Genomic DNA, 1,089,114 nt, shown 5'->3' with positions numbered 1-1,089,114 from the left:
AGCGTTCAAGTCCTAGTAAAGCCAGTTATTTTTACACGGATTTGAATACTAGATCGTAGATACCGGTGTTCTTAGGTGGTTGGGTTTCAATTAACCACACATCTCAGGAATGGTCGAACTGAGAATGTACAAGACTGCACTTCATTTACACTCATACATATCATACTCATTCATCCTCTGAAGTATTATCTAAACGGTAGTTACCGGAGACTAAACAGGAAAAAGAAAGAAAAAGTAGAACACTACCGATAGTAACAACAATGCAATCATAACGTTCAGTGTATTGCTAGACACAAGATGGTGTTTTACTAGATGAACGTGTTTTCATTGTTGCGTCGTACTTCAGTACAAAATCAGTGGTTGCAGTGTAAGATTTGTTTCACCAAAAGTACCCGGATAAACCGGCTCCTAACAAAACATCAGTATTAAGGTTAGTCGCAAAATTGAGAGAAACCGGTTCTGTTAATAACAAGGAACACAAAAGATCTGCGTCAATGTTGGATACAGATACAGTCGCTGAAATCAAAGACCGATTACTCGCCTCACCAAATAAATCGATCAGGCGTTTGTCTGCTGAAATTAATTTGTCTAAATCGACTGTTCATCGGGCGACCAAACATTTACAATTACGACGTTATCGCATTCAAACGGTTCATCGACTTCTTGAGCCCGACAAAGAAAAACGGCTACAATATTGTCAACGGTTCCGTCAATTTCTGCGCGAGGGAATTAACGTTATGGATTCGTTATTTTTTATAGATGAAGCACGGTTTCATTTGGATGGCTACGTATACAGCCAAAACAGTAGAATTTGGAGCGCTGAAAATCCCTACGTTTATCACGGAAAACAATTACACCCGCAGAAGTCGGGCGTGTGGTGCGCGATATCGCGGAAGAAAACAATCGGTCCTATTTTTTTCGAGTACACCATTAATGCAGAACGATATCAGGATATTTTATTTCAGTTCATCGCACTCTTGGAAGAGGAAGACAGACACTGCTGGCTACAACATGACGGTGCGACATCGCACTACGCAGGGCCAACTTCTGATTTCGTCGAGGAATTCTTTGGTAATCGTGTTATCGGTCGAGGCTTGTGGCCACCAAGATCTCCAGATTCGACTGCGGCGGATTTTTTTCTACGGGGTTACCTCAAAGGAAAAGCCTACAGCGACAAACGACGAACACTTGAACGATTGAAATTCAATATTGAACAAGCTGTATTAAATATCCGGCCACAAACTTTGAAAAAAGTTGCAAGAAACGCTGTAAAAAGAATTGAAGCTTGCATTCAGGAAGATGGCGCCCACTTCCAACATTTACTCTAAATGTAAGGTAATGGATGATAATAATAAAAATTAGATTTACATTTAAACATGCCTTTTTATTATTTCAATACCTACCAATATAAGGTTGGGTTCCGTTTTATATGGGACACTCTGTATAACAGCTACCCGTAATTGATAAATAAACTTTTACGTAGGATGTGAAAAATGCCATGTTTGACTGGGACTCAAACTGTTGGATGAAAGGGAGAAATTCTACCACTCCACCAAAAAAAATCAGCATCTCATATACAAATAAAAAAAAAAAAAAGTTAGGTGTAAAATACTTCAAGCATCGGTAACAGAATACATATTCCATCAAAATGAATAGATATATTGAATGGTCACAAACGCTATTAACTTTTCTATATTTTTTTTAGTCTGGCTGGCATTGTATAACAGCTGCCAGTGGATGATAATGATAAATAAACTTTCATGTAGAGTGTGAAAAATGCAATGTCTGACTGGGATTCAATCCTGGAACCTTTGGATGAAAGGGAGAGATGCTATCACTCCACCAAACAAATCAGCATCTCATATATAAATTTAAAAAAAAGTTAGATTTAAAGTACTTCAAGCATTGATAATAGAATACATTTTTATAATACGTTATTTTTCATTGAGAAAATAAATAAATCTTACTAGCTTTACCAACTTGTAATTCTATAATGATTTATACAATTAATATTAAAATAAGTGAAGTATAATTTTATTTGAAATAACAATCCTTTATTAGATTTTATACCATAAAACATAATTTGATTAAAATATTTGTAATCGAGAAAATACTACAATTGAAAAATTAAATTAATTGTCAATTTGAAAAGAAAAAACACACTATTTATTTATTTTGCTGGAAGTGCTGTGCTAAACATGCATACAGATTTTTTTGTATAATATTTCAATCCATTCTTAAAATATTAATACATATTTTTAACTCAAAACTCATAAAATGATAAACAAAACAACACATTTTGGATTTTTCTTTAGAGCGACATTTTGCTTATTTAAATATCTTTAATCATTTCATAAATATGATATTTATTTATGTTACAATTTGTTTTTAAAATAATTATTTTTCTAAAATTAATATTTTAGAAAAAATATTTATTTTATACCGAAGGAATAATTTCCTTCGGTACTATTTCAAGTATCAGTTCAACACATGTCTCCAAAACTTTTCTATTTCTTTTCATCTAGAAAAACTGTAATTGACATTTTGAACTTCCATATGAAAGAACTGGTATATTTTCTACCCCATCTAGATTAATTAAGTAGTCTTTAACACATTATATTTCCTGTGATAAATTAAAAAACATACCATTAAAATGTAATAAAATTGTTAAAAAATGATTCTTAATATATACAAATACTCAACAGGTTGGTCTAGTAGCAAAACCTACATTACAAATCAGATGATTTTGAAAGTTGAAGGTTCTGATATTAAAATTCTAGTAAAGGTAAATTATTATTATACGGATTTGAATACTAGACAGTGGATGATAACATTGAACGTTGGGGTTCAATTAAAGACACATCTCAGGAACATTGCCTGAAGTCGTATATGGTTATACCTCATTTACATATCATTTCAAAAGTAATGAGACTGGTAACATTTCGAGCGATTTGGCAACGCTGTGTCTAGCGGTCTGTGCTAGACCGGTTTGTTCATCTCTTACACATGCTCAGTACGAGTTTCAACTCCGTTCAGCCATCAAATTATTTTTGACAGCGGCATTAGTGAAGTTGTTTTTTTGTTGTGTTTTACGAAAATAGAGCATCGGAATTTAAAGCGACGTTGTGCAATAAAGTTTTGTGTTAAACTTAGGAAATCCGCGAGTGTGACCTTTGAAAAGTTGAAACAGGCCTACGGGGAACATTGGTTATCAAGAGCGCAAGTTTTCCGCTGGGTTAAATCATTTTTGGAAGGTTACAGTACTGATATATGGGATATTTCGATTCAATATTTCATTTAAGTTAATCAATCATGTGAGAATATTTATAAACACTTTTTACTTCCTTGTACAAAGTAAAGGAAGTATTGTGATCACGAAAAATGTCAGTTTCCAGATTTCAACGGAAATATCCATTTTGACCATCCCTGGATTCATTTTGATTAGTTTCAGTGTGACGTCTATATGTATGTATGTATCTCGCATAACTCAAAAACGATTAGCCGTAGGATATTGAAATTTTGGATTTAGAACTGTTGTAACATCTAGTTGTGCACTTCCTCTTTTGATTGAAATCGACTGAACCAAAAGTGCTTAAAAAATTCCAAAATCCAATTTGTTTTGGATTTTGGAGTTTTTTTTTGTTTGTTTGTGGGCGAAAAACGCCTAGGCGTTATCATCGCCCGGAATTTTATTAATAAAAGGGTAAAATAACTCCAAAATAATAAAACTTATAAAATGTAAAATCAATATTAATCATATAATAAAAATTAACAAAACAAAAGTCAAGAAAGTAAAATAAAACTAAAAACAAATATCGCAGACAAAGTCTTTAAAATATAAAAGTTAAAATAATAGAATAAAGAAACTATATAAAACTTAACTAATTCCGATGGGTTGTACAGAAGGCTCCCTTCTCGGATAATAAAATTAAAGACATAGGACCAAAAAAATTAAAATTGAAAGTAAAGGTTAAAAATTATCAAAAACTCTTCTAGCATTAAAATATATATGATAATATTAAATTTTCTGCAGTATCCCGGTACTATGCAAAAAAAAAAAATCCGGTCCAAAATTTCGTTATTATTGTACAAGATATCATGGATGTTTCTAGGTAGATTAAACTTACGACGCAACGCCGCATAACATATGCAGTCCACGAGAATGTGGTACACAGTCAGTAGGAGTAGAGTTTTTCTTTAACTGCAGTAATAAGCCCTCATTGAGAGCTTTTCAACGATATATCTATCATAAACGGTACATATTTTCATCGGTTTCTGAATTATAACCATAACCTTAATTAAAGAAATATTTGGATTTTACAAGGGGAAGGAACATCAGTTCGAATCCGACTTCATTTTCATTTTTCTTAACTTTTTTTTAATTTAAATATTTTGATTTATTAATAATTATTAACCTTTAATTGTAAAAAAAAACCTTTTACGATGAATAATAATTCAATAATAACAATAAAAAAAATATCAGAACTTAATAATGAAATAAAATTTTATGTACTTTTCATTTTAAAAAAATATGCAAACATAACCTCATTTTATATTAAGCATTTTTTTCTGTTTAGCCTCCGGAACAGAAAAAAGTAAGGTATTACTTCAGTGGATGATATGAAATGGAATATAAATGAAGTACAGTCTTGTCCAGGTCGACCATTCCTGAGATGTCTGGTTAATTGAAACCAAACCACCAAAAAACAACGGTATTCACAATCTAGTATTCAAATCCGTATAAAAGTAAACTGCCTTTATGAACCTTAGAACTCTCGACTTTTAAATCAGCTGATTTGCGAATCAGACGAATTCACCACTAGACCAGCCCGGCAGGTTTTATATTAAGCTCGGTACATATGTACATGCTTACCATTTGTTTAAAAAAAAATTGCCCCAAAATTCTCCCTTTTCCCAAAAATCGATTTTTTTTACTTTTAAAATTTTTTTCATGAATCATTATTTTTCCACAATCTAAGAATAAAAATAACCACGGTCAGAAAATTATAACAACTTTGTTGTTAGGTTTTTTAACATTTTAAATCTACTTTAAGATATAAATAAATTTAAAAAAATGTTAAATTTAATAATATTAAATTTGATAAAATTAACATTAGCCGGTAATAATTACGGTTAAAATAACCGTTATTAAAAATAAAGGGAAGAAATTGGGATAAAAGATTATCTAACATTCTGTATTTTTAATTTTTAAAACAATATTAATATTTTCTACATCTCTGCAAAGAAATAATATTGCTGAATCAGAGTTGAACTGTTCCTTTCTAATTCCGAATCCGTTAGAAATTAAATAATCGTGAACGAGCGTTTACGCTAATCTTTTAAACCAAAGATTAATAATACATTAAAGTTAAAATATATTCTCGATAAATTATTTGAAATAATAAGTTAACTATTAGAGTTATATTTTCATTATTTAAATTATTCTTGTTATTACCTTTCTTTTATTAGCTGCTAAATACCTAAAAATTCTAATAAATTTTAACGATTATCCGGGTAATTTATGTTTCATGTGAGAGATTTGATCTCGTTTGATTAATATCACAATAAATTAACAACATTAATGTTGATTTACAACTAAACTAGCAGGACTGACCTTCCGGGTTTCAGGTCAGTCCAGCCGGATCCCGGAGCCAACTGAGGGGCTCCTCAGAGCTTTCCGGGGACTAAGGGGCCTACTCCATGGCCGCAGAGCTTGTTTCGCTCGCCATTCCCAATTTGCCTGCAGGACCGGCGACCTGGATAGCCGCAGAGCTCGTTCCGTCGCCATTTCCATTTATCTAGAGGGCTCCACCCCCTTCATTCTTGCACTGTATCCTCATCCTCATGGTTGTGATAATAATACTGATTAATTATAGTAATAAGGTTTCATAGAAACCTGAAAAAACTAAATTATAAAACACAGAATAATAGTAACTTTTTTCCTGTTTATTCTCCAGGAATTACCGTTCAGATAATACATAAGAGGATGATATGTATGAGTGTAAATGAAGTGTAGTCTTGTACATTCTCAGTTCGACCATTCCTGAGATGTGTGGTTAATTGAAACCCAACCACCAAAGAACACCGGTATCCACGATCTAGTATTCAAATCCGTGTAAAAATATCTGGCTTTACTAGGACTTGAACGCTGGAACTCTCGACTTCCAAATCAGCTGATTTGGGAAGACGCGTCACCACTAGACAAACCCGGTGGGTCAACTTCTGATAGACTCTTGCTTTAGATCGTATCCCTTTCGGTTCCCCTTTCCATCTCCTAGCATGACTCTTCGAACACATTTGTGTCATGGCGCCAATATATCCATATATTTTATCTGTGTATGATAGTCAAAGCCATTTCTATCTTTATGTGACCATTTTAGATCGATAATGACATCAGTATGAACTCGTGGGGAATTTAACTTTAACTAACGTTATAAATTTGTGGTAGCACGAGTCTGGGCGTAGCGCTTTCGGTCAGTAGTTAACGGAGAATCATCGCATTTCAACTGTTTCAGAGGACCAAGAGATTATCATTATTTTAGCAATCTGTATCGTAATTGGAGATCGCAACATGAAAAATATTGAAAGAAGAAAGTGAATAAATGGGCCTACACCTCAGTGTCAAAAAGACTAAAATCATGACAGCTACTGACAAAAATATCAAAGTCACGATGAATAATGAAAACATGGAGTAAATTAATGATTTCATCTTTCTTGGATCCATGATCACTTGAAATGGTGGGTACAGCCCGGAAATCAGACGGCGAATAGCATCGGGTCGGAAGACAATGTTATTCTATTGATCGTAAAATTATTTACGTTTTAAAATTCAAAATTATTGTTGGTTTTTATAACCTAACAGCTACTCAGTTAACGCTGTAAACTTATAATAATGTTCTGCATTAATCAGTCATCATTACTTTCAGCGGAAGCGGGTGTTGTGGATTTAAATTGTTTATAGTTATATAGCTAATTATTGACAGTTGATGTTATTTTATTTATATTTTACATAAGAAACGGGAGATTTCTTAGATATATCTTTCATTAAATAAAAAAAAGGGCGTATCTCGAAAACGGTGCGTCCTAGGGCATTTTTAAGGCTTTTAACGGGTACTTTACGATCACCCGGAACGAGAGGGTTTATTCGAATACATTACAGAACGGCTACTTTCAATGATGAATGTGTGTTCACATGTTGAAACAGTTGATTTACTGAAAAATTCGAAGTAAAACATGTTTTAACTGCAAACAGCATGATTAATTTTAAAATTATGATGTCGATGTAGGTCATCATTACTTTCAGCGATATGTTTGTATGTCATTAATCATTATTTAATATATTCAATGATCATTATTTACGATTCAGACTTCAAAATTATTGTTGGTCTTTATAATCTTCTTTCTTTCCCTGTTTAGCCTCCGGTAATTACCTTTCAGATAATACTTCAGAGGATGAATGAGGATGATATGTATGAGTGTAAATGAAGTGTAGTCTTGTACAGTCTTAGTTCAACCGTTCCTGAGATGAGTGGTTAATTGAAACCCAACCACCAAAGAACACCGGTATCCACGATCTAGTATTCAAATCCGTGTAAAAATAACTGACTTTACTAGGACTTGAACGCTGGAACTCTCGACTTCCAAATCAACTGATTTGGGAAGACGCGTTTACCGTTAGATCAAGCCAGCGAGTTAAAGGACACTTTCCTGGACTGTGTAATAGTTAACTTCAGGATCCGGCCCAGAGGAGAAGAAAAAAAATTATTCATTAAGTATACCGTAAAATACATTTTTTTTTTGTCTTCAGTCATTTGACTGGTTTGATGCAGCTCTCCAAGATTCCTTATCTAGTGCTAGTCGTTTCATTTCAGTATACCCTCTACATCCTACATCCCTAACAATTTGTTTTACATATTCCAAACGTGGCCTGCCTACACAATTTTTTCCTTCTACCTGTCCTTCCAATATTAAAGCGACTATTCCAGGATGCGTTAGTATGTGGCCTATAAGTCTGTCTCTTTTTTAACTATATTTTTCCAAATGCTTCTTTCTTCATCTATTTGCCGCAATACCTCTTCATTTATCACTTTATCCACCCATCTGATTTTTAACATTCTCCTACAGCACCCCATTTCAAAAGCTTCTAATCTTTTCTTCTCAGATACTCCGATCGCCCAAGTTTCACTTCCATATAAAGGGACACTCCAAACATATACTTTCAAAAATCTTTTCCGGACATTTAAATTAATTTTTGATGTAAACAAATTATATTTCTTACTGAAGGCTCGTTTAGCTTGTGCTATTCGGCATTTTATATCGGTCCTGCTTCGTCCATCTTTAGTAATTCTACTTCCCAAATAACAAAATTCTTCTACCTCCATAATCTTTTCTCCTCCTATTTTCACATTCAGTGGTCCATCTTTGTTATTTCTACTACATTTCATTACATAAATATATATTTTAAAATATATATTTTTACGTTATAAACAAGTAATTTTAAAATTATTTATTCGTTTAAGCGTGCAGAAATAATGACTTATTGAGATTCTTATTTAAAAAATAATTATAATTATAATAATATTAAAATAAAATAAAAATATATTTAATATGTATTTGTGTGCGCCTATGTTTCTTTTCTGTTATAACGCAATAATGTATTGCTGATCTCACAGTAATTGATTTGATTTCGGATTATTTAATGCGTCTTTTTTTAAATAGATCTTTATATTTAAAAATGTGTACAGAAACAGATAAACTTTACCAATTTTATTATTTTTATTATTATTATTATTATTATTATTATTATTATTCTACTGACCAACCAATGAGATAGTTGAATGAAATTTTCCATGATCACACGGCTTTTTTCTGTGCATGTAATATGATAAATAACAAAATTATTTGTATTATTAGAATTTGTACCCCTTTTCTACTTTTTTTCACGTGATAACGGTTTTAAAATAATTTATTATTATAAAAGCACTAATTCATACAATAAGACTAATTCATACAATATTTATTATTTTAAATATTACTAAACAACTCCAAAGTAAAAAATCGCCGTTTTTTTTTACTTGTGCAGAAAGCGACGTTCACATCTGCACTTTATCATACATCTAATATTGTGCACATCAGCACATTATTTTTGCAGTACATCAGCCCATATTAATAAACAGGCAGTGGTGTGTGAATGTTTCTTGTGCAATTTTGAGTATTAAACTGGTGTTTAAAAGGGTAAGTATCTTACATTAAATAATTTAAAAATTTTATTTATATATTATTTTATAATAATTTGGTTAAATAATTAGAATATCAGATTTTATTAAAAAAAAATTCTTTCGGATGAGACAGACTCTATTGTAAAAAAAAAAAATCCCTTTCGGCACGCTGGAAGGCAGAGGTAGATTTCACCGTTGCTAAATAGGGGATAAAAAATACTTCCACCTTAAAGTTAAAAAAAACTTCAAATTTATTTAATACGACAATGGTTGCAGGTGAAAAAAAATTTCACATGTTTAGCATACGACAAGCTTCATCTTCTTATAATTCCAGCAATATTTTGGTCATCCCTTGCCGTAAGGGTTGGTCATAACAAAAGTTTTTTCAGACAAAAGCTTTAGGTAATATTTAGAAGACTAACGACCACTTTAAACCGATTCGATACTGTACCTATTAAAGGAGAATTTTTTTTGTCTTCGAAATCCCATTTTTTCATCCCCCTGGGGCAATGGTTGGTGATATCAAAAGACTTTTCTAGATAGGTTTTAGACTCTTATCCAAAGAATAGTACGAACTTTAAACGAATTCCATATTTTACGTAATAAGAAAGTGATAGCGATTTTTTTTCGAAAAAGCCTCCCGTATTTCCACTCCCACGGTCCGATTTTTCCCATTAACGAACTCGACCGAGATTTTTGGATTGTTACATTTTATGTATCGATTTGAAAGTGATTGGCGTAAAATTTCGGCAGTTATCGTGTCCACAAAGTGAAATATATATATATATATATATATATATATATATATATATATATATATATATATATAAACTTTTGAGCTGACGGTGTTTTTGGGTGTGGGAGATATGAAACGCGAAGATATGTCAAAATTTTCCAGTAGCCGAATCATAGTACCTATTACAATAGGTAGCTTTCTTATGAAATCTACCTAAAAGAGTCGATAGATTTAAATATGTCGGAGCAACATCGAATCATTGCCAAGATAGAATATTATGAAAGTGTCGCAAAACCGGAAGCATTATTTATATACCATAGATTAGCACAAATAAAGAAGTTGGCAATGGAGATGATTGAAAAGAATAAAAGAACATTCTGACGAAGATTCTAGGATCTATTATAGAAAATGGTAAATACAAATTAAGAAGCAATAAAGATCTATAAATAGAAATTAATATATGAAGAAAATTTAATTCTTTGATGTAACTAAAAGAATGAATAAAAATAGAGTAGCGACAAAGGTAGTGGACTACACTGAAAAACAGAAAACGACAACAAACCGGTTTAAAGAAGTTAAGGAAAACATGGAGAACAAAAATATCAAAATTGGAGTAATAGAAAACAGACGCGATTATAAAGGTATGATAAAAGAAATAAACGACTTTCAGGTTTAAGAGAAAATATTACATCCGAATTTAAAATGGAGTGAAAAAAATACGTACAATTAGAATGAGAAAATTTTGGGAAGAAAGGAAAAAAAACATCAGAAGAAGAAATCGTTAGTGAAAGCTAATGAGTAGTCTTATGAGTCCAGAACAAATTAAAAAAAAAAAAAAAGTTGAAATGATGACTGAAAAAAAACAAAAATATTAATATGCTTATCTTAAAAAAAATTATTTTACTGATTTTCGGAACACCCAGTACTTTAATACATTTTCAACACACTGTGCACACAAGCATATAGCTCTAACGAAAACTTTTACAACGTCGTATGAAACACCTTCGCACATCAACTAGAAGGAAAGATAAAACACACATCGTTTATCCCGCAACCCTATATATATTTAGTGGTGCTTACTGATTAAACGGAGACCATCCTAACACAGCGCACTGCGACTGTTACGTTGAAGTTCGTATACTGTTAATCATAAAAACAATTTTGTGGATCCTGAAACTGGGGGTAATACCCATCCCAACCCCGTAGAAGGAAGGCACCACCCACCTTGTGATGTTTCCGGTCGCCACACCACCCCCTCCGTGTTCCAAGCCCTGAGGGACTTTACCGGATGTCGTCTTTAGACCCTCTAACTGATTACATCTTACAGTCATCAGCCAGGCCTCGATACGGATGCCACCGATGTAAATGCCTCGACAGACATTTGCATCAGTAAAATAGAAATAAAATTTCGCCTTCACGTAGGCCTCAAACGGACATCTTCACATCCAACCTAACATGATTCCCTCAAACTAACTGACCGGAAGCTCGAACCCCGCGCCTGGTAAAGATTTGACAACACCGTTCGTGAGTGTGAATGCCTCAGAGAACGAACGAGTTTAAAGTTAAATCGGTGCTACGCTGATACCAATCAAAATTATGTTTGACGCAACATAGAAATTCAGACCTATACCTAATTAAGTCGACCAATTTAGGTCACCTAACAAGGGGAATGCAACCTCATTCCGGTCCGCGCAGGAGCCTGGGACAAACCCCGCACCACCACCCGGTCCAATTATGATGTCTCGCGTGGCACTGAGTCATGATTACGACCGCCACCGGCAGAGGGATGCCACACCCCCGGTGGCACGAGTTAACATACCCCGGCGGCGCGGCCACTACTACCAGTGGAACCCCCAAAGCGAATCACAAACAATACCAATATAACCGTGGCACGATGCCAGTGCGCCTACCTCCAACTAGTCCAATACCTAAGCCGGAACCCTAGTCATCCAGGATCCTACCACGATCAAGTACCTCGATTAAATTCCCTCTGCAGACCTACACACCGCAAGGACGCGAAGAAAACCAGCCGCTATAGACCACTCCTCGCGAAGGCTAACACAAAGCAAAATGTGGGGGTCAGAAAAATGGCGGAACAGAAAACATAGGAGCACAGCTCGCCGCTATTTAGATTAGTATCTGGCTGAATATATGTGGCGATCAGCGGCCGGTGGCAACGTATTCAACGAGCTTCTCGGTGACATCGTCAAATTTTGGGACTCTGTTCAAGCGCAAAAGTAGTTTGTAAAATTTCGAAAATTTTATTTGATATAAATTAAGGCCTATACTGTGTGTACATGTTTGAGTTTTTTTAAAAACATCATTGTTCCTTCTGAAAACAGGTTGCCTCTGTTTACTCAAAAAGTACCAATTTACTTTATAATTATCTAAGAAATGATGATAATAGAAAACAGAAAATTATCTTCAAAACTTCCATTTAGACTAAAGGTTGTTCCAAAATGAACTGACATTTTAAATTTGCCACCATTATTTTTGCGGTAAAACCAGAGTAGAGATTTTTATATGCTGTAATCAGTGAACACTGATAATTACAAAAAAAGTACACCCTTGAACACCAAATAGTAAATGTAATAAGTTTTCAAGAAAAAAATTCATCTTTAGCAATGAGGCGTATATTCTTCTTACCGGGTTTGTCAATAAACAAAACTGTCGAATTTGGGGATCAGAAAATTAAAAAAAAATATTGAAGAACGTCCTATGCATTCTCAACAGGTCACGGTCTGGTGCTAATTTTGGGTTGGGGGATTAATTAGACCTTACTTCTTCGAAAATGAAAATGGAGATTCCTTTACCATCAATGGAATTCGATATCGTGAGGTGATTTTATGGTCTAGTAGTTAACTCAACTAGTTAACTCTACTCATGTTCTAGTAGTTAAATCAGCTGATTTAAAAGTCAAGAATTGTAAGGTTCAAATCCTAGTAAAGGCAAATACTTTTATATGGATTTGAAACTAGATTGTGGATACCGGTGTTCTTTGGTGGTTGGGTTTTAATTAACTACACATCTTAGGAATGGTCAACCTAAGCCTGTACAATACTACACTTCATTTATATTCATACAAGTCATTCTCATTCATCTTCTGAAGTTATGCCTTTCGATGGTTCCAGAGGCTAAACAGATAAAGAAATACAAGAGACGTTGAATCCAAAAATTATGAAAAAGAAAAAAAAGTGTTTTTTGCCCCATCTATTTATAGAGTTTTTAATTATACTGAACAACATTAAAAAATATCTTAATTATTTAAGAGGCATTAAATTATATTAAATAATTTAGCTTCTTTAAAGTAAAATTTTGAGATAAAGATCTTGTAAGGTTCATATCTTTCTGTTCACTTGTTTTATTGTTAATCAAAATAAAATGGCATTAATGCCCTTGTGTTCAGAAATTACTGTGCCAAATTTCATTCAGTTTGGTTCATCCAGTTTTGAGATATCAACTAAAAAATAGACAAACATATCTTTTGGATATTTTAATACTAATAACGGTATAATAATGATGTTTTAATAATAATATATCCTAATGATATTGTGTATTTTTTTTGGTTAGAGCGATCAATTGATGTCAAAATCTGCAAAATATCAACTTGCAAAATTTGATGTACTTTTCATAAATATAGTATACTTTTTCTTATATAATACTTAGTATCTTTACATTACAACTATATACCTAGGAAAATAAAAATTTGAAAAGGCAAAAAAACATCAGGATGTAGTATAAGTATCTGCTCAACAGTTATCAGTTGATAACCCACCGGGTTGTTGTGGTTAAATTCATCATTGTAATCAGCTGATTTCAAAGTCGAGAGTTCTAAGGTCAAATCCTAGTAAAGGCAGTTAGTTACTTTTATATGAATTTGAATACTAGATCATGGATACTGATGTTCTTTGGTGGTTGGGTTTCAATTAACCACACGTCTCAGCAATGGTCAACCTGAGACTGTACAAGACTCATACAGACCTGAGATCTGGGACTCGTATATGAATGTAAATGACTATAGTCATTTACATTCATATACGAGTATATTATCCTTATTTATCCTTTGATGCAATACCTTATAGTGGTCCTGGAGGCTAAACAGAAAAAAAGAGAGAGAGTTGTCAGTTGATCTCTGGGGGTCCCTGGAAATACTGCTTATGTAGTCAGATTCTTTTCTTTTGAGAGGTTAAACCATCTGCTGTCAATTATGATTGATAATTCTCTTTTGTATTTTTTTTTTTTTTAATTTTTTAAAATTAAATTTCATAGGAGAGTTCAATTTGTTAAATTTACTAAGCTAGGTTTATATTGTTCACAGTATTGATAATTTTATTATTATTTTATTTAAATTTACATCTACCTTCGTACATATGTATAAAGAGAAAATAAATATTTGCAAGAATAGAAAAAAGGTCTATTAAATTTTTTTAATTTGCATTGTTCGTGTAAGTATAATGGAAAATTGTTGTACGCAATACATCTGGCCTATAATGGTTTAAAATAACAATACAGTTTATAACAGTTGCAGGTGCTAACAAATAGCCAGATATCCAATCAAAATGTGTGTCTCTTGGATTATTATTAATACTTGATTGTTTTCTATTTGTCTTCATTATATAATACAATTATGCATATGATCAGTTTATGAACCAATCATATGCTGCCATATTATTGTTATATTTTTTTATTTTCTTTCTTTCTTAAACATCTACAAATTTATATCTTCAATTAAACTTACACAGTTAATTTTATTGTTCTAAAATTTCATTTTGTTATTTTATTTACATGTTTAAATAAGTTAATACTATAAATGGAAAAATTATATATATTAATTTTTTTTTACATTTTTAATTTAAAAATATTTAATACATGTATTTTCATGTTCATTTTAATTGATATAATAGTAAAATTTATAAATATTTTGAAATGAATCTCAAATCATTTAAAAATAAAAATTGGCAAAGTACTGCATGACTTTACTGGCCATTAATAATAGAAATTAAAAGAGCGTAGCCAAAAAAAGAAAAGCAAAATATATATTTTTGCTTTGGGGAATAAATTTTAAGAAATATTTTTCCAAAAATAGTCATACATAGGTAAAGCTTAAGAAATTTACTTAAGTAAAGTTTTCTCTAAATCTACGATCCTTTCAATAAATACAAAGATAAAAAAAGAAAATTTTCATAAAAATCTTTTGTAATTTTAAGTCCAGAGGTTTATAATTTAATAAAATTATTGATATTTCTTGATAGCTCTACATATATGTAGTATAAAATTTCAAATATTTTTTTAAAAATATTTAAACTAAAACACCTCTGAAAAAATCAAAATCGTTTTTTTTTTGCGATATCCTACTCCTTAATGAATTTTGAAAAACAACTAATATGATCATGTACAAAAATATTTGAGACAAATTTGAAGAAAATTGGTTTGATCAATCCTGAGATATAAGGCCAAAAGCAATGCGACACACATGTATGCACATACATACATATGTTTTTGTGATCTAAATGAACTAGTTGGACCCTAAAATGTAAAGATTTGAAAAAAACCCAGTACCCCATTTTGAACATGATCACCATACTTTCCCCTTTAATGTAGATATTCTATTTATATTCATCGGGAAAATAAAATGACATACTAATTTCCAAGCATAAAATTTCAGACTTATGAGGTAAGTTAAGGAGTGAAGTGGTTTCCTGTTGCATTCCTCAATCAGCCAAATATACTAATGTATATCAGTTAACAAAATTTTCCTTACAAGGATACCTTCACTCTGCTCACCAAAGGGATTTGTAATAACATTACTCTTAGAGAAAACAACTTATTTTATATCAAATGTTTTATATGTGTCATCCAGGACAGATAAAATGACAAACCTACCGGGTTGGTCTAGTGGTGAACGCCAAATCAGTTGATTTGGAAATTGAGAGTTCCAGCGTTCAAGTCCTAGTAAAGCCAGCTATTTTTACACGGACTTGAATACTAGATCGTGGATACTGGTGTTCTTTGGTGGTTGGGTTTCAATTAACCACACATCTCAGGTATGGTCGAACTGAGAATGTACAAGACTACACTTCATTCACACTCATACATATCATCCTCATTCATCCTCTGAAGTATTATCTAAATGGTAGTTACTGGAGACTAAACAGGAAAGAGAAAGAAAGATAAAATGACAACAAAAAAAAACTGAAAGAGTTTAAAAACAAATTGATGAGTAAAATAACAAATTGTATAATTAATTGTAAAATTAAAAATATTTGTGTTTATAACTTAAATTAATTATTTAAAATATAAAACATGAAATAATATTAAATTATAAAATACATGATTCATCCATTCAAATTTATCAAGTATTGATTGAAAAAATGAGTAATGGAATTTTTTATGAATAATTCAAGATTTTCTGATTTTCACACTTAGGAAATATTCTACAGACTTTCACGTGATATTTTGAAAATTTTAGATGTACCTGTCTATATCTAGAAATGGGTGAAATAAAAACTTTTTAAATATCAATATTTTTTTAAAGATGATTACTAGAAATTCATATTTGTGTCAGAAACTTATTTACTGAATACATTTTAATTTTTATTATTTTAAGTTCCGTCAGACTTCAAAAAAAGTGTTATAGTCATGATACCAAAGAAAGCAGAGGCAGATAAATGTGATGAGTACAGAACATTAGTTTAGCTAGTCATGCATCAAAAATCTTAACTAGGATTCTATATAGAAGAATTGAGAGGAGAGTCGAAGAAGTGTTAGGGAAAGACCAATTTGGTTTCAGGAAAAGTATAGGGACAAGGGAAGCAATTTTAGGCCTCAGAGTAATAGTAGAAGGAAGATTAAAGAAAAACAAGCCAACATACTTAGCATTTATAGACCTAGAAAAGGAATTCGATAACGTAGACTGGAATAAAATGTTCAGCATTTAAAAAAAATTAGGGTTCAAATACAGAGACAGAAGAACAATTGCTAACATTTACAGGAACCAAACAGCAACAGTAATAATTGAAGAACATAAGAAAGAAGCCGTAATAAGAAAGGGAGTCTGACAAGGATGTTCCCTATTCCCATTACATTTTAATCTTTACATGGAACTAGCAGTTAATGATATTAAAGAACAATTTAGATTCGGAGTAACAGTACAAGGTGAAAAGATAAAGATGCTACGATTTGCTGATGAGAGTAAAAAGGATTTAGAAGAAACAATGAACAGCATGGATGAAGTCTTACGCAAGAACTACCGCATGAAAAGAAACAAGAACAAAACGAAAGTAATGAAATGTAGTAGAAATAACAAAGATGGACCACTGAATGTGAAAATAGGAGAAGAAAAGATTATGGAGGTAGAAGAATTTTGTTATTTGGGAACTAGAATCACTAAAGATGGACGAAGTAGGAGCGATACAAAATGCTGAATTGCGCAGGTGAAACGAGCCTTCAGTCAGAAATATAATTTGTTTACATCAAAATTTAATTTAAACATCATGAAAACATTTTTGAAAATATACGTTTGGAGTGTTGCTTTATATGGATGTGAAACTTGGACGATTGGAATACCTGTGAAGAAAAGATTAGAAGCCTTTGAAATGCGATGTTATAGGAGAATGTTAAAAATCAGATGGGTGGATAAAGTGACAAATGAAGAGGTGTTGTGGCAAATAGATGAAGAAAGAAGCATTTGGAAAAATATAGCTAAAAGAAGAGACAGACTTATAGGCCACATATTAAGGCATCCTGGAATAGTCGCTTTAATACTGGAGGGATAGGTAAAAGGAAAACTTGTGTAGGCAGGCAACGTTTGGAATATGTAAAACAAATTGTTAGGGATGTAGGATGTAGGGGGTATACCGAAATGAAACAACTAGCAGCAGATAGGGAATCTTGGAGAGTTGCATCAAACCAGTCAAATGACTGAAGACAAAAAAAAAAGATTTTTTTTTGAATAAGCCAAAGATTCTTAGAAAAAAATAATTCAGTCGGATGTATAATAACCCATTGCCTTCAGTTTTTTAAGGGTTATTCATTTTTTTATTTAAAATATTTGTTGTTTTGACATTCTTATATCAACTTAAACTTACTTTAGAAATGCCACTGACTATAATAAATTTGTTATAACTTTTATGTGATACTTTTTGTAGGTAGAATATCAACATACAAGATGACAGTAGACACTTCAACAGGAGCATTTGAAGATGATACAGTACCAGAACCTGTGGACTATAAAGCTCCTAAAGTTAAACATAAAGTTAAAATATGCTGGAGAAATGTAATCATACTCACTTACTTCCACATAGCTTGTATATATGGTATATATCTTGCTTTAACAGATACAAAGTGGCAGACATTCGCTTGGGGTAAGTTTGCATTACTGTGAACTAATTTATGATTTAGATTTGGCGATGAAATATTATAGTATTATTCGTTTACCACAGTAGTAGTTAACAATGGTGACAGAGGTTTGCTGAATCAGTGTTGCCAACGAGGGGAAATTATTTGATACTGATAAAACAGTGGATGTTGTATTCAACCGTCCAAATAATTGTCAGATATTGTAAATGCAATTTGTATAAAAAAAAATATTAATTACATTATTATTTAAATTCCAAATTTTTTGACTTCCCATTACAGTTAGAACAAAAAAAAAAATCATCATAATTATACAACCACAATCCCTTTTGATAATGGTTTCAGGTTCTTATACAAGAGGAATAATTGTTGATAAATCCTTTTTTTTATTTTTTACCATCTGTGGAATAAATTTGGAAATACATACATTTTATTCTTGTTTACGTATTACTTTTTAATCTAACTAAATCATGCTGTTGGATTATTTCATAGAAAGTTTTCTGTATTGTGTTTGGTAATATTTTAATATTGACCAAGTATTTTCAATATTGATTGAAATCAAAATGGTCGGATGATAATTTTAAAACTGAGTATCCTGTGACTGTAAAATTTCATCTGTTTTACAATGTCATTGTTTTATGGTTTTATTGTGTTCTATAATGTCATATAATTTAAATCTGAACTTGGAATTTAATTGTAATTATATTCAGAAATATATGTAATAATTCAAAATTATTACAAACTAGATCTTTTAAATTGAAAATCTAATGACATCAATGCCCCATATATAAAAGTAATCTGACCAAGTTTGGTCAAAATTGGTCCAGTAGTTCTGGAGATATAAGATGATTTAGAGTGTAACACTGAACACACACACATGGACATACGAACATCCAAAAATTCCCATCCAGTTTTTGGGTCCCTTAGCAGTCAAAATGTCAAGATCCAGTAAAAACCACATATGCCCAGATTTGATCGATCACAATACTTTCCCTTCTAAAGCTATAGCTCTGCTATAGTGCTAGACAAGAAAGTAAAAATTAAAATTTATAATTTTTTTCAATCTCATAAATATATTTATTTCAAAATTAAATTTTAATTAAAATAATACTAATGACTTAAAAAAAAGAACAGTTTCATAACAAATTATGATTTAAAAAGTTTTATACAGTTTATCCATTATAATGAGTTAATCAGTTTGAAATTAACTGCTTAGAATTGCAGTCTTGTTGTAAAATTTCATGTCTTCAATCTAAACATGAGGTACCCTGATAAATTTCACTAACTTTGGTCTTTTAATCATCAATTTTATCAGAAAATACTGCTTTACCATTTCCTTTGAATATCATTAAATTTTCAAAAATGGAAATATTTTTTAAACATATTGAATAATAAGCATTTCATGTCGAGTTTTCTAGAGAAAGAAAGCAGTGAAGTGATTTTCAATTGTCTTTTTCACTGAGCTAAATATATTGTTAAAATTCTGTAGGAAGCCTGCAGAAATGTAGGTAATATTCAGTTGTAAAAGAAACATCTTCACTTTGTTCACTTAAAGGATTAGTTACATACTGAACATCAATACTCTCAGAGAAAGAAACTCTAACTACTGTTTCTTGTACCTCAGATTCTTTACTATTAATCTGCTGGGTGCTAAAATTTACCACTTTCTGTTGTGAAAAAATGAAACATTTCTCGTGAAAAATATTTATTATATACTTTTATAATAATTATACTAAAAGAAAGTTAAAAATGATTTTATTTATGTTACAGTTGCTTTGCAGTATGTTATTTCAAAGATTGGTATCACTGCGGGAGTACACAGGTACTGGACACATCGTTCTTATAAAGCAAAACTACCACTTAGAATAATACTAATGTTCTTTTTCATTTTAACATTTGAAGTAAGTAAAAATGGCAGTTATAAATAATTTTATTTAATATATATTGTTTCATATGTGATAGCTATGATATACGGATGCGCTGATACAAGCATCACTACCGCCGTGCAAATGACTACGCAGTTTTCCCACCATAGCGGCGCTGCAGCCCACCACTCTCAGGCTTCAATAAAAGAGCTTGCACCACGAGAGTAAATTTGCAATTCATCGTCGACCACCATCTGGAGAAGACCAAGAAGAAGAAGAAGAAGTTCCCTGGCCGGCTCAACGTGGGACCTCCAGGCGGATGCAACATCCCCGCCGAAACTGTAGCCTGGGCTTCAATCATCCTGGTCAGCGGCGAACTCAGCAGCAGGAGCCGGACCAGCGTGGAATCGCTCGGGGAGAACCGCGCCGGCTAAGGACGACCGACGCCGATCCGACACTGCTGGCCTCTGGGGGCCATCACTGCCACGCCGTAGCGGGGACCCAACTACCGCTGAGGGAAAGTCGGGACGGACTTCAATTGCTGAGCCGCAACTACCCGACTTCGCCGGAGACCAGCTTCAGGAACCAACAGCTCTTCTCAGAGCTAACGCAAAAAAACGGCTCTTTTCAGAGCCACCACAAGGTTATGGATTACGAACCGTCGAAGCCATTCGGCGACAGTATGTAGCAGTATAATTTTTTTTGTGTTCTTTTTATAATTGTGAAAAGCAGCATCCTTTTTGAACTGTATAAAAACTATTAAAGTTAGAGAAACTTTAATAAGATCTTTAAAAAGATTGTAGATTTTAAATAAATCAGTTGTTAGGTACTACAATTTTTACCTGATAATGGACATTGCTTTTAGTAATGATCCTGTTTACAATACTTTGTTAAATCTAAAAACAATTTCTATTTTAGAGTGGCTGATAAAGAAGTAAGTTTTATGAATTTTTTATTTGTTCTGAAATTTGGCTATATCATTTTAAATTAGTAATTAACATATCTGAAATGTTTATTGAATTTTGTATGGAAATTAAATTGAGTTTTATTATTTGAAATTAATTTATAATGCGTTTTGTTATGTTATAATGTTGGTAATTATAAAACAATTAATTAGTTTTCTATCATTCATTTTTTATATAATCATTTTTTGGGTGACTGACTTTTACATGCTTATGTTAATCAATGTATGTACACAATATTGTCTGTGTGAAATGATATCACTTATCAGTAAACGACATTGTCAAGGTCAGTGTTTACAAGTCTATATTTAGTCTTTAAATTAATAATATCAAGCTTTACCATTTCTATTAAAGCAGATATCTCAGATTATTAATAATTAGTTCATTAAATAAAAAATATTGTCTTAATTTAACACATTTTACCTAAGTTTGTTTTTTTTTTGTAAATTTTTCCAAAAATTCCATTAGTTTAGTATTGTCTATTTTATTTTTTTGCATAGTTTATCAGTTATCTGCTGAAGATAGAAAGAAATTTCAGGGAATACATATGTATATATATGAAGGAGAAATAATGTGGGTGTGTGTATATGTTAAACCTTAAGTAACTTTTCAACACTTATTTCTTCTCAAAATGATCTACTTCGGTATTAGATCACCACACCTCAAACTCCCATGGAGGAGAATAAATTAAGAATTTCAAATGAAAATGGTAGGATTGTAACAAATCATTTTATAAGGCATTGAAAATAATCTTGATGTAAAAATCTTAAAAATTTTTGTGACCTGTTTAACAATTCTCAGCTATATCTCAACTATTTATCAATTGATTTGAACAAATGAAATACCGTTTTGTTTACAATAAAAGGTTTAATATTTTATCTGAGAAAGCATAATTTTGTTGTGTAAAAGGTTTGGGAATTTAAAGAGATTCTTTTTAAAATTGTTATTCCAATTTTTAAGGCATGTAACAAAAATGGTCGATGTTTATACGAAATTTTGGAAAAAATTTTAATTTTTGTATAAATAAAATTTCTGTAACGGTAAAATCTTTAAAGTTTTCCTATCATTATACATGTTTTAGCTTTCTTTTACTTGAAAATTCAACTTATATCTCTTTGTAAACTTTATATATTAACTTACTTTCTATTCCTAATGTGTATTTGCAATCTGTTAAGTTTGTGAAGAATGAGCAAATCCTTTGGTCCGATGAGATGAGGATGATATGCATGACATGTAAATGAGGTGTAGTCTAGTTTGTATAGACACAGATCGACCTTCTTGAGATGTGTGGTTTATTGAACTCAACCAGCAAAGTATGCTGGCCTCTGTGGAGCAAGTGATAGTGTCTCAGCCTTTCATCCGGAGGTCCTGGGTTCAAATCCCGGTCAGGCATGGTATTTTCATATACACTACAAATCATTCATCTCATCCTCAGAAGCAATACCTAATGGTGTTCCTGGAGGTTTAAAAAAAAAACCACCAAAGTCCACCAGTATCCATTGTCTGGTATTCAAATTCTGTTGAACAGTTGCTTTACAAAATAATTTTATTACTAGAACATTCTGTGGATTTCAGTATACTTAGCATAAACTTTTTTTTCTGAACTTATGTGTTAATGTATTTATGTTTTCTTATAGAACGTGTTCTTTCTTAAGAACACGTTCTTAAGAACGTTCTTTTTACTTAAATATGTAGAAATTATAAAATTTTTGTTAATCGCATACTATAAGTAATACAAACAGAATGTTTTATGATCAACATAATATTTTATAGAAGCGATAGAAAGATTTCAATAAGTATTGATTGATTAATTTATTTATATGATGCTCTGGAAATCTCAAAAATCTAGTACAGTTTTTTAGGCCTGTAGGCAGCTACATCACATGTTCTTAGCATATGTGCATCTGTAGCTTGTTATATTGTTGGATTGCCAGGCCGAGGTGTGTTATTAATTAGAACCAAATAATAAAATTGTGATAGGAGGGCAGTGCTGATAAGCTGTTAATGTTATTATACAAGTCTGACCAGGCTGGAGGAATGGCCTGTCAATCTTTCATGTGAGAAGAAAAGCTCAACACTTTAGATCCCTTTGATACTTGTAAAGTATCTAGAAATATTATTTTTTCTTTGTTATGTCTTATAAAAAATTTAGTTATATTAAAAAAAAAAAAAAGTTTAACATTTAAAAGTTTAAGCATTTACAAACAAATTTTATGATAAGATGCTGTTCTAGGTCACAAATGTATTATTATAGATTGAACGATTGATATATGTTCATTAATATTTGTGAAGGATATTTAATTTATTTATTTAAACAATTTTTTTTCTTACTTCAGGGTAAACTATATTTTTGGGTTCGTGATCATAGAGTGCATCACAAGTATCAAGAAACAGATGCTGACCCGTATAATGCGGGTAGAGGTTTTTGGTTTGCCCATATGACATGGTTAATGCAAAGCAAACATCCTGAAGTATTGAAAAAGGGAAGAGAAATAGATCTGTCTGATTTGGAAAATGATAAATTGGTTATGTTTCAGAAAAAGTAAGTTATATTTCATATAAATTTATAACTTTTACGAGAATCAAGTATTTATAATGAAGAGTAAATGGCGAAGAAATGCAAACATTAGTTTATTTTCTTCTTTTTTTTAAATTTAGTATAAATCTGTTGTAAGGCCCAATGAGATATGTATAACATGTGAATTAGGTATATTCTTGTACAGACTCAGACCAACCATTCCTGAGATATGTGGTTTATTGAACCTGAACCACCAAAGTACACAAGTATCTACTGTGTTGTATTCAAATCTGTATAAAAGCAACTAACTCTTACTAAGATAAAAATCTCACATTTATGAGAAAGGCAAATGGCCAAGAAATTTCTTCTCAACAGTTGAAATGAAAAAAATTGCAATCAACTGTGAGGAGTTCAGAACTATAACTTTGTTGTCCCATATAGCTAATTTGCTTCTGAGGGTTTTGAACGGAATGATATCTAGCAGACTTGCAGAATCACTTGCTAAAGAACAGAGATGCTGTTGGATTACTGAAAACTATTGGCGAAAGTTACATTGAGAAAGGAAGAGATATGTATATAGTTTTTGTAGATCTTGAAAAAGCTTCTGACTGAGTGGGATAAACTAATGATCATTATAAAAAATAAAGGTGTTGACTGGAGTATTAGTAGTAGTTTGTACTTTTAACAAGAATTGAAAGTTTGAAAAGTAAATAACAAAGGAAGACAAGATTGGAAGAGGTGTTAGACAGGGATGCTGTTTTCAACCAATCCTGTTTAACATTTACTTTGAGGAGAGCATAGAACAGTGCACGAATGGAAAGGGAAGTGTGTTTTGGTGGGAAGAGGATAGAATGCATCAGATTTGCTGATGATGTGTTATTGCTAGCAGAAAATATCAAGACACTTACAAGAATACTGTAGAACTTAAGAGTGAGTAAGGACTTTGGTATGTTAATCAATAATAAGAAAACTAAATGTATGGTGATTGGCAAGGATAAGAGGAGAATTTTAGTTAACCTAGAAAAAAAGAAATTGGACAGGTCCTTTAAATATCTTGGGAGCATTATCTACAATGATATGAATTGCAAAAAGGAAATAAAAACTAAAATTGCTGCAATGGCAAAAGAAGTTTTCAATAGAAAGAAAAGCTTGTTCTGTAGTAAGTTTGATAAACATCTGAGGAAAAGGCTTGGCTAATGTTTTGTATGGAGCGTAGCATTATATGAGGAACTTTATGCAAGGAAGATGAGAAAAGATTAGAATTTTTCGAAATGTAGATCTGGAGGAGGATGGAAAAGATAAAGTGGACAAGCAGAATTAGTAATGATGAGGGATAAGAGAGAATGGGAGAGGGTAGATCAGGGCTGTAGACTTTGAGAGATTGAAAAAGAAAGAGGGATTGGACATATGTTGTGGAAGGACTGTTTGTTAAAGGTTGTCTTAGAGTGTACAGTGAATGGTAAGAGAGGGAGAGGAAAATGAAGACAGAAACTGCTCAATGATATTGAGGTTCAAAGAAGTTATTTTCATAACTAAAAAGATTAGCTGAAAGTAGAAAAGAATGGAAAACAAATGATGTGTAAGGATCTGTTAAATAACAGAACACAGAGGATGATGAACCTCAGAATCTTTGACTCAGCGGTTAAACAACTGATTTGAGATGACCAATAGACCAAGAGATGAACAATAGGTGGGCTATTTCACCTGATATTTCTAACTTTTTTTTAACTTTATTTTATCAAGTTTTAAGTACTGTATTTTGTATTCAAAAACAATTATACTCTTTTAGGCATGGTAGTGTGAAAATTAGTAGTGTCTGTGGAGTTAGCATGGTGAATGACAAAATGCTGGTGTACATATACCATGTATTAAAATTATAAAAACTGGCATTTTTAATTATTTCAAGGAACTCAATGTTTTTTGACAAAGAAACCACAACCTATTAGTATTTATTGATATACTAGTAATTCCAAATATATTTGTAAAGTTGTAATGATGTTAATAGTTGGAAAGGAGAGTTGGCCGTTTAAAAATGTAAAAGGATGAGATTTATTATTGGTTGAGAAATGAGAGTGGAGAATCATGTTCTTCAAGCCTTGTATGTCTGAAAGATACTATTCCATTACCTAAGAAGAAGTTTTTTGAGTATTTTCTTCAACAGTGACTGAAAAAAATTGTTTATTAAATAGATTTTCTGATACAGATGGTATAAACAAATATACCTCCACTGTTCATTATAAAAGTAAAGTATGCAAAATCACATGTGGTTAGTATGTTATAATTGTAAAATGCATGAAATAAATGATTGAATGAACTATGAGCTACATTCGATTAGTTATATAATTTACGTTTTGCTTCTGACCAGTCTTTGACTATAAGAGCCGTATCACCGGCAAATACTAAGCAGTTACATTTTAGTTCTTTTGTCTTTATTTTAACCCAATTATTTTCTTTTAGGTTTTACTTCCATTCTCTGACTACTTTTTCTAATGTACAATTGAATAAAATCCGTCATCTTTCGCACTTTAGTTTTGATTAGAATTGGTTCTGATAATTTTCTTGTAATTCTTCTTTAGAATGTCTGATAAAATAGTTTTAATTAATTTGTAATTTTGTTGTGAAAGTTTAATTCTTTTAGTGGGTTGATATTAGAAAGTTCTACCAAGAGAGTCAAAGTTTTATTTCCTTGTCGTGGAAGATTATTTGGTATTTACTTAAATAATTTTAGCCATTTTATCATTCTATTCTTTTACATTCTAGGAACATAGAAATGTTTTTTAGTTTTACTCTCTATCGCTTACTAAAACCCATTCTGATAAATTGTGAGAAGAAGAAAAATACTCACTCAGCTGAGTTAAACTTTAATTTTATTTTCCGTACAATATTATTAATATTTTTTTCATTTATTTCAGATACTACTGGCCAATTGCATATGTTATTAGTTTATTTATGCCAACATTTGTTCCTTGGTATTTTTGGAATGAATCAATCATCACCGCTTGGCATGTAGCAGTTTGTTTAAGATGTATTTTATCATACCATGGTACATGGGTCATCAATAGTTTTGCTCACTTGTATGGCAACAGGCCTTATGAAGCGTAAGTTTTATTTTGAATATAATCTATTTTACTCTAGTTATGATTTTGTCTTTTCATTCAATTTTACAACTAAAAAAATGACAATGATAGGACTTAACATTCAGAATTACTGTATTGTTCAAAGAAACTTTATTCTGTTTTAAAGTCTGATGGATTCTTGAAGTCTGTCTATTCTGTTGATGTGTATTGTAGAAGATCCGATTCCTTCTCTCTGAACAGAATGACTGTCTCAATGCATAAATTTGGTCAAGGGATTCTTTCTTAAAAAATTTATTCATTTAACCTTTACACTTCTCTCTAAATCTGTTTTTTCTCGTTTATTGATTCAATATTTGAATTACATTAATAAAAGTGTAATGTAGATATTGACTGCTTGAACATGTTTTTTGAGCGCAGCTTTGATTTTAGGGCTCTACAGAATGAATTTCTGCTTTTTCTTTTTACTTTCTCAGCTGAGCTCTGTTGCTGATATATAGCAACTATAGCTATAAAGAGAAAGTGTATAAATTTTGATGTCGAGTTTTTTTTACAAATGTCAAAAATTCAAGACATCCTCTTAAAAAATGTAAAAAAAAAGCACCAAAGAAATTTCCAGTAGATGTATAAATATACTTACAAATGTGTGTTAAGCTGTATTTAGGTTAATATCTTTAATCTGGCTCAACATAATTTTTTTAGAAAAAGCTCAAAAAAATTCTATTTTATGGAGACGTTATATTTTGGGAAAAATTAAAAAATGGGGAAGGTAGTGTTGCCGTTTTTTAATTTCTGATTTTTTGTGTAGTGGTTGTAGAAAATTGAGCTTTACTCTGATGAAAGTATTTATTAAGTTAAAACTTTAAAATTACAAGTCAGTCGCAAATTAGGAGTGAGGAAGATATTTAAAATTGTTTTTAAACAGGTTTTCCCTGTAACTTGAAGACCTGTTGACCAATAAGCTGAAATTCAGCACTGATATTTGGTTATATTCCAGTTTTGGCCTGATTTTCAATCACATTAGATAAGAGGGCATCACAGTATCCATACATTTTTCCCACAACTGGATATCCCAGCAGGTGTTGGTCAAACTTAAGGATCTGATTCGGACATCAAAGTAAATAATAAACTTCATGTGGACAAATCTTCAATCTCACTTCATTTTCTATCTGTTTGCCATTTTTCTTTAATTTTCTCCCGGCAATAGTTGTACAGGTTTTTCTGAGAGGTGTTGGTCAAACTTAAAGGACTGACTCAGGGCATCAAAATTAAAAAAAACTTCTTGAATTATTAAAATATCTTGAATTGTTTTCCCTTTGTCCACCATTATGTGTTTTTTCAATAAAAATTTGTATCTTAAGACTGGATTGATATATTTTAATGAAATTTGACTTTTATATGTACCCAGCATTTACAAAATAAATAAATTTGTGAGAATTTTACCTTTGAAAATTCCATAAATGTGCTCATTTTAATTTTTTAATTATTAATAGTGTCATATCAGTTTTACCAATAAATTTTTAACAAACAAGGTTGAATATTCCAGAAGAGCTGTTAAGGTTACAACTGCAGAGAATATTGAAAAAATCATGATATGAAGACGGATGTTAGAGGATTGAAAATGTTAAATTGTTAAGATGATAGCAAATCTAAACGGACAAGTGCATCATATTTTGTATAAATATTTACATATGTGTAAATTGTCTGCAAGGTGGATCCATGTTTGTTCACAATCAATTAAACGCATGAACAAAAAAACATTTCTAATCACATTTCAATGTAATTGAGAGTAATTTTTGTACTGTTTCATAACAGTTGATAAAACCTGTATGCATCATTAGCATCCTGAAATTGAGAAACAGTCAAAATAATGGGTTGCAGTTGAACTTTCGCTAAAGAAGGTGAAAAATGTTCCATCTCCAGGAAAGGTAACTGCTCTTTGGGATGCTTTAATTATATAATTTTTATTGACTTTTTGGAGAAGGTTAAAACAAAAATCAGGAAATATTATGCATCTTTACAGGACAATCTAAAGGAGGAAATAAAAAAAAAAACAATCACATTTGATGACAAAGAAGGTTATTTTCAAGACAATGCACAAACTCACTCTTCTGCGATTGCAATTGAAAAACTGTTTGAATTACACTATGAAATTCTTTTGTAACCCTCAATTCAGTAGATTTAGCATCTTAGGACTATTATCTGTTTCCAAATATGTTGAAGTGGCTTGCTAGAAATAAATTTATGCGAAATGACAATTATTGTCTACTTTGAAGACTTTTTTTTGGATAAAGGGAGGAAAAAATCTGCCAGGCCTGTGATGGCAAGTGCAGGGCTCTCACCCGTTAAAAAATCTCCCCCTCTAGTCGCACAACAGCTGGACCTAATCCATATGGTATGCACACAGCCCCTGCATGAAAACCCAGGCACTCTTATTGCCACCTTAGGGTAGCCCAGGTAGCATCTCCAAGGGGCCATTGACAGACAACGACTTCGGAGAGCCTCTACTGTTTGTCCACCATGGCTGGCCGCCACAACCATCCGGCAACAGCTATTCTGCCTTGGACTAACTACATCTTACAGATTTGAAAATGTACTGTTGCTATTTTAAATAGCAGAAGTACAAAACAGCTGTTTGATAAGTGATCTTTTAAATTTTGTATCGGAGAAATAAAAGTATTGTATTCTGAAATATTTTTCTATATTAATGTCTTTTTAATGTTTTTGCACAATTGTTTTCACAGCAACAAAGCAAATTTTAATTTAAATAACAATGACTGAGGTAATTTGTCTTTGTTGATAGTAAAATTAAACAAAGTGGAAAGTACAAAAGATTATTTTAACTTTCTTAATTGTGTAAATGGACTGAAAACATTTTTTGTGTTTCATAAAATTTGGCTAATTGCAAAATAGTGTCACTAGGTCCTTCAATTTTTTTTTTTAAATCTATGACTGAATGGATTATATCGCTTATGAAAATCAATTTTTCTTATTACAGATCTATTTATGCAAGAGAAAATGAAACAGTTTCATTCATATCACTCGGCGAAGGTTGGCATAATTATCATCATACATTTCCATGGGATTATAAAACGAGTGAATTAGGCAATTATGGATTAAATTTAACTACTGCATTCATTGATTTCATGGCTAAAATTGGATGGGCGTATGATTTAAAAACTGTTCCTCCTCATCTTGTAAAGAGACGTGCATTACGTACTGGTGATGGTACATACAAAGATGTTTGGGGCTGGGACGATAAAGATCTTCCACTACAAGAGAAGAAAGAAGCAACGATTGTTAATAAAAAAGACTGAATGATTTTTAATTTATTTTGTTATTTGTTTTTAATTAAGTTATTTGTTTTCAATTAAGAATATATTATTAATATTTCTTAAATTTATAATAATTATTCAGTAAAAATTGAACAAATAAATTGAAATTAAACATTTAGAAATAAAACAATTTAAATAGCATTTCATTTCCATTTTTCACTTAACTAAAACTTGTATCTCTAACATGAACAATTTTTACATATTTAGTGATAGAAAAACAAACCTTTACATCACTGAATTAATAACATTCGAGTAAATTTAATAAATAAATGAATACACAAAAATTTATATAATAAATTAATTTATAACTATTTATACTGGTTTTTCTTCTTTTTTTTTAATTTTAGTACATTTATTTTTTTTGTTTAAGAATAATTTTATTATTAATTGTATGTATTTGTTGAAACACAGTTAAAAAAAACCTTTTTGCTTTTTTAATGAAGAATGTGTAGAAGGTAGTATAATTATATCAAGTATAATTTATGCGAGTTAAAGTTATTTTAAATTACAAAAATATATTTATGAAATCAATGTTTGTAAATGTGATAAATTATCTTAATTAAAATATATAACCTTTTGTTATGTTTTATTTTAATTTTATAATTATTATTTTTTAATCAATTACTTTTTACTGGAGTACTGTACATTGTAGATTGGTATCTTAAACGGTTAATAGTTTTGAAATTTATATACAATAAAACACTGATTAACTAAAATAATATGTACTGATCCATTTGTAAATGGAAACAAATAGATCCATTGAAAAAAATACTCAAATCGAACATTTTTTTATTACTCGACTAATAAAATAAGTACTTAATATTAGTAAAATAATATTAAGTACTTAAGGTTACTTAAAGTTGTGTTGGCAGTAATTTTATGAGTTCATATGTAGCTAAATTAAAATTTTGTATAATTACTTTGCAATTTCCTATATTTTACTTTGTCAATTGAGTTATGGCAGTTATTACTTTATCATGACCTGTTTTGTCTGAACAAACGCAATTTAAAATTGTAAAGTAATTTAAAATTAATAAAAGACTTTCAATATAATACAAGATCCTTTTTTTGTCCAAACAAAATAAAACAGGATGGATAAAGTAATAACCGTCATAATTCAATCAACCAAGTAAAATGTAACCTTTACAAAGTAAACATAAGAAATTCTGATTTTGCCACATGCGAAGTCAAAACATTACTTTACATCATTACAGCTCAAATGCGAAGATAACTCTAAATACACCCATTTTAATTCAATGGATTATCTGCAAATAAATTAAAAAATACTTGTACTAGTTTGATACATGAAGAAGGAGAAATGGTCATCCATCCATTGCAACAAACGACAGTATTGTATATGTGCATGACAGTTTTTTTTTTGCAGATCAGTGGACTATTGATGAAGTTATAGATTGTATGGATATTTACTCATAGTTTGGTATTATTTTAGAGGATGATGTAAGAATGTAAATGAAGTGTAGACTTGTACAGTCTCAGGTCGACCATTCCTGAGATGTGTGGTTATTGAAACCCAACTTCAGTGGTTGGGTTTCATGGTAGCCATGATTTAGTATTCAAATCCATATAAAAATAACTGCCTTTTCTAGGGTTTGAACTTTAGAAATCTTGACTTCAAAATCAGCTAAATCTGAAATTAAGCTAAATCTGATTTTTAATAAAATCTATTCATGTAATTTACTTACCTTTTCTTTTGTATGTATTAACATAATTGTTCATTACTTGTTCCTGTACATTTATTTCTTATAATGAGTTGGGATTAATGTGCCCATACAAAACTTCATAAGGGCTCAATTTATTAACAAAATGAATACTATTATTATATGCGATTATTGCGTATTTTACTTTAGTTTCTATATTTTCATTTTTAAATTCTTCCCTGTTATTAAATATTCTATGTTCATTTAGTGTGGAGTGGAATCTCTCACACATTCCACTTGATAGTGGCTGCTGTGCACTTGTAAATGCATTTTTATTTTATGTAACTTCATTAATTCTTTAATTACATTATTAAATTCAGTACCATTATCTGAAATAATTATTTCAGGAACTCCATGGTGAATAAAATAATTCAATAATTTGTCTGCTACTTTTGTTGCTTGTGGACTAAATATACTTGAGCATATCTTAAAAAGCTATCAACAATTATTAAAAAGTTTTGTATTTCAATTGAAATACTATTCATATGTAAAACTTTTATTCATATGTAACTTTTTTGGTTTATTGGACGTTGGAATTAAATTCATTTCTAATTGTAAGGGGCCCTTTCATATTTTGTTTTTAAACATATATTGCATTTATTAATATAATTTTGTATGTGTACCTTTGTGATATAAGAACGGCTCAGAGGCTGAGGTGAACCATTCTTTAATACTGAAATAACAAAGGTCATAGAGGGGAGTATGCCGAAAACTACCTTTAGTTTTATTGTCGTTAAATAAATAACTTTTTTTATAATAATTGTCTCTTTCAGATCATTTAAACCTTATACAGGGTTTAACCATCAATGATTAACCTTTTTTTTCCAGTGAAGTTTTATCGTGATTACTACTTAGCTTTTCAGTTTTTGGAATAAGTCCTATTACTTTATTTTTCTATACTTTGGTTGATCTAATAAAAAAAATATATATATACATTTATTTATCTTTCTTATTATAATTAAATATCTAAATTTGTTCTATCAAAACGGACAGATGTATTTGAATGCTTTTATAATTGACTACAAGGAGAGAAAGCCCAACAGCAATTAACTTTTCTATATTTGCTTCATTCTGGCTGGCATTCTATAACAGCTGCCAATGGATGATACTGATAAATGAGTTTTTATTTAAAGTTTGAAAAATGCCATGTCTGACTGGGACTCAAACCTGGAACCTCTGAATTAAAAGCAGAATTGCTACCATTCCACCACAAAGATCAGCATCCCATATATAAATTTAAAAACATTTAGGTGGTAAAGTATTTCAGTCATTGTATATATTATTTTTCATAAAGAAAAAAATCAAATCACACTAGCTTTATCAAATTTAGTTTTACTTAATCCTTTCTTGTTTAGAAATTAATTGTTGTCATTCTATGTATGTTGTTCTATTTATTAATACTAGAATAAATGAAGTGTAATTTTATTTAAAATAACAATCCTTTATTAGATTTTACATCATAAAACATAATTTGATTAAAATATTAAAATTAAGAAAATATTATAATTGAAAATATTATAATTGAAAAATAAAATGGTTGTCAATTTGATAACAAAGAAACACACAACTTATTTATTTTATTTGAAGTGCTATGCTAAACATGCAACAGAATTTTTTTTTTTGTAAAATATTTCAATCCATTCTTAAAATATTAATATATGTTTTAAAGTCATAACATGTTAAACAAAACAATATGTTTTGATTTTTCTTTAGAGGAACATTTTGCTTATTTAAATGATTTTAATCATTTCATAAATATATATATATTTTTTTTATGTTACTCTTTGTTTTTATATTTAATAATTATTTTTCTAAGATATTATTCCTTCGGTACTATTTCAAATATGATTTCAACACAAGTTTCCAAAATTTTTCTATTTCTTTTCACAGAATGGAACATTAATTGGCATTTTGCAACTCCATATGGTAGAACTGGTATATTATTTAACCGATCTAGATTTATTACGTAGTCTTGAATGTGATATACTCCCTATGATAAAATTAAAAAAAAAACATACCATTAAAACACAATAAATGTTTTTTTTTAAATTATTAATGTAAAAAAATACCCACCAGGTTGGTCTAATACATTGTGACCACATATGGGAAGACATCCTCCATGTGGTAGGTTCAGTCGCCACACTACCCCCTTTATACCTAGCCCTTATGGGCTTTACTGGAGGTCATCTTCAGAACCTCAGCAAAAGGCATCTCTCAGCCTTGTTCTTGCCTCAGTCAGGATGCCACCAATGCGAATACCACATGTGATAATCCCATCTGTATATTACTATGAAGTGAACTCTTTAAAACAAAACACATCTATGCCGGGTCTTTAACAAGACTGAGTGACATGAAAGAACTGAAGTTAAAAACACAATTACTTACCCGATAGGTTAGAAGTTGAGTTCAACACAAAACCATAACATAACACAAAATAAGAAATAAAAATAAAACTAAATGAACAAAACACTACAAAAACATCAAAACAACAAAACGAAAACACAGGAAAGACCAGGTGGAACCCTAAATTGCCTCAACAATCCGTTCTGTTGCCAGGTACCTGATGAAATTTTCAATGATTACCCATTTGGCCTGTTTTTCCAATTCTCACAGAGATCTAATGTCAACCCGACAAACAGTCTCCATGTACATAAGTTCATATTTTGTTTATTCATAAATTACCTGGTGTGCATCATCTACTTGTCCACAATCTGGATACACACCTGAATCCACCAGGCCAAATTGCTGATGTTTGTCTCAGAAGGTGCCATGACAAAACTTGTTAGGGTGAACCTAAGGGGCGACCCGCAAACCAACATCTGGAAAGCGATCATGTGTATAACGCTCACCCTCTGCCTCATCCCATCTGGCCTGCCATAATGCATTGCCATGCCATTTTATCTCACAAATTTTTTCTGGAGTTAATTCACCTAACTTCTTAGCAACATAACACTGCTGCTTTTCTGATGCAATTAAATATATTGGTTTCACACCTGCAATCACCAAGTTACCTGTTGTGAAATAGTATGGTAACCTCCCATTTAATATAAAGCATTGAGCTCCTAAATAATATATCTTGATAGCTTTTAAATTTCAGCCTATCTGCCCAAACAGGCACCGCATATAGCATAATTGCCTTGCACATGCCCTTATGTAGGATACTCACAGTCTTAAAATTAAGACCCTTATCAGGATTGACTGCTCTTCAAATACCAAAGAAGGCATGACAAGCCTTCTCCGCAGCGTAATTAAGGTGCTTCTTGAACTGCAATTTCTCGTCAAGAAACACCCAAGGTACTTTTGAACTTGAAAATATTTAATACAAAGGCCTGACATTGAAACACAAACCGGACTCCTCACCGCCAAACATTTAAGAAGCATCATCGTGGTCTTCTCTGGGCTGAACATCTTATGTTCAGCTTATGATCATCTTATGTTGATGACCCCACAATCAACTATCCTGCATGCCTGGGTGGCTCAGAGCTCAACTTCCCTCCGTAAGCTTCCTTCAACCAGCAGGAGCTCATCATTGGCATAAGCCACGAAGAGACACCCACCAGGCAATCTCAGCCGCAGAAGGGAATCAAACTCCAACTTCCACAACAATGGACCCAACACACTGCCCTGAGGACAATCCTTGTATAGCGTCTTGCCTAGCTCGTACCTCTCACTTTTTCCTGTTTAACCTCCGGTAACTACCGTTTAGATAATTCTTCAGAGGATGATATGTATGAGTGTAAATGAAGTGTAGTCTTGTACATTATTAGTTCGACCATTCCTGAGATGTGTGGTTAATTGAAACCCAACCACCAAAGAACACCGGTATCCACGATCTAGTATTCAAATCCGTGTAAAAATAACTGGCTTTACTAGGACCTCTCACTTTTTCCTGTTTAACCTCCGGTAACTACCGTTTAGATAATTCTTCAGAGGATGATATGTATGAGTGTAAATGAAGTGTAGTCTTGTACATTATTAGTTCGACCATTCCTGAGATGTGTGGTTAATTGAAACCCAACCACCAAAGAACACCGGTATCCACGATCTAGTATTCAAATCCGTGTAAAAATAACTGGCTTTACTAGGACGAACGCTGTAACTCTTGACTTCCCAAATCAGCTGATTTGGGAAGACGCGTTAACCACTAGACCAACCCGATGGGTTGCCTACCTCGTAACTGCGCTCACAGAACAGCACACCCCAATCCTGAAGTAACTTTGCATTACTCGCAGTTCACTACCAGAACATTGTCTTTTTATGCGATTGATAAATGACTGAAGGCCGCAACAGGTTATTAAATGCACTGGAGATGTCCAGGATAATTCCCAAGACATATTCCTCCTCGCTAGCTCTTACCACACAGAGAATAGTGTCCTCGGTATCCTTTCCAGGATAAAACCTGTACTGGTGTGGTTTGGTCTAGTACAGCTCTGTCCAACCCAAAATCATTACCAGGCCAATAAAATACTATAATGTGAAGTGAGCCACAATACATTAAAAAAGGGTCGACCACCTGTAATCAGTAAATTGTTTAACTTATAATTTTATTGTATAGTTTTCAGTGTAATAAATCAATATTGTTTATTTTTTAATATATTTTTTATAACGTTTTTGTTTACGCCATCCGTAAAGTTCCGTTATTTCCAATGAATTCAAAGCTAGGGTTGGGTCATGTTGTTATTACAGGCATGATAAATTTATTACTATGTTTCGTTTTGGGCTTGTCTTATGTGTATCTGTTTGTTTATATTTCTTCGGTTTATTCGAGACTTGGCGTCAGCCAGACGGGCGATTTCTGTCATCTTTAGTGACCGCGTGCTTTCATTTCTCGCAAATTTATTGCTGCTCTCATACACTCCCTTTTGTTTCGTTCCCATACTAATGCATGCACACATTTCTTGTCTTTTAGACACACACTCTCCTGTCCACTACGAAGGTTTGCTTCACCCTACTTCTCACCACGCCACCATTTTGGCATTCTAGTCCTGACTTTCACGTTATGCGGTTCCGCAACGCTGATCCTTCAAGCCTTTTATGGATCAGCTTGCAATTGTTTCTCTTGTATAATGTTTAATTATTTTCATCGCATTCATACCCGCATAAACATTGCGGTATTTCTCTGTCGAAATATTCTCTAGCTCTACTCGGCAGTGTCTCGTAATTTCATTGATCTCAATGTTTTGTTTTACCTCGTTTCTTCGTTAAGTTATTCTTCAAATTCTACATTACGTCTCTGTGGAAAGTGTTTCAATCACTACAAGCTGCCAATTCTATCTACGCCGAATCTTCTCGAGCTGCGGATTATTTTCATCAATGCAGAATCTCCAAACTCGTCGCTACATATCTGAGATGCTACGTATTATTCTACCACTAAACCACGTTACACCCCTGTATTCCTGATACACCAGTGCGGACTACGCCCAGGATTACTGTATGTATTCATTTACCTTCATTCACGAGTTCGTATCTTGATATTATTTGTACTTGCTACAGGCAAGTTCAATTTTCATTATTTATTACGTTCAACAGTTATTTTATCATTAACATTTGTGGAACATTCAGTTCATCATACCTTATGCCTTTCAATTTCAAGTTTAGTTTAAAAAACCTTTTATTCACTTAAGTACAGTCACGACAGGTGATTTATATAAGATTGTGCCATCGTTCAGCTGCAACTTATTTTTACGTGCTTAATTAATTTCAATTTGTTGTTATGGTAGTTAACTCTATAATTTAATCTTGTAACTTATTAATCGCCGAGATTAATTATTATCCACTCATGAACTTTATTCATATTATTTCTTCTTATATTAATCTAAAGAAAATTACTCCTAAGTGAAGTTATGTTTTAGGACTTTGCAATTTATATTTTTCAAGAAAGCTTACTAGTAAACGAACTCTATTTATATGTTTATTAATTTCAATTGGATTATTGTAATTAACTCTTTTTGTACTATAATATCATTGTGGCCTTTTTCTACGTTAAACTAGAATTACATTTTTATATTATTTAATGCTAAGTTTGTTGTTCATAAATCAGGAAAGGCCAATTAAGATTTATTGTAATTTATTTTTCCAAGTTAATGACATTTGTTCAGTACTAATTTTTTCAATATTGCAGCATTTGTCAGCAATCCAATAGTTTTTTCAGACTTGCTATGTTTTTCTAAATATATAGTTGTAAAATCTCATTTAATATTATTATTACTGATATGCTGATTTCAGTTGATATTCTTATGTATCATTAAGTTATGTTAATTTCTTTTTAGTTTTTAAGGTTATGATTTAACATAAGTTCAGTTGTTTTCTTTCTCATTAAAGTCCAATTTCTTTTGGAAAATACGAGCTGTGTTTTTTGTTAACTTTACCCAACAGTTTTTTTTTTTTATCAAATTCCACAAATCTAACTTGCTTATATTTTATTTCTAACATAACTTTTTTTTAAATTTTTTATATAAAGCATATATATTTTTTTTAATCATATTATTTTAAAAATAAACATCTTTTACAGTGTGTATCTTTAGTGTCATAAGATAAAAAACTTAAGACCATAAGAGCATCTATAAATGTTGTAAAAAGTTTAATATAAAAAAATAGCCATGAGAACTGCAATACGCAGTTAAGCAGTCATAGCCAATATACATAGATGTTAAGTTACTTATATAAAATATATTATAATCTTTGCTAGATTTTTTAATTAATAAAAAATGTATCTATGTAAAATCTATAAAAGCAACACAAAATAAACAACTGGGCTGCATGCAGCCCACAGACCGTGCGGGTTGGACATAGCTGGTCTAGTAGTAAAACCTTCATCACCAATCAGATGATTTTTGAAAGTCAAAAGATTCTAAGATTTAAATCCTAATAAAGATAAGTTATCATTATATGGATTTGAATACTAGACAGTGGATACCAGTGTACTTAGGGGTTCAGGAATGTTGGCCGACCTCATGAGGTGTACGGCAACACTTTGTTTACATGTCATACATAGCATTCTCATCTCATAGGCCCGATTTATTTACCTCAAGGTGATTTATTGTTCACAAGTTGAACAGATTGCAACATACATATTAAGAATAGAAAAAAGGATGTAAACATTTCACCCGCATTCAATTTGTTACAGACAAACACTTACATAAAAGAGGAAATTGTCAAAAATTATTTTAAAACAAGAATAAAATGAAGTATTCACTTATCAATTTTTTTTTGAAGATAACTACCACATAAGCTCAAAGCTTAAGTATTTATTTATTTTTTTAAGCTTAATATTTCATGTATATGAAATGGAAATTATGTCGGGTATGTAAAATGTCATGCCTGAACAGTATTCAAACTTAAGACCTCAAGATGAAAGGCCAAGAGGCTAACACTCTGCCACGGAGATTGGCAGAGTGATAACAAACATTTTTATTAAGATATTTGTTGAGAAAATAACTTTTTTGAGAATTATTGTCAATAATACTTCTTGAAATAGAAATATAAGCAGAAGTGGAAAGTCAAATGTTCAATTGTCAGAGAATATGAATTTATTTGTATGAATCTCTATAATGAACATTACCCATTATGTTCAGATAATTACTATCTTTACAGTAGTCTATACCACTACTAGTAAGCAATATATTACATGAGATAATTCAATTTTTTTTTAATTGCTTTTTCTTCATTATAATAAAATCAACCTCATCAGAACATATGAACATAATATTTAACCTTACATAACCTTTTTATCGATCCACTTTGGAGTTGATGTGTTTTGTTATATCTAATAATAGTCTTTCTTCTACAGTATTTAAAAATTTGTTTTCATTCCAACATCATTATTTTTGTTCATAAATCATGTATGATCAAAAAACCAATTTTTTATCATTAACTGGCATCGCATCACCTTTACCAGTGGTACAAATTTTTTCATCGCTGAATGAAAATTTGCCACTAGGTCAGTTCTTGATTTGAAATTATTTGGATGTTCTTCCAGTTTGACAATACTGGGAAATCCTATTTACGATCTCCTCTTTAAGGCATTTTATTAATGTTCAATTACAGAAACCAGTTTTCTTTTCTGATGAATGTGCCATTAACCTGAATAATAAATTTTAAATGTAGTTTTGGTTTAAAGAACATCCTAAATTTTATAGGAAATCACAGACCATATACAATAATGTGGAAAGTGATGTCTGAAAAGAATGTGATAGGACCTTTTGATGGAAATGTTAATAACATTGCATAATGTACTTGAAAATTATTTACTCTTGATATTCTATGAATCAGTATGGAATCAACTGACAATTTACAGAAAGATGAAGTTCCATCTTGTTATGCTTAGTCGGTCAAGGAGTTTTTAAATACAAGTAGTTATTTTGAAGGGTGAAGGATTAGTAGCGCTCCAAAATTCAGTGACTAATAGACATCCAAACTTAATAATTTATCACAGATATGGTAAAAAACAAAGAAAACCATCTTCTATACGTGGAAAATATGATGGAGGGAAGAGTCTCAAAGGAGGTGTTAAAAAAATAAATCAACAGGAAAAAGGGATATTGATAGACAAACAATTTATGTTTATTTCTTTATATGGAAAAAGACTTTATGGTAGCTTTTTTACAAAGACAAATATCATGAATGAGGTTAATAAACACAAAATAAAAAAGTAACTGAAATAGAATCTGTTATTAAAAAAATATAAATCAAAATTAATATGACGTAAAAACCTTTACTGTACAACTGTTTAGGAACATATGATATGCGAAATTGTTTCAGACATCAAATTTTTGGATTTCAAAATCTATTTCAGTTGTCAAACCAAATTATTTATGAGTATGCTTGAAAAATATTATATTTATAAATTTAAATAAAAGTATGAAATGGCTAATCAACAGATCATTTTTGAAGATAATGATTTAATTAAATACATAGTTGGTTGTAGCAGTTGGCAACAGGGTTACAAACGTAGTTGCATGACATTTTAAATTTATTATCATTCCAGTTGGCAGTGAGTTGTGATGTTCAAGTTTTGTGGTTGTTAGGGTTTATGTTTCCTAAATTTTTAAGTTTTTCATTATTATTTTTTTTTTTTTTTTATGTAATTGTAGAATTTTGTACTGACTGATGATGCGGGATCTCTCCAAAGTCAACTTTTGGTATTAGTTTTTTAGGTTTTCTTTTATTGTATTTGGTGATTATTTTGTTGTTATTTGAAATTATATTCATATATATTTATTAACTAAAAGTAACTCACTTTTGGGATAGGACATTTATATTTAACTCCAGCAGTAGCAAAAATTTCTGTTACGATTTCTTTCACAAATCTCTCGATTGCATCACAAGATTTCATATTTACAGAGAAAATACTGTTCCATTTGTTTGATCCTTTAGGTTATATTGCATAATCGCACGGATCTAAAGTTAAAAAAAAATAATTACAATTTAAGTAGTATAAAGAAAAACTTTGCACATGTAATTCAATACAGTTAAATAAAAATACGTTTTCTGAGTGGTGGCTTGATAGCCATCCATTCCTACCTTCCAAATGTATAGAATTTCTACTTTGTTTAAAGTTTCTACCCTGTCCATACATTTATTTTCAAGATTTTTTAAAATAAATTCTTGAAAATTAAACATGGTTCAAAAATAATACCTTGGTGTTGTGTTTCAGAAATTGGTGTCAAGGTTAGTTAATTTATTATAGATATAAAAAATGCATTTATATTTTTTGGAACATTATTACTCCAGTTAATAATTCAGTAAAACATATTTGATTTTTCAAAAAAAAAATATATTAATGTAGGGAAAACCTGTCTCATATCTCTTTCATTCAGTATGTTACAGATAAGAATTTTGAATTCAAACAGATTATTATAATTACATTTTTCGAATTAACCATAACTTATGCAAAAAATCTGTGAGTTTTTAATTAATACCAGAACAAAGCTTTCCTAATCATTTTTTAGCTTCCATATAAATAACAAAAATGTGCAGTTAAATTTTTTTATAGATTCCTTCTCTAAAAGAAGTTTTACATTAAACTTATAAATTTTCTAACAATCCCATCAGTTGATTAAGAATAATACAATGATTTTAAATCGATAACAGAATTATAAAAAAAATTTTTAATTTAAAATTAATAATAATTAAAAAATGTTAATTATTAACTTCTACCCAGATGTGTTCATCATATGTTACTGAACTCATCTGGAGTAAACTATGATTCATCATTAAATAATAATAATAAACTGTGTAACTGCTGATTTCTATTCAACCGATTTCCAAACTCTTTTTGCTTGGAAATCGATAACAAAATCACATTAGATTGTTAATTGCTTACAATCTTTTTCTGGTTGAAGATTTAGTATCAGCTAATAGCAATGAAAAACAATGAACTTTGTTATTACAAAGTGCCTTCCATGACATAAAACTAAGAATCGCTGAAACAGACAACATGTAGCGTCACCCAGCCTGCTATGTATAGGATCAATCATGTTTATGGAAACAGCGACCATATGCTGGGTAGAATTATGAATACTAGGAAGCGAATATCTTTTCCAGAATGTTCCACTAATACATGGAATTGGAATCCTGTCCTCTGGATAACTTCATTTTACACTCAATAGCAGCAGCATTAGATTTACCTAACCTAACTGTGTAACTCTTTGCCATTGTTTTAATTTTGCATTTTTAAAACGTAAAATTATAATTATTTTTTTCTTAATTGTAATTTGTTTAAATAACTTGCAATTATACAGATAAAAGATTAGTATATCTTCTGCTCATGAAACCAAATTACCATTATGGTAGATTACCGTTCTATGACCATTCTGTCATTATGTTATGAATTATTATTTTATGTTGTAACTAAAGATGCTGCTATTCTTTGCGTCCTTGCTGGGTGAACGTCATATTTCTCCAGTAACCTTTTGTATGATATTTCTTGACCTTACTTTTAATTTAGCTTAAGTACTTTCCAAATACCCGTGTAAAAACAATCTTCTGTCATTGTGATTCCAAGATACTGAATTTTTTTTTCACCGATTAAAATTGGAAGATTTTCTTGATGGTAACACCAGTTTTGAGTTGGCTAGATGACAAATTTTCCAGATATGACCTTTTTATAAGATAAAAATATTATTTTTTAAATCGAAAGGCAGTACTAACATTATTTACAGAGTAAAATTATTAATATTATCTAAGTTAAAAATATCATCGATTATATTATCTAATTTATTTAAGAATAGTAAAAAATATAATTCTATAATTTATATATTACACAATTAAAAAATATTACATAAACATTGCACATAGTAAAAAGAAGTAAAATTTTTACTTTCTAATAATAAAACATACCCACAAATTGTTATCTATTAATGTATTAATGGTTGCATTCCCAGTATAGGCAAAATGAGTTTCATTAAATTTATGTAGTTTTGTATCCAACCAGCTTGAATTTCTTCCTACTTTTTCACACATTCTTAAAGAATTAATTGATGGTTTCATACTGAACGGCCCCTGAAATGATATTTGTAAATAATTATTTTTGTTCCTGTTTTATAATATGTGATTTATAAAAACCAAATTGATGATTTGGTTAGAATTTCCGTAACATTAATAAAGTTCATGTTAGCTGTCTATTTATTAAATAACTTAAAGATAGACAATCGATATGATTTTCTCAGCTGCATTTTCAGATGATAGAATAATGAAAATTAACTATACCTTCTGATGAAGTATAATTTTGCAATGTCTGAAAATGCTTTAAAATGTATGTTAAGAAAATTACATATTTTCATGAACCAAGGACAGGTGTTTTTTCTTGAAGATAAACTTTTCAATCATCGCAGACACTAAGTGGGAGAGACAGTAAAGATGAAGAAAGAAATGAATCGATTCAATCAATGTTTTTATGATGTTTGCATTTATACAGTATTGCTACTTTAAATAACATTTTAATCATTAAACATAGAAAGATGCTCTCGACCTTGAAACAATGTTTTTTTTCTTTCTTTTTTTTCTGTAGTATAACCCAGTTGACCACTCAAAAATGTTAAATGGAAAAAATAAAAATGTGAATCATTTTAAAGACCATTGATGAAATTTTTGGGCTACAATGATAAAAAAAAAACAGTTTTTTATAGCTAATTTAAATAAATGTGATACATAGTACCTCTTAAATAACTGTTCAACTTTTTTTAAAAATAAGCAAATGTTTCTACCTCAAAACAACTTACAAGTGTTTTTTTTTGGTACGAGATCAGTACTTGGGGGTGCACTCTAGGGCACTTTTCAAACTAGCTGTGACCATTTTAATTAGGGTTGTCCCAAAGTTTTCTTAAACCAAAATCTTAGTTTTTCAATGCCCTTTAAAATGATAAATCATAATCATATTCTTTCCATTAAACATTTTTGAATTTAATTTGGGGGGGTTTTGTAATAGTATCATAACCAAAATGTAAATTATTTCAAGGTAAAGTAACATTTACTGGTTGAAAATTTATTTAACAATTACCATTCTACATGAATATATGAAGAGAATACACAGGAAAATCTTGAGTAAATACATCCGCTTTATGAGAATCTAGTTTAGCTCAAGTATCCTAAACTAAAAATTGGTAGAGAAACTTGGTACTGCTTAATAAATCTTTTTCTTGCATACAAAAATACATGATTATTTGATGATAAAAAGAACAGGTGTAAGTTTGAAGCTTGTGAATAAGAAATATGAAACTGATATTTTATAATGTATGAAATATGTCATGCCTGACTGATATTCAAACCAGTGACTTACCAGATGAAAGGCAAAAAGCGCAAAACACTATCATTCCACTATGGAAGTAGGTGACTGACATTTATAATTATATTTCTAAAATAATTGTTAACTATTATTGTGATAATAAATATTATGCTATATATCTGACTATGTTTTTACAGCTATTGTATAGTACAAAAAAAAAAATTACTTTTGTAGTTCTTTTTTAAATTCAACTTTTTGAATTCTGCACCAAATTAACAGTTTACTAACTCTTAATTGGGTAATAAGAAAAAACAAATATTGAGAAATTAAGTAACTAAAATCAAACATGAGCTAATTCCTCTAAAATTTTTAAACCAGTTATTTTTTTAAAATTACAAATAAAAATACTTTGAAAATGACAATGACATAATCTAGCTATATATAAACTTAATATTTTGTAAAGAAGATGACAAATAAAAGATCCAAATTGCCTATTTAATCACATAGTTTTTCATTAATAAAATCATTATAAGCGTTACCTGTAAAAAAATAAACTTACCAGGATTACTATAAATAGTTTTTCTACAGCATAAAGTAGATAATAATGTTCATCAAACTCAATAATATGACATAAACAAAAAAATCCATATTTAAATGAAAAAAATCACCTTTCTTTCAATTAAAAAAGTATTATATCCCTTATACAGGGTTTTATTAAATTAAAATTTATCAAAAGCTATTTAATTTTTACTGTATACTTAATACAAATCAATTTTCAATATTAATTTTGCTGTTTAACAGGCATATATATATATATATATATATATATATATTACGTATGATAAAATAAAAAGGGGATTTTTTAATTCTGCTCGATGTCTTAATGCCCGAGTTCATATTTTAACCAGACAATGGCATTGCCATTGTCTGGTTAAAATGCCTTTCACTCATTTTAGGATCTAGTTGAAGTTTTATTGCCAAGTAATAAGGACATATTCTATTAAAAATAGTAAAAATTTTGTTTGAAAATGACATGACAAAGAAAGGATTTGCCTTAAATATTACATTAAAAATGAAAAAAATGCAATGAAGTATTGGTAAAGATGTTAGAAAAGTCTTTTGACAAAAATGTGAACAAAGAATGTTTACAAGTGGTATAAACAGTTGCAATAAAGTCCTGAAGATGATGAAAAATGATTGGACATTTTAACACATTAACAAAATAAAGAACATTGTGACTGATAATCGTTGAATTATTATTAGGGAAGTTGCTGAAGAGATATCTCTTAACGCTCAGGTGAACAATTTTGGGTGTGAAACAAGTAGCAGGAAAATTTGTTCCAAAACTGTTCTTTTGTTCTTTGCATAAGAATTATTAACTGACATCACTGATGACTCAAAATTATTCAAATATGTCATTACAGGTGATGAGATGTGGGTGTATGGTTATGATACAAAAACGAAGATCTGATAATTCCAATGGAAGCTTCCTGAAAAACTAAGACTGAAAAACGTTTGTAGAGTTCTATAAAATATTAAGGTTTCTCCTTACTGTTTTTTCAGTGACAATGGTGTTGTCCATTATGCACTCTTACCATCTTATACAGTAAACAAACAGCACACTTAGCAGTTTTTTCATTTACATGAAGCAATATGAAGATAACATCCATAAATGTAGGCAAATAATTCTTCGATTTTGCACCATAATGTTCCAGCACATACTTTAGTGTTAGTTTGTAATTATTTAGAAAAAAAAACAAAATACAGTAAAAACAATAAAGTATCAAAATACTTCCTTATCCAGCGAAATAAAAAAGCAGGCCATTTTTAATAAAAAAAAAAAGGGTTCCATTTGATCTCTATGCTGAATTTCTGTCTCAAATAACATTTTTAATAACAGCCATGACTTTAAAAATACATAATTTAATAGAAGTGATAAAAAAAATGTTAATTCTTATATATGGTTCCATGGGAACCAGATTTCTTTTTTTTAACAAAAGAAGAGCACATATCATCTACATTAATACTAAACAGCTGGATTTTCAATTGAAAATTGAAGTTCATAAAAAATATGTTTAACTACAGGTTCCGTTCAGATTACTTGTTTTTTTGGATCTGAAAATTTTATCAACCTTTATCTTTTTGTCTAATTATTTATTTCAATAAGTAGACCAGATTCACTTCAGTAATATTGAAAAATCTGATATGGACACCACATAACTTCCTTGTACGCCTATTAAATTACATATATACATTTTTTTAAATGAAACGCACATAAAATTTTATTTCTTTAATATCTTCTGATATTATTTCATTTCTTTTTTTTAATTATTATTATTATTGAACTATTATTTATCATAATTTTTTTTTACAATCAGAGGTTAATAATTATTAATAAATCAAAATATTTAAATTAAAAAAAAAAGTTAAAAAAATAAAAAAGGAAATGAAGTCTGATTCGAACCAATGTGCCTTCCCTGTATAGATCCAAATATTTCATTAATTAAAATTTCATTTGGCTATAACTCTGGAACCAATGAAAATAATTACCACTTATGATACATTGTTGAAAAGCTCTCGATGAAGACTTATTAGTGAAGTTAAGGAAAAGTCCAAAAACCAATTTTTTTTTGATTTTGTGCTTAGTTTTGGTTCAGTCGAATGTAATTAAAAAAGGGAAGTGCATAACTAGATGTTACAACAGTCATAATCCAAAATTTCAACATCCTACAGCTAATCGTTTTTGAGTTATGTGAAATACCCACATACATACAGACGTCACGCTGAAACTAGTCAATATGGATTCAGGGAAGGTCAAAATGAACATTTCCGTTGAATTTGAAAACTGAAATTTTTCACAATCAAATACTTCCTTTACTTCGAACAAGGAAGTAAAAAAGGGGGAAAAATTATTGCCATATTAAAAAACTCTTTCAATAATGCTGATATTCATCAAAATTATTTTTATGAATGTGATCAAAAACCTAAAAACTTTTTCTGATTTTTAAAATTTGAGGTCTAAGTTTCATGAAGGATTTTTAAATTGATTATGATTACCAAAATAAGATTTAAACATTAAAATTCAAAATTTCAAAAAATAATTTTTATGATTTTAGTGCTTCCTTATTCTGAAGGGAAAGTTTATTTATAAAGAAATAATCCCGAACAAAGAAAAATGAATTTAAAAGAAAACTGTGTAAAAGGATTATAAAAACTAAAGTATAACTTTTATCAAAATATTGCTTCTCATTATGGATCCAGAATATAATTTAGATGCCAAAACTACTTTAATTTTAATAACTCTTTAAGTGATGAAGAAAAATACAATTTTTTTTTAATAATAAAAATTAAAAGAGTTAAGAGCCAGAAAAAAGATATATATATTTAGAAGTGTAAAATAATTAATTTTGGGTAAATTTTTTCTAAAAATATTCATACAAAGATTAAGTTTAACAAATTTGCTTAGCTTCAATAGAAGCTAAAATAAGAAAATTTTCCAAAAATTTTTTCTAGATTTTTGGTCAGGGATCTATAATTAAAAAAAAAATTGGAAATACTTCTTTATAGTGTTATTTATGAAGTATGCATTTTCAAAACTTAACTTAATGAGTTTCGTTTAAAGCTTGATTTTCCATCACTACACAAAAAGTCAAAGAATGAAACACAGAGAAAAGTATCCCAACTCCTCTTTTGTCCAAAATTAAGGATCATCAATGTCCATATGTAGAAATTTTTTGAACCGATTTCAAAGAATTTATTTTAGCCCATCTGGAAAAATTATCAAATTATTAGTCAGCACTCATATACACAAACATCTCTTGGAAAGTATTATTTTTTTGGTGTTTTCTGGACTAGGGACCCAAAATTTTGGCTGATCAGTATAGATTTTTTGTTGCTGCATTGGTAATAGAGCTACAGCCACCAATGTAAAAAAAAAAATATTTCAAGTCACTTAAAAATTTTATATTACATTTTTGTAGGTTTTGTTTTGCTGTATAAAATTTTTTTTCTTATAAATATAGTAAAGAATAATTAAAAAGTTCAACTTACAGCATTTTCTTCCCACAAACAAAACACAAAGTTGAAACATATAACGCATACAACAATAAATAATAATTTCATTTTGGAATACTTTATGTAGTTAAGTAAAAAAAAAAATTAAGTTAAAAATGTTATTTCATACGCAAGAAAATTATAATAAATTGAAAAAAAATAGACTGTGTTAATAAGCCTAATAATTTATGCCTTTTCATTAGAAAGATTACAGAATTTATATGATGATTACTATCATAAAAAACAATGCATTATTAAAATAATTACAATGATTCAGTATAAATAAAATATCATTTTATAAATCATATCCTGTAAATATTTTTTTTTAATATCCTGAAGATGACCCAACTGATATATATATATATATAGTTATATAACTTATAAAGTTATAATTTTATATATATATATAAAGTGTATATTCCTATATATAAACAAAACATAAAATAAAATATAAAAATATGTTAATTTAATAATGCAATATAATTACACGAAAGACAACATATAAAACTGAATTATTTTTAAATTAAATAATACAGTATTGTATGTCATCTTAAAAAAGGATTGTATGTTGTCTTAATGATATTAAAAAAACATTTGAAGGTAATTAAAGCAAGAATAAATAACCACCAGTTCATACAGCATAATTTAATACGCTGAGTAACCAGCCAATTTGTTAATTTTGTGAACAAATGAAAATCAGGCAAAGTCAAATCAGGAAAATCTGTCACTTAAACTTGTTTAAGCATTAGTGTAGTCAACAGAGTGATGCGGTGAAAAAAATTATATTCCCTTCACTAACATTACCATTAATTCTGTATGGTTCTCCTAAGCTTTGTCAATGTTTCACAACACACATTAGCGATTATCATCATATTCAGCTTCATAGATTTTGCCAATAAAATTCCCTTCTGCTCTGAAAACAGAGTAGCTAACATATTTTTGTTCAAATTAATTTATTAGAATTTTTTTGGGTTGTTTGTTTAAGTGTGTATGCAGCTGCTGTTTGAAGTGTTCTTTTGTCTTGATATCGATAAACCAAATTCATTTCTGTTCCCAGTAACAATATTGTTAAGAAATTCATTTCCTTTATTCTGGTACTGCTGAAGAATAGTCAGTGCTATTCCAATTTTTTTCTCTTTGTGAACGTAAGTCATTTCAGTAATCATTGTGCACAGTACTTGCTAAAACCTAATCTGTCATTAACAATCCTGTAAAGAGTAAATCTTGAAATTTGAGGAAACTTTTCACTAAGTACAGTAAATATGAAGGGGTATTTATCAGGAACTGCATGTTTAATTTGTTCAAAAATCTCATCACTCTCAATGGAATGTCACCCTCTTCTTCCTCATCGTGCACATTACTTCATTTTTCTCTAAGTTTTTTGCACCATTCCCAAACAGAACCATTACTCATTACATTATAAATGTAAACTACGGACAGCCAATGTAAGTTACAGATGTTCTTTTTGCTTAAAAAAAAAAAAAGGAATGACATCATGTACCTTACAAGTGGTGGAAGCCAGTATCACCATATTTCAAAAGTATTACTCAAGCAGTACAGAACAAAATGGTGACTAACTCTATCTGTGATGTTATTTAAGCTTAATTGATGTCTATTGCACATATTGCTGTGGAAACCAGTTTGTCTGTAATGCCAAACTGGAGGTTAATCTATAAACAGTCTATGTAGTAAAATCATATGTACTTACATATGTTGGAAGTAAAATCAAAATTAATTTAAAAATTCATCATTCAAGAAAATAATCTAATAAAAAATAGGCCCTCAGCTTTAATAACTTTATCATCATCATCATCTGGTGTTCTACCAGGGCGGCAGATCTCTTATGTTACTGTCTCTATTCATTTCTGTCCAAAGTCTTCTCCTTCATCTCTTGTACTTTACAATCTTCAACACATCTTTTAACTTTATCTTTCTTCTTCCATGATTCTTTCCTCCTTCTACTGATCCATCTGACACAGTTGTCAAGATATAACTTAATAACTTCATCAGACAGTATATACCAATATAAATAGCACCGTTTATTTGCTACAAATATTGACAATATTTGTATGCATATACAAACTGGAATATTCCAGTATACACAGTTTTATGAGCAGGGTGTATAGACACTGCTGATAAAATTGTATAAGCCTCCTTACAATAATATATAAAGAAATTAACCTTTGATTTGGGTAAAATTTTGAAACATGAGACGACTGTGGTGTATCTGCACCCCTTTGATTATTTATAAGAAAATTAATTATATCAACCACTAATATTCATAACTCATCATGGAAAATTCCATAAAAATCATTTATGATTCAACACAAAATAATAAGGAATAAAAAAAAAAATAAAGAAAGTTATACTTATTATCCCTCATCCCTCAATGTAATTGTTAAAATACATAACAGAAAATGACACAGTAATTAGTGGAATCTAATTAATATAAGGATGTGATTTTAGTCTAGAAATGACAATAAAGAACAAAAAAGGTTTTTTGCTCTTTATCTCCCTGCCCGGTTACTTATAACCAATTATGACAAAAATTTAATGGCACCAAATTCATATGGGGCAATATATTATGTATAGAAATCATTGTCTAATTTCATACAAATCAGTTCTTTCATTCTGCAGATATCAAATAAACAAACATAGATATATACATTTTTTCAAAATTTTTCAATGCTAAAATTATGGTTTTGTAAGAGGGGGATGGTCATGAAATTCTGAAGACCTGCAAAAACCTTGACATCCAAAATTTGATCTGATAATGTTGTCCTGTGGGACTCCATTGAGTTCTTTATTCTCCATTTCTGCAAGGATGGTTTTGCTATTCCCAATAGAGACTGTTATACTTATAGCAGGTTTGGTTTTCTGTACAAGCCTGACACTACCACCCTGTGTGGACAGGTGGTGCCTTGTAGAAATTTTTCCTCCACAAGGAAAAAAAGATTCAATGACAATTTTTTTAGACTATTATTAACCAGAGCTCATTAGTGATTCGAGCTATCAAATTTTAGAGGAGAATAAAGGAAAGAAGGAAATACATGGAAGAATATATATATATATATATATATATATATATATATATATATATATATATATATACACATTTATTAAAAATTAATTTCTTTTATTTGTAAAAAATAAAAAAAAACACTTAAATTATAATCTTCTTTGTTAAAAATAAACAAAGAACAATAGAGAAGAACCAGTAGCATTATTAACCAATTTAATAGGAGAACACATTGTAGTAGGGTGAGGCTGTAATGGTTAGATAGCATCTTTAGGTCTTTTGACAAATCCAACAATTTTTACCAAAGGTCACATTGTTCAAAATTGATTGAATAAGTGTTACTGATAATGAAAGTGAGGAATGATATTCAATTATGGTTTTACTCCAGCTTTAAAATCGTGGATAGATGATGTATTTAATGAGATAGGTGAATCATAATGGGAAAAATTGTAATGTAAGCATCAGCACAATTCAATTATTAAAACCAAATTGAACTATCATAAAATAAGTGCAAGACAGATACCAAGACAATTTACCAACAATCATAAAGAAGCCAGACTTCACGTGTGTACAGAATTCAAACAACACCTGACCATTATCACAGATATTTGGAACACTTTCTTGTAATGTCACATAGTAATCTGTGGATTTGAAATGCGATGTAAGTAATTAATTTACTCACAAACGTAGTTTAAAATAGACATGTCTAACCAAATACTTATACATTCATTTGTAGAAAAACTTCACATTCTACATATTCCAAGTAAGAATGCTAAGAATTCCACCCAGTCTCAAATACTAAATGTTTAGCTTGTGGTATTTTTATTAGCTCTGTTTTTGACTTCATGTAATAGGTTTGTTTGGCATGTAAGAAATAAAGTTAATTGATACCATGAGTTTGTTAAGCAGTAAAAAGAATTTTTAATGGAATTTTTTCACCGGTTGATGAAAACCCAAAGAAATGGTTAAATAAATGAGGAAGTTATGTACATATTAACCTAAGAATTACAGGTCCTCAAGATTTTTAAAACACCTGAGGATGAACAGTGCAGTTTTTTAATGATTCATTAATTTGGTTGGCAATTTAAAAAAAAAAATATCTAGTATTTCAGATAAATGAAATATGTAAACACGTATTTCACATATTGATTCTTCTAACTTCTTAATTCTTTTCAAAAATTCCTGTGCATCACCTGAATTTTTTCACAAAAAAATTATTTTATCTGTTTTATCATATACTTTTTTAACATAGCTCAATTAATTCTTCATGCATTGTCATTTTTAAATTACAGTCCAAGTAATCTTTACTGCCCATTCGGTAAATCTGTAAACTTCCATAAAGTCAAAATAATGGATTTATGACAAATTCTTTAATCCAGAATCACCTATTCATAAAGGAAACTATATATATTAAATATATTATAAAACAATAAATGTATTAAGAATTATACATTACAATTTATAAATATTAAGTCATTCTATAAAACATAAAATAACAAATAAATATTAAATACACATTCAAATAAAAAAAAAAAAAACATAAAAAGAAAGATATGAAATATAACAAACCACATGCCATACTAAAACCATAGAATTCCTTCTGATGAACTTTTTTTTTTTTTTTTTTTTTTATTTCTACTCTCCCCGACCAGATATCCAATTAAGTATACTCAGTCGGGGAGAGTGTCCTTTTACTCTCAAAGGAGGCGTCCCCCACCTGGCTATACGTCCGGCACGGCAGGTTGGCCTCCCTGGTCTCGGATCTTTTGTTTTACATTGCCTGCCTCTAATCCCCCGCTTTAGAGCCAAGGTCCCCGGCTATGCCGTCCCCCAGCGCCTCAGCAGGGAACCGGGACTCGGTCTTTACGCCTTTGGCCTCTAATCGACAGCGCCGACCCCACAAAGAGCCTAGGCTCCCGCAGAGACAACCCCGCCGACTGGGACTTGGTCTTTTATTTTAACCCAAACTCAAACTCCCCTGGAGTTCACCCCCTTCTCAGGTACCTGCACACCAAGGGGTACAGGCCCTCCATGGAGTGACTGTCCGCCCTACCCTACTGTTTATACTCCCATTCTTCTGTCTTCATCCTCTTTGGCCCGCAGGACCTCCCCGGCGAACCTGCGGAACCATTCCCGGTTCTCATTGTTGTACCCCAACCAATTTATGAGATTTTCTGGTGTAAGACCATTAATTACTATTTGACCTCTGTTAACGGCCCATCTTGGACATATGAACAACGTATGTTCGGCATCGTCGTTCTCTGGACAATAGATGCACTGCGGGGTGGCTCTCTTCCCGATCCTATACAGATACTGACCGAAAGAGCCGTGCCCCAACAGTAATTGTGTCATGTAAAAATTGACATCTCCGAGTCTATTGTTATTCCAGGTTTTAATATTAGGGATTAGGCGTCTGGTCCATTCTCCCACACTGGACCCTGCCCACTCTTCTTGCCATTCTTGTTCTATAATCCCTTCCATCTCTTCTTTCGACATACCGCTGTGTCTGAGGGTTCTGGCTTTTATCTGAAGGTCTATGGGTAGGACCCCGGTCAGTACGCACAGCGCGTAATACGATACCGTACAGTAACTAGCAGCTACACGCAGCAATGCCAGTCTATGGACACTTCTCAACTTCTTTTTATTTCGCTGTATGTTCATTGCCGCCCCCCATATAGGAGCCGCATACAGTACCGTCGAAGTGATAGCCGCGGTTATCAATCTTCGAATAACCATTTTAGGTGTGCCGTGGTTTTGAAATAATCCTCTTAATCCCTTTACAGCAGGAGTAACTCTCCCACAAATCATATCAATATGCTTGCTGAACCTTTGTCCAGAAGTACCCCCAAGTATTTTGTTTCTTTTACTTCATCAATTCTCTGTCCTCTGATATTTAGATTCACACTTCTTAATGGTCTTCTACCCGAGAGGACCAGGCAACAGGATTTATTAGGAGCTATTTCTAATTTGTTATCCTCCATCCATTCATCTATTGTTCTAAGCGCTTGGTTTGCCTTGTTCTCCAGTTCATTAATATATCTGTCTTCTACTAATATTGCGATATCATCCGCGTATCCTACTATCGATACCCCTTCGGGGTAGTTCAGCCTGAAGATTTTATCATAGAAAACATTCCATAAGGTTGGGCCAAGGACAGATCCCTGTGGCACCCCTCTGAATACCTGAAACATGGCTTTCCTTTCTAGGGTTTTGACCTCTATGAACCTATTTTGCAGATATTGATCTATCTGATTTACTAAGTATTTACTTATTTGCATGGCTTGAAGCGCCTCAATGATGGCTGTCCAGGGGACCGTACCAAATGCGTTTCTAACATCAAGCATTATGATCATGGGGATTTTTCTAGTCCTCCATGTACCGCTTCTGCAATTTAATGCCCAGTTTTTTACCTTCTCGACTGCGGTCACCGTGGACCGTCCCTTTCTAAATCCGTATTGTTCCGGATGTAGACATTGTTTTTCCTCTATTTCCTCTCTAAGTCTATTTTCTAACAACTTTTCAACTACTTTTCCCATATTATTTATGAGCGTAATCGGTCTATATGCTGTGTTCTCTTGAATTTGTCCTGCCTTTGGGAGGAAGACTGTTCTTGCTTCCTTCCAGCATTCAGGGAAGCTTCTATTTTGTAGGCCGTAGCTGGCTACATCGACTATTTCTCAAGGTACGATCCTAGCTATTATCTTAATGATGGCCGCTGGGATGCCATCTGGGCTGGGGCTTTTCTTATTTTTTAATTTATTTATAGTTTCCATGACCTCTTTTTGTGTAAATCTTCCTCCCTGGCATTCTATCACCTCTCTATTATATTGCTCCTCCGTTCTGGGGAATAACTTTCTGATCTGCAACGCAGCCGTTTCTTCATTCAGTGTCGGAACTTGTCTCCCAAGCCGCTTGGTTACTATTTTGAAAGCCTTTCCCCACGGATCAGCATTCAACTCCTCGCATAGTTCTAACCATTTCCTTCTTTTGACCTGCTTTATGAGGAAGTTAAGCGTCTTTCTCGCTTGCCTATATTGCTCTGTCGCAATGTTACATCCTATTTCCGAACCAACTCTAGCTCGCAACCTCTGAGCCGTCCTCTTGTGTCTTTGCATAATTCTACGCTGTTCCTCTATCTCCCTGGACCACCAGTACACCATATTATGTTTAATATTATTTCTCCTCGGTATGTTCGCCATCTCTTCTTTAACTATATTTTGGAATATTTCAGGTGTTATCCGTACTATTTCTAATTCTATTTGCCGCATTATTAGCTACTCTATATATCTGTTGATCAGACAGTCTGATATTGTTATTTATCTGTCTTATTTCTGGCCGTTGCTCTCTGAAGTTAACAAAGATGGCTCTGTGATCGCTGGCTGTTTCGTCATTAAGAACCATGAAATCAGCTGCATCAGTGCGCATCCTTCCATCAATTATAACTAAATCCAGGACCGATTGATGCCCTCTTGCTTGGTAGGTGGCTGTTCTGTCGCTGCCAGCAATTTCTCCAGGAGTTTTCCTCTAGCGTTCGAGGAGACCGCTCCAGCCAGAACAGTCCTGCAGTTAAAGTCTCCAAGGACTACAATTCTCTTCCGAGCTCGTATAATGACTTGATGGAGGTCAAGGAGTCTGTTCTTAAGAGATTCCCTGCTGCAGTTAGGGCTGATATATACACCTAATATAATCTTATCGCTTACCTCAACAGCAATGAGTCCGTCACCTCTACCATACAGATCATAATCCACATTTCCAACGATCTTTCTAATTGCCACATCACCATTCCCATCGGTCAGCCACTGTTCTCTGGCCGCCGAATACACATTAGGTTCGGTGGCCACCAGGAAGTCCGCTTCGTATCTAGCTGCTATTTCTATGCTCAAATCACTAGAGAGTAGGCTCCTGTTATTATTAACTAGTATTACTTTAGTCATTACCTTTGTTACAGCACGGGTTCCCGGTCCTATGTGAAGTGGCTCCACAGTCCAGGCATATGGTCGCCTCCTTGCAATCTTTAATTACATGGCCGGGTTTACCACAGTTGAAGCAGAGGTTTGAACGGTCCTGGTCTCTGCACTCTCTTCTGCTGTGACCGACATCCCAACATCGATAACATTTCTCTATATCCGTCCGGATGTAGGCCCTGCAACTCACCCACCCTACTCTCAGCCTTGCTGCAATTAATTTCGTTGCATTCCTTTGACTTGTGACCACCGTGGCATTTTTTGTGTTTCCAAATGCCTCCCTTAGTGATGTGACCTGAAAGTTTTCTCCTATATCCGTCCGGATGTAGGCCCTGCAACTCACCCACCCTACTCTCAGCCTTGCTGCAATTAATTTCGTTGCATTCCTTTGACTTGTGACCACCGTGGCATTTTTTGTGTTTCCAAATGCCTCCCTTAGTGATGTGACCTGAAAGTTTTCTCCTTGTCCTAGTACCTTCTCTACCGCTTCCCTGACCTCTCGCTCAGTAGTGTCACCTAGCATGTCTTTGACATGAACGACTGTTCTGCGGTCTCCTCTTGTTCTTATATCCACCTGGAGATCCTCTGCTCTGTTCTTCAGCAGGGAGGAAAACTCCCCCGCCTTCTGCGCCCCACTAATTCGGACCTCTAGTTGTTGATCCCTTCCCTGTTTAATTGACAGTATTTCGCCGGCCTCCTCAACCTTAACCTTTTCTTTCATGGTTTTCAACAGATTGGCATAAGATTTACCGGGGGCCCTTACTACGACCGTTTTACTTTCAACGACCGGGGGGTTCCCCTTCTTGTTGATACCGACCTCGACCTTGCCCTCCCTTGTTCGCTCAGGCTGGGGAGTAACATCCTCGGCAAGGTCTTACCCTTCCTCATCATGTATATTACTATTTTCCTCACTATGATGCCCCACTGGACCACTGGGAACCACAAAGACAGCTGACTCCAGCTTACCTACAGCTCTTCGTAAGGCCTTTATAATATGAGAGGCCATTATCTTATCTCCTTCTCTAGAGTCGTAGATTACCGTGTACCTAGTTCCGGTATTTGTGATCTTTCCATCTTTGAGGATGGTGGAGTCTTGTAAGATCATTGCCCCAGGTGCCGTCCCAGCATACCGGCTGGACGGCTTTAATCCATTCAAATCGATGAAAAAACAGCTGTCATCTCCTGGTCTTAGATCTTTCTCCTGGGTCAGCCTGTTCATTACCCAGGTTCACCATCGTGTGGGTAATCTGTCTATCAGTTGTTCATCTGTCAGCTCTACATCTAGAATATCTGACATCTCGTTCCTGCCATGACTTTCGGTTTGCGTACTTTGGTCAACTGTGTCTGGAGTCTCATCATTTATTCGTTGTAAATCTTTATAAATTTCTGTCAGCTCCCTCTCATGAGCCTTGATTGCCATTACACTGGCCTTGCCAGTTAGTTGCCTAAGCTGTAATAGTGCATTACCCAGCCTGTACGTAACCTTCTTCAAATTAAGGGGGGCCTCCTCTTCTTCTGGTGAGCCTGCTCTCGGCCGCTTGGCGGTTCTCCCCTCTACTGTCTTCCACTTTGCTTTTCCTTGATTTAATCCTGTAATGTCCATGTCTTCTGAGACTTCAGAAACACTATCCCTCCTTCCGGCAGTTCCCCTCGAGGGCCGAGCCTCTGGAGAGGCCTTATCTTCTATTGGAAGCGAGCTTCGTCTTCTCATGACTCGGATTCGAAATCAGGGGTTGATTCCGAGTCCTATGATACCCCACACGGGTGGGTGCCCCCCAAAAAAATTTGGGGGGTTTGGGGGGAAGTAAAATGTATGTGTTCAAATCCGGGGTCAAAAATTTTGGGGGGTCCAAATATGAGGGGGGTCAGAAGGTCAGAAATCTTTGGTTTCGGATAGATATTTGGGAATTTTGGTTCTATGGTAAAAACTATAGGAGATATGGAGGATAGGAGTTTGCCCGTGTAAAGTATCGCAAACACTTAGAAAAATTTCTACTAGTACACAGTAAAACTTCTGAAAATTTTACAAGTCCTTGTTTACTTGTATTTCAATGACGTCACGAACAAGCCAGAGCTTGTCGCTTGACTTGCAAAATTTGTCTCTATATAAGTTAAATGTAAATACTTAAACACTTAAAAAAAAACCTTATTCAAAGTACTTTTTAACTCACTCTGTCCGTGTAGTTGTATTTACTTACAATCCCACACCCCTTCGGTTCTTAACCGTTGTCCAAAAGGGCTGTAGCACTAAAAGTTCTCTACACTTTCCTCAAAATTTTGTATTTTCAACAAAAAAAAATACCAAACCGAAACTCAAAAAACTTTGCACTTGTGTCCATTAACCATACCACTATAATTTCCGATGTCCGTATCCAGTAAAAAATCCAAAAAACCCAATCAAAAAGTAAAATATCGCGGAGCTAGGAAACACGTCTGCACTCGGTGCCGTCCACAACTCGACTCTTTCTGATGAACTGAGGTAAGTGTATAAATCACATTAACATAAGTTCTTGTACGTATGCTTGATACGTGCCATTCCAAACTCGCACACAAACATCCATAGCCTGCTAATATCTTCCCTAACTATTTTCTGAAATGAGTTCAAAATTTAGTAAAATTAATAATAAGATCTGAATACATCATAACGAACAAGTATCTAAATATCAGAGTGTGAAGTGCATCCTGATAGAAACACCTCAATTTTCAGTCCGGAACATTTCAAAACTCAACCATTAGCCGGTAAATAGATCCTAATAATCTTTTCAATATGTCTAATTTTCTGTTATTTTTTGGAATGCAATGTACTGTCGATAATCAGTATTTTGCATACAGATTTGATTAAAAGCAAATTAAGTCTATGAAACAAAAGATAAAAAAATTTATAAAGAAAGGAATAGTTTATCAGGATTAAGTTCATTTGCACAATTAGCACTTAAAAACCACTATAAAATTAAGCTTGGAGAATCTGCCTAATAGTTGAGACCTAGCTCTACAATGGTTTTTTTGCACTCTCAAGGTGTCAAGGTAGGGTGTGTGATTTTATTAACAAAATATATAAACAAATTCACAACACTGGTTCTGATTTCAACAAAATTAATTATTTATTTCTGCATCACAAAAAAGCTAGAATGAAGGAAGAAATGTTTTATTACAGGGAAAGATTATACTGAAAACAGAACTTTTTAAATTGATTAAATATAAAAACAATTACTAACATTTATTAAATTAAATAATTAGTTAGTAAACTAACTAACTGAATTACTTAGTTTTTTAATATAAATAAACATGTATTGCAAAAACATAAAAAATATAACAATTACAATAATAACTTCACCAAACCGTAATTTATACACCAGCAATACTACGCTGCCAAATGTCAAACATGAAATTACACATACCCATGATGAAATGCAATTGTTACTCAAATCCTATAATTTTCAATCTTCTTTCCTAGATATGAAAAATTCAACATTGTCTCAAGAAATAACATTGTTATGGGCATAAAATTTCATGTAATTTTTATAAGCGTTTGGTTGTATGTGTGAAAAACTGTGAACTTTTTAAAATTAGTAACACTAAAAAAAAAATTTACTTTATTATTATTCTAAAATTCATTTCATTCATTATTAGAAATTGTTGAAGAACCTGTAGTAGTAGCTGGTACGATCATTCTCTGTTGCGACAAGGTACTCGTTTGCGGTTCTTGATAATGTACTTCTGCCTTGAAAATTATTAACGATGGACACAATTTATAATTAACTGCATGAAGTATACGACGCTTACAAATAAATATTACGAATATCATAAGACTTTCCATAAAATGTATTATACTGACAATTATTATATTTAGCTCTGCATATTTGCAAACTGTTAATAACAACTCTGGTATCCGAATTACGCCCATGATGAAAAAAAACTTGAAGTATAAAAACATCCTGAAATAATAAAAAAAAATAATTTTTCAGTTAATAAAACTATTTATAAAGGAAAGTATGATTACAATTATTACCACATTTTATGTGGGAGGATAAATTAGAATGTCCATGAAACATCATGAGTGAACAAATGTTCTCGCACATCCTGATATTCTATTAGACATATTGGCTGTCCCAAATTATAATTAAGAATTTATAGTATTTATTTACAAAAAAATTATTTATTATTATTATTGCAAAGAATAAAAAATTATTTCACAAACATTACAGTTGTGATTGTTATTATATGCCATACAAAACAGACTTGTTTATCATTGTCCACATTGTCTACGACTTATGTAATATTATTACTGACATCTGTCTCGGATCATTCAAGCAGTTTGGCACTAAACTGTTATGATACAATTCTCTGTTTTTTTTAATTTTTCTTCTGTAATCTCTTTACATCTTTGGTAAGTAAATGATATAGACAACGAACTGAATACCATTATGCTACCTCACGCCTCATTATTCAGTAAATCCAAGGCTGGATTAACCAACAGAGATTTAAGGCCCATAATTTTTAGGGGACAGCTTCAATTTTTATAGCATCAAGAAAAAATAAAAAATTTTAAAAAATAAGTTTAATTTATCGTAAATAATATAGAATTTATGTTATTATTTTAAAACAAAACAATACAATATCATCACAAAATTTTCAAAGTAATAAAATCAGATTAGTGCCACTGATGGATCCAAGAGAAACCATGGGAGCTGTGGGGGCCACATGCCTCTGGTCATAAGTACATGGTACAAATGGGATATGGGAGCCCAAAAAGGCTTATGGATAATATGTGTGTATTTTTAAAAAGATAAAAAATAAGTAATATCTTCAAAATTAAAAAAAAAATGCAAAAACAATAAAAAGGTTTTTTCATTTTAAAATCAAATAAAAATATGAGAGCGGAGTCTTTTTGTTTTTTATAGTGCTAAAAAGGAATCTCCCAACTGCTTTTCAATTTTTGCTTGAAGTTGTCTGCAACTTACATAAATGGGCCCCCAAATTTAAGTTATATCTAGGGTTATGTTTCAGGTTCTGTTTCAGTAGAGGCTTAATTCAGTACTGAATTAATGCATTAGATTATTTTGTTGCATTTTGAATTATCATGTCATTTGCTTTTCTAGCTGACAAGAGTAAACATACAGTGGAATGTTTTCTCACTTGTTTTATATTTTGTCTACCCTTTTCACAGTCCTGTCTAGCTCACACTGTGTCTTATGAAACCTATTCCGCATGATGAATAGTAACAATTCAGCTGTTGTCTAAATTCTTCCAGGCTTCTTGATTTATCCTGGATTTATTAACTATCTACTCAAATCATTCCTTTCATTCTTGATAATCAAATATTACCCAGTTTTCAACAAAAATGGTAGCCTGCTTTCACAATCTAACAGTCCTTTTTTTATATATGATTAACAATGAAAATTTTGTATATAGTCTTTATAAATGTTGACAGAATCCTCCAGCCTAAGAATCTATTGAAATGTTCATAGAAGAGCTTCAATCCCAAACTTCCTGCCAAGGAGTCAGATTTGTAAAAGAAATTACAGTAAATTAACTTGTACAAGGAATAATATCATAAATATCAGATTATTATTAGGGTTCAATCCAATAAACTTAACAAGTATCTTATAAAAATGATAAACTGTTAAATCTATTATATAAACACTTACACATTACACATTATTATTTTAAAACAAAACAATACAATATCATCACAAAATTTTCAAAGTAATAAAATCAGATTAGTGCCACTGACGGATCCAAGAGAAACCATGGGAGCTGTGGCGAATGGTTTAAAATTAATCCAAAAAATATTCACATAGGATACAAAAGAGATAACTTAAATTTAAATTGCCTAGGATTTGCCGATGACTTAGCTTTATTAGCTAATAGTATCGCAGAAGCCAGAATACAGATAACAAGTATAGAAGAACTTGCGAATAAAATTGGACTTAAAATTTCTTACGAAAAGACTAAAATGATGGCTATAGATCCTTTAGTTATTAATTCTGTGAATATTAATGGAAACAAAGTAGAACTTGTAGAAAAATTTAAATATCTTGGAGAGATCATTACTTGTATTTGTAACGAAAAACAAAATTGGACTGAAAGACTTAATAAATTATTTAAAGTGCTACAAGTAACCAAAAATACTTACAACAAAAAATTTTCTCCCGATTAACACTAAAATTAGACATTACAAAACTGTGGTTAAACCAGTAATTACTTACACGAGCGAAACTTTATTTAGATTAAATCAGAAAAATAGGACTGAACCTTTCCTTAAAGTTGAACGCAGGATTCTTAGAACCTGCATAAACAAAAAATATAAACACGAAAATCAGTACAGATTATCGCCTAATAAATTTCTGTACGAAAACTTGGAATCCTTAATCGATACTATGAATAAGAAGCGAATCTCTATGTGTGCACACTTGTTAAGATTACCGAAGGATAGGATTACTAAGATAATTATCGATCTCGATTTTGGTCTTTAAAAATCCGCCATTATGGATCAAAGAAATTAAAGAAGACATGCAAGAATTAAATTTGTCTTACGAAGATTTACTTAATAAATACGAAAAATTGAAGTTTGTTATTAGAGATCCGAATACCAACTTTAAAGTAAGAACCTTTAATTATACAAAAAGGGTTTATTCAGAAGAGGATCGTAAAGCAAGATCGTTAAGAATAACAAAATATTGGGAGAAAGTCAAAGCTAAGAACTTAAAGGCCAAAAGATCGGCAAGAAAGACTTGAATTATTCTGACTAAAGTGGTCGTTTGCAGCCTTAAAAGTAAAAAAAAAAAAAAAAAAAAAAAAAAAACACTTACATATTTCTTTCAGCCTGTCTTCCATGTCTGTTTACATCTGATATTAATGTTTTTCTCTGTTTGCTCATTTTATAAATTTGCCAGATTAGTGAAATAAACTTTACAGAATTAAAACCAACCAGAACTATTACAGAACCAAAGCATAATACCATCAAACGAGATATTACTGAAAAAAGACAAAATAAAAAATTTACATCAAATAAATAAAAAAACAAGGAATATTTTTAATTCTAGCATATACAGCAAGTTTACTTTGCAAAAAACATTTTGGAAGATTAAATTATTATGATGATTATACCAATAAACATCCTTATTATAATTAACTTCAGGTCTATAGTAATGCCAGCAACAATTAAATAATTACTATTACAAATATATACTACATAAATTCTAACTGACTATCTCATTAAAAACAACCAGCTATTTATTTAACTAACAATATAATAATTGTAATGAAAGATTTCCAAAAAAATCATCCATTCCCGCATGACAGTGCTTAAAATTACATATTATACAAAGGAATATCGCATAAAAAATTATTAAAAACTACCAACCCTATGTTAAATATATTATTAATTCTTTTAGATTTCAATAAGAGACAAACATCTTCCTAATTTGTAATCTAATACTTTATTATATAGCATATTATATTAGAAGGGCCAGCTTTCTTTAGCACACTGACCGCTAGTTTCAGTATTTTGTACAGCTGATCTACATAATCTAAGATAATGAGGTCACAATAGTTCCATAAGTTCCTATCCTCAGTTCAGATTCAGTAGGTACTTAATCTAAATTTAACACAAATAAGGAAATGGAGTGAATGTTTAGAAATAACAATCTACCAATAGGACAGTGATGTCGGTTACACCAATTTAGCTGAAGATTTAATTTTTTTACTAGAAGCTTAATATACTACAACAGTACAATGTTAGCTAATTTCAAATATTAAAAATTATTAATGATGCTTTAAAAGTAACAGAAATTACACAAATGGTCGTTTGGAAAGTTCTCAGCCTAATAAAAAAAACAAGATTTTTCTTAATTTTTTTTTCAAAGTAGTCGCCTATCAATTAAACCACATTTAGATCAAATATTTCCAACTTTTAAGTTCTCAAAACAATGCACTTTATCTAACTCTGCAAAATAAGTGGTGTGTGAAGATGCATTCTCGTGAAAGAGCTCTTTCTTTTTGAACATACATGGATAAGCCTGAATAGCACCCTTCAAACGATCCAGTAGTACAATGTAGTACTTCCTAGTGATGGTCTAGCCATTTTCCAGGTAATCTATGAGCACCACACCACAAGAATCTTAAAAGACCACTGCCATAACTTTACCCACAGACGGAACCATTTGCACTTCTTTTGGTACACTTTCACCTGCTTCCACCCACTATATTTGGTTTCTGGCATGTAATGTCAGAGACATGTTCCCCCTGGAGAAAAATCAAATGTGTTTTTGGTCAACTATAAACAAATGCTGCACCCATCAAGCAGAAAGTTTTGCATACTCAAAACATAATGTAAAGTGCAGTGTATAAAGTTTATCAAAATGATTGCTTTGTAAGCAAGCTCACATACCTTTACTAGGAGATCATTTAATATGGCACTGTAGATTGTTGTGATGATTTTGTCAGTCATAGATTTTTGGACACTTAAGTGTTCATCATCTTGAATGGATATTTGAACATGTTCAAATTCAGCAGCCTACTTTTTAACCATCAATAGCGAAAGGAAAGAATCTTTTAAAATGACATCTAACTCTTTTTATATGTTTGTTGTAGATAAACCTTTTAAAACAAAGTACTTTAAAACAATTCAAATTTCAGAGTTATCCATTTAAAAGAAAATTTCAGAACTTGTTTTCTTTACCAGTTCAACAAAAATTAACAACTAAACGCACATATCAGCAACTTCGCATCAAGACATTTATATGATCATACGATGCAATCTAAATGATCATACTTGACAAATATCATAATCATTAATGGTCACACTTATGGCGCACTGAGAACTTTCCAAATAGCCTTAGTATATCAATCTAGATGTCCAAAAATTACAAAAGGAAATAATATTAAAAGAAAATTAAAATTTTTATAGCTAATACAAAATTAGTGTTTGATAATGTTTTTTAACTAATACGTTATTACTTCTTAACTACATTAATTGCATATACTCATATGTAAATGGATCCAAGTAGAATCAATATGGCATTAGGTTTTTATTTGTTATATGCAGCAAAAGGCAGTGCGACACAAAAAAATATTTGTTGTAAAAAAAATTTGTACTAGGGGCCTAATATCAAATTTCATAAAATGTTTATCAAATTAAGTATTAATCAGACAGAATCACAGTTAGAAAAAAAAAAGTTAAATAGTTTTACCGATTTCTAAATCCCCATTTGATGTAAACAATATGTAAAATCTCATGATGCGACAAGGAGCACAAATAATAAATGCCAGTCCCCATCCGTAAAGCAAATACCTTCTAAACTGTTTCTTTTCATCTTCTTTACTCACAATGCCATTTGAAGCAGCTGGAACCATCTTACTGTAAAACCAATATTTCTCATTTTAAATAATTTTAATAATGTACGTCACCATACTGTTGATACTACTACAAATAGTGAATTCACATAAAATTAAAAATCACAGAATTAAGACAATAATCTCCTTCTCTAAGCAACTACAAGCTAATCGCCCATTTACAATCGTCGATAAGAATTTTTGTAGCATGTGAAAATTGCCAAGTCTGATTGGAATTTAATCCCAGACAGAGATGCTATCACAACGCTACAAACATCAGTAGAGTTATGAAGTAATACCAATGAGTAAAACTGTGCTTAAGAGACCAATCCTCCCAACTGAGCACCAAAATTAAACAATAATGAATGTAGATGAGACTATTAATAATTACTAAAAAGGGACTTTAAATCTCGATGTTTATAATAATTATTACATCATAAGAAATAACTCATGACAAAATATAGAATTCAGTTCATTTTGGGAAATTTTAGAAGCATGAACATTAAATTTACTATTATGAGCAATATAATTTTATTAAATCATTTATTTTGTTTCTTATACAATAAACTCTCGCTAAAAAGACCACCCATGGTTCCAAATGATTTTGGTCCAGGTCAATCCATGTCAAGTCACCAATAGTGGATACATTACTATTTAAAATTTTTGTAATTTTTGGTTTCCTACCTTTTGTGTTGATGTAGCAACTGGACATTATTATTACATCCCTGAAACTTTGTGCAGTGACATTTCACAGCTGATGTTATAATGAATTGTACTCATCATATATATGAATGAGTCTCTTACATTCACTTTTTATACATAAATTCAGTTTGTACCATTAGATATATACCAAAATTATTTGGAGTTTACATTTTCATCATCATGTACCATATTTCAAATACTTTCTTATCAGTTAACTTAGGCCTAAATTATTATTTTTTTTTAAATTACAAGAACTTTTATCAAATTAACTTTACTCAGTGGCTAAACAAAAATATAATTCTTGGAATTTTAATTGTTTATAAGTACAAGATATGGTTCTTAAAAGAAGTAATGGTAATTTCCGGTTTAACAATTTTTTGGGCATATTGAAACTAGAATGTCTTGCTTATCAGTTGAATATCAATGTTATCATTTTTATTGCTTATTCTACTTCTATGGGGCTTCAAACGAAACAATTTCTGAATGTTTATTACCTTCCCCATCCAAGATATAAGGCATCAAAGATTGTACATTTTGAAAAATCTTGCTCTCTTGATATTTTATAAAAAATAAAGGAAGATGACATCAGACTTCAAAATCCATAAGTAGCCTCTATAGTACTATGTTAAGGGTATACGAGGTGCGACAATAAAGTAATGAGACTGATTTTTCTTTGCAAGATGTGGCAACCCTTCAGCTTGCATAGGCACACCATCTTTGACCTTGGTCTATAAGCTACTTCTAGTCCAAGCGGCACATTGATGCAATTGCTCAGTCGTGAGTTGTGCTGTAATAAGTGAACACGTGTTTGTGTCTCTCGTCACAGAAATGAAACTGCAAAATATTGCGCAACGGTATGCCATTTCTTTTTGCGTTAAATCAGGTGAAAACGCGACGACAACTTACGGTAAGCTACAGAAGGCTTTTGGGGAGGAGGTTATGTCAAGAGCTCAAGTTTTTCGGTGGCATAAAATTTTTAGTGAAGGCAGAACGAATGTTGTAGATGAAGACCACAGTGGACGACCATCAACCTCACGGACAGATGTCAACTTGACCAGGATGCGTGAAATCGTACGATCTGATCGAAGATTATACGTGAAAATGATGGCAGAATAACTCAACATCGATCGAGAAAACAGTTCGTCTAATATTAACTGAAGATCTTGGTACGAGAAAGATTTGTGCAAAAATGGTCCCCAAATATCTCGCACAACAACAGTGAGAAACTCGGAAAAATGTGGCAGCCGATCTGTTAGAGCAAACAGAAATCAATCCAGATTTGGTCAGCCGTGTTATGACTGGTGATGAAGGTTGGCTTTTTCAATACGATCCAGAGACAAAACGCCAAAGTTCGTGATGGTGCTCAAAGGGATCACCCACACCAAAAAAAGCTCGCATGTCAAAGTCAAAAGTGAAACGCATGCTTGTGTGCTTCTTAGATTCCAAGGGAATTGTTCATAAAGAGTGGGTGCCTCCTGGACAATCAGTTAACCAATATTTCTACAAAGAATTTTTAGAAAGACTTCATAAACGAGATCTTCGTGTCCGTGCCAACATTGCTGATAATTGGATTCTGCATCACGATAATGCGCCATCCCATACTGCTCTGTCAGTACAGCAATTTTTAACCTCAAAACAAATTTCAGTACTACCACAGCCACCTTATTCACCAGATATCGCTCCGTGCGACTTTTTTCTTTTTCCAAGAGTCAAAATGGCGGTCAAGAGACACCATTTTCAAACAACACAAGATGTACAAAGACCTGTGACGAGGGACACAAACATATGTTCACTTATTACAGCACAACTCACGACTGAGCAGTTGCATCAATGTCCCGCTTGGACTAGAAGTAGCTTATAGACCAAGGTGAAAGATGGTGTGCCTACGCAAGCTGCAGGGTTGCCACATCTTGCAAAGAAAAATCAGTCTCATTACTTTATTGTTGCACCCCGTATATATATATATATATATATATATTTATATTTATATATTAGAACTTATGGTCCTAACCTTTCACAGTTATATACTTGAACAAGAACTGGAATTTTTGCATTCTAAATGCTCAGATTAAGAGCTGATTTTAGGGTTTAAATATACAAGATAGGAAAATGATGTACATAACATAACGTGTAGTTATTTTCTGTAGAATACAATGGTTTTTGTTTCATCTCTTAGTCACTTAGTCTCAGAGATATTGGAAAAGACTCCCAAATGCCAAAAAAGTGCTAAAATTGGCATGTAAGGCATTGTAAAATTTAACTTAACACGTACAAACAATTTAAAAAAACATTGGTTTTGAACTCTTGAAATATGGGAAAATGAATATACAAAAAATTACAAACATCAAACGTCATGCGACTATTTAATTTTAAAAACAATATGATTTTATTTAACAGATTGGGAGATTGGACATGGAGTGACCCATCATGTTCACTTTAGAGAACATGATCATTTTAATATAAATAGCCATTATCAGTAACTGCTTTATAGAACATTTAAGTCTATTACATTTAAATAATACAAAAATAAAGTAATACAAATAAAATACTATATTCATAATTTCATATATTTAAGTGTTATTAATTGTTTGTGTTATAAAATAAAATTTTAACAATAACAATGCAAATTTAGTTTCTTATCCATTACACATCAAGAAATTTAAAATTAAATTCATTATTGGTAATGGGCCAGAAACAATCAAATCAAACTTAAGAAAACATTTTTAAAAATTAAATGGATTCCAATGATGTCTTTTATTTTTTATTTAAGAGAATAGTTTTTTTTTATTGTAATAAAAGAAACATTTTTTGAGAAACCAATCATTTCCATTATTTGATGATGTTAAATTTAAATGGTGAATATTTATTATACACACAAAAGGATGTGAAAAAAGATTTTGTTTAAAGAATACAATTCAATGCAGCCTCATTTCCTGAATAAAAAATTCATAACACATAAAAAAAAATCATCAAGAAGAAACCAAAATTATCCATACAAGAAAATGGATGAACTATACATTCTCATAAATTGTTCTAACAAAACAGATCCATTAAAATTTCATGATTGAATAAATTGTGAAATATCATTATTAACAATCTTACAATGCTATGGTATGTTCCTTTTATGTAAAATAAGCAGAAAGAACTTTGAAAGTTATGCAATCAGATCAATATTAATAAATGACCAGTAAAAAAAAATCAAAAAAAGATATTATAGTTGGTGGATAATGTAAATAAAAATTGCAATATGATTATTAAGACAGAAAGCAAAAAGATCGTGACGACAGGTGATGATACAATAACATATTTGGTAAAAAAAAAACATAAAGCTTATAATTGTAATTTTTCATGTCTGAAAAATGAAAATTCATTTCACTTTCATTTAAGTGCTACCTCATTAGAAATTTTAGTGATTACCTCAATACATATTTGATGATCAAAGTTGGGTTAAAGATATCTTATAATTGTGTTCTCATAAATATTGTTCTTTTTCAGTCTTAGAGTGGTATTTTTGGAGTGAATTTATGATAATATATTACTATAAAAATAATTAGACATTATAATATTATTAGACATTAATTATTATATTATTAGACATTATAATTAGGGTATTAATAAATTTTTACAAGTGTTATACAAAATAAAGTTGAATAATTCGATAATTTGTAGTTTCTTCATTATGTCATTCCCATGACCACATAAGTGATGTCTACAAAGTTTTTTTTTTTCAGTTTCAAGTATATAAGTTTTTTTTAAACTACAGTAGCATGCAAATTAATCTGAACACAGGGATTTTTTTTAGATCTATGTTGTGGCTACACTGATTGATCACTACCATTTTTTAAATTATCAGTGTAACGTGAGGAGGTTATTGTTCTTTGGTTATTTAGTAATTTTCATGTTAGTGTTTTGTGAAAGTTTATTTCCTCTTCTATTACAAAATCATATTTCCATATTTTTGTTCCGTGTGTCTTGAATATAGGTATAATGAACATAACTCTAAGATAGCATTCAAAAATTGTTTCTCTTTCTGAGCACACCAGTATGACACAATGACAAATAGCTTCTGAGTGTGGCGTTGGTCTAGTGATAATGAATGCTATTTTAAAATGATTTAAAGAAACTGGTTACTTTTCACCTCAAAGGAAATGCAAATGTGTCTAAAAAAGAAAAACTATTCCAACACAAGATCAGTTCTTAGTGAGAAAAAGTAAACTGATCCAAAATTATCTGCTGTGAATTTAAATCGAATTAGCAGCCATTGGAACAAATTTATGCATGACAATTGTTAGACGCCGACTTTTTGCAGCTGGACAGAAAGCCTATCAACCAGCTACAAAGCAGCTTTTAACTCCAGCAATGTGCAGAAAAAGGCTCTTGTGGGCCAAAGCACATGCTAACTGGACTAAAGAAATAAAGAAAAATGTTATGTTTTCCAATGAGTTACATTTTTAAAAAATGTGTTTGGGCAAAGATTCCAAACATTAGAAAAGCATCAGCTGAAAATACATCACCGACTCATATCCAACAATGAGTTAAACATCCCCAAAAAAATTTTTGGGACCGTTTCACATTTGAAGGCTCTTATTCATTACTTCCAGCAGATGGAAAGTGGAGGATGTATCAAGATTCTGAAGGAAAGGGTTCAAACACATCTTCAAAAAAATTCCCACAAGACATTAGAGTGTTCCTACAAGGTCTGGCACCATGCCATACTGATATTGAAAAAGTTTTCAATGAATGAAACATTAAAGGGCTACTGTCCAGGCAACTTTAGACTTAAACCAAATAGAAAACTTTTGGACAATAGTCAAAAAACGACTCTCAAAAATGAACTGTAACATAAAAATTGACCTCATTTTTTTATTGTCATGATGAAATCATACTGATTTCATCATGACAATAAAAAAATATACTTGTTGAATTGATGCCAAATAATGTACAAAAGTGATAACGAATACAGGAAGACATATTAATTACTAGATATTCACAAATTGGTAACAGGTATGATTTTTTTTATAAAGTTACTTTTTATTAAATAAATTTTTTAAACATGGCTTCTGCTGATAATTTTTTTAAAAAAGTAAAAAATAATTAAAAATTTTATAGCCACCTTACCAGCAAAAAAAAAGTGTTTTCTTGAGATCTTTCAGTTTATTTCAAACCATCATCAGGAGATAAAAATAATATAGTACGTCAAAAAATTAAAATAATTACAGAGTCATGACTGTGTAATTATTTTAATTTTTTTATATATTATATTATTTTCATCTCCTGATGATGGTTTGAAATAAACCAAAAGATCTCAAGAAAACATATCTTTTTTGCAGGTAAGGTGGGTAGTATAAAATTGTTATTTATTTTTTATTTTATTAAATAACATGTGTTCGGATTAATTTGCATGTTACTGTATGATGTTATCATGGTTTAATTCAGTTTTACCTACACAATAAGTTTTTATTTTTGTTTTTTTTATTGGATTAGCAAAACTTGTTCATACTTATGTGCCCCAAATAATAGAAATTTCTACAAGAAGATAATCAGCTAAAGGCTGATTTTTATGTTTCATTCTTTTTAATTAACTACTATTATAAATTAACCTTACCTGAAAGTGAGCCAAAGTACATAACATAGAACATTTATCCACAAATAATTTGATAGATATCCATAGAAAAAACATGATTCTAGAAAGAAAAAAAAAATTAGATTATTATTATTATTATTAACCAATTCATACTTTATAACAATTATGATTTAGCATATAGTGTGTTTATTGAATATTTTATACCAACATTTTATGTTGAAATCAATCCCAATTATAATGAACATATTACATTCTTGGGATATTAAACCTCCTCTGCTGTATAAAAACCTATATATCTAGCCATGTCTGTTTTCATTCTTACAATAAAATTAAAATTTTTTATTTAATGAAAATTCAAAAGAAGACCTCCCAACTAATATTTCTAAAATAACAACCAATAATTTGACATCATTTAACCCTTTCAGTACCTGCCAATTTCTTTTTAGGAAAATTAAGATGGTATTCTAATAATTTTTTTTAATTCCAATTTTATAGTAATTTTAATTCAATTATATATAAAATTCTGTATTAGAATGTGTGGGTTTTTATATTAAATAAATACGACTTCAAGATTTAATTATAAATTCAATTAAACATTCATTAGGAATTATAATCATTTGTATTATTAAAATTTTCATATTATTGGATTAAGTTTTCGCGGACATTTACACGAAACAATCTTGGGTTTTCTCGGGATCTATATACTGTAATTAAGGATCTACAAATTCGTTAATCTTAACAAATAAATTAATTTTCGTTAGACGGGTAAGATAATGGCAACAATCGTTTTTTTTCTTAATTTTTACTAGGGAAAGACGAATTCTGATTCAAAAACTGGAGCTTTGTTATTACCAATGAAGGAACCATAACCCACCGTTTTTCAGTCTGAAAAATCAACTGCAATCACTTCAATATGACTCGAAATTATATAATTTTATGAATGGATCTATTTTCATTTAATTTTATTAATACAACTTCGGGCACAATACACACGTATTTTAGTGAGAAAGACGAAACGATAGGTGAAAAGGTGCCAGATTCAGATAATAAACCCGAGTATTAATTAACTACCAGCTAGTGTTATCACCAAACCAACAGGCTGATCATCAATGAATTAATACAAACCGTTTTTATTTACAGGTGCTAAAAAGTATAAATAATTATACAACGACTTACAAAAATAAATATACAACGACTTAATATTAAGAACGAAAACATATAAAACTATCAATACAGACATTCTCTTTAGTTTAAACTCACAATACGAACTTGGAATAGAGCAGATAGTAATTCGTTTAGCGATATTGGATATATGATCGATATACATTGAAGATACGAAAAGAATAGTCAATTTGACATCGAATGATAGAACCAATTTTTTCCTGTAATAACTAACTTGCAATTCTGTTTATAATACTTTTAATAAAAATTTTATCAATTGCAAAGTATATTTGAAGATTCTCTGCCATGTTGAAGGATCAAAATTATAAAAACAGTCTCTTACAGCAGTTTTCAGTTCATCAACATTCTTTAATCAGATATGGGTATTTTTTTTTTGATTATGATCCAAAGGGTGTTGTCACAGGTTGTTAAGTCTGGATTTGTAGACAGCCACTGAATTTTGGTGTCCCTACTACTCCACTGTCTTTCAAATGTTTATTTTAAATGTCCCTTACCGACTGACTTATGAGCTGGAGTTACATCTTGCTTTAAAGTGGCAGTTAATTCCCTACCAATCAAATCTAACTGGTAATGAAACATTGTTAACACTTGTTTAAAAAAAAGAATGACCCTATCAAATGCATTTTAGATGTCGCAACCTACATCATTATATGTAGTGGGTGTTCTATGGTTTTCTCATTAAGGTGAGGATTTTCTATGCACCAAAAATACCCATTCTCAGATCTATTAATAAGGTAAATCAATAAGATAAACTCATCTGAAAAACTGTATTCTGTAACTGAAAATTGGGAAAATGCCTCAGAAGAGCTTTGCAATAAATTTCCTTTAAAATCGTGTCCTGGTCAGAATTAACATGGTTTAAACTCCAAGATCATTTTTCATTATTTTCTGAAGTATTGATTGAAGAATGTTTAACTCTTAAGACCTTTTTATGGTAGTACTTAAAAGGTCATAAACAGGACTCCTTAACAATATAAGAGCTGTTCAATCGGCTAAAAGGATGTACGGATTGTTTCCGTACATCAAATCATGGACTGATGCAGAGGGAAAGATTTTTTCCTATTTTTTATGGAGCTTCCTTAGCAAAACAATGAATGAGTCTTATGTTTTCATACTTTTCAATTGCATATTTATGCTTATGCACAAAGACTAGCAAGAAGTATTTCTTCAACAGAATTGCAAAAATAATTTTGCAGTGAATTAAACGACTTAATTTTACCATTTTCATTTAACACTACACAAATCAAAATTCTTACTGATCATGACAGTAGTGTACTTTAAATAATTTTTTTATTATATACAGTTTTATTTATAAATATATTTACTGGTGTATTGTGAATTAATTAAATCCCTCCCCCCCAAAAAAAAATTGCATCATGCCTTAAATACTTTAGACATTGAGAATTATTTATTTAGCTATATGGTTATAAATTAGGCAAACTGCTATTAAAAATTATTCAGATCATATCAAGAGTTGAAAATAGTTTGAGGTAAGATGGAGCAACATATAATTTCCAAAACTAAAAATATGACTGTCATAATGTAACATACTGAAGTTTCCAATAAAAAGTCAGTTCTTAATCACAGAATAACTGGTAAATGTTGTTTAATTATAAAATGCTAGTTTTATTAATATATTAATTTTATTTTATTTTGAATACTTAACCTGCTATAAAGAATCCTTTTTTTAAATCAAATCTTGGGAGTAAAGTGCAAAATATTACCGATGGCCCCATATTAAAAATGTACTAAGGTATATAAATAAATTTTTTTTTTTTTAGTCATTTGACTGGTTTAATGCAGCTCTCCAAGATTCCTTACCTAGTAGTAGTTGTTTCATTTCGGTATACCCCCTACATCCTACATCCCTAACAATTTGTTTTACATATTCCAAACGTTACCTGCCTATACAATTTTTTCCTTCTACCTGTCCCTCCAATATTAAAGCGACTATTCCAAGATGCCTTAATATGTGGTCTCTCTTCTTTTAACTATATTTTTCCAGACGCTTCTTTCTTCATCAATTTGCCGCAACATCTTTTCATTTGTCACTTTATCCACCTGTCCGATTTTTAACATTCTCCTATAGCACCACATTTCAAAAGCTTCTAATCTTTCCTTCTTAGATACTCCGGTCGTCCAAGTTTCACTTCCATATAAAGCAACGCTCCAAATAACATATACTTTCAAAAATCTTTTGCTGACATTTAAATTAATTTTTTACGTAAACAAATTATATTTCTGACTGAAGGCTCATTTTGCCTGTGCTATTCGGCATTTTATATCGCTTCTACTTCGTCCATCTTTAGTAATTCTACTTCCCAAATAACAAAATTCTTCTACCTACATAATCTTTTCTCCTCCTATTTTCACATTCAGTGGTTCATCTTTGTTATGTTATAAATAACATAAGCAAATTGTAATGCAACTTAAAATGGTGGGAATGTTTTTATGTAAACTACATACACAGAGTACTAGAACAAATTTTACATTTCCTGCTGGTTAATATGTATATATTTGTATAAGTTATCAGACTTAATGTTAATATACTGCATTTTTTTTTTTTTAGAAAGCACTGATACAGCATTACTAAGACTTATCGATGCTAAAAAAATATCAATTAAAACTAGATGCTTTCTCTGTAAATATATAAAAAATTGATAAATTAAGTAATAAAAACTATTTTAATTATTATAAAATAAAAATTATCATCTTACCTGTAATACTATGAAATATGCCTTTTACTTCTGAATTCATGTTCATAAAAATAAATTGAAATGTAAAATAAAAAATTGCACTTATCACTTGACACATTAAACACTTTCCAAATAAATTATCTAATTCTGGTATAAAAAAATATGTTAAAAATGTGATACAAAGAAACGGTAATGTTACAAATAGTGTAAGATAATTCCATTTAGAAAAATACGGTACTATATTAAGAAAATCCAGCATTTTATCCAAGGTATTTATTTCATTTAAATTTCTGTATAAAAAAACCATAATTGTCTGAGATTCTTCGTACCATTCCAAACAATAATTATTAATATTTAATGTATAATTATTCGCATTTTTTAATAATATACTTCCATTATTAAATATATGATAGTTTATTAAATCGGTTTGTTCCACTAATGATTTATTTGTTTTCTGATAAATTGCTACAAAATGATTATCCACATTATTGCTTGGAAAAATAAAATCTGTTCGTGTATTTAACAACAAAGAAATGTACTTATTTATTTGAATATCTTTATCGCTATAAAAACAAATGCCATTTCTGTTCACTGAATAATGATCGGGACAACATTTTTGTAAACAAATTTTTATTAAACATATACAACCAAATATTCTTCCATTATCAGAAAATGTAATTTCTTTTGGATAGAGTATATCATCTGATAAAATACTACCATTCAAAAATTCTTTCCCTTTTTTTAATTCCTTGCTTTTTATTATTTCACATGGATAATTATTCATTTGTCCTTCGATTGCAACCATTATTGTTGATAAAATTATAAAAAATCTATTATACATTTTCCCAAAAACACAATTTTTTACACATATAAAAAAAATTGAGGATTAATAAAAACATTAAACATTACACTTTAATTTCACATAAAAGAATTAAACTAAGTATATAAAGTAATAATATTACACTGATAGACTATAATTTATATAAAAATGAAATGAAATAAAGATAGCTATTAAAAAATATATGCATAAATAATCCTGAGAAGTATAACAGATAAAGATTGATAAAATTTAACAATTGCTTTGTTTAAATTGCTGTAATATTGTGGTTTACATCAGTTTCCTGAATTCATTTATCTTGTGGTTTGATAGTATAAGTTTAATAATGTAAATTTTTTAAAAGAAAAAATTACTATCTTTTAACACTATAACGGTACAAAAAGTAATTAGTTAAAATGTTATTTATTCCATGAAAAGATTGTAGCTGTCAGCTTGAATATATGTGGAAATTGATTCAGTCATGCAAAAATTTAATTATGTAATACTGCCGATCATTTTACTCATATTAAGTAATATTTCAACACTGTGGCCATGAACCTTTTACAAAAACTTAAATCTTGTCTAAAAATTTGTATCTATTAATATAAAAGGGTTGTTCAATAATTTTTTTTTTTGTCTTCAGCCATTTGACTAGTTTGATGAAGCTCTCCAAGATTCCCTATCTAGTGCCAGTCGTTTCATTTCGGTATACCCCCTACATCCTACATCCCTAACAATTTGTTCTACATATTTCAAACGTTGCCTGCCTGCACAATTTTTCCCATCTACCTGTCCCTCCAATATCAAAGCGACTATTCCAGAGATGCCTTAATATATGGCCTATAAGTCTGTCTCTTCTTTTAGCTATATTTTTACAAACGCTTCTTTCTTCATCAATTTGCTGCAACACCTCTTCTTCATTTATCACTTTATCCACCCATCTGATTTTTAATGTTCTCCAGTAGCACTGCATTTCAAAAGCTTCTAATCTTTTCTTCTCAGGTACTCCGATCGTCCAAGTTTCACTTCCATATAAAGCGACGCTCCAAACATATACTTTCAAAAATCTTTTCCTGATATTTAAATTAATTTTTGATGTAAAAAAATTATATTTCTGACCGAAGGCTAGTTTCGCCCGTGCTATTTGGCATTTTATATCACTCCTGCTTTGTCCATCATTAGCAATTCTACTTCCCAAAACAACAAAATTCTTCTACCTCCATAGTCTTTCCTCGTCCTATTTTTATATCCAGTGGTCCATCTACTTTATATCTTATACATTACTTTCATTTTGTTCTTATTTTTTTTTTCATGTGGTAGTTCTTACATAGGACTTCATACGTGCCATTTATCGTTTCTTCTAAATCTTTTTTACTCTCAACTACAATTACTATATCATCAGTAAATCGTAGCATCTTTATCTTTTCACTTTGTACTGTTACTCTGGATCTAAACTGTTCTTTAACATCATTAACTGCTAGTTGTATGTAAAAATTAAAAAGTGGCAGGGAAAACGAACATCCTTGTCTGACTCCTGTTTTTATTTCTGCTTCTTTCTTATGCTTTTACTGTTGCAGGTTGGTTCCTGTAAATGTTAGCAACTGTTCTTCTGTCTCTATACTTGAACCCTAAATTTTTTAAAATACTGAACTTTTTTTCCATTAATTATATAATAATTTCTACTTATCAACTATTTTTATTGTTGTCTGAGGACTTTTATTATTATGAGATAACAATTGAGAGCTTCATACTGACATGACAGGCATTGTCAACATTATTTTTACTTTTTGACGATCAATTGTTGTATTTATGGTTTTTTGTTTTTAAAATTCAAAATTTATTTAATATATTAATCTATGAAGGAAATAATTATAAAGCACAACACGTAAATGTTTCTGATGATGGATTAGTATCCGAAAGCGCTTGGACATAATAATAAAAAATAGTTGGTAACAGAAAATTATTATATAATTAATTTATATCAATATCAACAGGCCATGATTTATAATAAAATTTATTTTATTCCAGTCTACATTCAATAATTAAAGAAACAAATGACTCAAAAAAAGAATACTATGAAAAATATGTCATATTTAACTTAATAATAGGTATCATAAATAAAGAAACATCAATGTTCCAACTTGCAGCATCACAACTAACCACATTTCTAACAAGCCCCACTCAAAGCTTTTTGATTTTAAATTGAAATGCTCAATTTAAAGTCAAAATAAAAATCTTCAAAGTAGTTTTTTTTAGATTTTTGAGCCACAAAATTTTATACATTGGCCTATAAATATATAAATAATTATTTATCAATGTTACGGAACACCTAATAAAAAAATAATCATAATATTACTTATATAAAAAATAATTTAGGAATTTTAAATATAAATAATAATAAGGGAATTGATATGAAGGAAAAATATTATACTTGTACTAATAAATATAGATTTATTAATTAACAAACTGAAGTTGATAATGATTTGATAATCCCACTCTGTATCACAACATACCATGGTGCAATATGTCAATATTATATTCACTCTGAAATTGTTAATATTTTTTAAAATTAATATTTTTAATTTTCATATTTTATCTCTGTATATTTTCTAAATAAGTCTTGTAATGATGAAGCTGATGCTCTGAAAGTACTTCAGATAAGTAGGTAAATGTTCTTACTTTTTTATGAACTATATCTGGCAGTATAAAAATATTATTAGTATATATTAATAAATATGTAAGGAAACCACGATTAAGTGAATGGTATTTTTGTATTGCTCATACCTCAAAACATAAAGGAAAATTATTTTCACAACCCCACTCCCACCATGCGATTGAATATATAATAATAATTTGATGGTCCAAGACAGAGAGTCTAGGTGTTTTAGTTAAGGTTTTAAGTGTTGTATTAATTAAAAGATTAATGACACTTTTATAGACAGTCTGACTAATATGTATTAGTCAACCGGATAATGGCTATAGAGATATGATATCATTAATGATACTTTTATAAGTAATGCATTAACTTATCAAATAATTAAATCATTGCAGAAAAGATTTCTTTTCCTCATTTTTGTGGTCAGTATATATCAGACCCTTTTATCAGGTTTCCTGCATAAAATGATATGAATATCAATATAATTCTTGACATAAACAACATCATTCATAAATAATATTTATTCACCTGCGGTTTTTATGCGTAGTTACAAAAACTTCCAATTACTAATTTGCTACTATTATTAAATAAAAGGAATAAAAAAAAAACTGGCAAAATATTACATGTCTTTTCTGACTACTACGAATAAGTCATACAATGACTTGAACTTTGCACAATTATTCATTATAAAATCTTTCCAGCTTTGCTGGAAAATCTTTTTATAAAACAGTAAAACGATTAGGAATCCAATTTTTAAATCAATTTAAATCAAAAAATATATGAAAATTTAGTATAAGGCATAGGAATGTATTTTAAGTGTTTCAAATGGATACAATTTTTTATCCTTTAACATCTCATGCGTTTTTCTCATAAAACTTGATAAATTCTTATGTAATTTTTTGTTTCCTACCAAAGGAAATAATGATTAAAAATGCCACTGCAAACATTCCAAATCTGTTTGAGTCCTTTTAATATTGAACTTTATGAAATTCTACTTTTACATCACTATCAAATAACTTCAATAGATATCCTTTGCATTTTCTCTTTTTGAAACTATCGAGGCTGTTGTAAATGTGAATTGTTGACCATTGTAATAAGAAAATATCCACCGGTGTCCTACATTTGATGATATAGAATCTGCTTCAAATATAAAATTTGTACATTGGCTTCCCATTTTGTGCAGGATAAATATTCTTCGCTATTTGTATATGATATGTATCTTGTGATAGAAAATATATTTTTTAATGATATTCTGGAATACAGATATGCGATTGCAAGTTAAAGCGATAAAAGAGAGAGACAAAAATTACGAACAGAATATATATATTTTTTAGAGGTGAGGAATAAATTTTAAGAAAAAATTTTCTACATACAGATGCAGCTTAACAAATTTACTTACTAAAGTTGTCTCTTAATTTAATGTGCCTTCGATAGAGGCCAAAATAAGAAAAAGAGTTTTCAAAAAACTTTTCTGGATTTTACATCCAGGTTCTATAATTTTTTAAAGATTATAAGAATTTCTTGATAGCTCAATATATGAAGTAAAAACTTTAAAAAAATTCTTGAAAGATATTTAAACCGAAGAGAGAGAGAGAGAGCGAAGGCTAAATAAACATATATTTAAATTTTAAGAGGAGGGTTGATTTGTTGAAAACAATTTTTTTGGATTATATAATATGTATGTGTGAGTGCACACACACACACACACACACACATATATATATATAATCCAAAAAAATTGCAAACAGCAGAACCGAGAAGCACAACTACAACCTGCTAGGGATTACTAACCCCATACTCCACAGGGAGCTCCTAAGCAAGACCATTGCTCTGTTGGCTGATGTAAGTGAAGGTACCAAAGTATCATGTCATTGCCCAGGCCCGGACGTATACATAGATGTTATTACATGGACGTGGGGTTGGGTTGTGTCCGGATCATTATTATTATTATAATTATGAATTTTTAATTCCTGTGCAAGTTCTCTGTCTTCATTGGCAGTCACTTTCACGTAAATTTTTCAGAGCGCTAGAACCCTTGATCTTTACCCTTTGATGATCTACATATAAACAAATTTAAGGATACAACACATCAGATTTTTTTAGCTTTCATTTAAAAAGATCTTCTACCTCGCCCTAAGTATTCTAAAAGAATCTAACATTACATAAATCTATTTTTGACACCATCACACAGTATTTAAACATATACTGGTCTTCTGTCCAGAAATGTATGTTTCTTCCTGTATGAAGTTTTACAAACGGCTATATATAATGAAATAAATTTAATAAGATAATTGTCACTAAAGAAAAAAGTGAAATGAAAAATTGTAAATGATTTCAATGAAGAAATTATTTGAAATAATTGTCTAGCTTTTTGATATGATCTAGCAACAAGGGAGGTGTAGGACATAAGTACCTAAACTAACAAAGTTAAGAATTACCTAAAAAATATTTTAAGCATACATTAAATTCATTTAGAAAAAACTGAAGAAAAATGAGCAATTAAAAAAATTATGCGCTTATTTTTCTTTCTACCTAGTCACTTGTATAATCAGAAATAAATAAAAAAATTTGCACTTAATTGAAAATAATTAAAAAATATGATTAAACATTTTTGATTGTATTACAGTATTCAGAAATTTATGTGCAGTTGGTAATTCACTAAACATGGTAATGGATCAAACCAAAATAATGAAAATGGATTAGAACAAGTTTTATTTGGATTTGATTATTCTGTTGGTATTTATTAGTGAACTGAAAAAAAATTAAAATAAATTTAGGTAAAATATCTAAAAGTGGATTGGTTGATTACACAATAAAATAGCTTCAAAAGACATCTTTATCAGGTTACAGAGACCCAGAAATGAATGCAGTTAACTACAACTGACATCTAGGAAAAATTTAAAAACGTAGGAAACAAAAATAAATTTTAAATTATCTGTAATTGAAATTAATTAATAAATGTATTATAATTGATTAAAATAAAAGATAATTTTTTATTATTATAAACTCTTGAGAAATAACTGAAGAATATATCTGCAATAATGGAGAATATTAATTTACTGAATGTATTCTGATAATTGTTTGATGAATAGCATGTAAAGTCCACAGCATTATGTTCTTTAATTTCTTCTACTATCTAAAATTAATTACTGTCATGGTGGCATTTATTTTTGGAGATAACAAGTACTAAATTAAATGAACAGAGGGGCTGAGGTACAACAACTATGTTGTGCGTTATCAAAAGTTGTTGAATAAAGGCCACTAAAAGCAAGAGAGGATTGTCATAATGCTGACCCCATGCTTTGTTTCATTTTCAGTTTCCTTCAACTGCTGCAATACTTCCAAGTAAACTGTTTTCTAAAATTGTTACAAAAATGTAACAGTGTTATGATGTACTCATAATCACTGAAAAATTTTCATTCAAACAGTTGATTACATTTGAGAGAATTTGTTAAGATTGAGGCATATCACTCTTAACATCATATATGGTTCACACTGCCTTCTAAGTCTCTTGCAACACTTTCATCGCATTTTATAAGTTTCACAAGAAGTTGCTCTTCAAAAATATTCTTCTTTTTTTTTTACACAAAAAAAATCTAAAACCTTATTCAGATAGTTGTGGACTGGAAATGAAACAGAATTACATGATAAACAAAATATTATTTCTAAATAATCCTACTGGATTCTTTACAAATAGTATTTTCTTTATAACACACCACCATTAATGGAATAATGAGTATCAATACAACGACATGGAGTAACAAATGTTTGGTTTTTTTTTCAGATGATCTCATAATAATAATCAATGATCCAATAGACATCAAGCTTAAAACCCGTGAAATATTTTGGTAAATACAAATTTAAAGACAAAGGGATAATGGAATGAATGAGAAAGGGATTTGACAATAAACAATACTAAAAAATCTATCTTAAAACATTCTTCAGTTTCTAGTTCAAGGATGCCCATTCTATTTACAATTCGTTGGCATACTGAATTATGTATAGCCGACATGACAGCAAGATATGAATGATTAATTGAATCGGCTCAAAAAAGGTGGAATTATTTATATTTCCTACTAATATAACAGAACCAGCCTAAAACAGTAGATACGTATGGAAAACCTTCCCTCACCTGTTCCCAGAAATGTGTTATTATAAAAGTATCAGGGAAATATAAATTATTTTTTCTATATAGGATTTTTAATTAATAAGAAAACTACAAAAAAAGCTTTTATCGGGGGAAAGAAGCAATAATTCATGCTTCACCATAATGTTCTCTTGAAAACACAAAGTTGCTACTACCATGAAACACCCTTTTTCAAAAACTAATTCAATTTGTTATTTGTATACTTAAATGTATATTTCTTTCATTTGGGTTTGGTATAAATGCATGTATTATATGCAATCAATTTGTTTAATTTTACAGAATAAAACACATTAGACCCTGTAAAGGTTGAACTAAAGGAATGTCTACTCTTTACATCTGTTAAATAGTAATTATTGATAAATGATTACAAAATTGGTAATTATCAGTAGCACTTTTAATAAAAGCTATTTTAAGTAAAACAACAGTCATTAATGTTTCATGTGGTGCTACTCTTATGTATGAGCAATGGTAATGTCGAACAAAGTTGTTTGGTGTTCTCACAAAAGTGTTGAAATGATAAAAGCTCTGTCCCCCATTTACTTTTAGATGTAGTAGGCAATGGAAATAAGTTTTAAATATTTGTGCTGTATTATATTTTATTTAACAGAAACACAGTAAATAAATGTATACAAGGAGAACATAAATAAACAGACTTAAATAATTAGCTGTACGGTTTTGTAACATGTTCATTGTTATTATTATTAAATATTTTTGAACAAATTTGTGTTATAACAAAACAAATATTCTTTAATTATTCTGAATAAATTAAAATATGCACTCAGAAAAATCTAAGCACAAACCAAGGAAGCAAAATGAACTGTCTTTCAACCAAGGTTGAAAGACAGACATTGGTTGCCTTTCAACCAAGGGAAACCATGGTAAAACCTTGGCGAGAACATGACTATATTTTAAAACATTCAGCGTTACAAAAAAATTAACATTACGATCAGAAATAATTATAAGTTCTAATTATATTACATTCTGAAATAAAATCAACTGAGAAAGAAAAATCTCATATTTTTTTAACATATTCTTATCAGGAAGAAGTCCTACATTAGTTAACATGAAACATTCACAATTGTCTTTACACATTTATGATTATAAATATAAAAGAACAAGAAATTTTGAAATACAAGAAATTAAGTTTTAATACCTTAAGGTATTATTTGTTGGGCAACATGAAAGTTTTCTTTTGCGATATTTGTAATTAAGACTTGAAATATTTTTAGTTACTCCTTTGTAAAAGAAATAACAATTAACATAATTACATAAATAAATAGTATAAAAGTTAATAAATGTAATTAATTAAGTCGATAAAAGTTTTTCAGTAACAGAATATTTTAAAAATATTTCTTAATATAAATTTAACACAACAAAATCAGAAAGAAATTAAAATAAATATAAAAAAAAAATATGGTACTTGCAATAATAATTAACAATATTACTTTCAATGGCGAAAGAAAAATTAATTTTACGTAATATAAAACTAAGTATTGTAGTCTTAACCCACCGGGTTGGTCTAGTGGTTAACACGTCTTCCCAAATCAGCTGATTTGGAAGTCGAGAGTTACAGCGTTCAAGTCCTAGTAAAGCCAGTTATTTTTACATGGATTTGAATACTAGATCGTGGATACCGGTGTTCTTAGGTGGTTGGGTTTCAATTAACCACACATCTCAGGAATGGTCGAACTGAAGAATGTACAAGACTACACTTCATCTACACTCATTACATATCATCCTTTGAAGAATTATCTAAACGGTAGTTACCGGAGGCTAAACAGGAAAAAGAAAAAAGTATTGTAGTCTTAATGAAAAATTTTTACACAATATTTCCAAATAAGGATTTATAGCATTACAGAACATTTAATAATGAAACAAAACATATATTAAGATTTTTTAAATTTTATTTCAACACTGATTTTCTGCATTAATTTTAATAATTATTTACTAATAATTTTATATTTAATTAATTTCCTAATGTTTTTGCGTACGATTATGTTAGGTCATCAGGAATGAGGCTGTATAAAAATTCAGGCAGGTATTTAAAAAAAATAGAAATATAGACAATCATGAATTATATATTAATTAGATATTTACAATATCTAATCAGTAAAACCGTTTTACATCCTAATGCTCCTGGTTTCTTATACAAAGAACCAGGAGTTTCTTTTCTTTTATATAGAAAAACATAACTTTATTGAAATTTTTGATGGTACTTCACCAGACTCATCTTACACAGCCAACACGGGTCTCATGTCTTTTGTTTAGTCGCTGCTGCTGTCTTTTCATATATTTTGATACAGCGATAATTCATTATAGCAAATATTTAAATGCAGGTTCATTATAACAAATTAGTTTAATATTAATTTGTAATGATGAATAAGAATTGCGTAATTAATTCCAATTGAAAAAAATCATATGTACATATATAGCATTAACTGTCTTCAAACCCATTATAATCTGATAATAATCAATAACTTACAGAATCAAACAATGATATATGGTATGTCAAGGGCATTATAGAAAACATTTCTGCGCATTTCCTCATATATGGCATTATATTAACTTCTCCTCTCTGCTAACTTTTATTACAGGAGAAACATTCTATGAATATTAAATGTATAATATATTGTAAGACTTTTTACAATAACAAAATATATCACGGAGCAGCATGAAAAATACAGTAACACCAGAATTATTAATAATTACGATCATTTTCAAATTATAGAGAATAAATCTTTTCAAACCCAATTATCAGCACCTTTTTGTGGAGTTCCTACTCCATCCATTCAAAAGTAAAATGGGATAGTCATTTTGAATGGCTTGGAATCTGATTTTTTCTTCGTGAAAACAGAGAAAAAAAGGGTAGGATTCATTCATGTGTTGCTGATTGCAATAAATTTGTTGTTCAGAACAATTACTATTAATAAGTATGTACAAAACAATGAAAAAGAAAACTTTATGCTTATCTACAACTCATAATTTCAAGGATAGGGAAAATTAAATCAAATAAACAATGGTAATTTTGTAAATGTTTTAATGAACTTAAAAAAAAACTGAAACAATTATGTATACATGTATAGTAGGAGAACAGTCCACCAGCAGGTATAGGCGATATCATTAAATTTTTTTTATTTAATTTAATATGAACTAAAATACTATGCTATATAATTTCTAATCAACAATCAGTTCAAATATCACATTACATTATTTAAAAAATAATGTTGAAATTAGTATATGAAATAATGTCCTAATTATTTAGTAGGTTTTTATTCAATATTGAAGTACCTGTGCCCTGAAATATTTTTGGTAAAATTCTAAATAAAGTTAAAAAAATAAGAAATAAAAATTTGTTATAATAACTTTATCGATAAATATTTTTATTTGTTTTCTTTTTTCTTATAATTAAAATTATCATTATAGAATTTTTTTAAATTCCTAATATATTTAGTTATTGTAAGTCACACATTCTTATTATTAATGAAATTAACAGTCATAATAAATTCATATCAATAAACAAACAAATTATAAGTTCATATTAAATACACTAATATTGACAATACAAAACACTAATTTACTTTATAAACAAAAATAATTACTAAAAAAGTAATGTAAAATGATATGTAGGTTACTCTTATAAGAGAACAATTGATAATAAATACGAGGGTTATTTTTTTCAAGGTCCGATCAGTCACAAAATTAAAACCACAGTGAAAATAAAAATTTTTTATTTGTAACAAGTACTTACATAGTCACCACTCTGATTTAGACATTTGTCGTAGCGCTGGTACCAACTTTCCAATACCCTCCTCATAGAACGGAGCCGCCTGTTTTCAGCCATGTTTCTACGCTGGTCTGCAGCTCGATGTCTGTACCAAAATGCTGTCCTCCTAGCCAGCGTTTCATGTGAGCAAAGAGGTGAAAATCAGATGGAGCCAAGTCTGGGCTGTATGGTGGGTTATCAAACACTTCCCGACGAAAACACTGCAATAGCTTCTTTGTTACAGCTGAGCATTGTCATGGAGAAAGATAATGCCTGATGACAAAATTCCTCTCCGCTTATTATGAATTGCCCTTCGTAGACGTTGAAGAGTCACACAGTATGAGGCTGCAGTGATGGTCGTGCCACGTTCCATGAATTCCACGAAGAGAACTTCATTCCAGTCCCAGAACACAGTAGTCATACACTTTCTGTTGGAGAAGGTTCGCTTGAACTTCTTTGGTTTACTGGGAGAATGAGAATGCATCCACTGTTTGGATTGTCCTTTTGTTTCTTAAGTTTCAAAATGGACCCGTGTCTCGTCCCCTGTGACAATTTTGTTCAAAAAATCCTCTCCTTCATTGCAGAAGCGCTGGAGAAACATTAGGGAGGCGTCCATTCTCATTGTTTTGCGATGGTCGGACAGCATCTTGGGAACCCATCTCGCACACAGTTTGCGGTACTGAAGTGTCTCACTGACAATGGTGTAGAGAACTGACCTTGAAATTTCAGGAAACAAATCAATCGATACAGAAATTGTGAACCGACGATTTTCTCGAATTGCCTCATCCACTCGCTCAACGAGATCGGTTGACACTTGCTTCCTTCCCTGATCATGAACCACCTGTATCATGAACATCTGTATGTCCTGCTTTAAAGTTCCTGCACCATTGTTGCACTTTGCTGTCACTCATTTAAGTTTCACCGTACACATTACTTATTCGTCTACGAATTTCAGCTACATTACACTCCTCAGCCTGAAGAAATCGAATTACCGCACTCACTTCACACTTGGTGGGAGATGCTATTGTTGTAGATATGTTTACATGCTAGCTGTGTGTTCAGAACTAAACAAAGTGACGCGGTGTGATTGAAGGCCATACTAGAGATGCTGCGCAACAGTTCATCCAATTTTGCGCAAGTTTTTATTTCACGACCGATCGGACCTTGAAAAAAAAATAACCCTCGTAATTTACAAAACAAAAAGTAAAATGTAATTTAAGATATATAAATGTCAATACATTATATTGTAAAAATACTTTAAATACGATATACAAATGTACATATCCACTACAAAAAAATTAGTGCACAGTTTTAAATATAATGGAAACTGCTATAATGTCCCTCATCGATATCAAATTTGAACTACAGATATGTTTTAATAAAAAATTTCTGCTGTTAAATAAATTCTTATTGAAATAAAGAATATAGACTAAAATGGAAACAAAATATATTGAAAAATAAGTTTAAACCTTAAAAAAATTTTCATTCTAGGCATAGTGGAAATTGATATTCTTTAAACACCTTAAAATTAAGTTAAAAAATATGTATTTATTTAAATAAAAATATTTAAAATAATGCCATAGAAATTTGCTATTTAAAAATTTTCAATAATTTGGATTGCTTACCAAGAAGTGAATTTAAAAAAAAATACATCTTTCCGTCTCTATTATAAATAAATAATTATGTCCACTGCAATAAATACAAGTATAATTACGTTCTGTCGTCTACAGATACTGATTCAAACTTAAAAAATTAATCATTTTAAAGCAATTTTTTCATCATAAAACAGAATTTGAAAGTATCTTCATTATATTAAATTTGTAGAAAATTAGTACTAGCCAAAAAGACAATATATTTTAAATAAATTAATAAAGTTTTTAAAATAAAATTTAATTTAGCCCTGTATTATTTTATGTGAACATATTTTTATAACTGCCATGGAAAACCAGCAAATGAAGTATAAAAATTTATATATGTTCACTGGTAAACAAATTATAAAAAAAAAAAAATTTAATTTAATTATAAAACTTACCTAATCTTTAAAGATTTGCAAATAGATTCTGACAAAATTTCCTGATCAAAACTGTGCTAAAGAATGGGGAGTCCAAGTATAATTACAATTTTTGGTTGTTTTAGTAAGAAGTATGTATATAAAGATATTTAACAGAGTTAAAAACTGGAGAGGAAATTACTAGAAAAGGAATAAATTCAATCAAGTAGTTTAACAGGTACAATGCATCAACATTATATTATATTAATGCCTGTCATAATAGAATAAGAAGCAACTATTAGTAATACTGATTTGGAAAGTGGATTCTTTCTAAACTTTGCTGTTTGCAGATCAAAAAGTTATCACTTAAAACACAAAGGATGAATAATCATCATTGTATAAATTAAGTGGATCAGAGGAGGCATACACATGAAGGTATGAGAAGAAAAAACAAAAGTTACTCTATTTTATAGAACTATAACAGTAACTAATGTACATTCGACATTATGTCTATAACTGATGTACATTGTCAGCCGATCATTAGAATGCACAAATAATTCATAGTATTTTTTTTGTGATAATCTTAATACTATTTTAATAAATACACGACATTGCAGTATATGAGAAAGAATCATCGTATTAATACTTCCATTACATTAATTTCTAATAGTGATCTATAAAAAAGTTTTTCTCAAAAAAATATTTAAAATAAAATATAGAATTAGTACTAAAAGAAGGAAGATATTTATTATCTACCTGATAAATCTGACAATGAACACAGTTCGTTTGACAACTTATTTGTCAGTTGTTATTTGTTACTCTTGTTTCAGAATTAACCCCAACTTTGCAATTGTTTAATTTATAACTGAGGTATTTACATGACCCGTTTCCTTATATATTGCACATATGTGTGTTTGTATGCATTGTATTTCATTGTTTTAATGAAGATACAGATATCTGCCCTTTGGCTTGCAGCATGATGGAGTGTGGGGTGAGGTATTTTTATTTTAAAATACTACTAGTATAGCAACAGTGTGATGTTACATTTCTCTTTTTTTTGGATATGCCTGCAACTGCTCAGTCTTCAGATTAAAGACTAATCATTTTGAGATTGAAGAAAAACAGGTAAACTACAACTGCACCTACAGTTTTTCTAATTTACCATACCTTAAATAAATATGTAAATAACCTTGAAGGTTGTATTTAGGCTATCCAATTTAAAGAAGTTACTTATAAATTTTAAGTAGCATCGTTATAATGTCATACAAATTATAAAAATTGAAGTTTAATGTTAATAAAGCAACTTACACTTCATTATTTTAGACAACTGTCTACAATATACTTATGCTTCATTGTAGACAACTGTCTACAATATACTTATGCTTCATTATTGTAGACAACTGTCTACAATATTGAAGCATAAGTAATAAGTTGGTAAGATGCGTACTAAACTTATCAGATAAAACTGTATTCAGTAAAAAAAAAAACATTAGCAGAGTTTGATACAGTAGTAGTAGTTGCAACAGAATCAGGGAATACTGCTGCGGTTATTGAAAATGCAGCCACAAGCACAGCCACTGAACCTAACGATTCTGACATTCTAAGTAAAAATTATAAAATAAATGTGTTATGATTATTAATGTAGTCCAGCATAATGAAACGATGAAAAATAAAAATTATAAATATGGCTTTTTTTTATTCATATCCTTGACAATCTAAACTAATATAATAAAAAAATCCCTTTCGGCATGCCGGAACACGGAGGTAGATTTGACTAGTGCAAAGTAGGGGATAAAAAAATTTCTACCTTAAAGTTAAAAAAAACTTCAAAGTTACTCAATACAACAATGATTGCATGTGAAAAAAAGTTTCACATGTTTAGCATACGACAAGCCCCATCTTACAATTCCAGCAAGATCCCTTTGGAACAACATCCCTTTCAGTTTGGCCATCCCTTGCCGTAAGGGTTGATCATATCAAAAATTGTTTCAGACAAAAGTTTTAGGTAATGTTTAGAGGAATAACGACCACTTTAAACTGATTCGATACTGTGCCTATTAAGGGAGATACGATTTTTTTGTCTTTGAAACCCCATTTTTTCCATCCCCCTGGACAAATAGTCGGGGATATCAAAAAACTTTACGTAGATAAGTTTTACGCTCTTATCCAAAGAATAGTAGGAAATTTAAACAAATTTGATATTTTACTTAATAAGAAAGTTATAGCAATATCATTTTTTTCTTCTAAAAAGCCCCACCCATTTCCATTTCCATGGTCTGATTTTGCTCATTAACAAACCTGACCAAGATTTTGGGTTGTTATATTTTATGTATCAATTTGAAAGTGATTGGTGCAAAATTTCAGAAGTTATCATGTTCACAGAAAGTGAAATATATACGACAAAAGTATAAACAGTTTACCACTAAGTGTACAGAATTTAATAATGCTTCTTACCTTATGCTTATTGGTTTTTCGTAACAGTGCTTTCAAGGATTTCCCTCATCATCAGTTAAACTTTTTATTTTAAAAAGTCACACATTAAAATCAAAAAATTAAAAACAAAATTTATGTAGCCTAGCCATACATACAGTACTGTTCTCAATTTTTTTTTTTTTAATTTTATAATATTTAATATTTATAACTACATATTTTTACATGTTTACAATTTTATTTTGAATTTAATGTGCGATTGTTTAAAAGAAAAAGTTTAACTGATGATGAAGGGAACCCTTGAAAGCGCTATTATGAAAAACAATAAGCATAAGGTAGAAGCATTATTGAATTCTGTACTCTTGGTGGTAAATGTCATTTATACTTTTGTCTTTGTTGTAATTAGTACAGGATGGAATATGGACAAATACAATAACAAAAGAATTGATTTTGCTATGTATATAAACTTTTGACTTTGGTTTTGAAGTGTGGGGGATGTGAAACACGAAGACATCAAAATTTTCCGTAACTCGAATCATCGTACCCAGTACAATAGGTAGCTTTCTTATGAAATCTACCTAAAAATTCAGATAATAAGACTTTTTCTAACTACTACTTGACCCATTCAAACAATATTAGACTATTTTTGAATAGTGTTGTATTCTAATGTTACATGAATATTAGACCTTGATCATTTTGTATTGAACTTAATCTGAACTCTAAACAAAATTTAATTAATAAAGTGAAAATTGAAATAAAGAAAAAATAGATTATTGACCAAAATGATTATGCAAGGTCTAGCAAGTACAAAAAAAATCTTACTGTTATTAAACTTATCAACTTCAAATTTTTCCTACACTTAATTTGCTCCTTTTTACAACTTTTAAATCAGCTGTTTTTTGATTCATCAATTTTTAAGTTTAAAAAAAAATTTTTTAATTCAAATTCAATTTTTTAATGTTTTTTGCTCATTGAAAAAAAAAAAATTAGAACTTCTTTTAAACCAATAAACAAACTGACAACCCATTGTTCTATCTGCATAATTTACAGCCAAAAACACCTGGTAAGAATTTTAACTCGATATCTTTATTGGTTATTGAGAAAATTTGTCATTTATGTGTGAAAATAAAGTTTTGAGAAAATTAAAAAAGTACATTACATACATGCAACTAACCATATTTTTAGATTTAAAGGTAAATGTTATTTCAAGTGTAAACTCTTGTGCTTACAAACCTGTCTTTACAGAGTTTACACTTGAAATAACAAAGGAAAATTTCTCAACTCGACAAAGAAATATTTTTGAACTAAAAAAGTTGCAAAAAACAAAATTACAAAAAAATTGACAAATTCTTCCAATGACAAACATTTCTTCAAAAAATTATAAATTTTCTAGCCCTCACATTTTCATTAATAAGGTCTTAAATTAGAGGTAAAATATTACGCAATATTACTTTATAAAAGGGTGTTCGCTTGTAAAGTCATTATTTTTCATATTGTTACGAGTTTTGCGAAATGGTCATCATTCTGTAAGGGAAAATTAATAAAAAAATCATTTCAATATAATGTTTCATCTAAAATCAAGGAACCTTAACACATTATATAAGAATTAGAATATTTGTATGACCACAAATAAACAAAATGAAAAAGAAGTAATAGAACAGGACATTAATTTGCTCCATCAAATAGAAAATAAACTCTTTTATTTAATGAACAGAGTAATTAAAAATGGGGTTTACTGTTGAGATGTAGTAGATGGAGCTCTAGCATGATGTGACTACTCTTTACAAAAGTTAGTAGTTTAATGCAAGTCAAATAAAATTATGATTTACCACAATATTTTATCAAAAACTTCAAGTTTCAAATACAAAATTATTTAAACCATTAAAACTAAACGTAACAATGGAAATTAAGAAAACAGACAAATCAGCAATTTAAACAACACTCAAAAAAATGTGTTTTCATTTCATCACTCAAAAAAATATAAGATAACATTCATTAGCGGAAATCAAATAAAATAAAAAATATGATCATATGACTGATTAAAAATCTATACAATTGATCAACAGGAAAAATGAGAATACAAACTGAAAATATTTTAAACAACACAAGGTGTAAGGCAAGGATGCGCACTGTTATCAGTGCTTTTTAACTTAGCCGTATATTATGAATTAGAATAAGAATTGAATGTCTTGTTAAGGTATGGCAGTTAAAAGCGCTTTCTTATAGATCACTTCTGCCTCCACGGTCGCTTTGTTCAGTTGGCTTTCTCCACTCATTACGGCAACACTCACATTATTAAATTATTCACACATAGCAATTCTTTAACATGTTGTAAAGAATCTTTAAGTGTACATTTATAATTTATCTAAACGATTTTAATGGCTATCATCAGACAATATAATATATTTTTTCAAGTTTTTACATTTTTGTGAATGTGTAATTAATCATGTCCACAAATTGATGTTACCAGTAGAGTGAATAAATTAAGTAAAATAATTTTTTAATTATTTGTTTGTTTACAATTCAATAATTCTTTAGTACATCAAACACCATTAACAATTTCAATCCTTGAATGATTCAAGGAAGGTGCTAACCATTTTTGGTCCTCCAAACCAGATACTAAATGTAGAACCTAATAAGACTAATAGGAGATTGTGTTAATCTTTGTACATGCGAGCATTAGACAATAGCTATGTAATTGGATGTCAGACTCAACAATGTCGAGTGTCAGCAGTTTATTTAAAATCTCGTAACATCCCTGCACTATCTTCTATTAACATACTGGTGAACAAGTATTATCAAGCATTGTAGCTGCTGAAGTCTTGTTTTGCTGAAGTCATTAACATATCAAAAATTATACACCTCAGTATAGATCACTGTTCAACTGTATACCTGCATGGTTCTCCATGACACTGATAGTGTCTAAAATTAAAAAACAGTGAACATAGAATGTACAAAAAACTCTGCGTGATATTCAGTCATACATTACCAGTGTTTTGAAAGCAAATGAAAATAATATTTTTAAAAGAAGATAAATTTCTAGTGCGAAGTGCAGAGAATGATCTCAAATATGTACCACATAAAATGGATCAAATATATAAAATCCTTTCTAATTTAAAACTGTGGCATGAGACTAGAAACAGTTTTTTTTTTTTTTTTTGTAGCGTGAAAAAGCTTTTGCGTTATCGCCTGGAACAAATATATTACAGAGGCATTATGCCTCTCTGATGTAGATTAACATATGTATAATATTTCTTGTTTCAAATGAATATGATATAAATATTTATATTACCAAAGATCAAGGTGAATAAGTTGCTACTTTACAGCAGCTACTATTTAATGTAATGTAGCAAGAGAAATATTTTCAAATTGTTAGAAGATACTTCTACTTATATAATAAAGAATAAATAAAATTATATTAATAACTGACATCATGTTTCCATATTTTATTACTTCTGTACTTTAGAATCCTTATTATTATAAATACTGAATCAAGTTTCCAAACAACAAAAGTATATTAAATTTAAAACACACCATAAATTAATATTTTATTTTATATCCAATATTAAATGTACTACAATACGATGATTTTAAAGGTAACTTTGGATTTCCAAATTTTACATAAAATGTGATCAAATTGTTTTACAAATTAATCAATAATATCAAATTAAGAATCTTAATAATAGGAATATACATTTCTTTACATAATTTTTTTTTTTTTTTAAATCTGAGATTCAATTGTCATATTTAGCTTCAGAAAGTTTGCTTTCATATATATGCTTCTTCAGTACTGAAATTAAAAAAAAAATTTAATTTTTAAATTAAAATTAAATTTATAATTAAATTATTTTTAATTTTTATAAGAATATACAAAACATTTAGAATATTTTTATGTGAATACCAATTTTAAGTAGTAATAAGAAATTAAATACAAGCAACGAAAAATCTATAACATGGCACTTCATGGAATGATTTTAAAAACTTGTTGAAATAAGAATTTGAATACTTAAAATAATAAACTGAATACAGATGACTGCACCGCATCGAACATATTCATTTTTGTGTATTGTTAGTAATTAATAAATAACTGTCTTGTAGTTGTTTAAATCATAACAATTCTTGCAGTTGCATTGGTAAATTAATTACTACTAAATCTCCAAGAAGGAATGTTACTAATTTGTTAAATAAACTCTATATTGGTTGCGAGAGCACTAAATTTCACAAATTTACTCAAAAAAGAAACTTACTGACCTGGAACTTCTTCAAAAGGGACACTACCATATCAATTACAAAATATTTCAGCACCTGTTTTCCTTAAAAGTTAATACAGTAGTCTATACTGTGATAGAAATTCTTTATAGAATTTACAAGAAAACCATCACAATCCCTAACCTATCACATTATGACTGTATCTCAGTTATAATAAATACTCTTTTCTTTTTATATGTGCGGACTTATACCTCATTCCTGCATTTCGATCCTAATGTCAACTTACATTTTACTCCATGATCGATTCCAACTCTGGAATAAATTGATGACTTTTTTTTCAATAAAAAAAAAGTTCAATAATAGTGTTTGTTAACTGGGTATCCCAACCCTGTAGAAGGAAGACACCACCCACCTTGCGACGTTACTGGTCGCCACACCACACCCTTCGTTCTGAGCCCTGAGAGGCTTTACTGGATGTCGTCTTTAGACCCTCTAACTGATTACACCTCAGTAATCAGTCAGGCCTCGGTCAGGATGCCACTGATGAAAAAGCCCCAAATTGAATCATAAGCAATACCAATATAACCGTGGCACGATGCCAATGAGCCTACCTCCAACCAATCCAATGCCTAGGCTGGAACCCTAGCCACCCGGGATCCTGCCGTGATCAAATACCTCGACTAAACTCCATCTGCAGACCTACAAAACCAACCGTATCTGTTGACTATGGTGTCTGAATGTGTGTGAGGGCATATTCACCCCTTTCAAAAGTAATGCACACCAGCTGTATCAAGAAGGGTGGGTGGTCATGGGTGGTTTAGTCGGTAGTGCGCAGGAACACATACACATTTAATAACATCTTGCATAACCTGTAAGTGAGCCCGACACTGCTCAGGCGCTCATAAATGGGGTTCCTCCACCTCTTTAAAAAAAAACCCCAAAACTGAAAAAAAAAACAAAGAAAATGGCTCAAAGAAAACTCAGCTACTACAGAACACTCCTCACGGATCATCCAGTTAATTTGGAGATCCAGAAAGGAAATGTATTCTCTCAAGTTACCTAATAGCTTGTGAATGTTTGACTTCGTATTGAGACAAACATACTGGACGTGCTCCACTGTATGATCAGTCCCAAAATCCGGGCATTGACTCGAATCCACCAAATGAAACCTAGCCAAACTCGCCCGAAAGGCACAATGCCCAGAGAGAAATCTTGTGATATACTGATTGGGAGAAACCCATCTAATCGCACCTACAACAGACCCTGTAGGAAATATACCATTTGTGTAGCAGCCTGTGTGGGATTCGTCCCTCCTGACCTGCCAAGACACAAGACCCCAGTCTTCCATCTCCTACTTTTATTCTGATGTCAATAGATTATTTACCTTGGAAATGCAATGTTCCTTACGCTCATTAGCCAAGATATCTTGGTTTGACTCTTGCTATAATACATACTGTTCTATAATTGCCTGTAACAGCCAGAAAGAGTCGCTGGGCCCATAGCAAAATGTCTGCATAACACCTAAAAACCAACCGGTGATTCACCCCAATCGGGATGAATGACTTGATTCCATAAAAAGCATAGGCATTTTTTGCTACATACTGTAACATTCCTTGAACCGGAAATTCTCATCAAGGTTCACACCCAGGTCTTTTGAGTCTTAACATACTGAACTGGGGAGACGAGTCATCTCAACCCTGTTATCTGAGAGAACAACACCAGTAGTAACCAAAAATGGTACTGTTTAGAAATACATTACTATAATTGCACTATTTATAAGATGTTGCCTGGCTTGTTTTAAATTTATAGAAATATTCATTTCTATTGCCACTTGACAAAAAACGCATATTAAAATTACAAATAACAATGTTTTTTCTTTAATTATGTTTTATGCTTGTCAGTGAAATAATTTCATACTTGTTTCTAGTCTTTCCTTGTGCATAACAGATAAAATTACAATATTCTGGTTTTCTAATCCTGAAGAGATTTGTATTATTTATGCCCTCTTTTTTTAAATTGATAGATTTGTGTGTGAATTTATTATAATTGATCTAACAAGAGAATAGATAAGTATGAAAGCAAAGATTAGGTATTATTATTAGTACTTTTGTAAATAATAAATTATCATGAGAAAAAGTTCATTACTAATGAAATTTTGTTGATACCGCTAAAAATTATAATGTACTATCTTGTTATAAAAACAAAATGCAATTTCACTAACCTGATTTTTTTTCAAATGAAACACTTCATTTTTCACCTCTCAATTTAAATTTTTTTCACTAAGGAGAATAATAAATAAAGTTTCTTACACCCAAGTTGCTTAAATATTGATAAATTTTTATGCCTGTAAACACAAAGAAAAGTTAAATTAGAATGATTGGACATTAAAAATAAAATAATCTTAAATGCTAAATATATTTATCTATTTTAAGCAAGCAAATTAATCCAAACGCAGATGTTATTTAACAAAAAATTAAATAGTAACTTAAGTTTTAAGTAACATTTTATAACAGAATTGAAATCACTTTAAATAAATTTACTTTTATCATCTTTTTAAGAACTGATTTACTTTACATCCAATAAGAAAATATCCCGGGGAACCTGGTGTCCTAGAGAGCCAGTGGTCTCTATGATATAGCAGTGGAAATAGCAAAAGTAGGGCGAGAATTAAGACAAACCTAAATCTGTATCAACATGTATAAAATTGCTCTATGTTGAGAATTGTTTTTCCTATTACACTACGTATGATATTTGACTGCACTTTCCCACAAACTACTAAAATGAGGAGATGAAGGAGGAATAAATGACCAACTAATTCCTTGTGATGTAGAAAAGGTTTGAATATTTGTTTTAAATTTGTCTGATCTTAAAACATAATGAAAGCTAGCAGAGTTATTAGAAAATATATTAGGTATACCTCTATGTGAAATGAATCTTTTGAAGGTGGAAAAAAATGATTGTGAAGTCAAATCAGAAACTAACTCTTAAATGAATAGCCTTAGTGGCTGCTAAACATATAAAAAGCGCTATGCAAGCCTTATTCAATGTTTTAGATCTCTGCCTGCCATGACGAATTATAATTGGGTCACTATAATCTACTGCACAAGAGAATGTTCAGGAAGGAATCACTCTATCAGGCGTTAATTGACAAAGTTGTTGAGATTGAGTTTTGCATCACATCTAAAGCAAATTAAACACATGAAAGATTGACGAAATGATTCTTTTAGCATTATTATCCAGTATCTCTGTAGCAACAAATGTGTTAATTGTACAATCCAGTGTAAGAGTCTTAAGAGTTTAGAGTTGACAATTTCAGAATGTTCACACAGATGTAAAATGATAGGATGTTTAACATGATTGTAGGAGAGAACGTTGATGTCTACCTCCTACACAGATTAGACCTAAATCATCCAAAAATGGATTTAGTGAACTAAGCTTACTTTATCAATGACCTGGTTCGTTATCTCATTGAAATACATGGATTGTGATTGACAACTCCTTAGTAGTTAAAAGTACTAAAATTACATTCAGACAGTTTAGAATTAATATGGTGAATGAATCTGAATCAGATACTAAATGTTCGTAACAAAGTATGTAAAGATGAAAATCTTTGTGTTCAATCATATACAAGATTAGATATACATGAAGTTAATATAGTTTTACGCCTTTCTAATAAGCATTCAGCATTTAAATTATCATCATTAAACGTAATATTACAATCAGTTGGCTAATGAGAAGAAGATTGTAATAGCCAAGGAAGATCACACCACCACAGTGATATATCAAGTAACCTGCTTGGTGAAAAAGCTCTAGACAATATGTCTGCTGGATTATCAGAGAATTTGATACCAGTTGGTAATGGAAGTATTTTGTTGAATGTCAGAAACTATTACCTATAAATACTTCCCAATTTGAAGAATGTCCATGAATACAACAAAGTGCTATGATGGAATCATAGTATTATGGAATCATGGTGGAATTATGATGGAATCATGGAGTATTACATGGTTGGAGTTAAAAGTGCGTATATAAATATAACAACCATAGTCATTATAGAGGCATCAGAAAATCCATATAATTTAATAGAATGAATTTTACTATTTTTATTAAACTTAACGGATCTACTTATCTTAAATGACTCAATTAGATGTAATTGATTATACAGTGAAAATCATTGTATCAATGGTTTGGGTAACTGCATAAACTGTTTGACCTTATTATTATAATCATACAATGAGTCCTAGAGGATCACAGACACCTGCTTGTGTCTGTGATTTCTATTGAGAAAACAAAATTTTTCTCAATAGAAATAAACCTATGTCACTGTTAAACACCACACTTTTAAGTTATAGAATAACCTCAAGTTCTGGCATAATCAGTGACAACAAAATGGATAAAATACAAAGGTAGTGGAGGTTATATATAAAATTTGTATTTTAGGATGAATAGAAATCTCAAGGAAGTGAGATAGAGTTTGTGTAAACAGTTTTTCATAAGGTAAATGCCTGATTTTTAATTTAATATTTTTTTTTTTAAATATTGAATGGGCTTAATAAAAAGGCTGCCATATTATAAAAAAAATAAAAACATGCATAAATATACAATACAATCCTAATAATCACATTATAAAATATATTAGGAATAATAATAACAATAAAAATGATAGATAGGATTTAAGGGGAATGTATATAATGAAATGTAATAAGATTTATATCGGTAAAACTAACAATCTTTTTAAAAATAATTGTGGAACGATAAATGCTTAGAGAAACAGAAAGAGAGGTTGTTATTTGGGTTGTACAATACATATATTATAAAAAACATCTATAAAAAAATACAAGATGAATTGAATCTCCAATTTTTTCTAAAGTTTGTTAAAACATTTTACGGGAAATAATGGTTGTTTTTAGTAAAAATTCAATTTTAAAATAAGTAAAAACAAAAATAATTAAATTTAAGAGAAAGTAAGTTCAATTACAAAAGTATATGATACGAGAGAATGTGATGGGAAAAACAAGCTGAGAAATTTAGGGAATTACTAGTATGGAAAAGTTGGAAAGAGAGAATTTGTAGAAGCAGATAATTTGAAGTGATCGGAGAAAATGATAAGACTGTACGAATAATGGTGGCAAGAATACAAGCAAAAGAAAAACTCAGGAGATGATGGATAATTAAGATGCAGAAGAATGTATGCAAGAAATGTGAGGTGGTGAGTAACAAAGAGGAATGGAAGCAGGAGACATTAAAATGGGGAGATACGTAATTCAACATCTAATCCATGACCTGGAATAAAGGATTAACATGAAGAAGAAAGGGCATAGTAAAATATTAGTAGCTATTTAATAACACTAACAAATATATGTCGCTTTTTTTTAAATTTAAATAAGTTAAAAAAGTAAGACATAAAACGTTGTTTTCTATAATCAAAACAACTTCCTAATTAATTGGAAAATCATTTAAACAAAAAAAAATCATTTAGAAAAGTAAATTCCATCAGTCTTCTAAAATATGTTTATGATTAGAGAATTGATAAAATAAAAAATTAAGAGAATTTAAGGAAATTTCAAGAAACAAGCTAACAAATATATTTGCGTAAACAGTATATAACAACAATTCTTGTTTAAATTGATTTCTAACATCATTCATGAAATTACAATGTGTCTTATATTTTCATTATTTTCTTTTTCCTTAAAGTAAAATTATTACAGAATACTCAATTGTTTTTATTAAAATAATTCATATCATGCATAAGTTGAAGAGAAAACATTGAATCCAATTTTAAAATGAAGTTGAAGAAAGAAATCAGATACACTAGAATGAAAAAAATATTGGGAAGAAAGAAAAACAAAACATCAGAAAAATAAACTGTTAATTGCAAGCTTATGCGTAGTCAAAAGAAACTGTAATGGATTAAAAAAACACTTTTCATTGCAATTAAGGGGCAAAGGTTTCAAAAAATGAATGCAATGTGGAGGTTTGAAAGTAGATCATATTTATAAAATTTCCTAACCAAACAACCAACAAGTTGAGAAAATTATTTTGATATTTTCGAACAAACATGTTTATAAGAAACAGTTATATATAAAATAGAAAAGGGAGTAGCATTACTATATATTTAAAAAAAGATACGGTTATACTTAAAAAGTTATGCAAGAATTGGAAAGGATTTACAAACTGGATTTTAGAAGGATTCAAGTTGTATATACAAATAAATAAGACTGGTTTTATTTTAAATCTTAAGAGTCCCTAGACACTATCACAGAAACTTAATAATTTGGTTAAGATAGAATGGTAAATTAAGACAACTTTATTAGAAGTTGATTTAGCCTAGAACATATGCAGCCTGGCGATATAGAGCATATCTACGTTATAATAATGTAAACTTAATCCTTAGTACAAACGTCCAGTTTTACGAACTTCAGAATTTTATTCAAAAAATGCTAAGGTAAAATGCTCCGGTATTACGGATTGAGAATTCTGTTTGAAAACTGCCAACGTTCGTATGACCGGACGTATGGAAAATCGTTCATAAAATAATATCGTTTTAATTTCCTTCGAACACTATCTTATATATCAAAGAACTTACCACCAAACTCGTTAAAAGAAAAATGTAAAAAAAAAACGCTAACAGAATTATTCGACGCGGGATCTCCTATCATCAAGAGGTACACATAATTCTACATTTAATTCAACCAATAACAATAACAAAACAAAAGCTTAAAACAAACACTCCTAGAAAAACTTCACAACCCATACACAAACTTCGTAATTACAACGCCAACGCCAACAAAATACCGGCATGATGAAAGTAACATGGTACATCGCATAACTACGTTCTTAACACTTGCCAACTGCTACAACCCAAATTAAAACATCACTTCAAAAACGATCTGTTGATTAATAATTTCACACTTTTGTTTAAATTTATAAATACAATATTTTTCAAGTATATTCATTTTTTTTTTCTATTAATTATTTTTATAATCAGTAATACCACGCTTACATTGCAACAGGGTCGGCTACATTAAAACAACTCTTTTTCTCTTCTCTAAGCATTTTAATGTATCAAATTTTTTTTTTTTAAATTGTTAGTTTTACCAATATAAATCTTATTAACATTCATTACATTTAATTTTACACATTACCTCCATCATTTCTATTATTATTCCTAATATATTTTACAATATGATTATTTGCTTTTCTACTTTCCCTTCTAGATAGCTCTGTAGCTCAAGAACAGATTTTGAATTTTCTGGGCGAAAAAAATTTCGTGTTATCATCGTCCGGATATGATATATATTTTGTAAAAAATAAATTAGAATAATGGACATTTAAAAATTAAAAACCCACCAATGCAAAAATACATCTTCAACGTAAAATGCCTGTAACGCATGTTAAAAGTGAAATAAAACACAGATACATCATATTATATATTGCAATTAAAATATTACCTGCTTTGCGGTAAACGACACAAGCTGTTGAAACACACTGCATAAATTTAAATATTTGAATGTAAACGACGACCCTAAGAAATCATAAAACATAACACTTCATTATCCCCTAAAATAGTTTGCATGTTAGCTCCCTAGTTTAAACTTGGGACGCAATGATGCATAATAAATACAGTCACAAGGATGTGATGGACTGTTAGTTGGTAGTCATAGCAAGCACAAACTTGGGCATCTTTTGAGTCGTCAGATACCCATGTGTGAGCCTAGAGTGCCCTATTTGCAAATAGCAGATAATAGCCTCCTCTCGACAGTTATTTCTGCATGAGAAGTTCCTTGGTAACAGTTTTCTTAATTGGGTGAATTTTTATTGTTCATGGTAGCATTCCACTCACTTTGCCTTTCATGATAAACCATCCTATTCGGGAAACAGAGAAAATCGTTGGAAACAACGCGATTTGGTGAAAGGAAGCTGGAAACAAGCCTCCTTTGCCGCACTATCAGCGCGCTAATTGCCTTAAATCCCAATGTGGTTGGAGATCTAGTAGAAGCTCACAGTTACATTAAAGTGGTTAATTTTCGAAATAACACACTGAATCTCATAGACAACAAGATTATAAGGAGTACAAGTCATAATTGACTGTAAGGTACTCATGGAATCATGGGAGGCAAACATGTATATTCTATTGTCAATCACAAAAGCACAACCCACACAATTAACGTTTTTAGAGCCATCCGTATAAACTGTAACATCAGGATTCAGGGTATTTATATTATAAAATTTGTTTCGCAAAATAATCGGATTTGTGTTCTTTTTATTTTACTGACAAAGATCAAAACAGTAATTAACAAGAGAAGATCACCAAAGGGCATTCTTTTCTTAGAGCTGAGGAGAGACGCTGAGCTCAGATTCCTAGCAGAACAGTAGATCTAGGCTGTTCCTGTAACGATTAACATCCTGGTTTGAGAATACCACAACAAAGATTGGATGACTTAGTTGCACTTCAATGCCTACCACATAGGTGCATATTATTTACTTCCATCTATTGCAAAGAGATGGCTTAACAATATCCACCAGCAGACTTACCACGGGGCTTGACCGAAACACACCTGTGGCACAATGGATAAATGAATGATGGACTGCATCGAGCATATTTAGAGCAATGGCCCGCGTTGACAAATAAGCTACACAACCGTACTCTAAGCAGGAATGGATAGAGCTCGATTGAAGTACAACATGCTTATATGATCGGCTCCCCAACGGGTATTAGGCAAAACTTTCACCATGTCTTAACATTTTTAGCCATTCTACCTTCAGCTTCTTCAAATGTGTTACCCACATTAGCTGTTGGTCAAACCTGCTTGTATGCCTCAAATTGTTCACAATGTAATTATAGTTAAGGGTCAACATGTTCTCTCAACCGGGAAAAGTAGATTCACTTCGCTTTACTGGTGAAAACTTGAAACCAGCAGATTCACACCATAATTCTAAGCGGGTTATTGTGTTTTGTAGCAGCCTCTCACCTGTAACAATCCTTCTACATAATATGTAATTAGAAAAATTACCTACAAATAAATAAAACAACAGGTTTTCGCATGCATTCTGTTATATTATTTACGGCTATGCCAAACAAAGTAACACTAAGGACACTTCCCTGGGATACTCCATTTTTCAGTGTGAAACTTTCAGATACCGACCAACTCCAACTCAAAAGGACCGACTACTGAGGAAACCCCTGATAAATGTACGATTAACATGTATACCCCATTCATAAAGTGTCTTTAGGATTCTGCTCCAACATGCCGTGTTGTATATCTTTTGCAAATCGAAAAATACAACAACCAGGCATGGGCAAAGTAAAACGATATTTTAAATAGCAGCTGGGTGACTACATGATCAATAGATGATCTGCCCTGGCAGGAACCGCATTGTTCTGGCGTAATTGCCTTTCTCTCAAGGTACCAAACTAGCAACAATCTACCATTCATTCCATCACCTTGCACAGAGTACTGGTCAAGGAAAAAGGACGATAACTTGTGCAGCATAATTGATCTTTACTAGGTTTCAGTATGGGGATCACCAGTGCCTCTGACCAAGAATCTGGTAACACCTGATCAGAGAATATTCTATTATAGATACACAAAAGATGTCATAGTGCAGCACCATATGGAAGGTATGATAACATATTGAGCCTGATATCATTTCTGGGGGAAGTGTCATAGGAATTATTCAAAGCTAAGGTATATGTTAATGAGCTAAGGTATATGTAAATTCATTTTGTCAATCCCCAGTCGCCAATGGGATATTTTCTACCTGGAACGTAGACTCAAGACAGTACGATGGGGTAAGTGAAACTGCACTGAATGACATTCCAAATGTGTTCACAATCTCAACTATTGCAGTAACATGTTCACGACTCATGTATCATTTCCTTCTTCTATATATATAAAAATCAATGTTTGTCTGTCTGTTCCAACTTAACTCGAGATCTACCAGAAAGATTTGTCTAAAATTTTGCACACCTACACTTTGAAGCCCTGCGATGAACATAGGCTAATTTTTTTGGACCTCCAACATAACAGTTGCGAGTTATCGGCATTAAATATTTATTTTGACAACATTGGATTCATTTGTTCACATGCTTTAAAAGTTAAATTTCATGTGATTTTAGTACAGACTTTCTTCTTTATATATATAGAATATAGAGAAGATAGAAGATTACCTGTGCGGACAGATACATATTACAAAATTTTACATTTTTTAAATTCGTAAGATCTCACAAGCAAAGAAGTACCTAAGCAAAAAGAAAGAACCTGAAAATATCGCAGGCAAAAGTATCTAATCTCTAACACTTTTTCATAAGCGATCAGAAAAAGGACTGTGAAAAAGTGCATTGGTGAATAACATGTAAAAGATAAAAATAAATAAAAAAAGTGTTTTAACAAACTTGCATATGGTTGCATAACTAAGACAATAAGATTTTATTAAAAGTTTTTGAGTTGTACGCACACCTGCGAAGGCTTCTGAAATAGTTCAGACCCACTAGGTGGTGCTGGAATCGAGATATTTTGAATAACTCTATTTATGGTCCAATTTGGCTCATATTTGTCGAAAACAACAAAATTTGGGTTGACATACAATTAATTCATATAGCATGGGCGATAATTAACCGCCTTCTTATTCATCTAAAGTATATTAGTTGTTAAAAGGCAAATTCAGTTGGCCTTGTTAACAGCTGGTGATATTTAGGTGGTGATCACTAAGGATGAAAGCTATTATATAACTAAGCAGACTTTTACACAAAATGTTACTGTTCCAAGGCCTTATTGTACATTGTTCCAAAAACCTTTCTTTTTGTACACCTAGGTTGTTTAGAAGTACTAGTAATCTTAATTTAAATTTTAACTTAAAAGAGTGGATTTTCTACTTTACAATTGATTAGATGGAAGCACTGTATTCAATGATGATTTAGTCTAAATGAAAGAGTAGCGAATTTTAAATTTAGATGTATGTTAATATACATAATTGGTGTGTTGTGTGCATGCGTGTGAGGAAGATAACTGGATGTGTGTAAAAAAAACGTTTTTTATTTTAATGTGTTTCTAATTACGATTGCTGATTTGGTTCTACTATCTATGGACATGCTTTTGCTTTGTAGGTAAACTATTACCATATGCAACTACAGTAATATCCAAAAAACTGAGCTAAATTTATCGACATATTAATAAGATTAAATATCAGTATGGTACATTAACACTACCATGCTTGAAATTTGACATAACCTACAAATGTCACCTGAATTTTAAAATAAGCACTTCCTTCTATATTAACACGTGGTTTTTTCATCACTTCCTGAACGAGTTTTTAAACTATACATTTGGTTTCTCGAGGTCTTTTTGTAGTTAACAACAAAAACAAAACAACAAACGAACCTCAAACAAAAACAACGATCACCTCAAACTACTTACAGACATTCACACCCAGTGCTCACTTGAAGCTGCAATAATAATTCTAGCAATGAGGCCAGAAAAAAAAAATTGTTTAACATAAAATACCCCTCTGAAAGCCAGTATTAAAAAGTATAAATTATTCAGAGATAATACTAAAATACGTGCAAGGTAATCTTTCGGGGGAACAAAAATTCGCCAACTGTGATCCTAAGGGTGTAATCTGGGTCTTACCTGTAAAATTATACTTGAATTAGGGGGAAAAAAGGAAAATCAAAATAAACTACTAAATTTTGTGTACTACCTCCCTTTAAACCACAAGGTAAATTTGAAAGGATACAATAGTTGTAAAACTGTTTGATTTCTCAGCGGTATACTTACAATATCATAAATCTATTGCAAACATAAACTTGCAATATCTAAAATATTAAATAACATGACTGTAAAAAAAACTGCCTCTTTTTTCAAAAATATATATAGCCAATGAAACTCCCGGTAAAATAAGGATTCCAACTTTGGTTCATACGTCTAAACCAGCTCAACTGTTGAGCTGCTACGGTGAAACAAACGACACGCATCCTAAATACATTACCTCCTTTTTGAACAGTGTAAAAATACATACAGATATACACCAATATTCAATTTTCTTTCTCAAATTGGATTTTACTTTCAGAAAACTACAAATATCATCTAGTAGAGAGAAATTCAAATCCCTTCTTGCTCCATTAATTCTGTACCCTCCCTCCTACACCCTTATGTTCATATCCAACTTTACTGACGTTGTTTCGCACCCACTTACTGTTATATTCCAGTTTTGGATATTTCATTAATAGAAAGCAGCGTTTCCTTTTTGTTTATTTTGATATGTCAACATCGTTATTGAGTATCTGCATAATTCTAGGAAAATAAAATTGCTGTAGAAACACAAAAGACAGAATAAACCAGTTAAGATTAATTAATAACATTTGATGACAGTAATACTCGCAGTCACAGCAAAAAAGACAAGGCAGCTCCAATTTGTGATCTGTGAACAATGCTCAATGCAAATTTATCTCAGATGTATAAGCCTATGGAGAATTTAATGATTGATGAGCAGCTATAGCCTTTTTGAGGTCGCACAGGATTTACCCAATACATGCCTTCGAAGCCAGATGTATATGGAATCAAAATTTGATGGATTTGCGATGCTGAAAAACGCGTATCCTTTGCACGGCATAATTTACACTGGCTACCGGTACCACATGCCGGAACTCCGACTTATCGAGCGAGGGGCCATGAATCCATCCTCGATCTGGTGATCGTGGATGGGAGAATATGGTCACTGATAGAACCGAATTCCGAGTTTTGGAAGAGGAGACCGGGAGTGATCACCTTGCGGTCTCCTTGATCATACACGTCTGTTCGGCGACCCCTGCTGTACGGAACCCGGCAAGAAGACTCACTAGCAGACAGGTGAACATAATTGTGGAGAGAGCGGCACGCAAAATCTCCGACGGCAGAAGGTTGGATCCGGAGGTCCTCCAAGAAATAATCTCAAACAAAATTTCCAGCATACCGGAAACTGAGCATAGATACCACCCAGTGTAGTGGTGGAACCAGGAGATCGCCGAACAAAGAATCATACTTCAGCGAAATAAACGAACGGTCCAAAGATTAAGAGCTAGACAGGGATCTGAGGCTCAGATTGAACAAATTATGGAGGCCTATAGGACGCCTCGGAAATCGTTGAACTACCTGATTAAGAACGCCAAGAGATCTAAGAGGAGGGAACTGTGTGGTGAGCTCGATGCTGACCCGTGGGGGCGAGCCTTCCAAATAGTAATGAAGCGAGTGCCTGCGCTGAATGAGGACGAAGCGGCGCGCCAGATGTCTGTACTTTTCCCACGGGAGGAGGAGATAAGACGGGAGGCAGTCTTGTGCGAACGTGGCAGGTTCGTACAGGATGAGGTGATTGCCGCAATTAACAAGTTAAATAACAAGAAGAGTTTGAGCCCAGATGGAGTTCCGGCAGCGGTCATTAAAGGCCTGGCTAGAATAGTACCGTGGGAGATGACGGACATTTTGAGTTATGGGCTGCAACACCGCACTTTCCCTCAATGCTGGAAGGAGGCCAGAACGGGTTTTCTTCCCAAACCGAATGCAAACCCAGGCGTTTGCGAGTACCGTCCTATCAGCCTCATAAATAATATGGGTAAGGCTGCTGAGAGACTTCTTGCTACCAGGATCCAAGAGGAGCTGGACCTAAACGGAAGCCTACATTTGGAGCAATATGGATTCCGTAAGGGCCGTTCGACACTGGATGCGATAAACAGGGTGGTTAGCTGGGCGGCGGAGGTACGGAGCGGTACTTGGAGGACCAGAAGGATCCCATTGATGGTCCAGTTAGATATCAAAAATACGTTTGGCTCGGTACCGTGGACGGCCATTGTAGCGGCGCTCAGAGAAATGAATGTTAGTGACCACTTGCTAAACCAGGTTGACTGCTACCTGTCTGATAGATGGATGGAGGTTCGCACTTTGGATGGGGTGGTGAGATTTCCGGTCTTCGGTGGAGTTCCGCAGGGGTCTGTGTTAGGCCCCTTGCTATGGAACATCTTTTACGACCGGGTGCTCCGGTTGCCTTATCCGAAAGGAGTCAGCGTAGTCACTTACGCTGACGACATTGCACTATTGGTGGAAGATAAGGAAATTGGTGATGCAGAGGATAAAGCAAATCGCTCCCTCCAACTCAGTCAACTGGCTAATAAACAACAACATGGAGGTGTCCCCGGCAAAAAGCAAGTGTATCCTCTTCACGGGTAGGAGAAGACTGCGCGGCGTTCGGGTCGTGATCCGTGGAGAGGTTATAACTGAGGTCAAGGATACAAAATACCTAGGGGTGACAATAGATAAAAGTTTCAAGTTTGGTGGGCATATAGAAAATGTGTGCAAAAAAGTAGGGCTCACCATAAAAGCCATCAGGAGATTATTCGTGGAACACACAGTACCGGGGGCCTCCAAACGGAAACTGATTGCGTCGGCGGCGGTGTCTGCGGCGCCGGTTTGGGCTGACGCATCAGGATACAAAGAAACAAGGATAAACTGCGAAGAATGTACAGAACGGTATTGTTGGGAGTGGTGGCAGGGTATCGTACTCTGTCATATGAAGCTATATGTGTGCTTGCGTAGGTCCCGCCGATAGAACTTCAGATCAAGAGCAGGAAAGCCGAGAGCGGAAGGGTGTAGTAGAGCTGAGACCGAGGCGATGACCCGACAGTGGTGGAAGGAAGTACGGGCAGAGACTAACGCTGCGGCCTGGACCAGAAGGTTAATAAGTGATTTGGACGCATGGATGGATCGCCAACATGGCGAGGTGAACTTTTACATAACACAGATGATGTCGGGTCATGGATGTTTTGGTTACTATTTAAAAAGATTCGGCAAGAGAGACACACCCAACTGCGACTACTGCCAGGAGGTGGACGACGCAGAGCATACGATGTTCGAATGCCGAAGATGGGCACAATACAGACAATTCATAGCAGTCAATAACCTGAACGCGAATAACATAGTAGAGTGGTCGCTCAGGAGGGAGCAGAACTGGAACGTTTTTAACAATTTCGCCGGTACGGTTCTTCGCACTAAGGAAGAGGAGGCGCGACGAAGGAATCGTTAAGTTCAATCGTAAATAGGGATAGGTGGACAGCCCCGTCTCTGAGAGCCTGTATGCCATGGCGTGCAGGTTTCGGCGAGGGGACGGGGACTCCGGGGAGATTTCGCGGGGATAAAATTAAAAGACCTAGACCCGGCCGGTGTGGCTGGTTTTGGGGGTGCGCGCGCTCCTTGTGCTGGTCGCACCGGTTTGACGCAAATGGCATAAAGACAGAGACCCGGTTTCTGTCGGCGGGGGTGGGGAACGACATAGCCCTCGTCGGCGGGAGTTAGAGGCAGGCAAGAAAAGATCTAGTACCGGGGCGGTTGACCTGCCGTGCCGGGTGTAAAACCGGTGGGCGGGAAGACCACCTTAGAGTCAAAAGACACGTCTCTGGGCCGAGTATACTTAATTGGATGTCCGGCACAGGGATGTAGGGGGAAAAAAAATTTACACTGGCAAAGCGAATAACAACAGAGTAAAAGACAGGGAGACAATGGTAAATGAACTTGCGTCCGCGTACCGAGGTAGTGGGAAAAACATCTACATGGACAATTTTTTCACAACTTTGCTCCTTGCCAAGCACTTTCTATCGTAAAATCTTACCATTCATGGCACAATAAAAAATATATACCAGTATCATGGCTCCGAGAGCAATACCTGACTGTTTTTGGTTTTCACGACATACTGACTATGTGCTCTTATGTCCCAAAGAAAAATAAAGCTGCAATTTTTATAACCACGTATTCGAATATGGCTGAGTAACGATTTCAAAAAGAAACCCGATATCATCAGTTACTACAATAAATATAAAACTGGCGTTGACACTATGGACTAAATGCTAAGAAGGTATACCATTAAACGTCGATGTTAAAGATGGCCGATGGCCGTGTTCTTCAACATGCAATACATAAGTTCACTCGCAGTGTTAATGTGAAAATAATAAAATATCGCAAAAAAAGTCATTTTAAGCGGCAATTGAGTGAATAACTAGCCAAATCAATGACTAAAGCTTGCATGTTGAATGCTCAACTGATGCGCATCTACACTACAAAAAATTTCAATTGGGACCATCAAATAGTATCTACAGAAGTTGCTGGTCCCACTCTGTTGAGCGAGACACAGCAGGGAGGAAAAGGATCTAAAATAGCGGATATAAAATGCGGAATAACAAAGGCGAAACGAGTCTTCAGTCAGAAATATAATTTGTTTACATCAAAAATTAATTTAAATGTCAGGAAAAAATTTTTGAAACTATATGTTCGGAGTGTCGCTTTATATGGAAGTGAAACTTGGACGATCGCAGTACCTGAGAAGAAAGATTAGAAGCTTTTCAAATGTGGTGCTATAGGGGAATGTTAAAAATCAGATGGGTAGATAGTGACAAATGAAGAGGTGTTGTGGCAAATCGATGAAGAAAGAAGAGCATTTGGAAAAATATAGTTAAAAGAAGACAGATTTATAGGCCAGATATTAAGGCATCCTGGAATAATCGCTTTAATATTGGAGGTCTATAAATCTGTCTTCTTTTAACTATATTTTTCCAAATGCTCTTCTTTCTTCATCGATTTGCCACAACACCTCTTCATTTGTCACTATCTACCCATCTGATTTTTAACATTCCCCTATAGCACCACATTTGAAAAGCTTCTAATCTTTCTTCTCAGGTACTGCGATCGTCCAAGTTTCACTTCCATATAAAGCGACACTCCGAACATATAGTTTCAAAAATTTTTTCCTGACATTTAAATTAATTTTTGATGTAAACAAATTATATTTCTGACTGAAGACTCGTTTCGCCTTTGTTATTCCGCATTTTATATCCGCTATTTTAGATCCTTTTCCTCCCTGCTGTGTCTCGCTCAACAGAGTGGGACCAGCAACTTCTGTAGATACTATTTGATGGTCCCAATTGAAATTTTTTGTAGTATTGGAGGTATAGGTAGAAGGAAAAAATTGTGTGGGAAGACCACGTTTGGAAACCCACCGGGTTGGTCTGGTGGTGAACGCGTCTTCCCAAATCAGCTGATTTGGAAGTCGAGAGTTCCAGCGTTCAAGTCCTAGTAAAGCCAGCTATTTTTACACGGACTTTAATACATGATCGTGGATACCGATAAAAATTATAATTCTCCACAATTAAAAAAAATATATATATTAATGAAAAATTATAATCCATAACAACGCCCGAGGGCCTTTACCATAATCAAGAAAATCAAGGCCTTATCCTCCTTAACAATTTTATAACGGGTAGGTAACATTATAAGCGAGTCTACTACGGGAATATCCATTAGGTCAAAACTGTTAGTAAGCCTCAGACGGATTCAAACCCCCACCCATCGGGTTGGTCTAGTGGTGAACGCGTCTTCCCAAATCAGTTAATTTGGAAGCAGAGAGTTCCAGCGTTCAAGTCCTAGTAAAGCCAGTTATTTTTGCATGGATTTGAATGCTAGATCGTGGATACCGGTGTTCTTTGGTGGTTGGGTTTCAATTAACCACACATCTCAGGTATGATCGAACTGAGAATGTACAAGATTACACTTCATTCACATCATCCTCTGAAGTATTATCTAAACGGTAGTTACCAGAGGCTAAACAGGAAAAAGAAAGGCCACGTTTGGAATATGTAAAACAAATTGTTAGGGATGTAGGATGTAGGGGGTATACCAAAATGAAATGACTAGCACTAGATAGGGAATCTTTGAGAGCTGTATCTTTGACTGGATTGATGTCAAAAGACAAAAAAAAAACAACAATAAGTTGTTAATTTCCAAAGAATGTTTTTTCTGTATTGTTATCTAAAATATGCAGACCTATATTGATACTTCTCACTCATTCATAAATATTTCATAGGCAAAACTTGTGCTTAATTAACTTTTAAACCAAAAAATGTTTTTAATGTTTCTATTGTTCTTCATAATCAGTTGAAAATGATGTGAATTGAAACAAAATAGTAAATTCAATAAAAACCTTACATTATAAATATATAAGGACTCAAAAATAATATTTCATCATAAAAAGGTATTTGTAAATTTAATGAAATAGATTTGTGTTGGTTCTCAACAGCAAAATCTAATTTGTATTTGTTCTTAATGAATGTAAGATATTTAAAATCTCCATAATAGTTTTAGATATCTTCTCTATAACTGATTTTTTCTACCTTGAACAAAATGTTTAAATTCTAAACTATTCTCTATTTAAACTTTGTTTGGATCATTTTATTTTAATTCTGAAATAGATGTAGGAATATATGGAATATTTAAAGGGAATAAATTTGAAGATAACTTGTTTGAAAATAATATCTGAGGACCATGTATTAGGTCCATTCTCAATACACTTGTGATTTCATTTTGATGTGGGGTCATGCAAAAAAGTCTGTCTCAGTAAGTTAATATTAGTTTGTTTTAAGTCACTGTACTCATAACATTTGCTCCTGTCTTTTTACAATGTCTGAAATGACAATTACAAAGGCATAGATTACTATTGTAGAAAAGACAGTTAATTAAGAATATTCCTTTGATAGTGGCATTAATCCTGTATTTAAGCTAGTTAATTAGTATTTCTAAATTATAAGAAAAAAAACTTGAATAAAATAGCTAAAAAAATGTTAAATTTTACAGTATCAACCTTCACTTATTCCACAATTAAATTAAAGCTAATGAAAGTACCTCTTTGTATAGCAATTGTATTTGATAATAATAAAAGTTAAATTAAATATGAATAAAATAAAATATGAATTGTTACTAACCCAATTCCAATGATGAATAATAAATGAATCTCCAATATCCTTTCTCTGATATTAATTATGAATTGAATTATTAAATTGTAAAACCATCAATATTCATGAGGACCAAAATAGGTTTTGAATAACCAACCGCTTCGGTGTAATACCTCAGTTATGTGTAATTAATCTACATATTAACTTTGCCGGTTCATATTTTGTAGTCAATAAAAGACATTGTCCAGTTGATAATCAAGTATTAATTTTAATAAGTTATATGACCATTACATGTTAACATTTAAATAATTTTATATTATTATTGAAAAAGATATATGTTAATGTGAGTGTGTATTGACAGTAACAGCCCTAAATTTAGGCTGAACAGTTCCTTAATAATAATGAATTACTAATATTATCAGCTGATATGATAGGCTACCTGAATATACAAATTTATCTACGTTTATAAAAGAATAAGAATAATGAGACAGTTTATGTATTTATAGATTTATAAGAAGAAATATTAAGTAAATGTCAGCTGTTGACTTAATTGTAACAATTTAATATTTTATTGAGTAGAAGGTAGCAATTCTTTTAATTATAGAACTAAAAAAGAAAAATTGATACTTGAGTTTGAACACCTATAAACTATAGCAACTAGGATTTCTTTAAATGTTTGGTGCAGGAGAAGATGTGTCTAATGATCCTAATAACAAACAGTAATAGATTAGGAAAAATGTGTGGCTGTCTCTCTAACTTTGAAGTATTGTGTCGGGTTACATGAAAACGGGTGTGGTCTGATTAAGGTGGATTGGTTCTTTTTTTTAGTATTGTCTTGGTAAATAAAAAATAAATTAAAATATCTCAAAAAGATAGCAATTTTTGTAATCTATTGTACAGATTAATTAAAAAGTTGTAGTGGGATGAACTTGACATTATTCCTGAATAAATTATTTTTCTAGGTTAGAAAAGCAATATTATTTTACTAACTAAAAATATTGCTCGGTAATTGAAATCAGTAAAACTAGAAATTAATTTATCACTGCATCGATGGCAAAGGCGTACTTGTCTGTTGTATGTTAGGTCTCCAAGGTTCGATTCTAGGCTTGGGTTCAGAACGTGTGTAACGAATCGGTTCGAACTTGCGACTAAAGATTTTAAATTATCTAAAATTATAAAATAATTGTTTTTAATAGATAAAACATACTTTGCTTAACCCAGAGTTCAGTACGTTTAGACTGCAATAATTTTATTTCTTCCATTATTTTATTGGTCGCGTAACTCATTTCATTTCTGTTTATTTTTGGGATATTATTTCGCCGGTATTAGAATTAGAAAACAATGTTAGAAATGTCTGGGTATACGAATTAGTTAATTTATTTTGTAAAAATAAATTAGTGCAAATTGTATTCTAAAATTCATAAGTAGTAAGTATGTATATAATAGGCAAACAAAAATAATGACCTTATTAAAATAATATTAATATAAAAAATACTAACCACAATCAACAACCGGGGTAATCTGTCTAAAATAAACAATGTATTAGGAGATATAACAATAATAGTTAACCACAGACAAGAGGATTTAAATTGAACAGTGCAATCAACCCGAGATGACCGTTTCCATAAGCTTCGTTCTCTTTCATATACGTAATTTCTCTGTTGCTCCACTGCAATAACAATAATAGTTAACCACAGACACGAGGATTTAAATTGAACTGTGCAATCAACCCGAGTGACAGTTTCCATAAGCTTCGTTCTCTTTCACATACGTCATTTCTCTGTCGCTCCCCACCCCTGCAACTATCGTCTCTCCACAACAATTTCATCAACCGCCACAGCTAAAAAAATTAACTGCACCATCTAAAATGTATTTCCTACACTACACAGTTTCGTTTCTCATAATAGAAATCGACCGACCGACGCAGACAGTTTAATATTAATTTTTTCCAGATTTGATAACTTATAATCATACAAAATAATAATTGAAACCAAATTTTCGCTTAAACTTATGTACACGTTAATAAAGGAACGTAACCAAGATATTCAAACGGTAACAAGGTTTTCAATTATTTCTTTATAGTTGCACTTAGACAAAAAAAAATACAGTACGCGCCCGTTTATTATTTTTTTACCTTTTACTAAATATTGCTATTTCTTTTGATATAAAACATCAGTTTAAAAAAATGTAATAGTGTAATTAAAAATAAAAAATGTTATGTCACCACTTCAGTGTCACAAAAAGTAACGAGCTTCCATGTTACACCAAAAGTGTCGGGGTCGATTCCCTGTCAGGATCTGAACACAATTTTACAACTTAGATCGTCTTTAGTTACTAATCAGAAAATACACAACAGGATCATTTGTTTTAATACAGATGATAACAAAAATATTAATGAATAGTACATAACGGAATTATGATCAGGTCGACTACCACATTTCACAATCTATTACACAAATAAGCGCGCAAAAATTACATTTAGTATAGATTTAATTCAAAACTTATATTTAGAGATCACAAAGTAACTTATAATTATAAAACTGTCTTGGTCTTGGGTGCAGTTCTCGGTTTAGAATTAGTATTTTCTCAATAATTACACCTACGTATAATGCTTATGAGAAAAAAATAAATGAGCCGATGAAAGCAAACGTAAAGTTTCGTTTTTTTTTTGTTTTTTTTTTTAATTGTTTAATTATTTTGTTAATCGTAAATCGTTTTGTAAAAATCACATCCTATAAAATTATTTTAGTTTATGAGTAAGTTAATATAATTAATGCTTCAGCACAAGTCAACCTTGCCAGTCACCGGGGTGGAATAATAATGTCTTCAATCTTATCCGCTGAAAGGTCCGGGTTCGTATCCCGGTCAGGCTTGAAATTTTAATTCACTTCAAAATTTCAATACCGTACTTCCCTACGCAACCTCCAACCGAATATAGTGATTATTTAACAATAATAAATTATTGAATTAAAATAGTATTATCGTTTCTGCGAGCAGAAACCTATTTTATTTTAGGTTCGGTTACAGCTCGGGCATCACTCAATATGTGCAATACTTGTATGAATTTTATGCATAAAAAAAAACCGTAAATTGAAGATTCGATTATTAATTGGACGCATAATCCTTATAAGAAAATAAGTAAATTTACACTCAGTTTGATTCCTAGAGTTCAATTTTTCTTATGTAAGTTTTGTCTATAAATAAGTTCATTAAAAAACTAAACAAAGAAAGAAAAAGATTGATATAATGAGAGTCTGGGGTTCGATTCTCGGGTTTTAAAGTATTATTTGGATATTATCAATTAAAAAAAGGCTGACAAGTTGAAAGTCGCGATTTCGATTCTCGGAAAAAATCACATACTTAAAATAAATATTTTATAACTTTAAAGAATAGACTTGATCTTCCCTCAGAACAGAATTTTATTTTATTTAACACAATTTCATTCAAAAACACCGTGCATTATTGATAATAACAATAATTAGAAAAAAAATCGTGAATGGTCTCGGCTTCGATTACCGGCTTGGAGAGTAAGTAAGTTGAAGATCTTAGGTTCGACTCTCATAAGATAATCGCATTTGTAATATTTATAAAGTACTTCGTTTAGAATCAATTTGGTTTCAATACAGTTTAATTTATTTATTTGGGCCTAAGTAAAAAAAAACAAAAAAAAAACGTATATATTGAAGAGCTAAGGTTCGATATTATCGGCTTTGACATCAGCTTACATCCACGCTGCTTATACGTGTATTTAAAATATAAAATAAATAAATAAAAATGAAAAAAATAAAATAAAAAGCCGGAGTATGAGAAACGAACCGAACGGCTTTATTTTATTCAGTATTATAAATTCGTTATTATTATTTTTGTTAAAATGTGCTTTAGTCAAATGCGTGCAGGACGGTAGTTGTTTACACTTTAGTACAAAGACTACTGCTGGATTGAGGGGAGGGGACCTCTCATAAAAAGGCGGGAATTGTAGACAGCGCGTCGGCGAGCAGTTCCGTAGAAGAATGCAGTGTGATTTATAACATTATCTCGCACTAAATTAAACGAGGATTTATAACCAGTTGTTTTTTTTTTATTAATTTATTTTACTCGTACTGAAAACATAAAAAGTATCTACATTTTTGATTCTTTCCTCAGGGCCAACCGTTATGTACTGCTTCACAGGATGAGATGAAATTACAATTTTTTTAGTGTGTGAAAATGTCTTGCTTAATCGGAATTCGAACCCGGGACCTCCGGATAAAAGGCCGAGACGCTACCACTCGCGCCACGGAAGCCGGCAAACGTCACTTACTATTCACGCATTTTTTTTACATTATATTTTTTTATTTTTTCACGTTATGAATTTTGATAACAATGTAAAATACTGCCAAGCGTAACCGGAAATCGAACCCAGAATTATTTACTGTACAAAAAGAGCGGAATTCAGACGGAACTTCAGATACAGCGTCACCCTCATTGTTTTAATAATATATACGAATAGAAGTTAAAGATATTGTGTATGTGTGCGCGCGCGCCCTCCATTATTCTTTAATTACGCAACATACCAAAATATTTTTTGTACATCACAGATCCATTTTTTCATTTCACTGACCCAAAAAATGTACGAGAAGAGTATTTTTTACAGAAAATTTACTACATTAGAAATTGTCAGGTCAATTGACACGCTTAACTAATAGTTTAACACGTAATACTTATTATAATGGGAACAGGACACAATTTTCTGGTTATTTTTTTACTACTTCCAATCTGGTTGACAAAAAAATATACATGCATTTTAATTTATCAGATTAAATGTATCACGTAACTGACTTATATCCGAAAGGTTCTGGATCCGAATCGCGTCAATTTTTTACGTACGAAAATCTACTTCACTGTCATATTAAAAAAAATATATATATATTAAGTTTGGGAATGAGCCTGTAGGCGTTAAATGAAGAAATAAATATCAAACACACATAAAAAAAAAAATATTTTAAACAGCGTAATCCAAACAGTTTTCCCTTTGTTATTGAAAGTAAACGCATTCGCATAAGAAATTTTACTATGTTGGATTCTTTTTGTCTGATTTTCTTTTTTTCAAAAATGTAACCTCGCAGCTTACGGGAACGCATCGATTAACAAAAAAATAAAAATAAACTGTTACGTATAGGTAAAATAAAACAAAAATACTAAATGACAATCGAATTTGCCTGAATCAACATCCGGTTGGCTCCATTTATATTTAAAAAAGGAAATATTAAATATTTTAACTACATTTAACACGACCTGCTTCCAAAAGCGTGTAAGATAACAATTGTAGAGACTTACACAATCTCAATTATCTTCAATAAGAGTCTGAAATACTCTTTACATACGCAAGCGCTCCCACGCTCGGTATGAGGTAAAAGCGACAACAATATTATTTTTCACTTAAGATGCAGTATAGTACAGTTAGTTACCGTACCAAACTTCGCACGGGCGCTGCTCAATGTTTAACCTTGCGGCACAGTTATGCCTAATAATTTCTCGGATAAATATAACAATAAAAAATAATACAATTTATTATTTTTTAATTTCTGAAATTAAAAAAATGAAAATAATAAAAAAAAAAATAAAAGACAATTTTATAAGATGCGTTATAAATACAAACTTGCTTAAATCTGAGTCTTGGTTAAACAAGCGATTTTTTTTTCGGCATTTTAATAATTATTTTTCTCTCAGATTTGTCCTTTCCTACTGAAAAATTATAATTCTCCACAATTAAAAAAATATATATATTAATGAAAAATTATAATCCATAACGACGCCCGACGGCCTTTACCATAATCAAGAAAAATAGCCTTATCCTTCTTAACAATTTTATAACGGGTAGGTAACATTATAAGCGAGTCTACTACAGGAATATCCATTAGGTCAAAACTGTTAGTAAGCCTCAGACGGATTCAAACCCCACCCATCGGGTTGGTCTAGTGGTGAAGCGTCTTTCCAAATCAGCTGATTTGGAAGCCGAGAGTTCCAGCGTTCAAGTCCTAGTAAAGCCAGTTATTTTTGCATGGATTTGAATGCTAGATCGTGGATACCGGTGTTCTTTGGTAGTTGGGTTTTAATTAACCACACATCTCAGGAACGGTCGAACTGAGAATGTACAAGATTACACTTCATTTACACTCATTACATATCATCCTCTGAAGTATTATCTAAACGGTAGTTACCGGAGACTAAACAGGAAAAAGAAAGGATTCAAACCCGATTCCTTGGATTAAGAACCCGAAGCGCTGCACTTGTACACAAAATACTTGAGCCGATCGTAAGAAAAATTATAAATTTTTTTGCCCGAGCTAATGCCCGGGTAAAAAGCCACTGATCGACACGATATAGTTGCTAGCGTATTTCGTTTAAAGGTTCACCGCGAGGGAAGCCGCGGGTTAAAGCTAGTTTTAATATATTTATAATTAGAACATACGTACACAGTGTTGCGGAACGTAATCTCCGAACTCCAGAAACTGATTCAGGACACCAAAATGTGCAAAAACGTTCATATCGACATAAGTCCTGCTTTGCTTTGTTTTCCTTATGGACGTCATTTTGAATTAAAAAAAATTATTTCTCAGGAATGGGCAAACCTACATTAATTAAAGTTGAAAAAATATTTTATTCTACAAAATAAAAAAATTTAAAGCATCACCTTCAAAGATTTCAAAATAGCGCCCATCATAATTTTTTATTCTTCCCTATCGTTGCAACTGTTTGATAAAATTTTTACTTATTACAAAATTTATTAAGCATTTTATTTTTAACAAAATGACACCTCACTTGCAAAACTTCGTTGACAAACAATCGAGTTATTGCAGACCATTAACCCGGCAGTACGTTTCTACACCGTAATGCAAGCTGATAATTTTTTGTTTGTTTTTTTTCCTCCATTAAATATAATAAAAATTATTAATAACAATAGTAAATTAATAAAAATTATCAGCTTTTAATATTTTAAAAGCCTTCGTATCCCTTCTACGTTGTATGCTTGGAAATACAAAAAAAATTAATAATATTTAATCAAGACACATTTATAAAATTGTATTCGTATAGATAATGTATTAAAATTATTATAATAGTTCTTTCCTTTAATATGCAGTCTAAACATTTTATTTGTTTTGCCTACGCGCGTGCTTGTGTATGTATTGAGATGTAACGGACGCACAGTTACATCACATAGACAAATAACCAAGATGATTTAAAAGCGAACAAATTTGTTGTTCATAATAATCGTATATATTGCACAGCTAGTCACTCACTGTAATTCTCTCTCTTTCTACATACACAGACGTGTCATACAACATGAGCTACGAAACTTTTAACCTTGATTTTTTTTAATATAGTAGACAGCTGTTATTTTGTTTACTATAAGAGATTACAAATTGTTTTTATGTAGAATGATTTATGTCTGATCGGGTCTCTTGCGGTTTCACTTTTTTTTAATGTTAATGTTTTGCACTATACTAGTTTAATATTAATTAATACTTGTTTTTTCTCTAAAACATTTTTTTTTCAGTTGCGGGCCATTTCTTAATTAATTACAGGGGATAATTTTAAAAAATAAAAGATTAACTAGTACGTATTTCCGTTTCTTACCGTGATTAAGAAAATATAGTGTTCCTAAAGTCGCTTGACCGAGAAATACAGTATTTCAAAATCCGAAAACAATACTTGTGCTTCTACATCGACAATAAATTTTTTATAGATAGTAAAATTTATTATACATTTTTTAAAAACCTTACAAGAATTGCTCAAAATGTTCCCTATGAACTCGTACTTCAACATATTTTTACAGCGGTTTTTTACACTTGTATAATTTTATATACAAATGTTTGTTTCCGTTTCTCTTTACAGAGTTGCTGCCAATACATTCTCTTACCGACAAACTGTAATGCGGTGAAACACTATCTTGTTGCAAAATTAAATTAATATTTTCAAACAAAGGATTATTTTGTAGTTCAGGTAAAATTACTTCTTGTAACATTTCCAGGTAAGATCACCTCTTACAGTACCAATAATTACTTTGTTAAATGGGTTTATTACCATGTGTTTATAACCATATATATATATATATATATATATATATATATATATATATGTGAGTGTGTGTGTCTGTCTGTGCCCGCGTGTGCAGATGATCGTTTTAACTCGACAACCAGTGACGTGATCTGAACAATTTTTTTACCAATATTTTAATTAAACTTTGAGCGAATGATTTTAATTAGAAATTTATTCAGGTATCTCCATTATCGGGGAAGCTTGAACTTTAATCGTAATTGCGGTTGTATTTTATAGCGTCAATGTTTTATAGTAATAATTTTAATCGTTGAATAAATAATTTCCTAAAGAAAAGCCGCGTTATTTTATCTATTGAAATTTAATGGTGAAGATGATATTTTAATAGTTTATTTATCAAAGTAGGGTCAATTGTTTTTGTGATGTCAACTATTGAAAAAATCTGATGTGGACGTCACATGACTTCCTTGTACGACTATTAAATTACATATATACTTTTTTTAAGAATAAAAAGTGCATAAAATTTTATTTCATTAATAACTTATTGAATTCTAATTCATCGTAAATGTTTTTACAATAAGAGGTTAATAATTATTACTAAATCAAAATGAAATTTATTTTTACAATTAACATTATTACAATTGATACATTAACTGTAAATAATTAACTTTTATTTTGCGTATATGTGTACTGCAATAGAACTTTACTCGATGAGAGTCTATTCAGAACTGAATAATTATTCTGTGCACTTTGTACAGAATGCAGCTGCTTCGGTAGATTTCTAAATATTAAGTGGTATAACAATAAGGACACGTGGCTTATGGAATACAATGCGTCAGGATTTTACTGTAACATAACTCCCCCATTCCCAAAAAAAAAACCGTGAGATTGATTATAAGGCACAGGTGTGTTTTCCTATAAATATTTCAATATACATTACAATAATAATTACAATTAATATATATACAATTAATATTATTACCCAAATCGATATATCAACTGTGACCATATTATTTTTTCTGACCATCGACAAATTGTTTAAGTTTATTTTTTTAATTCTACCGTCTAAAATCTATTGATAATTCAGAGTGTTGGACTTCGTCCATATTCAATTCATTCACATCAATAAATTTAGGATACCCGTAACTTTTAATCATATCTTTATACAATATTAGACTATTATTTGGATTTATAAATACATCCCTGGTACCTCTTTTACACTTTATTTTTCATTTACAATCTTTACCGTTTCCTTCCAAAAATAATACGGTTCTAAATTATAATTTTCTATTAATATTAAGTAATCAGATATTTCACCAACTCTATTACTTATACACATGTGAATTAATGCCTGTGAAATTACATATAGTCTACTCATTTTTAAAAGTACATAAAATTTTATTTTACTAATAACTTATGATTTTTTTTATTACTATTATTGAATAATTATTTATTATATTTTTTTTTTTTAAATCACGGGTTAAAAAAATAAAAAAAGGAGATGAAATCTTATTCGAATCGATGAGCCTTCGCCTTATAGATACAAATATTTCATGAATTAAATTTAATTTGGCTATAACTCTGGAACAAATGAAAATAAGTATCACTTATGACATATCGATGAAATTATCTCAATGAGCGCTTATTACTGCAGTTAAAAAAAAAGTCCAAAATCCATTTTTTTTTTTGGACACTTGTTTCAGTCGATTACAATCAAAATGGGAGGTGCAGTACTAGGTGTTACAAAGGTTGTAAATCCATAATTTAAGCATACTGTGGCTAATCGTTTTGGAGTTATGCGAGATAGGAACGTACATACATACATACATACATATGTACGCACAGACGTCACGCCGAAACTAGTCAAAATGGATTCAGGGATGGTCAAAATGGATATTTCCATTGAAATCTGGAAACCGAAATTTTTCGCGATCACTGGTACTTCCTTTACTTCGTGCAAGGAAGTAAAAATAAGAATATACAACGGAGCTCTTTTAATATAATTCAACGCAATATTTTGGCGTACGAGAAAAGGCTTATTTATTTAATATATATTTACCTTAGGATTGATACGCATTAAAATATTTAAATAATTGATATGAACTTTAATCATATCAATTTTCATTTCATAATGACGTCACTTAAATAACGCATTATTACACCGATCAAAGTAAAAGATTTATTTATTTACCGCCTACATCATTCGACGTTTTTTTTTTGTCTTCAGTCATTTGACTGGTTTGATGCAGCTCTCCAAGATTCCCTATCTAGTGCTAGTCGTTTCATTTCAGTATACCCTCTACATCCTACATCCCTAACAATTTGTTTTATTGTTTCTTCTAAATCCTTTTTACTCTCGGCTAGAATTACTATATCATCAGCAAATCGTAGCATCTTTATCTTTTCACCTTGTACTGTTACTCCGAATCTAAATTGTTCTTTAACATCATTAACTGCTAGTTCCATGTAAAGATTAAGAAGTAACGGAGATAGGGAACATCCTTGTCGGACTCTCTTTCTTATTACTGCTTCTTTCTTATGTTCTCCACTCATTCGACGTAAAAGCTGACAAAAAATAAACTTATTGAATTTCTGCTGTCGGGCAGAATCGGAATGTTTAATTTAAATTTATAAACTGTATAAGTACAATTGAGAAAAGTTAGCACATTTCAGTCGTTCATGAAAAAGAGAAGTTTAGAAACATTTCTATTAATAAGAAATGTTTCGGGGAACATTTCATTTCTATGATTTTAAGTAATTAAACTTTTAATGAAAAAGTTAAAAATGTTGGATGCAATTCACTTCATGCTGTAAAAACGAAGGTTGTCAAATGAATGTCTCATAACCCTACAAGCCACCCATCGGATACGGAAATGTCTGTCAGCCAATCATTTATCTGCAAGGATGTCACTGTGGCACAGCCACAGTGACAACCTGCTTTGGTACCATAGGCTGGTCGGATGGTTTGATTGACACTGACTCCTCTGTAATGAACTCATCCTGAGTGGTGAGTACATCCACATCCTTAATGAGGATGTGGACCTCCTGCCACCCCTCCATGTCAGAGCTCTAGTGGTGCCCTTGACCTTTGCAGAAATATCCTTGCTTATCCATCCAGCAGCACTACTATCGGCCCACACCCGGGTGTCGAGGTCCTCACCCTGACTCTTATGCAAGGAGAGGACCCTGTGTATATATATATATATCTTAATAATGATAAATTAATAAATGAACAAACAAGATTTGATATATTATATAAACATTATATTATATATTCATTGAAAATGATATATTATATAAACAAGTACTAAACAATAACTGTAGAGTGAGTTGACCATATCGTTCCCCTCCCATTTTACCATAATGATGGAGACACTCGTTATGAGAGGACATTAAGTCGACGCAATTTTAACACATGACTACTACCTTTCTATATTTTACACACTTGCATAACAATTCTACTCATGATAACAAAGTTTTAGTTAATAAAAAAAAATTTAAGTTCCTTAAGATGGAATTTGTTTCCAATAGCGCTGCGACACTTGAATAGTCATACCAATGGGCCATGTTTGATAAAATTATTATTTAAAGAATGTTTGTTTAAAAATAAATGGTTGTAGCACTATTTCAAGAAAATCTCTTTTAATTAATATTTGGTTATTAGTAATTAATTATACTTAATTATAATTTTATCAAATTATTTGTATGATAAAATTACTTTTAATCAATTTAATTCCTAGGTGGTGACAATAAATTAAAAAAAAAAAAAAACTTTTTAAAATTTTTAAGAAAATTTAAAGATACAACCATAATTCTAAATAAACATAGTTGTAATTTTTTGGACTTTGGAGCACTGGAATAAATAATTGAGTTTTTTCGCAAATTATTTAAATCTCCGTAAGTCACAAAAACATTTTTTTTTACATATATTCAAAGCGTTTAAAAAGCTGTTCCAAGAATCAGGGAATGGTCCCTCATATTGAAATAAAAAAAAGCCTTATAACATCATATCTCCATAAACAATTAGTTTACTGGATATTGCCATTTTGTAATTTTAACATAAAAATTTATTTTTAGGAATGCGTTAATTATATTGAGCTGAAATTTTGTGTACTACTGAGTAACCTAGAGATTTTCTTTTATAAAAACACTGAAACTGACCTCTTGTTCCATTCCAAGATGACAGCCATGTAAATCTTTTAATTGATAATATGTTGCAACCGGTGATTTACTTAAATGTTATGTTATTACAACAAAATGTTAAGCGCTTTACAATCATGCTCCAGAAACATGACTACGCAGAATGAGTTATATAGTTATTTCAGCAATTGAGACGTTGTTCTTCGAGACAGGATCTCAGAAGCAGGCAAAAAACTATCGTAAAGGTTGTCTGCAAGGTAGTGTTTTAGGACCTCTGCTCTGGATTGTCAAATTCGATTCTTTGATGCGGTTGAGATTACCCAGTGGATGCCACGTCATCATGTATATGATGGTGGGCGTTTGCTGATTAAAGAGGAATGAGATCAAATTCAGGGCCGCCCAGGTTTGCAAGATACTCCATTTATGGTGTTTGTAACAAAAGATCATGTTTACCCCAGAGAAAACAATGATGATGTTGCTCAAGAACAGACTAGCTGCTTCATGACAACTTCATGTATCAATGGGAGGTTATTGAATTAGGTATGTTCCGCTGCACAAGTATCTAGGTATTATCCTTGATGAGAATCTTCAATTCAAGGAGAACTTTGAATATGCTGCCAAAAAGGCTTATTCTGCTTTCTTCAGTGTATGGAGAGTAATTCACCCTGATTGGATGCTTAAATTGAGAACCATGTGTGTTTTATATAATGCTATTTGAGAAGCTATAATGATGTATGCTGCACCTGACTGGGCTCGACAAATGAGGTACAAATGTCTCCTATTGTTATTTATGATTAGTGACTATAGGAATGTCTCTCCAGAGATGATCCTTATTATTTCTAGAATTAAGCCCATTGATATCCTTGCAACTGAGCGCCAATTACAGTATGATGCTAAGAAAGCAGGCACTTGCCTCCGGGCACATGAAAGAAATAGATGACCAGGGTTTCCATTAATGGCAGATCAGGTGGACTGAATCGCTCGATGGCCTTTACACACATGTAATTTTTCCTGATGTGAGAAGTATGCAGGTAGTTGAAACATGGTACTTTTTGAGATAGGTTAGTTATATTTGATTTGCTTAATTAAGGCTTTTGTCCAGAGTGTTAGGACCATTGAAGATGTGCTTCACGTCTTATATTTCTGCCCCAGGTACAAATTACTTCAAAACATTTTCAATTGCCTTTGCAACTGATGATGCTGTTCTCATCCCTGGTATAAGATAGTGTTATCGTAAACGGTTTTTTTTTAACTAGGGAGACAAATTTAGAATGTGGTTGAAAAGTATGTTGCATTTGAATTATGTCAATTTAATACAATATAATTTGTTTACATCAAAAATTAATTTAAATGTCAGGAAAAGATTTTTGAAAGTGTATGTTTGGAGTGTCGCTTTATATGGAAGTGAAACTTGGACGATCAGAGTATCTGAGAAGAAAAGATTAGAAGCTTTTGAAATGTGGTGCTATAGGAGAATGTTAAAATGAAAAAATGATTAAAATGAAAATCAGATGGGTGGTTAAAGTGACAAATGAAGAGGTATTGCGGCAAATAGATGAAAGAAGCATTTGGAAAAATATAATTAAAAGAAGAGACAGACTTATAGGCCACATACTACGGCATCCTGGAATAGTCGTTTTAATATTGGAAGGACAGGTAGAACGGAAAAATTGTGTAGGCAGGCCACGTTTGGAATATGTAAAACAAATTGTTAGGGATGTAGGATATAGAGGGTATACTGAAATGAAACGACTAGCACTAGATAGGGAATCTTGGAGAGCTGCATCAAACCAGTCAAATGACTGAAGACAAAAAAAAATGATGGTTGACAAATATTAACTTTACCTTTTTAGGAGAACTTTTGTGTTCATTGAATTTGTTTCAAACTGTTTTCTATTTGATTAATTTAGAACATATGCACTCAGAACAATTCAGTTTAACTATTCTTGGAGTATAATATGTTCGGTATATAATGATTTATTTTGTTTTTGTTCATTTGAAGGTAATATTTTTTTGTGAACTATTTTCTCTGAGTTGTTTACATATTGTTAATGTAATATATATTTTGTTTTTATTTTCATTATTTATTTTGTGTAGGAGTGTGATGAAAATGAGTATATGTTTATGTTTTTTATACTATGATGTCTTCAGGTAACATTATTATATTATTTGGTCTATGGATCATACTTCTAAATGCTGATAGTTTATGTTTTGGTTGTTTGATTTGAATAGTTGTTAATAACAGTACCTACCATCATTTCTTATATTTTTAGTGTCTTTTTCAGGTTACTTTTTGAAAACAACAAAACTTATTCTTTTATTTCGTTCTATGCAGTAAAGGTAATCGTGTGTGATCCAATTGAAGAATTGAACACAACATATAAGTTGTTTTCCATCATGCACAAAAAATTGGCACAGATTTTAATCTGTGCCAATTTTTTGTGCATGACTTTTCAGACTATAAGATTCTATCTGTGCAGATAGAAGAACTTTGCATCTGTTGTTGGTATAATTCAGGAATTTAAAATTATTGAACATCGTGAATCCCACCAATCTACCTATATAAATATCTAAAAGGGAGATGTTTCTTTACATTGTTTCTTTATTTTCAAACTGAGGTGCACAGGGCTAATTCAGTTCCTGTTTACATCTAAATCTAACTATATGGTCATCGAACCAACTAGTTCATCTTATCTCATGCAAGTGATAAGAATAATAACATATAAGTTATTAACCTGTTCTATGATGCTGCAGGAATCATGTTCAACAACTACTTTTAATCGGTTCTGAATATCAAAAGAGTTAGCGGTTGGTGTTCCAGCACTGAAAATTTTAAAAGGACTATCAGCCCAAGACTGAGTAAGAGCAGCTGTAAAAACTGCGTATCAGATCTACAGATTGTTGAGGGATAGTGAGTGAGATTTCACAAAAACAAAATTTGGCTTGGCTTGGCTTTCTGAAATAAAGGATTCCATCTATTTGGTGAATTCAATACATTCAAGTCCCTAAGAAAAAATCATTCTTGATTAATAGTTTAGGAAGACCTAAATGCCAATAAATCTGAAAATTTTATTAAATAGGAAACTAAAGTAAGAAAATCAAGAGATGAAAGTGTGTAAATTTTTTGTCATTCTTACCGATAATAAAATAAATAAAAAAAATGTAATAATAGTAGGTACGTTTTAATGAATAATAGTAAACTAAAAAATTGAATAGTAATGTTCATAAAAATATTAGAAACCCGTGTAACTTGAATGGGTCTGGCCATTTAAACCTTTGTTTATTTAAAGGTGCCCTAATACATAGGTAATATGAAAAACTACTTTAATCAAACAAATTTTTAGAAACATAAAAATTTCATCTTATATGATCCCAATATCACCTCTAAAAATCATTTCATTGTTTCTGTTTTAAAGTAAATCTGTAGTACAATGGTGCACAATGCAAACCTCTGTGGCATAGTGGTATCAGTGATCGTTTTTATTTAAATGGTTCTAGGTTTGAATCCTGGTTCAAACAGACCATTCCAAAGATTCTTATCTCATTAATGATAACTATAGTTGGAATAATATGTATACTTACTTAAGAGAATGAATCAAGAGATTATATTCAGTATTTGTGAGACGTCCCTGCATTCTTCTCTGCAATTAACATACTGCTATTGTTTTGAAAGTTGCACAGTATTCATTTCTTATGAAGTAATTTCTTTACCACGGATAGAACCCATACTCTGAAGGTCCCACAATACATTCATGTGCTCTCTTGTTTCAGGTGCAAAGCCTTGGCTGATGTGAGTGGATGCAGCTATAGTGTTGAAAAGCAGTTGATGACAATGTTTGGGTGCACAAACATCAATGAAAGGCCACAAATAATGAATGCATTTCATGAAAGCTTTAACAAGGACCTGCCTAATAAAGCAACAGTGATTGATTGTGCAAACATGTGGTCTGTAATCAAGGTTGGTAGTCCCGACATAAAAGTTGAATCTAAACTTAAGAGGTGCCCACGGATTTTTGGTATTACATAGATCAATGATTTTGTGAAGTGGATTTAATGACTCTTATCCGAGAGCAAAACACTCAGATAACTGAGAGTAAAGTCTGAATGTCGACTATTGTTTAAATCGTGTAGGTGCAAGGCTCAGCGCTACCACAGAATTTTTGAGGCCAGTATGACTCTTTTCCATAGCTTTATAGACAAGGACAGATTGTTAGTGGATTTTTCAAGGAGTTTTTAGATGTCCAATGGTGCTTCAAGTGCTGCAGGTGTGGTTACAGGACTAAGTTCTGTAGTAATCCTGTCTGTGCTCATAGTGGTGACGAGGGTCACAAGCGTGACGAGTTGCAGCAAAAGTCAGTGGGTCTAACTTGTGAACTTGCAAGCGTGTTCGAAATGAGTCCTCTAATAAAAAGGTTTTTTTATTAGAGGACTGTTACTAGGTACTTGAATTCTTTAGCATTGAATGCTTAAATTCGGGCAGTTAAATGCACAGGATGCTTACAATAATCAGATTGAGCTCAATGAAGTCGCCTTTCATAGAAGGTTGGATGTTGTTTTATTGCAGTTGTCTCCGGAGAACTGCCAGTCTTTCCTCTTCAAAGTGATTCTACTGTGGTTCCAATATTTAGAATTTAAAAGGTGAAGGTATTATAATAAAAAGAAACAATGTAAAATAAAAAATTTAAGTATTAAAAATATGAAAATCATCTACAATAAAATCAGTTATAAATTTACATATTTTTTTCCTTTTTGTTGTTGAATTGTAACATCAAATTGCAATATGAGTATGAGACTTGTACTACCTAAAAATAAAATTAAAAACAATTTTATTATTATTATTAAAACTATGAGGGTAAGTCAATTATTATCTGCAATGTAGTTACAAATTTTATTGCAATACAAATAGGAAACTTACATGAACATCATTTTTCAACGTAGTACCCCTTGCATTTCAACGCACTTGGTCCATCGTTGCATAAGCTTCCTGATCCCCTCATAAAAGAAGGTTTTCGGTTGAACTGCGAGTCAGGAATGCACCGCTTCTTTCACCGTTTCGTCCGAGGTAAATCGACGGCCCCTTAATGCCTCTAAGTGGACCAAACAAGTGGTAGTCAGAAGGGGCAAGATCAGGACTATACGGAGGATGAACCAGTACTTCAAAATTGAGTTTCTAGAGCGTTTCAGTAATGTGGGCAGAAATATGTGGACGCGCATTGTCGTGCAACAACACAACACCTTTCGACAGCAGTCCTCGGCGTTTGCTTCGAATTGCAGGCTTCAGCTTGGCAGTAAGCATCTCACTGTAACAGCAGGGAGAATTTGGATGTTTCCATTCCATACTCTGCCGTTTATTCTCCGGCTCGTATAATGAATCCGTGTTTCGTCACCAGTGATAATTCTGTTTAAGAAGATATCCCGTTCGTTACCGTAGCGATCCAAATGTTTTTTGGAGATGTCTAAGCGCATTTATTTACGCGAGTTTGTGAGTTGTTTTGGGACCCATCTTGCAGAGACTTACTGAAACCCAAGTCTATTGTGGATGATTTCGTAGGCAGAACCGTGATTAATTTGCAGACGATGTGCCACTCCAGCGATAGTTACTCGTCTGTCTAAGAAAACCACGTGCACGCTCAATGTTTTCCTCATTTATGGCGGTAAACGGTCGTCCGGCTTCTTCGCCGTGCGTAACACTTGTGTGACCGTTTATGAATTTTTCAATCCATTCGTAGACACTCCGTTGCGGCAACACACTATTCCCGTACTGTACCGAAAGTCTTCGATGACTTTCGGCCTCTGATACACCTTTCGACAAAAAAAAAAAACGGATCGCTGAACGTTGCTCTTCTTTGGTGCTAACAGAAAGTGGAGCAGCCGTGGTTAACAACAGGGCAGCGATAATGGAACTAACCTAGCAGCATTAAACCTGCACAGACATAACGACAATTAAATCACGCATGCGTCATCTACGCAACACGACAATACTACCAATATAAACAAAAATATAACTAAATTGCGGATAATAATTGTCTTATCCTCGTATTTAATTAGCTTATAACTTTATCATTATTTTATGTTTTTTTTCTCTTCTTCGACTATTAGATTTCTGCTCTCGCTACTTGTAATGAGCATTGATCTCTTTAAAATCAAATTAAAGTGCATAAAAACCAGTCGTATATTCAATAATTTGTCATTCATGTTTCATGGATATGTTTTTTAACCATAATTATTAATTGTATGATTCCGGTAATAATATTATATATATATATATATATATATATATATATATATATATATATGAGAGAGAGAGAGGAGAGAGAGAGAGAGAGAGAGAGAGAGAGAGAGAGAGAGAGAGAGTATAAATTACACAATTGAGTGCATGCGTAAAGTAATTAGGACAAATCAATTTTTTCTTAAATTTTCATTTTTACTGCAAGTGGTTGTCTTGAAACCAGCTTTAAATGCTTTAAGACGAGCATCTTTAAGTATTTAAAAGCATTAATAAAGCATTAATAAAGCATTTATAAGCATTAAATGCTTCAAGCTTAAACGCTTAAGAAGAGTTTTTAACTGCTTTATATGAGTAATTTTATGATTTTTGTGAGTTTTTACTGCTTTTCGTTTTAAATTGCTTGCGACGACCAAAATGGGAATATCCGGTTTTCACCGAATCTTGACAAATTGACCGCTAAGGACCCCAGAAAACCGAAAAATGGCATCGAAATTTCCGCCACAAAATCTGCGTACGTATGTACGCATATATGTTGGCATGTAAATCACCTTCTATCTCCAGAACAACTTGACCTATTTTCAACAAACGTTACGATTATATTTCTATAGTAGTAACATTAATGCTATTAAATTTTCAGTTCAAAAGGTTTGACTGGGGATATAGGGGGAAAAACAAAATCGTCTCCAGATTTTGCATAATTAAGGTTATATATTTTTTGATAATTGTGTGAAGTAAATACTACTTCAAAAGTAAATAAATAACTTTTGAAAAAAAAAAACAATTTTTTGCTAAATTTCACTCCACCCATAAAAATGGTTTTAATTTTGAAGAATTACAGAAGGCAGTACAAGGGGTGATTTTCGTTGCGTTTATTTTTTTGTGAACCATTTTTTGCTAAATAGTACCCCTAATCCAAAAAAATAGTAATAATTTTGAAACGTTGTAGAAGGCAGTACAGCGGGTCTTTTTCTTGCAGTGCCTTCTATTAGCATCTCGTTGGATCCAGAAATTTCTTCCCCATCAAAGTGGGGTCTTAAACCAGCCACCCCCTCCCCCATACACACCTGACATTCCACTTACTGGCCGGACTATTGCTGTAGTCGTCCGCTACGTTGTGACGTCACAGGTGAGCGGTAGTATTAAATAAATTAATAAGTGTAAAATAAATTTAAAGTGGTTGCTAGTACCGCCACACCCGCGCGAATGAAATACGGTATGCGCGCGCGCTTTGGTTAGAATCATTGAATGAAATAAACCAAAAATATTATATTTAAATAAAGTGATAAATATTTTAAATTAAGTTGCGTGTGTAAGCCGTGTGACGGCTTACACACACAACTTAATTTAGAAATAATTCCGTGACGGGGAAGTCCTAAAACTGTGTTGTCAGCTTTTTTCTGTCAGACTACCGTTTATTTAATCCGCCTTAGATCAAGAACTGAACACAATTATGTGGATCTCAATGTTCAGCCAAATTTTGTTTTTTCTCTAGGCATAAATTAGCTTGTACAATGATAGAACAAGCGTATTGAAAAGCAAACAGATCATGTCGTAAAATTATTTTATTTACTCGAATTCTATTGATATTTATTTCAAATCTAATTTTCGATAATCATTTAAATTAATCATTTATAATAAGAGTAAGTACCCTTATTTCACTTTCAAGTGAATAGAACTAATTCTGCTACAAGTAGAAATTAATTTAATATTTAAGTATTAGTTACCTTTTGTAAAAAATTTAAATCCAGTACATATAAACCGGCCGGCTTTAATTTCAATGGTTCTTGCGTACCAATTAATAACATTTTGATGCCGTGTTTAAACCAATTCGGTTTATCTTGCCACGGGTTTGAAGCTATTGCATTCCGTAGATTTTCACTCTAGAACAAAAAAAAAATAAGTTTTACACAAAACAGTACTAAGTACCACGCGCACACATTCAATAATAAGTTAAGATATTTAGAATTATTTTACCTTGTTTACTAGATATTGTCCCATAACGCAAATCGCTCCATAACAGCCAACTGATGTTATATATGCAATCACATATTTTCCTTTGCCAGAAATTTCATTGTTCTGAAAAAGAATAGATTTTAAAATATAAATATATAAAAATAAATCTGTATTGAACAAAAATATAATTTTAATTTAAAAAGTCATGTTACGACAACCCTGGCTAAAATGACAGTCGCATAACACTTCTTTTTTTATATTAGCTATTACATAGTTTCAAAAGTGGTCTACACTAAACCCCAAGTAATTTTCACACTAAATAATAAATTATTTTGTGATAGGAGCATTTGACAAATAAATGAAGATAAACGGTAAATAAATTAATAAAATAACGCGTTTCAACTTCTATTTAGAATTCTGATCGCTCTCCCTTAGTGATCTCATATCGGAAATAGATGAACGTACAAAATTATGAACTTGCAGTTCACCTATGCGCCTGCACCGCATGGTGCAGGCGCGTAGGTCTGCAGTTGGGTTGGTGGCGTTCCTCTCCACAAACCCAACCGACCGCGGAACCCTTCCATCATTTGCAGGCGGCTGTTTAAGTAATGCATCAGTACTGAAAAATCTATTCTATCGCGAACCACTACCAGGAACGACCGAGAAGAAGAAGATGGAAGAAGAAAGAATACGTAGGACCTGCCGGTGTATGCCAGCGTTCCTAACGGAGCAGCGGGCCTGGCCGGCCCGCTAGCGCCAGGGTACCTATCGGCAGACGAAGCCGGACGAGGACCGCACGTAGAGAACAGCCTCGGCCGCGCCGGCGGAAGACTACCAACACTCTGGGGCTCTGGAGCCACCGCTACAGCGGATGCAGTAGCGGCGACCCGACTGCCGCTGAAGGAAAGCTCGGTCCGATTCCAATGGACCGGCCGCAACTTTTCGAATATCACCCGCCGGGCCGGGCCTACTTCGCCGGAGACCAGCAACCGGAGTCAGCAGCTTTTCTCAGGGCTACCTCATCAGTATACAAAGGGTCCTTTTCAGGGCCACCACTACAAAATTTCTAACAGCCCTTTTCATAATTACTGCTACTACAATGTGCCTAGTGTCGTCAATGCCATTCGGCGACAATATCAAAAAAAGAAACAGAGAGCAAAAGCAGAGAGCAAAAAGAAAAGATACGAATTCTATTGTATAGAGTCCAATAAATATGTATTATATGCATCAATACTAATTACATTTTTTAAAAACTCACCCTTATGTCTATTAAAATGAAGTCTTTTCTAAAATGAATGTTAACTTATTTCTATAAAAAAAAGATAAAATAACAGTATCCCTATCTACCAAACTACACGATTTAATCTGTTACACAAACTATTTGTGTTTGTTGTTATATCAGCAATATCAGCTACTTAGAACTATTGTTGTTCTAGGTAGTTGACATTGCCACTTTAATACATTACCTCTAAACACAACTACAACCCATTAATATACTTGTATTTAGAGGAAATAGAGATGATTTAACTGATATTCAAAAATCTCACTATCTTCATTCTTCTTTGAAGGATGAAGCTTTAGCTATCATTAAAGATATACCAATAAGTAACGAAAATTTTATTATTGCTCTAAAGTTATAAAACGCACGATCTGACAACAAATATATAATTTCATTTCAAAATGCTGATCGCAGTTTAAGATAAGATTCTATGAAAACGGATTCCTTAGATACTTTATCCAAATTTATTAATGAAATTTCCGTAAATGTGAATTCGCTTGAAGCAATGAAACTTCTTGCAAACAAGTATGAATTTATTGTCGTCCAATTTCTAACATCAAAATTGGATTACAATACTTCAAAATTATGGTAGGCGAAATTGTCAAATGAAAGATTTCCTGCCTTCAAAGATTTTATCGAATTTCTTGATTCGAAATGACAACTTCTCGAAAGTATTAATACATTCACTTCAAACAGACAAGTGAAAACAGGTAACGAAACCGAAGGACAGCGTTATAATAATTCAACTATATCTTTAACCAAACGGTTTACTTTAAATCCTAATAAGCAATATAAAGGATATAATGCCAGTTTTTATTCAACATTTAATTCCAAGCGATTATAAATCAAAGTATCATTTACAACAATGTAAAAAATTCTTAGATTTGTCTATCAATGAACGCAGAAACTTTTTGGGCCATAATAATTGTTGTGTTTGTTTAAATAAAGGCCATTCTAGAGAATAATTTTTTAGTATTGTTATCCAATTGTTAATGTCTGATAATTTTTTTCTAAGAAAGGGAAATTTTGTTTTGTGACACGAAATTGGTAGCTCTACTCAACCGATATAGATACGGCAGTGAGACTTGATTCTCCTTGAGCTGTGTAAACTTCTGTGCCGTTTCCGGTCGTATTACGAACAGAATGTCTTTTACCATAGAACAACGAGTTTTCATTCTTGAACAATATTCTGCTACGAAACCGTACGCGAGTGTAAAAGAATCATTTCAAATTAAATTTGTTGATGTTCCTCCTCCAGAAAAAAAATGTCAATTTCGAGGCTAGCAAACAGATTTTGAGGGACAGGTATGTTTGCGACAGAAATCGTAGCAGTCGACCGACTCGCTTGACAGATGACGTTTTAGAGAATGTGAAAACAAGATTGCTCAATTCTCCACGGAAAAGTTTCCGAAAACTTTCCACGCAAGTCGGTTTGTCGTATTCGAGTGTTCAGAAAGCCGCTAAAAAAATTGAAATTGTATCCGTATCGCGTACGATTAGTCCAAGAGTTTCAGCCTCCAGATTTAAACAAGCGATTGCAATATTGCCGTCGGTTTAGGTCTCTCGTAAACGATAACGAAATCGAATTTTTAAAGACAGTGTTCTTTAGTGATGAAGCTTGGATCCATCTCGACGGTTATGTGAACAGTCAAAACTGTCGAATTTGGGCGGTTGAAAATCCTAACGCTTTACAAGACAAATCTTTGCGGTTGAAATTCAATAGTTCTGCAATCATTCTGACAATTAATCGCCGGTCTACCGTATCAAGTCTCTGATTCGCCCAACATTGTCATCACTTTTTGACGTTACAGTCTTCCAGAGCGTGGATCGTCCGCAACTGATTCCCGGCCACCTGAAAATAATTTAAACCACCTAAAAACTTGGGATCGTAAAAGACCATCATCTCCATACGCCCTTTTCAATATTGAAAAAATTTCAGTAGCATTCTCACAGAGTTTAACAAAAAACATGATCGCACAACGTTGCTCATAATTAGTATCGCTCATTTTTGTAACGCACATCAAAACCTCGTTTCACGTAAATTTGTTTTCGTCTCACGTGGCAACAATAGACTAAAAATATAAATCAGCTGTTTATATATGTTTACTAGTAACTTTACAGTGTTGCCACATTGGGTGCCAAAAAATAACTAGTCTCATTACTTTATTTACAGACCTTGTATGTTGCTAATATCATTATTATTTTTACTGTGTGAAATAGCAACATTTTTATTTTTATCACTACTACACGACGGATTTGGATTTTGCAGTTCGTTTAATTTACTGTTACTATCAATCCTTTTTACTGGATTACCATTAGAAATTTTTTTTTTTGTTACAGTTTCATATTAATACTACTGTTATTCTAATTACCTTTTAAAGAATGGACTTCTTTTCATTTTTAATATATAAAAAAATTTCTTTACGGAATTTCTTCTGATTTTTTGCTAGCAGTCGTTTTCACCAAGTTATTAACATTAATTTTCTTTAAGTGAATCCTTAACTCCCTATATACATCTTTATTTATATTATTAATTACGTTAACTGTTCTGACTTATTCAATTCACGACTTGAATTTAAACATTAACAAAACAATCACCTAGTTCAATCTTATTATCTTTGCGTGGTAACGACCCCACACATTTGCCTTGATTATTTCGAGTAGTGCTGGACTGAAAATGTTTTTCACATGTAGAAGTTTCATTAACTGAAGAATCACTATTGACTTCTTCAATTTTCCAGAAATTCTCGAGTATAGTCGAGATATTTTTATTAGCGTTACGACCAAGAAAAGTTGCGACAGTATTGTTGTCCTTAACGTTATTAGGAAGGCGACCACTAAGTATATATCCTAATTTATAAGAATAATAAGATATCTGGAATTTCGAATGAATTTCCCTGGTAAGATAAGACTCAAATAGACTATTCAAATGTTGAATATGGGATCTGCTAGAAATATATTACAAGGAAGATTAGTTACGTCAAATGCGGTTGATGGAAGGCTGTCTGATACATCAGATAAAACAGGACATTGCATATTGAATGAAAGGTTCTTATATCGAGAATGTAATAGTGTAACAGTGTACTTGAATTGAGATAATGAATTATTTATGCCTGAAATTGGGAGATCATTTTTAATGATTTTAATTCTTAAATTTCGGGAAAATTTATATGCGCAAAAATTTGCCTGGCTACCAAAATGACGATTTTCACATATGTCATTGGTGTTACCTATGGCTGTTGATAAAAGTGTATTTTCGTTTGCCTGGTTATTAAACGAACAATACGTATTACTTTCAAGCTTATTACTAAGTAAATTTGAATCGTTAATTTTGTCCATGTGAACGAATGTATTAAGTTTTTTGGTACAAATCGTACATAACTTTTCTGAGTAACATTCATTAATACAGTGTGATTTTTTAGTCCTGTTACCCAGTTTTAAATGTAATTTAAGACAGGGAAATTTAGGTGGAATAGAAAAATGTATTTGTTACTCACAAAAGAGATCTAATAAAAAACTATTACTTACATAATTGTTAAAGAATATGCTCAAAATGCCCTCCCCTTGCGGTTATACACGCACGGACTCTTTTCAGCATATTAGCAGAAACCTTTTTAATAACTGCATTGGAAATATTCGTGATTAAGTCTGTAATATTGACAGTTCATCAATAGTGTGAGGATTGTTTTTGAAGGCCTCGGACTTATATAGTCCCACAAAAAGTAGTCAGGAGATGTGAGGTCTGGGGACCTTAGAGGCCTTGCTTATAATTATAATCGAATAATAAGCCCTTGCTTATTATTCGATCATCAAAGAACTCTTGCAGAAAATCCACGGTTTCTCGAGACGTGTGACACGTAGCGCCGTCTTGCTGAAACCAGCAATACCGTTATTGAGGTTCCAGGAGGAACACATATTGGCGCACAATATTCCTGTACACTTCACAATTTACTGTCTGTTCGTAGAATACGGGTCCGACTATACGATGACGAGATATCGCACACCACACACCAATTTTTTCAGGATGCAAAGATTTGTCTTGTAAAGCGTTAGGATTTTCAACCGCCCAAATTCGACAGTTTTGACTGTTCACATAACCGTCGAGATGGATCCAAGCTTCATCACTAAAGAACACTGTCTTTAAAAATTCGATTCCGTTATCGTTTACGAGAGACCTAAACCGACGGAAATATTGCAATCGCTTGTTTAAATCTGGAGGCTGAAGCTCTTGGACTAATCGTACGCGATACGGATACAATTAAATAAAAGCTTTTTTAATAATTAATTTTTTATATGTAATCAAATATATATTTTTTTGAATTTTTTTTTTGTTTTTTGTATTTTTTTTAAGATTAAAAAGAAGTAAAAATATTTATTTTTACAAATCGAAGTTACATACGTGTACCAAATTTCAATCATTTTCATACGACAGTTCATGAGAAATGAAAATTTTCAACTAAATGCATGATTTAGCGTGGGGGTAACGCGTGGTGGCGTGTCATTTCAAATTCCGACACCGTAGTGCTGTATTTTCATCCATTTGGTATGTGTACCAAATTTCATTGATTTTCATACGATAGATCAAAAGATATAGCAGTTGCAAGATTTGATTATTCCTAAAGCGAGTTAAATAAAAGCTTTTAAAAAGAAACGTAAATATAAATACGAGTACGTGTTATTAAATAATTTTCAATAACGCCTTGAGAATTGTGAAGTAGTTTTTACGTTTAGTATTTTATCACGGTTTCCCTTAATCCATCCAAGCAAATGCTAAGATAGCACCTGGTTGTATCCATGGAGTGCATATTTACCTATTCCTAATGTGATCTACGTTATTTATTATTGTTTAATGAACAGAATATTAATTTTACGTGTAGAAGAAACGTAGAGATATGTTACTATAAAGATATATAATTAAAATGACTGAATTCAGGGATTTTTTTTTACAAAACTACTGATATTTGTAAAAAAATGAGATGATCTCTTTTCGCAATCATAATGCTATTGTCATGTTTTTTAACACACTTGTACATGAAAAATTAACTAAAAATTTATTGCAACTTTATCAAAATGTTATACTTGAATTTTTATTTTACTAATAAGTTTTTTTTTTTAATTACTATTATTACCTGAAACATGGAAAATAGTACGACACTGAAATGGAAACATACCAGTTGATTACATAACAACAAGGTAACTTTCATTGAATTATATACATCTTTAACTTTCCTGAAAAAAAAAAATAAAATTATCCAATTAAAGATACACCCACGATGAAGTCGTAGAATTACTGTCTTTCGTCTGTAGATCCTTGGTTTGAATCCCACTCAGGCTTGGTATTTACATTCCAAGTCTTCGTCTCCCCATTTTCTTTAGTCAGATCTTTCATTAACGACTGTAATCGAAAGATTAGCTTATAGTTAAACGTTTATTTATTTTACCGTAGATGAAACGTATTTTATATAGAAGTTTGGTTCTACAAATAATGTTCTATAGGCTTACACAAATCTATTTAATCAATTTATTATCAACTTATTCTGGAGGGACCGGAACCGGCGTATACTTGAGGGAGTACAGCGGAGGATCGCTGTCCGCATTGTGTCGGCATACTCTTCTGTCTCGACTGAGGTGGTGTTGCTCATTGCACGAGTCCCTCCGTTTCAACAACTTGCTGCCGTGCGGATTTTACTTCTTCGTGGGGCAGCTAAAGCCGAGACGGTGAACCGAATGTATTACTAATGGCAGGCCCGCTGGAATCGATCCTCTCGGTGGACTCATGCGTTAATTTGGCAAGTGAAACCTTCGGTCGATCGAAAATTTAGTGAAATCTCCTACAGGCTGAACCAGTTTTTGACTGGTCACGGCGTATTCCGGGCGTACTTGCACGCGCGACAGAGAGCTGGAGACCCCTTCTGCGTGTCTTACGAGGAGCTTAGTACCCCGGAGCACGTTGTGTTCGACTGTTGGGCGTGGAACAGGGAACGTCAGCAATGTGAATTGATTACTGGGCCATTGTCAGTAGAGAATGTCGTGGATCATATGGTGGCGGATGAAAGGAAATTTCGGGCGATATCCGATTACGTTACACGTATTCTTCAGCAGAAGGGTGGAACTGATTGGGCAACAAGGGGATTAGGGACAGTTCTCTGCTGAGCTGTAATTCGTTTGTGCGGGCACAGATGGATGACAGTGACGAGGCACGAGGACTCTTTTGTTCTCTTGTGGGGAAAGAAAAGACCATAGTCTTTTCTTAAAAGTCTTTTAAGAAAATTCATAGAAAATTCATTCATTTTAAGAAAATTCATAGAAAATTCATTCATTTTAAGAAAATTCATAAGTCTTTTAAGAAAAGTCATAGTCTTTTCCATAATCTTTTCTTTCTTATTTCCGCGGAAATACCCTTTCGGGTGTTTTCGTTAGAAGCAGGATGGCATGAAGACAGATCTCGGCTCCTGGACTGGGGGAACAGGAACGAGATAGTCGGGCCTAGTAATCCTACTCCAGCAGTTAGAGGCAGGCAATAAGTTAAGATCCGACCGGCGAGCCGACCTGTCATGCCGGACGTACTGTCGGTAGGCGTAGAGGCTTGTTAGAGTAAAAGGACACTGAGCCGGATTGTGTTATGTGTCATTGTCGTATCCGGTCCGGTGGTGTGGGAAAAAAATATATTTCCTTGTCCTTGAGTTTGTATTTATTAATATACAATTTTTGTTTAAAAAAAAAATAGTTATCTAAGAAGAAAGATAAAAACAATAAAATTTTTACCTATATCAAACTACACAACAAAACGTTTTTTCTACAACTATTTAAGAAACAATTCAAATTTTCTTTTTTAGGAAAAAAATATTACTGTATAGATGAATTGTTAAATTAATTAAAAAACCTAAATTTTCTACATCGTTCAAAACGCTCATATATATGTGCTCAAAATTATTTTCAATAATGTCTTCCAAGTTGAGGATTATTTTGTAGTTATTTTTTTATATTTAATACATTTGTAAATCTATTTTTTATTTTACAATTTGATTTTATATTTATTTATATAGTAATTATAATAATTTTATTTTTGGTGTAGAGGTAGAAATGGCATTTACGCACGGAGTGTCAGACTCCCACTGGTGGTATTATCCAATCGCCATCAGCAGGACCATCATCGCAACCACGTTGTGGGGGCTCAGTGCTCCGAGATCCGCCTCTAGTTTCCCTCGATCTGGCGCCCACCGAGCAGATTTGAAAGAGGTGTGCTCCGCGTCGTCCCGTACACCGGGGCAGTAGAGGCAGTCGGGGGACGACCCTTTCCCTATGGCATGGAGATAAGTGCGGAAGTACCCGTGACCTGTTAAAAATCAGGTCACTTCGTACTTCCCCTCTCCATGCCACCGCTCTGTCCATGGTCTGACCAGAAGGATAAACCTTACGGTCCATCATCCTCTGGTCTCGTGGTCCCAGGTCTCTTGCCGTGCGAGAAACGTGTGAGTCCGTTCCTCCTTGACGATGGTCACCCGGTATTCGCCTGTACGTCACCTCCTGTATGCTACCTTCCAAAGGCGCTACCTTCCAAAAGAGCAATGTGTATGGCGGCGGCGACCACCAGTACGGTAGGCACGGAAACCGTCCGATACGCGGAAGCTACTCGCAAGGACGCGGTGCGTTGCAACTCTGCGAGTCGCTTGTGGTTTCTTTAGAATCTTAATGTCTGGGCCCGCAATTCCGCCCCATATAACCGGTCGGAATGTACCGAAAACAGCAGCAGTCACCGTCTGCCGGCCTTCGGTCCGCCGACATTCGCCATGAGCCGGCTGAGAGTGGTTATGGCTTTCGCAGATTTGTTGGCGACTCTCTGAAGCTGCTCGGCAAAGCTGAGTTTCCGGTCGATCATCATACCGAGAAAATTTGCGGCCGACCTGGTCTCGACAACCTCAACCCCTAATCGCGGGGGCAGAAGAGTGTCGATACATGTCTTCGTTAGAACCACGATCTCCGTTTCGCTGAGGGCTAGAGACAACCCATGATCGTCCATCCAGGCACTGACTCTGTGCATGGCTCTGTTAAGCCTCAGTTGGGCGCGCTCCATGTCGCGGTCTGCGAAAAATAGCGCAACGTCGTCAGTGTACCCAACTAAAACCCATTCTTCAGGCATATCCAACATCAGCAAGCCGTCATAGACGGCGTTCAAAAAGGTTGGGGCTAAGAATCGACCCCTGCACCGCCCCCGACGTGATCGCAGCTCTACGCCAGCCTGCCGTGGTCTCGGAGATGAGACCGGGGTTTCTCAGTTATGCATTCACCTTTCTGAGGAGGTATCGAGGCACGTGGAACGAACGCTCTAAGGCGCGAATCATATCTCTGCACCGTGCAAAGTTGTACGCATTTTTCACGTCTAAAGTAACGAGAAGGACCACACGGCGCAAAAAATGATTGTGATCCATTGCTCACCGCACTGCCTCAACAACCTCTTGGGCTGCAGCTAGGTTCGACCGACCATGCCGGAAACCGTACTGGTTGGGTGACTAAACAGGCCGCCTGTCTGATTAATTTTTTCTTTAACAGGTTTTTCAATATCTTCCGAACTGTGTCAAGCAGTATACAATCGGCGGTAGGAAGACGGTGACTCTGGGTCTCGTTTGCCCGTGCGAATGAGCGCAAGACGCGCGGTCTTACATCTGGCGCTGAACGCCCTAGCTTCCAGACACGTCCAGAAACAAACGGGGCCTACAGCGCCCCACCAGCTTGAGCATCTCAACCGGTACATAATTATCTACCTACCAGAATAAAAAATTCATGATATAAGATTCACGTCATTACGTACTAAGTTATCTGACAACAGAAGGTAACATTTACCTGTGTACTAATTCTAACATTTCTTTTTTAATCAATCTTATCAAACCTTTCCCATAAACAATATAATCTTCTGTAAAAATAAGATAAAAAATTAGCACTTACTGTATTATTAACAGGTGATGGCGATGTATATTTATTAAAAAATGTTTCAATTTTGGATCACTTAATTCTCCGTCTATCTCTGATAAATCTCTATTACAATTATTTTCATTCAATTTAACGATTACGTTATCCATATTTTCAATGATATCGCTTAAATATTCCAATTCAAAACAAATGAAAACTAAAGAACACGTTTCTAATAATAGCCATGTCCCAATCAGTGTTAATATTATAGTATATATTATTATTTGTATAATTAAATTTAAACTCAATATTATTGTATTGTCATTAATATAAAATGTAATCAATAAAAGCGATGGAAAAGGAGTAATTACGTCTTTTAAATCGATTTTACCAGTATTTTTCACGTATAAAATGTATATAAATGTCGGTAAAACGCACATAAATCCCCAGTACACCACCATACCTAACGACACGAACCTGTAAATAATAGACAAATTAAAAAGCAAAAATTACTTCTACGATTTTTGAATTTCTATTTATTATTTTCAATTGCCCAATTTGGTTTTTTGATATGATAAAAAATGGATTTATAATAACGTTTGAAAAATGTTAAAACTAATCGGAATTCGAACGTATAACCTTCTGGATGAATGTTAAGACGCTACCGCTTTAACAAAAAATTCATAAAGAACTATTAAAAAAAAAAAAAAAAAACAAATTTAGATGGACTCGCTTATTTCTCACGTCTAAAAATTTTTTCTTTTGACTGATTGATGAAATAATTTATTTTAGAAGCTTACCAGGAAGCTTATTCGTATATGCCCGACCGAGTATCGAACCTATCAACTGCGGATGAAAGGCCGAGACGTTTTCTGTATTTATTTTCTATTATACTATTTTTAAATTTAAACTAATTTTTTTGTTTTTCATTTTTTTTTTTTAAGTAATGACATTGTCTTCATTAAAATACCAGCTCTATTTAAATATAAGACAAAAACCTTTGATTGCAGGTCAATTATAGTTTTATTGGAAGAGTTAATTTTGCATAAAAGGTTTTTTCAGTCCGTCTTTTTCAACTTGTAGCGTTGTTGTAATCCGTTCTTTTCCTCTTAAATAAAAAGTAAAAAGATTGGTTTTAAAATTATTTAATATATCTTAAATTTGACTAACAGTAGTAATTAATTTTGACTAACAGCGTAATCAGTGTCCTTCCTAAGAGATTTTCGTGCTCTTCTCTTTTACACAGTCGTTTCAAACCGATTATGCCTTCGACGTATGTTATTTTCACTGGGAAATTACAATTTAACTTTCTACGCAATTAAACTTACGTTCAATTTAACTTTCTTAAATTATAACTACAGATTCGCATTTAGAAAAGTGCAAAACACGCAGGGTTTGTGTACAGGGGGTCATCAACTTAGTGACGCTTTCAAGTTGAAAAATAGGGAATCAATCTACGACCGTGGGCGTAACTAATACTAGCTTTTTTGTTCTTTGATTCCAGCCTTTAAACTAACATTCTGCACCTCGTCCGGATGATATAAGAAATTAAAATCCCATTATTATTTTTTTGTACATCAGGTATTCTCTGTCAAATTAATTTTCCTCTTTTGAAACCGTTCGGAAAGTAGTTTTTATTTCTCAACTTTCTTCATTTCTCTTATTTTCTACTGTACCTGTAATTTATTTACTGTATTTATTTAACATTTTTTTTTTTTTTTTAGTTCTCACAAATATATCTAATATTTTTTTTGAAAAAAAAAATGATTTGAAAAACATTATTTTTTAGTTTTCGTAATACGAGGGTTATTTTTTTTTCAAGGTCCGATCGGTCACGAAATGAAAACCACATTGAAAATAAAAAAAATTTGTTTGTAACAAGTACTTACAAAGGTACGCTATTTCTCTACATAGTCGCCACTCCGATTTAGACATTTGTCGTAGCGTGGTACCAACTTTCCAATACCCTCATCATAGAATGGAGTCGCTGTTTTTTCAGCCATGTTTCTACGCTGGTCTGCAGCTCGATGTCTGTGCCAAAATGTTGTCCTCCTAGCCGGCATTTCATGTGAGCAAAGAGGTGAAAATCGGATGGAGCCAAGTCCGGGCTGTATGGTGGATGATCAAACACTTCCCAACGAAAATGCTGCAGGAGCTTCTTTGTTACAGCTGCACTGTGCGGCCGAGCATTGTCATGGGGAAAGACAATGCCTGAAGAAAACATTCCTCTCCGCTTATTCTGAATCGCTCTTCGTAGACGTTGAAGAGTCACGCGGTATGAGGCTACAGTGATGGTCGTGCCACGTTCCATGAATTCCACCAAGAGAACTCCATTGCGGTCCCAGAACACAGTACCCATTCGCTTTCTGTTGGAGAAGGTTTGCTTGAACTTCTTTGGTTTACAGGGAGAATGAGAATACATCCACTGTTTGGATTGTCCTTTTGTTTCTTCAGTTTCGAAATGGGCCCGTGTCTCGTCCCCTGTGACAATTTTGTTCAAAAAAATCTTCTCCTTCATTGCGGTAGCACTGGAGAAACCTTAGGGAGGCGTCATTTCTCATTGTTTTGTGATGGTCGGACAGCATCTTGGGAACCCATCTCGCACACAGTTTGCGGTACTGAAGTCTCTCGCTCACAACGGTGTAGAGAGCTGACCTTGAAATTTCAGGAAACGAATCGCTCAATACAGAAATTGTGAACCGACGATTTTCTCGAATCGCCTCATCCACTCGCTCAACGAGATCATCGGTTGACACTCGCTTCCCTCCCTGACCGCCTGCATCATGAACATCTGTACGTCCTGCTTTAAAGTTCCTGCACAATTGTCGCAGTTTGCTGTCGCCCATTGAAGTTTCACCGTAAACATTACTTATTCGTCGATAAATTTCGGCCGCATTACACCCCTCAGCCTGAAGAAATCGAATTACCGCACACACTTCACACTTGGCGGGAGATGCTATTGTTGTAGACATGTTTACATGCTAGCTGCGTGTTCAGAACTAAACGAAGTGACGCGGCGTATACTAGAAGGCAATACTATAGACGCTGCGCAACACATATGCGCAAAGGTTAATCCGATTTTTGCGCGGGTTTTTATTTCGAGACCGATCGGACCTTGAAAAAAATAATCCTCATATTACTGTCGATTAACTGATAAAAATATCGGTACTGTAAATAAATTATGTAACTAATATAAACCACAATAGTAAGATCTCATTGTACTTGAAAATTATATAAAAAATTAGGGGTTTCAATTTAAAAAAATAATATGATTGCATAATCTGAAAAAAGGTAAATATTTCAATCATGTCGATAGAATATTTTTTTAAAAAATCGAGAAAAAATTTCCCGTTAAAGTCGTTAGTTGTTTTTGTAGCTTGATCCCAACGATAGCACACTTAAAATAAACGCAGTGTATTGAAAAACATTGAATATCTTGCAATTATCTTATATTACTCTAACAGTGACTGGATGTATTTCAACTAACAGTAAAGTTCTATTAATTTTAATCGACTTACCGCATTACATTCCATGCAAAGGAATCGGCTTTCTCGTTTACTTTATCGATGTCAGTTTCACTCATATATTTATATTTTTTAAACGCAGAACGTTCCATTAAACCGATTATTGTTTTACAATTATTTGGCACAAAAATGAAATCGTGCGACAATAATACATAAATAGAAAATGTTATAATATCTTCTAATATTGCTTGCCTGTAATTTGAATCGTTCCAATATAGATAAATACTGATAATACTACAAAATAATGAAATAATTGCCGATATTAACACAATTTTTCCCGTTAATAGTGTTTTTTCATTTTTTTCATTTATCAATAATTTATTACCCATAAGTGCTAATACTATAGTAAATTTTTTGGCGACTTTATTTTTATATTTATTCATATCTGAGAATTAAAAAAACTTTCTTTGCCTGAAAACGATAAAAAACAGAACGATTTGTATATTAAATGTATTAGTAAAAGTTTTAATAATATTCTAAACCTAGAAGAAAATCGGATAATACAGAGTGATTTTTTAGTCCTGTTACCCAATTGTTAATGTCTGGTAATTTTTTCCTAAGAAAGAGAAATTTTGTTTTGTAACACGAAGTTGGTAACGTTATTCAACCGGTATAGATACGGCAGTGTGACTTGATTCTCCTTGAGCTTTGTAAACTTCTGTGCCGTTTCCGGTCGTATTACGAACAGAATGTCTTTTACCATAGAACGAGTTTTCATTCTTGAACAATATTTTGCTACGAAATCGTACGCGAGTGTAGAAGAATCATTTCAAATTAAATTTGTTGATGTTCCTCCGCCAGAAAGAAAATGTCAATTTCCAGGCTAGCAAACAGATTTCGAGAGACAGGTAGTGTTTGCGACAGAAAACGTAGCGGTCGACCGACTCGCTTGACAGATGACGTTTTAGAGAATGTGAAAATAAGATTGCTCAATTCTCCACGGAAAAGTATACGAAAACTTTCCACGCAAGTCAGTTTGTCATATTCGAGTGTTCAGAAAGCCGCTAAAAAAATTGAAATTGTAGCCGTATCGCGTACGATTAGTCCAAGAGCTTTAGCCTCCAGATTTAAACAAGCGATTGCAATATTGCCATTGGTTTAGGTCTCTCGTAAATGATAACGGAATCGAATTTATAACACACTGTTCTTTAGTGATGAAGCTTGGATCCATGTCGATGGTTATGTGAACAGTCATAACTGTCGAATTTGGGTGGTTGAAAATCCTAACATCCTGAAAAAATTTGACCGTATAATTTCAAGTTTCAGAAAATTGTAGGCCAATTAATACATAATTCAAAGAGGAATCGAGAAGAGTTTGACTGAAAGAGCCATTAAATATATATATTTATTTATTTTATATATATATATATATATATTTCTGAGCGTCGTTACTTAACGGTAATAATTTAGGAGAAATAAATAGGAGAATGTACGTTTGATATTGAAAATTATATTTGTGGGTTACGTACTTGAAGGATGATTGAACGAAAGATTTTTTTAAAATTTGAAAGCGTTAATAGTAAAACGGGAGAAATAGAATTTTATTTGCGGGTTTTGTAAGAAATTGTTTATATTATAAGAAACAAACGGACGGGTATTAGATTTTGAAATAAAATATTAGATATTTAACTTTTAAGAAAAATTATCGTATTTAATTTTTAAAAGCGTTGGGGTATTTAATACTTATATAAAATATGGAAACGTTTGATTTTATTGTTAAAGGTATAATAAGTATTTGTAGGTGCGAATCTATTCGTTTGAACAATAACTGCATAGGTTTCGCAGACGAGAGTCACCCATCTGCTGTTACTGCGATGCGGTTGACGATGCCGAACACGCTATTTTCGTGTGCAGACGATGGGAGGAACATCGTATAAATGCAGGACTGATGCATACCCGACTGGAGCAGCTCTCGGAGTGGCTCTTGACTATGTCCGAAAAGTGGCATAATTTTGCAATATTTGCAAGAGCAGTCCTTAAAATAAAAGAAGATGATGCAAGACGACTGGGTTACTGAAGGTGTTAGTTTATAGCAGGGCTTGGCGGACAGCCCCGTTCCTGAGGGCTCACATGCCCTGGTGTGTGGGTTCCCGTGATGGAGCGGGGACTCCTGGGATCCGTTAGGTGTGAATTAATGAAAAGACCGAAACCCGGCCGGCGGTGTGGGTTCCCGGATACGGTTTGGCGGCTTCGGCTCCTGCGCCGTCGGTTTGAGGTTGGCAAAAGGAAAGCCGAGACCCGGTCTCCGGCGGGGGGGGGGGGGCTGGGAACGGCATAGCCGGGCCTGGTTCTTCCGTCGGAGATTAGAGTCAGGCAATTAAAAGATCCGGAACACGTCTCCGAATCGAGTATACTTAATTGGATATCCGGCTCCGGAATGTAGGGAGAAAAAAGTGCGAATCTATTATGTTATTTAATCGACAAAATTATTTATATATTATCGTTAAGCCGTGGAATCCTGACAATTTATAAAGAAAAATAATGTTTGAGCTTTGCCTCCATTTATCCCAAAGTAGTGTAAGAAGAATTCGGCACAACGATTTGAACTTTCATCCGTATAAACCTACAGAGGTGCAACGAACATGACGATAATCGGATGATATTCTGTGAAAATTTTCTGCTAATCAGTGACGAAAGGAATTTTTAATTACCAAACAAAATGTTTGTTACCGGTTTGATTCAAATCGCCCAGTAACATCATCCCCGACACAACTCTGTCCGGAACGCTGATCATTGTCACTTCCTGAGAATTTTACTGACATTACTAAAAATTTTTAACCGTCGGTAAATCTTTACGGAACGGAGCGGAACGCAAGAACGGCGGGAGTTTCAATGTTTCTTCCTACAGATTGCAGAGCCTGGACAATGTCCGTTGTTGCTGTATCTTTCTATTATCGGGTGGATTTCATCGGTTATTTATTGGCGATTATAAATTTTAAGTTTTATTTATGGACGGATTTGGTAATTTGCGTTCCTATCCGTATGGACCAGCGTGAAATTTATTTACTGGTTCTGACCGTGAGAGACTAAGCTTTTGACCGTAGTAATCCCGGCGTGGGAATCACGCCGGGATTACTACAGTCCATCCGCTAAGTCCTTTCGGTACCAACACCTATGGGCTAGCAGGAGTGCGCCTACCGGAGCCCTTATTATTTGGAGGGAGAAATGCGCCCCGTTCTCCGAAGGGAGTCCCATATGCTGACCAAATAAAATTATGGTCTCTTCGTGGGACGTTGTGGGGTGTCTAGCTTTTTATAGTTTTAACAAAATTTAATTGCACGTTCAAAGTTGTAAGGTAAGGTAAGGTCACGCGTAGTCCCCAACGATTGACCTAACTCACCCGGGTTAGTTCAAGCAAGTGCCAAAATCCAGTTGTAACCATAACTTGAATTTCTGTGTGTGTATTTGTTCACCACAAAAATTATGAATTGATATTTAATGTTTTTTTTTAGTTTTAGTTGCAAACCTTTATTTTATTATTTTTATTTCCCCCCTTTTTTAGGGAGGGGGGGTAGGGTTTTTAAGGAATAAAATAAGGTTTATTAGTTATCTTTACATTTTAATTATCAGCTTCAAGTGCGAGTATGTCAGAAATTTCTTTTCGTTTTTCCTGCCCTGTCCGTTTCAGAGTTATTTCCCCATCTTTTTCTTCGAAATCTAGTGCTAATGTCTTGTTATTTATCGATCAAAATAAGAGAATATATATATTCCGTAGATGTGAGTGTCAAAATCCCGCACAATATTCTTTATTTGTTGCTTTCTAGCGCCAAAGAAATTTTATTTTATATTATTTTTATTAATCTGTTCTCTTATTTTAATTAAAATATTATTATGTCTTTCTTAAGTTAATTAATCTTATTCTTTCGTTTACTAATAATACCGAACAATTTAGTTATATTTGACCGGTATGATATAATGGCTTTACAATATAATATTAAATATTTAAAAAAAAAAAATTTATTATTTTATTTAAAAAAAAAAAGAAGAACCCAACCCGAACAATGAAGGGAGGTTATTTAACTGAAAAAGACAGAGACATCACATAAGTGTTTCATGTTTCATAAATCAGCGAGACGAACACAAATTAATTTATGCCACAAAATTTAGCTAAGCAACCATATAGATATAATTACTAATTTCTGTATAATTAAAAAACTTAATTAAGTTTTCCCTAAGTACGAATACTTAAGTCTTATATTTAAGGAAAATCATAACCGCCTATCCTTTGCTTTGTTAATTTTAACTATATTGAAGACCCATATCTAAAGAATTATTAATGCTATAGGCTTAAAATTTGGTATTCTAAGTAGATTGATGCATCTAAAATTATAAACCACTTTCCTAATGAAATATAAATCAATAATTATAAGAAGTTTTTTTCAATTTTTTAGGAATTGTTATTTTTTTAACGGATATCTATGGAATTTTAACGGATAATTATTGTATTTTAACGGATAATTTTAACGTGCATTAACGAATAAATATATGTTTTTTTATGCGCATATTAAAAGATACATACATATAGAATAATGGCAAAAAAGCAAGTCGTTTTCTTAGGTGATTCCTAATATTACTGTTCATAAATATAGAAAAATATGATTTTTGGAAAACCGGAAAAATTATACAAACAAGTTTTTTTAAGTTACCTGTTTTAAACTTGTTCGGCTTCATAATCCGGGTCATCACTGTTAACTTGCTGATCTTCTAGCTTTAGCGTTTTATTTATCTTTGTCTGTGTCGCCTTTTTTTTTTCAATTCTTTAACTGTTTTTCCGCCTCAGTTATCCATTCCGTGTCAATCTTTTATTTAAATTTTTACGGTATAAGATCAGGATTGATTCCAAGACGCTACAGAACTTCACACTCGTTAATTTTTCCATCGTTAAATACTGACACTGCTCATGTATACTCCAAACTCAAGCGTTTCCTTTCCCACAAAAATATTTTTTGACAACCGGTTCCAAATTATGCGGTTGAGAGACATCTCAACCGCATCGGAAGCAGCGAGGACATCCAACGCCGTTCAAGAATCGTCCACCTGAACAACTCCATTATCACTTCCGACGGATTACGTCTGACGGCTAGCAGGATGGGCGATTCCAGCCTGTCACGACCACGGACGATATGGCAATTATATATTTTTTTATTATTATCAGACGTATTTCAAAATTATAATTTAAACGCTAAAAGTTGTCTAAAATGTATATCGAACTTTTGAGACCAAAACCGAGAATACATTTATCGTTTTTGGAAAATAACATTATGAGACCGCACACGTACCGTTTTTCCTCGACGACCTTCTTGCATTTTTTCCGGCGACACCACAATCCCGTTGCTATAGAATTTCTGTGGTTTCCGTTCAAAAAAGTGTTTCACGTGGCTTGCATAGGTCTATTTTGCGATTAAGTTAACACCGTTCATATACTTATGCGGAGACCGAAACAAATGACGGTCTGACGGTGCCGGGTCTCGGCTATAAACCTCCCGGTCAAGTTCTCTCGATTTCTGACAGGTCGTTAAAGATGTCTGCGGTTTGGCGTTGTCAACGTAGTATACGACATCCTTTCTCTTTACAACTTAAGGCCGTTCCTTTTGAATAAGTAGGTGCGATCGAAAAAATTGTCGACGGTACAGGTCTGAATATATTGTTCTGCCTGGCGCAGCGGCTGGTAATGCAGGATGCCCTTCGATTCCACCAAACCCACCTTCCTGGGCATCAGTGAAGGCTTTGTCACGAACTGTAGAGTTTCTCTTCGCTTCGACCGCGATCTGTTTCGCACACTGTTGTCGTAGGTTACCCGCTTTTAATCGCTCGTGATCAACCGCTTCAGAAACGGCTCGATTTCGTTACGTTTAAGTAGAGATTTGCAGTAGAAATTGGATCGAGTAAATCTTTCTGAGTCAGATCGTGCGGTGCCCAAACGTCGAGCTTCTTTTTGTGGCCGGCTTTCTCGAAACGGTTTATCACTATTTAGCGACGGATGTTCAGGTCATTGGCGATTTCATGTCGGTCTTGCTCGACTTTTGTTACAATATACTAACGCTATCTCTTGCGCAAAACGCTCAATACGTTTTAGACTACCTATTATTATTACTAGTATTTAGACTACCTAAATATTTAAAAAGACATTTAAAGATTAAAAAAAATAAAAGTAATATATAAAAGAAATTTAAAGAGCTTACACTAAAAAAGGAAGAAAAATTATGTTTTTAACCAATACTGACTTTTAAAAGGATCAGTATTAAAAATTTAAATAAATATTTATCTTTTAATAAATAAAATACAAGTAACGGTGGATTAAAAAAAAACAATTGTTTATTTTTTTTTTATAAAAAATTTCGTCTTTGTAAAATGTAAGTTTAAATCCGATTAATTTATAAGCATAACGGCGGCACCCATATGCAATATGATAATAAAACTAAGATACGTTTTGTAAGTAAATAAAAATCACATATCACGGAGTTCATTAGAACTTCGCCGGTAAGAGGCGACAAAGTCAACGACTACGTTTACAGTTCTAAATATGACCTAACCTAACAGTGAAATGAAAATTAGAAAAAAACAGAATAAGCTAAAAAACATTATATTTCAGTTTAAATAAATTTGTAACAAAGAATACTTTGACAAAATACCTCGAATTTTGGTAGAAAACATTTTTTTTTCCATTTGATGAACCGCGGGACTCGAATATGTCTTTTTTTATGTGCCTTTACGAAACGCCGCTAGATAGCAGTACTTAATAATATTAGAACACAAACATTTGATAATGTACTTGAAATAATAAAATTTAAAACAATATATACTACAGTTTTTTTAATAGTAAATGGTCTTATGTAAATGAAAGTACTGAAGATGAAAAAGTTTTTTTAATTCCCTCACATCTTTAAAAAAATAAAATAAAAGCATTAGTTTACAAGAGATTAAACTACTTTTATTAAAAAAGGAATAAAAAAAAAAAAAAACAGAAATAAATTCGATTGCTAAAATTGAGTTTAACCATAAAAATCGAGGGTTACACTTATAAAGTAATAAGTGCAATATTACATCACGGATCTTGGATCTTCGATTCGTAAAGGTCATTATACTAGTTTTATTAAAAAAATAATAAATAGTCTATGAAGAGAATGAGCGACTATCAACAAAAAAAATTGACCGTAAAATTCAGTTTGTTTGTTCTAGAAAGCCAATAAAATGTAATAATTAATCTGTAAGATAACGATCAGTAATTCGTAAAAAAATATAAAAGAATAATCTAACAAAACGCAGTGATATCCAAAAAAAAATTACAGAAAATTAAAAATCGTACAGTTATAGTCTCATAGATATCATTGTTTCCGGTCAAAAAACAAAAATTTCTGTAATATAAATAAAACTGTTTTTAACAAAACTATACTGATATCGTAAAAGATAAGACATTACATTTCTAATATCAAAATCTGTTATTAATTTAGAATTTTCTTTCAAAACAATTACATGTTAAATATATGTAATATACAGTAATACATAATAAACAATGTTTAAGCGTTCCATATAAGAAACAAAAAAAAGAAAAATTTGTTATAAAATTCTTACCGGCCCGATTTCTATTATAATATGTCATAAAATATTTAATATCTATTAAATATCTCATTTACAGAAATAATACAATTTTTACGATTATTCGTCGTTTAATAAATGAAATCGGGCCAGTAACTATTTTGTACAAATATTTCTTTTTTTTTCTTATTATATGGAACGCTTAAACATTGTTTATTATCTATTATTGTATATCTATCGTTTATTGCATATATTTAACGTGTATTTTTTTAAAAGAAAATTCTAAATAACAGATTAATAATAATGTAAATGTCTTACCTGTTTTGATATCAGTATCGTTTTGTTAAAAACAGTTTTATTTATATTACAGAAATGTTTGTTTTTTGAGCAGAAGAAATGATATCTGCGAGATACTTACCGTACAGTTTACAATTTCAATGTAAATTTTTTTATGTATATAGTACCTTACCCAAACTACGATGCGTATTTTATAAATAAAACAAAATGTTGTGACACGGGTTTTATATACTATCAAATATATCGATTTTTGTTGTTGACGTATTTCTTTATTCATACTTCAAAAAATAGACGTTTTTAGAGAAAAATACTCTTCATATTTAATAAAATATTTGAATACTTTATTTACCGTCAGATATTTTTGTAAGAATATGAATTTTTATGAATGCTTTAAACAGACGTTGGAAAAAATATTTTAACTTAAATATAAATTTTGATATCCAACAAATATTTTTGTCCTGTAAAAACTGATGCAATGAATTCGACTGAACGGATTTAGTTTTTTAAATATTTTTTTTTTTTCGTTTAACCTCCGAGTCCACAGTTAAGCATTACTTCAGAGGATGAGATGAATGATTTGTAGCGTGTGTGAAAATGCCATGCCTGACCGGGATTCGAACCCGGGACCTCTGGGTGAAAGGCCGAGACGTTTTGAAATATTGTTTTAATAGAAAAAAACTTCACGCACTAAAAAATTCTTTGAAAAAAATATACTATATATAATGTTGTCAACTGCACACTCTTTAATTATCATATATTAAATAGCAATGTTTCTCACCCGTTTTTTAAGGCAGACCTGTTTTTTAATTTTTTATATTTATCTTTTGTTTTAGTGTTGATCTACACATTTTTTTAATTATCACTTTACAAATCCTATATATATATATATATATATATATATATATATATATATATATATATACTATAAATATATATGATTGCAAATTTTCCCCGTTTCCAAATGTACTAAACGAGATGTTAATAGATTTAAGCCTGTAAATACATTTTAGATAAATATATAAAAACCATTTTCAGGTTTTTTTCAATTTCGATTTTTTAAGCGGTGGGATAGTGTACAGCGCGCCGTAAATTTGCCGTACGAAAAATAACTGTTTTTTTATTTTTACAAATTCATAACATTCTTCTGTTAAGGTTTTCTGCTTTATTTGTAAAAAACAAAAAATACAAAAAAACGAAAAAAAATTATTAAAATATATTTGATTACAAACAAAAAATTATTTTTTAATAAAGCTTTTATTTAACTAATATTAATAATATTAACATTAATAAAAAAAGGAAACAAATTAGAAAACCCCTCTAAAAAGTAAAAAATAATAATTAAATCAAATTGAGAATTTTAAACAAAAAAATATAATATAATATATAAAGCTTTTTTAAAAAATAATTTTTTATATGTAATCAAATATATTTTTGTGATTTTTTTTTGTATTTTTTTTTAAGACTAAAAAAAGTAAAAATATTTAATTTTACACATCGAAGTTACATACGTGTACCAAATTTCATTGATTTTCATACGGTAGATCAAAATATATAGCAGTTGCAAGATTTGATTATTCCTAAAGCGAGTTTAAATAAAAGCTTTTAAAAAAAAAGATTTTTTTTCATAAAATTTATTACATCCGTTTTCTCAAAATTAAATTCTCTACAAGTTTTGATAAAAAAATTTACGTATTTATTAACCGTTTAACAAAGTTATTGTACTTCAAACCTAAAAAAAACGTGGTTTTCGTCACCGAATTTTTCGTTTTAGGGTTTGTTAGTGAACAGAAACCAGTTCTGAAAACTGTTTTATTCGATTTTTCAAGCTAACAAATGTAAGAAACATAGCGAATTCTCGGCCGTGATCTGTATGATTATTTTTAATTTAAGTAATATGTGGAAGACGTGCATTTTGGAAACAATCTGTATATATTGTATGAAGGTATTTATTATGTATACAAAAGAAACAAAATTATTTTTTATGAATAAAAATACTGCCATCTACATGAACTCAATATTATATAAATTATTAAAAACAATTCCTAACTTGTCATTTGCATAAGAAAAAGAATTATTTTTTTACAGAAACAATATTATTCTGATAATCATTTGTAATAATAAATTATTACGTGGTAAACAAGAATGATACATGCTTACAAGTTTCTTTAACCGGTTTCCTGAATTTTAATATTTTACTTTGTATACTCTTATAAAAAAATACAATTTAATATTATAATTTTAGAATAAATAAATATTTTATCCTAATCGATACATAATGTTATCTGTAAATAAATAAATAATGTATAATGTCATATCATAAATAACTAGCTACGCTAAAAGCAAGAATAAAATAAAAAGGAACTGTCCCAGCATGATGACTGGATGGATCGAGGGAAACCGTAATTAAAACATTTTTTCCCCTACATCCCCGAGCTGGACATCCAATTAAGTACACTCGGCTCGGGGACGTGTCCTTTCCGGATCTTTTAATTGCCTGACTCTAATCTCCGACGGAAGAACCAGGCCCGGCTATGCCGTTCCCAGCCCCCCCGCCGGAGACCGGGTCTCGGCTTTCCTTTTGCCAGCCTCAAACCGACGGCGCAGTAGCCGAAGTCGCCAAACCGTATCCGGGAACCCACACCGCCGGCCGGGTTTCGGTCTTTTCATTAATTCGCACCTAACGGATCCCAGGAGTCCCCGCTCCATCACGGGAACCCACACACCAGGGCATGTGAGCCCTCAGGAACGGGGCTGTCCGCCAAGCCCTGCTATAAACTAACACCTTCAGTATCCCAGTCGTCTTGCATCATCTTCTTTTATTTTAAGGACTGCTCTTGCAAATATTACAAAATTATGCCACTTTTCGGACATAGTCAAGAGCCACTCCAAGAGCTGCTCCAGTCGGGTATGCATCAGTCCTGCATTTATACGATGTTCCTCCCATCGTCTGCATACGAAAATAGTGTGTTCGGCATCGTCAACTGCATCGCAATAATAGCAGATGGGTGACTCTCTCCTTTCAAACCTATGTAGGAATTGTTCAAACGCACCATGTCCCGACATGAGTTGCGTTGTGTGGTAATCTAATTCGCCATGAGAGCGATCTAGCCAAGCATCCAGGTCCGGGATAATTCTTCTGGTCCATGCGGTCACTGCTGAACCTGCCCATGCCACCTTCCATAGATCCCGTATTATAGAATTAGCCTCATCTTTGGCTACACTGGACGTCCTTAGTTTTCGTCCTTTAACCTGCAATTCTATCGGGGGCACCGAGGAAAGCACGCACAGTGCATCATACGATAAAGTCCGGTACCCCGAAACTACGACCAGTAGCGACTTCCTATGAATGCTAGTTAATTTGCTTCTGTTGCGCTTGACATTAACCGCATCGGCCCATACCGGGGCGGCGAACAACAGCGACAACGTTATCACCGAGGTGATAAGTCGCCTCTTCGACGCACGTGGAATTGTCCCGCAAAGAGACCTCGCAAGGCACGGATTGTTATTTCCACTCTGTCGCAGATCGTGGCCACATGACTGGAGTGTTTGAGGTGTTTATCCAGTAACACTCATAGATATTTAGCATTTTCCACCTCAACAATTGCCTCTCCTCTCAGGCGCCTTGATTAGAACAGAATCACAAAATATACAATAATTAATTCATTTGTAATATAAACACTGGAAAAGTATTGTATGTCTACGCCGGTCAACTCACGACAACCAAAATAAGATTTAACCATAAAAATTCACAAATTTTGAATAAAAATATTTTATATTTTAGGGATTTCTTACTTTCTCTTGGGGAAAATATAGCATAAATCTATTTATAAAGAAGTGATCCCTAACATAAAAAAAGCTGTCAACACAGATTGTAGGATTTTCTGCCTCGCCGCTTTTTTTCTGATGCACAGCTTACGCACACAACTTAATTAAAAATATTTATCATTTTATTTAAATATGTTTTTTTGTTTAATTCAATGATTCCAAGTAAAGCGCGCGCGCATATTGTATTTAATTCGCGCGGGTGTAGCGGTACTAGCGACCACTTAAAATACTTTTTTACACTTGCAGCGGTGAAATGTTATCCTTTATTTTTTCTTTTTCTGTTTAGCCTCCGGAACCATCGTAAAGTATTACTTCAGAGGATATGAATGAATGTAAATGAAGTACAGTACTGTCCAGTCTCAGTTCAACCATTCCTGAGATATGTGATTAATTGAAATTCGACCACCAAAGAACACCGGTAACCACGATCTACGAGAGGTTATCTCTAAAGTAAAGACCGTTTCATTGTAAAAAGATTTATTCTGAAAACTTTATAAATTTTTTTACTTCTCTTAAAGTAGTGTACTTTAAGAGAAGTAAAAATCATCCACTTCTCTATTTAATCGCCACGTGAATTAAGATATTTATCGTAGCGATACACCAGCTTCAATATACCCTCGTCGTATTCTTCTGCTACCAGTCCATTTAGCCACTGATTAACAGCATTTTTAAGTTCATCGTCACCCACCAACTGTTTACCTCTCAAAAAGTTTTTCAGTTTACCAAACGAATGGTAATCATAAGGAGCTAACTTCGCACTATGTGGCGGGTGATCGTAAATTTCCCATCCAAATGTTCTCTATAAATTACGTGTCGGACCCGCAACATGTGGAGACGTGCATTATCGTGTAGCAGGACGACGCCGTCGGTCAGCCGCCCACGTCGCCGATTTTGAATGGCGCGCCGTAAAGAAACGTAGAATTTTGCATTTATAGTAGGTTTTTTCTGCATTTATAATCGTTTTACGTGGTAGGAAATCAATTTGTATTATGTCAAACCGATCCCAAAAGACTGTGGCCAGTTTACGTCGAAACGGCTGTGTCTTGACTTTTGTCGGTCTGGTTAGTGATTAAGGATGACGCCATTCACTTGACTGTCTTTTTCTGTCTGGCGTGTAATAAGAAATCCGAGTTTCATCGCCGGTAACAATCGAATTAAGGAACTCATCACCTTTTTCTCTGTAGCGCATCAAAAATTATAAAGAGGATCTCATTCGGATTTTTTTGTGACGTTTTGTTAAGACATGCTGCAGAAACCTTTTTTAAGCCTAAATGATCGTGAACAATGCGACCGATAACAGCTCCTGAAACATCCAGAAAAACAAAGGCCAGGTCGGAAATCGTTGGCGACGATCTTTTCTGATATCATAATCGACAAGTTTCAAGAAGTCCTCGGTGATTATCGAGGCCTCTCCGAACGTTCTTCATCGTGCAAATTAATTAATTTCTGAACCTTTCACGCCATTTCGGACGTTTCTTTAATTCATCACATTATTAACCGTACACAGAAACCGACTGTCTATGAATTTCATGAATTTTTTTAAATTCTCTAGAATTTCATGAATTTTTTTAAATTCTCTAGAATTTCTAGATTATTGAAATTCGAACTTAAAAGAAGTTAAGAAAGGTAAAAAGTATCGAGCAATGATCGCAAATTTTTCCAATCTTTTAACAATTTTAAGAATGAAAAAAAAGAAGAGTTAAGAGGGCACAGAGATTTTCTGTGCGCTGAATACAAATAGAAGATTAAGATGGCTAGGATGCGTTTGAAGAAGGGATGAAGTTACAACGGTTAAAAAGATATGGTAAAAATGGCGTATTGGTACAAGATCCTTGAGAACATTCCATTTGAGCTGAGAAGGTCAGGTGAAGGTGAAGGACACAAGGAAAGAGGGTGCCGAAGAATAGAAAAAGATGAAGAGAGCTTGTTGACGAGGCAAAAACGTACTAGGGTTTGAATGGCCATAGGAGTAAGAGAAGAAGTAAGTCTATTTTTTAAATCTGGGAAATGAATTTTAAGAAAAAGTTTTCTAAAAATATTCATACGAGGTGTGTGAGAAAAGTAATGAGATTGGTAACACTGCGAGCGATCTGGCAACGCTGTGTCTACCGGTCTGTGCTAGACCGGTTTGTTCATCCCTTCCACATGCTCAGTACGAGTTTCAACTCCATTCAGCCGACACATTATTTTTGACAGCGCCATCAGTGAAGTTGTGTTACGAAAATGGAGCATCGAAATTTAGAGCGACGTTGTGCAATCAAGTTTTGTGTTAAAATTAGGGAATCCGCGAGTGTGACCTTTGAAAAGTTGAAACAGGCCTACGGGGAACATTGCTTATCAAGAGCACAAATTTTCCGCCGGCACAAATCATTTTTGGAAGGCCGAGAACACGTTGAAGATCAACCTCGTTCAGGGAAACATTCGACTTCAAAATCTGACGAAAACGTTGACCGTGTGAGATCAGACGGTCGTTTAGCAATAAGGACGATGAGCGAACAGTTAAATTTAAATACTTTCTCCGTACATCAAATTTTGACTGACGATTTTGACATGCGAAAGGTTTGTGCGAAATCGGTGCCGAAAAACCTCACAAAGGAACAGAAGGACAATCGAAGAAACGTGTGCGTTGATCTTCTTGAGAGGATTTACAACGTTCAAGAATTCTTCAATCGTGTGATCACAGGTGTTGAATCCTGGATGTTTGAGTACGATCCTGAAACAAAGCGGCAAAGCGAAGAGCGGCACACTCCGTCATCTTCTCGACCGAAAAAATGTCGAATGAGTAAATCAAATATCAAAACCGTGCCGATTTGCTTTTTTAACAGCAGGGGTATCGTGCATAAAAAATTTGTTACTCCAGGAGTAACTGTCGACCAAGTGTTTTACAAAGGTATCCTTGAAAGGCTCAGGAAAAGAGTGATTCGCGTGAGACCAGACATTGCAGACTAGTGGATGCTTCATCATGACAATGTTCCGTGTCACACGGCCATTTCCATCTGGAAAATTTTGACCTCAAAACGCATTCCTATGGTTTCTCAACCCCCCCCCCCTATTCACCCGATTTAAGTCCTTGTGACTTTTTTCCTTTTCCCAAAATTGAAACCTGTCTTAAAAGGACGTCATTTTGGAACTCTGGAGAACATTCAAAAGACTGTGACCGACCAGTTTTAGCCCTACCGGTTGAAGCCTTCCACCGCTGTTACCAGGAGTGGGAACAACGACTCCGCCGGTGTATAGCTGCCCAAAGGAACTACTTTGAAGGGGATAATATTGTTGTTTGAAAAAAAAAAATAAAAACTTTGGTAAGTAAAACGTCAATCTCATTACTTTTCTCACACACCTCGTATATAGGTTGAGCGTAAAATATTTATTTTTACGCTCAATCAATTTACGCTTGGACAATCGGAGTATCTGAGATGAAAAGATTAGAAGCTTTTGAAATGCGGTGCTATAGAAGAATGTTAAAAATCAGACGGTTGGATAAAGTGACAAATGAAGAGGTATTGCGGCAAATAGATGAAGAAAGAAGCATTTGAAAAAATATAGTTAAAAGAAGAGACAGACTTATAGGCCACATACTAAGGCATCCTGGAATAGTCGCTTTAATATTGGAAGGACAGGTAGAAGGAAAAAATTGTGTAGGCAGGCCACGTTTGGAATATGTAAAACAAATTGTTAGGGATGTAGGATGTAGAGGGTATACTGAAATGAAACGACTAGCACTAGATAGGGAATGACTAAAGACAAAAAAAAAAAAAAAGTAAAGCTTTTTCGATATTTAACATCTCGTTAAACATTCAAAAACGTTTCTGCATTTTAAGTCTGAAGACTGTAATTTTAAAAAATTGTAGAAATTTTTTGACAGCTCTGTTTAGAATGTATAAGCAGAAAGTTTTCCAAAAATATTTAAACCGAAGGACGTATTTTCAATTTTACGAGTTGAAGGTTGACTGTTTTAGAAAAACGTTTTGCATTACTTTTATGTGTATTGCAGGTAACAGATTTTGCTTTAATAAACTTTTCTCTAAAATGCCTACGAAGAAAACTGAAACTGGATTTTTCGCGATATCACTCTACTTACCGAGCGAATTGAAAGAAAAATTAATAATACCAATATATAGAAATATTTAAGCCCAATTTGAAAAAAATCGGTTCCGTCAATTCTGAGATATAAGGCCAAAAGCAGTGCGACACAAATACGTACGCGCTTACAAATATATTCTTGATGAACTAATTGAACACTTAAACGTAAACATTAAAAAAAAAAACACACGATACCTCATTTTTGATATCGATGACCATATTTTCCGCTTTAGTATAATTATTGTAGATATATTCGACGGGATATAACCGATAAAGTTTTTATCTGTAATTTTGTTAAATTTTTCAAAAATGTATATGAAACTATCAAATTTAACTGTAACTGTTATTTTAAAGTTTTTATTTCATTTTTTGAACAAAAATTAGATCGAGATTTTTCGCAAGCTAAAGCTCAAAAATGAAGCGTTTTTAAATTCTAGTAATTAATAGGGTCAAATTTAACACATCGGGGTTTTAACAGATCTTTATATCTTATGATAACCGCCACTAAAAAAAAAAAAAAAATACAATTTTAGCATCGAAAAATTTCAGAAAGATGTCTATATGTACGTGTCTTCAAGTTAGAATATTCTCTGAAATTTATTTCTTTATTTTTTTTTTAATTTATATTATATTTGTTTGCGATAGGGATAAAATAAATAACACGTTAAAATTTCCAATAAAGTGTAATTACATTATCGATTAAGAATTTATTAAACAAAATTATTCTGTTAACAAACGGTCTGCAAGTGAAATCAATTCAGAAATTAATTTTTTTGGAATAAATGTGTTATTTTTTAATTTCTGTTTTATTTGATCAACTACTTCTTCTCGATTCGTTGAATATTTTTTGAAAAGTTTAATAATAACATTCGATAATTTACTTAAGTCACTTTCAGTGCAGTCACCGTTAATATACGGTACAATTAAATTAAGTGCCTCTGCTACATCTACTAGATCAAGTGTTGACTTTATTTTATTTGTAAAACTTTCCAAAGTTTCTTTATTAAAATTTACCCTTATCGCAGTTTTTATTAAATCTTCTCTAAACGCTGCTTTTGGAACTTCCTCTGTATCTTTAATTGAATCGACCAAAAAGTTTATCATGTCGTTTAAATTCCACAAACAATACGGATCGGTAAAAAAATCGATTAATCTTTCGTTTATAATTAATGAAAAATTTTTAAATAGCTCTTTTTTTTCTGTTTCATCTATTTTTATATTTAATCCGGTACAATAATGCTCAAAAATAACATGCGATGTATTCTCCGGTAGTTGGCTGAAAAAAAAAATTGATAAATTTATTTTTTGATCGGTAGTAACAATAATATATTGTATAGAATCATAAAGTAATAAAATTAAAAGAAACTGCTTCAGAATTTTCCTGGGTAGTTCAATGTAAATGATATAAAACCTTGATATGTAAAGTACAGTAGTCGGTTGAAATTTTACACGTCGGGGTTTTTACATATCTTTACGTCCCATGACCTCTCCCATTAAAAACAACCAATTTACAACTTTAGCATCGAAAAATTCCAGATAGTATGTGTGTATATACACACACACACATATATATATATATGGAATATTCCTTTTTTTGAAGGTGTATTGTGAAGAGTGAGAGGTCGTAAAAAATTGGGGTTGAGTTCAGCGAATGCGAACGCAAATCTTCTCTAAATGTTGCTTTTGGTACTTCTATTTTATTTTGAATGTAATTAACCAAAAATAATTATATAAGGATCCCTCAGCAGAAAACATGAGATACAGTAAGGGCAGGAAGTAGCGTGCGTTTAAAGTCGAAGCCTATTTTTCGAACAACCGTTCCTACGTTTCTGTGCAACATACTTTCCATACTCGATTTTAAATTCAGCCCGGAGGTCCAGTTCTTGATCGGATATCAATTGTTTATGCTTCAAGACATCCGGGAGTGTGGTGAAAAAATTCCCAGGATGACGATGGACCGTTACGGCCCAAAAAAATGTGGAGGAGCTTTGATAGACCATTTTGAAATTTCCAAGACGGTCCTCTTGTAAGCACGCGGTCTACCTAGGAATATCCAACAATTCAACGCGTCGAATTCTTACGAACATCTTCATTCCAACTCTGAAAGATGTTTGTTGTGCAAGAACTGTCACAAAGTGGTTTCTAAGACCGAATAATTGCTCTAAACTTTATCGGAAACGTTACCCCTTGAGAAAATTGTTTTGTTAACGATGAGGCAAATTTTAACCTATACGGTTGTCACCAAGCAGAATATGCGCTACTGGGTTGGTAACCCTAGAGAGATCTATGAACCCACCGGGTTGGTCTAGTGGTTAACGCGTCTTCCCAAATCAGCTGATTTGGAAGTCGAGAGTTACAGCGTTCAAGTCCTAGTAAAGCCAGTTATTTTTACACGGATTTGAATACTAGATCGTGGATACCGGTGTTCTTTGGTGGTTGGCTTTCAATTAACCACACATCTCAGGTATGGTCGAACTGAGAATGTACAAGACTACACTTCATTTACACTCATACATATCATCCTCTGAAGAATTATCTAAACGGTAGTTACCGGAGGCTAAACAGGAAAGAAAGAAGGGTTTACAGTTGGTCCAGCTGGCTAGATGGAAAGGGCGAACGAAGCAAGTCCTGATTGGTTAGCAACACTACACAGACGGTAAGCTAATATTTTAAATTATTCAATTAATTATAGAAAAGTTTCTTTACTATTTTGCTCATTAATATTATGAATTATTTTCTGACCGGTTAACATCCGAACTACCGAATTATTTATCTTAAATAATTTTTGAGAAAACCACAAAAGATTACATTATATTTAAGACGGTGTACAAGGGTACAGAATAACCTTTTTTGCTTCGTTTATACCTTACGGTTGGATCGATCGATTTATTAAATATTATAAATCTGGTATGATTTTGGTTAAAATCGGTGTGGCGTGAGTTGGGAGATACGGTCGCTATTTGTCCCGTAAAAGTTTTTTCAATTTTATATACGAGACGTGTTTTTAAAGTAAGTTCTCTTGAATTTTTCGTCTATATACGCGATATAAACAAAAGGTCCTTGTACAACAGGACAGTTATTTCAATCGATAAACAGTTTAGTTGTTTTATTGTTTACATTCATCGGATTATAACGAGTGCAAAATTCTGTATCTGCCAAAGTGTGACGACCTTTGACGGTAAAAAACAATTCTGCGGCTGAAATTCTCAGGCACCTTTACGAGCAGAATATCGTGTGACGCTAAAGTAAGCCTTCATTTCGTGAAGGGCGATCGTTCATTACGAAGAAGTAGCAGCTGGCTGTCGCTGGTAACGGATGATTTGGCCGGAAAATTCGAGCAAAGAATTTGAAAAAAACCAGAGCTCAACGTGTTACAGTTATCTACGGTCGGTTTCACAATGTTGGATTTATAAAGTTTGACTGAATATTTGAACTATAAAAAAAATGTGTACCAGATGTGCACGAGGAAAAACGGCTTGCTGAAGCTCATAAATTTTTACTGCGTTACAAAAAAGAAGGTGATGAACCCGTTTGATCGCATTTTTGCCAGAAATGAAATACAGATTTAGTATTCCAACGTCGAAATGACGCAGCAGTCGATGCGACGGTAGTATTCATCGTTTCCTTTACCGAAAAAGTTCACACGAAAACATTCAATAATGAAGCTTAGGGCTACTTTATTTTGGGACAAAATGGACGTCTCACTTGTAGATTCGGTTATGAAACTACGTGAATGACTATACGTATTATGAAACATTAAAAAATCTTAGGAACGCTATTAGAAATAAACGATGTGGGTTGCTATCCTGCGGGATTTTGTTTTTTTATGACAATGCCCGATTGAATACAGAAAATCAGACGGTGAGGTGATAGCAAAAATTTCATCGGAAAATCTTCAATCGCTCATCCTTAAGTAACTCCCGGCTTATTGTCTTTTTCTTCACCTTGAACTGACGATCGCATCAGAAAAATTTGACGATGACGACAAAATGAAAAACGGCGTTTGTTGAGGCAGCTGCAAAGAAATATATAGTACATAAATGTAATTTTATATGTAAGTAATAAAGCTCGCTCGTAGTTTTTAGTAGTCTTTTATTTCAAAACGGCCCTTGCTTTAAAAGTATCGCGTCGTATTTTTCCGGTTTAAAGCTAAAAAAATTAATTAAATTCTATTATAAAAATTTAAATAATTGAAACGTATACCTTTCAGAATATATACCGTTTAATATTTCGTTACTTAAATTTCTCTTTGTTTCATAATTTGCGTAAATTGAAAATATCGGTTTAACATCCTGGTAAGTACACGTATTCCTGTTTGTCTTTTTTTGCCACATTACAAATTCCTCAAGCCATTTCTTCAACGGAAGCATTTTTTTAAATCCGTGCAATAGATCTTTAATTAAGTCGATCGTACCAAACTTATTATTAAATGATGGTTCTAAGAAAGGTGCCCACCATTTACCGTCACCGTAATGAACTATACTTATAAGTTGTTCCAAAGTCATATTCGGCATGAGGTTAAATAAATTAACATAATTATCAGATAACCAATTGTGTACATCAAATATTTGAAGAACGTGTTTTGTAAACGTGGTATTGTAATTCTGATAGACGCTTTTAAATGCAGTCATTATCTGAAACACAGGAATAAATCTTAAATTACAAACTTTTTTCATTAAATAAGGGTTACGTATTAATTACACAAAGAGAATATTAGAAAGCAACAGGAAAAATTTCTATAAATGAAAATAAACAAAATTTCAAGTAAAAATCGATCGAAAATTTTTTCGTTTTAGAGTTTTAGCTTACGAAAAAATTACACCTTGATTTCTGTTTCAGCGTTATAAAAGAAGACATTAAAATTAAATTAAGGTGTAAATTTGAGGTTTTTGACCAGATAAATTTAATAAAACAGAACCCACAATTGTATATCTAATAACTTATAAGAAAGTTATTGTAAAACATAAAAAATTGATGTCTTAAGACAATTTTTTTCGATACCGTAACTTCGTTAAATTACTGATAAAAAAATTAATTTTTTCCAGTAAATTTTTTCCCCATCTAGTTTCAAAATTCGCCTACAGTACACTACAACAGGAGTTCATGTTGAACAAATAAGTCGTTTTAAAAGTAGCAATATTTGATAAATTTATGTCTCACGGCTGAAAACTTATATAGGTTTTACCGTATTTTATTAACGTTATAAATACAGGACGTTTCATAATGTTCTTCGGAGTTTCAAAAATTCATTAATAAAAAACTATTTCACTCATAAGAATAAAACAAGTACTCTACGAAAGATTACTTCAAATAGTTTTTTCCACGTATACTAGGCAGTTTTTAAACCATTTGCTCGCTAGGCATCGACAGTATAGAAAATGGCTGCCACGGGAAGCGAGAAGTCGTTTTATGTGTTAGAATTTCACTTGTCAAAGTCAGTCATTTCTGTGCAACGTGCGTTTCGGTTGAAATTTCATAAGGAGCCACCAAGTGACAATTCAATTCGCGCACGGTATAAACAATTCAGCGAAACCGGTTGCTTGTGGAAGCGAAAATCAACCGGTCGTCCATCAATCTCAGAAGTCAATGTCGAATGTGTGCGTGCAAGTTTCATTCGCAGCCCGTCAAAATCGACTGCGGCTGCAGGCAAAGAATTAAGAATTCCGAAAACAGTGTGGAGAGTTCTCCGTAAATGTTTATTATGCAAACCGTACCGTATTCAATTAATCCGGCGTCTTTCTGATGGAGATAAAACACGTAGGCTCGATTTTTGTTTTCAGTTACAGGAAAAGATGTTGTTAGATGAAGGTTTTCTAAACAAGATAATTTTCAGCGACGAAGCTACTTTCCATATTAGCGGCAAAGTAAACCGTCATAACGTGCGAGTTTGGGGAACTGAAAACCCACACGCTTATGTGGAACACATTCGGGATTTTCTGAAAGTAAACTTTTTTTGTGCGATCTCTCGTGAGGCAGCGTATGGGTCGTTCTTTTTTACGGAAACGACAATAACCAGCATGATATACCTGTATATATTACAATTATGGCTTATGCCTCGGCTATTCAACGACTTCATTTTCCAGCAAGATGGTTGTCCTGCCCGTTTTCATAACGAGGTTCGACAGTACCTTAACACATTACCTCGGCGCTGGATAGGACGTGCGTCTGAAGAAGACCAACACATTATGCTGTGGCCACCAAGATCACTAGACTTCACGCCATGTGATTTCTTTCTCTGGGGTTACGTGAAAGATAAGGTGTTCATCCCACCGAAGCCGATATCGCTGAGCTAAAGGATCGCATAATGAATGCGATCAACTCTATCGAAAATGACATGTTAGAACGAGTTTGGCAAGAGCTAGACTTTCGTGTTAATGTGTGCCGTGACACCAGAGGAGCACATATTGAACATTTATAGATTTTAACAAAAATTATTGGAGTCCCTGTATCACCTCGTACATTTTTCATTTAGGTAAGTGAAATACATTTTTGTATTTAATTTTTGTAACTCCTAAGAACATTATGAAACGCCGTGACAGGGGCACAGAAGTAGTGCGTGTCATGAAAAAGTGGTAAGAATTTAACGTCGTTTTACAACTGAAAAAAGTTTTTATAAAAATTAAAAATCGAGTTGTACCTTGAAAAACCTTTACCCTAGTTTCTACTCAAAATGAAACAGTTACAACTTAAATTAAGGGATGAATTTTGATCTTAAAAAATAAAAAAGGCCTCGCTACAGACCTCTAATAATTTTTAAAATAATTATCGTATAACTCAAAAACTTGCTATTTCAAGCACAATTTTTTACGTTTTACTTTCTCTCTATATAGCAGCTATAGCTGTATGAAAGGAAGAGTATGGAGATCGGTCAAAATTGGGCGTATCGGATCTTCACTGAATCTGGCCGAATTGACATTTAAGGACTTCAGAAAATCAAAAAATATCATCGAAATTTCCGCGACAAAGAGTGTGTATGTATATTGGCGTAAACCACCTTATATCTCCAGAACTACTTGACCGATTTTCACTAAACTTGGCTATAATACTTCAATAGTTGGGACATTGATGCTATTAAATTTCCAATTCACAAGGTCAATGGGTGAAGGATACATAGGGAAAACAAAATCATCTCCAGATTTTGTATAATTAAGGTTATATATTTTTTTATAATTTTGAGAATATTAATAAAGTAAACAAATTTTGTAAAAAAATCTTTGCTAAATTTCATCCCATCCCTAAAAACGGTTTTAATTTTGAATAATTATAAAAGGGCCCTTTGAATAAAGTGATAAATATTTTTAATTAAGTTGCGTGTATGTGTGTGTAAGCCATGCATTAGAAAAAAGCCGAGTGACGGGATAATCCTACAACAGTGTTGTCAGATTTTTTTAACGTACAATTCGTTAAATTGCTAGCAGAAAATAAATTTTTAGTGGAGAATTTAATTTTTAGAAAATTTATGCAAGTACTGTCGATTAAACGTGAGGAAGAGTTTAAGAATTTTATTTACTTAAACAAAAAAGTGATACAAACCAAAAAAGGAACGTAAAATATCTGTTTTATTAAAAATAAAGAAAAAATAGAAGTTTAATATAATTACTCAAATTCAGTCGTATTAAGAAATAAAATTTCGTTTCAACTATAATTAATTACGAAATTGTAAATTTAGAAATTCATTATTCTGCAAGCGGTAAAAAGAAATCCTGTAATAATGAAAAGGCTTGCTTCAAACAAACATAAGACTAGACGCTGATTGGACAAATCTATAGTTTTACCTCGAATATATATATTTGTAAGGTTTGGACAAACTAAGCTGTTAATTGAAGTAATCGTCTCTCCATTTAATTTTGATACGGTTGATATTATATTTTTTAATTTTTAAATAACCGATTTTTGGCGGTATTATCACTGATACGACGGTTATTTTTTTTCAAGGACAGATCGGTCGCGAGATAAAAACCCGCGCAAAAATCGGATAAACCTTTGCGCATGTGTTGCGCAGCGTCTCTATGGCCTTCAATCACGTCGCGTCACTTCGTTTAGTTCTGAAAACACAGCTAGCACGTAAACGTGTCTATAACAATAGCATCTCCCGCCAAGTGTGAAGTGCGTGCGGTAATTCGATTTCTTTAGGCTAAGGGGTGTAATGCGGCTGAAATTCATCGACGAATAAGTAATGTGTACGGTGAAACTTCAATGAGTGATAGCAAAGTGCGACAATGGTGCAGGAACTTTAAATCAGGACGTACAGATGTTCATGATGCAGGCGGTCAGGGAAGGATGCGAGTGTCAACCGATGATCTCGCTGAGCGAATGGAGGAGGCAATTCGAGGAAATCGTCGGTTCACAATTTCTGTATTGAGTGATTCGTTTCCTGAAATTTTAAGGTCAGCTCTCTACACCATTGTGAGTGAGAGACTTCTGTATCGCAAACTGTGTGCGTAGAAACATGGCTGAAAACACAGGCGGCTCCGTTCTATGACGAGGGTATTGGAACGTTGGTACCACGCTACGACAAATGTCTAAATCGGAGTGGCGAATATGTAGAGAAATAGCGTAACTAGTACTTGTTACAAAAAAAAAAAATTATTTTCACTGTAGTTTTAATTTCGTGACGATCGGACCTTGAAAAAATATAACCCTCGTATTACGGAACCCGGTATTCTTACCTCTAAACGATCATACCCATAAGTCCCTCCCCAAAAAATGTGGAGAACAATCGAGTATTTTACATGGATATGGAAGGTTGTGGTTCATCATTTTAAAGACACTGAAAAACAAAAATTTAGATTTCAAAAATTTTAAGGCTCGCCAGAAAAAAATAACATCCTGTACCTAAAAACGGTCTATTTTTCTGTAAAGACCCTTAATTAAGATGTAATGTCGACCACTTTTGAAACTATTTTTGAAAAATATTAAATGACCGGCCTTTTAAATATTAAAAGTTATTTTACGGTCCTCGTCCTGTAGATTAGCTAATTTCCGGTATATCTATTGGAAATGATATTTTTATTTTGAAAATATATTTCTTAAATGCGTTTGGGATATTTTAACAATTAATATTTTTATGTGTACAAATGTAAAAATTAATTCTACTACTCTTTTAAAATTTATAAAGCTCTATCGACGTGCAGAATAGAGAAAGATTTCAAGGACCTGTCCAGTTACACTATATTCCATCCACTTTCGCCACCCACTACGAGGATCGTCCAGAAAGTAAAAACGGTTTTTGTTTTAAACAGACTACATTTATTTTACCTTTAACATATGCACCGTTATCTACATTTTTAAAGCTATTTTTCCAAAGCAAATATAAAGCATTTGCGGCAATAGTTTTTACATGGCGTCATCAAAGACATCTGCCGCCACTCACGAACAGCTGTCATGACTTCGTCCTCACTTTTACAGCGATTCCCGCAAAGAAACTCCTTCAATTAATAGTTTGCAGTTTGATGTGGCCTGTACGGCGGATGATCAAAAACATTCCGTACGAAACCTTTCAAAAGTCACTAAAATTTTTTTGCGGCATGTGGACGAGCATTTGCGTGAAGAAAACATACCCGACGAGTTAAAAGTTCACGCCGGCGTTTTGAATTGCGCGATGAAATTTCATCAAAATTTTCGAATAAGATAATTAATCATCTGTCCGCGACTCACACAGTGACTCCGTAGCGATCCCCCAAAAAGTGGCCGTCATTTGAAGGTTTTGAGAGCGTTTGAATTTTTTTGGTTTTGAAGGCGATCGAGAATGATGCCACATAACTAGCATTTCATTGCCGTCTCTATGGTACCGCTCCAGGAATGCCAGAAAAGCAGACATGTTTTTTTTTTTTTTACTTTCTCGGAACCCACCGAGTACAAATTTTACGGTAATTTACGTGAACCGTCACAATTTCATGTAACAGAGACCGTGAACGTACAAGGAAATTTATCAGTGAGTTCAAGTAACGTGAAGCGCCGATACTCTTTAACATGTCTGTCGTTCCGGACTTTCAGCTGTTCAGTAATGAGAGTAGGCGTCTTCAGTGTTGCTCGTCACGAACGGGTGTTCTCCCTTTCTTTCTTTTTCCTGTTTTAGCCTCCAGAAATTACCTTTCAGGTATTACTTCAGAGGATGATATGTACGAGTGTAGTTTTGTACAGACTGAGTTCCACCATTCCCTGAGATGTGTAGTAGTTTCGACTTCCAAATCGGTTGATTTGGGAAGACGCGTTCACCGGTAGACCAACTCGGTAGGTTAAGGGTGTTTTCCCTACCGTAAATAAACGACACCTTTTCCTTACGTTTCCTTCATTCATTACTTTCACCATATACGGTAAAAATTTGACGATGAATTACTACAAAACGAACACCTTGCGCATTCAGAAAACGTATGGCCGATCGTACTTCACAGTCCGGCGGAATATTTAACTTTTTTTATACATCATAAACACAAGTAAAGTCACTTCGTGTCATAGTACAGCTATCAAACTTTAAACATCGCTAGCAGAACAACATCTGAGACCGACCGGCCTTGACCCGTTGTTTTTAGTAAAGCTGCGCGCATGCGATGCTCAAATTACTTTCTGGATGACCGTACTATTAGCGTTTCCAACGTTCATTCTAAAACCCAGCCCGTTTTATGTGTTTATGATTTTGTAAAATGTAAATAATTTTTTTTTTTTAGATTAAATAGCCGGTTATTTAACAAATAATTAAATCAATTACCTTCCATGTTTGTTGATTTTCAAAATAAGTTGTTCTTCCGCTAAATAAATTATCTAAACAATCCTTTTTGGACATTTGATAGGGACATTGGATTTCAGCGTACGCTTCATTAAAGATGTAAATCAGAGTTATTAATACGACGGTAAAATATTTACTCATTTTTTCTGCCTTCGGTATAAACTTAACTGCAACAGTGAAATTCAACATCGATAATTAAAAATAAACACAATATAAATTTATTAATTAAAAATTAATTTATTATGCGACATGTCTCACCAATAATATAAACATATACTCTACAAATTAGATACATTAAGAAAAAGATTCTTATAAAAATGGGAAAACACAGATTAGTTTTTCAATGTAAAGCTTGCCTTGATTTTTTCCCCCTACAATTAAGCAATAATTAGATGGTTTCTGTGGTTTTTACCTAAAAAGCGTCTATAAAACAGTACCCACAACTACATATCAACCAACTTTTGAAAAAAAATATTGTAAAACATAAATAAATATTGTTGTTGAAAAAAATTTTAATTTTAAGTGTGACGTACAATAGCTAAATTAAATTGTCAGCTAAAAGTAAAAAAAAATTAAAAATAAATTTGGTAAGATTTTACGCAATTTTGAAAAATCTATGCACAGGTTCACTGCATTTATAATATTGTTAAACCGAAACAAGAACTATTACAATAGCGGAAAATATTTAGTGGAAACAGAATCGCTTTTATTAAAACAAAGAAAGAAAAACTTATTTCGATAACTGCAAAAAATATTTTGCTTTTCATCGTCAATAATTGATTAAACATCATTGTGATGAAATTTATAGAGAGTGATTTTTTAATCGTGTTACCCAATTGTTAATGTCTGGTAATTCTTTTCTAAGAAAGGGAAATTTTGTTTTGTGACACGAAGTTGGTAGCGCTACTCAACCGGTATAGACACGGCAGTGTGAGTTGATTCTCCTTCAGCTGTGTAAACATTTTTGCCGTTTCCGGTTGTGTTATGAACAGAATGTCTTTTACCATACAACGAGTTTTCATCTTGAACAATATTTTGCTACGAAATCGTACGCGAGTGTAAAAGAATCATTTCAAATTAAATTTGTTGGTATTCCTCCGCCAGAAAAAAATGTCAATTTCTAGGCTAGCCAACCGATTTCGAGAGACAGGTAGTGTTTGCGACAGAAAACGTAGCGGTCGAACAACTCGCTTGACAGATGATGTTTTAGAGAATGTGAAAATAAGATTGCTCAATTCTCCACGGAAAAGTCTTTCCACGCAAGTCGGTTTGTCATATTCGAGAGTTCAGAAAGTCGCTAAAAAAATTGAAGTTGTATCCGTATCGCGTACGATTAGTCCAAGAGCTTTAGCCTCCAGATTTAAACAAGCGATTACAATATTGCCATTGGTTTAGGTCTCTTGTAAATGATAACGGAATCGAATTTTTAAACACAGTGTTCTTTAGTGATGAAGCTTGAATTTGGGCGGTTGAAAATCCTAACGCTTTACAAGACAAATCTTTGCATCCTGAAAAAATTGGTGTGTGGTGTGCCATATCTCGTCATCGTATAGTCGGACCCGTATTCTTCGAACAGACAGTAAATGGTGAAGTATACAGGAATATTGTGCGCCAATTTGTGTTCCTCCTGGAACCTCAATAACGGTATTGCTGGTTTCAGCAAGACGGCGCTACGTGTCACACGTCTCGAGAAACCGTGGATTTTCTGCAAGAATTCTTTGATGATCGATTAATAAGCAAGGGCTTATGGCTTCCAAGGTCCCCAGACCTCACATCTCCTGATTACGTTTTGTGAGGTTATATTAAGTCCGAGGCCTTCAAAAACAATCCTCACACTATTGAAGAACTTAACAGAGTTAATCGCGAATATTTCCAATGCAACTCTTAAAAAGGTTTCTGCTAATATGCTGAAAAGAGTCCGTGCGTGTATTAACCGCAAGGGGTGGGTATTTTGAGCATATTCTTTATGTAAGTAATAGCTTTTTATTAAACCTCTTTTGTAAGTAACAAATTCATTTTTTTATTCCACCTAAATTTCCCTTTCTTAAATTACATTTAAAATTGGGTAACAGGACTAAAAAATCACTCTGTATAATCCTAATAAATCATAATGTTATATTTAATTATATATTTTTAACAAAACTCATTTTATTAAAATCGATTAATTTACCATTAAAATAATTTTTTTCTATTTAAAATTTAGTTACAATATTTTTTTACTATTTTTTTATTAAAACGATTAATATTCTGATTTCTAAAACTTTTCTTCGTGTTTAATGGGTGCTATTTTCATAGATTTTTTCAGAATTAAATTTCTAAAAATCAATGTAGAAATGTATTGTCGGTAAAACAATATTTGTTTTACCGACCGTTTACGCGAGAACGTCAAATCTATGAAATTATATTCATTGTAAATCGAACGAAACCGTCAAATTTACCTCTATAATTCAAGTTAAACGCCTTTTACTCTTGCAAGAAAAGTTATTAAGTGAAGAGTCTCAGACCCCTGTTTATATGTACTATTATTATTTTCTCTTGTACGTTCTGAAACGTCCCAACATCACGGACTGGAGTCCGGAACAGAGCCCAGCAGGAATGCGTCCTGAAAGCCAGCCATAACAGAAGTGGGTGAAGAGCTTCTACCCAACCCTTCCTTTAAAACTTACATATAAATTAACATAAATCAGCAGTTTCGACTCCTCCGGAAAAGGGGACGCTTTGCTCCCTCCATATAGTTAGTGCCCCGTTGTGGCGTATTCCTGCTAGCCTATGAAGCGTTAGCACCGAAAGGACTTCAGTGGACGGTCTGAAGGGGAATTACGTCGGGAGGACAGGTTGCATAAGCCTAGCCTTCCGCGGTCGGCCCATAAAAAGGGTTCGATAACGCTGGTTTAACAACGGATTGGAATGCAATTAAATCCGTCCTTAAAATACTAAACTTTAAATAAAACAAAACTTGAGAAATTAGACCCGCCATTGAAAATAAACTTTTTAAAAAAATAAACACGCCCGATTAGAATCAGCCAACAGCAAGGGACTCTGTCCAGGTTCTGCGATAAGTAGGGAGAAATAAACTCCCGCCAACTTTGTATTCCATTCCGTTCTGAATGTACATTAAAGGCTTCTTTTGTTAAAATAAAATCACGCTTACTTTAAAAATTTTGTCGGACCGATTTTAAAGATTTATGTTGTTCGAAAATATTTAGTTTATTTAAAAAAAGTTACGAAAAAAAATAACGTTTTTTCTCTTAACCCGTTAAAGATTTCGAATTTTTACATTTTTTATTTTTTAAATAGATTCTTTGCCTTAGCAAATAGACGTTTTTTATAAAATAAATTAAATACACAAACTTTACTGACTTTCTTACAAACTGTTTCTTCGTTCAACTATACAGCCTTTATAAATACGTTGCATTATTTAGCTGAAATTTGTTATAAAATTATTTACAAATTTATCACTTCATCTGCATGTACATCTGAATAAGAAAATTACTATTCTATGCGCGTTTCTTTTTTCTATTTCATAAAATAGTTAAAAATTTACTCCCAACATGCGTTTCCCCGTTCTTTTACATCCGCTTACAGTTATTACAGTCGAATTGGTTTTGAACCGACTATAAAAGAAAATCAAAATTGTTTTTTTTTTTTATTTAAATTTATTTTCGGGAAAGTCTCCAGAAAAGTTCCGTTTTCTTCATTTACTTTCACGGCAGTAGAAAAAAAACTGAAAACGATTCTCAAATAGATTTTATAAATAAATGATGGATAATTTTAACAAATATTTTACACAGTTTTTACTTCCTTGTACGAAGTAAAGGAAGTATTGTAATCAGGAAAAATTTCGGTTTTCAGATTTTCACGGAATATCCATTTTCACCATCCCTGAATCCATTTTGACTAGTTTCGGCATGACGTCTTTACGAACGTATGTATAATTCAAAAACGATTAGCCGTAAGATGTTGAAATTTTGTATTTAAGGCTCTTATAACATCTAATTGTGCACCACCCCTTTTGAATGCAATCGTCTGAACCAAAAGTGTCCAGAATCCAAAAAAAATCTAGATTTTGGACTTTTTAACTGCGATAATAAGTCTTCATTGACAGTTTTTAAATGATATATCGTAAGTAATACTTATTTTCATTGCTTCCAGAGTAATAGCCAAATGAAACTCTAATTAATGATATATTTGGATTTTAGAAGGGAAAGGCACATCGGTTCGAATCAGACGTCTCATTTTTTTTTTTAACTTTTTTTTTTAATTTACATATATTGATTTATTAATAATTATCATCTTCCGATTGTAATGATAATTCAATAATAACAATAAAAAAAATATCAGAAGTTTTTAATAAAATAAAATTTTATATACTTTTCATTTTAAAAAGATTTATATGTGTAATTTAATAGGTGTACAAGAAAGTCGTGTAGTGTGCACATCAGATTTTTTTTTATTGACCGTCACACGTTAAAGTCAACAGTAATATAACATTTAGTATTTTTTTTTTGTCTTCAGTCATTTGACTGGTTTGATGCAGCTCTCCAAGATTCCCTATCTAGTGCTAGTCGTTTCATTTCAGTATACCCTCTACATCCTACATCCCTAACAATTTGTTTTACATATTCCAAACGTGGCCTGCCTACACAATTATTTCCTTCTACCTGTCCTTCCAATATTAAAGCGACTATTCCAGGATGCCTTAGTATGTGGCCTATAAGTCTGTCTCTTCTTTTAACTATATTTTTCAAATGCTTCTTTCTTCATCTATTTGCCGCAATACCTCTTCATTTGTCACTTTATCCACCCGTCTGATTTTTAACATTCTCCTATAGCATTACATTTCAAAAGCTTCTAATTTTTTCTTCTCAGATACTCCGATTGTCCAAGTTTCACTTCCATATAAAGCGACACTACAAACATACACTTTCAAAAATCTTTTCCTGACATTTAAATTAATTTTTGATGTAAACAAATTATATTTCTTACTGAAGGCTCGTTTAGCTTGTGCTATTCGGCATTTTATATCGCTCCTGCTTCGTCCATTTAGTATAATGTCAAGAAATATTTTAGAAATATAATAACATTTTTTTTTATTTTAAAAGAACTAATAATGCCACATATGCGTAATAATCTTTTTTAAGCCATAGTTATGTGGTGTTACTTAAATAGATTTATCGTACTGAATTCAATTTTTGTTTTTTTTTTAACTGGATACGAAAACAGAGAAAATTTTTTTTTCATCTTTAATTGTTTGAATAATTAAGGTGGAGATTAAAATGACTTTTTGAAAATTCTGTATGAAATAATTAATTCATAATAACTTTTGTAAAAGACAAAATAAGTTTAAAAAGATATTTACTTTAAATTATTCAAAAATAAAATGTCAATTTAGATTATTAAGCATTTATTGTCAGTGGAAAATAAGGAAATAATATATGAAATAAAGACACAGGTAACAAGAGATATAAAAATTATACATATACATATATATATGTCAAAGTATGAACCTTACAAAGAGCCAGGTCAAATTCAACAAATTTACTGAGGAAAGAAAAGTTTATTGTCACTGGAGAAGAACTGGAACAGATTGATCAGGGCCTCATAATATTAAAGTCAAAACCCATACCACTTGGCATGACTAGACTTCATCCTCACTTTCCTGTTATGCAATTTAAAAAAAAAACAAAATTAAACAGGTAAAATTTAAACACTATGACACGTTTAGAAAAGTCATAAATTTAATTTAAATCGTTATTTTTTTTTAATTGTTAACATATCTTAAAATTAAAAAAATTAATTAATTTTATTTTAATGTATGGAATACTGATTTTTTTAAATCTGAAGATAGATTTTTAATTAACTTTAATAAATTAATAATAAAACTTCATAAGATTACTTTTAATTAAATCATTTATAAAAATTATCGATTTACACCTTCTTTTCAACAGTTTTATAACGATTTTAAATTTATAAAATGAAAATATTTTATTATTTTAAGCTTATTGTATTTTGAAATTAATTAAAAAAATAAAATAAAACTTAGAAACAAAAATCTAATGAAACCTATACTAATTATCAGACCGATTGATTACATAGTATCGACTGAAATATTTCTTAAGTTTTTTTTTTATATTTATATTCATTTATTTAATATATCGATTTTATAATAAATATATAAAATCTAATGTGTTAAACAAAGATGGTACACCGATTTAAAATACGAAAGGTAAAGTCGATAGGTGGGTGGAATATATTGAAGAATTATACGGAGGAAACGAATTAGAAAATGGTGTTATAAAGGAAGAAGAGAATGAAATAGGAGAAACAATACTGAGATCTGAATTTAAGAGAGCATTAAAAGATTTGAATGGCAGAAAGGCTCCTGGAATGGACGGAATACCTGTAAAATTACTGCGCAGTGCAGGTGAGGAAGCGATTGATAGATTATACAAACTGGTGTGTAATATTTATCAAAAAGGGGAAGTTCCGTCAGACTTCAAAAGAAGTGTTATAGTCATGATACCAAAGAAAGCAGGGGCAGATAAATGTGAAGAATACAGAACAATTTAACTAAGTTTAACTAGTCATGCATCAAAAATCTTAACTAGAATTCTATACAGAAGAATTGAGAGGGGAGTGGAAGAAGTGTTAGGAGAAGACCAATTCGGTTTCAGGAAAAGTTTAGGTACAATTTTAGGCCTCAGATTAATAGTACAAGGAAGATTAAAGAAAAACAAACCAACATACTTGGCATTTATAGACCTAGAAAAGGCGTTCGATAATGTAGACTGGAATAAAATGTTCAGCATTTAAAAAAAATTAGAGTTCAAATACAGAGATAGAAGAACAATTGCTAACATTTACAGGAACCAAACAGCAACAGTAATAAATGAAAAACATAAGAAAGAAACCATACAAGAAACCATTAAACCATTAAAAGAAACAATAAGAAAGGGAGCCCGACAAGGATGTTCCCTATTCCCGTTACTTTTTAATCTTTACATCGAACTAGCAGTTAATGATATTAAAGATCAATTTAGATTCGGAGTAACAGTACAAGGTGAAAAGATAAAGATGCTACAATTTGCTGATGATATAGTAATTCTAGCCGAGAGTAAAAAGGATTTAGAAGAAACAATGAACGGCATGGATGAAGTCCTACGCAAGAACTATCGCATGAAAATAAACAAGAACAAAAAAAAAGTAATGAAAAGTAGTAGAAATAACAGAGATGGACTACTGAATTTGAAAATAGGAGGAGAAAAGATTATGGAGGTAGAAGAATTTTGTTATTTGGGAAGTAGAATTACTAAAGATGGGCGAATATGGAGCGATATGAAATGCCGAATAGCACAGGCGAAACTAGCTTTCAGTCAGAAATAAAATTTGTTTACATCAAATATTAATTTAAATGTCAGGAAAAGATGTTTGAAAGTATATGTTTGGAGTGTCGCTTTATATGGAAGTGAAACTTGGACAATCGGAGTATCTGAGAAGAAAAGATTAGAAGCTTTTGAAATGCGGTGCTATAGGAGAATGTTAAAAATCAGATGGGTGGATAAAATGACAAATGAAGAGGTGTTGCGGCAAATAGATGAATAAAGAAGCATTTGGAAAAATGTAGCTAAACGAAGAGACAGAATTATAGGCCACATATTAAGGCATCCTGGAATAGTCGCTTTAATATTGGAGGGACAGGTAGAAGGAAAAAATTGTGCAGGCAGGCCACGTTTGGAATATGTAAAACAAATTGTTAGGGATGTAGGATGTAGGGGGTATACCGAAATGAAACGATTAGCACTAGATAGTGAATCTTGGAGAGCTGCATCAAACCAGTCAAATGACTGAAGACAAAAAAAAAATTAAATAAATATATGTTTTTTCTACGAAGAAAATTCAATGAAGAAATTAAAAATAAAAAGTCTGATGCGGACATCAAATGGCTTCCTTGTACGCCTATTAAATTACATATACACTTTTCATTTAAAATGAAAAGTACATAAAAATTTTATTTCATAATAACTTCCGACATTTTTTTTTTATTGTTATTGTTATTGCATTATTATCTATATATAAAAATGAATATTTGTCTGTCTGTATGTCTCTTATGCCTTCCTAAACCGTTCATCCGATTACGATGAAACTTTGACAAAAATTGTTCTGTACACGCTCGCGAAGGTTTCTGAATTAGTTTGGACCCGCTAGGTGACGCTGTGATCGAGATATTTTGAAAAATTGTATTTATGGTCCGATTTGGCTCATATTCAGAAGAATATATTTTAGTTACGTGAAAAGAGATAATTTTTCATAAACTATACTCGCTAGATGGCGACGGTGTCGGGATATTTACGAAACAAACAAACTTTCTTCCTTATATATATATATATATAGAAGACAGACAATTAACCGTGCTGACAAGATACATATTACAAAATTTTACCTTTTTTAAATTCGTCCAGAAGATCTCGCAAGTAAAAAAAGTACATAAGAAAAAAGAAAAAAACCTGAGGATCTCGCAGACAAAAGTATTTAAGCTCTGTAACTTTTTCTTAAGTGGCCAGTAAAAGGATTGTGAAAACGTGCATTAGTGAATAAAGTGTAAAAATAATAGTATTTAAAAAACTTACATACGGTTGCATAATTAAGATAAGATTTTATTAAAAGTCTGGGAGTTGTGCGCACGCTCGCGAAGTTTCTGAATTAGTTTGAACCTGCTAGGTGGCGCTAGGGTCGAAATATTTCGAAAAATTTTATCTATGGTCCGAATTAGCTCATATTTGTCCAAAACGACAAAGTATTGGTCGACATACAATTAATCACATGTAACCATATAACACGGGCGAAGCCGCGACGGGGATGGTAGTTTATCATAAAAATTGTTCTACAATCAGAGGTTAATATTTTATTAATAAATCAATATATTTAAATTAAAAAAAAAAAAAAAAATTAAAAAGAAAAACGGAGATGAAGTCTGATTCAAACCGATGTGCCTTGTAAGGTCAAATATTTCATTCGGCTATAACTCTAGAACCGATGAAAATAATTACCGTTATGATACATCATTGAAAAATCCCCAAAAATTTGAATTTTGGATTTTTTGGACACTTTAGATTCAGTCGATTGCAATCAAAAAGGGGAGATGCACAACGAAATTGTTACTACGTTCCTAAATCCCAAATTTTAACATCCTGCGACTAATCGTTTTTGAGTTATTTCATTAAAAACTTCTGATATTTTTTATTGTTATTATTGAATTATCATTACATCGGAAGTTAATAATTATTAATAAACCAATATATTTAAATTAAAAAAAAAAAAGTTAAAAAAAAGGAGACGATGTTTGATTCGAACCGATGTGTCTTCCCCTTCTAAAATCCAAATATTTCATTAATAAAAGTTTCATTTGGCTATTACTCTGGAAACAATGAAAATAAATACAACTTATGATATATTATTTAAAAACTGTCAATGAAGACTTATTATCGCAGTTAAGAAAAAGTCCAGAATCCAGATTTTTTTGGGTTTTGGACACTTTTGATCCAGTCGATTGCATTCAAAAGGGGAGGTGCACAGCTAAATGTTACAAGAGCCTTAAATCCAAAATTTCAACATATTACGGCCAATCGTTTTTAAGTTGTACATACGTTCGTATAGACGTCACGCCGAACCCCACCGGTTTGGTCTAGTGGTGAACGCGTCTTCCCAAATCACCTGATTTGGAAGTCGAGAGCTCCAGCGTTCAAGTCCTAGTAAAGCCGGTTATTTTTACACGGACTTGAATACTAGATCGTGGATACCGGTGTTCTTTGGTGGTGGTTGGGTTTTCAATTAATCACACATCTCAGAAATGGTCGAACTGAGAATGTACAAGACTACACTTCATTCACACTCATACATATCATCCTCATTCATCCTCTGAAGTATTATCTAAACGGTAGTTACCGGAGGCTAAACAGGAAAAAGAAAATGACGTCACGCCGAAACTAATCAAAATGGATTCAGGGATGATGAAAATGGATATTTCTATTGAAATCTGAAGACCGAAATTTTTGGCGATCAGAATACTTCATTTACTTCGTACGAAAAAGTAATAAAATTGTTATCGATTAATTTAATTTTTAAAAAAACTATACCTTTCTATACACTTATAATTTATTTATATTAAATATAAAATAATATCTAGGGTATTTAATGCGTTAAGATTACTTACCTTATCCGATTTCATATAATGTTAAACGATGAGAGAGAAAATTTACTTCGTAAAAATATTTAGGTTGTAAATTATTTAAAAAACATTACCTTATATACACGCAGTTTTAATTATTAACATGCATAACCGTGAAACCGCATTTTTAATGTAGTTAATCTTTTTTTTGTAAAAAATTAAGTTGCAGTAAATATTACAGTAAACAATATTTTCAATAACTCAGAGCGTGCATAATTAATTGCAAGTCATTTTGATTTAATAGGAAAGAATATATATACATATAAAACGATAGCTTCTTGAATAATGAATTTTCATTAAACTTATATCGTAAGAAAAACAAAAGTCTAAGTAAAAAATAAAATATATACAAAAGTTATTATTAAAATACGTCAACCGTAAGATAATTCAATAGTTAAACGTAAAAATATTATTTAACTTTAATTTTCATAGATCGTATTTTGAAGTATTTCACACAGGTTTACAAATTCCAGAGATAGTTCCGTTCTTCACCTGTTGAAATTTCTCTTCAGTTCGTCCATTTAAGTACTTTCTGTTTAGTAGGAATGCATCTGATGGGGCCCTATTTTTTTCGAAAATCGAATGTACTTTTGTCGTGGAAGGTGTCGCATGCTGTATCTGTAGGCAAAGGATTTTTAACGATTTTAAGTTGAAGAAAGGGTAATGTAAATCTAGATTTCTTTTAGGTAAAAAGATTTAAGTTCACTATGGGGATATTATTTAAGAGAAGATAAAGACCACTTTTGAATTTAGTATCGATATTTTGGATAGGGCCATCACAGATGAAGATTTTATACATTTTTGTTTTTTGAATGTTCTTTTAAAAATCATGATTTTTAATTAACTTTACTTACATAGATTAAATTCTTTATAAAATTTTGTGCAATTGTTTATTTACTGGCACATTAATATAAAACCACATTTTATAAAACCATCGAGTATACTGATGGTTTCGTTAATTTAATTTCCAGTGGCTTCATCCATAAATCAGAAATCACGGTGAAATTTTTATAAGATGAAAACAAAGTAATTTCCGGACTTATATTTATAGTATTTATTTTTCATTATTTTCAACATTTCTGGCGAAATTATTTGCCTTTTTTTGTGAAACACTCTGTACTAATATTTTTTAATTATATTCATTTTTAAAAAAACAAGGAGTGACAGTTAATTAGAAAGTTAATGTGTCGGCACGATTTTGTTTTTAAAAAAACGTCTGGTAGCGAAGTTTATTTAATATGTTTTCTTTTCTTTTTACTGTATTTAAAAAGCGCTGACTTCATAGTAAACAACTTATTTTACACAATAGAATACGTGATTACTTAAAATTTAAAAGACAATCTTTTGAATATTTAGTTTTATTAAGTCGGCATAGAAAATTAATTTAAAATTTAAGTAACAAAAGTATTTTTTACGTTAATAAAATAAAAAGTTACGCCTAGTTTAAAAACCAATTTTTTAAAAAAGGAAAAGGAATAAGATAAATATTACAAATTAAAAAACACGACTGACAAAAAAACATTTCCCAAAGAGCGTGAAAGTCATAATTGTTTCCAAATTTTTTTAATTTATTTAGACATATACTGCATATACCCATATTTATATAGCCAATGGTACTCCCGGTAATAAAGATTCTAATGGGGGATCATACACCTAAATCGGTTCAGCCGTTCAGCTGCTAAAGTGGAACAAACATACATACACCCTAAATAAATAAAACTTCATTTTTAAACAATCGTGAAATAGATTATTATTAGAGTATACCGAATATTTTTTAAAAGTAAACTAAAAATATTTTAATTTTTAAATGTCTACATTATTTATACTAAAACAGCCGATTTATTAAAAGCTTTTATTTAACTCGCTTTAGGAATAATCAAATCTTGAAACAGCTATATATTTTGATCTATCGTATGAAAATGATTGAAATTTGGTACACGTATGTAACTTCGATGTGTAAAAATAAATATTTTTTACTTTTTTTTTAGTCTTAAAAAAAATACAAAAATATATTTGATTACATATAAAAAATTATTTTTTAAAAAAGCTTTTATTTAACTAATATTAACATTAATAAAAAAAGGAAACAAATTAGAAAAACCGTCTAAAAAGTAAAAAGATAAGAATTAAATCAAATCTATTGCAGTTAATATTCAGGTTTAACCAATCTTAAACAAAGCATAAATTTTATAAATTTTAATTTCAAATCACCGTTATATTCAGCAAATAAATTCTATTATGAATAATTAGCTAACAGAGAAAGCCTAAGAGTCTAATTTTTGCATAATGTGAAGTACAAAATAATGAAATTGCTCATCCTATTATACAATAACCTCCTCTATATATTCAATCAATTTATATCACTTTAACGCAACACAATTCAGTTACAGTATAGTTTTGTAGAATGAATAAACAAACACATCATGTAATCTCATAATATATGATAGATTACACTCCAAAATGCAATAATGAAAATCCAACAATGATATAATAACATACATAGTACATAACACAATAATAATGCAGAATCGACAATATAGGTAGTGATAGATGCACTCATAGTGCAATTTAAAAAATAGTAATGCGCAACATAATTATGGTGCATAGCACTCAGACAGTAAGTCACTACTTGGCAAGGTATACCATAATTTTGTAATACATAACCCGCTGTGGTGCTTGAACCTATTGTGGTGTACGAATACAACTGAACAGTAAAATATAATTTTAAACTAATATTTAACATCTTACAGTGTAGACACGGTATATTTTTGTACAAAAATAAACAACATATCATGTAATCTCACAATATGATATATCACACTCCAAAATACAATAATGAAAATCCAATCATAAGGTGAGAGTAATTCTTATCATTATCAGACACAAAATTCTAATCAATCGTATTCTTTGTTTTTTAACCAATCATAAGGTGAGAGTACGAGGGTTACTTTTTTCAAGGCCCGATCGGTCACGAAATTAAAACCACAGTGACAATAAATTTTTTTTATTTTTAACAAGTATTTACATATTTACGCTATTTCTCTGCATAGTCGCCACTCCGATTTAGACATTTGTCGTAGGGTGGTACCAACTTTCCAATACCCTCCTCATAGAACGGAGCCACCTGTGTTTTCTATGTTGGTCTTCAACTCTATATCTGTGCCAAAATGTTGTCCTCCTAGCCAGCGTTTAATGTGAGCAAAGAGGTGAAAATCGGATGGAGCCATGTCCTGCTGTATGGTGGGTGATCAAACACTTCCCAACGAAAATGCTGCAGGAGCTTCTTTGTTACAGCTGCAGTATGTGACCGAGTATTGTCATGGAGAAAGACAATGCCTGACGACAACATTCCTCTCCGCTTATTCTTATTCAAATAAGAATAAGCAGAGGATTAAACAATGTTGAACAAACAATACAAATAAGTTAGTACATCTGTATGTTTGCTTATTCACATCCGATTTATATTGTGATGCATGCTGTAGACCTATATCTGATACATAACAGTCATTTCAAGTCAAGCCAGACATGTATAGACATGTCAGTAAGTCAAGCAATGAGTAATTCAACGTGATGAAATATTTTTCAGCTTGAATTCAGCTTTCTGTGTTTTTTAGTTGTGGTAGTGATTTTATCATACACATATTATAAAGATTGTTTCATAAGTGTTACAATAAATTTAATGAAAATTTTCATGACAGAACAACTTTTCTTTTTTTCCATTACGACGGTCTTTTTTGCAAATCGTGAATTTCAAGATTTGTAAAAAGTTGAAAAATGTGTTACAAAAAAATAGATATAAAACTTTTTTTTTATAATTAATTAATGTAATATATTCACTTTTATGGCTTATACTATGCATTCTTATAGTTGAACAGTTGAGTGGTTGGCAGGGCAAGCACCGACTCCTTTATTTCTAATGAAAATTGCCACAAAATAAGCCTAATTTTTATTATAGTGCATTTTAAATTAGTTTATTTATATTTTTTTTATTTAATTCATTTTCATGAGGTGCCTTTGGAAAATATTCCCCCTCTTCACCAACTGTTAATCAAGTGAACCTTCAAGCTCATGAAACATCCTAATTTTTTGTACTTCTACAGCAAGTTTTCAATGATTGATTTGAAGTTCAGATCCTTCTTATTGCCCAGAGACTTGGTTACTATGTCTTTAAAGACTCCACAGGCTTCTTTTTCTGCAACTCTCATTTGTTTCTCAAAATACCATATTTAAGAAGTTTTCTAATGTCAGTACAAGTAAACACACCCTCTTTTAGTTTGGCGGTTGATAAGACAGGAAATTTGTCACAGATATATTTAAAACGTTTACCTTCTTTTGGTAAGGCTTTGACAAATTGCTTCATCACGCCTTACTTGATATTCAGAGATGGAAGAAGAACTTTATTCAGGTATATCAGTATTTATCGGAGCATATTTTTGGTTCCATCTAATGAAGCTCTTTTTGACCAATCTTTCCTTATCCAATGATTTTCTCTGTCTCTGCTACCACATTCACAGATAAAACAAGGAAACTTTGTGTATCCTCCTTGCTGTTGTAAGAGCATCGATATTATTTTGAGATCACCGCACATAATCCTTAACACACACATAATCATTTAATTTTATTGAGAATGAATTCCAAATCCTCTTTTAAATGGACAGAATGTCTGACTGGTATTGACAGACATGTATTCTCATTGTGAGGAAGGATAACTTTGAAGCTTCTTTTGGATGAATCTATGAACACTTTCCAATCAGTACTTTTGTATGGAATGTTAATTCAATTAAAAGTCCACTACATCAGTACAGAAGACTAATTCTCCTTCTTCCAAAAAAATATGGTAGAAAATTCATTTTTCTGTACGTGAACCAGGAAAACGAGGAAAAACTGTTAGCAGGTTCTTCTCTTTAAGCATCAAACCAAGCAATTCTGAATTTTCTTTGATCAGATGCAAGTCACCTTTAATGATTAGGAAGATCACACACAATATGTTGTTGAATAAATCTGAACAATTATTGATCAAAAAAGCTGAAATATTTCTATATTTAAAATATATTTAATTGTAATATTTTGAAATATGTAATATAGTGGCAGAAAGTAAAATGGAGACGGTTTTACTTTAAGAGGTAATTAAGAGGCACTGCATCATACAGAAAATGTATGTCAAACATTTTTAACTGAATTTACCTTTTCGTAATTATAAAATCCTTATTTTTTTCTATTGATTTATTATATCTATTATATTTAAATAATATTAGCAATGATAACTGTTATTCTACAATATTATTTTCTTTTTGTTTTATTCAATAAACACTATATATACTCGTACATATTACAATTTATTAAGTAAATTTGGAAGTAAGCAAACAAATTTATAGTTTAGATATTTCAAATAAATTAGTTAGTTTTAATAATAATCATAATTGTGTTAATTACTTTTCCTAAAATTATAATTAATTACAAAATTGTAATACCACATAATTTATTGGGACAAATCTTAAGAAATGATTAACCACAAAAAGTAGACACTACTTTAGCTCTAGCAAAAAAAAAAAAAAAAAAAAAAGACACAGTTGTAGGACTTTCCCGTCACCTGGCTTTTTTTCTAATTCACGACCATCCACTTACACAACCATCCACTACTTAATTAAAAATTTTTATCATTTCATTTATTATAATATTCTTTGTTTATTTAATTAAATGATTCTAACTAAAGCACCTGTGCATACCGTATTTCATTCACGCAGATGTGGTGATACTAACAGCCACTTTAAATACTTTTTTACACTTTAAATATTATTAATTTATTTAATTTTACCGCTCACCTGTGATGTCACAACATAGCGGTCAACACAACAGCTGTATGTCAGTGCTACACTAGGACTCCTTTTGGTTAGAGGGGGTACTACTGAGACTGTATACCCAGTAAGCTGCTAGTTTAATCATTTTTTGGGGCGGGAGTGCGATTTTGCAAAAATGTTTTCGCAAATATGATTATTTTTTAATCGTTAACAAATGTCCCTAAGAAAAATATGACCTTAATTAGGCGAAATATCAAAATACTGAGCGTGACCTTGTTCTACAGCTCCATCCCTCTTGATTTTAAGTTGAAAATTTGACATCAATGCCCTATATATAAAAGTAATCTGATCAAGTTTGGCCAAAATCGGTCCGGTAGTCTGAAGATGTAAGGAGTGCAAGACCGAACACACACACACGTACAAACGAACTTCTGGAAAATTTCCATCCGATTTTTTGGGTTGCTTAGGTGTCAAAACGATCCAGTGAAAACCGCATATACCCAAATTGGACCGATTACAATACTTTTCCTTCTAAAGCTATAGCTCTGCAGTAGCACTAGAGGGAAAAGTAATAACTGTTATCTTCTCCTAAACCTCACCATTATGTAATTTATGTTGAACTCATATTGTATAGGAAATGAAATGGTTTTTATTATAATAGTAACAAACACTACTTTTTAAATTCCCCGAAGGCAATTTTTATTCATATAAATAATGTTTTCTCAAAATAAAACATAGCATTTTTGTTTAAAGCAAAAAACCTGATGTGGATACCACATGATTTTCTTGTACGCCTGTTAAATATTACATATACACATTTTTTTTTAAAATGAAAAGTACATCAAATTTCATTTCATTAATAACTTATGACATTTTTTTATTTTAATTGTTATTATTGAATCATTATTTATCATAAATCATTTTTTTATAATTAGAAGTTAATAATTATTAATAAATCAATATATTTAAATTAAGAAAAAGAAAGGAGATGAAGTCTGATTCGAACCGGTGATGTGCCTTCCCCTGTAAGATCCAAATATTTCATTAATTAAAATTTTATTTGGCTATAACTCTGGAACCGATGAAAATAAGTACCACTTATGATATATCGTTGAAAGATCACAATGAGGGTTTATTACTGCAGTTAAGAAAAAGTCCAAAATCCAAAAAAATTGTATTTTGGGCTTTTTTTGACACTTTTTTCCCAATCGATTACAATCAAAAGAACACAATTAAATGTTACAACAATCCTAAATCCAAAATTTCAACATCCTATGACTAATCGTTTTTCAGTTATGTGAGATAAAAATGTATGTACATACCTATACACAGATGTCACGTCAAAACTAGTCAAAATGGATACAGGGATGGTCAAAGTAGATATTTCCATTAAAATCTGAAAACCGAAATTTTTGGCAATCTCATTACTTCCTTTACTTCGTACAAAGAAGTAAACAAACAGATCAAAATGTGGTAGAAAAATGCTAAAACTTAAAACGGAACAAAATTCTTCTTCATAATGTTAAAAATGTTGTCAAACTAATTAATTATTAATTATTGCTCTCAATATATATATAAAAAGAAATAAAAAATTTAATTAGAAAAGATAAAAAACGTTAAATTAACTTTTAACTTACCAAAATACTTATAGGTACTAACATAAATAAAAGCTGACAACACACGCGCGCGCGCAATTTAATGAAAAATATTTATACAGCTGTATGTCAGTGCTACACTAGCTCTCCTTGTGCCGACAGGAGGTACTATTGACACACCTTCTCAAGTGCCAATACATGTAGAATTAGGTAATTCATTCAACCCCAAAGTGGTTGTAAAATAAGATTTATGTTATAATTAGTCTTATGGTGCAAAATTGAGAATCTGAAGTGGCACTTTTACTGGTCTGTTTTGACCAATCCCTTAGTTGCTATATTTATTATTTAAATAATCTTTAACATTACAAGAGAAGTGGAGCCAGTAACCTCCTTGAGTTTTTGTCAATTTATTAAAAACTATCTATAATATCTTGTATGCACATTATGTGAAATGAGTATATTTCTCTTGTAATGTTTGCCTAATGCCCAGTTGTAAAACATTTAAACAATGTTCAAATTTTATTTGCTCATTACACATTTGTTGCTGTTTCTTTCTTAAGTGTTAGAGATTTAAATTAATTATGATTTATTTTTAAAATTAATATAAACGTGTCCCAAAATAATCATTCGATTTGAATTGGTTATATTTTGAAAAATATTGAAAATGAAAACTTAAGTTTAATTTTGTATTAAAGGTTTATTCGTGAAGTTTTTTACATACAAGTCATAAGTAGTCAATATGCCCCCACTGGAACACAGTCAAATTCATCCCACACCTTAAGCGTTTCATTATTCACTGCTCCTGTGGCTACTGTTATGCGGTTCCACAGTTCAACCACTGTAACTGGAAGGGGAGGCGCGTAGATGTAATCTTTTACAAAACCCCAAAAGTAAAAATCACACATAGTGAGGTATTTCTTAATTTCTTTTTAGATAATCCATTGAATTAGAAAAGCTGTATTTAGAGTTGTCTTGGCAATAATATGAGTTAGCATGTGGCAAAATCAGAAGTTTTTATGTTTACTTTGTAAAAGTTACATTTTACTTGGTCAATTGAATGGCAGTTATTACTCTATCCATACCCATTTTATTTTTTCTGCACAAAAGAGGATCTTATATTGAAAGTCTTTAATGAATTTTAAATTACTTTACAATTTTAAATTGCTTTTGTATAGACAAAACAGAACAGGTTAGGATAAAGTAATAACTGCCATAACTCAATTGACAAAGTAAAATACAAGAAATCGCAAAGTAATTATACAAAATTTTTATTTAGCAACATATAAACTCACAACATTACTATCAACACCACTTTAAGTATAACTTTTTTAATAATGTTTTACTTCTCTTGTAGTTGAGTAATAAAAATATTTTCGATTTGAGTATTTTTTCAATATTCAAATTGATCTATTTGTTTCCATTTACAGATGGACTAGTCCATATCATTCTAGTTAATCAGTGTTTTATTGTACATAAATTTTAAAACTATTTACCGTTTAAGATACCAATCTAGAATGTGCAGTATTCCAGTTATTAAAATAATAATTAATTAAAAAATAATAATTATCAAATTAAAATAAAACATAATAAAAGGTTGTATGTTTTAATTAAGATAATTTATTACATTTACAAACAATGATTTCATAAATATATTTTTGTAATTTAAAGTAACTTTACTCGCATAAATTATACTTGAAAATACCTTCCACACATTCTTCATTAAAAAAGCTAAAAGATTTTATTCAACTGTGATTTAACAAATAAATACAATTAATAATAAAATTATACTTAGACAAAAAAATAATAAATGAAGTAAAATAAAAATAAAAAAAAATTGACGTAAATAGTTATAAACAAATTTATTATTTAAATTTTTGTGTATTCATTTATTTATTAAATTTACTCGCATGTTATTAATTCAGTGATGTAAAGGTTTGTTTTTCTATCACTAAATATGTAAAAGTTGTTCATGTTACAGATATATTCATGTGTTCAATTTTTACTGAATAAATATTTCAAAATTTTTAATTTAAGAAATATTAATAATAATATTAAACTTAACGGAAAACAAATAAATTAATTAAAAAGAATAATAAATAACAAAATAAAATAAAAAATCATTCAGTCTTTTTTATTAACAATCGTTGCTTCTTTCTTCTCTTGTAGTGGAAGATCTTTATCGTCCCAGCCCCAGACATCTTTGTATGTACCATCACCAGTACGTAATGCACGTTTCTTTACAAGGTGAGGAGGAACAGTTTTTAAATCGTATGCCCATCCAATTTTTGCCATGAAGTCAATGAATGCAGTAGTTAAATTTAATCCATAATTGCCTAATTCACTCGTTTTGTAATCCCATGGAAATGTATGATGATAATTATGCCAACCTTCGCCGAGTGATATGAATGAAACTGCTCCATTTTCTCTTGCATAAATAGATCTGTAATAAGAACAATTGATTTTCATGAGTGATATAATCCATTCAGACACGATGTAAAAAAAAAGTTATAGACTTAGTGACACTATTTTGTGAGTAGCCAGATTTTATGAAATACAAAAGACATTTTCAGTCCATCTACATAATTAAGAAAGTTAAAAAAAAATCTTTTCTAGTTTCCACTTAGTTTAATTTTATGATCAACAAAGAAAAATTACCTCAGTTATTGTTATTTAAATTAAAATTTAATTTGTTGCAAAAAAATTCGGCAAAAACATTAATACGGAAAAATATTTGAGAATACAATACTCTTAATTCCCTGATACAAAATTTAAAATATCACATATCAAACAGCTGTTTTGAACGTCTGCTATTTAAAATAGTAGCAGTACATTTTCAAACCTATAAGATACACTGTACAAAAATCAGAGCAGAAAATGAAGTTTTTGAGTTGGTCCACAGGCAGCTCCATTTATATTAAATTTTCCTATTAAAAATAATCCACAATTTATCTATTTATTTAATTGTTGATGAAATTATACAGAAGCTTTGAAGCTTGTTCATGGAATAATGAACAAGCAATATTATGTTTAAAATGTCACGCATAACTGCCATTAAAACATGGGACTTAAGTATGAAAGGCTGAGATGCTACCACTACACCATAGAGTTCGGCTGATCAAGTTTTAGAGCAAAACTTAATAAATTATTATCTTAACCATTTTATTTTCTATTTTGATAGTTTCTCAATTTCAGGATGCTAATGATGTATTGAGGTTTCAGCTTTTATGAAACAGTACAAGAATTACTCTCAATTACATTGAAATGTGCTTAGAAATGTTTACTTATTCATCCTTTATAGAGCAAAGCTTAATAAATTACTATCTGAAGAAGCTAAGGGCTAAGAGGCTCTATCTGAAGTGAATTTTTGTCAAAAACAATTTAGTTATGGAGGAATTTTAATTCCTCCAAAGCATTATAGAAGAAACAGCCATTTAGTAAAATTAAGTCATGAAGGAACAACAAAAATGTTTATATTTTTGTTAATCAAGAAATAAATTCAGGATTATAAATTGCTGCTCAAACCACTGTACCTAAAAGGAGTATTTTATAACTGAGCAAAAATAAAGAAGACAATTTTTTCGGAAATATCTTTTTTATTTCTCAACATATTCTTCTTTAACATCTACACACTTAAATTACTGACGCTCAAGTTTTTCGATTCTGTCCTTACAGTATAACTTATGCAAGTCTTCAAAATAGGCAATATTTTGACAATAACTGTCATTTTGCATAAATTTTTTTCTAGCAAGCTACTTCAGTATATTTGGAAACATATAATAGTCCTAAAATGCTAAATCTGCCGAGTTGGGGGATACAAAAGAATTTCATAGTGTAATTTTCGAATTACACTATGAAATTCTACACTAAATTACACTATTTTACAAGAAAAATTGTTCGCAATTTTTCTTCTTCGCAGAAGAGCTGGTGCATTGTCTTCGTGAAAAATAACCTCCCTTTTCATCAAATATGATTGTTTTTATTTTATTTTCTCCTTTAGATTGTCCTGTAAAGATGCATAACATTTCCTGGTTTTTGTTTTAACCTTCTCCAAAGTCAATAAAGATTGTATAAGATTGTATTATATAAGCAATCCAAAAGGCAGCGGCCATTACCTTCCCTGGTGATGGAACATTTTTCACCTTTTTTGGAGCAAGTTCAACTGCAACCTACTATTTTGACTGTTTCTTAATTTCAGGATACTAATGATGTATCCAGGCTTCATCAGCTGTTTTGAAACAGTGCAAAAATTACTCTCAATTATATTGAAATATGCTTAGAAATGTTTTCTTGTTCATTCTTTTAATTGATTGTGAAAAAAACATGGATCCACCTTGCAGACAATTTGCAAATGTGCACTTGTTCATTATAGATTTGCTATCACCTTAATTATCTCACACATTTTCAATCCTCTATCATCTATCACCATATCACGATTTTTTTCAATATTCTCTGCAGCTGTAACCTCAACAGTTCTTCTGGAATGTTCAACCTTATTAGTTAACAATTTATTGGTAAAACTGATAAATTTATAGCCCTATTAATAATTAAAACATTAAAATGACCTCATTTCTAGAATTTTCAAAGGTAAACTTCTCAAAATTATTTTTTTGTAGGTTTTGTTGGGTACATATACAAATCAAATTTTATTAAAATATCTCAATCCAGTTTCAAGATAGAATTCTTTATTCAAAAAACACAAAATGGTTGACAAAGGGAAAATTACGTGAGATATGGCATTTATCTACAAGTTTTTTTAATTTTGATGCCTTGAATCAGTCCTTTAAGTCTGGCCAACACCTCTCAGAAAATACTGTACAGCTATTACCGGGGGAAAATTAAAGTAAAACGGCAAACAGATAGAAAGTGAAGTGAGATTAAAGATTTCTCCACATGAAGTTTATTGTTTACTTTGATGTCCTGAATCAGATCCTTAAGTTTGGCTAGTACCTCCTGGGACATCCAGTTGTGGGAAAAATATATGGTTACTGTGATCACCCTTATTTAATGTGGTTGAAAATCAAGCCCAAACTGGAATATAACCAAATATCTGTGCTGAATTTCAACCTTTTGGTCAACAGGTCTTCAAGTTACAAGGAAGAAACTATTTAAAAATAATATTGAATATCTTCCTCGCTCCTAATTCTCGATTGTCTTGGAATTTTGTAATTTTAAAGTTTTTAATTTAATAGATACTTTCATTGCAGTAAAGCTCAATTTTCTAAAACCACTACACAAAAAATTAAAAAGGGCAAAAACTACCTACCCGAGTTTTCAATTTTTCCCAGAATATGGCTTCGTTGCCCCATAAAACTGATTTTTTTTTGAGCCATTTCCAAAGAATTTATGTTGAGCCAGATTAAAGATATTAACCGAAATAGATTCACACACATATATAAGTATATATATACATCTAATGGAAATTTCTTTGGTGCTTTTTTTTACATCTTTAAGAGAATGTCTTGAAATGCATTTGTAAAAATCCTGACTTTCAAATTTTTAACCGATCTATATACTTTCCCTTTATAGCTGCAGTTGCTGCATATGAGCTACAACTGAGAAAGTAAAAATCAAATTAAAAAGAAAAAAGCACAAGTTCATTCTGTACAGTCCTGAAATCAAAGCTGTGTTTAAAAAACATGTTCAAGTAACCAATATCTAGATTACACTTTTATTAACGTAAATCAAACGTTAAATCAGTAAATGGGAAGAGACAGATTTAGAGAAGTGTAATAGGTTAAATAAATACATTTTTAAGAGAGAATCCCATGACCAAATTTATGGATTGAGACAGTCATTCTACCCAGAGAGAAGGAAGCAGACATCTGATCGATCTTCTACAATACACATCAACCAAATAGACAGACTTCAAGAATCTGTCAGACTTTAAAGCAGAGTAATGTTTTTATGATCAACAGTAATTCTGAACGTTAAGTCCTGTCATTGTCATTGTTTTTTTCAGCTGTAAAACTGAAAGAAAAGACAAAATGATAATAACTAGAGTAAAATAAAATAAATTTAAAATAAAACTTACACTTCATAAGGTCTGTTGCCGTACATGTGAGCAAAACTATTGACGACCCATGTACCATGGTATGATAAAATATATCTTAAACAAACTGCTACATGCCAAGCGGTAATGAGTGATTCATTCCAATAATACCAAGGAACAAATGTTGGCATAAATAAACAAATAACATACACAATTGGCCAGTAGTATCTGAAATAAATGAAAAATATTAATATTGTACGGAAAATAAAATTAAAATTTACCTCAGCTGAGTATTTTGCTTCTTCTACGGCTTATCAGAATGGGCTTTAGTAAGCGATAGAAATTAAAACTAGAAAAAATTTCTACATACCTAGAATTTAAAAGCATAGAATGATGAAATAGCTAAAATTATTTAAGTAAACTGCAAATAATCTTCCATGAGAAGAAAATAAAAAAAATAATAATATGTATAAATCTCCATTGATAGAACTCTCTAATATCAACCCACTAAAAGAATTAAACTTTTACAACAAAACTACAAATTAATCAAGACTATTTTATCAGGCATTCTAAAGAAGAATTACAAGAATATTATCAGAACCAATTCTAATCAAAACTAGAGTCAGACAAGATGATGAATTTTATTCAATTGTACACTAGAAAAAGCAGAGAATGGAAGTAAAACCTAAAAGAAAATAATGAGATTAAAATAAAGACAAAAGAACTAAAATGTAACTTCTTAGCATTTGCAGATGATACGGCTCTTATAGCCAAAGATTGGTCAGAAGCAGAAACACAAAAGACTGGTCAATTGGTCATCTCAAATCAGTTGTTTAATCACTGATTTTCAAAGTCTCAGTTTCATCATCATCTGTATTCTATTGTTTAGCAGATCCATACATATTAGTTTTTCATACTTTTTTTTTTTCAGCTAATCTTTTTTGTTATGAACATAACTTCTTTAAACCTCAATATCATTGAGCATTTTCCATCTTTATCTTCCTCTCCCTCTCTTACCATTCACTGTACGCTCTAAGACAAACTTTAACAAACAGTCTTTCCATAACACATGCCAATCCAGTTTCTTTTTCAATTTCTCAAAGTCTGCAGTCCTGATCTACCCTCTCCCATTCTCTCTAACCTCTCATCATTACTAATTCTATCTGTCCACTTTATCTTTTCCATCCTCCTCCAGATCTACATTTCAAAAACTTCTAATATTTTCTCATCTTCCTTGCATAAAGTTTACGTCTCTACTCCATATAATGCTACATCCATACAAAACATTAGCCAAGTCTTTTCTAATATTTATCAAGCTTACTACACAACAAGCTTCTCTTCCCATTGAAAGCTTCTTTTGCCATTACAGTTTTAGTTTTTATATCCTTTGTGCAATTCATAACATTGTAGATAATGCTCCCAAGATATTTAAAGAACTCCACCTGTGCAATTTCTTTTCCTTCTAGGTTAACTAGAATTCTCCTCTTATCCTTGCCAATCACCATACATTTAGTTTTCTTATTATTGATTTACTCACTCAAAGTCCTTACTTACTCTTTCTCCAATATTCTTGTAAGTGTCTTGATATTTTCTGCTAGCAATACCACATCATCAGCAAATCTGATGCATTCTACCCTCTTCCCACCGAAATACACCTCCCTTTTCTTTCGTGCATTTTTCTATGCTCTCCTCAAGGTAAATATTAAACAGGGTAGGTAGAAGACAGCCTCCCAGTCTAACACCTCTTCCAATCTTGTTGTCTTCCTTCGTTATTTCCTTTTCAAACTTTCACTTCTTATTCAAAATACAAACTGCTTCTACTACTTCTACTATTCCAGTCAACACTTTTATTTTTTATTATGGTCATTAGTTTATCCCACTGTACTTGGTCAAAAGCTTTTTCGATCTACAAAACTATATACATATCTCTTCCTTTCTCAATGTAATTTCTGCCAATAGTTTTCAGTAATCCATAGCATCTCTTACAGCCCCTCCCTTCTGAAAACCAAACTATTCTTCAGTAGGTCGATTCTGAGATTCTGCTGGATATCGTTCTGTTCAAAACCCTCAGAAGCACTTTAGCTATTCGGGACAACAAACTTATAGTTCTGAACTCCTCACACTTGATTGCATTTTTTCTTCTCAATTGGTTAAAAGAATCACTGTTTAGAAGAAATTTCTTGGCCATTTACCTTTCTCATAAATGTGAGGTTTAAATCTTAATAAAAGTTAGTTGCTTTTATACAGATTTGAATACTACACAGTGGATGCTTGTGTACTTTGGTGGTTGGGGTTCAGTAAACCACATGTCTCAGAAATGGCTGGTCTGAGTCTGTACAAGAATACACCTCATTCACATGTTATACATATCAAATTGGGCCTTACTATTAATTTATGCTAAATTAAAAAAAAAGAAAATAAACTAAAATTTGCATTTCTTCACCATTATAAATACCTAATTCTAGTAAAAATTATAAATACATATAAAATATAACTTACTTTTTCTGAAACATAACCAATTTATCATTTTTCAAATCAGACACATCTATTCCTTGTCCCTTTTTCAATACTTCAGGATGTTTGCTTTGTAGTAACCATGTCATATGGGCAAACCAAAAACCTCTACCCGCATTATATGGGTCAGCATCTGTTTCTTGATACTTGTGATGCACTCTGTGATCACGAGCCCAAACATAAACTTTACCCTGAAGTAAGAAAATAACATTTTTATAATAAATAAATAAAATATCCTTCACAGACAGTAATGAACATATATCAATCGTTGCAATTAATAATAATAATAATAATACATTTGTAATCTAGAACAGCATTTTTATCATAAATTTGTTTGTAAATGCAGCAAAATGTTAACCACTTTTTTAAAAATATAACTAAATTTTTTATAAGACATAACAAAGAAAAACTAATATTTCTAGACCTTTTACAAGTACCAAAGAGGTCCAAAGTGATGAGCTTGTCTTTCAACATGAAAGACTGACAGGCCATTCAAGCCTGGTCAGACTTTGTTTTTAAACCTCCGGGTCCACCATTAGGTATTGCTTTAGAGGGTGAAGATGAATGATTTTTAGCATGTATGAAAATGCCATGCCTGACCGGGATTCGAACCCAGGACCTCCGGATAAAAGGCTGAGACACTATCACTTGCGCTACAGAGGCCAGCATACTTTGGTGGTTGGGTTCAATAAACCACACATCTCAAGAAGGTCGACCTGTGTCTATACAAACAAGACTACACCTCATTTACATGTCATGCATATCATCCTCATCTCATTGGACCAAAGGATTTGCTCATTGATCACAAACTTAACAGATTGCAAATACACATTAGGAATAGAAAATAAGTTAATATATAAACTTTACAAAAAGATATAACTTGAATTTTTATGTAAAAGAAAACTAAAATGTGTAAAATGATAGGAAACCTTAAAGCTTCTTTAAAGCTTTTACTGTTACAGAAATTGTATTCGTACAAAAATAAAAATTTTTTCCAACATTATTTATAAACATATACCATTTTTGTTACATGCCTTAAAAATTGGAATAACAATTTTAAAAAGAATCTCTTTAAATTCCCGTACCTTTTATACAAAAAATTATGCTTTATAAGATAAAGCCTTTTATTGTAAACAAAATGGTATCTCATTTGTTCAAATCGATTGATAAATAGTTGAGATGTAGCTGAGAATTGTTAAACAGATCACAAAAATTATTAACTTTTACATCAAGATTATTATCTTTCAATGACCTTCAGAATGATTTGTTACATTCCTACCATTTTCATTTTAAATTTTTAATTTATTCTACTCCTCGGGAGTTTGAAGTGTGGTGATCTAATACCGAAGTAGATCATTTTGAGATGAAGTAAGTGTTGAAAAGTTACTTAAGGTTTAACATATACACACGCATGCACAAACATGCACACACATACACACACCCACATTATTTCTCCTTCATATATATATATATATATTCCCTGAAATTTCTTTCTATCTTCAGCAGATAATTCATAAACTCTGCAAAAAAATAAAAATAAACAATATTAAACTAATGGAATTTTTGGAAAAATTTATAAAAAAAAACAAACTTAGGTAAAATGTTTTAAATTAAGACAATATTTTTTATTTAATGAACTAATTATTATTAATCTGAATTATTTGCTTCAAACGAAATGGTAAAGCTTTATATTATTAATTTAATGACTCAATATAAACAGACTTGTAAATGCTGACCTTGACAATGTCCTTTACTGATCAATGATATCATTTGACACGAACAACACTATGTACATGCATAGATTAACATAAGCATGTGAAAGTCAGTCACCCAAAAAGTGATTATATAAAAAATGAATGATAAAAAACTAATTAATTGTTTTATAATTACCAACATTATAACGTAACACAACACATTATATTATAGATTAATTTCAAATAACAAAACTCAATTTAAGTTGAATACAAAATTCAATAAACAATTCAGATACGGTTATTGATTATTTTAAAACGATATAGCCAAATTTCAGAACGAATAAAAATTCATAAAATACACTTCTGTCAACCACACTAAAACAAAAATTGCTCATAAATTTAACAAAGTACTATAAACAGGATCATACTAAAAAAATTACTAAAAAAATGTTCATTATCCGATAAAAATTGTATTACCTAACATCTGATTTATTTAAAATCTACAAACTTAAGTTTCTTTAACCTTAATAGTTTTTATACAAGATAAAAACAATGCTGTTTTTCACAATTATAAGAAGAACACAAAAAAATTGTACTATTACATACATATGTAAGATATTTCTCATAATTTAAGCTATTACATATGAAACATATATTAAATAAAATTATTTATAATTGACATTTTTACTTACTTCAAATGCTAAAGTGAAAAAGAACATTAGTATTACTCTAAGTGGTAATTTTGCTTTATAAGAACGATGTGTCCAGTACCTGTGCACTCCCGCAGTGATACCAATCTTTGTAATAACATACAGCAAAGCAACTGTAACAGAAATAAAATTATTTTTAACTTTTTTTTTCTTTTAGCATAACTATTATAAAAGTATATAATAGATATCTTTCACAACACATGTTTCATTTTTACATGATAGAAGCAGTAAATTTTTTTTTACAGCAAATTAATAGCTGTGATATACGTAAAAAAGCTGAGGTACAAGAAATAGTAGAGTTTCCTTCTCTGAGATTATTGATGTTCAGTGTGTAAATAATCCTTTAAGTGAAGATGTTTCTTTTATGACTGAATATCACCTACATTTCTGCAGGCATGGTATGAAATTTTAACGATATATTTAGCTCAGTCAAAAAGACAAAGGGAAATCACTTCACTGCTATCTTTATTTAGACAACTTGGCATGAAATGCTTATTATTCTATATGTTAAAAAAATATATTCAATTTTGAAAATTTAATGATTTGAAAAGAAATGGTAAAGCAGTATTTTCTGATCAAATTGATGATTAAAAGTTACAAAACTTAGTGAAATCTATCGGCGTCTATCATAGTTAGACTGAAGTCATGAGATGTAACAAACACAAGACTGCAATTCTTGGCAATTAATTTCAACCTCATTAACTCATTATAATTTATATACTATATAGAAATTTTTTAAATCATAATTTGTTATGAAACAGTTCATTTTTTTCAAGTCATTAGTATTATTTTAATTTATCATCAGATAAAATAGAATTTTGAAATAAATATATTTATGAGATATAAATATATATAACATATAATAATAATTAAATTATGATTTTGGGGTCTGGGGGATGTGAAATGTGAAGATATGTCAAAATTTTCCAAAGTCAAATCATGGTACTCATTACAATAGGTAACTTTCTAATGAAATCTACTTAAAAGTGATTATAGTTGCAATTACAATGATCTTTTTTTGTTCTTAATGTAATAGTACGTCAAAAAACTTGGAGTTTATATAATAATGTAATTAATAATTTTTTTTATACATATTGTATTTACAATATCTGACAATTATTTGGACGGTTGAATACAACATCCACTGTTTTATCAGTATCAAATAATTTCCCCTCGTTGGCAACACTGATTCAGCAAACCTCTGTCACCATTGTTAATTACTACTGTGCTAAACGAATAATACTATAATATTTCATCGCTAAATCTAAACCATATAATTAGTTCAAGGTAATGCAAACTTACCCCAAGCAAATGTCTGCCACTTTGTATTTGTTAACGCAAGGTAAACACCATATATACTAGCTATGTGGAAGTAGGTGAGTGTGAATACATTTCTCCAGAATATTTTAACTTTATGTTTAATTTCAGGAGCTTTGTGGACCATAGGTTCTGGTACTGCATCATCTTCAAATAATGCTCCTGTTGAACTGTCTACTGTCATCTTGTTTGTTGATTTTCTACCTACAAAAAGTATCATGTAAATGTTTAACGAATTCATTACAGTCAGTGAGTTTAAGTAAGTTAAAGTAAGTTTCTAAGTTTAAGTAAGTTCTAAAGTAAGCTTAACTTTATATAAGAATGTCAAAAAAACTAATTTTTTAACAAAAAAATGAATAACCCTTAAAAAACTGAAGGCAGTGGATTATTATATGACCAACTGGATATATTTTTTAAAGAATGTTTGGCTTATCCAAAAAAAAAAATTAAAATATATTCAGTAATAAGTTAATTTCTGACACAAATATGAATTTGTAGTAATCAACTTAAAAAAAATATTGCTATTTAAAAAGTTATTATTTCACCCATTTCTAGATATAGACAGGTACACCTAAAAATTTCAAAATATCACCCTGAAAGTCTGTAGAATATTTCCTAAAGTGTGAAAATCATAAAATCTTAAATCATTCATAAAAAAATTCCAATACTGAACAATTTAAGTAGTTAAATCAACTACTTATTTTAATTTTTTCTTAAGAAAAATCAACTGTAACTGAAAGATTTTTAAAAATTAAATATTTTTCATTTTATAATTTAATATGTTTCATGTTTTCACATTTTAAATAATTAGTTTGAGTTATAAACACAAGTATTTTTAATTTTACAATTAATTAAACACTTTATGAAGCTGTTTGAAACTAGATTTTACCATGATTTTCCTTGATTTATCCAGAAAAAATTCTAAGGATAATCCCTTCATTTATCCACAAAATAGTAAACCTACCCATTCCTGAAATGATCTATATATATGATCTATATGTTTTTTTTTAATTATTTACTTATTTATAAGGTTATTTAAATTAATTACCTACCCTTTTTTAAAATGAAGATTGATTATTAATTAGATGATCTATTCAAAACCTAAAACAAGGTATTCTGTAAGCAATCATTTTTATCACTGCTAGGTCAAACTCTTTTAAATTATGCCCAACATGTTTTAAGAGAAACTGTTGGTGTTGCTTTTAAAAGCTACACAGATAAAAAGATAGGTTAGTCTGTATATGCCTTCAAACATCTTTGTGGCCACTATTTGTACTTTAAACTATACAAGTAACACATTACTTCTTGAGTATATTACACCTTTTTATGATCTCCAAGAAATCTCATTTTAGCCGATTGCATCATTCTCTCTTTTTTAAAAACCAAACACTCATATAGATACAACAATGAAGAAATCAACATGAACGAATAAAATTTAATTTGAACCCTTTGGTCCTAGTGCTAATCACAAATATTTAACAAATCAAACTTACAAATGATTTTCAAAGTCAAAGACTCTGAGGTTGCAATCCTAATAAACTCAGTTACTTTTATACAGATCTGAATATTGGGCAGTGGAAACTAGAGTACTTTTATGGTTGGGATTCAATTAACAACAAATCTTATGAATGGTCAGCGTGAGTCTGTACAAGATAACACTTCACTTACATCTAGTGGTTCACCACTATACCTACCTGGTGGGTTGAGGGGTTATTACTGCAATTAAGAAAAAATCCAAATTGTTTTAGACTTTTTTGAACACTTTTTGTTCAATCGATTGCACTCAAAAGGGGAGGTGCACAACTAGATATTACAAGTCGTAGATCCAAACTTTCACCATACTACAGCTAATCGTTTTTGAATTATGCAAGATACATATGTTTGTACAGATACCACACCAAAACTAGTGAAAATGGATTTAGGGATGGTCAAAATGGATATTTCTGTTGAAATCTGAAAACCAAAATTTTTTGCCATCATAATACTTCCTTTAGTTCAAGAAAGTAAAAAAAAAACAGCTGATTTTGAATTTTCTGATTAATAAAAACGTTAAATATCTCAGAATTTTATTAAAATAAAAATTAATTTAGGATTTCCTTAATTAGATTAGTATGGAACAGTATTATTCTTAAACTATTTTATTTTTATTAGTGATATTTAATTCATATCAAATGCTAAGAACAGTTTGGTAAAATACTAAAACATAATAAAAAAGTAAGGCAGTAATTGAAAAGTAAGATGTAATGGATTTCCATACTCGAGTTTTAAACCAAACACATTATTTTAGAATTAAAAATGGACAACTTATTTTTTAAACTATCTGTTCTCTTTTTTCATTTTATCTATCCTGGCTGACACATATTAAACATTTCTTATAAAAGAAGTTGTTTTCTCTATAAGTAATGATGTTACCAATCTCTTTGGTGAACAGAATGAAGGTGCCCTTGTAAGGGACATTTTGGTGACAGATATACATTAGTATATTTGGCTGATTGAGAAATGCAACAGGAAACTACTTCACTCCTAACTTACTTCATAAGTCTGGAATTTTATGTTTGTTATTCTTGGAAATGAGTATGACATTTTACTTTCCCAGTCAATATAAATAGAATATCTATATTAAAGGGGGAAGTATGGTGATCATGTCAAAAATGGGGTATTGGTTTTTTGCAAATCTTTATATTTTAGGGTCTAACTAGTTCATCTAGATAAAAAAAAAAAACATATGTATTTATGTACATACATGTGTATATATGTATGTCACACTGCTTTTGGTCTTATATCTCACAACTTATCAAACCAATTTTCTTTAGATTTGTCTCATATTAATTGTTGTTTTTCAAAATTCGTTAAGAAGGAGAGGGATATGGCAAAAAAAACAATTTTGATTTTCTTGAGAGGCGTTTTAGAGAAAAATGTATTAAAGTAATTCTGTTATCTATAATGCATACATAAATAATCCAATTTTTTTTTTGAAAGAGTCAACTCCCAGCTCTTAAAATTTGAATATATATATATATATTTCTTTTGCTCTATCTACATTTGGTTTAAATATTTAAAAAAGATTTTTTGAAACTTAATACTTCATACATACAGAGCTACCAAGAAATATTTTAATTTTATTAAATAATAAACCTCTGGACCTAAAATAACAAAAGATTTTTATGAAAATTTTCTTTTTTTTATCTTTGCATTTGTTGAAAGTGTTGTAGATTTAGCAAAAACTTTACTTATGCAAATTTCTTAAGCTTAACCTATATATGAATACTTTTGGAAAAATATTTCTTAAAATTTATTTCCCAGCTCTAAAAATTTATATTTTGCTTTTTTTTTGGCAATAACTTTTAATTTTTATTATTAATGGCCAGTAAAGTCATGCAGTACTTTGCCAATTTTTATTTTTAAGTAATTTCAGATTCATTTCAAAATATTTATAACTTTTACTACTATATCAATTAAAATTATATGAACATACATGTATTAATTATTTTGAAATTAAAAATGTAGAAAAAAAAATTAAAATATAGAATACATCCATTTACAGAATTCACTTATTTAAACTTGAAAATAAAATAACAAAAATAAATTTTAGAAAAATAAAATAAACTCTGTAAGTATAATTCAAGATATAAATTTGTAGATGTTATACAAGAAAGAAAGAAAATAGAAAAAGTAATAACAATAATATGGCAGCATATGGTTTGTTCATAAGCCGACCATATGTATAATTGTATTACATAATGAAGACAAATAAAAAACAATCAAGTATTTATAATAATGCAAGAGACACACATCTTAATGGGATATCTGGCTATTTGTTAGTGCCACCTGCAGCTGTTTAAAACTGTATTGTTATTTTAAACCATCATAGGCCAGATGCATTGCATACAACAATTTTCCATTATACTTACACAAACAATGCAAATTAAAAAAAATAAATAATTTTAACAGACCTTTTTTCTATTCTTGCAAATATTTATTTTCTCTTTATATATACGTACGAAGATAGATGTAAATTTAATTAAAATAATAATAATAGAATCAGCAATACTGTGAACAATATAAACCTAGCTTAGTAAATTTAACAAATTGAACTCTGCTACGAAATTTAATTTTAAAAAATGAAAAAATAAAATAAAATATAAAAGAGAATTATCAATCATAATTGACTGAAGACGGTTTAAACTCTCAAAAAAATAATCTGACTTTATAAGCAGTATTTCCAGGGACACCAGAGATCATCAACTGATAACTCTCTCTCTATCTTTTTCTGTTTAGCCTCCAGAACTAGGGTAAGGTATTAATTACGTCAGAGGATGATATGTATAAACGTAAATAAAGTGTAGTCTTGTACAGTCTCAGTTCGACCATCCAACATCCAAAGAACACCGGTATCCACGATCTAGTATTCAAATTTGTATAAAAGTAATCGCTTTTACTAGGATTTGAACCTTAGAACTCTCGACTTTGAAATCAGCTGATATGCAGTGACAAGTTTAACCACTAGACCAACCTGGTGAGTTATCAACTGGGAACTGTTGAGCAGATACTTATGCTACATCCTGATTTTTTTTTGTCATTTAAATTTTTACTTTCCCGGGCATATAATTGTAATGTATAGATACTCAGTGTATTATATAAAGAAAAGTATACTTATCAGGTCAAATTTGGCATGACAACAAATAATCCCTCTAACCAAAAAAAAAATACAATTTTCGCATTAAAATATCAAAAAAGAAATGTTGGTCTACTTTATACTTATACTCAAGAGATATCTCAAAACTGGATGAACCGATTTGAAGGAAATTTGGTACAGTGATTTCTGTACGCAGGACATTTATGTCATTTTATTTTGATTAAAAATCAATCAAGGAAGCACAAAGATCCGGATCATAAAAATTCTTGATTTCAAAATTTTACTTTAACGAAAATAAATTATTTAATATAATTTAATGCCCCTTAAACAATTAAGATATTTTTTGATGGTGTTCAGTACTATTCAAATCTCTGTAAAGAGATGACGGCAAAAAACACTTTTTTCTTTTTCATCATTTTTGGACTCAATGTCTCTTGTATTTTTATTTTGGTTTAGCCTTAAGAATCATTGTAAGGTATTACTTCAAAGCATGAATGAGAATGATATGTATGAATGTAAATGAAGTGTAGTTTTGTACACGCTCAGATCGACCAGTCCTGAGATATGTGGTTAATTGAAATACAACCACTAAAGAACACTAGTATCATCAATCTAATATTCAAATCCATATAAAAGTATTTGCCTTTACTAGGATTTGAACCTTACAACTCTCGACTTCGAAATCAGCTGATTTGCGATGACAAGTTAACTGCTAGACCAACGAGGTTGGTCCAACGTCTCTTATATTAATCAGATGATTCCTTTATATTAGTATGTCACGTTAGTTAAGTATTCGGGTAATATTAATCAGAAATTAGAGATAATAAGCCAAATCAATGATTTTTATGTAGTGATTTTGATTAGAGGTCCTGTACTTTAAAATTTTATTCAAAGTATAGAATAAGTCTTCTTTTATATAATTCTATAATGTTTCACTTAATTCTCCTCCTAAGTAGTAGTCTGTTAAGATTAAAGAGTAACAGCAAAAGAGCTTTGAGCTTTAAAAGTATTTAACAGTAAATTATAATGTTTTAGTATTTATCATTAAATATATATATTATTGATCATATATAAGAGGTGCTACCAAAAATGTCAGGGAATTTTACCATAAAAATAAAATAGCTTACCATAACTTATAACTTCCACTGTCTCCTTCAAAGTAATCTCTTTGCACATTGATACAGTGATCCCAGCGTTTTTCTCATGATTCTATGCATCCCTGGAAGTCTGCAGGTGTAAGTGTTCGAAGCACGTTCTGCGTTTCTTCCTGAATCTCCTCAATCGTGTTAAAACGACGGCCTTTCAATTGAAATTTTATTTTCGGAAAGAGAAAAAAGTGGCACGGAGCAAGGTCAGGCGAATAAGGTGGGTGGGGAATCACTAACCTCTTTTTGGAAGCCAAGAAATTCCGAACGGCTAGCGATGTGTGCGTTGTCATGGTACAGAACCCAGCTCTTGTTACCCCACAGATCTAAACATTTGCGCCTAATGCTTTCACGTAACCTCTTCAAAACTTCACAATAGAACAGCCCATAGACAGTTTGACAAAGAGGAACAAATTCCTTATGGATAATCCCTTTGAAGTCGAAAAAAACAATCATCATAGACTTCACATTGCTGCGAACTTGGCGTGGTATTTTTGGCCGCGATGAACTTGGCGACTTCCACTGCGACGACTGCTGCTTAGTTTCAGGGGTTTTACCCGTACATCCATCTCTCATCACCGATTATGATGTTGGAGATGAATTTAGGGTCATCTCTTGCTGAATTTTTCAATTCACTACAGACAGCTACGCGATTATGTTTCTGGTCGTTGTTAAACAGTCTCGGTATGAATTTTGCAGCAATGCGTCTCATGTTCAAATTGTCCGACAAGATTCGATGCACGGAACCATATGACATTTGTACGATTGCACAAACATCATGGATTGTTTGTCTACGATCTGCAACAATAGCCTCTCGCACTTTGGCGATGTTTTCCGGTGTTGCGCTTGTTGATGGTCTTCCTGAACGCTCATCGTCATCAAATGTCGTTCGTCCATCTTTGAATCGTTTGTACCGCAAAAAAGATTTACTTGTACTCATAGCATTGTCACCAAATGCTTCCACAGGCATGCGATGGGTTTCTGCACCGGTTTTTTAAGCGTGAAGCAAAATTCGATGCAGGTTCTTTGCTCTTTAAAATCTGCCATTTAGAATTTCACCGAAGCAGTAAAACACAACGTTACACAACCGCACGAAAGTCAACAATGCAGCCTCTCACCGTCACAGCTGTTGGAACACTGATTCATAAAGATTACTGTTAGCCACATCTAGCGGCAGCACGTCGTACCAGCAATATTTCGCGCGAGAAATTCAAATTCCCTGAACTTTTGGGTAGCACCTCGTACATTCCCTATTGTTGTTCTTTAAATATTTTATTTATTTTGGTTTTATGTATGTACCTTTTTGTTTGTATCATAATTTTTTAAGCTTTTGTGTTCTGTCTGTAAGATCTGAGGAAGGTTCTGTGCACTAAAACAGCTGTCATTTCGTAAATAAATTTAATGAAAATCAAAAACGCATATCTAGTTTTTGTTGTTTTTTTTTTATGATGGATTTTCATCAAGTAAAGATTTCATCCATCAATTAATTATTTGGTTTCGCTTGCCTTATTATAAAAAATAATTGTTTATATTCATCTAATTGTTATTATATACTCATAATTAATTGTCAAGTACATAATTATATATAAAAATAAAATAAAATATGTAAAATAAAATTTTGTGAAGAAAAATAAAATAAAAAAATTAATATGGTTAATTATATTATCCCTTAACAGTTAATTTATTTAAATTATTATGAATAAGTCTAATAAAGAGAAAAATAGAACTTATTATACACCTATCTACAGTTTTATAATGGTGTCCATACATATGAGGTTTCCCATGGGAGTAACGCAGTACACGTTTGACATTGTGCTGACATTGGATAGCAATGTCAACATGCAATTTTCATAATCAGTTGACTGTAAGTTTCATTAATATTATTTTAATTACAGAAAATTTTCATAATCAGAATAATCTAACAACTCAAATTTTAAAATTTGTGAAAAATATACCTCCTTAAAAAAAAAATACTACACGGTTATGTTAATAAATTAACTATTCTAATAAAAAAGTATTAAATTAATTTGTATCAACTGTTACTATTAATAATTACAAACGACAATTAGTGAAATTATATTAAGTTATGTTTAATTTGAAAATATGTAAAAACCAGTTTATTACACGACTATCCAAACAGGAGTGTAATGTACTTAGAGCGTATGTATGTTTGTTTCACCGTAGCAGCTCAACGGCTGAACCGATTTCGGTGTATGACCCCGCGTTGGAATCCTTAAACTATCGGGAGTGTCATACGCTCTCTCTCTCTCACTCTCTCTCTCTCTCTCTCTCTCTCTCTCTCTCTATATATATATATATATATATATATATATATATATAGTAGTGGAGATTTGCCAGAAGAAGCGCAAACTTAATAAATTAAATTAATGAACTGTGAGCCTCTATCACTGTCTGAGCTGGGTTTGAACTGAATGATTCAAATCAATTGAATAAATAATATTAAAAAAATAACAGAATTAAATTTACGCTAAATAAAATAAATTTTTTTTTGTCTTCATTCATTTGACTTGTTTGATGCAGCTCTCCAAGATTCCGTATCTAGTGCTAGTCGTTTCATTTCGGTATACCCCCTACATCCTACATCCCTAACAATTTGTTTTATATATTTCAAACGGGGCCTGCGTGCACAATTTTTTCCTTCTACCTGTCCCTCCAATATTAAAGCGATTATTCCAGGATGCCTTAATATGTGGCCTATAAGTCTGTCTCTTCTTTTAGCTATATTTTTCCAAACGCTTCTTTCTTCATCGATTTGCCATAACACCTCTTCATTTGTCACTTTATCCACCCATCTGATTTTTAACATTCTCCTATAGCACCACATTTGAAAAGCTTCTAATCTTTTCTTCTCAGGTACTCCGATCGTCCAAGTTTCACTTCCTCACTTCCATATAAAGCGACGCTCTAAACATATATTTTTAAAAATCTTTTCCTGACATTTAAATTAATTTTTTATGTAGAAAAATTATATTTCTGACTGAAGGCTCGTTTCGCCTGTGCTATTTGGCATTTTATATCGCTCCTGCTTGGCCCATCTTTAGTAATTCTACTTCCCAAATAACAAAATTCTTCTACCTCAATAATCTTTTCTCCTCCTATTTTAAAATAATACTAAAAATATTAAAAAAATAATATTATATATATTAAAAAGAATTCTGTTTAATAATAATGGGCTTCACGTGAGGACTGCGTGTGAGGCTACAGTGGTGAGGTGATGCTAGCACCTTATGCAAGGCTAGACAGATCATCACCATCAACTGGTAACAAATGGTTGCCTCTGGGGCACTGTTTTGGAAGGTGCAATGGGTGCTCTTATAATATTTATGCAAACAATCGTCTGATTTTCAAAATTTTGTTAGTAGGTAGATGGCTATCTTTTGTTTTTTACATGCATCAAGTACGTGTTTGAACGAACACATCACAATTATTCGAAGATGTTGTTATATCTTTGTAACCATTCTAAATTTAAAAAATGTGAAAAAATTATACTACATATAATAAAATTTATTATATGTAAACATATGTTTACATAAAATAAATTTTAATTAATGGGTGACAATTCAAAATACAAAATTGTCACCTGCATGCTTTTTAATTACCCTATATTAAAGAGTAAAGTTTGTCAACATGTTTTTCTTTGGCAGTCGTGAATTTTAATTTTTAATATTTAATATTTATCTCTTGTTAAAATATGATTTTAGATTGTCAAAATAATCCTCGCTTCACATCCATCAATTTCTACAATATTATTTAATATATTACTAAAATAACAGTTATGTCGATGCAGTTTACAATCTTATTCCAGAATATAATATTAGTTATTAAACAACATAGATTACTAATTGCATTACATGAATAGATATATCTGAAACATTATAGATTATTTTTCATTTAAAAAAAAATAATATGGATTGAAATGTGAATTTTTACAACTAAATATATATTATACTGTCAAAATAAGCTTGATATAAGAATATACTGTGAAAATAAGCTTGATGAAGCTGTCAGACGGGAGGTAGATAATATGAGACAGAAATCATAATAATTATACAGAATGATTCAGGAGGATAAGGCAATCCTTTGACAACTCATTCGAGAGGCTAAAAATAAGAAAAAAGTTTATATAAACATAGGTCCGAAAACTCTTCGTTAGCGAGTTATACAGAGTGAAAGATTTCGCCCGAGTTTCAGTTCCTCCGGATAAATTAAGGCTTTCTGAAATTCTGGGAAGGTCAATTAAGGGGAAAATTCAATTATTTCTTATGGTTTTTGAGCTGGAAAATCGAAAAAATAGGTCCTAGAACTGTATCTCTCTTAGTTTCTAACATATCCCATGTAAAACGCCAAAAATAGGGTCAAAAACACATTTTTTTACGTTTGACGTACAATAACGTTGTTAAATTGGCGATAAATCATACATTTTTTAAGCATAAATTGTAGAGAATTTAATTATAAGAAGATTGATGTAAATAATGTCAACAGAAACAAATAAAATTTTAAACAAGTCGACTCTTATTAACAACAAAACCGATGAAAACTTAGAAGAAAATGTTACAAAAAAAGAAAACAGATGTGTCTAGTAGGTACAATAATTTTAGACCTACGGAAAATAAGTTGGCAACACTGATTTTTTTCATCACAATTTGTTTAAATACTACTCATTGTTGTCAGTTAATTGTGGTATGTGTTAAATAACCTTTCGCTGATCAATCGTGTTTGCAGTATTACTTCGAATTCTTATCGCAAAAATTTCAGAAAACTGTTAAGAAGTGTAATTTTGTATTCATTTTACAGTGCATAAAAATCAAGTCTGTTAAAAAAAGTGAAATTCTGTTTAGTTTTGTTTTGAAAAATGCCGCGTATCTTCACTAATGCCGAAGAGATTTTCATCTATGGATTTTGCAATGGAAGTGTTGCGGCAGCGGTTACGGAATATCGACATAGATATCCCGGTCGTGTTGTACCAAATCGTAAAGTATTTATTAGAATTTTTAATAATCTTCGTGGGAATGGTACGCTTCCCAGCGCTCATATTTCATCTGAACGACAAGCAAATCATGCTGATGAAGGTGAAAACATTCAGCAGATGGTTCAACGTAGTCTGGCAACGAGCACATGATTAATTGCAACACGGCTTGATATTTCACAAAGTAGAGTATGGAGGACATTAAATAATAATGGATTGCATCCTTTTCATATTCAGAAAGTGCAGCATCTCCAGATTTGTCAACGGGTTAATAGGAATCAACATTTAATTCCATTTATACTATTTTCGGATTAAGCTACTTTCACTCGTAACGTAATAAACAGAATTTCAGAAAGTCTTAATTTATCCGGAGGAACTGAAACTCGAGCGAAATCTTTCACTCTGTATAACTCGCTAACGAAGCGTTTTCGGATCTATGTTTATATGAATTTTTTTCTTATTTTTAGCCTCTAGAATGAGTTGTCAAAGTATTGCCCTATCCTCCTGAATCACTCTGTATATATACTGTACATATATGCATATATACTGTGTATATATATGTAAAGCAATGTCCTGACTGACTGAATGATTCATCAACGCACAGCTCAAACTGTTTAATCTAGATATGTGAATTTTGGAGGATAAATTATTTTTATAACATATACTGTCAAAGAAAGGATTTTTCTTAAACGATTCTCTCTACAAGGAGAGTAAAGAGGGAGGAAAATTTTTAAAATGAAAATTCTATATCTCAGGCACGAAAATTATTAGTCATGAAGATTAGTATTTAGACTTTTCTTTAAAAACAGATTGAAACTTAAAAACAAAACTTTTTTCAAAAATCCAATTTGGGGACAAAAACTTTTCATTAAAATTCTTTACCTCAGAAACTGAAGTTGTTACAGTCATGAAAATTTCTATTAGGACACTCCTTTAAAAATAAACTTATTTCTCTTTTTACCAAAGAATTTCAATTTGGGGTCGGCAAAGAGAAGAGCAAATATTTCCAAAAAAAATTATATGAAGCTGAACGTGTTACAATTGTGAAAATTGTTATTTAAATCTTTCAAACAACAGGTCACATGTTTATTATTTATTTTAAATCAAATTTGGGGAACCAAGAAGTGAAGAAAATTTTGTATGAAAATTCTAAATCTCAATAATATGTAATGAATAACGATTGTACTCTAGAAAACAATTCCGGTCCATTTTTTTCCACCGTGTTATCGTTCAAATTGAATGCGAATTAATTATTTTGTCCCTAACTTATTTTTACAAACACGCAACTGTAATTTATTACTTACTCGGTGTATTTCCATTTAGTAATCTTTTCAATGCCTGTGTAATGCAATGGTGTGATATAAAGTCGTAAATGTTCTCCTACTAGTATAAAAAAAAATTGTTCGTAAGTTAGTTACATGCTGCGCCATCTATTGACGAATTCTAAAACTATAAAATCGTACGATAAGATATAATACGTAGTAAATTTAATTTTGTTTCGGATTAAAATGTTTTTCATTAAGTTTATTAAGTCGATAATACTATTACGTGATCTGTTTAATTTATTACATTTAGTTTTTATAATATAGAAATATATTAATATTATTAAAATTCATAATTAATTAATTATTATTTATTCCATCATAAAAATGATAAAATTAACATTTTTTTTAATTTATAATAATTCATAATATTCAACTATTACTTTTACAAAAAAATACTATTTGGCAAGAACAAAATAAATAGACCAATTAGCCAATATCTTCACAAAAAAAAAAAAAAAAAAAAAATGTAATAATGGTTCAATTTTAACAAAAATCTAATGTTTCTTATGAAAACTTATTCTAGAAACAAATCCAAAATCCACGCCAGCAAAACCACGGGCAACAGTTCGTACTAAATGATTAATGTTAGCACTATAGTAATCAAAAGTATTTGAAACATTTTAACTAACGTAGATATGGGAGATCAGATTGATCCGTACACACGGCCAAATGGTTTAGTCGTTAGCATGATGTTTCCTAGATCATACAGTCTCTCAACCCAACGGGTTGATCAAGTGGTTAAACTTGTCACCGCAGCTGATTTCGAAATAGGGAGTTCTAAGGTTCAAATCCTAGTAAAAGGGAGTTACTTTTATACTGATTTGAATACTAGATCGTGGATACCGGTGTTCTTTGGTAGTTGGGTTTCAATTAACTATACATAACAGAAATGATCGACCTGAAACTGTACAAGACTGCACTTCATTTACACTCATATATATCATCCTCTGAAGTAATACCTAAACGGTAATTCCCGGAGGTAAACAGGAAAAAGAGAGATCATATAGTTTCGGGTTTGATTTCCGTCAAGGGTCTGACAATTATTTTATTTATCATTTCATTCATAATTTTATCTTCCTCGTTAAAATATATGTAAAAGCATGTCCATGGAAGTCATTTTGTAAAAAATAAAAACATTTTATAAATATTTAAGCATTAATTTTGATTAATCTAATAATCGAGTTTGATGATTATTTCTTCTCTTATAGAAGGTTGGTGTCAAAATAATAACTAAAAACTATCGATTTAAAACCGCTTTAATTTGATAAGAACAATGAGAAATAACTACCGTATTTATTCGAGTATCCCCGGCCCCCGAATAAGCCCCGCACCACGATTTTCCGGAACGAAAATCTAAAATAAAAATTCGAGTATATACCAGTATTTTAAAGTGCAACATATGATAAAAACATACGTAACTACGAAAATATTCAGAATGTAAAGCATTTAATTCGTTCATTTAAATTAAAATATTACATTTATAATTAATTACCGTAATTACTAGCTTAGTTCAGAATCAGTAGGCCAGTAAAACTAAAAGAAAGTATCATGTTGAAAAGGATCATTTCAATACACTTTTTAATATGGGATTTTACTTTTAATTAATCACTGTCAATGTCTGTAGAAGAGTTACCGGTAGTCTCCACAGCGCTCTGCCAAAGTGATCGTCTTCACTACCATCAAGTTCGTTATATATTCCGCATTTTTTAAAACCTTTCTTTACTAATTCCGTGGAAATACCTTCCCAAGCATCTTTTATCCAAACAAATCTGGTTAAAATCTGGGCGTTTGATTCTTCCTGTAGGCGTGAGAAAGAAATTTTCATCAGCCATTCATTTACTGTACAGTTGTTTTCAATGCAGATTTGAACGGTTTATTATTGCAGACATCTAGTGGTTGCAATAGAGATGTTAATCCGCCTGTAATTATTACTTGGTCAGTCATACCCTATTTTAAAATGTCTTTCACTTTATCAGTCGTATGCTCCCGATAACTATCCATTACTAGCATACTCGTATTTTCTTTATTAAGTAAATCTCCTGATCGCTTTTGCCATACACACCTGATCCGATCTAAAATTAAGGTTTATTCCGTCCAACCTGATTCCTGTGCTCTGATAATAACTCCATTTACCTGTACGGTAGGAAGAGTTTTTCTTTTAAAAACAATGTACGGAGATAATTTTTATCCATCAGAAGTAATGCAAAGCATAACATTACACCTTTGTTTTTCAATACCACCAGTGCGAATCGTAACACTTTTTCACATTTTTGTTTACGGTTTTGTCAAATGGCATTTCAAAATATACGGGGGTTTGATCAGCGTTTCCTATTTGAGAAGGCAAATAGCCTTTATCTTTTCTAAGATTTATTATGTATTTGTGAAAATGTAAAATTGTTTGTTCATAAGTATCAGGAAGTCGTTGAGAAACGGTCGTCTTTCGTCTTATTGACAAATCATTTTGTGCAAAAAATCGTATTATCCATCAACGATTTAGCCATTTCACGAGCATATGATCGACACATTTCAGTCGTGACAGCATAACCGCATTTCCTTTTTTCTATAACAAAGTCGTACAATTTTTTTTCTACGTCTGTGTATTTTGGTTTTAAGCCACGAAAAGCCCTTTTATTACCAGTGCCTTTCACCAGAAGTTGTTTCTTTTTACGCCAGTCTCGAATCCAGCTTTCATCTACGTCAAACTTTCTTCCTGCCGCCCGATTTACAATTTTTTCAGCCTCTTCTATAACGCGCAGTTTTTCATTTACCGTAAAAAATTGTAGACGCTGTCCTTTTGTACTCATTTTAATGCCGTAATTAAAATAAATCATCTTATTAAACTTTACAAGATAAACTAAACAGATAAAATGCACATAACCGTCCACATATACAAACAGTACAATGACTATGGTGAATATACAAGACGACGATGGGTAACTGATACTGTAACTGTAGTGTCATTAGAACACCGGATGCAGCCTATACAAAATGAATCGGTTTTATAAAAATTCCGTAACTTCGTTCCTATCGATCATATTAACAGGATGTAAATAATTAAGGATTTATTCTGTATAAGCGGCATCCGGTATTGATAAACGAAAGCCTAATGTAACTATATTTACGTGATTGAATTTAGGTACTTCTAATAAAACGTTTACTTTACATAAATTATCCTGGCCAAAGGCTATGTTTCAAGTAAGCCCCGCACCCTTATTTTTTCTCTCCAATTCCAAGAAAAAACGTGCGCGGGGTACTCGGATAAATACGGTAGGTATGATATTATAACAGTTAATATATTTACATTTATTACTTTCCCATCTTGATAGCGCTCTACCAGAGCTATAGATCTAGAACGTAAAGTATTGTAATCGGCCCAATTTGGGCATATGCGGTTTTCACTGGATCTTCACGTTTTGACACTTAAGGAACCCAAAAATCGAATGAAAATTTTCCGGATGTTAATATTCGTATGTACATGTGTTCGGTGTTGGCGTCTAACATCTTATATCTTCAGAACTACTGGATCGATTTTGACCAAACTTTGTCAAATTACTTATATATATGGGGCATTGATGACATTATATTTTTAACTTAAAAGATCAAAGGGGTAAGGCTGTAGAGTAAGCTCATCCTCAGTATCATAAGATATCGCCTAATTAAGGTCATATTTTTCTTAGGCACATTTTAAAAAATATAACAAAATTTGCCAAAAAAATTTGCAAAATCGCATCCCACCCCAAACAAAAAAAAAAAAAAAAAATGGTGTTATAGTCTTCTGCTATGTTGTGAGGTGAATGGTAGAATTAAATTAATGAATTAAAGTATTAAATTAAAAGTAAAATTAAAGTATTTATTTATTAATAATTAAATTAATAATATTTAAAGTTTAAAAAAGTAATTCGTTTTCCAACTCAATCGCCCGGCTGACTCGGTACCTGTTGCGTTACGCCACATCAGTCTGCCGACCATACAAGCGAAATTCGTTCTATGTAAGTTGTGAAATTGCATTAGTTTACTAATTAATTTACAGTTAGTGCCGACCGTTGCCGCTAGTACCGCCAAACCCGCGCGAATTAAATACGGTATGCGCGCGCGCTTTAGTTAGAATTATTGAATTAAATAAACGAAAAAAAAACTATATTATATTTGATTTTTTTTGCGTTTCACATCCAGTTAAATTTACATTATATTAAAAATAAGTAGGTACTTTATTCCTGGAATCGTAGCTCTAAAACTATGCTGTAAAATGGAAAGTACGGTAATCAATCAAAAAAATGGAGTGTATTTTTTATATTTTAACGATGTTTCATTACCCAGGGATTCCAAAGAGCAAAAAAAAATGAGGGGTAATGTTCGTACATACGTGTGTGATGGCGTGTTTGAAGCTTATAACTGGATGAACCGATTTTGATGAAATTTCGTTCAGAGGCTCTCGTGTATATAGAGCAATTTGTTTTTAAAAGTTTGGATTCAATATCTCCAAGGGTGGGTTAGATAGTTTTTGAGGTCAATTTTCTCAAAATATTGCCACATAACTCAATTTTATATTAAGCCCAGAACATGCTTTCACGGTTATCTTATCATTTATAAAAAAATCTTTGCCCTTAATTTTCCTCCTTTCCCAAAAATCGAAAAACTATCTTTTTATTAATTGCATATTTTTTAACGTATTTTTTTTTACGTCCTCCTAAGAAAGGTAGTAATGTAAGTGGCTCCAAGGAAAATACTTTGGGGGCAATATTAAGAATGAGGGAGCCGAACAAATATAAAAATATCGATTTTTTAAATTTTTTAAAGCTTTATTTGGTTTATAACATTACAATAATAATATTACAACAAAATTCAAAATAATTCAATCCCAGCCCCAAAAGAGAAATTTTGGATAAAATTTAACTGGTTTTACATTTTTCAGTAATTTTTACTTCCTTATACGAAGGAAGTATTGTGATGGTGAAAAATTTCGGTTTTCAGATTTCAACGGAAATATCCATTTTGACCATCCCTGAATCCATTTTGTCTAGTTTCGGCGTGACGTCTGTACATATGTATCTCACAACTCAAAAACCATCAACCGTAGAATGTTGAAATTTTGGATTTAGGACTGTTGTAACATCTAATTGTGTACCTTCCCTTTTGATTGCAATCAACTGAACCAAAAGTGTCCAAAAAACCCCAAAATCCAAACAAATTTGAATTTTGGACTTTTTCTTAACTGCAGTAATAAGCCCCCATTGAGGGCGTTTCAACGATATATCGTAAGTGGTACTTATTTTCATTTTTTCAAGAGTTATAGCCAAATTAAATTTTAATTAATGACATAATTGGATCATACAAGGCATATCGGTTCGAATGAGACCACTTCCTTTTTTTAAGCTGTTTTTTTTTTAATTTAAATATATTTTTTTATTAATAATTATTAACTTCTAATTGCAAAACAAAAAAAAAAAAATACGATAAATAATAGTTCAATAATAACAATAAAAAAAAAGAAAAAATATCAGAAGTTATTAATGAAATAAAATTTTATGTACTTTTCATTTAAAAAAAGTGTATATGTAATTTAATAGGCGTACAAGGAATTCATGTAGTGTCCACATCAGAATATTTTTTTTAATTTCTTCTATTTATAAAAGTAGTTAAATCAAATAATTTTCTTAAGAGGTGATTTTGATGGCGGCAGAGCACAAAAATGGAAAAAAATATTCGCCTGTGTTCATTAAACTCATGCTTCAGAGAATAATAATGATAAATAAAAATCAAAGCCTTTTCGATTTTACAAAAACTATCAGTGTATTGTAATTTCTTCAGAGCAACAGTTTGGTCAGAACAGAACGCGAAATATTAAGTAATCTGAAGAATACGGATTTCAAAATAGCCGGCCTCCGTCTTAAAAGTAGTAGTTATAGCTGATTACCAGTCCTTCGTACGAGTAAAAATGTATTTTGCACGGTTCTTAGTGTTATCCGACAAACACCAGTAGGAAATGACCGTACTTTATTTCTCTTTTTTTTAATTTGATATTTTTTAGCCAAGTAACCGGAGGCAGGTCCACCCATTGCGTCGCACAAACAATAACAGTGGCAGTGGCTGTGTTGGTTGTATCACCATTACCGTCATACTCCTTAAACATTCGAAATTCAGAAAAATCCAAAAATGGTTTTTAGATATTTACCTGAGGAGTATTTGCAAGCAAAATCAAGTCGTGAATATGTCGTATAGTATGTTCTCAAATGGTGAAAATTTTCTATCATTTTTCAACACTTATTTTACCTTTCTTCACCTCATTCAAGAACGTATTTCGAAAAATTCAAGCCCAAATCCAAAAATTACTAGATCGGTTGATTCAGTACCATGCATAAAAAGTTAAAATAAAATATTTCACAAATTGAATTTATCGTATATGCGTGAGACATAGAGAGAGAGAGAGAGAGAGAGAGAAAGAGAGAGTGAAAGCGAGATAATTGATTATAAGTGATTTTTCTATGAAAGAATAATCATCTTCAGCCACAATTTAATAAGAAAATGTTTATAAATTCATAACAATATTTGGGGTGGTGATGAAAGACAAACCCGGCCCGGCAGATTATGAAGACAATTTCATGCTATGAGATATACGTTCATACGTATAGTAAAGGCTTCGTTACGATATCCATTTGTAAGTGGATTATTAGCAACGTAAAATTACGTTTTATATAACATTATATTTTTTATTAAATTATTTAATTAAATAAAAACTATTTAAATAAAAAGAAAGAGACTATTTTAACATTTTCATGGATAAAGCAAGAGATCATCTCCTTGATCAGAGCAGCATTACAAAATAATCTTGTACAGTCTCAGTTCGACCATACCTGAGATGTGTGGTTAATTGAAACGAAATCACCAAAGAACACCGGTATCCACGATCTAGTAATAAAATCCGTGTAAAAATAACTGACTTTACTAGGACGAACGCTGGAACTGTCGACTTCCAAATCAGCTGATTTGGGAAGACGCGTTCACCACTAGACCAACCCGGTGGGTTATATGACTTCCTTGTCTATTAAATTTCGTATACATATTTTTTTAAATGTAAAGTACATAAAATTTTTTTCATTAAAAACCTTTGACATTTCTTCATATTTTTATTTTTATTTTTTTTGTTATTGAATTATTATTTACAATCAGAGATTAATAATTATTAATAAATCAATATATTTAAATTAAAAAAAAATAGTTAAAAAAAGCAGATGAAGTCGGATTCGAACCGATGTGCCTTTCCCTTGTAAGATCGAAATATTTCATTAATTAAAATTTTATTTGGCTGTAACTTTGGAACCAATGATAATAAGTACCACTTATGATATATCGTTGAAAAGCTCTCAATAAAGACTTATTACTGCAATTAAGAAAAAGTCCAAAATCTAAATTGTTTTGGAGTCAATCGATTGTCTTTTGGTTCAGTCGATTGCAATCAAAAGGGAGATGCACAGCTACATATTACAACAGTCCTAAATCCAAAATTTCAACATTCTACGGCTAATCGTTTTTGAGTTATGCGAGATACAAAAGTACGTACAGACTTCACGCCGAAACAAAATGGATTCAAAGATGGTGAAAATGGATATTTCCGTTGAAATTTTAAAATCGAAGTTTTTCGCGATTCCTTGTACGATAGTACAAGGAAATAAAAACTATGTGTATTTAGTAGCCGCTACGTAACGGCGAGCATGGATGGTCACACGTCATTGCTATGCTATTGTTCGCTGAACATTAACGCACAAGGAAGTAAAAAGAATCGGTTAAAAAATATAAAATAAACAAAAAGTTAACTTTTTACATTTTTGGGAAAATGGGTAATGTGGAAGGCAATTTTTTTTAAATGTGAAGATAAGCATGTACGAATATACTGAGTAATAAAAACCGGGATTACGTTTGCAAAATTTTTAGAAAAATAGACCCCAAACGTTTTTTAACAAATTGCTTTATATACACGATTATCTACCAAATTTCATCAAAGTCGGTTTTACCAGTCAAAATTTATTATTAATATTCAAACACGCCAATCCAGAGTTACACCCAAATAAAATTTTAATTAATGAACTATTTGGATCTTACAAGGGTAAGGCACATCGGTTCGAATCCGACATCATCTCCTTTTTTTTAACTTTTTTTTAAATTAAAAATATACGTACATACATACGTACGAACATTACCAACCAATTTTTTGTTTTTGTTTTTTGGGGTTCCTGGGGTCATGAAACATCGAGAAAAAAACGTATACCCAATTTCTTTACTAATTTTCATACTTTCTTTCTTGCAGCATAAATCAAGAATAGAAAAATAATAAACATATGAAGTAATGTATCATAATAAATACATGAAGATCCATCCCACCTAGGTATTATAGTGTTTAACTCGTCGTCGCAGATCAGTTGTTTAACAGATGATTTTCGAAATCGAAGGTTCTAAGGTTCAATTCCTAGTAAAACTTAATAATATTTATACGGATTTGAATACTAGTCAGTGGACACCGGTGTATTTTGGTGGTTGGGGTTCAATTAACCACACTTTTCAGGAATGGTCGGCCTGAGTCTGTACGAGATTACACCTTATTTACATGTAATACATATTACATGTATATACATGCAATACGCTGCTATTGTTCGTTAGTTAAACAGATTGCAACGTACACATTAAGAGAATAAAATAAAAATGAAGATACTAAATATTCAGTCTTTTATTAATTTTTAAAGAAATTATAATTTAAAAATTCATTGATAAAGTAATATTATTTTTTTAATAAAAAGTCTTCAATTGTATTTTAAATAAATTAGTGAAAAGATTTTTTAATTGTTTTGATATTTTATTAAAGCATAATAAAGAAATTTCTTATAAGCCGTAGACTATTGTGTAAAATTACAAAAAAACAGTTCTGTTGAGTGGTTTTACAAAGATGGATGTTATTCTCTTTTTTTAAGAATACGTGACTATTCAAAAGAATAAAATATTAAAGATTATACATACTCGCGCGCGCGAGCACTCATACGCACACAAATTAATATTGTAAACGACCGCTTTGTTTAATTTCAATTTTATATAGTATAACTAAATTAAAATTTTACCTAGTGTTTTTTACTTCCTTGTACGAAGTAAAGGAAATATTGTGATCGCAAAAATATTTTGGTTTTCAGATTTCAATGGAAATATCCATTTTGACCATCCCTGAATCCATTTTGACTACGTGAAAATGGCGTGACGTCTATACGTATGTATCTCGCATAACTCAAAAACGATTAGCTGTAGAAATTTTGGATTTAGGACTATTGTAACATCTAGTTGTGCACTTCCCCTTTTGATTGAACCAAAAGTGTTCAAAAAAGCCCAAAATTCAAAAGATTTGAATTTTGTACTTTTTTTTAACTGCAGTAATAAGTCTTTATTGAGAGCTTTTCAACGATATATCATAAGTGGTAGTTAGTTTTCATTGGTTCCAGAGTTACAGCCAAATAAAATTTTAATTAATGAAATATTTGGATCTTACAAGGGGAAGGCACATCGGTTCGAATCCGATTTCATCTTCTTTTTTTTTTTTAAACTTAAATGTATTGTATTAATAATAATTATTAACCTCTGATTGTAAAAAAAAAAATTATAATAAATAATAATTCAATATTAACAATAAAAAAAATATGGAAAAAACCAAAAGTCAGAGATATCAAATTTTATGTACTTTTCATTTTAATATAAAATTTTTACACAGGTTAATAATTTATTAAGAAATCAGTATATTTAAATTAAAAAAAAAAAAAAAACGTTAAAAAATATATGCACATATTTGAAGTCGGATTCGAACCGATGTGTCCATGGATACGAATCCGACACGTTCTCACTTACACCACATAACTATTTCAACGACGTGAAACAAATTTTATACATAAAATAATATAAATTGCTGATATGGAGACCATGAAAAAAAATTTGTTATTCAATGTGGTCTCGACCACAATGCAATTGTGTTACTGTCACTTTATTAAAGAATTGGAGGATTGTATCTCACTTTGAAATGAAATAAATTTAAATGAAGTGCAAAGAAATATTTGCATATGTAATTTGATAGGCGTATAACGAAGTCATGTGGTGTCCACATCAGATTTTTTAATTCCTTGTAAGAAGTATTGCGATAAAGAAAAATTTCGGTTTACAGATTTTAATGAAAATATTCATTTTGACCATCCCTGAATCCATTTTGACTAGTTTCGGCGTGACCTCTGTACGTACATACGTATCTCGCATAACTCAAAAACTATTAGCCGTAGGACGTTAAAATTTTGGATTTAGGAGTGTTGTAATATGTAGTTGTGCATCTCCCCTTTTGATTGCGATTGACTGAACCAAAAGACAATCGATTAAATCCAAAACAATTTGGATTTTGGACTTTTTCTTAACTGCAGTAATAAGCCCTCACTGAGAGCTTTTTAACGACATATCATAAGCGGTGCTTATTTTCATCGGTTATAGCCAAAGTTTAATTAATGATATAATTGGATCTTACAAGGGGAAAGCATTTGGGTTCGAACCAGACTTCATCTCCTTTTTTTTAATTTAAATATATTTATTTATTAATAATTACTATCCTCTGATTGTAAACATTTTTTACGATAAATTATAATTCAATAACAATAAAAAAAAATATCAGAAGTTATTAATGAAATAAAATTTTATGTAATTTTCATTAAAAAAAAAATTGTTATATATAATTTAATAGGGGTACAAACGAAGTCATGTGGTATCCACATCATAATTTTACAATAGAATCTTCCTGATGATCCAAAAGAATTTTGTTTTTTTAATGAAATCTGATATTCTAATAATTTAACCAAAATTATTATAAAATAATGTACAAATAATATTTTAATACTATTTAATATAAGATACTTACCCTTTTAAACACCAGTTAAATATTCACAATTACACACGAAACATTCACACACCACTGCCTGCTTATTAATACGTGCTGATGTACTACACAAATAACGTGCTGATGTGCACAGTACTAGATGGTACGATTAAGTGCAGATGTGAATGTGCTTTCTGCACAAGTAAAAAGAAGACAGCGATTTCTCAGTTATATTTAATAACATTTAAGAAAATAAACCAATAAATATTGTATGACTTCCCCCTCCAATCGCTTTTATAATAATTATTTTAGTCCCGTTATCACGTGAACAAAATAAGTGGAAAAGGGAAAAAATTCTATTTATTTTATTATTTCAAATATATGCAATGAAGGTCATGTGATCGTATGAAATTTCATTCGATTATCTCATTGGTTGATCAGTACAATAATAATAATAGTAAAATTGGTACAGTTTATCTGTTTCTGTACACCATTTTATGTATTAAGATCTATTTAAATAAAAAAAAAACATTAAATAATTCGAAATCAAATCAATTGCTGTGACATTAAAATGAAATTAATTCGTTCTAACAGTTAAAAAATTTATTTAATTTATTTTTTAATTGTTATAAATATGTTTTTATTTTAATATTATTACGATTATTTTTTTTTAAATAAAAATTACAATCATGTTTTCTGGATACTTAAACGCATAATTTTAAAATTACTTGTTTATAATATAAATTAAAAAAAAAAATATATCTCATTTAAAAGAGAATGTCCTGACTGATTCACTGACTCATAATCAACGTACAACCAAAACTATTATAGGTAGAGACTTGAAATTTTCAGGGTACCATCGTATCTTTAAGTAGGCGTGCACTAAGAAAGGATATTGCAAAATTTTGATTTCAAGGGGTTCAAATCGATAAAAAACTAAATTTCGTGTTAACAGCGCTATCTGTTGGACGTAAAAGTAACATACACTATACTAAATATTTTACGATTCCATTGCAATTTATCCGATATGTATGTCCGCTGTAGACTAAAAATCTACTGGACCGATTTACGAGCGGGGAAGAAGGGAGAAAGGGAAATATCGGAAAAGGGAAATAGGGAAAAATCGAAAAAGTTAAAATGGAAAGGGGAAAATGGAAAAAGAGAAAAAGGGGAAAACGGGGAAAAGGAAAAACGGGAAAAGTAAATGGAAAGGTAAAAGAGAAAAGAGGAAGGGGGAAGGGAAATGGGGGAAGAGGAAGTAAGGATAAGAGAAACGGGAAAAGGAAAGGGAAATGGAAGAAAACGGGAAAGGAGAGCGAAGCGAGCCATGACCCTCTGATGGTGACGGGAAGCGCAAGTAACCGTAGAGCACGGGCGAAGCCGCGATGGGGATGCTAGATTTGGGATTGTAATAAATTTTTTGTTTATGTTAAATTGTTTATGTTAAAAAAGCATTGCGAGTGAAGCTACACGGAACGGTACGGAACGCAAAAGTGGCGGGAATATCACAAATTCTCCCTTCGAATCGCAGAGCCTGGATAGTGTCCCTTGCTGCTGTATGATTCTGTTAATCGGGCGTGTTTCAAGGGTATATTTTAATGTCGGGTCTAAGTTTAAAATTTTGTTTTAATTTTATGGACGGATTTGTGAATAGCGTTCCATATCCGTTTGGACCAGTCTTCTCAAACCCATTTCTGGGTCCGACCGCGGGTGACTAGGCTTATAAAACCTGTGCTTCCGACGTAATTCCCCTTCAGACCGTCCACTGAAGTCCTTTCGGTGCTAACGCTTCATAGGCTAGCAGGAATACGTGACAACGGGGCACTAATTGTTTGGAGGGAGCAATGAGCCCTCTTCTCTGGAGGGAGTCGCAATTGCTGATTTAATTTAATTGATTGTAAGTATTAAGATATTTTAAGGAATGGATAAAGGAGAAGATCTTTTTCTACTTCTTCGATAGCTGCCCTTCACGGTGCATCTCTGCTGGGCTCTTTTTCCAGACTCCAGTCCGCGAAGCTAGACCTATATTGTGAGCGAAGTCGCGACGGTGTACGCTAGTATTTATATATTTTACGGAATACTTAATGAATAACTATTTCATCATACTTATTAAATAATTTACTATTAAATAGATAATAAAATGGTAAAGAAAACCAACAAGGACGGGAAAATATTTTTTTCGTACAATAAATCAATTTTTACTAGAATATATTTTTATGATATTCTTAATTTTTATTGAACTCTTTTCTTTTCCCATAATGTATTTATTCTGATAAATTATCTTTTTTTTGATAGTATACAGAGTGGGGTACGAAATGATCCAAAATTTGTTTAGGCAATAATTGTTTACGTTAATAAATTATTAATGTGTTTTATGTTGGCAGAAGTGATGGGAGTTCACGAATATTATCCTAGTAAAGACAGTTACTTCTATACGGATTTGAATACTAGATCGTGGTTACCGGTGTGCTTTGATGGTTGGGTTTCGATTAATTACACATCTCAGGAACGGTCGAACTGAGACTGTACAAGACTACACTTCATTTACATTCATGCATATCATCCTCATTCAACCTCTGAAGGTTGAATGAATACCTTACCTTTCTATATGAAAAACCTCCTTTCCGGAGGCTTTTCATATAGAAAGAAATAACCATGATTTGTTTAGTATTTGTTTATTTAATGTTTTTATATATAAAATTTATCCAAAATTACATCTGTATATTCTCCTCCATTACCCGCACACGCGTTTATCAATCGCTAACTACGTTTAGACATTTTCTTTCATATTAAAGGATCAAAGTCGTAAAAACAATCTCTGACAGTAATTTTCATCCCTACCCCGTAGAAGGAAGACACCCACCTTCTGACGTTACCGGTCGCCACACCATCTCCTCCGTTCAAAGCCCTCAGGGGCTTTACCGGAGATCCTCTTTAGACCCACTAACTGATTACATCTCACAGTCATCAGCTAGGCCTCGTTCGGGATGCCACCGATGTAAGTGCGTCGGCAGACATTTGCATCAGTAAGATATAAATAAAATTTCGCTTTCACGTAGGCTTCAAACGGACATCTTCACATCCAACCTAACATGATTTCCTCAAACTAACTGACCGAAACCGCGGAAGCGCGAACCTCGCGCCTAGTCCAGATTTAACAGCACTGTTCGTGACTGTGAATGTGACTGTAACTGTAACTCAGAAAACGAACGAGTTTAAAGTTAAATCAGTGCTACACACATGCCGATCAAAATGATGTCTTACGCAGCATAGAAATTCAGACCTATACCCAAATAAGTCGAACAGTTTAGGTTACCTAACAAGGGGAAGGTAACCTCATTCCGGTCCGCGTGGTAGCCGGGGACAAACCTCGCACCACAACCCGGTCACACCATGATGTTTCGCGTGGCATTGTCAAGTCACGATCAGGACCGCCACCGGCGGTAGGAAGCCACGCCCCCGGTCGCACGGGCTACCATACCCCGGCGGCGCGGCCACCCCCACAAGCAGGAGCCCCAAAGCGAATCACAAGCAATACCGATATAACCGTGGCACGATACAGTAATTTTCAGTTCATAAAAATTCCATAGTCACAAATAGGAAATTTTTTCTTTGATTTTGCTTCAAAATAAGTTTTCACAGGTTAGTTGAGTCTAGCCGGCCTAAGTGGTAGCGTTTCGGTCTTTCATCCGGAGATCCTGGGTTGGAATCCTGTCCCGATCAGCTATGGCATTCTCACAGGCTACAAATTTTCATTCCATATTTCATTTCATCTCATCCTCTAAAGCAATACCTAACTGTGGTTCCGGAGGTTAAAAAAAAATGTTTGTTCAGTTTGGACTTCTAGATGTACTGAATTTCGGAACTGCTACCGATCCACCGCCATTTAAAAACTCGTTACCAACTGAGTGCAATGAAATGGAGTCTTTTTTGTTGTAATATGGTAGTTAATTTCATACCCGTCGATTTGAAGCCGAGAAACGAGATAAATTTCAAGCATGTTAATGTATGAAATGCTCTTAACACTACATTGAAAAAAATTTGGTCCTATCAATCTGCCCGTATAATTAAATGTACCGGGTACTCTGGATTTCCTAATAAAGGATGGAAATTTATTTACACGAAAAACCTACGTTACAATATCTATTATTCGGGTAAATTGCACACTCATCGGAGAACAAAATTGGCTTGAACATCGAGGAAATGCCTTAGAAAAGCTTTGTAATAATTTTCCCTTAAACCCATGTCTTGATCAGAAAGCACATTAACACTAGTAGGCTTAAAGGGTTTAAACCCACAATTTTTTTTTTTCATTATTTTCTGAAGTGTTATACGAGTAATGGGAATATTTAGCTGTGAATATTTTTTCCTGATCGACTTAAGAGAAAAATCGTAAACAGGATTCATCTAAAACATCTGAGCTATTCAATCAACTGAAAAGACGTTGAGATCGTTTCAAATCGAGAATTGACCCAGTAGAAAAGGGTTTTTGACTTTAGACGTTTTTAAAATCACACCGAAACATACACCAGTACAAAAATTTGTAGCGTAACAAAAAGGTCTATATCGTTCTGCCTTAATAACTCCCTAACTATTAGTCATTTTATAACTTACATGGTCATCTCGCCGATAAGAGTTTGCGTCACTGGTGAGCGGGTTGACGGGGAGGAGGCACAGCGCAGATCGGCCAAAACTGGCACTCTCGCTCATTTCCATTCAGTGTAGTTCACGACTTAGCCATGATAGCGTGGTGATTCGTGTGTTTTTGTTTACAGTTTCTCGAGATAGATCGATTTAATTAATAATAAATGTATTTTGGACAATATTTACGTGTAAAAAATCAAAGTAAACAAGTAAAAAATTATAAAAATTCAATATGTCAGCCTCAGCCCGCGCAAAGGACAGCCGGAAATATAAATTACGCAGATCTTTTGAAAGGGAAGGTTATGGGCCACGAACAAGTACCAAAGTGTCCGATAACGAGCGAGCGAAACTGTTTCGGGAGCGTCGCAAAGGTGGCACGGCGCGCTCAATGAACTTCGGCGAAGGCACGAGCACACCTCTACCGCTGCTTTATTACGCCTTATTTCTCTTACTTCCCATATTACAGACCGATTTTGATCAAAATTGTCGTTGAATATTAGTCGAAATAAATATGATGTACCATTTATTGTCTGTTTTAAAATTAAATTTACTACGCAGTAGATGTCTCGTTTTTATTTCGATCCGATACACTAAATGTAAATCGTTGACATACAGACTGATCAATTTATCTGTACATTTGGCCAAATGAAGGAACTAAAATTTTCCATCGAAGACTTTCAGTTTTTCAAAAAAAAAAAATATGATGGTGGCTCACCCACTGGTCGGTCTGTAGTCGAAGGAACTTCATTCAAGCTTTGTAACGTTTCACGTTAAACCAGCGGCCGTGCGTCCCGACATAGCCCCACCGAATTTTTCATCCCATTTTCTAAATGTTACTACTGATGCAAACCTTAATAACAAATCTTTTTTCAATTGAATATTGGTTCGCAATACTCATTTTTACTTAACACTAAACAAATTCAAATTTTCAATGAACATGTAAAAATAACATTAATTTCTAACAAACCTGGAATTTGTTGAATAAGTGAAATCAACTGCATAAACTTTACAATCACCTAATGACATACAGTGTTACCAACCTTCATGATATCATGAAAAGGGACATTGTGATCACTCCGTAACTTTCGTTCTACGTTAAAATCCTTTATGGTATACCAACGGTAGCACTGGTATCGCTGAGTATTATGATATCACTGGAAATGACGCTGGAGTTAATGGATTTTGAGTGGTTTTATTTTTTAATTTTTTTTTTTTTGTCTTCAGTCATTTGACTGGTTTGATGCAGCTCTCCAAAATTCCCTATCTAGTGCTAGTCGTTTCATTTCAGTATACCCTCTACATCCTACATCCCTAACAATTTGTTTTACATATTCCAAACGTGGCCTGCCTACACAATTTTTCCCTTCTACCTGTCCTTCCAATATTAAAGCGACTATTCCAAGTGCTTAGTATGCCTTAGTATGTGGCCTATATGTCTGTCTCTTCTTTTAACTATATTTTTCCAAATGCTTCTTTCTTCATCTATTTGCCACAACACCTCTTCATTTGTCACTTTATCCACCCATCTGATTTTTAACATTCTCCTGTAGCACCGCATTTCAAAGGCTTCTAATCTTTTCTTCTCAGATACTCCGATCGTCCAAGTTTCACTTCCATTTAATGCGACACTCCAAACATATATACTTTCAAAAATCTTTTCCTGACATTTAAATTAATTTTTGATGTAAACAAATTATATTTCTTACTGAAGGCTCGTTTCGCTTGTGCTATTCGGCATTTTATATCGCTCCTGCTTCGTCCATCTTTAGTAATTCTACTTCCCAAATAACAAAATTCTTCTACCTCCATAATCTTTTCTCCTCCTATTTTCACATTCAGTGGTCCATATTCGTTATTTCTACTACATTTCATTACTTTTGTTTTGTTCTTGTTTATTTTCATGCGATAGTTTTTGCGTAGGACTTCATCTATGCCGTTCATTGTTTCTTCTAAATCCTTTTTACTCTCGGCTAGAATTACTATATCATCAGTAAATCGTAGCATCTTTATCTTTTCACCTTGTACTGTTACTCCGATCTATAAATCTATTTGTGGTGTATTTTTGTTATAATAAAAATTAAAAAAAACATATCCAAAGGTACTGAAATATTCAGCACTAGTAATCCGAAAGAAATATTACCAAAGTCGTTTTAAACTTCTTATCGATTGGCTTTTTAACCATTCAATATATTAAAGAAAAGCAGTCAGTAAACTTCGATAAAAGAATGACGGGTGTAAGTACTTTTTTCTTAGATCATACTTTCTATTTTTTTTTTCGCTGAATAATTTAAGACAGACAACCTAAGTAATATAAAATATCATCGCTAAACTTTTCAATGGTAATAAAACGGTACCAGATTGAGGTTAATCGGTAATTATTGCTTTGGTTTTGCACCATTTCATATCAGCATACAATTTTTTTAATCGATTATTTGAAATACTTCAATTACACTCTACCCCATGAGGGGTTTGAGTGCTCAGGTCTATTACTGAAAAAATAATTATTAAAAAATCAGACTACTATGTAAACACATCAACCCAGAATAATTATGAAAAAAGAATAAAAAAATTGTTAAACAAGTTTTTCATTCTTTTCTTACAGGCGTTTTTTTCAGGATACAACATACTGATCCTCGTAGCGGAAGCAGAATAATAATATAATTCTACATTTTATCACATTCAAGAATATGGTACACGGTTTAACCGAATAAATAATAAAATGTCAATACAGATAATATTTTTTAGTATTATTAGATAAAACTTAATAAACTGCCCGCTTAAAAATACTATAGTCCAACGGTGCTTAATTTAAATTTCTATCTGCATAGAAATAAATGCATAATTAATTTTTACTAATAACCTTCTCTTTCGTTCTTTCAGCGTATTTTTGTACAGATTTGGCAATCAAAGAGCCCTTCCTTTCCCCCATCTTCTGATCGCTAATGAAAAAACAACTAAACCGCTTTCATATTCCTTCCACCGACTAAACTAGAAAAGGGAAAGTACAAGGAACGCACGTGGAGTAAAAAAACACTACCTCCCACCGTGCCGCCCCCTAGCCCCTAGCTCCCACAGTGCCGCCACGGTCGGCACTGTGGGAGCGACAGTGTTCTCTCTCCCTCGCAGCCTCGCGTGCAGTTTCCTATGTGCGCATGCGCACAACAGCCAAACACCAGGCGGATGGAATTGTAAAGCGCAAAGTTCTATATAAAGACTTTTGTATCGTTTTTATAAACTAGGGGATGGCTACTAACATTAAGTTTAAAGATTATGTATTGTACAAATATAAAGAAAAAATTAAACAAAAAAGGACTCATTATATTAAATATTTCAATAATATCAACTGGAAATAGGGGGTGCTGCAGTTCCACAGTGGCTATACATGAATGCCACGGCTCAAATCATTACTAGTTTGACTTTTTTAAATACCAAAAACACTATTCTTATACCAATAAAACAAGTATTGATCATGTCAATTTTGTCCCACAATTCACTTTACTCAAATTCCTACTTAAAAATCAAGAAAAAAATTCACAAATTTAATAAACTTGTAATGAAAACATACTCCATTTCTCTGTGCTCTGGTCCGCTTTTTGGGGAGAGTTCAATGCTTATACCTCCCTCACCGCAGCTCCATCACAGAGTTCACCACATATCCATTCTCAACCTAACGGAAATTATCTCAGCTAACCGGGACTCGAAGCCAAAACGCCTACCTTGGCGAAGTAAGCACCCAGGCGGGCCCCTAACAACCCGGATAGCTATTCTATCCACACTTCTATAACGTCAGAACCCCGATGAGAAATTTAATATTACTTCTACAATTTTTGTTGTACTCGAATGTCGGTTAGTCAGTGGCGGCTCGCGTATAGGCACTGTGGAACTGCAGCACCCCCTATTTCCATTTGATATTATCGATAACATTTAATATAAGAATCCTTTTTTCTTTAATTCTTTCTTTATATTTGTACAATGTATAATTGTTAAGCTTTTTATCAGTAGCCATCCCCCTGTTTATGAAAAATGTACAAAAATCTTATATGGAACTGTGCGCTTCACAGTTCTAGCAGCGTGGTGTTTGGATGTTGTGCGCATACACCTATAGAATGCACGCGAAGCTGCGAGGGATAGAAAGCACTGTCGCTCCCGCAGTGCCGACTCTGGCGTGCTGGTAGAAGGTAGTTTTTTTTTTACTCCGCGTGTGTGTGTTGTGTTTAAAAACCGTGTACCATATTCTAGTATGTGATAAAGTATATAATTAGATTATTATCCTGCTTCCAGCTATTCTATTTGATTCATTTGTTTCCGTTCTTTTATTAATATAAAACTTTAACCGTGCCCTTGAAAAGACCCAGAAAAAGATTTTCTGGAGTAGTACCCTCACTAATTTCAGCTACGAGCCGCCACTGTAGTTAGCCTAAACAAAGTGGCGGCCATTAAAGTAACCATCTCATATATTTTTTTGTGCAACATAGAACTCCGTCAATATGAGTAGGTGAGTAGGGAATAGTATATGCGTAATGTCATCGAGTAAAATGACCTTCAATGAGTAGTAGTACATTTGTGAAAATCTATTAGTTACTATATTGTTGAATTTTATAGAACTATTAGCTAGTATATAAGAGAAACGTTTAACTAGTATAGTAGACATATATAGCAATTGCAGTTCTCACCCCGCCTACTCAATCAACGCCTTCGACAAGATTCATAAAGCTGATCGTCAGACAATACAAAGGCACCCGACTACAACATAAAATGTAGAAGTAATATTAAATTTCACATCGCTGATTAATTTATTGTATTCTGAAAAAATTCCTGTAAGAAAAGAAAGAAAAACTCGTTTAACTATTTTTAATTACTTTTCCATAAATATTACAGAAATAAAAATTTGAATATTAATGAATGATAATATATACGCGTGTAATGTATGTATATGTAACCGCGATGCATTGCTGCTTCCTTTAGCTGATATTACATTTTCGCTTATATCTCGAAAACGATGAATTTATTGAAAAAAATCACCAGATTAAAAAGTGTTTCGTTATTATTATTTTATAGAATACTATCATTAAAATTTAAAAATAGCGTAAATTTTTTTAAATTTATTCCCCAATGTAGTTTTTTTGGGGACAATTTTAAGATAACCTATATTTCTTCCAGATCAAAGATCAGTTACTGCCCAAAAAATGGTTGTATTTGGTAGGATCTGTGAAGTTACAGAAGATAACATAAAAATTACAGAAATTACCACTCCTTCAGTACGTAGCGGGTAAAATAGATAGTTTTAAAGTAGAATCATTTGCAAAATTTTTTTTTTCGTTTAACAGTTAAAACGTTATTTAAGGATTTCCATACTTGATTAATACCCCTTTTAATACATAATGAATAACATTTAAAAGAGGGGATAACAGTTTAAATTCTTCTGATTGAAATTTATTTATTTTTTTACTTGATGATATCGCCACATAGATGAAGTCCTACGCAAAAACTACCGCATGAAAATAAACAAGAACAAAACAAAAGTAATGAAATGTAGTAGAAATAACAAAGATGGACCACTGAATGTGAAAATAGGAGGAGAAAAGATTATGGAGATAGAAGAATTTTGTTATTTGGGAAGTAAAATTACTAAAGATGGACGAAGCAGGAGCGATATAAAATGCCGAATAGCACAAGCTAAACGAGCCTTCAGTAAGAAATATAATTTGTTTACATCAAAAATGAATTTAAATGTCAGGAAAAGATTTTTGAAAGTGTATGTTTGGAGTGTCGCTTTATATGGAAGTGAAACTTGGACGATCGGAGTATCTGAGAAGAAAAGATTATAAGCTTTTGAAATGCGGTGCTATAGGAGAATGTTAAAAATCAGATGGGTGGATAAAGTGACAAATGAAGAGGTGTTGCGGCAAATAGATGAAGAAAGAAGCATTTGGAAAAATATAGTTAAAAGAAGAGACAGACTTATAGGCCACATACTAAGGCATCCTGGAATAGTCGCTTTAATATTGGAAGGACAGGTAGAAGGGAAAAATTGTGTAGGCAGGCCACGTTTGGAGTATGTAAAACAAATTGTTGGGGATGTAGGATGTAGAGGGTATACTGAAATTAAACGACTAGCACTAGATAGGGAATCTTGGATAGCTGCATCAAACCAGTCAAATGACTGAAGACAAAAAAAAAAAAAAAATCGCCACATAAACTTAAAGTTTGTGATGGGATACGAAAAATTGAATTTTTTAGTGAATGAAAAATACCATGCCTGACCAGGGATTTAAAATTTGAAAGCTATTAGTTATGATTCCTCGTTTATTTTTTTTTAAATTTTTAACTTAAAAATTAAAAAAAAATTTTTTTTTTTTTAATAAATATATTTAAAATTTAAAGGCTATTAAAGATTATTCTATAACTATTTACTATTTGATCATCTATAACTGTAATAACATTTATTCTGATTGTTCGTAACAAATTTGTACCATTATAGATCAACAGTATTCTAATAATCAGTTATTTTTTCAAGAAATAACCATTTCACTTACGAATGATATTATTTTTAAAATTAAATAAAGAAAAAATGCATGGTAAGATGAAAAAATAAATGTACAACGTAATCATTATTACGATAAGGATATACGTCATTTAAAAAAAAATTAATTAATTAATTAATTAATAAAAGTTAAATAACTGTTAATTAAAATTATTTCTGCAGAGAGGGAAAAATACTATGATTATGTATTTAAAAATAAATACTCATTTCTTACACATGACTGCTTAATTAACAATACATGATGTTATCATTTTTTGCAAAATTATTTTTCATAAATCGAGCTGATATAAAATATTTATTTATAAATATCACAAAATATGTTACATAATATCGATTGTCATTCATTAATAAATCGATTTTCATCCAAAGACCGAATATATCTTTTTCCTTTTTTATTTAAATCTACGTACATTTTTGAATGAAAAATAGACGTTTCAAATGATTTTTCAAAAAAAGTCGAACTTATACACTGATCTTGGTTGGTATTTACAATATCAAAAATCATGAAAATGTGTCCAGATACCTAAAAAGGAAAAAAAAATCCAAAACTCGAAAACTACTGGACCAAATTTTTATATTCCCGGCGAAAATAGTAAGAATAACTATAATAAAGGGGAACTTTTCTGTTCATATGGTGTTCAAAACTAGAGTATCGGGTTTTTTTTTAACTCTATGTTTTAGGATCCAACTAGTTTATCTAGACAAAAAAGCATCCGTACAAGTACGTATTTATACAGGGCATTTCATAGTGTTCTTAGAAGTTACAAAAATTCAATACAAAAAAGTATTTCACTTACCTAAATGAAAGTTGTACGAGGCGATGCAGGGACTCAAACAGTTTTTGTTAAAATCTTCTCTTTTTTTTTGTCCTTTTTTAAACACCCCCAACATCCCTGGCCTCTGCCGTTAGGCTTTGCGCAGGAATGTCAGGGTGTCGTGGCAGTAGACTGCCCCCCTGTCTTGCCAGTTACGGCTACCCATCGGGGTCCTTCCAGCCTCATCAAGACGCAGTTGCCCCCCTCTTCTGGGCGACCGCTACATCCCTCAGCTGAAAGGCTACCCTTCCCGTCCCTAAGCTAGGTTGCCGACTATGCGTTGCACAGAGCCGGCAAACCGCCGCATCCCCCCGTTACTCATACCTTCAGGGTCCCGAATGCATCATCGGACCAACCCCGACTAACCCGCATTCTTGCATATGCAGGAGCCAGAGTGGCCTCTGCATCCAAGCTGCCTCCTGCCCTACACGGCAACCACGATTCGTACTAGTTTTCCCCTTTTTTTTAAAAATCTATAAATATTCAATATGTGCTCCTCTGGTGACACGGCACACATCAACACGAGTCTAGCTCTTGCCAAACTCGTTCTAACATATTTTTGATAAGGTTGATCGCATCGATTATGCGATCCTTTAGCTCAGCGATATCGTGCGGCAACGGTGGAATAAACACCTTATCTTTCACGTAACCCCAGAGAAAGAAATCACATGGCGTGAGGTCTGGTGATCTTGGTGGCCACAGCATAATGTGTTGGTCTTCTTCAGACGCACGTCCTATCCAGCGCCGAGGTAATGTTGTGTTAAGGTACTGTCGAACCTCGTTATGAAAACGGGCAGGACAACCGTCTTGCTGGAAAATGAAGTCGTTGAGTAGCCGAGGCGTAAGCCATAATTGTAACATATCCAAGTATATCATGCCGGTTACTGTCGTTTCCGTAAAAAAAAACGGCCCATAAACTGCCTCTCGAGAGATCGCACAAAAAACGTTTACTTTTGGAGAATCCCGAACGTGTTTCACATAAGCGTATGGGTTTTCAGTTTCCCAAACTCGCACGTTATGACGGTTTACTTTGCCGCTAATATGGAAAGTAGCTTCATCGCTGAAAATTATCTCGTTTACAAAACCTTCATCTAACAACATCTTTTCCTGTAACTGCAAACCAAAATCGAGCCTATGTGTTTTATCTCCATCAGAAAGACGCCGGATTAATTGAAGACGGTACGGTTTGCATAATAAACATATACGGAGAACTCTCCACACTATTTTTTTTCGGAATTCCTAATTCTCTGCCTGCAGCCGCCGTCGATTTTGACTGGCTGCAAATGAAACTTGCACGCACACGTTCGATATTGACTTCTGAGTTTGATGAACGACCGGTTGATTTTCGCTTGCACAAGCAACCGGTTTCACTGAATTGTTTATACCATGAACGAATTGAATTGTCACTTGGTGGCTCCTTATGAAATTTCAACCGAAACGCACGTTGCACAGAAATTACTGATTTTGACAAGTGAAATTCTAACACACAAAACGATTTCTCGCTTCCTGTGGCAGCCATTTTATCTACTTCGACGCCTAGCGAGAAAATGGTTTACTAACTGCCTAGTATATGTGGAAAAAACTATTTGAAGTAATCTTTCGTACAGTATTTTTTTATTGTTATGAGTGAAATCATTTTTTGTTAATGAATTTTCGAAACTCCGAAGAACATTATGAAACGCCCTATTTATATATTTGTTTTTCCTAAATGGATTCAGTACTCATTCCTTCGAGAAATCACTTTTATTTTCACCAACTGAATTTTTAGGTCATACAAATGCATTTTCATGCTATCAAAACAATGGGGAGTCTTCATATAAATGTTTCTCAATGTTATCGGAAGTTAATGAAAACATATAAAAATGTTTTCTTTGAAGACAAATAATCCAGACATTAAGTTTTTTAATGAAAGTTTGAAATTTTTCTATCATTAATAAAATGTTTTTATCACGTCCTTGTAAATTCACATTCAAGTCGCATTAAATGCGAAAATACAACAGCTAAGTAATTCAACAGCAACATATACTCAATATAAAAACATTGAGAATGGCGTTTATTTATCCTGAGAAAATCTTATTAATTCAACTCATAATTATAATAACCGAGTTAATACTTTCCCCCGCGGTAACTATCTGACTTCTGTATCGAAGAGAAGAGATTTTTTCTTTTCGCCCATTTTATCGCATAGTTTAGCAAACAGCCTATTCTGTAACGGCGAACTTTTAATAAAATTAACCATTTTTAAACGTTAAAAAGAATTTTTTTCAGATTTTCCAGCATATTTTTTGTCGCACAATATGTCTGTGAAGGAAGCATGAGTATAAACTTTTTTACTTTTTCCAAAAAATCCACTGTTATTTCCTGTTTTCGCTTTGTATAATAATTACATACAAGATATTTTATCCAATCTATATTGTAAGTTTTAGTAGCTTCATAAAAAACATCAAAAATATATTGTCGTTTTGCATAACCAGATATTAATTTTCAAACCAACCAGGTTGGTCTAGTGAGAAACTCGTCATCGTAAATCAGCTGATTTCGAAGTTGAGAGTTCTATGGTTCAAATCCTCCTAGTAAAGGCTTTTTACTTTTATACGGATTTGAATACTAAATCGTGATACCGGTGTTCTTTGGTGGTTGGGTTTCAATTAACCACACATCTCAGGAATGGTCGACCTGAGACTGTACAAGAGTACACTTCGTTTAGATTCATATATATCATCCTCATTCATCCTGTGAAGTAATAATACCTTACGATGGTTACGGAAGCTAAACAGAAAGAGAGAGAGAGAAAGAGAGAGAGAGAGAGAGAGAGAGAGAGAGAGAGAGAGAGAGAGAGAGAGAGAGAGAGAGAGAGAGAGAGTGAGTGAGAGTGAGAGAGAGGGAGAAAGAGAGAGAAGTCAACAAGCAGAAGTTAATTTAAAAGTAAACCAATATTTAACCAAGTTTTTATACACGGTGACTTTTTAGTCCTGTTTTCCAATTTTTTATGTCTGGTAATTTTTTTCTAAGAAAGAGAAATTTCGTTTTGTGACACGAAGTTGGTAGCGGTACTCAACCGGTATAGATACGGCAGTGTGAGTTGATTCTCCTTGAGCTGTATAAACTTTTGTGTCGTTTCCGGTCGTGTTACGAACAGAATGTCTTTTACCATAGAACAACGAGTTTTCATTCTTGAACGATATTTTGCTACGAAATCGAACGCGAGTGTAAAAGAATAATTTCAAATTAAATTTGTTGGTATTCCTCCGCCAAAAAAAAGGCAATTTCTAGGCTAGCATACCGATTTCGAGAGACAGGTCGTGTTTGCGAAATGTTTACCGGCTTAGGTGGCGCGAGTGGTAACGTCTCGGCCTTTCACCCGGAGGTCCTGGGTTCGAATCCCGGTCAGGCATGGCATTTTTCATACACGCTACAAAGCATTCATCTCATCCTCTCCGGATAAAAATGCTTAACTGCGGACCCGGAGGTTAAACAAAAAAAAAAAATAAATAAATAATAGGTAGTGATGGCGAAAGAAAATGCAATGGTCGACCAAATCGCTTGACAGATGACTTTTTAGAGAATGTGAAAACAAGATCGCTCAATTCTCCACGGAAAAGTTCACGAAAACTTTCCACGCAAGTCGGTTTGTCATATTCGAGTGTTCAGAAAGCCGCTAAAAAATTGAAATTGTATCCGTATCGCGTACGATTAGTCCAAGAGCTTCAGCCTCCAGATTTAAAAAAGCGATTGCAATATTGCCGTCGGTTTAGGTCTCTCGTAAACGATAACAGAATCGAATTTTTAACCACAGTGTTCTTTAGCGATGAAGCTTGGATCCATCTCGATGGTTATGTGAATAGTCAAAACTGTCGAATTTGGGCGGTTGAAAATCCTAATGCTTTACAAGACAAATCTTTGCATCCTGAAAAAATTGGTGTGTGGTGTGCGATATCTCGTCATCGTATAGTCGGACCCGTATTCTTCGAACAGACAGTAAATGGTGAAGTATACAGGAATATTGTGTGCCGATTTCTGTCCCTCCTGGAACCTCAAGAACGGTATTGCTGGTTTCAGCAAGACGGTGCTACATGCCACACGTCTCCAGAAACCTTGAATTTTCTGCAAGAGTTCTTTGATAATCGAATAATAAGCAAGGGCTTATGGCGTCCAAGGTCCCCAGACCTCACATCTCCTGACTGCTTTTTACGGGGCTATATTAAGTCCGAGGGCTTCAAAAACAATCCTCACACTATTGATGAACTTAAAGTCAATATTACAGACTTAATCACGAATATTTCCAATGCAGCTCTTAAAAAGGTTTCTGCTAATATGCTGAAAAGAGTCCGTGCGTGTATAACCGTAAGGGGTGGGAATTTTGAGCATATTCTTTAACAATTATGTAAGTAATAGCTTTTTATTAGATCTTTTTTGTAAGTAACAAATACATTTTTTTATTCTACCTAAATTTCCGTTTCTTAAATTATATTTAAAATTGGGTAACAGGACTAAAAAATTACTCTGTATTACACTGTTTATCCTTTTGTTAATGATGTCGGATTGTGAAGAACAAATGTTTTTAACACCGATCGATATTAAAGAAAAGGCAGAACTTATGACTAATAACCTATAGTCTTAGAAATATATTTTTAATGTATATTTTTTTTAAATTATAAAAAATTCTCAGTAAACAATGTATTCTATCACCGATTTAAATAAATAAAATCCCAATATTTTCTCAATAGTAGAAAAAATACGGTATGTAAATCTCTATAATGGCCATTAATGCACTTTTGTAAAGTAAGTTACGACAATCGCCAAGGATCGTGTCGTAATTTACTTCGCACTCGTCCATTAATGGCTATCATTGTAGGCTCGTTGTATAATTTAGTATTATAATGATTTATGTTTAATTCCAAAGTATAAATTTATATTAACGAATTAATTATCACAATACATGAATCGTTAATGTGGAGATATCTTGGATGCATTAGAGAGACGACCTCTGTGTCTCGAGTGGTAGCGTTTCGGTCTTTCATCCGGAGGGTCCGGGGTTCGAATCCCGATCAGGCATGACGTTTTCACACGCTAAAAATCTGTTATTTCATCTGATTCTCTGAAGCGATATCTAACAGTGGTTCCGGAGGCTAAAAAATAAAAATAAAATTTGGATGTATTTGAGAGATTTGAATACGCACAGTGGGAGTAATTTGTTTCCTGTTTCATCTCTTTTTATCAATAATATTTTCTTCGATTGATTTTTATTATATGTGGTACTTCTGTAGGAAGTTTATTTTTACAATTATTTAGCGAATAAAGCCAAAAAGGATTGCGGAAAAGAAAAACATTAACATAAACAGTAATAAATATTCATATAAAAGATAAAGAGAAAAATTGTTTAACAATAAAAAAATATTTTGGTACGAATTTTTATTATTATTATCCATAAGTATCTTACTGGTGGTCAAAGACCACGCCAATTTTTCCCATTTTTTTTTTGACCTGAATAACTGTGACATCCTCCTTTCTCTTTATCTATTATCATATTATTGTGTCATTGCCCTTATGATTGTCCTTATATAAACCTATCATTCTCATGTTATCCAAAGATATTCCAATTGTAAATATTTTACAACTTCTCTCTCTTCCAATTTTCTCATTAAATAATAAACCTAATTTTTTTATAATAATATTATATCTGTTTTATATAAAAGAGAATGTCCTGACTGATTCACTGACTCATAGTCAACGTACAACCAAAACTATTATAGATAGAGACTTGAAATTTTGAGGGTACCTTCGTATCTTAAAGTAGGCGCACACTAAGAAAGGATTTTGCGAAATTTTGATTTTAAGTGGTTCAAATCAATAAAAAACTAAATTTCGTGTTAACAGCGCTATCTGTTGGACGTAAAAGCAACATACGCTATACTAAATATTTTACGATTCCATTTCAATGTTTCCGATATGTGTGTCCGCTGTAGAATAAAAAACTACTGGACCGATTTACGCGCGGGGAAGAAAGGAGAAATGGAAAAACCTGGAATTCTGTGCTGGAAGTATACTTCCAGCAAAATGGAGCGCTACCCCATTTCTCTTGTGCCGTTTCCACTCACTTAAATCATCATTTCCCTGAGAAATGGATCGATTGTGGAGGTCTACATGCCTGGTCATCTAGATCGCCTGGTCTAACACCTTTAGATTTTTGCATCTGGAGATGGATGAAAATATTTTATACAAAACAAAAATACATTCTCGTGAGGAATTAATCGTTCAGATTCTGGATGCGACTGAGCAACTTAAGGACAGCTCTGAAGGACTAAATATAGCAACAACAAAAAAAACAATTCAGAAGCGTGTCAAGAAATGTGTTGAAAATGGCGGGCTCATTTTTGGACGTTTATTATAAAATTATACGTATAATGCACTTTGGTCTACTGTACTGTTTCTAAACAAAATTCGAATTTTCTCACGTTCTTTTCTTTTATTTATCCTATTTTACACCATTTTGTTCAGAATTAAATTTTCTACAAGTTTTGTGTTTATTTCCTATTTAACAAAGTTGTACGTCAAAATAAAAACAGGGTTCTTTAACCCAATTTATTGGTTTTCACCCCATATTTCTCAAAAGTTACTGCAGATGAAATCTATTTTATTCGATTTTTCAGATTAAAAAGATATAAAATCACTCATTTTTTCACTAATAACTAACTTTTAATGAATTTCAATGGTAGAAAGGGTTTTGAGATAGTTGGGATATCAGCAGAATTACTTCGCAGTGCACGTAAGGAAGCGATACATAGATTATTCAAACTGGTGTGTAATATATACGAAAAAGGGGAAGTTCCTTCAGACTTCAAAAAGAGTGTTATAGTCATGATACCGAAGAAAGCAGGAACAGAAAAAAGTGAAGAATACAGAACAATCAGCTTAACGACTCATGCATAAAAACTTTTAACTAGAATTCTGTGCAGAAGAATTGAAAGGAGAGTGGAAGAAGTGTTAGGAGAAGACCAATTTGGTTTCAGGAAAAGTATAGGGACTGTTTTGTTAAACAGCAACTCACGAAGATACAAATAATACTTAACTTCGTCATAATTAAATCACATGTACGCGTTTCGGATATATTCCATTTTCAAAACGCGTACAGATATAGATATGACGAAGCTAAGAAAATTAGATAAATGTACCCAATATAAAAAAATTCAATTTTCGACAGTTTACTTATTTATTTGTAAGTCGGTAGGATCGTTTTTGTTTGTATTAGTTATTTTTTCTAAAATATTTAACCATTTTTGTAAATTTTGTTCTGTTTAATACCTAGTTAAAATTTATCACATTTTGATATGTTTTGTTTTTAATAAACTTTGAAATCCTTACGTTTATATTTAGTTTGTGTGGACTTTATTCATACCATTTTACTCAGAATCAAATTTTCTAGAAGGTTTGGTTAAAAATGTTATATTATTACCCGTTTAACAGATTTATTTTACGCCAAACATAAAATAGTGTGTTTTTCGATCCCCATTCTTTTTTGTTTTACTACAAATTTTTCAAAAAAATATTAAAAACGCAGTTCTGAGATTTATTTTTTTCATTTTTTCAGGTTAAATTTCATATAAAACCAGTAAATTTACCCCATAATTTGGATCCTACAAATTACAATCTGGTGTAATTTTTATGGAAGGCAGAAAAATCAGGGAAAAATCTTTCGCCAGCCGACAATCGCAAATGAAGTTTCCGAATTTATGTTTATATGAACTTTGTTCTTTATTTTCAACAATAGAACACGTCTTGAAAATTTGTTATATTTTCGTGAATCACTCTGTATATACATGTTATCTCTAAGTCACATGTAACACCACATTTCTTTTCGTGATTCTTTTGTTAGACCTGCAACCTGCGTTATTAGAGTTATAAAAAAAGCTTCATCAGTACATCGTGTATCATAAATAATAAATAACAGGAAACACTAGATCAACACATGGATATCTCATGTCATCTAGTGGTGATGGACCAATCGGTTAACTGTACGTCACATTGTATTTGATTGTTTACGTTATTGCGACGTCAGTTTAAATTAGTACCGTGGAACGTCAATTATTTTAAATGACGTTTTTCGCAAGAGATACCGGTTAACTGGAAAATTAAAAAAGGTTTATCATACGTACTAGAAATGTCGTTCTAATATTTAATGGCTATTGCAGTTAATTAAAAGACAAAAATATAAAAAAAATAATGTATTTCATTAAAATTAAAATGTTACTAGAACAAACGTACATTGTAATCAAAAACTGATGAGATAATATGTTACAAAAAATCCGATGAATAGAAATGTTTTACTAATCAATTTTTTTTAAAATCATCTGAAATAAATTAAGATTTATGTTTTCTATTGTTTTATAAAAATTATAATTTTAAAAAAAAAATTACAAAAAGCCGTATTAAATAGAAATTTAGCTAAGTTATTTTATGTTATAAAAAATATAATTTCTCAAAAATTACAAAAAATCTAAAAAATTACAGTACATTTACTAGAATTATAATAATAGACAATTGTATATTTTTCGCTTTACAACCTCCCCACTCCCCCAAAAACGTTCACGTTTTTCACATAAAAATTACTTCATATAACATTTTTTATAATAATCCATGAATAAACATTAGAGAAAACATATTAATATGCTGTTTTATATCGGTCATTTTAAACATATTCACATATTAACTAATCATGCATCAAAAATCTTAACTAGAATTCTATACAGAAGAATTGAGAGGAGAGTGGAGGAAGTATTAGGAGAAGACCAATTTGGTTTCAGGAAAAGTATAGGGACAAGGGAAGCAATTTTAGGCCTAGTAGAAGGAAGATTAAAGAAAAACAAACCGACATACTTGGCGTTTATAGACCTAGAAAAGGCATTCGATAACGTAAACCGGAATAAAATGTTTAGCATTTTAAAAAAATTAGGGTTCAAATACAGAGATAGAAGAACAATTGCTAACATGTACAGGAACCAAACAGCAACAGTAACAATTAAAGAACATAAGAAAGAAGTCGTAATAAGAAAGGGAGTCCGACAAGGATGTTCCCTATCTCCGTTACTTTTTAATCTTTACATAGAACTAGCAGTTAATGATGTTAAAGAACAATTTAGATTCGGAGTAACAGTACAAGGTGAAAAGATAAGGATGCTACGATTTGCTGATGATATAGTAATTCTAGCCGAGAGTAAAAAGGATTTAGAAGAAACAATGAACGGCATAGATGAAGTCCTACGCAAGAACTATCGCATGAAAATAAACAAGAACAAAACAAAAGTAATGAAATGTAGTAGAAATAACGAATATGGACCACTGAATGTGAAAATAGGAGGAGAAAAGATTATGGAGGTAGAAGAATTTTGTTATTTGGGAAGTAGAATTACTAAAGATGGACGTAGCAGGAGCGATATAAAATGCCGAATAGCACAAGCTAAACGAGCCTTCAGTAAGAAATATAATTTGTTTACATCAAAAATTAATTTAAATGTCAGGAAAAGATTTTTAAAAGTGTGTGTTTGGAGTGTCGCTTTATATGTAAGTGAAACTTGGACGATCGGAGTATCTGAGAAGAAAAGATTAGAAGCTTTTGAAATGCGGTGCTATAGGAGAATGTTAAAAATCAGATGGGTGGATAAAGTGACAAATGAAGAGGTATTGCGGCAAATAGATGAAGAAAGAAGCATTTGGAAAAATATAGCTAAAAGAAGAAACAAACTTATAGGCCACAGATTAAGGCATCCTGGAATAGTCGCTTTAATATTGGAGGGACAAGTAGAAGGAAAAATTGTGTAGGCAGGCCACGTTTGAAATATGTAAAACAAATTGTTAGGGATGTATGATGTAGGGGGTATACCGAAATGAAACGACTAGCACTAGATAGGGAATCTTGGAGAGCTGCATCAAACCAGTCAAATTACTGAAGACACAAAAAAAACAAAAAAAAAAAAAACATATTAGTTAATGTTGGCGAGCGTAGATTAATGTCAAATGAAGCAATAACGGATTGGAAAATGTTCCTGAGAGGTGTGTTTGTGTATGTGTGTGTGGGTGTGTGCTGATCATTTATTAAAAAGTGGTCCAGGAATGACGGTAGAAATAGGCGAATCCTGATTTTCAAAAAGACAGTACAATAGAGGCAGAATTCTTTCAAATCAGTGGGGATTTGGAGGTGTTTGCAGAGAAATTATAAATATAATCTAACGAAGCTTAATAATCTACACTCGCTTCGCTCGATAACCTTGACTTTTTTTTGTTAAAGAGGTGGGGAATCCCATTTACGGACGCATAAGCAGTGTCGGGCTCGCTAACAGGTGCCGCACGATGTTATTAATATGCGTATGTAAACCTGCGCACTACCGACTAAACCGCCACCCCTGGCTACCACATTCCTGGAACCGCTTACAAAGCATTCCTTCTGGAAGGGGGGTTACACGCCCACTCACACATTCATACGTCATAGTGCAATATCAACATAAACACATCAGTTACAGCAAAACAACAGCAAACAAGAAATATCACCGTACATCAAGATACAGAAACAGATTATGAAAACTACATACTACACACAAAGAAGAAAATCACACAATATCTGTGGACGCCAACAGATACGGGATCGGAGTGTCCGCGGCCTCTTCACGTCAAGGCGACCCCCACATGTACGAGGGACCCCCTAGTCGCTCACTCACGAACCTGTCCGCCCCCGCACTGTCCGATGCCGACTATTGTTTCGTGACTCCTCCTATGTTTGGAGGTCCCTGATCATGATTTTAACATACGTAGCGATCGCCTTCTAGTTTTCTTTCTTTTCTATCATTTTGTCCATCAGCTCCTCAGGCTGGAACATCACTTCCCTGCCTCGTACGTCAAGTAGTTCTGTCCTAGGTCCTTCGTATCTCGGACAGTGGAAGAAACACGTGATATAGCGTTTCTTCCTCCTCGCATACCGAGCAATTCTGTTCATCGTCGAGGCCGTACTTATGAAGGTATGCTCTGTATCCAACATAAACCGGGTAAAGCTGTAATCCAGCAAGCCATGAGCTCTTCCTCGCCAGCGCCTTACATCTCTCACTAGGCGGTGTGTCCATCTGCCTTTTGTGCTGCCGTCCCACCGTTCTTGCCACTTGTTCTCCATCTCCTCCGTCAGTGTACGTGTCCATCTTCTTCTGTCTGTGGAGGAGAGAGCCCCAAGTTCACGTAATCTTATCCGTATTTCGATAACCAAATCTATAGGAAGTATTCCCGCAAGTACTTCTATCGCATCCTTCGACACGGTCCTGTATGCTGCGGTAATTCTTAGGCAGCACCTCCTGTGAAGATAACCTTGACTAATTAACACTAATGTTTTGAGTATTTAAATAATAAATTCAGTAATATTGCAACTATTTATTATTTAAATAATCAAAACATTACTGTTAATTATTCAAGATTAAATATATCAGATACTTAAATATGTTAATATGGATAATGTTTAAAATGACCGGTATAGAACAACGTATTAGTGTGTTTTCTCTAATGTATTATTGGGTTATTTTTATTGCGTTATAGAGTTACTACGGTATTTCTTTAATGTTTCATTCATCAATTATTATAAAACATACTATATTAAGTTATTTTTATATGAAAAAATTGGAAAAAAGTGGTGGGGGGGGCGTAAAACGTAAAAGTACCCACACAATAATCACAATATATTAAAAAAAATACTATTTCTTCTTCAAAAAATGTCTAATCTGTACTTGTTTTAAGGTTTATAAGTTGCAAGATCACGTAATTTCTTTTTAAACAGAGAATATGTGTAGAATCATATTCTTTTGACGCTCCTAACAGTCTGTCCATAGATTTAAATATTCATGAGATTTTCCGTGTCATGGCCCTGGATGTAAATCATTATACCTTTACATACTTGACTAATTATTGTATTTCTATCATTTTTTTAATACAACCCTAACCCTAAATTTATCTGTTTTTTTATGGTACTTTCAAGAAGATGCCCGTAGACGCCCTGTAGTTTTAAAAGTGAAATTTGTATTTCTTTATTTATTCGTTTTTATGGAAACAGAATAAATGCTATTTGTTCATCAGTTTTAAAGAAAAATTGTTAATAACTAGTTCGTTTTCAAATTTAGTACAAATTTTTTATTAAAAATGTTTAAATTAGGTTTTAATATTTTAAAAACGGTTTTGATTCCAACGGTCGGTACATAAATAAAATACTTAATAACCTTTAGTTATTTATAATTATCTTAAAATATAATAATTGCATTATAATTATTTAAATCTTAATTTAATAAATTAAAAAAAAAAATTGTTAAAAAACCCGGCTAGTGAGTAGTATAATAATTAGGTTTATTCTTCTTTTCTATATACACTTTAGTAAAGTAGTATTTATAAACTAATTTACAACTTTATATATATACTTTCTAATTTTTGCAGAAAACTCTCTTGTTTTCATATAAAAATTTTTCGACAACCTCGAACTTGGACACCAAATTTTTTGATAAAATAAAAGAGCAATACGATAACGAAATTCTAAGGAAAAACAACAAAATTGATAAGGCATTATCAAGCAGTATAGATATAAAATACTTCTTGAAAAATTTTTTTTCCAGAAAGAAAGAATAAATAAAGATAAAAAAGCCAACCTCGTTGACATGGATGTGTCTTGGCAAGAGCCAAGATACAGTCATATTAATAACATTGAAGATACGAAAAATAAAAGAAAACCAGAAATGACTTTATTTAATCGAATGCTACAGGAATATAATTGCAATATAGAAAATTATACGAATAATGATGATTTACTCAAACTAATGACAAAAACTGTAGTAGAACTACATAAAAAAAAATAATGAAAAAGAAAAGTTCTCATTTTTTAATGAAAACTTTTCTTTTTCACCCCTGATTTTTAAAAAAAGCCAGACGTTTAAAAAATTTGGAAAGAAAAAAAAACCCAATCCATTCTATTCCAACTCAGATAAGGCGAGTACTGTATAGTCCATTCCAATCCGATCCCATTTATCCCAGAAAAAATAAACCCAGTTCTATATTCCAGTTTGATTCAGACGCGGTCAGGTTAGATCAACGTTTAGGGTGTCCACTCTAGTCCATTCCAGTAGATCTGCAGTTCAGTCATTATATTCCAACTCATTTCAGTCAACTCGATTCCATCCCGGTTTATTCTATTCCATCTCAGTTCAGACGTGTCCAGTTAAGGTAAATCCAGTCCAAATAAAAACAAACCGGTCATTCCAGTCCTGTACAGTACAGTCCAGTTCAATCAAATTTAATCCAGTAAAGACAAACCCAGTTCTTTGTATTCAGGTCCAGTTCAACCCCCTTTATAGGAAGGAATGCTTCGTTAGCGGTTCCAGATAGCCAGGGATGGCGGTTTAGTCGGTAGTGCGCAGGTTTACATACGCATATTAATAACATCTTGCGGCACCTGTTAGCGAGCCCGACACTGCTTAGGCGTCCGTAAATGGGATTCCCACCTCTTTAAGAAAAAAAAAAGGGTTGGGAATAAAGTTCATCCCAACTTTGTCCAGTCCTGTCCAACTCAGTTCAGTTTAGTGAATCAAGTTTAGCGAATCAAGTCAAGTCCAATCCAGTCTGTCGAAACGAGACCAGTCCAGCCCGAATCCGGTAGTTTTTGGATAGATTCAGTTAAAGTAAGGACAATTCGGTTCAGATGAGTCAATTCCAGTTCTGGCGAGTCCAGTCCATTCCAGTTCCAATGAAATAATTCCAATCTAGGCCAGCTCAGTCCAATCCAGTTCAAACAGGCCCAGTTTATAGAAATATTGAAAACAAACAAAAAGTTCAATCCTTCCACTAATTCGTATCCTGATATAGTCCATTATCCACAACGAACGTATTGAATTAGTTTTTTGAAACTATTATTTACAATTCCATTCCCCAATTATGTAACCGCAATTATACAATCGAATTGAAATTGAACGATAAAAATTCTTATTTAAAATATGTATTATATTAAAAGAATTTTCCCGCCCCAACTATATCCAACCAATTTATAGTTGTCAGGCGAACTACAGTGTTGTGAGTGGGGGAATGGAGACCAATGGAGCGAAGAAGATTTATGAACGATCACTTACTCGAAATGTGCGAATCGTGAACTATCTAGGAGATTGGGATTCAAAAGCTGTCATTTGTAGAGGAAATTAAACTGTATGGAGATGATTGCCAAATAAAGAAGTTGGAATGCATAGGCCACGAGCAAAAAAGAATGGGAAATCGTCTTCGAAATCTGAAATTAAGGTACAGAGGGATGAAATTAAGTGATTGTAGTTCTTTTCGTGGACATAATTGGCTGACAGACGCAACTATAATTAATATTCAGAATTATTACGGCTTAGCCATTAGGAGAAATACTGAAAGTTGGTATTCAATGTATAGAGCAGTGAAGGCTGAGTTTTTCTATTTCAGATTAACTGATGAAAACCCTCAATATGGACTACGTCCTCCGAGTGCCGATAGCTGATGTAAGTTTCAAATAAGGTAAACCATATAATCACTCAAAGCATTTTAATTTACCTATTGTTGTCATGAGCGCCCACTAGACCAAGCCGGTGGGTTGCGTCGGTAAGAGTCTTTCTTTTTTCTTTTTTTCTGTTTAGCCTCCGGTAACTACCGTTTAGATAATTCTTCAGAGGATGATATGTATGAGTGTAAATGAAGTGTAGTCTTGTACATGCTCAGTTCGACCATTCCTGAGATGTGTGGTTAATTGAAACCCAACCACCAAAGAACACCGGTATCCACGATCTAGTATTCAAATCCATGTAAAAATATCTGGCTTTACTAGGACTTGAACGCTGTAACTCTCGACTTCCAAATCAGCTGATTTGGGAAGACGCGTTAACCACTAGACCAACCCGGTGGGTTGTCGGTAAGAGTTTGCAGACGGTGAAGTCAACGAACTACGTTTACGGTTCTAAACATGACCTAACCTAACAGTGAAATGAAAATGAGGGAAAAAGGCGTGAAAACATTATATTTCAGTTCAATTAGATTTGTAATAAAGAATACTTTCAAAAAATACCTCGAATTTTGTTAGACAACGTTTTTTTTTCCATTTGATGAACCGCTGTACTCGAATATGTCATTTTATTCAACTTTTTACGGTACATTTACGAATCGCACCGCTAGATAGCAGTAGTTGATATTATTTGGTAGCCTACAAAAAGTTGATGATATACTTGAAATAATAAAATTTAAAAGAAAATATACTGCAACTTGTTTTAATAGTAAATTCTCTTTGTAAATGAAAGTACTGAAGATGAAACAATTTTTTTAATTCCTATCATTTCTTTAAAAAAAAAAGTGAATAAAAGTATTAGTTTACAAGAGATTATACTAATTTTATTAAAAAATAAATAAATAAATTCGATTGGTAAAATCGAATTTAACGATAAAAATCGAGCGTTACACTTACAAAGTGCAACATTACATCACGGTTCCTCGATTCGTGAAAGTCGTTACACTACTTTTATTAAAAAAGAAAAAAATATGGTATGAAGTGAATGATATGACTATCAACAAAAAAATTGGCCGTGAAATTCAATTTGTTTGTACTATATATCATTTCTTCCGCTCAAAAAGCAAAAATTTCTGTAATATAAATAAAACCAGTTTTTTAACAAAACTATACTGATATAAAAAAAGGTAAGACACTATATTTCTATTATCAAAATCTCTTATTAATTTAGAATTTTGTTTAAATATACATAATGGACAATAGATGTACAATAATAAACGATGTTTAAGCGTTCCATGCAAAAAAATTAGAAATTATAAATATCAAAATGAATGTTTGTCTGTCTGTATGTCTCTTATGCCTTCATCCGATAGCGATGAAATGGGGATTGGTTCGACGCATGCCAGGGAAGGTTTCTGAATTAGTTTGGACCCGCTAGGTGGCGCTGGCATCGAGATATTTCGAAAAATTGTATTTATTGTCCGATTTGCCTCATATTCAGAATACATGTTACGTATATGGAAAGAATTATCTCTGCAAAAAATGAACCCGCTAGATGGCGCTGGGGTTGAAATATTTATAAAAATTATATTTACGGACTGATTTGGTTCATATTCAGAATATGAATATTAGTTACGTAAAAAGAAATATTTTTACAAAACCTACACTCACTAGGTGGTACCGGTGTCGAGATATTTACGAAACAAACAAATATACGGACTTTTTTATTCTATATATATATATATATATATATATATATATATATATAAAAGGCATGTTCGTACTTGGACAATCGGAGTATCTGAGAAGAAAAGATTATAAGCTTTTGAAATGTGGTGCTACAGGAGAATGTTAAAAATCAAATGGGTGGATAAAGTGACAAATGAAGAGGTATTGCGACAAATAGATGAAGAAAGAAGCATTTGGAAAAATATAGCTAAAAGAAGAAACAAACTTATAGGCCACAGATTAAGGCATCCTGGAATAGTCGCTTTAATATTGGAGGGACAGGTAGAAGGAAAAATTGTGTAGGCAGGCCACGTTTGAAATATGTAACACAAATTTTTAGGGATGTATGATGTAGGGGGTATACCGAAATGAAACGACTAGCACTAGATAGGGAATCTTGGAGAGCTGCATCAAACCAGTCAAATGACTGAAGACAAAAAAAAAGTTTGTAGGTGTGTCCACTAAAGACCAAAAAACTAATGGACCGATTTACGCGCGGTCAAAAGGGAAAACGGGTAAAAAGGAAACTGTGAGATGGGTGAGGGAGAAGGGTGAAAAGGAGAAGTTAGAAAGGGAAAAGGGGAAGGAGAATAAGTAAAAGGTAAAATTTGTGAAGTTCAGTTTTAAAATTTTTTTATCAAATTTTCAATTGTGTTCATTTAAACTCTCTCTCTCTCTCTCTCTCTCTCTCTCTCTCTCTATATATATATATATATATATATATATATATATATAGCAATAGGGAAGCATTGCCGGGTCTGCTAGTGTTAAATAAAACTCTTACCGGCCCGATTTCATTTATTAAACAACGAATAATTATAACAATTGTATTATTTCTGTAAAAGTGATATGTATTACATATAAATGAAATCGGGCCGGTAAGAGTTTTGTAACAAATTTTTCTATTTTTTTTTGCTTATTATATTTAACGGTTAAACATCGTTTATTATTGTACATCTATTGTCCATTATATATATATATATATTTTAAACAAAATTCTAAATTAATAACAGATTTTAATAATAGAAATGTAGTCTCTTACCTTTTTTGATATCAGTATCGTTTTGTTAAAAACAATTTAATTTATATTACAGAAATTTTTGTTTTTTGAGCGGAAGAAATATCTGCGAGATTCTTACCGTATAATTAACAAATTTATTGTAATTTTTTGGAATTTATTTTACTAATTTGACAGTGGAGCTATCTTCAACAGTAAATAGTGTATTAATTTTTTGGTACTTTTCTGTAAGATGCCCGCTAGAGGATTTTGTTGTTTTTATTATTATTAAAGCAATAATTTATCTTTATTAGTTAAGCGATAACGATGAGAGGATCTGTTGACTGATAAATATATTTATCTCTCATTAATTTATTTAAATAAGTACGTCCTATTTAGATATTCAGATATCACGGTGGTCGTTTAGTTACAGAGTAAGCGCGCGAGGGAATTGTTTAGAAGCAATTTCATTTCTTCTTATTATTATTATTATATCTATCTCTAATAATTTTAATTTAGGTTGCAATGTAATAATTATTATTATTTTTTTTATCTTCAGTCATTTGACTGGTTTGATGCAGCTCTCCAAGATTCCCTATCTAGTGCTAGTCGTTTCATTTCAGTATACCCTCTACATCCTACATCCCTAACAATTTGTTTTACATATTCCAAACGTGGCCTGCCTACACAATTTTTCCCTTCTACCTGTCCTTCCAATATTAAAGCGACTATTCCAGGATGCCTTAGTATGTGGCCTATAAGTCTGTCTCTTCTTTTAACTATATTTTTCCAAATGCTTCTTTCTTCATCTATTTGCCGCAATACCTCTTCATTTGTCACTTTATCCACCCATCTGATCTTCAACATTCTCCTATAGCACCGCATTTCAAAAGCTTCTAATCTTTTCTTCTCAGATACTCCGATCGTCCAAGTTTCACTTCCATATAAAGCGACACTCCAAACATACACTTTCAAAAATCTTTTCCTGACATTTAAATTAATTTTTGATGTAAGGAAATTATATTTCTTACTCTAGGCTCGTTCAGCTTGTGCTATTCGGCAGTTTATTTCACTCCTGCTTCGTCCATCTTTAGTAATTCTATCTCCCAAATAACAAAATTCTTCTACCTCCATAATCTTTTCTCCTCCTATTTTCACATTCAGTGGTCCATCTTTGTTATTTCTACTAGATTTCATTACTTTTGTTTTGTTTAATATTTATTAAATTTTAAAATTAAAAGTAATAATGAAAATATTTAGTTAAATAAAAGCGTGGCGCAGTTTTTATAACAATCTTTTCGAATAAGTATTATTGTTGAAAAAATAAATGTTGTGTTGTTTTATATAAATTATAAAAACTGCGCCACGCTTTTATTTAACTAAATATTTTCATTATTACTTTTAATTTTAAAATTTCATAATTATTACATTTATTTATTAGATATTTATATAATTTATTTTTTACTTTTCAGTGCATTTTTATATTTGTTAATATATTATATTTTTTTGTTTAAAATTCTCAATTTGATTTAATTCTTATTTTTTACTTTTTAGAGGGTTTTTCTAATTTCTTTCCTTTTTTTATTAATGTTAATATTAGTTAAATAAAAGCTTTTTTAAAAAATTATTTTTTAAAAAAATGAATAGCACTTCAATTTTTTTTTCTTTTTGAATTAATTGCACAATATGTAAAACTACACAGATCATAGTTATATCAGGATATCCCCTCCCTCTTTCAGATATATACATAAAAAATAAGCAAATTCTTTTATTTTATTAAAGTTACGCCGTTCCTTACGTGATATATGTAACGTATTTTTGTATAAAGATATATTTTATAGAATAAAATTTACTTTGTTAAATTGTTTTGCACTTAATAATAATAAATAGCGAAATTAATGACGATTCCTTATCGTGAGGGTTAAATGTCATAAGGTTCAAGTTTTATCTCGATAATGATAATAATATATGTATAAAATAATATAAATCAATAAATCTTTTTAACAATGGTTAAAAATATAAGATATTCTCAACTAATGTAATATTACAGAGTAAATTTAAAAAAAAATATATATACATTAAAATCGCGCTGGGGTATTTAACACAAAAAAAAAAAAAAAAAAAACATCAAAAGGTTTTATTCACATGAGATACATAGCACGTGTCTATCGATTTTTTAATATTATATCTCCTACAAAGTAACCTTTGTGAACGAATGGTAGTCTGTTTGTCTTTTATTAGAAAAGTACAGGGTTCAAATCCCGGTCAGGCATTATTTTTTTTTTAAAGTTAAAAAATTAATTTTTCATTTCTATTTTGAAAAAAATTAGTAATAAAAAAATAAAAATATCTAAGGCGATGTAATCCAGAAAAATAAACTAGGTAAAATATGTTTAAAAAATTGAATAAATAAAATGGGAAATTTTTTCTAACTAAACAAAATTCTTTATACTAAAAATAAATTTCTTAAATTGAAAAATTTAAATATTATAATATGATTTATCAAAATTGATAAATTTGTGAAAAAAAGGAAGTGAGCCATCTACATCCAGTATGGATCGATTTGTAAAAAGACAAGATTGTACAATGAGAGTTATTTAAATTATGTTTTTAGCTCATCGGATGGAAAGCCACACTCCATTGTTTGCTTTCAAGTCCTCTCCTATGAAAGCATGAAGCCATCAAAATTAATTCAAAACTTGGAAACTAAACATCTGCATAGTAAAGGCAAACTCTTAGAATTTTTCAAAAGAAAATTACAAAGTTTGAGAAACCAACAGGATTCTATTTGTAAATCAAGCTGTACTGATAAAAATACATTTGAAGCATCTATCTTACAACATTAAGGAGTGGAAAATGTCCAAACTCCATACAATCGCAGAAAACCTCATATTGCCTGCTATAATTGATTTTGTCAGAGGTGTTTTAATAGGCATGAAAAAAGCAAAAAAATTTTAAATAACTCCACTTCCTAACAACACTGTATCAAGGCGAATCGATCGCATGGCTTCCAATTTTCGCAATCAGATAATTCAGCAAGCGAGTTCAAGTGATTTTTTTAATATTCAATTTTATGAATGAGCAGGTGTGGCAAACATTTCTAAGGTTTTATGTTTTGTGAGATATGAATGCGATAGGGACAGATCAATCAAAGAAAATACATTGTTTCGTAAATCAATACCTAGGCGTGCAACAGAACAATGTCTTTTTCATATTTTTTATGAAGTTAGTAAATAATATTAACATACATTGGACAAAATGTACTGCAGTACGTAAAGATGATGCACATTACAATGACAATAACCGGAAAGAACAGCGGATTTCTGAAAAAAAATTAAAAAATCATCTTATATGCACTGCTTCCTTCACAGACATGCTCTTGTCACAAAAAAATATGCCGGAAAATCTCAAACAAATTCTTTGTAAAGTTGTTAATTTTATTAAAGTTCAACCATTACAGAATAGGCTGTTTCCGATAAAATGGGTGAAAAGAATAAAAAGTCTTCTTTTCCATACAGAAGACAGATGGTTGTCGCAGAGGAAGGTGTTAACCCGGATATTAAAATCGTAAGTAGATTTAATAATATTTTTCCAGGAAAAACAAACATTAATCTCAGTGAATATACTTTGCTGTTGCCTTACATAGTTGATGTACGAGATACATTTGCATTTAAACGACTTGAATGTAATTTACAAGAATCTAATAAAAAAATTTTATTGACACACAAAATTCATGCTTTCATTAAGAAGCTTGATAACTGAGTAATTCACATTCAAAGCAAAAATTTTGGTATGTTTCCACTCACTTCTGATTATATTGAGAAAAATTTGGATGAAGAGGCACCAAAGTTTTGATAGCATGAAGATGCATTTGCGTGAGCTAAAAATTCAGTTGGCAGAGTATTTCCCGGAAAATAAAAATAATTTCTCCAGGAGGATGGACATTGAATCCATTTAATGAAATATTGTTGCAGCTGACAATTTACTGGTTGAGATACACAACAAGATCATCGATATGACTGCCGATAAAACATTACAACTACAATTCACATCTGAAAATTTAGATATGTTTTGGCTTTCTGATCGAAGTGAATATGGAAATTTAGTCACAAAAGCATTGAAAATATTAATCCCTTTTACAAAATCTTACCTCTGTGAAAAAGGTTTTTCATCTATGGTTGTGCTAATACCTTAATATAGGAATCATCTCCTATCGCTTGAAAAAAATTTGCTTTTGTGAGTTTCTAATATAGATCCATGAATGGAAAAATTTTTAAATGAAAAGCAATTGCAGCCATCTCATTTATTTATTTTATACTACACAATCTATTTTCTTTACGTGTGTACTTAGAAAAATGTTTATAATAAATTATTTTTTTCATAAAAAGATTTCATCATTGTTTACATGTAAGTTGAAGGCTAATTTAACATTCCCCCTCCCGTATCACTGCGATCCTCATGGATGTCATGACCCTGAGATTGAGAAATGCTGATCTACACCAAAAAAAAAAAAAAAACTTATGTACATGTGTTGCACTGTTTTTGGCCTTATATTTCATGATTGGCCTCATGATTTTCTTTAAATTTGGATTATATATTTTTATATATTCAGCAATGATCAGATTAATTTTTTCAAAATTTGTTAAAGGAGTGGAAGGATATCAGGAAAAAACTGAATATGAAGTATTTTGAGAAAACTTTGTTAGACAAATTTGTTACCAACAATGGATGAATAAATAAATAACAAAAAATATATTTTTCCAAAAAAATCAACCTCATCTTAAAACTGAAATATATGGTTTTTTATTATTTTCTTTATCTCCTTTCAGTTTTAACATTTTTAAAAGTTTATTCTTTATATAGTTGTAGAGCTACCAAGAAATATATATAATTTTTTTCTTAAATTTTGGGCCTAAAACATACAAAAGTATTTTGAAAAATGTATTTTTCTTATTTTGGCCTCTATTGAAGTGAGGTGTTAGATTTAGAAAAAAAAAACTTTAATTAAGAAAATTTGCTAAGCTTAACCTAAACATATGAATATTTTTAGAAAAAAATTTCTTAAAATTTATTCACCACTACTAAAAAATACATGTTTTTTTGGCTCTTAATTATTTTTTTCATTTTTATTATTAAAAATTCTTATTATTTTTTTCTTCATCACATAAAGCGGTATTGAAATTAAAGTAGTTTTAGCACCTATATTATATTTCAGGCTAAAAATGAAAACCAATTTTTTCATTACTTTCACAAAAGTTATACTTTATTTTTTCAACATTTTAAATAATTCTGTTTTAAATTAAATTTTTTGTTATGGATTACTTCTTTATAAATAAACTTTTCCTAAATTTTCCCCAAGAATAAGAAAGACCCTAAAATCAAAAAAATCGTTATTCAAAATTTGGGAATTTTGATGCTTAAATCTTATTTTTGTAATCATGCTTGACCGATATAGGTGGAAAGTCATGTACTTTGCCACCTTTTATATTTCTTAGATTTTTTAAATTTTTTTTTATTTGTTACGACCCAGAAGGACCAATTAGTCATTTATGTTTAGTCTTTCTTATCTTCCAATACTCTTTCATTTTCCTGGAAAAATCCCTTTACCGTTCCTCTGTCCAAACCGTTCCCTTTTTCTTTTTAGGCTTTTCTGCAAATTTAACACTGGGCAAGTTGTTATAATTTCCCAATCCTGTTCTGAGATCTTGCAGTGCAATGCCTGCTTCTTTGATGTCTTGAATCACCTCAGTGAGCCACAGTGGTTGCGTTTTTAGCTTTAGCAATCTTTCCAAGAGTTGTTTACTTTTCCTTGATTCCTCCAAACGCAAGAAGTGGCCGAAGAATTTTATTCTCTTCTTTCTTATTTCTTCTGTAATTGGTGTAACGACCTCATAGATTTTATGGTTTGGGAGTAATCTTCATTTTCCTTCAACCAAGTTTACCCCGCCAATACAAGTCCTTACGATCCTTCTTTCTACTTTGGCTAATTTTTCAGTTCTTGATGCTATCTTGATTTGTCCCAGTGTTTTACTCCCATACATTACTACCGGTTTGATCACCGTATTATAGTGTCTTATCTTGGCTTGTTTGGAGATGCATTTCTTGTTATAGGTATTTCATGTGACCACTTGTGCCATTGCTAGTCTGTGTGCTGTTTCTTGCCAGGCTATTTTCTCGTTTAGATTCCATGTGATGGATTCACCCAAATATTTAAATTTTGATACTATTTTAATTCTGCGACCATTGATTTCCAAATATTTCCGCTGTGTCTGTGATATATATATATATATATCACATATATATATATATATATATATATATATCACATATATATATATTTTTTTTTTTTACAATTGTTGAAGAAAATTGCCCAGTAATTGTATTTTGTATAATCTGAAATTTATTTCAGATTAATTGATCTATTAATTGATAAGATTTTGTGATCAAAAATTATGGAAGACATTGTGTTATTGTAATAGGGCTAGACATCTTACAACTATTATATTGTCCTATTATATTTTGTATGATATTCATAAATAAAAGAATATATCTTAATAAATAATTTAAATATAAATTTTCATTATTTAAAAAATCTATATAAATTTTGATTTTTCAAAATTAAATTTCTTTAGGTATTGTCTTTTCCTACCTATTTTTAAATTTAGTTGCATCACAATTATTTTTTTATTCTTCTTTATTTATAATTAAGCAGTAAGTGATTATTACTATTATATATGATTGACTATATGTGATTTAATTTATTAAAGTGTAGGATTGTTTTTAATTTCTGTGTTTAACTAGCGAAATATATATATATATATATATATAAAAGGGAAACAGACAAATGTAGCAGAAAGCCTGGAACTACTAAAAATAATGCAGTACCGAAGTATTTAAACACAAAAAGATTGATACTCAGGAAAATCTAAGACCCAAGAAAAACCTATGATAATTACAAACTCTGAACTAACAAGTAACTCTACTCATATTGTGGAAAACTTGCCAATACAATCCAAAAATGCAAGGTCCAGTTCTATGGCCACATTTCTCGCATGAATGACATAACACTCATAAAATGTATCCTTACACACATCAAAACTCAAAATAGCAATAAATGGATCGACAATATTCATAAGGCTATGCAAGAAATAAATATAATCGATGAAAAAACACAAGACCACAACACATTTTGAGATAAAATAAAAATGTCAGTGGGTTTTATTAAAAAGTGGTTTTTAATTTCTAATTCATCCAAATTTTGTGTGACATTAATAATCATCTTTTTTATCATCAGTTTTTTTATAGGTAGTTGTTATAAATTTGGGGAAAATATTTTTCTCTTCCATTTTTACATAAATGAATATCTATAAGAAAAAAAAATTTCTCTTTCAACTTATAAAGTTTATTCAAATGTTTATTAAGCTCAAAAAGTTTGATTGCCCTATTAAGCAGAAATAAAGGACTAATTAATAGAGCTTAATAATGAACTATAAAAGAAGCATGCAATAAGTCCAGGATAACCCACTGGGTTGGTCAAGTGGTTAACTCGTGATGATATCGAAGCCGAGAGTTCTAAGGTTCAAATCCTAGTAAAGGCAGTTACTTTTATGCAAATTTGAATACTAGATCATGCAAACTACCGTTCTTTGGTGGTTGGGTTTCAATTAACCACACATCTCGGGCATGATCGGCCTGAGACTGTACAAGACTACACCTTATTTACATTCATACATATATCCTCATTCATCCTCTGAAGTAATACTTTATGGTGGTTCCGGAGGCTAAACAGAAAAAAAGTCCAGGACAGGCAACCTGAATTGAAGGTTTCTGTAGCTTACACTTTTTTAAATTAAATTTACAGTTTCTAATTGGATTTTCTAAAAACTAAAATTACTTGAATTTTTCATTCTTAATCTTAAAAAAAATTGCTAAATTTAATCATTTTACAACTTAATAAGTCTGTACTACATATTTGTTAATAAATATTATTATTATTTCTTTTTTTATTTAGTCATTTTCTTACATATTCCTCAGTGTCTAACTGGCGATGGTTAATGAAAATCAAAATGTTTATGCAGATTTTAAACAAATAAATCTTTTATTCTAATCAGTACACATGTATTAAAAGATTAGTGGCAGTAATGGGTAGTTATGCTACTTCATGATTAAAAAAAGAACTATCCTATCGTTACCTGGAAAGATCAAGGAAAACTTCAGTAAATCCTATATCAGAGCAGTATAAAATTCACATTTAATTAATTATAAAATAAATTATTAATAACTTAAAACATAAATATAAATATATATATGAAGATACTAAATGTGTGTATATGTATATTTTATATATATATATATATATATATATATATATATATATATATATATATATATAATAATTACAAAATAAATCACAATTCAGAAGGCATTAATGAAAATTATTTGAGGCAAATAAGCTCTAATGAGCTAACCAAGAGGATTTTTGAAAAATGTAATGGAGACAAAAAACTGACGTCAAATGGTTCAAACAAATCAAAGAAGATTTCAGAATTCCAGTTATAAACATATAGACATAAAGAACAAAAATATATTCAGAAAAAAAATAGAAGACTACAAAGGGATTCAGATACAAAGCAGAGAAATTAATATGGTCAGAAATCACAATAAAACAATACAGCTTGAAAATGAAGGAGAGTTGGAAGAATAGGAGACTGACCAGAGATTAGTTATTAAAAATAGTTCTAAATAGGCCACCAGGAAAGTTTTGCAATACAAAGGAATGGATCATCATACATGGTTACAGTTAGCACATGTTTAGATCCCAACCTGCACTGTAGTTACTCTAGTCACTGTCTCAGTGTCATTTGCTTTTTAGCTGTGTTAGTGAAAAAAAGTAGTGATGTAGTCGTGGTTGAAAACTAAATACCGGACAATTTTGCAGTACAAATTTGTACGTTGGTTACATGTTGATCACCGTTTAGAGGAAATGACTCCTGCGCTTAGAGAGGATTGTCCTCATCGTACAATATTTAAGTGGTACAAGGAGTTTGAAAGAGGAAGTTTTGGCCTTGAGGATGTTCCAAGATCAGGTCGATTGTCTTGGTCTATGACTGAAGGAAACATTGCTGCACAACAAAAAATGCTTGGGCAGACAGGCATATGAGCTAACAATGCATAAAAGCTACCACATACAGATGTCCTTATGCATTAATACACCAGCAGTTCATACTATTCTGGAGATCACCTTCAATTTAGAAAGCTTTGTACCCTTTAGTTGCCGCATGACTTGACCGACGATCAGATGGCACGTTGTATTTCACAGAGCCATGAAATGCTTAAAAAGTCTGAAAATGGGAAATTTTGTTAAGTGGACAGTATATTGTGACAGGTGATGAAACTTGGGTGTATTATTATGATGTCTTGACCAAGGCTCAGAACAAAGTGTGGATGTTCTGAGCAGAAAATCCAAATTAATGAAGAAGAGAACTAAATGGAAGGGCAGTATTTTTTAGTGCAAGAGGAGTTTTAGAGAGAATTATATTGAAAACTAGAAAAATAGTTACTGGGAATTGGTATACTGAGGAATGCCTACTTAAAATTGTTGAAACTCTCAAGAAGCTGTACCTAAAATCAAGGATGAAAACATGGTTTCTTCACCATGATAAAGCTCCAAACTTTGCTCCAAATATAACACTGCAATAAAAGGACTGTAGGTCAGGACCTGCCCTACAGTCCTGACATCGTCCATGTGACTTTTTTCTGTTCTCCCAGGAGAAGAACAGCTGAAAGAGAGGCATTTTATAACCTATGATAATCTCCTAAGGGTTTACGACAGTAAGTGTACCCAGATCTCTGATGAAACATGGCAGAGTTTCTTTGACGACTGTTTTTAATAATGGAGAAATGTATAATATGAGGTGAAAATTATTCTGAAAAAATTTTAAAAATAAAGTCATATTGCAAAACTTTCCTAGTTCCTTTTAGTGACTGGTATGATCCAAAAAAATAAATTTTAAGTGTTCCATTGGCCTGGTCACAATTTTCATATCAATCCATTTGAAAATCTGTTAACAATCAATCAAAACTTGTACATCAAGATTTGATCACATTATATCATGTGATTTCAAAAGAAAAAAAAAGGTTATTTCATTGAAAATATGCTAAATCATGTATTTAATCAAATTAAAAACAAAGAAAGGCATCTTTATTAGACAGAACATATAGTCACAGAATTTTTCAGGTGTAAAATGTTTCTTCTTAAAGTAACGTTTATTAAATAACAGTTGTAATAGGATTAATCCATATTCTATTATAAACCTGCAATTTTCACAGACATACGGTAAATAGTGTGAGCATATAAACAATTTATGTAAACCAATCAACAATTGTTTATACCTCCAACATTATATATAACCACCTGTACAAATAGGTCAAACAATTTCAGTTAGTATGTACATTATTGTTTTAAAAAACAAATAAATGTATGTATGATTTAATATTTACTGAACATTACTGGCTTGAATAATATAACTGATTTAATAGAAACATACCACAAAAAACCATATGTGTTTATATAGAAATATGTTTTATTATACAATACATAAGTATTTTAATAATAATAAAATAACAATATATAATTTTTTTTTTAAATTTGATGTTTAACTTTATAACATTATTATTAAATGATAAAAATAAAAATATTATCCAGCTGGATAAAATAAGATACAAACATTTTTTTTGTTAATACTCTTTATGAATTAATAAAAAAATTAAAGTTATACGCAAGTAAGAAAATCAATTTAAAAAGAAAATTGATTTCTAAATAAGATATAAACAAAAAAATAAATACTGAAACACCTCTTGCCTGGATAAGAGTATCTACACATATACAGAAAGATTCACGAAGAATATAACAAACTTTCACGACATGTTCTACTAGTGAAAATGAAGAAGAAAGTTCACATAAACATAGGTTCAAAAAAGTTTCATTAACGAGTATTGATTGGCAAAAAATTTTGCCCTGATTTCTGTGTCTTCAGCAAAATTAAGCAAGACTTTAATTCTTGGAATCCAAATTAAGGAGAAAATTTAGTCATTTTATATGAAATCTGACCTGAAAAACTGAAGAAAAAAAGAATAGGTCCTTGAACTGTATTTTTAGTAGTTTTGAGAAATCTAAAAAACAAAAGATTGGTGTCAAAAAGAAGACTATTTTATTTTTGGTGTAAAATAATATTGTTAATCGTAAATAAATTTATCAAGAAAACAAGACATAAAAATAAATAAAAAAAAGTTATGAAAAATTCAATTTTGAATAAAATTGTATGAATAATGTCCACAAAAACTAAATACAAACAACGAATTTCAGTTTATTAAAATAAAATATCAAAATGTGGTAGATCTTTAATTAGCTTTAAAGAATTAATAAATTGCTTTATTGATGACTTGCTTATTTCAATTTTCTTTTTTTTAATTCTGATTGTTTATTTTTTCTAAAAATTGTTAAATTCTTCTGTTTTGTAATATGAAAAATTATGTTTCATTAAAATTTTTCAGGTTAGATTTCATATCTAACCACTAGTGGTAAACTTGTCATCGCAACTCACCTGATTTCAAAGCCAGGACTTATAAGGTTCAAATTCTAGTAACGGCCTAGTAAAAACCTTCATAAGGTTTTGAATACTAAATTGTGGATTCTTTGGTGGTAGGGTTTCAATTAACCACAAATCTCAAGAATGGTCGATCTAAGATTATACAAGACTACACTTCATTTACATTCATACATATCATCTTCTGAAGTTATACCTTACAATGGTTCCGGAGGCTAAACAGAAAAAGAAAGAGAGATTTCATATAAAACTGCCAAATTTACTCCTTAATTAGTGTTCCAAGAATTACAATTTAGCTTAATTTTACAGAAATGAGGACAAAATCTCTTGAAATACTTGCTAATGAAGCGTTCCGAACGTAAATTTATATCAATTTGCTTTTTTATTTTCACTTACAGAACATGTCCTGAATGTTGTTATATTCTTCGTGAATCATTCTGTATAAGAGGGCTACACAGTTGGTTATTAAATAAATAAATTGTTTATTCTGATCATACATAATAATATATAATATAGATCACATCAAGAATGGCTAGATATACTTCTACATGGATAAAATTAGAATTATTGCTGCAGTATTCCTTTGGTAAAACCACGATTAGAATAATGTCACAAAAAACAGAATTAATTATAAAATTAAAAATTGATGTGATATAGTCTATATTTAAAATAAAAATTCAGAAGGCATTAATGAAAATTATTTGAGCACATATGTACATGTTGCAAAATCACTTGTTTAAAACTGATTTTTGAAGTCGATAGTTCTGAGGTTCAAATCCTAGTAAAAAAATTAGTTATTTTTATACTGATTTGAATACTAGACAATGAACAATGTTGTACTTTGATGGTTGGGGTTCAATTTATAACACATTTCAGGAATAATCAGCCTAAGTCTGAATAAGACTACATGTCATTTACAAATCATACATATTAACCTCAACTCATTGGACCGCAGGGAGGTTGCTTATTGTTCACTATTTGAATAGGTAGCAACGTATACATTATAAAATAAATATTATTTATGTACACATTAAATTAATTGATATTAAAAAATCTATCAACAGATTAATACTGTTTCTTTAAAAGAAAATCTTTAAAATGTATTTTAAGTAAACTGACAAAAAGATTTTTTAAACGGTTCTGTAATTTATTAAAAATAACAATCCTTTGTAAAAAAAATAATTCTGTACTTGTCTTGATAGAAGTGAATACTGTATTTTTTTTCTTTTTTAAAAAGTGACTTTTTAACAAAAAATATATATTCAAATGTGTATAAACATATATGTTAACAATTCTAATTTTCTAAATATTGGTTACATTACTCAATAATCATGAGTGCCAAATAATGATTTGACAGCCCATTTATGTTTCTTGGTAATTCATGTATTATTTCAGTAAAAGTAAATATGTAGAATAAGTTGTTACTGCTGAAAGTGATAATTACAAGCTAAAAAAAAAATCATACAATTCCTAAATTAGGTTGATTAACTACTTGATTATTTAACTACGTACTCCAGATAACAGAACTATTTTAATTTAACTCAACAAAATACTCTGGTTTTTCAGAAAAGTGCCTTACTATGCATCTAATCAAAATTACTGATCCACTTGAAAGATTTTTAATGAAAAAGGAAGATCGAGGATAAAGAAAAAGGAATAGGTGACGAGAAAAGATATGTCCATTGGAGAACCATCAAATGAGACAAAGAACTCCCCCAAACAAAAATTCAAGGTATTTTTAATGTAGTAGGTATTATTTACCTTTTCTGTAATTTCTCACGAGCAGGGGTGCACTGGTGCCAGAGCACTGTTCTGATACTGCTTTTTGGGAGAAATAAGAAATTATTCTTTCACATAAAATTTGTTTGAACTTAAAGTCCTGGCCTACGTTTTATTATAATATTAAATATTCATTGTTAATATTTCTTAATGAAAGATATTATCACTTCCTTAAACGATGTGTTATAAAGGACAGTGTTGTTACCTAAATATATTCTACAATGCTGAGCAAATACTGTGAATCGGTGACCCAAAAAAAAATCTTATAGGAATCGGTTAATATAGTATGAAGATATCTAGTAAAACAATAACTGATGAAAAAAAAATTATCCTACACCAAGAATGAAATTAATCAAATACATAACCAAATTGACATATAATTAATATAATGGAATCATTTAATTTAGTACAAGAATGTGGTTTTGAGACCAGAAACTATAAAAAAGGAAAAGAATTTTTTTGTCTCACTCCGTTGCGCATGTTTGAATAATATCAAACATCATCAGAAAGTACCTTAGCTACTTAAAGGGCATTAAATTATATATGAAAAAATTTATCTATCCTTTGAATAAAACTTTGAGATATGGGATTCAAGATCTCTTTCTTCTGCCTCCTTGACCAATCGTAACTAAAATTAAATATCATCAATCCTCTACATACAGAAATTATTTTACTAAATTTCATTCAAATCACTCCACCAGTCTGAAGATATCAAGTAAACACAGGCCAAATTCTATGCATGTAAAAAACTTGGTTTGACAGTTTCTCCTTGGGGAAAAAATTCTGTGTGAACAATTCTCCTACTGTCTAAAACAAATCAGCATGGATTTGATTTGCTCATTCTAGTTTTCTTTGGTCGAGTCAGTGTGTCACTCTTGACTTTACTGTTTTGTTTCTAGATTGTACTTGAAATCCATGATTCATCACCAATGACTGAAGAAACCTGGTCATTTCAGATTCCTTCAAGAAGGTTCCAACTGTCTTTCTGTTCAATAGAAAGTTTTTTTTGTATTAACCTAGCATAACCTTTATCATACCCAAATCTTGAATAAAAATCTGATGAAAGATAAAACAATTCAAATTTAACGCACACTCATCAGTCTCAATGGTAGACAGTTGTCCGATTCACTTTTCAATATTGAAGGCCTCCCTGGCCAAGACATGTCATCCACTGCTTCCTGGAACTCCAAAAATGCTTTATACGATTGAAAAACTTGTGTTCTTGATAAGAAATACTCCCCAAAGGTTTGTTGCAACTATTCATAACTTATGAAAAGTTTAACTTAAACTTGCAAATTCACCATGTCAACATAAAATCTGATGACACACTGTTTCTAAAAATTTCGCTGTTCCTTTTTTGTAACAAAAACACAACTTCACACTTCACTTATCATGCTCTCTAGGATCGCGTAGTTGCTGCATAAGGTTGAAATGGTAGCGGCTGACAAACAAGCTACGTGAAGCATCGTTCCCAGTGTTGCCAGTCTCATTACTTTTCAGCCATATCTCATTCGTATAACTTACAACTTACTTACCTACAACTTTTTGTAATTTTCATTATAAAAATTGTATTTTTTGGTGAGGGCGGTTATGAAATGTCAAGATCTGAAAAAATCGATATTCAAAGTTTGAATCTATTAGCATAATTTCCTTTATATAGTGAACAGTAAAACTATACAGCATGAAAAAAAAAATAAATATGGAGTAACTGAACAAATATATAAATAGTAAAATAATTGTGGGACTAGGTGTTTCTAATGTAACAACCTGTTTTAAGTTATCATCAGAGTAATCTTACAAATAAAGTTTTTCTTACATTAGTGAAGTACAATGTTTAATTTTCATTTCTACTAATAACATAATAGTTATTATTCAACGACGATGCTATAAAAAAATGTTACTACATCTTAAATTTTTATACCAATTAATAAAAAATCATGAAGCCAATACCTAATCATAATTAATTTAAAAAAATAATAATATAGATTAAATAATGGCCAATTAAGGTAATTTAATCATTAAAATCCTTAAGTAATAAATATTGTAATAAAAGATAATTAGAAATATAATAAATACCATATTTATCCACATAAGCCCCACATGTGTTAGGAGAAGATCAATTTGGTTTCAGGAAAAGTATATGGACAAGGGAAGCAATTTTAGGGCTCAGATTAATAGTAGAAGGAAGATTAAAGAAAAACAAACCAACATACTTGGCATTTATAGACCCAGAAAAGGCATTCGATAACATAGACTGAAATAAAATGTTCAGCATTTTAAAAAAATTAGGGTTCAAATACAGAGATAGAAGAACAATTGCTAACATTTACAGGAAACAAACAGCAAAAGTAATTATTAAAGAACGTAAGAAAGAAGCCGTAATAAGAAAGGAAGTCCAACAAGGATGTTCCCTATCTCCATTACTTTTTAATCTTTAAATAGAACTAGCAGTTAATGATGTTAAAGAACAATTCAGAACCAGAGTAACAGTACAAGGTGAAAAGATAAAGATGCTACGATTTGCTGATGATATAGAAATTCTAGCTGAGAGTAAAAAAGATTTAGAAGGAACAATGAACGGCATAGATGAAGTCCTACGCAAGAACTGCTGCATGAAAATAAACAAGAACAAAACGAGAGTAATAAAATGTAGTAGAAATAACAAGGATGGACCACTGCAAAAATAAGAAGAGAAAAGATTATGGAGGTAGAAGAATTTTTTTTATTTGGGAAGTAAAATTACTAAAGATGGATGAAGCAGGAGCGATATAAAATGCTGAATAGCACAGGCAAAATGAGCCTTCAGTCAGAAATATAATTTGTTTACATCAAAAATTAATTTAAATGTCAGGAAAAGATTTTTGAGAGTATATGTTTGGACCGTAGCTTTATATGGAAGTGAAACTTGGACGATCAGAGTGCCTGAGAAGAAAAGATTAGAAGCTTTTGAAATGCGGTACTATAGGAGAACGTTAAAAATCAGACGGGTGGGTAAAGTGACAAATTTAGAGGTGATGTGGCAAATTTATGAAGAAAGAAGCATTTGGAAAAGTATAGTTAAAACAAGAGACAGACTTATAAGCCACATATTAAGGCATCATGTAATAGTTGCTTTAATAGTGGAGGGACATGTAGAAGGAAAAAGTTGTGCAGGCAGGCCACGTTTGGAATATGTAAAACAAATCGTTAGGGATGTACGATGTAGGGAATACTGAAATGAAACGACTAGTACTAGATAGGGAATCTCGGAGATCTGCATCAAACCAGTCAAATGACTGAAGACAAAAAAAGGCCCCGCTTGGCTACTTCTAAGATTAATAAGAAATAAAAATGTTTCATTCAATACTTTCAGTCTACATACATTTTTATAGAATTAATATAGATACAACACTATTTACCCTTACTGTACAAGGTGGTGTCATATCTAACATGAGTTTACCATTTATGCGCTACCAAAGTGGTCATCTACTGTCATAATAAGCTTTCCTTGTACTTTTCCTCTAGCGGCAGAGGTGAGTATTATAATAAAATTCATTTTTGTTATGTGTGTTTATTCCTATTTTAGTATAATCTATCATAGCCACACTCAAATGACACTGACTTGTAAAATAATAATTTTTTGAGAATACCACTTTTGTTTTGTTTTTTGTTTGTGAGCTTTTTCATAATTGTGAATCAATTTTTTTTTAAAATGGAAAAGCGATTTGTGTTAACGGAAGACACTTCAAGAGAATTTGAGCTCCAGGAAAGGGAAGAATTTGAACTTTGTGAGGATACAGATTTCTCATGTAGTGAATGTGAGGACGATGCGATATCGAATGACAATAATATGAATGATGTTTTCAATGCTGATGATAATCTTCTGATGAAAAAAAACACGCTAATTACTCTAATTAATTAAACAATGCATCCAAATTAGTTTTAAGATTGCTTATTACCAAATCTATGTACATTTCAAATATAAAATTTAATGATATTATATTGCATTTAAGCAAATATAAATGCATTGTTCATGCAATAATAATCATTCAATCATTTTAATGATTCAAATGAAACTCACACCCTGAAATTTTAAATAGGAACTCATGAAAAATTCTGGAGGGCTTATTTGAATAAATACGTAAAAGATAAATTTTGCATCAAACATTCATTTCAGAATCATAATTTAAAAAACACAATCACAAATAAATATTAATTACTGTACTGCTTCACAAAAATATCTCTATAATTATGCCTTCAAATAGAGTTGAACCTTTAAATTTATTTAACAATTTTTTATTTTATTTTTTGTCATTATGAAATTCAGTAATTTGCTGAACAATTATACAGCCAACACAACAGTAAAATCGTCAGTTCTAGATTTCAGTAACAAAAAGTTAAAAAAATATAGATTTTATGTGTACATCACATTCATATTATAATTATTTTTATAAAAACATACGTGTGTGCGTGTATAATTATATTTGTTTTTATGTCCCTAATTCTTTTTATTTTTAAACAATTACAACATAAAATTTCAATTTTTGAAATATATTCAATTTTTTTTATAACTTTACATAATTTTATATTGCATCTCAATTAAACCGAAGCAAAATAAAATAAAAAAAACAAACATGACATTTCAACTTTATTTAATATACATTACATGTGTTATACATTACATTAAAAAAAATCTTTAAAAATAGAAAGGCGTAAAAATAAAACTTGTTAACAATAATGAAAGAAAGAAATAAAAAACTAAAAATAAAGATAAAATAAATAAAGATTAGGCAAAGAACAAAGACGACATTAAAAACAAAGTTCTAAGAACTATTAAATTCTATAAAAAAAATTTGATTACTTTCAAGGTTAAATATATTTTGTCTGATCATATGTTAATTTTATCTGATCATTTTAAAAATTATGTTTGTTTATTGTGTAGGTTTTGCTTACTTTACCAAAATTTTCATTGTTTAATTATTTTTAACAAATCAACCATCTGAACCTTAGAAATAAAAAAAAGGAAATTTCTTTAGCAAAGTTTTATTATTTTTATTTTTATTTTATTTAACTTACTCATTACATACAAACAGTAAGTAATAATTTTTTTTTTTGAAAAAGAATTATAGAATAATTATTTCTTATTAAATTTTACACTATCAGTGTGTGCAGTGGGTATGGATTGAAAAACATTTGCATTCTGTTTTCTTACATTAACTTTCATATTAAAGTCAGATTTTATTGATGAGTATATATATATTTTTTTTAAATTTACTATAAGAAAATTGACAGTTATTTTGTATATTGTCAGGGACTTAGGAAAATTATAATAATTGTAATGGATTTCATATAATTATTTTTAATTAATAAAAGACCTAGCGAAGTTATGAGATTAAATAAAAATTCATAAGCACTTTTGAACGAGCTTCCAGTCAGGAACATAATTTGCTTACATCAAAAATTAATTTAAACGGCAGGAAAAGATTTTTAAAAGTATATGTACAGAGCATAGTTTTATATGGAAATGAAACTTGGACGATCTGAGTACCTGAGAAAAAAAGATTACAAGTTTTTGAAATGTGGTGCTATAGAAGAATGTTAAAAATCAGATGGTTGGATAAAGTGACAAATGAAGAGGTGCTTTGATACTGGAGGGACAGGTAGATGGGAAAAATTGTGCAGGCAGGCAATGTTTGGAATATGTAAAACAAATTGTGAGGGTTTTAGGGTGTAGGGATATACTAAAATGAAATGACTGACACTAGATGGAATCTTGGAGAGCTGCATCAGACTAGTCAAATGGCTGAAGACAAAGAAAAATAAGCACTTTTGACTGGAGATCTAGTATATTATAAATGAAAAGAAAAAAATATTAATAAAAATTAACTTAAAAATCTTTTTAATAAAAGGCTAGATTTAATTGTAACACATCTATTCAATTATCCAAATATATAATAAAAAGTTAATTTACAATAACATATATGATAAAATAAAACCATTAAACAATAAATATGTTAATTGGCCTTTAATTGCAATTACAAATAAATATAATATAAAAAGAAGCAATTAAAAATTAAGGTAAATTATAGGAATATAGAATTTTGCAAAAATAGTTATATGGTTTAATAACATACTGTTTTGTAGCCTTTATGCACACTACTTAATAATTCATAAAATGGATAAGGTCAAAAAAAAATTTTAATATTTATGCAAATAAGATTCATCATGTAAAATAGTATCAAGTATAAATAAGTGACCTTTATTATGGGAAATATTTTTTTATAATTAATTACCCTCTAAGGGGGTTGAAGTTTTAAAAGTGAATTTATAAAACATTACTGTCAAAATACTGGATATCCAAAATATAACTATGCCCCTAAACAAAAACAAATGTTAAAAATCAATCAGTAAAATACATATTAACTTGTTTTTTTTATATTCAGTAATGAAAGTAATAGCTGATGTTTTATTATCAAGAATGAAACAAAGAAACATTTTTATTTACATAATCACTGCAAATTACATCTACTCTTTTGTTTCCATTGTGTAACAATGGTGTATACAATTGAGTAACACAAGAAACTCATATTTTTTTGGTTGAAAATTTGTTTCATTGGAGTGGTGAGTACACATTATATATGAAGAAAATATTTCCAGACATCAATAACCCATATCCACAATATTGTGCAAAACTTGTTTAATAAGTTTGCTCATTTTCTCAGAACAGTAAAGAAAAGTCTGATGATATTTTCTGACTACAGCTCAATATTCGAAAAACTTTTTCAGAAAATTGGCAAAACAATCAGAAATTTTAAGAAGTAGTTCACACAGACCACTGACAAAACATTTAAAACAATACCCACAAATAAAAGCTGCAGTGCATTAATGACACAATATTGACTTTCCTTAACGTGTTGAGAATTGCCAGTAGTTTCTGGATTTTATAAATAAAAAAGGAAAACAAATTTTTCATCGATAAAACATTTAACATTTTTTTAGATGAAATATAGTTTCATATATTGGGCCATGTTAGCCAAAATAATCAGGAACAATTGCTGAATAATCTTTGTGAGTTCATCGAACAGAAATTACATGAAAAATAATTTACTTTGGTGTGCTTTATCATGTAAGCAGAAGAATAGTTTTCCTGAGCACAGTTAACTCAGAATGTAATTATGATGAAATTATTTATCCTTTCATCGGCTGTATAAATAAGGAAAAAACTGAACATACTTCCAACAAGATAAAGTAATAGTGTATACTGCTGATGTTTCATTAAATTTACTACATGAAATTTCAGGGATAGGCTCATTTCAAAGCACATTTGACTACCAAGATCTCTGGATCTTACGCCTACAGATTATTATGAATATATATTTATTTATGAGGAGCAATTAAAGGATCACTTATAAAAATGACCCTTACCCCTTGAATGAACTAAAAATAATATAACTAAATTTTTAAATATTCCTTTAAGGCAAAGTATTAATTACTCTGTTGTTTCAGCATGTATTTTCGAACATGTTGAAACATATTCAGAGATGAATGGAAATAAACAATGACCATATTGATAATTTCCAATAAATAAAAACTAATTTTAATAAGGATTATTCCAGATTCTATCATTATTATTTGATATAATAAATTAAATGTTCATAAACATTGGCATCAGTTTCATTTGGGACATGCTGTACGTATATGTTTATACATGTCAGATGAAATTTTATACAATTCCACATATATTTGATTAATATAAATTCAATATAAGCTATTTATGGATATTTGTAAAATCAATAGATTATCTTTTGATTGTAAAATATGTTACTACATTTTTTAATAACATACTTCCTTTAATTATTTTTTAATACATTTATGATTAATTGAATGTTCATAATATTACTTTATTTATTTTCTGTTACATTCTCATTCGTTCTATTGGAGTAACATTTATTTCAAATGCTGTGCAAGATATTCTTCTTAAGATATATATGGATTTTATTATTTATCTATGGTAATACGTTTAAAATTATTATTGTAACATTTTAACGAAATAAAAGGTAAATAAATTTAACAATACATAATACTGAGTAACAATACTCAGTATCATATTTAATAATACAATACTGAGTAAAAGAAATGTTTGTTATGAATTATTTCTGTATAGTAAGGGTGTTCTGTTCCTAGTTTGAGCCAGCTTGTACTGTGCTCTAGTATCTACTAACGCTGGCCTGCGAGTCAGTTTCATACTTTCATTCGAGTGAAGAATCCCGTCCGATGCAGTCATGCATTCTCTTAGTCTAATGTGACAAAAATAAATTCAACTATCCTTGAAGAACATGGATATGGACATGGTTTCATCATTTCATCCGAATACCAATATAGTCCATACTAGCTCTAAAAACTTAACAAAGGGTAACACTAATTTATCACAATTTATCGTACATTTTTTTTGGTTGTAATGCAACTGAAATATATAAATTATTAATCATATTCACTTTTTATTAGAGTAGTGATGTTCATTATACAGTCAATCCTTACAGTAGGCTGAATGAAGGTACAGCTGAATGCATTCTGTATTTCAATATCATATAAAAGGTAATAGGAAACCATTTTATTCCTCATTTTATTTAATAAGCCTGGTACAAGATGCTTTTTATTAAGAGAATGACTGTGCCAATTTCAGGAATGATTTGCATTTTATATCTGATCATCAATAACCTTTATGATTATAATATTTAATAAAAAAATAAATAGTCAAACTTCCAATTTTTTTTTAAGTATGAAAAAAGGACTCAAAAAAGTTAAAAGTGTGTTAATGGATAGCTGAAACAGTTATTTTTTTAAAAACTTATCATTTACAGATAAATGATAAGCAGAAAAGCAGTTAGGAATAGACTTATACAATTATAGCAATTTGTTTCCAGTAAAGATAGCAAACTGCATCTGCTTAAAATATGGTATTATTAAATATTGATGACAACAGGGGTGCAGTATGGTTTATTTGCATTTGTATTTATTTCTTTCACATTAAAACTATCAGGTACGGTGTTAATTGATTCCAGTGAATCAACAGCAGCAGATAACCCAATTGACACTGATTGCGGTTCATTTAGACCTGACATGACACCTTTCATGAAACCAGCTACAGTACTGTAATATAAAAAAGAACAGATTATTTTAAGTTAACACAAGTTATGATTTTTTTGAGTAAACAAAATGATTAATTTACAACAAATAGTAGAAGTCGGTAAGCTTTAAAAATTAAAAAATTAATAAAACTGCTTTAGACTTCAAGATAAAACAATGTGCAGCACATTTTTTTAATAAATATTCATTGAAAGGCAAAATGTTTTTAAAGATGATTAATTCACCAGATAAATTAAAAACTTCAGTAGGGAGATAATAAAATAGATTTTTTTAGCATATAAAAGATGCTAAGTCTGACTAGAATTAAAACCTACTACCTTCCGATTGAGATGCTATCATTCTAATGTAGAATTTGCCGAGTAAGTAAATAAATAACTATGAAAAGTTAAATCGACGCTCAAGAAACATACGTTACATGAAAATTAACAAAAGTTTCATCAACAGCCCCATACAACACTATTATAAAAAAAGTCCTACAAATGATGGCAAAAAATTTATCTAATTATCCCCTGATGTCATTCTAGAAATATGTAGAAAGTGTCCAGACAATCCTTGTTCAAAACATTTGCTGCCTTAAGAATGATGTTTTGCATGCTTTTTCAGTATTGGTTTTTCAGGAAGCTTCCATGAAATGAATGGAGTTTTGTTTCAATATTATAACCATGTTTTTTCACCTATTATGACACATTTGAATAATTCTGTCAGCAATAACAGCTAACAATTGTTCTACAATTTTATTTTTACTGAAAATTCAATAGTTTTCAAATAAATTTTGTTGCTACTCATTTCATATCCAAAATGTAAATCAAAACTGTTTCATGCTAGCCATAAGAGATTACCACCTCTTCAGCAAATTTATAATAATGATTCGACAATATCCATCATAATCTCCTATATATTTTCTATACTGGTTGTCAATGTGTAGGATGTCCAACCTTTTGTCATATTCTCAACCTTATTGAAATCACTTGTCCTATTCTTAAACCCTTAATGTTGATGTAATATCCTTGCCAAAAGTCTTCTGTAAAATTTTCAATATTTCACTGCACTTAATTATATTTTTAATGCAAATCCATTGTTCCGTCATTTTCAAACAAAATTAATAACCACTCATAATAAAGTTCCAATTACTTGGTTGTCTAACTTGAAATACACATCTAATACGGCTGAAAATATTCAAAGATATTATGGACAGTGCAATCATCACAGGCAAAAAGACATACCACACAGAATTAAAAAGTTCTTATTTTCTTATCATACCTCAAACGTAATAATATTAAGTACAGAATATTAATGCTACTTTACACTATGCTTATACAATTCAAACTGCATAAAATAAAATTTTATTTATTAGTAGTATTTGTCAGAAAAATACCTTGTTTGAAAAATATATTACATGAACCATTAGATGGAAAAAAATTAAGTTTTGTACTGTATTAAACCTTGTTCTTTCCTGCATTGTTTGGTTTCAATTTATTTTAAAAACCATTAGAAACTATCTAAATTATACAAAAGAACCCAATTTTTCAACATTCTCTTGTTATGTTCAATTTTAGAACTCTTAAATTCATTAAAAAAAATATACAAAATATTTTTTAATAAAACTTAACAACTGTGTTTTATTCATTGTTTAAAAAAAAATCAGTGGTTGAGTTCAGTATAAAAGCTATTTCAAAAAAAAAAATTTTGCTATTTTAGTTCTCTGTAAACCTAGAAAATATTTTTTAGTATTGAACAATATGTTTTAGGGATACATTTACAGTAAATGAACAAAATTTCATAATTTCCAAAAAACTGAATGGGAAAAGGGTTTAGATTAAAAACAGAGTTCTACTAAAACTGTTGGCAATATGAATCATCTGTTGGAAAAAAATATGATTGCTTAGATACGACTTGTACTATGTTTTACACTTACATGGAACTACATCAAAAATAACCTCTGTGTAGATTGTTTATCTTATACAAAGATTTAGCAGATAAAGCTGGACTTCTTAATCCTTTATAACTATTAATAAAACACAAAATATTAATACGAGGGTTTTTTTTTTCAAGGTCCGATTGGTCACGAAATTTAAAACCACAGTGAAAATAAAAAATTTTTTATTTGTAACAAGTACTTACATAGTTACGCTATTTCTCTATATAGTAGCCACTCCGATTTAGACATTTGTTGTAGCAAGGTACCAACTTTCCAATACCCTCATCATAGAACGGAGCCACCTGTGTTTTCAAACATGTTTCTACGCTGGTCTGCAGCTCTTGGTAAAATTCATGGAACGACATGCACGACCATCACTACTGCATAACTCTTCAACGTCTACGAAGGGCAATTCAGAATAAGCAGAGAGCAATGTTGTCATCAGACATTGTCTTTCTCCATGACAATGCTCGGCCGCACACTGCAGCTGTAACAAAGAAGCTCCTGCAGCGTTTTCATTGGGAAGTGTTTGATCACCCACCATACAGCCTGGACTTGGCTCCATCCGATTTTCATCTCTTTGCCCACTGAAATGTTGGCTAGGAGGACAACATTTTGGCACAGACATCGAGCTGCAGACCAGTGTAGAAACATGGCTGAAAACACAGGCAGCTCCGTTCTATGACGAGGGTATTGGAAAGTTGGTACGATGCTATGACAAATGTCTAAATCGGAGTGGCGACTATGTAGAGAAATAGCGTAACTATATAAGTACTTGTTACAAATAAAAATTTTTTTATTTTCACTGTGGTTTTAATTTTGTGACCGATCGACCTTGAAAAAAATAACCCTCGTACATTAAATATCAATAAAATTCAGTAATTTATAAAAAAAAAAATACTAACCAATCTCCAGCACCAGATGCACTTTTTATATCATTAGCAATTAATGGTTTATAATAACGCATTGACATTCCCCATGAATTGTCACAGTTTTCCCTAATAAACTTACTTGGATCCAAACTTATATCAAAATTATCATTTGTCTTACCAACAATCTAAAACAAATAGATTAAGAGAAAATCTTATTATAGACTTACCATAATTCAATTTGAATGAAAGTAAGTTTATTCCAAAAACAGCTAAACAAAATATCAAACAGTAAATCTATACTATATATAAAGAGGAAGAGGGTTTTTTTTTGTACAGGATAAACAAAAAAACTACTTGATGAATTGCAACCAAATTTTTACCCATGTTTCTTGGCATAAGTAAGAAGGTTTGTAAATATATTTCATCTCGAAAAATCTCAAAAAAAAAAAAAAAATTATACATATGCTGCACTGGAAATTTACCAGTTGGAGCACAAATTTTAATAAATTGAATTAATGAACTGTGAACTGTGAGTCTCTAGCACTACGTGAACTGGGTTTCAACTAAATTATTCGAATCAATCAAATGAATAATACTACAAAAATAATAGAATTAAATTTATGTTAAACAAAGTAATATTAAATAACTAAAAAAATCTCTGTTTAACAATAACAGCTTCCCATGGGGACTGCATGTGAGGCTAGAGTGGTGAGGTATGCAAGCATCTCGTGGGAGGCTACACCAATCATTACCATCAACTTGTAACAAATGGGATGTCCCTGGAGGCTGTTTTGGGAGGTGCAATGGGACGCTCTTATAATATCACTACAAACAATCGTCCGATTTTCAAAACTCAAACAGGATATTTGTCAGCAGATTGAAGGCTAACTTTTGCATAATGTATAAGGTACATTAAATTCATCAAGTACACTCTCAATCAAACAGATGACAATTATTCAGAAATGCATAAAATATATATATAAATGCATATATATATATATATATATATATATAATGCATATATATATATATATAAAGTTTATCTGTTCATTTGTTATTGCATCACATAGGAATCAACAGACCGATTACTTTCAAATTTGCAGGATACATTTGTGACATTCCAGGGAAGGTTTTAAGCCATTGACCAAGGCCCTAGCTTCCTTGAAGGTTAAAATAATAAAAATATTCATTTTTTCTTTGCCCATAAGGAGGGTGAAGTTGTGAATTAAAGATATTAACCAAGGAAAAGGTAGATTAATACTTTTACTTCATTATTATATTTCTGCCAACATGGCAAAGAAATAAGTTATGAATTTTTCATCATTGAAGGTGTGTGTACTTTAATTACCACAGTTACTATTATTCTATCTTTTGTAATTTAGTTTCTCTTTCAAGTTTCTATAAAGCCCAAACACTGAAATTATTATTTAGCAGTATTATTCTCACAATCATGAGGATAACGTACAGTGTGGTGGTCCAGGGGGTGGAGTCCTCTGGGTGGATGGGAACAGCGACTGAAGCTAGTTCTGCAGATGTCAAGGGTGCCATCCCCTGGTAAATTGGGAATGGCAAGCAAAGCGAGCTCTGCAGTCATGGCGTAGGTCCCATGGGCCCCAGAATTCATCTAGGCTGACCTCAGCCCCAAGAGTCCAGGTGTATATATATATATATATATATATATATACATAAAGTATGTAAAGTATGGAAACGAGTTCATATTTCAAAACTGAGATATACTAGGAGATAGAAACAAGTGCAGATCTAAATACTTACAAAATTACTACTTTAAGGTGTTATGCCTACTTGTTTTGTCAATAAGAACTGTATTTTTAAAACAGACAGAGTTATTTAATAAAATTTAGTGTGCATGCACCTGACTTTATCTTCTGCAAAATACATATGATTAAAAATTCCAAAAAGGTTGCCATTTAGATCTAATATAACTTTAATAGATCCATAAATATTAGTTTTATCAAACTGTTTACTTACATAAAGTAATAAGCCTTTTATTAAGATACCACTGATATCTCAATCGATAAACAGCAAAGATATGTCTGAAATTGTTAAAATGGAAGGTAAAAATTACGCAGCCTGATAATTTTATACCTGTTTTCACTTCTTTCACTAATTAAACATAATTTGTAATAATAAATACAACAACAAGCATTTATCTATGTGAACCTTTTTGTTCAATTTGATGTCTTGAAACAGTCCCTTAAGTTTGGCTAACATCTCTCAGGACACTCTTTATAACAACATACACAAAATTAGTTAATTTTCCAATAAAACTATAAAAAAATTTCCAAAATATCACTTACTGCTAGTCCATGTTTTCCAAGTGTTACCATAACAGTATTTATATAATTAGCTAGAGGTACTGCAAGGTGAATTACTTCTTGTAATAACTTATCGATATCAATCTTAGCAGTATGATCTGATCTTTCTTTAAATGGTACACCTGTAAATAATTATATTATTCAATTTTATACAAATATTACTTGTTATATCTGGAGCCCACCTCAAGTGGTAAGTGAACGGTTCTAAAAAAGTAAAACTCCTTAGAAGCTACTATGAAGGTGAATCAAATATAAACAGTAATTTTTTTTTAATAAATTTATTAATTAATAATATACAAAATTCACATCTCATCATTTCTCTATGTAGTCTTCTGCACAATCTACACACTTTTCCCAATGATTTGGAAGCTTGAATATTCCTTGTTCATAAAAGGTTTGAGGACGAGTCGTCAAACAATTGCACAGGGACTTCTTAACGTTTTCATTGTTTTCGAATTGTTCCCCTTCAAGCAATTCTTTCAAGGGTGCAAACAAAAAAAAAGTCACAAGGGAACAAATCTGGATTGTAGGAAGATGGTCAAAGGTTTCCCAGTGCATTTTTTCCAATTTATCCCTTGTCAAAATTGCAGTGTTTGGCCTGGTGTTGTCATGGAGAAGGATGACATCTCTGATGGGCATGCCATGTCTTTTGTTTAGATAGGCGGCTTTTATTGACTGTAGCACCTGGCAATAGTAAGCTGCATTCATCATTCATTGATTATGGAGAAATTCAATGAGTAAAACTCCCCTTGAGTAAAAAAAGATCATTGCAAGAACTTTTCCGACTGACAGGTTTTGGTCTTCATTCGGCAGCCTTTATTCTTCCTTTGCCACCTAACTCACCATTTTTGACTCTGGAATGTAATGATGGACCCATGTCTCATCACATGTGACGATGCGCTTCAAAAAATCATCTCCTTGCCAAAATCGATTCAGAAGTCTCTCACAGATCTCCAACCTTACCTGTTTTTGATTTCTGATCAACAACTTCAGAACCCATCATGCACTAATTTTTCTAAAGCCAAGATGATCAGTGAAAATGGATTGAGCACTCCCACAGCTGATACTCACTTCTGACGATTTTTTCAACAGTGAACTGGCGATCACCTTTGATAAGCTACCAAACAGCACAGATTTTGTCAGCTGCAAGACTTGACTTTGGGCGTTCATCATAACTTTTGTTTTCTACACTTTCTCACCCACCCTTAAATTGTCTGGCCCATGTATACACTCAATTCTAGGATAGTGTAGAATCCCCAAACTGTACCTTTAAATGAGTTCAAATTTCTGTCGGTTTAATGCCTTCATTAGTTAAAATCTTTATGATTATACGTTGTGCAACAGATGACGGAACCTCTTGCTCACTCATGGCTCTATTGACACCAGAACAAAGTGGAAGAGCTACCCAGGCTGGTTCCCCCTTTCTAACATACTGAACATTAACCCTCCACTATGTCATCCAGCTTGGAACTGCTTGCTGGACAGAATAACAAAATTACCGTTTAAATCTGATTTACCCTCGTATACACATATACATAATTTTTTAATATAGATCATTTATACTTATTTAAATAGAAGAATTAACATTTTTAAATAAATATATATTTGAATATATATTTTTATAATCAGAGGATAATAATTATTAATAAATAAATATATTTAAATAAAAAATAAAAAACAAGTTAAAAAAAGGAGATGAAGTTGGATCTGAAATGATGTGTCTTCTCTTGTAAGATTCAAATATTTCATTAATTAAAATTTCATTTGATTATAACTCTGGAACCAATGAAAATAAGTCCCACTTATGATATATTGTTGAAACCCTCTCAATGAGAGCTTATTACTGCTGTTAAGAAAAGGTCCAAAATTCAAATTTTTGGGATTTTGGGCTTTTTTGGACACTTTTGGTCCAGTCGATTGCAATCAAAGAGGAGGTGAACAACTAGATGTTACAACAGTCCTAAATCCAAAATTTCAACATCCTACGGCTAATAGTTTTTTAATTATGCGAGATACATACATACGTACAGACATCACACCAAAACTAGTCAAAATAGATTCAGGGATGGTCAAAATGGATATTTCCATTGAAATCTGAAAACTCAAATTTTTTATGATCACAATACTTCCTTTGCTTCGTACAAGGAGGTAAAAAGAATAAAATCTAGCAAATGCTATCTCAAAATGATCTATTCTCCAGTACAGACCACTACTTGGAGTATATTGCAATATAGTCCAGTATATTGCAATATATCAGTTGTATTGTTTAAAACAACTGAGAAGAATATTAAATGATTTTCAATTTATTTAACAGCCTGGTATGTTTACTTACTATAATCTAGAGTTATAGCCAAATAAAATTTTATTAATGAAATATCTGGATCTTACAAGGGTTCAGATCTGACTTCATCTCCTTTTTTAACTTTTTTTTTTTTTAATTTAAATATATTTATTTATTAATAATTACTAACCTCTGATTGTAAAAAAAAAATTTAATAAATAATAATTTTATAATAATTAAAAAAAATGAAAAAATATCAGAAGTTATTAATGAAATAAAATTGTACATACTGTTCATTAAAAAAAAAAAGTGTACATATAATTTAATAGGTGTACAAGGAAGTCTTGTGGTGCCTACATCAGATTTTTATGTCAAAAGTTCTGCTTTTCAATGCTCTTTAAAATAATTTGTTACATCTCTACCTTCTCAAAGTTTTTTAGTTGCTCTCCCCCTCCCCCATGCAGCCCCCTAGCAGCTTAGGGTGGGATTGGTCTCTTACAACAAAAAAATGGTCATTTCATGGGAAAGCATTTGCTAAACTTAATATTTGTATAATTAACAGTTGAAAAGTTATTTAAGAGTTCCCATACTTGAACACATACATGAACACTAGTGTAGTGTCATTAAACATTTTATTAAGCAGCACCCATCCTATTGAGTCACTGCCCCTGTTATTTCTTATAACATTTAAAATAGTGAATTGGTTGTTGGAAAGGAAAATTTAAAAACTTCTTTCAAATTTTTATTAATTTTTATATCTAATAATTGGGAAATTACATAAATATATCTCACAGATAAATTTTTATGCGTCTGACCTTAGTTTTTTACCAACATTATCTAAATCCAGTCACAAACAATCCACTAGCAAAGTTCAAAATCCTGTTAATTATAAACATTTTATAAACAAAAGAAGTAGTTATAAAAAAAACCAATATACCAGTAACAGCTGATGATATTCGACGAAGCTCTTCAATGTTTGGAGATATAAAACTTATATTCTTCCATAATTCTGATGAAAATGGTTTATCAGCCGTTACAATATCAGTAGGCTCAAACAAAACTAAAAAGAAACAAAAATTTCATAAACATATTGAATGAATGATTAAATTAATGCATTTTATAAACTACAGTTTCAAACATATAAAAATGTGTTTATTAAATAACAAGACCGTGTGTGTTTCTATCTCTTATTAAAACCAGTAACAACTGATTGCAAGTTCTTTGGCAGAGATCTTGGATAAGTCTGAATCTGCAAGGAAAACATCAACACTTTCAGGTGTTCAACTGATAATAATTAAATCATTGTTCTATGCAGTTGTATTTACTGTTGTATGCCAGAATAATGCTAAAAGTTGAGCAACATATCAATTTGAAATTCTTGGTAAAACTGAACAAAACACCAGTGGAGTGTTTTCAAATGCTTATTGAAGTTTACAGGGAGACTACATGCCTCGTGTCTGAATAGAACAAAAGATTCAATAAAGGATGTTAGAACATGGAAGATGAACAATTTGGATGATCTTTTACTTCAATAATCAAAGAAAAAAAAATTAGTCAAATTTTTTGAGAAGACCATCAACTCATTATCTAAATGGTAACTGAAGCTATAAACGTTAACAAATACACTACATGAAAAATTATAAACGAGATTCTCATTATGAAAAATATTTCTATTAAGATGGTCCCAAGGGTACTTATATCAGAACAAAAAGAACGCTGCAAGAAAATTTGTACTTACAGGCTACAAAAACTTAATGCAAACTCTGTATTTTTTCAAAAAATCATCATTTTAATAAAATCTGGATTTCCAGTACAATCGTGTGATGAATTTGCAGTAAATGCAGTGTTATATACTTTAAACAGCTTGTCAAAGGAAAGTAAAAATTTTAAGCAATGTGCAATGGGTTTTTTACCTTCCTGACTATAGCGATATATGCTGCTTTACGAAAACTGGGAAAGTATATAGTTTAGTAAAAAAAAATTTTTTACAAGAATTGAAAAAAGGGGTGGGTGTTTTACCTTAAATAATATTTCAAATTTTTACTGGCGCAAGAGTTCTTTTTACAAAAGTTTTTTAAATCAAGATCACAAATTACAAAAAATTTTTATTTAATATTCACCTCCCTCCCCAAAAAATGACTTTATACATATTTTTTTCACTTTTAGCTGTATCTTGGTTCAGAAAAGGAGATAACAGGAGATTTTTGCATCTACATTTTCTGCATCAATAATCCTTCAAACCACTATAAAAATCATTTTTCCATCCCTCTCCAATGGTCTGCGGTAGCAAACATTTTTTTTTAATTTTAAATTTAAATCCATTTTGAAAGCTCAAAACCCACTACATTTTAAATTTATTAATCTTAATTTTTTGATAACCCATATTTTTTAGTATTTCTTGAAAAAAGATTGGACAAAAATTTTCATCCCTTCCTAGAAAATTACAACTTTGTTTATTTAAAATTAAGGGTATCTTTGTATTTTTTAAACAATTTTAAAATTTTATTTTGTAAAAAGGGATTACTTGATTATTTTATTGAAAACTGATTTTATCTGAATGCTTCCCCTTGAGCATGGGAGTCCAAAAATGAAAAAAAAAAAAAAAATGTATTTTTTTAAACAATAAGTCACTAAAATAACTTAATATCTATCCCCTGATGGGAAGCTACCAAATTAAAAAAAAAAAAAATTAAAAAAGTATGTTTAAATTTTGATTTTACTTTATTTAACCAATTTTAGTGAATACTTTAATGATTATAAAAAAGCATGATGCATAAATAACAAATTTTCAAGAAGACAAAAACATATTTTTACAAATCGTGATAATAATACAATAATATTAAAAATTTTGGGTATTGCTTTTTGCTATTGAGCATCTTAGCTTCAAAGATTAAAATAAAAAATTTAAATATAATCAAAATAAATTTAAATGAATATTCAATTCACTGAATTCACCAAAAAGTTTTTCAAAAATTAATTTCATAACTTGATCACCTCAGCCAGGAAAATGATGCAATTCATTACTCTCTCTCTTTTACTGTTTAGTTTCTGCAATTACCGTAATGTATTACTTCAGAGGATGAATGAGGATGATATGTATAAGTATGAATGAAGTGTAGTCTTGTTCAGTATCAGGTCGACCATTCCTGAGATGTGTGGTTAATTGAAACCCAACCACCAAAGAATACATGGTCCATGATCTAGTATTCAAATCCATATAAAAGTAACTGCCTTTACTGGGATTTGAACCTTAGAACTCTTGACCTTGAAATCAGCTGATTTGTGATGACGAGTTAACTACTAGATCAGCCCAGTGGGCTAATGCAATTCATTACTGGTTTTTTATGTTAAGATGTAATTTTGAAAAAAATAGGTTACTGAAGGTACAATAGTAAACAGGCATTTGTATTAGAAAAACACAACAAAACTGTTAAAAACTGATTCATTCTTCATAATTACAATACGTCTGTTCACACAGCAATTTCTGTGAAATAGTTTTTGGCCAACTAATATATTAGTACCACTGGAACAATGGAAATATGGTACTTAAAGAAATATATTTTGAGTCAGGTAATATATTAAAAAAATAAAAAGTAGATATTTTAAAACAGCTGACAGAAACTGATCTATTCCATACCCCCAACCAATAGAGATCAAGACTGCATCAGTGTGTAAGTGTAAATAACAACTAAACAACTATATTAAAGGAAAGAAGCAATAAAATTGTAAAATATATATATATATATATATAAATAAAGGTGAGTAACTATCAGTCTTGTTATTTATTAGACACTGTTTTATATATACAATCCACGTAGAAATAACTAAATAGAAAGATGACAAGATAAGAGCAATAAAACTACAAACACTGTTCTGTTAAACAATATATAGAGAAAAAAATTTTATGAGGCCTTTTAATGGGTATTAAGGTGAAGATAAATTCAAAAAATTCATGGTTAATAACACTTTTCGGGAATTAGCACCCCCACCCAACAGACAGACTCATTGAATAAACCATTTCCTATATATTATCAAAGTTAACAAGTCTGAAAGCATTTACTGACACTATTTAATTATTAAATTCAAAAGTATATTTAAAAACCTACCAGAAAAATGCTGACATATATGAGAAAAAAAATCTTGCAAAGTTAATTCATTAGAACATTTAATTAATGGGGAAAAGCTTTTTTAAAAACAAATGACAATACCACAACAGATGGATATATACAGATTGTAGGCCAACAATCACTTCTTAAAAGTGTAGCAAGTCAACTAATTGATGGTTGATATTGTCTGGGTAAAAACCAATTAACTTCATGACAGAAATAAAAGAGACATATATTTTTTCAAGGATATTTTTACTTCATTCCTTTTCTCTTTTGATACAATCAAATTTTTAAATACAGATTAATTATCAGAAAGTATAACAAACATTCTTCCTTGTAGATTGTAAAATTTTGGGAACTTATATAAGAGCAACAGGTTAGATAATTTCAAATATGAAATGAATGGTAAATATTACATAAAGAAGTATGACTTAGTCAAGTAAGACAGACAGATTACAATTCTTTTTCAAAAAATTATAGGATAATTAACATAAAATGAGGTATAGAAATGTAGAAATAATAATAATGAAGAATATGTAATTTTATGTTAAGGGCTTTTAACAAAATCATATCAAGAGAATTTATTATTTTTGTCAGGACATAGAAGCAGTTCAGACCAACAAAAGTATGTAAAACCAAATGAAAGTAGCTTTACATAACTACCTCTTTATCAGAACATGTAAAAAATAATAAAGTAAAGAAGTTACGTAACAATAGTTAGGTTAGGTACATAAAAATGGATCCTTTAATAAGCTGAGGAAATGTATTTAAAGAAAAAGTAAAAGAGGTATTATTTTTTTGAGAGAAGAGATACATAATCTTTGAAACTATCTGTTCTGGTCTTTCTTATCTCTGAGACACAAGTAAAGCATCAGAGATACAAAAAGCATTAGTCATAGTCTCTCTCTCACTCTCTCTCTCTCTCACACACTCTCTCACTCTCTCTCTCTCTCTCTCACACACTCTCTCTCTCACTCTCTCTCTCTTTCTTTCTCTCTTTGTTTCAGAGTAATATATTCTTTCTATACAACCAGTCTCTTTAGTGAACTGAGTAGAGTTGGGTATTAATATTTCAGACAACCAATGTGTGACAATATGTTTAGCTTAGTTTAAAAAAGATAAACCACTTCATCCCTTTTTCTTTCCAAAGGATGCTTGATTTTAAAAATGGCTACATCAATTTCAGGAGAGTCTTGTATAACCACTTTAATTGCAGCAAAAACATATATGAAAAAGGGGATAAAAATACAAAAAAAAAATTTAAAAACCTTTTAAGAAAGGGACAATAGGGATTGCAAGAACCATAGGGGTATATCTTTGTTAAGTGTACAGGAAAAATTTATTCAAGAATATTTCATGCAAGACTTCAGACATTAATTGAAGATCAACTTTTAGAACCAGAGGGTAGTTTTAGAACCAAAAGAAGTATTCAAGATGCTATTTTCATGTTCTGATAAATATCATAAAAACATTTGGAGTTTAATAAGAAGGTTGTTTTGTATTTTACAGACTTGGTAAAGGCGTTTGAGTGCCATAGAAGGTTTTGTGGATTAAAGGAGAGAAAAGGAAGTTGCCAAACATCTGATAAAATGCAATAAAAAACTTTTATTCTAAATGTTATAATTATGTTAGGGATATGCAGAATCACCATCCTTTTTCATATCCTCTACTGTCAGACAAGATGATATATTGTCACCTTACCTTGCCATAGAGAATGGCATAATAATAATAATAATAATAACTTATAATGCAATTAAAATTATTAATTTGAATAATTTAATCATAAAATGTATATACTATATATTAATTCCGTATGACAAATCACCTGGTATATTATTCTGCTTAGAATAATTTAGTATCATGTTCATAGAGTCGACTGGTAGATTACCATCAAACAAAATAACACTACTTCCTTTAATAATATCCAATTTGTTTGTCAACTGGAAGATGTTAAAAAAAATCATTAAAATAAAATTTAAAGATTAAAAATAAACACGCTTCAGAAAAATATCTTATAAACCAAATTATATAATTTATTATAATGTATTTATTCTAAATTATAATGCCAAATTATGGTATTTTAAACTATATTTTCGGTACGACATGCCGCCTTAAAATCTTATAATACAATGCACTAATGATCTGGGATCTTTATTAAAGAGTCACTGTTTGTGATGTGATGATTACAAAATGATTTTTTTATAATAAAGAGTGTATAAAAAAGATTCATCTGATATCAAAATTTGCAACCATTTATCGCTAACAAACAAATCAAGTAGCACATAAGAGAGGGGATTTTAGAGGTTTTCTTGTTGCTTTCCTTATGACATCAAGTGGATCAAGATGGTGACCATGCAAAAATAAGCATTCTACATTTTCCTCTTCAACAAATGTGACTTTGTGATAATTGTGCAGCATGATTTTTGTTGACAAGACCTAAGCACAGCACCTCCTACTGTTCAGAGCATTTGATGCTGGTACTAGCAGTTTCAAGAAACAGGATGGTTTGAAAAGAGAAATCTGCAGGTCACGCCTATCATCAGACAAAGACATTGAGTACATCCAACAAAGTTTTATACATAGCCCAGAGAGATCCACTCTCATGCCAACTGTTCCTCATAACAGCTGACTTATGACTGTCTAGTGTGTTATGCTCTGATATTTATTACTTAAACCATACAGGATTTAATTATAAGTCCTCCTCAGAAATGATAAACAATGATTAAGAGATTAAGGAGTTTCATTGATTAATCCTTGTTAAAAAGAAAGAAGACGAAACTTTTTTTTTGTGCTTAGTATTTAGCGATGAGGCCACATTTCACCCAAGTAGAACCTCCACACTGTAAGGATATAGGGACCACAGCTGCCACATGCAAAAGTTAAGCATGAGAAGGATTCTCCGAAAGTAATATCTTCTGCATAGTTTCCAGAGAAAATGTTTATGATACGTACTTTTTTATGGTAAACAGTGATATGGGAATCTCATAACCAGAAATGTTGCAGAACTGATATTTCCTGCAGATATAAGTAAATTTTGAAGAATTCATTTTACATCAGGATGGTGCAACACTGCACTGACATTTGCAAGTTCAATCATTTCTTAACAATGAGCTTCCACAACAATGAATTGTCCATAAGAAGGATGTTGATTTGGCATTTCACCACTGGCCACCTTATCTCACTCTTAATGAAGTTTTCTTATGGGGGTTTGTGAAAGTCTCGATTTATGACCCCCTTTTTTAGAGCAACTGTGTACAAACTACAAAACTACATAACAAAAGAAATAGCTGCAGTAACATGGCATTTTTGCAAGATACAAAATTGATTATTATCCATCAGTAATTGTAAGTGGGTGTAAGCCACTACTTACTGTGTAAATAAATAAACATCAGAAACGATCACTCAAGTGAGAAACAAGTTTAACTCACATAAAAATGATTGCTGGAGAGGATCATATTCAACGTTTATGAAAATGTTAAGTAAAATTTCATATTCAAACATGTATTTTATAATTCACTGCAAAGTTATATGTTCATTTGTTTAAAAAAATAGATTCTTTTGAAATTGAATGAATCTTTTTGATTCATTCTACATTTTTTATAACATACAAATTATCAAAACACACATTTGTTTTCTTTGTGTTGTGGCTACTCCACTGCTTCATCATACCCATTCTCTATTCTTGCAACAATAACAGATTATGCTCACTTTATTCTCTATGAGAGATTATTTATTCTCTATGTAATAACAGACATAATTTAATTAAAATACTGTTTTGTGAAAATTTATTCAGTGCTTTTTCAAACTTTTTTTTAATATTCTTTGCAGTGCATGCAAAGTAATGTATATAACACTCTGGCTTGGTCACAACATTACTTTTTTTTATAAAATAAATAATAAAAATGAAAATAATTATTGATAAGAAAAATAACAAAATGAATTTGATATGTGATGAAATTCTAACTGACTACACTAAGATTAATTTTTAAAGATATTAAGAAACAGACTGATGTATTAATTTACCACAGAAGCTTATAAAGAAGCTTTATATTGGGATGTGAAATGGAAATTTGTAGCATATGAAAAATTCCATGGCTGACTAGGATTTGAACCCAAGATTTTTTGATTCAATACAAAACTTTAAAACCAAGAGGTTTTAAAAAACTAAGAAAGATTTTTGAGAATAATCTCAAAAAAATATTATACAAACATCTATATATATAATATATGTAATCTTACATTTAAATTCTGTGAGAAAAAATATTTATGAACAGAAAAGAATATTTTATTAAACAAAAAAACTTTTAAGCAGATTTTCCTTATTATAATATTTTACGTAGCGTAAAAGATTTTTTACTTGGTGTAAGCTCCCTCAATCTGATGGAGGATTTCAAATTTAAAATTATGTTATTTGATAAAAATAATTCTTTTTTTTTAATAATACAATAATATAGACAACTCCATTTCTTCTTACTTTTTAAGGGTTAAAATTTTACACAGTTGTACACACACGTGTATATTTACGCAAAATTAATCAATAGACTTACTGAAATACAAAAATAAAGATCAAAATATCAATTAATGTTAATTAATAGAAAATATTAATAAATGTTTGAATATACGTTACCCAACATCTATTTTTTTTATTTTCTAATTAAAATTAATTTTATGATTCTGCTCTGATCAAGGCCTTACCATGATTTCCCTTGATCTGTCCAAATAAATGCTGGGTAAGTTTCTTCTACACATGGAGTAGCATATCCACTCATTCTTGACATGACCTATATAATGTATTATTATGAACTGATCAGATTGAACGATTTATTTATTAATGATATATCAAATTTCAAACTTGTTACTATGGGTAAAAAGAGCAATATTTTAATTTACATTTTCATTTCATTCATATTACACATCGCAAAATGAAAAATGAAATCAGTAATGCTGGTCAGAATCAATGACAGTATTGTAAATTTCAACCAATTTTATTATCACGAGAAATGTAACTAATAAACATTATTTAAAGATAATAAATTGCGGCAAGTAATGTATTGTGAAAACTCATCACATGCTGATAAAAATCTGTCCATTAAATAGAAATTAAGTTGAAAAATAAATATTTACATTTCTAATTAACAGATTATACTTTTATTGTACATCTCTTCACAGTCAAGATAATCCAACTATATACACTACTTTTCAGTCCACCCTTATAAATTGATTTTTAAAATAATACTTACATATTCTGTCGATAACTTTTTATGTATGACCATGTCACCCATTAATAATATATTTTCACCAGTCTCATGGTGAAGAATGACAATACACGTAGATGTTGAACAATCATTGCAGATTAGAATATCATGAAGATCCTATTTAAAAAATAAATATAATAATAATAATAGTAAATCATACTTCACAAAAAAAACTATATTGATTCATGTCTTATATTATTATATTTAGAAATAGTATTGTTAAGATTCATGTTTCCTTTCATGCTTTTTATTTATAAAAATAAATAAAATTATAACTGTCTATTTCTTCTTGCTCATTGTAAATTAAATAAAGTTGTCTATATTTGGCTAGCCTTGTTAACAGCTGATATTTTATATTATTAATGTAACAATCTGTCTAGTTCTCTATTGTTCAGTCTACTTCCGCTCTTCAGAGCCTCAACATGTTCATGTCACTAATGCATAACTAATTAAACTACAACAATGTCACATATATGAAGTATAAGTTCAAAGATTATAATAAAAATAATTTGGGATATAAACTAAATAAGGACTTTTATTTATTTCAATGAACCAGCGAATAACTAAATATTTAGAATAATTAATCAAAACCAAGGTGGACGTTATTCGACCAGTATAAATAAAAATAAAGTACTATAATATTGTTAAAAAAAAAACCACTCAAATTTGAATTATTCTTGACATTTTGAGTATTCGCCTGCATTCAAAATTAATACAATTTTTGTTGATTGATTCAATGTAATTATTTCTGTAAATATAATTTAGCTTTATTTAGTCAGGGCCTATCTGCATCTCTTATTCATATAGTGGAAGTATCTAAACCTACCTTATTATAATATTTCTGAATCACTAGGCCAGAATATATTGTTTATTAGACACAATGGAATGGTAATCAGAAAATATAACATCAAATCGAAGAAGTGAAACAAATCACAGTTAAAATAGAAATGGTATGACCAACCAACAAACCTCCAATACAGGAAGAAAAAAACAAGGCCACTGATGAGAGTTATGGGCCAGAATGGTTAGGTATATAAACCTATAACAGAATAGTATTGTATACATTTATATATAAACTCAGAATGTCTCACAAAGAACAGAAATAATTTCACATCTTCTATAAGTGAAAATAAAGAAGTTTAACATTTTTCTTATTTATTATAAACATAGGTCTGGAAAGAATTCATTTTTGAGTACAGTTGTTGAAAATTTTCATTCCGATTTCTACTCATTGGTAAAATTAAACCACAGTGAAATTCTTGGAGCTAAAATTAACAGTAAATTTAATGGTATCAAGTGGTTTTTGACCTGAAAAGTAGAATAAGACAGGTCCTACAACTGTATCTACAGTAAGTTCCAAGAAAATCTTTGTAAAACAAAAAAAATGTAGAAAAATATAATTTTTTAGGTTTGACATATACAACTCACCGGCTTGGTTTAGTGATGAACGCATCTTTCCAAATCAGCTGATTTGGAAGCTGAGAGTTCAAGCATTCAAGTCCTAGTAAAGTCAGTTATTTTTACATGGATTTGAATACTAGATCGTGGATACCGGTGTTCTTTGGTGGTTGGGTTTCAATTAACCACACATCTCAGGAATGGTCGAATTGAGATGGTACAAGATTACACATCATTCATATTATCACACTCATACATATCATCCTCTGAAATATTATCTGAAAGGTAATTATCAAAGGCTAAACAGGAAAAAGAAAAAGAAAAGAAAGGTTTGACATATATATAAGTTCTTTTAATTTGCTGCTAAACAAATATAATTTGTAGAAAATTTACTTCTGAGAAAAATCTGGGCATGAGGAATATGTTAAAAAGTTTGACCTTTAATAAAAACAAAACAAAAACTGAAATGTTGTAGAAAAATATGGTGTTATAATTTTAAACCAAAACAAGAATCATTTCAATATTGAAAAATATATAAAAACAAAACAGTTTTATTAAAAAATAAATAAAAACATATTACAGACTTAATTCTTCGTAATTGTTCAAAATTTTATAATTTAAAGTTTACACAATTTTCCACAGTATTTCAAATTCCTCGAGTGGCTTTTCTTAATATATCTGGATTGTTTTGTATTATTTTCAATCGCCTTGAAAATTCTTGTTACTAATCCTTTTTGATAATACGTGAGTAAATTTTCTACAAATTAAATTCACTAAAAATTTTATTTGTTTACTGGCAATTTAACAAGGTTATTGTACGTCAAATAAACCAACTTTTTTTGTTTTGTAATAACTTTCTCAAACATTAATATAGATATAGTTCAGGGACCTATTTTGTTCAATTTTTAAACTACAAAACAACATGAAATCATCAAACTAACTTCTTAATCTAAGTTCAAAAATGTCTGTATGTCTTAATTTTCACTTGTAGAAATGTCCTGAACTTTCTGTTTCTTTGTGAGACATTCATGAAAGAGGCTACCTTTTGTATATACCTTACAATTATTTTTATATTTAATTTTCATAATTCAACCCAAAACAGTATATTTTCTTTCTTAACAGTCGCATAAATAAATGCAACATATTATTTTTTTCAATTTTTCTGTAATTTTAAGAAATTATATATTTTTTATAACACACAATAACTTAATCTCTCTTCAATGTTTTTTATAAGTTCTTTAATGACGTTTTTTATAAAACAGTAAATTGTTAAATTTTAATTTCTTTCAGATAAGTTTTTGCAAATTTTGAATTTATTAGCAACTATTTAACTCATTGGATTTTTTGTAAAGTATTTTACAAAATTGTTGGTAACTATAATAAAATTGTTGTAAAATGTAATAAAATTATTGGTATCTGTACCTGTTTTTTATTATAACGTACAGAGTAACGTTTTAATTTCCTGAAATACATTTATATTTTAACATTTTTCTATTTATTAATTGTGATACCCAGTAAACATTAAAATATGCCCAGTTCATATTATGAGCCTTTTTTAATTTTCCAATGGGATTTCTGATTATTCACATTCGTCCTTGCAAAGGTCAAATCTTTACTCTTTATTCTTTGAATAAAGAGTATTCTTTGAATTGATGATCCAATCGAGCATAGTAAACATTTATAACTAAACACTTACTAGAATAAAAATAAAACCCAGTATCCTTCTCAAAACTCAGCTGAATCGGCCAGATGTAATAATTTGGAATGGAAATCCCTGTCAAGGAGTGCTTTTATATCATAACCAAAATTATACCAGTTTTTCAGAAGGAACCATAGTTTTTCAGAGGTAAATTAGGAGAAGAAAACTCCTTGTAAAACTTCACTGTTCCACAGAACCAAAAATGAATTCTATTAATTAAAAAATAATTTTTATTTCCAGCATGATGGTGCACTGACACAATACACTACTACAGTTCATGAATATATTATAAGTCTGACTTTTATATATATATATATATATATATAGAAGTCTAATGACAAAGTCACGACAATGAATTTTCATAGAAATGCTTCCAAGATAATATCTTAAGACTTCTTCTTCAAAAGCAGTATCTATCAATCTGGGGTGTGAAATATAAGGCCAAAAACAATGTTACACACATACACATATACATGTGGTTTTTTTTTGGTCTGGATCAGCATTTCTCAATCTCCAGGTCATGGTAATATGAAAGGGAAGTTGTGAAATTAGCCAACAACTTTACATGTAAACAATAATGAAATTTTATTATGAGAAAAAAATCATTTAATATAAACATTTTACTTTTATGTATACACGTGTAAAGAAAATAAATTAATGAGATGGTTGTGTTTGTTTTTCCTTTAAAAGTTTCTCCATTCATCGATCTATGTTAGGAACAAATAAAAACAAATTGTTTTCAAGTGATAAAAAACGATTCCTATATTTAATTTTTAGGGCAAACATAAAAGAAAAACTCTTTTAACAGCACTAAGACTTGGTAAAAGAGATTAATATTTTCAATGCTTCTATGACTAAATGTCTATATTCAGTTTGACGAGCAAGCCGAAACATATCTAAATCTTCTGACATGAATTGTAATTATAAAATTTTATTGGCAGACATTTCAATGAACTGATCGTTAATCACAACTGGTTAACTTAGCAGTTGCAGCAATATTTTCACTATGTGGATTCGATACCCATTTCTTTGAGAAATCATATTTTTATCTTCTGGGATATACTCTGCCAACTGAATTTTTAGCTCAAACAAATGCATTTTCATGCTATCCAAACTCTGGTGAATATTAATGTCTTTGTCATCAAAAATTTTTCTCAACATAATTGAAAGTAAGTAGAAACACATCAGTATTTTTGCTTTGAAAACAAATAATCTAGATTATATAACCCTTAATAATTAATATTATATAATAATCCTTCTTAATGGAAGCACGAACTTTGTCATTAATAAAATGTTTTTATCATGTCCTTTGTAAATCCACATTCAAGTCATTCAAATGTGAAAATACATCAGATAAGTAATCCAACAGGAACATATACTCATTATTATGTAAAAACATTGAGACTGATGTTTGTTTATCCTGGAAAAATATTAATTCATCTCACAATTCCAATAACCAGGATAACACTTTACCCCATGTTAACCACCTGTCATCTGTACAGAAAACCAGAGATTTTTTCTTTTCGCCCATTTCATCGCATAGCAACTCACCTATTCTGTAATGGTTAACTTTTAATAAAATTAACCATTTTTATAGCTTTACAAGGAATTTCTGATACAGCCGTATTTTTTTTGACAATAGTATGTCTGTGAAGGAAGATTAAGTCCATTCTGCCCTTGGTATAAGACAATTCTTTAATTTTTTTCCGAGATCCACTGTTCTTTCTTGTTATCATCTTTGCACCATCACTACATACTGCAATACATTCTGTCTAATCTATGTTATAGTTTTTAGTAGCCTCATAAAAAACATCAAAAATACATTGTCCTGTTGCATGACCAGGAATTGATTTGCAAAACAACATATTTTTTTTTGACTGGTTTGTCCCTATCGTACTTATATCTCATAAAACATTCATCAAACTGAATAGAAAATTCGCTGAACTTACTTGCTGAATTATCTGATCGCAAATATTGGCAGCCATCTCATTGATTCGCCTTGGTACTGTGTTGTTAGAAAGTGAAATTTTTCTCAATCTTTTTGCTTCTTCCATACCTACTAAAACATTGACCATATCGATTGCGGCAGGGAATATGAAGTTCTCTGCAATGATATGGAGTTTGGACAAATTACTCTTAATGCTATGAGGTAAGATAATGTTTCAAGTGTACTTTTATCAGTATGGCTTGATTAACAAGTAAAAGCATGCAAATTTCTCAAAGTATGTAATCTTCTTTCGAAAAATTCCAAGCGTTTGCTTCTATGATTCAGATGTTTATTAGTTCCAAGTGTTGAATTAATTTTGATGCCTTCATGGTTTCATAGAAGAGAACTTGAAAGCAAACAAAGCATTGTGGCTTTCCATCCAGTGAGGTAAAAATCATAATTTATATAACTGTCATTGTATAATCTTGTCTTTTTACTAATCAATTCACTGGATATAGATGGCTGATGGTTCACTTCGTTTTTTCACAAATTTAATTGAAAAAAAAAACACAATTACAAATTGTGTTTTTTTTGACCGTGCACTAAAAAACCGAAACCTCAGTTATTATTATTTTCAATCAAACTATGCTTTTAAAAACTTAAATAAAGACACCAGATGCACAATTCACATTCAAAACTAAACTGACGTTCTGCAATCCCTTATGCCTCTTTTATATTGTTGAGGGCACGACAAATTCAAATTTATCGTATGCATGTTTGAATATGATGCTATCACAGCGGATATTTTGCAAGCAGACCAAACTACAAGGAGTACATTTATATCAAGTTGGAACCTATAAATTGCTCATGTTTGTATACTTCATACATGCAAGTTCATACTCGTTACTATCAACACAACTTAATGGCTTTAACTAGGTTTCATTGGGTTATAATTGGAGGGTCGTGAAATATTCACAATATATTTTTCACTTTTTGGAGGTCATGCAGCTTAAAAGATGAAAATCATTGTTCTAAGGCACTATGAAAGAAAAAGCAAGGTCACAACCATTATAAAACCAATAAACTTCAGAAATAAAAACAATTAAACATGGTTTCAAAAAAATAAATTCCTATCTAAGAGTATATAAAACAATTTGACTCAATGTTTCACAGTACTTTCAGCAATATATTAATGAAAATGGATGACAGCTGATCTAAAATGATACTCAAAGGTAAATTATACATTACTTTGATTTAATAGGTAATGATGACTTTTGGATCATCTCCATTACATTCCTTATTTGTGTTTTATTATATTTCATTAAAAACAAACAATGAAACTATGCTAATTACTGAAATTAATTAAAATAAACAGAAACAATGTTTTCATGTATTGTGTAAAAGACTGTTTACATGATTCACGATTTAAAGTTTTTATTTCTAGTAAAAGTCTGTCTTTCACAAATTATAAATTAAAAAAAAAAAACAAATAAAAATAAAAACAACTGCATAACACATTGAGTAATTTATAACTTTTATATTATTGAGTAATTTATAGTCCTGGTTTCACCAGAAAACTTATGCAACTTAGGCTGTTGAGGGTTTTGTCATAGACAGATTACTACTTAGGAAAATTAAGTGTAATATTAAAGTATGTTTGTATGTAAGTAAAGAAATAAAAAAAAATAAAAAAATGATTCTATTCTATTAATAAAATTTTGTGGTGCAGGACTCATGATAACTGCACCACCAAATTTGCTTCACCAACTGTAACCAAATTTAAACTGTACCTATAATGATCTATATTCAGAAGTCATCGTACAAAATTTTATAAAATTCAGTTCATCCAGTATGAAAATATCAAGCAAAATGATAACTGATGAAATAATAGTTTTATTATGTCCCATACCTGAATGAAATTTTGCAAATATATAATCAAAGTGATGTATTAATCTAATGGAATCATCTAATTAGTATTAAAATGGGTTTTTGATTACAAACAACAAAAAAGAAGAATAACTGGTTTTCGTCATCCTCTCATTATGGGATTTGAATAAGATCAAATGCTATTTAACAATATCCTAGCTACCAAAGGGAAATTTAAATTATGTGAAAGAATTTACTAACCTTTTGACCTTTTGAGTAAAATTTTGAGATAAAGGACTCATAAAGTCCATATCTCCTTACTTCCTTGACATATTGTGACTGAAATTAAATGACTTCCAATGCACCATATACAGAAATCATTGTGCCAAATTTCATTAAAATTGGATCAGAAATATCAAACAAAAAAATACATCCTTTTACAATGTTTAATGCTAAAATATTGTTTTTTGGTAAGTGTCATAAAATGACAAGATTTGCAAAACTCTAGACGTGCAAAATTTGATCCGATTATCCTTATATAGTGTAATGGATAACTTAACTGTCTGGACAGATGGGAAAATAAAACCAAAATATAAATTAAAAGTAAACACGATGATTGTTATTAAAAATCAAAACTTTTCAGTGAGAAATTTATAATTCTTTTACAAAAAAACACACATATATATATATATATATATATATATATTTGATTCTTTTATTTATGTGTATATATCATAATCTTACTCTTTCATATTCTATCTCATACTGAAATTTTTATTAAATTTACCAAGTTATTTATGTTTGATAAAATAATTTAATGAAATATCATTTTTTTTTTTTTTTTGTGAAAAAGGGATGAAGTATTAACTCACAAACTTGGTTATAAATGGTTGAGAAAGTGTTTTTATGTAATATTTATTGCACACCTATATTTATGTTTTCCTACACATTTCCTACATTTTCCTTCTCATTTCCTTACATACATTTCTACTCATTTTTCTCCTTATGTTGTTAAATCTCTAGTTTGTTATAGTGGCTGTAACCTAAATTTTAATAATATATAATTTAACTATTTTTCAATACTAAGACTCAAATTACAAAAAAAAAAATATTCACATCATCTCTCCACACATTGTTTATTTAAAATAAATGTTAAAAAGTAATTCTTTTTAATCTGGATTATTATCAGTTTCATAACATCTGCAGTCACTATTTATAATTTTTATTCAGTAATACATAAAATCTAATTTTAACGTTAATTTTCTGGTTTTCAAGTAAACAAGAACTGTTATGAAAAATTGAACTTTTTAAATCAATTTTTCTTAGATCTTTGTAATTATAAGTCATCAACTATGAGATCTTAACTAATTATAAGATTAAGTAATAGCCACAACATTCTTGCAACATGACTATATATTTACATAACTGTATCATAAACAATGAATGATAAGCACCATTTTCCTAACATTGACATTCCTGTTCATTTTCTTTGTAACTATCCAAAAAAACTGTTAGATTACGTAATGATAAGATTCATTATTTATAGTTTTTTCAAAAAATAAAGGTCAATTGGGTGGCAAAGATGCATTAATCAATTATTTCTCAATATAATGTAAAACTAATTTAGTTTTTTACATTAACCTAATAATTCTAATTCCGCTCTAATGAGTTATTTTTTTCTGAAATTAATAATATTTATCATCCCTGTGGTAAATTAAGTGAAAGGTGGCATTTGTTACTTAGAGAGGTAATTATCAAGCATAATGAATGCCACATTACACTTGGATCAGTGAAGAAAACAATGAGTACACAACCATTTCATTTCTCATTTTTCCTACTAAGCCTGGAACAGGATGGTTGTATTTTGAATACCTATACCAATTTTAATGGTTAATTGTATCTCATGCCATTTTACACATAACCTTTTTAGTCACAATGCATTTAAACATGACAAAGAATTGTTCTATTTTTTATAGTATTTACTTTTTAGGAAGATTTAAGTTTGGATTTACCTGATAGGCACTTCCATTATTAGATTTACCATAGAGAAAGAGGTCATCAGATTCAGTCTAAACTGTTAACACCCTACACTAGATAACATCAAGAATGTCAGACCTCTATCATCAAGATTCTGGCATACTCACTATGAAGAATTAATACGTGGGGGTTAGAATTATGCCTACTGAATAACACAACTGATAATAGAAAACAAGGCAGTAATAATAACAAAAAGAGATAGGAAATGAATAAGAATAATCAACCAATTAGATAGACCACAGTACTGCCCAAGACCCAAGGACTTATCAGTTTTATGTGTAATTATTTGTGAAATGTGAAATTTTCACTGCTCTATATTCAGCTACTTTACTGTTCATATAGTCTCTCAGAGGTCACTCAGATGAAAAAAGCATTACTAAAATGATAAAAATCATTTCAATCCCATTTTCATCAACAAAGGATTGAAATCACCACTAAAAAGACTCGGTTTTTATAGCCTCGTTCTTTCAATTCATGAACCTCAATTTGGTAAGCATGCATTTTCAATTTTTTTGTAGCCCTGACAGTCCCAGTTTATAAAGCTAACTTTTTAAGGAGTTTTCTGGTTAAGCAAGTTAAATGCTCTTATACATCCTCTAGAACTTCTACAGTTAATAATGATGATTGACTTGGAATCTTTTCATTTTGTACAATTCCAGTCTCTTTTGATAATCATGTTCTAGAAAAATTTGTTGTCATAAAAATTTTTAAAATTAAATCTAACATTTTTAATCATTTACAATAGTATGTATTTTTTTTTTATTATAAGGCAAAAAATGCAATTCAACCAGTTATTTCAAATTTTAATATTAATTTCCTTAATATACAAGTTATCAGGTCAAATTTCATGATCATGAGTTAAATTTATTACTAAGATATAAATGAACATCAGACATACGCATGTTCTACACAAATTCAAACAGAATTTTCTCGCATATTTTAGTACTGTTGAATTATGTGAGGTTGAAAAAATTAAGTGAAACTTCAGGGGCAATATAAGGAATATATTAGAAGAAAGAGAAGAAGGGATAAGTATAAGATGAAAATTAGAATTCATAAGATTTACTGAAGATATGATAATTCTAGCTGATGGTACACATACACTTTAAAGATTATTAACAGTCCTGAAGGAAGGAATGAAAGGCTATGTAATGAAAATAATCATAGGAAAAACCAAAGTAATGGAAATAAATAACAAAGAGGATGTAGTGGTAAGGACAAGCAAAGAAGAATAGAAAAAGAAAAAACTACAGTTATTTGGGGAGTATGGAGATGGAGGGCTGGAAGAGGACAATGGAAATAAAAATGAAAATAACAATGGCAAGGAAAATCTTCAGTAAGAAAAGTAAATTATTATGTAGTAAATATATGGATTTAAAGTTAAGAAAAAGGTTAGCCATGATATGTATGAAAGTGAATCGTGGACAATGACAGAGATGCAGAGGAACTGAATTAAGGCTTTTGAAATGTAGATCTACAGAAGAATGGAGAAAGCGTAAGATAGACATATTAAGTGAGGAATAAAGAAGTAATAAACAGGATTAAAGAAGAGCACTTTTGTAGGAAATATAAATAAAAGAAAAGGAAACCAATTACGACATGTGTTTAGTGGAATCTTGATAACTGTGTTGGAAGGTTCATTATAAGGATAAATGAAACGAGGAAGAAGAATAAAGTTAATAAATCAGGTGAAAATTGGAAACTAGAAAAGGACGAAGGAAAACATTTGGCACAGAAATGGATGGAGATAGCAGTGGCGTAAGGGACCTGCACAGGCAGAACACCAGATGATGATGAAGAAGCATGACAGGCAACATTAAAGAGAATCATATAAGAAATATAGATATAAGGATTTTCACAGATACAGAAAAGTAATCAAATGGTGAGAAAATTTACGATGATTTGGATAAATAACACAAAAATAAAGGAACAAAGAACAACATTTCAAATTTAGAACTCTGAGGTAAATAGGAAAAAGACTAAGAAGAGGAACATCAACAAAAAATGGCTAGATAGATTGAAGAAGGATAATATAAATATATATATATATAATCATATAAGTAAAAGTGATAGAGTTACAATGAAAAGGATGATGTAAATCTATGATCCATCATCTAGGAGGGTTGGGTCTATTTGGCTAGCGGTGAACCACCACTATTTGGCTAGCGGTGAACTTGTCATCGCAAATCAGCTGATTTCAAAGTTGAGAGTTCTAAGATTTTAATCCTAATAAAGGCAGCTACTTTTATACGGATTTGAATACTAGATCATTGATACTGGTTTTCTTTGGTGGTCGGGTTTCAATTAACCACACATCTTAGGATTGGTCGACTTGAGACTATACAAGACTACTTCACTTACAATCATACAGATCATCCCCATTCATCCTTTGAAGTAATACCTTACAGTGGTCTAACTCAGAGAAAAAGTGTAACTTGTAAAAATAGAAGAAAAAAAACAATTTATGAAAGAAAAAAAAGATAAAAATAATTTAGAAAATTTAATAATTAAACTATGGAGATTACTTACAACAAAAGGTTCAGTAAATTCTCGTATAAATTTTCCAAATAGATCATTCCCAACTGCTGACAAAAATCTTGGATTCATATCAAATTTTGCTAATGCTTCAGCAAGATTACGAGCAACACCACCACCTGTTTGATGAATTTTGCTACCCAACATCCTTCCATCAAGCTGAAACAGAAAAAAAATGCATACACTCTTTTATATAAACCTAACATAACCTGTTAACATCTTACATTAACGAAGTCTGATAAGGTGTAGGTATTTTATCACGATAACCATTTTTTTTATGGATTCTAAGGAAATAAATTTCTTTTAGCAATGAGAAAATTATTTTATATACAGATCAAAGAACAGGATTATGCAAATGAATCATGGGAACCTGGTGAATTAAAAATAAAATATATAATTTACCTAAGAATGTTTTGATAAGTAATTAACAGTGAATATTTAAATCATTAACTTCCTTTTTTTAAATAACATATCAGGCATATGCCTCAACCATTTTCTAACATTTTTTTAATCTGTTCTGCATATTTCACATCGCTACTTTCATTATATTGTCTAGGATTGCTTGGATTTCTTCTTGTATGAAGCCTTTGAATCTTTTAATGTTATTAAGTCTAGACGATAAACACTTTAGATTTTTAGATATCCCTGGAGAAATAGTTCTATAATAACAGCTCTGGAAAATGTGCCAGCCATACATTTGTTCCTACGGAAATCACATGGCCTGAAAAAATCTCTAGAACCACTACCAATGGACGGTGTGAGCCATTGCTCCAGCCTGCTAAAACCACACTATGATTGCATAATAAAGCAGATAAAGAGCAAGGAAAACTTGTAACATTATTGTACACAGATCATAATTGAGTGTCACACCATATGCCCTTCCTCTTTGAAGAAATAAGGGCTATATTCCAAAATTTGTCAAAACACAGTAAAGTTACATGCGGGTGGTGAAGAGGACGTATATGAAGTTGATTAGGATTCGTATCAGACCAGTAACAAAAATTTTGTTTCATCATTGTACCCATTAAAAGAAAATGAGCTTCATCATTCATTAGCAGGACCATTTCTTTGGTAAACAGATTAAAATTTGCAGAAAATGTCTCATAATTTTTCTTTATCATACCCTCTTAGATCTTCTACCACGATCTTTTTATACAGATGAAAGTTCAAATTCTTGTGTAGAATTCTTCTGCCACTGCTATGGGTTAAACAATAGACTGCAGCATGCTTTCTGGTTGAGCGCTGAGGGTTCTTCATCATTGCCTGCCTGACTATCAATATTTAGAGGAGTTCTCACAAAATGCACAGGACCTGGTAACTAGTCTTTCATTGTGAAGCAGTAACTTGGAAATTTTTTATCTACAACTTTATCATACTGTGACTAGGAACGGTGCCTTGATGTGGAAGATTAAAGTGCCGATGTAATAGCAGAATTGTAATCACACCAAATCACTACTTTTATTATGGTATACAGCAGTCCACTGCTACATGTTACTGAAATGATATCCAACAAGCTAGGTCACAGCGATTTCAATTCCATCTACACATGACAATTGCCACCTTATTTTGGTTTATCACCTGTGTATAAATGTTGTTGGCAGAGATCTAATCATAAAATTTCAATATCCTACGGCTAATTGTTTTTGAATTGTGAGTGATACATATGTACGTACAGATGTCACGCCGGAACTAGTCAAAATGGATTCGGGGATGATCAAAATGTACATTTCCATTGAAATCTGAAAACCAAAATTTTTTGGGATCAAAATATTTCCTTTACTTCATATAAGGAATTAAAAATAAAAATATTCAAATTTTCAAATCAGAAATTTTAAGTTAGTGTTGCTTAATATTTGTGATGTTTTACTTTTTTTTTTAAGTTTGGCTTTGATAAGTTAACTATCTGCAAAGGGATGAAATGAGATTCAAATTTTTTTTTTACTTATTTCTTTTTTCATTACATTCTAAATACTGTACAATTTTTATGGTAAAAATGTAATTTGATCAAGGGAATGAAATCAGAAAAATTGATTTTTTATTGAAAATTTTAGTTTCCCGGCGAGTAGAGGTAGAATACCTATATTAAAAGTGAAATTATGGAGGTTTGTCAAAAATAACGGGTTTTTTTGACAAATCTTTTAACGTTTTATGTTCCTACTAGTTTATCAAGACCAAAAAAGAAAATAAGTACGTATATATATATGTGTGTGTGTGTGTGTACCGTATGTGTGTCGCACTGCTTTTGACCTAATATCTCAGGTTGACCACACCGATTTTTTACAAATATTTCTCTTTTTTTTTCTTTTTTTTTGTCTTCAGTCATTTAACTGGTTTGATGCAGCTCTCCAAGATTTCCTATCTAGTGCTAGTCGTTTCATTTCAGTATACCCACTACATCCTACATCCCCAACAATTTGTTTTAAATATTCCAAACGTGGCCTGCCTACACAATTTTTTCCTTCTACCTGTCCTTCCAATATTAAAGCGACTATTCCAGGATGCCTTAATATGTGGCCTATAAGCCTGTCTCTTCTTGTAACTATATTTTTCCAATTGCTTCTTTCTTCATCTATTTGCCGCAATACCTTTTCATTTGTCACTTTATCCACCCGTCTGATTTTTAACATTCTCCTATAGCACCACATTTCAAAAGCTTCTAATCTTTTCTTCTCAGATACTCCGATCGTCCAAGTTTCACTTCCGTATAAAGCGACACTCCAAATATACTTACTCCAGATATACTTTCAAAAATCTTTTCCTGACATTTAAATTAATTTTTGATGTAAACAAATTATATTTCTTACTGAAGGCTCGTTTAGCTTGTGCTATTCAGCATTTTATATCGCTCCTGCTTCGTCCATCTTTAGTAATTCTACTTCCCAAATAACAAAATTCTTCTACCTCTGTAATCTTTTCTCCTCCTATTTTCACATTCAGTGGTCCATCTTTGTTATTTCTACTACATTTCATTACTTTTGTTTTCTTCTTGTTTATTTTCATGCGATAGTTCTTGCGTAGGACTTCATCTATGCCGTTCATTGTTTCTTCTAAATCCTTTTTACTCTCGGCTAGAATTACTATATCATCAGCAAATCGTAGCATCTTTATCTTTTCACCTTGTACTGTTACTCCGAATCTAAATTGTTCTTTAACATCATTAACTGCTAGTTCCATGTAAAGATTAAAAAGTAACGGAGACAGGGAACATCCTTGTCGGACTCCCTTTCTTATTACAGCTTCTTTCTTATGTTCTTCAATTATTACTGTTGCTGTTTGGTTCCTGTACATGTTAGCAATTGTTCTTCTATCTCTGTATTTGAACCCTAATTATTTTAAAATGCTCAACATTTTATTCCAGTCTACGTTATCAAATGCCTTTTCTAGGTCTATAAACGCCAAGCATGTTGGTTTGTTTTTCTTTAATCTTCCTTTTACTATTAATCTGAGGCCTAAAATTGCTTCCCTTGGCCCTATACTTTTCCTGAAAACAAATTGGTCTTCTCCTAATATTTCTCTATGCGAGTAATTATTTTTTTTTCAAAATTCGTTAAGGGGTTTGGTGATATCGCAAAAAAATCGATTTCGATTTTCTTCAGAGGCATTCTAGAGAAATCTTTATTAAAGCAAATTTGTTACTTTTAATGCATATATAAATAATCTACTAAAAAAATATTTTTCAAAAAATCAACCTCCACCTAATAATATTTAAATATAAGTTTTTCTGTTGTTTAACTCTTCATCTTCCTTGGACTTTAAAATTAATAAAATTTTTTTGGTATTTTATAAATCATATATAAAAAATGTACCAAATACCGTGAACCTAAAGTCCAGAAAGGTTTTTTGGAAATTTTATTTTTCTTGTTTTAGTTTTATTTAAGAAGGTGTTAGATCTACAGAAAACTTCACTTAAGCAATTCTGTTAAGTTTAACCTTTAAATGAATACTTTTTGAAAGGTTTTTTTAAAATTTAGTCCTGACCTCTAAAAATGCATATTCTGTTTTTTCCTTCCTTGTACGTACTGTAATTGCGAAATATTTCGGCTTTCACATTTCAACGGAAATATTCATTTTGACCATCCCTGAATCCATTTTGACTAGTTTCGGCGTGACGTCTCTACGTACATACGTATGTAACTTTCATAACTCAAAAGCAATTAGGCGTAGAATGTTCCAAAAATCCAAAAAATAATTTGTACTTTTTATTAACTGCAGTAATAAGCCCCCTCATTGAGAGCTTTTCAACGATATATCATAAGTGGTACTTCTTTTCATTGGTTCCAGAGTTATAGCCTAATAAAATTTTAACAATGAAATATTTGGATCTTACAAGGAGAAGACACATCGATTGGAATCCGACTTCATTTTTTTATTACTTTTTTTTAATTTAAATATATTAATAATTATTAATTGTAAAAAAAATTCTACAACAAATAAGAATTCAATAATACAACAAAAAAATCTAATAAACAAAATATGTAATTTAATAGGTGTACAAGGAATTCAAGTGGTGTCCACATCAGATTTTTTTCTTTTTTGGCTTTAAATCTTTTAATTTTATATTTAATAACTGGGAAAGTAATGCGCAATACTTTGTAAGTTTTTATCTTTTTCGCAATTGTACTTTGTATAATTAAATCTTTGGTAACATTTACAGGAACCAAACAGCAACAGTAGTAACTGAAGAACATAAGAAAGAAGCCGTAATATGAAAGGAAGTCCAACAAGGGTGTTCCCTATCCCCGCTACTTTTTAATCTTTACATAGAACTAGCAGTTAATGATGTTAAAGAACAATTCAGAACCAGAGTAACAGTACAAGGTGAAAAGATAAAGATGCTACGATTTGCTGATGTTATAGTAATTCTAGCCGAGAGTAAAAAGGATTTAGAAGGAACAATGAACGGGATGAAGTCCTACGCAAGAACTACCGCATGAAAATAAACAAGAAGAAAACGAAAGTAATAAAATTTAGTAGAAATAACGAAGATGGACCACTGAATGAGAAATAGGCGGAGAAAAGATTATGGAGATAGAAGAATTTTGTTATTTGGGAAGTAGAATTACTAAAGATGGACGAAGCAGGAGCGATATAAAATGCCGAATAGTACAGGCGAAACGAGTCTTCACTCAGAAATATAATTTGTTTACATCAAAAATTAATTTAAACGTCAGGATAAGATTTCTGAAAGTATATATTTGAAACGTCGCTTTATATGGAAGTGAAACTTGGACGATCTGAGTACCCGAGAAGAAAAGATTAGAAGCTTTTGAAATGCGGTACTGTAGGAGAATATTAAAAATCAGATGGTTGGATAAAATGACAAATTTAGAGGTGTTGCGGCAAATAGATGAAGAAAGAAGCATTTGAAAAATATAGCTAAAACAAGAGACAGACTGATAGGTCACATATTAAGGCATCCTGGAATAGTCGCTTTGATTCTAGAGAGACTTGTAGATGGGAATAATTGTGCAGGCAGGCAAAGTTTGGAATATGTAAAAAAAATTGTTAGGGATGTAGGATGTAGGGGGTATACCCTCATGAGACGACTAACACTAGATAGGGAATCTTGAAAAGCTGCATCAAACCAGTCTAATGACTGGACAAAAAAAATTAAATCATTAATATTTATCTTCTTTTAATAACTTACAACTGTGATAGGTTTCACTGGTGGCAAATCGAAGTTAAATATATTTTATTAGTATTACTAAGTGAAAATTCATTTACAACTTAATGAACTTTTATAAGAAAATTTTCATTTTTTGATTAGAATTTATTTTTATAATTGGAATTTTAATTTTTTTTCAACGAATCTGTAATAACCATAATGAAAATGTTATTTTTCGATTTCAGAATCCAATTAAACGCCTACACATTTCAATCTTTTCAGAATGAACTTAATAGCAAATTAATGGGTTTGCTTTCTATAGTGAATACTCGTATACAAGATACACACACATAAACAAAATTAATCTGTAGAAGAGCCCATAACGTGTATATGTGTGTGTGTATTCGTAATATTTCTAGTATCGTTGGCGCTATTAACCCTGTTACAAACGATATTATTGCTCTATCGCAGTTTTCTTCTCTATAAGAGACGCCCTCAAATAAACACACACACACATATATATATATATATATATATATATATGTTTGTGTGTTTGTATATGAACGTGCGCGCGCAAGTACTAAGAAACAGAGTTGTTTTAGTGTATGTTAGAGTATTACGAGATCAATAATAATCTATCTACCTCTGTATACTGACTCACTCACTCACCAGACATAAACACACACACAAACAAACGTATCTTACAAGCGAAACATTTCCCTCTCACCATTACCACCCTTTCCCCCCACCAATGGTCTGTCTTACTAAAATACAGCTTTCGAGTTAAACTTCATCACTGTTACAATTCCCATAGACTCATTCCACCGCCTGTCTTATACAACTCAATAATCTTCTATACAAAATCCAAACCAGCTGTTTTGTAAATCTCTCTTTGTTATCTGAATTACAAGTTAAGAACGGATACGAAAAAATTAAATTTTTAAACAAAAAAAATCAAGCTACAATATTCTCTTTTTCTGTTTATTTAATACATATAAACATCATTTTTATTTTTTTGTGTTGTAATAAATTTTAAGTTAGGATTTTTTTGGGAATTTTGTGACAAGTTTTTTTTTTTAAATTGTAAAAAAAAACATGCACGAATGTACTGAAATTAATGTTAAAATGGGGTTATGTTTGAAAAATTTTGTTAAAATTGATCTTGATAATCTTTCAGATAATGCAGTATCAACGTAAAATCTAAAAGCCACGTTCACAGTATACAGAATGATCAATAAATTTATTACCGCAGTAATAGCGCTGTAAAGGACCGTGTTGTAGAATTAATAGGCGAGTTCAGCGCATAATTTGTTCACAAGAAGGATTATAACAAGAACGCTTCAACTTTTGTTAAAGTACTCGCTCACTATGAAACAGGAGTATGAATTTTCCTTCTAGTTTTTTATTTTACATATTTATTCCTTTAACTAAAGTTATTATATCTCCAAAAATTAAAATCTATATTAGAAAAAACAAGCCGTTGTTATAATATGATATTTAATAAAGAAAATATTTATGTAATTGACAATAAATCTACATTAAACAAGTTAAATCTTTAATAATAAATTTTAAACTGAATAACTTTCTTATGTAAAAAAGAAAAAAACCAATTAAAAAACAGCTCTGTCTTATTTTAACCAAACTTGTTTTTTTTTTTTTTATAGCTTTTACTCCTATTTTTACATCGATATACTTATATCAAGTATAAAAAATATGACAAAGTGATACACGCCTTTCCCGGGTAAGTAAAGTCATGATTACAAAAATAAGATTTACTCATCAAAAATTCCGAAATTTCCAATATTATTTTTTTTTATTTTAGGGGCTTTCTTACACTTGGTAATTTCTCTATAACAGATGAAGATATCAATTGATTTTTGGTGTGTGTGTGTGTGTGTGTGTGTGTGTGTGTGTGTGTGTGTGTGTGTGTGTGTGTGTGTGTGTGTGTAGGTGTGTGTACGCGTGTGCGCGTAATCTCCTTGAGAATATTTAAAAACCAATTTCTAGATATTATGAAATTCAACCTTGAAAGGAATAAAGAAAGGTAAAAAAATTTAAATTAATGATTGTAAATTTTCCTCATTTCCGAATAAATTATACGAGATATTCAGTAGATTTAGCTTAAAAATACTCTTCAGATAAATATGTAAAAACAATTTTCGGGTTTTTTTTTAATTTCGATTTTTTAACGGGTGTAACGGTACATGGTGCGGCGGCTTAACCAACACAATCGCTGCCACTGTTACTGTGTGTGCGAAGCGACTGGTTGCACCTTCCACCGGTTACTAAAAACCATGAAATAAAAAAAAATTTGACCGCTACAGGAAACGCATGTAACCATATCAGATGCTAGTATACACAGATAGATGTAATGGTTTTGGTGAGTTTTTTCAGGCAAAATCAACTCGACTCGAGCTGAAATTTTGCATGAACATAGTTTTTGTACCTGGAAATAAAATAAGCTTATTGCCGTTACCAAATATTTCACCGTTTTAAGACGGTAGCCGTTTTAATGGCTTGCTGTAACATTATATTATGTTCCTAACTGATATTCAACTTTTAATCTATGGTCAAACCGAATTTAGAAACAATTTGAATTAAATTTTCAACAAAAAATTTTTTTTTTCTTTTTCGATATCGCTTTCGGTTATCGAGAAAAGTATATTTAAAAGTGTGACGGTGTACAGCGTACATTTCTTTTAATAATTACTTAAAAGTTGCTTTTTACATGACAATAAAAATATTAAGTCACAAAGGCAGACACTGCCTTTAAACTGCCTTACACTGGTAAAGTCGATAGATGGGTGGAATATATTGAAGAGTTATACGGAGGAAATGAATTAGAAAATTGTGTTATAGAGGAAGAAGCGGAAGTTGAGGAGGATGAAATAGGAGAAACAATACTGAGATCTGAATTTAAGAGAGCATTAAAAGATTTAAATGGCAGAAAGGCTCCTGGAATAGACGGATTACCTGTAGAATTAAAGCGCAGTGCAGGTGAGGAAGCGATTGATAGATTATACAAACTGGTGTGTAATATTTATGAAAAAGGGGAATTTCCGTCAGACTTCAAAAAAAGTGTTATAGTCATGATACCAAAGAAAGCAGGGTCAGATAAATGTGAAGAATACAGAACAATTAGTTTAACTAGTCATGCATCAAAAATCTTAACTAGTATTCTATACAGAAGAATTGAGAGGAGAGTGGAAGAAGTGTTAGGAGAAGACCAATTTGGTTTCAGGAAAAGTATAGGGACAAAGGAAGCAATCTTAGGCCTCATATTAATAGAAGAAGGAAGATTAAAGAAAAACAAACCGACATACTTTGCATTTATATACCTAGAAAAGGCATTCGATAACGTAGACTGGAATAAAATGTTCAGCATTTTAAAATAATTAGGGTTCAAATACAGAGATAAAAGAACAATTGCTAACATTTACAGGAACCAAACAGCATCAGTAATAATTGAAGAACATAAGAAAGAAGCCGTAATAAGAAAGGGAGTCCGACAAGGATGATCCCTATCTCCGTTACTTTTTAATCTTTACATGGATCTAGCAGTTAATGATGTTAAAGAACAATTTAGATTCGGAGTAACAGTACAAGGTGAAAAGATAAAGATGCTACGATTTGCTGATGATATAGTAATTCTAGCCGAGAATAAAAAGGATTTAGAAGAAACAATGAACGGCATAGATGAAGTCCTACGCAAGAACTATCGCGTGAAAATAAACAAGAACAAAACAAAAGTAATGAAATGTAGTAGAAATAACAAAGATGGACCACTGAATGTGAAAATAGGAGGAGAAAAGATTATGGAGGTAGAAGAATTTTGTTATTTGGGAAGTAGAATTACTAAAGATGGACGAAGCAGGAGCGATATAAAATGCCGAATAGCACAAGCGAAACGAGCCTTCAGTAAGAAATATAATTTGTTTACATCAAAAATTAATTTAAATGTCAGGAAAAGATTTTTGAAAGTATATGTTTGGAGTGTCACTTTATATGGAAGTGAAACTTGGACGATCGGAGTATCTGAGAAGAAAAGATTAGAAGCTTTTGAAATGCGGTGCTATAGGAGAATGTTGAAAACCAGATGGGTGGATAAAGTGACAAATGAAGAGGTATTGCGACAAATAGATGAAGAAAGAAGCATTTGGAAAAATATAGTTAAAAGAAGAGACAGACTTATAGGCCACATACTAAGGCATCCTGGAATAGTCGCTTTAATATTGGAAGGACAGGTAGAAGGAAAAAATTGTGTAGGCAGGCCACGTTTGGAATATGTAAAACAAATTGTTAGGGATGTAGAATGTAGAGGGTACACTGAATCGAAACGACTAGCACTAGATAGGGAATCTTGGAGAGCTGCATCAAACCAGTCAAATGACTAGACAAAAAAAAAGAAGGCAGACACTTCAATCGGTTGGTTTCCACTTGGAAAGCCAAAGCTTCTTTCAAGAGAACCTATACATGTCTTGCATCCCAGAGTTTCCTGTAGGAACAATCTGAATATAAAATACAGGGAGAAAAGCTGTAAATATTGTATACAAGTCTATTCTTTAGATTATGTTATTTACAAAAAAACTCAAAAAAAAAGTTAAATACATAAAATAAAAAAAAAATGAGAATCGAAGTAATTTTCGTGGTGTTATTAAACAAAAGATTAAAGGATTTAATAAAAAAAAACAACTGGACTGATTTTAATCGTTTTGTTGTTCGGACTAAACGGGAAGGACAAGAGAATCGAGCCCTGGCCAGCTAATGATATATGTTATCATGAATAATTATGTATTATTTTAATTAATTCAATATTTTTTTCTAAAAAAATCTGACGTGTACACTGCATGATTTCCTTGTACGCCTACTAAATTGCATAAACATTTTTTAAAACGAAAAGTACATAAAATTTTATTTCATTAATATATTCTGAAATCTTTTCATTTTTTTTTTTATTATTGAATTATTATTTATCGTAAAACATTTTTTACAATCAGAGGTTAACAATTATTAATAAATCAATATATTTAAATTAAAAAAAAAGTTAAAAAAAGGAGATAAAGTCTGATTCGAATCGATGTGCCTTCCCCTTGTAAGATCCAAATATTTTATTAATTATATTTTATTTGGCTATAATACTGAAACCAATGGAAATAAGCACCACTTATATCGCTGATAAACTATCAGGAGTTTATTACTGCAATTAAGAAAAAGTCCAAAATCCAAATGTTTTTTTGATTTTGAATCTTATGGACATTTCTGGTCCAATCGATTGCAATCAAAAGTGGAGGTGGATAACTAGATGTTACAAAGTCCTAAATCCAAAATTTCAACATCCTACGACTAATCGTTTTTGAGTTATACAAGATACATATGTATGAACAGACGTACTGCCGAAACTAATCAAAATGGATCCAGGAATGGTCAAAATTGATATTTCAATTGAAATCTGCAAACCGGAATTTTTCGTGATCACAATACTTCCTTTAATTCGTACAAGGAAATAAAAAACTATTAATTAATATAATAAAGTGTATAACAAACCAGTAATTACTTAAGCGAGCGAGACTTTATTTAGATTAAATCAGAAAAACAGGACTGAACCTTTACTTAAAGTTGAACGCAGGATTCTTAGAACCTGCATATACAAAAAATATAAACACGAAAATCAGTACAGATTATCGCCTAATAAATTTCTGTACGAAAACTTGGAATCCTTAATCGATACTATGAAAAAGAAGCGAATTTCTTTCTGCGCACGCTTGTTAAGATTACCGCAGGGTAGGATTACTAACAAACCCACGGGTTGGTCTAGTGGTGAACGCGTCTTCCCAAATCAGCTTATTTTGAAGTCGAGAGTTCCAGCGTTCAAGTCCTAGTAAAGTCAGCTATTTTTACACGGACTTGAATACTAGATCGTGGATACCGGTGTTCTTTGGTGGTTGGGTTTCAATTAACCACACATCTCAGGAATGGTCGAACTGAGAATGTACAAGACTACACTTCATTCACACTCATACATATCATCCTCATTCATCCTCTGAAGTATTATCTAAACGGTAGTTACCGGAGGCTAAACAGGAAAAAAAAGAAAGGATTACTAACAGAATTATCGATCGATTTTGGTCTTTAAAAAATACGCTATTATGGATCAAAGAAATTAAAGAAGATATGCAAGAATTAAATTTGACTTACGAAGATTTACTTAATAAATCCGAAAAAATTAAAATTTGTTATTAAAGATCCGAATACCGACTTTAAAGTAAGAACTTTTAATTATACAAAAAGGGTTTATTCAGAAAAGGATCGTAAAGCAAGATCATTAAGAATGACTAAATATTGGGAGAAAGTAAAAGTTAAGAACTTAAAGGCCAAATGATCGGCAAAAAAGACTTGAATTATTCTGACTATAAAGTGGTCCTTTGCGGCCTTAAAAGTAAAAAAAAAAAAAAGTGTATAACAATACTAGTAAAATATATTTTAAATATTTTTGACGTCATAATTACAAAAATATTTTTTAGGAAATTATTTCTGTCCATAAACAAAAACCTTTTTTGAAATCAGTATTGAAGTTTCGATCCTCTATTCAAAATATTTTTGTGATCAACAAGCTCAAAATGGATTACAACAGGAAAAACCTAAGGAAAAAAATTTTTTTTTAATTTTCTAATGAAACATTTTTCTTTTAAATGTTGGAATATCTAATCTACGCAAATAAATTAAATAAAATACTTACATAGGTAGAAAATAAGTTACTTAACAAAATTATGACCGAAGTTTTTCCTTCTAGTAATATAAGAAGGAACTCCTGGGTAATTCAGCTAAAATAAGGAAAAAAATAAGACTAAAAGAAATAACATCAATATAACCGATTCAGTAGGCGGTATAAGCAGCAGCAAGCAGCGAATGAAAGGGTAAGAAAAAAAACGCTATTTGTTGGCTTTCACAGACTGATCCACTTTCTCATTACATTACTTCAAAACGAAACACACTTGTACATCAATAGAAACCAAATACAATAAAAACAAATCTCCCAGATCCTTTCACTTCTACCGTAGTTTCTTCAATCAACAATGAATTAACAAAATCATTTCAGCAAAAGAGCGTATAAAAATAAATTAATAGAATTAATTAAAAAACTGTAAGCCTGATTTAACTTTTAAAACTTATTTCTAAAATTGTGAGAACGGAAATGATTGTGCTCACTACGGAAAACGGTTACAACAAAATATTTCCCTCCAGGCATTACATATTTATATGAATTTGTGTCAGACAATAACTTTTAAAAGGTTATATGTATAAAAAAATTAACATTTCTTTATAATTATTCCTTGGATTTCAAAAGGAAATTTCCATTTTTTGACGTAAAATGTCTTTAAAATCACATCGAAACATACGGGTACCAGAACAGAAATTAGTAGCGTAACGAAAAGGTCTATATCGTCCTGTCTTAATAACTCCCAAAATATTATTCTCAGAGACGTAAATGCGGCGTCATTTCATAAATTACATGGTCAGCTCACCGATACGACTTTAAGTATGCGTCACTGGCAAACGGGTTGGTGGGGAGAAGCCACAGCGCAGATCGGCCAAAACTGGCGTTCTCGCTCATTTCCATTCGAGGTAGCTCATGACTTAGACGTGATAGCGCAGTGATTCGTATGTTTGTGTTTAGACTTTGTCGAGATAAATCGATTTAAATAATAATAAGTGTATTTTGGAGAATATTTACGTAAAAAATTAAACAAAAGATGTAAAAAAATATAAAAAATTCAATATGTCAAGACTCAATCCGCGTAAAAGCCAGTCGGAAATATAAATTATGCATATCGTTGGAAAGGGTAGGTTATGAGCAAGTACAGGTATTCCGATGTCCGGTACCGAGCGAGCGAGTTTCGGAAGGGTCGGAAAGGTGAAACGGCGCGCTCAGTGAACGACGCCGACGACGCGAGCACCTCTATCGCTGTTTATTATGCCTTATGTCTCCTATTTCTCATATCACAGACCAATTTTGAACAAAACTGTCGTCGAATATTAGTCGAAATAAATATAATGTACCATTTTTATGTTAAAATTAAATTTAGTACGCAATCAATGTCTCGTTTTTATTTCAATCCGATTCACTAAAAGTGTCTCGCTGACGTACAGACCGACCAATTTATCTGTAAAGTTAACCAAATGAAGGAACTGAAATTTTCGAACGGGGATTTTTAGTTTTATTCAAAAAATACGATGACCCATTTAAGTCTACAGATAAGTTGGTCGGTCTGTAGCTCGGAGGAACTTCATCCAAGGTATGTAACATTTCACGGTAAACCGACGGCTGTGCGCTCCGATACAGCTCCACTCAATTTTTTAACATAATTTAATTTTAGTAAATTAAATACGTTTAGGTTATGAAGCTTGAAGCCGAGAGTTCCAGCGTTCAAGTCCTAGTAAAGTCTGTTATTTTTACACGGATTTGAATACTAGATCGTGGATACCGGTGTTCTTTGGTGGTTGGGTTTCAATTAATCACACATCTCAGGAACGGTCGAACTGAGACTGTACAAGACTATACTTCATTTACACTCATACATTCATACTCTGAAGTAACACCTTTAGGTGGTTCCGGAGGCTAAACAGAAAAAGAAAGAGAGGTTATGAGAAATACGAGGGTGCTTTATTTTTAAAAATTATTGAACATTTATCACCTAACGTACCAAAATTAAGCAGTAAGGAATAAAATAATTTATTTAAAAGGGGATTCGCTCGAAAAACAAAAATATCGGTTTTGGGTTTTTAAATTTTCAAATTCTCCCGCTTTTTATGTTAATTGTATATAATTTATGATATTTTTAAGATGTTTTCAATATTTTTTTTTTTTTTTTTATACTGAGTCAACTAAGGAAAATCCAGTCACGGTATGTGTGACTTTAGTTGGTGTAATTATGTATCTATAAAAATTACAATTAAATTGTAACCCGTACGGTAAGTGTCTCACAGATATCAAAATTTTCTTTAATATAAATACAACTATTTTTACCAAAATTATACTGAAATCAAAAAAGATAAGACACTGTATTTCTATTATCACATTCTGTTATTAATTTAGAATTTTGTTTAAAAGAAAATACGTGTTAAATAAAACTCTTACCGGCCCGATTTCATTTATTAAACAATGAATAATCATACCACCTCTATGAATCATGAAAACTTGCCGTTGGTGAGGGGGCTTGAGTGCTCAGGGATACAGAGTAGCTGGACCGAAGGTGCAACCATATCGGAGAGGTATCTGTTGAGAGCCAGATTAAGGAATGATTCCTGAAAGAGGGCAGCAGCTCTTTCAGTAGTTGTTAGGGACGTGAGTCACAATGACTTAAACGGCCATATCAACATCACTCAGTCCTCTGAGTACTGCGCAGCTGAAAGCAATGGAAAACTACAGCTGCTTTTTTTCCAAGAAAATGTGGCTCTCTGCATTTTCACATAGCAATAATGGAGGCGCCTTCCTTGGTAAAATATTCCGGAGGTAAAATAGTCCCCCGTTCGGATCTCCGGGTGGGGACTACTAAGGAAGGGGTCACCAGAAAATTAAAAAGTAACATTCTACGAGTCGGAGCGTGGAATGTTAGAAGCTTAAAAAAGGTTGGTAGGCTAGAAAATTTAAAAAGGGAAATGGGTAGGACAAATGTGGATATAGTAGGAATTAGTGAGGTTCGATGGGAAGAGGAAGGCGACTTTTGGTCAGGTGATTTTAGAGTAATTAACTCAGCGTCAAATAATGGGCAGGCAGGAGTAGGTTTCGTGATGAACAAGAAGATAGGAAGGAGAGTGGAATATTTCAAGACGCATAGCGATAGAATCATTGTAATAAGGATAAAATCAAAACCTAAACCGACAACGATTGTTAACGTCTATATGCCTACAAGCGCCCATGATGATGATGAGGTAGAGTGTGTATACGAAGAGATTGATGAAGCAATTAAACACGTAAAAGGAGATGAAAATTTAATAATAGTTGGAGATTGGAATGCAAGCATTGGAAAAGGCAAGGAAGGAAATATAGTGGGTGAATACGAGCTGGGCAAAAGGAATGAAAGAGGGGACCGACTTATAGAGTTTTGCACGAAGTATAATTTAGTAATTGCCAACACCCAATTTAAAAATCATAATAGAAGAATATACATTTGGAAAAAGCCAGACGATACTGCAAGGTATCAGATAGATTATATCATGGTTAAGCAAAGATTTAGAAATCAACTCGTTGACTGCAAAACTTACCCTGGAGCAGACATTGATAGCGACCATAATTTGGTGATAATGAAATGTAGATTGGGGTTTAAAAACCTGAAGAAAAGGTGTCAGATGAATCGGTGGAATTTAGAGAAGCTTGAGGAAGAGGAGGTAAAGAAGATTTTTGAGGAGGACATCGCAAGAGGTCTGAGTAAAAAAGATAAGGAAGAAAATGTAGAATGTTAAAAGGAAATTCTTAAATCAGCAGAAGCAAACTTAGGAGGAATAAAGAGAACTGGTAGAAAACCTTGGGTTTCAGACTATATATTGAAGCTGATGGATGAACGTAGAAAATATAAGAATGCTAGTGATGAAGAAAGTAAAAGGAACCATCGGCAATTAAGAAATGCTATAAACCGGAAGTGCAAATTGGCGAAAGAAGAGTGGATTAAAGAAAAGTGTTCAGAAGTGGAAAGAGAAATGAACATTGGTAAAATAGACGGAGCATACAGGAAAGTTAAGGAAAGTTTTGGGGTACATAAATTAAAATCTAATAATGTGTTAAACAAAGATGGTACACCAATATATAATACGAAAGGTAAAGTCGATAGATGGGTGGAATATATTGAAGAGTTATACGGAGAAAATGAATTAGAAAATGGTGTTATAGAGGAAGAAGAGGAAGTTGAGGAGGATGAAATGGGAGAAAACAATACTGAGATCTGAATTTAAGAGAGCATTAAAAGATTTAAATGGCAAAAAAGCCTCCTGGAATAGACGGAATACCTGTAGAATTACTGCGTAGTGCAGGTGAGGAAGCGATTGATAGATTATACAAACAGGTGTGTAATATTTATGAAAAACGGGAATTTCCGTCAGACTTCAAAAAAAGTGTTATAGTCATGATACCAAAGAAAGCAGGGGCAGATAAATGTGAAGAATACAAAACAATTAGTTTAACTAGTCGTGCATCAAAAATCTTAACTAGAATTCTATACAGAAGAATTGAGAGGAGAGTGGAAGAAGTGTTAGGAGAAGATCAATTTGGTTTCAGGAAAAGTATAGGGACAAGGGAAGCCATTTTAGGCCTCAGATTAATAGTAGAAGGAAGATTAAAGAAAAACAAACCAACATGCTTGACGTTTATAGACCTAGAAAAGGCATTCGATAACGTAGACTGGAATAAAATGTTCAGCATTTTAAAAAAATTAGGGTTCAAATACAGAGATAGAAGAATTGCTAACATGTACAGGAACCAAACAGCAACAGTAATAATTGAAGAACATAAGAAAGAAGCCGTAATAAGAAAGGGAGTCCGACAAGGATGTTCCCTATCTCCGTTACTTTTTAATCTTTACATGGAACTAGCAGTTAATGATGTTAAAGAACAATTTAGATTCGGAGCAACAGTACAAGGTGAAAAGATAAAGATGCTACGATTTGCTGATGATATAGTAATTCTACCCGAGAGTAAAAAGGATTTAGAAGAAACAATGAACGGCATAGATGAAGTCCTACGCAAGAACTATCGCATGAAAATAAACAAGAAGAAAACAAAAGTAATGAAATGTAGTAGAAATAACAAAGATGGACCACTGAATGTGAAAATAGGAGGAGAAAAGATTATGGAGGTAGAAGAACTTTGTTATTTGGGAAGTAGAATTACTAAAGATGGACGAAGCAGGAGCGATATAAAATGCCGAATAGCACAAGCTAAACGAGCCTTCAGTTTAGTCTCCCTGTTTAGCCTCTGGTAACTACCGCTTAGATAATTTTTCAGAGGATGATATGTATGAGTGTAAATGAAGTGTAGTCGTGTACATTCTCAGTTCGACCGTTCCTGAGATGTGTGGTTAATTGAAACCCAACCACCAAAGAACACCGGTATCCACGATCTAGTATTCAAATCCATGTAAAAATAACTGGCTTTACTAGGACATGAACGCTGTAACTCTCGACTTCCAAATCAGCTGATTTGGGAAGACGCGTTAACCACTAGACCAACCCGGTGGGTTAGTTTCATAGTGCCTATACGCGAGCCGCCACACGTCAATAATATATATTATGTATTACGAAGTGGGGTATGAATTTTTTTAAATTTTTATACTTGTAACAACTGCGATTAATTTCTTCATTGAGTTAGGAAAGAATTTTTTCTGCGTTCATATGTTATAAGAGAGTATTTTACCACATACTTTTGTTCAACAGAAAGAAAAAAAAAAGTGTTTGTTTTATCATTTTTTAAAACTTAAAACATTTTTACATACAATTCTAATGAATGTATTATATAAATATTCGATAAATATATAAAAAATAATAAACAAGAAAAAAATTTAAAGATAAGTTTGAAAAAAAAAAATTAGGGCGTATATTCAAAACAAGACGTAGGAAACGATTTATAGGACGCGCATGGTTGTACGTATATACGCAAACCAACGTCTAACCCATCCTATCAAAATCTGTGGAATGCAATTACTATCAAGCCGTCCTCCCCAGAAGCCGACAATAGGAACAGATTACGGATATACGAGCGACTCAACTTGATAAAAACATGTTAGCTACAATAATATAAAGAATCGGTAATAACATTTGCATAGTTATCAAAGTTATTTAAATAAATAAATCTCTAAAAGAAAAAAAATACGATAAAGAAAATATATATCAACCGTCAACTCGTTTCGCGTAACTAATTAAATATTTAAAATCATTCGACCCTTTTTCTCAATGAAAAATATCTATGAATAAAATTAATAATGAATTTTACGTTAATATAGAACTGCACTCAATATAAACGTAGATATACCTATTTTTAGCGTGTTTTTTTATCGATTACATCGAACAAATCGATATCCTAAATATAATCCTCTTTCTAAATTAAGTTTTTACAATAAATTTAACGTTTTCATAACTGAAACTCTACCAAACATAGCTTCGATGAAAAATAAAATTATTTTTATTTACCAGGAGGCCAAAAGTTTTGATGTTTTGTTTTTTTCAAGATCCCCTTAATTAAAAAAAAAAAAAACTGATGTAGACACCGCATAACTTCCTTGTACGTCTATTAAATTACATATATTTGTTATTATTGAATTGTTATTCATCGTAAAAATCTTTTTAAATGAGAGGTTAATAATTATTAATTAATCGATTAATAAAATATTAATATCTTGGAGTCATCTTACAGAAAAACTGCAGATTTACTGAGCAGGTACTAAGTGTATGTCAGAGTGCGGAGAAACTGACTAAATGCCTAAATATAATTTTGTCAAAGCAGAGCGCTCCTCGGGCATCAAAAAGAAGATTTTTAGCGACAACCGTAGTGTCAACATTGATGTATGCCGTGCCGGCATCGAGTTGTGCTCTCACTACTAGCAGAAATAGAGACAGGTAGAAGAGAGCACACAGGGGGATACTACTGGGAGTAGTATCAGCCTATAGAACTGTTTCTTACGAGGCCCTCTGTGTGTTCTCGGGAATGTTACCGATTGACCTTATCGTCAGATATAGAACCGACAGGTTTTTAGGGAGAGCAAAAAATGAAGTCAGGGAAAACATAAATAGAATCTGGCAGGAGAGATGGGCGGAGGCTGGAGTGGCTGGATGGACAAGAACTTTAATTCCAGAATTAAAAGGATGGATTAACAGGCGGCATGGAGAAACTGACTATTGGATCACCCAGTTCCTGACGGGACATGGGTGTTTCAATGGTTATCTCCATAAAGCGGGAAGAAGGAATGAACCCACGTGCATGTACTGCGAACAGGACGATGATTCTGAGTGTACGTTTTTAGTATGTAATAAATGGATAAGACTAAGACACGACGCGGGTATTCATGGAAAAACGCCGAAGGAAACCGTGGATTTCATGCTCAGCAGTAAGGAGAACTGGAGGAAGGTCGCTGATTATATAAAGACAGTACTAAAACAGAAGAATGAAGATGAAAAATGGTAAGCGTTTCTAGTAAGTTAGGTTGGGTAGACAGCCTCAGCGGTGAGAACCAACATGCTTAGGTGTGCTGGTTTCAATGATCCGCTGAGGAATCCTTGGGGTGTGCTGTAGGGACAAGAGCGTATTATAAAAGATCCGGGGGTCACATCACGATTTTCAGGTATGATGTGGTTCCATAGAGGACATAATGGAGAATAAAAAATCTCAAAAGAACCACCGGTAGGCCTGACCTGCCATGCCGGTAGGCGGGGAGAGCCTATTAGAGTAATGGACACTACCCTGGGTGGCGTAATACCATCAAGTCGGTCGGGCTCAGAGGAGTAGAGATAAAATATGAAAAAAAAAAATTATTCAATATATTTAAATTAAAAAAAAGGAGAAGAATCCTGCTTCGAACCGATTGTGCCTTCTCCAAAGATCCAAATATTTCATTAATTATAATTTTATTTGGCTATAAGTCTGGAACCAATGAAAATAAGTATCACTTATGATATATCGTAGAAAATTTCTGAATGAGTGCTTATTACAGCAGTTAAGGAAAAATCCAATTTCTTGGGATTCTGGGCTTTTTTGGACAATTTTGGTTCAGTCGATTACAATCAAAAAGGAAGATGCACAACTAGATGTTACAACAGTCCTAGATCCAAAATTTCAACATCTTACGGCTAATCATTTTTGAGTTATGTATTGAGATACATACGTACGTACAGACGTCACGCCAGTTATTTTTACACGGATTTGAATACTAGATCGTGGATACCGGTGTTCTTTGGTACAAGACTACACTTCATTTACACTCATACATATCATCCTCATTCATCCTTTGAAGTATTATCTGAACGGTAGTTACCGGAGGCTAAACAGGAAAAAGAGAGAGAAAGAGACGTCACGCCGAAACTAATCAAAATGAATTCAGGGATGGTCAAAATGGATATTTCCGTTGAAATATGCAAACCAAAATTTTTCGCGATCACAATACTTCTTTTATTTCGTAAGAAGAAGTAAAAATTAAAAGAATTAGACACAAAAAAAAAACAACTATTTATATATTTTTTGGAAATATTACGAAAAACTTTTCAAAAAATATTCATGTACAGATTAAGCTTAAAAAATTTGCTTCAGTAAACTTTTCTCTAAATCTAATAACCTCTTAAAGATTAAAATAAGAAAAAGAAAATTTTCAAAAACCTTGTCGCATTTTACATCCGAGGTCTATAATTTAAAATAATTGCACCCGTTTCTTGATATATTCAAAATATGAACTACAAAAATTTTTTCAAAATTTTTCAACCGATGGGAGTTAGAGAAAAAGAACAAAAAACATATATTTTAATTTCAAGACAAGAGGTAGATTAAAAAAAAATTCGCTTTAATAAAGTTTTCTGTAAAATGCTTCTGAAGAAAACTGAAATCGTTTTTTTTCGCCATATCCCCGTTACTCCCGTAACGAATTAAAAAAAAAAATGAATACGATAAATGTCCCTTATGTAGAAACATTTGAACTAAATTAGATGAAAACCGGTTCGATCCAATCCTGAGATATAAGGGAAAAATTAGTGTGACACATATATACATAAATATGTTTTTATTAGTCTAGATGAAACTAGTTGGACCCCAAACGTTTCGATTTATAAAAAAAACCCCGATCGGTTAATTTTGAAATGATCACTATATTTTCCTTAATAAAACAATTCAAGCTGTACTTTTTCTTTCAGTAAGTCATCGACGATAGCACACATCTAAGAAAAATGGAAAGTTAAAAAGAAATGAGATGAAGACTCAAATCGTGAGACCTCTCCATTGTGAGGAGCATCCCACCCGGCTAAGATTCAAAATAATTAACTATATAAAAATCTGTAAATGGAATTGAACTTCAAACTGAAGCAAGTTAGAAGCAATTGCCATTTTGGATTTAAAGTAGGAACATTCTCGCCCACCATCATGAAAAAGGGCATTAATAATTGTAAGTAGATTTAACATTTTTCGGACCAAAATTGCCCGAAAAAGCCCAAAATTTAAAAATTTGGTTTTTTTTTAAACTGCAGTTATAATCCCTAATTGAGAGCTTTTCAACGACATATCGTAAGTGGTACTTATTTTTATTGGTTCCAGAGTTATAGCCAAATAAAATTTCTATTAATGAAATATTTGGATTTTACAAGGGGAAGGCACATTGGTACGAATCCGACTTCATTTCCGACTTTTTTTTTAATTTAGATATATTAATTTATTAATAATTAATCTCTGATTGTATAAAAAGTTTTACAATAAATAATTATTCATTAATAGCAATAAAAAGAAAAAAATGAAAAAAAAAATCATAACTTATTAGTGAAATAAAACTTATGTACTTTTTAAAATCTGTAAATGTAATTTAATAGGCGTACAAAGAAGTCATGTGATGTCCACATCAAATTTGATGCAACATTTGATTATTTAATTTTAATTGAAAATCACAATTTAGAATCGTATTATTTTTATTTATGCATTCGTTTCGGTCTTCTTGATAATAAATATCGGTATAACATTTAGTAATCTTCTCCTATTTCGTTTTCGTTATGGTTTTATCATAATAATTTAAAAAAAAACATATTACTAGTCAAATATAAGACTTACATTTATTTAAAGAGTAATAAAGGGACTTTTACTCAAACCTAATATTTCAGGTAAGATTGTTGAATTAATAATTGTATAAATATTTTTAGTTAATAAAAACTAATATTTTAGCAGTCTGAATTTAAGAGAGCATTAAAAGATTTAAATGGCAGAAAGGCTCCTGGAATAGACGGAATACCTGTAGAATTACTGCGCAGTGCAGGTGAGGAAGCGATTGATAGATTATACAAACTGGTGTGTAATATTTATGAAAATGGGGAATTTCCATCAGACTTCAAAAAAAGTGTTATAGTTATGATACCAAAGAAAGCAGGGGCAGATAAATGTGAAGAATACAGAACAATTAGTTTAACTAGTCATGCATCAAAAATCTTAACTAGAATTTTATACAGAAGAATTGAGAGGAGAGTGGAAGAAGTGTTAGGAGAAGACCAATTTGGTTTCAGGAAAAGTATAGGGACAAGGGAAGCAATTTTAGGCCTCAGATTAATAGTAGAAGGAAGATTAAAAAACGCCATACTTGGCGTTTATAGACCTAGAAAAGGCTTTCGATAACGTAGACTGGAATAAAATGTTCAGCATTTAAAAAAAATTAGGGTTCAAATACAGAGATAAAAGAACAATTGCTAACATTTACAGGAACCAAACAGCAACAATAACAATTGAAGAACATAAGAAAGAAGCCCTAATAAGAAAGGGAGTCCGACAAGAATGTTCCCTATCGCCGTTACTTTTTAATCTTTACATGGAACTAGCAGTTAATGATGTTAAAGAACAATTTAGATTCGGAGTAACAGTACAAGGTGAAAAGATAAAGATGCTACGATTTGCTGATGATATAGTAATTCTAGCCGAGAGTAAAATGGATTTAGAAGAAACAATGAACGGCATAGATGAAGTCCTACGCAAAAACTATCGCATAAAAATAAACATGAACAAAACAAAAGTAATGAAATGTAGTAGAAATAACACAGATGGACCACTGAATGTGAAAATAGGAAGAGAAAAGATTATGGAGGTAGAAGAATTTTGTTATTTGGGAAGTAAAATTACTAAAGATGGACGAAGCAGGAGCGATATAAAATGCCGAATAGCACAAGCTAAACTAGCCTTCAGTAAGAAATATAATTTGTTTACATCAAAAATGAATTTAAATGTCAGGAAAAGATTTTTGAAAGTGTATGTTTGGAGTGTCGCTTTATATGGAAGTGAAACTTGGACGATCGGAGTATCTGAGAAGAAAAGATTAGAAGCTTTTGAAATGCGGTGCTATAGGAGAATGTTACAAATCAGACGGGTGGATAAAGTGACAAATGAAGAGGTATTGCGGCAAATAGATGAAGAAAGTAGCATTTGGAAAAATATAGTTAAAAGAAGAGACAGACTTATAGGCCACATACTAAGGCATCCTGGAATAGTCGCTTTAATATTGGAAGGACAGGTAGAAGGGAAAAATTGTGTAGGCAGGCCACGTCTGGAGTATGTAAAACAAATTGTTGGGGATGTAGGATGTAGAGGGTATACTGAAATGAAACGACTAGCACTAGATAGGGAATCTTGGAGAGCTGCATCAAATCAGTCAAATGACTGAAGACAAAAAAAAAAGCAGTTATGTAACTGTCCACATTTATTAAAGAATTGGAGGATCGTATCTCACTTTCAAATGAAATAAGTTTAAATGAAGTGCAGCTAAAATACGTACATGTAATTATATAGGCGTACAAGGAAATCACGCGGTGTCCATATCAGATTTTTTTAAAAATAACTTGGGATCATTTCCGTCAAGTGTTAAGTAATTATTTTTCATTAGATTCTTTCATCTGTCTATTTTTCTTTTAAACGTTATACTAATTAACGTTTTCAAGAATTACAAAACGTAGAGAAGACATGGCAATGAGTCATCATCAATCATTTGTATGTTATAAACGTTCTTAGCTTTGATGACGTACATGGTATTCGAAATCTAACGGGTAATTACAACCACCCACCTACCGGGTTGGTCTAGCGGTGAACGCATCTTCACAAATCAGCTGATTTCGAAGTCGAAAGTTCCAGCGTTCAAGTCCTAGTAAAGGTTTGAATACTAGATCGTGGATACCGGTGTTCTTTGGTGGTCGGATTACAATTAACCACACATCTCAGATATGGTCGAACTGAGAATGTACAAGACTTCACTTACACTCATATATATCATCCTTATTCATCCTCTGAAGTAATAGCTGACGGTGATTCCCGGAGGCTAAACAGGAAAAAAAAGTCGGGTAATTACAACCATCAAATGGTATATTACTCGCAAGTTTATACAAAACTGAAAAACTTATGATTTATTTAATTAAAAATCTCATTGATAACTTTTCAGTTCAACCTACTAATAATAACAACACATAATTGTATCACTTACTCTGTTCCATCAATAATCAATATTGTTTCACTTGTTAGCAAATTATTAAGGGGAAAACCATTACGATATATATACGTACAGACATATTTTTATGTTTTTTTTTGATTTAGATGAAACCTAGATATTAACATTTGAAAAAAATCCGATACCCCGTTTTTGATTAGATGAACATAGTTTCCGCTGAAATGTGCTAGTTATATTGGCCAGGAAAATAAAAATAAAACAAATAATAAAAAAAAAATATCTAAAAAATTGTGTAAAATGTATATTAAAAAATATTCATTTACAAATTTATTTCACAACTGATTTAGCAATTTTTCTTTCATTTTATTTCCCTAATTAATAATTATTACATTTATTAAAATAAAGGATTGAATCTTTTTTCTTTTTCTTTCTGTATTCGTCTGTAAAATAAAATTTCTGCCAGAGAAGTAAGACTGAAACCCGATTTTCTTTTCAATGTTAATTTAATACAAGGTGAACATGCAGTGTTCAATGTATTTTTAAGTTTTCAGAAAACTCTGAGTATTGAGCCTTATCAAAATTAATTCATAATTATATAAACATTTTTGATGTCCGCAACTTTCACTTGCATTCTGTAGAGGGTTTTTCTGTATATAAGATCAATATTATTCCGATTAGTAAGATATAATCCTTGAAGTATTTCGTTATTTTTTCTTTATAATTTACAAACGATATTTTTTTCTTTTTGGAGGAGTATTTAAAATGTATATTGCATTTCTGGTATCATTTTAACTAAATTTTCATAAAATTGTAAGGCATATTTAAAATTATTAATTTACCAAAGTGAATAAAAAATTTTTCACAATTTACTTCTTGATGTGGTGTTATTTCAAAAGAAATTATGAAGTCCCAAAAATAGAAGCCCAAATTGTAACGTTAGGTATGAGGAGCTCGACCAAACGATGGAATAAAATAACTGCGTTGAGTTTATTTGGCGCCAGTGTTACTCAGGATTTTTTTCAACAAATCCTAAGATATATTGCAGCTTATTTGTCTTCATAATTACAATTAAATTTTTATTTTTTTCGTTTGTTAAGTGCATGGTAGTTTAAGATCATGTAATTACGTAATCTCTGAAAAAAACATTTCTTGAAACTTAACGAAAAAGATCTATAATAGAAAGCATGCTTTGTTGATAACACCGTTTGCTTTATTATAACTGACAATAGTATTCTAATTTTAATAATAATAATATTAATACTGCATTTAATAAGTTATATTCGTATATAAGATATTTTTGGAGATACAAATAATAAATGCCCATTTAAGTATTAAAAATACATCTTAATTGTTTATTATTATAAATATATAACAATTATTAATAGAGTTAATGCTTATGATCCGTTGATACTACAGAACTGGACTAATCACGTTGCAAAAACAAATAAGACGCCCACTCAAAACACGTGACTTCACCAGTTCCTGCACCATCATTGACGCTTATTATCATAACGGTTGTCTCCAACAAATATAACTGGAAACAATAACTTTTGTAATTCTCTAAATTATCATATCTTCCATTTCAACCTATTCAAAAGAAAATCTTACTGAAATATAACTAGTCTATTTATGAATCAAGCAATTGTTGTTGACATAATACTCGTAAAATTTGGGGATGAATTTGTCATAACCACAATAAAATATTAAGAAGCTACATAAACGCTAATTTTTTAATTGAAAAAAAAAAAACTGACAGCAAAGTTGTAATAACTTTCTGGCATTGGTTGTTTATTCTTGTATACTGGAAAAACAATATAAATAAGAGAAAAACATTACCTTAAATGTCTTTTTTCGGATGGTGGGGAAGTATATTATGATAAAATTTTATTGTAAAATTATCATTAAATGTTTAAATTAATAAAAAAAACCTGATAACACATTTACAGGACTTTTCCGTCACGCGGTTTTTTTCTTATTCACGGCTTACACACACAAAACTTAATTTATAATTTTATTTAAATATAATACTTTTTTCGTTTATTTAATTCAGTGATTCTAACTAAAGCTCGCGCGCATACCGTATTTAATTCGCGCGGGTGTGGCGCTACTAGTGGCCATTTTAAATACTATTATTCACTTCTTTCTTTTTCCTGTTTAGCCTCCGGTAACTACCGTTTTTAGATAATACTTCAGAGGATGAATGAGGATGATATGTATGAGTGTAAATGAAGTGTGGTCTTGTACATTCTCTGGTCTCACTTCATTACGTATAAATCTTTCGCCTTTTACTATTATTCACTTATTTAATTCTACCGCTCACTGTGACGTCACAACATAGCAGTAAACTACAACAGCTGAACGTGTGCTACACTAGCGTTCATTGCGGTGAGACTGAGTACTATTGATACAGTATACTCTTTCTTTTTTTCTTTTTCCTGTTTAGCCTCCGGTAACTACCGTTTAGATAATACTTATGAGGATGATATGTATGAGTGTGAATGAAGTGTAGTCTTGTACATTCTCAGTTCGACCGTACCTGAGATGTGCGGTTAATTGAAACCCGACCACCAAAGAACATCGGTATCCACGATCTAGTATTCAAGTCCGTGTAAAAATAGCTGGCTTTACTAGGACTTGAACGCTGGAACTCTCGACTTCCAAATCAGGTGATTTGGGAAAGATACAGTATACTCACCTTTTGTTTTCCTTACTCCCCATATGCCAGACCCGTAATTAAGCATAGAACAGCGTAGGGGGTGTCCTTTCTACTCCAACAGCCCTTTCCACCTACCGGCATAGCAGATCGGATCTTTATTTTATATTATATTAGTAAGCCATTACTATTAGCAACCCACAGTATCCAACTTTCTGTGCAGTTTTTTTTAGCAGTGTTCCTATATGAGGCTATCCAGCTTCCAGTTGTAATTAATCAAAAACTACTACAAGGGGTCCCCGACCCCTCAACAAGAACGGCCCGCCTCGGCGAACCGCCTTCTCCAGATCGAGGCTGTCTTCCCTAACTAAACACACTCACGGTCGATCGAGGTCCAACCGTCACGGGATTTTGTCTTCAATATTCTACTAGCTAGCTTCTCCACATTTCCCCAGGCCTGCCTACTGGAAAACATATAACTCATAGTCCTCTCTGGAATAAGCCAGGTCAAACCCAGCTCCTATCGAAGACCGCCTCACCTACAACAGTGGTATATGGCGTGTTCTGTGATTCGCATTATTTACAAGCAGAGGTAGCGCGTTTAACAAACCGGTAAAGGTATCCCTCAAACTTCTCATGCCCGGTTAGCAGCTGGGAGAGGTAGAATCCGACCTCCCCAAAGCCACGCTGAACCTACAGATCAATGTTATGAGAAGTAATCCAGACTTCCTGCCAATTTCTCAAAAGGATTTGTCTAGCCTCAATTTTAGGAATTCCTCAAGTTTAGGTATACCCACTTAGCCGCTAGTTTATTTACATAATTTTTTGAGGTGGGAGTGCGATTTTGCAAAAAAATGTTTTTGTAAATATTATTTTTTAATAGCTAAAAAATGTACCTAAGAAAAATAAGACCTTAATTAGGTGAAATCTCGTGATACTGAGGGTGACCTTTCTCTACAGCCTCACCCCTTTAACTTTTTTTAAGTTGAACATTTAATACCATTAATTTTATCAATATGTAGAAGTAATCTGACGAAGCTTGATCAAAATCGGTCCAGTAATTCTGGATATATAAGGAGGAAAGATCAAACACACACTCACACACACCTACATACGAACATCCGGAAAATTTCCATCTGGTTTTTGGGTTCCTTAGGTGTTAAAACGTGAAGATCCGTTGAAAACCGCATATGCCCAAACTGGATCGATTACAATACTTTCCATTCTAAACCTACAGCGGTAGACGAGCAAGTTAAAGATTTAAAAAGTTTTAAAAAATCAGTGTTTTTTTTCTGCTCTTCCACTCACAAAATCATCTTTTAAGAAAGTCTTTTTTTATTTTTGTACGTTTACTGTGTTAAATGGAAGAAAGAAAACCAGATTCCTCTAAAAAATGTACAATCAATAAAAAGTTACTCAAGTTTTCTTTTTTTTTGGATGCTGGATGAATGATGAAATTTTATTATAATATTATTACTAAAAGTTTATTATTTAAACAATTAATTTTTTTAAACGTTAAATAAACCAATAAAAGTTTTGAAAAACTTTAAAAAAATCGATATTTTTAAACTTTGATCGCCTCCCCACTCGACAAAGTATTTTTTTTTTTTTTTGGTGTAGTTTACAATACTATTATTCCTAAGAAATTAAAAAAAATTCGTTAAAAAATATGGAATAAATAAAAAGATAATTTTTTTTCGATTTTTGGGGAAGGGGTAAAATTTTGGAAAACTTAAAAAAAAATGGTAAAATTAACATGGACGCGTGTCCTAAGCTTAACATAAAGTGGGGTTATGTTAGCAAAATTTTAAGAAAATTAACCCCAAAAAACCTTTACCCCCACCCACTGGAGATATTGAATCCCAAAATTTTATCAATCAATTGCCCTTATATACACGAATATCCAGCCAATAGTAAGCTTCAAACACGCCAACACACTTATAAATATTATTTATTACTAACATGTAAAGCATTTGGAAAAATATAGTTAAAAGAAGAGACAGACTTATAGGCCACATACTAAGGGATCCTGGAATAGTCGCTTTAATATTGGAAGGACAGGTAGAAGGGAAAAATTGTGAAGGCAGGTTACGTTTGGAATATGTAAAACAAATTGTTAGGGATGTAGGATGTAGAGGGTATCTGAAATGAAACGACTAGCACTAGATAGAGAATCTTGGAGAGCTGCATCAAACCAGTCAAATGACTGAAGACAAAAAAAAAGTAATACCTGAACGGTAATTCCCGGAGGCTAAACAGGAAAAAGAAAGAAAGATTACGGCTGAAAGTGGGTGATACATGTTACAGTCTCAATCTTTAAAGATTTCATTACCTCGGCACAACATGAACAAAAGCCAAAAAATCAATGTTACATTAAAGATCTCACAGTTTGTTATTTATTAAGGCTAGATCAACTAGATCAAAATCCTTTAATTTCCATATTTATTTGTATCAATACGTTGCTTAGATCGGGAGATATGCAGCATTAAAGATAAAAGTTGTCTTTTCTCTTTAAACTGAAATGTATCGATTCAGAAAAAACATAGAGACATACAAAAAAAAGAAATTAAAGCTTACCGTCTTACGATTTTTAAACGATTTTAATGCAGTTTACTGAAAAAATTTCGATTCCTCCATGCACGACGTTAAACTTTCAAATTTTTATAACTTTCTTATAACTCCTGGAATAGTCGCTTTAATATTGGAAGGACAGGTAGAAGGGAAAAATTGTGTAGGCAGGCCACGTTTGGAATACGTAAAACAAATTGTTAGGGATGTAGGATGTAGAGGGTATACTGAAATGAAACGACTAGCACTAGATAGAGAATCTTGGAGAGCTGCATCAAACCAGTCAAATGACTGAAGACAAAAAAAAAAAAAAAAAAAAAACATGTAAAGAACATTGTTCTTTATGTTCACCAGTACAACTTATCCTGAAAGCTTGTTACTTTCTTCGTGAATTACTCTGTATATGGGAGATACAAACCAATACAAACCAGGCGGAGTTCTGTTTTTTTAAATCGTAAGGAGAGTTGTTTCAACTTTCAGTCAATTTATTTAAAGTTTGCAAACAATAAAAATACGAGTATATACTCTCAATTCATAAATAAAGAAAACTATCTTAATGAGAAGTTTAAAAAAAAACCTTATAAAAACGTTTCAATTAATTCGATTTTTTCTTTTTTTTTTTGATAAGTTATCATAGGTTATTAAAAGATAAACTGTACTTTAATTATCTAATCATTCATTAATCTTTATTTTGAATTTTGTATTCCATTTAAAAGGTATTAATACACCCCTATGTGTTAGAATAAAAACACCCCTATGTATATATATATATATATATATATATATATATATACATATCTTTATCTATCCTTTTGTATCTTTGTATTGTATCCTTTTGTATTTGTCTATCCTTTTGTATGTATATATATAAATATATATATATATACATATATATATGATAGATAAAGAAATCTCTAAACGAGGTCAATGTGTATTAAAAGAGGCATTTTACGGGTTCATATTACCAGTATAAGCACACCAAATACAATATACTAGTGAAGAAAAAGAAAGGACACCGCCCCCGATCGATAGCATCATTGTACTCTTACTATAGTAGGAGACAATTCTTCCCCTCCTACGAATGACATCCGTAATGCAGGCTAGTAAAGAAAATAAAAATAACAATACAATAAAAAAGAAAGAAAATAAAATAGAACCAATTTTAAAGTTCCGGTCAAATTGGTTTCTTTTAAAGAAAAAAAAAAAATAGTAAATACAATTTGATATGAAGTTAGATAACTTTGGTCTATGGGGACGTGAGGATTTTGGTTCCTAAATGTATAAGTAAATACATGAAATATAAATTTGGGATTCTAATATTAAGAAAATATACGGTAAGTTTCGTCTGTTTGTTTGTTTGTTTTCTTACAAATGATAATAATTGTAATTAATACAGAATTAAAAAAAAAAAATAATAATAATAATGAAAATTTTAATCTGAATATAAAACATTTAATCCCACAGATTTATAAAAAAATAAAAAAAATATTTTTTAAAAAAGCTTTTATTTAAGTAATATTATTAACATTAATAAAAAAAAGGAAACAAATTAGAAAACCCCGCTAAAAAGTAAAAAATAAGAATTAAATTAAATTGAGAATTGTAAACAAAAAAATATAATATATTAACAAATATAAAAATTCACTGAAAAGTAAAAAATAAATTATATACACAGTTGTAACCCGGTGGGTTATTAGGTATTCATCTAACTGAAATTCTAATTATGCGTTGCTTTGCAATTTACTCCATTTATCGGTACGAAATTCCGGAATTTCGAATTCATTTACATCTTTAGTTGTAAAATAATTTTTCTCATTCTTACTTAACCCGGTTTTTTAAAATTGTTTCGGAGATGTCAAGACAAACAGGTAAATTTCTTTTACTTATTGATAACTGCCCGGCCTATCCCCGCCGTATAAATGTAACTGTGCTTACTTTCCGCCAGATCAAATTTAGTTTTGCATGTAATCACAGTTTATTATTATTATTATTGTTGTTATGGTTGTGATTACTATGATTATTATTTGTTTATTATTATTATTGTTGTTGGCTGTTGTCATTATTGCTATTATTCTGATTATTATTGTGACTTGTTTATTATTATTGATTTTTCTTTTTTTATTTATGCTTTTAAACTAATAAATTGTAATTATGGTGAATGCGTCTTCTCAAATCAGCTGATTTGGAACTCGAGAGTTCCAGCGTTCAAGTCCAGTTATTTTTACACGGATATGAATACTAGGTCATGTATACCGGTGGTCTTAGATGGTTGGGTTTCAGTTAACTACACATCTCAGGAATGGTCTACGCGTCTTCTCAATGGTGAACGCGTCTTCTCAATCAGCTGATTTGGAAGTCTAGAGTTCCAGCGTTCAAGTCCTAGTAAAGGCAGTTATTTTTACACGGATTTGAATACTAGATAGTGGATACCGGTGCTATTTGGTGGTTGGGTTTCAATTAACCACACATCTCAGGAATGGTCGAACTGAGACTGTACAAGACTACACTTCATTTACACTCATACATATCATCCTCTGAAGTATTATCTGAACGGTAATTACCGAAGGCTAAACAGGATAAAGAAAAGATCAATACCTAATGAGCGATGATGAATAGTAGTAGCAGAATGTTTTAACGATGAGGAAATAATCAGAGACGTAGTTGAAAAAAAAACTAGTGACCCCCAAATTGAAGATGACGTAAATGAAAAACGAATGGTGTAGCGACCGTTAAGTCTACAAATTATGAGTTATTACGATCATTAGATATGATAAGAAGTGGTTTTCATTAATTTGAAAAATACCGGATATTATATTTAATTGCATTTCTAATTTAGAATCTTTTTTAAAATCTTCAGAAACAAAACGTTCAAAGATTACAGACTTCTTTTTAGCAAATTGTTTTACCCACTTTCAAACATTCTTTACTCATTAATTTAATGTTTTTATTAATTTTTTACTGGTTTTTTTTTTACTTTTTTATTTTTATTGTCTATTAAAAATAAACTACTGGATTAACATTTTTTATTACAACAATTTGATGTAGACACTACATCACTTTCTCACACGCCTATTAAATCATATATGCTCATTTTTAAAAGTGCATCAAATGTTATTTCGCTAATAACTTCTGATTTTTTTCCATTTTTTTTTTCTATTGTTATTATTGAATTATTTTTTTGTACATTTTTTACAATTAGTAAAAAACTAAAAATAATTATTAATAAATCAATATATTTAAATAAAAAAAAAGTAAAAAAAAAACAGAATAAGTAAATGAGGTCTGATTTGAACCGATGTGCCTTCCCCTTGTAAGACCCAAATATTTCATTAATTAAAATTTTATTTGGCTATAATTCTGGAACCAATGAAAATAAGTACCACTTTATTTTTATACCGTTAAAAATCTTCCAATCAGGGCTTATTACTGCAGTTAAGAAAAAGTTTAATTTTTGGGGGGATTTTGGACTTTTTTGAACACTTTTGATCCAGTATATTGCAATCAAAAGGGGAGTTAGGTGCACAACTAGATGTTACAAAAGTCCTAAATCCAAAATTTCAGCAACTTACGACTAATCGTTTTTGAGTTATGCGAGATACATACGTACAGACATCACCCCGAGCTGGTCGAAATGGATTTAGGGGTGGTCAAAATGGATACTTCCTTTGGAATCTAAGACCGAAATTTTTCGCGATTACAATACTTCCTTGTAGTTATTAAATTAAAAAGATGATAATTACAGTATATAATACTTAAATATAGAAACTAATAACTTAGTTTTTATATACAGTACATATTTTTTGAAAAGTTTTTAATGTAAATAAAATTACAGAACTACAGTATTATTACTGTAATATTCTATTTTAAGAATTTTCTATTTAACGAACTTTTTTGCGGGTTTCGTAGTACTTCGTTAAACGCAAGTTCTACTGTAATTAGTTTCTGCTGTAATTTCCGATTCCATTAGTTAATTGTATTTAATCGTTATCTTACATTAAATTTTGAATATGTATTTGTAGGTCAAACAGAACACCAGAGCGCTCAATTAAGATAACAGACTGTGATTTGCTTGTTATACCGTTTTATGTGTAGGCCTACAATTGAACAATTTCTAGCTTCACATAAGCGCTTTTGTAATTCTTGTCAAATTTACAATTTTGAAAAATGTATAATTGATTTTTTTCGCAGAAAATGGTCGTCGAATATTAGTTAAAACTTTTTCTGTGCACCGATTAAAATATACATACACCCCGTCACGGCTTCGCTCGCGCTGTATGGTTGCTTGCATTTCCCGTCGGTCAGGGATATTTAGCCGGACATGGCTCGCTTTGGTCGCCATTCCCGTCAAATCAGAGGGCTCTGCCCCTTGGACCCCGCTCTGTTCATTAAACTCCTGCTTGCGAGAATAATAATGATCAATAAAGATTAAAGCATATTCAATTTATAAAAATTCCAGTGTGTTGTAATGTCTTCAGAGCAACAGTTTTGCCAGTACAGGATATGAAACTTTTAGTGATCTAATAATGTGGGTTTTAAAACAGTCGCCTCCATTTTAAAAATATTAGGTATCAAAAACGTTTCCTGTACTTTGTACGAGTAAAAATATTTTTCCCGGTCTTAGCGTTACACGACAAACACCACTAGGAGATGACCGTATTTCGTTTCTCATTAATTTTTTTTAAATTGTTTAAATACTTTTATTTTATGTTTTTTTTTTTAGTCAAGTAACCGGAGGCAGGTGCAGTTAGTCGCGTCACACATACAGTAACAATGGCAGCTGTGTTATTTGAGCCGCCGCGTTGGCTACATTGTCGCACATCTTAAAATATTGAAATTCAAAAAACCCGCAAATGGTTTTTAGATATTTATTTTAAGAATATTCGTAAGCTGTGTTCAAGTGAATATCTCATTTATTATAGTTGGAAATAGGGAAAATTGGAAATCATTATTAAAATTTTTTTTATCTTTCTTCACCCCTTCAAGGTTGATTTTCGAAAAATCTAGAAATTGGTTTTTAGATATTTGTATTTAAATTAAAACAAATTGTTAGGGATGTAGGATGTAGAAGGTATACTGAAATGAAACGACTAGCACTAGATAGGGAATCTTGGAGAGCTGCATCAAACCAGTCAAATGACTGAAGACAAAAAAAAGTATTAAAATTACACACACCAAAAACCAAGTTGATAAATCATGTGTTACCGAGAAATTAAAAAAAAAAAAAAATACAAAATTTCATTATTACTCCATTGAAACTCAGTATTTCAAAAACTACTTTCTTAGTGTGCACTTACACCGTAAGAAGAACTATATAGAAATTTTCATCAATTTGTGTTCAGTAGCTTTTCCTGGCCGTTGATGAGTCAGTCAGGCAGTTAGAATAAGTTGCTTTTCAGTTACAGATAATTAATTCTAAAAATTTAATTATGTTCAAAATATTAGCTGTACACTGAGGCGATTGAAATTTCAAAAATTGTGTTCTACGATCCAACACTAACACCCCAACAATACATCTTAAGAAGGCCCCCACCATTCGCTGTTAATGAAGGGAAATCCTAAACTAGTTAACGGCATTTGTATGTGTGTCTATTGTGGGTCTCCCTTAGCTTAACACCGGAATGTACCGATCACTACCGGAAAATCCCGATTCGTTAATATATGTCTCGTGGTGGTCAGGTGTATACTTGTTATAATATTATATATCGATATACCGTATGTATATCGATATGTATGCGAAATATATATCGAACTCTTGGAAAAATTTAATACTTTTTAACCGGATCCGAATTTCCGGACAAAAATCGCAAATATTTCGAAAACGGTCGGTCCTAGCGTTCTGAACATTTTTTTCGGCTGCCCTCGAAAATACCTCCCGCTCACAGTTGTACCAGACGGATGATAATACTCTGAAGTCCCCCACAAGGCGCCCCCCGGGGGCCCCCGAAAATTGAAAAAGGGGTTCGAAAATTGAAGAAGGGGTGCCACCGTAATATCTCCACAACCGCTCGTCCGATTTTCACAATTCAAACGGAGTATGTATCAGCAAATTGAGCGCTAACTGTTTAACGCATCGAGTACACTCTTGATCGACCGGATCTTTGTTATCCGGAAATTAAATCGTTTAACCCTATTTTTTTATTGCATTCACCCACCGTAAAACGTACCGATCCGATCTTTCGCTAAATACGCTCAAACCTGTGCGCTAGCGCAGCTGTAAAGTATAAAATTATGGAGACTAAAAAGTACAAAATTAAAAAAATGTATAAGAAAATCGTTTTAAAAACCACTCTTATATTAAGTGACCTAAAAAGTAGAAAATGAAAAATATATAAAAAATAAATTTTTAAAACACAATCTTAAATTAAACGCACTAAAAGTAAAATATAATTTTAGGACATTATCTCAGAATCGATTTGACAACAAGCTTTGACGGTGATGATGTAAGATTACGTGAAAGTCATAATTTCAAATTAAAAATTTGATGTTTTTGACAATTTTTCCTTATGCGTGATGAATGGCCTAAAGAGTGAGGTGCATGACCATCCAAATTTGTTTTTTTATATTTATAAAAAATTTTTAACAGTAATATTTGTATGTATATATATATATATATTATGTCATTTATTACTTTATATTTTTTTTCCTGAAATATTACTTTTATTAAAATCAAATATTTATACAATTATTAATTCAACAATCTTACATGAGATATTAGGATAAAGTAAAAGTCCCTTATTATTTTACATTTACAAAGAATAAAGATCTATTTATTTATTTAGTTTTTAAAAAAATATGGCGATTTACATGAAAGTAGAAAAATTATTAAACCAAAATAAAAATTCATAGAAAACTAAATTTGTTAGTCTTTTTTTTAACGTAACAGAATTAAAAATAACAGCAATTAATATGTGATAAAAGTAATAAAAATAAATCATGATTCTGTATTTTTAAAGATTCATAAAATTCGGTTTAAAAAAAAATGAACGAAATTTCCATAAAATTCTTCATACTGACAAAACTCCATGAACATACGGAATCGATCGGACGATATATTCATTCAAAATAATCATACATTTTTCAGATGAAAAAACATTTAAAATGAAATAAACTTAATAAAGAATAAAATGGTACTACCAGTAATCATTATTATTATAACGTATGCTGGTGGATCCATTTTATAATGGCACGCTGATTAATGTGAATGTAGGAGAATAGATAATGATTACGGAATAATACCGCAATCAAAACGTAGCGTTGCTATAAAAATGATATATTGAAACAAAATATTAGGGCCGGTACAGTAGTTAGCACGATTTGTAACCATTAAAGTAGTGGAATTGTTTGATTTATTATCTTCTTTTTTTTTTAAGTCTACCTTATCTTTAAACGATTTTTTTTTTAAAAGTTTATTATTTGGATTTTTTTCTTAATACAAAGTACGTAGAAAAAAGTATAATTTACGGATTAATTGATATAAATACTTACATACCGTATAAAAGAACATAAGATCGCAAAACTTAAATGTATAAACCAAACTCATTTATTGACTCCTCCAAAAATAATTTGACAACAAAGTTGTAATACTTTCTCGGCATTGGTTATTTATTTTTATATAGTGGAAAAATTAATTATACGTTAAAATAGTTGCGTAAGATTCCTTTTTTGGGGTACTTAATGATGAAGTTTTATTGTAAAAGTATCATTATATGTTTAAATAAACCAAAAAAAGTTAAAAAACTCAAAATTTGCTATTTTTTCTGTTCCCCACCACTAAAATCACTTTCCAAAAATGTGCGTTTGATTTTTCTACGTTTACTGTATTAAATCAAAAACGTTGAACGACGAGTTAAGATTGGATGGCAGATATTCGGGAATTTCATTACCAAAAATAAACTCTCCTTTCGTTTTAAAAAGAAAGTTTTCGATCGATGCGTCCTGGCAGTCTTTACCTACGAAAACAAAATATGGAGATTAACCGTTCAATCATTACAGAAGCTACAGGTGCACAAAGAAATATGGAATGATAAAAGCTTGGAATTATCAGACGGGATAGAAAGACATGAAAATGGATAAAATAAAAGACGAAAGTACATGATATCATCATGAAAGTTAAAGGATTATAATGGCAGTGGAAAGGCCATATAGCAACAAGAACTGATGGCAGATGGGCTAACACTTGAATGGATAACGTTAAAAGTTCAGGAAAAAGTCAAACGCTCGTTGGATTGATGATATTATCAAGTAAATTGGAAGAAGAACTCACCGTATTAATTAGAAACACGCTAAAGAGGCCTTCATTTTGCATTGGATCGATAACAGCTGAAATGATGATGATGATTGATAAATGGAAAAAAAAACGAAAAAAAATTTCAGAAACAATGTACCAACAATAAAAGGTTACCTAACATTTCTTTTATGGTAATGAGGGAAGTAAATTATATGACATTTTATTACTAAAAGTATTATTAAAAGTTTAAATAAACCAAAAATGGTTTTAAAAAATTCAAAGATTGATATTTTTAAACTTTGATTAAACCCCCCCCCCCCCACGGACAATATTACCACCAAAGTCAATTGGAGTTGCTTTCATTCCAATTGGGATCGCTTGTCTTACCCACCGGGTTGGTCTAGTGGTTAACGCGTCTTCCCTAAAAAATTTGGATGTCGAGAGTTACAGCGTTCAAATCCTAGTCAAACCAGTTATTTTTACACGGATTTGAATATTAGATCGTGGATACCGGTGTTCTTTGGTGGTTGGGTTTCAATTAACCACACATCTCAGGTATGGTCGAACTGAGAATGTACAAGACTACACTTCATTCACACTCATACATATCATCCTCATTCATCCTCTGAAGTATTATCTGAACGGTAGTTACCGGAGGCTAAACAGGGAAAAAAAGAGGGTTTTTAGGAACACTTTTGGTTCAGTTGATTACAATCAAAAGAGGAGGTGCTCAACTAGATGTTACAACAGTCCTAAATCATAAAATTTCAACATCCTACGGCTAATCATCTTTGAGCTATGTGAGATACGTACAGAAGTCATACCGAAACTAGTAAAAATGGATTCAGGGATGGTCAAAATGGATATTTTTTTTAATTTATGCCAGCTCCGCCTAGCACGACAAATTTAATACCTTACATTACACTACACATTAGATTAACGAGTGTAAGCCTTGTTTAGATATTATTTAATTAACAACAGCGAGTACATTTGTTTTGGACTCCTCTAGTATTTTTCCATACATTTTGTAATTTACAATACGAGTTTAGAATAAAAAATTTTAATTTTACAATATATTTTTTTTAATATTTGCTTTAATATCCTATAGTTAGCTTCATAATCAAATGACTCGAATTTGAATTGATCGATGAACGAGTCTTTGAAACCGATGAAAATAAGATATACGAGAATAACGTTTTATAGATTTTATCTAATGCGATCCGTGTTATCCAAAGGCTTACGTGATGAAAAAAATACATGTTACAAGCATATACTCCAGTTTAAGTTTTAACATGTATATAACCTCTAAGAGGTTAAACGAAAAAATATTATTATTAAGGTGGGATATTGATCGGTATAGAGCTGGGATCTTTAAGCCTGTCATGAATGTTCCTTCAATATATCGCTTAGAAAGTTTTTTTTTCAGTCACCTTTAAAAACTTAGAAGGTAATATAAATTGATTTTTTTTTTAAATCAGCTTATCTCGTTCAAGCCGAGATTTACTACTAATATATTTCTAGAGTATTTACTTGTACCAAACTCAAAATAATATGGCAAATAAAATATTAATTGATAAAATGTAACTGTACAAATGAAAAAAAAATTATAAAAATATATTATGTTAATTTAAAACAGATATTTTATTATTTGCTTCCATTCATTTTGAATTTTTTTTCCACCAAAGTTTTTTTCCAAGTTATAGAAATTTCGGTCAGGGTTTTTTTTGTTGCTTTTACGACCTCATAGGATAACTTTAGTTCAATTTCTGGGCCAGCCCATTTTGTAATCGGTTCTTCTTATTTCTGAATCGTGTAAATTATTTTATTCTTGCTTCTTTTCTTTTTGCCTAAATCTTTTTGAGGCGTTCTGATCTTTGGCGTCTGTCCTCGTCTGAATAAACCCTGTTGGATTTTTTTGATTTTAGGTTGAAATTTTATCATATTATTTTTAATTAGTTTGTCGTATTTTAAAGATTTTGAGATTAAATCTTCTTTGGAGATTCTCAACTCTTCCATATCTTTTCGGACTTCTTTTATCCATTTCGGTTTTGTTGTTCTTTCCCAGTATAAGTTAATTATTTGGTTTGCAACTCCGGTGTTTTCTGCTCTAAACAGGTGCCCCAAGAATGAAATTCTTTTTTCCTTCAGAAATTTGTTAGCGGGGTTATTATTTTATATACTTCTTCATTTGGGATTATCCTTCACTGTCCTTCTACTGTGTTTTTATTGTTTATGGATTTTCTGAGTATCTTCCTTTTTATCTTTTCCATCCTTTCTACTTCTCGAATTTTGTATGGTCCGAAGAGAGTCTCGCTGTCGTATTGTATTTCTGGAAGAATTACTGTTTGGTAATGTCTGATTTTAACTTTTGTCGATAAGCATATGTTTTGGGTAGTTATTAATGATTTTTTAAGTTTCTCAGTTTTTTCTTGCCGGTTTATTTTCTCATTGATGTTATGTGTTACGGTATCTCCTACGTATTTAAATTTTCCCACTAGTTCTACTTTGTTTCCGTTTACGTTTACATGACTAATGCATAGCGGATCCCTGACCACAATTTTAGTTTTTTAGTATGATATTTTCAAACCTTTTTTTTTTCAGCAAGTTGTTCTGGTGTTTCTATTTGGGTACTACGTTCTTTTATAATATTTGAGAGGAGGGCTAGATTGTCTCCGAAATCCAGGCAGTTTACTTTAATGTTTATTCTTTCCGGATTTAATTTTCTCCATTCTCTAATTATATATTCTAGTGCGCAGTTAAATAATAATGGGGATAATCTATCTCCCTGTCTCAATCCCGTTTTTACTTCAAATGAATCTGATATATCCCCTCTGTATTGTGTTTTTTAAAGTTAGGGATTAGTTTTGGATGCAGACCAAAGTTCCTTAGTATTTTTAATAGGAATTCCCTATTTTGCAGTAATATGCCTTTTTTAAAATCTATAAAGGATATTACAAGTTGTTTGTCTCTCGATTTGTAATAATCGATTATGACTTTTAGGTTTATTTTTCTGTTCCGGGCAGCTTCTTCCGGGTCTAAACCCCCCTTGGTATTTCCCTAATTAATTTTCTAGTGGGTCTTTTATTCTGTTATAGATTATTCCAGATAATACTTTATACGTGCAATATAATAAGGATATCCCTCTGTAATTATCCGGGTTTGTTTTTCTCCTTTTTTTTGGATTGGGCATATTGCTATTGTCCATTTTTCTGGGATTTCTTAATTTTCCCATATTTTTTGGGTCGCTCCTTGTAGGCTTATTATTGCATTTTCTCCCGCGTTTTTCCATAATTCTCCAGTTAGTTCACCGCTTGCTTTGTTGTTTTTTAGTTGTTTAATTGCACTTTTTAATTTTTCTTTTGTTGGTGTTTGTATATTTTCTGTTGGGGTTTTTATTACTGTTTTTCTATGGATATCAAATATGGTATGGTCGGATTTTCGCAATTCAGGAATAATTATATTATAAAAAAAATAATAAAATATTATTTTCGTGGTTGGTTTAAAGTTATTCATAGTAATAAAGGTAATTTTATTTTTTCTTAAACTATTTTAAAAATAAAAAAAGCTGGCAAACTATGACATGACTTATTTTTTTTAATAAACTTTCCTCTAAAATGCATCTAAAAATAATCAAAATCTGTATTTTCGCGATATTCTCTCGTCCCGTGAAACGAATTTAAAAAAAAATAGTATGATCAATTTCCCATATACAGAAATATTTGAGCCAAATTTTAAGAAACTCGATCTGAGGTAACAGGTCAAAGGCAATGCGACACACATACTTACAATACATATTGTACTAGGACCAGTATAATGTACCAAGGTAACGGATTTCTTCCAATTAAGAAGGTAGAAACAGAAAACAATAATGAACAGAAGAACACAGAAGGAACTAAAAGGAATCCTTTTCTTAAATCAACAGGTCTGTTTAACAATTTGTTCTTTCATACAGATAATGACCTTCAAAAGCTGTTATTCGATCAGAAGGGTGACGGACCGGAATGAAAATTTATAAAAACAAAAAAAAAGACGGGCTTAAGGCTCGCCGCGAATGTGTTATATGGTTTAAGTTTCTTTACACATGATTTTGTTAAATGTTTTTGCCAATTGTAACTAAATAACGTTCATTATTGTTGTTTGTTGTGGGACCGTTGGGAGTTCCTTGATGCGGTTGCTTTGTTCAACCGCATCCTTTACCGCAACCGTTTACTTAAAGGAAAAGATTCCTACCGCACTGATGTGGGAAGCTAACCTAGATGTATATATATATATGACTGACCATCAGCCAATTAAGGCTCTAAGCGCTTTAATATGATGGACAAGTACTTGCTGGCATTCAGCTACCTAGGCGTGGCAGCGAATTGCTGTCTCGACGAAACTAATTTTAATTTATGGATGTCATATATATTTTTAGTAGTTGACGGGATGCGCCTACCCATTTTAGTGATATATGACAAGTGAGCGGTTGGGACACCTAAGCGGTGGTGTATGGCACCGCACTTAGTCCGCTCACGTTATTTAGGACACTGGTGTTAAACTGTTTCGAGGCTCAGTAGCCGCTTGTGGCACAGACATTTAGGCGTATGCTTTAGGGCGACCGAACAGGGTGGTGGCGGGAGAAATACCAAGCACATCAAACAACGCTCATGAATTTAGTGTAGTAAAACAACAGAAACTTTTACAACAAAAAGCTTCAAAATCCTGAACTTTTTAGCTGTCTCTTGAGTTTTTTTAACACAGTTCAAACCCCAATGTTTTCCTTTTTTATCATCCCAACCCCGTAGGGGGAAAACACCAACCTTGTGACGTTACCGGTCGGCACACCACCCCTCCATTCCAAACCCTTAGGGGCTTTACTGGAGGTCGTCTTAAGACCCTCTAACTGATTACATCTCACAGTCATCAGCCAGGCCTCGGTCGGAATGCCACCGACGTAAATGCCTCGGCAGAAATTTGCATCAGTAAAATACAAATCAAATTTCGCCTCCACATAGGCCTCAAACGGACATCTTCACATCCAACATAACATGATTTCCTCAAACTAACTAACCGAAAATGCGGAAACGTGAACGGCGCGCCTAGTCCGGAATTGACAGCACCGTTCGTGACTGTGAATAACTTAGAAAACGAACGAGTTTAAATTTAAATCAATGTTACACTGATACCAATCAAAATTATGTCTTACGCAACATAGAGATTCAGTCGACCAATAAAAATAAGTCGACCAATTTAGGTCACCTAACAAGGGAAAAATAATATTTTTATCACCAAGATAAAAGTATAATTTTAGATAAATCGTTCGTATCAAGAAGTATAAATCATTCATGCGCTGCGCGCAGCCGCCCGGCGCACCACTATTGGTCCGCTCTGGGCCAATAGCATCTAAATAATAATATGAATACATACAATAAACAAACCCACGCACGACCCTTTTACTTCCTTATACGAAGTAAAGGAAGTATTATGATCGCGAAACATTTCGGTTTTTAGATTTCAACGGAAATATTCATTTTGTTCACTCCCGAATACATTTTGACTAATTTCGGCGTAACGTCTACATGTATCTATGTATCTAGCATGACTCAAAAACGATTAACCATAGGATGTTGAAATTTTGGATTTAGGACTGTTGTAACATCTAGTTGTGCATATCCGGTTTTGATTGCAATCGATTGGACCAAAAGTGTCCAAAAACGTCTTTTTGTTAATTGCAGTAAGAAGCCCTTATTGAGAGCTTTTTAACGATATATCATAAGTAGTACTTATTTTCATTGGTTCCAGAGTTGTAGCCAAATAACATTTTAATTAGTGAAATATTTGGACCTTATCAGGGTAAGGCTCATACCTTACCCTGGGTAAAATCCAGGGTAAAAAAACCTCATCCTGGGTAAAATCAGATTCGGTTCGAATCTGATTTCATATCTTTTTTTTTAATTTAAAATATTGATTTATTAATGAAAATTAATTAATGTCTATTAACCTCCCTATTAATGTCTACCTTTCTGTAAACAAATTTTTTTAACTAATTTCTTTTTTTAGCTTTATTTTTTTAATTTAAATATGTATTAATTTATTAATAATTGCTAACATCTGATTGTACAAAAAAGTGTATATAAAATTTCATAGGCGTACAAGGAAGCCATGTGGTTTCCACATCAGATTTTTTTATATTATTATTATTATTATTACGTCCTTTTATTACATTTCTTTTTTTTTTTGTATTTATCACGTAAATAAAATTCATGTATTTATTATCCAAACATAAAAGATTCCCTCTCTTTATTTGTATTAAACTCCTGATTTGACTGTAAGAGATGACCTCTTCTTCCATTACACTACTGATTTGTTACTATAATTTAATTCGTTGTAAATCGTGTCAAGGTTATATAACCACGTAAAGAGAAGTATATATATAAAGCAGGAGTTAAATTTATATAAAATAGAAATATAAAATACATTATTTATTATGTATAATTCTCAGATAAAATAGTTAAATAAGAAAGGAAACACGAGTAATAAAATATTTGAAATAACATGTATAAGACATTTAATCTTAAAATTTTAATACATATATCATGGACAAAACGTATAAAAAGGTTGTTTTTATCATATATTATTTCAGTAAAAATATTTTTGAAAAATAAAATTTTTTTATAACCGGCGCGTGCGCGTGTGTGTATTTTTTTATTATCGATACGTGTTTACATTTGACATTATTGTTGTATATAACAAATATCTTACAACGTATAGCGTGTTTCACGGTCATACTCTAGTTTAAGTCATAAAGTACGGCGTCACAACACATCTTTTGTCTGCATGCAAATATATACAATGATATTTACATGCACGCGTGAACAAAATACACGCGAGTTTCTTCATCGTTTTGAATAAAAAGCGGTACGTTATTGTATGAATATTAACAGAGATGATCAAAAACACACGAAATAATCTTTAACTAACTTCTATCAACCTGTAAACCGATATAATTTTTAAAATATCTTCAAACGACCGAGCATAAAGATTTTTAAATAAAATTAACTATTAGTCATCTCTTGTTTATTTATAATTCACTTGTTTTCAATTTAAAAGGTCGAAAAAAATATCCGCAAATCGTTCGAAAAGTTCTCGGCGTGACTAAGAAATGTTTTTTTTTTTTGTTTTTTCTAAGTAAAGTTTGCAATGCGATAGATTTAGACGTACGATTTTTACCTCTTTAATAACCTTAATATAATACTTTTATTTGTCCAATCCTGCAAAATAAACGGTTATCCACGTGCGCGCTGAGCGTCTTCGGATCTACCGGCGTGCCCGTAACACATATGTTCACGCCATCAAGGAAGCCAAACTCAAGTTTTGGAAAGACTCCATGCGCGAGTTGCAGCGCGATCCTTGGCAGCTCGCGAAGACCTGCTACCGACCGAAGCCATTGCACGTGTTGTCCAGTGTTCGGTTCGGGTTAGGTGGTCGTGACCACACTTTAACATCTGTGGCGACCTACCGGGCGTTTCTGGATACTCTGTTTCCAGATGCTCCGGAGGGTGAAGCGGAAATCGGCGTTAGGGCGGGTGAAACACCATTCCCTGGCGTTCGGACCGTGAAACCCGAAGATATAGACCGAGTGGTTTCTCGAATGGCATTAAAGAAGGCACCGGGGATTGACCAACTTGACCCGGATATTTTCCATCATTTATTGCCTGTCATTGGAGAGCCACTCGGCAGACTGTTCACGGGATGCCTAAGCTGGGGCTGCTTTCCGGCTTGCTGGAAGGCTGCTTTGGTGAGGGTATTCCTGAAACCTGGAAAGGATCCAGGTAAGGTCGGCAGTTATCGACCCATCAGTCTCTTGCCGGTTCTCGGCAAGTTGCTTGAAAGGCTGCTTGAACGGCTCGAAGAAAGCATCGATATGAGCTGTATTCTAAATCGAGGCTAATACGGCTTCATGAAAGGGGTTGGCACCGAGGATTACATTTTAAATGCTCTTACCGAGGTGGAAAGCGCCGACTGCAAATATGTTTTGGCTATTTTTATTGATATAGAGGCAGCATTTCCTTCCTTGTGTTGGAGTTTTGTCCTCTATGCTTTGGAACGCCGCGATGTTCCCGAAGCCATACAGACCGTGGTACGAGACTACTTGTCTAACCGTACGGCTCTGTTTAAGGATGCGCACCTAGTTGTGGAAAAATCCGTCACCAGGGGAAGCCCGCAGGGTTCCGTTCTCGGTCCCCTGCTGTGGAACCTGGTGTTCGACGGGTTTCTGGGGTTGACATTCGCAGGAGTCACGGCCCAGGTTTTCGCCGATGACTGTCTCCTTTTAGTTCGTGGAAATTTACGACCACAGCTAGAAAGCAGAGCGCAGGCGGCTTTGTCAACCGCCGAAGGCTGGATGGACAAACAAAATTTAAAGATTTCTGTGCCCAAGACGAAGTTCATGCTTCTGAAGGGCGCAGACAAATTATCATGCAGTCGAAACCCCCAGATTCAGTATAAAGGCTGTGTAATCAGCCGAGTATGGGTTCATAAGTACCTAGGTGTTTTGTTTGATGACAAGTTGCTTTTTAGCAACCACATTAAACGTTGCGGCGGACGCTGTCTCTGTGATGCACAAACTTAGAAGGATTGCTCGGAAAGACTACGGGCTGTCTGGTCGCCAAATGTACTTGGTGTACCAAGGTGTCTTCGAGAGTATGTCCGCGGCGCCAGTTTGGATAGAAATACAGCACTGCTTCAAAATTTAAGGAGTGCCCAGCGCAGAGCCTTAATTGTATGCACTGGTGTTTTTAAAACAACCTCCTACGAGGCTACTACTGAATTGGGAAAGGCTCTCCCAATCGATTTAGTGGTGAAAGTTCGAGCAGCTATGTGGAAGTTGCGAAGAGGTCGGGAAACCGAGGTATTTGGGATGCGGTTTCGGGCCGGGCTAGAACCGGAATGGAACGGCTATCACAATGCACCGGGTCTAAATTTCGAACAGTTGCCTATTTCCCGCCTGCGGAAGAGGCTTTGGAGTCTCGCGATGGAGGCATGGCAGCATGAATGGCACACCACGACTAAGGGAAGATCTCTGTATAGATTTATACAGGATCTGGGGGGATGGTATGCCTCGAGCTCATTTTTAAGGGCGGCGGGTGCCCAAGTGCTCCCAGCCAAGTGCTACCAACCATGTGAATTTGATGCAATATCTGTTCAGGTTTCGCCTAGCGGCTTATGAGTTGTGTGTCTGCGGGGAGGTCCAGTCGAACGAACATCTAATGTTCGACTGCCCTGCTCTTGGGGTGGCCAGAGACCGGGCCACCCTGGAACTTAGAGGTCAGGGAGAAAACTGGCCGCTCATAAACGGCGACTCAATGTGGCGTGAGCCGCATTGTCGGACCGTGTGGGAGTTCCTCGATGAGGTTGCGATGTTCAACCGTCGTCGTTAGATTGGTTAATTTAAATGGGATTTATTGATTCCTGTAGCGTGTCTGTGGGAAGTCTTCCTTGAAATAATGGCTGCCATCAGCCAGTAATAAGCTCCAAGCGCTTTAAATGGGAGACAGGCACTAGCTGGCAAACAGCGACCGAGGCGTGACGGCTTAAATTGCCATCTTTTTAATGTACAACTCTATAGTTTTTAATTTGTAACAAGGGGTGCGCCTCCCCGATCTAGTTTTAATGTGACAAGTGAGCGGAAGGGACACATAAAGCGGGTGCTGTACGGCACCCAGCTTAACCGCCCACGCAAGTTACGAGCTCACTAGGAGCATTAGTAAAACGATGTCGCAAATCTGTTTTAGAGGCACAGTAGCCGTTTTTTGGCACGGAACATTTGGTCTATGCTTTAGGGCGACCGAATGGGGTGGTGGCGGGAAAAATATCCAATATCCAATATTGGTTAGCCAGCTAACCAATATCCCAAGCTTTGATCTCATCAAATGAAGTGAATTTCCGTCCATCGAGCCATTTCTTCAGGTTTCAGAAGAAGAAGAAGAAGTAATCGCTGGAAGCTAAATACACCGCGTGTGGAAATAGCCATTCATGAGACTTCAAGTCTCGTAAAAATTCATTCCGAAATTTCACGACCTGCGTTTGGAAATAAACGACATTTCAGTCTGTCGCAAGCAACAACCCGAGACATGTATACAATTTTATTCTTGTTCTGAAAGACTACTCTCTTTTTGACCAAATCTGGGCGTTTAGCGTGAATAGCAGTCTTTAATGAGTCAGTAATAAAAAATAATACTTCCCGTAAAGATCCTACATTTTCTTAGGTAGTCTTTGTTTTCCGTTTTTTCCTGTTTAGCTTCCGGTAATTACCGTTTAGATAATACTTCAGAGGATGATATGTATGAGTAAGTGTAATGAAGTGTACAGTCTAAGTTCGACCGTTCCTGAGATGTTTGCTTAATTGAAACCCAACAACCAAAGAGCACCGGTATCCACGATCTAGTATTCAAATCCGTATAAAAGTAACTGCATTTACTAGGACTTGATCGCTGGAACTCTCGACTTCCAAATCAGCTGATTTTGGAAAACGCGTTCATCACTAGACCAACCCGATGGGTTCAATGTTTTATATCTATGGTACTTTATACTTTTTTGTTTGTCTTCAGTCATTTGACTGGTTTGATGCAGCTCAGCAATATTCCCTATTTATTGCTAGTCGTTTCATTTCAGTATACCTTCTACATCCTACATCCCTAACAATTTGTTTTATATATTCCAAACGTGGCCTGCCTACACAATTTTTTTCCTTCTCCTGTCCTTCCAATATTAAACCGACTATTCCAGGATGCCTTAATATTTGGCCTATAAGTCTGTCTCTTCGTTTAACTATATTTTTCCAAATGCTTCTTTCTTCATCTATTTGCCGCAACACCTTGTCACTTTATTCACCCATTGATTTTTAACATTCTCCTACAGCACCACATTTCAAAAGCATCTAATCTTTTCTTCACAGTTACTCCGATAGTCCAAGTTTCAATTCCATATAAAACTACGCTCCAAACATGTACTTACAAAAATCTTTTCCTGACGTTTAAATTAATTTTGGATGTAAACAGATATTTCTGACTGAAAACTCGTTTCGCCGGTGCTATTCGGCATTTTATATCGCTCCTGCTTCGTTCAGCTTTAGTAATTCTACTTCCCAAATAACAAAATTCTTCTACTTCCATACTCTTTTCTATTCCTAATTTCACATTCAGTGGTCCATCTTCATTATTTCTATTACATTTCATTATTTTTGTCTTGTTTTTGTTTATTTTCATACGGTAGTTTTTGCGTTGGACTTCATCCATGCCGTTCATTGTTTCTTCTAAATCCTTTTTACTCTCGGCTAGAATTACAATATCACCAGCAAATCGCAGCATCTTTATCTTTTCAGCTTGTACTGTTACTTCTAATCTAAGTTGTTCTTTAACATCATTAACTGCTAGTTCCATGTAAAGATTAAAAAGTAACGGGCATAGGGAACATCCTTGTCGGACTCTCTTTCTTATTACGGCTTCTTTCTTATGTTCTTCAATTATTATCTTTCTGTTTGGTTCCTGTAAATGTTAGGAATTGTTCTTCTATCTCTGTATTTGAGCCCTAATTTTTTTAAAATGCTGAACATTTTATTCCAGTCTATGTTAAAAATGCCTTTTCTGGGTCTATAAATGCCAAGCATATCGGTTTGTTTTTCTTTAATCTTCCTTCTACTATTAATCTGAGGCCAAAAATTGCTTCCCTTGTCCCTATACTTTTCCTGAAACCAAATTGGTCTTCTCCTAACACTTCTTCCACTCTCCTCTCAATTCTTCTGTATAAAATTCTAGTTAAGATTTTTGATGCATGACTAGTTAAACTAATTGTTCTGTATTCTTCACATTTATCTGCCCCTGCTTTCTTTGGTATCATAACTATAACACTTTTTTTGAAGTCTGACGGAAATTCCCCTTTTTCATAAATATTACACACCAGTTTGTATAATCTATCAATCGCTTTCTCACCTGCACTGCGTAGTAATTCAACAGGTATTCCGTCAATTCCAGGAGCCTTTCTGCCATTCAAATCTTTTAATGCACTCTTAAATTCAGATCTCAGTATTGTTTATCCCATTTAATCCTCTTAACTTCCTCTGCTTCCTTTATACTATACCACGAATATTAAAAAAACCGTGAAGATGAATTTTCCTAGAAATGGATCCGTTCTCGCTTTCTTTGTTGCACTTTGACTTGCTCCTATTCACGGTTTCATTTTCGGAGTGCAATGCTGAATCCATAATTCTGTCTACTGTTATAAAACAACGAAGAAACAAATCGCATTAAACAAGTTTATAAATCCTTGAAAAATGTTCAACGAATACGTTTTTTGATCGATTGATAGATAACAAAGGCGGGATTCATTAAGCAGAAAAATTGTTCATACCCAAATCATTGTTTAAAATGTTATTATGAATACGGTTCATCGAGATTTTTGCGATGTCAGCTAGCGTAATTAATGATTTTGATCCTTGGACGAACAAAGCGTTCATCTTGAATGGATGTACGATATTCGTTGTAAGCAAAGGGGAAAGAATACTTTAATGTAGAATCTAACTGTTTTTGTATTGGATTAAACATTTAAAACAAAATTTCAATTTTATAACTTGACTTCAATTTTATATAATTCTTTAGATATCAATACTTATTTCCTTTACTCTATCGCTACAAATTAGTTCCTAAAAGCACGCGTATAAAACTTTGCAACAGATTAACATAAAGGAATATACATGACAAATATCATAGTTATTTAGTCACATTTGTGCTATCTCTGTGTCAAACAGAACTTTCCGAACAGTCCTAATAATAATCAGAAATAAGAAAATTATTTTAAATAACTAATGAAATATAATGGTACAATTTTTTTTCACCTTGAGTGTTCAATTAAATATATCATAATACTAGCTAAAATCAAGGTGAGTACAAAAAAAAAAAACATTAAATTTTCTATAAAATAAATAAATTAAAAAAAAAAATATGTAAATAAAATTGAGAGAAAAAAATATTACACTAGTCACGTTATATTTTTCCTAATCAATTTTAATCTTAATAATAATAGAACCATTTAAAAAATATTTTCATTAAATTACAAAAAAAATAAATAAATAAATAAAATATTTCCTTTTAGATAAACCATATAAATGAATTTTTAAATACGAGTAACGAACAGATTACACCCTTTGCTCTAAAACAATATAGTAAACCCGCCGGATTGGTCTAGTAATGAACGCGTCTTCCCAAATCAGCTGATTTGGAAGTTGAGAGTTCCAGCGTTTAAGTCCTAGTAAAGTCAGTTATTTTTTATGCAGTTTACTTTTACTGTTTATTAAAAGTTAATTGTAAATGGTTATTTTAGAATTTCCGATGTAGCCATTCAATTTTCTCTCCTTCTCACTCTTTCTCTCTCTCTCTCTCTCTCTCGCTCATTCTTCTTAAAATAAGTAATTGGTTAAAAATTTTTATTAAAAAAAATATTTTCTTATTAAATAGATAAATTACATTTTCAAAATCTGTACGTGCGGGTCTTTTTACGTTCAAAATTTATAGGGGTCCTTCTACATTATTCTATACCACAATAAATGAAGCTTAATGGTTTTATTTTTTCATTAAATTAAACTATTATTTATTGCATTAATTTGTAATTTTTTTCTTTGGCATTATTTACACCATAAACGGCATACATACACCATAAATATGCAGTTTTCCATGATGAAGTGTTATATCTTACACCAGACATGAAATCTCACTAGATAGGAATCTCCAAGATTCCCTATCTAGTGCCCTCAACATCCTACATCCACAAAAATTTGTTTTACATATTCCAAACATTGCCAGCCTACACAATTTTTCTCATCTACCTGTCACTCCAGTATCAAAACGACAATTCCGGGATGCCTTAATATAACCCACTGGGTTGGTATTGTGGTGAACGTCTACCCAAATCAGCTGATTTGGAACTCGAGAGTTCCAGTTTTCAAGTCCTAGTAAAGTCGGTTATTTTTACCCGGATTTGAATACTAGATCGTGGATACCGGTGTTCTTTGGTGGGTTGGGTTTCAATTAACCACACATCTCAGGAACGATCGAACTGATAATGTACAAGACTACACTTCATTTACACTCATACATATCATCCTCTGAAGTATTATCTGAAAGGTAATTACTGGAGGCTAAACAGGAAAAAGAAATGCGTAATTTAAAAAAAAATCATTTCCAGATTTATGTTTATATGAACTTTTTTTCATTATTTTTAACAATAGAACATGTCCTGAAAGTTTCTACGTACCTTCGAGGGACACTGTATAATTTTTCAATAGTTTCCACTGTTGATAATTGTTTAACAATCAGAAGTATTCATTTTTGGAATTAAAATTTATATTTAAATAATCAACTAAACTAAGTAGGTCATAGAAAAAAAAATGGTTATTTTTTAAAAAAATGTTAAACTACATTTAAATTTGTTACAATTGTTATAAAGCTAATTATTATCCAACAAACTCATTAGTAATATATATAACACCCTTATAAAAACAAAACAAAAAAACAATCTATATTCTTCATTTATATGTGTGTGGGTGTATTTTTTGAGTGAATGATAAAAATTAAAAGCTATGTATTTGTGGTTTGTTATGACAAAAGTGTGCATTTGTCTATGTTACTAGTAGACAATAACGTGTATATTTAATGTAATTTTAGCAACAACCAGACCCGTTATTGAAATATTTGTTTATTAACAGGGAAAATCCATCAGCATCACAGTCATCTTGTTAATAAACGAATCATAACATATTCACTTTTATTTATATATATATATATATATATATATATATATATATATATATAGACTAACCAATTTAAAGGCAGTAAGTAGGTAATGTAAAAGAATAAATAAAAAAAAGAAGATAGTAAATAAAAATCATCAGTGCACATGGCCCCTGGATATTCTCTCCTCTCCCAATTTCCCCTTCACTAAAATATTAATCTGGTGTCGATTGGTAAACAGTTAAAAGTTGTGTTTAGTTGAAAACACTATTTTCAGAATACGTTGCCGGTTTATATATATATATATATATATATATATATATATATATATATATATACAAATATATCTTACTATCCGTCAGTCGTTCACCACCAATGATTCGTGTATAATATTACTTGGATGCGTAGTCGATTAGTGAACGGAGAACACACTTCATACATTATTTGATTGCTCACAAATCTATATGAGGTTAATGAATAATTCCATCTACCCTAAATCCCGGTCAAATTACTCGGATTAACTCTTAATTATCGTTTACGCAGTCAATTCAAATAAGTGACTTTGCCAATAAGTTTGAAGCTTAACTGTAGCTTCATAATAACAATAAATAACCAAGTTGTATTCTGCAATTATTTTTGTGTGTGTATATATATATATGCAAAATTTATAGTGCCATTTTTTGACTACAAAAATGGTGTATCGGGTTTTTGAAAATGTTTACGTTTTAGGGTGCAATTAGTTCATCTAACGTATTCTTATACAAACATATCTCACATAGCATGAAACCAAATATGATGCATAAATTTAATGTTTATTTACAATACATATAAATACGAGTATGCTATTTCATAATTACTATTAGTATTTATATTTGCTAAATATATCCCACCCTACTTTTTTTTTCCCTACTCTCCCCGACCGGATATCCAATTAAGTATACTCAGTCGGGGAGAGTGTCCTTTTACTCTCAAAGGAGGCGTCCCCCACCCGCCGGCTATACGTCCGGCACGGCAGGTTGGCCTCCCCGGCCTCGGATCTTTTGTTTTACATTGCCTGCCTCTAATCCCCCCCCTTTAGAGCCAAGGTCCGGCTATGCCGTCCCCCAGCGCCTCAGCAGGGAACCGGGACTCGGTCTTTACGCCTTTGGCCTCTAATCGACAGCGCCGAACCCACAAAGAGCCTAGGGTCGTCCCTGCCTCCCGCAGGGACGACCCCGCCGACCGGGACTTGGTCCTTTATTTTAACCCAAACTCAAACTCCCCTGGAGTTCACCCCCTTCTCAGGTACCCGCACACCAAGGCGTACAGGCCCTCCATGGAGTGACTGTCCGCCCTACCCTACTGTTTATACTCCCATTCTTCTGTCTTCATCCTCTTTGGCCCGCAGGACCTCCCCGGCGAACCTGCGGAACCATTCCCGGTTCTCATTGTTGTACCCCAACCGGTTTATGAGATTTTCTGGTGTAAGACCATTAATTACTATTTGACCTCTGTTAACGGCCCATCTTGGACATATGAACAACGTATGTTCGGCATCGTCGTTCTCTGGACAATAGATGCACTGCGGGGTGGCTCTCTTCCCGATCCTATACAGATACTGACCGAAAGAGCCGTGCCCCGACAGTAATTGTGTCATGTAAAAATTGACATCTCCGAGTCTATTGTTATTCCAGGTTTTAATATTAGGGATTAGGCGTCTGGTCCATTCTCCCACTCTGGACCCTGCCCACTCTTTTTGCCATTCTTGTTCTATAATCCCTTCCATCTCTTCTTTCGACATACCGCTGTGTCTGAGGGTTCTGGCTTTTATCTGAAGGTCTATGGGTAGGACCCCGGTCAGTACGCACAGCGCGTAATACGATACCGTACAGTAACTAGCAGCTACACGCAGCAATGCCAGTCTATGGACAACATTTGTATGTGTGTCTAGTATGCGTCCCCCTTAGCTTAGCACCGGAATATACTGATCGCTAAGGTAGAAGCCCGCCGATTCGTTGGTAGATGTCTCGTGGTGGTCAGGTGTATACTTTTTATATTACTATAAATCGATATACCGTATATATATCGATATGTATGCGAAATATATATCGATATTTTGGGAAAATTTAGTACCTTTTAACCGGATCCGAATTTTCGGACGAAAGTCGCAAATATCTCTAAAACGGTCGTCGGTTCTAGCGCTATAAAACTTTTTTCGACCCTCTCGTAAACCCCATCCGCTCCCAGTGACACCCGTCGGATGATAATATTTTCAAGTGCCCCCGGGCCATCGTTCAGAAATTGTGGGGGTGATGGGGGTGCCACCGTAATATCTCGGCAACAGCTCATCCGATTTTCACGATTCAAACGGCATATGTATCACTAGGTTGAATGCTAACTGTTAAACGCATCGGTACACTCTTGATCGACCGGATCAAGGTTATCCGAAAATTAAATCGTTTAGCCCTATGTTTTGATCGCAGTAACCAACCGTAAAATTTACCGATCCGATCTTTCGCTAAATACGCTCAAACCTGTGCCCCAGCTCAACTATAAAGTATAAACATATGAAGACGAAAAAGTAGAAAATAAAAAATATTTAAAACAGGTTTTAAAACAAGTTTAAACGCTCTAAAATGTAAAAAATAATTTTAGGACAGTATCTCAGAATGGATTTGACAACAAGTTTTGATGATGATATGTAAGATTATGTGAAAATCATAACTTTGTATTAAATATTTGATGTTTTTGCCAATTTTTTCATATGCGTGATGAATGGCCTAAAATGAAGGGTGCATGAGCACCCCACTTTAATTTGAAGCTATGACTTTGACATAATCTTACACATCACCATCAAAGCTTGAGGCAAATCCATTCTGAGATACCGTCCTAAAATTATTTTTTACACTTTAGTGCATCTAATTTAAGAGTGGTGTTTAAAATTTTTTTTACATATTTTTTAAATTATTTATGTGATTGTTTTTCTTCATAAAACAATGAACTATAACAAAAACGTAGGCACCGGAATGTACCGATCACTAGCGGAAAATCCCGATTCGTTAGTATCAATTTCTAAGGTTAAATTTCTAATTTAACTTTCGTTATATCAATTTTCATCACCCAAAAAAAAATAATTTTACACAAGAGGTATTGGTTTGCTTGGCATTTCTCCCGTCACTACCCCATTCGGTCACCCTAAAGCATAAGACCGAATGTCTGTGCCACAAACGGCTACTGAGCCTCGGACCAATGTTCTAATAGCTCCTAGAGCTTACCTAACAGTGTGAGTGGACTAAGCGCAGTGCCATACACCACCGGCTTACGTGTCCCAACCGCTCACTTGTCATATATTTACAAAATGGGTAGACGCACCCCGTCAACTACAAAAAATATATATGACATCCATTAATTAAAATTCATTTCGTTTAGACAGCAATTCGCTGTCACGCTTAGATCGCTTAACTTTCGTTATATAAATTTTCATGAATAAAAAAAAATATATATTTATACACAAGAGGTAATAAATTATGGACACCTAACAATCCCATTCTGAGACGCCGCCTGCCAGGAAGGCCTAGCTGCGGAGGCGTGCACTGGCACGCCCTCCAGCTAGTAGTACTTTTACTATTTATTCCCGAAATATCAACTATTTACTATAAATTTAAGTATAATAAATATTTACTATTTATTCCCAAATAAAATTTAATATTATTTCTTTTGACATTAATATACGAGTTTTATATAATATTTAATATGCTACGGCTATTTCAACAAGTGAAAACGGATTTTCAAGAAATAAGAAAGAGATGTCAGGTCATTATTTACTACTTATAAATATGAACAACATAGTTGGATGTTTGATAATTAAAAAGTGCTAACTTATCCACCCTCTTATATTTATTTTAAAAAAATTTAATGAAAAAAAAACTGATGTGGACACCACATGATTTCTTTGTACGCCTAATTAATTATATACATTTTTTTAAAATGAAAAGTACATACAATTTTATTTCATTAATAACTTCTGATATTTTTTCTGTTATTATTGAATTATTATTCATCGTAGAAATGTTTTTACAATGAGAGGTTAATAATTATTAATAAATCAATATAATTAAATTTAAAAAATAGTTAAAAAAAAAACGGAGATAAAGTCTGATTGGAATCGATGTGCCTTCCCCTTGTAAGATCCAAATATTTTATTAATTAAAATTTTATTTGGCTATAACTCTGAAACCAATTAAAATAAGTACCACTTATCGTTGAAAAGCTCTCAATGAGAGCTTATTACTGCAGTTAAAAAAAATTCAAAATTCAATTTTTTTGGATTTTGGGCTTTATTGGACACTTTTGGTTCAGTCGATTGCAATCAAAAGGGGAGGTGCATAACTAGATGTTAACATCAGTCCTAAATCCAAAATTTCAACATCCTACGGCTAATCGTTTTTGAGTTATGCGAGTGAGATAAATACGTACATATCGACGTCACGCCGAAACTAGTGAAAATGGATTCAGGGATGGTCAAAATGGATATTTCCATTGAAATTTGAAAACTGAAATATTTCGCGATCAAAATACTTCCTTTATTTCGTACAAGGAAATAAATTATATAGCTTTATAGCTGATTAGGAAAAACTATAAAATAAAATCGTCAAATTTTTTAATTATCTATAAAGCGAATTACAAACTTTCAAACTAATTGGTAATGACATTATGGGAATAATATAGTAAAAGTTATTTTCATAATTGCGTTTTTTTTTTTTTATTAATATTTACATCCTATGATATTAAATAACATTAATAGAAAATTTATTCCGTTATTAATTAAAATCATCTTGGAATATTATTAAATAAAACCAAATCGGCTCAAACAAAATAAAAAAATTTCAAAAAAACAAAAAAATATTACATGATCAAATATATGGGCGAACACTAAAGTTTTATGTAAAAAATTTCAAACTGCTTACAAAATTCGATGGATACAAACGGTTATACGTATATGTACACAACTCCTTATATTAACATTTAAATGGCCGTACACCAACATACCAGGAGAAATCCCTCGCTATTAAACTACTATCTTTCCATAGCAACTCAGTAGATGCGGGTCGATCGGCTTCAACGAAAACTCATTTCATATACACACACGTGTTTACATACACACATACAGATATATCATGAAAGCTATTTCAAGCATGCAGATAACTTACGATACATATCCCTCCCTATTTAAAAATTAAATAAACAAGTCTGGTATATAAATCAATCGTATATATATATATATATATATATATATATATATATATATATGTATATATATGTATAAAGTTTTTACAAACTATAAATTGAAAATGAACAATGTAATTAATTTTTTTTTTAAATACTAAATATTTATTTTACAAAATAATTAAGGCTTTAAAGGCTTTCGATAACGTAGACTGGAATAAAATGTTCAGCATTTCAAAAAAATTAGGGTTCAAATACAGAGATAGAAGAACAATTGCTAACATGTACAGGAACCAAACAGCAACAATAACAATTGAAGAACATAAGAAAGAAGCCCTAATAAGAAAGGGAGTCCGACAAGGATGTTCCCTATCTCCGTTACTTTTTAATCTTTACATGGAACTAGCAGTTAATGATGTTAAAGAACAATTTAGATTCGGAGTAACAGTACAAGGTGAAAAGATAAAGATGCTACGACTTGCTGATGATATAGTAATTCTAGCCGAGAGTAAAAAGGATTTAGAAGAAACAATGAACGGCATAGATGAAGTCCTACGCAAGAACTATCGCATGAAAATAAACAAGAACAAAACAAAAGTAATGAAATGTAGTAGAAATAACAAAGATGGACCGCTGAATGTGAAAATAGGAGGAGAAAAGATTATGGAGGTAGAAGAATTTTGTTATTTGGGAAGTAAAATTACTAAAGATGGACGAAGCAGGAGCGATATAAAATGCCGAATAGCACAAGCTAAACGAGCCTTCAGTAAGAAATATAATTTGTTTACATCAAAAATTAATTTAAATGTCAGGAAAAGATTTTTGAAAGTGTATGTTTGGAGTGTCGCTTTATATGGAAGTGAAACTTGGACGATCGGAGTATCTGAGAAGAAAAGATTAGAAGCTTTTGAAATGCGGTGCTATAGGAGAATGTTAAAAATCAGATGAGTGGATAAAGTGACAAATGAAGAGGTATTGCGGTAAATAGATGAAGAAAGAAGGATTTGGAAAAATATAGTTAAAAGAAGAGACAGACTTATAGGCCACGTACTAAGGCATCCTGGAATAATCGCTTTAATATTGGAAGGACAGGTAGAAGGGAAAAATTGTGTAGGCAGGCCACGTTTGGAATATGTAAAACAAATTGTTGGGGATGTAGGATGTAGAGGGTATACTGAAATGAAACGACTAGCACTAGATAGGGAATCTTGGAGAGCTGCATCAAACCAGTCAAATGACTGAAGACAAAAAAAAAAAAATATGTATATACAATGAAAGGTTATCATACCATATTGGAATGTTGTAAATCACAAGACTTTTTCCTTCCTTGTACGACGTACAAGGATTCGATTCGCGAAAAATTTCGGTTTTTTAGATTTCAATGGAAATTTCCATTTTGTCCATCCCTGAATCCATTTTGATTCATTTTGGCGTAACGTCTGTACGCAAGTTGTATCTCGTATAACTCAAAAACGATTAGCCGTAGAATGTGAGATTTTGGATTTAGGACTATTTTTTTTTTTTGACTCTGCTCCCCTGGGCCGATCCGACTGGTTGGTATTACGCCACCTAGGGGAGTGCCTGTTATACTCTAATGGGCCTCCCCACCTACCGGCTGTATGTCCGGCAAGGCAGGTCGGCCCACCGGTCAGGTCTTTTGAGTCTCATTTGCCCTTCTGTATCGCTATGCCGTACCTTGGAAAGTCGTGACGCATCGATGGGTCTTTTACACTTGTATAGGCCTATTCTCCCTCGGAGTCCCCAGCGGATCCTTGGAACTGACACACCTAAGCATGCCAGCCCTCACCACTGGGGCTATCCACCCTACCCTAATCTATTCACTCAGAAGCCCGGTTTCCTCTCGTCTTCGTTTTTTACTGTTAAGATATTCCTGATAGTTCCTTCAATTCTTTTCCAATTTTCCTCACTATATAGCATGTTACTCGTAATCTCCTCAGGTCTCATCTTTGATAAATTTGTGTCCCGTCTATTTTGTATCCATCTGATGCATTCCTTGAAGGTATGGTCTGCATCGTCCTCAATGCCGCAGTACATACAGGCCGGCGTTTGTCTTCTCCCAACTCTGTGAAGGTAATAATTAAAATTACCGTAGCCCGTAAAGTACTGCGACAAAAAGAAGTCCACCTCCCCGTGTTTCCTATCGATCCAAATCTCAAGGTCAGGGATTAGCTGTTTTATCCTGCCAGCAGGTCCTACCTCTCTCCACCTTTCTTTCCACCTAGTTATCAGCCTACGCTTAGCCTCCTGAGTTTCCAGTCCTTGCGATATCTCTACCCTGTAATGGGCCATTAAGTCAACTGGAGGCACTGCTGCCAAAACGCAAAGTGCCTCATAGGAGACTGTTCTGTAACCGGAAACCACTCCCAGCAACAGCCTCCTATGCGTTCTCACAAGTCTATTTTTGTTTTTCTTGATTCGTAATGAAGTCCACCATACAGGCACTGTATACAATAAAGATGATACAACTGCCGATGCTGTCACCTTTCTTTTGGACGCTCTAGGAGCCTTCTTTGTTGACATGATCATTTTTAACCCTTTTATCATGTTTTCCGCTTTATTGCATATACTATTAATATGTTCAGAAAAGGCACAATTTCTCTGAAAGAGAATTCCCAGATATTTCAGGCAGCTTGTCTCCTTTATTTCCTGTTCATTCACAACAATGTTCAGACGTTCTATAACTCTTCTACCAGTAAACGTGATGAACTTACATTTATTAATTGATAACATAAGTCCCTTATCTTGCAACCATTCATGTATCTTTGCAAGCGCCATATTGGCCTTCTCCTGCACCTCCAATCCCATCTTGCCCTGTACAAGGACTGCCAAATCATCCGCATAGGCTATTGTTTCCATACCAGGCGGATAGTCCAATGTAGAACATCATCAAAAGTGAGGACTATTGTAACATCTAGTTGTGCACCTCCCCTTTTAATTGAAATTGATTGAACCAAAAGTATCCAAAAAAGTACCCAAAATCCAAATGTTTTTGGATTTTGGGCTTTTTTTTAACTGCAGTAATAAGCCCTCAATAAGTGCTTTTCAACGATGTATCATAAGTGGAAATAATTCTCACTGGTTCCAGAGTTATAGCCAAATGAAATTTTAATTAATGAAATATTTGGATCTTACAAGAGGAAGGCACATAGGTTCGAATCAAATTTCATCTCATTTTTTTATTATTTATTTTATTTTTTAATTTAAATTTATTGATTTATTAATAATTTATTAACCTCTAATTGTAAAATTTTTTACGATAAATAATAATTCAATAATAACAATAAAAAAAAAAAGAATAAATATATCAGAATTTATTAATGAAATAAAATTTTATGTCCTTTTCATTAAAAAAAAATATGTATATGTAATTAATTAGGCGTACAAAGAATCTTACAAGGGGAAGACACATCGCATTGGTTCGAATCCGACTTCATTTTAACTTTTTTTTTTACTGTATACATATTGAATTGTTAATAATTATTAAACTACGGTTATAAAAGTTTTACAATAAATAATAATTCAATAATAACAAAAGAAAAAGAAGAATATGAATAGTTAACAGAAGTAATTAATGAAATAAAATTTGATGTACTTTTCATTTAAAAACAGGTGTATATGTAATTAATTAGGCACACAACGAAGTTATGTGGTGTCAACATCAGATTTTATTAAATGAAAAGCAACATTTTTTATAAAATTTTTGCGTTCAAAAGATAATTCTAAAATATATTTATTCTTTGATATTTTCCAATAAACGCAATCGTTAATGTTGAAAGATAAGTGATAAACGTATCTGATCTTGAGTTGTACCTATTTAAAATATTTACCGTATAAGTTGAACCTAAAAGTCCATCACAATATTATAATTGATTTTTTTTTAAAATGAAGTTGTATTTTCATAATATTTAATTAAATTCCTTAACTTTTAAAAACAAAAATTGTGTACTTTTTTCGTGTTAACATTATTAAAACTTAAACGATTACAGCTTCACGTACGATATATTTCTACGTGATACTGCGATAAAATTAAGCTTATAAAACGTATTATACACCTCAACTCTACTTATCGTATATAAACCGTACAAAAAAGTAAAAACCTGTCTCAAATTATGGTATTCTGAACCGTTAAGTTCTGCAGACAGTTTTATTTTGATTTAGATAATGTAATAAATAAAAGTAGTGTTACTTATTTCCGTCATAATGGTAAAATTGTATTTTAATTCTATATCTGCTTAAACCCACCGGGCAGGTTTAGTGATGAACTCGTCACCGCAAATAACTTGTTTAAAAACTGATTTTCGTAGTCGAAGGTTCTGAGGTTCAAATCCCAGTAAAAGTTAGTTAGTTTTATACGAATTTGAATACTAGACATCTTGACACCCAGAAGGGGAAGACCCCCGCCACGTGAAGGATCCAGTTGCCACACCACATCCTCCGTACTTAGCCCACAGGAGCTTAACCGGAGGTCGTCTTCAGCAAGCCTCAAGATATAATTCATCCGGCCTCAGTCAAGATGCTACCGATGCGAATGCCACATGTTGCATTCCCATCGATATACTAAACTTTAAAGGATCCTTTTTTCTTAAAGAGGTGGAGGAACCCCATTAACGAGCGCTTAAGCAGTGTTGGGTTCGTTAACAGGTTCCGCCAGTTATATGCGCACTACCGACTAACCTCCACTCCTGGCTTCCCCATTCCTGGGACTGCTTATAAAAACATTTCATCAGAAGAAGAGGGGAATCGCTGAATATTATCAACTGATTGCTATCAGTAGATAGTACTGATTGTACTATCTACCCGATAGAAAAAATTAGGGGGAGCTGATTGCTATCTACCCGATGGAAAAATTAAGAAGTCCAGCCCGCAACATCGAACGCTAAACACAGAAATCTAAAACAAAAAAGTTGAAAATCATGAACGGAAACACGAACTCAACAAAAACATAAAACATTAACAACAGCATATCAAACAAACAAAAAAATCACAAAACCCTTAATTTAAAACACAGAAACATTTAACATAAAACCACGTTAATAAATCACCAATGAACTCCAAACAGTAAACTATTAAAAATAAAACAAAATTACTAATCGAACAAAACCTACACTAATAACTGTTCTACACGTAATACAGAAAACAAAAAAAACACAACAAATCATAACTAAACATCTGTCCAATACATTTAAATGTCAGGAAATGGGTGAAGCGAAAACATGGTAATATAGGCTACGAATTCACCCAGTTCCTTTCTGGACATAGATGTTTCCGGGACTATCTGTACAGGATGGGCAGATTCAATACAAATTTCTGTCATGATTGCGGCGGGCTGAATACGGCAGAGCATGTGATGTTCTTTTGTCATAGATGGCGCGACTTATTTTAAGATTAGTGCTCGAGGAATAAGGAGTGGAAGGAACCAGAAATATAATCGAGATGAAGCTCAGAAATAGCGAAAATGGGAATGCGTCTCGACTACAATCACAACAACGGTAGTAGAGAATGCCAATGAGGAGAGGTAACGACAGGCTGAGGAGATGCAGATTGATAGAGATTTGGACGAGTGATGAAGAAGGGCCAGCTTCTGGGAGTGGCGGCGGGTGCTCCCCGTAGTCATCACTCGTCGATCGCCCCCTGGGGATGCCTTCCGGTTATCTAGATTCGGATAGTAGAGTGTCTGGGTGATCGTGCAAGGGCTGTATACATACCATATGGTTTAGATCCAGCACTTGCATGATAACAGGAGGAGGTTTTTTAGCGGGTGAGAGCCCCGCACTGCCGTCAGTGCGAGCCTGACGGCGGCTGGCAGAGCTTTTTCCTCCCCTACGGAAAAAAACACATTAAATAGAAACAAAAACAGAACTGACAAAAATGAAACGACAAATAAAAACAACAAAAACATTAACATATAACCCAACAAATCATTTTGATTTTTATGGTTCTCTGTCTTTAATTTTATTATCCGAAAAGGGAGCCTTTTGAACAACCCATCGGAATTAGGTAAGTTTTATATAGTTTCTTTATTCGATTATTTAAAATTTTATATTTTACAGACTTCGTCTGCGGTATTATTTTTGAGTTTTATTTTACCTTCTTGACTTTCGTTTTAATAAATTTTTATTATACGATTACTATTAATTTTACATTTTATAAGTTTTATTATTTTGGAGTTATTTTACTCTTTTATTAATAAAATTCCGGGCGATGATACTACGTTAACCAACTACCAATGTACACCAACACCTAAATACAAAAATAAATAATAACTAACAAAAAGAAATCCTGAGCGTAATCTTTTACCTTATATGAAATACAAACAACAAACAGAAACTATAAAAGCTGCCACCTCAATGCCAAACTAAAAATTTATTCGACTAAGCAATAAGTCCCGCGCACGCCTGTACGCAGGATAATCCTGCGATCTGCAATCGTGTCCGGTTGGCTTCCCTACTAGGGAACAATTCACACATACGGGAGCACCCAGCGTACACCGGTGTGGTTTTAATGGTTGGGGTTCAATTAACTACGCGTCTTAGAAATAGTCGACCCGAATATGTACAAGACTATACCTCACCTCTTTGTGTCATCGGGAGGAGGGAGTTGCTTACTCTTCACTAGTAGAACAAAATGTAACGTACACATTAGGAATAAAAAAAACAAATTCTGTAGTTGCTTATTTATATGTTACCGACGTCGACGAAAATGTTTGAAAAACAAAAACCGGTCGATAATCCGATAAACACAAAAATCAACAAACCGAGAAGTTTGTAATACTTCATGAAAAGCTGAAACAGCATACAAATAAACTTTTTCAATACTACAGAATGTATATAATCTGTATATTCTATATTATGTTAAGCATAATTTTTAAAATTTTCATTCATAAATAGTTATAAAAGTACAACACAAAATTTAAAATAAAAAAAATCTGATGTACTTGTACGCATATTACATAAAATTTTTCATTAACATCTTTTGATATTTTTTTCATATTTTTGTTTTATTGTTATTATTGAATTATTTATTGTATTTTTTTTTATAATCAGAGGTTAATAATTATTAATAAACCAATATATTTAATTTAAAAAAAAGGGAGATGAAGTCGGATTCGAACCGATGTAAGATCCCGTTGTACTCTGCAAATACCCTTCCCCTAGTAAGATCAAAATATTTCATTAATTAAAATTTTATTTGGTTTAATTCCAGAACCAATGAAAATAAGTACCACTTGTGATATATCGTTGAAAAGCTCTCAGTGAGGGCTTACTACTACAGTTAAGAAAAAATCCAAAATCCAAATTTTTTGGATTGCACAACTACACCTTACAGCAGTCGTAAATGCAAAATTTTAACATCCTACAGTTAATCGTTTTTGAGTTATACGAGATACATACGCAACATACGTACGTACAGACGTCACGCCGAAATTAATCAAAATGGATTGAGGGATGGTCAAAATAGATATTATCGTTGAAATATGAAAACCAGAATTTTTTGCTATCGCAAAGAATTTTTTAAAAACTTACAAAGATATGAATACAAAGATGCAACTCTAATTATAAATAAATAAAGTTGTAATTTTTGTAGGAAGGAGGTACAAAGTTTTGGCTATATATATATTTTTTTAAAGAAATATTAGAGTAAGGGCTATCTAAAGATTGTTGCATTTTAAATGCAACGGATAATTTGCGAGATGGATCTAAATATAAAATTTATTTTAAAGAAGGTTTGTAAATTAACAAATTAGTTTTTGTTCCACAAACCATTAGAATGGGATGGGTAAAACATTTTATATCGGTTTGCAGGCCCATCGATGCAGAGAATATAGATGCAAAATAAACTCCCATTAACTCCTTTTCTGAAGCAATACATTAATCTTATAATTAATATTAAAAAAACCCGAAAAAATAAATACGGTCGTATTTTGGATAAGGGGTAAATATTAAATACATTTTTTTTTGGTACTATATGATCTCGATAAATAATCTTCAAAATTTGATTTTTTGCCCAGTAAAGATTTGAATTTTATTTCAGCCAAAATAAATCAACCCCTTTTTGCAATTTTTGCAAAAATTTAATACATTTATCCTCCTCGAAGGTAGTACCTATCTACCGAGTTTCATTAAAATCGTTTAACAGGGTCCAGAGACGAAAGACCAAATACTAACCAACATAGAAACGTACATGTACATAGATAAAAATAGATTTTTTGAACTTGGAGGCAATGGAATAAAACGTTTTTTTTTTAAATATCTCTTTGAGACACTAAACCAATTATTTTGCATTATTTTTTACCAATTTATATTAACTCTCTCTTGGACTATATATGCGAGATTCATGGTACGGAAACTATCAGTGGAATTTTGAACCACTTCCGCTTATCCAATCGCTCTGAAATTTTGTGATTAGGGGTAAACCTGATGACAGCACATTTTAGCAAAATTTTCAAGTCGCTAAGATGCCCCTACGTTGCTAAAAGAAAAAAAATGCCCCTTGACCCTATGCATCCTGATTTACATGCACATTTTCTTAGTGAAAGAATTATTTATGTTTATGATATTGTCGTTTCAATTGATTAAATTAAACGAAAATATTTTTTTATGGCAAAAATCCAAATTTCATATAACCGTTACATTCAATATTTATGTCTGATAATTCATGATAGTTATGACCAAGTAAATAAAAGTCATTATTCCTCTTCGATCATCAGTGAGTAATACGTATTTTACCCGCGTAGATTACAAACTAGGATCAAAATAACCGTAAAATTGAAAAAAAAAAACATCAAAAAAGTACAAGAAAAAAATCAAAAAAGTAATTTTGCTGCCGACAGAACTTGAACACGCGACCGTACACAGGATGAAAAAAAATTGCCCCAACACACTCCTGCTGGACAAAAAAATTTTATGAAAATGTATGAATTCAAAATATGAAAGTGCCGTGTGCGAGCAGGATGTACTGAATCCAAAAAGAAATTGCTGCGTACACAATTAAATTATAACAAGAATTAAATCCAAAAAAAAACACGAATTCTCCACATCCAGCTCCAGTCAAGTATATATGAGAATATATATAGTTATATATTAAGATATATGAACTTTTAAAGCTGCCTATACTCTTTGTCTGCAGTAATGGAAACTGGAGACATGAAAATATCGAAAGATCGCTCAAACCTGTGCGCTAGCGCAATTGTATAATCTTATGAAGACTAAAAAGTAGAAAAAAAATATATATATAAAAATATTTTTTTAAAAATCGCTCTTATATTAAATGGACTAAAAAGTTGAAAATAAAAAAGGAAAAAAAAAAGTTTAAAACATCACTAAAATTAAACGCACTAAAAGGTAAAAAATAATTTTAGGATGGTATCTCAAAATGGATTTAATAATCGTTGATGGTGATATGTAAGATTATGTTGCAGTCTGCTAAATTATACATTAAATGCATATCACATATTTTCACAAAAGAATATTCAAACTCCACGATGATAAAACAACAAAACTTACAAAATAAACCGACGATTCAGAATGTTAAACAAATACTCCCAAGTTACCAATTAGTTTAAATTACTTTAAAATCATATGGATTTATTTTTAAAAAATGTGAATTACTTTTTTTTAACCTCTAGGTCCACCGTTTTTTAATTCAGAGGATGAGATGAATGATTTGTAGCGTGTGTGAAAAATGCCACGCCTGACCGGCATTCGAACCCGGGACCTCTGGATTAAAGACCAAGACGCTACCACTCGCGCCAAAAAGGCCGGCTACATTTTTAACACGATCAGAAGTAGTAGTCGCTGTGTAAAATTATTCAAAAATGAAAAATTAATATCAAGTGTTTTATTATTATTATTATTATTATTATTATTATTATTATTATTATTATTATTATTATTTAATATTAAATTTTATTCTGAGAAAATTATTACTTAATTTGATACTAATTTACAATACTAGAATTAACGTAAATAAAAACAATTAATATTTAATCGAATTGAAGGTAAAGTAGAGGACATGAAAACAGACAAAAAATTACTTAAATTTTTGCCATAACTCGGCTTTTTGTTAACTGATTTTAAAAATAAAATGTCATTTTGTTCAAAATAAAAGGCTTGATATTTTATCAAATAAAATAAATTTTATAACTAATATTTACAGAGATATAACGAATTGAAAAATAAACATGGCTGCCATTTTGTAATTTGCGAAGGTATTTAAGTCGTTATATTTTTTCAATTTTCAAACTTTAATACAAAGACGCTTAACAAATATTAATGTGATCCTGTATCCGGACTTGAGATATACATTTTTATGTAAAAATAACAAAATGGAGAACAAAAGAAGAACGAAGGAGAAATTGACATTTTTCCCGAGGATATTTTTTGTTTAATTTTACAAGCAGAATCCTAAAAAATGTATCCAGCCCACCATTTTAGAAACATTAAATTATTGTATATAAATTTCAATGAAATTAATACAGTAGTTTTTGAGATTTTCGAGCCACAAAATTTAAAGATTTTTTCGAACAACTGAACGTAACTCAAGAAGGACTCAATCGATCTTCACAAAATTTTCACGTGCACAACTTCAGATACCCTACTACAGCATAACAAAATTTCAATAAAATCGAACAAGTATTTTTGGAGATTTTCGAGCCATAAAATTTTATACATTAAAGATAATTTTGAGACAAAAAGTTTATACATAAATAGTATTTTCGTACCCCTCATACTTCAAAACGCGAAGAAAATTAATTTTCAAATCCCGTTGCCACCATGCGACCGAAAAAGATACCTTAAATTGATGTAAAGTAATCTGTTGTCGACTCAAGAACGTCTCAACCAATCTTCATCAAATTTTTACATGCACCACTCATATATACTAGTACAGAATATTTAAACCCACCGGATTGGTCTAGTGGTGAAGCGTCTTCGCAAATCAGCTGATTTCGAAGTCGAAAATTCTAAGGTTCAAAACCTAGTAAAGGCAATTATTTTTATACGGATTTGAATACTAGATCGTGGATACCGGTGGTTGGGTTTCAATTAACCACACATCTCAGGAATGGTCGAAGTGAGACTGTACAAGACTACACTCATACATATCATCCTCATTCATCCTCTAAAGATACATGAACGGTAATTCCCAGAGGTTAAACAGGAAAGAAAGAAAAAAAGAAGAAGCTAAATATTATAAACCCACCGGGTTGGTCTAGTGGTGAACACGTCTTCGCAAATCAGCTGATTTAGAAGTCGAGAGTTCTAAGGTTCAAATCCTAGTAAAGGCAGTTTCAGGACTGCCTTTACTTTTACTTTTATACAGGACTGCCTGTTACTTTTATACAGATTTGAATACTTGATCATAGATACCGACGTTCTTTGATGGTTGGGTTTCAATTAGTACACATCTCAGGAATGGTTGAACTGAGACTGTACAAGACCACACTTCATTTACACTCATACATATGATCCTCATTCATTCTCTAAAGTAATACCTTACGTTATTCCGGAGGCTAAACAGAAAAAGTAAGAAACTACAGTATATTTAAATTTTACGAAATTGATTTAATAGTTTTATAAATTTTCTAACCATTAATTTTATACATAGACCTATATATAAGGAAAACATATTTTAAATGAATGGTGTTCCTCATTTCTTAAAACTTAAGGAAAATTCAGTTTCACCTACCCCTCCCCAATCTTACAGTACGATCGAAAGTAATACCGTACTTTTTTTTCAAAAAATCGGTAAAAAAAGAAAATCATTTGGAAACTAATCTATTTAGTAAAATAGAAATTAAGGATTAAACATTAAAAATAAGAATATAGAAATAAGGGAAATAAATTACGAAGAAGGTAAATTAAAATTTATTATGTTGGTACAACTGTTTTGTGGTTCAGGGCAGTGCCAGTTTCGCGTTTGGATCGAAAGTGTGCGTATGCAGTAAAAATAAAACGCTAATCGACCGGGTGTATAACCAACCGAGATACTAATAATAACCGCTGCTTGATTAATTTATTTTTGTTATTATTATTATTACAGTTTATGTAAAATAATCGGGTATAAAAGTTTTATTAATTAATTTTTTTTTTTTTTAATAAAGTGAAGTACCTATATATATTTAACAGAAGAATTATTCGAAGTAGTCACCGTACGTAAGGTAAAAAATAAGAGATCGGTGTAATCTCATAAAATAAATTAAATCGTGCTGGTTAGCAAGTTAATGATAACGTCACTATTCAGAATATTAAACAGATAAACAAAAACTGATGCGGTCCAAGCGCAAACGTTCGGTGAAAAATCATAATTATATATTCGTTATAGGTACGTCTAAGAAAGATACTTTTAAATCGACTGCGTACGACTGTAATATAATTAACTGTTTAAACATAAGAATAAATTGTAAATCGTTATTAAACGTGCAACGTTGATCTCTGTAAAATATTACGATAATTTTGTCGTAAGTAAAAGAGCTGCGTATCTGCTACACCGAGATAAATGATTAGAAAAACGTCTGCATCTACCAGTATTCGACAACATTAGCTCAGTTAATATTATCAAGTATGTTTTAAACTTATATAAATTATATATGTATAAGTCAATTTGCCGTTATTAATTATGTATATCGATAAACTAAAAGATAAGAAAAATATAAATACTTATAATTTTTAACTTATCAGTGAATACAGCCAGAATAGCTAAATTAAAAGTGAAAGTCAAAAATGAATTATAGGGCATTTTTGCAATTTTTTACCAATTTAGGGGCACAACTAGTTCATCTTGATAAAAAAAAGATAACTATATGTGTAAGTATATCACATAGTTTTTGGCCTTATATCTCAGGATTGACCGACCCGATTTCACACAAAATATTTCCCATGTATGGGATTTGATCGCATTAAATTTTTTTCAAAATTTATTTTATTAAATGGGTTGGTGGTGATATCGCAAAAAAAACGATTTCCATTTTATTTAGAGGAAATTTAGAGAAAATTTTATAAAAGTAAATGTTACCTAAAATTCATGTATATATATATATATATATATATATATATAAATAATAAAAAAAAGAAAGGTTTTTCCAAAAAAATCAACCTCAAAATTGAAATAATGTTTTTACTTCCTTGCACGAAGTAAAGTATTGTGATCGCGAAATATTTCGGTTTTCAGATTTCAACGTAAATATCCATTTTGACCATTCCTGAATCCATTTTGACTAGTTTTGGCGTGACATCTGTACGAACATAAGTATGTATGTCGAATAACTCAAAAACGATTACCCGTAGGATGTTGTAATATTGGATTCAGGACTGTTATAACATTTAGCTGTGCATCTCCACCACGTTTTATTGCAATCGACTGGATCAAAAAAATCCCAAAATCCAAAAACATTTTGGTTTTGGACTTTTTGTTAACTGCAGTAATAAGCCCTCATTAAGATCTTTTCAACGATATATATATCATTAGTGGTACTTATTTTCGTTAGTTCCAGAGTAATAGCCAAGTAAAATTTTAATTAATGAAATATTTGGATCTTACAAGAGGAAGGCACATAGGTTCGAATCAAATTTCATCTCATTTTTTTATTATTTATTTTATTTTTTAATTTAAATTTATTGATTTATTAATAATTTATTAACCTCTAATTGTAAAATTTTTTACGATAAATAATAATTCAATAATAACAATAAAAAAAAAAAGAAGAATAAATATATCAGAATTTATTAATGAAATAAAATTTTATGTCCTTTTCATTAAAAAAAAATATGTATATGTAATTAATTAGGCGTACAAAGAAGTCATGTGGTGTCAACATCACATTTTTTTAATGGAAAGCCCCATTTTTTATAAAATTTTCAGTGTACAACACTTTTTTTTTGTCTTCAATCATTTGACTGGTTTGATAAAAGTATATAAAGCCGGATTCGAACCGATGTGCCAGGCACATCGGTTCGAATCCGACTTCATATACTTTTTTAACCTTTTTTTTTTTTAATTTTAATATATTGATTTATTAATAATTATTAATCTCTGATTATAAAAAAAGTTTTACAATAAATAATAATTCAATAATAACAATAAAAAAATGGAAAAAAAATCAGAGGTTATTAATGAAATAAAATTTGATGTACTTTCCATTTTAATTAACAAATTTTTAAAGAGGTTAATAATTATTAATAAATCAATATATTCAAATAAATAAAAAAATATATATATATGTACATGAAGTCGAAATCGAACCAATCTGTGCATGGTTATGGATCCGACACGTTCTCGCTTACACCAAATAGTTATTTGAGCGATATGTAACAAAATTAATATATAAACTAATACAAAATATTGTTACGGACACCACAAAAAATGTGATGGAATATTGTGTCCACCACAATACAATTTTGCAACTGTCCACTTTATTAAAGAATTGGAGGATCGTATCTCACTTTCAAATGAAATAAATTTAAATGAAGTGCAACAAAAAATGTGTGTATGTAATTTAACAGACGTACAAAGGTGATGTGGTGTCCACATCAGATTTTTGTTGACCTGTATTTGGTTTAATATGACAGGAACGAGTTAACATAGAAATCTGAAATTTTGTAAAAGACTTTAATATATATATATATATATATATATATAGGACATTAATGGTAAAAGGTTTTAAAAAGAATCTTTCTTAGGGTTGGAAAGATACGGTCTAGAAGGGATTTAACTATATAAAAATAACTAAGGGATAAATATTTCTTATTATTTTTATATTAACAAATACTTGTAAAAAATATTTTTTTTAAATACCTGTCATCCTTTCCCATAAATATCTCAAAATAATAGTAAATTTTTATAATAAAATATTAAGTTAATTTGTAGTTAATTTTAAATTAATTGTAATAATTGCAAGTTAATATGTAGTTAATATTAAAAGCAGGATTCTAAAAAAATGCTATAAAAATATTTAATGACTTTCCTGGCTTGCACATCTTTTTCATTACAAAGAGTTTTAATACATTTAATTACTAAAAGACTTTATTAAGTCTAGTCTAACTATAAATTTTTAAAAAATTCCCGATTTTTTTTTTTAATTTTAGGGGACTCGTATCAAAAAAGTTTTTTTTATCGATTATAATGATTACGAAATAAGATTTATTAATGCTTAAATCTTTTACAAATTTCAAATAAAAAAAAAGAATTGATGTGAAGGTTCCCTTACTCTGCAGGAGCAATTTGATAAAAACTTTTTTAAAAAGGTTATTCTTACAACAAATTTAAAACGGAATTCTTGAAAAATAAAAAAAATAAACGATAACTTTTACGGTAGGAATAAAAAAAGTGCTTCTTATTTTGGATCCGGGATAAGTAAGTCTTAAAGCTATTTAAATTATGATTGCCCTTAAAGTGATACAGAAAAAAATTTTCTTTTTATAAAAAAATGAAAACCACACAATACTATATAATTTATGACGAATAAATTTTAAGAAAATTTTATCTAAAAATATTCACAATTATATTTAAAAGGTAAGCTAAACAAATTTGCCCAAGTAAAATTTTCTCTAAATCTAACACCCTTCAATAGAGGTTAAATAAGAAAAAAATTTTCCAAAAACGTTTTCTTCATTTTAGGTCCGGGGTCTGTAGATACTAAATCGTAGTACTTTGGTGGTTGGGTTTCAATTAACCACACATCTCAGAAATGGTCGACCTGAGACTGTACAAGACTACACTTCATTTACATTCATACATATCATCCTCTGAAGTAATACCTTACGGTGGTTACGGAGGCTAAACAGAAAAAAAGAAAGTCCGGGGTCTGTAATTTTAAAAAAAATTGTTGACATTCCTAATAGCTCTATATATGAAGAAACTTTCAAAAAAAAATTTAAGAAATATTTAAACCGAAGAAAGTAAAAAAAAATATATATATATATATATATTCAATTTTAATTGATGTATGTTGATTTTAACAAGAAGAGGTTTTTGATTATATATACATGCATGGCAGATAACAAATTTTTTTTAATAAAGTCTTCTTTAAAATGCCCCTGAAGAAGATTGAAATTTATATTTTCACGATATCCCCATCCCCTTAACGAATTTTGAAAAAAAAATTAAAACGATCAATGCTCCATGTATAGAAATAATTGACCCGAATTTGAAGAAAATAGGTTCAATTAAGCTTGAGGTGTAAGACCAAAAACAGTGCGACACACATACATACATTTTTTTTTTTACTCTAGATCATTCGTTCTTAAAGTGAGCGATAACGCTACCTTGTAGGCGCTGGAGACCTTCAGAGGGGACGGTAGAAGGCCCAAAGAAAATTGAAGGCGTTCAGGCGGTCTAAAAAGGGTGATGGTCGATTAAAAAGAAAGGAAAAAATTATGTTTTCCTGATATTTCAAACTAAAATTAAATATCTAATACACTAGTACAGAAAATTAAAGGGACACCAATATTTTATGATAAAAAATTATTTTATTCAAAGTACTTTAACTTTGTAAAAAAAAAAGACTTAGGGGGGACGAATAAAAAAAAATGAATGCTTGAATACTCTACTTTTTGACAGTATACTTCATTTCAAAAATCATAAAATTAAACAAAAAAATCAGCAAGAAAGTTATAAAAATTTGAAAGTTTTACTTCGTGCATGGAGGAATCGAAATTTTTTCAGTAAACTGCATTAAAATCGTTTAAAAATCGTAAGATGTAAGCTTTAATTTCTTTTTTTTGTATGTCTCTATGTTTTTTCTGAATCGAAACATTTCAGTTTAAAGAGAAAAGACAACTTTTATCTTTAATGCTACATATCTCCCGATCTAAGCAACGTATTGATACAAATAAATATGGAAATTAAAGGATTTTGATCTAGTTGATCCTAGCCTTAATAAATAACAAACTGTGAGATCTTTAATGTAACATTGATTTTTTGGCTTTTGTTCATGCTGTGCCGAGGTAATGAAATCTTTAAAGATTGAGACTGTAACATGTATCACCCACTTTCAGCCTTAATCTTTCTTTCTTTTTCCTGTTTAGCCTACGGGAATTACCGTTCAGGTATTACTTTTTTTTGTCTTCAGTCATTTGACTGGTTTGATGCAGCTCTCCAAGATTCCCTATCTAGTGCTAGTCGTTTCATTTCAGTATACCCTCTACATCCTACATCCATAACAATTTGTTTTACATATTCCAAACGTAACCTGCCTTCACAAGTTTTCCCTTCTACCTGTCCTTCCAATATTAAAGCAACTATTCCAGGATGCCTTAGTATGTGGCCTATAAGTCTGTCTCTTCTTTTTACTATATTTTTTCCAAATGCTTCTTTCTTCATCTATTTGCCGCAATACCTCTTCATTTGTCACTTTATCCACCCGTCTGATTTTTAACATTCTCCTATAGTACCACATTTCAAAAGCTTCTAATCTTTTCTTTTCAGATACTCCGATCGTCCAAGTTTCACTTCCATATAAAGCGACGCTCCAAACATACACTTTCAAAAATCTTTTCCTGACATTTAAATTAATTTTTGATGTAAACAAATTATATTTCTTACCGAAGGCTCGTTTAGCTTGTGCTATTCGGCATTTTATATCGCTCCTGCTTCGTCCATCTTTAGTAATTCTACTTCCCAAATAACAAAATTCTTCTACCTCCATAATCTTTTCTCCTCCTATTTTCACATTCAGTGGTCCATCTTTGTTATTTCTACTACATTTCATTACTTTTGTTTTGTTCTTGTTTATTTTCAGGCGATAGTTCTTGCGTAGGACTTCATCTATGCCGTTCATTGTTTCTTCTAAATCCTTTTTACTCTCGGCTAGAATTAATATATCATCTTAAGAGGTATTACTTAAGAGGATGATATGTATGAGTGTAATTAAGTGTAGTCTTGCACAGTCTCAGTTCGACCATTCCTGAGATGTGAGGTTAATTGAAACCTAACCACCAAAGAACACCGGTGTTCACGGTCTAGTATTCAAATCCGTATAAAAGTAATTGCCTTTACTAGGACTGGAACGCTGGAACTCTTGACTTCCAAATCGGCTGATTTGGGAAGACGCATTCATCAAATTCATACAGGGTGTATATACAGACACCCTGTATATACATATATATATATATATAGCCTATTACACTCCCGGTAAGGTAAGGATTCCAGCTCGGGGTCATTTATCTAAATCGGTTCAGCCGTAAGGCTGCAACGGTGGAACAAACATACATTCATACACCCTAAATACATAACATTCCTTTTTGGGCAGTCTGATAATAAATACATAAAAATAGTTTTCATAAAGAATTTTTATTTTACCTATGTATAGAAACTTTCGTAATACTCTGTATATTAAATTGTGTTACGCCTTTTATGCATAATATTAATTAACAATATTAATAAAAATCCGGCAAAATATGGCATGATTGTCGGCTACGCCGGTATATTATACTATACCTTGCACAGCTTTTTAATTGGAAAATTTCACTTGCAATGCAAACATTAATGGTCTGATTTTTATTTTTAATAATAAAATAATTTATCTTTTTATAAAACAATAAAAAAAAAAAATACTATACGATTAAAAAAAAGGTTTTAGATAACCAAATTTTTTAACGTTCTAAATAAGATAGTGTCAAATATAAAATTAGAAATAAATGGAATTTTGTAGCGTATGAAAAAATCCCATTGTAACAAAAATAAAATAAACAAAAGTAATAAATAATTATTATTTTTCAAAATTTACTTTAATTTAATTTTTATTTTAGTATAGTGTAATAAGAAAATAAAAGTTTAAAATATAAATTCTAATACTTTATACTTTTACTGCTACTTTTAAAAATTTATAAGAAAATCAGGAAGTGTAGAGATTGTAACTCTATTGCTTATTTGCGACCAATAAATAAAGTTCTTTCTAAATCCAACATTCTCTTTAATAAAGGGTAAAAACATTTATCCCTTATTAAAGGCTATGTAAGAAAAAAAAAATGTTCAATAACTTCTTCTGCATTTTAGGTCCAGGGTCTATAATTTAAAACAATTGTAGAAATTTTTTGATATCTATGTATAAGAAGTATAAACTTAAAAAAAAATAATATACAAATATATAATTCAATTATTATAAAGGCGCAGGTTGATTTTTAAAAAAAAATCCTGTTTTTGGATTATTTATATATACATTAAAGTAACAAATTCGACGTAATACAGTCTTCTCTAAAATATCTTTGAAGAAAATCAAAATCGGTTTTTCACGATATCCATTAGTTTCCTCCTGATTCCCTAGTGGAAAGCACCTTCCAACCACCTCCTTATCCGGTAGGAATTCTCCGTGATCCTCTGGACTTTTTTCTTTTTCCTGTTTAGCCTCCGGTAATTACCTTTCAAGCAATACTTAAGAGGATGATATGTATGAGTGTAAATTAAGTGTATGTAGTCTTGTACAGCCTCAGTTCGACCATTTCTGAGATGTGTGGTTAATTGAAAACCCAACCACCAAAGAACACCGGTATCCACGATCTAGTATTTAAATCCGTGTAAAAATAACTGACTTTACTAGGACTTGAACGCTGGAACTCTCGACTTCCAAATCGGCTGATTTGGGAAGACTTTGATTCTCTGGACCTAGTCCTGACGGACTTTACCGGAGGTTATCCTTTAAACCTCGACATATGACATCTCTCAGTCGCTTCGGCCTAGAATACCACTGCGAAATTCCCATCGGTGTCCTACTAAATATGTTATTTAGTAGGGAAAAAGACATCTAGTCAACTTTCTAACAGACTGAAAACTACAGTCGTCGAAGGACTGTATCACCTACCTACCCGAAAGGTAAAGTGAATTTACATGCGATAAAATCACTAAAACAAAATCACCAAAATGAAACTAATAACAAAACAACCAAAACCGGTATAACACTAACAAAAAAATAACAACATTAACAAGAAGTCGTAATAAAATAAAGTACGCAAGATGAAGCAGTACAGTAGATTCCCTCCGCAATCCGTTCCCTAACCAAATAATTCAGAAATTCTGCAACTACTGACCGTTCAGCCCGATCCTCCCAGTTTTGACTAATTTCAAGCGTTGCCCCGACGTTATCCAGTGGACAAATTACTTCGATGCGCTCCAGATCGTATTTGGCGCACTCATACAAAAACACATGGAAGGAAGGCATCGTCCTGCACCCCACACTGTGGGCACAAACCCGAATCCACCGGGCCGAACCCAGCCAGTCTACCCCGTGACCGGTGAGTTAGCGTATTGTACATGTTAAAGGAAACCCATGAGGCGCCCCGTAAGTTTCTAACGTCTGGGAAGAGACCGCGCGTATATCGCCCATCAATAATCTCATCCCATCTAGCTCGCCATATATTATAATCATGTTGTTCGATTTCCCGAATCTTCTCTAAAATTCCTCTGAAGAAAATTCACATCGAGTATTTCACTATATCTACCCGTATCCTGAACGAATTTAATAAAATAAAATTAATACAATGATTGCCTCATATATAGAAATATTTGAGCCAAATTTGAATAAAATCGGTTCGGCCAGTCGTTAAATAAAAGGCAAAAGCAGTGTGACACACATACGTACATACATATGTATTTTTGGTTTAGATGAACTAGTTGGACTCTAAAACGTATAAATATTTGCAAAAAGTCCGATACCCCATCGTTGAGATCACCATACAATACTTTCTTTAATACAGTGATTATAGTTATATTTGCCGGGAAAGTAATAACAGGAATTTTTTATTAAGAAGAATTATTATCCGAATAGATCAACCTAGGACCACGCATATATCACTTCTTTCTAACCTCTTTTCTTTTTACCACTCGTTTCTCATTTTTTCGGCATGGCTTCGCTTTTCGTCCATCTGTCCACTTCCTTCCTGTTTTCCTTTTTCCTGTCAAAAGAACCTTTCCGCTGTAAATTATTCTTCGGAAGTTATTTCTATCGTAACAGTTTTCTTCTTTCAACCCAATCCTTAAGAATTCCTGAGTTTATGGTAGTTAGACTTACTTTTCATGTTCTACAACTTGTCAATGATTTGATCATTTAGCCTGTCTGGAATCATCCTGATAAGTCCGAAGAAATTTAACCTTCTCTTCCATATCGCCGCTTCTATGTCTTCTTAACTTTGGTAAATCTCCTAGTTAGATTTCAGATCGAATCCTTCCTCTATTATTGTCGGTTCATGGATGCGCCTTAATATATTTCTTTCGATTTTAAGCAATTTCTTTTCGAGATCGGTTTGGTGTAATGTTTCAATCCAATACAGGATTACTGGTCTTAATACGGTTGTATAATGTCTGTTTCGAAAACTTGGAGAGATAGTTCTTGTTGTAGATGTCTTTGGTACTAAATCTAAACTTCTCCAGTTTTGATGTTCAATCATCAACTGATTTTTTATCATTCCTGTCGTGCTTATAATCTCTCCTTAGAAAAAGTTTTATTAATTCTAAAAAAAAAAAAAAAAAAAAAAAATATGATTTTCAAAAAAACATTTATTTTTCCTACGGATGGAAACTTATATGGCACCTGTATATTAAATTGTGTTAGGTCTTAATAAATTAACTAATTAAGCCTTAATTAAATGATAAATTTAATCGTGTTACTGGATTAATCAACAGAAATTATGACGCCAATATACGTCACTCGTAATTTAAATTTATAAACGTACATTTGTATTACAATAAATAAGTAATCTGTTAGCTTTTTCAGATAAAACAAAATTATAAATTTAAATCGGTTAAATATATGATAATTAAAATTATTTTTATAATTTAAATAGATTATAAAACAGAATTAACATATTGTGAACTGAAAGAAACAGAAAAAGAATATAACAAAGTAAAAAGAACAACTACGACAATCAATTTTGGTTAGATTAAGGCATCAAAAGTTAGTTAATTTAATATTATACAAAAAGTAAACAGAATAAAGAGAGTACTGAAAGCCAAAGATTAGTACACACTCTAGTAAAAGAGATAATTAAGATGCGGGATATATTCTAATAGTAAATGCTTGTCTTTGTTAAGTTATCTCATGAACTGCTGGATAACAGGGAATAAGGTTTATAAAACCATATTCAAACTTTTTCCTTTTTTTTCTGTTGTTATTATAATTTGCAATTAATATGAAAACACCCTAGAGGAATTACTGAAAACTAAACCTAAAACTATATAACCAATTTCCAACTTGTTTTTTTCCATAAATAAAGGAATTATATTTAAATAAAATTATGAAGTGAAATATAAAAAAATAATAACAGAAATTTTTATCTAACATTCTACCAGGGTTATTTTTTTTCAAGGTCCGTTCGGTCACAAAATTAAAACCACAGTGAAAATAAAAAATTTTTTATTTGTAACAAGTACTTACATAGTTACGCTATTTCTCTACATAGTCGCCACTCCGATTTAGACATTTGTCGTACCGTGGTACCAACTTTCCAATACCCTCGTCATAGAACGGAGCCGCCTGTGTTTTCAGCCATGTTTCTACGCAGCTCGATGTCTGTGCCTAAATGTTGACCTCCTAGCCAGCGTTTCATGTGAGCAAAGAGGTGAAAATCGGATGGAGCCAAGTCTTGGGGTGTATGGAGGGTGATCAAACACTTCCCAGCGAAAACGTTGCAGGAGCTTTGTTACAGCACTCGTTTCCTTCCCTGACCGCCTGCATCATGAACATCTGTACGTCCTGCTTTAAAGTTCCTACACCGTTGTCACACTTTGCTGTCACTCATTGAAGTTTTACCGTATACATTACTTATTCGTCGATGAATTTCAGCTAAATTAAACCCCCTCAGCCTGAAGAAATCGAATTACCGCACGCACTTCACACTTGGCGGGAGATGCTATTGTTGTAGACATGTTTACGTGCTAGCTGCGTGTTCAGAACTAAACGAATTGACGCGGCGTGATTGAAGGCCATACTAGAGACGCTGCGCAACACATGTGCGCAAAACTTCATCCGATTTTTGCGCGGGTTTTTATTTCGCGACCGATCGGACCTTGAAAAAAAACCCTCGTAATTTAAAACTAGCATCCCTGTCGCGGTTCCACCGCGATATATGGTTTCTTACGTTTCTCCTCGCGGTCAATTTTTTTTTTTTATATGTTTTTCAGTTAAGTAATCGGAGGCAGGTGAAGTCAATGACGTCACACATATACTAACAGTGACAGCAGCTGTGTTGGTTGATCCGCCACGCTTTACACCGTCGCATTCCTTAAAAAAAAGATCGAAATTAAAACAAACGCGAAAATGGATTTTAGATATTTAATTTGAAGAGTGTTTACATTCCCAAATCTACTAAATATCTCTATACATTCACAATCAGAGTTTATTACCTTTATTACGGTTATTTATTAGATATTTATATAATTTATTTTTTACTTTTCAGTGAATTTTTATATTGGTTAATATATTATATTTGTTTGTTGTAATTTTCAATTTCAGTTAATTCTTATTTTTTTACTTTTTAGAGGGTTTTTCTAATTTGTTTCCTTTTTTTATTAATGTTAATATTAATATTAGTTAAATAAAATCTTTTTTAAAAAAATAATTTTTTATATGTAATCAAATATATATTTGTAATTTTTTTATTGATATCAGGATTACTAAAATAAAATTTAAGCATTAAAATCCCCAACTTTCGAATAGAAAGTCTTTTCATTTTAGAGGATTTCTTACTCTTTGGGGAAAATTTAGGAAAAATGTATTTATAAACAAATCATTCCTAACAATAAAATATAACATTTAAAAAAACTCATGACAAAAAAGCCTTAAAAAACGTGAAATAATTAAATAACTATATTTTTACCTTATAATCCTCTGTGAAATTGTGATATGGTTTTTAAGACAATAAAATTTAAGATTTTGATTAACCGTCTGAGTGATTATATGATGATAACTAAAGATTATCCGTGCAGTCTACGGGTCACGTACGACGGATCAATCAAAATCATAAACTTCATTGTCTTAAAAACAATATTACAATTTCACAGAGGAATATAAGGTAAAAATACAGTTATTTAATTATTTCATGTTTTTTCGTCGTGAATTATTAAAAATTTTATTTTTTATTTATACTTTTTAAATATTAGTAATATTTAAAAAGTAGTAATCACATTTCAAAAGCTTCTAATCTTTTCTTCTCAGATACTCCGATTGTCCAAATTTCACTTCCATATAAAGCGACACTTCAAACATACACTTTCAAAAATCTTTTCCTGACATTTAAATTAATTTTTGATGTAAACAAATTATATTTCTTACTGAAGGCTCGTTTCGCTTGTGCTATTCGACATTTTATATCGCTCCTGCTTCGTCCATCTTCAGTAATTCTACTTCCCAAATAACAAAATTCTTTTACCTCCATAATCTTTTCTCCTCCTATTTTCACATTTAGTGGTCCATCTTTGTTATTTCTACTACATTTCATTACTTTTGTTTTGTTCTTGTTTATTTTCATGCGATAGTTCATGCGTAGGATTTCATCTATGCCCTTCATTGTTTCTTCTAAATCCTTTTTACTCTCGGCTAGAATTACTATATCATCAGCAATATCATCAGATGGGTGGATAAAGTGACAAATGAAGAGTTATTGCGGCAAATAGATGAAGAAAGAAGCATTTGGAAAAATATAGTTAAAAGAAGAGACAGACTTATAGGCCACATACTAAGGCATCCTGGAATAGTCGCTTTAATATTAGAGGGACAAATAGAATGAAAAAACTGTGCAGGCAGGCAACGTTTGGAATATTAAAACAAATTGTTAGGGATGTAGGATGTAGAGGGTATACTGAAATGAAACGACTAGCACTAGATAGGGAATCTTTTTTTTTTCTTTCTTTTTATTCCACCTACTCCTCTGGAACGGATCTACAATCAAGTTTGACTCGCGCCAGAGGAGTGTCCTTTACTCTAGCTCGCCTTCCCGCCCGCCGGCTGTATGTCCGGCACGCGGCAGGTCAGTTCACCGGTTAGCTCTTTTATTTCGTAGGTGGAAATTCCACCTACGACAAGCCGTCATCAGCGAGCGGTTTCTTCTTGACGAGCTTCCTCATCTTTCTTCTTTATAACTGCGGTTATAAACGACGAGATCACATTAAAGTTATCCTCGTTAAGTAGCATTTTATCCACCACATTCTCCGCAGATAATGGCCCTATACGTCTTACACAGGATTGCCTGCTTTCAGTCCAACGGTTACATTCAAAAGATAGGGAATCTTGGAGAGCTGCATCAAACCAGTTAAATGACTGAAGACAAAAAAAAAAATATATATATTGTTAGACCTGTGTCCAACAGTGGGACGTTTATAGGTTATGATGATGGAAGTTTAGTTTACTTGACCAACGCAAATCATTTAATAATCCACAAAATAATGTAACTTTGCTGAAGTTAGAAAGACTTAGTAATATTCAAAAGCAGATTTGAAGAAACACATCTACTGCATAACTCCTGGCAGCTTATAACCATAAAAGTAGTTTAAGAACCTGCTCTGAAGCGATAGCTATGTAACGCAAAAATATGCATCAAAATCGGCGCAACCGTTTTAGAGAAATACACCTACTGCAGCGCCCCTGGTGGCCTATAACCGTAAAAATATGTCTAAGTACCTTCTCTAAAGTGAGAACTACGTAATGCAAAAACCGCAACGAACACACACAACCTCTTACTCTAAACGCATATACCTCTCCGTTCCGTAGTGAGTAAAAAAATTAAAGGAAATTGTTTAAAAATATTGAAAAAATAAAATATAAATTTTATGAAAAAACTGCTTTTCATTTCGGGTCAGGATTATAATACTAGTTCCAAAGCTACTTTAATTTTAATAGCCCATTAGTTGATGAAGAAAAATACAGCAAACATTTTATAATAAAAATTAAGAGTTAAAGACAAAAAAAACAGAATATATATTTTTTAGAGATGGAGGATAAATACTAAGAAATGATTTTCCAACAATAATTATAAATAGGTTAAGCTTAATAAATTTGCTCAAGTAAAGTTTTTACTAAATCTAACACCCCCTTCAATAAACGCTAAAATAAAAAAGCAGAAAAATTTTTCTTGCATTTTAAAGTCCGGGATCTATAATTAAAAAAAAAAAAAAAATTGTAAACATATCCTGATATCTATATAAATACGAAGTATAAATTTTCAAAAAACTTTTGAAAATATTTAAACCGAAGAGTGGTTGAACGAAAGAAAAGAAAACAAATATCAATTTTCGGAGTACGGGGTAAATTTCTTTGAAAAAAAAAAACGTTTTTTTTTTATTAATATATGCATTGTAATGAACAAATTTGCTTTAATAAAGTTTTTTCTAAAATGCGTCTGAAGAAAATCATCGGGTTTTTTGCGATATCCCAACACCCCTTAAAGAATTTTGAGAAAATAATTAATACGATCAATGCCCCGTATAAAAATATTTGTGCCAAATTTGAAGAAAATCGGTTCGGTCGATCTTTATATAAATGGCCAAAAGCAGTGCGATACACATACAGTCGCCGATAAGTATCGGCGAGCTTGCAGTGGCAACGATTGCTACCAGACGGATCATTCATCATGTTTATCCTACTAGATGACTGATCATGGTGCGTTAATGTTCAGAGAACAATAGCATAGCAATGACGTGTGGGCTGACCATCCATGCTCGCCGTTACGTAGCGGCTACTACGTAAATATACATATAGTTTTTACTTCCTTGTACGATAGTAAAAGGAAGTATTGTAATCGCGAAAAATTTCGGTTTTCAGATTTCAACGGAAATATACATTTTGACCATCCCTGAAACCATTTTGATTAGTTTCGGCGTCATGAATGTACGTATGTACGTATATATCTCGCAAATGAAAAACGATTAGCCGTATAATGCTAAAATTTTGGATTTAGGACTATTACAACATGCAGTTGTACACCTCCCTTTTGATTGCAATCAAATATATCAAAAAAGCCCCAAATCTAATTTTTTGGGGATTTTGGACTTTTTCTTAACTGCAGTAATATAAGCCCTCATTGAGAGCTTTTCAACGATATATCATAATTGGTATTTATTTTTATTGGTTCCAGAGTTACAGCCAAGTGAAATTTTAATTAATGAAATATTTGGATCTTACAAGGGGAAGGCACATCGGTTCGAATCAGACTTCATTTGCGAATTTTCTTTTTGTTTTTAATTTAAATATATTGATTTATTAATAATTATTAACCTATGTAAAAAAAATTACAGTAAATAATAATTAAATAACCATTAAAAAAAAAAAAAATATGAAAAAAATCAGAAGTTATTTGAGAAATATAATTTTATGTACGTTTCATTTTTAAAAAAAAAGTGTATATGTAGCTTTAAAATAGGCATACAAGGAAGTCAATAGGCATACAAGAATGTGGTTTCCACATCAGATTTTTTTTTTTTTTTTTAAATAACCTAATTGGACCCTAAACGTTAACCCGATGCTGAAAACCCCATACTCAATTTTTGATATGACCACCATACTTGCACCTGTAATACATAGTTCTTCTAGCTTCATTCGCCGGGAAAGTAATGCACTTAATATATATTAAAATAAACTTATTTCAATCGTTGGGATTCAATTAAAAGAATTCTTTATAGAATTTTCAGGATAATACTAAATAATATATATCATTTACCTAATTATCTACCAAATTTATAAAATTAATATATAAGCAAAAAAAAAAAAAAAAAAAAAAAAAACATAAAAATATTATAAGATTAAAACATGGTAACAATTTTTTTTTGTTGAATTAATTAATTTACTTTTTTTTAAGAATTACAGAAATCGATTACGAATGATATCACAAAAGAAATAAATAAATAAAACCGTTTTAGTTCTTAATATCGATGAAATATCGAATAAGTTTTCTTTGAGTTGATATTTGATACACGCTGGAGTGTGCGGGGAAAATCGTTTCGTTAAAGTTTATTCATTAATAACGAGTAGAAACCATAGCGAGTGTGGGCGAATGGAGTTCAGTATAAAACTTACCTTTTCATTCTATCTGTTCTATAAATTCACAAATAAATATTAATAAAGTTAGACGGAATTTTTACAAATAATTTAGATAGATATTTCCTTTCACGCTTTAATATACGGTATTAAAGTAACGATTTCATACAAATTTACGTACGTCAAACCGGTATTTAATTACCTTTTGTTACTAATTTATCTTTCGTTAGTAAATCACAATCTACGTAAATAGAACTAAATGTTGAACCATCTATGAATGATTTTTATATTCCTTTTACGTTCCCGGCGAATATAGCTAGAATATTAAAGGAGAAAAAAACGGTGATCATATCAAAATGGGGTATCAGTTTTTTTGCAAATCTTTAGGTTTTAGAGTCCAACTAACTCATATGGACCAAAAAAAGTTATACGAGTATTTATAACGTGTGCGAAAAGTCCCTTTACATGTTACTAGCATAGTACAGTTAGACATGTAGATAAACATTGTAATGAATACAAAACAATACAAGAAACTGTATATTTCATAGTATTGTTGAGCAGATTGATTCTTTATTATTATTTCCTAGTACAATCTGAGTCCTGCGCATGTCACTAGGTTAATGTAAAAAGGACGTGACAATCTCGAGTTAAACCATGGCGAATAGAAGTGCTTTAACTATTGAGGAGCGCGTTTGGTGGCATTTATGTAGTTTCATGCATGTCAGAAGAAGAATACGACAAACATTTTGAGGGACTTGACTGTGACATTTATCTTAGCTCACGAAATCGTACCGTCTTTTTTGGGGCAAAAGACAATCCGCATTTTTACGAGGCAATCCGCCGTATGTTTGATTTGGGTAGGGATAACGGCAGATCAACTGCTTGACCATATTTCTTTGAAGATTCTATGAACCAACACAGTTATATTCACATGATTAACACGTAGTTGCTTCCAAAATTAACGGCAAAAGGAATAGTTAAAATTAAACGGTCTACCACATTTGTGGTGGAGCGCCACAAGACGGCGGTCCACCACATTTTGGTGTGAATGTCCACGCACGACTAAATAAACCGTTTCCAAACAAACAAATCAACCTTGAACATTTCTAACAATGTTATTTACAATAAATGTTAATGTTAACCGGACATAAATATTGAAGTATACTGTTTTTTTATATTGGTAACGATATTTATCTACATATCTAACTTTACATGTTTATAGCATATAACATGTAAAGGGATTTTACGCCCACACTGTATGTTTGTAAATGAATACGTATATATTCCGTACTGCTTTAGGGCTTATATTTCAGGATTGATCAAACCGATTAACTTCAAATTTGACTCAATATTTCTGTATATGGGCTTAATCACATTAATTTTTTTCAATATACGGGGTGAGGGATATTTTTATGGGATGGGAGATATCGCGAAAAAAACAATTTCGATTTTCTTCAGAAGCATTTTAGAGAAAACTTTATTAAAGCAAATTTGTTAACTACAATACATATATAAATAATCAATTTTTTGAGCACATTGTGGTTAAAAACCGTATTCGGTTTAACCGAATAAATAATAAAATGTCAATACAGATAATATTTTTTTTAGTATTATTAGATAATAACTTAATAAAATGTCCGCGTAAAAAAAACTATAGCCCAACCGTGCTTAATTTAAATTTGTGAAACAAACACATAATCAGGTTATACAATTCTTTTCTTTTCTCCCCTTCCAGCGTGTTCTTGGACAGATCTGGCAATTAAAGAACCCTTGATCTCCGCCATTTCCTGATCCTTACTGAAAAAACAACTTAACTGCTTCCATATTCCTTTCACCGACTAGGAAAGGGAACGAACAAAAAACGTTCCATACAGACGCGGAATAGAAAAACTACCTTCCATCCGCACCCCAGGATCGGAACTGAGGGAGCGACAGTGCTCTCTCCTCCTCGCAGCCTCTTGTGCAGCTTCCTATGTGCGCATGCGCACAACAGCCAATCACCAAGCTGCTGGAACAGTGAAGCACACAGTTCCATATAAAGATATTTGTATTTTTTTCATAAACTGGAGGATGGCTACTGATATTAAGCTAAGTATAAATAAAGAATTAAAAAAAAAAGGACTCGTTATATTAAATGTTATCGTTAATATCAAGTGGAAATACGGAAAGTTGCAGTTCCACAGTGCCTATACGCGAGCCGCTACTCCATATATCCTAAACTGCTTCTAGTGAAAAAATTAGCTCGGATTTCATCTAACCCGGTAAAATTAAATTGTAATGAAATTTTTAGGACGATAATTAAGGGAAAATTATTGATTTCTTATGGTTTTTCACCTGAAAATCGAATAAAATAGGTCCCAGAACAATATCTGCAGTAGTTTTTGAGAAATCTGGGGTGAAAAACCAATAAATTGAGGTAAAAGGTTTTTTTTTATGTTTGACGTATACAATAACATTGTTAAATGGGTAATAAACACGAAAAATGTTTAAACAAAACTTGTAGAGAATTTAATTCTGAACTAAAAAGTGTAATATAAGTTGTATAAAACAAAGAAAAGTTTGAAAAATTTGAATTTTATTTAAAAACAGTACACTAGCATAAGCCGTCTATAATAAATGTTCGAAAATGTCACCGCCATATTCAACACGTTTCTTGGCATACTTTTGTTGCTCTTTTTAATGCTTTAAGGCTGACCTTATTTCGCTCAGAAACTTAAGGACACCAAGTAATTCTTCTTGAAAAAATTACAAGCAGACCTCACCATTTAAGCGGCCAGGTAATATGAACGGTTCAAACAGGTGATTGTGAAGAGCTCCGCACCATACATTGATGCGATATCGTTGTTCAAAATTGCCTTCCACCGTTTCATGAGGATTTACGCCCATGTACGTTCATTGCGTAAGTTGTTGACGCCATCTAGAGTGAAATTTACCTCGTCGGTAAATAAAACGTACTTGTAGGGTTGTCGATTTATTCCACCAGTTGAAGAACTCCAACCGAAGCGGGTCGTCTCCTAGGTGTAAATGTTAAACTGGCTGTTTATAATAAGAATAAAACCTGTTTTGTTTAATTGTTCTTCATACCATCGAATGGGAAACTCCCTTTCCGCTTAGAAAGACGTCTATTATTGAGCCCTTGATTATGCTGAACTGAATCGATAATTTCATCAATAACAGAGTCGTGTTGGACAGATCTACGTATTATTTTTTTAATAAATTAATCTTTTATTTATTTAAGCTAAAATTTAACAAGGAGAACTATTAAAATTAAGAACACCTAAATGAAGCTTAAATTTCTTAGAGGGTATGATAACGGACCCTAACAAATTTAAATAAAAAAAAAATCTTTAACAAGCTGTGGAACGTTAAAAAAGCAAATAAAATTATCGGAAACAGATGGAAAAATCCTCCAAAGGATAAAATAAATTTCGAAGAATAATTTACAGTATAAAAGTTCTTTTGGTAGAAAAGAAGACAGGAAGAAAGTGGAGAGATGAGAAAAAACGAAACCGTTCCAAAAATAAATAAGAAAAACATAGAAGTGAAAGGAAACTTAAAAGTATTGATATTTGCATAGCACTAAATTGCCTTTTCGTATAAAAAAAATCTTGCGTAGCTTTGAGAAAAAACACCTACTTTTCGTTATTTTACTCTGTTTCCAGCCTTGCAGGATTAATCATGGGTTTTTATTTTGTTTGCAGCATCACAAGGAACCACGTTTCTAATTTGCCCTACCAATTTTTTAAGACCTTTAATTGAATACCACCGAGTTGGTCTAACGGTTAAACTCGAGATCGCAAATCAGCTGATTTGGAAGTCGACAGTTCCAGCGTTCGTCCTAGTAAAGTCAGTTATTTTTACACGGATTTGAATACTAGATCGTGGATACCGGTGTTCTTTGGTGGTTGGTTGGGTTTCAATTTACCACACATCTCACGAATGGTCAAACTGTACAAAACATCATGTAAATTCATACATATCATCCTCATTCATCCTCTGAATACCTGACGGTAAATTCAGAGGCTAAACGGAAAAAGAATGAAAACCTTAAATTGAATGTAACTCAAGAACGACTCGACCAATCTTCATCAAATTTTCATATATATATCTTCAGATACACTACTACACTATATATAAATTTCAAAGAAATTGATGTAGTAGTTATGAAGCTTTTCAAGCAACAAAATTTTACACAAAGGCTTATATATAAATAAATCTCAGTACAGATTATCGCCTAATAAATTTCTGTACGAAAACTTGGAATCCTTAATCGATACTATGAAAAAGAAGCGAATTTCTTTCTGCGCACACTCGTTAAGATTACCGCAGGATAGGATTACTAAGAGAATTATGGCTTAAAAAAATTATTTGACTAAAGATTTACTTGACAAAGTGAAATTTCGTGGCGAATTTTCCGAATCTTTTTACATAAAATCCGGACTGAGACAAGGCAACGGACTTTCGCCTTTATTATTTAATTGTGTACTAGAATTTCTGATGCGCGAACGGTTTAAAATTAATCAAAAAAATATTCACATAGGATACAAAAGAGATAACTTAAATTTAAATCGACTAGGATTTGCCGACGACTTAGCTTTATTAGCTAATACTATCGCAGAAGCCAGAATACAAATAACAAGTATAGAAGAACTTGCGGATAAAATTGGACTTAAAATTTCTTATGAAAACACTAAAATGATGGCTATAGATCCTTTAGTTATTAATTCTGTGAATATTAATGGAAACAAAGCAGAACTTGTAGAAAAATTTAAATATCTTAGAGAAAAAATCGCTCTCGATTAACACTAACATTAGACATTACAAAACTGTGGTTAAACCGGTAATTACTTATGCGAGCGAGACTTTATTTAGATTGTATCAGAAAAATAGGACCGAACCTTTGCTTAAAATTGAACGCAGATTATTGACTAATAAATTTCTGTACGAAAACTTGGAATCCTTAATGGATTCTATGAAAAAGAAGCGAATTTCTTTCTGCGCACACTTGTTATGATTACCGCAGGATAGGATTACTAAGAGAATTATCGATCGATTTTGGTCTTTAAAAAATCCGCCATTACGGATCAAAGAAATTAAAGAAGACATGCAAGAATTAAATTTGACTTACGAAGATTTAATTAATAAATCCGAAAAATTAAAATTTGTTATTAAAGATCCGAATACCGACTTTAAACTAAGAACTTTTAATTAAACAAAAAGGGTTTATTCAGAAGAGGATCGTAAAGCAAGATCATTAAGAATGACTAACTATTGGGAGAAACTAAAAGCTAAGAACTTAAAGGCCAAAAGATTGGCAAAAAAGACTTGAATTATTCTGACTAAAGTGATCCTTTGCGGCCTTAAAAGTAAAAAAAAAAAATATATATGGTTACAGGATGAGTATTTTATTTTTTTTTTGTAATGAAAGAACGAGTATTAACTAGCTATGGTCATAGCCATATTTTATTTACATAAAATAAATCTCATTTTACGTGAATGGTATTTTTGAACTCCTCATATCTCAAAATGTAAAGAACATTTATTTTCACCCCCCCCCCCCAAACTAAAACCATGCGATCGAAAGTAATACCATACCTCCTCGAAAAGTCCGTAATAAATTAATTAGTAAAAACTTAATTAATCACGACAGGAATTGGATAGATAAGTAACTTCGAAATTTCCTATCAAATTTTTCATAATTTTCGATCCTATCCGAAGAAATTCTTTATAAATTTCCGTATAAATGTTGAGAATTTCCATTACTGCTCATTTTTGGACCCCCGTTATTACTAGTCAAAATACAAATATTCGAGATTCTAAAAGAAATTCGGTGTAATTTAAACGAAAAATGTTATTAAGTAATTTAAAATAAAAAATATATTTATAGAATTTATTCGATCGAATTATAGTCTCTGTAATTTATATATTTATGCGTGTTATTTTGAATCTCCATTGTATAAGTAATCTTTATTAATTTAAAAAACTAATTATTTTACTTTCAGTAGGTATTAACACGCAAGTACAATAAATCTGATAAAATAAAACATTGTATGAAAACACCCTGCCATGTCATTGCAGTTAGTTGCTATAACCTTGTAAAAAAAAAATAAGCTATTTTACAATGTTTTTATACTCGATATTTTAAAGATTGCGGTTGAAAATTATATAATTCTAACATTAATTTACCAGTGCAAATTAATGAAAGAAAATTTATTTTTATCAGAAAAAAAAGGTGATGTAATACAATGCTAATCTAACGAAAGATTAGCGGGCGAACGGTGACAAAAAATCACTAATAGCTCTAGCAGATTTATAAAAACATTAAGGCGTGATAATAGTTTCTCCATACTGTTAAGTGCTGGTAAATAACAATTTAGATCCGAAGTAACAGAGCTAGGTGAAAAGATAAGATGCTACTATTTATTGATGATATACCAATTCTATCTGAGAATAAAAAATATTTAGAAGAAACAATGAACGGCATAGATGAAGTCCTACGCAAGAACTATCGCATGAAAATAAACAAGAACAAAACAAAAGTACTGAAATGTAGTAGAAATAACAAAGATGGACCACTGAATGTAAAAATAGGAGGAGAAAAGATTATGGAGGTAGAAGAATTTTGTTATTTGGGAAGTAGAATTACTAAAGATGGACGAAGCAGGAGCGATATAAAATGCCGAATTGGACAAGCTAAACGAGCCTTATAATTAATATAATAAAGCCTTATAAGAAATATAATTTGTTTACATCAAAAATTAATTTAAATGTCAGGAAAGTATATGTTTGGAGTGTCGCTTTATATGGAAGTGAAACTTGGACAATCGGAGTATCTGAAAAGAAAAGGTTAGAAGCTTTTGAAATGCGGTGCTATAAGAGAATGTTAAAAATTAGATGGGTTGACAAAGTGACAAATGAAGAGGTGTTGCGGTAAATAGATGAAGAAAGAAGCATTTGGAAAAATAGTTAAAAGAAGTGACAGACTTATATGACACATATTAAGGCATCCTGGAATCGCTTTGATATTGGAAGGACAAATAAATGGAAAAAATTGTGTAGCCAGGCAACGTTTTGAATATGTAAAACAGATTTTTTTGGGATGTAGGATATAGGGGTTGTACCGAAATCAAACGACTGGCACTAGATAGGGAATCTTGGAGATTCCCTATCTAGTGCCCTATCTGGCCTATCTGGCCAGATCTGGCCCTATCTGGCACTAGATAGGGAATCTCCAAGATTCCCTATCTAGTGCCAGATATACCACTCCGACATGAAAAACGGCATATTTATGGTGTATAATACAAACAAAAAAAAAATTTTTAACTGATTAATGCAATAAATAAAAGTATAATTTAATTTTTTTTTAAATTAAATTATTAAGCTTCATTTATTGTGGTATAGACTATTGTAAAAGGACCCGTACAAATTTTGAACGTAAAAAGACCCTTACCTACAGATTTTGAAAATGTAATTTATCTATTTAATAAGAAAATATTTTTTTAATAACAATTTTTAACCAATTACTTATTTTAAGAAGAATGAGGGAGAGAGAGAAGGAAAGAAAATTGAATGGCTACATCGGAAAATCTAAAAATAACTATTTACAATTAACTATTACTAAACTGCAAACTGCATCATAGCAGCAAAACAAAATTATTTTGTATAATTAAATTTTATTATAACTTACAGTTTTTATTACCCTTTTTTTTAACTTCACAGAAATCTGTATTTATTCAAAAACAGAGTTTTTGAATAAAATCTACAGAAAGGTACGATTACTATTTTAGTTACTGACATTAACTACTCATCTCCATTATAACAATTTATCGGTAAATAACAGAACTACCTTTTTGTTTGTTTTTTTCTTACTTCCTAGGCGAATATAGCTTTTTTTAACCTCCAAGATCACCGTTAAGTATTTCTTCAGCTGATGAAATAAAATGAAAAATTTTGTAACATTTGAAATACTACGCCTGACCGGGATTCGAACCCGGTTCCTCCGGATAAAAGGTAGAATCCCGGTGTTAGAATCAATGTATTAAAGCAAAAGGATAATGATCATATCAAAAACTAGGTATTGAAGTGTTTAAACCACCGTGTTGGTCTAGTGGTGAACGCGTCTTCCCAAATCAGCTGATTTGGAAGTCTAGAGTTGCAGCGTTCAAGTCCTAGTAAAGTCAGTTATATTCACACGGATTTGAATACTAGAGGGTGTTCTGTTCAACCCATCAATCACTCATCCATGAAATTTAAAAAGTCAAGCATAATCCCCTACTCGTTACTGAAATGGACTCGTCCAACATCTGAACATCGCGGCGACGCAGTAGAACACTACCGATAGTAACAACAATGCAATCATAACGTTCAGTGTATTGCTAGAGACAAGATGGTGTTTTCGCTAGATGAACGTGTTTTCATTGAGTCGTACTTCAGTATGTGGTTGCAGTGCAAGATTTGTTTCGCCATAAGTACCCAGATAAACCGGCTCCTAACAAAACATCAGTATTAAGGTTAGTCGCAAAATTTAGAGAGACCGGTTCTGTTAATAACAAGGAACACAAAAGATCTGCGTCAGTGTTGAATACAGATACAGTCCCTGAAATCAAAGACCGATTACTCGCCTCGCCAAATAAATCGATCAGACGTTTGTCTGCTGAAATTAATTTGTCTAAATCGACTGTTCATCGGGCGACCAAACGATTACAATTACGACCTTATCGCATTCAAACGGTTCATCGACTGCTTGACCCCGACAAAGAAAAACGGCTACAACATTGTCAACGGTTCCGTCGATTTCTGCGTGAGAGAATTAACGTTATGGATTCGTTATTTTTCGGAGATGAAGCACGGTTTCATTAGGATGCCTATGTAAACAGCCAAAACAGTAGAATTTGGAGCGATGAAAATCCCCACGTTTATCACGAAAAATAATTACACCCGCAGAAATTGGGCGTGTGGTGCGCCAAATCGCGGAAGAAAGTAATCGGTCCTATTTTTTTCGAGTACATCATTAATGCAGAACGATATCAGGATATTTTATTTCAGTTCATCGCACTCTTGGAAGAGTAAGACAGACACTGCCGGCTACAACATGACGGTGCGACATCGCACTACGCAGGTTCAACTTCTGGTTTCGTTGAGGAATTCTTTGGTAATCGGGTTATCGGTCGAGGCTTGTGGCCACCAAGATCTCCAGATTTGACCGCGGCAGATTTTTTTTCTACGGTGTTACCTCAAAGAAAAAGCCTACAGTGACAACCACGAAGACTTGAACGATTGAAAGTCAATATTGAACAAGATGTATTTAAATATCCGGCTACAAACTTTTAAAAAAGTTGCAAGAAACGCTGTAAAATGAATTGAAGCTTGTATTCAAGAAGATGGCGGCCACTTTCAACATTTACTCTAAATGTAAGGTATTGGATGATAATAATAATAAAAATTACATTTACATTTACACATGCCTTTTTATTAGTTCAATACCTAACAATATAAGGTTGGGTTGCGTTTTATATGGGACACCCTGTATATCATGGATACCGGTGTTCTTTTGTGGTTGGGTTTTAATTAACCACACAACTTAGAAATGGTCGACCTGAGATTGTACAAGAGTACACTTCATTTACACTCATACATATCATCCTCTGAAGTATTTTCTGAAAGGTAATTACCGGAGGCTAAACAGGAAAAAATAAAAAAATAGTTTATTAAATAGTGATTTCAACAACCTGACCAAAATCGTATTATTCCCTAATAAAAACAAACTTCCTATGCCAGGTTTACAAGGGAAAATGAAAAATGAAATGATTTTCCATTTTAGTCAAAATACAATTACATGTATCATACCTCATACAGTATACTGAAAAATGCATTTCCCAGTCGAATAATGTCTGAATCAGGAGATGTCGACTGGAAACTCTGAGCATATAATTTATATTTTTCTTTTTACTTTTATATATTTATATTTTTCTTTTTTTTTTACTTTCCGGGAGTCTTGGAGCTAAAAAAAGGTTGAGAATCACTGCTGTAAGCCAATCGATGATTTCAAACTTTACATAATAAATAAATATACTTCCTTGCCGTTGTTACTTCCTTCTACGCGTACAAGGAAGTACTGTAATTGCGAAAAATTTCGGTGTTCAGATTTCAACGGAAATATCCATTTTGACCATCCGTGAATCCGTTTTGACTAGTTTCGGCGTGACGTCTGTACGTATGTATGTATATCGCATAACAAAAAAAAACGATTAGCCGTAGAATGTTGAAATTTTGGATTTATAACTGTTGTAACATATAGTTGTGCACCTCCCCTTTTGATTATAATCGACTGGACAAAAAGTGTCCGAAAAAGCCCCAAACATTGGATTTTGGACTTTTGCTTATCTGTAATAATAAGCCTTCATTGGGAGATTTCATCGATATATCGTACGTGGTACTAATTTTCATTAGTTTCACAGTTATAGCCAAATGAAATTTTAATTAATGAAATATTTGGATCTTACAAGGAGAAGGCACATCGGTTCAAATCCGACTTCATCTCCATTTTTTTAATTTAAATATATTGATTTATTAATAATTATTAACCTCTGATTGTAAAAAAATCGTTACACTAAATAATACTTCAATAATAACAAAAAAAAAAAATATAAAAAAAAAGAAATAAAAAATATAAATATATAAAAATTATATGTAATTTAATAGGCGTACACGGAAGTCATGTCAACATCAGATTTTTTTTTGTAAAGGTCTTTTTTGTTATTTGTAAAATTTTATTAATATTGATTTCTGACACTGACATGTTGTGTACACATGAAAATATGTTTACAGTATATATATATATATATATATATATACTGTAAATGTAAAGTATATATATATATATATATATATATGTATGTATTATATTAATTATATATTATATAATTAACCTCACATCTTGCGAATGATCGACTTGAGACTGTACTAGACTACACTACATTTACATTCTTACACATCATCCTCTGAGTAATTAATACATTACAGCAGTTCCGGAAGCTAAACAGAAACAAAAGATAATAAACCTGATAGTAAAAGGTTACATATATTTCTTGTTATTTATATTCTAATGCCGACATATTACAAAATAGAATTATAAACGAGTGTTCCGGTCTAAAGAAATGAAAATATATTATTAAATTTGCTATTTAAAAATTAAATTATCTAAAAAAAAAAAAAAAGAGACAAAACATTAAAAATTTAAAGAGATCTATTTAAAAATTAAAGAGATAAAACAATTCATTTAATTGAACGAAATAATATTAAAAATGCCTATCTTAAAAACAAAATTTATAAAAAAAAAATAAGAAAAAATACACGTGTAATATATTATAATATGAAAATCGAGTTTAAATTTAATATTATTTTATAATATAATACAATTCGAATAGGATTAGGTAGCTTACATTTATTATATCAACGCGTCACTTTTATATTTAAATGACTTGAACATAATGAGGTGGTATTTAAAAATTAAATGTCCAATATTTAATATAAATGAAGTCGTGGTTTTAAATGTTTAAATGGACTTTTATTCTAAATCAGTAAAAGATCTTTAATAATTAAAAATAAAATATTCTTCTTTTTTTTACTTTATATTTAAATGACTTGAAAATAATGAAGTGGTATTTAATAATTAAATGTCCGATGTTTAACCGTTAAACTCCAAGCTTTATTTCGCGCGTGAATCGAGATTTCGGTAAACGTTTGTTTATCTCGCTATTACTGGATTGTTTTTCATTCAAAAAATTTGAAAAAATTAGGGTATGTTAACAATACGTTATTAATTTATATTGTTAAACAAAAATTAATTTTTGTTAATATTTGATTATGTTGCGCGCGCACAAATATGGTATAAAAAAAATTACAATTTTTTTTTAGTTTTTTATTTCTTTTTTTTTTTTAATGATCAGTGACCTTTGTTTTTTTTATATTTATATAAACTATAGACTTTTCTGGTTAATTTAACGTAAAATTTATATATATATATATATATATATAAATTTTACGTTTTACGATAAAAACTGATTATATAAATAAAAAAAAAACAAAAAAAAACACTACATTTCAGAAAATGGTAACTCTAAAAAAAATTGAGATTTCGGTAAAGGTAAATTAGTATACGTACGCACGTTTGTGTCATTGAACCAGTATAAAATCTAACTTTGATATATATATATATATATATATATTTTTTGCTTTTGATACATGTATAAAAATATTTTGACTAAAGAACAAGTATGGTTTAAGAACAAAATTATTTAAAATGATTGCTTCCTTTCATAAAAGTCACGTGTACTCGTTATTCTGTTGAATTAAGGTTTGCATAGTAATTATATTATAGATAACAAACCACTAATGTACATAAAAATCAAGAAAACAAAAAAAATACCAAAATACTACGACAAACAATGACGTCAGTGAAAAAAAGTACAGTGTGTTTGATACCATGTGAAATATCTACACTATACACGGCTGTTATGGTTATTGCATTTTCTCATAATTCAAGATGTTGTGATTAAATACATATAAAAATCTTTTTTCTATGTTAAATGGTTCATGAGAAATTTGAATTTGAAAAATTGATTACCAGTGGTTAATATAGTGACCAGCGGGAGAAAAGGGGTATAAATAAAGTCGTAGTTTTAAATTTATAAATGGAATTTTATTGTAAATCGGTAAAAGATAAGATTTTTAATAATTAAAAAGAAATTATTGTTTTTATTTTTATGTAAAACATCTATTTTTCAAACCGAATGAATTATCCAATTTTAAGGGGTTGCAAATGAGTAAAACCCCCCAAATTACAAAATAGTTATTTCATTATATTTTTTGGACAATCTAATGTTTTAAGTACATTTCATAAGAAAGCGTTACCTATTGTAATGGGTACCATAATTCGACTTCCGGAAAAATTTCGAAATATCTTCGGGTTTCACATCCGCCAGAACCCAAAACCGCCGTCAGCTCAAAAGTTTATATAAATATATTTCACTTTCTTGTAGACAGAATAAGTGCCGTAATTTTGCGCCAATCACTTTCAAATTGTTTCTTAAAAATAACTCGTCAGAAAATCTCGGTCGAGTTCGTTAACGGCCAAAATCGGACCATGAGAATAAAAATGAGGGGGGGGGGCTTTTTCGAAAAAAATATTTTACTAAAACTTTCTTATTAAGTAAAATATCGAGTAAGTTCCTATCATTATTTTGATAAGGGCCTAGAATTAATATAAGTAAAGTTTTTTGATATCACCAACCATTGGCCCATGGGGTGGAAAAAATGTTTGATTTCAAAGACAAAAAAGTCATACCTCTCTTAATAGGCACAGTATCCAATCGGGTTAAAGTGGTCATTAGTCTCTCTAAACATTACCTAAAATCTTTGTCGTTAACAATTTTTGATATGACCAACCTTTACGGCTACGGATGACCGAAAAAAAAAACATAAAAAAAAATATCGCTATAACTTTATTATTAAGTAAAATATCAAATTCGTTTAAAGTTCCTATTTTGATAAGGGTCTAGAATTTATATAAGTAAAATTTTTTGATATCACGAACCATTTTTCCACAAAGGGGATGGAAAAAATGGGATTTCGAAGATAAATAATCATACCTCCTTTAATAGACACAGTATCGAATCGGTTTAAAGTGGTCGTTAGTCCTCTAAACATTACCTAAAATCTTTGCCGTTAACAATTTTTGATATGAACAACCCTTTCGGCAAGGGATGACAAAACTTTTACGGGAGTTATAAGAAGGGCTTGTTGTATGCTAAACATGTGAAAACATTTTTCACATGCAACTATTGTCGTATTCAGTAAATTTGAACTTTTCTTAATTTCAAGGTGGAAATCTTTTTTTTATCACCTACTTGGCACCAGTGAAATCTACGTTCGCTTTCCGGCGTGCCGAAAGGGATTTTTTTCATTTTTTTTATAATTATTATTTTTATATTTTTATTTTTTATAATCAGAGGTTACCAGAAGTTTTTTTATAATCAGAGGATATTAATAAATCAAAATATCTAAATTCAAAGAAAAAAAAAGTTAAAAAAAATAGGAGATGAAGTCTGATTCGAACCGATGTGCCCTTCTAAGATCCAAATATTTTATTTTAAAAATTCATTTGGTTATAAGTCTGGAACAAATTAAAATAATTACCACTTATGATATATCGTTGAAAATCTCTCAATGAGGGCTTATTACTGCAGTTAAGAAAAAGTCCAAAATTCAAAATGTTTTCTTGGATTTTGAGCTTTTTTGGATACTTTTGATCCAGACGATTGAAATCAAAAAATGAGGTGCACAACTAGATAATACAACAGTCCTAAATCCAAAATTTTAACGTCCTACGGCTAATCGTTTGTGAGTTATGCGAGATACATACGTACGTACAGATGTTACGCCGAAACTATCAAAATTGATTCAGAGATGTTCAAAATGGATATTTCCATTGAAATGTGAAAACCAAAATTTTTCACAATACTTTCTTTACTTCGTATTTTTTTTTTGTCTTCAGTCATTTGACTGGTTTGATGCAGCTATCCAAGATTCCCTATCTAGTGCTAGTCGTTTCATTTCAGTATACCCTCTACATCCCTAACAATTTGTTTTACATATTCCAAACGTGGCCTGCCTACACAATTTTTCCCTTCTACCTGTCCTTCCAATATTAAAGCGACTATTCCAGGATGCCTTAGTATGTGGCCTATAAGTCTGTCTCATCTTTTTACTATATTTTTCCAAATGCTTCTTTCTTCATCTATTTGCCGCTCTTCATTTGTCACTTTACCCACCAATCTGATTTTTAACATTCTCCTATAGCACCGCATTTCAAAAGCTTCTAATCTTTTCTTCTCAGATACTACGATCGTCCAAGTTTCACTTCCATACAAAGCTGTACTCCAAACATATACTTTCAAAAATGTTTTCCTGAAGATAAAATTGATTTTTGACTGAAATCTGTGTTATGCGGCATTCTATATCGCTCCTGCTTCGTCCATATATAATAATTCTACTTCCCAAATAACAAAATTCTTCTAACTCCGTAATCTTTTCTCTTTGTATTTTTATATTCCGTGGTCCATCTTTATTATTTCTACTGCATTTCATTACTTTCGTTTATGCAGTTTAAATGGATAAATAGATTGAAAACTGAAGTAAAAAATAAGAATAGAAGCTTAATCGTAATAATTCAGAAAAATTAATTGGCTGGAACATATCATGAGAAAAGGATTGATTCAAAGGGTCCATAGTTAGATGTAGATTAGGATAAAAATCAGAGATGATCTGAAAGGAATATTGAGATATCAGGACAGATATAAAAAGAAATGAAGCAATCGACCTGCTTTAGGCCGGATTATTCTAACCCACTGGGTTTGTCTAGTGGTGAACGCGTCTTCCCATATCAGCTGATTTGGAAGTCGAGAGTTCCAACGTTCAAATCCTAGTAAAGTCAGTCATTTTTATACGGATTTGAATTCTAGATCGTGGATACCGGTGTTCTTTGGTGGTTGAGTTTCAGATTAATCACACATCTCAGGAATGATCGAACTGAGACTGTACAAGTCTACACTTCATTTACACTCATACGTATCATCCTCTGAAGTAATACCTGAACAGTAATCCCGAAGGATAAACAGAAAAAACAAAGAAAAAAAGGGCGGATTATGATAATCAAAATTTGAACCGAGATTCCTTTTAACTAATCAATTTTTTAAACATATTAACTTATGGAATATTCAGTTTGATCAACTTTATCCTAATTTTATTTTTACACAAATAAAAATTAATTTTTATTTCAAACTAAACTGTATGTAACATCGAGTAATGTCATTCATTACTGGTAAGTGTTGAAGAAAGAAAAATCAGATTATTTTTTTTTTAATATATAAAGTTTAAAAATTAAAATTCAATATAAAAATCACAAGAAAAATATGTAAACACGTAAAACATGTCAAAAGGTATGGATTGATAAATAGTTAGTGAATGTAGAGAAACTGATGGCCTTCTTAAATATTTAATGAATGCCAAACATTATATTGACATAATTTAAGCCTTAATTATAGTAATTCTAGCAAATTAAATCGCTTTATAAATAGCTATTAAAAAAAAAAATTCAACCGTTATTTGAGAAAAAACTCATTACTAAACTCACATAAAAAAATCTATAACCGTAAAGAAACTTCTAAAGAAGGTAAAAATTACAAACGTCACCGCGTATAGGTAACTCGATATTTTTTTGTACTACCAAATATTGTCGCATACAACCACCAGCATTTTAAAAGCATGCAACAGACTAGGTGAAATACAACTATGAAATACAATCGAGCAACTTAAAACCAAACCGCTACAGATTAAATAGAGTTGCCATTTTAGTTCCCTCTAAGCTCCACCGGGGGCGCGGCCGCGACCTGATTATAGAAGTACTGTAATAAATTTGCACAGAAAAATATATTTCCCGCGCATCTACAATCAATTATTGTAAATATGCAAGGTTTTAGATGAGAATACGGAGTAACATAAATACAATGACTTTCTTACGAGAGTTTACAACTACTATTCAGAATAAAAAAATTCTATTCAGTTGTTTATTATAAGTGAAAATTAGAAATTATATTAATATATCAGCTGTAAATCGATTTATTGAACGTGATATTTGCACTTAGGGAGCAGATTTATAGATGTAAACTTAAAAGATCGGCAAGGATTTGTTTTTTCTCGATAATATTGCCACATAATGTTGAAGCATGGGCATGGGATATGGAAATGGAATTTTGTAGCGTATGAAAGATGTCATGTGTAATCGGGATTCAAACCCGGAACCGCCGGATGTAAGCGAAACGCTACTACTCACGGCACGGAGGCCATTTCATTTGATAATGAAATTATTATAAATTCGGCAAACAAAATATAATACAGCTTTCCAAAAAAAATTCAGAATTTATAGCAAATTAAAACGTTGATATAGATAAAATACGAAACGAATATTCAGAATTGAAATTTACAATTCTAGAAAAAATTAAACTAGTACTGTCCAAGACTAGTAGTAATAGCATTATGAAAATTAAATTATACTTAGCCAACAGTTAATAAGCAAATACAAATTAAGTTTACAATGAATGGATTTCTATGAATGACAGAAGACAAAAAGTTTAGAAAAACGTTAATATAAAATTTAACAAGTTATCTAATTGTTTTATTTTAAATATATATATATTGTCGCCGAATGACTTCGACGGCACGTAATTCATAACCTTGTGGTGGCCCCTGAAAAGGGCCTTTTTTTGCATTAGCTCTGAGAAGAGCTGTTGGGTTCGGAAGCTGGTTTCCGGCGAATTTGGGAAGTTGCAGCTCGTCCATTGAAGTCAGACCGGGCTTTCCCTCAGCGGCAGTTGGGTCCCCACTACAGCGTGGCAGTGGTGGTTCCCAGAGCCCCTCAGTGTCGGTTCGGCGTCGATCGTCCTTCACCGGTGCGGCCGAGGCGCGGTTCTCCTAGAGCGATCACACGCTGGGCCGGCTCCTGCTGCTGAGTCCACCGGCCTGGGCGATTGTAGAGACCTGGAGGGTGGAGGTAGCGTTTGCGTCCAGCGACTCCCTCGGTGGGCCGGCCAGGCCTGCTGGTCCGGCAGGGATGTTGGCATCCGCCGGGAAGTCCCACGATGAACCTGCCAGGGAACTTCTGTCTTCTTCCATCTTGTTCTTGGTCTTCTCCAGGTGGTGGTCGACGATGAATTGAAAATTCACTCTCGTGCACGCTCTTTTATTGGAGCCTGGGGGTGGTGGGGATGCAGCGCCGTTATGGTGGGAGAACTGCGCGGTGAGAGTGATCAGCGCGTCCGTATACTGTGCGTCAGCTCACGTCGTTGCTATCGGGTTCATCCGCCGATATTAAATTAAGCACATAAGTGGTAACAAAATATATATATATATATATATATATATATATATATATATATATATATTTATACATATATATATATGAATGTATTGTATAATTGATACATATGTATAAAATAACAATAAAAAAATTTGCACAAATTGATTTTTGAATAATATTTTTGAGCTCAAATTGATTTTTCTGCGTGCAGCAATGGAAAAAATTAAAGGAATCTTGGATAGCGATATGTAATATTTTATGAATGAAATGAAAAAAAATTTAATTCTGCATTTACATGAGCAAAACTAAATATTTATCATAATTTTACCCAAAAATTAAAGTTAACTTAAAATTAAATTTAAGTTCCACCTTTAACGCTGCTATCAATAGTACAACTATTGATTGTGTATGTCACTGTTCTCCGTATATTGTCAGTCGTAAACTGTTCATGCATCAGTGAAGTATAATTTCGTTCATTCCAATTGTTTTTCTAATATTTTTCATATTTATTTTTTTCTTAAGAAAACAGACCTGATTTGGGAAAACGCGTTCACCACTAGACCAACCCGATGGGTATGCTCATTCATCCTATGAAGTATTTTCTGAAGGGTAATTACCGGAGACTAAACAGGAAAAAAGAAAGAAAAATAAAATTCGAGTTTGCTCGATTCCATTTTAAGTATATAGCTTAACGCAGTTTGTTTTTAATTCATCTTTTAAATAGTAGAAAAAACATTGCTTCTGTTTAATTTTTAGTGATTATGTGAAGTCAATAAAACTAGCAATAAAAGTAATAACGATGTTGCTAAAATTCCTTGCATTTTTTAAAAGCTTAAAAATTTATCTGTGTTAATAAATAAATAACTGAATAAATTATTTCCGTATTTATAACCTTTTCTTTAAAAATAAAAAAAAAATATATATATATATTTAAACTAAAATAATATTAAAGTAAACAACTGCCGGCTTCCTTGACGCGAGTGATAGCGTCTTGGCCTTTCATGCCAAGGTCCTGAGTTCGAATCCCGGTTAGCCACTAACTTGAGTGGGGCAAGTTAGAAGTATGTTTCGTTATGATGTTGTAACCGTTGACGTTTCTTTATCTTTTTTACTTTTTTTTTTGTTTAACCTTCAGGATCACCGTTAGGTATTGCTTCAGAGGATGAGATGAATGATTTGTAGCGTGTGCAAAAATGCTATGCCTGACTGGGATTCGAACCCGGGACCTCCGGATAAAAGGCCAAGACGCTACCACTCACGCCACGGAGGCCGGCGTTTCTTTATCGGCGGTATTTTTTATTAACAATATGAAATTAAAAAATAAATAAATATTAATATCAAATTAAATTAACGAAAAGGTCGGTCTACTTGCTCAAAAGGTTTTTTTTTTAATTAGACAACAAAGTAGTTTCTGTAAAAAAAAATCCTTTTATTATATTTTAAATAAATCGATGGGAAAATTCCTTAAATGGTTCAGTAATTGATTAAAATACGATTTATTAATACAATTAAAATGTCGTATAACAAGGTTATTTCTTGTAAACCGAAATAGCCTTTACTAAGTTACACGAAAATAGGTCTATACTAAATTTATTGAATAAATTTGCAAAATAAAATATAAAAATAAGAACAATCAACCTTGTATAACATCATAAAACAAAAGTAAAGAAGAAAAATTGAAAATACACCACCATTCGTGTTATAACTGTTTAAAATTTCAGTGTACGTAAAACGTCTTTTTATGCCAAAATAACTTTTATTTATTAGTCGTGAACCAAATAATTAAATAAACGACCAAAGGCAGCAAGTTCATCTGAACAATTTATTTTCGTTTAATTTTGCTTGATATTTTATACAACACTAATTTTATTAATTAGCTATACAAAATTATTATTGATTTTTTTTTTGTCTTCAATCATTTTACTGGTTTGATGCATCTCTCCAAGATTCCCTATCTAGTGCTAGTCGTTTCATTTCAGTATACCCTCTACATCCTACATCCCAAACAATTTGTTTTACATATTCCAAACCTGGCCTGGCTACACAATTTTTCCTTTCTACCTGTCCTTCCAATATTAAAGCGACTATTCCAGTATGCCTTAGTATGTGGCCTATAAGTCTGTCTCTTCTTTTAAATATATTTTTCCAAATGCATCTTTCTTCGTCGATTTGCCGCAATACCTCTTCATTTGTCACTTTATCCACCCATCTGATTTTTAACATTCTCCTATAGCACCGCATTTCAAAAGCTTCTAATCTTTTCTTCTCAGATACTCCGATCGTCCAAGTTTCACTTCCATATAAAACGACACTCCAAAGATATACTTTCAAAAATCTTTTCCTGACATTTAAATTAATTTTTGATGTAAACAAATTATATTTCTTACTGAAGGCTCGTTTCGCTTGTGCTATTCGGCATTTTATATCGCTCCTGCTTCGTCCATCTTTAGTAATTCTACTTCCCAAATAACAAAATTCTTCTACCTCCATAATCTTTTCTCCTCCTATTTTCACATTCAGTGGTACATCTTTGTTATTTCTACTACATTTCATTACTTTTGTTTTGTTCTTGTTTATTTTCACGCGATTGTTCTTGCGTAGGACTTCATCTATGCCGTTCATTGTTTTTTCTAAATCCTTTTTACTCTCGGCTAGAATTACTATATCATCAGCAAATCGTAGCATCTTTATCTTTTCACCTTGTACTGTTAGTCCGAATCTAAATTGTTCTTTAACATCATTAACTGCTAGATCCATGTTAAGATTAAAAAGTAACGGAGATAGGGAACATCCTTGTCGGACTCCCTTTCTTATTACGGCTTCTTTCTTATGTTCTTCAATTATTACTGTTGCTGTTTGGTTCCTGTACCAAACAGGAACCAAACAGAATTATATTGATTATTGATTAATCAATAATCAATATAATAATTGATTATAGAAACCCTAAAATAACTTTTAAGTATAAAAACAGAAAAATTATATTCACTAATTGCTCTTGCCTAGAAAAAATATATTCCTCTTTAAGACCACCAATTAATTATCGTTTTTAAATAATCTGATATATTAGTCCCTTAAGTTTGGTTAACACCTTTTTCTTCTTCTTTTTTTTCTCTCTCTCTGGTTAGGGGAGTAATCCCATTTACAAAGTGTCGTAACAGGTTCCGTAGATGTTACGGCGTATGTAGCCTACGCCCTACCGACTAAACCTCCACCTTACCAGCACCCCTCCCGATGCCGGAAATCGCATTTAAGCATTAGTCAGGAGGTGCATTCGAGCTCGGTGTGTTCAATCTCCGTGCATCATCACTGTTACCCAACCATGCAAGCACGAACGAACGCCAGCTTTGCAGAGGAGACTGCTTGTCCTACCTTCGCTCTCCAGTCCGGTATCCTACACCTCGTTTCCTGAGGTTTTCGCTGGTCTTATGTGTTCTACTGGACGGTTCGCATGTTATTATCGGGGACCCTCGCCTCCTCATTTGAGGAGTAAGAAAGGCACCCTAGACATGGTTGCATCCCGTTTCTTCTCACTATCTGTTCAGGTGTCTACCCTGCTCCTTCTTTCGCAGAATCTTTGTGGCTAGTTTTGCTACTGCAGAAAACTGGTTAACACCTATCCTCCCCCAAGATATTATTATTACAAACATTATAATCAATATTTCATTTATAAATATTTCGTTATTGGATTGTACGTATAAAATTTTATCTAGAATTATTTACAATAAAATTAAGGACCAACTAGAAAGCGAGCTAGGCGATTACCAAGGTGGTTTTCGGCCTTGGCGCAGATGTCCAGATCAAGTTATTACTTTGAAATTACTTATAGATATTTATAATAGAAAGCTAAAACAGATGATTATTTCTTTCATTGATTTCAAAAAAACGTACGATTTCATACATACGCCTTCGATATTAAAAATTCTGAGAAATCTCGGATTGGATCCTAAATTGGCAAATATGGTCGGTTTGACAAATACAAAATCTAAAGTGAAGTTTCGTGGCGAATTTTCCGAACCTGTTTACATAAAATCCGGACTGAGACAAGGCGACGGACTTTCGCCTTTATTATTTAATTGTGCACTAGAATTTCTGATGCGCGAACGGTTTAAAATTAATCCAAAAAATATTCACATAGGATACAAAAGAGATAACTTAAATTTAAATCGACTAGGATTTGCCGACGACTTAGCTTTATTAGGTAATAGTATCGCAGAAGCCATAATACAAATAACAAGTATAGAAGAACTTGCGGATAAAATTGGACTTAAAATTTCTTACGAAAAGACTAAAATGATGGCTATAGATCCTTTAGTTATTAATTCTGTGAATATTAATGGAAACAAAGCAGAACGTGTAGAAAAATTTAAATATCTTAGAGAAAAAATCGCTCTCGATTAACACTAACATTAGACATTACAAAACTGTGGTTAAACCGGTAATTACTTACGCAAGCGAGACTTTATTTAGATTGTATCAGAAAAATAGGACCGAACCTTTGCTTAAAATTGAACGCAGATTATTGACTAATAAATTTCTGTACGAAAACTTGGAATCCTTAATGGATACTATGAAAAAGAAGCGAATTTCTTTCTGCGCACACTTGTTAAGATTACCGCAGGATAGGATTACTAAGAGAATTATCGATCGATTTTGGTCTTTAAAAAATCCGCCATTATGGATCAAAGAAATTAAAGAAGACATGCAAAAATTAAATTTGACTTACGAAGATTTAATTAATAAATCCGAAAAATTAAAATTTGTTATTAAAGATCCGAATACCGACTTTAAAGTAAGAACTTTTAATTATACAAAAAGGGTTTATTCAGAAGAGGATCGTAAAGCAAGATCATTAAGAATGACTAACTATTGGGAGAAAGTAAAAGCTAAGAACTTAAAGGCCAAAAGATTGGCAAAAAAGACTTGAATTATTCTGACTAAAGTGATCCTTTGCGGCCTTAAAAGTAAAAAAAAAAATTATATGGTTACAGGATGAGTATTTTATTTTTTATTTTTTTGTAATGAAAGAACGAGTATTAACTAGCTATGGTCATTAGCCCGGTGGAAATTGGTAGCGTATGAAAAGATGTTATGCCTAACCGGCATTCGAACCCAGTACCTCAACTCGAAATTCCGAGATGCTACTTACTCAGCCACGGAGGTCAGCAGGATAAATTTTCAATCCTAAAAAGAAACTAAAATTAAATTATATTTTTTGAGGAAATACAAGCCTAATGAAATTTTTTGAAGAGAAAAAAACAATCGGTATACTAAATTACTTACGTTATTTAAACCTGTACATGATTCTAATCCGTAAAAAAAATGTAGAATGAATTTTTTTTAAATTATATTTGAATATTTTGTTAAAAATTCTATTTGACTTCGCTTTGTAATGTGCAACATACATTTTAGTAACGTTCGCGTGATATTTATGTAAAAAAAGAACCGGCGATAAAAATATTATGAGATGAATACAACTAATAGGCATTTAACAAACATAAAATTATAAAAGTAATAAAAATTCCAACCGAAATTCTACATAATACTATTAATAACAACCGTAAAAGCAACGGGCTGATATGTAACGTGTATTCCACACCATACCACCGAGTATTATAACGACGCTGCTAATAAAGTGGACATACTTGCAATACCAAACACCCTCTCTCCGAATTACACAACATGCTGCACTAACTCTCTCGCCAGTTTACTCTGTATAAAACACTATGATCCTAACAATAATAACCTTACTCCAGGCGGATTCACTTTCCTACAACTTATGCCATAATGGAACTCCTACACATACACACACACACACACACACACACACACACACACACAAACGCATACTCAGAGAAAAGATGATTAATGCAGTAAGTTATAATTACTGCATTTAATTTCGCCATTGGATACAAACAATTTGTATGAATACAATTTATGCACTGATTTGTTTATATACGTCTTAGAAAGATTAAAGTTTAATTTTTTTTTTTTTACTTTATATAATATAATCTTGAATTATAATATAGTTAGAATTTTAATTATTATAATTTTATATTTTTTTCCGATATAAATTTCCGTTATAAATTAAATAAACTTATTAATGAATTTAATAAAATGAAAGAGTAATATTGTATTACTTTAATTTTTTTTCTATTTAATCTATTCAATTTAATTTACTAACTTTAATTTATTTCGTGCCGAGGTGCCGGGTTCGAATCCCGGTTAGGAATGTTATATATTTATACACTATCAATTTCCACCGGGTAATGACCATAAATATTGATATTTCGTAACAAAATACAAATTAATTTCATTATTTAAATAAAATTTAAAAAGAAACAATTTAATAATTATAACGAAAATACTTTTACTAAGAAGTCAGTGAAATACATTTAAAAAATTAGAAAACATCTAAAAAAATCTGATATGGAACCACATGAATTCCTTTTACGCCTATTAAATTACATATACACATTTTTTTAAATGCAAAGTACATAAAATTTTATTTCGTTAATAACTTCTGATTTTTTTCATATATATTTTTTTTCATTTTTATTTAATTATTATTTTTGTAAAACTTTTTTGAAAATCAGAGGTTAATAATTATTAATAAATACTTAAATTAAAAAAAAAGTTAAAAAAAGGAGATGAAGTCTGGTCCGAACCGATGTGTCTTCCAAGATATATATATTTCATTAATTAAAATTTAATTTGGCGGCAATAGCTCTAAAACCAATGAAAATAAGTACTAGTTATGATACATCGTTGAAAAGCTCTCAATCAGGGCCTATTATTGCAGTTAAGAAAAAGTTCAAAATTCATATTTTTTTTGGAATTTCGGATTTTTTTGAACACTTGGTTCAGTCGATTGCAATAAAAAAAAAAAAAATGCATAACTAGATGTTACAACAGTACTAAATCCAAAATTTTAACATCCTACAGATAATCGTTTTTTAATTTTGCAAGATATATACGCATATACGTACGTACGTACGTACTGACGTCACGCTGAAACTAGTCAAAATGGGTTCAGAGTTGGTCAAAATGGATATTTCCGTTCAAATCTGAAAACCGAAATTTTTAGCGATCACAATACTTCCTTTAGTTCGTAAAAGAAAGTAAAAACGATTTACGAAAATTTTACTTAAAATTTTAAAATACCTGGTACAAAAAAATATTTAATTTATTATATCTTTTGGAAGGGATGTACAATGTTGATTTAACAATAGAATCAAAAATCAAAATATCTGGAAATTTATTGTACGACTTTCACGGCGTTTAATAATTAAAATTAAAGAGTTTAACCAAAAATAAAAATTTTTAGAGGTGGGGAATAAATTTAAGAAAAAATTTTTTCTACAAATATTCGTACACATATTAATACTTAATAAATTTCCTTAAACAAACTAAACACCGTCTTTTATAAATACTAAAATAATAGAATGAAATTTTCAAAATATCTTTCTGCATTTTAGGTCTGGGGATTATCATTTAAAAAAAAAAAATTATAAACATTTCTTGACAGCTCTTTATATGAAGTACAAATTTTCAAAAAATCATTGATATTTAAAATTTAAATCGATGGGATGTAGATCGAAAAAACAAAAAACGTATATTTAAATTTTACTAGGTGGGGGTTGATTTTTGGAAAAGAAAAATAGTTGGATTACATGCATGGTAGGTAACAAACTTGCTTTAATAAAGTTATTTCTGAAATTCCTCTGAAAAAAATCGAAATCGGTTTTTTTCGCGATATCTTCCATACCCTAACGAATTTTGAAAAAAAATAATATGATCGATGCCCCATATATAGAAGAACTTAAGCCAAATTTAAAGAAAATTATTCTGTCTCTCCTGAGATATAAGGCCAAAAGTAGTGCGAAACACATCCCACACGTAGATATGTATTTCCTTCCTTGTACGAAGTAAAGGAAGTATTGTGATCAGATTTCAACGGAGATATCAATTTTTACCATCCCTGAATCCATTTTGTCTAGATTCGGCGTGACATCTTTTTTCTTTCTTTTTTTCCTGTTTAGTCTCCGGTAACTACCGTTTAGATAATACTTCAGAGGATGAATGAGGATGATATCTACGAGTGTGAATGAAGTGTAGTCTTGTACATTCTCAGTTCGACCATACCTGAGATGTGTGGTTAATTGAAACCCAACCACCAAAAGAACACCGGTATCCACGATCTAGTATTCAAATCCGTATAAAAATAGCTGGCTTTACTAGGACCGCGTGACATCTGTATTCGCATAACTTAACTCAAAAACGATTTAGCCATTGGATGTTGAAATTCTGGATTTACGAATGTTGTAACATCTAGTTGTGCACCTCCCCTTTTGATTGCAATCGAGTAGATCAAAAGCGTCTAAAAACCCAAAATTCCAAAAATGTGAATTTCGAACTTTTTCTTAAGTTCAGTAATAAGCTCTCATTGAGAACTTTTCAACGATAAATCATAATTCGTACTTATTTTCATTAATTTCAGAGTTATAGCCAAATGAAAGATTAATTGATGAAATATTTGCATCTTACAAAGGGAACGAAATCGGTTCGAATCCGACTTCATTTCGTTTTTTTTTACCTTTTTTTTTATTTTAAATATATTAATTTATTAATAATTATTAACCTCTATTGTAAATTTTTTTTACAATAAATAATTTTAAAAAATAAATCAAGAGTATTAATTAAATAAAATTTTATGTACTTTTCATTTAAAAAAAAGTATATATGTAATTTTAAGCGTACAAGGAAGACATGGAGTGTCCTCATCAGAATTTTGGTCTAGATTGGACCCCAATACGTAAAGATTTGCAATAAAATCCGATACCCCTTTTGTCAGTTGATTACCTAACTTTCTCATTTAATATAGTTACTCTAAATATATTCGCCACGTAAGTAAAACGGCAGTTCTGTATATATATATATATATATATATATATATATACAGGGTGTCCCATATAAAACGCAACCCATCAATCACTCATCCATGAAATTTCAAAAGTCAAGCTTACTCCCCTACTCGTTACTGAAATGGACTCGTCCAACATCCGAACATCGCGGCGACGCAGTAGAACACTACCGATAGTAACAACAATGCAATCATAACGTTCAGTGTATCGCTAGAGACAAGATGGTGTTTTCGCTAGATGAAAGTGTTTTCATTGTCAAGTCGTACTTCAGTACGAAATCATGTGGTTGCAGTGCAAGATTTGTTTCGCCATAAGTACCCAGATAAACCGGCTCCTAACAAAACATCAGTATTAAGGTTAGTCGCAAAATTTAGAGAGACCGGTTCTATTAATAACAAGGAACACAAAAGATCTCCGTCAGTGTTGAATACAGATACAGTCGCTGAAATAGAAGACCGATTACACGCCTCGCCAAATAAATCGATTAGACGTTTATCTGCTGAAATTAATTTGTCTAAATCGACTGTTCATCGGGCGATCAAACGATTACAATTACGACCTTATCGCATTCAAACGGTTCATCGACTTCTTGAGCCCGACAAAGAAAAACGGCTACAATATTGTCAACGTGTTCTGCGTGCGGGAATTAACGTTATGGATTCGTTATTTTTCACAGATGAAGCACGGTTTCATTTGGACGGCTACGTAAACAGCCAAAACAGTAGAAGTTGGAGCGATGAAAATTCCCACGTTTATCACGAAAAACAATTACACCCCCAGAAGTTGGGCGTGTGGTGCGCGATATCTCGGATGAAAATAATCGGTCCTATTTTTTTCGAGTACATCATTAATGCAGAACGATATCAGGATATTTTATTTCAGTTCATCGCACTCTTGGAAGAGGAGGCAGACATTGCTGCTACAACATGACGGTGCGACATCGCACTACGCAGGTTCAACTTCTGATTTCGTCGAGGAATTCTTTGGTAATCGTGTTATCCGTCGAGGCTTGTGGCCACCAAGATCTCCAGATTTGACTGCGGCGGATTTTTTTCTACGGGGTTATCTCAAGGAAAAAGGCTACAGCAACAAACCACGAATACTTGAACGATTGAAAGTCAATACTGAACAAGCTGTTTTAAATATCCAGCTATAAACTTTGAAAAAGTTGCAAGAAACGCTGTAAAATGAATTGAAGCTTGTATTCAAGAAGATGGCGGCCACTTCCAACATTTACTCTAAATGTAAGGTAATGGATGGTAATAATAAAAATTACATTTACATTTACACATGCCTTTTTATTATTTCAATACCTACCAATATAAGGTTGGGTTGCGTTTTATATGGGACACCCTCTGTATATATATATATATATATAAAATCTTGTTTCTATTCATAAAAAATATTTTATTAAGCAACAATTTTGTATGAACAAAAGAAAATAATTCTTTATGTGTTTTTATTTTGTTTCAGATCATTTTTGGATGACGAATCACATCGTTATTAATTAAAAAATAAATAATTAAATAACAGAATTGAAAATAAAAGAAAAACGAAAATGTATATATTTATACAAATAATAAAATAGAAAAAATAAACAACATTAATGATCACATTTATGTGATAAAAATCAACAAAGTTATTACACTAAAACAAATAATTATAATAAAACAAAATAAAAGTGATAATTTAAAATCACGGTTTATTTATAAAGTATAAAAATAAACGTAGAAGTGTATAGATCAAGATAATAAAATATCCCCGCGTTAAACGGGAAAAAATAAATAAATAAAATTTCTATCCATAGGATCGTTAAAACAAATTATTTAAAATTCACACCGTAGCTTACTGGGAAATTTTAGCGTTAAATAATAACAACAAACAAACTTTGTAACAAATGCAGCAGCCACACTTATAAGAAGATCTTACAATTTATAAAACAAGGTACGTTAAAAATAATATTAATATAATTTAATTAATAGCAGAGATAAACAAAATTAGAATGGTATTACAACAAAAAAGCCAACAAAGCATCGCAAAACTCATTTATGTTCAATAAATTTAGAAAAATGGAAATAATATATCTATTATGTAAAATTTAACATTATTTAATCCCATGAAGTTAATAATTTTATTAAATGAAAAAAACATTTTAAATGTAAGTTATTAATCATTATAAAAATTATTATATATACTATATATATATATACAGGTGTCCCATATAAAACGCAACCCAACCTTATATTGGTAGGTATTGAAATAATAAAAAGGCATGTGTAAATGTAAATGTAATTTTTATTATTACCATACATTACCTAACATTTAGAGTAAAGCTTGGAAGTGTCCGCCATCTTCTTGAATACAAGCTTCAATTCTGTTTACAGCGTTTCTTGCAACTTTTTTAAAAGTTTATGGCTGGATATTTAAAACAGCTTGTTCAATATTGACTTTGTATTGTTCAAGTGTTCGTGGTTTGTTGCTGTAGGCTTTTTCTTTGAGGTAACACCGTAGAAAAAAATCCGCCGCAGTCAAATTTGCAGATCTCGGTGGCCACAAGCCTCGACCGATAACACGATTACCAAAGAATTCCTCAACGAAATCAGAAGTTGAACCTGCGTAGTGCGATGTCGCAACGTCATGTTGTAGCAGCAGTGTCTGCCTCCTCTTCCAAGAGTGCGATGAACTGAAATAAAATATCCTGATATCGTTCTGCATTAATGGTGTACTCGAAAAAAATAGGACCGATTATTTTCATCCGAGATATCGCGCACCACACGCCCAACTTCTGCGGGTGTAATTGTTTTTCGTGATAAACGTGGGAATTTTCATCGCTCCAAATTCTATTGTTCTGGCTGTTTACTTAGCCATCCAAATGAAACTGTGCTTCATCTGTGAAAAATAACCAATCCATAACGTTAATTCCCTCACGCAGAACTCGTTGACAATATTGTAGCCGTTTTTCTTTGTCGGGCTCAAGAAGTCGATGAACCGTTTGAATGCGATAAGGTCGTAATTGTAATCGTTTGGTCGCCCGATGAACAGTCGATTTAGACAAATTAATTTCAGCAGACAAACGTCTGATCGATTTATTTGGCGAGGCGAGTAATCGGTCTTTGATTTCAGCGACTGTATCTGTATTCAACACTGACGCAGATCTTTTGTGTTCCTTGTTATTAACAGAACCGGTCTCACTAAATTTTGCAACTAACCTTAATACTGATGTTTTGTTAGGAGCTGGTTTATCTGGGTACATATGGCGAAACAAATCTTGCACTGCGACCGCTGATTTCGTACTTAAGTACGACTCGACAATGAAAACACGTTCATCTAGCGAAAACACCATCTTGTCTCTAGCAATACACTGAACGTCATGATTGCATTGTTGTTACTACCGGTAGTGTTCTACTGCGTCGCCGCGATGTTCAGATGTTGGACAAGTCCATTTCAGTAGCGAGTAGAGGAGTAAGCTTGACTTTTGAAATTTGATGGATGACTGATTGATGGGTTGCGTTTTATATGGGACACCCTGTATATTAGTAGTATAACGCTTTTAGGTTAGATCTGGAGCTAGTTAAGACATTGGTTACTAAACTATTTCGAGGTTCAGAAGCCATTTTTGGCACAGACATGCGGTCTTATGCTTTAAGGTGACCGAATGGGGTGGTGGTGGGAGAAACGTCAAGTAAACCAATTAGTAGTAGTATAAAATCAGGAAAGTAGGGAAAAATTCAAGGTCATCCGTCACCACCGTACGACATATATGAATCCTCGTGCGAGGCTAGATGAGGCAAGGGGAGCACCTCATGTGGTGACGGATGACTTTGAATTTCTTACATTCTTACATTCCTAATTTTACACTACTAATAATAATAATTGTAAAATAGAGTTTTTATTGGTTTAGCTGACTGACCGGTTACAAAAAGTAGATCTGACCAGATTTAACAATTACAAAAAAGAGTCTTTTCAGTTAATCTCCACCACTTATAAACTTTCAACTTTTAAGGATTTTTTTTACCGCCATTATTGTGGTTGTAATACGGTAAAATAACTAATAAAAATTCTCATGATATAACTCGCCTTCGAGTATGTAAATATACCAAATGACGTCATTGTCTTTGGATAATAAGGTGATATAACTTGTTCAAACTCGTGTTTCATCACGTTCGAATCGAATTTAAGGTTTACTCTTAAAACTCTTCCCAGATACACGTCTAGAAGGAAATGTTTGTTGTTGTGTTTGTTTTTACAATTATTTCGATATATATCAGGGTATTTCACGAAGAAATGGAAACAATTTCAAGACGAGTTCTAACAGTGAAAATAAGGAAAAAACGTTTACATAAACATGGATCCGGAAAAGCTTTGTTAGTAAGTAACGGCTGGCGAAATATTTCGCCACGATTCCTGGGCATAGAGTGAAATAAAGCCGTACTGAAATTCAAGGAACCAAAATTAAGGAATAAACGTGATGATTTATTATCGGGTTTAACCTGATAAATTGAATAAAACAGGTTTCAGAACCGTAACTGCAGTGGTTTTTGAGAAAACTGATAGAACGGAAAAAATTGAGGTGAAACCCCGTTTTTTTTTTGTTTTTTACGTACAATAAATTTGTTACATCTATATATATATAAAAATGAATGTTTGTCTGTCTGTATATCTCTTATACCTTCGTAAACCGTTCAACTGATAGCAACAAAACTTTGGGGAATGGTTGGACGCATGCCAGGGAAGGTTTCCGAATTTGTTTGGACCCGCTAGGTGGCGCTGGCGTAGAGATATTTCGAAAAATTGTATTATGGTCCGATTTGACTCATATTCAGAATACATGTTATTTACATGGAAAGAATTATCTCTGCAAAAATGGACCCGCTGGGGTTGAGATATTTAGAAAAATTATATTTACGGACCGATTTGGTCCATAATCAGAATATGAGTATTAGTTACCTGAAAAGAAATATTTTTGCAAAAACTACACCCGCTAGGTGGGGCCGGTGTCGAGATATTTACGAAACAAACAAGCAAATATACAAACAGACTTTTTTATTCTATATATATATATATATATATATATATATAAAAGGCATGTTCGTATGTGTGTCCACTAAAGACCAAAAAACTAATGGACCGATTTACGCGCGGGCAAAAGGGAAAAAGGGGGAAAAGGTGGAAAGAGAAAAGGGGTAAACGGGAAAGGGTAAAAAGGAAACTGGGAGAGGGGGGAGGGAAAAGGGTGAAAGGGAGAAGTTGGAAAGGGAAAAGGGGAAGAAAAATTAGTGAAAGGTAACATTTGTGAAGTTCAGTTTTTTAATTTTTTAATCAATTTTCAATTGTGTTCATTTAAACTCTCTCTCTCTCTCTCTCTCTCTCTATATATATATATATATATATATATATATATATAGCATTGCCGGGTCTGCTAGTAGGTAATAAATACATAAAATGTTAAAAGAAAACTTGTACAGAATTTATTTCTGAACATTATTATATATATAAAGGCAAACACAAAACAAAAAATGAATTTTATTAACATCAAAATATTCGAAACGTGGTTAAAAAATACATTAATTTTTAACAACTGAGAATATCTAGAAATAAAATCATTGTTTTATTCAATTTGTCAGCTCAAACCATAAGGGTCAGTTTTGTCTGTTTAAAACCATACTCCTTATTTTGGGTTCGTAGAATTTCAGTATGGTTTTATTTCACTCTTTGCCCAAGAATCGTGGGCAAGCGTTTCCGGACGCATATTTATATAAACTTTTTTTATTATTTTCACTATTAGAATTCGTTCTGAAATTCTTTCAATTTCTTCGCAAAACACTCATATATATATATATATATATAAAATAATAATTTCGATTTTATTTCTAAATATTTTCCAGTATTGAAATGATTCTTGTTGCGGTTTAAAATTATAATACAGTATTTGGTTTAGTTTATTTAAATAAATAAATAAAAGTAAACATTTTTTTAACACTTCATCATGTTTAATTACCTTAGAATTAAATTCTTTCGTTTACTTTCTGGAAAATAAAGTTATTGTCGGTGTAACATAAAGATTAATATTATAGGATACCAATTATTTAAGCTCAAAATTTATTGCCGATACAGTTTTAGGAGCTATTTTACTCTGTCGGGTAAAAAGCAATATGAAAATATTCTTCTTGATCTTAACAATATGAGAAAAGTTAAGTTTAAATTCTAAGAATTTCAGTACGGTAATTAGTTAAAATAACTGTTACGAGCATTTTGAAATTTTAAATAAAAAAAAACAAACATTTTAAAATAGCAATAATACAAGCGGTCTATTATTTACCTCTACAGGAAGTAATTATATCCTAGACACAAAGTATACAAATAAATATTTTAACTTTTAACAGAGACATAAAAAAGGCTACGCTTTTATGTAAATAAATTAAAGAAATGGCGCCAGTCTATCAGTTTACAAACGATATTTTCCTTTTCATCTATGAAATACAATCATATAATACAAGGTTTAAGTCTAATAAACAACACGTAAGTTAATTAAACACTGAACATTGAAATTCGAAAAACAACAAAACGGAAATACGAATACAAAGTTCTATAATGATACGATTTAGGTAAACACATTAAAAATTTGGAAGAATGAAATTATTTTAAAAACCAAAACACAATTTAATACGCATTTTAAAAACCTCATAATATCTTTCCAGAAGATCAAAAACCTGTGATTCTTTCATCGCAATAAAAGATTAACTCTGACCTTCGAATCAAGTAAATCATAAATAACCTTTTATTTTTATAACTAAAATTATTTTTACCAATATTTCAAGGAGAAGTAAGGTGTATTACTTTCAGTCGCGTGGTGTGCGTGGCGGTGGTGGGGGGTGAAAATGGGTTTTCTTTACGTCTTGAGGTATAAAGAGAATGAAATACCACTCATATAAATTAAGCTTTCTTTATATATATACAGGGTCCGGCATATAAACCTGACGATTTTTGTGGGATAATAATTAAACTGTGATTCGTACTATTAAAACATTTAATATATCAAATTAAAGATCAATTTATAGTGAATTACTTACCTAGATTTTTTTTTATTTGAATATTATGTCGTCCAAATGTTTTCCATTACTCCTCACACACTCACTTAACCTCATTCTAAAATTTGACATAGTTCGCTCAATCATCACTTGTGGAACCGCTTCAATGGCCTCCTTGAGTTCTGCAATTGACTGTGGTCGACTGCTAAAGACTTTACGTTTGAGATACCCCCCACAGAACAAAATCACAAACAGCCAGATCAGGTGAACGCGCTGGCCAAGGAACGTCGCCAAATCGGGAAATCAAACGTCCAGAAAAGGTTTCTCGCAGAACATCCACTGCGATTCTCACCGTACGGGCGGTGGCACATCCTGTTGAAACCAAATTTCATGTCCTTGAAAGTCATTCGATTTCGGTCGCAGAAATTCATTCGACATGTTTACTTATCGATGAGATGTAACTGTTACTCTGCGATTTAACTCCTCAAAAAAATACGGGCCAATTATGCCGAACTTTGAAACCGCAAACCACACTGTAACATATCGACTGTGAAATGGTTTTTCAAGAATCTTCCGTAGATTATGCGAAGCCCAATAACGGTAATTTTGATTATTCACAAATCCTGACAGATGAAAATACGCCTCGTCACTTAAAAGAATAATGGCATCCTGGTGGACATTTTCGAGGATACTTCGCCAGCTGCTTAGCGAGACGCCGATCATTTGCGTTAAGTCGCTGCACTAACATCATCTTATACGGATGGAATTTCAGGTCGGAATGAAGAATTCGTCGTACACTTCGATCAGAAACTGGCTAACGCAGCAGCACGTCTCGCTGCTGAACGTCGTGGAGACCGCGTAACAGCTAACCTTACAGCGTTAATGTTTTCAGGCGTTCTCACAGTCCGGTTTCGTCCTGTCGGTTTCATTTTTAAAGCAGACGATGTGTTCCTAAAATTCTTCACCCACAACAATATCGTATTCCTACTAGGAATAGAAGCGTGTCGTTTTAAATTGAAATGTCTGCGAAATAAACGCTGTGTTACAATAACAGAGTCGTTATTTTTAAAAGAGGCTTCAATAACACACGTTCATTGTTCACCCGACCACGACATACTGGCTACTGAAATAGCATGAATAGACCTGTCGATGTACAACATTCCCGCCTTCTCAGTGACAGTGGTGCCAACATAACAATTACTACAAAATCGTCAGATTTATATGCCGGACCCTGTATATATAGGCCGATATATAAAATTTTGTGGCCCGAAAATCTCCTAAACTAATAAATCAATTTCTTTATATTTCCTTATATATTTATATGGCTATGTAATAATTTTGTGGCTCAAATATTTCCAAAACTACTAGATTAATTTCATTGAAATTTATATATGATGAAGTAATGTATCTGAGATTGTGCGTGTGAAAATTTGATGAAGATTGGTTGAGTTGCTCTTCAGTTACGCTCAATTTAAAATAAATAAAATATTAAGGTGAAAAAATTCGAAAAAAAGTACGGTATTACTTTCGGTCGCATGTTGTTGAGTCTCAAAATTATTCAGACAACCCGTATTCATTTCCATACACGTAAGGAAATGTTGACAAACGATATACCTACCATTCATTGTAAGTTTACCTATACATTTTCTTTTTTCCTAGAGTTCTCTTTTTCAACTCAAGGACAATTTGTATTATTTGTGTTCATTCTTTTTGAGATATTTTTTATTGTTGAATAATTCTTTTTTTTGAAGTAATTTAAATAATTTTTGTATTCATGTACAAATTCTGATTATCTATTTCACGACGGAAGCTGCGACAGAAAATGTTAGTATATATATATTTGTTCCTATGGACTTTATGGTAAAATTTAATTTTTTCGTTTTTTCTACTTGCATAAAATACAACTGTCTAGATAGGTTTTAGGTTATATCATCCTATCCGCCGGGTTGGTCTAGTGGTTAACTCATCATCGCAAATCAGCTGATTTCGAAGAAGAGAGTTCTAAGGTTCAAATCCTAGTAAAGGCAGTTACTTTAATACGGATTTGAATGCTAGATCGTGGATACCGGTGTTCTTTGGTGGTTGGATTTCAATTAACCACACATTTTAGGAATGGTCTACCTTTCTTTTTTACTGTTTAGCCTCCGGTAACTACCATTTCTAGATAATACTTGAGAGGATGAATGAGGATGATATGTATGAGTGTAAATGAAGTGTGGTCCAATCCTGAGATGTGTGGTTAGTTGAAACCCAACCACAGGAATGGTCTACCTGCAACTATACAAGACTACAGTTCATTTATATTCATACACATCATCCTCAAAATTCATCCTGTGAAGTAATACATTACGGTGGTTCCGGAGGCTAAAAAAAAAAAAAAACAGAGATATATCATCCAAGTTTTAGGGGAGAAACACGAATTAAGTTTAACTTTTTATCTTCAATCACGTAAAAAAAAAAAAAGCAATGTATAAATTAAATCTAATTTGCATCATTTTATTCATTGTAATCTAATATCGGATATTTAATATTTCAAAAAAGTAAAAAGAAAAAAAGAAACTTTGCCTTTCAATTCCGAATGCCGTACGGTTGTTTCTCGTTATCTCAAATTACTCTTCTTTTAGAAATGCCAATTTATTCAAATTTACTTACCGGTAGTTTTAGTTTTATTATCGTTAGTTTAAAATCTTTGAAACGAATGTTTCACTTTACAAAGGAACTTTATAAGTATATTACTCCTAAGTGAAGTTAACAGGACCTCTCTAATTTTTAAATCATGACAAATCTTTTTTTAAATAATGTAAATTCCAAAAGATATATTAAAAATTTATCCAATTCTTTTTGAATATATCACTACAGAGCGCCTCACAAATAAACGCAAAGGATTTTAAGACTCTACAATTGAGAATAAAGAAAAAATTTATAAAAAAAACTGAACTCGAGAAAACGATTCGTTTTCGAATTAAAACTTAACGAAACATTTTGTCCTGATTTCTCAACTAAAATGAAGTCACTATAACTTGAATTAAGGAGAACATTTAATGATTGTTTGACCTGAATTATTGAATAAAACAGGTCCTACAATTTTATTTCGATTAATATTTCAGAAAATTATTATAAAAAAAATTAAATCTGAGTAGAACAAAAAAAGATCAGCCCGATCCGTCCATTACAAAATCTGGACGGACTGGAAATATATTTTGAGCCCAATTTTTTAATAAATGTGTAAAAAAAGTTTTACAAACTTACTATTAAAATAATAGTTCGAAATGTCATTCTTCGTTTTCTTTTTACACAACATTCCATCGATTTAAAATTCTTTGGAAAATTTTTTAAACTTCTTTTCATGTCCACATCGATTTTCTACGAATTAAATTCTCTACAAATTTCTTTTGTTTACTGGAAATCTAATGAAGTTACTATATGTAAAATCAAGTTATGATTTGTGATGTTAGCAGATTTCCGAAACCCACCGGGTTGGTCTAGTGGTTAACGGGTCTTCCCAAATCAGCTGATTTGGAAGTCGAGAGTTACAGCGTTCAAGTCCTAGTAAAGCCAGTTATTTTTACACGGATTTGAATACTAGATCGTGGATACCGGTGTTCTTTGTTGGTTGGGTTTCAATTAACCACACATCTCAGGAATGTTTGAACTGAGAATGTTCAAGACTACACTTCATTTACACTCATACACATATCATCCTCATTCATCCTATGAGGTATTATCTGAACGGTAGTTACCGGAGGCTAAACAGGAAAAAGAAAGAAAGAAAAGAAAAGTAGATTTCCGAAAAATTTGAATTTCCGCAAATGTAGAAATTTGCTAATGTCCCAGTCAGTTGTTCTAAAGAGATGAAGCGAGGCGGGGGCCAACTTCTCTTTACGTTTCTTTTTCTTTAGAATTTCCTGAACACAATTCTGCAATATTTATTTACACACACACACATATATATAAGATTTTTTCGTCCGCTCTACCGGATGCAAATTTAACAGAACTTGGTAGGATGATGTAAATCTAATGAAAATAGAGTCCTATTGATTTTCAAGTGAATCACTTCACAAGTACTAGAGTTAGAGCCAAAAAAGTGAGTTTTTACGTACGTTTTCAAGGTTTTCATGTTGTAACTTGAAGGGTGACGTATTAGCAATGGCGGCTCACGTACAGGCACTGTGGAACTGTAGCAGCCCCCATTTCCTCTTTATTTTAATAAAATTAATCCTTTTTTCTTTAATTCTTTCTTTATACTTGTACAATACATAATCCTTAAGCCTAATGTCAGCAACCATCCCTCAGTTTATGACAAAGATACAAAAATCTTTTTGTATAGATCTATGCGCTTCACAATTAAAGTGGCGTGGTGTTTGGCTGTAGTGCGCATGCGCACATTGGAAGCTGCACGCGAGGTTGCGAGGGAGATAGAGAACTGTCGCTCCCGCAGTGCCGACCCTGGCGTGCTGGTGGAAGATATTTTTTTTTTTTACTTCGCGTGTGTATGGAACGTTCCTTGTTCGCTCCCTTTTTTAGTTTAGTCACTGGAAGGAATATGAAAGCGGTTTAGCTGATTTTCCGGTAGTGATCAGAAGATGGCGGAAAGCAAGGGCTCTTTGACTGCTAAACCTGTCCAAAGACACGCTGGAGAAGTGAAATAGAAAGTAATTAGTAAAACCTAATTATGTATTTGTTTCTGTGTACATAGAAATTTAAATTAAGTACCGTTGGACTGTAGTGTTTTTAAGCGGACATTTTATTAAGTTATTATCTATCTAATAATACTAAAAAATATTATCTGCACTGACTTTTTATTATTTATTCGGTTAAACCGTGTACCATATTCTTGAGTGTGATAAATTGTAGAATTAGATTATTATCCTGCTTCCAGCTATTCTATTTGACTCATTTTTTTCGGTTCTTTTATTTTACAGAAAAATTTAAACATATCCTTGAAAAGGCCCAGAAAAAAATTTCTGCAGCAGCACCCCCCCCCCCCCCCCCTAATCTTTCTACGAGCCGCCACTGCGTATTAGAAAGCCAAAATTAGATTTTTGTGAGCATCACCAGATGCGAAGAGTTAATTTCCCAATAATCCAAGGATCTGATATGAACGAAAGGGGATGGTGTCCAAAAAATCATTTTTAAAGTTTTAATTTTTTTGTATCAATTTGAATCTTTTCTTTTTTTTTAATTATGGGTAAGAGTAACAAACTGGATTGTTGGCAAGTAACAGTGTTAAGCAATTTATGCAGTCACAACTCAAAAACTATGTAAAAAAAAAACACCGAAAATAATATTATTTTCAAAACTCATCATGTTAGTATAATATCCTTTATTTTTTTAACTAAAACCGAAAATCCGTCCTTTTCACGCATTTACTGAGGCAGAGGTTTTTTTGAATTTGCCATCCCTCAACTGGGTGAATAAACTTTATTTTTCATTTAAAACTGTAATCTTCTGCCTTCTCAGCTATCATTTTTCTTAATTTTTCTCTATGTTCTTTTGTAAATCTCCTGCTCTTATTTCCTTTTCCGTCTTGAGCGACCTTAAATCTTTTTAACCCACGTACCTTTTCTTGACTAAAAATTTCTTCTTCATTTATTCAGATCTCTTGGAGATCCTTTCTTATCTGTGGAAGTCAACCGTTTTACTTTTGAGATTATCAAATAAATTTTTCTCTTTTCAGTGTTTTTTAATTCATTCTATTTAAATGACCGTAAAACTTTACCTCAATCGTTTAATTAAGTCGATAATTTTATCAATTTTTTTTTTATAAATTTCAAATTTCATTTTTTGATCTAAATATTTTTTGATAAAATATTTTTTTATTTTCTCACTTTGTGCTTAGTTACATCTTAAAATTTTTCTTTTCTTTTTATAAATAATCTCTAGTGTTTATTGATTATTTATTGTTAAAGATTTGTAGCACGTATAGAAGGTTTTTGGGTTTTATAACCGTGTTGTAATATATGTATGAATTTCCCAATGTAGGATTTTTTATAGTAAAGATTTTTGGTTACTTGGAAAACATTTCAATTTTATTAGCCCGATATTTAAAAAAAATAATGCCCGATTTGTCTTTTATATAAAAATAACAAAATGGTGGACAGCGGGAAAACGAAGGAGAAATTGCTATTTTTACTAAGGATATTTTATTTTATTTAGTTTTAAAAGTAGAATCTGAAAAAGTATAGCCAGCCCATCATTTTAGAAACACTCTGTATAATATGAAACTATATAATCTCTATATCAATAAATTTTAAGAAAGGGTTTTCTAAAAATGTTAATACGTAAGTTAAGCTTAACAAATTTACTCAAATAGATTTTAATAAATCTAAAAACCCATTCAATAAATACTAAACGTGAAAATAAAAATTTCAAAAAACCTTTCTGTATTTAAAGGTCCAGGATTTGTATATAACTAAAATATTGTAGACATATTTAGATTCGGAGAAACAGTACAAGGTGAAAAAATAAAGATGCTACGATTTGCTGATGATATAGTAATTCTAGCCGATAGTAAAAAGGATTTAGAAGAAACAATGAATGGCATAGATGAAGTCCTACGCAAGAACTATCGCATGAAAATAAACAAGAAGAAAACAAAATTAATGAAATGTAGTAGAAATAACAAAGATGATTCACTGAATGTGACAATAGGAGGAGAAAAGATTATGGAGGTAGAAGAATTTTGTTATTTGGGAAGTGGAATTACTAAAGATGGACGAAGCAGGAGCGATATAAAATGCCGAATAGCACAAGCGAAACGAGCCTTCAGTAAGAAATATAATTTATTTACATCAAAAATTAATTTAAATGTCAGGAAAAGATTTCTGAAAGTGTATGTTTGGAGTGTCGCTTTATATGGAAGTGAAACTTGGACGATCGGAGTATCTGAGAAGAAAAGATTAGAAGCTTTTGAAATGCGGTGCTATAGGAGAATGTTAAAAATCAGACGGGTGGATAAAGTGACAAATGAAGAGGTATTGAGGCAAATAGATGAAGAAAGAAGCATTTGGAAAAATATAGTTAAAAGAAGAGACAGACTTATAGGCCACATACTAAGGCATCCTGGAATAGTCGCTTTAACGTTGGAAGGACAGGTAGAAGGGAAAAATTGTGTAGGCAGGCCACGTTTGGAATATGTAAAACAAATTGTTAGGGATGTAGGATGTAGAGGGTATACTGAAATGAAACGACTAGCATTAGATAGGGAAACTTTCATCAAACCAGTCAAATGACTGAAGACAAAAAAAAAATTGTAGACATCTATTGATAGCTCTGTAAATGAAGTAGAATTCAACTAAAACGTTTTGAAAAATATTTAAACTGAAGGGAAATAACGTAAAAGAACAAAAGAAAAGGTTAATTTTTTGAAAAAAAAAAAAAAAATTATTTATATATGCAATAGAGGTAACAGTTTTCCTTTTATAAAGTTTTTTGTAACACATATTTCTGAAGAAATTCGAAACTTTTTCCGCGATATTTACCCACCCCCCTTAATGTATTTTGAAAGAGAAAAATTAATATGATCACTACCTTTAGATAAATAGAAATATTTGAGCCAAATTTGAAGAAAATCAGTTTGGTCAGACCTGAGATATAATGACAAAAACAGTACCACTACGTACATAATTCTTTCTTTTTCCCCCGTTTAGCCTCCGGAAATTACCGTTCAAATAATACTTCAGAGGATGATATGTATGAGTGTAAGTGAACTGTAGTCTTGTACAGTCTCAGTTCGACCATAATTGAGATGTGTGGTTAATTGAAACCCAATCACCAAAGAACACCGGTATCCACGATCTACTATTCAAATCCGTGTAAAAATAATTGACTTTATTAGGACTTGAACGCTGGAACACTCGACTTCCAAATCAGCTGATTTGGGAAGATGTGTTCACCCCACTAGACCTACCCGGTGGGTTTGATGTAGTTGATCTAGCTGGTCCATAAACTCACCGGGTTGCTCTAATGGTGAACGCGTCTTCCCAAATCAGCTGATTAGGAAGTCGAGAGTTTCAGCGTTCAAGTCGTAGTAAAGTCAGTTATTTTTACACGGATTTCAATACTAGAACGTGGATACCGGTGTTCGGTGGTGGTTGGGTTTCAATTAACCATACATCTCAGGAACGGTCGAACTGAAACTGTACAAGACTACACTTCATTTACACTCATACATATTATCCACATTCATTTTCTGAAGTATTATCTAAAAGGTAATTACCGGAGGATAAACAGGAAAAAGGAAGAAAGTTGGTCCATAAAGCATAGAAATTTGCAAAACAAAACCCGATACCCAATTTTTGACATGATCACTATACTTTCCTCTTTAATATAGAGAAATTCTTGCTATATTCGAAAGAAAAGTAAAACTAAGATGCTCTTTAAGTGTTGAAATAAATTTTATTTATGTAAATATGTAATACCTGTATATCCTATGTCAAACATATTAAAAATATAATTTAGTATTACGTTAATTATACTCGCTTTTTCTAATATCGGTAGCTTTAAATTTTCAATAATCCGAGGGGCCTGAAATCCACATTAAGTCGGATTAGCGAAATAAGTTAACGCGTCTTACTACGAGTTTTTTTTAAATAAAAATGCATGAAAATTTATGAGCGTAATTTAGATATTTCTATTAACTTATAATACAATATGTAAGTATATACAGAGTAATTCAGGAGGATAGGGCAATACTTTGACAACTCATTCTAGAGGCTAAAAATAAGAAAAAAGTTAACATAAACATAGGTCCGAAAACGCTTCGTTAGCGAGTTATACAGGGTGAAAGATTTCGCCCGAGTTTCAGTTCCTCCAGGTAAATTAATGCTTACTGAAATTCTGGGAAGGTGAATTAAGGGGCAAATTCAATTGTTTCTTATAGTTTTTGAGCTGGAAAATCGAAAAAAATATGTTCCAGAACTGTATCTCTCTTAACTTCTAAGATATCCCATGTAAAACGCCAAAAATAGGGTCATAAAACACATTTTTTTACGTTTGACGTACAATAACGTTGTTAAATTAGCAATAAATCATAAATTTTTTAAACATAAACTGTAGAGAATTTAATTATAAGAAGATTGATGTAAATAATGTCAACAAAAAAGAAATAACATTTTAAACATGTCGACTCTTATTAACAACAAAACCGATGAAAACTTAGAAGAAAATGTCACAAAAAAAGAAAACAGATGTGTCTAGTAGGAACAATAATTTTAAACCTACAGAAAACAAGTTGGCAACACTGATTTTTTTCATCACAATTTGTTTAAATACTACTCATTGTTGTCAGTTAATTGTGGTAATGTGTTAAATAAATAACCTTTCGCTGATCGATCGTGTTTGCAGTATTATGTCGAATGCTTATCGTAAAAATTTCAGAAACTGTTAAGAAGTGTAATTTTAGCCTCTAGAATGAGTTGTCAAAGTATTGCCCTATCCTCCTGAATCACTCTGTATATTTTAAATCACAATATCACTTTTCTTAATATAAAAAACAAAAAATATTGAAAATTTTTGTTTTCAGATTTCAAATTAGAGAAGTTACAAAAATAGAGATAATTATAGTTTACTAATAATATAATATACTAATATTATAATATTACTAATTTATTAATTAATAATAATTTACAAAAATACAGTTAAATAATAGTTACAGAATTAGTTAAGTTAGAATAGAGAAGTATATAAACTATTCGAGTTTAATTATTATTGTTACGTATTTTATTTTGAATAGGTCATTATTTCTCCGGTTGAAAGTATAATTTCAAAGACTTAAAAAATGGTATAAAATCGATTAAAAATCATATAAATCGTATAATCGATTAAAAATCATCGTATATATATATATATATATATATATATATATATATATATATATATATATATATATACGTAATACAAAACAATATACGATTTAATCTGTGAAGAAAATACACGTACACTTTCTTTAAATCGCTGATTTTTCCGTAAAACTATAAAAATCGTGCAAAAATACAATTCCTAAAAGTAATGCGCGCGCGCGCACACGCACAAACACACACACACACACAATGCATAATGGAGATTTAAAAAAAACCCAGGTCACAAAATAATTACAATTACTACTTATTTCATTCTAAACGTGAAAAAAGCACAAGTTAATATGTTTTTAAAGCACGCAAAATAAAAATATAAAAAATAAATTTTAAAAATGAAGGAAAGAAACGCGATAAATTATGACTGCTTCGCATGTTCATATAAACACACAGAATACGTGTATCAGTAAAATAATAAACTTAAGGGTGTGTCAAGCTGAATATAAATAGTTATTTAATTAATTGGATATAACCTGTTATAATATAAAATATGGATATTCCATAAAAAAAAAGGCCGGCAAAGGATTGCATAACTTTTTCCCCGTTTTACAACTACAGGTTTTTATTTCAAAATGGTTTCAAGGGTAAATATTAATGATTTAATTATCAAATATTTAGAAAATTGCGAAAAAAATGGTCAGAAAAAAAATTCAGTGCTATTTGAATACGGAAATCGTATTAAAAAATACGATTTCCGTTTTAAAGTTAAAAAACTTTAAAAATTATGCACTATTAAAAGTATAATTGACAAAAATTAACTGATAACACAAGAAAAACCTTCAACTGTGGGTTGTTTCTGATGCACGGCTAACCCGAACATATACACACAACTTAATTTAAAATATTTATAGTTTTATTAAGATATAATATTTTTTTCGTTTATTTAATTCAATAATTCTAAGTAACGCGCGCGCGCGCATAATGTATTTAATTCGCTCAGGGTGTAGCGGTAATATCTTAACGGTCGGCAATAACAAAACTAATCTATTTTGACAACTTGCATAATAACAAATTTCGCTTGTGCGGTCAACAGACTGGTATAGCCGCGAGGCGTAACGCACCATGTACCGAGTCAACCGGGCGATCGAGTTCGAGACCGAGCTAGACTGAGTTACTTTTGTACACTTTAAATATTATTAATTTAATTACTTCTACCTCTCACCTGTGACGTCACAACATAGCAGACGAGTACAACAGCTATATGTCAGTGCTACCAGCCTTTGAAATATTAACTAAATTAAATTTAAAAAATAAATAATATTTTTAAATGTAAAAAATATTTTAGTTGGCAACCCTGTGGCGTTTCAAATTTCCCGGTCCACGATGAAGAGGGGAAAAGGAATTACCCACAGGGAAAAAAGGGAAATTCTAAGATGGAGGACTGCGACAATAGCGCTCCTTGTGGACAGGGTGTATTATTGACGCAGTATGACCAATTAGCTACTAGTTTACAGTATTTTTTAGGGTGGGGATGCGATTTTGAAAATTTTTTTTTCTGCAAATATTGTTATTTTTTAATTGTTAACAACTATGCCGAAGAATAATACGAACTTATTAAGGTGATACACACACACACACATATATATAAAATACCACCTTTGGTCTGATTTTCTACCTCAGGACAAACGGCTATTACGGTGTGTGTGTGAATTATTACGTGTGTGTGTGTGTGTGTGTGTATGTATTATTACGTGTGTATGTATGTGTGTGTCACACACACACACACACACACAAACACACACACACACACACACACACACATATATGTAGGCTAATATTTGTACTAAATTTCAATTTTCCAGATATGAGAAAAAGTGTTTAGAAATAATGTTATCCCCTGACCTATTAATCCTATTGATTTAATGTTCTGGAATTTTAAATTATTTAAAAAGTATTTTCATTGCACTTAAGCTCAATTATTTTGCGACCAGTATAAAGAAAAAACAGACAACTCGGTATTGTTATGTATTGATATCTAAAAATAATTTTGTAAGGTAAGAATAATTATATATGAAAAAAGTTACCAAAGATTTATTTTCGAAGTTTTACTGTGAAATTATCATTATATGTTTAACAACCACAACAAAAGTTAATAAAAATTCAAAAAAATCGGTATTTATGATCCCCCGTCTCCAAAATCATCTTCCAAAGAAAACGTTTTATATTTAAAAGTAAAAAATAATCCCTCTGACAAATGTATAATAAAAAGTTACCTAAGATTCCTTTTATCGGACAAGGGGTTACGACAGATTTCATTGTAATAAAACTACAATAATACAGAGTGATTCAAAGAAACGGGAAATTTTGAAAGTTGTGTTGGTAGCGGTGGGCGATTGGTACCACTTGATAAGGGGTGCCAGCCTCTCTAACCTAATCTGCCATTTAGTTGTCATGGATCCTTGGAGTGGTGCGCAACGTGCATTTGCTATCAAAGCGTTTTACAAAAACAATGGCAGTGTGGAGGGAGCGCGTAGAGAATTTCGCCGTCATTTTAATCTGGGACGGCACGACCGTGTTCCTTCAGCGTGCAATTAAAACATGGATATCTAATTTTGAGAAAACCGGTTCGGCAATGAAAAAGAAACCTCCAGGCCGTGAGCGAACCGCCCGTACACCACAGAATGTTCAAGCTTTACAAGATGCTGTGACACGAAGTCCACATCGGTCAATCCGTCGTCTCTCAGCATCTTTGTAATCGCATAGTTCAAGCGTTCGAAGAATATTAGTGAAGGACTTCCAATTCCATCCGTACAAGTTGCAGATCGTCCAGGAACTGAAACCGAACGATGCAGTTGTGCGAGCACAATTCGGTAATGTAATGCTTCAGAAGATAAATGATAACGAAGAGTCTGTTCACTAACTGTGGATGTCAGACGAAGCGCATTTCCACCTCAGTGGATTTGTTAACCAACAAAATTTCAGATACCGGGCACAAGAGAATCCTACGCAGCTACACCAGCGTCCGTTGCACAGCCAGAATGTGACCGTGTGGTGTGCTATGTCATCTTACGGTATTATAGGCCCTTATTTTTTTGAGGATGACAACGGTCTTGCGATTAAAATGACGTCGGCTCGTTACGTAGCCGTGCTTGAAACCTTTGTTGTGGAACAACAAAAGAGATTTCCACCGATTCTTAACACAGCCTGGTTTCAACAAGACGGAGCAACGTCACATACTGCACGAATATCGATGGCAGCTGTACGCCGATTGTTTGGACAACGTGTCATTTCACGAAACGGTGACATTAGATGGCCTCCCAGATCGTCTGATCTCGCAGCTTGCGATTACTTTTTGTGGGGTCACTTTAAAAGCAAAGTGTTCCACAGTAGACCTGCTACAACGGAAGAACTGAAGGCAAAGATCCGAGGAGCAATCGCGGAAATTCCAGTTCCGAGATATTACGTCAAACCGTGAACAATTTAACGAAGAGACTTCGTGAGTGTTTACGTAGAAGAGGAGGTCACCTGCAAGATGTCATCTTTAAAAAATAAGCTAAAATGTATGTATCCTAAAATGGCAAAATTTGTACAATTACATGAAATAAAATTCATTTTCTAAAAAAATTTTTCATTAACGTTATTTAATTTTTAAATTTTCCTGTTTCTTTGAATCACTCTGTACTACAAATATATAAAAACTCCAAAAACTTGATTAATCGTCTCCCCCACTCACAATATATCCCCCAAAGTAATTTTTTTGTGGGGGCAATTTGCTTACACTACTACTACGCCTAGAAAGAAGACATTAAAAAAAAAATATGATTAAAATGTATGCAATAAATAAAAAGGTAAATTTTTTGTTTTTTGGAAAAAGGGAAATTTTGTGGTACATTTTTAAAAACTACGATAAGATTAGAATGCACGCATGTACTGAACTTAATATAAAGTGAAGTTATGTTTGTAAAAGTTTGAGAAAATTGCCCGGATAAACTATCTACTCTACCCCTAGTAGATATTGACCCCAAAATTTTACCAACAAATTATTCCATATAAATGAGTTTCTGTACAAAATCGATTTATCCAATCAAAAGTTAGTTTCAAACCCGCCAACACACATACATAGCCGTCCTCCGTGGCGCGAGTGGTAGCATCTCGGCCTTTCATCTGGTGGTCCTGGGTTCGAAACCCGGTCAGGCATGGCATTTTCACACACGCTACAAATCATTCATCTCATTCTCTTAAGAATGCCTAACGGTAGATCCGGAGGTTAAAAAAAACCAAACAATAACCGATGTTTTGACTTATTATCACACTTTCTTCTTGCAGCATAGCACTAGAGTTATGATGCCAGTAAAATAAAAAAACAAAAAAATAAAAATGCAAAAACTGTCCCTCCCCGTATTTAATTTTTTTTTCAAAATTTAATGATACCAATGCCACTCCCCCACCATATATAGAAATATTTTGAGCCTTTTTTTTTTTTTTAATTATTTATGTACACGGAGTTCGGATATATTAATTAAATAATGGCCAACACACACATTCAAATGTTTTCAACATTTTTTTTTGTGTATTTTGGATTAAGGGACTCTAAAACATTGAAACCTGTAAAAAGCCAGATAATCGAAAATTGGCCGTAGCTCTATACTTTCTAGCTATGACATATCAGTAATAGAGTTACCTAGTCAGGAAAGTAAAACTTAAAAATGTATTTTTTAATTTTTTAAAAATAATTTCTTTAAAATAAACTCTCAATAGTTAACTTTAACGTTTACTTATCAAAATGATATATTTTTTCTATATAATAATTAATTTAACAAATTCTTTTCAGTATCATAAATGTATCGAATACTTTTGTTAATTTTTTTTTTCGTATTTGCGAGAAAATCACCTCTCTTCTCTCTCTTTTTTTTTCCTGTTTAGCCTCCGGTAACTACCGTTTAGATAATTCTTCAGAGGATGAATGAGGATGATATGTATGAGTGTAAATGAAGTGTAGTCTTGTACATTCTCAGTTCGACCATACCTGAGATGTGTGGTTAATTGAAACCTAACACCAAAGAACACCGGTATCCACGATCTAGTATTCAAATCCGTGTAAAAATAACTGGTTTTACTAGGACTTGAACGCTGTAACTCTCGACTTTCTAAATCAGCTGATTTGGGAAGACGCGTTAACCACTAGACCAACCCGATGGGTTGCGAGAAAATCACCTGTCGCGATTAAAATGAAACACCCTGAAAACAGGTCCCCAAGGTCATATTGTGACCACATATTTCTATATAAAATTTTCTCCTCTTTTCATTGGTGGGGTAAAAAATAGGCTATTCCAATTGAGAAAATCGTGTCAACCTTTAAATAACGGTCAAGGTCAAGTTTAAATTCAAGATACAAATCCAATCTATCGAGAAAAAAATCATGAGAAATTTAAATTGGAATTAAATTTCTATCGAAGATTTTTTTATAATAAAATATAATTGTGGAAAAAGAAAAACAAAATCATCCAATTTTGAAAAATAAAAATTGCATTATAATATTAAAATTTTTATTAATCGAGGTTTGTTTAATCAATTTCAAGTTTTTTAAATAGTTAAATGATTCGAAAAATAGGAGTATTGTAGATTATATCAAGGTCATTATTTAAAAAATATTTTACGGGCACTAATGTAAATTTTTACAATAAAAAAGCTGGCAAAGTATTGCATGACTTTCCCGGCGAAGTCGTAACGTTATTATAATTCAAACAATTAAGGATCTGACTTTTATTTTTATAATAAAGTAAATTCATCTATTATAAAATAATAACAAAAATCTACTAACACAATTAGAAATATTTTGTTTTGGTAAACAAATTTTTTAATGTTCTTCATAAGAAATTATAACGATAAATAAAAAATTTACATTTATATTAAAAATTAAATATAAAAAAAAATTTATTTTATTTATTAAAAAAAATACAGTACATATTTTTTAGAGGTGTATGATTTAATATAACTTTTTTTAGAATAAACTTTAAGAAAAACTTTACTAAAAATATTCATCTATAGTTTAAGTTTAATAAATTTGCTCAATTAAAGTTTTTTCAAGCTTTAAAACCCCCTTCAATAAAGATTGAAATGAAAAAATGAAAAAAGACAAAATACGTTTTGAAAAAACAATTTTGCATGTTAGGTCCGGTATAGCTCTAAATATGAAGCCTAATAGCTCTATTTATGAAGAATAAACTTAAAACTTAAACTTGACTTTGACCTTATTTAAAAGTTAACACGATTTCTTCAATTGGAGTGACCTATTTTTGACCCTACACGTGAAAATAACAGAAAAATTTTATACTACAATATGTGGTCACAAATATGAACTTGGATCTTTTTTGAATATCATACGGTTAAACATCAGAGATAGTGTTATACGTTTTTGAAGGTCTTTAATATTCCAGGAATATCTATTATATTACAGGCCATTTATCTCGCAATAAATGGGAAAGAGCATAAAAATGACATTACACTATCGTATAACATTATCTCCGATGGTTAGTCGTATGACCTTTAAAAAAAGGGTTAAGGTCATAATGTGTGAATAAATATTTCAGTGTAACATTTTCTGCTCTTTCATTGAATGGAATCAAAAAAGGTAATTCAATTTGAAAAAAAATCATATTTACCTTGAAATATGGTCAAGGTAAAAATCAAGGTCACCATGAGGTGTCCCTATTCAATCTGAATAGCTTTTGTTAAGTTTTTTTTTTGTATTGTGCGTAATTTACGAGAAAATCATCTGTCGCGATTAAAATTAAACAACCTGAAAAAAGGTCCAAGGTCATACATATTGTGACCACATATTTCAATATAAAATTTTCTGCTCTTTTCATTGGTGGGGTAAACAATAGACCATTCCAATTGAAAAATTGTGTTAACCTTGAAATAACGGTCAAGGTCAAGTTCAAATCTAAGGTCTTCTTCTCCAATCTGAGTAACTTTTGTTTAGGTAATTTTTTTGTATTGGGCGTAGTTTAAAATGAAACACTCTGTATATGCAGTGTATGTAAGAAATATTATTTTTTCTTAATGCCTCTAAATGCCTCTAAAAAAAAATCGAAATTGTTTTTTTCTTTATATACTCCTCTTAACGAATTTTAAAATGATCAACGCCCGTATATAGAAATATACGAGCCAATTTGAAAAAAAAATCGGTTAAGTCGAATCGAGATAATAATAATAATATATATATATATATATATATATGTAAAGTATATAGGGTATTGGTTGTACATCATCGCACCCCTTAAAAAACTGAAATTGAAAAAGCCCGAAAATAGTTGATAGATATTTATCTGAAGAGTATTTGTAAACCCGAATCAAGTAAATAATTCGTATAGCACAATCGAAAATGGGAAAAAATGCAAACATTTCTCAATTTTTTTTACCTCTTTTCGCCCCTTTCAAGGTCGAATTTTGAAAAATCTAGAATATAATTTTAGATATACGCATGATAATTACATACACCAAAAATTAATTTGATATTTTCATTTATTACCGAGAAATTAAAAAAAATATAGATTTAAATTTTACTCCATCTTTACCCTTAAATCAAATTTTTGAAAATCCTAACTTGATGTGCACTTAAACCGTAAAAAGAACTTCTTACAAATTTTCATGAATTTTTCTTCAATAGTTTTAGCTTAATATTGATTAAAAGTCAGTCAGGATATCTTCTTTTATACGAACAGATATTGAATAATCAAGAAATGTCTATATGTTTTACCATTCTTATATTAATTTGGTCTTGCACCATGTATGTGAGATTCATGGTACGGAATCTTTCAGTCGAATTTTGAAGCACTTCCGCTTATCCATTCGCTCTGAAATTTTGCATATACATTTGCTCCAGATGACAACACATTTTACCAACATTGTCGTCACTAAGATGCCCCTAAGTGAAAAAACGCCCCTTCAACTTACACAACCTCGTTTACATGCATATTTTTTTACTAAAGAACCTAGCATGTTTCGGTAAGTTTGAATTCACGCACGTTTGAAATACATACTTTTACCAGAATGTAGGGCTTTATCTACTACCGACTGGACTAACCTTGACCATCCATATATTCATTTTGACTAGTTTCAGCGTGACGTCTGTATGTATTTCGCATAACTCAAAAACTATTAGCAGTAGAATGTTGAAATTTTGGATTTTGGACTGTTGTGCACCTTCCATTTTGTTTACAATCGTCTGGAACAAAAGTGTGCAAAAAAAAGCCCAAAATCCAAAAAAATAGGATTTTTTACTTTTCTTACTGCAGTAATAAGCCCTAATTTAAGGCTTTTCAACGCTATATCATAAGTTGTACTTATTTTCATTGGTTCCAGAGTTATAGCAAAACAAAATCTTAATTAATGAAATATTTTGATCTTACAAGGGGAAGGTACATCGGTTCGAATCCGACATCATCTCCTTTTTTTAACTTTTCTTTTTTTAATTTAAATATACTGATTTATAATAATTTTAAAGATCAATTTAGATCCGGAGTAACAGTGCAAGGTGAAAAAATAAAGGTGTTACGATTTACCGATGTAATAATAATTCTTGCTGAGAGTAAAAAAGATTTACAAGAAACAGTGAGTGCCATGGATGAAGTCCTACACAAGAACTAATGCATGAAAACAAACAAGAACAAAACGAAAGTAATGAAATGTAGTAGAAATAATGTATATGGACCACTGAATATAAAAACAGGAAGAGAAAAGATTATGGAGGTAGAAAATTGCTGTTTGGGAAGTAGCATTACTAAAGATGAACGAAGTCGGAGCGATATAAAATGCCAAATAGCACAGGCGAAATGAGCCTTCAGTAAAAAATATAATTTGCTTATATCAAACATTAATTCAAACGTCAGGAAAATATTTTTGAAAGTATATATTTGGAGCGTAGCTCTGTGTGGAAGTGAAACTTGGACGATCGGATTACCTGACAAGAAAAGATTAGAAGCTTTTGAAATGCGGTGCCATAGGAGAATGTTAAAAATCATATGGGTGGATAAAGTGACAAATGAAGAAGTGTTGCAGCGAATCGATGAAGAAAGAAGCATTTGGAAAAATATAGCTGAAAGAAGAGACAGACTTATAGACCACACATTAAGGCATCCTGGAATAGTCGCTTTAACAATGGAGGGACACGTAGAAGGGAAAGATTGTGCAGGCAGGCAACGTTTAAAATATGTAAAATAAATTGTTAGGGATGTTGGATGTAGAGGGTTTATCGAAATGAGACGACAAGAACTAGATAGGGAATCTTGGAGAGGTGCATCAAACCAGTCAAATGACTGAAAACAAAAAAAATTGATTTATTAATAATTATTAACCTTCGATTGAAAAAAATCACAAGTTATTAGTGAAATAAAATTTTATGTACTTTTACATTTTAATTTAACAATTTTTACAAAGATTAATAATTATTAATAAATCAATATATTTCGATTAAAAAAAAAATACAAAAAATATATGTATATGAAGTCGGATTCGAACCGATGAGTACATGGTTACGGACCAACAAGTTGTTACTCACACTACGTAACTCACAGCGACGTGAAACAAAATTAATATATAAACTAATATAAAATTCTGATACGGACACCACAAAAAAATGTGATGCAATGTGGTGTCCACCACGAAATAAAAATCTTAAATAAATCTAATCTTAATATTTTGTAACTGTTCACTTTATTAAAGAATTGGAGGATCGTATCTCACTTACAAATAAAATAGGTTTAAATGAAGTACAGCAAAAAATGTGTATATGTAATATAATAAGCCTACAGAGAAATCATGTGGTGCCCACATCAGATTTTTATTTTTCAATACCTTTTAAAATGATATGAATATACAAACCCAATTGTTTCTATCACAATTTTTGTAGTAGCTTCCCTGGATGATTAAGACAGGGCTGGTATCCTAGCGAAAAATAAATTGTTTCAAGATAGACAGCAATTGCTAAATTTTCTTTTTCTATATTTAATTTCTGAAAATATGGAATACGTTAAATAATTAAACAGCTGTATTTAAGGGTAACCATACTTTGTTAACACCCGATTGTTTTATATACATATATATATATATATATATAAAACAACCTGGAGTTTTATATATATATATATATATATATATTTGAAGAAAAATACTTATTTTTTTGGCAACCTAGCAATGGTTTCTTTCTGTTATATTTTATAACAACCGGAAAAGTAAAATGAAAAAAAAATCATTTTAATGTGATTAATGTTTGGCCTCCTCCTAAACCAGATATCCTTTAACAAATATGTTCTACTTAACCAATAAATTATATTTAAAAAATAGAATTCTATTTTATATTTCCTTAACGCAAAAAAATCGTATGAAAAAACAGATATCTAACGAAGATTAGTGTAATCTCTCACCTGTTGAACTGCACCCAAAATATTTGGCAAGATATATGTTCTCCATAATTACCTAGAAAAAAAGAAAGACAAAAATTATTAGAGAAACCCATTTAAAACGATCGTAAATAAGTTAAATTAGTTTAAAATTTAAAGAGCAACATGATTAAGAGATATATGGGTTAGTTATAATAGATCTATATAATAGATCAAATGATAAACTTCAATCCTAACCTTTATCCTGTTAAAGAGTTACCTTACACAAGCCAAATTTTTAAAGTTATTCTCCCCCCTCCTATTTTTTATTAAATATTTCAAGATTTGTTAAATTATATATATATATATATATATATATATTAAAAAGACTGGACTGAAAACCTATTTCCGGTCCATCTGGGCGTTTTACTGTACGAATCGAGTTGATTTTGTTTTTTATTCTGCTCGGAGTGACCCATAGTTATCTCATCAAACATCATCGGATTCAACTTCTGTCTCCTCAAAAAATATTATTTATTATTTAATTGTTGAACTTTCCGAAGGTACTACGTATTGGAAAATCACTTTGAAGGTATATACACGCTTTTTGACACATTTCGGGACCATTCCGAGCAAAATAAAAGCAATTAAGCTAGATCTATCCAGTAGAACGTCTGGACAGACTGTAAATAGGTTTTGCGCAATACGAAAACAACTTTCCAGTCCATCCGGACGTTCTACTGGACGGATCGGGCTGATGTTTTTTTTTTTATTCTACTCCGAATCAGACATAGATACGTCAGCAAAAGTCATCAGATCCCAAACTTGAGACTCCTCTGAGAAAATATCAAAAGAAAATTTTCATTTATACCTTAAACGAGGAACTTACCAAGTTATTACTCACAGGAAAACCACTTTGGAATTCCGTCGATGCTTGATGACTAGATACCGAATTATATACAACATAAAGAGCTTGAAATATGCATGAAAAATGCTTAAAATATGCATGAAAAGTGTCAAAATATGAAACTTTAAATAATAAAAAAATAATTTTTAGTTTATTTATTTCAAAATCAGCCCACAATTAGTAAGTAGTTGAATAACATTCGATAATTAACAATTATTTAGCATTTCGTTACTTTTATAAACGTAAACAACTAGGTACTTTTTTCCTGTTTAGCCTCCGGGAATGACCTTTCAGATAATACTTCAAGTATTGTAAATGAGTGTAAGAAGTGTTGTCTTGTACAGGCTCGGTTCGACCATTCCTGAGATGTATGGTTAATTGCAACCCAATCATCAAAGAACACCGGTATCCACGATCTAGTATTCAAATCCGTTTAGAAATAACCACCTTTACTAGGACTTGAACTCTGGAACTTTCGACTTCTAAATCACCTGATTAGGGAAGACGCGTTCACCACTAGACCAACCCGGTGGGTTATGTCGCATGACCAACGGGCTTTATCTTTACTTATTTATTTCTTGAAAGTATTAAATAAGAAATTTGGTTCATTTTCAATATTTTTAGATTAAGACCAATTGTAGAAAACAAAATTCTATCGGGTTTTCCCTTACTGTCATCTAACCTATTGAAAGAAATTTGTTACCTTGATACCGGTACTGTTGCACTATCTATCAATAAAGGATATTATAATTGGATAAATTTTTGTATATTTTACGTACACCTAATGTTCATCTGAACCAAAACGGCGGAAGAAGACCAGGGGTGAAATTTCCTCTTTAGTTTCCATGTTCGTCTTAAGCAGGTGTGGCCACCTGCTTATTGTGCGCAATTCTCCGTCCAAATAACTAGAGCTCCAATAGGCGCACTCCTGCTAGCCCATAGAAGTTGGTACCGAAAGTACTTCAGCGGATGGACTGAAGGGGAATCACGCCGGGATTACTAGCCTCAAAATCTTAGTCTATCACGGTCAGAACCAGCAAATAAATTACACCATGGTCCATACGGATAGGAACGCAAACTACCAAATCCGACCATAAATAAAACTTAAAATTTATAACCGCCACTAAATAACCGATGAAATCTGCCCGATAATAGAAATATACAGCAGCAAGGGACATTATCCAGGTTCTGCAGGGAGAAATATTGAAACTCCCGCCATTCTTGCGTTCCGTTCCGAAGTCGAGAGTTCCATCGTTCAAGTCCTAGTAAAGTCAGTTATTTTTACACGGATTTGAATACTAGACCGCGGATACCGGTGTTCTTTGATGGTTGAGTTTCAATTAACCACACATCTCAGGAATGGTCGAACTGAGACTGTACAAGACTACACTCATACATAATATCCTTTGAAGTATTACCTGAACGGTAATTACCGGAGGCTAAACAGAAAAAAGGAAGAAGGCGTGGCCACAAGATCGAAGTACAAAAAAAACGGTAGGGCCTGATGAGTTTGATACATGTGGCCTGCAATGGGGGAGTAGAGGACAAAGGATATTTGGGGTGCTATGAAAATAACATTAGGTGTGCCCGGTATCGTAAATTGTAGAGTATTTTTAGTAGGTAGAACCGCAAGGCAGAATACCATACTATCGTGAAGTTTGATAAAACTTGTGCCTATAAAACGTTTTCCTTTTGATGAAAAAAGAAAATTCAACTATCAGAGAAACTTTCTATAAAAAAAAAAGGGGAAAAAACCATTGAAATTGGCCAATTTACTCAAGAATAAAGGAAGGAGATGGCTTTTTTAATGGAGTTCTTTAAAATTCAGTAATTCACTTTTAAATTACGTGGAAATCGCTCTCCAGTAAAATCTTTCGAAGCTAATTACATAGCTCTTTATTCAGAAGAGTGAGGTTCGTGGTGGCACTGTTTGTTGTTTGTTAATGGGTCCCGTCTTTTAAAGTGTTAGGAAAACCACTTTAATATGGTGCTTGAATAATATATTTAACCTTTATTGCTTTTATTCCTTTAAAACGATTTTTTTTTCAAATATCATGTAATTCTTAATTACATTATTACAGGAATGTTTTGTTTTTTAATTCGCTACCTGTATAATTCAAAATATAATAAAAAGGCTGACAATTAAGACGTAATACTTTCCTAGCATTAGTTCTTTATCCTTGAATAGTGGAAAAACTATTATACATTAAAATAGTTATCTATGATTTCTTTTTTTGGGGGTGGAGGATTAATTATGATGAATGTTATTACAAGTTTAAATAAACCAAAAAAGTTATGAAAAATTGAAAAAGTCTGTATTTTTAAATTTGATCGGTTCCCCCACCCTAAATATTACCCTCAAAGTATATTTTTGGAGTCGATTGCACTACTACTATGCATAAGAAGTCATTTGAAACAAATTCGGTTAAAAAATATACAATAAATAAAAAGATTTTAAAAAGTTTTTTTTATACTTTTGGGAAAGGGGTAATTTTTTGGGTAAATTTAAAAAGAAAAATCTGACGTGGACACCACATAAATTCCTTGTATGGCTATTAAATAACATATACAAAATATTTTTTTTTTTACAATCGGGGGTTGATAATCTTTATATATAAAAATATTAAGTTCGTTTGTGTACGCTTCAAAAACTCAAAATTTTCTGTACCGATTGAGCTCAAATTTTAGCACGATATATAACCCGCATCAAAGATTGCTTTTATCTATTTTTCGCATCAGTCACATACCCGCGACCGCGAGAAAACAGTTTTTTTAACGGTCAGCTGTGTACCAGTGACCGCGCCATCTGCCGGAAGCGAGGGGAACACTCGCCATAGTAGCTAACGACAACCGCAGTCACATGTGAAACAATACTTGTTCCCAATTACATTGTTTATTAACAAAAAAAAAAAAAAAACGTATCCACTTACATCCAATTCAGATTATTATACAATCTGAATTAAATATTCACTTTAATCGAGGTAATTTTGTGTGATCGTGTCGTGATTGAGCTGCGCCTTTCACCAAGCTCTTAATTTATTAGAAAATGACCAACAGTGGGATATGTGTATTAATGACGCGTGCAACACTGCACATCCAAACAAAATTCGCGCATTATTCGCAATTATATTAACCGCTTGCTTCCCTTCATCTCCCACAGAGTTACGGGAAAGATATCGATCGCATATGGCTGAGGATATTTTGCATAGAGTACGCCTAGAAAATACCAATATGAACGTGGAATTTACAGAAGGCATTTACAACGAAGCATTGATAAATATTGAAGACAAGTGCTTAGCTATTGCAAATAAAGTTCTCAGTCAATCGGGAATGCCAGCACCCACCCCAGCTGCGATTGCTTCATTTGATGTGAATTTACGCCGTGAACAGAGTTACAACATCGGTGATCTTCAGTCATATGTCCGATCAAACATTCCCAAATTAACGCGTGAACAGAAAGACATTTATGATCGCATAATGCAAATGATAAATGACGGAGTTGGGGGGACCTTCTTCTTGGATGCGCCAGGAGGAACTGGGAAAACATTCCTCATTAGATTGATTCTAGCAACGGTTCGATCAAAAAATGACAATTATCCTGTTGCGGAATATTAATCAGCCAAAACTCTGCAACGGCACGCGACTTGCAGTTAAGAAATTGATGAATAACGTAGTGGAAGCAACGATTTTAACGGGGCCTTTCAAAGGTGAAGATGTCCTCATTCCTCGAATACCCATGATCCCGACCGATACACCATTTTAATTTAAATGATTGCAATTCCCAATTCGATTGGCATTTGCAATCACAATCGATAAAGCTCAAGGTCAATCTTTAGAATTGTATGGTTTAGATTTAGATGCGGATTGCTTCTCACATGGGCAACTGTATGTTGCGTGTTCCCGAGTCGGCAAACCAGATAGCCTTTATATCTACGCAGACAGTGGAAAAACAAAAAATATTGTATATTCATAAGTATTGTAAAATTAAACTTCTATGAAACGTATGCTTTTTTTTGTTTCTCATTTCTCATTCATGCAACCACAATGTGCCACAGCGAAGCGTGGCGGGTACAGCTAGTTATAAATAAATCAATATAAACTAAAAGAAGTTAACAAAATTAAGGAGATGAAGTCTGATTCGAACAGATGTGCCTTCCCCTTATAGATCTAAATAATTCATTAATTAAATTTTCACTTGGTTATAACTCCGGAACCAATGAAAATAAGTACCAGTTATGACACATCGTTGAAATGTCCTCAATGAGGGCTTATTACTGAAGTTAAGAAAAAGTTAAAAATCCATTTTTTTTTTTTTAATTTAAGGTTTAGTTGGACACTTTTGGTCCAGTCGATTGTAGTCAAAAGGAGAGGTGCACAACTAGATGTTATAACAGTCCTAAATCAAAAATTTCAAAATTCTACGGCTAATCGTTTTTGAGTTATATGAGATACGTACGTGCAGAAGTCACGCCGAAACTAGTCAAAATGGATATTTCCGTTGAAATCTGAATACCGAATTTTTTTGCGATCACAATACTTCCTCTACTTCTTACAAGGAAGTAAAAATGGTAAGATAAGCAGATACGCATATACTGACTTTAATATAAAATGGGGTTATGTTTGCAAAAGTTTGAGAAAATTTACCCTCAAAAATTTCTCCCGTCTCCCTGAAAACATTGACCCCAAAATTTTGCGACCAAATTTTTCCATGTACAAGAGTAATTCTGTGTACAAAATTTCATTAAATACGGTTAATCCAGTCAAATGTTATTAATTAGGCTTCAAACACGCCTACACTAGTAGATTATATGAACATTACATCCCTTTGTTTGTTTTTAGGGTTCCTGGATTAAGAAATGTTGAGTAATGCATAAAATTTCGTATCCAGTTGTTTGATTGATTACCATACTTTCCTTTTTGCAACAAGTACTTACCTTTTACTTTTATATGATGCTAGGAAAGTAAAAGTCATAATAAACAATTACTAGTAATAGAGACTGAGCTGTCATTAACACTATTTTGAAAATACAAGTGGTAGATATTTAGTTCATATGTTGTACATGACTGTTCCATTTCAATGAATTTTCATTTCTATTTCAATGAAAATATTAATGTTATCAGCAAATCCTTTTTATTAAGAGAAAAATACAAAAACTGTTTTTGTGGGATATAATGAAAATTGGTTTGTTTGTATCAATTTATACCACTATCTATTTTTATATTCATTATTAGAATATTACATTTCAAAATTTTTACAATATGTAATTTTATTCATATAAAAGAAAGGCCATTAAAGACATTAAAGGCCATACGTAAAAACATAAATTTTCCGGAAAATTAGATAAGATTTTTTTTTTTGACTAAAGGATTTTTAAACGTCAAAATTAAAAAAAAAAAAAACTGATGTGGACATCACATGACTTCCTTGTACGCCTATTAAATTACATATACACATTTTTGCTGTACTTCATTTAAACTTATTTCATTTGAATGTGAGATACGATCCTCCAATTCTTAAATAAAGTGGACAGTTACACAACTCCATTGTGGTGGACACCACATGCATCATATTTTTGTGTGGTGTCCGTATTAATATTTTGTATTAGTTTATATATTAATTTTGTTTCATATCGCTCAAGAAGTTATGTGGTGTAAGTGAGAACATGTCGGATCCGTAACCATACAGACATCGGTTCGAATCCGACTTTATATACATGTTTTTTTAACTTTTTTTTAAATTTAAAAATATTGATTTATTAATTATTAACTGCTTTAAAAATGTTTGAATTAAAATGAAAAGTACATCAAATGTTATTTCACTAATAACTTCTGATTTTTTTCATTTTTTTTTCAATCGGATTAATAAATCAACATATATAAATTTTAAAAAAAGTTAAAAAAAAAACGAATAAAGTTTGATTCGAACCGAAGTACCTTTCCCTTGTAAGATCCAAATATTTCATTAATTAAAATTTTATTTCGCTATTCTCTAGAATCAATGAAAATAAGTACCAATTTTGTTATACTGTTGAAAAGCTTTCAACAAAGCTTTTCAACAATATAACATAAGCACTCATAAGTGAGTTCTTATTACAGCAGTTAAGAAAAAGTCCAAAATCAAATTTTATTTTGAATTTTGGGCTTTTTTTGAATACTTTTAGTCCAGTCGATTGCAGTCAAAAGGGGAGGTGTACAACTAGATGTTACAACAGTTTTAAATCCAAAATTTCAACATTCTACTGGTAATCATTTTTGAGTTATACGAGATTCAGGGATAGTGAAAATGGATATTTCCGTTAAAATGTGAAAACCGAAATATTTCGCGGTTACAATACTTTCTTTATTCGTACAAGGAAGTAAAAATCCTTACCCAATATTTTTGCCGATTTATATACTTTTCTTTTACAGCTGTACTACTGCAGCTGTAATAAAGATGTATTCGGAAAAGTGAAATCAATTCACTGGTTATTTTCTATTGTAAAGCCTGGTATTAGATGCTTATTTATCTTGACAATATTATTGATTATAGGATATTATCTATTGTTAATAATAGATCAGTACGTCATTCCAAGTCATTGAAAAGAGGTTTTTGTGGTTTATCTATTCAGAATTAATTTTATTAAATCGCTATTTTATTGAAGCGCATAATAGACTGAAATAAGTTAAATTATTTAGTATATACGCTCAAACATTATGCGTGGGATTGATTTCAAACATTTGTAATGAATGAAATATACCAATCTTGATCACGTTGTCAATTAGTAAACACCGACTGTAATGTATTCAGATACTGATTGATGAATTGTTATAATGCATGTCTATGATTATATATTTGTATGTACGTCCACAGATCTAATAATAAAATCAAAATAATTACAAACATATCTGTAATGAATAGCAAATATTTATATATATGCTATATATGTATATACTAATGATAAAGTAAATGAATTAAACATATTACTAATGATTTTAAATGATTTGTTTATTTAATGGGATAACGAAAGAGATTTAATCAAACCTACTCTATCACATGTCATTATGACGTCACAAGCTAAGAGTCGGATAAAAAGCTATAAGCACGTCTCTCTCTTGTTTCATTTTTTCTTTCTTTTTCCTTTTTAGAGCCTCCGGGAATTACCGTTCACGTAATACTTCAGAGGATGATATATATGAGTATAAATGAAGTGTAGTCTTGTACAGTCGCAGATCGACCATTCCTGAGATGTGTAGTTAATTGAAACCCAACCACCAAAGAACACCGGTATTCACGATCTAGTATTCAAATCCGTATAAAGGTAACTGACTTTACTAGAACTTGAACGGACTTCCAAATCAGCTGATTTGGGAAGACGCGTTCACCACTAGACAAACCTGGTGGTTTCTCTTGTTTCACTAAAAAACTTATATTCGACATCTTACGGTGTCATCGTGAAAGTCACATCCATGCTGGAAATACATTTCTTTGATTATTATTATTTTTTCATTAAAACATATAGTGGGGCCTGATTATCCGGATTAAACTTTGAAAGCCCAAATCCGGATAATTAAAAGGCCGGATAATTGGAAATTAAAAATGTTTATCATAAGTACTAGATATATCATTCTAATGTTTATTGGGTATCACACTTAATAAAAAGTCAAATATATAAAAGAAAAATTAATGAGTTCCAGTAAAACCAACCCATCGGGTGTGGTCTAGTGGTTAACTCGTCGTCGTAAATCAGCTGATTTCAAAGCCTAGAGTTAAAAGATTGAAATTCTAGTAAAGTTAGCTGATTTTATACGGGTTTGGATACTAGATCGTGGATAACGGTGTTTTTTGGCGGTTGGGTTCAATTACATTTACATGGTAAACTCCATAGAGATACTTTGGCATCTCCGCGAAGCACTCTTGATGTCATGTCACTCTTTCTTTCTTTCCTGTTTAGCCTCCGATAATTACCGTTCAGATAATACTTTAGAGGATGAATTAGGATGATATGTATGAATGTAAATGAAGTGTAGTCTTGTACACTCTCAGTTCGACCATTCCTGACATTAAGTGGTTAATTGAAACCCAACCACCAAAGAACACCGGTATCCACGATCTAGTATTCAAATCCGTGTAAAAATAGCTGACTTTACTAGGACTTGAACGCTGGAACTCTCGACTTCCAAATCAGCTGATTTGGGAAGACGCGTTCACCATTAGACCAACCCGGTGGGTTGATGGCATGTCACTCTGCTGTGTAAATGTGTAACCTGGTGTTAAATAAAATAAAATAAATAAAAATACTCAAACGTTCGACGTACTCTATAATGAAAAATAGATTTTACAAAAAAATCTAATGAGTAAAACTTTGATAATAAAAGAATCGGAAATTACAAAAATTAGCTAAAAAAAAATTAAAAATGTATTACTTTACTGTTTTATAAAAAAAATTTATTAAAATATTTCGAACAAAATTTATAAAACGATGATAAAGAGAAATTGACTTAAGTTGAAAATTAACACACCTTAACCTGCGTAAAGTTATGAAACTTATTTACGGCAAAGAATACAATAATGATTTAATTTATTTTCATACCTACTGTATATGCACAACAGAAAAAAATAATTGTTACATCATATTTCATACTTTGACCAATAATGAGGTTTCTATCAACCTTTTCTTAAGTTAATTTTATAATTATTATAATATGGGGCTAAATTTACGTATGTTTCGGGTAATTCGAATTCTAAAAGAGTAATTAAAAACCCCAGTAGGTCGATAAAATTTTTTTGTTTAAAATTTTATTTTAGATTTTTTAAATTGTGTATTAAATTTCTTTAAACCGACCAATACGGATCTAACCATTCCGGATAGTTGAAAATCTGTAAAATCGACTTTCGGATAATCGATGTCCCGCTAAATTTAGTATATATAAAGCATTTTATAATAGAATATCCAACAAATTTGTAGGTAGAGAACAATGATGAATGATAATATTATGGACATGTAACATTACGAGTAACAAACATATAAGACATGTACACATTTTCTGCGTTAAATATGCCACTTATAAAATTTCTTAACTTCTGGAAAGTCCTGCGATGTTTTAATACAAAATTTCCGGAAAGAGTTTTTGATGGAGAACCCGAATCAGGTCTCAAATTCCGGAGCAAATAATTTGGATTCACCCGATCTGAACCGGTATATTACGAGGCGTAAATAAGTTAATTAGATGCTTTCATTTAAACCTTCCTACCGTATCTTTGCGCTGTAATAAATTTATTGTTAAATGAATTACGTGAGACTTGAATTTATTTTCATATATACTACTGAATTTTTTACGGTAGAAATATATATCTGTCTGAATAATTTTATTTATAACATATCATAGCGCTCAAGTTACGTTTCGCTGTTTACTGGAAAAGCAAAAAGAATTTTATGTTTAGATTTCTGAACTACTCTATAATTATACGCTATACCTCTATATTGGTTTTAGGAGTTATCACGAAGTTTGTTAGAACTTCCCCGGTAAGAGTCCGCAGATGGCGAAGTCATCGAATTCTAAACATGACCTAACCTAAAATTGAAATGAAAATGGGGGAAAAATAAAAAATAAGAATGAAAACATTATATCTCCGTTCAATTAGATTTATAATAAAGAATATATTCAAAAAATACTTCGAATTTTGTAAGACAACGTTTTTTTTATCCATTTGATGAATCGCGGGACTCGGATATGTCATTTTTTCTTTTTTTAAAAGTGACTTTACGAATCGTGCAACTAGATAGCAGTACTTGATAGTACTAGGTTTTTTGTCTTCAGTCATTTGACTAGTTTGATGCAGCTCTCCAAGATTCCCTATCTAATGCTAATCGTTTCATTTCGGTATATCCCCTACATCCTACATCCGTAACAATTTGTTTTACATATTCCAAACGTGGCCTGCCTACACAATTTTTTCCTTCTACCTATTCCTCCAATATTAAAGCGACTATTCCAAGATCCCTTAATATGTGGCCTACAAGTCTGTCTCTTCTTTTAGCTATATTTTTGCAAATGGTTCTTTCTTCATGTATTTGCCGCAACACCTTTTCATTTGTCACTTTATCAACCCATCTGATTTTTAACATTCTCCTATAGCACCGCATTTCAAAAGCTTCTAATCTTTTCTTCTCAGATACTCCGATCGTCCAAGTTTCACTTCCACATAAAGCGACGCTCCAAACATATACTTTCAAAAATCTTTTCCTGACGTTTAAATTAATTTTTGATGTGAACGAATTATATTTCTGACTGAAGGCTCGTTTCGCGTGTGCTATTCGGTTTTTTATATCGCTCCTGCTTCGTCCATCTTTAGTAATTCTACCTCCCAAAAAACAAAATTCTTCTACCTCTATAATTTTCTCCTCCTATTTCCACATTGAGTAGTCCATCTTTGTTATTTCTACTACATTACATTACTTTCGTTTTGTTCTTGTTTATTTTCATGCGGTAGGTCTTGCGTAGGATTTCATCCATGCCATTCATTGTTTCTTCTAAATCCTTTTTACTCTCAGCTAGAATTACTATATATCAGCAAATCGTAACATCTTTATCTTTTCACCTTATTGTTACTCCGGATCTAAATTGTTATTTAACATCATTAACCGCTAGTTCTATGTAAAGATTAAAAAGTAACGAAGATAGGGAACATCCTAGTCGGACTCCCTTTCTTATTACGGCTTCTTTCTTATGTTCATCAATTATTATTGTTGCCCCTTACTGTTGCTGTTTTAATAATAATCAGTAATAATAAACTGTTAATTTAAATAATAAACCCGCAAGATAACAATCAGTAATTCATAAAAAAAATAAAAGAATCTAACAAAATGCAGTGATATCCAAAAAAATTATAATGAAATTGTAAACCGTACGGTAAGTCTCGCAGATATCAAATATTCTTTAATATAAATAAAGCTGTTTTTAACAAAACGATATCAAAAAAAGATAAGACACTATTTTTATTATCAAATTCAGTTATTAATTTAGAATTTTGATTGAAAAATTGTAAATTAATAACAGATTTTGATGATAGAATTGTAGTGTCTTACCCTTTTTGATACCAGTATCATTCTGTTAAAAAGTATTTTATTTATATTACAGTAATTTTTGTTTTTTGAGCGGAAGAAATGATATCTGCGAGACTCTTACCGTACGGTTAACAATTTCATTGCAATTTTTTATTTTATTTATATATTAACATTTTATCGTGTAGTGATAATTTTTATGAAATCGTCCAAGAAACTAAACAGAAGTGCTTGTATTTTGCGTCTAAAGCTTCCATTTATATCTGATGTATTTACGTCTTCTACTTGAATTTAAACTAAGATATTTAGCGGTAGATATGTCACAGGGAAATGATGAAAACGGCGGAGATTTGATAAAATTCCTAAGGTAGATGATCAATTCACAGAAGATGTTAAAATTACAATTATGTGCGGTGAAGAAAGTAAGTGATTTGATCAAATCCCTTAACTGTTTTAGTGAAAAGATGATATAATATTGTTTAAATATTAAAATTATTTATTTAGTAAACCATGCATTATTAAATGTAGAGTAGGTAATACAACAATAGTCATTGAAACATAAATTATTTATTCGAAACTAATTGGAAGGAAAACTATAAAAAAAACTTATAACTTAATTAAATTAATTAACTTAAGTTATTCGAGACTAATTGAAGAAAAACTATAAAAAACTTATAACTAAATTATTTAACTAAGTTAAGTTATTCGAAATTAATTGAAGAAAAAATATGAAAAAACTTCATTACTTAACTTAATTATTAATGTCTATTGTTGTATTACTTACTCTACATTTAATAATACATGGTTTACTAGATTTTTTTTTTTTTTTGTCTTCAGTCATTTGACTGGTTTGATGCAGCTCTCCAAGATTCCCTATCTAGTGCTAGTCGTTTCATTTCAGTATACCCTCTACATCCTACATCCCCAACAATTTGTTTTACATACTCCAAACGTGGCCTGCCTACACAATTTTTCCCTTCTACCTGTCCTTCCAATATTAAAGCGACTATTCCAGGATGCCTTAGTATGTAGCCTATAAGTCTGTCTCTTCTTTTAACTATATTTTTGGTCACTTTTTACTTCATTGGTCACTTTATCCACCCATCTGATTTTTAACATTCTCCTATAGCACCACATTTCAAAAGCTTCTAATCTTTTCTTCTCAGATACTCCGATTGTCCAAGTTTCACTTCCATATAAAGCGACACTCCAAACATACACTTTCAAAAATCTTTTCCTGAGATTTAAATTAATTTTTGATGTAAACAAATTATATTTCTTACTGAAGGCTCGTTTAGCTTGTGCTATTCGGCATTTTATATCGCTCCTGCTTCGTCCATCTTTAGTAATTCTACCTCCCAAATAACAAAATTCTTCTACCTCCATAATCTTTTCTCCTCCTATTTTCACATTCAGCGGTCCATCTTTGTTATTGCTACTACATTTCATTACTTTTGTTTTGTTCTTGTTTATTTTCATGCGATAGTTCTTGCGTAGGACTTCATCTATGCCGCTCATTGTTTCTTCTAAATCCTTTTTACTCTCGGCTAGAATTACTATATCATCAGCAAATCGTAGCATCTTTATCTTTTCACCTTGTACTGTTACTCCGAATCTAAATTGTTCTTTAACATCATTAACGGCTAGTTCCATGTAAAGATTAAAAAGTAACGGAGATAGGGAACATCCTTGTCGGACTCCCTTTCTTATTAGGGCTTCTTTCTTATGTTCTTCAATTGTTATTGTTGCTGTTTGGTTCCTGTACATGTTAGCAATTGTTCTTCTATCTCTGTATTTGAACCCTAATTTTTTTAAAATGCTGAACATTTTATTCCAATCTACGTTATCGAAAGCCTTTTCTAGGTCTATAAACGCCAAGTATGTTGGTTTGTTTTTCTTTAATCTTCCTTCTACTATTAATCTGAGGCCTAAAATTGCTTCCCTTGTCCCTATACTTTTCCTGAAACCAAATTGGTCTTCTCCTAACACTTCTTCCACTCTCCTCTCAATTCTTCTGTATAAAATCCTAGTTAAGATTTTTGATGCATGATTAGTTATACTAATTGTTCTATATTCTTCACATTTATCTGCCCCTGCTTTCTTTGGTATCACGACTATAACATTATTTCATATTTTCACTGATTTGATCAAATCGCATACTTTTTTCACCCCACGGAGTTGTAATTTTAACATTTTCCGTGAACTGATCATCTACTTTAGGGATGTGATCAAATTTCGTTTTTATCATCTCCCGTCGACAAATATACGTCCAGTAGAGCGGAACAAAAATCTTATACACACATATGTATATAAAAATTGAAATATCGAGTTAAGGAGAATACAAAACATAAAGAAAAATTAATCTTCGTTCCTCTCCAAACCTCCTTAAAAAAACCTGACCGGGCGCAGTAGCGATTTCTATAAATTCTTTGAAAATCCGCTAAAAAACTGGATAAATGCTGTGTTTGATTACAAAAAATACTGTAAGATGTTATAAAATAAGTGTTCGAATAACTAACCGCTTCGATCTAAGACCTCAGGTGTAATTACACTATATATTAACGTTTGCCGGTTTATATTTTGTAATAAATAAAAAATGTTGTCCAGTTGATCATTAAATATTAATTTTAGCATGTTATAATGTACATGTTTAACGTTTTACTTTCAGTTATATTAAAAGAAGATTATATTGTTAATGAAAGTGTACATGACAGAATGAGATCTAAATTTAAACTGAACAATGCGTTAATAATACCGAATAATTTATATTAGTATATCAGCTGATAAAATAGGCCATCTGAATATACAATTTTCTTTACTTTTACAAAAAAAAGTAAGTTGAACGAGACAGTTCAACTGTATTTATAAATTAATAAAAAAAACGAAAGCGAGTGTTAACAAAAACGTTTTCTGCTCTTCGGTATCGGAATCGCGCTTTAACACGGTCTTTATCTTTCTTTAAAATTTTGTTAATAAATGTAAATGACAACTTTATTCTGTTCATACTGTAAGGATTGAATATAAAATGTACATCATTGCTTTCAGAGAAATCATTTCTTTTATATCTTAACTTTTATGTTAATTAGATATATACTACGATAAATATTTTCATCGGAAATAATTGATAATTAGACGTGAAACTAATATAAAAACAAAGAAAAAGAATCTTTAATGGTCGGGAATTAAATTTAGATAAGATCAGAATTTCCGATGAATTATCGTATAAATAAATAATCCAATCGAAATATATTAAATATATAATAAAGTTGTGTTTTCAATTCATTTGCGTATCTAAATGTACAAGAAAAAAAACAGGAGAAAATTATTATTAAATGACAGTCTGCATAAATTAATATGCACGGATTAACTTCGAAAGTAAAATTAATAATTATTGTTAACGCGTATTATACATATCAATTAGTTCTTTACCGGGTGATAATTAAAAATATTAATATTATTTAATAAAACCGTGAAAATTTATATAAAATTTGTCGACGATTACGGTTGGTATCACTGGGAACCAGACACGTCGGTTGCCGATGAGAATCGGTGTAGGGTGGGGGTCGTAAGAGGCAGCGCAGCGGTTAGATTCGGTCGCTATGGCAACCCAAGGTCTGTTCCTCCCCCGTTCCTCTTCATCCGTCATTTTGTACTGCGAACAGCGTCAAACTTATCTGACAGTAATGAGGTCGGCAAACGTTAGGGTAGGAGAAAAAGGGAACTGATGATTGTTATTCAATGTAAACTAATAATAACGATAACGATGATGATGATAATGATAATAACAATAATAATTTTTCAAAATATACTGTAAACGGCATTCGAAAGTAATATTTTAATGTTATACATCGATCAATCAATCTGTATAAAACGTCGACATGTTACAAAATATATTTTTATTATGACGGACATACTACAGAACTCTTCCACTCTTTCCAGATTTCGACACTTAACAAATCAGAGTAATCGATTTCTATGTAGACCGACGTAACAAACGACTCTCTCGTGAAAAAAAATTGAGTGAAGAATGTCATATCGGCATACCATATACTATTTCTGAACATAATACGACTTTTTAATATGTGCGGCACGTAGTATATTGAATCAAATCAAAGCAAAGAAAGGATGACAGTAAGAATTCCGTCGTAGTAATTTTTTTTACTTGTTTTATTTTATACGAAGTAATTATGTTACGTTGGATGTGAAGATGTCCGTTTGAGGCCTAAGTGAAGACAAAATTTGATTTGTATTTACTGATGCAAATGTCTGCCGAGGCATTTACATGGTGGTATCCCGACCGAGGCCTGGCTGATGACTGATATGTAATCATTTACAGTGTCCGGTAAAGCCCCTCAGGGCTTGGTAAGGAGAGGGTGGTGTGGCGACCGGTAACGTCACAAAGTGGTCTTCCTTCTACGGGGTTCAGATATACGAAGTAAAGGAAGTATTGTGATCGCGAAATGTTTTGGTTTTCAGATTTCAACGGAAATAGCCGTTTTGACCATTCCTGAATCCATTTTAACTAGTTTAGGCGTGACGTCTGTACATACGTACGTATTTCGCATAACTCAAAAATGATTAGCTGTAAGACGTTGAAATTTTGGATTTAGGACTATTGTAATATCTAAATGTGCAATTCCGCTTTTGATTGCAATCGACTGAACCAAAATGTCCCCAAAAAATTGGATTTAGGACTTTTCTTAACTGTAGTAATAAGCCCTCATTGAGAGATTTTTAACGATATATCATAAGTGGTACTTATTTTCATTGGTTCCAGAGTTATAGCCAAATAACCCACCGGGTTGGTCTAGTGGTTAACGCGTCTTCCCAAATCAGCTGATTTGGAAGTCAAAAGTTACAGCGTTCAAGTCCTAGTAAAGCCAGATATTTTTACATGGATTTGAATACTAGATCGTGGATACCGGTGTTCTTTGGTGGTTGGGTTTCAATTAACCACACATCTCAGGAATGGTCGAACTGAGAATGTACAAGACTAACACTTCATTTACACTCATACATATCATCCTCATTCATCCTCTGAAGAATTATCTAAACGGTAGTTAGCGGAGGCTAAACAGGAAAAAGAAGAAGAGTTATAGCCAAATAAAATTTTAATTAATGAAATAATTGGATGTTACAAGGAAAGGCACATCGGTTCGAATCAGACTTCATCTCCTTTTTTTAACTTTTTTTTTAATTTAAATGTATTGATTTATTAATAATTATTAACCCTTGATTGTAAAAAAAATGTACAATAACCAATAATTCAATAATAACAATAAAAAACAAAATCAGAAGTTATTAGTGAAATAAAATTTTGCGTACTTTTAAAAATGTGTATATGTAATTTAATAGGTATTATTATTTATGTGTATACGTAATTGAGTTGGTGAAACATGTGATTATTTAATATTAATTGAAAATTATAATTTAGAATCGTATTATTTTTGGATTTTCTAGTTGAATATCTATTTAATTTTATTTAATTATTCTAAAATATCTGTTTAATTTTATTTACATTACAGTTGACTACGGAGTTACTGAAAAATAGACCCTCACTTCAACAACAACATATACACTGAGGCATACATTTGATTTGCATGGCATTTCTCTCGCCACCGCTCCATTCGGTCGCTCTAAAGCATAACACCGAATGTGTGTGCCACAAACAGCTACTGAGCTTCGAATCAGTTTAGCAACCATTGTCCTAACTAGCTCCTACAGCTAACTTAATTGTGTAAGCGAACTAAACATGGTGCCACACACCACTTGCTTCGTGTCCCACCGCTTACATGTCATATATTCTAAAATGGGTAGGCGCACCCTGTCCACAACTTCAAATATATATGACATTGAATAAATTAAATTTATCTCGTCAAGACAGCAATGAGTCATACATTGGTTTGCTTGGCATTTCTCCCGCCACCACCCCACTCGGTCGCCCTAAAGCACAAGACCGAATGTCTGTGCCACAAACGGCGACTGAACCACGAAACAGTTTAGCAACCAGTGTCCTAAATAGTTCCTAAAGGTTATCTAACAGTGTGAGCGGATTAAACGCGTTGCAATACACCACCGACTTACGTGTTCCAACCGCTACTCGTCATATATTTACTAAAATGGGTAGGCGCATCCCGTCAACAACTTAAAATATATATGACATCCATAAATTAAAATTTACTTTGTCTAGACAGCAATTCGCTGCCACGCCTAGGTCGCTGAATGTCAGAAAGTTTCTGTCTACCATATTAAAGCGCCTAGAGCCTTAATTGGCTGGTGGTCAGCCATATATCTCTAGGTTAGCTTCCGACAGCAGTGCGGTAGGAGTCTTTCCGTAAGTAAACTATTGATGTCGGTTGAACATCGCAACCGCATCAAGGAACTCCCACACGGTCCGACAATGCGGCTTTCGCCACATTGATGAGTCATACATGTCCGATCTTTAATAAATTGCAAAAAATTGTTATATTTTAGTTCATTACTCCTCTGATATTGTCGGACAATCTTCTTCCTAAGTTGGAGTTGATCATCATTTCCTTTATTTGTTTTTTGCTGCCGATCATTTAATCGCTCTTTGGTTTGATATAATTCTTCCGATCTTAATTTGTGTACACATTCTCTAGTTTCAGCCATTGTCTAACTGTCCACTTTATTAATGAACTGGAGGATCGTATCTAACTTTCAAATGAAAAAGTTTAAATGAAGTGCAGAAAAAAATCAGTATATGAAGTTTAATAGGCGTACAAGGAAGTCGTGTGATGGCCGTATCACATTTTTTAATAAAGTAACGGGAGGCAGGTACAGCCAGCATCAAAAACTAAAAACAATTGGATTAAGTTTTAAAAGTCGAGGCACATGGCCTCACTTTTTTAACAAAAAAACAGGTTTCAGTTCTTCCAGTAACAATACCAGATAAAGTTAGATTATGTCTTGAAAATAAAAATTTTAAAATTTGATATTATTTGCGGTTCCCAAACAGCCCCGTTGTTTTTTTGGGCTTAAAAGTTTATAAATCGGAGTAATTATTTACTTTAATAACTCGGCCAGATTCGGTGCAATGTAACTAGAAGAGAATTAAGAAGTATTATATTTTACTAAAAAATAAACAAAAGTGGTACCATGATGCTCCTTGTCGAAAATCAGGCCAAAACAGGCTATTTAAAGTTTACTTTTCTGTCTAGCGCTGATGCAGTGAAAGGGAAAGTATTATAATCGGTCCAATTTGGGCATACGGGGTTTTCACCGGATCTTGAAGTTTTGACACCTAAAGAACCCAAAAACCGGAAGAAAATTTTCCGGATATTCATACGTACCTTCTTTTCCTGTTTAGCCTCCGGTAACTACCGTTTAGATAATTCTTCAGAGGATGAATGAGGATGATATGTATGAGTGTAAATGAAGTGTTACTCTTGTACATTCTCAGTTCGACCATTCCTGAGATGTGTGGTTAATTGAAACCCAACCACCAAAGAACACCGGTATCCACGATCTAGTATTCATACGTACCTGTGTGTCGGTATCCCACCTTACATCTTAAATCACCTTATATCTTTAGAACAACTGGATCGATTTTATATTCTTCTATATATTTTTATATATATACGATTTTATGTACTTCTATATAAGGAACATTGATATCGTTAAATTTTCAACTTAAAAGATCAAGGGGGTGAGGCTGTAGCGCAAAGTCACCCTCAGTATCTCGAGATTTCGCCTAATATATGTTTTAAAAAAACATTTTCGCAAAATCACACCCCCACTCCACAAAACACTCTAACTAGTTGCTAAGTAGGAACACTGTGTCAATAATACCTTCTACCACCACAAGGAGCGGTAATGTAATACTGACCCACCTAGCGGATCCAAACTAATTCAGAAACCTTCCCTGGCATGCGTCACACCATTCCCCAAAGTTTCATCGCTATCGGATTAACAGTTTAGGAAGGCTTAAGAGACATACAGACAGACAGACATTCATTTTTATATATATATAGATAAAACTTTAAATTGTGGGGTATTACTGTGGATATAGCAGTGCGTTACTACAAACGAGAATAACATTGACATCATTCAGCGATTTTAGAATAAGTTATTAAGAACTGTTACAGAGGTGTCGTGGTTTACAAAAAACACTCTGATACGTGGTTAAGTGGCAGTGCTGAGCGTTCGAGAGGAGATACAAAGATTAAGTACCAAATACAAAATGTGGCTGTCATACTAGGCATTATAAAGCGGCTATCCGTATTGGATTTGTAAGATTCTTTGAGGTTAGATGAATCACTACATTAGAACATTATAATTTGTCAAAATATGTACTTTTATTTTCATCATTTTTTCATTTATTTATTTTTAATTTTTTTTTTGTCTCTTTGTAATATTTCTTTGCGTGTTCGTTTTATGTGATTTACTGTGTAAATGTGAGATACATTATTTTATGTTGTGGACTTCATCAATGTTCTTTGCATTCATCATTTTATTTAATAGTTTTTCTAGATAATATACCTGAGTATACTCTACACGATATATATATATATATATATATATATATATATACATATACAGTATTACTTTACGTTTTCCAGTGGCTGGTAGGAAATTTTAATGTATATTTTGTAAGGGACTGAACTGTAGTAAATAAATGTTTAATGTTAAAAAATTTAAGGTAAAATATCAAAATCTAATATTACAGAATTTTCTAATCTCCTAATTATCACTGGAAATTTCTCTTTTCTATAATCCGAGAATATAATGTTATAATATAACATTCGTTTTAATTTTCGTTTTATTAATAATATTCGTTTTATTTTTTTTTTTACTGCAAAATAATTTACTGCAAAATAATTAATCAAAAGTCTGTATAACTAATTAGCTATGTAATATAATCTATGTAATAATTTTACACATTGATACTGAATCCACTTAAAATTTCCAGATAAGTGACGTTTCACGACAAGTTATATCATTTTCCTTTTCAAATGAAACTGATTTAAACGGGTAACCGTAAAAATAAGGGCGTACAATAGTAACATATAAATTTTGTTAATCGCAAGGCTAATGTAGTAATAAATAAAAAATTCTAATAAAGGAATCTACAAACTACCATTTAATTACAGATCAATACAGAATAAATACAGATCAATTGGGTGAAGAATTATTTACGTTTCGAACCAATCACAACTGTCAAACGAACTGGTAAATGATTAGGCTGTAAATACCAACCAATCATTATCCCTTTCTTTCTTTTTTTCCTGTTTAGCCTCTGGTAACTACCGTTTACATAATTCTTCAGAGGATGAATGAGGATGATATGTATGAGTGTAGGTGAAGTGTAGTCTTGTACATTCTCAGTTCGACCATTCCTGAGATGTGTGGTTAATTGAAATCCAACCACCAAAGAATACCGGTATCCACGATCTAGTATTCAAATCCATGTAAAAATAACTGGCTTTACTAGGACTTGAACGCTGTAACTCTCGACTTCCAAATCAGCTGATTTGGGAAGACGCGTTAACCACTAGACCAACCCGGTGGGTTAACCAATCATTATCCGTATTTCTTATCAAATCGTAAGGTGTGAATTAGCTGGGAGATAGGGGGTGCTACAGTTCCATAGAGCCTATACGTTAGCCGCAACTACCTGGAACTGATTTTAAATAAAAATAACTTTACTAGGAAAAAATAATAGTATTAGTTGAAACTTAATTTTGAAAATAATATTGTTTCCGTAAAAGAAGATGTTTTAATTATATTTTAAATAAATTTATAAAAATTTTTTTTTAAATTGTAAGTTTCGATAATTTATCAATAATTGTAATGGAAAAGGGTTTTGTTATTTTAATTTTTCAAAGGTTGATATTATTTTTTAAGAATAAGTGACTATTATTTTTAGCAAAGAGTATACATTGATAAAAATAAACACAAAAATAAGCTACATATTTAATTTCCTAAACATCGTTCTACACGATTCATATTTATGAACGGCATATAATAGTCTGACAGCTATTATTTTTGTACCTTAAAAACTCATAGTTTTATGCGGGAGCGATAAAAGACGATATATATATATATATCAGACGGGAATTGCAACACATATTTTGTTTACTAAAGTTTAAACCAAAGACGCAACACCGTGTAAAATAAACAATAAAATATTGTTACGCGGTAGTTATCTGAGGCAGAAACACCACCCTATCGACTTTTTCTGTTTAGCCTCCGGAAACACCGAAAGGTATTACGTCAGAGGATGATACGTAAGAATGTAAAAAGGTATAGTCAGTCTTGTACAGTCTCAGGTACACGAACCCGGCATAAGACATCTGTACGTTAACTACTTCATTTCTTTTTCTTGTTAGCCTCCGGTAATTACCTATCAGATAATACTTCAGAGGATGATATGTATGAGTGTAAATGAAGTGTAGTCTTGTACAGTCTCAGTTCGACTATTCCTGAGATGTGTGGTTAATTGAAACCCGACCACGAAAGAACACCAGTATCCACGATCTAGTATTTAAATCCGTGTATAAATAGCTGACTTTACTAGGACTTGAACGCTGGAACTCTCGACTTACAAATCAGCTGATTTGAGAAGACGCGTTTACCATTAGGACCAACCCGGTGCTGTACAGTAACTACTTTCTTTTTCTTATTTAGCCTCCGGTAACTACCGTTTAGATAATACTTCAGAGGATGAATGAGGATGATATGTATGAGTGTAAATGAAATGTAATCTTGTACATTCTCAGTTCGACCATACCTGAGATGTGTGGTTAATTGAAACCCAACCACCAAAGAACACCGGTATCCACGATCTAGTATTCAAATCCGTGTAAAAATAGCTGACTTTACTAGGACTTGAACTCTGGAACTCTCGACTTACAAATCAGCTGATTTGGGAAGACGTGTTTACCACTAGATCAACCCGGTGATGTACAGTAACTACTCCGCCGCTCTAAACGCACACAACTAAGGGAAACATACATACGGTAACATTTTCGCATTGGTGATTTCCAAGGCGATATATAGTAAACTTAATGTGAAGTTTAACAAAGCAGGAATAGTTAGAATGAATAACTGCATACTTGAAAACTGGCTGGGCGCCAACTTCTTTAGTCGGTTAGTTACCCGGAATCCCTAAGTGGATAGGAACCTTCCGCTAAAGTGACACATAACGGTTAATAAAAAGAGAGAGAGAAATTCAATGATTGGACGTGTAGAAAATAAATCAGGCGGAGCTTTAAGAGCACTTATTGAATCCCAAAACAGAAAAGTATAAAGAAATCTAAGTATGACGTACCATTCCGCAATAGATATACTGCAAAGACGTGGCGGATGGAACATTTATATTCTGTCATTAGCTAAAGATCTTTATTAATTACCGATTAGTTAATATATAAATGAAAATTATATATATATATAATTGATGATATTTACTACTGATGAAAATAAATAATACAGTTCATATAAACCTAAATTCGAAAACGATTCATTAGCGAATAACGGCTAACGACAGATTTAGTACTTTTTTCTGCGTCAAGTTGGCATTCTAGTGCCTAAAAAAATTGTTCACCGATTTCCAACGGGGGGATTCCAAGAGCCTTATAACTTTTCTGTCACGTGTAAAAATGTGCATTTTTCATATAATTATTTTTTTTTACCTTTTCCGCAAAAGAGAACTACATTTGACACATAGCTTAGAATAAATGATTTCAAAACAAGCGGTTCTTGCAAAATCGATAAAATTGTAAGGTCCGGGTAGTTGGAACCATCCCTTGGTAGTATAAAGATTAAGAAAGAACCGGATAAGAATATAACTTTAAAAAAACATTAAGCGCGTACTTGTCATAGTTCTGAAAGAGAATGTCAGTGTAGTGGCAAATGATCAATAAATTCATTACATTTCTGTCTAGAAATTTCCTCCAATAGGTTTAATTTTCATAAGTTTATAAAAAAATTCCAAGATGTTTCAAAATTTCTGCATAAAAAATACTTTATATCTAATTCAATTAGCTGTAGAGTTCAAGTAGAATGCGCGTACGAGTGTTTAGGCGGCCGGTTTATAAGCATCTCCTGTAATCCTGACGTATATTAAAGAAACTACGCAAAGACGATATTCCGTACCAAGCGTTACTATATTTTACAAAAATTATACATATATTCATTAGCAGTATAACGCAACGCGTCATACTGCTAATGAAACAATGGATATGTTAATAAAATTACGAGTTCGATATCAAAAGGGTTGCGTCCACTAAGATCCCTAGAGCTTACACCAGCAGACGTTTTCCTTTGGGGGGGTATTTAAAAAGTGTAGTTTTTAAAAACTAGCCTCACATACATAACCCACCGGGTTTTTAATGGTGAACGCGTCTTCCCAAATCAGTTGATTTGGAAGTCAAGAGTTCTAGCGTTCAAGTCCTACTAAAGACAGCTATTTTTACACGGATTTGAATACTAGATTGTGGATACCGGTGTTCTTTGGTGGTTGGGTTTCAATTAACCACACATCTCAGGAACGGTCGAACTGAGAATGTACAAGACTACACTTCATTTACACACATACATATCATCCTCTGAATTATTATCTGAAAGGTAGTTACCGGAGGCTAAAAAGGAGAAAAGAAGAAGGTTCACATACATGATGAAATTAAGGATAACTGTGAAAGTAAGTTTTCAAACATTACGAAAAGTGGCTGCAAATGTTATAAACGTGTGCGAACCTGCATCGGGATCAAGGGAAATGATTTTGATGATCTATTGTAAAGTTATTAAAAGTAATTTGAATATTGCTTTTGTCTTCAGTTATTTGACTGGTTTGATGCAGCTCTCCAAGATTCCCTATCTAGTGCCAGTCGCTTCATTTCGGTATACCCCCTACATCCTACATCCTTAACGATTTGTTCTACATATTTCAAACGTTGCCTGCCTCCATAATTTTTTCCTTCTACCTATCCCTCCAATATTAAAGCGATTATTTCAGGATGCCATAATATGTGACCTATAAGTCTGTCTCTTCTTTTAACTATATTTTTTCAAATGCTTCTTTCTTCATCTATTTGCCGCAATCTTCATTTGTCACTTTATCCACCCATCTGATTTTTAACATTCTCCTGTAGCACCGCATTTCAAAAGCTTCTAATCTTTTCTTCTCAGATACTCCGATCGTCCAAGTTTCACTTGCATATAAAGCAACGCTTCAAACATATACTTTCAAAAATCTTTTCCTGACGTTAAAATTAATTTTTGATGTAAACAAATTATATTTCTGACTGAAGGCTCGTTTCGCCAATGCTATTCGGTATTTTATATCGCTCCTGCTTCGTCCATCTTTAGTAATTCTACTTCCCAAATAACAAAATTCGTTAACCTCCATAATCTTTTCTCTTCCTATTTTTACTTTCAGTGGTCCATCTTCGTTATTTCTGCTACATTTCATTACTTTTGTTTTGTTCCTGTTTATTTTCATGCAATAGTTTTTGCGTAGGACTTCATCCATGCCGTTCATTGTTTCTTCTAAATCTTTTTTCCTCTTGGCTAGAATTACTATTTCATCAGCAAATCGTAGCATCTTTATCTTTTCACCTTGTACTGTTACTCCGGATCTAAATTGTTCTTTAACATCATTAACTGCTAGTTCTAGTAAGTAAGTATTTTATTAACATTAATATTTTTCTAATAAATCACGTCATCAAAAAAAGAAACTGCAGCCCTTTTGAAACACCCATTATTTTAAACAACTAAACAATCAAACTTAAAAAAATTAAATAAAAAAAATTTATTAACATCTTTAAAGCTCTTAATAAATTCATTTCATTAAAATTTTTATTAAAATTTGTAAAAAATTTCATTTATTATTAAATTGAAAATGAAATACAAATGTTATTTCTTATTTCATAAAAAATTTATGAAATGATTTATTTCATAAATTATTTATTATATAATAAAAAAATCGGTTAAACTCTGATTTTATAAATTTATACGTTAAAAAAAAAATTATAATGAATTAAATTTATGTAAGATATAATTTTGTTAAGTACCACAATTTATTTCATAAAGAAAAGTAATTTTTATAAATTAATGTCAGAAGAGACATTACATGGTACATAAACTAGAGAATATAAATGCCGGATAATAAATAGGTCTAAGTCTCTTTTACCCGATATGTCTCTCTATAAACTCGCATCTCGGTTTGCCACCAATCGATATTACCACGAAAGAGCTTTCCTATTTTCTCTAGGATGGGAAAATATATAAAATAAAAACAAAATTATAAAACTATACTAAAAAAATGTTAATTAAAAATAAATTTGCCAAATATCAAGAAATATTATAAAATAATTAATATTTTTAAAAAAATAAATAAAAGTTTTAAAAAATATACTAGTAATTTAAACCTTTTTTACTTCCTTGTACGAAATAAAGGAAGTAATGCGATCAAGAAAAATTTCGGTTTTCAGATTTCAACGGAAATATCCATTTTGACTAGTTTCGGCGTGACGTCTATACGTGTATCTCACATAACTCAAAACCTATTAGCCGTAGGATATTGAAATTTTGGGTTTAGGACTGTTGTAACATCTAGTTAATCGACTACTACCTCTCTCTTTTTGATTGCAATCGACTGAACCAAAATTGTCCAAAAACGTTCAAAAACCATAATTTGTGGATTTTGGACTTTTTCTTAAGTTCAGTAATAAGCCCTCATTGAGAGCTTTACAACGATATATCGTAAGTGGTACTTATTTTCATTGTTTCCAGAGTTATAGCCAAATGATATTTTAATTAATGAAGTACAGAGTGATTCAAAGAAACGGGAAATTTTGAAAGTTGTGTTGGTAGCCGTGGGCGATTAGTACCACTTGATAAGTGGCGCCAGCCTCTCTAACCTAACCTGCCATTTAGTTGTCATGGATCCTTGGAGTGGTGCGCAACGTGCATTTGCTATCAAAGCGTTTTACAAAAACAATGGCAGTGTGGAGGGAGCGCGTAGAGAATTTCGCCGTCATTTTAATCTGGGACGGCACGACCGTGTTCCTTCAGCACATGCAATTAAAACACGGATATCTAATTTTGAGGAAAACGGTTCGGCAATGAAAAAGAAACCTCCAGGCCGTGAGCGAACCGTCCGTACACCACAGAATGTTAAGCTTTACAAGATGCTGTCACACGAAGTCCACATCGGTCAATCCGTCGTCTCTCAGAATCTTTGTAATCGCATAGTTCAAGTGTTTGAAGAATGTTAGTGAAGGAGTTGCAATTCCATCCACACAAGTTGCAGATCGTCCAGGAACTGAAACCGAACGATGCAGTTGTGCTAGCACAATTCGGTAATGTAATGCTTCAGAAGATAAATGATAACGAAGAGTCTGTTCACTAACTGTGGATGTCAGACGAAGCGCATTTCCACCTCAGTAGATTTGTTAGCAAGCAAAATTTCAGATACCGGGCACAAGAAAATCCTACGCAGCTACACCAGCGTCCGTTGCACAGCCAGAAAGTGACCTTGTGGTGTGCTATGTCATCTTACGGTGTTATAGGCCCTTATTTTTTTGAGGATGAGAACGGTCTTGCGATTACAGTGACGTCGGCTCGTTACGTAGCCGTGCTTGAAACCTTTGTTGTGGAACAACAAAAGAGATTTCCACCGATTCTTAACACAGCCTGGTTTCAACAAGACGGAGCAACGTCACATACTGCACGAATATCGATAGCAGCTGTACGCCGATTGTTTGGACAAAGTGTCATTTCACGAAACTGTGACATTAGATGGCCTCCCAGATCGCCTGATCTCTCAGCTTGCGATTACTTTTTGGGGGGGGTCACCTTAAAAGCAAAGTATTCCACAGTAGACCTGCTACAACGGAAGAACTGAAGCCAAAAATCCGAGAAGTAATTGCGGAAATTCCAGTTGAGATGTTACATCAAACCGTGAACAATTTAACGAAGAGACTGCGTGAGTGTTTATGTAGAAGAGGAGGTCACCTGCAAGACGTCATCTTTAAAAAATAAACTAAAATGTATGATCCTAAAATGGCAACATTTGTACAATTACATGAAATAAAATTAATTTTCTAAAAAAATTTTTTTTTAACATTATTTAATTTTTTAAATTTCCCGTTTCTTTGAATCAACCTGTATTTCGATCTTATAAGGGGAAGGCACATCAGTTCGAATCAGACATCATCTCCTTTTTTTTAACTTTTTTTTTCAATTTAAATATATTGACTTATTAATAATTATTAACTTCTTTCTGATTATGAAAAAATATTACGATAAATAATAATAAAAAAAAAAAATATCAGAAGTTATTAATTAAATAAAAATTTGTAATTTTAATTTTTTAAAAAAGTGTATATGTAATTTAATAGGCGCAAAAGGAAATCATATGGTTCCCACATCAGATTTTCAAATTTAAATATATGAAGTTACGTCCTAGATAAAAAACAGAAAAACTACAAATTACTTACTAATAAAACCCTTAATTTCTCGTCGACTTCAAAAATTCGACATTTAAAAACGGTAATAATAAGTTTTTATTTTATTTTATAGAATAAATCAATAATTACTAGCAATTGATTCATATTGTTATTTCTGTAGGGAAAGGCTCCTGGAATAGACGGAATACCTGCAGAATTACTACGCAGTGCATGTGAGAAAGCGATTGATAGATTATACAAACTGGTGTGTAATATTTATGAAAAAGGGGAATTTCCGTCAGACTTCAAAAAAAGTGTTATAGTCATGATACCAAAGAAAGCAGGGGCAGATAAATGTGAAGAATACAGAACAAGTAGCTTAACTAGTCACGCATCAAAAATCTTAAGTAGAATTCTATACAGAAGAATTGAGAGGAGAGTGGAAAAAGTGTTAGTAGAAGACCAATTTGGTTTCAGGAAAAGTATAGGGTCATGGGAAGCAATTTTAAGCCTCAGATTAATAGTAGAAGGAAGATTAAAGAAAAACAAACCGACATACTTGGTATTTATAGACCTAAAAAAGGTATTTTATAACGTAGACTGAAATAAAATGTTCAGCATTTAAAAAAAATTAGGGTTCAAATACAGAGATAGAAGAACAATTGCTAACATGTACCGGAACTAAACAGCAACATTAATAATTGAAGAACATAAGAAAGAAGCCGTAATAAGAAAGGGAATCCGACAAGGATGTTCCCTATCTCCGTTAATTTTTAATCTTTACATGGATCTAACAGTTAATGATGTTAAAGAACAATTTAGATTCGGAGTAACAGTACAAGGTGAAAAGATAAAGATGCTACGATTTGCTGATGAAATAGTAATTCTAGCCGTGAATAAAAAGGATTTAGAAGAAACAATGAACGGCATAGATGAAGTCCTACACAAGAACTATCGCATGAAAATAAACAAGAAGAAAACAAAAGTAATGAAATGTAGTAGAAATAACAAAGATGGACCACTGAATGTGAAAGTAGGAAGAGAAAAGATTATGGAGGTAGAGGAATTTTGTTATTTGGGAAGTAGAATTACTAAAGATGGACAAAGCAGGAGCGATATAAAATGCCGAATAGCACAAGCGAAACGAGCCTTCAGTAAGAAATATAGTTTGTTTACATCAAAAATTAATTTAAATGTCAGGAAAAGATTTTTGAAAGTGTATGTTTGAAGCGTCGCTTTATATGAAAGTGAAACTTGGACGATCGGAGTATCTGAGAAGAAAAGATTAGAAGCTTTTGAAATGCGGTGCTATAGGAGAATGTTAAAAATCAGATGGGTGGATAAAGTGACAAATGAAGAGTTATTGCGGCAAATAAATGAAGAAAGAAGCATTTGGAAAAATATAGTTAAAAGAAGAGACAGAGTTATAGGCCACATACTAAGGCATCCTGGAATAGTCGCTTTAATATTGGAAGGACAGGTAGAAGGGAAAAATTGTGTAGGCAGGCCACGTTTGGAATATGTAAAACAAATTGTTAGGGATGTAGGATGTAGAGGGTATACTGAAATGAAACGACTAGCACTAGCTAGGGAATCTTGGAGAGCTGCATCAAACCAGTCAAATGACTGAAGACAAAAAAGAGTAAGGAACAAATGCTTTGATTTAACAAGTGTTTCAGTACCAATAAAACCTTTTTAAAGTAAATATTCAATTTTTTATGATTATTTTAAAAACATCCGGTTCCCGTGAATGACCCTTTATAATAGAAATATTCACAATTTACTACCAATAAAAAGTTAAAAGCTCAATCATCAGCGGTAAAATTGACTACAACAGTTTTTAAAAAAAAACCAGAAAGCTCTGTATGTTATCCGGACAATAAAAAGTGTTCGTTACAATGAGATGTTTATTGAAAAGCTGAAACTTTCAATTTAAACCAAACGCCGAAAAACTTTCAAAAAGTTTTATTGTAATATAATCCCCGTTCGTATTCTGTTATCTATAAAATTGAATCCCATCAGATAATCAAGTTTGAGGTATTATTGGCTTATCCTTACTTTATAATATTATAATCCCAACTTTCTGATACACTCAAAGAGAGATTAAAAAGTCACCGATTCATTTCCGATCAAATACTAAAAGAAGTTGTAGATACGTGACTGTTGCTCGATTAAAAGTTTTTTCTGAAGGATTTTTCATTAAAAAAAAAAACCATTGCAATGATGGAAAATGCGTTGGTAAGCAAGGATTTTATTGATTAATGAAGTTATTATTGTTTTTTTTTTTTTTTTTTTTTACTTTTATTGAAATGAAAAGTTTATAACTGCACTGCGGATAATTATTTACTTCCCCCCCCCCCCACCTGTTTGTATAGAAATAAACCTTAGTTTATTTAAAATCAGAAAAAACTTTTGCGCTTTCCGATGTATTTTAAATGTAAGACGTTTTAATTATAAGTAAAATTTAATCATTAAAATCCAGGAACTGCTGTGGTTTTTAAAAAAAATTAATATTCATTCATTAAAATATTTCTTACGTAGATATTTAATGAATAGAAAAAGAACGAGTTATTTAAAAAATCTAGATTTATTAAATACTATTTTATATCTTTATTTTGCATCATAACGTAATTTTATTGACAAAATATTAACAAAATAAAGTTTTTTTCCTTTTTATCTCTATGTGTGTACCTATCCGATAAAAAATTTTAACGGTTACCAGAGATTACTCTCCAAAGGTGAGAAAATATTGAAATAATTTATAACTCTTATTCTTAAATTTAAATCTTACGGACTGTATGCTGCAACGACCTACCTAGGAATAGTGCTAGTTTACGTCATTTTTTTTCTTCTTTTAGTGAATGAAGCGGTACATTAATATTTTATTTGGGGTTGAAATTTGTTACGACCTTGAGGTATACTGCCCAATAATTTATATCGATTTTTATTTGCGACCCGTCTAATAAATATTTATAAGCGACAGACAAAATCAATCGAATACAGCTTAAATTATGTAAAAATAAGGTTTAACCCGTTTAAGGTCTTAACCTTTTGAAAGTAATAAATAAAAATAATTTAATTAATTAATTATTTATATATTTTTTCAGAAACATTAATAATGATAATTTATTATTAAAAAAAATAAAAAATAATATTGTGATATAAGGTTTCACCAAATCGCTTAAAACCAAATTTCAAATCTATTAAATTATGAGAAAAGTAACTTTCCCGGGGAATAATTTATTAAACCGGAAAGTATGTTTGATGAATATATCAAAAAATTGATTGCCAGATTTTTTCCAAATTTTTACGATTTAGGGTCAAATAATTCATCTAGACAAAAAATAATGTACATGTCACACTGCTTTGGACCTTATGTATTAAGCCTGACCGAACTGATTTACTACAAATTTGGCTCAAATATTTCTATATTTGTATCATTGATCGTATTAATTTTATTCAAAATCGTTAAAAGGGTGGGGGGATATCGAGATGAAACAGATTTCGATTTTTTCCTTTTTTTTTTTTTGTTTCCTGTTTAGCCTCCGGTAACTACCGTTTAGATAAATCTTCAGAGGATGAATGAGGATTAGGCGGGAAGGCCTATTTGAGTATAAAGACACTCCCCTGGGTGGCGTAATACCAACAAGTCGGTCCGGTCCAGGGGAGCTGAGAGAAAAACAAAAAAAAGGATGAATGAGGATGATGTGTATGAGTGTAGATGAAGTGTAGTCTTGTACATTCTCAGTTCGACCATTCCTGAGATGTGTGGTTAATTGAAACCAAATCACCAAAGAACACCGGTATCCACGATCTAGTATTCAAATCCGTGTAAAAATAACTGGCTTTACTTGGATTTGAACGCTGTAACTCTCGACTTCCAAATCAGCTGATTTGGGAAGACGCGTTAACCACTAGACCAACCCGGTGGGTTTCGATTTTTTCCTAGGCATTCTAAAGGTAACTTTTATTGAAGGAAATTTGTTTCCTATATAACAAAAAAGCTCTTTTCAAAAAGTCAACACCCATTTCTTAAAATTAAAATATATGTGTTTTGTTCTTTTGGTCGTCTCTCACTCTCTCTCTCTCTTTCTCTCTCTCTCTCCTGTCGGTTTAAATATTTTTTGAACATTTATATTTCATATATAGTTATTATGAAATGTGTTTAATTTTTTAACATTATAGATTACGGACCTAAAATGCAAAAAAAGGTTTAGAAATAACTGAACCAAATTTGAAGAAAAATCGATTTGATAGATCCTAAGGTCAAAATTAGTGCGATAAACAGGAAAAAGAAATATATATTCGCCGAGGAAGTAAAACTGGACAGATTTCGGTAATTTTTTAAGCTTTTTCATCCTGTGAAAAAAATTTCTCTGGTCGTTAAGATTATCACAGTTAACTTAAATACTTCAAAAATTAAACTAAGTAAACATACGATTTAAAGATTATCGTTAACGAATTTTATTCAAATTATTGTTATTTTGGCTTATACAGAAATAATGATATGCGATTTTGCCATCGATATTTTCGTTAAACTTTACATAGAAATCATGTGTCATGTAACCCTGAAGCTATTTTTTAAAAATATGATGTGGACACCAAATGACTTCCTTGTAGGCTTATTAAATTACATGTATACATTTTTTTTAAAATGAAAATTGCATAAAATTTTATTTCATTAATAACTTGTGATATTTTTTCATGATCTCTTTTTATTGTTATTATAGAATTATTATTTCTTCTAAATTTTTTTTTCAATCATTAGTTAATAATTATTAATAAATCAATATATTTAAATTAAAAAAAAAAATTAAAAAAATGAGATGAAATCTGATTCGAACAGCTATGCCTTCCCCTTCTAAGATTCAAATATTTCATTAATTAAAATTTAATTTGGCTATAACTCTGGAACCAATGAAAATGAGTAGCATTTTGATATATCATTAAAAAGCTCTCAATGAGGGCTTATTGCTGCAGTTAAGAGAAAGGTTAAAATCCAAATTCTTTTGGATTTTGGGCTTTTTATACATTTTTGGTCCAGTCGATTGACCCTGTTGACTGCAATCGACTAGACCAAAAGTATCCAAAAAAAAAAAAAAAAGGCTGGTGACAAATTCATTTTATTTTTATCAATTTTCAGTGCACTCAAGTCATCCTCTAATGCTAAAAAAGACTAACAATTTTGCTGCACAAACCTTTCGGTTATAATTATTTCAATCAACAACAGTACGGTGATTAAACCCTAATCTTTTTAATTCCTTGTACGAAGTAAAGGAAGTATTGTAATTGTGAAAAATTTCGGTTTTTATATTTCAACGGAAATATCCCTGAATCCATTTTTACTGTTTCGGCATGTATCTCGCATAACTCAAAAAAGATTGGCCATAAGATGTTGAAATTTTGGATTTAGCACTGTTGTAACATCTAGTTGTACAGCTCCTCTTTTGATTGCAATTGACTGAACCAAAAGTGTCCAATAAACCCCGAAGTCCATAAAAATTTGTATGTTGGACGTTTTCTTAACTGTAGTAATAAGCCCTTACTGAGAGCTTTCAAACGATATATCATAAGCGGTACTTATTTTCATTGGTTCCAGAGTTAAAGCCAAATAAAATCGTAATGAATGAAATATTTGGATTTTACAAGCGGAAGACACAACAGTTCGAATCCGACTTCTCCTTTTTTTTAACTTTTTTTATATTCAAAAATATTGATTTATTAACTTCATAACCTCAATGATGGTTTATTACTACAGTTAAGAAAAAGTCCAAATCCAAATTTTTATGGACTTCAGGCTTTACTGGACACTTTTGGTTCAGTTAATTGCAATCAAAAGAGGAGCTGTACAACTAGATGTTACAACAGTCCTAAATCCAAAATTTTAACATCTTACGGCTAATCGTTTTTGAGTTTTTGAGCCGAAACAGTCAAAATGGATTCAGGGATATTTCCGTTGAAATTGTATATGTAATTTAATAGGCGTACACGGAAATCGAGTGGTGTCCATATCGGAGTTTTTATTTCTACCAAAATTTAAGCGTATCAACCTGTCATCCAGAGGTCCCGGGTTCGAATCCCGGTCAGGCATGGAATTTTTTCATACGCGACAAAATTGCATTTCCATATCCCACACACATTCTTCAAGCTTATTCGGTGATATATAAAAAAAAGATAAAATTTTATATATATATATATATATATATATATATATATATCACTGTAAATTATGAGGTATTAAAAAAAGATAATGATAAATTAAATAGGAGGATAATAGAAAAAAAAACGGTTTTAATATACATTAGTAGAGGTTAAAGATGCGACGCGAATAAGCATTAAGAAATGGTGTAGTCAACTACAAATGTAAACTAAAGGTCGGTTTGTTAGTCGTGTACTTTTGATTAAGAAAAAACAATAGAAGACTAAAAGTAGTAATAGACAATAGAAAGAAAAAGAATTGAAAGGATAGACACAAATATAAAAAGTGTCTGTGTGTAATGTATGTGAGCCGATGCACCCACCGGAACGGTAATTTCTAGCGTTACGTAATAATAATATACGGTAAGGGATGGTTCAAAATAGTAAAAGGGGGTTGGAGCCTCAGGGTTAATTATCCCCTTTGTCTACATACCACTTCCAGGCTTTTCTTATCCTCGGCGATAGAGCTACACTTCACTTCAACTTGTGGTAGCCTACTGTGACGGGAGCAGAGTCTGGGAGTTAGTCGTTAGTGTACCCATTGTATATAGTTACTCTTTACCACAACCACGTACCCGACAGACTCTTAATAAGAGTTTTTTCTTACCCTTTTTTGTTGTTTTTTTCTTTTTCTTTCTTTTTATTTTATTTTTTTTATTTTATTCTACTCAATTAACTGCCTTCTAAGCTAAGCTGTTATTCACTGAATCCAGTGAATGAAAAATTGAATGAAACGAAAGAGAAAAAAGATCTGTTTAGTGTAGACTACACCTACGGCAAAGGCTTTATACACTCTAATAATTTCGTACGGCTGAAAAAAAAAAACAAAACAAAAAAACATTCATTTAACAGTCCCCGAAGCGAAATAACTGGTACTTACCAATGAGAACGCATGTATTATTTTTTTAACCGATCATGATTTCAAATTCAAAACAAAAAACATTTTATTAGAGTAGATAATGATATATAAAGTATTTAATTTTAATCGCCTACAGGCGAGTTTACCGTAAACTATGTACAATAGAAAAAAATTATTTAAATAAAAGTTATTCAGATTAGGGGGAGACCACATGATGACCTTGAACTTGGCTTTATTTCAAGGTTAAAACGATTTCTACTGCCTTGTACGAAGTAAAGTAAGTATTGAGATCGCGAAAAATTTCGGTTTTCAAATTTAAACGGAAATATCCACTTCGACCATCCCCGAATCCATTTTGACTAGTTTCGGTGTGACATCTGTACGTACGTATAGGATAACTCAAAAACGATTAGCCGTAGGGTAATTTTGGATTTTGATGTGGTATAAGCGAGTAATAATCCAGTTTTTCCAGACCCTAGTAATCTCAAAAAATTATCGAGATGAAATCATTCATCTATTAATACGGATGAAATGAAAAAACTTTCTGGAGTAAATACGCACACCGCCGATATTTCTCTAAATTTGATGCTTGACGTTTTCAGGGACGGGCTTAATTCAAAGCCATCCAGATCTCCAGATCTCTACACCTACATATTTTAATAAATTAGGAGCAATAAAAGTACAATCCACATATATCCTGAATAAATAACATAATTTAATTTTTAAATGCGATCACTTCTTTGGTGCTTAAACATGTATTTTAAAACAAGTTCAAGAATGCATAGTGGCCATATTGAACATTTCCTGTAAATAAAATTCATTATAGTAAATACTCCTATTTCAATTATTATTTTTTTATTTATATTTTATTATTAAACATTGTGAAATATAGTAGAAATAACGAAGATGGACCACTGAATGTAAAAATAGGAAGAGAAAAGATTATAGAGGTAGAAGAATTTTGTTATTTGGGAAGTAGAATTACTAAAGATGGACGAAGAAGGAGCTATATAATATGCCGATTAGCACAGGCGAAACGAGCCTTCAGTCAGAAATATAATTTGTTTACATCAAAAATTAATTTAAACGTCAGGAAAATATTTTTGAAAGTATATGTTTGGAACGTAGCTTTATATGGAAGTGAAACTTGGACGATCGGAGTATCTGAGAAGAAAAGATTAGAAGCGTTTGAAATGCGGTGTTATAACAGAATTTTAAAAATCAGATGGGAGGATAAAGTGACAAATGAAGAGGTGTTGCGGCAAATCGATGAAGAAAAAAGGATTTTGAAAAATATAGTAAAAACAAAAGACAGACTTATAGGCCACATATTAAGGTATCCTGGAATAGTCGCTTAATATTGGAGGGACAGGTAGAAGGAAAAAATTCTCCAGACAAGCAATGTTTGAAATACAATTTGTAAAACAAATTGTTAGGGATGTAGGATGTACAGAATATACTGAAATGAAATGACTAGCACTAGATCTAAGTCTAGAATCTCGGAGAGCTCCATCAAACCAGTCACATGACTGAAGACAAAAAAAAAACTAAAAAAATAAACATTGATGAAAAGTTTCAATTTGAGATACTTGTTATAAAAGCATGTTATTTAATAACTGTTCTGTAATGTAAACACGGCTTTCGAGTTAAAAAGTTTTACAAACGTTATACGAAAACAGAATATATTAAGTAGACTCAAAGCTCTCAGAAGTTTAAAGGGAATTCAGCGAATCGTTTAATAGCGAATGAGTTTGTTTGTTTACAAATATTTTATAATACTCGGCGCCAGATAAGATTAAAACGAGTGTAAACAAAATTGATTAAATTTAGGTTGGAGTAATCCCTAGGATTTCTATCAATAAAAAGCCTTACCCTCGGCGCCTACAACTTTCTATATTTTGACTGAATATAGTAACTTATCGGTTGTATACTAATAAAATATCTAAATAACTAATATTTTTAAATATATGATCAAATTTATTAAATGATTGTGAAATTCTACTACCGTCAAGCTTCCGGATTATTAATTGTATTACTGTATATCATGGATTTTTTGTTAAATATATTTTTTACAACCTTTACGGTCAATGTCTCTGTATTTGTTTTTCCTTTTTAATATTTATTATTATTATTCATAGCTAGATCTATTGAAAAACATAAATTTGAAAACCTCTAAAATATCATAGTAAAAGATAAACTATAAAAAAAATTCGTAAAAAAAGTAATAGTGCCGATCTCCGTGTTGGTGTGGTACCGTCTCAGTCTTTCATCTGGAGGTCCTGAACTCGACTCCCGGTCAGTGAAGAAATCTGTAGCAAACGCTACAAATTTAAATTCTCATAAGACAAAGTAACCACAGCAGTCGATGCCTAATATCTCAAAAAATATATAACAATAATAATACAATCCTGGTCAATTGACAATATCCGAAATTAAAGTCAATGACATAATTTGTATATTATTTTACAAAACGGAAATTTCGTTTCCTGATTGTGGTAAACATATATAGAAAACCAACAAACGATTTTTTTTAAGTGATGATTTTCTTGTAATATGCCAAATCATTATATACGATCAGAGTTAAAAATTTGATCACCAAAAGTTTTGCTGTATGATTGTTAAAGAATTAAAATAAATGTTAGATATAAGGCTCTAAAATTATATATACAGAGTGTCCCATATAAAACGCAACCCATCAATCACTCATCCATGAAATTTCAAATGTCAAGCTTACTCCCCTACTCGTTACTGAAATGGACTCGTCCAACATCTGAACATCGCGGCGACGCAGTAGAACACTACCGATAGTAACAACAATGCAATCATAACGTTCAGTGAATTGCTAAAGACAAGATGGTGTTTTCGCTAGATGAACGTGTATTTGTTGTTGACTCGTACTTCAGTACGAAATCATGTGGTTGCAGTGCAAGATTTGTTTCGCCATAAGTACCCGGATAAACCGGCTCCTAAAAAAACATCAGTATTAAGGTTAGTCGCAAAATTTAGAGAGACCGGTTCTGTTAATAACAAGTAACACAAAAGATCTGCGTCAGTGTTGAATGTAGATACAGTCGCTGAAATCAAAGACCGATTACTCGCCTCGCCAAATAAATCGATCAGACGTTTGTCTGCTGAAATTAATTTGTCTAAATCAACCGTTCATAGGGCGACCAAACGATTACAATTACGACCTTATCGCATTCAAACGGTTCATCGACTTCTTGAGCCCGACAAAGAAAAACGGCTACAATATTATCAACGGTTCCGTCGATTTCTGCATGAGGGAATTAACGTTATGGATTTGTTATTTTTCACAGATGAAGCACGGTTTCATTTGGATGGCTAAGTAAACAGCCAGAACAATAGAATTTGGAGTGTTGAAAATCCCCACGTTTATCACGAAAAACAATTACACCCGCAGAAGTCGGGCGTGTGGTGCGCGATATCGCGGAAGAAAATAATCGGTCCTATTTTTTTCGAGTACACCATTAATGCAGAACGATATCAGGATATTTTATTTCGGTTCATCGCACTCTTGGAAGAGTAAGACAGACGCTGCTGGCTACAACATGACGGTGTGACATCGCACTACGCAGGTTCAACTTCTGATTTCGTCGAGGAATGCTTTGGTAATCGTGTTATCGGTCGAGGCTTGTGGCCACCGAGATCTCCAGATTTGACTGCGGCGGATTTTTTTCTACGGGGTTACCTGAAAGAAAAAGCTTACAACAACAAACCACGAACAATTGAACGATTGAAAGTCAATATTGAACAAGCTGTATTAAAAATGCAGCCACAAACTTTGAAATAGGTTGCAAGAAACGCTGTAAAAAGAATTGAAGCTTGTATTCAAGAAGATGGCGGCCACTTCCAACATTTACTCTAAATGTAAGGTAATGGATGGTAATAATAAAAATTACATTTACATTTACACATGCCTTTTTATTATTTCAATACCTACCAATATAACGTTGGGTTGCGTTTTATATAGGACACCCTGTGTAATTGGAAATATATATTAAGATCCTTAAAGAGAAACTCGAAGGTGCTTAAAAACTCTATTTACATGATATACCATGAAGATTGCTAAAACTGTATGTCTCAGATAATTATAAAGATTACACAGCTGTTTTTATTTATTCAACAACTTTCTAGGTCGGTTATAAATTGATGCTATTTTCACGTATTCCATGGAAATTTTGATTCGTCTAGTCTTAAGTTAAAAAGGCAGAGATAAATAAATATTTAACCGAAGAAAAACGAAAACTTTTTGCTATGTTTGGATGCATGAGCGCATAAAATACAAATGAAAACCTAAAAGACAAATTCGTTAAGCGTTTCGTTACGGAAGCTCCATCCCGTAGTAGACTTGTGGAAAGAATAAACTCTTTTCTAATGGGTCAGTCCTCGATTTAAAACGATCTGAATGTTCTTCTAGTTCAATGAATAACTCTAATGTTTTTGACAAATCTTGTTTACGATCGAAGTCAACCAGAAAAAAGTTTTCAGAACTAAATATTCTCCTTGAACACTTCACAAGATAATTCAAAAAGATTAATATCTTTTTATAAAATGAAGAGATTATTTCTCTATCTTCAGGAACAATGATGTAATATATATTATAAATATTTACTTAGCATATCAATAATTGTAATAAAATAAAGTCAACTTTATCCGTCATGTCAATAAGAAGGTCAATTGTTATGATTATTAATATGAAAAGTGTTACCAACCTAAAATTAAAAATTATTGTTTAATATCTGTTTGAATATGATGCAATTTTCAAAATTCGTTAGTTCATTTATCTATCTTTTATTATTTAAGTATATATCTTTTAATTTTCTAAAATATTTGTTTTATGAGGGTTATTGGAATATTCATTATTAGAATATTAAAGAAAAACAAACCAATATACCTGGTATTTATAAACCTAGAAAAGGCATTCGATAACGTAGACTGGAATAAAATGTTCAGCAGTAAAAAAAAAATAGGGTTCATACACAGAGGTAGAAGAACGATTGCTAACATTTACAGGAACCAAACAGCAACACTAATAATTGAAGAACATAGGAAAGAAGCCGTAATAAGAAAGGGAGTCCGACAAGGATGTTCCCTACGCCCGTTACTTTTTAATCTTTACATGGAGCTACCAGTTAATGATGTTAAAGAACAACTTAGATTAGGAGTAACAGTACAAGGTGAAAAGATAAAGATGCTACGATTTGCTGATGATATAGTAATACTAGCTGAGAGTAAAACATTCTAGCTGAGAGCTGAAAAACATTCAGAAGAAACAATGTACGGTATGGATGAAGTCCTTCGCAAGAACTATCGCATGAAAATAAACAAGAACAAAACGAAAGTAATGAAATGTAATAGAAATAACGAAGATGGACCACTGAATGTAAAAATAGGAACAGAAAAGATTATGGAGGTAGAAGAATTTTGTTATTTTGGAAGTAGAATTATTAAAGATGGACGAAGCAGGAGCGATATAAAATGCCGAATAGCCAAGCGAAACGAGCCTTCAGTAAGAAATATAATTTGTTTACATCAAAAATTAATTTAAACGTCAGGAAAATATTTTTGAAAGTATATGTTTGGAACGTAGCTTTATATGGAAGTGAAACTTGGACGATCGGAGTATCTGAGAAGAAAAGATAGAAGCTTTTGAAATGCGGTGCTGTAGGAGAATGTTAAAAATCAGGTGGGAGGATAAAGTGACAAATGAAGAGGTATTGCGGCAAATCGATGAAGAAAGAAGCATTTGGAAAAAATATAGTTAAACGAAGAGATAGACTTATAGGCCATATATTACGGTAACCTGGAATAGTCCCTTTAATACTGGATGGACAGGTAAAAGGAAAAAATTGTGTAGGCAGACAACGTTTTGAATATATAAAACAAATTGTTAGGGATGTAGAATGTACGGGCTATACTGAAATGAAACGACTAGCGCTAGATAGAGAATCTTGGAAAGCTGTATTAAACCAGTCAAATGACTGAAGAAAAAAAAAGAAGATTATTCATGAATTTTAATAAAATTATTTGGGTTGTAATTGTGATTATGTTCTGTAATATGGCTGGTGACATTGGATCGTTCTATGTTTTCTTTATTTATACATTTTAATATGTTCATTAATTATAATCGAAAACGATTGATTAGTCATTCATACTGCAAATTGCAGTTTGGACATTTTAAACTGTATATTTCCTATTTATCTAAATTAAAATTATTCTGTTTTATTATTCTAGTAGTATCTCTGTTATTCATATAGTTTATTATTCGTTGTGTATGCAGTTTTTAATTCACATGATTTAAATATTTTATTGATATTTTGTAATTTATATTGTATTCAATTTTATCATATTCGTTTCTGTTATTATCATTTATTAGTTTTATATTATTTGTTATATAGATTTAATTTTTAATTTTAGTATATAATCAAAATTAATCTAAATGTTAATCCCTTTACGCATGCTCTTGTTAATAAATTATCTGACCGAAACGTAGCTTTAAGGGAAATTTATTGCAAAGTTCTCCTAAGGTATTTTCCTGATATTCAATCAGTGAAACCATCAGTCAACCACCTGACAAACGGCACCAACAATCAGTAGTAACATAAAAATCTACTAATTGCGCTATTTGTGTGAGAGTCTTTCATAAATAGTGCTGGGTAGCGGTTTCATTATGGGTTCGGTTTTATGTTGCTCATCTGTATATTTTGCATATGCTATTCACTTAACCGCGATGCGGGGAGGAACATATGATACCCATCTTAATAGAATATTTATTCTCCAGAAATATTTAATTAAAGCAGTTCTCGGTAGACCAAGGTTATATCCCCGTACACGCTTATCTCAAGAATTTCAAATACCTATTTTGAGACAAATTTATGTCAACAAAGTAATTTTTTTTTGGTTTGCTTGGCATTTCTCCCGCTACTACCCCATTCGGTTGCCCTAAAGCTAAAGACCGAATGTCTGTGCCACAAACGGCTGCTGAGCCTAGAAACAGTTTAGCGACCAGTGTCCTTAATAGCCCCTAGAGTTTACCTAACAGCGTGAGCGGACTAAGCGCGGTGTCATACACTACCGGCTTACGTGTTCCAACCGCTCACTTATCATATATTTACTAAAATGGAGCAGCCCGTCAACTACTAAAAACATATATGGCAACCATAATAAAATTTATTTCGTCTAGCCAGCAATTCGCTGTCACGCCTAGGTTGCTGAATGCCAGCAAGTACGTGTCCACCATTTTATAGCCCTTGGAGCCATAATAATTGGTTGGTAGTCAGCCATACTCAGGGTTAGCTCCCCACGGCAATGCGGTAAAAGTCTTTCCCTTAAGTAAACTACTGTCAACAAAGTAATACTACACATAAAGAAATATATAAATGATTCAGAATTTAAAAATACTCGTTCACCAGGAACAAATACTTACACCGCATTCTTTCCAAAATTAACTGTTTCCAAACGTCAATTTTCATATTATTCCAGTATATTTTCTAACAAAGTCCGAGATCATTTTAATGTTAAAATAATAAATAGTAATCTAATCAAAGAAATAGGTGAATGGGTAAAACACAATATTTAAATTACCAAATTGAAAGACAAAAATAATACACACTAATAACAATAAAGTTAACATATTATTATAATGAATAGCATACAACAAAATCAATTAACATACTACCTAACATTAAGAAATCTACTTATATAAAACTGCGAATAGTAGTCAATTTGTATTTTTATTTGAAAATCCTTACCTACCGATTAATGTTTTTTCCATATGTTAGGGGTGATGAGAGAAGCTTAACTCCAGATTTTTAACATCCCCCTCCCATAGATTTTTGAAAAACTCAAAAAGTTTTGAAATGCGTTTTTCTCTGAATCTATGAATTTTAGAGAGAAGTTTTACAAACAAAAAATGTAGAGGACATTCTCTTCTACAATTAATGTCTTTAAAGTTATGCCGTATAATTTGAAATTGAAATACTAGATGGCGCTGAAGTTGTAAAAAACGTTGTAAACGACTAGATCGGTTTCGAATAATTCATAACATTTTCACACTTTCATAAGCTACAGCTCCAAAACGGTAAGTCGTACAAGAAAATTGTTTAAATAAAAGTTGCCTGTTTTTTTTAGATTAACAACTTTTCCAAATGCAATACAGATGAAAAAGAATTTTTTCCGGTGAAAAAAAACAGAAAACCACGTTTTTTTTATAACAGCGCCATCTAGTATTTCAATTTCAAATTATACGACATAACTTCAAAGAACATAACAAGAACAAAACAAAAGTAATGAAATGTAGTAGAAATAACAAAGATGGACCGCTGAATGTGAAAATAGGAGGAGAAAAGATTACGAAGGTAGAAGAATTTTGTTATTTGGGAAGTAGAATTACTAAAGATAGACGAAGCAGGAGCGATATAAAATGCCGAATAGCACAAGCTAAACGAGCCTTCAGTAAGAAATATAATTTGTTTACATCAAAAATTAATTTAAATGTCAGGAAAAGATTTTTGAAAGTGTATGTTTGGAGTGTCGCTTTATATGGAAGTGAAACTTGGACGATCGGAGTATATGAGAAGAAAAGATTAGAAGCTTTTGAAATGTGGTGCTATAGGAGAATGTTAAAAATCAGACGGGTGGATAAAGTGACAAATGAAGAGGTATTGCGGCAAATAGATGAAGAAAGAAGCATTTGGAAAAATATAGTTAAAAAAGAGACAGACTTATAGGCCACATACTAACGCATCCTGGAATAGTCGCTTTAATATTGGAAGGACAGGTAGAAGGGAAAAATTGTGTAGGCAGGCCACGTTTGGAATATGTAAAACAAATTGTTGGGGATGTAGGATGTAGAGGGTATACTGAAATGAAACGACTAGCACTAGATAGGGAATCTTGGAGAGCTGCATCAAACCAGTCAAATGACTGAAGACAAAAAAAAAAAACTTCAAAGACATTAATTATAGAGGAGAATGCCCTCTACATTTTTTGTTTGAAAAACGTTTCTCTAAAATGCATAGATTCAGAGAAAAACGCATTTCAAAAACTTTTTGAGTTTTTCAAAAATCTATTGATAGGGATGTTAAAAATTTGGTGTTAAGCTTCCCTCCTCACCCCTAACATATGGAAAAAACATCAATAGGTAAGGATTTTCAAATAAAAATACAAATTGACTGAACTAGCAGTATAAATTCATAATATTATTCAGTTGTCTTATCTCATGAATATTTCTTGTCTTATCATACGTTATCTTATAATGTTTATATTTTTTTTATTTCTCCATTATGGAATTATTTTTTAGATAATGAATTTATTGTATTTTATATTATTTGATTTCAATGTAAATTTAAATAATTTTATATCCTGGTCCTATGTATTTTTTTTAAATTTATTTCATTTTTTAATTAAAATTTTTTTTAATTTATTTATTTTTATATATCAAGTTATATTATAGTTCTTTTAATAATCATCCTGTTGCAGTAATATGAACTCGCGGTTAGCGCTCAAGGTTTCTTTTGCTACCTGGATCAAGGATAAATATGTTGAATAAAATTGTATATGTAATTTTCAATTGATAATAAATAAATAAAATACAAATATTATTGAAAAAAATCAAAAAGGTATAAAAATGGATAATATATACGTTTTACTACGAAAATTAACTTTCTATAAAATTGAAAAAGTTTTAGCATTAAATACTAGCATCCCAGTCGCGGGTTCGCCCGCGCTATACGGTTACATATGAATTAATTGTATGTCGACCAAAATTTTGTCGTTTTCGACAAATATGAGCCAAATCGGACCATAAATACAATTTTTTTAAATATCTCAATTCCAGCGCCACCTTGCAGGTCCGAACTATTTTATCCTTAGCCTTCGCGGGCGTGCGTACAACTCAAAAACTTTTAATAAAATCATATTGTCTTAGTTATGCAAGTTTGTTAAACACTTTTGTTATTTATTTTAATCTTTTACACTTTATTTACCAATCCACTTTTTCACAATCCATTTTCTGATCGCTTATGAAAAAGTGTTAGAGATTAGATACTTTTGCCTGCGATATTTTCAGGTTCTTTCTTTTTGCTTAGGTACTTCTTTGCTTGTGAGATCTTCCGAATTTAAAAAATGTAAAATTTTGTAATATATATCTTGTCCGCACGGGTAATCTTCTATCTTCTATATATATAAAGAAGAAAGTCTGTACTAAAATCACATGAAATTTAACTTTTAAAGCGTGCGAACAAATGAATCCAATGTTGTCAAAATGGAAAAAAGTAACTTTAACGCTGATAACTCGCAACCGTTACGTCGGAGGTCCAAAAAAATTAGCCTATGTTCACCGCAGGGCTTCAAAGTGTAAGTGTGCAAAATTTTACACAAATTTGTCCGGTAGATCTCGAGTTAAGTTGGAACAGACAGACACAAACATTGATTTATATATATATATATATATATATATATATATATATATTTCATCAAGATTCAAACGATATCATAAGATTATATAAAAATAGTTTTTTTTTCTGGAGAAAATATAGAAAAATTTAATGATGAGCAATTAGGTTGGCTTGAGCGATGAATTTTTCTTGCACACTAATCTAGTTCTAGCCGATGATAATGGATTGGTTTACCCATTAATCAATCGAAATAAGTTGACTAGAAACCGACTATATATATATATATATATATATATAGGGTGATTCAGGAGGATACGGCAATACTTTGACAACTCATTCTAGAGGCTAAAAATAAGAACAAAGTTCATATAAACATAAGTCCGAAAATGCTTCGTTAGCGAGTTATACAAGGTGAAAGATTTCGCCCGAGTTTCAGTTCCTCCGAGTAAATTAAGGCTTTCTGAAATTCTGGGAAGGTCAATTAAGGGGCAAATTCAATATTTTCTTATGGTTTTTGAGCTGGGAAATCGAAAAAAATAGGTCCCAGACCTGTATCTCTCTTAGTTTCTAAGATATCCCATGTAAAACGCCAAAAATAGGGTAAAAAAACACATTTTTTTACGTTTGACGTACAATAACGTTGTTAAATTGGCAATAAATCATACAATTTTTAAACATAAATTGTAGAGAATTTAATTATAAGAAAATAATTATTATAAGAAAATAAGAAGAGGTCTGGGGATCTCGGTGGCCAATTTACCGGTCCTCCACGTCCTATGCATTTACCATCAAACTTTTTATCAAGACATTGCGTTACTTAATTAGTGAAATGTGTAGGAGCTCCATCAAGTTGGTAATACATTTCAATTTGTTGTACTAGGGGGATATTTTCCAGCAATATCATAAATTCATTACGTAAAAATTCCAGATAATTTCTCCCTGTGATACGATGTTGTAGTATGAAATGACCAATTAATTGGTCAGTGAAAGGTTATTTAACACATTACCACAATTAACTGACAACAATGAGTAGTATTTAAACAAATTGTGAAGAAAAAAATCAGTGTTGCCAACTTGTTTTCCGTAGGTCTAAAATTATTGTACCTACTAGACACATCTGTTTTCTTTTTTTGTAATATTTTCTTCTAAGTTTTCATCGGTTTTGTTGTTAATAAAAGTCGACATGTTTAAAATTTTATTTCTTTTCTGTTGACATTATTTACATCAATCTTCTTATAATTAAATTCTCTACAATTTATGTTTAAAAAATGTATGATTTATTGCTAATTTAACAACGTTATTGTACGTCAAACGTAAAAAAATGTGTTTTTTGACCCTATTTTTGGCGTTTTACATGGGATATCTTAGAAGTTAAGAGAGATACAGTTCTAGGACCTATTTTTTTCGATTTCCCAGCTCAAAAACCATAAGAAAATATTGAATTTGCTCCTTAATTGACATTCCCAGAATTTCAGAGAGCCTTAATTTACTCGGAGGAACTGAAACTCGGGCGAAATCTTTCACCTTGTATAATTCGCTAACGAAGCGTTTTTGGACGTATGTTTATATGTACTTTTTCCTTATTTTTAGCCTCTAGAATGAGTTGTCAAAGTATTGCCCTATCCTCCTGAATCACTCTGTATATATATATATATATATATATATATATATATATATTAATCGAAAGTCGGACTAATGCTTGTAATATGGGTAGTAGATATACTGATAGTACATTACACACTTGTTTACCTCCCCTATTCACATAATAGTACAATTACACAGAGCTTATATTTAAACCAAGTATACTACTGACTACAGACGAGAACGTTGAATGTGAATCATTAAATGAAGATAAAAGTTTTGCCGGCCATTAAGTTCTCATTAACAACTCTTCGTTACGATAGATGAAAAAAGTAGTCAGTTATTCTTATAGTATAACAAATCATTAGTACTGCTTTGTGTTACTACACAAAAGGATTACTTGGATATATTACGCAATAAATATCAATTATTCCATGTAGGGTTATTTAAAAAAAAAAAACCAAAATCTTTGGTTGTTTTATTTTTAAAATAATGAACAACCTCACTGTATTATAATAATGTATATTAGTTAAATATTTTTTTTTAAATTGTTTGAAAGTATATACTTCATATATAGAGCATTTAAGAATATCTACAATTTTTATTTTTAAATTATAGACCCTAACCTAAAATGTATAAAAATTCCTTAAATATATTTTTTCTTATTTTAGTGCTTAATTTTTCCGTTTCACAAAAAATTATAGTTAATAATATTTTTAAAGAATACACGTAATAATGTTTTCGTATTAAGAATACTAAAATATATTTAATCAAAAATATTTTCTAATCCTTTTAGTATATTTTTGTTATTGTTTTATAGAAAGATGAAATTATATAATAATAAAAATAAAAGTCGGAATCTTAAATGCCTAAATTGGAGAGACTTTCTGGTGTAGCCGGAAAAATCTTAATCGCTAGTAGCATCAATTCGTTAGTAACAAGTAAAAGAAATGAGTGAAAAAAGCTGTGCAAGGTATTGTTTGACTAGACTAGTGTAATCAGAAAAGACATGTAATACTCTGCCATTTTTTTTTAATACACATTATGAAAAAGGCGCGGGTCTACTGCCCCGCCGCGTCTTGAGCATTTTTAGCTGTTCTTTGAGTTGTGATTTTTTAACGCAGCTCAAACCCCAATGTATTCCTTTTTTATACGCTATAGCTTTAAAAGTTAAATTATTGTAACCGGTCCAATTTGGGCATATGAGGTTTTCACCGGGTCTTGATATTTTAACACCTACGGAACCCAAAAGACCAAAAAGCTGGATGGAAATTTTCCGGATGTTCGTACGCGCGCGCGCGCGTGTTTGTTCGGTGGGGCACTTTTTATATCTCCAGAACTATAGAACCAAACTTGGTCATATTAACTCTATATAAGCAACACTGATGCCATTATATTTTCATCTTAAAAGGTCAAGGGGGTGAGGCTATACAGCAAGGTCACCCACAGTATCTCGAGATTTCGTCTAATTAACCTGTTATTTTTTAACAACAACAAAAAAAATATTTGAAAAAAAAATTGCAAAATCGCACCCCCACCCAAAAAAATAATCTAAATAATTGCTAAGTGGGAATAGTGTGTCATTAGTACCCCCACTCTCCACAAAGGCGCTAGTGTAGCACTGACGTACAGCTATTTTAGTCGTCTGCTATGTAACGTCAAAGGTGAGCAGTAGAATAAAATAAATCTTTCCCATAATAAATTTGATGTCAAGACTTCCTTGTACGCCTATTAAATTACATATACACATTTTTGCTGCACTTCATTTAAAGTTATTTCATTTGAAAGCGAAATACAATCCTCTAATTCTTTAATAAAGTGGACAGTAACACAATTACATGGTGGTAGACATTATACTGCATCAAATTTGTTTGTGGTGTCCGTATCAGCATTTTATATTAGTTTATGTATTAATTTTGTTTTACGTAGCTCAAATAGTTATGTGGTGTAAATGAGAACGTGTCGCATCTTTAACCATGCACGCATCGATTCGAATCCGACTTTAAATTCTCGTACATATATATAAAAAAAAAAAATTTTTTAATTTAAATACATTGGTTTATTAATAATTATTAACCTATGTACAAACTTTTGAATGAAAATGAAAAGTACATAAAATTTTATTTCACTAATAACTTCTGATTTTTTTTTCATATTTTCTTTAATCAGAGATTATAATTATTAATAAATATATGTAAATTAAAAAAAAAAAAATTGAAATGAAGTCGGATTCGAACCGATGTGTCTTTCCCTTATAAGATCCAAATATTTCATTAATTAAAATTTTATTTGGCTATAACTCTGGAACCAGTGAAAATAAATACCACTTATCGTTGAAAAATTCTCAATGAGGATTTATTACTGCAGTTAAGAAAAAGTCCAAAATCCAATTTTTTTTTTAGATTTTGAACTTTTTTGAACACTTTTGGTCCATTCGATTACAATAAAAACAGGAGGTGCACAACTAGATTTTACAACAGTCCTAAATCCAAACTTTTAACATTCTACGGCTAATCGTTTTTATGCGGGATACATAAATACATAACGTACAGACGTCACGCCGAAACTAGTCAAAATAGATTCAGGGATGTTTAAAATGGATATTTCCGTTGAAATCTGAAGACCGAAATTTTTCGCGATCATAATACTTCCTTTACTTCGTACAGGGAAGTAAAATGGATAGTGCGTGGGTTTGTTTGTTTGATGTATGTGTTCACATTTTTATTTTAGCTGCTACTGACGCAAAGCGGATTACGTGGTACGCCGGGCAGCTGCGTGCGGCGCACGAACGATTCATTCGTTCGATCGATTCAAACTTCTTCATACGAACGATTTATTTAAAATTATATTTGTGTTTCGGAGATAAATAAGGAAAACATTTGCGTTACAGCTGTATTAAAAAAAAAACACAACTCAAGAACCATCTAAAAGTGTTCCAGATTTTGAAGATTTTCGTTGTAAAAGTTTCTGTTGTTGTTAGTACGCTAAATTTATGAAAGTTATTTAATATCAACATATTACAACTGGCAAGGACCGACCAGGTTGTTCTAGTAATGAAAGCGTCTTCCCAAATCAGCTGATTTGGGAGTCGAAAGTTCCAGCGTTCAAGTCCCTAGTAAAGTCAGTTATTTTTACACGAATTTGAATACTAGATCGTGGATACCGGTGTTCATTGGTGGTTGGGTTTCGATTAACCACACATTCATTTACACTCATCCTCTGAAGTTATACCTGAACGGTTATTACCCGAGGCTAAACAGCATAAAGAAAGAAGTTACAATTGGCAAAAACATTTAACAAACTCGTGTATAATGAAACATAAACCATACAACATGCCCGCCTTTTCTCTGGTGAATAATATTTATAGTATAAAAAATATTTAAAGTGGTCGCTAGTACCGCCACACCCGCACGAATGAAATACGGTATCCACACATGGTTTAGTTACAATCACTGAATTAAATAAACGAAAAAATATTATAATTAAATAAAATTATAACTATTTTAAATTAAGTTGTTTATGAAAGGTGTGTAAGCCGTGTATCAGAAAAATATCTCGTGACGGGAAAGTCCTACATCTGTAGGAGAGTCATAAAACGAAAGTAGATTATTCTTTTAAGACAGCTTGTTATCTTGTAAGCTCCATAACGATTATACCTTAGCTCCGAATCAGAATTAGGCAACGTAATATTTCACTAGAAACTTAAAAAAAAGAAATCATTTTTTACGGTATGATAATATAAATCGGTATTAGTAACATTAGATTTTACGAATTTTATTGTAACAATATATTACAGTAAAAATAAGCCTATCTGTATCTGATAAGTGCCAAAAACCCATGTTTGAATATTTTTTAAAAATTATTCTATTTCTACAAACTGATAATAATAGTTTTATTTCTGGTTTAACTAATTTAGAGACGTCGTAACAATTGAATAATTATATTTTAAGCTTAAATAATAGATAAAGTAAGAGATCTGCGAGAAATGAATGAAATGTTTGTCAGGTCATGTTGTCTTATAATAAACAGCACTTGGCAGCTCCAACTGTCGATGAACTCGTTTGTATGGAACATTGCCGCGTTTATAAAATTACTTTCTTTTAATTTAGCTTTTCCCTCTTTCAATAAGGTTTATATATATATATATATATATATTCTAACCTTCTAACCTATACTTAATGAGTTTGTTAAGAGTATATATATATATATATATATATATATATATATATATATATATATATAAATATACGTTTTACAAAATAAAAAAAAAGCTCAACCTATTTGATGTTTAATAGTAAAATATATTTGACTACATATAAAAAAATTATTTAAAAAAAAAATCTTTTATTTAACTAATATTAATATTAACATTAATAAAAAAAGGAAAAAATTAGAAAAACCCTTTAAAAAGTAAAAAATAAGAATGAAGTCAAATTGAGAATTTTAAACAAAAAAATATAAAATATTAACAAATATAAAAATGCACTGAAAAGTTATAAATAAATTATATAAATATCTAATAAATAACCAATAAATAAATATAATAATTATTAAATTTTAAAATTAAAATTAATGAAAATATTTAATTAAATAAAAGCGTGGCGCAGTTTTTATAATTTATTTAAAACAACACAACATTTATTTTTACAACAATTAATCATCATTTTCATTTTCAATAACGACGCGAGGAGGCGGAAAGGTCTGCTGAAACCTCACCAGTTGAGACTGACTAGCTACAAGTAACAATCTTGGAAAATGCACCCACTCGGTTTCTTTGTACGTGTTGACACATAGTTGAAGTTCATCTTCGAATTCAGCTTGTAATCTAAGCCAAATTGAACGCACTCTTTCCGCTAAAAGATTCATTTTAATTAATTATGAATTTTTATTTAACGAATTCATAATTACGATTACAATTATAATAATGATAATAATTAATAATTTTTCAGATTACCGTCAAAATGTAATAACTTTGTGTAAGATTTCTAAATTTAATTTTTATTTTTAATCTTATTAACCCTTAAAGGTCATCTCGGTGCAAATTTGAACCATCAAAGAATTAAAACTTGAGTTATTTTATTACAGATAAATAAAGTATATACATATACTAAACAACCTCATTAAACAAAAAATATATTCTAAAATACAGCAAATGTCAGTAAATACTTATTCGAAAACATTTTTATAAAAACTGCGCCGCGATTTTATTTAACTAAATATTTTCATTAATTTTAATTTTAAAATTTAATAATTATAACATTTATTTATTTTTTATTTATCGGTTATTTATTAGATATTTATATAATTTTTTACTTTTCAGTGCATTTTTATATTTGTTAATATATTTTTATTTTTTATTTTTTGTTTAAAATTCTCAATTTGAGAATTTTATTTTTTACTTTTTAGAGGGTTTTTCTAATTTGTTTCCTTTTTTATTAATATTAGTTAAATAAAAGCTTTTTTAAACAATAATTTTTTATATGTAATCAAACATATTTTTGTAATTTTTTTTGTATTTTTTTAAGACTAAAATAAAAATAAAAATATTTATTTTTAAACTTCGAAGTTACATACGTGTACCAAATTTCAATCATTTTCATACGATAGTTCATGAGAAATGAAATTTTTTAACTAAATGCATGAATTTAGCGTAGGGGTAGTGCGTGGGGGCGTGGGGCAGGTCAAATCTAATTCCGACACCGTATTGTTGTATTGTCATCGAAGTTACATACGTGTACCAAATTTCATTGATTTTCATACGATAGATCAAAAGCTATAGCAGTTGAAAGATTTGATTATTCCTAAAGCGAGTTAAATAAAAGCTTTTAAAAATGAAATAAATATTAAATTTGACTTTTAATTTAATGGTATTTAATCAATTTTTTGGTTAAAGATTTTTTTAAATTTTAGTTTATATATAATTATTCATTATTTCATAACTTTAAAACCCCTGGTACGATTTGAATAAAATAAACAAATAAACTATTAAAAAATTGAAATTATTGTAAAAAATAGTATAAATTACATTTGTATTGGAAAATATGATTAGCGCTTTACGTAAACTGTTAATAAAAAGTTTAATTAAAATCAAAAAGTTGATAGACATTTTGATTGTTAAGCTACCATTATCAGTATAGAAACTTCTGAAAAAATCTGATGTGGTCACCACATAACTTCCTTAATCGTTGAAAATCTCTCAATGAGGGCTTATTACTGCAGTTAAGAAAAAGTAAAAAAATCCAAATGGTTTTGGATTTTGACCTTTTTGAACACTTTTGGTTCAGTCGATTGCAATCAAAGGGGGGAGGTACAAAACTACATGTTACAAAAGTCCTAAATCCAAAATTTCAACATCCTACGGCTAATCGTTTTTGGATTATGCGAGATGCATACGTACGTAGTGACGTCACGCCGAAACTAGTGAAAATGGATTCAGGGATGGTCAAAATGGATATTTCCGTTGAAACAGAAAACCGAAGTTTTTCGCTATCAAAATACTTCCTTTACTTCGTATAAGGAAGTAAAAGGGTCGTGTGTGGGTTTGTTTATTGTATGTACTCATATTATTATTTAGATGCTATTGGCCCAGAGCGGACCAATAGTGGTGCGCCGGGCGGCTGCGCTCAGCGTACGAATGAATTATACTTCTTGATACGAACGATTTATCTAAAATTATACTTTTATCTTGTTGATAAAAATATTATCTTTCCCTTTTTAGGTGACCTAAATTGGTCGACTTATTTTTATTGGTCGACTGAATCTCTATGTTGCGTAAGACATAATTTTGATTGGTATCAGTGTAACATTGATTTAAATTTAAACTCGTTCGTTTTCTGAGTCATTCACAGTCACGAACGGTGCTGTCAATTCTGGACTAGGCGCGCCGTTCACGTTTCCGCTGTTTCGGTCAGTTAGTTTGAGGAAATCATGTTATGTTGGATGTAAGTTGGATAAGTAAAAATGTACTTATATAAAAAAATATGTTAAAAAAATGTAATAATATTAAATGACATAAAACAGGAAACGTAGTTTTGAAACGGTATAAAACAATTATTTTTAGCCAGGAATTTAGAATAAAAAATAAATAAATACAACTAAAGAAACTGTCGGAATGGTAGCATCTCGATATTTCATCCGGAGATCTCCCCATATCCGAATCCTGGTGAAGCGTGGAATTTTTTATAGGATAATAAATTTCCATTCCCATGTTCGTGCGTACAAGGTTCAATCTTCTGTGGTCAATAACTCCATCAAACCACAAAAAAAAGAAAAAACGTTTCAGGCAATCTCAATAAGAAACGTAAATTTAGTTTTAAAATTTGTAAACTATTGAAACCTACATCTCAAAATTCCCCACCACGATTTAATCCAGGGTTAGTAAATAAAATTAAACTCTCAAGAAAGTTAAATATAAGATAAACTAACCAAAAGGACATTCCCCTTTATGAACAAAATTTAAAATTCGGATAACCACTTAGTGTTTATAAGATCGAAAACTGGTTACCATAAACCTATTACCAGGAACAACACACTAAAAACCGATTTTTTCATTTTGAAGAGAAAGTTCAAACATCTGATATAAATTTTCAGTCATCGAATATTTGGAAGTTGTGCCAATTAACATCTCGAAATCCTATTTGACGTTGAATTTTTAATGCGTTACACAGAAAAAGGTGATGAGTTCCTTAATTCGATCGTTACCGACGATTTCGTATTACGCGTCAGAGAGAAAACGGCAGTCAAGTGAATAGCGTCATCCTAAATCACCAACCAGACCGATAAAGGTCAAGCAGCAGCCATTTGTACGCAAACTGATGGCAACAGTCTTTTGGTATACTACTGATCGATTTCATGCTACGTGGAACGACTAAAAATGCAGAACCGTACTGCGAAACTCTACGTAACGTACGGCGCGCCATTCAAAACCGGTAACGTAGGCGGCTGACCGACGGCTGCACAATAATGCACGTCCACATGTTGCGGGTCCGACACGTGATTTACTTAGAACATTTGAACGGGAAATTTACGATCACCCACCGTATAGACCGGACTTAGCTCCTTCTGATTACCATTTGTTTGGGAAATTGAAAGAATTTTTGAGCGGTAAGTGATTCGCGGGTGACGATGAACTTAAAAATGCTGTTAATCAGTGGCTAAATGGACTGGCGGCAGAAGAATACGATGAAGGTATATTGAAGCTGGTGTATCGCTATGATAAATGTCTTAATACTTGTGGCAATGATATAGAAAAGTAGTATAAGGTATGTAGTTGAAGAGATATAAAAAATATTTATAAAGTTTTCAGAATAAATTTTTTACAATTAAACGGCCTTTACCTCAGAGATAACCTCTCGTATATATACAGAATGATTCAAAGAAACGGGAAATTTTGAATGTTGTGTTGGTAGCCGTGGGCGATTGGTACCACTTGATAAGTAGCGTCAGCCTCTCTAACCTAACCTGCCATTTAGTTGTCATGGATCCTTGGAGTGGTGCGCGACGTGCATTTGCTATCAAAGCGTTTTACAAAAACAATGACAGTGTTGAGGGAGCGCGTAGAGAATTTCGCCGTCATTTTAATCTGGGACGGCACGACCGCGTTCCATCAGCACATGCAATTAAAACATTAAAACATGGATATCTGATTTTGAGGAAACCGGTTCGGCAATGATATAGAAACCTCCAGGCCGTGAGCGAACCGTCCGTACACCGCAGAATGTTCAGCTTTACAAGATGCTGTCACACGAAGTCCACATCAGTCAATCCGTCGTCTCTCAGCATCTTTACGATCGCGTAGTTAAAATGTTCGAAGAATGTTAGTGAAGGAGTTGCAATTCCATCCACACAAGTTGCAGATCGTCCAGGAACTGAAACCGAACGATGCAGTTGTGCGAGCACAATTCTTTAATGTAATGCTTCAGAAGATAAATGATAACGAAGAGTTTGTTCACGAACTGTGGATGTCAGACGAAGCGCATTTCCACCTCAGTGGATTTGTTAACAAGCAAAATTTCAAATACTGGGCACAAGAAAATCCTACGCAGCTACACCAGCGTCCGTTGCACAGCCAGAAAGCGACCGTGTGGTGTGCTATGTCATCTTACCGTGTTATAGGCCCTTTTTTTTTTGAGGATGACAACGGTCTTGCGATTACAGCGACGTCGGCTCGTTACGTAGCCGTGCTTGAAACCTTTGTTGTGGAACAACAAAAGAGATTTCCAACGATTCTTAACACAGCCTGGTTTCAAGAAGACGGAGCAACGTCACATACTGCACGAATATCGATGGCAGCTGTACGCCGATTGTTTGGACAACGTGTCATTTCACGAAACGGTGACATTAGATGGCCTCCCAGATCGCCTGATCTCTCAGCTTGCGATTACTTTTTGTGGGGTCACCTTAAAAGCAAAGTGTTCCACAGGAGACCTGCTACAACAGAAGAACTGAAGGCAAAAATCCGAGAAGTAATTGCGGAAATTCCAGTTGAGATGCTACGTCAAATCGTGAACAATTTAACGAAGAGACTTCGTGAGTGTTTACGTAGAAGAGGAGTTCACCTGCAAGATGTCATCTTTAAAAAATAAACTAAAATGTATGTATTCTAAAATGGAAAAATTTGTTCAATTATATGAAATAAAATTCATTTTCTAAAAAAATTTTTCATTAACGTTATTTAATTTTTAAAATTTCCCAATTCTTTGAATCACCTGTCCATCTTTGTTTACAATAATTATCAAAAGAATGTTTTTTAATTACGTTTTTTTACATAAAAATAATACGATAGGTTGCAATAACAATCGCGTTTCATATTATTCAATATTATCTCTATTAATAAACTAAACGATGAACTTTATTTAAAATATAAGAGAGTATTAGATGTGAATTAGGTGTTCACTCCTACTGGGGGTTTCCAGTTGCGGATATTCACGCACGTCTGGCATTAAACTACACCCAAAGGCAGCCGCCTAATCCAATATGGTATTCCGTTCTCGCACAGACAATTGGCACAGATTCCTGTTACTCGTCCACCAGATGCAAAACACACACACACTTTCACTCTCTTAATCTACGTCAGTTACATACATAAACATTCGTCTATGTAAACAAACGTAACACCGCTTAACACGATCTGATTCCGGATTTATTTTGTAAATCATATTATATAGATTCCAGATTAGCATAATTAATAACAAGCAAGAAGATAAGAAATGTTAAAAATAATAAAAAATTTACATATTTGTTTTTTTAAAAATGTAATATTAATTATGGCAGAGATTTGATGTTTTGTTTTTAAAAAACTGAAATTTTTACTTTTAAATATGGCTTTATTCATAAGATTTTATTTAAAATCAAATTCTCTGCAAGTTTTATTAAAATTTTAAAAACTGTGTTATAATCCATTCAGTCATATTATTTTACTCTACACATAAAATTTAAGGTGTTTTTCGACCCCAATCTTCAGTATTTAACCTTGATTTCTCGAAAACTACTAAATACGAGTATATTGTTCTAGAATCTGTATTTTTTTTTTCAATTTTTCAGTCAGGTTTTCTAAAAAAAAAACCTCTAAATTTAGGTCCAAGAATTACAGCATGGCCCTAATTTTTTCCGAAGGCGTATAAATTAGGGCAAAATCTTCCGCCAGCCGACATTACTAACAATGTTCTTCCGAATTAATGCTTATATGAATGAACTTTCTTTTTATTTTCATCATAGAACATGACTCATAAATCTGTTACATTCTTCGTGAATCAAGTTCTCTCTCACTCTCTCTCTCTCTCTCTCTCTCTCTCTCTGTGTGTGTGTGTGTGTGTGTGTGTGTGTGTGTGTGCGTGCGTGCGCGTGTGTGAAAGTAATGAAGATTGTTTAATAACGTGATAAAAAGTTTTAAAAGCTTTTTAAAAACTTGCTTTATATTTTTTATTCATACTTTAATAAAATTATCACACATTGCATGAGTTTAATTAGTAGGTTAATTTGAATTTCAAAAGATAACATCACATATTTATAAAATATCAAATAAATTTTCAGTCAAACATTTACTGTACAAATTAACGAATTAGTGAAGTTTTTATTTCATTTACTTAATTAACTATCACAATTTTCGACATTCGTTTTTATGAGTTTTTATAAAAGAAACTCCCGTACCAAGTTTTTGTCATTTATATGTCAAACGGCTATCGGATTTGTCATCTGCGATTCCAAAAATATAAATATTTATTGTGCGGTTAATTGAAACCCAACCAACAAACGCTTCCCTTTAGGAAGGGATATACAACTACGGCGGCGATAAATACAATCATGAAGATCGTTTTCATCAACGATCTTCAGCTGAGTGTGAGACGTGGAGAACCAGGTCCATCCCGACAGTGGTGTCGTTAGACGTGACTAACGCGTTTAATTCACTGTCATTCAGGTGGATCCTGAGTGAAGAGATCTTAAGAGAAGAGGGGTCGACTCATACTTGCGGCGCCTTATTCAAAATTACTTAAGTGGACGAGTGGTGGTAGACTGTGCTGAGGGGGCCCAGATTCAGACTGAGATGCAGGTAGGAGTACACTAGGGTTCAGTGTTGAGCCTTGAGGAATGTAACCTATGACGGGGTGCTCCGCCTGGATTATCCAGAGAGCGTATACCTGACCGGTTTTGTCGATGATTTGTCACTGGTTATATCGGCTATAACGGAGGATGAACTGGTGAGGAAGGGCAATGAAGCCATGCTGATGGAACACGCCTGGTTGGAGAGAGGTCTTCAATTGGCCTTAGAGAAGACCCAAGTTGTGGTTACGGCAGGAAGGAAGCGGTTGGCTCCAATAAGTTTAGTAGTAGGAGATGTGGAGATTGTGCCAGTAGCCAGGGCAAAGTACCTTAGAGCCTGGCTCGATAATAAGAGATCTTTTCAACCTCATGCGGTCGAGGTTGTACAGAAGTAAACGAACAGTAGTAGCTGCTGTGTAGAGGCTACGAGCAGGATTGGCGGACCGAGTTTGGCGAAAAGGAGGCTATTGGCATAGGTGGCTCGGTCCGTTGTCATGTATGCGGTTCCGGCATAGAAACGAGCGTTAAAGAAGAAGAAGATAAATGTCCGGAACCAATTGTTAAGCCTTCCGAGGCCCTTGGCTATTGGAGAAGTTAGGGCGTATCGTACAGTCTCGACCGAGGCGGCGTTGGTGGGATGTCGCCGTGGGATCTTGTGGCGGACGGAATGGTGGAAAGAGCAGAAGGGTAATCGAAGAGTCAAGCGAATGGGGAAATGTTGGATTAGTGGCAGCAGAGGTGGTCAGGTGAGTAACTAGACGAGGAGATTAATGCCGCGCAGATTAAGCCATGGCTGGTCAGGAAACATAGTGAAGTCAACTATGAATTGACGCAATTATTGACTGGCCATGGCTGCTTTAATAAGTTCCTGTGTGATAGGAAGAGGAGGAGGTCGCCGGAGTGTAGGTATTGTGGGCATTGTGATACGGTTAAACACACGGTGTTTAACTGTTTTAGATGGGAAAAGGCTAGGAGAGAAGTGCTGGCTACTGTTGGTGCCATAACACCGTTATGGCACCCTATAATTATTATTTTTTTTATTATTATTTAATTAATTATTTATTGTTATTGTTATTTAATGAATTATCTTTTTTTAATTGGTAACAAATATGTTTAAGAAAAGTAAGACATTATTATCCATTCATTTAAATCTACCGCTCAACTGTGACGTTATAACATAGCATACGACTACAACAGCTGTACGTCACTGCTACACTAGCGCTCCTTGTGGTGAGAGGGGAGTACTACTGATATACACCCCGTAGCCACTAGTTTATGGCTCGAAAATCTCAAAAAATAGAAGATCAATTTCACTGAAATTTATAAATGTTGTAGTAGTGTATTTAAAGTTGTACATGTGAAAATTTGATGACGATTGTTTCAGTAGTTCTTGAGTTAGGCTCAATTTAAGGTTGAAAAAATTTGAGCGGGCCAAGCTAGAAGTTAAAATTCTGTTAGTTAAAATACTATTGTAACGATGACGTTTCTTTATCCGCGGTATCTATTGATATCAATGTAGTTATTTTTATTTTATTCCGTTTTTGATGTGTGAATATTTTTTTTATGGATTAAAGGTTTTTTTTTCTAAATTTGAGATTACAATTTGATTCTAAATATGATAACTATTTCAAAAAATAAAATAATGAAAAGTCGGTCTTCTTGGGCAGAATTGCCCAAGATTTTTTTTTGTTATGTGACGAGAGTATGAAACAAGAAAATCTACAAAAATCACGATATGTAAATAATTAACCAATCATAATAATTTCGTGTACATAATGTACTGTACAATTATACAGTATAACTAACTATATAGCTAGAAAAAAAAATTAACAGTTTTATTAAAATTCCGTGATTTTGAACGATACATTAAATAAAGACTAAAACTTTTTTAATTATTTTAAATTTGGTTTCAACATAAAAGAAATAAATATTAAAGGAAATGTGATAATTTTTTTAAATATTTATCAGTTTTACAAAATAGATTTTTTTTCAAATCTAGTATGAAGATTGGGTTGTATGGAAGGAATATCATGTACAAGAAGATTATGTTCAATCGAAACCTATCAATACATGAGGACGTTGAGGATGCCAATCATGGTCACCTTCGATCTAGAAAGCCACCTATCCAAACAGAAATTGCTGCCACAGAGGAAGGATTTAATCTAACTGATGCCTGGCCTCATGAATGGATCACAAAGCAGAATAACCAAATCCCAGTATTATTCAAAAGCCGCCGGGTTTTGACTTGCCACGTAAGACATGGTCAACGCTAAACAGAATACGAACTCAGAATGGTAGGTGGGCCTATTTCCTGTATAAATGGGGTAAAACACCGACGCCTTTTTGCAAATGTGGTGAACATCAAACTGTTAAATACATAAACAGAAGTTTGCCCTAGGACAGTTTATCAAGGGACTCCTGAAAATTTCCTGATGGCGACTCCAGAATCAGTAGCTTATATTATTTTTTTATTTTTTTATAATTTTTGACTGTTATTGATGTTTTGTCTTGGTGCCATACGCTAAATAAATAAAATAAAATCATGTAACAATATTCTATTAGAAAATAAATAAATAAACTTCAAAAAACTGATATAATTTAAAACAAACATGAAGTTATAAAAACCTTAGAATAAAAGAAAGAAACTTTTACTTTCCCCCGCTGTAGCAATAGAAGGGAAAGTACGGTAATCGGTCCAATTTGGGCATATGCGGTTTTCACCGCATATATTTTGACACTTAAAGAACCCCAAAAACCGGATGGAAATTTTCCGGATGTTCCTATGTACGTGTGCATGTTTGGTGTCACAATCTAACTGGTCTCTCACTTTATACGTATCTCCAGAACTATTCAAACATTATTGACCGAATTTGGCCAGATTACTTCTTTATATGTGACATTGAAGCCCTTAAATTTTCAACTTAAAAGGTCAAAGGGGTGAGGCTGTAGAAAAAGGTCACCCTCAGTATCTCGAGGTTTCGCCTAAACACATTTGTTAAGAATTAAAAAATAATATTTCGTAAAAAAAGTTTTGCATAATCGCATCACTATCCCCAAAAAAAATGCCCTAAGTAAACTAGTGGCTAAGGAGAATAGTGTGTCATTAGTACCTTCTCTCACCACAAAGAACGCTAATGTAGCACTGACGTACAGCTGCAGTAGTCGAACGCTGTTATGACGTCACAGTTGAGCGGTAGTCTTAAATAAATGAATTATAATATTTATAGTGTAAAAAGTAATTAAAGTAGCTGCTAGTACCGCCATACCTGCGCGAATGAAATACAGTACGCGCGCACGCTTTAGTTAGAATCAATGAATTAAATACAAAAAAATATTATGTGTAAATAAAACGATAAATATTTTTAATTAAGTTCTCTCTCACTCTCTCTCTCTGTGTGTGTGTATGTTCGTGTGTGTGTATGTGTGTATGCCGTGCATCAGAAAGAAGCCGGATGGCGGTAAAGTCCTACAATTGTGTTGTCAGCTTTATTTTTTTATTTAGCAAAATTGAAAAGTATAGATTTTAGTGTATTCGGACATAGGTATTTTACAAAAAGTAAAAATTAAATTGCTGTAAACGTTGGTTAAAAAATTAACTGCATAACTTGACCGGCATAGCCGAGAAAATGTATTTCAATTCAATCAATTTAGACTATACTTGTATCTTTATGATTAAAAAATTCCTTTTTATTGGAAAACAATAAATAAAATTATGAATTCTTTTTTTCACTTTTTTATGTAAAAATGAAACATTAAAACATAATAATTTACATTTCTAATTCTATTATACATACTTAAAATAAGTATACACAAAAAAAAAATTGATTATTTCTATAGTTATGGAGGACTTAATAAGAAATGAACACGGAGAGAGTATTATTTTGTATTATTTATTTTTTTTTATTTTTTGCAAAATCGAACCCCTAGCCCAAAAAAATGATCTAAGTAAACTAGTGGTTACGGGGTATATTTCATTAGTATCCCCCTCTCACCACAAGGAGCGCTAGTGTAGCACTGACGTACAGTTGTTGTAATCGCAACCTATGTTATAACGTCACAGTTGAACGGTAGATTTAAATAAATGAATAATAATAAGGTGTTACTTTTCTTAAATACATTTGTTACCAATTAAAAAATAATTCGAAAAAAAATTAAAACCTGGACCACCATTAGATATTGCTTCAGAGGATAAGATTAAATGGCAATGAAAAATACCATGCTTGCCCGGGATTCGAAACCAGGACCTACTAATGAAAAGCCTTACTTTCTCATGTTATGTTTCCAGGAATCACCACCGTTCAGGTGTTACTTCAGAGAATGTTATGTATGAGTGTAAATGAAGTATAGTCTTGTATAGTCTCAGGTCGACCATTCCTGAGATGTGTGGTTAATTGAAACCCAACCACCAAAGAACACCGGTATCCACGATTTAAAATTCATATCCGTACAAAAATAATTGACTTTACTAGGATTTGAACGCTGGAACTCTCGACTTCCAAATCAGCTGATTTGGGAAGACGCGTTCACCACTAGACCAACCCGGTGGGTCACAAATATAAAGTCGAAACGCTATATCTCGCACCACGGAGGCCGGCTTTTCAAACATTTACAATAACTAAAAAGTACAGCAAGTGAATACAGAATGACTTTTGTTGATATGTAAATTTGGTTGTGTACTATGCTTGAAACCTACTTGTAGGCCTATCACAACTGTTGCTGTAATTTTTTTTTTTAATTTGAGACCTTCCCCATCAGAGGAGGAGTATTAAGTTAGCATTAAACATTTGAAATTTCGAAAACTTTTTTTGATGGGCTACTTAAGGGAAAGATTTCTGGTAAATTTATTTCTAAGAAAATAATCCCTAGCGATGATAATAAATTTATATAAAATAACTTTTTTAAATTTTTTAAAATATACAAAGATAAAATTAAACAAAATTGTTATTTTCTAGGAAAAGGGTGAAATATTTTAGCTATTTTTTTTTTTTTTTAAGAAATACTAACGAATAAGAGCTATTAAAAAATTAAGATTTTTACATTTAAATGCAATCAGTAACTTGCGAGATGGATTTAAATTTAATATAAATTACTTTTTTTTAACTTAAAAGATATTTTGAATTACTACAGACCACAGGAGTGGAACGGACAAAATTTTTAATAGCGTTTTGAAGACCTATTGATGTAGGTGCAAAAACGTCCCGTTAACTCCTTTTGTGAAGTAAGATGTAACTAAAAAAATAGCAAAATTTAGTCATTTTTTTGAGAAGGAGGTTGAACATTAAACAAAATTTTTTAGTAATTTGTGATCCAGATAAAAAAATCTTATCAATTGAAAGATAAATTGTTTACAAGAATAGTACCCGTATCAGTATCTGTCTACCAAGTTTGAAGAAAATCAGTCAACGAAATCCAGGAAACCAAATAGAGGTCAACATACACACAAGGGTCCGTCTGACAAAAATTTTTTGGGCTGGGAGTATTGCAATAAAACATTTTTTTGGCAAATTATTTACATTTTTTTTTTTTATTAAAAAAATTTTCGTTTTTAAATCTCTTTAAAGTACACAAAAATTAAGAAAAGACTAATTTTTTTAGATTTTTTTTTTCTATATATCTATAAACTTTCCCGTTAAATCTGTAGCTGTATTCCTACAGCCGTGGAACTAAAAATTATTAAAAAAGAACTTAAAAAAAGTACAATGAAATACGGAAATTAAAATTAATAAAAAAAATAATTATTTTTAAAAAGTAGCGGTATAGAATAACATTGATAAAGTATACAGGTTAATAAAGTTGATAACGTGGATTAAAGAGAAACGAAAGATAAAAGGAACCGATGATTAATTCTCACACAAGAAGAACTGGGTCAGAAAGCTACATATGAAAGCATTAAGTACTAAGTAATGGAAACTACCGAATACAAGATACAAAGTACCATACTAAGCCTAATGGAAAACTAATACAAAAGCTATTACCTTTACGTGATAAGGACAAGCGGAATTTCAAAAGTGAATTTCACAAGTAATCATGTTACATTTATCATTTTACGTAGCTTAGTGTCACTAACGATCTCTAAAAGACAATATCTTTTAAAAATACGAATAAAAATTAAAACTTTGACAATTCTTTAAATTTTTCATTACATTATAACCTTACCTTAGGTAGATCCCACGCACCATTCCTGGTTTAAAAGATTTAAATAGAGAGTTATCATAAAAGAATAATGCGGTTTTGAACATTGTTTAAATTATAACAGAATTACTTACAGTTTATGTTTTTTATTTTTCAAATTTGTCATCTCAAACATTTTTTTACATAATTAATCAATTTCAATATGTGCGCCCTTAGTCGCTCGACAAATGTCCAAACGATACTCAACTTCTCTCCAAACATTAGTTAACATTTCTTCGTTAACGGTTGTCATCGCTTCATTAATCCTGTTTTTTAAGCGGTTTAGGTCCCGAATTATTTGCGTATAAACAACGCTTTTGATGTACCTCCACAAGAAAAAAATCGCAAGGTGTCAGGTCTGGACTCCTTGGAGGCCAAAATACGGGTCCTTGCCGGCCTATCCATCGATCTCCAAATTTTTCGTTCAAAGCGTCCGTGACCGATACAATGAAGTGCGGGGGATCACCATCTTGTTGGAAATGAAGTGGATGAATGTTTTCGAGTTCATCCGGCTGAGGAAAGCAGTAATCGGTTAACATGTCAAGATACACAACTCTATTAATTGTTTTTTTCAGCGAAGAAGAAAGGCCCTAATACACGATTTTTCATCGCACCACACCAAACAATAACTTTAGGCGAATCGCGTTGTTTCTCAATAATTGCGTGAGGGTTTTCAGAGCCCCATATTCGTAAATTGTGTCTGTTAACGCATCCATTCACGTGGAATGTAGCTTCGTCTGTAAAAATTATATCATCTAAAACTGATTCGTTTTCACTTATTCTGTCCGACATTTCAACAGCGAAATTGTAACGTTTTACACCATCATCGGGTTTCAATTCCTGCAGTATTTTATAAGCGTGTAATTTCAGTTTTTTATAAAAAAAAATTGTGAGCTGTTGATTTTGGAATACCTAATTCGACGCTTCGACGGGGGATGGACTTCCCAGGACTTTTAATTGCCGATTGTCTAATTGGTTCAACCGTTTCGTCTGGTACACTTGGTCTGTCGGTTGATTTCTGTTTCTTAACCGATCCGGTTTCTTCGAATCGTTTAAACCGACGTGTTATGTTATTTTTGTGTGGTGGATCTCTTCCGAATTCACGTCGAAACGCACGTTGAACTAAAATTACGGATTTTAATTCGGCCATCAATAAAACACACTTTGCTTTGTCTTTATCCGAGAACATAATAACTCGCTAAACTCACCGCAACAACAATACAAGAACTGACGTTGTGGTTACAACTGCTGATAAACAAACTTTTGGGTTGGAGTCTTTCAGGGATACCAATATAACATCTAGAAATTTCCCTACAATCTTCCTATGAATTACTGAAACCGCACCATTCTTTTATGATAACCTGTATATTTTTTTCAAAATCATCATCATCATATAAAACAACCACTACTAAAACATCTGATGCTAACTTCCAAAAGTTAGAATTCAAAGACTAGATGTTATTTTTATCATTTATCTAAAAATTGTTTAATTTTTATTTATTAAAAAAAAACATTAAACGAAAACTACTCTTTATAAAAAAAAAACAAAAAAACAAAAAACAAAAAGGAATGCATAGAAGAAAGAAAACCGGTTTATAACTTTATTACTGTTGTACCAGCATAGCTATAAAGTGGAGGGGGTATACGATCATCGAAAATTTTACGTATGAAATATTTTAGTGGATTTCCAAAGAATTTATATAAATCGCTACTACCCCCAGTCAGATTTTTTAGGAGGTTTCGTGGAGAGGAGGTACTTACTTTTCTTTACGTTTGGGAATCTCCTGAACACGATTCTGCAAAAAAATTGAGCGGCGCAACTTAGAAGCGTGGTTCGTTATGATACTGCACGTTTAAACGTTTATTTTTTATCTATATCTGCGGTATTTATTGCTAACAATACTAATCGGCGTATTCAGGTAGCGTTACCTACTTTGTGGATCATAATGACCGAGTATAAGTTTGAGTGGAGAAAAAGGAAACAATAAAATAATGAAAAGTCGGTCTTCTTGGATATAACTGCGCAAGAATTTTTTATGTCTTGTTTAGGATTACTGATCCATTAATTTTAACCAAAATATTAATAAGAAGTAATTCTAAAACCGGTTCAATAGATTTATTTTTAATTCGTCCATGAATTTCTTGGTCGATTCATGACTCGGAAATGGTTGAATCGAACAACATAGTTCAACTCTACTGATCTTTAATAAACTATTAAAAATGACAGATGCTGAAAAATAAAGCGAAACTTTCCCTTCGGTTACCGTATTGATGGATATCGAAACAAATTAATGTACACAAACAAATTTTTTTTTTTTTCATTATTTCTGTATCAAAGATCGTTTTTCTTATTTTATCAAGACAACCTGGAACGAATTTTCAGTAAGTACTCGTATGTTAATTTTAATGAAACAAAAATTTTATAATTGAATTCCTGGAGTGTGACAGAAGTACTAGACAAAGCTTTTCTTTCTTTTTCCTGTTTAGCCTCCGGTAACTATCGTTTAGATAATTCTTCCCGAGGATGAATGAGGATGATATGTATGAGTGTAAATGAAGTGTAGTCTTGTACATTCTCAGTTCGACCGTTCCTGAGATGTGTTGTTAATTGAAACCCAACTGCCAAAGAACACCGGTATCCACGATCTAGTATTCAAATCCGTGTAAAAATAACTGACTTTACTAGGACTTGAACGCTGGAACTTTCAACTTCTAAATCAGCTGATTTGGGAAGACGCGTTAACCACTAGACCAACCCGGTGGGTACTAGACAAAGCTGAATCGTAGTTTCTGTACTATACGTACGTAGTATCCCTCGCTCATATATTAAAAACAATAAGGATATATTACTTTCTAACTAACTAATTAAACTGTAATAAGTAGCGATTGTTTTCTGGCAACGTGTGTTCGGTTGAGTGGTAATGATAGCGTAAGATTACACCCAAAGTATGAAGATAAAAGGTTCCCTACCGGCAAAATCTAGCGTCCAACTCTTTAAAAAAATATAGGGACTATTTTTTTTAGTTCAGTTGAGGTTTTTAGGGACAATAATAAGAAATCGACAACATTACAAACAAATGAAATTACCGAGCAATATTTCAAGAATTTGTTCAATATAGGATAATGATAGGTGGGTGGAAATAACATCTCAGGTTGAAATTTATAAAATAAAACAGTTGACAAATGAAATAGTTTTTTAAAAATTAAACTTCAAACGGAACTGCCGAAGGTAATTTTTATAAACAATAAATACCACATAATTATTATTTATAAACAATACACATTATTATTTATAAACAATAATTGTTTATAAAAATAGTAATTTTTATAAACAATAAATTTAAAAGAAAAGTCAACGTTCCAACTTGCAGCACGATAACGAACCACTCTTCTAACTTGTCCCGTTCAAAAAAAAAACCTTCGGAACTGCCGGAGGTATTTTTTAAAGACAACGACGAGGTCGCGTTGTCATGACCACCGAGATGAGAACAAATGTAATGAAAAATTTTCGACTTATTACCGCAGTAATTTTTTCGATGAAAAGCTTTTGAATATGCTTTTCAATAACAAGTAAACAAAACTGTATACAAATGTTGATAACTAAACTTATAAATATAACTTCAGATTATTTATTTGAATAAAATAATTTTTCGTTTTAAAATTTCAATGTAATTTAAATGAATAGATTTTTCCTTCCAAATAATAAATAAAAAGAATCATATAAATGTATTATATTAAATAAAAAGTAAACAAGAAAGTGCATTTAAATAAAAATAGGTACGGGTTGAATTAAATAATAAGTAACGTTTCCTTTTTTGTTCATTTTTTTGAGCTTTTTAGGTTTTTTTAAATGGGCACAACAAAGAAAAGTATTACTGGTGTTTGATTTCCATATACATATATATTATTTTTTCTTACTTCGAATCAAATTTTAGCAAGAAAATATACAGGAAAATCGGCACTTATTGGTCAGTAACAAGCTAACCAGTAATTTTATAGATATTTGAATGTCTGAAATTCCATAAAAAGTTTCTTATCTTCTTTCTATCTTCTTACATATATTACAAAGGAGGTAATGAAACCCGGCCGAGAATAACGGTCGACAGTAAGTAGATAGGCGGCGGCTGTTGCAATAAACGAGAAAGGCAACGGCGAGGTCGCGTTGTCATGACGACCGAGATGAGAACAAACGTAATGGAAAATTTGCGACTTGTTACCGCGTTTGATGTCGAACCTTAACCCTTCTCTTTCCCCGGTGCCACCGCTTCTCCTACATCTAATAAAATTCACCCCAGGCTTTTTTCTTTACAAAGTATACAAAGAGAGAAAGAAAAGGAGAGAGAGCATTGTTTCCTTTTCTAGTAAAAGACATCTTTTCTCCACATTTTAACCTTACTCTTTTACACTTGGTTTCCAGTCAGACCAGACGACATTAATGAACATAAACGGAACTTATGCAAAGTAAATTCCTTCTTAAATTAAAAATTTCAAGACAATTAGAAATATTATAAATTTATTTGGATAAAAAATAGAAATATCGATCGACCGATAAAAGTAGTGTATAATCAACCGATGAACTGAAATATTATAGGTTCGATTTCAAGAAAAACATCGATAATTTTAACAAATAACTTAATCCTTGATACAAATACACTAAATACAGCTTAAGTGTTAATCAACTAGAAAAAAGTTACAAAAATATATAGTTAAATCCTACATAAAATAAAACTACTTAAAATTTCACTAAAAAACAGTTTTATCAATTCTCGTTTAAAATTCGACATTCATAATTAAGCGTCAATTATAAAAAAAAAATTAAAAAAAATTATTTATTTATTCGTCAAATTTTAGAATCATAAATAATTTAGATGCGCAGTAGTTCATGCTGGAGTCTCTCAAGACATTGATAATTATAAAGTGGGGAGGATAGTGACTGCGAAAAGTCTAGCAATCAATCTCCATCCTACGCGTCAACTAAGTATTCTAAGCTTTGACCAGTAATACAGAGTTAATTGTCGATAAGAGATTTTTAATTGTTTATTTATAAAATTTATTGTATATATTTTTTTTAATTTATATAAAATTTCGATAGCTTCGTATGAAAAAACAATTCCCCTACAAGTAAGAGAAACATGATTTTGATAAAAATAGATAAAAGAAGTAATTAAAAGAAAAACGACGTAGAAAGACACTACCGAGCATGAGTAAAGATACGTAAAAGTCACGAATTTATCAGCTTCTAATTATAATATTTACTACTTAATAAAAAAATAAATATATATATATATATATATATATATATATATATACTATTTAATAATTTTATATTTATATTTTATAAATACAGGATCATTTTTTAGTCCTGTTATAATGGGGTGAAATAATAACAGGCATGCCTGCATAATAATCGGTCCTATTTTTTTCGAGTACACCATTATTGCAGAACGATATCAGGATATTTTATTTCGGTTCATCGCACTCTTGGAAGAGGAAGACAGACACTGCCGGCTACAACATGACGGTGCGACATCGCATTACGCAGGTTCAACTTCTGATTTCGTCGAGGAATTCTTTAGTAATCGTGTTATCGGTCGAGGCTTGTGGCCACCAATATCTCCAGATTTGACTGCGGCGGATTTTTTTCTACGGGGTTATCTCAAGGAAATAGGCTACAACAACAAACCAGGAACACTTGAACGATTGAAAGTCAATATTGAACAAACTGTATTAAATATCCGGCCACAAACTTTGAAAAAAGTTGCAAGAAACGCTGTAAAAAGAATTGAAGCTTGTATTCAAGAAGATGGCGGCCACTTCCAACATTTACTCTAAATGTAAGGTAATGGATGGTAATAATAATAATTACATTTACATTTACACATGCCTTTTTATTATTTCAATACCTACCAATATAAGGTTGGGTTGCGTTTTATATGGGACACCCTGTATATGTTTGTTAATATAATATTAGGATCCCCGTCGCGGTAAAAGGGATGTTTAGCTGGTCAGAGCGAGCGAAGCGAACCCTTCCCGTATAGCCAGGAGGCTCTGCACCTTGGATCTCCCAGTGTTCATTAAACTCATTCTTGCGAGAACAATAATGAGAAATAAAATTAAAGCCTGTTCAATTTATAAAAACATCAATGTATTGTAATTTCTTCAGAACAACAGTTTGGTCAGTACAGGAACCGAAGCTTTGAGCGATCTGAAATATGTAGGTTTCAAAATAATCGGCCGCTATCTTACAATACTAGAATTAACAATAAAAACAATATTTAATCGAATTCAACTTAAAGTGAAGGACATGAAAACAAAAACAAAATTACAACATCTATTTTCTGCCATAACTCGGGTATTTGTTGACCGATTTAAAAAAAATAAAATTTAATTTGTTCAAAATAAAAGGCTTAATATTTTAGCAAATAACATAAATTTTGATAAAGTAATATTTATGGAAATATAACAGATTGAAAAATAAACATGGCCGCCCATTTTATAATTTGCGAAGGTATTTAAGTCCTCATTTTTTGCTAATTTTAAATATTTTATTAACAAGACGCTTACAAAAATATTAATGTGATTCGGCTAATCGAACTTGAGATATACATTTTTATATAAAAATAATAAAATAACAGGGGGAGAACATATGGAGAAATTGCCAATTTTCTTAAGGATATATTTTCGTTAATTTTAAGTAGAATCGTTTTTTAAGTATTCGTTTTTAAGTAGAATCCGAAAAACTATAGCCAGCCCACCATTTTAGAAACACTCTGTATATATAGAAGATATATACACTGGTACAGTCATATTCGTTAAAATTTATAGACGAAATAAATAATTTTAACAATGAAAGTTTTTTTTTTTTTTTTTTTACATGAACATTTATTCTCATTTTGTTTAATCGTACATAACAGCTTTTATCGCCCCACCACAACTAACATAAAAAGTGGGAGGACGGAGCAAAGGATCGTTTCTTTTATTCCTTTTTAACTCCTTCTACCTTCTCTTAAATGTTAAATAACATACTGTCATTGGTAAAATAAACTCAAAAAACCAGGTTATCTTTTTAATAGAGAAAAAAACTACCTTAATTTAAAAAAAAAAAAATTGTAATAAATGTTTTGTTCACATGCTGATACAAATAATGTATTCTCTTAATAAATTTTTTAGTTCATGTAGAAAAACTATGACGTAAATATATTTTTTTTAATTTAAATTAAAATGAACATGTTTCATACTACAAGAAACAGGTAACGAGATTGAAAGTTTAAAACGTAACAGTTTTATTAGAAAAATACGAAACTTTTTTATATATTCACTACGGTCCAACTTTATATGTAATAGAAAACTGACATCATAACCTAAAAACACGACTAATATTTTAATACCTTCCATGTATATTAAATCTTTTCCCCACAATCGGAAACAAATTTACGGGTTTCTCATAAAATTATGTAATATAGTTTATTACTGATAAAGAATACATTTATTACAATATACAGAGTGATTCAGAAGTAAAGAGAAATAATTTGGGAATTGGTATTTGTGCTTCAAATAAGGAGAAAATGCTCATACAAACATATATCTGAAAACGCTTTATGTAATTATGGCTAGCGAAAAATTTCGCTCGAATTTCAGTTCCCCAAAAATATAATATAAATAGAAAGGTCTAAATTTTAAGTACTAAAATCAACCGTTTTGTAATCGCGAAAAATATCGATTTTCAGATTTCAACGGAAATATACATTTTGACCATCCCTGAATCCATTTAGACTTCTGTACGCACGTACGTATGTATCTCGTATGTGTCTGTAAATTTGGATTTAGGACTGTTGTAACATCTAGTTGTGCACCTTCCCTTTTGATTGCAATCGACTGGATCAAAAGTGTCCAAAAAAGCCCAAAAGCCGAAAAAAAATTTAATTTCTTAACTGCAGTGATAGGTCCTCATTGAAAAACTTTCAACGATGCATCGCAAGTGATATTTATTTTGATCGGTAACATAGTTATAGCCCAATAAAATTTTAATCAATGAAATATTTTGATCTAACAAGGGGAAGGCACATCGATTCAAATAAGACAACCTCCTTTTTTTTAACTGTTTCTTTTTAATATTGATTTATTAAAATCATTATAAAAATTCCTCATTATAAAAATACTTTTACAATAAATAATAATCCAATAATACCCACCGGGTTGGTCTAGTGGTGAACGCGTCTTCCCAAATCAGCTGATTTGTTAGCCGAGAGTTCCAGAGTTCAAGTCTTAGTAAAGTCAATTATTTTTACACGGATTTGAATACTATATCGTGGTGGATACCGGTGTTCTTTGGTGGTTTGATTTCAATTAACCACACATCTCAGGAGTTGTCGAACTGAGACTGTACAAGACTACACTTCATTTACACTCATACATATCATCCTCTGAAGTATTATCTGAAAGGTAATTACCGGAGGCTAAAACAGGAAAAAGAAGAAGAAGAATTCAATAATAACAATAAAAAAATTTATGAAAAGATAACAGAAGTTATTAATGAAATAAAATTTTATGAACTTTTCATTTAAAAAAAGTACATGTAAGTACATAGGCGTACAAGGAAGTCATATGGTGTCCACATCAATTTTTTTTCAACATATCAAAACAAAAAATAACAAAAATGTAAAAACGAAAACGAAAGTGGTTTTTCATGTATTTTGTAAACAGACGATAAAAAATTAATTATACGAAAGCATTACGTTAATGTTATATATTATATTAACGGTAGATTTTGAGTCCATCATTATGTTTCGTAACGGGGGTGTTAACTACATGAAAATACATTTACAATAATAATAAAAAATTATACAACAGAGGTCGAGTTTATCAGAACTTTAACTATTGACAAATTGACAACAGTCGAAAACCCGTTATAAAAATAATATAATATTAGATAAAAGGGCCGAAGGTCAAAATCGTAAGGGAATACAATAAGGGATGATATAGAAAAAGTGAAACCGATGACCGCATCCATTAATTTAGCTTAATATGTATAATAATACAAAGAGTAGTTTGCATTATATATAACATAAGCGAAGACTACAATAGAAACGAGTGGTGTAAATGCGTTGTACACTGCAGAGCGGTAGAAGTGCTTTAGTGTAGTCCACCAATTGACCGGAACCTTTATACTCGTATTTATTATTATATATACGTGTAGTACTTTATGATCGCATGCGACATCAATTGAAAACAAAACACCGCATAAATTGAGCTTATAATAAAACATTATTTTAATATGCATCATTCTTTACCGATAAATCCTACCCTATTAAAATATATTGGTACGTGTATGTGTCCGTCGCCCATCCCTTAGCACCGGAATGTACCGATCACTAGCGGTAAATTCCGATTAGTTAGTACGTGACTCCTAGTGGTCAGGTGTATACTTGTTATATTATTGTATATCGGTATATCGCATATATATCGATATATGCGATATATATATATTGATAATATATTATTTTATTTATGTGATTATTTTTCATCATAAAATAATGAACTATAACCAAAAAGTAGGCACCGAAATGTACCGATCACTGGCGGAAATTCGTTAGTATCAATTTCTACAATTAAATTTCTAACCTAACTGTCGTTATTAGTTTGCTGGTATTTTTCCCGCCACCAAGTTGGTGAAAATGGATGAAAACTGAAATTTTTCGCGATTGCAATAATTCCTTTAATTCATACAAAGAAGTAAAAAACAAGTTTTTTTTTTTGTCTTCAGTCATTTGACTGGTTTGATGCAGCTCTCCAAGATTCCCTATCTAGTGCTAGTCGTTTCATTTCAGTATACCCTCTACATCCTACATCCCCAACAATTTGTTTTACATACTCCAAACGTGGCCTGCCTACACAATTTTTCCCTTCTACCTGTCCTTCCAATATTAAAGCGACTATTCCAGGATGCCTTAGTATGTGGCCTTTTAGTCTGTCTCTTCTTTTAACTATATTTTTCCAAATGCTTCTTTCTTCATCTATTTGCCGCAATACCTCTTCATTTGTCACTTTATCCACCCATCTGATTTTTAACATTCTCCTATAGCACCGCATTTCAAAAGCTTCTAATCTTTTCTTCTCAGATACTCCGATTGTCCAAGTTTCACTTCCATATAAAGCGACACTCCAAACATACACTTTCAAAAATCTTTTCCTGACATTTAAATTAATTTTTGATGTAAACAAATTATATTTCTTACTGAAGGCTCGTTTAGCTTGTGCTATTCGGCATTTTATATCGCTCCTGCTTCGTCCATCTTTAGTAATTTTACTTCCCAAATAAAAAAATTCTTCTACCTCCATAATCTTTTCTCCTCCTATTTTCACATTCAGTGGCCATCTTTGTTATTTCTACTACATTTCATTACTTTTGTTTTGTTCTTGTTTATTTTCATGCGATAGTTCTTGCGTAGGACTTCATCTATGCCGTTCATCGTTTCTTCTAAATCCTTTTTACTCTCGGCTAGAATTACTATATCATCAGCAAATCGTAGCATCTTTATCTTTTCACCTTGTACTGTTACTCCGAATCTAAATTGTTCTTTAACATCATTAACTGCTAGTTCCATGTAAAGATTAAAAAGCAACGGAGATAGGGAACATCCTTGTCGGACTCCCTTTCTTATTAGGGCTTCTTTCTTATGTTCTTCAATAAAAAACAAAGTAAAAAAACAAGTAAAGAATAGAAAATTGCATCAAACCAGTTTAATAACTAACTGATCCTTTAAGTAACACGATTAATTATTTGTTAAACTTTAAAAAAACATCTCTTTAATTAAGTGTCAAGCTTATATTAATTAATAAAGCAAAATACGTTACGCCGTTGATACCTTCAAACGTGTAATTATTTGTACTACTTGGTTTTAAAACTGACGGCCGACTACTAGATAAGTGGGAGCGGAATGGTATAAGAGTGACACAATTTGTAACGAAGTATATTCATAAACTTTATTATTAAAGTAGACAGATTATAAGATTAAGTTAAACAAAATTACAAGATAAGTATTCAAGAAATATTTATAAACACATTAGACGTACATTTTAATTGTTAAATAATCATTACCACTGTATTATAATAGCGTATTATTAATAAATATTTATAACGTTTATATATATATATGTCGGAGAGGCGAGGAGATTTGTCAGGGATTCACCGTTTTGTGCTTCACTCATTCCCACCATTACAAGTGGAGAATATATAAGATTATAATAAAGTTCAATTAATAAAAATGAGCAGACAACTCGCACAATGAAACAATTACAAATGATAACCATCACTCATCAATAACTCAGTAGTACACGAACCATAATATAAGACTAATTCAATTTAGAATTCAAATAATATTAAAACAACTTGCGATAGACCGAGGCTCAGGGAAATAACGAATTCGCGATCACCAGGACGTCTGTTCGATCTGGGTTCCAAAGCAAGACTACCCTTTTCTCAATATTCTCAAATAATATACCTACTGCATATTTCCTTTTCCTTATTAATTTTATGATACCCCTATCGTCCTGGGATCCCGACTACGTTGACAACCATGTGCCTACCTAGGCCTAAGCCTACCGCAATAAAACAATTTAAACCTTATTTTACAAAACATTACAAGTAATAGTACATTTCTTAAAACTACTAAAAATACAGATATTCTAAAGAATATTCTCATCGTTTCTGAAGTATATCTTTCATAAAACTCCTTAAAAAAGAAAGAACGAGTTTCAACATAAAAAAAGGACTACAGGTTATCACTATTTGGCATGAAAAGTATTATCAAAAAACATGTAAGCTGATGTAAAGAAACTCAAATATGTTAACTAATAATAGTATATATTTATGAGTGTGCAAGATTTGCTAAAAATAAAAAATTATAAAAAAACAGTCACTTATTCTACAACAATATCCAACTCCATTAAATCACTCACAACAGAAGAGTATTTTCATGTAATTCAATAAAAATACGATAATTGGGGTTACAAAAAAAAAAAAATTCATAAGCAGTTCTGTGGAAAAGGACCGAGATTTTTTAAAATTTAATTTGGTTTTAATATATATATATATATATAGTCATGATACCAAAGAGAGCAGGATCATATAAATGTGAAGAATACAGAACAATTAGCTTAACTAGCCATATATCAAAAATCTTAACTAGAATTCTGTACAGAAGAATTGAGAAGAAAGTAGAAGAAGTGTTAGAAGACCAATTTAGTTTCAAGGAAAGTATAGGGACAAGGGAAGCAATTTTAGGCCTCAGATTAATAGCAGAAGGAAGATTAAAGAAAAACAAAACAACATACTTGGCATGTATAGACCTAGAAAAGGCATTCGATAACGTAGACTGGAATAAAATGATCAACATTTTAAAAAAATTAGGGTTCAAATACAGAGATACAAGATTAATTGCTAACATTTATAGGAACCAAACAGCAACAGTAATAATTGAAGAACATAAGAAAGAAGCCGTAATAAAAAAGGGAGTCCGACAAGAATGTTCCCTATCCCCGTTACTTTTTAATCTTTACATAGAACTAGCAGTTAATGATACTAAAGAACAATTTAGATCCGGAGTAACAGTACAACGTGAACAGTTAAAGATGATACGATTTGCTGATGATATATTAATTCTAGTCGAGAGTAAAAAGGATTTAGAAGGAACAATGAACGCCATGGATGAAGTCCTACGCAAGAACTACATCATGAAAACATACAAGAACAAAACAAAAGTAATGAAATGTAGTAGAAATAACAAAGATGGACCACTGAATGTGAAAATAGGAGGAGAAAAGATTACGGAGGTAAAAGAATATTGTTATCTGGGAAGTAGAATTACTAATGTTGGACGAATCAGAAACGATATAAAATGCCGAATAGCACAGGCGAAACGAGCCTACAGTCAGAAATATAATTTGTATACATCAAAAATTAATTTAAAGGTCAGGAAAATATTTTTGAAAGTATATGTTTGGAGAGTAGCTTTATATGGAAGTGAAACTTGGACGATCGGATTACCTGAGAAGAAAAGATTAGAAGCTTTTGAAATGCGGTGCCATAGGAGAATGTTAAAAATCATATGGGTGGATAAAGTGACAAATGAAGAAGTGTTGCAGCGAATCGATGAAGAAAGAAGCATTTGGAAAAATATATCTGAAAGAAGAGACAGACTTATAGACCACACATTAAGGCATCCTGGAATAGTCGCTTTAATATTGGAAGGACAGGTAGAAGGAAAAAATTATGTAGGCAGGCCACGTTTAGAATATGTAAAACAAATTGTTAGGGATGTAGGATGTAGAAAATACACCGAAATGAAACGACTAGCACTAGATAGTAAATCTTGGAGAGCTGCATCACACCAGTCAAATGACTGAAGACAAAAAAAAATATTTTTTTTAAATTTGATTTAATAATATTTCTAACAGCAAATACTGAAAAAAAAGAAAAGTCAACCTTCGAACTTGCAGCATCATAACGAACCGTGCTTTTAACACGTCCCGCTTATATGTTTTCGATCTTAAATTGAGTGTAACTGAAAAGCCATTCGACAAATCTTCATTATATTTTTACTTGCATAACTTCAGATACACTAGTAAATATAAGTGTGAAAGAAATTTTTAAATAAAAAAAAAAACTGACTTGCAAATACGCATTAAAAACTATTTTTTACTTTTTCGTTTGTACAATTTTACCGTATAATCATTACATAGTATATTATACACAAAGGAATATTAGCTAATCAATTCAAATTTTGCAAATCCTGATGTTTTATAATACCCTCCCAAAAAAAATGGTGTTTTTGAAAAATTCTGGTAAAATATGTGTACAATAAGTAAATCAGTTTTTGCTTTATAACACCGGACTAGATTATTTTTTTTCTGTATATGGGCCAACTAATATTCTATTTAATTTTGGTCACAACCTGTCAAAGAGGAACCCAAAAGGACCAATATCTCATAATTTTACTCAAAGGATAGGCAATTTTTTATATAATTTAATATCCTTGACTGCTAAGATATTTTCTATTGTAGTTCTTTCATTTTTTGGACTCTAAAGTATTATTCTTGTGCTAATTAAATGATCCTATTACATTAGGAACTTTGGTTTATGTATTTCGTTAATTTCATTTAAGAGTAGGGAGATAAGAAGCCTTTATTTCGTCAGTTATCGTTTAACAGATACCATCAGGTTAACCAACCGGTTTGGTCTAGTGGTGAACGCGTCTTCCCAAATCAGCTGATTTCGAAGTCGAGAGTTCTAAGGTTCAAATCCTAGTAAAGGCAGTTAATTTTATACGGATTTAAATACTAGATCGTGGATACCGGTGTTCTTTGGTGGTTGAGTTTCAATTTACCACACATCTCAGGAATGGTCGACCTGAGACTATACAAGACCTACACTTCATTTGTATTTATACATACCATTCTGCGAAGTAATACCTTACGGTAGTTCCGGAAGCTAAATAAAGAGAGAGAGACGACTAAATAATATTTTTTAATAATATTGCGAGATAGATTTAAATTTAAAACAAATTAAATATTTTATTTTAAAATCAAAAAAGAATATTTTTTGTTACCACAAACCACTGGAGTGAGACGGGAAAAAAATTTTATAGCAGTTTGAAGGCCTATGCATGGAGAAAATATGGATGCAAAAAAATTATTTTTCAAAGCAAGATATATGTAAAAAATAAAAATAAAAATAAATTGTCTTTTTTGGGGAAAGAGTGAATATTAAATAAAATTTATTAGTAATTTTTGATTTCGATAAAAAAACTTCTAACTTTTATAAGAAAAATGTTTTGCTCAAATGCTGGAATAAAGATTTGAAATTTCATTTCGGCCATACCACCCTCGTTATTTTTCCAAAAATTTATCCTCCATCGAAGTTTGAAAATTCTACAAAGTCTGAAGAAAATATTGTCCATAATTATACCACAAAATACGAGAAAACATACATACATATGTATATAGGCACAAATTCCTGAGAAAAATAATTTTTTTGTACCTGGGAACACTGGAATAAAAACTACTTTTATAAATTTATAATTTATTTAAATCAATTTTTTTTGTTAAAGTTTTTTAAAAATGTTTCCTTAAGGCAACAAAACTTAACAAAAGATTCATTTTTTGTATTTTTGTTTTTTACTGACCTATATATACTTTCCAATTACAGATACAGCAGTATTATATAAGTATAGCTAAGAAAGTACATTAATATTGAATATAAGTAAATTCAAGGCAAAAGAAAATACTGTTTAATTAATATTAAAATAAAAATATCTTTAGTTCCTCACAAGGTGACTTAAAAAAAAAATATAAAGAAAAAAGCTAGAAAAAATTAAGAAGAAAAACAACGAAATATGGTAGAAGAACACGCTACTATAGTGGATGGAAGATAGGATCATTTTGAGTTAAGCGGTGATGTATTAGCCCTCGACAAATACATCCATCCACCGACCATGAATGAGTAGGGGTAGCTACTCACTTCTACCACCCACTCCCATCGTTAGATAGGAAGGAGGAGTAGCTGTAGATGTGCCCCAGTCCCAGTATAGCCAACAAAATAAATCAATACAAACCCCTCCTTTCGTACTCTCTCACTCTTTTACACACAGACACACAAACATCGTCAGTGGCAGCAGCGAGCAGTTTTACCTGTACTGCAGCCCACCACCTACCTCTCTGTACAGTTTATACTCCCACTGGCTTCCCATCCGACATCATAACATTTACCGTCACTGATCTTTTTTCCCTTACCTAAACATCTCTCACTATTATGTCATCATCATCATCACCATCAACACCATCATGACTTGCTACTAAACAATTCATTTTCCACCAACATTATCGCTGTACTAAAATAACGCTTGGACTATCGATATTCTTATTAAAACTACATACACTGTTTATAAATACAGTTAACACCAAACTTCATAACATTTTCTATAACGATCGATAATTTAATCCATCGATAATATTTTTATAAAATTATTATACAAAAATGTTAAAATAAACTCAATTAATTGAATTTATTTTTAAACTGATATACGACACGATGTATCTTATTTTTTAAACAACCTAACATAAAAACGACCAATATTGTAATATAATGAAATTGTTTTTATAAGATTTTAAACATACCCTTTAAATAAAGGGCGATTCAAGAGAAAAGGGAAATATAATTTAAGAACTGAAGAACTGAAGAATTTCTAGAGCTTGAAATTAGGAAAAAAAGCTGACAACACAATTGTAGAACTTTCTCTCACGCGGCTTTTTTCTGTTTGTACGGCTTACACACGCAAGTTAATTTAAAATATTTATCATTTTATTTAAATATATTTTTTCATATATTTAATTTAATTATTGTAACTAAAGCTAGCGCGCATACCGCATTTCATTCTATTCTTTCTTTTCCTGTTTAGCCTCCGGTAATTACCGTTCAGATAATACATAAGAGGATGATATGTATGAGTGTAAATGAAGTGTAGTCTTGTACATTCTCAGTTCGACCGTTCCTGAGATGTGTAATTAATTGAAACCCAACCACCAAAGAACACCGGTATCCACGATCTAGTATTCAAATCCGTGTAAAAATAACTGACTATTATACTAGGACTTGAACGCTGGAAATCTACACTTCCAAATCAGCTGATTTGGGAAGACGCGTTCATCACTAGACCAACCCGATGGGTTATTTCATTCGATACTAGCGATCACTCTAAATACTTCTTTACACTTTAAATATTATTCACTTATTTAATTCTACCACTCATTTGTGACGTCACAACATAACAAACGACTACAGAAAACCCACCGGGTTGATGTAGGGGTGAACTCGTCATCACAAATCACCTGATTTCGAAGTCAGATTTTTGGGTTTCTTAAGTTCCAAAACATCAACAGCCGGTGAAAACCGTATGTACTGAAATCGAACGGATTACCATACTTTTCATTTTAGAGCTATAGCACTAGACAGGAAAGTTCATATAAACATATATCCGAAAACGATTTCATATCGAGTTACGGCCAGCGAAATATTTAAAATATAAAATATATTTATCTTATATACCCCCCCCCGGGGGGGGGGGTTCAGGTTGCCCTATGAAATTAGGTTATACTGAAATTTTTAAGGCATTATGTAAAAAATTTTTAAGGCGTTTTAAAGGAATCATCCGAGTTGGTCTAGTGGTGAACGCGTCTTCCAAATCAGCTGATTTTGAAGTCGAGAGTTCCAGCGTTCAAGTTATAGTAAAGGCAGTTATTTTTACACGGATTTGAAAACTAGGTCGTGGATACCGGTGTTCTTTGGTGGTTGGGTTTCAATTAACCACACATCTCAGGAATGGTCGAAATGAGACTGTACCATAGTACTCTCATACATATCATCCTCTGAAGTAATACCTGAACAGTAATTCCCGGAGGCTAAACAGGAAAAAGAAACAAAGGCGTTTTAAAGATTAAATAATGTTCTTCCATCTGAAAAACTGAATAAAACAAATCCCCTAACTATATCTCCCGTGACGGAAAGAAAAAATTTCTGTGACGGAAAATATTTTTTTTTTTTTTTGTTTGAAGCACAATAACTTTGTTAAATGACTAATAAATGCGTAAATTTTATTATTTAATTTATTTATATTATTAATAAAATCAAGTTTTATTGTTAAAAACAAAACTTAAAAGACAAATGTTACGAATTTGTAATAAAAGCAGCCATTATTAGTACAATAAACTGACCTTTTAAAAATTAAAATACTTCAATTTAATTTAAAAAGTATTCCCGTATGTTTCTATTCTATTAATTTGCAATAAATGTTGGAAAATTCCAGCATATATAGAACACTATCTATCTATCTTTTTCCTGTTTAGCCTCCGGTAACTACCGTTTAGGTAATACTTCAGAGGATGATATGTGTGAGTGTAAATGAAGTGTAGTCTTGTGCATTCTCAGTTCGACCATTCCTGAGATGTGTGGTTAATTGAAACCCAACCACCAAAGAACACCGGTATCCACGATTTAGTATTCAAATCCGTGTAAAAATAACTGGCTTTACTAGGACTTGAACGCTGTAACTCTCGATTTCCAAATCAGCTGATTTGGAAAGACGCGTTAACCACTAGACCAACCCGGTGGGTTAGCATATATAGAACACTGAAAAATGTTTTCCATTTTATCACTATGTACCAGTTGAAGATCAGATGAAACATGAAGACTAGAAAGTGTAACATTCTCACAAAGATTAACTTTTTTTTTAACCTTTGGGACCAGCGTAAGGTATTGTTAAGAGGATGAGATGAATGACAATTTTTGTAGCGTGTGAAAATACCATACCTGACCGGGATTCGAACCCGGAACCTCCGGATGAAAGACGGAGACGCTACCACTCGCTCCACGTGAGGCCGGCCATCTAAGATACCTATCTTTTTTTAACCTCCAGGATCACCGTTAGGTATTGCTTCAGAGGATAAGATGAATGATTTGTAAGGTGTGTGAAAATGCCATGCGTGATCGGGATTCGAACCCGGGACCTCCGTATGAAAGGTCGAGACGCTACCAATCACGCCACGGAGGTCGGCCGTTCAAGATACTTAGGTCGGTATTTTTTCACCGCAGCGGAAGCATTTCCATCGAGAAAAGGCGTACACAAAAATATCTGTTTATTCTGCACGAGTGAAAAGACGCGGCGTTTTTCAAAACAAAAAATTCACACCGAATTTCACTTTTTTAAATTTAAATTCAGTTGGAAAAAATGTAACTATAGTTTAGAGTACAACAAACACAAAAAATTACATAATTTTTTACTCAAAAATACGTAATTAGACACAATAAAAATTATATTAAAAAACAACAAAACCACCTAAGATTTATTATTAACACGTAACCACAATTTTATAATGAAAAAGAGTAGTATTAAAATTTAATTCGAAGCATATAATTATTACTACTGTCAACTTAATTTTTCAAAGGTCTAAATTTATTGTATTAAAAATGGCTGTTTTTAATTTTTACAAATTCATAACATTTTGCTATTAATTTCAATAATATAAGAGTTGTTTTTATTTTTTCATACAATTTACTACATCAATCTTCTCAAAATTAAATTCTTTACAAGTTTTGATAATAAAATTTACGAATTATTAGTAATTTAACAAAGTTATTGTATTTCAAAAACTAAAAATAAAAAAAGTGTTTTTCATCATCGAATCTTTCGGTTTTACTTTGAATATCATAGAAACTACGAAAGATACAGTTCTGGGACCTGTTTTATTCGACTTTTCAGGTCAAAAAACATAATAAACTTCTTATATCACGCCTTAAAAATTTCAGTATAAAATTTCACCGAGGAAACTGAAATCCAGGCTAAATATTTCGCTAGCTGAAACTCTATAACAAATGGTTTTAAATCATATATTTGTATGAACGATTGTCTTCATTTCATGATCTAGAATCACTTCCCAAATTATTTCCCTTTTCTCCTGTATCACTGTATATACTTAAAAAAAAAAAAATATTCAGGATAAAACATAAATTCCTTGATCCTTTTTTTAAAAGATTTGATCAAAAAATATTATAGGTTTCATCTTTATATAATAATCCTCCCGTTAAAAAAAAACATCATTAAAATTTTAAAATGTATTTTCTTACAAATAAAAATACGATATATTGAACGTAGAGAAAAAAATCTGATGTGGACACCACATTATTTCCTTGTACGACTATTAAATTACACATACACATATATATATATATTTTTTTTTTTTGTCTTCAGTCATTTGACTGGTTTGATGCAGCTCTCCAAGATTCCTTATCTAGAGCTAGTCGTTTCATTTCGGTATACCCTCTACATCCTACATCCCTAACAATTTGTTTTACATATTCCAAACGTGGCCTGCCTACACAATTTTTTCCTTCTACCTTTCTTCCTTCTAATTTTTTTTAATGAAAAAAAAATTTTATTTCATTAAAAACATGACATTTTTTCATATTTTTTTTTTTATTGTTATTATTGAAATATTATTTATTGTAATTTTTTTTTTACAATCACAGGTTAATAATTATTAATAAATCAATATATTTCAATTAAAATAAAGTTAAAAAAAAAAAGAAATGAAGTCTGATTCGAACCGATGTGCCTTCTTCTTGTAAAATCCAAATATCTCATTAATTAAAATTATATTTGGCTATAACTCTGGAACCAGTGAAAATAAGTAAAACTTATGATACATCGTTGAAAAGCTCTCAATGAGAGCTTATTACTGCAGTTAAGAAAAAGTATAAAATATATATCAAAGATTATTTTACCCTCTATTTCTTTCTGTAATGATATTTACTAGCACTCAACGGTTAGTACAATAAATAGAAAAGTTTTTATTTTTACAGATTAAAATATTTTAACAGTAATTAAATTAGGGTTTGGTTATTTCTTAAAGGGTTGGTAAATTTTAAGAATATCAAAAGTTTTTTTCTTGCAAATAAAAAATTTTATTCATGAGGTATTTAAATGAAACTTCAAGAATTTAATTTCATTTTGGTGTAATATAGTAAAGTATTTATTCCAAAATTTTTTAACAGTAATCATTTAAGTATTCCGTCCAGGAGCCAGAAAGGCTCCTGGAATAGAAAATACCTGTAGAATTATTGCGGAGTGCAGGTGAGGAAGCGATTGAAAGATTATGCAAACTGGTGTGTATATTTATGAAAAAGGGGAATTTCCGTCAGACTTCAAAAAAAGTGTTATAGTCGTGATACCAAAGAAAGCAGGGGCAGATAAATGTGAAGAATAGAGAACAATTAGTTTAACTAGTCATGTATCAAAAATCTTAACTAGAATTCTATACAGAAGAATTGAGAGGAGAGTGGAAGAAGTGTTAGGAGAAGACCAATTTGCTTTCAGGAAAAGTATAGGGACAAGGGAAGCAATTTAGGCCTCAGATTAATAGTAGAAGGAAGATTAAAGAAAAACAAACCGACATGCTTGGCGTTTATAGACCTAGAAAAGGCATTCGATAACGTAGACTGGAATAAAATGTTCAGCATTTTAAAAAAATTAGGGTTAAAATACAGAGATGGAAGAACAATTGCTAACATGTACAGGAACCAAACAGCAACAGTAATAATCGAAGAACATAAGAAAGAAGCCGTAATAAGAAAGGGAGTCCGACAAGGATGTTCCCTACCTCCGTTACTTTTTAATCTTTACATGGAACTAGCAGTTCCATGTATGATTTTAAAGAACAATTTAGATTCGGAGTAACAGTACAAGGTGAAAAGATAAAGATGCTACGATTTGGTGATGATATAGTAATTCTAGCCGAGAGTAAAAAGGATTTAGAAGAAACAATGAACGGCATAGATGAAGTCCTATCGCAAGAACTATCGCATGAAAATAAACAAGAACAAAACAAAAGTAATGAAATGCAGTAGAAATAACAAAGATGGACCACTGAATGTGAAAATAGGAGGAGAAAAGATTATGGAGGTAGAAGAATTTTGTTATTTGGGAAGTAGAATTACTAAAGATGGACGAAGCAGGAGCGATATAAAATGCCAAATAGCACAAGCGAAACGAGCCTTCAGTAAGAAATATAATTTGTTTATATCAAAAATTAGTTTAAATGTCAGGAAATGATTTTTGAAAGTATATGTTGGAGTGTCGGTTTATATGGAAGTGAAACTTGGACGATCGGAGTATCTGAGGATAAGATTAGAAGATTTTGAAATGCGGTGCTATAGGAGAATGTTAAAAATCAGACGGGTGGATAAAGTGACAAATGAAAAGGTATTGCGGCAAATAGATGAAGAAAGAAGCATTTGGAAAAATATAGTTAACAGAAGAGACAGACTTATAGGCCACATACTAAGGCATCCTGGAATAGTCGCTTTAATATTGTAAGGACAGGTAGAAGGAAAAAATTATGTAGGCAGGCCACGTTTATAATATGTAAAACAAATTGTTAGGGATGTAGGATGTACAGGGTATACTTAAATGAAACGACTAGCACTAGATAGGGAATTTTGGAGAGCTGCATCAAACCAGTCAAATGACTGAAGGCAAAAAAAAAAATCATTTAATATCTTTATCTTACTTAAGGATAATTTGATACCAACTATAAATCCTGATTATAGAATAAATTCTAAATCATATTACATTAAAATAAAAATTGTAACATTGGTTTTAATTAGTTGGATCCGTGAAGCTATAGAAAGGAACAAACAAACAGTTATTACAGATAAATACTATTCCTGCTATGGACGTAGTCGGGTAAAAATTAACTTAGGCTTTGTTAGAAATTCAATTTTATAACTTTTTTCTTAATTTTTTCCTGATTGGTAATAAAATAATGATGTAGTGGAAAACGAATATATATATAAAAGCAGAATTCTAAAAAACGTTTTTATTTGATTAAATTATGCGTTGTTTTAATAGTCCTAAAGTTTCGAGAAAAAATCTAAATCAATAAATAATTCTTATTTGACAAAGACTAAACCGATTATTCTTGTATTTTAAATATTAAAATTTACGTATAATTAAGATATTTCAAATTTAAAAGCTATATATGAAAATACAAAAATGTTATTACTTCCGTAAAAAATAATCTGTATTAAGAAAGAAAATATATTTCAAAAACTCTTAGGTGAAATTTCAACATTAAAACCAAAATTTTTATTAAGTGATATACATCTATCAAATTTACCGCTATTTCATAAAAATAAAACTAATCTTTCTACGAAACAAAAAGAAAAAATAAGATTTATATACAAGATTAATCTCATATATAAAAGTATATGAAAACTACAACGTATAAATTTCACGTGAGAATAACCGTAACAGATGATTATGCTGTGTAATCACACGTGAAATAAAATGAAATTTGTAATAATCAAATTATAATACGTTACACCAATCGTCACGCAAATGAGATGGATTATAACAATTTCATTTACCAACGCTAACGCCATCTATTATCTTACGGCCCGTAATAAAACAACCGGAATTTTTACTGTTTTCCTTCCGCACCTGTTAATCAGGAAAAAGAAAAAGAAAAGATAAGTCACGCAAAAAGATATAAGTAGGATACCGAAGGAAATTATATAATCATTAAGATACCACTTACCTATACATCAATCTTTCACGACCGTAAACCTCCTTTATTAGAAGACTAAAAAAAGCGGAAAAAGGGAACAGAAAGAATAATTAGTTTATATGTGAGTAAGAATAAAAATGAAAAAGTAATAAAGATAGAAACTGAAATAAATGACTGAGAAATAAGTAATGAATTTTGTGTGTGTATGTGCGTGCGCGTGTGTGCCCACACGCACACACACACACACACACACACACATATATATATATATATATATATATATACACTAGCCGTTCCCGTGAAGCCAGACATTTGGATCTCCTCTGTGTTCGTTATCCGTGCGAATATTACTGATAAATAAAAATTGAAGTACAGAGTGTTTCAAAATGAATGTTTAAAGTTATACAATAATTATTAAGTTTTACATACACTGATAAATTATACATACAATGTAAGAGCAGCTCAAATGGTTTTTTACCTATAAGTGTTCAATATGAGCACTAATCGTCACACGGCACGCGTCCAGCCGTGCCATGTGACACGAGAAGTTCATTCCGAACGGAAGTTAGTGTACGGGAAGTGGGAAGTTCATCCCGTACTTTAATCAAAAAAATCAAAAAATCTAGCCGAGAGTAAAAAGGATTTAGAAGAACAATGAACGGCATAGATGAAGTCCTACGCAAGAACTATCGCATGAAAATAAACAAGAACAAAACAAAAGTAATGAAATGTAGTAGAAATAACAAAGATGGACCACTGAATGTGAAAATAGGAGGAGAAAAGATTATGGAGGTAGAAGAATTTTGTTATTTGGGAAGTAAAATTACTAAAGATGGACGAAGCAGGAGCGATATAAAATGCCGAATAGCACAAGCTAAACGAGCCTTCAGTAAGAAATATAATTTGTTTACATCAAAAATTAATTTAAATCTCAGGAAAAGATTTTTGAAAGTGTATGTTTGGAGTGTCGCTTTATATGGAAGTGAAACTTGGACAATCGGAGTATCTGAGAAGAAAAGATTAGAAGATTTTGAAATGCGGTGCTATAGGAGAATGTTAAAAATCAGATGGGTGGATAAAGTGACAAATGAAGAGGTATTGCGGCAAGTAGATGAAGAAAGAAGCATTTGGAAAAATATAGTTAAAAGAAGAGACAGACTTATAGGCCACATACTAAGGCATCCTGGAATAGTCGCTTTAATATTGGAAGGACAGGTAAAAGGGAAAAATTATGTAGGCAGGCCACGTTTGGAATATGTAAAACAAATTGTTAGGGATGTAGGATGTACAGGGTATACTGAAATGAAACGACTAGCACTAGATAGGGAATCTTGGAGAGCTGCATCAAACCAGTCAAATGACTGAAGACAAAAAAAAAAAAAAAAAATCAAAAAAAATCTGGAGTAATTGATACGAAAGCTGTTTCAATTATATATCTCGATTCGGGTAAATCAGCTGATAACGGCAACACACACTTGATCTTTTATAAACCACCAAAGAAAAAAATAGCACAGGGTCAGATCGGGCGAACGTGGAGGTCACCGCAAACGTCATCTGGATCCAGGCAACCGATCCAGCGGTCGGGAAGAATTTCACTCAACGGATCACGAACAGCGTTATGAAATTGAGAAGACACACTTTTTTTTGGCAAATAAAGTCTTGTGGTTCATAATTCAGTTTAAAAAAAGAGCCATACTTTTAGCATATAAAGATACTTCATTCCAGATATACTTGTTTCCGCAAAAAAATAACGTCCCGTAAACTTTCGGTCGGGATGCGGCACAAAAAACATTCAGTTTTAAAGAGTCTTGTTTTCATTACAATATTTCGTGAGGATCCTGATATCGTTCTGCATTAATGGTGTACTCGAAAAAAATAGGACCGATTACTTTCTTCCGCGATATCGCGCACCACACGCCCGACTTCTGCGGGTATAATTGTTTTTCGTGATAAACGTGGGGGTTTTCAGCGCTCCAAATTCTACTGTTTTGGCTGTTTACGTAGCCATCCAAATGAAACCGTGCTTCATTTGTGAAAAATAACGAATCCACAACGTTAATTCCCTCACGCAGAAATCGACGAAACCGTTGACAATATTGTAGCCGTTTTTCTTTGTCGGGCTCAAGAAGTCGATGAACCGTTTGAACGCGATAAGGTCGTAATTGTAATCGTTTGGTAGCCCGATGAACAGTCGATTTAGACAAATTAATTTCAGCAGACAAACGTCTAATCGATTTATTTGGCGAGGCGTGTAATCGGTCTTTGATTTCAGCGACCGTATCTGTATTCAACACTGACGCAGATCTTTTGTGTTCCTTGATATTAACAGAACCGGTCTCTCTAAATTTCGCGACTAATCTTAATACTGATGTTTTGTTAGGAGCTGGTTTATCTGGGTACTTATGGCGAAACAAATCTTGCACTGCAACCGCTGATTTCGTACTGAAGTACGACTCGACAATGAAAACAAGTTCATCTAGGGAAAACACCATCTTGTCTCTAGCAATACACTGAACGTTATTATTGCATTGTTGTTACTATCGGTAATATTCTACTGCGTCGCCGCGATGTTCAGATCTTGGACGAGTCCATTTCAGTAACGAGTAGGGGAGTAAGCTTGACCTTTGAAATTTCATGGATGAGTGATTGATGGGTTGCGTTTTATATGGGACACCCTGTATATATATATATATATATATATATATATATATATATATATATATATATATATATATATATATATATATATATATATGTGTGTGTGTGTGTAATTTTAATTATATCTTGCATCTCGCTACAGAATTGTATTAATAATGTTTTTGTGTCTATTATTTCAATTAATTACTCCGGATTGGCTCAAAATAAATTCTTGGAAAGCAACTTAAAAAATGTGTACACATGGGTTATAGATTACAGTAAATTTTAAATAAAATTTAAAAAAAAGGGAAAAGTAATTTTCGCCAATTTGAATCATTGATTTTTTTTTTGTATAGCGGATGGAAAAAATGATTTTAAGAATTTGTTCAAGTGAACACTTTTTTATTTATTTCGATGATATAAATTAGTTGGTTAAATTTGTTCAACACCTTCCGAGACAGTATATAACATTAATGTTGTATCTATAGATTTTGCATCGATCAAAAATCATTTAATTTATAATGAATTGTTTTTTTTTTTTGCAGGTGGTACCACGGAGTCCTAAGTAAGATAAATTCAAAGGAAGGAGATAATTAAAAAAAAAGCAGAGAGAGAGAGTGGAGAGAGAGGAGAGAAACCGTTAGAACACAAATAAAGAGCATCATCGGGACATAACCAGTGAAAAACCATCGGCGAAGATCGTCAAAAAGTTTTTTTTATTTTCGGCAATCGGCCGAATAAAGAGAATTAGAGGGGGAAGGAGGAGCGTAAGAAATAAAACGGAATAAAAGAAACCAAAAATACAGACGGCCTCCTTGGAGGGGCAAGGGGAGACGGCGACGTTTAAAAATCTTCAGTAATTATTGAAGATAATGACGGTGACGTTGTTGGGATCATCTTCGACATCAACGACCGGGTATAACCATCATCATCAACCGTCTTCATCGATCACCGGACAGACTACGACAAAACTGACAACATCTCTCGCTAAACAACTTTCAACTTCTTCATCTAACGCCTCCAAAAATCATTATAATTATCAATACCATCATCCACCGGCATTAGGTTTGCCCGCATCCTCTTCATCGTCGTACGTAAACAAATTGGTAAATACATCGTCAAAAGCCATGAGATACTACAGGCTGTGGATTTACACCTGTAACGCGGTCCTTTTGGCCAGCGTATTAGGTTTTTGTTTAGTAGCGGCATGGGTATTCGTGTTCGATCCGAAACGCGTCTTAGTACCAGGCCTATCGCTTACACAACCGAGCTTCCTTTACGCTTATTTAGCTTTATCTTTCCAGTCCGGTTTCTTGCAATTCATAGGATGTCTTGGAGCACAAAGACTGAACGAACGTCTACTGAACTTGTATTGGTTGTTAATACTACTGTTACTTATCGGTGACGGACTTTTGGGACTTCTATGGATATACAGATTCGAGTGGATCGTCGCCGAATTGAAACCGTTTTTAAAAAATAAATTAAATACTCAATACAGTACGGATAGTGAATTTACTCAACTTTGGGATAACGTTCAAAGAGAATTACAATGCTGTGGTGTCGAAGGCCCGCAAGATTTTCATCATGAAAATAAAACTCAGGAATGGAATACACAAGGTACGTATGTCCGATTTAGATTAGTAATATCTATTCTATCGATAAAACGCAATCGATTAATTTATAAATAATCGCTTAAATTAATCGAAATTTATGTGATCTATCATTAACTTTTATTCTAGAATTTAATTAAGTTAAATCAACATTTCAAAATATGGTATCGTTTTAAAATTATGTTTAAAAGACATTTAAACAAATTTTATTTAAAATCTTAACTCGATGGTAATTTCGATTGTTAAACAATCATCATCAGTAAACACGAAGGAATATATAAAAAAATTTTAAAAATGAATAAATAATATTCTAAATTTGACTAAAATGTTAAGTAATTTTGTTCATCGAGAATATTTTAATCTAATCCTTTTTTAACTTAATTATTAATCATTTACTTGTCTAAGCTAAACTGAAATTCGTTCATCTCATTATCCTAGTAATCTCAATTTCAGGATCTATTGATTGTAAAGTTGAAGCAATTTCTAAATTTTTCCAAAATGTTTTTCAAATAACACAGTCATCGACAGAATTCTAAACAAACCGTAGAAAACACTATCTTTCTGAATAATTTTCTTATAAAATTATATTAACGTATGTTAATTATTGTTAAGCTACTAAACTTCTAATTGTATTATTAAACATTACAAAAAATTTTTAAGTGTTTAAAAGCTTGCATTATACTTTTTAGTCATACTTTAATAAAATTATTATCATACATTGCTGAGTAGGTAGTAAAATTTTCCAAAATTAAATGCTTTCTTACAATGTTGGGTAGTGAACATTTTTGGAGAAAAACGGTTTTCATTCATTTTTATTTATAAAATAAAAAACATTTCATGATAAAGCTTGTTATTTGGATTACATATAAGCAGTGGCGGCTCGCGTATAGGCACTGCAGAACTGCAGCACTCCCTATTTCCACTTGATATTATCGATAAAATTGAACATAATGAGTCCTTTTTTCTTTAATTCTTTCTTTATACTGGTACAATATATAATCCATAAGCTTAATATCAGTACAATCCCCCACTTTATGAAAAAGATACAAAAATCTTTGTATGCCACTGTGCGCTTCACAGTTCCAGCGGCGTGGTGTTTGGCTCTTGTGCGCATGCGCACATAGGAAGCTGCAAGCGAGGCTGCGAGGGAGAGAAAGCACTGTCGCTCCCGCAGTACCCACCCTGGTGTGCTGGTGGAAAGTATTTTTTTTTTTTATAATCCGCGTGCGTATAGAACGTTCCTTGTTTGTTCCCTTTTTAATTGGAAGGAATATAAAAGCGGTTTAGTTGTTTTTTCAGTACCGATCAGAAGATGGCGGAAAGCAAAGGCTCTTCGATCGCCAAATCTGTCCAAAAATAAGCTGGAAAGGCGAAAGGGAACGTAATTAGTAAAAAATAATTATGAACTTGTTTCTGTGTACGCAGAAATTTAAATTAAGCACCACTGCACTATAGTGTTTTTAAGCGGACAGTTTATTAAGTTATAATCTTTTTATTTTTTGTCTTCAATAATTTGACTGGTTTGATGCAGCTTTCCAAGATTCCCTATCTAGTGCTAGTCGTTTAATTTCAGTATACCCCTACATCCTACATCCCTAACAATTTATTTTACATATTCGAAACTTTGCCTGCCTGCACAATTTTACCCTTATACGTGTCCCTCCAATATTAAAGCGACTATTCCAGGGTGCCATAAGATGTGGCCTATACGTCTGTCTGTTCTTTTAGCTCTATTTTTCCAAATGCTTCTTTCTTCATCTATTTACTGCAAAACCTCTTCATTTGTCACTTTATCCACTCATCTTATTTTTAACATTCTCCTATTAACATTTTAAAAGCTTCTAATCTTTTCTTCTCAGGTACTCCGATCGTCCAAGTTTCATTTCCATATAAAGCTACGCTTCAAACATATACTTTCAAAAATCTTTACCTGCCGTTTAAATTAATTTTTGATGTAAAGAAATTATATTTTTGACTGAAGGCTCGTTTCGCCTTGCTATTCGGCATTTTATATCGCTCCTGCTTCGTCCATCTTTAGTAATTCTACTTCCCAAATAACAAAATTCTTCTACCTCCATAATCTTTTCTCCTCCTATTTTCACATTCAGTGGACCATTTTTGTTATTTTATACTACATTTCATTACTTTCGTTTTGTTCGTGTTTATTTTCATGCGGTAGTTCTTGCATAGGACTTCATCCGTGCAGTTCACTGTTCCTTCTAAATCCTTTTTACTCTCAGCCTAGAATTACTATATATCATCAGCAGTTAGTATCTAATAATACTAAAAATTATTATCTGTATTGACATTTTTTTATTTATTCGGTTAAACCGAATACTACCACATTCTTGAATGTGATATAGCGTAGAATCAGATTATTATCCTGCTTCCACCTATTCTATTTGATTCATTTTTTCGATTCTTTTATTTTAAAGAAGATTTTAACCATGGCCTTCAAAAGGCCCAGAAAACGCCCCCACTAATTTTAGCTACCAGTGCAGATAAGATTAAATTAAAAAGAGTTTGGGCATCCGAAAAGTTCGAATTAAAGAAATTATAACAGCGGAAGTTTCTTTTAAATCCAGTAAAATATATGAACTTAATACTAGTACATACAAAAGAAAGAAAAAAGCAGATGTATACACAAAAATAAAATAAAAAAAAATTACAGAAATAAAAATGAAGTGGTAGACAGAAGGTAGATATTGCGGGTAAGGCAGGCGTAAAATATGCAATAAATACGCACTCCGATGTGTAGATAGTCTACTCCACACTTTTATCTATTGTTATAAAGATGAAACTACCGAAATACTAACAATATATTTTTCAAATTTCATAATTGTAGAAAATTTAAATATTTAAAATCTCGTTTAAATAACTTTAAAAATTAAAATTATTTTTTTTGCACTTTAAATAATCAACTATTTGTTTCATAAATGTAAAATCAATTTAGGTAACGATTCAAAAACATTTGAATTGAGGTTAGGTAAATCTGAACACCAACTAGTTTCTACAGTGTAGAAGGAGAAACATGCACAACTGAATATACTGTAATCAGCCTATAAATTTCTGTTAAACCTTGGTGTACATTATACTACTGTGACGATAAATATAAATAATTTTGTTATATCTTAACAATTAAGGATTTTTTTTTGTCTTCAGTTATTTGACTGGTTTCATGCAGCTTTCCAAGATTCCCTATCTAGCGCTAGTCGTTTCATTTCGGTATACTCTCTACATCCTACATCCCTAACAATTTGTTTTACATATTCCAAACGTGGTCTGCCTACACAATTATTTCTTTCTACCTGTCCTTCATTTCAAAAGCTTCTAATCTTTTCTTCTTAGGTACTCCGATCGTCCAAGTTTCACTTTTATATAAAGCTACGCTCCAAACATATACTTTCAAAAATCTTTTCCTGACCTTCAAATTAATTTTTGATGTAAACAAATTATATTTCTTACCGAAGGCTCGTTTAGCTTGTGCTATTCGGCATTTTATATCGCTCTTGCTTCGTCCATCTTTAGTAATTCTACTTCCCAAATAACAAAATTCTTCTACCTCCATAATCTTTTCTCTTCCTATTTTACATTCAGTGGTCCATCTTCGTTATTACTACTACATTTCGTTACTTTCGTTTTGTTCTTGTTTGTTTTCATGAGGTAGTTCTTGCGTAGGACTTCGTCCATGGCGTTCATTGTTCCTTCTAAATCCTTTTTACTCTCGGCTAGATAAAAAAATGTTGGTATATGAATAAAATCACTCACTCGCTTGTTAGGTAGGTACCAATAACTTCTTAATTAGCACATTTTCTTTTGTCTTCAGTCATTTGACTGGTTTGATGCAGCTCTCCAAGATTCCCTGTCTAATGCTAGTCGTTTCATTTCGGTATACCAACTACATCCTACCTCCCTAACGATTTGTTTTACATATTCCAAACGTTGCTTGCCTGCACAATTTTTCCCTTCTTATTTAAACAATTTCGTCCCTCCAATATTAAAGCGATTATTTCAGGATAGCTTAATATTTGGCCTATAAGTCTGTCTCTTCTTTTAGCTATATTTTTCCAAATGCTCCTTTCTTCATCTATTTGCCGCAACAGCTCTTCATTTGTCACTTTATCCACCCGTCTGATTTTTAACATTCTCCTATAGCACCGCATTTCAAAAGCTTCTAATCTTTTCTTCTCAGATACTCCGATTGTACAAGTTTCACTTCCATATAAAGCGACATTCCAAACATATACTTTCAAAAATCTTTTCCTCACATTTAAATTAAGGATGTAAAAACTTAATTAAGGTTCAGATTAATTCCTTTATAATAACAAAAGATCGTTAAAACTTTACAGACATTACGATTGTAGTAATAAAAATACCTGCCTAAATAACCCAAAAGTAATATTAAAATAATTAGACCCAGATAATACTAAACAAGACAGTGTTTTCAATTAGTATTATTTAATAAATAAAAGGAGGTTCTGAACTTCTGCTACACTGCGTTTAAAGTCGGCATACTTTTGCATTTAAAGAGTTGCATAGCCTTACATTATAAGTAAATGGAAAGTTTGTGGTTGTTTTGCCCGTTTGCAACAGCATCACACGAGGACCAACCGATCGATTCCTTTGAAATATTAAGGATATATTTGGGTATCTCAGCGATCGAGGCCCTAGTCCCCTTGGGAATAAAATTGTGAATTTTTCCTCTTGGAAAACGACCTAATACCGTTTTTGACTTCATTTTTCGACATAAAAATAAAAATAATTATTCCTTTTATAACATATCCAGTTTTCAGTTCTCTACTACGACCCCTTTACGAGATATAAGATATTCTAGGGTAATGGAAAGGGAAATCAAAAGAGTTATGTCAGTCCAAAGCAGGAGAAATTTTCAGGCTTTAATTGTTATTTATCATCTCACAACAAAAAAAAAAATAACGAACATAGCGGTAATCCAGAGGGCGGAGACCTCTAGCTAGACGAAAAGAAGCAACTCAAGGGGTTGGTCTAGTGGTGAACGCGTCTTCCTAAATCAACTGATTTGGAAGTCGAGAGTTCCAGCGTTCAAGTCCTAGTAAAATCAGTTATTTTTACACGGATTTGAATATTAGATTGTGGATACCGATGTGTTTTGGTGGTTGGGTTTCAATTAACCACACATTTCAGATGGTCGAACTGAGACTGTACAAGACTACACTTCATTTACACTCATATATATCATCCTCTGAAATATTATCTGAACTGTAATTACCGGAAGCTAAACAGGAAAAAGAAAGAAATGACGGGAGGAAGCAGCCATGACCGACTAGTAAAAATAATATATATATATATATGCCCGACGTGTTGGAAAATCAGGCCAGAGTTGATATATAGATTTTTGCTTAATTTCAATCCTTTTGTTCAACGAATTTTCTTGGTAAGACAAAAAGTGTTTAGAAATAATGTTAAATGTTCTTCCACGCGTAAGTCTGATTTTTAAAACGTTGGAGTTTTAAATAACTTTGTTGCATCTTATTGAAGCTCAATTTCCTACATCTATATAAAAATAAAATAAAAATGGTGAAAGCTACTTACGTTTCCTTTTTTTAATTTTGTCCAAAATTTAAACCCCACAGTGATCTATATATATATAGATCAACTTAACTTCGAACCAGTTTCGAAAAATTTATAGTGAGCTAATCAGGAAATCTTAGTATTAACCGACATACAACATATGTACGTATACGTAGATACATATTCCGAACGTTTTATAACATATTTTTGTTTTTCTGGACTAAGATAGAAATGAATGTCGACTTTTTCAATAACCACTGTACCAAAAATTCTGTCCAATCGCTATAAATTATCTTTATAACCAAGTTGATGCAGCAACAATCCGGCGAAATAAAAATCATACTAAATCATTATTACATAATTAAAATTTGTCTAAAAATATTCATATATAAATTAAGCTTAACAAATTTTCTTAAGTAAAGTTATCCCTAGATCTAACTCCCCCTTCAAAAGAAAAAGAAAATTTTCAAAAACAGTTCCTCTATTTTACGTCCAGGTCTATAATTTTTAAAAACTGTAGACATTTCTTGATAACTTTATACATAAACTACAAATTTAAAAAAATATATTTAAACCAAAGGGGGATAAAGAAAAAGAACAAAAAACAAATATTTCATTTTTAAGAGGTGGAAGTAATCTTTTTGAAAAATTTTTTTGGTGATTATCTATATATGCATTGCAGAGACCAAATTCAGTTTAATACAATTTTCTCTAAATCCGGGTGAAGAAAATCTAAATCGATTTTTCATGATTTCCCTCATTCCCTGAATAGAGCACTTGTTCAAAATTTAAGCAGTGCCCAGCGCAAAGCCTTAACTGTATGCACTAGTGTTTTTAAAACAATCTCTTACGAGGCTACCAACGTATTGGGAAAGGCTCTCCCAATCGATTTACTGGTGAAAGTTCGGGCAGCAATGTGGAGATTGAGAAGAGACCGGGAGGTATTTAGGATGCGGTTTCGAGCCGGGCCAGTACCGGAGCGGAACGGTGATCACAATGCACTGGATCTAAATTTCGTTCGGTTGCCCATCTCCCTCCTGCGGAAGAGGCTGCAGAGCCTCGCGATGGAAGCATGACAGCTGGAATGGAACACCACGACTAAGGGAAGATCCCTGTTCAAGTTTAAACGGGATCTGGGGGGAAGGTATGCCTCGAGTTCGTTTTTTAGGGCAACGGATGCCCAGATTCTCACCAACCATGTTAATTCGAACAAATATCTGTTTCGGCTCCGCCTGGCAGCTGATGTGCTGTGTGTCTGCGGTGAGGTACAGTCAAATGAAGACCTGATGTTTGACTGCCCTGCTCTTGGGGGGCAAGAAACCGGGCCACCCTGCAACTTAGAGGTCAAGGGGAAAACTGGCCACTCACAAGCATTGTCGGACCGTGCGGTTGATGCGGTTGCTATGTTCAACCGATATTAGTAATTTACCTAAGGGAAGACTCCTACCGCACTGCTATCAGAAGCTAACCTAGAAATAAATGGCTGATCACCAGCCAATTAAGGCTTCAAGCGCTTTAATATGGTGGACAGGTACTTGATGGCATTCAGCGACCTAGGCGTGGCAGCGAATTGCTGTCAAGACATAGTAAATTTTAATTTTTGGCTGTCATATATATTTTTAGTAGTTGACGGGGTGCGCCTACCCATTTTATTAAATATATGACAAGTGAGAGGTTGGAAAACGTAAGCCGGTGATGTATTGCACCGCACTTAGTCCACTCACGCTGTTAAATAAGCTCTAGGAGCTATTTAGGACACTGGTCGCTAAACTGTTTCGAGGCTCAGTAGACGTTTGTGGCACAGACATTCGGTCTTATGCTTTAGGGCGACTGAATGGGGTGGTGGCGGGAGAAATGCCAAGCAAAACAAATTCCCTGAAAAAATGTTGGGAAAAAATAATACGATCAATGCTTTCACCCCCATACATAGAAATATTTTAGCCAAATTTCAAGGAAAATAGTTTGGTTAATCCTCAGATATAAGGCTGCCAAAAACAGTACGACACAGTTATGTATGTAGTTTGATCTAGATGAGAAAGTTGGATCCTAAAAGATAAAAATTTGCAAAACACTAGATACCTTATTTCTGACGTAATAACCATACTTCCCGCTTATATTGGCCGGGAAAATTAAAAACATTTTTGTTACTTTTATTTTTAAAGTTTATTAGGAAAATAAACTTTAAAAGTGCAGTGCAGTGCAGGTGAGGAAGCAATTGATAGATTATACAAACTGGTGTGTAATATTTATGAAAAAGGGGAATTTCCGTCAGACTTCAAAAAAAGTGTTATAGTCATGATACCAAAGAAAGCAGGGGCAGATAAATGTGAAGAATACAGAACAATTAGTTTAACTAGTCATGCATCAAAAGTCTTAACTAGAATTCTATACAGAAGAATTGAGAGGAGAGTGGAAGAAGTGTTAGGAGAAGACCAATTTGTTTTGAGAAAAAGTATAGGGACAAGGAAAGCAATTTTATGCCTCAGATTAATAGTAGAAGGGAGATTAAAGAAAAACAAACCGACATACTTGGCGTTTATAGACCTAGAAAAGGCATTCGATAACGTAGACTGGAATAAAATGTTCAGAATTTAAAAAAAATTAGGGTTCAAATACAGAGATAGAAGAACAATTGGTAACATGTACCGGAACTAAACAGCAACAGTAATAATTGAAGAACATAAGAAAGAAGCCTTAATAAGAAAGGGAGTCCGACAAGGATGTCCCTATCCCCGTTAATTTTTAATCTTTACATGGATCTAGCAGTTAATGATGTTAAAGAACAATTTAGAATCGGAGTAACAGTACAAGGTGAAAAGATAAAGATGCTACGATTTGCTGATGATATAGTAATTCTAGCCGAGAGTAAAAAGGATTTAGAAGAAACAATGAACTATCGCATGAAAATAAACAAGAACAAAACAAAAGTAATGAAATGTGTTAAAAATAACAAAGAAGAACCAGTGAATGTGAAAATAGAAGTAGAAAAGATTCTGGAGGTAGAAGAATTTTGTAATTTGAGAAGTAGAATTACTAAAGATGGACGAAGCAGGAGCGATATAAAATGCCGAATAGCACAAGCGAAACGAGCCTTCAGTAAGAAATATAATTTGCTTACATCAAAAATTAATTTAAATGTCAGGAAAAGATTTTTGAAAGTATATGTTTGGAGTATCGCTTTATATGGAAGTGAAACTTGGACGACCGTAGTATCTGAGAAGAAAAGATTAGAAGCTTTTGAAATGCGGTGCTATAGGAGAATGTTAAAAATCAGTTGGGTGGATAAAGTGACAAATGAAGAGGTATTGCGGCAAATAGATGAAGAAAGAAGGATTTGGAAAAATATAGTTAAAAGAAGAGACAGACTTATAGGCCACATACTAAGGCATCCTGAAATAGTCGCTTTGATATTGGAAGGACAGGTAGAAGGAAAAAATTGTGTAGGCAGGCCACGTTTGGAATATGTAAAACAAATTGTTAGGGATGTAGGATGTAGAGGGTATACTGAAATGAAACGACTAGCACTAGATAGGGAATCTTGGAGAGCTGCATCAAACCAGTCAAATGACTGAAGACAAAAAAAAAGGAAAATAAAAAAAATATATATTTGTAGTGATTGAATTGCAAAGAGAATTGCTTTTTCAATGAAAAAGTTGTGCAAGACTTGACCGGCGTATCTGGAAAAGTTATACAATAATTTGTTAGTTTTTTATAGGTGATTTAATTTACATAACTGATTTTTTTCCAATAATACAAAAGCAATACTTATCTGTCAACATGGTGATAATAGGATTTAATATTAAGACCGTAAAATTACTTATTCGTGAACGACTTTAAACACTCATCTATGCATAATTACACACACACCCACAAACACACGCACCCGAGCGTGTTGTGTAAATATTTAAAAAAACTAAATATATTTGGTGTAAGCTATTTATGTAAAGTAAAAAGAAAATATTTATATATTTTGCTTAGATTATATTAATTTATATAAATACTCTTTTACGCATTGGCAGACACAGCAAGGAGTACACTCTTTAACATCTACGATTGTAAACAAACAGTCTAAAACTTCTTTCAATTTTGTATTATTTTTATACTCTAAAGGATATAATTTCTTAATAATAATTTTTTTCTCTTTAATTTGAGAAAGCAGATTATTCTAAAATTCTGGATACAAAAATCCAAATTACGGTAAAGACAAATTATTATTTTGTTTATCAGAAAAATATAATCTATGGAGTTTTAACCAGGATAAATTACGGCAGGTGTTATATATATATATATATATATATATATACATACATACTTATACAGGTGATCGTAAAGTCGAGCAACCCAAATTTTTCTGTTTTGTAGGAATGACAATTAAATTTAAAAAAGATAATTTAATTAAGGAAATTTTTTGTACGATAGCACTGATAGATCACGCCTCCGGGCAACAGTGGGCGTGGCACCAGGCAATTACGCAAGAATAACGCGTCTTTATTGTTGTGAATTACTGCGAATTGAAATCGTATGCGAAGTGTCAAGAAGATTTTTTTTAAATGTTTTTCCAGATGCTAATGACCCCAAAAAAATCCACATATATGTCGTTTATTTAATCGTTTTCTGGATACAGGTAATGTGCACGACCGTAAGCGTAACTGACAAGTCTGTAGATCATAAATAAAACGCTTCTTTGTTTTCCAAAAAAATATCTTCGTAAACTTTCAAACCAGATTGGGCTATCTTACTAAACTGTTCATAAGGCTACTAAAGTTCTGAAATTACATCCGTACCGGATTAACATTAAATGCAGTTTTAGAAGTTTCATTCGAAATGACATATTTATTCAAGACAAGGTTTTTTTCAGCGATGAAGCTCGGTTTCATCTTAGCGGATATTTGAACAGTCAAAATTACACAATATGATCTTCAGTGAACCCTTATGTGTTCCATGAACAGCCATTACATTCACGTAAAATTGGGGTGTGGTGTGGTATATTTGGAAAACTGTCAGGGGTATCTTTTTTGGTAGACCATCACAGCCGAACGGTATCAAGAAATAATCATGCATTTCTACATGCTGATGAACGTGATTGTTGGCTACAACAAGACGGAATAACTGCACTCACGGCGAACAGTAGTATCCAATTTCTTCGAAGACCGTATAATTTCTCGTGGTGTATGGCCTCCTCTTTCACCGGACCTGAGTTCTACTGATTTTTATTTGTGGGGCTTTTTGAAAGATAATGGGTACTCAAACAACCCGCATACACGTAAATAAAATATTGAGGACTGTATATCAAACATCATTGCTGCTACACTGAAAAAAAGTCGTATATAATGTAAGAGAACGCATTGATGCATGCATTAAAAATCATGGTGGATATTTCCAACATTCATTATACATTTATAAATCATACTTCTGAAAATTAATTTTAAAAAATTAACAAAAAGGCTTTCTGAAATAGAATTTGTTGTCATTGAGTTGCGCGACACATTTCGATCACTCGTTTGTTTATATATATATATATATATATACACACACAACTAAGTGTAAGTAAGTCAATTATTACCCGCAATTTAGTTATATTTTTGTTTATGTTGGTAGTACTGTCATGTTGCGTACATGACGCATGCGTGGCTTAATTGTTGTTATATCTGTGCAGGTTTGATACTGCTTATGTGTCTTCGCTTATGTATGCCGTTCCGGCCTGGTGGCGCTCTATCGCCATCAGGCGCAACAAATAAAGACTGGCGAGGACGCACAGGTGTGTGCTCCTAGGTGTTGTGTCCGCATACAGGACAGTGTCCTATGCCGCCCTGTGCGTGTTATCGGGTACACCTCCTATTGACCTAATCGCAAAAAAGAGGGTGGAGAGGGCACAAGGCAAGCCAGAACAAGAGGTCAGGGATGCCGTTTATAATATCTGGCAGGAAAGATGGTCGCAGGAAGCTGTGGGTCGATGGACGAGAACCCTCACCCCCAACATCAAGCCACGGTTGTCGAGAAGATTTGGTGAGGTTGATCATCACCTATCGCAGTTTTTTACAGGACATGGTTCCTTCAATAACTACCTGCACAAAATAGGCAAGAGAGAAGAGCCAATTTGCAACTACTGCAACGAGATAGATGATGCTGAGCACACCTTTTTTGAGTGCAATAGGTGGGACACACTTAGAGATAGTAAGGCACTCACAGGTATAACTCCAGAGACAACAATAGACTACATGCTAAGAAGCGAGTCAAACTGGAATAATTTTGCTAGTTTTGTTAGACAAGTTGTTCTACAGAAATACTCCGATGAGAGAAGACAAGGTGTTGGCTAGAATAGGACTGGGTGGACAGCCTTGCTGGTGAGGTCCAGCATGCTGCGGTGTGTTGGCACTGATGAGCCACCAAGGACTCCACGGGTAACAGTCAGGCAACAGCACACTGAATACTGAAGGGACCCGGTACTGCGTCGCGGCGAACTGGGTCTGGCGTGGTGTAATAATGTGGTGTATTAGTATTGCCCTTTTGGGTCCCCAAGGGGGCAATGTTGATAAAGAACTCTCAAAAAGAGCTAACCGGTAGGCCGACCTGCCTTGCCGGTATATAGCCGGTAGGTGGGGAGGCCTATTTGAGTTTAAAGACACTCCCCTGGGCGGCGTAATACCAACAAGTCGGTCCGGCCCAGGGGAGCTGAGAGAAAAAAAAAAGGTTTGATACTGCTAGGTTAGTTCCAATATCGCTGCCCTGCCGTTAACCACGGCCACTCCGCTTTCTGTTTGCGCCAAAGAAGAGCAACGTTCAGCGATCCGTTTTTTGTGGTCGGAAGGTGTATCAGGGGCCGAAATTCATCGAAGACTTTCGGTACAGTACGGGATCAGTGTGTTGCCGCAACGGAGTGTCTACGAATGGATAAAAAATTCAAAAACGGTTGCACAAGCGTTACGCATGACAAAGGAACTGGACGACCGTTTACCGCCACAAATGAGGAAAACATTGAGCGTGCACGTGACATGATTTTCTTAGAAAGACGAGTAACTATCGATGAAGTGACACATCGTCTGCAAATTAGTCACAGTTCTGCCTACGAAATCATCCACAACAGACTTGGGTTTCGTAAAGTCTGTGCAAGACGGGTCCCATAACAACTCGCACAGTCGCATAAACAAACGCCCTTGGAGATCAGCCAAAAACATTTGGATCGCTATAATAACGAACGGGAAATATTCTTAGATAGAATCATCACCGGTGATGAAACTTAATCGGCAGAGTGTGAAATGGAAACATCCAAATTCGCCCTGCAAAAAAAAATTCAAGACCTAACCATCTGCAGGTCAACTGATGCTTACGGTTTTTTGCGACTCATAAGGCCCATTACTGGAACATTATGAGGAAAGGGCTACAACAATAAACAGTGCACGTTACAGTGAGATGCTTACTGCCAAGCTGAAGCCTGCAATTCGAAGCAGACGCCGAGGATTGCTGTCGAAAGGTGTTATGTTGTTGCACGACAATGCCCGTCCATATACTGCTGCCCACACTGCTGAAACGCTCCAGAAACTCAACCTTGAAGTACCGGCTCATCCTCCGTATAGTCCTGATCTTGTCCCTTCTGACTACCACTTGTTTCGTCCACTCAAAGAGGCATTAAGGGCCGTCGATTTACCTCGAACGAAACAGTGAAAGAAGCGGTGCATTCCTGGCTCGCAGCTCGAACGAAAACCTTATTTTATGAGGGCATCAGGAAGCTTGTGCAACGATGGACCATGTGCGTTGAAATGTAAGGGGACTATGTTGAAAAATGATGTACATGTAAGTTTCCTATTTGTATTGCAATAAAATTTATAACTACATTGCAGATAATAATTGACTTACCCTCGTATATATATATATATATATATATATATTGAGTGATATTTAAGTATGGAAACAGCTTTATACGGCACATCTGAGAGGTATTTGGAAGCAGAAAGAAATGTGGTTCTACATAGTTAAAAAAGTCTGTATTGTGACGGATTTTAAATTTTTGTCTGCCATCGTGGATCCGTCGAATTGAATCAAACTTATTTTTTTTTTAAATAGGAAGGTGGACATGACATATGATTTCGATTTAACATTTTACAAGAAAAACAATGGTGAAACCCATTTTTCTGTTAACGCTTTCGTTATCGAGTTATAATCATTCAAATTTTTTAACGACGGAAAATTCGTGATAACAATTAAACGAAGTAAAACGCGCTGCATGAACAATTTTATTGTACTTTACATTCAGAATGCATGCAATAACGAAATTTAAACATTGTTATAATAATATTGATAATAATAAATAATAATTAACGACACAACAAATTAAACGGCTATATCAGCTGATTATTTACTTTAAATATTACAATTTTTTTTTTTTTTGAAATTTTAAATAAATGTTTTCAATCGTAAATTATTAATGAAATAAATTTTGAAAGCATACCATTCTACAATAAATATTCAAAACATTTTTCCTCTACAGTTCGGCAGTGTGCTAACTTCAAACAATATCCGTTGTATAACTTGTATCAAGTATTTTTTTGTACACGAGCAGATTCGTTAATTAGTTTTCCATTCAATCGGTCAAGGTCTCCAGGTTTTGTTTTGTAAATTTTTCAGGTACCCCTAAAAAAAGTAATCCAAACAAGACACGTCTGGAGACCTCGTAGGACAATCTACGACTCCTCTACGACCTATCCTGCGATTTGGAAACTACTCTTTTAAAATTTTCCGTGCCCTTAGAAAATAACGAGATGGTGCCCCACGAGTCTCTATGCCAAATTTCATCAAAATCCAGTCAAAAGTTATTAGGATTCAAACACGCGGCACACGTGGATACATATGTACTAACATACCCTCACTTTTTTTTTTGTTTATTGGAGTTCCTGGGTCGTGAAACATGGAGAAAAAAAAAACGTACACCATATTTTGACTTATTGATTATCAAATTTTTTTCTGCAACACAGCTATAGAGCTACGATGCCACGAAATTAAAAATACATCGACAGATTAATATTCTTTGTGTAAATAAATATAGTTTAATTAAATTTATTTTTAATAATTTGATAAGAAAATTTTTTTTAAATGGTCCGGCAAAAATTTATTAAAGCATTTATTTACAACAGTTCCTTTTTAGTAAATAAAAAAATATTGTAAAGTTATACGGAAAAAAAGTTCTGTTGTCTTGTTGATTTATTAAGAATAAAAAAACCTATTATTTTTTAGCAAAGAATATAAATTTGTAAATATAAACAAAAAGATAACTTATTTAAAATAAGCAGTTAATTAAAAAAATATATATGTACACATTAAGTTTTATACAAATTAAAAAGCAGTGTATTATGCATCGTACAATCCCCTATCCGTTACGGAAGTATTATCTGGAACGTTTGATAGTATCTTAATCCCTATTTTCATTTTCCAGAAATCCATTACTATAAATCTTATTAACCACTCTAGGGATTTCCAGCGGAAAAGACCATTTAAAAATTTAATTAAAAATTACATTCTTATAAAACAAATCCTTCTCGTTATATCTTCTATCTAAACGCTAAACAAATTAATTAGGGTTGTAAAATCCGATAGCAAACATTTTAAGGAATAATACAAAGCATTTCAAACATAAATTGTTTAATATAACATGAGTATAATATCAAGGGACTGACTGAAAGAAAAATCATTCGGTACAATCTTGAGTCAGGGAATACTTTTATGACTGAATCTACCATCTAGTCTCAAAATATATATATATATATATATATATACTAGCCGCTCGGCCCGGCTTCGCCGGACCTCCCAGCCAGCCCTCGCTTCGCTCGGCCCTTTGGTTTTCCAGGTTTCCAAAGTTCTTTTTTCAACTGGAAAATTTTTGACTTTATCAACTGTACTCCAAATTAAGAGCTTAATGTTTTTAGAAAAAAATTCATGCAATTTAGATACGTTATCTGATAACAGAAAATCCATTTTTTTTTAATCTACTGACATGGGGGCTGCGCCCCCAAACTCCCCTCAAAAAATAACTCCCATATAACAACTGTGAAAACATTTTCGGTAGATAATTTGGAAAAAACAATGTGATTTTTAATTTTTTTTTAACTTGTTTTTTGTGTGGGGGGGTTAACCCTTCTAATGTTTGCATACAGTCTGAAAAAATAACTTCAACTTTTTTACATGAATCACTTTTAAATAAGTACAATACTTTTCTTAGTTAGGGTTCATTTTTACTCAGCTATCCTTTGAAATAAATTTCCAACCTAAATTTTGTAACTGAAAACTTTGGGACTCAATTTAAACGCGTTTATAGTTTTACATCTAATTTAAATAACTTAATCTGAAAAATTGATGGATTAGAGAACGGAATTGGGCTGTGTTTATTCGGTCGCTTTTCAATCTTGACTGTCTTTCGTCTCTTCCCCACGAACAGTTTCCATCAAACGTGCTTTTTTGTATTTCTCCCGATTGAAGAATGTCTTTTAGGCATGGTATGATGTTTTGAAAAAAGATGACAGAATTTAAATGCAGTTAAATACTTTACACACTTTAATTAGTAACACACACATGAAAAACAAAAGCAGCTATTTATTTATGTTTTTAAACAGCTGTAAAAAATTGTAAATGAATGAATGAAAAAATTACATATGCATGTGCACTAAATCAATTGAAACTTAGTACGTTAAAACCTCAGCCGTTTTCAAAATTAATCAATTCAAAAAATGTTAGCTAAAAATTACATTTTTCTTGAAAATCAAAGTCATTTTGAAAATTAAATAAGCTTTAAGGAAGAAATAAAGTGTTTTAAATTTCGTTATGTCAGAGGTTCAAAAAAATTAGGCTATGTTTACCGCAGGGCTTCAAAGTGTAGGTGTGCAAAATTTTAGACAAATCTGTCCGGTAGATCTCGAGTTACGTTGGAACAGACAGACAAACAATTCGGATTTGAATACTAGATCGTGGATACCGGTGTTCTTTGGTGGTTCTTTGGTGGATCTCAGGAATGGTCGAACTGAGAATGTACAAGACTACACTTCATTTACACTCATACATATCATCCTCATTCATCCTCTGAAGAATTATATAAACGGTAGTTACCGGAGGCTAAACAGGAAAAAGGAAAGAAAGACAGACAAACAAACATTGATTTTTATATATATAGATATATAAAAGTATTATGCAATTAAGTTTTATTTATTAAGAGCTGACCTTTCTGCATGTGTGAACGCGCACGCGGTTGTTTTATATTTCTTTAATAAATATTTATTTTTATAAAGTAGTCTTTCTTTTCTCTCTCTCTCTCACTCCCTTTTAGTTTGCATTTGTTTCGCGGTATATTTATTAAGAATAAATAACAGATTAAGAAGTATTACAGGTTAATATAATAAAGAATAATAACTAGTTTACAAGCATACATTTGCCGGATATATAAATTAATGAAAAAAAATTACGATTTTTATCAAATATTAATTATTTAAAAATTATTAATTAACTGAACGATCTTTTTTTTCTAGAATATCAGAATATTTTGAGATGATGATGTTTCAAGAATTATTTATTATAAAAACATTAAAAATTATAGAAATTTCCAGAAAAATATATGTACAACTGTAAAAATTGTTGGGCTAAATTTTTATTGAATATTTGGATGGTTAAACGTATATTCATGGAAAGTGGCAAAAACATTTTCGACATCGATAAAAAAATTTAAACATTTGGGACGCTAAATAAAGAAAACGTGGGACACAGATATTTAGGCAGTATGGTAACAGAAGACTGGAACAATGAAGTGGAAATAAAAGGAAGGATAGTGACGGCAAAGGAAGATTTCAGTAAAATGAGGGAATTACAACGCAGCGAAAGTACGGACTAAGAGTTAAAGAAAGGGTTGAGGCCACATGCTATGTATAGAAGTGGATTATATAGATGAGGAAGAGGGAGCAGGACTGGATTTGGAGAAACAAGGAGAAAATAAAATGTAAGAATAAAATAAAGAGCGAGGAAGTAATGAACAAGATTAAAGAAGAAACAGCATTTATGCGGAAAGTACACAAAAGAAAAGGAAACTGATTAGGATATGGTATAGGTAAGAGAAATCTTAGCGACTGCATCTGAAAGGTCAGTTGAAGGAGAAAGGAATCGTAGCATAACGGTTACCTAAAACGTATGGACGTAGTCAGGTAAAAGGACTACAATAGTTATCGGATTTTTTAATCTTTGACCTTCTGTATAATGGTGGTAAAAAATTCGAACATAAGTAGGATGAAATTATTGATTTTTATAGTTTTAAGCCGATCGGATTCACAATATTTCTAAATTATTAATTATTTCTAGATTTGATCAATGTTATTTCTAAATAGTTCTTGCCTGATATTTTTGAGAACTCGTTGACCAAAAAAGTTGAAATTTAGCATAAATATTTGGCTCTATATATATATATACACATACATGAGGTCTGTTAAAAAAATAACCAAACTTTTTTAATTACGCGACAACGGAGAGATATAGTAACGTGCGGTTGGCAGCATTGTGTTCCACATAACCTTCTCTGTAACCACATGTTCTTGGATTATTGATATCTCATTTAGTTTTCCTGTTATTATTATTTGTGTGTAACATTTTTAAGTGTTATTAGCGACTTTTATAACGTGCGTTTTTCGGGAGCAACGACACAACGTAAAATTTTGTGTGAAACTGGATAAAACTTTCACAGAAACTTTTCAAGTTTTGAAATAAGCTTACGGAGATAATGCTCTAGGTCGTACGCAATGCTGCGAATAGTTTTCAAGATTTAAAAGTGGTGGTCAGTCAATTGAAGATGACTCTCAACCAGGAAGGCCTTCGACTTCAACTGATGACACACACGGTCTGAAAATCAACGATCTAGTGCGTGAAAAACGCCGATTGATTGTCAGAGAACTTGCAGAACGGATTAGTATCTCGATTGGATCATGCAATCGCATTTTGACTGAAAAACTGAACATGCATCGAGTCGCAGCAAAGTTTGTTCCTCGTTTGATGACCGACAGCAGAAAGAACATCGAGTGGACGTTTATCGGCAACTTCTTGAACAAGCCGATGACGATGAAATATTGATGCAAAGAATCGTAACGGGAGACAAAAGCTGGGTTTACGGCTACGACATCGAGACAAAAGTTCAATCATCAAAAAATAGCACATTACGAAAATCTCTACTAACACTTAAATACGTTACACTCAAATAACAATACCACGAAAACTAAACGAGATATTAATTACCCAAGAACACGTGATTACATAATATGATATGCGGATAACAATGCTACCAACCACACGTCACTAAATGTCTCCATTGGCGCGTAATTAAAAAAGTTCGGTTATTTTTTGAACAGACCTCGTGTGTGTGTGTTTTTCTTTTCGGCTCCACAGCACAAGAGGTTCAATGATAGGACAGTCTATCCAGGAAGATTTGGTCAAATTTAAGGACTGATTCACGGGAAAAAATAAAATAAAAAAATAATCTGGACCAGTCAACTAAATCTCTTCATTTTGCCTCTGTGTGACAGTTTGAGTTTTTTTTTCAATAAAAATTTTTAAACGGATTGAAATATTATAATGAAATTTCATGAAAATATACCTGACAACATTTTAAAAATTTATCTCAAACATTTACCGGTCGTTGAAAATTTCAAATTGGCAGCATTATTATCATCTAATCCTTTATAGTTCTATAAATATTAGTTTTATTGAATAATATTTTATTAGATTCTTCAAACAAAAAACATCAGGACGTCGAACAAAATCGTATCTTAATTATAAGTAATACTTAACTTATTTCTTAAGTATTTTGTAATACTTTTTTACGATTTTTTCAAATCGTTGGAAAAAAGTTAAAATGTTTATTTATTCTCCTAATATGTACATTGCAAACTGTTAAACTAGTGAACAATAAGCAACCACACATGGTCTAATGAGATGAGGTTGATCTGTATAACATTTAAATGAGCTATAATCTTGTATAAATTCAGGCCGACCATTTCGTCCTGAGTGATTAATTGAACTTCAAACAACAAATTACACCGATATCTACTGTTTAATATTCAAATCCGTGTAAAAAAAATTTAACTTTTACTAGGATCTGAACCTCACAACCTTCGGCTTCAAAAACCAGCTGTTAAAAAACTGACCTGCGACGACAAATTAACCTCTACACTAATCCAGTTAGCTCTCTCTTTTTTTTGTTTAGCCTCTAGAAGCAACGTAGGGTTTACGTTGTATCGTAACATTTTCTATCGTACAGTGCGTTCGAAAAGAAACTATACTCCAACTATGCAATAGTGTAACAATAGGTAACATCGAGTTGCCTTCATAGTTACTTCTAAGCTGCGTGGGTTCGCAGCAATGATTTTAGAGGAATTTCAATAAATTGCACATAGAGATTTATTTCTCATGCATCTATCCTTTCTTTTTCCTGTTTACCCTCCGGTAATTACCGTTCAGATAATACTTCAGAGGATGAATGAGGATGATATGAATGAATGTAAATGAAGTGTAGCCTTGTACAATCTCACGTCGACCATTCCTCAGATGTGTATTTAATTGAAACCCAACCACCAAAGAACACCGGTATCGACGATCTAGTATTCAAATCCGTACCCACCGGGTTGGTCTAGTGGTGAACGCGTCTTCCCAAAATCATCTGATTTGGAAGTCGAGAGTTCCAGCGTTCAAGTTCTAGTAAAGCCAGCTATTTTTACACGGACTTGAATACTAGATCGTGGATACCGGTGTTCTTTGGTGGTTGGGTTTCAATTAACCACACATCTCAGAAATGGTTTAACTTAGACTGTACTTCACTTACACTCATACATATCATCCTCATTCATCCTCTGAAGTATTATCTAAACGGTAGTTACCGGAGGCTAAACAGGAAAAAGAAAGGATTAAAATCCGTATAAAGGTAATTGCCTTTACTAGGATTTGAATGTACAGACAACATTTCACAATTTATTAGTTATCTTTTAATATTATTAAACAGATTTTATATTAAATCGCGAAATTTAATAAAACATATGCTAGCCGATTAAAGGGCATTTGTATGTGTGTATGCATCCTGCTTAGCTTAGCACCGGAATGTACCGATCACTAGCGGAAAATCCCGATTCGTTAGTATATGTCTCGTGGTGGTCAGGTGTATACTCGTTAATTATATTATTATGTATCGATATATATGCGAAATATATATTAATAATGTATCTTTTTATATATGTGATTGTTTTACTTCATAAAATAATTAACTATAACCAAAAGGTAAGCACCGAAATGTACCGAACGCTAGCGGAAAATTCCGATTTCTTAGTATCAATTTCTACAATTAAATTTGTAATTGAACTGTCGTTATATCAATTTTTATCATTAAAAAAAAATATATATTTTTACACAAGAGATAGCCAATTTTGGACACCTAATAATCCAACTCCGAGACGACGCTCGCCAGGGAAACTCGCCCGGAGGGCATGCCTATGACACGCCTCCGCAGCTAGTTTTATTATAAAGGAATTACTAGTTATTAATCTTTACATTGAGATAAACATACCAGCATTTGATGCTTTCTACTATCAAATGAAATATGTAGAACTCTGTAGAAACCGATTTCTAAATTTGTTATCTAAATTCGATTCCCATAATGAAATTCCAACTGTATTTTATAACTAAGTTGAACTATTTTAAGTAATAATATAGAAAGTCATTGATGAATTTGAAATAAAACTCTGTCAACGGCAAAATCATTACTGATTTACATTAAATAACAAATCATAATTAAAAAATGATATTTTTTTTTATTTTCCCGTTTGAATATAACTAGAATATTTATATTAAAAGGGGAAAGTATGGTGATCGTATAAAAATGAAGCATCGGATTTTTTTTTTTCAAATCGTTACGTATTAAGATCCAACTAATTCATCTAGATAAAAAGATAACATATATATATGTGTATCGCACTACTATTGGCCTTATATCTTAGGATTATTTGTATCGATTTTCTAAAAATTTTGTTCAAATATTCTAAAAAAGGATTTTTTAATTATGATAATCGCTTTCAAAATTCGTTAACAAAGTGGAGGATATCGCGGAAAAAACAATTTCGATTTATTTTAAAGACGTTTAGTAAAATCTTAAATTAAACGCGCTAAAGGATAAAAAATAATATTAGGACGGTATCTCAGAATGGATTTGACAACAAGCTTTGATAGTGATATGTAAGATTATGTGAAAATCGTAGCTCCAAATTAAAAATTTGACGTTTTTACAATTTTTTTCTTATGCGTGTTTGCACCCTACTCTTTAGACCATTCATGACGCATACATAAATATTGGAAAAACATGAAATTTTAATTTGAACCTGACTTTCACATAATCTTACATATCACCATCTTGTTGTCAAATCCATTCTGAGATACCAACCTAAAATTATTTTTTACATTTCAGTGCGTTTAATTTAAAAGTGGTGTTTTAAAAATTTTTGTTACACATTTTTTATTTTCTACTTTTTAGTTATCATAAGTTTATATTTTACAGCTGCGCTAGCGCCAAAGTATGAGCGATCTTTCGAAGTTTTCATGTCTCTAATTTCCAATACCGCAGACAAGAGTATAGGCAGCTTTAAAAGTTCATACGTCTTAAAATATTACTGTATATACTTATATACACTTTACTGGATCAAGATGGAGAAATCGTGTTTTTTGTATTTGATTCTTGCCATAATACACATGTGCACGCAGCAATTTGTTTTTGGATTCACCACATCCTGCTCGCACGCGGCTGTTTCATGTTTTGAATTCATACATTTTCGTATAAATTTTTTTTTGTACAGTCGGAGTATATTACGGGCAATTTCTTTTTCATCGTAAATGCGGCCGCGGGTTCAAGTTCTGTAGGTAGAAAAATTACTTTTTTGATTTTTTTTTGACGTTTTGTAATTTTAAGGTGATTTTCCAAAGGGCAAAGGCCGTCAGGGCCTCATTATAGTAAGTATTGAACAGACCAAACTGCTCATTTTTCGGCTATACGTCCTGCCGATTCTAGCATATACTTACCCGGAATGGGGAGCTTTGTTGAAATCCACGCTTCAAAATAAATTAGAAGCCGGTCCAAAACATAGCGTTGCGGACGATATTTGAATATCCTAACGTTAAAATAACCACCGTTAGGATATTGCTTCAGAGGAGAGATAAATGACAATTTTTGTAGCGTGTGAAAATGCCATGCCTGACCGGAATCGAACCCGGGACCTCCGGTCGAAAGGCCGAGACACTTGCGCCACGGAGGCCGGAGGCCGTCTTAGATCATTAATTCATCACTGAATAACTGTACGAGGAAAAATAATATATTGTAGTACGAAAAATTTCAAAAGTAATCGAAGGATTTAAAATCTTTCAGATAAAAGACGACGACGCTGTCAGGAAAATTTGGAATTGATAAATAATATTAATCGAAATAATTTAACGATTAGTTAATTATATTACTGCGGATATTGCACTGGTTCATATTTCCGAGAATACCACTGATAAATCGACTCAAATCATCCAACCTCGTAAATGGGCTAGCGGGCACAGTACGTAATCCATCAACAGTAAATGGTCTATATATATAACCGAATTTCATTGTGAACCATTTACATCAAATCTTCATTCCATTACAATCACTTTCTATTATGTATAACATTAAATATGGTCTTATTAATTTATATAGAATCATGTATAAGAGAGACGTTTATTACACTTATACATGTAATAAATATTCTTTAAAATATATATATATATAAATAAAAAGGAAATTAAGAATATCAAAATTAAGAAGTAATAACGGTAAACGATCAAGAAAAAGTATTCAACATGAAATTTATATAATAAAAAATCGCTTTCGCATACTGCTAAACTCCTACATTACAAAACGGTTATTCTTTGAGAGGCGAAGATTGATGACGCTGATTTTTTTTTTTTTTTTTTTTTTTTTTTTTTTTTTTTTTTTTGCAAAATGTTTCGCGTAAAGAGATCTTTGTAAAACAAAAAAGAATTTTATAAAAAATATATGGACCCGATAACAAACAGGGGATATATAAACTAAAAAGTGAAACAGAAATTTATAAAAATACAGGAAAAATAAAACACACCATCCGGAGAAAAAGATTATAATTTTATGGATATTTATACAGAATGAGCGAAAAATATTAATAAAACAAATATTTAACTTTTATAACTGTAGAAGTATTAAAACTAGCCGGTTTAATGAAGTAGAAATGATCTTAAAAACTTCAAAAATTTCCGAAGAAATCTCTTTATATACAGAGTTGGAATATTAAACAAAGAATTTAAGTTTCCAGAGAAAAAACGGATAATAAGAGTATAGGAAAAAACTGGACCGAGGAAAAAAAACACTAACAAAATGAAAAAAATATTGAGAAAACAAAAAAATGTTCCAAATTATTATGCAAACGTGGTCCGGATGAACAGAAAAATATAAATAAATTTAAAAAAAATTGAATTTGGAAGCTTCCTAAGTCTGTGGGGAAAATTTAATAAAATTTCTTTTTGGAAAAACGATTTAAATTTTAATTGCCCTTAAAGTGACAAAGATTTTTTTTTGTCTTCAGTCATTTGACTGGTTTGATGCAGCTCTCCAAGATTCTCTACCTAGTCCTAGTCGTTTCATTTCAGTATACCCTGTACATCCTACATCCCTAACAATTTGTTTTACATATTCCAAACGTGGCCTGCCTACACAATTTTTCCCTTCTACCTGTCCTTTCAATATTAAAGCGACTATTCCAGGATGCCTTAGTATGTGGCCTATAAGTCTGTCTCTTCTTTTAACTATATTTTTCCAAATGCTTCTTTCTTCATCTATTTGCCGCAATACCTCTTCATTTGTCACTTTATCCACCCGTCTGATTTTTAACATTCTCCTATAGCACCGCATTTCAAAAGCTTCTAATCTTTTCTTTTTCAGATACTCCGATTGTCCCAAGTTTCACTTCCATATAAAGCGACAGTCCAAACATACACTTTCAAAAATCTTTTCCTGACATTTAAATTAATTTTATGACAAAGATAAATTTTAAAAATATTTTTTAATCCAACCCAACTAAACGTCATTTGTATTGTTTTTTAATACTTAATATCTTATTGGTGATTTAAAAATTAAAGATACTACGCTTACTTTGTCTGCACAGTCATTCATTTACCTTTTATTAATATAGTATTTTCGAAAAGTAACTATAAATCTGTCACCTATTACACCAATACGTAACACTGAACTATCTTACGGTAGTTATTGAAAATGATACCTATGAACATCCAGACATATTTGAACGTGATTTTTTTTGTTTTCGAAGATTCTCACCAGTTGTTAATGTAGAATAGCATAGCCTTAATTAAATCGGACTAATAGTAGTTCGGAGGTTTCTGGAGGCTGTCGAGGTTTCCTCAATAAAAATTACTACTTTGCATAATCCCAGAAGTAAAAATCCAATTGATTTAAGTCCGGAGAATGAGGTGACCAAGCCCGTACAAACGATTCGATCTCCCTGAAGATCTCATGCAGCAGTAATGAAGTGTCTGGTTACATGCTCAGTCGCACCGTCTTATTGAATCCAAGCGTTATTAATTTCGTCCTCAATTAGCTCTTCCATGATCCGGTGAATCATTTCGAGCTGAATTTATTGTTTCTGCGAAGAATATTGGATTGAGGCCTTTTTCTGGATATTGCAACCTACACCTCGATCAGTCGGTTGTGGACAGACTATATCCGTGAGTTCTGTGCGTGAACATCGGTAAAGAAAACATACGTCAGAATTGTCGCTAGAAAGCGAATCCAGTGTTGAATTCGCTTTCCACAATCTTTGGCCGATAATTTTTAACCACTTTCACTTTATACGGGAAGAGCTTCTTATGAATTGACTTGTATGCAGTTGGAATACCGATGTTTTTCTGTCGTCCCGACTTTAGCACGGAATTGTGAATATGTTTCGTAGCAGATAATATGTCTTGCAGATTTTCTTCATCCATTTCTCTTGGTTAATCACTTCATAGTTTTACCGACACCTGTCACCCTGAATTCCCCGATTAGATCTCTTAAATTATGTCGATTAGGAACAGGTGTACCTGGAAATCTAGCGGAAAACTAGTTTTTTCATAATCTGCGTGCACTCGTCACGTTCACGCAAGACATATTCAAGAGAAAATTCACTGTGCTAAACTTTTAACATCATTCCGAGCGCACGCGGAAAGTCAATCGTTAAAAGGCGACGGACCTTACCGACCTATGCAGAAAACATTACTCGCACCGCACGGAACAGAATCCCTCAACATATACGAGGTGTGGCTATTAAATAACGAGAATAATGCTGTAAAGTATTTAATTTTTAATTTATACATTTTGAGTTATTATCCACTTCAATATACACCTCTCCTCAATCCCTACAACGCTCCATACGAATTTTCCATCGTTCGAAACAGTGCTGGAAGTCTTCTTCTGTGATTTCTTTCACGACGCATCCCGCTTTTTCTTTCACAGTTTCAACGATCTAAGATCTTGTTCCTTTTAATGCAGATATGACCTTGGGGAACAGATAAAAGTCATATGGTGCCAGGTAAGGCGAGTAAGGCAGATGGTCGAACACTGGGATATTATGCTTGGCTAGAAACGTCTTACCAAGGACAATGCAGTGAGAGCCGGTGAATTGTACTGATGAAGAATCCATGCCTTGTTCTTCCACAATTCGGGTCGTTTTTTTCTTATTTTTTTCACGGAGTTGACCAAAGACCTTGAATAAAGACAAGAATAGTTAACCGACGGATAGATCGGATGAAATTACCTATTTCTTCAATATTTTTATCCGTTTTTGACGTGCACAGGCGACCCGAGCGAACACAATCTTCAACGTCTTCTCGTCCATCTTGGAAATGCTTAAACCACTCAAAAACACGAGCACATGATAAATATCCATTGCCATATACTTCTTTTAATAAAATATAAGTTTTCAATAGTGGTTTATTTCATTTATTTAACGTATGACACGAAAACACAATACCAATTACAGTAAAAAATCACAAACATTTAACAAATTAATATAAGCTATTGATTCTGGAGTCGCCATTAGGAAATCTTTATAAGTCCCTTCATAAGCTGTCCTAGGGTAAACTTCTGCGATATGTTTAACAGTTTGATTTTCACCATACTCGTAAAGGGGAATCGGTGTTTACACCCATTTATACAGGAAATAGGCGCATCTACCATGCTGAGTTTATATTCTGTTTAGCGTTGACCATGTCTTACGTGGAAAGTCAAAACCCAGCGGCTTTTGAGTAATACATGGGATTGGTTATTCTGCTTTGCGTTCCATTCTTGACACCAGGTGTTAGTTAAGTTAAATCCTTCCTCTGTAGTAGCAATTGCTGCTTTGATAGATGGCTTTCTAAATCGAAGGCAATCTTGATTGGCATGCTCAATGTCCTCAAGTATTGGTAGATTTCGATTATCCATAATCTTCTTGTATTCTCTTATAAGAGAAAGTTTTAAAATCATAAGTAGCTGTTTTTCCAAGTTTCATATGAAATATCACGACAATTCTTTGCCATAATAAAACACTTACAATTTTTTCCGCAAAACAAAAAAAAAAGATGTTATCCAAACGAAGGCCACGGCCAGACTAATATGTCTACAGAAACAGGAGTGGAAACAATCGAAAGAGAAGACTTCACGCTACACAAATGTCGGTCGTATGAATTTGGCGAATGCGCAGTTCTACTGTAGCAGCATTAGTCTCACTATTTAAAAGCCACACCTCGTAATCGTGTTTATATAGGTATATACTTACTTTTTCAACGCACAGTAGTAAAGAGAATATTTAGTTGAATTAATTTGAAATCGTAACAAATATTCCAAAATTATAGCTAGAAAAAGAGAAATACAACAAATGCCTTTAAAACCCGAAATCGTTATGTATAGTCAGTTACGATAAAAACACTGAACCGAATGCAAACTACACAATTATATACTTCGTAAACACAAAGCAATGTATTCCTGTGAAACGTTCAAAATTCGGAATTACTACACTCACTACCACGTACGCGAATTCTACAAATATACAACTGAGAGTCATATCTAGTAGATTTTTATAGGTAGTCGAATATGGTAGAAAGGGTTACGGCGCAGGGAAAAGAGAGAGAGAGAGAGAGAGAGAGGAAGTGAGAGACGGCTCCCAACGGAGTCCCTAATGAAATTGCTGCAAAAGCTGTAAAGGGATGGAACCCTTTATATTACCGTTCCTCTCTCCTTCTATCCCCTTCAACAAACTGCATTTTTTATATTGTAATGCTGCCGTATACGCTAACAAATGTATTGTACAGGAAGCATCGGCCCAACAACGTTCAAACGTACGCAATCACGTTCACATCCGTAACTAAAATTAAATTAACTCTGTAGGCGTTGCTAGGTTCATTAATTCTTAATTTTTGATACGTAAATGGAAATCTACCATTTTCGTTTTTTTTTTTTTTGTTTTAATTAAATTAAACAAGTGTTGATTGAACAGTTGAACAACTATAAAATAAAAATATTTTTCAATTTTTTTAAACACCGATTCTAATATATTTCTTTCTTTAAAATTATTTGTTTATAAATCTATTTTATCTAACGATCGAAAACCGGACGAGACAAATAAAAATTTATACAGAGTTTTTCTAAAATGGTGGACTGTGGCTATACTTTTTCGGATTCTACTTTTAAAACTAAACAAAAAATATCCTTAGGAAAAATGGCAATTTCTCCTTCGTTCTCCTCCTGTCCGCTATTTTTTTTATTTTTATGTAAAAATTTATATCTAAATTTCGGATAAAGGAATCAAATTAATATTTGGTAAACGCCTTGGTAATAAAGTTTTAAAATTAGAAAAAAATCAGAACTTAAATACCTTCGCAAATTACAAAATAGCGGCCTTGTTTGTTTTTCAATCCGTTATATTTCCATAAATATTAGTTTTATTAAAATATTAGTTTTTGCTAAAATATTAAGCCTTTTATTTTGAATAAAATAACATTTTATTTTTTAAAATCGGTTAAGCTGAGTTATGGTAAAAAATTGATGTAATTTTGTGTATGTTTTCATGTCCTCCACTTTACGTTCATTCGATTAAATATTAATTGTTTTTATTTATTGTTAATTCTAGTATTGTAAATTAATGTCAAATTAAGTAATAATTTTCTCACAATAATAGATCTAATAATTAAAAAAATAAAACAACTACTTGTGATAATCTTACGTTAATAGTTGTAGAATGTTAGGTGTATTTTTAAAAAAAATAAACAGTTAACAATTGTCAAAAGTTATAAGATATGTCCAATGTGTCCACCATTAGAAATTACACAAGTCTCCAAATATTTTTCTGAAAGATTCTCTTAACCGTTCGAAAATTCCGGGAGTATTCCTAATTTCTTGAAATTCATTTTGGATCCTTTGCTGAAGATCCTCAATGTTGAGCATTGGGGTTGAATAAAAAATATATTTGAAATGGTCCCACAGGTAGAAATCAAGAAGGTTTAAGTATTGTGATCGGGCAGGCCAGGGCACTGGCCCTCCGCGGCCTATAGGCCTATGGCTGTATAGGTGATATTTTATGGTGAGTATATGTGTGTACATATATATATATATATATATATATATATATATATACACACTCACCATAAAATTTTTTAATATTAATCACTTAATTACACAATACTAGCCCCGATGAGGGCTCGGTTCGCACACATTTCCGACTAGCCAGACGTCTGGACTCCCGCTGTGTTCGTTACACTCATTGTTGTGAGAATAATGATAAATAACAATTAAAACCAGGAAAATTATCTTTCCTCCAACATTTCCCTCGTTCTTGATGTAGAAGTTGCTGCTATAGATACATATCAGTTTTTGTTCCCCTTTCCATTACCCTAGAATACCTTATATCTCCGGAAAGGGTCAAAATAGAGAACTGTAAATCTGATGTTATAAAACGCATAATTTATTATTTTTACGTCGAAAAACGAAATCAAAAACGGTATTAGTTTGCCGTCCAACAGGAAAAATTCACAACTTCACTCTTAATGGGATTAGGGCTTGGATCTACGGTTTAAATCTTCCCTTTGATAACACGAACGTGTCCTTCAAATTTGAAAGAAATCGATCGGTCAGTTCTCGCGTAATGCTGTTGCAAACGGACAGAATCGCCACAAAATTTTGCGTTTATATATTAAATTGAATGGAAAGAATTCCCTTTTTTATAACCTCAACGTTTCATAATAATTTCAAAACAAAAATCAGGAGTATTTGAGGTACCGTAGTAATTTCCCGCTTTTCACAGTATTTGTTATAACTGATAGAAATTTAAAATAATAAATAATTATGTACTACAAAATATTTTTATAGTAACAAATATTATGTATTTGTTTTATTAAGGAGTAGCAGATGACGACACCCAAGATGAATCGCTTCCTCAACAAGAGACGACAATATTGCCGAGCAGTTGTTGCCTGGACGACGGTCACCAGGTGTCATCACCGGTAATCGCAGCCGCATTAAGAAATCTACGAAATTTTCATTATGTACTTACAACAACTACAACAACTCAGTCACCGACAAGCTCGACCACTTCGACGATTACAAACGCAAGCCATACTCACGTAAGCAATAATAAAATTTAATAATTTGAGTCGTCATAAATTTATAATAAAAAGACAAAACCCAGATAAATATATAAAATAATCCCTGATATTTTTTAAATTAGTTTATTAACTCATTTAAACAGCAAGAAACCATTCATATACGAAAAAAACCCGTGGCAAAGCAACTTTATTACTTCCTTTTTTTTGAGGTACTACAAATTACACGGAAGTTTTTGGTAAGGAACATATTTAGGATATCAAGATAAACAAAAGATTTCATTTGGACAAATGTTTTATCTTTTCACATCAGTCTACCGTTTTGTGTTTTATCAATAAAAATTTATATCTTAAGAAGGATAAATATTTTTAAACACAACTAAAAAATAAATAAATATTTTATTATGGAGTTGTTAACCATTAAAATATCGAATTATGTTAATCCTTTTATTGAAAAAATAAAAAGGCAAAGTATTTCATGACTTTCCCGGCTGGCTATTAAGAATAAAAAAATAAAAGGGTTAAAGCAAAAAAAAAAAAAGAAGCAAAATAGCATACATATCTCATAGAGTTTGGGAATAAATTTTAAGAAAAAATCTTCTAAAAATATCCATCTATAGCAGGTGTGGCCAAACATTTAGCTTTTAGGGGCTACTTTTTCCATAAAATATAGTCTGCGGTCGACTATGGATACGGGCAAATAATTTTAAAATTTTAGAAGATAATTAAAGAAGTCATTATATCGCCGATTTAAATTGCAAACTTCCACTTTTGGTCAAAAATTACATTTTCACACTATTAGAAAGAGAAAAACACCTTACATTGGCTATGAAACACCGCTATTATGCACCTATTTAATTGAAATCGCGTGACAAGCAAAACATTTATGCGTTTTAAGAAAGTTGTGCAAAATATGCTGAATATGAGTTATCAGGTTTGCAATCTAAGCCTACAATATATTTTTTATTTTATGAATTCAAACAATATTTATTAAAATTTAAAAAAATACAATGTTAAGAAATAAATAGGAACAAAACATATTTTTTATTTTATGAATTCCAACAATATTAATTAAAATTTAAAAAAAAAACAATGTCAAGAAATAAATACGAACAAAACAAATTTTAAGCATACAATTTTTATTTGGATGAAACTTGGCATTGCATAAGAGCAGCAATTTTCTCAAAATTTGGCTCATATGAACTTAAAGTAATGACTCATAAGTAACTTAAGCATGACTCTAAATGTAGATCCGTTATTTGCGATCGCTGTTTTGTTTTGATCGCATTCATATAAGAAAATGCGGATTCACATAAATATGTGGAGCCAAAGAAGACATTGAAACGAGCAACAATTGTCCAAATATTTGGATATTTATCTTTGCTTATTAGTTTCCAAAAATTGCTATCTGAAACCATTTATTTTAGATTTATATCGCATTTAATATTTAGTATTTCTTCTTCTAATTCTGCTATATTTGTAGTATTAAGAAAATTGTAAAGTTTCTGTGCAAGACTTTCAACGTCGATGTCATTAAATGGGTAAGATAAAAAATAGGCAATATCTTCAAGTTCACTTAGTTTGAGAAATCTTCTATCAAACTCATTTAGAAGCATTCCAATAACATCAGCATATTTGTCGTAAGCAACAGTCTTGTTATTTTTAGATTCATCTGCCAGATTTTGATAGTGTTTTAAATCACGACGCTTTAGTTGCATCGCAAGCATATTTAATTTTTCCTTAAATGACTTCAAAATGCTAATCATATGTATTATTGTTTTACCTTTACGCTGTAGTTGCTGATTTAATTGGTTTAATTTTTCAGTAACATTAGTAACTGACATTAGTAGTGACTGACTGTCACTTCACTGGCTGTCACTTTACTATCTAACTCTCTAACACACACTGATACGCGCCCGCCCTGTCTATTTTCGCTACAGAGAAAAAGCAAGTTGAGACACACGGCCACACAGCTGCCAACTAGCGCCGACAGAGCGCGTTCAGTATTACTAGATTGTTTATCTTATCTGGATAAATATAAACAGTATGTGTATGTTTCACAAATAATTTATTATTGTAAGATTAAATTATAGATTTAAGAATTTCAATCGTTTATTTAAGTTAGAACAAATTGTTCAACTTTGGCTTCGCGGGCTACTTTTAAAGCCTTTGCGGTCGACTTGTTGGCCATTCCTGATCTATAGGTTAAGCCTAACAAATTTGTTATAATAAAGATTTCTGTAAAACTAACAATCCCTTCAATAAAAACTAAAATAAGAAAAATAAATTTTTAAAAACTTTTTCTAAATTTTAGGAACGGGGTCAGTACTTTAAAAAAACTGCACCCATTTCTTAATATGTCTAAACGTAAAAGGTCAAAATCGAAGGAAGATAGACCAGAAGAATACCTTTTTTTCATCAATTTTAAGCACCTACGAGGCGACTGAGAACATCGTGTGATTTAGCTACAATTGCCCCTAAGTGCCACGGCAGTTGACTGTCCCCTAGTTACATCCCTAAGGACGTATCCCTTCGGGGTCCTCCCTCATCATTGAAGCAATCCGATTCCCTGTTCAGGAAGACCGGAAAGCCTCTCAGAAGGAGGGCTCCTTCTCCTCCTTGGCCCTATACTAACTACTGTAGCTACAGTTACTAAGTACTGTACTACTGTACAACTACTAAGCTACTGTACTACAAACCTAAAAAAGATTTTTTTTCGAATTTTGTGTGTTACGTCGGATATCATAAAAACTACTAAAGTTTCCGTTCTAGGACCTGGCTTACGAGTATTCTATTTTCAAGCTCAAACTACATATAAATGTTTTTGAACACTTTTATTTCAGTCGATTGCAATCAAAATGGGAGGTCGACAACCAGATGTTACAACAGTCCTAAATCCAAAATTTCAACATCCGACAGCTAATCGTTTTCGAGTTATGCGTAAAGGCGTCACGCCAAAACTAGTCAAAATTGATTCAGGAATGATTAAAATAGATATTTCCGTTGAAATTGAAAACGGAAATTTTTCGCGATCACATTACTTCCTTTACTTTGAACAAGGAAGTAAAAACAATAAAATTTTTAAAAAAATCAAATTTTTTATAAATTTAAAAAAACTGTTTTTTTTTTGTTCTTTTTTTGTAATTTAACACTTTGAGTGCCACGTGAGTCCAACGTGGATTCACAGAGTTACAGATCTAATGGCCGCGTGAGTCGAATGTGTCACCACATGTTAGGTTTAGTTATATGACCGTGTAACTCCGCTTTGTTATCATAGTTCCTATTAAAACACACGGCAAGTGAAAGAGCACGGCCAGTATGTCATGAAACTGTTATTGGCCTGTTGATAGCGAGTCCACATTGGTATCACATAGCTATTACTGTGTAAAAAACATAATGAAATAACGCAGAATATCATTATTACAATACGATGTTATTTTAATTGACAAAAATTATACAAAAGCAACTGCAGAAAATCTGCTTGAAAATAAAATATAGATAATAAAATTTCAACCTGAAAATAAAAAAAAATTAACTTTTCAGACAAAATATTTATGTACACCAAAAAACAGTCCAAACAAAAGGGTTTTTCATACACCACACATTTATATTTGGTTTGAGTAGTTTTTCGCAAGGCAATCTTCCTGCCTTCGGCCTTTGACTTTTTTTCATAACATTTATGACATCGCCTTCTTCCTTGTCTGCCAACATCGACAAGGCGGTGAGGTTGGTCTGCTGGTATCGGAGGAGGAGGAACGGCACTAACGTTGATTCTTGTCAGTTCTTCGACTAATTCTTCTTTGAATGCGATGATTTGCATGTTTCCATTTGTAAGCCGATTGTTTAAGTGTAGTGCATTTACTACATTGGTTCCAAGAAGCAATTCTACAGCAAGTTTTCTGTACCACTTCACTCCACGTCTCAGAGGTGAGCAATAACTACTGATTTAATTTTTTTTGTCAGAATCTGTTAAATCTCTTTATATACTGTAATTTTTTGAAAAGTTTTTCGCAAGAGAGTAGCATAAGACTATGAAGGGAAGCGATCAGATACCAACATATTTTCGCGGAGCGCTAATCAACCGCGGATCATTGTGATGGGAAAAGGTTTTAACTGTTACTGGCCGCGTGAAGCCGATGCGTCACCACACAAAAAAACAATCGCTAAAAACGTATATTTTACTCAAATGAGTGACAGTTATTACTAATAATTTTTTTTGTGATACTGAATGAAATTATATGAGAAAACAAATTGGCCATTAAAATCGTTTTACTTCCTGTGTAGGTGGCACTCAAAGTGTTTTAATTAACAATTTAAATTCATTCAGAATTTTTTTATAAATATGGCCTGATATTCTCTTAAAAAAATAACAGAAAATTATCAGAATGCAAATAATTATTTGATTCACCGAAGAAAAAGAATACCCAACGGTTTTCAATGATACGTTAAAAAACAAGACATATACATAAAAAATTAAAAGATACGACTGACGAAAAAAATTTGATTTATTCCTAAAATAAATGTTCAAAATAAACGTTAAATTTGTTTAAAAATTCGACCATAATTTAAAGGTTGATGTTTTAGTGGGCATATGATTACTTGGTCTATTTACTGTAGAAGGATTCTGGTCTTACTAAATTGTGTCATTTAATTACATTTATACTGTTGAAATATTCATACGAGAATACTTTGCTATTCTGGGGATTCGGCGTGACGTAAGTCACGTCGAACATCCCTGTCGAAACATTCCCTTAGTCGAAATGGATCAAGAGATAGACAAATGGTTATTTCCATTGAAATCTGAAAATTTTCGCGACCGCTATACTTCCTTTACTTAGTGCAAGTAAAACAAAGTGTTTCCAAACTTATATATTTATATGAATATTTTTCATTATTTTCACTAATAGAACATGTTCTGAAAGTTTTTCCGTCTCCTCGTGGAAAACTGTATAAAACCTTAAAAATTTCAATATGATCTCATTTCCCCAGGGGAACTGAAATCCGGGTGACTCGATAACAAAATGTTTTCGGACATACGAGATGCGACAATAAAGTAATGAGACTGATTTTTCTTTGCAAGATGTGGCAACCCTGCAGCTTGCGTAGGCAGACTATCTTTGATCTTGGTCTATAAGCTAATTCTAGTTCAAGCGGCACACTGATGCAACTGCTCAGTCGTGAGTTGTGCTGTAATAAGTGAACACGTGTTTGTGTCTCTCGTCACAGAAATGAAACCGCAAAATATTGCGCGACGGTATGCCAATTCTTTTTGCGTTAAATCGGGTGAAAACGCGACGAAAACTTACGGTAAGCTTCAGAAGGCTTTTGGAGAGGAGGTTATGTCAAGAGCTCAAGTTTTTCGGTGGCATAAAATTATTAGTGAAGGCAGAACGAAAATTGAAGATTAAGACCGCAGCGGTCGACCATCACCTCACGGACAGATGTCAACTTGACCAGGGTGCGTGAAATCGTACGATCTGATCGAAGATCATCCGTGAAAATGATTGCAGAAGAACTCAACATCGATCGAGAAACGGTTCGTCTAATATTAACTGAAGATCTTGGTACGAGAAAGATTTGTGCAAAAATGGTCCCCAAAAATTTCACACAACAACAGCGAGAAACACGGAAAAATGTGGCAGCCGATCTGTGAGAACAAACGGAAATCAATCCAGATTTGTTGAGCCGTGTTATCACTGGTGATGAAGGTTGGCTTTTTCAATACGATTCAGAGACAAAACGCCAAAGTTTGCAATGGTGCTCAAAGGGATCACCCAGACCAAAAATAGCTCGCATGTCAAAGTCAAAAGTGAAATGCATGCTTGTGTGCTTCTTTGATTCCAACGGAATTGTTTATAAAGAGCGGGTGCCTCCTGGACAAACAGTTAACCAATATTTCTACAAAGAAATTTTAGAAAGACTTCGTAAACGAGTTCTTCGTGTCCGTGCCAACATTGCTGATAATTGGATTCTGCATCACGATAATGCGCCATCCCATACTGCTCTGTCAGTACAGCAATTTTTAACCTCAAAACAAATTTCAGTACTACCAAAGCCACCTTATTCACCAGATATCGCTCCGTGCGACTTTTTTCTATTTCCAAAATTCAAAATGGCGGTCAAGGGACACCATTTTCAAACAACACAAGATCTCCAAAAAGCTGTGACGAGGGTCTTGGAGGATATTACAGAAGATGAGTTCCAGAAATGTTACTATCAATGGCAGAAGCGCTAGAATAAGTGTGTGCAATCAGAGGGGAACTACTTTGAAGGAGACAACACTAAACATGATTAAAACGGTAAGCAACATATTTTTTTCACATCAGTCTCATTACTTTATTGTCGCACCTCGTATATTTGTAAGAATTCTTACAAACATACACTTTCAAAAATCTTTTCCTGACATTTAAATTAATTTTTGATGTAAACAAATTATATTTGTTACTGAAGGCTCGTTTAGCTTGTGCTATTCGGCAATTTATATCGCTCCTGCTTCGTCCAGCTTTAGTAATTCTACTTTCCAAATAACAAAATTCTTCTACCTCCATAATCTTTTCTCCTCCTATTTTCACATTCAGTGGTCCATCTTTGTTATTTCAACTACATTTCATTACTTTTGTTTTCTTCTTGTTTATTTTCATGCGATAGTTCTTGCGTAGGACTTCATCTATGCCGTTCATTGTTTCTTCTAAATCCTTTTTACTCTCGGCTAGAATTACTATATCATCAGCAAATCGTAGCATCTTTATCTTTTCACCTTGTACTGTTACTCCGAATCTAAATTGTTCTTTAACATCATTAACTGCTAATTCCATGTAAAGATTAAAAAGTAACGGAGACAGGGAACATCCTTGTCGGACTCCCTTTCTTATTACCGCTTCTTTCTTATGTTCTTCAATTGTTACTGTTGCTGTTTGGTTCCTGTACATGTTAGCAATTGTTCTTCTATCTCTGTATTTGAACCCTAATTTTTTTTAAATGCTGAACATTTTATTCCAGTCTACGTTATCGAATGCCTTTTCTAGGTCTATAAACGCCAAGTATGTCGATTTGTTTTTCTTTAATCTTCCTTTTACTATTAATCTAAGGCCTAAAATTGCTTCCCTTGTCCCTATACTTTTCCTGAAACCAAATTGGACTTCTCCTAACACTTCCTCCACTCTCCTCTCAATTCTTCTGTATAGAATTCTAGTTAAGATTTTTGATGCATGACTAGTTAAACTAATTGTTCTGTATTCGTCACATTTATCTGCCCCTGCTTTCTTTGGTATCATTACTATAACACTTTTTTTGAAGTCTGACGGAAATTCCCCTTTTTCATAAATATTACACACCAGTTTGTATAATCTATCAATCGCTTCCTCACCTGCACTTTCGATAATATAAAGTGGAAATAGAGGGTGCTGCTGTTCCACAGTGTCTATACGCGAGCCGCCACTGTATTTGAACTCATAATCTTCAAGATAAAAGGCAGTGACGTTACTAAATCGCCAGGCAGGCAAGCTAAACCCACCGGGTTAGTCTAGTGGTGAACGCGACTTTCCGAATCAGCTGATTTGGAAGTCGAGAGTTCCAGCGTTCAAGTTCTAGTAAAGGCAGTTACTTTTACACGGATTTGAATACTAGATCGTGGTTACCGATGTTCTTTGGTGTTTGGGTTTAGATTAACCACAAATCTCAGGAATGGTCGAACTGAGACTGTACAAGATTAGTGCAAATGAATTACTTAATTTGCACTGACACATATAATCCTCATTCATCCTCTTAAGTAATACCTGAACGGTAATTCCCGGAGACTAAACGGGAAAAAGAAAGAAAAAAGGCAAGCTAAGTATGTCATAAAAAGAATAATATTTTGTAATAAAGAAATTTTATTAAAGTAAATTGCCAAAAATGGGAAGCGCTCAAAAACTTGAAAAAAAAATTACCTACATCTAAAATATAACATACATAATTCAAAAATATCGACTGGTTATTTCGACTTTTAAGCAATCAAATATCGATTTTTTTTTGTATATAAAATTATATTAATAAATAATTGAAAACATACAATGAAGCAATCGTACTAATGTATTAATTATTAGTACTAAGGTACAAATTATATGCTAATATATTACAGTAAACATTTACATATACATCCATACTCCCATATATTAATATGCTACATTAATTAATCAACAATACTTAAGGGTATTGTTGTTCATCTTTTTACTGATCTAATCCAGTTTTCTTTGCTTTGTAAACCCGACATTTATCGAACAGTTATTTCTCTCGTCCGTCCTTAGTATGACTGTTCCGTTAATTGACCATCAATGAGATTATAAAATATTCTTTCGTAGCTCAAAACAAGATCGACTTTTCGTAATTTTATTTTGAATTCTTTTGCCTCGGTCAAACACATAACCAGTCATCATGACTCTCAAAATAGATAACGCAACCTGACCCACCGGGTTGGTCTAGTGGTGAACGCGTCTTCCCAAATCAGCTGATCTGGAAGTCGAGAGTTCCAGCGTTCAAGTCCTAGTAAAATCAGTTATTTTTACACGGATTTGAATACTAGATTGTGGATACCGATGTGTTTTGGTGGTTGGGTTTCAATTAACCACACACCTCAGGAATGGTCGACCTGAGACTGTACAATACTACACTTCATTTACATTCATACATATCATCCTCATTCATCCTCTGAAGTAATACCTGAACGGTAATTCCCGGAGGCTAAATACGAAAAGAAAAAAAATTCTGTCGTTAATATTTTCGTCAATTATTGCTTGAAAACCCCTTCGCCAACCACCATACTGCTTTTTTCTTTCTTTTTCCTATTTAGCCTCCAGTAATTACCTTTCATATAATACTTCAGAGGATAATATGTATGAGTGTAAATGAAGTGTAGTCATGTACAGTCTCAGTTCGACCATTCCTGAGATGTGTGGTTGATTGAAACCCAACCACCAAAGAACACCGGTATCCACGATCTAGTATTCAAATCCGTGTAAAAGTAACTGCCTTCACTAGGACTTGAACGCCCTACCGATAAACCTATTTCAACACAGCTCACCCCCAACCCCCTTATTTTTCTCTTTCTTTTACTATCACAGGTAAAATTCGTATTATTCATTATTCGTACCTATTTCCACTCCGTCCAGACGTTCTACTGGACGGATCGGGCTGATTTTTTTTATTCTGCTCGAAATGGCTCGCAGATACGTCATCAAGCATCGGCAGACCTTCAAAGTAATTTTCTTGTAAGTATTAACCTTAGAAATTTCCTTAATTAAATAATAAATGGGGATTTTTTGAGGGATCCTCAGAGGAGACTTAAGATAGGCATTACGACATATCTGTGGGTCATTCCTAGCACAATAAAAATATTCTAGCTATGCAATCCTGCTTCCATCTGTTATACATCTTTTTTTTTTGTAGAGGTGGGGAATTTTACATTTTACAGACGCCAAAGCAGTGTCGGGGTCGCTAACAGGTCCCGCTAGGTTTTAGAAAGAGCGTATGTATACCTGCGCACTACCGACTAAACCTCCACCCCTGGCTATCCACTCTCCCTGGCATAGCTAACAAAGTATTCCATCAGGTAGGGGGAGATCGCCCACACATACAGTCATACGTCATATCATACTATAAGTACAGATCATAACTTGAAAATGCAATACAGATTCTTATAAGAGATCATTAAATAATCAGTACAAAACACAATACAAATAACAAATTATACATGATACATGTACAAATACAGCTGATGTAGGTCGTAATATATACAACAAACAATCTTTTTTTTTTTTACATAATACTTAAAACTATTCATCATATTATCATTTAGAATAAAATGTATACATGCTACATAATACCTAAAACTAAACATTATATACGTAATAGAAGATAAAAATGTACAAAGTATGTCACACCAGAAGCGCAACCCACAGAAACTGTTACTCGTTTCACAGGTACAGTACATAACTAAAATACCAAGCCACCCAGGCCGCCATCCAATACCTGTGTTAAGTGCCCGCAGCTTCATCGCGCCAAGGCGACCCCCACGCGCCCGGGGGCCCCCTACGCGTTCGGCAGAGGGCCTGCCCGCCTATATCGTCGCTTATACCTACAGAACAATGAATTTTTCGATTAAAAAAAAATCACAACAACCAAAACGTATTTATTTTTTATGTTTTACGGAATACCATCATTAAAATTTGAAAAAAAGAGCAGTTTTTACAATTTGTCTGCTAGTGTAGCGTCCCCCATTCTAGATAAGACAATTTAAGATAGCCTATTTTATTTTATTTCCAGAACGATAACCTGTAACTTACTTATGAATAATCTGAAATTATCAATACAAACAGATTCATAAATCCTGAGTACAGTATAAATTCTAAATCATATTAAATTAAGATAACGGTTGTAAAGTTGGTTATGATTGGATGTAACAAGTGAAGCTATAGAAAGGAACAAACAAACATTCATTACAGTTAAATACAATACCACTCCTTCCTATATGAACGTAATCGGGTTAATAATTTTCATACCACCGCTTTGTTTATAAATTTCAATTATCTGAAGATATCTTGTACATCATAACGAGAGAAAATATAACTTATTATTAGTAAAAGCAACAAAGCTTAATCAAGCTTACGGCAGAAAGGAAGTTCTCTTTGTTTAATTTAAATTGAATAAGCTTACCTTTCAACCTGCAACTACATATATATATATATTGATTCGTATAAAGTAACATGCAGACGTAGAACCATACCTGAAAAATAGCAAATAAAGAAAATTAAATTACTTTTTTTCAATTTTGATAAATTCATTTTTATATCTTTTTTATATGAAAGAGAATGTCCTGACCGATTCACTAACTCATAATCAATGTACAACCAAAACTATTATAGGTAGAGACTTGAAATTTTCAGGGTACCTTCGTATCTTTAAGTAGGAGTAGACTAAGAAAGGATTTTGCCAAATTTTGATTTTAAGGGGTTTAAATCGATAAAAAAGTAAATTTCGTGTTAACAGCGCTATTTGTTGGACGTAAAAGCAACATACGGTATACTAAATATTTTACGATTCCATTACAATGTTGTCGATATGTGTGTCCGCTATAGACCGATTTACGAGCGGGGAAAAAGGGAGAAAGGGAAAAATCGAAAAAGGTAAAAAGGGGAAAATGGAAAAAAGGAAAAATGGGGAAAAGGAAATGGAAAGGGAAAAGATAAAAAATAAAAGATGAAGGGGTAAATGGAAATGGGAAAAGAGGAAGGAGAAAGGGAAACGGGATAAAAAGGGAAGAGAGAGCGAAGAGAGCCATGATCCTCTGATCGTGACGGGAAGCGTAAGTAACCATAGAGCACGGGCGAAGCCGAGATGGGGATGCTAGATTTGGGATTGTAATAAATCTTTTGTTTATCTTTATTGAACTATTATAATTCATTCATAAAATGGATCGGTCTAACAAATATTGTTCAATTTTCTTATCTTCCTTTTTTTGGTTTCCTTTATTTAAGTTTTGGGCAACAATTCGTTGTTTATCGTATATTCCTTCATAAAAATTTTTATTTACTGTTTTATCAGGATTTAATGAAAATCTAAATATAATATTGTTCATTAAATATTTTTTATTTATAAAAAAATAAGTTTGCTATTAAAAAAGCATTGCGAGTGAAGCTACATCTACAGGATGTCCCATATAAAACGCAACCCATCAATCACTCATCATTGAAATTTCAAAAGTCAAGCTTACTCCCCTACTCGTTACTGAAATGGACTCATCCAACATCTGAACATCCCGGCGACGCAGTAGAACACTACCGATAGTAACAACAATGGAATCATAACGTTCAGTGTATCGCTAGAGACAAGATGGTGTTTTCGCAAGATGAACGTGTTTTCATTGTAGAGTCGTACTTCAGTACGAAATCAGCGGTTGCAGTGCAAGATTTGTTTCGCCATAAGTACCCGGATAAACCGGCTCCTAAAAAAACATCAGTATTAAGGTCAGTCGCAAAATTTAGAGAGACCGGTTCTGTTAATAACGAGGAACACAAAAGTTCTGCGTCAGTGTTGAATACAGATACAGTCGCTGAAATCAAAGACCGATTACTCGCCTCGCCAAATAAATCGAACAGACGTTTGTCTGCTGAAATTAATTTATCTAAATCGACCGTGCATAGGGCGATCAAACGATTACAATTACGACCTTATCGCATTCAAACGGTTTATCGACTTCTTGAGCCAGACAAAGAAAAACGGCTACAATATTGTCAACGGTTCCGTCGATTTCTGCGTGAGGAGATTAATGTTACGGATTCGTTATTTTTCACAGATGAAGCACGGTTTCATTTGGATGGCTACGTAAACAGCCAAAACAGTAGAATTTGGAGCGCTGAAAATCCCTACGTTTATCACGAAAAACAATTACACCCGTAGAAATTGGGCGTGTGGTGCGCGATATAGCGGAAGAAAATAATCGGTCCTATTTTTTTCGAGTACACTATTAATGCAGAACGATATCAGGATATTTTATTTCGGTTCATCGCACTTTTGGAAGAGGAAGACAGACACTGCCGGCTACAACATGACGGTGCGACATCTCACTACGCAGGTTCAACTTCTGATTTCGTCGAGGAATTCTTTGGTAATCGTGTTATCGGTCGAGGCTTTTGGCCACCAAGATCTCCAGATTTGATTGCGGCGGATTTTTTTCTATGGGGTTACCTCAAAGAAAAAGCCTACAGCGACAAACCACGAACACTTGCACGATTGAAAATCAATATTGAACAAGCTGTATTAAATATCCAGCCACAAACTTTGAAAAAAGCTGCAAGAAACGCTGTAAAAAGAATTGAAGTTTGTATTGAAGAAGATGGCGGCCACTTCCAACATTTACTCTAAATGTAAGGTAATGGATGGTAATACTAAAAATTACATTTACATTTACACATGCCTTTTTATTATTTCAATACCTACCAATATAAGGTTGGGTTGCGTTTTATATGGGACACCCTGTATATTGTGGGCGAAGTCGCGACGGGGTACACCAGTTTTTTTATAATTAAAAATAATTTATAATGAAAAACAAAAACATACAAAAATAGTGAAAACAAAATTAAAAGAATGTAATCAAAAATATTTTAATTAATTTTGCAAAAATTTATCAAATATTTTTCTTGAAAAGAATTCGTAGAAATATTTCTTTATATGTAACAAAGAACCACCGTTAAATTTTTTAAAAATAATACTTCCTACGACAGAATCGTTTTTTTTTATTTCACATTGTAAATTTTATCTGAACCACCTCGTAACAATTATTTTTTATTAAAATATCCTAAAGCAAGAATATTATGTAAGATATAAAAAATATATACTCGTTTCAATAAAGTAGTAGTTAGTGGACGCAAGCAAAATCAACAAAAATGAGACGACGTTTTTACGTTTTATATATATACTAGAAACCCCGTCACGGCTTCACCCGATCTCTATAGTTACTTGCGTTTCCCGTCGAGATCAATTTTTAAATGTTTTTAGTCAAGTAACCGGAGACAGATACACCCAATCGCGACATACATATAGTAACATTAGTGGTTGATCCACCGTATTCGGAATACGGTGGATCACCGTATTCCGAATTTCAGCCTTTTAAATTTCCCTTAAAAAGCCGAAATTTAAAAAAAACAAACCCGAACGAAAATGGTTTTAAGATATTTATCTGAAGAATAATTGCAAGTCCAGATCTAGATATCTCGTTTACTCTTGGAAATGGGGAAAATCTGTAATCATTGTTCGAATTTTTTTTTATTTCTTCACCTCTTTCAAGGTACAATTTTAGAAAATATATAAATTGGTTTTTAGGTATTCATATGAAGATTAGACACACCAAAAATCAAAATGTTACCTTTATTTATTATTTTATTATAGAGAAATTGAAAAAATAGAAAATGTTAATGTTACCTCGATTTTTTAACCGTTTAAATTCGGAAATTCAAAAAAAAACACTACAAAACCGGATTTTAGATATTCTCATGAAGATTACACACACCAAAAATCAAATTGATATCTTCATTTTTTTCAATGAAATTAAAAAATAGCCTCAAAAAATTTCATAAATCCATTTTAATCCTTTAAACTCGGAATTTCATAAAATCTAAAAATTGGTTTATAGATTATACACACCAAAAAATCAAGTTATCTTCATTTGTTACCGAAAAATTTTAAAATTAGTAAATTGTATGTTTACATAATTTTAGCTCTTTAAACTTAGAATTTCAATAAATCTATGCTGAGTATTCACTTACATCGTATACAAATTTTCATTAATTTATCTTCAGTAGTTCTTGGTCTCTTTTTCTGTTTAGCCTCCGGAACCACCGTAAGGTATTACTTCAGAGAATATGTATGAGTGTAAATAAAGTGTACTCTTGTACAGTCTCAGGTCGATCATTCCTAAGATGTGTGGTTAATTGAAACCCAACCATCAAAGAACACCTGTATCCACGATCTAGTATACAAAACCGTGTAAAGGAATTTACTAGGATTTGAACCTTAGAACTATCGACTTCAAAATCAGCTGATTTACGATGACGAGTTTAACCACTAGACCAACCCGATGGATTCAGTATTTTTTGCTGGGCGTTGATTATGAATCACTTACGACATGTTCTTTATGAATGTATATATATATATATATAGAGAGTGTCTTTAAAATGGTGGATAGGCTATACTTTTTCGAATTCTACTTGTAAAAACTAACAAAACACATCCTTAAAAAAGGCAATTTTTCCTTCGTTCTCTCACTGTCTGCCATTTTGTTATTTTCATAAAAAAGTTTATAGCTCAAGTTCTGATCACAGTAACATTTGGTAAGCTACTTTGTAATAAATTTTTAAGATTAGCGAAAGATTAGGACTTTAAATACCTTCACCAGTTACAAAATAGTGGCCATGTTTATTTTTCAATCTCTTATATCTCCATAAATATAAGTTTTATCAAAATGTACGTTTGCTAAAATATTTAGAATAAAATGAAATTTTATTTTTTTTAATCGGTAAACAAATAGCAGAGTTACGGCAGAAAATTGATTTAATTTAGTGTCTGTTTTCATGTCCTCCACTTCAATTCATTAATATTCATGTTTTATTTATTACTAATTCTACTATTGTAAATTAGGTACTTACGTATTAACGCCACCACAGCTACAGCTTTATTTAAAAACAAAGTAGTCAATCGGATTTCGGTGGAAAATGGGCCGATATAGAGTTTAACATAGATTCAAAACAGTCTCTTTATTAATTTTAATAAATGGTTATAATTTATTTATTTTATAAATATATAACCAAACTTAACCTAGTTCGTTTCGCTCGCTAATCTTGACTAATTAACAGGAGTGTTTTGATTATTTAAATAATAAATAATTGCAATAATTGCTGAATTTATGGAATAAATACTCAAAAAATTACGGTGTTAATTAGTCAAGATTAGCGAGCGAAGCAAGCATAGGTTAAGTTTGGTTAAATTATATTTATAAAATAAATAAATATAAATAACCATTTCTTAGAATTAATAAAGAGACTGTTCATTTACCACCGAAATCCGATTGACTACTTTGTTTTTAAACAAAACTGTAGCTGCGGTGGCGTTAATACGTAAGTACCGTAAATTAGAATAAAATTAAGTGATAGTTTACTCACAGTAATAGAAGTAGTAATTAAAAAAATAAAACAACTACTGTGATAATCTTACGTTAATTATTGTAGAACATTAGGGGTAATTAAACAGTTAAAAATCGTTAAAAGTTATCAGAGATGTTTGAAGTGTTCGCCATTAGAAATTACACAAGTCTCCAGTCTTTTTCTGAGAGATTGTCTTAACCGTTCAAAAATTCCGGGAGTATTACTAATTTCTTGAAATCCATTTTGGATCCTCAATGCTGAGCATTGGAGCTGAATAAAAAATATATTTCAAATGGTCCATAGATAGAAGTGAAAAGGTTTAACTGAGGTGATCGGGCAGGGCAGGGCACGCCCTCCGCAGCCTATTCATTTATCATGGAAAGTTTCATGCAAGAAACCAGATACCAACTGACTGAAATGTACTGGAGCTCCATCGTGGTGAAGCCACATATTTCCTCTTAATTGTAATGACAGGTCTTTCAAAAAATGTGGATAATTTTCGGCAAATGATCAAAACAATTTTTCCATTTAAATGATTTGGTAGAATGACAGGACCCAAAAGATATTCATTAAAAATACCTGCCCGTATGTTCAGAAAAAATCTTTGTTGATGGCTACTTTGGAAGGTACCATGAAGATTCTCGTCGCCCCAGATACGCTGGTTATGATAATTTTGAAGACCATTCCTGTTGAAAGAAGCTTCTTTTTTACATTGATAAGATGATCAGCAGTAATAGTCGCTGCGTAAAATTATTCATAAGTGAAAAGTTAAATCAATTTTTTATTATTATTATATAATATTAAATTTTATTGAGCACATTATTACTCTCAGAAAAAGACTGGAGACTTGCGTAATTTCTAATAGTGGACACTTTGAACATCTCTTATAACTTTTAACACTAGTTAAATGTTTATTAAAAAATTAATAAATACACCTAACGTTCGACAACAATTAACGTAAAACTATCACAAGTAGTTGTTCTATTTTTTTAATTATTAGATCAATTATTGTGAGAAAATTATTACTTAATTTCATATTAATTTACAATACTAGAATTAACAATAAATAAAAACTTTCATGGAATTAACGTGAAGTAGAGAACATGAAAAAGACAAAAAATTATACCAATTTCCTGCCATAACTCGGCTGGCTATTTGTCAACCGATTTTAAAAAATAAAATGTCATTTTGTTCAAAAAAAAAAAAAGGCTTAATATTTTATCAAATAACATAAATTTTTATAAAAGTAATATTTATGAAAATATAATGGATTAAAAAATATAAATGGTCGCCATTTTATAACTTGCGAAGGTATTTAAGTCCTGATTTTTTGTTAATTTTAAAACTTTATTACCAAGACGCTAACGAAATATTAATTTGATTCCTTTATCCGAACTTGAGATATAAATATTTACATAAAAATAACAAAATTGCGGACAGGGGGAGAATGAAAGAGTATTTGCCATTTTTTCCTAAGGATATTTTTCGTTTAGTTTTACAAGTAGAATCCGAAAAAGTATAGCCAGCCCACCATTTTAGAAACACTCTGTACATACATATATATATATATATATATATATATACATCAACGGTAAAGTAATTAATAAAAATGTTAATTTATATTTGTTCATCATTTATTAAAATACAAATATTCATGTTTTAAATAGTATCCTAGAAAATAATTATTTCTTTATAACAGGTTAAAAAGAAATAAAATCTTTTATTAAAAAAAAAAAAAAAAGAATAAATCATAAATGAAAAATTTATACTAAAATTTCATGAAGTTGATACTTTAAATACAAAATCAGGTTAATGTTTTGGAGTAAATCGAAACATCAAAAAGAAAGAAAGAAAAAACAAGACGTAAAAGATTTATTCTCTCTTTTTTTGGTAAATTTCCAAAGATAGAATCACAATAATAATACGATGAAGCGAGTAGAGAAAAATGAGCAGAATCAACTTGATAAAGGTGAGTATTAAGAACGGGAGGGGATCTTAATAACAAGCGTGTATGACAGAAAACAGAACATTTTGCATAACTGGGTACTGAATAATTAATTATTCAAACGGATTTCGGGCTTTCAATGACTCCCTATAAAACCGTACCCAGGTCGACCGTTTTTCACCCCACCTCCCGACACAAAACGAATGACAAACGCACGACGACAACCCAACTGTATGAGATATACCACCGCAACACAACCGCTTTCTATTAAAACGCTTTAGGGGGTGGCCTCTCGTTAACCTTTGTAATGTCACTCGGTCGCATTTTCATAAAGATATGATGAAACGCTCAATCTACCGCCGTAACCCAAAATTAATGTAATAAAAAAGCAATTAGGTGAACATTTACAAAAATTCATAGGCTGAGATATATTGCAGTATTATGACGTAGTTTTAATTTTTAATATAATTTAGACACCGTTGTCTATGAATCAAAAATACATAAAAACATTAAAATTTCAAAGACTAATGAAACATAATTTTTAGTTAATTACAACAGGAAGGTTAGGATATATTTTACTTTTATTTATTAAAATATATTTTTTAAAAACTAGCGAAAGAAGAGTGGATTAAAGAAAAGTGTTCAAAAGTGGAAAGAGAAATGAACATTGGTAAAATAAACAGAGCAAACAGGAAAGTTAAGGAAAATTTTGGCGTACATAAATTAGAACCTAATAACGTGTTAAATAAAGATGGTACACCGATTTATAATACGAAAGGCAAAATCGATAGGTGGGTGGAATATATTGAAGAGTTATACGGAGGAAATCAATTAGAAAATGATGTTATAGAGGAAGAAGAGGACAAAATGGGAGAAAAAATTCTGAAATCTGAATTTAAGAGAGCATTAAAAGATTTGAATGGCAAAAAGGCTCCTGGAATAGACGGAATACCTGTAGAATTACTGCGCAGTGCAGGTGAGGAAGCGATTGATAGATTATACAAGCTGGTGTGTAATATTTATGAAAAAGGGGAAGTTCCATCACACTTCAGAAAGAGTGACATGATACCCCAAAGAAAGCAGGAGGAGATAAATGTGAAGAATACAGAACAATTTGCTTAACTAGCCATGCATTAAATATCTTAACTAGAATTATGTACGGAAGAATTGAGAAGAGAGTGAATAATTGTTAGGATAAGACCAGTTTTGTTTCAGGAAAGGTATAGGGACAAGGGAAGCCTTTTCAGGGCTCAGATTAATAGTACAAGGAAGATTAAAGAAAAACAAACCAACATACTTGATCTATTATTTATAGACCTAAAAACGGCATTCGATAACGTAGACTGGAATACAATGTCCAGCATTTCAAAAAAATTAGGGTTCAAATACAGAGATACAAAAATGATTGCTACTATTTACAAGAACCAAACAGCAACTGTAATAATTGAAGAACATAAGAAAGAAGCCGTAATAAGAAAGGGAGTCCGACAAGGATGTTCCCTATCGCCGTTATTTTTTAATCTTGTACTAGCGGTTAATGATGTTAAAGAACAATTTAGATCCGGAGTAACAGTACAAGGTGAATAGATAAAGATGCTACGATTTGCTGATGATATAGTAATTCTAGCCGGGAGTAAAAACGATTTAGAAGGAATAACGAACGATATGAATGAAGTCCTACCTCAAGAACTACCTCATGAAAATACAAGAACAAAACGAAAGTAATGAAATGTAGTAGAAATAACAAAAATAAACCACTGAATGTAAAAATAGGAAGAGAGAAGATTATGGAGGTAGAAGAATTTTGTTATTTGGGAAACAGAATTACTAAAGATGGACGAAGCAGGAACGATATAAAATGCCGAATAGCAAAGCCGAAACGAGCCTTCAGTCAGAAATATAATTTGTTTACATCAAAAATTAATTTAAACGTCACGAAAACATTTTTCAAAGTATATGTTTGGAGCGTAGCTTTATATAAAAGTGAAACTTGGACGATCGGAGTATCTGAGAAGTAAAGATTAGAAGCTTTTGAAATGCGGTGCTATAGGAGAATGTTAAAAATCAGACGGGTGGATAAAGTGACAAATGAAGAGATGTTGCGGCAAATAGATGAAGAAAGGAGCATTTGAAAAATATAGTTAAAAGAAGAGACAGACTTATAGGCCACATATTAAGGCATCCTGGAATAATCGCTTTAATATTGGAGGGACAGGAATAAATAAAAAATTGTCCAGGCAGTCAACGTTTGGAATATGTAAAACAAATTGTTAGGGATGTAGGATGTAGGGGGTATACTGAAATGAAACGACTAGCACTAGAAAGGGAATTTTGGATCTTGCACCGCCGTGCACGGCGGTGCAATATAAAATATTCGCGGTCAATAAAAAATATTGACCGTGAAAGTAAACGCAAGTAACCATGTAGCTCGGGCGATACTGCACAATCCCACCACAACGAATTTTGAAAACATTAATACTATCAATGCCCCATATATAGATAGTTCAGCTACAGTTGAAGAATATCGTTTCGACAAGTCCTGAAATTTAAGTCCAAAAGCAATGCGACATACGTACGCACGCACTTACCAAACATGCAAAAAGATTTTTTTTGTTTAGATGAACTAGTTGAACCGTAAAACGTAGATTTGAAAAAAACCCGATACCCCACTTTTATGATTACTATAATTTCCCCTTTGATTTAGTGATTCTACCTATATTTGCCGGGTTAGTAAAATGACAAAAATAGAAAAACCTTCCAAAATTTGTTAACTGTAACATTCTATATACGAGGGTTATTTTTTTTCAAGGTCCGATCGGTCGCGAAATTAAAACCACAGTGAAAACAAAAAATATTTTATTTGTAACAAGTTCTTATATAGTTACGCTATTTCTATACATAGACGCCACTCCGATTTAGACAACTGTCGTAGCGTGGTTCTAACTTTCCAATACTCTCATCATAGACCAGAGCCGCCTGTGATTTAAGCCGTATTTCTACACTGGTCTGCAGTTCGATGTCTGTGCCAAAACGTTGTCCTCTTAGCCAGCGTTTCATGTGAGGAAAGAGGTGAAAATTGGATGGAGCCAAGTCCAGGCTGTGTAGTGGGTGAACAAGAATAAGCGGAGAGGAATGTTGTCATCAGGCATTGTCTTTCTCCATGACAATCCTCATCCTCGGCCGCACACTGCAGCTGTAACAAAGAAGCTCCTGCAGCGTTTTCGTCGGGAAGTGTTTGATTACCCACCATACAGCACGGACTTCGGTCCGTGCTGTATGATCCGATTTTCACCTCTTTGCTCACATGAAACGCTGGCTAGGAGGACAACGTTTTGGCACAGATATAGGGTTGCAGACCAGCGTAGAAACATGGCTGAAAACACAGGCGACTCCGTTCTATGACGAGGGTATTGGAAAGTTGGTACTACACTACGACAAATGGCTAGATCGGAGTGGGGACTATGTAGAGAAACACCGTAACTATGTAGGTACTTGTTACAAATTAAATATATTTAATTTTCACTCTGGTTTTAATTTCGTGACTGATCGGACCTTGGAAAAAAAATAGTCCTCGTACTCGCCTCACCTTATGATTGGATAAAAAACAATGAATACGACTGGCTGGAAAATCGTTCATGATGATAAGAATTACTCTCACCTTATGATTGGGTAAAAAACAAAGAATACGATTGGTTGGAATTTTGTGCCCGATAATGATAAGAATTACTCTCACCTTATGATTGGATAAAAAACAAAGAATACGATTGGTTGGAATTTTGTGCCCGATAATGATAACAATTACTCTCACCTTATGATTGGTTGAAAAACAATAAATACGATTGGCATGCCAAAGAACGGCGGAGGTAGAACTCATCGGTGCTAAGAAGGGGATAAAAAAGATATCCACCTTAAACTTAAGAAAAACTTCAAATTTACTTCATACGACAATGGTTGCATGTGAAAAAAGTTTCACATACGACAAGCCCCATCTTCTTACAATTCCAGTAACATTTTTGTCATCCATTGCCGTAAGGGTTGGTCATATCAAAAATTGTTTCAGACGAAAGTTTTAGGTAATATTTAGAAGACTAAAGTTCACTTTAAACCGATTCGATACTGTGCCTCTTAAGGGAAGTATGATTTATTTTATCTTCGAAACCCCATTTTTTCCACCCCCTGGGCCAATGGTTGGTGATATCAAAACATCTAACTTATATAAGTTTTAGGCCCTTATACAAAGAATAGTAGGAACTTTAAATGAATTCGATATTTTACTTAATACGAAAGTAACAGCGATATTGTTTTTTTCGTAAACCTCATTTCCATGAGGATGGTTCGATTTCCCATTTACGAACTCGACCGAGATTTTGGGTCGTTATATTTAATGTATCAATTTGAGAGTGATTGGCGCCAAATTACGGCAGTTGTCGTGTCCACAACAAAAGTGAAATATATATAAATAAACTTTCGTACTGACAATGATTTTGGGGTCTGGGGGATGTGAAACGCGAAGATATGTCGAAATTTTCCGGATCATGGTACCTAAGTAGCTTTCTTATGAAACCTACCTTTTCTTTTTTTTCCCCCTGTATACAAGTCCATTCTTTAGGTTAATTTGTTCAAAGTGTTCCTCAAAAAATGAGAAACGATGTACGGTCATCTACTAGTGGTGTTTGTTTGGTAACGCTAAGAACAGTGCAAAATATTTTTTTTTTAACGAACAACGGATATCTTACTATAACTACTATTTTTAAAATGTGGAACGACTATTTTCAAACCCGATCAGTCAGAGTTCTGACTTCTGTGTTGACCAAACTATTGCTCAAAAGAAATTATAATTCACCGATATTTTGATAAAATGAACAAACTTTAATTGTTATTTTTCATTATTATTCTTACAAGCATATGAACACAGTGAGGGGGCAAAAGGCGGACCTTTTGCCCCCTCTAAACTAGAGGGGCGGTCCGCCCCTAACGGACTAGTTTTAAATAAAAAATCACTTTCCTTCCAATTTGTGTTACCTTTTTATATTATTTTTATTATGTTTCAGGCAAGGGGTATCGCAAGCTGTACGACAGCCGCGTTAAGGTGTATGGGTGATGCACAATTCAGGCGTACAGGCTGCGAAGAAAAATTGTTGGCGTGGTTGAGGCACACCGCAGATATATTGTTCGTCCTAGGATACTGTGTTATTGCGTTTTTAAAACTCTGTTTCCTGGGTATACTCAGGTAAGATATACAAACATTAATTTTTTTAATTTATTTTATTCAGATACTTAATATATGATTTAGAAACCTTTGTCTTTGCAGGTCGGGCGGAAAGTGTATTGCTCTTAATTAATAATAAGAGTAAATTAATAATAACGGTGTCTGTTTTCTAGAGTATGAAGTTTCTTATTAAATCTTTTATTAAGTCTTTTTTTTAAAAATTCATAACATCTAAATTTCCTTGATAATTTAGTTTTTTTTCCTATATTCATTTTGATCCGAAAAGAATCTGTTATTGTCGAGATCTCATCGAATCACAACGATGTACACATACATTATTAATTAGCGTATAATTTTATTTTTAATATAAAATCAGAATTAAATGACCGGGGAGTGGTAAGGTTAGGTAAAAAAGTGATATCTTGAACACGAAAGGAGTGAAGACAATAGAAAAAAGAAACAATAACCACCTGTATCAAAGCGTACAACATAACTGCTTTCGTGTACAAAGTATAATACTTTGATATACGATAAAGGATATTATATTTTCATAGACGTTTTTAATAAATTACTGAACCATTTAAAAGACTTTCCCATCAATATATATAAAATAAAATTAAAAGATTTTTTTAAAGAAGCAATATTAATCTACCCATGAATTTTTAAACGATATTAATTAAAAATTAAAAAAAAAACAAAATGAGTTTTCAACACCTTTGTCTAAAGTGTAGCTTAAATATGTCCAATTATTTTACATTAACACTTTTTTGTCAATTATATTTATTTAATATTTTCAGAGTTCTTTTTTGTTTTAACAAAAACTTTAATAACAAATTGTATTTTATTATTTTATAATTAGATATAATTATTTTATTAATAATCTATTTTACTTATCCTTTCAACATAACAAGAATAGCTAAATTAAAAGGGAAAGTATGATAATCCTATCAAAAATGGGGCATCGGATTTTTGCAAATCATTATTTTTTACGGTCGAACTAGTTCGTCTAGATCAAAAAAACATATATGGATTTATGTACCGCATTGCTTTTGGCCTTATATGTCAGGATTTATTGAATTAAAATGGAATATCCAAGTTACGAAAAAGCCCAAAATTTAAAAAAAAAAATTAATTTTGGCTTTTTTGGAAACTTTTGGTTCAGTCGATTGCAATTAAAAGGGGAGGTGCACAACTAGATGTTACAGCAGTCCTAAAACCAAAATTTCAACATCCTACAGCTAATCGTTTTTGAGTTATACATACGTAACCCACCGGGTTGGTCTTGTGGTTAACGCGTCTTCTCAAATCAACTGATTTGGAAGTCGAGAGTTCCAGCGTTCAAGTCCAAGTAAATCCAGTTATTTTTACACGGATTTGAATACTAGATCGTGGATACCGGTCTTCTTTGGTGGTTGGGTTTCAATTAACCACACATCTCAGGAATAGTCGAACTGAGAATGTACAAGACTACACACTTCATTTACACTCATACATATCATCCTCATTCATCCTCTTAAGTATTATCTAAACGGTAGTTACCGGAGGCTAAACAGGAAAAAGAGAAAGAGTTATACATACGTACAGACGTCATTCTGAAATTAGTCAAAATGGATTCAGGGATGGTCAAAATGGATATTCCGTTGAAATCTGGAAACCGAAATTTTTCACGATCACAATACTTACTTTACTTCATTCAAAGAAATAAAAATTAGGAGTAAATAAAACACGTTTTTGGGTTTAACGTAAGAAAACATTGTTAAACAGTTAAGTTGTTTTTTTTTTTCAATTAGAAATGTAAAAAATTAAATTTCATTTACACTCATACATATCATCACCCAATCTTACCCACTCACAACGAACGGCGCCCCGGGGGCAGTTGAAAATATTATCATCCGACGGGTACTACTGGGAGCGGATAAAATATCAGCGAAGGGGTCGAAAAATATTTCAGAGCGCTAGGACTAACTATTTTCGAGATAGTTGCGATTTTCGTCCGAAAATTCGGATCCGGTTAAAAAGTACTAAATTTTACCAAAACTTCGATATATATATATCGATACATAATAATATAATTAACGAGTATACACCTGACCACCTCGAGACATGTACTAACGAATCGGGATTTTCCGCCACTAATCGGTACATTCCGGTGCTAAGCAAAGGGGGACGCGCGCACACACACACACACAAAATGCGGTTTAGTAGGGTAGGATATATATACATATACGAGGTACAACAATAAAGTAATGAGACTGATTTTTCTTTGCAAGATGTGGCAACCCTGCAGCTTGCGAAGGCACACCATCTTTGACCTTGGTCTATAAGCTACTTCTAGTCCAAGCGACACATTGATGCAACTGCTCAGTCGTGAGTTGTGCTGTAATAAGTGAACACGTGTTTGTGTCTCTCGTCACAGAAATGAAACCGCAAAATATTGAGCGACGGTATGCCATTACTTTTTGCGTTAAATCGGGTGAAAACGCGACGATAACTTACGGTAAGCTTCAGAAGGCTTTTGGAGAGGAGGTTATGTCAAGAGCTCAAGTTTTTCGGTGGCATAAATTTTTTTGTGAAGGCAGAACGAATATTGAAGATGAAGACCGCAGTGGACGACCATCAACCTCACGGACAGATGTCAACTTGACCAGGGTGCGTGAAATCGTACGATCTGATCGAAGATTATCCGTGAAAATGATTGCAGAAGACCTCAACATCGATCCAGAAACGGTTCGTCTAATATTAACTGAAGATCTTGGTACGAGAAAGATTTGTGCAAAAATGGTCTCCAAAAATCTCACACAACAACAGCGTGAAACACGGAAAAATGTGGCAGCCGATCTGTTAGAGCAAACGGAAATCAATCCAGATTTGTTGAGCCGTGTTATCACTGGTGATGAAGGTTGGTTTTTTCAATACGATCCAGAGACAAAACGCCAAAGTTCGCAATGGTGCTCAAAGGGATCACCCAGAACAAAAAAAAAGATCGCATGTCAAAGTCAAAAGTGAAACGCATGCTTGTGTGCTTCTTCGATTCCAAGGGAATTGTTCATAAAGAGCGGGTACCTCCTGGACAAACAGTTAACCTATATTTGTACAAAGAAATTTTAGAAAGACTTCGTAAACGAGTTCTTCGTGTCCTTGCCAACATTGCTGATAATTGGATTCTGCATCACGATAATGCGCCATCCCACACTTCTCTGTCAGTACAGCAATTTTTAACCTCAAAACAAATTTCAGTACTACCACAGCCACCTTATTTACCAGATATCGCTCCGTGCGACTTTTTTCTATTTTCAAAAGTCAAAATGGCGGTCAAGGGACACCATTTTCAAACAACACAAGATGTCCAAAAAGCTGTGACGAGGGTCTTAGAGGATATTACAGAAGATGAGTTCCAGAAATGTTACCATCAATGGGAGAAGCGCTGGAATAAGTGTGTGCAATCAGAGGGGAACTACTTTGAAGGAGACAACACTAAACATGACTAAAACGGTAAGCAACTTTTTTTTTTCACATCTGCCTCATTACTTTATTGTCGCACCTCGTATTATCTGAATTCATATGTTATTATTTTGCTTATTTGTACAAGAATTTAATTTAAAGGTTAGTTCAATTTCATTATGCTACTTTTAATTATAATTCTTATTTGTTTATTAAATTAAGGTGTTAAGGGTAAGTTTAAGATAAAAGTTTTTAGTATGATAAAAAAAATAGTAATTCTAATTAAAAGGATTTTAAAAGGGGTAGACCGTCTAGTTAAGTTTATCTCCTTTTTCATTTTATAACCTTTAGCATTATCCTCAACCTTTTTCTTACCATGATAAATATTAATTGTATAATTTTTTTAATAATTTTTCCCCAAGTTTCTCAAAAACAAAATTACATTAATACCGCATCTGTTTTAAAAAGATAATAATAATAATAACTTAGAAGGGAATAACAGCAAAATGGCATTATTTTTTATTTAAATAAAACTAGTATATACGTTTTTAAAAGCTTAACGTAAAAAGTAACATAAATAATAAAGGAAAGTGTTTTCGGTGCCAAAACAAACAAAAATTAATTCTTTTTTTTAAACAAAAATAAGATGAAACATAGTTTTAAATAATACAAATAAATATTTAAAAAGAAAAATAATCGGTAATTAGATACTAATGTGCAAGTTATTTTAGTTGATAATTTAGGTTATATTAATATAAACCGTTTAAAAATTAAAAACTTTTACTTTTCATTTCTATTTTAAAAGATTATTTACGCGATTGATTATAAAAATAAAAGCGAAGCCACATCTAGAGTTATTAATAATTCGTTAAAATTATATTCGTAAATGCATTGTTTGAATATTTCTTTTTTTTATTTTCTAATTTATTCCAATCAATCTTAATTAGTGTAAAATATATATATATATATATATATATATATATCAAAATTTTGATATTGAGTTCATTTATCTTCATTTCCTAGGTTCGTCATAACTAAATCACATGTTGACGCGTTTCGGATATATTCCAAAGGTGTGTGACTCCTTTTCTTATTACGGCTTCTTTCTTATGTTCTTCAATTGTTACTGTTGCTGTTTGTTTCCTGTACATGTTAGCAATTGTTCTTCTATCTCTGTATTTGAACCCTAATTTTTTTAAAATGCTGAACATTTTATTCCAGTCTACGTTATCGAATGCCTTTACTAGGTCTACAAACGCCAAGTATGTTGGCTTGATTTTCTTTAATCTTCCTTCTACTATTAATCTCAGGCCTAAAATTGCTTCCCTTCTATACTTTTCCTGAAACCAAATTGGTCTTCTCCTAACACTTCTTCCACTCTCCTCTCAATTCTTCTGTATAGAATTCTAGTTAAGATTTTTGATGCGTGACTAGTATTCTTCACATTTATCTGCCCCTGCTTTCTTTGGTATCATGACTATAACACTTTTTTTGAAGTCTGATGGAAAGTCCCCTTTTTCATAAATATTACACACCAGTTTGTATAATCTATCAATCGCTCCCTCTTCTCTGTAGTTAAAATGGCAGAAAGGCTCCTAGAATAGACGGAATACCTGTAGAATTACTGCGCAGTGCAGGTGAGGAAGCGATTGATAGATTATACGAACTGGTGTGTAATATTTATGAAAAAGGGGAATTTCCATCAGACTTCAAAAAAAGTGTTATAGTCATGATACCAAAGAAAGCAGGGGCAGATAAATGTGAAGAATACTAGTCACGCATCAAAAATCTACCCTTTCAGCATTGAAACTACAGTTCATTTACCCTCAATCATCCTCTGAAGTATTATCTGAAAGGTAATTACCGGAGGATAAACAGGAAAAAGAAAGATATTTAAGATCTATATAAAGAACATCTTTTGGCTCAAAAATCTCCAAAACTACTAGATAATTTCATTTAAATTTAAATATTCTGTAGTAGTATATCTCAAATTATGCATATGAAAATTTTATGAAGATCGGTAGTCTCTATTAAGTTACACTCAAATTAAGGCTCAAATTTTGAGAATAGAAAATCTCCAAAACCACAGAATAAATTTCATTGAGATTTAAATATACTGTAGTAGTATACCTGAAATTGTGCATATGAAAATTTGATTAAGATTGCTTTAATCGTTCTTGAGTTACGCTCAATTTATGGTCGAAAAAATTTGGTGGTTATTTTAACGACCAAAATATGGTCGTTACGATGATGCTCAAAGTTGTAAACATTGATTTTCCTTTATCTGAGGTATATATTGTTAGCAATATTAAATCAAATTAAATTAACGAAAAGTCGGCCTTCTTGCGTAGAAATGCGCAAAACTGACAAGGATTGGCTGTTTTGGTCATTTTGCCCTATTAAAATGAATTTTTAACGTTTGAAAAACCTGACCGGGATTCAAACCCAGGAACACCGGAGGATGAAAGCCCGAGACACTACTACTCCGACACGGAGATCGGCTACAGGTTTTTAATTACTCGCTTTTAAATTTTAGTAAGTACAGAAATCGAAATGGTTGTTTACTTATCTAGAAGAAAATTAAACAAAAAAATGAAAGTGAAAGATAACTCCTTAGCGAAAAGAAGCCATAAAATTAACTCTCTCTTATATATTTAACTGAAAAAATTCCATACTATTAAAATCAAGGCTTTTCTACTTAAGAATGAATGAAAAGACGGCTTACTTTTAAAAGGTTACAACATATGTTATTATTCATAACTGGATTAAAAAATATTTATACAAATACAAAGAGAATTTACGGTGCACATCCAAATACGAGAGCTTTTATTTATTATCCAAACACAGTAAAAATAAACCAGCAAAATTTTACATACCTTTCCCAGTTTTACTGTTCATTTTATCATTTTATTTCAAATACGCCGTAAGGTTTTTAATTATTAATATTTTAATTATCGCCGGCCTCCATGACGCGAGTGGTTGCGACTCGGCCTTTCATCCGGAGATCCCGGGTTCGAATCTCCGTCAGGTATGGCATTTTTACACGCTACAGAAATTTTCATTCATCTCGTTTTCTGAAGTAATACCTAACGGTGGTCCCGGAGGTTAAAAAAAAACTCTATGTTTTAATTATCGCCGCCCTCCGTGGCGCGATTCGTTGCGACTCGGCCTTTTATCGGGAGGTCTCGGGTTCGAATCCCGGTCAGGGATGGCATTTTCACACACGCTACAAATCGTAGTCCCGAGGTTAAAAAAAAGAGAATGTTTTAATTATACAATATTTTGAGTAAAGGTTCAAAAGGTCCAATAAAAAAAAAATTAGCCAGATTTGACCCCTTAGATCTAATGACGGTTTTACTTTAAAAATTATGCGATATTAAAAGTGTAATTGAAAAAAAAAAATCAAAATTTTTATTATAAAATTTGCGTCCTATTTGATGACCCCCTTGTTTGACAGCTACCTGGTATAGAACTTTTAATAATAACCACGACTTAAAAAAACAGGTAAAATATAAGAATTATAAAATATTTTTCAGAATTCTTATTAACTCATAGTGTGTTCTACCATTAAGCAGGTCCTGTCATGGCTATTGCTCTCAACCTTGTTCTATCCGTTTGTTAACCGTTTTGTTTCCGCATATTTTTCCTTTTCCATAATCCTATCCATCATTCGAAATCTCTTTCTTTCCTTCCATCGCATCCACTAATAAACACCTTCTTCTAATATAATGTCCTAGCCAGTTCCTTTCCCCATATTCAATAACATTTTGCATTTTCCTGTTCTCTCCGGTTCTCCTTAATACTTCTTCAATTGTTATACGGTCTTGCCATCTGACATTTCTCATTCTGGGCCTCAACTCGTTTTCTGTCTGCTTTTCTCATCGTCCACGTTGCAGCTTCGTAGAGCATCGCGGTCCAAACAAAAAATTTCATAAATTTTTTTTCTTTACGCTGAGTTTACCTTTCCTCACAGCAGTATCTTCTTAAATGCCTGCTTACTTTTTGATATTCTTGTTTCAATTTCTACTGTCCATCAGTTATGAAGTTCCATGAGTATGAAATTTCTTCACGTCCTCTAAAACTTAATTTTCTACCTTAATCTCGAGACTCTCCTCTTTTCCACCTAATAATTTAAAATTCTTAAATCGGATTTTTTTTTTAAGTTCCCTACAATAATACCAGACACAGTCGGATTTCCAGTTTTGAAAATTAGAGTTCTAAAAAAAATCTGATATAGACATCACATGATTTCCTTGTATGCCTATTAAATCACATTTACACATTATTTTAAATGAAAAGTACATAAAATTTTATTTCATTAATAACTTCTGACATTTTTTTCATATTTTTACTTCCTTGTAAGAAGTAAAAGAAGTAATGTGATCGCGAAAAATTTAGGTTTTCGGATTTCAATAGAAATATTCATTTTGACAATCCCTGAATCCATTTTGACTAGTTTTGGCGTGACATCTGTACGTACGTATGTATAACAAACTCAAAAACAATTAGCCGTAACGATATTGAAATTTTGGATTTAGGATTGTTGTAACATCTAGTTGTGCAGCTCCCCTTTTGATTGCAATCGACTTGGCCAAAAGTGTTAAAAAAAACCCCAACATCCAAAAACAATTTGGATTTTGGGCTTTTTCTTAAGTGGACTAATCAGCCCTCATTCACAGCTTTTCAATGATATATCATAAGTGATTTTCACTGGTTCCAGAGTTATTTTAATTAATGAAATATTTGGATATTACAAGGGGAAGGCACATCGGTTCGAATCCGTCTACATTTTCTTTTTTATAATTTTTTTTTTAATTTAAATTTATTAATAATTATTAACCTGCGATCATAAAAAAATTTTACAATAAATAATAATTCAATAATAACAGAAAAAATAAATATGAAAAAAAAACGTAATAAAAAATATATGTAATTTAATAAGCGTAAAAGGAAGTTATGTGGTGTTCACAACAGATTTTTTAATTCTTAAAAACATCATATAACTTTTAATGGACACAATCTATCGAGATGATTGCGATGTCAGTAAACTCGCGTACTTTTATCAGCAATCATTTAATATGTCACAACAGATTTTTGTGACGATTTCGCCGGTCGTAATGTTTCCAGGGCGTCCTAAACGTTCATCATCTTGAATAGATTTAAATTATGATTAAATTCATCAGCCCATTTTTTTTATTTTTACCGGCAAAATTGAATTAGAAAAACACATTTAAGTTAAATCTAATTATTTTTGTATGTCGTTCAAGGTAAAAAAAATTGTTTATACAGCACTATTATCACTGTCACGGCTTCACCCGCACTATATGATTACTTGCATTTCCAATCGCAGTCAGGGGATGCTTAGCCGGTCATGGGTTGTGACTCCGCACCTGTTTTCATTAAAATCATGCTTGTGTGAATAATAATAAAAATAAAAATAAATTAAAGCCTGTTCAATTCTTAAAAAATATCAGCGTATTATAATTTCTTTAGAACAATAGTTTAGTCAGTACAGGACCTGAAACTTTGAGTAGTTTACAGAATGGGGGTTTTCATCAATGGTAAAGTTATAGAAGAGGTCCATAGTTTGAAATACTTAGAAGTTACCTTCCAGAGGAATTGTAGATACACTGACCATAGAAGTAACATATGTAGGAAGGCTGAAGCAATGGTAAAGAGTCTTAACATTATAATGGCAACGCAGAATGCCCCTAAGAGCATCAAAACGCAGATTGTTGGTGTCAACGATAGTATCCTCGTTGATGTATGCTGTTCCCGCATGGAGTCACGCTATAGATATCAGGCGTAACAAGGATAAATTAGCGAGGGTGCATAGGAGAGGGCTCCTAGGTGTGGTGGCCGCATATAGGACAGTGTCCTATGAAGCTCTTTGTGTTCTCGCCGGAGTACTGCCGATAGACCTCATCGCGAGATATAGAGTCGAAAGATCGAAGGGCAGAGCAGATCAAGAGGCCAAAGATGAAGTCAATACTACCTAGCAGGAGAGGTGGACTAATACCGGTGTGGGTCGCTGGACAAGACAACTCATCCCGGAGATCGAACCGTGGATAAGAAGAGGTTTTGGCGAGATGGATCACTTTATAACGCAATTTTTCACTGGGCATGGCTCATTTAATAATTACTTAAATAAAGTAGGAAGGAAAACAGAGGCGATCTGCATGTATTGCAAAGAGATCGACGATGCAGAACATACTTTCTTCATATGTGAAAGATGAGCCGCCCTCAGATTTGACATGGCGATCGACGGGATGACTCCCGAAACTATAGTACCTTTTATGACTAGTCGGGAATCCAAATGGAAGAAAATAGCGTGTTACACCAGACAGATCTTATCGCAGAAAAACATCGACGAAAGGAGACAGGGTTTTTGATTTAGGATAGGGAAGGGAGGACAGCCACAGCGGGGAGGGCCGGCATGCCGAGGTGTGTCGGTTCCAATGAGCCGCTAGGGACTCCTGGGGATATAGTTTAGGAAATAATAGAATAGCTGGTAGGCGGAAAGGCCTATTTGAGTATAAAGACACTCCCCTGGGTAGCGTAATACCAACAAGTCGGTCCCCGATAAAATGTAATTTGTCGGGTTCTTAGCGATACCCGACAAACAGTACTAGGAGAGGTGATCGTACTTTGTCTCTCAATTCTCTTTTATACATTTTGTTAATTTTATTGTGTTTTTTAGTCAAGTAACCGCAGGCAGGTGCAGCCAGTGACGTCGCACATACAGTAACAGTGGTTGTGTTGGTTGACCTGCCACACCCGTTAAAAAATCGAAATTCTTAAACACCCGAAAATGGTTTTTAAATAATTATTTGAAGATTATTTGCGAGCAAAAATCAAGTGAATCCATTTACTATAGTCGAAAATGGGGAAAATTTGCGAATACTGTTCGAAATTGTTTTACCTTTCTTCAATACTATCAAGGTCGAATTTCAAAAAATCTAAAAATTGGTTTATATACATATTCACATGAAAATTGCACACACAAAAAATCAAGTTGATATCTCAACTTCTTACAGAGAAATTAAAAAAAATTCAAAAATCCATTTGAACGCTTTAAACTTTTCTTTCTTTTTCTGTTTAGCCTCCCGAACCACCGTAAGATATTACTTCAGAGTATGAATCTAAATGAAGTGCACTATTCTCAGGTCGATCATTCCTTTTACACGGATTTGAATACTAGATCGTGAATACCGGTGTTCTTTGGTGGTTGGGTTTCAATTAACCACACATCTCAGGAACGGTCGAACTGAGAATGTACAAGACTACACTTCATTTACACTCATTACATATCATCCTCATTCATCCTCTGAAGCATTATCTTAACGGTAGTTGCCGGAGGCTAAACAGGAAAAAGAGAGGTCGATCATTCCTGAGATATGTAGGTAATTGAAACCCGACCAACAAAGAACACCGGTATCCACAATCTAGTATTTAAATCCGTGTAAAAGTGTTTGCCTTTACTAAGATTTGAACTTTAGAATTCTAGACTTTAAAATCAGTTAATTTGCGATGAAGAGTTAACCACTAGACCAATTCGGTAGGTTAGAACACTTTGAACTAGGAATTTCAAAAAAACATCCTTTCTCAGTGTGTACTTACACCGTAAGAAGAATGTGTATACAAACTTTTAGCAATTTATCTTCAGTAGTTTTTTCTGGGCGTTGATTATGAATAGGTCACGACGTGTTTTATATATATATATATATATATATAACTTACTAAAACGTAATAATGAAAAACAAACCAATTTACACTGAATTAAACCCTTGTAAAGTTTAAGGACAAAAAATATAAAAAAAAGGCCAACAACTGAAAAAACAAAAATTCAAAATAATCAGAGCGCGGTAAAAAGAATGCACAATTTTTAATGTCAACGAACCAGCATCTATCCTACTCGAGGTTATATTATACAACCTAAATGTCACTACTAGTAAATGTGCTTTTACTCATACTATAATAGAAAACGGTAAATAAAATATAATAATAAACATATTCAACTGTTCCTTTTCTGATATTTTACATTAATCAACTTCAAACTCAAAGAAAAAGAAAAAAGTCACTTAATACGATTTGAATTACCTTTATTAATCGATTTAGTAAATATATTTTTTTAAATTAATATTAGAAGCCGGTAACGTGCTTGTACCTACAGCGAAAGTAAGTATAAGCACTAGCTTATACTTTAACTTATTGCTTAACTTAAATGCTTACTTTAACGTTCTTGTGCTTACCATTGTTCGATTTCCGGGAACGCACAGTGGGACCAATCCTCCAAAAGCTCGCCAAAAGTCCCTAAAATAAGATAACAATTTTGGGACTTTTTAGGGCCTAAGTAGTTAAGTTGGTACCTGTAGTTGACGAAATTAGCATCTATAAGGTCCCAAGTAAACACGTGCTTACTTTAAGGTTACTGCCTCTTAAGAGGCAGTAACCTTAAAGAAAGAGCTCTTGTAAGAATAAAAATAATTTTTTTTTCAAAAAGCAAACACTAAGACCTTTCTATGACAGAATTTTTCTTTCTTCATCTTTCATTAAGAATAGTATGCACTTCTATTTCCCAAATTGCTATTTATTTTTTTCTGATAATGAAGTCGAATTACTATTGTGGAAAAAAATCCCTTTAATCCAAGTTATTGTACAAAATTAAATCAATTTTGGAATTTTATATTCATTTTTCAATTTTTTGTCGCCATTTTGGATCCGTAATTATATTTATTTTTTTCCAAGTAAATTTCAAAAAAAAAAAAAAAGTCAAATCTGGATTCAGCATCCTGAAAAACCCTTTGATACAATTTTTGCTACGAAATCACATTAATTTTTGGATATTTGATTTATTTTTACATTTTCTTGGCGGCCATTTTGTATCCGCCATCTTGTTTTTGAGTTTTTTCAAATAAATTTTGAAAAAAAATGTCAAATTTGGATTCAGCATCCTCAAAAACATATTTTCACAGACGAATCATTATTTTTTTCAATGTATAAAGCATATATTTGACTCATGACCATGTTTTTGGCGATTGGCATACTGTGGAACGTCTAAAAGATTTACTACTATTCAATTCCAACAAAGTTGATAATGACGATATTAGTTAAAGCAAATTAAAAATGACGAATAAAAAAAATATTTTTTTATTATGAATAATTAATTACTCAATAACTTTTTAATTTTTAAAAAACCCTGAAATTTCAAAATCTTTACGTAAAGCGTAACATTAATATGCTAAAATAATTCTAAAATAATGTCTTTTAAATTAAATTTTTTGTAATTTAATTTATTTCGTATAACATATATGAGATCTGTTCATAAAATAACCGGACGTTTTTAATTACGCGCCAACGGAGATATTTAGTGACGTGCGGTTGGCAGCATTGTGTTCAGGATAACCTACTTAGTAACCACATGTTCTTGGATTGATATCTCGTTTAGTTTTCGTGTTATTATTATTCGAATCCAACGTGTTTAATTGTTAGTAGTGATTTTTATAATGTGCATTTTTCAGGAGCAACGTTACAATGTAAAGTTTTGCGTGAAACTGGAAAAAACTTTCGCAGAAACTTTTCAAGTTTTAAAACAAGCTTACGGAGATGATGCTCTGGGTCGTACACAATGCTGTAAATGGTTTTCACGATTTAAAAGTGGTCGACGGTCAATTTAAGATGACCCTCGACCAAGAAGACTTTCGATTTCAACCGATGATACAAACGTTCAGAAAATCAACGATCTGATGCGTGCAAATCACCGATTTATTGTAAAAGAATTTGCATAAAGGGTTAGCATCTCGATTGGATCATACCGTGATATTTTGACTGAAAAATTGAACATGCATCGAGTCGCAGCAAAGTTTTTTCCTCGTTTGATGACCGAAAAGCATGAAGAACATCGAGTGGACAATTTCCGGCAACTCCTATGAACGAGCCGATGACAAGGAAACATTCACGTAAAGGATCGAACGGGAGACGAAAGGTGGGTATACGGCTACGACACTGAGACAAAAGTTCAACATCACAAAATTGCATGTTAAAATAAATCGCTACAACACTTAAACAAGTTTTACAAACAACACGAAAACCGAACGAGATACCAACAATCCAAGAACATCTGATAAAAGAGGAGGTTATGCGGAACACAATGTTGCCAACCTCACGTCACTAAATATTACCGTTGGCGCGTAATTAAAATGTTCGGTTATTTTTTGAACAGCCTCGTACATTCATTATTACGTAATATTTAATATAATTGTTAGCATCCGCCGTTGATGAGCTTGCAGTATCATTTTTATACTTTGCAGCATTATAATAAACCACGATTCTACCTTACCGCGCTAAAATTTTATCGACCTTAAATTGTTCATAAGACAAAAACGACTAAACTAATCTTCATCATATTTTTACATGCACAACTTCATATACACTACTACAGCATATCTAAATTTCAATGAAATTAATTTAGTAGTTTGGGAGATGTTTGAGTCACAACATTTTTTGTATAGACCTAAAAATATATAAAATATAGATGGAAACCACAATTTAAGTGAATGGTGTTTTTGTACTCCATCCATTTTCACACCCCAACTCCCAATATGTAAACGAAAGTACTTTTCTTTGAAAAGTCGGTAAAAATTTCAAAATATTTTTTTTAATTTTTCCCAAAATTTAATGTCATTAATGCTTTTACATAGAAATATGTTGAGCCATTTTTAAAAGAATTTATGTTTTCAGTCCGGAGATATTCATGAAAACACAGATCAACACACGTATGTATATACCAGCTTTCGAAATCGTTTTTTTTTTAACTAAGAAGGGTCTTGAAACTTCAACATTTTCAAAAACCCCGATACCCAAGAGTTTGGCCCATCGCTATACATTCGCTTTTTAATTATATTCTACTGAAGCAGCAGTAGAATGTAACAAAGAAATTAATAAAACAAATAGTTTTAAATTCGGAATAAGTTGGTTAAACTGTCACAGTAGGAAGCTGTATTAGTGCGTAATACAGAATAGTATTATTATTAAGTAGGGTTAAAGACCGTATATATAAACAACTTTCTCCATAATTCTCTCTCTCATTCACTCACTCTCCTGCTGTCTCATCAGTGAAGTTGTGATTCTGAATAAAACGTTAGCGATTCTTCATATTAGCCATACGAGAAAATCTAGTCTATATATGCGCAGAACTATTGCGCATCTAATAATAGACAAGAATTACTGATAAAAGTGCATACAGAAAAAGATTTCATTTCTTATTATTATGCTTAAACGGCCAAATTTAGGCCCAAACGGCCAAAAAAAGCGTGGACTAAGTCGGCCCAATAATCGTAAACTTATTTTTTATTTTCCCGAACATAGCGATATATGCTATTTTAGCTTTAAACGAAATTAAATCGGTCAATAAAAAATTCTAAAAAAATATTTTTTTTTAACTTTCGTGCCTTAAAGAGATAAACACCTCAATTCCAATAAATTGTAAATAATTTGCGAAAACCTTATTATTACAATTGTTCCTAATAAAAAAAAAAAAAAAAAAATTGTCAGACGTTTGTGCGTACGTATGTTGGCCTTTATTTGGTCTTAAAATTCTGGACCCCGTCGACCCATTTTCATACAATTTGGGAGACAGGTACTACCTTACGGACGGAAAAAATGTATTACGTTTTTAAAAATGGAAAGAAAGCCGTAATAAGAAAGGGAGTCCGACAAGGATGTTCCCTATCTCCGTTACTTTTTAATCTTTACATGGATCTAGCAGTTAATGATGTTAAAGAACAATTTAGATTCGGAGTAACAGTACCAGGTGAAAAGATAAAGATGCTACGATTTTCCGATGATATAGTAATTCTAGCCGAGAGTAAAAAGGATTTACAAGAAACAATTAACGGCATAGATGAAGTCCTACGCAAGAACTATCGCGTGAAAATAAACAAAAACAAAACAAAAGTAATGAAATGTAGTAGAAATAACAAAGATGGACCACTGAATGTGAAAATAGGAGGAGAAAAGATTATGGAGGTAGAAGAATTTTGTTATTTGGGAAGTAGAATTACTAAAGATGGACGAAGCAGGAGCGATATAAAATGCCGAATAGCACAAGCGAAACGAGCCTCCAGTAAGAAATATAATTTGTTTACATCAAAAATTAATTTAAATGTCAGGAAAGTATATGTTTGGAGTGTCGCTTTATATGGAAGTGAAACTTGGACGATCAGAGTATCTGAGAAGAAAAGATTAGAAACATTTGAAATGCGGTGCTATAGGAGAATGTTAAAAATCAGATGGGTGGATAAAGTGACAAATGAAGAGGTATTGCGACAAATAGATGAAGAAAGAAGCATTTGGAAAAATATAGTTAAAAGAAGAGACAGACTTATAGGCCACATACTAAGGCATCCTGAAATAGTCGCTTTAATATTGGTAGGACAGACAGAAGGAAAAAATTGTGTAGGCAGGCCACGTTTGGAATATGTAAAACAAATTGTTAGGGATGTAGGATGTAGAGGGGTATACTGAAATGAAACGATTAGCACTAGATAGGGAATCTTGGAGAGCTGCATCAAACCAGTCAAATGACTGAAGACAAAAAAAAAATATATATATCGCAGGGAGATGATAAAAACAGAGATTTGATCAAATCCGTAAGATAGATGATCAATTCACGAAAGATGTTTAAATTATATACAAGTCAAGATACAATGAAGCTGTCTACTGGCCACCTAAATAGGTAAAAGATATATATAATTTGTATATTAAACGTTAAATAGCGAGTGAAGCGAGCGTTTGGTTAGGTTATATTGATATTCTTTACAAATTTAGGCGACGGGACACACCACACTGTGTATACTGTAGCTCACTGGACACATCGGCACATACTTTTTTTAATGTGCCAGATGAGCAGGGGCCGTCGGCGGCTGTCAGGCCTGGAATGGCTGACGCCGGACAACGCGGTAAAGCACATGCTACAGGGGCGGCTGCAATGGGAAAAAGTATCTAACCTTGTCACAGGCGTCCTGAAAAAGACGGAGGAATACGAAAACCAAGATAGAGGAATATGCTGAACGAGGTCCCGAATGACAGAACTGGCGAGATTGGCAACGTTACTCACAAGGTTCGTTATTTGACGAATTGGCCTACAGTATAGGATTAGATGTTTTTCTACGGTTACCTTACTTTTGATTATTATAATGTATTTTACTGAGTGTGTGAAAGGAAACCTTGGGCTGGTTGCCCCGGTTTTTGGACACCAAAACGTGGGATCGTGTAGGGCCAGGGTGTCAGCCTCAGTGTTGCTGAGGGTGTCAGCAATAGTAAGGGGGACCCCGATGGGGGGGCCTGTAAGGACCCTAAGTTGGGGTGGGTTTTATTCACCGCCACGACTCATAGGTGCGGCTGAGGTAACGCCTTCCAGGCGAATGCTGGACGCCTCGTGTGAGTTAAAATAAGAAAAAAAAGGTTATATTGATATAGCGCGCTATACACAATTACACGGAATAAAACATATCCTACGCTCGCTAACCTCGTCTGATTAACGAGGTTCTTTTTATCATGCCGCTTGTTTAAAATCACTTACTTTTTTTAGGAAAATCACCCCGAGTTGTAATTTTAAATCTTCCGTGAACTTATCATCTACCTTAGGGATTTGATCAAATCTTCGTTTGCATCATTTCCCTGCGACATATATATATATATATATATATATATACGTGTGTGTGTGTGTGTTATTTCATAATCGTGTTTTAATTTATTTTTTAATTTCATGAAACACGTCATACATTTAAATAATAGTTAAGAATCTGGAATCGGGTTTTTACGTCGTATTCAGGAAAAACATATAAAATAAACTTGTTAAAAGTTACGGTTCAGAGTAAATTATTCAGTAAATATATATAAAACGTTGTACTATAATCTAATTAATTTTGTGTAGTTTCTTACTACAGGATACTTCGTTAAAGAAATAATAGGACAAAATACGAAATATTTGAAGTAGAAAAATAAAACGAAAGCGTCGTCACGAAAGCCGGTTAATGTTTTTTATTTCATTATTTTCAATTTAAAAACAGTAAAAGGAGAAAGAATGAAATGAAATTCATAGAGTAATATAATTTGGCACCAAATACTGTTTAAATGACCATTAAAGGAATCTTATAACAAACAAAGAGATTCTTTTTATTCTGGCAAAATGCCTCGAGGATAGGTCACTCGACTCTAATACTCGTAATAGTTAAGTAAATAACCATAACTTTTTCATACGATATTACTTCATTTTAAATAAATTATTACCATCATAACTTGTTGCTAATTAACATCTTAAAAGAAGACGCCGACAAGAATTTTGGATCGAACGCAATTCAACATGGAAATATAACTATCGCTAAATATTTATTAACATCTGTAAAGTCACATTAAATGCTAAATAACCAACTACATCGTTAGTTATTCTATCTATTCGGCCTGTCAACCAATCAGATAAATTATCCTTTCGTACTACTAACAACTCGATGTCATTTTTTTCTAGCTACGGAAAAGAGATTTATGGAAATAAATAAATATCAAAAGTAAAATAAAATATGATACTAATGTATCGTATTAATAAATCTTGGTTACACGATATAAGAGCATATATATATATATATATATATATATATATATATATATATATATAAACGAAAAACCCTCCGTCTACTGTACATTGTTTGTTTAAGTTTTAACATAAGAGATTTTTGCAACTCCGGAACGGAGTAGTAGCGTCTGAGCCTTTAATCCGGAGGTCCAGGGTTCGAATCCCGGTCAGGCATGACATCATTCATACGCTACAAATTTCCTTTCTCATAGGGCAAAATGACCAAAACAGTCGATACTCGTGATCTTAAAAAAAAAAATTGGAATTAATCGAATAAATATTGTCAACCAACCAATCGATATTATTGATTTACTATCGATGATCCTATCTGCCCATTAAATAAATACATTGAGTGATTCAGGAAGAAAGGGAAATATTTTAATAAATAATTCTAGAGGTTAAGCTAAGGAAAAATGTTCATACAAACATATATATAAAAACGCATTGTTGTCGATTTACGATTTAAGGGAAATATTTCGCCCGGGTTTCAGTACCCCCGGAAAAATGTGGTCATATAAAAATTTTTAAGACGCTATATAAGTACCTAGTAAAGACTTTTATACGGATTTGAATATTAGATAGTGAATACCGGTGTTCTTTTGTGGTTGGGTTTCAATTAACTACAAATCTCAGGTATACTCGAACTGAGACTGTGCAAGACTACACTTCATTTACAATCATACATATCATCCTCTGAAAAGTAAAATGTTTAAAAATAAAATGTTAAAAATGTCGACTTTTATTAACAACAAAACCGACGAAAACTTAAAAGAAAATGTTATTAAAAAAGAAAACAGATGTGTCTAGTAGGTACAATAATTTTAAACCTACGGAAAATAAGTTGGCAACACTGATTTTTTTCATCACAATTTGTTTAAATACTACTCATTGTTGTCAGTTAATTGTGGTAATGTGTTAAATAACCTTTCGCTGATCGATCGTGTTTGCAGTATTACGTCGAATTCTTATCGTAAAAATTTCAGGAAAACTGTTAAGAAGTGTAATTTTGTATTCATTTTACATTGCATAAAAATCAAGTCTGTTAAAAAAAGTGAAATTCTGTTTAGTTTTGTTTTGAAAAATACCGCGTATCTTTACTAATTCCGAATATGCCGACGTGATTTTCATCTACGGATTTTGCAATGGAAGTGCTGCGGCAACGGTTACGGAATATCGACATAAGTATCCTGGTCGTGTTGTAGCAAATCGTAAAGTATTTATTAGAATTTTTAATAATCTTCGTGAGAACGGTACACTTCACAGCGCTCATATTTCATCTGAACGACAAGAAATCATACTGATGAAGGTGAAAAAATTCTGCAGATGGTTCAACGTCGTAGTCCGGCAACGAGCACACGATTAATTGCAACACGGCTCAATATTTCACAAAGTAGAGTACGGAGAACATTAAATAATAATGGTTTGCATCCTTTTCATATTCAGAAAGTGCAACATCTCCAGCCTGGTGACTACGCCAGCCGACTGGAGTTTTGTCAACGGGCTAATAGGAATCAACATTTAATTCCATTTATACTATTTTCGGATGAAGCTACTTTCAATCGTAACGGAATCAACAACACAAGGAATGCGCATCGGTGGTCTGAAGAAAACCCACATGCTACAATGGAAAATAATTTCCAACAACGATTTTCAGTGAATGTTTGGTGTGGTATCATAGATGACCAATTAATTGGTCATTTCATACTACAACATCGTATCACAGGGAGAAATTATCTGGAATTTTTACGTAATGAATTTATTATATTGCTAGAAAATATCCCCTTAGCAAAACAAATTGAAATGTATTACCAACTTGATGGAGCTCCTACACACTTCACATTTCTTTTTATGTAACATTTTCTTCTAAGTTTTCGACGGTTTTGTTGTTAATAAAAGTCGACATGTTTAAAAGGTTATTTCTTTTTTGTTGACAATATTTACATCAATCTTCTTATAATTAAATTCTCTACAATTTATGTTTAAAAAATGTATGATTTATTGCCAATTTAACAACGTTATTGTACGTCAAACGTAAAAAAATGTGTTTTTTGACCCTATTTTTGGCGTTTTACATGGGATATTTTAGAAACTAAGAAAGATACAGTTCTCGGACCTATTTTGTTCGATTTCCCAGCTCAAAAGCCATAAGAAACAATTGAATTTACCCCTTAATTTATTTTTCCAGCATTTCAGAAAGCCTTAATTTACCCGGAGGAACTAAAACCCGGGCGAAATCTTTCATCCTGTATAACTCGCTAACAAAGCGTTTTCGGACCTATGTTTATAATGTACTTTTTTCTTATTTTTAGCCTCTAGAATGAGTTGTCAAAGTATTGCCCTATCCTCCTGAATCATCTGTATACTACAGCATGTTTTAATAGTAAATGCTCTTATGTAAATTAAAGTACTGAAGGTGAAACAATTTTTTTTAATTCCCATCACTTCATTAAAAAAAAAATAAAATTATTAGTTTACATGAGGTTATACTAGTTTTATTAATAAAATAATAAATAAAACAGAAATAAATTCGATTGGTAAAATCGAATTTAACGATAAAAATCGAGGGTTACACTTAAAAAATGCGATAGTACATCACGGATCATAGATTCGTAGTCATTAGTTTTATTCGTAAAGGTCACTAGTTTTATTAAAAAAGGAAAAATATGGTATGAAATGAATGATATGACTATCAACAAAAAAAAAACTGGCCGTGAAATTCAATTTGTTTGTTCTAGAAAGGCAATAAATTTTAACAATAAATCCATAATATAGCAAACAGTAATTCATAAAAAAAAAGTAAAAGAATATCTAACAAAACACAGTGGTATCAAAAAAAATGAAATTGTAAACCGTACGGTAAGTCTTGCAGATATCAAAAATTTCTGTATTATAAATAAAACTGTCTGTAACAAAACGATATTGATATCAAAAAAGGTAAGACACTATTCTATTATCAAAATCTGTTATTAATTTCGAATTTTCTTTAAAAAAAAAAAATATAGTTAAATATATGTAATAGACAATAGAAGTACAAAATAGATAATAAACGAAGTTCAAGCCATGCAGAAAATAGAAAAAACTGTTTCGAAACACTTACCGGCCCAATTTCATTTATTAAACAACTAATAATCATAAGAATTGTATTATTTCGGTAAATGTGATATGTATTACATATACATGAAATCGGGTCGGTAAGAGTTTTGTAACAAATTTTTATATTTATTGCTTATTATACGGAACGCTGTTTATTATCTATTATTGCCTGTTAAATATATTTAACATGGATTTTTTTTTAAACAAAATTCTAAATTAATAATAAATTTTGATAATAGAAATGTAGCTGTCTTACCTTTTTTGATATCAGTATGGTTTTTTAAAAACAGTGTTATTTCTATTGATTTGTTGGAAGTCGAGAGTTACAGCGTTCAAGTCCTAGTAAATCCAGTTATTTTTACACGGATTTGAATACTAGATCGTGGATACCGGTGTTCTTTGGTGGTTGGGTTTCAATTAACCACACATCTCAGGAATGGTCGAACTGAGAATGTACAAGACTACACTTCATTTACACTCATACATATCATCCTCATTCATCCTCTGAAGAATTATCTAAACTGTAGTTACCGGAGGCTAAACAGGAAAAAGAAAGAAAGAAAGAAAGAAAGAAAGTGTTATTTCTATTACAGAAATTGTTGTTTTTTGAGCGGAAGAAATGATATTAGCCACACTCTTACCGTACAATTTACAATTTCATTGTAAATTTTTTTGGATTTCAATAACAAACTGCAATATTTAAATGTACTGAAATATCTAATAAATATTAAACTGAAATATCTAAATATAAGAATGATCAGAAACCGTTCACAAAAGAGTAACAGAATCATTATTTGTACACGATTCTTGAATGAACTGTGTATCAACTAACGCGTGACGCTAGTTTAAATTGCCGGTCTCTCGACCCACCGGATTGGTCTACTGGTGAACGAGTGTTCCCAAATCAGCTTATGTGAAAATCGAGAGTTCCAGCGTTCAAGTCCTATTAGAGTCAGTTATTTTTACACGGATTTAAATACTAGATCGTGAATACCGGTGTTCTTTGGTGGTTGGATTTCAATTAACCACACATCTCAAGTATGGTCGAACTGAGACTGTACTAGACTACACTTCATTTACGTATCATCCTCTGAACTAATACCTGAACGGGAATTCCCGGAGGCTAAACAGGAAAAAGAAAAGTTACCGGTCTCCGTGGCACGAGTGGTAGCGTTTCAGCCTTTCATCCGGTCCCGGGTTCGAATCCCGGTCACGCATGGTATTTTCACATGCTACTTGTCATTCATCTTGTCCTTTGAAGCAATACCAAACGATGATCCCGGAGGTTTAAAAAAAAAGTTAATTAACGTTTCTTAGCGATTTGAAAATGTTGATAAAATATGGTGTCGTCAGGAAAAAACTTGTACGCAAAATTTCAGAGCGAATGGATAAGCGGAAGTGCTTCAGAATTCGACTGAAAAGTTCCGTTACATGAATCTAACATACATAGTACAACAGCGAATTAATATAAGAGTGGTAATAATATTAAAACCTTGCCGCTTAGATTATAACATGCGATCAAAAGTATCGTATTTTATGAAAACCGTATCGTAAAAATACGACAATGTGTTATCCAAAGAAATAAATAAATATTTTAAAGCGGATACAAAAATACTAAAAATAATCATAAAAAAGTTATTTATTCCACCGTAAATGTATATATATAAGAATGCACTTTATATATAAATCCAGAAAAATCGTTCTTGATTCATTCCTGAATAAGATTTGGCTTGGAAAATTTGATGACACGATCAGAAAAAAAGAATTACTACCGCAGTAGGAATAATAAAACTGCCTTCCGTAGCAACAACGAAAACTGTTATCTGAAGACAGAAGCTGAAAGAAAGAAAGAGAGAGGCTGATAGAGACAAAATGTTACTGTTAAACCCTTCCCTCTCCCCCAACAACCGAAGTCGATCGAACTGAAAAAAAGTTAAGAGTCGACGGCTTTGGCAACGTAGGAAAGATGTCGTGAGATAACTCAAAGTAAATCGAAAACACATACAATTCCAAGTTTACAATAAAAGAATACAAATATAAATATATACATATGTTTATTAAATCGAGGTGCAATAACAATGATTTAATTATAAAAATACGTGATTGATATATGAACAAATTTTAAAATAATTACGGACTTCTTCGAATGATGAAAAAAGAGGGAAGAGGTAAAAATAAAAGATTTTTTTTTCTTTTACCTCCAGGTCCGCAGTTAAGCAATTATCGCAGAGGATGAGATAAATACTTTGTAGCGTGTTGTGTGAAAAATGCCATGCCTGACCGGGATTCGAACCCAGGACCTCCGGGTGAAAGGCCGAGACGCTATAACACTCGCCCCACGGAGGCCGGCAAAAATAAAATGATTAAAGCACTAAAACTGTTATAAAAAACTTTCCCGTTTCGCCGATAAGTTTTTAAACAATCGATTATTAATAAAATCAAATAAAAATAAAAACAGTATATACTCGTATACATTTTTTTTTTTAGGTGGAGGAAAGCGTTAAAGAAAAGAATCGTTCTAAAATAATTTAATATATAGGGTAAGCTTTATAAATTTTGTTTAAGAAAGTTTTCTCCAAATATAACATCCCACTAAAAGCCCAATATAAGAAAAATAAAATTTTTAAAAGTTTTTCTGCAGTTTAGGTCCGGGATGTACAATATATATAAAAAAATAAATAAATAAATGTAAACATTTCTTGGTAACTCTGTTATGAAGTATAAATCTTCAAAATAATTTTAAAAAATATTTAAAGCGAAGAGAATTGGAGCGAAAGAACAAAAAAAAATATGTATATTCTATATACACGGCCTCTCACCACTCCTTTTTAACTGCGCCCTCGAATTTGTCATGAGATAATGGTATGAAATAAATCCCAAAAATATAAAAATGGGTACTAAGAAAACTCCATCACACTAAATTGCCTAGGATTTGCAGATGACCTCGCTCTTTTAGCAAATAATATTCAAGAAGCCAAAACACAAATCATGAGCCTTCAAAACCAAGCACAAAAGGTAGGGCTTGATATCTGTTTCGAAAAACTGAACTGATGGCCATAGATCCTCTGGTAATAGAGCGCATTACGGTAAACAATCAGAAAATAAAAATAGTAATCCATTTAAATATCTAGGGGAAATAATAACTTATAATTTAAATGAAAAAGTGACATGGCAAAACAGGACAAATAAAATGATTAAATCCCAAAAATTAACTCGGTCAACATATAACAAAACATGCCTTTCTGCTAAAATAAAACTTAAAGATTATAAAACTGTAGTTCAGCCAGAAGTCACCTACGGAAGCGAGACCCTTTTCAAAATTACTCAGAAAAACCGATTTGATAAAATTCTGAAAATAGTGAGGAGAATTGTCAGAACGTGTATCTATAAAAAAAACACCAAAAAGAAGACCAACGGTGGATTGTGGCAAATGAGCTGATGTATCGAGAAATAGAGCCTGTTACTGATACTATGCAGAAAAAAAGAATCTCTTTCTTTGGTCATCTCATAAGGACACCGGAAACAAGACTGTCAAGAAATAGCATCGAAAAGCTCTGGTTCCAAAAGCTAGAAGTAGGATGGATCAAAGAAATTAGAGAAGATATGAAAGAATTGGGAATTTCCCTGACCGACCTACAGAATAAAACTGGAAAAATTACAAAGCTAAACGGTGGATTGTGGCAAATGACCTGATGTATCGAGAAATAGAGCCTGTTACTGATACTATGCGGAAAAAAGAATCTCTTTTTTTGGTCATCTCATAAGGACACCGGAAACAAGACTGTCAAGAAATAGCATTGAAAAGCTCTAGTTCCAAAAGCTAGAAGTAGGATGGATCAAAGAAATTAGAGAAGATATGAAAGAATAGGGAATTTCCCTGACTGACCTACAGAATAAAACTGGAAAAATTACAAAGCTAAACGGTGGATTGTGGCATATGAGCTGATGTATCGAGAAATAGAGCCTGTTACTGATACTATGCGGAAAAAAAGAATCTCTTTCTTTGGTCATCTCATAAGGACACCGGAAACAAGACTGTCAAGAAATAGCATCGAAAAGCTCTGGTTCCAAAAGCTAGAAGTAGGATGGATCAAAGAAATTAGAGAAGATATGAAAGAATAGGGAATTTCCCTGACTGACCTACAGAATAAAACTGGAAAAATTACAAAGCTAAAAGACAAAAACATCAGATTTAAACAAAAGACAGACAAACGACAAAATACAACGAAGAGGGTGTTTACAAATGTAAAAATACTGGGCAGCTCGGAAGAGTAAAATAACACGCTTTTCTCAGAAAATATCCAACTAAAATTGACTTAAGTGGTCCCATGTTGGCCGTAAAAGCATAATAATAATAATACAATTTAAGCGGTGGGGGTTGATTTTTTAAATATTTTACATTAAAATGTCTTGATACCTTTTCAAACAAAATAAAATAACGAAAAATCAGTCTTCTTATGCAGAATTGGGCAAGATTTTTTATTATTCTTTGTAAATAATTAACCGTTACTACGATCAAAGTACTTGTTAAGTTATATGTATAATACTAGCGTACCCCGTCGCGACTTTGCCCACAATATAGATGTAGCTTCACTCGCAATGCTTTTTTAATAGCAAACTTATTTTTTTATAAATAAAAAATATTTAATCAACAAAATATTATATCTAGATTTTAATTAAATCCTGATAAAAGGGTAAATAAAAATTTTTATGAAAAATACTGAAGAAATATACGATAAACAATGAATTGTTGCCCAAAAATTAAATAAAGGAAAACAAAAAAAGGAAGATAAGAAAATTGAACAATATTTGTTAGACCAATTCATTTTATGAATGAATTAAAATAGTTCAATAAGGATAAACAAAAGATTTATTACAATCCCAAATCTAGCATCCCCATCGCGGCTTCGCCCGTGCTCTATGGTTAAATAGCTTCCGTCACGATCAGAGGATCATGGCTCGCTTCGCTCTCTCTTCCCTTTTTATCCCGTTTCCCTTTCTCCTTCCTCTTCCCCCATTTCCATTTACCCCTTCCTCTTTTATTTTTTATCTTTTCCCTTTCCATTTCCTTTTTTCCGTTTTCCCCTTTTTACTTTTTTCCATTTTCCCTTTCCTCCCTTTTCCCTATTTCCCTTTTCCGATTTTTCCCTTTCTATCTTCTTTCCCGCGCGTAAATCGGTCCAGTAGTTTTTTAGTCTATAGCGAACACACATATCGGAAACATTGCAATGGAATCGTAAAATATTTAGTATAGTGTATATTGCTTTTACGTCCAATAGATAGCGCTGTTAACACGAAATTTAGTTTTTTATCGATTTGAACCCCTTAAAATCAAAATTTCGCAAAATCCTTTCTTAGTGCACGTCTACTTAAAGATACTAAGGTACCCTGAAAATTTCAAGTCTCTACCTATAATAGTTTTGGTTGTACGTTGATTATGAGTCAGTGAATCAGTCAGGACATTCTCTGTTATATAAGATATTCGAAAGTTTTAGGTCGATCAAATTTAATGACGGGAAACACTCAGCATTATTTATAAATAGTTTTATGCAGTGTCCCACGAAGAAACGGATAAACTTTCAGGACGTGTTCTATTGGTGAAAATAATGAAAAAAAAATTTCATAAACATAGGTCTGGATTCGTTTTGTTTTCGAGTTACGGTTAACGAAAGATTTCGCTCGGATTTCAGCTCTTCTAATAAAAAAAAGTCTGAATGTAATTTTTGGGATCCAAATTAACAAGTAAAGTTGGTGGTTTCTTATGTAATTTGAATTGGGAAATAGAATAAAACAGGTCTCAGAACTGTAACTCCAGTAGTTTTTAAGATAGCCGACGTAAAACAAAAAATTTGGTTTTTTTTATAGATTTTTAGTACAATATCTCTGTTAAATGACTAACAAATGCGGAAGATTTAGTAACAAAACTTGTAAAGAAGTTAATTCTGAGAAAACAAATGTAAATATAGTCAATCGTGTATAGCGATCTGACTAAATTTATGATGGTCGATTATGGTTTTTGCAAATATCGAATTTCAGTTCTTTTTAGTGTTATTGTATAACATCGGCCTAAATTTGGTAACACTGATGTAAATAATTACTCCAATAAAAAAATATTAAGCTCCAAAAACAAGGTGCCCTGAATTGGACCTATACTTAAAATAATTTTAAAATTTTCAATATTGAAAGTTTGACTTTTTGTAATATTAATGTAGACGGCACGGGAGCTATTTTTAAAAAACAAAGGGTCCCTTGAACCCCTACTTAAGAACTAAACATCTTTTTAATAATTTTTTATATTTTACGTGTTATATTTTTATTTTTGGCTATTAAAAATATGCGAGGTAACTGTACAGCAAGGGTATGAAAAATGGGACTCAAATTCGTTTACTAAAAATTATATATATATATATATATATATATATGTATTTATACTTTAGGAATTATACTCTAAATCATTCTTTTTCAAAATGGGCGATAATGCCCCTTGTTGGTGCTGGAGGCTTCCGGGGGGGGGGGTAGAAGGCCCACAGAAAACTGGGAGAGTTCAGGCGGTCTAGGAAGGCGACGGCCGATTGAAAAAAAAGCAAAAATTATGTTTTCCTGTTATTTCAAACTGAAATTAAGTACTTACTACACTAGTACAAAAAATTAAAGGGACAGTTATATTTTATGATAAAAAATGATTCTGTTCGAAGTACTTTAGCTTTGCAACCAAGAGGATTAAAGAGACGAATAAAAAAAAATTAAAGCTTGAATATTCTACATTTGACAGTATACTTCAGATTTCAAAAATCATCAAATTAAAAAAAAAGTGATGAAAAGAAAAGTTTTAAACATTTGAAGTTTTTCTTTGTGTTTAGCCGAGCGCATGGGGAAACGAAATTTTTTTCAGTAAACTGCATTAAAATCGTTTAAAAGCTTAAGATTTTAGGTTTAATTTCTTTTTTTTTATGTCTCTCTACAATTTTTCTTAACCAAAATATTTCAGTTTAAAGAAAAGGCTACTTTTGTGTTTAATGCTGCATATTTTCCGATTTAAGTAACATATCGATACAAATAAATATGGAAATTAAAAGTTTTTTAAATGCTGTTTTTAAGTACGCATCTTAAAAATAATTGCAAATATTATTTTTAACAGATGGTAAGTTTAAAAATTTTGGGGGGCGCTAAAAAATTTTGATTCTTAATGTGGGCGGTGAGCGAAAAGGTTTGAGAACTCTATAAATAAAGAAAAATTTCGTTGATAAAATCGTCATTTAAACAAGAGGTTCTACTGGTATTCAAAATATTTTACTAAAAGTTTTGATTCCTTTTCTTAGTTATAATTTTAATACTACATACTTTTTTAAAATAAAATCTAGATTTGATCGAGGAGGACAACAAAATTTGTTTACTGACCTTTTGGTTTTTTATCCCAATTGAGGGGGTCAAATTTGCTTCCTGTATGCGGACAATAAAAAGTTATTTTCACTAATATTAATAATAATAAACATTAATAACTTACTATACTCATTAGCATATATATTAGCCAACCGCTTGTCAGTAGCATCTACTTGCCTTGTCCCAACCAACTATGAAACTCCTAACTCCGCGTGACCGTGAACAAGTTACCGCGAAAACAATGCTGCGCAGTGTACGTGGACGCTATGAACCGTACAGTAATTACACAGTGAGCAAGCATTGTTTACTGTTTAAAACAGCTTGTGCGTAACACAGCACATGTGTATATGAACTGCAATCCTACGGCGGGGACTGTATGCTGCGCGCGCAACCCACCTATATTAATGATAACGGGTATAGTAATAATATTCACAATTTTTATTTTTTATTATTTCATTTCATTTTTTGTTATTTTTACAACCGTAAAAGCCAAATAATAATAATATTTTTATTGAAAATTAAACAAATTTTACTTGATAACTAAAGGTAATTGTGAGCCTGAACGTACTCAACCTCAATCTTTTTTTTAAATTGAAGTATGTTGAAAAATATGTTATATAATTAGTAAAAATACAAGTTTCAAAAATAGGAAAAGTGAAATTACCTTAGTATTCTTCCATAGTATCTATAATGGTAGTAGCGTTGTTATAAACTACTTTCGGCAACTCCATAGAAAAGTAATGAGATGGATAACACTGCTAGCGATCTGGCAACGACGCTGTGTCCGCCGGTCTGAACTAGATCTGTTTGTTCATGCCTTCCACATGCTCAGTAAGAGTTTCAATTCTGTTCAGCCAATACATTATTTTTGACAGCGCAATCAATGAAGTTGTGTTTTTCTTGTGCGTTATGAAAATGGAGCATCGGAATTTAGAGCGACGTTGTGCAATCAATTTTTGTGTTAAACTTGAAGAATCCGCGAGTGTGACCTTTTGAAAAGTTGAAACAGGCCTACGGGGAACATTGCTTATCAAGAGCACAAGTTTTCCGTCGGCACAAAACATTTTTGGAAGGTCGAGAACACGTTGAAGATCAATCTCGCTCAGGGAGACCTTCGACTTCAAAATCTAACGAAAACGTTGAGCGTGTGAGGGTTCTTGTGAGATCAGACCGTCGTTTAACAAAAAGTATGATGAACGAACAGTTAAATTTAAACGCTTTCACCGTACATCAAATTTTGACAGACGATTTGGACATGAGAAAGGTTTGCGCGAAATCGGTGCCGAAAAACCTCTCAACGGAACAGAAGGACAATCGAAGAAACCTGTGCGTTGATCTTGAGAGGATTGACAACGGCCAAGAAATCTTCAATCGTATGATTACAGGTGATGAATCCTGGATATCTCTGAGTACGATCCTTAAACAAAACAGCAAAGCGAAGTGTGGCAAACTCTGTCATCTCCTCGATCGAAAAAATGTGGAATGAGTAAATCAAAAATCAAAACCGTGCTGACTTGCTTTTTTGACAGAAGAGGTATCGTGCATAAAGAATTTGTTCCTCCAGGACAATTTGTTAACAAAGTGTTTTAAAAAGGTGTCCTTGAATAGCTCAGGAAAAGAGTGATTCGCGTGAGACCAGACATTGCAGAGAAGTGGATGCTTCATCATGACAATGCCGTGTGTCGCACAGCCATTTCAATCAGGGAAGTTTTGACCTCAGAACGCATTGCTACGGTTCCTCAACCCCCCTATTCACCCGATTTGAGTCCTTGTGACTTTTTCCTTTTTCCGAAATTGAAATGTGTCTTAAAAGGACGTCATTTTGAAACTCTGGAGAACATTCAAAAGAATGTGACCGACCAGTTAAAAGCCCTACCAGTTGAAGTCTTCCAGCGCTGCTATCAGAAGTGGGAACAACGACTCTGCTTGTGTATAGCTGCCCACGGGAACTACTTTGAAGGGGATAATATTGTTTGTTTGTAATTGTTTGGATAAAACTTTGGTAAGTAAAAAGTCAGTCTCATTACATTTCTCACACACCTCGTATATATTTTGTATATTTAAAGTTCCTCCAGGACTGGAGGAACTTGAGGAGGACTGGAGAAAATCATTCAGTTGAGGATGATTTATTGTTTTTGAAGATTGTAATTCGCCTAAATGCTATTGCTTCTTATATAATGAATATGAATATTATAATTCTGATTATTGAAATTAGTGATCCTAATTAGACGAAGTTAGCGAGCGTAAGTTATGTTTGGTTAGATTATATTGATATAGTGCGCGATACGTCATTACACGGAATCACATTATCTAATCAAACATAACCTACGCTCGCTTCGCTCGCTAACCTCGTCTGATTAACGTTAAAAATAAAAATTATATACAATAAGTTATACGCATAGGTAAATTTATTTTTATATACGCAAACAATTGAATTTCAGTACGGGTTAACAACGCTACTGCCATTACAGATTTTGATAAAGAATAATGAGGTAATTTCATTGTTCCCACTTTTGAAACTTGTATTTTTATTAACTATATAACATGTTTTTCAACGTACTTCAATTTGAAAAAGGTTAAGGACATTCGGGCACACAATTACCCAACTAAATTTTACAGTACTATTCTCATTTAAAAATTTGACTAAACATATAAGTCCGGAGAAACTATTGAAAAGTAAATAAATAGTATTGCTTTAAATTTTGATCAGACATTATTTTTTAACAAATCAATTTATCGAGCTATTTGTTCGCATAATTTTTACTTCCTTGTACGAAGTAAAGGAATTTTGACCATCCCTGAATCCATTTTGACTAGTTTCGGCGTGACGTCTGTACGTACGTACGTATGTCGCATAACTCAAAAACGATTAGTCGTAGGATATTGAAATTTTAAATTTAGGACTGCTGTTTACATCTAGTTGTGCACCTCCCCTTATGATTGCAATCGACTGAACCATAAGTGTCAAAAAAAGCCCAAAATTCCCCAAAAAATTGGATTTTTTCTTAACTGCAGTAATAAGCCCTCATTCAGAGCTTTTTAACGGTATATCATAAGTGGTACTTATTTTCATCGGTTCCAGTTATAGCCAAATAAAATTTTAATTAAGGAAATATTTTGATCTTACAAGGTGAAGGCACATCCGTTCGAATTCGACTTCATTTCGTTTTTGTTTTTAAAAAATTGTTTTTTATAATTTAAATATACTGATTTATTAATAATTTATTAATCCGTGATAATAAAAACTTTTTTACAAAAAATAATAATTCAATAATAAAAAAAAAAAAATAAAAAAATCAGAAGTTATTACTGAACTAATTTTTTTTTTCAATAAAATTTTTTAAGGGTACAAGGAAGTCATGTGGTCTCCACATCAGATTTTTTCTTTTAATTTTTAAATAGAATAAAAAAAAATATTTTTCTATACGTAACGTATTTCCGAGTTCTTTAACAAAAAGCCCGTAAAATAAATAACTATTACGGCTTATTAATTAAATTATTTGAAAACTGTCGCCTAGAACAGTTTAAAAATTAAAGGAACTATGAAAACGTTGTATACGAGGAATGATTCATCTATTTATGAATAAATCATAACACCTTTTGATAAGTGGATAATAACAAATACGTAAATAGGTTAAAACAGCAGCATGGACGCTCCTCTTGTTATTACATAATGTATTATTACTTACTACCGATTACATTAATTATCCAATACTATCGACAAAATATTCGAAACACCCTCCCCCCCCCCCCTTACGGTATTTCCAGTCTACCAATCACTCTCAGCCGATTTGCTTACTAACAACAACAACAACAACAATAAACGTCGACAAAACATCACAGACTAGATTCTCAATGGTTCAATACTAGATTCTTAATGGTTCAATACTAAACTTAAATGATAACAACCCACCAAATCAGAATAAGTAAACAAAATCAATCAATCTTCCTGTAAAGTTAACAAAAATAAAGCTTGTTGAAATGTTACTGAAATTTATCAGAATTCGCACGGAACCTAACAAATTTAAGTCCTTTCTTGATTAATATAATTCCAAAATGTTTTTTTTATTATTATTATTATGTTATTTATTTATTAATTTAAATAAATAATAACGAACAAATATTCTACGATAATTTATTAAATAAAAAATATTAAAAAATGGAATTGAAATAACCTCCTTTTTCCGAACTCACCCGAGTTATCCCTTTGTCTTTATCACAAATTCAATCCCGACTAGAAAAATAATTCATAACATAATAACCTTATGTAATAAAAAAAAAAGCTGACAACACAATTGTAGGAATTTCCTAAAGCTAAAACCGCGTTCCGAGAAAGTCCTATAATTTTTATTTGTTTCTGATACACAGCTTACACTTAAATGATTCTAACCTAAAGCGCGCGCGCTCATACCGTTTTCATTTGCGCAGATGTGGCGGTACTAGCGGCGACGGTCGGCACTGATTTTTTTCCTATTCATCCTCCGGGAATCACCGTCAGGTCAGAGGATGAACGACGATGATATGTATGAGTGTTCCGCCTGGCAGCTGATGAGCTGTGCGTCTGCAGGGAGGTCCAGTCGAATGAATACATGATGTTCGACTGCCCAGCTTTTGGAGGGGCCAGAACTCACGCCACCCTGGAAGTTCGAGGTCAAAGGGATAATTGGCCGCTCATAAGCGGCGAGTCAATGTGGCGAGAACCTCATTGTCGGACCGTCTTCCTTGATGCCGTTGCGTTGTTCAATCGGCATCAATAGTTTATCGGGGAAAATGACTCCTACCGTGCTGCTGTGGGAAATTACCCGAGAGTGATGGCTGGCTACCAGCCAGTAAAGCTCCAAGCGCTTTAATATGGTGGACAGGTACTTATTGGTATTCAACGGCCTAGGCGCGACAGCGAATTGCTGTCTTGACGATGTAAAATAATTCATTGAGTGTCATATATATTTTGTTAGTTGACGGGGTGCGCCTACCAATTTTTTTTTAGTAATATATGACAATGAGCGGTAGGACACAAAGCGAATGGTATGTGGCACAATGCTTAGTTCGCTCACGCAATTAGGTTAGCTCCAGAAACTAGTTAGGACTGGTCGCTTAACTGTTTCGAGGTTCAGTAGTCGTTTGTGGCACAGACATTCGGTCTTATGCTTTAGGGCGACCGAATGGGGTGGTGGCGAGAGAAATGCCATGCAAACCAATGTATGAGTGTAAATGAAGTGTGGTCTTGTACAGTCTCAGGTCGATCGTTCCTGAGATGTGTGGTTAATTGAAACCCAACCACCAAAGAACACCGGTATCAACGATCTAGTATTAAATCCGTATAAAAGTAACTGCCTTTACTAGGATTTGTACGTTGGAACTCTCGACTTCGAAATCAGCTGATTTGTGAAGACGCGTCACCACTAGACCAACTCCGTGGGTTACTACTACTATGTCTACGAAGTTATTAAAATAAAATTAAGTTAAAAAATATGAAATAAATAAAAAGATAGCTTCTTAACTTTTTTGGGAAAGGGGATATTTGGTAGGTATTTTTTTTCTAAATGGTTAGATAAGCATGTACTGGGTTTAATATAAAGTGGTGTTATGTCTGCAAAACTTTTAGAAAATAGACCCCAAAAAAATGATCTATCCTACTCTCTATTGACCCCAAACGTTTTACTAACAAATTGCCCCATATACACGAGTATCTGTACCAAATTTCATCAAAATAGGATTAGCCAGTAAACTTTTATTAAGTTTCAAACACGTCCACATACTACATACGTAAGTACGAACATTACCACCCCCACAACTTTATTTTTATTTTTTGGGGTCACTGGGTCATGAAACGTCGAGAAATTAAAAAAATCCATATCCCATTTTTTGACCGATTACCATATTTTCTTTCTTGCAACATAGATCTATAGTTATGTTGCCAGGACAGCAAAAGGAAAGCTTCATTTTTAGATCAGCCGCATTGTTTTATTCCATACGCTGTTGGTTATAAATCAAATTACTATGATGCAATAAATAACTAATAACAAAATTGAAAAATGAAAAACCTTCGAACAATAATGTTATGAACGTTGAACGATCAGAATAAGAAATACATTTTTATACTTATTTAGGTCAAATTAAATTTATTCGTGTAATAACAGATAACTTGCATACATATGAATATAAAATATATGTTTAAACATAAATAAACACACTGCGTTCTATCAGCAGAATATTTTTATTAAAAATAAAACGTTTTTAATATTATCACTTAGTGCTATTTGTTATTTTAGTCAAGCAGTTTCACATAGACTGGTATACTTGATTAGAATTTTTTTTTGTACAAAATTAATTAGTTAGAGCATCCAAAAAAAACATTGACAACACAGTTGTAGGACTTTCCCGTTACTCGGTTTTTTCTGATACACGGCTTGCACACGCACACCCACACCCACTCACCAACCAACACACACAGCTTAAATTAAAATATTTATCATTTTAATTAAATAAAATATTTTTTGTTTATTTAATTCAACGATTCTAACTAAAGCGTGCGGGCTTATAGTATTTCATTCGCGCGGTTGTGACGGTACTAGCAGCCACTTTAAATATATTATTAATTTATTTAATTCTACCGCTCACCTGTGACGTCACAACATAGACGACTACAACGGCTATACATCCGCGCATTAGTGAAGTTCGAGAAAGGTGTATATCATAGAAGAATTCTAAGACGTATAGAGGAAATTCAGACGGATAAACATTCTGACGAGATAAAGGAAGAGGAAATAAATGGGGCGATCGCAACACTCAAGAATGGTACGGCAACTGGGTTTGATGGCGTAACCGCAGAACTGGTTAAAGCGGCTTATCCATATTGTAATGACGAACTGAAGCAGCTATACAATGTATTGCTGGAAAATGGAAAGTTTCCAGTAAACTGGAAATTCGGTGTTGTCAAAGTATTAACGGAGTATTAAGTATATAACAGACACCGGAAAGATCCGACTTTACCAAAGTCTTATCGGTCCCTAACGTTCATGGCAGTGTCGGGTAAAGTATATGAAAGAATCATTTTCACCCGGATTTATAGTAGATTGAATGTTGGTGTCCTTTTACCGAATCATCGATACTGTTTTCGGCCTGGCAGGAGAACAGAAGACACGGTATCATCGTTATTTAAAGATGTTGATGAGATGGAAAGCAAATACGTCTAAGAAATGTTCCTTGATATCTAAAGAGCGTTTCATCGGATGTAGTGGCCCACAATATTGCACCAATTTAGTAAGCGGTAGGTGACTTGGAAGGAGATCCACTTCCTCAGGAACTACTTCGACGAAAGAGAGGTGATGCTAAAGCATGGAACATCAGAACTGAACAAGCAGTTAAGCAAAGGGTACCCACCGGATTGGTGTAATGGTGAACGCGTGTTCCCAAATCAGCTGATTTGGAAGTCGAGAGTTCCAGTGCTCAAGTCCTAGTAAAGTCAGTTATTTTTACACGGATTTGAATACTAGATCGTGGATACCGTGTTCTTTGGTGGTTGGGTTATAATTAACCACACATCCCAGGAATGGTCGAACTGAGACTCTACAAGACTACACTTCATTTACAGTCATACATTCATTTACTCATCCTCATCCATTCTCTGAAGTATTATCTGAAAGATAATTACCGGAGGCTAAACAGGAAAAAGAAAGTTAAGCAAAGGGTATCTACAAGAGACTGTGATGAGACCATTGATGTGGATCGTGGAATTTGATTCATTTCTGCAGTTACGATTACCCGAAGGATGTAAGATCAGAGCCTATGCGAATGACGCCCAGCTGACTGTGGAAGCCGATTTAAGTTTGCGGCTAGAAGAACAAGCTGGTAGGGCAATTGAGGTATTAAGGAAATGGAGCTTGCAACGTAGAATAATATTTAGTGTGGAAAAGACAACGATGATGATGCTTAAAGGTTCCCTGAAGCGAAAACCGTTAGTAAAGGTAGGGGGTTGCGTCGTCGTGTACGCCAAAACTCAGAAGCACTTGGGTGTTGTGATCGATGAAAGAACCTACAAAAAGCGTGACACTGGTTAATGGACGAGTGTTCGACACGTTCAACATGAACAGAAGAATTGCGAACAGCAAATAGGGGTTAGACTTCCAAACGCTAACAACTCTTTATAAAGGCTCGGCGGAGGGAATTATGCTATACGCGGCATCGGCCTGGGCGCACAGGACAGATTTCATTGGGCGTAAAGAGATTGATCCTCTTGATAGAATCAGAGGATATAGAACTATATCAGGAGACGCGGTATGTGTGATCGTCGGAATTAAGCCACTGGATATATAGGCGAAAGAACGGAAGAAGATAAGGCAGTTGAGAAAGTCAGATGCGTGTATGGAAGAAAAGATACTGCGGCAACGAGAAAAACGTATGGAAGAAGAAGGATATTCGGAATGGCAGAAAAGATGGGATAACTGGGAAAAGGGCATATACAACCATGAGATTTTCTCAAATGTTTGGGAACTTTGCAAGAGAGAGGTGCCTCACGGTGAATCATTACAAGGCGCAAGCACTATCGGCATGAGGACTTTAATAGTAAGCTCAATAGATTTAGGTCGCCGAGTCCGAACTGTGTGACTTATGGAAGGGAAGAATTTGTTAGAACCTAAGAAGAAGAATGAAGAAAGAAGATTCTTCGTGGGCGCTTGGGGTGCAATCTTGAAGGTGTCCGAAAAATAATGAAATGTAGTAGAAATAACAAAGATGGACCGCTGAATGTGAAAATAGGAGTAGAAAAGATTACGGAGGTAGAAGAATTTTGTTATTTGGGAAGTAGAATTACTAAAGATGGACGAAGCAGGAGCGATATAAAATGCCGAATAGCACAAGCTAAACGAGCCTTCAGTAAGAAATATAATTTGTTTACATCAAAAATTAATTTAAATGTCAGGAAAAGATTTTTGAAAGTGTATGTTTGGAGTGTCGCTTTATATGGAAGTGAAACTTGGACAATCGGAGTATCTGAGAAGAGAAGATTAGAAGCTTTTGAAATGCGGTGCTATAGGAGAATGTTAAAAATCAGATGGGTGGATAAAGTGACAAATGAAGAGGTATTGCGAGAAATAGATGAAGAAAGAAGCATTTGGAAAAATATAGTTAAAAGAAGAGAGACTTATAGTCCACATACTAAGGCATCCTAATTTAATATTGGAAGGACAGGTAGAAGAGAAAAATTGTGTAGACAGGCCACGTTTGGAATATGTAAAACAAATTGTTAGGGATGTAGGATGTAGAGGGTATACTGAAATGAAACGACTAGCATTAGATAGGGAATCTTAGAGAGCTGCATCAAACCAGTCAAATGACTGAAGACAAAAAAAAATTTTTTTTAATTTCCCGTTTCTTTGAATCACCAGTATAAAAAATAGTACTGAGTCTTCCTGGGTTGGTTTCGTCAAATAAATGTCGATGTTAAACTCCTCCCACTGCTCACCCCTACAATCATGGCCTCTCTTCTGCTTTAACGGTTATACAATTTATTGAAAACTAATCCTGATTTTTCACTTTAAAAATTTAAATTTTTTTAACATTGCATCACACCGAATACATATTTGTTCATTATCTACTATTTTTTTTAACTTTACCTTAAGGTCTCCTTCTAATTTTTAACCTCTCCGCCCCCCCTCCCCATAAAGGTAAAAGGCGACGAAAAATCTAGAGCTAATATCTTTAAAATACAAAAGTTATTTTTTTGTATTTCTTATTAATAAAAAGAAAGAATTAAACGAAAAAAAGATAACTTTTTTTTCTTTAGTATAACTAATTCCTTTTATAAATAGCCTATTATCGAAGTTAAGAAAAGTTAAAATTATACTACCGGGAAAACAGGTGAAAAAAAAGATATACATTTTCAATCTCTCCCGTTATTTACTGTTCTTTACTATAAGTTTTCTTGAAATTAATTGAAGTTTTTAAAGAATAAGTAACCGAAGAAACAAAGTTAAATGAAGGATAAAACTCAATATTTTCCATCACGTAAATCCTTGAAATATAACCCTAAGGAACGATTTTTATTTTTTTTTCATGATACATATAACAACTAACTCATAATGTTTATCTTTTATCATTTATAAATAAACCGCTTTAAAATTTCTGTATAGAGTATTTCGGGAGACGATGGACAAACCTCAAAGACTGATTTAGGACATCAAAATAAACAAAAAAATGTCATGTGAACAAATACTATGTTAGTACAAAGTAAAAATTTGCGCGGGAGTTAAAAGTTAAAAAAGTAATTTCAACAGAGGACTGGAAACCAGGTTTTGGGTTCGATTCCCAGCTTGTGTTCATTTTTTTAGCTATTTATCACACTGGATCTCATTAACTACGCAGAAATAAAATGTAACATCTTAAATTTTTTTTTAATAATAAATGTGTATAAAAAACCTAGAATCACTGAAGGGGATTCACAAAAAAAAATAGTATTTGCAAATAAAATTTTTAAAATTTATTAGAATTTATTTTATCTTTGTTAATTTTTTTTTTGTCTTCAGTCATTTGACCGGTCTGATGCAGCTCTCCAAGATTCCCTATCTAGTGCTAGTCGTTTCATTTCAGTATACCTTCTACATCCTACATCCCTAACAATTTGTTTTACATATTCCAAACGTGGCCTGCCTACACATTTTTTTCCTTCTACCTGTCCTTCCAATAATAAAGCGACTATTCCAGGATGCCTTAGTATGTGGCCTATAAGTCTGTCTCTTCTTTTAACTATGTTTTTCCAAATCTTCTTTCTTATTTGCCGCAATACCTCTTCATTTGTCACTTTATCCACCCGTCTGATTTTTAACATTCTCCTATAGCACCGCATTTCAAAAGCTTCTAAGCTTTTCTTCTCAGATACTCCGATCGTCCAAGTTTCACTTCCATATAAAGCGACACTCCAAACATACACTTTCAAAAATCTTTTCCTGACATTTAAATTAATTTTTGATGTAAACAAATTATATTTCTTACTGAAGACTCGTTTACCTTGTGCTATTCGGCATTTTATATCGCTCCTGCTTCGTCCATCTTTAGTAATTCTACTTCCCAAATAACAAAATTCTTCTACCTCCATAATCTTTTCTCCTCCTATTTTCACATTCAGTGGTCCATCTTTGTTATTTCTAAATTTCATTACTTTTGTTTTGTTCTTGTTTATTTTCATGCGATAGTTCTTGCGTAGGACTTCATCTATGCCGTTCATTGTTTCTTCTAAATCCTTTTTACTCTCGGCTAGAATTACTATATCATCAGCAAATCGTAGCATCTTTATCTTTTCACCTTTTACTGTTACTGTTTCTACTTTAATATAACTATTCTAATTATACTCGTGTAACAGCACGTAATATAATTTGTGTAATGTAACGTACGGGTTAACACCCTATAACTGAACTTTACTGAAATAGTTTCAAAACAGGGCAACAAGAAAAACTGGACCTATTCGTAAAATAACAAAATAATACTATACGCTGTCATTTACGTCGCAAATAACGAGCTTAACTTTAGTCATATTTGAAAATACGAATAAAAATCACTACATAAAAATTAAAGTAAAATTTTTGGGTTTAAAATTTGTAACTTCTAATTATTTTTAATTAAACTCCATTCTTAGCAAGATAGAACCCCCCAAAAAAATTAATCACCAAACATAGGATGAAACTAATATAGTTTAATTTCAGTATTAATTGTAATTAATAATAATCACGTACACACGAATACTAAAAATAAATAATACTAAATATTACTAAAATAAATAGTAAATAACAATCTTTTATACACGAATAATTAAAAATAGAGGTCAATAAGTGGTATTTTTTTAAATCATCTCTGAACTGCGCTATCATTTTTATAATTATGTGCAAAAGCACATACACTGACATCCTTTACACCCTGTAGTGTCAAAAAAAGAAGAAAAGTGTATGAGTATACGTACTAGTAGGAGAAAGTGTTTGTGTTTGTGTGTGTGATCTATCTCTTTCTTGTTTTGTGGCTGGTATACTCCTTTTTTCCTCGGTAGATTGTCTTTAATTATTTATTATTCAATTTCTCTTTTATTTCATTTCATTTAGAATTCTTATAGTTTCACATTTTATTTTCCTACAATTTTAATGTCAATTCTTTTTCTTTCTCTTCGTATCTCTTTATACCGCATCATTTTATAGTAAAATAATTTCCCCTCGCATATCTCGCGGGTGTTTCATCTCTTTTTTTTAACTCATAACATATATCAGATAAAATATAGCTTTTTCTTCGACGTAAACATATTTGGTATATCAATTATTCTCACCCAAGCTGTACAGAGTTCAATTCCCAGCAACATTTGGAATGTTTTTTAAAACGTAATATTTTTTTTTTCTTAAAAAAGAATAATTGGATATATAAATAAAAAATGAGTAGTATTACACCACGAATAATTGAAAAGAAAACCGCCTTAATTCTAGAAGTACTAAACGAATTTATAAATTAATATTCGACTTTAATACCATGCGTTCATAAAAACACTTGATCCAAAACGGATATAGATCCTAGCAGAATCGTTTGAAAAGTATTCGGCCATTTTTTTTTCTCTTCAGTCATTTGACTGGTTTGAGCAGCTCTCCAAAATTCCCTATCTATTGCTAGTCGTTTCATTTCGGTATACCCCCTACATCCTACATCCCTAACAATTTAGTTTACATATTCCAAACGTTGCCCGCCTGCAAAATGTTTTCCTTCTACCTGTCCCTCCAATATTAAAGCGACTATTCCAGGATACCTTAATATGTTGCCTATAAGTCTGTCTCTTCTTTTAACTATATTTTTATCAAACGCTTATTTCTTCATCTATTTGCCGCAACACCTCTTCATTTGTCACTTTATCCACCCGTCTGATTTTTAACATTCTCCTATAGCACCGCATTTCAAAAGCTTCTAATCATTTCTTCTCAGGTACTCCGATCGTCCAAGTTTAACTTCCATATAAAGCGACACTCCAAACATATACTTTCAAAAATCTTTTCCTGACATTTAAATTAATTTTTGATGTGAACAAATTATATTTCTGACTGAAGGCTCCTTTCGCCAGTGCTACTCGGCATTTTATATCGCTCCTGCTTCGTCCATCTTTAGTAATTCTATTTCCCAAATAACAAAATTCTTCTACCTCCATAATCTTTTCTCCTCCTATTTTCATATTCAATGGTCCATTTTTGTCATTTCTACTACATTTCATTACTTTTGTTTTGTTCATGCGATAGTTCTTGCGTAGGACCTCATCTATGCCATTCATTGATTCTTTTTACTCTCGGCTAGAATTACTATATCATCAGCAAATCGTAGCATCTTTAACTTTTCACCTTGTACTGTTACACCGAATCTAAATTGTTCTTCAACATCATAACTGCTAGTTCCATGTAAAGATTAAAAAGTAACGGGGATAGGGAACATCCTTGTCGGACTCCCTTTCTTATTACGGCTTCTTCTTATTATTTCGGCTTTCTCTTCTTCAATTATTACTGTTGCTGTTTGGTTCCTGTGCATGTTATCAATTGTTCTTCTATCTCTGTATTTGAACCCTAATTATTTTAAAATGCTGAACATTTTATTCCAGTCTACGTTATCGAATGCCTTTTCTAGGTCTATAAACGCCAAGTATGTCGGTTTGTTTTTCTTTAATCTTCCTTCTACTATTAATCTGAGGCCTAAAATTGCTTCCCTTGTCCCTACACCTTTCCTGAAACCAAATTGGTCTTCTCCTAACACTTCTTCCACTCTCCTCTCAATTCTTCTGTATAGAATTCTAGTTAAGATTTTTGATGCATGACTAGTTAAACTAATTGTTCTGTATTCTTAACATTTATCTGCTCCTACTTTCTTTGGTATCATGACTATAACACTTTTTTGGAAGTCTGACGGAACTTCCCTTTTTTAATAAATATTACACACCAGTTTGTATTATCTATCAATCGCTTCCTGACCTGCACTGCGCAGTAATGTTACAGGTATTCCGTCTATTCCAGGAGCCTTTCTGCCATTCAAATCTTTTAATGCTCTCTTAAATTCAGATCTCAGTATTGTTTCTCCCATTTCATCCTCTTCAACTTCTTCTTCTTCCTCTATAACACCATTTTATAATTCATTTGCTCCGTATAACTCTTCAATATATTGACCTTTTTTAGCGGATTTCAAAAGAATGTGTAGACATTGCTACTGCGCCCAGTTAGATTTTCTAACGGGGTTTCGAGTGAGGGGAGACCAGTTTTTCTTTACGTTTTACAGTCACCTAAACACGATTCTGCAACGTTTATATACATATGTACATACGATTCATTCGTCCTGTTTACCGAATGCAAATCTTAACTCTGATTTTGCCGAAATATGGTGGGATGATGTAAACCTATTTAGAATAGAGCGCTATTGATTTTCAAGCGAATCGGTTAACAAGAATTAGAGTTAGATAAAGCAAAAAACGGGGTTTTTAGGTTCATTTTCAGTTTTTTCGTTCTACCGGACTTAACCGATTTTGATGAAAGTTGGTAGTAAGATATAAACCTATTAGAAATATAATCCTATTAATTTCATAGAGAATTGGTTCACAGGAACTAGAGTTAGAGGCAAAACACTGGGTTTTTTTTTACGTTTTCAAGGTTTTTCAAAGTTTTCATGTACGGTGATACGTATTGATTAGAACAATACATAGTAGTATGCAGTATTATAAAGGAACACATGATACTAACATGAAATACAAACAATTTGATGTTTATACCACATGACTTCCTTTTACGCCTATTAAATTTCATATACACATTTATTTTTACATCATAAGTACAGAAAATTTTATTTCATTAATAACTTCTGATATTTTTATTACTGAAATATTATTTATTGTATTTTTTTCCAATAATCAATAAATTTAAATTTTTTAAAAAATGTTTTTTTTTTTTTAAAGAAGATGAAGTTTGATTCGAACCTATGTGCCTTCCCCTTGCGATATCCAAATATTTCATTAATTAAACATTTATTTGGCTATAACTCTGGAACCAATAAAAATAAGTACCACTTATGATATATCGTTGAAAAGCTCTCGATGAGATCTTATTACTGCGGTTAAGAAAAAGTTCAAAGTTCAATTTTTTGGGGATTTTGGGCTTTTTTGAACACTTTTTGGTTCTAATTTTGGGCTAATTTTGGGTTTTAATTTTGGGTTCTAATTTTTTTAATTTTTTTTTTTTTCAATCAATTGCAATGAAAATGAGAGGTGCACACTAGATGTTACAACAGTCGTAAATCAAAAATTTCTACATCCTACGGCTAATAGTTTTTGAGTTATGCGAGATACATACATACGTACGTACGTATAGACGTCACCCCGAAACTAGTCAAAATGGATATTTCCGTTGAAATCTGAGAACCGAAATTTTTCGCGATCACAATACTTCCTTTACTTTGTACAAGGAATTAAAAATCATTACGGCACTCCAAATCCTCGCTTTCTTATCTAAAATCGGAAATCCATCCTTTTAACGCATATGTTACGACAGAGTTTTTTCCCGCAGGGAGGGGGGAGCGCACAAGGAAGAGTAGTTGTCAGCACCTGGATATATTGTTATTATAATAATTTAATTAAACAATAACAACACGAAGTATCACGGAAAATATTATGCCGCGCGCGCACAGATATACTATACCATGGGTGTAAAATGCCCACACCGTATGCACAAAGCAAAATAAATCGTTAAAAATTAAATAAGGACAATAATAATAATCTTTCAAACGCAAGCACGTATTGCCAGTTTTAGCAATACCAGAGTTATGCGACCCTAAAGCCATCTACCGGGAGAATATGAAGACACTTTTTTCTCCCCCCTCATTTATAAGAACCGATCAGAATAAATGATTCATTTATTTAAAAAAAAAAATGCCACGTCTGACCGTGCTTCGAACGCTGAACTTCCTGGATTAAATGCAATAGATGTAACCATTACGCCACTTAGGTTGGGAATAATAATAATAATAATAATAATAGAAATAAATTGTTATTTTATGTTACAGGTATGAAATAAAAGAGATGATCCAGAAGATTAAGATATTACAAGGAGAACTAAGAGCCGGATTAGAAGTGCAGGACAACCAGTCGGCATCTGTTATGATGATGAAAACGCCATCGGCGGGAACCGGCGGACTTATGAATATTCCGAACAGACATCATCAGCAAAACAATGGACGAATCGTACAAACCACTGAACATGGAAATATACATGGTAATTAATTATATTAATTTATTTATATATATATTTTTTTTTTCTTAGCAATATTTTACTTCAATAACTATTCTACAAAATTGCTATAGCTAGTTTATGAACAGAGACATTAGTTTCTATTCTCAGACAGAATCTACCCAAAAAAATTACAATGAAATTGTAAACCGTACGGTAATCGTCTCACAGATATCATTTCTTCCGCTCAAAAAACAAAAATTTCTGTAATATAAATTAAATTGTTTTTAACAAAACGATACTGATATCGAAAAAAAGGTAAAACACTAAATTTCTATTATCAAAATCTGTTATTAAGAATTTTCTTTAAAAAAAAATACACGTTAAAAATATGTAATAGACAATAGAATGCAATAACAAATAATAAACAATGTTTAAGTGTTCCATATAATAAGAAAAAAATAGAAAACTTTGTTACAGAACTCTTACCGGCCCGATTTCATTTATATGTAATACATATCACATTTACAGAAATAATACAATAGTTATGATTATTAGTTGTTTAATAAATGAAATCGGGCCGGTAAGAGTTTTACTTAACATATATTTTTGTTTAAACAAAATTCTTAATTAATAACAGATTTTGATAATAGAAATGTAGTGTCTTTTTTTGTTAAAAACAATTTTATTTATATTAGAGAATTTTTTATTTTTTAGCGGAAAAAACGTGTTTAGTCTCCGGTTATTACCGTTCAGATAATACTTCAGAGGATGATATGTATGAGTGTAAATGAAGTGTAATCTTGTATAGTCTCAGTTCGACCGTTCCTGAGATGTGTGGTTAATTGAAACCCAACCACCAAAGAACACCGGTATTCACGATGTAATATTCAAATTCGTATAAAAGTAACTGTCTTTACTAGGTACTTATATAACGTCTTAAAAATTTCCGAGAACTGTATCTCTCTTAGTTTCTAAGATATCCCATGTAAAACGCCAAAACTAGGGTCAAAAAACACATTTTTTTACGTTTGACGTACAATAAAGTTGTTAAATTGGCGATAAATCATACATTTTTTAAACATAAATTGTAGAGAATTTAATTATAAGAAGATTGATGTAAATAATGTCTACAAAAAAGAAATAAAATTTTAAACAGTCGACTTTTATTAACAACAAAACTGTCGAAAACTTAGAAGAAAATGTTACAAAAAAAGAAATGTGAAATGAGTAGGAGCTCCATCAAGTTTGTAATACATTTCAATTAGTTTTGCTAAGGGAATATTTTCCAGCAATATAATAAATTCATTACGTAAAAATTCCAGATAATTTCTCCCTGTGACACGATGTTGTAGTATGAAAGGACCAATTAATTGGTCGTCTATGATACCACACCAAACATTCACTGAAAATCGTTACTGGAAATTCAAAAAATTTGTCAAACGTAAAAAAAATTGTTTTTGACTCTATTTTTCGCGTTTTACATGGGATTTCTTAGAAACTAAGAGAGATACAGTTCTTGGACCTATTTTGTTAGATTTCCCAACTCATAAACCATAAGAAACAATTTAATTTACCCCTTAATTGACCTTCCCAGAATTTCAGAAAGCCTTAATTTACCCGGAGGAACTGAAACTCGGGCGAAATCTTTCACCCTGTATATCTTGCTAACGAAGCGTTTTCGCATCTATGTTTATATGAACTTTTTTCTTATTTTTAGCCTCTAGAATAAGTTGTCAAAGTATTGCCCTATCCTCCTGAATCAGCCTGTATATATATATGTATATATATATATATTTTACAAAATTTTTGGAAATGAAATATATATAAAAAAAAACCTTCTCAATTACATTAAGAAACACGGGTACAAATTTGTTTGCGATTGATCGAATAGTTTTTTTTGTTTATCCCGAACAAACAAAATCCGTCTTCCTCTAAATTTAATAGTATAGATTATTATTATTATTATCATCTTTATTAAAATGTTTTGATTTGACTATCTCTTTATCAAATGACTTTTTTTTTCTTTTTTTTTGTCTTCAGTCATTTGACTGGTTTGATGCAGCTCTCCAAGATTCCCTATCTAGTGCTAGTCGTTTCATTTCAGTATACCCTCTACATCCTACATCCCCAACAATTTGTTTTACATACTCCAAACGTGGCCTGCCTACACAATTTTTCCCTTCTACCTGTCCTTCCAATATTAAAGCGACTATTCCAGGATGCCTTAGTATGTGGCCTATAAGTGTGTTTCTTCTTTTAACTATATTTTTCCAAATGCTACTTTCTTCATCTATTTGCCGCAATACCTCTTCATTTGTCACTTTATCCACCCATCTGATTTTTAACATTCTCCTATAGCACCACATTTCAAAAGCTTCTAATCTTTTCTTCTCAGATACTCCGATTGTCCAAGTTTCACTTCCATATAAAGCGACACTCCAAACATACACTTTAAAAATGACTTTAAAAAAAAAAGAATTATATACTGTTAAAAGTAAAACTGAGAAAAAATAAAATGTCTTAATAGAAAGTGTTGGGTCCCAGTCAACATACTTGTTCAAATGTTTTTATCATCAGAAATTAGGTCTATTTAATCTTCTTGTCCAACGGCTACATAAGATTGTTTATTTAGAATTATCTTTGTATTTTTTAAATCATTAAAAAAAAAAAAATAATAATTTATTACCAACACTTAGGAAATTTTTTCTTAAAAAATAATTTTACAAACGCTTCCCCTTGAGTATGAGTCCCAAAAATGAAACAAAAATAATTTTTCACTTTGCAAGAACATACTAATCCCATCGTTCAACCTTCATTAATTCCTCCACAAGTATAGAAGTAATCAATTCTTTTTGTATTTATTTTTTTTAATTTGTAACGTAAAATTAAAAATAAATATTTTTACATAAACATCTAAAAAAAAAAAAAACAGAATAAATAATTTTGTTTATTATTTCTTAATAAAAAGTAATTAATTTAACGTAAAGATACAAATGGGGTTTGAAATTATTGACCGGCGTAGCCGGGAGAGTTTCGCAATTCATTACCGGCTTTTTTTTTATATGCATTTTATAAAGTGTAAACTATTCACTTTGAAGTTGTTAATTCAAAGTTAAAATTATTTTATCTAAAGTTGGATTGTATAGAGTATTCCCTGAAATAAATCTGTAAAATTAAGCATGACATGCACTAATGCGTGTTGTTTAATTAAGCATCGATTTATTCTTACTCTAAAAATAGTTACAGGTCACCACAATCCGTGTATAATAGAACCACATCTCTACTCTAGGCTTCTCGATCGAGTAAATGATTCATCAACGGAATGACGGTATTCGTTTGAACTTTTACGATGACAGTCTTAAAAGATAGAAATCGGTATTAAGTCGGTACTATGAGTTCAAGATTAGCTATTTGCGTGTCTTGTCTTATGTAAAGTTCATGTCAAAGCGTTCTCTCTCCTTATTGAAGCCTCCTATTTGACCTGTTATAAACAAAACTTACCTTACTTCTATTCTAAAAAAAAAAAAACAAAAAAAACACTGTGACGTCATACTCCCCACTCGACTTATTTTGACTAAAAATAAAATTAAAATCCTTTGTAGAGCTGATCGATGTCAGTCTACGTATGTATAAGTACATTTTAAAAATTTATTTGTGACAGAATAAACGGACATCTATTCAGTCGGCTATACACGGGTTAAAATTAAAAAAAAAAAAAAACAAAGCAAAAGTGCTATACCAAAGCCATATGTAAAAAGATTTTCAGCATAAATCCATTGATTATGCTAGAATATAAAATTTATTTTTTATATATATACTTTTAATGATTTCACTATATTTTAAATTTTGATTATTTTTTTCTTTCAAAATTGTTTAATTGATTTTACATTCAGACTTTATGATTAAAGAGGAAATGGAAATAATTTGGAAACCTAGAGCTTGAAATAAGGGAAAAAAGTTTATGTTTGTCCAAAAATGCTTTGTTAACGAGTTACGGGAAGCGAAAAATTTCGCCCGGATTTCAATTCCCCCGTTGAAATATAGATCATACTGAAATTTTTAAAATGTTTTATAAGGGTTAAACATCATGGTTTCTAATGTTTTTTTGAGCTGATAAACCGAATAAATAAAGTCCCAAAACTGTATCTTCCGTGATTTCCGTAATATATAACGTAAAACAGGACAGATAGAGAACATTACCGTATTTGATTTTTCTTCCCATCTAGATACCTTTAGAAGGGAAAGTATAACAATCGGTTAAATTTGGGCATATGCGGTTTTCACCGGATCTTGACATCTAAGGAACCCAAAAAACAAAAAAAATGAAGCGGAAATTTTCCGGATGTTAATATTCGTATGTAGTACGTGCATTACTACTGAACCGATTTTTATCAAACTTGATCAAATTACTTCTATATATGGGGCATTGATGCCATTAAATTATCAACTAAAAAGGTTAACGGGGTGACGCTGTAGATCCCTCAGTATCTCCAGATTTCATCTAATTAGGGTTATATTTTTCTTAGACACATTTGTTAATTAAAATATAATAATATTTGAAAAAACAATTTTTTTTCAAAATCGCATCCCCACCAAAAAAAATTGTTGTTGTAATCGTCTGCTACATTACAGATGAGCAGTAAAATTAAATAAATGAATAATATTTAAAGTATAAAAAAGTCATTTAGATCTGGAGTAACAGTACAAGGTGAAAAGATAAAGATGCTACGATTTGCTGATGATATAGTAATTCTAGCCGAGAGTAAAAAGGATTTAGAAGGAACAATGAGCGGTATAGATGAAGTCCTACGCAAGAACTGCCGCATGAAAATAAACAAGAACAAAACGAAATGTTGAAATGTAGTAGAAATAACGAAGATGGATCACTGAATGTAAAAATAGGAAGAGAAAAGATTATGGTGGTAGAAAAATCATGTTATTTAGGAAGTAGAATTACTAAAGATGAACGAAGAAGGACCGATATAAAATGACAAATAACACAGGCGAAACGAGCTTTCAGTCAGAAATATAATTTGTTTACACCGAAAATTAATCTAAACGTCAGGAAATACATTTTTGAAAGTATATGTTTGGAATGCAGCTTTATATGGAAGTGAAACTTGGACGATCGGAGTATCTGAGAAGAAAAGATTAGAAGCTTTTGAAATGTGGTACTATAGGAGAATGTTAAAAATCAGATGGGTAAATAAAGTGACAAATGAAGAGGTATTGCGGCAAATTGATGAAGAAAGAAGCATTTGGAAAAATATAGTTAAAAGAAAAGACAGACTTATAGGCCACATATTAAGGCATCCTGGTATAGTCGCTTTAATATTGGAAGGACAGGTAGAAGGAAAAAATTGTGCAGGTAGGCAACGTTTGGAATATGTAAAACAAATTGTTAGGGATGTAGGATGTAGGGGGTATACCGAAATGAAACTACTAGCACTAGAATGAACCCCCTTACGCAAAAAGCATTATATGGTGATACGAGCAGTTTGAGGAATCTGGAATCGTGGAAGTGAAAAAGTTCCCCGATCGTTAAACAAAAATTGACGAAGCAGTTAAGCGTACCCGCCAAAGTTGTTTAAGAAGCCCTAAGAATCAAATTGAACAAGAAAGTAACGTTGCTGTAATAATTCAACAAGACGGTGGTCCCCCACACTTTATCCTAGAACAGGGGTCGGCAACCTTTTGAGTCTGAAGAATCAAAAATTACAATTTACAAAATTTCAAAGTTTTTAAAGAGCCACAAAATTTTATTTCAAAGTTTTTAAAGAGCCACAAATTTTTTTCTAAAAATAGGTTTATTAAATGACAATTTATAGGTACTTACACTTATAATTATTATTTTAACCCTAATTTTTAAATAATAAAAGCTATAAAATAGATAAATAATGAAGTAGGTAATTGATTAAACATATATTTTAATAAAAACACTTTCGCGGTAATATCCAACAGTAGTACTTTGTTTCTTTTTTGACAATTCTTATTGACTTCAAAAAAGTAGTTAGGTATCTTATTTGGAAAAAAATATGTATAATATGTATTTTAAAAATATAATACTTATTATGTTACCTATCTTTACTTCGGTTTTTTTATTATTATTATTATATATATATGTACATACATAACTTTGAGAAAAAATTCGCTTCTAACTCTTTTACTTGAAATAACAAACTATACGTCACAGCCAAAGCACTGGTGAAGACGCCAAATTGTCTTGCGTCGAAAGCGAATTAAAACCTACATAGAAACATCCGACGACGGCGTCATTCGACAGCTTCTGACGGACTGACGACGCGTGTCACAGGGGAGGGGTGCGGTGAAAACCGAGTACAAGTGGCAAAGAGATAGAATCGATGCCTAATCCTCGTTAATCGATTCAGAACGATTTTTAAATGTTTTTTTTTTTTTTTTTTTTTTATAAATAAATAATATTTCCGTATGGAACTAAAGAGCCGCAGCTTCACATCCAAAGAGCCGCATGTGGCTCGCGAGCCGCAGGTTGCCGACCCCTGTTCTAGACGTTCGACGCGCTCTCAATGAAAGATTCCCTAATCGTTGGATTGGTATGGCCGGTTCTGTGCTTTGACCTCCAAAAGCTCCGATTTGACAATCCTAGACCTTTTTTTATATGAAAATACGTTAAAAACATTGTCTACAGTGAAAAAAAATCAGGGATGTACAACATTTAAGAGACGGGATCACCGCTGTTATTGCCTGTCACAATATAACGGACCTGGACAGAAGTCGATTATCGGCTGGATATTCACAGAGCAACCATTGGAACTCATACTAAAACCTTCGAAAGTATGTAAAAATACTTTTTTAGTTGGTGAATTTAAAAAATAAAAATACTAGTTTGATTACTTCTAGTAATCTCTGAGGCACGAGTTTTTTTAAATTGTTGCAATCTTTTCCGACGTCTCTGTATAGCAGTGAGCTAATGGGAGGAGATAACATATTGTTTTACAGCAGTACAGTAACTAGTTCATATAATTAACAATTCAAATCCTAGTAAAGGCAGTTATTTTTACATGGATTTGAATACTATATCTTGGATACCGGTGTTCTTTGGTGGTTGGGTTTCAATTAACTGCACATCTCAGGAACGGTCGACCTGAGACTGAACAAAACTACAATTCATTTACACTCATACATATTATCCTTTGTAGTTAATACCTTACGGTGGTTCCGAAGACTAGAACATAAAAAGGAAGAAGAGTACAATAATAGTTCTAGTGATGTTACATATTCCGGTTCACGAAGGTGTACTTATATGTAACCGCTTTTTAATTATTTTTAACTCTTAGTGAAAACAAATATTTCTAATTATCTAATAAAAAATTATCATTTACTTTTATCATTAATTACAAGAAAACTGTTTTATTTTATTTTTTTGTCTTCAGCCATTTGACTGGTTTGATGCAGCTCTCCAAGATTCCCTATCTACTGCTAGTCGTTTCATTTCAGTATACCCTCTACATCCTACATCCCCAACAATTTGTTTTACATACTCCAAACGTGGCCTGCCTACACAATTTTTCCCTTCTACCTGTCCTTTCAATATTAAAGCGACTATTCCAGGATGCCTTAGTATGTGGCCTATAAGTCTGTCTCTTCTTTTAACTATATTTTTCCAAATGCTTCTTTCTTCATCTATTTGTCGCAATACCTCTTCATTTGTCACTTTATCCACCCATCTGATTTTTAACATTCTCCTATAGCACCGCATTTCAAAAGCTTCTAATCTTTTCTTCTCAGATACTCCGATCGTCCAAGTTTCACTCCAAACATACACTTTCAAAAATCTTTTCCTGACATTTAAATTAATTTTTGATGTAAACAAATTATATTTCTTACTGAAAGCTCGTTTAGCTTGTGCTATTCGGCATTTTATATCGCTCCTGCTTCGTCCATCTTTAGTAATTTTACTTCCCAAATAACAAAATTATTCTACCTCCATAATCTTTTCTCCTCCTATTTTCACATTCAGTGGTCCATCGTTGTTATTTCTACTACAATTCATTACTTTTGTTTTGTTCTTGTTTATTTTCACGCGATAGTTCTTGCGTAGGACTTATCTATGCCGTTCATTGTTTCTTCTTAATCCTTTTTACTCTCGGCTAGAATTACTATATCATCAGCAAATCGTAGCATCTTTATCTTTTCACCTTGTATTGTTACTCCAAATCTAAATTGTTCTTTAACATCATTAACTGCTAGTTCCATGTAAAGATTAAAAAGTAACGGAGATAGGGAACATCCTTGTCGGACTCCCTTTCTTATTAGGGCTTCTTTCTTATGTTCTTCAATTGTTATTGTTGCTGTTTGGTTCCTGTACATGTTAGCAATTGTTCTTCTATCGCTGTATTTGAACCCTAATTTTTTTAAAATGTGAACATTTTATTCCAGTCTACGTTATCGAAAGCCTTTTCTAGGTCTATAAACATAAATATGTTGGTTTGTTTTTCTTTAATCTTCCTTCTACTATTAATCTGAGGCCTAAAATTGCTTCCCTTGTCACTATACTTTTCCTGAAACCAAATTGGTCTTCTCCTAACACTTCTTCCACTCTCCTCTCAATTCTTCTGTATAAAATTCTAGTTAAGATTTTCGATGCATGACTAGTTAAACTAATTGTTCTGTATTCTTCACATTTATCTGCCCCTGCAGATAAATGTAGGAAAACTGTAAAGTGCAGGAAAACTGTAAAAGAATTAATTTTTTAAAATATTATCCTGTTCCTGATATCACGATTACGTTATAATATAGCGTATTTTTTTCATGAAACAGTAAAATATTTTTATTTCAATACTGAATCGTCGATAATAAATGGATATTTGAGGTAAAAATACACTGTAGTGATCGATCGATAAACAGATATTATATTCTAATATATTCTAAATGATAAAATATATATCTATGCTTCAACTCAGTGCTTTATTATCTATCGGATGGAAGTTCAGTAACACAGTAACTGGATCCATTATAAAAAAATATATATATAACAAAAAAAAAATCATTGGAAAAGTGATATCAGACAGAGTGAGCGAAAGAAGAGACATGAGCAATAAGAGTTAAAAATAGAGAACAACCAGTAAAAGACGTGACAGAATAAATAAGATAATTTATCATCCTCTCTTTTTACCCTTTCTTTCAATCTCTGCTGTCCGTACTTTAAAAAAAAACATAAAAAAACTGTCTGCCATTACTGTTACTACTGTAAACTGTATAATCTGAAATGGAGAGGAAAAAGTTCATCAACTCATCGACTGAAACTTCCATTTGATTTAATTTAATACAAATTGTTAAAATATTTTTAAAATTATGTTTTTTCTTTATTCAAAAATGACTATATAATAAATGCGTTGGGAAATTTTAACCGGCATAAATTTCCAAGCTTTGCCCTTGACTAATTTTTATTTCAAATTAGCTATAATGCGCGTTGCAAAAAAAAAAAAATTACAACGGGCACTAGAATATGTGATATACTTTGCCCGTATCATATATAATATAGAATAATTCACATAATGTTATCAGCGATTTCTGAGCTAATTCTACTACCGCAAATAATTCGGTCCGGAAACGCTCCGTTAGCGAAAGATTTTGTATTGATTTCTGGGCAAAGAATGAAATAAAACCGTACTGAAATTTTATGAACCTAAATTAAATTGTAAATTTAAAGGTTTCTTATGGATTTTGATCTGACAAATTGAATAAAACAGGTTCCAGAACCTTCAGTACTTTTCAAAATATTCGACGAAAACAGAAACATAAAAGCACGTTTTTTTATGTTTGCAATATAAAAACGATTGCTAACATTTACAGGAAGCAAACAGCAACAGTAATAATTGAAGAACATAAAAAAGAAGCCGTAATAAGAAAGGGAGTCCGACAAGGATGTTACGTATCCCCGTTATTTTTTAATCTTTACAAAGAACTAACAGTTAATGATGTTAAAGAACAATTTAGATCCGGAGTAACAGTACAAGATGAAAAGATAAAAATGCTACGATTTGCTGATGATATAATAATTCTAGCTGAGAATAAAAAGGATTTAGAAGGAACAATGAATGGCATGGATAAAGTCCTACGCAAGAACTACCGCATGAAAATAAACAAGAACAAAACGAAAGTAATAACATGTAGTAGAAATAACGAAGATGGACCACTGAATGTAAAAAAAAGGAAGAAAAAATATTATGGAAGTATTAGAATTTTATTTGGCAAATAGAATTACTAAAGATGGACGAAGCAGGAACGATATAAAATGCCGAATAGCACAGGCGAAACAAGCCTTCGGTCAGAAATATAATTTGTTTATATCAAAAATTAATTTAAACGTCAGGAAAAAAATTTTCAAGGTATATGTTTGAAGTGTTTCTTTATAAGGAAGTGAAACTTGGACGATCGGAGTACCTGAGAAGAAAAGAATTAGAAGCTTTTGAAATGAGGTGCTATAGGAGAATGTTAAAAATCAGATGGGTGGATAAAGTGATAAATGAAGAGGTATTGCGGCAAATAGATGAAGAAAGAAGCATTTAAAAAAATATAGTTAAAAGAAGAGACAGACTTATAGACCACATACTAAGGCATCCTGGAATAGTCGCTTTAATATTGGAAGGACAGGTAGAAGGGAAAAATTGTGTAGGCAGGCCACGTTTGGAATATGTAAAACAAATTTTTAGGGATATAGGATGTAGGAGGTATATCGAAATGAAACGACTAGCACTAGATAGGGAATCTTGGAGAACTGCATCAAACCAGTCAAATGACTGAAGACAAAAAAAAATCTGCTATTTAAAAAGTTATTGGTATCTACCTAACAAGCGAATGAGTGATTATTCATATACCAACATCTTTTTATTTACAGGTAAAATTTTCCTATTACACGATATTTTTAAAATTACCTAAATGCGTCTGTTAATTAAGTTACATGACACATCCATCGTTTGGTTACATTTGAACTATAAATTCATTCTATTTCTATTAATCAATTCCTCCATACACATAAGTGAATCACTCGTTTACCTTCTCTATAAGTGAATAAACATTTTTTTAAATTTGTTTAATCAACTAATTCAAATATAATGACTACATAAGATAAAAATCTGATGTAGACACCAATGACTTCCTTGTCCGCCTATTAAATTTCTGAAATACACATTTTTAAAAGAACATAAAACTTTATTTCATTAATAACTTCTGATATTTTTTCATATATATTTTTTTTATTATTATTTATTGTAAATGTTTTTTACAATCACAGGTTAATAATTATTAATAAATCACAAGAAAAAATTGTTTTTTGATATTTCAATGGATTTATTCATTTATTAAAGCCCTGGAGTACAAATTAGTAGTATAAATTACAATTTTTGTTTCGTTGTACGAAGTAAAGGAAGTATTGTGATCGCGAAAAATTTCGGGTTTCAGATTTCAACGGTAATATCCATTTTGACCATTCCTGAATCCATCCTTAAATAAATTCCTAAATCCTGAATATTTAAATTAAAAAAAAAGTTAAAAAAGGAGATAAACTTGGATTTGAACCGATGTGCCATCCCCTTCAGAGATCTAAATATTTCATTAATTAAAATTTTATTTGGCTATAACTCCGGAACCAATGAAAATAAGTACCACATATGATATATCATTGAAACGCTATCAATCAGGGCTTTATTACTGCAGTTAAAAAAAGTCCAAATTTTTGGAATTTTGGGTTTTTTGGTCAAGGCGATTGAAATCAAAAGGTGAGGTGCATAACTAGATTGGTTTGCCTGGCATTTCTCCCGCCAGTACCCCATTCAGTCGCCCTAAAGCATAAGACCGAATGTCTGTACCACAAACGGCTACTCAGCCTCGAAACAGTTAGCGACCAGTGTCCTAAAAAGCTCCTAGAGCTTACCTAACAGCATGAGCGGACTAAGCGCGGTGTCATACATCACCGGCTTACGTGTCCCAACCGCTCACTTGTCATATATTTACTAAAATGAGTAGGCGCACCCCGTCAACTACTAAAAATACATATGACAGCCATAAATTAACATTTATTTTGTCTAGATAGCAATTCGCTGCCACGCCTAGGTCGCTGAATGCTAGCAAGTACCTGTTTACCATATTAAAACGTTTGGAGCCTTAATTGGCTGGTGGTCAACCATATATTTCTATCTTAGCTTCCGACAGCAGTGGCGTAGGAGTCTTCCCTTCGGTGAACTACTGATGTCGATTGAACATAGCAACCGCAGGAAGGAACCTACACGGTCCGACAATGCGGCTCTCGCCACATTGACTCGCCGCTTGTGAGTGGCCAATTTTCTCCTTGACCTCTTAAGTTCCAGGGTGGTCCTGTCTCTGCCCTCCTTCCCCAAGAGCAGGGAAGTCAAACATCAGTGTTCATTTGACTGGACCGCACTGCTCATCAGCTGCCAACCAGAACCGAAACAGATATTGGTTCAAATTAACATGGTTGGGGAGCACCTGGGCACCCCTTGCTCTTAAAAACGAACTTTAGGCATACCATTCCCCCCAGATCCTGTTAAATCTATACAAGGACCTTCCTTTAGTCGTGGCGTGCCATTCTTGCTGTTATACTTCCATCGCAAGGCTCTGCAGCCTCTTCCGCAGGCGGGAAATGGACAACTGAACGAAATTTAGATCCGGTCCATTGTGATCACCGTTCCGCTCCGGTACTGGCCCGACTCGAAACCGCATCCCAAATACCTCGGCCTTCCGACCTCTTCGCAATCTCCACATGGCTGCCCGAACTTTCACCACTAGATCGATTGAGAGAGCCTTTCCCAATACGGTGGTGGTCTCATGGGAGGTTGTTTTAAAAACACCAGTGCATAACTAGACGTTAAAAAAGTCCTAAATACAAAATTTCAACATCCTACAGCTGATCGTTTTTGAGTTATACGAGATACATACGTACAGACGTCACGCCAAAACTAGTCAAAATAGATTCAGGAATGGTCAAAATGGATACTTCCGTTGAAATCTGAAACCCGAAATTTTTCACGATCACAATACTTCCTTTACTTCATACAAGGAAGTAAAAATTATAATTTATTTTACTAATTTGTACTGCAGGGGTTTAATAAATGAATAAATCCATTGAAATATCAACAAACAAAACTTTATTTCTCTCTTTTTTTTATTTTATAAAATTAAACTAAAAAAAAGTAATGAACTGAAAGGTCTATTGTAAATTAATGTTAACTGATTAATAACAAAGGTTCTTCAACTCTTTTATAAGTAAAACAATGAGTATTCGGAAGTAATTAACGTAACATTCTAAGATGAACGGACGGCATTAAAAACTGCAACAAAATAAAAATAAAATCGCAAAATAAACGATGATGAGGGGCGAGATTGATTAAGCGAGAAGGTAAAGGAGAATAAAGAATATACAGAGAGAAGTGTTTTCTTTTTGTGTTAATTTGAACGAGAATCGTTCCAGTAGAATGAAAAAATACGAGAGAGAGAGAGATGGGGGCAGTTATTTGAAGTGAAATTGAGAGAACGAGACGGGAACAAGCGAGTGGGTTGCGAATAGTAGATTTGACCTTACACCTCACACCCGATTGATAGGAACTCTTAACCCCACTATTGGACTGGAGTAAAATATCAAACGACACTGTACGAAATGAACACTTTCCTGACTTCCTTTCTCAATTTTACATCGCCCGGTACGAATAAAATTCAACGAGAGTACGTGTTTTTTTCCTTTTACAACTTTGAATATTCATTTTGTGACGAGAAATGAATAAAATGGTCAATAGAGAATACCGGATTAACCTTGCCAGGAATTAATTCGAGCATGCTATCATAACAGACCGGATGATCATTTGTTATATGTGTACATGAACATGCATAACATGAACAAAGAAAAAAGTTAATGATAAATTTTTTTACAACAAAACATAAACGAGATACAGTGATCATTTTGTTGTGTTCCCAAGTTTTTATTACTCGTAGTATTATATAAGACCATATTGATTACAATGGTATACAAAATTTTGTACCAGAGCAAGTAGAAGTGGTTTCTAAATTTATTTTTCTCCTTGAATTCAAAAATGTTAACAGAATTTTTCTATTGCTCTTAGTTTTCAAATTACCCTTCCACGTTCAGTATTATATACGTTATGGAAATTATGCAACTATGTTATGGTATTACGAATTTATACGTAAATGAACAGTGGCGGTTCGCCTATAGGCACTGTGGAAATGCAGCACCCCTTATTTTCACTTGATATTATCGATAACATTTAATATAATGAGTCCTTTTTTCTTTAAATCTTTCTTTATACTTGTACAATATATAATCCTTAAGCTTAATGTCAGTAGACATCCCTCATTTTATGAAAAAGATACAAAAATATTTTCTGGAACTATGCGCTTCACAATTAGGAAGCTGCGAGGAAGAAAGAGCACTGTCGTTCCCACAGTGCCGACTCTGGCGTGCTGGTGATTTTTTTTTTAATCCGCGTATGTATGGAACGTTCCTTGTTTGTTCCCTTTTCCAGTTTAGTCGGTGGAAGGAATATGAAAGCGGGTCAGTTGTTTTTTCAGTAGCGATCAGAAGATCGCGGAAAGCAAGGACTCTTCGATCGCCAAATCTGCTCAAAAACACCCTGGTAGGGCAAAAGAAGAAGAAGCTAATTAGTAAAAACTAATTATGTATTTGTTTCTGTGTACATAGAAATTTAAATTAAGCACCGTTGGACTAGTGTTTTTAAGAAGACATTTTATTAAGTTATTATATAATAATACCAAAAATATTATCTGTATTGATATTTTATTATTTATTCGGTTAGATGGAATACGGGTTTTAAGCACAATGCGGTTAAAAATAGTGTACCATATTCTTGAATGTGATAAAGTGTATTATTAGATTATTATCCTGCTTCCAGCTATTCTTTTTTTTTCCTGTTTAGCATCCGGTAACTACCGTTTAGATAATACTTCACAGGATGAATGAGGATGATATGTATGAGTGTGAATGAAGTGTAGTCTTGTACATTCTCAGTTCGACCATACCTGAGATGTGTAGTTAATTGAAACCCAACCACCAAAGAACACCGGTATCCACGATCTAGTATTCAAGTCCGTGTAAAAATAGCTGGCTTTACTAGGACTTGAACGCTGGAACTCTCGACTTCCAAATCAGCTGATTTGGGAAGACGCGTTCACCTCTAGACCAACCCGCGGGTTGGTCTAGTGGTGAACGCGTCTTCTTTCAGCTATTCTATTTGATTCAATCTTTTTCTTTTATTTTACAGAAAACTTTAACCATGGCCTTGAAAGGCCCAGAAAAAAATTTTCTGTTGCAGCACCCCCACTAATTTTAGCTACAAGCCGCCAATGTAAATGAATAAAAAAGATTGTATTGAATAATCATTTTTATGAAAGAATATCCGCAATGGCATAGAACATAATCCAGTAGTCATAACTACTGGATGATGCGGTTCTAAAATGAGTCAAAAGATGACTTTCTCACAGATTGTTTGTCAAAGTGATATAAAATGTTTTGATTATAACGTCTGAGTTACTGGTTCAAGCATAACCCATCTGTGTTCAGTGTACACTCTGTTGACATCTGTACATCTTTTGTGTGTATGTGATAATGTAATATAGTTCAGCGTAAACGTTTCTCAGTTATGATGTATTTTAATTTACATTTCATATTTTGAATTCAAGACGTATAGTAAATACTTTTTGTAGTGTTTGTATATTGTGTGATTTTGCAAAATCTCTAGAAGTTGCACAAAGCCTCCGGACAGTTTTTGCTACATTTATGGTGTGGTAACATTTAAATTTTACAAACTCTTCTCATCAAAAAATGTTACAAGCTTTATTTTGGCTGCAAAGTTGATGAACAAGACAAGTCGGGCCCCATACTTGTGTTACATGTGTCAGACTAGTTACAAGCTTGATAACGGGTTCTTGGCACATGAACTTTGCTTTCCAATGACTTGGTGGCAACCAAAAAATCATGCCATCGATTGTTACTTTTGTTCGACTAATATCGCAGGCATTGATTCAAAATGAAAGCGCACTACTTCATACCTTAATTTACCATCTGTCATGAAGTCTATGGCTCACAATGAAGAACTGCCTATGCCTAAACCACCAGAAAATATCAAACATAGCATTGTTCAACAACACAAAGATCTGGCAGAGGATAATAATGATGTAAGGGTTGATCCAAACTATGAAGCTTCATGTTTGTCAGGTGAACCACATCTACTAACACAAGGGGACCTCAATGACCTTGTAAAAGATCTGAATTTATCAAAAAAAGAGGCAGAACTTTTAGACTAAAGATTAAAAGGTTGGAATCTCCTCCACCGCAAAACACAAGTATATGTTTTTAGAAATAGGCATAATGACTTCAAGAATTTCTTTGTATTTGAAAATGGACTTGTTTTTTATAATAATGTTTTGTCTATAATGGAATCATTTGGCCACGAGTACAAAACAAAGGAGCGGTGTTTATTTATCGATTCATCTAAAGCTAATCTGTAAGCTGTGCTTCTGCACTTTCGGAATGATTTTTCATTAGTGCTGCTAGCTTACGGTATGAATCTGAAAGAAACTTACATGAATATGAAACTTCTGCTAGATAAAACAAAGTACGAAGAATTTCGGTGGAATATCTGTAGCTACTTGAAAATAACTGCTCTGTTGTTAGGTCTTTGACTTGGTCTCACCAAGTACTGTGGTTTTCTTTGCAAGTGGGACAGCAAGGACTGAAAAAATTATTACGTACAGAAAGAGTAGCCAAACCGAACAGCATTAACTCTAGGAAATAATAATGATGTTAATACACTACTTGTTAATTAAAAAACTTATTTACCTCCACTCCATATAAAGCTGCGGCTTACCAAAAACTTCATGAAAGCAATGGATCGAAATACACTTGAATTCGCTTACTTAAAAAATAAGTTTCCAAAGATCGGTGAAGCAAAACTCAAAGAAGGAATTTTTGTATAACCTCAAATTAGAAATCTATTTAAAGATGACAATTCTGATAGTATGTTAAATGAAGTGGAGAAAGCTGCATGGAAGTCTTTCAAGAGCATTTGTTAAAACTTCTTAGGAAATCATAAATCTGAAAGTTACAAAGAAATAGTGGATGATCTTTTAAAATCATGAGATGCAACATGTCACTGAAGATTCACTTCTTGGACTCACACTTTGATTTCTTTCCATCAAATCTAGGAGCATTCAGCGATGAAATTGGTGAACGGTTCCATCAGGATATTTCAGATATGGAAAGGCAATACTAGAGTAAGTGGAGTCCGAGCATGCTACCTGACTATTGTTGGGTCCTAAGAAATATGTTCATGACGCATAACTTTCATAGAAAATCAAACATTACTACTTTTTACGTAAGGTATGAGTATATTATAATAAGACTGAATTTTAAATACGTAATGTTGTAAAATTAAAATAGTTGTCTCTAAAAAATCTTTATGCGAGACTAATTCTGAAACCATATTTGAATTCAGCGTGGAAAATGCTACTCAATTCACACATTTTCACTTTTGGGACAAAAAATAAACCGAATTTTGTATATCAGTGTTGTGAGTAGGAAGTATAGTCTGTAGATATGTAAATATGTTAATAATCCTTCAGCAAACTGATATCTTCATTCAAGATAATCATACATTTTCTCCTACTCTGACTACAATTATTATAATAAGATAAATCTGAACTAGCAGTATTACCTGATTTACGTGTCAAAATGAACAAAAAATATCCTATGAAAAAAATTTTTATTTCTTTTCGTTCCGCCATTTTACGTTTATTAATGAAAAATTTACATCTCATGATCCGATTGGGAAATCACAATAATATTTGATAGGAACATTTATACCATTGTTGTTCAATAAATAAAAAATTAATGTAAATATTTTCATAAATTTAAAAATGGTGATCATGTTAGTTTTTCAATTCTTCATATAAACAGTATATTTCCAGTCTTCCTCCTGGAACTTTATACATTAAAAGCACATAGGGTAGAAGATGGATTAGTTACATTTCATTTCTCTTAGAGTAATGATGTTCATTAGTAGTCAGTACGATCCACAAAATGATATCACTTATACAATTAAATATCATTGATATTTTGATCAGTTTCAGAGAGGAGAGTAATGGGATACCATTTCATTCCTTAAATTTTGCCTAATTATCTTGATATGAGATTTTTTTATAGTTTTTAAGAATAATTAAGTATTTGGGAATGACTTGTGATGACCATAGTTATAGTTAGGACATCTTAACATATGTATTCATCATTATAACTTGAAATAAATGTTGATAAGTTTAGAACAATCTAAATTTTAATTTCATACCATTGTTTATTCTGAAACCGATTTAAAATTACAATGACAAAATTAGCAATTTTCATGACAGTTTATAAAATTTTAATTACACTTAATTTACAATAATTTTTCTCATTAATATAAATTTAAATCTGAAAACTAAAACAGAATTATTGTGATTTTCTTTTTTTTTAGTCATTATTTATTTATTTATACAACAACAATAGAGTAATTCACTACAACAGCTGCCAATTAATGATAATGAAAAATGTATATATATGTATATTTGCTCTACACTTCCTTTGATTTCAATCAAACTTGGGAAAATTATTACTTACTAATTGAGAAAAATACTATGGATGTTAGACATTCCTACCACAACTACTGCAGGAGGGTTGAGGGATGAAAAAATGATTACTTTTTTAAAATTTTCTAGAACTTCTTAAATATTTCTAAAACATTTTGAAGTATGCTGGATCATTCTGCAACATTATAGAATATTCTTTTAATTGGAACTTCTAGACCAGTTTAGAATTTTCAAGTGTTTCTAGAACATTCTGGAGTATTTCTGCAATAGAAAAGATCTCAAAAGTTCTAAAGTTCTTTAACAATAAAAAAAAAGAGATGCGAGATGTCAAGTTACTTCAGTTTGAATTTAAAAGCACATAAGTTAAGATTGAAGTGCAAGGTATAAAACTTAGTTTCTTGATATTGAGTGAAATCAGATCATAGTGTTTAGTGAAATTTCAGACGGTATTATCATTGAAAAGTATGTAAACTTTATTAGCAGTGATTTAATGATGCCTACAATGTAAAGTAAGTCCATCAATCAAATTCAACTTAAAGCAACACTTTTGTGAGTAGGCAAGAAACATGATTAACCACAACAACGGCTTTAGTCTGTGCAGGAATGTGCCAAACATCAGGACCAACGAGAACACTATCTTTAAGCAAAGCTGATCCAAACTAACAAACTGCCAATTAATTAATCCTGCTCACAACAGATTAATTTAAAATATATGTTCTTTCTTTAAATTCCTCATGATTCATTCAATATTTTAGGATAATAAACAGGCTAGATTAAAAAGTTTAAATTAAAAAAGAAGGAAAGCAAAGTAGATGTTTGTTGTAGAAAGTTGTGACATTTTAATAAAAAAAAACAAAAAAAAAAAAAGGCCTGTGAAGAAATAAACAACCTGAGTATATAAGCTAGCATGTGATAAATTCAATTCCTGGCTGAAACTCAAACCTGGAACCTTCAGATGAGAGGCAGGAATGCAAATGAGATGGGAGTAAAACAAATTCTGTTTGGATAATATTTTACATGGTAATTTGTCAATAAAATAAATTAATCAGTAAACAAAACAGGAGTTCAATGTTGGATAAAAGTAATTGGATCTGTCTACTATACAATGGAAGTGAATTACAACATGGTTTAGGATTACGAATATAATAAAAATGCAGCAACTGCTGTTCTTTCCCATACAAGCATGTTTATATACACTGATGCAAATGATTGAAGAATGAAGAGGAAAAGATAACACGTACAGGGTTCTGTTACTTCCTCCTTTTCTATTCACCGTATTCAGAGGCCACTGGCAGTTTGCCAGTTCAAGAGAAAGAGTTATATATATAAAAAATATATTATTTTTCTACAGAAGCGATCGCATTTAAGTCCAGATGACTACTCTTTCTTCGCCTTGTGTTTAGTTTCGTAAAATTAATTTTTATATTTAAATTAATTTTCTAATTTAAACATTTATTACCTTAAGATTTTTTGCGGCTTTCACTTCTATGATTAACACTTGCATTAGGATATTTGTATAATCAGGGATGGAGTGGTGCTGGAACCCCATTCTGGTACTGCTTTTTAGGAATAATAAAAAATTGCCCTTTGTGTAAAATAACTTAAGTCTGGTCTAAGTTTTTTTTTTTAACATAAAAAATATAAATTATAAAAATCAGACAGAATAAAAATGGTTCTTTGATTTTGTGGTTATCTGTAAGCAAACAGTTTGGAAGTCGAGAGTTATAACGCTTAATTCCAAGTAAAGGCTTTTATATGGATCCAAATGTTAGATCATGGATGCCGGTGTTCTTTAGTGGTTGGGTTTCAATTAACCACACACCTCAGGAATGGTCGAACTAAGATTGTACAAAACTACACTTCTATATCAGTCATACATATCATCCTCATTCACCCTCTGAAGTAATACATACCTTAAGGTGGATCTAGGGGCTAAACAAAAAAAAACCCGTAAGCAGACCTCTGATTGTTCTTTTAGGAACCCTAAATACTGAGATGGCTGTTTTATTACAACATATATTTAAATTTATCAATAAAACTAGTCAATTACTAACACTGTATTTTTGTTTACGACAAAATTTTCTGATTTATAAGTACCTGCTGCTTGAAAAGCCTTTACCTAGTTATAATCTATTCTTGATCCAGTCCTTCCTACTCACAGTATACAAGATCTATATTACAGGCATCAGGAACTGTAACAGCCAGGCCATCTATATTTTAGTGAGGACTGCCTGTGGAACAGTCTGGAAGAAACTATCCTGTTTGGTAACCGCACAGTAAGCCTAATAGCTGAAGTGGGTATTGTCTAAAGCAGGTCATCTAATTACTCACGTACAAAATAAAAATACATAGGCACTTTCACTTTTTAAGAAAAAAATGACAAATAAAAGAAAAATTTTAAATATACATGTCTGACATTTACAATTTATGAAAAACTGAAATACATTGGTCAGTGAAAAATTAAGTAAACATTTTTTTCAATACGCATCAGCGCTTTGGACCGTTTTTTCAACTAAACAGGAAATTAATAGTAAGGCAAAGTCAGTCAATTGGTTAGTTCATGGCTGAAAATCCTGCCTATGCAGGATAAATGAGTGGACAGATAAGACTTACAGAAGCTACATTGTTTTACTTCTGAAGGATGTTACTTGGGTCAGATTGTAATCTCTCTCTGATAGCAGTAGCCCTAATGTCTGAATAAATGACACAAATGCATGCAACATCTATTTACTTTCTATACCACAGAAGTAAATGTTTTTCATATACTTTAACGGATGAAAGTATTTCTCAATCGCCTTGTCCATCTCTACCATTTATTTTTGAGGGTAAACACCCCTGTTCCAAAAGTTCTCCTTTGATGCTACTAATGGCGAGAAAAATGGGAAACTTTGTTGAGTTAAACAAGCCCATAAAGTTAACCCAAAATGGCTTAGCTCCACGACTAAGAGTGGGTCCTCTTATCTTAGCCAAATTAATCCCAACATGTACAGAAAGTCCTGTAAGGATTTTAAACAGGATATATGGTTACGCGATACCCTTGTTTTAAAGGCTTTTGCAAGACAACCAAAATGATATTAAAAAAATTAAATTCTGACTATTTAAACCAAAATGGTGAAATCACAAATATCATTATGTTTATTCATAATTGAAAAAAGTATTAGAATTTTTCAAATACTTCTTTTAATTAAACTTAGTGTTGCATTAAAGCATTCCAAAGTTTTAAATCAGAAGGATTTAAAGTTGAAGGGGTATTCAACATTATTTCTAAACAGTTTTTGTCTCCTATCTCAAAAACCCATTGACCAATAAAGTTAAAATTTGGCTTGTAGAGAATGATTCACAAAGAATATAACAAACATTCAAGACACGTCTACTTATGAAAATAAAGAAGAAAGTTCATACAAAAACAAGTTCAGAAAGTTTTAATAGCAAATGTCATCAGGTAAAATATTTCTTCCTGAACCTTCAGTAAAATTAAGCCTATAATTCTTGCAATCCAATATAAGGGGTAATTTTAGTGATTTCATATAAGATCTGACCTGAAAAATTGAGAAAATAGGTATCAGAAACATATTTTTAGTAGTTTTTGAGAAATCTGGGGTAAAAACAAAAGATTGGTGGGTGAAACAATACATCAGTTAATGTTTTGTGGAAACTACTTTGTTAAATAGCTAAAAAAACGGACAAAAGTTTTAAACAAAACTTGTAGACAATTTGATTATGAGTTAAATGGTATGAATAAAGTCCACATAAACTAAAAACAAAAAAATATCAAAATGTGGCAGAGTTTACCAAGGTAACTAACAAACAAAACAAGGGGACTGAATAGAATCCGTACTTAAAACATAATTTTTTTTTTTAACTTTAATTCTGAAGATTGAAAATCCAACTGTACCTAATTAAAATATAGACAACATGGCAACCTTTTTATAAAAAGATTTCCGTAGAACTTGATTTAAGAATTTAAAACTTTTTTTACTGTTTTCAAAATTATCTATTTTTCAAGTTATGACTATTATTAAAAATGTTAAATGAGGCAGCAACAGATTCAAATGAAACTCAAATTTTTTTTAGCAATTATGTGTTCTCTAAATACAGTATAATTTTGGTTATAAATACTTCATCTGGTCAAAAGAATTGACTGGGATCAAAATTTTTTACTAAAATTTTTTATTTTATTTCTAAATGTACGAGGGTAAGTCAATTATTATCCGCAACGTAGTTACAAATTTTATTGCAATACAAATAGGAAACTTACATGTACATCATTTTTCAACATAGTCCCCTTGCATTTCAACACACTTGGTCCATCATTGCACAAGCTTCCTGATGCCCTCATAAAAAAAGGTTTTCGGTTGAGCTGCGAGCCAGGAATGCACCACTTCTTTCACTGTTTCGTTCGAGGTAAATCGACGGCCCCCTTAATGCCTCTTTGAGTGGACCAAACAAGTGGTAGTCAGAAGGGGCAAGATCAGGACTATACAGAGAATGAGTCAGTACTTCAAAAGTTGAGTTTTTGGAGCGTTTCAGCAGTGTGGGCAGCAGTATTTGGACGGGCATTGTCGTGCAACAACACAACACCTTTGGACAGCAATCGTCAGTGTTTGCTTAAAATTGCAGGCTTCACCTTAGCAGTAAGCATCTCACTGTAACGCTCACTGTTTTATTGACGTGCCCCTTTCCTCATAATGTTCCAGTACTGGGCCTTGTGAGTCGCAAAAAACCATAAGCATCAGTTTTCCTGTGGATGGTTGGGACTTGAACTTTTTTTCCAGGGCGAATTTGGATGTTTCCATTCCATACTCTGCCGTTTACTTTCCGGCTTGTAATGATGGATCCGTGTTTCATCACCAGGGATGATTCTGTCTAAGAAGATGTTTTTGGCAGATGTCCAAGCACGTTTCTTTATGCAACTGTGTGAGTTGTTTTGGGACCCATCTTGCACAGACTTTATGAAACCCAAGTCTGTTGTGAATGATTTCATAGGCAGAACCATGACTAATTTGCAGCCGATGTGCCACTTCATCAATAGTTACTCGTCTGTCTAAGAAAACTATGTCACGTGCACGCTCAATGTTTTCCTCATTTGTGGCGGTAAATGGTCGTCTGGCTCATTCGTCGTGCGTAACACTTGTGCGACCATTTTTGAATTTTTCAATCCATTCGTAGACACTTCGTTGTGGCAACACATTCTTCCCGTACTGTACTGAAAGTCTTCGTTGAATACACCTTCCGACCACAAAAAACATATCACTGAATTTTTCTCTTCTTTGGTGTAAACAGAAAGCAAAGCAGCCATGGTTAACGGCAGGGCAGCGATAATGGAACTAACCTAGCAGCATCAAACCTGCACAAACATAACAACAATTAAACCACGCATACGTCATCTACGAAACACGACAGTACTACCAACATAAACAAAAATATAACTAAATTGCGGATAATTGACTTACCTTTGTAATTTTAATATTGCACAAATTTTAAAGTAAAAGATTCTTTGTTCTAAGGGATCAAATCGAACACAAATTTTTTTGCAGAACATTTTGATCTTTTACAGAATAGCCATTTAAATACTGCATAACTAAATCATTAAAAAATATAAACCCTATGGCATATTTGAAACCAAAATCTGTCAAGGGCTAAGCTGGAAAGGTTATGCAAAACTTTACTACTTTTCTTTATACAAAAAAAGAGAAAGACCAACTGAAATATAATCAGGGAATAAATGCGCCTCATTGGATGAAGAATGAAAAATTTTTTTGCTGTAATAGGAAGTCACCTAATCAGTTTTTATATATCTATTTGACTTATCAGTCTATGAAATCAGATGGCATGCTTTTCCAAATTGCATAGCACATCTTTGAACAAAAATGTTTTTAAGAACAGTATTTTTTTTCTGCCAATAATCAAGCTTTTTATGGATACCATAAAATAACCATTACTTCACTAGTGTTGGTATATTTTATAACAATTTGAAACTTTAAACTTAAATAAAAAAAATTATATTTACACAGGAGCATTGTTAAAAAATATTATATATATAGATTATGCTAACAAAATACAATAATAAGATTTTAATTCAAAATAGAAACATTTTCGCTTTGGAAAACAAGATGCTAAAAATAGCTACTCTTAGAAATGCATAATATATGTTAATATTACTGGGACGAATTCACGGCTACTGCAACCAAATTTGTTAATAAGTAAACAATAGGCAGGAAGGATTTACATTTTGTAAATTGATAGGCCCTAAAATTCTATTATTTTTTTAAGAAAATTAAATGTATATATTACCAAAAATAAAAATATTCAGTTGAAACTCTCTATTTTTCCAATATAATATTTTTCCAATAAAAAACACATTTCTGTTCTAAAAAGAGGTTAGGTAACAAACTTTTTGTGGGAGAATTTTAAAATAAAATGTATAAAAGATAATAAAAACTTTGTTAAAAATTATACATGTTTACTTAGTTTTATACTACAGCAAATATACAGTGTATGAGAAAAAACCTTAACTAAATTTTCAAGCAAAACAATAATCACTGTACAAAATTCCCCCTGCTTGATGTCAAAATTTTACTAATGTACAAATTTTTTGATCAATCAGTAAAAAAACACCCACTACCACCATGATAAATCTATTTGGATGACACGGATTTTTTAAGTGTAAAAATGATACGCTTTATAAAATTGAACATCTACTTCCACATGCTTTAATTCTACGTTTAAGGTCAAGTGCCTTTTTTATATATAAGGATGTCCAGACTAAAGGTATCCAAAATAAATGGGCTATATTTAGAAAATATCGTCGTAATCTCTTAAATGTAAGCTCAATTAACAGAAAACATCTCTAAGATTTGTTCAGTATACTCTCAACGTCAACAAAATATGCACGCGCAGGTAAACTGACTCCCAATACAACTATAGTCAGTCGAGATGTGACTTCACAAAAGAAAGTTCAATGCACGCTTTGGTTAGCAGGGTTTCAATCAGTTATATGCATTCAACAGAATGTACAAAATAAATGGAATATCGATCTTCATAGATCCAAGTCTATTCATTAGTGATATACGACTTATCATTTATATGATATATTCAATGTCAGTCTTCGAAATTCAGTTAAGCAAGCTAGTTACGAACTGCAACTTCCTCGTTCCACTGTTCATGACTGTTTACAAGTAGCACCGTATGCAAGTATACACATTACAACTCATTCATCATATTAAACCAAATAATCACTATCTACGATATCAGTTTAGCGCAAAGATAATGCACCGTGTCAAAAGCAATCCTAATTATCTTGATACAATGTTATTTAACGATGATGCAACCTTTCTTACGTGTAGGAAAGTTAACGAGATACATTTGTCAAATTTGGGGTACTGAAAACGCACATACAATACGCGAAAATAAAAGGGATACACCAAAAGTCAACATCTAGTAAGAACTAACAAAAATAACATCATCGATCCATTTTTTTTCATGGAGTCCACTGTGACAGGATATAATACATTCCTCGACATGCTCGAGAAATTTTCTCAGATTTCTGGAGGCTTCAGTTTCCAATAAGATGGTTCTCCAATAAATTTTCATCAAGATGTTGCCACATTCTTGAACACTTTCCCAATGAAGAGGTCCAACTGTATGCCCACTTAAATCTCCATATATCCCTCATTTGGACTTTTTTGCTTGTTGATTTATTGAAAGTTGTATGTACCAAAGGAAAGTCTGAGATTTAAACGATTTAGAACTGAGCACTGTTGAAGCTGTAGATCTAATAATGCCACAAATGCTCTTACACAGAGTTAGAACATCGTCTAGATGTTTATCAATCTATAAAGTGTGCTTACATTAAAACTTGGTGAGTTACTGTGTTTATTATAAAAAAAGATTATTAATTATATTAACTGGTTCTCTTAATTTTGGATTCCTTTAGCCTGGACATGCTGTACAAAATCCGTTCTTAAACTGTGGCTTCCGTTTCCTTAACATTTTAGACATTAAAACACTAATAATTAGCACTAATATTGGCACAAGAACATAGTCCTTTCATCGCATAATGCTGTCAGTATTATAAATATAAATTAATTTTCATTAAAACAGAATAAAAATGTTAGAATATAAAATCACTGCATCAACTCTTAGCAACCATATATACTGTAAATATCAAGAAACAAATGAGCATGAAAACTCAATTGAAGCGTGTACTTCTAGGCTTCACGTTCTACAAATTATGCAAAATGTTCCAGAAATCTTACAGTCATTTGACTTTTTATAAAAAAAAAGAAGAAAAACTTCTTCTTAAGAAGAAAAAAAAGAGAGAGAACTTCTTTTTCTTTAGTACAAGACACTCTTTTCTCAAAATTCAATGTAAATAAAAAAAATAAAAAAATACAAATGCAAAAGCTAAAAAATTATCCAACTTAAAAAACAAAACAAAAAACTCGAACATTATGGTTTTCTATTTCACTTACTAGGAAATCTACTCCTAATGATAGAAAAATTAATTTTTATTCCCATCAGAACATTAAAATGTATTAAGTAGATCACGTCAACAAAATATAAATTATAAATAAATATAAATTATTTTATGATAAAAAATAACTAAAAGTCAATATTAATTATTTAAATTCAAACACGCGAAATAATTTTATGGTATCAAATATAAAAAAATCTGATGTGGACACCACATCACTTTCTTCTACGCCTATTAAATTACACCTACACACTTTTTTAAAATGAAAAGTAAAAAAAGGTACATAAAATTTTATATCATTAATAACTTCTGATGTTTTTTCAATTTTTTTTATTTTTTATTGTTATTATTGAATTATTATTTAATACAACAGATTTTTTATTTGCTTTATTTTAACTCACAATGTTTTTTCAAGCTTGTCCTCAAATCATGCATCCTTAATTACACATACTTCCTGACATCGCCTACTGGATGAAATTTTGCATAGTTACAGTCAGGTGACAAAACAACATTCCACCATTACTTTTGCAAACATCCCCTGGTAGAGGGGTAAATGTGTAAAATGTATATAAGTAACAAAAAAAAAATTTTGTTATTTTACAATTGTATTTCAATAATCAAAAACTTCACAATTTCATTACTTTATATAGTAAATGTTTGATTAAAAATTTGTTTGATATTTTATAAATACAATAGAAATTTCAATATATCATGTTAACTTTTGAAATTCAAATTAGCCTACTAATTAAACTCATGCAATGAATGATAATAATTTGATTAAAATATGACTAAAAAGTATAAAGCAAGATTTAAAAAAATTTTTTAAACTTTGTAAGATTATTACAATTAGGAGGTTAATAATATATATATTTAATAATCAATCATTTAATATACAATAATAATCAATATATTTAAATTAAAAAAAGAAATTTAAAAAACATATGTATATGAAGTCAGATTTGAACTAATGTGCCTTCCTCTTGCAAGATCCAAATATTTCATTAATTAAAATTTTATTTGGCTATAATTCTGAAACTAATGAAAATAAGTACCACTAACGACAATCATTGAAAAGCTTCCAATGACAGCTTATTACTGCCGTTAAGAAAAAGTAAAAAATCCAAATTTTTTAGATTATGGGCTTTTTTGGGAACTTTTGGTCCAGTAGATTGCAATCAAAAGGGGAGGGGCACAACTAGATGTTACAACAGTCCTAAATCCAAACTTTCAACATCCTACGGCTAATCGTTTTTGATTATGCAAGATCCATACATAGAGATATCACATCGAAACTAGTCATAAGGGATACAGGGATGGTAAAAATGGATATTTCTGTTGAAATCTGAAAATCGAAATATTTTGTGATCACAATCTGTCTTTACTTTGCACAAGGAAATAAAAATACAACAAAATAATTCACAATTCATACGCTGCTATTGAAGATTATTTTGAGCATATATTTATTATAGCAAAGCCGTTCCAGCAACGACCTTTTCTCTACATACAGTCATACATCTACCCCTTAAAGTGCCTTGCTGTAACTCTGCTCAGCTATACATACTGAACAAAATGCTGAGAAATTTTCTCTTTTTTTTTGTTTTTAATTAAAATTATTTAAAAATTCTTCAATAGAGAAATATTCTTTCCATAAATTTTTTTTTTAAATTGTATTTTAAATAGATTATTGGCAAGATTTTTCAAATGGTTCGACAATTTATTAAAAATTACAACAGAAGCATAATAACATTCTTTCTCATAAACCTAAGTACTGTGTTGTTGAGTTACATGAAAACAGTTCCGTTATCTAGTTTGGTAAAGGTGATATTTTTTAACTAAAAGTGAAAATTTTTTTTTCAAACATTGTATAAAAAAATAACTGCATGAATATAAGCATAAGGATAAGTTTATACATTTAAATTTCTAAATATAAACCTACACAACTCATATTTATAGGCACCAGATAATGTTACAACAGCCCATTTTTATATCTTAAAAACCTTTTCTGACTTTTTAATGGAACCTCAAGAGATAACAATAAACTTTATACAAGAATACATGTAAGCATAATAAATAATTAATAATGACATCATGGTTATTTTACTAAGTTGCTTCAGAGTAAGGTTTCATTTTGTTATAAACAAAATCAATTTGATCGTCCCATGAGAACTTGTCTTTTAATAAAATGCCCAAAAATTTCATGTTGTGGGCAATAAAAATACCACCATTATCATTAACGGAAATTCTATCCAAATGATCAGCAATATTATATGTACCTGAGAAGCAAAATGCAACAGTTTTATCCATCTTATATGTGTTTTATTTCTTATATCGTGTAACATTAGTTACATGAAAAGAAAAATTTTTGCAAAAACTATACCTGCTAGGTGGCGCCGGTGTTGAGATAATTACAAAACAACACATACAGACATTTCGTTCTTCTTCTATATGTATAAATGACAATATTCATACGTATGTTCACTACAGACTGGAAAATTACTGGACCAATTTACACAAAGGGAAAATGGGAAAAAATGAAAAAGAAAAAAGGGAAAAATCAGAAAAGGGAAAAGTAAAACGGGATAAAGGGAAGTAGAGAAAATGGAAAATAGGAAAAAACAGAAAAAGGGAAATATGGAAAAAAGGGAAAAAGAGGAAAAAGGAAAAGGGGATGAAGTGAAAGATTAAATTTTTTAAAGTTTCGTAATGTTCATTTTGTTAATCTTTTATCAAACTTTCAATTGTGTTCATTTAATATATATTTATATACTCAAACCTACCAATAGCGAAGCATTGCCAGGCAGGTCTGCTATTATTTGATAAATATATTATGTACAACTGTCATAATAATTTAAAAATTGGCTTATATCGTAAGTTTTTAAATCATACAAATCTGCTACCGAAATGAATTATGAACAGTATACTTGGATTTATGATAGTTATAAAATAAAAGATGGAACATAATTCATAAATCTTAGAAATTTTAAAGAATATAAATAATTAAAAGTATTTCGTCTTATGTACAATCAGAATTCATGAAACAATTGACATTAGTAACAAAAATAAAATAATCACTTTTCAAATGTTTTCAAAATTGAAAAATACATTTATTTCACAGGATTATTTTCCTTTCTAATAAAATAATTGAACTTGTGATTTATGTTATACCCAATCTCACCAGAATGATGTAAAAAAAAAAATTTTTTGCAGGTGGTAGAACGATTAGAAGTGGTGATGACAGCTTACAGACAACACCAATACACCATATGAGTGGAGGAGGAAGCGCATCGGCCGGACATAACAGACATCTCAACACAGTCATGGCCAACGATGTCGATTCGGATACCAATAGTCACTGTGCACTAATAATACCAGAAGATAGTACTAATTTAACTAACACTGGTGCTGTGAAGACCACACTTACTACAAACAATGGTAACAATTTGTATTATCAGTTACTCAACTGGTTCTAAACAATTTCTATTTTCCATTAATTTTTTTATTTAATCTAGGAGAAGATGTGTTAATTTTTACACACTTATCTTGTCTTTTTATATAAATATTGTTTTTTTTTTTGTTTCCTCCAATACCGATACAATACATTATATATATTCATTTAGAAATATAATTTAATCATCCAATCTAAACATAGATATCAAATTTTACTATGATTTCCACGATAAAAAAAAATCTCAGAGATTCAATTAAGGTTTACGTATCTAAGTGCGTATTTTTGTCTATAAATATTGTAGTATTATGATCTATTAGCACATTCATTGTTGCCCCACAATAGTTCCATTTTAAGAAAATCTTTTCTTTAATATACAAAAAATAACGTCATTTAATTTTTTTTTTATTTGAGATGATATTTCAGTTGAAATTATTTTTTTTTTTAATTTTGATCAACTTATTAATTTTGAGATTCCTCCACTACCTCTTAAAAATAATAATTGCTAACTGTACTTGAGAGATAAAAATGATTGTAAATTATCAGAAATACATTTTGTAATATTGTAGCAATTCATAAACTTCTAAGTCTGTAGAATGATTACTTTTTGTAAACAATTTTCTTCATCGTCAGATCCATTTCTCTCAATTTTAATTTTAACATCACTCCTTCATAAAGGGCTCTTTCAAAGAGAATTTTAAAGTTGTATTTTTTCTTCACTATTCCTTAAAATAATTATCAATTTTTTTGTTATTTTATAGTATTAAGTAAAATATTTTTATAAAATAATAATCTATGAAGTATATTATGAAATAAAAACAGCCTTCCATTAAAAAAAAAAAAAGTGTAATATTATAGGAATAAAATAAAAGTAATGATACAATAAATATATATATATATATATATACAGTCAGGGTGATTTACGAAGAATGGAATACATTGGACAATGTTGGACATGTTGAACTGAAGAAAATAGAGAAGAAGAAAGTTCACGTAAACATAGGTTTGAAAATGATTCCTTAGCAAGTCTCTGCTGGCTAAAGATTTCACCCTGATTTCTGTGCCTTCAGTAAAGTTAAGTTAAATTGTAATTCTTGGGGACTAAACTAAGGGATAAGTTTAGTGTTTTATATGAAATCTAACCTGAAAAATAGAAAAATAATAGACCCCAGAAATGTACTTTTAGCAGTTTTTGAGAGATCTGTGGTAAAATACAAATGTTTGGGGGTAGAAAATGGTACTATTTTATCCACTGGCCTCCAAGGTCACCTGACTTAATATCTTTGGACTACTATGTGTAAGGACACTTGAAATTATTAGTATATGAATAAAGGTATAACACAAGAGAACAGTTTATTAGAATTCTCAGCGTGGTACAACTAATACAAAACAACCTTGTTGAAATACAGGAACCGCTAAAAACATTGTTTATCAAACAGTGCTGTGTCCACTGTGGAAGAGGACATACTCAGCAGTGTATTGAATCGTTTGCAAATTGATTTTATTTGTATTCGTTATTTCTCTAAAATATTTCATTCTTTTGCTTTGTAGTATTGAAAATTTTGTTTAATAACTAATTAAAATCGACTCATTTTGATGTTTTGTTTTAAATAACATTCAAAATTCATAAGTTTATATTTAGTCTATGTGGCCTTTATTCATAATGTTTTGCTCAGAATCAATTTGTCCATAAGTTTTGTTTAAAATTTTTATGTGCTTTGTTTATTACCCATTTAATAAAGTTATTTTATGCCAGATATAAAATACTGTTTTTCAACTCTTAATCTTTTATCCTTTAATTCAAATTTCTTTAAAGCTACTAAAAATATTTTTTTTGACCTATTGTTTTAAATTTTCAGGTAAGAATTCATATAAACCACTAAATTTACCCCTTAATTTAGATCTCAAGAATTATAGTCAGATTTAATTCTACCAAAGGTGAACAAATTAGAGTGAAATCTTTTGTCAGTCGACATTCACTAACAAAGTGTTTCTGAATTTATGATTTTTACTAAATTTCTCCTTTATTTTCACAAACAGAACTTGTCCAGAAAATTTGATACATTCTTCATGAATCATTTTGTTTACGTAAAAATAGAACTGACTTCATAAAAATACTTAATATTTATTAAATTTCTATTTATGACAATCTTCAATTATATAAATTTGAAAATATAAATTTTTACAATGACAAACCAAATCAAATTTTACGACACAACATTTTTAATAATTTACTTAAAATATTCTCAGTCATCATTTTTATCTTCAAACTAATATACTGTTGTTACATATACGGTTGTTCCCATTGTGGCATCAGTTATATATCAGTATGAGCTTAGTGTTTTTACATTTCATCAAACACACAAACAATAATATATTAAATGAACACACACAATTTAAACACAATACATGCTTTTTGACTACATTCCAAATATATCTCTCTAATTAAAAAAAAGCCACCAGCTGTGACATCAGTACAAGAACAGTAGTCAATGAAGATTGTCGCCGCAAAGATGACTAAAAATATTTCCCACATTTATAAAATATTCGCTTGGTTTATCATTGAAAAAATTATTATTTCTTTTTTGTAAAATGTATATAAATTCATATTAACACACAGAAATACATAAAATAATTTACTGCAAAGTATTCAGTCAAATAAACGAAGGCTAAACTTGCATTGTAATGTTAAAGATGACTTATCATCAACCTTGCCTAGTCCGATTATTGTTTAGTTGAGATTAAACAAACTTACTTCAATAGTGCTGTGTATTGTTATTGGGTGTGTATTTTGTAAATGTTGTTGTACAATACTGTACAGTACTAAGAAGTTCATTTGATGCGCATGAAAAATGTTTTTAATCGTTTGTACATAATGTATTACTGTATTCTGCTTAGTTCATTTATTTTTTAAAAAGCATTTTTTCTTTAAATATTATACAGTACAGTAGTTTTTAAGTTTTTAATTTTTATTTTGTATTATCATTTAATAAGCATATTTGGGGAAATTACAAAACTTTAACTTTGGAAGAAAAAATGAAAATCCATGGCGGTTATTCTGTGCAAATAATTTTAAACAAATATAAGTCTACTTTATGTACATAAAAAGCGATAGGAAAAATGTCCATTTTCATTTTTAAATAAGGTACACCTAATGTTAGCGCTATTAAAAGAAAAAGGACTGTAGCAAAGTTCAGTAATGCTGATGATGCTCTTTACAAGTGGTACAAGCAGCAATGCTCCATTAGGATTCTAGTTAGAGGTGTAGTTACAGGCAGCGGTAAAAAGATTATCAAAATCCTAGAAATTAATGATTTTAAAACTAGCACAGGATGGTTTTTTAAATTTCAACAGCAGCATTCCATTTTGAACTGGAAAATATTTGGGGAAAGTTTAAGTACAGAAGTTAGTAGTGTTAAACCATTACGTGAAAAACTCAAAGCAACAATAGGAGATGAAAAATTTATACTCTCCCAAATTTATAATTATGACAGAATTGGGTTATTACGGAGATCAATTCCTCAGAACACACATCCTTTAGAATGGAAACTTCCATATCAGGTGAAAAGTTATATAAAGAAAGAATTTCTGCTTTGTTGTGTGTAAATGCATGTGGATCTAAGCACCTCAAATTAATCATAGCTGAAAAGTATAATAAGCCAAGAGCAATCAAGAATATTATAGACAACCTTCCTGTTATTTACTGGACAACCAAAACCGCATCATTTACTCAGTAAAATTTTCTCCAATTGTTTTTTTAATACATTTGTGCCAGAAAATTTCAATTAAATTTGTGCTGATATTAGACAATGCTCCAGCTCATAACAATAATAGTTTTCCGACTAGTAAAGATGAAAACTCAATACACTGTTTATGCGTTCCAGTACGACTTCCTTCATCCAATCAATTAATCAGGAAGTGATCCTCAGCTGCAAGCATGTTCACAGACATAAATAACTAAATGAATGCATGTTATTTTTAATGACAATAAAAAATTGGACAATATGGGGAATGAATACTCTTTAAAAAATAAAAGTATACAATATTCAAAGTGTTCTAAATAACTGAGCAAACAGCTGGAATGAGATAAAATTATTTATGTTATGAAACATGTGGAATAAGAGTTTATATAATAATGACCCAGAGATTGAACTGCAAGGTTTAAAAGATGAAGAATATAAAAATGCTTTTGGAGCTACTGACACTGAAGATGTAAGAGAAACATTATTTACAGGAGTTCATAGTAGTAGAAAATATTTTATACACCTGGGTTGACTATTGAAGATATTGGTAACCATAACTTGATTGAAGATGAGACCATCAGTGACATAGAAAATGAAAAAAAAGTGAAAGAAAGCAGTGGTGATGAAGAAGATGACGAAGATAATGTTCTGAAGACTACTCTTTCCAAGGTGCGAGAAGATCTTAATGCAGTCATTAACTTTATTGATACTGACCCTGAATTTGAAAAACATTAACTGATTATTAAAGAGATGTGTCAAGAAGTTATTAAAAAAACAATAGGAGAGCAAAACAGAGTAATATTTCAAATTTTTTTAAGCTGTGACTTTAAATCAGGATGAATGAAGACTATCAACTTCAAGACAACCATTATACTAGTTATAAGATACAGTAATAGTACACACTACTAAGATTTTTTATGCGCTAACATTAAAATATTTAAGTGAAAACTGACTGTGGTTTTTTTTGTGCAGTATATTTTTTTCTATCGTATTTACATTTCTTCTTCTTTTTTGACTTTTTTAATGTAAAAAAATCCATTAATACAGTATTTATGACTGTATTTTAAAAATGTGTTTGTATTAAAATATTTGTGATATTTAAAAGGTGAAAAATGGTAGTAAAAAATAGCAGTTTGTTTAACTTCAATTATACTCGTAAGTACTGTAAACAATAAAAACAAATTTTTATTATTATTTATGTAGTTTTAAGTATCTTTTTATAACAGATATTTCATTTGAAAAAATATCCTATAATTCAGAATTTTCATGAATTTGGAATAAACTAAACTCCAGAATATATAAACTCCACATATTCTGAATTAGAGATATTTCACTGCATTTTCAAACTTAGATTATTTCAAGAATCAAATTTTTTTTTGCATGTAGATCTTAGATGATTTGCATGATTTATAGGAGTTCATATCAGTAGAGAATACTTTAAACACTTTTTTATGTTTATTAAAATGTTCCATTGTTCAAATTCATGCAAAAGAAAATTCTTAGATTGAAGCATGTGTATTATTAACAATAACTTTGAATATTTGCCTATGTCATTGTTATAGTTACTCAAGCTTTGATATTTGCTACTGTAAACTGTACATTTTTCCATAGAAAACAGAGAAGAAATCTCTTTATAAATAGAAGGATGAATCGAATATAAACAGTCATTTCTTTTATAAATTTATTGATTGTACACAATTCATACTTTCATCATCTCTCTATATAGTCTCCTGTACGATCTACATACTTTTGCCAACGATTTGGAAGCTTGAATATTCCTTTCTTCATAAAAGGTTTGAAGATGAGTTGTCAACCAATTGCACATGCGCTCGTCAACATCTTCATTGTTTTCAAATAATTCCCCTCCAAGTGATTTTTTCCAGGGCATGCAAACAAAAAATAGTCACAGGAGGACAATTCTGAATTGTAAGGAGGGTGGTTGAGCGCTTCCCAGTGCGTTTTTTCCAATTTATCCCTTGTCAAAATTGCAGTGTGCGGCCTGGCATTGTCATGGAGAAAGATGACATCTCTGATGGGCATACCTGGTCTTTTGTTTCGGTAGATGGTTTTAGTTGACTTTATCAGCTATTAATAGTAAGCCACTTTCACAGTTCATTGAGTGTGGAGAAAAACAATGAGTAAAACTCTCCACGAGTCAAAAAAAATCGTTACAAGAACTCTTCTGGCTAACAGACGGGTTTTGGCGTTCACTTGGCAGCCCTCATCCTCCTTTCGCCGTACCTTACTTTACATTTTTGACTCTGAGGTATAATGATGGACCCATCTCTCATCACATAAGACAATGCACCTCAAAAAATCGTCCCCTTCTTGCCGTAATCGATTCTGAAGTCTCTCACAGATCTCCAACCTGACCTGTTTTTAATTTTTGGTCAACAATCTCAGAATCCATTGAGCACTAATTTTTCTAAAGCCAAGATGATCAGTGATAATGGATTGTGCATCACTCCTGTAGCTGATACCCACTTCTGATGTGGTTTGTTCAACAGTAAACTGGCGATCACCTTCAATAAGCTCTCAAATGGCTCGGATGTTGTCAGCTGGGAGACTTGACCTTGGGTGTTGATCATGACTTTTCTACACTTTTTCGTCTGCCCTTAAATTGTCTGGCCCACATACATATTCGGTTCTGGGACAGTGTAGAATCTCCAAACTGTACCTATTTTTTTCTTTTTACCTCCAGGACCATCGTTAGGATTGCTTCAGAGGTTGAGATGAGTGACAAGTAGCTCATGAAAATGCCATGCCTGAGCAGGATTTGAACCTGGGACCTCTGGATGAAAGGCTAAACTGTACCTTTAAAGGAGTTAACATTTCCATGGGTTTAATGTCTTCATTAGTTAAAAATTTTATGATTTATAACTTTATGATTACAGAAGATGGAACCTCTTGCTCACTCATAGCTGTATTGATGGCAGAACAGAGTGGAGGAGCTAACCAACCTGGTTCCCCCTCTCTAACACACCGAACATTAACCTCCCACTCCGCCATCCAGCCCAGAACTCCTTGCTGCATATAATAGCAAAATTACCATTTAAATTTGATTCAACCTCGCATATTACTATTTTTAATTTTTATTCCCTTCTATTATTATTTAAGTTACTAAGAACCTGGATGTAATTCACACATATTTTAATAATTATTAATTCTAAAAGTGATATGACAAAAAGTTAAGTTTATTACCAAATTATTATGAAAATGATATTTATATATAAGTAAATTTCCTTAGGATACCAAAAAACCCAAGAATAATCAAATTTTAAGTATTTTTGCAATGTCTATTACGATCAACGATGATTCTAATTTGAACATTTTTAAGTTTTTTACAAGAGACCGAACAAACTGTATAATAATAAAATGTTTTAACTAACTTACTTCAGTCATGTTTTGTGACCATTCGTAATTAGTTAAACTCTCATTTTCAGATTGATGTCGGTAAATGACACTGTTCAGAATAAATGTGAAACCTATGGACTCAAAAAAACAAGTTATAAAAATTTATTTTATTAAACACTTGTGTAATTACAAAATAAATATAAAAAAGTAAAATATAAAATACCGGATATCAATATTTTAAAATTTAATTTTGTTCATTATTTGTCAATCTTTGTATTAAATAAGCTCTAGTAGTAAATACCAAAGAGCTGAATTTAATGGACACATAACAATTTAAAAAAAGTTTAGTTTTCCTAAAAGATAAATGGGGGATACCTCAGTCTTTTCTGCATTAAAACTTCTTAAGTTTTAACAGAATATAACAGTTAATAAATTATTATAAAAGAAAGAATTTAAACACAAGTGTATAATAAAAAATATAACAAAATTTAAAAAATCTTCTGTATCTCAAATGTAGTGTGTATAGAGAAACAAACTATTTTTTTTTTTAAAAAAAAAGCAATATAAATTTTTGTGTATTTGATTAACATATTTTTTGTACTGGATTGCAGCTCTCAAACTAGTACAGATTAGAAATATTCACTTGAGTGTGAAAAAAGGGTGAAGAATGTGCATTAAAGAATAGGTTCAAAAATATCTGAATTATGTCTGTTCATTTAATATTATCTTTTATGACCACATAGGATCACTTTAGTCAGTCCATTATCCAAGTCTCTCTGATGGGACTGTTTGGGATTTGCGGTCCTCCCAGTATTTTATATGTTCTAATCTTTGTGCCCTTTCTAGTGATGAAAATGTTCGTGTTTTTTTATTTTTTTCATGTAAATGTGAAAAGAGTGTTTTTGTTTTTGATTTTCTTGTTTAATTTAATATTATCTGTGGTGTCTTCTGGTGTAAGGACAATTTCCTTCACACCCTCTCTTATTTCTCTGATCCATCCGCATCCGGTCTTTGTGTTTTTAGAATCGAGATTGTAATGTACTAGCTGTTTTAGAAGTCATGAAACTTGCATTCTCATAATATGTCCAAAGAATCTTAAGTATCTTCTTACGCATGGTATCAGTGATGAGTTCTAACTCTTTGTACATGACATTGTTGGGCACGATCCACGACTGCCAATCTTTCTGGTACTTTTATTGATGCAGGTTCTTCCAGTTATTCTTTCAATTTTCTGTAGTCTGTCTTTGATTGTTCGTTCAAGTGGAAGATTGTTTCTGTTGCATTATCGGCTTCTGGTTATATAACTGTGTTGTAGTGTCTTATTTTTGCATTTATTGATAGGCAATTTTTATTGTAAGTGTACCAGGTTAATTTTTGGCTTTAGCTAGTTTAATTTGTCTTTTCTTATTTGAATCAAGGTTTTTTCATTTAGGTTTTTTGTTATTATTTCTCTGAGGTATTTATATTGGGTTAATATTTTTATTTTATTATCGTTAATGTTTACGCCTTTTAATCGGGTTTGGTTTCTGGAGCATAATTTCTATCTTTTCAAATGATACTTTGTGGCCAGTTTTACTTGTAATATTTATAATTTAGCTTTGTCAATGTTGTTTGCTGGCAGTGCCAAGTGGTCAGCAAAACCCAAGACAGTTTGTTTTGATTTTTTGGCCTATTTTTACTTTTGGGGACATTTTTTGAGCCATTCCCTCACTACCATTTCTAGAGTGCAGTTTAATGATAGTAGTGAGAGCCCATCAACCCACCGGGTTGGTCTAGTGGTTAACGCGTCTTCCCAAATCAGCTGATTTGGAAGTCAAGAGTTACAGCGTTCAAGTCCTAGTAAAGCCAGTTATTTTTACACGGATTTGAATACTAGATCGTGGATACCGGTGTTCTATGGTGGTTGGGTTTCAATTAACCACACATCTCAGGAATGATCGAACTGAGAATGTACAAGACTACACTTCATTTACACTCATACATATCATCCTCATTCATCCTCTGAAGAATTATCTAAAAGGTAGTTACCGGAGGCTAAACAGGAAAAAGAAAAAAACAAAAGAAAAGTGAGAGCCCATTACCTTGGTGCAGTCCTATTTTGATCTCTGAGAGTTTGCCTCTGAATTTTACCTTCGATTTAATGTTTGTGAGGGTCAGTTTTATCATCTCTGTTCATTTAGTATAATGTTATATATTTTTACATATTCATAGTAATCAATTATTTTAAACAGATATAATAAACAATTAAAAGTTCTACATAGCAATTATGAATCAACCTCTATCCACCAACCACTTCATAAACACAGATTATAAATCCATGAATGTTGATAAAAATCGTAATATTTTAGACGTACACAAAAATATAACTGCAACTTAACTCACAAAGCATTATAAAATATAAAAAATTACTACAGATAGCAACAATAAAATGAATGAACGGACACAAACAGTTCAAATTATACAGATTTTCTTAATATGTACCCACTTAATTAGAAAAACCGTTAGTAGTAGTAACATCAACTGACAGAATGAAAATAGCAGCACCAATCACAGAGGATGGTCACAAAGATGAATGAGAACATTAAAAATAGTATTTAACACAATATATCATGACAAAATTTCAGTTTTCAAATTAATTTTAAGAATCTTTCGGTATTTCCATAACATATTTATTAAATAAAAATCTATTATTTTAATCATACATTTTATAAATATTTTCCAGGTAACAATAACTACGAGCTACAAGAATTTTTACTGACAAAGCATCATAGGACACAAATCTGACTACGACGACTGTTACAGGTCTGGTTCAATAAGGACGACGATGATGTGGATAATACACCATTTCCTTTTAATATAAGGAAATCAATCAATTATAACAACAGTCAAAACAATAATAATAATAGTAATAATAATTTTAATAATAGTAAACAACATTCCAAGGAAAATGACGAACATGAAATCGACGATTATGAAGATAATGTTGCTGCAGATCCTAATGATAACAGAATCTCAACTATTAAATCATCCACCACTAGGAATATCAACAATTATACTAGTGCTAGTAATAGTAATAGTAATAATAATAATAGTAACAATAATATTAATAATCAACATAATAATAATAAAAATAACATCAATAAAAGTAATAACAACAATAATAAAGATAAAAAACATCCTAAATAATAATAGTAATAATAATATAAATAAACCAGAACAAATAAGTGCTAAATTGTCCCTTGCTAGAATAAACCAAATAATTTAAACTACACAATAAAGAAGCTTAACTGAGCTAATTGTGGATGCATTTGGCTCATATACTGGAAAACACAAACTATAAAACCTATACATTGCAACAGTTTCATTTGAAATCGATAAACATTCAAAACAAATTGATATAAGGTTTTTATTTTCATAAAACTACAAAAAAACTATTATGTACTTATATACTCGTAATTAAATACAAATATATGTGTAACTAATTAAATGTTTCTTTTTCTTTCTTTAAATCGTATTACTTTTTTGTGCCAATTTTAAAATTACATTTAAATTCAGCAAAATTATATACCATTTCTCTAAGATAATAATTTAATATTATAATATCCTTGTTAAGAATAAACCAATGTTTTATAATTATTTCTATTTCCTTTTGCATGATCTATTGATTTCATCTACATACAATAGTTAAATAGGAAATGCTCAAAAGCAGTAAAAATAATTCTTTTTTAAATGTTTAATAATAAAAAATTTTTTTATAAGTTAAATATTATTGAAAATAACACATTAAATAATTTGCATCAAAAAATAAAACAATGAACTACCAGAAACAAAGATTAAGTAAAAAAATATATATATATAAAAATTTATTTGAAAGCAACGACACAATATATATTTTATGTAAAATGAATCAGTGATTTACACCTATTTTATTCATACTGCAGGCTATAGCATCAACATCATCTGATGTTATTCATTAGCATCATATGATTGATTGGTGTTGACTTATAAGGGCAAACAGTCAAATTACAGCAGAGTTTATTAATTCCCTTCCGTAGGGTCATAGAAGGAGGGGTCCTTACTTTAAACCTACAACGACAGCTTCCAACTTAAATCCATTTTCAAGTAAACTCCATTTAATCATTTTTGAGTGGTACAACTACTTTATTTGTACATCTACAGTTACAGCACCGAGTGATTTTTTTTTTTTTTAACTTTTATTATTGTTTTTTGCACATACATCATGCAGATGATATTATAATAATAATAATAATAATAATAATATTTATAAAAATCTAGAAAAACTATATGAATTTCATGTTTGTTATTATTATATTATCCGAGTACAACAATTATTAACTTAATCTTTTTTTACAAATTTAAAAAAAAATAAATCTATTTTAATTTTCATCTTCCTTGTTATCCAAAAATATTCTAATTATCATCTTACACATTAAATCATGACCCCCACATTCTCTGTGTTCTTCCTCTCTTTCTTCTATTTGATGGCTGTCATTCCCAAACTTGATGGGGCAGTCTGGACCCACCCTGTGCATATGACCATACCATAGTAGCCGTCTAATTGCTATATTCTATCAAAGATGATGTGACCTTCATAATTTCTCTTACTCTATCAGTTCTAACTCTATACATCAGTGTAACTTGACAAAATCTCCTCCAGTACATCACCTCTACAGCCATCAGTCACTGTTCCATTATTTCATGTAGGGTCCATAGCTCAGATCCATACGCTATACTGCTTTCAACCAAGTTATTTATTTCTCATCGAGATATGGTTATTTCACAAAACCGAATACAACCTTCTTACAATTCTCTTTCCCTTTACAATCTTATTCATAATATCTGTAGTATCTCTTCCACCAGATCTTAATGTTACCCCAACATATTTAAATTCATCAGAATGCTTCACAGTTCCTAACAACGTTTCTAAATCCTCTCCTTTTCCTCCGATCTTTCCTACATTAATTTCCAGTCCCCATTTCTTGTAATTAATAATTAGCTCTCCATCGTATACTAAATATCACTCTCATCCTCTGCCAAAACAACCTGATCATCTGCAAACAATAAACTGTAAATAGTTTTCCTCCATCAGAACTCCCATTTGACCATGTTTACAAGTCCAATATTTCAGAGCCTTCTGCAAATAAATTTTAAATAATTTTGGGGAAAGGCAACACCCCTGCCGTAAACCCTTAGTGACAACGACATCATCAGACAAATGAGCTCTCATCCTTTACCTTGCTTTTAGAACCCTGATAAAGATTTTTAATTGCATTTATATAAATTTCTTTAACTCCAGTCTTTCATAACTGTTCAAAAATACTTAATAGGAACACTATCATAAGCTTTTCTCAAGTCAATAAATACTATATGCAGCTCTCTATTATAGGCTAATGACTTTTCAGTAAGCTGTTTCATGCAGAAAACATTATCTATACAATAATGACCAGGTCTAAAACCACTCTGCTCCTCAGATTCCTGCATCGGGCCTTCAATATGCTGTTTTAATACCCGCCCGTACAGTCTACCCACCAAACTTATCACATTGATATCTCTTAATTTCTACAGTCCAATTTATCATCTTTTTTAAATATAGATGTTATATTTTCAAATTTCTATTCATGGGGAATATTGTCATCCTTAAAACAAGCAGTGAACAAATCAGCAATTGCTTCCAGCACCACTAGTGAAGCATTCTTAATCGGCTCAACGGGTATCCCTGCAGTGCCCAGTGACGTATTGTTTTTCATACGCCCTCAAAACATTCTTCATCTCCTCCACCAACACACTAATGAAACTAGAATCCAACATTTCTGGAGCACAATCTCTCTCTCTCTCTAATTTCATCCCTTTCCTCTGACAATAGCTTTTGTTTTCCACTCTACAATGCTAATAGGTTCTATATTTAAATTCTGTCTGACATCTACTTTCAACAAATTCTACAACCTCCACAGAAAAAAGTAAAGTTGAAAAAACTTTCATAGAAACTTTCATAGACTCAAACCCAAGATCTCTTGATGAGGAGACTAGCTATACCACTCAGCTGGTATAGCTGTAGACATATAAATAAGTTAACTGAACCATTGAAAATCTTTAAACGGAGTTTACTCAAAAATGGGTCCAATTGGATGCTTCCATTTTGGATTTAAAGTGCATCCTTCCTACCATCATGCAAGAGGGTATCAATAAACTCTGTTGTAAGTTGACCATTTGCTTTTGTTAGTTAATCTTTTCAATACAACACCAAAATTTGTGAATTCACCCTGATTTTTTTTTATCAGGGTAAATAACCCTGATAAAATCAGGGTAAGACAAAAAAGCAATGTGCTCATTTTTTTATGTTTATTATGATTTAAAAGTAATATTTTAAAAATAAATATTATAATACAACGTTCCATAATGTATTCAGTCAGCAATAAGAGATCTAACAGCTGATGACTACAAAATATTATAAAATTATTCTTTTTTAAATTTGCATTATATAAGTGAATGATTATATGTAAATAAATATAAAATTGTTAACTTCAAATAAATCCTATACACTTTAAAAAAAAAAACCAAAAACAAAAACTAAAGAAATAAAAAAAGGGAAGTATAATAAAAAAAAATGACTTAGTAGTAATAAAAAGTATGCAGTTATTACAAAAACAAATAAAATAACCATTACACAGACACTGACTTCAAAAGTTAAAATAAAAATATCGAATAACAGTTACTACAAAAGAAATAATCCAAAAAAATTAAAAAATTAAAATTGATGTAACATTAAATGTAATTTTATTCAATTATTCTTATAAAGTACATGAAAGCATGGTTCTAGGGAAGGAGCGTTGTCTGTACATCGATTTAGTTAGCCACAGTATCTTACCCACTGGGTTGGTGTAGTGGTGAAAGCGTCTTCCCAAATCAGCTGATTTGGAAGTCGAGAGTTCCAGCGTTCAAGTCCTAGTAAAGGGAGTTACTTTTATACGGATCTGAATACTAGATCATGTAAACTGGTGTTCTTTGGTGGTTAGGTTTCAATTAATCACACATCTAAGAAATGACTAAACTGAGACTGTACAAGACTACACGTCATTTACACTTATACATATCATCATCATTCATCCTTTGAATTCCCGAAGGCTAAACAGGAAAAAAGAGAGAGTATCTTTTTATAATATTAAAAAATATTCAAATTATTTCGACTGATTCACCAGTTCAGGAAATACATCTAAAATATCAAACAACATTTTTTAAATATATTTTGACATAAGATACAAGTAACGTTTGTTACATAATAGTTTTTATTGAATTAATACAGTACATGTAATTGTGGATCTCTGAGTTGCCCTCAACCATACACAAATTTGCATTATACAGATAAAACTAGTTCACGGTAAAATGTCCAAGAATGAGAGGTTCACTATTTTATTAAGGAAATACTTAAAATTATAATTATATTTATTTTATAAAACCAGAGATTCCATACTAAAATACAATTCTCATTTATCTTATACTGATTAATACAACAAACAGATCCAAGTCAGAAATATTACAAAAAAAAATCAAATTTTAAAAATAAATGAACCCAAATGCACATACTGTTCTGAACAGTTACTTACACATTTCACCCACAAGTCAGAACAAAAATTTAATTTTTATTTTTTTAGTCTTTTTATCTTCTCCTAAGCACATAAAAATAAATATAGAGCGTATCAAAAAGAATGACCCAATTTCAAACACATATATTTAATAATAAAAATGTATTACAGTTACAAAGATAAATTACATACTATTCAAAAATATCTAAAAATTTCACTTATCAAGTTATAAATGTTTATGCCCTCTATTTGCTGCACAGATAACATATTGACAATAGCTGAATTCTTCCACAAGTTGCAGACATTTTTCTATTAGTTACTGCAGCTATGATTCTGGTTTTCAGCTCATCCTAATCAGTAAGTAATGGTGGAACATAAATGTTTTGTTTCACATATTCTCACAAGAAAAGTCACAAGATATAATGACTGGGGATGCAGTCCCAAGCCTTGGGCTCCCTTAAGTCCTATCTGACATTGAGGCAATAATTTCATTAACCACACAAAAAATTAATTTTTGTGAATTTCACTCCTGCTGTACAATCTCAAGCGAATTCTCACGCCCTCCATATGTGAACATTCTGACATGAAATTATACATCTTAAATGAATTGTAAAAAATCACTAAAAATTAACCGCGGTAAGAATCTACTGTCTTTCATATCGACAAATATTACAGCTTGGACCGGTTGAAACTGGTTTGACTGAAATGCAATCTTCATTTTAACACATGCCAAATAATTATATAAGGATCGCAAGTTCTCAGCTAGTGTGACGAGTGGAGTTTGTCAGGCTTCACTGAAAAGCCTCTTGAATGCGCAGTAATTTGCCTCTGAAGTGCAAGGTTGTCCTGAACTCTTTCCCTTACATAAACACCCCAATTCTTCAAACTGTTTATACCAGCATCGAATGATCTTAGCCAATGATGGATCAATCCTGAAACCCTGTCAAAATGCACGCTGAACCATTATTACAAACTCAATCTTTCTAAATTTAGAACACAAAACAAACACGTTCTACTTCATAGAGGTCATGTTTATAACTGAGGTTAGCCTACATTTAAGCACTAGTATTGCAATCTGGCAGTGGGTATTTGAAACTCTACGATGCGCACTTTCAAATGGTACAAATTTCATCATTGAACATGTGTGGTTGCACAAATGTATGGTTTTGAAATCAGGCAATCTTTTTGAAACACTCTGTATAAAATAAGTTTTGAGCTGTTTTATTCACTTCACGCCATCACTCAAACCAAAGTCTTACAATAAGACAATCAATGATAGCTTTAACTGTTGAATATTTAATAAAAATCTCAGTTAGTGAAAAATTGATTAAAAGTAAAAGAACAATGACAATTAAACATAATTCCATAAAAAATATCTATTTTACCAAATGGATCTTAAATTTTATTTCCAATTCATTAATACAATTTTTTAAATGCATTAAACTTTTACAGAGATGATTATACGGATGTAACTCCCAGTAAAAATTAAAACATGAAAAACTACTATAAAACTTTTATTTTTCACAAAATTAATTAATTTTTTTTCTAAGAAATTAATTAATTTTTTTTCTGGATAACAATCTCACCATAAGCTCAAATTTTATATATGGAACTACAGTATTTAATATTTGTAGAATGTGAATATGTTTTACTGGGATAACTTTATAGATGATAACTTTATACATGTTAATTATTTAATAAAAAAAGTCATATCTTATATTTCTAATCCATAAACATTATGTACGTGTTTCTACAATTCATCCCATATTAATACAAAATTAAATAATCAACCGATAAAAAAAAAAAATTTCTTTCTTTAAATTTTTTTATAATTTGTAATTCCTTGTAATCACAAATTCAGGTAGCGAACGTATAAATATCTCTCAAATGTATAAGAAAGATTTATTATAAGTCACTTCTTTAAAATGCTTTTAATTTTATATGTACTATTTTATACAGAGCTATTGTCTTATGAAAAGGAAAAAACAGATTAATAGCGCACAAGTACTATACATTCATGCGAGAGCAAATTAGATAAAATTTTGTTAACTAGAAAAACCATTTCAAAAACAAAGTATAGCTATGCAAGACAATATCATTAATACAGATCTTAAACAATGTAATGGCACACATATATCAAACAAAATAAAACAATCCTAGTAAACAATTTCATATAATTTAAAAATGTGTTTTGATAAAACCATCATAGATTATAAATTAAATGTAAATAACTGTAATGATTTCATATTATTATAGCTAACTTTAGGGCTATAAATACAAAAAAAAATGTAATCAATAGCATCTGGATTTATAAACAGATAAAAGATGTTGTTAAAAAATCATATAACCTTCCCAGTTTTGCTTATGATAAATTTTTATTTCAAATACGCCAAATGGTTATTAAATATTAACAACTTACTTATGTAATATTAAGAATATAATTGTAAAAAAAAATTGATATTTGTAGTAAAAAAAAAATTGGGTCCTGCTTAACCCCTTGATCGAATGACAGTTAAAAATTACATTAGTAAAAAAAATTTGAGTCCTATTTAACCCCCTTGCTAAGTAACTAGTTTCTAAAACATTTAAAAAAATTTTTAGAAACAGATAAAATATCGGAAATGCTAATTTTCGTGACAGGCTTTACAACTCTGTCACAGAAATTGGCATTTCATAAATTCCTTTCATCCTGGATTCCTGGGTTCAAATCCCGATTAGAGATAGCATTTTTCATATGCAACAAAAATTCAATTTCCATCTACACACAACCTTCAAGCTTACATGGTGAGTTGATGAAGCAAAAAAATAAAAAAAATTGTAAAAAATTCAAAATTCTAGAATCGCTTCCCATGGGACCTACTTTTTTTTAGAAAATTTCCCATATCATCCACATTAATATTAGATACAATTAGATATTCATTCTTTAAAATTAAAGTTTAAAAAAAAAACTGATATTCTAAATAAACATCCGACTCATCCCTATTTGTTTTTCATGGTTAAATGGATTATTTATTGGGGGAATTATTTACTTCAAGAAATCAACCAATTCAGGGCAATTTTATTCAAGATTAAAAAAATCATAGTTTACATAAAAAATAAAATAAAAAAAATATGATTACTAGATGCACCCTTATATATGTTTGAAAATCAGCTTGAAGCTGGGATACATATATGGCCAAATTTTAACTTTTTTGGTTATTGAGTTTTAAACCTATTTAGAAATAATGTCGAACATTCTCCATCACTAAAATTTTGAATTTTAAATAACTTAATAAATGTTTTCACGGTACTAAACTCAATTTTCTGTGATCACTCTACAAATAGTCAAAAATGGTTATAATGGTGTTAGCAACCCCTGTTCATTTTTTTAATTTTATCCAAAAGCTATCAATAACCCACATGTAAAAATCTTTCAAGCCATTTTTGAAGAAATCAGTTCAGAGATATTAGTCAAAATATAATTCAACACATGTATGTATGTACATCTTCCGGAAATATTTAAAACTCTTGTATTTTTTGGATTAAGAGATATCTTGAAAGATCGACAATTGTAAAAACCGATACCTACAAATTTTGGTGATTTTTATACTTTCCCCTTTACAGTCATATTGCAGCAGCATCAACAATAGAGCTATAAATGGGAAAGTAAAAACAATTTTATTTATTATTTATATATTTTTATTTTTTTTTTATAATTGCGTAACTAATCCATAAAACTTATGAAATATAATCCTTGACAAAATTTAAATAGTAAATATAATACTGATTTATTTAAGTTGTAGATATTAAGAAAAAAATTTACGATGGATATGGAAAGGTGTTGTTGAATGTGAATAACAGAACTGTAAAGTAAAACAGATGCATAATTAGTTATTGAGCATTTGTATTGTGAAACATAGTATTACTTACCTGTGCAAACTAATTATAGATATGATAAATAATAATAACACTTAAAAAATTACAATACAGTTATTTGGAATCATTTTGACAGCCGAAGTTTGTAAAACAAAGAAAAAACTATTTATATGAATATAAATACTTGAAGGTCATGATTTTTTTGCATGTGATATTTCATTCAGCAATGTGTTAGCTACGATTGTTTATTACTTAAGTAAGGAATTGAATTCTCTGTTTACAACGCTTTTTAATTGTTAAATAAATGTATTTATATAATAAATAGATAAATTTAAATAGTTATTTTATTTTTAGTAATTTTACAAATAAATCATCATAAAATGACCAACAAAGACCGAAAATAAAAATAAAATTAAATATCTTTCTTTTTAATACTTTTAAATAAATATATATATATATATATATACAGTAGGGCCTCTAACAAAGTAAATTCGGGTTGTTGCTGGCTCAGATAACAGAGATCTTAAGTTTCGTTCTTGAATTCAGGCAACAAACCATAGTAATATCGAATTGGTAGCAGAATACGCCACGAATTAAAAATGATTATAACAATATTATTATTTATTATTTCATTCCAATGTAATCATTATGACAAAATCAGTAGTCACTAATCAGTCTCGCATCAACTCACGAATTTTTGATGAAAAAGTTTGACACTTTGCCAGTTTCATACTACCATTAAGTCATAGAAAGGAACATTGTTTCATTGAACCTACACCATTGAATTTTTTATTACGTTGAATAGCCTTTTCTTGAAAAATAGAGCCAAATACTGGTACCCCAAAGGTCTCTGCTGCCTGAACCACAAGGAAACGACATTATCTAAAGCATCCGGGGCAGACTTCTTCAGTGTAGATCATTTATTTAAAAACTTTTCAAACACTTTTGAACAGTATTCTTCAATTTCTTTTTTGTTCTGTTTCCAATTGCTGACGGCTGTTTCTCCAACACCAAAATAAGCAATTTCTTTAATCAATTCTCCGGCATTTATCTTTTAATTTTTTGTTCATTGACACTACCACCCGGTTTTCAGATTATGTTAGTATTAGTAATATCTTTGTTACAACTAGCCATTATATCACACTAACCACACTACAATACATACAAATTAACAACATAACACACTGTAGCTACTACACTGTATTATAGTATAATAGATACACATTCACAAAATACAGACCAATCTTTATGTGTATAAAAGATAATAGAAACTAAAGAGAATTTATTGTTCTGCTTTACTGTCATGCACTGTAAATACACAATACTAGTTACTACGCAACGGTAATTACGTACAACGAATAATCTTCAGTAATAGGCTATAATAAAATTTGTACATGGAGTAAACAGTGTCTCGGTTAATTTTTTTTTAGTTTTACTGCACTTCAAATTTTTGTAAATAAGGCTACTAATAATGGATTAAATGAATGATTTGTAGCATAGAGAAAAGATGCCATGCCTGAGCAGGATTCGAACCCGCAACCACCGGATGAAAGACTTAGACGCTACTCGACCACAGTGGCTGGTCATCTCGGATAAGAGAGGTGTCTAAAAATAGATATATATATATATATATATATATATACACACACACACACACATGAGGGTGTCTGAAAAGTTTTGAGACTAACACAGAAAGTTGTATTTTTCTGTCAAAGATAATTTTATTTTTCAACAAAGTCTCCTTTCAAGTTGATACACTTTTTCCAGCAATGCTCTAACCTCTTTAACCCTTCCAAATAATAGCTGGCATCTTTTTCCGCAAAATAGGCATTAACATATGCTATAATCTCCTCATCCAATGAAAATCTCTTTCCTCCAAACGAAACTTTAAGGTTAGGAAACAAGAATAAGTCATTTGGTGAATATGGTGAGTGGTCAACCAATTCAAAGTGCAATTTGTGAATTCTAGCCATGGCAACCACTGAAGTGTAAGCAGGTGCATTGTCCTGATGGAAAAGCACTCTTCTTTTTCAAATGGGTTGGTTTTTTGCAATTTCTATCTTCTGCTTATCAAGTAATGATGTGTAATACTGTCACGTTATTGTTTTACCTTTTTGAAGATAATCTATAAATAAAATTCCATTACTATCCCAAAAACAGTCCACTGTTTTAACTGTTGTTTCATCTCAGGAGTGTAGTGGTGGATCCATGTTTCATTTACCGTTCAAAATGGTTGAAACTTGTGTGAGTTTCAATGCCTTAACTTTTGTTGACAAGGGCTGCCATCCACATGTTGATGCTCAAAATTTTTCAGACAACCCTAGTGTACAAATATATTTTTTTTCAATCTCATGAAATTTCAACTTTTTTTTATAAATTAAATTTTAATAACTACACTAAATAAAATCAATCAGAATTTTTTTCAATAATGTGAAATTGTTGATTAAATTTTGAACTAATTTGGTTATTTTTTTTAACAAAAAAACTTTTTTTCAATAAAATATCTTTACAGTAACCTACCTTTTTTGGAAAAAAAACAATAATTTAAGTTTGTGTATGCCGTTAACAGCCTAAATAAATTTTTTTTTCCAATTCATCTTAAAGTTTCAGGTTCAAGTCTCTCAATCAGGGCACATACTACAAAGTTCATTATCATCCACCAGTAAATTTTTTATAGGGCATCAGTCTATTCTTATTATTAAAGAAAATGCATAGATTTATATATGTATATAAAAATGTTTAAAAATAAATAAATTATAGGGAAATGTTTACAATTATCAATACAAAATATGCAACAAAAAAAAATTAACTTTTGTTATATAGTTTTGGTAAACCTGATTTGAGTGTGAAAAATCAAATGTTCAGACCAAACTCTTTTTTGTTAACAATAGGATAGGTATAAATTTAATCAAAATGCATCTAAATTCAAGTTGCTTAGTAGTAATTAATAGTTTCGGTTACACAAATCAGTTCAGATTCAGTTGAGTTTATTCAGGTACTCAAATGTAACTTGATACACCTCTATAGAGTGAATCAGTTCTGCTGAGGCTAGACTCTGTGGATGTGGATATAAAAATTACAAAAATTAACAAAACACAAGAAAATTACAAAAAAAAAAAATATATATATATATATATATAATGAAATAATCTATTTTCCAGTTACTTTTTTTTATTTACTTAAAATCATAATTTTCAATTTACTACATTAAAACCCAATTTTTTATTTTAGTCTTTAGTAATGTGAATTTGATTGATGACCATTGTATGTACTGGGCAGTCTATTGAAATACAATGTAACAACATACATGAATTTTTTCCCAATGTTCAACCTAATATTTGTCGTTTAGAAATTTGTTTCTAATAATGCTATCTGATGTCAGATATTTATTTTTTAGTCTTTCATTGGGAAAGCTTAATGCAGACACACAATAGGTTTTTTTTATTAATAGAGGTTTTTTAATAGTATTTCTTCTTTAACGGTTATTAACAATGGATTAATAAATAAACTGAATTTGAATACAAATAACAATTATGTAAAGAATCCTTGTTAAAATTATAAACTAAATTTCCCGATTCTCATAACACCTAGAACCTTTCAACAAATAAATCCTGGAAATTCAAAATAATATGAAGGAAAACCAACAGCCAAAATCATATTTAATAAATTGATTCTCATAGATCACCAGAGTAAAACCTTATGGAATGTATTTTCGTAACTGCATGTTGTTGATACTTAGAAACAATTAATACAAAGTAATCTACCAATTCAGTTCAGGTAAGTATAGATTATTCAGTTCAATTTGGGAGAATCCAGACCGTTCGTCCTCCAAGTTTTGAGACCTGTTTTGGGTTTAAAATTAAAAATTAGGGGGATACATCTTTCAGGAAATTTCGATTGAAATTAGGAGGCTTTACAGAGGGAATCAAAATTTTGAAAAATATGCCTGTCTGAAATGGTAGATTACTCAATCTCCCATCCATTTGATAACTATCGTAGTAAATACCATTTACAAATGGAAAAATTAGTTAAAGATAGATTATTTACTTTCTTTTTAATAAAATTTGTTGTTTTTTTTTTAATAAACAAACTGTAATAATTTTCAATAGAGTAATTATTAGAATGATAACCTATGTGTAAGTCAAGTTGTTCTTTTTTTGAGATCAAAAATTTTAACTCAAACACCAGAATATTACTTTTTTTTTTTTTAAAGCACCTGTATATTACTACACAATGTATATAGATAGAACTATTTATATTTTATAATGTAGACTGCTTTAAAAAAAAAACGCAAGAAACAAAAAAAAAATCTGTGTAAACATGTATATTTTTGAAACATTATTTGTGAATAGTATTTATTTATTTATTAGAAAACATTAGTTTGACTAAGAGGTAATAATGTACATAACCGCTGTGCACAGCATATGGTGTATAGGTGTGAATAAAAAATATGTAAAATGAAATGTGTATGAATAGTTATTTAAAAAATAATGTTGATTGTAATGCTTTGTTGTAAAATCTAACATAAATATTAAAGAAAAAAATCAACAAAAATATTTTATTTTTCATTAAAATATTATAGAAAGCTATCTTCTTTTTTTAGAAAAAAGACTAACAAATAGTAATTTAAATTCATGTAAGCAGTTTAGCAAGTATAAATTAAAAAAAAGTTAAATATATTTTCCTGTAAATTATATAGAAATACACTAGAAGTAATTATTATACATGACAGGAAATTAATGCATATAAATAAATGGTAACTGAAAAACAAATCTATATTGTAAAGCATTCTATTAACTCATGTGTTTGTATATATATATATATATAAATGTACTTTTAATATAATATTGGCTCGCTCATCAATAGTGTAAAATTACTAACCTTTAATAATATAACAAAGGATTTTAAAATTAAAATGACAACGTAAAACATCTCTTATATCAAACCATATTGATCGGTTGCTATTATAAAGAAGAAAAATTTTAAATAAATCAAAACCTGATTCTTTAAAATAATATTTAACACCTTTTTAAATGTATTTTCATTATATTTTTTTTATTTTTAATTGAAATATTTAAATAAAAATTCTAAACAAAATAACTGCAATCTCCACCCATGGTAAAATGGTAGTATGCCTTTCATCTATTATATCATAACTTTGAATCCTACTTAAGCTTGACATTTTTTCAAATTTAAAAAAAAATTCCTTCCAATCCACAAAGTTTTGAGCTTAAGTGATGAATTAATCATCCACAAAAAAAAAAAAAATACGAGGGTAAATCAAATATAAACAGGATTTTTATTTTAAAAATATTTATTTATTGAAAAATAAAAGGCAAATATAATTTATTTTTCTACAAAGTTTCCTGTTTCAGAAATACGTTTTTCCCAGCGAGAAGGAAGGTTTTTTATCGCAGCATCGTAGAATGAAGCTAGTTGGCACGAGCCAATTGCACACAAATCCCTCCACGCCCTCATCATCTTCAAATTGTTGCCCACCTAGGGCTTTTTTAAGCAGCCCAAACAAATTAAAATCACAGGGCAATCGAGGCTGTAGGGAAGATGATCAAATTCAGTCCACTGCATTTCTTCTTGTTTTGAGACCATTAGAGCTACAGTATGGGGGCCTGGCATTGTCGTGGAGGAGAATGGCCTCTTGAACTGGTTGACCTCGTCTTTTGTGGCGATATGCAGCCCTCACCTCATTCAACAGCTTGCAGTAGTAAGCAGCACTGATTGTGCGTCGCTCATGCAAAAAATCAATGAGAAAAATGCCTCGCCAGATTAAAAACGGTTGAAAGAACCTTTACAGTCAAGACTTGGCTTTCACTGGGGCTGCCTCCCCTTTCCTCTAACACTCCATACTGGTTTGTTTCAACTGGGGAATGTAGTGGTGGACCCATGTTTCGTTGCAGGTGACGACCTGACTCAAAAATGCATCATCTTCTTTCGCAAACCTTGCTGTAAACCTCTGATAGAGGTTTACCACCAAATGTCTCAACTTCTTATCTGCAGTCAAAAGGTGAAGGACCCATCTGGCACAGACTTTACAGAACTGTAGATCATTTGTAACGATCGCTTGACAGCTCCCATAACTTATTCCAACCTGTTCTGCAATTTCAGAACAGGTGGAATTTTTTTCTCACTCATCAGTCATCTTCAAGAATGTCTCGAATCGTGCAAATATCTTCATCTGTAATGCTGGTTCAGGGATGGTGATCGTGTTCCTGATTTTCCACTCGTTCTCGTCCTTCCTTGAACTCTATGCCAGGCAAACACACGAGTTCTTGACAATGTTTGATCCTCAAACTGTGCAGTCAATCTTTGGAAAATTTCCGTTGCTTGAACTCCTTTATGGGTAAGAAATTTTATAAGGGTTGCCTGTTTCCCCGACATTGTGAGCGTTACTAACGAACTGGTTTGGAGTGTGGAATAACCAGCACTTCCCACTCCTAATGACCCCACCCGAGCACACTAGAAGCACAGGCCCAGTCCTACCAACTGTAGACGCTCAGGAACAAAAATCCATTTATATTTGATTCACCCTCGTGTGTGTGTATATATATATATATATATATATATATATATATATATATATATAAAACAAAAATATACAACAAAAATACAAAGCAATGGAAATTTAATGTGTAAACATAGCCATCTAAGGAAAAAGATTGATTGTTTTCTAATTTGCTGATTTTTTTTATAAAATACACTGCTTCCTGAAGAAAAACAGATAGATTTAATATTGCTTTAATACTATCTATTTCAATGTTTCTTATATTTAGGTATTCTACATTACAAATCGTAACAACTAAAAATTGCTTTCTCTGAAAATGGTGTTCATTATATTTAAGAACTGACTGTGTCCCTTATAGAGAACATAGTCCAGCTATTAATTGATATAAGGTTTGAAATCACTTGACTTGCGTAAATTTAACAAGCCTGGCATAGGATACTTGTTATTCTTGGCTAATCCATTCTTGTGAGCAACTCATATCTCACATCAGTTAATCTTAAACTTTTAGCCTACAATATTTTACATATAAAAAATTATATTGAAATATCTCTAAATTAGAGACTTTAAATTTTAAAGTAATTCCTATTACTGAAGAAAGATAAATTCTAAGATTTACTAAGGTTGTTAATGTACCGAAAACAAAGTAATCGGTTCTACGAAAGAGAGTTTTATTTCTTAATCATATATTAAAACAGTTATATTATTAAAACAATTATATATTAAAAAAGTTTAATATATAAGTATTATATTAAAAATATAAATATATTAATTCAGTTTAAAGACCGATTTATATTTCAATATGTAGAATATTAAACAAATTTTTACATTAAAAATGGCTGTATGAATAAATGATCTGTTTTAAATTGGCAGCCAAGTTCACGTTAATAAGAGAAACATATTTCAAATACCAGATATGTATCAGAATTCTGAGTCAATTTTTTTTATAAAATTACTTATTTTTGAATAACCCAAATTCAAAAATTAATCTGGATATGGTTTAAAACTAAAAATATTTTTTACAGTAGTTTTAAAATTAAATAATAGTTAAAAATTCAAATTAACCTATGCATCAAACACTTCAGTCAAACCATAGCTGACTGATATCTTAATGTATAAATATAACTCAGACAGATCATTACTATTAATTCCATAAGCATAATAGCATATAAAATACAATCAGATACATTGCAAGCATCCCAACCGTGTAGGGGAAGACACCCACCTAATGATGTTACTGGTTACCACACCACCCCCTCTCTCCCGAATCCTGAGGGGCTTTACCGGAGGTCATCTTTAAACCCTCTAACTGATTGCATCTTACACTCATCAGCCAGGCCTCGGTCGGGATGCCATTGAATACATCGCAAGCAAAAGAATAGTGTCAAAAATAAAACAGTAAATGCAATTTGTATTTATCGATATACAGTTTGTTGAGTATAGATTAAAAATTTTCTAGCATGTGGAAGGAGTATCCAGTTTAAACTAAAACAAAATTTTACTCATATAGGAGTACCATTTGATATGTATAACTGATAATTGTACATGTAAAATAGTCGAAATGTACAGAATAATCATAAGGATATAGTGAGAATGACTAATAGCCTAAAAAAAATCTTAGCAAAACGAAAAGTATAATCAACCAAACTAAACAGGAAAAAACAACCAATTGGAGTACAATATTAAAAAAATAAATAAACTGTAACATTTATGTTTTATCGATGTATTAATACTTCTTAATTAATAATTTTTGTAGTTTCATTGAATATATTTTGAATTATTATAACTGGGTTGTCATTTTATAAAAATAAAAAAAAAACCTCAAATAACTTATCTTTCACCAAATCTTAACAAAGTTTTTTCTTAGGATTAAGATAGCGCCATTGTATGAAACCCCCTCTAAAAATAAACTGAAGATATAAAAAATTATATTAGTAAGTTTAAAGAGTGTTTATTTATAAACATAAATAATAAAATGTAGAAAAATGTTTTTTTTTAAATCATAAAATTCTTGGAAGGCCAAGTGGGTTAAATAATTTTTTTTTTGTTCAGAAATATGTATCACTTATATCAAAGGACTTATTAATAAAAGAAAATAAACACCAACACTGTATTTCATATGAATATAATACAACAAAATAATGTTGGTATAAACAATCAAAATGTATAATAAGATAAGGTAATAGTGAAACACAATCTTTAATAAAATTATGAGTAGTTAAATTACTTTACTCTAATATGTTTACCATATTTATTTCTTCTTAAATTGAAACTAATCTGGCTTTAATAAAACTTCGATATTTGCATACAAAAAAGAAAAAAGAAAAGAAAAATTTATATTATATCGGTCGATATTCTAACTTGTTTTTATTATATAAATATATAATATATAGTTATAACTCCATTAATGGTTGAAGACCATCCTGACACCTGCCTTGTAATAATCCCAGTCGCTACACCATTACCTCCATTCTCAACCCTGATGGGCTTTAGCAGAACCCGTCTTTTATACTCTAAACCTGATTACGCATCACAGTCAAAGTTTAGCCTCTGTCAGGATGCCCCTGATGTAAATGCCTTGACAGACATTTCCAGAACTTACTGTTCACCTTCATATGGCTTTTGCAACTACAACCATCTACTATAACTTACAATCCTTAATAATCAAATTAACAGATTCGCAGAATCTGAAAGTACTTTTTTTTAAAGTACTCCATATGATATACTCATTCGTAGAAGCATACAGATTCACAGATTTGCAAAAATCTGAATCTTCAGAATTCTAGATTCACAGAAGCATGATCCCTGCCCTGCGTCTTCCTCTAACACAGAAGGTTACACACAAAAACTATTCACACATCTGCCCTCAGATCATGACTTGATTGAGTCTTTTAAACACCAAAAATATTATTCCAAGATAAAAAAAAACAACTACTAATCGCAGCAACGACAATTTTGTCCAGCAATTCAATTTACTCAAAATCGTTTTGATTTACTCAAAAATTAAGAAACAAATTAATAAATTTAATAAGCTTCTAGTAAAAATATAACCAATGTTGACAATCAATAAAGATGCAAGTTATTTTATCAAACAACCTTGGAATACTAAAAATAAAAAAATTATTATGGCCCACACTGATCGTCCTGATTAACTTTTTATAAAATTTCTTAAGTGTTTATAGTTTTTCCGATTATAAAACAACAAAGATTAATGTTTGAAATATTAGGAAAAAAAAAGATGACACATGTAAAAATATCACAAAGTATGCTTTAAAAATGGCCAAATAAACTATTAAAAGTATACTTGAATAAAAATTTTTATGGTAGATATTCCCAAAGGTCCACCAAAAGCTACTTCACTGAAATCTCTCTCTCTTTCAATCAGCAATTCTAGACTCCAATTGAAGATCATTATTCAATATGTATAGTAACAAATTGTGTGCTATTAAATTTTATGTATTTTTTTTACAAAAAAAAAAAACAAAAACATAACAAATGTATAAAACCGATAATTTTAATTTTACAAACAAATATGATTAATTAAACAATTAATAAATATACTTATTAACAATAAAACTATTAGGGTCATCACTACAAATAAATATTAATACCAAATAATTAGGCTACGTATTTTTAATCAAAACAATAACATTTAGAGAACTACTAATTTGCTGCTATAATACTTCGCTGTAAATGTATTTCATGTAAAAAAAAAATAAAATAAAATATTGTACTAATATTAATAAACTATAATTATGTAGATAAAATCAGGGTAAACCTATTATAATATACTACTATACATATGTATTATATTTATAAATATATATATATATATATAAATTTAATTTTATGTAATAAATAATATAATTTATTATAGATATAATTCAGTGTTATTTTTAACTGAATTAAATAGTATAAAATGTTGAGAATTTTATTTATTTTATGACTCCAGAGCTCATAACATGGGAGCAAGATTCATGGATTATGACAATAGACTTGAAATTCATGTCATATTTATCATCTACTTACCTATTAAAAAACATTGCTCGCTTACATGAACATTATTATTGTATACATAATTAATACATAATCTCTGAACTTAAATTAGTGTAGTATTTCTGAAAAATTGTTAAATCACCGACAATTTAAAATATTATCCTCTATGAATTAAAAAGATATATTCTGATATATTTTTTGGGGTAAAATAGATTTCTATTGCACTTCATGGCAGAAAGAAGTCCAGTTGTTTTACACTTTCCATACTTATGGCTGTGATATATATGTATATAAATTGTCTGAGGTATAAGCGAAACCTAATCAGAGTTGCTTTCTCTTATATTTCACCCATGCTGAACAAAATTTGTGTCATTTGTAGAGCTGATATAGTCAAGTATTTTGTTGGGTTTTACATACTGCTATACAAAATTATATTACTCCCAATACATACACATTACTTATTTGTCTATGAATTTCAGCTGCATTACACCTCTCAGGCTAAAGAAATCTAATTACCGCACGCAATTCACACTTGGCGGGAGATGCTATTGTTGTAGATATGTTTACGTGCTAGTTGCGTGTTCAGAACTAAACGAATTGACGCGGCGTGATTGAAGGCCATACTAGAGACGCTGCGCAACACATATGCGCAAAGGTTCATCCGATTTTTGCACGGTTTTTATTTTGCGACCGAACAGACCTTGAAAAAAAAATATCCCTCATATATATATAATAGAGGAGATTTGCCGACTGAACCACAAATTAAATGAATTGAATTAAAAAATTGTGAGTCTCTATCACTGTGTGAGCTGGGTTTGAACTGAATGATCTGAATCAATCGAATGAATATTACACAAATAATATAATTAAATTTACGTTAAATAATATATTAATTTTTAAAATTTCTGTTTAACAATAAAGGGCTTCTCGTGGGGACTGCATATGAGACTAGAGTGTGAGGTATGCGAGCACCTTGTGGGAGGCTAGATCGATCATCACCACCAATTGGTAACAAATGGGATGCACTATTTTGAAAGATCCATTGGGGTTCTCTTATATCTCTAAAAACAATCATCCGATTTTCAAAATTTAAACAGGATACTTGCTAGTTTTATATATATAAATATATAAAATTTATGTTTATATTTAAATATACATTAACTGATTCAAGGTGGGTGATTTTGGAGAGTTCATTGTTTTTATAAAATAGACATCCAATAAGATAGGATTTCAGAAAACTTTGTCTATAAGGTGGAGAAAAGATAGTCAAATTTCTTTTTATAGAAATTCTATATCACAGGACTCGAAGGTGTTATATTATGAAAATTAGTAATTAGACTCTTTAAAAACAAATTGACAGGTGTTTCATCATTTTTCAAAACTCCAATGTGAGGGGTGGTGAGTGGAATGAAATTTTATATGAAAATTCTAAATCTCAACAATATGTAATAAAAAATGACTATATTCCAGGAAACAACTCGACTTTCTCCATTGTTTTTATCGTTGAAATTCAATGCAAAATATTGTTACTTATTGCTCAACTAAGATTTACATCACTTTAAATATAAATACACCACCAACTTGTCAATATTCCAGTTAAAACATCAACCTTTATATTATCATAGAACTTTATGCAAAACTCTAATGTTTCCTTTGAAAACTTATTCTAAGTGTAAATCTAAATAAAGCTGATGGCATTAGCTTATGTGTGTGTGTGTGTGTGTGTGTGTGTGTGTGTATGTGTGTGTGCGCGCATGCGTGTGTATGTATACATGAGGTGTGTTCAATAAATAATGGGAATTCTTGTTTTTTTGGAATTAATTTTATTTATTTGTCTAATGTTATCCCCTTCAAAATAGTTCCCGTTAGATATTATATACTTATACCAGTGCTTTTTCAAATCCCCAAAACACTTCTGGAACTCGAACTTTGGAATAGTGTTTAGCTCTTTCAGCTATTTGCTTTTAATATCATCTATGCTTATAAGATGATGGCTCTTTAAGGTTCTCTTTATTTCTGGAAATACAAAAAAGTAACATGGAGCCATGTCTAGCGAATATGGAGGCTCAAGGAATCATTACAGTGTTGTTTTTGGCGAACAAAATTGAAATTGAAATTAAAAATTGATGAACATGCAATGAAGCATGAGCCGGTGCATTAACATGGTGCAAAAGCCATAAATTATTTTGCCACAAATCCGGGCGTTTTTTGAATTGCTTCATGCAAATGGCATTATACTTGTAGGTAATGCTCCTTATTGATCATTTGACCTTGTGGCAAGAACTCATGATGTACTATGCCGTTAAAATTGAAGAACACGGTCAGCATAACCTTTACATTTGACCATACTTATCCAGCTTTTTTCAGTCTTGGTGAACCAGAATGCCTCCACTGGGATGATTCAGCCTTAGTTTTGACAAATCTGTAAAGCCATATTTTATCACCTGTTACGACACATTTCAGTAGTTCTGCATCACTGTTGACTTCATTTACCAATCCCTGAGCAACTTCCATTTGTCGTTGTTTTTGTTCGAAATTCAACAATTTTGCAACAAATTTTGCTGTCATAAGTTTCATTGAAAAAATTTCATGGCATGAGCCAAATGATTTCCCAACATCATCAGTGACTTCTCTGATTGTGATTCGGCGATCATTCATAATCATTTCTTTCACTTTTTCATGTTTTCATTGGTTGTTGATATGCTGGGGTGTCTGGGGCAGTCGTAATCTTCAATGTCTTCACAATTTTCTTAGAAACATTTATACCACTCGTAAACCCTTACTTTACTCATAACAGACTCACCAAAAGTAATATTTAACATTTTAAATCCGACATTGCTTCACTTTATTGCATTCTTATAGCAAAATTTAATATAAATTCTCTGATTCATATTTATACAAATAAAAAATCACTGATCGTACCAAAACACTTGTTATTCTTTTGACATGTGACAGCAGACTAAACATCCAATATGGCTAAAAATGTACTGATACTTTTCAGACATGTTTATCAATACAATGAAAAAATCTCAAGAACTGGATTAATACAACCCGCAAAGTTTCAAAATTCGCATTACATTTTGAACACACGTCGCTTATATATATATATATATGTAAATTAATTTTTAAACAAATTGTAATGTTCACAAATCCTGTAAAAAGAGAAGAATAACAGATTTACATTGGTCCTAGTTTACTTGCTGTTTTTGTTTATTCTCATATCATTCTGAACATTTAAATCCACAAAATTTATAAATTTATTTATTTTATAAATTTCTTAACCTTAATAAATTAACCATAACTATTAATTTTCACACAAATGATGCCTCAATTGTACTGAATTTAATTAAAATCAAATTGTCTATGAAATGTAATGTTTGTCAAACCTGCCAATTGTTTGTACCCAGCTCTGAGTAACATCCTTTAGGAACAAAAGCATTAAGAAAAAAATTAAAAAAATATCTATTAGATGCTAAGGATCTATTGGGTAAAAAAATATTCATTCACTTTTTCATTGCTTACGTTTAAAAATCATGTATTCTTTAGCTTTGGAAAACAACTGACTGATTTAAAGATTGTCTGATTTAATTATATGAGAAAATTTATTCTCATATAATTACTATACGCTTTCTTTTCTAAACTGCACTATACTAACTTCATTCTTTACTTCTCTTGGTGTACCATTAAATAATTTAAACCCACTGTAACATAATGATCTTTGTACTGCTAGTTTGTTTGTTCTTTGAATCCTCAAATCTGTTTTATTACTTAAAGAACATGTTTGATAAATGAGATATCTTTCAATCAGTACTTAAGAAACCTCTTCATTTTTACTCTAAAAATTAGTATTAACCTTAAGAACATTTTGCTTAATATTCATCCAACATAATGTCCATAATACCAATAATGTCCAACATAATACCATTTTATGACTTTTAATCGTGAAACAAAAATAAAAAACACACTTCTATAATGAATGGTAGCTTGAAGACTAAACCAATTCATGATATGCACAGTTAAATGTAAATGGAAATGTCTGGCTTTTACATTCACAGTCAACTCCTGATTATCCGCGATAATTACCAAGTAGAGAGAGGATTGCAGATAATGCAAAATCATAGTAAAATCGCAATCGATCCAAAAATAATATTTAATAAAGTAAAATATGTTAAAATGACCATATCCTGTACTGCAGTACAATATTTACATGCACCACAACATCAAGATATAATGGTAAAAAATAAAATAAAATACATTACACTATATATACACTATTATGTACCAGTAAAAGTAATATAAAGAAGTTTATTCAAAATACAAATTAACATACAACAAATTTCCAGTATCACTAATACTGTATGTAAATAGATTGTACATGCAGTAGTGAATGTACTAGGTAATGTATTAACAAATACTTATTATTAAAACTGCAGTATCTAAAGAGAAAAAAAAAATACAGACATGAAAAAAAAATTAATAAATTGGGCATTTTACTCTTTCAGATTTTTTTTTTTAAATAAGAAGCAATTGATTGGTTTAGTGTCTGAAAACACTTTCTTTTAATTAATTTTCCATAGGATAATAATATCGCATAATGAACTATCGTCCTATCGCTTTAGTTTTTTTCTAAGAGGCATCTTGGTTAAGCTGCCACACTGCAGTTAAACCACTCATGGATAGTCAAGAGTTGACTGTACCAAGAAAGAATATTTCTGCTTTGTAAAAAGAAAAAAATACAATTACTCTTTGATATTGGGAAAAACCAAATTTTTATCACAAAAAAAGTAGATCAACTAAATTTAATAAAATGTAGTAAAACTAAAAACTGTTAGTTCAAGATTTATAGAAGACGTTGTAAGATAATTTGATACTAAATTATCATTACTACTGTTATCGATCCAGTTCAAAATAGAATTACAAACAAAAACCAAACATTGATAAAATATTCCACAAAGAATTATTTATGAATGAATTAAAGTTTAAAAATATAAAAATTTAAAGTTAACAATATCGGATATGGTTGGAATTTATAAAACCAAATTGGTACCAGTGAATAAACTCAGTGTACATAAAAACTATAAAAAAAAATTATACACAAAACTTACAGAAAAAAGTTGGTCGGTGATCTAAACAGTGCTTTACTAGGTCAGTCAACTATAAACCAGACTTTTGTTTTTGTTTATTAGTACAGAATAAAAACAAAAAACATATTTATTATTTTTCTACGTAGTCTCTCTGAAGTTCTATACATTTCTCCAAAAATGTGAGGAGCTTGTGGATTCCTTGTTCATAAAATGTTTGAGGTCGTGTTACGAGCCAATTGTACACAAACTCCTCTATTTCGTTGTCAGACTGGAATCGATGGTCTCCCAGTAATTCCTTCAATAACACACTCACAAGGCGATAAATCTGTACTGTATGAGGAATGTTCTAAGTTTTCCCAGAAAATTTCATCCAGTTATCACGAGTGCTAACAGTTATATGAGGTCTAGTGTTGCATAAAGGAGAATCCACTCATCTCCTCCTCCACTCTAGCTCGTACACAAGTCGTGAAGACAAAAGTCTGATTTATTTTTTACTGATCCACATATTATTAAATCATTCCGTAGATCCGTGCCAAACCGTAATAAATTTGTAATAATTAATAAGTAAGATTTAACTGATAATTAACTGCTATTAAAATAAACAAACAAAAATTGGTAGTTATCGTAAATCATTGTTACTAATCTTAATGTTAGAAAAATAAAGTAATGAAAGCTGAGTGACCATACATGTCATTCCTACATATGCCACCTCCTAAAGCCGGTTGTATGGATAAGTTATATGATTAAGATTCTACAGAATATCAACTAGGCAGCTGGGTAGGCAGATGAAAAAAAGAGACATGTATATAAAATATAATGCGATATTTGTCCTGCTCCCATGGTAAAAATTAATTTTGGAGTAATAAAATAAAGATATACTTTTTTTGATCTGATGTTAAATGTTATGAAATGTTATTTGTTATAAATATATATAACATAAAATATAAATAGCTTAAATATGATGTATTATGTATTTTACAATTCTTACAATGTGATCTGTAATTACAAATGAAATGAAGGAACTATCAAAATAAAAATAATTGACCAAATATGATTTCATACTTGAATAAAATAAATGCATCCACTTACAAGTAAATCTCGTTTGTTTTCGGTTGACAATAACTTATTATCATAAACCAATCTGCTCATTTTATTGTCTTTAGATTATTATTGAACACAATAACTGAAGATATATAAAATCTGAAAATAATAAAATTGTTTTCGGCAGACCCGGTTTACAAAAATATGTATTAATAAACAATAGAACATTCCATTTTTAACATTAATTCAAATAAATAAATATCACTTGTGATAAGGAAGGATAAAATTCTCTAATATTGAGCTAACTAGCACAATTGAATTGAATTTTTTATGTTATTATTGAATTTATAACTTTTTTTTATTGGTTGAGTTTATCCCTTATTAGTCTTATGGTACTTATGAATTAATAAAGAGCTGCTTGTTTTTTGATTTTGTTGTAAAGTTTACAGAGAGGCTGCTGGTTTTGAGCCCAAGAAACCTCTATATCTGCAATCTTTGTTATTAAATCAACAGTTAAAATATGTGATCTATTCTGTATCAATTTAACATCAACTCTGAATGAGAAGGATTGAAAATTCAATATTACACCTTTCACGGTTTATTTATTTTGTAAAGTAATTAGGAATAAATTTAAATACGTTTTACAATTAACTTTATAAATTTAGTTTGTTAACATGCTACAGTTAATTCTCGATTCAGTGTTTTGTACTAAATTTTTCTAAAATTAAAATTTGAGATTTACCATTCACTAAGAAAGTAGTTTTTGCATTCGAAAAGGATTGTTCCTTAAATTTATAATTATTTATTCCGATTTTTATAAATCCATTATTTTATATTTGAAACAGTAGGATTCTAACATTGTAAAAGGGTAACCGCAGCATAGTGGATTAAAAAGCAGAACATGGCGAATGTAGAAAAAAAGTAAAATCATTTGAGGTTAACAATTAACAGCAAGATGGCTGCAACATGCTATGGACTAAATTTTCATAGAAATCCTCCAAAGTTTTACACATCTGTCTGTTAACAATCGATGTACTGTATGATATAAATGTTAAAAATCATTTTATTGAACCTGTATTTTAACGAATGATCATATGACATAATTTAAGGAGAAAAAGTAATGTCTTGTTCATTAATACGTGAATACCAATATCATTTAGGAAAATTTTAAAAGAATAAATATCGTCTGGATATTTGGGAAGGAACAGAAATACAAAATTTATTTTTGATTTTGTGTAATACTTAAAAACAAATGTATTATACTTTTTTACATAATATTTGATTGAACAATTGGTAGTTGATGTAGACAAAAGTGATATTTCTGAATAATCCAACTATAACATGAGTTTACTGACAACTCTGAATAAAATAAAATAAATATTGTAAGAAATTAAAATGCATGATAAATTATAATTTATATTAAATTAGAATAATAATTTCATTCATAAATTATAATATAAAGTATGTTACATATTATAAAACATTATAATTATAAAATAGTAATCATAAATAAAAAGAAAAATAAATTATTTATTATTTATAACAGTGGGACTTCTTTCTAACACTTTTCATTACATTTAATGGTGTATCACAAAATTCTCCCAAGACTTTCACGTTCCTTACTACTCGTGAAAATAATGGAAAAATAACATATTTTAGCATATGTGCTAAAATGCTTCATTTGTGAATTATGACTGGTAAAAGATTTCGCTCAGATTTCAGCTAGGCTGGTGAAAATAATTTTATTTTCATTTGTCATTGTTTATTTTGTGGAATAAAGATTATTATTATCATTCTACTTGTGAAAATAATGGAAAAAGTTCATATAAACATACAAGTAAGTGGTAAAATGCTTCGTTTGTGAGTTACGGCTAGTGAAAAATTTCGCTCGGATTTCAGCTATCCTGGTGAAATGAAGTCATATTGGAATTTTTAGGGCATTAATTAATGGGCAGAATTAGTGATTTCTTGGTTTTTGACTTGAAAAGTTTAGTAAAATAGGTTCCAGATTGATAACTGCAGTAGTTTTTGAGAAATCTGGGATGAGAACCAGTAAACGGGGGTAAAAAACCCCTGAATTTTTATGTTTGACATATGTAACTTTGTTAAATGGGAAATAAACAAAACGTTGAATAGAAATAAAAAAGATTTGAGTTTTATTTAGAAAGAGTGCATTATTATATTTTCAATTTTTTATTTTTAACAGTAAATTTTGTTTTTACAAATTTTTCACAACATCAAAAATGAATTTGGTTTTTGATTACATTAAACAAGTACATTTCTGGAATTGTAGTAATATCCTGTTACTAAATAAAACTCAAATTTTCCTATCTTTTGTTCGTTTTATGCAATTTATCTTATACCGTATGAAATACGGTATTTATACGGTATGCAATACGGCGTTTTATGCAATTTATCTTATTCAGAATTAAATTCTGTACAAGTCTTTTTAAAAGTGTTATGTGTTTATTACCTAATTAACAAAGTTATTGCTCAAATATATAAAACATGGTGTTTTTACTCCAATTTATTGTTTCTCACCCCAGATTTCTCATAAACTACTACAGATATAGTTCTGGGACCTATGTTAATCAATTTTTAAAGTCAAAACCAAGAAACCACTAATTCTGCCCCTTATTTAATGCTCTAAAAATTTCAATATGATCTCATTTCACCAAGGTAGCTGAAATCCGAGCGAAATCTTCCACTAGCTGTAACTCACAAACGAAGCATTTTACCACTTACTTGTATGTTTATATGAACTTTTTCCATTATTTTCACAAGTAGAATAATAATAATAATAATAATCTTTATTCCACAAAATAAGCAGATGACAAATGAAAATAAAATTATTTAGTTATAAATTCTAAATACATAAGCTTAGTAGTAGACATACAACCAAACAATATAAAATAATAAAAGTAAACAATTATTACACAATCTTGTGGAACTACATACCCCACAATAGGTTATTTAAGTCCCAGGAGAACTTTGTGACACACCTTTATAAAAATTACCTTTACTTCATAAGAGCAGTTTTTAAAGAATTTAAATCATCTATAGAATTCAAGTTATCTAGAATTTAAGTTACACTTACAGGCTTCAACATTTTTCAATAAGTCATTAAACATTTAAGAAAAAAATTAAAAACTTTAAAAAAATAATAAAACTGACTTAAAAAAAAAAATCTGATGTGAACACCATATGACTTCCTTGTACACCTATTAAATTACAAATACGCATCTTTTTAAAATGAAAAGTACATAAAACTTCATTTCATTAATAACTTCTGATATTTTTCCATATTTTTTTTTTTTACTGTTATTACTGAATTATTAGTTATTGTAGATTTTTTTTACAATCAGAGGTTAACACTTATTAATGAATCAATATATTTAAATAAAAAAAAGGAGATGAAGTCTGATTTGAACCGATGTGTCTACCGCTTGTAAGATCTAAATATTTCATTAATTAAAATTTTATTTGGCTATAACTCTGGAACCAATGAAAATACACACCACTTATGATATAAGGTTAAAAAGATCACAATGAGAGCTTATTACTGCAGTTAAGAAAGCCCAAAATCCAATTTTTTGGGGTTTTGGGCTTTTTTGAACACTTTTGGTCTAGTCGATTGCAATCAAAAGGGAAGGTGGGCAACTAGATGTTACAACAGTCCTAAATCCAAAGGTTAATCGTTTTTGAGTTACGTGAGATACATATATACGTACAGAATTCACACCTAGTCAAAACTAGGTGTGAACTAGTCAAAATGGATTCAAGGATGGTCAAAATGGATATTTCTGTTGAAATCTGAAAACTGAAATATTTTGCGATCACAATACTTTCTTTACTTCATACAAGGAAGTAATAACTAACAAAAATAATACTATTTTGATTTTATAAATATTTTCAATTTTCTAACTTTAAACTTTGACTTTTTGGAGCTAGCACAATACCAAAAATTATGCTTTGTTTATATTAACATATAATTCAGTGCTGATTTAGAAAATAAAAAAATTGGCAAAATATTCCATGACATTCCTGGTTATGCCAGTCAAGTCATTCAACGCCTTACACAGCTTTTTCATTTCAAACATTAAGGGTCTGACTTATTTTTTTTTATTATTAATTCACCCCGTATAAGCTTCCAGCTTGTGCTTGGGAATATGAAATGGAAATTTTGTAGCGTATAAAAAATGCCATGCCTGACCAGGATTCAAACTTGGGACCTCTGGATAAAAGGCTGAGACGCTACCACTCCACCCCCGAGATCAGCTTTTATTTCTATAATAAAATAATTTCATCATCATTTTATAGAAACAATAACAAAAATCTACTAACATGATTAGAAAACATTTTTGTAACCAAATTTTTTAATGTTATTAATAAGATTTAATGTTAAGTATAAAATTAAAAATTTACTAATAACAAAAATAAAATTACAGAAGAATTCTCAATTCTACAATTAGAATTGAGAGTGGAAGAAGTGTTAGGAGAAGACCAATTTGGTTTCAGGAAAAGTATAGGGATAAGGGAAGCAATTTTAGGCCTCAGATTAATAATAGAAGGAAGATTAAAAAAAAAATAAAGACATACTTGGCATTTATAGACCTAGAAAAGGCATTCGATAACGTAGACTAGAATAAAATGTTCAGCATTTTATAAAAAGCAGGGTTTAAATACAGAGATAGAAGAACAATTGCTAACATTTACAGGAACCAAATAGCAACAGTAATAATTGAAGAACATAAGAGAGAAGCCGTAATAAGAAAGGGAGTCTGACAAGGATGTTCCCTATCCCCGTTACTTTTTAATCTTTACATAGAACTAGCAGTTAATGATGTTAAAGAACAATTTAGATTCGGAGTAACAGTACAAGGTGAAAAGATAAAGATGCTACGATTTGCTGATAATATAGTAATTCTAACAGAGAGTAAAAAGGATTTAGAAGAAACAATAAATGGCACGGATGAAGTCCTACGCAAAGAACTACCGCATGAATATAAACAAGAACAAAAGGAATGAAATGTAGTAGAAATAACAAAGATGGACCACTGAATGTGAAAATAGGAAGAGAAAAGATTATGGAGGTAGAAGAATTTTGTTATTTGGGAAGTAGAATTACTAAAGATGGACGAAGCAGGAGCGGCATAAAATGCCGAATAGCACAGGCGATACGAGCCTTCAGTCATAAATATAATTTGTTCACATCAAAAATTAATTTAAATGTCAGGAAAATATTTTGAAAGTATTATTTTTGGAGCGTCGCTTTATATGGAAGTAAAACTTGGACGATCAGAGTACCTAAGAAGAAAAGATTAGAAGCTTTTGAAATGCGGTGCTATAGGAAAATGTTGAAAATCAGACGGGTGGATAAAGTGACAAATGAAGAAGTGTTGCGGCAAATAGATGAAGAAAGAAGCATTTGAAAAAATATAGCTAAAAGAAGAGACAGACAACCACATATTTTGGCATCCTGGAATAGTCGCTTTAATATTGGAGAGACAAATAGAAGGAAAAAATTATGTAGGCAGGCAACGTTTGGAATATGTAAAACAAATTGTTAGGGATGTACGATGTAGGGGGTATATTAAAATGACGACTAGTACTAGATAAGGAATCTTGAAGAGCTGCATCAAACCAGTCAAATGACTGAAGACAAAAAAAAATAAAATACACAAACATGAAAATAACTTTTCATACTTTTCAAGTTTTACTTTTTTTTTTAATTTTCTTGGGCTATTGTGATATGAAACTAAAGCCTTTTAATAAAATAGTTCAACAGTTTTAAAGTTCTCTCTAAATCTAACACCCACTCTGACAAGCTAAAATAAGAAAAAGAAAATAAAAAAAAAGTTTTTCTGCATTTTAGGTACAGGATCTATAATTTAAAAAAAAAGTAGACATTTCTTGATCCTCAACATATGAAGTGCGGACTTTTAAAAGGTGTTTGAAAAATATTTAAACTTACAGAAAATAATGCAAAAGAACAGAAAACAAATATTTTATTTTTAAGGGGTGGCAGTTGATGTTTTTAAAAAAACTTTTCTTGATTATTTATGTATGCATTATAGGAAAAAAATGTGCTTCAATAAAGTTTTTTCTAAAATGCCTCTGAAGAAACTTGAAATCTGTATTTTTGCAATTTTTGCACCTCTAAAAAATTCTGAAAAAAAAATTATGATCAATGCCCCATGTACAGAAATATTTGAGCCAAATCGCTCGCTTCAGTCTAATCTTACATATAAGGCCAAAAGTAGTGTGGATCAACGTAAGCACAAACATACATGTTTTTCAGGTCTAGATGAACTAAATGGACCCTAAAACATAAAGATTTGAAAAAAGTCCATACACCATTTTTGACCTATCACACCTTTTTGTTTAATACAGCTATTATAAGTAAAAATTTTAAAACGAATTGGACATTTTTTTTCTGTCCATCGTATTTTTTTAAGTCCATTTTATTTTTATCTGAAATATGAATAAGCCTATATAAAACCATGACCTGTATAAAAAAAATGTATATAAGAAATTTAGAGGAAGAAACCTCAATTATTAAATCATTTGGATAAAAATTTAAAAAAGAGAGAAATAGTGCAAAACCAATGATAATGAAAGCACTATCAACCATGAGTAAGGCTCATTTTTACATTTGTTAAGGTTCATTACAAAAAAAATTAAAATTTTAATTATTTCTCCATAAATTTTTTCAACTAATTTTCCTGAATTTTCATATAAAATAGTGTTGTAAGCATCATACTGTATTTTATTACAGTAAAAACCCAACAATGAGCAACCTTATAACAAAATGTTTTTTTTTTAAAAATCATCTGTAAAGAAAATATAATTTTTAATTAAAAAAATTTTTTAAACATTTCAAAAAATCTATTTAAAAAACTTATAACAGAGTGTAGAGAAACTTCCTCACTAAAATAAACAAAACAGTCATCGAAATTGGTCTATTAGATGAAAAACGGTTTTAATTCACATAAAAAATATAGATACTGCTAAAGATTTTTTTATTACACCAAATTTTTTTTTATTCAAATAAAAATGAAAATAACAAGTATCATAAAGTTAATGTAGGATTTTAATTGTGCATCACTGGTTTCCTGCAGGGTTGGTAGCATTCTGTAGTCAAATGTAGTAAACAAACTATGATCACTAATACGGAAACCCACCGGGTTGGTCTAGTGGTGAACGCTTCTTCCCAAATCAGTTGATTTGGAAGTCAAGAGTTCCAGTGTTCAAGTCCTAACAAAGACGGTTACTCTTATACGAACTTGAATACTAGATCATAGATACCGGTGTTCTTTGGTGGTTGGGTTTCAATTAACCCCACATCTCAGAAATGATCAAACTGAGACTGTACAAGACTACACTTCATTTATATTCATACATATCCTCATTCATCCTCTGAAATAATATCTGAACTATAATTCCAGGAGGCTACACAGGAAAAACAAAATGCTCCGGTCACTAATACATGGCAAGAAGCGTGTATGACGATCATCAAAAATTATTACAAGCACAAAAATGTTTTTGCTGAGCTTGTGGGCAAATTATATAGCATTGTTGGAGGAACGATGTCTGAATTGAAACAACTGTGAAAAGACTTGCTGAAAAATTTTAATAAACAGGTCCAGTTAGAAACAACAAAAAACAAGCAAACCTTATACTGGCCATTCAACCGAAAACATTACCAATGTGGATGATAGTGTGGCAGCGTCCTAATACATCAGTAAACTGTCATTCACTGTAATAAAACATTTCAAAAAGCAAAATGCAGCAGACTTTAACAAAAGATTTACATCTACACCTGTTCCAAAATTCAGCTAACCTAGGAGAACTGAAGCCGGATAAATACCATTTGAAATGCCATTTGTATTTGTCAACTTTTTACTGGAAAATGAACCAGTACATGACAATTCTGCAAGAAAATCATCTTCATAGACGGGATGCGTTTTCATCTTATGGGTATGTCAACAAACAAAATCTTGCATTTGAGACATATCCTAAGGTCATTCAAGAATAACTTACAAACCCAATGGGTGACAGTTTGGTGCGGATTTCATATTGTTCAAGTAATCAGGATGTTCCTTTTTAAAAGTGAATACAAAAAAGCAATGAACATTAATGGTGAATGTTATCATGAGATGATATTGAACTTTTGTGGCTTTACTTGAATTGTACAGTTTCGGATGCCATGTTCCAGCAGGATGACACACCTACTGTACGGAGAATGAAACAATCAGCTTCTCATGGAAGAAACTCTGATTCTGTGAAAATAAAAACGATTTCTAAATTGAAAGCAAACGTTAGAGAGATATTTACAGCATTGAACTGCAGTTATAAAAAAAAAATGTTATCCAGAATTTTATCTAAAAAATTTGAGTACCTACTTCATCACTTTTAATGACAACATTTACCATTTCAAAAAATGTAATAAGTTCTTGTCAGCTAATAAATAAATAAAATTATTTTTTTTCTGAAATTAAATTCGTAAATGCATAAATGTTGCTTGATAATTACTATTCTCTACACTCTCAAAATAATGTGAGCTTATGCTTTTTTTATCTAGCAATTGATCTGTGAAAATTAATTCAGTGTTTCATTATAAAATCAGATTTTTATATTTAACATAATACATCCAAAATGATGTATTGCAAGTAATTTGTATGCAAATCATATCTTCTAATCTGAAATATCTTAATAAATCTAAGATTTTCATCCATATTAAGTATTTATGACTTGTGTGACTTACTCAAAAAATTAGAACGAGTTTTGAAGAGTAAAAATAATTCACAAATGTGAATCCTGTAGACTCCTACTCAAAAACTTAAAATTTTTGACAGTACATTTTTATTTCTATCTATGAATGTGCAATCTTTGTTAAAACATAATCTTATTACTAACAACTAACATTTATTATTAAAAATAGTAATAACTACTGCTATCAAACCAAACCACAGAACTATTTAATGTAACCCAACAAAATACTTCAGATTATAAAAATACCTTACTTTGCTTCTCTTGTCATAATAAATTCCTGAACCCTCTAAAAAACCTTTACACAAATTTAAAAAGGTTTTCTTTTATTGAAATAATATTACCTGTTGATGAGTTTTTAAATATTACTAATTATTAAGCAATCTTTTAAAACCACGGTGAATTTTCTGTATCCTCTTCAATATGTACATAAATACAAATTCAAATAATTTTCATTAATACCTACTGAAATGCTATTTATTCTTTAGTAAATTTAGTATATTAAGAAATTTAACTTAGTATTATGTTATATATTTATATTCTTTATTATAAAAATGGATTTTAAACAGTTCTATTCTTAATTTTATAATTAATTGTACATTTTGTGATACTACTTGGATCAAGATTTCTCTTGAACTATGCAATCAAATACTGAAATGTTGAGACAATTTCTTTTTATTTTACCTGTGAAGTATAGATGAGGTGTGATCAAAAAGAAACCAACTTTATTTTTCATTGTGGTAACCAATGGTAGCACAGGAAGGAGACTGTCGTGGAATGTAACCTTGACTCATTCTGGTTACATATGATTCACTGTTTTGCTGCCATTGGAGCCAATCACTGCTTAGCAGCCATTAAAGTAAAAAATGTGCCAAGTGCTTGTGTTTTCAAACTAAGTCATTTTGAATCCACATTAAGTTTTATAAGAACTTGGTGAAATGGAAGTAAAAACAAAGAAGAAAATTCAAACAGCGTTTGCTGATCAAGCTACGAGAGTTATACAAATTAAAGAAAGGTATTGCATTTCCAAAATGGCTGAAAATCTATCAAAGTGATAAATCCTCTGACAGACCTTCCACCAGTAAAAATCCTGAAAAAATCAACCAATTTCAATGAATGATCACCAAATAACAATTGGAAAGCTTGAAGATGGTTAACTGCACAAGGTGCTTCAAGGCAAGAAATGATTCATTTGAATGATACGTTTGGTGTAATGATACGTTTGGTGTAATAACTAAAATGTATAATTTAAAAAAAACAGCTTACCAAATTCCAGTTTAATTTCCTCTAGCACTTTTCGGCTACTCTGCTATCTTCAAGAAGAATATAATTAAATATAAATATTAAATATAAAAAACTTTTGATGAATAATAAAATGAAGATAAATTGTTATATATAAATAAAATTCAATTATGGTAGTTTTATAATTTTAATCATAATTCCTCTTTAAGATGGCAGTATAGCCAAAAGCACTCAAGGAAATTAAAATGGAATTTAGTAGGCTATTTTTTTAAATTATATATAATAACGTACTTAAATCGATAATCTTATTGAAGTATATCTAGGCTTTCCTTGCTGTGCACTTTGAAAGAAGAAGAAAGTTATTGCATTTTATCACAGTTTCAAGAATGGACTCTTACAGGTAAATATTGTAATGAAATGTGGCAGTATAATGAACTGATTAAGGCCTTTTAATTTTATGTACTGAAAATAGAAGAAAAATAGCTGTATTCTTATTTTTTATTTTTATATATATTTTTTTTAAAGACTAAATTAAGAACATTTCTTGAGTTTTGCTGCTGATATTAAACTGTTCTTTTTTTTAACCAGTGTTAATTTTTATTTTTTCTCTATCAAGAAATAACAATTGTAATTTAAGGAGGAGGCAGCTATTCTATGAGAATTAATTCAGTTACTCAATTTTTGTTCTTATCTTTTTGTCTGTCTAATTTATGTTTTTTATGTTCTTGATATGTAATATTTTTCTTTTAAATAAATACTTTTATTATTATATTATTAATTATTATGTTAATTAAATACCTTCAAGTGTTCTAAAGCAGTAACAATGCAGTCTAAATTTGAACCACCGATCACAACTGGATAACATGTACATTCTGCTGAATTTTTCATGCCATATGTAGATGGCTTCTTCAATAGTAAACTTCCTCCAGTGTAAGATGGCAACCTAAGTAACATATAAGTGCATAATTATTATCGAGACATAATGATTAAAAATCAATTTTAAAAATAAAAACAAAGAAACAAATTATTTCTTAGAAACTTTTTGTATACAGCAGGGTGTCAATTATCTGAACACTGATTTTCCAGATGCCCAACTATCCAGGCCTATATCTGCACTAGGCAATTATACAATGATACACAATTTATAAAATCTAAAATACTATTCAAATAAAGCTTTGCTTCAACAGGAAACGTATTTTTAGTTTTTTAATTGAGTTTTTTCCAATTCATATACCACAGAACGTAGGCTTGTGTTAAACTAATTTAATTCTGAAAAGATTGATGGAAATGCATTAACTGGTCAAGTATGAAGTATAATGTTTGTTTTAATTTTGCTGTGCACATACAGTAGGTCAAAACAAATGACAATTGTCAAATTCTTTAACCAATCTAAGTTTCATAACTTTACGTAGGGTAGACAGCATCATAATGAAATCTGACAAGTTTTTCTCAAAGCGATATTTTCAACCAATACTGTTAAATTTCTATAAAGTTACTGATCTTAAACAGTCCTGCATGCATAATTAATTTAACTCTAGTGCTGTTAACATACGTGTCAATATGATTACAGTTTGTCAATATAATTTCTGCAACAAAATTAAAATGAGTTGTTTCATCAATGAAAGAAAAAGTAGAAATATTAGAAAAATTGATAAATGGTTATCAGGTAATGCCGTAACAGATCAATAATCAATTTCTCTTGAATACTTTTTTTTTTCAATAAGTTGTTTAAATGACATATTTACTTTATGGTTATATATGCTGTGAGATATCAATAACGGCGGAAGTATGAAGATTGGTAAAAAAAAAACAATCTAAAAATTGAACTTAAAAAAAAACCAGATTAAAGAGGGAAAGAATGTATTAGATTTTTGCTAAAATTCAAAAAAGAGATCAGGGTATTTTGGCCAAAATAAAATTTAAACTCTTTATCACTTGGCACTTAAGCAAAAGATTTTTCTTACAAAAGTTTGAGTTTTTCTTATAAAGATTACAAATTATAAAAATTTTTATTTAATATTCATCACCCTCCCAAAAAATTATATTTTTTTCTAGTTATATCTTGCTTCAGAAAAGGAGTTAACAAGAGTTTTTGCATCCTTATTTTCTACATCAATAGGCCTTCAAATCATTACAACAATTATTTGCCCATCCATCTCCAATAGTTGTGGTAACTAAAAATATTTTTTAATTTAAAAAAAATTAATTTATTTTAAATTTAAGTCCATCCCAAAAGTTGCCCGTTGCATTTAAAATGTAAAAATTTTAATTTTTCAATAAACTCTGGTAATTCTTTAAAAAAAGCGTTATTTTCACCCCTTCCTAAAAAGTTACAATTTATTTTATTAATTAAATTAAGGTTGTACCTTTGTATTTTTTAAATAATTTTAAAAAGTTCTTTTTTTAAGTTTATCATCACTTAAAGATTATTTTTTTTAAATTATTTTTAACCGAATTCTTCCCCTTGGGTATGGGAGCCCCAAGAATATTTTTTTCTAATTTCAAATTTTTAATGATCAAAAAACTTTAGTTGACTTAAGAAATATTTTACTCTTGAAAAAATGAATTGCATAACTTGACTGGTGTAACCAGAAATGTTATGCAATTCATTGCCAATATTTTAAAAAAAAAAGAGTAGGGTAGGAAATTTTAGATTCTTCCTAATAACTTTTGTAAATTCTGATTCTTCTACCAGCAAATTTCTACTCATTGGATATTTTGCAACATATTAACAATCTGATTTTTATTACACTCAATATATATTCTGATTATCTTTTTAATTATTCTGAAATACATTTATTTTTTTATATTTTCATGAACTGCGATAACCATTAAGCAGAATTATACGTACAGTACATATGCTAAACCTTTTTTTAATTTTCCAATTATCCAGACTGGTTATGAAGATTTGTCCTTGCAAAGGTCAATTCAGAAAATCAACAATCTACTGTATTTATAACAATCATAAAATATATAATTCATTAAAAACAAAATTTTTTAAAAATCAATTTCTTTAATGGGGTAAAAGAATTTTTTTATTTTTAAACACTCAAATATCATTGGCAAAAAAAATTTATTCTCTAATATCTAAAACTATATAGACCTGAAATAATCTATTTACTGTGGTGTAAAAAAATAAAAAAGCTTTTTTAGGAAAATATCAATGAAATTATCTGTTTAATAGATTCTACAATGGAAAAATAAAAAAATATAATCGCAAAAAAACTATAACAGATACATTTTCTTTTATGAACAATATTCTTCATCTCATAAAAACTGGGAGAAAAAAGTAACTGGAACACTCATTTTTGTAAGAATCTTTTTTTATTTATCATGATATAACATTTAATTTAACAACATGCTATGTACAAAATAAAATAAAAAATAATGTAAACAAAATAACATAAAATACTGATAACATTTAAAAACTTTTTCCTTTTTTGTAGTCAAATCTTTTTTTAAAATCAGCAGTATTCACCTTTAATTGCTGGATCCCAGCAGCCTTGATATTGTATCTCCATGGTTCTGATGATCTCTCTCTTTAACCATCATTTACTGCACTCCCAAGATTTGCCAAAAAGAAATTGAAATGTAAATGTAGAGAATATGTTTTTAGTGACATCCTACACCCCATGGTCCGGTAGAACTTAAAAAAGAAGCTCTTGTATTAAAGTTTGGTAGTTTTCTTCTTTGTAATTGCCTAAAAATTGCTTTTAACATCTTCTCAAATGATTTCCACGATGCTAATTCCTTTTGGTTGAATCTTTCTTCAAAATCACTTTTCTAACATTAGATCCAGTAAATATATGCTGTTGAAGTTTGACTTCACTTAATTCTAGAAAAATTTCTCCAAAATGTTTTAAGTTTTCCTTTTGTATTCATGTCTTTAAGAAATTTTTCATTAATAATAACGTAATGTAAAGCGAAGTACGATAAATTTCCTTGGGTTCAACAAAAAGGGAGTACTAGAGATTTTGAACACTTGGTTCAAAAATAGTTCTCTTTGTTAACTTTTTTCAAATTCCGTTATGTTGCTCTGCTATTCCACAAACATAGCAAATAACAAAATATTTTGTGAACCACCTTGAACACCTACTAGTTATGTCTTCCCATAAAATTGCTGATTAAACTGTCCATACTTGCAATCAGAATGGCTATGTTTCTTTCATTGAAATTGAATAAGCAACCGGATGGATTCCTTCCATTGTGAAGAGTAAAACTGCTTTTAAGTTTTTTTTATAAATAAATACAAAGGCACCATCTGTAGGTTTACAATCCAATCCTAGTTCAGTCATTAATCCATCGATATCAAAATATACACAAAAAGAATCTTCATTTTATAAAACAATGAAAAAGCAGTATTTACTAACAGATTCCACTCTTACAATCTAAACCCAAACAGTTCAATTTGCTATTTTGACAGTCTCGAGTCACATACCAAATCATGTAATTCATTTGGACAGATAAGTTGAGGTCCACTGGATACCTAAGGATTCTAACTGGAATCACAAATGTTTTTTGAAAGATCTATATTGTTATCAGTATGTGTATCACTGTCACAACATTCTGGATTGTTAATATCCCCCCCCCCCACCCACTTCAGCAGATGAATCAGTATCAATCAGCCTTTTCCATGAGGAAGCAGTCTAAGATAATTCAGCTATTTAGATAGATGATAATTCAGAATGTATTCATAAGACAAAAGCAGTAACCATCAGAATTAAATGTAGCCTTAGCAAATAGCATAGGGACAATAATAGCAACAGTACAGGGACTGCAAAAGCATAGAACTTATGTTGTTACCTTTTATCTACTGAACAAGTCATATTACAGCTTACACAACAAATATAAAAAGTTCAATTTTTATCATGCCAATTTTAAAATACTAAAATACAAACAGTCGAATTTTTATTATTTCTTTTGTTATAGATTCTACCTCATAAATAATACAAGTTTTATGAACATAACTAGTCAACCCCTACCAAACTAATCTGATGAAGTTTTACAAGATCTATAATGAAAACTAGATATTTTGAATGTAAACTGCACTTTAAAATAACACACAACTATACTGAACAAAGACTGCCTCTGTAGTGTTATTTAATACAAAGACAACATTCCAGTATCCCCCCCCCCCACAACTAAAACTGGAGAACTGCCAACTGTGAAGTGAAAATACTAAATTACGACAATGGTAGTTAATGATATGGTAACACAAAAATGTGACATGCTGGGTCATTTTTTAATGATGATATTTAAATTACATAAAATGAATAATAAAAATAATAATTTGATTTGTGATACAGATATACTATTGAACAATTTTAACAAACTACAAATGGCCCTTACTTCTTTAAATTATTCATAAACTACTAAAAAGTTGGGCAGTTTTTAACATTCTAATGTTTAAATGTTTCAGTTATGTTTAATGTAAAAGATTTTTTTTTTTTTAATTGCAGAAATAATTATTTACAACATTATAGCAAGTGATTAACAAAAAAGATGTTACAGTTTTGAAAGCAAATAAAATTTTTTACAAAATCCTTGTAGGTATCATTTAGCAAAAAAAATTAATATTTTTTCATGAAACTATCATTGTGATGCAATGTGAAGATCATTTGTACATATGTAACAATGATCATCATATGTACATACTCCACCTGATATCAATTTCATGACAAAGTTCAGCAAATTCAACATTGTCATTATCACTTCTGCAGCAAGGAGCAACAATTAGATTTCTGAGCTCAGCAAAATTAGCTAGAAGGTCAAAATGTATACACTTAATCTTTATAATTATTTTGTAACTACTTGTTTCATACAGACATACATTTGGTTATTTCTCACTGCTGTACAATTATCTGCATCATTTTTTTTATATACTTATATATTAAAATATATATAGTACTTATTGTATTTTATGTATTATTTACAGTACAATATATTTAAACAATCACATCATTTTAAAGGATATATCATTTTAGGGTAGCTAAAAGAATGCTGCATGGAAAATGCTGCAATGGAAAAGGAGATGAACTGGAAAAACATACTATGCCATAACACCTGACTGCGAAACTAAACATGACTCTATTCAAGCAACACTATATGGACACAAAATTCAAAGTGTGGGCTAGCCCAAACACCACAGAAAACTGACAGGCAGATCACAGGATGCCCAGCCAGGCATCCTCCAAACATCAGCCATGAGTCTCCACCTCTTAGCCATGAAATATGCAGCTATTCTCCAGTGTGGAGAAACTCAGCCCATACGAAACAAGTGGACACTTGATTTTTGTTTGTGTAATCTTCCTATGAATATCTAAAAACCAATTTATTAATTTTTTGGAATTTGATGTTGAAAGGGGTGAAGAAAGGTAAAACATTTTGAACAATGATTGAAAATTTTCCCCATTTCTGATTATACTAAACAAGATATTCACTCGATCTGGGCTTGAAAATTGTGATGGTATTTTGTTTGTAATTTTGATTCTAAAAGGCAGGAAATCTAAAAACTGTGGGTTCTATACTGACCAAACTGTTGCTCCAGAGAAATTACAATACACTGATAATTTGTATAAATTGAACAGACTTTAACATTTTATTTATCATTATTATCTTCATTGACTTTTGATCTGCCTTTGACTGCATCCACTGACCTGCACGTTGGAGACACAACTCATCTCTCCAAAAGTTATCAAGCTTCTCCAGGAGAGCTATAATGGATCGTCAAGTAAGATATGCATTTGAAATGAACTATCTGAGGAGTTTTCTATCCAGACAGGAGTCCGCCAGGGAGATATTGCCTCTCCACTCCTCTTTAACATTGTAGTTGACTTCATAATGCGATGAGTTTTCCAGGGCAGAAAAGGAATTCAGTCTGGATAGCTTGCTGACTCACTTGATGTTTGCTGATGACAGTGGCATGTTCACCAACAGTGATACTGAGGCCACTGATATTCTCTAAGGCATCTCCCACATTGCCCAATCTTATGATTTTTTTTTTTTCTCTCAGCTCCCCTGGGCCGGACCGACTTGTTGGTATTACGCCGCCCAGGGGAGTATCTTTAAACTCAAATAGGCCTCCCCACCTACCGGCTATATACCAGCATGGCAGGTCGGCCTAACGGTTAGCTCTTTTTGAGAATCTTATGATCTGAAAATAAATGCGGATAAAACACATGTATTAACAACAGATGGCTCATGCACCATCGTCCAAATGGATAATGTGCTGTGCAAATTGAACAAATGCAAGAATTCAAATGTTTGGGCTCACTGGTCCAGGAGAAGAAAGTAGCAGCTAGAGCAGAAATCTACAGTTGAATTAATCAAGCAACTACACCATTTGCTTCCCTGAAGTGGTGCTTGTGGAAATATATCAACATCTCGCTGATAACCCAAGATTGTCTTTTCGAAACGTGATCCTATCAATTTTATTGTACAGAGTAGAAATATGGACACTACTTAAGACAGACCTGAGCAAACTTGAAGTGTTCCAAATGTGATGCCTCACCAGATCATCACGATCTCAGTTCACAATCACATCCGAAATGAAGGTATGCCATAGCTGCAAACAATAGCCAACAATCAAGGAAAAGTTTCAAAAATGAACACTGCAATGGTTTAGTCAAGTCTGCAGAGTGAGTGGAAACTAACTACCATAAAAACTCTTCTGGTAAGAATGACCCATCATTGAAGAGTCCAACGAACAGCTCCAAAGAAAACATGGATGAAGCAAATCACTGATATAAAATACCACAGGCTAAACCTTAATGAGGCCATAACGGCCATGGATTGCCTTGCATGGAAGTGTCTTGTTAATGAAATCAAACAACCATTAGCAACACAGCAGCATATGGACTTACGAATCGATCCATGAGAATAATATTCTCACAAGGTTGAGTTTAATGAATAAAGGGGTGTCCAAGGAGCAGAGTGCCCTGACTAGAAGGGAAGGGCTTGCTTTGCTTGCCCTGACCAGCTAAACATCTACTGACCGCAATGGGAAACACAAGTAACCATAAAGCACGGGGGAAGCCGTGACGGGGATGATAGTTAATACATATATTTGTCATACTGATTTGATGTATGCCAGCACAAATATTTTAAAATCAATAAATATTGTATGTGGAACAATACTCCTCATCCCAAATGCAAGTGACCACAGTGGGAGTACCATGTATGGCTCTCTGACAAGGTTAATGAATAAGGTTATAAGCTCACTTATAAAGTTACGAGGTTAATGAAACCCCAAGGCAAAATAGAGTAGCATCAGATATGGTGAATGAAATGCTCAATAGATTAGGCCAACTTGATCAATCCACCAACCAGGAAGGAAATTTCAAATTTTAATATAGCATTTCATTGGTTCAAAGTCTTCAATGTGAGAGAAAAAACAATTCCTGATTGTAACTGCAATATGAGAAAATTTTCAATCAAACTGAAATACACTTGATGATCTTCTCAATTAAAAAAATACAGGTCACAAAATTTACTTTTTTTTTAAGGTCAAAATATTCATTTTTGGGCTGTAAAACATTCTCTAGACATTCAATACGATTTTTCACAGAACACGTCGTATTCTGAACGTTTACATAATTGGTATGAAATATCAATTCAAAATTAAAAATTGTATTGAACTGGGATGTTTTGTAATTCTTATTTGATAAAACACTTCTGTACAGAAATTAAAAACAAACTTCCATGCTGCAAGAGTAATTACACGTAATGTTAAATTTTTAACATACTACACTACTATGGAAAAAAAACAATGATTGATCTTATTTACATGAAAATTGCACCCAAAAGTGTTGCCTGCACAATCAATAACTAAATGTTTTTTTCAATTATCCTATGCAATAATAAAACATGAATGCAAAATTGTTGTTAAAATGAAAAATCATTTAAATTTACATTTATGTAAATAAATTTCAATTTTTTGATTCAATTTAGTTTGTGAATCAAACCACAATCACATGTTTCCAAGCCGTAACAAATGCTAACATATTATATGGTACCATGTATCTTATATAAAACAAACATGTAACTTCCTACAACTGTATCACAATCATTATACCGCAAGAATTGTTAAACACATTCACTGGAGTTTCCACAAACTGTATTGGTTATGATCCCACTAATAATCAAATTAAAAAGTTTATTTCAAATTTAAACCATGATTTTTTTGTATTATGCTTTAATATTAACCCCATTCTTTTCCTTCATGCTCTATCTCTCTCTCTCTCTTTCACTTTTTCCCTCGTTTATAAATCAAAGTTGGTAAGATTCTTTGATGGATGGAAACAAGTACTAATCTATTCCATTCATTGAGCATTGATCCATTATATGTAACTTATTTAAACGTATGATTCAAAAAAGTGTATCCATGTGTGGAACAGTGGATTGTAAAACTTCTTACAAAAGAAAAAAAAACGTGAACCTTCATAATTTTGAGAAAGGCTTAAAAAACAATTTGGTGATAACATTGCCAAACACAATCTTCAATACATGGAGAAAAGTTTATAAAGATGATTGAAAAGTGTGAAGAATGAACCATACTCTTACTGTCCAAAAACACTGATTAACAAAAGAAATACCCGACAGGATTAACACATTTATTCAAAATGATCGTTGAACTGCAGTGCAAAATATTGCTTCTACATTCAATATCAGCATTGGCAGTGTGAATAGCTGTATTAGAAATCAAATTAATTATCGAAAAGTATGTTCATGTTGAATTCCACAAATTCTAATGGACGAACACAAGCAGACATATCTACAAGTGGTTCACATATTTTAACATAATATGAAGAAAGAACAATAAATTTTTACAGTTTATTGTTACTAATGATTAAACTTGGTTAACACTATTTTATTCCAGAAAGCAAAAGAGCTTCGATAAAATGGCAACATCCTTCACCACCAAAACCGAAAAAGCAAAACCCACTTTTACAGGAAAAATTACAGCTTCATTCTTTTAGGATAAACAAATTGTGAAACAAACTGATTTTCCTAAAAGAGCAGCAGACTATAAAGCCAAGTATTACTCAAATTTATAGAAGAGTCCAGTAAAAACGGCCATCAGAAACAAGAGAAAAAGTCAATATTTTTTACATGATAAACGAATGGAATGGCCTCATAGAATGGCTACAGTCCATGAATTAAAGTGTACTATTCTGTAAAAACCACCCTATAGACTATATTTCACACCCTCTGACTTCCATCTGTCTGGACACTTAAAAGAAGCTCTAAAGGGTAAAATATTTTGTTCCAATGAAGAAGATAATGGTTCCAATGAAGAAGATAATTGTTCCAGTGAAGCTTTTTGAGAATGGGTCTGTCAATAGCCACAGGAATTCTTTCAGAAGGAATATAGAACCTATCTGAAAGATGGGGCCTGCTTAATGAAAAGGAGGGAGATTATGTTGATAAATATGTGTATAATTTATTTGTTTTATATAACTTTTTGAATAAATACTAAATTATAATAATTTAAATTTGAACGATCCTGTTAAATCAGGAATTACTCAGCTTCACTTAGGTATTACCACATTACCAGTATTATCTCATAAAAGTGGTATATATTCCTAAAAATAAAATCCTTCAAGTAGATAAATTAAAAGTACAATTTTAAATTATAGTACTTAAGTGCAATATGGTATTATTTATTTAAAATTTACAAAAAAAAACTAATTAAATATATACATTAAATGTATATATTTTTACAAATATTAATTCTATTTTTAGTCATTCTTGTTTTATGTTTAAAAATATTTACTAGGTGAGTTTATAAACAACTAGAATGTGTGGTAAAAACTGTATTAAATGAAAAACAGTTTCAAAAAAAGTATGAATATATGAGAATCCGTTAAGATCAATGTTTGAAAATAAGACTTAAAATATATATGTACTTGCCAGTCACAACTGCTCACCCTACCAACTACTAGCTAGGGGACTCTGCCTTTTGGACCTCCAATGCATTTGGTATCCTCATGGTCGTGAGAATATGAAATATTTACAGATATTCATTAAGGAAAAAAGAATTAGTCATTTTACTTCATTGTATTTCTGTTGCCATGCTGACAGAAATATAATGAAGAATTTTTTTTTTCTTTAATGAGTATGTTTAATATTTCAACCCCCACGGAGGCTAGGGCTTCAATCTATGGTTTAAAACTTTCCCTGAGATAACACAAATGTACCCTGAAAATTTGAAAGCAATTGGTCAGTTGGTTCTTGCGTGATTCTGTAACGAACTTTCATATAAACAGAGAGACATTTGGAAAGTTGCTGTGCACTGCAATTAAGAAAGTGTAATGACAAGAATTTCTTATTATTTTATACTTTTATTTCATTATTTCATAGAAACAGCTATTATAATAACTGGAATAGTTTATAAAAGGTGTTGAAAATAACCTCCTCCAACATCAATACAACACTGCACAGTTTCAATTTGTTTTCAAACACTTCAACCAGTTCCTAATGTACTAGAATGTCTCATACATATGGTGTTACTGCAGTTTTTAATTTGTAAATCGTGCTTGGTCTGTTGCGATACACTGCTTGTTTTACTGCCACCCACAGAAAGTAATCTGGGGGAGTTAAATCGGCCAGGCCACAAACCCCTAGAAATGATTCACTCACCAAACACATTTCGTAAAAAAGTCATTGACCTGTTAGCAGTGTGTACTCTGGCACCATCTTCTTGGAACCAACCGTGATTGATTTCCACTTCTGTTAATGAAGTTTGTTAAACCAGCGTAACAACGATCAATATTACTTGTACTTTCAAAAAAGATTGGAACCACAATGTGCATTCAACTCACACTGACCCAGACTCCAATTCTCGCTTTGTGTAAAGATTGCTTGTGTAATTTATGGGAGTTAGTTGTCGACCAGTCATGTATTTTATGAATTAACATACACCCTCCAGATTAAACCATACTTCATCTGTAAAAAATGTAATGTTGAGGATACCTTCGGAATTTTAGTCAATAAAACGTTTAAATCATTGACAATAATTTAGTCTTTTGGCATGATCTGTAGGGGTTTGAGTTCTTGAACACACATTACTTTGTAGTGGAAAAGTTTCAGTTCTTTTCCTACAAATTTTTTTGTGGTAGCAAGTTCGATATCTTGCTGCTGTGCTAACTTAGGCAATGTCTTTTAATGAAACTTCGGCCATAGCACCGGATATATCAAGCAGCTTCTGTTTGTTTACTTTGGATGGTCTTTCATTTCGATCAGCATCTTCAACAGAGCCTGTTGCCCAAAACGTTTCAACAAGTGTTTCGTTTATGTTAAGTGGACTGTAAATAAAACAAATACTGATTCAAATTAACAACTGTATATTAACATGTTCATGATTTAACTTAATTTGTATTACACCATTGAAAATTATATATAATTTAATATATGTCCGTGTCTACTGTATGATGTGTAAAATACGAGTCTTCAAATGATAGATCAAGACTAGAACAGCCGAAGCGAGACTGATAGATTCTAGTGCTGATGAGCCGGCTTATATAGTTAGTGTAGATGGAGCCGAGTGAATCACCAGGAGCTGTGTGCGGTACAGAGCTAAGTGAACCGCCAAGAGTTGTGTGAATCATACAGAGCCAAGTGAATCATCAGGGAGTCTTAGCATATTGCCGGCCATAATTTAACACATCTTATGATAATGTAAGATCAAATCCATCAATCTTGGTGAATAGGCCATATCGTAAGGTTGCGTGTTATAGACTACCAAATGAATAAAAACAAATTATTAATAAAATACAAACAAATCATGTTGAAAAAAAAAGAAAAACTAATATTTAACATCACATGGTGCCAGACAGGTAGAGAAGTAAGAGGACTACCAATTAAGAAGTGTCCTGGAGTTGAGGTTGAGGATCAGAGGAATTTGAAGATAATGTACAAAGGGGCGAGAATTAAGACAAGCTTCTATTTGGGTCAATAGAATAATGAGCTCCTCAAAGGTTAAAGCTAAATTTCCTACCACACATCTTAAATGACACTTCGTGATAAATGATATTTCATCCTCTTCATTACTCACATGTAATTATCTTGTATGCTGTGGAAATTTTTGCAATCATAGATTAAAAAATCACAGCCACACAGACATAGTACAAGCAATGATGTGCAATCTGTAGTACAGACTATAGACATATAATATAATATATATATATATATATATATATATATATATATATATATGCAGGCATCCATATAACACATAATGGAGAACATTTGATATGTGTCATTTAAAAAATGGAAGTTAGCCTTCAATTGGCATCATCATATTTTCTGTAATTATGTAATGAAAAATAATTTTACAAGTAATTTTATATATTTGTTTTCATTTTAAAAATTGTCAGGTTCCAGTGGCTCATCTGCATAAAAACTTGAATACAATAAAAAAAATCAAAGATATGGAGCATTTAGTGATTGTAAAACTTATAAAATAGAATCCAACTATCTATTCTCCATTCCTCACAATTTCCTATGATAATAATCAGACCCAGGAGAAAGACACTTGAACTTAAATAAGTTTCCACTACCTCAATGTTATAATAACAACTCAGAGCACCTTTCCAAGTAAAGTGGAAATATAACAGGTTATTGTTACTTAATTTTATTTTAAAAGGGTAAAAGAAATCAAAATTAGAGTAAAATAATAATTATTTATTAACCACCAAAAAAAAAAAAAATACAATATAAAAAGTACAAATAACAAAGATCAAAGATTCAGTTTATTACTATTTCGTAGAATAATTAATTGTATATTTTCTAAATCAGTGAATCAACAAGTAAACTTAAACCATTTCTCAATTTAAAATTAATTAAATTTTTTATCACATAATAACTATGGAGTTTAATCACCACTACTTTTGTAATTCATCCTCATTTTTCATCAACAATTACAATAAGATTACAAAATTCATCAACATCTTGCTTTTTCTCATCTTCATTAGAGAGTAGTCAAGAGACCATCTGTATGTCTGGCATACATTTTTTCGTACCAAGATGTTCATGGTAATACACGAAGAGAGCCATCAATCCTTATGAATTTCATTATAGAACTTTTGCTTCATCAATTATTATTTGATCTTCTTTCGTTGAACACAACGCACTAACTTCTCACAACTGATTCATTTATTACCTCATTTAAAAGCATTATACTACTTATTTGCCTATAAATAGAACTAAATTTTCTTTCATTTAAAAACCAGATCACAACACTAAATTTCTTTTTATCAGCACTTTCTAGTTTTTCACATATTAAAAAAACACTCAAGAAAATAACAATAATAGAAAAACAAAATTTAAACTGAGATATTGCAGCAGTAAATTATCTCACTTTACATCTTTGGTGAGATACTGCCTATGAGAGTTCTACAAGACATGTTCTTTATTACCTGGAAAGCACTTGTATTAAAAAAAAAAGCTGGTAAAGGATTAAAAAACTTTCCTGGGGCTGTCCTTTATGTTCAGAAACATTTTAAAATGGAAATAATATATATAATAACATTAAGTAAATTTATTTAACTTTTTTAAAATTGTAAATATTAATTGCTTTTTACAAATGTAAAGATCATACAAATCACACAATATTTAGTGGCATGAAGTTAATAATTTTATTAAATAAAAATGAAAATAGAAATTGTGAATAATGATTTTAATCATTATAATTATTGTCATCATCGTCACCGCCGCTGTTGTCAACATCATTATTATTATTATTATTAATAATAATGTTGAAAAAATTGTTTTAACTGGTTTGGTTGACCAGGTACAGGTCAACCAAACTGCAGATCTAACCCATAATTAATTGAAAAAAGGATAAAATGTTTTGATTTTACTCTTGATCAAATTATATTTTTAACTTTAAAATTTACACAGTATAAAAGTATAATTGAGAAAAAAAATCAAAAGTTCAAATCAAAAAATGATGATGATCCCCTGCCCTGCACAATTGTCTAAGGTTATACACCTTACATAACATTTTAAGAACAAATCAAAAATTACATGAAAATTCAAAAAAATTTTAATTCTGAAATTGGATCCAATGGGACTTATTTTTCTAAAAAGTACCCATGTTATCTACACTAATACTTGATACATCTGGATTTTCAATCTTGAAAATTAAAATTAAAAATAACTGCTATTTTAATTACAGGGTACTATTCAGCCCCTTGTTTTTTGTTGGGCTTATAAGTCTACTTGCTATCATAGAAATTATTTCCTTCAATAAGATAACCCAATTTGGTGCAATGTTATTCAACAAGGCTCAAAAAGTTAGTTTACTAAACTAAAAAAATAAAGATACCATGATGTCCCTTTCTCCAATAGGGTTTAAAATCAGAACAACGCTGATATAAAGTGGAACTTAAACCACCAAAACACAGTAAACAGATAAGTTAAACTTACCATATTAATAAAAAGAATCAATTTTCACGAGATCCACATCTTCAGTTGATTTTTAATTCTACAATTACTATAATTACATAATTATTGGCTTTTTCCATTTTGTTTTAAAAAAATAATATTAAAAAAAGATTGTTATTGACCATCCAATATTGCTTGTCTAATACTACTACGTATTAATGCAATATTCTTTAACACAACAATTTTTTAAAGATATTTTATAAACTATCCACTGTTGAGAATTACTGTAAGATGAGATTACTGTACACATTGAAACTTTTATTTCATCGATAAATAAAAGCATGCACCAGCATGAAAAAAATATTTCACTTACCATGAAGTATTTTTGTTGTCGTCATTATTACTAAAAATCATATTATTGAATTTTACAGCAACTTGACTTCCAATTAATGCATTGTTTTTTATTAGTGCAATATCTAATGATTTATACATTAAGGAGAATAATAAATATTAATTATGGTTTAAACAGTATACAAAAGGAGATAAATATCTTAGCGCCCTATCTTAAAATAATTAAATTACAAGCCTTACACTTGTACACACACCCAATAAAGAAAATATATTTCAACAACTAAAAGGCTGTTAATTCCACAGGAAACCACACAATCATGAGGTGGCCGCCTCCTTCTCCTCTTGACAAAATCAATTTACAATGAATGAAAAGTAAGGCTGCCAATTCAATCTTACAGATGATTTTAACACTATATGGTTTAAGAAAGATAATGCTATGATATTGCAGTCAAGGAATTAATGAGAACCTTCTGACTGGGGACATTTGACCAGCGAGTTCTCCATAACTTTCAAAAACATACAAGTTCTTCTAAATTCCATGAATTTTAAAATGCTACTAACAACTTCATACCTGAATTCATTTAGCGTATATATTTTAAGAATTATTTACATCAATGTGAGAACTATATTGTCAATATATTTACTATTGAAAAAGAGCTTAATTTGTTCATCAGAACAAGTTCTCATCTCTCCTGAGGCAAGACTAGAGATATGGTAAAATCTAGCCTACAACCCTTCATAACATTACAAGAAAATTTCAGACCACTCTCAGAACTAGTGGTCACCTAACAAGCACTAAATCATTTACGAACAGTCATGACGAGATGCAAAAAAAAATCTTGCTACTAAGTGTAGGGGTGGTATTGAAGGAGATGCCACCGTGGACTGATCCAGGACTACCAACACCACCTGGCAATCAATCTTTCAATTTTCAATTCAATCAATCAAATGGCAAAATATATATATATATATATATATAAAATCACATAATGGCAAACTAAATAAAGAGAAACGCTTTACTTATTCATTATTATTTTCATTAAATGAAAAAGTCACCACATAAGCTCAACACCTAATGCATGAAAACATGAAATAATTGTAAAAAATGAAAAATTCCAAGCCTAAAAAAGACTTGTCCCAAATGGGAGAAACTGGCCAGAAACAATACCAGAGTGAACAATACCAGAGTGACAAGTATCATAAAAACATAAATTCAAAATATTAAAACATAAACATATTAAAATAAATTTGGTTTGATATCATTAAAATACAATAACTTTATATAAAAATGTTAATGTTCTTTTATTTATTTAGAATCAAAAAATCTACATAGAGGATGTAAAACTGTGTACCAGGCTGTTCATTTTCAGATTTATGTTTAAAAATGAATAAAAAATGTTCATGAAAAAAATGGTGATTTCCTCCTGCTTTCTCTTCTGTTTGCCGTTTTGTAATTATTTAAGAAAATTTATATCTCAAGAAAAATATGGTACAAATATTTGTACCAATTTTCTCTAATAAATAAACATGTTCACATACACGATCACTAATTTTAAAATTCTGCCAAAACAATTTTAAATATTTTATGTCTCTGTGATTTGTTAGTTTTATCGAAATACATTTTATTGGCTAAATGATAAACATTGTAAACAAAATAACAACTTATTTTTGAAAACAGACGATAAACCACTATTTATTGCAGAAAATTGGTGACAGATTTTTCAGCCATATTTCTTCACCACTATCACATTAATTAATTTCAATACGCTTAAATTTTTTTTGTTATTTCTGTGTTAACAGGGGGCCACTCTATTTTCTGTTGGTATTTTCTATATTAATTATTGTATTTAAATATCACTTTTGTTATTAATAAGTTGTATATAACTTGTATATTTAATGCTAATTAGACATGGTTACTGGGCAAAGCAAGCGTTAGATTATGTTTGGTTAGGTTATGTTAATATTGGACCACCTAGTCTAGTGGTGAACACGTCTTCCCAAATCAGCTGATTTGGAAGTCGAGAGTTCCAGCGTTCAAGTACTAGTAAAGCCAGTTATTTTTATACGGATTTGAATACTAGATAGTGGATAGTGGTGTTCTTTGGTGGTTGGGTTTCAATTAACCACACATCTCAGGAATGGTCGAACTGAGAATGTACAAGACTACACTTCATTTACACTCATACATATCATCCTCTTTCATCCTCTGAAGAATTATCTAAACGGTAGTTACCGGAGGCTAAACGGGAAAAAGAAAGGTTATGTTAATATTAGGAGTAAGGAATGTATCTAATGTACTTGTTAATTCTCGTTGTGTATCGTGTTGTTTGCTTTACTATTTACTGTGTTGCTGTGTGATACTTGTTCTTTTTTTCTGAGACCCTACAGCAGACTGTGTGTGTGAAGACAGCAGCGGGGTACTCTACCCACGCCGACATTGGGGTTCAACGGAGAAAAAAAAAAAGGGGGGCAAATCGTGGTCGCCATGCAGGGCCAGGGAGGCAGCCTGGATGCCTAGGATGCTTTGGTCCGTGCACACGCAAGAGTGGACAGACCGGGGTACTTCCGATGATGGCATTTGGGACCCTCAGGTATGAGAGGGAGGGACGCGGCGGTTTGCCGGCTGCGCGCAAGGCGTAATAAGTTTTAATTGAGGGATGTAGTGGTCGTCCAGAAGGGAGGGCTACTGCATCTCGATGAAACTGTGAGGACCCCGATTGGACGCCACAGAAAAGGCAAGACAGGGGGGCAGTCGACACTCTGACATTCCTGTGCATAGCCTAATGGTGGAGGCCGGGGATGTTGGGGGTGTTTAACAAAAAAAAAAGGTTATGTTAATATAACCATGGGGTTGGTCTAGTGGTGAACGCGTCTTTGCAAATCAACTGATTTGGAAGTCGAGAGTTCCAGCATTCAAGTCCTAGTAAAGGCAGTTATTTTTATATGGATTTGATTACTAGATCGTAGATACCAGTGTTCTTTAGTGGTTGGGTTTCAAATAATCACACATCTCAGAAATGATCGAACTGAGACTGTACAAGACTACACTTCACTTACACTCATATATATTATAATCCTCTGAAATAATACCTGACAGTGATTACCGGAGACAGGAAAATAAGTTATGTTGATATCATCCACTGGGTTGGTCTAGTGGTGAACTTGTCATCACAAATCAGCTGATTTCAAAGTCGACAGTTCTAAGGTTCAAATCCTAATAAAGACAGTTACTTTTATACAAATTTTAATACTAGATTGAGGATACCAGTGTTCTTTGGTGGTTGGGTTTCAATTAACCACACACCTCAGGACTGGTTGACCTGAGTCTTTACAAGACTACAGTTCATTTACATTCACACATATCATCCTCATTCATCCTTTGAAGAAATATCGTACGTTGGTTCTGGAGGCTAAACAGAAAAAGAAACAAAAGGTTATGTTGATATCGTACAAAGTTCAGTTCACAGAATTGTTAGTTAGTCTACTTAACTCAACTAGATATCACTCAAACCAAGTTATTTACTTTGTAAGTAATGTATTTTTAAACAGAAAATAGTACAAATCAAAATCGAGTGGTGTCCTATTAACACAGTTTCTTTTTTCATTACTTTCAATACTAAATAATGACTAATTAAACTCTATGTAAAAAAACTAACTTGTGAACAAGCGAAGAGCGTATCAAGAGTATTCCATTTTCAAACAGTGGTTACAAGCAGCTGTTTGGTAATTTCATTACAACAGCGATCAAAGTAACATTATTCATTAATAAAGTATGAACTAGTTTCTTTTTGTAAACATTAAAAGAGAATAATTCTTGTATAAAGTAGCGTTTTGATTTTGTGGTAGTTATTTTATAATCTCTTGTTAATTCCGAATTAGATTCTATTAATAAATTTGTAATTAAACCAGAATTGTATTTTGCTATTTATAACTGATCTATTTTGTACAGTTTACGCATAATATAATTTTGTACAATTATATTCAAGAGAATTTTTATGTATATTATCTCTCAATACCCTTGCACCTACAACACACAATATGAAGAATCTGAAATTGGAAAACTCAGTTGAAAAAAAGAGTAATCATTTAAAATGAATAATTAACTTTAATACCATATCTTAATTAACCTTAAAAATTAAGAAAAATAATTCTTTAACATACCAGTTATTTAATTAAGCTTAGACGATAAATAAAACTATTTATTGTAGCTCACACTTATTATTTTGAGTTTTAACCAATTTTTTTTTTGACTGAAAAAAATATAAATTTCAATGGTTTTTTTTTGTTTGATGAATAAATTCACCACAGAAGATTACAGAGAAGCTTGTACATGAGAATATGGAAATGGAATTTTGTAGTGTAATGCCATGCCTGATTTTTTTCTGTTACATGCATTTGATAAGATGTCATAATATTTTTTTTACAGATTCCAAATCTGAAAACCAAAACTGAATAGAGGGAAGAGTTTTTTAGTAATTGGATTTAAAAAAGCTGCCATTTTAAGGAATCATATGATATTATCTTGCTTAATATTTGCTTTCTTTAGTTATCTCTTTTGTTCAGCCTCTGGAAAATCTCTTTTCAGTTTCCAGTAGTAATCGACCAGAATATTCGGGGCCTATCTTCCCTGATAATGTATTTCCATCACTGAGTTCATCATTTAAATTGTCAAGGTTAGGTGAAAAAAAGTCCAAAGGTGAATGCAGTATTTATCAACACAATGAATCCCGGTTTTTTTTGCAGTTTTCAAAAAGACAACTCACAAATTCTATATTGTTCTCAGGTGTCTTTTTACCAAGGAATGATTAAACAATAATTTGAATTTAAATTTGTACTGCTTTCTCAGATTCATTCAAACTCCTCTAAAAATTCAAATACTTCATTAGCTTACATGTCTGTGGTCAAATAAATATTCCTTCTTTCATTTTTGCTTCACTGATCCTGTGAAGCCTCTCTTAAGGTATAAGAAACCTTAACCATTATGATCCATTAATTTGAAAAAATGTTTCATCAAATCAAGTTTTACATGTAGTGACTAAAGACACAATTTATTTGAATTTACAATTTGACAAATAACATTTTTCTGGTAAGCTACCATTGCTTCTCTTTTTGGCCAGTCTTTTTTAATGTAGTGATTCTTCCTGTCTCGGGAAAAATCACTACACTTGGTATAACCAAACTGCAGTCCTAATTAAATCGCTATCATCTTCATATACGCCAAGAATACTTTACTTACTGTATCGTCAAAAAAAATTTCATACTGTCATATGTCTCCTTCATTTGTCTGCATAAGGAAAAGGAACTGATAATTTCTCATTTCCATCATGAAGGAGGAGAGCTTTCACAATTGTTTTAGACGACTCTATAAACAACCTCCATTCTGTAACGTTGGGATGCTACCCTAGTAAATCCAGTTAAAAATGAACATCAATGCAGTACACACACTATTGTTCTTGGGAAGGAGAGCAGATGATGAAATTTCTGCTGTCTTAACACTTCACATGCCTTCCAGCATTTCAAACGTGAATCCAGCAACTCTGAGTTCAAATTAAGATCAATAAGTTACACTTCAGTAATTTTTTGAGGTTCAGTGCCCTACTTGAAAATTTAGATCCTCTTCTTTTTCATTAATTTCTAAATAACCACAGGCTTTTTCAATATCATTTTCTTCTAAACTTCATGTTTTTGGCAGAATTGAAACAAGTAACTCTTTATTGGTTGGAATAGGTCTTATGGCTGAAGGAAGACTACAATTTGCAACAGATTTCTTGAATTAACTTGTGATCCCTTTGATTTTTGTAATTGTTAGGCTCTCTCCACACCATAGACAATTACAAAAGGTAAATGTAGAGGCTTCCCATTTAGCCAACTGCTTAGTAAAGTTACACAAGAATTACAGTAGATAAAAGCCTTAAGACATAATCTGCTGTTTTACACTAGAGATAGATTTCATATTTGATTTTCTAACTAAAGAAATAAATTACTAATGAAACACAAAATGCAATAAGTATGAAACATAACAAAAACAATACACATCTTTATAAGGAAATATAGGAATAAAACAAAAGACCAAACTCACAATGATATTCATATTCACATGAAAGCCAGAATGAGATTTATTCTCTTGTCTGGGTTATTTCACAGTAAAAATAATGATCGAAATGGCTGTATAAATTATGATCTCATTAATAAAGGTTATAAATTAGATTACATTGCCGTGACAAATTTATTTTTCCAAGAACGAATGAATCCGTAAACAATTAGTAAAAATGTCATTTACTAGGTAACACTATATCACACTGGTTATTCCTCCAAATTATTCCACTCTAACAAATTTATAAATATGGTTCATTTATAGACATGACTTATAGACAAGTATTTAGTCATAAAAGAGAAAATAAATCATAAAACAATTTTAATCTTTACAACTGACAATAAAAAAAATGAAGCCTTTACATAAAACTTGGAGGTTGCATTTGGATTCAGAATTAAAAAATACACAATAGGCCAAAATTATCTGTTTAACAAAACTCTTACAAACTAGTGTATGTTTACACAACATTTATAATGGTATACCATTCTTGAGATTTCTGACAATACATTTAATAGTACCCTTACAAAACCCATTTGTAAATCATTCTGAACGACCAAATATAATGACAAAGAAAATAAATGTTCAAGAATGAATACACTTCACTTACACACTATAGTTTCACTGAATACAACATACATATGCTGGAAGCACCTAAACTTGTCACCCCGCCAAAATTACCAAAACGATTGTAGGTACCAAGGTCATGCTGTAACTCCTTGCAATACTACCTTGCATTAATATTTTTGATTCACATTACATAAGTAGCAAACAGTCAATGTGCTAATATCAATAAATAAAAAAAAAGAAGAAGAAGACAAATATGTGAAGTTCAAATATACATGATCCTGTCTCAGTTATATGCAGTTAATATGTCTCAGTTAATATGCATAATTAATATTATATGAAATATAAAACAAAAAAAAAACGGTAATTAGATAAGATATACTTACCTTATTAATTTTCAATTACTGGTTTGCGCAGTATCTTGCACCTTCAGTTAGTATTAAATACATTATGTTTACAATGTCATTTAAAATTTGACATAGAAAATTTTATAACTTCTGAAAAAAATTACAAATCATAAAACACGTTCTTTTAATGTAATAAATACAGAATTTAATACATTAAATGAAGATGCAGGTTACTGCAAAAACCTGTTATTGGAAATTAATAAGGTAAGTTTAACTTAATTACTGTGTTTTGGTGATCTATATTTCATATAATATTAAATTTTATTACAAAGTGGTCAAAATGTTACTGAATTACTTGAATAAAAAAAAATATATATATATATATGTTTACATATATAAAACAATAATAACACTAATTAATACGATATAAACATTAATTAAATGAAAGGATACTAGTTTCTAACAATTTATCAGTGGACTGATTTATTTTATCCAACAAGAATGGTGTAACTTCTTTACCCTGAATGCCCTTTTTCCTCGCCTCATTTAATGAATCGCTAACAATTTTTTCCACTTCTTCATCTAGAGAAAAAACAAAAGTGCTATTATGATACAAACAAAATAATATTTTTTTACAAAACAAAAAGTATGTTTCTCTAACCATTTGACGACCAAACCTTTTTAGAGCATCATAAAAAATGAACCCAATTTAATATATTTTTTTGAAAATTCCACATCTAATGAATGTGTTATTCAATATTACTTATTTACTGCTTTTTTACTTAAGTTACCTTTATTTATTGTATTTTATTTGTACATAAGTATTTTTAGGATTTTTTTGTTATTAGTGTTATTTACTTTTAAATTAACAAAAAAAAAGTTACAATGGGAAAATATTTTCTTTTATTATTATTATCATCATCATTTATGATCGCATAGGATTACTTTAGTCATTCCATTATCCAAGTCTTTTCGAAGAGACTGTTTGGACTTTGCAATCCTCTCAGTACTTATTTAATATTATCTTATTAAATATTATTTAAATTATCTTTAATATTTAAAGATTATTATTCTCTTATTTAAAGATTATTCTCTTATTAAATAATCTTTTCTTATTTAATATTATCTTATGTAGTGTCTTCTGGTGTAAAGCCGATTTCCTTCTGATCCTCTCTTACTTCTCTGATCCATCTGCATCCTGTCTTGGTGTTTTTTGAGTCGAACTTGTACTGTATTAGCTGTTTCATAAATCTTGCATCATCATTATATTTCCAAAGAATCCTAGTCTCCTCCTACGCATGGTATCAATAATGGGTTCTAACTCTTTGTACATAACTTTGTAGGGCACAATCCACCAACGCCCATCTTTCTGGTACTTTTTATTAATGCAGGTTCTTCCAATTTTTCTTTCAATTTTCTGGAGTCTTTCTGTCTTTGATTGTTCATTCAGATAGAAGCATGTTTCTGCTGTACAAGTGGCTTCTGGTTTTATAACTGTGCTGTAGTATCTTATTTTTGCGTTTATTGATAGGCATTTTTTTATTTTAACTGTACCAGGTTCATCTTTGAGCTTTAGCTAGTTCGTTTCTTCTTATTTGGATCGAGCTTTTTTTGTTTAGGTTGTCTAAACAACTTTTTTGTCTAGGTTGTATTACTTCTCAAGTATATAAATTGGGTTACTATTCTGATTTTATTACCATTTACGTTTACTTCTTTTAATCGTGTTGGTTTTTGGGGCATAATTTCTGTCTTTTTGAATGATATTTTGGGGTCAATTTCATTTATAATATTTTCTTTTATATATGGAAATATAAAAACAAAATTATAAAATAAAATCGTTCATTCAATTCCTGATAAGAAACCATTTTTAGGTAAAAATGAATTTAAATACACACAATAGATAAAATAAAAACACTTAAAACAACAAAAAAAAAAACAATAAACATAAAAAAAATGTTTTAAAACTATATTACATTGAAGGATCTTTGTTCCTGTGAGTTTACAAAGAGCATTTAATTTAAAATGTAAATGCTCATTAGAAATATTATCTTTATGCAATTCTGTATTTTGATCTATTTCTTTCTTTTTCCATTTAGCTTTCGGAACCGCCATAAGGTATTACTTCAGAGGATGAATGAGAGAATATGTATATGAATGTAAATGAAGTGTAGTCTTGCACAGTCTTAATTCCACCGTTCCTGAGATGTGTGGTTAACTGAAACCCAACCACCAAAGAACACCGGTATCCACGATCTAGTACTCAAATCTGTGTAAAAGTAACTGCCTTTACTAGGATTTCTACCTTAGAACTGTAGACTTCAAAATCAGCTGATTTGCAATAACGAGTTCACCACTAAACCAACCTGGTGGGTAATTTTGATTTGCTCAAACATATCTAGTTTACATCCTTTGATTTGTATTTATTTTATGATGAATATAAAGCCTGGCTTAACACAGTAGGTTTTCAGCCACTCGTCTGGCATCTATACAGAATGTTCAATAAGTGACTGTAAACTTGTATGCATTAGAACAATACGTAAGATCAACTTACGTTACATTAGAAATGGTCTCCATGAACATCTAGACATCTTATTCTTGAAGACTCTCTTGTTGTTGTTGTTGTTACTGTTGGAAAACAGGTTGTTCAAATACAATGTTCTTGGAGAAATCAAAAATAGCAGTTTGAATTTCCTGGAGGCAGTGGGAAATTTCATCGATAACATTACTTTTTGCAAAACCCCCAGAAATATAAAACCGGTGAGCATAAGTCTGGAGAATGAGATGGTTTCAAGCCCTTAGAAATGATTTTATCTCTGAAAACCTTTTGTAGTAACTTCTTGGACTGCTTGACTGTGTGCACGATCTCACCATCTTGTTGAATGTGTCAAGCATTACTACATCCAATCTACACCCCAATCTTCTTTTAATGTAGTTGTAAAGGAATTTCATATATGGCACTTGGCTTGTCTGCACATACCCTGATAAAGTTCTGTGCACGCACATATCCTGATAAATGAACAATACCTCATCAATAACGAAGAAATAACCCAAAATACTGTCAGAATTGTTTGCTAGAAATTGTTGAAACCATTCACAGTATCAAATTTGCTTTTCACAGTCTGTGGCCAATAACTTTGAGTGCACACAGAAGAACACAGTCTCAAACACCAGATCAAGAACTAAGAATCAGATACACCTTCTCATCTCAAGGTTACTAGTCTGAATGACTTGCAGAAGGAAATGCAGGATTACCCACCTTTGCAGAAAACATTACTTGCAGCACACGGAATACAATCACTCTACACATAATCTTGTTTATATAGATGTTGTGACTTTTCGAACATACTGTAAAATTTCCATAACCAAAACAAAAGTCCTTGAATAGTTACAGAACAGAGGGTCATTACTGTTCCCGCTTCAGTCACAATAAAGAATCAGCTGTTCTATAGGCTACAATGTGTGATCATGATACCATAGATAGAATCAGGACAATGACAGACTCAATGCCCATAACACTAATCCAAAAGAATAAAGGACAAAAGGATAAAAAAAGGAAGGAAGAGGAATGGGATGGTCAGTCTATACAGGAACATCTCTAAACAGGATAGTTTCTATGTTTTTATTTTAATAATATGTAGGATATTCATCTTCTTGTTGTTGTTTGTTCACGTATGACTTGTTTCAATGAATTGAAACTAGACACGTTTAAGCAACCCAAGAGTGTTATAAACATACAACATGTAAAAGTGATATTCTTAATGAACAAACAACAAGTTTAAATCATACACTCTTCAAATGCATCACCAAAAATAAAAAACCTTTATATACTAATTCAATAAATGATGCCAAATCCAATGGCATGAAGGCATACAGCATTTCCAATGGCAATTTCAGAATAATCATGATTTGATGTAAAAAATTAGCTTTAACTAATTTAAAGGTTTAAATGTGTCTACGACAAAGGATTTGGATATTAACTACTCTAAGGCTGGGTTCATATGGTAAAAGGAATGCTTTTTTTTATAAAATAAAGGACTAAAGAGAATTTCACATTTAGAGAATGGACTTAACCATTTAGTTAAAATCAGATTCTACATTAGAAAGGTTAACCTAAAATAAATTAATTTCAAAAAAAAGTTCATTATCTCAATTAAGTGATTTTTTTAAGCATTTGGTAATTTTAAACGAGTAAAATAAATCTCTTTTAAATTCCATTAATCAAATAAATACTTACGATCAAGTGCACAATGTTCAGAAGGTACAGGTACAGCTAATAGCATCCCTGAATTAATATTTAAATTATAAACAGCTAACATCAATGAAGCTGCTTCATCAATTGTAGATACATGATACGGAGAAGTACAACCACTCTTACGGGTATAAAAAGAGGGAAACTCTTTACTGTCACCATATGTAACCACACATACTCCAAATGTTTCCTAATTAAAAAAAAAAAAAAAACATAAATATATTTTTTTAAATAATGAACTATTAAACAGTTTATTCATTTAAGTGTAATATTAGTAATTCTCTGAATAATAAATCTTGCTCATTTTGTACTAAATTTAACAATTTTAGAGTGAATTTACACGTTTGTAAAGATTTAAATTTAATTTATGAGGTTTGTTCAAGAAGTAATGAGAATTTTTAAACTTTTTCAATGTTTATCCTGTCTCCTTCTAATATTAAACACTTATGTCAATGTAACTTCCATTTTGAAAAACACTGGTGAAATGCCTCCAGTGACCTTGGCTTGTTATAATGCCTTTATCTCATCTATTGCTGGAAAACATTGTCCCTAATCTAAAAAGATTTAGGAAACAAAAAAAGATTCATGGAACAATAATATCCAGAGAATAGGGTGATTGCAGTATCAAAACATTGTTATGTTTCGCCAGCAACTGTTGGATAAGTAAAGTGTTGTGCACCAGTGCATTGTCATAGTGCAAAATCCACGAGCTGTCTCTCCAAACTTTGGTTTCTTTTCTCCAGATTGCTTCATTCAAAGTACTTAAAACTTCTATGTAGTACTCCTTGCTGATTGTACGACCTGGCGGTAGGATTACATAATGAACAATTCCAGTGTAATCAATGAAAATAGTTAGAAGAATCTTCACAATTGACCAGACTTGAAGAGTTTTTTTTTATCTCGACTCCTCAGAAAACTTCCATTGTGACAATAAGACCTTTCCCTTGATATCATAGCCATACATTCACATTTCATCGCCATGATGCATTTGAGCAAGTATGGATCATCAGTGACATCAATAAGCATCAATTCAATGATGGTTATGCAATGCTGTTTTAGTTTAAAATTTACCAGTTTCACAATAAATTTGGCTGCCACCCATTTCAAGTTTAAAACATCAGTAAAAATCACTTCCAATGAGTCACATGAAATTCCTATTTCTTCAGCAACCACTCTAATGGTTATTCTGTGATAAGCAAGCACAATCTATTCAATGTTTTCAAGATTTTCATCAGACTGATGTGCTGGAACACACAGACTTCGCATCATCCTCAACATCTTCTCGACCTTCCTGAAAGCGTTTGTACCATACATAAACTGATGGTTGTGACATTGCATTATTGCCTAAAATTTTAAACACTCCACTGCACTTAATTCCATTTTTACAAAAAAATGCCAGACAAATTTTCTGATCTGATATTTTGCCAAAAATAACACTGGTCAACATGATTTTTGCCTCACGAGTACCAATAGGTGTAATTAATACAGTTTTTTATCCTGTTTTCAAATATGTATTCGGAATTTCTCCATCACCCACATTTTTTTTGTTACTTAAATTATTTTAAAACATTTTTTCATCTTTTTGTCCATTGTCAAGTAAAAAGCTACAACATTGTAAGTATGATGGAACCTAATAAACTAACTCAAAGGGTATTGCTGCTACTGTTATGCAGGTTCAGATGTGTATAAACATGTACAAAAGTGATCTAGTTTAGCACATTCATCAGAACGATGCCAGTTGTGAGATAGTAGTGAACCAGTAAACACGTCATTGAGTACTTTGTATGTCTGAATTATTGTGTATCACATATTTACAACTTGATTTCTTTTAATTAGTCGTTAAGTTACAAAATGCCTAGCGTTTGTTTAAATCATCCTAACAATTTTTGTTATATGTGATGAAGTGACGTTCAAGTCCAAAGGCGAAACCTTACTCTATTAGTAAAAAGTGTTATAACTTTATTTTGGGTGTAAAGTTGGAGACCAAACAAGGGCCTAGGCCCTACATATCCCATATAAAAATAAATATATAAATTGGTGTGTGCCATATAAAAATGGCACACACCATATACCATTTAGTATCCCTATAATTTGAAGGGAACCCAAAGATCATTCTTCTGACTGTTATTTCTGCTTAACAAACAATAAAGGGATTACGTTAAAATCAAAACATACAGTGGTGTAACCTAACTTGCAATCTGCAATGACGCTAGTTCCACGCTATGAAGAATTGTCCATGACATTAGATGAAGAGAGCTCAGAGTCTGATGGAAGTAAGGAAGAAAAAGCAACAGATTCTGGTGATACAACTTTTGAACAAAGCAGTTCATCTGAGCCTAATTTACTGACTCAAGAATATTTTAATGATCTAATACAAGATTTAAAGTTATCCAAAGAACAGTCTGAAATGCTTGCTTCATGGCTAAGAGGATGGAATCTTCTTCAAAAGAATACAACGACAAGTACTTATCATAATTGTCATTCTGAATTTAAAGACTATTTTTCTGAAGAAAATGGCTTAGTTTTTGTAATGATTTAGTGTTTTTGTAATTTCTTCTCTTTTGGAGACACCTTGTAATGAACATAACCAAACAGAATGGCGCTTGTTTATTGATTTCTCTAAGGTTAGTTTAAAATCTGTGCTTCTGCAAAATGTCAATAAATTCCTATCAGTACCTGTGGCTCACTATGCTACTATGAATGAAACATATGAAAACTTTAAATTTATATTGTAAAAACTTCAATATGCAGTGTATGAATGAAATATTTGTGGTGATTTGAAGATAATTCCACTTATTCTTGGTCTGCAGCTTGGTTACACAAAGTACTGTTGTTTTTTATAGTAGTGGGATAGTGGGGACAGAAAAAACCATTTCATTAGAAAAGAATGGCCTAAACGCGAATCACTCATTCCTGAACAGAAAAATGTGAAACATGACCCATTCTGTAATCCTAAAAATGTGTAGTTACCTCCATTACATATCAAACTAAGATTAATGAAGAATTTTGTCAAGACCATGGACAATAATCCTGGTTTCATGTACTTAAAACAGAAGTTTCCTAAAATTAGTGATGCAAAGAAGGAGTATTTGTGGGTCCACAAATATGATCACAGATGAAAAGCATGATCATGATGTAAAGTTTAAGGAACTACTGAATCCAATGGAGAAAGCAGCTCAAAAATGTTTCTCAGTTTTTTTGGGGAAATCAAAGGGCGGAAAATTACCATGATATTGTCAACAACCTTATAAAAATTTGGGCTGTAATACATCCTTAAAAGTACACTTTACTGCACTTGCACCTACATTTCTTCATAGAAAATCTTGGCGCAGTGAGCAATGAGCACGGGGAACACTTTCATCAGGAGATTTCAGCTATGGAAAAGAGATATCAAGGCAAATTGAATCCTAAAAATGCTGGCTGATTTTTGTTGGACCATCAAGAGGGATGTACCACAGGCGAAATATAGCAGAAAATCATCATTTCTTAGTTTCTAGGCGAGTCAAAGGTTTGAATATTGTGTAGTAAAGAATTTAAACATTTAACTATATGGTGCACTACAGAAAATTTTGGAATCATTTTCTTCGAAGAGGAAGGGTGTGTGATGATTGTCAATTCTAACAGATACACAAAAATGTAACAAGATTTCCTTGCTCCTGAACTTTTTCATTGTAGGATTAACTTGCATGTGAGGCAGTTCCAGCAGAATGGAGCAACAACCACACTGCCAGAGAATCTATACCAGTAGTTGAAGATATATTTTCAGGCCAGGTGATTTCCTAAGAAAGAGGTGTTGCAAGACTGGCACATTCTCCAATAAGTATGCTACTATACTAATTTCTCTGGAGTAACTAAATTCTAGAGTGTTCATCAGTACACCTAATAACATTCCTATTAATGAACTCGAAGCCTCCACAGAAGAATAAATCAGAGCAATCTCGATAACATGGTGCAAGCACCGGTTCAAAATTGTTGGGGCAGACTGCAACAGTGTAAAGAAAATGGTAGAGTACATTTATTCGACATGCTATTTAAATAACAACAAATGAGATTATATTGTGCTGTAAACACATATTAAAAAATATTAAGATAAATTTATATTTAGTATTTTTTATTTCATTTTTAAAATTGTCAGGTTCCCATGACTCACTGTATAATCAAGAAATGCAATTCTTTTTAGCCCTTTAATAATGAAATTCCAGAGTTCATGGTTTTATTATTCGCTATAAATTATTAGAATTTTCTCCCAAGAAACATTTCTACTTAATAACAGAACTTTCCAAATTAGGAATACCTTTATCTCATTAATGTTTGAAATAATCTTTAAAATTTAAACTACAACTCACATAAACTATTAACTACAATATAATGAAAAAAAAAAGGTCATAGTTATCAAACTAACAAGATATTCCAGAGTCCTTTGCACATCTAATATAGATTTAACACCACTGGAAACAACAGTTACTGGATTTCTAGATAATTCAGTAAGATCAGCACTAACGTCCATTGTAAACTGGCCATCTCTATGGACGCCACCTATACCACCAGTGACAAATATATTTATACCTACAATACTGCATACTACAATGGTACCAGACACAGTGGTACCACCACATAAACCCTGAAACAAAAATATTTATCACTCAATCAACATGCACAAAAATGAAAAAATAATGTTTAATTGAAAAAATACATTTTTTAAATACACTTTAATTTAAAATGTACAAAGTAATGTATGCATTAATTTGGCACAAGTATATCCCAGTTTTGGCCTGTTTTTCATAACTCACAAACATAAGGTGCATTGTGTTACTTTTTCCTTTTTCTTGAAATTGGGTCAACTAATTGGAAGTAAATAATTATTTCATAATAAACTTTTAAACCTCAAAAAAAAACCAGAGGCTGAATACAGCCTGAACTTAAAATATCTATTTATTTTTAATTTTCAAGACTGAAAACCTAACTATCTAACATTAAGATAGATGACACAAGGATATTTTTTTTAATAAAAGAAAATCCTGGTGTGACCCAACATATGAAATTTTAAAGATTGTTTTCATTTTTTATAATTTTTTGATTCTTTAGTCGATTTTCAAGTTGTGGTTGTTATTAAAAATGTTATAACAGGTACCATAAAACAAGGAGGATAAATGCGACCTAAATATTTTTTACTACTTTTGATTTTTTTTTCACAACTTGAAAATCCAAAAATAGCACAAATTATAAAAAATCAAAACTTTTTTAGAATCTTAATGTAACAATCCCATGAAACCCTTTTAAAAAAAAAAAAAAATCTCTAGTCATCTACATTAATACTAAATACGGCTGAATTTTCAGTTTTGAAAATTAAAGTTTAAAAAATTGATTCTGTTAATTATAGTACACAAATATCTTGTTAATTTTTGGAACTTCAAAGTTTACAGAAATTATTTACTTCAATAAGTCAGCCCAATTAAATGGAATAATATTCAACACGCCTAAAAAAATTATAATTTACTAAAACTTAAAAAAAGATTATAACGGGTACTGTGTTCCCCGTTGTCCGACAACATCAAAAGTTAGGCCAAAGCTGAGAAATACATACACACAGTGATCAACTAAAGATGACCAACACTGGGATTTCAGAAACTATAAATTTTATTACGAACTTTAAACAGGGGACCCCTCCCTATATTTTTCCCTACATTAAAAATACAGTATTACCAATTTTTAAACATTTTCCCTTTTTTTGATATGGTGGGCAAATTCATTATTTCAAATGAAAACCTCATGTTTTTATTGCATTTTAGGAACAAAATAATATTTTTAAATATTTTTCTTTTATTCTAAGGTATTTTTCGCTACACATAGCCATTACGGAATTACAAGCTAACAATTGTAAACTTACAAAAACAATAAATGCAATTTTAATGCTAAATAATTATCAGCTGTTTTTTAAATTGTTGAACATCATCAATAAGAAGTACTGTTAAATGAGGAATTTATATATATATATATACATATAAAATTTCATTTTATTAGATCAACCAAAATACAGAATAAATAAAGTAGGATGACTTACCTTATTCCCCTACATATATGCAGAAGCAGTTTTACAATTTACTCGCATCATCAGCTCATTACATATTCATACATTCATCTCAAATTACAATTACAACTTCATAAAATATAATAACTTATCATGCATTTAGTAATGCACGATAAGTTATGTAATAAGTAATACTTATAAGATAAGTTATGCACGATAAGTAATGCATGCCTATAACTTATCGTGCATTACTAAATGCATAATAAGTTATACACATGCATTAAATAAATCGCGAAAGCGCTCCTGCAAGTCATCCTACTTTATTTATTCTGTACTTTGGTTAATCTAATAAATAAAATAAATACATTTGTATATAGTACAGAGGAGTAAAATTCTTGAAAGATATGATATAAAAAAAAAAATAAAATATATATATATATATATATATATATATATATTTATCAGACAAAAGTAAAACCTAGCTTTCCACCAGCAGTACAGAATCTAACAATGTTTCTTACCTTACCTTATTGTTTCTCTAATTTTTACATTAAAAGCGTTTACCTCATCATCAGTTAATCAATTTTTTTTTAAATTACGCGTTAAAATTAAAACATAAAAAATTGTTGCATATTTTAAAATATCTAGTCAAAAATTAAAATTAAAATATTGCCTGTAGCCAGATACACAAAAAGTACTGTACTAACATTACATAAATTTTACTTAATAATTTTAGTAAAATTCCTTTACATGGTTGCTTTACATGACCTGCTAGTTCCTTTACATGGAACTAGCAGTTAATGATGTTAAAGACAATTTAGATTCGGAGTAACAGTACAAGGTGAAAAGATAAAGATGCTACGATTTGCTGATGATATAGTAATTCTAGCCGAGAGTAAAAAGGATTTAGAAGAAACAATGAACGGCATAGATGAAGTCCTACGCAAGAACTATCGCGTGAAAATAAACAAGAACAAAACAAAAGTAATGAAATGTAGTAGAAATAACAAAGATGGACCGCTGAATGTGAAAATAGGAGGAGAAAATATTATGGAGGTAGAAGAATTTTGTTATTTGGTAAGTAGAATTACTAAAGATGGACGAAGCAGGAGTGATATAAGATGCCGAATAGCACAAGCGAAACGAGCCTTCAGTAAGAAATATAATTTGTTTACATCAAAAATTAATTTAAATGTCAGGAAAAGATTTTTGAAAGTATATGTTTGGAGTATCGCTTTATATGGAAGTGAAACTTGGATGATTGGAGTATCTAAGAAGAAAAGATTAGAAGCTTTTGAAACGTGGTGCTATTAAATGAAGAGGTATTGCGGCAAATAGATGAAGAAAGAAGTATTTGGAAAAATATAGTTAAAAGAAGAGACAGACTTATAGGCCACATACTAAGACATAATCGCTTTAATCTTGGAAGGACAGGTAGAAGGAAAAATTTGTGTAGACAGGCCACGTTTGGAATATGTAAAACAAATTGTTAGGAATGTAGGATGTAGGGGGTATACCGAAATGAAACGACTAGCACTAGATAAGGAATCTTGGAGAGCTGCATCAAACCAGTCAAATGACTGAAGACAAAAAAAACTTAATTATTTATAGAAACTGCGTCTGCATATTAATCAAGTTGAATTTTTGTCTATATTTATAAATATAATATTTTTCTAAAATGTCTAATTTTTTTATTATCACATTCTTTTGTAATTTCAATTATTTTTAAATTCATATCTAAGTCGGTGATGGAATGTTTGTTAACTATTAAATGGTCAGAAAGATTAGAAAAACCAAAATTGTTTTTATAAAATCTAAAGTATTCTACAAAACTTGCTCTAAACTAATAGAAAACTAACAGATCATTTAAAAAACCTTACCGTATAGCTTACGGTGGTTCCGGAGGCTAAACAGAAGAAGAGAGGCATAGGATACTATCCTGCTATCCCACAAATAAGTTTATATAAATACATATACCTTTAAAGTAAAATAAAAATAAAAAATAAGATTAAAAGTACAGTATTTTTATACCTTGCTGATCACAAATGGAAAATCTCTTCGGGAAGTTTTAACAACATTTTTACCAGATTTATCTACAGATGGTAACTTTGCCAATCTTAATATTTCTTCATAATTTAAACCAACTTTGATTCTACCATCTATAATGCCAATTGTTGCTGGTACTGCTCCCTAAAATATAAATAATAAACAATATATACATATTTATAAAAAATGTTATTATTATTTGGTTATGATGAAAACTTTATAAAAAATAATACACATAAACATTGCATAAATAAAAGAAAAAGGTTTCCTAGTTACACCAAGTCGTGATTATGAAAATAAGAATTAAATATAAAAATTCCCAAATTTCAAGTAATTTTTTTTTTTATATTTCAGAAGCTTCCTTAGAGACTTTTGTGAGGAAAATTTAGGAAAAATCTATTTATAAAGAAGTGATTCCAAACAAAACAAAAAGAAACATTAAAAAAATAAAAAATAAAGTATAACTTATATGAAAATTATGAAAAAAATTGCTTCTAAATTTGGGCCTGGAATATAATATAGGTGTCAAAGCTACTTTAATTTTAATAGCCCTTTAAGTGATGGAGAAGAATTCAAAAAGATTTTTTTTTTAAACAATAAAAATTAAAAGAATTATAGCCCAAAAAATAAATATATTTCATTAGATGTGGGGAATAAATTTTAAGTATTTTTTTCTAAAAATATTCAAATATGGGTTAAGCTAAATAAATTCATTTAAGTAAAGTTTTCTATAATTCTAACACACCCTCCTATTCTAATAAAGGCTAAAATAGAAAAAAAAACTTTTCTGCATTTTACGTACAGTCTACAATTTAAAAAACTGTATAAATTTCTTGGTAGCTCTATATAATACGCATAAATTTTCAAAAAATTTTTGAAAAATATTTAAATCAAAGGTAGATAGAGCGAAAGGGCAAAAAATTTATTTCAATTTTAAGAGGTGGGGGTTGATTTTTGGAAATTTTTTTAATGATTATTTATATATGCATTGTAACAAATTTGTTTCAATAAAGTGTTTTTAAAATGCCTCTGAAGAAAATTGAATTTCTTTTTCATATCCTCTCACCTCTTAATGAGTTTCAAAAAAAAAACTAAGATCAATGCCCCATTTAGAAATATTTAACCCAAATTTAAAAACAACCAGTTTTGTCAATCCTTAAGTTCAAAAGTAGTGTGATACACATATACACTCATACATAGATACATACATGTTTTTTTGTCTATATAAACACCAGTTGGACCCTAAAATGTAAAGATTTGCAAAAAATACCTGTTATCTTATTCTTGACATGATCACCACACATTCCCCTTTAATATAACTATTCTAACTACATTTGCTAATAAAATAAAAATAATACAAAGTAAATAACATACAATTTATTCAACAGGTTTAGTACCATGATCCTGGAATAGTCGCTTTAATATTGGAGGGACAGGTAGAAGGAAAAAATTTTGTAGGCAGGCCACGTTTGGAATATGTAAAACAAATTGTTAGGGATGTAATGTAGGGGGTATACCGAAATGAAACGACTAGCACTAGATAGGGAATCTTGGAGAGCTGCATCAAACCAGTCAAATGATTGAAGATAAAAAAAAAGTACCATGAATTTATAATATTTTAAAATTTATTTTGTCTAATATTAGAGTTATCAGCACTGATTATGGCAGTTGATGGGAATTTAGCTCTGTTCTTTTTCTAAGTTTTGTTTTTTTTTAAAAATAAACTGAAGTATGTTGAGTTTATTTTACATGACATGGATCTATTTCTCACACAGAATTTAATTCATGCATGATAAGTGTGTTTGATAATATCTAAAAGATTTAGTAAACTTTTACAATTACTTTTAGTAGAGAAGATTTACAGGATTTTTAATTTTATTCATTATTTTATTATACGAGTAACTGAACTTTTCACATGATTAGATAAGAACTAGTGCACTGTTTAGTTCAGTTTTGTTATCTCTTTTCCAGTAGCAGAAAATAAAAAAACCATCTGCGTTATCTTTGTAACACTTATCTGTATAGCTAGAATAAAAATCTTTTTTCTCTCCAGCATAATAATAATAAAAAGATGATAAGGTTAAGTGGTGGTTCAGTTGCTATTTGTATAGAATTAAATCAATTTTTATTAACTGAATTTTCATTGTTAATAGGATTTTTTAACAGAACTTTTTTATTTATTTATTTATTTTTAACAGATATAAACATTTTTTTTTGTTTTATAATCTCAATCACCAACGCTCTCATTATAAATGTATACTACACTCATTATAAATGTGTCTACACCATGTTTATACGAATTTGAACATGTATGTAAATGTACTGACGTCTGGTCATATATGTTTTTTATGTAAAACAAAGGATGACATATTAGTGTTGAAATAAGCTGTACAGTAGGAAGATGGGCTAATTATTTTCATAAATTATGCTCTGAGACAGTTTCATTAAATTCTAGACAAATTTCTATTCCATGGTGTGGAACTAAAAAAGTTGTACCACCAAAGAATAAAAAAGTTAATAACACAAAGAAATCTTCAAATGATGATTTTTTGGATTTTGAGAAAGAAGCTGTTAAAATCTTGATCTAAATTTATAATGATTATGGATATTAACAAATACGTGTTTCAATTCAACTGATAATTGACTCAATTTAGTTTATATAATGATTGATAACCATACCAATAATTTTTGAATTTGTCTGGACAACTGGAAACATTCAAGGACAGAATTGGGATATTAGCAGAAACTTATCAAATTAATAACGAGCATATTCATAGTGAATTGAGAGATCATATGAACATGAAAAAAGTACATCCTTATTTTGAACTTGAAAGACTATCCAAATTCTTCCAAATACAGATCTTATCAATATACAAAAATTATTTAATAAATGCTCTGAAGATATTCCGTTTGATGTTAAAAAAGTTTTTCGTCTGTGTAAAAATCTTATTAAAGGCAAGGATAGGCCTTTTAAAGTTTTATTTAATTCCCTTAACATACAAACCTCCTCTATGAATCATGAGACCTTGCCGTTGGTGAGGGGGCTTGAGTGCTCAGGGATACAGAGTAGCTGGACCGAAGGTGCAACCATATCGGAGAGGTATCTGTTTGAGAGCCAGACTAAGGAATGATTCCTGAAAGAGGGCAGCAGCTCTTTCAGTAGTTGTTAGGGGCGTGAGTCAGGACGACTTAAACGGCCGTATCAACATCACTCAGTCCTCTGAGTACTGCGCAGCTGAAAGCAATGGAAAACTACAGCTGCTTTTTTTCCAAGAAAATGTGGCTCTCTGCATTTTCACATAGCAATAATGGAGGCGCCTTCCTTGGTAAAATATTCCGGAGGTAAAATAGTCCCCCGTTCGGATCTCCGGGTGGGGACTACTAAGGAAGGGGTCACCAGAAAATTAAAAAATAACATTCTACGAGTCGGAGCGTGGAATGTTAGAAGCTTGAAAAAGGTTGGTAGGCTAGAAAATTTAAAAAGGGAAATGGGTAGGACAAATGTGGATATAGTAGGAATTAGTGAGGTTCGGTGGGAAGAGGAAGGCGACTTTTGGTCAGGTGATTTTAGAGTAATTAACTCAGCGTCAAATAATGGGCAGGCAGGAGTAGGTTTCTTGATGAACAAGAAGATAGGGAGGAGAGTGGAGTATTTCAAAACGCATAGCGATAGAATCATTGTAATAAGGATAAAATCAAAACCTAAACCGACAACGATTGTTAACGTCTATATGCCTACAAGCGCCCATGATGATGATGAGGTAGAGTGTGTATACGAAGAGATTGATGAAGCAATTAAACACGTAAAAGGAGATGAAAATTTAATAATAGTTGGAGATTGGAATGCAAGCATTGGAAAAGGCAAGGAAGGAAATATAGGGGGTGAATACGGGCTGGGCAAAAGGAATGAAAGAGGGGACCGACTTATAGAATTTTGCACAAAGTATAATTTAGTAATTGCCAACACCCAATTTAAAAATCATAATAGAAGAATATACACTTGGAAAAAGCCAGGCGATACTGGAAGGTATCAGATAGATTATATCATGGTTAAGCAAAGATTTAGAAATCAACTCGTTGACTGCAAAACTTACCCTGGAGCAGACATTGATAGCGACCATAATTTGGTGATAATGAAATGTAGATTAGGGTTTAAAAACCTGAAGAAAAGGTGTCAGATGAATCGGTGGAATTTAGAGAAGCTTGAGGAAGAGGAGGTAAAGAAGATTTTTGAGGAGGACATCGCAAGAGGTCTGAGTAAAAAAGATAAGGTAGAAAATGTAGAAGAAGAATGGGAGAATGTTAAAAAGGAAATTCTTAAATCAGCAGAAGCAAACTTAGGCGGAATAAAGAGAACCGGTAGAAAACCTTGGGTTTCAGACGATATATTGCAGCTGATGGATGAACGTAGAAAATATAAGAATGCTAGTGATGAAGAAAGTAAAAGGAACTATCGGAAATTAAGAAATGCTATAAACAGGAAGTGCAAACTGGTGAAAGAAGAGTGGATTAAAGAAAAGTGTTCAGAAGTGGAAAGAGAAATGAACATTGGTAAAATAGACGGAGCATACAGGAAAGTTAAGGAAAATTTTGGGGTACATAAATTAAAATGTAATAATGTGTTAAACAAAGATGGTACACCAATATATAATACGAAAGGTAAAGTCGATAGATGGGTGGAATATATTGAAGAGTTATACGGAGGAAATGAATTAGAAAATGGTTTTATAGAGGAAGAAGAGGAAGTTGAGGAGGATGAAATGGGAGAAACAATACTGAGATCTGAATTTAAGAGAGCATTAAAAGATTTAAATGACAGAAAGGCTCCTGGAATAGACGGAATACCTGTAGAATTACTGCGCAGTGCAGGTGAGGAAGCGATTGATAGATTATACAAACTGGTGTGTAATATTTATGAAAAAGGGGAATTTCCGTCAGACTTCAAAAAAAGTGTTATAGTTATGATACCAAAGAAAGCAGGGGCAGATAAATGTGAAGAATATAGAACAATTAGTTTAACTAGTCATGCATCAAAAATCTTAACTAGAATTTTATGCAGAAGAATTGAGAGGAGAGTGGAAGAAGTGTTAGGAGAAGACCAATTTGGTTTCAGGAAAAGTATAGGGACAAGGGAAGCAATTTTAGGCCTCAGATTAATAGTAGAAGGAAGATTAAAGAAAAACAAACCAACATACTTGGCGTTTATAGACCTAGAAAAGGCATTCGATAACGTAGACTGGAATAAAATGTTCAGCATTTTAAAAAAATTAGGGTTCAAATACAGAGATAGAAGAACAATTGCTAACATGTACAGGAACCAAACAGCAACAATAACAATTGAAGAACATAAGAAAGAAGCCCTAATAAGAAAGGGAGTCCGACAAGGATGTTCCCTATCTCCGTTACTTTTTAATCTTTACATGGAACTAGCAGTTAATGATGTTAAAGAACAATTTAGATTCGGAGTAACAGTACAAGGTGAAAAGATAAAGATGCTACGATTTGCTGATGATATAGTAATTCTAGCCGAGAGTAAAAAGGATTTAGAAGAAACAATGAACGGCATAGATGAAGTCCTACGCAAGAACTATCTCATGAAAATAAACAAGAACAAAACAAAAGTAATGAAATGTAGTAGAAATAACAAAGATGGACCGCTGAATGTGAAAATAGGAGGAGAAAAGATTATGGAGGTAGAAGAATTTTGTTATTTGGGAAGTAAAATTACTAAAGATGGACGAAGCAGGAGCGATATAAAATGCCGAATAGCACAAGCTAAACGAGCCTTCAGTAAGAAATATAATTTGTTTACATCAAAAATTAATTTAAATGTCAGGAAAAGATTTTTGAAAGTGTACGTTTGGAGTGTCGCTTTATATGGAAGTGAAACTTGGACAATCGGAGTATCTGAGAAGAAAAGATTAGAAGCTTTTGAAATTTGGTGCTATAGGAGAATGTTAAAAATCAGATGGGTGGATAAAGTGACAAATGAAGAGGTATTGCGGCAAATAGATGAAGAAAGAAGCATTTGGAAAAATATAGTTAAAAGAAGAGACAGACTTATAGGCCACATACTAAGGCATCCTGGAATAGTCGCCTTAATATTGGAAGGACAGGTAGAAGGGAAAAATTGTGTAGGCAGGCCACGTTTGGAGTATGTAAAACAAATTGTTGGGGATGTAGGATGTAGAGGGTATACTGAAATGAAACGACTAGCACTAGATAGGGAATCTTGGAGAGCTGCATCAAACCAGTCAAATGACTGAAGACAAAAAAAAAAAAAAAAAAAAAACATACAAACTGGATTTTTCACATGAGCAATTTAGTAGATAGTAATCTGTGTATTAAAGAGATGATTTAATTAAAAAGCAGTAAACTTATTACAATTCACTACAGAGTCAACTTAAGTACAAACTTGATAAAAATGAAAAAGATCTGTTTATTGCTTACATCAATTGTAATCCATACATAGCTACTAAGAAGCCTAAATATAAGAAATAAATGGTTCCATAAATACCTCCTATCAAAACTATCAGAATTTTGATCAAGGTAAGGGATCTTTTGTGACTTTGATATTGCTTAATCAGAGATGTGGTTACATGATAGGATTAGTGATTCTGAACTTGGTTTTACAAATTATAATGTGACTAACTACTTGGAGCTTGCTTTGCTTGCCTGAACATGTAGCCAGATCGAGCCAAGGCAGACCCCTGGGGATCTCCAGGACCGAACTCAGGGGCACAGACTCACTTCATTCATTATTCTTATTTGTACAGAGGGCTCCACACCACTGGATCTCTGCAGAGCTCACTTCGCTCACCCTTTCCACAGAACTTACTTTTATCACCATTCAGGTCTAGTCATAGGGCTCTGCTTCCTGGACCCTCGCATTGTTCATTACCCTCATGGATGTGAGAATAGTACTGATAAATAAAAATTACGATATTCAAGCTTTATAGAAATCTGAAAAAGAAACTAGATTACAGAAGACAGAATATGGTAACTAACGTACACAGATCTTTGATGATGAACATTCCACAACGTATTTCAGTTGCCACGATGACAGAAATATAATAATGAATGGATTAATTTTTTTTTAAATAAATACCACTAATTCACTCCCACGGGAGATAAGACCTCGACCTGTGGCTTAAAACTTTCCCTAGAACAACAAGAATGTATCCTGTAAATTTGAATGAAGTCAGTTGCTTCTCGTGCAATGAGAGAATAAAACAGACAAACATTCAGCATTTTATAAAAGATTAGATGTGATCGCTCATTATTTACAAATGAAAAGAAAAGAGGATGTGGTGTTTTCGTTGATTTAAAAAATCATTTCAGTTACAAGCTTATTCCATAATTCTTTTGAATGTGTATTGATCAATATATCATTCAATAAACGTAATGTAATTCTATGCATAGTCTATATCTCACCAGGTATGACTTGTAATTACTCCAATGGTTTTATTGACTGCATTACTTAATTTGTTTTGCAACATTTAAATAATTCTTGTTGAATTAGACTGATTCTTCTTGGAGATTTTAATTTACCCAGTTATACTATGATAACTGATGCTACTTCAGCTATTTCTGGTTTTTATCCGGTTGCAGAAATACAAAATGTTGCCCCTTCTCTTTAACAAATCTTCGTTTTAATAACTCTCTAATAAAACATAATATTGTCAAAAATTGTAAAGGTAATATTTTAGATTTTATATTTTCTAATATTAAAAATATTGTTGTTACACATTCTCCTGATATAATTTTTGAAAGTGAGTCTTTTTGTACAGCTTTAGAAATTAATTTACTGTACCTTTGTAGTGACAAGTTATTATCTATTGATTATTTTTTTTCTCTATAATAATACCAACTATGATAATGACACAAAAGAATTAAATAGTAGGCGATTATTTAATATTGATCTTTTAACAATTAATGATCTTAACGATATACTACTCTTATCCAAATTACTACTGTAAACATAATTATGAAGCATGTGCCAAAATTGGTCATTAAAGATAAATTCCTAAGCTGGTTTTCCAAAGAACTTATAAAAACTGCATTAGCAAAAGGAAGTTTCAAATTTAAAATAAGATTTATAAATCAAATTTTTATTATAGTTTATTTACAAAGGAAGTAATTTATGAGAGTCACTAAATCAACGTGATGAGAAATCATATTTAAGAAAGGTTGAAAAACTTGTTACCAAAGAATCTAAAAATTTCTTGAAATATATAAATAAATTGTTAATTATAGATTTATTCCATTGACCTTATACTATACAATCGTCGGATAATGATCATGATATTGTTAACTTTTTCTAAGAAATTTAGAAGTGTCTACACATCTAATAATGAGAGTTCTGTAGAGAACAACTGGTAGTCTGACTGTGAAAACTCAAAACTATACAGTAGATGCATAAAAATTTCCCAGAGCTTGGCTGGGAAATTTTTCCCAGCCAAGCTCTGGGACTAGAATGGGAAAGGGAAGCAGGGACTAGAATCAGTCACTTGACTGTGCGGCAGCAGCTGATAGCAAACAATTCCTTTCCAGTTTACACACATACACACACACACACACACATACATACATACATACACATACACAAAAACACATACACACTACTTTTCTTGGCTTCAATCATGGCTTTGCCACCATTTGCAAGCTTCACCTTTGTTTGACCACAATCTTTTCTTTGCTTTGTTGTATGTACATGATCCATTTTCCATCACCTGTAATGAGCCGTTTCAAAAATGGTTTGATTTCAATCCATTTTAGCAATGATTTACAGATAGAAACTTGATCCATTAATCTCTCATTGTTAAATCTTGTGGTGCTCAAACATTTTTATTTTTTTGTATTCAGCCTTCTTCAAATGATTTAAAACTGTTGTGTAATTGATGTTTAGTTCACGACTGTTAATAAATTGGTCTTCCTCAATTTTTTTCATGATTTCATAGACTTTTCCAGTCATTGGCTGACCAGAGCAAGGTGCATAATTGATATCTCGATTGAAAACATTTAAAATCAGTTTTATGCCGAATGTACTTATTCATGTCCAAAAATATCACAAATTGTTTTACCAACCTGAGTTAAATTCTCATTTTTTGTAATAAAATTTCAGAATGTATCTAATTTCTTCATTATTTTCACTTATCCTTAAAATCCAGTAACATTTAAATAAATAAACTAATATAATCATAACCTTTTTAAAAATACTGAAGTGATATCACTTTCAAATGCATATAAGTGTTGTCATATTTGATTAATATTGCCAGCATTTTGCAATCTACCCCACGTTTCCTGTAACCTTCATCACTGAACCAAATGTACTGTTAGATATCAGTTTAAGATCACTGAATTTCAAGTGATATTCAGTCCTACAAGTGACATCTTCACTCTATTCACTTCAGGGACTGGCTGTATGTTGAAAATCATTACTCTGAGAGAAAGCAACACTGACTAGTGTTTCTTATATTAGTTTAGATACTTTACATGTGTTATACCATTTGTAGGACTAGGATAGATAGTTTAAAATAACAAATTTATGTGCCCCTTTTGTAAAATAAATTGCTACAAGTCAATAGGGGTTCTGTTTAATGTACTGATTTCTTTGGTGTATCACATACTGTTCAAGTATGTTAAGATTTTTTTACAACAGACTTGACAAAAAGGAGGAGGTTCTCAGTTTTATTCCAGTTTAGATTTCTTTAATGAGTACTCAAGCCTGTTTTTCAGCACCAAACAGAACAGGTTTGATGATTTTTTTATCTTGCAGAGGTAGTTTCTCTGATGGTCCTGTTGTAAGTTTTTTCTAAATAATTTAGACAAATGTTTAAAAAGAATCTGCATTGATGATTTTAACAAATTTTGATAAAATTATTGAAAACATTTTTCTTTCTTTCTTTTACTGTCATCATTATTGCTTAGCGATCGATTTATAGCTTCGCGTATTTTTATATTTAAAGTAATTGTGAAGATCAGGTTGCGTCATCTCTAACCGAGGAAAATACTGCTGCACTTATAAAAATGAGACAGATAGGCATGTAACCTAGCACCAAAAAGAGGTGTCTTTGGGCATTAATGCACCAGCAGTTCATGCCATTCTGCAACATCACCTTCAAGTTGGGAACCTTTATACCCTTTGAGTGTCACATAACTTGACTGACAATCAGATGAAACATTGTTTCATGGTTTTGTGAAATGCTGAAATAGTTTGAATATGGGAAATTTCCCTAAATGAACCATATGACAGGTGATGAAACTTGGCTGTACTATCATGACATCCTGACCAAAGCTCAGAACAAAATCGAGATCTGTAAAGAGAATGGTGACTGTATTTTTTAGTGTGAGGGGAGTTGTAAAACGGCCTGTGAAAATCACTTAACTCAATTTTTTATCCAGAAAACACTAATGTTTTACTGCGGCAGGATTATGATTTTACCTCAAAAATAGCAAACGTTGGTTGTTCAAACTGAACATATTTGGTTTAATTAACTTCATTTGATATATAAAAAAAAAATTCTTGTTTTGCTTTTAAGTTAAAATAAGTCTAAACAAAAAAAAAAAAAAGGTGTACTTTAATCAACGTCCACGTCTCATGAATTAAAAATTTTGATTTTAAAAAATTAATTTTTGGTTTAAAAAATGACATTTCACATTAACCGTGTTGATAATACCCAGAAAAATTTTAATCAAGTTTTAAAAAATTCAGTTGACACAAATTTGTGATTTAGAACAAAAAATTACACGCAACAATTTTAATAGTTTGCACTATAAACAAGAATGACAATTTTTTAATTCTTTTAATATAAGCTATGAATTGAATTAACTATAGAGAATTATTTACATTAGGAAAAAAGCAATAAAAATACATAAATAAGAGCACATATAAAAGGATCATACTCCTCATAGATTAGTGAATACCTCTGAAAATAACAGCTTCAAAAGTAAAGACAGGCCAAAACCAATAACTATTATTGTTCCCAGTAGATAAATAGATGTCCATTATTATGCAAAAAGAACTTTCTGCCAGCCTCAGACTCATGTCAGCTAGTTCAAATATCACAAATACTATAAATTAAATTTGAATAACAAAAATAAAATTCAAACTCTTGAATTATGAACATCAAATTCACTCAAAAGTAATCACTACATTAATTAAACATGGAATTTCAAACGTAAAGCATCTGTCATAACACACTTCATCTAAACATGAAGGTAAAATAAACTATATTTAACAATAACTTAATAAAATAACTAGGAAGCCAACGATAATATTTAAAAACAAACCTGTGCTCTAACAATTTCTTCAACTTGTAAAGCAGTATTTAAATTATGGGGAAATGGCATCCCATGAGTTATAATTGTTGATTCTAAAGCAACAACTGGTTTTGACTTATTAATTAAAATTTCATTTACTTCAGATGATACATCAATACAATTACGGAAAAATTTTTGATGCATTAATGTTTTACTCAGTATTTTAACATTAAAACTGCGACTATGATCTAATAAAACCTGAGGCATTGAAGTTAAAAATAATCTACTGCGACTCATTTTACAATTTCAGTAGTAAACTGACCTAGAAAAAAAAGAAATACAAATTAAATTTATATTTTTAAGCAGGTAAATTACTATATAATTTAAATAGGCAATTTTACATTTTGTACATTTTTATAAAGCATTACTTAGTTAGTAAAATAATATATCAATATTTCATAGCATTTTTTTTGTTAATAATAAATACAGACAGAAGAGAAGACTCAATATCATTTTCTTGGTAACAATTCACGAACTTAAATAGGTGAACTCATCCTGAAAATTCTGAGTTAGAGACACAATATTCATCTTTGAAAGTTAACTTAAAATCACTACTGCTGAAGAACACATACATGTTAATTATTAACAGGAAATAAAAAAACGTTTCATATTCGCAAATATTTTTCTATTGACAATTTCAAATGCTTCAATCTGAATGGATCAATCCGTTTGAAATGTCCCAAAAAAACATAAATTGGCTGCCTGACCAATTCAAAAAAATTGAAACTTACCCACTTGTTTCCTACAAGTTTCAGGAACTTAAAACTACATTTTTTTTATTTTTTATCTAAGCAATTAACCAGTGGCAGCCATTTTTGTTACGGTGTGCACACCTATTTTTGTGATTGTATGGGTTTATGGAAAAAATCATAACTAAAAAACTATTTCCTGGAAGAATTAAGCAGAAAGCAATTTAATCATATTTTCTCAAGGTAAAAGATTCGTCCACTGGTTTATTTACCTATCTCTCTTCTTTTCTATGAGAAAATTACTAGTAAAGTTGAACATAAACAGTGAAATTTCACTTTTGGTCATTTTTTTCAAGAGGCAGGCATGGCATACACAGTTTGAATTATTTTTTTATATGTAGGTATATGTTAGAAGTTTTACCATAAATAATATTAATGGTGATACACTTACCCCTAAAACTTTTATTAATTTTTAAAAACTAATTTTTTTTTTAAATTCAAATTTTGGCTTCAAATAACTCTGAAGGGAGTGGTGATAAAAATTTTAAATTTGCACAACTTGTAGTGTTTTTGTAGATGTTTATGGAAAATAAAAAAGTTTCTTATATATTGTACTAATAAAAAAGTTATAACCTACCAAAAATCATGAAAAACCTGTTAAAAGCGATACCATTTTGACTCACTAAATAAGTGCTCCAAGCGGGTTTCTTGTCTTCTTTGTACTTTACATTTTTTATATTTAGCCCCTAAGTTGTTGAAGTTGACGTTGACGTTTACAATATGTTTAAAATAAATATATTTTTTTAAATTATTAATTTAAAAAGGTCATAATTTAATGATAACAGCAACCGAATACAATTTTGATTCAAAAATGCTAGTAAAACTTACCCAAACTGAAATTTCAATGAATAGCCTACATATTTTTTCAAGAGTTCATTTTTTATTTTTATACTGGTTTATTTTTGTAAACACTATCGAAGAGAAAATAAATTGTAGCATAATTCCAATTATTCTTCAATGAAATAGCCTGTTTTAGTAACAATGAAAGTTTAATATTTAGGGTGGTTAACAAACGTACTTAATTTTTTCAATTTTGATGGAGACCCAAAATGCTATAAGCAGCATCCAATTGTTCAATATTGTGATGTGGGGCAATACATTGATCTTGGTCTTCGCATTCATATAGTTCTTTTTTCTGCTGAGAAAAAATACTTTTGAAACAGTTTACACAAAGAGACTTTCCAGGAACTAAATTTAAATTTGGAAAAATATATTCTTTAACAGCTTGCTCTAATATTTGTTTAAGTTTTTCTTAATTGTTTTTTTATGTGTTCTCAAAGGGTCACAACTGAATTTTGACAAGAACGTTTTTCAGGATATTTACAAACATTAGTGACATCTTAATCAACACATAAAAAATAAATTGTCGGTTTTTATCACTAAATTCACAAATTTTAATGAGTTCTTTTGGCACTGTACCATACCCTGTTTTATGACACTCTTCATTCACATATATTCCTATGGAAGATTGTTCTTCCATTTGAAAATAATGTAAAAATTTAACTGATTTTATAATTTGTGTATAAAATATTATTAAGTAAAACTTATTTATTTAATAAATACTTCCAAACACAGGATGAAATCTGGAGTACTCTGAAAAGATGTGAACAGGTCCCTGACTAATGTCAGACTGACCAGTCTGTAATTACAAAGCTAAATGATGCAACAAGCATAAATGAGCATGTTATAACATGAACACTGCAGCTGAATGGTTCAAACAAGTCTATTTCAACTATAGCAATAAGTACAACAATATTAAAGTCCTACGAAGAAAAGAAACCCCATTAGAGCACTTATTTAGCGAGTCAAAATGGTATCACTTTTAATAGGTTTTTCATGATTTTTGAGAGGTTATAACTTTTTTTATTAGTACAATATATAAGAAACCTTTTTTATTTTTCATAAACATGTACAAAAACACTGCAAGTTTTACAAATTTGAGATTTTTATCATCAGCCTCAACAGAATTATTTGAAGCCAAAATTTGAATTTCACCATTATTATTTACGGTAAAACTACTAACATACATATAAAAAAATTCAAACTGTATGACTTCCCTGCCTCTTGAAAAAATTACTGAAAATGAAATTTTCAGTTTTTCATGTTAAACTTAATTGGTAATTTTCTGATAGACAGAAGAGAGATGAGTAAATAAACCACTGAACCAATCTTTTATCTTGAGAAAATATGATTAAATTAAATTAAATTTTGTTTCATCCTTCCAGGACCAATAGTTTTTTAGTTATGATTTTTTCCATCAACCCTTACAATCACAAAAATAGCTATGCACACCATAACAAAAATGGCCGCCATAGGTAAGCTACTTAAATAAAAAATTAAAAAAAAAAAATAGTTTTAAGGTCTAGAAACATGTAGGAAACAAGTGAGTAAGTTTCAAGTTTTTTGAATTGGTCAAGCAACCATCCTTGGGTCACTTCAAATGGATTGACCCAAATTACACTCTTTTCCCAACTGTTTTTTTTTTTTTTTTTTTTACTTTTTGTAACAATGTACAGTTCAAACATAAGAAATAATACATCTGTGGATTTTTCTTAATTAAACCAGTATGAGACAAACTTAGAGAATATCACCTACACAGGTATAATTATATCATGTATCAAGAAGGTGATGCTAGGATAAGAACAGTTTTTGTGATAAGAGGTTAAAAAGGTGCCCATCCCCTGAGAACCTGAACTATAATCATGGAAAACAAAATACACCTGAAACATACAAGCAGTTAATGAAAAAAGAAATATAATCTTGTAATTGTCACTGATAGGGAAGAATGATGTAACAGAACTAGAGGACTGATCCAAAATGAAAAAGGAAAAGAAGAAAGCAAAGAAGAAAAAGATAAATAATTAAAATATAAAACCCACTTATCAACAAATCTGTGTTCAAGCACTTTCAAAAATGAATTCCATGAGCTTTTGGAAACGAATTCCATCTTCAAGAACTTAAAAGTTTTTTTTATATTATTCTTAATAGAACTACGATTTTGTTGTCATAAGTAAAATCATTATGTAAAGAATATAAAATATATAACAGTGGTCGTCATGTGTTTAAAATTGTGTCAACTTAATGTCCTGTCATTATGAATGTCTCCACCGTTATGGTAAAATGAGAGGGGAACATATGGTCAATTCACTCTATAGTTATTGTTTAGTACTTGTTTATACAATACATCATTTTCAAATCTTGTTTGTTCATTTATTAATTTATCATTATTAAAATATATATGGTACTTTTCTAAGTTATTGGTAATGTGTATATTTAAAAAATCAAGAATGTCAATAAAATTTTCTAGGTTATAATTATGGTTGTTATTTACAATATGCTTAGCAAAATTAGATTTTTCTATTTCATCTTTTCTTTACTATTGATATGTTCTCGTACTCTAATTGCGAATGACCGATTGGTCTTGCCAATGTATTTTAATTCACAATCTGCACATTTTAATCTATATAAGCCTTGTCCATCTAAATTAATTTTATTACCAGTTTTTATTGTTTTAGATGGATCTATATTGTTTATAAGTTTTACTATTTTATTATTAATTATATATGCAGTTTTTAAACCAAATAATTTAAATATTCTGTTGAAATTTCTATAATTTATGTTATACTCAATTTTAGTATAGATATTATAGTTATTGTTATCGGTTAATTTTATGTTATCTTTTATGAAAATTTTGTATTTTATTCTATTATGTAATTTATCTATTAAATTTTTATTATTCCATTGATTATGGCGATGTACTTAATATTATTTATTTCGGTTTTTAATTTTAAATCACCAGATTTCAAATATTTTAAGACTATATATCGCCATCAAGATTTCCTGATGGTGACTCCAGAATCAGTAGCATATATTAATTAATTAAATCTTTGTTTGTAATTTTTGATTATAATTGGTGTTGTTTTGGTGCCATACGCTAAATAAATAAATAGATCAAGGTATTATTAAATGTGGCCATTTTTTTGGTTTCGAGGATGAAAAGATTTGTAATGTATGTGTTTTGCTTGGTGGGTTTCCTAAAAATATCAGTATTTACTTTGTTATTTTCATAATTTTTGTTATTTTCATGTCTAAAAAATCTGTATTATTATTATTATTTTCCTGAGTTAAGATAAACTTGATATTATTATTTAAAGAATTCATTTCATTTAATATTTTCCTTTCATCATCGTTGCATTGTTGGTTATATATAATTAAAATGTTGTCAACATATCTTTTATACAGTAAAATTTGATATTTTTTAATAATGCTGTGTAAATTATTTTCTAGGTCATTTATAAATACATTGGCCAATATTGTGGAAGTGGAGATCCCATGGTGAGACCTTTTTCTTGTATACGAGGTCTGTAAATAAAGTAATGAGACTGGTTAAGATAAAACTTTTTATTTACAATCCAATTATACACGAACTCATCTTTGAAATAGTTCCCTTGGGAAGCCACAAAATGCTTCAAACGGTTTTCCCACTATTCATAGCAGTGTTGGAAATCAGAAATCGGAATATCCTTCTAATGGTCAGTTACATTTTTTTAATGTTTTCAACTGTTCCAAAATAGTGTTCTTTAGGATGTTTTATTTTAAAGTTGGGAATAAGAAAAAGTCACAAGGACTCAAGTCAGGTAAATAAGGTGGTTGAGGAACTACAAGAATGTTTTTCTTTCCCAAAAATTCATTAATTGAGAGTGCAGTGTAACAAGATGCACTGTCATGATGCAGCACCCAGTTGACTTTGATGGCTGGTCTCATACAGGCAATTCTTTTCCGCAGTTTTTCAAGAATTTCTCGGTAAACATATGATTTACAGTCTGTCCTGTACACAAAAACTCCTTATGGATAATGCCATTACTACCAAAGAAACAAATTAAAATGGTTTTGATTTTTTATTGCTCATTTTTGTTTTTTTGGGGCATCGTGAGTTTGAAGTCCACCACTCCGTGCTCTGGTGTTTTGTTTCTGGGTCATACTCAAATATTCAAGATTCATCACCAGTAATAATTTTTTTTTTTTGAAAATGAGGATCAGTTCCAATTCAACCTAGAAGATCGCAGCACACTTCCACCTTGTTGTTTTTCTGTTCAATAGTGAACCTTTTTGGGACCAATTTTGCACAAACTTTTTTCATGTCCGATTCGTTTGTCAAAATTTGATGGGCTGTGATAAGGTTAAAATTCAATTGCTCTGCAATCATTGTGACAGTTAATCACCAGTTGTGCCATATCAAGTCTCTGATTAGCTCAACATTGTCATCATTTTTTAATGTTAATTGTCTTCCAGAGCATGGGTCGTCCGCAACTGATTACTGGCCATCTGAAAATGCTTTAAATCACCTAAAACCTTGGGCTCGTAACAGAGCATCATCTCCATACGCCCTTTTCAATTTTGAAAAGGTTTCAGTAGCATTCTCATCAAGTTTAACTCAAAACTGATTGCACAACATTGCTCATAATTAGCATCACTCATTTTTGTAACGCACAACAAAAAATTGTATCATGAAAAGTTTGTTTATGTCTCACATGGTAACAATAGACTAAAAATATTAAAACCTAATATAATTCAGCTGTTCATATAACCATATGTTTACTAGTAACTTTACAGTGTTACCATTTAGGCTGCCAAATTAAAACTAGTCTTATTACTTTATTTACAGACCTCATATAATGCTTATTATTAAATTCAAAATAATTATATTTGATGCATAAATTTAATAAGTTTGATATTTCATGTATTATTTTATCTATTTTTAAGTCTGTTAATATATTTTTAACTATATGTATAGTTTTTCCAGTTACCGCTGTAGTATACATATTTTTTATATCCAAAGTTATTAATTGTGTTGTACTTTTTAGATCTATTTTATTAATTATATCTATTAATGTGTACACACTCATTAAAATATATTTGTTATCAAATTTAATATTTTCTTTAAGATTATTGGATAAAATTTTACTTGGTAAATGATTTCATAATCATCAAATGCAATGTTGTGTTCCTGAATTACATTATTGTAAATTATATCATTATTATAAGCTGTATTAGCAAATATTAAATTAAGTTTTTTTATTCATAGTGATATATTTATTACTTCATTAATTCTATGATCGAATATATTATACAATTCGTTAAAAATCGTGTAACCTAATTCAAATATTAAATTTGAATGAATAATATATAATTGTGTATTCAGATTACTTTTTTTTATTATGTTAAGTTTTAATCTCGTTTTTAATCCAAAGTATTTCACTTTTTTTTTTTTACCAATACTTGCTTATTTTATGTTATTCTTAATTTTAATGTTTATGTATATAAGTGTTATATTATTAATTAAACATTTTTTATTAAATTTTATTAGCTATTGTTTAATAAAGTTTTAGTTTTATATTAAACATGTTATAATCATAATTTTTTGTTTATGATTTATAATAATTTTAACTTGAAAATTCCCTCCCATTTTACCATAACGGTGAGACATTTAAGTCGACAGGACATTTAAGTCGACACAATTTTAAACAGATAACGACCACTATTATATATTTTATACACTTTACATAACAATTTTACTTATGACAACAAAGTTTTAGTTTTATTAAGAATAATATAAAAAAATGTTTAAGTTCCTGAAGATGAAGTTTGTTTCCGAACGCGCTTGAACACATAAAAAGATTTGTTGGTAAATGGGTTTTATATCTTAATTATTTATTGTATAATCATACCAATGGGCCACGTTTGATAAAATTAGAGGAAAAACAGTATTCGATAAAGTTACCCAAAAAATAGTATAATATTCGTAAATAAACTACTCTAACAATTTCCAATTGCGATTCAAAAAGTATTTAAAAACAAGAAAACAGTCCTCAAGAGTAAGTTCATTACATGGGATTATTTAAAAAAAAAAACAATATCAACTATTTGGAGACATACAATACTTCAAAAAAAAAAACACAGTCAAAAGATCAATCATTTTCTGAAAAATTCACAAAAAAATTAATTCTGTGAAAAAAGGATGTTAGTGATTATCATTATAATCTTGTAAGAAAAAAATCCGAAAAGAAAAGCAAGATCTTCTTAAATCTAAATCGCAGTTGTGCTCATTCAGCACACCAAAAACGTATGAACATTCAAAACCAGTTAGTGGACTAGACAGCTTTGACCAAGGCATTATAAGAAGAACAGTAACGAGTTTCATGCAAAACATAATGGACTGCCTACATTAAATAAATTATGTGAAGAACTTCAAAAGGGCATTCAATTTAAAGGTTCTAGAACTACACTAGCAGCTACCATTAAAGAGTTAGGATGTACGTGATATAAAGCTGATAATAATAGGAAACTTCTGGCTGAGAAAGAAGACATCTGGTGGAAGAGATAGAATATTTTAAAAAAATTACCAAAATTCTTTGACTGTTAATTTGGACAAACTGAAAATGATTGTTTATTTGGACTTAATGTAATACACTTTAATGATTATTTATTTGGGCAAACAAAAAAATCATGGTCGGATGGCAATAGTGCAGGAGTAAAGTGGCAATTAATAAAGGTGATCGATTAATTACAATACATGCTAGAGAAGAAATGGGGTTCATTCCAAATGCAATATTAACTTGGAAAATGAGTTCAAGAAGTAATAAAATTCATGACAGCATCAACAACAATTTCATAAAGAGGACATCTGAAAAATTAATTCTTGGTCTTCTCTCCCAGTCAGTGGTTGTTATCGATTATGTGCCGTACTACAATTCACTTCTAGAAAAGCTTCCAAATTCAAATGACAAGAAAAGTGGCATGATTAATTGGTTAGAAAAGAACAATATTATGACTATTCATTATGAATCCTACTATCAAAAAATTAAAACAAGAAAACCTGAAATATTCACTGAAAAAAAAACACATAAAAAGCTGGGATCCTCAACGTTCTGATATGATAATACAAAAACAATGGTTTCACATCATTGGTTTCATTGAATAAAGTAATGTTAAAACCACAATTGTATGACATAATTAAATCACACAGAAATTAGGAAAATAGAGTACCATTTTGATGAACTATCAAAAAAACACAGGCATCAGGTTCTGCAGGTTCTACCTTACTATCTCAATACGGGCAGCTATGAAATGATAAGTTGGTATAATAACACAAAATTTTTAATGTCAGATATTAAAAAATTGGTTGAGGAAAAAATGAATGAAATGAATAAAGATGATTATAATTTGTATTGCGAACATGTAAAATATGCATATGTAAAATATAACGTATACGTATAATATGTAAAATGCTGAAACTGAGTACAAGAAAATGGAACTGCTAATCGACGAAATGATGGATAAATTTATCATACATCTAGATGGAGGTAATGAAAATGACTGTTTCAATTAAGACAAAGATGGCGAACTTGCGCAGGAACTGGACATATAATGCAAATTTAAAGTAAGTGTTAATAATAATAGTACAATCAAGTAATGCAAATTTAAAGTAAGTGTTAATAATAATAGTACAACCAACAAAGAAAACAGTACAAAAAAAGAATTCAAAAATTCTAAATACTGTACAAAAATGAAGCTGTACAATAATAATTGTACATCTAATTTAATAATTATGAGTACAATACATATTCAAGTAGTTAAGTTTTTTTTTTGGTTTAAAAATATACCTAAATTAAGATTCTTGTTTTTGCAAATTTATTTATTGAATTATTAATACTGATTACATAATAATGAATTACAAAGCTGGATTGTTGAACTCAGACTTCATAAACCTTCCTATCCTTGCACTTAGCCTTTGTAGTATTAGACCAAACATTATGAATAGTATTATCATTTTGTTATACAACTGTCATGACTGTTACATAAACAAAGCAATAACATACATTACGATTGGTTTACTTCAATCCTGCTAACCACTACTCTGCTTGATACTATCAAAAAATTAAAACAAGAAAACCTGAAATATCCACTGAAAAAAAACACATTAAGAAGCTGGGATCCTCAGTGTTCTGATATGATAATACAAAATCAATGGTTTCACATCAAAGCCAACAAAAAATGTTCCTTTTGTTATTGAATACAGATGAAAAAGGATTTATTAGTGGCAGATGAAGAAGAGATTAGTAAAACATCAGCATCAAAAAAAAATCTGTGCTTTTTGTCCAGCCAAAATAAGAAGGCTCATTTTATGTGCAATTGTAAAAATCAAATCTGCATGAAGCATGGTGGAATGCAGTATGTCAAGTGCTGCAAAAAATTTGTAAAATTAAGACTAAAAACTTAGTGTATACTGTAAGACTGTTATGAATTAATCATTTTTCTTTTAATTTTTCAGAAGTGATCTGTCAAGATTATTCATTATGAATAATTTACAGGTTTTTATTGTTATGATTCTACAGTTAATGGATTGCTTTTTTTTATTTAAAAGTCACTTAAATGATATATTTTTTTAAACCGTGTAACTTATATAACTAAATAAATTAGCAAGGTAACAAAAGTTAAATAACTATTTATAACATGCAAATTTCATGGATATATTAGAAAATGACTAGGTAAAATCACTCGTTAAATTCATTATACTGTAAAGAATGTAATAACTTTTTTTTTCTATAAACCTTGAGTCTTATTATAATTGGTACAAATATTTTGTAATACTGCAACACATCTGCAAACAGCAATGGGTTACTTTACAGCACTAATATTAATTACTAATTCTTTTTGTACAATTCATGTTGAGATTATTATTTATTTTATTAATACCATTGGTACAGTAATCATTTAAAAACAAAAACTGTAAATTTAAAGTGATCAAAACGTTAAGAAATTGTCATAGAAGCTTAATTTGCAAATGTAAAAATATGACAAGCTCGTCTGTTATTAATAAATTTTAGTAAACAATCATTATTTATTTGGATGCATTGTACTTTTTTAAAGCATATATAATATACATAAGATGTTAATATAATATGTAAAACAATATAAATGTTTTGAATGAGCCATCAGTTTCGGTTCTGTAGTGTAAATTCAGCATTAAAACTAGGGCTGTTCAAGCACTATCAAGTTTTGTTATAAGTTGAGCAACGGATACAAACATTAAAACAAGACACTACGTTTTATTTTGGGGCGATTATAAAAATCGTTAAATTTTAGTGTATTTAAAACATATATTCAAATCGGACAATTTTTATTGCAAAAACTACACACGCTACCATAACCTTACACAATTCTTAAAATCTACGCAAAAAAAAACATCGTTAGTTGTCAAAGTCTGTGAAACAAACCAGTGAAAGACAGAACGTCTGTGACGCCCGAGTTAAAAGTTAACTTCCACAAATTAACAAATTTGTAACAAGTGTTAAATCATTCGTAAAATTGTTAAACGAAACAAACTTTCAAAAAATTACACTAGTTATAAATAATAAGTCAAGACATATTTTTTTAATTAAAAAAAGAAATACTTAAATTTAAGTAAATACATAAATTAACAAGCAATTTTAAACAAACAAATGCAATACTTACAAAAACTATTAAAACACAACCGGCTAACATAACCCACTAACGGCTAACATACTAATCCGTATTACAAACAACGCTCCCAACACGTGGCATTAACGCACTACAGTTAATGCGAAGTTTGCAAACTAACCATACCAGACGAAAACAACGAATTTACCCCCTTATACTTGGTGAAGTGAATAAACTATACATTTTACTTTAAAGTAAATACTGGTCAAGTAAAGTAAACCCTTGAGACTAAGTTAATAACCTTTTACTAATACTTATAAGTAAACATTTGTAGTTGTCCAAGTATTTTGCGAGTATTTTTCCCATTTTGCTTTTACTTATCCAGTATTCTCTTTACTTATCAAGTAAAACCTTATATAATTCATATCCTGAACATCATCATGTTCAGACACTTTTATCAATACATCAAATGTTTCTAATGTTTTAATCAATCCAGCACAGTTTGCATGCCAGTCTTTTAGCAAACATCATCATGTCTAGTGAAGAGACTAATTTCGAAGTACAAGAACCAGTCGAACCATCTGCGTTAGAAAGCAGCAGAATGTATTTGGTAAATATTCTTAAAGACAACGCCGTTGTTTTAGACCGGTCTATGAGTTCTAGAAAAATTACTGCCAAAGAAAAAGCATGGAACACTATTGAGAAGGAATATCAGAAAAGGGCGGGGGAAGTCAATTACAGTAGAAAAACTAAAAAAAAAATTAAATAACATGAAAACTGAGCTTAAAAAGAAAACTGACAAAAATAAAAGTGGGAATAGAGCAGTGAAATTACTAAAATGGGAATCAAACCTCCTTGAGTTACTTGAAATTCATGAAAATCTTGTATTTCATCAGATACCGTGAACCCCTTTTTGGGATTGAAAATAGGAGTCAAGAAGATACCCCAGCCTACCAACGTCATTTAAACGTTTCTCAACATTGTGTAAAGCAGAACAACAAGCCCAAATACTTTCGGAATTTTTTCCAATTTTACACGAACAAGATTCGCCAATATTGGGAACCGTATCTTAAGTTGACCAAAAAATCGTTCAATAACAACTCTTTCTTTAGAATGTTGTTTACTGAACACTTCTTCCTGCTGGTTTAAAAGGCATTATTAACTATTTGGCAATTCCAAACCCACTGTCTCCCAAAAGGCATACCGTACCATTAAATTTAGCCATGGTTTGGCAAACACTGCTCCGTTTCCAAATGCGACTGTCATGGATGCTACCCGGCCAAGAAGCACAACGCTAGTGATTTTTTCAGTGGAATCACATGTTACCTGAACGTTGATGCTGGGATACTTCTTACGGTTTATGTAACAGTTTCCGTAGCGTGCTGGTTTATTTATTTCTAAGTGTGTGCAATCCACAGCACCTATTACAGTCGGCATTTTAAAACGAGAACTCCATTTCCTCTTGGCTTCATTTAACTCATGAGCATTCTGTGGAAAGTGAATCCACTCAGATGCCTTTTCATTTATTTTATTCAAAACGTAATCGAAAGTTTTGCACACTGTAGAACGGTGAATCCCGAAGTCTTCACTGACACCGTTTTGAAATCCAGGGTCTGATAAGTACCGCAAAAATACTTCCATCTTCTGTTGCGATGACAGAGCACCTCCTCGCTTTTCATTACTTTCTTCCAAAAAAGCGTTCGTCAAAAATTCAACTGATTCTTTTGTAAAAGGAATTAGTTTTTCATATCTTATTGGACTCAATGCTCGCCTTTCTTTGTAAGTTTTTGGTTGACAAAGACAGCCATACCAAGTATAAAAAATTAAATGAAAGTTTGATAAGGTTACTAAACAGCTACCTTGAAATTCTACCAGTAAATACTTGGTTACTAAACAGCTACCTTGAAATTCTACCAGTAAATACTTGAATACTCTTTCCAACTCAGGATTTTATTCACTCGATTTAAGCAGAGTCTGACCGGAATCAGTAATTACGTGTAGTTACAAGTAAACGCTTGATAAGTAAAGGTTATTCATTTCCCTGTTTTACAAGTAAAGAGAATAATTGTCAAGTATTTGGTTTACCGTTGTTTATTCACAGAACTGCAAGTAAACAGTTGTATAATTGCAAGTAAAAGTAAATACTGGTTTTTATTCACTTCACCCACTATAGTCTACAAAAAATATTGGAGTATCAGTATCCAAAGAGTATCTCTTTCTACTTTGAACTAAGAAGAGATGATAGTTGATTAATCTCAATCATTTAGTTTCGTAAATATTTGTTTTTGCGGTGTAATTAAAACAATAAAATTTCACTAAATATTTATTATATATATATATGGAAAAAATTACTCATCAATATGAATGTTATATATTACAAAAATGGTGATATACATCGGCATTTTTGCCGGTAATCGGCAAGTTGCTTGAAAGGCTGGTTGTGGAACGGCTCTGGTAAAGCATTGTGTTGAACTGTTTTCTAAATCGAGGCCAGTATGGCTCCAAGAAAGATGTTGGCATCGAGCACTGCATCTTAAATGCTCTTGGCGAGGTGGAAAGAGCCGACTGTAAATATGTTTTGGCAATTTCTATAGACATAGAGGCAGCACTTCCTTCCTTGTGTTGGAGTTCTGTCCTCTATGAGTTCTCTATGAGGCCGTAGTACGTAACTATTTGTCTAATCGTACGGCTCTGTTTAAAGATGCGCACCTAGTTGTGGAAAAATGTTTCACCAGAGGAAGCCCGCAGGGTTCCGTTCTCGGTTCCTCGCTGTGGAACCTGGTATTTGACGGGTTTCTGGGATTGACATTTCCAGAAGGGGTCACGGCCCAGACTTTCGTCGATGACTATTTCCTTTTAGTTCGTGGTAATTCACCACCGCAGCTGGAAGATCGAGCGCAAGAGGCCTTGTCAACCATGGATGGACATTCAAAATTTAAAGATTTCTGTACTCAAGACATTTATGCTTCTCAAGGGTGCAAATTATCGTACAGTCGAAACCCCCACATTAAGTATAAAGGCTGTGTAATCAGCCGAGTGAGACTTCATAAGTACCTAGGTGTTTTGTGTGATTAAAGTTGCTGTTTAGCAACCACATTAAGCAAGTTGGCGGACGCCGTCTCAGTGATGTACAAACTTAGGAGGATTACTCGGAAGGACTATGGGTTGTCTGGCCGTCAAATGTACATGGTGTACCGAGGTGTCTTCGAAAGCATGACCTGTTACGCGACTCTCGTTTGGGCGCATAGGTTGAGTATGAATAGAGCACTTCTTAAAAATTTAAGTTGTGCCCAGCGCAGAGCCTTAATTGTATGCACTGGTGTTTTTAAAACAACCTCCTGCAAGGCTACCACCGTATTGGGAAAGGCTCTCAAGTTGATTTAGTGGTGAAAGTTCGGGCAGCCATGTGAAGATTGCGAAGAGGCCGAGGTATTTGGGATGCGGTTTCGTGCCGGAACTACCGAAACGGAACGGTGATTACAATGCATTGGATCTAAATTTCATTCAGTTGCCCATCTCCCGCCTACGGAAGAGGCTGCAGAGCCTCGCGGTTGAAGCATGGCAGCTGGAATGGGGCACCACGACTAAGGGAAGATACCTGTACAAGTTTATAAGGGATCTGGGGGGATGGTATGCCTCGAGTTCGTTTTTAAGGGCAACGGGTGCCCAGGTGTTTACCAATCATCTTAATTTGAACCAATATCGGTTTCGATTCTGCCTGGCAGCTGGTGAACTGTGCGTCTGCGGGGAGGTCCAGTCAAATGAACACCTGATGTTTGACTGCCCTGCTCTGGGGCAAAGACTGGGCCAGCCTGGAACTTAGAGGTCAAGGGAAAATTTGGCCACCACAAGTGGCTAGTGCCGCATTGTCTGACCGTGTGGCAGTTCCTTGATGCAAGTTGCTTTGTTCAACCTGACATCAGTACTTTACTTAAGGGAAAGTCTCCTACTGCTCTGCTGTGGGAAGCTAACCTAGAGATATATGGTTGACCACCAACCAATTAAGCCCCCAAGTGCTTTAACATGGTGGACAGGTACTTGCTGGCATTCAGCAACCTAGATGTGGCAGTAAATTGCTGTCTAGACAAAGTAAATTTTAATTTATGGATATCATATATATATATTTTTAGTAGTTGACAGGGTGCGTCTACACATTTTAGTAAATATGTGACAAGTGAGCAGTTGGGACACGTAAGCCTATGGTGTATGACACTGCCCTTAGTCCACTCACGCTATTAGGTAAGCGCTAGGAGCTATTTAGGACACTGGTCGCTAAACTGTTTTGAGAGTCAGTAACCATTTGTGGCACAGACATTCGGTCTTATGTTTTAGGGTGACCAAATTGGGTGGTGGCAGGAGAAATGCCAAGCAATCACCAAAAACAGTTGCCTATCGCTAATAATTTAAATCAAATTTATTTATTTTGTTGATTGCTATCAGGTTGGCTTCAAAGTTGTGTATATATTAATTTGTAAATCAAAGATGAATGCCGGCCTCCGTGGCGCGAGTGGTAGCTTCTCGGCCTTTCATCAGGTCTGGGTTCAACTCCCGGTCAAGCATGGCATTTTCATACGCTACAAAAATTATTATTCATCTCATTCTCTGATGCAATACATAACTATGGTCCCGGAGGTTAAAAAAAACATCAAAAGGGGTTACCTTAAATGGTAGGGCTTTCAGTGCTCTTAATCATTTCCAACTCCTAAGAACAGTTGTCGAATACTTTTATTTCTTATTGCTCTTATCCATGATTTGTTTATGTTTTTTCTTTATCATTCCGAACAAATTTTAGGGCAGTTCCACTTGTTACTGGTGGAGTAAAGAATAAGTTACCATTCCTGACGTGATATACACATAATCTATTAATACGTGCCAATGAGCTTAAAAGCAGAAGTAGCTCTCAAATTTGCTTCCTTAGTGGTTCAACCTATACAGTTTATTATCACTGCTAATCAATCACCTTTAGCTTCTTTAATTTCCTCATTCAGACGCAACCTTTTTTTCATATGCGCCCTATTTTCTTTCTTTGGATGTTATTCTTGATAATGGTTTTAAACCATTTTGTTTTTCCTATAAATCCCCTTATTAAAAAGTAATGATTACTTAATTAGGAATAATATTTCTGACACTGTTTCTCTTTAACGTTTAATGGTATGCATGTCAACAAATCATAAAGTACAATATTCGATTGGGTGGACGAATTAGCAGATTAACCCCTATTTTTACTAACTCAAATAAAAGGCATAATAATTAAAAATTTTAATCTTTGTATTTATCGTTCTCTTTTGTGCCACATAAAATGAAACCGAATGTTTATGTTTCTGAAATTTTGATTTAATTAAATAAAAGTGACAATAGTAATGTTTGTGGACAAATAATGAAAATCATATTGAATCAAGTTTTAAACACACAAATAAAAGCATTTAAATGCTACAAATAGGACTCACGGACCATAATTTCAACAGTAAAAAATGTACAATTTTTATAAATATACTTCATTTTGACCTGCTTTCTAATTCTCTTATGATAGATGGTAATATAAGAATTAATAAACAATATAAGTAGCTGGTTTGTTTTTAACTGATTCATCTCATAAGCTTGATTTCATGGTGAAAATATGGTATAGGAATTTTATACATATGAAAATCCCATGCCAGACTAAATCCAAAATCTTTCAAATGAAAGACTGAGGTGCTACTACTCTATCACGCAGGTCAACAAAAAGATATTTATAGCTCCACCACAGAGTACTAAAAGCTATTCAAATGATGTAATTTTACGCATTAAAAAAATGAAATTTTGATTTAGATTATTTTTAAGAAGTGAATTATGTTTTGTTTTATTGGTTAAGGAAAATAAAGGTTCTAATCTGACGATATAGATTATAAAACAATGGAATTGCACAAGAAAGCAGCAGCACAAATATCATCAATAAACAGAATAATAATAAATAATAACAGGCAGGCATAACATAAAATCGTATTCCCTTTCTATAGAACTAATTACTATCAATCATGGATGTAAGTGTCAGTGTCCATGGGAAGATGTCAAGGAAGAGTCCATGCCTATCTATTTCCCTTGAACTTTGTAAGGTTGGATCTTCTAAATTAGAGAAAACATACACAGTCAGTTAATGAGTGGAAATTTTTAATTGATGTTGGGCAATTAAACCTAAGCTTATCAGGAAAAATCAATCTGGTCGATTTACTCCAGGAGCATTTTCATTCTCTGCTTAAAAATGTGATACAAACTCTTCTGTTATCTTGGCAGAACATCATACAATAAAGTCTAGCTTTCTTTACTTTATTTGAGCGTAAAATGTTAATTATTTCAGACCTAATTTGACCATATTAGGAAACCATCTAAAAGCAATATCTTCTGGAATTTTTCTGTGCTTTTAACATTTTGTTAACAGGCTATGTTTGCTTCAGCTGTATACTAAATTAATTTAATGAAAACTCTAATGCCACTTCACCAAATGGGTTAGTTGATACATTAAACAATAATTACAGACAGTACAGAATGATATAATTATTTGGTTTTTCTGCAAACTGCAGGGCAAACAACTAGATCAATACCGCAGCAAAATAATAATAACAATAATCAGTTTCTAGAATATATCAGCTGAAGTTGAACAAAAAAAAAAGTGCCATCAAGAATGAGATCTGGCAAGAGAGATAGTGTTTATCTTTCAGTGCTAAAACTAGGTTAATTGTTACTGCCAATCTCTGTGGTGGAGTGATAGGTCTCAGCCTTTCATCTGGAAGTCCTAGGTTCAAATCCCAGTCTGGCATGGTATTTTTTTACATGCTACAAAATTCATTTATCTTTCTTTCTTAGCCTGTCCTAACTATGTAAATAAATTATACCTTTGGAACTAAAAATTATAGAAAAGTACAGACCATCAATCTGATATAACTTTGGTAAATTCACACTACAAAATCTACAATAGCTCCTATTGGAGTTATTAATGATTCAACTCATTAGTTCCTTCAAAAGAACTGAATCCAAGATCTGATCTGTTGAAAATTTTCTTAAAAAAATTCTTTGAAGAGCTCTACATCTTAAAAATTATTGGATGAAAAACTTGTTTTTGTACAGCATTAAAGTTTATTTTTTTCTGCATTTTTTGTGATTTGCAGTACTTTTTTTGAAAAAGAAAAATTCTGAAGTAATTATTTATTAGCATCTTATTGTGTGTTTCCAGTAATTCAATTTTAATTTTCCATAATTTCATTAGGAGATTATACCAATAATTCATGTTTAAGTATATTTCAGAACAAAGTTTTATTTTTTGTTTATATATATATTTCAAATTTTTTTTAACAGTTTTTTCAATATGGCAACCTTAGAGACTCTCTGTAAATACAGGTAATTCTTCGTTTTCTCCATTAAAACATTGATTTAACAAAATGTTAAAAGCACGGAAAAATTCCAGAAGATATTGCTTTTAGATGGTTTCCTAATATGGTCAAATTAGGTCTGAAATAATTAAAATTTTACGCTCAAATAAAGTAAAGAAAGCTAGACTTTATTGTATGATGTTCTGCCAAGATAACAGAAGAAGAGTTTGAATCACATTTTTAAGCAGAAAATCGACCAGATTGATTTTTCTTGGTAAGCTTAGGTTTAATTGGGCAACATTAATTAAAAATTCCCACTCATTAACTAACTGTGCATGTTTTCTCTAATTTAGAAGATCCAACCTTACAAAGTTCAAGGGAAATAGATAGGCATGACTCTTTCTTGTCATCTTCCCATGGACACTGACACTTACATCCATGTTTGATAGCAATTAGTTCTACAGAAAAGGAATACGATTTTATGTTTATAGATAATCTTAATTTCTAGATAAATGTAACAAAGTTACTACAAACTTTGTTTAAAAATATACACGTTGCATCAATTAAATATATCAAGAAATCCAAATATACAAAGATGTTTGGATTTCTTGATATATTTAATTGCGGTTTGGAATTTGATTCAATGTGTTTCAGTTCTGTTCCATTATTTTTTTTCAGGTTTAACTACTGATCTTATCATTCTTGTTTTATATGTATATACTCGTTTTCCTGTTTAGTCTCTGGGAATTACCGTTCAGGTATTACTTCAGAGGATGATATGTATGAGTGTAGTTTTGTACAGTCTCTCAGTTCAGTGAACTAATTTGTTCATCAGATTAACTATCATCATCTTTCTAAACTATTCTACACAACATCTTTCAAAATATCACTAACACAATGATATATTCATAAAGGTTAGGACCCAATATTCTTTTGTTTATTTACGTACATTTTTTTTTTAAACATTTCTGGTCCTTTATTGAAACAGATCATTGACAAAATTTTTTTCCAGAAGTAACCTGCAGCAATTTTTCAACTTTCAAAGTATAGTTGCACAGTGTAGGATAATAAGGATAGAGAAAAGTTATTTAAGTTCACACAAATAATCTTAGAAAATAGTGATGACTGTGAAAGAGTTCCTCACAAAATGAGAAACTGATATCCACAAATGAGCATGAGACTTTTTGATAGTTCTTTTTTATGTACTTTTAAGATTATCCTCCCCTGCAGAACACAAACAGTTTCTAATTGTTTTAAGAGGGAAGTAAATTTCATACAAATAATGATACAAGATTTTCACTACATTCTTGTACATGATAGTCAGTAATGATATTAATTTAAACTTTTACAATAACAAGGAAAGAATATTAAGTAAGTTCATAAACAGAAATATTTAGATTTAAATTTGAATAAAAAAATTGACATTTAAATTTTCTGTGTTGTGTTATCAATATATTTGAGCCAGTATAATATTTTAAGAGTATGTTTTTGAGGAAATTTTTTAGCTAGAATGCTGGAAATACATTATAAAACCATTAAATATTGTGTAATATTTGTTGTGAAAGATGAGGTAACATTGTTTTGTAATAATATTTAGTATGTTAATGATTTCTGAGATTTGTTCTTGTGGTATTTTGTTGTTTAGTTTACTTTTAAGAATGAAAAGTATTTCTTTACTGAGGTTTGTTGTGTCATATGGTGCTAATATGTTATGATTGATGGTTTTTTATGAGATCTTTGCTATCTTTTCAAATATACAAGTATTTAGTATTTAGGTTTATATGTTTACTGATGACTTCTATGAATTGGGAAAGTTTGTTAGCAGCATTGTAATAATATAGGAAATGTTGGGTTTGCATTTTTTTTATGGATAAGCTTGAAGGGTTATTGTCTTGAAGTGAATTTGTTTAAAAAACATATTTGTATGTTTGGATTTCTTGATATATTTAATTGCTTGCGGTTTGGAATTTGATTCAATGTGTTTCAGTTCTGTTTGTCAGATTTAACAAAACATTTTGTCAGATATTCTTGTTTTATACGTATATACTCTTTTTCCTGTTTAGTCTCCGGGAATTACCGTTCAGGTATTACTTCAGAGGATGATATGCACGAGTGTAAATGAAGTGTGTTTTTGTACAGTCTCAGTTCAACCATGGAGATGTGTAATTGATTGAAACCAACCACCAAAGATAACTGGTATTCATGATCTAGTATTCAAATCTATATAAAATAAGTGCCTCTACTAGGACTTGAATGTTAGAACTCTCGACTTGCAAATCAGCTGATTTGGGAAAGACATGTTCACCACTAGACCAACCCGGTGGGTTTATATATGTATATATTGGGTGGCTGAAAAGTTACTTATACCGCCTCTAATTTTTTTTTTATAACTGAAATAATTGGATGCGATTTATTTGTACTCTGGATTTTCTTTCTTGTACTGAGGTACTGCTTCAATGAACATTTATTTTACTCTTTTTGATTTTTGGGTGCCAGCATTGCAGGGGGCAACTCAAAAATTTCAAACAGGACCAATGGTCATTTGATATACAATTTTAAAGAGTTTGATGCGATGAGAAAAATTATATAATTAAAACTAAATTCTGATCTCCCAATTCAAAATGGCGGCCAACAATGTTTGTTTCTGATAGCATGGTTGTATGCTCCCCTTTAATTTCTTTTTGTTATATTAGGTATCCCAATTCTCTTTTGGCCAATTTAGAGAATTTGGCCTTAGGCAGCTCAAAAGTTTTAAATGGGACATATGTCATGTGATAGCCTGCTTTAAGGGTCATACATTAGGTCTGTCTTCTTTCTCTTGAAGCCACTCTTTGGATAATTCCTCGACTAATGAGACAGTAAAGTCCAATCTGGAAAGAGGTTTTGTTGAATTACACTTATATAGAACATATGAAACAATGTATCCAAATATGTTAAATGTTAATTTTTTTGAAAATTTGGTTGTTTTATGGTCATCTAAGTATTGACATAGCATTTGATCATTTACATCTCTACTCCTCCAATAAAAGAATTATATTTACTTATCATTTTAGGTTTATGTTTAATATAAACATGGTTTCCCCTTCACTTACTTCTACATTGGTTTGCTGCAGTGGAATTTGTTGATAATAACAGTACTTATTTCTTTTGGGTTTTTCTCTCCTACCCTAACAACAAGCATAGAATTTTTTCTTTTATACTTGGTTGTACCACCTGGAAATATTTGTTTAATATCTACTAGAATACTTTTTTAATTCAAACACAGTGTACAGTTATAAAAGTGAACTTGAGTACAAATACTTAAGACAATTTAATAGAATTTAAAAAATTATCTACAAAAACATGGTATGCTTTATTTAAAAGGTTTGATAATTCCAGCAATTTGACAACAACTGTAAATGCCAATCCTTTTTCTTGGATTTCTTGTTTTTCAGTCTCCTTGGCACCTTTATAATAAAAAAAATTAAGCAATAGCATGATACAGCATCACATATTCAAAATCTTACACCAAATCTGTGATGTTTCTTTGGCATGTATTGGAACAATTGACTGTGTGTTTTAGTTCCAACCATGCTCTCATTAATAGAAAGATACTTGTCTGGAATAACATAATGTTTGAATATATTATTCATATGGTCTACAAGAGGCTGGAATCACGCACATGGATTATAGTTTACATGCCCTGGAGTAGATATGCTAGCTGTATCAATCATGTGAAAGAACTGCAACAGAGTTTGAAACCGATTCCTAGAAAATATATTCCCAAATCAGAGTGTATATTAGCTGCTGCTATTCAACAGTAACTAAAAATTGTGGGCTTTCTATTTACACCCATACTTATAACTGTAACAAAAGTTTGCATTTCAAAAACAGGAACAGATTTCCACTGTTTTACACAGCTTTGTGCTTTCAGTTGATCCATATTGGTTGCTATAAATTTTTCAGCATATAAATTGGTGGTGTATTTCACAAATGCTTCAAATGTATGCTATTATTGCCAAATCAACTGGCAGTCAAGGTTTATACTAGGTAATTCCAAAAATGTAAAATTATTGTAAGCAGCGTCCTCCTCATCTGCTACAACATCTACCTAGTCATTAACATTATCTTCATCATTAGAGTTGAATGGAAAAAGGGATGTGAATAAAAGACATTTAATTAAAATTGCTGGGTTTCAGCAGTACAGTTACATTATACTGCTTCAGAGTAAAACAGCAATACAGTTAAGAATAAAAAATCTGTACTATATTTTAGACTTGGGTACAAAATATGAATAGAATTTACTGCAGAAGAGATGCATCTTTGTTACCCTTACTGTAGTACAAAGAGCACTAGAAAAGTTTTGGAATATTATAGAACAGATCATCACAGGCGATTACAAATTAGTGCCATGCTTACCTCCGCTGCAGCCACTCTAGTCACCATCTTTGTCTGTGATTAATGGAAACACTGCTGCAGTACCAAAAATGGTTGATACAGACAGGCATGTGACCTACCATCAAATAGAGGGGATTTTGGATATAAATGCACCAATAGTCCATATTATTCTCCAAGATCACCTTCAAGTTAAAAAGCTTTGTAGTCTTTGAGTGCTGCAACACTTAACCGACAATCAGATGGCAGATTGTGTTTCATGGGTGCCGTGAAATGATGAAAAAGTTTGAAAATGGAAAATCTCCCTGTGAACAATACTGTGACAGGTGACAAAACTTGGCTGTACTATTATGACATCCTAACTGAGGTTCAGAGTTTTTATTAATTATTATAAAGTAGCAAATAAAATAACATGAGAAAAAAACCATACATACTGTTAACAAAATAAGTACCAATTCAACAACTTGAGAAATAGAAAAGGAAGATGTAGAATAAAAATTTTTTACTGCAAACTATTTTTATTAATTTATTAGAAACCCTTTTTTAACAATAATGGTAACAAATATAAAGAATAATCCACAATTGATACCTATTACAATTTTTTTTTTCAATCCTGAACATTGGAATCCCTAGAAACAACAAAAGTATAGAATAAAAGTGAAAAATACGTAAACTTTTTAATATAAAAACAAAAAAAATCATGCCCATTTAGATTGTCAAACGATTACAATCAGGAGACAAAAAATTAGAACATAAAACAAAACCAAAATACCTAAAAACTTTTTTACAATTAACTTCACGATTACTGTAATTAACTTAAGAACCCTACCTGAGCCTTTAATGGTATAGGCTAATTTTACACATTTTCAACTGTGTTTGCTTAAATCAACAATTTTGTTTAATAGATTTAAATGGTTGCAATTTAATAAACTAATAATAAATTTAAACAAAATTAATTATTTAACATTTTCTTGATGAAACCATTTGCTAAAAACAAAACTAATATTCCGTAATTAATATAAAGAAAAAAACTATGATGCATAGCTGTTGTTTACTTCAACAGCCATGCAATGTTTACAAAATATTTTTCTTAAAATCTAAGACTGTATAATAATTTTGGTTGTAAAAGAATCATTATCACTAGATAATGAGCAAATATTGTTAGATATAAATGATACTTAACAATATTATTTTCCAATTTGGAAAATTTAAACATACTTCCAATTTTGAAAAAAATATTATTTTTGATACTAAAACAGTTAAAACTCTGGATTTATTTTTTGAGATAGATAGATACTTCAAAAGAGAAATCCAGTTTTCAAATCTATTTCAAAAGAGAAATCCAGAGTTATTGTAAATTAATACATTATACCAAAGCGAGTAATTTTATTTTAAAGTAAATTAAAAGTATTTTAATTTTTCAAAGGTCTAAATTTATTATATTAAAAAACAGCTATAAATAACAAATAATTTATAATAAATTTTTACAATAATTTCTTTTTTGTTTTCGTAGACTTTATTATTACATCAATTTTCTCTGAATTAAATTCTCTACAAGTTTTGATAATAAAATTTACGCATTTATCAAAGTTAGATGCATCCTTAGAATGTTCTAAGTTGAAAATTATGATTTTTTTTCTGTTACTCTATCAACTGCTTTATAAATGACATCTTCATTATTATACGCCAAATTCTCCTCAAAAAAACCAATCCTTTCTTCAACAGTGTCATCTCTACCATTAATAACAGATACTTTTGTTGAAAAATCATCAAATTTATTACTAATTTAATTCCAAAGAGCTTTTAATTAGCAACTGAATTAACTATTTTCTTGATAATTTGAACGATTTTATTTTTCGATAGCTTTTGTGCTGGATTTTTAGGCAGAGCAGCTTTTGAATTCTTTAATGTTTTAGTCTTTGTGCATTGTGGAACATGGTTTATAACCGTTTCATTTATTATGATTTATTCTGTCAGCACAAGACTTATGAAAATATGTATGCTAATTAGAACACAGTACTGCTAGAACACTACATATTAACAGGCACTATCTGAAACACTATATGATAACATAATACACCACATGAAGATATTACAGATTAGACTTCAGAGATTAGATTAATTTAATCAAATATTTCAATTAAATAATAAGCAACCTTTATAAATTGTAAATATATGAAATAGAATTGGTAGATTTGAAATTAAAAGACTTTATATAAATATCTAAATTTAAATAAACTCAAGAGCTTGACAATATAAGAACTAATTTCAAGGCAAACGGGCTTGTAAATTTCCTTCTCAAAAATAGAAAATAATAAATACATAAAAGATTTGAGCAGTTTTTTAATGTAATTAATCATTTGACTGGTTTGATAAAATTCAGTCTCTCAACTATTTTGGACCTTCTCTTGAGTATTCCCCTATATTCAACACTGATCGGTGACCATTTTTTCTCCAAAATATTTTACCCTAGAAGATGCCATAATATAGTTAAAAAAGGAATATAAATAAAAAACATATATCATTAGAATATAAAGCTGTACTTTTCCATTGATTTCACCCCACCCGCAGAGTACTCAATCCTTTTAGTAAGCTTTAAGATTTTCCTTCATAAGAAATATTAATCGTAAATTTATTTGATATCTTGAACAATTACTAAAAGAGCTAGTGTTCCTTTTTAAAGGAATTATTCTTTACTCTGACCTTTCTATATGATAACATTCAAGTTACAGATACCTTCTACTCAAAGCTTTCCAAGCCCTCTCATCAACCTCAAGTTCTTATCATGGTTCCTGAGGGGAGTTTATTTTACAATCTCACAAATATAAATAGATAAATAAAAAATGTACCTTTCTCTTTTTCTAATAGTTTTATTCAACATTATTACATACTGAAGAAATTTTGGATCTAGAATTAAAGTTGAAATTATTTCTTTTTGTGACTCATCCTCTGTAAAAGAAAAAAAATATATATATATATAAATTAAATGAAAAATACAATATTAAGGTTTGCCAAACATTAAGAAAACTATTTGTACTGTGGAATTCTGAAATGATGAAATAATTGTTATTAAATAATTATGAACTTTGTCAACAAAGAAATGAGTTCACACACATTTTCATGTTACAATAACAGTTTCATGAATAAATATTCTGCTGATATATTCATGAATATATATACGAGGGTCATTCAATAATTAAACAGACAAACATTTTTAACACTTAATGCAGGGAATTGAAACTTTTACAGTGTTAGCTGGCAACCTTGCAAAGAGTATTAGTCAGCTGTTCAATTAATATTTACATAGACATAACCTCTAACGTCTTACAATGACTTGTCCACTTGAAGAAAGCACTTTTGAAGAACAGCATTGTGCAATCCAATTTTTACTTTCGGAAAGTGTACAACTGTCAGAAATATTCTCTCAGATGAACAAACAATACGACAGTTGTTGCATGAACCATGTGAATTTTTACACATGGGTGGAAAAGTTAAATGTGGGTGCAAATAGTGTGACCGACAAGCACTGCTCTGGATGTCCGGTAACAGTATACCTCTGCATTAGATTCTCGTATGATTCACTTATCCAAGAAGACCGCCGACTTAGAGTTCAAAAATGTCGAGTAAGTATAGGCACAACTCATTCCATCATTCAAAACAAACTGAACTACAGTAAGACTTGTGCAAGGTGGGTTCCCAGAGAGCTTACCATTAATCACAAAGCCGAGAGATTTCACATTTGCACCGAACTCAAAAATCGTTTCAATAACGAAGGTGATGCATTTTTGGATATCATTTTGAGCCAAGCATCAGAAGTCTAAGCATCAAAGCATGCAGTGGAAACACGCTGAATTGCCTGTCCGAAAGAACTTCAAAAACACAACCATCGGCTGGTAAGGTCATGTTAACCTTCTTTTGGAGTTCTTTCTATGATCCGATTTTCTGTGATAATTTGGAGGACCAACGCACTATCAACAGCCTATACTACTCAGCCATGATTGAGAACAAAGTCAAGCCCACCTTGAAGAGGAAATGTCCAGGATGGCAGAGGAAAGGTCTGCTTCTTCTTCAAGACAACGTTTGGCATCATATGGCTCAACTGATGCTGGAAACTATCGGCAAAGCGGGTTGAGAGCTCCTACCTCATCTTCCTTACAGCCGTGACCTTGCCCCTTCAGTTTTTTATCTGTTTGGTCAGAAGAAAGAAGCTTTGAGTGGCATCAATTTTAATGTCAACAAAGAAGTAAAAAAAAAAGTGCAAAACTGGCTTCGAGATCAAGGTAAAGAATTGCTGAGGGGATAAGAAGACTCGTAAAAAGATAGGGCAAGTTGGTGTGGATTACATGGAAAAGTAGACAAGAAAAATGTGTTTATTTAATAAACCATTTTTGCTGTACAGCTGTTTAATTATTTGGTGTCTGTTTAATTTATTTGCTTTATTATTATTTGCTGTCTGTTTAATTACTGAATGATCCTTGTGTATATATATATATATATATATATATATCTTCATGTGTATGTGTGTGTGTGCACCTGAGTTCTATGTGTGCTTATGTGTATATTCAAAAATTGACTTAACCACCAAAACACAGTAATAGAAAAACTTAAAAAACTAATAATTCACCCTGTAAAAAAGTAGATAATTAATTTGTGTGTTGGTATATATAAATATGCACACAAATTAATTATTATTATTTTTTTTTGAAACCTAAAATAATTATTTTAATTACTTAAGTATAAGTAATATTTTCCAAATACAAATTTGATGATGCTCTTAATGAAATTCCTTACAATCAGTGGCCATATACTGCAGTAGATGAATATAGGAAATCAAATACAAATAAAAGAAAATTCCATTTTATTTGAATCTGGACATAAATTCTGAAGGTAGGTGCAGTTAATCACAGTACTGCAAATTACTTATTCAACTATTTGATTAGTATTAACAGAAGAGTCATTTTTATTTAATATTTTGTAGAAGAACAGCAATAGTGATTCTCTGCATTCACAGGCCTACCAACTGACAGTTTTTTTTTACATAGCTTAGGTTATTTTGAATATAAACATACATAAGTAGTATTATAATTATTAATTAATAATAAGTATGAAAATATAACACCTTGTATGTGAGAAATGAGAAAGTTAAAATTTGAAAACAAATAACAAAATTTATTTTTGGAATTAATTTAAAAAACTAAAAAAATGAGATAAACATTTTTGTTAACTTCATTATATTTGATTATATACAAAATAATTTACAATTATTTTCTTCCAATTGTAAATTGGAAGAGAGTTTTGGAATAACATATTGATACGACCAATATAAAATACGAGGGTAAGCTTAGAAATTTAAGGCTTGACACATAGATGGCACCAGCAAGTCTAATTTCTTACTGTACTAGATTGCACTACATTCTGTAGTACAATCCTTTACTAGCTTCTATACCACATTTCAGGTAAGTAGCTCTGTTAGTCTAGGTTTGACAGCCTATTGAAAAAGACACCTTTATTTTCAAGAAAATGGAGAAATTGGAAAAACGTGCGGTTATGAAATATTTCTATTTGAAAGTTTTAACATCGTTTGAGAAATGGATTCAGCACTAGAACAATCTTCTTTTTCATATTCAATGACAGAATAGTGGGTTTCTAAATTCAATAAAGATTATAAAAGCACTGATAACGAACTATACTCTGTATGCCCTGATGAGGTCACATCTCCTGAAATGATAGAGAAAACACGAATTATCATGCTGGGGAACCATAGATTAAAAGTATGTGAAATAGCTGAGACTGTTAAAATTTCAAATGAACATGTACGTAATACTTTACATAATTACTTGGGCATCGAGAAACTTTGCATGAATGGATGCCCTATTTGCCAATGCTCGTGCAAAAGTTGTGATGGAAAATTGTTTCAACTGAGAATTTGAATAAATGGATGAATTAGAATATGAATAAATTCCACTTTGTATAAGTGGAATCCCAGTGAATCTTTTTATCAATTCATAACTATGGATGAGACTTGGGTCCACCAATTCACTCCTAAAAGTAAACAACAGTCAAAACAATGGACAGGACTAGTTGAACCAACCCCAAAGATGGCAAAAACAACTGTGTCAACCAATAAGGTTATGGTGACTGTTTTCTGGGATGCAAAAGGAATTATCTTAATTGATTAGCTTGAAAAGGGTAAAACAATCAATTGCGAGTACTATGCGAACTTGTCGCAACATTTGAGTGATGAAGTAAAAGGAAAGCCACCACATCTAGCAAAAAAATTATTTTTTCACCACGAATGCACCAGCACGTTCATATTTTTTTGTTTTACTAGTTTTAGTTTTTGGAACTGAAGTTCCAATTGCTTTCCCAACTGCCTTATTCACTTGATTTAGCAACCAGCGACTATTACCTATTTCCTAACCTAAAAAAATGGCATGGTTGACAACAATTTGAGAGCAACAAGGAAGTCATTGATGCTGTAAATGGGTATTTTGTGGAGCCCGACAAATCGCATTTTAAAGTTGGTATAATTAGAGAACCATTACGAAAAGTGTATTAGCTTTGTGGGTAACCCAAAAGAAAACTGTTATTGTTTTATCAGGATGGAAACTTTTCAGCCCACCCTCATACATAAACCAAATTCAAATCCAACACACTTTGTGACCATTAAGGGGAGTATTTCCCCTACTCCTTGAGACAGTCTGATAACAGACTGTCATTGTTGACAGTCTTTTTTTGATCCAATCAAAAAAAGAGAACAACGAAGGATACAATTCCAAATCCTCCCCAATATTAATTTATTAATCTGCAGTGTCCTGCTCGGATTATTACCCAACCTTCTACTGGGCTGTTCAGCTTAGCAGAGCTCTTGCAGATTAAGTATTGGAGTTGGAATACGAGAGTCTGAGAGAATTCTCTTGAATGAATTCTTATTTTATATGATACAGAAGGTAAATATCAGTACACATCATAACTTCTATTTACCAGAGCCGCAGCTTTCCCTTCAGGTAAGCTCTTGTTGTGTATATCGATTTATTTTATTGTAATATAACTTCAACAAATACTATAGTAATTTAAACTCTTTCTTTTATTATATTCTTTGTAAAACCAAGTTGGTATGTATCTAGTACATCTTCTACCTAACCTACCGGGTTGGTCTAGTGGCAAACTCATCACAAAATCAACCGATTTCGAAGTCGAGAGTTCTAAGGTTCAAATCCTAGTAAAGGCACTTACTTTTATATGGATTTCAATACTAGATCATGGATACAGTTGTTCTTTGGTGGTTGGGTTTCAATTAAATACACATCTCAGGAATGGTCGACCTGAGACTGTCATTTACATTTATACATATCATCCTCATTCATCCTCTGAAGCAATAACTTATGTTGGTTCCAGAGGCTGAACATCAGAAAACAAAAGAAACCAAACTGAACAGATTCTTACTTCTATAAAATGAAATATTTCTTTTTATATAATTACCTCCAACTTCTATAAGGGCTTTCAGTTTCTTTAATGATACTTCTTCGATAATATTTTCTAAAACAAAAAAAGTATACAATAGTTCAGGGTAGGCTAAAGAAAGTAAAAATGAAAACTTAAAACCTTCTTTAATTAATTTTACTTATATCAGATTTAAAAACAAAATATATCCTTTAAAAAACTATCTTATAATTATTACACCTTAAATATTATAGCCTCCAAATGTACCTCTTGAAATTATGTAATTCTTGAAGCTTCTCATTAAGTTTCTTACAATTTTTAGCAACATTTCAATTGTAATGCTTTTGATCTCTTCATTATTGTTCTTAAGTTCATCAAAACTTTGAGGTTTACTATTTTAGACCATACTTGTCAACAAAAAATCATAAAAAGTAACCATATACACACTTAAATCTGGAGATCATGAAGCCTTGGGATGTCTACATATATTAAGACGACATGCTTCCCAAACAACTGTTGCATGGCAGCAATTATCACATGCAGTATGTGCTGTTGTTCAGTTATGTAGAATCCGAGTTAATCCACCAGATCATCTTTTTGGTTACTTAAATATGTTTGATCATATTGACATTACAAGTTCCAGTAACAATTATGCCATTTTCAAAGCAATATGATCATTCCCTGAAATGAGACAGCGTATTAAACAACTAACAACCTTTTCTATTTGAAGAGGGTCGCTTGTAAAGCCATTTTAATTTTTCTAAAGTATAGAATTGGAGGTTTAATTTATTTACAAAATCATTTAAGTAAAAATTGTTTAATCTGAAATCCAAAAATTGGGAAAAAATTTTGTAAATCTTATTTAAAGGGGATGTATGACATGTGGATGTGTCTCAAATAGCCTCTCCCCATGTAATTGTCAACCTCACTTTCTCGAGTTGCAACTAAGATTTGTTGCATGCTGCATCCTGTTATTGACAAGGCTCTGGTGACTGAGTAACTTCCAGTATAAGGTGTCTACCAAGTCTACCATGATTTCTTTGGACAGCAGATGAGTAAGTAGAGGTACAGGGAACCCTTTTGCCCTTGTGGTAGGAAACTACTCCTAAAGGCGGAGGAACCACCTAGGTGGTCAAGGCATAGGATGGAGAAGGCCGGGAAACCACCCCATTAAAGATCCTGTTGGATGTCCCTAGTACCAGTAATTCATGATGGAGGCTTCTTTTGCTAAATTGTCTGGAGGTAAAATAGTCCCTCAATTGGATCTCGGGAGGGGGAAAACTAGAGAGGCTTCTGCTTCGATAAAGTATAAACATCAGAAGAGAATAGGAACTTGGAATGCGAAAACGATGTTACAGGCAGGGAAATTGGAGAATGTTAAGTTGGAAATGGAGAGATTAACAATGAATGTCTTGGGAGTTGCAGAGATGAGATGACCTAATCATGGAGACTTTTGGAGTGGAGAGTGTAGGATAATACACACGGGAACCACCAAAAACAGACCAGGATATCACAAAATAATGTAAAGGTGCCCGTGCAATACAGTGAGCAAATTATTCTAGTCAGAATTGCCACTAAACCAAAGGACACTGTGATAGTGCAGGTATACATGCCAACAACAACCAAAGAAGAAGATGAGGAACTAGAGAGAGTGTATGAAGAGTTAAGTAATTTAATAGAGAATATCAGAGGGGAAGAGAATTTGATCATACTGGGAGATTGGAATTCTACTGTTGGGAAAGGATGCGGAGAGAAGGTTGTAGGAAATTACAGACTCAGAATTATGGAAGGGATGAGAGAGAAGAAATACTCATACAATTTTGCACAAAATACAACATTAATAATTTCAAACACACTATTTAAGCACCATCTAAAGTGGAGATATATATATAGAAAGCTCATGAGGACATAAAAAGAGCACAAACAGATATATTTTAGAGCGGAAAAGATACAGAAATCAAGTAAAGGAAAGCAGAAGTTATCCAGAAGCAGATGCAAATAGTGACTATAATTTAGTCATGATGTGCTCCATGTTAAAATGAAAAAAACTTATGTGCAAGAGTAGAAAGGAATCACTGGAATGTTAAGAAGTTGAAGCATTTCATAATACATACATGGCAGAAATGGAGAAAGTCACTGAAGGCAAAGAAACAAGTGAACAACTGGATGTTGAACAGAGTAAAAATGCTGAATACAACTGAAGAAGTAATTGGGAAGAAAACACATGAAAAGAAGAAGGAATGGATAAGTGAAGAAGTTGTTGAGTTGATCAATGAAAGAAGAAAGTACAAAAACGTGGTAGATAGGGAAGGAAGAGAAAAGTACAAGGAACTAAGGAATAAGATAAATAGGAAAGTGTGAGAGGCTAAAGAAAAAGTCCTAAAAAAGAAGTGTGAAGATAAAAACAACTTATGAATTTGGGTCAGATTGATAAAGCCTATGGAAACATTAAAAAGTTCTTCAGTGTAAGGAAGGTAAAAACTATGAGTGCAATGGATAAAGAGGGAAAAATGATATATGATGAAGAAAAAAATTGCAGAACAATGGAAGGAATATTTAGAACGGTTGTATAGAGGTGACAACCAGATTTTAACAATAGAAGAGGAATCAAGTAATATCAGAGAAACTGAGGTAATCGATAATGGAAATATTTTGTTTTAAAAGGTTTAACCACAAAGGACATCCAAAAAGAGTTAAATTCCACTTTAAAGGATTCTTCCCTTTTGCTTTCAACAACCAAAAACTTTTATGACAGATAAAATCATCAAAAAATTCACAATGCCATATTAAATTGATCACCGACTGAAGATACGCAAGCTTGATGACATCACAAACATCTTGGTATATATTTCTCTACACTATATTATGAGAATGACAAATATATGTGCTCTTTCCATTCTATATTTGTTAATAGTCAAACAACCAAACACACATTTCTGATCTGATCACTTATCAATGGGTTTAGACTTATTTAAACATGATTCTACTGAGTGTCTTTAACATTTTATGATAGTAGATTCACCACTGCATGTCAAAGATCAAATAGTAGGTGGGATCAGGTGAAAATTGTTCTATCTACTTTTTTAACTTTTATATACATTTGTTGACCGTTTTGGAATTAAACTGGAACTGGAATTCATTTATTGAAATGTTTTTTTTAGTTAATCTGTCCTCATGCATCCAGATTAAATATGCAAAAAAAAATAAAAATACTCTTCTTTTATTAATTGTATCTAATAGCTTTTCATTTGGAAAATAATTTTTTTTTGACAGATGAATTCATTTCTTTGTTATTCCTTTTTTCCCCCTTCTTATTTTTTGGATCCTAAGAACTTTCTCAGAATTTACTTTTCTTTCTTTTCCATTTCCTCTATTTCTCATTTTCTTATTAAGGATAAACATTCTGTTCCGTATAAGCATTCCGGTTTAATAACAGTACTATAAAGTCTAATTTTTTTCATGGACAGTGTTTTTTTTATTGCACATATTCTTATTTAATTAAAAAGCTAGTTCCACTTTTCTAGATATGGTTTTATTTGATTCTTTGTTCAGTTCATCTTTCTGGATTATTTCCCCTAAATATTTAAATTTTTTTACGTATTGATATTTTCATATTTTGTGGTTAAAGCTTTTGGAGGAGTTATTTCTATATTGGTTATAAATGTGGTTTTCTCAAAGCATATTATACAACATTTCTATAATTATTATGATTTTTTTCATTACTTTGATGAGAGGAATACGTTGTCAAAGGAAAGTAGAAACTTCCTAGAACACCTGCATAAACCAATTAATTACCTGCTTCTGTTTTGTTAAATGGAGCAATTGGATTCTGTTCCTTCCTTTTTTCCATTACACAATCTGCAACATTATCTGCAAAAAATTATTTTGAAAAATTAAAAGTTAAATCAGTTAAAACATAAAAATAATGTATCATTAAAAAAATGTAGCTGTGTAAAAATTTATATTAAATATATCTTTATAGAACTGTAGTTGTCCTGAATAAATGCTCATACATTTAGAGATTGCTGTCAGAAGTTTGGACTTGATCTCCAGATCTTAGTGAAGATTAATAATTGGAAGGAGAGAGAGGGGGGGAGAGAGATGTAGTTTTCATCATTTTTAGTTTATTTTAGTGGTCATAGAAAATTGAGCTTTAGTATGATTGAGAAGCTATAATCAGATTGAGGAGAGATAATCAATATTATTTATAAGCAGTTTTTGCTTCATATCTTAAAAACCTGTTAACCAAAAAAGTTGAAATTTGGCATAATTATTTGGCTATATTTATTTATACATTCAATCTTTGGCCAGATTTTCAGTCTCATCAGCACTGGGGCACGCATATGCTTTTTTAGTAAACTATAATTTTTTTGTTTTGCTGAATAACACTGCACTGAATCAGGTAAACTTGTTGAAGTAAACAATTAATCCAATAAACTTTTAAGCTCAAAAAAACAAGGCAGGCTAAATAGGCCCTGCACTTCAGAAAAATATCAATTATTTTAAATTTAATTTTCAAAATTGAAAATCGAACTAGATTTATTATTAATATAGATGACATGGCAACTTTCTAGAAAAATCTAATGTGACAACACATGAGTTTCTTGTACACCTATTAAATTACATTTACAAATTTTTTTAAAATGAAAAGTACATAAAATTTTATTTCATTAAAAATTTATGATAATTTTTCATATTTTTTTTTTTGTTATTGAATTATTATTCATCGTTAACATTTTTTTGCAATGAGAGGTTAATAATTATTAATAAATCAATGTATTAAATTAAATAAAAAGGATGAATTCTGATTTGAACCGATGTGTGACTTCCCCTGTAAGATCCAAATATTACATTAATTAATATTAATGTAATTTGGCTATAACTCTGGAACCAATGAAAATAAGTACTACTTATGATATATTGTTGAAAAGCCCTCAATGAGGACTTATTAGTGCAGTTAAGAAAAAGTCCAAAATCCAAAACAATTTGGATTTTGGACTTTTTTGGACACTTTTGGTTGAGTCAATTGCAATCAAAAGGGGAGGTGCACAACTAGGTGTTACAACAGTTCTAAATCCAAAATTTCAACATCCTACGGCTAATAATTTTTGAGTTATGCAAGATAAATAAGTACGTACAAACAGACGTCACGCCGAAACTAGTCAAAATGGATTCAGGGATGGTCAAAATGGATATTTCCGTTGAAATCTAGAAACCAGAATTTTTCTGGTTTCCATTCAATGACTCACTGAATAGAATCCCAAGTAGTAAATTAATTATGCTATTATAATCAACTACTCTGGTCACAAAACAAACTGAATATTCTGAAATAAAAATTCAAGTCTAGTATAAAAAAAAAGTAGTTTATATACAATACAACATGTAAAGATGAGAACTTTTAGAGTCGTCCACTTCAGAAGATTGATATTATTCCCCTCACATTTTAGCTCAAGTCCTATAGAGTACAGTTTGCGGAGAGTATACACTATATAAACTAAACTAAGCGTGCTTAAAACTGCTTTTTTATGCGAGTTTCAGCTCTCAAAAATCTATTTTTCAAATTATGTTTTGTGGGTTGTTAAACTGAGTGAACAACTTAAAACCAAACCAAGTCGGCTCAAACTGCAATTATTTGAGTGTAATCTTTAATGCTGTATTACAAATGCTACTAATGATTGTGTATGTTAGTACTCACATCTATTGTTGTCAATTGGAAAACTGTTCATGCTTCAGTGTAATATAGTTTTGATCTTTGTGGTTATGTTTTTTCTTATCCAATCAAGGAAAGGGTTGCTATAGCAGAAGCTTATATGCATTCTGGATACTTTCAAGAAACATGGTCAGATATTTGCAGAAAAATTTCCAAATGCCAGTATTCCAGCAAAGAGAAGAATATACAATCCAGTTAAAAATTGGTATACAACGGGATCAGTTTCAAATTCAAAATGAAATAGCTGAACTTCTGTTAGAACTGCAGAAGACATAGCTGAAGAATATCTGCAGGTCTGAAAAAATTTACACACAAGTTATCACAAGTAGTGGTGTAAAATACACATCATGCTATATGATTCATTATTTAAATTGGCATCCATGTTTTCCAGATTTGTCTACTTAAAGTTTTTACCTTGGGGTGTTTGAAGGATAGAGCTTATGAATCAATTCCCCACATTATTAGTGTACCGAAAATGGACATTCAACAAGAATTTGATGGCATTGTTAACTTTTGACTTAAATAATGTTACATGTTGTAACTATATTTAGTCTGTAATGGTTCGGTTATAGGTTGCCTATCTCATAGTACAATATACAGAGTGTATCACAAAGTTCTTCTGTTACTTTCGTAACCAATTATACTCATGAAAATAAAGGAAAATGTTCATATAAATATGTGTTCTAAAATGCTTTGTTTGTTAGTTATGGCTAGTGAAAAATTTCGTTTAGATTTCAGCTACCCTGGTGAAATAAGGTCGTACAGAAACTTTTAAGACTTTAATTAAGAAGCAGAATCTTACAGCATGATGTGTATTTTACACCACTGTTGTGTATAAATTTTTTCAGACCTGCAGAAATTCTTCTTTTAATATCAGTTATGTCTTCTGCAATTCTAACAAAAGGTCAGCTATTTCATTTTATACGTGAAACCGACCCCATCAAATACCATTTTTTAACTGGATTGTATATTCTTCTCTTTGCTGGAATGCTGGCATTTGGAAATTTTTCTGCAAATATTTGACATGTTTCTTGAAAGGATCTAGAATGCGTATAATCTTCTGCTATAGCAAGCAACCCTTTCCTTGATTGAATAAGGTAATTAAAAAAAAAACATAAACACAAAGATCAAAACTATATTACACTGAAGCATGAACAGTTTACAATTGACAACAATAGATGAAAGTAATAACATACAAAATCAACAGTAGCATTTGTAGTACAGCATTACTTCACAAAATAAAAAAAGTACAGTCTCATTAAAATTGGTTCATTTGTTGAAGTGTGAGAGTTTAATAAAAAGAAAGTTTTAATTTAGCTTAAATTAAAAACTTGTTTTTTTTTAATTTGAAAAAAAAATTATTACAAAAATAAATATTCAGTAAGATTAAATTTAAAAAAATTACCCCTTATTCTTATAATCGGGTTATAAAAACCAATTACTTTTATCACTGGCTTCATTCTTGACTCAATTGTAGAATTTGAAAATATTATTCGGAACCTGGTTACAAATCCCTTAAAAAAAAATGTAATAAATTAACTAAACTTTAGGTAACAAATATATTTTATTATAAATAGAAAATAATTCTAATAACAAAACAAACAATTAACCAATCTCCATGATGGAGGTGTAGTGCCTCAGCCTTTCTACATAAGTCCCAGGTTTGAATCCTGGTCAGGTATAGTATTTTTCATACACTACAAAATGTTTCTTTCATATACCTTTGCTCAAACTCATGAGGTAAATATTTATTAAAAAAAAAAAAAAAAATGCACTGTAATAAAACTTCTCTACTAATACATCAGTTTTTATTTTTTCACTTTCATAATTTTTTGAATATCTGGTGTACATGAATATCACAAATAATGATGAAAGTAGAATATAATATATTTCATAAGAAAAAAAGTATGGAGCGTGGGTTTATTTGTATGTATGTTTGTCATATGTGCTCACATTTTTATTTTAGTTGCTATTCGCACAGAGCAGACAAATGGTGGAGTGCCAGGCGGCGGCTGTGCATGGTGACTCTCTCCCACTAGAAGCAGTTTGTTGTTGTCAATTAATTTACAGATTTAATTTCTAAATGTAGATTATTTTTATTTATATTTATATTTACTTATTACTATTTATTAATAAAAGAAAGAGATTATAAGTTAATATCTATTTAGCATTAAAAAAAAAAAAGGATCTTTTATTTAGCAGGAGAGTCACTTGGACATGCATCCGGCCAGCACATCACGTGGTCTGCTTTGCGCCAATAGCAGCAGCTGGACTGACAACTAACACAGCCTCAGACGAACACACACAAGACTAAACGAAGAAAATGGCGTCCCCAAGCCAATTCCCTGTTATTAATATGGCTAGCATTAAACATTATATTTAGATTAAAAACTATTAAATTCTATATCTATTCACTCCTTAAGCCTATTTTAAATATAAAAACACTAAATATTCAGAAAAATATTCTCTACACACTAATATTTCTTTTCTTACAATATTTCTGTGAAATGCTTAATATTCTCATAAATATGAGGATACAAATACATCAAGGGTCCAGGGAGCAGAGTGCCCTGACTGGCTAGTTTATCTAATCTCTTATGACTTATTCCTCTCATTCTTTCACTGATAACAAACATTGTGCAGCAAACTAATGCTAACAGATATTATAAATTTAATATTTATTGTACAGAGTGATTCAAAGAAATGGGAAATTTTGAAAGTTGTGTTGGTAGCCGTGGGTAATTGGTACCACTTGATAAGTGGCGCCAGCCTCTCTAATCTAACCTGCCATTTAGTTGTCATGGATCCTTGGAGTGGTGCGCAATGTGCATTTGCTATCAAAGCATTTTACAAAAACAATGACAGTGTGTAGGAAGCGCGTAGAGAATTTCACCGTCATTTTAATCTGGGATGGCACGACCGTGTTCCATCAGCACATGCAATTAAAACATGGATATCTAATTTTGAGGAAACCGGTTCGGCAATGAAAAAGAAACCTCCAGGCCGTGAGCGAACCGTCCGTACACCACAGAATGCTCAAGCTTTACAAGATGCTGTCACACGAAGTCCACATCGGTCAATCCGTCGTCTCTCAGCATCTTTACGATTGCATAGTTCAAGTGTTTGAAGAATGTTAGCGAAGGACTTGCAATTCCATCCATACAAGTTGCAGATCGTCCAGGAACTGAAACGAACGATGCAGTTGTGCGAGCACAATTCTGTAATGTAATGCTTCAGAAGATAAATGTGAATGAAGAGTTTGTTCACAAACTGTGGATGTCAGACGAAGCGCATTTCCACCTCAGTGGATTTGTTAACAAGCAAAATTTCAAATACTGGGCACAAGAAAATCCTACGCAGCTACACCAGCGTCCGTTGCATAGCCAGAAACTGACCGTGTGGTGTGCTCTGTCATCTTACGGTGTTATAGGCCCTTATTTTTTTTGAGGATGACAACGGTCTTGCGATTACAGTGATGTCGGCTCGTTATGTAGCCATGCTTGAAACCTTTGTTGTGGAACAACAAAAGAGATTTCCACCGATTCTTAACACAGACTGGTTTCAACAAGACGGAGCAACGTCACATACTGCACGAATATCGATGGCAGCTGTACGCCGATTGTTTGGACAACTTGTCATTTCACGAAACGGTGACATTAGATGGCCTCCCAGATCGCCTGATCTCTCAGCTTGCGATTACTTTTTGTGGGTTCACCTTAAAAGCAAAGTGTTCCACAGTAACCTGCTACAACGGAAGAACTGAAGGCAAAGATCCGAAAAGTAATTGCGGAAATTCCAGTTGAGATGTTACGTCAAACCATGAACAATTTAACGAAGAGACTTCATGAGGTTTACGTAGAAGAGGAGGTCACCTGCAAGATGTCATCTTTAAAAAATAAACTAAAATGTATGTATTCTAAAATGGCAACATTTGTACAATTACATGAAATAAAATTCATTTTCTAAAAAACATCTTTCATTAACGTTATTTAAATTTTTTAAATTTCCTGTTTCTTTGAATCACCTATACATGAATGTAAAGCATAATTAAGGTATTGTTAAGTCAGAATTTCTGGGATACTGATATATGATATTGTCATGTGTTATCAGTTCAAGAATAATATTCACGCCATAAAATTTGTACAAATGTAATTTACTTACTCTTAAATAAATTACTTGAGTCCAAAATTGTATAACACAAATACAATTCTGATTTTACACAATAGCTAATAAAAATTAGCAAGTGTTTATATCAGTGAGATAATAAGTATAAACTCAATAATTAACTTTATTAAACAATTATTTATTCTACTACTTATAGAGAAAAATAGCCTACACTTTTATTAATGAATAATGACACCTTGTTCCTTATTCACAACAAACTCACCAAAACTTCTTGTACTTGACCGCAGACAAAATCACTGAGAATGTAACAAAAACGTGAACCTGGTTATTAATTTTCAGATTCTATACATCAAATTAATGAAACATATTATATAAAAAAAAACAATGGTGACTTCCACTTAGTTTTCCTTTTGTCCATCATTTTGTATTTCTAAAGAAAAATCTATATCTCAAGATTAGATTAAAAAACATTATATTATTTGGTAAACCAACTTTCTCTAATAAATAAAAAAATTATGGTATTAACATGATCAGAGGTTTAAAAATGGGAGCCACATCAATCCTTTAATCTTTTATGTCTTGGTAATTATTAACTTTTCCAAAATATTTTTTATAAGTTAAAATTATGAAAAGAAAATGATGGCATATTTTTTTTAAACATAGTTATTTTTTAAAATTGATTTTTTCATTTATTGTTTTGTTTTTCTTTTCTTCCATGTTTAATACTTTTTGCAAAGACCATTAATTCTTCAAAAACATTTATTGGAATATAAATAATAGATTCATTTCACAAATTGAATGATTTTGTATCACTATAATTTTTGTATATAAATTACTATAAAATCCCTATACTATATATCAATCACTAATTCCTATAAATCACTGTAATTTTTTTGTATTGCTATAATTTTAATTATGTTTTTCATTTAATTTCATAGAATATTCCGAAGAAACAGATAGCTCTGCCAATGAGGTAAATCTGGGTGGAAATAAAACAAGCATTAAGTGAAAAAATATATGTTATAAAATACAGTGTTTCACAAAGAAACAAAATCATACAGATATGGGCCAAAAACACTTTGTTTTCGAGTTATACTTGTGAAAGATTTTGGTGTGATTTATGCTCAATCGTAAAATGAATCTTTATATAAAAATAAATCCTTAAATCTTTATGTTTAAGAGATTTGACTTTATTAAAAACAAAGGCAGACCAAAACATGGCAAGAAAGTACTGTATTACAATTTTAACAAGAAACATTTTAATATTGAAAAATATCTAAAAACAAACTCAATTACTGAAAATAAATAAATAATGAAAATGTAACATAGTAGATGTAACATCGTACTCGTTCATTATTTATATAACAATTTAAAATTCCTTGGGTGACTTTTTTTTTAATGTATCAGAATTGTTTTTAATAATTTCAACTGTATTGAAAATCCTTGTCACCAATTCTTTTTAATTTCTGAAATTAATAGAATTTGTTTTAACCGTTATTACAGAATATTCATGATTTTTCACAAGTTATAATTTCAAGTAGGAAGTTATTAACTAAACTGCCGGACATAAAGATATGTCATTTTTTTCTAAATAAACCCTTTATTTCATCTACAGTAGCGAACAAATTAATCCGAACAAAGGAAATTTTTGTTCTGTTGTAGGGAATTTTCATTCTGTGACAGACTGCTTGCTGTTTCAGGTTATGTTGGTAGTTCTTTCTTTTTCTGTTTAGCCTCCGGGAATTACCGTTCAGGTATTACTTCAGAGGATGATATGTACGAGTGTAAATGAAGTGTAGTCTTGTACAGTCTCAGTTCAACCATACCTGATATGTGTAGTTAATTGAAATCCAAACACCGGTATTCACGATCTAGTATTCAAATCCGTATAAAAGTATCTGTCTTTACTAGGACTTGAACGCTAGAACTCTCGACTTCCAAATCAGCTGATTTGGGAAGACGCATTCACCACTAGACCAACCTGATAGGTTATGTTGTTAATTCATATACAAACAGAATTAGTGGTTTTTGTGCCTTTATAATTCTTTGCCAATTAGTTTTTGATGACCTTGTGAATTCCTGTTATAAGTTTGTTATTTGTTTCTAGTTAATACAGTGGATATAACCCCACGAAAGCCGTCAAAAGTTGTTGCTCTTTCCCAACACAGACAAATGACACAAAGACAGATTGCCAGTGAGTGTAGTGTGGGGTTAGGTCTGTAAATGAAATCGTGAAAAGGTTTTGGCAAACAGGTTCCATCTCTCAAAAGAGAAAAGGAAAATATACATGGAAAAAGAAAACCATGCCTACACAGGATCAGTTACTGATAAGAAAAAGCAAAATTAATCCACGATTGTGAACCAGTGGGACTAATGTATCTGATATGACAGTTCACGCAAGAAAGGATTGCTCGGAAACCTAAAAATAAGCAGTTACTGACTCAGTTTATGAAGACAAAAAGACTTCAATGGGCAAAGGAACATAACGAATAAACTACTGAGATATAAAAAAAGTTATTTTTTTAGACGAGACTCTCATTTCTTTGTTCAAGGGAAGAGAGTAGACAATATTCATAAGTCAGCAGATGAGAAGACTACTATGCCAGTACACCTGCAACAAACTCCCAAACACCCAGCCAAAAAAATGTTTTGGGAATGCTTTCACATGAAAGGCCATTAGCACTTATGCCTGTGGATGGGATGATGAAATCAGACCAATACATTAACATATGCCAAAGAAAAATAGTCTCACTTATGCAGAATTATTCAGAACTCATCTTCCAACAGGACCTTGCACCATTTCGCACGTCAAAGAAAGTAAAAGAGTACTTCAAAAACCAAAAACCTTTTGAGTGCTCTCGTGGCCAGGGAACTCCCCTGACCTGAATCCCATTGAAAATTTATGGACCATACTAAAAAGAAGACTTAGGAAAACGAATTGTAGTACAAAAACTGACGTTAGTTCAGTAATACAGATTTGGTTTCGAAATGAAGAAATAAAAAATTATTATTCTACCATAGTGGAATCTATACCAAAGAAGACTAATGAGATAATCAAAAATAAAAGGAGACACATAAACTATTAAATTTGTGTAAGTTGGCTACTAAACATTTTTTATTTTAAAAATAAAATTTTATGTTAAAAATGCTGTGTTCAAATTAGTTTGTTTGCCACTGTATTATTACGTATATAAAGCTTAAATTATTTTCATACCAACACAGAAATCAATTAAAATTGAAATAAAATTGTTAGTTTACGTAACTTTGGCAAAAAGCATGCAAAAAATGTCATTTTCTGAAGAATATAATAAGAAGATAAGATAAGATAATGTAATAAGAAGATTTATTAAACTGAAAATAATATAGTTAAAATAAACTATTTAATTTAATTTCTTTTTTATAAAAAAATTATTTAGTTTCCTTGCTGTGAATGAAATTCTTGAAAAGATTTTGAATGTAGGTGCACTTTATTTTACATTTTATACACAAAAGGATTTTATAGTTTTGCATAGCTTACATTTTCACCTAGCTTTTATCACATACTCTGAAATAACTTGTGCCTTATTTGATCACAAACATCTTCTGTTCGTTGTGACCAAACTATTTTGTTCAGGCAAACTGTTTTTTGACAAATGACCAACCCTTGGTTGCCATTAGTGGTAAAGGAAAATTATCTTACTGTTTTCTTCATTCTCAGCAATGCTTCTTGGTATTTTTATTTCTTCACTCTTTATCAGTAATAATACAAAAAAGGCCTAAAATCAATTTGACTGCTTTTACTGTTATTTGCAAATCTATATATTTTACATGAATTTACTACAATAAAATCAACAAAATTGATAAACAATGACCACCACAATTTTTTTCCACACAGTCAAATTCTCTTATTTCAGATACCATTGTCATAGGAGGAATCAACGCCATCCATACTTTTAGTATATTCTGCTATTATTAATGGCTGAGCAACCACAGTGTCTTTTATTTCTTTTCGGCTGTATCTTTTCGTATCTGATAATAGATAAATGCCATTGTGGTTACAGGTAAGTGTCATCACTGCATTATCATTCCATCTAACAACTGCAAAATTTGTTTTTTCAATGGACAATTAGGAAGCTGACTTTCTCTGACAGTGCCAGTTGCAAAATATATTTTTTTGTCCAGTAAATTAAACAGATCACAGGTAGAAAAGAAACTGTCAAAAAAAATCTACACTCATTAGGATTGGTACAACATTTAACAAATCTCTTACTACTTGTGTCCGAGACAGTATTCAGATTTTTCTTAGTTTGCACCTATGTATGAAATAAATCGGTACAAGTTCCCATCTGAACTACACAAACACCAAAGCTTAAATACAAATCTAATTGGTTTTCCCTTGGTAAACATTTTTGCTGAATGCCTAATATGGCACCATTTCTTCATCAATAAGTAAATGATAAAAAAACATCAAATTGAAAATTCTGTTTATTGACAAACATAGAGACTGCAACAAAGAGACTGAACATTTTATAAAATAATATCTAAAAATATAGTAAAATGAGACAAAACAAAAATTTAATGATTCAAACATAAAAATATACAACACGGGATTGTAAAGTTATTATTTGTAACATAAGAATAACATGTTGCACACCTAGTATGTGATTCATCAATCCATCAGCCAAAGGTGCATAATCGCACCATTATTTTTAACAACCAGTATTCATTATCAGTTTTCACAATAATTTTAATGTATTGATAAATAAAAGAAACACCTAAATAATAAGCAAATAAAATAGAAATATTATTTTTACAAGCATATCGCAATCCCTACCCCTTCTGTATAAAGTATATACCTTACATGGAAGGGTTTACACAATCTCGTAAAATACAGTTAAGTTAATATGCAAATAAACTTGCTAATTAAAAACCTATAACCATATAATTGTTTTTTTTTGTGATTACAACACATAACCAAATTGTACAAAATGTGAAAACTTTTGTAGAAATTAAAAATAAAAATGGTTTACAAAAAAGTTTGTTTACGCACCATTGGCTGTTAATTGGTTACAATATCCTAACCTCTCTTTTTCTTGAAACTCCATGACCATTTAATACTATGGTCTCACTCATTATTATTCAAATGATGAGGGGCAGATTAACCAGTTTATAGAACATAAAGTTTTTAATACACTTCCACAATAATCAAGAGTTTACCATTAAATAGCAGCTTTGTCAATTAAAAACAAGGTTATGTGGATATAAATTTATCGATTCCAAAAATTAAAAAATATATAATTAATTACTTCAAAGTAAAGCTGGAATATTTCATCAAAATACACTGGCTTTATATACCTGATCAATATATGCAACAGCTATAATATTCTCCTTCCAAGCAATTTTTACATTTTCTTGATTTAAAAGAAACACAGCTTCTACAATTTTATTTTCAAACAAAACAAACAGAATTCCTTCCTGAAAGTAGAAAATATTTTTAAAAAATGTAGAACTTCATACAATATTTTTTTTTTTGTTTTACAAGAGAGTTAATATTGAAAAGATGTTAAATCAAAATGATAAATAAATAAATCTACATTCTGATTGGAACACACCATAATAATATGTACACACTGAAATGTGCTACAACACAGACATTTCTTCTAGGTTCTACTTTAGACCAAAGTTTTACTTAGATAAATGTTTTCATTTTCTTCCCCATGTTCATCAATCACTTCATTCTCACCACTTCCTGAAACTTCGACCTCAGAATCTGTATCATGCTCGCTGACAATACAGTTATTGTGACCAACAGCCTGTTCCTCATTTTCTACAGCAACCACTTCTTGATTTCCATCTGTAGCCCATTCTTTGTCACCACTTGCACCCTATTCTCTATTTTGACCTGAATTTGGTTCATCAATATCAAAATTCTCACTTTCCCATTCATCCAGTTCATGAAGAATTGCTTCTTCAAAATTCTGATCATTCACATTCATTTTTACACTGAAAAAAATTAATATAATTTGCTAATAAATTTAACCAATTCAGATAATTGATACTACTGCACAATATAATACTTACTTTAATTTTTAAACTTAAATTTTCCTTTATTTCAAATGCCCACTTCTTTTTAATTCCATCCAATCTGGAATATCTTTTAATATGAACATGAACTGCAAAAAGGAAAATTATTCCAGTTTTATTCAATTTATCATAAATATTACTTGTAATAATGTATGAGGCTGTACATTAAATAATGAGACCGATACAATAACTCACCTTTATTTACATTTGTTATAATTCTAATGCTTATTACATTTAAAATCATCTTATTGATCTAATACATGTTTTCAAATAATAATTGCTTTACCAAGAAACAGCAAGAATTACTAAATACATACTACAAGTGATGATAAAAAAAAGTTTATATAAACATGAATCTGGAAACATGTTATATAAACATGAATCTGAATTGTTTTTAGGATATAACTTGCAAAAAATGTTGCCTTATTTCTGCCTCCAAAAAAAATGAAGCCATACTGAAATTCTTGGAACTTAAATGAAAGGGTAAAATTGATGGTGTTTATCCTGAAAATTAAAACGAAATTCAAGGTATTAATGTAGTAGGTGATCTACCGCTGTAGTTAGTTCTTAGATGGCGCCACTGAAACACTATTTTGAAATAAGAAAATAAAAAATAAATAAAATTATAAATATAATCTAACCTACTAAGTATATCTCTAATAGTTTTTTGAAAATTATCATAAAACATCAAATTTGATGTCGCAAAACATAATTTTTTAAATTTAACGTATAATAACTTTGTTTAGGTTTTCTTCCATTATCCTCTAATAAATTATTTTGTATATATTTCTGGCAGAAATTGTACTAGCATATAGGGAAAAATATTTTAAAAATTCTTATATTGTAATTTTTAATTTTTTAAATGCATAAAAAACGTAAAAACTCTTTTAAAATATTAAATAAATTTCCAAATTGAAATGATTAAATACAAACTAATGAAATTTTAAACTGAGATAGTAATATTTGAACATTAAATACTTACATATGAACATAAATATTTATTGTGTAGACCAAAAAGTGGCACCATCCACAGAGCCTTGCTTTAAAGCTCTTGACACTTTTTGAAGCAACGCATAAAAGTTATATGTTCTAGCAATTTATTGCTACTTTTTTCAGTAATTTCTGTAATTGACTGAACAGTTCTTGTATGTTAACAATGGTATTTTAACACAAAGGATACCTCCTTAATTTTATCATTTGCCAATTTATTTCTCTTTATAGTACATAAATTTTAAATAACAATAACTGCATTATTAATGAACATAATTGCAAATAATGGTACAATTTCTGGAAATATACTGGCAAGAGTAGGCCATGGAGGGGAGTAGAACTGTTGACAAAAGAAATAATTTTTTTTCTCTTCAAATTATTTCAAAGATATTAATAATAAGTGCAATTATTACACAATAAGCACAATTTTATTGGTATTTTATCCAGAAATACTCAAAAGAATAAAATTAAAAATGTATTGTGCAATATAGTTGATGAACTAATGAAATATTAAAAATATGTATTCTTAAAGCATTGAAAAGAAACTTCATCAAATCTGTAAAGAAAAGCAGATTTAACACAGATTGTCATTATTAAATTCAGCTTCTTTTATAATATTAATCATGAACCTGAAGAAGTTAAATTCCGAATGTTAAATTTGGTGCATACAGATTAGTAGCATTCAGCACGTAATGTATTTTTAATGAACTAATTGTTCAATTAAAAAATGACCATTGCCAAGACGTGGAAATTCATCTTCAAAAATATATTCTTCATATTTTTATCATCGGACATATAATGTTCTTAGTAAATACATTTGCTATAATAAACTTAAAACACATCATTTAACAGTTAGTTAAAAATATAGTTATCAAAATAGTCAGAATTCATGACCACGTTCACGGTAACTTTACAAAGATTTACTTACTTTCCTTTTCCATCCAGAAATGAAACGAATTTTCCTCTTCACTAACGAAACTTAAAATCTTTGTTTATTCACTGAAATAGACAAAGTTTTCGAGAAAACTTAACGAACAGCCTACGCTAAATAACGAATGTGCAATTAATATAAAAAATAACGTTTTTTAATATTTTCTTCTCTTTGAAAAAACTTTTTCAAAGACACCGTTACGTATTTATCTGACAAAGTTCATATTGAAGAGATGGAGCTGTCAGTTTCTCTGCCACAGTGATATCGGACAGTCAGCGCAAAATCTGATTGTCCCTGCTCAAAAAATATTGTTGGCCTATTTGTCAATGTCCCCACTAAGGAAGCGTACTCACCTTTTACATTACGATGCCGACACAATTTTATTTTTATTTTTTTTGTGTCTTTTACACCTTTATTAAAAAATCTCTGGACTTACGCGGGCGGGATTTGGTAGGGAATTTACGTTAGCATGTCTTCTAACATACTTTTCTGTAATAAGCTTACCATTTATTTAATTTCTTTGCCGGTATGAAAACTGACAAACAAATTAAATAAAGGGTAAGGTAATTAAATTAAAGGTCAATTTTCGGTGTCTTCGTAAGTTGAAATTTGGCAATTCCCTTTAGTCTTAATAGATGGACAAAAAAAATTGCGGGATTTTCCAGAATTCAAAATTCTGTAATGACTAAAATTCTCATTTTTGACATTAAAAAATTTTCTAATACACGATAGTAAAAAATAAGATTAAATAAATGTATGAAAAAAAAAATATATGTTGAATAAACTATAAAACGTAAGCTTCGTTCTTTTATGCGCCATCCTTGAAAAAACTATGTGGAAATAATTTTGAATTTTCATTACAGTGACGTTATTATGAAGAATTGAAAGGAGAGTGGAAAAAGTGTTAATAAAAGACCAATTTGGTTTCAGGAAAAGTATAGGAACAAGGGAAGCAATTTTAGGCCTCAGATTAATAATAGAAGGAAGATTAAAGAAAAACAAACCGACATACTTGGCATTTATAGACCTTTGTTTCTTTTTCCTGTTTAGCCTCTGGTAACTACCGTTTAGATAATACTTCAGAGGATGAATGAGGATGATGTGTATGAGTGTGAATGAAGTGTAGTCTTGTACATTCTCAGTTCGACCATACCTGAGATGTGTGGTTAATTGAAACCCAACCACCAAAGAACACCGGTATCCACGATCTAGTATTCAAATCCGTGTAAAAATAGCTGGCTTTACTAGGACTTGAACGCTGGAACTCTCGACTTCCAAATCAGCTGATTTGGGAAGACCCGTTCACCACTAGACCAACCCAGTGGCTCAGCATTTATAGACCTAGTAAAGGCATTCGATAACGTAGACTGGAATAAAATGTTCAGCATTTTAATAAAATTAGGGTTCAAATACAGAGATAGAAGAACAATTGCTAACATTTACAGGAACCAAACAGCAACAGTAATAATTGAAGAACATAAGAAAGAAGCCATAATAAGAAAGGGAGTGCGACAAGGATATTCCCTACCCCCGTTACTATTTAATCTTTACATGGAACTAGCATCTAATGATGTTAAAGAACAATTTAGATTCGGAGTAACAGTACAAGGTGAAATGATAAAGATGCTACGATTTGCTGATGATATAGTAACTCTAGCTGAGAGTAAAAATGATTTAGAAGGAACAATGAATGGCATGGATGAAGTCCTATGCAAGAACTACCGCGTGAAAATAAACAAGAACAAAACAAAGGTAATGAAATGTAGAAGGAATAACGAAGATGGACCACTGAATGTGAAAATAGGAAGAGAAAAGATTATGGAGGTTAAAGAATTTTGTTATTTGAGAAGTAGAATTACTAAAGACGGACGAAGCAGGAGCGATATAAAATGCCGAATAGCACAGGCGAAATGAGCCTTCAGTAAGAAATATAATTTGTTTACGTCATAAATTAATTTAAACGTCAGGCAAACATTTTTGAAAGAGTATGTTTGGAGTGTCGCTTTATATGGAAGTGAAACTTGGACAATCGGAGTATCTGAGAAGAAAAGATTAGAAGCTTTTGAAATGTGGTGCTATAGGAGAAAAATCAGATGGGTGGATAAAGTAACAAATGAAGAGGTATTGCGGCAAATAGATGAAGAAAGAAGCATTTGGAGAAATATAGTTAAAAGATGACAGACTTATAGGCCACATACTAAGGCATCCTGGAATAGTCGCTTTAATATTGGAAGGACAGGTAGAAGGGAAAAATTGTTTAGGCAGGCCACGTTTATAATATGTAAAACAAATTGTTAGGGATGTAGGATGTAGAGGGTATACTGAAATGAAACGACTAGTACTAGATAGGGAATCTTGGAGAGCTGCATCAAACCAGTCAAATAACTGAAGACAAAAAAAAAAATAATATAATAATTCTATCTTTACTGAATCAAAACGTTACTGACCATATAATTAACAAACAAGTACAAATAAATAATCTGCAAATAAGAAAAAGATATGGTAGCATATAAATGTGGTAGTCTGTAATTCAATAAAGATAATGTTAATATTAATTTTTGATTTGAAGCTTTTGAATTGCGGTGCTATAGGAGAATGTTAAAAATCAGATGGGTGGATAGAGTGACAAATAAAGAGCTGCTGCGGCAAATAGATGAAGAAAGAAGAATTTGGAAAATATAGCTAAAAGAAGAGACAGACTTATAGGCCACATATTAAGGCATCCTGGAATAGTCGCTTCAATATTGGGGGGACAGGTAGAAGGAAAAATTTGTGCAGGCAGGCAATGTTTGGAATATGTAAAACAAATTGTTAGGGATGTAGGATGTAGGGGGTGTACTAAAATGAAACGACTAGCACTAAATAGGGAATCTTGGAGAGCTGCATCAAACCAGTCAAATCACTGAAGACAAAATAAAAGACGTTATATTTTAAAAGTTGTACTTTTTGAAAAATTAACTGATTAGTGTACATTTAATTTTAAAATAAAAGTTAAAAGAATTATTCTGTTTCTTTGAACAAGTCTTCAAAACTTCTGAAACACATACAGCGAAAGCAACCTTAGACACGGTTACAATTTTTATAACAGAATAATATTGGCGATATTTTTCAATCAGAAACTTTTCAATTCGAAAATAATAATACATCGTATAAATAATGTTTCTTCGGTATTATTAAATATATATATTTTAATTGTATGTTTGCATTCTTATAAATAAGTTTTAGTCTTTTGATATCTTCAAAAAATATGTTTTGGATTCATTTTTTGTAATTTACTGTATTCTAGATGTTTAAAAGATCCGATGTCTTAGATTTTGAACCGTTGCCAGAGACAAGATCTTGTGTGGCTTAGAAGTCACAATCAGTTGTGTTAGATAGTATATTTTTTATATGTTTAGATTAATACGATTTATAAAAATTCACAGTATAAAATTAAACACATATCAAAAAAAATAGTATGAATTGGCTTCGTACGAATATTAATTCTATGTTAATTTAAATCTTTCAATTTTTGATGAGTGATTAAATATATATATGTCACACACACACACACATATATATATATATATATATATATATATATATATATATATATAAATGATTTTAATTATTGTTTGAGTTGAAGTATAAATATGTATTATTGTATGAAATTTACGTAAATAAAGAACTGAACTGAATTCTTTCACGGAAGAATAATTTTTTATCATGTGGTATAGGGAACGCGCTCCCAATCACGGTACGATCCACTAATAGTGCGATTTGATGTGTTTGTTGATTTCAAACTACAGAACAAACGTTTCTATTTCCTATTTAAAATGCTAAGAACACTGTCAAGTTACAATTTAACAAAGTATAGTAATTTATTAAGTAGCTTCTGTAACCAGAGTAGAAGTTTGTCTATAACTCCAGTTAGTAGAGTCAAAGAAAGTGAGTATAACCTACAACAGAAATAAAACGTTCTGTTATATATCTTTTAAGTACTATTTTGTTGAAAAATTTGAAGGAGGTTACTTATTTATTATTACAGTAAAATGTATCTGCTACCAGCCGGATAGATTAATTGACATTTTGAGGTTAGAAAGCAGTGTTTGTAATTTTTATGAAGGGTTATATTAACCTATTTCGGTGTGTTTTACCCGTTAAAATTTATAAGTTAATTATCATTTTCGCCGCTGACTGTCACGAAAAAACACAAGTTTAACACCAGAATTACTATTTTTGAATTAACTACATATTCATTTATGAAACTTAATGTTTTTTTATTAAATATATATTACATTTTACGTTTTCATTGTTAATTGTCTAAAGTATGTCTTATCATTTTATACTTAGCTAACTGTAAATTAAATCTTTGAACTCTGAATATTATTTATTTTATAAATGAAAAGTAGTTTGCTAAAACTAGAGTGTATGTTTTAACAATGTAGATTGATATTATGCTTTAGATGAATATTTGCTGATTTGGAAATAAAATATCTAATGTAATGAACTCATAAAAATAATTAGAAACTACTTAACAAGATTACAAAGCGGCTCCATCAAGTGCTACAACCTTTTAATGTATTTTTCTTTTTTTAATGGTAATGTTTCATGAAAATTTTCAGACTACTCAATTTCAGAAAACTATTCGAGTTTTTATACTCCTACCACCTAACTAATGTTAATTTTAAACTATGCTTTAAAAACGCTTTGCTTTATCTGCTTGGGATTGATGTATCATTTTGGAATGCAAAAGTGGTGGGAGTTTCACAAATTCTCCCTTCGAATCACAGAGCCTGGACAGTGTCCCTTGCTGCTGTATGATTCTGTTAATCGGGCGTGTTTCAAGGGTTTATTTTTATGTCAGGTCTAAGTTTCAAGTTTTGTTATATTTTATGGACGGATTTGTGAACAGCATTCCATATCTGTTTGGACCAGCATTCTCAAACCCAATTCTGGGTCCGACCGCAGGAGACTAGGCTTTTAAAACCTGTGCTCCCGATGTAATTCCCCTTCAGATCGTCCACTGAAGTCCTTTTGATGCTAACGCTTCATAGGCTAGCAGGAATACGCCACAACGGGGCCCTAATTCTTTGGAGAGAGCAACTCCCTCTTCTCCAGAGGGAGTTCCAATTGCTGATTTGATTTAATTAATTGTAAGAATTGAAATTTTTTTAAGGTATGAATAAAGGAGAAGATGATCTTCATCTACTTCTTCGGTGGCTGCCCTTCATGTTGCTTCTCTGCTGGGCTCTTTTTCCGGACTCCAGTCCGTGACGGTGGGTCGCGTAGTGGGTCTTCTTTCTTCTTTTTCTTCTTCAGATGTTCATTTTGTGTATGAGTTCTCCTTGAACTGTAATCATATGATACTGCATATAGAATTACCCATTACAGAATAATTCTACACCTTATTGCTGTAGTAAAATGTACCGATATGAAAACTAAAATGTTTTGATTTCCAAAAAAATTGTAAAATGTTATGGTCATAAACTGTTCAATTTCTTCAAAAAAGGTATTTCTTATAAGGTAAATTGAAATGTACAAAAGAGAATCTGTTTTAGTTCGTTTCATGGGTGAATATTACATAAAACAATAGAATACTTAGTCTAATGGTTGGAACAAGTACTTGAAGCTGCTATGGGTTATGGTGTGGAGGCTTCTGCATTTAAACTTTTAAGTATCACTTATTCTGCTTAACTCCCACAGCTGTTTGGGGAGACAAAACTTTCATGTCTCACTCTCTCACGTTTATGAATTTCTAAAAACATCAAATTGTGTTTATATTTGAACATTATCTAACAGTAATGTTAAAAAAAATGTAATATGTCTTTTAACATTTATGTGTTAATTATTTTGAAAATATTAGTTAATAACATTTCCAGCACTGCGGTAGTATTAATAAAACACTTTCATAATCTTAGTGGTTATAAAACCACTTCTTTTATGTCACATATTTTTTACTGACTGACTTCATTTCATTTTGTCTTATACTTTTCTGGCTTTGCCAGTCAAGTCATGATAACAAAAATAAGATTTAAGCTTCTAAACTGCCAAATTTCGAATAACAAAATTCTGGAAAATTTAGGAAAAATTTATTGGTGAAGAAAGGAAACAACGTACAAATTTTTAAAATAAAACTTTTCTGTGTTTAAGATCCAGTGTTTATAATTTTGCAGTGTGTAGCCAGATTTCATTTAACTTTGTACAACTATCAATACTTTTGGTTGTATTATGAAACAATCAAGTTATCACTTGATAGTTTCACTATCAAGTTAATACAATATTCTATTGTATTATAGAATATAAAAATAATTATCTATTTTTTGTAATGACTTTCCAGTTGTAGTCAACAAAGAAGGTAAAAATACAATAATAGAAGGTGTTATATTACCATCACCAAGAGAAGGTTATATGTTAAAAACTCTGCATTTACATGAACATGAGAAAGAAGCATGTCCAATATGCCGGCTTAACCTTGATGTCAAACATACGGTAAGATAGTACATAATACATTTTTTAGCAAAAAACAGATTTTTAAATATATCTTATATTTATTTACTTGTTGAAAAACTTTATCAGATTTACCTCTTTCAAAAAAGTGTTTTCTGTTGAAAATACATCAATAGTAATAGTTTTTAAACTGGAATGTGTTCTGGTGCATGTGTCAGAAAATGTAGGTTTTATAGAAAATTTTCTTTAATGTCTTCCTCCTTCTGGTAATGATGAACCTTCAGGATGACTTTTTATCTTCTGAATATAGTTTACAGATACTAAATCAGATTGACAGGAATACGGGTAACACAAAAAAATCTCCCACAGATTGGTGCAGAATGTCTGCTATTATAGTGGGAGTGAAATCTGTGAGCTTAATTAACACCAAATCATCAGTTCTGTAACATTGATTGTGGAATTTTTTTTTCTTTTTAATGAGTAGATGGAAATGGGTCCATGATATTAATCTAGAAAGAAATTATTACAGAGAATTTCTGTTCCACAACATGGTGTCTCAGCTAACAAAGGATATAGAATAAAAATTTCCTATTTTGGTTAAATTTTAAACTTACTCTCAAACAACATTATGATTTTATTTTTTACTAGCAGGTTCGGGCTTGCTTCGCTCATCTGACCGTCTAGTGAACGGGCTACAGCCCCTGAACTCATGCATTGTTAATTACCCTCATGGTTATGATAATAATACTGATAAGTAACAATTAAAGTATTAGGTTTTATAGAAACCTGTAAAAGAACCTAAATTACAAAAGACAGAATAGCATTAACTACGGTTACTAAAGTTCACAGACCTTGATGAGGAAGACTCCATAACGTATTTCAGTTGCCATGATGATAGAAATATAATAATGAATTAAACTGATTAATTTTTTTTCATTAATTGATATCTTTATTTCATAACTCCATCCCCAAGGGGGGCATAGAGCCTCGATCTATGACTTAAAACCTTCTCTGTTTTAATGTACCTTCCCAACGTGAATGTATCCTGCAAATTTGAAAGACTTATCAAGTCTTACGCTAACACTGTTACACCTCATCCAAAAGATAATATGACAAATTAAAACCTTGATATTCATTTCTGTGCTACTAGTATTTACTACATTTTTATTAAAAATTATTAATTTAAACTACATCAGAAATATTATATTATATTAGTGAACAAAAAACTTGTCAGGTTTTTAAAATAATTACTTAACCGTATCACATTATCCTGTTTGTATACTTTGATTATTTACATATAATTGTAATTTAATTTTTTGACTGGTATTGCTGGACTTCATTAATTTCTATTCTGCTGTAAAATTACTATTTATTTGGTTATATTTTTTCTGAAACAGGATGTGTTAATTCTAAGCCAATTCATACGTTCTGATGGTTGTATGTTGCCTCGTAGAGTTACCGGGCTGTGTAGGTTACAGCAGAAGCGTGTGTCAAAAATGGTTACAATGGCTTTAAAAGCAGGTAATGTTAATTTTTACTCTGGTAAAATAGAAGTTATTTATTTAAGTGATTTTTTGACACTTTTTTTAACTTCTGACAGTTGACACTTCAACTGTTGGTGAATTAACTGTTTTGAAATTTGCAAATCTGCATCAAGGAGCTATTGCAATGCACTATTTCAGTATTTTCACTTATTTTCATTTTTTTTATAATTTTCATTGAGTACTTTTCCAGACTGGATTTTTTTTAAGGATTAATTTTAAAACATAAATTAGCTATAGAGGTAAACATTTGCTGTTCTGTCATTAAAGTAAAAGTAGATATTCTACCACTATTAATCTGTCTGTGTAGATTCTGAAACTATTGTTTTGGTAACTTTTTAAATAACTAGACTTAAAGATTAAATTTTGTAAATATGTTAATTTTTTGTGTTTGGAATATCTAGAATATGAGGAGAGTGTAAAATAGTTTAGATTATGTTTTGAATGCATACAAAAAATATCTGATATTTATATTTAACACTTTTTCTATTAATATTATTATTTTTCTTTATTTTCATAAAACCATTGTCATAATTATATTTATACACAAAGTAAGCTAAAAATCAGTTTATCTGATTACTAACAAGAAAAGATTTAATAATAAAGATGGTAAATTTTTACGTATATACAGTAGAACGCCGATTATCCAGATTGACCTTTTCAAGGCCGAATCTGAATAACTGGAAAATTAGAAAAGGTTTATAATGTATTTCAATAAAATTAAAAAGATACTCATAACATACATACAATCTAATGAAAAAGGGATGTTAATATAATGAAAAAAATCCAATGAGAAGAAATTTTCTAATAAAAGTATCAGAATCTACAAAAATTTCAATGATAGACGAAAAAACATTTTTACTTTTTTTTTTAGTGTAATAACATTTCTTGAATTGCCTTTTTTTGCGTACATTACAGATCTGTAAATATAATTTTTCTATCAGCTTTAAATAAATTACGCTTAAAAAAAAATTAAGGGAAAATATATTAAAAATTTGTAAAATTTATAATTTTGCGTGGCCATACCTGTGTTAGAATGATTTTGCTGATGCTTTTCTTTTATAAATAACCTCAGGCACATCCCAAATTAATGTCCAACAGTAATTAGCTACCATGTTAGTATTCCATTTCCCTTTAAAGCACCTGTCCATCACCAAAATGTCTTGGTGGAAACACGTTCACCTGTTCATCACTTACGTCTCCGAGGTTGTCCGGGAAAAATCCAGATGTGAGTGGAAGAAATGTATTTTCAAAGACATATTACATCCCATAGCTCTGTATAAAATAAGAAGTTGATTAACAATATTGTGGTAATTGTCGCCCAAGCTGCACTTTCTACATTATTTAACATAGAGTTAAATACGTCATCTTTGACCAGCTCTCTTATTTGAGGACCAACAAATAAATATTCCTTCTTCAATTTTTCCTTCACTTACATCGGAAATTTCTGCTGATGGACAAATGTCAGGGACTATCCTTCTTCATTGCTTTTACAAAATTTTTCATTAATCCTAGCTTGATGTGGAGAGGGGGTAAAAATATTTTTTTGGGTTCAACTAAGGGCTCATGGATCATTACCATTGCTGATGATCCTTTTATCAACAATTTTAAAGTTGCAGTCTATACAGCCGGGTATCTCTTCTGTGAACTTGCTTATATTTTTAACATCACAATTCATTTCATCAGTCTCGCTAGACGTTGATTTTTTTTTTTTTAATTTCATGCTGTTGCCAGTACTCTTCAAAATTCTATTCATCAGCCAACATATAACAACAGGCAGTCTTAAAAATTAATGTCTTTTATAATCTTAATGGTGCCACTTACCAGACAAAATAATTTTTTTCATTAATTGTTTGTGGTAAAGGTATTTCAGTGGAATGATATAACTCCTTGATCCATTGATTATAAATTAGTTATAACTTTTACAGGTAAAAACAGAATTTTAACTTTACATCCTCTCTTTCTAAGCAGCCTTCTTAAGGGTAAGTAGGTGCATTATCTAATAACAAAAGAATGTTCCCATTTTTACCAGTAATCTGCAGTATTATCATACCTGTCCAAAAAATTAACACTTTCAGGCCTAATCAGTGTAGTTTTTTATAATTCTTAAACTGTTTACATTTACACAATAAAATTTTTAGATATCTATGTACAGAGTAAGAAGAAGATGAAATGGAGTATAAAAAGTTTAACCTAAATAAATTAGTAATATACATATTTATATATACATGCAATTTTTTTTCAGTTTCTTTGTTTTATTTATTTGTTTTTAATTCTTTTTTTCTTATTTTAAAGGGTTAATGCCTAATCGTGCACCAGCCAACAGTAAAAGAGATCCATCAAATAGGGATAAATTTAAGAAGAATCACAGATATTATGATGAGACTACAATAATACCTCCAGCCCCACTACGTGTTAGAACTAATTGATTTTTGTATTATATTGTTTAATCTTTATGTAAAAATTGAAATAGAAAAATAGCTGTTCTTATGAAGTATGTGTGATCATTTCACTTTGTCTTAAGTTGATTTATGTTCCTTTTTATATGATTTAAATTTAAATTAACTTGTAGAAAAAATTTATTTATAAATTTATCTTGATTTTGATAAATTTACCTTTTCTCAGGAAAATTTCACATTAATTAGCTTGTGTTGTTAGTAAAGTGAATATATATATATATATATATATATATATATGTACTATCTAGCCAGAACCTTGGGGCTCAGGTTAGCCCAGGTGAATCCCAAAGCAAACTCAGGGGTTCCTTATGGCCAAGGGGCCTACCCCATAGCTGCAGAACTTGTTTCACTCACCATTTCTAATTTGCCAAGGGTACCAACACCCTAAACAACCACAGAGCTTGCTTTGGTCACCATTCCCATCTACCCAGAGAGCTCTAAATATTGATAAATAATAATTATAGTATTCAGGCTTTATAGAAACCTGAAAAAGAAACTAATTCACAAAATATAGAATAATAGTAACTACTATAACTAAAGTACATATACGTATGACGATGAAAGATTCATAACTTATTTTTTTGCCGTAGTGGCGGATTTATAATAATGAAGTAAAAAATTCATTATTTTCTTCCATAATGAATATCTTTAATTCACAACTTTACACTCCTTGGGGATGAAATAATGAATATTTTTAATATCTTAACCTTCAAGGGAGCTAGGACCTCAGTTGATGGCTTAAATCCTAGGATATCATGAATGTATCTTGCAAATTAGAAAGTAATCAGTCAGTTGGTTCTTGCTTGATGCTATAACAAACAAACAACCTTTATAATATATACATATTTCTGAATAACTATGATCTGTTAGCTCAAGAGTGTACCTGATGCACGCAAAAGTTAGCCTTCAATCTGCTAACAAACACTCTGTTTGAATTTTGAAAATCGGATTATTGTTTGCAGATATATAAGACCACTTCATTGCACCTACCAAAACAGCACCCAGGGGGTACCCCATTTGTTACCAGTTGATGGTGATGATTGGTCTAGCCTCCCAGAAGGTGCTCGCATAACTCACCACTCTAACCTCACATGCAATCCCCACAAGAAGCCCATTATTATTAAATAGAATTTTTTTAAACTTATTTAATATTATTTTATTTAACGTAAATTTAATTCTATTATTTGTGTAATATTCATTCGATGATTCAAATCATTCAGTTCAAACCCAGCTCACACAGTGATAGGGGCTCACAGTTCATTAATTCAATTCAGTAAAATTTGTGCTTCAACTGGCAAATCTCCTCTTTTTTATATATGAATATATATATTTTTTTCAAGATGAAATTTATGTAAAAACCTTCTCAATTATGCCAAGAAACATGGGTAAAAATTTGGTTGTACTTGATAGAGTAGATTTTTTGTTTATCCTGAACAAACAAAAACTCTCTTCCTCCTTATATATTAATATAGATGTATACACATCCGTCTTTTATTAAGTAAGTTGTAGTTAGTATTTTTGAGTTTTCGTTATTTCTAACAGCTGGTTAGCTTTTATTGAAAAAACAACTTTCATAATTGTGAAACAACTTGTTGACTTAGATATATATATATATATATATACTATTACATTGTAACAGGTATTCCTAAATGTTTGAACAATCATTTGTATTCAAGTGCTTGTTAAAGCATTGTGTTTGAAAAATTACAGGTTCATATGCATTTAAGCATTATTTTAGATTGTTAAACTGAAGCATATTCTTCTTTGTTCCTTTAATGGCCAAAATTATACTTGTGAAAATAAATACATCTATATCTGTTGTGGTACAAATGAATCTTCCTATTTTTCAGGAATAAATGATTACTGTTCATCTTAGCAAATGTTACACACCTCACTACTATATAAAGGGATGATATCATAAGATAACCATGAAAACTCGGCCATTACAAATCAAGCCATGAATCAGCCATTACAAAATTTTAACTTTAGCTTTCTTATGATCCCTGGAGTGTTAATCACAATTCAAATCTCACCAATCTCATTACTATATATAAAAAAAAAAGAAGTAAATAAGTAACCTAGAACATATTTTGGCAAATTTAAAATCAGTATTTGTATCAATAGGTATTGTCTATATTGATCATTGTCTGCATCGATATTGACTTCTTCACACAATTATGTGATTTACTAAATTGTCATTGTCTATAAAAGATCAATTTGTATTATTTGGCTTAATATACTTAAAAACAAATTAGTTTGATAATAAAATTAAAGGGGGTTAAAAAAAAGTTAGCATTCTTACCGAGTTTAACACAAAACTTGATTGCACAATGTTGCTCATAATTAATATCACTCATTTTTGCAACGCACAACAAAAACTAGTTTCAAAAAAAGTTTGTTTACATTTCACATGGCAACAATAGACTAAAAATATTAATACCTAATATAAATCAGCTGTTCATATAACCATATGTTTACTAGTAACTTTACAGTGTTGCCACTTTGGCTGCTGAAAATCTTGTCTCATTATTTTATTTACAGACCTCGTAGTTAAATATTTTAGAATTTTTTAGCAGTTTGTCTAATATAATTCTTACTAAACCTTGTCTCATGAAACCAGGCAGCAGATATAAATATGAATTATGTTTGAGTAATATCTCAATAGATTAGGCCGAGTCATTCCCACATCCAAGTGCAATTATTGCTTTATGCGTATAATAATTTACTCTAAGCTATCATTTGTCTGGCACTGTGACATACTGATGATAAGTAATTAAAAATTTTGTTGAGTCTATTATTATGCTTAATAACGATAACGTAATTTGTAATGTTTCACACCATTATTCAGTTCAGTGAAAGAGATATTTCAGTCTATGTTATCATGTTAGTTTGTACGGTACAGTACAGTAGTATAGTTCATTTTTGTAACAGTTTTATTCAGTGTGTTTTCATTAATTTTAATTTACCCTGTGTTTTTGTGTCAATTGAATTTTAACAATAAATGATTTTGTAGTAAAACATAAACTGGTAAAACCTTTAAATAGGTACAAAAAAAAATCAGGAACTTACTTATAACCTTAAAACAAGATAACCCTGAAATTGCAGTCAGAGTCATTGCTTGGAAAGCAATTAGTGCAACAGACATTAGTGAAATAACAATTTTTAATATAATAGAGAAACACAAAATTGATGGTAAACATGTTAATAATAAACAATAATAAAATATGTTAATGGTAAACTATTAATAGTAATGCATGTAGGTAGTGAAAATGGATTTTTGAATGGTGGTTTATGGGTATTTGAATTCAGATCTACTCAAGAGTATCACAGTGAAGTGAATGGCTACAATTTTATGTTGTGGTTTAATTAAATGTTGCTGAAGAATCTATCATAGTAATGGATGTTGTCCCATACCATTGCCTGAAAACTGAAAAAAAAATCCAAATTCTTCGACCTGAGAATTGGAAATTGCCAAATGGTTAAAATTGAAGAAAATCCTTTACACTGAAGAATGTTAAAAATGTAAAATCAGTTAAAACAAAAATTTATTCGTAATCAATCAAAAGAAATTACAAAATCAGAAACAGAGAGCAGCTTATCGGGAATTGAAGAACTGCATTGAGATAACTAATATTTTTTCCTGTTTAACTTGATGAAATTTTAATATAGCAGTTAATGTACATTGTTTTAATTTTTATTGTTAAGGTAATTATCATTTTATCACAATTTTTGTATTGCAAGTTATTTTTACTTCATTATATGTTACAAGTAAAGAAACGTGTTTTTTCTTCCATGGATTGCCCTAAATTAAATTAGAATCATCATCTGCTATGTTTTGGTTTGCTGCATGGTTTTGTAAGACAAAGTTTACATAAAAACCTTTTTTAGGAACTGTACCCATCGATATTTTTAATTTTCATTTTGAATTTTATTAAACTCCATAAATAGTGATGAAGTTATACAATTTTCCCCCTATATTGCTCTTTACTGTAAAGATTATTTTTGTTATATAAGCTTCCTGGATGCAACATAGTTTAATTCATAACATCATAAATTTAAAACTAAGTATAACCAAACAGGTATTTTTTTGTTTTGGTGTCTTCTTTGTTCAAAAAAAAATGTTTTTAGGGACTACACCCCCTATGGAAATCATACACCAAATTTGTGAATTTTCTGTTTTATATGTAGGTGATGGATAAAAGGAAGAGTTCCTCATTTAATTTTTTCACTTTGAGGCTTTTTACACAGGTTGTGTGGGCTAAAAGGTATCCAAAAGTAGTGGGCTAAATTTTGAAAATCAGTCGTAACCTCTTAAATGTAGGCTCAATTGACAGGAAATATTTTCAAGATTTATAATGTTTACTCTCAAGGTCAGTGGAATACTCATGTGCAGGCAAGCTGACTCGCAACACAATTGTAGTCAGTAGAGATGTGGACCCCACAACAGAAGGTTCAGTGCATGCTTTGGTTAGTGGAGTTTTAATCAGTTATTCATGTTCAACGACATATGAACTGAATGGAGTATCAATTCTCCTACATCCAAGTTTAGTACTTAATGGGATATGACTTAAAAGAGAGACTGGAAGCTTGGTTTCACAAACTGGAAACCATCCAAAAGTTTCAGTTAGTGGTGAGTCTGTGGATTGTGTACGCGTTGCATTCACTGACAGTCTTAGGAAGTAAATTAGGCGGGCTAGTTACAAACTGCAAATTCATCATTCCACTGTTAACAACATTGTTCATAAGAGGCTCCATTTTCGAGCGTACAAGTTACAACTCCTTCATTACATTAAACTGAATGATCACTGTCTGCAATATTAGTTTACTGCAGAGGTAATGCACCATGTCGAAAACAATCCTAATTATCTTGATACATTATTATTTAGTGACGAGGCAAACTTTCATACATTCAGGAAAGTTAGCAGGCACAATTGTTGAATATGGGGTACCAATAACTCTCATACAGTATCGAAAATGAAAGGGACACACTGAAAGTTAATGTCTGTTTAGGACTGCACAAAAATGGCATCATTGGTCTGCTTTTTTCTTGGAGCCCACAGAACATATGTACATTGAAATGCTGAGAACTTTGCTGTTCCTCAGATTCCTGCAGGCTTCAATTTACAACAAAATGTTGGTGGTCCGCCACACTTTCATCGAGTTGTTACCATGTTCTTGAACAACACTCCCCCCAGATGTTGGATCAGACAACTGCATGGCTGCCTAGATTGTGTGCATGGCTACACACAACTTTTAAAAGTCCACAGAATATATCAAATACACCTAGTATGATAGGAAACTCATCTGTAACTAATACTTCACAAAACATTATGGGCAGTACGCAACTCCCACAAAACATGATGGGTAATTCACCACAAAAGATTGAGATTTAGATATTTTAAAACAGAGAATTTTGAAGTTGTTGGTCTAATAATGCTGCAGATGCTCCTAAACACATGGCAAGAATTAAATTATTGTCTAGATATCTGCTGAGTTACAAAAGGTGCACATATCTAAATTAAAACTTGGTGAGTTGCTATGTTTAGTACAAAAAATTAAATTATATTAACTGATTCTCTTAATATAAGCTGTTACTTTTAGATATCTTTAACCTGGACACCATGTATGTTAGAATTATATCTGTTATATCCCATGAGATTTTCAAATTTTTTTGGAAGTGTCTTACCTGAGAGCAGGAATTAGATATTTTTTTTTTTACCGTTTCCTACCATACCTGATAATCCCTTTTAATCATCTCTAATGCAAGGTTTCCTTCTTATTATACAAAAAATTACATAGATTGTATCTTTTAGTAGTTATGATTATATCTATGTGATCTTATGTTTCCTTTTATCCTAGATATGTAAAAATTTAGTTTTTTCTCTAGGTTCTTGTATGGTTTGTAATTTTTTAGTGGGAAAACACTAGCAATAATAATAGTGGGAATACTGCATGATTTTTTTAGAACAGTCAGATATGCTCATTAATCAAATTGTTAGCTTTTAGATCTCCTTAGGGATCTGTTTTTGTGGGCCTCAAGGAAGGGTGGGACTTCATCTACAGAAGGTTACCAAATATATGGCTCGGAGACATTCAAATAAGCTGAAGGTGTCCAGGAGGGTTGATTCCACGGTGAGGAAGCCGGCAGGTGCCCCAACTGCGACAGTGGTGGTAAAGGTGGCGGGTCACACATATGCAAACCTCCGTTGTTCAGTGAAGGACACCGTGTCGCCGGGTGAGGCGAGCATTCTCTCAGCGATAAGGGGTCAGGGTGAGGACCTCCATATCATGATTCAGGATACTGGGGACACAGCTGAGCGGTTATGCTGACGAATAATGGACAAAGTGGAAAGAACTACAGCTACAGTAGGGGGAGTTCGACGAGCCCATCTGTTGGTTAAGGATGTCGATGCTCTTACCTCCGAGTAGGAACTTGTGCGAGATATACAGAAGGCAGCGGGGGAAACAATCACAATTGATGTCCTCTCCCTTAGGTGTACCACTGCCAATGATTGGGCGGGGACTCACCTTGGATTTTCTGGGAACTTCATATTGGGGAGTAAATTAAGACCGTAGTCCTGGTGGGCGGATCCTCTCATTAGAGGCATGGCATATAACTTAAAGACAGAGTCCCAGCTACCTGGGGGGGAACTATGGTTCTTGATGAGGTAGTTTGAGGTGATGGCACCCCTTGGAGCTGTGTTTATGCTTAGTTGTGTCTGGCTCCAGAGGAGGGAGATAAAAATGATGACCTCAAAAAATATATATATGAAAAGAGAATAAATAATAAAAGAGAAAACCATGTTTTCTTATTACAGATGGCAGTGGTATTTTTCAGTAATTTATTATAAATAATGGATAATTTTGTCTGTTTCTTTTTTAACTTTCAAACATTAGTATAATGATTGTATTTTTAACAATTTTGAAACAATAATAACACGAAAGCAGCTTATTATTTTTTTGTTGAAAACAAAATATTCATTATTTTAAAAATATTATTTTACTAACTGTCACAGATTCATATGCATACATAATTACATCATAAATTTTAAAAGTAATATATTAGTATTCCATAATATTTAACTTATTTAAATTTTTTAGAAAGGAAACAAAATATTATTAGACATTGTTTCACATAAAGAGAAAATGATGACATATAACTCTTTGAAGGATCAAGTTATTTTAAATAGAATGTTCCAATATAATCAAATTTTTAATAAGAATGTTATAGATTTTAAAAATATTTCTAATAAATTTAACTTTATCATAAAATTATAAACAAAAGATAATAGAATATTGAGGTGTTATTATTTTTTTTTTTGGTAAATAATTGTTTGGGTAAAATAACATTTTATAGCGGTTTGAAGGCCTATCAATATAAAAAATATAGATGCAAAAAAATCCCATTAAATCCTTTTCTGGAGCAAAATATAACTAGAGAAAGAAACATATATATATATATATATATATATATATATATATATAGTAATTTTTTGTGGATGGGGTGAATATTAAACAGAAATTTGTGATCTCAAAAAAATCTTCAACTTTTGTAAGAATATTTTTTTGCTAAAGCGTTCCAGTAAAGATTTGAAATTTTATTTCCACTAAAACACTGCTTTCCCTTTTTCCAATTTTTTCAAAGATTTAAAACATTTTTCCCTCTCAAAGATATTACCTGTCAACCAAGTTTGAAGAAAATCAATCTACAGGGTCCCCAGTTATCAGATCAAATACAGGCCAATATACATATGTACATACACACAAATATCTGACAAAAATAGATATTTTGGACTTAGAGCATTGGAATAAAAGATTTTTTGCAGATTGTTTAGTCTATTTGAATGGTTTCTTTTTTGTTAATTTTTTTTTAATTACTCCTTAAAGGACAAAACTTAAATAAGACCAGAAGTCCAAGAAGACCAGTTTTTTTGACTGATTTATATATTTTTCTGTTATTATCATAGCAGCATATATCGTCACCATAGTGGGTAATAAAATTCCCAGTTATGAATAAAACTGTATTTTCTTAATTATTCAGTCTAAACATGTTTTAAGTATAATGCTTATACTTAGCATTGTTACTGTCCAAGTATCCAATCCTTCAGTCTGTTTCTTTATTGGTAAATAAATTATATTATATTAATTTAATAGTATGTATTAAATTATATACCAAATTCAACATCCAAGTGTTGTATTTATGATTTTCACAAATCAAACGGAAAAATACTTGGCCTGTCATTTTTGGCTCATACAATATAATTCTACTAACAAATTAGTAAATAATTAACAAAATCTAGTAAAAAATTATTTTAAATCTAAAATAATGACAATTATTTTATATTGCTTTTTGTAATGAAACTTTGATGATGATATGACATAATTACCATAAAGCTGCATAATCAGCTTGACCTTCATACATAATGTGTATTGTCATTACCATGATCTAAATGAAATTTTTAATAGAATAGACTCATAACAGTCCTGGAACTAGCCGTACTGTTTCATGACTAATTTACATCAGGCTGGAAGTGTGTTCAATTTTTAGGTTAGTACAATTGTTCAGTAATTAAAGAGACAAATGGCAAAAGTTGAAAATAAAAAAGAATAAATGGAGAAACAGTTGTTTGAACAATTTCTCTGACACGGAAAACAGCAGCTGTTTGGAAAGAAAGAATCTTTATTATTATAAACTGTTTTTTTATATCAGAATTTTTTGCTTTGCTTGAAACTTGCACTGTCCAAGAACAGCATACACTAAAATAAAATTTTTATTTTCTGAAGATATAAAATCAATCGAAATTCACTTGTGATTTTAAAACAATTTGGTAAAAATTATTAAGTGTGCAAATTTTTATCAGTGAATTGAACATTTAAACATGGCAGAACAAGTGTTCCAATTCTCATTGTAGTGGAAGGCTGGTAGAAGATTCAAGTGACACTTTGCAAAATCACATTAATGGTTTTATCCACTAGGACAGAAGATTAAATATTTGGGAAATGCTATAATTTGTAGTACGAGTGATGACACTGTACATTCCATTATCCATGATAAACTTAACTACCATAAAACAAGTTCAAAGTGTATTCCAATATGATTGACACAAAGACACCTGAATTCATATTTATTTGGAACTTAAACAATTGTTTTTAGTGAAGGATAATGCTTTTTTTTAGATTACGTTACTTATGGTGAAATGTGGATTCATCATTTTGAGCTGGAAATGTCAGATTTAATGGAAACATCACCTGCCAGAAAAAAATCCAAGCTTATAAATTCGCCAGTAATATGATGCTAACTGTATTTTGGAGCTGCAAAGAAAGATTTTATTTTATTGTGATTAGTGGAAGAAATATACGATTAACAATGAGTACTATTATGCTAGAATGTGATCCTACACAGTTAATAGATGTTTCCTCCTTCCGACAGTCAGTATCTTTGTGACATTCTTTTGCATTTCTAGCAGATATTGCGGTGTTGAGAAGTGATAGTATCTAGTGATATTGTGGTGAACAAGAAGTTGTAGTATGGCCATACTTTTGACACTGGAAACAGGTATCCTACTTTAATTTTCTCTGGTGGCATGGGAAGGTTGAGCGTTAAAATAAGGGAAGGCGTAGGTTCTTCCATTCTGCTCTGAAGTTTCATTATTCTCCCCACTTCTACAAAACCTTGTGGACGAAGTTCTATGACAATTTACTAATATCCATCTCTAGAAGATCCTGGAATAAAATTATTCCTCATCTAATTATTCAAGGTTTTATGGCATATCGCACTTATATTTATACCACCCATATTGGTTAGACGTAAGAGCGAATGATTTTACACTTCACTAAAAGTCTCTATCAGTATTGATCCGTCTCTAAATTGTCTGACGTTCTTGGGGGAACTGCTTGAACCAGTTACTACTACCTTATTAACCAGGAAAGGCGGTACCTTATGAAGAGAACCGCCTTCCTGATTATCCCGTATAACTAAAAATCTCACATATGTATATTGCAAGTGGGACTTGTCACCATTTTAATTCTTATTACTTTTGGGACTGTTATCGTCGTCAGACAAAGATGAGCGAAGTCTTTTCACAAGACTAATATTGCTGGTTTTTTCAGATGGACCACCAACCATCATACGATTTTTCTGTGGATTACTAATTTTGGTCCCAAGTAAGGGGGAAATACAGGACCACTTCTGCAGAGCGCATGCGTATAAAGGTAAATACAATTAGGTTCGCCCAGGTGCCCCGAGGACATCGTTTGAGACTCACTACATAAAGCCACCCACCCATCGGCACGATAGTTTCCACCTTGGGTTACGATTGCATTTCGTACTAAGTGTAGGTAAGGGCATGGGGACGCCAAACTCACAAAGTCTTTATAAAGAGTAAGACTCCCCATCGGAGGGGACCAAAAAGTGGGCAAGATCAGATGAAAATGTGGCAAGGAAAGAGCGAAAACGGTTCCATCTGGAGAAGTCATGGCTTAAGTTTTTTTGGGGGATTTACGTAGTTTGTTACTATTGTGTTTCGATGAAATTGAAAGATGTGATTAAGTTAAAAATAAGGAGAAATCTTGCGTATTCTGTCAGGTCGAGAGCTTTGTGAATGCCCATCGTAAAGATGAATTCTACTAAAGATTACTCTTTAGTAGAAGTTGATCGATGGAAAAAATCTATGGAAGTTACAACTCGTTGAAATTTCTTCACACATTGTTTAACAAAGTGGTTGCTATGCTAATGACCAACGTAGAACAGTATATATTGTTTTACGTTGAAACAATAATAATCTTTCACGGATGACAACATAACTTTATAAATCTTGTTATATTTAACCCTTTCGGCATCAAGCCTATTTTGTAAGTACTCGTTAAAAGCCAAAAGCACGCTTTTCAGAAAAAGTAGATGTTTGATAGAAATGCTACAGAAATAACAATATACACAATAAAATTATTAAAAAAATTGTAATTACTCAGTAAACTATGTAGATTGTGGTGCTGCAATCCAAAATGGTGTTACACCCTTGATTAATTATTTAAAAAATAAAATTCATTTTTTTTCATTTAAAAAAAAAAAAAACTAAATCTGTTCTTTACTTGAAAAAAATCCTTGCTATTTATATCTAATCTATCATCACTTCTAAAAACTAAACTTATTTCTGAACAAAATTAAAAAAAATTCACTTAAAAATTCATATTATTTACAGTTATTGAAATTTTTGTTACCATTTTTTTTGTATCATTTATGCTTTGAAATTTCAAAATAATTCTAAAATGGTGCACTGAAAACATTTTACCAAACTTGTTGCCTGTGATGATACTGTACTCCATTAACTCTTAAGAGTAGGTTTTCTAATTATCTCCATATTCAGTATGCAAGCTATAAAACCTTTCATTTCAGAAATGGTAATATATTTTTCCATTTTCGGTATGGTTCAGACAGCCTATTTCTATTTGCATTTAAATATTGATTGGCTGATCTATTAGTTTCTTTCACCATCAGTTCAAATAAATTAAGTGTAAATAATAAATAAAAATAAATTATAGGTGTGGAACCTGGATTAGGCATATGTTTTGGGCCGGGAGTTCCAAAAATTGATGTGGAAGAGGGACATTATCTTCCGGTTCAATGATGTTTCTGTATGCCTCATCTTCTTCTGAATACCCATCACTATCACTTGTGATTAATTCATCATCTTCTTCAGCCCCACTGTCACTAGATAATTCGAAATCGCTATCAGTATCATCAACAAAAAAGTTACTAATTTCTGCATCGGTAAGATGTCTACAACGCCCGGACATTGTAGAAAAAAAAAACACCGAACTAACGAATAAATCTGAATATTTTACGGATCACGGTAACTAAAACTACAACTAACACTATAACTGAAACTCTAATTTCATAAAATAATATTATAATACCTATAAAAAATCCCTTATAAACGCACGGAGTGACCAAAACATAACCATGAATGCACGGATCAAACTTCTGTTTACATCAGAGATTATCGGAATTTTGAATTTCGATTATTCTCTAAAATACGTATCGTAAAATGAAAACAATCTACACTATCGATATCTACGAATTGTAAGCTTTAAGAAAAGATACTATATGAGCAATCTAGCAGTAACGTAAAGAAATATATGAACATAAAAACTACATACTGATATATCGTACGGTGAGACTTTTAGCACAAGCACTCATGTATGATATATCGTTACCCTGAGGCTCTAAGGGTTAAAATGTGAATATGCGATGTTAACTGCCTTCACCATAGTGTTGTATTAACCTATCATAATAAATCATAAAATAATAAATCATATTCGAAAATGACACAAAAATCTTAAGAATAAAAATCATCTCATGCCAGGTTTACTAGGAAAACCCACCGGGTCCCTAGTGGTTGAACTTGTCATCACAAATCAGCTGATTTCGAAGTCAAGAGTTCTAAGGTTCAAATCCTAGTAAAGACAGTTACTTTTATACGGATTTGAGTACTAGATACCGGTGTTCTTTGGAGGTTAGGTTTCAATTAACCACACAGCTCAGGAATGGTCGAACTGTGATTGTAGAAGACTACAGTTCATTTACATTCATGCATATCAACCTCACTCATCCTCTGAAGTAATACGTTACGGTGGTTCCGGAGGCTAAACAGAAAAATGAGATGGTTAATTAAGGTTTACTAGGAAAAGTGAGGAGTGAAGTGGTTTTCTATTGTTTTATTCATGGAATAAAATCGTATCCCAGTAAAATAAGTCTAAGGTTATGATTTCTAGAAAAACACGTTTGAAATTTTTCACATCATCTCAACTGTTACTATTAAAATATTATGACAAATAACTTTGTACTCTGTTTTAGTCGGCAATAATTAAATATTACTGCAATAAAATAGTGAATTAAATTACTTTTTTATTTTCTAGATAGAGTTGCGACAACATTTTTCTAAAAAGAATTTAAATTTCAAAATCGTTTGGTATTAAAATCTCAGTTTTATAAAATCTGATTTCTGACACTATTTTATGGTAGTCCGAATTATTCTAGGATTGTATATCAGAATGCAACTACCCACTAAAACGTAGATGATATTCAGTCTTACAAGTGACACCACCTCAGAGACTGACTATAAACATCATTACTTCCAGAGAAAGCAATATTGATTAGTGCCTCTTGTATCTCATGTAAGAAATACTGGCTATCCCGCGACCAGTCGCATCGTATACCCTTTAACAGTGTTAGTGGCTGTGTTAACTGAGACGCCGCGCGTACACCGACGCACCTTTAAAGCTACTTTACTCGATAATCGAATGAGATATCGAAAAAGACAAAGACCTTTTTTGTAGAAAATTTAACTTCAAATACTGCAAATGATCTCCGAATTTGATTTAACATTTTGGTCTTAATAAAATTGTATATCGGCAAGGAAAATAATCTAATTTTTTCCGAACATCATTAAAACGACTACCATATTGAAACAGTGAAACATTTCGTAACGGGAATAGTTTTACGTTCTTTCCATATAAAAAACTACGTTCATGCAAACTACAGAGTGATTCAAAGTAACGGGAAATTTTGAAAGTTGTGTTGGTAGCCGTGGGCGATTGGTACCACTTGATAAGTGGCGCCAGCCTCTCTAACCTAACCTGCCGTTTAGTTTTCATGGATCCTAGGAGTGGTGCGCGACGTGCATTTGCTATCAAAGCGTTTTACAAAAATAATGACAGTGTGGAGGGAGCGCGTAGAGAATTTTGCCGTCAATTTAATCTGGGACGGCACGACCGTGTTCCATCAGCACATGCAGTTAAAACATAGATATCTAATTTTGAGGAAACCGGTTCGGCAATGAAAAAGAAACCTCCAGGCCGTGAGCGAACCGTCCGTACACCGCAGAATGTTCAAGCTTTACAAGATTTTGTCACACGAAGTCCACATCGGTCAATCCGTCGTCTCTCAGCATCTTTACAATTGTATAGTTCAAGTGTTTGTTCGAAGAATGTTAGTGAAGGACTTGCAATTCCATCCGTATAAGTTGCAGATCGTCCAGAAACTGAAACCGAACGATGCAGTTGTGCGAGCACAATTCTGTACTGTAATGCTTCAGAAGATAAAAGATAACGAAAAGTTTGTTCACGAACTGTGGATGTCAGAGGAAGCGCATTTCCACCTCAGTGGATTTGTTAACAAGCAAAATTTCAGATACCGGGCACAAGAAAATCCTACGCAGCTACACCAGCGTCCGTTGCACAGCCAGAAAGTGACAGTGTGGTGTGCCATGTCATCTTACGGTGTTATAGGCCCTTATTTTTTTGAGGATGACAACGGTCTTGCGATTACAGCGACGTCAGCTCGTTACGTAGCCATGCTTGAAACCTTTGTCGTGGGACATCTCGATCCCCCCCCCCCCCCCGAAGGGAGAAGAACCCACCTCGTAGCGTGTCCGGTCGCTACACCACCCCCTCCGTTACTAGCCAGCAGTGGCTTTAACAGAGGATTTGTCGTGGGACAACAAAAGAGATTTCCACCGATTCTTAACACAGCCTGGTTTCAACAAGACGGATCAACGTCACATACTGCACGAATATCGATGGCAGCTGTATGCCGATTGTTTGAACAACGTGTCATTTCACGAAACGGTGACATTAGATGGCCTCCCAGGTCGCCTGATCTCTCAGTTTGAGATTACTTTTTGTGGAGTCACCTTAAAAGCAAAGTATTCCACAGTAGATCTGTTACAAAGGAAGAACTGAAGGCAACGATCCAAGTAGCAATTGCGGAAATTCCAGTTGAGATGTTACGTCAAACTATGAACAATTTAACGAAGAGACTTTGTGAGTGTTTACGTGGAAGAGGAGGTCACCTGCAAGATGTCATCTTTAAAAAAATAAACTAAAATGTATGTATCCTAAAATGGCAACATTTGTACATTTACATGAAATAAAAATCATTTTCTAAAAAAAATTTTCATTAATGTTTTTAATTTCCCGTTTATTTGAATCACTTTGTATGTTTAGAGTGCATCACGAAGTTCTCTTGGGACTTCCACAACCTATTCTACTCCTGAAAATAATGGGAAAAGTTAACATAAATATAAGTCCTAAAATGCTTCTTTTGCGCGTTACGTCTAGTGAAAGATTTCGTTGGATTTCAGCTACTCCGGTGAAATGAGGGAGCACTGACATTTTTAGGATCTTTATTAAGAAGCGGAATTAGTGATTTCTTATGGTTTTTGACCTAAAAAAATCGAACAAAATAGGTCCCAGAACCGTATCTGCAGTTTGAGAAGTTGGGGTGAAAACCAATAAATTGGGGTAAAAAACCTTGTTTTTTTATGTTTGACGTAAAACAAGTTTGTTAAATGGGTAATAAACACATAAAACTTAAAAAAAATTGTAGAGAATTAAATTCCAAACAAAATAGTATAAGATAAGTTGAATAAAACAAAGAAAAGTTAGAAAAATTCGAATTTTAATTAGAAATAGTACATTCTACAATTCTCAGAAAAGTACTTATTTAATGTAAACAAAACCCAAATTTTTTTGGTGATACGAAAAAATCGATACAGTTAAGCGTAGTTTAGGCGTCGGTACACGACGACTTTTTAAGTGGATCATAGTTTCGTATTCGATGATTTGGAGAACACTTAAACAAACGAAGTTTTATCCTTATCCTAAACAGCCAGTTCAACATCAATACCCAGAAGACGGTTCGCTTCGTTTGGAGTTCTCCAGTTGGTGGGATACGAATCGACAACTCTACAAGTATGTTTTGTTTACCGACAAGACAAATTTTACTTGAGATGCAATCAACAACTTACGTAATGAGGATGTATGAGCAGAAATAAATTTTCATGAACCGGTGGAGGACAATTTTCAACACCGATTTAGCGTCGATGTACGATGCGCCCTTGTTCAAAGTCAGCTGTTTGGATCCTTCATACAGAGTCATTCACGGGAACCGGATGTTTTTGAAGTGGGTTGTACTCGGACGTTCGTGGTGGGAGGGGCCGTGGCTGGTGTCTGATGTTTCCTTTGTTCATAGCATTTACATTTTAGTTGTGAGATGGAGCCGTGGACGCTAGACCAACTCCTGTACGCGTATGACAGTTTTGTGCGAAATGACGAATCCGTAACTGCTGTTCAGCGAGATTTCCGCCGTCAGTTTAATATCCATCGTAATGCAGGTGTCCCTTCTCGTAACACAATATTGCGGTGGGTAAACAACCTTCGAACAAGCGGTTCAATATTGAAGAAAAAACCACCGGGTCCCCGACGAACTGCTAGCACTCCGGAGAACATCGAACGACTAAGGGAAGCCATGTCAGAAGCCCACGCCGCTCTATTCACAGGCATTCAACAGCGCTTCAAATGAGCACAAGTACGGTAAAACGAATTCTGCATACAGACCTGCATTTCCATCCTTACAAGATAGCCGTCGTGCAGCAGTTAAACGAGCAAGATTTCACGCAGCGATTACAATTTTGTCGACAAATGGTTACCGTTTTTGAAGAAAATGAAAATTTGTTATTGTTAATGAGTGACCAAGTCCGTTTTCATCTGAATGGCTTCGTCAACAAACAGAATTGACGGTATTGGGCAGAAAGAAACCCACATCAGCTTCACGAGAGACCACTTCATAGCCCAAAGGTGTGCAATAGGAAAGGTCGGTGTTATTGGACCATATTTTTTTTTGAAGAAAATGACGCTGCCGTAACTGTAACAGCTGATCGTTACATCCCGATGTTGAATACGTTTTTCATCCCTAAGTTACGAAACCGGGGAATCGATTTTCAAAATGTGTTATTCCAGCAGGATGCAGCGCACACAGCGAGGGCAACGATGGCTGTTCTCCGTAACTTGTTTCCGGGACGGATCGTTTCCAGATTCGGCAACATTCCTTGGCCCCCTCGGTCCCCCGACTTGAGTAGTTGTGATTTTTTTCTGTGGGGGTTTCTGAAATCGCGTGTGTACGGCAATAAACCGCGTACATTGGAGGACCTAAAGATCGCAATTCGTCATCACGTCACCCAGATGTAGACATGCTGCAAAGAATTGAGGCCAGTTACCGAGAAAGGCTACAACAATGTATTGCCCAAAATGGAAATCACTTGCCGGACATAATTTTTCGTTCACGAGTAAGTAACAAATGCTTTGATTTAACAAGTGTTTCATTACCAATAAAACTTTTTTAAAGTAAATATTCAATTTTTTATGATTATTTTAAAAACATCCGGTTCCCGTGAATGATCCTGTATATTTCAAGCACGATGGCGCACCTCCCCGCTTCTCTTTTGCCGTATCAACTCTCTTAAAACATCATTTCAATGAGAAATGAATCTATTTTAGAGGTCCACATTCCTGGCCACCTAGATCGCCTGATCTTACGTTTAGATTTTTGCGGCTGGAGACGGATGAAAAATACCGTATATAAAACAAAAATATATTCTTCTAAGGAATTAATTGTCCGCATTACGGATACAGCTGAACAACTTAAGAACTAAAAAGAGCAACAAAAGAAGTATAGGAGCGTGCCAAGAAATGTGTTGAAAATAGCGGGCTCACTTTTGAATATTTATTATAAACTGGTATAAATGTATAATGCACTTTGGTCTAGTGCACTGTTTCTAAATAAAATTCGAATTTTTCTAACTTTTCTCTGTTTTATTCAACATCTTACACCATTTTATTCATAATTAAATTCTCTACAAGTTTTGTTTTGGAAGTTTTATGTGTTTATTATCCATTTAACAGTTAAGTAACATTAAATCAGGTCAATCAACATTAAAAACAGGTGTTTTTACCCCAATTTATCCCTTTTCATTCCAGATTTCTCAATAACAACTACATATACGGTTCTACTCGATTTTTCAGATAAAAACCCGTAAGAAATCACTAATTCTACTCCTTAAATAATCAACTAAAAGTTTTAGTATGACCTCATTTCACAGGAGTAGTTGAAAGCTGAGAAAAATATTTCACTAGCCTTAACTCGCAAAAGAAGCATTTTAGGACGTATGTTTATATGAACTTTTTCCATTATTTTCATGAGTAGAATAGGTTAAGAAAGTCTCAGGAGAACTTCAGGTAAACTTCGTGTAGCTGTACTTATCAGATTGTAAATTTGGAATTTTATTTCTAATATTACTAGGAGAAAAATGTTTAAAAAAAATAAAATCAGTCTTTTTAAATAACAGTGTATTTATTCCTATACACTAAAATTATTGTTCAAAAACAATTTAAATCAAACTAAGGTTATTTAATTATATTAATAAAGCGGTAATAAAAGTTTAATCCTTTAAATTTATTTTAATAAAATTGTTAGGAAAAATTAACAAAAAACAGTAGTTATAGTTTATAAAAAAAAGATTTAGGAAGGTCACAGTTAAAAATAACTCGCATACAAGTGGCTAGGAAAAAACATCAGTGCTGTAAAAGTCTGAAACATTCCATCATATTACAAACATAAAACTTTTGTTTTAAACTTGTAATTAGCCGCTTACACGCAGTAACGTAATAATAAAAAAACAATTTTTGTTTGTTTTAAATATACAATTATGCAGTGTTCCGGGAGCTACTGGCTAAACTTAAGGGAATGATTCAGGAGATAAAAATAGACAAAAAAATCAGCGTGGATATATTTTTAATTTTTTCTCTAATCGCCGCCATTCTGTATCTTAAAAACGAAGTCAACTATTTTAATGAAATTTGGTGTTTTATAATTTTATCACCAGGAGAACCTTCTTCTCTAAATAAATTAACATCTTTCTCTGATTACGAATTTTGTAACCTTTTTGGGTTGAGGTGCCTTGTACCCAACCGATAATTCTACTGAAGAAGGATCTGCTGCTAATTATTCCAAAAGGTTTTTAGAAGAAAAACACCATTAATTTGAATACTAATCGTACAGTTAAAACCAAACTGAGATACGATGTCTTGAGCATATTTCTGTTTTGCTTCACTTGAATCAAGAGTGCGAATAAAAAAATATTTTGTTAATAAAGTAAGAGGATTGTAAAATATAATTTTTTAAAATGGTCTTAATCACTCATTATTACACAGAAGTTGTGTATAGTCTCAGTTGAACTCACACGCTCGCTCCGTTTCGTACATCATTAATTTAGTAGTCTATATGTTAAACAAAGGCTCAGGAAAAAAAGAAATGAAAGTTTATGAATCATTCGTGGGAAATAGGACGGTAGTTATCTATTTACCACAACCTTGAAACATAAGCTAATTTATTAAGTAATCTTGAGTTTTATGTCGAAACATATAATTATTCTTAATACGTCACATGCATTGCAGTTTACTATGTGGTAACTACGCTAAACTAACAAAAAAATAAATCCAATAATTTTACTTTTTTCAATTATTTTAAGAATGCCGCAATTTTGTCTACTTTAATGATAACTTTGAATGAAATAAATATTTATAAGGACGCTTCTAGCGGAAAGAACTGTAACTAAGAGTTGGGCGTTGTTTACTAATGTTGGGGGGTGTGTTGTCAACTGGTGTTCGTTGTTATTACTTAATTATTTCAAGAATATTCATTTATTAATTTGGTTGTTCTTTGTAGAATTTTCTTCAGTTTTTTAAACTTATTTGGCTGAATTCAGCGTTTTATGTGAGTATTAAATTATTTGTATTAATTTTTACGTTACTTTCATCCTAACCTAATAGAAATAATGTTTTTTAGTTTGCCTTTGATTCATGTTGTATTTTTTCAATATTTAATACATTTCAGTTACCTAGGTATAATATTAAACTTACTGCATGAATAATTTCTGTGGAATTCATAAAAATGGTATGTTAATACTATATATATTAAAATTCTCAACTGCATGTGGGAGTTCAACATTACTGACTATTTAAACCAGTGTCGGACTGACCGGACCATTTAGTTATACGACAAATAGTAAAGTTGAGAAATTACTGAATAAATACTTGTATAATTACGCCAAAAAAATTCAATCAGAATAATCTGAAAATATATTGTTGTAGCTCATTTAAATTATTTTTTAGATCATTTGTCATTCTTGTTTAATTCTTTGATGGTCGAAAGTAAACATCATCATTTGTATAAAACACTAAACTTACGGGTGAGATGCCTCGTATTAGTCATATATTAAGGTTTCTTATTTAACATAAAATAATGTCTACCTTTAGTCATATTTGTTTAAAATGTGTGGAATTAATATTTTCTTAAATATTTTTTTTTTGTTGCAGCATTTTCATTGGGAAAAACATTATGCTTAAGTGACAAATAATGAAACGAAGAAGTTTGGCTGGAAATTTTGGAGTAGGAGTGTTTGTGTTGTCATTAATCTCTATAGTAATTGCCTTTTTTTCAGCAAGTTGGTTGGTTAGTGATTATAGAATAACTGGTGCAAAATTAGACAGGTAATTTCATTTGTTTATTTATTTATCTTTTACATTTGTAACCTAGAAAGGGAATACAAAGTTTTTTTAATTATGCTCAGATATTAATGTTTGGTGAATTATTTAAAAATTGTGTTTGGAGCAAAACGCAATTAAAATTGTTATTATTTTTAGTTATTGGATCCTAGATTTTAACTTTACTTCCAGTTTGTAACTTAAATAACGTAAACAACTACAAAAATTAAACTCAGATGCACATGGCAATACCTAACGGTGGTCCCGGACATAAAAAAAAATAAATATATGCACATGGCAAAAACATCTGTTGAATGTTCTGCTGTACAAAATTTCAACCAATAGCAAATATATGGGGATTAATCTGTTTAAAAGGCTTTGGGGTAATTGTCTGTTATTATTAACATTTAGCTTTTTCAAAACTGTAATTTAAATATATTTACAAAACTACAACTTTTTTTTTTCATTATTTATAACATTTTTGAAGGTTAGAAAGACAATAAAAAATTTTACTTCTGTTAGTCAGTCTGATGCTACCACACTGTTAGCCCTTTCCATGATGTACTGTGAAGTATCCATTCTGAAATTGTGTAGTTAAAAGATTTAATTTTGACAATGATGACTATATATATATATATATATATATATATACAGTCATCATAGTTAGCCATTATGACCGTAACAGATGGCTGATAACAGTTTCTGACAGATTATAATTAATCTTATAGCGTGTGAAAAATTTCAATTCCTGGTCAGGACTTAAACCTGTAAGCTCATAGCAAAAGGACATTGTTATTCCACTACAGGGATCGGCAGTTAATAAAAAGATTCCTTTTTATTATTATAAATAAATTTATTTATGTAATCTTAAAGATAAATTTCTATTTTTGCAGGCTTGGTTTGTGGACACATTGCTTCCGATCATTGCCGGATCCACAAGATGAATACCAAAGAAGGTTTTTTGTCGGTTGCCGTTGGATTTTCGATCCATTTACCACTGGTTATGACCAGATCAGAGGATATCTCATGCCATGTAAGAATGCAAAACACTTAAAAAGTGTTTTTTCTTTTAGTCATCATCAGCTATTTGACTGGTTTGGTGTTATTCTGAATTTCTTTCTGTTTTGTGCTAACCTTTTAGTCTCAACATAATTACTATATTCTAAGATCTTGTCCTATATAAAATTCTATATATATATATATATAATTATGTAATTCATTATAAATACAATAATATGTCTAGTTTATTATATATATATATATATATATATATATATATATATATATATATATATATAAGAGTAATAACAGAAATTAGATAAAAAATAAATCTGATTAAAGTAGGTCTGGGGTGTATAATTTAAAAAAAAGTTTTAGACATTTTTTGATAGCTATACATATAGTATAACCTTTCAAAAAAAAATTTGAAATATATTTATATTGAAGAGAGATTGAGCAAAAGAAGAAAAAAATTCAACTTGAAGACGTGGGGTTGGTTTTTTTTTGGAAAAAATAAGTTAGATTATTTATATGCATTATAGATAACAAATTTGATTTAATAAGTTTTCTCTAAAATATCCCTGAAGAAAATCAAAATTGGTTTATTCACAATATTCCCCTACTCCCTTAATGAATCTTGAAAAATTAATATGATCAATGCCCCATATATAGAAATATTTGAGCCAGATTTGAAGAAAATCTGGTCGGTCAATCCTGAGATATAAGGCTAAAAGTAATGCGACATACAGATATGTTTTTTTTTTGTCTAGATGAACTAATTGGACCCTAAAACGTAAAGATTTGCAAAAAATCCAAAGCCCATTTTTGACATGAACATCATACTTTGCCATTTACTATAGCTATTCAAGCTACATTATATTTGGTTGAATGACATTTTACTGACCACTTGATCGGTCGGCATGTACCTGATAATAGAACTTATTTTTGGCGGCTGTCAAGGTCACCTGATCTTCACCCCCTTGTGATAATTTCCTTTGGAGTTTTATAAAGGATCTTGTGTGTGCGTCTCCATTACCAATTGATCTACTTGATTTAAGGCACAGGATTGAAGCAGTTGTTGCCTTCATTACTTCAGGCATGCTGATTAAAATATAGAATGAACTCTCCTATCGGTTGGATGTGTAATGTAAGGTGCCCACATTCAACACATGTAAGAAAAAACTACTGTTAAGAGTTATTTTAGTATTTATGCGATTCATTACTATAAGAAAAATGTATGAGATAAATATAGCTTAAAAACCCTGATATTCTTTTATGTACAGCTTTTTAATTTATTATTATTATTATTAATTTACCAATGAGAATAAAAGATTTATTTATTTTTATTTACATTTTAAATAAAACAATGAAAGAAGGCAGTTTGTGTTAATACTGTCTTTCTATGTAGGAGGATCCCGTATTGTGGCGTTGTATTGTTATAGCTTCCTAATTCTTTTAAAAATGTTAAATTAACATCTTATATATTTATTAGATGGTTTTTTCCCATTAAAATTTATTGAGTGAGGATTTTTTAGGTTTATTTTTATGGTTTTTATGATAGAGTGAAACTTTTTTATTTCATAATCATTATTATTCTTTTATTTTTTATTTCAGGGTATATAGTTATAACACAGTTCTTTTTCACCCTTGCTTTTCTTGGAGTGTTAGCTAGTTTTATACTAGTGTTATTATTTGCTTTATGTTTCGGACCGCATCAGAAAAGATTTGTGAAGCTTGTTCAGCTGATTGGAGGAATTATGCTTGGTGTTGGTGAGTGATAGCATTTATTATCAGTTATAATCGAGCAAATCATTATATGTGTGGCTGCTTGATTTTCTGACATTTTAAACCTATTTGTATGTGGAAGTAAATTTTGAATTTTATTGCTACGATTTCAGTGAAACTACTCTGGTGTTTATATTTCAGATTTGTAATGTAATAAATTAAATTCTGCATAACAGAGGAGCAGTTTATGTTAAAATACTCTAGATACTCATTTCTTCCAGTTTTTTCTTTTTTATCAATCGATCTTTGAAACCAGTTTATTAAGCAGATTGGGTCCTTCACTGTGAAATCTCCTCTCTATATCCCTTCTATAAACCTATAACCGCTAGGTGATGCCGGTGTTTGAAATATTTACGAAACAAACAAATATACAAACAGACTTTCTTCTTGTATATATATAAAAGGTAACATTTGTATGTATGTCCGCTATATACTAAAAACTGCTGGACCGATTTACATGCCGAAAAAATCAGAAAAGGGAAAAGTGAAGAAGGGAAATAGGTAAAAGGGAAAAAGTGAAGAAGGAAATAGAGAAAAAGGAAATAGGGACAAAGGGGAAAAAGAGATAAAGTGAAAGGTTAAATTTTGTGATGTTCATTTTTTTATGTTTTATCAAACTTTCAATTGTGTTCATTTAATCTATATATATATATATATACACATTCAAAGCTAGCAATAGCGAAGCATTGCCGGGTCTGCTAGTAGTGAATAAATCTAAAGGTTGGAATTTTGATATTAGAAGAATTAAGCTCTTAGGACCTTTCTTTTTCCTGTTTAGCCTCTGGTAATTACCTTTCAGATAATACTTCAGAGGATGATAAGTATGAGTGTAAATAAAGTGTAGTCTTATACAGTCTCAGTTCCACCGTTCCTTAGATGTGTGGTTAACCCAACTACCATAGAAAACCGGTATCCACAATCTAGTATTCAAATCTGTGTAAAAATAACTGACTTTACTAGGACTTGAACGTCGGAACTCTTGATTTCCAAATCAGCTGATTTAGGAAGATGCATTCACCACTAGACCAATCCGGTGGGTAAGTTCTTAGGATCTAGGTGAATGGTACCCCACCATTTGAGTATAAAATTTTTAGTGTGTGTTACAGGGTCCTTGTGTCTAGTATGAATAAATACTTTTATCGGCCATATCATAATTACAATGCATAGGTTAAGTCAGAATGACTTTATTTAGCTTTTTGATCATAATTTTTGGATATATTCATACATACTTAATTTTGCAATAATGTGCTGGTCAAGTAGGATATTGTTTATCTCATTTCAGTTTATATGATGAAAATTAAAATTAATTTACGGCCATAAATGTTTTGAAATCTTAAAATATTATTTTCACAATCTATTTATTTTATATTAAAATTATTTTTGTATTAAATGCTAAAAAAAATTGTGTTATCTGTATTTTAAGTATGAAGTATTTTATAGCACACAGTGAGTGCCATTACAAATTTCATAAGTGTGTTTTATATATTATTATAACTTTTTGTTTCATATTTAATAATTCAAGGATTGCTTATTTTTACCTTTTTTTATTGTGAAAAAAGTGCATCTTTTTTTAATTTCATATTTCCAATATTTTCAAAATAGTTCTCGTAACAGTTTATCAGTTTATGAATGATTTCCTTTTATTTTTCCTGTTTAATATTAATTTAATTGTTTTTATATTCATTTATAATGTAAAATGTTGTTTATTAATTCATTTAAAATTTGATGATAGTAATTTTTCAGCTATTTTATTTTGTTTGGATATTATTTTTTTGTTATCTTTGCACTGAAATATTTTCAGGTTGTACGATATAAAACAAATTAAAAAAATAAATATAACAATGATACTGTTCACTAAAACTAGTATCAATCAAAAGCTGGAACTTTAGGGGAAATTTGATTCTTGTATTTGCAGTTTTTGGTCATATAATAATATGACTAGGCTATGCTGTTTGGTTTTTAACTTGACGAGTTTCTTTCATTTTTTGATGTAAAAGTTGATTTATTAAGATTAATGCTTATTTATGAACTGTGGTCGAATATATACGATAATGTCACATACAACATGAAAATGTCATTTTCATATGCCGAGAGGCAATTCTTTTGGATCATTGAAGTATGTGGATTTTAATACACAATATGCCACAGCAAACACATGAAATAAACAACTCTGCCCCTGATGAGGGATAAACAAACAATCCAAGCAGAGCATTTTCTGATTTAGGATGGTCCAAGTAGAACTTCTGCTATTTCTGTTCTCCGATTGGCAATTTCAAGTCTCCAACACTTTCTTCCATCTCATAATAAATTTACTAAAATACAAGGGCTGTCCAGAAAGTAACTTACATTTTGAAATAAAAAACCAACCAAATAAAAAGAGAAATTTTATTATATATATTTGAAAGGGACAATCTTAAACTAGTAGAAAAGTCAGTCCACATGCTACGACATGTGGACTGACTTTATGAATACGACATGCTACGACTTGATGAATACTGAGTGTAGAAACATTTAGACGCCAAGATAGCGGATTTATCCCCACCCATCTCCACACTAGGCACAAATGTCAGTTACTTTCTGAACTGCCCTCATTACTATATGATGGGCCGAAAATCAAAGACCGCATCTCAGTTTGATTTTACTGAATCGAATCATTTACCTGACAGGTTGTTAATGAATTAGCTAGCCATCATGATGACATTACAAAATTCATGATGGTGTCTACACAAAATCACCTAGTATCGCTACTTTTATATATATATATTTTTTTTTCTAGGATTGTCTGGCGGTCTAGCCGTTATAGTGTTTGCGTTGACTGCAAACAGAGATAATTGGATGCCTGGCCACGATAATAATTTTTTCGGCTGGTCATTTGCTTTGGCTGTAGCGGGTGTTATAGAAGCATTAATATGCAGTGCATTGTTTTTATTGGAGGCTAATATTCAAAAAAAGAAACAGAAACAATTAAAAGAATCTCAAACAAGATTTGAAATGGAACAGGAGGCGAAAGCGTGACTGTAGAGTATTTATTTCATAATAATAACAATAATAATTTTTCATACACGTGGAATTGATCAGTGTATAACTTAATTGTTATTATTTTGTATTTACAAGAACTTTTGTTAGTTAATTTAATATTTTATATAGTAATAATATATCAATACATTTGGTATAGTAATTAAGTTTTATTAAATAAAGACATTTCCTTATGAAGTAAGGGAGTCTTTTTGAAGCTAAAAATAGTAGTTTCATTATTTATCATACTTTAGTATAATTGAAGTAATGTAAATTTTTGTTAGTATTTGAGCTCTATTTACTTAACAGTAATGAAAACTTCATGATTGACTAAGTACACTATCAATCAAAATTATATTCACTAAAGAACTTAACCTGTTAACAAGCAATTTTTTTTTACAGAAAAAATATGTTGCCGATTTTTTTTTAATCTTTTAAATCATAAAAATAAGTTTGTTTATTTAAATTCAATAATTTATTAAAGAAAATTAAAAACTTTGACATCATGATGTTCTAAAATAATAACATTATTAATGCAACTAGTCAATTAAGTTTTAAGAACAACAAACAAAACAAGTGATTGTTAGCTGTGCGACTTTTATTATAACAAAGATGTGTTTTGTTTTAAACAGGACAAAAATTAAAAATGTAATATCACATCAGTCATGGAAGGGGGTAAAGTCGATTCTTTTATAGTACTAATCTGCTTTGAATATATTTCAGATCTACTTTGGGATAGTTTTTTTCCCTTTTGTATTCTTATTATGTACTTTCAGAACATAAGTACAATTACAGTATAAAAAAATATGAAAATTTATTTTTAAATTATTTTCACTACTTCTTTTCAAAATATTTTTCATCAGTATTTAAGATATTTATTGTAGTATAGAACTAATTTCTTAATGCACTTTTTGTAAAATGATGCCATGTTTGAATATGTGTAACTATCTTGAAATACAAAGAACTATTTCAAATGCAGGGATAAGAGAAATCCACATGGCGCTAAGTCTGGGTTTTAATGGAAAAATGATTTATTTGTTCATAGCCAAATGTTGTGCTGGTGATAAATTGAGTTCAAGCAGCACTTTTGTGTTTAGTTGCATGTTAATTATTTTAATCAGTTAGTTTATTATTTATTGCATTAAAAAAAAAAACTTAGCAGAAGACTGCATCTCATGGATTTTGAATCCTTTGATTGTCTTAAATATTTAAAAGGTATAAAATAAACTGTTGACAGAGATTAGTGCATACGTTTATGGAGACAACTAAAGCACTCTTCTGCCACATTCTTTGGAAATTGTATTTATTTTCTGAATGTAGCTTACATTTTACTTAATGGAAAAGTTTATTAAAAAGTAATTAACGTATTGCCAATTTTTAAGTAGAAAATTATAAAACTACGGTACTTTATCTGATTTATTTATCACTTATACTCAGGGTTGATTTATCAGTCGTACCACATATATGTTTTTTGCTATACATGTTGGTTTTTTTTTTCTTTGCTTAAATATTACTTTTATAATTTATATCAATCTAGCATGAACTTTAAAAATAGAAAGGGTAGTATATGTATATATATATTTTAATGATTGTAACTTTTATATAATGAAAAAGTGAGTTTGTTTATTTGCTAATCTCCCATTTACAAAACAGTAAGTAATTCATGTGAAACTAATTTAATAATTATGAAATCCCCCAATGTTGCTATCTAGTTAAATACATAGATGAATCATTTTATCCCTTAATTTCTTAGTAACAAAAAAAATATATGCCAAAAAAAATCATTATGCAAAGGACATTATTCAGTCGATTTTTCCAATCAATAGATATTTATAAATTAATTAGATTTTTACAGCATAATATAGTAACATGTAAAAAAAACTCTTCTCATGTACAGATATAATACCATTTTACATATATTGTAATTTGTAATGAAGAACTTAAATAAGTTTATTTCTTATCGGTTATCTTAGATTTAAATGTTCATGTCTACATGGCCAATTGTGTTATGTTTTGTTTTTCCAATTGTTCTTATACATAATTCATTGATTTAGGGTAGATAAAAACCTTTCAATGTGATCTGACCGTTAAAGATAGCAGGCATTGTTACCATTTATTTGTAATTTTTGTTTCTTTTAAAATTATACTTCTCAATTATGGCATCTTCATTAAAAAGTATACTTAAAAAGTATGTGGCGGAGTGATTGCATTTCTTCTTTTCATTTGGAAGTTACAGGTTTGAGTTCTGGTCAAGCATGGAATTTTTCACATGCTATAAAGTCCATTAACATCAGTCAGTAATTGTTATTAGGTGTTAACCTATCGTTGCAGTATAAAAAATTAAGTTCATTATTGTATATAAGTATTATTTTTATCATCTTTATGTTGCTAATTTGTCTTAGTTAATTTACAGTATATTATATCAACGCACTAAGTATTACGCACAAGTATTTTACAAAAAGCAATAGGTTTTTATATTTAGTGTTCGATCCTATTATTTTTTATTTAGTATTATTTACTTGAGGTGATATATAACTTCATATTATCTTTATACAAAGTTAAATATTTTAAATTGTAATAGATTATGGTTCATCTGTAACAGAATTCAATTAAAATGTCGTCTTCTTCTATATTGCAGTTATATTGATATTTCTGACTTCTGTGACAGAATATTTAAAGTACCTGCTTTACATCCAGAAGATTTTGAGTTCAAATGTAACTCATATTTGGTATTTTTTACACACCTTTAATATTTATTCTTGATATTAATTATCTAATATCATCATTATTTTATGTAACAGGTATCAGTTGCTTAAAATAATTGTTATTTTTTTCATCAAAAAATTAGAGTAGCATTTATCTTTATTAATATATTTAAGTTGAATCCAAATAGCAAAAAGTATTGATTTATATATTTTAGTCAGTGTGTTTTAAGTACAGCAGAAACAAAGTCATAATTTTTACAGCTTATTTGGTAATAGTAAGCATTATTAATTAATAAACTATACAAGAGGTTATCCAGAAAGTAACTTGAAAGTCTATTAAAAAAGATCTAAAACATATTCGCATAAAATTGCTGATGAAATTAAAAGTTTGCTATATTTTTTTATTATTCCTATAATTTTTTAGGTATTTATAGCACGGCACTAAAATTTATGTTCCTTTGTCATAAAATGATGTTTGTGACAAACCACATATTAATAACTTGCCTGACATTGTTGTCGAACTGTTATCCAGCAGTAGTGCACAAAGTACATCTATCAATGTGTCTTAAGACACATTGATAGATGTACTTTGTGCAAGGCCCAGGCCACAGGGATTTCTAAGTAGTTTCATTTTGTGATTTCTATAAGCATATTAGGTACCCAGGGTCCATACAAATTTTTTATAATTTAATTTTTCAGACACAATTTCATGTAGAAACGAATGTGGAATTTCTGGAAAATGTATGATGAATTGGTTGTTCTTATTAATCTTTCTGTCATGCAAGATGCACAACATCATCAGTAATCAAAGATGATTGTCAATTCCATTCATCACCATGCATGTTATCACATCTATTAAACAATTGCATCAATCTCCGTACCATGTAATCAATTATTGTATTTTTTTGTAAATTTTTACAAATTGGGCCATATATTTCAATTGGTTAAATGTTTTTGCAGCAATTATCTCGATTTTCTTAAATATTATAATCTCACACTAAGAAGTAGAAAAAAGACAACTGAATAAAAATAAAATGGTTTCAAATTTTTTCTAACATATCAGGTGATTCAGCATGCGTGTGTAGGATCATGATTGTAACACTGCAGCGGCATTATATAGAAATGAAAGTTACTTTCTGGATATACCTCATCAATGTTATTAATATAATTTTATTCAAAATAATTTTTCTATCCTTCACCTTTTCATTTTTTTCTGTGATTTATTATAAACATTGTAAATCATGGAAGATCCTTAAATAATTCATTATTAGGCAATAGTGAAGATACAAATTGCCTTTAAGAATTAATTAAACAAATTTTGTCTGCTTTCTTACAGCCACATTTGTACAGCTCCTACAATACATTAAATACCCTCTTTACTTTTTTTTTAATTGTTACAAAATTGTCAGTGCACTTCCACAAAAGTTGTGATATTATTCCTGGATAATTATAACAGTAATATCATGCTGAAATTTTAATTAGTTTTTTCTTCTGATCTATATTTAAGATTTTCATTTAAAAACACTTCTAACAAGATATTATTTAATAAATTTTATACAGGGAGTAGATATTAGTCTAGAATATAATTTACATCTATATTGTTTTTTAAAAATTTTTTATACATATAAAAATTAAATGAATTCTGTTAATTTGTATAGTTTTCTCTAACATAGATTTGTAATAAGAAGGATGTCTCACTGTAAAATCTTTCTTTTGTAACCTCAAGAAAATTTAGAAAAACTATTGTAGGGAAAACAATGTAAAAACTGGATGTCACTTTCAGGCCCAGATAGAGTCACAGCAGAAATGATCAAAGCAGTTGATATAGTGGGTGTTTTGACTATGCACCAGATCTGTAAACACATACCAGCAAATGACCTGATGAGTGGCCAACCTCGGTGTTCATACCCATACATAAAAAAGGCCGCACGCAATTCTGCAAAAATTATAGAACTATTTTTCTGATTTCACACGCAAGTAAAATTTTGTTGTATATAATTCATGAATGTCTACGATACTATCTGGAAAAATGAAATTCCTGCAGAGCAAGCTGAATTTACAAAAGAAAGCAGTATGTGTGAGCAAATTCTAAATATCAGGCAACTGATAGAGAAAGCCTCTCAGAGTTCAACACTCCTCTTGTAATGTGCTTCCTAGGTTATGCCAAGGCCTTTGACTCAGTCAGAGGAAAGATCTGTGGTAAGTATTGAAGGAGTTGGGCATTCCTGATCATCTTATTACCCTTATTTAGAACCTATATGTAAACAACAGCACTGTGGTTAGATTGAAAAATGACACAACAGAACCATTTTACACGTTAAGAGGAGTATGAGAGGGATGTATTCTTTCTCTAATGTTATTAATTTATGGCAAAGAAAGATCTGAAAAATTATCATGGTGGTATTTAAATAGGAGGCTGGTGTACAATCAGATTAAGGTTTGCTGATGATTGACCATGTTTGCAGGCTCTGAAGTTGAAATGAAGTAAATCCTTGACCGTGTTCTATAAGAAAGTGAGGCATTAGGGCTGAAATTAAATATCAGAAAAACATAAATTATGGTCATAGACCAAACTAACATCTTCCAGTCAGTGTGCGGTGTGTGATTTCGAAAAGGTGGACTATTTCATATATTTAGCATCTAAAATGGATATAGATGGCTCATTGGCCGAAATACAAAGAATTATCTTAGTGAAGGAGTCGCTTATGAAGTTGACAGCTATTTGGAAGGATAGAGGCAATCACAAAGTTGAAACTGCTTCAGGTAAGGTCTTCCCAGGAATCACATATGGTGTTGAGACCTGAAACATCAAGGTGGAAGACTGGAGAAGATTTGATGCATTTGAAATGTAAATGAGTATAAAGAAGAGGTTGTTCACAATATGCTTCCAGTGCATTTTCCATTCTTTCAGCCATGTAATCTGTAGGCCCAGTGAAAATCTTGAGAAGCTAGAAAAAATTGAGGCGGCAGGATATTAGGATACTGCTGAAAAGATAGCTGGACCAAATTGAAGAAGTGACAGAAATATTGGGAACTTTGATTTGAATAACAGAGTACCGTGAGCTATGGCAGCAAATTGTCACCGGGATATGAATAAGGTCACCAACTCTCCGAGATGAGAGGATCTAAGGTTAAATTTTTTAATAGAGTGATTTTTTTGTTGAAAATATTAATTCAAATTTCTTTGAAAAATTTATAATTTTGTTTTCATTTTTCTTATTGAACTTTGTGGCTTTAATGTTATTATTATTATTATTAAATTTTAATCTTGCTATTGAATAGACTGCTTCTATGAAACATGGTCTATATTGGAAAAAAGACACAGTTATGCAAAGCTTGAGAAAAGCCTGATATAATTTTTTTCTAATTTAAAATAATTTTTTTTTGTTATCTCAAATGAAAATTTAACCATTTGAGTTAGCGCGCACGTGCATGCACACACACTGGATCTTCATGTTTAAAAGGATCATTCTTTTTTCTTTCTTTTCTCTAGAGTAAACCTGTTTTTATTTTTTAATTTAAGAATGTTCAAGTATATATTTATGAATAGAATCTAGCAGATACTGAAGGAAAGAAAATTTTTTATAATTTTTAAGATATGTTTCTTATAATTTTGGATATGATAAAATAATGCATATTTTAAAAAATATATATTTTTTGTTATATAAAAGGAAAATATAAAAAGAAAAGTAAAACAATTTTACAATAGTTATTGTGAAAACAATTTAAAAGCTTGGTTTAACAAACAGAAATTGATGCTTTAACTTCTAGCTTTTCATGTATAAAATTATACGACCCTCATGATGTAAATTTTTGTAAGCCATAAAAAAAATCTTATCTCATACCAAAGTGAATTGAGTACAAAAATATTATAAATGTGTAGTAGAAGTTAATAAATATATTCACGTAACACGTTTCTATTTACAACATATTCACAATATGGGAATTCCACTATCTTTTTTTTTAATGGAGAATTGCAATTTTGAAGTTACTCAAGAAACTGTGTGATCAACATTATCTCATGTACTAATAATTTTAATTTAACAAATTTATGTATAAATTCTTTACTGTTGAAAAAAAATCATGATACAAGAGCAGTAATCTATTATTACACATTCCTTTCTTTTTTATATAACATTTTTCAATAGTTGTTATGTAACCATTTTTGAAATGTTTTTTCCTTTTCCTTAGGTCTCTGGAGGATAGAATCTTAATTTTTTTTAATGATTAATCTGCATTCTTTAGAATAGTTAACATTTTTCTACTAAATTAACTGAATATGTATATTTTTTAAAATTATTATTATTGTAATTGAACATATTCCGTCCATGTCATATCAGTGCTTGAAAATTGATTATATATAATTTTATAATACTGTACAGAATGTATTTTTTTATAATATTTTATTTTACTTTTTAGAAGTTTGTTTTTATCATTAAAATATTTTTATTGTAATTTTTAGTTATTATTTATTCCTGTACTACCTTGTAGTTAGTTATGGTGATTTTATTTCTATGATAATACAAATAAATATGTATTAACTTTAGAATTGAGCAGTTCTCAGTTTTTTATTTCCCTAGAAAATATGGCTAGAATAGCTATATTGTAAAGAGGAAAGTATTGCGATTGTTTCAAAAATAGGATTAAGTTTTTCTGCAAAAAACCAACTTCAATTTTCCTCAGAAGCATTTAGAAAACTCTTTACTTTGGAATATTGGTACCTACATTGCATATATAAATAATCCAAAACTTTTTCTCAAACTCCCACCTCTTAAAATTTAAATATACGTTTTTCTGTATCTCTGGCTTTAATATTAATTATTTTTTTCTTTTATAAATCATTTCTTTCCAATATCCTCGTCATAAAATGGAGCCGCCCGTGTTTTCAGCCATGTTTCTACGCTGGTCTGCAGCTCGATGTCTGTGCGAAAATATTGTCCTAGCCAGCGTTTCATGTGAGCAAAGAGGTGAAAATCGGATGGAGCCAAGTCCAGGGTGTATGGTGGTTGATCAAATACTTTCCAACGAAAACGCTGCTGGAGCTTTTTTGTTACAGCTACAGTGTGCGACCGGGCATTGTCATGGTGAAAGACGATGCCTGATGACAACATTCCTCTCTGCTTATTCTGAATTGCCCTTCGTAAACATTGAAGTCACGCAATATGAGGCTGCAGTGATGGTCGTGCCACGTTCCATGAATTCCACCAAGAGAACTCCATTCTGGTCCCAGAACACAGTAGCTATACGCTTTCTGTTGGAGAAGGTTCGCTTGAACTTCTTTAGTTTACTGGGAGAATGAGAATGCATCTGCTGTTTGGATTGTTCTTTTGTTTATTCAGTTTCAAAATGCACCCATGTCTCGTCCCCTGTGACAATTTTGTTCAAAAAATCTTCTCCTTCATTGTGGTAGCACTGGAGAAACGTTAGCGAGGCGTCCATTCTCATTGTTTTGTGATCGTCGGACAGCATCTTGGGAACCCATCTCGCACACAGTTTGCGATACTGAAGTCTCTCACTCACAATGGTGTAGAGAGCTGATCTTGAAATTTCAGGAAATGAATTGCTCAATACAGAAATTGTGAACCGATGATTTTCTCGAATCACGTCATCCATCACTCAACGAGCTCATCGGTTGACACTCGCTTCCTTCCCTGACCGCCTGCATCATGAACATCTGTACGTCCTGCTTTAAAGTTCCTGCACCATTGTCGCACTTTGCTGTTACTCATTGAAGTTTCACCATACACATTACTTATTCGTCGATGAATTTCAGCTGCATTACACCCCTCAGCCTGAAAGAAATCGAATTACATGCACTTCATACTTGGCGGGAGATGCTATTGTTGTAGACATGTTTACGTGCTAGCTGCGTGTTCAGAACTAAACGAAGTGACGCGGCATGATTGAAGGCCATACTAGAGATGCTGCGCACCACATATGTGCTAAGGTTCATCTGATTTTTGTACGGGTTTTTATTTCGCGACCGATCGAACCTTGAAAAACAAATAACCCTCGTATATTGGGCATCTAAAAATGTCTACAATTTTCCTAAATTTTAAACCCCAGACCTTAAACGCACAAGACCCCTCCTACATTGGAGGGGTCTTAGATTAAAGAAAACTACTTATGCAAATTTGTATGTATAAATATTTTTAAGAAAAGTTTTTAAAATTTACTCCCAACTTCTAAAAAATATAATATTTTGTGATTCGGCCTAACTCTTTTTAATTTTTATTATTAAAAACAAATTTAAAAAATTTTTCTTTGTAACTTTAAGGGCAATTAGAATTTTAACTAGATATACCCATACCCAAAATAAGAAGCAATTTTTTTTAATTACTAACATAAAAGTTATACTTTATTTTTTTCAATATTCTTAAACAATAACTTTTTAAATTCTTTTATTTTAAATTTGGAAGCCAAAAAAAAAATTAATAAATTCGTAATTAATAAAAAAGCTCAATTTTTATTAGGAGGGATCATTAAAAATAAGGTTTTTGATCAATGAATTGCAAAGACTTTCTGGCAAAGCAGGAAAGATTTTTCAATGAAAAAGCTATGCAAGGTAATGTATGACTTGACCTGCATAGTCGCAAAAGTCATTCAGTACTTTGCCAGTTTCTTTTTTATTTAACAATCATGTTTCTTTTTTGCATGAGAAAAGTGACCATTATGTTATGTAGCTATTTGTAATAATCAGTATGTCAAACATTAATTCACATCGGTTGTTTCATTTTTGATATCGAGAGCATTTCTCTTTTTTATGTACTGATATTGTGATAATTTTTTGGCTTATATTAATGAGCAGTGAATCAACTTAAGTATTGCTTCAAAACTCTCATATGTTGTCAATTTAATGAAATGAGTGTACAAGGTCGAATAAAAAAACATTATTAATCCTTATAAAAAAGAAATTTTCTGTATTTATATGACACTCACATTTCTTCCAATCCTCAACAAAACATTTTTGGAAATCATGTTTTTGTATAGTCTTTAAGTTCTTTTAGCAATTTTTTCTTTATTTTATCTGCTGTCCCAAATTGTTGAACTTTTGATGTTATCTTTAACAGTAAGAACAAGAAAAGTCACAGGGTGCCATATCGGTTGAATATATGACTGTGGCATCAATTTGGTATTGTTAACTTTGGCTAAATAATCAAATTAATAGTGAAGTTGAGCTGGAGGGTTATTGTAGTGCAAAATCCAAGAATTGTTTGCCACAAGGTGTGGTTGTTTTTTTCCAGATTGCCTCATTTAATAGCTAAAAAACCATTATGTAATATATATGTTTGTTGTCACACAACCTTGTAAAAATTCACCACAGATGACACCATTATAATTGAAGAAAACAATAAGGAAAACCTTCTATCGAACTTTGTGCACTTTTTTGGTCTTGTTTCTTCAGGAAGCTTCCATTGGGATGTTCAAATCTTTGCTTTGAGTAATTCTGACTTGTTATATTCCAGAGATGGGGAACCTACAGCCTTAAGGCAACATGCAGCCTTTTAAAGTTTCTTGTGTGGCCTTACCTGCAGGCCTATGCAACTGGAGTTACCACTGAAATGTATTACTGATTATTGACTGAACACATATGTACTGTAACAGTAAAGGCTCATTAAATACAGGCTGCTGGGTAAAATGGCAACATTGGGATAATTTATTAGTTCAGCAAAATTACTTCGTTTAGTAGACATGGTGCAGGTTTTAAATAAAATGTGAAATGAAGGTGTACATACTAGGATACAACTCTTCAGCTACGTTCGGCTGTCATTGAATGACAACAGCCCAGCTATTGTCATTCAATGGGTCTATACATCAGAGTACACTGAACAAGTGTACAAGCATGTATCTGAAGAACACTTTCTGCAGTTATCAAAAATGTTATAACTACACATATGACCATAAAACCTTCACTGATTATAAAGCTGTCTTGGGTTCCTTAACTAAAGAATATGCTAAAAGATATTCAGATTTTGAAGAACATACTCTTGCAACTAGCTTTTGTTCCGCATCTGATTTATATGTCAGAATCTTTCAAAGAACTACAGATGGAAATAATTTAGTTGGGAGAAGATAATGTTATGAAATCTCTTTTTAATACCAAAAAAGATCCGACTGAAGTTTGGAAAAATGCAGTTGAATACCCTTGCTTACATCAAAATTTCCTGATTTGGAAGTACTTACTGTTATAAATCAACATTTTCATATATGACAAATTAAAAATTGTTTAAGGACACAGATAACTGATGCTCATTTATTAGACCAAATCAAGCTGCAAGTTACAAAGCTGGAAACAAACATTTGAATACTTGCAAGCAAAAAACAAATTCAAAAATCTCATTAAATAACATTTATTTTTAATCTTTTTTAATAATTATTTAAATATATCGTTTATAATACAATAAATCTAAAAATGTTAATTTAAATAAGAGATTTGAAAAGTTTTCATTTATTAACCTACACCTACTACTACTTAGTACATATTTTATTTATTCAGTTTATTACGAATATCATGTAGAAAAAAAAGAAAAATTATAGCTATGATAATAGCTATATATATATATATTGAATCGTGTGGCCTTTTCACTACGTTGAAGCTGAATGTGGCCTTCCATGGTAAAAAGGTTCCCCACCTCTGTTATATTCACTAAAAATTGTCTCAGTAAGCTCACTTTTGTTGATCTAAATTCAACAGTTATAGAACTCTGAGAAAATTGATGTAGTATAGTCTATGAAAAATAACAAAAAAAAAAAAAATCAACTTTTATTGTTAAAAATAAAAACTTAACAGAAAAATTTTATCAATTTGTAAAAATTAAAATGGCTGATTTTAGTACAATTAATCTACCTTTGAAAAATTAGCTGGCAACACTAACTGTATGCTTTGAAATTAATTTTAATACTACTCATTTTTATCATAAAATGTTTTATATGTTAATTTTAAATTCTTTTTTTTTAAAAATGCTTGTCTCTTCACATATGTAGATTATGATGATATAATTTTTGTGTATGGCTTTTGCGATGGAAGTGCTTCAGCTGTGGTGGAAGAATATACCGATGTAGGTATTTTGGACAAATAGTTAGTTCCAAACTGAAAAATATTTTGTAGAATTTTTAACAATCCTCTGAGAATGGTAAGTTTCCCAGCTCTCATGTTTCGTCTGAACGTCAGTTGGTTCATGGTGATGAAAGAGAAAACATTTTTCAGATAGTACAACGTAGTCCTACAATGAGCATGTGTAGAATTTCTGCATGACTCAACAAAGTACAGAATGGAGGACATTACATGCTCATGGACTGCGTCCTATCATTTTCAGAAAGTTCCAACACCTCCAGCTTAGTTACTGTGCCAGACGACAGCGGTTTGGTCAATGGGTTAACAATAATTACCGCTTAATTCCATTCATATTCTTTTTGGACAAAGCTACTTTTGTCTGTAATGGGGTAAACAATACAAGGAATTCACATCGGCGGTCTGACGAAAACCCACATGCTGTAGTTGAATCAAATTTTCTGTGAATATTTATTTGATGTGGCATGATCGACAACCAATTACTAGGGCCTTCATACTACAAAATGTTACGGGGAGAAATTATCTGGAATTTTTTTACTATTTCTTGCTGTGGTTGAAAATTTCTCATCGTGAAACAAATTGAAATGTATTATCAACTTGATGGAGCACTACAGATTTAAAAAATGAGGTAAAACAGTTCTTATGAAAACTTTAATGGTAAATGGAGTGGATGAAAAGGCCAGTAAATCTGTCACCTAAATCACCAGACCTTATTCTCTTAGATTACTGTTTATAGAGATATGAAATATGATGTATACAAGCAAAACGCACTTTTCTGTAACTGATTGTTTGCATTCTCAATGCTGTTTTCCTCATCAAGGAACATGAGATATCATTAGACTGGTGACAGAAAATGTAAGGAAACAAGCTGAAAAGTGCATCGATGTCAATGGTGGAATTTTTGAACGTTTATTGTAAATTAATACAGTATAAACCACAATGAGTATTCTTTTTTCAGACTTAATTACATTAATTTTACAAGTTTCATAATAAAATTTATGTATTTACTAGCCATTTAACAAATGTGGGCAAAATTTTTCACAAGCTGTAACTCGACCGTTTTCAGATATATATATACCAATGAACGTTTTTCTTATTTCCAGTTCTAAAATCATTTCCCTTTCCTTCCAAATCATAAAACAAAAACAAAACAGTCGAAAAGACAGCAAGCATGCAGAATTAAAAAATTCTTCTTATTTTTTTATCACATCTTGTGTAGTGAACAGTACAAGTTGTATACTTTTTTATAAATTGTTATAATGATTTTAGTTAGGGTGATCATTAATAGATAAAGGTCTATTTGGAATGTCCATCAAAACATGTGGATCATACTCACATCGCTCATAATCATAGAATCATACATTCTGACCACAGTTTTAACATTTTGAGAAATAGCAGAATAGTGGTATATGCAAATTAGGTTCAAGTCATAAAATTCTTATGAAAAATTAGAACTGCATTGATTGGTTGCAAATATGTTCCACAACATGCTTGCGATCACTCTTTAATATAACTTCAGCTTAACTACAATAACAACTACATTTTCTCAGCCACATTTTTCACCTGCACTGGATTCAGCAGACTTCTTATTACTCCTAACTGAAATCCTTCTTTAGAAGACTATGTTTGAAGACATTAAAGAAAATTTACTGATGGACCTGTAAATCCCAACAGACACATTCTTCTATGGAGAGGCAATAACCTTGTTCATTTTACCACCTCAGAGCAGAAGTATTTCAATTAGATAAGCTAACTTAATTATAAGTAACTGAAAAATGCACTGAATAAATAAGAATGTATGAAAGAGGAACAAACTTTGTATATTCACAGAAAAACTGTAATATTTTTTCTTGCACGGTAACCGGTATGAATATTCAGAAATATGTAGAGATCACAATCTCCAATTCTATAAACTTTAAAAAATCAAGAGTACTATAAAAAAAGAATATAATATTTCTATTAATAATAAACATTTGCTGGTAATATCATTTATTCTATGAAATAAAAGAATTACATTTTGTTATATATCCATATATCGCAACAAATAATATGTACACACTATATAAAGCATTGTTTAATATAAAACTCAAGTACAATTATTTTAATTAAGAATTACTGTTGTTTATTATTTTTATAAATATCAGTCAATGATATACCTTTATATCTCATATCAATATTACAATTATTGGTAACCATTTCAGAAACAACACTTAATATTTCCGCTTCTCTAACTCTACACCATGTCTGCAAATCATCCAGATACTTTAAATGCTTACAAGATGATATCAAAAGTCGAATACTATCACTGTCCAACTTAAAAAAAAAAAAAAATTAATTACACAATATAAATGAGTCAGTCATATATATTAACTTATATCAATACAAAATTACAAAAAAAACTAAAAGCTATGCTTTTGTAAATTTTTCTATATAACTACCATCTCCAGTCGCAGCATCGCCTGAACTATATGCATATAGAACTTCAAAAATCTTAAATAGTTTTTTTAGTAATTATGTGCGGGCTGTTGCTCTCAGAGTTATCATTCTTCACAAATTCCCTTCTCTTGTGGTTTGCTCCAAATGATGCAATTTGAAATAAAATATTGTATTCTTTAGAATTATCTGTTTATAAAAGATGTGTTCTCAAAATCAAATTATAATGAAATCAGGAGAATATTGAATTTTCTCAAGAAATACTTCGTCCCCAGCACAGCAAAATCCAGGATCATCATTCAATTATTTGGCACATTTTAATCGTGTTACTTATTTGAATATTTTTCAAATTCAGATAGTCAATTTTAGTAATTATCAAAATCTGTAATGAGACCTAACGTATTTCTTAAAGGTCAAACTTGATTTTGAGCCGAGCATATACACTGCTCTTCAAGTCTTTGAGAATGCTCTAGATTCATGTTTCCTACGATCATAAATTCTAGTAGTCCTAAAAGTTCTTCCGATCTATCAGCAAGGTCTTTACCTGGCCCATTATGAAAATACTGATACCAAATTTAAAGTCCAATCTATACCAGTATGTTTATGGAACCTCTTAGTTTAGATTATAAAAACCTAAGAGTGCTATTTTACTGATGTGAGGATGAATTCTCACTGTCACTACCAGATTAGACAATGACATTAAATTTAGCAAACTTCATTACAACTTTCTAAAGGAGTCTATTAAATAGTATTGAAGTTCAATTTTTCTCATACCATTAAAACTTTGTTAAATATGTAAATAATTATCCATTCCTTTAAATTTTATTACCAAACTAATTTCCTTTTACGTATAATACGTTAATAATACAAACTGATCTTTTATAGACATCAAATTTAGTAAATTACGTAACTGTCTGAAGAAGTCAATATTAACATAAAAAATGACCTTAAATTTAATAAAACAAATTCTAGGTTATTTTTTTTATGGTTTTTTTTTTTTATTATTTACAATTATATAGTAGTGAGATTTGAACTATGGTAAATATTACGGGAGTCAGAAACCTAAAGTTAAAATTTTGTAATGATTGTGTGAGTAGTTTTCACAATTAACAGCAGCAAACAAAGATGATGTCGCTTTAAGTTGTAAGAAATTAACTCGGTAATTTTTCTATAAATAATACTTTTTAAGGTCAATTTAAGATTATTCAATCTTCATTACATCAAGACAAACAGCCTTACTGTGTTTCTGTTACATTCTAATAAATTATGAAACCAATTAAAAGGTCTTACAATTTATTTAAAAATACAATTAAAAAATTCTTTAGTTGTAGCATGAATACTATTCTATTAATGAGTTTTAAAATGATAATATTCAATGGATAACTCATGTTTACTTCTATTTTTCAGGATATTTCTTTCTTTTTAAATCACACAGGTCGATATATAAATATATTTCTATATACAGGGTCATTCACGGGAACTGGATGTTTTTAATATAATCATAAAAAATTGAATATTTACTTCAAAAAAGTTTTATTGGTAATGAAACACATTTTTAAATCAAAGCATTTGTTACTTACTCATGAACGAAAAATTATGTCCGGCAAGTAATGTCCAGCCTTTCACGGTAACTGGCCTCAATTCTTTGCAGCATGTCTACATCAATCTGGGTGATGTGATGACGAATTGTGATCTTTAGATCCTCCAATTTTCGCGGTTTATTGCCGTACACACGATTTCAGAAACCCCCGCAGATAAAAATCACAACTACTCAAGTCGGGTGACCGAGGGGGCCAAGGAATGTTGTCGAATCTGGAAACGATCCGTCCCGGAAATAAGTTACGGAGAACAGCCATCGTTGCCCTCGCTGTAGCTCCATCCTGCTGTAATAACACATTTTGAAAATCGATTCCCCGGTTTCATAACTCGGGGATGAAAAACATATTCAACATCGCAATGTAACGATCAGCTGTTACAGTTTCGGCAGCGTAATTTTCTTAAAAAAAATATGGTCCAATAACACTGACCTTTCCTGTTGCACACCAGATAGTCACCTTTGGGCTATGAAGTGGTCTCTCGTGAAGCTGATGCGGGTTTCTTTCTGCCCAATACTGGCAATTCTGTTTGTTGACGAAGCCATTCAGATGAAAATGGGCTTCGTCACTCATTAACAATAACAAATTTTCATTTTCTTCAAAAACGGTAAGCATTTGTCGACAAAATTGTAATCGCTGCGTGAAATCTTGCTCGTCTAACTGCTGCACAACAACTATCTTGTAAGGATGGAAATGCAGGTCTGTATGCAGAATTCGTCTTACCGTACTTGTGCTCATTTGAAGCGCTGCTGAATGCCTCTGAATAGAGCGGCATGGGCTTCTGATAATGGCTTCCCTTACTCGTTCGATGTTCTGCGGAGTGCTAGCAGTTCGTCAGGAACCCGGTGATTTTTTCTTCAATATTGAACCACTTGTTCGAAGGTTGTTTACCCTTTCCTTTTTCTTTTCCTGTTTAGCCTCCGGTAACTACCGTTTTTAGATAATTCTTCAGAGGATGAATGAGGATGATATGTACGAGTGTAGTCTTGTACATTCTCAGTTCGACCATTCCTGAGATGTGTGATTAATTGAAACCCAACCACCAAAGAACACCGGTATCCACGATCTAGTATTCAAATCCGTGTAAAAATAACTGTCTTTACTAGGACAAAGGTTGTTTACCCATCGCAATATTGTTACAAGAAGGGACAGTTGCATTACGATGGATATTAAACTGACGGCGGAAATCTCGCTGAACAGCAGTTACGGATTCGTCATTTCGCACAAAACTGTCATACGCGTACAGGCGTTGGTCTAGCATCCACGGCTCCATCTCAACGACTAAAATGTAAATGCTATGAACAAAGGAAACGTCAGACACCAGCCACATGCCCCTCCCACCACGAACGCTAGAGTACAACCCACTTCAAAAACATCCGGTTCCCGTGAATTACCCTGTATGTTGATCAAATGTTCTGGAATGGAATCTCGGTTGGCAATATCCTGTGAGCCAAAACAGACAATTCCATGTAGCTATTTATTTACCGCATACAAATAAGAGGCCAAATGACGAAACCTGTCTTTCATCAATGAAGTCCTTTGTTTTAAACCCAGCCAAGTATGACAATTTTTACATAGTGATCCAAATGTAGAATGAATTATAAAAATTACATAATACATTGATTTTTTTCAGTATCGGCATATTGTATATTCTATTTGTACAGAAATCAATGCTTTTCATGTGCAGGATTAAAACCAAATAATTCTTGATTTGAATCTCTACCTGTAAAAATTGCTATGCGAGTCTGGGTTCCAAACTAAGAACTTTTTTGATGTAAGAGAGCTTTCATCGCTCAGCCTCTTATTTGTACAGAGTAAATGATTATTTATATGGAAGTGTCTATTTTGGTTTACAGGATATTATATTTCTGTACAGATACAATGTAGTTAAATATGTAAATACTGAAAAATTAATTTTATTATGAAAGTAATTTTTTTATTTCCAAAAGAGATCCCTATAATCTGAAAATCAACAAAGTTCTGAAGAACTTTGGTAAATTCAAAAGGCATATTGTTTGTTATCTTTAGTCTCAATTGAACCCCTATTATCAATATGTCTGAATTGTTATTTGTGCGCTGATTTCACAAAAAATTACAATACCAACTATCGATGATACAAACTAATCTGTTTTGTATATAAATTTTTCTTTGTAGGTATATTTAATTTCAAATGTTTACTTTTTATTGATAAAAATGAATGATCAATCTACAAAAGAAAGCGACACTGAATCACATATAAAATTTTACGGAAGTAAAATTAATAATTCAAATTTTCTGGACATTATCAAAGATGACAATTACAGCAACTTGGATAATACATATGAACACATTTTAGATGATTTATTGGATATGAGAAAGAATTTATGCGTTGTTAGTTTAAGTAAATGTGCGGTACAAGTTATGTTAAGAACAAGGTAATCCCACTGAAAAATAAAATAGACTTAAGATTTTAGAGTAAGGGGTGCTGAGGTAACCAATCTACCATAAATTCCTTCTGTTATAACAATTTTACACATCAATTCTAAGTAAGTAACCATTAAAATATGCTTAACAAAATGTTTATATAATCAATTTTTGAAGTATGTTAATGGATATATTGCATTGTTAGTCCTACTTACAAAAGCATGTGGACTCCATTTTAAGTTCTTAAAATGACATCAAATTTTAAAGAAGAAGAATCAATTCTTCCCGAAGTCAAAATTAATGAAGCAAAAGTGAAATACTTGATATCATTGCTACCATATAAATATCAGAAGGTCGAGTGTGGTTTAAAACAAATATAATAAATAATAAAAGTAATATTTAACTAAAAATTTTAAAATTCGGTTTTTTTTCTTTGTACTAAGTTTCATTTATAAAATATTTTATAAAGAATATAAATTATTTTCACATGCGTATTACATTTACTGTTCATGGACCTTTATGAAAGAAGAACAATGTTTTTATAACAAAATTTATTTATCATAAAAATATTAAGAAGATAAAAAGAAAACTGTGAAAATGTTTTATATAACTAAACATGTCATAATGAGTTCTGTTTTGGAAAGATACTTTTCGCAGTTTTGCCCTTACTCCACCCAGCTCCTCAACTGTATATTGCAGTTAATGTATATGAAACAGTTTCCTCCTATATTTATTTGTTAAAAAGCAAATTTAATTTTATAATTATTATAGATAAGGTACTTTTTATTTTTAAGTATTTTTCATTAATTAATTTTTGTTTGTTTGATGATATCACCACATAAGCTGTAAGCTTGTATATGGGATAGGAAATGGAATTAGTATGTGAAAAAGTCATGCCTGACTGGGATTTGAATTGGGGACCTTCAGGTGAAAGGCTGAAATATAAAATTTATATATATATTTGGTAAATAATTTGGGAAAATTTTGTCAACTGTTTTTTTTTCTTTTTTTGTTTCAGTTATATGGCAGTAAATTAACAATTTTTCTGGATCAACTCTTATTAGCTTTGCTTTTGTTTTTAAAAGCTTTCATGATTTCATACACCAACAAAAAAAAAAATAAAAACTAGAAACTAAATTAAAACAAAAATTGTTATCAACTTATTCTAAATATATCGCTAATAAAAACTTACACTGCCGACATAAGAATTAATTAAATATATGCTGAGATACTCAATAGTATCAAATGATGGCGGTTGACAATTGGAAAGATCTACAATAACCTTATGATCCAAAATGAGACCATGATAGTGCAGTTCTTCATCTTCTTCCATCAATAACTGAACCATAAAAAGGAAATACATTAAATAAATATAAACAATAAATAATTAAAAAAATTGTTTTTATAATATTATTGGGTCGATCATAATTACCAACTGTACTAAGATTGTGTTGTATGTAACACTAAAAGCAGAATTAAGAGAAAACTGTTACAAGGGCAGGCGGTCATCCCACAATGGAGTCTATTGATGGCTTTTCAAAGGCTGATAGGAGAAAGGTTCCTACTTTAAATCTAAAATGGCAGCTTCCAACTTGGCTTCATTTTGGAGTAAAATCCATTTAAAGATTTTTGAATGGTTCAAGAAGCTTATTTTTATACTGCAGGCACAGTAATGGCAGCAGCCAAGTGACAAGCATTCCAGTCCCATAATCAACAAGCCTCTGGTTCAAGTCTGTCGTTTATTTTAAACTTACTTTTTTCTAACATGTACACTAACTTTTTCCAAGAGCTGGCAGCAGTATTTAGTAATCACACCGCAACGTTCGTGGAGAAAATTTGTGAGCAATACGCCTTTTCAGTCCCAAACGATGGTGGTGAGGACATTTCCTGCTGATGGATATATTTTTACCTTTACAGGGCAAGGCTCCGCACTCGATACGTACCAATTTAAACTTGGGAGTATACTGATTTACCTGTACCTCATCGTACGTGACCAACGATTCTACGCAAAAAAGGTTAATTCTCTCTCGTTGAAATCCATTCAAGAATCTTTGGCAAATTTTCTCTCCGGCCTGTTTATGATTTTGGGTTAAAAATATTGAAACCTACCTTACTTTGTGATAATGGAACGGGCATTTCCATGACTGATACCCACTTCTGAAGTGATTTCATCTACTGCAATGTAATAATTATTTTCAATGAGGTACAGTCAATTAAATGTCACATGTGTTCTTGTACACCTATTGTGACTCATTTTCTGTAGCTCAGAAATCCTCCTTTAAATTTGCTGGACCAGTTGTGGACTTGGGTATATGACATCCCCAAACTATGTACAAAGTCAAAATTTTAGAGTTTGACACTCATTTACAAGAAATTTCATAATAATATTTTGCATTCCTAACAGTGGTATCTCTTGCACTGACATTAACATGACGATACTGATAAAAAAAAACACAAATGCTGAGGTGGCTGGAGAGTCCATCCCTTCCCCACATCTTCTCCATCAATATCCTTACACACACTACAAAAATTGTCATTCATCTCATCCTCTTAAGTAATACCTAACAATGGTGCCAGAGGTTAAAAAAAAAATCCCTCTACATCAGCCCACTCATGTTTGAATGTAAACCAAGAAGATAAGACTTCAGTTTATATTTGACTAACCCATATATTATTGTGCATCACTATGCACATGGAAAAATTTAGTCGATTAATTAGTTTTGTTAAAACTATCTATCTTGATGAAATACTGTAATGGGATACAATGAAAATTTATGTCACTTATACCACTATGACTTTTCACAGAAAAAGGCTTTAAAAGCTTTATTTTATATTACTTTTTACATCTACTTTAATTATTACTTTTATTACTTCCTACTAATCTAAGACTATTTTTAACTGAAATCCACTCAGATTTTTGTTGTATATTCAAATGTTTTACTGTAACCTCTTCTGAAGAGCATACTCATGAAAACTTTTCCGCAGTATTAATACATTATATTATATATACATCTGTTTATGATAAAAGTTATTGTCATCAAGATTTAATTTAAAAATAGTTTTTGATTTCAAATAAATTTTTTAATTACTTACCTCAAGATGTTGGATAACTTCAGCATGTAACATTAACCATCTAAAAGTTTCTGCCGAACTAATTCTTAAACGAGCAACCTTAAGATAAGGCATCAAGGCAGAAGGATAGTGGTCACCGATTCTAACTTTTGCCTCCAATTCAGTTAAGAGTGGACAACAGTAAGCGACTGTAGTCAGATCAAGACTGTAAACCTATCAAAATATACCAGCAATTTATATACACAAATAGATTTAATTCATGAGTCTTCTACAAAACCAATTAAAATAAACTTACTTTTACTTCGATTCTATGAACCAATTCATTTGTTACTTTGTCAAATATGGCTTACAATGAATTTACATGGCCTTCTGCTTCTTTAAAAGTCTTACTTGCCGTTGTAATGTATTTATCTATTTCATTAACAAATTCAACTAGCAATGTTTTTTTGGATGGATTATTACAATTTAAAATTGTTGCATATAGTGCTGCTAATTATCAGATAAATAATTCTAATAATATACTGTATTGGAATTCTTCTTGTTGTTTTTTAACTATTTTGATATAATGAAGTTACAACTGTATTCTAGTAAATAACAATAAATATATACAGAAAGTTCTGTTTCTAAATATTGCTACTACAGTGCTACGATCACAATTTCACACGTTTGCAGAGTCGATTCAAATGTTAGAAAGGGATTCATGCCATTTATTTAGCTGTCTGGTCTGTACACTACTTAGTGTGTATTTATATTTAAGAAATTTGAGATACCTGCCATTTGTGAAATTCAATCTGCGATCCGTTTTTAGAATGCAAGTAATATTAAACCGATAGAAATTTGTGATGTTTGAAAATAAAATCCAATGAATGATTCCATGGTACAAAGATGGATGCAATTGTTTAACAAAGGACAATCAAGGTGATAAATAGTGGATAACCATCTTTAATGATTCTGTGTATGTAAGGGATGACAAGATTAAACATCACATGCATTTTGCAGGAATAGCTCCATTAATTCTACATGAAATTTGTCTGAGAAATTGAATTATTGGAAATTTTTTATATGCTGAGTGTCTAAATAACTTACAAATATCACAAAATGTAATAGTTCAGCAGACAGATCAGTGAAATTTTTGACTATGTACAAAAACAAGGCTTCAGCTGCTTGAGATATGTGGTGATTGGGGACAAGTGTGGTCCAAAACACCTAGAACAAAAAATAACAATCTATGGAATGGCAACACATTTTGTTGCCAAGAAAGAGAAAATTCAAGCCGATATTTTCCACTTGAAAGATCATATCCACAATGTTTTGGGACAAAAGAGTTGTTTTCCTTAGACTTCTTGCCTTCAGACTGGACTCTATTACAAAATGCTGAAAAAATTCAGTCATGTAATTCAAAACAAACTGTGTGATTTGCTTGTCTGGATATTGTGATGGCAACGCTCACCCATATGCTGCCACTTCAATACAACTCCTCATGATAGTTGTCTTTGAAAAGTTTGTTCACCCCTAACAGCCTGGACTTTGCACTGAGTAAATATCATCTATTGCTGTGTCTTAAAATTATTCTTGCTGGCCGACAGTTCCATGATGACAATGAGGTCAAACAAGTTATTAATACATGGCTTGCATTGCAGGTGTCATTCTATAACAAATGGTTGAAACTTCTGGTTCCGAGAAATATGTAGAAAAACAGAGTAAGATTTGTACTTCAAAGAGAAATAAAATTTTTATACGAGTATGTTCTTGAAATTTTTTTAATAGCCCTTAACAAATTACTTTCGGGGTAACTTATCATACTTGTCTAAACAGTTATTGCTACAATTTGAAAACTTTACTAATACAGAAGACTGATTTTACTAATCATATAAAACTCGTACCTAAATGAAGTTTGATTTATAGTCGAGTTAACCTATATGTCAGAAAATTTACACTATCTTTTACAATTTTTCGTTAAACAAAAAATTATAAATAAAACAAATTTTTTTAAGCATACAAATTTTACTAGCAGGCCAAAACAATTAACAATAATTCATATAACATAAGATACATTTCATGTATAAGTAAAAGAAGAAACATACCTGATCAATTAAAATTACTTTTTTTAATCTGCTTCCATTAAATGATAAATATTCAGTAAACTGTGGTCCGAAATGAGCAAAATCAAAATCAATTGTCATATTAATCAAATTTTCAAATGGTGTCAACCCCTGAGGCAACTGCGAAGCTCTTGTGTACAATGTAGCCAACTTTGGTAATGCTGATGATAATCGCAACACTTTATCTGGTGGCAAATGCATGTCCCATAAATCAGTTAACTCCAACTGTGATCTGTACGGCTGTAATGTCAGTATTGCATCACCAATATTTCTGGATAAAAAAAAAATTATTTTATTTACTTAATTTCTTAATTACTAAAATCTTATGGATGAACATAATTTTTTCGGCTAAGGAATAAACAAAGGTAGAAACTGTGGTCGGTTATGTATTCGACCTCTTATTTTCAAAATTATATAAAGAAATCTGTTTCCTGGAAAAGTTTAATTTTTATAAAATTTATCGAATTAAATAATTTAGGAGTGAAAACATTATAAGTTGAAAAACAAAAAAATGTATCAACAAATTTGCCATATTTTTCTCACAAAAGTTTACATTAAAATCATGTATCACATGTCCACCTTCCTACTTAAATCAGCTAAGATTCAAGATGACAGACATAAATTTCAAACACACCATAAAGTAGCAATTTTGTTAACTTGTCGATCAACATTTGTTTCTAACTCCTAGTCCTTCAGTTTTGAAATATGAAGTCGTTTCTATACTTTAATATCACTCTATATACAAAGAGCATCATTCAAATAGGGATGCAGTGAATAAGAAACTGGGCATAGCAAAAGTGTGCCCCATTAGTTTCCAAATATCCCACGATCAAGCACAGGAAGAATCAAAAGGGGCAGTCAGTATACCTAGAGACCTCTGGAACACATCCAAATTGATGGGAATTTTTAGAAAGATGCATTAATGGATGCAGGTGAGAAATCATGTATTGTCATGTATAATCTCAAAACTAAATGCCAAAATCAGAAATGACATGCCAGCAACTTGCTGCCAAGAAAGTACAAATAAATAAATCCAAAATAAAATGTACAATCATTTATATTTTCAACAAACAAGGGATTATTTGTAAGGATAAACTGTCAAACAAATTACTATAAAGATTCTGAAAAATTCAAAAAAAGGGTTCTTTGTATGAGACTAAGCAATTGGATATTATATATGATAACATCTGTCAACACATGGTACTCACAATCACAGAATTTTTACTCAGGACATGAAGCTCCTCTACTCTGTTATTGACTACATCCAAAAAGACGTGATGGGCTTGCCAAAAAGAATCCATTTCTGGATCTTCATTAGGGCTAATGAAGACTGTGAATATATAACTAGCTTATCTCATCTCTGGTAGTATGCAGCTTATTAACAAAATTTGTTTGAAGGAGATACTGCTGATTTATAGGATATTTCTACATACAGACTTTCACAAAATCAACTGATTATACTTTCTAAAATGCATTTTATATATTTATTTGATCATAAAATGATTTTTAGTTTGATTTTTACCACCAGGTTACAAAACAGATACAACTCTGTATTACTTCTATAATTTCAAATACTATTTTTAATGAATCCTGCATAAACAATTAGAATTTCTTAAAAAAAAAATATATATATATAAATAAAAATAATTATTATGTTTGTACTAACTTACTGATTACAATATAGTGCAGAAAATACAAAAAAAAAAAAAAAAACAACACGACAGTTCTGTTTGGTACTTAAGTACCACTATAAATTTAATACAAAAATAAATAAATTTCTTAAAACTATTGCATAGATACAAACCTGTAATATATGAATCCACCAAGCGACTTAAGATTTTTAATGAATAATAATAACATAAGGACACTGAGACCAGATGTATTCGTATCCTGAATTCTAATCTCATGTAAACTGAAACAAACTGGAGTCAACAAGTTCTGCGGTAACGTAGCCAGTTCGCATAAAACATTGCTTTCACAACTATCCAGATCTGGTGGGAAACTTAAACACCCAGGATCCTAGAAAAAAAAACTATTATGATAAAAAAGGATAGAAAAATTAACAACAAAACAATTGATCTAATTATAAAGTCCTTTTTATATTTTACTGCAATAGATTTATAATTTACAAAGTTTACCAAAAACTTTGATAGCAGACATAAATTTTCTAAATTCTATAACAAACCAGTTTCTTATCCTATTGAACCATATTAACCTTACTGCTTTCACAAAAAACAAAATACAGCAATACAACTAAATTTCACAAAGTAAAAACATAAATATCCTAACGTGATTGTCCAATAAAGAAGGTAAAATAAGTAAATAATTATTATCCTTTTTGATTAAAGTGGTAATAATAAATATATTATAAAGTTGGGAAGAATGATAGCAAGAAGGAAATCAAATAAACTAAAGTTTGTCAAATCATTTGCATGGAGTTTGTTATCATATGGATCTGAACTGCGAATTGTCAGAAAGGATATAAATTACTTGGATAGTTTTTGAAAACTATCAATTAAAAAAAAATAAAATAGAAAACATGTAATGAACTGACAAAATAAAAATAAAACATTGAGACTAGAAAAGGAGCAAAATTTAATGAAGATGATGAAAGGATAAAAATTATAATCGGGGCAAATTCTACATAAAAGTTGACTTCACCAAAGGATACAGATGGAAAAGTAAAAATGAGAAAGGATGCTTTTCAGATATTAAGAAGTTAAAAGATACAAAAAAAAATTAAGGACGATGATGATAAAGGAATTTGAAACATGTTAAAAGGGAGATTCAAAAAATTCAAAAGAAATTTAGTTTCTTTTCTTTCTTTTTACTTTCCTGGTGAATATAGCCAGCGTAACAATATTATGGGAAAAGTATGGTGGTCATGTTAAAGATGGGGTATCGGGTTTTTTTGCAAATCTGTTGTTTTAGAGTTCAACTAAATTAACTACGCCAATAAATCATATGTATATATGAATGTGCGAACGCATATGCATGATTGTATGTGTTGGCAGTGCGACATAATGCCAAACTCCTATAAAAGGGGAATGACCCCCATTAAGAGAGTGGGAGATTTCATGAAAAAGCAAATTTTGATTTTCTTCATAAGCAGTTTACAGAAAAATTTATTGAAGGAAATTTGTTACCTACAATGCACACATAAATAATTTAATTTTTTTCAAAAATCAATCCTCACCTCTTACAACTGAAAGTTACATTTTTTGTTCTTTTTCTCTGTTTCCCTTCGGTTTAAATATTTTCAAAATTTTTTTGAAAGTCTATAATTCACGTACAGAGCTATCAAGAAATATCTACAATTTTTTTAAATTATAGACACAAACCTAAAATTAAGGTAAGTTTTTCAAAAATATTATTTTTCTTACTTTAGCCTTTTACTTTTAGAGAAAATTTACTTAAGCAAATTTGTTAAGCTTAATTTATATATGAATATTTACAGAAAAGTATTTTTCTTAAAATTTATTCCCCACTTCTAGAAAAATATATAAACTGTTTTTCGTTCTTTGGTTATAACTCTTTTAATTTTTATTATTAATAGCAAGAATAGTCACGGAATGCTTTGCCAGCTTTTTTTCTTATCAAATACCAAGAAAGTAAATTCATTTTCCATACTCACAAACCTTAAGTATAAGATGTCTAATTCCGAGATCATCCACACGCCAATTTGAAGATATGTCAAGAGACATAAGATTTACAGCATGCTGTCCAAGAAGATTAAGGACTTCATTATCACATGCCGCTCTCAAGACCAACACTCTGAGATTTTGGGCGAGTCCGTTCGATAAGAGATTGTGTAATGATCTCACACCATTACTGGTTACTGCACTACTTACTGGCTCCCTCTGACTCAGTTCCACCTGTAAACATTACTGACTGCAACTAGTGTAATAAATACAACATTAAAGAAATGTAGAACACTGGTTTAGAAAATATCTGAAAACTTTTTTGTTAACTTTCCAGATATTTCCATAGGGCTTAAGATTATTAATAACTTCATATCATATTTATTTAATGTATTTTTAAGAAAAGAAAACTGATTAGTGAAAGAAAAAACCATTATCACAAGTACAAATCTACATAAAACACAGATAAAAAAATTAAATGAGAAATACTTTGGGATATCAGGGCGAGGCAAAAAAAACCTGATATTTTTTAGAATATAAAACAGTAATTATTATAAAAAGGTAATGTGTAATTACAATGTGCTAGACTTAAAGTAACATGATGCCATTACTGCTAAGTAATCAATATTTTGATTTGCACTAACTTTGTGGAAATAGCATCTTGTAAATATTTGACCATTTTGGCCCACACTGCTGGAGTTGGTTACTGAAAATTCTCATTACATTTGAATGGCGTGCTTACCAGTATTGTAGGCACTAAATTTTTATTATTATTACTATTTATACTTTTACAGATATTAATATTTAATTTCTCATTTAAATTTAATCGTTAAATTTAGTCAACTAATTCTTTTTTTATTTTATTGTCTTTCTCAATACTTTTACAGTACTTTTTTTTTCAAAGGTTGAGACCATAAACAAGTACAAGTCTGCAAATATGAGAAAATCAAATATTAATAACGTTGTATTAGAATTAACAATGTTATCATATATTTTGATAAAGAGGAAAAAACAACTGACTTATTTCATAGACTTCAACTGGAAGCTGTTAATTCACATTTTTAAGTAAAATAAACCAACAATACATGATATAAAGTAATTCTTCTTTTTAAAATAAATAAATTTGTTAAATTATAAATTAAATAATTTGTTTAAATTATCAGTACACCCTAAATATGCTATTTCACTCATACTGGATATGAATTATCAAGTAATAACACATCAAAATAGATAAAAAGAAAACAAATTACTAACTGTATTTTGATAGTTGTAATGTTTATTTCATTATTACCACATTTAAACAATATTATCCCTTTGCAGTTCTTTGTCGTAATATACTCAACATTTCAAAATTCACGTCAGGTCCAGTGGTGTAAACCACTCAACATTATCTAATTTGTAATTCACGTAGAAGTCCAATGTCGTACAATGCTCGACACCATGTTTAGATGTCAGTAAATCTTGAACCAAGCATCGCTTGACATTTAGATAGTTATTGCTTGACATCGTATTCCATTTAGTTTAGCATCAGTTGTTTAATCTGAATCTATTATTAGTAAACAAACACACATACGACAAACATATCTAGAAGGCTGTGTTTCAACTTCTTCTCTGCATTGAAATTAAACAAGTAAAGGTAAGAAAGATGGCTGGAAGTTCTTGTTGTAATCGAATTTATGATTTCAAATTGGAAAATAATATGAATGAGTTTTCTAGTGACGATTCGTCTGTTTAGTGATATAGTGACTGTGATCCAACAGTTAATGAAAATACTCTTCATTCACCTTCAGGATCAGAAAGTGATAGTGATAGTGAATTTGAAGTTAGTGGTTAGCTGGTTTGTGACAATATTGAAGATTTTCTGTGAGTAATTCCAACAATCAAGATTTTTCTGTGAGTAATACCGCTAATTCTGATAACTATTGACATCATTCAGGAAATGGGCCATTCAGTGATATTTGTTCTAATGGTTTATGGAAAAAATACGATGTAACTGAAGGTGATCTGTCCAAATTTCCATTTACAGTTCCATGATGTGGTCCAGTGCATAACAATAATGTGAAAACTGAATTGCACTACTTTCAGTTATTTTTTATTGATTCATTATTAGTTTGAAATTGTTGCCGAAACTAATCGATACACAGAAGAAAAAATATAAAAAAAACATCATGCTGCTTAGGTAATATTCTAAATGGTGGTGCTGAAAGGATGTCACCCTTGATGAAATTAAAGCTTTAGAAGGGGTAATAATTAATATGGGTTTAAATCCTAAAAGTGATATTAATAAATATTGATCAGAAGAATAGCAGAATAAAATGTCTTTTTTTTAAAGATGTATTTGCACATCATCGCTTCCTTAAAATTTTTTAGGCATTTCATTTGTCTCCAAATCAGCCAAATGCAAGAGTTTGTTCGAGAGGCACAAAGGTAAGAAATGTTTCCGACTATATTCATAAACAAAGTGGGGAAAATTTTATTCCAGCACACAATATTGTTATCGATTAAAGTTCTGTGGGTTTTAAAGGAAGAATTACATTTAAATGCTACAACCCTATGAAGGCCGCACAATGTGGTCTATGAATTTTTTTTTTAAGATTCCATGAGTGGTTATATATGTACATTTATTCCCTACTTTGGGAAGGCAACAACAGATGCTGTAGATTGATCAGAACTTCCTTTTACAAGTCGAATAGTTCTCAATCTTCTCAACAAAGTTGTGCGTTAAGGTAGGGTTAAGTTACCATTTATATACTGATCGGTTTTACACCAATCCTAATTTAGCACTTCAAGTTTATAAGCAAACAGTGTATACCACTGGCACTATTATATTAAACCGTAAGGGAGTCCCTGAATTTCTTAAAAATTTAATAATTAAAGTGCATGAACAGGTTGTATATCGTTATGGCACCAAAATGATGTTACTTGCAATGATAGACAAATGGATAGACTTTCTTTATTATCAAACTTATCATAATACAACCACACAGACTATTCAAAGAATAAATAAATATAATACGACTGAGTTCAACAAACCAACTGTAATTTGTGACTACACGACTAAGATGGCTGCAGTTGATTAAGGTAACCATTATATAGGTAGTTACACATTTGTAAGAAATCTATAAAGTGGTGGCAAAACATGTTCTTTTGGGTGCTTGAGGTTGGGAAATTAAATATGCCTATTTGTTGGGATAAATGGGTACAAAATGAAAATGCTCTTATTCATAAGAGGTTTCGCAAATGCCTGCTTTACCAACTTTTTTTTATTTTGGAGGGGAAAAACGCATCTGCGTTATCATTACCTAGAATAAAATAGTTTTATATTAAAAAAATAAAAGAAACTAAAACTAGTCTAAAAAATTAAACAAAAAACTTATAACTAATAATCACAGCTAAAATCTAAAATTTAACTAAAAAAAGTAGAATTTAACAAAGTCCGAGAAGGGTGTAAAGGGCCCCTTCTCGGATAACAGAAAGACTAAGAACTAATATAAAAATATAACAAAAAAAAAAAAAAACAAATATTAAAAGTGAAATAAAACTTAAAACTAATGCCTCTAAAACTTACAACTAATATCACAGTCGAAATCTTAAAATTATGACAAATTTATTTTTAAAAAACTGTACAATTTACAGTTTTATCTTTTATCTTGGATAACAGAATGAAAAGCTAACACAAAAACATAAGAATTAAAACAAAAACTCTTGTAATAAAAACATATATGCAACAATATCAAATCTTATCTATAAAACCAACATGATGCAAAAATAGAAACATCCGGTCTAAAACTTCATTGTCATTGCCCAAGATTCAATGGATATTTCTGGGCAATTTAAATTTAAGACGCAAGGTCGCATAACATATGTTTGTTATCAACTGTAGCTGTCCAGTCACCTTGCCACTTTGCTCAAAGAGACTATTTTATACAATTAATAAAGTCAGAAGTAGTAATAAGAGTAATTGGTGAAGGGAGGTTGATTACACGCACTTTAGCAGTAGAATCTGCACGTTAATTACCCGGAATCCCCACATGGCTAGGGATTTAGCAGAAACTCACTTGTGTGCTACATAGATTCAACTCGGCGATTGCATTGCAGATTTCAATGACAATAAAGAAAGTCTGGAATAAAGATTTTCTAAGGCTTGGAGAGCACTGCAAATAAGGATATTTTGTTAATTAGGATTAATGATATTCAGAGCCTTATTTACAGCTGATAGTTCAACAGTAAACACACTCATAATACCAAGTAGACCAAACATATAAGTTCTATTATTGACAACACATGCGCAACCAACAGTTATCCTTTTGTTTCAATTCATCAGTGTATACTACTGCATATGGGTTTATCTAGGAGAGAATACAGTGAAATGTTTGCTGGAAAACAGTACGGGGGTGTTGATTCTTTGTTGTATATTACAAGGTCAAAAATAAAATTTATAAGGTTGATTCTCCAGGGAGGATATGTTGGAAAAATAGAAGGTCTATCAACAGTTATAAAGTGCAGTAAACGTCGGGTACAAACACCTACTGCAGTACAATATGGATTGTCCTCATACCTTCCTAAATCTGGATTCCCAAGGACTGAGTTAAAAAGCCGGGTGATTTGGCTGTCCTTTGAGACGGACAAAATAAGATGCTAAAAGCTGGTCCCATATATCCCAAAGTGATGGCTCACTGCAATCAACTAGTAAGCTTATGACAGGACTTGATCTAAAGGCACCAGTGGTAAGTCAGAGGAAAGCATGATGTACAGCATCCAGTATTTTAAGCATGGTATGGCACGCTGAAGAGTAGGCGACACAACCATAATCTAAATGGGAATGAACTACGGGATAATAAAAATGTATCACACACAATCTCCAATTGGTGTTAATAAAGACTCGCAGCATATCTAAAAGTTTGGAACATTCTGTTTTTAATTCTTTGATGTATTAGACCCAAGTAAGGCGGCTATCAGAAAATAAACCTAAAAATCTGATATTGGAGAGATAGTAATTAGCTCTCTGTTGAGAAAAACTTGCGGAATGGAAGGGTCCTGCAGCTGAGAAAAGAATACACAATTGGTTTTCTCAAGTGAAAAGGTGAGCTAGTATTCAAGGTTTTATGACATACCACCCATATTGGTTAGACGAACGGCAATCGACTTTACTCATCACTGAGAGTCTCTATTAATATTGATCTGTCTCTCAGTTTTCTTATGTTCTTGGAGGAATCGCTTGAACCAGTTACTACCTATTGATCAGGAAAGGTGAATCCTAATGAAGGGAGCCATCTTTATTCTGAAGAACAAAATGAATATTTTTATATTTTACGTCTGATGCTTTACAATTCTATTCTACAGGCCTTTTATCCTCGTCACAAAGCTGACCGAGGCCTTTTCACTAGACAAAAAGTGGTGGTTTTTTCAGATGGACCATCAATCATCATAGAATTAATTTGTAGACTTGAAATTTTGGTCCCACAAGTACTGGCAATATAACGGACCACTCCAATAGAGCGTACGCATACTGGTATAGAGTTAAATACAACTGGGTTTGCCCAGGTGCCCAGAGGACATTGTTTGAGACTCACTACGTGAAGTCAATCATCCGTTGGCATGGTAGCTTCCACCTTGGGTTATGGTTGTGTTTCTTAAGGTGTCGCAACATCACTGAGTATAAGTGAAAGAGCAAATAATGTAGAATGTTGTTGTGTAGTTGTATAAGGGCTTATTTTGTAATTGTGTAGTGTTCTTGGTACAGTGTATGTGTACACCTAAAATGTTCTGCAGATCTTGATGTAGTGGGAAGAAAAGCTGCAAAGGCTAGTGAGGATGCCAACCCACCAACTTGTTTGTTGGTGATATCCACAATCAGGAGAGAAGAAAAAGAGGGCGACCTTCAAGTTCTGATACGGAAGAGCATTCGAATAATAAACCTCATTTTATTTATGAAGAAGCAACAAATAAGCATACAGACAGTGCAGTGCGTAATGATAAGAAGGTGAAGGGTGGCAGAAAAGAAACTGTGTTTTACTGCAACACTTGCAGTCGAAAGCCAGCCCTTCATCCTGGTGAATGTTTTCAGATGTATCACTGTGTTAAAAAATATCGTTAAACATTTAAAAAAAATATTTTTCATACTTTTTTTATAAATAACAATAATAATAATTATTAGCAACTAGTTGTAGCTCTAATTTGTATTATTTTATGATTTTTTCAATGTTATTATACTATTTTTTAAATTTTATCTACTGACAATTAAAATAAAATAATTTTTTTAAGTATGAAAATAAATTTATCAACTTAAAAATAAACTTTTTGATATCACACACACACACACACACACACAGAGAAAGAGAATATTAATATACCACAACTACTAATGTGCCGGTCTTGCTCAATTTGGGAAAAAAATTGACTTTTCAGTCAGTCATCGGCTGACCAGCGCAAGAGTTAAGAAGCAATTAAGACATTTTTACCAACATTGAAATTTCCACATTGAAAATGCTTGAACTAGCTTTATGTGATATTAATCCTGCATCATGTTTGTAGAAGAAGTTTTAGAAGGCCTGAGTGACATTCTTCCTTTTTTTATAATAAAATTCCAAAGTTATCAATTTTTTTCCTTTATTTTTAAGAAACAATATTTTTTTAAAATAAACTAATATAATTATAATTTTTAAAAAAACACAGTTATATGTCACCTTTCAAAAACACATAAGTGTTGTTAGATTTGATTAATATTACCAGAGTTATGCAATACTAAAGCCATTAACTGATGAGAATACAAAGAAGGGAGAACACAAAGAATCTTTTTCCCCGACCCCAGTATACATTCACCTTACATAATATTATTCTGCAACAAAAAAAAAAAATTAATAATAATACATATATAAATAAGTATTATATAGACATTATTAATTTTTTTTTTTTTAATTACACAAAATTTACCTTAACAATTAGTTCATGAAGTCCTGTAACACCATATTCTTCCAACCTGCTGAACAATAAATCCAACTGACTGACACTAAGGCATAACTTATCAGGACGGGGTTCAATACGTCTGATAGCAGAATCGGAAAGTGATCCAATAATGTCCATTAGTGAATAGAGATCGTTCCTAAAATCATAACAAACACAGATTTATATGAACAAAATAAAAACTGACTTGTGTTGATTTATGCGAGTGTTTTAATTTTTTTCTTAAAATATCAAATAACGGAGTTTGCTAATTTGTCTCATCCATATGTCAAAAAACTTCCATAACATAAAGGGAAGCTTTGCAGGGTTATGCCATTATATTATATAACAGGAATGTATGAAGTGTGTTTTTAAAATAAGGTAAATTTTGAATTTGCCACCTATATATGCGATATAAACAGATGGTGCTTGCATATTTATTTAAATCAATAGGCTTTTAGGAACAATAGTTTAGTCATTTTGTTAGTAATTTATATTCATTCATCCATTTCTAATGAGCGCTACAATTCACAAGGAGTAACCTGATTTTTTATGGCAAAAAACAATGCTATAGCTAAATTCGTGTCATTTATGAGGCGAATAGTATGACTGACGCGAAAGTAAGGCAGTGGTGCCATTGAAATAACCTGTAAAACCAGACTCTAAATTTCTTATGAAAAGATGCAATATACGGACACCAAATCAACTGGAAAATTTCCGCTCAAACACAGTACGGCAAAGTCTTACAAGCACTTCACTTCAAGTACTTAGGACAAACCATGCAATCCATTGGACTGAACATAATATCCAACACAGAAATAATATTCAAACTGCAAAAGGCATACAAGCTTACATGGAATCATTATAACAAAAGGGCAGCGTCTTGCAATGTGAAACAATGACATTACAACCCAGTTGTCTTGTCTGAGGTCTTGTATGCAGCAGAAACCACAGCAATCAGAGGAATGACCAAAATTCATGAAATCGAGAAGCAAGAATGGAAAATCCACAGTGCAGACCTCAGACGAAACCTGGATCAAATGACCCACAAAGGAATTATATGAAAAAACAGACTCCACCATTGCCAAGTTTAGGAAAAGACGGCTACAATTCTACAGATACTTATGCAAGATGGGTAAGATAGACTCACTAAGAAAATTTTCAACATCGTCAAGGCAAGTAAATTAAAATCCATTTAGATGAAAGAAACACAAGACAACATGGAATGATTGAACATCTCAGGAGAAGAAATCAAGTACAGAAGGAAATTTAGGGATGAAATTAGAAAATTGAATAAAAGAGAAATGAAAGGAAGAATGGACAGAGAAAAGGAAGAAGAAACATAGTGAATGGATGAAGAGGTTTTGGGAAGAAAAGAGAAGAAGGAAGTAAAGTTACGATTGGCTCAAATTCACATCCTCTCTTAATAATGTTTTTTTTGTGTGGTACATTTTGAAACATTTATATTGGACAGGGGTGTAGACAAGGCTCATCAGGACACATGTTGCAAGAATATACTGTATCTTTGTGTAATTTATTTTTGTAGCAAATGTGACAGCAAGGTCGACCTCTTTCCTGCTTTTCCAATAAAATGAGGTTTTCCATCCAGTCGTTGCTCCAAGGAGCCTTGTAACGGCTTCCAGGTTTTTTTTTAATTTTCTGTAAAATTGAATTCTCTCTTTAACCAGATCTTTGATTAATTTGTACCTGAATTGCTTGTGAAACATCGGTTTATTGTCACTTTGCCTCTGTATGTGTTGATGGAATATGTATGAATTAATTATAGCAACTTCTAATAACCAGAAAAACCATTTTACAGTACCATTTCTTTGTGCATCTCAAAAATTGGTAACTCAAAATAAAATGGTCACTGCACTCCATACCTCCTATTTGCTTTGTGTAATTTGTTGAAAACTTCATGCTTCAACTTGATTAAAAACTTTGTATAACAACTTAATATAAAAAAAAAACAAACACGAATGCATTAGCAACAAAAATAGTGTAACACTTCTAAATATGTAACATTAACCGATATAAAAGCTCTAGTAATATGTCAACTTTAACGGATATATCTGCTAAAGACCTGTAAAATCTAGAACCACACGCGGATAAATTTGCAAACTACCTGCCCTATATGAAAAGTTTGTGTATGCGGATATATCTGCTATTGCCTGCAAAGGGTTATTAATGCATCATTTTTAAGGTAAATAAATCTTTTCATCAAGTCAAATTGGACCCAAATTCTTTTATCAACATTTTGATCTTTTTTGCAATTGCGGATCATCATATTTCTTTCTGCTGCATTCCAGCATATTATGAATTTTTCTATACGTTTGGAATATTTATTTTTTCCCTTCTCCAATTTATACAATATAATTTTATTTCAATTATGATACATTTCTCAATGACTTAACAAAGGCTTAAGAAACCAGTAGATTAATGAAAAATATAACATCATTTGGATTCCAGCCAATCTTGTAAGTTATTGAGTTGTGCTTCTTCCTAGATGCCATTGATGCAGCTGAGCCCTGGTCTCACGCAAGAAGATTCATCTCAAGTGGAATCACAGATTGGCAATAAGATCTCTGTCAACGGTTTTCTCCAGTCTGATCAAAGAATTTACAATGATCGGATAAATTTTTTTTATGTTTTCTCCAACTGCTAGAATGATCAGCACGGGCCTGACGACAGAGCTTGTTTGCAATAACCTCTAAGGTCACCTGATCTCACCGCATGTGATTTTTCCTTTGAGGTTTTATAAAGGATCTTGTGTATGTGCCTCCGCCACCTACTCATCTAACTGGTTTGAGGCATAAAATTGAAGCTGCTGACGCTTCCATTATTCCAGATATGCTGATTCAAGTATAGGATGAACTCTCCTATCTCTTGAATGTATGCCACATGATGAAAAGTTTACACATTGGAACAGTTGTAGGGAAGAACTTTTGCCTCTGTAAGAGTTACTCTTACATTTTATTTCTGATTCATTACTCTAGATCAAAATTAAGAGATATTTAACACCTTTAAAACCTCAATATTCTTTTATGTACTCCCTTTATTTATGTGCTAAACCTATTTTTCACAATATGTATGTTGTTCTTGTATGTTAACTGCTTATGTTGATAATAACAAAATAAACAACAAATTATATAAATTATTGAACAAATCCTTTTTATTGCAATTTATACTATCATAGATTTGAAATTATTCTGTGAAGGTCACGTGCTCTTTCCCCTTCAGTTGCCTCATTCCCTCCTACACCACAGTAATAATACAATACTGAACTGTTCCTTTTCGCTTTGCAGGCCAATGTTTCATGAACTCATCTTACGTATTTATTAGCAAAATATTTACTGCATTATTCTGGAATGCAGAAGAAGTTAATATCTCACATCTGAAACTTTTTATTTTACATAAAATATTTCCCTAATTTTCCCAGATGTTCCAAAACTTGCAAATGTTACGGAAAAATTTAAATATGGGCTTTAAAAGTGGAAAATTCTTAAAACTTTACACAAAATTTAAATAAATTTAAAACACAAAAAACACGAAAACACAAAATTTAAATAAATTATGATTCGAAAGTCAATATCACCTGATAAATCTGTTGTGTTTTCGTTGCTCTCATCTTCTTTAAGTTCACTGCAATGCTTTATAACAGTTGTCCTGCAATCCTTCTTTATGAATCTTCTACTCGAAGGTTTTCTGTGTCTATGCATTTTTTCCAGTCCATCTATTGTTACGAGGTTTATGGCATCTTCCGTTAACAATTTTGTGCCATTTATTTGAAATGTCCTGTTTTTGTCTGCCACTTCATCACCTTTATCTGCCACCAAATTAGCTTGACTGGGTTATACTGGCAATGATACGACAGTAGTCGATTGACTTCATGTCCAATTTCTGTTGCATGTCATCAAGATTATACAATCTGTATTTTTCTAAAGAGTTCATTAGCAATAGACAGTAATTCATGAAATGTGTGGGTATTTTCTTCTCTTCTAACCGTAAACAATTTCCGCCTTTTATTGTGTTGTCACTGGCACTTTCTCTTTAACCACAGAATGATACTGGTGTTATCCATCATGATAACACACCCTTCTTCCAAAGATCGCAACAAATTTACCAACTATTTTCAGAATACATCAACATTCATTTCTACGTGGAAGTCCACTCCTCGGTATGCTTCAAGTGGAAAACAAGAGCACAGTCTTCTATAAAAACAAGTTCACAACAACCAGCGTACATATAATTAAACGGGATCTTTTCCCAACCACGAATCTTATGGCCACCACTACTTGTTGAATTCTGTCAGATGTATTTCCAGGAATGGTTCTCACATTTCATCTAGGTAAATTATTGGTCAAGAATTATTTTGTCTAATTTCATACATTTCCTTAAAAATTTTACCCGAGCAAGAATGTCAGACCTCTCCATCAAAGTGCTGTCACTACATTTATGAAAGCGGAACCATAATCGTCTTATAATTTTCCATGTGGAATAAACATTCCCAGTAAAATTTATTTCTTTTTTCTAAATGTTTAACTTTACTGCACATTAGATACCCTCCAATGTAAAAGTGTTGAACAGAACGAAAGTCAAACTATATCTTTATTAAAATTATACAGTTTGTATGAGGTACTTTTTTCTGAGGCGATTCAAAAGAATGTTCGCACAATTCACCTTGGGCTGATCCATGATTTTCATTACCATCATGATAAATATTATACAGTATGCACTGATACAGCCATTCATGGTTGCAGTCACTTCCTGCATAGCATTTAAAATCTCCTTCATAGGAGCATTAGGTTTGCTATGCACAAGTTTTTTTAAATAAATATATACCCTATAATTTTTTTTTTTTTTATTGTTTCCAAAGAGAGAACCGTTTGCTGGCATTTTAACTTAGACAATTAAAGGTCAGCCAAAGAAACTGCACATTTGATTGAAATAAAACCGTAACCTGAACTGGTCAAAATTGTATTACAAAAGTTGTAAATGTGGTGACAAACATGGGAAACATAGTCTATTTAAAATAAAAATTAAACTGAATAATATAAATGATAATTATGTCAGTTTTTTATTTAATAAAAGATTTGCCTCTTTACATGATGTTATTCAATAACAATACAAAAAATAATGTAGTTCGATCATGAAATATAAGGAAAAACACTTAAAATCTTTTAGAATGAGATAACCTTATTGTGTATGTAAAATACCTTAAGCAGGGCTATTGAAAAATTTTATTTTAATTTTTGTAATTTAGTTATCTATTAAAATACTAAATTTGTGTGTAAGCTTATTAGATTTCTGATTCATAATTAATGATGGATGTGTGATGTATTGACCATACATGCTCCATGCTGCTGCAGAGTAACTGGTGGGGGAGAGGGTAAGATGAAATCTACATGAACTTCACCTGCAAGATGATTTCAAAACTATTATAAATATACCAATCAATAAGTTTACTTCCAGTTACATATTTTTAGATCATCATTAGAATGAATATAATTAAATAAAATTTTATGATACTTACTGGTATTTATTAACAGCTAAATCTATTAACTGTTGTCTGATGCCACCATGAAGGGTTGCCACTAAAAATTTATGTAATGATTTTTTGTGTCCATTACTTAAGCCCTGATGTATCTCTGTCAATGCTAAATGTAAACAGCACATCTGTAAAGATGAGACTTGACATAGTGGACTCATGTCAATTGATGGAACTCTACTATAAAAACATAAAACAAATTTAAATTTAGATCTCTAATATTTTATTTTTATTCATAAAAATACAAACATATTTCTTGTTACAAAGCAAATTTCATGTATTTTTTAAGTGTATTTCAGCTACCTAATATACCTGAACGCATTTCCTATTTGATTTCTTTTATAACTTGTTTATAAATATTTAAAATTAATATGTCATTCTACTGCAAATACTTGGTGTCCCAAATGTAACAGTACACCTACACAAAAGCAATTGGATCTCAATCAATAAAATAGGTTTCAACTTTATGTATATATATATATATATATATATATATATATATATATATATATTCTAACTTTGTTCACAGCTGAGTACCATGTTGACAATAACTTTCATTTCTATAACCACTTAGGATCTTTTCTGTCTCTCCCCCACAATAGTATTTTTTAACAATAACTATTTCAACTCATTAAGAAAATAATAATTGTTATTTTTTAGTAACTTACCTACATATTGACATTAAAAGTTAGATGTAATAAGCTTTTAACAAAGCAATTGTTTTACATCATTTTATTTAATTTCGTACTGACATTTTAAAATTAGATGCTTAGAAATTTATAAAAATACTGTCATTACAAGTTGTTATTAAAAAAGTATATTTCACTTATTATACTTCAGGATGCCAAAAAACATCTATATCTTGTAGTAACTGCTCAAACAAATCATTTACCGATGATGTCTCCACATAAACTCAAACGAATCTCAACATTTTTCTATTACTGCCGCACTCCTTTCTGTTCCGTAATTTGGCGGAAGATCACATCAATTCGAAAAAGCTCTGAAGGCGTGAGGAGAATCTTTAAAATATTTTCCAGTTGAATCCATGTTTGATTATCCCTCAATGATTTCTTGAATAAGTACCAGGACCGTGCGGACGGAAAAAGTGTATATAATATTCCTGTTCATTTTCATGTGTTTTGACTTCAATCACTTTGCCTAACCACCACTTGCCATCATATATGCAGCAGATGTAAATTTTACATTTTGGCTTTGGTAAAACTATAAAGCAATCAGAAACTTATGTCCTTGTGTACCGATACTAACGCAAATGTTTCTGATTCAGAGATCGCTCAGACTTTCAGAATACATTTCTGACTTGTTGGAACATATTTGTGAAAGGATATGTTTCTGGGACTTCTGCGATTACCTGATAACGAGAACTTATTAAGTATTCTTCAATCTCTTGAACATCTTTACTAGAGCAGAAAATAAATGTTATATTTTTAATATTGTCTTTGCAATAATTGTAATTTCAGGTGTAACAATTTGATTGTTGACTGTCCTTTGAAGGCTTGCTTTAGGCACAGTCCTTTTTACAGTTCCACCAATACCATCACATAGTCCTTTTCCATGGTATGATGCAAAAGTGCCATTCAGCTATGATTTTAAAATCTTCTTGATGGTGCAAAAATTTATGAATTTTTTTTGTTTTTATACTGGGCTGAGGAGCCATCAGAAAAATAAAAAAATTGTTTAACCTGTGGTAATAATGTTTACTAAATAAACTTGTTTTTGGAAACAGAAGAACAATGTAGTATTGTGCTTCAAGTACTAACTAAACACACAGTAGCTTTGGCTTTGTACTTTTCCTTCTTTTTTAAAATATATGAGAAATGGTTGTACTGTGGCATAAGTTTTTGACAAGTGAAATGAGTGGACTTCATCCTGTATCACAAAAGGAAAATTTTGAGAGAAGTCTCCCATTAGAATATATTCACCCTCCAACAAGTTCTCCTTTTTAATGATGAGGAAATTAGCTTGTTTCTTTGCAACAAAATGATGCCTTTTTAGATTATTTAAATTAAGTAAGTTATTAAGTACTCTTGAAATGGAAGAATTTGAGTAGTTAGTTACAACGGTCAACAGAAACCCACTGTTCGCAGATAATTTCAGAATCAAAATCATCCCACAGCTACCTTGCAGTAATCTGAGTACTTCATTAGTGCCTGGACATTTTTCACACTGTGAGAGAGCACGCACGTTTCATTTTCTATATCACATACAATGGTTGAAAGGAGAATTTTATAATCAAATTTGTTTATAAGAAGCAGATAACATGAGTTTTACATTTTGGTATGTGACACACACAAACAGAGTGAGTACCTGACCCACCAGCAGAACATAAAATTTAGATCTTACATCAGCAAATTTTGAAAAACCAATTTTTAAATTATGTTTATCTTTGCGCTGCTCAATAATTTATGAACCTTAATGGAGGGAAATGCCCAGTGCTGAACAACCATAACACACTGGCTCAAATATATCTTGACATTCTGGTTCACTTTCTGTATCATCTTGTGATTTTTGTAATTAGTTTAAACATTTTGTACACGATGCTCTGCCTGGAATTAATTTTAAATTTAGATTGCTTATTGAATGTGTCAAAGATATTTCTCTAAGAAATTTCTTAACAGATTTAGTGTGGCAGCTAAATGGGTCAGAGCAACATTTCCCATTAATATGAAAATATTTTTCTAAATATTTGGTTTTATGAAAAATACAGATATTTTTTGTTTTAGTAATCCATTTCTTAAAGATATCAATGTTATTTGCTGTTCAGTAAACTCTAAAATATCGTACAATACTGAAGATCTATTGTAAGTCAATTTGTGACACTGTTTCAGTGTAAATGCCAATTGAACACTCCGTAATCCGTTTTTATGAAATGCAAGGGTTCTTACAATAACAATACATAAATTATAAAACTACCAATTGCAACCCAGTTTGTCTTTTCCCAGTTTCTCTACGGCTAAAATAAAAATTTCTCTAATTAATAAAATTAAAAATAAAAGATACCGCATAAAAGAGAAGTTTACTGCTAATAAAATTAATTTATAAACAAGTGTACATTACCTAACCACAGTATTAACACTAGCAACAACATAACATATAACACTGAAATCAAAACAGTAACTGAGCCTTCTACAATGTTTACATTCAGGATTACATAAATATTCATTCAAGTCCATGCACTTCTATTCACTTTGTGTATATACATGAATTTGTGAGTACGAGTCGTACTTTATGTTACAAATTATCTAGAATATAAGCTATCTCATTATAGACATATCAGAGTATTTTATATAATAGGCCTACATTATTATCTGAAAAAATACGTGGTGTGAATTTTTTGGATACATTGCTCACGATTTGAAGGAATGGTGTTTTTAGTGATTTTGATGGCTTCATTCAACCCCTTTGAGTAACAAAATAAATTTTATATGGTTTTAAAGTAATTACTGCTGCAAACATTTCAGATTTTTGCCACCTGTTACACATGTGGTTTTTGGGCCCAAAAAACGAGACATTTTCAAAATATTACCAATTGGTGGCCTTTTTTTTTTTTTAATGAAGGACACTCAGTAACAGTTGAATTTTTTTTATAAGTACTACTAGTACCTAAGAGTTAAAAGGTAAAAAACAGGCCTGTTACTCTACACACTTTATTATTTATTTTGGGCCCAAAATATGAAAAAACAACAATTTGTAAACATAACTTGGTACTTACGTATTAATGCCACGCCAGCTACAGCTTTATTTAAAAATAAAGTAGTCAATCGGATTTCAGTAGAAAATGAACAGTCTCTTTATTAATTTTAATAAATGGTTATTTATATTTATTTATTTTATAAATATAATTTAACCAAACTTAACCTACGCTCGCTAACCTTGATTAACTAACACCGTAATTTTTTGAGTATTTATTTAATAAATTCAGTAATTATTGCAATTATTTATTATTTAAATAAACAAAACACTCCTGTTAATTACTCAAGCTTAGCGAGCGTAGGTTAAGTTTGCTTAAATTATATTTATAAAATAAATATAAATAACCATTTATTAAAATTAATAAAGAGACTGTTTTGAATCTATGTTAAACTCTATATCGGCCCATTTACCACCGAAATCTGATTGACTACTTTGTTTTTAAATAAAACTGTAGCTGTGGTGGCATTAATACATAAGTACCCACAACTTCAGTAAACATTACAAGATTTGGTTATGTAAAAAAATGAATTTTGGGTATACTAAGATGAAGTTCCACCTTTACTCTTTCCAAAATGCCCCTTTTGATCCTCTGTATTATGTAAAATAAGAATGCTACAGCTCATGGGAAAAGTGACGATAACGGCTGTTTTTTACCTGTTGGCGAGTTAGAGAATAGTCCATTAATCAAGAAAAAACTTTTTAAAAATATAAAAAAAATATTTTTTGATAACTACAAGAAGGGTAGTTATCATATACCAAATATCATCAAAATCAAAAATAGTGATGCAATAAGATGTTTGAAAATTTGTTAATTAAAATAGAATACACTTGTTTTTAATTTGTAAGAGTATCAAAAAATATAGTGTATATTTAAAAGATGTAATAGTTTAAAAAATATATTTCTTTGCAACTGATAAAAAAAAATTCACTATTTTCTTAAATAATCACAATTTAAATTTGCATCTTATCAAATAGTTCTTGGATACAATTTTTTTAACAATGCTGGAGTTGTTAGAGCCAAATGTGGCTGAGCATTATAATAAAACAAAACAATGCTACTTCACAATATACAGTGTAATTTTTCTCTATTCTGTATTAGAGCTTGAGAGTTTCACGATAAGCATAAGAGTTTATTTCTGTTCAATATTGCACGAAAGGCCTTACTGAGGCTCACCTCAAGATGGGTCTCAATAACAAAGATGTCAGCTACAATTACTCCAATGATAATGCTAAATTAAAGCTTTACTCAAAAGTACATTTCCATGTGTTTCAAAAGTACATAAATAAATGTTTTTTATTTATTTTAATCTGTGGAAAATAATACATTATACACATTACGTCAAGAATACGGTGTGCTACTTAATGGAAAAAAGTTACTGCTCCATTATTAGCCTAGATAGATCATAAAATGGTAAGATAAATACATGAGCTTACTAAATGTAAAATGTAACTACAAAATAATTCACTACTCAGAAGGCTTTAATGAAAATTATTTGGGCACATATTTACATACACATTGAATGAGATGCAAAAAATTCAGGTTTTTTTTTAAATTAAAATTATTGACAAAATAATATTGTTTCTGAAAAAGAGAATAGTTTAATTATATTCTAAACAGACTGGTGCGACGATTTTTTACAATAATTTGATAATTATTAAAAATTATAACAGAAGCACAGTAAGGCTATTTTTTGTAAGCCTACATATTGGGTGACTGAGTTATATGAAAACTGTTCTGTTGTCTGGTTTGACAGAGTTGGATATTATTTTTTTCTTCTTACGAATAATTGACTATTCTTTGAAGTAAACTCGTGTTAAGTAAAAAAAAGTTAGCCTTTTACATGTTACAAGTTTTCAAAAATTAATGTTTTTCTTTCTGACAAAAAAATTGTAAAGTAATTCCACTTAACACTTAATTCATAAAAACATACATTTTGTCTGTTTTCTGGATAATAATTTTTATTCCGAAAGTGAAATAAATCCTACGAAAACACAACACTTACTGAATATTTCTTATTCTAGAGCATTAATTTTTAGTACAAAATTTTCTTTTTCATTGTCTAAAAACGAAGCAAAAGACTAAAAAAATGACTACATAAATGTAAATATGGGCCATAAAATTTTAATCGGATTAAATAAATATAAGCAAATTACAAATACGCGATTATCAAGAAAACGAAATATTTTGTTATAGTATAGTATATCCGATTTTTTCAAAAATATTGTTATTCAGTAAATAAACAAAAACAAGCAAAACGTACATACATTACATTCAGAGTTACACATATAAAAAAAATTTGTTTACCTTTCCTTATGTATCAAACGGGCAAAAGTAAACGAATTCACAAAATAATTTACAGCATTAACAGTGACACCTATTCTAAATCACATGTAACTAATCGAATTCATAAAGTTTTAAAAAAATGTTATAAATACTAAAGCAAACATAATTAACCATTCATTCATAAACTAACATGTCAAAATGCCCCGGCGGCCATCTTTAGATCGACTGAAATAATTTCGATAATCGATCGGCAGTTCCACTATACAATACCGGTGGTACCTGTTGAGGAGAAATCACGTGAGGATTAGATTTTGAAATCTGTAATTGATATTGCGTTCAAAACGTGTCTGTAATTTATATTGATTTAGTTTATTCAGAATGTAATTACGATGCACATGTTTTTAAAAATTTAATATTTTTATTTTCTGTAATTAAAATCTTTTGATGTACAATGTAAATAATGTTTGCTCTCTCCGCGTTTTCTTTTATTAACTTTAAACTGTTTATTCCTAAATCTTGTCCATGACAGCCAACAATGAAATTGAATTAAAACTTAAGACATCAGATGAAATTATTTATTAAAATATCTTTAAAAAGCTTTAACTTTTAAATAAATCTTTATTTGCGATAGCCCTAAATGACTGGTGCTGCTGTACTCACAGTTGTCAGCTGTTGTATTCAAAGCTGGGAGTTTTAATCGCGAAAATGTCGGTTTTCAGATTTGAACGGAAATATTCGTTATGACCTTCCTTGAATCCATCTTGATTGGTTTCGGCGTGACGTACGTATCTCGCGAACTCAAAAACGATTAACCGTATAATGTTGAAATTTTGGATTTAGGACTGTTGTAACATCTAATTGTGTTTTTTCCCCATTTTTTTTCAAGACAATTCATTTTTGCGTGCCTGACTAAGTGCGTATTACGAAAAAGTACTGTAATTAAAAAATTCTATTATTTTTTCCGGTACTTTAATTATTCATTTCGATTTCTTATTTCTATTTCATAATTTTAACGTTAGCCTTTGTACTGCTATCACATATGCTGTTTGAATTTTTGAAATTGGTCATACCGTCTCGTAGGTATAACGGAATTTCGGAATAAAATACAATACTTTTCTAACTGTTTATTTTTACTTTTCCGGCTACACCGATAATGCTGCTACAGCTGTAACGGGAAATTACTTCGGTCAAAAATGTCTAAAATAAGGTGACGTTAAAAAATGAACCCCCCTCCAAAAAAAACCGTTTAAGTAAATTACAAATAATAATCTGCGAACAGTTTTTTATTCCAACGCTCCCAAGTCTAAAAATGTATTTTTCCAGTCGGACGTTTGTACATATGTACGAGGTTTGTAAATAAAGTAATGAGATTGGTTCAGTAAAACCTTTTAAAATAGTCACCTTCGAAATAAAACCTATATCACCTTCGAAATAGTTCCCTTGGGAAGCCACGCAACGCTTCAAACGGTTTTCCCACTCTTTATAGCAGCGTTGGAACTCAGAAACCGGAATATCCTTCAGATGGTCGGTTACATTTTTTTAATGTTTTCTGTTGTTCCAGATTTGCTGATGATATAGTAATTCTAGCTGAGAGTAAAAAGGATTTAGAAGAAACAATGAACGGCATAAATGAAGTCCTACGCAAGAACTATCGCATGAAAATAAACAAGAAGAAAACAAAAGTAATGAAATGTAGTAGAAATAACAAAGATGGACCGCTGAATGTGAAAATAGGAGGAGAAAAGATTATGGAGGTAGAAGAATTTTGTTATTTGGGAAATAAAATTACTAAAGATGGACGAAGCAGGAGCGATATAAAATGCCGAATAGCATGGGCGAAACGAACCTTCAGTCAGAAATATAATTTGTTTACATCAAAAATGAATTTAAACGTCAGGAAAAGATTTTTGAAAGTATACGTTTGGAGCGTTGCTTTATATGGAAGTGAAAATTGGATGATCGGAGTACCTGAGAAGAAAAGATTGGAAGCTTTTGAAATGCGGTGCTATAGGATGTTAAAAATCAGACGGGCGCTGATGAGAGCAGTACCGGGACCGTGACGACTCCCAATGGTTCCGAGACGCGCTCGGGACTGCCGCAATATGGATTCCGTATCGCAGCAGAGCCCAAATTCGGAGGCACGGCGCAGGCGAGGGGTTCGTTTGGATCTGCTGCGGTGAAGTGACGATTTTTAGCTGTTACCTGACCCCAAATTACTCTATAGCAGACTTTCGCCGGAAAGTTAACGCGCTGGAGGATGTTTTCCTCGCTGCCGCTGGTGGGTTGGTGGTAGCTGGGAACTTCAACTCCAGGGCGGTAGAGTGGGGAATGGCGCATACTAACTCCAGAGGGAAATACATTCTGGACATGGCGGCACGTACTGGACTCGTGATCCTCAATTCAGGGAACACGACGACGTTCCGCCACCAAGGATATTTGGAAACCATTCCCGATATGTCCCTCGCCTCCGAAGAGCTGGTCACGCTCGTCCAGAGCTGGAGAGTTCTCGAGGATTATACCGGTAGCGACCACCAATATATCTCATTTAGAGTCCTAAATGGTGCACGAAAGTGCCCGGGGCTCGAGAATAAATTCAATAGAAAGTTCTCCTCAGGGGTGGTAGCCTCTGAAAACTTCAACGGGGGGGGGGGGGGGGTGTATGCTGGCACTGAAGCCAAAGTTGCTACGACCATGCGGCTGATCGCTTCTGCATGCGACGCTACCATGCCCCACGGGGCCCGAGACATCAGAAGCGACCCGTGTACTGGTGACACAGGAGATTGCGGGGTTGGGCCGATAGTGTCTTCCACTAAGACGATTCCTTGCAAGGAATCGCACAGACGCAAACGCCAGATCAGCCGAGTATAAGACGGCAAAGAAGCGGCTCCGTCGAGCCGTCAACGTGAGCAAGGCACGCTGCTGGAGAGAACTGATGGAGACTGTGGATGCAGACTCTTGGGGGCTGGGTTACAAGATAGTAACTCGGCGATTGGGGGTCTCGCGGTCACCAGCTCCACTAGATTAGGATAAAGCGGAGCAGGTCGTTAAGATGTTGTTCCCGGCACACTCGGTCCGTGCCGAGCGGGCCTTCGGCAACGTGTGCGACTTCCCGCTCTTCTCGATGCAAGAACTGCTCTTCTGGATGAAAGTCAAAAAAGCCCCTGGTCCCGATGGTATACCGGCCGAGGTACTCAAGCTAGTAGGGCGCTACAGGCCCCGTCTTCTACTAGGCAGGGTCTTTTAGTGTCTTGCGCTAATTCCCAAGGGCAAAGAAAACCCAGAGTCGCCGTCCTCCTACCGCCCATTGTGTATGCTTGACACAGCTGAGAAGGTATTGGAGAAGCCGTTAAAGAAATCAATGGTTGCGGCGATGAATCAGGCAGGTGGATCTGTCACCTAACCAGTACGGTTTCCGGCAGGGTGGGTCGACCCTAGACGCAATTCAAGAGGTTGTTGAGGCAGTGCGGCGAGGAGAGGACCAAAATCATTCCTCGCGACGTATGGTCCTTTTCGTTACGTTGGACGTTAAAAACGTTTGCAACTCCACACGGTGGAGCGATATGATTGGGGCCCTGAAGCATTCGTTCCATTTGCCTCAATACCTCCTCAGAATGGTGGACGCCTACTTGAGGAACCGCAGTCTCATTTACGAGACCGCGGCAGGCTGGCGTAGGACTACGATCACGCCAGAGGAGGCGCAGGGGTCGATTCTCGGCCCCTACCTTTGGAACGTCGTCTACGATGGCTTGCTGAAGCTGGAGATGCCTGAAGAATATGTCTTGGTTGGGTACGCTGACGACGTTGCGCTACTTGTCGCAGACGGCGACGTGGAGCGCGCCCAACTGAGGCTCAGTCGAGCTATGCACAGAGTCGGTGCCTGGCTGGATGATCATGACAGCAGACGGCGATTGCTGATGTCCACGGTGCTTTCCATCCTGTTATACGGGTCGGAAGTGTGGGGCCAGGCATTAAGAGTTGCAAGAAACCAGAAGCGGCTCGCGTAGGTTCAACACACCGCAGCCCTGCGAGTCGCTTCCGCGTATCGGACGCTCTCCGAGCCTGCAGTACTTGTGGTCGCCGGCGTCATACTCATTGCTATTTTAGTAAGGGAGCGCCAGGTGAACTACAGGAGGCGAAGACCGGGTGACCATTGCCAACGAGGAATGCACTCGCACGTTCCTCGCATACAAGAGACCTGTGACCACGAGACCAGAGAACGATGGACCGCAAGGCTTATTCCCCTGGTCAGATCGTGGACGGAGCGACGGCATGGAGAGGTGGAGTACTATATGACCCAATTTTTAACGGGTCACGGGTACTTCTGCACTTACCTCCATGTCATGGGGAAAGCGCTGTCCCCCGACTGCCTCTACTGCCCCGGTGTACGGGACGACGCTGAGCACACCTTTTTCAAATGTGCTTGGTGGGCGGCAGATCGAAAGACACTAGAGGCGGATCTCGGCGCACTGAGTCCCCACAACGTGGTCGCGATGATGCTCCGTGACCTGAGCAGCTGGGAAAGTGTAGCTCGATTCGTCGGCAACATTCTCAAGGCAAAAAAGGTTGACCTGGATAGTCCTGAAAATTAGGACTATCCAGATCAACCTCGATAGGTTGACCTGGATAGTCAACCTATCCAGGTCAATATAGGCTAGTATAGGAGGACTCGACTGGAAGTAGAGTGTTAAACGGTTCCGGGTCGGCTCCTGTTAGAAAGGGGGATGGTTTTAGTCAGTAGTCTGCTGATAGTGATTGGATAATACCATCAGAGGGAGCCCGACACTCTGTGCATAAATGCATCTCTCCGCAAAAAAAATAAATAAAAATTATTATTATTCTGTTTCAGAGGATTTGAACTAATTTAGTAAAAGAAAATTTTTTCATGTCTTTTGAGAAAGAGGAAAATACAAAATTAATTTTTGACGTTGCGAGGGGAATTCAACAACCTGGTAGAGTTTCCAAGTCAATGTGGGGTAAGACAGTTAAGGAAAATTCCTTTAATGGTTATTGAATGCACAGTTAATACTGAAGTAAGTCTACTATCGAGAGAATATCTTTTAGACTACTTTGAGTCAATAAACAAACAGTGTGTTGATCATAATTTAACGTATTTCTAGATGACAGACAGATCAAGATAAGGATCTGCTGAAAAATTATAATTTTTCCTGTTTGTATCAGTAAAATTTCACCCAGAAACTAGAATATTTTTCCATTCAATATTGATCCTATAAGTTTTTTAATTTGACCCAAATTGTTAACAAAATCCTTCATCTTTGGTTGGCTATAGACTCCAATCTTCAAAGACCACTGAAGAAATTGTATCAACTTTTTCTATGGAGGATGAAATTTTATTGTCTGATAACACAGATTAATGAAATGAATAGCATCTTTTTTTCAACTACAGATAATTTGCATACATTATTTTTTTTTTTAATTTGTTCAAAATTTTTTTACGCTTCAAACAATACGAAAAAACGGCTTCAAAGGCTAAAAACTGCATTTTGACAAAATAAGAATTGCGGATGTAGAGAGATTATTACTAAACTTAGGCTAAGGTCTCTCCGGGAATATGTATTTTCTTTACTTTAAGTTTTCTAAGTAAATTTTCTTGAAAAATAGTATGAATATTGATTGATTAAATGGTATGGGACTAAATATTATTTTACTATTATTATCCAATACTAAGCAATAATAACAAATAAAAATTAATATCAATTTTTTAATTTAAAATAACACTTTCATTTAAGAATCTTAAATCATAAATCAAATTTTTTTAAGGTAACTTGTTCTTCCTTCTTCTTCCTCAATAACTTGTTCTTCAAAGTAAATAAAACTGGAAAATCTGAAACAAAATTTTAAATTGTTTTCTTAAAAGTTTTGAAGATGTAATATTTCTCTAAACATAATTAGTTTAATCTGAAATTATGCATTTTCACGCAAAATAAATGAAAATTTACTTTAAAATTTATAGCGTAATAAATTACGCTAAATTGTAAATTCCCTGCATCTCAGGGAACTTACAATTTATAATTTTCTTTCTAAATTTTTTTGCAATAACACCCATATTTTAATTAAAAACTAAAACTGAACATTTTTAAATTAAACTTTTTAAAATTTACGCACTTGCATTTTTCTGTCCAACTGGGACCTGTTTTATTCGGTTTTTTGGTCAAAAACATAAACCATCAATCAAGTTTACTTAGATAACGTCCTAAAAATTTCGTATGACTTCATTTCACCGGGCAAAGTGTTACGCTAGCCGTAACACTATAACAAAGTTTCGGATATATTTTTGTACAAACTTTTTTTCTTATTTGAAGCTCTATAATCAGTTCCCAAATTATTTCCCTTTACAGAATTTAACAACGGTTCACTATTATAATTGGGAACTGACCGAATGTAATTAGGCATCATCCTAACTATAACATTTGAAAGAAGTTTTATTCTCTCACATACATCGTCTTCAATGTGTTTAACAGAACAAAAATTTATTTCATGTATTACACAACATAGAATCGAAATTCATCACTTGAAAAATTTTTTTAAAATGATTACTTTTAACGTTAACGTTAACGTTAACGTTATTAATAATGTAATCTTAAAATCAGATTAATTATCATATTTGTAAATTTAATCTACAGATAAAGTAAAAATATGTTTTCTTGTATAAAGATCTATTTTGAACTTTTTATACATTTTATCTTTACCTTATCGGATGTGTAGCATTTGTTTTTTCGTGTTGAAATAATTATATAATTTATTTATAACCGGCTATTTATACGGTGATATCTTCAGTTTTAATGGAAATGTCACATTACAGGTATACAAAAGTTAATATAACTAATGTTACGGAATGTAGTATACTTACATTAAAACTTCTTACTAGGTGGTGTTCTTTTCAAAGTATCCTCAGGTACATCTCGAATTAAAATACTGAAATATCTTGGTGGAAACTGTACTTCTTACTACCTTAAGGTTTGCCGCAAATAAATCTAAATGTAAATGCAGAAAACATACTTTTAGTGACATATTACATCTTTAGGTACATATTACATTCCATAGTTCTATATCGATTTAACAGTTTATCTACAAGTACAATATCGTCATAATTTTATGATTTATCAAGAAAATCTTTGTAAATGTCTTTAAATGCAGTCTAAGCAGCGAGTTCTACATCGATCAACACACAGTTGCACATTTCATCTCTGACCGGTTCCTTTATTTGTGGGCCAACTAATATCCCTCTTTAATTTTTGCTTTGCTTTTGGGAATTTCTCCCTTATTCTTTTTTATTAATCCTAGTTTGATATTAAACGGAGGTGGAATTATTGTTTCGTGGTTTGCATGATCATCAAAATGAAATATTTGTACAGTTAGGATTTACTTCTGGGAAATTGTAGTAGGCCCCTGCAGCATTAACATTGAATTCTTTTCTAGCAATTCGAAAAATATAAATTATAGAAAAATGTAGATGCAAAAACATTGTAAAAAACTAGATTCAAAGCAGTTCTCATTTGTGTGGTTGGTCTATAATAAATCTGATTTTTTAACAAGAGATAATTAGTGAAATATGATTATTTTTTTATTTGTGCTCTACATGTGTTGTGTAACACATTCTTTTATTTATTTCCCTAATATGTACACAAACCTGGATGAAAATATGCAATTATAACATTTTTAGTTCACAAAACAACACACACACACACACACACACACACACACACACACACACACACACACACACACACACACACACACATGTGCAATATATGTGAAACATAAAATACAAGAAAACATATACACTTACATGATTTTTTTGGGATCCCACTCAAATTTGATGCAACTGGAGATACCTTCTCATTCTGGGGCATCCTGGGAATAGAAGAAAATTCCTCTCAGCATGAAAATAAGGACTAAGCAATCTTCTCCTCTTTGATTGGAGATTGAAAATTGAAGATGGTGGTAATGAAGGCACAAGCACTCTTCAGACATCTCTGGGTTCTGGGTTCTGGGTTCTGGATGACCCAAGCACTTAAGACGTGGAGTAGAAGGCAATAAAATCTTGAGCTATAAAAAATACAAAGTCAACATATATTACCTAAATTTATTAATATTAAGTTAATTAAAACACACGAAAGAAATAGATTAATAAGAAAATTAATATTATATGACAAAAACAAAATAATATAAGAAAACTTTGCAAATTACAATTTATAGCATGCCTAGAAGAAAAATGTAAAGACCTTGAATAAAAAGTTTTTGAAAAAAAAAATTCTTTATACAAAAATATAAGGCATCTATAGACAATCACATTTATACCGAATAATTAGTTATTTTGATATTATATTCATTTCATATGTACCTGTAAGAAAATTGTTAATACTTTGAAAAAATAGATTTTGTTATAAAAACATAATACATTACTAAAACAAATACTTAATGAATCTCTTACCAAAATTTTTTATTAATTTTATACTGAATAATTTTTTTTAATATTACATTAATTTCATATGTACCTGAAAGAAAATTGTTAATACCCTGGAAAAAATACATTTTATTAAAAAAATTAATACAAGTACTACATTATTAAAACAAATACTTAATGAATCTCTTACCAAAATTGTTTATTAATTTTATACTGAATAATTATTTTATTAATTTAATATGTCCCTGAAAGAAAAATATTAATACCCTGGAAAAAATACATTTTGTTAAAAAAACATAATACAAGTACTACATTACTAAAACAAATACTTAATGAATCTCTTACCAAATATTTATTAATTTTATACTGAATAATTATTTTAACTTTATATTAATTTCATGTCTCTGAAAGAAAATAGTTAATACCTTGAAAAGCATACATTTTGTTAAAAAACATAATACAAGTACTACATTACTAAAACAAATACTTAATGAAACTCTTACCAAAAATTTTATACTGAATAATTATTTTAATATTATATTCATTTCATATGTACCTGAAAGAAAAATGTTAATACCCTGAAAAGAATACACTTTGTTAAAAAAACATTATTCAAGTACTACATTACTAAAACAAATACTTAATGAATCTCTTACCAAAATTTTTCTTAATTTTATACTGAATAATTTTTTTATTATTATATTCATTTCATATGTACCTGAAAGAAAAATGTTAATACCCTGAAAAGAATACATTTTGTTAAAAAAACATTATACAAGTACTACATTACTAAAATAAATACTTAATGAATCTCTTACCAAAATTTTTCTTAATTTTATACTGAATAATTTTTTTATTATTATATTCATTTCATATGTACCTGAAAGAAAAATGTTAATACCCTGAAAAGAATACACTTTGTTAAAAAAACATTATACAAGTACTACATTACTAAAATAAATACTTAATGAATTTCTTACCAAAATTTTTATTAATTTTATACTGAATAATTTTTTTAATATTATATTCATTTCATATGTACCTGAAAGAAAAATGTTAATACCCTGAAAGAAACACATTATTATAAAAAAAATAATACAAGTACTACTACATTACTAAAACAAATAATGAATCTCTTACCAAGTCTTTTTATTAATTTTGCACTGAATAATTATTTTAACTTTATATTAATTTCATATGTCCCTGAAAGAAAATAGTTAATACACTGAAAAGAATACATTTTGTTAAAAAACATAATACAAGTATTACATTACTAAAACAAATACTTAATGAATCTCTTACCAAAATTTTTCTTAATTTTATACTGAATAATTTTTTTATTATTATATTCATTTCATATGTACCTGAAAGAAAAATGTTAATACCCTGAAAAGAATACATTTTGTTAAAAAAACATTATACAAGTACTACATTACTAAAATAAATACTTAATGAATTTCTTACCAAAATTTTTATTAATTTTATACTGAATAATTTTTTTAATATTATATTCATTTCATATGTACCTGAAAGAAAAATGTTAATACCCTGAAAGAAATACATTATTATAAAAAAATCATACAAGTACTACTACATGACTAAAACAAATAATGAATCTCTTACCAAAATTTTTTATTAATTTTGCACTGAATAATTATTTTAACTTTATATTAATTTCATGTCTCTGAAAGAAAATAGTTAATACACTGAAAAGAATACATTTTGTTAAAAAACATAATACAAGTATTACATTACTAAAACTAATACTTAATGAATCTCTTACCAAAAATTTTATACTGAATAATTATTTTAATATTATATTCATTTCATATGTACCTGAAAGAAAAATGTTAATACCCTGAAAAGAATACACTTTGTTAAAAAAACATTATTCAAGTACTACATTACTAAAACAAATACTTAATGAATCTCTTACCAAAATTTTTATTAATTTTATACTGAATGATTTTTTAAATATTATATTCATTTCATATGTACCTGAAAGAAAATAGTTAATACACTGAAAAGAATACATTTTGTTAAAAAACATAATACAAGTATTACATTACTAAAACTAATACTTAATGAATCTCTTACCAAAAATTTTATACTGAATAATTATTTTAATATTATATTCATTTCATATGTACCTGAAAGAAAAATGTTAATACCCTGAAAAGAATACACTTTGTTAAAAAAACATTATTCAAGTACTACATTACTAAAACAAATACTTAATGAATCTCTTACCAAAATTTTTATACTGAATAATTATTTTAATATTATATTCATTTCATATGTACCTGAAAGAAAAATGTTAATACCCTGAAAAGAATACACTTTGTTAAAAAAACATTATTCAAGTACTACATTACTAAAACAAATACTTAATGAATCTCTTACCAAAATTTTTCTTAATTTTATACTGAATAATTTTTTTATTATTATATTCATTTCATATGTACCTGAAAGAAAAATGTTATACCCTGAAAAGAATACATTTTGTTAAAAAAACATTATACAAGTACTACATTACTAAAATAAATACTTAATGAATCTCTTACCAAAATTTTTCTTAATTTTATACTGAATAATTTTTTTATTATTATATTCATTTCATATGTACCTGAAAGAAAAATGTTAATACCCTGAAAAGAATACATTTTGTTAAAAAAACATTATACAAGTACTACATTACTAAAATAAATACTTAATGAATTTCTTACCAAAATTTTTATTAATTTTATACTGAATAATTTTTTTAATATTATATTCATTTCATATGTACCTGAAAGAAAAATGTTAATACCCTGAAAGAAACACATTATTATAAAAAAAATAATACAAGTACTACTACATTACTAAAACAAATAATGAATCTCTTACCAAGTCTTTTTATTAATTTTGCACTGAATAATTATTTTAACTTTATATTAATTTCATATGTCCCTGAAAGAAAATAGTTAATACACTGAAAAGAATACATTTTGTTAAAAAACATAATACAAGTATTACATTACTAAAACAAATACTTAATGAATCTCTTACCAAAATTTTTCTTAATTTTATACTGAATAATTTTTTTATTATTATATTCATTTCATATGTACCTGAAAGAAAAATGTTAATACCCTGAAAAGAATACATTTTGTTAAAAAAACATTATACAAGTACTACATTACTAAAATAAATACTTAATGAATTTCTTACCAAAATTTTTATTAATTTTATACTGAATAATTTTTTTAATATTATATTCATTTCATATGTACCTGAAAGAAAAATGTTAATACCCTGAAAGAAATACATTATTATAAAAAAATCATACAAGTACTACTACATGACTAAAACAAATAATGAATCTCTTACCAAAATTTTTTATTAATTTTGCACTGAATAATTATTTTAACTTTATATTAATTTCATGTCTCTGAAAGAAAATAGTTAATACACTGAAAAGAATACATTTTGTTAAAAAACATAATACAAGTATTACATTACTAAAACTAATACTTAATGAATCTCTTACCAAAAATTTTATACTGAATAATTATTTTAATATTATATTCATTTCATATGTACCTGAAAGAAAAATGTTAATACCCTGAAAAGAATACACTTTGTTAAAAAAACATTATTCAAGTACTACATTACTAAAACAAATACTTAATGAATCTCTTACCAAAATTTTTATTAATTTTATACTGAATGATTTTTTTAATATTATATTCATTTCATATGTACCTGAAAGAAAATAGTTAATACACTGAAAAGAATACATTTTGTTAAAAAACATAATACAAGTATTACATTACTAAAACTAATACTTAATGAATCTCTTACCAAAAATTTTATACTGAATAATTATTTTAATATTATATTCATTTCATATGTACCTGAAAGAAAAATGTTAATACCCTGAAAAGAATACACTTTGTTAAAAAAACATTATTCAAGTACTACATTACTAAAACAAATACTTAATGAATCTCTTACCAAAATTTTTTATTAATTTTGCACTGAATAATTATTTTAACTTTATATTAATTTCATGTCTCTGAAAGAAAATAGTTAATACACTGAAAAGAATACATTTTGTTAAAAAACATAATACAAGTATTACATTACTAAAACTAATACTTAATGAATCTCTTACCAAAAATTTTATACTGAATAATTATTTTAATATTATATTCATTTCATATGTACCTGAAAGAAAAATGTTAATACCCTGAAAAGAATACACTTTGTTAAAAAAACATTATTCAAGTACTACATTACTAAAACAAATACTTAATGAATCTCTTACCAAAATTTTTATTAATTTTATACTGAATGATTTTTTTAATATTATATTCATTTCATATGTACCTGAAAGAAAATAGTTAATACACTGAAAAGAATACATTTTGTTAAAAAACATAATACAAGTATTACATTACTAAAACTAATACTTAATGAATCTCTTACCAAAAATTTTATACTGAATAATTATTTTAATATTATATTCATTTCATATGTACCTGAAAGAAAAATGTTAATACCCTGAAAAGAATACACTTTGTTAAAAAAACATTATTCAAGTACTACATTACTAAAACAAATACTTAATGAATCTCTTACCAAAATTTTTATTAATTTTATACTGAATGATTTTTTTAATATTATATTCATTTCATATGTACCTGAAAGAAAATAGTTAATACACTGAAAAGAATACATTTTGTTAAAAAACATAATACAAGTATTACATTACTAAAACTAATACTTAATGAATCTCTTACCAAAAATTTTATACTGAATAATTATTTTAATATTATATTCATTTCATATGTACCTGAAAGAAAAATGTTAATACCCTGAAAAGAATACATTTTGTTAAAAAAACATTATACAAGTACTACATTACTAAAATAAATACTTAATGAATTTCTTACCAAAATTTTTATTAATTTTATACTGAATAATTTTTTTAATATTATATTCATTTCATATGTACCTGAAAGAAAAATGTTAATACCCTGAAAGAAACACATTATTATAAAAAAAATAATACAAGTACTACTACATTACTAAAACAAATAATGAATCTCTTACCAAGTCTTTTTATTAATTTTGCACTGAATAATTATTTTAACTTTATATTAATTTCATATGTCCCTGAAAGAAAATAGTTAATACACTGAAAAGAATACATTTTGTTAAAAAACCATAATACAAGTACTACATTACTAAAACAAATACTTAATGAATCTCTTACCAAAATTTTTATTAATTTTATACTGAATAATTTTTTTATTATTATATTCATTTCATATGTACCTGAAAGAAAAATGTTAATACCCTGAAAAGAATACATTTTGTTAAAAAAACATTATACAAGTACTACATTACTAAAATAAATACTTAATGAATTTCTTACCAAAATTTTTATTAATTTTATACTGAATAATTTTTTTAATATTATATTCATTTCATATGTACCTGAAAGAAAAATGTTAATACCCTGAAAGAAACACATTATTATAAAAAAAATAATACAAGTACTACTACATTACTAAAACAAATAATGAATCTCTTACCAAGTCTTTTTATTAATTTTGCACTGAATAATTATTTTAACTTTATATTAATTTCATATGTCCCTGAAAGAAAATAGTTAATACACTGAAAAGAATACATTTTGTTAAAAAACCATAATACAACTACTACATTACTAAAACAAATACTTAATGAATCTCTTACCAAAATTTTTATTAATTTTATACTGAATAATTTTTTTAATATTATATTCATTTCATATGTACCTGAAAAAAAATTGTTAATACCCTGAAAAGAATACATTTTGATAAAAAAAATTATACAAAAACTTTATTGCTAACAGAAATAGTATATTGTATCTCTTACTATCAGTTTCAAATTTAGATGTTTACCTGAAAGATAATTGTTAATACACTGAAAAAAAATTGGTAATTAAACCTAATAAAAACATCATTAGTTACTAGTACATTGAATTTTAGCATCATTTTGAATATTTTATAGTGGATAATTATTTTAACATTATATGCATTTCATTTATGCCTGAAAAAAATTGTTAATACCCTGAAAAGAATATATTTTGTTAACAAACTTAACACAAATACTATATTGCTAATACAAATAACATATTGAATCTCTGACCATCAATTTGAATATTAATTTTATACTGAATAATTATTTAGTTATTATATTCATTTCATATGTACCTGAAAGAAAATTGTTAATACCCTGAAAAGAATACATTTTGTTAAAACACATAATACAAGTAATATATTGCTAACACAAATACTTTATTGTATTTCTTACCATCACTTTAAATATTATTTTTATACTTAATAGTTATTTTGATATTATATTCATTTCGTATGTACCTGAAAGAAAGTTGTTAATACCTTAAAAAGAATACATTTTGCTAAAAAACATAATAAAAAACTATATATCTAACACAAATTCTATATTGAATCTTACCATCACTTTCATTATTAATTTTATACTGAATAATTATTGTGATATTATATTCATGTCATATGTACCTGAAAAAAAATTGTTAATACATTGAATAAAAAAAATTGTTTGTAATCCTAATAGAAAGTGCCCTATATGCTAGTATTTTATAAATTTATAACATTACCTCTACAATTGCTTTCATAAATGCTATATTGAATCTTTACCAATCACTCTGATTATTTATTTTATATTGAATAAATAGTTATTTTGATATTATATTCAGTTCATTTGTACCTGAAAAAAATTGTTAACCCTGAAAAAGAAAATCATTTTGTTAAAGGTATTTATATTTTGTTAATAGTTTAAACTAATCTTAACAAACATTAAGTCATTTAAAAACAGATTTAATACAATAAAAAATTACCTTTTAAATAATATGTATATGTATATGTATTTATATAAAATAAATTTCCTTGTTCAACTTAGTAAAAATTTCTTAATTCTGTCAGCTTAAATTAAATATATGTCAAGTAACTCTTCTTCTATTCCAAATAATAAATTTAAATAAATGTATTAAACATAATTGTAGTATGGTTACCATGGAAATTAACTTTATAATTTCTATTATTATATTATTTTTTATTTGATTACTAGTTGTGTAAATGTGGAATATTATTTTTTGTTTATTTACAGATGTTTCAGGAGAAAGGAAAAGCATTTGCTTATTGAAACTAGATTTTCGAAAAAATTTCATACAAATGTATCTTATTGCGTTACGGCTAGTGAAACATTTCCCCCGGATTTCAGTTCCCCCGGTGGAAAGAGGTTGTACTGAAACTTTTAACTTCTTATTTAAGGGGTTTCTTATGTTTTTTTTGATTCGAGAAATCGAACATAACAGATCACAGAACTATCTTCTGTAGTTTTCATGATATCAGACAGAAAACAGAAAAATTTGGTGATAAAAAACACTGTTTTTTAGGTTCTTAGTACAATAAACTTTATTAGATGCCCAATAAATTTGAAAATTTAATTCTGAGAAAAATTGTGTAATATATGTGAAGAAAAAAAATAGTCAAGTTTTATTATTAAAAACAAAACGGAATAAAACACTTTTTTTCATTTTCCTAATGTGTATGTAGCAATCTGTTCAACAAATGGACAATCCCCCTAAGGCCCAATGAGATGATATGTAAGACATGTAAGGTGTTTAGGCCTACCATTCCTGAGGTGTTGGGCTAATTATACCCCAACCAGCAAAGTACACCGGTATCCACTGTTTAGTATTAAAATCCATATAAAAGCAATTACTTTTTATATTTCAGCTTTTACTACGATTGGAACCTCAGAACCTTTGACTTCGAAAATCACCTGTTAAACAACTGATTAGAACAAAACTTAATAAGAAAAATGCAATGAATTTGTAAAAACAACGAGTAAACACAGCTATTAGTACAATAAATTGAGACCTTTGAAAAATTTTTAATTTACTACTTTTCCATCTAGCGCTATAGCAGAGCTGTAGCTTTAGAAGGGAAAATATTGTAATTGATCCAATTTGGGCATATCCAATTTTCACCTTATCTTGATATTTTGATACCTAAGGAACACAAATACCTAAAAACTGGATGAAAGTTTACCAGATTTTAATGTTCATATGTATGTGTGTGTTCTGTCTTTCCCTCCTTATATCTCTAGACTACTGGACCGATTTTGACTATACTTGGTCAGATTACTCTTATATATAGGGCGTTGATGTCATTCAATTTTCAACTTCTAAAGTCAAGGGGGTGAGGCTGTAGAGCAAGATCATCCTTAGTATCTCAAGATTTTGCCTAATTCAGGGCATATTCTTCTTAGGCACATTTGTTAACAATTAAAAAATAAAATACTTGCAAAAAACATTTTTACAATATCGCAACCTCACCCCAAAAAGTGCTCTAAGCTACTGTTATATTGTGACATCACGGGTGAGCAGTAGAATTAAATAAATGAATAATATTTAAAACGTAAAAAGGAACTCGGTCTCTGAAACTCGATCACCCGGTTGACTTGGTACTTGGTGCGTTATGCCTTGCGGCTGCATCAGTCTACCAACCGTACAAGCGAAATTTGTAGTATGTAAATTGTGAAATTAAATTATATAACTCTGACTTTCCTACTGACAGAAAATTCACAGAAATTGATTGCTGAATTCTGTAGCCAAAGACTCAGTTTTCTGCTTCTACTGCAAACTTTTTGCAACAGCTACATCTTTAACCAAAAATGGCTGTAGAGATACAACCCTCAAAAATCATGAAACTACAAATTCCTCACGAAAACGTATTTTTGTTTTCTATTCAATATTTTTCATTTATTGCCAGATGCAAAAATCTACAGGTGTTAGACCAGGTGATCTTGGAGGCCAGTCATGTGGACCTCTGTTACCATCTATTTCTCAGGGAAATGATTATTTAAACGAGTAGAAATGAGACAAGAGAAGGTTGGGAAGGCACGTCATCATGCTGGAAATGTACATTTGTTATTTATTATATAAGTTATATGACTACTATAATAGTCGTAAACATCTTACGGGCATGATGTTATATTTTTATTAATATATAACTTATTTTATTAATTGACAATCGACTATTATGAACGAAACAATTTTAACTTTAATTTTATTATACATATTAAATTAATAATTTCATATAATCTCTGATGATGGAGAAGTGATCCGAAAGCGCTCGGATACTTACATTAAAAATTGTTGGTAAGCAAAAATATTATTCTATACAAATTATATTAACACCATTGGTGCCAAATGCTTAGAAAATTAAATCTAAACCATATAATCAATTTGTTTTACAAATGTATTAGTGATTGTAGATTATTTTATATATTCTACTTAAATTATATTTATTGTAATACAATTTAATTATAAATTTGTTTTATTAATGATGTATGAAAATTATTATAGATTATTGAAATGTATGTTATAGTACTACCATCCACTGACACGGCTTTGTCTGGATAATATGCATACAGAAATTAAAAAATTGAAAATAATTTATTGCCCACACAAATTTCCGTATGTTATATTCACCATTCACCAGATAAAATAAAACGTTTAGGTAAAAGATGAGTTTCCAAAATCAAATTTTTAATGAAATGAGGAGGATATTGAAGTCATTCAAGCTACTCTGCCCACAGCACAGCAAAGTCCAGGAGTTTCATCATTCCATTCTTTGGCATCGCAACAGTTACATATTTTAATCATGTTACCTCTTGAAATATCTTTCAAATTTAGGTAATAATCAAAATTGGCTGATTTGAGACCTAACACATTTAAAAAGTATTAACCTGATTTTGAGCCGAGTGTATACGTTGCTCTTTAAATCTTTGAGAAAGAAATGTGTGTTGATTCACGGCATCTACGATCATAAATTAAGTAATCCTAAAAATTTTTCTTCCTACCTATGACCTCGACGACCTAGGTGTTACGAAAATATTAATACCGCATTTAAATAAACATATTGTTAGAGATGTATGGTTGTAGTAAGTATAGCGAAATCAACCGACACTAGATAGGGAATTTTGGAAAACTGCATCAAACCAGTCAAATGACTGAAAACAAAACAAAAAATGGAATTGTGTTCAGACTGATGCAGGATCCTGTGAAAACTGGCATTAGTTTAAGGCTTTTCTGTTACTGTGTTTTAGTGGTTAAGTTATTATCTATGAATATATATATGTGTATAAACATTCTTATGACTGCATAAAAACATATTAGTCAGTCCATTATCCAAGTCTCTTTGATGGACTGTTTGGACCTTGCAGTCCTCCCAGAACTTTATAATATATTCTGTTCTTTGTGCCCTTTCTAGTGTTAAAAATGGTCGTGTTGTGTGTTTTTCAGGTGTGAAGCGAGTATTTTTGTTCTTGATTTTCTTGTTTAATTTATCTTACCTGTTGTGTCTTCTGCTGCAAGGCCGATTTCCTTCAGATCCTCTCTTATTTCTCTGATCCATTTGCATCCTGTCTTGCGGTTTTACGAGTTTTGATTGTGCTGTACTATAACTTTCTTGAAGTCTTAAATCTTGTGATACAAGAAGATTACTTCAGTTAAATTTTGGAGTAATAAATTGTAAATTAATGATGTGTCAAAAAATTAGCAAATTTCAAATATTAATTATGATTCTGGTCATCTAAAAATATTCAGCTGTTGCCTGCTGTAAGGTATTTCTATGCAATTTATTCAAATTATCAATTTATACTGTTCAAGCTGTAACTTTCTTTTACTTGCAATAAAAATATATAAATGACTTGTGTATTTATTGTTTTTCCATAATTAATTTTAGTGTTCTATTATCTATTATAATGTTATTTTATAATAATACACTGTATGTTCAAAAACGTATGTCTACATCCCGATTAGTTTTGAATTTTTAATGGTTAACTACATATAATTTTTTTGTTTTTAATTAAACCTGAATATCTTTTTTTCTTTTTCCATTTTTTGAAAGCGTTATGTATAATTTTTTAATTTATCCATTAGGTTGAATCAATTATATTTATTACCAAATTGTGGTTGAATTCATAAGAAAAGGGCTTCTTTAAAAATAAAATCTATAAATAAAATTATTGAAAATAATGAATGCTACAATAAAAAATAATTTTTTTAAAAATCATAAAATTTGTTTACAAATATAAAAAATTCATAATTATTATTCAGAAGTGATCCGTTAGTGAAAAAACAAATATAGAATTTTTAAGTTTCTTAGTTACAGTTTTATAACTGGAAATGAAACTCCAATGTTCCAAAGAAAGAAAATGAGGGGTAATATAAAATATGGAACAAAAGAACTAAAGTCTGAAAAGATTTAGAAAAAATTGTAACTTGTTTTCTAAGTGATTATTATACTGAGCAATAAATATAAGAAGAACAATTATGTTTACTTGTTTCTTACAACTAATGACTTCGAATTAAAAATACAAATACTAATTTCTTTGATTTTTTGGTCACAATTATGAAAAATTATTTTAATATATGATTGTATAAACTATTAAAGTAGTACTGCAAAAGAAACTCTTAGTTAACCCTCACATTACCAAGCAGGGTATTCTGACAACCCCAGCTTGATTTTTTCCCTATAATAATTTTATCTGAAGAGGATACATACTTGTGGTTTAATGACTGTCCTAACATGATTGAAATTGTATTCACACTTGTGATTCATCCATTTTTTTTGTTGTTATAGTTATTATTGACAGGATATATTGGTGGGATTGTGGGACTGTACGAAATGTCATCTTCTAATTTGTTAAAAATGAAAACTGATGATTTTTTCACCAGTTTTCCCTTGGTTGCTGAACTTCTAAAACTAAAAACAACAGTGGTTGGTACCCTGTGTTCCAATAAGAAAGAGATTCCGAAGGAATTTTTGCCCAGCAGAAAGAAGTTCATTCTTCAATGTTTGATTTCACAAATGACTCGACTGTAATTTCCTATGTTCCAAAAAGGGGTAAATCAGTAATCTTACTCTCCACTCAGAATAACGAGAGGCAAGTAAGTGGTGAAGAAAGTAAATACTAACCTGAAATAATACTCCATTAGAACAAAACTAAAGGTGCCATCGATAATGGAAACAAAATGACAAGAGAATACAGGCTGTGACCAACTAAGATTTTTCATGGAGATGGTAGATGTATTGCAGCACTGAATGTATATATTCTTTACACACAAAGATTTCCTGAGTGGCAGGAGAACAATCAGAGCCGACGGAGACACTTCATGAATGAGCTGGCATTTGGACTCAGCAAAGGCAACATGGAGGAAAGAGCTAAAAAAATCATCAGTCTTCATAAGGATGTACAATATGCACTGAAAGCATGTGAAATTGAAATTCTGACAGCAATGATCCAACCCTAGAGTTCCAAGTTACAAACACCACAGCGATGTCAAGACTGCAAAAGAAACAAAGATTGCAAAACAAGATTCTGTTGTGTAACATGCAAGAAACCTGTTTGTAATATACACAGGGAATTCTATTTTGAAATACAGATTTTGAGTTAAACATATAAAAAAATTTTTGTAGAGACGGGGGTATTATTAACGAGGTATACCTACTAAGCCACTAATTTAGAGCAGTTTTTGGGGTGGGGATTTTGAAAAAATACTTTTTTTGCAAATATTATAAAAATAAGACCTTAATTAGGTGAAACCTCAAGACACAGAGGGTGACCTTGTTCTACAGACTCACTCCCTTGACCTTTTAAGTTGAAAATTTAATGGCATCAATGCCCCATACACAGAAGTAATGGCACAGAATGCCCCATATTACAAAGTTTGGTCAAAATCGGCCCAGTAGTTCTGGATGTATAAGATGTGGAAACACCGAACATACAAACTTACATCCAGAAAATCTCCATCGGTTTTTTAGGTTCCTTATGTGTCAAAACGTAAAGATCCAGTAAAAAACAGTCTATGCCCAAATTGGACCGCACTTTCCCTTCTACAGCTATAGCGCTAGACGGGAAAGCAAAAACTGCTATGCAGGAGGAAGTTCTTATATGTAATTATATAACTTATTAATATGTCAATGTATTCTGCATGCTAGCTTACAGATGGACTGATTTTAGGTACAATTCTGTTTTTTATTTCACATAATATTTCATCTATCTTATTTTTCCGTGCATTATTTAAATAAACGAGTGATAAAATCAACAGTCGAAATTAAAAGTTTCTGCTGTTCTGGATGTAATCATAATGTTCAAGCATATTATCCCGACAGAAATAATTTAACAGCAATTATATATTATTTATATTTAAGTGTAAAATTTAATATTAAAGTAATAATGGAGACTGTCACATGAAAACTGATTTTCCGAAGGAAAGTAGCGTAGGAATATATGATAAAAAATTAATGTATTTGTAAGAAGTCATTCTATTCATATTTACGATGTAAACCACAAAAATTTCTATTTAAAAATTTTCTCTATTTGGAGCAAAAATATTTTGATGTTTTCTATACAATTACTGCTAAAATATAGTTTAATTTTAATTCTGTGATAAACATTTCCTTTTATAGTATCAACTCTAGTGATAATTAACAGAAGGAAAGTCGAGCCTACTAATTTGTGTCTTCCAAGAAGTTTTTATTTGCCGTTTTTCTTACGTTTGTTTCATATTACAAAATTTTAAAAAGGTTCAGTTATGTTTTTTTATTTTGTGAAATTTGGGATAGAGTTGGTTACATTTTTCTAATTGCTATCTTGTTTTTTTTTTTGTCACAACTAATCTCACATTACAATTTGATATTTATACAGCATTACATAAAAATTTTGTTTAAAAAATAAACTGATGTGTTTAATTATCAAAACTTTTTTCTTTGAAAGATAAAATCTCAAAACTTATCATTAAATCCAGGTTTTCATAAAATTATCTGTAATTTAGATGAGTTTTATCTATTAAGTTTTATCTCCTCTGATCCTTTACGCTGAATCAGAATTGTCATCATTAATAAAATAATTAATTTTATCCTGCTCATCACGCGAACCCGACTAAAATAAATATTTACAAGCATTCATATATGACAAAATATATGTACATTCTAGATATAAAATATATTTAACAAAGATGCAACACTAACTTTTTGAATTGTCATTTAAAGTTAATTTAACAGGTAAAATATAATTTTAAAAAATCTAATGTGGACACCACATGACTTCCTTGTACGCCTATTAAATTACATATACATATTTTTACTACACTTCATTTAAAGTTATTTCATTTGAAAGTGAGATACGATCTTCCAATTCTTTAATAAAGTGGATAGTTACACGATTGCTGAAATATTAGTTTTTATTAACATCAAATATTTCTAGAATTATTAATTCAACAATCTTACAATAAATAATTGTATTACTTATAATACAAAATATATCAAAAATGCACTAATCAAAAATGAAAAAAAAAAAACAATCATACAGGAAAAAGAAAGATAAAAAGAGAAGATAAATGTACAGAGGAAAAACATTAAGACTAAGGAAAGAATAAAAAGATTAAGAGAGGATGATGAATATAAAGAGTAAGAAAATTTAAAAACTAGAGAACGTGTACACAAATTAAGACCAGAAGAATTATATCAAACCAAAGGTCGATTAAACGATTGGCAACAAAAAACAAATAAACGAAATGATGTTCAACTCAGACTTAGAAATAATACAGTCCGACAATATCAGAGGAGTAATGAACTAAAAGATAAGAATTTTTTGGAATTTGTTAAAGATCGAATCTTGACTACAATTCTGTACAGAAGAATTGAGAAGAGAGTGGAAGAAGTGTTAGGAGAAGACCATTTTGGTTTCAGGAAAAGTATAGGGACAAGGGAAGCCAATTTTAGCGCCCAGATTAATAGTAGAAGGAAGATTAAAGAAAAACAAACCAACATACTTGGGGTTTATAGACCTGGAAAAGGTGTTCGATAACGTAGACTGGAATAAAATGTTCAGCATTTTAAAAAGATTAGGGTTGAAATACAGAGACAGAAGAACGATTGCTAATATTTACAGGAACCAAACAGCAACAGTAGTAATTTGAAGAACATAAGAAAAAAGCTGTAATAAGAAAGGAAGTCCGACAAGGATGTTCACTACCTCCGTTACTTTTTAATCTTTACATGGAACTAGCAGTTAATGACGTTAAAGAACAATTTAGATCAGGAGTAACAGTACATGGTGAAAAGATAAAGATGTTAGGATTTGCTGGTGATATTCTAGCCGAGAGTAAAAAAATTTAGAAGAAACAATGAACGGCATGGATGAAGTCCTACGCAAGAACTACCGCATGAAAATAAAGTACAAAACGAAAGTAATGAAATGTGGTAGAAATAACCAAGATGGACCATTGAATGTAAAAATAGGAAGAGAAAAGATTATGCAGGTAGAAGGATTTTGTTATTTGGGAACTAGAATTACTAGAAGATGGAAGATGGACGAAGCAGGAGCGATATAAAATGCCGAATAGCACAGGCGAAACGAGCCTTCAGTCAGAAATATAATTTGTTTACGTAAAAAATTACTTTAAACGTCAGGAAAAGGTTTTTGATAGTATATGCTTGGAGCATAGCTTAATTTGAAAGTGTAACTTGGACGATGGGAGTATCTGAGAATTAGAAGCTTTTGAAATGTGATGATACAGGAGAATGTTAAAAATCAGACGGGTAGATAAGATGACAAATGAAGATGTGTTGCGGCAAATCGATGAAGAAAGAAGCATTTGGAAAGATACAGTTAAAAAAAGAAACAGACTTATAGGCCACATATTAAAGCATCCTGGAATAGTCGCTTTAACAGTGGAGGGACAGGTAGAAGGAAAAATTGTGCAGACAGGCAACATTTGAAATATATAAAACAAATTGTTAGGGATGTAGAATGTAGGGGGCATACCGAAATGAAACAACTAGCACTAGATAAGGAATCTTGGAGATCTTGGATCTTGGAGCTGCATCAAACCAGTCAAATAACTGAAGACAAAAAAAGGGGTCAAAAAATTTCTAAAAAAATAAGTCTTTTTTAAGTTTTGTGCCTTTAGGTGACGTTAAAAAAAAAAACATTTAAATAAATAAAAAACAGAAACATATTTAAAAAACAAAAACATTTAAATAAACAATCATTTACAAATTTTTTTATTCCAATGCTCCCAAGTCCAAAAATATAGTTTTGTCAGTTGGACGTTCATACGTATGTGGCTTATGTATGTTGGATTGTGTTTGGTCTCATAACTCTGGAACTAGTGGACCGATTTTCTTTAAACTTGGTAAACAACAGGCATTACATTCGAAAGAGGGGAATCTATTAAACGTTTGCAAAAACTGGCAAAAGGGATCAGAATGTTTTGGCCGAAATAAAATTTCGGCAGAGACACTTTAGGAAAAGATTTTCTTACAAAAGTTGAAACTTTTTTAATCAATATGAGAAATTACAAAAAATGTTTATTTAATATTCACCCCTCCCCTTCAAAGAAGAGATTTATTTTACTATATTTTACTTAGGGGTGCAGCCATATCCATCTGCTGAACTGGGAATCAAATTTAATAGAATTACAACTTGGTAAACAGATATCTTTCGTTAACCGTTTCGGAAATATATTACAGAAACTCTATAACAATTAAGCTATATTCCCACCCACAAGTACGATCGACTAACAGACTTCAGCACTGTAAACAACTCGTATTGCACTGTACCAAATTTGTAGATCCTATGATGCCTTAACAAAAATTAAAAATTTTTAAATGGCAATACATACCCCGCACGTTTAAATAAGTTCAAAATTTTATGTTATCAATCCCTTATAATTAAATGTAGATAGATCACAATATTTTGAGCTAAATTTCAAGTTTTAATGGTTAATTAGTTATATTAAGTGGTAATAAGCAGGTAATAAAAAAGATTACAAACAAATAAAATTATAAATAATATTTATTTTTATTATTTTAAATGTGAATAAGGATATCGTAGATTAAATTCCACGGAAACCTAAATGAACTGTTCCGGCATTTGCCCTATTGTATCAAGGGAAACCGTGGCAAAACCTTGATAAGAACAGCCTAACAATATTTATGTCTAAGATATATTCTCAGATTACAAGCATATAACAAAAATAAAAATATCTTATACGTTTTGATATTACAGTTTTAATTATAATAAATCTTTAAGATTTATAAATTTCTTCCAAATCTGATATCCTTTTTTCCTAAAAAAAAAAAAAAAAAATTAAATATTATTATTAATAATAATAATAACTATTATTAATAATAATAATAATAATAACGATCTACGATCTTTTATCAGTAAAATATATCGAAAGGTTTTCACATGTTACACCCATCTTCAGGAGAATATAGAAAGAATCGAGTGAAAACCACATTATGTGACACGATGGTTCATTATAAGTGCAAGTATATTACTTCATTTCTAACAATTGATTATGAATATATTTTTGATAAAATATTACATAAGGCCTTTATAATACGAGAAGAAAATTATAATGAATGTAATCAATATATGGATTAACAGAATAAAAGCTCTGAAAGTAGTTAGAGAAATGAACTTAAACATACAAATTTATAATTACAAAATCTATTCTGATCGGATCAATATAAAAATCTAAACAGTATTTTGGTCCTGTGTACTGATATTTGCCACATATATATATTTTTGTCTTCAGACATTTGACTGGTTTGATGCAGCTCTCCAAGATTCCCTATCTAATACTAGTCGTTTCATTTCGGTATACCCCTACATCCTACATGCCTAACAATTTGTTTTACATATTCCAAACTTTGCCTGCCTGCACAATTTTTTCCTTCTACCTGTCCCTCCAATATTAAAGCGACTATTTCAGGATGCCTTAATATGTAAGCCTATAAGTCTGTCTCTTCTTTTAGCTATATTTTTCTAAATGCTTCTTTCTTCATCTATTTGCCGCAACACCTCTTCATTTGTCACTTTATCCATCCGTCTGATTTTTAACATTCTCCTATAGCTTCTAATCTTTATATATATATATATATATATATATATATATATATATATTTCTGGATTTTGCAAAAAAAAAAAAAGAACAGAATCGTTATGTTTCGTTTATAAATAAATCAAAAAATTATTTTGGTTTAATGAGCAACGATCGTTTGCTGTGCTTAATTTCCAAAATGTATCACAGAATTTTGCCTTTCACACAAGTGACGTAAACTAACAAATCAATTTCAACTTTAAATGAGGGAGGTAACATTTTATGAATCGATTTCTTTTTATAACAAAAATCTCTTCTACTACCTCTTTAGACTACCTAATAACATATAGACCGGCAGTATTTGGAACTCTTGCTAATTGTAATCTTAGTTAGCAATCGTTTTACTGTTAAAGCTAAATATTTAAAACTAATATTTGAGTATAAAATAAATAATACGGTACGTACGACCTATTAGACCCTAGTCAAATATACATCGACTGCTCTCGCATGATTTGTATCGATGATGTATTTTGATTTGTATTTACTGATGCAAATGTCTGCCGAGGCATTTACATCGGTGACATACCGACCGAGGCCTAGCTGATCATTGCGAGATGTAATTGGCTAGAGAACCTAAACACGACCTCCTGTAAAGCCCCTCAGAGCTCGGAACGGAGGGGGTGGTGTGGCGACCAGTAACGTCACAACGTGGGTGTCTTCACCCAACACGGATGGGATGCTCTCCGATGTATAAAAAATTGTTAGGGAGGTAGGATGTAGGGGGTATTCTGAAAAAAATGACTGGCACTAAATAGAAAATCTTGGAGAGTTGCATCAAACCCGTCAAATGACTGAAGACAAAAAAAAATAGAATTGTGTTCAGACTGATGATGGATCCCATGAAATTTGGTATTAGTTTTTTTAGATTTTTCTGTTACTGTGCATTGGTAGTTAAGTTATTATCAATATGTAAATATATATATGTAACTTTTTATGACTGCATAAGAACATTTTAATCAGTCCATTATCCAAGTCTTTTTGATTGACTGTTTGGGCCTTGTGGTCCTCCCAGTACTTTTTAATATGTTCCCTTCTTTGTGCCCTCTCTAGTGTTAAAAATGTGTGTTTTTCTGAAGCGAGTATTTTTTTTCTTCATTTTCTTATTTAATTTATCTTACCTGTTGTGTCTTCTGGTGCAAGACCGATTTTCTTCAGATCCTCTCTTATTTCTCTGATCCATTTGCATCCTGTCTTGAGGTTTTACGAGTTGTGGTTGTACTGTACTAGAACTTTCTTGAAGTCTTAAATCTTCTGATTCAAGAAGATTACTGCGTTTAAATTTTGGAGTAATAAATTGTAAATTAATGATGTGTCAAAAAATTAGCAAATTTCAAATATTAATTATGATTCTGGTCATCTAAAAATATTCTGTTGTTGTCTGCTGTAAGGTATTTCTATGTGATTTATTCACATTATCAATTTATACTGCTTCAAGCTGTAACTTTCTTTTACCTGTAATAAAAATATATAAATGACTTCTGTACTACTTATTCATTTTTTGATAATTAATTTTAGTGTACTGTTGTAATTGTATTTTACAATATTATGCTGTAAGTTCAAAAATTTATGTCTATGTCCAGATTTGTGTTGAATTTTTAATGTTTAACTATATATAATTTTTTTATTTTGTTTTTAATTAAACGTGAATGTCTTTTTTTCTTTTTCCTATTTTTGAAACCGTTATGTATTATTTTTTAATTTATCTCCATTACAACAAAACTAAAGGTGCTGCAGATAATGCAGACAAAATGACAAGAGAATACAATTGTATTAGAGGAACCAAGCTGTGACCAACTAAGATTTTTCATGGAGATGATAGATATTACAGCACTGAATGTATATATTCTTTACACACAAAGATTTCCTGAGTGGCCAACGTAAACCCTTCATGACTGAGTTGACATTTGGACTCAGCAAAGGCAACATGGAGGAAAGTGCTAGAAATATCAACGGTTTCATAACAATGTACAAGATGAACTGAAAACATGCGGTATTGAAATTCCGACAGCAATGATCCAACCACAGAATTCCAACTTACCAACAGCAGAGCAAAGTCAAGATTGCAAGAGAAACGAACATCATAAAATAATATTCCGTTGTGTAACATGCAAGAAACCTATTTGTAATACACACAGAGAAGAAACTGTTATTGTGAAGCGCATGTTGTGCAAAAATGTACCTGAATGAACAGATCAAAAATGTTATTTGTTATTTTGATGTCTAGTACTAGTTTACTGCAATGACAGCCAAAGTGTATACATTTTTAATTTTACAGGTGTCCAATATTAAATTTCTCTTGTAAACTGAAAATCTATGTTCAGTTTAAATAATTTTATTTATTTGAAAAACTGTATTTCAATACTAAATAAAGCTATTAATTAAAAATAACAGAGTCTAAAAACAAATATTACACTAAATCACAAAATTGTATTGAGGTAGTTAAAATACCTTGCTTGGTAAAATAAAGGTGTCAAAAAGCTGTGCAACAGGAGGGTTAATCTAGATCGGATCTAAGCCACACTATCAGACAGATGAAAATAAATTATTATATGTCATTACAGCAAAAAATCTTTTATTTGAAAAATTGTATTTTATAAACCAGGAATAAATACTAGTTAAATTGTGATATAATACATTACACTTGTTCTTTTGTGCGCATTTATTGTTGAGATTCAATTTCTTTGAAGTTTGAAGAGAATCTTTAGGAATTCTGAAAATTCAAATTCATAATTATTATATAAACATTTAGAGTCATACATAGCTTCACGATTTTAATATAAATGAAAAAGGACTGTAAGTCTAACAAGTATTTCCACTAAAACTGCTAGCTGTCTTAGTATTCACTTCATAATGCTGGGCAGAAAAAAAGATTTGTACTAATAACCATAATGTTTCTAGTGTATAACTATTCTACACAAACATGGAGAGGCTACTTTTTTTAACCGATGATTAAGATCGAGAAGAATTTCAAAGAGAAGCTTTCTGTTTTGCATACTATTAAAAAATTTTACTCAAAAAAAAAAAAAAAACATTTTTTTCTGGTAAATTTAAGAAATATTTTACTTACTTATGATAGCAGAATGGTGCACTTGTCTTGTACAAGAAGTCGTACAATATTAAATAATTTAACTGTAATCTGGTGAAAATTTCTTTCTTATTGTTTCAGATTCCTCTCTCTAAAGTTAATGTACAAGAAAATCTGAAATCATGGCAAACATGGCTGTAAATTTAAAAAAAATATATTAAATCCCTTAGCATAAGGGCAACAAAAGTTAATCATTTTTTATCAGTTATTGTAAAATTTAATAATAGATATTAATCACCTTAATTCATTCTTCCTGAGAAAGTCAAATAATCATTACAAAAAATAATTGCACATTTAGTTTAAATAAACAGAGAATTATATTTTCCCTTTCTCAAAAAAAAAAGAAAAAAAAATCAAATTTCTCTCTACAACATTATGTAGTGTTAAAAAATATTACCATGAATTGCACTACAAAAAATGGTTTTAATACCATGTTTTTTTGCAATTCAAATAATTTCTACCTAAAATTCAATAAAAGTGTTACAGACTTGATTTTACATAAAATTTACTTCTATAAATCATTTAAATACATACACCGCTCTTGTAGAGGTTGTATAAAATAAACAATCAAAAAATATAAATAAAATCTTTTAAAAACACAATATTGTTCAATTTAAAGAAAAATTTTAACTTTTTGATGACACAAATTACAACCAAATAACTATCAACAACAACTTGTTGATTCCCACAGTTCTAAAAAAAAATATAATTCCAATTACATGCATTTAAAAGGTGAATAGTACTTTTTGTGCGATTTCAAATCTGCAAACCAAAACTAAATTGGAGGCAGAGTATTTAGTACTGCAAATTTAAAGAAAACCTGATTAATGAATTATATAGCCTAAAGTATGATATTACATTACCTAATATCTGTTTTCCTTTAGTTCTATTCTGAATCATCCTCAGGAATATCCCTAATCATTCTCCAGCAGTAATCGGCAATCATCTTTAGGCACCATTTTCCCTGGAAGCATGTTTCCATCTCTAACATATCCTGAGGAAAGTGTTCATCATGCTTATCAGTTACATTGCTATTAAGTGGAACAAATTTCAAACGTGAAACAACTAGAAGTCATCATCGGCCACAAGCCTATGGGTTGGAAAGTCCTGCACACCTTGACAATAGTGACGACCCCAGGGGGACCCCCAACTACCTCCTTGTACAGGCTGTCCCCTTGCCATCCGCCATGTGAATGCTAGCCCTCACGCAATAATTCCTCTGCCATCTTGGTTTTGAGGATACCTTCTACCAAGGCGACCACTTCTCACCATGATGATTCCCTTGATTTTTCCCTTTTGATTAACAAAAAATATAATGTTTGGCTGCTTCTTCCTAAGTTTTGTTTGTTCACACTATTCTTTTTTTCTTATTTGATCATTGTTCTTCATTACATACATTGTATTTTACCATCAGTAGTATATTTTATCAATTTACAAAAGAATTCTTTGATAAGTTTAAGTAAACTTCATACAGAAATACTGAATTGATTGTATAAAATATTATAATCCAGTTAACTAAAATCCTGCAAAAAAAGAAGAATTTCTTAGTATATTATTAATTTTTTTTAATAAATTACAGTAATAAATAATCTATGTAGAATTCAAAGTTTGGTAATTATTATTATTCTGTATCTGAGGATTTGAACTAATTTAGTAAAAAATCATGTATTTTGAGAGAGAGAAAACACAAAACTAATTTTTGACATTGCCAGGGGAATCTAACACCCAGGTAGATTTTCTAACTCAATGTGGGGTAAGAGAGTTAAGGTATATTTCTTTAACGGATACTGAATGCACATTTGATACTGAAGTGAGTCTGTTTTCATCAGGAGAATATCCTTAAGACTATTTTGAGTCAATAAACAAACAATGTGTTGGTCATAAATTATTTCTAGTTGACCAACCGATCAAGACAAGGATCTGCTGAACGATTAGAATTTTTCCTGTTATCTCTGTATCAGTAAAATTTCACCCAGAAACTAGAATATTTTTTTTTTTTTAATAATCCTAAAAGTTTATTAATTTCTTTAGTAAGACCCAAATTGTGTACAAAATCCTTCATCTTTTGGTGGCTATAGATTCTAATCTTCTAAGGCCGTTGCAGAAATTGTATCAACTTATTCTTTATGCTAGGGGGATGAAATTTTATTGTCTGGTAAAACAGATTGAATTCTTAAAACACTTGTATCCTGTCCATGAAACAAAAGGTTTTAATTTCAATGGCAGATTAATGAACTGAGTAGTGTCTTTTTTTTAACTACAGATATTTTTCAAACAAAAAATTGAAATGATTTTGTTTTTCACACTATGCCATTTGAATACCAAACAGCATAGATGAATGAATCCCTTTGTATTACTGTATTACATTTTCTGCACAAGATATACAGAAGACATTCAAAGCCAATGATTTTTCTTTAGTTCCTAAGTTCATTTTAAAATATGCCGATCAAAATTCATAACAAGAGGGGCAATGTTTTTTCTTTTTGCTTTACCTCGTTAGCAACCACCTATACTGTTTGGTATAAGTTTGTTAGGTACTAACGTATTAACGCCACCGCAGCTACAGCTGCTGTTTAGGATATGTTGACTTCGTGTACTGACAAATCGTACGTATATCAAAATAACCTAACTAAATATAGCCTACGCTCGCTGCCCTCTTATAATTAATATTAAATATGCAAAATATATACAACTTATTAATAATATAACCTTAATGTTATAGCACCGAAATCCGATTGACTACTTTATTTTTAAATAAAGCTGTAGCTGCGATGGCGTTAATACGTAAGAGGTTAGGGAGCGTAGGTTATTTTGATATAAGTACGATTTGTCAGTACACGAAGTCAACATATTCTAGACAGCAGCTCTAGCCGGGAGTGGCGATAATACATAAGTATCGTTTTTTACACTGTCCAAAATATTTGCTCAGCCTTCTGTTCAGATTAGCGATTTTTAATGTCATACAAACAAAACTCTTGTAACAGAATGCAAACCGAAAACGATTACTTACAAGAGGGGGTCCATTGAGTTTACTAAATAACTGTTAACTTACCAGGTTAGCAGTGCTGTTGGAGGAAAACAGCCCACCGGGCTTTTCTAGTGGTTTACTTGTCATCGCAAATCAGCTGATTTCAAAGTCGAGAGCTCTAAGGTTCAAAGCCAAGTAAACAAAGTTACTTTTATACGGATTTGAATACTAGATTGTGGATACCGGTTTTCTTTAGCGGTTGAGTCTCAACCGTACATCTCAGAAATGGTCGACCTGAGACTGTACTAGACTACACTTCATTTACAGTCATACATATTATCCTCTGAAGTAATACCTTATGGTGGATCTAAAAGCGAAACGGAAAAAGAGAGAGCGCATCTTTAATGTGACATAAAATAAAACTTTTACTAGACTATGGCAAATGCAAATTTAAAATGGTTACATGATTAATATAATATGTTTATGGTGAATGCATAGACTCTTTTACTACTAAAATTAGGGATATCAGCAACCACATCTAAAATATAGTATTGTGCAAAATCTTTACAAATGATTACTGAAAAAATTCAATTCAAAACTAGTACCATTGATTCATCTTCAGACACATAAAATATTACATGTAGTAAAAATGTTCACAAGTCTGTGTTATTAATAAATAAGGTTAATTAATTATACTTATTTATTTTTACTTAAAACTCTTTAAACTCAAATGCAGTGTTCCACGAGGTTATTTATCATTTATGATGTCAAAAATTAAAACGGTCTTACAAAAAAAAATCCTTTACTTATTTTGTGAAAGAAGTCTGATCATGAGGTTTTACATTGTTTTCCTGTAATCTAATTAAATTTAGAATTATACTCACTTATGTCATCTAGATGTGGATTGTGTTAATCTTTATGTGATCATCATTTTGACTCTTGAAATTAGCCTATTCATCTTATTTTTTGTTAAACATCATGATCACATGTACAATTTTCTAAGCATCACTTTAGTGAGTTGTTCCAGCATTAATTAGTTAAAATATCCCAATTTTCTGTACCTGAAACAAACTTGAAACACTCTGAGAAAAATTAGTATAAAATAAATTAATACAAATTAACAAATTATTAATATTTTAATTATTTGGAATCCATTTTTCCTTTTTTATTCTTCATCACACCATTTTTTTCATCTCTGATTAGTGAAAATATTACAATCATCTATACCTGAAACAACTTAAATTTCTGAAACAAAATTAGTACAAATATCAAGGCAATTGATAAAAATAGATTGATGTACTTGAATTATATATATCATACATAATAAATATAACAGTACTTAGCTAGTAATAGCAGTAATAGCTAATTCCCTTCAGGTTAACATGGCTTAACAGCATGTACTTAATCTAATCTTAAATAAACTAACAAAAAGTTTTTTAAATAGTATTTCACTTCATAATTGGGCCTACTGGGGATGGGGTATGGAACGCGAACGCGACTTATAATAATTAATTCTACCTTAAAGTACAATGAACATGTAAAAAAACACAACACATATAATATAATTATAAAACAATTACAACCTACTGAGGGGCCTACTGGGGAAACGCGATTTTTCCTTAATTCTAACATGCAAATTTACTCTAACATGCACATGTTTACAAAACAAAACAAGAATATATAATTACCTGAAAAAGAAACTTAATCCTACTGGAAAAGGAGCACCAGTTACAAAGTAAATAGTCCTCCCTTTAATTGTTATTATAAAACTAATTAGTTAAGCCACATTAACGCTGTTCACTCTTAACCTATGTAAGTAACCGTTGTCGTACCTGCAACAACAGATACAAAAAAACAATGTTAGTATCATATATGTACTGCTAATTACAAAAATTTATTTATTTAGTAGCATCAAGAAAAACCATACTATCTAATTGATAACTATTCTATAACAATGTTATAATTCAATTTTATGATTTAAAATTGCGAATAAGAGTGACTAAAAAGAGCTTGTGTATCTATTTATTTATTGTTCTAAGAAAACAAGACCATTTATCCAAAATACTTCATTAATAAGAACATTTTTATCATTATAATAGAACTAATAGTTAAACAGTTCATGAAACTCATTATATAAAGAATTCAAACTAACTTATTGAGAAAATTAGTAAATAAATTTTGAGATAAAAGTTTACATTTACTCGTAAAAGTGGATTAGAATTAAATAATGTGTCAGAACACTGCATATGGTTAATGATATCTTACCATACAGAAGGTAAGAGATATGCATCGTAGGATAAATATGTTGACAACTTATATAGTAATGTAGTAGTATGATGTATGGTTTAAGAAGCTTTATCGGAATGATTAATAAAAAATCAAATATTGCGTTAGGTTTATCATGATCTAATTACACTAATAAACACAGTTTTCATTAAATAAAAGTTTTATTGTTTTTCTGATGTAATTTTTTATGCTGAATGGAAAAAATGCGATCAGAATTTTTCCATCATCTGCATGTGATAAAATTTTTTGAAGTACATTTTTTATGTATTTCTAATTATTTTTAAGGGGAATTCTATGTATTTTTTTTAGGGATAACTTGTTTATATAAAAAAATATTTTAAATGATTACTAGTTGAGGATGGATACAAATATAACATTATGAAAGTAACAGCTGCATTTGCATGATGATTCATGTACAGTAGGTTCTAACATGTCAGTACAGAGCAGTCTTCATAGCGATTCAATTATCATACCAATATTGTTTGAATATTCACTGTGTATGCACGTACAGTGGTTTCATGAACGTTTTGTGATTTACAGTTACTGTGTCAAGTGTGTTGTGTTAAGAGAATAAATATTCCAAGAAAGGGTGTAAATGACCAAAACTTCTGTTACAAGTGTGGGGATTCAACATTTGAAGAACAACTATTAAGTTTGACTACACTAATTAAAAAATGTTACGAAATAAATTCTGGCGTTAAAGTTTGAGATCAATTGATCACATCACATCTACTGTTCAACCTATGTGGAACACATTTCACAGTCTGTGCTAGGGATAATTGGCGCATGAGTTTTGCCATATCAATGTCTGGCATGAACTAAAAGATCACTGGACTCTTATTTCTGTATTACAAAAATAAAAGAACAGCTAGTAAACTCAAACATACAATGTCTGCTATTAGGAGTGCGTCTCATGGTGAGGATATGCCAGTACAGCATCTTCCAACACGTTTAACTTTAGAAGACAAATCGGAATATGAAGTAGTCACTGAAGTCTGACAAGAGGAGCAACAAGATCCTACTTTTGAATCAGAATCCTCTTCCCCTGAATCTCATTAGATAACTCAAAGTGAATTATATGACCTTATACAGGATTTGAATTTGTCAAAGAAATAAGCCAAGTTTTTGGGATCTAGGCCAAAAGACTGGAATCTTCTCCAAACCGACATGAAATGTGTTTCTTTCATTATTGTCAGGAAAGGTTTCAAGACTCACATTCTGAAAAAAATAGTTTAGTGTTCTGTAACAATATTTGTACCACAATGGATGCACTGTATAATGAACATAAATTAATAGAAAGAAGATTGTTCATTGATTCATTGAAAATTAGTTAAAAATCTGTCTTTTGCACAATGGCCAAAAGTTTCCTTCTATGCCTTTAGCAAATGCAACTAACATGAAAGAAATATATGAAAATCCCATTAGAAAAAACTCAGTTCACTAGTACAAATACTAGGGAACTGCCATTTACACAGAGGTAGAATATTCCAAATACTGCTGAACTAATGTTGCAGTTTAATTTATTGTGTTATTAATGGGTTTGCTATTCAGCTACATTAAATTTTGTTGCTTTCTGTTCAAATGGGGCAGCAGGGACAACACAATCATTATAAATAAGGAGTTAATAACCACAGCATGAAGAATTTATGATTCATAATTTAAACATTGTTCCTCTTTAAAAAAATACTGATGAAGCAATATGTAATGTAGCTGCTTTCTGCTGTAGGTTTTTTAGATTTTCATTAAGTCAATGAGTCTAGAAGATTACCACAATTATTTCTATCGAGTTTAAAATATGCAGTGCAGTAACAATGATGTTCATTTTTTATTTAGCTGTCAATATTGCATTTTAATTTGAATAATAGCAGTGCAGGTGTAACAGCAATATTTTGCCATAGGGTCTTAAGTTTTGTTTGAGATTATATAAATTTGTTCCAGGTACAAGAAGAGAGATTACCCCCAGAAATCAAATTCATCATTTCATGAGGACATTACAGATAGAACAGATTGTAGTTAGGAAGCAAGAAAATATTAATCAAGAAGGAATCCGGTTGTATAAAACTTGCCAAATAAAAAGATTGATTATCTTCAGAAATACATATACAGAACAGAATAGAAACAAAAAGAAGTTTTGTCGACACAACTGAAAAGAAGTATGGTAGAGACAACTGACCTTCAAGTTCACAGTATGTTGTCCTTCACAGTATCTTAATGGCTCTAATTTCTATCATACAGCCGTGAAACAAGAACACCTAAGCTCATTCAGAATACTGAAACTAAGTGGTAATAGGTAACAGGTACTAGACAAGATAACAAATTTTTATGTGCACACGCAACTATGATTTTTTGAAAATGGATGCCAATGAAGATACTATTACAAAAAATGATGATGGTCAGTATAAAAACCGTTTAAATCACAACTGATGAAGACTTTCCATTCACTCAGATTGATATTAAACTAAGAAAGCAGGACTGACCAAAAAAAGTAGGAAAAATAATACATGAATAGAGTGTAATAAACTATTTAAAGAAAGAAATATTTTAGCATGCACCATTGTTGGAATCTACAGGTTGGATTCTAAATTTAAAAAGAAAGTTGGATTATTAATAGATTTATTACGACGATCTGCCGATTGGCCATGCATTTTTAAAAAAAATATTATCAATGCCACAAAAATTTATTAATTACTTAATTAATTGATTAATCCACCATCTGATGAGCAAAGGAAAGAAGACTGAAAATAAAATGGGCATTTTTTAATGAAAAAAATAAATAAAAATAGTATTCTTTATGTCATCATGTTATGTTTATTGTTTTGAATCAAACAGAATAGAATTTTCGTGTTTTAATATTTAATTACATTTATTAATACCTTTTTATACAAATTCTAATTAATATTAATATGTTAAAAAAAAATGTTTCATTACTAAAAGATATATAAATTAATTAATTTGGTTCTTTATGTTCTGAGTATATTTTTATAAATACTTTTAATATAAACACTAAACACTAAAGTTATTTTATAATAAAAAAATGTAACAACAAATTAATAAATGTTAAAAAATTTTATTAAAAAGAAAAAAAAAATTAATTATTTATTTATATTAATAAATATCGTTAATTTAATAATCACTACTGAAAAAACACGACTTTCATATTCATTCCACCAACTAAACTAGAAAAGGGAACAAGGAATGTTCCATACACACGTGGAGTAAAGAAAAACTACCTTCTACCAGGGTCGGCACTGAGGGAGCGACAGTGCTCTCTCTCCCTTGCAGCCTTTCGTGCAGCTTCCTATGTGCGCATGTGCACAACAACCAAACACTATTCTGCCAAACTGTAAGGCACACAGTTACAAAGTGTTTGTATATTTTTCATAAACTGGGGATGGCTACTGACATTAAGCTTAAGGATTATAGTTTGTACAAATATAAAAAAAGAATTAAATACAAAAGGACTCATTTTATTAAATGTTATCGATAAGTGGGATACTGCAGATATTAAGGGATGCTGCAGTTCCACAGTGCATATATGCAAGCCGCCATTGATGATGATTATATATTATAATAATATATTAATATTAACCTTTCATATCTGTTTTGCTTTTTAAAAATCTTTTCAATACATAAAATAACATTCTGAAAACTTGTACATAAAATCACATTCATTAGTATATGTTGGATTACATAATACTGAAAAATCTATTGATTATATTAAGAGTAACGACACCACACCTATTATGTAAACTGTGCATTATAATAGGTAAATATTCAAATGATTGTAAAATAGGTAACAAATGACTGTTAAATATTTTTAATTCCATATCAAAAATATTTATATAATGTAATAAAAATTTATAGCATTAATTCAAATGTAATATAATACAATTTTATAAGAAAAAGAAAAATCATAAAAATTTACCAGATGTGGCAAATATTGATCGATATGATGATAATCATGAGTTTCAGTACTAAACAAGTTCATATTACGTATAAAATGCTTATACCCATAAAAGCGTAAGTCAGGTTTATTGAATTAAATCTCTGTAGAGACTGAAATATCTTTATTCTTTATTTAATTTATATATATATATCCATATACATTTGTTATAATAAACCTGACAAATAAGATACCCGGGTAATTTACCCAATTATTTTAAAAATGATAAAACTTTACGTAGAAAAACGTTATGGTTAACTGACGTACCATTATATTTCTCAGCCTTACCCCTTCCCCTAAATTATAATAGTAATATAAATTACCTTAATTTTATTGCCCTCTGGTGGTAGAGGCCTTCAATTGCAGCCCACGATAACAACCAGGTTGATTCGTCTTCTTTCTTCTAATTATACAAACATGATCGACCAGCTCTTTTATGAACCATCCGGACATCAAGGTATAAACTACCAGGTATCCACCAATATAGACTTGCAGTGGTGAATACGAAGCTGAAGAACTGCAAAGAAGACCACTGTACCGCCGAACTGGATAATGATGCCTTCTTAAAACTAAAAGTTCAAATCAGGGTTTGCTCTTTTTTTTACGATCATAAGCAATCCATTTTCATGAAACAACATGAAAATAATTAAGATGTATCAAAATATAATAGATTTATTCCGAACTTATTCAAATAATTCAAATTGAAATTATTTCATACTTATAATAATCTTATTTAAAGAAAAAGAAAAAAAATTTATTATATATTTTAAAAATATTTTAATATCTTATTTACAAATTCAATTCACCGATTTTGAGCTTGCCCTGATTCAAACAAAACACATAATAAAAACATAATAATGTTGCTGAAGTACGCAGATGATGACTGAAGATCGCTGAGAGGATAATAAGGGCCAGGGTGGACTTTACCCCCTTTATTGAAAAGTATATATTAAAAGAAAAAAGAAATTAAATAATTTTCATTAATTACACTAATTTTTTAATTATTTTATAACTACCAGTTAAATAAACTAATCTGCAAAATCTAAATTAAAAAAAAACTTCAAAAAGCAAACTTTATAATAAATTTTACTGTTATATTTTAATTCACTTAATAAAATTAGATTAACATAACTAAAAATGAGCTTTTATATAAATAAAAATAAAAATGTTAAGTGTAAAATAAATCTTAATGAAAAGAAAAATTAAATAAACATTCTAAATATTAAAAAATTATAATTTTGAAAAAAGTAGTGTTCCCCTTGGGTGGATATCGGGAGGACTGATGCTGTTGATGCTGAAGCGATGAACTGAAGAAAATGTAGACTATAGCTGGCTGGATGGGGTAAAGGGCCAAGGTGGAGTATCCCCCCTTTATTGAATAATAAATAATAAGCTTATTATTTAAATATTAAAAAAATGAATTAATGTTAAATAAAAATTAATTAATTATTAAATGTTTAAAAATAATACTTAGACAAGTGAAAAATGAGATGCCCTAACAAAAATACTTTCCCTTAATAACATTATCTTAATAGAAATTTAAAATTAAAAGAAAATTACATTTTTTGTATTTAAAAAGAATAATAAAAAAAGCTATATTAAAAAAAGTTAATAATGGTATTTTCATTAAAAGTTTAATTTTACCAATGTTATTAAAATTAGGAAATAAATATAAAGAAAAGTTATTTTAAAATAAGTTATAAGTTTTTAAAAAATGGGATTTTCCCCTCGGGTGGATAATCGGGAGGACTGATGTTGATGATGCTGAAGCGATGAACTGAAGAAAATGTAGACTGTAGCTTGCTGGATGGGGTAAAGGGCCAAGGTGGAGTATCCCCCCCTTTATTGAATAAAATAAATTTAATTATTTAAATACTTTAAAACATCTAATTATTGTTAAATAAAAATTAATTATTAATCAATGTTCAAAAATTAATCTAAACAAATAAAGATTGACATCCCTTAATGAAAATAAATTCTCTTATTAAATTAGATTATTTCTTAAACAAAGTTTAAAATAAGAAATAATTCAAAATTATGCATTTAAAAATATTTTTAATTAAAAAAAAAATTATAAAAAAACTTTATTAAAATAGTTACTGTATTTTCATTAAAAATTGAATTTATAAATGCTATTAAAACTGGAAAATAAATAAAATTTATGGAAAAATTTATTTGATGTAATAAAAATTCAATTTTGAAAAAATGAGATGTGTCTTTCGGATGGATAATCGGGAGGACTGCTGCTGATGAAACTGCTGTAGTCAGACCTGCAAAGAAACAGCACAAAAATACATATGGGTGTTAACATTAGTAACACCCATCTTATAACATTCGCGTGTCCAAATTTACGGTTTATGCGTAACCCCGTATCGAAGAAAACGGCCGGTGTCCGACGCGGTTGAAAACGCGTACGCGTCGCGCACTCACTTATTGAAATATTACAACATATTTATGGTTATTACATATCAGCCTTTGAAATTAATTACATGCAGAACATGTATAGAAGTATCTGTAAGACCGTAATTGTGTAATATATCCTACAGATATATACATTTGTATTCTGCAATCTGAGCGCATTTGTTTTTGCTGATATGTACTATTCCCTGCAAAGGCAGGAAACATTCACTTATCCATTGACAATGTATGCTGTACACTGCAAAGCAGAGCACAGATAATGGTACCTGATATGTGTTACATACTCAAATACCAAACATTTATGCTGGTTACTGTTAATTCAACATTGAATTGTAATCTTATTACAATTCACCCTACCTGGAGCATAAGACCAGAACAATATTTTAATTTATGTGGCAGATATGAATGCTTTCATGGTGAAAAATGTCGAGTTATAATGAAGTTAATGCCAATGTATTTATCTAATTCATTACAATAAAGAGTAGTAGATATTATTATGTCACAAGTTATACTATGGAAACATGGTACTCATAAGTATATATTACACAGAGAGTTCCTAATCAAAAATAAATTTATGTTTTATGTTTCAACACTTCCAGTCATTCTAGAAGTTTTCACATACTGCTTCATGCTTTGCCACCCAAACCGTTTCAACCTTGTCCTCAAATAAAAATCTCTACAGTATACTTTAAGAACAAATGAATTTTTATTAGAATATAATTTATTTATTTAAGCTAAAATAAGAAAACTATAATACTATAAGAGTGGAAGAATATTCTCTTCTGAAAATTGTTAGGCGAGCAAAGATAAAGACCAATATAATGTTTCATGGGCAGTCAGTATACTGGATTAGAACAGTTGTAGCTCAATGTTTATGTTTAAATATCTAGAAAAAAGATGTAACTCATATAATCTGTCATAAGAAGGAAACAGTAAAATGATAATGTAGTAATAAAATGGCATGAAACAGATTAAAGATTTTAAAAAATAATAAAAGTTTACTGAATTTACACTCAGAATAACAAACAAATCGACATGATGTAAACAGGATAAACATTTTTAGAAAATACTTTCCTAAAGATTTGGAATCGATCAGTTCCACAACATAAATATATTAAATTGACTGTTAAAAAGAATGAAAGGAAAATCCTTTGAGCTACAACAATAGGCTGAAGGTGATTCACGATGAAAAGTAACATAAATTAAAGCACAATTTATAAAGATGAAAAAATAAAGTTTATTAATAGTAACAAAAGGATTTTTATAATAATATCAGTAGAATTCATTCACCTCATCAGAATAGAAGTAAAAAAAGAATATTGTGCTTTGGGGGTTGATAACACCAGAAATATGGAAATATATTGGTAGATTAAATGAGTACTTGGGCGATATGTTTGAAAGAATTACTGGCCTATACGATGTAACAACTTCAATAATAGGAACTGGGTCAAAAATCATATAATTATTCTGAAATTAATACATCAATGTAATTTATACAATTATAACAAACAGAATCATAATAAGAGAAGTTCATGGGAGTATTCTCAGAAGAATCTAAAATTAAAACAGAAGTAAAGCAAAGGGATAGTTTATCACCAATTCTTTTTAACAATGTCTTAGGAAAAGTAAGAGAATGGGAGAAAAAATTTAAAAAAAAATTGGAACACTACGAAATAAAACCGGGTCTGAAATTGAAAGTTATTTGAATTAACTGTCAAACCTTTCCTAACGACACTGCAATTTTCTCTAAAAATCTCCCACAGTACCATAACGAGTAAACCACATAAAAGAAATCACAAATAAAATAGGGCTAAAAATTTCCTTCAATTAGGCGGAATTAATGATCAATAACAAAAATTCAATTCATAAAATGGAAAAATCAACAAAGTTAATAAATTTAAATATTTCTGAAAAATAATCCAAAGTAATGGTTTAGATAAAGAAGTCAGTCTGACATTTTACATTAAAGGATTCTACTATGAGCATCTTAAAACAAGAAAAAAATATGATCCAAATAAGGGAAAAAAGAAATAGCGCCTCAAACTGTTTCTCATATAATTAATAATTATTTATCTTAACCTCAAATTATCAGATTTTAGTTAATTCTTTGAATACTTTGTAAATTAAAATATCAAATAAATTCACCGGCAGTTATGCTTAAAACTTAAAATCTAGGTTTAAATATATTATAGCAACATATATAATATACATAAAAATCCACCACCAGTTAATTTGATTATAAACTACTATAATTAGTTCCCAAATTAATTGTTAATGTTAATAGTTAGTATACGATTAGTTTTTAAGACAGATAAAAAAGAGATAGGTTAGGTTAAGAGAGATTAAATTGTTAAGACACAATTTTTTTATGTATATATTAATGTTACCATAATTAAGCAAAGAAAATTGTTTTAAACATTAACATAGAGAAAATATCAGTCAACAACTTTTCTCCAAAGAAATTAAAAATTTAATCTGATTGAGGAGTTAAAATTATAATTATTACATAACTAGTTAATTATATAACCTGAAAATGTTGATTCATCCAAAATTACAAATAGAAGGCAATTAACATTTAATTGTGGAAAATGACAATAAAAGTATTAAACCATATGTAAAAATTACTTACAATCTGTAAAATTTTAACACAGGAAGGGTTTTATAAGTACAAATAAATTGTACAATAAAACATGAAATTGGATTACTAAAAAGATCAGGACATTTGTGAAAAAAAAGAACTGTTACTTTATTTGGCCATATAACAGTAATAATATAAAACAGAAGGATAAGTTGAAATTTTAGTTGTAAGAAGTAACAAAAAAATTATGTAAGATATACAGCTTCTTATGTAACAACTGTTTGATAAGAATGCCATCAAAAATTTATATTTAAAATGTATTTATGTCCTGAGTCAGTTGCACTGTATTAATGAGTTAGTTAAATCTATAATAAAAAAAAGGAATGTAAAATCCTGGCAGAATATTTTGGAAATTACTCAGTTGTGAAGAAACAGAGGAAAGATTCTCAGAAATAGAACCAGAACAATGGATCTCAGAGTTGGTGAAGTCTCAATCAGAACAGAAATGTGGAAATATGCCAAGGAGAGTACAATCATCTTACTACGTGGAGTGCTCACAGGGATTTGGAAAAAGAACTCACAGAGGAGTGGAAAAAAACAGCTTTTAATTCATCCATTTGACAAAAAAGGGGACAAACTGGATGTCAACAATTACCAAAGAATATCTCTTTTGCCGATTACATGCAAAATTCTTTCTAAAGTTATACTTAAAAAATTAATCCAGAAGTTGGAGAGTATCAAAGTGGATTCAGGAAAGGGAGATCTAGAGTAGAACAAATTTTTTGCCTAAAAACAGTCATCAGAAATACAACTTGGCAAATAAAAGAATAGCGATAAACTTTGTAAATTTTAAAACTGCCTATCACTCAATTAACCAGAAAAAATTGTCTGACATTCTTAGAGAATTTGGGGCAGACCCAAACCTAATAAACATCATCAAGCAGACTCTTACAGACACAAAGTCCAAGATTAGATTTAAAGGGAAAATATCTCATCCTTTTGGAATAAAGACAGGTGTCAGGTGGGGGACGGACTCTTTCCTCTTATTTTTAGTGCAGTCTTGGAAAAGATCATAAGCATGTGGAAGAAATCTTACGAAGATGAAGGCCTGAAGCAAGTCAAATTGGGATACGCAAGGGAGAATCTGAACACTGATTGTCTGGCTTTGCCATCTTGGCAGAATATAAAGAAACGGCAGAAAAACATCTAAATTTTCTACATGGAATTGCAGAAAAAATAGAGTATATGAAGAACATTGTTGACAGATTTCAAACAAATTAAAAACACGAACAAATTTAGGTACTTGGGTGAAGTTATCTGACCAAAAGGAATCGACAAGGAAGCAGACATTGTGATTACAAAGAGAATTTTTAACAATTGTAACGATGACAAAATGAATCTTACGTGGGTGAAGCAAATTAGAGAGGACCTAAGGGTAGCAAACATAAATGTGACAGGTTTAAAATAGAGAAAGATACTTAGAAAAAAATCTTAGAATTCAAATGAGTCCAGAAGGAGAAGAAAGAATACGGTAACCTAAAGTGGTCGAAAGAAAGAAGGAAGTGGCACAGTGAAAGAATAAAGGAGTATTGGAGAGCTAAAAAACTAGCCAGATGTTAACTGCTCTTTGTGGTCCTACAGTGACCAGTGGTGAAAAAAAACTGTTTAAAAAAGACTTCATAAGAGGTATTGGTTAAAGTTGGTTTGTATCATGTGACTTAAATATGCAATCAGTTTCTGTTTCAACTTACTAGAAATATGGAACTGCATGAAAACTAAACATAAATCTTAAATTATTTTTTACTGTAAATAATTAAAATAAAAAATAATTCTTTTCACAATGATTAAGATCTCTTGTGATAAATGAATGAAAATATTATCTGTGGATAATTAACATATGTAACAAAGCTGTATACCATTTTTATCGGTTTTTTTGAAGAATCATCTGATATTATTTTCAGTTGGTGGGATTGAGAGGGTGAAATTTAATTTTCATTAATTTTTGAGGTACAAGAAGTACAAAAATGTCATTCACTTAATATTAAAGTTCCTTATATACATAAGCTAACACATAAAATTGTGATTTGAAAATCTCCAAAATTACTGGATCATTTTCATTGAAATTTAGATATGCTGTAGTAGTGTAACTGAAGTTGTGGTTGAAGATTTGATGAAGATTGGTTGAGTTGTTGAACTTATGCAGTGCGCTGTGCTATGAAAATCAGTGCATTTCCGACTGTGAAATAGTGAGGGTTTGGAACACCCTCAGTTCACTTTTTGTGTTCTAAACAAAAAGTTGATCAGAACTGTACACATATTCATTCTAATTGCAGAAGTTTAGTGTTTGAATTAATGAATGCCTGGGGATTCATTAATTGTGTGTATGTGTAAACATGATTTTTTTTGTTAAGAATGCTAGGTATGACAACGGGATTATAATTAACTAAAAATTACTTTTAAAAATCATGAAAAAATTATAGAAGTATAGATTAAATGATCGGGTCACTTGTGTATATTTAAACAGCCTAACGACTTATTTAGGTGCTACTTGAATTCCATATTACTAAAAGAATATTATACAAAAAATAATCTATCAATATGTACAAAGCAATTGGGTAAAAACCTAACAGTGATTTAAACAAGTAAAAATAAATTTAATAGTACTACTAACTTTTGAATTTGTTTTCTTATCTACAATCTACAAGTGACCTCAGAACTAATGAAAACATACATTATTACTGCCAACTTAAAGCATAATATTCTACTGGCCTCGCTCCATCATTTTAATAAACATTACCTAACACCATTTCAGACTTTTAATAAAACAGCTACTTAAAAAATTCCAGTAATAATTGGTTTTAACTTTAAACCAAAGTATTTTGATTAAATTCACAGAATAATTACATTTTTTTCTTTTTATTTAGGAAATGAACTAGTCATTACCCCAAAAAAATTCTTAATCTATAGATGCACATCAAACTTTCAAGCAGCACTTTATTCACAACAACCTTGAAATGAAAGCTGTCAATGTAAATTGGTTTATCACATTAACTGAAATAGTTAGTATATGTAATAATTCTTGATGCGTGCATTTTTCTATTATTAATTATTTAAACAATAATTAATATTTCTGCATACACCTTTTTTCAGTATATGCTGTAATCATTGACACATGCATTTTTCTATAATTAATTATTTAAACAATAATTAATCTCTCTGCATACACTTTTTTTCAGTATATGCAAAAATCATTGGTGGATGCTTTTCTCTATTAATTATTTAAACAATAATTAATCTCTCTGCATACACTTTTTTCAGTATATGCAAAAATCATTGGTGCATGCTTTTCTCTATTAATTATTTAAACAATAATTAATCTCTCTGCATACACTTTTTTCAGTATATGCAAAAATCATTGGTGCATGCTTTTCTCTATTAATTATTTAAACAATAATTAATCTCTCTGCATACACTTTTTTCAGTATATGCAGTAATCATTGACACATGCATTTTTCTATTATTAATTATTTAAACAATAATTAATATTTCTGCATACACCTTTTTTCAGTATATGCTGTAATCATTGACACATGCATTTTTCTATTAATTCAATTAATTATTTAAACAATAATTAATCTCTCTGCATACACTTTTTTCAGTATATGCAAAAATCATTGGTGCATGCTTTTCTCTATTAATTATTTAAACAATAATTAATATTTCTGCATACACCTTTTTTCAGTATATGCTGTAATCATTGACACATGCATTTTTCTATTAATTCAATTAATTATTTAAACAATAATTAATCTCTCTGCATACACTTTTTTTCAGTATATGCAAAAATCATTGGTGCATGCTTTTCTCTATTAATTATTTAAACAATAATTAATCTCTCTGCATACACTTTTTTCAGTATATGCAGTAATCATTGACACATGCATTTTTCTATAATTAATTATTTAAACAATAATTAATCTCTCTGCATACACTTTTTTTCAGTATATGCAAAAATCATTGGCGCATGCTTTTCTCTATTAATTATTTAAACAATAATTAATCTCTGTGCATACACTTTTTTCAGTATATGCAAAAATCATTGGTGCATGCTTTTCTCTATTAATTTTTTAAACAATAATTAATCTCTCTGCATACACTTTTTTCAGTATATGCAGTAATCATTGACACATGCATTTTTCTATTATTAATTATTTAAGCAATAATTAATATTTTTGCATACACCTTTTTTTCAGTATTTACAATAATTCCTAATGTATGCATTTATCTATTATTAATTATTTAAACAATAATTAATCTCTCTGCATACACCTTTTTTCAGAATATATGCAAAAATCATTGGCGCATGCATTATTTTTTTATAAATTATTTAATAAATAAATTAATAAACTTTTAACTAATAAATAGATATAAATAGATTGTACAGCAATTTTTCAATAGACTATATTGCATAATCTTCACCTAATTTAAGCTGTAGGAAATTTCAACTGATTGCATCATCTTGTTTTTTTAAAATGTAAGAATTCATCATATTTTTTAAAATATCAATGACTGAGTCAATATAAAGAGCAAGCAGTAGTATATTGAACAAATTAAAAATTATTAGATTTTTTAGTTTATAAAAACTATAATGTTAGCATGGATAAAAGACTACAGCCTTGAAACCATTTTTTCTTTTAAATTGGCAAATTTTAAAAATGAGAAAATTATATTAACATATAAATGTCATAGCAATAAATATTATATTAAAAACAATTTTAATGAATTATCAATTTCAGAAAAATAAATTTTCTAATTTTAATCATTACACAGACTAAAGCACGTGGCTTTACAATTAATCAGTAACCAGTCAAAATTGAATATTAATTTGTATAATTAATTTAAATACTTAAAAACTATTATTCCTTGCATAAATATGCTGCTTTTCAATAAGTTTACCCTAATTTTACCTTAAATCCAGGAAATTAACTTTTTAAGCTAATATGAAACGACGCGTTCGGTTCTGCTAATCGGCGTAAAATGAACATGTTTCAACAGGTTAGTGGATTCAACAAGAGATTAGAGTCGCGTAATAATCACCCGCGGTCGCCCGGTTGTTTTTTTAATCAGTTTTACTTAACGTGTATAATTATTTGTAATATGATTTTTTTCTAAAACAGAAAATTTAATAAATAAAGTTACAAATAAATTAAATACAATAATAAATAAAAATATTTTTAAATTGTACATCTTTATAAGAAATCCCGTAATCAATTTAGTCTGATAACCTACAACTACCATATGTTTCGCGATTTTTAATCTACTTCAGGTTTTTTGTCTACGTAATGTACACAAGATAGGTAAACTAAATTATATAAAAAACTATGTTCATAAAGGTATTAAATTCTTATTGTGTTATTATTTTATATTAATTAATTATGCCTAATTATATCAAAAATTAATTAATTACAATTATTATCAGTTTTATTGTAGTGAGGTTACGTTACTTTTTTCTGCAGTTCAAAACAATCTGCTAAAAAATTTGGTTCATTCTTTGTCGTGTGGTTCATACACACAACCAAACAATTATTTTACCCCCTATTATTGTTAATAGGGGGTAAAATCCACTCTCTTGAAATGAATATAGTATGTGGTTTACAATATGACGGAATTTTAAAAAACGGCTCTCGTAGAAACTGTTTCAAAAAAACGATTTTTCCCGCTTACCTCGATTACTATTTGTATCGATTATCGTAGATATTTATATTAAAAATTATCGTTACATCGTGTCTCTTTAACAGATGTTTTTTCACAATTTTCTTTTTTTGTAAAAATTACTTAGCGTTTGAATGTAATACCATCAGATAGGGTAGTTTTTGTTTTATCAAATACATACTTATTCTCTTATGTATTAAAAAATTGATTCTGCTAAAATAAAATAAAATAAAAGATCTTCATGAATCCGTTTGTTTTTCAGAAATATTAATTACCAAACTAATACATAATTTTTCTTTCGGACTTTTCATTCTGTATGTTACCTCCCTCAGTAGAAATTTAAATTATTACAATTTTTTAAATTTATTTGTAAAGTTATTAATTAATTTTGATTTGTAATACAAGATGTTTGTGTAGGTTTTATTATTATTAGGTTATATTACCTATATACCTTATATTAGGTTATGTAACCTAATATAAGTACACTTATCAGTAATATGTAACCCGTAATGTCATTTTTGTTGATTTAGTGTTGAAGTTAGCTAGTTTTAACAAAATGCAAATCTATTTGTGTAAAATGTAATATAGTAGTAGAAAAGGATGTATATATATATATATATATATATATATATATATATAAAATTTTTTTGTTTAGTTTATTGTTTTTTCAGTTTTCAATGCAAGCCGGGTTTGGTTAATTAATTCACGTAGAATGTTTGTATAATTTTTAACTTTATCGTTCTAATTTATAATTTTTTTTGTCTTCAGTCATTTGGCTGGTTTGATGCAGCTCTACAAGATTCCCTATCTAGTGCTAGTCGTTTCATTTCAGTATACCCTCTACATCCTACATCCTACATCCCTAACAATTTGTTTTACATATTCCAAACGTGGCCTGCCTACACAATTTTTTCCTTCTACCTGTCCCTCCAATATTAAAGCGACTATTCCAGGATGCCTTAATATGTAAGCCTATAAGTCTATCTCTTCTTTTAGCTATATTTTTTCCAAATGGTTCTTTCTTCATCTATTTGCCACAACACTTCTTCATTTGTCACTTTATCCACCCATCTGATTTTTAACATTCTCCTATAGCACCGCATTTCAAAATCTTTTCTTCTCAGATTCTCCGATCGTCCAAGTTTCACTTCCATATAAAGTGACGCTCCAAAAATCTTTTCCTGACGTTTAAATTAATTTTTGATGTAAATGAATTGTATTTCTGACTGAAGGCTCGTTTCGCCTGTGCTATTCGGCATTTTATATCGCTCCTCCTTTGTCCATCTTTAGTAATACTACTTCCCAAATAACAAAATTCTTCTACCTCCACAATTTTTTCTCTTCCTATTTTCACATTCAGTGGTCCATCTTTGTTATTTCTACTAAATTTCATTACTTTCGTTTTGTTCTTGTTTATTTTCACACGGTAGTTGTGTAGGACTTCATCCGTGCCATTCATTGTTTCTTCTAAATTCTTTTTACTCTCAGCTAGGATTACTATATCATCAGCAAATCGTAGTATCTTTATCTTTTCACCTTGTACTGTTACTTCGAATCTAAATTGTTCTTTAATATGATTAACTGCTAGTTCCATGTAAAGAATAAAAAGTAACGGGGATAGGGAACATACTTGTCAGACTCCCTTTCTTATTACAGCTTCTTTCTTATGTTCTTCAATTATTATTGTTGCTGTTTGGTTCCTGTAAATGTTAGCAATTGTTCTTGTATCTCTGTATTTGAACCCTAATTTTTTAAAAATGCTGAACATTTTATTCCTGTCTACGTTATTGAATGCCTTTTCTAGGTCTATAAATGCTAAGTATGTTGATTTGTTTTTCTTTAATCTTGCTTCTACTATTAATCTGAGGCCTAAAATTGCTTCCCTTGTCCCTATACTTTTCCTGAAACCAAATTGGTCTTCTAACACTTCCTCCACTCGCCTCTCAATTCTTCTGTATAGAATTCTAGTTAAGATTTTTGATGCATGACTAGTTAAACTAATTGTTCTGTATTCTTCATATTTATCTGCTCCTGCTTTCTTTGGTATCATGACTATAACACTTTTTTTGAAGTCTTTTTTGCAATTGACAGAACTTTCCCTTTTTCATAAATATTACACACCAGTTTGTATAATCTATCAATCGCTTCTTCACCTGCACTGCACAGTAATCCTACAGGTATTCCGTCTATTCCAGGAGCCTTTCTGCCATTCAAATCTTTTAATACTCTCTGAAATTCAGATCTCAGTATTGTTTCTCCCTTTTCATCCTCTTCAACTTCCTCTTCTTCCTCTATAACACCATTTTCTAATTGGTTTCCTCCATATTACTCTTCAATATATTCCACCCACCTATCGACTTTACCTTTCGTATTATAAATCAGTGTACCATCTTTGTTTAACACATTATAGGATTTTAATTTATGTACCCCAAAATTTTCCTTAACTTTCCTGTATGCTCTGTCTATTTTACCGATGTTCATTTCTCTTTCCACTTCTGAACACTTTTCTTTAATCCACTCTTCTTTCGCTAGTTTGCACTTCCTCTTGATAGTATTTCTTAATTATCGATAGTTCCTTTTACTTTCTTCATCAGTAGCATTCTTATATTTTCTACGTTCATCCATCAGCTGCAATATATCGTCTGAAATCCAAGGTTTTCTACCGGTTCTCTTTGTTCCGCCTAAGTTTGCTTCTGCTGATTTAAGAATTGCCTTTTTAACATTCTCCTATTCTAATTTATGATACAATTTTTTTTTTTATTTAAATGGGAATGCAAGATCACCTCATTTTTACTTATACGAAATATAGAAAGTATTGTGATCATAAAAAATTTCGGTTTTGAGATTTCAATGAAAACATCCATTTTGGCTAGTTTCGGCGTGACGTCTAGTACATACATCTTGCATAACTCAAAAATGATTAGCCATAGCATGTAGAAATTTTGGATTTAGGACTGTTATAACATCTAGTTGTGCACTTTCCCTTTTTATTATAATCGACTGGACCAAAAGTGTCCAAAAAAACCAAAATCCAAAAAATAAAGTGGATTTTGAACTTCTTCTTAACTGCAGTAATAAGCTCTCACTGAGAGCTTTTCAACAATATATCATAAGGGGTACTTATTTTCATTGGTTCCAGAGTTATAGCCCAATAAACTTTTAATAAAATATTTGAATCTTACAATGGGAAGACACATCGATTCTAATCCGACTACATCTCAGTTTTAAAAAAAAAATAAATTGAAAATCAATAATAAAAATAAGAAAAAAAAATATGAAAAAATATCAGAAGTAACTGAAATAAAATTTTATGTACTTTTTATTTAAAAGAAAAAATTTATATTTAATTTAATAGGCATACAAGGAAGTAATGTGACGTTCACATCAGTTTTTTTATTTGAATACAATGACCTTGATAATAATCTTTGGTAATCCAGTGTTTGACAGTAAAAATAGAGTATTACCTCAGAATTCTTTCGAACAACATAATTTTCATGAAAATTTGTAATTAAGCTTATCTAACCCTCTACTTCAAAAGTTATATGTTCCTGATGTGTGCTTTTTGTTTTTTGGGGGTAAAAACTACCCCTTGTTAAAAAAATTCAAAAACCATAGATTTAAACGTTTCAGATTTAAATCGTGTTTAAATATGTAGAATAAACACTCTTTTATGTTGTAGAATATAATTTACAATGTTTTACTACGTTTCAACCCTTAGAAACCACTCCTTACAATGAAATTAAAAAATATTAGTTTTCAACAGTTTTAAATAAACATTTATAATGAATTAAAATCCCTTTACTATTTATAATATAATTTATGATATATTTTAACGTTTGAACCCTTAATAACCACCCCTTATAAAAAAGATTGTTAAAATTATAGTGTTTTGTAGCTCAAAATCATTTAAATGTGTAGAATAAACATTGTTCTATATTCTAAAACATAATTTATAATGTGTTGAGTTGCAACCCTTAGAATCCATCCTAATGAAAAAAAACTTGGTTTTCAACAGCTTAAAATCCTTTAATGGTGCATTTATATAGAATTATAAACTTTTTACTGCTGTTATTGTAATTTATTATTTATTGCAATGTCCCAAACCTTACAAACCGGCCTCATGATTAAAATTTACATGCTCCAATAATTTCACCGAAAAAATGAGATTGGTTTTTCAACAATAACTTCCTTAACTTTTAAGCTATCCAATCTCTCAAAAAACCATTTTGCAAGGAATTTTGAGAGCTACAAGGCATGTAAGGTTCAGATTCCTTGAGCTCTTCATTTTTTGACTTTAAAGGGCTTGGGGAAGGTGGTCCTCGCACTCAAATTCAAACTTCTAACGGTGATATCTCAATCAATTTTTATTCTACAGTAATAAAAAAAAACAAAATTTTTGTACTCTAGCATTTGTTACGTACTTTAGTTTTTGAATTATTGTGAAAAAAAAAATAAATTTTTTTAAGAAATTTCAAAACATTTTTCAAATTTGAATCAACTTTTTTTTTCAAATCTAGGAATACCAAACCGGTCAAACTTTAAGAATATATTGTTAGTACTTAAAGTAAATCGTAAAAGGATTACGTTCAATCCCAATTTTTGCGGAAAGTTCATTTGTTTCATTGTTGATTTTTCTCCGAAAAATTGAGACAACCATTTTATTTTCATCATAACTCCATTAGTTTTCATGCTAATGAATTTTACTAAAGCTAATTTTAAATGTCTTTTCAAATATTCTACAAGTTTTCCTAGAAAAATTTTCAACGAGGCATAACTCGGTTCGTATTGCATCTACAGAATTAAAAAAAATATAAAAACCCATCTCTACGTTATTTTATAAGCTTAATTTTTGCTAATAATGTTTTTGAGTTATTTGTGAAAAATCGTTCATTGGTTGGATGAAAAATCAACATTTTCAATCATGAATTACTGAAAACGTATTGACTACGAAAACATTTTTTGGTTAGAATTTATTCCTCCATCGATTTTTGCGGTTATTTTAAATGTAATAATTTCCACCCCACGGTAAAAACACACATCGGGACTATATATCTTATGTTCCTTGAGCTATTCCCTAATTACTGTCCAAATTTCACGTCAATCGGTTTCATCTGAAAGAATTCTGAACGAAAAACCGTCAGTTTACAACGATTAATCGATCTGTAAAGTTCATCGTTACATAACATTTAATCGATACCTCGATAAATTCTACATTTTCCGCTAAAATATTTTTTCATGTATTGCTTCGTATCCTAACCAATATTATTTTTCGCTGATTTTAATTTTTTTTTTGTAAATTAACAAAAAAAAAAAAATCAGACTCAATTTAAGATTAGTCAGAAAAAATCGTGATTGAGGAGGGAGGAAGTAAGAAATTAAAATCCTACTGTAAGAGAATTTGTTTGTTTTAACATATAGGTTAATATTTAAAATTTGGGATAACATAAAGGTAGAACACTGGTTTTCAAATCAAAGGATTGCTAGTTCAATTACTAGGTTACATTGAATAAAATTGTAATAAAATGATGTATTAACCACTGCTACTTGTACTTCCTGATTTTCAATCACTATGTATCTTAATGCCTGGCTTGTTTGGTCTTTATTAGAAACATCCATAGTGCTGTCGAATATAATCTAATAATATTTTGCCTTTTTTACTTGTCTGATGATATGTTGGTGAACTTTATCTCCCAAAATTGCAATAAATTCGTTTTGAATTTCTGTTGTCATATAAGTAATTGAAATTTTGCGAGCCATTTTATTTCTTACAAGATGTTGACGAAGTACAGTTTCGTACTTTGCGATTAAATGCATCAATTCTAAACACTTGCCTCTATTACAGCTGGTATCGTTTTCTCTGATACCACGTAAGATCAAAATTTGTTTTGCAAGGAATCTTATAATAACAAACATTTTTGGTTTTGGGCATCAGACACTACCGATGCTATATCAGTCTCTGAGCTGTTGAAATCCATGTCTATACATACAGAAGCAGACTCTTTTTTTGCAGTTTACGAATAATTAATCTTGACTGTCCATCGATGATTGTATTTACACTACAAACTAGGGTTTACAAAATTACAGATATGAAAATTACATAACCATTAGCAAACTTATGCATTTAAATTACGTAAATGACCCTTGTTTAAATAAAAAAATGGATGTGTAATTGTGAATAAAAGTTGGATATTATTCACAATCAGGTACACTATACATTGACTTACCATTATATCCTAATTTAATTATTATAAGTACAGAGATGTTGGTTAGCGCTGTAAAATTGACTGTATAATATAAAGTAAATACTTTTAGCTAGCAGATAAACAAAAATAAAAATTCTAATACTCACATGGTTGTAAGTATAATGACTGGTTTGCTTGGCATTTCTTTTGTTCAAAGAAATTATTTAAGAATGGATATATTCCACGATACAGAGGATTTGGCAGATGAAGGTGTAGAAATGAAATTCACACAAGTTTCAAGGTTATATTGAAGAATTAACAATTAATGATTAGATCATATTAACAAAATGATATGGTAGTTAATTTTTTATCAACTCAAATTATGTAGGTAAAGATTTAGATAAATAAGTATTGTTTAAGAACCTAGGTGTAACAATAACATTACTGGGTTCCCCCAAAATTTAGAAAGTGATTTTCCCTGAGTCTAAAATAAGCATGACGTAGATGAATTCTAACGTTATTTTTCCAAACAATGTACAAAATAGCACACAACTGAATTGCTTATTTAAAAAACCCATTACGTGTAATGATATTTATATGGAATGTAGCAAGTTTCTGAAATAAATGATTCAGTTATGATTATTCAAATTAGAAATTCAAAAACTGGTCATATATATCATAAATACAAAATTAATTTCGATGTAACATGAAAATATATTTCATAGTAGACATATTTTAATCTTACTCACAGAAATAATCAGAAATGGAGTCTTAAAATACTTCTCAGTAAAACTTTTTTAAATAGTTGTCTACTAGATTCTAAAATACTAAACTCTACTCAAAAATTAGAAGAAAACCTTTGAGTACTCACCCAGCCATATGCGTATATATTACCATCAAAATGGATTTTCTTTTAACCAGAGGGTGGAACTGTTAATTTGTAGCATTCACATTATTAATATACAAGGTGCTACCCAAAAGTTCGGGGAATTTTACCATAAAAATAAAATAGCTTACCATAACTTATAATTTCCACTGTCTCCTTCAAAGTAATCCCAGCGTTTTTCCCATGATTCCATGCATTCCTGGAAGTCTGCAGGTGTAAGTGTTCTAAGCATGTTCTGTGTTTCTTCCTTTCTTTCTTTCTTTTTTCTGTTTAGCCTCCGGTAACTACCGTTTAGATAATTCTTCAGAGGATGAATGAGGATGATATGTATGAGTGTAAATGAAGTGTAGTCTTGTACATTTTGTGTACATTTCTGTGTTTCTTCCTGAATCTCCTCAATTGTGTTAAAATGATGGCTTTTCAATTGAAATTTTATTTTCGGAAAGAGAAAAAAGTTGGACGGGGCAAGGTCAGGTGAATAGGGTGGGTGAAGAATCTCTTTTTTGGAAGCCAAGAAATTCCGAATGGCTAGTGATATGTGCGCGGGCGCATTGTCATGGGCAGAAACCAGCTGTTGTTACCCCACAGATCTGAACGTTTGCGCCTAATGCTCTAAACTTCACAATACAACATCCCATTGACGGTTTGACCAAGAGGAACAGATTCCTTATGGATAATGCCTTTGATGTTGAAAAAAAAAATCATCATGGACTTCACGTTGCTGCGAACTTGGTGTCCCTTTTTTTGGCCGCGGTGAACTTGGCAACTTCCACTGCGATGACTGCTGCTTAGTTTCAGAGTCATACCTGTACATCAATGTCTCATCACCGGTTATGATGCTGGAGATGAAGTTAGGGTCATCTCTTGCTGAATTTTTAATTCGCTACAGACAGCTACGCGATTTTGTTTCTGGTTGCTGTTAAACACTCGGTACGAATTTTGCAGCGATGCATCTCATGTTCAAATTTTTACTTGTATTTATAGCATTGTCACCAAATGCTTCCACAAGCACGCGATGGGTTTCTGCACCGATTTTTTAAGCATGAAGCAAAATTTGATGCGGGTTCTTTGCTCTTTAAAATCTGCCATTTAGAACTTCACCGAAGCAATAAAACGCAACATTACACAACCGCACGAAAGTCAGCACTGCCACACCATCACAGATGTTGGAACACTGATTCACAAAGAGTACAGTTAGCTACACCTAGCGGCAGCAGGTCATACCAGCAATGGTTCACACACGAAATTCAAATTCCCTGAACTTTTGGGTAGCACCTCATATATAACTGTTGATTACTTTTTTGAATTGGTAGAATATTTTTCAAATATTGGAGTTTGGTCTTTTCCATTCCAAAATAGAATAGTATCTTCCAATATCAAAATGATTATGGAATTTATTGAAACTTCATGAAATATTAATCTCAATTTATTAATTAGTTCTATCTTGATAAACTCCTCTAACCAAATAAACAATTGTAACATTAAAAAATTCTGTAGGATATAAAAGATATATCATAAAGTTCTCCTGAGACTTCATAACTTATCTATTCATGAAAATAATGTAATAAGTTCATATAAACATATGTTCTAAAATGGTTTGTTTGTAAATTATGGGTAGTGAGAGATTTCAGCTATCCTGGTGAAATGAGGTCGCATTGAAATTTTTAGGACATTAATTAAGGGGCAGAATTAGTAATTTCTTGTAGTTTTTGACTTGAAAAATCGACCCAGAACCACATCTGCAGTAGTTTCTGAGAAATCTGTGATGAAAACCAATAAATTGGTGTAAAGTGCCCTGTTTTTTATGTTTGACATACAATAACTTTGATAAATGGGTAATAGACATGTAAAACTTTTAAACAAAACTTATAGAGAATCTAATTCTGAAGAAAATAATGTAAGGTAACTTGAATTAAACAAGTAAAGTTAGAAAAATTAGAATTTTAGTTAGAAACAGTACACATAAAACTTTTGTTTATTTCCCATTTAACAATGTTAGTGTACGTCCATCCCAGATTTCTCAAAAACCACTGCAGATATAATTCTGGGACCTATTTCATTTGATTTTTCGAGTCAAAAATCATAAAAATTGACTAATTCTGCCCCTTAATTAATGTCCTAAAAATTTCAATGCAATCTCATTTTACAGAGGTAGCTGAAATACAGCGAAATCTTTCACTTGCCATAACACCAAATGAATCTTTTCAGGACACATATTTATATAATTTTTTTCCATCATTTTCACGAGTAGAGTAGGTTATCAAAGGTCCTGGAGAACTTCATGGTACACTCATGTGTTGGCCTGTTTTTTGCTTGATATGTCCAACTGACTAGGTCAATTTGGATGAAATCTGGCACAAGATTTCAGTGAATGGAGCACTAACACCATTTAATTTTTTATCACAGTCAGTCAAGGGGGCGGAGATATGGATCACGTTGGTCCCAGATCTCAAAATTTTACTCAAAAAGGTAAACTTTTTTCAATTATTTAATGCTTCTTAGGTAGCTAAGACTTTTCTGATGGTGTTTGGTTTTATTCAAACTGCCATTAAGGGATGGAGGCAAAAAATAACACTTTCTCTGTATCCAAAGACACAGAATGACATCACTTTCTTATACTACAAGGGTTATTTTTATTCAAGGTCCGATTGGTCACGAAATAAAAACCCGCGCAAAAATCGGATGAACCTTTGCACATATGTGTTGCGCAGCATCTTTGTATGGCTTCAATCACACCGTGTCACTTCGTTTAGTTCTGAACCCACAGCTAGCACATAAACATGTCTACAACAATAGCATCTCCCGCCAAGTGTGAAGTGGGTGCGGTAATTTGATTACTTCATGCTGAGGGGTGTAATGCGGCTGAAATTCATCGACGAATAAGTAATGTGCACGGTGAAACTTCAATGAGTGACAGCAAAGTGCAACAATGGTGCAGGAACTTTAAAGCAGGACGTGCAATGTTCATGAAGCAGGCGGTCAGAGAAGGAAGTGAGGGTCAACCGTTGATCTTGTTGAGCGAGTGGATGAGGCGATTCGAGAAAATCGTCGGTTCACAATTTTTGTATTGAGCGATTCGTTTCCTGAAATTTCAAGGTTGGCTCTCTACACCATTGTGAGTGAGAGACTTCAGTACCACAAACTGTGTACGAGATCGGTTCCCAAGACGCCGTCTGACCATCACAAAACAATGAGAGTGGATGCCTCCCTAACATTTCTCCAGCAGTACCACAATGAAGGAGAAGATTTTTTGAACAAAATTGTCACTGGGGATGAGACATGGGTCCATTTCGAAACTGAAGAAACCAAAGAACAATCCAAACAGTGGATGCATTCTCATTCTCCCAGTAAACCGAAGAAGTTCAAGCAAACCTTCTCCAACAGAAAGTGTATGGCTACTGTGTTCTGGGACCAGAATGGAGTTCTCTTGGTGGAATTCATGGAACGTGGCACGACCATCACTGCAGCCTCATACTGTGTGACTCTTCAATGTCTACGAAGGGCGATTCAGAATAAGCAGAGAGGAATGTTGTCATCAGGCATTGTCTTTCTCCATGACAATGCTCAGCCGCACACTGCAGCTGTAACAAAGAAGCTCCCCCAGCGTTTTCGTCGGGAAGTGTTTGATCACCCACCATACAGCACGGACTTGGCTCCATCCGATTTTCACCTCTTTGCTCACGTGAAATGCTGGCTAGGAGGACAAAATTTTGGCACAGACATCGAGCTGCAGACCAGCATAAAAACATGGCTGAAAACACAGGCAGCTCCGTTCTATGACGAGGGTATTGGAAAGTTGGCACGACGCTACGACAAATGTCTAAATTGGAGTGGCGACTATGTAGAGAAATAGCATAACTAAGTACTTGTTACAAATAAAAAATTTTTTATTTTCAGTGTGGTTTTAATTTCGTGACCGATCGGATCTTGAAAAATAAATAACCCTCGTATATGATTTTGTATGAATGGAAGTAATAGAAACAAAGTAAAACATCAAAAGCTACATCAGAGAAAAACAAGTGGATTTTAAGAGCTTAATTAAAAATTTATCTTAAACTGAAGTTAGATACATAATATACAAAAATAACAAAAATATTTTTGAAAAATAACCACGTGAAATCTGTTACCCTAAAGAACAATGTATAAAACTGGATACATAGAAAACAAGAGAACAATAAAGTTTTCACATGTTATGATGCCCATCTACATGCATAGCAACGAGTAAATATAATTCACAAAATTAGTAATTAACAAAGATCTCTGACACATGAAATATTCTTTTATTTTTGTTTCATAACAAATAAAAATTAATTTACAAACTGTTTACTGTGCGTAAAAAAACTTTTGTAACTGTCAATAACATCAATTTTATCTGTAGTCACTACAAGTAATTTATTTCAAAATTATTCTTATAAAAGTTATTAAGAGACTTAAATAGTTAGTACAGTAAAAATTGTTAAGTCAATGATGTTAAATGATTTCAACCGTAAATGGATCTGCTTCATTATTAAAATAATAAAAATAATAATTAATAAATATAAAAATCATACAAAATAAACAAATAAATATGTATGTACATATTAGGTATATGTCATGACCAGAGACAGATGCTAAATTTAGGAGGTTTCCACGTTAACAGTTAAGCCTGATCTCTAATAATATTGTATTAATAGCACCCAAATGAATAACACATATACATAGTTACAAAATACTTAAATAATTACTCATTAGTTTTATAAATGATTTTTTATAGGTATTTAATTATCAACAAGGCATTTTAATATGTTGCATTATAAAAATTAGTACCTAACCATTATCAATAATATAATAATTTATCAAACACTAGCAATTATAATTCATATTACGCATCCTAATAAGTGTTAAGTGTTTTAGTTGCAATAATATTTGGTTTAGAGCTGTTGTGATGAAATATACTCCCGATTTCATTTATTCAGAAACCATCTTTAACATAATTATTGTTAATTATAATGAATATTATATTCTCAATTATGAAGGTTAAAGGTATTTGGTTTTGGTGTTAAAACTACATAGCTTGAGTATTATTGTTTCTAAAACAAATAAGCCCTAAAATACATAATTCTTTTACCTTTCTGTGGACTGTTAATTTTACATCTGTAGTTTTAATACATGTACACAGAATACACCTTTGGTTCAATGGATAATATTAGTTTATTTTATAAAATACTTAATATTAATATATTAATATTAATATATTTTTGATAAAAATATGTGCATATACGAGGTGTGTGAGAAAAGTAATGAGATTGGTAATACTGCGAGCGATCTGGCAATGTTGTGTCTTTCGGTCTGTGCTAGACCGGTTTGTTCATCGCTTCCACATGATCAGTACGAGTTTCAACTCCGTTCAGCCAACGAATTATTTTTGACAGGGCCATCAGTGAAGTTGTGTGTTACGAAAATGGAGCATCAGAATTTAGAGCGACGTTGTGCAATAAAGTTTTGTGTTAAACTTGGAGAATCCGCGAGTGTGACCTTTGAAAAGTTGAAACAGCCCTATGGAAAACATTGCTTATCAAGAGTACAAGTTTTCTGCTGGCAAAATCATTTTTGGAAGGCCGAGAACATGTTGAAGATCAACCTCGCTCAAGGAGACCTTCAACTTTAAAATCTGACGAAAACGTTGAGCATGTGAGGGTTCTTGTGAGATCGGACCGTCGTTTAACAATAAGGATGACGAGTAAAGAGTTAATTTAAACACTTTCACCGTAATTAAATTTTGACATACGATTTGGATATGCGAAAGGTTTGTGTGAAATTGGTGTCGAAAAATCTCACAACAGAACAGAAGGACAATTGAAGAAACGTGTGCATTGATCGTCTTGAGAGGATTGACAATGGCCAAGAATTCTTCAGTCGTGTGATCACATGTGATGAATCCTGGATATTTGAGTACGATCCTGAAACAAAGCGGCAAAGCGAAGAGTGGCACACTCCATCATCTCCTCGACCGAAAAAAATGTAGAATGAGCAAATCAAAGATCAAAACCATGCCGATTAGCTTTTTGACAGTAGGGTTATCGTGCATAAAGAATTTGTTCCTCCAGGACAAACTGTCAACCAAGTGTTTTACAAAGGTGTCCTTGAAAGGCTCAGGAAAAGAGTGATTGGCGTGAGACCAGACATTACAGACAAGTTGATGCTTCATCATGACAATGCCCCGTGTCACACGGCCATTTCCATCACGGAATTTTTTACTTCAAAACGCATTCCTATGGTTCCTCAACCCCCCCTATTCACCTGATTTGAGTTTTTGTGACTTTTCCTTTTCCCGAAATTGAAACATATCTTAAAAGGATGTCATTTTTTAACTCTGGAGAACATTCAAAAGACTGTGACCGACCAGTTAAAAGCCCTACCGGTTGAAGCCTTCCAGCGCTGCCATCAGGAGTGGGAACAATGACTCCGCCAGTGTATAGCTCCCCAAGGGAACTACTTTGAAGGGGATAATATTGCTGTTTGAAAAAATAAAAACCTTGGTAAGTAAAAAGTCAGTCTCATTACTTTTCTCACACACCTCGTACAGGAAGTGATTTTTATTTTAAAATTTATTTAAAATTACTAATTGCAAGTAAATCATCATTTTCTAGATTTTTATTCACATTTTATGACAATGTGCCGGCTCAGGCACAGCCATACTCACCAGTTATAGCACCTGCAGACAATTTCTATTTCTGACTGAAGTCAAGATACCCATTAAGGAACGAGGCATAAGTTGTTAGTTGGAATAGAAAAAACTGTTACAAGCATCCTCAAAATGATTCCAAAAAAGACTTCCCTAGGGCTTTTGATGATCTTTTAAAACAATTTAATCATTGTATCGCATTTAAGGGAGGTTAAGTAGAAGCTTATATATATATATAAACTATTTTTTGATAATTTTAGTTGTTTTTATAGCCTCAGTCCTGAAATTTTTTTTAGACTTATATAATACTAGAATTTAAGTTTACATCCAAAGTAATTACAGTGAATTAGAAATTTCTCACCATAGCTTTCCATTGCAGGACTTGAATACTGTACTCAACTTCATATTTATGAACATGTTCAAAATATAAACTTTTTTAATAAAAACTTAGAGTATATTAAATTTAAAAAGAATCTACTTAATAATACACCTAATAGAAATATATCAGCTGTTATTTTTGTTTTTTTTTTTTAATATAACCACATACAAAAGAAATAATAATAATAGTATACTACTTCAACAAAAAACTTTCACCATTCACATTTTATGTTAAGATGCAACCTTCTAAACCAACTTTCTAATATTTGTGTCAAACTTCATAATAAATTTAACGTTTTAATTAATTAATACTTCCAATAATTCTTTTTTATAATTTACACAAACAGAAACATTAAAATTTATATTAATTACTTCATAAGCTACTACGGTGTTCAATTATGGGTTCAGCACAAAGGTAGCAGAAGAAGTGCAGGGATGAACCCCATCGTTTTCCCTGTGTTTGTAATTAAAGCAGATCCAGCTCCAAGGAAAAGTAACAAGAAAAAAAATCTTCTTTATTTGCAATTTTGGACTTACAGTTAACGAATGGTCTACTATAAAACTACAGACATTCCAAGGTTAATTATGCCTATCTGAATTAACCCACATACGTTACAATATTTCCAATCTGGCATATATTATTCTTGCAGTGTATATTCATTAAATTGTATATATCTATCAAATTTGTAATGTTAATTGTAAACCTTATTACATACTGTAATAAAAACATTAATACTAATACCGTACAAATTAATTAGAAAAATTATTTTTGTTCAAATAAAAAACTTTTTTAAATTTATTATAAACGTATATCAGTGGAATGTGTCTGATGTGCATTCAATCAATGTGAAATGCACAGGTAACTAATGTGTAACATATAAAAGGGCCAAAATTACTTATTAAATTTTATTTACTACACAATTAAAGATGGACAACAGTTATAAATAAATTATTTATAGAACATTTACACCATTTTGTTTATATTTTATAAAACAAAAGCACATACAACATTCTTAACTATGTTTATTAAATATAAAGAAGAGCTTACATAAACTTTTTTTTTTGTACTTTACTATATATCCATGATCTATCTCCTGTTCTGCGTTTAGATAATTTTACCAATTTTTTTTTTTTTACTTAACATACTGGCTACTTTCATAATCACAAATAATGGTTAATTAAAGGTGATCAAGTGTAGTGTAACGATATTAATCCTTGGAAATATCAGAAGTTTATAAATCATTTTCAAGTTTTACATTTTTTAATTTAGTAAAATGGATTTTTTAAAAATTTAGATCGCCTTAGTTTTAATTTATTCTGGATTGGTGAAGTCCAGCATAGTTAAATTACAATTTTTCTATTATATATTTTAATACTGTTTTTATTAAAATTGAGTATTACATTTTGGCCATATCCATTAAAAAAATATATTATATGCTCAATAAATATTTAATTTTCTCCAATCTGCCATATTGGGTATTCAAAAATAGAGTCTCTTTTTTAAATTAAATTATTATTTTTTTTTTTTAGTTAAAATCAATCAAAATTATTAAGTACAGCTCTACCATCCCATGCTGAATTTTTTTGTAACTTAAAATTCAAAAACATGTTTGTATAAATTCTGTTTTTATGAAAATAGTTTATTATTAACAAGAAAATACATGAACACAGTCATGGTTGATGCAGGAAGCATATAAAATTGTTTTTACATTTGGTTCTTACGTATTAATGTCACCGCAGGTACAGCTGCGGTTTAGGTTATGTTGACTTCGTGTACTGACAAATCGTACGTATATCAAAATAACCTAACTAAATATAGCCTACGCTCACTTCGCTCGCTAACCTTTTATAATTAACATTAAATATGCATAATATATAAAACTTATTAATAATATAACCTTAATGTTATAGCACCGAAATCCAATTAATGTTAATCCACTGAAATCCGATTGACTACTTTGTTTTTAAATAAAGCTGTAGCTGCGGTGGCGTTAATATGTAAGAGGTTAGCGAGCGAAGCAAGCGTAGGTTATTTTGATATACGTACAATTTGTCAGTACACAAAGTCAACATAACCTAAACAGCAGCTGTAGCTGCAGTGGCGTTAATACGTAAGTACCTTACATTTTATTGCATGAAATCTGTGCTTGTCACATCATATTTTCTTGATTTCACCATTATTTTTTTTCTAAATATATACAGACTAAATATATATATATATAGGTGTATGTTTATTTAAATTGTAACTATACTTCGTACTTCGGCTGTTCAATTTTGGCAACCCAATTTTAGACAGACACCCGACGCGAGACAACGGACAGTTTGCTTTAAGGCATTTGTTAGAAGTAAGCAATAGTAGCACATGTGCTATTCATTCCATAACTGAGTTCGTGCTGTCAACTTCAGTGTGTGTGTACAGTCACCAAAAAAGTGAGATGTGAATTTCCATGTAATTGTGTTTATATATTGTGTATTTTATAACATAAATGTATTCTATTTACATCAAATTGTAAATATGCTCCCTAAATATCATGCAACTGGAGAAGCTCTTTTCAATAATTCTGACTATGACTGTACCATCTCTTCTGTAGTTGACTGAGTTTTTGTCCTCGCTGAAAATGCATGTGTACTCCTTGTTTTGGAGGGGGTAATTTCACGATTTACATAGCTATGTCCAGTTGCCGATAATAAACGGCCGAAGTATATAGGCCTTGGTAATAATACAAAAATTTTATTTCTAAGCACAAAAATGTAAAAACTCTTGTTTCCAAAGTGATTATTTTGTACAGCTAATATTTGAAAAATTAAAAATCTATCTTATAATGAATTTATGTTTGAATTACAACAACTAAAAACTTTTTCTCCTTCAATGAGCGCATTTTATTTTGTAAAATATAATTTAATAATATACAAGTTAATATTGTTTTAATTTGAATAAACACAATGTTTCACTTTATGGATTTTTTAATATTTTAAAAATAACTAACTACATGAAGTGACCTTTGATTCCTAGAAATATTATATTCTAAGCCAGGTGTTATTACAGTGGGTGAAAAAAAGGCATGACCTTATATCAAACAAATCTACCCAATAAAACAAGTAAATCTTAAGTAAAAACAATTACAAATTAAGTTGTAATCAAGCGGTCCAATAGTCTAATTATACTACACAAAAACAGTAGTTCTTGTCATAAAAATCATAAATGATTTCTGCTGAAGTATTAAAAAACTCATTAATCCTATTAAACAAGAAAAAATAAGTGATAAAAAAACAATAATCCTGCTTTTTAAAATAAACCAACACAAACTATAACAATGTTTTAAAAATACCAATACATCCTCATTTTGCTTTAATGCCAGGCCTATATTTTCTAAAAGCCTAAAACAAGATAACAACATATTATAATAGATAACAAAAAGTCTAATAAGAAATACTTTCAAGACCATAATTTGTGGTCACAGTGGGGAGGCTACATCCACAAACATGCACAGAAGCAGACTGTTAAAAAAGTTTAAATAAATTGTAGCATTATTTATAGCATCATACTATTTTAATTTAATGTTCTTAAAAAAAATACAAAATACTTTCCTTTTTTTAATAAAACAATAATCATTCTTTTAAATTTATAATCATTAAATTACATTAATTAGTGATTATTATAATTATTTTTATTACTATAATTAAATGTTGCGATAAAAAATGATTTAATATAATTATGATTTATATTAATTCTGATTCAATACAACCAAGAATACATGTTGGACATGCAAAATGTCGTACAAGTTGAGTTTGTTGAAACATCGTATGATTTGATTTAATGCATGCGCTGCACCTAATGCAGCTTTCTCTAAAGCAGTATTACCATCATATCGATGGCCACAAGTGAATGCAATTACTTCCCCAGTTTGTGATGTTAATTCATCATCACTACCCTATAAAATAAAATAAATAATTAGTCAAAAATCTTATTAAAAATTTACAAAAAAAACACATTATAGCCATCTTTCATTAAATTATAAAAAACAGTATTTTTTTTAATTTTAATAATATTGCTGACAAAACTGGCAAAGTGGTAGTGTCTCTGCCTTACTTAAAGGAATTGATTTGATATTAACTCTTTTGAGTTAAAAAAAGCCTTCCTTGCTTGTTCCAAATTGCTTTTGAAGTCTGACTTACTTTGCTCATTCTTTTTATAACTTTACAACATAAATAAACAAATTCTGCAACTTCTGATATATTGCGTTAACCATCTTTATATTTAATGACTCAATATCCATATTTCTGTTCAGTTTCATTAAATTTTTTTAGTTTTATTTATTTTAATTTCTCTTTTAATAATAAATCGATGATGTTTTTATCAGCAAATCTTACACACCTCATCTTTTTATTTGATAATTATTATGTCTCTCACAACTTTTGCCTTCACCTCTTCTATATAAAAATTGAAAATCAATTGAGACAGAGTACATCCTTCTCTCACTCCTTTCTGAATCCAAGTTCTTCTTTTCACTCTTTAATTTCTACTCTTATAATTATTACTGATTCTTTTACAGATTATAAGTAAGTCTTCCTTTCTTACAGTTGTCATAATCTTCTTAGAATTTTAAGAAGATTAAAATTCTAAATATTTCAATAAATTATTCTAAATTCTAAATTATTCCCATTCTAAATTAGCAACCAGATTTATAATTATTTTTTATTTACAATTACTTAATGTCTATTTTTGCAAAACGCAAGTTAATGAAATTAATTATTATATACAACAATCATTACTATTATTATATAATACAACAAAAGCTCATTTTAATCACTACAAATTCGCCAGATGATCGATAAAGTTTAACATTTTACTATTTCCCACACTTAAAAGTTTATTATTGTTAATTGGATATATTTCACTTGCAATCCATAGATGAGGATACCTAAAACAATTAAACATAACTATAGAAAAAAAGCATTAATGATGGAATTCATTAAAAGAAAAGATAATCAAAGTTTTAATAAAACCATGTAAATTAAAGAGATACAATGTCCTAGAAGTAAACAAATCAATTACCCACAGAGCCTGGGAAAAAATATTGTCTGAAATAATTAATAATTTACCAATGTAACAAAGATACGATAGAATATTATTTTCTTACAGGCTCGTAAAAACCACTGGAAATGTTTATACAATTAACAACTGTTATGCAGTGGACAACAGTGATGTAAATTCTAGGTACTGATGAGATTGAGACTTCAAGTGAAGCAGGATACTGAATGCGATGAAGAAATCATAAGAAAATATGTTGGCTTCGTTAGAATGCCAATTAAATAAATACTACTCTGATAAATTCAATGGCCATTATTCATTTAAGCAACTGTGCAGCTCCCAAATGATTTAATAAACTAAAGCAAAAAAAATTACCATCTTTTTCTTTAAGCAATTTAATGCCTTTTAAACTAAGCGCTGTTTTATCTACCTAAAATATTTACAAAAGTTTATGTCAATTAAAACTTATGTTTCCATGTTTAATCTCTTAAAAGTGCAACATTTTTATAAAACTGCAAAGTTCAATTATATAATTTTAAAAAGAAAAGTAGAAATAAATCCATTCTGCATCATCATAAATTGGTATATATATGGAACACACGAGGGACGTTCAATAATTAAAGACACAAATTGACGTCAAGAAAAAAACAATTTATTCAATGACAATGAAACTTACACTTCTTTTCAAACTGCTCTCCATCAACATTTAGACACTGTCCCACTGTTCTGTGAGCTTTTTGATTCCTGCAGCGTAGAAGTTCAAACCTTGCTGTTTGAACCACTCGTGTACTGATTTTCGTTGTTCAACTTCTTGCCACATAAAAAGTCTTGAGTGAGATGAACAAATGAAAATCAGACAGGGCAAAGTCTGGACTGTAAGGAAGACGTAACATCACCTCCCAAACAAACTTCTTTAGCATTTCTTCCATTCTCTAAGCAATGTGGAGCGTGTATTGTCATGCAAGAGAATCATCACACTTTTTGAGAAAGCTCCCTATTGTTTTTGCTATATCACAGGTCTCACTTTTTGTTCCAGGTACACCTGTCTTTGCAAATAAGATCATTTATGCGATTCTGCAGTACAGTAGTTGAAACTTCAACTGGTCTTTCAGAACGATGGAGGTCAATCACACTTGTTCTGCCTGAATTAAACTGTTCCATCTACTTACACATATTACTGCAGTTTAAACACTTTTTACCACACTGTTTCAACTTCTTCAGTAAATTTACACCAGTTACACACTTTCTGATAGCAAAAATTTTATCACTGAATGTTGCTTTTCTGGCATACACGTTTCAAGCAGACCTGACATTCTGAAATCAACAGAAGTGGTTATCTTTAAATAATTGTGATTGAAAACCTGATATGAGTTCCCAAGGTTGGCAACTTAACCCTCAAAAAGTTTCATTGTCACTGAATGAATCTCTTTTTCTCTGCATCAATTTGTCTCGTTAATTATTGAACGTCCCTCGTAATTACAATACCTCTCATATATGACTTTTACTATAAGGTATTTCACGTAATCTAATGATTATCCAGGCTTTCATTATCCAAATTAATATCAACCGTATTTAATATGGATAGTAAGGATTTTATTGCAACATGATTTTTTTTTATAATGGTCTGTTATAAAATTGTAATAGGTATTTTCATTAACCTAATTATATTGATTACAATCCTTAATAAAGTTTACATACAATTTTTACCACTATCTAGTAGTAAAATTACTAAAATTAACCATTTTTTCTGTAAGAACTGTACACAGATAGAGCACACAGAACAATTTTAAGAGGTGTAATGTAACTGCTACTAGCACAGTCAACACCTACTGTAGAATATGAATTGCGTACTACTAGTAAAAGTTATGTTTGTCCTACATTCCAAAATTCTAATTTTAGAAGGATAGTTTACTACAAGGAATTAATATAAATTTAAAATTTAATAATATATGTTATTTGGTGCTACAAATACCTTGATAACAAGTACAATGTTTAATAAGCTGCAATGTAGCACATGTGAAGTGGTAGAGTGCACAACACATAGCTCCCATGTAAACTCTGATATAAGGACTAGCACTAATATATATAAAAAAATATATATATAATGTATTCAAAAATACATTATTAAAAATTATTTAAAAAATAAAATACACACCAAAAATTTGATATCTATATACGGCTGAGTACCTTGTTGATTACATAATTCATCAATGATACTCATTAATCTTGACTCAGGATCTTGATTGCTGTTTTGACTGACTGAAACGACAGAATAATGTTGTATCGATTGTTCTGTAGAAGACATACTAATAATGTGTGGATGTGAAGTCCAGCTTAATCCAGCTAATATATCAATCATTTCAGGACAAGGTCGACCTAAAAATATTGTCAAAATTTTATAAATTGATTATACAATTAAAGGGTTACATGATTGTACTTAACTGATTTAACATTAATTAAAAACATTCAAATAAGTCAGAGTAACTGTTTACATTATATTTAACTCACATAAGACACAGTAAGCTGTACGTTAATAATTATTTATTAATATGTTACAAAATCTTACAAAATGTTAATCTGTTAAAAAAAAAAAAAAACTTTGCACAGAGGTGCAAAGAAGCACTCATCAATATACATACTTTTTACTAACACGAAGGTAAAGTATTCCCAAAACTAGCACATTATGTAATGTAAAAAAAATAACTGGTATTATTAAAGACCAAAAAAAAGAGTACTTTTATTAAAGAGGTTAATAAAAAGTAAGAAAGCCAAATAAAAAAAGGAGGTACTTACATATTAATGCCACTGCAGCTACAGTTTTATTTAAAATTGAGTATTTATTTTATTGGGTCTATTAATTTTAAGAAATGGTTATTTTATTTATTTATTTTGTAAATATAATTTAACCAAACTTAACCTACGCTCGCTAATCTTGACTAATTAACATCGTAATGTTTTGAGTATTTGTTATTTAAATAATAAATAATTGCAATAATTACTGAATTTATTAAATAAATACTCAAAAAATTACGGTGTTAATTAGTCAGGTTAGCGAGCGAAGTGAGTGTAGGTTAAGTTTGGTTAAATTATATTTATAAAGTAAATAAAGAGACTGTTTTGAATCTATGTTAAACTCTATATCGGCCCATTTTCCACCGAAATCCGATTGACTACTTTGTTTTTAAATAAAGCTGTAGCTGCGGTGGCGTTAATCCGTAAGTACCAAAAAGGAAAGTAAATTTGAATAATAAATCTGATATAAAAAAAAATCTAACACATTTTTTATCGGTAAAAATAAAAGATTAAACACAAATCTCTTCATAAATTTTTAAAAAATATTCAGCTTATCAGAAAAAAATGAATCATGCTTTCATTATAACATGTTTTAAATATTCGATTCTGAACACAATGCTGTTACTTTCTTTTTGTCTAACTGACAAAGGGAATTTATGATATGAATAGATCTGCCCTGATCAGATTAAAGTAATCAACATTTTTATCAGGAACATCAGAATAATAATGGATCTTGGAAGAATATATTGAAATAATTTAAGTTTTATTTTAATAAGTTGAAATAATTTTATTAAAAAGTTTTAACTATAAGATTAATCCTTCATGTTCTGTTGGACATGATTTTTTTTTTTTTAAAGTAGGAATGTTTTAAAACCATGAAATGTGAATGAGACTTCTCTATCCTGAAACTCAATACGATTGAGTTACATACTACGAGGGTTATTTTTTTTTCAAGGTCCGATCTGTCACGAAATTAAAACCACAGTGAAAATAAAAAATTTGTTATTTGTAACAAGTACTTACATAGTTACGTTATTTCTCTACATAGTCGCCACTCCGATTTAGACATTTGTCGTAGCATGGTACCAACTTTCCAATACCCTCATCATAGAACGGAGCCACCTGTGTTTTCAGCCATGTTTCTACACACACAGTTTGCGGTACTGAAGTCTCTCACAATGGTGTAGAGAGCTGACCTTGAAATTTCAGGAAAAGAATTACTCAATACAGAAATTGTGAACCGACGATTTTATCAAATTGCCTCATCCACTCACTCAACGAGATCATTGCTCAATAGTGAATGAAAGAAGATGCAAATGCAAGCACATGTCAGCATTTAGGATTTGAATGAGCAGTCTTCAACTAAATCTATTTATAACTTAATACACTGTTGTCAACAAGGCATAATTGTATTAGAAAAAACTTGAATATGACACCATTTTGATAAATTTTTATAAATTATCAAAAAATTTTAAATTATTTTATTTATTTTATTATTATTTTATAATTATTTTTATTATTAGTTAGTTTTGCTTTATTACCACAATTTTAAAACATGGTGTCCCTCACAATGAATGTGCGAATTTTTGCAGTTCATGAGCCAGGAATATGGTTTACTAAGCTAAGAAGAATTCTCATTTTGTGTGCAAGTCACAAAGGAATCCATCATATGTCATGATATAGGCCAGGATAACATTATAGACACTTTGGAAAACATAGTTTTGAAAAATATATAAAAGTTGTTTTTTACATGTAAATGTCTACAAGATGGTTAATAAATACTACCTCATCTTCAAGAAAAATGATCATGAAGTATATTTAAATATATCTAGATAGGGGTCCAGCTCATTTTGCTCTTTGAATTCACGATTTCCTAAATGAATAATTTCCATCATGGGGAATAATCAAGCTCTATATATCTCAACATCGATATGCACCAAATGAAAACTGCATAACAGCGTGTTAGAAGCCTTTCAAACTACAACTACAGATACGCTTTACAGAATGTTGAAGATGCATATCTTCAACATTCTGTGCATTCAATATAAGGTGCATAATAGATCAAATGAATAAATAATTTGTAATTATAAATATAAATACATGTTCAAAATATACACTAAATCTACAGCGTATATTTGTCTAGGGGTAGAGAGACTTCTAGGACATACTGTAAAATTTAACATTTTTAACTGTACTAATCATGATCCAAAAATCTTATCTTTTTACACAATAAGATAATTATTTAGTATAGCAAACAATCAAAGTTTGAACTATGTCTAAGCACTTTTAGTGCCAATGTGCCATCATTTAAATATATCACTTTTCCCAATTGTTGGGTTTTTTTAAAGTATATTTCAGAGCTTTGTTAGAAAGTAGTAATTGTAGTTTAAAACAATTTTCTACCTTAAAATTAAATTTAAAAATTTTCTTTTTCAATTCATACAATATAAAGTTCATCAGCAGAAGATATGCTTTTATAAGTAAGAAGTACGTAAGTATGAATACATTTTTTGACAATTTGAATAAAAAAAAAAGATTGGACCATATTTTGTATCATTAAATTTGGTACAATTTTGGAATTCCATTCATAATGAATTACTTATCACTATCATCTACACTGTTTTCAGATTCTGAACCAGTAATTCATTACCAACACCCTTGTTATCAATATCTATGTTCACCACAATGTTCACAGAATAAAAAAAAAAAAAAAATACTCAATAGTAATAGGTCTAGGAAAACATTTTTCTTCCGATATTAGTTTTTCTAACTAATGCTATCTAGCAACATTTATATGAAAGTTTTAAAATGTGTAATATTATGACAAAATTCATAACATTTTTTAAACTCTTTAATGCAATATTGTTAATATATTTTCAGTACTGTTAATATTCTATAATATTTCTACTTAATTTTCTATTTATTAAACATTGTCAAATATTTTACTACATTTAAAAGTTTTGGCTTTCCACTTTTATAAATCCCAATATTTTGGGAAAATTACTTTTTGGAATGATTAATTATTTTTATAAATGCTATAAGTCATTTGTATTTTCCACTTTGATTTTATATATTTTGTTTTATTATTGAAATATTTGATGTTTCTATTTACTTTTTAGATTAAAAGTACTTTTATAATAAAAAATTATTACAATTTACAAAACAAACATTAACATTATACCTTGTTTAGTAATCCTTCTGAATCATAAAGCCCATTAAAGTATTGTAGAGCATAATGAAAAGTTTTTAATCCGTAAAGTGGTTTACAATTGCAGATAGATCCATCATAATAAGAAAAATCTGTTACTCCATTCCCCTCTCCCTGAAAATGAAACAAAATTATAAATAAAACCAAAAAAATATCAAGTATATAACTTTATGTGCACATATAACATTAAAATAAAGAATAAAACGCCTGATGAAACAACAAAATATATATATCCAAAGCCAAGAGAAGTCAAGCCAAGCCAGTAAAGGCCAAGATTGGGGGAAGAAGAATCAAGAAGATTTTTCCAGCTTGTCAGCTGGAAAAATTCTGGTAACTGTATTTTGAGACTCAAAAAATGTGCTGCTGATTGATTTCCTGCATGAACAAAGGACTATAAATGCAGCAAACTACTGCCACTTGTCGGATGACATCAGGATTGCATATTGCAACAAATGATGCCAGCAATCAATTCGCAACTACCTCCTTCTTCCTTAGTACAAGTGGTTATTAGGATAGCCACCTTGTTTTTTGATGACAGGATGAGGAAGCTACTTATCCGTGGAGAAAATTTATTTCCGTTGAAGGAAACTGAAGAAAGAGAAGGTAATTTATTTGTAATTCTATCTAATATCAGTAAAGCTCTGTAAGCAAATTCTGGTTTATATTTGAATGATCCTCCTAAAATGTTATGTTGACAATTCATCCCTCCTCAGATATATATAAAATTGCTAATGTAATATCTTAATGTAGATTAATTATCATGCAAATAATTAAACATAATAAAAATCTAAGATTAAAATAAATCTTAAAAAGTAAAAGTTATAAATTAGATTAAAAAAAAATTAAAAAGTAGTAAACCAGTATAATGACAATAATAATAATAATAATAATTTCATTATTGAACTTTTATATCATCCTATGATTTCTAACTAAAAGTGAGTTTAGACTATAAGAAGTTTTATAGTGAGTTTATCTTTTCACTAATAGAAAATGGAAATAAATGGAAAAGATTCAAATATTGTAAATTATTTACATGAACTAATAAAATCTTTTCTTTTTTTACAATAAAAAAACTGTAAAGTTTAATTACAACTTCAATTACAAAGCAAACTCAAACCAAATTGTATCATAATTTAGATAAATTAATGTTCATCGGCCAAAAAATAACAGAATTTAAACATTTGTAAAACACGACTTTATGATAAAGTATTTCGTAAGAGATAAATTCTTCAAAGAACTTTTTCTTTTGTAATGAATACTTAAGAAATTTGTTAAAAATGGGTCTACCAAAGAATTTTCAAAGTATCATAGATGAACGAGAGCAATTAATAAAGAACTAATATAATAATAAATGGAAGAAGAATTTTGCCACAACAAAGCATAAGTTATGTAGTGATGAAAATGCTACAGTTAATATTCCGAGATAAAATGCAAAAAAGACATTCCTTTTGCCTGTGGCAATTTGTGGTTGCAGAACTCAAGAAAATGATTCAACTTTAGTTTGAGCCAAATATTCAGAGTGGCAGTGAGAAAAATATATACTGCCTTGATAGTTCCTTATGTTATTAACATAGATGACAATAAGAAGTTTTTAAATGTGTCTGACTTAGCTGCAGATGAATAAATTAACCCTAAAAATTGCACCTTAGTAATATTATAAAACGCACAACATATAATTTATAATAAATGTAAAATTTTAATTAATTTGATTAAAAAACACTACATTACGTATTGATTCATAAACTTCAACTGGGGGTAGACCGGTAACTTCTGTTGCAGAATCAGCTGTATTTAATGAACCATGAGGTAATTTAATAATCCGTTTTGATGTTTTTAATAGAACCATACCAGCTTTTGTTGAATCTTCTACAGGTGTTCTTCCCAACTAAATAAAAATAAAGAACAAAATCAAAATAATAATTTTATAATGTTTGGGAATCGAGCGAGTTGATAAATTTTATAAACAAATGGTTTCATAATATTTAGAACATCTTATATGATAAAATTACCACAAGAAACAACATTTTTCACAATGAAAAACCACCGTTATTTGTTCATACAAATTTCATCAGTTTATCGCTAAAGTGGTATCGAGTCGATAATAAAAATAACTTGAAGGTATATAACAAACGATGTAGTACATAGGAAGTAGCAACACACTGCACATTTTAACTGTGCAACACTGTTTTCCATAAAAGGTAAGATTTAAACTTGGTCCACTGGCAAGCAAAATTAACTATCATATCACACGTCAAAAAATTTTAATTAACTATCATATCACACGTCAAATTATTTTTTCAATCATTTCTTTGCAATGAAAGATCTTTTAGTGAAAAGTTATATGGTTTACAGATCAAATTAAAAAAAATTTTTCATAAAATTGCTTTGAGTTGGGTCGTTAAAATCTAAACTCAATCCAATTTTTCTTAAATCTTAGACATAAATTAATAAAATAAGTATGAGGCTATAGCTCTGCATATAACAATTTACTGGATGATTCTGCATTAAAATAAACAATGAAAAATATATTGTACACACCAGCTCTATATACCGTAAGCAAACTGTACAAAAAAATACAGCAATCTGGCTCCAATTATGATATTCTAAACCGGTTAGTATGTACTGCAGACAGGTCTTTTAATTTACTAACCGTAATAACAAGTACTATTATTTATACATGGTGAAATTGAATTTTAATTTTATAGCTGCTTTGTCAGTGATACTTGAACATAGATGTTCATAAAGAAGCATCTAAAAGTAAGAAAAAGAGGTAGATACATCCAGTTAAACATAAATATCAATGAACGGTTTGCAATTCTTCATGAAAATCTGAGACAATATCTGGATAAATTGTTTGGTTACCACAGAATGTCAACTGATTTCATCATCTACTTTCTGAAGTTCATGGTATGAACACTATTATATGGGACTGCATAGGAGTATAAGAAAAATGTCTGTTACTATATGTTAAATACAATTTAAAAGATTTTCAATCATAAATGTCAAAATAGTAAAATAAACAATAAAAATTCAAACTCATTTCAAATGTTGAAAAATGTAAGATTTTTCACATTCTGCTGGCAACATCAGTGAAGTGGATAAACAAGAGAAGTGTGGATGATTTGACACTTCTGGGATAATAGAGTGAAAAAGTATTAATGAATATGACAGCATAGGTTACGAAATTCTGCTGATATCCATGGTGTAAGTAGATTTATACAGTAATCAACATCTGTATCTATAATATCAGTTTTTTTTTCTAGTGAACTACTTGTGTCATTTTCAAAACTAAACATAACATAAATTATTTTTACGAATTTTTGTCACCTATAGAATTAAATTTGTTGTTCTTTACAAAACGTACCACTTCGGATTCGGAATGGTTCTCAAATATTTCATTCTTTTCCTTGAACTTCAGGAACTGGTAGAAGGCTTACTCAGTGAAGGCTGAAACACCATTCTTCAGACACTGATGAATTCAATTCTTTGTCAATATTTCCAGTTTTCTGAATTTCCCCAATATTCTTGTCTCAGTGTTATATAATTTTCATTAGGAAATGAGTTCCTTCATCTTCATAATGTTTCGAAAGCTTCTTTCTGGATTCTGGTCAATTGATGTGGAACTCAGCGAGCACAGACTTTTCAAAAGTTTAAAGAAACGTGGATGATTGAAAATGCTGAGCCATGGCTTATATTCAACTCTCTAGTAGTGTCATCGACTGTAATTCATCAATTACCGAGAATTATTTGTTTAACGACTTCAACATTGTCATTAGTGAAGTGGAAGGCCTATCTTGCCGCTGTTCATCACGAGAGAAATCCTACCATTTTTAAAGCGATCAATCCATTTGTACATCTTGCTTCCACTCAAACAACTCTCTCCATATTACTGCTGCATTCAACAAATAATCTCTGCTAATTTCACCCTTTCTCAACTGAGGAAACGTATCACTGCTCGCATTTCTTCCTTGGTGCAATCAGACAAAGGAGCACTCACTTTAAACAAAATTTTATACACAATCACAAATAGCTAACAAAGAAACATTACTTTCAATGAACAGCAGATAGAGATTATGAGTTATAGCAGAACAACCATTGCTGCCATACAAATGAGTGGAAAGGAAATCAAAATTTCCCTTTACTTTTTGACTTACCCTCATAATAATTAAGAAAGTTTCATGTTAATACTACCACAATTCCAGTGCACATTAACTTTCCGAATGTACTTCATTAGTCTGGGTGGCTTTCAACTTCTAAGACTAACATTTTTCTCTCAATTTCATATTATGTTATATCGCAATATAAATGTAGTCAGCAAATCAAAAATGAAAGAATAAATGAAAAACAAAATACAATCTGGTCATGGGAAAAAGAGTAATTAGTTGTCAGACAAGAACACAAATAATGCACTTGTAGCCAGATGGTATGACATAGATACAATAATTTATCAGACTGTAAATGGAACAAGTTAAGTCAAATTGTATTATAATCTTGAAGACATAGTCTTTGTATAAATCATTATCAGATGTGAAGCCACCTATCATTTAAACAAATGCTGTGTGTTTTTCTCATCCGTTTAAGGCACAATCATCCAGTAAAATATCATATAAGCTATAATATCATATATTATAAAAGGAGATATCTTATTTTTAATATAAAAAAACTAATACAATAAAACCTCACCAGGCCATAACAAATACAAAAGCAGGCAAAAAATCTTACTAAACATAACCCAAAATGAACATACTTTCAGCTGATAAAAAAAGCACTTTAATTCTGGTAAAAATTTAGAAATTACACATAACAGTTAATGACCAATCATCTAATAAAATCAAGTATTAATTAATGTTTTCCCCTGATTAGATTTATTTTTACCAACATTATGGTTAAACAGAATGCTTAATCAATGTCTTTACACATTCTACACTCTAATTTGAAGAAATATATGATTTCACATCTTTTCTGCTGAATCCCTGTAATTATTCAAAATGTAATAAAACCTAAGATACAATTTTTATTGATCAGGTAGTAGGTTCCATCAAGAAAGGGCTAAAATAGCTGCTTCCTTTGGGAATCATTTCCCTGTATATTGTAGCACCTACATATATATATATATATATATATATGTAGGTGCTACATATATATATATATGTAGCATTAATCTTTACAGATCAAACTCAGATTAACTGTACAATCTGTACAGTTAATCTTTACTGTAGGTGCTATATATATATATATATGTAGCACCTACAGTGCTATAGTGAGTCTGGAAGGATATATATATATCCTTCCAGACTCACTATGTCCAGAACCCTATAGAGTGAGCTTTAGATTAGATTCTAGAAATAAGAGGCACATTTCTACCTAATAAGCATGTCAACTACCAATTTACAACTTCAGGACAGAAAAAAAATTCCTCAGGCACTCCCAAGGCAGAAAGTTATCTTCCAATAAAGAATCGATTGCCAAGGTAACTCTACAGAAGGAACAAAACGGTAACATAGATGAGGCCAGGGTGGAGTCAGCATAATTTCCAAAGCACTTATCAAAGTAAACAGTAACTAAAAAAAAGAAAGGGTGAATTGGAGAAAGAGAACAAGTAATTCAAAGGGAAGATACCTCTGATCCAAATAATTTATTATTAAGCCCAGAACAGATAGTTATCCTACTTGGGTAAAAAGGATTGCAGAGAAAGGATACTATACTTAAACATGGAATAAAGAACACATTTCATACTTGTCTACATTGCAAATTTTCCTCTAAAACTACAAAATCAATGTATGCTTTTCTAACAGTATTAATAGATGCTGAGATTGCCAGCAGTTACATGCTTCTTTCACAAGTCACAAAGTAATAAATACACATTGCATAATTTAGTGTAAAAAAAAATCTTATATTATCAGAATTTTTAAAAAAAATAAACTAGAAATAAAATTCTAGTTTTTAAATGTACTTAAGTACCAATATTTTATACTATTTCTTATCTAACATTAAGATTGCACTAATGTAAAGAAAGAGTAATTTTATGCTAAATTCTCTATATTCCTACAGGCTTTCTTTAAATATACTGAAACTAAAACAATGTTGTACCAAAAACAAATTTTAATATTGTGTCAAACTCATTCTTTTTCTTCATTGGTTTATAATATAATAATCCCTTTAAATTATTTTTTACAATTTTTTTCATTAGCCAGGCACAGTAAACAAAGTTTAACATATTTAGGGTAAAGTAAAATAAAAGCAGTTTTTACTTGTACTGCTTCAGTAAATGTTCAGTTATAGATAAATAAAAATTATACTTTTTTGCTTTTACATCTTCTGCTAGTACTTACCGCACTGCGTAGCATTAACTGTAATTCTGTATTTTGTAATTATTTTTAGAATTCTTTTGTTTCAGGTATGAATGTGTGAATATGAATAAGTTTTATTTATTAATTCTATTTATTATACTTTTATTTTATATTAAAATTAAAATAGAATAAAAATTTATTTAATTATAAAATATCTAATAAATCTCTCATCTTTAAGTTGCATAATTACGTATCAATTTAACAGTGACTAAGTTTTTTATCGTAAAATACCTTATCAAGGTTTATTAAAAATCTTATGATAAAGAAAAAGTTGATACAAATCCACCCAACACTTCCCTATTTTAAGGAACATTTCACTATTTTTGACGTAACCCTTTGAAAAGAATATATTTGTATTGATTTTTATTCTTAATTTTACGATTAAAATCCATTTAAATTATAACTGTCAATACGTTACTTTAAATCTATTAAATGCTTTTCATTAACTCACCTTTGTTCCATGCTTTCACAGTTTTGTATATTTTAAAATGTTAATAATATTAACTTTTTTCAAAGATTATATACCTAACAGTTCCTTGTATTTAATATAGATAGCTTCTACAACAGTTATACTAAATTATACTAAAATCATTGTAATTAAATAATATGTAAAATTTAAATGTAATTAAATAATTAGATAAAAAAAATTAAATTAAATTTTAAAATCAAATGTTTTTAAAAAACCAAACACTAGTGACATTCGCAGTTTAATGACACCATAATGTATTTATGTTTATACAATACCTACACATTTTACATTTCTACATTCACAAGACCAGTGCCAATTTTAGAGTGCAGTTTTTAGTGCAATATGATTAATTAGTTGCTATTTAAGTGGATAATAGAAATTTACTGTGACAAAAAAGAAAAAAATACATTTTTAAAAACATGCTTTTCTATATTTATTATCGTAATAAAAAGTAAATAAAAATATTTTCAAAAGTAAAGGACTACCGAAGAAAATTAAGTTTGGCATATGAAATAATTCAATTCAATTCGAGGAAAAAAATGATACAAACAATGAATTACCCAGCAAACAATAATAAAATATATTTTTGAAAAGCATTCCTTAAATATGACAAAGGTTTTCAAGCAAAATGGAAATGAAAGCTTCAATGTACATTTCTTTGGCTGAACTAAAGTTAAAGAGCAAAAAAGAACTGAGATCGCACCCCATATGCTTTTCATTGTGGTCTTGAGAAAATAGAGAACTTTATACACTTTATGTTGTTGAAAATAAAATTTCTTCTATTTATGTTTACTAGGTAATCCATTGTTGGAATCAATTTTTTTCCCCGAATTGAATTGAATTATTTAATTTGCTCAAGTTGATTTTTTAGTAGTAGTTTACTTTTGAAAATATTATTTTTTTACTTTTTAGTATGATTTTAGATATAGAAAAGCACGTTTTTGAAAATATATTTTTTTTATTTTCTAATATAACAAATATAATATCAGTTACAAAGTCAGTCATAATAATTTTACAATAGTATATTGGAAAAAAATATCATATCTTCCTATCAATAAATATCTGTTTTCTTCTTATGTACATAAATAAAATAATATTCAGAATCATCTTGATTCATTGGTAATGAAGAACATGTGAAATTTATATAAATATATTTTATTTATAATTAAATTTATTTTATAAAAATTTATTGTTAAATATATATGACTTCTTTAACTCTTTATTATTTTTCAGAAAGATTTTAAGTCAATAATACAGAATCTTTTGCAACCAAATATTAGTCTCCTTTATCTAGAAAGAAACCACTTACATGTTTGAGCAGCATCAAAAACACTAACAAAAAAAAAAAAATACTTAACTGTATCAAATAAAACAAAATACACTGTACAAATACAAATAATAATTCACTGTATACTGTATCCATAACTGTAACAAAATATAGATGTACGATACAATATCAATTTCAACACATATCATTTTACACACTTAGCCGATGCTTAGCTTACCTTAAACTAATATTTAACTAATGGACTCTTAAACGTGAGTTCAATGAACATACGCTTTAAAATGCACTAATGTGCACACACACACACATGTGCGCGCACACACACAAAATAGTACAAGGAAAAAGCTCTTCTTTGAAGATTTTTTTGAAAAAAGTTGTAGTAATTTTTTGATGACTATAAAATTGCAACTTAATTTTTATTAAAATACATGTAACAGTATTTTCACAGGATCCTGTGAAAATTTACTATTTACTGTGTTTTGGGGGATTGTCGAATAGTTTTGAATCTCTGTAGAGATTCAAAACTATATGACAATCTCTCAGGAGCTGATTCTATAGCTAAAAATAGGAAAAACAGTTCATACAAACATAGGCTCGAAAACATTTAGCGAGTTATGGCTAACAGCAGATTTTACCCGGATTTCAGTTCCTCCACGGAATGACTTCCTGAAATTCTAGAAAGGTAAATTAAGGGGCTAATTTAGTTTATAATAATAAATATAATTGTTAAAATAAATAATATTATTCTGAAACTAATCAAAAACCTAATAAAAAAACTGTATTTATAATACGTTATTTACACATACGAATTTATTATCTTTTTTAATATACATACATTTTAATTTTTTTTTTCTATCCACAATCACAGTTTAGAATATTATCTTGGAATATCCTTTGATAATTTTAAACTGGTAGTTTGTGTTATCAATTTGGATTTTATTATTGAATTTATTACAGAAAAAAAAAATTATTTTATTTACATCAAATTTTTAGTAAAAATTAAAAATTAACTGTTTATTATTCTTTTACTGATAGGTTTTCATTATGAGATCATTTTAATTAATGCAATCTGTAGCAACAGACTACATTAGTTACTACAAACCTGTAGAACAACTTAGTCATTTATTATAACATTTATCAATGTTATATATATTAGCTGGTCAGTGCTCGCTCTGCTCATCTAACCAGGAAGTTACATTACCTCCCTAATTAGCCTGGTCTCCCGATACATTTGTTATCCTCATAATTGTGGAAAAATGAAATATTTTACAGATATTCATTAAAGAATAAAGTTGGACTACTTTATTATATTTCGGCTGTCATAGTGACAGAAATATAGTGCATTAAAAGGATTAATTTTTGTTTCTTTAATATATTAACTCCCAAGGGGGCTATGGCCTCAATCTATGACTTAAAGCCTTCCCTGGGACACATTACTGTAACATAAATATGCTCTAAATCCCCCTTTAGAATATGTTCTAGCCCCAATCAACTTCTAATAAAGAATCTGTGGTCTTAACTTACCATTAAATCTTTCCTAAATTGCAGTAAGTTCCCTGTGATAATGTTTAGGTACTCTTGTTTTCTTTGCTAAAGGCTGGAAACAAAACCAGTCTGGTAAACCTGAACCTTCTCCTAAAATTTGGAATATAAATACATTCTAATTTAACTGCTTTAAGTATAAAATACTATAACTTCTGACATAAATATTTAATTACATTATATTTTATCCTATTCTTGCATAAATACTTAATGTTTCTCCCGTTCCATTATACAAATAACTGGATTTCTCATATTATAGCAATGAAAACAGAATAGCCTACATCAATTTTTACATTTTTATTAAAAAAACATGTTTATTTTGAAACTATCAAAATAATTTTCTCAACTTAGATTGTTTGGCTAGGAAACCTTTTAACAAAGGAACAATTATTATAACCTTTATTTCTTAACTGAAATGAAAAGTTTTTTTTTTTAAATTCATTCTAGTCTGATTGGTCCATAAGCTGCAATTAAAATTTCTTTGTCTGATGTTTCTTTTTTTCCCTTACCAACACTTTCTCATTCCAAATCATCTTCTTTTTCTTTCTTCACTTCTTCCTTGGTAAAATATTCTGGAGGTAAACTAGTCACCCGTTCGGATCTCCAGGTGGGGACTACTAAGGAAGGAGAAAATTAAAAATAACATTCTACGAGTCAGAGCATGGAATCTTTGAAGTTTAAAAAAGGTTGGTAGGTTAGAAAATTTAAAGAGGGAAATGAATAGGTTAAATGTAGATGTAGTAGGAATTAGCGATGTTTGTAGGAAGAGGAAAACAACTTTTGGTCATGTGATTTTAGAATAATTAACTTAGCATCAAATAAAGAGTTGGAAGGAGTAGGTTTTGTAATGAACAAGAAGACATGGAAGAGAGTAGAGTATTTCAGAAAGCTTAGCAATAAAATCATTGTAATAAGGATAAAATCAAAAACTAAGCCAACAAAGATTGTTAACGTCTACATGCCTACAAGTACACATGATGATGATGAGGTAGTGTGTATACGAAGAAATTGTTGAAGCAATTAAACACATAAAATGGAATGAAAATTTAATGATAGGAGATTGAAATGCAAGCATCGAAAATGGTAAGGAAAAATGTTATGGGTGAATATGGTTGGGCAAAAGTAATGAAAAAGGGGTCCAACTTATTGAGTTTTAGGCGAAGTATATTTTAGTAATTGCCAACACCCAGTTAAAAATCCTAATAGAAGGAGTATGCATGGTATACATGGAAAAAGCCAGGTGATACTGCAAGGTGTCAGATACATTATACCATGTCTAAACAAAGATTTAGAAATCAACTTGTCGACTGCAAAGCATATCCAAGGGCAGACCATTGACAGCGGCCATAATTAAGTGATAATGAAATGTAGAATGGGTTTTAAAAACCTGAAGAAAAGTTGTCAGATGAATCAGTGGAATTTAGAGAAGCTTGAGGAAGAGGAGGTAAAGAAGATTTTTGAGGACATCGCAAGAGGTCTGAGTAAAAAAGATAAGGTAGAAAATACAGAAGAAGAATGGGAGAATGTTAAAAAGCAACTTCTTAAGTCAGCAGAAGCAAACTTAGGCGGAATAAAGAGAACTGGTAGAGAATCTTGGACATCAAAGAATATATTGCAGATGATGGATGAGCATAGAAAGTATAAGAGTGCTAGTGATGAAGAAGATAAAAGGACCTATCGACAATTAAGAAATACTATAAACAGGAAGTGCAAATTAGCAAAAAAAGTAGATTAAATAAGTGTTCAGAAATGGAAAGAGAAATAAATGATCATTGGTAAAATAGACAGAGCAAACAGCAAAGATAAGGAGAATTTTGTGGTACATAAGTTAAAATTTAATAATGTGTAAAATAAACATGGTACACCAATTTATAACTAGAAAGAAAAGGTTGATAGGTTGATAGGTTGATGGAATATAATATATTCCACTCTTACTCTTCAACCTTATTCACTCTTATACTCCTCAATATTATAATTAGTTATATGGAGGAAATGGTGTTATAGAGTAAGATGAGGAAGTCAAAGAGGATGAAAAGGGAGATAATACTGAGAGCTAAATTTAACAGAGCATTAAAAGATTTGAATGACAGAAATGTTTCTGGGATAGACAGGATCCTGCAAAGTTACTGCACAGTGCAGGTGAGGAAGCGATAGATAGATTATATAAACTGGTGTGTAATATTTACGAAAAAAGGGATGTTATGTCAGAATTCAAAAAGAGTATTATTGTCATGATACCAAAGAAAGCAGAAGCAGATAAATGTGAAGAATACAGAAGAATTAGCTTAACTACTCATGCATAAAAAATCTTAACTAGAACTTTGTACAGAAGAATTGAGAAAAGAGTGGAAGAAGTGTTAGGAGAATACCAATTTGGTTTCAGGAAAAGTATAGGGACAAGGGAAGTAATTTTAACACAGATTAACCAATTCAGCCTACAATATATAATGAAAGATTAAAAAAAACACAACTTTTTTCTGAAAGATTACAAAAATACAATTCTTTTATTTGCTATATACTAACAATTTATATTTTAAATCTAATAAAAAAAAATTATTTAAACAATTTTCTTACCTTTTTTTGATATACAACTTGTTTCATTTTTTTTTAAATGTTCAATATGTCCTAAAAACAAGTGTTTGTACACTATTTAGTAGTCTATGTAAATTAGCATAACTTGAGTTCCTATCCTAATCCATATAACTAATCCTACTCTTAGTTTTTAATTAAATTAAAAATTTGTTTTTAAATGAAAAATTTTGATACATTATGGGACATTTTGTATAAAGCTTTGGTAAGCTACACCAGTTGTCTAAAAACAATGTATAAACCTTGTTTAGTAAAATCCTTTAAAAGTTAACACACTATAACTTTACTAGCCAGCATTTTATTATGATTATGGCCACAATATACTGAAAATTTCCAGCAGTAGCTGGATTCTGATTCATTCAATTTATAAAATCTGATACCAAACGTGCACTCAACCTGTTGAATTGGATATAGTACAACCTACCTCTATATTTCATAAGGCTTTCATCAACACATATTCCTTCTTTGGAGGTATATATCTTCCGGAATTTTATATTCAAATATTCTATGACTAGTCTAATTTTTTTTAGCCTATCGACATCATTAGCAACATCTTGCGCAAAATGTAGATATTTGCTAATCTATGCAAAGCGTTTTAATGGCATTATTTCCTTACCCATACGATTATGGATATATAGGTGGTTTAGATCAATAATATGGCAATTTCGGTTTTAGGGTTTTGAAACAATAATATAACTAGGGCAAAATAATTTTTTAACTCGTCCACTTTAACATCAAACCACTGATAAATATTATAATTTCTTACAGGATTAGGCCTATGTTCATTTGCATACCTGTTAGTAACTAAAACAATAATTTTGTTTAGAACCGATACTTCACTACAATTTTTAAAAATAATCTTATTCATGACACGTCAATTACTGGTTAACCAGTAAACGAAATTATGTTTACATTATTTCCTAAATTTTTCCATTTCCAAGGAACTACTTTTTTTATTCTACTACTTTTACTACTGCTAGAAATACTAATGCTACTACCAATCAATTCAAATTCACGATCACTTTCATTACCGCTCGATTCATCTTCACGCGCCACATTAACTTCACCATTATCGTTATCACTTTCTAAAAGTAATTCCTCAAAGTGAAAAACTAATAAATATAGAGGCATTTTTCCGCAAAATAATACTTAGAAAATAAACTATAACACAGACATGAGGTTAGACAACAGGACCGTAAACAAACCTAACACGTGTATGTTATTGACAATTTCAAACAGGTTGGCCAATATTTATGACCATGGTTTTGAATAAAATATTAAAAAAAATTATTCCTGTATTTTAAATTATAATTAATATATTATAATTAATAAAAATAGATTTATAGTATAGCTGAAATATGACGTAATACGACTCAGAAATTAAAACATTTTTCACAATTTTAAGGCTTTATTTCGTTCCATACAAAGAATAGTAACAATGAAAACAATAACTGTTTAGTCTAATATTCCTTATAAAACATAGGGTAATACGCGTCAAAAGAACAGACACTATGACATTAAGCCACCGGTTAGTGTAACGGTGAACGCGCCTTCGCAAATCAGCTGATTTCGAAGTCGAGAGTTCCAACTTTCAAATCCTAGTAAAGGCAGTTACTTTTATACAGATTTGAATAATAGATAGTAGATACCGGTGTTCTTTGGTGGTTGGGTTTCAATCACTTCAGTTACACTCAAGCATATCAACCATTGAAGTAACACCTGACTGTGATTCCCGGAGGCTAAACGGGAAAAAGAAAAAAAATACAGTATGACATAGCGAGTAGCGCTCATCAGTGTCGTATGGTAGTATCATCCTCTAATGAGCTAGGCTCGTCAAAGTAGTGGAATGAATTAATAGTAGAAGGAAGTTTAATGAAAAACAAACCAACATACATGGCATTTATGGACTTTGAAAAATCTTTTGATAATGTAGACAGGAATAAAATATTCAGCATTTTAAAAAAAATTGGGGGTTCAAGTATAGAGATAGAAGAATAATTTAACATTTACAGGAACTAAACTGCAACAGTAATAATGGAAGAGCTTAAGAAAGAAGCTGTAATAAAACAGATGGTCTGACAAGGATGTTCCCTATCTGCTATTTTTTAATCTTTACATAGAACTAGCTTAGTGATGTTAAAGAACAATTTAGATCAGGAGTAACAGTGCATCTTTATTTTTTCACAGTGTGAAAAGATATATATATATATATAAGTGGTCTTTTATGAGTCTGTTACTCTTTCACGCAAAAACTACTCAACCAATTGAGCAGAAATTTTGCATGAACATAGTTTTTATACTTGGAAAGAGTATAAGACTGATCATGTTACAAATGTTTCACCATTTCAAGATGACTTTTGGTAATAATTGGATAATGTCCCTTCCTGTATTCAGCTTTACTTATGGCCACCTTTGATCAAATTGAATTTGGATAAGACTTGCAGTATTTGAAATTAAATTTTTTACAAAAAAGATTTCTATCTTTTTTGTTATTTCTTTTTGTTATTGATAAAAGTAGCTTTAAAAGTGAGATGTTATATGGTGTACATTGCTTCAGACTTGTTCTTACATTCAAGTGCCTCCAGTTTCCACTTAAAGTTGTTTTTTAGATAAAAATAAATAAGTTACAAGATTAGACCTTTCAAATGGCTGGCCTCCACTTGGTAAGCCAATATAATATACTCCAGAGAGAAAAGCTGTAAATATTGTATACAAGCCTATTCTTTAGAATATATTGTTCAGAAACTTATTCACAAAAAATTAATATCCATGAAAGTCGTGTTTTGCCAGCTTTTTTCTTAAGTTATGTTTTAAATAATTGACTTGAATAACAAGAAATAAAGGAATATAAGAAAAAAGTTAGCAGATTAACAATCTAAGCTGTAAAATATGAATTTCAACTGATTAATCACATATCTTATGTATGACTATTTGCAAATCATTCAACTCTATTACCGACGTTCTACATAAATTAACCTTTCATTATTCCAGTTGCTAATGCTCGCATTATTTTAAAATGTGCTGTAATTATTGAGATTTGTTACAACACTAAAATTAGAATTAGTATCCCAGGCAAGGTCTGCAAAAGATACTAATTCACACACTCAATGGCCCATATTATGACTGATAAATTGTTTTGTTGTTAGGTACCAAATCAGTATTTTAAAATTACTTCTCATTTAAGTAGTATGCAACAGTTTCTTCAATTCTCAGTGTGTACAGAGATATCCACTTTTAAATTGGTACCGTGTACTATTTTTATACAGATAAACAGCAGTATATTCATATATTTTTATTTCTAAACAGAATAATATATTGCACATCATATGCATTTAATGTTGCGTGCTTTAGATTAATATTATTATGGCTTGGATTTGGAGTGTAACTATTCTAAAAAGTAAGCCAAATTATGAGATTTTTTACAGACACATTTAAACATGCATTGTGACACATTTAAGTAGTAGAAAAAAACATTTGTGTGTTTTTAATATTAAGCTACTGTAATGTTATTTAGTGCGTATTCGCATATAAAATATTTTAGATCTTCTTGCACTGTTAGTGTAATTAATTTAAATTTATAAATTTCTAAAAAATTTTATCAAATAGTAAAATATTTTTGTTTTACACAATTTTAGTTGATATTAATAATTCTTGACTTTTTATATTTAAAAAAATAAAAAATAAATCGCTTTCTGGCAGTAGTTCAGAAATAGAATATGATGTACATAAACTTCAACAAAAATTATTAGAGAACTGTAATCAAACAGCGAGCCAAAAAAAAAACTGAGAAATTTTGGAAAATGGGTTGTTTTTGTAATATATGAAAAACAAGGCACTTGGCTGGTGAAAGCTACATAAGTAAAAAGGATAAAGATGTTCCAGGAAAAGAAATGAAACCTTCATGCTTGTGTAGAGTGAAATGCACAAAAAAATTTCAGATAGTGAAAGGAAAGGAGTTATTTATTCATACTGGTGTTCCAATAAGATCCATGACCTGAAAAGGCAATCTATATTGTCAAGAATCAAAATAAAACTAAGAATGAAGTAGCATGAATGTCGCTACATTACCAAAGAAAATATCCATTCTTTATACTTTTAAAATTAATGAGGCAAAATATTTGTTAAGTTATGTTTTTGAACATTCTGTTCACATCTAATATTGTTGTTATTAATGTGATTAAAAAACAATACCCTGGCGGATTAGTTGAAATGGATCAATGAAGATGATACATACAAAGTAACAAAACTCCAGACCTGGTAATTCAGAATGTGATACAGTACACAATTTTTTTCCAAATTTAAGTCATTACTCATGGGTAAAGACAAGCAAAGAGTTTTTAAGTTCAGTTTTATGATGAAAATGAAATAGATAAAAGAATTGTGGAAAGAAGTGGCTTTATACTAATATTTTTAACACAAAATTCAAGTTATTTAAGTAGCTAAATACAGGCAGGTGTGATGTTTGCGATTCCTATGCGGTAAAACTGAAGGCAGAGTTAAATCCAATTGAAAAGGAATCAGTTAGTTATAAAAGGAATCAAAAAGTTATGACTACCACCTTTCTGATGCAGAACAAAGATATACAGTGAATTCTATTGATATACAGGCTGCAAAAAACAGCCAGCCTCACAAAGTACTGACTGCTGATTTGTAGGAATGTCTTCTTAACAGCAAGTTTTTATAAAAGAAAGTTTATGATAGTTTAAGTGGGATTGCAGTTTGTATGATGTGGGATGAAATTAAGAAAGGAGGTAGAAGGAATGAAATAGCTTCAGTTATTTTTTAAATAACATAATATATTCTTGAGTCGGGAATGTTGTGATCAGCTGATCACAACATTCCCAACTCGACCACTGAGTATATAACTATGTTCTGATAACTGTTTTGAGTAAACAAAAAATACGACTGTTGTGTTGTGCATCTTTTATATTTTACATAACTATCCATAGGTCCATAGGTACAGTACATCCACATGGAGGCTGACAAATCCATGTACTGATTGAAAGGACACAAAAAGAAATGGATTCTTTAATGATATAAACAAGGATTTTTTTTTCTCTGTCGATTTCCCTGCCTCTTGGAGCCGGATTCACGACCAAGCATAAGCTCAGCTCCAAGGGGTGCCATTGCCTCAAACTACCCCGGAAGAGGGGATTCCAAAAGGTTCCCTTCACTGAAACTCCAGTCTTAACATCTCGTCTCTAATGAGGAACTCCAAAGAGATCCCCTGCCAGGACTATGGTCTTACTTTTACCCCAACAGCACTGCAAGGGAGTCCCCACCCGATCATCAAAGATGAGATGCTGGAGGCTCCCACCCCTCCTGGATGAGGCTGTCCCTTGCAGATAACCTCATCACAGCTGTGTACATATTCATGGTGCTGGCATAGGTGGGGTCACTTTACATCCTTGACCTCCAGGTGCATGTCCGTGCGATCTACATGACAGACAGCTAGGTTCCTGTGTGCACTCCCTTCTCACATGGCCAGCCATACCATAGGCAAAACAATGACCACTTCAGTCTGGACCAAGACAAAACTGCAGATTGGTAGAAGTTACATCACCAGTGTTCAAAAAAATACATTGTGTGCGTCATGGAACTGAATGACTTAAAAAATTTCAAATTGCTGTATGATAAGCTGAAGTCATGATCTGTTTATGGAATACTTGTTAATAAACAGTCACTAATGCAAAAATTTGTGACTTCAAGTAGAGCAACAAAATATTGGAAATTTTTTTTTTTTCAAATATAAAAATGGTGCAGTTTTAGATTTTATGAAATTAATTTAAAAAAAAAAACAAAAAAATGACATAATATTTTCAGATCATTTGATGTTATTAGGAAGAATCCATAACAAATTTCAATGCTAAAATACAATGATATATTAAATCTCCTTCAGTTTTTACCATCTGAATATCAACAATTTTAGCAGAGAATATTATCAATTTTAACAGAATATTCTGAATCAAAATGATACGGAAGATTAGAATAAAAAACCAAATGATGAAAATATATAAAATTATTTATTTATGTTTTCAAATGTTTACTTGTAGTTTAGAATAATTTTATTCCTGTCTTTATTTTATAAATCGAAATATGTGATGGTTTTTTATGTTTCATATTGTTACATTATATTATTAACTTCTTTAAATTGAATTAACAATTCTTTTTACAAGATTAGTATATAACATTTTTCATAAACTTATTACAGTATTTTGATTTGATTTCCAAACTAAAAAGTTTATTTCTACTACCTTTTTTTTTGTAATTTAAGATATTTCACTGCGCTTAGTTACAATAAGACTAATATTTTATTGTTTTGTAGTTACAGTTTTAGTTCAATTCAACTTTTGGTTTTTTGTTAATAAGACGTTTTGTGATTTTAAATTTCATTACAAGTATCTACTGTTATATATTAGTCTAGCCGGGCCATCTAGCCAAAACCTGTACCCTTGGGGATCAGGTTAGCCCTAGCGAATCCTAGAGCCAACTCAGCATAAGCTTTGAAGCTATCATAAACCAAATATCATCGAAATCAAAAATAGTGATGCAATAAAATTTTTGAAAATTTGTTGAATTAAAATGGAATACCTCGTTCACTCGTTCGGTTATTAAAGTTCCGGGAGAACTCGTGATATACTCTGTATATATTTAATTAACAATTAGGAAGATTGTGTAACGGACACTTCAACCTAGGCATTTCATTAGACTTATTACAGCCAATAGGTGGGTAAAAATTTCCCTTTCTCTTCGGGGTGTAAAAAGAGATTCGGTTTTTGAAAACTGATTTATTTATCGTAATCGTGTAAAAATACATAACTTAACTTTTATAAAAATCACTAAAATTTTACAAAATAATTGTAACTGTTTTCCACACAAGTAAAGCCAAATGTACGTTTTTTTTATAGTCGTGATAATTTTTTTAAGACTAGATTTATTTTTTCCGCCTCACATTAACTGCGTATTACGAAAAATTACTGTATTAAAATATCTTTACTATTTGTTTTTCAGGTACTTTATTCATTTCGATTTCTACTTCTATTTCATAATTTAAACGTTAGATATGTACTGCTATCAAATACGCTGTTTGAATTTTTAAAATTGGTCGTACCATTCTGGAGATATAAGTAAATTTTGGAGAAATAACGGATAACCGAATGAACCAGCGTACATCTTTTTTTATGCAAACGTTGGCAGTCAACATGGTAAAAAATAAGCCGTTTGAATTTTTTAAATTGGTCATACGTCTCGTAGATATAACGGAATTTCGTAATAAAATACAATAATCTTTTTTCAGAAAAAGTGTAACTTTTTTATTTTTACTTTTCCAGCAATAGCATATATGCTGCTACAACAGCTACAGCTGTAACGGGAAATTACGAGTAGATCGGTCAAAAAAATTAGTCTTTTTTTTTAAGGTGACATTAAAAAAAAATAAACTTTCTCCCCCGCCCAAAAAAAAACATTTAAATAAATTATAAATAATAATCTGCGAATATTTTTTTATTCCAATGGTCCCAAGTCCAAAAATTTATTTTTGTCAGTCGGATGTTTGTGCGTATGTATGTTGGCTTGTGTTTGGTCTCATAACTCTGGAACCTGTGGACCGATTTTCTTTAAACTGGTAGACAACAGACTCTACCTTCGAGAAGGGGAATGTATTAAATGTTTGCAAAAAAAAATTGAAAAAATGATCAGGGTGTTTTGGCCGAAATAAAATGTCAAATTTTTACTGAGGCACTTTAACAAAAAATGTTCTTACAAAAGTTGAAACTTTTTTTAATCGATATGAGAAATTACAAAAAATTGTTATTTAATATTCACCCCCAAAAGAATAAATTTATTTTACTTTACTTTACTTAGGGGGTATGACCGTATCCCTGTGCTGGACTAGAAATAAAATTTAATAGAATTACAACTTATGTAGAGAAATATTTTTCCCGCTTCATGAATTTTTAGTTATCCATTTCAGAAATATATTGCGGAAATTCTATAAAAATTAAGCTAAATATTCCCACCCCTAAGTATGATCGACTAACAGATTTCAGTAACGTAAACAACTCATATAGCACTGTACCAAATTTGTAGATCCTATGATACCTCTACAAATATTAAACATTTTTCAACGGCTGTTCATACACCACTCCTTTAAATAAGTTCAAAATCTTATGTTATCAATGCCTTATTATTTATATATAGGTATATCATAGTATTTGAGCTAAATTTCAAGTTTTAACAGGTCATATTAAGTGGGCAATAAGCGGGTAATGAAAAAAATTAGAACAAATAAAATTATAAATAAATAATATTTATTTTTATTATTTTAAATGTGAATAAGTATATCAAAGATTAAATTCCACGGAAAACTAAATTAACTGTTCCGGCATTTGCCCTAATGTATTAAGGGAAACCGTGGAAAAACCTTGATAAGAACAGCCTAACAATATTTACAGCCTGACAATATTTATGTCTATGATACATGATCAGATTACAGGCATATAACATAAGTAAAAAAACTTATACATTATATTACAATTTTAATTATAATAAATCTTTATGATTTATAAATTTCTTCCACATCTGATATCCTTTTTCCCTGTAAAAAACAAAAATTATTATTCTTGAGGAGAATATAGAAAAAATTGAGTGATAAAAGCAGATTATGTGACGCAATGGTTCATTATAAGTGAGTATATTACACTTCAATTCTAACAATTGATTAAGAATGTATTTTTGATAAAATGTTAAAAAAGGCCTGTATAATATGAGAAGAAAATTACAATGAATGTAATCCATATATATTGATTACAGATAAAAGTTCTGAAAATACTTTGAGAAATTAACTCAAACATACAAATTTTCAGTTACATAATCTATTCTGATCGGTTGAAGATAAAAATCTAAATAGTATTTTGGTCCTGTGTACTGATATTTGCCATACATATGTATTTCTGGGTTTTGCACAAAAAAAAAAGAGATCAGTTACGCTTCCATTATAAATAAATCAAAAACTTATTATGCTTTATTGAGCAACGACCATTTAAAATGCTTAATTTACAAAATGGATGAACAGAATTGTGCCTTTTGTAAGAGTGACATAAACAAACAAATCAATTTCAACTTTAGACGTGGAGATAACAAGATTAAATTGTAATCTGATCGGTAAATAATAAATAATACATTATATACATCCTTATGCTACTCCGTGGATTAAAAAAAGGAACTACCTGAAAATTTGCCTGTATGGACCAAGGAAAACTGTGATAAAATCTTGATCACAGCAGCATTACAAAATCATAATTCTTATAAAACAAAAAATTCATGTGATTAAACATATACAAAATAATTTTTTGAAAATTCAAATAATTCATACACGGTATACATATAGTTCATATGGTATACATATGGTTCATACATATATATATATATATATATATATCATTTTTTATGACCGCAGAAGAACATTTTAATCAGTAAATTATTCAAGTCTCTTTGATGGACTGTTTGGGCCTTGCAGTCCTACCAGTATTTTTTAATATGTTCTGTTCTTTGTGCCCTTTCTAGTGTTAAAAATGTTTGTGTTGTGTTTTTCTGGTGAGTGTTAAGCGAGTGTTTTTGTTTTTGATTTTCTTATTTAATTCTATCTGATCTGTGGTGTCTTCTAGTTCAAGGTTGATTTCCTTCAGATTCTCTCTTATTTCTCTGATCCATCTGCATCCTGTCTTGATATTTTCGAGTCGAGATTGTACTGCACTAGGAAGTTTCACAAGACTTGATTGAATCTTCCGATTCAAAAAGATTACTGCAATTAAATTTTGGAGTAATAAATTGTAAATTAATGATGAATAGAAAAATTAGCAAATATTTCAAATAACTTCATTTGTTAAAAATAAATTATTTTGTTAATAGTTTATTAATTATGATTCTGGCCGTTTAAAAATATTCTGCTGTAAGGTATTTCAATGCAGTTTATTCAAATTATCAATTTATATTGTTCAAGCTGTAACTTTCTTCTAATCACAATAAAAAATTTGTAAATGACTTGTGTATTTATTGTTTTTTTTTATAATTATAGTGTTCTATTATAATGTTATCTTATAATAATATAATCTATGTAGAAAAATTCTAACATAATGAGAATTCAAATTATACATCTTCCGATTTGTTTTGAATTTTTAATGTTTAACTGTATATAATTTTTTGTTTTTAATTTAATAATAATAATTTCTTTTCTTGGAAAGTGCTATGTATTTTTAAATTTATCCATTATGTTGAATCGATTATATTTATTACCAAAGTACAGTTGAATTCAAAACAAAAGGCATTCTATAAAAATAAAAAGTATAAATAAAATTATTGAGTATAATGAATGCTATACTAAAAAATAATGTCAATTCCTGAATTTAAAAATCATAAAATTCATTTACAAGCATAAAAAGTACCTAATTATTATTCAGAAGTGATCTATTAGTGAAAGGTTTCTTAGTTTCAGTTAAAAACTGGAAATGAAACTCTAATGCTGATAAGAAAAAAAAAGAGGGGTAATATAATATATGGAACAATAGAATTAAAATTTGAAAGGATTCAGAAAAATTCTAACTTGTTTTCTAAGCGATTATTACACTGAGCAATAAATATAATAAGCACAATTGAGTTTACTTGTTTCTTACAACTAATAATGACTTCTAATTAAAAATATAAATACTATATTTCTTTGATTTTTTGTCAGAATTATGTCATTAATTTTTGTATTATTAAAGTAGTACTGCAAAAGAATCTTCATTAACCCTCGCATTACCAAGTGGGATATTCTGACTACCCCAGGTTGATTTTTTCCCTTTAATTTTATGTGAAGAGATACATAATTGTGGTTTCATGAATTTATCCTAAAATGATTGAAACTGTATTCACACTCGTGATTGACCCATTTTTTTGTTTTTATAGATATTATTGATGGGATATATTGGTGGAGTTGTGAGACTACGAAATATCCTATCTTCTAATTTGCCAAAAATTACAACTGATAATTTTTTCACCAGTTTTCCCTTGACTGCTGAACTGTTAAAATGAAACATGACACTGGTTAGTACTCTGCATTCCAATAAGAAAGAGATTCCGAAGAAATTTTTGCCCGACAGAAAAAAGTTCATTCTTCAATGTTTGGTTTTCACAAATGAGTTGACTGTAGTTTCCTATGTTCCAAAAAGGGGCAAGTCTGTAAGCTTACTTTACACTCAGCATTAAAGAGAGGCAAGTGAATGGTGAAGAGAGTAAATACAAACTTGAAATAATACTACATTACAACAAAACTAAAGGTGCTGTAGATAATGGAGACAAAATGACAAGAGAATATAGTTGTGTTAGAGGAACCAGGTGTCCACTAAGACTTTTCATAGAGATGGTAGATAATTCAGTACTGAATACATATATTCTGTATACACAAAGATTTGCTGAGTGGCAGGAGAATAATTGAAGCTGGCAAATTCTTCATGACCGAGCTGGCATTTGGACTCAGCAAAAGCAACATGGAGGAAAGAGCTAGAAATATCAACGGTCTTCATAAGAATGTACAAGATACAATGAAAGCATGCAGTATTGAAATTCCAACAGCAATGATCAAATCCCAGATTTCCAAGTTACAAACAACAAGTGATGTCAAGATTGCAAGACAAATGAAGATCGTAAAACAAGATTCTGTTGTGTAATGTGCAAGAACCTGTTTGTAATAAACACAGAGAACAAACTGTTACTGAGAATTGCATGTTGTGCAAAAATTTTCCTGAATGAACAGTTAAAAAATGTTATTTGTTATTTTGAGGTCAGGCACTAGTTTACAGCAATGACAGCCAAAATGTATACATTTTTAGTTTTATAGATGTCCAATATTGAATTTCTCTGGTGAATGACATAACATTTATTGTACTTTGCATCTATGTTCAGTCTAAATACTTTTAGTTATTTGAAAAACTATATTTCAATGCTATTCATTGAAAATAACAGAATCTAAAAACAAATATTACTTTAAATCACAAAATTGTATTGGAATAGTCAAATACCCCACTTGGTAAAATAAAGGTGTTAAAAAGGTTGGCAACGGGAGGGTTAATTTAGACCAGGCCATCAGATAGGTGAATATAAATTATTGTATGTCATTATAACAAAAAATCTTCTATTTGAAAAGTTATTTTTACAAACCAGGAATAAATACTAAATTTGTGGTATAATACATTATACTTGTTTTTTTGTGTGTATTTATTGGTTCAATTTATTAGAAGTTTGAAGAAAATCTTTAGGAATTCTGAAAATTAAAAATTCATAATTATTATATAAACATTTAGAGTCATACATATCTGTACGATTTTAATTAAGATAAAGATGAAAAAGGACTGTAAATCTAACAAGAATTTCCACTAAATCTGCTGGCAATCTTGGTCATCACTTCATAATGCTGGACATAAAAAAAGATTTATACTAATAACCATAATATTTCTACTGTACAACTAACTATTCTACACAAACATGGAGAGACTACTTATTTTTAACCGATGACCAAGATCAAGAGAGATTTCAAAGAGAAGCTTTCTTTTTTGCAATTCTATTAAAAAATTTTACTGAAAAATAAAACTTATTTTTTACTAAATTTAAGTAATATTGTACTTACTTGTGATCGCAGAATGGTACACTTGTCTCGTACAAGATCTCATACAATATAAAAAAATTTAACCGTAATCTGGTGAAAAATTCCTTGCTCATTGTTTCAGATTCCTCTCTCTAAACTTAATGTACAAGAAAAGATGAAATCACGGTAAACAGGGCTGTAAAAAAAACCGTTATGTTAAACCCGTTAGCATAAGAGCGACAAAAGTTAATCATTTTTTATCAGAATAAAATATATCTTAATATTATGAAATTTAATAATTGATATCGATTACGTTAATTCATTCTTCCTGACAAAGTCAAACAATCATTACAAAAAAAAATTACACATTTGGTTTAAGTAAATAGAGAATTATATTTACCTTTCCTGATAAAAAGAAAATACAAATCACTCTCTTCACCATTCTGTAGTATTAAAAAATATTACCATGAATTACACTACAAAAAATGGTTTTAATACAATGTGTTTTTTGTGCAATTCAAATAATTTCTATCCTAGCATTCAATAAAAGTGTTACAGACTTGATTTTATATCAAATTTACTTCTATAAAGCATTTAAATACATACCATCCCTCTTGTAGTGATTATATAAAATAAATAATTTAATAAGATGAATAGTAATTTTATGCGATTTCAAATCTGCAAACCAAAATTAAATCAGAGAAGAGGTATTTAGTAACGTAAATTTAAAGAAAACCTTATTAACGAATAATATAACCTAAAGTATGATATTACTTACCTAATATCTGTTTTTCTTTAGTTTTCTTCTGAATCATCCTTAGGAATATCCGTTTTCATTCTCCAGCAGTAATTGGCAAGCATCTGTTGTCATCATTATTCCCTGGAAGCATGTTTCCATCTCTGACATATCCTGAGGAAAGTGTTCATCGTGCTTATCAGTTACATTGCTAAAGTTAAGCGGCAACAATTTCAAACGTGAATGGAAAATATGTAATTCTCTTTAGACATATTTCTATTTGAAGTCACTTTCTTTCTTATAATTATTTCCTCTGTTAATTTCATCCGTTCATTTTTTGTAAAAGCTTGTTTTTTGTAATATTTATGATGTTATGTCGTCCCAATTTTTATTTCATGTCATTCTTTTTTTTTTGTTTTATCATCCCATTGTTTCTTTGTTTTCTATACCCTAACCTTAATTTAGACACTTACCGCAATAATTTATATTGCGGTAAGAATCAATGTCTCTTCGTGGATGTAATTTACATTCTATAATTTAGTTTAGAAATCTCTCCTAATAATTATAATAGTCATGCCTTAGATGGATCTCACAAATTTTATGAATAAAAAAAAATCCTCTTGATTACCAGTTTATACTTTTCGACGTGACAACGTCTTATACATCGATGAACGCCAGCAGCACGCACAAAAAACTGACCCGTTCCGCCTGTGCCGAGCCGAGCCGAGCCCAACCGAACCGACGTGTAATGGAATATAGTATCATGTCAAGCAGGTTTTGGCAGGCGCAAAGCGCCCGAGATTCTTTTTTAATTATTTATTAACTTTCTTTAAAAATTTCACATGTAATCTGTCATAAGGACAATGGACAATATAAAAAAAAACTGAGTTTTACTTAAAATTGCATTTAAGTCCTGTTTAAAATCATGTTTTTTCTTTGCTGCAACACCAGCAGCAAATAAGAGAAAAAAGAAAGAACATATTTACATGGTTGAACATACTGCCTGTCAAAAAATCATAAAAGTTCTTCTTAAATATTTATAAACAATAAATAACAACAGTAATAATAATTGCAAATTTTTTTTTTTTTTGTTGTCTTCAGTCATTTGACTGGTTTGATGCAGCTCTCCAAGATTCCCTATCTAGTGCTAGTCGTTTCATTTCAGTATACCCTCTACATCCTACATTTCTACCAATTTGTTTTACATATTCCAAACGTGGCCTGCCTACACAATTTTTTTCCTTCTACCTGTCCTTCCAATAATAAAGCAACTAATCCAGGATGCCTTAGTATGTGGCCTATAAGTCTCTTCTTTTAACTATATTTTTCCAAATGCTTCTTTCTTCATCTATTTGCCGCAATACCTCTTCATTTGTCACTTTATCCACCCATCTGATTTTTAACATTCTCCTATAGCACCGCATTTCAAAAGCTTCTAATCTTTTCTTCTCAGATACTCCGATCGTCCAAGTTTCACTTCCATATAAAGCGACACTCCAAACATATACTCAAAAATCTTTTCCTGAAATTTAAATTAATTTTTGATGTAAACAAATTATATTTCTTACTGAAGGCTCGTTTAGCTTGTGCTATTCGGCATTTTATATCGCTCCTGCTTCGTCCAAGTAATTCTACTTCCCAAATAACAAAATTCTTCTACCTCCATAATCTTTTCTCCTCCTATTTTCACATTCAGTGGTCCATCTTTGTTATTTCTACTACATTTCATTACTTTTGTTTTGTTCTTGTTTATTTTCAGGCGATAGTTCTTGCGTAGGACTTCATCTATGCCGTTCATTATTTCTTCTAACTCCTTTTTACTCTCGGCTAGAATTACTATAACATCAGCAAATCGTAGCATCTTTATCTTTTCACCTTGTACTGTTACTCCGAATCTAAATTGTTCTTTAACATCATTAACTGCTAGTTCCATGTAAAGATTAAAAAGTATATTAAAAAGTAATTGCAAAATAAATTAATAAATTTTACTATCGTAATTCATTCATTCAATATCGTAGCAGATCTTAAAACAACTATTCTCGATACAAATAAATATATACTGAAAATACTATGGATTCACTAATACCCTAATAATAATAAATAAAACACAATAGAAAATAACAAAAGTATAAATAATGAGGGTTTAAAATCCTCATTATTTATACATATAGGCAAAACACGTGAATAAAATCAAATGGTAAACAATAAAGGTCAAAATTAGAAGAAACAATAACGGTCAAAATTAGAAGAATTTTGACTCCTTTTTTTTCCTCCTTAGCGATTTATTGATTTTGAAGCTAACTTCTGTTTTGTTATTGTGTCAAGGAAGGTTAGTTTCATATGACGATAATTTGTTTCGTAAATTGGATATAATATATAACTAATAAATAAATTAATATAATTTATATTTAAGCTTCCAGCTCTCGTATCGAGTGAATTTACATATGGATATTATAGATCTTAATGAAAATGTTGAGAGTATGCAATCTTTAAAAGATGTCTAAACCGATCTAAACCAAATTTAATTGGAAAGATTTGCTGCTATTTTTTCGCTTTTCCTCGATCAATTTTCATCATTCAAAAAAATAATGTTTGCTCAAGAGGGAATCAATTTTGGACACCTAATAATCCCATTCCTAGACGTCGCCCGCCAGGGCAACCCGCTCGGAGGACCTAGCTGCAGGGCGTGCCTATGGCACGCCCTGCAGCTAGTAATTCAATAAACTGATCAGTCAGATTAAAAGTTCAAATACGTTGTACAGTCAAACCCAGTAGATAGAAGGATTATATTGTAAAAGGTTCAGAAATTTTTAATTTTATAGAATAAAAGAGTTTATTTCAAACTAATTTTTTAGTTCCCGTAAACGATTTAAAAAAAAAAATTATCAGAACACATTCCATGAAAATACTAAATATTAAAATGAACGTCTTAAAAAATAGTTTATAAGATTTTGATAACATTTAAAAAAATATTTTTTACGAAAAAATGTAAATTTTTTCAAATGTGTTTAGCACCTGACGTTAAAATTTAAGAAAAGTATTGAAGGTCAAATAGCTTTCTTTCAGTTTAGAGTTCTTCAGATTATCCGGTTGGCGTTTTATGTGTACTAGGACTTATTCATTATAAAAGAAATTTCGAGATTTTATAACAATTTTTCATTATATATATATATATATATATATATATATATATATAACTTGGGGAACTTGGGGAATACCAAGGGGGATTTAGGCCATGGAGAGGTTGCCCGGAGCAAATAATATCCTTAAAACTTATGATGGACTTATATAAAAGACGGAAAAAACAACTAATAATCACCTTCGTCGACTTTAAAAGGGCCTATGATTGTATACACCGACCATCCATGCTGAATATTCTGAGAAACCTGGGCCTTCACCCTAAACTCGTAAACATGATAAAATTAACTTTAACCAATACCCAGTCCAGAGTGAAATTCAGAGGTGAACTCTCTCAACCCTTCTACATAAAAACTGGATTGAGGCAAGGAGACGGCCTCTCACCACTCCTTTTTAACTGCGCCCTTGAATTTGTCATGAGAAAATGGTATGAAATAAATCCCAAAAATATAAAAATGGGTACTAAGAAAAACTCCATCACACTAAATTGCCTAGGATTTGCAGATGACCTCGCTCTTTTAGCAAATAATATTCAAGAAGCCAAAACACAGATCATGAGCCTTCAAAACCTAGCACAAAAGATAGGGCTTCATATCTCTTTCGAAAAAACTGAACTAATGGCCATAGATCCTCTGGTAATAGAGCACATTACGGTAAACAATCAGAAAATTAAAATAGTAAAACAATTTAAATATCTAGGGGAAATAATAACTTATAATTTAAATGAAAAAGTGACATGGCAAAACAGGACAACTAAAATGATTAAATCCCAAAAATTAACTTGGTCAACATATAACAAAAAATGCCTTTCTGCTAAAACAAAACTTAAACATTATAAAACTGTAGTACAGCCAGAAGTCACCTACGGAAGCGAGACCCTTTTCAAAATCACTCAGAAAAACCGAATTGAAAAAATTCTGAAAATAGAGAGGAGAATTGTCAGAACGTGTATCAATAAAAAACACCAAAAAGAAGGCCAATGATGGGTTGTGCCAAATGAGGTGGTGTATCGAGAAATAGAGCCTGTTACTGATACTATGCGGAAAAAAAGAATCTCTTTCTTCGGTCATCTCATAAGGACACCGCAAACAAGACTGTCAAGAAATATCATTGAAAAGCTCTGGTTCCAAAAGCTAGAAGTAGGATGGATCAAAGAAATTAGAGAAGATATGAAAGAATTGGGAATTTCCCTGACTGACCTACAGAATAAAACTGGAAAAATTACAAAGCTAAAAGATAAAAGCATTAGATTTAAACAAAAGACAGACAAACGACAAAATACAACGAAGAGGGTGTTTACGGATGAAGAAAAGAAAGCAAGATCTGAACGGATGAAGAAATACTGGGCAGCTCGAAAGAGTAAAATAACACGCTTTTCTCAGAAAAGATCCAACTAAAATTGACTTAAGTGGTCCCATGTTGGCCGTAAAAGCATAATAATAAAATAATAATAATAATATATATATATATATATATATATATATATATATATATATATATAATAGTATTTGTTCCCGATACTGCTTCTTTTCTTTTTTTGAAAAGTACCCGCTTCCGATGATCACAAGATTAAAAACCCTTCTATTTGCTTATTGATAGTGATTATATAAATTTGCGGAAGTAAATATGTTACTTCCGTTTAAAAAACAGTACCTCTGTCCCAGTTCAGTAATTTTTCAACAAAAGCCTGATTTATTTTTAAATTTCTACAGTATACTTGTGTTGTGTGGTATAAAAACAATTACCTACAGTTTTTTTAAATCGTTCTTTTTAATAGTTTAATTTAAAATCTGTCAGCGTTAGTTTTAGAAATAATAATAGCTTTGATTAAAAAACATAATAAATTTTTTTGTAAATAAAAATTATAAATTTATAATTTCGCTATTGTGTATTTTATCGAACTCCTTAAGTTTGCTACAAGGTTCTGTTAATGACGAAATTTATTGATAATCGTCTAGGATGCCTTCAGCTCTTTGGGGTCGATTTACATTGTCGGTCTTTGCAAGAAGTTGTCACGCTCAAATCTCGTGCGAAACGTAGTTCCCCACAAACCAATGTTTTTTTTTTTTCACAGAACGAAAATACCAGACATACAGCAGCCCACACTACTGAATGTGTGAGGTTTCCATCAGAACACTGACGAAGAAGACGTTGGGGTGTTGGAGTAGGGGGAAGGGTGGACAGCACCGTTCATGAGGGGTGTGATGCTGAGGTGTCCCACTCCCGATGATTGGGTGAGGACTCCAGAGTAGGATAGTTTGGGTTAAAAAATAATTAGTAAGGCGTAAAGACCCAGTCCAGGCTGGCTGGGCGGCGATTCTGGAAACTTGTTTTTAGCTGGGTCCAGCAGAGCTGCCTGGTGAGTTAGAGGCAAAGGCAGCCCTTGGGAACGTGTAGTGCTTTTTTAAAAGCGAGACCGGTATCAGAATAAGGAATAGAAAAAAAAATGGATACAGATGTGATTTGTTATATTTTTGTTAAAGTTTATGGACGTGCAAATAATTATTTAGTACTTTCTCGCTTTATAACCGCTCTCTTGCTGTCGAATTTATACTCTAAGCGGTAGTGTAGGAATTTAGGAACCAATCTAAAGCTAAATTTTACGAAAATTAATACAGGGTCATTCACGGGAACCGGATGTTTTTAAAATAATCATAAAAATTGAGTATTTACTTTAAAAAAGTTTTATTGGTACTGAAACACTTGTTAAATCAAAGCATTTGTTACTTACTCATGAACGAAAAATTATGTCCGGCAAGTGATGTCCATTTTGGGCAATACATTGTTGTAGCCTTTCACGGTAACTGGCCTCAATTCTTTGCAGCATGTCTACATCAATCTGGGTGACGTGATGACGAAATGCGATCTTTAGGTCCTCCAATGTACGCGGTTTATTGCCGTACACACGCGATTTCATAAACTCCCACAGAAAAAAATCACAACTACTCAAGTCGGGGGACCGAGGGGGCAAAGGAATGTCGTCGAATCTGGAAACGATCCGTCCGGGAAACAAGTTACGGAGAACAGCCATCGTTGCCCTCGCTGTGTGCGCTGTAGCTCCATCCTGCTGGAATAACACATTTTGAAAATCGATTCCCCGGTTTCGTAACTCAGGGATGAAAAACGTTTTCAACATCGCAATGTAACGATCAGCTGTTACAGTTACAGCAGCGTCATTTTCTTAAAAAAATACGGTCCAATAACACCGACCTTTCCTATTGCACACCAGACAGTCACCTTTGGGCTATGAAGTGGTCTCTCGTGAAGCCGATGCGGGTTTCTTTCTGCCCGATACCGGCAATTCTGTTTGTTGACGAAGCCATTCAGATGAAAATGGGCTTTGTTACTTATTAACAATAACAAATTTTCATTTTCTTAAAAAACGGTAAGCATTTGTCGACAAAATTGTAATCGCTGCGTGAAATCTTGCTCGTTTAACTGCTGCACGACGGCTATCTTGTAAGGATGAAAATGCAGGTCTGTATGCAGAATTCGTCTTACCGTACTTGTGCTCATTTGAAGCGCCGGTGAATGCCTCTGAATAGAGCGGCGTGGGCTTCTGACAATGGCTTCCCTTACTCGTTCGATGTTCTCCGGAGTGCTAGCAGTTCGTCGGGGACCCGGTGGTTTTTCTTCAATATTGAACCGCTTGTTCAAAGGTTCTTTAGCCATCGCAATATTGTGTTACGAGAAGGGACACTTGCATTACGATGGATATTAAACTGACGGCGGAAATCTCGCTGAACAGCAGTTACGGATTCGTTATTTCGCACAAAACTGTCATACGCGTACAGGGAGGGGTTGGTCTAGCGTTCACGGCTCCATCTCGACGACTAAAATGTAAATGCTATGAACAAAGGAAACGTCAGACACCAGCCACGTGCCCCTCCCACCACGAACGCCCGAGTACAACCCACTTCAAAAACATCCGGTTCCCGTGAATGATCCGTATCTATACTAGTTAAAATAAAACTGGACGTATAACTTTCACTCTGCGAATCATTTACTTGTAGATGTAATCTTTTTTCTTATTCTTTTTTGTTAATTACAGAATTCATTATGCTTTTATAGTGCAATATTATTTGGAAGAATTGTTTTTGATTTATTCTCTCATCAACTACATTAGAAAACGAGGACACGTATAAGAAATATGAAATTAAATCTTACATGTAATATCACGTATCGAAACTGCTTTTCACATTCAGTTCACCGATTATTTTTTATTTCGCTTATAAATAATATAAATTAAAATTGAAAAATAATAATATGTACTTATAAAATCATTATATATTTTCTTCCGGTACACTAAATTTAAAGTTATTATAAATACTTTTCAACGCTTCAACGACGAATAAAAATAACGCTCACGCCAGCTCTTTCGTAAAAAAAAAACTAGTATAATGAATCACTGATGTAAAGAAGTGTAGTACTCCACTGATAACTTTTAGTTTAACTAACAGCGATCGGTAAATATTAGTCATCAGTGTAACTGTTAAGTTTATTGTTAAAGAAGTTCAGTTCAACCGGTTTATAAATTTAGATACGGTACATTGTAAATGATCTGCAAAACGATTTCTTAATCGATGTTCCCAAGTTCGAAAAATCTATTTTGGTCAGATGTACGTATGTATGTATGCTGGCCTGTATTTGGTCTTATAACTCTGGACCCCGTTACCGTTTTTTTTTTCAAACTTATTAGAAAGAAAGTAGTACTAACTACACGGAAGAAAAGAATTAACTGTTTGCAAAAATTAGAGAAGAAGATGGAAGTAAAGGGTGTCCCATATAAAACGCAACCCAACCTTATATTGGTAGGTATTGAAATAATAAAAAGGCATGTGTAAATGTAAATGTAATTTTTATTATTACCATCCATTACCTTACATTTAGAGTAAATGTTGGAAGTGGCCGCCATCTTCTTGAATACAAGCTTCAATTCTTTTTACAGCGTTTCTTGCAACTTTTTTCAAAGTTTGTGGCTGGATATTTAATACAGCTTGTTCAATATCGACTTTCAATCGTACAAGTGTTCGTGGTTTGTTGCTGTAGGCTTTTTCTTTGAGGTAACCCCGTAGAAAAAAATCCACCGCAATCAAATCTGGAGATCTTGGTGGCCACAAGCCTCGACCGACAACACGATTACCAAAGAATTCCTCGACGAAATCAGAAGTTGAACCTGCGTAGTGCGATGTCGCACCGTCATGTTGTAGCTGGTAGTGTCTGTCTTCCTCTTCCAAGAGTGCGATGAACCGAAATAAAATATCCTGATATCGTTCTGCATTAATGGTGTACTCGAAAAAAATAGGACTGATTATTTTTTTCAGCGATATCGCACACCACAAGCCCGACTTCTGCGGGTGTAATTGTTTTTCGTGATAAACGTGGGGATTTTCAGCGCTCCAAATTCTACTGTTTTGGCTGTTTACGTAGCCGTCCAAATGAAACCGTGCTTCATCTGTGAAAAATAACGAATCCATAACGTTAATTCCCTCGCGCAGAAATCGACGGAACCGTTGACAATATTGTAGCCGTTTTTCTTTGTCGGGCTCAAGAAGTCGATGAACCGTTTGAACGCGATAAGGTCGTAATTGTAATCGTTTGGTCGCCCGATGAACAGTCGATTTAGACAAATTAATTTCAGCAGACAAACGTCTGATCGATTTATTTGGCGAGGCGAGTAATCGGTCTTTGATTTTAGCGACTGTATCTGTATTCAACATTGACGCAGATCTTTTGTGTTCCTTGTTTATTAACAGAACCGGTCTCTCTAAATTTTGCGACTAACCTTAATACTGATGTTTTGTTAGGAACCGGTTTATCCGGGTACTTATGGCGAAACAAATCTTGCACTGCAACCGCTGATTTCGTACTGAAGTACGACTCGACAATGAAAACACGTTCATCTAACGAAAACACCATCTTATCTCTAGCGATACACTGAACGTTATGATTGCATTGTTGTTACTATCGGTAGTGTTCTACTGCGTCGCCGGGATGTTCAGATGTTGGACGAGTCCATTTCAGTAACGAGTAAGGGAGTAAGCTTGACTTTTGAAATTTCATGGATGAGTGATTGATAGGTAGTGTTTTATATGGAACACTTTGTATTTTGACTGATATAAAATTTCAAATGTTTACTGGGACATTTTAACAAAAAAACTTCCATACAAAAGGTAACGTTTTCACCAAGATTACAAACTAAGGAGAAATTTTTATTTAATATTTCCCTTCTCATAAAAAAATAACTTTATATATTTTTATTTTTTTTATCAGTATATGCTTCAGAAAAAAAGTTCACGTGAGTTTTTTGAATTAAAATTTACTACATCAATAAGCTTTCAAACCGCTATAAAAATTTTTCCCCGTTCCTTTGTAACGGTCTGTAGTAACAAAAAATATCTCTTTAATTCTAAAAAGTTAAGGAAATAATAAATTTCAATACATCTAGTAAATTACCCGTCACATTTAAATGTAAAAATCTTAATTTTTTGGTAACCCTTACTCTTTGGTAATTCTTAAAAAAAAAAGATTAGCTAAAACTTTTCACCCCCTTTCTAAAAAAGTATCTTAGGATTTTCAAACGATTTTAAAAAACTTTTTTTTTTAAAATATATTATCCTCTGATTAGGGATTATTTTCTTAAAAATTAATTTTACCCGATGCTCTCTCTCTGCCTTGAGTATGTGAGCCCCCAAAATGAGAAAAAAAATTTTCGCTAATCCTCTAAACGTATTTTGTTAAACAATAATGTTACTAACAAAAAAAACGTAATACCCCCTTCACTGATGAAGGAACCCCCAATCTTTTAAAAAAAGCGAAAAAATATTTTTTTAAATTTTAATTATGGCACTCCATGATAAACAATTTTATGAAGTATTTTAAGTAAATATTTATAATTTAAAATTTAATTATTTTTATAATTAAATTCCGTAATATTTCAGTTTACTTTCATTCATTAAATGCATTGTTTTATATCAACAAATAAAATTTAATTTACTAAAATATAGTTGCTATGGATAAGTAATATATAATTTTGCTTTAATTCTGAACTTCATTCTTTGGTTTGTATTAGTTGATAAAACATGAGAGACAAAATATTTGTGTTAGTGCCATTTGCTTCGTATCTAATATTACTTATATACTATGTAATTTTTTTTCTGGACGAAGTTTATACAAGAGCTCCAGGTAATATACATTAATTTTATTACGTTTAAATCTTCTATCATTTTTACTCTTAGGCGATAAAAAAAGGATCCATTTGTATTAATTTTTATACATGTAGGATAAAAGAAAAATAATTTTAAGATTAAAAAAACAACTTTGAACCACAATTTAATCTTAATGTACAATATTTTTAAGTCGATTATCTTTCACTGCTGACGCATCGTGCAATTGTATAGCCAGATAGAAGAAAATCCGTTCTGTTCGCTTCTACAAAAACGTTTTTACTAACCCGATCCTTATTTGGAATTTGATTACATCAGTTCTAAACAAACGTGAAATTGATTATAGAAATATAGACGCATATCCACTGTTGTGCGTGGTATTTTTCAGTTTATACCGTTATCGATAATTTCCTAAGTTAATCTTCTTGGGAGTTTAAAGGTATTCAGTATACGGATTTCCCTACAAGACAACTTCACTCGCCTCTTGTTTTTTAGCTTCTTCATTTGAAAATAGTGGTGCTCCTTTTTACTTTCCTCTCCATACACAATTTAAGTGAGATCTTATTTCTTAGAATATAACCTGTTAATTTTATAATCTTGTATCTTTAAATCTTTGTGGAATATTACAAACGCATAGCGATAGAATCATTGTAATAAGGTTAAAATCAAAACCTAAACCGACAACGATTATTAACGTCTATATGCCTACAAGCGCCCATGATGATGATGAGGTAGAGTGTGTATACGAAGAGATTGATGAAGCAATTAAACACGTAAAAGGAGATGAAAATTTAATAATAGTTGGAGATTGGAATGCAACCATTGGAAAAGGCAAGGAAGGAAATATAGTGGGTGAATACGGGCTGGGCAAAAGGAATGAAAGAGGGGACCGACTTATAGAGTTTTGCACGAAACGAAAGTATAATTTAGTAATTGCCAACACCCAATTTAAAAATCATAATAGAAGAATATACACTTGGAAAAAGCCAGGCGATACTGCAAGGTATCAGATAGATTATATCACGGTTAAGCAAAGATTTAGAAATCAACTCGTTGACTGCAAAACTTACCCTGGAGCAGACATTGATAGCGACCATAATTTGGTGATAATGAAATGTAGATTGGGGTTTAAAAACCTGAAGAAAAGGTGTCAGATGAATCGGTGGAATTTAGAGAAGCTTGAGGAAGAGGAGGTAAAGAAGATTTTTGAGGAGGACATCGCAAGAGGTCTGAGTAAAAAAGATAAGGTAGAAAATGTAAAAGAAGAATGGGAGAATGTTAAAAAGGAAATTCTTAAATCAGCAGAAGCAAACTTAGGCGGAATAAAGAGAACCGGTAGAAAACCTTGGTTTTCAGACGATATATTGCAGCTGATGGATGAACGTAGAAAATATAAGAATGATAGTGATGAAGAAAGTAAAAGGAACTATCGGCAATTAAGAAATGCTATAAACAGGAAGTGCAAACTGGCGAAAGAAGAGTGGATTAAAGAAAAGTGTTCAGAAGTGGAAAGAGAAATGAACATTGGTAAAATAGACGGAGCATACAGGAAAGTTAAGGAAAATTTTGGGGTACATAAATTAAAATCTAATAATGTGTTAAACAAAAATGGTACACCAATATATAATACGAAAAATAGTCGATAGATGGGTAGAATATATTGAAGAATTATACGGAGGAAATGAATTAGAAAATGGTGTTATAGAGGAAGAAGAGGAAGTTGTTATAGAGGAAGTTAAGGAGGATGAAATGGGAGAAACAATACTGAGATCTGAATTTAAGAGAGTATTAATAGATTTAAATGGCAGCAAGGCTCCTGGAATAGACGGAATACCTGTAGAATAACTGCAGACTTCAAAAAAAGTGTTATAGTAATGATACCAAAGAAAGCAGGGGCAGATAAATGCGAAGAATACAGAACAATTAGTTTAACTAGTAATGCATCAAAAATCTTAACTAGAATTCTATACAGAAGAATTGAGAGGCGAGTGGAGGAAGTGTTAGAAGACCAATTTGGTTTCAGGAAAAGTATAGGGACAAGGGAAGCAATTTTAGGCCTCAGATTAATAGTAGAAGGAAGATTAAAGAAAAACAAACCAACATACTTGGCGTTTATAGACCTAGAAAAGGCATTCAATAACGTAGACAGGAATAAAATGTTCAGCATTTAAAAAAAATTAGGGTTCAAATACAGAGATAGAAGAACAATTGCTAACATGTACAGGAACCAAACAGCAACAGTAACAATTGAAGAACATAAGAAAGAAGCCCTAATAAGAAAGGGAGTCCGACAAGGATGTTCCCTATCTCCGTTAATTTTTAATCTTTACATGGAACTAGCAGTTAATGATGTTAAAAACAATTTAGAATCGGAGTAACAGTACAAGGTGAAAAGATAAAGATGCTACGATTTGCTGATGATATAGTAATTCTAGCCGAGAGTAAAAAGGATTTAGAAGAAACAATGAACGGCATAGATGAAGTCCTACGCAAGAACTATCGCGTGAAAATAAACAAGAACAAAACAAAAGTAATGAAATGTAGTAGAAATAACAAAGATGGACCACTGAATGTTAAAATAGGAGGAGAAAAGATTATGGAGGTAGAAGAATTTTGTTATTTGGGAGGTAGAATTACTAAAGATGGACGAAGCAGGAGCGATATAAAAGGCCGAATAGCACAAGCTAAACGAGCCTTCAGTAAGAAATATAATTTGTTTACATCAAAAATTAATTTAAATGTCAGGAAAAGATTTTTGAAAGTATATGTTTGGAGTGTCGCTTTATATGGAAGTGAAACTTGGACGATCGGAGTATCTGAGAAGAAAAGATTAGCTTTTGAAATGCGGTGCTATAGGAGAATGTTAAAAATCAGACGGGTGGATGAAGTGACAAATGAAGAGGTATTGCGGCAAATAGATGAAGAAAGAAGCATTTGGAAAAATATAGTTATAGAGACAGACTTATAGGCCACATACTAAGGCATCCTGGAATAATCGCTTTAATATTGGAAGGACAGGTAGAAGGAAAAAATTGTGTAGGCAGGCCACGTTTGGAATATGTAAAACAAATTGTTAGGGATGTAGGATGTAGATGTGGATGTGGATGTATACCGAAATGAAACGACTAGCACTAGATAGGGAATCTTGGAGAGCTGCATCAAACCAGTCAAATGACTGAAGACAAAAAAAAAAGTATCTTTAAAAAATCTCTTACAGAACATTGTTACAGAAACATTATTCGAATAATCTTTATCTTTTGTGTTCCTATAATCCAGGGTTCACATTTAGTCAAAAAAAGCTCCAAATATATATTTTTAGTAATATTTTACTTGTCATTGAACTGTTATTTCTCCCTTATTTATTTATTTTGTTATTTTGCTTCCTAACTAATTGTATGAAGGCAATAAATTTTCCGTATTTAAGGAAAACGAATATAATTGATAATTTTCTGATTTTTTTTTTCAACGTCAATTATTATAATTTTATTCCTTATTAATAAAAACGTTTGTTTCTATTCTTTGATAAAATTGATCCTTTATGTACACGACATAAAAGTTCAAATTAAAAGAAGTTTGTTTCAAATGCTAGTAGCTTTTCCTTTTTAAATCTATAAATATCTTTTTTTTTAACTTAAGTCTTTATTTTATAAATTATAGGATGGATTTCGCAAAAAAAGCATTATTTAGAATTTCCAAAAAAACTTTTTGTTTATTGTTCTTATCAAATTTATGGAATTTTATTTTATTTTATAAAATATTTTAGGAAATATACTACAGTAATTTTCCTTCAGTTTTTACGATGCACAGATGTATTATTAAAAAGGCCATTTACTGAGAATGCGTTCAAGTCAACCAATCGAAAATGCTATTCTCTTCTTTTTACTCTAAAATTTCCTTTTTGCAGTAACATCTTTTGTAACTAGTCTTTTTGTACTTCTAAGTTATATACTGTTCTTACAGAATTTCGAAGCAAAATCTTTGTTTATTAGCTCCATTTATGAGTCGACTCGCGGTAAAGGACTTTTCAAATTGAAATTGTTTTTGTTTAAACTTCGAAGCGTTATTGGTAAATTCAAAAGCTTCTATTCCACGGGAAATAGACCGATCAATCAAAAATCTAATCGATTATAAAGGGATAATTTTTATATCGGGCATATCTCTGCACAGTTTGAAACTGAATTCAAAAAGAAAGGTCGGTATTTTAAAATAGGTGACATTTAAATTAAGGGTTTTATCGTAAAATATGATGTAAAAATTAAAGTGGGAAAAAACTGTTTGTTTAAAAATTAAAATTTTATTAATAATGACTTGTGGCAACTCGTAAATAACCTGTGGCAGAAAGTTAACTGATATATCAGGTGACAAAAAACAGAAATTTTAATTTAGATTTCTTTGTACGTAAACTAATTTTTAAGTATTCTTTTACGTTTTTATAAAATAAGGATTAAGCTTCATTTATGTTTATTACTTTTTTTAGATACTTTTACTGACTCTGGAGCAGTAGTCGGGTTGTTTCTAACCCTTATCTATATAATCGGCTACTATTTTACAACATTAAAGATCATCTTGTGGATTTACCGATATAAAAATTGGATAGAAGAGGAAAATTATTTTCAAAGTACAGACGTATCCTATTTTGAAGGAATGAAGATCATAATATGGAGTTACCTATATAAAAAATGGATAGAAAACAAAAAGATCTCTGCAATTCAAGACGCTTTCTATTTTGGAACAGTAAAGATCATGGTATGGAGTATTCAATTAAAAATATGGATAGACGAGAAAATTTTTTTTAAAATTCCAGAAGATGAAATTAAATTGAGAAAAGAACAATTTGTTAAACTGTACAAAGCATCACATAATATGCAAACAGAAGATGATATCGATGATATCATAAGCTATTCTGAAGACTTTCCGTCATCGATAATTACGGGTAAGCTAATTTATACTCAGTTTCTTTTCCTTCCATGCGCGCGCGCGCGTGTGTGTGTGAGATTATTCACAAAGAAACGGGGAGAATTTCAGAGAATGCACTAAAAATAGAAATAAAAAAAACATATTTTATAAATACCGGGAAAGCTTCGTTTTTCTAATTGCATAACATTTTTCTGGTTATACAGGGACATTCACGGGAACCGGATGTTTTTAAAATAATCATAAAAATTGAATATTTACTTTAAAAAAGTTTTATTGGTACTGAAACACTTGTTAAATCAAAGCATTTGTTACTTACTCATGAACGAAAAATTATGTCCGGCAAGTGATGTCCATTTTGGGCAATACATTGTTGTAGCCTTTCACGGTAACTGGCCTCAATTCTTTGCAGCATGTCTACATCAATCTGGGTGACGTGATGACGAAATGCGATCTTTAGGTCCTCCAATGTACGCGGTTTATTGCCGTACACACGCGATTTCAGAAACCCCCACAGAAAAAAATCACAACTACTCAAATCGGGGGACCGAGGGGACAAAGGAATGTCGTCGAATCTGGAAACGATCCGTCCCGGAAACAAGTTACGGAGAACAGCCATCGTTGCCCTCGCTGTGTGCGCTGTAGCTCCATCCTGCTGGAATAACGCATTTTGAAAATCGATTCCCCGGTTTCGTAACTCAGGGATGAAAAACGTTTTCAACATCGCAATGTAACGATCAGCTGTTACATTACGGCAGCGTCATTTTCTTAAAAAAAAATACGGTCCAATAACACCGACCTTTCCTATTACTGGACAGTCACCATTGGGCTATGAAGTGGTCTCTCGTGAAGCCGATGCGGGTTTCTTTCTGCCCGATACCGGCAATTCTGTTTGTTGACGAATCCATTCAGATGAAAACGGGCTTCGTCACTCATCAACAACAAAAAATTTTTATTTTCTTCAAAAACAAACGGTAAGCGTTTGTAGACAAAATTGTGAAATCTTGCTCGTTTAACTGCTGCACTACGGCTATCTTGTAAGGATGAAAATGCAGGTCTGTATGCAGAACTCGTCTTACCGTACTTGTGCTCATTCGAAGCGCCGCTGAATGCCTCTGAATAGAGCGGCGTGGGCTTCTGACGATGGCTTCCCTTACTCGTTCGATGTTCTCCGCAGTGCTAGCAGTTCGTCGGGGAACCGGTGGTTTTTTCTTCAATATTGAACCGCTTGTTCGAAGGTTGTTTACCCGTTGCAATATTGTGTTAAGAGAAGGGACGCTTGCATTACGATGGATATTAAACTGACGGCGGAAATCTCACTGAACAGCAGTTACGGATTCGTTATTTCGCACAAAACTGTCATACGCGTACAGGCGTTGGTCTAGCGTCCACGGCTCCATCTCAACGACTAAAATTTAAATGCTAAGGAAACGTCAGACACCAGCCACGTGCCCCTCCCACTACGAACGCCCGAGTACAACCCACTTCAAAAACATCCGGTTCCCGTGAATGATCCTGTATCATTTCAATTGGAAAATATCTAGAAAAAAAATCAATTTTTTTTTATTTAGGCCCATCTATGGACCGTGTTAAGATAAAGATTAAGGAAATCTACGAATCTAACGATTATTAATTGTAATTTTCAATGTTTATTATAAAAAATATTAAATACGTACAACTAATTTCTTTTTGCAAAGTTAGATAGTTCAATGAACGTGCATTTCACCCTTTTATTTTTGGGCGGTGGGAAGTGGGGGGCAACTCATGAATCTCAAACGGGATCGATGATCATTGATGTCACTTTAAAGAGGTGAGACGAGAAAAGTAATACAATTATAATTAAATTCTGATAACCTAGGCCAAAATGGCGGCCAACGATGTTTTTGTTGGTGAACCGTAGAACTACGGTTGTATGCTCCACTTTAATGTTTTTGTTATTTGAGGTATCAGATTCTCTCTTTGGAAATCATTTCTGATAAGAGAGGCTACTCAGTAGGATTCAATTTGGAACACCCTTCGGCACGGGTGGCTCAATTGTTTTAAATAATACATATGATCATGTGATACCATGTTTTAACGATCTTTGTGAGCCAAGTAAAACAGTAATAAAAATATTAAATTCCGACTTTTTAAACCAAAATAGCGAAAACAAATATCATAACGTTAATTAAAGATTGAAAAAAATATTAAAATTTTTCAGATAGTAAAGAATTTTATTTAATATAAGTAAATAACGATTTGCAGTTTAATTACTTTTTCATGTGTAAGTAATTTTATTACTTAAAAAAAAATCCTTTAATCAAAGATTAAAAATATCGCTTACATTTCTTTCAGTTAAAAAGTGTTATTGCTTCTCACCTCGTATTAATGTTCAAACTGTCCTCGCTGTTCCTTCATGCCATAATGACGCTACTCCAAAGTTTCTCTCGCTTTGTGAAAAGTCTGTGATGAAATCTTCTTACAATCTATCTCGATGCGTTTCTTAATTCTTCGATAGAAGTCGGTTGTGAGCTATAAACGGTTGATTTTAAATGCCCCCATAGGAAGAAATCACAACGGTATTTACATGATGAAAGTAACAAGGTGTCGCACACCCAGCGTTGAGCAGTGGTTCGTCCCAAAATCCTTTTCCCGCCATGATGTTTAAATTCGTTTATGCGGTTGGCGAACAAACAGAAGCAAGACCTGCCTTTAATTCTACCTTTAATATGATTAAAGGCAGAATTATCAAAAATAAACAAACTTTTGAAACATAAAAGAATAAAATTTATTGACGTATATGAAAATTGGCGTCGAAATGTGGATTTTTACTTTAATATTTATAAATAGGAAGTGAAAATTTCATTCCATTGATCGATTAGCCAGTAATATATTCTTTTAATTTTCCCATACAGGCATTTGAATTCGAAATTTAATCATATTTATTTCATCAAAATTTAAATTCAGATAAAAAACCCACTTTTGAATTTACTATGTTCAATTTTTATACTATCACATGATTTTCCGCATTTTTGTAGCCACACACTTTGTAATGCTTCATTCTCCGGGAACGGAAAATATTTGACGTTCTTTTTCGCTGGCGAATCAGTTCTGCTCAAACAATTGGGGAAATAACACGACGGCATATTTACATTTGTATCAGAATAAATTTATATTAAAAAAAAAAAAACTGTTTAAAAGTGAGTAGTTATAAAATCGAGAAAATTCAGAGACAAACTATCCGTGTAAAAGCTAAAACAGAATTGTATTTTCAGAGAGAAAATTCTTTTCTGCTTTGTCCAGGTAAAAAAATGAGTCAGAGTTATAAAACAAAACGGATTAAGATATCAAACCTGAATGCAGAACAATTGTTCTTTTTATTGCACGCGGTTTAAAATGGTTTACCTAGAAAAAATCCCTTGCATTTCATTTGACTCATTAAAAAAATATGTTTATTGAATATAAAATTATTTTTCACTAAACAACTTTTTATTTTATTTTTATTTCAGTATTATAAAGTAATATTCATTTTGGTATCCGTAAAAAAATAAGTAATATCTCATTTTCCCGAGTAAATTAGATTATTAAAAGCAATTTCTTTCAAAAATTGTTTTGCGATATTATTTTTAATTAAACTAAAAAATCATCAATTCCGAAGATTGACAAAAATAAATAATATCAGATCTTTAGTTATAAAATTTTGAAATAAGTTATCAGCAATTTAGTTGATTTTCCATTTTAACAGCATTAAATAGTTTCACATAATAAATGGAAAATAATATTAGTAAAAAAAATATTTTATGAGCATAATAAAAAAAATTATCGGTGATTCGATACCGAACCCCACGAATAGCAAAAGGAATCGTTGCCACAGAGCCACACACGCTACAAGAAGACTTTGTGTCAGTTGCACTTCATAAGATGTCCCCTGTTTGTTTGTTAAGGTTTTCATTCACTATTTTGAATTTTATCTTAATTAACAATCAATTTCAATACTCTTAAGAATCAATAGACTTGTATAAAATATTTATTTTTATTAAGGATTATTAAAAATAAATTTTTTATTATATTTAATAAATAATATTCGATTGTTAGCTCGTTTAATCATTATCATGTATTTAAAATTTTGTAAAATTTTTGTACGACTAAAAACTTTTGTCCCAAAATCCCTTACTTATATGTTCAAATAACCCGGTAGAAAATGAGATTTTGGGACAAGCGTATACGCATGCACGCCGAATACTGTGCGCAATGCTACACCTTGTTACTTTAATCATGGGTATTCAGGTCAGGTGATCTGACTGGCCATTCAGTACTTCCAAGTCGACCTATAAAATGCGTTAGATCGACGCATTTGTCGCGTTGCGAGTGTAGCGCTGTCTTAAATGGATTGTGGACATCTTATCTTATGAATAAACTTTGTCCGTTTGGTCAACGGACTATCTCAACTGGAGTTATCTGCTCGTTTTGCAAATCGTAAAAAACTTACGTTCAGTCAAAACGCTAAAAACAGCTAAATGCGTTAGCTGTTCTTTTGTATGGTTTATTTATCCAAATATAAATACTATTTGTACTCTTTTTTGAATTGGAAAAAAAAAAACATTGTTTTTAACCAGAAGGTTAGAGTTTTTTAAATAAGCTAAAAACAAAACCTGGTTTCTAAGTCGGTTCTAGTCGCCTAATTACCTGTCATTCTCTCTCTTTCACGGTCACTTTTTTCTCCTTCTGAAGTCAGACTATTAATATCGTCATAATGACTTGTTAGGAAAGTACAATTAATATAAACTACTTCTCCTCCAACTGACGTTCTTTATTAAAATAAATTTTTATTTTTATTTAAAACATATTGATAAAAATTGTATTAAAAAAATCATACTATTTTTTTTATAAAATAGGGTATAAAAATGTATTTTTTCTATTTTACCTAATTTATTAATTTAAATGAAATGTTTCACATATTTCTAATTAGTTAATAAACTTTATACTACGCGTTAATATAAAAAAGTTTAGTTTAGGTAAACCAAATGTTAATTAGTCTTTTTTTTTTTTAAACTAAAATAAAATATTGTTTTTTTATGCGAATAACAGATGAACTGATGGCTTTTGAACGAGTTAAAAATTTTCTTGCGTCCTTTGAACCACAATACAAGATAGAATCATACAAACGAAAGTTATTGCAGCACTATAAAGGACAGGTAAAAGATAAATTTATATATTAAAGATAAACTTAATAGTCGATAAGGCTTTTAATAGTCGATATTAACTATTAATATTATCATAAAGAAATATACATACTGAAATAATACAAACCTTTTAACTTTTATGTTTCCTCGGTACTACTCTAGCTACCGCGCAACTAATTCTTACATACTGACAAAGTTGTTACGCATCATTTACTTTCATTCTGTTTGAAATTTATGTCCTCTACTTTCAGTTTGCGGAAACAAAATGTTCTCTAACCGTCCAAGAACACTACGCTCTTAATAGTCCACTTTAGAAAAAAAGAGCCAAAAATTCGATTACGCAGGATACATACCGGATATTCTCTTAGATAGTTGCGGACGATGTAGTATCTCTGAGTCCGTATACTCGTCGATTATGACTCCACGGACATGAAATATTTGTTGCTTCATCGGCAAATAAAATGTCCCTTCAACAAATAAAATGCACATCAGGTAGTTTTCATCTGAAATGAAGTCTAGCATGCTTGTTTGGAGACTAAAATATTTGTGGATTATCGTTAGGTTTAATTTCATGACGTAGTTGCAGTTTATATATTCCAAGATTCTACGGGTTGAGAACATCATTGACGTTGCTTTTAGTCTAGAATTACGAACTGAACTTAATGTTCTAGAAAGACAGCAGAATCTTCGTGTTTTCGGCACTTGTTTAAAGCTACCTGGTGATTTGGCTTGCGGCGACCCAATGGTACTGAAGCACGGGCTCATTAGTTTAATGCAGCTCCTACCTATTGCAGATTGTGTAAATTGTTGTCGTTCAAGGTTACGCAAAAAACACTGATTGCTGCAAAATAACTCCGCTGTTCTTTTTTGGACACCAAAAAAGAACTGGTTTTTTTTTATATTCATAAAAAAAACCAATCATGTTTACTTAACTTTTTTAATCTTTTTTTTTGGAATCAATAATTTGACTGGTTTCTGATTTAATTCTCAATTTCTATTCTATGCTATTTTTTTTTACATCTACCTAATTACATCCTGCTTCCTCGATTACCACGATCTCCTTCTTGAAACCCTGACGAATTGGCTTGTAAGTCGTATCTTACTTTTATAAGGTCATCTACAAATTTCCATCTTTGACTACGGTTAGGGCCATCTTCAAATTTTTGGGCATAATGATTTACTTTCGGTGACTAACCAGTTCTGCTGGATCGAAGGTAATTTCCCAGGCGGTGAACCGAATAGCAAATCACATACTGTCCTCAACCCTCTTCCGAAAATCATCTTGGCGGGTCTAATTCCGGCAGATTTTTGTATAGCTTCTCTATAAGGCATTAGAAGAAGAGTTAGTTCCTTCTCCCACTCTTGTTTCGTTGATTAGCTGATACGACCTGTGCTTCTTTATTACTTGATTTAGCGTTCTACCATACCATCTGACTGTGAATGCAGTTATGCGGTTCTCGTTTTACGTACGGAAAAACGCTCGAAGACCTTGCAAAAGACGAAATTCGAAGTTTCGTTCTTGATCGCTGTGTACATCTTGGTATCTCAAAACGGCAGAAGAATTCATTCACCAGAACGCCTGCTATTGATTATACTTCTTGGTTGAACAAAGCGTAAACTTCGGACCGTTTGATGAAGTAATCCATGGCTACCAGCAAATAGCTATTTCCCCCGTTGATGACCGGGAAATTCCAGCAATGTCGATAGCGACGCGCTGGAATGGTGCTCCCATATTGTACTGTTGCATGTAGCTTCGGCTTCGCAGTTTGGGTGTATGTATTACACAGCTTCACACCTATCAATCTTCTCCGTCCTGAATTTGCGAGAGAGCCCCGCCGATTCCAACGTTGCTCGCATCTACACCGACGAATCTATCATTCGGCTGATGATTGGAGCTGAACGTAAATTCTTCCTCAAGGGTTCGAACGATTCGGCTCTTCTTGACCCCCTTCTGAATTTGTTGTTTTCCGTCGGTTGGAGAAACCCTTTATAAAACGCCTATACTACAAGCATAGTTAATGAAAACTTCCCACTTCGTGTTTGTTCTTCGGCGGCGGACAATCGCGTACAACATTTAATTTTTCTGGGTCCATTCTGGGTCCATAGACAACCGTTTCGCTGAGACATGACCCCAAGTATTGAACTTCTTCACGGAAGAGATTACATTTCTTCGGATTCAGCTTCAGATTTGCATCTTGCAGCCTGTGGAAGACTTAGGTTTCATAGGTTAAAATACGCAGAACAGGCTCCATTAGTCGTTTGAATGTTGCCGTACTGAGAATTGTCGTACTTAGACCAAATGGCCGTACTGAGAATTGTCGCAGACCTCGTCCAGTTAAAAATGCAGTATTCTCCTTGCCTTCTGAGTGCACACCAACTTGCCAGTATCCACTCTTCAGATCTAAAGTAGAGAACCATTTCACACCATTTCTACTATGTCTACCATTTAGTACCTTGAAGTGTGTCTAGATTATCAAGAGAAAGAAGGAAGCATTTCTTCGTAACGTCGTTAGGTTCAGTCTTCTGAAATCCACGCAGAAACGTTGCTCACCTAGAACAGAAGAGGACCACGGACTGTCCGAATCTTCAATCCTTCATATCTTTCACCATCTCGTATACTTCATCTTGTTTTGCTAGAGGAAGCCGCCGTGGTGGTTGAAGAATCGGCTGGGCCTCTCCCGTATCGATCTATTTGCAACGGATAAAGTTATCATCGCATCTTAATATTCAAAGATAGACTGTCGTAGTTACTTCGTCTCTTTTTCTTCGGAATTTTCTCTTCCGGAGTCACCCAGAGTACAGGTCTGCACTTTCCTAGAGCGGTACCTGATGAAAATTTGTTCAGTCGAACCTTTCTCGTATTCAAAACTAATGAACGGGCGAGTTAAACATCCTTGCTGCACACCGTACTGTCAGATTCTGTAACTCCTTCCTCTGTCCTAAGGAGAAAATTTGGCCATCACCATCTCAATCCTTGCCGAAATCGTCTCGTTTTTTATCAGTATCTATCTCGCTGAACAAGGTTCGCTTCCCGGACTCCATGTCGCTATTTCTTCGTTGTCCAGTCACAGAAGATGTCGCTAAGGATAAAGCCGTCCTTAATCTCGGCGACGAACACTTATACTGGAAGACAGCAGCGACCAAATTTTAAATCGGCGCGAGTCTTGCTGATAACTGGTAGAGTATATCCAGATGCAGTGCTGATGACATACGGCCTGTCTAGCTTCTGCTCACAGATGCCTGGTCTTTTTGTTTTGTTTGTTTAACCTCCGGGTCTGCAGTCAAGCAATTCTTTCCGCAGAGGATGAGATTTGTTTGTAGCGTGTGTGAAAAATGACATGCCTGACCAGAATTCGAACCCAGGTCCTGGGTTGGTGTAGCGACGGATATCGATCCTCCCGTGTCTACTGTTATCTGACACAGACGATCTTCAACTATACCGTCGACGATCAGACTGCCAGATCCTCTTTTTATATCCGAGACGTTCAACAAAAGCTTGACGAGGGGAAGGTGGTGACAGCACCGATAGACCCGTCCTTTGACCAACGCATCTTAGTTCTCTGAGGCTGAGCGGAAGTCGTAGACTTCTTCTTCCAGTCTACTTTTAAACGGCCTGGTCCACCAGAGTTCCAGTAGACCGGTCAACCCTTGATTTTCGATGTTGCAGTAGGCATTATTTGCGGTCTCTTGTTGTAATCGTTCTGGGAACTGGCGCATTCAGGGAAGTCTTCATGTCGTCCCTCAATTTGTCGTTGTAATCGACTCCCATTCATCGAAGGCGAGAAGTACGATGAAACAGCTTGTCGGCTGCCTCCAGTCGCAGAAACTGAGTAAGAACGTCTTTAGAGCTAATGACGTCGTCATAGCCTGAAGAACTTCCGCTGCCTGGCCCTGAAGTGCGGTGATCAGGAACGTGGTGTTCTCCAGAGCCGTCCAACTATTATGAATGGATGCTGCCTTGAACTGCCGCTTGAAGACAGCCCAAGATGTACTCCCGTCAAACTTGGGTGTATTCATCTCAGTAGAACGTCCTATCGTTGAGAAATGGAGATTGCTCACGACATTCCAACAGTGTTGGGCAACTAGATTTGTACCGGAGTCTTATCCCCTGTCCAGTAACCAGTACATCTGTTTAATCCTAATGTTTAGTTGCTCATACGAAGACTACGGAGATAGAGATAGAGATATCCGGTTAGAGAAAGAAAAAAGCAACTAAACATTAGGATTAAGCAGGTGTTTGGTTACTGGACAGGAGATCTCAGTTGTCTCTATTAGAGTACTGTTATATAAGGTATTTTTGAAACTGATATGAATCTACGGCATTTAACTGTCGGTTACAACATATAACAGCAACATCAAGGATATCCGGCAGTTTAGAACAAACAATTTCTTACCACAACGCAACCACTGTGGTTCGTGATGAATAATGAAATCGACGACTATCTGGTGATTCCATAACCTCGTGAGGAGATAAAAGACTAAACTTTGAAATACGCTCATTCAAACCGTTTTATTAGTATTGCATTTTCCAATTGTAAACTGAAAAAGGAATGGAATATAGTTGCTAGTTTCCTGAAATTCTTAGACCTGCGGAGGATTTCTAGGGATCTGATGATACGAATATATAGGTAGAATAGCAAACCGGGTGGCAAGAGGCTCACTTGATTGCTTTAATGGCCGTTTTGGTATCAAGCCAAGGTTAGCTGAGATATTCGCTGTTAGGATTAAACGGATATGTTGAGATCTGTGATGGAGCTGCGGTGTGAGAGGTTATGGGTACTGACCTCGCTTCCGAAATTGGACCACAGCAGAGAATGAGACTGATATGTTTTCATTATAAACTTATTAAAATTGTGAATTTGTTTTTCGAGTTAATGGAATAGTAGGACAAAATTGTTATCGCGATCAACAATTGTTTGCTTCATACAAGAATATTATTTTTGGTGTAAGAATAAATTAAGTAACGACCTGAGTGCATAGTCTAATTGAAAGAAAATAACAGAAGAAATTTTATGTGAAATCTTCAGCGATGGAGAAAGTTGCAAATTCAGATTCTTCCCCTACATGTGTCAGAATGTACTTTCCAATTATTTTATTGTATTTTATTACATTAATTCTTTATAACACTTTCGAGATATAATTCATATTAAGAGTTCCTTCGAGGAATATACCTCGAGGATGAACCTCTTTTATGTAATTGTTTATTATTCGGTATTCGATTTACTTATGGTTCAACATAGGAGAAACTGATTATAAATAAAGCATTACAATAAAAATAATATGGATTTCCTTTATTTATATGATAACGTTTTTTTCGTGGTTGATTTTGAATATACGCATGTAAAACCCCTCTTTTACACCCAATCCTGCTTTACATTGAAGTTATTTTTAAAATTCTCCATTTCCTTCTGCAGATTTGCTTAACTAAGATTACTTAGAAAAACACAATATTATTTTTTAAATCGATATTATTTATATTTACGTATTCATAGATGAAATGTATAAATAGCAAAATTGTAATAATATAAACTTGTTTTTCAGGTATTAAATGTTAATAGAGGTCTACGCAGCGATATTCCAAAACCTAAAACAACATATCCTTCATTGAAGACCTCAATAAGCGAACAAGTACGCGTTTAAAATTTATAATTAATTTCCATATTTGAATTTAAATTGTATCTTTTATTTTAACGATTAATTATTTTAACGTTTTGATTATCTCAAATGCGTTTACAATAATATTTTACGATTATCTATTACCAAATGTACCTGTTCTGTAAATCGATAGTAAGTTGTTGAAATACACCGAAGGAAATATCAGAGGAGGCTTTATGCAACGGTGACATCCTGACAGAGGCAAAACTGATTGTGATGTATCAGTTTTAGTGTCTAAAAGACGACCTCTGGTAAAGCCCCTCTAGGCTAAGAAAGGAGGGAGAGGTGTGGCGACGACTGGGATCGTCACAAAACAGTTATCTTCCTCTACTAGGGACAGAATATATTTTCCAATTACTTTTTTGTAATTTATTTATCTATATTTTGTTCTATTATACTTCCGATATGTAATGCGTATTAATGCAGTATGTTCCTTCTAGGAATACCTGGATGGGTTCTAGGTTCCTAGAAGGAACCTAAATAAACAATTATATACAGAGTTATCATAAAAGAATGGTGCGGTTTTGAAAATGGTTCAAATTAAAACAGAATTACTTACAGTTTGTTTTTTATTTTTCAAATTTGTCGTCTCAACATTTTTTTTACATAATTAATAAATTTCAATATGTGCGCCCTTAGTCGCTCGACAAATGTCCAAACGATACTCAACTTCTCTCCAAACATTAGTTAACATTTCTTCGTTATTGCTTCAATAATCCTGTTTTTTAAGTGGATTAGGTAGCGAATTTTTTGCGTATAAACAACGCTTTTGATGTGCCCCCACAAGAAAAAATCGCAAGGTGTCAAGTCTGGACTCCTTGGAGGCCAAAGTACGGGTCCTTGCCAGTCTATCCATCGATCTCCAAATTTTTCGTTCAAAGCGTCCGTGACCGATGCATTGAAGTGCGGGGGAGCACCATGTTGTTGGAAATGAAGTTGATAAATGTTTTCGAGTTCAGCTGAGGAAAGCAATAATCGGTTAACATGTCAAGATACACAACTCTATTAATTGTTTTTTTCAGCAAAGAAGAAAGGCCCTATTACACGATTTTTCATCACACCACACCAAAAATTAACTTTAGGCGAATCGCATTGTTTCTCGATAATTGCGTGTGGGTTTTCAGAGCCCCATATTGGTGAATTGTGTCTGTTAACGCATCCATTCACATGGAATGTAGCTTCGTCTGTAAAAATTATATCATCTAAAAATGATTCGTTTTCACTTATTCTGTCCGACATTTCAACAGAGAAATTGTAACGTTTTACACCATCATCGGGTTTCAATTCCTGCAGTATCTGGATTTTATAAGCGTGTAATTTCAGTTTTTTATGTAAAACTTTGTGAACTGTTGATTTTGGAATACCTAATTCGACGCTTCGACGGGGAATGGACTTCCCAGGACTTCTAATTGCCGATCGTCTAATTGGTTCAACCGTTTCGTCTGGTACACTTGGTCTGCCGGTTGATTTCTGTTTCTTAACCGATCCAGTTTCTTCGAATTGTTTGAACCAACGTTTTTATGTTATTTTTGTGTGGTGGATCTCTTCCGAATTCACGTTGAACTAAAATTACGGATTTTAATTCAGCCATTAATAAAACTCACTTTGCTTTGTCTTTATCCGAGAACATAGTAACTCACTAATGTCAATACAACAATACAAGAACTGACGTTGTGGTTACAACTGCTGATAAACAAACTTTTGGGTTGGAGGCTTTTAGGGATACCAATATAACATCTAGAAATTTCCCTACAATCTTCCTATGAATACTGAAACCTCACCATTCTTTTATGATAATCCTGTATAATAATTTTATTCGGTATTCGATTTACTTGTGGATTCATATAGAAATAACTGTAAAGCATTGCAACAAAAATAATACGGATTTACTTTATTTATATGAGAATGTTTTTTCGTGGTTAGCTTCGAGGATACGCATCTAAAACCCCTATTTTTCACCCATTGCTGCTTTACATTGAAGTTATTTTTAAAATTCTCCATTTCCTTCTGCAGATTTTCTTAACTAACTTTGCTTAGAAAAACATATTATTTTTAAATCGGTATTAGTTATATTTATGTATTCATAGATGAATTGTATAAATAGTAAAATTGTAATAATATAAAATTCTTTTTTCAGTTACCTGTTAATAGAGGTTTTCGTAGCGCTCTGCGGTTACCGCTAAAAATATCACCTTCATACGAATCCTCAGATAGTGATGATGAAGTAAGCTTTTAATTTATATATTGTCTATATTTGCGTTTAAATTGTATCTTTTATTTTAATGGCTGGATAATCTCAAACAGTTTACGATATGGGGTTTCAATTTTATCCCCATAATAGGAAAATAGGAGTAATCACTCCACGATTAAAATTTGTTACAAAAATACATCCGCATTCTTTCGTGCCAACCGACATATGGTAGTGAAAAAATGTACTTTTATAGATCAGTCACGTGATCTTTATTTTCAGAATCCTTATTTCTCACAAATTTCGTGGTCCGTCTACAAAGATGTTTTTCCTTTTTATTGTGAGATTTGGTATATGTAAGAAAAACATTTTTCTCTAAGATTATGAACTTGGAGAAAAAATTTTCCACTCGTCACAGTTTTCGTTTTATATTTTAGGCCCGCTTTCAAAAACGAATAAAATCTGTAAGCTATCCTTATACTGCATCGTAGTATTAGGATTTTGCAGGTAATAAGATTTAAGGCATGCGATTTATGGATTTCAAGTGATACATCTATATCAGCTAACAGACCGATTTAATACGCGATATAGTAATATAACCGCGTTAGAATTTAAAAAAAAAAAAAGTTAATAAAACAAGCGGTAACAACTGTGTTATTTTCAGTTGTCAACGAAGGAGCATTTCTCAAAACTTAACGAAAGTGCTACTCGCACATATTGCTTGACTGGCTAAGCGAAATCCTTAACCTGAACTGCATTTACACAGACATTTCTCATCATAAAAGACTACATCCCAGAAAGGATGTGAGTGTAAAGTTAACTTGTGTATAACCCTTCTTTTATTTTTTACAATCTGCGTTTACTTCTAGTACGTAATCAACTAACTCCGCAAGTCACCGTATAAATGAATTTCTTTTGCGATCCATATTTCATTTTAGTTATAAAGATATATTACTTTTCAAACAAACCTTTCTATTTAATTAATTTATTTATTTTCAACATAAAGATAAAGATGCTACGATTTGCTGATGATATAGTAATTCTAGCCGAGAGTAAAAAGGATTTAGAAGAAACAATGAACGGCATAGATGAAGTCCTACGCAAGAACTATCGCATGAAAATAAAGAAGAACAAAACAAAAGTAATGAAATGCAGTAGAAATAACAAAGATGGACCGCTGAATGTGAAAATAGGAGGAGAAAAGATTACGGAGGTAGAAGAATTTTGTTATTTGGGAAGTAAAATTACTAAAGATGGACGAAGCAGGAGCGATATAAAATGCCGAATAGCACAAGCTAAACGAGCCTTCAGTAAGAAATATAATTTGTTTACATCAAAAATTAATTTAAATGTCAGGAAAAGATTTTTGAAAGTGTATGTTTGGAGTGTCGCTTTATATGGAAGTGAAACTTGGACAATCGGAGTATCTGAGAAGAAAAGATTAGAAGCTTTTGAAATGCGGTGCTATAGGAGAATTTTAAAAATCAGATGGGTGGATAAAGTGACAAATGAAGAGGTATTGCGGCAAATAGATGAAGAAAGAAGCATTTGGAAAAATATAGTTAAAAGAAGAGACAGACTTATAGGCCACATACTAAGGCATCCTGGAATAACCGCTTTAATATTGGAAGGACAGGTAGAAGGGAAAAATTGTGTAGGCAGGCCACGTTTGGAGTATGTAAAACAAATTGTTGGGGATGTAGGATGTAGAGGGTATACTGAAATGAAACGACTAGCACTAGATAGGGAATCTTGGAGAGCTGCATCAAACCAGTCAAATGACTGAAGACAAAAAAAAAAAAAAATTTTCAACTTAATGTTTAACAATAAATACATTATTTAGATTTTTCTTCGTTTAATTTCTGAAGGTTTTAAAAAATCTTTTTTTTGCTTGCTTCTCTTTTCAGCTATATTTTTTTTTGTGCTTGTTTTTTAAAGATAACAGCAAAATATGTAATTTTTGCACTTATAAATGCCATCTTTACAATTTAAATGAATACTACTATTACATTATTATATTAACAAAAATGAATTATCTATTATATAAGGTAACCCACTCTTTGTCAGATCATCGTCCAAATTGTTCTACATTCCAAAAGACTACGATTTAAGAATTTTGTTGATTTCTAATAAATTTGTGTCAAATTGTTATTCGTATATTAGCTCTCTCGGTTTGTGCAGATCTACTTTTGATATCTTCTTTATTTTGTACTTCCTTTGTTCTTGCACCAAAGTAAATCTTGCATTTTGAGTATATTACGTATTATCTTAATACATAACTCATCGTAGTTATCCTCCCTTCTATTGCATCGACGGTTTTATCCTGTATATAATGTAAAATTAAATTTTTTGAATCTAGAATATTCCTGAGCCAAAAACTGTATACAGGTAGTGTAGAAACAACCATCTAATTTCTTAAAAAATAGTCAGAGGGAGGTGATGTGCGTAAGGAATGTCTCCCTCCATTAGCAAACATAAAATAAACCTTAACCGACGTACTCTTTTTTTTAGAAAATCATTACATTAATGTTAAATTAATATAACTTTATTGATTTAATTGTGTGTGTGTATGTGTATATATATATATTTTATTTTTTTTAACAAAATTTTTACCAGGTTACACATCAAGAAATTATTTTAAAAACAACAAATGAAGCAAAATATGGAGATATTAACCCATTCTTATTCCCCAAGATTGAAGACGAGAAAACATCATTACAGAGAATAGCACAACATCCGAAGAAGTTCAACAAACCAAAAAAAGACTAAAAAACAATCCAAAGAAAAAAATAATGGGTAAATAAAAAAACCTACGGGAAAAAATAAAATAAATAAATTAAAAAAATAATTAAAAAAATATATAAAAAAAATAAAAAAATAAAAAATAAAAAAAAATAATAAAACTTTAAAAAAAATCAAGACAACTTGAAAAAAAAAAGTAATCACTTTTTAAAGTTCAGGGTCGGGTTAGGGTCATGGCTGATCAAGTTCTGTGCGTGTTATCTCATGATCGTAACTTGTGCAACGATGAACATCAAATTAAGCGACGTGTAAATAATTTTAGCGTGATTTATAAACATTTAAGAAGTGTAAAAAACTGGATATAAGTTTAAAATGAAAACCGTAAACATCTAAATTTATTTGACTGCGAGTTCGACTATTATACATCTAAATATATTTGACGGCGAGATCGTACTAAAACACTGGACAAATACCTCAATTTCTATATCCAGCCGCAGACACAAATAAAAGCTCTTCGACATATAGACCACTATTATACATCTAAATATATTTGACAGCGAGATCGTACTAAAACACTGGGAAAATACCTCAATTTCAATATCCAGCCGAAGACACAAGTAAAAGCTCTTCGACATATAGACGACTATTAATGAAAAGCAATGATTAATGAAAATCGTAAACATCTAAATATATTTGACAGCGAGATCGTACTAAAACACTGGGCAAATACCTCAATTTCAATATCTAGCCGGAGACACAAATAAAAGCTCTTCGACATATAGACCACTATCATACATCTAAATATATTTGACGGCGAGATCGTAATAAAACACTGGGCGAATACCTCAATTTCAATATCTAGCCGGAGACACAAATAAAAGCTCTTCGACATATAGACGAGTATTAATGAAAAGCAAGTATTAACATCTAAATATATTTGACAGCGAGATCGTACTAAAACACTGGGCAAATACCTCAATTTCAATATCCAGCCGAAGACACAAGTAAAAGCTCTTCGACATATAGACGACTATTAATGAAAAGCAATGATTAATGAAAATCGTAAACATCTAAATATATTTGACAGCGAGATCGTACTAAAACACTGGGAAAATACCTCAATTTCAATATCCAGCCGAAGACACAAGTAAAAGCTCTTCGACATATAGACGACTATTAATGAAAAGCAATATTAATGAAAATCGTAAACATCTAAATATATTTGACGGCGAGATCGTACTAAAACACTGGACAAATACCTCAATTTCTATATCCAGCCGCAGACACAAATAAAAGCTCTTCGACATATAGACCACTATTATACATCTAAATATATTTGACGGCGAGATCGTAATAAAACACTGGGCGAATACCTCAATTTCAATATCCAGCCGAAGACACAAGTAAAAGCTCTTCGACATATAGACGACTATTAATGAAAAGCAATGATTAATGAAAATCGTAAACATCTAAATATATTTGACAGCGAGATCGTACTAAAACACTGGGAAAATACCTCAATTTCAATATCCAGCCGAAGACACAAGTAAAAGCTCTTCGACATATAGACGACTATTAATGAAAAGCAATATTAATGAAAATCGTAAACATCTAAATATATTTGACGGCGAGATCGTACTAAAACACTGGACAAATACCTCAATTTCAATATCCAGCCGCAGACACAAATAAAAGCTCTTCGACATATAGACCACTATTATACATCTAAATATATTTGACGGCGAGATCGTAATAAAACACTGGGCGAATACCTCAATTTCAATATCTAGCCGGAGACACAAATAAAACCTCTTCATCATGCAAAGATGAACTTCAAATTAGATGACTATGTAAATAATGTTACATGTTGTAGCTGATCATCTCAACACGAAGATCTCGTCGCTTATGTTTACGTCGTCGGCGCAGAACAACATACGATCATGACGTAAATATGCACAAAGGGTAGGTAGGTTAGTATAATTCTGATTTGTTCAGAATATGTCAGGCAGAAGAGCAAACGAAACCCTTACCTATGACCGTGACCCTAACCCAATAAACTTTAAAATTATTAAAAAAATTAATGTATGGACTGTATTTTTCAATTTCGTACTGCATTTAAGAAAGATAATTTTAACAAATGCTTTATTTATTAATAAGTTATATCATTGGAAAGTATGTACAAAATTGGAAAAAAGTAGTACGTATTTTGAATTTGTAATAAAATTTTTATGTGTTGTTACTTGTTTCATTTATCTCATAGCATGAAAAGTAATTAAAAGAAATTATATAGAGTGGAAGAGAGAAATCTTCTAGTCCATCTTGCGTACAGTTATTTTAATTACCCGTTTTTCTGTCGAGTTTTAAAAAATGAAAATAGTATGTAAAAACATTTAATAGCATATGTAGTGTAGATTGAATTCTAAAAATAGATTTAAGTATTACAAACGCACACACAAGCTTGTTTTTAAATATAATTTGAAAAAAATCGATTCATACTATATATATATATATTATTTTTTACTGTAGAATAGATTTTTTCAAAAAGGTTTACACCTTTGATCAACTGTCAGTATTTTATTATTTAACATGTCCGAAAAAAGTTTAGACTGGCCACAACTAATATCAGATTTGACAGTTTATGAATTTTTATTTGAAGAAACATTTAATCATAATCTCATCTAAAAGCTGAAGAACAGTCATCGGAGAAAACGTTTTTCAGTTTTCCAGAATTATTTCTATAATAAGTTATATTATTACTCGTTAAAGTTTATAAAAAACTCGGACGACACTCAAGGGGGGGGGGGAGAGGGTGAGAATTGTTGAACCGTGAACTTTCTTTTTGCTAGCCACGACGTCCTGTCACGGTATACTCTAATTGTATTCTATTTAAAAATCTTAATTTCTCCTAAGATTTTTGTAACTGCGAATCGCATTCATTATAAGAACGTTAAAAAATAAGGTACAACGGATTTTTTAAAATCTGATGTCTTGGTAAACGTCTTAAAACCTTCCTCTATATTTGATCTTACACAGAGTCATTCACGGGAACCGGATGTTTTGAAGTGGGTTGTACTCGGGCGTTCGTGGTGGGAGGGGCACGTGGCTGGTGTCTGACGTTTCCTTTGTTCATAGCACTAACATTTTAGTCGTCGAGATGGAGCCGTGGACGCTAGACCAACGCCTGTACGCGTATGACAGTTTTGTGCGAAATAACGAATCCGTAACTGCTGTTCAGTGAGATTTCCGCCGTCAGTTTAATATCCATCGTAACGTAAGCGTCCCTTCTCGTAACACAATATTGCAACGGGTAAACAACCTTCGAACAAGCGGTTCAATATTGAAGAAAATACCACCGGGTCCCCGATGAACTGCTAGCACTCCGGAGAACATCGAACGAGTAAGGGAAGCCATTGTCAGAAGCCCACGCCGCTCTATTCAGAAGCATTCAGCAGCGCTTCAAATGAGCACAAGTACGGTAAGACGAATTCTGCATACAGACCTGCATTGTCGTGCAGCAGTTAAACGAGCAAGATTTCACGCTGCGATTACAATTTTGTCGACAAACGCTTACCGTTTGTTTTTGAAGAAAATGAAAATTTGTTATTGTTAATGAGTGACGAAGTCCGTTTTCATCTGAATGGCTTCGTCAACAAATTGAATTGCCGGTATCGGGCAGAGAGAAACCCGCATCAGCTTCACGAGAGACCACTTCATAGCCCAAAGGTGACTGTCTGGTGTGTAATAGGAAAGGTCGGTGTTATTGAACCGTATTTTTTTGAAGAAAATGACGCTGCCGTAACTGTAACAGCTGATCGTTACATTGCGATGTTGAATACGTTTTTCATCCCTGAGTTACGAAACCGGGGAATCGATTTTCAAAATGCGTTATTCCAGCAGGATGGAGCTACAGCGCACACAGCGAGGGCAACGATGGCTGTTCTCCGTAACTTGTTTCCGGGACGGATCGTTTCCAGATTCGACGACATTCCTTTGTCCCCTCGGTCCCCCGACTTGAGTAGTTGTGATTTTTTTCTGTGGGGGTTTCTGAAATCGCGTGTGTACGGCAATAAACCGCGTACATTGGAGGACCTAATGATCGCATTTCGTCATCACGTCACCCAGATTGATGTAGACATGCTGCAAAGAATTGAGGCCAGTTACCGTGAAAGGCTACAACAATGTATTGCCCAAAATGGACATCACTTGCCGGACATAATTTTTCGTTCATGAGTAAGTAACAAATTGATTTAACAAGTGTTTCAGTACCAATAAAACATTTTTAAAGTAAATATTCAATTTTTTATGATTATTTTTAAAACATTCGGCAATTTTTTGATAAGATTAAATTAAGTAAAAAGGTAAATTTTAGTTTTGGTTCCTTTTTTTACTTTTTACGGCTAGGGATCCAGCAGAAATTCAGTTGTGTGTTGTGACGATTCAACTCGGCGATTGTATTATGAATTTCGGTGACGACAGGATAACTGCAGTACAAATCTTCAAAGCTTGGAGTGCACTACACGATTTAGTGAAAACGTTTACCTAATTAAATTATCGTTTTTATTAACTGCAGGTTAAATTTATTTCACTTATGAATACAGTAAACTAATATTTTTAATTTGTTATTGGTGTAATCAGAAAGAAATTATAGGTTACAAATTTAAACTTAAAAGATTTCTTGTTTTGTTTGACAAGCATGTCGCTTTGTTCAGTAGGACTAAACCCAAATTGTACTGTTATTTTATCTCCATCCCTGTCTATAGCCACAAAAACAACAGTGCTGCGGTTCTCCACAAATATGAACTAAGCCTATTTTTTCTTTCATACATATCTCTACTATTATAGATCGATTAGAACAAAGTGACACACAGAATCTGTCAATTTAAAAAATACAGACCTTTATTGAATGGAGAACGATTCCTTTCAATTAACGGTAAGGAAATAATTATAATTTAAATCATAATCAATTGATAATCGTCGTCCGAGATTCACATCGAACCAAAATAAATGTTATAAATTTAACATAATTCATTTTTAGTAAACTGTTTTTCTCTTAAAGCAAAGTATTGAGTTATGTGAAAACATCACACTGTAACTCTCAATCCTAAGTATTACTGATAAAAATTGTAATCGAGTTTATAATTTTTGTTTTGATAAAATTACATTAAACTTTATTTATTTCATACAGTTTTTATCCCTTTGGTCAAAGAATTTCATTTGACAATAAAAGCTGACAACAGAGTTGTAGGACTTTCCCGTCACGCGGCTTTTTTCTGATTCACGGCTTAAACACACAAATTAATTAAAAATATTTTATCATTTTATTTAAATATAATATTTTTTGTTTATTTAATTCTGACTAAAGCGTGCACGCATATCGTATTTCATTTGCGCGACACTAGCGCTCCTTGTAGAGACGGGGGTATTATTAACGAGGTATACCTACTAACCCACTAATTTAGAGCATTTTTTGGGGTGGGGATTTTGAAAAAATACTTTTTTTGCAAATATTATAAAAATAAGACCTTAATTAAGCGAAACCTCAAGACACGGAGGGTGACCTTGTTCTACAGACTCACTCCCTTGACCTTTTAAGTTCAAAATTTAACGGCATCAATGGCCCATACACAGAAGTAATGGCACAGAATGCCCAATATTACAAAGTTTGGTCAAAATCGGCCCAGTAGTTCTGGATGTATAAGATGTGGAAACACCGATCATACAAACGTACATCCGGAAAATCTCCATCGGTTTTTTCGGTTCCTTATGTGTCAAAACGTAAAGATCCGGTAAAAAACCGCCTGTGCCCAAATTGGACTGCACTTTCCCTTCAACAGCTATAGCGCTAGACGGGAAAGCAAAAACTGATATGCAGGAGGAAGTTCTTATACGTAATTATATAACTTATTGATATGTCATAATGTATTCTGCACGCTAGCTTACAGATGGACTGATTTTAGATACAATTCTGTTTTTTATTCCACATAATATTTCATAAACTATCTTATTTTTCCGTGCATTATTTAAATAGACGAGTGATAAAATCAACAGTCGGAATTAAAAGTTTCTGTTGTTCTGGATGCAATCATAATGTTCAAGCATATTATCCCGACAGAAATAATTTAACAGCAATTATATATTATTTATATTTAAGTGTAAAATTTAATATTAAAGTAATAATGGAGACTGTCACATGAAAACTGATTTTCCGAAGGAAAGTAGCGTAGGAATATATGATAAAAAATTAATGTATTTGTAAGAAGTCATTCTATTCATATTTACGATGTAAATCACAAAAATTTCTATTTAAAAATTTTCTCTATTTGGAGCAAAAATATTTTGATGTTTTCTATACAATTACTGCTAAAATATAGTTTAATTTTAATTCTGTGATAAACATTTCCTTTTATAGTATCAACTCTAGTGATAATTAACAGAAGGAAAGTCGAGCCTACTAATTTGTGTCTTCCAAGAAGTCTTTATTTGCTTCTTACGTTTGTTTCATATTACAAAATTTTAAAAAGGTTCAGTTTTGTTTTTTATTTTGTAAAATTTGGGCTAGAGTTGGTTACATTTTTCTAATTGCTATCTTATTATTTTTTTTGTCACAACTAATCTGTTTTTATTAACATCAAATATTTTTACAATTATTAATTCAAGAATCTTACAATAAATAATTTTATTATTTATAATAACAAAATATATCAAAAATGTGAATAATCAAAAATGAAAAAGAAACAATCATACAGGAAAAAGAAAGATAAAAGAGAAGATAAATGTACAGAGGAAAAAACGTTAAGATCAAGGAAAGAATAAAAAGATTAACGGATAAATATAAAAAGAGAGAAAATTTGAAAACTAGAGAACGTGTACACAAATTAAGATCAGAAGAATTATATCAAACCAAAGGTCGATTAAACGATTGGCAACAAAAAACAAATAAACGAAATTATGTTCAACTCCGACTTAGAAATAATATAGTCCGACAATATCAGAGGAGTAATGAACTAAAAGATTACAATTTTTTGGAATTTGTTAAAGATCGAATCTTAACTACAATTCTGTACAGAAGAATTGAGAGGAGAGTGAAAGAAGTGTTAGGAGAAGACCATTTTGGTTTCAGGAAAAGTATAGGGACAAGGGAAGCCAATTTTAGGCCTCAGATTAATAGTAGAAAGAAGAATAAAGAAAAACAAACCAACATACTTGGCATTTATAGACCTGGAAAAGGCGTTCGATAACGTAGACTGGAATAAAATGTTCAGCATTTTAAAAAGATTAGGGTTCAAATACAGAGATAGAAGAACGATTGCTAATATTTACAGGATCCAAACAGCAACAGTAGTAATTTGAAGAACATAAGAAAAAAGTCGTAATAAGAAAGGGAGTCCGACAAGGATGTTCCCTATCCCTGTTACTTTTTAATCTTTACATAGAACTAGCAGTTAATGACGTTAAAGAACAATTTAGATCAGGAGTAACAGTACATGGTGAAAAGATAAAGATGTTAGGATTTGCTGATGATATTCTAGCCGAGAGTAAAAAAAATTTAGAAGAAACAATGAACGGCATGGATGAAGTCCTACGCAAGAACTACCGCATGAAAATAAAGAACAAAACGAAAGTAATGAAATGTGGTAGAAATAACCAAGATGGACCATTGAATGTAAAAATAGGAAGAGAAAAGATTATGCAGGTAGAAGGATTTTGTTATTTGGGAAGTAGAATTACTAGAAGATGGAAGATGGACGAAGCAGGAACGATATAAAATGCCGAATAGCACAGGCGAAACGAGCCTTCAGTCAGAAATATAATTTCTTTACGTAAAAAATTACTTTAAACGTCAGGAAAAGGTTTTTGATAGTATATGCTTGGAGCGTAGCTTTATTTGAAAGTGTAACTTGGACGATGGGAGTATCTGAGAAGAAAAGATTAGAAGCTTTTGAAATGTGATGATACAGGAGAATGTTAAAAATCAGACGGGTAGATAAGGTGACAAATGAAGATGTGTTGCGGCAAATCGATGAAGAAAGAAGCATTTGGAAAGATACAGTTAAAAAAAGAAACAGACTTATAGGCCACATATTAAGGCATCCTGGAATAGTCGCTTTAATATTGGAGGGACAGATAGAAGGAAAAAATTGTGCAGACATTTGAAATATATAAAACAAATTGCTAGGGATGTAGAATGTAGGGGGCATACCGAAATGAAACGACTAGCACTAGATAAAAACCAGTCAAATAACTGAAAACAAAAAAGGGTCAAAAAATTTCTAAAAAAATTAGTCTTTTAAGTTTTGTGCCTTTAGGTGATGTTAAAAAATATTAACCAAAAAAAAAAACATTTAAATAAATAAAAAACAGAAACATTTAAATAAACAATCATTTACACAATTTTTTTTTATTCCAATGCTCCCAACTCCAAAAATATATTTTTGTTAGTCGGATGTTCGTACGTATGTTGGATTATGTTTGGTCTTATAACTCTGGAACTCGTGGACCGATTTTCTTTAAACTTGGTAAACAACAGGCATTACCTTCGAAAGAGGGGAATCTATTAAACGTTTGCAAAAACTGGCAAAAGGGATCAGAATGTTTTGGCAGAGACACTTTAGGAAAAGATTTTCTTACAAAAGTTGAAACTTTTTTAATCAATATGAGAAATTACAAAAAATGTTTATTTAATATTCACCCCTCCCCCTTCAAAGAATGGATTTATTTTACTATACTTTACTTAGGGGTGCAGCCATATCAATCTGCCGAACCAGGAATAAAATTTTATAGAGTTACAACTTGGTATACAGATATTTTTCCCGCTTTATGAATTTTTCTTTAACCGTTTCGTTAATATATTACAAAAACTCTATAACAATTAAGCTATATTCCCACCCACAAGTACGATCGACTAACAGACTTCAGCACTGTAAACAACTCGTATTGCACTGCACCAATTTGTAGATCCTATGATGCCTTATCAAAAATTAAAAATTTTTAAATGGCAATACATACCCCACACGTTTAAATAAGTTCAAAATTTTATGTTATCAATCCCTTATAATTAAATGTAGATAGATCACAATATTTTGAGCTAAATTTCAAGTTTTAATGGTTAATTAGTTATATTAAGTGGTAATAAGCAGGTATTAAGCAGGTATTAAGCAGGTAATAAAAAAGATTACAAACAAATAAAATTATAAATAATATTTATTTTTATTATTTTAAATGTGAATAAGGATATCGTAGATTAAATTCCACGGAAACCTAAATGAACTGTTCCGGCATTTGCCTTATTGTATCAAGGGAAACCGTGGCAAAACCTTGATAAGAACAGCCTAACAATATTTTATGTCTGAGATATATTCTCAAATTACAAGCATATAACACAAATAAAAAAATCTTATTCAGTTTTAATTATAATAAATTTTTAAGATTTATAAATTTCTTCCACATCTGATATCCTTTTTTCCTGAAAAAAACAAAAAAATTAAATATCAATAATAATAATAACGATCTACAATCTTTTATCAATAAAATATATCAAAAGGTTTTCACATGTTACATCCATCTTGAGGAGAATATACGAGAAAGAATCGCAGAAAGAATCAAGTGAAAAACACATTGTGACACGATGGTTCATTATAAGTACGAGTATATTACTTCATTTCTAACAATTGATAAAATACATTATTGATAAAATATTACAAAAGGCCTTTATAATATGAGAAGAAAATTATAATGAATGTAATCAATATGTAGATTAACAGAATAAAAGTTTTGAAAGTAGTTAGAGAAATGAACTCAAACATACAAGTTTATAATTACGAAATCTAAACAGTATTTTGGTCCTGTGTACTGATATTTGCCATATATATATATTTATATTTCTGGATTTTGCAACAAAAAAAAAAACCAAATCTGGTGTGGCGACCAGTAACGTCACATGGTGGGTGTCTTCCCCCTACGGGGTTGGGATGCTCTCCAATGTATAACAAATTATAAATATGTAAAACAAATTATTAGGGAGGTAGGATGTAGGGGGTATTCCGAAAGAAAGAACTGGCAATAGATAAGGAATCGAACCAGGAGAGTTGGAGAGTTGCATCAAACCATTCAAATGACTGAAGATAAAAAAAAAATAGAATTGTGTTCAGACTGATGATGGATCTCATGAAATTTGATATTAGTTTTTTTAGATTTTTCTGTTACTGTGTATTGGTGGTTAAGTTATTATGAATATGTATATGTAAATTACATATGTAATTTTTTATGACTGCATAAGAACGTTTTTGCGGTCCTCCCAGTACTTTATAATAAGTTCCATTCTTTGTGCCCTTTCTAGTGCTAAAAATGGTCATGTTGTGTGTTTTTCTGGCGAGTGTGAAGCGAGTATTTTTGTTCTTGATTTTCTTGTTTAATTTATCTTACCTGTTGTGTCTTCTGGTGCAAGGCCGATTTTCTTCAGATCCTCTCTTATTTCTCTGATCTATTTGCATCCTGTCTTGAGGTTTTACGAGTTGTGGTTGTACTGTACTAGAACTTTCTTGAAGTCTTAAATCTTATGATTCTAGAAGATTACTGAGATTAAATTTTGGAGTAATAAATTTTTAATTAATGATGCGTCAAAAAATTAGCAAATTTCAAATATTAATTATGATTCTGGTCATCTAAAAATATTCTGCTGTTGCCTGCTGTAGCCTGCTGTAAGGTATTTCTGTGCAATTTATTCACATTATTAAGTACAATCTGTAACTTTCTTTTACCTGCAATAAAAATATATGAATGACTTGTGTATTTATTGATTTTTCATAATTAATTTTAGTGTACTATTGTAATTGTATTTTATAATATTATGCTGTATGTTCAAAAATTTATGTCTACGTCCAGATTTGTTTTCAATTTTTAATGTTGAAAAAACAAAAAAAAATTATATAAAAATAAAATAAAAATAAAAATAAAAATAGAAATAAAATTATATGTAATTTTTTTTATTTTTGATTAAACGTGAATGTCTTTTTTCCTTTTTCCTATTTTTGATACCGTTATGTATTATTTTTAAATTTATCCATTAGGTTGAATCGAATACATTTATTAGCAAATTACAGTTGAATTTATAACAAAAGGGCTTCTATAAAAATAAAAACTATAAATAAAATTATTGAATATAATGAATGCTATAATAAAAAATAATGACAATTCCTGAATTTAAAAATCATTAAATTTGTTTACAAACAACATAAAAAATATGTAATTATTATTCAGAAGTGATCCGCTAGTGAAAAAACAACTGTAGAAATTTTAGGTTTCTTAGTTCTAGTTTATAAAACTGGAAATGAAACTCTAATGTTGCAAAGAAAAAAAAATGAGGGGCAATATAAAATATGCAACAAAAGAACTAAAATTTGAAAAGATTCAGAAAAAATTCTAACTTGTTTTTTAAGTGATTATTACACTGAGCAATAAATAAAGAGCAATTGAGTTAACTAGTTTCTTACAACTAATAATGACTTCTAATTAAAAATATAAATACTATATTTCTTTGATAATTTTGTCAGAATTATGAAAAATCATTCTAATATATAGTATTTTACATAATATTAAAGTAGTACTCCCTTTAATAATTTTATCTGAAGAGATACATACTTGTGGTTTCACGATTACCCTAAAACGATTGAAATTGTATTCATGCTTATGACTCACCCATTTTTTTTGTTGTTATAGTTATAGGGATATATCGGTAGGGTTGTGAGACTACTCCGTTTAATATGAAATGTCTTATCTTCTTATTTTTAAATAATGACAACAGATGATGTTTTCACCGGTTTTCCCTTGGCTGCTGAATTAATAAAAAGAAACACGACACTGGTTGGTACCCTGGATTTCGATAAGAAAGAGATTCCAAAGGAATTTCTGCCAGACAGAAAGAAAGAAGTTCATTCTTCAATGTTTGAGTTCACAAATGACTTGACTGTAGTTTCCTGTTCCAAAAACGTGTTCCAAAAATAAAACTCCATTACAACAAAACTAAAGGTGCTGCAGATAATGCAGACAAAATGACAAGAGAATACAGCTGTATTAGAGGAACCAAGCTGTGACCACTAAGACTTTTCATGGAGATGGTAGATATTGCAGCATGGAATGTATATATTCTTTACACACAAAGATTTCCTGAGTGGCAGGAGAATAATCACAGCCGATGGAAACCCTTCATGACTGAGCTGACATTTGGACTCAGCAAAGGCAACATGGAGGAAGTGCTAGAAATATCAACAGTTTCATAACAATGTACAAGATGAACTGAAAGCATGCGGTATTGAAATTCCGACAGCAATGATCCAACCTCAGAGTTCCAACTTACCAACACTACAGCAAAATCAAGATTGCAAGAGAAACGAAGTTCATAAAACAAGATTCTGTTTGGTAATGTGCAAGAAGCCTGTTTGTAATACACATAAAGAATAACTGTTATTGTGAAGTACATGTTCAAAAATGTACCTGAATGAACAGATCAAAAATGTTTGAGGTCAAGTACTAGTTTACTGCAATGATAGCCAAAGTGTATACATTTTTAATTTTACAGGTGTCCAATATTAAATTTCTCTTGTGAACTGAAAATCTATGTTCAGTTTAAATAATTTTATTTATCTGAAAAACTGTATTTCAATACTAAAAAGTATTAAATATCAGCAATCTTGGTCATCACTTCATGATGCTGCAGAAAAAAAATTTTGTACTAATAAGCATAACGTTTCTAGTGTACAACTATTCTATACAAACATGAAGAGACTATTAATTTTAATAAATGAATGAAATTGAGAAGGGTTTCTGAGAAGCTGTCTCTTTTGCAATACTATTATAAAATTTTATTGAAAAATAAAACATTTTTTTTTTTCTACTAAATTTAAGAAATATTGTACTTACTTACGATTGCAGAACGGTTCACTTGTCTTGTACAAGAACTCATACAATATTAACTAATTTAACTGTAATCTGGTGAAAATTTCTTGCTCATTGTTTCAGATTCCTCTCTCTAAAGTTAATGTACAAGAAAATCTGAAATCATGGCAAACATGGCTGTAAATTAAAAAAATATATATTAAATCCCTTAGCATAAGGGCAACAAAAGTTAATCATTTTTTATCAGTTATTGTAAAATTTAATAATAGATATTAATCACCTTAATTCATTCTTCCTGAGAAAGTCAAATAATCATTACAAAAAATAATTGCACATTTGGTTTAAATAAACAGAGAATTATATTTTCCCTTTCTCAAAAAAAAAATCAAATTTCTCTCTACAACATTATGTAGTGTTAAAAAATATTACCATGAATTGCACTACAAAAAATGGTTTTAATACCATGTGTTTTTTTGCAATTCAAATAATTTCTACCTAGAATTCAATAAAAGTGTTACAGACTTGATTTTACATCAAATTTACTTCTATAAATCATTTAAATACATACACCGCTCTTGCAGAGGTTGTTCTAAAATAAACAATCAAAAAATATAAATAAAATTTAAAAAAAAACAGAATATTGTTCAATTTAAAGAAAAATTTTAACTTTTTGAAGATGGCACAAATTATAACCAAATAACCATCAACAACTTGCAGATTCCCACAGTTCTAAAAAAAAAATAACATTCCAATTCCATGTACTTAAAAGGTGAATAGTACTTTTTGTGCGATTTCAAATCTGCAAACCAAAACTAAATTGGAGGCAGGGTATTTAGTACCACAAATTTAGAAAACCTGATTAATGAATTATATATCCTAAAGTATGATATTGCCTTACCTAATATCTGTTTTCTTCTGAATCATCCTCAGTAATATCCTTATTCATTCTCCAGCAGTAATCGACAAGCATCTTTAGGCACCATTTTAACTGGAAGTATGTTTCCATTTCTTACATATGTTGAGGAATGTGTTCATCGTGTTTATCAGTTACATTGCTAAAAAATTTCAAACGTGAATGTAAAATATGTAATTCTGTTAAGAAATATTTATTTGAAGTCACTTTCTTGCTTAAAATTAAATCGCTTTAGTTCCTCTTAATTTTATCCATACATTTTTTGGAAAATTATGTTTCTTGTAATAATTATGATCCTATGTTTGTCCCAATTTTTATTTCATGTCAATCATTTTTTTGTCTATATTATCCTATTTTTTCTTTGTTTTCTGTACCCCACCTTAATTTAGACACAAGTATATTGTAGTAAGAATCAATGTCTACTCATATAAAACAATAGTCTTGTTTTATATGAATTTCACAAATATATATAAAATTTTTATGAATTTTAAAAAGAAATCCTCTTGATTACCAGTTTATACTTTTTTTTGCAGGAGGAAAAATCTGAGACCAGACATGCAGCAACCCACACCACTGGGTGTGTGAAGATTTCCATCAGAGATGAGGACTCACTAAACAACCTCCACCTAGGGCAACACGCCCTGATACCCGACTGTTGGAATTACTCAGGATATGATGTTTCTCGTGTGAGACACACAGAGCGGTGTTGGGAGTTCTACTCGTATCACCTGTGGCAGCACCAAAAAACGCCTAACCACCTCCATGCATACACTATCCCTATCCCACCGATCTCACATGCTCCGGCAAAACACGTGATCGATGGAGCCTCCATTCACGGTGGAACTTCTTCCTCTCTATGTCTATTCACCCATAGAGAAACAGGTTCAGTAGGGCTTTGGGGTTCGATCTACAGAACCACAATGAGGGGGTGGTCACCATCTACATATAATGTCAGCAACATTACAGATCTGTTGGAAACAACCAGAGGTCATCATCGGCCACAAGCTGATGGGTTGGAGAGTCCTGCACACCTTGACAGTAGTGAAGACCCAGGGGGGCCCCCAACTACCTCCTTGTACAGGCTGTCCCCTTGCCATCCCCACTGGTCACCAGCCAATATAGCTCACCCGACCTCAACTATGAACACAGATCTATTTAGACATACTTTTAACTAAAGATGTTTGTCTCTAAATACTGGTATTGACGATTCTTTTTTATAATACACTATATTTCTTATTCTTTATTGATAATATTTATATCAAGTTCAATGTCAATAACAAAAAATATTAATGTTTGGCTGCTTCTTCCTAAGTTTTGTTTGTTCACATTATTCTTTTTTTTTCTCATATGATCTTTGTTCTTCATTACATATATTGTAATTTACCATCAGTAGTATATTTTATCAATTTACAAAAGAATTCTTTGATAAGTTTAAGTAAACTTCATACAGAAATACTGAATTGATTGTATAAAATATTATAATCCAGTTAACTAAAATCCTGCAAAAAAAGAAGAATTTCTTAGTATATTATTAATTTTTTTTAATAAATTACAGTAATAACTAATCTATGTAGAATTCAAAGTTTGTTAATTATTATTATTCTGGTATCAGAAGATTTGAACTAATTTAGTAAAAAAATTGGAGAGAGGAAAACACAAAACTAATTTTTGCCAGGGGAATCTAACAATCCAGAAGATTGTCCAAGTCAATGTGGGGTAAGAGAGTTAAGGTAAATTTATTTAACGGATACTGAACGCACAGTTGATACTGAAATAAGTCTGTTTTCATCAGGAGAATATCCGTAAGAATATTAATGTGTTGGTCATAAGTTATTTCTAGATGACCAACCGATCAAGACAAGGATCTGCTGAACGATTAGAATTTTTCCTGTTATCTCTGTATTCACCCAGAAACTAGAATATTATTTTAATATTGATTCTAAAAGTTTATTAATTTCTTTAATAAGACCCAAATTGTGTACAAAATTCTTCATCTTTGGGTGGCTATAGATTCTAATCTTCAAAGGCCGTTGCAGAAATTGTATCAACTTTTTCTTTACACTAGGGGGATGAAATTTTATTGTCTGGTAATACAGATTGAATTCTTCAAACACTTGTATCCTGTCCATGAAGCAAAGGTTTTATTATCAATTGCAGATTAATGAACTGAATAGCATCTGTTTTAACTACAGATATTTAAAAAAAAAAAAAATTGAAATGATTTTGTTTTTCACACATATGCCACTTGAACAAAACAGCATATATGAATGAATCCCTTGTATTACTGTATTAAATTTTCTGCACAAGATATACAGAAGACACGCAGAGCCAATGATTTTTCTTTATTTCCTAAGTTCATTTTAAAATATGCCCATCAAAAATTCATAATAAGAGGGACAATGTTTTTTTTTCTTTTTGCTTTACCTCGTTAGCAACCACCTATACTGTTTGGAATAACTTTGTTACACTGTCCAAAGTATTTGCTCAGCCTTCTGTTCAGATTAGCAATTTTTAATGTCATACAAAAAAAACTCGTGTAACAGAATGCAAACCGAAAACAATTACTTATAAGAGGGAGTCCATTGAGTTTGCTAAATAAATGTTAACTTACCAGGTTAGCAGTGCTGTTGATGGAAAACAGTTTACCAAGCTGGTCAGTTGGTTAACTCGTCATCACAAATCAGCCGATTTCAAAGTTGAGAGTTCTAAGGTTCAAAGCCAAGTAAGCAAAGTTACTTTTATTTGGATTTGAATACTAGAGATTGTGGATACCGGTTTTCTTTAGCGGTTGGGTCTCAATTAACCATACATCTCAGAAATGGTCGACCTGAGACTGTACTAGACTACACTTCATTTACATTCATACATATCATCCTCATTCATCCTCTTAAGTAATACCTTATGGTAGATCCAAAAGCTAAACAGAAAAAGAGAGATCTTTAATGTGACATAAAATAAAACTTGTACTAGAATATGGCAAATGCAAATTTAAAATGGTTACATGATTAATATAATGCTGCAACTCTTTTACTACTAAAATTAGGGATATCAGCAACCACATCTAAAATATAGTATTGTGCAAAATCTTTACAAATGATTACTGAAAAAATTCAATTCAAAACTAGTACCATTGATTCATCTTCAGAAACATAAAATATTACATGTAGTAAAAATGTTCACAAGTCTGTGTTATTAATAAATAAGGTTAATTAATTATACTTGTTTATTTTTACTTAAAACTATTTAAACTCAAATGCAGTGTTCCATGAGGTTAATTATCATTTATGATGTCAAAAATTATAACTGTCTTATAAAAAAAAAACCCTTTACTTATTTTGTGAAAGAAATGCGATCATGAGGTTTTACACTGTTTTCCTACAATCTAATTAAATTTAAAGTTATACTCACTTATGTCATTTAGATGTTGGTTGTGTTAATCTTTATATTATCATCATTTTGACTCTTTTGAAATTAGCCTATTCATCTTATTTTTTGTTAAACATCATGATCACATGTACAATTTTCTAAGCATCACTTTACAGAGTTGTTCCAGCATTAATTAGTTAAAATAACCCAATTTTCTGAACCTGAAACAAACTTGAAACACTCTGGAGAAAAATTAGTATAAAATAAATTAATACAAATTAACAAGTTATCAATATTTTAATTCTTTTGGAATCTATTTTTCATTTTTTATTCTTCATCACTGATTAGTGTAAATATTACAATCATCTATTCCTGAAACAAACTTAAATTTCTGAAACAAAATTAGTAAAAATATCAAGGCGATTGATAAAAATAGTTTGATGTACTTGAATTATATATATCATACATAATAAATATAACAGTACTTAGCTAATTCCCTTCAGGTTAACATGGCTTAACAGCATGCACTTAATCTAATCTTAAATAAACATAACAAAAAATTTTTTAAATACTATTTCACTTCATAATTGGGCCTACTGGGGATTGGGGTATGGAACGCGAACGCGACTTATCATAATTAATTCTACCTTAAAGTACAATGAACCTGTAAAAAAAACACAACACATATAATATAATTATAAAACAATTACAACCTACTGAGGGGCCTACTGGGGAAACGCGACTTTTCCTTAATTCTAACATGCAAATTTACTCTAACATGCACATGTTTACAAAACAAAACAAGAATATATAATTACCTGAAAAAGAAACTTAATCCTACTGGAAAAAGAGCACCAGTTACAAAGTAAATAGTCCTCCCTTTAAATGTTATTATAAAACTAATTAGTTAAGCCACATTAACGCTGTTCACTCTTAACCTATGTAAGTAACCGTTGTCGTACCTGCAACAAAAGATACAAATAAACAATGTTAGTATCATATATGTGCTGCTAATTACAAAAATTTATTTATTTAGTAGCATCAAGAAAAACCATACTATCTAATTGATAACTATTCTATAACAATGTTATAATTTAATTTTATGATTTAAAAGTGCAAATAAGAGTAACTAAAAAGAGCTTGTGTATCTATTTATTTATTGTTCTAAGAAAACAAGACCATTTATCCAAAATACTTCATTAAAAAGAACATTTTTATCATTATAATAGAACTAATAGTTAAACAGTTCAAGAAACTCATTATATAAAGAACTCAAACTAACTTATTGAGAAAATTAGCAAATAAATTTTGAGATAAAAGTTTACATTTGCTCGCTAAATACTATGAGAAAGATTTATAAACAGCCCATGAATGCCTAAGTAAAAGTGGATTAGAATTAAATAATGTGTCAGAGTGCCACATGTGGTTAATGATATCTTACCATACAGAAGGTAAGAGATATGCATCGTAGGATAAATATGTTGACAACTTATACAGTAATGTAGTAGTAGTATGATGTATGGTTTAAGAAGCTTTGCCGGAATGATTAATAAAAAATCAAATATTGTGTTAGGTTTATCATGATCTAATTACACTAATAAACATAGTTTTCGTTAAATGAAAGTTTTATTGCTTTTCTGATGTAACTTTTTATGCTGAATGGAAAAAAATGCGATAACATTTTTTGAAGTACATTTTTTATGTATTTCTAAATATTTTTAAGAGGAATTCTATGTATTTTTTTAGGGATAACGTATTTATATAAAAAAATATTTTAAATGATTTCTAATTGAGGGTGGATACAAATATAACATTATGAAAGTAACAGCTGCATTTGGATGATGATTCATGTACAGTAGGTTTTAACATGTCAGTACAGAGCAATCTTCAGAGCGATTCAATTATCATACCAATATTGTTTGAATATTCACTGTGTATGCACGTACAGTGGTTTCATGAACGTTTTGTGATTTACAGTTACTGTGTCAAGTGTGTTGTGTTAAGAGAATAAATATTCCAAGAAAAAGCGTAAATGACCAAAACTTCTGTTACAAGTGTGGGGATTCAACATTTGAAGAACAACTATTAAGTTTGACTACACTAATTAAAAAATGTTACGAAATAAATTCTGGCGTTAAAGTTTGAGATCAATTGATCACATCACATCTACTGTTCAACCTATGTGGAACACATTTCACAGTCTGTGCTAGGGATAATTGGCGCATGAGTTTTGCCATATCAATGTCTGGCATAAACTAAAAGATCACTGGACTCTTATTTCTGTATTACAAAAATAAAAGAACAGCTAGTAAACTCAAACATACAATGTCTGCTATTAGCAGTGCGTCTCATGGTGAGGATATGCCAGTACAGCATCTTCCAACACGTTTAACTTTAGAAGACGAATTGGAATATGAAGTAGTCACTGAAGTCTGACAAGAGGAGCAACAAGATCCTACTTTTGAATCAGAATCCTCTTCCCCTGAATCTCATTAGATAACTCAAAGTGAATTATATCACCTTATACAGGATTTGAATTTGTCAAAGAAATAAGCCAAGTTTTTGGGATTTAGGCTAAAAGACTGGAATCTTGTCCAAACCGACATGAAATGTGTTTCTTTCATTATTGTCAGGAAGAGTTTCAAGACTCACATTCTGAAAAAAATAGTTTAGTGTTCTGTAACAATATTTGTACCACGATGGATGCACTGTATAATGAACATAAATTTACAGAAAGAAGATTGTTCATAGATTCATTCAAAATTAGTTGAAAATCTGTCCTTTTGCACAACGGCCAAAAGTTTCCTTCTGTGCATTTAGCAAATGCAACTAACATGAAAGAAATACATGAAAATCCCATTAGCAAAAACTCAGTACAAGTACTAGTGAACTGCCATTTACACAGAGGTAGCATATTCCAAGTACCGCTGAACTAATGTTGCAGTTTAATTTATTGTGTTATTAATGGTTTACTATTCAGCTACATTAAATTTTGTTGCTTTCTGTTCAAGTGGGGCAGGAGGGACAACACAAATCATTATAAATAAGAAATTAATAATCAAAGCGTGAAGAATTTATGATTCATAATTTAAACACTTTTTCCCTTTAAAAAAATACTGATGAAGCAATATATAATGTAGCTGCTTCCTGCTGTAGGTTTTTTAGATTTTCATTAAGTCAATGAGTCTAAAAGATTACCACAATTATTTCTATCGAGTTTAAAATATGTAGTACAGTAACAATGATGTTCATTTTTTATTGAGCTGTCAATATTTGCATTTTAATTTGAATAATAGCAGTGCGGGTGTAACAGCAAAATTTTGCCATTTGGTCTTAAGTTTTGTTTCAGATTATACAAATTTGTTCCAAGTACAAGAAAAGAGAGAGATCACACCCAGAAATCAAATTCATCATTTCATGAGGACATTACAGATAGAACAGATTGTAGTTAGGAAACAAGAAAATAATAATCAAGAAGGAATCCGGTTGTATAAAACTTGCCAAATAAAAAGATTGATTATCTTCAGCAATACATGTACAGAACAAAATAGAAACAAAAAGAAGTTTTGTCGACACAACTGAAAAGAAGTATGGAAGTGACAACTGACCTTTAAGTTGTTCACAGTATCTTAATAGTTCTAATTTCTGTCATACAGCTGTGAAACAAGAACACCTAAGCTCATTAAGAGTACTGTTACAAAGTGGTAATAGGTAACAGGTACTAGACAAGATAACAAATTTTTATGAGCACACGCAAGTATCATTTTTTGAAAATGGATGCCAGTGAAAATACTATTACAAAACATGAAGGTGGCCAGCATAAAAACCGGTTAAATCACAACTGTTGAAGACTTTCCATTCACTCAGATTGATTAAACTAAGAAAGCAAGATTGACCAAAGACATTTGGAAAAAATAATGCATGAATCGAGTGTAATAAACTATTTAAAGAAAGAAATATTTTAACATACTCCATTGTTGGAATCTACAGGCTAAATTCCAAATTTAAAAAGAAAGTTGGATTATTAATAGATTTATTTTGAAGATATGCGATTGGCCATACATTTTTAAAAATAGATTATCAACGCCACAAAAATTAATATAATGAATATTCCACCATCTGATGAGCAAAGGAAATAAGAATGAATATTAAAATGGGCATTTTTTAATGAAAAGAAATAAAATAGTATTCTTTATGACATCATGTTATGTTTATTGTTTTGAACAGAATAGAATTTTCATGTTTTAATATTTAATTATATTTATTAGTAACTTTTTATATAAATGTTGTCACGTGGAAATAGGGGGTGTTGCAGTTCCACAGTGCCTATATGCAAGCCGCCACTGATGATGATTATATATTATAATAATATATTAATATTAACCTTTCATAACTGTTTTGCTTTTAAAAACTTGTACGTAACATCACATTCATTAGTATATGTTGGATTACATATGAATGAAAAAATCTATCGATTATACCAACAGTAACGATAGCACACCTATTATGTAAACTGTACATTATAATAAGTAAATGTCTGAATGATTGTTAAACTGGAAAATATTTATATAATATAATAAAAATTTATAGCATTAATTAAAAAATTATAGATCAATTTTATAAGAAAAAGAAAAATCATAAAAATTTACCAGATGTAGCAAATATTTTGATATGATGATGATAATCATGAGTTTTAGTATTAATAAAGTTCATATTACGTATAAAATGCTTAGAAACATAAACATGTAAGTCAGGTTTATTGAATTAAATATCTGTCGAGATCAAAATATTTTTATTCTTTTACTTAATTTATATATATATATATATATATATATACATTTGTTAGAATAAATTGACAAATAAGATATCCAGATATAAAATCTAATTAGTTTAAAAATGATAAAACTTCACATAGAAAAAAAAATTATGGTTAACTGACATACCATTATGTTTCTCAGCCTTACCCCTTCCCCTAAATTATAATAGTAATATAAATTACCTTAATTTTATTGCCCTCTGGTGGTAGAGGCCTTCAATTGCAGCCCACGATAACAACCAGGTTGATTCGTCTTCTTTCTTCTAATTATACAAACATGATCGACCAGCTCTTTTATGAACCATCCGGACATCAAGGTATAAACTACCAGGTATCCACCAATATAGACTTGCAGTGGTGAATACGAAGCTGAAGAACTGCAAAGAAGACCACTGTACCGCCGAACTGGATAATGATGCCTTCTTAAAACTAAAAGTTCAAATCAGGGTTTGCTCTTTTTTTTACGATCATAAGCAATCCATTTTCATGAAACAACATGAAAACAATTAAGATGTATCAAAATATAACAGATTTATTCCGAACTTATTCAAATAATTCAAATTGAAATTATTTCATACTTATAATAATCTTATTTAAAGAAAAAGAAAAAAAATTTATTATATATTTTAAAAATATTTTAATATCTTATTTACAAATTCAATTCACTGATTTTGAGCTTGCCCTGATTCAAACAAAACACAATAAAAACATAATAATGTTGCTGAAGTACGCAGATGATGACTGAAGATCGCTGAGAGGATAATAAGGGCCAGGGTGGACTTTACCCCCTTTATTGAAAAGTATATATTAAAAGAAAAAAGAAATTAAATAATTTTCATTAATTACACTAATTTTTTAATTATTTTATAACTACCAGTTAAATAAACTAATCTGCAAAATCTAAATTAAAAAAAAACTTCAAAAAGCAAACTTTATAATAAATTTTACTGTTATATTTTAATTCACTTAATAAAATTAGATTAACATAACTAAAAATGAGCTTTCATATAAATAAAAATAAAAATGTTAAGTGTAAAATAAATCTTAATGAAAAGAAAAATTAAATAAACATTCTAAATATTAAAAAATTATAATTTTGAAAAAAGTAGTGTTCCCCTTGGGTGGATATCGGGAGGACTGATGCTGTTGATGCTGAAGCGATGAACTGAAGAAAATGTAGACTATAGCTCGCTGGATGGGGTAAAGGGCCAAGGTGGAGTATCCCCCCTTTATTGAATAATAAATAATAAGCTTATTATTTAAATATTAAAAAAATGAATTAATGTTAAATAAAAATTAATTAATTATTAAATGTTTAAAAATAATACTTAGACAAGTGAAAAATGAGATGCCCTAACAAAAATACTTTCCCTTAATAACATTATCTTAATAGAAATTTAAAATTAAAAGAAAATTACATTTTTTGTATTTAAAAAGAATAATAAAAAAAGCTATATTAAAAAAAGTTAATAATGGTATTTTCATTAAAAGTTTAATTTTACCAATGTTATTAAAATTAGGAAATAAATATAAAGAAAAGTTATTTTAAAATAAGTTATAAGTTTTTAAAAAATGGGATTTTCCCCTCGGGTGGATAATCGGGAGGACTGATGTTGATGATGCTGAAGCGATGAACTGAAGAAAATGTAGACTGTAGCTTGCTGGATGGGGTAAAGGACCAAGGTGGAGTATCCCCCCTTTATTGAATAAAATAAATTTTATTATTTAAATACTTTAAAACATCTAATTATTGTTAAATAAAAATTAATTATTAATCAATGTTTAAAGATTAATCTAAACAAATAAAAATTGACATCCCTTAATGAAAATAAAAAATAATTTAAAATTATGCATTTAAAAATATTTTTAATTAAAAAAAAAATTATAAAAAAACTTTATTAAAATAGTTACTGTATTTTCATTAAAAATTGAATTTATAAATGCTATTAAAACTGGAAAATAAATAAAATTTATGGAAAAATTTATTTGATGTAATAAAAATTCAATTTTGAAAAAATGAGATGTGTCTTTCGGATGGATAATCGGGAGGACTGCTGCTGATGAAACTGCTGTAGTCAGACCTGCAAAGAAACAGCACAAAAATACATATGGGTGTTAACATTAGTAACACCCATCTTATAACATTCGCGTGTCCAAATTTACGGTTTATGCGTAACCCCGTATCGAAGAAAACGGCCGGTGTCCGACGCGGTTGAGAACGCGTACGCGTCGCGCACTCACTTATTGAAATATTACAACATATTTATGATTATTACATATCAGCCTTTGAAATTAATTACATGCAGAACATGTATAGAAGTATCTGTAAGACCGTAATTGTGTAATATATCCTACAGATATATACATTTGTATTCTGCAATCTGAGCGCATTTGTTTTTGCTGATATGTACTATTCCCTGCAAAGGCAGGAAACATTCACTTATCCATTGACAATGTATGCTGTACACTGCAAAGCAGAGCACAGATAATGGTACCTGATATGTGTTACATACTCAAATACCAAACATTTATGCTGGTTACTGTTAATTCAACATTGAATTGTAATCTTATTACAATTCACCCTACCTGGAGCATAAGACCAGTACAATATTTTCATTTATGTGGCAGATATGAATGCTTTCACGGTGAAAAATGTTGAGTTATAATGAAGTAATTGCCAATGTATTTATCTAATTCATTACAATAAAGAGTAGTAGATATTATTGTCACAAGTTATACTATGAAAACATGGCACTCATAAGTATATATTACACAGAGAGTTCTTAATCAAAAATAAATTTATGTTTTATGTTTCAACACTTCCAGTCATTCTAGAAGTTTTCACATACTGCTTCATGCTTTGCCACCCAAACCGTTTCAACCTTGTCCTCAAATAACAATCTCTACAGTATACTTAGAAACAAATGAATTTTTATTAGAATATAATTTATTTATTTAAACTAAAATAAGAAAACTATAATACTATAAGAGTGGAAGAATATTCTCTTCTGAAAATTGTTAGGCGAGCAAAGATAAAGACCAATATAATGTTTCATGGGCAGTCAGTATACTGGGTTAGAACAGTTGTAGCACAATGTTTATGTTTAAATATCTAGAAAAAAGATGTAACTCATATAATCTGTGATAAGAGGGAAACAGTAAAATGATAATGTAGTAATAAAATGGCATGAAACAGATAAAGATTTTAAAAAATAATAAAAGTTTACTGAATTTACACTCAGAATAACAAACAAATCGACGTGATATAAACAGGATAAACATTTTTAGAAAGTACTTTCCTAAAGATTTGGAATCGATCAGTTCCAGAACATAAATACATTAAATTGACTGTTAAAAAGAATGAAAGGTAAACTTTTGAGCTACAACAATAGGCTGAAGGTGATTCACGATGAAAAGTAACATAAATTAAAGCACAATTTAAAAAGATGAAAAAATAAAGTTTATTAACAGTAACAAAAGGATTTTTATAATAATATCAGTAGAATTCATTCACCTCATCAGAATAGAAGTAAAAAAAGAATATTGTGCTTTGGGAGTTGATAACACCAGAAATATGGAAATATATTGGTAGATTAAATGAGTACTTGAGCGATATATTTGAAAGAATTACTGGACTATACGATGTAACAACTTCAATAATAGGAACTGGGTCAAAAATCATATAATTATTCTGAAATTAATACAACAATGTAATTTATACAATTATAACAAACAGAATCATAATAAGAGAAGTTCATGGGAGTATTCTCAGAAGAATCTAAAATTAAAACAGAAGTAAAGCAAAGGGATAGTTTATCACCAATTCTTTTTAACAATGTCTTAGGAAAAGTAAGAGAATGGGAGAAAAATTAAAAAAAAAATTGGAACACTACGAAATAAAACCGGGTCTGAAATTGAAAGTTATTTGAATTAACTGTCAAACCTTTCCTAACGACACTGCAATTTTCTCTAAAAATCTCCCACAGTACCATAACGAGTAAACCACATAAAAGAAATCACAAATAAAGTAGGGCTAAAAATTTCCTTCAATTAGGCGGAATTAATGATCAATAACAAAGATTCAATTCATAAAATGGAAAAATCAACAAAGTTAATAAATTTAAATATTTCTGAAAAATAATCCAAAGTAATGGTTTAGATAAAGAAGTCAGTATGACATTTTACATTAAAGGATTCTACTATGAGCATCTTAAAACAAGAAAAAAATATGATCCAAATAAGGGAAAAAAGAAATAGCGCCTCAAACTGTTTCTCATATAATTAATAATTATTTATCTTAACCTCAAATAATCAGATTTTAGTTAATTCTTTGAATACTTTGTTGATTAAAATATCAAATAAATTCACCGGCAGTTATGCTTAAACTTAAATCTAGGTTTAAATATATTATAGCAACATATATAATATACATAAAAATCCACCACCAGTTAATTTGATTATAAACTACTATAATTAGTACCCAAATTAATTGTTAATGTTAATAGTTAGTATACGATTAGTTTTTAAGACAGATAAAAAAGAGATAGGTTAGGTTAAGAGATAAATTAAATTGTTAAGACACAATTTTTTTTATGTATATATTAATGTTACTATAATTAAGCAAAGAAAATTGTTTTAAACATTAACATAGAGAAAATATCAGTCAACAACTTTTCTCCAAAGAAATTAAAAATTTAATCTGATTGAGGAGTTAAAATTATAATTATTACATAACTAGTTAATTATATAACCTGAAAATGTTGATTCATCCAAAATTACAAATAAAAGGCAATTAACATTTAATTGTGGAAAATGACAATAAAAGTATTAAACCATATGTAAAAATTACTTACAATCTGTAAAATTTTAACACAGGAAGGGTTTTATAAGTACAAATAAATTGTACAATAAAACATGAAATTGGATTACTAAAAAGATCAGGACATTTGTGAAAAAAAGAACTGTTACTTTATTTGGCCATATAACAGTAATAATATAAAACAGAAGGATAAGTTGAAAGTTTAGTCATAAGATGTAACAAAAAAATTACGTAAGAGATACAGCTTCTTATGTAACAACTGTTTGATAAGAATGCCATCAAAAATTTATATTTAAAATGTATTTATGTCCTGAGTCAGTTGCACTGTATTAATGAGTTAGTTAAATCTATAATAAAAAAAAGGAATGTAAAATCCTGGCAGAATATTTTGGAAATTACTCAGTTGTGAAGAAACAGAGGAAAGATTCTCAGAAGTAGAACCAGAACAATGGATCCCAGAGTTGGTGAAGTCTCAATCAGAACAGAAATGTGGAAATATGCCAAGGAGAGTACAATCATCTTACTACGTGGAGTGCTCACAGGGATTTGGAAAAAGAACACACAGAGGAGTGGAAAAAAACAGCTCTTAATTCATCCATTTGACAAAAAAGGGAACAAACTGGATGTCAACAATTACCAAAGAATATCTCTTTTGCCGATTACATGCAAAATTCTTTCTAAAGTTATACTTAAAAAATTAATCCACAAGTTGGAGAGTATCAAAGTGGATTCAGGGAAGGGAGATCTAGTGTAGAACAAATTTTTTGCCTAAAAACAGTCATCAGAAATACAACTTGGCAAATAAAAGAATAGCGATAAACTTTGTAAATTTTAAAACTGCCTATCACTCAATTAACCAGAAAAAATTGTCTGACATTCTTAGAGAATTTGGGGCAGACCCAAAACTAATAAACATCATCAAGCAGACTCTTACAGACACAAAGTCCAAGATTAGATTTAAAGGGAAAATATCTCATCCTTTTGGAATAAAGACAGGTGTCAGGTGGGGGACGGACTCTTTCCTCTTATTTTTAGTGCAGTCTTGGAAAAGATCATAAGCATGTGGAAGAAATCTTACGAAGATGAAGGCCTGAAGCAAGTCAAATTGGGATACGCAAGGAAGAATCTGAACACTAATTGTCTGGCTTTGCCATCTTGGCAGAATATAAAGAAACGACAGAAAAACATCTAAATTTTCTACATGGAATTGCAGAAAAAACAGAGTATATGAAGAACATTGTTGACAGATTTCAAACAAATTAAAAACACGAACAAATTTAGGTACTTGGGTGAAGTTATCTGACCAAAAGGAATCGACAAGGAAGCAGACATTGTGATTACAAAGAGAATTTTTAACAATTGTAACGATGACAAAATGAATCTTAAGTGGGTCAAGCAAATTAGAGAGGACCTAAGGGTAGCAAACATAAATGTGACAGGTTTAAAATAGAGAAAGATACTTAGAAAAATATCTTAGAATTCAAATGGGTCCAGAAGGAGAAGAAAGAATACGGTAACCTAAAGTGGTCGAAAGAAAGAAGGAAGTGGCACAGTGAAAGAATAAAGGAGTATTGGAGAGCTAAAAAACTAGCCAGATGTTAACTGCTCTTTGTGGTCCTACAGTGACCAGTGGTGAAAAAAAACTGTTTAAAAAAGACTTCATAAGAGGTATTGGTTAAAGTTGGTTTGTATCATGTGACTTAAATATGCAATCAGTTTCTGTTTCAACTTACTAGAAATATGGAACTGCATGAAAACTAAACATAAATCTTAAATTATTTTTTACTGTAAATAATTAAAATAAAAAATAATTCTTTTCACAATGATTAAGATCTCTTGTGATAAATGAATGAAAATATTATCTGTGGATAATTAACATATGTAACAAAGCTGTATACCATTTTTATCGGTTTTTTTGAAGAATCATCTGATATTATTTTCAGTTGGTGGGATTGAGAGGGTGAAATTGAATTTTCATTAATTTTTGAGGTACAAGAAGTACAAAAATGTCATTCACTTAATATTAAAGTTCCTTATATACATAAGCTAACACATAAAATTGTGATTTGAAAATCTCCAAAATTACTGGATCATTTTCATTGAAATTTAGATATGCTGTAGTAGTGTAACTGAAGTTGTGGTTGAAGATTGGTTGAGTTGTTGAACTTACGCAGTGCGCTGTGCTATGAAAATCAGTGCATTTCCGACTGTGAAATAGTGAGGGTTTGGAACACCCTGAGTTCACTTTTTGTGTTCTAAACAAAAAGTTGATCAGAACTGTACACATATTCATTCTAATTGCAGAAGTTTAGTGTTTGAATTAATGAATGCCTGGGGATTCATTAATTGTGTGTATGTGTAAACATGATTTTTTTTGTTAAGAATGCTAGGTATGACAACCGGATTATAATTAACTAAAAATTACTTTTAAAAATCATGAAAAAATTATAGAAGTATAGATTAAATGATCGGGTCACTTGTGTATATTTAAACAGCCTAACGACTTATTTAGGTGCTACTTGAATTCCATATTACTAAAAGAATATTATACAAAAAATAATCTATCAATATGTACAAAGCAATTGGGTAAAAACCTAACAGTGATTTAAACAAGTAAAAATAAATTTAATAGTACTACTAACTTTTGAATTTGCTTTCTTATCTACAATCTACAAGTGACCTCAGAACTAATGAAAACATACATTATTACTGCCAACTTAAAGCATAATATTCTACTGGCCTCGCTCCATCATTTTAATAAACATTACCTAACACCATTTCAGACTTTTAATAAAACAGCTACTTAAAAAATTCCAGTAATAATTGGTTTTAACTTTAAACCAAAGTATTTTGATTAAATTCACAGAATAATTACATTTTTTTCTTTTTATTTAGGAAATGAACTAGTCATTACCCCAAAAAAATTCTTAATCTATAGATGCACATCAAACTTTCAAGCAGCACTTTATTCACAACAACCTTGAAATGAAAGCTGTCAATGTAAATTGGTTTATCACATTAACTGAAATAGTCAGTATATGTAATAATTCTTGATGCGTGCATTTTTCTATTATTAATTATTTAAACAATAATTAATATTTCTGCATACACCTTTTTTCAGTATATGCTGTAATCATTGACACATGCATTTTTCTATTAATTCAATTAATTATTTAAACAATAATTAATCTCTCTGCATACACTTTTTTTCAGTATATGCAAAAATCATTGGTGCATGCTTTTCTCTATTAATTATTTAAACAATAATTAATCTCTCTGCATACACTTTTTTCAGTATATGCAAAAATCATTGGTGCATGCTTTTCTCTATTAATTATTTAAACAATAATTAATCTCTCTGCATACACTTTTTTCAGTATATGCAAAAATCATTGGTGCATGCTTTTCTCTATTAATTATTTAAACAATAATTAATCTCTCTGCATACACTTTTTTCAGTATATGCAGTAATCATTGACGCATGCATTTTTCTATTATTAATTATTTAAACAATAATTAATATTTCTGCATACACCTTTTTTCAGTATATGCTGTAATCATTGACACATGCATTTTTCTATTAATTCAATTAATTATTTAAACAATAATTAATCTCTCTGCATACACTTTTTTTCAGTATATGCAAAAATCATTGGTGCATGCTTTTCTCTATTAATTATTTAAACAATAATTAATCTCTCTGCATACACTTTTTTCAGTATATGCAAAAATCATTGGTGCATGCTTTTCTCTATTAATTATTTAAACAATAATTAATCTCTCTGCATACACTTTTTTCAGTATATGCAAAAATCATTGGTGCATGCTTTTCTCTATTAATAATTTAAACAATAATTAATCTCTCTGCATACACTTTTTTCAGTATATGCAGTAATCATTGACACATGCATTTTTCTATTATTAATTATTTAAACAATAATTAATATTTCTGCATACACCTTTTTTCAGTATATGCTGTAATCATTGACACATGCATTTTTCTATTAATTCAATTAATTATTTAAACAATAATTAATCTCTCTGCATACACTTTTTTTCAGTATATGCAAAAATCATTGGTGCATGCTTTTCTCTATTAATTATTTAAACAATAATTAATCTCTCTGCATACACTTTTTTCAGTATATGCAGTAATCATTGACACATGCATTTTTCTATTATTAATTATTTAAACAATAATTAATATTTCTGCATACACCTTTTTTCAGTATATGCTGTAATCATTGACACATGCATTTTTCTATAGTTAATTATTTAAACAATAATTAATCTCTCTGCATACACTTTTTTTCAGTATATGCAAAAATCATTGGCGCATGCTTTTCTCTATTAATTATTTAAACAATAATTAATCTCTCTGCATACACTTTTTTCAGTATATGCAAAAATCATTGGCGCATGCTTTTCTCTATTAATTATTTAAACAATAATTAATCTCTCTGCATACACCTTTTTTCAGAATATATGCAAAAATCATTGGCGCATGCATTATTTTTTTATAAATTATTTAATAAATAAATTAATAAACTTTTAACTAATAAATAGATATAAATAGATTGTACAGCAATTTTTCAATAGACTATATTGCATAATCTTCACCTAATTTAAGCTGTAGGAAATTTCAACTGATTGCATCATCTTGTTTTTTTAAAATGTAAGAATTCATCATATTTTTTAAAATATCAATGACTGAGTCAATATAAAGAGCAAACAGTAGTATATTGAACAAATTAAAAATTATTAGATTTTTTAGTTTATAAAAACTATAATGTTAGCATGGATAAAAGACTACAGCCTTGAAACCATTTTTTCTTTTTAATTGGCAAATTTTAAAAATGAGAAAATTATATTAACATATAAATGTCATAGCAATAAATATTATATTAAAAACAATTTTAATGAATTATCAATTTCAGAAAAATAAATTTTCTAATTTTAATCATTACACAGACTAAAGCACGTGGCTTTACAATTAATCAGTAACCAGTCAAAATTGAATATTAATTTGTATAATTAATTTAAATACTTAAAAACTATTATTCCTTCCATAAATATGCTGCTTTTCAATAAGTTTACCCTAATTTTACCTTAAATCCAGGAAATTAACTTTTTAAGCTAATATGAAACGACGTGTTCGGTTCTGCTAATCGGCGTAAAATGAACACGTTTCAACAGGTTTGTGGATTCAACAAGAGATTAGAGCCGCGTAATAATCACCCGCGGTCGCCCGGTTGTTTTTTTAATCAGTTTTACTTAACGTGTATAATTATTTATAATATGATTTTTTTCTAAAACAGAAAATTTAATAAATAAAGTTACAAATAAATTTAATACAATAATAAATAAAAATATTTTTAAATTGTACATCTTTATAAGAAATCCCGTAATCAATTTAGTCTGATAACCTACAACTACCATATGTTTCGCGATTTTTAATCTACTTCAGGTTTTTTGTCTACGTAATGTACACAAGATAGGTAAACTAAATTATATAAAAAACTATGTTCATAAAGGTATTAAATTCTTATTGTGTTATTATTTTATATTAATTAATTATGCCTAATTATATCAAAAATTAATTAATTACAATTATTATCAGTTTTATTGTAGTGAGGTTACGTTACTTTTTCCTGCAGTTCAAAACAATCTGCTAAAAAATGTGGTTCATTCTTTGTCGTGTGGTTCATACACACAACCAAAAAATTATTGAATCAGAGGTTAATAGGGGGTAAAATCCACTCTCTTGAAATGAATATAGTATGTGGTTTACAATATGACGGAATTTTTAAAAACGGCTCTCGTAGAAACTGTTTCAAAAAAACGATTTTTCCCGCTTACCTCGATTATTATTTGTATCGATTATCGTAGATATTTATATTAAAAATTATCGTTACATCGTGTCTCTTTAACAGATGTTTTTTCACAATTTTCTTTTTTTGTAAAAATTACTTAGCGTTTGAATGTAATACCATCAGATAGGGTAGTTTTTGTTTTATAAAATACATACTTATTCTCTTATGTATTAAAAAATTGATTCTTTTAAAATAAAATAAAATAAAAGATCTTCATGAATCCGTTTGTTTTTCAGAAATATTAATTACCAAACTAATACATAATTTTTCTTTCGGACTCTTCATTCTGTATGTTACCTCCCTCAGTAGAAATTTAAATTATTACAATTTTTTAAATTTATTTGTAAAGTTATTAATTAATTTTGATTTGTAATACAAGATGTTTGTGTAGGTTAATATTAGGTTATATTACCTATATACCTTATATTAGGTTATGTAACCTTCTTTCTTTACTGTATAGCCTCCAGTAACTACCGTTTAGATAATTCTTCAGAGGATGATATGTATGAGTGTAAATGAAGTGTAGTCTTGTACATTCTCAGTTCGACCATTCCTGAGATGTGTTATAAGTGTACTTATATTAGGTTATGTAACCTAATATAAGTACACTTATCAGTAATATGTAACCTGTAATGTCATTTTTGTTGATTTAGTGTTGAAGTTAGCTAGTTTTAACAAAATGCAAATCTACTTGTGTAAAATGTAATCTAGTAGTAGAAAAGGATGTATATATATATATATATATATATATATATATATATATATAAAAATGATATATATATATCATTTTTTTGTTTAGTTTATTGTTTTTCAGTTTTCAATGCAAGCCGGGTTTGGTTAATTAATTCATGTAGAATGTTTGTATATTTTTTAACTTTATCGTTCTAATTTATAATTTTTTTTTGTCTTCAGTCATTTGACTGGTTTGATGCAGCTCTCCAAGATTTCCTATCTAGTGCTAGTCGTTTCATTTCGGTATACCCCCTACATCCTACATCCCTAACAATTTGTTTTACATATTCCAAACGTCGTCTGCCTGCACTACTGCATGAAAATAAACAAGAGGAAAACGAAAGTAATGAAATGTAGTAGAAATAACAAAGATGGACCACTGAATGTGAAAATAGGAGGAGAAAAGATTATGGAGGTAGAAGAATTTTGTTATTTAGGAAGTAGAATTACTAAAGATGGAAAAAGCAGGAGCGATATAAAATACAGAATAGCACAGGCAAAACGAGCCTACAGTCAGAAATATAATTTGTTTATTCAAAAATTAATTTAAATGTCAGGAAAAGATTTTTGAAAGTGTATGTTTGGAGTGTCGCTTTATATAGAAGTGAAACTTGGACGATCGGAGTATCTGAGAAGAAAAATTAGAAGCTTTTGAAATGCAGTGCTATAGGAGAATGTTAAAAATCAGTTGGGTGGATAAAGTAACAAATGAAGAGGTATTGCGGCAAATAGATGAAGAAAGAAGCATTTGGAAAAATATAGTTAAAAGAAGAGACAGACTTATAGGCCACATACCAAGGCATCCTGGAATAGTCGCTTTAATATTGGAAGGACAGGTAGAAGGGAAAAATTATGTAGGCAGGCCACGTTTGGAATATGTAAAACAAATTGTTAGGGATGTAGGATGTAGAGGGTATACTGAAATGAAACGACTAGCACTAGATAGGGAATCTTGGAGAGCTGCATCAAACCAGTCAAATGACTGAAGACAAAAAAAAAATTAGATAAAATTAAATAGTTGAAAGCCTCATCATTACCCGTTTATGTACCGTTGGCTATGTTCTTTAGGTAACACATACAGGTGAATTTAAAAAGTTGCTTTCATTTATTATGTTGTACAATTGTACGTTATCACGGTTAATAAAAAACAAAAATGAAAAAAAATCAGAACAAAAATTTTGATTAAATTTTTGTCGAATAAAAAATTAATAATATATATATAACCATTTAACATAAAAACCGACCGTTTTGATTTGGAGAGCACATCAATGTAAGTTTCAAAAAAGTGAGAAAATATTTTTAAAGTGTTTCATACTAAACAACAACACCAGTTTACCTTTCTAAAATAGACAACTAATTAATTAATCACCAAATGCAGACACAGGCAAAAGATTTTGTTATTAACAGAAACCGAAATTAAAACAGAAAAAACAGAATTTCAATAAAAAAATATGGATACCAAAAATAACAGTCTACAAAAGAATCAGCAAACCCTCTTCTAGTGTTTCGGTACTTACTTGAAAGCAAATTATTTTTATTATGTATTTTTATAAAGTAATCTATATAAGTTTTATTTAATTTAAATTGAATTAACAAGATTTAAAATATATTTGTTAAGCTAAAAGTAATCATTTTTTAAAACCTTACAAAGTGTGTAAATGATAGTTTAGTTCATTAAATTCCAATAATTCCTGTAACAAGTTAATCTTATAATTAATATTAACATACATGAAATCACATTTAATTAATTCTGTACTAATGTTCTTTATATAGAATAATATTACTGAAAGAACTTACCTAGTTTACATGTAGAATTCTTTTCTAAACGGTTACTTATTTTTATGATTCTATAAAATGCTCCTAATTTCTGAATATTCTAAATCGAATAAACAAATTTGATACTGTTTTAAAAAAAACTTTTACAGATCGTATATAAATAAATATTATATATTGCAAATGACAACGTTAATAATACTTATATTAATATAAGAAAAAAAACATGTTATCAGAAAAAAAAAACATTAGGTAGTATACTGTGTTAGTTTTGTTTATTTTTAATACACCGCTTTATATAATAGACATATAATAACATTTTAAAAACAAATATAATTTTTTATCAACGTAACACAAATTTTGACACACGCAGTTGTTTTGACGAATTCGGTGCGACTGAAATGAAAGGACGAGAGAGTCGAATGCACACACAGCAATTATATTTTGTCCATTCTCTATACACACTTGTTCCACAATTACCATTACGTATAAAGTTACTACAAAAGTAAATTTTTTTCTTCTGCTCCATTCTTGTTCAAAAGCTATCTTTTTATTTTATTAATGTTAGGTTTTTTTTACTATTACTTCCATATTAATTTGCATTCGTTAGTTTTAATCTTCGAGTTATAGTTTTTTATATTATAATATTTTTAAACTATTTTCAATATAATTTTTTTTTAAATATATTTTTTAAATGTAATTAATATTTTTTTCGCAAAAATTTGCTTTAGTTTAAAATTTTTAATTTCAATTAAAATCGCATTATCTTAAATGAATTTTAATGGTTTTCTGAGAAAAAATAATTACGATTATCAAAGTAATCGGGTATTTTATGTTGCTTTCCAAGCTGTTAACTGCCACCTGTGTATTAAGTAACGTTTAATGATTTTACAGTCTAGGAACTCTTTATAACCGTATTTGAAAATATATCAAGTTTCATATCAGAAGTAAGTATGAAACAATATCCTCAATCAATCGGGTGCTTAAAAAATGCCCCTGATTTGAGGCAGGCAATTGAGAGGACCTAGTCCCGGCTGACCGGGTGGTACCCCGTGCCGGGGACGGCATAGCCGGCTTCGGCATGGTCGCCCGGAAGGTTAGAGGCAATGCCACCCCTAGGACCGAGTGTGCTTCTACGGCGGGTCCGGCCCTAGGAGGATGGGATCAAAAAAAAAACCACTAAAGAACATCGGCATCCAAAATCTAGTATTCAAATCCGTATAAAAGTAATGCTTTTACTATAATTTGAACGCTGGATCTCTCGACTTTCAAATCAGCTGATTTGGGAAGATGCATTCACTACTAGACTAACCCGGTGGGTCAAAAAAAAATCCGGTTAACCTGTAAATTTGTAAGCTTACGTCTAAATTGAGAAACAATCCCGAGACCTCCAGCATATCCAATCAGTTTTTTATTATGAACTTATTTACAGATGATTCTTACGTAAGTAAAACTGAACTGCGTAAAAAATAAATCGATTCGGAATCTAGTATTTATATGAACATAAGCAATCTGATACAGAAGCATTACACTAGTAATTCTGTGCGGGAACCGAGAGTCAACTACAGGGTATTAACGTTATGAATAATGTTTTTTTTTTTTTAAATGATACCCGGTTGTTAAGCATATTACGCTGCAAACTTACTCCAAGCTGAGAAAAAACCGTAGATCTTCAGACTATGAATAACGTTTTTTTTTATTGGTAAATCCAGATAAGCATTAAACATGTGAGCTAGCGTCCAAGCCAAGAATCGAACCCAAAACCCTCAGTATATCATTCGGTTGTTCTTTATCCTTTGTTCCTTTTCGGTTGTTCCTTATAAATCCTTTTTACTCTTAGCTAGAATTACTATATCATCAGCAAATTGTAGCATCTTTATCTTTTCACCTTGTACTGTTACTCCGGATCTAAATTGTTCTTTAACATCATTAATTGCTAGTTCCATGTAAAGATTAAAAAGTAACGGAGATAGGGAACATCCTTGTCGGACTCCCTTTCTTATTACGGCTTCTTTCTTATGTTCTTCAATTGTTACTGTTGCTGTTTGGTTCCTGTACATGTTAGCAATTGTTCTTCTATCTCTGTATTTGAACCCTAATTTTTTTACAATGCTGAACATTTTATTCCAGTATATGTATTGAATGCCTTTTCTAGGTCTATAAATGCTAAGTATGTTGATTTGTTTTTCTTTAATCTTGCTTCTACTATTAGTCTGAGGCCTAAAATTGCTTCCCTTGTCCCTATACTTATTTTGAATCCAAATTGGTCTTCTCCTAACACTTCTTCCACTCTCCTCTCAACTCTTGTATATAGAATTCTAGTTAAGATTTTTGATGCATGACTAGTTAAACTAATTGTTCTGTATTCTTCATATTTATCTGCTCCTGCTTTCTTTGGTATCATGACTTCTTTGGTATCATATGATTAACTGCTAGTTCCATGTAAAGAATAAAAAGTAACGGGGATAGGGAACATACTTGTCAGACTCCCTTTCTTATTACAGCTTCTTTCTTATGTTCTTTAATTATTATTGTTGCTGTTTGGTTCCTGTAAATGTTAGCAATTGTTCTTCTATCTCTGTATTTGAACCCTAATTTTTTTTAAATGCTGAACATTTTATTCCAGTATATGATATTGAATGCCTTTTCTAGGTCTGTAAATGCCAAGTATGTTGGTTTGTTTTTCTTTAATCTTCCTTCTACTATTAATCTGAGCACTAAAATTGCTTCCCTTGTCCTTATACTTTTCCTGAAACCAAATTGATCCTCTCCTAACACTTCTTCCACTCTCTGAATTCTTCTGTATAAAATTCTAGTAAAGATTTTTGTATGGCATATATATATACATGTAAGATATAAGAATTTGTTTAATTATCTTTCTTATTAAAATTAAATATCTAATATTTGCTCCATCAAAATTAATAGATTATTAAATTGTTTTACAGGTAACTTGGAGAAGCGAAACCTCAGTAGCAATTAATTCTTTTATATTTTGTTTATTCTGGCTGGCATTTTGTATCAGCTGCCGCTGAATGATAATGACAAATGGGCTTTTATGTAGATTGTGAAAAATTGCCATGTCTCAATGAAATTCGAACCTGGAACCTCCAGATGAAAGGGACAGATGCTAGCGGTCCACCAAAAAGATCAGCTCTCTCATATATAAATAAAAAAATGATAGGAGTAAAGTACTTCAAGCTTTGGTAGCAGAATGTATTTTTATAATTGTAAGAAGCGTTTAGATTTCTATTATTAATAAAAAAAGAGATATTATTTTTTATAGAGAGAAGAAATAAATCCGACTACCTTTATGAATTTATCCTTGTTTTGAAATTTATTGTTGACATTGTATAACGTTTGTAATTGTATAAATGAAGTGTAATTTTGTTTAACATACTTATGCTTTATAAGATTTGACATCATAAAACATAATTTTATTAAATATTTATTAGCTATCGAGAAAGTATTAATGACTCAAAAATTAAAAAGTTGTAATTTTGAAAATAAAATTTATTTACATTGTTGAAAGTGCTGTAATAAACATGCTTACATAATTTTTTTGTAAAATAATTCACCACATTTATAAAATATATATATATTTAAAAATCATAAAGTGCTGAATATAACATGTTCTGGATTTTTCTTTATAGGTGTGTTTCTTATTTTAATTCCCTTAATCATTTTATAAATGTGACATTTATTTATGTTTTAGTTTTTTTTTTATATTTAATACTTATATTTGTAAAATATTATTCCTTTGGTAATACATCAAGTAAGATTTCAGCACATGTCTACAAAACTTTTCTGTTTCTTTTCATCTACAAAAACTGAAGCTGACATTTTGTAACTCCATATGGAAGAATTGGTATATTATCTACCCTGTTTAGATCGATTATATAGTCTTTTAAACGATATACTCCCTGTGATAAAATTAAAAAACACAACTGTTAAAATGTAATAAAATTAAAAAAAAAAAAATTCTTAATGTAAACAAATATACACCAGTTTGGTGTAGTAGTAAAACCTCCATCACAAATAAGATGATTTTAGAATATCAAAGATTCTGATTTTTAAATTCTAGTAAAGGTAAGTTATTATTATCTGGATTTAAATACCAGACAGTATACTTTGGGGTTCAGTTAAACAAATATCTCAGGAATGTTGGTCGAAGTCGCGTATGGATATACCTCATGTACATATCATTCTGATCACTTTGGGCCATGAAGGTGATTTATTGTTTACAAAATGAACAGATCACCATACATATAAGGAAAAAAAGAAGTAGACAGTCACCTACATTCAATTTGTTATTGACATAAGACACAAACAATTATTAAAAACAAAAAATTATTTTAAAACAAGAGGGCATTAACTTATAATTTATTTATTAATTAAATTATGTATGCTACTCTTCACTGGGATATACGAATTCGTTAATTTTTCTACTACTACTTGACACAATCTTCAAACGATCCAGAACGAATATAGCCCTTTACTACAGCTATGCTCTCATGAATTGAATAAGGCATTTTACACAAACACAACTGTACTCAAGATACTGTAATGCAACATAACGTATACTGCAAACGTATTTGCATAACGTATGCAAATATATATCCTCGGCTTTTATCCTTCTTGCAAAAGCTTTTTCAATTAACTGATAATTACCAGGAGGATCAGCAGTCGGTATGAAGTTTATTGTAAGATGCAACATCCCCATAAAAATCGAACTAACTAATTTTGATAACTAGGTAGCTACACAGTTTACATAATTGGTATAAAGAAATTACCCAGTTACGAAAACCTTAATTTCTTCTTTTTTCCTGTTTATCCTCCGGGAATCACAATCAGGTATTAGTTGGAGGATAAATGAGGATGATGTGTAAGTGAATTGTAGTCTTATACAGTCTCATCTCTACTATTTCTGAGGTGTGGTTAATTGAAACCCAACCACCAAAGAACACCGGTATCCATTTGCGAAGATGCGTTCACCACTAAACCAACCCGGTGGGTAAACCCTAAATTTCTGGTAGTTCCTAACACTGCAAATAGTAGATACAGTAAAAAACAAACGAATGTAATTCGATTTTTTAAAATTAATTCATGGAATTAAGATTTTTTTAAATATGTATTAGGCTATTTCTGAAATTTTAGTAAAATGATTTTATGTATTCTCCAGAACCATTATTATTTAGACAAAGGTCAATCTTTTGTTTTGCTTTTGAAGTTGTGTCCTTGTTTGCGTGGCCTGAAACAGAGTCTCGGGAAACTCTAAAAGTTACGCATACACCAACAGTTACTAATAAAAAAATAGAGAGCGATTCAGTAAAAAATGGAAATAATTTGGGGACCGATTCTAGAACTTTAAATAAGGAAAATATTTGCAGACAGACATATATCCCAATCAGTTTCGTTACACAGTTACGACTAGCGAAAAATTTCGCCTGGATTACAGTTAACGTCGGTGAAATGAGTGTCAGACCACTATTTTGTCAACACCACCACCAACCAAACAACCATAATTGTTATTTAACTATTTTATATTTTTAATTACGAATTAATTTTATCTGACAAGAGGTCTAAGCTTCTCCCAGCAGTTATTAATCTACATTAAATAATAATCTAATAATATTAAAATAATGAAAACTTAAATTAAAAAAACTCTATTCAACAAAATTCAGAAGAAATAAGGAAATCGTTCCAGAAGACAAATCTCAATTGTCCGTTGTTCAGAGTGAAAAGGATAAACAGTGTAATACAGAGTGATTTTTTAGTCCTGTTACCCAATTTTAAATGAAATTTAAGAAAGGGAAATTTAGGTGGAATAAAAAATGTATTTATTACTTACAAAAGAGATTTAATAAAAAGCTATTACGTACATAATTGCTAAAGAATATGCTCAAAATGCCCATCCCTTGCGGTTATACACACACGGACACTTTTCAGCATATCAGCAGAAACCTTTTTAAGAGTCGCGTTGGAAATATTCGTGATTAAGTCTGTAATATTGACTTTAAGTTCATCAATAGTATAGTAAGTTCATCAATAGGATTGTTTTTGAAGGCCTCGGACTTAATATAGCCCCACAAAAAGTAGTCAGGAGATGTGAGGTCTGGGGACCTTGGAGGCCATAAGCCCTTGCTTATTACTCGATCATCAAAAAACTCTTGCAGAAAATCCACGGTTTCTTGAGACGTGTGGCATGTTGCGCCGTCTTGCTGAAACCAGCAATACCGTTCTTGAGGTTTCAGGAGGGACACAAATTGGCGCACAATATTCCTGTATACTTCACCATTTAAGTCTGTTCGAAGAATACGGGTCCGACTATACGATGACGAGATATCGCACACCACACACCAAATTTTTCAGGATAAAAAGATTTGTCTTGTAAAGTGTTAGGGGTTTCAACCGCCCAAATTTGACAGTTTTGACTGTTCACATAACCGTCGACATGGATCCAAGCTTCATCGCTAAAGAACACTGTTTAAAAATTCTATTCCGTTATCGTTTACGAGTCTAAACCAACGGTAACATTGCAATCGCTTGTTTAAATTAATTTGGCTATAACTGTGGAACCGATGAAAATAAGTACCACTTATATCGTTGAAAAGCTCTCGGTGAGGGGCTTATTACTGCAGTTAAGAAAAAGTTCAAAATCTAAATTTTGTTTGGATTTTGGACACTTTTGGTCCGGTCTATTGCAATCAAAAGGACAGGTGCACAACTAGATGTTACAAAGTCCTAAATCCAAAATGTTAACATTCTACGGCTAATCGTTTTTGAGTTATGCGAAATACATACGTACAGACCTCACGCCAAAACTAGTGAAAATGGATTCAGGGATGGTCAAAATAGATAGTTCCGTTGAAATTTGATAACCGAGATTTTTCCGTTCAGAGTACTCCTGTACTTCGGAACGGAAAGATGGCGGGAGTTTCATTTCTCCCTTCGAAAACGCAGAGCCTGGACGATGTCCCTTGCTGCTGTATCTATCTATTATTCGGGCGTGTTTATGGGTTTATTTTAATGTCGGGTATGATTTTAATGGTTTCTTTTAGTTTTATGGACGGATTTTGTATAGCGTTCCGTGTCCGTTCATGTCCAGCGTCATCACACCCAATTCTGGGTCAGTCCACAGGAGGCTAGGCTTTTTAAAACCCGTGCTCCCGACGTGATTCCCCTTCAGTCCGTCCACTGAAGTCCTTTCGGTGCTAACGCTTTATTGGCTAGCAGGAACACACCACAAGGGGACATTGGTTAATTGGAGGGAGCAATGCGCCCCCTTCTCCGGAGGAAGTCGCAACTGCTGATTTAATTACATTTAATTGTAAGTTGTGTAGGAAATGGTTAAGTAGAAGCTCTTCATCCACTTCTTTGTTGGCTACCCGTCAAGACGCATCTCTGCTGGGCTCATTCCCGGACGGGAGTCCGGGACGTATCTGTACTTCGTACAAGGATGTAAAAATGAAAACATGTATTTAAAGGAATTATGGAAGTCATTATGGTAGGTCAAAAGAGATGGAGGTGGTTGTGTAGCAATAAAAAATGATGTAATTACAGAGAAGATAAAACCACACACGTGATAGAATATACCATTATATTAAATCGGTATGAATATATGAGATATATGAATGAAAAAATATAGACCATCCAAAGGAAGTTAAATTGATGTCCAAATCTTTCAGAATGATTACTTTTTGGAACAATGTAAGAATGAGAGAAAATGATTTAGTAAAAATGAGGAGATGGATGTTTGCTTATAAAAGATGCTGTATTATATACTTTTTAAGTTAAAAAAAAAAGTTTTTAAAAAATAATTAACTGAGGCTTGAACCGTTGCCAAGCAACGAAATTTTAGATTTTACAGTTACCTTCATTTTTTTTATAATTTCAAAATTTTACTGTACAATTTTCACAAATTCCTAACTTTCACAAATATTAAAAACTTTTTCACAAATTTTACAAAAAGTCTTTCATTTCCGAAAATTAATATTTGTACTTTCAAGAGAATTTTAAAAATGAACAGTGAATTAAATAGTGTGTATGTTTCAGATACAGGTATTTATGATTTGGATTTTCAAACTTTTCCAGAGATACCACTGTGATACCATAAAGTAACTAAACTAAAAAAAAGATTATACGATTTTATATACCAAGTTAGTGTACTTCCAAAGGTGTATACATATATATATATATATATATATATATATATATATATATATATATATACAGTCCATTAGCTAAATTGACTAAATAATCTGAGAAACAGCAAAGTTCTCAAGCATGCCAATGTATGCATATCCTTTTTCAGTGGGCTCCATGAAAAAATTTGATTGTTGTAAAGGGGTTTCAGTACGCCAAATGTGTTATCATTAACGTACGTATGAAAGGTTACTCCATCACTATATACCAATGTATAATTACGATTTTTTTCAACATGGTGCTTTACCTCTACAGCAAACTGATATTGTAGGCGGTGACCATTTGATTTAATATGATGCAGTCAAAACTGGTACGCTCGCAAAGAGAGCTGTTATGAATAATGTTGTGAACAGTGGAACGAGGATTTTTTTTCCTTTTCCCCTCAAGGCCCGATCGACGATCCCGTATATCACGGCCTTGAGGGTGCCAGTTGCTTCTACTCCCCTGGGAGACCATGCCAAACCCGGCTATGCCGTTCCTGACAGCACCCCCCCCCCCCCCCGCAAGTGGCTTGGTCTCGGTCTTTTACTAAGCGCCTGCCTCTAATCCGGGACCCCTTACCGGGGTCCCAGACCGAGTCTCGGTCTTTTTTTTCCTCACCTAAGGACTCCAGGAGTCCACGTTCAATCATTGAAGGCGGACGCCGGATCATCCCACCCCTCCTGAACGGGGCTATCGTCCCTGTCCTAACGCTTACATCCCTCAACCATCTTCCACTTCTTCCAGGGTCTTCTTTCGGATAATGTTCCCTATTATTTTACTGACTATAGACCAGTTCCGCTCATCACAAAGCATTACCTCCACTATATTATTTGAGGTAACCTCTCCCAGCCGCGTCCGCATCATCTTCCTGTCTTCCTCCCACCTTGGGCACTGGAAGACAGTATATTCTGCGGTATCCCGTTCTCCACAATACTGGCAGCTTTCAGACGTCCGTATCTTCCTGCCAAATTATGGTAGCTATTAAAGCTACCATAAAAGGACGATTTACAATCGCATATGTTAACGTAATAGTATATTTTATTGTTATTTATTTTTTTTATTAATTATCTTTTTAAATCTGTGTTTTTTATTTGCAGTTTCAAGAAAACAAAAAAGTAAAATAACAAACACATTTACTTATGAGGATATATGCAGCCGTAAGCATTTATTTTACTCATGTACTTTTATATATAACCATACATTACCTCAAAAATTATAAATTTTCTTTAAACAAAGAAATACAATTAATTAAAAATATTCCTATTGCTAATGATTACAATATTACTATAAATAAATTATACTACCCAAAATATATACAACAAGAAATGCCTATCGGCAAAAATTAAAATCAGAGATTACCAAACAGTAATTCTTCCAGAAATACAATACGCCAGCGAGACTCTCTTGAGACCATACAAAATTGGAGAAGTAGAAACGATCGAAAAGATAGAAAGGAAGATACTCAGGAAACGCATAAACAAGAAAAACATAATATAAGAACAGTGAAGGATAATCCCAAATGAAGAAGTATATAAAATAATAACTCCACTAACAAATTTCTTCAGGAAAAAAAGAATTTCATTCTTGGGGCACCTACTTAGAGCAGAAAACACCAGACTTGCAAACCAAATAATTAACTTATACTGGGTAAGAACAACAAAACCGAAATGGATAAAGGAAGTCCGAAAAGATATGGAAGAGTTGAGAATCTCCAAAGAAGATCTAATCACAAAATCTGGAAAATACGACAAACTAATTAAAATTAATACGATAACATTTGAACCTAAAATCAAAAAGAAATCCAACAGGGTGTATTCAGACGAGGACAGACGCCAAAGATCAGAACGCCTCAAAAAGATGTGGGCAAAAAGAAAAGAAACAACAATAAAACAACTCACACGATTCGGAAATAAGAAGAACCGATTACAAAATGGACTGGCCCAGAAATTGAACTAAAGTGATCCTATGAGATCGTTAAAGCAAAAAAAAAAAATAAATAAATTATATTAATACAAGTAAAAATATAAAATTAAGAACTATATATAAAAAATGTATACTCTTCATTTATTCCAAGAATTGAAAAGTTGTATAAAAAATTAACATAACACCTGCATATACTACAAATAATAAATTAATAATAATTATAATTATTGGTAAGACCAATAGTAAATTCTCTATACATGCAAAAGAATACATGGATAGTATAAAAAACAATAAACCAAAAATTTTAACTTTGCTAAACATATTAGATCACACATACAACCCACATACTTTTATGAAAACTTTAGACATATCTTGTAATTATTATAATACATCTTCTTTTTTTCTGGTGCATCCCTTGGACGGGTCCGCAATGAAGCAACTAAATTCGCATCCCAGAGACGTATCCTTCTAACCAACGGGCCTTCCCACCTACTGACATGGCAGGTTAACCTGTCTCATCTGGATCGTCCTATTTTTTTTCCGCCGCTATTGCACCTTATTACGCTATTGCTACGTCTGACTGCTCGAAGGGGGAGCCCGACCCAGCTAAACTGTTCCTGGGACCCTGTATCAGAATTTCTTCTGGTTCATCTCACCAACCAACCGTCAAATCAATAGATATAAGACTGAACTCTCTCTCATGAACTCTCGTCCGCTTGTGTCGGAGTCCATCGGACGATCCAATCCTGGCATTCTTCTTCTTACCCGAGTTACATATCCTTCTATTTCTCACCAGCTCTCTCGGCTACTTACTATAAATACGAGGTGCTACCCAAAAGTTCGGGGAATTTTCCCCTTGGGCATTGATACAGTGATCCCAGCGTTTTTCCAATGATTCCATGCATCCCTGGAAGTCTGCAGGTGTAAGTGTTCGCAGCACGTTCTGCGTTTCTTCCTGAATTTCCTCAATTGTGTTAAAACGACGGTGTTTCAATTGAAATTTTATTTTCCGAAAGAGAAGAAAGTCGCACGGGGCAAGGTCACGCGAATAAGGTGGGTGGGGAATCACTACCGTCTTTTTGGAAGCCAAGAAATTCCGAACGGCTAGCGATGTGTGCGCGGGCGCGTTGTCATGGTGCACAACCCAGCTGTTGTTATCCCACAGATCTGAGCATTTGCGCCTAATGCTTTCACGCAACCGCTTCAAAATTTCACAATAGAACAACATCCCATTGACAGTTTGATCAAGAGGAACAAATTCCTTATGGATAATGCCTTTGATGTCGAAAAAAACAATCATCATGGACTTCAGTTGCTGCGAACTTTGCGTACTTTTTTTGGCCGCGGTGAACTTGGCGACTTCCACTGCGACGACTGCTGCTTAGTTTCAGGGTCATACCCGTACACCCATATCTCATCACCGGTTATGATGTTGGAGATGAAGTTAGGGTCATCTCTTACTGAATTTTTCAATTCACTACAGACGCGATTTTGTTTCTGGTCGCTGTTCAACAGTCTCGGTACGAATTTTGCAGCGATGCGTCTCATGTTCAAATTGTCCGACAAGATGCGTTGCACGGACCCATATGACATTTGTACGATTGCACAAACGTCATGGATTGTTTATCTACGATCTGCAACAATAGCATCTCGCACTTTCGCGATGTTTTCCGGTGTTACGCTTGTTGATGGTCTTCCTGAACGCTCATCGTCATCGACTATCGTTCGTCCATCTTTGAATCGTTTGTACCACAAAAAAGTTTTACTTTTACTCATAGCATTGTCATCAAATGCTTCCACAAGCATGCGATGGGTTTCTGCACCAGTATTGGTGCAGAAACAAAAAAATCCCTACAGTAAACAAAAAAATCTAATTAATGGGCAAAAATTTTAAAGATGATAATTTGTTTAGACACGCCCTAAATATAGATATAAAGACATAATAATTCAAGTAAAATATCACTCGTACAACATGGTTTCCCTTGATTTTATTTTATTCCACCAGATTACACTGTAAATTTCAATCGTTATACTGATAATCAGTCATGACTGTTTTAATTTTTTAACTTTATTTTATAATATATTTTAACCTCCTGACGACGGTTTGAGGACTGAAAGATCTTGAGAAGTTCAAAATTAATTGCTGCTAAGGTAGATTCGTACTTTTAATAATATTTAATCAATTATTAATATATCAGCGGTAACCATGTTTGAGAAATAGATTTATTTTATTCTTTTTACTTTCTTGTAAAGTAGAGGAAGTATTGTAATCGCGAAAAATTTAGGCTTCCAGATTTCAACGGAAATATCCATTTTGACCATCCCTGAATCCATTTTGACTAGTTTCGGCGTGAAGTCTGTACGTACGAATGTATAACTGAAAAACGATTAGCCGTAAGATATTGAAATTTTTGATTTAGGACTCTTGTAACATCTAGTTGTGCATCTCTCCTTTTGATGGCAATCGTCTGGACCAAAAGTGACCAAAAAACCCCAAAATCACAAAAAATTTGGATTTTGAACTTTTTCTTAAACTGCAATAATAAGCCGTCATTGAGAGTTTTTCAATGATATGTAACATAAGTGGTACTTATTATCATTGGTTCCAGACTTTAGCCAAATAAAATTGTAATTAATGAAATATGTTTTTAAGGAAATAAAATTTTATGTACTTTTCATTTTAAGAAATGTGAAAATGTACGAGACATATTCATAAAGTAAGGGCCGTCGTCTTATATTTAAATGTTAGCGGGTCTGAACAAAGTTTCACGCATGCAGGGCCATCTATCGGCTATTTACGAAGCCACTGCAGTTGTTGTTTTGATACTGAAGTCATTTGTGTGCCGGTGTATGATGATCGCATTGTCCACGACAATCGTTTCTCCCGCCAGTTGTGAAGTGCCCGCTGCGATTCGATTTTTGTATGCAAAAGGATCTTCAGCTGCTGAAATTCATAAGTTGTGCCAGTGTATGGACGGACCTACATTAATGAGTGAAAGAAAGGTTAGACAATGGTGTCGAAACTTTAAAAATGGCCGCATAAATGTGCATGACGAAAACCGGAGTGGCATGCCCAGCATTCAGACTGACGAAATCGTTGATAAAGTGAATCGAAAACAGCGATGCGATTGACGATTAGTGCTCTGGCTGATGAATTTCCGCATGTTGTACGCACCTCTATCTACACGAATATCACAGAAGAGCTCGGATATTACAAATTCTGTGCAAGGTGGGTACCGAAAATGCTCACCGATCAATACAAAGAACAAAGAACGTGCAGTGGATGAGCGTTTTAGGACCGCTATCGACAAGATGGAGATGATTTTTTTCCCACATTGTTACGGGCGGCCGGCCTCCGTGGCAGTCTCTAGGCCTTTCATCCGGAGGTTCCCGGGATCGAATCCCGGTCAGACATGCCATTTTCATACGCTATTTGTAATTCATCTCGTCCTCTCAAGCAGTACCTAACGGCGGTCCGGAGGTTTAAAAAAAACATTGTTACGAGCGACGACGAGAAGTGGATATCTTACACCAACGCAGAATCAAAAGTCAATGCAGTGGCCCCATTCAAGTTCCCCAAAATTGAAAAATCTCGTACTCGAGTCGAAAAACGTTGGCTAACATTTTCTGGGAAGAAAAGGGCGTCATTTTGGTTGATTTCATGGAACATGGATCAATGATTACAGATACGTGTATTGCGAAACTCACAAAACTGAGACGTGCGATCCAAAATCGACGATGCGGGAAACTGTCGTCCGGCGTAGTCCTACTTCACGACAACGCGTCCTCACACCGCTGACTTAACGAAGGAGATTCAATATTTTCTTTGGGAACTTTTTGACCACCCTCTATATAGTTCCAGCCTTGCAGCTAACGACTACTTCTTCTTCTTGCATTTGAAAAAGTGGCTTGGTGGACATCGGTTTGAAAACGACGAGGAACTCAAGACTGCCGTTGCTAACTGGTTCAATTCCCAGGCGGGGAACTTCTATGCAGAGGGGTTAAAGAAACTGGTGCAGCGTTACGAAAAGAAATGAATGACGATTATGTGGAATAGTGAAGTAGATATGCAGTAAAACTAAAACTGTAAGTAGAAACCTTTTCTTACGAGTTAATTTTTGTAATGACCAAACGGCCCTTACTTTATGAATATGCCTCGTAAAATGAGTCATATGTTGTACACATCAGATTTTTTTTAAATTTCTATGTGAAGTTAATTCTGTTAACATATATATCATTAGTATATTTTATTAACTTTTCTTCAATGTCTTTTGAAATTTGCGTTTTTATTTTGCAGTTTCAAGAAAACAAAGTAAAATACCAGACACACATGAGGATACAAACAACCGTAAGTATTTATTTTATTCTTTTTTACTTACTTGTACGAAGTAAAGGAAATATTATGATAAAAATTACGGTTTTCAGATTTCAACGGAAATATCTATTTTGGCCATCCCTGAAAACATTTTGACCAGTTTCGGGGTAAGTCTGTACGTACGTACAAATGTATGTATCTCGCATAACTCAAAAAAGATTAGTAGGATGTTCAAATTTTGGATTTAGGATTCTTGTAACAACTAGTTGTGCACCTTTCCTTTTGATTGCAATCAACTGGACCAAAAATGTCCCAAAAAGCCCAAAATCAACAAAAAATTGATTTTGGACTTCTTAACAGCAGTAATAAACCCTCATTAAGAGCTTTTCAACGTTATCATAAGTGGTATTTATTTTCATCGGTTCCAGAGTTTAAATTAATGAAATATTTGGATCTTACAAGGGGAAGGCACATCGGTTCGAATCAGACTTCATCACCCTTTTTTGTAACTTCTTTTTTTTAATTTAATGTATTGATTTAATATTATTAACCTCTGAATGTAAAAAAAAAAAAAATGAAAAAATAACCGATGTTATTAATGAAATAAGATTTTATGTACTTATTTTTTTAAAAAATGTGAAAATATAATTTAATAGGTGTACAAGGAAGTTATATCGTGTCCACATCAGACTTTTTTATGTTTCTATGTATATAACCTTGGGTTGCTTTAGTGGTGAACATGTCTTCCCTAATCAATTGATTTGGAAATCGAGAGTTCTAGCTTTCAAGTCCTAGTAAAGGACTTTTATAAGGATGTGAATACTAGATCATTGATACCAGTGTTCTTTGGTGATTGGCTTTCAATTAGCCACACATCTCAGTAATGGTCGAACTGAGACTGTATAAGACTACACTTCACTTACACTCATACATATCATCCTCATTCATCCTCTGAAGTTATACCTGAACGGTAATTCCCAAAGGCTAAACAGGAAAAAAGAAAGAAGAAAAGAAAAAGTTTCTATGTAAAGTTGATCATAACACATTTATCATTAGTATATATTATTAATTTTTCTTTATTACCTTTTGAAATCTGTATTTTTATTTTGCAGTTTCAAGAAAACAACAAAGTAAAATACTAGACACACATGAGGATACATACAGCCGTAAGTGTTTATTTTATTCTTTTTTATTTACTTGTACGAAGTAATGAAAGTATTGTGATAAAAATTACAGTTTTCAGGTTTCAACAGAAGTATCTATTTTGACCATCCCTGAAACCATTTTGACTAGTTTCAGGGTGAATTCTGTATATACATACATATGTATATATGTATCTTTCATAACTCAAAAAAGATTAGCTGTAGGATGTAGAAATTTTAGATTTAGGATTCTTGTAACATCTATTTGTGCACCTCTCCTTTTTATTGCAATCGACTGGACCAAAAGTGTCCAAAAAAGGCAGAAAAGTTGTCCGGAAAAGCTTTTTCTTAACAGCAGTAATAAGCCCTCATTGAGAGCTTTTCAACGTTATCATAAGTTGTACTTATTTTCATCGGTTCCAGTGTTTTAATTAATGAAATATTTGGATCTCACAAGGGGAAGGCACATCAATTCAAAACCTACTTCATCACCCTTTTTTTAACTTCTTTTTTTAATTTTAATATATTGATTTATTAATAATTATTAACCTCTGATCATAAAATAAATACAATAAATAATAACAACAAAAAAAAGACAAAATAACAGAAGTTATTAATTAAATAAAATATTATGTACTTATCATTTAAAAAAATGTGAAAATGTAATTTAATCGGTGCACAAGGAAGTCATGTCGTGTCCACATCAGACTTTTTTATGTTTCTATGTATATAATCCACCAGGTTGGTTTAGTGGTAAACATGTCTTCCCTAATCAGTTGATTTGGAAATCGAGAGTTCCTGCGTTCAAGTCCTAGTAAAGGCAGTCACTTTTATACAGATTTGAAACTAGATCGTGGATACCAGTGTTCTTTGGGTTTTCAATTAACCACACATCTCAGGAATGGCCGAAATGAGACTGTACAAGACTACACTTCATTTACACTCATACATATCATCCTCTGAAGTAATACGTGAACGCTAATTCGAAGGCTAAACAGGAAAAAAGAAAGTTTCTATGTACAGTTGATCCTAACATATTTATCATTAGTATATATTATTAATCTTTCTTCATTACCTTTTGAAATCTGTGTTTTTATTTTGCAGTTTCAAGAAAACAAAAAAAAATTAAAATACCAGACACAGTAACTTGCGAGAATACATACAACCGTAAGTATTTAATTATTTTTTAAAGTTTTTATATACAGTTAATTCTGTTAACATATTTATCAGCAGTATATTTTATTACTATTTTTTTCTTCATTACCTTTTTGAAATCTGCATTTTTATTTTGCATTTCAAGAAAACAAAAAAAGTAAATATCAGACACAATAACTTATAAGGATACATATAACTTTATTTATTTCATTCCTTTAAGTTTCTATGTACAGTTAATTGTGTTAACATATTTATCATTAGTATATTTTATTACTTATTTTTTCTTCATTATCTTTTGAAATCTGTGGTCTTATTTTACAGTTTCAAGAAAACAAAAAAAAAGTAAAATATCAGACACTTTAACATATGAGGATACATGTAACAACCGTAAGTATTTATTTTATTCCTTTAAGTTTCTATGTACAATTAATTGTGTTAACATATTTATCATTAGTATATTTTATTATTTAATTTTTTCTTCATTATCCGTTGAAATCTGCGTTTTTATTTTGCATTTTCAAGAAAACAAAAAGGTGTAATACCAGGCACATTTACTTATGAGAATACGTACAGCTGTGAGTATATTTATATTTTTTTTTTACTTTAAAAGCCACAAAGGACCACTTTAGTCAGAATAATTCAAGTCTTTTTTGCCGATTTCTTGGCCTTTCTTAGTTTTTACTTTCTCCCAATATTTAGTCATTCTTAATGATTTTGCTTTACAATCCTCTCCTGAGTAAACGCTTTATGTATAATTAAAAGTTCTTACTTCAAAATTGGTATTCGGATCTTTAATAACAAATTTTAAGTATATATAAATATATATATATATATTTTTTTTTTTTTTATTTTCTATGTATAGTTGATTCTGTTAGCAGATTTATCATTACTATTTTTTTTTTTGAGGTCACAGTGGTCCACTTTAGTCAACTTTTCTTTTTTTTTCTTACTTGCTTCTAAATACTTCTTCAATCTGTCAGATCTTGCTTTTCTGAGTTCTTCTGAACAAACCCCTGTTGTTATTTTCTTTTCTTTAATTTTAAATCTGATGTTTGCTTCTTTTAGTATTTTTATATTGTCAGTTTTGTTTTGTAAATCTTCTATTGTGATTTCTAGTTTTTGCATATTTTATTTAATTTTGATTATCCAGGTTGGTGTTTTGGACTTTTTCCAGTATCTCTCGACCAGTTTCCTGATGAACTTGTTTGGTTCTGTTCTTATTATGTGTCCAAAGAAGGAGATTCTTTTCTTTCTAAAGTAATCTAGAGCTGGTTCTACATCTTCATGCACCTCTTGGTTTGGTATGAGTCTTCATTCTCCCCCATTAGTAAGTTGTTTTTTATGATGCATATTCTTAGAATTCTTCTTTCTATTCCTTGCATCTCTGCTGAGTAGGAAATGTTGAATTTTAGTTTGAAGAGTGTTTTGCTTCCATATGATATTATAGATCTGATTACAGTTTTATAATATCTGAGTTTGGTATTTATTGAGATGCATCTTTTATTATATGTTGTTTTGGTGGTGTGCATAATTGAGCTTTTGTGATTTTTCTTTGCGGCCATGCGTGACATTTTCTCCTAAATAATTAAACTGTTCAACTAGTTCAACTTTTTATCCATTTATGTGGTTCAATACCAGGGGATTTATGGTCATTATTCTAGTCTCTTAATATGATATTCTTAGGCCTATTTTTCCTGTTAGTTCTTCCATTGAAGTTACTTGGATTCTAGCTTCTGTAATGTTATTGACTAGAAACGCTACGACATCTGCAAATCCTAAATAGTTTACTTTGATATGGTTTACAAGTTTCCTTGCTTCAATTATTATGTGTGGTGGGTCTTTTTTGTACCACTCTCTCATTACATATTCTAGGGCGCAGCTGAAGAGCAGTAGGGATAGTCCATCTCCTTGTCTTAAACCTGTTTTGATTAGGAATGGTTCTGATATTTTTTCCTCTGAATTTTATTTTGAAGTATGTGTCAGTTAACGTTAGTTCTATCATTTTTACTAGTTTCAGGTGTAATCCTAGGTTTCTTAGTATTTCCAGCATTGATGGTCCATGAATACTGTCGTAGGCTTTTTGGAAATCTATGAATGATATTACTAGTGGTTAATTGCTCAGGACAACTTCTCCACGGTCTAAATCCCCCCTGATATTGTTCCAGTTCATTTTCGAGTTGATCTTTTATTTTATTCAGTATTATTCTTAAGAGTATTTTATATGTGCAACCTAATAGTGAAATTCCTCTGTAGTTTTTAGGGTTAGTTTTGTCCCCTTTCTCGTGTAGTGGGTGTATGAATGCAGTAGTCCAGTGTTTAGGTAATTTTTCTTCTTTCCAGGTTTTTTTGGAGATTTTCTAAAAGTTTTTTGGTTAGGAGTAATTCCAAAGTTTTACCACTGTCTGGTCTTCCCTGCTTGCTTTGTGATTTTTCATTTCTTTTAATGCTTGGTTTAGTTCTTTTAGTTTAGATGGGTTTATTCAGTTTTAGTTTGATTTGATAAAGTGTGTTTGTGTCAATTTGGATGAGTTCTATGGGTTCTTCAGTTTAGTAGTTTTTTGAACGATTTAGCTAATACTTCTGCGTTTTGTTTATTATTGTGTGAGGGTTTACCATCTTCATCTTTTAGGATTAAAGTTGGTGGTTCATATTTTTGTATTTGTGTTTTAAACGCTCAATAGTATTCCCTTGTATTATTTTTATCGATTTGTTTCAGTAGATCTTTTTGGAATTGTGTTTTGGTGTATCTTATTGTTTTGTGGGTTTCTTTTATTTGTTTTGTTAGATGTAGGTGACTCCTCTGACTGGTCACATTGGTGTTTGATCCAACTTTTATTATTTTATTATTAATTTTTCTTCATTATTTTTTGAAATCTGTGTTTTTATTTTGCAGGTCCAAGAATACAAAAAAGTAAAATACCAGACGCATTTAGTTATGGGGATACATACAATCGTAAGTATTTATTTTATTTTTTTTTTAAGTTTCCACATACAGTTAATTGCGCTAATATATTTATCATGAGTATATTTTATTATTTATTTTTCTTCATTATCATTTGAAATTTGTTTTTATTTTACAGTTTCAAGAAAACAAAAAAACAGTAAAATACCAGACACATTTAGTTATGGAGATACATGCTACTGTAAGTGTATATATTTTATTTTTTTTAATTTTTATGGACAGTTTTGTAGTAGAAGTTATTTTCTATTTATATACAATTGCTACTTCTTTTTTTGTGTGGAGTGGTAGTGTTTTGCATTTGACTTTATTACTTTTTAATCTGTAATTATGTCAATTATATGGTTGATAATGAGATGGTTTTGAGTTGCACACTAGTCTCCATTAATGTGGTTAAAAAATTTTTAATTTTTGAAAAAAAAATGTAATTTTTATATTTTTTAAATTAATTTTACCAGTTAAGCTTTTTAGTCACTCGTGTTATTTAAATAAAATAAATATTGTTTTTTGTACATTTCAATTAATAAGTTAATATCTTTTAACTGTTTTTCTAGCTACTAATAAATGTCGACTTTGTCCAGGTGTGAGATATAGTAAACAGGAGATAAAATGTACTAAATGGGAGATAAGAAACCGAGGATTTAAAATCTTCCAAGCAATAATGGCAACACTGTATAGAAAAAAAAAAGATGAAAAGCAGGTAACCAATTTTTCATGTAATAAAAATAAAATATATCTATTTTGTTAATCATATGATGAAGTCAAAGAACACATGTTCAGAAACTAATGAGGTACAAATTTACAGCAAGAATGGGATATGTTTTTATATTTTGGTAATTGGCTTATATTAGTTATTTGTTGAAATCTATTTAGACACGACTCATTCTTCAATTTTCCGTACTTTTTTCAGCTCATGTTAAAAAATATGGATTTATATGCATATTAATGTAATCTTGAACTGCTAAAGCACGGGAATTTGATAGTGAGGATTTGTTGCTTATGTCTGATCGATCTTGGTATATATGATTATGTATATAAATACATCCTTATAAACACTTTCTATTCTTCAACTGGACAACTGTGTGAAGCTATGGCTTTAACTAAGATAACTTTATATTATACATATTATTAATTTTATATTCTTTACATCTGTTAACACAATATGTTATACAAAGGTACCTTAGTCTATTTACTTCATTACAACTTGCATCTTCAAAATTTGTTTTTTTTTTGTATCCTTATAGGGTGCTATAAAAAAAAAACTTTTATTTTTACATGTAGTCACCATTTACAAAAACACATTTCATGTAATGCTAAACCAGTTTTCTCATTTTTTTATGAAGAATTCTGGCAGTTTTTCTTTGATCTACAATCTCGCTCACTACTTCCTTCACTTCATCATTCTTGGTGAAATGAATATCCTTATTATCTCCTCTTTAATTGTAGAAAGAAATGAAGCTGTATTATGTTGCTGTATTATCAGTTACGTAGATTGTTATGCATGACCCTCACAAAATGTGAAAACTGTCGCGCAGAATTTATAGCTGATCCGGCCTCCTGGTAATCAATTATGTAAACTTGTTTGAAATCCCAGAACACTATTAGAAGACTGTGGCAAACCATAGTGCCGGTATTCCATGCTCTACTGTTTTTCTTGTGGGCAATAATGATGCATCCAAGTTTCATCACCTGTCACAATATTGAAAAGAAAGTTCTCTCTCCCTTTTCACAATAACATTTCCTAACTAGAACATTTTAGCTGTTAACAAGTTTCCTTTCTTTGTTGTTACAAGATTCTTTGCTGTAAGTTTGCGTGGTGTTCACTGTAAAAACTTTTGACAGTAGCCCAGTTGTGCAATAATACGTTTTATTCATTATTTTGTGTGCTAATTGAATAATATATACGCTAATAGTGAAAAAAATATTCAGTACCTTGTATTAATACAGCCACCCAGAAGATTTTGTTTTTTGAAAATTAATTAAATCTAAATGGAAAAATCAGGTAAGGCTGCACTCAGTGAAACCTTATGTCGCTGTTAGTCTACGTTTATACAATTTATTTTACAATATTTCAGATATTTTATCATAACTGAAATTTGTTAACCATCTGAAAATTCCCGTTACTTTGTGATAAAAAAAATACAACACTACAGTACTACCAACACAAACAAAAATATAACTAAATTGCGGATAATAATTGACTTACCCCCGTAGATTTTATAACTGAATTAAATTCTGAGTTTTGTAAAGTCAACGACATTATTATATACTTTTAGCAACTGCAAGATTTAATATTGTTCATGTGCTTACTTTATAGATGTAAACATTTTTTTTAGAATTTGATGAGGATATTTTTTCTTTTTTCAGATAAAAACATCATCAGCTTCACAAAAGTTACCGTATCCTTCAATGGATACGGCAGATCAATATCAACGCCCTCCAGATGAACCACCAGCTAAAGAAACTAAGTCACAGCATTCTTTACCACAAACACAGCCACAGTCACAATCAAAACTACCACCATTATCACAACACTTAGGTCTCACCAATGATGATATCAAAGCTGTAAATCAACTTCTAAAAGATTGTGGGTGTGTTGGTTCAGACAGAATGGGCCCGGTTAAAATCAAGCAATTTAAAATCGGAGGCGTTGTAATCGGTCCAATTTATATTAACAAGGTAGACAAAATTTATATTTGGCCAAATTGTTAATAGGTCCTTAATACGGGTCATAGACCACCAGCTAAAGAAATTAAGCCGTAGAATTCTTTACTGCAACCACCATCACAACTACAAATGTAAACACAATTTTAGGCGAAGACAAATCAGGACAGGTCAAACCAGGCAAATTCAAAATTAGGTCAGGTCAGTACAGGTCAGGTTAGGTCAGGTCACGTCGGGTCAGTACAGATCAGGTCATGTAAAAACCAAAAACAAGAAAATTATGAATGTTTGCAGAAATTTTATAAAATAAGTCAAAGAAAATATTTTATAATTTTTTGACCTTAATAGTGTGTTTAGTTGGTGAAGTAAATTTCTGTATGATGGATATATTTTTACAATACATAATTAAATTTTTTAAACACTGAATAACATGTAATTCATGTATTTTTCTTAGCACTTAATCAGTAAATAAAGTGTTATAGGAAACAATTTGAAAACTTTAGAAAAACAATAAATAAAAACAATATTTTCATATAACTTAAAAAAAACAACAAAAAACTCATAACCGGGTGGTGAATGACTTAGAAATGCAAAAATTTTAAATAAAAAAAAATTTAAAAAGTTTAAAAAATATCAGCAAAAAGTATTATTGAGAAGTTAAAAGTTTTGTGAAATAGGTTTGGTGTTAAACCAGAAAAGTGCCCGACGCAGGTCAGACAGAAATTTTATTATTAAAACTTGTAGATAAATCAATTCTGGGAAAAACTCATGTAATAAAATTTATGAAAACAAAAATAAAACCAATTTTTATTATTAAAAACAAAATTTAACTGAAAGATGTTTGGAATTTGTAAAAATTAAAAACAGTTGGTGGAAATTTGATTCGACTACAGCATGTTGGTTCTCTTAAGACCGCATTTTGTTAAAATGCATATACTGGTGTGAGATGGGTAAAATAATGTGAAAGATGTCGATACGACTGGAGCTGCAGCAGGAGGACTTTTTGCCAGCACATTTGAGTATTGCCAATCTGTGTCAAGCACTGGCTTTTGAACAAGGGTTAAAAAATCTCATGAAACAAGTTCGATGTTAGACCAGAAATGTGCCCATTACAAGCAGTTTCAACGACCTAGGTCGTACAGGACATTAAAGTGGCAATTATAAAATCTCATAAAACTTTGCGGAGACTAAGACGGGAAAAGAACATTTCACTAGGTTCAGCCCACATGCAGCGAGGAGAATTCTGAAATGTTATCAGTATAGTGCTAATGAAGGTTTTCCATGAAAACTTTAGCATAATTATGCTAAAAGTATTCACTACTGTCAATATCTCAAGAACTTCATTACAGGCAACACAGGCCTTTTAGATCAAATGTTTTTCACAGATGAAGCTTGGTTTCACCTTGTTTGGTATGTTAATAGTCAGAATTACCGGACCTGAGGTACTGAAAACCCGCACATTTTCTTAGAATCTCCCCTACAACCCAAAAAACAGGCATAAGATGTGGTTTCAAGGCGACAAATAATAGGACCCTTGTTTTTTTATAAAACTTTGGATGATGCCATCTACCAAGAAATTATCCAATAGTACATAACCTTATTCCAAGATGATGAGCATGACTGGTGGTTGTATCAGGACGGCGTCACTTGCCATACAGCTTGCTCTACTATAATGGAGATGTTACAGGATTTTTCTGGTGGAAGAATCATTTTCAAAGGATTGTGGCCACCAAGATATCCTGATTTCTAGACTTCTCTTTGTGAGGTTACTTAAAAGATATTGTTTATAGAAGCAATCTACACACCCTGCAGGAATTGAAGACAAAACATTACCAATGCCATCCAGGAAACAAATAGGGTACAACTAACAAAAGTAGCCAGAAACATGATCATACGTATTCAAAGTGTATAGAAATGGATGCACATAATTTTCAACACCTTCTGTAAATTATTGTGTTTGTAAATAAATTATTATTCATAGCCTAAGTGAGATTGGGCTTTTTTTAAGTTGAATACCTGTATAAATACAGAATGATTCAGGAGGAAAGGGAAGTTATTATAGAGCTGGAAATAAGGAAAAAAGTTCAAACAAACAAATATGTGTCTGGAAAATACTTTGTTATCGAGTTACGGCTAGCAAAAATTTCACCCAGATTTCAGTTCACCTGCTGCATAGTAAAATATTTAAGGCGTTATATGAGGGAAAAACCTGATGGTTTCTATGTTTTATTAATTTGAAAAATTTGGTGACGAAAAATACATTTTTTGAAGTACAATAAGTTTGTTAAAAAACTAATAAATGCTTAATTAAATCTTATTATCAAAATTTGTAGAGAATTCAATTGGAAAAATTGATGTATTGATGGATGTTACGAAAACAAAAAAAAATTAACTTTTAAGTCATGATTACTGTTAGGGCACGTTGCAAACCACAAAAAATTTGTTCTTGAAGTATTTCCAAAGAGACATCAGATTTTCGACGGTGGGGTCAGTTGCTTCTTTTTTGCTGTCGTAGTATGTTTGTTACTGTGTTTATTTGTGTGTATTATATTAGTTTTATGAAAACATCGGGTTGTTTTGTTTTACAATTTTTTATATTTGCTGTTGTTTAAGGATTCTGTTTCTGTAGATTACAATAAGTTAATGTAGGATAGTATTTTAATTCTACTTTATTATCATGGAACGTGAAATTAGTGGAATATACAAGAAAAAGATGGGGGGAAAGGCCTAAACTTATCCATAGCCAGACAAGAGAAGTCTGGATACTGGTGAAATCTGTATATCACTCCAGACTTCTCGGGAGTGGATACCAGTCTTCTATGGTGGATGGGTTTTAATTAACCGCACATCTCAGGAATGGTCGATCTCTCCCATTTACTGTTTAGCTTCCGCAACCACCGTAAGGTATTGCTTTAGAGGATTATATATGTATAAATGTAGTCCTGTACAGTCTCTGGTCGACCATTCCTGAGATGTGTGGTTAATTGAAACCCAATCATCAAAGAACACCGGCATCCACGATCTAGTGTTCAAATCCGTATAAAAGTAACTGCCTTTACTAGGATTTGAACTTTAGACTTCTCGATTTCGAAATCAACCGATTTGCGATGACGAGTTTACCAATAGACTAAACCGGTAGGTTTGTAATGGTCGATCTGAGACTGTACAGGGCTATATTTAGATTCACATTCATACATTATCCTCGAAGTAATACTTTACGGTGATTCCGGAAGCTAAAACAGAAAGAGTGAGACGAGAGAAGTCGTGCTTTTAACTTTATGACAAAGGAGGTACAAGGTGGACCGATCCTTCTTAAACAAGTTCAGAAACCTGTCGCCCAAGCTACTGGAATTTCACTCCGTAGTGATCAAAAAATTTTAAACGAAACAGAAACTAATTCCGACAAAGGCTTTACCATTCCTAAAAACATTATAACACTAAAAAACTAAAAAAAATCCGTGGATAACTTTGATAGAAGTGTCATTTGCGATACGAATTATAATTTTCTCATCGATAAAGGTGAATGCGTTACTTCCGATCGCTACCACACTTCGTAAAACAAAAAAAATCAATTTTCAGGAAAGCTTTTGGTTTTATAATGCATTTTCAAATACATGGGTTTCAAATGGGGAAAATATTAATTATGAATATAAAACAATTTTAGTAAAAAAACTAGCTGCAGAGCATGTCTACGGCACGCCTCCGCAGCTAGGCCCTCCGGGCGGGTGGCGTCTCAGAATGGGATTATTAGGTGTTCAAAATTGATTACCTCTTGTGTAAAAATTTTTTTTTGAATGATGAAAATTGATATAACGAAATTTAAATTAGAAATTGATTCTAATAAATCGGGATTTTCCGCTTGTGATCGGTACATTCCGATGCCTACTTTTTGGTTATAGTTCATTATTTTATGGAGTAAAACAATCGCATAAATAAAAAATATGAAAAACCTTTTTAAAACACCAGTTTTAAATTAAATGCAGTAAAAGGTAAAAAATAATTTTAGAACGGTATCTCAGAATGGATTTGACAACACGCTTTGATGGTGTTATTTAAGATTATGTAAAAGTTATACCTTCTTAAATGTAATGACTATAAATGTAGAAGCCTACAGAGGTGTTGAACCTTCTGAACATAAGGATGCAGTTTGTGACCATGTAATGTCCTCATAGTGAACTTGCTTGAATGTTGGATAGTGTAGAAATTCTTCACGTGCTTTTTGTAGGACTTAAGCTGCCACCTAAAGAATATTTTCCCTTTCATCGCCATTAATTGGTTGATGGTCTATATTTATTGAAGTAAAAACATATTTTTAAAATTTTTACAAATTCATTACATTTTTCTGTTACGTTGTTTTGTTCTTAATTCTTCTAAAAGTTGACTTTTTTGTTTTTCATAGAGTTTATTACATAAATTTTAACATAATTATAAATTTTCTACAAATTTTGATAATAAAACATCAAGTTTTTCTTATATAACTTCTTAAATATTTCAGTATGACCTCATTTCACTGAGGGAACTGAAATCAGTGTTTCGCTATAATAACTCGATAACAAAGCGTTTTTGGACATATATTTGTATAAACCTTTTTTCCTTATTTAAAGCTCTACAATCGGTTTCCTAATTACTTCCCTTTCCTCCTGAATCAGCCTGTATATTAATCTTTTTTAATTATTTTTTTACATAAAATGTTGCTCGATAAAAAAAGTTGACAAAAACAGCTTGATTCATAGAAATATTAAGAGATCAAATGGGAGTTAAGTACTACATTATAGTGATGTGCAGAAATTCTCAGGATGTAATGTCCAAATTCAAGGGCTGATCTAGGATATCAAAATGAATAAAAAAGTTCATATTAACAAATACCCAATGCTACTTCATTTTATTTCAGTCTACCATTTTGTTTTTTCAATAAAAATGTCTATCTTAAGAATAGATTGAGATATTTTAATGAAATTGGGTGTACATATACCTGACATCTACAAAACTAATAAGTCTGAAAACGTTTCCTTGGCAGATATTTAAATTTTTTAATCATGAATATTTCCATGAATATTAACTTATCAAATAATGTTTTATAAAAAAAAAAGTTAAGTCTTTTATTGCAAACAAAAGATCACAAAATACAGTTAACATTAATTCCTTAGTTGGATATTTACAAGTAAATAAATAAAATGAAAATAATAAATGAAATACAGGAAAATCAAAACACAAGATATGAATTATCAATCATTACATTTTTTAAGTTTAATATTTTAGGTTAACAACCACATAAAATAACAAAAAATTGATAGTGTAATACTTCAACCGAAAGTGGGACTAAACTCCAACGTTCTGATTAAAATCCTAGAATTTATGTGTAAAACACCTGTTTTACACTTACCTTCTTACACCGGGTATTTAAAAAGTGTAATTTTTAAAAATGAAATGCTGGATACATTATGAGAATATTTTGACCACTGATTGATATCAAAAGGGTTATGGCCTCCAAATCCCCAATTCTTACACCAGCACACTTTTTCCTTTGGAGATATTTATAAAGTGTAGTTTTGAAAAAAAATCCTCATACACTAGACGAATTGAAGGCTAACATTGAAAGTGAGATTTCAAACATTATGAAACATGGTTGCATATGTTATGAAACGTGTACGAATCAGCATCGGGATTACAGGAAGTCATTTTGAACATCTATTGTAAAGTTATTAAAGGTAACTTGAATAATTGTTGCATAAGTATTGTATTAACATAGAGCAGTTTAAATTAGTAAAGTAAAAATATTAAATCAAAATAATGTTACAAATAGTTTCTTACAATCACACTACTATGAAATGTAAACAAATGAAATGCCTACAAAGAAAAATCACTATGCAATTACATCTAAATTGAAACAATATCATAAATTAATCAACCAAAAAACTGTTGTATAAAGTAAAAAAAACCCCTCTTAATACACCCAGTTAAATATTACCTAAAATTAATATTAAACATAATGTTGAATGAATATAAATAAATACATACACAATATTTCATTATGATTCATTAAAAAAAAAAAATAGATAATATAAAAATAAAATAGAATAATGTGATACTGCAGTGAACAATGAACTCTTTACACGATAAAGTCAAAATAATTTATATTTCACTCGTACATTGCTGAATTACAAGATTTTTGGAGAGGATACTGTGTAACTTACAAGGGACGTAACTTGGGTGAAAAGCATTTTCGATTAATAAGGTATACTCGATCTTAAATAAGGTATACTCTAAATTTAATCAAAATTGAGGCGAGTCTGTATTGTATATACTTGTAATTATGTAATATAATTTAAGTGATTGTATTCTAATTTTATTTTAAAAACAAGTTGTTTAACTATTAAACTTTACTGATGGAAAGATTTAATAGCCAACAATATGTCTTAATCACAAGCCCAGCATGTTGCAGTCATTTACACTATACATATCATCCTCTGAAGTAATATCTGAACGGTAATTAGCTGATTTATTTATTTCATCATGCACATCTTTTCCCACCATTCCTAAAGTTACCAATTAAAAAATTTTTTTATCAAATGTAAAGTTTTAAAACATGAAAGCCTGCAGTGGGGGGCATGAATTCTATGGAAGACAATGATTTTATTAAAGAGATTTCAAAAACTTGGTCAAGAGGTCATAAATCATAACCAAATGTACTTTGCAGGTTCACAAAAGAGCTGCTATCTTCATTTATACTGATATAGAACAGTCAGGCAAAAAGATGTAAGAAGGATATCTCTTGACAACAAACTCAGCCTGCTTTGACTCGGCTGGTGATGAAGAAGAATTTCCAGAACCTAGATTCACTATCCTAACTTAATTTTGAAATTATTATTTGTCAGGCAACTGCCTACAAATACCATATTCCTACTAGAATAAAAGACCTTCAGAGGATGGACTGAAGGGGGAATCTTGTTGGGAGAAGGATGCACATATCTTGCTAATCTCAATAGGAATAACCCAAGTAAAATACTTCAAAACTCAATCTTCAAAGGAACGGAACGAAATGTAAAATCTGTCCATCTTCAAACTAAATCAGATATATAACTCCCACTAAAAATTTAATATCTGCCAAATAACGATTCAGCAGTAAAGAACTGATGTACAGGCTCTGTTATAAATAGGGGGATAAAATATCCTATGATATTGATATGTTCTGTTTGTAGAATGTGAAAAATCTTATGCCTGACCAGGGATTGAACTCACAACCTCTGGATTAAGGGATAGATATACACCACTATGCCTTGGAAATTGGTGGATAAAGAACTGCAAACTTAACATCAATTATAAGCAGTTAAACTATTTGAAAAATCAAGTTTGACATCTACGTACATCACAAATAAATCTGAAAATGTAATTGTTGTAATTATTAAAATTACCATTAAATTTCATTTTAGTTGAGATTCCTTACAATCATACTGAATACCAGGACCTTTAATTGTTGCTTTAGTTTCTCACTCACTTAATATATTTAATAAATGAACAATAATCTATGAACTAATTTTTTTAATAATTTGGGTCTATTACCTAAACATAATTAAAATATAAAAACCACAACATCTGGGTTAACGTATTCTTTAAGTAACAAAAGATACTTTAAACTGAATAATGGTTACTGATGGCAACAATGAATTTCTGTAGCTTACACAACAATGCCAATATTTGAACCAAAAAAATATATCATTCAACACTTCCAAATTAAATCATACTGTGACTTATCAACATTTGATCAGAAGATAAGATACTTTTTTATTATGGAAATTTCAGTGCTGTTGAGATGAAAACTGCCATTAATTTTAAATTAAATAGTTGAAACTGCCACAGTAGTTAAAAAACACAACACTAGGTTCAGTTATATTATTATACTGTGGTACAAAGTCGCTTTCCATATAAAGAAATAACGATTTTTTATTTTTACTAATAAAACTTATTTTAAATTACATCTATATGAGCCTCCTTCATTATACATATACAATTTATTGCTAAGTAATATTTTATTTGTCCTTCAAAATGTTTAAAAACTCCTTTACCAATTGAGAATAATGAGCTAAAGATCCATTTTGCTGTAAAATGGCAGTTAATTGCACAATGCTGAGGAATGAAATAATTTTCAAGTATGTTCAGGTATAAAATATGGTTAATACTATCAAAAAGTATAATCCTATCAGATATGTTGCTTACATCATTATTTTTACATGGGTGGTCTATGATTTCCTTATAAAAGTGGTGATTTATATTACATCAAAAATAATCATTATGAGATCAGTGATAAATGTCATACTTATTAGAGAAGAAAGGTTTCCATGTTTGAATATTGGGAAAATGATTTTGAAGAACTTTATAAGTTTTCCTAAAAGCTATGACCCAGTCATTATAACACTATGATGATTACATATCCAGGTTTATTTTTTCCTGAACATTTTTTGCTAAAAAGATTTTTTAGCAAACTTGGAGTTCCCTTATTTCATAATGTTCAGATGCACCGAACCTTAAATAATTTAAACTATTTTTTTTTTTTTATGTATCACTATTAAAATTATGTTAATCAGAACAAATAAGCAAATAATTATAAAAGAAACAAAAAAAAATGATGAAAATAGCTTATAGCACACAAATAGCCTATGAAAATTTACTCTACATATAAACAAAAATTTGATTTATTTACTACATTTAAATTTTTTTTAAAATTTAAATCATAAAAGTAAAATCTTTATGAAAAATAAGAATGTAAAAAGCAAAAATATGTGACTGAAAACAGCTGAGTGTTTCGACAATGCCATTATTTCATACACTGTCATAACGTGGCATCACAGTCAGACGCTTGTATTATTTTTTAATTAAAAACTAAATTGTTTATGGGTTTTCGAGGACTGCTTTTTGGTTGTCCTTTATGACGGGCAGAGTAAGATGCTAGCAGCCAGTCCAAAAGTGAGGGCCCACCACAATCGACAAGTATGCTTGTGACAGGGCCTGATCTAAAGACACTTGTAACAAGATGAAGAATAAGCATGTCATGCACTAACAGAATCTTAAGCATGGTATGACTTGAGTAGACGATGCAACCATAATCCAAATGAGATTGAATTAAAGAATAAAAACACAACAGGTGAAGGTAGAAACAAATGGGGCCTCCAGTGATGTTGCTAAGGACTTACAGCATAACTAGAATTTTAAAACCTTTTGTTTTTGTTTTATACATTAGACCCAATAAGATGATTAACAAAAAGCAAACCTAAAAATTTAATGTCAAGAGAGATGGCAATTGGCAATCTGTTTGAGAATTACTGATGGAATAAAAAGGTCTTGCAGGCGAGAAGGTGAAGCTGATGATATTGGACCAA

The 1,089,114-nt window shown here is 31.4% G+C and overlaps 12 protein-coding genes and 2 long non-coding RNA genes across 27 annotated transcripts; 4 read left to right on the top strand and 10 right to left on the bottom strand.

Moving 5' to 3' along the window:
- Positions 1–9,001: 9,001 nt before the first annotated feature.
- LOC142333471 (acyl-CoA Delta-9 desaturase-like) lies at positions 9,002–30,640 on the top strand. The gene is made up of 6 exons (XM_075380666.1): positions 9,002–9,234; positions 18,102–18,317; positions 20,080–20,210; positions 23,473–23,678; positions 26,567–26,752; positions 29,727–30,640. Exons 2-6 carry the CDS (start codon positions 18,122–18,124, stop codon positions 30,043–30,045), a joined length of 1,038 nt encoding a protein of 345 aa, XP_075236781.1. The 5' UTR covers positions 9,002–9,234; positions 18,102–18,121; the 3' UTR covers positions 30,046–30,640.
- A 28,466-nt stretch (positions 30,641–59,106) lies between these two features.
- On the bottom strand, positions 59,107–76,987 carry LOC142332942 (putative G-protein coupled receptor Mth-like 4). The gene is made up of 5 exons (XM_075379657.1): positions 76,063–76,987; positions 72,185–72,263; positions 65,736–65,902; positions 63,354–63,519; positions 59,107–60,476 (listed from the first exon to the last, which is right to left on the bottom strand). Exons 1-5 carry the CDS (start codon positions 76,880–76,882, stop codon positions 60,158–60,160), a joined length of 1,551 nt encoding a protein of 516 aa, XP_075235772.1. The 5' UTR covers positions 76,883–76,987; the 3' UTR covers positions 59,107–60,157.
- Positions 76,988–84,986: 7,999 nt separating this feature from the next.
- Positions 84,987–103,009, bottom strand: LOC142333210 (uncharacterized). 2 transcript variants are annotated; one of them, XR_012758555.1, is made up of 3 exons: positions 102,640–103,009; positions 98,275–98,397; positions 84,987–85,434 (listed from the first exon to the last, which is right to left on the bottom strand). It is a non-coding gene; the product is annotated as an uncharacterized LOC142333210 (long non-coding RNA). The 2 variants fall into 2 exon arrangements; XR_012758554.1 differs by lacking the exon at positions 84,987–85,434 and adding an exon at positions 95,380–95,634.
- A 28,631-nt stretch (positions 103,010–131,640) lies between these two features.
- On the bottom strand, positions 131,641–148,947 carry LOC142333139 (odorant receptor 85f-like). 2 transcript variants are annotated; one of them, XM_075380075.1, is made up of 4 exons: positions 148,859–148,947; positions 135,176–135,277; positions 134,926–135,081; positions 131,641–131,774 (listed from the first exon to the last, which is right to left on the bottom strand). In XM_075380075.1, the coding sequence occupies exons 1-4, from the start codon at positions 148,871–148,873 to the stop codon at positions 131,703–131,705; spliced, it is 345 nt and encodes a 114-aa protein (XP_075236190.1). In that variant the 5' UTR covers positions 148,874–148,947; the 3' UTR covers positions 131,641–131,702. The 2 variants fall into 2 exon arrangements, with proteins under 2 accessions (XP_075236190.1, XP_075236189.1); XM_075380074.1 differs by lacking the exon at positions 148,859–148,947 and adding an exon at positions 141,563–141,689.
- A 16,322-nt stretch (positions 148,948–165,269) lies between these two features.
- LOC142333492 (uncharacterized) lies at positions 165,270–185,698 on the bottom strand. 2 transcript variants are annotated; one of them, XM_075380736.1, is made up of 4 exons: positions 185,542–185,698; positions 175,314–175,498; positions 168,809–169,239; positions 165,270–165,881 (listed from the first exon to the last, which is right to left on the bottom strand). In XM_075380736.1, exons 2-4 carry the CDS (start codon positions 175,470–175,472, stop codon positions 165,326–165,328), a joined length of 1,146 nt encoding a protein of 381 aa, XP_075236851.1. In that variant the 5' UTR covers positions 175,473–175,498; positions 185,542–185,698; the 3' UTR covers positions 165,270–165,325. The 2 variants fall into 2 exon arrangements, with proteins under 2 accessions (XP_075236851.1, XP_075236853.1); XM_075380738.1 differs by lacking the exon at positions 185,542–185,698 and adding an exon at positions 180,844–180,979.
- An 8,840-nt stretch (positions 185,699–194,538) lies between these two features.
- Positions 194,539–228,389, bottom strand: LOC142333493 (acyl-CoA Delta-9 desaturase-like). Of its 2 annotated transcripts, none has more exons than XM_075380739.1 (6): positions 228,188–228,389; positions 205,159–205,377; positions 203,839–203,969; positions 201,438–201,643; positions 198,981–199,166; positions 194,539–195,389 (listed from the first exon to the last, which is right to left on the bottom strand). In XM_075380739.1, the coding sequence occupies exons 2-6, from the start codon at positions 205,355–205,357 to the stop codon at positions 195,071–195,073; spliced, it is 1,041 nt and encodes a 346-aa protein (XP_075236854.1). In that variant the 5' UTR covers positions 205,358–205,377; positions 228,188–228,389; the 3' UTR covers positions 194,539–195,070. The 2 variants fall into 2 exon arrangements, with proteins under 2 accessions (XP_075236854.1, XP_075236855.1); XM_075380740.1 differs by lacking the exon at positions 228,188–228,389 and adding an exon at positions 217,246–217,269.
- Positions 228,390–275,387: 46,998 nt separating this feature from the next.
- Positions 275,388–772,149, bottom strand: LOC142333255 (uncharacterized). The gene is made up of 15 exons (XM_075380258.1): positions 772,022–772,149; positions 760,728–761,019; positions 749,421–749,579; positions 745,764–745,982; positions 741,347–741,551; positions 737,566–737,694; positions 730,130–730,232; positions 715,168–715,312; positions 308,124–308,288; positions 296,653–296,784; positions 293,238–293,352; positions 288,244–288,366; positions 285,008–285,147; positions 282,723–282,874; positions 275,388–279,902 (listed from the first exon to the last, which is right to left on the bottom strand). The coding sequence occupies exons 2-15, from the start codon at positions 760,992–760,994 to the stop codon at positions 279,716–279,718; spliced, it is 2,241 nt and encodes a 746-aa protein (XP_075236373.1). The 5' UTR covers positions 760,995–761,019; positions 772,022–772,149; the 3' UTR covers positions 275,388–279,715.
- LOC142333256 (uncharacterized) lies at positions 378,233–679,803 on the top strand. The gene is made up of 8 exons (XM_075380259.1): positions 378,233–378,873; positions 422,576–423,046; positions 539,730–540,801; positions 570,811–571,034; positions 593,681–593,859; positions 638,432–638,640; positions 668,927–669,151; positions 678,984–679,803. The coding sequence occupies exons 3-8, from the start codon at positions 540,057–540,059 to the stop codon at positions 679,043–679,045; spliced, it is 1,644 nt and encodes a 547-aa protein (XP_075236374.1). The 5' UTR covers positions 378,233–378,873; positions 422,576–423,046; positions 539,730–540,056; the 3' UTR covers positions 679,046–679,803.
- A 12,063-nt stretch (positions 772,150–784,212) lies between the features above and the next one.
- LOC142333450 (uncharacterized) lies at positions 784,213–809,069 on the bottom strand. Its single transcript, XM_075380559.1, has 8 exons — positions 808,944–809,069; positions 807,023–807,114; positions 806,297–806,416; positions 798,243–798,351; positions 794,923–794,997; positions 791,167–791,223; positions 786,534–786,633; positions 784,213–784,313 (listed from the first exon to the last, which is right to left on the bottom strand). Exons 1-8 carry the CDS (start codon positions 808,954–808,956, stop codon positions 784,292–784,294), a joined length of 588 nt encoding a protein of 195 aa, XP_075236674.1. The 5' UTR covers positions 808,957–809,069; the 3' UTR covers positions 784,213–784,291.
- A 3,568-nt stretch (positions 809,070–812,637) lies between these two features.
- Positions 812,638–819,410, top strand: mRpS18A (mitochondrial ribosomal protein S18A). Its single transcript, XM_075379571.1, has 4 exons — positions 812,638–812,873; positions 815,266–815,417; positions 816,773–816,896; positions 819,212–819,410. Exons 1-4 carry the CDS (start codon positions 812,762–812,764, stop codon positions 819,343–819,345), a joined length of 522 nt encoding a protein of 173 aa, XP_075235686.1. The 5' UTR covers positions 812,638–812,761; the 3' UTR covers positions 819,346–819,410.
- A 19,327-nt stretch (positions 819,411–838,737) lies between these two features.
- Positions 838,738–852,713, top strand: sinu (claudin family member sinuous). Its single transcript, XM_075380598.1, has 6 exons — positions 838,738–838,984; positions 839,587–839,760; positions 840,648–840,787; positions 842,368–842,523; positions 845,315–845,555; positions 848,192–852,713. The coding sequence occupies exons 2-5, from the start codon at positions 839,627–839,629 to the stop codon at positions 845,551–845,553; spliced, it is 669 nt and encodes a 222-aa protein (XP_075236713.1). The 5' UTR covers positions 838,738–838,984; positions 839,587–839,626; the 3' UTR covers positions 845,554–845,555; positions 848,192–852,713.
- A 4,145-nt stretch (positions 852,714–856,858) lies between these two features.
- Positions 856,859–891,296, bottom strand: LOC142333053 (uncharacterized). 2 transcript variants are annotated; one of them, XM_075379859.1, is made up of 10 exons: positions 891,084–891,296; positions 885,053–885,247; positions 879,511–879,679; positions 872,575–872,811; positions 870,741–870,955; positions 868,919–869,207; positions 866,856–867,047; positions 864,955–865,101; positions 859,488–859,644; positions 856,859–856,987 (listed from the first exon to the last, which is right to left on the bottom strand). In XM_075379859.1, exons 2-10 carry the CDS (start codon positions 885,226–885,228, stop codon positions 856,947–856,949), a joined length of 1,623 nt encoding a protein of 540 aa, XP_075235974.1. In that variant the 5' UTR covers positions 885,229–885,247; positions 891,084–891,296; the 3' UTR covers positions 856,859–856,946. The 2 variants fall into 2 exon arrangements, with proteins under 2 accessions (XP_075235974.1, XP_075235973.1); XM_075379858.1 differs by lacking the exon at positions 856,859–856,987 and having other exon boundaries at positions 859,304–859,644.
- Positions 891,297–916,582: 25,286 nt separating this feature from the next.
- LOC142333267 (uncharacterized) lies at positions 916,583–922,115 on the bottom strand. Its single transcript, XR_012758574.1, has 4 exons — positions 921,476–922,115; positions 920,595–920,726; positions 918,646–918,979; positions 916,583–916,708 (listed from the first exon to the last, which is right to left on the bottom strand). It is a non-coding gene; the product is annotated as an uncharacterized LOC142333267 (long non-coding RNA).
- A 35,391-nt stretch (positions 922,116–957,506) lies between these two features.
- Positions 957,507–991,679, bottom strand: LOC142333192 (uncharacterized). Of its 9 annotated transcripts, none has more exons than XM_075380164.1 (7): positions 991,293–991,679; positions 990,557–990,710; positions 967,384–967,545; positions 965,634–965,774; positions 963,476–963,648; positions 961,815–962,035; positions 957,507–958,559 (listed from the first exon to the last, which is right to left on the bottom strand). In XM_075380164.1, the coding sequence occupies exons 3-5, from the start codon at positions 967,504–967,506 to the stop codon at positions 963,595–963,597; spliced, it is 318 nt and encodes a 105-aa protein (XP_075236279.1). In that variant the 5' UTR covers positions 967,507–967,545; positions 990,557–990,710; positions 991,293–991,679; the 3' UTR covers positions 957,507–958,559; positions 961,815–962,035; positions 963,476–963,594. The 9 variants fall into 9 exon arrangements, with proteins under 9 accessions (XP_075236279.1, XP_075236277.1, XP_075236275.1 ...); XM_075380162.1 differs by lacking the exons at positions 990,557–990,710; positions 991,293–991,679 and adding exons at positions 975,289–975,399; positions 977,881–979,094; XM_075380160.1 differs by lacking the exons at positions 990,557–990,710; positions 991,293–991,679 and adding exons at positions 977,881–978,118; positions 978,894–979,094.
- Positions 991,680–1,089,114: the final 97,435 nt, after the last annotated feature.

This window comes from Lycorma delicatula, chromosome 12 (assembly GCF_047948215.1).
Source record: "Lycorma delicatula isolate Av1 chromosome 12, ASM4794821v1, whole genome shotgun sequence".
NCBI classification, from domain to species: Eukaryota; Metazoa; Arthropoda; class Insecta; order Hemiptera; family Fulgoridae; genus Lycorma; species Lycorma delicatula.
Note: the sequence above shows the minus strand (reverse complement) of the source record. Positions and strands in the feature narration are given on the sequence as shown.

Coding starts and splice junctions, on each gene's coding strand:
- LOC142333139 (XM_075380074.1), bottom strand. CDS start 141,637: ATGAAAGTTACCTTGTTGTTATGTAATCAACTGGTATGTTTCCATTTC. Junction 135,082..135,175: donor GACAATATCTAGTAAACAAG/GTAAAATAATTC, acceptor TTTTTGTTCTAG/AGTGAAAATCTACGGAATGC. Junction 131,775..134,925: donor ATTTAAATTTTTTACAAAAG/GTAACTAATACT, acceptor TTTTATTTTTAG/GTAGTACAAGTCTCATACTC.
- mRpS18A (XM_075379571.1), top strand. CDS start 812,762: ATGCTAAGAACACTGTCAAGTTACAATTTAACAAAGTATAGTAATTTA. Junction 812,874..815,265: donor AGTTAGTAGAGTCAAAGAAA/GTGAGTATAACC, acceptor ATGACTTTCCAG/TTGTAGTCAACAAAGAAGGT. Junction 815,418..816,772: donor ACCTTGATGTCAAACATACG/GTAAGATAGTAC, acceptor TTTCTGAAACAG/GATGTGTTAATTCTAAGCCA.
- LOC142333255 (XM_075380258.1), bottom strand. CDS start 760,994: ATGAGTCGCAGTAGATTATTTTTAACTTCAATGCCTCAGGTTTTATTA. Junction 749,580..760,727: donor AAGAAATTGTTAGAGCACAG/GTTTGTTTTTAA, acceptor TTTATATTTTAG/GGAGCAGTACCAGCAACAAT. Junction 308,289..715,167: donor CTGCTTTAGAACACTTGAAG/GTATTTAATTAA, acceptor TTTCTGTTTCAG/CTTGATGGAAGGATGTTGGG.
- LOC142333493 (XM_075380739.1), bottom strand. CDS start 205,357: ATGACAGTAGACAGTTCAACAGGAGCATTATTTGAAGATGATGCAGTA. Junction 199,167..201,437: donor TTGGTTATGTTTCAGAAAAA/GTAAGTTATATT, acceptor CATTTATTTCAG/ATACTACTGGCCAATTGTGT. Junction 195,390..198,980: donor GGCAACAGACCTTATGAAGT/GTAAGTTTTATT, acceptor TTCTTATTACAG/ATCTATTTATGCAAGAGAAA.
- LOC142333450 (XM_075380559.1), bottom strand. Junction 806,417..807,022: donor ATTTAAGTTTAAAAATTAAA/GTAAGTATTATA, acceptor TTCTACTTTCAG/GAAGGAATTCTGTTTGTTTT. Junction 798,352..806,296: donor CTGTTGCATATATTGATCAG/GTATATAAAGCC, acceptor TTTTTTTTTAAG/GGATTTGTAACCAGGTTCCG.
- LOC142333471 (XM_075380666.1), top strand. CDS start 18,122: ATGACAGTAGACACTTCAACAGGAGCATTTGAAGATGATACAGTACCA. Junction 18,318..20,079: donor GTGGCAGACATTCGCTTGGG/GTAAGTTTGCAT, acceptor TTTATGTTACAG/TTGCTTTGCAGTATGTTATT. Junction 26,753..29,726: donor GGCAACAGGCCTTATGAAGC/GTAAGTTTTATT, acceptor TTCTTATTACAG/ATCTATTTATGCAAGAGAAA.
- LOC142333192 (XM_075380157.1), bottom strand. CDS start 962,018: ATGATTGATATATTAGCTGGATTAAGCTGGACTTCACATCCACACATT. Junction 958,560..961,814: donor ATATAGATATCAAATTTTTG/GTGTGTATTTTA, acceptor TTTATTTTATAG/GGTAGTGATGATGAATTAAC.
- LOC142333053 (XM_075379858.1), bottom strand. CDS start 885,228: ATGAGTCCACTATGTCAAGTCTCATCTTTACAGATGTGCTGTTTACAT. Junction 879,680..885,052: donor TTAGCTGTTAATAAATACCA/GTAAGTATCATA, acceptor TTATGATTTTAG/GAACGATCTCTATTCACTAA. Junction 869,208..870,740: donor GGTGGATTCATATATTACAG/GTTTGTATCTAT, acceptor TTTTTTATCCAG/AAATATTGGTGATGCAATAC.
- LOC142332942 (XM_075379657.1), bottom strand. CDS start 76,882: ATGTATAATAGATTTTTTATAATTTTATCAACAATAATGGTTGCAATC. Junction 72,264..76,062: donor CATATTTCATAGTATTACAG/GTAAGATGATAA, acceptor TTTTCTTTCTAG/AATCATGTTTTTTCTATGGA. Junction 60,477..63,353: donor AGACAGGCTGAAAGAAATAT/GTAAGTGTTTTT, acceptor TTATTATTTCAG/GATGTTTTTATACTTCAAGT.
- sinu (XM_075380598.1), top strand. CDS start 839,627: ATGAAACGAAGAAGTTTGGCTGGAAATTTTGGAGTAGGAGTGTTTGTG. Junction 839,761..840,647: donor ACTGGTGCAAAATTAGACAG/GTAATTTCATTT, acceptor CTATTTTTGCAG/GCTTGGTTTGTGGACACATT. Junction 840,788..842,367: donor CAGAGGATATCTCATGCCAT/GTAAGAATGCAA, acceptor TTTTTATTTCAG/GGTATATAGTTATAACACAG.
- LOC142333256 (XM_075380259.1), top strand. CDS start 540,057: ATGACGGTGACGTTGTTGGGATCATCTTCGACATCAACGACCGGGTAT. Junction 571,035..593,680: donor CAAACGCAAGCCATACTCAC/GTAAGCAATAAT, acceptor ATTATGTTTCAG/GCAAGGGGTATCGCAAGCTG. Junction 593,860..638,431: donor TGTTTCCTGGGTATACTCAG/GTAAGATATACA, acceptor TTTATGTTACAG/GTATGAAATAAAAGAGATGA.
- LOC142333492 (XM_075380736.1), bottom strand. CDS start 175,472: ATGAGTAAATATTTTACCGTCGTATTAATAACTCTGATTTACATCTTT. Junction 169,240..175,313: donor AAAATCAACAAACATGGAAG/GTAATTGATTTA, acceptor CCTGTGTTTCAG/ATAATGACTGCATTTAAAAG. Junction 165,882..168,808: donor AACGGTATATATTCTGAAAG/GTATACGTTTCA, acceptor TTTTTTTTTCAG/CCAACTACCGGAGAATACAT.